The 1,153,433-nt window shown below is 40.5% G+C and overlaps 8 protein-coding genes, 6 long non-coding RNA genes and 2 other non-coding genes across 65 annotated transcripts in view; 6 read left to right on the top strand and 10 right to left on the bottom strand.

Annotated features, from left to right (window-relative positions):
* Positions 1-29,001, bottom strand: part of CCDC178 (coiled-coil domain containing 178) — a 155,341-nt gene extending 126,340 nt beyond the window's left edge. Inside the window, 13 exon segments of the mRNA XM_062633145.1 lie at positions 1,939-1,979; positions 4,843-5,023; positions 8,789-8,956; positions 9,079-9,174; positions 11,380-11,533; positions 16,988-17,130; positions 19,007-19,178; positions 19,180-19,225; positions 22,073-22,273; positions 23,587-23,681; positions 26,089-26,123; positions 28,175-28,302; positions 28,992-29,001. Of these exon segments, the coding sequence (XP_062489129.1) occupies positions 1,939-1,979; positions 4,843-5,023; positions 8,789-8,956; positions 9,079-9,174; positions 11,380-11,533; positions 16,988-17,130; positions 19,007-19,178; positions 19,180-19,225; positions 22,073-22,273; positions 23,587-23,681; positions 26,089-26,123; positions 28,175-28,302; positions 28,992-29,001 (1,470 nt within the window).
* On the bottom strand, positions 8,251-8,321 carry TRNAG-CCC (transfer RNA glycine (anticodon CCC)). The gene has a single exon. It is a non-coding gene; the product is annotated as a tRNA-Gly (tRNA).
* A 317-nt stretch (positions 29,002-29,318) lies between the features above and the next one.
* Positions 29,319-39,142, bottom strand: LOC134171151 (uncharacterized). The gene is made up of 3 exons (XR_009967514.1): positions 39,037-39,142; positions 38,360-38,519; positions 29,319-29,385 (listed from the first exon to the last, which is right to left on the bottom strand). It is a non-coding gene; the product is annotated as an uncharacterized LOC134171151 (long non-coding RNA).
* Positions 39,143-61,541: 22,399 nt separating this feature from the next.
* Positions 61,542-63,059, bottom strand: LOC134171339 (uncharacterized). The gene is made up of 2 exons (XR_009967607.1): positions 62,637-63,059; positions 61,542-61,810 (listed from the first exon to the last, which is right to left on the bottom strand). It is a non-coding gene; the product is annotated as an uncharacterized LOC134171339 (long non-coding RNA).
* On the top strand, positions 62,171-186,141 carry ASXL3 (ASXL transcriptional regulator 3). Of its 7 annotated transcripts, none has more exons than XM_062633488.1 (13): positions 62,171-62,658; positions 84,835-84,898; positions 86,700-86,782; positions 117,895-118,003; positions 119,323-119,434; positions 128,819-128,940; positions 141,590-141,707; positions 142,632-142,751; positions 147,291-147,454; positions 166,880-166,976; positions 167,611-167,716; positions 172,615-174,562; positions 177,238-186,141. In XM_062633488.1, exons 3-13 carry the CDS (start codon positions 86,727-86,729, stop codon positions 180,922-180,924), a joined length of 6,639 nt encoding a protein of 2,212 aa, XP_062489472.1. In that variant the 5' UTR covers positions 62,171-62,658; positions 84,835-84,898; positions 86,700-86,726; the 3' UTR covers positions 180,925-186,141. The 7 variants fall into 7 exon arrangements, with proteins under 7 accessions (XP_062489472.1, XP_062489471.1, XP_062489473.1 ...); XM_062633489.1 differs by lacking the exon at positions 62,171-62,658 and adding an exon at positions 63,136-63,302; XM_062633487.1 differs by lacking the exon at positions 84,835-84,898.
* Positions 186,142-233,406: 47,265 nt separating this feature from the next.
* Positions 233,407-437,627, bottom strand: NOL4 (nucleolar protein 4). 6 transcript variants are annotated; one of them, XM_062633480.1, is made up of 12 exons: positions 436,462-437,627; positions 402,245-402,394; positions 390,069-390,180; positions 389,443-389,555; positions 385,085-385,217; positions 322,062-322,345; positions 284,600-284,779; positions 283,665-283,856; positions 271,767-271,880; positions 251,412-251,592; positions 241,371-241,451; positions 233,407-235,353 (listed from the first exon to the last, which is right to left on the bottom strand). In XM_062633480.1, the coding sequence occupies exons 1-12, from the start codon at positions 436,726-436,728 to the stop codon at positions 235,160-235,162; spliced, it is 2,001 nt and encodes a 666-aa protein (XP_062489464.1). In that variant the 5' UTR covers positions 436,729-437,627; the 3' UTR covers positions 233,407-235,159. The 6 variants fall into 6 exon arrangements, with proteins under 6 accessions (XP_062489464.1, XP_062489465.1, XP_062489468.1 ...); XM_062633481.1 differs by having other exon boundaries at positions 436,519-437,627; XM_062633484.1 differs by lacking the exon at positions 436,462-437,627 and adding an exon at positions 421,471-421,585.
* On the top strand, positions 351,684-408,872 carry LOC134171337 (uncharacterized). 3 transcript variants are annotated; one of them, XR_009967606.1, is made up of 3 exons: positions 351,684-351,937; positions 354,433-354,506; positions 408,708-408,872. It is a non-coding gene; the product is annotated as an uncharacterized LOC134171337 (long non-coding RNA). The 3 variants fall into 3 exon arrangements; XR_009967605.1 differs by lacking the exon at positions 408,708-408,872 and adding an exon at positions 370,047-370,214 and having other exon boundaries at positions 351,684-351,934; XR_009967604.1 differs by lacking the exon at positions 408,708-408,872 and adding an exon at positions 370,047-370,214.
* A 5,955-nt stretch (positions 437,628-443,582) lies between the features above and the next one.
* On the bottom strand, positions 443,583-508,555 carry LOC134171334 (uncharacterized). Of its 3 annotated transcripts, XR_009967601.1 has the most exons (7): positions 507,933-508,555; positions 489,072-489,213; positions 459,840-459,936; positions 458,911-458,979; positions 453,012-453,119; positions 445,991-446,143; positions 443,583-444,124 (listed from the first exon to the last, which is right to left on the bottom strand). It is a non-coding gene; the product is annotated as an uncharacterized LOC134171334 (long non-coding RNA). The 3 variants fall into 3 exon arrangements; XR_009967602.1 differs by lacking the exon at positions 453,012-453,119; XR_009967603.1 differs by lacking the exon at positions 459,840-459,936.
* On the top strand, positions 483,193-498,056 carry LOC134171333 (uncharacterized). Its single transcript, XR_009967600.1, has 6 exons — positions 483,193-483,246; positions 490,403-490,502; positions 491,707-491,820; positions 492,966-493,097; positions 494,265-494,360; positions 497,938-498,056. It is a non-coding gene; the product is annotated as an uncharacterized LOC134171333 (long non-coding RNA).
* Positions 507,736-740,746, top strand: DTNA (dystrobrevin alpha). 29 transcript variants are annotated; one of them, XM_062633460.1, is made up of 22 exons: positions 507,810-507,939; positions 565,502-565,575; positions 639,338-639,405; positions 643,464-643,544; positions 667,683-667,896; positions 675,524-675,609; positions 677,139-677,293; positions 683,604-683,709; positions 686,119-686,285; positions 688,734-688,858; positions 693,763-693,843; positions 703,272-703,349; positions 703,935-704,027; positions 710,977-711,064; positions 713,530-713,627; positions 714,987-715,100; positions 718,353-718,449; positions 723,880-724,039; positions 726,844-726,933; positions 727,491-727,659; positions 728,341-728,473; positions 737,230-740,746. In XM_062633460.1, the coding sequence occupies exons 3-22, from the start codon at positions 639,339-639,341 to the stop codon at positions 737,383-737,385; spliced, it is 2,358 nt and encodes a 785-aa protein (XP_062489444.1). In that variant the 5' UTR covers positions 507,810-507,939; positions 565,502-565,575; position 639,338; the 3' UTR covers positions 737,386-740,746. The 29 variants fall into 29 exon arrangements, with proteins under 29 accessions (XP_062489448.1, XP_062489444.1, XP_062489430.1 ...); XM_062633452.1 differs by lacking the exons at positions 507,810-507,939; positions 565,502-565,575 and adding exons at positions 507,990-508,012; positions 731,664-731,710 and having other exon boundaries at positions 737,230-737,369; XM_062633458.1 differs by lacking the exon at positions 507,810-507,939 and adding an exon at positions 519,549-519,571.
* A 29,589-nt stretch (positions 740,747-770,335) lies between these two features.
* Positions 770,336-874,409, top strand: MAPRE2 (microtubule associated protein RP/EB family member 2). Of its 4 annotated transcripts, none has more exons than XM_062633478.1 (8): positions 770,336-770,353; positions 798,012-798,073; positions 834,127-834,254; positions 847,084-847,229; positions 849,186-849,399; positions 861,131-861,270; positions 865,600-865,758; positions 871,429-874,409. In XM_062633478.1, exons 3-8 carry the CDS (start codon positions 834,134-834,136, stop codon positions 871,498-871,500), a joined length of 852 nt encoding a protein of 283 aa, XP_062489462.1. In that variant the 5' UTR covers positions 770,336-770,353; positions 798,012-798,073; positions 834,127-834,133; the 3' UTR covers positions 871,501-874,409. The 4 variants fall into 4 exon arrangements, with proteins under 4 accessions (XP_062489462.1, XP_062489459.1, XP_062489463.1 ...); XM_062633475.1 differs by lacking the exon at positions 770,336-770,353 and adding an exon at positions 781,958-782,078; XM_062633477.1 differs by lacking the exons at positions 770,336-770,353; positions 798,012-798,073 and adding an exon at positions 813,271-813,499.
* Positions 777,206-777,279, bottom strand: TRNAN-GUU (transfer RNA asparagine (anticodon GUU)). Its single transcript has one exon. It is a non-coding gene; the product is annotated as a tRNA-Asn (tRNA).
* Positions 874,410-876,087: 1,678 nt separating the features above from the next.
* Positions 876,088-929,167, bottom strand: LOC134171331 (ethanolaminephosphotransferase 1-like). The gene is made up of 10 exons (XM_062633474.1): positions 929,072-929,167; positions 913,381-913,449; positions 907,748-907,856; positions 905,604-905,678; positions 900,901-901,169; positions 895,148-895,256; positions 885,035-885,083; positions 882,733-882,913; positions 879,209-879,391; positions 876,088-878,071 (listed from the first exon to the last, which is right to left on the bottom strand). Exons 1-10 carry the CDS (start codon positions 929,126-929,128, stop codon positions 878,006-878,008), a joined length of 1,167 nt encoding a protein of 388 aa, XP_062489458.1. The 5' UTR covers positions 929,129-929,167; the 3' UTR covers positions 876,088-878,005.
* A 9,076-nt stretch (positions 929,168-938,243) lies between these two features.
* SPIDR (scaffold protein involved in DNA repair) lies at positions 938,244-1,144,255 on the top strand. 4 transcript variants are annotated; one of them, XM_062633441.1, is made up of 21 exons: positions 938,244-938,324; positions 944,896-945,051; positions 946,446-946,524; positions 947,941-948,114; positions 950,587-950,753; positions 968,936-969,100; positions 990,957-991,213; positions 1,000,987-1,001,087; positions 1,014,425-1,014,644; positions 1,067,618-1,067,828; positions 1,072,536-1,072,768; positions 1,115,646-1,115,804; positions 1,124,833-1,124,920; positions 1,127,232-1,127,375; positions 1,127,470-1,127,529; positions 1,131,119-1,131,317; positions 1,132,357-1,132,509; positions 1,138,235-1,138,328; positions 1,139,775-1,139,889; positions 1,140,396-1,140,449; positions 1,143,567-1,144,255. In XM_062633441.1, exons 1-21 carry the CDS (start codon positions 938,310-938,312, stop codon positions 1,143,696-1,143,698), a joined length of 2,976 nt encoding a protein of 991 aa, XP_062489425.1. In that variant the 5' UTR covers positions 938,244-938,309; the 3' UTR covers positions 1,143,699-1,144,255. The 4 variants fall into 4 exon arrangements, 3 of the variants coding, with proteins under 3 accessions (XP_062489425.1, XP_062489426.1, XP_062489427.1); XM_062633442.1 differs by lacking the exon at positions 968,936-969,100; XM_062633443.1 differs by lacking the exons at positions 1,067,618-1,067,828; positions 1,072,536-1,072,768.
* Positions 1,032,374-1,035,628, bottom strand: LOC134171329 (uncharacterized). Its single transcript, XR_009967599.1, has 2 exons — positions 1,035,512-1,035,628; positions 1,032,374-1,032,880 (listed from the first exon to the last, which is right to left on the bottom strand). It is a non-coding gene; the product is annotated as an uncharacterized LOC134171329 (long non-coding RNA).
* Positions 1,144,256-1,145,527: 1,272 nt separating the features above from the next.
* CEBPD (CCAAT enhancer binding protein delta) lies at positions 1,145,528-1,147,141 on the bottom strand. Its single transcript, XM_062633444.1, has one exon. It carries the CDS (start codon positions 1,147,052-1,147,054, stop codon positions 1,146,026-1,146,028), a length of 1,029 nt encoding a protein of 342 aa, XP_062489428.1. The 5' UTR covers positions 1,147,055-1,147,141; the 3' UTR covers positions 1,145,528-1,146,025.
* Between the last annotated feature and the right edge of the window lie 6,292 nt (positions 1,147,142-1,153,433).

Raw genomic sequence — 1,153,433 nt, 5'->3', positions numbered from 1 at the left:
TTTCAAGAAATAATCAAAAAAGATCAGTACTGAATACCAAATAGGGACAAAGAGGTTTGGAAGTACCAAATCAATCCCATCATGCTGTGGCAGTCATGCTAGAGTCAGGCCCAGCCGTGCTCCTCCAGCCTTCTCTGCAGCAAAGCCTGAGAATCAGAGGGAATTTTTGCATCAACCACAAATACATGTGATAGAGAACTTGTGCACCACCTGGCTTAGAAGTGGAACATTCAACACTTTCTGCTAATGTCTGGGATGAACAGGAACTGCAAGATGTCTCTTAAGGCTTGTCTTTCTAGAAATGGGGTACGTAGATACTAGATTCTGCTATTGAACAGCTCAAAGTGACAGAATGGAAGAGAACAAGCTTAACGGAAGTAAAATGGGGATTGTGAAGCAAATAAAAATGGTTCAGAATTCTCTCTCAAACAGAAAGGAGCAAAAAATTTCAGAAGGACTTCTAGTCATCACAGTAAATCGATCATTCAATTCTGAAGAAAAACAGCCTTTGACAGCTCTTGGAGTAAATCTCTCTTATCTAAGACCACTGCAGAAGGAGCCAGAGGTGGTTTCTGACTCAAGGACTTGCAGTAAAAGACTGCAATGCCTCCCTGCAGTTCTGGCTATATCCTCCCCTTGAGGAGGAAGGAGCAGCAGACACAGTGTGTGATAAACTGACTGAAGTCCTCGTCCCTCATACCCCTGTGCTGCTGCGGTGGGATGGGAAGGAGATAGAGAAAATTCAAAGTCGAGCCCAAGAAGAAGGGAGGGGTGGCAGGAAGGTGTTTCTAAGATTTGGTTTTATTTCTCATTTTCCTACTCTGATTTGATTGGCAATAAATTAAACTTATTTCCCCAAGTCAAGTCTGTTTTGCCTGTGACAGTAATTGGCAAGTGATCTCTCACTGTCCTTATCTTGACCCATAAGCCTTTCATTGTATTTTCTCTCTCCTATCCAGGTAAGGAGGGGAATAATAGAGCAGCTTCAGTGGGCACCTGGCATCCAGCCAGGGTCAACCCCACCACACCAGGTTTTTTGTATGTTAAAGGTTTCTGTGTTATTGGACTGAAACTTTGAAGGAAACATTGACTTTGATTTTCTGGCATCACTGAGACTGAAGGAGCAACATCCAGAAAGTTGCTGCATAGACAGAAGCCAGAGTTTGGTTCTAACAACCTCACTTAAAGACCTCCTATGTCTAGCTGGTGACACCGAATGCAGGGATCACGGACTTCTTCAGAAAATAGTCCTGGATCTTCTACTCAGTGCTTGAGGCTTTAAGACCTTGTAGTTATTACAACAGTTTGAATATGACTATTATCCCTGATCTTGCAGAAGACAACTGATGGTATCCTTCTGCCAAAGGATGGATATAGGTAGAATATTTGTTTTGGTGATGCCAAACTTGGAATTTCAGTCAGAGAAGCTGAAGAAATAGCAACATTTACCTGAGGATGGCTGAAAAGCATCACTGAAATCTAGAAGAGCTACATTTCACAATCATAAAAGGAACACCAAAGTGTGACGTGTGAATTTAGCAGTTTCACATCAGAAGAAAATAAGTGCTATTTTACATATGCACTTATCAATGTATTGCAGTGGTAATATGGTAAGGGTCTAATTGCAGTTTCTACAGAAACTGAAGAAACACAAATTCAAATGATAATGTAGTATATACTGATTATTACTAAAGGGTTTTTATCTTATACAGCAAACTGGAAAAAAATTGTGAATAACTGGGATACAAATAAAGTGTTTCATGTTTTCATAAGTATTTAAATTTTCCTAATTGTTAAACATCAGGGGTTGTTACTTAGCAAAACTCATTAGCCTTCTACGTCAGCTAGTCACAGGGTACTCAAAGTTAATTCATGGTAGCAAGGGAAAGAAATAGATAGAAGAATTGAGACAAGTAAAATGGTTACAGTCATGTTTACCTGGATTGCTTTCCAAACTCCTTTTTGAGCTTGAATTTCTTAGGGGAAAAAAACATAAGAAAACAAGTTAATAGACAACAGCAATAGAAATTTAACACTAACATCACAATAAAGAGGAGCATAGCTTTACGATTTTTTTTCAAGTACAAAACTATACTTAAAAAGGAAGAGTCTCAGGAACACGAGGTAAATAAATATAGACCATACTATAATTTAAAAGTAAAAGTTTATTACTTTTCTAGATTTAATGTGATTTATTCTTGGTAGTGTAAAATAATTAAATACATTGAGAAGCTGTCCTGGCTTACCTGAATGGATATTGAACATCAAATGTCCAAAGTTTTAAAATCTTAGTGCCTTCTATATTTTACATGATAGACTTCTTTTGCAATTTCAAGTAGAAAAATGAAGATGTTTTAGCCTTTCCTTATATGACCATCCTGCTCATCTCACTTCTAGGATAACAGTCATGTATTACATTATTATAGTTTGCAACTTGCAAATTTTTGATAAACACATAATCTGAACGTGTGTCAGATTAGCAGACCATCATAACTGTACCTTATTACAATTTAATTCAAACTGTAATTGGAGCTCTTTCTTTTTTAATTGAATTTAGGGAACAGAAAACCAATTATTTAAGCAAAACTAGGCACAATATGGCCAAAAACAAAGTAAGAAATTGACTCAATCAACGCTAATATCGAAACACATTTATTCACATCCATATCTGATCTTTGGAAATGCATATGCCATCAGCACTTGGAGGAGGAGGTTTCTGTATAACAAGGTCATGAACATCTCCCAGATGCCACATACATAAGAAAATACAAAAACAGGTGCCAGACATCCCCATATATTCTCAAACTGCAAATCCCAAAGATTATTAAGAACTTCAAGGAAATAGAAGTAATGGAGATCAATGTTCATGTGGAAAAGACACCCTATAATCAGTGAGTAACAGCCTTTTTTTCAAACAAAAGTTTATACGCTGGCTCCAAGGATAATTCCAAGCAACGACTTATGTCCATGGCCCTGCCCCCGCCCTCACATCTCCTTACCCACATATGCATATAGTGTAACTCAGTCCAAATCCTGAGTCTATTAGGCAAACCGTGGCATCTGGACTCCTCTCCAAAATGCAGCAGCATTTTGAATGACTAATGTTAACACTTGGAGATTGCACAAATATATTTTTCAGTCTATTCAGTAACCCAAGGGTACAGTTTAACTGGTGGCTACAGACAGACATGTTTTTCAGACACACCAGGGGGTAATTGCTCTCACAGAATATCAGCAAATCAGAAATATCAGCAAATCACAGAATATCAGCGAAGACCAGGCATTCAACTATAAATTGCACCTTCATTTATATGATCGTATTCAAAATTCATCAGTATTCAGCTGTTGCTTAGGTAGAGAAATATTTTACCTTCTGTGAACCTGCTCACAGTCCCTGTGTATGTCTTCATGTGAGTATGTACGCTTTAAATCATTACAAATGCAATGCTTTTGCTAATTTATGGTAACTAAGACCCAATATAGCAATGGTAACTTAAAACTGTTGACAGAATGGTTATTTTGGAAGTGGTAGTAATGCAGGTATTGCTTAATAAAGGCACTCAATCAACTTGAGTGGTGCTAGAAAGCAATCATTTCATCTTTGAAGACAGGACCACCAGTAATGGCTGCATGTAGAAGTTAAGTTCTACCAACAAGTGAATCAGAATACCTTCAGAATGAAATTCCATCTCTAACCATAAATGCATGGCTTTGAGGTACATTTCTGACTGACTACATGCCTGGGATGTTAACACTAGCTATGACTTGAGAAGAAAGCTTAAGAAACAACAAAGCCACAAAAAAGTGTATGTAGTCAAATGTAAAAATGTAGTAATTTTAAAATGTAGTCAAATTAAAAAAAAAGATTTTTTATAAAAATGAGAGGATTTTTTTAAAAACTTTATGAGGTACAGCTAAAAAACCAAAACACTTGCAAGCTAGAGGGAAATTACTTACAGGTGTCATATTGGAGGCACAAAGTACATGCAAGCCAAGTTTTGACAGATACTTTGGAAATATCGAAAAGAAAATCAACAGCACTAAACAGAAGAGAAGCTATTAACATCAAGATAAAAAGTTGAAATTATATCTAAAAAAAAAAACAAGAGAGAAAAGATCCTGAATTTTGCATATTGAAATCTAAAAATACTATCAGGCAAACTAAATAAGAGGTCTGGAAAATCCTGCACAGGACATAAATCAAGTCCTTTTCCAAACACATCTGATAAGAAGCCTGCTAGACACAATGTAAAGCCAACAGAAGATCAGAAACACTTAAAGACAGACTTAACACGAATCACTTAGAAAACAGGATGATAGGGGGCAAAAGCCCAAATTCCAAAGCAAATAAAACCTGCAAGCCGCTAAGAAGCAAACTCATGATATGATTTATAATGAAAAAAATATTTAGCTGACACATGGAAATTTTGATGCATAGGAGAGGAATCAGAATCACTGGGAAGTAGTGCTTGAAAATTCATTAGTTTTCTGAAGGATTTAAAAAGTATGTGGAGAAGAGATGTCTGGGTGATTCAGTCTCCCTGGACTCCTGAATGATAAAGTATTGTACGCACAACTCCTTAATTAATTTCCTGGGAATGAGACATCCCTGCCTCACTCCCTGTCCTTTATTGTGACCTGTGACCTGCCATTATCTGTGACCATTTACTAGGCAATTCGTTTTCTATTCTGGAGAATACTGTTATTCATTACTTCTCAAGTGTTTTAAAATGCACAGTTAAAATCATATGTTATAAATTATTTTTTTTTTATATTAGGTTGTTTGCCCAATAATTCTCTGATACAGAGATCGTTAATTTCAATTCTTTCACTCTAAAAAATGAATTTAATTAAAAATATACCTTGAAAGAGATTTCTTCTGCAATTTTGTTTTTTTTTTTAGTTCCTTATACTTTTTTTTTGTTTCACTGTAGGACAATTCAGCATTAGAGACACCTTCATTTAGTCTTTCTAGTTGCTGTTCAGTCTTTCTTATGTTTTTGCAGATAGTTTCGATTTTTGACTTGTTCTTTCTTTCTTATTTAACTGTTGAAACAAAATGGACAACATTACATTTCATTGTATAAAGTATATTGATTAAAATAAAATTAAACCCCATTTTTGAATAGGTAAAGCTAAACCACTTTAAAATCAAAAGCAATATTTTATTAGCCTGCTATTTTATGCTGAACACACCAGGTTCTACCTCAAAACATTAGTCTCTATTCATGAGTCTAAGGCAGACAGCTGATATATTAAACAACTTTTTTGTTTTGCTGTATATCTATACTGTTAACCTGCATCATAGAGTCACAGAATGGCTGAGGTTGGAAGGAACTTCTGGAGGTCATCTGGTCCAACTACCGTGCTCAAGCAAGGTCACCTACAGACAGTTGCCCAGGACCATATCCAGATGTCTTTTGAGTATCTCCAAGGATGAACAATCTACAGCCTACATCAGCAACTTGTCAGTGCTCTGTCACCTTCACAGAGAAAAAGTGTTTCCTGATGCTCATACAGAACCTCCCATGTTTTGTTGTTTGCCTATTGCCTCTGGTCCTGTTAGTGGACACCACTTAAGAGAACATGGCTCCATCCCCTTTGCACCTTTCTTTCACTATTTATAGAGTCATAGAATCACAGAATGTAGATATACATAGAATTTATATACATTAATAAGACCTTCCCTGCCCCCTCTATTTTCCAGGCTGACTAGTTACAGCTCTCTCAGACTTCCCTCATGTGACAGATGCTCCAGTCCCTTCATCATCTTCATCACCCTTTGTTGGACTCTCTTCAGTACATCCATGTTTCTATTGCACTAGGGAGCCCAGTACTCCAGGTGTGGCCTCGCCAGTACTGAGTAGAGGGGAAGAATCACCTCTTTTGACCTGCTGGCAACATTGTTCCTAATGCAACCTAGGACGCCATCTGCCTTCTTTGCAGCAGTGCCATATTGCTGGCTCATGTTCAACTTGATGTCCACCAGGACCTCCAAGGCCTTTTCTGACAAGCTGCTTTCCAGCTGGGTGGCTCACAGCAGGTACTGATGCATGGAGTTGTTCTTCCCCAGGTGCAGAACTTTGCACGCCTCCTTGTTGAACTTCATGAGGTGCCTTTCACCCCATTTCTGCAGCCTGTTGAGGTCTCTCTGGATAGCAGCATGGTCCTCCAGTGTATCAGCCACTCCTCCCAGTTTGGTATCATCAGCAAACTTACTGCGGGTACACTCTGCCCCATCATCTGAATGATCAGTGACCATCAATGAAATTAAACAGGACTGGATCCCTGGGGTACACTTCTAGTTACTGGCCTCCAGCTTGACTTTGTGCCACTGAGCACCACCCTTTGGCCTTGGCCATTGAGGCAGTTTTCACTACACTCTACTGTCAGCTCATCCAGCCCATACATCAACTGCTTATCTATGAGGATCTTAATGGTAGACAGTGTCATAAGTCTTACTGAAGTCCAGGTAGACAATATACAGTGCTCTCCCCTTGCCTATCAGGCCAGTCATTTCACCATAGAAGGTATCAGCCAGGTCAAGCATGAAGTCCCTTTGGTGAATCCATGCTGACAAACCAAATGACTTTCTTGTCCTTGTGAAATGTGCCTGGAAAATGGTTTCTAGGATTATCTTCTCCATCACCTTCCCAGGGACTGAGGTGATGCTGACTAGCCTGCAGTTCCTTGGGTCCTCCTTCTTGCCCTTCTTGAACATGGAAGTGACATTTACTTTCCTCCAGTTCTCAGACACTTCTCCTAGTCACTCAGTTATAGAGAGTGACCTCACAATGACATCTGCCAGGTCCCTCAGTACCTGTGGCTGCATCCCATCAAGGCCCATAGACTTATGTATATCCAGTTTGGTTAAGTATTCCCTGACCTGACCCTCTTCCACAAACAGTATGGCTTCCGTCTTCCAGCCTTTCCTCCCCATCCCTGGGACCTGGGATTCCTGAAGACTGGCCCTTGCTAATAAAGACTTAAGTAAAGAAGGTATTCAGTACTTGATCCTTTTCCATGTCCTGTGTCATCAGGTTCTATGCCTTATTCAGCAACGGGCTCACATTGTCTATAGTCTTCCTTTTGTGATCGATGGACTTACAGAAGCCCTTTTCGTTGCTTTTGATATCTCTTGCCAGGTCAATTCCATTTGAGCTTTGGCCTTCTTAATTCCATCTCTGCATCTAAGTGTCTCTGTATTCCTCCTAAGTTACCTGTCCCTGCTTCCACCCTCTTTATGCTTCCTTTTTATGTCTGAGTTTTGCTAGTAGCTCCTTGTTCATCCATGCAAGCATCCTGGCATTTTTCCTGACTTCCTACTCATTGGAATGGACTGCTCTTGAGCTTGAAGAAGGTGATCCTTGAATACCAAACAGCTTTCTTGGGTCCCCCTTCCAAAACACAGTATAAAACTACCAATTTTGGATGAGAAGAAAGTGGTAAGAACAGCCCTTTTATCTGTAAGTGTTGAAATTGGGCAAAGATCTTCTAATCTATTTTATAATAAATGACAATGTCTAGGGTACTTCATATCAGTGTAGTGGTACAGGTTAGTCATATAGCTGAATAAAATAATTCCTAAGTATTTTGCTATTTGTGGAATTCTTATATCATATAAACCAGTTTATTTATATACAAAAAGACTTTTAATGGAAGTAAACAAAATATAATTTGGTTAGATTACACAGCAAAAACCAAACTGAATCAAATACAGAAAACCTACAGGTAAACACTGATATTGCTTTGACTGACAGAATATAATCTTTGTATCATTGAAACAGTATTCTTCAAGGGAACTTTTCTTTGTAGAAGGATGGGATTACTGAAGAATTATTATTACCACTGAGTACCTGCTGAATTGGAATGATAAATCTAAACGGTACTGTAAGGTTCTTCACAGGATATAGAGCACTGCTTCCGATAATTAATCTGCAAACCCACAACAGGCTGGCACTGTTCACACATTTTCTTAGCTGAATCAGTGGCCAGAATATTTCCCTTACTTTAATATAGACTGTAATTGTCTTTGTTAAATGAAGGAAACATAATTTACCTTACCTTAAATTCATAAGCAAATAGGTCTATTGCATGATTCTATTATTTTTCAAAGATATTGCAAAAACCTGTAATAGCACTAACAAACTGAGCTCAACATGAAAGAACAGCAATCATGTCTGCAAAAGTCTATCAGCTGCACCTCCGAGTAACTTGATAACTTAAAAAGCAGGCCGCTATAATCACTCCTGCACCAGCCGGGAATCGAACCCGGGTCGCAAGAATGGGAATCTTGCATGATACCACTACACCACTGGTGCTTACCACCGGCTCTTACCCCTGAAAAGAGGGCAACCAAATCACCCTGAGCTGTCCCTCCGCGCACAGTGCGGCACAGATAATTACTGTTTTACACAGTCCTTCAATATAAAGGACCGTTAAAACACTGCAAATTTGACATGTAGAACGCTTAAAAATCACATACTTCATGACACATGAAGTTCTCCCTAATTAAGCACTTTTAATATGTCATCATGTCATCTTTTTACACCCTCCCTTTCCCCACACTTATTGTATGGAATTTTGGGGGTGTGTTTTATTTTAATTGTCAATGTATGTATTTTGTCTTTTATAGAATTTTAATTATTTTCTTTCAAGTGAAATTCAGAAAAGTTAGATGATAAATTTCAGCCTGAGGTTATTCGAAATCCTTGAAATGCTTAATTATAGACTTAAAATAAATGAAAGTTTCACTTTCATAAGCATGTTTTCAGTGAAAAAATAAAGCTTGCTTTCTGTATTTATATATCAGGCATTACTTATTTCCAATTATTTGTGATAACTCTATCTTTTCTCTCTCAAGTTCTTCATTTTCACATTTCAAACCGTCCAAAGCTTCATTAATATTGAGAACATTTTGCTTTATATCCAGTAGATCCCTTTCCTCAGTGGATTTCTAATGAACATGAAAATATTACGAAATCTTTAAAACAAGTTCAAATTATTTCAGGCCAACACAGAAGATACAAATATGCAAGCCTTGTTATCTCATTTATACAAAAAGAATAATGAACTTACTAATTCTTCCACAGCTTTAACTACTTCAGAAGAAGCGTCTGATATTTTTACAAGTTCATCTCCTTGGGCAGCCATTTTATTATTCAAATCTTCTATCTAGAAAATATTTCGTAAAGTAATACAAATATCTCCTGCATTTCTTATTTATAATTAAACAATATATTTAAAAAAGAAATTTCAAAGGAAGGCTATTAAAGAGTATTAGGGATACTTAATGCTCTAGTATTCATATGCATGTTGTCATTTGCAATGTACCCTTGCAAAATATTTAGACTTCACAGTATCTGTAAGCACACACAGCCTCCTAATTCATACACGATGTATGTGGTATAATCAAACATAATACCTTTAGTTCCTCTAGGTCTCAAGATATTGATACAGATTCATGCAGAGATTCAAGGATAAATCACTGGATCTCAAGGGAAAATTTGGATGTTAGAGAAGCAAGCACCTTCAGGAAAAGGAAAATATCTGCAGTGGCTTTAGCTAGATAAAGGCAACACCTGCTCACATTGAGACTAATGAACTTTGTTTCCTTCACCTTTCCTTCCTCTGCAGAGGCTGAAACAATACAGCTATCCTGGCAATTTACCTATACAATTGCCATAGAGATAAAGGTATAACTCAAATATGACCAGACAACAAAAAAGTCCAAGCAGGATAAGGGTTGATAAGGATGTTAGAGTACAAATGTGGAAAGATCAGGACAGAATTAGAACACAGGTACTTTAAATGGCATGTAGTTTCCTACTGCTACCTCAAGAATCTGATGAAGAGCAGATTTCATAAGATACTTTTCGACTTGTCCTTACAGGGTCCAAAGTTGTATGAAACAAAGTTGTATGAAGTTCAAAAACCAGCATGATTTAAAACAAGAAATAAAAAAGCCAGGGGAAAAAATGCAGGAATATACTAGTTTACAACATTAATTCTGTCTTCAAACTTGTTGATGTACATGACAACTGTCGTGTTATAATTTGGATCCAATTCAAACCCCTCTGAAGTCAATGAAAATAATCCCAATGTTTTCCTGATTTCCAAAGTAACTCCATTATCCCAGTAATATTTCTATGATGATCAAAAGAATCACTTTGAGATTTCTGAAAATCCATCACTAAAGATATACCCAGTTAGCTGTTTCTGAAGGAAATTGGCAATAACAGATGAGCTTTATGCTAAACTTAACTCTGGCTCACCTTTAGCAAACAAAGGTGGTCACTGAATGGAGCAGTTTCATGCTCCACCTTACCCCTGTTGCGTATTTCTCTCTTTCCCTGGTGTTCATCTTAATACATAAGTAGAACTTACTGAAATTTATTGTGTCAGCAAACCCAGCTGGAAACATCCAGAAAGAAAACATAAAAAAAAAAGTAAGTACTGGGTCTATTTGAAAACAGTGGTTTTCTAGATATCAGTAACGGGAAGGAAATTGTAATAGCTGGAAACAAAAGGCAAGAAGATGCCCATTCATGGGTGTCTGACTGTATCTTTACTTTGGTTGGGGGTGTGCTTCACAATTCTTGTTAAATTCTGGGCATGCTTGGTAGATCCAGCTTCTCAAAAATACTCTATCTATATTCTGGATTCCATTGGATCCTTAGCAGGACCTAGCTATCTAGATGCTCAAACCACAGCAGGACTGGGCATGTACAAGAGAATGGATGTCATACTTTATTTATACTTGTATACATACACACATATACACATAGATATAAAAAAATAACAAGTTCTGTTGTGGTCATCTAAATCCTGGTTCCACATATGAAGCTAATAATTAACAAAAACTCCTAGTCAGACACAGTGAGGAACTCCAGTTCAGATTTTAACCTGCCAAAGATTTCAAAATGAATGCTAAACAAATATAGCAGTAAACAGGGGAATTTTAAGTTAAATAGGGTATCACTATGTATGCTGTAAAAGTGCATCATGTGCCACCTCAGGTCAAAAAATCTACTAATTCAAGAGGAAACTTATGCTGTCTGCACTTTCTTCCAGATGATTAAAGAAGATAAGAAATATGAAGCAGATATGAACCCAAAACCTAAAAATATTCAGGTCAATTAAAAGAATATAAGATGTTTATTATATTTTTAATAATTAGAGATGAAAAATAATATTACAACAAAATAATGAATATGAGAGTTCTGCAGAATCTACCACTTCTTATTTTAAAATCTCTATTTGTATTTTTACTTTTACAAAGGACCTTAACTCTTAAACATACAAAATATTCAGGCATTCATGTACTTTTCAGTAAAAGATACTCATTTAGTTGCTTGTTTATAAATATTCAAGACTCACTTTGCTGTTGCAATATTCTGCATCTTCCTGGATTTCTGCTTTTTGCTTCACTAACTCCTCAAGGTGTTTTTCATCCTTTATAATCTTCTTCTCTGTTTCTTTTAACTTCATACAGTATTCGGTCCAAATAAATTCAGACTGCTTTAACTCATTCCTAATAGAAATACACACAAAGTGAATCCATCTATTTGGAAATACTCCAAGGTAGTCCCTTTCCATAAAAGAAAATGTAAAGCAGAACTGAATTAGTAAAGATTTATTTTGGTTCTCTACTACATTTCTTGAACAGGTATGCATGAGAGAATTTCAAAATATCTAGCCTGGCAGACTCATGCAATCTCAGTCAGATATCAAAATTACTCACACTACCAGTTTACTTGGATTTAAAGATGCCTGCCAATATTACAGCTTCTAATTTGACCTCTGAACAGGTATCTGTATAGCTAAACGTAAGACTTTGTTTCATACCTCACATGCTAATAAAAAGAAAAAATAGCAGCGAACTTCTTTCTCTGCTGGTGGTTAAATCTACTTCAGAGTCATCTTCACTTAATCCACTGCACTGTCACTTTGTGGACAAATGTCATGTGTAGAGAAAATTTTTTACTGACATCAATTCCTCATGTTAAAGGAACTTGCAGACAGTAAGCAAGGTCATAGGAGCGGATAAGGACTTTACTTTCACTCTGAGTAACAGAGTTATCAGCATTATGAGAAGGAAAATTGGCCATAATTACTGAAAGGAATAATATTAACTACAACAGTAGTCATGAAAACACTTCTATAATACGCTGTTAGACCTCATTCTAGGCTGTGAACAGGCCTCTTGTTATAGCCATGGATTTGGTGAAAGGCAAAAGAGATAAAGGCGCACCAGGTTTTATAATGACTCTTGGTGCTTTACCATTATTTTTATTATTGTTTCAGCAGGCAGAAAAGAGGAGTTTCCTTCACGCTCCCCAGAGAATTATCTTTGTCAGTAACATATTCCAAAGCATGCCTTAAATGGCAAAATAAATCCACTGCAGCAGAACTAAGACCAACAGTAGTTGAGTTTTAGAGACATCTATTGCATTATAACCTAAAAGACCTCCTGAACAACCGTTGCATACCTTAACACAGTAAGACAACCAAAAACAATAATGAAAAGACTTCATCACTAATTCAAGAGCCACTCCTACAAGATTATTTGATAGACATTCTTCCCTTATTTGCTTCCAGGATTTCATTTAGTGATGTAGTAAAGATTTACCTTGCAAAGTCACATTCCAAATGTCACAGAATGTATATAACTTCAGTGTGAAACCTAAGACTTTGAAGACTTCAATCTTCTTAGGTCCTATCACACATGGGAAAAAAAAAAAAAGATACTTGGAACTATTCTAATGACAGACATGTAACAGGCATAGACTGTAATTTTTTTTCTCATATTACCTGTCAGATACAACTTTCTGTGCACAAGCTCATGGAAAATACATTACTACCAGCCACAGCAAGTATGTGTAAAATTAACAGTCTGTGTTGTGTGATTTACTCAGCCCTAGTATTTTACGTTTCATGCAATCTTCATCTTTTTTCTCATGGATGGCACAGAATATAAAGAAAAGAGTATCAACTGCAGAACAGTCTTTCAAGTCTGGGCCATAACAAATCTGTCTTTATCACTCCTGTCAATACCACATGTTATTCTAGTCCTCCTCAGATGGCAGCTGAAGTGTCTACATCCTCTGTAATGTAAGTATGACTTATTACCAGTCTAGCAAATGGCTGAGGGGGAAGAAACAGTAGGCCTGCTGAAGGACAGAAAAACAGTCTTCTACTCAGTGTTTTCCTGTAAAGGCTGCTATTCCTAAAAACACCACTATCATTAGCATTTTAAGTTTAATTCACATTTACACAAACAAAACAGGTTACAAGACGTGTAACAGTCCACACCACTGTCATGTGATATGGATAGGAAACCAATTAACTAGGTGAAACAAAAAAATGTACTTTGTATATTTCTATCAGTATAGATAATGAATTTCCAGTATTAGTTACCTATTGTTGTTATCACAGGGATATTCTTTACAGTATGCCTTTTTTCAAAAATACAAAGAGTTCCTTTAAAGCAATTTTAATGCACCTCAAAACAAAGGCACGTTACAGGAAAACACTCCACTTTCTTGCATATGAAACAATCCCAAGAACCTTGATTTCCACCAAGACTACCAAAAAAACCCATGAAAACTGCCCACACTGCCCTACAACTGCTAAGCATTATGTCATTGTCTGTGACCCAGTGTCAGAATTCTACAGGGAACTGAACAAAATCATAGAATCATACAATCATAGAATAGTTAGGGTTGGAAAGGACCTTAAGATCATTTAGCTCCAACCCCCCTGCCATGGGCAGGGACACCTCACACTAAATCATATCACCCAAGGCCTCGTCCAACCTGGTCTTGAACACTGACAGGGATGGAGCATTCACAACCTCCCTGGGCAACCCATTCCAGTTTCCCTAACAGGAAAGAATTTCCTTCTTATATCCAATCTAAACTTCCCCTGTTTAAGTTTGAACCCATTACCCCTTGTCCTGTCACTGCAGTCCCTAATGAAGAGTCCCTCCCCAGCATCCCTATAGGCCCCCTTCAGATACTGGAAGGCTGCTATGAGGTCTCCATGCAGCCTTTTCTTCTCCAGGCTGAACAGCCCCAACTTCCTCAGTCTGTCTTCATACGGGAGGTGCTCCAGTCCCCTGATCATCCTCGTGGCCCTCCTCTGGACTTGTTCCAACGGTTCCATGTCCTTTTTATGTTGAGGACACCAGAACTGCACACAATACTCCAGGTGAGGTCTCACAAGAGCAGAGTAGAGGGGCAGGATCACCTCCTTCGACCTGCTGGTCATGCTCCTTTTGATGCAGCCCAGTATATGGTTGGCTTTCTGGGCTGCATCCTGCAGATGCATAAAAGACTATTCTGCATAAAAGACTATTAAAAAGTGAAGTAGTCAGAATGCAAGATGAAAAATTCTAATACTAACGAAAAAAATGCAGAAGTAAGATTAAACTATCAATATTCATTGAAAAAATAGGTCAACAGCATAGTATCTCAAAATCCTCTATCTGTTGCTTTGATATCTTTACAAATTATCTGAAAGGGCAAGGAGCAGTAAAATTAAAAGCCTGCATATAATGTGATTACAACAGGTAAGGCCAAAAAGAACTAAGAAACTGCAGAAAAATTTCAAGACAAGCTGAGTAACTGGAGAACAAAGGAGCACATACCACTTAATGTCTGAATTCAAAAGAAGTACAAGGTCAGAGAGATTAAGTGCACCTTAAAATTCTGAATTACCTGCATCAAATCAAGAAAGACATGTACATATTTCCACAAACATTTGGAAAGTCTAATCAACATTTATCGCAGCTAAAGAAGCTGAGAAGATGTTGGATTAAGTAAAAAATAGGATGCAAAGCATTAGAATAAAAAATAAGAGTAAGTCATCCCTGTTATCATCGTTGACATGGCTTAATTTGGAATACTGCCTGCATTACCATTAAATGCATTTCACAAAAGTATATCACAGAATTGAAAAGGAGTCATAAAATACATATGTCTTCTGAAAGCACATTGAAAATAATGGATTTTGCTTTGGAAAACAGACAGAAAGAAAGAACAAAGTGAAAATCCAAAGTCACAGAGAATACAGGCTAGTGAAGGAGGATCACAATACACAGCAATATGTATCATTGTATACATGTTAAGGGTTAGACTCCCAAACTACAGGAATTTGCCTGCAGGTGGACAATAATAAATTGCTGCTGACTACACTTTGTAAATATGAATTGATAAGGAACAAAGTCTAATAGTAGGCATATGCTGGAAGAGTAAAAGATAAAGAAAGAACAGTGAAATAATATAATTTAACATTATTTATTCTGGTATTACACACTAAAAAACACCTCCAGCCATTGTGAACACTTCTTGGCCAGCAGCTAGTAATTCAGACTGCTTGACAGAACACTAAATAGGCCAGTGAAATTCTAAACTGATTTGCAGGGTATCTGAATACACGGCAATTAATCACATTGAATTTTTGGTAACACTTCTTACTCAAGACCTGTTATTTCCCATAATTAAAATCAACATGAGGTTTGCAATGAACTTAACCAATTACAGAATCTCAGTCCATGCTGTCTGATTTCTCTCAGCTGGAAACCATGGAGGAGCTAATGAGCATTTGATCAGATCACCTCTGTATCAATCTTTAAGCCATAATTAAATTTCCAAACATTGTGAAGACGTTGTGAAGCTTGCATTCACAGGCTCATACCCATCAAAAACAAGAATTATTTTTTACTCTTCACACGCCTCTCCCTTTATTTAGATACACTAGTGATTTTAATTGGAGAATCATATGGTAATTTCCAGGTGTCACTTCACTTTTGACACGTGTTGGTATTAAAGAATTCTGGTCTCAGGTTTTGTATAATATAATACTTGGGGTTTACCTATATTTTTTACTACAATTTTAATTTTCATATACTAATATTCTTTCTAGATTGTGAACTTGGCTCTGAAATGAAAAAAGTTAAGCTTTAGCTAACTCAGCATGTTGACTGTGAATTTTTAATCTTGGGGGTAATAAAATATAACTAGCATAAATACCTCTAATATAGTGACAAAATTATCGTGAACTCAATAATGATACGACAAAGAAATTCACTGTAAAGGTTAGAATCAAAAAAAGGAAAAAATCAGACATGCTGACAAAAGAAACAAATCAGAGTTTTACTCATGTCTTTTAATTATGCCTGTAAACTTTCCTCATCTCAAGGGGAAAAGAGGCACTGTGTTGCTTGCTACTTTGCCAAACAAAACCTGGCAACTAACCGTAATTGAATACAACCTTCTACCAAACATGAAAGTACTTGGTATTCTTGTTCTTTGGCATAGTTATCCTTCATGCGGATTCTTGGGCTCTATGTTCAGCAAAGGAGAGTTGACTTAATCAGTGACTGGCTATTAGTGGTGGCTTACAGTTATTTATAACTCTACTCGATAATTCAAGGGTTAATAATCTGGCAAGAGGTTACAGTGAGGAAACTGCAACATAAGACACTGCCATACAAAAGCTGCCTTGCAATCCAATAAAGATATAGAAAGTCTGTTGGCTTGATAAGCTCAAAAGCATGTGCTGTTGACTTGAATTGTTCTGTCTAATATGCAAGTTAAAAATTAAGTTACAACATAACTACAGTACCATGATAAGTGCTGATGTTCAATGAAAGTAATTTGTGCAGTCAATAAGAATGACAGCAAAAAGTTCTGTCAGATTAAAAATTCCTAAGTAAGTAATATAAGGTAAAATTGTATGCTTAAGGAGTCGATTCACAAATTTTCCATTTGGATGTAATTTTGGACATCACCCCTTCCTTATTGTCATGGTTCTGCTCATGGAAGCTAGGACAAACAAGGCAAACACTTCTTTTATGCATAATTTTATTGATATAAATAATTAAACCAGAATTTATAATTACTTCTTAAAGCAATATTCTATCATTTCCTTGTTAACATTAAAACTAACAGGATATTATAATATCATACTTAACAGCTCTTACTTGTATTGATGCAATAGCATCTCAGCACATTCAGTTTCCACAGACATAGATTTTATCTTCTTTTCAGATTCTTCAGCAATTACTTTCATAGTCTTTTAAATTTCCGTGTGTTCACAACAAACATCACTATATAATTTTGATGCCTAAGAAAATAAAACAAGTTTTCTGAAGGATGTTAGATAAAAATTGTCTGTAATGTTTAAAATAAAAAGTTATTTCAAGATTTCTCTGATTATTTGCACTTTGATAATTGAAGTTTAACGTTGAAGTAGTACTTTGTGATGTCATGCAACTTAACAACAAATTTTGCATTGTCTGCAATACAGACAATCCTAGGTGAAGACAACAGGATGTGTTGTAATATTGCCTAGCATAAGAAAACATTAGCAAGAGGTCTTTCACTCTGTTACAAAACTTTGAAGTTACTGTGAAAAGGTGGCTACTTCCATAGGAAAACAGTGACCTCTGGAGCAGAAAGAAAGAAATAATGTTGAAAGAAGCCACTGAGATTTCATTCAGTAATCTGACAAAATCATTACTTAAACAGCTCCCAGAGAAGTCACCTATGTAAAGAGGGGCTTCAGACAGTGCAGACAATGAACGCAATTTTCAGTGGTACAAATAGTATTGGGACACTCAGTTCCCAGCAACTCTCAAATAGAGATATGAACATCTCTATTGTCTCTGCTTTTTAAAAATATTACATATATTAAATAGTAGCATGACAGAAAAACTTTATTATAATCTAATATTGATCTAATATTATAATCTTTATTATAATCTTTATTATAATCACCTCACTGCTCAAACTAGCTCTCTGGATATCAAAAGCTAGAGATTCAAAATCAAATAATTGTTTTAATTGCAAATAAAATTAATGATCAGCTGCTTTTTTAAGGCCATGGGAGGAAAAAACAAACCTTGGTAACAAACAGCATAGAAATTAGAACAAAATAAAAGGAATAAATAATTTAATTTACAGTTAGAAATATTAAAATGTTGTTGAAATGGATTACATAAATAAGTTACAGTAACACCAATCTATCTTCTTGCAATAAGTAGTGTCACCTTTTGGAAAGGAAAATTAAAAAAAAATCTGTGGGGAAAAAAAGTATTTAAAATAGGTTTTATAAAAAAAAAAAAATAAAATTTGTCTACTTTCTAAGTTGTATTTTAGCACACCTTAATATTTTAGCTGCATACATCATCTTCTGAGACACTGTCAAGAAAAAAGAGTACAGGATTAAATGCCTAAACCCCAACTTGATTATAATTAGCCAGTATTTTGAACATATCTCCTAACACTGATAAAATTGTTAGCTATTTCATAGGTCACACCTAACTTATGGTTATTCTCATACTATTTGTGTGATAGGCAATTAACTTTTTAATTTTAGAAGTATTTTGACATGACTGTTGAGGCCTCAAAATATGAGTTTAAAATAAAAGAAAGTAAAATAAACAATACTTATTTAGAATCACTTACAACCAAAGACCATTTTTAGACTGTAACTACCTTGAAAAAGGTACTAATCTCTAGGTCTGTATTTAGAAGTTACTATACAAAAATATATAGAAAACATAATAATTAGTACTAAAATCTGTACTTGAAATAACACAGTATCTCTTGCTTTTTAGACCTCAATTTTAAGGTATTTATAACTTTGATATACTTTGATAACTCAGCCTGACATTATCCACATTAGGTATTTATTGTCAACAAAAATTATTATCAACATTATTATCAATAAGTACAATCAACAAATAAGTAAACATGTACATCAGCGCTTAAAAAAAATTAAATCTTTAAAATATTTTTTGACAGCCTCTAACATCTCAGTATTCTGGAACACTGATGTCTGTAAGAAACCTGAGAAGAATCTATGCAGATACCAGATATGTGCCTTCTACTTTTCTGTGAAAAATCCCACATGAAATCAACTTACAAAGTTAGAATTACATTCCATATATGTAGTGAAAAGATTCTAAAAGAAACATCTGCTTGAGGTTTGTATTTACCTTTTCATAAACCAGCGACATATCCTTCACAGCTTCACCCTCTAGATTCAGCTTTTCTTCCAGCAGATGGCTGTGTTTCTTCATCAAGTCTGTATCCTCCAGAATCTTTCTGTTGTCTGTTTCTATTGGAGGTATTTGGTTTTGTATCTGTTGCAGCTGACGTCTTTTACAAGAGATGCCATTGTAGCTCCAAGATATCTTGAGCACACAGATCATACTCTGCTAAAAAGGTAATTAGCATAACAAAATGTTAGTATCTGTGTGACACCATAAATTCCTAGTGAGATTAATAAAAACATTGTCATAATACTTGCAAAATTTTGCTGTAAATCACTATGAAGGCCAAAAGAGGACATTGGTTATGAAAGACATCAGCTATAAAAGTATAAATATTGCATTAGCAGTGGAACTGTTTTTAAATTCATGCTTAATAATCTTAGTAGGTAATTTAAGCAGATCTTCAAAGCAAGGGGTGGTCTTGTTTTTACAAAGGAAATTAAAACATCTAGCCTTAAGGCATATCTTGAGGAGGCCATTATAAAACAAGAACAGCTCTACCGAGCTTCCTAGTCTCCAGCAACAGACATATGGATACAGAGGAAGAGTAGGGCAAGTATAAATCCCACATCCTCTTAATACAACTATTTTCAGTTCAGGGACATTATCTGAATTAAACATAGCTTCAAGAAAGCTAAACTAAAGGTGCAAACTCAAAGCCAACAAACAAAACATATTCATGTTGCAACACAGAAGTATGTCAGTCTTAATTCATTTTGCTGCATTTACTTTTCTGACCTTGCATAAATTTCCTATAGGTCTTTACCCTAAAATATGTAAGTAGATCACTGATTGGTGAATGACAACACATATTTCATTTAGCTTAGAAAAAAAAAACAAACTTATGAGAGATGGTGTTCTCAGAAGATAATGTTCTGTATGGAAAAATTACTGGTATTAAACTAGGAAAAGTAAAGTAAGACTTTCAGATAAGAAAAGTGAAAATAAAACAAAACAAAACCAACAGAAAATGTCTCAAGAGGAATAAATTTGTCATAAATTTGAGAGAGAGAAGCGCGTTTTACTCAGAAAAAAGGCTCTCTAGCTCTGAGAAGTTGCTATGGAATACTCAGTGCAATCCCTTGACGGCTGATAAATTTTGCCATGCTAACAAGACATAAATCACAAATTCACAAAATTATTTTATTGCTACTAAAATTTAAAAAGACATTATATGACTAAGTGGCTTTTTGACATCATACAAAGTGATACCTAACTTTGAGATTAATAATATGTGGTTTTCACTGGATTTTTGTTATATTTCAGAGAAGGTAATTTCCGAAGAGAGGCTATGTCACTGCAATTACCTCAACATACTACAGGACACAGATGCAGCAGGAGTTAGCAATAGAAGAAATCAAGGGAAGTTTGAAGAAATAGGGAGTCGGTGTCTACTTCGAATGGTTCAAGCAAACTCCTAATTAAGAATCTCCTAGGTTTGTAGTATTTAGATTAGGGATAATTATAACATCCCTGAAGTTCTTTTCCCTTTATCTTAAATTCCATTTTAACATATCTTTTGTCTTATAGATTATACTATGAAAAGTTATAATCCTAAGAAGTATGAATTTATTCCAAGGATACAACATCATACTGATATAGATAAGGGAGAATAGTTGGTTAATTTTCAGAGCCACACTTCATGATGGCTTTTTGTCCTTTTTTTTTAATTTTAAATACTGTATCACTGCATATATCAACAAAACTGAAAGCGTATTAATTATATTTCAGTATTCCAAATTTTTTATATTTATAAAGAATGCTAAACAATAAACTAAAAGCAACAGGAATGTATAGCAATATGCAAAAACTTTTTACAGCTTCACCACTCTAGGTAAGTACACCAAAAAGTAACATCTCTGCAGCTCAAATCCTGAACTACTGTGCTGAAGAATGATTGGACTATCAACCTTCTCTACTTGCAGTTCTTCTGGAGAACTGATCTTTCAATTGCCACAGGATTTTCTCCTGAAACCAGTTTCTGACCTATCAATGAATTTTAATTCTGATTCTTTATTCAATCTCCTTCTCTGCTTCATCATCAATCGTCCTCCAGAGGCAATTTCTTTCAAGGAAAACAATCTGCAAACTGGTAACACCTTAAGCACAAGTTTCTAGTTTCCAAGTCAAGAGTTAGCCATTGGCTAAAGAATAAACAAGCAAGCAAACATACATTTTCCTCATATATTGCTAGGGATGTTCACTATTCGACATTTTGCCTTCTGGGGGACCATGAGGGGTATGGATGGAGGGCAGAGAGAGAGAAAAAATAAAAAGCATTTAGGACCAAACAGCTCCTGGCTTGCCTCCATTATACAGTGATTTTCACTTAGTGTTTACTCATCAGTAAACAGTTATGGAGGACTCCTGCACTGTCACTACACTCTGGATTGTGAGGTATTTGACAAAGATCTCAGGATGATGTGTACCAGAATATGGACTTGATTTCTAACTGTGATTTTACATCCAGAAACCCACTATTATAAATTACACAACTTATCTAGAAGTCTAGGTTCAGATAGTACCTGCTTCTCACCATGAGTCAGAAAACAACACCCACCTGCTAACTAGCTGGTTTGGAGTCTTTTTACTTGTTTTTTTCTTTAGTTCTACTCTGTAGATTCCTACTAAATACGTAAGCATTTTGTTAAAATTTATCACATTAATTTTTCTCAAAACAAATTTATTTTTTTACTTGTGTTTTAATCTACGGCTTAACTCAAATGCATTATTTTATAATTCTGTTTCAGCTTGTCATTTCTTGCCCCAAAGATGATTTATTATCATCTTAAGAGTGTCTTGTCTGCTCTTCTGCTACGTCAAAAACAATGCTGAACATTCCATAGTACTTTCCTTTTCTTTTTTTTCCAGCTGTTTATTCAAGCAAATTCAAAAGAGCAAATACTGTACCTGTGTTACAGTAAGCACAACTATAGTCATATCATAATTCTTATTCTTGGTAATAAACTGACTGAAAAATAACAAATATTCTTATTTAAATACCAATACCTTTTTGCATGGCTGCAGGGAGCTGCTGAAGCCTCCAAAGTGACAAGCAATCCATTTTCACGCTAAGCTTTTTCCCTAGCTGTTTTTCCAGCTCCAAAGCTTTTTCTGCCTCCTCACTATCAGCCTCCAGTCACTTAATTAGCTGAGTAACACCCAATAGCAAAGCTTCTGGTTCCTTCTTCAAGGTTAATGCCTTGCCATCTTTAAAAATACATTAAAAATATTTTTTTATGAAAGCTTAATCATATGCTCTTTATTCAAGCTTCGTTCTCAACGCAGAGTTGGTCTGTTCACATCTATAGCAGTAAGAACAATTGGTTATATTTATGTCTTTAAAAACTACATAACAATTTTTTCTTATGAATGCTTAAACATACACTGTTTATTCTTACTTCTTTCTCAACATAAAGCTAGCCTCTTCACATCAAGACAAGCACAACTGGTTACAAACAAAACTTTCACACCCAATAGCATTTTCCTCTAGCTTATTTCCAAAGCCGAATGTATAAAAATGTATGCATGTAGATAGTACACATTTTTCATTTTTGCCTCACTGTTTGGGTAAGTAATCATCTAAATAATAGTACAAGTTCCTAATTCTCTCAACTTTTTGAAGAATACATTTTATTTTCCTAAGTATCAATACCTTCATTAAAGTCTTTGGAGTTCTAAGAATATTCAGTATAATATCTCAACAACACAGTTTTACTCATGATAGAAATAATTTCATTCTGTGAAATCTGGGTGTCAAAAAATGCCTCAGTTATTTGTCTTGATAAAAGATTTTTTGAGGTCATCATCCATTGTCCTGATCTATAAAAAACAATTATTATGTGAACTACAGAGTCCAAGACATTTCCACTTTGATTCCACAGTCAACAATTCCCTAATTTTTTTGATTAAAAACTGCAAAAAGAAGAAAAATTACTTAAAATCGGGAGTGAAATTGTGGCTTCGCTGTGATCAACAGAAATTTTATTACACCATTTACTGTGGACAGGATTGCCTCAGGCTAGTAGTACTTAAAAGGTTGCACACTGGCTTAAAAAAATTGCCCACGATTTCATGAATATTTAAAACTTAATTAAAAATTGTATAATCAGAGTAAAGATGCAAACTGTAAAAACAGAACTCGATGTTGGGAACACATTGTGACAGCAAAGCACTTATCTGTTTTACAAAAACTAAATAGAAAAAAAAATCTAGAATTTCCAACAACCGCTATAAATAATTTGGTTGGTTCAAAACCTAGACGGATTAAAATACAGTATGAATCTAAATACAGAAATGTAAATTATCTTCTTGCAAACAGGATGATTTAATAGTACTTATTATAACATTTTAGCCTGACAGATGATTGACAACTGATACGCACAGATTTCAAAGGATACTCACATCATTTACATAAGACTTTGAGAAGGCAACAAGCACCTATTATTGCAAATGCAAAGCATATATTAAATGAGGATAAGTAACTGTTACAACTCAGTCTGAGTATTATTAAATATTTTTACCTTCACAAGATACATCAGCTTCTTTAAAATCCAACTTGGTGGATAATGATAACCAGCTATCTTCAGTAGAGTCAGCACTGGCCTGTTTTGTTACCCTATAGAAAAAAGCCACTGTAACTAAAAAAATTTAGACTTAATTTAAATTAGCATTGTTAAGTAAATATTACTTTCACTAAGTCAAAATTTCCTTTCCTGAATTTTACACATGAAGTGCTGGCTAGTTAAATGAAATAATTTCAAGTCATGCAGAAGAATTATTAATTCTATGAAAAGAAAATCATGTAAAATGCTTTTTCATATTTCTTTACAGAAATACAAGAAACAGATTTCTTTACATATTGTACTTACACAGATCCTCAATTTTTGTTCTTATACCTAAGGATTTGCCAAAGAGAAACTGTTGCAGAAAACCTGTTACTCTTTCCAAGTTATATACATACAGAATATATATATGTTACACATATATATGTTATATAGACACATATGGAATACATATATGTTATACTTTCCACTCTTCGAAGAGCAGATGCATTTAGTACTGTATCTCTGAGTGTCACTTGAGGGACGACAATGAGGAAAAAATGTCTTTTAGACATACGAAGGATAAACAACCCAGGCATAAGGATTAATCAGTTTCTAAGAGACAAGTGTTTGAAATCTGAGAGGCTTAAAAGCAGAGATGAGGCAGGCTTCATTAAAATGAGATCAGGACAAATTTAACCTGCAAGTGAAAGGGGGAAAGAAGTAGCACAAGTAGCTAAAGAAGAACACAAGCAAATCATAGCTGTCATGTGAACTTAAAAGGCTCATTGGCTTACTGGAGATGAGAACAAGGAGAAGAATAACCACCACCTGTTCATGCCCACATGTGCAGTTTAAGGAGCACATAAAGGTTCTTCAGATGCAGCTAAGATGAAATCTGCAGTGACAGTACTACATTGCACGTATACGCATAATGTGAACACATATATTTGAAAGAACTCCACAAAAATGTTCCTTTTCCATAAGGAGGACCAGACAAAAAAAGTATGCCAAAAGCAGACTGAAAGAAATACTATTGTAGCCTTCCTACATCAACAGAAAATACATTTAAAGTACAGGGAATAGAAAAAAAATCTGTGAGCAGTCACAGAAAATAGTAAGACACTGGACAGGAAAACTGGGACCTGGCGTCAGAAGAGATACCAAATTAGATACAGAAGCAGGAGTTTGATAAACAGGAGTTGGATAAGGAGGAAAACAAAATCAAAACAGTCAGGACAACAAGCTCAGTGCATGAGATGTTCTCCCCTTCAAACTCCTCTTTTAATCTTTATAACTAGAACTACATCATAAAGTACCCCGCATCATGAATGATACAATTTGAAGTCACACATTCAGACTTACTCTGTGTAATTTCTGAGCACTTGGCTTTGAAATGCATTGTATTGTATTGTGTACTAGTCTGAGTTCTTTAGTGTATTTTGAAATAGATGCAGAAAATATGTAAAATTTAGAAAAAAACTAGCTTGAGTTTTATGTTTTGAAATTACATTTTAAATTTATCATCTTTAACAACTCATTATATATATTCTAGATATTTCCAGTGAAAACATCGAGAAAATAAACACAGTTCTCCAACTCATTATTTTTAATGCAGTTGGTATGTTCTGTTTTGATTTTAACAAGAATCTTTCTTGCTCTCTGACTATAAGGATACATAGTTACAAACACTATACAGGTGGTTCAAGGGAATTTTGTCACTTAAATACAGTTTTTTTAACTAAACCTAAGTAAGTGTCAAACTACACTGAAAACACAAAAAATATTCATTTAATAAGTATCTTAACAGTATGAAGTATAGGAAAACCAAGCAAGAAAAAATGAAAAAAAAACATTGGGATCTTTTCCCCATCTTATTATAGCATTTGATGAATTAATGGCCACTTCATTCAAGAGTTTTTTCTACTCCCTTTTCTAATGACTATTGTCTCTCTGTGTCTAGCCAAGCTGAAATGAGAGTAAATTTGACCCTTGATGCAAATTCAGAAAATTATACACCATATTTAGAGAAATTCACAAAGATCACAGTAAGTATACAGAAACATTCAGTATGCTTATACATCATGTTCCAAACTTCAAGCAACAAGAGCTTAAAATAATACCCTTACCCATATTTAGGTACCTCAGATAATTGGTAGAATTGGTACAATTTCAGAAGTATGAATAACTGAACTTTTATTAACAGAAATTCATCACTGTGGTGGTCCTGAAACCTGTGATCATCTTGAATCTTTGAAAATTAAACACTGAGTAGGAACGACATGAGAAATTCCCCATAAACACTTTTGGTCTTTTGAAGTAACTAGATCCTACAGACACTAGGAATGCTTATATTAGATGCATTCTATGTAACACAAGAGCTTAGTAAAAAGTCTGCTATGTGAACAGACTAATTCTCATCAAATAACTATCTGACATTAAATGCATTATTTTGTATGACTTTGTATGTATGATTCTTACCATGGTGTTTTCTCCTCCTTAAACACATAATCATACTGCAAAAGCAAAACATAAACTCCATTATACATCTCAGATGTTACACACTTTTTCCATTTTCTGACAAAAAGCCTAATAGACCACTGACATTTATATCAGAAGAGGATTTAATTAGGGTACATACAGATCAAAGCTTTTTAACATTTTAAACTAATTATAAAGCTTTTGAATTCCTAAAAGCTATGTATCTCCAAAAGGTTGGTAATAAACCCCAGGTTTTGTACATAAGTGTTACATTGCTCAATTTTGTAATTTATTTTAATCTCTTTAATTTTTAAATCTCTGCTAATTCTATTTTTACTCAGCCTCTGTACTTTTTTAAAATCTTAAAACTCCAACAGAGATTCTGCCTGAACTTCTCATATTTTTTCTTCTATGCCTACACCAGTAAATCAAACACAGCCTGAGAAGTTCTCTGGGCCCAGCAACTTGAACACCTACACCATTAAACTGGTACTAAATCTCACTGGTACAACCTGTGGAAAAGGAAATTACCACATTTCCAAATAATTTCCAAACACAATTCAGGAACTGGAAAGGGTCAGAGACCATTCCTCAGAAGCAGTGCACATAACGCCTATCCTGTTTTGAAAGGTAAGAATTTAAGAGTATGCACATGAGGTTTTCCATGTCAACTGGACACATTGCTGATAATACTTAACTTACTAGCAGAGTAAATAAATTCAGATATAGACAAGTGAAATCCAAATTCTATATATTTGTAGTATATTCATTTCAGTATATATGCCTAATTTAGATTAAGAGCATTAATGAAATACTCATACTATAGCAACTTCACCTTTTCTCCTCTTATTTCATAGTTATAACGATGTCACCATCTAGAGGCCTCAGACTATTTTGAGTCCCTGTATATTAAGTAACAACACCTTAAAAGAGATGTGGAAAATATGCACAAGATTTACAGAAATAATTTAAGCTAACATTAAAATGAAGAAACATCTGGACATGTTAATGCTTATCCACCTAATTCATCATGTATATTGATGACAAAATCATCCTATTAAAAACATTTCACTGTTTCACATTATTTTAAATAAAGGTGAAGATGCAATGTAAAATTTCCTATCAAATTAATGTCTAGACTGTAAATCAAGATATGACTTTAGTTTATGCACCTTGGATTCTTCTAGCATCTATGCTGCAATTGCAGAAATCTCCCTGCAGAGTATTTAGCAGTGTTTGCGGAATACTAATCTAAGATAGTTTTTCTGATGTGCTGCTATGACAACATTATTGTCGGTACTGGAGATAAATTATTTAAATATAACTTGTCTGTGCAAGCAGTGATCAGATCTTCTTACTGCAGTGTAGGTACATGCAAAATTTATTAACATTCGGAAAACACTTCTCCAGTAAAAGTGGATTATTAAAATGATGCTAATTATGTTCTCAAATAAGTTAATGGGAAGATATTACTATACTTTAAATTGGCATATATTGCCTTCTTTCTTAATCTACCTACCCATTTTTTTTATCTTTCTTTTATTCTTGTTTCTATTTACACAAAATCTATATAAGCTAGGGAAACATCATGTGCTGCTAAAGAAAGAACTACAGCATTTTCAAATTCATGTCTGTCAATATGAGAGTAAAGGAAACAAGGAATTGTTAAGTACGGATCAGGAAGAAAATATAGCTTACTATAAATGACAGAAAATGGCACACAGCTCAATTTGACTATCTACTCAAGATTTGTATCAAAAACTATTTTGCAGACAGTTGATATTATTGAAGCAACTTCACTTTCTGTGCATCTGAATTGTCATATATGAATTTACTTATCTTTATGATATATTGATATTACATTATGATATTACGGTATATTGACTTTAATAAGACACTTTGATTTGCTAAAACTGTTAAGTAAATTAAAAACATGAGTTGTACATGCACCTCCTGGGCACTATTCTGGATAGTACATATGACATGAAATTAAATCTTTATAAAAATCAACATAGTAATCCTGTTTAGAAATGTACTTGTTCCTATAAGATCAAAAGCACTTGACCGTTTTTAATCACAAACGTACCTGTTGAAAGTGATTCTCCATCTTCAATTCTAACTCCTGAATGTGACAAATAATTTTGTTAATATAAGGTAATGGAGTATTTACAAAAGCAGAGCCATGATGCCTTGGGGTGATCCATTCACTCTTGTCTGGAAAAGGAAAGAGAATCCAGAAGGCTGATAAACTTCACATGTGGGATGAAACCAGATTTTCTCATACCTGATTTTACTTCTTAAATTTGGAACTTGGTAAGCTTCTGCCTTGAAATTGACTAAGAGAATGTAACAGCTATATCTCTTACTAAGCACAGTTTTGCACAAAACGTTACTCCTTTTTAAATACAATCTCTCAAATACAAGGAGATTCCAAAATGCTCGAAAAATATGAAGGAATAATTTCAAAGACATGACATATCATAAAGAGAGCTACAGTCTAACTGTATATATATATATATAACTAATTATACAGAATTAATCCCAAATAAATATATTTTGGTGATTTTACACTAGTCCTAAGCAAGAATTTTGCCCAAACAGAAAAAAATAATATCAGAAACTAAAAAGGGCAATGGTGGCTTCTATATAGAAACACACAGAGCAAAACAGAAAAGTCACAGGGCCTTAAAGGCTATCTTAGACTACTCTTATGTACCTAATACTTGGTTCCAGCAAATATTTGTTTCGACCTCATGAAGGGATGAAATTCCAGAACAGTAATTCCCACACCGGGAATTTCAAGCTACATGACATAAATGGACTGTTCTATGAGAACATGCAGATTTCAGAATTATGTTTTCTTTAAACTCTCTTAGCCATATAATCACATAAATAAATGATACTGTGGCACATTATTGAATGTTGACTATTTAATTAACACACAGAATGGGAATCTGACTGCACAGGTCACTAATGAAAGGTGACAGGAACAAGACACTGAAACCTAGCAATAGAGCTATTAAAAAGTCTAAGGCGCTGTCCTACAAACATGAAACAATAACCCAATTATGTTCAGGGGGATACAACTGCTTTAATGTTCCTTGGAGATGAACCAAAAATAACAATCACAGTAATAGAGATTAAACTGTAAAATAGAACCAGACAACCTTCACATACAGTATGCAGATTTGTTTTCTGTTTTGTTTTGGGCTTTTTTTAAAAGAATAATCTCAGTGACATCAGAAGAAAATGAAAATGATGATGTTTCAGACATTTTTGCTGGTAGCACTTTTCAGCCTAATGATTAGAAAAATAATAATACATATATACATGCACACACGCACATTTTAAAAACTCTTATTTTCATCAGAAAAAAAAAGTATTCCATCAGCGATACATCTACAGTATTTTTAAAGGTTAGCAACTCCATTGTCACTTTTCCTACTAAGGGAAAAGGAGCAGCTAAACAGTGCTCTCACAGTGGATCCTATTTAAGTAAGGAAATTACAGTTAGAAAGCTAATGAAAACCAAGACAACCAATTTTCAACCTATGTGACCTGGCTTTTTAATTTTTTTCAATTAAATTTTCAATTTAAATTTTAAAATACAGGTTATTTTGGAATCTATCATAACAGTAGTAACCAGCACTACCTGGAAAATTGTGAAAAGCAAAATGCATAACCTATGAGATAAATTTAATTAACAAACTGCCAACACAAGGGAAGCCCATAAATCTGTAGTCTGAAACACTGTCATCTCAATGGACAGATGACATGGAAGAGAAGAAAATAACTACTTATTTGCATATAGACTTCTAACTCAGGTTTACTACAATAAACAAATCTAACATTATTTATTTGTAATTTGCATAATTCAGAAAACCAATACTGGCTGAAAACTTAGATAGTTAAGCCCCAGGGTATCTAGCTGAGGTTATTTACCAAAATATTTTTTCACTCTTATAATTCATCTTTTGACAAATAAATGTATTGCCATACAGAGATCCAGGTGGAGACTTCCTGGACTGTGTAATTTGCGTGTTAGAGAAGTCCACAGTAAATTGTGGTTTCCAGCTATTATCAACTTACAAAAACCGTCCAGTAAAAAAGCAAAAAAATCCCAACACCTCTATTAAGTGTTCATCAAGAAAAAATACTAGAAAAAAATACTGCATAAACTATAGATTTTAGCATTCCACATATTTTCTAAGTAGTACTATTACAAAATAGAGAAATGTTTATTCCAAGCTGTCTGAAACAGAAAATAGTTGCCTAAGATTCCAACTAGACAGCCAGTCAGAGAAGAGAGAGTGAAACTGAAATACACTATTCACACTCCCCATGCCTCAATTTATTGATCCACAAAACTCAAACTCAAGCCTGTTCCAAAGAAATATTAGATGAATCTAAGTGTACCAAGCTTGCCAAAAGAAATGCTGAATCCACAGCTGATCTCCATGAACTTCTATGCACTGCAATGCAGTCACCACCACTAGTGCTCTGTTACCATAACAAACTAATTAACTTGGAAACTCTGAACAATACCAACAAAGCCTTTCAAGCTAAAGCTATAGAAGGTATTTTTTTGAATTAAATAAAGTTCATAATACATATAATAAAGCTTCAAATCACCACATTTTCAGCTATGTAACTCTCCTCAGGAAATGTATGGAAAATGTATTATATAAGCCATTCTTGCATGTCATTTGAACATTAGCATGTATTTTTTTCAAGTTTGGTGGCTTTTTGAATTTTATGAAACAATTATTTCCAATGGAGGGATCTAGTGTTGTTCAAAGAAATAAGCTGATTTGGCAAGTAGGAATTTTTAGCATTATCTGTGCCAGGATGTCAGCTTCTTGGACTCCGCAAAACGAAATTCTACTCGTAACAGGCTCATCCTGACAGTCAGACCAGATGGACGACATTAGTTCCAACAAGGAGTACAAAAGAAAACAAAACTCATAGGAATTCAAAGAAAATAAGTATCGACAGACAGAATAGCTCTAGAGAAAGGAGGAAAGATGAGAAAAATACTGCATAAAAAAAGGATGAAATCCAGAAGAAAAGCTTAAGAAATGGTTTCAATTTGTTGTTGCTTATATAGTCAGTAATATATCTGGAACAAGTTATGAACAGACTATTATGTGATATGCAAGCATGAGTTAACAGAAAGTTGAGAACATCACTTGCCTGATAAGGAATCATATACACAACACAAAGATGCATTTAACTGTACCTAACAATGTATGGGGGAAAAATATATTGGACAAATTGTCAGTTGGTGACAAAAGCAGTATTTCATGGAAAGAAAATTAGCACATAGCTCATCTAGTATCTGTTGAAAATCTTAGCCTCAATGTATATAAATATTAGACTCCTTATCTTCACAGTTATGTAGTTATCAAAATCCAAATTAAAAAATTTCTTTTATACTGTCCTATTCATATAAAATAAATCAAACCCAGTGAGTTACACTCACAATTCTGTAATATATAACTATGACCTTCAGGAAATGTTATTCTGCACAAATTGTTTTACAGAATTCAAACTAATTTTCTCATTCTAACAAAGATAACCACTACATTAGTCATACAGTATACCTTTTCAAAGGCATTGTATGCTTCTCCATAAAGAAGAGAAAAATGGCATTTTGTTCATCAGGTATGTGTGTATATATTTATAAAAACATATGTACATTGCATATATTATTAAATAGGACTATAGCTAAAGTCAACACACACAGTATTTTCATTACTTTATTGGTACTTTTCTATAACACAAATAGTTTCTGATTGGCTAAACATAATTTTCTAACACCAATTTATCAAATAGAAGGATAAGAAATTAACAAAGTTTTTGTTAAAAGTAAAATCCTCAATAAATATTTTGCAATTAAAAAACCCCAGAATCTAGATGTTAGAATTTCTATCTACCTAACATGAACTATTACTACTATTTCTCATCATAAATGCCATTCTCCAGGCAGATTCCTGGGATATTCATAAATATGCTTAACAAAAAGCTTATTCTCCAAGAACCTTTTTCTGATCAGCTCCCATACTTACCTCTTCACCAAAGCTCTAATTCACTATCAAGTAAACTAAGTGCAAACTGAGATTATCTATCTCATAAACACAATAGAGATGGCCAAATCAAAGAATTTTGCTTAAAATCTTCTCATTGATTCCTGCTTCCCTGCGACTATGTCATTTGTGTTGGAAATTTTCCTCCTTCCCCAAAATGCGGTCAGCATAAATAAAAATTATAAACTAATTAATAGTTAAAAGGATCGAACATTCCAAAAACAATCTACATCTTATTCTATAATTTGCTGCTCTCCAAGTGTTAACTTGCTGCAAATACAGCATTTTACCTTTTGTTTTTAAGGTCTTAATGTTTCTTGCACAATCTCTGCCTGTCCCCAAATGACGCAGTGAATCTTTTAACCACTGAAATGCAGCCCAGGTTTACTTCAGAATGTGCAGAAAGGGATTAATGTTCCCCAAACTACAATTAGTGCACATGTTTCAAAATAGTCCAGTGTCATTTAAACAGACATTTGCAGCATTAAAATCTGTTATAGTGGTACCCAGGGCTGACTCTTGAAAACAATGCCTCACGTAAAATTTCATAAGCTGACTAACACAAACCACCAACTCAAAATAAAAATAGAATTATTGAATTATTCTTGTTATTTTTATTAAAAGCAACCAAAGATAGGCAAAATTCCTTACATTCTTTGTTGCATTTTATTCCTTTCACAGGAACAAGATCCCAAGAACAAGTCCATTACACCAGCCACTTTAAGCTTTAAGAAGGTTATTAAGATCAAATGATGTACTCTCAAAAACTTATAATGGAATGCAAAACCAAAAAATATTACAGCTGAGATCTTACTACTATCATATAAGTCCCTGAAATAGTCCTGTATCAAAATCAATTTGATTTTTTTTCCAGTATTCCACTATTCTTATCATTCATTCCAGCTAGATAGTCTGAAACTCAAATTTAACTCCTACTCTTTTCCTGCAGACCTTACTGCAAACAGGAACTCTTAAACAAACGAACAACAAAAAAAAAAATCACCAAAACCCAAACCCACACACAATTAAATAGGATGAAAAACAAGGACTCTGGAAATCTGTAATAGATAAGGAAATTAAATCCCAATATTCTGTGCCATTGTCATGAATGATCCACTTTGTCTTTCTATATATATTCTTGTGTTCCACCTTTCTCACATGAATCAGAAAAGAGGAATTACACTTCTACCAAGTAGTACTGAGAAAACAGGTAAGATTAAGAGCAGCTCACATTCTGTGACATGGGTTCACATAAAATATAACTATCTCTGACTAAAGATGCTACCTAATCCACTATTTCAGTGTGTCTCCTCATACATTCCAAGGCCAGAAACAAGACAATAGGAGAATTACTATTCTCTTTCTTATTCCTGCAAGGTCAAAGAGATCCAACAGTAGTAGGAACAATCTCCCTGCTCAAGCAAAAAAAGTTAATTCAGTTCAATTGTTAGAAATGAGCATCCAAATTCTATTACCACAAGAATCATCCAAATATGTTTTAAAGACGCTTACTACCAATGTTCGTGCTACTAAGCATGTTAGTTATTTGATCTGTCCCCTTACACATAATTAAAATATCATGTCCTATATAGCACAATATTTTTGGAAAGATTATTAAATCTTAAAACTAGTATCTTCTGTTGTATGTCTAAATGAAATACAGTGAATATTGGTTACCATGGTAACCACAGAACTGAAGAAATTTAGTTTTGACATAATTGCTGCATATGTTCATACAAATCACATCTCTTATTCTGAGCATTAGAAATGAAGATACTTTTGAACTCCATTTTTTAAAAATAGAGTAATGAAGAAACAAAAAATTAGCTCAAGTATTTATATACATAACACAACATATTCTTGTTTAATTCACTTATTCACTTTGATAATTAGCATATATTTCCCTGCATTTTATTAAACCATTTAGTTAAGTACTGTTTAAGTTATCTTTTCACTTATTGATAATTAAGCCAGTTCTGTTCATAGAATCATAGAATCAGCTAGGTTGGAAAAGACCTTCAAGATCATCAAGTCCAACCATTACCAAGGACTGCCAAATCCACCACTAAACCATGTCACTGAGGGCCTCATCTACACAGTTTCTGAACACTTCCAGAGAAGGTGATTTCACCACTTCCCTAGGCAGCCTGTTCCAATGCCTGATTACTCTCCCCGTAAAGAAATTTTTCCTAATATCCAACCTAAACCTCACCCGGCACAGCTTGAGGCTATTATTTCTTCTCCCAGCACTTACTACCTGGGAGAAGAGACTGACCCCCACTTCACTACAATTCTTTCTTTAGCAATGACAGAAGTGTAATAGAACGCAAAAACAGATTCCATTTACAAAATAACGTCTCCATGGATTGAACGATCCAAGGCAGTTTCAACTAAATCTAAACCATTTCTGACGGATGCTTGTCATATCTGTTTTAAAATCTTTTAGTGACAATTTCTACCAGATGTCTAGGCAAACTTAAACCAAACAACTATCCCTGCCATTACTTAGCCATCCTAATGTACAGTATAATCTCCTTGTCGTATCTGTATGGACACAGAAAATAATAGATTGCCTTAATCTTGTAAACAACTTCTTAAACATTTGAGAACTTCCATCTCTTTCCTTCTCTACACTAAACAGATCAAATTCTTCCGTTTGTTTTTACACACAAACCCCTGCCCCAGAGATTATGCTTTCCAACTGCTGTTCCACTCTCCTCCTCCAATTTCTCCCCAGTTGGTCCATGCCTTTCCAGATCCAGATCCTGAAGATGGCACAGACTTCCAGCTGATGCCACACCAGTACTGAGAACAACAGAAGTCTTACACAATGCTTTTGGTTTCATATCCTGATACAACCCTTGTTTCTATCACAACAGCATTATAGTGGGTTTCATGTTTAGCTCTTCAACCTACAGGTCTTTTGCTAAATTACCTATAATTGTTATCCTCTGTACACATTATTTCTGCTTATGGATAGTACTTTGTACTTGCTCTTATTGATTTACATCCTACTGTCTGACTTCTCAAGATCATTCAAATTGCAAATGATCCTATCCTCCTGAGTGCTGGCAAGCTCTTCCAAGCAAGGCTTTGTGTCCAAACTGAGAAAGATTTGTGTAGTAAGTAAGTCCTTGCTGTCACTATTACTCACAGAGTACCTCCATTGTTCTACAGTGCTGTGCATAAGATACGGTCTGTGCCTAACATGCCAATACTATGCTTTCAAAGAAAGAAACAAACATTATAAATGCTGATCAATCTCTATTTGATTTCCATCTTAAGCTGTATGTATTTTATTACTTTATGTTTCAGAGGGACTTGAAGTTAAATAGTAATTTTAGCCATTATGTATATTGTATAAATAGTTTAGTTGCAAAGATTACAGAAACAAAATGAGTTGAAAATTTGGCAGGATCATGCAATCTATTTAAAATGAAAAAGGGAACACAACAGACTACTAAATAACATGAAATTGCATCTGTGTGTTTTCTAGTTTGAAGATAAGATCTTGCCAAATCCCAAACCGAGAGCTGAGTAACTATAAACACATTCTTGTTCAGTTGGACTCAGATGTATTTTGCAGCACTGCTCAGATCTTAGCAGCTAATTAATTCTTGATGCTATATAGAAATCTTCTTTAAAAAGAAAATCATTAGAAAAATATTTTTAAATTATACAGTCTCAGAGAGCTTTTTTTATGAGGATTCAACATTAAAGGGAAGACTAACTTATACAATTCAATACAGCTATACTGAGAGTACATTCTCATACCTGTCCTGCAATAGCCTTAGAAGATGACGGCTCTGAGACAAAGGAAAATGGGGAGAAAAAAAAAAAGAACAACTGTCAAAGACTAAAAAGTTTATCATAATTAAGAAATCAACAGTATTTCCAAGCTGACTGGAACTGCTGCTTGCTTAAGCTAATTTTTTCTCACCATCTACCTTCCAAAGTGAGACTTCCTAACCCATGCAACATTTTATCTAGAAAATGTGACCATTAGATTTACTCAGTGTTTGTTTCATTAGAATTTCTACTGGACCTTAAATATGATAGCAAATATTTTGGCCATCTATTGCAGTATTAATTTTTTGATGTTGGTGTGGATAATAATCTTTCAAATGATAATTTAATCTAAAACTGCATCAAGTACTGAAAGAGGAATAGGAAATTTCTCTGTCTCATGTTCAAATTGAAAATCACCCTTCAAAAGCAGACTCTGTCCTTCACTCTGTCTTCATGCCAGCATTTTCATACTCACCTGTCTTAGCATGAAAGGTATCAAACCTGGAACAATCATCTGGAGTGCTGTTACTCTTACATCTACTGTCCCCTTTCTACTTAACTCCATCTGAAAGCTCTTTACAAAAAGGCTTACAAAAGGCAATTCATAACACAGACCATCATAACTACATCTTAATACAAGATATTACAGTCAGATAAACTCTAATCTCACACAGTCTGTAAACTATGAATAGATGAGAGCATTTACAGAAATGTAAAGCCCCTAAGTAGAGAAGAAGGCTCAAGACACACGTATCAATTTTCGTAGATAATAGTGGCATTATTTCACTAGATATAGCCACACTTCAACTCCATTGGGAAGGAACAATCATAAAAAATTGCAAATCAAACATCTCCAAAACTATGAAAAATCTCTGATTTCCCAAAAACATATTCATAAAGGATCTCATTGTGTTAGCAAATGTATTCAATTTTCCAGTCACGGCAATTTGAAATAACATAACCAGTCCCAAAATGAGAACATACTGGATTTTCATTTGGATCAGCCTGGAGACGAGAAGGCTGCATAGAGACCTCATAGCAGCCTTCCAGTATCTGAAGGGGGCCTATAGGGATGCTGGGGAGGAACTCTTCATTAGGGACTGTAGTGACAGGACAAGGGGTAATGGGTTCAAACTTAAACAGGAGAAGTTTAGATTGGATATAAGGAAGAAGTTCTTTACTGTTAGGGTGGTGAGGCACTGGAATGGGTTGCCCAGGCAAGTTGTGAATGCTCCATCTCTGGCAGTAGTCAAGGTCAGGTTGGACAAAGCCTTGGGTGACATGGTTTAGTGTGAGGTGTCCCTGCCCATGGAAGGGGGGTTGTAACGTTACGACCTTAAAGTCCTTTCCAACCCTAAATATTCTATAATTCTATGATCACAGCCAACCCCTCAGCTTCCAATTCATGTCTCAATATGATCAGTTCAGAAAAACAAGAAGGGATTGCTGCTTGGGGTGTATTCTGCTGCAGCACAACAGTCAAGCTTATAGTGCTTTATATTTTTTTTGCCCTATTTCCTCTGATATGGTTAGAGACCATCTTAAAAACCAGAACGTGCACAAGTCCATGGGACCTGATGAAATCCATCCACAGATCCTGAAGGAGCTGGCGAATGAAGTTGCTAAGCCACTGGACATTATATTTGAGAAACCATGGCAGTCAGGTAAAGTTCCCGGTGACTGGAAAAAGGGAAATATAACCCCCATTTTCAAGAAGGGGAAAATGGATGACCCAGGGAATTACAGACCAGTCAGTCTCACCTCTGTGCCTGGCAAAATCTTGGAGCAGATTCTCCTGGAAGGCATGCTAAGGCACATGAAAATCAACAAGGTGCTTGGTGACAGCCAGCATGGCTTCACTAAGGGGAAATCCTGCCTGACCAATTTGGTGGCCTTCTATGATGGGGCTACAGAACTGATGGACAGAGGTAGAGCAGCTGATGTCATCTACCTGGACTTGTGCAAAGCATTCGACACTGTCCCACAAGACATCCTTGTCTCAAAATTGGAGAGACATCAATTTGATGGATGGACCACTCAGTGGATAAAGAGCTGGCTGGATGGCCACACACAAAGGGTTGTGGTCAATGGCTCAGTGTCCAGCTGGAGACCAGTAATGAGTGGTGTCCTTCAGGGATCGGTGTTGGGACCGGTCTTGTTCAACATCTTTGTCGCTGACATGGACAGTGAGATTGAGTGCACCCTCAGAAAGGTTGCCGATGACACCAAGCTGTGTGGTTCGGTTGATACACTGGAGGGAAAGAATGCCATCCAGAGGGACCTTGACACGCTTGTGAGGTGGTCTGATGCCAACTTCATGAAGTTTATATATATATACAGCATTTGTATATATACACAGCATTTGGTGTGTATATCACGTCCCACCCAGTGCTTACCAGTGTTTCCAAATGAATGTATCCTGATCCTTCTCTCAAAGAAGCAGCAGGTCAGTCTAGATTTTTACATAGATAGATGATGTGGTCCACACTGGAACAGCTTCAGTGCCTGTTAACAAAGGGTTGCAAAGTTGTGCATTTTTGGCAAGCGTTTAGAAGTCTGAAAGGGAATGTAACAGTGGCTCAAGGCCAGGTTGGAAGGGGCTTTGAGCAACTTGGTCTAGTGGAAAGTGTCCCTGCCCGTGGCATGAGGGGTGGACTATTTAAGGTCCCTTCCAACCCTAACCGTGCTATTCTGCCACAACACGGTGAATGAGGAGCAGCCGGACGTGCCAAACACCGCCTCGTGTAAGCTAACACCGCCCCGACACGGCACTCGCGAGCGGCGCTGAGGACGCGAGGCAGCCTCAGTGGGGCCGGACCCCTGTACTCCCCGCGGCTCCGCGCTCCGCCCCGCCCCGGGCCCAACCACCACCACCGCCGAGGCCCGTGGGCACTTCTCCAGCACTAGGACCGCTCGGAGCCCCACTGAGCGGGAGGCGGCAACGGCGTGGCCCCCTCCCGCCGCTAACCCGGGCACCAAGCGGGCCAGGCCGAGGAGCTGTCACCCTCCCCTGCGCGCCAGCCGCCGACAGCACAGCTGGCTGGCAGCCCCAGCCCCGCCTCCCGGTACTCACGGCTCCGGCGGGGCGCCCGCCGCTGCCGCCGGGCGGGGGAATCGGGCGGGCGGCCAGGGCAGGCTGCCAGCCGCCGCGTCCTGCCCGGCATCCGCCAGCCCGTTTCCCTGGCAACGGCGGCAGCGCGCGGGTCTAACGGGCGGCGGGGGCCGGTGACGCCCGGTGGGGCCTGCCGAGGCCGTTCCACGTTCTCCCAGGGTGGAAGCGGGGAGACCCCCGAGGGGTCCGACGGGGTGCCAGGGGCCCCTCACCCCGGCCTCGCACCTCTGCGGCTTCTTGATGGAGCTAAACAAGCTGGGAGCGAGGCTGTCCACACGCTGTCCCGCGCAGGGAATTCTGTATTCTCTCCACTTAAGACTTCACTGCTGAGGTTGATGGCGCAATGAAAATGTGTAATGGTCAGCAGTGCGCCACGGTCCGAAATCTGGTAACTGCTACCTTGACGAATAAAGCCAGACCTTGCCCGTTTAATTCCCTATAGAAATTATTAGCTGCTAACCAACCTGGCTGCCCGTCCTGATCATTAAAATCCATTCCTAGAAATTCTTGCATGATTGTATAATGATGTGAAAAGCCATTTGACTCCGATTTAAGAAGAGGACTTACAGACGCATACTCTCTAGGATATGAGTCCTCTAGGACTCATAGAGGGCTCAGTGTGGGACTTAATTAAACTTAGGTTTCCCTCATGAGAAGTATACGCTCAGCCTTCTATACTTATTTTAAAGGTGGGAGGTTAAAATTAAGTTAGAGAAATAGGCAAAGGGTGTCTTGCTCATATTTGTTCCTGGGTTGCCCTCTTTCCTTTTCTTGACACCCCAGAGAAAGGACGCAACCCAAAAATCAATTACCTCTGTGTTATGTGTCCTCATCACATCTTTGTGTAGTCTTTATGTTTACTCTCGTATGTTCAACTTCAGTCTATTTGGTTTTAATGAGAAAAGAAACAGGGGTGATGCAGAGTTTACCTTGCCTCACCTTACTTCCTCAAAATAATCTTAGTGAAGACAAGATGTAAGTAGTTTTTTATTTTAGTAAATCTGGACCAGGAAAAAGCAATGTGCCTTTGCCTCTAAAGAGAACAATGGTTTACTGGGCTGCCTTAGGAGGAGTGTTGCCAGCAGGTTGATGGAGATGATCCTTCTCCTCTACTCAGCACTGGTGAGGCCATACCTGTCCAGTTCTGGGCTCCCCAGTACAAGACAGACATGGGCATACTGGAGACCATGAACACAATGAAGGAACAGGAGTATCTCTCATTTGAGGAAAGGCTGAGACAACTGGGACTGTTCAGCTTGGAGAAGGGTCAGGGAGGATCCTAATAATGTGTATAAGTACTTGAAGAGAGGGTGAAAAGTGGATGGAGCCAAGCTCTTCTCAGTGGTACCCACCAACAGGACCAGAGGCAACAGGCAGAAAAACCCAAAACACAGGAGGTTCCTTCTGACCATCAGTAAACACTTCTTTACTGTGAGGTTGACTGAGCACTGGCACAAATTGCTTAGGGAGGTTGTGAATCTCCATCCTTGGACATACTCAAAAACTGTTTGGAAACAGTCCTGGGCACCTGGCTCTGTGTTGAGCAGATTGGACCAGCTAACCTCCAGACACCCTTTCCAACCTCAACCATTCTGTGATGCTGTGATTCATGCAATGAGGGGAATGAGTAGCATTGGCACTCTGTGGAGTTCAAAGCCGCCCTTATGTCTCTAATGATATTGCACTGAGATAAATATTTCAAAATACCCTTTTACAGATAATGAAAAAATACCCTTTGGTACACAGGAAAGCTGTGGGGCAGCAGTTATCAGGAGAAGAAATACCATGTTCTCAGGTATTTTATAGGCTTTGAAATGACAATTTTAATCTTGAGATAATTATCTTTACCAAGACTGAAGAAAGGAGATAAGGCAAGGTGATAGATACTGCGCTTTTACTTTTCCAGGGCTTCAGATCCTCAAGCTGTTGCACATATTTCTGGTATTTTGATTTATCACTACTTATTTGGCAATACACATTTCTGCCTTCTTCTAGGCTTCTTCGAGGGAAAAGGAAAATGCAGCAATAAAAGGAGCTGTTTTGAATCACAAATGTATGACAAGATTCACTGTTACTGTGTTTGATCTTGTGGAGTAGTTATTGATCTTGGTAACTATTGTAAAACAAAGGACATGTCCAATCTTCTGTTTGCTATCATACGAGTACTGTGGTCATCCTCAGTTATAGATTTCTTAAACAAATTAAGAAAAAAATAATCTAAATAGCTGCCAGCTATCTGATACATTGAAACATTTAGATGGTGTTAGTTAGATTTACCCAAAAGTTGAGTGCCTTTGTAGTTAGCTGTATAATTTATTCATAAGTGGGAATAAAGCTTCAAGAGTGTATTAATATATTCATTAATCTCATAGAAAGCATTGCCTGGTACATTTTTTTTCTTAGAATAGCAAAAAAATTATTCTTACAGTTAAATGCTTTAAAAGTTAAGACTAAGAATTGCTCAAAAGAAGCAGGACTAAGTACATGATGTTTTACTCGTGTAGTTATATTAAGAAACATTTTAAAGTTTTATGATTATGGAATTCAGGCATAAATAAAATGGGAAAAAAAAACATGGAGATCAGCTGTTCATATAATACCAAGAAAGTATTTGCAGTGAACATCTCTTAAAAGCCCTCTTACAAGCTTTCACCCTCATTAAAGACTAGTTAGGACCTGAACAGAATAAGAAAAATCCTGAAGACGTACTGTATGACACTGTTTTGTGATATTTTTCACCGATTTATTTTATAATCCAGAGGAATCCAGTGAAGGAGTGGAATCGCTGCCCCTGGAAGTGTTTAAAAAATGTGTAGATGAAGCCCTTAGTGACATGGTTTAGTGGTGGTTTTGGTAGTCCCGGGGAAATGGTTGGGCTTGATCTCAAAGGTCTTTTCTAACCTAGTTGACTCTATGATTCTATGTAAAATAACAGAATAGAGAATATTGCACAAAACTGCTGATTTTTTCTTCTGTTACTGTCAGTAAAACATGCAAGATCAATGCATAAAGGAAGGGCAGATGGTCTGCACGGTGTGGGTTGCAGAACAGGAAAATCTTAGTCTGGAACCAATTGTGCCCTTTCTTCCAGCCTACATGCACTGCACCAGGGCATTCAGAAGCTGTAAGACACCAGGCTCTTAGGACTGAATGCTCAACTGCAATACTGAAATTCAGTACTTAATCTTCCCTTCTGCGATGTAAGAGAAATTTGTACATGAATGACAAAAAATTACAAAAGCAAACACAGCATTATGTACCTTCTCCACTAATGGAGAAGATGAAAGAACTAACATAGGAGAGATGTTAAACCACATCAAAAGAGGCACCAGGCCAGGATCTACATCAGTATTTCTACACCTAACTGTAATTAGGAATTTAACAAATACTTTCATTTAGAATAAGGTGCCTAAAATCATCTACAACTCAAAACCACAGCACACAAGTTTACACTGAACAACCTCCCTTCTCCTGTGCTACCTCTCTGAGCTGCATGTCAAGAAATGGAATGGAGTTGTCCAGTCTGATTTGTGTAAGCGGCTGAAACTGCCTTGAACCAAAATGTTGGTAATATAAACCAGCTTTTTTCCCTTCTTTTTAAATTCCTTTTCACACTTCATCACTAATAAATTGCTAGATGTCCAAGTTGTGTCTTTAATTACATGTGTGAAGTGTGACTATAGCTTAACATAAATTTTGGCAATGTGTAAGCAGCAAGATAGTCCTACTCACCCTGCAATGCTGATAGGAATATATAAAGCTGACACATGCAACCCCTCCCAATTGCTTGTTAAATTCATTACAAATGTTTCAGAAGATTCAAAGAGAAAATTTACTTGTTTAGCAGGACACCATTTTCATAAAATACATTTTCAGAACAGAAACCAGACCCTGAAGCTGCCTTTTGAAGAGATTTTGTATTTTCAGCCTTTATGCAAAATTTCAGTACTACAGTATTGTCATATGTGGGAAAACAGAATCTGTGTCCCAGATTCACTTCAAAATGTGTGCCTTCTATGAATCAAGTAATGCAAAATTAATTACATTTAGCATAATGAGTTGTCCAATCTGCAGCTTCAAGAAACTCCTAACGTGATGGAGGGAAGTTCTTCCTGTATCACACCTATAGCTCATTGTGTAATACATAGGCTGGGGAAAATGAAGTGTTCTGCAGCATATACTACTGCTGTCTCATCCCGTTTTTTCAATTACATTCAAGGGCTAGGTATAAATAACACCCCAAAACATCTGTATCATTGGAAGGAACACTTAGCAGCAGGACCATTCTGTAAAAGTTCATGGAAGGATCTAAAGAGAAATATGTTTTTAAGGATTTTTTATTGAATTTTGTAGTCTATTCTATTAATGTATTTGTCAATTATATAATGGTGTGCTGTGATTATCTACATTAATAGTAGTATTAATATATTATCTACATTAATAATAGTATTAATAGTACATTAATAATGGAAAAATACTAGTCAAATGCAATCAAAACAAGCCACTTCAGATGATAGCTATTCTAGCAATGCTGACGAGCTTCATATGAAAACTGGAGGGAGAAGATTTTCCAGCAAGTTACAAATCTCACATTTATTATTATGGCCTCAAAAATGCTCTATTTAGACCTGCTTAAGCAGGGGGGGGTGGATTAGATGACCTCTAGAGGTCCCTTCCAACCTCAACTATTCTCTGATGCTGTTTGAAATGCTGAAGTATTTGAATCAGATTTGGTGAGGCATAGTTTTAATACCTCATTGGACTGCAAATGAGAGTTAGGTTTCCCCAAAGTAGAAAGAAACCCTAGATATGGGTTTCCTGCATCTGGGTTGGCTGCTTCATAATGAGGTTACAAAATAGAAGCAGTTTGGTGGATGTCTACACGCTTTGCTTTTATTTCAAGTGCCTGAAAATAAAAATTGTGTAACAGAACAAACAAAATGTTTAATTTAGTGTAAAACTTTTTTTTTTTCCTAGTGTGAAAAGCCACAAATTTGGTTCTTTATGACTCATTCCCACCACATATATTTTTCACTTTGCCTGAGAAGGCAAATATTCAATTATTCATGCAACTCTCTTTAGAACAGACTGCGGTTATGACAATGCTGGAAAGCCAAATATTATGCTTAGAAAAATGTGTCTTGCTGCCTAAACTAATACCCTTTCACATGACAGTTATGGCCTCTCACAAAACTGTAACTTCTCATGTTGAAATGCAGGTTCTGTGATTAACAGAAACTTTTTTACAGGGTTAGCTTTTCTATGTATGCCTTCTGTTGGGTTCTCTGACTGTAATGGGAATTCTGCATGACACTCATGTTCCACTTTCTAGTTAACCAATTTTTGTTGATTCCTGTAAGTCTAAAAGAAACTGTCACTGCAAGAATAGAGTTTCTCACTTGAGTCAAATTAGTTTGCATTGAACAACTGATAAAGATCATATCTGGTATCAAAATACATGGTCCAGGGAGATAGACGTTGTCTTCCAACCATTATGAGGTGGGAGATGCAAATTCTTGTGACAGAGTTGTTAATAACTCAGAAGCTGCTGCTGTGAATTTAAACAGGAAAGTTCCTCACTCAGATCAGAGCAGGAAAACAAGATGAGGCATGTGAAGATAACACACACAAATACAGGCTACAGGCATAATATACACAAAGTAATTTAAAACAGACAGTAGCAACCAAGGCATAAATAATAGATATGTAAATGCATCACTGTGTGGAAGGACATAATTCTGTTTGTAAAACTATGGTTGACTTAATATTCATTTAAAGGTAAGTTATGGATTGGAAAATTCTGAAATTACAACTTAAAAATAACATAAAAACTAATTTTAGGAAAATAAGCAAAGCAAAGTATTGATTTAAACCAGCTGAGGACTTGGATCTTTGTTTTTTCCCAATAAATAAATCTGTGTATAAGAAATATTAAAATATGGATCTGTGTTTCTACAGAATCCAGAAATATGTACATTAATACATGATTGTCAGCACTCCAACTAGAAATTACCCATTAGCAAAACCACTACCAGTTGCTATTGCATTGATTCAGTGTCATTACTTCCCTTTTAAAATTCTTACTTTGAAACAATGTAGTATCATGAATCTTTATCCCAAAAGGCATACAAAACCCACAAGACAAACCTTCCACAGGCTCTAGTTGAGACTTAAGTGTGAATTAATTTATACACACCTTCACACATAAAAAGGACACCTATCCTTTAAACAAATTTTTAAGCTAGAAGACTTTTTACTAATACAGAAAAATATATGTATTCTTTCCATTTGTATTCCCTAAGATCCCTTCCTTACCTAAGCAATCCTGTGAGATGGTACTGAACAAGGACAGGTTCTGAAAATATCTTAGATGGCCATAGTGAGCAGCGAGCGGCTGCACAGTATTTAGTTGTTGGCTGGGGCTAAACCACAACAATATTTATACACAGTATAATAATAATAACAGCAGCAGAAAGCAGTGGTGCAAACTTGAGATGCTTTTTCAGTTGTTTTTTTTACTAGAATTTACAATGAACTGAACAAGAAGAGAAACAGCCAAAATAAATACCTTCTAAAGTGTGCTCCTGGCAACAAAAAGTGTTTAGTAACTTGGAAGCTGTCTAAAAGCTGAAGTTTTGCCAGTAATTTCATCTTCTCTCTCACATATGGCAAGCGATAATATTTTTAATTATTTATTATATAGATTAAATGAAACTTCAGGCAAATACTTGAAGATAGATAAAAAGCAAAACTGTTTTCATCACATTCTTCACTTTCTTCAGACTGCAACTGATATACTGAAATACACATTTCCCCTGACTTAGATGCCATTCACAACTTCTGTCACAAAAGGTCTAAGATCACAAAATTGCATAGTTTTGATTGGTTTTCAAGGAGAAAGCAGATTCAAAATCTCACGCTTTTGTGACTTGTGAGAAAGCAATGTGTCTTCTATCTATTGGCATGTTTCCTCGCTGATGCAATGACTTAAATCTTTTGTACTGACTTTAGCCCAGGTACTCACAGCAGTGATGCTCTTATACCCTTAATTATACTCTGTAGTTCGAACACTTATTAAAATAGTCCTCATAGGAAAAGTTTGAAGGAATCCAATAATGAAAGAGATTTTTTTTTTTCTGAATTTCAGAAATCTCTGCAATGAGTGTAATGATTTTTAGTCTAGTGAACATTGCATATAAGGTTTGTTTTAGCTGGAGAAACTGGCATTCTGATTTCACATCATTATCACCATGGATATTACTGAACAATAAAATTAGTTTTCTATTTCCAGTATATTTTCATTGCACAGAATCTTGTGAAAATGTAAAACTAAGTCATATGTATATAACAGATTTTGAGAAAAGGTGGTTGTTTCATTGTGGAGAAACAGTGGCAGAATTTTCTTTATTTTTACTGTTATGCTCATGAATGTTCTAGAACTTGCCTAGGACTGCAGCACATACAGTTTAAATAAAAGCTGTCACAGATTGAGTAAAATAGAATCAACTGATACAATAGTAGAAGTTTTCAGAAAGTGCTAACAGTGGAAATATTTTTTTCCAGAAATGCTGTAGTGGTCTAGCTAGAATTTTCCATTTTTATCATCTGGATTTTTACCTACTTTGTTGGAGCACAAGTGAGAACCCAAAGGAATCCTGGAAATTCAGTCTACAGGAAGCACAGCAAAGTCTCAGGAAGAGGTGTTTGGCTGATGAAGGGGTTACGTGAAATAAAATGTGCAAGTAGATGCAGTGTGAATCTGAAATTTTTATTTCAAATAAAATGTAAATTAGAGGGGGAGGGAGTGTCATTCTAAATCAGAATGTAGTGATCATATTTTCAGCAACATGGTATTTAAAAGTATGTATCAAATTGAAACCTTTTCCTTTAATAAAGTCAGTTATTTCCTTTGATGATGTAGCCCTCCTTTGCTTCAACACCAAAATGATGTTTTCAAAAACCAAAAATACTCCGTTCCAATTTTATTTTTCATTTCTCTGAATAGCTTTTCTGTAATGACTTCACAGCCTACAAAACCAAAATCTACACAAAGTAATGCTCTATTGGTTATGTGAGCATTCAGAAACACATTACCTTTTGCATCTTCATTTGTAGGTCTCACAATTTGTTAGTCATATTTGTTTTGCAGTTTGTTTCTCAGAAAGACTCATGTTCCCATAATAACACTGTCCCTGGTAACTTTTAGAGCTGTTACATATATTGAAATAATCTAAAACATTCACTGGTACAGGATGTTTATATATTTATATATTTGATGCATGGAGCTCATATGTATTTCTGTACTGTTTATGTTTCTGTTACATTTAAATAATGAACATCTTCCCAAGTCAGAGACTCTCTCCTATGGCTTTCCATAAGAAAAGGTTCTGACCAAAGAGAAAAAGAAATATAAGCAATTCTTACCACATAAAAAATATGCTAAATAATTAAAATAAAATTAGTCAAACCTCCCTATTCGGCCACTCTAGATTTAATAACAATTCTACTTACCAAAGGGTATGTAATTATGACACTAGTCTACCTCTGATTCTTTTCTACATGTTTTCTCTGGGCTGAGTTTTTGAACAGCATTCAGAGACTAAATATTCTCTTAATTCTGTGCATCACCAGGTAACTGTGACAAGATGCGTTTAAGCAGTAGTCAACATTTCTAAATGTTCTGACATTATTGGGATATTCTTGTTAATCAATGACAGTAATCCATTATTCACTTATGATGAAAGAAAATTAGTAGCAGACAAAAACAATTAAACATGCCAGTCTTTATCTGCATCTGATCTGTATTTTTATGGTACCATTATGAAATACTAACTTCATAATTAATACTTAATTTTCATGAGGAATTGGTTTAAATAAATTATCAATGGTCTTCTAAAGAAAACTGTCAATTTAAACAAAAGGGAGTCTGCTAATTAAGTTTATTACTTTCAGTAAATCTAATAATGATATATTAATTACATTTTCAGTGACTCAGTTCAGAGAACACTACAAATCTGTTACTTTCTAATGAAATTTTTAAAACAAGCTGTTTTTGTAAAGTGAATAGCCATGTCACTTCTAATGGAAATCTGCTTTTAGATGATAATGAGTCAACATGCATGTAGGTTTATAAAATGTTACATGTGTTGACAAGCATTAGTTGTGTTTTTACTTGTTAGTATTGCTGTCCTCACAAATTCAAAGGCTTATGGAATGGTAGGCATGAACTATGAACTACAGAAGCATGAATTTAAACAAGATGTATGAAATCAACATTCCCAGGTTATATTGTGGGGGCTGAAAAAAATCCTGGCCTCATGAAGAGAATGGCAAAATTCCGGCTGATTTTTTTTTTTCTTTGAGTCTGTTTTCCCATTTTTAAATTTGCATTAATGTCAGTTGAAAGTTCTCTGTTGTTCTTTGAAATATTGTTTCTTTCTCAAAATGAATGACACTTCTTAAGAGACTAAACCACTTGTAACATACAATCATGAGAAGAATTATTAAAAACACTGCAGAGGAAATAAGTTTATACCTTTGTGTAGTTCTTTTAACTGAGACAAACAAGATCTGAGAAAATTATGGTAAGTAAGGCTAGATGTTTGTATAAAGTTTGGCTAAGCTATTGAAGAATTATTTCCATATATATATATATATATATATATATATACATATATATAATGCTGCCAACCGCCCACTTCCTGAAATAAAGCACTTGATATATGTATCCTCTGAATTCTTTGGAGGCTTAAAAAGATTTTGATAATGATTCACTACAAATTATCATTCGTGGTCTCATGGACTAAGAATAAAGGGTAGAATTGAAAAATTCCTTCATTACTAACCCAATGTCTGTACTAAAGGTCCCATGGAGAAAGTGAGGCCCAAACAGCTGTGTTCTATTTTTAATGTATTTGTCTGGAACAAATTGCCTGCCTTTAAATATATTCAGTCTGTACAATATACATGAATTACAACAACATTGTCACGATGTATTGAAGGAGGACAAATCAGAAATGTAGGGAAGAGATGTATCCCAAATATGGTCATAATTATTCCATAAATTACTAGAAGGCATGTCAACAGCACTATGAATAGTACTGACTTTCATTCCTGAGTTACGAAAATGTAATACATTATCTGAATTATTTATTCGGAAGAAGAAACCTCAGTTTCCAAATAAAACGTCAGTGAACTATTTGAAGTACTTTATTGTGTTTGCATGGCAAGGTTTTGATAGCGGGGGGGCCTACAGGACTGGCTTCTGTAAGAAGCTACCAGAAGTTTCCCTTGTGTCCAACAGAAGCAATAATAGCCTGCTGCAAGTTGGACCCGCTGGCCGAGGCTGAGCCCATTAGCAGTTGTGGTAGTGCCTCTGGGATAACAAATTTAAGAAGGGGAGAAAGTTACTGTGCAGGAGCGATTGCAGCTGGAGAGAGGAGTGGGAACACATGAGAGCAACATCCTTGCAGACACCAAGATAAGTGCAGAAGGAGGGGAGGAGATGCTGCAGGTGCTGGAATGGAGATTCCCCTACAGCCCGTGGTGCAGACCATGGTGAGGCAGGCTGTGCTCCTGCAGCCCACGGAGGTCCACAGTGGAGCAGATATCCTCCTGCAGCCCAGGGTGGGGCCCACAACTGAGAAGGAGGATGCCTGAAGGAGGCTGTGACCCCATGGGAAACCTCTGCTGGAGCAGCCTCCTGGCAGGACCTCTCCCGTGTCCAGTGAGGAGGGGAGTGATAGGTCAGCTTTGGTGGGCACCTGGCCCCCAGTCAGGGTCAACCCACCTCAATTATAAATATAGGTGCATAAATACAAACTGTTCTGCATTTCAATATTTTTACATTTTAAATCAATCTATTACAGAACACACTGAGACTGCTACTATGGAAGAAAATACAACATGTTGATTACTGAACACAAGAAGCTATTGAAATTTAGCATTTAGGGAAGAAGGTCAAAACCTGTAAGTTCCAAGTGGGGTAATATTCTGAAAGCTGAAATATCTAACTGTAGAAGATAGAACACTATTGCAATTGTTTAAAGAATGCTGGAAGTTTGAATTTTAAAAGAACAACAATCTCAGAAAAATGGAACAATGGCAACTAAAAGTCAATACATCACTTTTTATATGTACAATTTTTTATGCCTCTTTTTTTGATCACAAAGAAATACTTAATCTGGCAAGTGTCACCTTACCTTTTGTCTCTCACTCATAATGAAAAAACCTCACCTCTTTGCATAGTAAAAGTGTATGTATTTTTTGGGGACAAAGTATGCACAGTGTTGTGTAGCTCTCCCTGAAATGACATGAAAAATAATGTAGATCTATTCCTTGAAATCAGGTTGCTCAGTCTCACTATTGGAAAGCAGAGGTACAGCAGTTACATAAGTAAGGCAAATCATGTTGGCTCCACAGTCTTGTATGACTAAATCTATGTCTGAATGCCTCTCTAGTATTTCATATTTTAATCAGTAAAGAGTAACTTTCTGAAAAGTAATTTTCTTCAAGTTAAATCTGACCAGCTTCACCTGAATTTAAAACTTTTGTCTGTATTTACCAGTGTTTTGTTTAGCAGCTTTCAGTGACAAAATTGTGACAGCTGAGATCTGAGCTTAAGGGGCCCTTTGAAACTGAACAGAGGTATGACAATTCACCTCACTGATCTCAGAGTCTTGAACTCTTCAGAAATGAGATTATTACAAAAGAAAAAAAAAACCCAGCCATACATTTAAAATTTCTTATTTAAAAACAGAGGAAGAGAATTCTCCTTAGAAATATACAGCTACTAGCACAATACTCTTATGTTTGCATTTGTGCAGAGAACTCCCTTGTACAGAATTGCCAAATGCAGTCAGTTTTGTAGTCTGATAAAATTATTGCTGGTTCATAGCTTTCTGATGCTCCAGTTGTGCAAAATATGCAGAAAGCTGCTGTCATTGGCCAGCTGACAATTTTCTCCCACTCAGTCTGTCAGAGTGGACTGTTCACACATGCCACATTTCAACATTGGGCTTACCCTAGATATCTATATGGAAAAAAAGGTGAGGTAATAATTCTATAAGGAAAATTGTATTTTTCAAATATCACACAACTGCTATTTGCCTTAATATCTATAGAAATATATATAAATTCTTTCATATGGTAGCCTGAGACCAAACCAAGATCAGGTTTCCACTTTATTTCATGATGTATACATACCAAGAGATTTTCAGTCCCTGTTCTGACAAGCTTTCAATTTGAATAAGCCAGGAAGACAAATGGAGACAGAAATGAAATATTCATATCTCTAGTTAGAAACAGAGAACTGCACTAGAGAAAAAACAACTGACTTCCAGGGATTCAAAGAAGGGAACAGAGCCAGGATCTAAGTGTACAATTTCTGCAATAGTGCAGCATCTCAATTTGAACATTATCCTTCTTTTGTGCCTTGTGGGATTTCACATATGACTTTTTTTCTTTTTTAAACCAAATCTGGTTTGCGATCCTGACTACAGCAACCGCAGTTTTTCTTGTTCAGACCAGAATAACCATCCTCCATTTATTTTGGAACTTGAAACTCTTGTTCCAGTCTCTTCCCCACAGAGGAAATGCCAAGAGAAAAAAGATGTTTCAATATCGAATGGGGAACCACAAGAGTAAAGCTAGAGTAACTTTGAGTGAAACTCGATCTTATGAAAGAAAATCTGTTTATTCCAGCTAGCTTATTCGCTCTTTTTAAAAGTGTAACTACAACATTAAGTATGTAGTATATGTAGTGCTCTGTTTAAGGAAGTTTTACAGTATGCCTTTTGCTGCTAAACTGTAACACTCAAATTTACCTACCTGAAATATCATTATATCTGGATCAGTGTAAGTGATGCTTTCATTCTCACAATGCTTATTAATTGTTGTGATTTAACCCCAGCCAGCAACTTGCTCACTCCCCTCCCAGCTCCAGTGGGACTGGGAAGAGAATTGGAAAAAAAGGTAAATTCCCATGGTTTGAGATAAGAACAGTTTCATAATTCAAATAAATTAAAATATAACAACAACAGAATAATAACAATGAGAGGAAATAAATAGAGAGAGGAATAAAGCCCCAAGAATGACAAGTGATTCTCAGTACAACTGATAACCACATGCTGATCGATGCCCTGAGTAGCAGTCAGTCCCTCCTGGCCAGCTCCCCCCAGTTTATGTGACGTGCTGTGGTATGGGATACCCCTTTGGCTAGTTTGGGTCAGGTGTCCTTTCTCTGCTTCCTTCTGGCTTCTTGTGCCCCTCCTCCCTGGCAGAGCATGAGAGAATGGAAAGTCCTTGATCAAGGTAAGCATTACTTAGCAACAACTAAAACATTGGTGTGTTATCAGTATTATTCTCAGACTGAAACCAAAACACAGCACTTCACCAGCTACTAGGAAGAAAAATTAACTCTACCCCAGCTAAAACTAGGACATTAATATAGAACATTATCATATGCTCTGAAAAACTGCTTATAATGCAGTCCTTGTACACATCGCTTTGGTTTTTGTAAATAACCAATTAAGATTTTTTTATATTAAAAAAATAAGGCAATTTCTTCTTTTTATATAGAAAGTCTTATTTCTAGTTATTTCTCCTACGTGTATGTAAATAGCTGGCCTTCATAAAGGCAGGATAGATGCTGTGCATGCAGCATATCATTCTCTTGCAGCCATTTTCAGTAATTATGCATAATTATTTTCTTTCCTTTTTCATAAATTTTAGCAAGATGTTTGCAGAAAATTCTAAGACTATTTTAATCCTCTCTTAAATGCAAATTGAGGAGACCAACTCAGCTATAAAAGCAGTTGATCAGAAGTCATATTGTCCTGTTAATATCATGTGTTAGATAAATTCATTTCCCCAAACAATTTCCTTATTATTGTTGAGTATACCCTAAAAGACAGCTATTTGAAATGATTGATCTAAAAAACTCACAGTCCACAAACGTTTATTATGAATTGCACACGTACCTATAATCTGCCCTGTAACGTTTACTTCCTGTCCCTGCCCTAACCTCAGGCTCTAAAAACAGGAGTCATCTGCCATGCAAATCCTTAAATTTTCCAAATTAGCCTTCCTGCAACTTGTCATAATTTGGTGAAAGTGTTTCCAATCCATAAACTTCACAATAAGCACATAAAACCCAGTGTAGTTATGCAGGTAACTTGCAGTACTGACAATGAACATCCATAGGTGATAATTCTTCTAGAAGAACAAACAAAATCAGCTGAGTATGTGTTTAATTTATTTTTAAATTGTTATTTAAAAATAACTCTGTTAAGCCAGGATTAACTTTATAGACTCATATTTTTTTAAAGGATGTGTTTCAAAAATAGCTGGAGATTAAAGAATTCAAAAATTAATTTCTTTAAGTTATCCCTGTATGTTATTACAAGATCTGTTAGGCATACTAGAAAAGTGTCACACTCACTTTTCATTTTTAATAACTTAACTTACAAAAAAAGCAGCAGATCCAGATGTAGAATCATAGAATAGTTCGTATTAGAAGTGACCTTCAAAGGTCATCTAGTCCAACCCCCCTGCAATGAGCAGGGTCGTCTTTATTTAGATCATCTAGGTTGCCCAGAACCACATCCACCTGGCCTTGAACGTCTCCAATAGTGAGACATTTACCACCTCTCTGGGCTACCTGTTCCAGTATTTTACCACCTTCACTGTAAAGAATTTTTTCCTAAAATCCAGGCTGAATGTCCCCTCTTTTAGTTTAAAACCATTACCATTCATCCTGTCGCAACAGGCTCTGCTAAAAAAGGTATATGTCTCCTCCATGTGCCCTTAGCAACCCAGCCAAATAGTTTCCAGTACACCTGCTGCCATGCTGGACACCTGGGTCTACTAATGTTTAAATATTTCCTTAACACAACTAGTCTCAGGAACTTCAATGGGCTACTCACATATTTTAGACTGAAAAAGGCATAGTTCTGGGAATCGTAAGGGCTTTAGACTTCATTTTGCTTTAAATTTTGAAATACCATTGGGCCAATACATGCCAACTAAACTGTGATGGGTCATATGCTCATGTCATATGACATCAGTATTGATATTATATTTTAATTTAGTTTTGTAGCCTGTAATGAGCACAATGAGCTGTATATATGAATAGAAAGTTTTACTTCTTAGCTATTGTGGGAAGATCTTTCTTACAAAATGTAAAAGGTGGTATCAAATACTATTTTTCTTTATTTCTTAAAGGTCTAAGTGATCTGTGGTTGCATGGCTGGAGTATAGAGAATGGATGGCTTGTAGGAATAGAATTGTCCTAGTGTAGGCATAAGTTTATCTGAGATATATAGCAGAAGGTAGCTGAGGACAAGACAGAAGAGCTATTGAAGCAATCAAGCACCAAACACTCTGATATTAATTTTTTTAACCTCATTGTCCTGACTAGTATATTTTTAATTAAGACTCTGGGTTTCTTGAGTGACATTCATAGAACTTTTAAACTTATTATTTCATAGAACCATACATAAAATAAAACATACATAAAATTACAAAAATAAAATTATTTGGGTTGGAAGGGACCTCATCTAGTTTCAGTCCCCTTTCCAGTATTTCCCTTTTTCCAGTCGTTGGGAACTTCACCTGACTGCCATGATTTTTCAAATATGATGAACAGTGGGTGAGCAACTTCATTCACCAGCTCCCTCAGGATCCACGGAAAGATTGCATCAGGTCCCATGCACTTGCGCACATTCAGGCTCCTAAGATGATGTCGAACCTGATCCTCTCCTACAGCAGGCCTAAGGTCTTAACAGTTTTAAGAGTTTTAAAAGAGTATATCAGTTGAATGTGCATAATTTTAACTTAGGCATATATATTGTTGCTGTCGTAATGCCTAGAGACCAGTGCTTGTTGTAGTTACCACACTACAATCACATTCACAAAGATCAGTCCCTGTCCCAGATTATAACACATACATTTTTACTGATAATAAGAAAATATTACAGTTTTTTCATAACTATGTTATTTGGTCTTTATTTGTCTTTTATAATATTTAAATTTAAATAGTGAATACAAGTCATTATGTAAAATGGCACTAATGCTACAAGTATTGGTGTGACCCAGGTCTCTTGCAGAGACAGGGCTTTAATCAGCAGAGTTGCCCCAAGCATATGTAGATTCCTCTGCTAACTTCTGGAAAGAAGATGGTCATTGTTCCTGCAGTCAGCACAGCTCAAATAGAGAAATGTAATATAATACACCTGAACCAGAGCTGTTTATTGACCTGTGCCAACATATCATATGTTGTGTGATATAACTGCTGATTGCTTCTATAGCCATAAAGGAGCAGCAAAGGAGAAAAGCCACCACCATGTCTGCAGGAAGAGCCTAAACACACAAAGAGAGTCCCCCATACTGAATTTGCTTTTTCACATCAACGCACCTGAAAAATGCCCTCTGCTCTTTTTCACCCATACTGCATTGGCTATAGTCTTTTTAGGGAGTCTATGGTGTTAATAACCTAACATTTCATCTCTGTGCTATATTTAGTTACTGTCTAAAATTTTCTGAGGTGTGCAGACAGTTATCTGCAGCTAGCAGGCAGCTGACCAAACTATCTTGTTCATTTGTCTTGTAAGGCGGAGAAGGTAAGGGAAAGCAATATACTATGCAGAAACAATTTGAAATATTTCTAAGCTGCCCAAGGCAAGCAGGTGCAAGCAGGTGTGTACTTATCCCAAAGGCAGTTTATATGTACGTAGTCCTTTTCCCCAAAAAAGCTTGAGAGAAAACATAAACCAACTTCCCTTTTCAGGAGATTCCAGGGCTTTGCACTTACATAGCCAAATTTGAATTGCAGATCTGTACTGCAACAATGATCTTTATTAGTTTTCATGGTGTTGGACTGTGTGTTTTGTGACTGTGCTACTATGACAGGTTTATAGATCCTGAACCTAGCAACATTCAACTCATTGTGTGTAGCTCTCCAGGCATTACTTCAGGAAATGATTTATGTGATTACATGGTATGTTACTCCTTAAATTTGTAATTAGTCCACTCAGAAGGTCTTCCAAGGTTTTTGGGGTTGTTTTTCACATTAGCTGTGACGTCTCTTTCAAAATGCTCCTTAACATTCTAGTTCTTCGTCACCTTTAAGGAAACTTGATAACCTTTTATATATATTCCCAAGGAAAAAAAAAATAAAATGAACATTGTAAGAAGTTAAATCGTACCAATTCTTACAGCTTTCATTCTTGGCTGAAAACAGACAAGAAAGTGATTATAGCAGCAGATGTCATACAATGTAAATGCTCCGTTCGGTCATTTTATGATGCCATCTATCACAGAAAGATAGCTGGATAGCTAGAGTAACTGCCCAAAGGGGCTGTAATGTCAGTCATTCATGGAGAAAAACATTGTAAGGGGTAGGCTGTAATGGTACTGCATAAGTCACTTGTCTTAATTGTGGTAAGTGATTCTAGTGTTAAGCTTCGGTTCTTCATAATGAGTTCTGGCCACCAGTACTTGTTCTGTAATTGCTGGTTTGTTGTGACAACTTCAAACATACCATGAACATGATGTATGAAGTAATTCCTCTGTGACACCTTCACAATTCGTAGAATCACAGAATCATGGAATGGTTTGGGTTAGAAAGGACCTAAAACCTCATCTAGTTCCAACCCCCTGACAGGGGCAGGGACACCTTCCACTAGACCAGGTTGCTCAAAGCCCCATCCAACCTGGCCCTTGAACACTGCCAGGGATGGGGCAGCCACAGCTTCTCTGGGCAACCTGTCCTAGTCATGCTTACAGTGAAGAACTTTTTCCTTATATCTAATCTAAATCTACCTTCTTCTACTCTAAAGCCATTCCCTGTTGTTCTGTCACTACAGGCCCTTGTAAAAAGTCCCTCTCCAAATTTCTCATACCCCCCTTTAGGTATTGGAAGGCTGCTATAAAGTCTCCCTGGAGCCTTCTCTTCTCCAGGCTGAACAAGACCAGCTCTCAGCCTGTCTTCACGGCAGAGGTGCTCCAGCCCCTGATCACCTTCATAGCATCCCTCTGGAGTCATTGCAGCAGGTCCAAGTCCTTCATGTACTGAGGGCCCCAGAGCTGAATGCAGCACTCCAGATGGGGCCTCACAAGAGCAGAGGAGAGAACAATCACCTTCCTTGACCTGCTGGTCACATTTTAAAATTCCCTAAAATTCCATATAATGTGAAGTGACATTTCATTACATATCTACCTTGTGGGTGAAGTTCATTCTGTAGGCTGAAATGTGGTATTGGAATAGCATCCATGCATTTGGAATTCCTGAATCACCTTCTAGACAGGAAGATATGTTATTTCTGTTAAATCAGACATTACAAGCAAGTAACTTTAAATATTTCTCCTGTAATTGTAGCAAACATATTTATAATCCATACAGCAACTTCCATATAATCAGGTAGATAAGCATCTAAAAAAGTGCAGACGAGATAAACTATGAGCTGCTGTGGTTTTAGTTTGACTAAACTGTGTCATGTACAAATGAAAGTAATCTTGCTAGCCATCTGCAGACAGTTCCTGCTCCTCTGAGTCTTCCTGTCGTTAACACAACTGCCAAGAGGTGTGATCTGTAAGCAGTTGGAGTATAATGCCTCAGAGACAGGTTCCCTACTCTTCTGTAGTATATGCACAATGAAATGTTTTCTTTCCAACAGTTTTACTGTATCTTATAAACTAACTGTTCAGGGTTCAAACACAATGGTCTCCTCATAGAGACTGTCCCATGGATTTGGGGAAAAGTGGCTCCAGATTCCTATCATGAAAAAGTGATGGCCAGCATGGTCGAGGGAGTGCTGCCTGGATGTAGCTTGACTCAAAGGCAACTGCCTGGTAAGCTCTCCACACTGGGAGTACCACCCAAGATCTTTCCAACAGCTGTTGGGAAGGCAGAGTGGGCCTCAAGTCAGCTGCAATCAGGTTTATTAGGTCAACTGCAATGCCATAATAAAGACCTGAGTGTTTGGCTTCCAGAGGGCTGGGAGGGAGTAAAGGAAGTAGCTCTGCATTTACAGCATTTGACCATTCCTGTTCTGAGACAAAAGTAATGACAATTGTGGTGAACACTGAAGTCAAAGCTTTCATTGTCTGAAAATTCGCTATGTTGGGTAAATTTTAGATTTTACAATGTGTTGTTCTTAATAGTTCTGCGAGCATTGCATAGGAAGGAATAGACAATGTACACTTTGATTTGAGACCTGAAAAATATGTTTGTAATTATTTTTATTTTTTTTTCTGGGAAGGGTGAGCTCTTCTACATGTTCTATGACCTTTTTTGACCCCAGTGGAGAGATGACCTGCTCAAGAAAAGACTACTTTCTGCATCTGATTCAGTATTCAGCAAAACTCAGCTTCAGCCCTCCTGTATTGACATGTTGAAATACAGCCTGTAGGGTTTTTCTTTTCTGCCAGCTTCAGGAGTTTTTCCAAATACACTAACATCATCCAGATAATGCTAGATTCCAGGCTTGTTATTAAGAATTATTAACATATTTGAAAAGCTCTGGGTGTTGATTCAGGTCCATATGGCTTACGATCAAAAGAGAAAAGTTCCATTAAGTGTAATAAATGCTGTGAAACTCAAGCTGTCTGGACACTTGGCAATATGCATTCTTTAAATCAAGAGTAGAAAACATATTCTGCAACAATGACATCAGTATCTGTAAATGGTTAACTGTCAATCTCAGTGGCTTTGTCTGGCTTCCCTAAGTCTACACAAAACCAAGTATTCTGGTTTGCATTTTGTCAACAGTGTGCTGAAACTAATTCAGAAAACGCAGTGTTTCCATCCGTACAATTTTGGGCTAATTTTTTTTTTTAATTATCTTGTAACAGCATCTCTCATTCAGTTGTAGAGAATATAATCTTCACTGCAAAACCTGGCACTTTAGATCAAATTATCGTGCTATGAGTAAACATTTCCATGTAATAGCTGATACTATTTATTTTGTAAGAGCTGAAACCGGAGTTTGTATTGCAGTGGGGTTTTGTTATATTGAAGCAATCCACATAAATACACACACGCACACTTGCGTATGTAGTGCAGTTCCCAGATTTCTGCTTAACAGGATTACATAAAAAAAAACAAACAAAAAACAAAACCAAACAACAACAACAAAAAACCACCAAAAAAAAACCCAAACCCCTATCAGTATGTATCAAAAGTGAGTTTTCTATGCAGGAAACAAGAACAGTGCTCTTCATGTAGCTCACTGTATAACATCAAGTGTCAAACTTCTGTAGCATTGCAGGCAAATGCATTCAGAGTACTGAAGCTCAGAAAACAGTGTTATTTTAGTAACATATGACTGTTATGATGCAAGAAAAATTCATCCCTAATAAATAACTGCTTTCATCCATGGTCAAAACTGTACATTTGACACTGTAATGCCACATAAATATTGCTTAGGTAGAAATTCATTATATGTTTTAATATAACATCTTGCTGCAGCATTTACAGGTTATCCAATACGGATTACAAAGTGCTGTGGAGACGGCAGTAGTATATTTACACACAGACATATACACACACATACATGTGTTAATGTATGATGTAGTATGCATCGTTCTAGTGGGTGCAGTTTGAATGCAGTTCACCATTTATCAATTTTCCTATTGCCAATTCAGTTAGAGAAGCAATGGGTACAATCTCTTGTAATGTCAGGTCCAATTCAGGAGGTAAGTACTATCTATAATCAATAGGAAAAGCTTTCTTCCATAAGCTAAACTTGACCTTTTCCTGCTGTGCCTCTAGACTTGCACTTGATTTTTAACTCCCTTAAAGCAGCAGTGTGATGTTCTGTTGAGTCACTTGGTTTCTGTGTATGCTGGTAGTACTTATTGGATTCAGCCATGACATTAATTGCAGTAAGAAATACTTAATTTCAGGAGCATATTCTTCTTTTTTTTTTTTTCCACCATGAAAGCATGGAGAATGCACACCATCTCTCTGTCGCTTTCTTTTGGTTTGCCTTCTCCAGCAAAGTCAGTACCATTAACTGTGGGTATAGGTTTTCCAACCCTTTGCAAGTGAACAGAAGGAACCTGGGAGCACCTGGACTTTGTAGGAATTATGCAAGAGAATAAAATGACAGCACAGACACTCCACTAGGTGAATAGAAAGAATGTAATACTAAAAAGATTATTCCAGGCTGAGATTTCTATTTCATAGAAATACTAAATGAAAGTCTCATACTGACTGCAACAGGCAATAGTAGAAAACAACCAAACCAACAACAATAAGAAAAATAAAATCACAAAGTCAGATTATTTTACAAAGTCCTGGAATTTCTTTTACCTGACAAATGTCCTCTGTCCAGCATCGATACCACAACATCAGAGCTCTCCTGAGTAATGGAAGTTCAGTTCATGTTATGTACATGAAGCAATTGGATCATCATCTACCTGTGAACAGATGGGGAACTGATGCAGAACATTTTTCAGTACTAAACTAGCCACTTATGATGGGAGTTACTGACAAACCTGCCTACACTTTTTTTGTTGTCCTTCCAATACTGAAAACAATGAAGGTGTGTCAGGCAGTTTTAATGAGATACTTAATTAGTGCAGATGTAGGCTTTTAGCTTGGGGTGTGAGATGTGAATGAAGCCTGTATAGTGGAGTGCTAGACAGTTACTAAAGGTGAGGAAGTGCAAAAGGGAGAAAAAGGCAGTAGGAGTCGAAGAAACACAGACAAATAAGTAATACTAGTAGCAATCATTTCCTTTCAAAATGTTACTAAGGTGACAAAGATGGCATGCAGCAAGTCACAAACGAATATATAGCTGTTTCAACAACTGGATGATTGTAAAAATTTTTACACAACCTAACTCTTGAACCTAAAACATTCCAACTGGCAACGACATATTTTTTCAAGACAATTTCCAAGGCATACTCAAGCCCTCTGATCAAAACTATATACTCTGGAATCCAAACTAAATTTAGAAGCAGCTGTTTTAACATGATTTTGTTTCATTCTTGTTTTTATTTTAAGGGGAAATGACTTAGGAAATCTGGAAAGACGTCATGGTGAAGAACTATCTTCCACGTACCATTTCCCATGGGAACAGAACTGTGAGGAGGAAGAGCACAATGAACCTGCAGCAGTAACACTACACCAGATGAGCACTCAAGACTGTTTTAGGAATACTATCAAGTCACCACTTTTGCTTCCTTCGGGGCTGCCTGGTTCTTTTCTAGATAAACCAGCCTGTGCATTGTGGTTGTTGGGAGTGATTTTTTTTTATTATTTTTTTTTTTTATTTTTCAACCCATTAAATCGCACCTTTGTGTGCAAGTAAGGTTTAAGTTACAAAGGGCATGGCAGCAAGGCAGAACAGGGGTGCTGCTGGGAGAGGGACGAAGGAGGCAACAGGAGCTGAACAGATGGATACACAAAAGCTTGAATAATTTGTAACTCATTTCAGTCTGAACAACGAATGCCAAACATATTTCAATAGTATTGCAAATATACTTTAATATTTAGGGGAGAGGAAGAACCCACAGTATCCTGCAACTCAGGAAGGTGTGCTAAATCTTTTGATTCGCATTTCGTGTGTATCTTAATCCGAAATCATCCAAGAAGAGAACACATCCCTCGTCAGTTTTACGAGCGCAGCACATCAACTCCTTTGTTTACACTGGCACACGAAGATGTTCTTTCCCGCTCCGGCAACAGAAGGAGCCGAAACGCTAACGTGGGATCTCTCCGAGCCGGCACCTCTTCGGTCAGTGGTCGGTCTGTCAGACTTCGGCACGCCGCTCCGAGCGAAGCAAGGGGGGAACCGCAGAGGCGACAAGCACGACACCAGCCCCACGGCACCTCGCTCGTCGCGGCCCAGCACGACACGACCCGACCCCGCCGAGCCCGCGGGCTGCCCCAGCCGTAAGTAAAGGGTTTCACCGTAAAACGGGGAGAACGGCGGGTGACTGGGGTCGAGGAAGGGCCCGACCGCCGCCCCGCCAGCGCCCTCAGCGCCGCGTCCCCGGGGAGCCGCCCCCCCGCGCGCCTGCCTGCCGCGCAGCACCACGGGAGCTGTAGTCCGGCACCACCGCCCGCCTCTCTGAGCTCCCCCCGCCCGCCACCGCCCCCCGGCCCGGGGCACAGCGGCGCCGCGGCCACTCTCGCGAGGCTTGGCGTCGGGAGCGTTCTCGGGCGGGCTGCTCCGCCGCGGGGATGTTTGGTGCGGGCGCCATTCCCCCGCGTGACGTCATAGTGCATTGTTGTGAGCGTAGCGGAGCATCCCTCAAGCTGTCAGCTGTGCCGCCGCCGCTGCGGGGAGCCGAGCCGGCCCGGCCCCCACTCCCCTCCTTCTCCTCCTCTTCTCCCGCCCCTCCCGCCCCGGGGGCTCCAGCGCTCGGTGTCACCGTATCATTGTCCGTGCGGAACCCCTCCGGGCCACCCCCTCCCGCCCGTCAGTTTCCCGGTCCGCCTTCTCCCCGCCCCCCCCCCCCCCCCCCTCCCCCCCCCCCCGCCCCCCCCCCCCCCCCGAACCACCTCAATGAGATGCAAACATGAAAGACAAGAGGAAGAAGAAGGACCGCACCTGGGCCGAGGCTGCCCGCCTGGTAGGTGCCGCGGCAGCATTGTGTGTGTATAAGTGAGTGAGTGAGTGTGTGTAAGTGTGCGTGCGCCGCCAGCCCGGCGCGCTGCCCGCCGCTTTGTTGCCGGCGGTTGGGGCCGTTGGGGCGAGCGTGCGTGTGAGGGAAGGAGGGAGGAGAGAGAGGACGAGAGAGAGTGTGAGAGGGAGTCTGAGGGAGAGTGTGTGTGTGTGTGTGTGTGCGCGTGTGCGCGAGAGGGAACTGTGTGAGAGGGAGAATGAGCGGAGAGAGCGTGTGTGTGTGTATGTGAGGGAGCGCGAAGGAGCCCGTGTGTAAGGGAGTGCCCCTGCGTGTGAGGGAGCGCCTGTGCAGGAGCGGGTGTGAAGGCTCGGCGGAGCTCGTGCGAGTTCGTGTGTGTGTGTGTGTGTGTGTGTGTGTGTGTGTGTGTGTGTGTGTGTGTGAAGGGAGAGGCCGGGGTGCCCTAGGGTGAGGGTGCGAGTGCGAGCCCGAGCCCGTGTGTGGTGTTGGTGAGAGGGTCCCCCCACTCGCCCCAGCGGTGCCGGGGCAGCCGGCTCGCAGTGCCGTTGAGCCCGGGCTGGCGGTACCGGCAGCCCTCTGTCCCGCTCCCGTCCCCGCCTGGAGAGGAGAAATAGCTACGTCCCTTCCGCGGTGTATGTGTGAGGAAATGCCTATATTCTTTTCTTCTTTTGCATGACTGTGTGTAGATAGCCAGGGGTTGTTTCTATCTCTCCAAGTTCACGCATCAGACATCCCACGAAAATCCCTCCTTTTAATGCTAGGGAAAAGTGAGATAATCCGCGAATTGCCTTTTATCATCCCTTGAGTGCGGACAGGAGGACCGGGGTGAGGGGCGAGGACTTTAGAGAGAACTTTGTCCTGGGATTTCCCTTCACCCCCTCTGCTTCCCCCACTGTGCAGGGAAATATCCAGGGCAGTCGGACCCACTCCTGCAAAGGCTCCGTGGCTCTGGAGACCTAGCCCATTCCCACTTCATTAAGAAACTGTCTCCCTTACACTACTGTATCTGTTTTCATGATTCTGTATTATTGTTTGCTAAGTGTGATAGCACGCATTGTTTATGTTGTTTTTCATTTTTGAAGTATGTACAGGTTCACTCCATCCTAGGATTTTTACAACAAATACTTACACACAGTGCATCGTATATGGTTGTACACATTTGTATGTGTGTCTTCTGCAAAGTTGGGTCTGGTTCAGCTTCAGCTGGGTGTGTAGAAAGATGGCAAAGATGGAAAGATAGGCTGTTGATTATATTGCTTTTTGTGTCTACACCAACTTTATCTGTTATCTCTTGTTGATACAGACTTAATTGCTTAAGTGGCATGTCTGTGCATCTGGTTTTGGTAATGGATATTCATCTCTTATTCCTATTACTTGTTTAGTAGTGAAGCATATTTTTTGTAAAAATGTTTTCACCTTGTGTGAAATTTCACCTTGTTCCTGCATAGGAAGTTCAGCCTCTCTCTCTCTCTCTCCCCTATGTAAATAATTATAAGGTATTAGACGGACACTACCTATAGATGTCTCTGCAAGCTATACTGAGGTGTTCTCATATGCTTGGTCAGTGCTAAATTCTGATATGGCTCGTTGTACATCCTACAGCGTTTTGTAACACTGCAGCTTTTGCAACGATGTTCTGATACAGTGTCGCTACTGTCCCCTCATTTCTTACAATTGTAACAGAAGTTTAACTGTCACGTTTGCCGTAATAATTTTGTCAGTGAGTGTTGCTACAGTACTACTTTCTCTGTGCTTTAAACTGGCAACATGTATTCAAGAGTCTATAAAATACATCAAATGCTGTTCTAAATTTACTCTTTCAAGCTGCTACTGCAGTTGCCACTATATATTTTGTTTGAGAGATGTGCATGAAGGAACTTTATTGTGTATCAAGTAAAATTGCTATTCCCATGTGATCCAATATATGGGAAAGTTGAAAGCCTCTGGAGAACAAGGCTGAGCCAATGCTGAGGAGAAGGGCTGGGACTCTTACCATGATGTTGTATCACATAATGCTCCCCCCAGAAGGGTCATGATTTGCTAAAATTGAGTAAAAATTATACACTGCTGTATACAAGTGGTGGGGATATGCAAGGTCCACACTGGTTTTGTCCACCCTCCTGGGGTTGCCAAGTTGTGGAGAACTTGTCCCAGGTTGTCCATTAGGTGAGTGATACATAGTGCTGTTCAGACCAACTACAGTCTTGCACCAGGCTTTACATGTATAGTGGCATATGTTTGCAAATCACAGTGAAAGATTGAAGCCAGAATTGCCACTCCTTACAGTGTTTTATGTTAGGACCCTGATGGTTCATTATGACTTCGTTTTCTTGGGATACATCAATAATGTATTTCTGCAAGGTCTGATTAAATCAATTTCTTTCCAAAGGCAAGTAAACAATGAAGTGATTGATATTTACTCACAAAAAAAAAAAAAAAAAAAAAGACTCACGAGTTACCTAAATCAATATGTTGTAAAATTGTATGCTGCTGAATTACTTTTAGGAATGGGAAGTTGAATGAATAACACACTAAATGTGTGGATATTTATGTGTTAAATTTTCTACAAAAGCCCTTACATTACAACAATACTGGGCTTTAAAAGTGAAGTGCTAAAAAGTAAGAAATGACAGAGGTAACATTGCTAGCTTTTTCACTCTGGTATGCAAGTCTATATATTGCAATCTAGCCTTTAAATTACAGACATGCATGCTAATTTCCCCAAGTACTCTAAGTTCATTCACCAGAGCTGCTGATTTTTCATTCCGTTTTCTTTGTTTGATGTGTGGTACTTAATTTTCTATACACCTTTCAAACTCAGTGCAAAAATTTATTTTTCTTTTATGCTTCAGTTGTACATACATAGCTATTATTAGTAACACCCAGTAGCTTCCCAAATGCAAATGTTTCTATAGTTATAACATGCCTGTGAAGCTAAGTATTTTGACCTCTGCTTTACCCATGCAGAGTTGAGGCATGGAAAGATTAAGTACCTTACTCAAAGCTGTTCAGGAAATCTGTGGGAGAGGCAGTTATGGTACAGCAGCATCTTCATAGTTGTTCTGTTTCATAGTCATAAAATCATCTTTGTGGCTACACTTTTGCCTCATTCACTCTCTATTTCTCTCACAGTAATTATGAAAGAAATGAATATGGTCATGTCTCTATATTCAGTCTATATTGAAACTCATAATGCACCATGTAATAGTTACAGATAAAAAGGAGTACAAAAACTGGACTCGAGCCTGAAATCATTACACAGCTCTCCATTTCCCACATTCACAATGAAAGAAGCAGAAGTACTTTAGAAAAATATATTACATGACAGTCTTAAAATATATTATAATGTGTAAGACTAAGTGGCGAGGCTCCAAACTGACAGTCTGCAGTACCTTTACTGTGTTGTGGTATTTGATTAAAGGGTCTTTGAAAACTTAAGTTCCTGCAAGGCAGTGTTTTTTTCAAGCTGTTCCCTAAATTTTTAAAACATAAGTAGGAAAGGACTCCCATATATATTCAGCTCTCTCTAAATACCATGTATGTGATACAGGCAGTAAAACAGGAGCCACTGGCATGTCCTGTATTGAAACCTGCATTTTGTGGAAGACGTCTCCTGCAGAGTTGAATCTTTCTGTCTGCAATGCACTGCTTTTTCCCCTCATGCAAGCCTACTTATCTTAGGGAAAGGCATAGCCCAGCTTACAAGCATTCCTGAGAGATGAACACGTGCAGGATCAATGGAATGGTGGCATACCACTAATAGTTCATGTTACAGAACCCATTTTGTAGAACACACATTTTTATGGACAAAATTGCAACCTGTTTTTACAACCTGCCAAAGGGCATATCTTTGATGTGGACTCGATATGTCAACTCATTTTTTACTTTGTATCATACTAGAGCAATGCTTACATATGACCTGGGCATTATCTCCATGCCATTTTTCTTCTTTCTCTGTCTGATAGACAAAGATAGAAATACACTTAAGTACAATGAGATACACTTAAAAAGTGAGAACAAAAGAAAATCTTAAAAGGAAGGAGGGGAAACATCCTGTCTTTCCTCTGTCTTTCAGTTGATTCTCATTTGATGAAACCATATTGTAGTTTTCTGGTCATACATGGAACTCATAAAAATTAAATAGAAAGGTAAAACACGAGTAATGTAAGCAATTTGTAATGATTCCTTTCAGTTGAAAAAACTTGTATTGGTTTAGTTTCAGCTGCTCTTAAACTCACTGAAAGTGACAAAATAGCAAATTCTGCCTCTTAATAATTTCGTGCGATAAGATACTGCATAAAAAATACTGAAACAAAAATTACTGAGAACAAAATGTGTCCAAGGATACTCTGCCACACAAGAGCTGATAGCAATTTTAAGTAGGTAGGAGTGATCCAGCTTTTTATCACTTGACTGCTAGACACGATCCTTTGTTACTTGTGGTACAGAAAGGTGAAAGAGGCCTGAACAAAAGGAATGGAGGCTTCTCACTTCAGGAATGCAGAGCTCAGTGTATGTATAAAGCACAGAACATCTGCCCATGAAGGGTGACAGTTTACGGTAATATTTTAAAAGGATTTTTTATGAAAGCTTGCCCTTATTATTGCCCTCTTTCCTGTAAGTGGTGTTTTGAAACACAGTTCAGTTAAGTCTTTATCACTAGTTGACAATAAAACAGAAGAAAATCGGGACTAACAGTAGGGTTGGGTTATTCATGTGTTGGACCTCCTCTCCAGTATTTTTGCTCCTTCTCCAACCTGCATTCTGAAAGAAAGGTTTTCTTGTGTTACCGAAGAATATGCACTTCACAGTGCTATGGAGAGTCCTCATGGTTCAGGTGATTTGTGCATATTGGGGGAGTGATATTCATACCTTAGTTCTTGTATTACTTGCACTAGTCTCCTGACCAGATCCAGCTCTGAATTAAGAGTTGTTTTCTTGCTCCTGTAAACTTTATATGAATTAATTAAGAAAACTGGTGCTGAAAAAAACCCAACCCACAAATAACCAAACCAAACATGAAAAGCACACAAGTCTGTTGGAATTGTTAGCTTGCATGTTACTGTTTAAAGTGGCTGGCTGTCCAAAAGCTGATTGCTGCTTCGTCTGGTCTTCTAAGATAGTGGAGTTGAAACAGATTGTGTTGCTGTATAGAAATATTTTTGCATTGCATCTTCAAATATAAAGACCGCAAATGAAACAGAAAATTAAAAGAGTAACTTCTGCATAGTTAAACCATTGATGATAATCCCTTTGACTTTTATGTTAAGTCTTTGCTTTTGTTACTATAAATAGCATTTTAAAGCATTGTGTGGAAGGAGCTTCATGTATCTTTAAAAATGGTAGATTTGACCTAACTTTGTTTTATGGTATTAAGGATTTCTTTGTCGTTGGTTTAACAAAAACCTACTATTATTTCCATGCTTGTTCTGAGTTAATTCTTTTTCAGACATGCAGGAGCATTGTGGTTTGGGAAGTTTTGATGGCCTTTCCTTTTGATCGCAAATCGATGATGCTTTGAAGAGCTGTATTTTATTTTGGTTTGCTCTAGGGTTTCCTCACATTTGTTTTATTCAAAGTAAGTTTTGCATTTTTTAGACAAGGTTGAATGTGCACTTTTTTTTCTTATACCTTCTGTGGTTGTGTTTTAACTGTCAGTATTTTATTTTGTTAGTATGACATAATGCAGAAATTAGTGTGTTAATATTTTTTATTTTAAAAAGTGATCTACATTAAAATATAAATTTATTCTATTTTATCTTACTTTATGCATTCTTCTAGGGCAGATTGAGAGGAATAAGTTTCTAACTTACCTCAAGACAGACCTTTAACCTTTGGCACCACAGACCCAGCCTAGGAATGGGACCTGTCCTCAGTAATATGACCTTACTTCTATCAAAGCAGAATAACATAGGAGAAACCCTTACAGGAATCTAAATATGAGCATTTCTTAACAATGTGAAGCTGTTTTCAGTGCCTTAAGGTTTGATTTAATGCTCACTTACAGAGAATGCTTTCAGTGGCTCCTGGCTTACCTTTCTCTATAGAAGAACCAATATTTTCCTGTCATACTGCATGTTTCTGTTGAAATAACTGACCTGTTTTTATTTGTTCCAGCAGTTGACAAGTTTCTCACAAACAAGATTTGGTCAGTTGCATGTGAAAACAGTGGAATCACAGTGAAATAGTTTCCACTAATGACACCCAAGGCCCCACCCATCCTTTACAGCTAGTTTGGTTTAGATTTGCTAGTCCAGCTCATCAGTTCCCTGGATCAGACCATGTCATTGCAGCATCCTAGTCTGGACCAGGTAGTATGCTGTCTTCAAGGTGAAAAGCCAAACTCATTGTACTTCCTGCTTCAGGCTTTCTTTGTTCTTTATACTGTGACCAGCAGATTACATTACTTGGAAAGTCATTTGCTAAACTTGACCTCTTGGGTTTGGAGTAATACAGGGTTTTTTTAGAAGTTGTAAGCTTCAAAATATTTTCCCTTTCCCTGGGTATGATGTTGATAATCTTGACCTTCTCTGTAAATAGCAATAACTAAATAGTGTTCTCCTTTTCTGCTATGAAGACCTTGGAGAAGATGTGAGTAGTGGAAATTGTGATTCCACAGGTTCTAGCTGAAACTGACAAAATCCTTCTTTTGAGGAATTTACAGACTGAAGGAATTAACTATCTTAGCCTTCCCTCTGGAACAGTCAGCTTGTAATGCAAAGGCAGAACAACAACCTGGAACAGTGCATGCTCTAAGCAGTACTTCCTGGTACAGCCTATTTGCTTATTCTGTTAATTCAGGTAGCAAATCCACATGCTGCTCAAGCACAGCATTTGCCATAGGTGGCCCATTTAATCTCTTATAAATTTTGAATGACAGTAACCCCCCCCCCCCCCAGAGAAACCCAAATCATTGAGGTACCTCTGAGTCTGCTCTGTCTTTGCGAAGCCCTGCTAGACAGTTTTCTATTGCTGGAGTTATTGTCTTGGGAGGAGATATACCTGCTGGGAATGTGAAAAGGGTATAGATGTGCCTTCAGCAGCTAATGGCTTGCTTGCAGCTAATCTTGGTTTGAAGAGATGATCTATGTTTTGCTAAATACCATACCTTAAGCAGACCACTACCTAAATTTACTTACGACTATAGTACATTAACACAGATGTCATGTCTATCAGGAGACAGTTAAGCCATCTGGCAGTGCATGCCTTCGTCCTAGATACCCTTTGGTGTCAGTACTGACTGGGGCTGGGAACTGTAGTTAAGTGCTGGAGGGATCTAGAGCAGCATCATTCACTTCAGTCTAAGCAAGGTCTGCTGTTTCTGACACTGGAACAAGAAACTGGTGGAGGTGGTCTAATGTTTTCATGCTTTGAATGTGAAGACTTCAGCTCACCTTGATCGTTTGAGCTCAGCAGGGCACAGTCTATGTGGACACTGACATGATGACGTTTCAACATATGGGATTCAGCTGTTACATTGCAGGTTCTGAGTTAGATATGGCATCCTGTACCTCCGGTGTCTGAGGAGACTTGTTTTGTAGTGTAGCCTTGAGTTTAATTTCTGTCTGACAACATTTACCAGGATCAGCAACCACAGTTCGGTTTGTTGCTCTGGGTATTCACAGACTAAGTAAGAGGACTGGACTATATTCCTCTGTAGAAGACATTCTAGGTCATGTCCTAGATTGTCTGTGATTTTGGAATAATTTATTTAGAAGGCACACATTACACACTTTGTTTTAAAACTTGTCCTTTTATATACATAGATTGGTGTAGCTAAATCTGTGGTGATGAGAATCTCCTCATTGCTTGTAGAGGCTCAGCTCTAGAGGTTATTATCTTATGGATGATAATTGCATCCTGTACAGTCCAACTTAGAGATAGCAATGCTTTTTAAACATTTACAACTTCAGAAGTGTTCCTTGACGGACAAGTGTCTTGAGCTCTTGATTTAGTTTGGAGAACTTAATGTCAAAACTATTTCCTCTCTTTCTTATTGTGATCTTGGTTAAGAATAGACAGGATCAGGAATTTAGTGAAGCAGTCATTCTAGTCAGGGTTTATATTGCTTTATCCTGGTTAGCTTCCCGTTTAACTTGATGTCTGGGAAGGGGAAAGCGCCTTAACCAAAGTACGCATCAACCATTTGAAGGTCAAAATCATCCATTTCATCTTGCTCTTAGCAGCCTGGAGAACCTGCCTGTGTGTTGTGGTTTACTATTGTTGGTGAGATGCCTTTGTGAAATGTCTGCAGACTCTAGTAAGTCACAGTCAATCTTCATGTGTCGTGTGATTTGTTCTTGCCTTTGTGAATTAAACCTTCTTTGTACAAGAGGCTCTACGACTACGATTGTATTGCCGAAGTACTTAACTTCATCTGTCACTAAGCGTTTATTTTTATTTCAATTTCAAGAGTTTTGACTGACCAAATTCCACATCCAGATGTTTTAATACATCTACTGGTGTCTATTTTTGGATAAATGCTAATTCTTTTTATACCTTAAAATTCCCAGTTATCTACCAGCTGCTAGGGTATCTATTGGCATTGCTGTATCAGAGAAGCATGTAACACTCCATGTTACTACGCCTATCTGCTAATATTTCCTAGCAAAGGTAATGAGAGAAAACAGACTCTTATTGGTTGCAGCGTGCTGTCATTCTTCTGGACCAAGATTAGGGCAGCTATCTCCAAATTATGAAGCTTGCTTATCACACCAGCTTTTCTCATCTCATTTGCCATTTCTGTCATTTAGAAATTCTAGACAGGTAAGACCAATGAGAACTTCTTTGGAATTCAGTGTTTAGAGCTGAAAGAGCATCTTAATTAGTGCATTATTTCAGTAATAATAAAAAATGAAAGCGCCTCAAGGTCACCTTGTCTATTCAGACTTGAAAATAAGTCACACACCCCAAATTAGTTTTGTGAAATCTCTAAAATCACTTGGTAACTTTCATTACTCATAGGAGTTGGGAATTCTCTGGCCTTTGATGGAATCTGGTCTCTTAAAAAATGGGAGAAGGAGGAGAATAAAATGATAATGAAAAGTTGTCTGACAGGCGTGATTTAGAATTCGAATGCATCGTTATTTCTTTTTCTTTTTTTTTTTCCTCTGACAGTGACTAGAGAGAAAACATCAATTTTCTTGTACAGATTGAGAATTTTGTATCCATTTAGTGGTGCTCATTCACATTCTCTGCTTTTTTGTGGCTTTTTTTGCCTTCGTATCTGGATTTTTTTGGCAGTTTGATGTAGCAATGCTGCAGCGGGTTTGTTCTTAGAGCAGTAGTGCTTAATGCATTCTAATCTGTTTCATAATTTGTTTCATTCATAATGCAGGGTTTTGAGACATCTTGCAAGCACTCTTGTTTAAAAAAATCCAAAGTAGAATAACTTAGTGGGGCTCACTGTCTAGCTGTGAATAAGCTCAGTAAATCACTGCTGAAGACATTTTCAAATGAGTTACTACTGAAGATATGTTAATACCTTTTTGTCATTGATTTCAAGTTGTTGCATGGCTCCACAAGTGTTTACCTTCCTGGAGATGGCAGGGACTGCTAAGCATTTGCCTGGATTGTTCTTGTACTGAGATCTTTTGATTGGAAACTGTTATGTGTTGTTGTTTTTTTTGTTGTTGGTTTTTTTTTGGTTGTTGTTGTTCTTTGTTTGTTTGTTGTTTTCTTTTTTTTTCCAAAAGTAAGAAAAATTTGTGTAGCCAATTTTGCTACATTGGCAATCCTTGTCAAACAGGCTGTTTGTCTTCCTTTTGTTCTGTTCCCTGTGCTGTCAAGTTGTGTTGCATTATTAAACATCTCCTGTCAGTTAAACACAGGTCAGCAGAATGGCCTGGGCAGTTCACACCAAGTGCTTGGGTCCATCAGGCCACATTGCAGAAAAGAAAGGGGAGTGGTAGTATAGAGTTTGAGCTGTCTTTTGTAAGGCTACTAATCTTTTAAAATAATGATGGAGAATCTTGTGATGATTTACTTCACCCTGCCCACTACATCTGTGCAGCTGGAGACTTTGAATATAGATCATACTGCAACAGCAGCCTCCTGGGCAATAGATTAAGCGCTTTTTGTCAGGTATCCCAATAGGAAATATTTGATGGGAGAACAGAATAAGGATTGCGTGTTTTGATGTGATGGCTCAAATTCCTGATTTATCAGCCTGAATCTTCTGTACATACGCACACGCACGCACACACACACACACACACATATATAATGTCAAAGTATTGTTACAGCCCTGTGAGTCTGATTGGGTGATGTGCTTGAGGCGTTTTGTCTGCCCCTAATGAGCCCCAGCATCATTTTGGATAGACAGTTAGCAATAACACGAAATGGACACTGCTCCAGCTCTTGGACTGGTCCAGTTATGTGGTTGTTTCATCTTGCAAATCAAACTCTTCATGCTAAAATGCTGTTTCTCCAGCCAGTGTTCAAGGATCAGCTGACTCATTGACAATTTTGCCTATTGCTTTTGGAGTGAGAGCTACCCATCTAAGTGGAACTTGTCAGTGATAACCAACCCTGTGTCTTTGCCTTGACTAGTGCCTTTTTCCTTAGTAAAAGTCTGTTAACAAATACTGTGGTTTCTGGACCATGGGATTGACCCAAAAGAGCAAAAGCCTGAATGAAAATAGAATTACTGCTTTAAGCTTGAACACTGCAGTTACCTTATGAAGAAGGATCTTTCTGGCTCCCCGTGATACACTGTTCCAGTGACGATGAGCCCCATTAAGTGGTTGTGTTGTTAAAATATGATCTTTTTTGGCATATTTGTAGAAGCGGAAGTAGAAGGCTGTGGATTCACAAGGTAAATTTGTAGATTTTTATCAGTCTGGCCATGCAAGTTACTGCATGCTGTATACATGCACTGCTGATTGTTACATTTACTAAGCACGTCCGAGGGAGCTTCTTAGAACCTGTGCAATGATTAGCCCTTCACAGTAAGTGTTTGATATTCACAGTAACCATTGTGGGTTGTTAATTTAGCCTTCAGGCCCACAGCAGCTGTGGCACTTGAGAAGGAGACTGCAGAACTCATATGGGGGTGTCTGGGGAGTTTTCCAATGAAAAAGGTCATAACTGTGGGAGAAGTAAACAGACGCTTGACTAACTGAAAGGGTGCAGGATACAGTTCAAGAGATGAGCAGTAAGAGGACTGGGCAGAGTGAAAGGCCTTGAGGATGAAGTTAGGATATGAGCAATCATTTCAGCTGTTGTGTTTCGTGGACTGCAAAATGGTAGTCTTTCAGCTGATCTGTGAACTACAGATTGAAAACTTCAACTGAAGATGAGAAACTAGAAAAACGTGGAGTAATAGAGTCAAAGCAGTTGATCAGGAATGTTTTGTATGAATTTGGGAAATTAGATCAGAAAAGCATTGTCTGATTGTCTTTTAATCTGCTTAGAAGAGAACAACCAACCAAAATATATCTAAGATATCTTAATCTGTCAAATTAGTTTGGCCTAAGTGGGATTTTTATTTTTTTTTTTTCCTTCGGGGACCTGTCAGAATTTTTTTGTAGGAAATAATTTTTATAAAAGAGAAAGGGCTTCTGTCTCCATTAATGTGTAGGGTTGCATACTTTGCTTGGAGATAGACTGTTTGATACAATATCAAAACATCCTCTTACTACCATTCTCAATCTTTAACACTTCTATTAAATTAAAAAACAACTTAGAAACCAAAATGTCTATGTAGTCAATTTTAATGAGGACTGACTACGTTTCATACTGTAATTTTCATGCACTCATTATATTAGTGTCTGAGCTGAGAATGCTTCAAGCTATTTAAAGTAATATTAAATAAAATAAAATAATCTCCGATCTTCATTCTGAGCAGATCTACAAAGTGGCTGCCTAGATAACTGAGGTTTGGTATGTATGCATGGTGGTTCGGAAATGCTTCTGAAAGAGCTGCAAAGAGAATGAGAGGTTTAAAACAATTAAAAAGTCAGTGCACTTGTTTGTTTCATGTGTTAGTTAAAGGCTGTGAAATGCTGGAGTTAATTTTATAGAAAAATATGGGTGTGGAGGGGGAGGTAAGGGATCTAGGGAAAGCCTTCTGAGGATTAATGTTCTGAAAAAATCAGGTTTTAAGTGCTACATACATGCATAATAATAGTTCTGAAGCTTATTACTTTTAGTACTTGCATACATTTTCTGGGGTTAATAGAAGAAAATGAAACTGGGTTTATGTCTGTTGGCATGTCATGTGGTGAAAAAAGTGTGCCTGGGTGATACCGATGTAACCCTGGGGAGAAAAATGATAGTGCCGCACTGGGAAGCAGTGAAGAAGGGATGAAGATGTTCTTGTAGCAATGAGAAGTAGAATAGCAAATATACTGAAGGGAGGAAAAAAAATTTACCTGTGACTGACGATGAAAGAATTGAAGGAAAAACCCCCTTCTGAATTCTAGGATAAAATTACATTTCATTGTTTTATTTATTTATTTTGTTACCATTTCACCAGCTAAAATCCCCAAACCTTTGTCTTTAAAGTCTGGATTCTTCGTAAACTTTGGGAGTATAAGTGAAACAGTGAAACATCAAGGTGAAAAAAAAGAAAAATCTGTGTTCTGTCCTGTATAAAAGTCAGTACCTTTGTTTTGGAAATTAAATACTTTTGCTTTGATTATGTTTCATTCTATTTCATTTTAAAACAACTTATGTTATGGGCTATCTTAGCCAAAGGAGTATTGCTGAAATTTTAAGTAATCCCTTTGAAAGAATTGAAAAGACCAGTTTGTCTTCTGAAATATTATCTCATCCATTTGGAATTTTATCCTATTGGAATTTTTGGAGTTAGTCTCAAATTATCTTGCCCAAGTTATTTCTAGAACAGAAATTTCATAGAATCTCCCATGTCCAAAAGTCTGTCTGGTGTGATGCTTGAATGTAAGAGAGTGGTAATTTTCTTCTGATTCTGGATACCTTGGTTTATTTTTGTTTTCACCTCAGAGAGCATAGCATGTAAATCTCCTAAGTATAATCTTACATCTTTGGATGAGATTCTCTGGCACAGTTAAAGGAAGATTGCATTCCTGGATCTGAACTGTAAAGCTAATCTTATTACTCACTGTTTTGGAGGTATGGTAGGAATTCAGTAGTTACACTGGATGACCAAGATCTTGCAGTGTCATTTTTCCATAAAAGAGTTTTATTGTTCACTTACTGCTAGCTATTTTTTTTTTTTTTGGCAAATGGAAGATACAGCTAAAGCATGTATTATCAACTTATGAAATATTAAATCTAAAAGATGTGCCTAGACCCCATAGACATGGAATTTATTTGCCAGTGGCATTTCATAGGAGTTGGCGATTTTTACTGCTGCATTTGCTGAGAAGATGTGACATTAGGAAAACTTGGATACTCATGTATATGTATGTTGGTGATTTTGAAGAATAAAACCCGTGACTGAATATACTGTATAACAGTCATGTTTTATTCTCTCTTGGTTTGCTTTTCTTGTGTTACAGTTACTGTCCTGACAGATAACAGCTGAATCTTGTTCAATGTACAGGGAGGGTTTTTAGGATAAGAAACACACTGTGATATTAAGGACCCTTAAAAATAGAAGCTTGTCTTGAACAGAAAGCCTAGCATTAAGAAAAGTCTCTGTATTTATATTCTTTTATAAAATCCTCTGTGGTTCCTCTCTTGATAACTTGTTGTGATTCTGGAGTTTGGTGACAGTAGTTGCATGATGTGTATGGCTGATAGCCATTTCTCACTGTAACCTAGTCAGTGCTTGTCCAGCTTGACTGTAAGGGGTCAGCCAGTCTCAGAACAATGCCTTCAAGCAGGGTCAGGAGTTTGAAGCATCCACAACAATTGTGGATCATCCTGAACATTTTCAGATTTTCCTCCCATAGAGGAAGACATGTTCTGTATTTTGGTTTGAGATTTGATTAAAAACTGTTGGTTTAACACTCAGCCTTTTGTCTCCTTAAGGGCTCTAGTTTTAAAGTCGTAGTTCACCTTTTTTCTTTACAGGCTGGAGGTCCTGTTGAATTTGTTTACCAACGCCAAGTGATTGTTCCTGGCGGTTTAAATCTCTACGGGAAATCAGCATCCAGCTGGTAGACAGTTGTACTGATGAGGACCCATTGATTTTTTTATTTTTATTTTTTTTTTCCCTATCCACTTATCATCAATAAGAAATGTCCTTAGCTTTCACGATACTTCTTCCCTGCCATAATGTTGCCCTGTTACCTGGCTGGTCTCAGTGTCAGGGCTGGTCTCAGTTGCTGATCACATTATATGTGGATGAGATTAACAGCCTGATAAAAATGTTTAAGTCAATACTTGAGAAGTATAGATAAAGATAATGCCTTACAGTGAGAGCTTTTTAATTATGTGTTCTATTTGATGTAAATCAATAGTAAAGACTTGCTGGTTTTAATGGAAAAAAACCCTTTCATATCAGAGATTAAAGTTTACCAAGCTTGGCATGATTTTAGCAGTATCCAGAAAAGGAGATTTTAAAAAGATACAGACAATTCATGTTCCTTTTTGGAGACAAAATAATTCTTCCCTCTTTAACAAAATTTTTGCTTATCGGGTTTGTGTTTTTTTTTTTTTTCCACCACAGTATGATCTGAATTGCTTTCATTCATAAGAAGTAGCGGGGAGCATGTAAACAAAATATTCTGTGTGTGTTTCTCCGAAGTGATAGGCTTTTGAAAAACTATTAAGTTTAGAAAGGTCAGATTATTTCACAAGGCCTCTGGGAAGAAGTGAACATGTAACTTTTCTTAGAACCTGAGGAAAGCTGCTCCTTCTATGTATTTATATATGAATACAAGCACAGATACAGAGCTATTATATGTTGTTTTTAATATGCCTGTATTCTGACAAACGTGCCTTAGTAATAGTGGTTAAATAGTGTATTTTCCAAACCATTAAGAAGATGATACCAAATATAAACCACCCATCTGGACTTCAGTTCTGCAATAAATTGTAGATTTAAGTCCACTAAGTGTGGGTGGACTTAGGTGATGAGATGGGGGAAAAGACGATGTGGAAAAACTGGTAAGAAGGACTGAACAAATAAATGATGCAAAATGGATATGAGTTAGTGAACAGCAAAATATTCTCCTATTTTTGAAAATCTCAGATGAGTAATTGTCAACTGTACCATCTGTAAGTAATATGGGCTTCCAGACTTGTGGCAATTAAAACTGCCTAACATCCCACTCCAGCCCTCTATTTTATTCTGTGTACAAGTCAGTAGTGAAGACTAATCTCTTATGACATTAATCGTCTCATGAGGAGAGACAGAATAAATCACAGTAGCCCTTCCTCTCTTCACTCATGAAGATAAATGCCATAACACGATGGCTGATCTTTGTTATGACACTAGCCATTATATATTTAACAGAGATAGCAAAATCCCACTGACAGCTAACAAAAGAATTCTTTCTTTACATGTTCTATGAGAAGGCTGTATTTCTTTAGTTCAAAAACATGACTTACCGTATCTGCTCTCAGAGCAATTTAAGCAGTAGATCTGTATTGTGCCAGTGAACTCTGTTCTGTACACAATGATGTAATGATTCAGACTAATGAGAACTGAAATGAAATAATTGTGCAAGCTCTGGAAGGAAAAAACTGCATTACACCCAAGGACGCTTAAGACTACTCTTTTGTATTGTTCATCCTGATGAGAAAGAATAAGTCACCTATTTAAAATAAACAGGCAAGCAGCAGCACTCCCCCCAACCAAAACAAAACCACCTCCCACAAAAAAGCCAACGCCTCCCTTTATATCTCCCAAAACAAAACCACATAAACGAGCAAAACCCCAAACAACAATAGCAACAACAACAACAAAAAAAAACAACCAACCAAAAAACCAACCCCAAAGCTCCAAACCAAAACCAAGCCCAAAACTTTCATTTTGTGGAGATTTGGTTTTCCATTTTTTCTCCAGTACTCGAGCAGGTAGGTGCAATGAACTGAAAGTGGCTTTTTGTTGTGTCTGTGGTTGCAAGGGACTTTTAATTTTTCTAGCTTTATCACTTGTACACCTCTGAGGAATTTCTTTCCCAGTTTTCCATGCATTCGACACATTCTGGTCTTTCTTTCTGGGATAAAATTTCTAAGAAAGATTCTTAGTGCTTTTTCTGCATCTCTACCTGCCAGTTAATTTGAAGGGTGTGATACTGTGTATCAGTCTGCGGGGAAGTGAGCAAACAACCGAGTTGTGAAGTTTATGGAGTTCTCTTCTGAGGTTAAGAGAATTGGTGTGACTTATGCTGGCTTTTCACGTGAACATCAAAATGTGCTGTAAATTTCATGAGGTAGTTTCATGCCTTATATCTGACAGAATTAAAATGGAAGTTTGATTTTTACAGTTTTACAGAAGTGCTTTTTGGTAGTTTAAATATGTTTGTAGTACATTAACGGAGTCAATGTCATTTGCAGCATGAAACTTACCCTTTTAGTGGGTGAGTTTTACCTGATGTAATCCTTAAAATGGCCTAAACTAATGCATAAGACTATTATTTAGAGTGCATAGTTTTAATATTTTATTTGTATTCTGCTATTCTCCCTCCCCCCTTCCCCACTTTTCGTTTTTTTTTACTTTCTTTTTTCCTTCTGGAAATCTTAGGTCTGTATCTTTAGGACACTGTCTAACAAGATAAGTTCTGATTGTAAAGCAATGGCAAGAAAACCGGCATAACTGTCACTTCCTGTTAAATTTGGTGCATTCAGAGAGTAGCCAGTAGGAATTTTATTTCTCACATTAAAAGTAACCCTTACACATTACATTTGCCTGAGTAAATTAAGTGATGAAGGCTTTTAAAACAAACACATATTCATTCTCTGTTGATTTTTCTGGGAAGTTTTACTCTTCATATTTTTTTTTAATTATTTTTCTGTTCTGAAATTAAGTTATACAGCAAACCTTTTAATGTCTCAGGAAAAAGAAATTAAACAACTCTTTCAGCTTTCAATCAAGAAAACAGCATGTATGGAAGTGAATATGATTGGGGTTTGGTGCTTCTTAGTTTGTTTTTTTTTTTTTCCCTTATTTCCTTAGTAGCGATTAATGTGTTCACACTGGTAGTAGTTCTTTCCTCTGTTATCTGTAATGTAAAGGCAGCTGACAGGGCACTCATATCCATTCTGTGCCATTAGTTCCAGTCACCTAAACATGGCCTCTCTTCATTTTTTACAGGGGTAGGTGCAAAACTGGAATTTTTATCCCTTCTGGAATTGGAGGCATTTCAGGATTGTGGCCTGTGTGAGCACCAAATGAGTGCAGATTTCAGTGAGGTTGTTGGGTGGCAGAGCTGTGTTTTGCTCCTGGCGCCTTTTATGCAATAATTATTCATAGTTGTAAACAGCTTTGCCCATGTTTTTCAGCTGGGTGCACTGAAATAGTAATTGAAACTTCTACTCTAAAGTAAATAAGTAGAGAATATGGTCTACAAGCCACAGGAAGTTCACAGTACAATTTTACCTGTCAGCACCTAAGAGCTACAGTGTGCTGCTGCCTAGCTATTCAGTATCAACTGCCTAGGCAGCACTTGTGTACCTGTGTCTGGATTTTGGGGAACCCATGGCAATGAGCTGCATCTCTATGAATGTGCTAATGTTGCAGGAGGTAAAAGACACAAGAATGTACTGTGGGAGTGTACTGTAGTAGGGACAGCTGAAGAAAGGTATTTCAGTAGGGATTCAGAAAGGTGGAAGATATAGGAGACAGGGTATTGCAACACTTCAAAAGATGAGAATGTTACTTTGAGTGCAGAGAAAGCCTGATCAGTCAGAGGCTATGGGGTACTGTGATAGCAGGAAGGGGTATGGCTTACATGGCCAAGCTGAAGGCTGGACTGCACTGTCAGAATTGAACAGTCATTTCATTCTGAGAATCTGGATGGTCCATCACTTGAACTGTAGTCATCACTAGTAATCCTGCTGCTAATAATGGTACCCATACAAGGGTAGCAAGTTTGACATCCTGCTCAAAGGGGTATGTATCTTTGATCCTGATCTTACAGAAGTCTGATAGGATTCTGTGTGCACACTGGGTTCATCCTGTTACAGCCACTGAGGTATTTATGGATCTTTGCTGACAGAGCCTTTAAGTGAAAGTTCCTGGTTGCTTGGACAGGCTGATTGCATTAGTTGAGAGAAATACGAAGGTTTCGTTTTGTTCAGTATGTCAGACCAGATCAATAAGTTATTATAAGTCAGTTGTTTAGGGTTGAAAACTTTACCCTGTGTTTTCTGGTGATGAATGAGGCCGCTAGCCATGGCAAGATATCATTGCTGCTAGAGCTTTTGTGCCTTTTAACAGAGTAACACAATTGTATGTTTAATTTTAACTGAATTGTAATCCAATTTCTTTTGAATTCAAAATGTCAGGCATGCAATTTTATCTGGAATTTCAAAGCACTGTTGCTGCCTTTCTATCAGTTTAAAATATGACATTATAAATAAATTAAGAAAAGAACAATAAAAGGGTCCAGACATCTCAGAACAAGCTTCAAACCAGCCAGTCAAAGCAATGGAATCAACAAACAAATCATTCAGCTTCTTTCTTGCTCTTTCCTTTCATTCAGTATTTTAGGAGATGATAACGCTGTAGGGTTAGAAAAGCCTAGGTGGCTTCAGACTGACTTGCAAACATTCTGTAGCAGAAATTCTCATGCAGGAAACTTCCACATGTTCCCTGTAGCTCATGCTAAAGGAACTGTAAAGTGCTTTTAACTGAAAGAGGACTGGGGAAAAATGGGGTTTGGGTGTACTTTAAACCATTTGAGCTCTACAGGTCAACAGCATTATCTCTGAACCTAAAAAAAGTGTGGACTAGCATGCATGCACATAACTGATGTTAAAACTGAATATATTTCAGCAGGTTTAGGTATTTTTACGTGTTGTTTTCTTGTTCATCTTAGGTTTTTGTTCCTTTCCTTTCTTGATGGTACTTTTATGTGTAGTGATGCATGGATTACAGAGACAAATTCATAGTATGGAGTATATAGGGAAAAATGTCTTGTGAAATGCACCTTATTCTACTCAGATTTTACAGCTTCCTTATTGTAGCTGCAACTACTCAAAGTCAAAAGCCCTACAAGAATTATTACTCCTGTTAGCTTCTTTTAATATTTTAATACTGGGAAACTACTTTTTACCTTTTTTTTGAATCAACATCAGCAAGAGTTCCATGAGCATCTGTTTGAGAATTTATGTTAAAATATGTTGTATTGCATTTTCCCTTCTTATTTTCATCCCTCTATTCTCTTTTTCATGTATCATGCACCCTCTCTTTTCTCAGTCTTCTTACTCTTTTCTCCCCTTCATCCATCTCTATACCCTTCCTTTCTTCCCCCACTCTGTACCCTGCCCTACCCTTCTCTCCTAACCATTTACCCTCTGTCTTCACACAAAGGGCTTTGAACTTTTACCAGGCTGCTGATAATTCCCCAATGACTAAAGCCGTTAATCAAAAACGAATACAAAAGGTTTGAGTGGGGCATTTCCCACAATAGAAGTCAGTCCTCCTGTTAACCTCACACAAGCAGCTGGAAAAGACAATGCTGGATTTTTTCCAGGATGCTGTTCTTGTACCCTGGTTGTGACTCCATCTTTCAATTCATCAGTTTAGTAATGAGTGGCTAGAAAATGCATTTTATGCTTAGAAGAAGGAGAGTTATTTTTCTGTTCTCTTATCTTGCTGTCTTTCAGCAGTAAAGGTTGTCAGTTGTCCAGTTCAGCCTGCCTTGTATTTTAGCTGTTGTGTGGGAGCACTGGCAATAACTGTACTGTTCCTTTCTCCTCCCAACTTCTTTAAATAATGTTCTAAAGAGAATTGCTTCAGTTTGTGAGTAGTGGCTCAGCCTATAATTTGACCAAGCAGACATGATAAAATGATCTGTATTTTTGTCAGCTACCTGACCTTGAGATTTCTGCAGGCAGCTTCCAGAAATAGAAGACGTTCTGCCTGGTTCCAGCTAACTGTATTTGGGTTGCACAGTCAGCATCAACAAGCCCACTGGACTGTTCTGCCTGCTGCTTTTGGACCATAGCACAGCATCAGACCACACTTGGTTCTGGTTTAGAAGAGTCATTTTCTGTCAGTAGTGGCTGCTTCTCTGGCAGCCCTTCCCACTTTCTGCAAGAATATTTATGGGTGGCAAGAAGGCCGACTTCATAATTCTCCTTTTTTCGTGCTGTCCCTCTGCTTGTGTCCCCTCTAGTGGCTGAAGTGCAAACGATTGAGTAGATCTGGTTCACATAGTCACAAGTACCTGTGTGTATATAGATTAAACTAATCATTCCATTAACTATATGGAGGTTATCTTCTGGTTTTGTAGGCAAGCTGAGCATTCAGGATTTCTCTCTTTGTGCAAAGCTGAGAGTCTTTGCTCTGGAGTCTTCTTGTCAACAGTTCACTAGAAAGTGTTTTTTTCCCCAGTGTGGCAACTGAGTTTTCTGAGCGGTTGTCAATTCACAGAAGGTAATAGATGCTATGGTGAGAAAAGGAATTTGGACTTCTTCTTGTCCCATATAACTGACATGACTTTTCTGATGAAATTGGGACTGTATGTGTTTGTAGCATCTGTGTAATTATTTAATATCACTGAAGTTATGGGTTGGTACATGTAGGTGTTAACAAATATAACAATTTGTCAGGCTGTTACCATTTTCTGGGAGGTTTGATTTCCACTGTGTGTGGTAGGATCTGAGTTCTCTTTTCTTTCAACCATTTACCAGGGTTTGAATGACCACCAAGAATGTGTTCAGTGCAATGTCTACTTCTTTTCTCATCCAGACTGTCATGATGGTTATCAAATTATTTGTCCCAGTTATTTAGTGGCTGTCTCTTTTTAAGCCTGTTGTTGAATGGCAGGAATAAATAGAGCATATTTGATCCTCTGTGATAGAGGTTGCAGTCAGTGCAAACCATTCTTCTGCCATTGTCCTTCTTACACAAAATACATCGAAGCAATCATATTCTTTATGACAGTACTTTGGCATGTTTTAATTTCAGAGTTATTAGTCCTGCCCATATGAGTGTTGGTGGATTGAGTGGGAGGAAGGAGAAAGATAGTTAAAACAGATAAAGGCTTCCTCCCCTGTTGCCTATTACTTTTTCTGACCAAGAAGTCTGTGACTTAACTGTGCTACTGCATTTTAGCATTTCATTTGCCTTAAGGCACAGTAATTCAGTTTGAATATTAGAATATTAGAAATGCAAAAGGGATTGCGGGCTTTTAGCAGTGTTAACAGTGAGATACAGAAGCAAGAGACACCAGTGCAATTATCAGTTCAGTTTATTCATTAGCTCACAGACTGTTAAATAATACTCTGATGCTGTTTTCCATAACTGGGGGAAGAAAATGAGATCATCATTAAAATGTTTTTACAAGTAATTATTTTTACTTTCTTAGTGTGATTAACGGGTAGGTTAAAAATGGGGATGGAACACACATGACATGACAGCATGGAAGGAGGGGCAGAAATAAACATCTTTACTAAGGTTCTCTGTTAAATTAATCTTTGTTCTGATAAAGAAAACTTGATCAGGTACACAAAAATAAGATTTGCAACTTAAGCGGTGTTTGAATTGGAGAATTAATGATTTTCAGTTAGGGTATGAATAGTTCTTTAAATAACAGCCTTAAGAGGGTTGGATGAACAGACTTAAATTCATGGGGTATATGAACTGCAGCCCACGCTACATGTCCGGCATAAAACAAGTCCATACAATGGGCAATTGTTTGCTTCAGCATTTTCAGCCTGTCTAACATACTGTGCATTTCAGTTTGTCATTCTATCCTGACTGTGTTCACTTCATACTGTGGTATTTGAAATCTGCCTTGTGGGTTTGATTAAACTTTTGTAGTGGTGCTGTACATCCTACTTGTTGGTTCCATTGTTGTTTGGTGAAGATGATCCTCTGCATCTGTATGTCTGGCCATTGCTTCCACAACCAGTTCAGTGCAGCTTCCTCAGCACAAACTGCTCTCCCTTCTCCATTGTCCAGAGCACAGTGACTTCTGATGCTTGTATAGCTTTATTGTTTCCTTCCTGTTATTGTCAAACTCACATGGTAATACTTGACACTTTTACTGACTTTATAGAGTAGGATGTGATGTCGTAGAGAAGGGGACAGGGCTACCCAAATTTTCTCAATTGCAGGGAGGAGCTGCCCAGGTGTGCTGAGGGGCCTGTACTCAGGAAGAGAAACAGGGAATCCTCCACAGTGAGTAACCCCACTTTCAAGCGCACACAGTTTCCTTCATAGCCGTGTCCAGTACAGTGTAGTTTCCTCTTCTGTCTCCTTTCCAGCTTGCCCTCTGGAATGTTCCCAGTTCAGTTCTTTTGCCTTTATTTTGGTGTATTCTCATTTTACCTTGTCCTTTGTCTTCGTTCTGAAGGTTAAAGTTTCCATTTTTGTCTCTTCACGTCATTAATCCTTCCTCATCCTAGTCTTAATCTTTATACACATTGTCATTTTTCCAATGTGTCATTGTGGTTCTGTCACTAACACATCGTATCGTTTCTCTTCCCTTGCTGTGCAATGGCCTTTTTCCCAGCCCTGTGCAGTTCCTTCCATCTGTACTCATTGCCATACTCTTTCCTACCCACTCTTCTTTCTCCTTTCAAATCACCTTTCGGTTTTCCTTTCCTGACGAGTCCCTTTTGAATCCTACTGATGTACATGAGATAAGCTCAGTTCAGCTCCCAGACCTTTCTAGTGCAGCCCTCACTTCTGCATTTTCCTTTCTGTAACTGAAAGGTAAAGGCTACAAAGCTCATCTGTAACAAAAACTGAAGAATTTGGTAAACTGTGCTTTGGCTGCAAAAGGGGAGAACAGGCAGTAAATCAGAACTGTAAAATGGCAGGAGAGGGCTGAGCTGGTCAAGTTGCAGGGAGTAGAGAGGCTTTAGATTTAGGTGAGCTGCTTGAATTATAGCCCTGATTAGCACCCTTCACAGTTTGATGACTTGCTTGATATGATGTGATGGTGTCTCTAGTTTCTAGTGGGCAGGTATCTACACAGCAGTAGCTACCTTCACAGTTGTCATCGTTTGCTAACTACTAGAGAGAAGCTCAGGATCAGACGAATTTGGAGACCAAACTGATTTCTTTCTTACCCAGGGTAGAAATGTAAGTTCTGGCTGAGATATGTTGGCAAAATTCTCTAGGAAGCTTGATTGCTGTGGCCTGTGCTGCACCTTTTACTGCTGATTGAAAGATTTCATTTTCCAGGGCTGTCAGTCTGGCACTTTACATGAACAAAAGAGCGGCTGCTTGTTTAACAGCTTAAAACTGATGGGGACAAAAAGGAAGTGGAAAACCAGAAAAATCTGTACGAGATGGTTGTATCTGGAGAGCGGAGTGGGTTACTTTGGGCTCAATTGGAAAAGGCAAAGGAGTGGAAAACTGAGCTGAACTGGAAAAATATACTGCACTCTGTCATGTAGCATCTTGTGTGCTGTGAGTGTTCTGGCTGCTTAATTTTTATTTTTTTTTTTTTTTTTTAAAACAAGAAGCATTTTAAAATTGAAACCTATCTGTGCCAATTCTCACAGTAGCTCCTGCTTTACAGATGGAAGGTTTTAGCCAGTTTTGTTCCAGAGGTCATGACAAAACCTAAGTATAAAATATTCAAATGACCTCAAATACTTCTAAAAACAAAACAAAAGATTAGCCGCCTCTTCTTCTTCTTCTTTTTTTTTTTTCTTCCCTCCTGCCTGAAAGGAACTCTGTTGCTGTATCATAAAATCAGTTGCATATTTCAACTCTTTTATTTGGAACCTGGTGAGATTTTTTCCCAGGCAGATGTAGCAGATGATGCACAAAATCAGCAAGTAAATCTTATCCTTGCTGCAGTTTCCTGGATTGTATCTGGCCTTCCAACAGACAGAGGACTTCAGTCTCAATGCTGCTGTTCCCTGCCTTTCACAAATACCTACATAAAAACTGCATGATCACATAACCTTTCAGATTCACAGGACAGCTGTGTCTTGTCACTTACACATGTATTATTTCTTTTCAGGCATTGGAAAAGTACCCCAACTCACCAATGACTGCAAAACAAATACTGGAAGTCATTCAGAAAGAAGGGTTAAAAGAAACAAGGTCAGTGTTTATATGATCTGTATTTTTGCTATCTCTTTGAAAGCCATCTAGGAATGGTACATTATCTTTACAAAACAGAAAGTGCTGGCTAATGGCTGAATTGATTTTCGCTACCAAAGTGGGAAATATAGCTGATGGGTTTTGTTTGTTAGTTCACAGCTTTTAAAATGGTTAGTGCTGGCTTAACTTTTTGCCTCTTAAAAGGGATCTGTGGGCCAGCTCCAGTCTAATGGCCTTTCTTTAGAAAGACAATGTTATCTGCTTAGGCAGTCCAATGCTACATCTCATTTTTGCTTAAGGTCCAAAGCTTGACAACTGGGTTGCTTCTGCCACCATATGCATGAACCAGACATGAGATGGAGCTAGACACCCTCCTTTTCTCACTTGGGTTTGTGGTCTGGCACTTAAATCACTGTTAAGACATGCTGGTGACAGGGGTTGTGCTGATAAAGAATTGGGATTTGAGGGAGAGGGGTCTTTGAACATTGGGAGCTAGTCTGTGTGGCTGCAGAGGCTGGATACAACTTGGCATACCTTGGATGCAGATTTCAACTGTGATCATTAAGCTGTTAGAGGATAGGTGGGTTATCCAGAGACTGTGGAAATAAACAGTTGTCTTCTATTGATGCCTGGCTGATATTGGCGTGCAGCTCAAGTTGACTGACAGCTTAGTTGATTGACCTCCAGATGGAAACTTGACAGGAAGTAAAATAAGTTAAGGAAAAACTGTTTGGTTGTTGGGGGCCTCCTACAAAATGCAGTTTCCTTTTCTCCAAATGTTATAGTAGAAATTCTCTATTCTAATGAGTTGTTTTAATACTTGTTGCTGTCTCAAAGCAAAGGGAGGCATTCACTTTTATTTACTTTCTTTTAGTGTGGAACCTAAAAATCTAGGGCAAGATAACTTCAAAGCCTGTGCTGAGTAGTAGTAACACATTATGTCTATTACATCTGAGTTTATTCTGGTGAACCAGAAGTAATCATGGGACATATTTTTACTGAATTCATTGTTCTTAAAAACCAGAACGCTCTGCATGATCATTTGCACTGCATAATCGTGCACTGCTTTGTTGGTAGCCTCATAACACGTTTATAATAGCTGCATTTTGGTAAAATTGCACCTTTTGCAGATATAAAATGCTTTAGTGCCAGTCAAGAAATAGTACATTGAGTATATTTAGTAATGATACCATGGAAACAAGGGCATTAAAACTTTTGAAAACGAATATTCAAATGTGTGTTATGCTGCAACGATTTGCATGCAACAACAAAAATCAAGAAAACCCAACTTTGAAAACCCATTTTTATTAAAACTCTGCTTTTCACAGCACTGAATGGATTGCTTTCTTCTTATGTCTTGTAATATGAGAACTGCATGCGAGAGGCTCACAAGCCTGATAATAGCATTTCTTTGTAATCTTAAAAATTCTTGCTTCTGTGAACAGTACATTAACAAATTTTTGTGTGGAAAATCTATGGGAGGTAGTGAAGGCAGTGTTTTTCTGATTTGAATACATAAAATGTGAAAGCCCTTTTCAATTGCTACAGAATGAATAATATGAGGATTCATGTAAAGAGGTTCAAAGCTAGATATTCTTTAATTTCTTTAGTTACTAAGAATCTGAGAGTTGCAGGGAAAGGAGATTCAGATTCATTCTGATTTTCATTCATGGTATTGTGGTGGGGCACTGAAACAGGTTGCCCAAAGAGATGATAAATGCTCCATCCCTGGCAGTGTTCAAGGCCAGGTTGGACAGAGCCTTGGGCAACATGGTCTAGTGTGAGGCATTCTCTGCCTATCGCATGGGGTTTGGAACTAGATGATCATAAGGTCCTTTCCAACTCTAACCACTCTATGATTCTATGTACATGCAGGTGTGTGTGAATGTATAGTAGATTGCAGGATGCCATATATGGTCATGATTATCTATGTAACTGGTAAGGTTAAAATTCAGTGTTCTTTACTCCTTACTTCAAACATTGTACCTACATTATAGGCTAAGTCATCCTAAACCGATTAGCCTCAAATTTCTAACTTCTGCAATTGCAGAACCAAAACCTGTTGATTCTGTATTTATTTTTCTAAAGTATTTGGATTCTCATTTAACTTCTGATTGTGCATGTTTGCTGATTGGGCCTCAGTGCGTAAGTAATATTCTGTTTGCACCGTTCTTGAATTTAGTCTTCCATTTACGTCATCCAGCTCTGCACTTACTTGCAGTACCTTTCTGCCAGTATAGTACCTTTGTCATTACTAAAGATGATTTTTCCTGGTCTCTATGCTTCAGCCAGCTAAGATGAGCAAGAGATGTAAATTTATGATGTACAGTCATCTGGTCATAAGCAGTAGAACGGCTCTATCATATTTTATTCTTTATTGATTTGTGTGTTCTGTATTGATTTGTGTACAAGTATGAACTTGTACCAGCAATATGTTACTACTTTAATATACTTTACTTATTACTTTATACTGATTATCATTGTTGGTAGAACCTTGGCAATCCTAAATGGAGTTCTTAAAAAAATTCTCCTCTCTACTGTTCCATTTAGAGATGAATGAGATTAATTGGCTAAGTCATTTTTCAAATATATTGCAGCACTAATTAATCTAAAGCTTTTTGCTGTGGTAGTAAATCTGAATGAATAACATATGGTTTTTTAGCAATCTCATTGTCATTATGTGTAATCTTATAAAAGAGACTGTCAGACTATTCAGCTTCTTTTCTTTGTTTGCAATAAAGACATCAAGTTGCACATTTGTTTTTTTTTTATTACTCAAACAATTAAATACAATAAGGAAAATTCCAGATTTACAAAGCAGATATATGTTAGAAATTTAAATGAAAACTTACTGACATGTCCTGTGAGAGGTTATACACCAGATTCTTGCATCTTAATTTTGTTTTTTAAGTATCTTTCCTGTTTTGATGATCAGTTGTAAAATGGTCAGCAGGCAGACAGTTTACCTGCTAATTAGAAAGAGTAGAAACTTTTAAGACAAACCTTTTTGGGATGTAGAAAATATATGGTTTTCTTCTAGGGGGTATGAGGGAAGGTGTTAGAAGTATTTGTTTTACATTCATGCTTGTGCTTTTAGTGAACAGTGAAAGGCCAACACACCTGTACGCTGAAATCTCTTTACAAAGAAGATAGGCAGCAATTTACTCTAGTGCACAGTGCCTTGGATTTTCCTTCCTAGCATCCACTGACCTAGTCTTTTGAAAACAATTCCCTGTCCCACTGTAATTTTCCTAGACTTGGAACCTACTGGACTCTCCTAGCACAGGATTTTGCGGTTTTGCTAGTGTGACAGAGACTGCTAGTCAGAGTATGATCCACTTTAGCCTTAGTGCTCCTTTTCCACTGTGCTGCTGCCTTGTTAATTGTTCTCCATCTTATATTTCTGCTGTTACTTATTCCTGTTAAGGTCTAATATTCACTTTATGAATTGTACTCAGGTCTTCTGCAGACCATTTCTCAAATTTAAGATTACTGTAACATGTAGTCTTGTCTTTTAGCATGCTTGCAACCCTTCTAAGTTTAGTGTCATCTGCTTATCAGAGCTTGCTTCCTTTTGCAGCATTGTATTTATCTGCTTATGAAAATTGTATGAAAAACTATGTCCAAAGACTCATTCAGTTGGGCTATATGATACCTATTGCTGCTTCTCTAACTACAGGGTCTGCTACTGTGTGATAAAGAAAGTTTTGATAGATCTGAAGTAACTTGACAGATCTATGTATCACTCAACTTCTTATCTGCTAAATTCTTCTAAATATTTTTTATTCTGTAATTTGGGGGAACTGAAATTCAGTAATTCAGTTTTGCTGCATCTCCACTTTCTTGGTCCTGCCTTTTTTTTTTTTTTTTTTTAAGCTAGTCATTAGATGTTACCCAGTCTTTAAGAACCACTGCTATCCTCTACAAGTTGTCAAAAATGACAATTGATAATCTGGAGACTGGTCTAGTCAGCTGTAAATACCTTATGGTGAATTTCAACAGGTTTAACTGATTTGAGAACATCTAATTTAACTATCTTTTAATATTTTTTTTCTGTGTTTGTTCCTTGTGTTGGTTTTAGTAGCTGTCTAATCACAGACAGCTTTCTAATTAGGTGTCAACAAAGAAAAAGCACTACCACTCCTGTACGTTTGGTGCAAGAGCTCAGTGCCACCCCTTCTCAGAAGAACAGGCCAGTTTCCTGTTTGTGTGTGCTTACAGAGGTGTCGTTGTGCATGGTGGGTGGGTGGGTAAGATTGCTGAAATTTAGTTTCCTGAAACCTGTTTTCTTATTTTTGTTTCTCCTTTATTTTCCAAAAAATTAAGACTCATCCCTTCATGAACACTCAATGTGTTCAGCTGCTTCTTCCCCACTGGGTCACATCAAACCTAAGTAATGCCTTCCATCCTAACTGCATTTTACGTCTTCTGTTCAAGGATTTTTGTTCCTAACACAGTTCCAGGAACTTTCCAGATTCTTCTTTGTCCCTGTGTCTGTCTTTCTCCAAGAGGTGCCTACATGGTCATAGTGGGGATATTTAAGTAGGTCATGTGTGTTAAAATTTTTGCTGATTCTTACAGGAAAAAAAAAAAAAATCTCTAATTTTCCTGGTTTATTGCTGTATTTAACTCTGACCCTAGTAACATTCTTGGTTTTGCCCTCTTTCATGATTAACGGAAAATTGCCTGCAGGGCTACCAGGAATAACCTATTTATTCCCTTCTGTTTGGGGCACTGCACCTTCATGAGGCATAGGACCATTTGAAGGCTGTTTAAGATTATCGGGGAGATAAAAATAAGTTGGTATGATTTAGGTGTTTGGGTTAAGGAAGGGAAGATTTAGTTTACATAAGTCTTCCAGTATGTAAAACATAGGAAAAAAAGTAAGGGGAAAAAGTTACCCTGCATGTCTGATATGGATAGGATAAGAAATTAGGCCTTTAAATTGTAGCAAGAAAAGATTCCAATTAGGTAATACAAAGTTCCTTTTTTTCTTCTAGCAGGTATAATTGGTTTCTGTCATGGACTGTAGGGGAGATGTGAAAGATCTCTAAATCTCTCTAGTAACAATTTAGATGTGTGTCAGGAGTTACGTAGATTTGGTTGATCCTGTCTTAAACTAGGACAATGAACTAGCATATCCCTTGATCCATATTTTTCTATGGATTTTTTTAGGTCAGCTTGCAGTACTTGGGCCATACATGTTGCTTGAATCCTACGGGAGAATATCCAGCCAAATTCTGATAAATGTTTGATGCTAATAACTCCAGATTATGTCTTGGCTTTCAGTAGTTCCCTTTCTCCTTTGCTTGGTGAGGCTGAGAAATTGACTTGTCTGGGTAAGAATAAAGCCACAGATTCTCAGTACAAGTTAAAAGCCAATAAACTTTCAAAATGGGACAAGCAAAGTTTAATTTTTTGGAGTGCAACTTTAGCCTGCAGCTGTTAGCTATGTACTTTTCTCCTCCATTACACTCAGGATTGTGAACCCTGGAATGGGATAATTTTATAGTATTTTTGCTGTTCAGCTAGAGTCACCGACCTCTGTATTGCCAAATGACTGACTATTCTCTTCAGGCAATTCATAAAAGAGGTTAAAAAAATCCTTTCATCACATTCTGTTTTTAATTTTTCATCGGGAGTCTTACTCTTCTTTCTTTTGACGTTTCTTTGTTGATCTTAATTTCAACTATGAAAATCGTGGCATCAGTCCGAACTCTTCCTCCTCCTCCTTTTTCTCTCTGCATATTTTGTCTTTTGCTACAAGATTAAGCTACCTATTGATATTGTTGTGATAGTAGTCTTTCAGAAGACTGAGATGCTTGCCACTGGCTCTGGCAGTAGCACTGTTTTTCTGTACTCTACCGTGTTGATAATATCTATCATGAATGATATCATAACATAGTATGTCTTTTGAGTCTAGGAAAGCTGCAAAGTATGACCCTAATAAATTTCAAGTTACTCTTACTAGATTTTACACTCTTTGTGCAGAAATACTAAACTAGTGGGTTAGCTAGAATTAAACCCACTTTGAACTTCTGAGTAGAGTCATCAATGAAATACAACACATGATCCGTGCAGGGTATGTCATAAGCTTTGAAGTAAGATGGTACTCCTGCAAATATTACCTTCACTTCTGAATCCTTTGATCTTTTTGACACTGTCTGTTTAAGCTTTTGCACACTTAGAGCTATTGACTTAAAAATAAAACCCCTTCTGAATGCTGCTGTTTCTGTAAATAGGCTAAATGAGCTGGCAACTGTCTCCCGTTGTTATCATTTTTAAGTTCCTTTATTCTGTATGCATGTAGACAGAGGAATTTTTACTTCCTTTCCTGTAAAGTAATTCCAAGATACTGTTGTGGTTCATAATTATTAACTAATTTTAGTTTTTTTCACTTACACACAAAAAAAAAAAAGAAAAAAGGAACAAAAAAGGGGGGAAAATAAAGGAAAATAAAAAGGCAAATGCCTACCAAAAACCAAAAAGCTCTTAAAAATTTCACTGAAAGAACCACAGTTTTTGTCTTAAGGCTCTGATTGTTTATGGAAGAGTACAGATAGTTAAGAGGCTTCTGTGGTTGCATATGTCTGATAGAATTTACTGGGGAGCCTCTTCAGCTGGAGTGCATTGTTTTGTCTTGAAGGTAATTATTCCCTGCAATGGACTGAAAGAAAGCCTTGATGGGAAAAGGGAGAGCAAGTTTTTTATGTTCTTTATCCTGGCATTATTAGGTTGATTTTTATGCCTCTACAGATGTGGCTTTTGGCTCTAAAGCAGTGAAAGAAACAAACTTTTAGTACAACCTGTCTTTCTGCATAAATTCACTTCAGACACCTCTTTGAAAGTCTGTTTTTCCCAGTATGACAGCAAACTGCCTAATTTGGTAGGCAGTTGTAATAGCAGCAATTTACCAGCTGAAAATCTCAGGCCTGCTCCTTTTTGCCTAGGCATTCCCAGCATTGTTATGCCATAGTGCAGTCTAACTGGTAAAACCTGATGGGTTTTCCTACATTATTGCATTCCAGCACTGGAACAGTAACTTGGATCATGACACCCGTAACACCTTTGTGATAATTATTTCAGGTTTTGATGGTGATGTAGCCCTAAAACTACTATGGTATTAAGTCAGCATTAATCTTCCATCTTGTCAAACTGAGTCCCCATCCCATGGTCTCTAATTACCCTAATCCAATGTCATCCTTTTTCCCTTTGCATACATGGGAACTCAAACTCAATCTGTTTGACCATTGTATATGCCTGAAATTTTCTTAAGTAATACAACCAGATTTCAGTATTTATTTCACCTTCTGGCTCAGAACCAACCAAGCTTTCTTCTTTAGTTTGGTTTCAGGACTAATCATAAGGAAATAAAACCACAACTCCATAATTTTATCATGTATGGGACCTTCAATAGGTATTTTATAACTGTTTAGAAAAGTTCATATGCCTTCCTGTTTTGTACTTCGCCCTGTTTGTCTGTTCCTGAATGTGCAGGTAAAATGAGATTTCAGAACAGCTGATCCTCTGTTTTCTTTTTTGAAGGATTATGATGTTACTGTTATTTTTCCATAAACATTTTTGCACTTACAGTGTTCAGTACTTCAGTTTTCCATTTGGTAGAATAGTTCTCTGTGTGCTAAAACATATATTGTAACAATCTTTCCACTTGCCATGAAAATAATAGGAAATAGTGCTGCTTGGGCTTGTTTTTTTTTTTTTTAATTTTTTTATTTTTGAAAAATATCTGCCATGAAGTTGTTTGCTTTAAATCTATGAGCAGCTCTGCAAAACGTGTCTGCATTGGGGATTGGGAAAGGAGGAATCCAGCCTGTGTAACATACTTGCTTGCTTTGTACTATCAAAATATCTTTATTTTTATATGTATTATATGTATATATATGCACATATATATATATATATATAATTATTTTTATATATTTTATTTTACCTGTGCAGCTCCTTAGGTTTCTGCTCCTCACACCCCTGCCCAACCTGTATTTTCTCAAGGAACATCATGTTAGTGCAGTGTAGAAAGCTTTTTTAGTGTTTGATGCTTCACTGGTAAAGGAGAGTGGTGCATATGACCATTAGGTAGCCAAGTTATAATAATTCAGTGGGAATGTGAAAATTTTAAAAGCTAATTTATTTAGCTGTAATAAGAAAAATTCCATTTTTCTTTGTTACCAAAACCTTCAAAAATATCTTTCAGAAACAGAGATTTGATAGAATGTGTTCTTCTTTATGTCATTGCTCTGATGTGAAGATCTCTCACATACATTAAGTTACACAAGTAATAAACTACTTATTAAAATACAAGTCAGAAACAAGGTCTTCAAGTGAGCTTAGTATCAGTGTATGCTACTCAGGGGCAAAGTGCAAGAGCTGTTGCTGAGTAGCCAGCAGCCCTGTTCAACCTTCTTGTGCTTAGAAAAGGCAAGAATAATCTACTGTATTTTCTTTCAGAAGTACTTGGCAAATGCAATTCATCATATAAGCCTGTCGGGAGCAGCCATATATATCAAACTTTCAAACACAGTATGATATGGAGACTTTAGCTAAAAGGAGTCACCTTTTGAAGGAGCGCTCTGGTAAAATATTCTTAGGAAAAGAGTTTTATGCTGTTGAAGACTTAAAACCTGTAGTGAAAATTGAAGTCTGGCTGGGAACTTGAAAGCATGCCTGGTTTAATGGATTGATGAGCTTTTGTTGCAACATCTGAGTAACCTAAGAAGCTGCTTTTTCTTGCAGGTGTGAAATGAATTATTCTAGGTTTTAACTTGCTAGTTGCTGATAGAGATTTATTTGTTGGGATTGGATTTTTTTTTCTCCATTTCAGTTTTGTTGTCTGTATTTCTCTTTTGCATTGAAAAGATAGTCTTTAAACCTATTGGTTATTACTGCTTTGAATTTCATTTATCACACAGCTGACTTTTGTCTTTATTTTTAAAGACTGTGTCTTAAGGGACATGCACAGCATCCCACAAAATGGTGTAATCTTTTTCTTTTAATGCTATTTCTGGTATTCCATAGCAACTGGGAAAAAAAAAAGCCTGAAGTAACACTACAACACAGGCAATGCATTACAAATTTTCCGCTTAGTATTCAGTAAATTGTCAAGTCCTTATTTTCATCATTAGCATATTTTTCACAGAGCAGAAGCATAGCTGTTTTTGGCAGACTGAATTAAATGTGTTTTACTTGAATGTGAAGAAGAAAACATTGTCAGGCTTTCTATGAAAGCATCATTTTCTAGTAATAATTTATTTTCTGGAACAGTTTGCTGTGGGTGTCTTTTATCTTTCTATAAAGATCCAGGTATGTGTTTCAGTATAACTGTAATTAAACCATTTCTTAACTGAAAGGGAATAAAATAGGAAAAAAAATTTCTCATATTCTTCATATTGCGTGAGCTGAAAACTTTAGTGGCTCTCTTATAGTCATGCACTGGTATATTAATTTAAAATTTTGAAGTATGTTTTTATAGAATCAAGGCCTAAAAAAGCCTCAGAACTTCACTAAGTACTATGAAAAAGTACAGGTATAACTGTGAATAAAATTTTATTACATTTATATGATTTTTTTTTTCCTAAGGCTAGCTGATAGCCATTCCATTTTATTTATTTTTGATCTCATAAGTAGTCATCTTAATTATTGTAAAAGTAAACTACATGCACACTCTTTGTTTCAAAACAGATTTTAAAAGTGCCTAAATATGTTTTGCTAGCTTACATACTACTATGTGAAGGAAAAACATGTTTTATGGAAGATCTGATTTTCCTTCAGTGGCATAGAAAGATCGCATCTTCTGCTAGTAAACCACATAAACTCTGCCTTTGTCAGTGAGGCTGTTTAATGATAGCTGTATGCTAGAAGCAGTAATGATGTGGCTGGCAAATATTTGCAGTAGCAACAGAGAGCTGAGAACCAAAACATATATATCAAATTGAAGTATAAATAGAAGAACTTAAATGTTGTATGTATGAAACTGTGTTCATGTGCTTGAGTGTACAGATACACCCACAAAGTCACCTTTGTATGCATACCCATGCACTTATATGCATATAAAGTTGTAAACTACAAAATTATGCTCAAATACAGCTTTTGTTCAGTTGTTGCAATAGCAAAGATGATGGGAGGGAGCTCAACAAAATCCTAAAAACTGTTTTGCTGTTTGCCCTCAGCAGATAAAAAGAGAGTACAAATTGATATTCGCCTCCCCCCTCTCCTGCCTCCTCTCCCTCTACCTAATTTCTTTCAGTTTTCATTTTATTTATAATATGAGAAAAAGGGAAATGGGATTTAGTATGACTTTTCCTGGAAGGTAGTAGTTACTAAAACAAAACCAAGCACAAATACCTAACTGCTTCACCCTATTTAGCATCTTATGGCATCCATAGCTACTGCTGTATCTTTTCTATGTTTCAATAAACTTCTTTAAGGTATGTTTATCTGCTGTCAGAAATCTATCAAGGTACACCATTCTGTACCTTTTTTTCCCCCTAAAAGAGCTTAACTTGTGTGCCTTTATATTTCATTTACAAATAAAATAAAATAAGGGTAGGATCTAGACAATTTTTTTTTTTCCCTTGCAAATGGCCCCCATTACTTGTTACTGCTTTCTTTCTTTTTCTTATGTTACCAATACACCTGGACTGAAATACTTTAGGTAGCCATTATCAAATATGCAATCATGTCAAAAGTAATGTGTCCCCAACAGTCATCACAAAGGAAAAAAAAAAGACCTATAAAGGACAGTAAGAAACTTTCTGAGAAGATATCTTTAAGAATATATGACAAGCAGGAAGTTATTTTGCTTTTTTAAAGACTTCTTGCTTTGAGACAGGGCATCTTATCATAGCCAGTGAAAATTAGGCAATTTCAAACTGTATGTATACTCTTAACTGTCTGTCCCCTTCATCCAAAATCAACACTACTAAACCAAATCCAACTGTTAACCTTACTCTGTTTGTAGTAGTAGCTTAAGGTTATTAATGTAAACAGTTACATCAAAGTTTGCCCATGACACCAGGTTGTGTTCCTGGAGAAGAGAAGGCTGCGTGAAGACCTCATAGCAGCCTTCCAGTATCTGAAGGGGGCCTATAGGGATGCTGGGGAGGGACTCTTCATTACAGACTGTAGTGATAGGACAAGGGGTAACGGGTTCAAACTTAAAGAGGGGAAGTTTAGATTTGATATAAGGAGGACATTCTTTCCTGTTAGGGTGGTGAGGCACTGGAATGGGGTGCCCAGGGAGGTTGTGAATGCTCCATCCCTGACAGTGTTCAAGACCAGGTTGGAGGAGGCCTTGGGTGATATGATTTAGCGTTAGGTGTCCCTGCCCATGGCAGGGGGGTTTGGAACTAGATGATCTTGAGGTCCTTTCCAACCCTAACTATTCTATGATTCTATTATTCAGTCAGAAGATGTACTGAACTGTATAAAACAACATAGTAGTAGCAGAACAGACTGGGATCTACCCAGGTTGGAAGCAGCTCTATGGAAAAGGATCAGGAGGTCCTGGTGAACAAGAAGCTCAACATGAGGGAAGAGTGTGCAGCTTCAGTAAAGAAAGCCAATAGGGTGCTGGGTTACATCAACAAGGACATCATTAGCAGAGATAAAGATGTTGTCATCTCACTCCACTCAGTGCTTGTCAGGCCACCCCTGGAATGCTGTGTTCAGTTTTGTATAGCAGTTGGTCCCTGCTATATAAAAAAAAGATATGGACAAGCTGGTGAGGGTCCAGAGAAGGGCCACAAAGATGATAAAAGGACTGTGAAGCCTGCTGTATGAGGAAAGGCTGAGGTCTGTATGAGGAAAAAGACTGCTGTATGGGGAAAAAAAGTGGGTCTCTTCAGCCTTGAGAAAAGAAGGCTCAGGGGAGACCTTATCACCATATTCAGTATTTAAAGTATGCAAACTAGATGGAGACTCCCTTTTTACAAGGAGTCACATGGAAAAGATGAGGGGTGATGGACACAAATTACTCCTGATGAGGTTACAAGTGAACACGAGGAAAATTTGTCACAATGAGAACAATCAGCCATTGGATTAATCCCTCCAGAAAAGTCGTGAATTCCCCAACCCTGGACACTTGTAAGATTCAGCTGGATGGGGTGCTGGGACATTCTGTCTCAGTCATGCTTCACCTGGAAAGGTTGGACCAGATGATCCTTGAGGTCCCTTCCAACCTCATATTCTATGATTCTAGTGATACAAGATTATTTGTGCCCAGGTTTACAATCCAGGAATTCATTACATGATTGGTACTATCAGTTGGTTTAATATTATATTTACCATTTAATTATTTAAAAAAATATTTAGACATAGTGATCAGAAGACTGAATTTTGTTTGTGATGCCACAATACGTTACATTTCTTTGGCTCTTTCTTTGTATGTGTCTGTGTCTCAGTCCCTACATCCAAAGGGACTTTATTAATGACTTCATCATAATCAGGCTTTCTTTCAAATGGAATGATGTGGCTATTGGTAATGGCCAGTCTAAAACTTTTACTTTACTTATCAGTGCTGTGCTTTTACCAATTATTTGATAGTTACTATTGTTATAATTTTAAAACATAGTGTATGATATTTTGAAATTAGACTGACTTTTAGTTATAAGTTGAATAGAAACTTAAGTCTTTCAGTTCCTAACTTAATTAGCTGTTGTAAGTAAAAAAAGAATAAGATCATCTAAAAGCAGGAATTGTAACAGCTGGATTAAGTTAAAACACATAAAAGTATCTGCTCAGTCCTTTGGGGGAAGGAAAGACCTTTTGCTATGCCGTTTTGCCAAGTTAAACTCCCTTATGTACAATGAATAAAACTTGAATATTTCACATCCACCCAAATATTTTAATTAGATGCAGTACAATAAATCATATGTTGCTATAATTTTAAAGGTACAGGATGTATGTGACTGCTGTTCTGTATATATTTTCAGGCTTTCTTTAAGACAAGCTAAAAGCCCTTAACAAAAATAATTGAAGGACATAATTAACATATATAACTCAGTTGTAGTAAGTTGCCTTTATTTTAATGTAAAGTTTCAAAGTATCATCTTGCTTAGAGAAGTATTTTGTAGGAATAAATATTACTAACAAACAGTAATTTGCTTTTGGATCTAATCTTTTTGAATCAGTTTGACTTTTATGCCTGTGTTGGTGGTTGAGAAAAATATTCCCAAGTGCTGAATTACTCTTTAAATACAAGAATATTGAGAAAAATATTTTGTAAGGGAGTGTTTCTTTTCATTCATTCTTTCTTCCATGTGATACAATAGTTTTTTGTTTTGTTTTTTGTTTTTTTTTTGTGTGTGAACTGAAGATGTACAAATAGGTCATTCTCATGTTTTACCCTTTACTCTTTTGGGGTTGGATACAGTGTTTTGAATGCTAAAATTTTTGCACAATTATCCCAGAATTTGACATTCATTTTTAAAATTCTAAATTCCTTCAGTTATAAGTCATGCCTTAATTGAGAACTAGAGAGAAGAAGCAAAGAAGAAAGCTGTGGAGATTCCCCTGAATTTTTGTGAGTGGGAAGGACTGTAATATGATGCACTTTCTTTGTTTTGAATGGAATTGAACAAAAATTAAATTAAATGTATTGATTTCAGTCCTGTGTTTTTTTATCAGAATAGGACATTGCAGGATGCAGTAATAAAGGGCGATAAGAGAGCGGGGAGAGCAAGAAAGAGAAGACCAAGAAAAGGAGAAGAGGAAAAGAGAATAAGAGAGAGGGAACAAGATGTAGAGATGATGGAGAAGTAGAAAGATAAAAGAGAAAGGGACAGGAAATGAAAGAAAAGAGGAAAAGGGAGAAGGAAAAGGGAGAGAGAGAAAAAAAAGGAAAGAGTTGTATATGACAAGGCACTGGGAAGCTGCAGGAGCCGCCCCTATGAGTTGAGGATGGGGCTGCCCCAGGCAGACACAGACAATTCCAGCCAACTCCATTGGACCCACTGCAGGGCACTGGTGAGTCCCTTAGCCAAGATTGTGGTGTCTCTGCAGTAGTATGTTTGATAGGGCAAAACTAGCACGAGGAGGTTAAAAAAGAGTGTGAAACAGCAGTGTCAACCCCAAGGTCAGAGAAGGAGTGGAGAAGGTGCCCGAGGCACCAGAGCAGAGATTCCCTTGCAGCCCATGAAGGACCATGCCTGAGCAAGTATCTGCACTGCAGCCCATGCAGACCCTACTCTGAAATATATTGATATTTCCTGAAGGAGCTGTTGCTCATGGAGAGCTCAGGCTGGAGCAGGCTCCTTGCAGGAACTGCAGCCCATAGAGGGCCCAAACTGGAGCAGACAAAAAATATCAAGAGGAAGCAGAGGCAGAAAGGAGGTGTTATGGACCAATTGTAACACCCCTATCTACTGCTCAGGAATGGGAAGGTAGACTTGGAATCAGGAGTGAAGGAGGAAAGTTGAGCCTGGAAGTGGGGAGCTGTTGTTTGATTATTATAGAGGTTTTTTTTTTTGTCTTTGTTTCTGTCTACACAAATAAATTTTAATAAATTAATTTTCCCCATGTCAAGTCTGTTTTGCCTCTTACGGTAACTGGTAAGCAATCTTCCTTTATCTCAACCCATGAGATCTTTTTCTCCCTGTTTCCTTACGAGGAGTGAATGAGTGGCTGGGTGGGTTTTTTGGCTGCTGACCAAAGCTAACCCACTCGAAGAGGAAAGAAAGAGAAAGCAAGGAAGACAGAGAGAAGAAGGAAAAAAAAAAAGGTAAGGTAAGAAAAAGAGAAGAAAAAGAGGAAAAAAAAAGGAGAAGGAAAAGAAAATAGGGGAAAAAGAAATAAGGGGGAAGACAAAAAAGAGAGGAAAAGAAAAAAAGAGAAAATACAGGGAAAGAACAGAGAGAAGACAATGACAACTAAGAGAAGAAAGCAGAAAGGAAAGAACAGAGAGAGCATGAGAGAAGGGAGAGGAGGAGGAGGCAGGGAGAGAAAATAAAAAGAGAGGAAAAGGGGAGAGAAAGCCAAAGAGAAATTAAAGACATGAGAGAGAAAAGAGGAAGAAAATTTAAAAAAGAGGAAAAGAAAGAAGAAAGAAGAGAGACGAGAGAGAAGGAAAAGAAAGTGAAAGGAAAGAACAGAAGACAGAAATCAAAATGAGAGAAAAGAAAGGACAAAAAGAAACAAGTCCAAGCAAGTCCACTGTGGGTGAAGAATATGTAACTGTATGCCGTTAGCAGTGAAATTAAAATTTTTTTACTGTCTGGAAGAGCTTGTATGTGGTACTGGTATGTGGTAACCAAGACCCCGGAAATTACTTTCCATCAAGTAAAAACTGTAAAATCCTTATGTTTAAATAATTCAGCTTTAGTGGTTTCAGCATTACTAGTCAATGAATAGATAACTTCTTTCCAGGTAAAAATTTCCAGAGAAATGGTTATAAGCATTAAAGTCTTTCTTACTGATTTGGAAAACTGATTACATAAGCAGATGGGTGATGGGGCTGAAATGGCACCACCTAACAAATGCCTGCAGGCCAGCATGTTGACATGTGTCAGTTTTTAAGAATGGGCAAACTTATTAAAACAATTTAATTAGGATAACTCAAACTCAATAAGATTTTTGCTACTGAGGATAAAGAAAGAAAAATAAATCACTTTTAAGGTCTATATAGCAATTTGATTTAATGCTGTCCATTCTATCAGGGAGAAATATTACTTAATAAAGTAATCTCCTACTGCACTCATATTAAAGGCTGGTAGCTCAATGCTGAGTAACATCCAAGATTTAAAGATTTCTGAAGTGAAAAAATCTGTAATTCTCATAAAATATAAACAAGAGTTTTAGACTGTAGTTAGTGAACTTTGCTCAGCAATACTTTTTGATTACTTGGTTTAAATGGTTAAATATTGCCACAGTTTAAGCCTTTTCTCTGAAATATGCTTACTTTTTAATATTTAATTATAATAGGTCTTATTGCTGTTATGGTTTGCTTCTTGTGTTTTCATTTTATTACTAGGAGAAAGTGGAAGAAAATGTCTGTATGTAAGCATCTATTCTGATTTTATGAACCTAGTTGCAATTGGTTTTAATAGCAACGACTGGAAAACTGCATTGAAATCATGTGAGAGAGCAGGGACAAGCCATTGGGCTCGAGTGGAAGAATGTGGGTGGGAGTGGAGCTCTTTCAAGCTTGGTTATTCTGCTTTCTCTCAGCAGGGTGGTACTGATGCTTCTACCCTCCTCTGCATCTTCTGCCAGATGTAGCAACCCAAGGGGTTACAGCTCAGGCGAGCCAGCTGCATCTGGCATGTAGGGTTGGGAGTGGCTGGAGGGAGCATGTTGTGTTACTGACAAAAGGTGAAATACAGGCATTGCTCTGAGGAGTCTGAAATGGGAACCGGTTGTGTCAGTCTGAGGCCATCCTTCTCCAGTTACGGTAAACTAATATTGCAGCTGAAAGAATAATCCCACTCTCTCCAAGTTGCTTTTCCTGTTCTGGGCTGCCCACCACCATGGGTGCTGGCACAAGCATTCACATGGCTGTTGGGGAAATAATCAAACTTTAAAGAAAAACCTTGGCGGGTGGGAGTGGGGAGAAGGGGGGACAGAGAACATATCACAGAGGGAGAAATGTGGTCTGCCTTAGGGGGAAGCCACTCCAGTTGTTTTGAGTGGCAGAGTTGGCTGAAAGAGACATGAGCCCAGTATTAAACTTGGTGTGAACCTTGTTGAAAGCAGAAAGTGCTCCATTGCTTTATGTACAGGTACAGAGATGCACCATCACTGGCATACCTGCAGGGTTGAATCTTGTCATGGGCACAGCTTCGGTAACAAAAGCCCCTGTTGTGAATGATAGGAAAGGCTGGAGATTCTTCTAATCAGTCAAGGGAAGAGTGTGCCTGGAAGCTGTGGCTGCATTGGGATTGTGTTCCTGGTGTACCATGATAAAGTAGGAGTCCTACTCAGCCTTCTGAACTAGACCTAGCCCACACTGGTTTTCTGGCAACACTTTGTTTTGACGATTCCCTTTTTCACTATGCAACAGAGCTAATGAAGCTACTGTTGGATATTGCATGGGCTTCCTCTGTGGGTGGTGCAGCAGCTCAGAAGTCTTGTTCTTTTCCAGCGTATTTTATCAGTCCGTTGCAGATCTCCAGCAGAGGCAGCTAATCAGAGACATAGCAGTTGCACAGGTTTCCAGGCTTCTTCAGGAAGCTTCAGGGAAAATCTTCTGGGAGCTCCTGCTTCTGGGAACTTCAGAGGCTTGCTGCTGTAGGTCAAGGGTAGCCCATGGAGGCATTTTGCTTCTGTCAGATCTTGGGGTTTTTTTTGGCTACTTGATGGTTGTGGGCTACCTCTGTATTTTGTCTTCAGCTAACTTGACCAAGTGGTGTCAAGCACCTGTTTGATGAATGCTTGAGGAGTAGCTGGATAGCTGGCAGGCAAGGGTACAGCTCCCAGAGCCCAGGAAATGAGGAGCTAAGAGACCTAGCAGTTATCACAGCATTTAGTACAAGCGTGACACAATGGGGTGCAGAAAATTAGCTCAGGACAATGTGGGACTCCTGAAGACTGTGCAGTGGTGGTATTGATGTGCTGTAGAGCATGGTCGTCAGCAATTGTTCCTGGCACAACAGAGGTCTTAGCTCAGAGAGAACTCCAGGGCTGCACTCCTGGGTCTAGGAATGGCACGGGGGAGTGCTGTAGCATACCCCTGGGAAGTGCACTCTGGTCAAGGTGCTGAGTTGCCAGGTGAAGGAAGTCTGGAAGGAGATGAATAGACTGCAACCTGAGAAGGGAAAAACAGGATATCAGCAGGATCTTTGCAGAGGCAAGAACCCAAGCACTGCAATGTGAAGTAGAGGCAGCTAGGGATTATATTCAAATGAGAGACTGCTGATATTGGGAAGCTGGAAATTTCTGTCTGTCAATAGAAGGAAGATTCTCTGCCTGCACAGAAGGACAGGTGTAGTGCCTTGGAAGGGGGTGAGCAAGATTATCAGTGAGACATCAGAGCCTGCTGCATTTCAGCCAAACATGTAAATGAGGAAGAAATAGAGGGTGATAATTGTTTGAGACCATATTCTGACAGGCACCCATCAGCCAGCCTCATGTATTTGCTGTAGCTGGAGGTTTACTTCTTGTTAGGACAAAAGGGCCCAGGAAGGCTGTTTTATCTTCCTTGGTGAATGAAGATGGCCAATTTCAATGCATAGAAAGTCAAGTAATTGTGGGAGAAAGCCAATATGAATGAACAAGGGCAAATCATGCCTGGCCTGCCTTTCTGCCTTCTGTGATCAGATGACTAGTTCAGTGCATGAGAGGAGAGCAGTGGATGTTGTTTACATCAACTTTAGTAAAACCTTTGGCAGCATTTCTAATAGTATCTTCACAGACACATTGATGAGATAGGAACTCAATGAGTGGACAGTAAGGTGGATAGAAATTCACCTGGACTGCAGGGCCCGAAGTGTTTTGATCAAAGGTGTTAACTGCAATTGGTGACCAGTTACTAAGCGGTCTTGCTGAGGCATTGATTCTGAGGCTGTCATTGTTGAACGTTGCTGTTAAGCACCTGGCCAATGGGACAGAGTGCACATTCAGCAAGTGTGGAGGTGATCCCCAGCTGAAAGGAGCAGTTGGGACATTGGAAGACTGGGCTGCTGTTCAGAGGGATTAAGACAGCTGAAAAATGTGCTAACTGCATTCAACAAAGGCAAGAGCACACTCCTTCATCTGGGAAATTGTAACCCATGCAGCAGTACAGGCTGGGGGCTAACAGGCTAGAAATCAGCTTTTCAGAAAATTACCTGGGATGGTTACAAGCCAGACGTTAGTCCAGCAATGTGCCCTTGCAGCAAAGAAGCCCATATTGGGCTGTGTTAGAAGGAGCATGGCCAGCAGGTCAAGTGAACTGATCCTTCCCCTCTGTTCAGCACTTACGAGACCACATTTGTCCCGTTTTGGGTCCTCTACAGTACAGGAAAAAAATTGAGTGAGTCCAGTGGAGGTTCATCAAGATGGCTGGAGGCTAGAGCAAATGATATATGGGGAAAGGCTGAGAGAGCCAGGCTTGTTCACACGGAAGAGAAGGCTCAGGAGGATTTCATGGCAGTCCACAGCTCACTGATGGGAGGGTGTAGGGAAAATGGAGACAGGCTTTTCTTGGAGGTTGTACAGTGACAGCATGAGAAGCAAAGAATGAGAGGCAAAAGACACAAACTGGAATATGTAAAATTCTGATTTGATACTGAGAAAAATATTTTCCCAGTGAGAGCAGTTAAGCACTGAGGAGGTTGTCCAGAGAGGCCGTGAAGTCTCCATTCTTGGAGATTGCACAAAACTTGACTGGACAAGGCCCACATCCAAGCGGCTGTGCTTTGAGCAGGAGGTTGGACTAGGTGTCTTCTGAAAGTTCCTTCCAGTATAAATTAGGCTACAATTATATGAGTATGCAAACCTTAGTGGAGCTGAATGTTGTTCTTAAAAATAGCTGTAACTTTTTTTGGAGGGAGTGGGGGGTATTTTTTATTTTGTATTTGACTAACAAGTTATATCTCAATAACGCTCACGATATTCTTAAAGCACTACAGAGAAAATCATGGAGACTGGCCAATTAAAAAGCCAAATTAAACAAGAAAACTTGGGATAACTTCATAGAGGTCCCTTGTGTAGGATAATTAAATTTTAGAGGCCAAAAGACATTCAGTGATTGCTGACTATGTCTTGTTCAGCATAGCCACTTTACTTTCCACCTTAAATTTTTTTTTTTTAAGAGTAAGCTTCATCCAACTTGAAGCCAAGAATATTTGGAAGGGTGGGGTGGCTTTTTTCCATTTTATACATTGCACATTTTGTGGCAATGTTTTTCTTGGGTTTAGTACATTTTTGATTGTAGCAGTCATTACTTCATTTTTCTAAACATATGTATTTAAAACCCACAAGGGCCTATGAAATCTGATACTAAAATAAGACATCATATATATCAAAACCATGGTTTCTTTAAGAAATCCGTTTTTTAACCTCTGCTCCAGTTTCTTTCATGTGGCAGGAATTCATATTTTTCTTTCTTTATAATTTTGTCCTTCACGGTGATCATTCATATTAGAGTAAAAAAAGTAAAATGTACAACTGCTTTTTAATGAAATCAGTTAAAGCTGCTAAAAGGAAATATTTTATTAAAAGAGAACAGAAAAAACTCATATTCTTGAATAGGAAGTAGCTGTCAGAGAGACCTGTATTGTTTGACTTGTATAAGAATTTGTTGCACAAAGAAATCAAATAGTTTCTTTCAAGTGATGTTGAATGGGGAGGGTGTTTTCAGTCCAGAGAACACCTTCGCTGTTGTGACCATCTCTGACGCATGCTGGTCTCTTGTTCTTTTGAGATAATTTTCTTCCTGAAACATTTTTCTTTTAGGATAATTTCAAAAGATCCTTTTTAATCTTTGCATGTGTCTTTCAAAACCACGTTTTTTTGGTTAGTATTGCTTTTTCTTGTATTATTTGTACTGCATCTAAAAAAATGGCATAGATTCAGAGCACAGAGGTGCATTTACTATTATTGACTATGAGAATTTTATGCACAAAGCAGAAAAACTTAGGTTTTTTCCAGGTGTTAGGGAACACAGAAAAGTGTAAACATTCTCTATAAAACTTGTATTCTCATTTCCTTTCTGGTTGAGGAATGCTTGTTGCCATATGTGAATATCATTTAAGAGGTGGCATAGTGTTTCAAGCGTACTTTCCAGAACATTCAGGATATTCATGAAGACCTACTCAGAGGCTTGGCTGATGAAGGACAAGGGAAATCAGCAAAAATAATGGGAAGGGGTATTTACATTTTAGGAAAGCATGTTTGTATCTTTCTGTCTGCAGTGTATAATGTGGCATTGTTATGATATGTTTGTATGCTTTTTATTTTTTCTTCTCGTATTGCTAGCATCTTATTTTCAAATGCACTGTAAATCCATAGCGAATTTGTATCTCCATAGGATATTTTTCCTTCAAAAACATTTTTGTGAAGAATGATGTTTTCAGGGAAAATCCACAGCAATAACTCTGTAAAATTCTACTAAGGAACACTTTTAATTTTTATACAGGTTCTGGAACCTGTGTATGTAAAGGTTTTCTTGTGAGAGAAAATGGTTTTTAAAAAATAAAAGCTTCACTTGGCTTAAGGAGTACGGAGATTTGCAATGAGCTTTCATTCCCGGGGCTTTTCATTTTATTGTTTTTACCGAGTCATAATAAAGCCCTGGCTTTACTACAGATGAACTCCATTTGCTTTTTATTTGTCTGGAATATTACTGTGGCTGTTGTCACCAGGTTTGACACCATCTGACATTTTCCCAGGCTGCCAGCACCAGGAAATACAATCTACTTTGCTCTAGATATCAAAAAGATTCATTAGCAGTGTTGCAGGGTACCACAGCTTTATACACTCTGGCCTCAGACCAGAGAGTGCGCTAAAGGTAAAGGTGGAAATGCTGAACTTGATTGCAATGTCTATCAAAGGCCATTGAACAGCACAGAGGGCAGATCTGATGTTTTTTCAGTAGTCTTTAGGTCTGAGGAAAAAAGAGAAAGATCAGGTATACCATAGTGCTGCAGTACAGCTAAGTGTAAAAACCCCAAGTTTGTGGGTTGCAAAAGTGAGCCAAACTCATGGCTACTGAGAAGGAATTAGAACAAAAACATATGGGTCGTCATTGTCCTGGGTTCAGCTGTAACTTATTTTTCTCCTTGTTAGTAGTTGGTGCAGTGCTGTCTTTTCAGCTCTAGTCTGAGAGAGCTGATAACACACCGATGTTTTTAGTTGTTGCTAAGTAATGCTTACCCTGAGAAAGGACTTTCCATTCATTGTCTCATGCTCTGCCAGTGAGGAGGGGCACGAGAAGCTGGGAGGAAGCAGAGGCCATGCCCAGTATAGTGGAGGGAGTTACCTGGAAGGTCTAGACCAGGTCTGGTGAATTCAAAATGTAAAACCAGAATAAGTGAGTTTGTAAACAAGATTTCCTGCTAAGGAATGCAAAAAAAAAAAAGGAATGAAAATACTCTCTCATGATAGCTGGCTTGAATTTGGTATCCATGTTGAATTTCTCTTCAGTATACTGCTCCAGACTGTTTCACATTTGCAGGGCAATGAAAAGGTTCAGTTTCTTGCCGATATTTTAGACAACTGTGATTCTGGCTGCTTGTAACTCCCTCATAAGCTACAAAGGGCAGAGTTCAAGTTCATTGCTCTGTTCTTGCGCTTTAGACATTTGGGATTCACTACTTGGGATAACTTCAGTGGAAGCTGATGGTGAGTTCTGCTAGCTTGTGAGGCAGATGCAAGGTATCTGTAATGGGTGTGTTACATTTTAGTGTGTCTGTAGCTCTCCTTGTATTTTCTGTCATACTAATAATATTCTTGCCACTCTCTTCATCTGGTTCAGAAAAACAAGAAATCTACGTGAGTGCTGAGTATGAAGTGATGTCAGTAGTAATGTATTATTATACATTATTATACATTACTTACACTAGTAACGTAATTTCCTATCAGATTCTGGGGTTTGGTTTGTAGTCTGTGAGACAATGGTCAAATCATCTGTCTTGTTGCCTGATAGCTGTGAGCTTTATGGTTTACTTGCTCTGCTCAAGAATAGTGCTGTGTTTGTGGTATTTGAAGGCTGAAGGCCACATGTGAAGCATAAGTAGGACCAGAGATATAAAAATTTTCTTTAGGCTGCTGCCCATATGAGAACAAAACTGATGTTAATTTTGGCTAACATGGATAAAATTGATTATAAATAACCTTTTAAAGTACACGTATTCCTTTTAAGACATGTCTTTTAATCCATTAAAATCTATTTTAAGATCCAACTGGGAGAGCTTATATTAGGAATAAACCTTAAGTATAATTTATTCAAACAGTATAAATAGTATTTAATCTGTATGCGGCTCAATTCCTATGAAGCTTTAGCAAGCAACTTCAGGCTTAAGACTTTTATTATGACTTTATGTATTATTTAAGTGGTTAAGACTTCAGAACATAAATAATTTTGACAGTCACACCTACTGTAGGTATCAAGAGTATTTTATGTAGCTCTCATTAGTAATCCCTATAAAAATTAAGAAGCCAGTTGACAGTTCAAAAAGGAAATGCTTTTTTCTTTTTCCAATTTATGAATAAAAACTTTGTGTAAGAGGCTGAGATCTACCACCTCTACCATTTCAGCAGTGTATATATAAACATAGTAGATGGATCCCTAGCTATTTTCTACCCACTAACAAAAAGACGATGTTTTTATTGTTTAATAAATTATGTTCGATATGTAACATTTTGAAAAGCATCTCTTTTTGTCTTTTTATATGCAACACATAGAATCATAGAATAGTTAGGGTTGGAAAGGGCCTTAAGATCATCTAGTTCCAACCGCGCTGCCATGGGCAGGGACACCTCACACTAAACCATGCCACCCAAGGCTCTGGCCAACCTGGCCTTGAACACTTGCCAGGGTTGGAGCATTCACAACCTCCCTGGGCAACCCATTCCAGTGCCTCACCACCCTCACAGTAAAGAACTTCTTCCTTATATCCAATCAAAACTTCCCCTGTTTAAGTTTGAACCCATTACCCCTTGTCCTGTCTCTACAGTCTGTAATGAAGAGTCCCTCCCCAGCATCCCTATAGGCCCCCTTCAGATACTGGAAGGCTGCTATGAGGTCTCCACGCAGCCTTCTCTTCTCCAGGCTGAACAGCCCCAACTTGCTCAGCCTACCATCTTCGTATGGGAGGTGCTCCAGTCCCCTGATCATCCTCGTGGCCCTTCTCTGGACTTGTTCCAACAGTTCCATGTCCTTTTTATGTTGAGGACACCAGAACTGCACACAATACTCCAGGTGAGGTCTCACGAGAGCAGAGTAGAGGGGCAGGATCACCTCCTTCGACCTGCTGGTCACGCTGCTTTTGATGCAGCCCCGGCTACGGTTGGCTTTCTGGGCTGCGAACACACACTGAAGACCCTCATGTTCATTTTTTTATAGAGCAACACCCCCAAGTCCTCCACAGGGCTGCTCTGAATCTCTTCTCTGCCCAACCTATAGCTGTGCCGCATCTAGTATATTTATAGTAATACACATCTAGTGTTTTTTTTCATTCAACATTTAAAAAACAATCTTTTAATCAAATTTTAGTTTCTTTCTAAAAATGACTTAACAGAAAGAAGTACACTTGTAATGATTTAGTAAATAAGATGTCATTGCTATTTCAAACATCGGAAAATATGACTTAGATTAATTTTTGTAAGTTAAAGTAGATAATTGATGAATGCATTTACAGTCTCCTGATCAGCAAAAAGTAATACTGCATTAAAGCTCTATGTATTTGCTGATGGAGGTATTTTAATTATTTCAAGCAGTGAATTAATTAACCTTGGAATAGGAAAATAAATGGAAAAAATTCAAAAGCAAGATTTAAATTGATTGTTCCAATCAAGTTTTCTGTTTGATAATTTAAATTGGTTTATTTTGGATTAGCATGTTTAGTCAATTGAAAGGATGACACTGAATGAAATTTTACCTGGACTGTGTAGTCTGTATTTAACGTTGGATCAGAAAGCAAATGTACTGCTGCTGGTGTTCCTCTGTGTAATGGGTTTGTGTGGGAAGGTTTTTTTTTTGGGGGGGGTGGGCTTGATATGAGGGGTGATTTCCGTGAGAAGCTGCTAGAAGTTTCCCCTGTGTCTAACAGAGGCAATGCCAGCTGGCTCCAAGACAGGCTTGCCACAGGCCAAAGCTGAGCCCATCAGTTATGGCGTTAGTGCCTCTGGGATAACAGATTTAAGAAGAGGGGAAAAAAATCCCAGTCCACTGGCAATTGCAGCTGGAGGGAGGAGTGAGAACATGTGAGTGCAACAGCTCTCGCAAGCACCAAGATCAGTGCAGAAGGAGGGGCAGGAGGTGTTCCAGGCACCAGAGCAGATATTCCCTCGCAGCCCATGGTGCAGACCATGGTGAGGCAGCTGTGCCCCTGCAGCCCATGGAGGTCCATTGTGGAGCAGATATCCATTTGCAGCCCATGGAGGACCCCACACCAGAGCAGGGGGATGTCCAAAGGAGGCTGTGGCCCTGTCAGAAGCCCGTGCTGGGGCAGGCTCCTAGCAGGACCTGTGTCCCCATGGAGAGAGAAGTCCATGCTGGAGCAGGTTTGCTGCAGGACTGCTAACCCTATTGGGGGCCCTGTTGGAGCAGTCTGTTCCTGAAGGACTGCACCCCATAGTAGGGACCCACGCTGGAGCAGGGGAAGAGTGTGAGAAGTCTTTCCCTGAGGAGGAAGGAACAGCAGAGACAGTATGTGATGAACTGGCCACAGCCCCCATTCCTCATCCCTGTGTGCCACTGTCATGGAGGAGGTAGAGGAAATTGGGAGTAAAGCTGAGCCCAGGAAGAAGGGAGAGGTGGGGGGAAGGTGTTTTAAGATTTACTTTTATTTCTCATTATCCTACTCTGATTTGATTGGTAACAAACTAATTTCCCTAAGATAGGCCTCTTTTGCCTGTGACAATAATTGGTGACTGATCTCTCTGTCTTTATCTTGACCCATGAGCCTTTTGCTGTATTTTCTCTTCCCTGTCCAGTTGAGGAGGGGAAGTGATAGAGCATCTTTCATAGGCACCTGGCATCCAGCCCACCACACTCTGTACAGATCTACAAAATAACCAGAGAAGACAGTGGAGTCTTCATCATCATGTCATTTGACTTGTTTCGATTAACTCGGAGGTTTTATTGCCTAAAAGTTTGTAGACGGTTGGCAGCAAATCTTGCAGTAATCAATGGTTTCAGCCATTTACTCTGTGCTCTCTACTTCCCTCTGTGCTAAGGAAGGATCCTGTGCCTTTATCATTTGAATACAGTAAAATGTCTGGGGTTTTTTTTCAGTCTTCTGTTCTATGGACCTCTCCCGGTTCTTCATTCTGAGCCTGGGATGGAAGAACTTGCCTCAGCCCCAGCTTGAATGGCTGCTGCAGGGAGAGCAAGTGGCTCTAGAGTGGTCAGTGGCAGTTTGCCTATCTTCTTGTCTTGGTGTTGGTGCTTAGGTTCCTGGTGGTTTTGTGTGTCTGTCCCAATTTAGATCACAGCTACAGCAAGTTCAGACATTTTGCTGGCAAGACCATGGACATGCAGCTCTTTGAAGACTGGGAAAAATCTCATTTGGCTTCATCACCATGGGCATCCAGTACTGCAAGCATTATTCCATGAAACACTTCAGTGAGCAGAGCACATGTAGACATTACTCAATTCTTCAGCATTTCTGGATGCTGTATACATTGGAAAAAATATACTTAGGGTATATCATTAACCACAGCCTTAACCAAAATTTAGATTTATTTGAGATGAAGAATCCTATGATACAGTGCTGGATGTATGCTGAAAAGATCATGCAACACAAATGCTAACACTGGGACAGGTTCCAGTATATGTACCAGCCAAGACTGGTGTGTATTTGATCTTCTAATGAAGGTCGTTTTACAAACTTCCATGCTCTGTTCTGGTGTTGATTAAAACATCAACAGCTACATTCACACTTTTAGGTGATCTGCGAACTTTCTTTTTCTTCCCCCAGTGATTGTGAAGAACATTTATCTCCATTGACTTTAACAGCTTTTTACATTTTTCTGAAAAATTACAATTACATCTTTAACTTTTCTGGACCACACAAATGTGTTTTCTACAGCCTTCCCTCATAAGTTTTACTTTCTTTATCTGGTATTACTCTTGTGTACTCCAAACCTGGTGTAACTTACATGTATTGTAAACATATTTTATTCTGAGTGACTTCATATCGAGTCTAGAAATTAGTCCTGAAGCCTTTTGATTTTACTTTGTTTCCAGCAGTGAGTAAAAATTGTTGCTCCCGTGTGACTATTTATGGATCTGTATGAAATGAGCAGATGATTTCAAACAAATAAATACTGAGCACATTTACAATAGCTGAGTGCTGCTCTTACAACAGTAGTTGTTTGATTTGGGAAAATATCTTAAGCTCTGGGGGGGGGGGGCTATGCCATGTGCAGGGGGGCTGAGCAGCCGAAATGCTGCCTGCTGCAGGACCCAAGGTGCCTTGTCTGCATAGTCAGGCAACTTTCAGTGTCTGCCACACTCTATTGGTTGGCTTTAGTCCATTTATTTTCCATATTTAAAACTTCTTTTTTTTTTCCAATATCATAATCTCTTTCTCTTGGCAAGCAGTCTAGCAAAGACCATTAGAATTTGAAGTATAACCATAGACGTTTAAGGGGGGTTCTGACAAAACTGTGTGTTTAAGAAGTTTCCAGCATAAAAATTAGTAGTGTTTCTACTGGTGTTTTTAGAGATTTTTGTAGGGTGTTGGGGAGGGTGGCAAGGGAGAGAAAGACTGAAATCTGTACTTCATGTACATGGTTTTGCAGAGCTTTTTGTGTAGCCTGTGTAGTGCGGCATTTGCTTTTAGGTAATATGGGCTGCATGACCAGAAGAGGGAGCCCAGAGTCACAAAATATTGGAGATATTTTTGACTGGGGGAGCTGGGGTGAGAAGCTTGCTTTGGTGATGTACAGGAATTTCAAGATTAGACTTGGAAGGATGTGTCAAGTGCTACCAAATTATAGTGGTTCTGGGAAAGAGCGTTTATTACACATTGAAATGCCTGACATCTTTGATCAAATTGTATTTAAAAAAATTCTATTAGAAGGCTAATTATTTATTTCTTTTCTTTTTCCTATATTGCTGGTTGTTGTAACTTCGTATCACCTTTACAGAAAGTAAGTAACTTTCCATTTTTTAAGTCTGCTTTAAAGTGGGTGGGTGTGAGTATACTGCTTGTGTGTATATATAGATTTATAGGTATATAAAATAAACATATGACCAGCAACCTGGTCTAGTGGAAGGTGTCCCTGCCCATGGCAGGGGTGTTGGAACTAGATGATCTTTAAGGTCCCTTCAAACAAAACTATTCTATGAATTGATGATTCTATAAATTAGAGCAATCTTAAAGTCATACTTCTACAGAGGGTGACTCCCATGTTTGAGTGACTTTTAGAATACAACAGTGGTTTAAAGCAATCTCACTTAAAAGAGAATAAATAGTATGAAAGTTCCGTATCTTAATAATGTAAATGGTAAACATATTCCTTGTGTGTAGACTATGGCAACAAAACTTGCAGGATATTGTTATGGCTTTAGAAGTTCATAGATACCAAGTTACAAAGTAGAATATTATTACATCCAATTTGATTTAACTGAATCAATGTTGAACTGACTTGAAGTGTTTCAAGAACTTAGGTTCTGTGCTATTTTTGACATCCAAAGATATTTAGCTTTATATCTGTCAGTCTTTGGCTGCTGTATTAATATATGCCAGCAGCACTCAGCTGAACGAGTATGTCCTTAGGTTGTGGGAGAAGTTAGAAAACATGCAATAAATAGTCTGGATCCCTCAGAAACTTCTCTGATTCAGATATAAGACTGCATCATGGGTTCTTTGCTTGCTGGCTTTTCTAATTGTAGTCACATGTGTTTTGATAGCATATATTGTGAGCATTTCCAGCATCTCTTGTGGGTAACATTTGGGAATTTTAATACAGTGTTTTAAGGATCCCTGTGCTGTCAGAGTATACAAATCACTGGTTAACAGCAGTGGTGAAGGACACCATGGAATTCCAGTTTGAGCTGCTAGCTCAAAATATATCCCACCCCACAGTGTTCAGATTATTAGTTTGTTTGCAGCTTTGTTAAGTATGCTAGTCATACCCAAGGGCAATTTTCAAGAAGGACGGATATGGCCCTTTGCATACCAAATTATTTAGGAACTTCAGATATCTCTATGAAACAAGCATAACAGTAGTTGAAAGTACTTCTTGGCTCAGTAGCTGCTACAGATTTCTTTGTAAATCAGAGAGTATTTTCTATTGTCCACTTGCCAGTTGGCTAGACTTTGAAGATTAAGATATCTGCTGTGAGCACAGTAGTGGTCATAAGAGATTGCCAAATCCTCTATTTTAGGTTCATTCATCTTGTATCATTTTAATTGGTTAATGATATGTAAAAATAAGTATGGTGTCCAGAATATCTACATTCAAAAGAAGAAGGATACAAATTGTTCATACATGCACACACGGTTTTGTTTCTTGTTGATATATTACATTTCTCTTCCACTGCAGAGTCAGCAAGTTCTTTCTATCTCGCAGAGAAAGTCTTAGTCCATGATAATGTTTCACTAAAAAGATCCAAGACTGTGAGAGTTGAAATTGCTTCACGTTATGTTTGTTAACATATGGAAGAAATTACGCAGCCAGAACTGCTGGTTTAAATGCTTTGTGTCGTTGCTTGTCAAACATTAATACAATAAGGGAAACGTGTAAAGAGAAGTATCCTGCTTATTCCAAAACTGTTTTAAGTAATCGTTAAACTCAATGAAGTCTCTTAATGTTTTATGTGCTACTGCTAGCAGTATCATTATATTTCTACTCTATTTACTTTTGTATTCTGCTCTAGTATTATATCAAAACCAGATGTGGAATTAGTTTTATTTGCATGGGGGAAAAGAAACAACAAAAACTCACCAGAGTTTTCATATTGCATGATTTTATTTAGAATACATTGTAATATAGATCTCTGTTAAATATCTGATGCTTTTATTGACAAGCAGCATTTTTATTTGATTTTAGATGTAGTGATGAGATACATTAGGTGACAAATAGTAAATAAATTATATTGGACAGGACTTCCTGTCCTGAAGACACTTTATAGTTTTAATTTTTACTGGAAGTGCAATTATCACGCCCTCCATCTTTCCATGAAATTAACACATGTAGAGTAAGGAAGAATTTTGTTGTAACAGAGCCACGCAAATCAACAGGAAGTGTTACCATGTGAAAGATGGCAATTTCATAGAATTTCGTATAATTTCAGTCCAGTTGCATTTATAAAAAAAGATCACTCATGCAATTTTCAACAAAGATTGGATGTTGTCTCATAGTATTGCATAATAAAAAATGGTAGTTTCTGACAGACGTTTGAAGTCATGTTCCTGGTTTATAGTTGAGTATATAATTAATCCTGAAATACTTAGCAACACACTTACTTTAATGCACAAGCATTGTTCCACTTAACTAAGTGGAATATATTTACGTGGCTAAAGATAAGTGTGCGTGCAGGCTAGGGACCCCAGGGAGGAAGCACAGTTTCAGATTCAGTCCCTGAGTACACTGTGTACATGAGTCAGTAAATGGGGATAAAGATGTGATAGCACAACTATAAACCTTGTACTTTAATTAAGTTAAAATGAAATAAGATATTTTTTCCCCATAATTTTTTGGATCAACTTTTCAGAATAGTGTAAGTGTCGCAAAGGTAGAAACATCTGCTTTCTTTTCCTGATGTAAACATGCATATGTTACAAAGACACCTCTGTACATGTACTCTTTTTTTTTTTTTCCTTAATGTGTTGTGTTTTTTTTTAAGTAGTCCCTTAACATGCATTCCACAGTGGTATTACAATTACTACCTTGAGTAGGTCAATCTCTTAATCTCTAAAACAACTCTAATTAGAAAAGACAGTGATTCATAGAAAGCAGAAATGTGCTTGTATTTATGTGTAGTAATGCAGGCTGACCATGTTAAGAAAGAAGGCTTAACTATATATCACTTTTAATTTTAAATGTGTTCTTCTTTGGCTCTTTATTATTCTTTTGTTGCCTTTCATCCTATGGGATGCAGCTGCCCTTGAACTTGGTGCTGTTTTGATCATTCATGTGCAGCAGCCACATTGTCTGTAACATTTTAAAAATGAGGCTTCATGGTGTTATTTACAAAGTAATTTCACATAAATATTTGGACTTTGGTTCTCTTAGAATGTGGAGAAAAGCCTAATTATAATTCACAGACTTTTTGCCTGGAGCCTAAGGGACAGATGCATATGATTAAGTTTGAAACTGGCCTGTTATTGTAATGTAGATGTTTTCAGGGTTGAGAGAATTAAGCAAAAAAGGGAGGGGGGCCCAAAAAAAAAAAAAAAAAAAAAAAAAAAAAAGAAGCCAGGCAAGCATGAATTTAAAAAAAATAGAACGAGGGAATAGTTTTACAAGAGGCACTCAATCTTGGACTGCACAATTTTATTTTTCAGTGGAACCTCTCCATTAGCTTGCCTGAATGCAATGCTTCATACTAACACTCGTGTCGGTGATGGAACATTCTTCAAAATCCCTGGGAAGTCGGGACTCTATGCTCTCAAAGTAAGTTTAAATTTTGTATATGGAAAGTACATAGCGCTATTAATCAGTTTTATGAATGTCTCAATAGATATAAAGGTAAACAGATTAGAGTCTTTGAAGAGGAAATGACCTGATAGTCCTTGTAACTGCTTTCAGATGTCTTTTAAAAGGATTTATAATGAAAGTAAACACTGAATGTTTCATCCTAGAAAGCATAGACATGTTCTTGAATTTGGCATATGGTATAAAAAACACACAGTTTAGCTAAAATGCTGCTTTTTCAGAGTTCACAGAAAGGCCTTTGTTTTATGGGCAGTGAGCTCAAAAGGATCACTGACTTTCTCATTAAATAATTGTATTAATGTTTGATTTTCAACTAGTGCAAAATTGTTTTGAAGTCTAATATAAATCAGCTTTTAGTTTACAGGTCACAGCATTGCTTTTGAGAACAAGTGTAATTAAAGTGATAGAATTTTGGCTTTATACTGTTTCTATATCTCTCCTTTTTATTTTTCTTTTCCTGGTATGTATCTGATGGTTTCTCTGGGTGGAAATTTTTTGTTGCTGTACATGATCAAACTTAGAGTGGCTTCACAACAGGAGTGCAGGAATGTGAGGCAGAGGTGAGGAACAAGGGAGTGAGATTATGTTTGCAATCTAAATACAGTCAATTACAATTTTAGGCTGAAGGGAAGAATCTTTTGTAATTTATGGCAGATTTATTTGATGCAAGGGTTTAAAAAATAAAAAAAAACTCAGCTTTGACTGCTCCAGATCAGTAAAAATTCTGTATCTGAGATTGAATTAATAGTTTTCAGGAGCTCTCTTTCCTAAGTTACTAAACCAAATGCTGTTGTTTTTCTTTAAATTGGGAGATATTCTTGGCACAAATCCAGGTATTCACAATCACTCCCATGCTTGTGAGCTCCAGGTTGCTTCAGTTATTTGAATTCAGGAAACAGGCAAAGGCAGAAAAGAAACATTAAAGGATTTGTGTTTTGCTGCAGCGTTGTGGACACTCAACTGGAAAACTAGGATATTAACAGCCAAACAAGTCTGCTTTTGTTAAAAAAAGTGGAAGTTCTTGCATTTTTTTTCTTAAGTGTGTGTTATGACTTTACAAAATAGCTTTTTTGCTTTGCAGATTGTTTCATGGAGGTCTGTTTTTATGTCTTTCTCTGAAGTATCTCACAAGCATATCAAGCATATTTATTTTATTCTGTGTTTTGAAATGTAAGCATGAGAGCACCCTGCAGGAATCTATTTTCAGAGATGCAGCAGAATCATGGTTGATTTTTTTTCTTGTCAATTTTATTTTTTTTTTTCTTTTTTACTTGTAGAAAGAAGAATCATCATGCCCTACTGATGGAACATTGGATTTAGGATGTGAATCTGAATTAGATGGCACTGAAATGGCTGAGACAAACAATAACAATGGAGAAGAAAATGGTGGTAGGTGTTTTAATTTCAGTATAACAGGGTGGGAAAAGAATAAGTATTGTTTGCTTAAGATTTTGATGGTGCATTTTCTAAACAGTATAAGTAATGTTTTTTAATTAGCGGAACTATTTTTGAGTGACTCCCTCTCTTTTTTGGCCTTATAAAGAAATCACGAACACCAAGTGCCTTTTTTTGACTTAGATCTGTAAAATACAATCAGTGCTGTTGGGTGTGTTTTGTGTAGATAATTTTTTGGCTTACAATTATTTTGTTCTAGTGCCCACAGCTGTTTTCTAGTCCTCAACAGTAATTTGCCTTACCAGGCTTCAGACTTGCCATAATCAGGTAGACACCTCATTCCTTTCAGTGTAGGCATTGGTCCCTCAGTAGAGTTCTGGGCACAGGACAAAGGTTTGTATTCTTTTGCTTCAGGCTGAGATTCTCCTGGGTGCCATGTTGACATAAAGACATGTTGAAGTATCAAATCCTGTGCATTTGTTGGGTTTTTTTTCTGAGATAATGGCAAACTGAAACATTGCAAGAACTTAAAAATGACAACCTTAGTAATATCTTTCCTTTTTGAGAGGTAATAATTGCTCATAAAGAAAACACAGTTCTTCAGTCACCTACAGTTACTTGCAAGTAATAGAAATTAGTATTCTTATTAAAACTGCACTCATGTAATGCTTATAAAGTGAATGCTTTGTAAAAAGCAAGGTTCGCAGGACCTCTGATATTAACATTTCCTTGATCTCCTCTTCTGCTGTCCTCTCACAACCTGTTCCACTGCTGGACTGCAGCCTGCTGTTTTGACTCACTTTGTATCTGGTGAGAGGGTGTCCTGTCTACAACTAGAACATGAAAAGGCTCAGCTCACCTTGTTGTTCTCCTACAGACATCCCTTTTGATCTTGGTTTCCATGCTGCACCTATACAGGACTAGTGCTGCTGTTTCAGTATTGCTTGCTAGCAGCATTGAAAAAATCATAAACTGCTTAGTAACAGGAGTAAGAGAACTACCTAAGACTAAAGTTGTGAATTTGGTGGTGAAGTTTTGAAGTTCAGTAGAAAAAAACAAAAGTCAAGTCTTCTTAATTGGCTCTGTTTCTTCATTTTCTTTGATATGTTTTTAATTCAATGGAATCTGCATGTGCAGTGGTTTTATGCTTATGATGGATTTATGCTTACAATCACTGCCTGTATAAGTGAACATACATATTTGTAGTTCTTGAACACTTCCCATCTGATGCACAGTTTGTTGATGTATACTTCCCTAAGTCACAGGAAGAATACAGAGGTGAAAAGCAGTGTAAGTGTACAGATACGAAAGCAAACATTGATGTTATTTGTTATAAGCAAATAAAAATAGGGGCAAAAACCTGGCAATTATTTAGGAGTGGCAGGATGCAAATAAGGGGGCCAGAATGCCAGAAGTAGAAAATTGCTGGGTTTTGACTGGGAGGAGGCTGCATAGTAACTTCACAGTTTACAGCAATAAAAATAATTCTAGCACTTTTGGTAACATAAAGGAGCAGCTGCTAAAATTAAACATTTAAAAATATTTGGGTTAGAGCAGTAAATTACACCTAGATTGTGTAATTAAAAAAAAAAAAAAGCTGAGAACTTTCCTTCATGTTTCATCTTTAAAAAATCTAGGAAAACAGCAATATATTTAACTTTTTGCAAGCAAGACTTTTTTTTCTGTCATGTGGTAGATATATTAAAAAAGAGTAAATTGGATAGCAGTAGTGAGTCTGTATGACATATAGAAAGGCTGATGCTAGGTGTGGTTAATAAGGAATTGTAGACAGCAGATCTTGTATCAGTCCACTGATACAGAACATAATTTTGTCAAACATGTTTGATAATCACTTCTCTTGAGACTAGAAGCTTTGTTGTTAAAGGTATCTATTGAGATATATGTGTAATTCTATGAGTGGTATCATTTACAGTATAGAATGCTTGGCTTAAAAACAAGACCATGCCTAGGAAGTGCAGCCAGTCTTAAGTGGATTGAAAATTACAAATTGTGAGATCGGCAAAGGCGTAGGAATCGCCATCACAGTAGGTATTGTTGCTGTTCTCTTAAGGATGTGTTGACCACTCTTCATTTATTATCTTTGTCAATACTTTTTGAAAAGTAGAAAAGCCTTCTTGATTAAATATATTGATAACATATAATAATGTTGAGGCCCCTCTTGATTGTCTTGTAAATGATTACATTTCAACAGCCTGAATTTTTTTAGAGTTTAAAGTGATGAAAAAGGTCACATTTATGCAGTGAAAACATGTATTCAGTAAACCAGTAAATCTGCAAAGCATTTGAGGATCATAACAGAAAATGAACTGAACGTGAATGAGATGCTTTTGCTAATTAGTCCAATGCAGTTCTTGGTCTATAAATGTGGTAGTACTGATTAAAGAATATAGACACAGTGTTTCCTTTGGGTATAGCACTAGTTAAATGATTAGTAGTGTATGTATTGCATTCATTGTAGCTGTAAGAAGCAAAATAGGGAAGGATTTAGAAAAGGCATGCATGAACTCCTGCGTGAAGAAATACCTCTTTTGCTCTGGGAAATTTAATAGGGGCTGTCTAGTTATTTTATCAAAGAGAGGTGGTGACTTGATTGGTTTGTAAATATTTGAGGAAATTTATCTGTAGAAAATATTTGGTCTAGCAGACCAAATCTAACAAGATGTCTATCAGTTAAGCTTTGTACACTAAAGCCTGAATTTTTTGCTTTCCAGGAAACTATTCTGTGCCATAAAAATAACATTTCATTCGGTACAAAAAAAGCACTTTATTCAATTCTCTGACTTGTCTTCTAAAAAAGGTCAATAGCTACAGTGCCTCCTTTCAGCCTTAATATCTGTGATACATATGACGATGGACATTCCTTGCACTTTGTATTCTTAATTGCCCAATTGATTGCATTTTTATTTGCTCTTGTTTCCACTGTGATAGAGTCCAGAGGCCCCAGTTCTGGCAGAGTGATCAGGAATTGTTTAGAAAGAGTTTTAAAAGTACAACTTTAAAGTTAGCTGAAAGCAGAGGATGAAACCCTAAGCAACAGCCTCAGTCCATTTGTGGCTTTTAGATGATAGTCTTCAACTTTCAGTGTAAAAAGTACCAGCTGACACTCAACCAAGAAGAATCACATTATTCCCCAGCAGGCACATTTTTCCCAGTATAAATACAGGCTACTGAACAATTTTATTAGCATAGTAAAATAAAAATTCCTCACACTTATAAACACGTGACTTTGCAAAAGCTGATACTCCACCTCAGTGTTGCTAAACTGACAACTGGAATGGTAACACACAACAGGAGTTTTCAGATGCTGTGGAGAAACCTTTCTTCCCCCACCTTCTCCAAAGGCTTATGTTAAGGAAACTCTTTAAACTACAATTGGTTTGTGTTTGGAATGAGATTTCTATAGAAGCTCTCTAGCAGTCTCATATCTTTTTCATAAAGTCCATTTCCCTCAAATCCAGGGGCAGCATGTAAAGATGCAGTCAGTTACAGAATAAAAATCCCAATTACTATTGCCTGAGAAAATGATGACTATAATATCCTTTTGCCCATCAGTAGAATGTTCTGTTCTCAAAAGGCATTTGTCTCTAGGGTTTCTGAAGCTAGGGCTAATCCATCAGCCACGGAACGCTGTTGATTAAAAATTGTCTTCATGGAAGCCAATGGAATGCACAACACAGTATCACCGTATGCTAGAGATTGGAAGGGACCTTGAAAGATCATCTAGTCCAATCCCCCTGCCGGAGCAGGAACACCTAGATAGATAATGTTACACAGGAATGCGTAACAATGATGTAGCAGTTCCTATGGTAGAGTGACTTCCCTCCCTACCCTAATCCAACCATAGGTTCTGATGTTTGCCCAAATGTGAGGAACATATGTCTACTTGCTGAACCCAGGACACTCTTGAGACACTTTGGTTTTCAGGGCTTCGTAAAACTCTTAAGTTCTTCAGTTGCAGACATGAAATGGCAGAATTAATTTCTTAGATTTCTTAGACATAGTAGATGAAATGGTAGATGATCGATAATCAGATTCATGCTGAATCCTGATTTTTTTTTTTCTTTGTAGCTACTCTGCTTTTAACATCTTGTGCCTTCTGGATTAGAAAGACACTAGGATAACTCCTGTAGTGAGGAATGCATATTCATAATTTTTTTACACCTGAGTCCACATTTAGATGTTCCGTTCCTTTGTGGAATGGAACTTCTGGCAATTCAGGGCAACCTGTTATCATTAGCATCTTGGTTTTGGGGAATAATGCTGAATGATTCTGCTGAATATCTGTTGTACATGGCAACATCTGCATGTGGGATAGGCTTTTCTAAAAGCAGAAGGACAGTAACAGAATAGCAGCTTGAACATAAAGAGTTTATGATGACACTTCAGAAAGAGATAGTTTTTCAATTTTTGTTTGTATGTTTGGTAGCTTGGGTTTTTTTCATCTCTCTGCAAGTACTATAAAATAAAAATACCTTACCCAGGATCAAGTTTAACTTCTATTTGTTTCATTGCCACTGGAGGGGAGCCATAAGAATGAGAGAAGATACTGTGGAGCTTGAGGGAGAGATCTTTCTCATCTGTTTTTGAGGGTTTTTTTTTTGCTGTACAGTAGAGTTAATGAGACCTAAGAAATCGGTGGCTTAGTGATGACAGACTGTATATTTATAGTGGAAAATGTTGACTTCCTTTGGAATATGGATTCACAGTTTTCAAAGCTTTGTGAAAAGTCTGGGCTCCAAAGCATGCCGACAATATAATGCAATTCAGTGGAAGCTACCAAACTGATGTGGTATTTGATGTATTTTTCCAAAAAAGACTATTCAATATTATTTCTCATTTTACAGTACTAGTATTGCTTTTCAAAAAGAATATTACAGTCACAGTAGTGCCCTTGCTATATGCATCTGGTTTTGCTTGCTTTGGTGAGCTTGTACAGTTAACTAACTCCCAAACTGGTTTTCATTTTCAAGAACTGATAACAACAGTTGGGTTCTGAATTGTTCAGATTTTGCAAGTTGGGCTCTAGAGGTCAAAGAATGATGGAGGTGAATTACTTCATACCTCTGTGTTGGCAAAGTGTAACGGTTTATGTCAATACAAGTATAGATCTGTGTCACCCAAAGAAAATACTGAATTTTATGGATATTTTAGAGAGAGACTTTATGTGTATGTTTTCCTGAGGGAGTTCTATCTGAAGTTTCCTATCTCTAGAGTGTGTGCATGCATCTTATGCTTGAGGTAGAATCTATTCTTTAGCATATGGTAGCAATATTAATTTGTGTTTTGTAATGTGGCCATTAGTAAACAATCCTTTTCATATGCTGTGGTTTCTGTAACAAAGAAGGGAGTGAACTGCTGTTGATTTTGCTGGTTTGATTTTAAATCAGTATGGTCTGTCTGAAATCAGAATTAATTGTGCTATATATTTTGGGAAAATCAGACCTTTAAAGCACTCCAGGAATTCTTCTGTCCATCTAGTTTCATAAATCTGTTTATAATTATTTCTAAAAACTTTCAGTGGCAGTGAAACAGAATAATTTTGAGTTGTATTCCTTTACAAGTTGTTTCTTTGAGGAAACACATCTTCTAACATTTTTTTTTTTGTGTAGGTGTTGTATTTCTTGTGTGGGAAAGGTAAAAGGTAATAGAAAATTACAGAGATGCAATCTTTTCATTACAGAAATTAAAAGATAACATTGCTGTTTTTTATAAAGGATAGCCTTTTATAGTAATTGCCAAAACTGGTCTTGGAGAAATGAAAGAGAGAAAGTTATTTTAAATGGAGGTTGTTGAAAACATTTTCAATATGCTCTTTTTGCTAAGTAATTCTAATTCTATCCTTCCAGTTAACACTCTCTGAACACTCACTAAGGAGGTCTTATCTTCAGAAACCCAGCTGCTCTTCCAGCTCATAACCTAACAGCTTATGGCTTAATAGTTCTTTTTGCTTTATTCCTTCTCTCAGTCCTGGCCCTACAAGAAGCCAATTTAAAGAATGGAGCCTAATTATTCTCCACTAAATGGAAATGCTTCCCGTAGGTTTAAAACTGCTCTTGTTCGCTTTTTCTGTTGTAGCAGTAATGGTGAATCCTCTTTATCTGCTACCCAAATATTTTTCCTTCGTCTGTCACATTCTTTCAGGGTTCTTTTTTTTCTGCCCATGTCCAGTTTATTTTTAGCATTCTTTTCTGGTAAAACTTTTCAAGCAAACATGGATCTGATAAAATTCATACCTCTTCAGTGCTTATGGATAAAGTAGTTGCAGATTTCCAGTGTTCTATGTTTGTACAAAGACCACTGGCTCTTCTTGAGTTTGTTTTGAGGTTACTGTGTTCTTTGGTTTCCATAGCAGAAATGCCTGCTCTTGTTGATGTTTATTTCAAACACTTACATGTTTTCCTGTCATATTTTTCTCTTTTTTCTTCTGATCCATTCAGAGAAAATCAGTCGGATGTTACCTGTATAAATGAACAAATAAATAAATACAATATTCTGTGGTCACAGGCATTGTAGTTTAGCACAGATTGATTTAAATTACGAAGTTGCAGAACATGTTTTAGAGAATGAATTTATTCATCTTCTCATATTGTATTTAATTTCCTACAGGAAAGTCAACTCATATTGTTTTGTAAACAATTAGTATCTTGGTTATCCTCTAAATAAATCCTAAGTATTAAATATTATGTAGCATTATTGTTTGCTAATGAAGTTAATAGACTGTATAAGTTATTAAGCAATTATATAGATTAACATAATGTATTTAGATTTTTAATGTTTCTATCTTCTACTTTTGGAAAATAGGCAGTGACATCTCTTATTTACTAGATGGTTAGTTTTATATCCATAATTTATATCAAGCTGGTTTGAAATGGAAAAGTAAATTTAATTAAAACATGGAAAACAATAGTTAAAATAGATTCTTACTATTTTAAGGTAATCGTTATATAAAGGAAAGTATTTAGAATATCCAAAATATATTTTAGAAAGGAAGTGTCATTTCTTGTTAATAAATGAATTTGACTTTCTTTAGTCACAATGTAATTTTAAAATTTCTGAGTAGCAGATTTCAGCCTCATGTATATTTCTTTAATCATAGACTGCAGAAAAAAAGTTTGTTTTTCAAAACTCTGAAAGAACTAGGTTTGGGTTGTTCTAAACTGAACCAGCCTGAACCAGTGAGGTATTCCTTCTGTACTTAAAGAATGTGTTTCATTTCCAGTTGCTTCACCCACTAAAACAATCCCTATTGCTTGATTTAACTTTGTTGTCAAAGCTTTAAAGAAACCCATACACTGATAATATTTTTATATAAAATTGAAGTACTGATAGAAATAAGAGGTAATAGACCCTGTCACAATTTCACAGCTTATTGTTAAAAGAAAAATGAATGAAAGCACAGAATTAATCTAGAACTATGTTTATTTTTATTGATGGTGTGCTGTATCATGACTTTGATATTAATTATTGTGGTGTTAAGCATCATCAGTTAGTGTTGCCAGACCTCTCCAGGATGAACTTTACCACCAAAATAAATAGGACAGACTCTTGGATAATGTCCTAGATCAGAGTAATGAAAATCAGAGTTTCCCATTTGAACAAGAAGGTGATAGGAGGTGCAGTCATCCCAGAGAACAGGATTAAGTTTTTCATGACAGGTCATGTTATATCCACTCTTAGGAGGGCCAGTTATGTAGCAGTTTCCATTCCTTAGGAATTTTAAAATTTGTTCTCCAATCCTAAGCTCTGGGGTTTGTGTATTCACACTATTTCTGTTTTTTCTTCAGTTCTTTGACACTCAGACTTTGCCGGTAAAAAAAGTCTCTTTGAGGGAAAAGACAAAAGCTGGGTAATTTGAAATGTCAGGTTTTTATTTTGGTGTAGGTGTTTATTGTCTCGGGAACTTATCTATTGCAGTGATTTAGGTTATATAAACCAGCTATTGTTTGTTTTCTGCTGACACTTTGCTTCTCCTTTAAGTTGTCTTTTTTGATAGGAGCTTTGCTCATCATGTGGAAAAAAAAGATCTAAACCAGGTGATGCTGTAAACTCAGAATCTGTTTTGTGTTGCAGCTTCTTTGTATATTTTGACAAATCCTTCATGTGTAAGGGAAAAAGGCGACAAATATCAGTTAAAAATCTTGTGACAAAATAGGATTAGTTTTATCTGCTAATGAAATTCTTTAAGCTAATGTGAAAATCATCTTGGCATAATTCCAATGCCATAAAAGAGTGTATTCTCTGTTTGCGAGGCAAGTATTAATTATTTTTAATTTCAGTGTGAAAACTAATGTTTTATATCACATGCATCTTATGGTGGCCCTCAATTACCGATAACTAAATTGTGTCTTTTTTTTCCTTACAAACACAAAAAAAAAATCATTACAATATTTCTCCTATGAAACATTGCTAAAAGCAAGGGAGTTAAGAATGGTGTTTCAAGTATCTGCTTGTCCCACTGAAGGATGGGAGGAAAAAAATCATAGGCAAAGAGAAACATTGGACTAAAATTGTTTCTGGCTCATATCTGCAACTGCTTTGAGTGTCATTGAACTGTTCTGGTAGATGTGTGAACTGTGGCAATCCAAACCATATACAGCTGCAGAGATTATAAAGAAGGTATGTCAACATGCAAACCAGCTTTGTGCAGTGCTGGAAGAGAGAGGTTTGAACTGAGTCAGCAGAGGAGAAAGGAAAAAAAGCTGCTTAATTTCTGGATCCATACTAACGCTGTTTTAGCTCGGCTGTCTTAGGACACTGGTGAGAGTAATAGTAATGCAAGGCATTAAGAGGGAAAGGCTGACAAGTAGCAGTGTGTATTACCTGAGAAACCAGAATTCCTCTTTGCAGAATATCATTCCAGTCTACCCGTTAAACAGGAAAGTGTGTGTTCTTAGCTTTACCAAGAAGTACTTATAAAATAGATGATTCTGGCTCCTAAAAAGCCATTACAATCTTGCGTGATGTTACATATTTATAAGTATTTCTAGAAGACAGGGTCATCAGTGTCTCTTGTATAAATACACACTTAGACACGTAATAATCCATTAAAAATGTCTTAGCGAGGAAGATAATTTTTGTCTAATGTGTGAAAACTACAGTAAAATTATTTCAGTTACCTTTCAGGGCGTGAAAATATGCAGGTCTGCAGAATTGCATAGAAAGGGTGTGATGTGGTACAAATATTTGTGAAGCAATGCATTTATTTAGAATATGGCCAGATTTTCAGCTCATCTGGACCTCAGGATTAGTTGAATTTCTTAGAGTGACATTTTTGTTTTCCAGGCACCTTTCTAAGATACAGGAAAGATAACCCTTAGAACAGTATTCTGATTTTTTTTTCTTTCTCTTTTTATAAAGTTTGCCCAAAGCAGACATCTGAAGAAATGTCTTCCAATCGTGATTCGAGCCTTACTAATGCACCAGTGCAAAGCAAGCTAGTATCTTCCTTCCAGCAGCACACAAAGAAAGCACTTAAGCAGGTAAGCTTGTATTGACTGATAGTCAATTGGCTTCCCTTTAGCATATGTGTCAGTCTTAGACAAATAACATCTCAGCAGAATTTCAAGGCATTTCTGAGGATTTTTAGTACTTTGTTTGGTGGTGTCTGTTTGTTGGGGTTTTTTTTCCAATGATACAGTCCTGCTGTCTATTGTGAGTTTAATGTTTTTTAAGCACTTTTCACATAAGCAGAATTGATTACGTTATCACACCCCTGCTTTTTCCTACATAAGTGTTTGTGTGGGAATTTTTATGTGAGGCTTAAAAAAACATTTTGAAAGAAGTTCTGGAGATAGGTAAGAATCTGGGTATACTCACTGTTCAGTTTTTCTTTATGGTCTGTTAAGTAATTTCTGTTTCATATTGTATATGTCACGGCAGTGTATAAAAGTGGGGTAGATTTGTTTTTTTTTTAATAACTTATGATTTGGATGATTTAGGTCGCAATAAGTAGTAAAGCCTGGCAAAAGTAGCTGATTATTGAAAGTCAGATGTTAATGAAAAGCATAATAATGTGAAAATTATTTTCCAAACAGTGCCAAACGTGTTCACTTTGCAGCTGGGCAAATAGAAAAGCTAAAATATTAAAATTAAGAGGAGAAAATGATTCTTTTTTTTAATTCTGAGTATGTAGAAATAGTTTTAGTCTTGTAAAGACAATCAAAAATAAAATACAACTTTTCTAAAGTTTTAGCATAATGAGATGATGTTGTTTTATTGTTTTCTCATAACTGCTCTCTTAGTTACAGTTAATAGAGGCCTAGTATTTCGTGGGGTAGATTGTTGCTGGGTTGTTGATTTAGGCTTAAGTTAAACAAAGCCTGTCCATATCTCTTTGAAACACTTCAGTGTTTGTGCTTAGCTTTTCATGCGGTTTGAGTTTAAATCCACTAAAGTTAATAGACCTTTATCATTCACATAAGACGATCTTTTACTTAAAGGCTTTGAGGACTGGAAAAGATTGTTGGATTGGGGTCTCACATCTGTTTGGTCAGGAAAATTAAGCAGTGGGCACATAACAGCTTCTGTCTGTGTGGATAATTGTGAAAAAGACACTCTTTTTGTAAACTCTTCTGTACAGATCTTTTGCAATATATGAACTTTCTTAGGGCTGGAGGGAGCAGGTAAAGGGAAAGGAGGGGGCAAAAAAGAGCAAAGCCACAAATGTTTGAACTTGTGTAACTATTTAAGCTCTACCGTTTGTCATTTAGCAGATGTATAGCATCAAGAATTTTTCAAAGGGCAAACCTGTCAGAATAGCTTAATTAATATAAAAAGTCAGAACATTGATGGAAAGCTTTGAAAACATCCCCTAAGGCAGCAGGGTTAGAGCAACATCAGAAAGTTAAGTAATCAATAAAAATAAATTAGTTTTAATTAAGTTAATGGCAATTAGGTCCTATACTTCAGAGTATGAGAGTGTTATTACAGCTATCAGTAAAATGTTTTCTCTATGCACAGTGTTAGACAAATGGGCTTTTGTATTGTGGAATAGTAGTGGATTTTTGCTTTGTTTTCCCTAGTTTCAGGTGTTGGCTACTGCCATATACATGCTGTAGATTTGATTTAATTTGTTATTGTAGCAGCGGTGGATAAATCTTAAGAGCATTTTTATTTATAAAATTGCAGTTGGAAATTTATTCTTTCACTTTCAAATCTTTCTATTGCTTTTATGGGTACAGAATACCTAAAATTTGTAGAAAGAAGAACCTGTAGTACCTTTGAATACACAAGAAACTTTTAGGTGACTTTATGAAACACTCCTCCCACATACTAACTTACTGGTACCATGCTACAGTAACAGAAGATGAGCCATCATCATGCTCTTGGAAAGTGCTTAATCTGTATAGACATATATATACTGTATGTATGTTGTAATGGGGTCTAGCTATTGCTTTTTTATTGCTAAGCAGTCGTCAGAGAATTGAAAACCTGCAAGGCAGTCTTTAAAACAGTTTCCTACTCAATTTCTTTAAAAACAGTGGGTTCTTCACATTAACTTGACCTTGTGCGTTTTTGTTTTGCAATCCATTAAAAGTGAGAGGGAAGTTGGTAAGGTAAAGTACTGCTTAAAGATGTGAGCTCGAATTAGAAGATTTTCTCCACTTTTTGTCTACTTATTAACCTTTCTAGTAATTTTTAATTCTCTTTAAAATATTATATGCTGTATGTATGTATGATTTGATTTGTAATGAGTTCTAGAGGCCTATTCTTGGGTTTAGATTGCAAACAGCAATCTCACATTTCCTTGTAACAGCCTGCATTTTAGGATGCTCTCATGAGTCAAATTAGTCACAACACGGCATCTCTTGAGATGCACTAGGAGCTTAGAGGAAAGGGCATTTTCTGAGCCCTGGCTCTTGGTCCTGATTTCTCTCAGGTAACAGTGGATCTGGGGTATTTTGCAAGGGCTAAGAAGGTTCACAGTTGCAGTAGGCTCTCAAAACGTCTGTGGCACAAGTCAGACCTTATGCCCTCACCTTTCAAAGGCTGGGCTGCCATTTTGGTCTGGAAACTTCCTGGGTTCACTGCTTTCTATAGTGTCCTTATTGGGAGAAAGGTTTTGAGTGTTTTACCACTGAGCGTATTTCATGCTCCTTTTTCATTTTTGAGGGAGTTTCAGTTTTGCTCTTGTGTAGTATCTGAGTGTAATGTCCAACAAAATAGTTCCCATTCGTGAGGGTTTAGACAAAAGGGTCTGTGGTGTATAGAGCTGCCTTTTATGCTTGGCTTTCTGATGGCAGATTTTACAGATTTCTGTTTCCTTTTTCTTTTGGAAGTGCGTGGGTGTGTGTACCCAGCTGTTGGTGATCTAGCACCTTTGACACGAAGGTTAATGGCATGCTGTCACATGCTGAGTCCTTATCAGTACTGATCAGTTCCATGCTGATTTACCTCATTTTCACACTCGAGAGTTTTGGCATGCAAACCCATGTAAGGACCTCTTCCTTGGAAAGTACTGAACTACATCTGCATCTGCTAGCAGTGGTACACGGTCACACTACTGTGTGAATTATTCTTTCTCTGGACAAGGCTAACTCACGTATGGACATCAATTCATGGCATAGTACCTACCATACTCCTCTCTGGTCCAGTTTCTGTTCCTTTGACTTGAGTTGATATTTTTTTTTGGAAGTCTTCGCTATATACAGATTTGTCTGTATCTATCAAGAGGTTCTTGGAACATTTCTAAGAAGAACGATCACACCTGCAAACTGGCCTCATGTAGGTAATACTGAGCATGTGTGAATATCCAGGACATTGAGGTGGTATTAGTGTCTGTTGGACTCTGATAGCCAAATATAAGAGCACCTTGTCAATCAGTGTACCAGTTGTTTCCTGGGGCAGTACCAAGAGAGGATAAAGAACTTGAAGATGCACTATAACAATGTCTGGGATAATAGTAGACCTCCCAGACATGGAAGAAAATCCTGCCTCACTTATGGCACTTTGGAATCAGCAACAAGAAGGGTACCCATAAATTTTCTGTTGGGAGAAGAGAGGATACTCCATTCAGACTCAGGATCTGAATACAGACCAGGACATGTCTGAGACTGTGCTGGGCATCCAGATCTCTTTGTAGAGACAGAAACTCCAGAGACAGCAGCCAAGTGGGTTTGGGATGAGAGAAGCTCAGGAAATAAGGGAGTCTACACAAGGTATGTTATTGCCATGGTTTGTTTTGTTTTGTTTTTTTTTAACTTTGGGCTTTGTCTGCATGCTTGGTGGCTGGGTTCATATATGTGCCACTATTTTATTCATAAAGTGGGTAGATGCAGTTTTTATGGAGAAGGATGGCACCCATGCATATGATTTGGTTTATAGTGGAAGTGGAAACTCCACACCCCTTTTTTCCAGTGGATGCTATCAGGCCCCAAGCAGTAAGAGAGCTGTGGGAAATTATGGTTTGGCTCATGCATTGCTTCTAAATTTTAGGACATTAGACCTGTACAGCTCCAAATAACATTTCGGTCTGACTTTTCTAGCACTACTGTAGTTATTATTAGACACCAACCCACAACCTGAAACGGGACTAAATTTCAGAGCAGAATGGTGAGCAGTGTAAGTCAGCCCCGATTTACCCAAATTCACAGGACTAGCTTATCAAGAATTCTTTGGGGTTTTTGCTTTGGGTTTTTGGGTTGTTTTTTTTTGTTGTTTTTTTTTTTTTTTTTTTAAGGACACAGGTGTCCAAGTGCCTAGGTTGGCATTGAAGGTAAAATCCTGATCTGCCTTGATGCTGGTGTGGATTTGCTTTCCTGTCTTCAGCTCAGGCACACTGCTTATCTTGCTTTGAGAGAAGAACAAGAGCAAACTCACCAGTGTTGCTCCCTCCGCACTCATTCTGTTAAGACTTCTTTTCTCGACTACAGCCAGATATGGGTTATCTTGAAGCATTTTGCTGTCCATAGGAGGTAATCCAGAGTCTGTCTGTGGTGTCTATACTTTGACTTATTTGAGCAACTACTCACATATTCTTATACAAGCCTGATATATTTGCCTGTCCTCCTCGTCCTTCCTCACCCCCAAAGAACCAAAGGTGACAGAGAAGATTGTTATGATTATGTCCTTATCACTTAGAATTTGAGCACAGGGTGTCTTCCTGAAAGACTCTGAAAATCCACTGTGAACTGAGAGATATTTTTCTCTACTGAATTCCTTGGTGTAGAGAGTTTACTGCAGTTTCTTAGTGTCTCTGCTAACCATTTTCCTATGTTTCATTTCAGATGCTACAAATTTACCAAGGCCACAGTTGGAGAATTCTGGCTCCCTAGCTGAAGCATTTGTTCAGATGTCTGGCAACATAAGTGATGATTCTTGACAAATTTTCCTGTCAACAAATGGAAAGCAAGGAAAACATGTTGCATTTTGACTTCTAGAGAGACATGGGAAGGGACAGTGGAATTTACAAAATGCATTCAAGAAAATGGAAGTTCGAAGATGATAATCTAAACTGATTTTCTGATTGCCAAGACAAGTCTAGGGAAGAGGACAGAGAAACTATGGCAGGGAGACTGCATAATGGGGAAAAGAAGCTGGAAGAGCAAGAGTTCCAGCAGGAGCTCTTCAGGGAGTACATGCATTGCCCGAAGGCAGGCTGCACGGTATGTCCCTCTAAAGGTCCCTATGCACGGGCAGCATGTACCAGCTGCTCAACACAGTGCTTTGGTAAGACACAAGGCAGTGTTTATGAGACTTTCTTCTGGGTCATCCCTATGGTCCTCGGCCCTTATCTGTGATGGAAAAAAAGGGATAAGAATCCACACAGTCCCTGTATTCTTTTTGTACCACTTTTTAACAACTAGCTCCCAGTTGCTGGGGCATTCTGCTTGTTTGGTTTTCCCTTGGGGTTGTTGGCATAGCATGCTTTTTGCAGTGATCCTGCATGTTTTCTGTTTTAATAAATGTATTTTCCAGATTTTCTTACTCTGAGAAATAATCAAAAAGAATTTTAAAGCAACATTAGAGCAGTACTGTGTTGAAGTATAGTTGCCTGTCTATAGTGTCCTCACTTAAAATATGTCATCGCAAGAAATTACCTTTGGTTAAACCTACCACTGCTATGTGGTGGAATCTCCTTCCCAAATATAGGTCAAAAGTGCTCTTTGTTCTTTTCTGTAGATGCGGTTGCATCTACAGACTTGTCCCAAGTCTAAGACATTCAAGCTGATGATAGTGGCCTAGTTCTAAGCACTGCACTTGTCTGATAATGTTTTTATTTAAGTAACCTGGGGAACTCTTTAATGTGAATTGGTCATTGCTATTCTATTCATGACAAATATCATCATGGAGATGGGAGCTCCACTCAAGCTTTTCCACTGATGTTACATAATTTTTCCATATAGTGGCAGTGGATGTCTGAGTATCTTCTTCTGGGCCAAATGAAAATAACAGCTTTTGATTTGAATAGTTTATAACAGGAAATTATACCCAGGTGAAAATGAATCATGTCTTGATTTTGAAGTGCATCCTAGAAATGGTTGGCTTTTTCAGGGAAAGGCAGGAGTTGGAACAGCTCTAGGAAGCCTCCTACAAAACGCTGACAAGCAGCTATCTACAAATGCTGTTCCAGGAGCTGTTGGGTAGGTCTCCAGAAGGCTGTGAGCTCAGGGTGTGTGGGCATGTGGTAGAACCCAAGCTGAAACAGGATGTCTGGCAGAAAGGCATTACACTCTAACTGCTTACTCTGGTGCAGTTTAAATTCTCGGAGAGGTAATATGACAAGATTTTTTTAACTGGAGAATGGCAGTCCAGCCCTGAAGCCCCCACTGTGTGCTTTGGACCCTGTGCAGAGTATTTTTGCAAATTTGACCTAATGGAAAATGTTGATTACTGCTCTAAGGGGTTTGTATTCTTTATTTGTGATCTTTGTTTTGTTGCTACCTTTATTTTTGTTGGGTTTTAAACTGTTTTCTACAAACTGTTTCCTTACCTTCATGTGTTTTGTTGTTCCAAGAAACAGATTTCTCTTTAAAGCACTTTTCAGATTATAGGTATTACTAATTTAATACTTAAAAAAAAAAAAAAAAAAAGAAACCAAAACAATACAAAAATAAAATAAGCACAAACAAAAAGAAACCAACAAACACTCTTTGGAAAGAAGTGTTACTGAGTTAATGCATATGCCACTGTCATTCCCAGTCCCATGCAAGGCAGAACAGACGTTGAATGCATCACGTTTTTTTGTCCTTCTCTTGTTTCTGTGATTGGGAAAGCAATAAAAATGTTTATTTTGCAGTCTGTCATGATCTGCAGCAACTGTAGCTGTGAATGCATTATTGTAATGCTATAGGAGATAGTGCTGGCTTGCAGGTGTACAGATACTTTACATGAATACACACATCTCTCTGTCTCTGCACCACAGATGTCCAAGCATTTTAATTCAATGTTGGTCAATGTACAGATAAATGTCCAGTTATTAATGTATACTGTAGTTGTGCAGAAAGACCCAAACCACTATGGGGACCTAAAGAACAAATAAGCAGCAAGAAATTATTTTTGTTCCAAATACAGATATGTGTCACAGGGTAGAAGATGACATGGAACAAGAATATATGTGGGGATATTAGCAGAGTTTGGAAATAAGCCCTAGTTCTCCAAACTTCCAGCCTGGTGTTCTACCACTACTCTTCATCTCCAAATGAGAGGTTGTGAACACTTGGCACCATTACTGTTATGTTTGATGTACAAGTCTGGTTGGAAGTAAATTGATTTGCTCTATGCTTTGGAAATGGCACTTCGTGCTTTGTAACTGTTTACATAATACATCTTTGTTACTGTTTTAATCTTATGTTTGCATGCCTTTAATATATGTTTAATATAAGAAGTAGTGGCATCCTGGAAATAATAATGTGTTTATTCTTCATGATTTGTGGTGCTTACTGTTTTATTTTAACTGCTCTGTGTATTCATGAAAAAGGTTGCCACTGAGAAATTTTAATTTAATAGAGACATGGGAATTAAAGGCTGTCTTAATTTTACTAATAAAATGAGGGTGAGAGAGAGGACAAAGACTGTATTTTATGGTAATGTTAAGTGAGTCAGTGATAAACTATAAATCTGTTTCATCTTTGCCAATTTGGGAGCCATGACGATGATGTAGAGTTATTTAATTTGTGCAATAGAGTTTTCTCAGTGTATCATAGCTTGTGTTTTTCACATGGCAGAACAGAAGAATTCCATAGCTTTACATTTCTGATCCATAACGTGTGAAATTTTAAAGGTTATTTTCATGATAGGAGTTTCAGAATGTAGAGTTGACATTTATGGAACAAACAGAAATCTGGGACAATGTCGCTTAATGCAACCAAGTGTTACATATCTTTGTTGTTAATAACTTAATTTTTAACATTCTCAGCATGTCATGCATTTAAGCTCAAATGAAAATGGTTTTCTGCATTAATGATTTATCTCTATGCTGCATATTTTCATTCTGAATTGAAAAGATGTGGGAAAGAAAAATAATGAAAGCATATCCCAAGTACCAGTAAAACCAGAGCATAGAGCTTGACAATTTGCTTTTGGTGCTCTTTCGGGGATGCATTTTTCCCCTCTCTCCAGTTAACTTTTAGTTGGTATTATTTCCTTTGATTCCTACTTCAAAGACAACTTTATTAGTTTTTAGTAAAGAGAGTCAACCCTTTTGTCACATTGGTGAAGAAGTCTTTCCTGTGTTAAGATCAACTAAATATGAAATGATTATTCCTAAGAACAGATAATGGCATTCATGAAACCTCCAACACACTGCTCTCCTCCAGCAGGAGCATAAACTCCCCAAAAAAGAGGAGGAGACTTGCTCTTGTCACCTCCTTATAAAAAACTGCTTGGAATTAGAAGATTGCTGTTAATTGTGTGGTGTTTTTCTTTTGCCATTTATGTTCAGAGTTTGTGTATGTTCAGTACTCAATTTTTTATGTTATTTTGGGTTCTTGGATGAAAATGGATTGATAGGTTACTTAAAGATTTTGGCAAGAAAAATAATTTCATTAAACAAATTAATTATGCCAAACTCTTTATAATGACCATAGCAGTGTTATTCAACAGATGGTCACTGGTTCATTTTTATGAATGAGAATATTGGGAATTCTCCATACTCGTTATGTGTGAGAGATTCACAGATGTCCTTTGCAAACCTGCTTGTGAAAGGCTGGATGTAAGTACTATATTTTGGTGGTGATTTTAAGAGAGCTTTTAATGTTTAACTTGTGTCCCATGTGAACTTTAATTTTCTTTCTTTATTTATTTATGTGCTGCACAGATAGGATGGTAGTAATGTTTTACAGAATATTTCGACAGTGATCAGTTCTAGGAATTTACAACTTGCAGCTTTTTTAACTGAAGCATTTAGTGCAAAGTGACTGAATACATTTGAAATGTAAACATAGTGTCTTGTTAAAGAAAAGTATACATTATGCAAGCCATTATATGTGCTATATGTGTTTCTCTCTTGCTTTCCATAGTAAAAATGACATCTTACCATTTGGTAAAATCATCAGCTCTTTCTTGCAGATCTGTAGGAAGCCCAGCTAGCAGATTGTGTATCTCTAAAAATGGATGAGATGCAAAAGGCTGTGTTGGTAAAAGATGCCAATGTAGTTCGTGTTAGTTACTGTTTCTGTATCTGCAGTGAGATTTGGAACAATTTTTCTTTGGAATGTGTTACAAAATTCCTCATTTTCCTCAGTTACAAATTTGACTCATCTACTTTGTGTTTATTCCCTTCAACATAAGAGCCAAACCTAGAGATTTATTTGGTCATAATGGCTAGGAAAACACTAAATTAACTTGATGCACTAAGAGCTCAATATAGCAAAACCTTTGGTGCATGTTTCACTTTGAGTAATCCCATTGATTTCCCAGCTAAGTAGAATTAATCTTTGGATACAAAATTCTTGTCTTATCCTGCAGTAGTCTTGTTTCTTAAAATTAATATCCCTCAGGCCAAGTGTAGAGAAGTTATACGTTCATCCTTAGCAGGGGCTGCTCAGGGTGCCCTTGGTTTATACTTAACTTGTTCTGGTGGTTGGCTTTACTGGTACCTAGGTGTCAGTCGGCAATTTTTCCCTCTGCTGGGCTGGTTCTAGTGTTATCTTGCAAAGACTTGTCTATCCAAAATTTCAGATCTTGAAGCTTAAATTCAAAGAGGAATTTAACACTAAATCATTGTGAGTAGCTGGGAATACTAAGTCCCAGTAAACAGGATGACTGAGCAAAATCTCAGCTATTTCTTTACCCTGCAAATCAAATGTTAGATTATTTACTTGATACTTTTGTATCCTCCATCCCTGAAGGGTTCAAGGCCAGGTTAGATGGGCCTTTGAGGAACCTGGTCTAGTGGAAGGTGTCCCTGCCTGTGGCAGGAGAGTTGGAACTACATGATCTCAAAGGTCCCTTCCAATCAAAACCATTCTGATTCTATGATAGAAAGGCATAGGGAACATCATTAATTTCTTCTCTGGGCTCAGTATAATTCATTGGCACTCCGTGTTAAAACTTTGATTTAGATTTTTATTTCCACATGGTTTTGTTTGGTTTTGGGTTGGGTTGGGTTTTTTTTTTCATTCTACAACCTGTCCTTCAGGTGTCCATGTGTGTAGCTTTACTGTCAGTTTGAGTTATCCCATACAGATTTCCAAGTTAATTATGTGTCCTGTATGGTGATCAGTTCCTTCCATTGTGAAACTGGTGGAGATAGGGGAGGGACTGTCAGTGAAACAATGGCTGTTAGGAGAAAGGAAACCCTGAAAAGCAAATGTGTGTCAAAGGGAAATGGTGTATGTAAGATCTGTGCTTGGTCCTCACATGTTTGGGTGCTTACCGGAGCTCAGAAGTGGACTATGCCTAAAAGTAAGTAGTTCTGGTAGCAACACTTGCATGCTCCCAGCTGCATTCCCTGCTGCTTGTGGTTCTGAGTGTCAAGGCAGTGCTGGGATGAACTGTGCTGTCTTGCAGTAACGCTCTGTGAGCATGGGGTGGCCTGTGCTTCTTGGAAGTGCCAAATTAATTGCAAAAATGTATGCTTAAGGTCCACAAGTGGCCGTCCTTGAAGGTCATGAAAGAAGGTAAGTGGTGTGCCTGACAAAGACTGGGTATGGCTGCTCTCACTCTGACACACTGACGTGTCACCTAAGGTGTACAAATGCTTCCTACCTGTCACTGATGGAGGATACACTGCTGCTTACTTTCTGTCATGTGTGGGAGTTGTATCTAAAGCATTGAAAATCAACTATGAATCTACCTTTGTCACAGTGGCTGTATAAATCATTAAAATGGTATTTCCTTATGGATGCTGGCAACAAGGCTATGGTTGTAAAGAGGTGTAAATTGTCTTGAAACGGCAAGAGCAGGCTAGAGGAAAAGATGGGACATCGTTTGGGCTCTTCCTCCTTGTCTAGGGTATGACACTGAGGATGGATATTTCTTCTCTTTGCTCATCAGGCAAATGAGGCTGTGGGGCACAATAATACAAAGTTTGGGTTGTGGTTATACTGGTATGCTGTTGGCACAGAAGTTGGCTGTCTTTTCAGTTAATTTTTACTGGACTATCTGTTACTGTCTAAGTTGTGTTACTATATTAATAAGGACCACTTGGTTGGCTTGGCAGGGCTGTGCACTGAGGGTCATTTTTGGCATTTTGGGGAATTTTTGAGAAATTTTTGTATTTTCTGTCCACAAGTCTGGCTGTACTTGCTCAATACCAGTAGAAATTTTCTGTTTCATACATGCTGTTCTTTGTGGCTTTCTGCTTGTTTCCTTGGTTCAGTGCAGATTTGACCAGCTTCCTCTCTTTGTTCAATTTCAAGTGTTCTAATTTGCTTTTTATTGCAGCGCGCTTATGTGTCTTTTAAGAAGTGTGCTATAAAAAAGGTCAATCAATGAAATAGCTTTTGTGTGGCTTTGTGTATTTTATGTTGTGTAGTGTGTTATTTAGAGCAATAGAGTGACATCGATTTTATTTTCAGAGAGTTTTTTTTTATTATTTAGCTATGTGAACATTTTGGCAAGATATTACAGATTAATTGAAGTTACAGACCTAAACCTTACAAGGCATCAGTCATTCGTGTTCATAAACCTACAGGGATAATTCATATAAAATATGTCCCTTGTTGCTATAGTATTACTTTAATAAATCCTTCTCTAGATCATAATACAAATCACAGTTACAAAAAGAGTGTGCACTGTAATATTGAAGAAAAGCAGACAGAAGGGTAGGAGAGATCTGTATTAAGCCCAGCCCATTCTGATTAATTCCAGAATTGTAATGCTTGGAGAGCTATTAATTGGCAGGTGTTCATATCTGTACGTTTTAAAATCTTTGGAATCAGATAACATTTTTTGTATAAAACAGCCTGACAGGTATTTGCTATTTCTAATCTTTAAATATTTGGCATTACATTATCAACCCTGTATTTGATCCATTTATGAAACACAAAGCACTTCCATTTGTAGAGATTTATTCTTGTATCATTTTTCCCCAGATTTGCCAGAACACCATCATGTTCGTGTTCTGAAGGTTAATGCCCAAAGTCAAGCAGACAGAAGCCAAGTGCTGCAAGGTTTCCAAGATTAGGACTGATTCCCTTCACGAAAATAAATGATTCCTGCCATGTTCAGTGATTTTGTGCAGCACTACTCACGGCTGAGTGAGTGCATCAATACTGTAGTCCTTACATGCTGTACATACTGATGACACTCTGTGTTAACTTGATTGACTGAGCAGTATACTGAGAGGATGCACCTGCGAGAGATGTGCAGACATATATATTTTTATTCTGGTTTTGAAACATTTATTTTACATTTTCTTTACTTAGAAGCCTTAGTTTCACATTCCATGGGTTATCATGTTGTACTGCTAAGGTAGAGCAAATAGTTATATGTGCTTCTTTATTGTCAAAATGATTGGAAAATAAGGTGCATCTTCTTTCTCTTTATAAAAAAAAAAAAAAGCCTGATTTTATATTTAAAAGGAAAATGACATAAAGGGAACAAGTATGAATTCTGGCAAGTCAGTAGCTATGTAAATCGTGCTTATTGTAAGAGATTCAGTTTAATGGTATAGAAATGTCTCATGTTATTCGCTTATAAGCATTATTTTTTGTTACATTTTACATTTTGTTATCATTTTTGTAGGCTTTAAGACAACAGCAGAAAAGAAGAAATGGAGTCTCAATGATGGTAAACAAGACTGTTCCTCGTGTTGTTTTGACACCATTAAAGGTGTCTGACGAGCAGTCGGATTCTCCTTCAGGTAAATAGCTAAAGGACCTTTTGCAAGATCAGCTGGAGGTACACAGCATTCCTCTGAATCAGCTGTGTAGCGCACAGAATTTGGATCTGCTGAAATAATGTTTCCACTTGGTGGCTTTATTTAACGTCTATATTTCCTCATCAAATCTGGTGTCTGAAGGGTAGAGATTTTGCTTTAATACAGAATGTAAGGCATGCAATTAAATGACAATTGATAATAGCAGCTGTAAAGTAATGCAAAGTAACATTTTGTTTGGCACTGGAACTCTGATGGAGCACCACATGCTGGTATTCAGTGTCTCAAAAAGGGGAGGTGGGGAAAAAAGACAAGCTTCTCTGTGAATATGAATTTGTGTCTCAATTCTGCATTGCAATACTCAGATCCTTTTGTTAGCTTTTCTTCTGGTAGTATGCTTATCACTGCAGCATAACCTTGACCTTTAGTTCTGGTGGTTAAGTTGCTTCATTTTAAGAGATTTCTATGGCTATGTTTAACACAAATTGACAATTTTATTTCCAGGTATATCTATATATCCAGGTATATTCTTCTATAAATGTTTCTTCACAAAGAAATGACCTTTTTCCACCTTTATATTACTTCACTGCCCCATAAATTGTGGTTAAAATATTTTTAAAGATATCCCTTAGGCATTATAGGAAAATTTTATTTTTATTAGATAAATGAACATTTTTATTGTCTGCAGTGTTCAGTAAACTTTAGTTTTCAGCACTTAATTGATTTATTGAGCTTTTACTTCCATTTCCTCTGATGATGAGGATTCATACTGTAACCAGAAAAAAGTGTATTGCCTTTCAGCAAATAGATGTCGATTTTTTTAAAATCCTATTTTCTTAGGGGGTGCTGGGGGGATTGTTGGTACACGTGCATCAGTATCACATTTGGCGGGTTTTATTTTTTCCTAAGGATCTGAATCTAAAAATGGTGAAGCAGATGGTTCTGATAAAGAGATGAAACATGGGCAGAAGTCTCCAACAGGAAAACAAACCAGCCAGCACTTAAAGAGGTTAAAAAAATCTGGTTTAGGTGAGTAGGAGTGAAATAATTACCTTGCTTGTTATTGTAATGCTGACATTTTTCTAAACACTGTGTTTTCCCTAGAAGTTTTATTTTTCTGGTTTATCTGTGCAGCTGACCCTTTCTCAAGAAATCATCTTTCTGGCTGCCTGGAAGATCCATGGGCAATTTTTCTCCCCCCCACCCCAGAATGCTTTTCTATAGTTGCTTCTTAAAGGTTGGCAGACCTAAGCAACTGCAGACAGAGAGGACATTTAGCGATTAGCTTCTGATTGCTGCATCAGGATTTTCTGGGGGATGGGGGCACATGTACTCTTTCTTCCTGTTAAATTTGCTTGCAGCCTAATATGTATTTATTCCCAAAGTCAATAGCATATTTGCTCACATACCTGCCCTATTAGAAGTTTACCTTCTTTTCTTCATTTCTGTTACTCCATGACATATAGAGATTTGACATATAATTTTTGGTTGATTCTCTTCCTTTGTTTCTTCGGTTGGATCCTTAATTATTTTGAAACTACATCTCTTGAAGTGGTAGATAGAGTTTCTGGGTTTATTTTCTGTGTTTTTTAGCAAGATTCATGGATGATGATCTGTAATTAATGAAGAATTTTCTCTGAAGAGATGATAAGAGTAAATTCTCAGTAGCTTCATGTGATAGGCAGATTTTCCCGCTCTGCAGGAAATATAATTGGAAATGTTCCCTAAGGAGAAGATAATGTAGTGTTCACTAAGACTCTTGTCTCAGCTAAAGTAAAGTAGAATAATTGCATAACTGTTTCTTTATCTTTACAAAGGACTGCTTGCATTCAGCAGACTACTGAATCATTTACAGGAGCATTTTGCAACATGGCCATATTGGAAAAGTTAGCAAACAAGCTTTTTATAGTGGCTGGATCATCCATCCATCTGTCTTCATGGTGATAAGATTGTTCTTCTTTATTAATGATCAGACCTTGTTCTATTTTTATGTGTAACTATCCTGTAAAATACCTTGAAAGTATTTTACTTCATAAATGGCATAGCTTGGTTGTTAAATATGCTATTGGCAGTTCCTGGTGAACCGTATCCTGCAATCATTATTGGATCACAGCCTTCCATGAAAGTGCATTTTGGTTTCCTGTATGTTCTCTCTGCAGATTATTGATCAGTCTCTTAGAGGGATAGCTAGTCCTTCATGTTCACCCAATGGCATTATTCAAACCCAAAAATACTCCTTCAGTGTTACAACTTTTGCTATACAAAGATATGTTCAATTTCAGATGATTTCCTGTACCTTAATGAACTTAATGAAGGCTAAAATATGTAATTTGATGTATACGTTCCTCCCCAGCCTCAGATATTTCATCAATTTTTATCTGATGGTACCAAATGGAGAGTGAATTTATTAAATTGTTTTGTAGACTTCAGAAAAAATCCTCTGGCCTTCTGGGACACCATGCTTGGAATGTGAGGAACTGTGTATCAATTTTAATGGTTTCTGTTCTCATACCTACTGAAATGTTTCTCTTATGACACATATTTCTTGGGATACTAATACAACAGTTGTTGAACATTTTTGAGAATAGGTTCAGTGTCCTATATAATGCACAATTCAGTTCCAGACACTGTTTGATTGTCTGAAACTGCTGATCTGCCCGATATTCACTGTATGTTGTGACTGGTAGACTTTCTGAGCTCCCATTAAATATGATGATTTTTTCCCCCGTTTAGTTAACTGATTCTGCCAACTATGTGATTTCTATCCTTTTCCTATTTTGCTTTTTATACTTCAGTGTAGAACCATAGTGCTTCCAACCTTTTCATAGTTAATTCTCTGTGCTGGAGACTAATCTCTTCCAAGAAGCTGTAAGCTTGAGTTTCTCTCTCATCTTTGAGGTTCTATTTCTGATCTGGGCAGTGATCCTCCCAAACTCTGGTTTGCAGCTCTATAAGGATTCAAAATGTGTTTGTGGAAAATGATGTAAAACCCATTGTCATATGTTTTGTCATAAACTTCTCCCAGAGTTACTAGCTTTGAAGTAGTGGCATATTCTTGTATTCCACAGAAATACTGCTTTCCATGCTACTCCAAAATACTTCGCTAAACCTGAGTACAAACTTGAGGGCTTCATTAAAGGTCCTAAACTAGCCATAGCAAGGGTGAGGGGGGAGAATTTGTGGTTCTTCTGAACAGTTTTGGGTTATTTTTTGAAGTATGCCTATCCTGGGCATCCACGGTTCGTTACTGGCCTATCATGCTAGGAATAAGACACATATTTCTTCCAAAAGTTGATAAAACCCCCATAGCAGCCTGTGAGCAGTAGTATTTTATATAAATCAGAAAATATGTGACCCAGTCACACAGAATTGGGTTTGACTTTCTGATACTGTCTTGGCTTTTTACACTATTAAAATATCTGCCACTGAAGGACATTACTGATTTTGTAGTCATTTGTCTTGTTTTAGTTTGGATCATCTGTATGTGTATGTCTTTCCCTAGGATATGAAACATTAGCTGGGGAAAATGTTACTCCAGTTTTAAGTCACTTAGGAGATGGGGATGTGCATTCTGTATTGATTAAAGAAAAGCATATACATACAGACATTAAAATCAGATACATCATACTACTTGTGTTACGCTTGGGGAACTGTTTTCTTTTTGCATTTATATTTAGTGGGTGGAACAGATGGTAAGGACAGTTTATTGTGATGCATTCATGAAAATGAGCACTTCTTCCATACAAATGTCCTTTAAACCAGGGCATTCATTTGTTTGTAATGGAGTCTTTGCTGTACTGAAGTACAGTATGCTGGAAATATGTGTTGGAAAAGGTTATCTTGTGCTGAGTGCAACGTAATCCTTGTCTTATTCAGTTAGTATTGTCTGCTGTAAAGTAAAAGGAAATTGCAAGAATGTTTGTGGGAGGCTGTGGCTGAAGGGAAGCTTTTGGAATTTACAAATCTGCATTTTCTTACCTTTGTACGTTTTGTGGGTGATGTTAGAGTCTTTCTGGGGAGCCTATTGTAGGCCTTGCAAGAAAGCTAATGCATAATTGCATGAATTTTATTGGTGTTACTGTTAAGTAGTTTGTAGCATTTGAGAAGTTCCTAATAATCATTTTGCCAAAATTCATCCATTTGTAAAATATGTTTTTTCTTTTTAACATGTCAGTTGCAATGCTTGTGGAGAGGTCCTATGTAAATGCAAAATGCCATCATTGCTCATAGCATTGGAATAATCTTTTCAATTGCTTTTTTTAGAGATTCAGATGGAGTTTGTGTATTACTTAGTTATAAAATAATGTCACCCCTTTCGTAGCATCTTTAAAATTTTTGAAAGTACAAAATCTGGAGAAGTTTCCTGGGAAAGGTTAGAAGCTTTGAGTTTGTCGAGCCATCTGAGCTGCCCACTTCTTCCATTTACATATTGAGTATCATAATATGTTAAGACTGAGAGGAAAATAGAATTATAGCAGTAGGTATATACCCTGAAGCAGGTAGCAGTAACTGCACTTTAAGGACCTTTAAAAGGTACCTTTTAAATTTTATCCTAGAAACAATAGCAAAATGAGACCACAAGGAGCCTCCAGTGGTCATCTGTTTCTTTCATCAGTCATAGGGCAATCAGTCATACATCAGTCATTCCCGAGAGGTATTTGTCTAACATATTCTTGAAGATTTCCACTGATGGAGACTGTATTGCCCTCCTATGCATCTAATCCAGTGTCTCTTTGTCTTTGGTGGTTGAAAGCTGTCTTTTCCCAGTATCTTCAGAAATATTTCTTACTGTGCAAGAGTTAGGTTGCTATTTGGTGTGGACAGTAAGAAGACAGTGTCCCTTACCATTTTGCATCAACCATTTATGTATTTCCCCTTCTCTCTGCTGAGTCTTTATCTTACTTATTCCCAGGTTTTCATTTTTCCTCACAACCTTGTTTTCTAAACCTCTGATAATTCCTGCTGCTGCCTTCTGTGTGCTGATCATTTGAGATCATAGGTTCTTAAGATAATTCTGAAAAATTCATGTTTTCAGGTACTCATTTAACACATTAAATAATCTCATCTCTATAATCACTATTTTAGTTTTAGCCAACACTGTTGGCTTTTAGTTTTAGCCAACACTGTAGTTTTTAGCCAACACTGTTGGACAAGTTACATAGGCCATAGTGCACTGCATGGCAAAAGAGAAGCTTTCTGTAATGACTGATTCACATGAAACTCATCAAGCAGCCTTTTACTTGGAAGTAGATGTTTATAATTGCTTGATATCATGATGGAAATTTTCTGCTGCTTCTGAGTTGAGTTGGTGTCTTGAGCTGGAAGTAAGAACATGTCATCTGTGATATTGACTGGAACATGGGTCCTGTTAGAGCTTAAGAGACAAATACAGGGAAAATAGAAGCTGGTAATACACCTAGAAAAGGCTGTGCTACCCTTTTCACAGTACTGTTTCTCTGGAGCTTACTGTATTATAAAATAAAACTAAAAACATAGAAAGAAGACTTGTTCTTATTCTCTTCTTTTTTTTTTTTTATGTTTAAAGTTATTTCTGTTTATTTACTCCAGGACATTTGAAATGGACCAAAGCTGAGGATATTGACATAGAAACACCAGGATCTATTCTAGTGAACACTAACCTGAGGGCTTTAATAAATAAACACACCTTTGCTTCTTTACCTCAGCATTTTCAACAATACCTCCTGCTTTTGCTTCCAGAAGTAGACAGGCAGGTAAGTAGCATAATGCAATATTTTTTCCTTTAATGAGATTTTTTTTACAGTGTATATGCATAGGCTGATCTGATTGACAAGGAATTGTTACAGGAAAGAAGTTTTCCATACTTTCTGAGGTAGAACTGTTAGATGTGGGATGACTACATTTTTTATCTAAGTGTCAACCAGCTCCTGCTTCCTTTCTTTCTGGAAACTGCAAGTTCCTGATTTGTCTAAATGGAAACTAGCCAGCAGATCTTTTGAACTTGCCAAATCTCTTAATCAGCTTTCCTACCTATGTTTTTGAAGGTAAACTTCTCATCTTCAAGACTTTATTTACGTTGATTCTCTTTTCATCTGCAATCTTCCTGGGCATTCTGCCAGCAGTGTCCAGGTCAATATTAGTTCTGTTAGTTTCTTCTCCCCTCAGATTTTACACGTGCCTATGTATGCATCTGCTTGGCTCCAGTGCACTGAATCCATTCATTCACACCTTTTGTAAGGAAGTTCTTGTTCAGACATCGCAGCTGCAGGCTTGTAAGACTTGTTAATCAGTTCTGTTGAGGAGAATGATTTGGGGAGTAACTGCGTGGAAAATAAAAGTTCAATTTCATGTTGTTTCCTACAATGTCTGATTCCTTCTGCATTTGTTGGCCAGATTGCAGGCATCTTAGAGCAAGAAAAAAATCCTTCCATCATGTTTAGCAGTTAAAATAGCAAAAAGAGCCCAGACCAATATCATTTACTCACGTGCCTGACTTCCAGATTTAAACAATCTTACCAATTTCAATGGGGAATACTCATGTACTGAATTCTGACACATTAAGTGACCCAAATAAACTTCACTTTTTTTTTTTTTTTGCAGATGGTCAGTATCCCTCTTCTTCTATAATAACTTAAATAGCTTTAATAGTCATTGAAATGACTGATTAAAACCTTCATCTTAAATCATTACGTTAAATGCCATGGTTTCATTTCTTAAACGGTTAGTAGTTAGTGTCTACCACAGTAACACAAGGGAAAGCAATATGAGACAAAAAAGAGAAAGAAAAAATGTATTGATGTACTCAGCCTCCTATCAAATTAGACACTATGTTGTGGACTAAAATTACGCACTTTGGTAATGGAACATTTGTAAAAGAGCATTAAGCCACAGCCATAAGGAGAAGCAATGTAAATTTATTTGTTCTCAGGCTCCCACAAGGCAGTCAGATTCGGTATTTACAAATTTTAAAAGAAACCTTTTCCCTACTGTAAAACAGAGTTCAACTTAGTGCCCAGCAAGTGTTTTGATTTTTCTTTTTATTTCCAGCTAATTGACCAGAAGAGATTAAAAAAATAAAATCTGTGAGGTAAAATTATGTTTTCTCTCCAACCACTGAAGATCCCAGTGTTCATGAATTATATTTCAGGGGCAGGGCCTTATTAAGAAGTTTCACACTTTAAAATTTATTTTTAGAAATGGAAGTTCTGGAACTGTCAATTCATTTAACTTCTTATCAGGGTCCCTACAGCAGAGTTTTTGGCAAAGAAATCAAGAGAATATTTGTTGAATTTAATCACACCTCAGTAGTTAAAAGCAATGCATTTCTTTTTAATATTTATTTCAGAAAGCACTCGCACAACGCATAAATTGCAGGTATTATTTCAAATGCCAAACACTACATATTTGTACATTTACTTCATAAATAAACTAGTCGCAAAAGAGCATGTGCTATGAGACATTTACAGGTGTCCTTATGTCTTGTCATCTTCTCACAGCGTTCTGTGGGGGTGGATACCATACAATATTTTAATGTGTGTTTGGAAGGCAGGAGTCTCCATTTCTGGAAGGTTAATGGAAATGTTTGGGCTCTAAGTGTGATAGTTTGGGGGTTGTTTTATATTGGGAGTGAAATAGTCTTGAATACTCACTTTGTGGAAGTCTCAGTAGAGAAAGAATTGCATCCCTTTCTTGATATCTGAGAATATGTTCTTTGCTATGCCTAAAGGGTAGCATCCCTGATACAGGCTGATGGAAAAAAATTGAACTGATACTCTTCCTTCATGTGGCAAGTGGAAAATGCCAGTGTAGTGCTCGAGGATCAAGTGAGAGGGAGAGAGAATTCCAGCCAGGGAGTCTCTTGTGTTGGTCACTCCAACTGGGCAAAACAATGTTGTTCAGCGTTCCTCTTTTATTTCTACTTTCTAAATTAACAGACAAGCAAAAATGGTGTAAAACTATTCTTTGATTTAGCTGCCCATCTCTAAGGGTTAAGGTTTTTTTATATTGGCCTTTTCTTGTTTTGCCTGAGAATTCCTACTCCTGCTCTTCTGGCTCCAAAGTGTTTCCTACCTGTGTGCTGCTCTGCGGTTGTCTGCTGCTGTCTTCCCCAGAGAAAACTGTATGTCTGTGTTGTCATGTGGATATAGTATGTGAAGCACTGTAATAAATGGCACTATAAAAATGTAATAGAGTTATGCTATTTGTATATATAAAGTGATCTGTGAAATAAATTACTAACGAAGTGCAGTCTCATTTAGGCTTTATTACTGCTCCACATAGGAAAACCCTATGATGAATGATTCTTTGTCATTTCTGTCATAAACACCGTTTTCCTGGGTGGTATAACTCCTCCTCCTTAAATCGTACTGAGCTGAAACTTGTCATGCATATGCCGCTTTGAATAAGCATTTTTAGAAACCATTAGTGAAGGAAGTTGAGGTCTTCCTTCTTTGTGTGTGTGTGTGCAAGTGTTTATTATAAATAAGTTATTTCCCTCTCAACGCTGGCTAGTCTAATATGTTTTTAAAAAGTTCAGGGCCAAGTCAGAAGCCTCATGGAATATGTTTTAGGATTTTTTTTTTTTTTTTTTCTTGGCATATGGGATAGTGTTCAAATTTTATGGTGGTTATTAGGCAGCCATGGGAGCCCCTTATGGAACAGGAGCCATGAGAGTCGCTTATGGAACAAAGGGCCGTAAGAAAGATGTCCCAGAATAGATTGAGAACAGCTCTGTTGTTGATGCTGTCCTTTTTCTTACTCCAGCTAGATTTTTGTCAAAAGAGAAGTGCAGGATCATTACTTTTTTTTTTCCTTAGGAAAAGGTAAGTTGTATCATCAGTTTTTCACACTTGAAATTGATTTCAGCTTTTATATTAGTTTTAACTTTATTTCACTAATAATGAGGTCAGTGTGTAATTTTCTATATTCAGAATGCTTACGAAAGAAATTGGAGCAAGTTGGCAGTTATGGTAGATATGTTTTATCAGTGATTTGCTTTCATTTGGGTTCACAGCAAAATAGTATGTGGACATTGTTCAAAGAAGCAGCCATGTCCAGACAGGTCTGCTTAGCATGCTGCTCCAAAACACTGCGTCCCTGGATACTGAGAATTTTGTATCTGAAATTTGAACATCCAGATTTTCAGCTCTTTGTTAATCTATAGGGAATCAAATGCTTACAAACTTTGAAGCTCAGCTGATACAGAAGCCTGTTGGGTGATCCCCCACAAGACCTAGATGACTGAGCTGGCAATAAGAAAGCATGTAGATATAGAAATTATATAGAAAGCAAACTCTCTGCACAAAAGATTTCAGTTGTCACAAATCCCAACAAAGTATTTTTCTTTTCAGCTCTAATTAGAACATTCTACAGCTGAAGAACAATTGAATTTTCATCAAAGAATACCTGCTTCTAATATTAATACATCAAGCTGATAATTACATGTAACAGAAGCCTTCCTGACCACCTCTCAGCAAATACTCATCTTCAAAGCAGGAAGTTTTTCAGTGTACCTAGATTGCTATACTGCATCAGTGTCTCTTTAAATATTAATTACACAACTTCTGTTGTGCAAGGATGAGTAACACGTCTGTATGACAGGATCCTGAAAAGGAATGGCAGCTGATACTTGTTTATACCAGCTTTCCTTGTTATTACTAGGGAGTCAAATTCCTGCTGTTAACACTGGGGTATAAGCAAAAGGAAGGGAAATACATCCGTGTAGTTAGTAAGCTTCCAAGAAGTGCTGCCTCATCTGAACAGTAGCAGAAAGCTTAAGTGATTTTACTTATGCTTAGAGAGCTAAACAAAATGTTCTTTCCTGAATGCTCTGAAAACAAAATGTCTTCACAGACTCTAGAAATGCTTAACAACTTTCTGATCTTTGAGGATTTAACCCCTTGTTCTGTATTTTCTCTTCTGATAATGCTGGGTTCTTCTGAGCCTCTTCTGGTTTGCACCTGCCCTGCCCTTTCACATAGGATGAGAATTTCCTTCTGCAAAAACACCCATGAAGGATCTCAGAGGCTCCTCAGACCTGTGTATTAGGTTGCAATGTTATTTTGTCTGACAGAACCTACTCATGAAGAGCATTTAAAACAGTAGAAGATATCCTAGTAAAAATTATCAGTTCTTAGCTTTACTTGTTTAATGAAGTAAATTTAGCAATCCTTTATTTTATTCTCTGAAACAATCTACATTTTATAGATAGTTGAGGTAGTTACTTAAATTCAAAATTCAAAACTTAAAAACTCTTATGGAAATACTTAAGCCATGTAGTATTGCAGAAGTGCCTGTGAATATTTCATGCTTATAGTAAACCAATCTGCTACAAAGAAAGCCATGACTTACAAATCAAAAAACTCTAAAATGGGTCAAAACCCACCTTAATCTCTTTCTTTTAATTTCTAAATCAGTGAATTCCAAAATAATAACTGTTTCTTGGGTCAGTGCCAGTATTATTGCTATGTAACAACATTACAGCAACTTGTCACTTCAAGGTCAGAGTAGGTTCTGTGTTTATGTCTTGGTCTGTTCTATTTACATAGATGCTAGCACTTCCAGGTTAACTATATCACCTTGAAAGGATTCCCTCTCACCTCATGTTGGAAAAGGGCACAGGTTGCTGTCAGTTAGTGATTTTCTCAGTTCTGTTTAAGGTAGTTAGAAGTAATTGTGAGGAGGTTGTCTACAGATTTCTATTTAAGAACCTCTTTGTTTTCATGTAGTATGAATCAGCTTAATTTCTGTTCATACTATTTGAGCAGTGATAACAAGAGGTAACCATTGTTTTCATTGTGCACAAATTACTCCTACTCCCGGGCACATCAGTTAAAGTTCTGCAGTGGAGTGGGTAAGGAGCAGTACACAAAATTGTTAGGCATGTAAAGACAAGGAGAGAGGTCTGGTGTCTGCCATTCTGACACTTAGTATTTATTTGATTCTTTGTAATCAAAAGAATAATAGAAATACTGTTTAGTATCTATCTTACTTTATATTAGTTTTATATTAAAAAAGAGTAAGCAAAGTTTTATTTTCACAGTTCCTTCCTTGTAGCAGTGTAAACATCTTGTTTGCTTTCTTAACTTTATCAGTACTTGAGATTATATTTGCCATTGGAATTTCAGCATTTTCTTTATAAAACATCAAACTGCAGAAATTAATCCTGTTTGTATTATTTTCTCCCAGGTTTGTTTTACATTTCTCTCCATGGAATTATGTGTAGTAGGAGTTAAATGGTACCCTTATATTACTTAGCTCTCTTTTCTGCTAATACTGCAACCTTTTAGCTGTCCTTTTCAATTCTTTATCACCAGTAGCTTTCAAATATTTATTATTATGTTCCTGTAAATGTTTTTTTTTACACCAAAATAGTTGTCGGGTTATGACAAAAGGACTTAGTTCAGAGGAGAACATTTGCAATAGAAGGTTAAATGTAAGATGGCTTATACACCTAAACATATTTAAAAAGCTGTAAAATTGGCACCCCTGTGTGTGTAGTAATTGAAGGTCATTTTATTTCGCATTTCTTCCTTTAACTGATATTTTTTCTTTGATTTATTGGTTAATGTGAATAGCATGGCACTGTTGTAATGTGCTTTATGTGTACAGCTTTATTAGGGTAGTTTTAATATAAGTATATTGCATACTAGATGGATGAAGAAATTCCAAAGCATTTAAGCTGCCTTTTCAATAAGAATCTGGAGCTCTGATTCCTGACCTCAGCTATCCAGGGGTGTTCAGAGAGATTCCTAGCCCCGTCTGGCCCCTTTGTCCTTGTGTGGCAAATTAATACATCTTTTACCCAATGCAGATGTATGGATGGTGTATCTGCACATTTCACAGTCGTGTATTAACAACAAACATCAGTTTTGCTTTACATGAGTTGAAAGCTGAAAAATTTTACTTCAAAATCCTTGTTGGCTTTAGCTACAGGAATATTCTTGTAGCTTCCCTAGTGGAATCCAGTAAGGCTCACCGCAGTTGCATTGCAATTTCACTGCTCTGATTGGTGTGGTAATGGAATTCTTGTTTCCTCTTTTACAATAATCCTTAGAGGTCCTTCTCAGTACTTCTGCGTATATGAACAGGAAGATTTACATTTTTTATTAGATGACATGTTTTTTGTATATTTGCAGGCTTCATCATTGTATTTCAGAAGTATGAATCAGTGTTTTCCACTATGCTGCATCCATGTTGTGGAAGTTCTTGTTTTATTTCTAAAGCCCTATCTACAAGCTCTCATCACACTTCAAGCATGTCTCACCTTTATGAGCAAGCTTTGTGGAGCTGTTAGTGGAACTACTGTCATTGCTTTTGTCTGTAGCAAGGCTCAACTCAGAGCATCTTGCAAGACATTGTGCCGTGCCCAGTGAAAGCTGAAAATACAAGAGTCACAGCACTTTCTGCATCAACCTTTTCCATAAGTCCTTCTGGTGTGTGAGGAGTGCAGTGCTTGAGGTTCTCGTTCTGATGCGAACTAGTGAAGCTTTGTTCCCATCTCCTCCCTTCCAACAATTTACATTTAACAAAATTATTAGTACTTGAAAAAGAGACAGGAACTTATAAAACACCTCCTTTCCAATGGGAAAGTATTTGCGCAAGTGTCCTTTTGAAAGACTATGCTAGGAACTGTGAGAGAATAATTTATATGTGAACATAAATGGTAACATATATATGGGCGCAACGGTCTGAGATGCTTCAGGTTATGTGTCTGATAACGATGCACTACTGCAGTGTATAGTGTTTCAACTGTTTCTTCCTTGAAAAGTGCTAGTAATTTAGTTATATGAATTGGTCTGTAGTTCCACCAGTGTTGCCACTGGAACTGGGTTGAGAACAGAACATTCCTTACAGTTCTGAATCTGAAGACAGCTAAAGACTTAAAGAAACAGGATGTTGGATGCAGGTGCAGCGAAAAGAAGAGCAAGCAGAACTGAACCATCTGTACTTCTGCTGCAGTCTCTCTCTCTCTCAACCCTTTCTTTCTCTTCTATCCCCCACACACTTTGTTTTGCTTAAATAAAAAAGGGGAAAAGATGTTGACGGTCTTTTTTGTAGTTATTTCATAACTTTGGTATTTGAATTATTTAAATTCAGTTTTTCTTTAGCTTGTTCTCTCTTGTGTTAAGGGCATAGCAGCTGATTTTGCATGGGAGAGCAATGTCTTCTAATGCCTAGAGAAAAGGGATTTGGTGTAGGGCTTTCATTTATGACACTCCTCAGAAATTACAGACTTATTTTAGATGTTGACATGTAACATCCCTTCACTTTCTGCTTCTTGGGGTCAATGGCATATGTATCTTATTTTTATCAATAGCTAGATGTATAGACCCTGGCTGTTTGCATCTTTTTTTTTTCTCTACCTTGCCCAACGTGAGCATTGTTGACTAATGTAATGTTTTAGTTTCTCAAAGTCTCCAACTATCTTCTTTTTAAATAAGTTTCATCCATGCTTGCCTCAGTCACCATCTATGTATGTTTTTCTATTTCTCCTTTCTTTTTCCAGGCTTATATGCATCTTCTAGTACCTTTAAAAATGCTTGCTCTTTGTTATGTGGTCTCATATACTTGGGTTTGGTAGTTGTGTAAAGGATGTCATAGAAAAATAAGTACTAATTGTAATTTCTACAATTTGAATATAGTTAGAAAGTATTGTTTGCTTCATTCTGGTTTTCCTTCTATTTTACTTGGGTTTTGCTTCATTTTAAAACACGCTTTATCTTTTAGTTTTGCTACATTTATTATTCTCCTTAAATTCTTCATTTAATTTCGTGCATCTGAGCTCAACCAGATTGGATTCTATTGTCTTTTTTGACACTACAGTGTACTGGAATGAATATAGCTATCCCACTTGTCTTCTTGATTTAGACAAGGTCAAAATTAACAAGTCATATTTCATTTTGAAAACATATGTATGCAATTCTTCAGTCTTACTTGGCATATTTCCCACTTTAGTGAAGATGGAAAAGGTCTTTGTTTCTTTCCTTTAAAGAATCTTATTAGTTTTCTCCTCTTTCGTGAAGCAATTATTCCTCTAGTAGTAGGTGTTTTCTGTCATTTTATGTTTTACTTCTAAGTTTAATCTGGTTATTTTTTAAAGAACTAAAGTAATACTCAGAATTACTTTCACCATCTGTTTCCAGAATCTGTCTTTTTGTTTTGTATTCGAGGATGAACTGTTTATGTTATGTCAGTGATCACTTGAGAATGACAAGATTTTTTTCTTACAAGGATTCATAATTTAGGACTAAATAAAACAGCCATATTTTCTGTGTCAGGTTATACTCTACTGCAAGAGGGTGAGACCCATGGAAAGGAGAGAGTCAACATTAGCACTCAAGTTGTATTGCATCAGAATTGCTGTGAGAGACATAGTGTAAGCTGGTATTTTACCATGTCACCTACCTAAAAAGTGAAGTTGGGGTGGCTAAGTTTGTAGTTCTGGGAGCAGATCTTAAGTCAGATACATGTATTGCTGTTTACTGTATTCCTTTGTGATGCATGTATCTGTGTTATCATTCGTGTACTTCTCTGTTTTAACTGGTTTGTGGTCACAAAAGCACAAAAGTACTAATGATTGTGTGTTGTTGGAAGCTTACCTACTTTAAACTCAGAACTGCTTTCCATGGCTTTATATACATGGAAACTCTTTAAGAAATGATAAGTTTTTCTTCACAGTCATAGTACTGTTATGCAAATGTGTGCATTTTTTTGTGTTTGAGAGAAGCCTTTAAGTTCCTTACCATCAGGCAAAGAAGCAGTTGCTATCCTTTTGTCTCTGTGGTGTTTTGCAAGCCCTGGTTTTTTTTTTAATGTTCTGTAGCTTCCAACTGTATTACTTCTTCCACACTCCTACCATCTGTGTTCTCAAGACCTGAAATCAACATTTTGTATTAAACTTGGTAATTACCAACTTCTTTGCTATTCATTCCCCTCCCTTTTTTTATCCTCTCCAATATTATACTGTGCCTTTCTCTGCACATGTTTTTCTTTCTCTTTTTTATGTATGCCAAAACCATTGACAAAAATTTGCTTCACTTGAGAAGGGAAGTGCTCCCTCAAAGGGAGCAGCATATGGGTATGGAGCTCTTTTATAGGGTGGATTACAGTTTGTTTCAGGTCTTAGGGATGATGGTCAGAGAAGAGGCAAGTGGATGTCATCGTGGTGGGAGTTGCTAGACCATCCAGTGTAACTCATCACTGGTAAAGCCACACCTAGAGTACCTTGTCCAGTTCTGGGCTCCCCAGCAGAGAGATGGAGCTACTGGAGACTGCAGGGTCACTGAGAGGATTAAGGGACTGGAGCATCTTTCATATGAAGAAAGGCCTTTGAGAGCTCAGACTTAGCCTAAACTTATTAAACAAATAGTATTGAGTCATCATCTTGAATATTAGGCATGGCCAGTTTACCTCAGAAGCTGTGGAAAGAATCTAGAGAAGGGCACCAAAATTTACATGAACCATAAAAAGAAAAAAAAAAAAATCTAAAGAAAAATTACTGGATTGGGGCTTCTTAGTCTACCAGAACTAAATTAAACATGAAGAGCAGCAACTTTAATAACAAACAAGTGCTTTATTTCATACAACAGGCAACTAACCCATGGAAGTCATTTGCGTACTAATAGTTAGAACTAATGGCTGGCAAAGTTTAGCTGATACAAATAGAAGATGGTGGATGCATATATAGGAGTAGTAGCCAGAGTTATATGAAATAGACTGCAATATTTATGAGAAATAAAAATCCCCCTTTTCAGTCTTCTGCCAGCTAAACTAACTAGAAACAGGCATCTTTTATTTAACAACTTTCCTACTAATTGGCTATTATGTGATCTTTCACAAGCCGTATTCACATGATCTGTTCCTTGTAAATATCAAGGGTTAGTTCAGCCTCTGATTTTATCTGATATTGTTACCATATGGTTCCACTTACATATGTCTTGACTGCTGAAAAATATAGTATCTTTGCTTAACATTGAGTTGTGTAGCAGAAACACCATCATCAGAAATCCAGCCATTGTTTAACAGAACTTACAGATTTTTTTGTGACAACTACAGCTGCTTTTCCTTTTCTTACCCAAGTGCATTCACAGTCATTTTCTGTTATAGACTTGCCAACTGTTAGAACATCCTTTCAGTTTGGTCCCATTTATCACAATCTCTGAATGGTAGTTGGATAAGTGGAAAAATTATTTGTAGATAGGTAATGGAATACTTGAACAGTCAGCAGTATCTGTATGAAATGGAGAAACTTCCTCATTGATTTTCATACTAGAGATACGTGCAATTTCATGTAAAAGTGTTTTTTAGATGGGTAAAAGCTAAGTTTTATAATTGTCAGCTGTTATTTTACAGGGAGAGCTCTAGCTGTAGAGAACTTCTGACATAATCAGTTCCCAGATCGTTAGGCAAAGTGTTGAACAGGAGAATCATTGTTTTGCATTATTACATAGAATTTAGTCATACATTAGTGCAAGCAGATATTGTTAGTTTCTGAAGAATGTGTCAGTCAAAAATTAAACAGTCCAGAGGCTGACAAGACCACATGAAGTAGTAACTTCTGTTCCCCTTTTTAGTGTGTTGTCCATTTTGCAATGGTAATATTTTTTTTAGAAAGCATTAGTAAGGGCAAAGTATGTGGCTTTTAATACTACTCTCTGCAGCCATTCTGAATTTTCCAATGAGGATTTCTGGCTGTTTGGCTTAATGAGAAGCCTGCTCTGGTGTGATGCTAAACTTAGCCTCAAGAACAGAGAGTATCTAACTTGGCTTTTAATATGTCTCAAGCTATCAACTGCTAACAGAGGAGTAAGGCTCCTTCCAGCCATGGAGAATAATTGTGGTGGCTAATACAATAGTTTTGTGTTTGAGAAAGACGATTCCAGAAATAGAGAGTGTCTCCTCAATACATGCAGATCCAGAAGGCAGTGCAATGCTCCATGCTATGACATCCATTTAAGATATTTTGGCACTGATTACAATCTAAGGTTTAAATTGCATGTAAACAAATCTAAGCCCTTATCTTATGAAATTGCAGTGTTTCTGAAGGTCATTCTGTCCAAATGAGTGGTTGTTTCAGATATGAAGCGTGAGCTGTGGTCAGTTGCACTAGATTGCATAAAGTGACTCCATTGGGAGGACATTAAGAGGCTAGAGGCATTGAAGACAGAATACAAGGACTGACTTAAGCCCCTTTCTTTTAAAAAAAAAGATTGGCAATTGGTTAGAAGAGAAATGTGTGCAAGAGCACTTTTAGTTTTATTTTTAATAATGGTGTAATAGATGGTGATTTGATATACTTCCCTTTAGCTTTGAAAATGGTGAAACACTCTACTAATTTATTTTTAAATTCCTTTGGCATCTTTTATATCTTGACATAGGACATATGCAAAGAAAGGGCAATTTATCTAGTCTTCTCTACACTAAGGCAGAATCAACAATGTCTGGGTTTTTTGATAGATGCTATCTAAAAGGATTTTTGATGTTCAGTGTTGGAGAATTCACAGCTTCTCCAAGTTTTCTCTGCAGTGTCTAATCTGAATCTGTCTTACTGCAATTCTGACTATTATTCATTGCTCAGTTCGACATCTACGTGGAGAGCATGGAGATTACTGGATTAATTTTACAATAGCCTTCAAACATGAAGCCAGTAACCCACTCCTCATCTCCCTGTTTCTTTGTCTTGAGAAGCAGGCATTATTAATGCAGTCTTAAATCTGTGCTCAGCCTCATTTCTCTACTTAAGAGTTTTATACAAGTTCTGAGTTGCAGCAATCAAAATTGAATGTATCACTCCATCTCAAGTGGTAAGTAACACCAAGGAGAGCTGAACTGATTTCTGTGTTTTTACACAGTACTCCCATTTATCACTTCCAGGGTTGTGCTCACTTTCTTTGCAATTTTGTAGCAAGGTTGATTTACATTCAGTTTGTGATCAGCCCATGTGCTCGTAAGCCACAAATGCTTTTCAGAAACATTGCAAAGCCACTTAGTTTTTTCATTTTGTATTTCTCTACTCTAAAAGAGTCCAAAACTCGACATTTGCCACTACTGCAATGCTCTACTTATCCCTATTGTTCCCAAAGTAATTCTCAAATCCATCAAGAGAATTCTGGATTTCAGTTCAAAAGGTTATAGGTCCCCTGTAGGTTCTGGGTTGCATCTGCCCAGAATGTGTCCATATGAGTATCTTAGGGCACCCTAAGGCATCTCAAAAAACAATTGGTTGTCTGTGTGTAGACCATAGAGTTGTTCTGAGGCTGACTTAGTCTGGAAGTCCTTAGCTCTAGTTAACCCCTTCTTTGGGCATAGTTGATACACGTGTGCTGTATGCCTATAGCTAGCACATTTGTACTTATTCACTGCGCTGAAATCTGTCTTTTAACATTTCTAAAACAGATTTATAACTTGATGTTAAACAGGCAAGTCTGTCAAGCTCAGATGATTTGAATGCAGTTAAGTAATATTTATTCTTGCTTGTGCAAGGATGAAATCTTACCCTTTTGCCTTTTGTTGCTGGTATGCACCATTTTGTTGCTGGTATCCCAATGCAGCAGATTTGTGATGAAAATGGATGCAAAAAAGGAAGTATGAACATAAATTTTGTCTCCATATCCCTCTGTTATTACCGCTGTGTCTCACAGTAGACTTTTTCCTTCATTGTCTTGCTCCTAATGTACTTAAGGAATTATTTCTTCTGGAGTTAGATGTGCCCCTTGCCAACTGTGTCTGGGTTTGGCCCATTATATCGTGTTCTGCTATGGTATTTTTTGCTTAGTAAGTTGACCCTATTTCCATTCCCTGCATGCTGTGAGAGCAGTGAGGTTCTAACTAAGACAATGTGGTTGCATTGTACACTCCCCATTATTTCTTTGCAGGAGGCTTTGCACTCGGTGTGGTCAGTATTGTTTATTTAAAGTACAGAGAGGTTTCTTTAACTCCTTTTTCCCAAGCATCATGTTCCTGGGGGTCCTCCCAACTAATTCTGCATTTATGAAAGTATTACTACTTAAAACCTTTTTTTTTCTATTCTGTTGCCATTTCTCCTTCTTTTTTATCCCCAAACAAGCTTTTGTCTTTTGTATTACTATCACTCGTATGAATTATCAGATATCCATTTTGCCAATTAAGTCAAAATGTTGTCAACTAATTCTTCCCAGTCCTCCTACGTACCATTTGTAGTTCTTGCACTAGTGTTCAACCATCAAAGACTGAGATAAATGCACCACTGTCATCACAGTGGCCTCTTCTTTAACATGTCCTTTTGTAAATAAACTTGTTTTGGCGTGGTCCAAGAACAGTATATTTTATTTTATTTTATTTATTTCATCTTGTTTTGTGTTGTTCTGTTTTATTATTTACCAATACTATTAGGCCATGTATATAAATAACATCACACATACAGCTCACACCTATGGTCAGTGTTTTCCATTAAAATAGTTGATATCTGTAAATAGTTATTGCTTACATCTGTATTTGGGTAGCTAAAGTGATCTGAGCAGGTAGCCTATTTTAAAAAATGGGAACATTCAATGAGAAGGCAGTTCACTCCTGTTACAACATGAATCACCAAGCTTGGTATTAAGCACAGTGAGATATGTTTTTTGAGAAAGACTCTGTGGCAGGAAGGAATAATTAATGCATCAGACTTCATGATCACCAGTAGAAAAGTGGTGGAAATTTATAGGATCGACAAACATGAATGTGGACATAGTTGGCTCTTCCAGAGTGCTGATACAGAGTATGTAAATTAAATCTTTATTTCCGTGTACTTGGAATCAAACAATTCTGCTTCTTGGAGAGAGTTCCCCTTAACATCAGAGATCTGGGGGGAAGGGGGCAGGGGAGAAGGAAGAGGAGAGGGGCGGAAATACAGATACAGGTCTTCTTTGTCACCTGTGAACTTCTGCTCTATGATTGTCAAGAGTAAAATGAGCCAGGCCCAGCATGCTGTCTAGCCAACTTTTCAAAGTGTTTGCCTTCAGAAAGTCAGTTGCTAAGGTTGCTGCATCTTCAGATGCTACATTTGCACTGTACCTTCATCACGGGTCAGTTTGATGCTGGTACACATTACTGGAGAACAGCATTTCATCTATGATACAACACAACAGTGGAGTCTCTCTACATGCATAAATAAAACGTAGGTTTTTTTCTGTGTGATGTAAATGCTGCTAAATTTTTCAGTTTTAATATTTGGAGGCTTTAATGAAAAAGAGTCAAGATTTATTTTCTCATACCTTTCATCCTTTGAACATAATTCTTTTCACATACCTTTGGGGAAGTCCGTGAGTTATAGAACTGTTCTTCCTCTGAGATAAAATATAAAATTATAAAAGCGAATTAGCAGCAGTTTGTAGAAAGTGTATAATTACTTGAGTGGTACTGAACACTTAATTTGAATGAATCTTCTCTCCCTAATTTTTTGGTTTTGTATGGTGAGGTATTATGGTCAAATGGTGTTAAGTTCACACATAAGCTTTCACGTAGGAAATATGTTATACTACACAGGAACTATATATTGTAGATCATTAGTAGTTTTATAAATACGTTAGGAGACTTTTGAATCATTTGAAGGAGAGATAGAAATAATAGATTTGCTAATTCCTTTTCTTCAAACATTCTAGCCAAGATCAGGTAAACTACAGTACACCCCTATGCAGTACTTGCTGTATTCCTACTAAACCACCTCTGTGCTACAGTTGAGCTGCAAAAGTAATCTCTGCCTTATTGTCAGAAGAGAATTTTCAGTGGAACTTGGAGGAAAATAATTGGAGTAGTTGTTCATAGAAAGATTACTCAGTTTCTTTTCATAAGAGCTTTGACATTTGCTTTGTAATGCAAACACATGTTGGATTTTAGCGGATGTGTTTTGCAGTTGGGTGGTTTTTTTGTTTGCTTTCCATAAAAAGAGGAACTTCTAAAAGCCATTGTGAATTCTGCACAGAAGCATTAATTAGAATATATAATTCTACTACTGTGTATAATCAGAAAACAGAAATTTAAAGCTCAACAGAATAAAGCATAAACTTTCCAAGAAATGTGTTTTTGTTCCAGCTCATTAACACACTGTCTCTGTTGGACAGCATTTTTTAAACACCATAAAAATTAATAGTGTATTTAAGAACTGGTTTATTGTCATGTTTCTTCAAATCCTAATTTAGACCTAGTGGTTAATTGTGCTGTCTCTATCATCAGAGCTTAGTGAATAGATACACCCTTTGGCTTCAAAATTTTCGATTTCCACTTTAATTTTTTGTCTTAGGTGAAAATGCATTCTCTGGGTGAGGCAAGAAAGGAAGATTTCAGTAGAGGTTGTTAGCTAATATGCTAGCTCTTAGTCCTTCCAAATTTAACAGAGCAAAAAAAATGTCAGCCTGATTTCACATGACTAGAGTACTGAGAAAATGACTAAAACACCTTTGGTTAGAGTTGCTGTTTGCGATAGACTCTTTCAAAATAACTAGATGTAAAATTGCTCATTTTGTGTCTGTTCTAACTTGTTCAAACATTTTTTCCCTGTTTAGAATAAAAAATAGCTAAGCGATTGAATTTCTTGTTAGTTTAGTTTGGGTTGTTTTCCTCATTTGGTAGTGTATCTGCTTTCTGCTTAGTATTTCAAAATTGACCATTTTGAAAATTTCTGCCTCATTCACTTTAGATCTTTGGCAATTACGAGTTCCTTTAGCTTTTTTGTCCTTGTACTTTTCTCTTTTAGCTTTAACTGAGTGAATAAATTCTCCCTCTTCCATTCCCAGCATAAGTTTTCTTTGATCTCAGATTTTCTGAGCAAGTTGGGCAAAGTCACTGAGACTAGCCATTTCTTTATTTCCTGCATTTTTCCATTGATATCTCTTCCCTTAAATTATATGGATTAAGTCTAGATGATGATGACTTCCCTTCATAGTGTTTCAACCTGAAATGAATCTTTCATATCAGGTCAAAATAAATGGATGCTTCTCTAATTATTTAGTGCGTTTCCATCTTCTGTGTCATTCTATGCTCTTCTGTCTAGGTTTCAGCTGTTCCAGCTACTTAAATCTTCCATGAGTTGTGTGGTCTCATGAATACAGGTCTCGGGAAAGACCCTCCCTCCTCTGCCACTTCATCAAAGGCAGTGACTATCATCAAGTCACTTGAGTGACTCAGGTGACTTCTTGAGTTTGCACTTCTTGCTTTTCTTAACCTAAGCATATTTAGCGTTGTATTTTCAATCTTGTCAACATAGTTCCCTAATACTTGTAAACTGTTACAGTTAATACCTAAAGTGCTCAAATGCAATGTGCATCTGTTTTCCGATACAGTCCACAAATGATTTCCTGTTCTATTGCTAGCTGACCTATACTAATTTTTCTTCTTAGATAACCTACTGCAATCTTCTCATTGTCCTTATCTGCTTCTGTTCTCCTTTTGTTCCCTCTCTGCCCCCTACCTTCCCACCCCCCTTTTCTTCCACAGTTACATATTACTTAGTATTTTTTCTGGTCCACAAGAACTAATGAACTTTACCTATGACCTTCCTAACATTTGCTTTCTGTTCTGAGGTTCTGTCCTGTGATTCTCTCTCAAGTGGACTACTTACCATTTAAATTTGGTTGAACCTCTTTCTAGCATTTAGCTTGGAGTTTGCAGTTTCTTTTTCACACCTTGTAAGAAATTGTGCACCCAGAAACTTGGCACTTTCTTCCAAACATATTAGCCAATGAAATAAAAGATGCAGTAACTTTTCCTACAGAGCTCACTTTTCTCATGTCCTTACAACAACAGGGTTACAACAAAGTTAATATAGTTCTTCTTGTATTCACATGGTAATATCACTTGGCAGTCTTCGTAACGGTCTTGATTTATGCAGCATAGTGAAATAGCTCAATCACACTTGGCTACAGTTTCATGTGATATTTAATGCAATCTGAAAGTGGATTGCTGCTGAAAAGTGGCATTCTCTTTTCACCTCTTGTGGTACACTTCAACTCTGCATAAGATCTAATAATTATATGACTTAGGATAAGTTGATCATCTTGCTGATTTAACAGAAAATTATTGTCCACAAATTTCCTATGAGATTTGTTGATCTTGCTGTTGACACAGCTAGACTGTTTGGCATCAGCTAAGCAATGAAGTTTCAGGAGGACTGTGCCTTTCAGAGGCAGCTTACAGTTAAATAAGGTTAAATATAATAATAACAATTTCATGTCTGTATTACTCTTTCCAGCAACACACTGTCAGGCTTAGATATAAAACCTTGAATTTACTGAAGTTAGAAGTAAACCCTATGCTGACATGTGTGGGTGTTTCATCTTCTTTTATGTTGAAACTGAAGGTAGCTTCAGCACCTTTCTTTGAGAGCAAAGAATTGCTTATTTAGTAACTTGTGACTCTTTGTAACTTCTTTTCTTACCTTTTTTGGAAATTGTGTAAGTGCCATCTTCAACCATATACTGATTTGTGTATTCAGAAGCAAGAGACACTGCTGTCTAAGAAGCTTGCTTTAATATATTAATTCTGGAATTTAAATATTTCTGGAAAAGTTTGTGCAGAAAGAAGCTAATGGGTCATACCAATTTGATTTATGCAATAAGTACATTTTCTTTATGGCCTTTGTCTTGTCTCGCTGATTTTATTTTCTTGCTGCTTCTTCTTCACGTTTCACTGTCTCTTTCCAGCTTTTCTCCAGTTTCAGCATTAGTCATAACCTAACTGTAATTAGTATGCATGTGTTCCACAATGCATAACATAAAGAATATAGAATTATATATCCACCCTACTCCAATGCAAATCCTATGATTTGTTGGCAAAAAAATGCCATATAGCAGGAAATCACAAGCAGCACTATGTAGGTTCATATCCTGCTGAAGGACCCTGGTACTATGCACATAGTGTTCTCTTGCTGTAACAGAATGCCTTTAGGATTGCTTGTTTTTCAGAGTCCATGCTTATCACTCTATTTCTTTTTTTACTACTTCACATCTTTCTGGTTTACTCCTATGAGATGATTGTGGGACAAGATGTCAGCTGGGCAGTGAGCAAATTAGCAAAGACTGTTCTGAAAGCAGGGCCAGTATTGTCAGTGAAATATAGAGCTCAGCAAGGGAGATACAGCTAAATATCATTTAATATTGCTAACATGTCTGCTTCTTTCTGGCTCCTGTTAGAAACAAGCACTGAGGATCAGGGGATATTATGCAGTTGAAACGTGTTAATATGCTGGAAAATGTGCTGGGTTTTATGCTAGATCACAAATGGTGTTGTCAAATATTTATCTCTTAGTTACCTTAAAGGACGTAAAATAATGTGTTTGTTCTAGCAATGTTGCCTCCTCTCCTGCTTCTTCTCTTTCTCTATTTTTTAGGTTGTTTTTATTGTCTGTTTATTTATCATGCCAGAGGCGATACCCGCTGCTAATTTTTTTTATATAATTACATTTTACATTTACTGGGATTCTTTCAATAGTGAGGCATATCATCACAACCTGAAAATAATCATTAAATGTTATGGTAAAAGGAAGCTCAACAGTTGGATATCTTTAAAAGTTATTGTAGAAAACACTGTGATTAAGACTTTTAATGGTTCTTTAGCATTGAATGTCTGACAGATGTAGAAGGTAAAAATAATTATAATGTTCTTCCACAGTTTTAACTGTTGATGTCTATAAAATTATGTGTATAGATGGTTTTAGTTTTAATGCTGAATTTACATCAGTTATTTTGTTAAGGTTTCCTGTTATCCACTCTTCTGCCAGTACAGCATATTAGCTGACATGAGCGTTATGTTTGTTTAGAAAGAGCAAAGTTGCTGTCTTTATTACATCTAATTAATTTGTTTTGTACCGTATTCCAGGCAGATGCACAAGTACAATAATGATCTTGATTTTTGATTGTGTACAACAGCTCTAGACATAGGCTCAAGACAGACGGCTGTGATTAAAACACATCAATCAGCTGTAAACTGAGTTATATTCAGTGATACTGATGACTAAAGAGAACATGCTGCTGCTGGATTAGCCTACTTGCATTTACAGTAACCACTATAATGAAAATTCTGTTTTAGTAGCAGTAGGGTATTTCTTTGTTATTCCCACTCCCTAACCCTCCCCATTTCCCTTAGTTGGAACTCTCATTTTTTATGTAATCTTAGCTGGCACTATTTCTGACACTATCTTCTGCTTCCATCGGCTTATTTTCTAGATGGGAAGTGATGGAGTTCTGCGCCTCAGTAGTTCCGCTCTAAATAATGAATTCTTCGCATATGCAGCACAAGGGTGGAAACAGCGATTGGCAGAAGGTAACTGTCTACTTGTTCTCAGATTTACCAAAGGTTAATTGTTTTTATGAATGACATCCCTGTTTCTACATTTGAGAAATACTCCTTGAATAGAAATTACTACACCAATAATTCAGCAAAATTGCTGATTCCATTTTTAACTTAGTGTATGCTTTTACAGCTTGCTGTGGCAGCTTATTCTGACAGTTTAAAAAGAAACAAAGCTTTTTCATCACCGCCAGCCTTGGAAACATGAACGCATGCAACTAAATCCCACCAATATACTTCTAAAATACTGATCTCATATAGTAATGTCCTGGGTTCAGCTGCAACAGTTTTATTTCTCCTTCTTAGTAGCTGATTCAGTGCTGTGTTTTGGCTTTAGTCTGAGAACAATGCTGACAACACACCAGTGCTTTTAGTTTTTGCTAAGTAATGCTTACTTCAATCAAGGGCTTTTCAGTTTCAGCTTAAACCATGACAAGTAAATTAAATATTTCTATGTCACATGCACTTTTGGTTTTCATTATTTTTATTTGTTGGATGACTATAGCAGAAATCACTGTGTGTCATCTTTCTATCTGTAATTTGTAATTGCCCATATTAAGCTAATCCTTGACAGCTTTTATTCAATATGTTAGTATTTGTTTTTTAGGCGAATTTACACCAGAAATGCAGCTACGTATCAGGCAAGAGATTGAAAAGGAAAAGAAAACAGAACCTTGGAAAGAAAAATTCTTTGAAAGGTTTTATGGTGAAAAGTAAGTATTGTAGCAAATAAAAGCACTTTTTTTATTATTTTCTTTTAGGAGGAAATGAAAATATAATTCTCTGCTTCACATAGCGCAGTCATATGCTGTAAAACTTAATAAAGCAGTTATCAAAGGCAGTCATTGCCCAGTGTATGAAGTTGTGGATAGAATTATAGCTGTGTGTCTGCACTTGCATTGCAATTGCATTTTTAAAGGTTCATAACTCATCCATAAAAATTCATTCCAAGGAGAGCTTAAGACACAAGGCCTAAGCATGTGAGTATTTTTAATTAGCTTTTAAAAGAGAGCATTAGATCAATTGTCCCCTCCTGCAAAATATAAATACAAATTGCCCCCTCCTGCAAAACATAAATACAGAGACTACAGCCTAGAAGACCAGTGGAGATATTTCTGTGGTGTGTTTTTATTTATTTTATTTTTTTCTAAGCTACTTGCAAAGTTTCTAAAATCAAATAGATTTTTTTTTATTGTTTTATTTTTTGACTGATTCCCTTTGCTGGAGTGGAATATGTGACATAGGGTAAACATCAACTAGAGACAAATGAAAGTGACAATGACCAGTCTAATTTTAGAAGTGCAATGCAAAGAATAGATAAATACCCTTAACTGACTAAAATTAATGGGGTAGTATTACTGCAGGTGCATAACTGGGGTAAGTCAGCACAATTTCATTGACGATGATACAAAGTTAGCATTCTGCAGCACCTGAAGATTCAGTTCTTATAGTCACGGTTTTCTTAAAATCAGAATTTAAGGAGATTCACATCTTGGTTTAAATTCAAGAGCCTTCCTTATAAAATTGCTTTAAAAGGTTAATCCATCAATACCTAGAATTACATCTCTCTTTTTTTAATATTAAGTATTTAAAGTATTAATTATTACAAATTATAAGCTAATTATTTAAAAGTTAGATTTTTTTTTAAATTTTCTGTTATGTTTTAATGGAATTTATGCATAATACTTAGGAGACAAAACTGTGCCATGGGAACCATCATCACAAGATGTCTTAGTTTTGTTCATAAATATTTTTTACTTCGGAAATCCAGGTCACAGGGAACTCTTCATATAAGTGATTAACTTAAAAATTAAGACATTAGCTCAAGTGTTTCTGTAGTAACAATGCTACTTCTCACAGTTTACTGCCTTGGACCACTGGGAAATGTATTGAAAATAAGTCAGCAAATGGACAGACTCTTTTATAGTCAAGTGCTTAATTTCTTATTTAACAGCTTTGAGACCTCAATGTATGTAGTCTAGGTGTTGATCCCTTTAGCATGAAAAAATATTAATTAGGTTTTTAAATAAGGAATATAGCGGCTTTTCACTATGCATGTCAAGAGAAGAATAAGTTTAGTACCAGCAAAGCATGAGTACTTCACTCTAGCTGAAGCCTCTTCGTCAGTCACAAATTGCTGTCACATGTACAGAGAATGATACTCATAATTTTACCAAGCCAGCAGTCCTGCCGTGCTAGCTGAGTGCTGGGCACTGTAATGGTTGGCAGATAATTATTTAGTCTGCAGTGATACATGTCATTTGAGTTGATAGGTTCCTGACATCAACATTGTTATGCAAAATGTCATATTACACATAATTTCCATTTTGACTACAGTATTGAATCTGGGCTGCCCTGCCCTTTCCCCAGCTTGTGTTGTTTCCCTTGCATTCTTCTTCCTGGCTGTTATGTGGTCAGATCCTTCTATTTTGCTGCTTGGGCAGATTTAAGTATTTTTTCTCATGTACTGACTGAAAGTTAGCTTTTGCTATAGTTTCCACCTTGTTTGAGTTCTCTCACCTCTTCTCACTTTGGTTTTTGAGTTCGCTTAAACTTTGTCTCTTTTCAGCTATGTAGATTGACTGAAGCTGCAGATTTTGAAAGCTTCCCGAGCTATTTCTCACATGCCATGCCTGCAAAATGGCTTTCTCCTTCAGTCAGAATTGCTTACTTTACAGTCAGTGTGGTATTTTTGCTCTGACTTTAGCTAATTTGATCTTTTAATACTCCATATGTAAATTCAAGTTTCACCTTATATTTAGAGAAGGACCATTAATAGATGCAGAATCTTCGTAAACATTTTTACACACTCCTCAGTTCATGGCATTCAAAGACTTTAGAGTGCTTCTTCCATGCTGGCTCTGTACATTACGTTTCTTGTATTTGCTCTTATCTGTACCCAGGCTGTTTATGATGGGACTGTCAGTTGTAGTTTACTTCCATCCATTTATGTTCTCTTTCCATTTCCTTATGGTTGTTTATTTGTCCTCTTTCTGACTTTCTTTAAATAACAAAAACTTCATTCTGCTGTCATTTATCTAGGATCAGCTAATGCAAATTGCCAGAAATCCACATTCTTCTGGCTTGTTGCCCCAGGATAGCAAATGTTATAGTCTGTTGTCTCAATATATAATTTCTTTTCCCAGTCTTGAGAGAGTTAAATGTCAGAATAGTACTGTCAGCTCACAAAATCAAAGTTTTAATTTTGGATAGACCTCCTCTAAATTTTATTGCTGATTTAATCCATCCTTTTTTTTTCTTTTTTTTTCTTTTTTTAATTATTATTATTTTTTCTAGTATTACTTTTCATACCACTAGAATATCAGCATCCATATGTCATTGAGTAGCTATTTGGGGTTTTTTGGTTTGATGACTGACTGCCCTTTCTTTACCAGCTGAATCTTGTCCTTAGCACTTTCACTGGTGGCTCTCTACTGCTGTCCTGTTTTTGTGCTATTTTGTGAACTTTGGGTGTCTTTTTGTCTAAGGAAGAAAGATCAGCTGTTCATCTTGCAATCTGAGATTGCTTTAAGCATGCTGATCTCGAATCTTCTTTGAAAGCCTTTCTCTTCACTGCAGTGTCTTCTTCAAGATGGTAGTATTTCCAATATTGTAAAAAACGATTGAGATTCAGTACATGTTTTTCTGGCCTTAATCCTACATAATCATATTTTTTTTTAATTCTTCTTCCTCTTCAGGGTGCTACCGGAATGCACGTATTTGTGCAGTGTCCATGTGACAGTTGCATTCAGCTTTACCCGTTATCCCATCCTTTATTTCTTTGCTGATTCTCATTCCAAAAGATAACTATCAGGCAATATCTTTTTGTGATGTAAGCCACCTAGAGAAAATAAACCACTGATTCAGTTTTCAGTAATGCACTGGATTTCTTTTCTTCTCCCTCCTCATTTTTTTGAGATAACTTTTGCTTGTTTACACAAGGAATTATAGAGGAAGTAAGTTACTCACTTACACCTAGGTAAATTAAATTTTACTCACCTAAACCTATAACCTAAACTTCCACTATATAAGGAACCTATAGCCTATATAGAAGAAAGACACAGCTTCTGAAATACAGTCAATGTAGGAGATGTAAATTTGCTTTCCTGAATTGCTCTCTAGAGGATCTTTCCTCAGCATATTGATGTCACAGGGTAGGGAGATTTAATGCATGTTAGGTGAGTAGTAGTAGGTAATACTAACAGTTACCCTAAAAGTGCTTTTTGGGGTACAAAGTGGGTATTTCACTTATAGCTATGTCTGTAATGCATCTGTTCAGTATTTTTTAAATGCACAACCACAGGTTTGTATTTGTTATAAGTTTATTCTGTATTTCCATAAACATGGGCTTTGTGATCTCTGTATCCTCTGGTTGTACATTGACAAGTTATCTTGCTTCTATTATATCTGTATATCTTTTATGCTCATTTATTTCTGTATTATTCTTTCTTTTCTGATTAAAATAAGAACAGAGATCAAACTTCTGTTAATTAGATTTGAAGATCCTTAAGACCATGAAAATTCTTTTAAGGTCTCCAACCAAGCTTTGTGTGAAAGTGTTATGGAACTGCTGATGCACAAAGTTTGGAAAATCTTACTAAAGTTGCTGAACACCTCTACTCCCACAGTCCATAGAAAAAAAATGAGGGTGTCAGAGTGCATACTTTTTTTTAATAGCCATTTTTTTCAGCCCTCGAAATTTGGTTTGTTTTGGTTTGTTGGTTTTTTTTTTAATTCTACTGAAGTAATAAAACTTTTTTTTTAAAAGCATTATCTTCAGGACCGAAGGTAAAAAAGATCTTTAGAAGAGAAGTATACATAGAAACAGTTCCTTTACTCTTCATCTCTGAGAATGAATTCATAGATTATAAATATGTGTCTTTTTAGCTTCTTAAGAATGTTAAACTTCTAAATTATAATGAAATCAAATTAATAGTATCTACATCAATATGTTTATTTAGAAATAGTTTTTATCTTAATAAAGCATTTTGCTTGCTGACAGAAAGGAGCAAAACGACACAAGCTGTTATCCAAGATGTTTATAATTGACTCTTGACTTGTAAAATAAAGCTGAAGTGGAGTTATTTTGATTTTCATAAAAAAAAATAAATTACTGTCAAATTACAAAACCAAAATGCATGCTTTCCATTATTAATTTCAGATGCAGCATTCAAGCCATAGTGCTGGCTGAGTTGACCCTTAATTCAGATGTAAGAGGAAAAAAATGGATTTCCTTTAGAACTGTTACTGATGAAGATAGAGTTGTGCATTTCCCCTGCAATGCATGCTGTAGTAGTACTACAGTGTTGTGCTGGTATTTGGAAAAATAAAATTAAACATAGTATGAGTGAGTAGTGGTGAACCTGTCTACCTTATTTTTTTGTTTCATTGAAGTGCCAAATACTTGAATAACAGATTACTTATTTTTAAAACACTTAAGTTTTTTTGAAAACGGTAAGAAAATCTGTGTAGTTAGGTTTCCAAAATATATAAAATCATGTAGAAATCAGTCAGACACCACTTAATTACTTTAAAATAAAATATGTTGGCAAGAAAGATGATCCTGTTCCTTTATCATGTCTGTGTTGACCTTTTTATTTGTGTGTTTTAGGCTGGGGTTATCACGAGGGGAATCAGTGAAACTCACTGCGGTGCAAAACAATGATGAAGATGAAAGCAGTTCTCTGTGTGGATCTTCTGTCACACCTGGTCCTTCTAAGCAAGGAACCTCTGAGGACCAAGAAGAGAAAGGTGCTAAAATTCCACCCTTACCAGAGAGAGATTATTGTCCATCTCTTCCTGGTATGGAACAGGTTCCTGCCAAGGATCTAACGGCAGACTCAGAGGATATACTGATACCTGAAGAATCAATCATTCAGGAGGAGATTGCTGAAGAGGTTGAGACTAGTATTTGTGAATGCCAAGAGGAGAACCACAAAACAGAACATGAGTTTTCTGAAGAGTCAGTTAGTCCAGCTGGCACAAGTGAAGAAGCAGAAGCAGTACAGCTTACAGACAGCACTGAGTCCTGTGTCACAATGAATGAGGTAACTGATACTGTATCTCACATTGAAATTAAAGTGGAGTTGAAGTCAGAATGCCCTCAGGAAGAGATGTCTGTTGTGATAGATCAGCTGGAGGATTGCGTATCACCAGCACAATCAGCTTCATCCACAAACTCTGTCAGTGATACAGCAGAGAAGGACTCTGAGTCTGCAAAAGAGCTAGTTGCACCAGAAATGCAAAATACTGCTGTGGAAGGGTCCTTGTTCACTGGTGGAGGCATTGCAGTAGATATGGAGCTTCAAAGTGACCCTGAGGAGCAGTCATCTGAGAATGCTTGTATTTCTGAAACTTCCTTTTCCTCTGGAAGTCCAGAAGGACCCTGTGTTTGTATTGCTTCTCCTGGAGGAGACACTCAGTCAACTTCAGAGGAACCCTGTACTCCAGCATCTCTTGAAACAGCTTGCTCATCCGAAGTGTCCAGTACTGAAAACATTGAAGGTGATATTCAGCAAAAGGCCAATGATGAAAACTTGCCCATACCTCTAATGTCAGAAATCTCTCCAATGTCCACCTCACCTGTAACCTCAGAAGCATCTCTGATGTCAAATCTACCTTTAACATCTGAGGCATCACCAGCTTCTAATTTACCATTAACATCAGAAACATCTCCTATGTCCGATTTGCCTTTAACATCAGAGACATCTTCAGTATCTTCTGTTCTTCTAACTTCGGAAACATCCATGGCAAACAGTTTGCCTCTTCCATCAGAGACATCTCCAGTTTCCAATTCCCCGAGCAATGAAAGACTTATTCTGCAGCAAAGGAAATCACCATGTTTGTCAGAAAACTCCCTTCCCACTGTGAAAGAAGAAAGCTCTGCCATTCCTAAGGTGCTTCAAGAAGAAAATCTTGTTCTTCAGCCAAAGCAACTTCAGTGTGTCCCTGAAAATATGAAAGTTGGTCCACTAACAATTATACCTGATACTTCAGTATTGGAAGAGCCCCAAAACAAAACTCTCAGTGATCAGCCATGTAAGTCACATTCTGAAATAGATAAATCCTACATTGCACCCATCCCAGAACACTGTCCTCCAGAGGTGATGAAAAATAAAAATCACAGTGTTCAACAAAGAGGTGACAAGAAGGGTACACTCTTGCCATCAGAGGTAGCTGTCGAAGTACCAGTTGGCAAAAATATTGAATTGCTTCCATCAAAGCCACATGATAAACTATATACCTCATCTCTAGAGAAAGCTACATTCTCTGAAGCATGCAGAAGTAAATCTCACAAGCTAACAGGCAGCACCCAAAGCCGTCTGGAGAATTCACATTCTTCCAAGTCATTAGAACCCACAAAATCACCTGAAGTGAGGAATGAAAGTAGAGACCCAGAAATCCCAAAGAGGAAAACAGCAGAACAGCACAGTTTTGGAATCTGCAAAGAGAAGAGAGCTAGAATAGATGATGATCAGCCTAACCGAAGTGCTTCATCAACGAGTCCATCTGAGAAAGAGCAGCCACCCAGGGAAGAACCCCGAGTTCCACCCCTTAAGGTAAAGTAATGAATAAACAGGCTGGCTTAGAAACTAAAAGTTTATTATCTTGCTCCTACTGACAGCATGCAGACACAGTGCATGGTATATTTTCTGTGGAGGTATGAGGGGTGTTAGTTTTGATCGTTTCACTTTACTATTACATTCCTACCATGCCAAACTACTTTTGATGTAAACATACCTATAGTTGTTCCATCACGGTCTTTACTGCAGAACTGCTTTTGTGTGAGGGGAAGTTTTCCAGGACCTATGGTTCAACCTAATTCAAGAGCTTCCCCATCTTTTACACAGTGCTATTTGGTTTTTTTATTGCCCAACTATATCATCCACTTGTTCTCCTGCATATGACTTCTCCAGCAAGCATGAATAACAAATGTTACCATAACCAATACCAAGAAAAACACCAGCGCCTTCATCCACCAAGAGAACCTATAGTCAGAATAGTTGGAGATCCCTTTGCAAGCCCAAGGTTTGGGGTAGACTGAAGTAGAAGATTTCACTGTAGACCTGGCTATCACGCGGAAGTGTCTAATTGATATATGTATACATATCTTTGTTAATGGCAAAGCAAAAGGTGAAAAAGACACACCAACTAAGCAAACATTTTTATGTGTATCATTCTGCTGTGTAAGAAAGTGGATTCCAGTTGAAAGCTTTTTTATTTTTTCCTAACAGAGAAAACTATAGATTTAGTTATATATAGGCTCAGCATTTTGGCCCTTTTAATTTTGTACATGATGACATCAGCCAAGGTTTAGATCCAATTTGCTGAACTTAGGCTATTGACTTTGCAATATGACTTCCTGATTATTCAGAAATGCCCTTTTCTGCATTTATATTTAACTGCTGTAGTCCCTGAACATCGTTAATATGGCTGGGAGGGCAAACAGGCTAACTGTTTTAATCACTAGTGCAGAAGCATATCTCAACTAATTTATTTTTACGAGCGGTGATGCAATTGCAAGTTAGTCCATTCTGAGTTTAGTGATATTCTTTCATATTTGGAAGGTCTCTGACTAGCCTAATAAATTCTAATCACTCTCTAAGCACAAAGGAAACTAGATCGCTAGGGAATAAAAAAGGTCATGACTATAATAATAAAAATAATCAAGCACTTAAAGCTTTAGCAGTTCTGTTCATGCAAAGCAGAAACTGAAAAAAAGATGTTACTGAAACAGAAAGCAAAATGTTTTGAAGTGATTATGAGTTTGTGTTACTCGATGTTCATATAAATGTTAAAGACTCACAATATTAGACATGACTGTTTATTTATAAACCAAAAAATTTAACTGCTAGAAAAAGTGAAGTCATCCAGCCCTCCAGACCAGCATAGGGTTATATGGTTATATATGGTTATATAAATGGTTATATATTACAATGCCATTTTAATATTGATTTCCACTGATCTCTCATGGAAAATCAGATGGTGTTAGTCTTGCGCAGTCTTAAGAGCTGAATCTCCCTGAAGCCTCCAGCCAGTGAATGAGAATACTGAAAGATTGGCAAGCATTTTGAAAAATAATTTTGTACAATCAATTCTAGTATGGCTTTTTGTGTAACAAACACTTGGCTTTTGGGTTATCTCACCAAAAAAAAACTATCCTTGGTAATAAAAAGAGGAAGAGGAACCCCAGGTCTCATAAGTCATTCTGCTATACAACTGTCACTTCCCATCATATCTTATAACTACTTTTTCTACAGATATTACCTAGGTCTTTTCTTAGTTCTTTTCAGAAGAGAAGTCACAGCGTTGACCACCAACTCCTCTTACTGTGGCCAGCCAGTAAACATAGGTTCCTTTTAAGAAATACTTTTTTTTTTTTTTTTTGCCAACCTTTGGGTGTTCTGAGAGAGTGTTTAAGTTATAAAGTGGTCCCAGGACTTTAACCTCTAATCCTGAAAACAGATACGACTAACTGTAAGCATACTAAAAATGCCGGTGATTTTACAGGTTATTATTTTGCTTAAAGTTTTAGGTATTTAAAACTTTAATATTTGCATTTTTAATAACTGTAGGTTTGAGGATTTCATTTTTGATATGCAGTAGTATAGGAGGTATCCCAGGGATGGACTAAAGTAAGTCTCTTAAAATTGCGAATGAGAAAGGGAAAAGTGTATCCTTTGGTGATTCACTTCTTTTATACCACTATTCTAAAGTGCTCTGTGGTGCAACATGAGAAACAGGCTCAGTGGAGACACTACTTCATCCTATCTAAAGGCAAGATTTGTTGTCTGGTATGTGAGAGAAAGGCAGGCAGTTCCTAATGTCTTAATCTTTGGAGACCAAGGAGGGAAAGCACTACATGGTCATTATTTTTTCCACGCATTTGCTTTTTTCCAGTGTCACTGCACTAGGCTTGTTGATCTTCTCAGTTAGATACACCGCGTATAAAACAGGTCTGACAAATTGTATCAGATAAGCGTCATCTTGTCATCCACTTCAATCTGTATTCCTGTGAGTCGGATCAATGTAAGTAGGCTAATACAGACGTCAGTTTCTCATGGCAGTGGATGATAAAATACCGAAGTGTAAATATGATCAAATGTTAGCATTTTTCTGGTCAGCTGCACTGAACAGTAATACCCTTCATTGCATTTCTCTGATCCCTTAAGAAACAGCAGTTTTAGCAAGTCCATGTTCTCATTAAAATTATTGGGTTTTTTTCTTCCTTTAGATTCAGCTTTCAAAAATTGGACCACCTTTTATCATCAAGAGCCAACCTGTTTCTAAACCAGAACCTCGAGTTTCCCCAAGTACATCGGTCAGCAGCGGGAGAAACACTGGTGCTAGAACTCTTGCAGATATTAAAGCAAGAGCTCAGCAAGCAAGAGCCCAAAGAGAAGCTGCAGCTGCAGCAGCCGTGGCAGCAGCTGCGAGCATAGTCTCTGGAGCAATGGGGACCCCGTGCGAAGGTGGGAAGACAAGAACTCTGGCGCACATCAAGGAGCAAACAAAGGCCAAGCTATTTGCAAAGCATCAAGCCAGAGCTCATTTACTCCAGACCAATAAAGAATCAAAGTCGCAGTTCAGCTCAAAGGAAAGTACCTCATCTCTGGAGATACCAACATCTACTGACACAAAAATTGAGGGTTCTACTGGTGTCATTATAGTTAATCCTAACTGCAGGTCCCCTAGCAACAAGTCTGCTCATCACCGTGAGACAACCACTTTATTGCAGCAGTCACTTAGCACAGCTACATTACCAGAAACTGCTACTGAGATACCTGTGCACAGTTCTGATGAAAATATACCTATGCCACAATTGTGTGAGAAAATTATTTCATCTACCTCTACTGAAAGTAACAGTGTGCCAGTGCTTTATAATAAAAGTTCAGTCTCTGTGTGTGTTTGCAGCACTGCTATGTCTGGAGCAATTAAAGAACTTTCTTTTGCAAGTTCTGTTGATAAATCCTCTGTTTTAATGTCTGTTGACAGCGCAAACACAGCAGTTTCAGCTTGTAATATAAATATGCTGAAAACCATCCAAGGGGCTGATACTCCATGCATAACCATTGGACCAAAATGTATTGATAACAGTAATGTACCAGTCCCCATAGACAATACGGTCTTATCAAACGCCATTGATGACAAGCGGTTGCCGATACCGAGTAGCAATGTGAATAACACAGTCTCCACTCATTATGCCACTGTGCCAGCTTCATCTATTGCAAATAACTTGCCAAATCATCTCCCTGGTAGTTCTGTACTGATTCCCCCAGTGGGGACTACCAACAGATTTTCTTCTGATAAGATAGCCATAACTGGGTGTAATGAGCAAAGCACTGTCTCCATTCACGCTACCGTTAGGTCAGCTTTAAGTTGCAGTGAGGCCCTTGCAGTAGCCGATCCTGTTGCAAGGCCACCCATGTCAATGTTTACTGGTAACATGGTGACAATAAACTCTTATGATAATGCTATTAAATTAAATGCTGATCTCTTAGATAAAAGCTCTGGAGCACGAAACCGAATGGATCTCTCTGGTAAATCTCAGCCCGTGACCTTTACACAAACTGCCATGAACAGATCTATACCTTGCAAGGTCATTGTCGACCACACTACAACTCTGAATTCCAGTCTGTCACTTTCTTCTTCTGTTGAAAATGCAGAGAACAGCATTGACCTGCAGAGCAGACCTATAAGGACAGAAGCTGCCTTACAAAGTATAGCCTGTCCTCAGGTGTCTGTCATAAGTAGGCCTGAAGTGGTGTCTAATGAAAGCCTTGAGCACAGCTCCAGCTTTGTCACCATTACAACAAAGCAAGACAGCAAAAACTTACAGGCAGGTTGTTCAAGTCTTCGAGAAGTGCCTCTTTCTCCTCAAGATAAATTAATTGAGGTGGTTACTCCCAGCCAAGGTTTTCCTGAGCAATTAAGAGGTCCTTCAGCTTTGAAAAATGAAGCAGATGCTGCCTGTGCCAGTCAGTATAACACTAACAATAGAATTTGTTGGCATGATGAAGAAGCAATGAATACAGACCAGCCAGTGGTCAGCCACCTCAACCCCAGTAAGCATAAGGAATACTCAGAGCAAAACTGCTTAAAAAATGTCAAAACTGAACCTTCCAGTTACACGCAAATGTCAGAACTGCAATCCAGGAGTCTTTTGACGAGCATTGCTGTTCCTGTTAAATCGGAAACTAATGAGTCTGACAAGTGCTTCAGGATGGACACTGAGGATTTTACAGGATCTGAAATGTCTGCCCAGACTGCAGAAATATCCACAAGTGCACAGCCGCCTCAGACCTCCAAGACATCCATTGCGGACTCCATGGAAGACTCCCTGCCCCTGACAACAGAAACCCTAAAGAGAGTTACCAGCGCTGGGAGCACAAGCTGTCGCTTATCGTCAGTGGAGGCCAACAATCCTTTAGTGACACAGTTACTGCAAGGCAATCTGCCTTTAGAGAAAGTGCTGCCGCAGCCCAGATCAGGAGCCAAACTAGAAATTAACAGGCTTCCCTTGCCTTTGCAAACTACCTCAGTATGTAAAACAGCAGTGTCCGAGAGAAATAGTGTTGAACATCCTTCCAACTCTCCTAATCCAGATGGTAAAGGCTTTGCAGCAGGCAGCATAGCCCCACTGCAAATCAGAAAGCGTGAAAACCATCCGAAAAAGAGGATGGCCAGGACTGTAGGGGAACATGCTCAAATTAAATGTGAGCCTGGGAAGGTGTCAATGGATACAGATGTTAAAGTGGCTCCTTGTGTGATTAGTTCCAGCATGAATCAGCTAGGGCATGGTCAGCCGTTTAAGCAGGAGTGGCTGAACAAACATGCCATTCAGAGCCGAATTGCTCACAGCCCAGAGATCAAGCAGCAGAAGAGGCCTTTGCCTTCATGCAGTTTCCAGCAGAGCCTGTTTCACATTGATAAAAACGGCAGCTTTCACGCAGAAGCTAGTACCTCACATAGACAGCATTTTTACCAAATGTCCATGGCTGCGAGAGGCCCCGTTCCCACGGCAGCTTTGTTGCAAACTACTTCAAAAGGCCCACCTGGCTGCAACGCATTTGCTTTTAGCAGGCACCTGGAACAGAAGGGCTTGGGAGACGTGAATATTTCTACAGCAGCGCACCAGCTGAGGCTAGGAAGTGTGTTTTCCCCTAATATTCAGATCAAGGAAGGTGATGACATTGCCAGTGCCTCTCAAACTCTGCAGAGTAAAACATTAGTGCACCCCCCTCCTCCCCCTCCACCCCTGCCACCTCCTCCCCCTCCTCACCCAAACGCAGAAGTCCCCTCTGATCAAAAACAACCGACAGTTACTATGGAAACCACTAAAAGACTTAGTTGGCCTCAGCCAGCAAGCATCTGTAGCAATATAAAATCTGAACCTATTTCTTTTGAGGAAGGTTTAAGCAGCAGCTGCGAAATGGGCATGAAACAAGCTTCCTATGATCAGAATGAAGTGAAAGAACAGTTGAAAGCGTTTGCATTAAAGAATGCAGATTTCTCTTCCTATTTACTTTCTGAGCCACAGAAGCCTTTTACCCAAGTTGCTGCTCAGAAAATACAGATGCAGCACCCACAGCAGCAGCAGCAGCAGCAGCAGCAGCAGCAGCTCTGTGGAAATTACCCAACAATCCACTTCGGTAGCGCAAGCTTCAAAAGGACAGCATCTGCAATTGAGAAATCGATTGGGATTTTAGGAAGTAGCTCCAACGCTGCCACAGGCCTGTCTAACCAGAACGCACAGATCCCGGTTCAAAAATTTGCTGACAGTAGCAATGCCGATGAACTGGAACTGAAATGCTCTTGCAGGCTGAAAGCCATGATCGTGTGCAAAGGCTGCGGAGCCTTCTGTCACGATGACTGCATAGGGCCTTCCAAACTGTGCGTAGCTTGTCTGGTTGTACGGTAGGAACTGAATCAAAGATGCAGTATCCCTTATCAGTGTGGGAAAGCAGGACAAAGGAATGCAGAGATTGGAACAGTTGAGGCCACTAATGGTTTGCAATTAGTCAATTGATTTATTTTTATTATTTTTAATTTCTTTTTCTTCAACATGGTGCTTTCAGAATTTAGTTTTTCCTGCCTGAGTGCCATTTTTGGGGAAGAAGAGGAAACCTGTAGTGGTTGTTTAAGAAAAAAAGATATCCTTGTTACTGAAGCGTCAATGAGCTATTTTGCTGTGCTAAAGGAAAAAAAAAAGGCATTAACGCATGTCATTCGTAGCTTCTATTTATTTGCACAAAGTGCAGCACATTTTTTCTCCACTTTTTTGATAGTTGATACAAGCTGCAGCTTAAAAATCAGTGGAAGACTAACTGTAAGAAGTGGAGTAACTATGCAGAATGAATAACACACTGAATAATGACTGTTCTGAGGGGGGATAGTGGCAAGGTATGGGGTATCGGCCATTGTAGCTTCTAAGTTCTGTTTGCAGGTTTTCTGCTGATAGGGTTGCTTTCTTCTACTGACTTTCACTATCTAGGGCTAAAATATAGCCACTTCACCTGGAGAAAAAAAAAAGCAGTTTACATTGTTAGAGGAGTTTCCTTACGTGCCTGCCAGGGGCTACGGAACTCACACCTTACTCATCAGCTCTTCTTGTTGATTCCTTGGGAAGGATTTGTGTATGTGATGGGTTAGTGGGACCAATGCTAGAATCACACTGGCTTCAGTAGAGTTTGGAGAAAGTAACTTCTCTACTGGGGATTACAAAGCTGTCTTCTCTTCCTGTTTCCCACTCAAATATTCTTTATTTGTATTTGTCTCTTCATCTGTCCACTTGGTTTGTCAGTCCCAAATATATGTATTATATATAGGGTCAAATTTATGTAATACATTCTGGATGTTCTAGCCTTTCTATGGCCTAAAAATGATGCATTCTTATGGTGAATGAATAAGAAAAGAGTCTAATTGCATATTGGTTGAGTATTAGTTTATCAGTTGTTTTCCCTCTTTTGTGAGTCTATTTAAATAACATCTCAAAGTTTTACTATTTAAAGTAATTCTTAGAATTACTTACAGCACTGACTTGTTTTGTTTTGTTTTGTTTTCTCAAAGGAATTCAGACCCCTTAACCTACCTTTTAGAAATTTGGAAGCAAAAGGCATTTTTAAAAGGGATACTGCATCTTTAAAGTAACCTTCAGTATTTATTCTGTACTGTATTTACATTCAGGACTATAGCTGCATTCCAGATGTGCTAGCCACCATAACAGCAGAGAAGAAAAACAATGATTTGGGGCCCTATTCACCTAAAAGGAAAATATTATAAAGGGATAAAGCACATGCGGTTGCTGGGGAGATGAAAATACCTTTTTTTACTCCCACTTCAAGAACACAAAACATGGAGTGCAAGTCATCCATCTGTCAATATGTGGTTGGGTCTGCCCAAATGTCAGCATCAGAAAAAAATGTTTTTTTTTCCCATTGCTGTAGAACCTCACTAATCCCGAGACCTTACAGTCTGTTCAAGAAAACTGATTTTCCTTCCACAGTTTCCAGAGAGCATGGTAATAAGAATCTGTGAGATGTAATACTGCTTGGATTTCGTGATGCATTTAAGTGTTGCATTCAGAGGTATTAATGTGAATGATAGAACTACATTTAGTAAATAAAAAAGTATGCTACATTTTACACTACACTTTTTTTTTATATGACCTTTGGTTGCATACTTATTCATAAGCTGTAACTGGTCTCCCTGCCATGGGTGCATATCAGTGAGGTTCTACTGAATGGAGGAACCACATTTATTTTCTTGTGGGACCATTTTCACAAACATGATAAATGCCATTTATTGTCTTAAAAGTGAGTTGGAATATCTACAACATACATTCCTGTAATAGGAAGCTCTATGGTGCACCTTGATGTTCTCTTTTATTGTAACTAGCAACATATCAAGATTATTTTTGACACTGTGTGGTACAAAGGCCATTTATAATTACACTAACAAATTTGTTGCTGATACAATATTTTTTTTTTTTTCTATACAAAAGTGCTCCTTAATATGACATGTGAGTTAAGAAATGGTTTCTCAGCACTTTCAGGTCTTCTGGTAGGAAAATAAGCCAACCAAGCAAAAAGGTAGAAGTCACCACATGGAAATCAGCATCCAGTGTTACGCCAGTTTCTTTCAAAACAGTGACTGGAAAATACTCATCATTAAGCATCAGTGTAGTCAGTTAATGTATATCAAATTCATATTTGAGGAGCCTTTGTATCGGTATTGTATTGCGTTGTATTTATACTTGGTAGAGGTAGGATACTTCTATTTAAAATAAAGAGAGCAACCAGTCTTAGACTTCTAATAACCTATGTTTATATAAGCCTGCTGGGAATCCTTATTTCTAGCTCAGGTTTTCCTGTCCACAGCACATAAGTCAATATTCGTTTGTACTTGCATCTTGAAATACTTCTTGTATTGACTGACATAATACAGACGTAAATTCCAGCCACAAAATAGTTTTACTTTGAAGGATAAGAGTGTACTAATGTGGTAGATAACTCGTTCATGTCATGTTGTTATTTTTGTATCAGGATTGCAACCTGCATGTGTGAGGTCGTGATAAAATGTTATTTAAAATGGCATTAGACTGGATGGTGCTATGTTATGTATTACACAACTGACCAAACTCTTCCGTAGTGTAGTTCCACTCCTTTCTTTCTTGAGTCACTGGAGTTGCACCAGGAATAAATTTGACCAATTAGTTAGCAACAGTCATGAAATGTTGTTGCAGGTTAGTTTTAGGATATTAAAATACTCAAATGCAGCTGCGGTGATATAGGAGCCTGACTGAATCCTAGTGTGACTGAAAACCTTACTTGGATTCTGGTATCACACAAATGCTTCAGGGAGAGTGACCCTTGGTCTTCATTAAGAACATAATCACATTTAGAAGTTAATTTCAAATTACTTCTTTTTTCTGTTTGTTTAATTGTCCAGGTTCCAGGCCCAATGTCATTTTATTTTCTAATGACCCCGCAGTTTGCACCATGGGGTGTTAATAGTTTATGCACTGAAAAGTGGTGAAAGAATTGCTTAAGAACACACTGCTCTGTGTTTGCGTGTACGTACGTATGTGTCCCAATGTCCAGCGTGTATAATTTACCTTTACTTTTTTTGTTTTAAATCTCCAAAATTCTTCCCCCACTCCTACCCCTGGAGCAGCACTTTTGGGTGAGAGGGAGAAACACTCTTCTTTTCTTTCCTTCCTCGTTATTGTTTTAATTGCATACCTGTGAGATATGCAGATAACGTTAGGGCATTTGCAGTGTGTGTGTTTGTGTGTTTCTGTTCTGAACTAATTTTCCAAGCAGAAACTCCCTTTGAAATAATGTTTAACAAAAAAAAAAAAATTAAGAAATGGTGAACTGGATGCTCCCTGTTTGCATTTTATTTATCTGCTGAGGTCTAGTATGTGAAATAGCATTTAAAAGACAAAAATAAAGGTTGAGCCATAAAGCAAAAGGTATATTCCCTGTACTAGAGACTTTCTTCTTGAGGGTGGTGCATATTGTCAGGGTAAGCTACAGAATATGCAGATGGTTTTCCAGGACCCTGCAATTCCTTGCACAGTTTTTAAGCTGGTGCATATGGTGCTTTATAATGCAATTTCTGAAGTAAAATCACCTTATGCTGCACCCCCTTCCCCTTATAAACACACGCACAATTTCAGAATTGTTATTGTAGCCTCTGGTTGAGCAGTTTCTCCAAGGTGTGGTGAAGTACCAGGATAAACGCTCAAGATGAGCTGAGAAACATCACTGAAAGGGATCATTTTAGCTGACACACGTGAAGGGCCCTGCTCCGAACACTGAGTGACTTCTGCAGTCTCCTGGCAGCAGCTCAGCAGTTCTTCTGTGGCTCTGCAGAACACGGGGGGAAAGGGAAGTAATAATATATTCAGTGGCTTTACCATGGACCTGTGTAGCTAAATGTTTCTGAATCTATGAAATCCTGTTGTCTTCAGTCATCATGCTTTGTCACTGTAAAACCAACGAAAAGAAAAAAAAAGCGGTTTTTTAGTCTAATTTAAGGAGCTGCTTCTTTTATAGCACATAATATTTCGCTTTGTACTATATTTGATAGTTAAAGAATAATTTAGTCCGTAGAATAACTTTGTTGTATTTGTACTGTTCATGAATGTTACAAGAAAAGTGCTTTACTTTGTTGCCATAATTCTCTTGTACTGCTGTAAAATATTTTTCCTGCTTTATGGAAACTTAATTCACGTTTTCAGTACAGGGTTTTTTGTGTGTATTTTTTTTTTTGTCAGTATTCTGAATGTTTACATCTGTTCAACATTAGCCATTCTATGCCTTTTTAGGGCAGTGTTACTCCTGCAGTATAACAGCAATGTGAAATCCGCTCATACCTAACATGCATGAGAAATACAGATTTACTGGGGAGATCCCTAACATGCATAGATATTTTTTCTATCTGCATTCAGTGAAGTAAGTACCCTCCTTCAGTCCTCTACCAAAGAAAATATTATTCCCACAGGACAAGCTCAGAAAGTGGTTCTCTGAATCTTCAGAAGGGGGTGTAGTTGGTTTCAGCGGGGTTGCTACAGTTCAATGCTGTTATGCTTTGCTTTGTTACCCCACCGGATTTGACTGGGTGAAACAAGCATTTTAGCAATTTTTTTGGTTCAGGCAGTGTTTTGTTTAGAATTCAGGGATCATGCTTTCTTTAATGGTGCTCTTTGTTTTTTGGTTTTTTTTTAAGAAAACAACCTTTTGTTGCCTACAGAAATGACCATTCACAAAACCAGAAGTGAAATAAAATAATCTGTCTTCATAACTTCTCCCTTTCCTTTTCCCCTTCCTTATCCCTTGAAAATAACAACTTGAGCTTCGATATTAAAATATTCTGAAAAAAAAATAAAAAGATGAACTGATACTTGTCAGTTGCTTATTTATTTTATGTTCAGTGCCTTAGGCAGGATATCCTGCTTGTGCACATCCATTGTATGTACAGGTATATGAAATAGAAATGTGAGAGAAAAATCGGTCCTTTGTAAAGGATATTTCAATTACGATGATGTGAGACATAGTTTGAATGACTTCTGATGTAACTCAAGTATTAATCATCTTATACTAGTAAAATAAAACTAGGTGTTGTATATTAAGTTGTTGTAAGTAGAATAGTTTGTGGATGAAAGTGATATATTGTTTTGGGTAGTTAATGTTGGGTGCATTTTAGTACTTTGCCTCTGTTTGCAGCCCTGTCCAGAGCATGCTTACCAACAGTCCAGGCACATGCCTCCATTATTTCTCATCCCCACAGCAGAAGAATTTAAATGTACATGGTACATGAAAGGTAACCGGTACAAGTTATATTCCCCAACCGGTTATCTTTTGAAGTCTGGAAGGCCTTCGTGAAGTGAAAAATTCAGTGGCCATTGTATTAAAAATTGAAAACAATGGTTTTTATCATGTTACACTGCAAAAAGAGCTTTGAGTACTAGTGGTTAGGGTGCAAGTCGTAGAGGGTGGGCAACAAATCGCTTTTCCGTAAGCCTGCTCAGAAATACAAGTGTAGGACATCCCAAACACCGTCTTTTGCCCAGCCTCCTGTGATCATTATTTCAGATGTGATACTATTGGAGAGTCTTGTTAGCAACAAATGGCAGCCCTTTTTGCCAAAACCTGTCCAAATGCTCAAAGAAGACAGCACCAACCTTTGTAGTTTATAATCTATGACCTTTTATTCATATCCAATACCCACCGAGCAAACTCCCTCCACTAAGGCTGTCATGCAGATTTATTTAACATTCTGCTTAGATATTTTTTTTTTGCATGGGGCTGTGCAAAATCAGGGACCAGCTCTGCTTCTGACAGTAGCAGCTTTTATTTTGCATTTTTTTAATCTGAGCAATGTGATGCAAATCCGTGTTAAATCTGTACTAGCTAAATATTCAGTTTTTTCCCTTTCATTGTTTTTTTTGGTTTTAAAACCAGGAAATATTTCTGCACATTTTTACACAATCTTAAAATATAATTATTTAGCTCTTCTCTGATGTTTGCTCAGGACCTTATAAGCATTAGTAAGTTAAGCCTTGTGATTGCTTTTAAGTCTGTGTGCTCTCTTTAGGTCTGCCCAGACTTTGTGTAGCATTGAGCCAGCAGATGGCATCAAGAGAAAAGACACTGCTGTGGTCTCTGGAGTTCCCTTGTCCCTCAGCAAAAGCACACAGCAGGGAGAAAGCCAGGTGCTAATACACAGAGTGTCTGGGTTTATTTGTCTTCACTGTGTAGCTTTAGTTGTAGTGAAAAGAAGCCCTCCTTCTCCCCCAGCTGTGGAAGTTGGCTTTCAATACAAATGGTGCCCTGGAACTCACATCATTCTTTCCTGTAGCTGGCACTGTCTGAGTTGTGCAGTCTGGAATTGAAGTACTGATACACTGGAAAAAAATTCATCCCCAGGCTAGAATGAGGGCATTTTTTCTTTTTCATACTGTTTCCTTTGCCACTCATAGATGAAGAGAGACAGCAATACAGCTCTTTGCATTGAGGCACTTCACAAATACAAAGGTATTATCACTGCTTGGTGTGCAGAGGGTGTCATCAAGCATGGACTTTGTTGGATGACATGGCTTCCAGCTGAAGGACCACCAAATACCTTTGAGCACCACCACCTTGGAGACAGCTTTCTGTGATAAGGAAGGCAGACAGGCACTGGTATCTGATGGTACCTGCTTGTGGAGACTGTACCTCATCAGTACAACTTTATGGAAATCAAGCTAGACACAGAAATAAAGCAACGCTTGTGGAGATAATTCAGACATCTGGACACTGGCACTTTACAAACACATAGCAGACATTCATGAAAGGAGTTTGTTATATCTCACTTAAATGGCAGCCATTTACTTATAAGTACTGAAAGTCTGTGCTCTGAGCCTGGGAGGTGCCTGCTGCCTCAACAGAAATGATGAGCTTGACAATTGTTTCATATATCCATGGGGGAAAATACCTGGATTGTACTTTTAGGAAGCTGATGACACCCTGGATAAATGTGAAGGTCTGTGTACAGATCACCTTTCTAAAGCCCTTCCAATCTGTGCCTTTGGCCTGGTCTTGTAGAGCTTAGTTCAACCTTCAGAGTCTTTATCTCCACGTCTTTCCGACAACACAAACCTGAGAGCTTTCATCCGATATCTCTGAGCATCCTCATGCGTGTATCACCAGAGCAGAGAGTGGTTTAGAATCCTACATAGAAAAAGCACACCTGAAAATAAGCTGAATATATTGGACAAGTGACTTCTATAAATAAGAAATCATATTTTGAGTAAATATTGAGCTATATTGAGTAAATAAATCATAGAATCATAGAATTGTTTGGGTTGGAAGGGACCTTAAAAATCATCCAGTTCCAGCCACCTGCCATGGGCAGAGACACCTTCTACTAGACAAGGTTGCTCAAAGTAAAATGACTGTTGATATTTGTATAAAGGAAGAGATACCTGTTGTTTGGATTTGAGTTTTTTTTTTTTGTAGTGGGCCTTGGTAAAGAGTCTTTATTTGCTTCTGATTCTTTCCCAACTGCTCAGATTTATCCTGCAAATCACTTTTTCATGTCCTCTGATCATGAACTCTCAGTCCAACATCTATTGTGCAGAATCTTTGCTATTGCTGCGTACATTTTTGGCTTTTAAAGGAATCTGGGTGATTGGTGGAGTGATGGTGTACAGTGTCTCACCCTTCACTCGTTGACTTACGCATTGTGCAGAAAGGGATGGAGTCTTTGGGGAAAAGAATTAAATTAGCTATGAAAATCCAATAATAGTAACATACATTCCTTGACTGCCTTTTGGTTATTGAATGGAATAGTCCAAACCTCCAAATTTTTAATGAGTGTGAGCAGAAGCTGACCCATAGCAGCCAGAATAGACCATAGTCCTGGAATGCATCCAACAGTAGAGCATTTACAGTTCAGCAAGTCCAAATAAATGTCCTCAGAGTGTAAGCCAACACAGATAGTCTTGAAAAGGAGCATTGATAAGGAAGCAGTCAGCATAAGACTAGTGAAAAAGAAGTTTAATTATGGTTTTGGAACAAGTGATCCTGCCATCTTATTTTTGTTTAATTTCAGCATCTGCATAGAATCGCAAATATAGAGAAAACTTTGGTATCTCTAAATCGGGAGAGAAATGTCAATATGTAATAAAAAAAAAGATCCACAGCTAGTTGGTAGTATAAAGTTATAGAATCAAAGAATAGTTAGGGTTGGAAAGGACCTTGGTATCATCTAGTTCCAACCCCCCTGCCATGGGCAGGGACACCTCACACTAAACCATGCCACCCAAGGCTCTGGCCAACCTGGCCTTGAACACTGCCAGGGATGGAGCATTCACAACCTCCCTGGGCAACCCATTCCAGTGCCTCACCACCCTTACAGTAAAGAACTTCCTCCTTATATCCAGTCTAGACTTCCCCTGTTTAAGTTTTAACTCATTACCCCTTGTCCTGTTGCTACAGTCCCTTATGGAGAGTCCCTCTCCAGCATCCTTGTAGGCTCCCTTCAGATACTGGAAGGATGCTATGGGGTCTGCACATAGCCTTCTCTTCTCCAGGATGGACAGCCCCATCTTTCTCAGCCTGTCTTCATTGTTCATTGTCTCAGCCTTCTTTCTTCAGCCTGTCTTCATACAGGAGGTGCTCCAGTTCCCTGATCATCCTTGTGGCCCTTCTCTGGACTTGTTCCATGTCCTTTTTATGTTGAGGACACCAGAACTGCACACAATACTCCAAGTGAATACGGTTGGCTTTCTGGGCTGCGAGTGCACACTGAAGATGGCTCATGTTCATTTTCTCATCAACCAACACCCCCAAGTCCTTCTCTGCAGGGCTGCTCTGAATCTCTTCTCTGCCCAACCTGTAGCTGTGCCTGGGATTGCTCCAACCCAGGTGTAGAACCTTGCACTTGGCCTTCATGAGGTGGCCATTGGCTACATCTCAAGTGTGTCAAGGTCCCTCTGGATGGCATTCCTTCCCTCCAGGGTATCAACCGAACCACACAGCTTGGTGTCATCGGCAAACTTGCGGAGGGCACACTCAATCCCTTTGTCCATGTAGCCTACAATGATGTTGAACAGGATCAGTCCCCACACTAACTCCTGAGGGACACCACTTGGTTGCCGGTCTCCAATTGGACATTGAGCTGTTGACCACAACTCTTTACATGTGGCCGTCCAGCCAATTTTTTATCTAACCCTCCAGTCATAGGAGCCATCCCATCATGTTTCTGTGATGCCAATGATATCATACCCCCATAGGTGTGCACACATCTCTTATTCCTCTTGTTTATTCCCCATGCTACATGCATTTGTATAAAACAAAACAAAACAAAACAACTACAAAATTTGCTGGCTGGTTCTTAAAAATAGCCGTTTGAAGGCACTTTACAGTATTTGTGGTTAGCAAATTTAAAAGTTACTGGATGCTCACCATTTTTCAAATTAAGGTTCTTTGCTTTAGTTTTCAAAAATTGGAATCTCAGATCCTTGCTTTAGTTTCCTGGGTCTAGAAGTCTTTGCTTTTATAGCCAGGCAAGTCTGATTTATGTTCTTTGCTGTATAGGACAGTTCAAAAAGTAATCTAGAAATACATTCAGTGTCACCTATTTCAGTTAAATATGTCAGCACTACCTAGAATTTAGTCATCTGGGTAGCGGAAATCTGCATTTGTCTTTCTGGTTCCTTTAAAATCAAAGGGCAGTGAAAATAGGCACATGATTCAAGGGACTTTGTACAGTATTACTGGAACTGAGGAACAGACCTTCTGCATTCTGCATCTCCTAAATTTTCAGAGAAATATTATCAAGATCTTCATGAAGTGTGCAGGTGACAGTAAGGAGGAGTGATATGTACACCAGTGCCAATGATATTTCAGTATTTAATATAAAAGGATTTATAGACGGGCACAAAATGTAATAGTGCTTGGGAGGAATAGAAAGAAATACACGTGATGTGTCAGTCACAAGGGATTCTTCTCTCTGGCATCTGATGATTGTGATATGCTTAAATATATATATAATATATATAAATCATTTATATATATTACATATAAAATAGTATATATATTTAAGGACTACCAAAGGAGAGTTAGGAAATTGGGCTATGAAGTATGCTTAAATCGGGATTAAATATTAGGGTATCTCTAGTGCTGCAAAAAGAAGGCTGATTTTATTAATAGATTATAGAATCTGAAAAATAGGATTACCAGAAATCAAGGCCAGCTTGTCCCCGCTGTCCTCTGTAGACTTGCAGTCCTGCTGACAGTGGTCTGCCTCACCCACCCTGCAGGGCCTCCACTAACCAAGGCAGTTTGTTCCAGTGCTTCACTGTTCTTAGAATTACAGAGCTTATCCTAATATTTAACCCAAATCTTCCTTGTTGCTGTTTAAGACCATTCAGTCTTATCTACGCTTCACAGGCTCTGAAAATAACTTTTTCCTTTCCTCTTTCCAGAAGCCTATTAGATAGTTACGCTGTTAATTTGTCTCTCTTGGTTTCCCAGTGTTTAAGCTAAACAATCCTAATATCCAGCTTTCTTTATAGGTCATGTTTTCCAATCTCTTATAATTTTCATTGATCTTCTACAGACTCTCTCCAGTTAGTTCAAATCTTTTTTGCTGTTCAGTTCCCGAGAGTGAATAATTATCTCAGCTGAGTGTGAGCAGAGATGTAGGACAGTTTTGCATACCTTAGAGCCTAAAACTGTGCTCCTGCGTCCCAGAATGGGGCTTATTAAGGATGCTGGGGAGGGAGTCTTCATTAGGGACTTAAGTGATAGGACAAGGGATAATGGGTTCAAACTTAAACAGGGGAAGTTTAGATTGGATATGAGGAAGAAGTTCTTTACTGTGAGGGTGGTGAGGCACTGGAATGGGTTGCCAGGGAGGTTGTGAATGCTCCAACCCTGGCAGTGTTCAAGGCCAGGTTGGACACAGCCTTGGGTGGCATGGTTTAGTGTGAGGTGTCCCTGCCCATGGCAGTGAGGTTGGAGCTAGATGATCTTAAGGTCCTTTCCAACCCTAACTATTCTATGATTCTGTGATTCTGGTTCACGTTGGTCCTAATAACCCCTGCATCCTTCCCAGTAAAACTGCTTCTAGCTGCTTCTTCCCCACCCTGTATTTGAATAATTATTTCTAAGTGTAAAATAGTGTATTTATTAGTGCTTAGTGTTACCCTAAGCTTTTCAATCATAACTTGAACTTGTCCAGGTCATCTTAAATTCCAGTCTTATCTGTCAGTAAGCTGACAGTATTTCCCAAGTAGGTATAATCAGAGAATCAGGACCACAGTATCACAGGATAATTCCTGTTGGAAGGGGCCTCAAAATGTCATTGAGCCCATACTCCTGTTCACAACTTGCTGTCCCATCACCCATCCCATTAACTAAAATGCTGTAAGGAACTGGAGCTGTGCCAAAACTGACTCTGCTTTGGTTGCCACTACAACTGTGTGAGAACGATTTTCCACCCACTTCTGTCTAAGTGGGTAACAGTTTTGTCTAGACCATGTTTTTTCAGCTTACTTATGAAAATGTCATTGAAGTAGTGCTGGAAGCTTTACCAAACCAAGATGTGAAATCTACTGCTCCTCAGTCTCCGGTGCCTGTTACTCTGTCACAGAAGAAGGTTAGACCAGGTTGACCCAGCATCTTCTTGACAAATTCATGTTGACCTTAACTGATTTACTTCATCTGTGACTGCGACTATAAACCATTAACTTGTGCTAGCATTTTTCCAGAGAGTGAAATGAAGCTGGTGGTACTAATTCCCTAGCTCTTCCTGTTTTGAAATCCAAATGGTTGTGATGTTCATCCTTCCCCAGTCTTCCTTGCTTCACTCATTTTCACCAGTTCCAGAAGATAACTCCCGATGGCCCCATGACTGAATCAGCCACCCCTTCAAGTGCTAACCAGTGAAGGCCCATGTAATTTTAAAGCATACCACTCATACAAATCATTTCTAATCTGTTCATACTGAATTAGTACCCTTTTGTCTCTAGTACCAATTGTGCTAATTATCTGTTTATAGTAGACGTTTTTAGGGATGGCTTTCCCTCTCCATTAAGTGGCTGATCAGCTGACATCTTGGTGTTCCTCTTCCTGCTGATCTCTGTGTTTCAAGAGTGACTTTTTTTGTTGTTTTTAATGTCATTCACTGGTCAGGCTTAATTTTGTGCTTAGCCTTTATGATTTCAGTCTTCCATGCTTGTACTATAGTTTGCTGCTTTATATGTACTATCTTTCCTCAAGGAAAGAAGTGCTCATGAAGAAGCAGCATTAGTAGAAGTTGTCCTCTAGCTATGCTTATCACTAAAAAAAAAATCAAAGATCAAATGGATTTAAAGATCTTCAAGATTAATAATATACAATATACAAGAGATGAACTATGACATTAAGATTATAAAGACAAGTTATGAAGAAAACAGTACTTTGATGCAGCACGTTTTTATCAAGCTAAAGCTAGCCCTGAAACAAAAAGAGGGGTGCATACTGAACAGCAGAAAATGAACTGAAATACTAACGAGAGTGAAACAATGCAGTAATAATGAGCATTGTGTCTGTACAATCTAAAAACTGGAAAGCCTTAGAGATTAAATGCCCTTCAGATACTGTACAAAAATATATTTTGAAGGACTAATTCATCTGCCATAAGGAGTGGATTAAAATTAGCTGCATTTTCTTCCTTAACGACACATTTTGCAGAATTTAGTATTTTTTTGTCTGCTCTTCTGTGGCTATGCAGCTTGTAGTTATTTGCTCCAGTGTTAGAAAGAATAAATGTGTACTAGTTCACAATTATAGGATTTGAGATGAATTTAACGTTTGTTTTACCTGCATAAAGATCTCTGTCACTTGTCGATGAGCACAAAACTAGTTATCTCTAACATTACTACATGCTTTTATGCCTCCTTATTCAGAAGGATTCCAAGTGCATGAAGTAAAAACTCTTGTTTCAGGGATAGTCATATTCAAAGCGCATACACAGAAAAGAAAGAAACTCACTGGCATTATTTATGTTTTGATGTTTTTTGCTTAGGATAGATTGAGGTTAGTTTGGAACTGACATGCATACGCAGAAGGACCCCAGATTTGAGCATCCAGGCAAAGTGCAGCAAAAGGCACACTGCAGCTGCTGCTATCAGCCTGGTGCAGTGATGCCCCTGTCACTTCGCCAAGGAGCTGTGCAGAAAATAAATGCTTTATCATTCTACCAAGCAGGACAGGTCTCAGCTTCAGTGGATGCAGGAGTGGAAAAGAAATAAATGTAAATCAGACATTTAGAAAACTAAATGCTTCTTATCTGTGCCTCAAAATTAATCCTTCTGCTGCTTGTTGCTAAATGCTGTCGAAGAGTATGGGGCTTATACACATGGATTTTCTTATACTGAAGATTGATGACATGGAGAAGTAGGTTATTACTGATGAAACATTAGTGTTTTATTAATAAAGTACTTGGTTTTACACATTAATATTTTATAATATTGAAATTATTGGCATATAATTGCCTGCCTCCTTATACCCTCAGAATTATTAACATAATTTATACTCTCATCCTCCCACTAGAAGGTGCATGAATCTACAGTATTCATACTGAAGGAACTGGGAATGCAGCTGCATTATCCAGCATAAGCACATAAACTGTCCCAAAGTATGTGGGTTATGTTTCTCACCATTACTTGTTAAACAGTACGTATGCATTGGGGTATGCTATGCATGTAAGTTACATCCTAGTTGCAGAGCATATATGCCAAAGTCTTTTTCTGTTGAGAAGGATTACCCTAGTAGATAGGAGGACGTTGCCCCAGATTTTTTGCTGATCAGCAGGCCATGCTGGCTCTGTATAAACTATGGAGTTACCTGTGCTTGGAAATGCTTGTGAGCTCCGGCGCCAGCTGGCAGATCCATCATCAGGACTTTCCTGGAATGGTGTTTCTTGGCAGAGGTCAGAACCTCAGCAGAGGATATTCCTTTAACCTATTAGTAGGCATGATCATGTATAAACGCTGGCAGAGGTCCTGGACTCTTCTTAGCTTACAATCACAGGTGCAGCCAACGTGTACATCAAGATATATATATATAGGCTTTATTTCCCGTATGTGAGTTGCATAGGTGATGTGTGAAGGCACAAGCATAAAGTGTACAAGGACTTGAGAAGCATTAATTTTATTGGCATACCTTGGTCATAAGTAAATTTGATGGATTCTGTGCATATCAGACTTGCTGCATGTGTGCTATAGACACACTTTTAGCCTAAAAATCTCAGGCAATAATATGGTAAGCTTAAGAATGGGGCTGAGTCTGCAAAGAATTATTTTAGCCTTTTGATCTTAAGGACATACCCTTCCTTCTATCATTTGCTACAGTGTTTTATGGAGAAGCTATAAGCATAAGATTAATATAGTTGCAAATTTTATTCATGATCTCCTTATTGTGTTTCCCAGTAGTTTTTCTCATTCAGCTGCTTAGCACACTTAGGTTCTCAAGAAGGAATCACAGATGTGGCTTGCTTGTACTGTTGGCCTTAGCATTCCACATAGAATCAAAGTATCATAGAATAGGGTTGGAAAGGACCTTAAGATCATCTAGTTCCACCGCCCCTGCCATGGCCAGGGACACCTCACCTAAACTTTATTCCAGTATAATTTGGTTCTTTCATTCTCTCTGAACATGCTGTGTTAGTCAACTGTACTTCTGAAAGCCAGAATTTTTTTTCTCAGAAGATAGAAAGGAGAATGGAGATCTTTAATAAATAAAAGAATTAATTTCTTCAGTTTGGAAGTTTTCATTGTCTTCTGCAAAATCTCGATATTGGATTTTTCACCCGGTAAGAACATTCATAGTGTAAACACTCTCACTTTTGCATTATGTCTCCTCTGCCTCCTCAATGTAACCTTTCTCCAGTTCCTCTTCTAATACTCTGGTTCGATCTCCTCCATGTCTACTTTCATTCCAGTTTTACTGCTCTAACTTGTCCGGTACTGCTGTGTCTCCTGCATCTGCTGCCTTTCCTTTAATTCTTTTTATTCCTCAGAGTTTAATTGCTCAACATTTGTTGGCTGCTGACATTTTGAGAGAACCAGGCGGTGTTTGGTCTTTAAGAAAGGTCCTCATTTTCCTACTGTTTTCATCTAAACAGGATAACAGAGGCCCCGCTTAATGTGCTTCAGATGAAGAGTGGTTATTTCATACATCCGCAAGTCCAAGGATCTGCCTGGGAGAATCTCATGGGATAACAACCTTGGAGAAAAGAGGGGTCCAGGTGAACTGGCTGTTTATCAAGGATGACTGAGCTCAAGAATGGTCGTCCAGCAGGAGGTCTGCATGGATGAACAAGTAGCTCCTCTATCTGTCAACAGGGACAGGGTCTTATCTGGTTTTTTTTCCAATTTCATCTTTCTAACACGAGGACTACCATTTTCTCTTGTTTATTTTGGATTTTTCACTGTATTCTGATCTCTCAATAGGACTCCTCAGTATTTGACAGTACATCAAAACCATGTACCAGCTCTGTGCGGTTTCTGTTTCTGCAATTTTGTGTCTGCAGAGCTGTCAGGAAAATGGAAAAAGGAAAAATACTTAGAAAAATTTGGGGAAAAAAATTCCTTCTAACACTAAACAAAAACTTTATTACAATAAAGAAAATAGGTGTTTCTTGATATATTAAAAAGAATATAGTATAATATACAAGAGTATAGTAGTAGTTATTAGTTATTAATGTTTAGTACTTACAAGCAGTAATAATGTTACTTATTAATTATTATTGTTTTCTTCTTCTGTATTCCACTATTTAGCTATTGAGTATCATAGGATCATAGAATTCTTTGGATTGCAAGAGACCTTAAAGATCATCTAGTTCTGACTTTGCTGCCACAGACAAGGATACCTTCCACTAGACCAGGTTCCTCAAAGCCCCATCCAACCTGGCCTTGGACACTGACAGGGATGGGGCAGCCGCAGCTTCTCTGGGCAACCTGTGCCAGTGTCTCAACACCCTCACAGGGAAGAATTTTTTCCTAATGTCTAATTTAGATCTCCCCTCTTTCAGCTTAAAGCCATTCCCCCTTGTGTAGTGACATTCCTCTGTCACTATGTGCTCTTGTAAAACAAAAACATCTTCTGCTTGCTTTCAATCACAGTGAAAACCCCAAAAACCTGTTTATGTAGTCTCACAGTTCCCAACACAATACTTCTCATTCTTGCCTTATGTGATCTGTCTGAAGCACAATCCCACCACTTCCTGCTGAAAGAACATTCAATGAAGAGCAAAAAAGGAAAATTCCCTTGATGAACATCCTGTTCATACCATCTCTGGCTTTCCTCAGTACTCTTATTCAAGTTATATATGGCGAAGGAGATGCTGTCCTAGGTATTAAATGAGCACTCCATCTTCATGACCAAGATTTACATCTAAAATATTGGTTCCAGTGCTGCTGAAGGCATACTCTGAGAACATTCCGATTCCATACTAGAGTCATGCATCAGCCTCACCTGTAATTTTTCATTGAAAACAAATATTGGCTTGCAAAAGAGTCAAACCCATCACTTTGGCCTCTGAAAGCACCTGATGAGGATATTTGATGAGCCAGATTCTAAGGTATTTTGGTATGTTTAAGAAGTAATTTTTGGTAGAGCCCAGGTAACATTTCTGACAAAAATGGTTCTTTTGAAAACAGTTTGTGCTATATCCAAGAGAAGTAAGCCTGAACAATGCTTGTAAAAAATGTGTTTGCATAGCATTTCACTGGTAAAAGTGAAAATCACTCCAAAGTTCATGGATCTGTAAATCCCAATGATACTTGTTCCAAAGTAGCAAATGGGCACAGAACTTTAAGACTGAATGAATTTAAATTAAAATTCCTTTAGCCATGCAGATGCAATTTTAAATAAGTCTATATCTGCCTCTCCTGAAACAGCGCTGAATGAGGCAAGTGCCCTCAGTGACTTACCGCTCCTTTTGTCTTGTCATTGCTTTGGGAAAAGTGACTGCACTCCAGGAAGTTATTTAAGTGGATGTGCAGATATATAAAGCAACCTTCTGTCTGGGCTAATCACCTGTTTTTCTCTAGTCCACGTCAAGGAATGCAGCTTTGTCTTGCACCAAGTCTATTAAGACTTTTGGAATTAGGATTTCTAGATAAAAATAACTTCTTGAAATCAGAAGTTACTCTTGATGGAGTTCTGACATTGGCAGGAAATATTCAAAAGGTGAGAGGTGATCTGACAGGCTATTATGTTTTATGCATTCTTTTTCATTCTATTAATGTTGTATACATAGTTAATACAGGTAGTTTAAGAAAAAAAAGTGGACAGGTTAATCTGGGAAGAAAATGCTATTCTCTACATTTTATTTGAAATATTTATCTGGCTACATTTTCCCAATACTCAACTTTTAATGCGTATTGTACTTTGCTACATAATTAACCCCATTTTTAGTTTATCCTTTCTGAGAATCAGACTGAACTTTGAAAAGTATAACTGGACTTTCAGGAAACTACGGCTTCCCCACTGTTTGTGAAAAGAAATGGGTGTTTTCTCCATGAAAACTGAGTGACAGTGGGGCACTGGAATGAGTTGCCCGGGGAAGCTGTGAATGCTCCATCCCTGGCGGTGCTCAAGGCCAGGCTGGACAGAGCCTTGGGTGACATGGTTTAGTGGGAGGTGTCCCTGCCTATGGCAGGGGGCTGGAACTTGATGATTTTAAGGTCCTTTCCAACCCTAACTGTTCTATGAGTCTATATCAAATTAAGAAAACAAATATTGGCCCAAGGTAAAGTTCTCAGACAGAAAGGCTGTATTAAATGTATGTTACCCTTCAATGTGTAATCACCAAGTTGAATAGACTGACTTTAACAAATTAGTGTAACTTTTGGCAATAGATAATGCTGTTTAGATTTATATTGAAATGTAGACATAATATTACTGCTTTGTTTGACTTCTGTGCATCTGCTGCTAAACCCCACCAATTCAGGTACCTGTAACAAATGTATAACACTGAAAACCTACTAAGAAATGGCCAAGTAACTGCAGAATGATTTAAACACTAGAAAAGCTGAAGATAAAAGACTCTAAAGGTTCACAGTATCTAAATATTGAAGGTAGTTAAAGAAGTGACTTGAACATGGATTATTAATAGCTCACTCTGTTTGTTGAAGGTATAACAGAATCTACTGGTTGGAAGCTAAACTGAGCAACTTAAAATATATGTTTCAAACAATGACAGGAAGCTGATAAATGGTAGAGAAGTCCTGAAGCGTCAAGAGTTGTGGTGGATTCTCCATCATCCGTTGTAAATTTGTAAGTCAAGCCTGACAGAACATTTCACTAGACCTTTTCTATTTCAACAACGGCAGCTGAAAAGACACAGATGTTATGGGTGAAACAGTCTCAACTGGTAGAATTTTTACTTGATTTACTTACTGCCAATTAACACCGTCTTCTGTTTCAGGTGCTGGGGGTGGGTGACATAAATGAGAAAACAAACACTTAAGTAACCCACTTTTCTTCTCCTTTCCCAGGCTTATCTTAAGGCAAACATCTCTGCTCTCTTCTTATTAGTGTCATCTCACCTTGTTTTTGCTGTGGATTATACTCAGTTCCCTCCTCACTGAGCCCATAGGCAGGTCCTGTGCCTGGCAGTTTCTTTCTGCTGCTCCTTCCTCATTTCTCCCCTGCTCCAGTGAGGGCCACCCACAGCCATGGTCCCTGAGGGGTGCCCCTGCCATGGCATGGGTCACCTCTGGCTGCAGTCCCTTGAGATTGTCCTCATACTGACATGGGTCACCTCTATTCTCCAAAACATATCCTTTCCTGTGGCTCCTCCATGCACCTGCCTGAAAGCATCTCCCCATGTGTCCCCTGCCCTTTGCATTTGCCGTTTTTCCCTGAAATGCATTTGAACAGAGTCACCACGTGCTCTTTTGATGTTGAAGTTTTGGCAGGCAATGAGTAGCTCACGTCAGTTTCAAAGCTGTTACCTGCCCTGGATAACTCATGACCTTCTCCCATGCAGCCCCCAGCTATGCAAATGCTGCCAGTTATGCTCAGTACAACAGGTATTAAATTAGCTTTTATTTTTCATATGTCAGTGTAGCCCAGGACTATAGGCTTTGTAAGCAAACCATATTCCTACCTGTGCCTAAAGCAAGGCAGAGCAGACGACATTTTCAGAGCTCCCAAACAGCCCATTTCATGGGACTATTCTGTCAAATGCTTCCTGGTACCGCAGAATAAAGTCCTATTTGGAAGCCCCATGTTCTGCTGATCTTATGACAATTATTTTCAACTGCTTTGCCAGCTTGCTCTATAATGACAAGAAAGTATACCCCATTATGTCAAAAAAAAAAAAAAGAGGTAAAAATGTGTATTTTCTCTGAAACTAAAGGCAACCTTTCCTTCAATCATTCCCTATTTGCTTGATCTCAGTAATTCAGAACTCGTTGCTTAGTCTTTAAATCTTCGCTGTTAGTCACCCACTTGAAAAATGGTCCTATTTCATCAAGGCAGTTATGCCAGTACATAACTGTAAACACATGTATTTAAGTTGAACCTTTTTTATCAGAAATGGTTGTCTAAATACCTACATATAAATCAGAAATTTCATTCTCCAAGTTTCTGAAATAAGCTCTTTTCTGAAACACAAATGTTGCTACCCTCTTGCAATCAATGCTCCTATTGAGTACCTTTAGGTGCCAAGATTTGGCCTTGAAACCTAATCTTTTAGTGGGTGTCAACAAACAGAGCTATGAGAGCAATCTGGATATGGGAGAATGAAACCTACCAGTGACATTTGTTACTGATGATATGGGGACCTGATAGATGATTTAATTTGAGAGTGCAAATTCAATTCCTGACCCACATGTCACTACACAGAAGGTTTATGTAATTATCATTAGTGTGTTGTTATTTATCCATGTGTAGATCCTGCTGACTTTTTATTACTTGCTGCTAATGTTGTCATTAAAAATGCATGCCAATTAACATAATTTTAAAAAGAGACAGGAAAAAATATCTGATTTTGGTTTAAATTTCAATTTGTTCTTGGATTTATTTTTCTTTCTTTTCAGCATTTGAAAATAACAGTCTGGGTAGACAATGAATAGCAAAATAATAAGCAAGTGCAGCAATTGTCTTACTTCTATAAGCAAAGGTGGCAAGTTTCTCATTTTGTGCTAGGCAAATCATGTGTTGTCATCAGTTTTTGGCCAGCCAGTTCTTTTTACTTAAATAAAACCCCAAAACCTAGCACAGATGGCATATCTTGTTGCAGCATCACAGTTTCAGGCCCTTCATGAATCACTTGAGTAGGTAAAACAGCATCTGTCAATTTTATTATATCGAATTTATTGAAACTGGGAAATTAGTAGCCTGTAAGTATGTATTAGTCTCTCCTTGGCATTTTATTGCAGTACTCAGTTATCCAAGATGGCAAATTCAGATGTGTTTACTAAAACCTTTAGACAGACATTTTTTCCCCTGCTTCACTTGGCTGAAGAGGCTTAACAATCACAATTTTATGAGCCTCTGTTTCTTATGACAGTAAAAGCCTTGACATGTCTTTTAGATCAGCTTTTCAGAGCTTACACAGAGCACAGGTTTCATGTAAGCTTCAAGATGAAGATGAGATGTGGGGAGAGATCATAGCAGGGAGCTGGCTACCACCAATTTTAGCAGTAGAAAATACTCGCTCTCCCCACAAGAAACCAATTCCCTGGAACTGCTGCCATCTCTCCTGTTCTGCCAGGAGAGCTTGGTCCCAAGGGGCCCACAGATGTCAGAGAAAGTTAAGGACCAAATGTCAGGAACGCTGAAATGAGCCCATGGCTGGTGATTGGGTCCCTTGGGCAAGACAGTAGGTTGGCTCAAGTCAAAGTTTCTTGCTGAAGGACCAGATCTATACACAGTTCTTTCAGTAATAATATTCACTTGCACTTAACATAAATAGCACTTTTTGGTAATGCTTTCTTCTATTTTTGCCTTCATTTTGAGCAGATGGGAAATCAGACTAAGCAAGGTTGCAGATTTTTCCTCTAAAAAGCACACTTTTGATTCATTAACAGAAATGTAAATTAAAATTAAGAGTAAATATTAATCATTTTGATACTCTGGTTCTTTTGATTCATCGTATACTTACAGTTTGTAGTAGGCTTGCAATTATTGATTTGAACAGGGTAAAACTGTGAACTCTTCTAATGCTGACATCTTGTCAGAGGTACTCTGTCTGATCCAGGAAACAGTGCGATTCACCAAAATCTGACCTTTTATTTGGCCAGTTAGATCTTGTAAAGGCTGTTTCTGATATTGCCATCTGGGGAAATACAGGTCAAGTTACAGCTTTGGTTGCTGTTCCATTTCTCTGGTGGTTAAAATACATTGAGTATTGAAAATTAAGAGAGACTTGGAAGCTGGATCTTACGTTCATAAACTCTTCGGTCTCTGGTCTTCTATTTCTTTTAAGGGTCCATTCCAGCAAACACGCCTGAAGGACCTTCCAGCATTTCCATTATGTTTCATGGGTTCAGTAGTGAAGCTGTCCCAGAACCAAAGCCATAGCAATCTCCAGGAGCAAGATCCTGAAACATGACTTCAGCCATATGGAACAGAAATAAAACATGATATTGATGGAGGTCACCTGAGCAATGGGGGAAAGAAAATGCTGCCACAGTGACTATTTTTTGTTTGTTTGCATGGATGCTAAGCTCTTTATAGGGAAGCTTTGTCACATATTTCAGAGCAAAAAGACATGCTGCTTTGGAAATTGGCTTTTACAAATGTCACCGGAAAAGGAACATTCTGCTCATTAAATGGATTTGTAACAAGTGCCTCTTCCAAGTGGAAGCTCCTGGACTGTTCAGTTTTCCTGCTTTCTTCCTTTCTCTCTCCTTTTTTTTAGATTTTTTTGCTTGGTTGGTTGGTTGTTGTTGTTGCTGTTGTTTTTATATATGCTGGCAGGAATTAGTATCAGATCAAGTGATTCTTACTAGCACTAGACCCATATTGTTTGCTGAAGCACTGTGAAATTAGCTAAAGGTGTATAATATACTGCAATACACTATCTGATACTAGAAGTTCTAGTTCTTTTGATAGCAGTACACTCGAGGCTTTGAATCACACTTCTCAGTATGAGGAAGACTAAGGCAAAGATGGTGATGAGGTGGAAAATGCTCCATCAGTTCCAGTAGCAGAATCCTGAAGAATAGCTGTCTGTGGCTGGCACATACACACTGAGGTGGTCAGGGGAAAAGGGAACCTGTGTGCCAGCCAGGATTTAAGGGCAGGATTCTGAGATGCTGAGCCAGGAGAAAGAACAGAAATAAGGCAAGAACTGTCAAAGGTTCCATCATTTTTAACATTCCTTTTACATTATTTTTGATGATGGGGCCCAAATTACTTCAAAAATCATATTGATTACAATTTAATTGGGCATATTTATCTTACAATGCAAAGCATTTATCGGTAGTGGAACAATGATATGCATATACTGTGATCAATCAAATGCTAATTATAGCTGTGGTAGCTTCCTATTTCAGAGGTCAGATACTGGAAAAGGCTCTGCAGCTGGTATGAAATATATTCAGTGATCAGAAGTCTGTGACTTCTAGTGCTTTGTTTTAATTCACAGTTTTAAATAAAGATCAGAAAGAGCAACATCATGAGAGCTTCATGAGAGTAGGTTTAAGTGTTAATTTACAAAATTATCCATTAATAATTTAGAGCAAACATTAGGTTTAGAGAAGTGCACCTTTATCTTCCCATAATGCAATTAAAGAAAAATTAAGAAACAGGTAAGTTTATTTCTTGAGCCAGCAAAGCAATTTTCACCTGATGGATTAGTCCTATTTAATCAGAGCAGTGAGCAGCTGGATAAATCCTCGCTAGTAGAATATTAGGTCATTTGTTAGCCCTTCAGCCAATTACAGCTGCAGCTGCTCTACGATATCTTTTTCTTCTCATCGAGCTTCTTTTTTTTTCCTTGAAAACATTAGATGATGAGACCTCAATAGATAAAAATGTGGGGCACACGGATCTTACAGCATCAGGGTGCTGGTGGATAAAATATGGTCCCTCTTATCACCAGCGGAGAGTGTCAGTGAGAATTGTTTGTGGAAATGGAGGATGAGGGTCTAGGCCTGACTTGACAAGACAACAGCTGAAGTGCCTTTTTCTCTTCTGCCCAAGGAACTCTTTTCTCTTTTGTAAAACAAACTACTTAGCTCTATGACCTTTTTCATTCTTTTCATTCAGACTGTCATTATAATGGCAATGTTTGTGTTGAGCCACTTGATTTTGGATTTAATGAGGTTTACTTAGTTAAAAAGAAAGCAAAGCAAAGTAAGAAAATAGCTGGAAAACCTTGTCAGTGGTTTTGTGGTGGTACCAAAAGAAAGGCAGAAAAATGTAGTCAAGTTTATGAATACTGTCCTGTGTTTTTAATTATTTTTTTGTTGTCATTATTCCCCAGGACTAAGGTAAAAGCTATTCTTCCTACAGCATTAAGCATCTGTCCTGTGATTCACAATGTGTTTCAAGTACCGTGTGCAGTTTGGGCACCACAGCGTAAGGATATCAAAGTATTAGACTGTGTACAGAGGAGGGCGACCAAGATGGTGAAAGAACTCAAGGGCAAGACTTGTGAGAAGTAGCTGAGGTCCATGGGTTTGTCCAGTTTGGAGAAGAAAAGGCCAAGGGGTGACCTCATTGCAGTCTACAACTTCCCAAGGTGGGGAGCAGAGAGGGAGGTGTTGATCTTCTTTCTCTGGTGACCAGTGATAGGAATGAAGCTGCAGCAAAGGAAACTCGTGTTGGACACTAGGAAAAACTTCTTCACTGAAAAGGCAGTCAGTCACTGGAACAGGCTCCCCAGGAAAAATGGTCATGGCATCAAGCCTGTCAGAGTTCAAGGAGCATCTGGATGGTGCTTTTAGACATATGGTTTAGATAGTCCTGCAAGGAGCAGGATGTTGAGATCAATGATCCTTACGGGTCCCTTCCAACTTGAGATATTCTATGATTCTATGAAATATTTAGACTGTGTCATGCAAATTAAGTTTCCTTTTCTAATCGGTTGTGCAAGGTAGGTGGGAGTCCTTTTCTTCAGTCTGATCTAGAGGAAAGAGAGAGGTATTTTGGTAATTTTGGTACGCAGAGCATCCCTTTGTCCCAGTCACCGTCCTTTCTTAGATTCCTCCTCCTCCCAGGCAGCCCCAACTTAGTCAGCCATATTTTGTACTCTTTCTCACTGGCCTTCCAGTGGCTTGCAGGGAGCTACTGGCCTATAGCTTTTTAGCAGCCAGGGGCTGTTGGAGTTTATGGGGTATTCAGATGGCAAGTTATACCTTGCATTTTATTGACTAGTTCTGTCTGGTACACCAGTTTTGTGCTATGGTGCATCCCTGGGTTACTCCACATAGGAATGTATGTATGTATGTATGTGCTTTATCTTGTACATGTTATTTTTGAATTATGTTTACACAAGCAGGTGAATATGAATCAATTGAAGCTTGACATTCCTACTTCAGGGTAGAAATAGCTAGTCAATATGAGCTGATATTATAGATTGGGCTGTTCGCATGCCTGTTATGCAAACTGTACAGGTGATGAATATCAATATACAAGACCCTGCTGAAATGTTTTATAGTCAAAAGCCTGGAGAGTTTGCTGAACATGGGAGGCAGTCTCCCATGTTGGAAAGCAGCTGCCAATATTTTGGTACAATAGATTCATCTGTAATCTAAAGTATATGTAAAAAATGAAATGTGAAATACTCTGTCTTAAAGGGAAAACATGAACATATGTTTCACAGCACACTTCTGACATGTGGTGTCTCACACTCCAGAGTGATGCATCAGATGCAGAGCTGGTGTTACAGCTATGGAGTTTCCATGAAGAAGTAGAGGCACAGTGGAGCCTCTCTTCTACTGGCTTGCACTGCTACCTCCTCTGACTCCGGTGGACATTCTCTTTTCCTGTCCTCAGTGGTCTGAGATCCTACGTAGTTGTCCTGGTTCTTGCTTTTAAGACTTGTTCTTATCAGGTGTTCCAAGGAGACAATTCATATTGAATAACAATTAGGAATGGATAATATGTCATTATTGTAAATCAGGATTACTAAGCATTCACATCACCTTAATTATAATATTTGTAAAAGAAGAGACCAAATCTGTGGCTGAAAACTAAGACTGACAATAAGCCAATTGTTGGCTTTATAACCTGGCCCCTGCAGCAGTCGTGGGGTACAGCTGGGCTGTCTCGAGAGCAGACCAGAGATGAAGCTGTGACTCTGGAATCTGTCATATGGCTGTATGCTCCCTGAGACGTGATGCAGAAGGATTAGTTGGTGCCTCCTCACTAACAGCAGATTGACTGTGCTGACTGAGGTGCTGGGGATGACTGCAGCACAGGCATTGTCTATTGTTTGTAGCACGTAAAACCTTCTGCTTTGCTTCTCTTATTCCCTCAGCCTCTGAATTTATACACACATACCCCAAGCAGACATGAGCTCACTTCACTGATGCTAGAGCCTTGCTGGAGCTACATAGCCATGTTAATGTGTCTCCAACATACAGAACAACAAAATATTGATTCTTAGCAAGGCTTATTAGCTTGGGCCCAGCTTTATACAAGCACAGCTATCGAGCATTCATTCAGAGCTCACTTGCTTCTAGCTAACTTCAAGTGTGAGCAGAAAAACATAATGACTACAGTGAATGGCATGTAGACATCACTGAGTTCCTCATGGTTTTAAAAAACATGATGTTCTTTTAACACTTCATTTTGAGAGTGAGTGATCAAGTTAAAAGGAAGCAAACTGATGAATCAACTCTCTCTTGTTTAGAGTGGGATTCCTCCTAGAAAAGCTGCTTGGTTTATATTTTAGGATTCCTCATATGAAATCAGCCATCCACATACTGTCATTTTTTCTGAGTCCAAGATGGAGTTTTACCACTTTGAGATGAACTTCCCATTGACTGCAAATAGAGAGGCTAATATGGTGCCAGGGACAGGGTACCAGGGGACTGATTTTCTTTTTTTTTGCCTTGATGGCAATATGAGAAGAATAATAATGAATTGCTATATACACAGTGAGCTACATAGTGCTGCAGCTCAGTTTACACTAGAAAATAAGAACAACCTGCTTGGGAAGAAAACGCTTTTGCCACAAGGGGACAGAACCTTGCTCCTGTGAAGCACAGCTGGGGATGCTGACACAAGGGCTACCAGCCTTTATTTTTGTCTCTCATTAAATAAATGAAGTTAGAAAAGCAGAATGGTGGTGTGAATGTCTAAATTCATAGACATGAACAGTAATATTGTTCCACATTGCCTACCTTGGTTATTAATGCTTTCTGGAAGATTAAGGAACAGCCATTTTGATTTTTATTCAATGTGCTATGATAAACCTGAAAAATATTGAAGACATTTTGAATTCTCCCCTGGCACTACTTCATCTAACAGAATTCCAATGATTTTATATTTAAAACCCGAACTCCACTTTCTTTTCTGCTTTCAGTCTCACAACTACAGCTCATTTGACCTATGCTATGACTTTCTGGAAAGATCATATTGTAGAATTATTAAATATAAATTCCTTTGCCTTATCGGGTTTATCAACATATTGGAAGGGGAGTTTTTCATCTTCCTTGGAGAAAAACACATTGCAGTTTTTAAAGTTGGATAGTTTTCTCAAGTTTAGGGGTAAGTTTATTGTTTTTAGAGGTGCTATTCCAGTTAGTGGCAAACTGATTAATTACTGTATACCAAATGCATTCTTTTGTTTACCGCAGCCAAACTCTTTTTATCTGCATGTAAAAACAGATTCATCTAATGTGGCTACACTTAAAAAATATTGACTTCTTCAACAAAATTCTTCATACAGGCTTGATGTTGATGGTGCCAGGAAAGAGCGGCGGGTCGTAGTAGTAGTAGGGGACTACACTGAAAGGGACAGAAGCACTGCTCTGTCAGCCTGACCTGGTCTCAAGGGAGGTGCGTTGCCTACCAGGGGCATGGATCAGGGATGTGGCAGAGAGTCTGCCTGCTCTAGTAAGTCCCACGGACTACTACTCACTCCTGGTGATACATGTGGGTGCTAGGGATATAGATAGTGGTAGCCTGGGGAACATAAAGAAGGACTACAGAGCCCTGGGAGAGGTGGTTAGGGCCTCTGGAGCTCAGGTGGTCTTTTCATCAATTATCCAGGGTACAGGGGAGGACCTAAAAAAAGCTAGGAGGGTTGGTCAGGTTAATAAATGGTTAAAAGGGTGGTGTCATAGTCAGGGGTTTCAGTGTCTTGAACATGGGACCCAAGTTTGTAGGCCAGGTCTACTGGGGGCTGGTGGAGCTGGTTTTTGCTAGGAGTCTTGCCAAACTGATCAAGGAGGCTTTAAACTAGATGTGTTGGGGGAGGGGGGGCATCATTCCATCCCAACACACCCAGTCAGTTGCCAGCACCTATAATAAATGCTAGGAGTGATGTAGAGATATTCCAGCCTCTCCAGTCAATGAGCTGGCTTCATTTGGAGCTCGGCTCAGATGCCTCTATACAAACACCCGTAGCATGGGGAACAAACAAGAGGAATTAGAGATGTGTGCAAGTTTATGGGGGTATGATATAATAGGCATCACAGAAACATGGTGGGATGGCTCCTATGACTGGAGTGTTGGAATGGAAGGTTACAGGCTCTTTAGAAAAGACAGGCCTGGCAGGCGGGGAGGGGGAATTGCCCTTTGTTAGGGATAGGCTGGAGAGTATGGAACTCTGTCTGGGGACAGGTGAGCAGTTAACAGACAGTTTGTGGGTCAGGGTTAAAGGAAGAACAGCAATGAGAGACATTACTATGGGGATCTGTTACAGACCACCTGATCAAGACGTCTCTGGGAATGAAGCACTCCATAGACAGATAGGAAAAGCCTCACGCTCACAGGCCCTTGTTCTCATAGGTGACTTCAACCACCCTGACATCTGTTGGAGGGACGGTACAGCCCAGCACAAGCAATCCAGGAGGTTCCTCCATTGTGTAGAAGACAACTTCCTTCTGCAAGTGATAGAGGAGCCGACAAGGAGAGGTGCCATGCTTGACCTCATGCTCACCAACAGGGAAGGGCTCGTTGGAAATGTGACGTTCCAGGGCAACTTGGATGCAGCGATGATGAGATGCTCGAATTTGAGATCCTCAGGACAGTGAGAAGAGCGTGCAGCAAGCTCACTGCCCTGGACTTCAAAAGAGCAGACTTTGGCCTCTTCAGGAACCTGCTTCGGAAGGTTCCATGGGATACAGCCCTAGAGGGCAGAGGGGCCCAAGACTGTTGGTTGATATTCAAGGATCACCTGCTACAAGCTCAGGAGTGTTGCATCCCAACCAGAAGGAAGTGCAGCAGGAGGGCCAGGAGACCTCCAGGGATGGATAAGGAGCTGCTGAGGAAAATTCAAATGAAAAAAGAGGCTTATAATAAGTGGAAGCAAGGACAGGTGGCATGGGAAGAGTACAGGGATGTTGTCCAGGAAATTAGGAACCAGGTTAGGAAAGCTAAGGCCCAGTTAGAATTAAACTTAGCTAGAGGTATTAAAGACAACAGGAAGGGATTCTACAAGTACATAGCAAATAAAAAACAGACTAGGGAGAACATAGTCCTCCTCAGAAAGCTCTCAGGAGAACTGGCTACACGGGATTTGGAGAAGGCTGAGTTTCTGAATGACTTCTTTGCCTCGGTCTTCACTGGCAAAGGCTCTGACCAAACCACCCAAGTCTTGGAAGGCAGATGCAGGGACTGTGAGAATGAAGACCTTGGGCCCACTGTAGGAGAGGATCTGGTTCGAGACCATCTTAAAAATCTGAACGTGCACAAGTCCATGGGTCCTGATGAAATCCATCCGCAGGTCCTGAAGGAGCTGGCGAATGAAGTTGCTAAGCCACTGGCCATCATATTTGAGAAATCATGGCAGTCAGGTGAAGTTCCTGATGACTGGAAAAAGGGAAATATAACCCCCATTTTCAAGAAGGGGAAAATGGATGACCCAGGGAATTACAGACCAGTCAGTGTCACCTCTGTGCCTGGCAAAATCTTGGAGCAGATTCTCCTGGAAGGCATGCTAAGGCACATGAAAATCAACAAGGTGCTTGGTGACAGCCAGCATGGCTTCACTAAGGGGAAATCCTGCCTGACCAATTTGGTGGCCTTCTATGATGGGGCTACAGAACTGATGGACAGGGGTAAAGCAGTTGATGTCATCTACCTGGCGTTCGACACTGTCCCACAGGACATCCTTCTCTCTAAATTGGAGAGACATCAATTCTATGATTCTATGATTCTATATTGCATTCAAGATCATCCCATTAGCTAGCTCAGAGTGATTATAGAAGTCTGGGGTATTTTCTCTTTCCAGGAGGTAGACCTCTGAACACTTTAGGTGACACTTCCTTAGAAAATGCTGTTAACTTTTGAGCCACAACTTTCTCTGTGACCTGAGTTTTCAGGTGACAATTTGGAAGACTGTATTTGTGTGTTTCAAGTCATTCTGCAATTATCATGCAGTAAGATGTCACCCAAGAACCTAACAAGGGAAAAAAGCTGACCAATGGCCTCTGGGGTAAAAGAAATAGCAATTAGTAGGTGAAATTCAGTCTTGTATGCATCTGTTCCTTCACTGGACGAATGGAAAGGAATATTCTACAAAGCACGTCACTTACTTGATGGCAATCTTTTTGGGAAAGGGATCATAGTAAGTCATGCGATCTTACTATGCATAAATCCAGTTAGGAGCCTCCAATTTTGTATTACTGAGTTCAAAAACAAAGGTATACCAATGTCTACCAATTAATGTCCCATACTTTGCAGGAGTTTCAGAGTTTCAGTTATGTAATAAACACCTTGGAGGACAGGAAACCTATATTTCCACCAATCCTGCTGCTTGGATATTCAAGGAAGATGAGCTACATTCTTCAAACTGGCAGATCCCCAAGGGTCAGTATTCAGATCTCTGAACAGAAGAAACAGACTTGGATTTTTCATGGTGTATTCATGTGTATAACTCGTCTCTGTCACGTTTATCTGGTGCAGATTGCATTGAAGGCAGTTGCTGCTCACGTATGCGTTACTTTTTTCAATATTATGTATGCAATGTGTGCATGAGCAGAGTTTTGTAGAGCAGGTGGGAATGACACAGCCATGTGTTGCAAGTATATTCATAGATTATGAAGCCAACAGGGAGGACTATGCAACAGTCTAATCTGATTTATTATATAATGCTGTTCCATACATGAATAAAATAGCTTGAAGGGAAACAACCCATTTTGATTTAAACATTCATTTCCTTAGCTATGTTAATCAATGCTCATAAATACCAAAGGCCTTATTTCTCCCGAAATGATAAACTCTTTATTTGTTGAAGCAGGAGAGTGGTAGTGGAGTGCTGAATCACTGACTGGATTCTTCTCCAGGCTCATGCATCTGTCCTTGACCACTTGCTCCTTGCAGCCTGTGCAATTGAAAGTCTTTCTTTCAAATTTCTTGACATTTTCTTTTCATTTTCTTCAGCTCTCTTGTAACAGGCCCCTTACATTTTACTTACTGTTGCATTTTCTTTCACCCTCTGAGTTTATGATCCAGTCTTTGTTCCCCGATGATTTGACTTCTGCTTCTAATTTTCAGCTGTAATTCTGTTTCTTCTCCTCCTGTTCTTTGTGTCCAACCTCTATTTTAATCCCAGCCTTAGTTTTGAATATTGAAGGAGGAAAAACATTTACTTCCATATTTCTGTTTTTTCAAATGGTCCATGGCCTTGGCCATTTTCATGAGTCTTTCCCTTTCAGTGATGTACCTTAGTCACTGTTTTCTTGCAGTCATTCCTAATCTCTCTTCTTCTAATGGCTTTTCTTGTATTTTCTTATATTCTTCTTGTATTTGCATATAAGCATTGTAGAACCCAGCCCTGCAGATGATCCTGAAGGTAACAGGTACTATCAACATGAAGCCCATACGAAGTATTTTGATGGAGCATTGCATTTGACGTGTAGCCACTTCAGGTAAAGAATAATGCAGATAAAAAGAGCTTTGGTTAACTGCCTCAGTAGTGAATTGTTCCTTCAGGATATCTGAGAAGGCAGACTGCCCCATCTGGCTTTGTCATCTCTCTTTTTCTCCTGCTTTCCATATCCTGAATCTATTGACTTAAATATTTACCAATCTATTTCTGATTCTCAACAATACCTGTTTTTTCGCCACTTACTAAGATGGTTTTGTGTCCAGTAAGCAAACCTGGCCGTGGAGCTCTCCTTCAGCTCCGGTTCTCATGGGTGTTGTGCAATCAGTGTTTTGGAAAAATTTACTTCACTTTTCTTGATTTTTTAAATTTTTCCTTCCCTGTGAGTGCTCCTGCAGGAGACCCAGGCCTCTTCAGCACCATGAGCTGATAAACTTCCATTTCTTTGGCTTGCTGCAGGTTTTGGAGAGATATTCAAAATTTCTCCTGGAAGACACTCAAACCGTAACGTGTCAAAATAAAAGGGATTTTCCTTCTGTCTGCTCTTTCTTGCCTCCTAAGCAATACAGAGCATGAGTCTTGCTGGATAGTTGATTCTCCCCTAGAAGTAATTAAGAAAATATCCTGCTGTCTAGACGAGCTTATGAAAGACAATCCTGAAACCTTTCTGGTACGAGGGAGCTGGGGCCAGCCACTAGAAGGCAACGTGATCCCACAAACAGCCAGGGGTAGTATTCCCTCCGTGTTACTTAAGCTGAAACCTGCACTTCTGCTCAATAAAATCACTTTTGTCACTTGTATGTGTAATTAATAGGGGATCTATTAAAAATACAGCATTTTACTTGGGCAGTGATTGCTGCACCATGGAATTTGAAAGGCAGGGCATGAAAAGAGTCTGTGGTCACTGCTGGCACACAGGCCTTTCAGTATCCTGCTTCAACAGCAGCTACTGTATTTATAACCAGCTATGTTTGCAAAGCAGGCTGATGTCAATTTATTGGAAAATAATTAAATGCAAATAATAGTCTCTTGATGATCATTACTGGTTTCTTAGACCTGAAGCTCTGTATGACTGTGTGAAGGGGATTTGCTGTGCCAGCTTGCTTTTGTGAACCATTAGTAGTAAATAACTTGTACCTGTCAGGAATTTAATGCTCCCAAAGCATAGTTATTATAGCCATATGTCTGGATGGATATACAGCTACAAAATAGATGCAGTGCTCCTGTTTCACCTTTTTCTTTTCAGCTCTCTTGTAGCTGAGAGACCCAACAGATGGTCTTTTCTGTGTCTCTGTGTTAGAAATCGGTGTAAGAGCTGCCACTAAGTATTTTCTGCCTTTTAATTTTCAAGAAAACATGTAAATGGAGGAAATCTTACTCTATGGATCAAAAGAAGGGAGCCCATTTAACATGGTGCCCTGATCTTGGAGTGCTGCTCAAGCTAAGTTCCATACTGCTGTTAAGTGGCCCATCTTGATATTTTGTCACCTGTTTGGGATGGTGTATTTTATTTGCATTTTTTTCAAGCATTCACCTGGAATTCCATTGTCTTACACTTTGTCTCCTTCAGTGGCTTTGTCTTTATGCGTGAATCACAAGGACCTTTGCCTTTATTCATTTTTACTCACTTGTGCTTCATATGCAGCCTCTTCAGGCACCAGCCACTGGCTGGAAGCCAGAAGAGAACTATGGTGTCCATCAGAGCATGTCTTCTTCAGCAGCATGAAAGAGGGGGGGGAAATAACCTGATGGGAAGTATCCTGGCAGAGGGTAAGTAGCTTCTTCTCCTCCTCTTCACTGTTGCTCCTGATTTGCTAAGTCTGTGGATCCAGGCAGGTGTATTTACGGTAGCCTCTAACAAGACACCAAGACTTGATTAAACCTGATAGAAAGGAGAATGATAAAACAATCATTTATGACTTTGAGAGCATAAGCTCCTGTGTTACAAGTCAGGATACAATCTCTTGTCTTTGGTGGCTATACCTAACAAAAATCAGGCTTTTTGCACAGCTACGCTCCTTGGAGAATAAAAAGTCCTGTCCTACACCAGGGCTTTGGATCCTCACAAGCTACTCGGAATTGTTCTGCACTGTGCCAAAGCACTCTACAAGGCACTGGCACTTGGCTATGGTGCCATAGATATTTTCTTTCATTACCATTGTGCCTGTACATCTGGCGTCTATGTATGTGTATGTGCATGTGCATGCGTATGCATACGTATATGTGTATCTGCGTGTGTATGTGCGTGTACGTGTGTGTATGCATATAGAGACAAGAACCATCCATAAACCACAAATCTAATTAAGGAGATTTTCACGTCTCCTGGCTCCATGAAATACTCCTGAGAAGCACAGGGCAAACCTCTGCCGCTGAAGGACAAATCAGTATGGATAGACTCCTACTAACCCCCGAGGCTGTGTTGTGGGGAAGGCAGGGTTACCTGTGTGCCCGCCGGCTGGCTGGGAGCAGGGCTGGGATCCTGCTCAGGCAGGTGCAGAACCTGTTGTTTATTTAACAAGGTTGGTGACAGCTGCTGCTGCCGCTGCGGAGCAATTAAAGACCGTGCTGCTCGGCAGGAGGTTGCCAGGTGCTGGCTGTCCTATGCTGTGGCAAGCAGGGCAAAATTTCATGTGAACACCTGCCAGCATCCCAGGCAAACCTCTACTAACGGGCTATTATGTACCTGCCATTAAGCCATTTGTGGGTTTAGCTGACAGCAACATGTGCGCTCCAGCTATCGCAGCAAGGGCTCCAAGAGATAAGATATGCCACTGTTTCCTTGCCTCCAGCAGATGCAAGGCCAGGGTATTTGAGGAACACCGACAACCATGTGAGACTTTACCCTCTCAGACACACAGGGCCCAGTGCCTAAGTGGGGTAAACTGGTGCTGTACTGCTGACAGCAGGAGAAAGCTACGTTGCCAAGCTCTATCAGGCACAGCACCTGCTGTTGAAAACCATGTCCTCATGTTTCATTATGGGGTCATTTTTCCCCTGGAAACCTGGGTTTTGGGTGGGTTTTCTTGCCTCCATGTACATAGCAGGCAGGCTTATACATTAGTCACTACATTGACTTGCAAGTGTGTTTATGGTCTCCGCTCTGTTAACTGTGATTGGTGCAAATACATTAGTCACAAACTTCCCACTGAAAAGAACAGATGCTACTACTGAAAAAATCAGATCTTTCAAATGTATAAAAGCATATCTTAACAATGATTAATGCACTTCTAAGAATGCATATGATGCATAGTGTTTCTGTTACTTTGGTGTATGAGACATCCAGGTACTCTGCTGCAGTTGACCCCTGGGACCATAACTCAGGGAAAGAGGCCAAAAAGAGCTACAGGCCGTTCCTTCTTTGAGGTGACTCAGCCAGAGATCAGTAGTGGTCTCTCAGAGCTCCTCTATCAGGGCTAATAACGATCAAGGGACCATACACCAGCCAGAAATGGCTGGATCATGGCAGCCATGTGGTCCCTGCCCTCCTGCCTCAGTGCAGGATCGATGTTGGAGGAGCAAGAAGGAGGGATAGGCACTGGCAGCGCTGAGCCCCAGGGCTGCAGGGAAGCCCCTGCACTTGGAGGTTTCTCTGGCTGGGGAGAGGGTCCTGCAGATTACAGAAGTACAAGCAATAACAATCAAAACATGAGGAGGGGGAACCAACACATAGAATGCTTTTCAATCCATTGCCATTCATTCATAGAATCGTAGAATGGTTTGGGTTAGAAAGGGTCTTAAAGTTCATTCAGTTACAAACCCCCCCTCCCTGCCAAGGGCAGGGACAACTTCCACTAAACCAGGTTGCTCAAAGCCCCATCCAAGCTGGCCTTGGCCATCCAACATTAGACCATAGCAGTTTGTTTTTCCTGTGTGCTTAAACACATAAACGGGTGTCTGCTTTATGAGGTTTGACAGTCAGAGGATTGCAGTTCTGAACTGTGTTTTGTCTTGCAAGGAAAAGCAAAAAACTTACCCAGAACATGGTTGTTTCAACAGCTGCTTAAATCACTGACATTGCTGAACTAATGAGTCCAACAACAGTGAGAGCACTGCAGCAGGGCTACCCACCCCCTTCCTCCAAATCCCATCCAACCGGTTCTGTCTGCTGCTCTGTGTATGCTCTGTGGCTGTTTCCCATGTTTAAGGAGATGGACTGTGTGCACATGCCTGTTAGTGTGGGTAATTGTGGAATTTGGACTGTTAATAGAAATCCACAAGTTTAAAAGAGAAAGGTAGAAATTCCTTTTGTTTTGCAGCAAGTCCATCCCAATACTATTAGTACAGGAGTATCCCAGGAGTAACTTAGCCACATTCCTGCATGGGGAAGGGACTGACTCTTAACCAGACTGACTTTCTGTGTACTGTGTATGTTTGCAGCTGCAGTTATTACACATGCATTTTTCTTCCTTACTGAAAGGAAAACCTGCAGTCTTTTGCCCCCTGCAGTTTTTAGTGAATACTGTACATAAATGATTTATTTCTTTCTTCAGAGAGCGCTTTGCTGTGCACATCATCTGTCATCTCAGGATTTCCTCCTCCCCCTCTTGCAGAAGTGAACCTGGAAGCTGTTTGACTCAATCTGAGCACGACTCAAAGTTGGTTGTATTAATTCCATCAAGCTTCACCTGTTTTTTAGCATTCTCTTTCATCTGGTGAGTACCTTTATTAATATGCACCATTTGTGATTAGGGTAGCTCTTACAGGACCACCACAGGATAATGTGCGTATTACTACACTTCAGAAGTACTGCCCTGTCATTCATCCATGAAATTCAGATTTCGGGAGCTCAAAGAAGCCCTTAAAATAACAAAAAAGTCTTTTTGAATCACTTTTTCATTTTTAATCAAGAAAAGTCATGCTAATAATTGTTCTTTAGCACACGAGCTCTTCGTTTGTTGTAGCAGGAGATGAGCAATAAGACAAGATTTCAACTGAAAGGTGGGGCACACATAAATTAAGATGGATCAAAAAAGCTAGCCTATAAAAAGTGAATAACTCAATAGGATGCTCTGGTCCATTGCTGGTTGCTCTTCTTAAGGGGAGAAAATGTTACTTTCGGTACCACATAGTAGTAGCTGTTAGCAAATGCTATGAATTGTGACTTTTATTTTTTATTTTAATTATTTTTCTTAAAAGCTCAAAGTGGAATTCTGAAACAGAGCCATCAGGTGAACGTCTGCGTAAAGGCCAAGGAAATGCTGCTGCTGGCATAAGATAAAAGGCAAAAATGGAACAGGTAACAGGACAGAGAAACTTTGGAAGTAGGTGATGTATCAAAGCAAATAAGAGGTTGAGGAGGAAGAAGATTAAAGTAGAACAGAAAAAGTATTCAGAGGAGGTCTCAAGTGAAAGCTGTTGAAGGGTGAACTACATGTGCTGAGAAGGAAGTCTTTGAATCTTTAAAAGCACCTGGTGTAGTCATGCCTCTTCTGATGGCCAAAACTCCTTCCGCTAAAGTGAGTACAAGGATTTCAACAGTGCAAAGCTGGGTCTACAAAGAGGCTTGGCAGCGTCACCACTGGAAACAGGAAGTGTCACCTGCTGGGGCTTTCCTGGGCACAAAGAAGAGCTGGAAAACTGTTGCCAACACAAAGCACAAGCAGCTTAGCTGTGCATGGCCCATGGGAACCCCCTTTTCCAGACGTGCCATTGGCAGAGGGTGGTGGGGCGCCAGTGGGGAGATAAGAAGGTACCTAAGGCAGCTCATTGCAAGCGTGTGAAATGTTTTGGTGTACGGTCTTGTGCAGTGGCTTGGAGAGACAAACATCACTGTATTGTGTACAGTCCTGGTGTCCTCAACATAAAAAGGACATGGAACTGTTGGAACAAGTCCAGAGAAGGGCCACGAGGATGGTCAGGGGAATGGAGCACCTCCCATACGAAGATGGTAGGCTGAGAAAGTTGGGGCTGTTCAGTCTGGAGAAGAGAAGGCTGCTTGGAGACCTCATAGCAGCCTTCCAGTATCTGAAGGGGGGCTATAGGGATGCTGGGGAGGGACTCTTCATTAGGGACTGTAGTGATAGGACAAGGGGTAATGGGTTAAAACTTAAACAGGGAAAGTCTAGACTGGATATAAGGAAGAAGTTCTTTCCTGTGAGGGTGGTGAAGCACTGGAATGGGTTGCCCAGGGAGGTTGTGAATGCTCCATCCCTGGTGGTGTTCAAGGCCAGGTTGGACAAAGCCTTGGGTGGCATGGTTTAGTGTGAGGTGTCCCTGCCCACACCAGGGGGGTTAGAACTAGATGATCTTAAGGTCCTTTTCAACCCTAACTATTCTATGATTCTATGATCAAAAGGATGGGAAAATAAGAGGGTTATCAGCACATCAGTGGGAGGTGCTGCAAATATGCCTGCACTGAGGTTGTTAGTGCACAATTACTTGCTTAGTGAGCAGAATACAGAGGACCTAACTTTATTTCAACCTAAAGTACTAATGTTTATTTCAGTTATTTAGCAATATAGTTCTATGCCATGTGGAGGCCTGTGCCTATAAAAGGACAACTCTGATTTTACAGAATGGCCCATCCTCACTGTTGCCCTCAAACGCCTGTGCTTGTGCAAAGTATTATCTATGGGGCAATTCCATAGTTTTTATAATGAGAGTGTGATTTGCATATCACGTTTGCATTATATTACTTCATGTTACCAATCCCCCTTAGTTTCTCCTCTTGCATTTAAAAATTTCAGATATGTTATAGCCATAAGCAAATATTGAACATTTATTAGCTACTGGCTTCTATAAAAACACCATTAAATCCCTGATGGGGAACCAGGGAGTGGAGTAGGGTAATGAAGATATATTTCTGCTTACAAGGATGGTGACCAGCCCGAAGACTGGAAATGAATACGCTGTCATCAATTTCTGTGTGGGGAGGGAGTGCACCACTGGACCTAGGGCACAGAAGGGCCTCCAAGGAGCTCTAGATAATAGGTGGGACTTGATCAAGAACCGTGTATTCCTGGTGGTAGGAGAATCGTGTATCCTGAATTTATTAAAATTGATTTCTGTTTGAATGTTGCAGTACTGCTAAAAGCAGTACCCACTCTTGGGGTTACTGTCTGCCTTAGGAAAGAGAGCAGGTTGTTGAATGGAAGAAATATGATTATCTCAGGTGGGACTGGGCAGCTCCTCCATGCATCATGACATTTTATACTTGGAACTGAGGCACATGATAGCAAAGGATGCTGTGACGAAAAAGGTAGAGACATACTTTCACTCTTTTACTTCTTCCCCTCTCATCAGCCTCCCTCCCTGTCTTCTTTGCCAGTTATTGTCATCTGTTTTACCCCCACTACTGTCCACATCTCAGGTCCCACACACAAACCCTGAGCTTCTTCAGTGTAGTAAAAAGGAGTTGGAGTAACAAGGATTTTGAAGAAGCCGAAGGCAAAATCTTCAATTGAAGCAATGCCATGTTAATTGTGTTGTGTAAGGTTCTTGTTCAATGAAATTACCTGTACAATCCCATAATTAATCCCATAATATTAGCACATAGATAAGGTGCAGAGGCAGTGGCTGGTGTTTTGCCTTCAGGAGTCATCAGTGCAGCATGTTAAGTCATCAAATTGTCTATGTGCTGCAGATCATTTTTCCCTTTGGGAAAAAAAATGGGTGCCCACCATTAAGGCACTAGCAAAATAAAACGAGCCAGAAGTTTAAGGCAAAAGGGCAGTGCTTCAAATGTACACTTTATGCTGCTAAAGAGATCCACAGTACTGTGACCAAAATCCCATTAAATGGAACACTTTCTATTTAAATCTTCCTATGACATGTTTCTGGTATTACTGTACCAGGGAGGTGCAGAACTGTCAGGCTTAAAGGCTGCTCTTCTTGCCTTCCCTGAATGGCTTGGTGGGCTCAGGCTGTCGCTCGAATTTCAGTGTCGAACTTCTGGGCTGAACAACACCTTACCCATGACTGCCACTGAACCCCTTAACTTATACCTTACGCAGCAAGACTTTGGCAGCATACTGCTCAGGTGAGAAAACTCTCTTTGGGTATCCAAGGCATACTGTGGCTTCTGACCTGCACAGACAAGAGTTTCTCACCACAAAGGGCAGCAAACTGCGGTTAGTTACAGTTAAAGTCTGTGTTTACCCACTGAGTACAGTTAAATTCTGTGTGTATTAGCATCGGACATTACCAGAAATACCTCACTTAGCTTTCTCTCAAGGGCTGATCCCAGCATCTTGGATATGCTCAATGTTGCCGTACATTAAACACTTGTTAAATGCTTTTAATAATTCCAAGTGATCTGTATATGAAGTGGAGTGCAAGAGCTGGTTCAGAGAAGCAGCAAAGCAGATGCTTAACTGAATCTTAATAGGTTGTCATCCCAAGCTCCCCAAATATTGATGATGTTACAAACAGTAGCATAAGAGAAAGAAGAAATGATAAAATGAAGTCTAGGAGTCTTGCTTTGTCCACTGAGAGGCTAAAATAGTCCTTTTTTTACATCCTGTATAGAAAGGGTAGCCTTTTTCTTCCAGTTCGCCATCATTGCTACAATGTGGACAGCTATAACACTATTTTCATATTTACTTAGTTTGTAAAGTATGTAGAAAACTCATCAGATTCAGGATTCCTCCTAGAAACAACAGCCAGTAGATCAGCCAGAATTGTTGGTTTAGTTATGAATACTTTTTGGTTTTGTTTATTGGCTTTCGTCTTGGACTTGGATATCAAACATTTCTTGTCATGGCCTGATCAGTTGTCCTAGTCTTGGTTTTCTTGCTTCATCCCAGTGCCTTAGCAATACTGAAAAAGAATAACTTTCAGTTAACTATTCAGTGTTTATCTGTCCAAGTGATTTTACTCTCTTCTTGCACTTTACAGCGGACACCACAGTTGCTGATAAACTCCCTGATGGTCTCAGAAAGGACACAAAGACCTGAATTATCTGGTAAGCACTAACTCCAATGTGCCCTATTTCCCATATCAGTCCTTATTCCCATTGGGCAATGGGGAAATCTGAATTAATGTTCCTCTCTTCTGTGGGTGAACAGGACTCTAGGATCCTTCCTAATGCTTGCTATGTGAGAAGTAAACTCAGCTAACCCACTGAAAAAAACAGGATCCCAAAGCAGCTAAGTCTATATTTAAAGGGAAGGGCATGTTAAAATCCAGTGATATGAGCCCATACTTTGTTGCATTTTCTAATAGTTTTCCTGGCCAACATCACCATTTACCAAAGCTCTCTTTTGTTTAAGCGAGGCCTTGCTGCCTCACAGCCTGTCTGCTTGGTCCTGCAGCGCAGCCATTGTGCTGAATTTATGACACAACAGTAATCACTGTGCCAAGCCCAACCAGCTGCTGTTTAAAAAAGAAACCCCCCAAAATCCAAGAAACAAAACCACTGGATTGTGCCTAACAATGAAGAATTAGGTGGTGGAAGACAGGGAAGCTTTATGCAAGCGCTAATGTTCACCAAACTAGCAGGGACACTGGAAATGAATGGCAGAGTAAGTAGCATGTTGAATAAACGTCTCCTACAAGTTTGCTCCATTGTAAGAGCCCTTCTCAGTGTAGAGCGTTGCCACAGTGTAAGGCACGCAGAGAGCCAAATGCTCACTTTGAGTGAACAAAAGCCTGTCTCCCGCTGGTGCTTAATGCTGTAACTTTTATTAGAAGCAAGTGACAGCAGTTTAGCCTCCCTTCCTTTTTCTAGATGATTACATTCTTAAGCCGATTGACTGTGTTGACTAAAGGCAGCTGTTGATCCACACTCTTTCCTCTTACACACACAATGGCATACGAAGAAAAGAAATGCCAGATTTTGTGTGTTCAGGATAAGCTTAATATTTTGATTGCCTGAACAGAGGTGAAAAATTGGTTGCTGTACCAGGAGCCTGGGATCTTTAAGGACAGTTTCTGCATGCCTACCAAAAGCAGGTGGGAGTGCTCTGAGTTTGCAAGCCCAGAACTGAGCATCCTTCCTAAGGTCTGTTCCTTTCTCTCTTGCCTCAGAAAGGGTGGGGAATGGGAGCACAGTAATAGCATGTATCTGCTTGGATTTGGGCCACTAAGTCACCAACCTTCTAAAGGGAAAACCAAGAAGGAGAATTAGTGAATCTAATAGCCTGAAGTCTTTATACTCTTTACAGAGTTAAGTGTATATGGGCATACAGAATTTGTCCTATTTTGTTTTGTTTTGTTTTTAATATAGTGGTTGCTAATTCCTAGATCTGTTTCCACCCCCAAGTCCAGGCAGGTGCTTTGCTTCTTGCTCAGAAGACCTTCAGGAGATCCAGTGGCAGCTGCCCTTTTTGCTGAGGCTTAGAGATGCAATGCCAGTGCATAGGATGCTGATGGTCAGTTCACTGAATTTGCAAGCCATCCTTTGAGCCTGCAAATAGCACTACTATAAGGGATGGTGTTGGGAAAGGGTTCTTTATAACTGCAAAATAGATAAAAAGCTGGTTCTTGGAGAGTACTCCCTTTTAAGTAACTTGTCTGTGTGAATTGGCACAAAATCTTAACCAGGAAGAAAGATGACAGTGGAAGTGGTGTTGCAGCTATAATTACCCAACTGAGCTTTTTTCAAGGAAAAACATGTCTTAAATATCACCTTATCTGCTGTAAATGAATGAAAAAAATCCCAGTCTCTTTCTGTAAAGATTTAGAAGACGAATTTCCTGGCTCAGCCTCTGTTGGCCACAATGCACAGTAAATACATCAGTTAAAGGTCTCAGGGGAGGTTGGTCTAACAAGAAAGCTCCTTCCACTACCTTCTCTCAAGTGAGAGGTAATTTGCTGTTGAAAGGAACATCCAAGAACAAGTCCTCATTTGCAAAACGAAAACACAACGGAGAAAGTGGGTTATCTTTTTGTCATACACAAACCAGTGAAGCAACATGGCTGCAGTAAAAAGGGATCTAACCACAGCGTTCAAATCTGGACTGTCCTCCCTGACTAAACTGCAGCGTGTCTGCTGAGGAACCTCTCTAGCTAATAGGAAAACAAACACTGAGAAGTTGTTCCTGGTGAAATCCAACTCAGTGCAGCCAAGATACAATCACAGCATTTAAAGGGATGGTCATCTGGGAGAAAAGATTTTGACATCTCAAACTGGAATTTTCAAAAATGATTGAGGCAAAAGATACTTTTCCCACTGGGAAACTCTGCCATCTGTTTTACTGCTTTGGAAGCTGCAAAAGGACAAAGTTCTTTTTGGTGTGCTCCTTCTTACTAGAAGGAAAGACCAAACAAGTGAGAAATGCTGGCGTACTGTCTTTTACTTCTCTCTCTGTACATGTACCTAAGCTCCCATTCATATTTGTGTGACATAAGATGATTTATGCAGCTGAAGTACTGGCCAGACACATCACTTATAAACTGATGGAAAAGCTGCTTGATTCTGCTTTGTGCTGCAGTGTGAAAATGGATTTATGCACAGTGGAAGAACTTAACAGGGATGACAATTTGATAACTGACATTGTTACAGTAATTTAATAAGAGGAGAAAACCTAGACCAGATCTCAAAAGCTGGAGTAGACATAGATAATACCTCACGGGTAAACCATATCCTGAGGAATGAAAGTGCTGCTAGTGTGCTGTCAAATCAGGAAATTCAATTCACAAATGAAACAAGATACATTAGGCAGGCTGGTGGCTTTCAAGTAGTATGAGTGTGGGTCTGAGTTGGTATAAAATGGTTGGAAGGGTCAGAGACCAATGGAGTTATCACTCAGGAATAATGGAAAAATGCTCTGTTTTTGTGAACATGTCAGAAAGTGGCTTGGTTTAGAAACATTTTGGTAAATTCTGACCCATTGATGGAGGGGTACAGTAAAATACAGTGTTTTAATTTCAACCCACCAGTGGCTGGTTATAGTTCACACAAATCTGTCTCCTGTGTTTGTTCAGATGGGTATTTTTGCCCCAGCAAAGGACAGATGATATAAGGTGGGACGGTCTGTAAGTGAAAAAATACCACCAGTGTTGACAACCACACTGAAGGGTATAAAGCTCGGTTTTACTGCTTCTCTTACCAGCACCTTCAATCCCAAGTGTCTCAAGAATAATTACAAAATCAACTGCTACATTACCTCAATTGGAAGAAATTCAAGCTTACCTACAGCTGCCCATGTGGGCTATGTCTGTTAAAGCTGCTTCTCAGGGATGAGCTATTGTTTTCCAAAAAACTAGGCTCAACCAGCAGCCAAACTTTTCAGGTAGGGATGGTGCTTTCCTAACTAGGAAAAAACAGAAATGAATTATAGCTTCAGCTGAAAGCTACAACCCCAAATGAAGCAGTCTGTCTGGACTCTGGGGCACAGGAGCTGCGTATGCAATACTTACCTGGGTCACACCAATCTGGGGTGTACCTACTCCTTCCAGACACCTGTGTGTTTCCACACACCACCTCCCTTTCCTCCTCATCCCCTTCCAAGCCACAGTGACTATGCTGCCCATGTGAATGTACATACACCAGTAACCACTTCACCACGAAACAAAAATCCCAACATAGACAGAAACATCTATTTCATCATTCAGAAAGAGCTGCATCTATTTATTTTGGTTATCTCTACCAGTAGGTGTCATGATACAGCAACCTGTGAAAATTCTTGGTGTAGCAGGAGATAAAGTGGTTAAATAAACACTAATAATTACAGAATTTAATTTCAATTATTGGATGTCAGTGGCTAAAAGGGTGGTTCATTTTGCTAGATGCTTCCACCCAGATATTTTCTCCTTGTTTTGTAAAACCTCCATCACTGCCCCAGAATGTTCTTTTCGGTGCCTGTGTGATGTACCCATTTAGTTTGTTCCAGGAACAGTACCTTCCCTTCAGTGGGAGACACTAGTAATAGGGTGGGTAAGGGGCTGAGGAGTGACATCCTCTGAAGAAATTGATAACCTCTCCTTTGAAGGAAGAAATTCAAAATGAATGCCACACGCATTTGCTACATCTGAGAGCAGTATGCTTAGATGTTTTTGCCATGCATCAAAGCACATGGACATTCTTGTGATGATCCTGGTCTTAATCCTTCTGTGAAAAGAAAATAAACCTAAAACCTGTCTAGTGTGAGAGATTAATTAAAAGTGAAGGTAATATGTCAGGTAGTCCAACAGGAGCCTGGGCTAACTAAGATCATCCCCGTTCAATAATGTTGCTGTGCCCAACTAAAGTTTAAGTTCTAAATGTAAAAACATCATAGCAAAGTATGACTGTGACTCCATGTCGCACTTTTCGCGTGCTCTTCCCTCCTGCTAGGAAACAGAAAAATGCAATAAATAAGTGTGAAAGAATGTCATATTGATATCCACATGCCAGAGCAGGGTAAATGACCAAAGAGTGGGGGAAATATTTTATCATAGGCAAACCTGCGTTCACAGGCTGCTGCAAACTATAGCGTGACATGAGCTTTCTTTCACCTTCCCCATACCAAGCCTGCAGAGCAGCAGGCACACTCTGCTCTCACAGGTGTCCATGCAAGCTGAGGATACAAGTACCAGTTAGGGTATCTAGTTTTCAAGCCTTTGCCTGTACAGACAATGTTGCAATTTAAGAATAAACTGAAAACCCCAACCCTACAAACCCAGTAAAGAAGCCAAACAAAAGCATAAGAACAAACCCAGCATGAGGTTAACAAAGAACTATGGGAGTGTACAGGGTTAACCATGAGAAGTCCGTGAGTGATCTCTGTGGATTGGCTAAGGAACCGTGGACATTTCGTGACCAACCCAGACGTCTTAGCCTTAGGAGATGGTGGCTATGAAGAATACAGCTGAACAATGGACATGTGAGCCATCCCAGCTGTTTGGTCTTAGCCAAACTCTGAGTTAAGTTGTAAGGCCTGAACTCAAGTTACCCAGGCAGCAAGGCCTAACCTTAGGTTACTAAAGGGCAGCTATGTGCAGCAGAACAAGGAACTTGGCGTTTGCTCAAGGTTAACAAGATGTGGAAGCGGGATGGGAAAACTGTAAGATGTGTGCAAAAAGTAACAAATGGACAAGCTTTCAGCTAACATATTGTCTACTTCGAAAATGTGTGGACAGCACTTTTGAGCCAATCAGAATCTATATTGGTTACATCAGCTGGTCCTATAAACTATAAAAGCTGGTGATGTGTGTGAATAAGTTTGGCAATCGCTTGATCACATTGATCGTCTCTGCATTGTCCGTGACTCCCATGTCAACAGATCTCTAGTCAGGTAAGACTTGACAGAGCTCTTTAGCTCAGACTCACCAACTGCCACATAGAAACTCTTCTGCACCTCTGATTTAGAGGGGCCGATCACCCAGGTCTCACTTGACTGTTGGATGTAACACAACACTGCAATAAGCACTGCCATCTGCAGAACAGAATCAAAACTGCTTAATTGTTAATAAAACTTCCTTAGTTTGACAAGTGTGGGTTTTACACAGCGCACCTCCACCATGTCATACCATCACTCCTGAAGGAAGTGAGACAAGATCACTACCTTATTTTGTTATCTCAAAATACTTTGTGAAGAAGTCCGGTCTCTGTTGAATTGAACAATCAAATATTCATGAGAAGCAGCTACCTTCTTGTCACAAACAATAACCACTTCAGAAAGGTTTAACATTTATCAGTGCTCACGCTGAGTCTACTACTGAGCAACTATTACAGGTGAACATTAGCAAATGATCTAGCAGGTTTCAGGGGATGAACAAATCCAAACCAAATGCTTACCCTTTTTTGAATTGGAAGAGATCAGTCAGTAATGAAAGAGCTTCATCTTAGACCTGTGAGCTTTCTAAACAGCAACACATAGTCTGAACATTCAGTAGAGGCCTCCTAGTTCAGTTGTGATCACTAGAAGAACTATGATAATGAGAGATGCCTGATCAGTCGTCCTGATTTTGGCTGGGATAGAGCTTCCAGTAGCTTATATAGTTTTGGATTTGGGATGAGAATAATGTTGGCAACACACTGATGTTTTAGTTTTTGCTAAGCACTGGTCGAGGTCTTTTCATCTCACACTACACCACATCACTCTGCACTTCATCCAGGAATATGATGGGATTCTTTTAGCTGAATATCTTTCTTAATGTTTTTGTTGTAGTTACAGCTGAAATTGCACCTTGTCAAGGGCTTCCTGTTCATGAGGTCTGCCAAAGCCTGAACCAGGTAAAGCTGTGGCTTAGATGAATGTTTCTCATTTTTTATGAAGGTTTTCTAAGCTGTTAGCCTGAGCCCTGCTGTTCAACAAGTGCCATCCCTTTCCCCATTCAAGAGCAGCTCTGATTGACAGCTGCTATTCACAGCCTGGGAGAGAATCTGCAACTTTTGAACTCTAGGTAAGTCTTTCTAATAGTTCACTAACATAAATATAATGACCAAATCTCAACAAGTAAACAGTGCCCACACAAAATGTGTCAAGTCTTGACTCCAGTAACTCAAAACAAATAGATCTGGACTTGCAGAGTCCTTTCAGTCCTTTCCTTGGTGCTCATCAGGGCACCTAATGCCTTACTGATTTCTTTCCTTGTATGGTGTCATTCACACTGTATTAACATAACAATGACATCCTCTTATTGGTGAGGAGCAATAGAAGGCCAATGAAAAATCAGTATCCCTGTTAGTATTCTTATTCTCCCCTACAGAAATAAAAAAGATAATAAAATGGCCTTGTATAGTGACTGGGATGGGCAGATGGCCTTAAGAAAGAAGATTAATTTTCACTTCTTTACCTCATGAAAAGTAGCAGCTAGCATGATGTACAGAGTGACAGCTAATAATCACATTTCTCTCTCAATTTCTTGACAATGGATTTCTCTTTGAAGTTCTAAAATACTACCCTGAACTCCCAGTGGCAGTGATACAAGAAGCTGCCACTGGAAGGTTTTCTAAACTACTACTGAAACACTCCCAAACTGCCCACAGTACCTGAGCTATAGCATTTCAGAGATTTTCCACAAACTCTCCAGCCCAAAAATATTGGGAGTGCAATGCCCAGCCAAAAGGCCACCAGGAATGAGAACTTTTCTATAGCATGATATGGTAATCATAACATCCCACTCCTATGCATGATGTAGTAATTGATCAAGACTTTGATAACTCTGGGATGCCATTCAGAGGGACCTTGGCAGGCTTGAGGAGTGGACCGGTGTGCACTTCATGAAGTTCAGCGAGGTATGTGCAATGTCCTGCAGGTGGGCCAGACAATCCCCAACATCGGTACAGACTGGGGCATGAATGGAGTGAGGGTGGAGAAGAACTTGAAGGCACCAGTGAATGAGAAACTGAACACGAGCCAGCAATATGAACTTGCAGTCCAGAAAGCCAACCACATCTTGGACTGCATCAGAAAAAGGAGCGTGACCAGCAGGTCAAGGGAGGTAACTCTTCCCCTCTACTCCACTCTTGTGAGACCCCAACCTGCAGTTCTGGGGCCTCCAACATAAGAGGGATGTGGACCTGCTCAGCCAGGTCCAGAGGAAGGCTGTGAAGATGATCAGAGGATTGGAGCACTTCTCCTATGAGCACAGGCTGAGAGAGCTGCAGTTGTAAAGTCTGAAAAGATTTTGGAGAGACTTCAATGCAGCCTTTCAAGATATAAGACAGAAAGCAACATTTTACGAAGGCCCTTAGTGACAGGACATGGGGCAGTGGGTTTAAACTGAAAGAGAGTAAATTTTGGTAGGATATAAGGCAGAAATTTTTTACAATACAGTGGCTGAGGCACTGGCACAGGTTGCCTAGAGAAGCTGTGGCTACCCCATCCCTGGCATTGTCTGAGGCCAGGCTGGACAGGGCTTTGAGCAACCTGGTCTAGTGGAAGGTGTCCCTGGAACTAGATGATTTTAGGGTCCCTTCCAACCCAAAACATTCTTTGACTCTAGGATTCTACCAGGATCTAAGTGCTTTGGTGTTTGAACCACTAAACTGTGGTTTTAATCATGTGGGATTTTCTTTTTTTTTCTAATTGAGTTTGATTTCAAACTCTTCAGCAGCAGCATTTTAAGGTAACAAAGAAATTGGTAGGGAGAATACACAGGGTGTGCTGCCTTCTTTGATACATTAGTCCAAAGAAGGGGGTGGATTTCCACTATGGAAATTTCCACACATAGCAGAGGAAATCTGGACTCCATATGCTGTAAACAAACACTATTAGTAAGTTCTTGAAAAGGAGCAATCCTATGATTTTGTACAGTGAGACTACTAAAGTTTTCCAAATGTGGACCGCGACAGTTTGTTGGATATTAAAGATTTATATTAAATCTATAGGTTTTTGCTTGCTTTTTCTTTGTGGTTTAATGTGAAAAGACAAGAATAAGACTCAAAAAAGACATTAAAAAAAAATAATACCCTGTGCCTTTAATTGTTAGAGAACAGATCTGCAAGTGAAGCATGCCTGTAGCTTGTAATTTTCAAGTATCAGTGGTAGCAAATGAACGCTGATAAGGCTTCCTGCTGGCTAGGGCAGTAAGAGCTTTTCTCAGCTAGAAGCTATTTCTCCGCACAGCAAATCTTTCCCGCCCTGCTACAGAATACGAGAAGAAATAAATAGGTCAAGCTTGTGGTGCTGAAGCACTCTGAGTGTGCATCTGCAAATAAATTAATTTAAAACAGTTGAACAGAGACATGTCTGAAAAACTAATAATACTCACCCTTTCTCGTTTTTCCACTTTCCCCTAGTGCTTTTCCTGCTATGAGTTCTTTGCTGTATTGTGACTGAGTGTAAAAACCCAAACCAACACCAAGAAGTGATTAGTAACCCTACAACAACAAAGCAGCAGCCTTGCAGGAAAAAATGGTCTGATTTAAGCTTCCAGGGGAGCATTAGGGAAAAATTAGATTAAAATTATTTTCTAGAAAACCTTGAAAACATGGAACCACCATTTATTTCTAATTGGTACCTGTGGTCTACCCCGCTGCTGAGTCAACAGTTGTCTTGCCTCTGAGGGAAAACAAGGACAATCCTATCTACGTGCAATTGGTAGACTGGATCCTTCTCCCAGCTCTCCTTATACCGTGATTTTATAGCTGGCTTACTGCAGCAAAGGTGTACTTACAAAAACAAATTATATACATATAGTCACAATAATTAGAATGCTTTTCCATCGTGTTTCCACACGTTATCAGGAAAGAGAACAAAACACTTTGCAGAAAATATTTTTCTCCACGCTCGGAGAAATGAACTGAATTAGGTGGCACAACACAAAGTTTCTATTCATAAAGCAGTTGTTAATTTTACAGCCTTTACAGCCCCTTTGTGCTCCTTTTTCCAGTGGTGAAAAGAGATTGAAGCAAGTTATTTGGGTTAGAGTAAAAAGCCATTTCTGCACCACCATTTGATCCAGTCCTTAGGACAGCTTAGCAGAAAAAGAGAACCTTGGTTTTGGCACACCTGGAGTGCACTTTACTGGGGCAGGGCACTTCTTTGTTCATTCTTCACTTATTAAACTTTTCCTCACTTTTGTCCTTCCAGTCCTTCCCCTATGCCACTGTGGGGAGTAAGTGACAGGGTGGGTGTTACCTGCCAGTCAGGGACAACCCATCACAGCCTCAAATGGTTGTAGGTCCTGGATGCGCATTTAGAGAGCATTGCTATATGCCTGTTCTATTCTTCTGGTCTGCTATACCTGATACCTCTTTAACTTTTATTTATTATCAGAGACAGACTAAGAGGCTGTGAACAATTGGTCTTGTCCAGTAGAGCCATTTCATATTCTTACATTACTAAAACTTACTCCAGTCACCACCTGTGCACTATTGCTTGATTTCTGCTGTTATTTCACAATTCTTTCTCATACGCTGGTAACTGTTTTTCAATAGCGGTTGGAGTCAGGGCCAAATCCTGATTCCAGGATCAACTGAGATCAGCTTTTCTTTATATAGAAAAACATATGTCTTCCTTATGAATGCCTTACAAGCCATTCAAAGCCAAATTCAGAGAAGTTTTAACAAATGTATGGGAAGTTTTTAACACAGTGCTAGGAACTTGAGAGAAATCAAATTGTTCCTCATTTCAATGGAGTTTTACCAAAAAAACTTACCTGCACTTAAACTGTATTCAGCAGGGAATCAGGTCATTACAGCAAAAAATATCCAACCCCTTTGGTAGAAATCTGGTTTCCAATTAGTTTTATAGCTGTGGTCATGTACATGTTCATCTGCTTCTCCTCAGTCAGAAAATTCATTCTCCATACAGCTCCAGATAGCTTTTGAAGTGTCAAATACTTGCTAACCTATGCATTGTCCTTCTGTAGCTTTAAATCCTCATCGTGGCCGACACAGTGGTGCTCTCCTTCGATGACAGGCAGCAAGTTGCCAATATGAATAAAACCTTTTGACTCCAAATCTCTTTTTACATGTTCTGACTCCAGTTTCCCAGCTGGCATCAAAAGCAGTGAACGTATTTTGTTAGTTGCTACACTGGCTGGAATTTCCACTCCCACAGCCCAAGGTTCCGTTTAAAGATATTACCCAAAGTTCCTTGCCCTAACAATGACATCTACCCTGGAAATCATGGAGAGAAGAATGGGTAAATGACTCCTCTTCCCAGTGTGGATGCAAGCCTAAAGAGACACAACTCACTGAGAAAATGGTCAAGTTTGGTACTTCAGTCTGGGTGGGAATGTAGGGACATTATATGACACTCCCCCACCATCCCTCTCTTTCCAGAAACTCACTGAAATCTGAAGGTCTTCTAGGGCCACTCTCAAGGAAACTCCAGGATCATTGGAGACTTGAGGCTATCTCAAGGAAGACCAACACCTGCCAGTCTGCACTGACAAGGTTCTGTAGGAGACATCCATCAACCTGAAGTACGAACTGGATAAAGATATTGAATATAAGGATAATGATTTTCTGTAGGCAGCCTTTAGCAGTCATACTCAGCCTTAAAACAGCAATATGTAGGCTGAGGTGACCAGGCAGTCATTACTGAAGATGTGGACAAGAGAAAGAAATAAGTTTGAAGTTACTTCTGGGCCTGACTCAGTCTACAGCTGTTGCAAGATCTTCTCCACCTGTGCCTGTACTACCCTAGCATGTCCAAAGCAGGCAGAAAGTAGGTGGCTCTGAGACCTATGCAGCATCTAAGAGGGCAAATTTATTTGTGAGGCTTAGCTCTACATTTGCACACATAAAGGTAGACTGAGATTTACAGTCTTTCCTTCACTGGTAAGTCAGAACTTCAGTACCCTCTTAGAAAAAAAGGGAAGTTAAAACTGTAGTTCAGTCTATGATCCATTCCAAAGAATAGATTAATAAGTCCAGTGGAAACAACTATAGAGTAAAAACCCCATCAGTATGCTGGTATTCGGAATACATAAACTACTTGAGGACTCAAAGCTAAGCATCTGCATGAGCCTTCAGAGAAGGAGGTCTGTTGCTCCTATAATTGAATAAGGCCCTAAGTGTTTCAGAGAAGGCAGCCAGAAGAGGATATTTGTGCCATAGAAGACAGACTTGGAGAACTATCAAAGTAGGCTGGGGGTGGAGCAGTAAAACCAGGAGACTAGCCATAGGCCTTGAAGATCATATGGTGACCCTCAACTTTCCTACTTCTTCCTCAAAAGGAGTAATTGGGGAAGATCAAAGAGGAGCCAGAGGGTAGAACGCTGAAGTAAATCTTTTTAACATCCTCTAGCCTTTTGTTCTTACCTGAATTTAGCAAGACAGTGCATCTGCCCAGCTGGCTGGCTGTCATGCCTGGCTGGCTGAATAGCCTCTTACACAAACTGCTGGTTGCTGCTTAGCTGGCAATTTGAGGCACACTGCCCTGAACAACAGCACTAACGAAACTTTGAAACCTAGGCACAGTTACCATTCTTCTCTGTGGAAGATGCATGCCAGAGCTTTTCTTTGGATGAGGCCCAGATAGTGACCTGGCACAAGTCACTGTGACCTGGCACAAGTGACCTGGCATGCAAGAAATAGAAGAAGCTGTAGATACTTGAAAATGGATGGGAGAAAAAAGGCACTTAGCTCCTAACAGGCTTTTGAGTGCCTTGTGACACAAAAGCTGAGACAACTACACATCTATAGCAGAGAGAAGATACAGGATTTCACAAGAGTGAGAAGATGGTGAGAAGAGATCTCTCAAGTGATAGGCAGCAACTAGTAAGAATTCACAACAATATTCTCATATCCAAGAATAAGTGCCTTTAAAAAGACATCCACTAGATTTTTAAGAATAAATGGAGAGTGGCAAAAAGGTTTTGCCTCCAATTATAAAATGCTAGTGACTCGGATCTCATGATTTATTGACCACTTACTTCTGGCTCCTACTGATCAAATTCTTCATTAATGTAAAGTTGCAGCTAGATCAGGCTACTGGATTTACTCAATAATTTTAAGAAATGAAGTTTGGGTGTCTGCATGGATTGGGCTGGAAGGCCCTTCTTCCTGCTTAAAGACAATAACATTTAGAGCTTTAAATGCTACGTCAAGTTAAATGTTATAATGTTTCACAATCATGTATTTAAACACAGAAATCTGTTTATTTACCCAAACAAAACAGAGGAAATGATTCCAGCCCTCAGGTTTTGAATTCTCATTTAAATATGTGAACATCAGTCCACAACTTAGAGATGTTTGTGTATCTATGTACCTCCAAAATACTCATATTTCATAGGCTTTTTCACATTAATATTCACCAACAGTATCACAAAAGTTCTTTTTCTTTTACATAACTGTAAGCAACAGTAATTCTAGAAACACTAGAGAAAAAAAAGCATAGCAATGTCCACAGTTACAAGAAAAAGTGCACATTACTTGGTCACAATCACAGTCATTACTTGGAAAACTATATGTAACAAGTAGATATAAAATATCACTGATGCCTTAAACTCATTGTCAAAAATGGAATTACATAAAATTTTGTACATGAAATAAGGCAAATTTAGGAATGCACAAGAAACTTGTTATTCAACAAAAGCTAAACAACAGAACAGATAGTACAGTAAGCATAAACTAAAGTACTTTTTTCTATATACTTAAAAATAAGCCTGCCGTAGTGCACAAAGAAAACACCATTAATGTGTAATCAATATTATAAAATAAGAAATAGAGGGGTTGGGAAGAGTGGGGAAGGGGAGAGAAGAGTTTTATTATAGTTGCAGCTGCATCCATTTACAGTTTTGTACATGTTTTAGCTAGGCCTGGGAATTATACAAATCATACCAGAAGTGTCAATGAACTTCCTTGGTAAGAATTTCGTTTAAATTAAGGAAAAGAAAATAAATACACACAGAGTGCAAATTTTCAGATTGTCACTTGCAACCTCTTAACATTCATCATCTACATCCAATCACAACTAGAGGGACTTGTATAGGACAGCAGCAGTGATCATGGAGTTAGATGAGCTCACCGTAAGAAATCAGTTTCTCTTTTTTTATTTCTCAATGATATGTCTTTTTTTAAAAAAACCCTCAACTCTTTATTAATTGCTAATAAAGCTGCAATATATTACAGAATGGAGTTGAGAATGGTATGAATGCAGGAAATGCATGCTTCCTTTGGAAGGTATTCCATAGATGAGAATTTACAGTACACGGGGGAAGAATTATCCAGCATCAAGAGTTACTTGTTGTAGAAAGAATATGAAGCTGGGGAGAAGGGCACAGTCAGGGGTTCAAGAGAGGAAGGGGGGACTTAAAATAGCTCCTCAAAACATTTTCAGGACCAGTGAAAAAGTTTACCAAAGTAAAAATGAAAAATCTTGAATGAAAACAAAAATCTCTCATTTTGTTTTTTATAAAAATTACATTTTTTTAAAATACAAGATCCTTTTAATTGCAATTGTGCCCTGTAGCAACAGGACATTTGGCAACGTTTTGCCATATACTGCAGCTTTAAGTCCAATGAGTCAGTATCACATTCCACTAATATTGCACTTGGATCTTGAACCATATATTTTTAAACCATCACAGCATCTTCTGTTTCCTCCACTTGTTAGAACGAGTTAATTTCTAGCCACTTTTTCGATATTTATGCTGACACACTAAAACAAAAGCAATAGGCTGGACACAGTAAAGTACCTCGGCAGTACCAGAGGTCGAAGTTCACTTGAAGCACCTTAACACATCACTTTATGGATCAAGAACAGTGTGGCATTATGGTAATTAACTCTCCTAAAAGACTGTGCAGTAACTGAAGTGTGTGCTCTGGGAAATCAAAATGTCATTAGTGGAAACTCTGAGATAAGACCAGGCCAGTGTGAAGGTCACATGACTCAGTTCTGCTGCAAAATAAGGTTTTCCAGTTCATCTGCAGAACGCAATAAAAATGCGGCTGATTCTCGATACCCTGCCACAAGCTGCCTCACTGCATTTATTTCAGTCGGACTCAGCTGGGGTCTAGAGCTTGAACTACTGGAGGATCCAGAGCTGGTTGCTAACTGCCTCTTCATACTGAGATCTGTTGGACCTGCAGATAACAAAGGAAAAGAAAAGAAGCTTCAGATCTGCTGCCAGAGATGTTTCACAGGTTTGTCGCTACGAATGCAGAGTAGCAAAATCTGCTCTCTGCTGGGTGCCAGTGAGAAGTAGCAGAAACAAGCAAAAACTGCCTTGTTGCCTTGACAGAAATCACAGCAATTTATAATTATATAAGACAAAAACCCTTTAAGTTCTACTTACATAATATGAGGGCCAAGTCCACGGTCCACAGAAAATTATCCCCTTGGGGGTATCCCAACAGAGTAAGCCACTTGCAACCCAACACAGCCCTGGGATCTGACGCTGGTGAGCAGGCAGAAGGTTCACCTCCTGTGCCTCCCCCAGCTCCAGCTGCCATTGTAGCCTTCACGGCAAGCTGCACACTTGCAGTTTTTTATCACAGAATACAAAACTTATGTTCTCCCAATTATCTATTCTCACATTTTGTGCTTCAATCAGCATGCAGCCAGACTGTGAATCCCTTACAGATGCAGATAAATGGTCATTCACTTGACTAGCCCTGACACCATGTGATTGCTTATATAAATAGCTGGACATGAATGAGATTAGGCTGGCGACAATCTGGCTGCCTCAGTGAGGGGTACACTATCAACCTGCGGGGGCTGCATACAACTGGCAATATGTTGCAAGAATCGTGTAAGGCCTGATCACTGACAAGAGAATCTGCAGCAATCACCGTGTTGCATTGGCAGCTTATACCAATATACTTAGATCATTTCATCAAAGAATATTCACAAGAGCATGCATGCTGCAGAAGACAGCACTCCTGAGAGCAGTCTGCAGGTTACTGTGATGGGCAAAAACGTCTGCCATTATGCAGTTTGGCTTTGTGTGGAATTTCCCTGTTTGACTATAGTTAATAATCAGCTAAGATATATCACGCTTTGATGAGATGCTTCCATTTTCCACTTAACATAATACATTTTTTACTTCCTGGAGTGTAAATTTGGACAGGTAGAATTGGACTGAGGACTTTTTTAAACATAGAAGGATACAGGTGGCAAGTGTGCCTATCAAGCAGCTTAGAATGAGCAAATGATTAAAAATATGACTCGTTCATTTTGACAGTGTAGCAGATCTATACTTTTGGCATGCAGAAGATCAGACTAGCCTGATCTTCATCTTAATACTCTCCTAGAAATTGGGATCAAGTTATCCAAAGCAATGTATCTTGCTTTCCAATGAGAAAAATGTCACTGTTCAATTTCACCTGATAATGTATGTCAATGCCAAGGATTTCTCAGCACTGGCTCACCGGATGGACCTTGCTTCCTAAGAAGACTGTAATAATCTTAAAATTTAGCATCTTCGACTGCAGAATACAGAACACACCAATTCATACTGTAGAGGTTCTCCTAAATAACCACACCAAAACCACAAGATTCAAAACCAGACTCACTAGCTTAAGCACTAATGGAAAGAGATGTACTGATTTCCAGAAGCTGAAGATCTGGTCATAAACCTTTTTCTGTCTTTTATGCTTATGCAGAGATGGCGCAGATGACAAAGAATGTAGAGATTGCCATATCCCCACACTCACCAAAGTTAATGAAAATCTCCTCTTGAGTGAATGAAAGCAGGGCTGGGACTATGAAGAGAAAATTCTCAAACAGACAGGGTCCTATTAGATCTTATTTCCTACTATGCAACTAGCGTGAACAGCACTTAGCCTTACAACTGTATTACCCAGTTTTAAACAGGCATAAATGAACTGACTTTTAAATGACTTCCAGTGTACAAAGCATAAATAAAAGGACAATTAGTTCAGTGAATTTGTTTCACTGTGACCTCATGCTGCAGGGAAACAATCACAGTGTAAAGAAGCTCAGAGGATATTTCCAAGTAAAATCTTAACTCAGCACAGAGAAGGGTATACAAATCATAAAGCCAGCTGGATTGAATGGTTGTAAGAAGCCATTAAAGACTTCTATATTTATTGAGGTGGTAGTGAAAAATCTACCACTGACATATTGAGGGCATTGTGCTCCATATGAACCTACTTTAACTTTTATGTTCTTTCCTTGACTCTCATTCATGTCACAGCCAAAACCACACAAACAATATATGGCAGAACAGAGCTCCTGCAGCAAGGCATGTCTTTTTCTGAGACAAAACTGAAAGGCTTTTCTCATTGGTAATCCAGATTTTTAAGTGATTGAATAAATTTTATAATATTATTTCGCTCATAAGAGGAAAATACATAGAAATGTGTTTGTTTACACTTCTGAGGTTTTCCTTACAAAAATTGATGACACAAAGTAAAAGCACCACTCTGAAAAGAAAACTAGGAGAAGACCAGATGTCCAGCACACATAAATCAGCATAACTCCTCACAAGTCCATAGGATCACAGTGGTTTACACAAACAGAAGATCCGGCTCTATATTCCTAGATGTCTGGATTAACTATCATGAGAGAAGTTTTTTAACTGTTCTGAATATGTATCTTCAAATCCCTGAAGATACTGGAAACAAAGATTGAGGAAGCGCAAATCTGCAGTCTGCATACACAAGGAACCATCAGGACTCAGGATTCCTGTTGGTCTGGAAGACTTCTTTCTTATACAGTTTTCTTATACACAAAGGAAATAAGAAATCTTGGATTTTAACTTACCCCAGCTCCTTCAAGCTACTTGATATCTGTTTTCTTTCTATATACTATGAAAATAGGATGTTACTTTACTCCCCAGCTCCTGTCTTGTATTTAAAAAGTCACAGTGCTGTCCTCCTTCCCCTCAAATAAAAGCCTTCTGAGCAAAAAAAGCAAAGAAATCCACACACAGAGAAGAGTGTTCATGGCTATGGTTTCAGGACAGTCAGTACACTCATGCCTTTTCAGGAAAGAAAGCTACATATGCTGGCAGAAAGCTGAACAGAAAGAGAACAAACCATGTTCGATGTAAGGATAAGGATTTTAGTTATTTTAATTATGTTATGCGACCCCCTACACCTCACTTCCAAAGCTTGTCTATGACAACTCAAGCTTTATTTCTGGAAGAATACTCTAAGTCACAGGCTAGCCCCTGGATGTATTACACTGGTCTCATCTTTTAATTGCTGTGCTAGACACTCACTCACAGTGCTGTTGATTCTTAATTGCTGTCCAGGCAGCTATATGCTAAAAATGCTATCAGTTATCTGTAGCTTCATCAGTCATACCTGGTCATTCAGAAAATAACGAATAAATACATCTTATGCTTAGAGTGTAGATTTTTCCTGTGTAATTTTATGCAAATCAGCTATTGAAAAGTGGGAACCTAAATATTACTCAGAAATATCTACCACATTTCTTTACCTAGACAAATAAATCCAGCTGATTCTGGATATTCTGAAGTCTTCAAATAGCTGGTTAAAGTAGACACTTCATGTACCTATGTACCTCTATCTCCAGAAGCCATCACTATGGATGACTAAATCTGGAGAAAACTGAACAGCTTTGTCATCATTTCTTTTAATAACCATCCCCACTTTTAATAGAACTATTCCCTTACTTTATTTGACATTATTTAGTAAGCTGCCAGTCTTCACAGGAACAAGGAAGTGTATCCTCGTACAGAGGGAAAACTGTACTTTTCCAATGAATTTTGCAGTGTTAGGCTCCTTCAAGGTGACACTGCACATTTTAGCATACAGCTTCCTAACCTGGAGTACTTCAGGACAATTAAAAATCATGACTGCAAACATTGTCAGGTTCCACAGTGTCTGTGTTCAAGCAGAGATTCAGCACATATCATAGAGATGAAGAGAGGATACTTTATTTATTTCTCTTAGTGCATACTATTATAACTGATGATTGTCACCTCCCACGTTTTTATGAGAGCACAACATTCTCTTAAGCAGTAGGTTTAACAAACTACTGAGACAGATCCTTTCTTTTATATTTTTTCAGAAAACTGAAGCATTGTTCTTTGCCTCTTGGAAGGCCACCTGATTGACACTTCAACATGGTAATATTTTCAATTTGCCACCTCAGTCCAGTTACATAGACCTGATTGCCCTTGTGAAATGAAACTGTTCTTTTTGGAACAACATCAAGCTGAATATGAGAACTCTGAAAACCTACTCTTAATGTGCTAGACAATCATTTATCAAATTAGCTGCTTGGAATACCTAAAATTAAATACACTGCAGGACAAATGTCTTTTCTGTAAATTACAAGACTTAAGTGGAACTAGTTATTGCCTCATGCATTACACATCAGCAACAAGATTTATGTCAAATTCCAAAATATGGGTCAGATGTGGACGTGCTGTTACTGATTGCTTAGACAGTATCAACTGTCTCAGCAAAAATCCCTTAAGAATTGTGTGTTGTCACTCGGTAGCTACCAATCTTATAATTAACAGCTACTGAGAATAATAAATGTGTCAGTGACTCTCAAAATGGTTATAAATATTGCAGATATTAATTTAGAATAACAAAAATAATTTTTAAAAGTTAGATGTGCTTAAGCAGCCATGCTTCTACATTCTCATTAATAGGTGAGCAACCTTTTTCATCAGTGAAGATGTAAAAAGCAGTGGCACTTCACTATAGAAAAATACATTTGCCCATGCCTTGAAATCTTTCTTGCCCATCTTTTCTGTTGCACCTCTCCCCTTTTTTACCATGAGTGGTTCTAAAAGTATGCACTAGATTCTCACATACTCCAATAAAAATAAATAGAAACAGCTATCAAAGTATGCTACTTTTTCCAAATCAGATGTATTTATTATTGCAAGAATGTTTTATTGTGACATTATGCATCTGTCGATGTTTCTTTGCCTCCTGCCTTCAAATACAGAGCAGATGTGAGTAACACTATTGTTTGAAGTGCCAGAGCTCAGATCAAGAAAACAGGGACTAATGAATTGGATCTTTCAAGTTTCCTTCTCCCTTCTACACCTTTCCCTCTGGGAAACACACCTTCAGCTAAATTAGATAGCAGAAAAAACTGCTGCGTTGCCTGAGGAAAGAGATATGAAAACACAGAAATGTCTGAAAACACAGAAATTATCATGAATTTTCAACAATCATCAAGCACACTGGTTTGTGATGAAATGATTATGTACAGAAACACTAATGTTTCCTCTCCACCATAGGAGATTAATTAGGTGGCATATACCTGCCTTGTCATAATGGCTGTATCCTGAACTATGAACAAAGCTAGAAAAGTAGGATACTGCCCAATATATCCACAGACATTCCATCTCCATTCCTACGGTGGGAGCAGATTAATACTTGCATATACCATGTGTCTAATAATTTGAAGAGGAGGAGGGAAGGTGATGAGGAATGTAAGGATGAGTCTATTATAGAATTCAGCCAGCATTTCCCAGCAAGAAATTCCCATCTTTGCCACAACACCGGTCAAATGATTTAGCATCTCCCAAGCCCACATTTTGCCTTTTTAAAATGGGACTAAATGCACTCTCCCAGGTTCCTAACTCTATCACCCCTGTTCTGCATTCCTTCATGCCCCAGGCTCCAGCTGTGTTGGAGCCTAGCTGTTTTGTCTCATCTCTTTCTACTTTGATGCCATTAGGGTAGGACTGAGAAGACAGGAGGCTGTGCAACAGTAGAGGTATAAAAAAGAGCTGGAGAGATCAACCACAGCAAAAAACTGTCAACCCCTACATTGCAGCTAGCCATGCTGCTGCACTGGTAACCCAGTCAGCACTTTAAGAATTAGCTTTATACTGTATATGCTCAGCTGGACTTCTTTTTTTTTTCCTAGTTTATTGCCAAGAAGCCTCTACTGATCATGCAAACACCAACATTTTACAGAAGGTTACAACCTCACCAAATCTGAGGCTGCAGAAATGAAGCATCCTCTTTACTGTCACATACAAAAGTGAAGAAGCACCACTCAGCAGCATCAGCTCCAGGAGCTTCCCCCAGCTCGTCTTCAGCAGGGCTGTGCCACATGAAGGTTCAGGAGGCAGAAGGACCAGGAAGGCTGATTTGCTTGTGGTATGAACATATTCAGATTCGGTGGGAGGACTCACCTGAGCTGGAAGGGGACTGGACGTTTGTGGTGCCTGGGATGCAGTGCTGAGTTGCAGCTGTGGTGGAGGTAGGCTGCAGATCTGTGTAGAGAAACAGAGACACAACAGCTGCTTCCTCTTACCATGACATGAAGGCAGGTTTTGCATGGCCGATCAGCCACTGAGTCTGAAACATCCTCTCTTTTTACACACACAAAGGGAAATTGACATTTCCACCTAGAAAACCAGGTAATGATGAAGAAACAACTTCACATCACAAATCCTGTCCACACCTCTTAGGGAAAACAGACTTCAGGAAAAGTAGCTATGGAGAGCAAGGCTCTGACAAGCCTGCCCTGACTTCAGAGTGCTGACAGCTGACAGTCAGCAGGAGAGGGTGGATGGCAACCCACTGGAGAGAAACACATGGGGAGGTGGGGTGATCCCACGCTGTCAGGAGATGCTTAGACAGCATGCAGGGACTTCAACAGCTTCTGGCAACAGCAAGAGATTTTGCTCCTAACAGAACAGACTGCCTCTAATCCTCACCCTCCTGCCCTCAAGCTGGGCCATCCCTCCAAGCTTGGTCCAGGTGTGATGGAGCAGGTCCAGCTGAAGCCTTGGTGGCTGGCTACAAGCTGGCAAGCAAGTTTTGTTTGTACCCGCTGGGCTACCCCACCTTGTAGATTCTCCATTCAGTTCTGTAGCAGGAACTGCATTAGCCTTAAAAAGAGAGCCATGGAAATCCACCCTTCTCAAAGAACAGCCCTCTTCTAAGATTTATAAGAATCAAGGACAATGTACCCACAGGCTTCTCCCCAACCCACAGATTTCTTGGTGATGGGGTAAAGGTTTCCAGCCAAGCTGGCTTGGCCTAAAGGGTTTAACAGCAGGGGAAAAAAGAGACCTTGGTGCTATAAGCCCAAGCCTTTTCCTGCTGTGCTTTTTTTTCCTGTCTACAATAAAGGAGGGGTCACCGTACAAGCTGTTGCATTCTGCTTGCTCATATTGAGCAGTTGCATGAAGGCTTGCCCCATACAGTTGTGTAAGGAGCTAATTATGGTTCTATAATTAGCCATGTGAAAGGACATGCTGAGGAGAGAAACACTGCAACAGCAGGCACAGAGAGGTCCCAGAGCCAGAGACACCAGAACAGCTGGGCAAGCAGATAGCTAAGGTGGGATCAGAGTAGGGATGAACTTTATGGGGGGAGGAAATAACCAAATTAATTGAGTCACAGTACAAAAAATACACGCATCAGTTGGAGTACTAAATAGGAGAGCTAACTAGACACAGTCATTATATTACTTTGAGGGAAGGTCCAGAAAAAGACATTCAAGCATTGAGTTTTAGCTATCTTTTGCAACTTTTCCTTTTTTTTCTGCTTTAGCAGATACACAAAACCAGGCCGTATTTGTTTATACACACATCCGGCCTGAGGTGTATATTTGTTTTTACTCTAGAACATTTGCAAACATGACAAGAACCTTTCATGGGTTACTAAATTGAAAAGGAAATTCATTCTTAATTTTTTTTTTCTTAGGTCCCGAAAAAATTCACAAGCACATATCCTATCCTCCAGAAAAGGAACTTATTAACCATCATAACAGCCTTGCATATCACACAGTATGCTAGAGATTGGAAGGGACCTCAAAAGATCATCTAGTCCAATCCCCCTGATGGAGCAGGAACACCTAGATAATGTTACACAGGAATGTGTCCAGGGGAGTTTTGAATGTCTCCAGGGAAGGAGACTCCACAACCTCCCTGGGCAGCCTGTTCCAGTGTTCTGTCACCCTCACTGAGAAGAAGTTTCTTCTCAAGTTTAAGTGGAACCTCTTGTGTTCCAGTTTGTACCCATTACCCCTTGTCCTATCATTGTTTGCTACTGAGTAGAGCCTGGCTCCATCCTCGTGACACTCCCCCTTTATATATTTATATACACTAATAAGGTCACCTCTCAGTCTCCTCTTCCCTAGAGACCCAGCTCCCTCAGTCTTTCCTCATAAGGGAGATGCTCCACTCCCTTAATCATCTTCGCTGCCCTGCGCTGGACTCTCTCCAGCAGGTCCCTGTCCTTCTTGAACTGAGGGGCCCACAACTGGACACAATATTCCAGATGTGGTCTCACCAGGGCAGAGTAGAGGGGAAGGAGGACCTCTCTCGACCTACTAACCACCCCCCTTCTAATATACCCCAGGATGCCATTGGCCTTCTTGGCCACAAGGGCACAGTGTTGGCTCATGGTCATCCTGTCGTCCACTAGGACCCCCAGGTCCCTCTCCCCTACACTGCTCTCTAACAGGTCTTTTCCCAGCCTATACTGGAACCTGGGGTTGTTCCTGCCCAGATGCAGGACTCTACACTTTCCCTTGTTATATTTCATCAAGTTATTCCCTGCCCAACTCTCCAGCCTGTCCAGGTCTCGCTGGATGGCAGCACAGCCTTCTGGCGTGTCAGCCACTCCTCCCAGCTTAGTGTCATCAGCAAACTTGCTGATAGTACACTCAATTCCCTCATCTAAATCGTTGATGAATATATTAAATAATACTGGTCCCAGTACTGACCCTTGAGGCACTCCACTAGATACAGGCCTCCAACTAGACTCCGCCCCATAGACTACAACTCTCTGGCTTCTCTCCTTCAGTCAGTTCACAGTCCACCTCACTACCTGATCATCCAGACCACACTTCCTCAATTTAGCTGTGAGGATGCTGTGGGAGACTGTGTCAAATGCTTTGCTGAAGTCAAGGTAGACCACATCCACCGCTCTGCCATCATCCATCCACCGTGTTATTTCCTCATAAAAGGCTATGAGATTGGTCAAACATGATTTCCCCTTGGTGAAGCCATGTTGACTGCCCCTCATAACCCTCTTATCCTTGATATGCCTTAAGATGGCACCAAGGATAAGGTGTTCCATCACTTTCCCAGGGATGGAGGTGAGGCTGACCGGTCTATATTTACCCGGGTCCTCCTTCTTGCCCTTTTTGAAGACTGGAGTGACATTTGCTTTCCTCCAGTCCTCAGGCACCTCTCCCGTTTCCCAAGACTTGGTAAAGATGATGGAGAGTGGTCTAGCAATGACTTCCGCCAGTTCCCTCAGCACCCGCGGGTGCATCCCATCTGGACCCATGGATTTATGGATGTCCAGATTGCTCAACTGGTCTCTAACCCATTCCACATCGACTAAGGCAAACCGCTCCGTTGACCTGACTTCATCTAAGGTCTCGGGGTACAGGGCTCTTCACGACTGCCTCCGGCAGAGTAGACAGAGACAAAGAAGGCATTCAGTAACTCTGCCATCTCTGCATCTTCTGTCACCAGGGCACCCATCCCGTTCATCAGTGGGCCTACATTGCCTCTGGTGTTAGTTTTGCCTGCCATGTATTTGAAAAAGCTCTTTTTGCTGTCCTTGACCCTTCTCGCCAGATTTAATTCTAAGGAGGCCTTAGTCCTCCTAGCTGCCTTCCTACATCCTCTAGCAGCAGCCTTATATTCCTCCCAAGTGGCCAGCCCCTCCTTCCATGACCTGTAAACTCTCCTCTTCCACTTGAGCATACCCAGCAATTCCCTATTTAGCCACGCAGGTCTCCTGGCCCTCTTCCTTGACTTCCTACGTGTCAAGATGCTCTGATCTTGAGCTCGGAAAAAGCAATCCTTGAATGCCAACCAACTGTCTTGGGCCCCTTTACCTTCAAACAGCCTTGCCCATGGGATTTCCCTTAGCAATTGCTTGAAAAGGCCAAAGTTTGCCCTGCTAAAGTCCAGGGTTGCAATTCTACTTGCTATTCTACTGGTCCTACCACACAAGATCCTGAATTCCACCATCTCGTGGTCGCTGCAACCAAGGCAGCCCTCAACCCTTACTGCTTCGACCAGACCCTCCTTGTTAGTGAGGATGAGATCCAGCAGCGCTCCTCTCCTGGTTGGCTCATCCACCATTTGCAGGAGGAAGTTATCATCCACACACTGGAGGAACCTCCTGGACTGTGGCTGGGTTGCTGAGTGGTCCCTCCAGCAAACATCAGGGAAGTTAAAATCCCCCACAACGACCACAGCCTGTGACTGTGAGGCCGCTCTCAGCTGCCTGTAGAAGGCCTCGTCAACTTCCTCACCCTGATCTGGTGGTCTGTAACAGACACCCACAGCAGTATCCCCCCTGCCAGCCTGCCCCTTAATTCTCACCCACAGACTCTCAACTCGCTCGTCATCTGTCCCTGGACAGAACTCGGTGCGTTGTAGCTGCTCTCGCACATAAAGAGCAACCCCACCACCCCACCTGGCTGGCCTGTCTCTCCTGAAAAGGACATAGCCCTCCATGACTATATTCCAGTCATGTGAGCTGTCCCACCACGTCTCTGTAATTGCCACCAGATCATAGTCTCCTGACTTAACACAGGTTTCCAACTCCTCCTGCTTATTCCCATGCTGCGCGCATTGGTGTACAGACATTTCAGGGAGCGAGCTGAGCACACCGATTTCACCCTAGGATTATAGGAGGCCTCCCAGTCTTCATCAGTTCTGGAGTGCTGCCCCACTGGGGCAAGCCCAGCTACAACCCCATCCCCCTTCGAATCCAGTTTAAAGCTCTCCAAATGAGCCCTGCTAATTCGTGCCCCAGCATCCTTTTGCCCCTGTGAGACAAACCTTTCCCACATGCCGCTGTCCAGACTGGTGCCCTATAAAACCAGCCGTTATCAAAGAATCCAAAGCCCTGCCTGTAGCACCAGTCTCGAAGCCAATCGTTTATGGACTGAATTTTCCCATTCTGCCTCACATCACCAGTGGAAGATGGAAGGAGTGAGGAGAAGATCACTTGAGCCCCAGACTCTTTCACCATCCGCCCCAAGGCCCTGTAGTCTTTCTTAATCCCCCTCAGACTGCGGGAAGCAGCTTCCCCCTCACCTGTCTGGAAGACCAGCAGCGGGTAGCAGTCTGTCAGGTGCACCAGGCTGGGGAGCGCCCTGGTGATATCCCTGATCCGGGCTCCAGACAGGCTACTATATGCTTGGAACAAGAGTCCCTGAAACAGTGTAACAACTGCAAACAACTGTCCTGTGAGGTCTGTCAAGAGGGCAATGAAATTTTCTAGTGCAAGTAGGAAAAGGCAAGCAAGAAGAAATATTTGAGCCTATGTCAGTATGCAAACTGTAAGCATCCATTGGTCCCCAACGATGCTACCCAGGGAAATGCAGTGTCCTGCACAGTTCCCTGGCTGCATTAGCTGTGCAGCGTCTGGCAGTTCCTGAATAATCACTGTTTGTCCTGCAAAACCCATCTTGAGCTTTAATTGTGAAAAACCACTGAAGTCCTCCATGGTAAAGGTACAGAGAAAATGTTGCTTCTAAATCAGAAAGCAACACTAATTTACGATGTTTAATTTGTACCTTATTTTTTTTTTAAATTGCATGCTGAGGTGACATAGAATACTTTTGCCTAAACCCCCCAATTCACTGAAAAATGGGAGTTACGGAACTGTATCCTATTACAACAGGGTTGAAGGGAAGAACAAATACACAAAACAGTTGTGATTCCTCACAGTTTAAGATTATGTAAAACAGGACAAATCCGATGGTTTCTGCTGACAACACATGGGGAGTTTAATGCTACTCTTACTTGGGTAAAAGAGCTAATATCAACTGTTTGCAGTGGGAACTGGCTCAGATCTTCTCTGACACAATGTAAAAGACAATTTTAAAGTTCTTGTTCATTTTTGCAAGAAATCAGATTTCCACAGCCTGTCTTACTCTTATGAAAATATTTGACCAGAGATCATATTCAGTACCTCATGTGTTTTTCATGCATATGGAAACCATTGTAATAGTCATTCACTCTTTAAGTCAAAGACTTTTGACAACTAAAATATTATCTTTTTAAAGCCTTTTGAAAACTTAATGCAAATTATTCACATATCTTTGAGGGTTTTGGGATGTGGGGGGACGTGAGGAAGCAGACACAACTGAAGGTCATCAGGACACCACATACCAATAACTCCTCACAGGCTGCAGCTCTGATCATGTTTTGAAAATTGCTTAGCATGTTGAATATAGAGGCCGTAGCTGAACAATTACCATCTTGCCTATGTTAGCCCATGTACTGAAACAGCACTCTCCTCAGCCAGAGAGGGATCAGCCAGGACAAACCCCCAGGGATTTCCCTGTCCTCTGAGACATATTTTAAGTATGGTTCTTGGAAGCAAGAGAACATCAGGCTTCCAGAGTAATCACCTTTTGCTGACAGACAGACAATACCTTTGTTATCAGAATGGGCAAACCTTGTCCTTTGCTCTGAATTTGTATGAAATCAATGTGGGGGACTATTTCATACAAATAATACAATTCATTTACATTTGTTCATTACAAATTCTTGTGAATGTAAAAAGAAAGGAATGTTATCTAAATCAATGACACCGCTGGGTTTGTTTCAGAGGGTCATACAGCCTTGCGGTGACACATAATTACCTGCACCATTTTCAGTTTAGATTATAGATGGATAACGAAGGGAAAGAGCAGTTTTGGTAGGAGGCTTGCCAGGCTGGTCAAGGAGGCTTTAAACTAGATGTGTTGGGGGAGGGGGGCATCATTCCATCCCAACACACCCAGTCAGTTGCCAGCACCTATAATAAATGCTCGGAGTGATGTAGAGATATTCCAGCCTCTCCAGCCAATGAGCCGGGTTCAGTTGGAGCTCGGCTCAGATGCCTCTATACAAATGCCTGCAGCATGGGGAACAGACAAGAGAATTAGAGATGTGTGCAAGTTTATGGGGGTATGATATAATAGGCATCACAGAAACATGGTGGGATGGCTCCTATGACTGAAGTGTTGGAATGGAAGGTTACAGGCTCTTTAGAAAAGACAGGCCTGGCAGGCGGGGAGGGGGAATTGCCCTTTATGTTAGGGATGGGCTGGAGAGTATGGAACTCTTGTCTGGGGACAGGTGAGCAGTGAACAGAGAGTTTGTGGGTCAGGGTTAAAGGGAATATAGCTATGGGAGACATTACTGTGGGGATCTGTTACAGACCGCCTGACCAAGGAGAACCGGCAGATGAAGCACTCCATAGACAGATAGGAAAAGCCTCACAGGCCCTTGTTCTCATGGGGGACTTCAACCACCCTGACATCTGTTGGAAGGATGGTACGGCCTGGCACAAGCAATCCAGGAGGTTCCTCGATTGTGTGGAAGACAACTTCCTTCTGCAAGTGATAGAGGAGCCGACAAGGAGAGGTGCCTTGCTTGACCTCATGCTCACCAACACGGAAGGGCTGATTGGAAATGTGACGTTCCAGGGCAACTTGGATGCAGCGATCATGAGATGCTCGAATTTGAGATCCTCAGGACAGTGAGAAGAGCGTGCAGCAAGCTCACTGCCCTGGACTTCAAAAGAGCAGACTTTGGCCTCTTCAGGAACCTGCTTAGTAAGGTTCCATGGGATACAGCCCTAGAGGGCAGGGGGGCCCAAGACTGTTGGTTGATATTCAAGGATCACCTGCTACAAGCTCAGGAGTGTTGCATCCCAACCAGAAGGAAGTGCAGCAGGAGGGCCAGGAGGCCTCCTTGGATGGATAAGGAGCTCCTGAGGAAAATTCAGTTGAAAAAAGAGGCTTATAATAAGTGGAAGCAAGGACAGGTGGCATGGGAAGAGTACAGGGATGTTGTCCAGGAAATTAGGAACCAGGTTAGGAAAGCTAGGGCCCAGTTAGAATTAAACTTAGCTAGAGGTATTAAAGACAACAGGAAGGGATTCTACAGGTACATAGCAAATAAAAAACAGACTAGGGAGAACATAGTCCTCCTCAGAAAGCTCTCAGGAGAACTGGCTACACAGGATTTGGAGAAGGCTGAGGTTCTGAATGACTTCTTTGCCTCGGTCTTCACTGGCAAAGGCTCTGACCAAACCACCCAAGTCTTGGAAGGCAGATGCAGGGACTGTGAGAATGAAGACCTTGGGCCCACTGTAGGAGAGGAACTGGTTCGAGACCACCTTAAAAGTCTGAATGTGCACAAGTCTGTGGGTCCTGATGAGATCCATCTGTGGGTCCTGAAGGAGCTGGCGAATGAAGTTGCTAAGCCACTGGCCATCATATTTGAGAAATCATGGCAGTCAGGTGAAGTTCCTGATGACCGGAAAAAGGGAAATATAACCCCCATTTTCAAGAAGGGGAAAATGGATGACCCAGGGAATTACAGACCAGTCAGTGTCAGCTCTGTGCCTGGCAAAATCTTGGAGCAGATTCTCCTGGAAGGCTTGCTAAGGCACATGAAAATCAACAAGGTGCTTGGTGACAGCCAGCATGGCTTCACTAAGGGGAAATCCTGCCTGACCAATTTGGTGGCCTTCTATGATGGGGCTACAGAACTGATGGACAGGGGTAAAGCAGTTGATGTCATCTACCTGGACTTGTGTAAAGCGTTCGACACTGTCCCACACGACATCCTTCTCTCTAAATTGGAGAGACATCAATTTGATGGATGGACCACTCAGTGGATAAAGAACTGGCTGGATGGCCACACACAAAGAGTTGTGGTCAATGGCTCAATGTCCAGCTGGAGACCAGTAACGAGTGGTGTCCCTCAGGGATCGGTGCTTGGACCGGTCTTGTTCAACCTCTTTGTTGGTGACATGGACAGTGGGATTGAGTGCGCCCTCAGCAAGTTTGCCGATGACACCAAGCTGTGTGGTTCGGTTGATACCCTGGGGGGAAGGAATGCCATCCAGAGGGACCTTGACACACTTGTGAGGTGGGCTGATGCCAACCTCATGAAGTTTAACCATGCCAAGTGCAAGGTCCTACACCTGGGTCGGAGCAATCCCAGGCACAGCTACAGGTTGGGCAGAGAAGAGATTCAGAGCAGCCCTGCAGAGAAGGACTTGGGGGTGCTGGTCAATGAGAAAATGAACATGAGCCAGCAGCGTGCGCCTGCAGCCCAGAAAGCCAACCGTATCCTGGGCTGCATCAAAAGCAGCATGACCAGCAGGTCGAAGGAGGTGATCCTGCCCCTTGTGATCGCTTGTGAGACCTCACCTGGAGTATTGTGTGCAGTTCTGGTGTCCTCAACATAAAAAGGACATGGAACTGTTGGAACAAGTCCAGAGAAGGGCCACGAGGATGATCAGGGGACTGAAGCACCTCCCGTATGAAGACAGACTGAGGAAGTTGGGGTTGTTCAGCCTGGAGAAGAGAAGGCTGCGTGGAGACCTCATGGCAGCCTTCCAGTATCTGAAGGAGGCCTATAGGGATGCTGGAGAGGGACTCTTCATTAAGAACTGTAGTGATAGGACAAGGGGTAACGGGTTAAAACTTAAACAGGGGAAGTTTAGATTGGCTATAAGGAGGAAATTCTTCCCTGTTGGGGGGTGAGGCACTGGAATGGGTTGCCCAGGGAGGTTGTGAATGCTCCATCCTTGGCAGTGTTCAAGACCAGGTTGGACGAGGCCTTGGGTGATATGTTTTAGCGTAAGGTGTCCCTGCCCATGGCAGAGGGTTTGGAACTAGATGATCTCAAGGTCCTTTCCAACCCTAACTATTCTATGATTCTATGATTCTATGATTCGATGCTGGTTTCTCATTTAACACTTGGTATGGCAGATCCTTATCTGCAGTAAATTAAAGTAGCTAGGGAGATCATGTGAGAAATCTTGGTCAATTCATTTATGTTACAAAATACAGAGTTCAGTGTTTACAAACTCCAACTACAAAGACAATAATGGCCTCAGTGTGTGATCAGTATAGGTGAAGACAATAATGACAGGGTAGTTCCTCATAAAGTTGTGTGAATCGACTGAAGATTTAACCTGGCATTTTTTTATTCAGCTTTGTTTGAGACTGCATGCTCAGTCTTGCCCTATTGTGAATTAGTCCCTTGAAACTTAAAGGAGACTAGCATGCAGTGAGCAAGTATTTTGCTCAGCAGTAGCTGTTTGTGGGATTGTGTTCCTGCTCATTATGTGATAATAGCCTATGGATATTGAACGCCTTTGACTAGCTTTCTGGGCAGCAGGGGGAAACGTACACATGAGCACATATACACACAGGCACATTTTGTAAGGAAACTCACCACTGCCAGAAGCATCGTTGAGATTTAGCAGCCCACCTCCGAGCCCTCTGTAACTATGGTAACTGTAGGTCCCATTGCCATTGATGTACAACACCTCCTGTGTGCTGGAAACAGCTGATGTTGAGTAAGTGACCTGGGCTGGTTCCTGTTTGTACTGCTTGTCAGCCGGAGCAGCCTCATCCTGCAAAAACAAGGAAAGGTTTTGAATTATTGTTACATTTATCCTTGCACTAGAGGGTCTTTTCCATGGTTAAGACTCCACATTTATTACTTTCAGAAGAGTATAAAACAAGCACATTAAACAAGCACAGATGAGTTTTTGATTGACCATTATTTCTTTTCAGAAAGAAATAAACAAGAATATTTGGTTTCCTACAAATCTGAGAATATTCATTTGTGTTCCACAAGCCAACCACACTCTTTCTCAAAGGAGAAGATGCATCCTCTCACCCTGAAGAGGTCACAGTCTCCTGCAAAACCTGACTATGTCCAGAAATAGCATGGAAAGGATGGAAAAAAGCCATTATTTTCTGAGTACAAGAATAATTCTTCCGAGCCAGCAAATCACATCTTTCCTGATAAGACAAACCAATAGAGAATGCACTAATCACTTCTTTTGATGCACCAGCCTCAGAAATGACAGAAGAAATAGAGGAATGGAATAAAGCAGCATTTCCTATATTTGCAGAGGGCTGAGTCAATGTCCATCCATACATGGGCCAAGTGGTAAGCAGGTGTCTACAAATGTGACTTGAAAGCATTGGTTATGTGTGTATGAGCAGCTGCTGATTGTATACCATGAGTTGCCTTCAGTGCTCCCTGTTTGCCTCTGAGATGTATGCACAATATTTAACAGGATTTAGCACAACAGCCCTCCAATTTTCCCCTAAAGAAGATCATGATTTAGGTGTATTTTTTTCCCCTTCTACACTTAATACTGCTACTGCTTAGAGCACCTCACCTCCACATATCATCAGAGAATGCCCCTGTAGCAACTTTAGTAATGACACAGGTGAAAAGAAAAGCATTAATATAAGATTTAATGTGTTTTAGTAGTTGGAAATGAGGAAAATGATCAGCATGTGACTGCTCCACCCACCATAGGGACCTGAGTGCCAGAACTTCTGATTTAGTCTGCAAATATACTTGAATGTTTTCTTTAAGCTGGGGCCTTTTCATGGGCCTGATTTTATACTCTTAACTAAGGAAAACATATTTCAGTGGTTTCAAATGGATCTACAGAAGATCAGTATTTGAAAAATAGAGGTGAGAATGTTTGCCGACATTTTCAGAGTAGTTAACTGAAAAATGGCCTCTCAGAATTATCCCCCCTTTATGTAAGACTTTGTCCATTTCATGCCTCTCTCCCCTGCACAATCTTTTTATGGTTGCTAAATATACCAAACTTATTAAGAATGCTCTAAAATATCTCCAACCCTTTTTTACAATGCTTACTTAAAAATAAGAATGTGTATAACAGCACACAGCAATCAAATAGTTCAAACAGTGTCCAGTCTCTGTGTTGAAGCCAAAAGGGTACTAAAGTAGCTTTCCTGTTTGTATTAGAAGCAGTTGCCAATTCTACCTCTCAAATAAGACACTACCAGCTTCTGAGATTAAGACATCCCTGCCTTGTAGATATGTATTGGTGAAAGAGAATTGGGCACAACTGAGAAGACCCAGGAGAAGGTATATATATTATTAACAGATATTTTAATATTTAATACAGAACACTGAACCATCAGATAATTAATTCCATAAACAATGAGAATGGAGCCTCCTGGGCATTAATATGAGCTGAGGCAAAGCTTTGTATTGTTAAAAAAGCTGGCTACACTGGTCTCCTATGCATTTTCTCAAGTAATAATAGGCTTAAACAAAGAGCCAAAATTGCAATGTATTTTTGTCAGGGGTTCAACTTTAATGTAATTCACCTTCTACCTCCAAAGGCCATTGCTGTCTCTTCTTATAAGAGAAAACGTATTATACTCTTTGAGAAAATATTCATAAGCTATACAGTAAAGATCTATCTTGGCAGCAAAGCTTAACTCATTGTCCAAAACTTTAACATTCTGAAGGCTGACGCATTCTGTATCCGTATGCCTAAAACTAGATGATACTTCCTGCTATAGACTCACTCAGAGCCTCATTCTCACAAAGAGCATAAGGGATTTTCTGCAAATTTATTGAGGACTGGACTGTGCTCAAGGAGTGCAGTGCAAACAGGACTAACTTTTATGGCTGAGCAGAGTATCTCAGGGGGCCTGTCTCCTTACCTGGACTGCCTGGAACCCACAAATTTGCTGTCCCTGAATTTACATGTCCTCCAGAGTCAGTGCACTGAAGAGCTAACAGTGAGTTCCTTGCAGAGCTGATGCACTGAGCTTCTAGCAAGCAGAGCCTGTCCAGAGGGCATAGCAAGGGCACTTGGTGCACCTTGGCGTGTACCAGCCCTTGTGCCAGAGCGAACGGCCAATGAGTGAGAGACTTGAGTTCTGGCTCCTTTTTGCAATGCACTGTGAAGAGGCAGAAAATTTGGGATGCCAGGTCTTTGCTAGCTGTGGTGGAGGGGATCTGAACTCAGAGCTGCCATCTCCTAGCAACGAGGCTCAAAGCAAAACTACAGTGGGAGTTGTAGCTGAAGCTGTGCCACTCTGTGGAAAGAAACACACAATCCATAGGGCTACAGAGATAGCAAACAGACAGGGTTGTATGACTCAGTTCTCTTTCAGAGAAGTGCTGTCCTCGGAGGCTTCCAGACCTGCTCCTTTCCAGCTACTCCCTAATGCAAAACTCACAAGCTGCTCTGATGGGAGTCCAAGGGTAGAGCTGTCTTGGCAAAGGGGGAACTTGGTACGGAACTAGCTGCAGCCCTATGCACCATGGTGCACCATGTGCTGGAGCTTGAGGTGGAGCCCAGGCATAGTGCCTTCCTGGTGGGGAAGGCACTGCTTGGAGGGATGAAAAGAATTGAGAAGGATGCTGAGCTCAGGACTCCTGGGTCTGCAAATAAGCTCTAATTTCTCAGCCACTATACAAAAGGTGGCTTCCTCTAAATATTACACATAATTTTAAAGAGCAGACTAATTACCTGTACCTAAATGATGAATAAGTTATTATGCATTTCATACCTGAAATCTGGCTTCCTTTAAGTGCTTAGCTCACTGTTTCAGGTTTGACTAAATGCAGAAGCAGGGCAGGATTTTTGATGAGCATTTTTTGAGCAGGCTCAGGTGTCACCATTACTGGTAGGATTATGAACCATTAGACTGGTCCAGAGGGGTCAGATGTTACATTTCATACACTTCCCTGGGATTTAAGCAGTTTTCAGAAATGTTTTGTACTTGAGAAGGCAAAACTGTCCTTTTTCCTTGCAGCCACACCACACATAAAGAAGTAAGGCTCTCTCTTTTTTGGGGAGAAAGAATGTGAATATCACATTCACTTTTATATACCTGAGATCTATTCTGTACAGATTCATCCTCTTCTTTCTTCCTTCACCGTCACCAAGAAGAATATAAAAAAGTAACAGCTGGTTAAAATAAAATAAAATAAAAAACCAAACAAACAAAAAAAAAACCCTGGCAAATTTGGGCTCTACTGGATTTTGATCTCTTATATACAGAAGTGTCAGAAATTTCCCAGTTAAGAGAGAGCAGTGCCTTGGCTCCACTGTTTGCAATAGGCATTGATAATATGTAAATGTAAAACCCAAAAGGGAGTGTGCATGCAGACCAACTCACATGGACAACGCTAGCCAACTATAAAGCTAACAAAACTTCTGCAACTAGAATATAAATGGTAATGACCTAAAAATGGCAAAGATGCTGAGATGCATTTACCTGCTGCTTTCATAAAATGCAGTATCTACCAGACTGACAAATTAACAGCTCTGAGAATGATGGCTTTTAACCGCCCCTATATCATGGTGATTTTTCCCCACTCATTTAGAAAAGAGACAAAAAGGCACATTTTTGTCTCATCTTTCTCTATACTTACTTTTTTAATATGTGAAACGAAAAAGTGTGGATTGCCTATTGCTCTTGTCAATAAACACTTCTTAGAATACCACTTTGAAGTTAGGAAAACTAAATGCAGATTAGTCTTCAAACAAATAGCCAAGCCAGGGACCCAATATTTGCATGCAGTGTTCCATTTTTTCAACATAGGAAAACCAAAATTCATTCACATGAAAAAACAAAACATGCTTTCATGTGCCTTTTTTTTTCTTTCTTTTTTATTTCCTCAATAGCTTGTAGTACGGCTTTAGAAGAAAGAAGATAATGTTTCCTATATTTTTCTTATTTGGAACACACCAATTTATTTCTGTGATTTTTGAGTCAGAAGTTAAATAAATAGAAACACACGATAAAACCATGTAGCACTTTTCAAAGCACACCCAATTAATCCTCACAATACTCTCTATTAGATAGGACTTCTATCACTGCTTTTCAGATGCTGAGATTCTGGCAACAAAGGCAACCTTAAGGTAGCATTACCTAATATGTAAAGCACTTGAGTTCTGCAACCACAGCAACATACCCGGCTTCTCTTTGCGCTGAATTTTTTAAACAATGGGAAGAAACTCAGAAGTTCCATCATGGGGCACCCTGCTGAATCTCCAGGCGGGCTGTGGGGCTAGGAGCTCTCTGCCCATCTCAGCTCTTGCACAGAGAAGCAGCCGCCAGGGTAGTGACCATCATTGTCTGCATGGAGAAAGGTGTTTAAGGGAGGATGAGCCACAGGATTCCTGGCTCCCACTGCAGTGCCCAGAAGGCGGCCCCTTCCTAGACACCTGGACATCACTGTCGTTTCCCTGCCCATGACCTGATCATGTATACCTTGTGCTCTGTCCCTTAAAACTTACTTTACACTGTCTCTTCAAAATTCCTTATGCCTCATATCATCCATCCTCTGTGCTTCTCCAGTTTCATCTTCTACTCTCCATTTCAGTTTAAGAATTCTTGCCTAGCAAATCCTAATCTCTCCTTTCGAAATATGGATGCCTAAGCAGCTTCAGCAACTCAAGCTCTTTCATTCCTAGTTTGTATTTCATCAGTGTCACATTCACTGATGGTCCCATTTGAGATCTTCTTTCATACTCTTGTCAGACTCCTAATCCCCAAAATCCCATCCCACAGGGAGCAAACCGAAGTTCCACAATTAGCCGGGCTAGCACCTGTTTTCAACCCACATTATTTTCACTAGTATATCTGTAGTTTGGTTTTTTTTTTAAGGAATGCTAAATGCATTTAAGGATCTAACTACCTTTACAAGACAAAACTTTTCTTGTTCTTGAAAAAAGGCTGCTGTTTTCCCTGAAAGAGTTGAGCAGATGGAAGGCATAGAGAACAGTAACTGTAATCCCTAGAGGCCGAAGGTCACCAAATTGCATACCTACTATTATAACGGGAAGTACCAGGTAATATTAATGAATGATGATACTACCAACTGCTTGGATGACATACATTGCTCTGACAGAACACTGGATCTTTTATTCGCTTTAATCACATTAAATTTATTCTCTAGTGTTTGACCCAGCTTTTAATTTTATGACCAATATCCTGGAAGCCTAGACAGCTAAATATTATTTTAGCACATCACAGTAGGCAAAATTTTCCCTTAACATTGCAGTGAGGCTGTTGGCTCAGTGTGCTTAGCAGTGGTGGAAATGGAATTTCTACAAACGATGGATCGTAGAATCATAGAATAGTTAGGGTTGGAAAGGACCTTAAGATCATCTAGTTCCAATCCCCCTGCCATGGACAGGGACACCCCACACTAAACCATGCCACCCAAGGCTTCGTCCAACCTGGCCTTGAACACTGCCAGGGATGAAGCATTCACAACCTCCCTGGGCAACCCATTCCAGTGCCTCACCACCCTCACAGTAAAGAACTTCTTCCTTATATCCAATCTAAACTTTCCCTGTTTAAGTTTTAACCCATTACCCCTTGTCCTATCACTACAGTCCTTAATGAAGAGTCCCTCTCCAGCATCCCTATAGGCCCCCTCCATATACTGGAAGGCTGCTCTGAGGTCTCCATGCAGCCTTCTCTTCTCCAGGCTGAACAGCCCCAACTGTGAGTTTTCACTTCAGTTTTGATTTCCGTTGCACATTCTTTCTCCCCTGTCCAGTTGCTAAGGTTTCTGTTGGGATTACTACTCACTAAATAAAACCCTCTTCAAGATTGGGGGGGGGGAAGGGGGGGCTGAAGGAAATTAAATAGACCTACGTAATTCACTGATTTTAAAATCCAAATGAAGGTTCACTGTAGTCCTTTGCATTGGCTGGCCTTCATATTTAAAGAACTGAAAATTTATAGTCCTTTAAAAGGACAACATCTTTTAATATGTGGTGCTCTTACAGCTGTGATCTAAGCATGTGATCTAAGGTAAGGTTTGTAGAAAAAGGTAAAACCTTTTCCTAGACCAAAAGAACTTCTGTGCCCATAGCTGAAACATGAAAATTGAATTGCTAGACTCTTTATAGCCTGTTTAGAAAAGCCTTTAAAACATACCGCAGATATATTTTTATCTGAGAAGTTATTCTCTGATAACTTTCCAAGACAGGTATCTATATATCTGTATTTATGCATATCTATACTGGGGTATTTCTCCATGTCTCTCAAGCTAGTCACAACATTCTTTAAAATAATGCATCCATCGACAGTGCCATAACCTGTGGTCCAAAATCATCAGGCCAGAGAGATTTAAAAACTAATTGACCTCTAGACAGACTTCTTCCCCTTCAAGTTAAGTTGTCCTTCATAAACAGCATTTCAGGTCTTCGTCAGAGGATTAGGCTCTAGAATTATGGATGAGGTCTATGTGCAAACAGCAGAAAAGATCCCTGAGGTTTTTCCCAGAGGTGCTAAGAGTAAATTTGTACAAGCTGGCTAAAATAAAAGATGAAGTCAAGTTCAAATAATAGCACAGAACTGATGTCAGATATTCTTTAGATTTGGAAGTGTTTTGATAATTTAGGGGTGAACTTAGCAGTGAAATCAAGAGGGCCATAACTGCCGTCCTCAGGCATGCACCCTATTTCTGCTCTTGAAAGGAACAGCTGGGGGACTGCACAGCTTTCAACTTTCCACCCTCATTATCATATCTAGAACACCTTTTTCTGTATCATTCTCTCTGCATTATTTTCTTCACTTTTTCTACTTAAGTATGCAAAAAAAATGAGAAGGCCTGTACCTGTGTGACATAATACTCAATTTGTAGCTCAGCTGGAGCTGGATATTCCAGCTAAGCTGAAGATTCATGCTTTAGCTGTGAGTTTATCATTACATCATTACATGGAGAAACATGAACATCAGCTTAGAGTTTTCTGGCTCTCCACAGAGAAGCAGCTCCTGGAAGTGACCATCATCATCTCCACAGAGCAGGACTTTAAAAGGAAGATGAGCCATGGGATCCTTGGCTCCCATTGCAGGGCCTGGAAGGTGTTGTCTTCTTAAACACTGAGAAATTGCTGATTTTCCTTGCCTGTGACCCAGTAGTGCATACCCTGTGTCCCACTCTCCTTGCTTCCGCCTATTGTCTTATCACTGCATGGAGACCACATCAGTCTCAGTGTATAATTTTCTGGCGCAGATGTAACATTATATGAAAAAGTGCTCCAACCATGCAGATGCAACTGTATTGAACATGTTACTGCCAGAAGTCTAGGTATTAATGAAGATTTTGATATGAACTTCAGTATCAAATTGGTTTTCATGTTTTAGAAAATGATTGGTTTAGATGGTGAGGAAATACTGATATAGTACTGATACAGTGTCCAGTTCGGCATCTAAGCTCCCTGTAATGCCAATGGTGATGTACAAATTCGAAGAGTGTCTATCAAAATATTAAGTTAGCTGCCAAAAGTTCGAGGACCTTTAAACTGTCCCCCTGGCACAGTGCAGAGAGCCAAGAAAAGAAAGCATCATGCTTCAGCTTAGGAGGGCAGTAAGTTCCGTTTCCTTTCAGGTTACTAAAACTGAATTGAGCTGCCAGCATCAGTTGCTGTCACCAGGCATCAAAACTGACACAAGCCAGTGTTCAACAAGAAATGAAAGCATAAGACTGACAGAGAAAAAGAAGATCAAAATAAAAATGTGCTATTGTGTAGTAGAGAGAAAAACGAACCTCAGCCTTCTGCATTTCTGATAGAATGACATGTTATTTATAGATTGGAATGGGTACGCTAAACTTAAGTAAAAGGTTAGTGTTTTCACATTCCAGTGTTGGAGATTTTCACCACTGCCACCTCACCTGCAGAACAGAAAGCTTTTTTGGAAGAGGTACTCATGGCTGTTACAAGGAGTTGTCAGAGAATCACTTCTGTTGGAGCAACAGCAAAGCAGAGGGATCATTTTTCACAGCCTGTCAGCTTTAACCAGTTGATTATCCACTGTGATAGCAGAAGAGCAACATGAGCTTTCAGAGGTCACCAGTGCTGCTGGCTGAGCACGGACACATGGAGGTGCTACTCCTATAGTTTAGATAACTGTGATGCAGAGTCACTGGGGAAAGAGAAATCGGATTCTTCTAAAGGAACGTGTGTCACTCTATCCAAATAGAAAAGGACAGCATTTATCTTTTTTCTGTGGTGCTTGAGATAAACTTAGTGCCCTTTAGTGAAGTTTTAGTTGATTTTTTGAATGTGCTTTCTCTGGTGTGCTTTTTTCCATCAGGGACAAAGGAATGTTGAAAAGTGCAACTCAAGGTAGCAATTGCATTTGAGGTGGTCTAATGACAGAAAGAGCCCTGCAAGCAAACTTTATAGCTCCTGCTGTTCATGTCTTAGGTTAAAGTTATAACCCTTCATAAGCTATTTAATAAGTTATATTGGACATAACCATGCTCTTTATTTTTTTAGAGAATCTTAATGTATGAAAAAATTCAGTTAGCTAATAGCTTGACCACTATTAATTGCAAGTTGTCTCAACATACAAGACAGGTGCATAGTGCAGGCCTGCATAGTGCACTGCAGGGTATGTACAGCAATGACTTCTTCAGTGCTGTTTTCAAGAATGTGTCCAACGATGGCAAGAATGGATTACAAACAGCTACGGGCATTTAAGAGGCAGAACTGGACCTGGCTTGAATGCATGAATTGTGCCAATGCCTTTGAGCTTTGGCAAAATTCCTGTGTTCATGGCGTATTTCACAAAATGCATGTGACATTTCCCATGGAGAAAGCAGTACAAATTCAGACAAAGGGGCAAGGGTGCCATGCAAACAGTAGAAGAGTCTTTGAAGCCACCATTTTCTGCTTTGCAGAAGAACACCAGAGGAGAACTTTTGCTTCTCCACAATGTAACAGCAGAAAGATTTGTTAGGGCCGAAACCTTATACAGAATTTCTTCCTCTCGGGAGAGGCAGAAAACAAAGGCAGTTTTTCACTCTGACCTAAAGAACAGCACAGCATCACCCTTGCCTTGGACCTTATAATAAGTTACTGACTTAGGCCTTGTTTCAGTATGACTACTGAAATGCCCACCTAAAAGAAACTACTTGAGAATGCCCACCTCCTTTATTTGTACCTCCCCACCCATTCTCAGCCTACATTTTCCTTCAGAGAAAAGCCAGTTTTCCATCTGGCATCACCAATTCCTTCAGCACGCCACAGAGGACAGGACCAGAGACTATATGAAAGGATCCTTTCCTTCCCTATGCCACCTCCATAGATCTCTCAGCCCAATATAGCTTGAGGCACAGGCCATGGGAGACTTCATTTGGTACATGCCTGATCCCAAAGCGAAGAGCTGCACAATGAATTCCAGGGCCTAGGGTGACCCTACTGAAATCAGATTAGCTGAAAAACTGAAGAAAATAAAGGTAAAAGTTCAGTGGAAATGAAGCATAGGTTATGTCATGTTTATTCTTATGTTGCTGCATTTCCCCTCAAGTCCTTTCAAAGCCAATTTCTTGGCAGAGGCCAGCACCTTATGGCTACTTATCATTTTTGCCACTTCTTCATTGACACGTAGTAAAAATGGAGGAGTCTGAATATCTGACCTTTCTTCCAAACAGAAACAACATAAACAACAAGTAAACAATCCCATCTTTTCCCATTCCAAGAGCAGTCTTGCCTGCAGGTAATGGTGCTGTACGAATCAACGTATTACTGAAAACTGATGCATGATGACAAAGGCGTAGCAGTACTTACTGCTGAACAAGAAGGATGCAAAATGAGAGAAATTTCTCCTTTGCGGTGTATTTCTCACATTCAGAACAAGGCTTGCTATGCCTCAGGCAGCTCCACTTTTATGATCACAATCGAGCATTCTTCTCTGCATTTTTCATACTTACGCACACTGTCCTCAACAAATTATTTCAGTGAGGCACTCCTATAGGAAGACATGTCTCTCTCCCCCCTTGCCAACATGCCATTTTTAGTGACTGTGATGGGCAACAGTTTCAGCTGGGATAGATCAGCCATTTCTCCCTTCAGTGCAAAAGGACTGTGGCACCAGAGCACCAACAGAGAAAATGTTTAAACTCGTGAATCAAATGTTTAGGGAGCATTCAGGGGAAAGTGTGTGGGAGTACTGGAGCAATGCTTGTGCCAGCTTTGCAGATTTATTACTACAATATCATCATGGTCAACATAATTAAACCTCCCACTATAGGTCTCTCAGTCTACTGCATTACAACTGATCTCACTCCCACCCCTGACAGCATATTTTTGTGATACAAAACAGCTTTCCATACACCTGCTAGCTCTGGGGTATGCAGATGCAACTACTGAAAAAGGCTTTATTGCAGAACTATGTTTTGGACTATTGGAGTGCTTTTTCCTATTTCTCTTCTGTCCCACATTCTTTTAATATTACATATATTGGAGTGTGTGGTAGAGGGGATGGACCAAAGCACTTTCTATTAGATTCTAAATGAAATTCTTCTTCATTTAGAAACAGAAGATAACAGCCTAGACACAAAACATTTGAGGTCAATGCTGAATTAGCTTCTTCAGTTTCAACAAACTGAAAATGTTTGTGTGTTCTGCTTTGGAAAGGAAAAAAAAGAAAAGCTCACTGGAGATTGTAGCATATTGCCATATTTACAGTATGGTATCTCCTCCACAGGTAAATTCTAGTGGGAGTTATAGATAGCTGTTTTCTAAAAACCAGTTTTCTTGTCTGTTAGAGACTGAGAAATTACTTTTTTGCATGCACTTAATGACTGTGTCTTGTTTTCAAGAGTAGGTTTGATGTTTTAAAGATATTTTACCCTGTGTTGGATACATTTGATTGCTAATGATTTTATTTCAAACCTGCATTAAAACTTGAGCTGCATGCTTGTGAAAACAAACATTCTTTCTGTGAATTCAATGCAGGTTGTTTGGTTTTGAAACTGCCTCAGGTAGAACTTGACATTTTTAGTTAAAAAAAAAAACAAAACCAAAAACAACAAAAAACCTCTTTTAAAAAAAAAGGTATTTTCTAAAAAAATCAACTGGCCTCCTCACTCTGTATCAAAGCACTTAGCAGAAAGAAAATGTTTTGCTGCTGAAGACGACTTGCAGTAAACTTTGGACAAAACTTGGTGCACATTGCTTTAACTTCAGTACTGTGGTGGTTATGTATTTTAAAAGATGCAGTAGATAAGAAGTGATGCTTCTGGGATATGGCCTTTTTGATTCCACAATCATCAAAACAGAGCAGCATTAGTTGTTGGAGGAAACAAAGAAATGAACTTTGACTGGCCTTTGGAGGATGCACTTTCTGATTTGCTTCATTAATGGAGACAGTAAAACTGAAGCTTAATATGAAATACCATGAGTAATAAGCATGAAATCTGTGCATTGCAGTACAAATCTGTTCCCCAAATACTCTCATTTCAGGGGAGGATTCTTCTGGCATGATGCCTGGGCTGCTAGCCATAGCCTGCTTGGCTGCTTTGCCCTGTGCCCAGCCTCTTTAGCAGCTGGTGCTGCTCCCAGGCAATGCACTCCCACAGCTTGTTATAGCTTTTATTTTTTTCTTAGAAAAATATGTTTCTAAATTTAGTTTAGGGACATCAAGCCAGTTGTTGAATCACAAACATGTTCCTGCTACTAAACATAAGCAGTCTGTGTGTACATTTCTACATATATTTTTCTGCATGAAGAATTGCACTGTTCTAACTGAGGGATATATCTGAACCCATTGTGCAATCGATACTTTGAATTTAGGAGCAATTTATTATTGTTTAAAGTCTTCTAAATCTATCAATTCATTAACCAAAACAGGCCACTCTTGAAAATAAAGCATTTGTACACGCACACTGGGTTTACATCAATTTCATTAAACTGGCCCAAACTCTGCGTGATAACAAGGGTTTACTCACCAGAAATATTATTCCCCGACTGTGCTGTAGGCAGCAGGGTGTGTGCAATGAAGTTGTTAGCTAAACAGAGGAAATGAAAAACAAAATCATGCTTTTAGCATACCTGTCTCTATGCTAGAAACATCTGACAGACAAGAAAATGCTTCACATTTAATATCTTCTTGTCATATGAAAGGTAGGGATAAATAAAAAGCTCTCTATTCCTGGCTTTCAACACATGAGCAGGAAGAACAAAAGCCCTGACTCCAATACCTCCATGTTTGGGCTTGAGGAGAGAACTTTTATACCTACATTTCCACCAGCCTTTCCTCTTCAGCCTCCTTGCCAGGAGCTGGGTATTAAAGACAGAGGGAAGAAGGCTATTTCAGTCCCTGTTAATTTTCATTCTGCATATGGTAGGAATGGGGATAAGGTTGTTTAAAAGTTCCTGTCCTAGGAACATCCCAACCCTCGACTTCTGAGCTTTCAGCTTTATCAAACTCCAGAACAGAAAACTTACACTGGCGTAAATTTTACTTCACATTCAAGATCTTATTGCAGCTTGGGGTGTTGAAAGTGTTCTCCAAAATCAGCAGCTTGAAAATCAACCATATATGCTCAGCACAAAGAGGCTGGAAAAACAGAGCATTTTTTAATTTAATGGTCTCTGTGTTGAGGTGAAAAATCAGCTGCTCACCTTAGGGCCTCACTGTAAATCCAAGGCATGAAATTATTTGCAATTGAATGCCTTGCATATTATTCCTTTCCAATACATGTGGCAAATTTAATGTAGGTTGGGCTCAAGCACGAAGGGAGGGGGTTTGCCCTGTGATACTCAGCAGTCCCTTCCAGCTGCATCTGTTAATGACAGAACCCTATCCAGCACTGCTGAAATCAGGAATTTTGCCACCGACTTGAAAGGCAGCAGGATTTAAAATTACAATGCATACCACTTATTTTCTTCCCCTTGACAATATGGCCAGTGAATTCTGGGTAGGAAGCTAAGTTTCCCAATACTAGTACATAATTTGATCTCTTGGCAATAATCCACATGCAGCTAAACGATGCCTGCATAACATTTTGTGCCTCGGTGGTTAAAGCATATCATTTGGAACCACAAAAGCAAACCAAAGACCAACTCAGAAGTAAAATAATCATTAGGTAGGGAAATGATGGAAGTGAACAAGGTCTAAAATGCAAACTAGCATGCGGGTACCCAAGGACGGTATAGTCTTAGTGATCTTTTTGAGCACTGATAAAAAGAATAAAATACTGAAGTACAGAAATCACTCTGATCCCTATTAAACACCAAATCACAAAGATATGTCTGAATACAAAAAGCTACTATTAATAAAGCTTCTGAAGTATAAGAGGCATTGAGCTTTTTGCAAGTTAAAGTGACTTTTGCCTCTTGTGAATTTGGGGATTCCAGTTTCTATTTGTTTGCTTAATTTAAGTGAACTATCTGCTTCCACTGGCTTTTTTCTATTATCTCAGACTCTGCAAGCCTCCCATTCTGAAGTGAACATCACTTTGAGCTGGAATTTCTCAGGTCTTCAGTAAATATACAGCAGAGAGAGGACACAGCCCCATCCCTCTGCACTGCTGCCACTTATGGTCAGCATGGAAGAAGTGCCTTTTCTTTCCCATCCTCTAAAGCAAATTAGACTCTGTGAAATCCAAGAGGAAGGGAACTCCTGATGCTTTCTCCTTCACCTCTAACAACGACCTGCAGTTGATGTGCTCTTCCTGCATGCTGAATAGCTGTGGCAAGGTCTCCATCTCCCTGAAACAAAACCGATTCTTCATGCTCCCTCTGAATTGGCAGCTTTCTGCCACAGAAGGACTACCTCAGCAGGGTATTCTCCAGCACTCACTGGGAGATATTTTTGCATAACTCCCTTTTCTGCAACCAGTATTGTCCAAATCTGCCCTTGATTAAACAAACAAACAAACCAACCACCTATATATAAAAAAAAAAGAGCTCCTGTGGGCTGCAGCATGTGTTGATTAGGGAAGAGAACAACTTACATAGGGGGACACAAATATATATCCTTCTTTCCTGCTACCTGAAGGGTAATACAGGAAATAACTGCTCAGTGTCAGGATCTAAAAGCTGTGCGTTTGCAGCACAACTGAAAGACAAATTCTCTGTCCTCAAAATATGACAGTTTAAAGGTCTCTTCCCCCTCACTGCTGAAAGTCAGATACAGTGATCCTGCAACTGAGATCTACACCCTCACTGAAATTCAGATTTTTAATTTCTTCCAAAACACTTTTACAATTACCTGCAATTTGTCCACTAGTAATTTCCTTCTTTCTTAATCAAGACACAAACTGCTCCTGGTCTGCAACAGCCAGACATTATTTTTTTTGTTAATAAAACTGTGCTTGAGAGTCCTTCTTTAGGTCAATCCCTTGTTACATGCAGAGAAATGGCACCAGGAATTGTATGGAGACAGATCATTAACAGTTGCTTACAAAACTTAATTTCTTTAAAAACGAACATTTAGGAATTAGATACAAAAGGAAGGAAACACAGTAGCGGTGACGTCCAAGTGGCAGTACATGTGCACTTTTATTAATATTCAGATACACTTCGTTAGAACAGAACCTGTATCCAATCTGCAATCCGCACTTGCATCAAGCTGCTCTATTCAGGTTGCTGCTATGACAACTATCCAGAGGCAAATGTCAGGTCAGCTCCCAGGATGTGTATCTAGGCCATAATTGCTTTGTCAGAAACCTAATAGCCACCTACTCCTACTCCTCTAACAGCTAAAACCAATATTATTAAAATTATTAAATCTTACAATATTTTTAACACCCTATTCATATGCCACTAATGCAGTGCAAACTTTAGACTTCCTTTTATCCCCCAAATTAGAATGGGGCTGAAGAACGTGTTTAAAGTGCTTATTTTCAAATTTCTGTTCCTGTACGTTTCAGTGTAAACCTGGGACCATTAAACTTTCTCTTCCTTGGGCGTTAGATATTTTCCTTCACTCCACCGTGATGATTATTGATATTCAATTTGCCTGCTTACAAATCACAGCATGGAAAAAAATTATAGTTGTCATCTTGATGAGATGTTTCTTAAAAAATGCAGCTAGTGTTCATCATAAAGAACTGCTTCATAGCATCATAGTGCCTGATAGTCTGCGCAGTGCATAGACTTGCTTTTATCAACTTGAAAAGCTCAAATAATTAAAGGTTTTTAAAATTAAGTTTAGATTTCATAATTAAAGAAACTAATAGCTTCCACAAGACTCAGAAATATAACCAGAACATTTATCCTAATCTTATTTATCCTAATCATATCTTTTAACCTTATGATTAAGAGACATTTAATGTTTATATTGAGGGAACTTTTCTGAGGTGCCTAGTAGAGAGTGAAATAACTGAAGCAGAGAGAAAGACTAAGTAATATTCTTGCAACTGCGAAGTTGTCTTGCAGCCATCTCCAAATATGATCTCATGGGAAGAATTACAGTAAGTCAGCATAGGCCATTGGTCACAGGCTTGCCAAGATGGTGAAAAAGGCTTTAAAGTAAAATTGCTGGGGGAGGAGAACCTTAATCTTGTTCACCGTATGTAACAATTGCATGTAAAAAGGGCTGTATTTTAGCTCTACTTAATTTGTTTCATGACACCTTTGTTGACAGTAGTCCAGACCCTCCTGTGCAACCGTTTCACACTGCTAGAGATGTAATAAGGATCTTGAAGGATTATCCTAGGAAATCATCCCAAGATACCACTCAGAAGCACATGAAATCTTAAGGATTCAGGTAATGCCTCTTCTCTCTCTGACTGAACCACGTCATAGAAAGTCAATCCAATTACAGTTTTTACATTTCTTATCAACTGTGATGAAAAAAAAAACCTCAAAATTCAAGACTGGGGTTGCCTTTTTCAGTATCCAGATTCATCAGAGATGGCTTGGAGCAAACACAAAAGTTCTGCACTGCCTCTGTACCCACTGCCTCATCTGGACTGGAAAAGATCAATCAAATCCAGCCTAGTGTCATAAGCATTTCACCATTTGGCAGTAGCATCAGTGAACGTATACAATGTCAATATATGTAAAGCTAAAATTTGTGCAAGGGAATAAATTATTTTTACTACATGGCAGAATTAAAAATTGGAAGTGACAGTACTCTTCAGCTGGGTAATAGCTATCAAATATATAACTTCTTGGCACTTAAGCTTCTGGCCAACCAACCAAGTTTGATCTCAAGATAATGAAAATGCACTGAAGCTAAAGAGAGCACTCGAATAACATCTAACACAGTCAGACAGCCAAAGCATTATAGTCCAAGCTACCATGACCTAGTAAACACATTTATATTCCTTACAGAAAAGTCTCAGAAACTGACAAAGCTTTTATTGTTACAGGTTCAAAACCTATGGGAAGTTACTAGCTTCCTGACAGACAAGTTCACATTGATTTTCCCATTATGAAATAAAGTATTGCCATGAAAAAAAAACATTGAAAATAAGTAATTGATGCCAGAGAGACCAGTTTTCATCAACTTATTTTTTAAATAGGATTTTTTCAGCCTTGAGTTAGGAAATACAAAAATCACGTGAGTGGAATTTAAAGCATATAGGTAGAAGAATGTTTCAGACTTTATCAGACTTTACAATATCCCTAAATCAGTGCTATATTAAGCACTGCAGCTATCAGAAAGAATTCCAGAAAGTCATTCATAAAATGCAGTATTTGTGTGTGCACAGACACAGACACACTTTGGAGAGTTTTCTTCTGAAGAGATACCAATCTGTGCACAGGATTAGAGGTATATAAAGCCAACCCTTCAAACTTGTTATTTGTAAAAAAAAACAGCTAATAGCTAATACTTATGAATGGGTTGGATTAGATGACCTTTGAAGGTCCCTTCCAACCCAAACTGTTCTATGATTCTATATTTCTATGGCCAATACTCTACCTGTTCAAAAGAAAAAAATGAGCTTTTAGAATTTTCCATAGGTTTGACTTTTAAACCGGTTCTTTTTGCTGAGCAATACTTGAGATGATTTTTCATCAAACCACTGGAAAAATTAACACTGTAGGTAGAAACATGTTTGCTGTAGTAATTCATATTCTTTTACCGAAGTACAGACGTACATGCAACATACTTAGAAATTCCTGCTCAGGAACAGTGTTGTGCCAGGTAGAAGAGAAATTGAGAAGAGGAAAGAGCATAAACAAGACAAGAAAAAGCATTGAGGAAACTGCTGAAGTTTCATCTTAGCTTCAGCACTGGGCATAACGCTCATTGTGATCTTTATGCATTCACATTTTATGGGTAATATTCTGAAAAAGTTTGTAGTGGGGATGTAAATTACATCTCACTTTAAGGCAGATCAATCCTCTGGAGAATAAGGCAGACCTTCACTCTGCTATGTGAAAGAATAAAACAGCTTAAATACAACAGTTCCATTCAGCTCTGAGGGGAAGTGGTGAATGAGTGCTCTTACCAGATCCTCTTAAAAATCTACTTTCCAGGACTGTCTAAAGCTTATCCTCCATTAGACCTCTTGATATAATTTATGAAATGGTTATTTTCATTATCCAAATCTTATTTCCCCTTTCCTCCTCCCAGATTTTCACTGAAATTTGAAGGGTCCTCAAAGCCTGACTCCACCCATTGGTGTAACGCCCAATTTTGGAAATTCACATTTAAGAAAGAGAAGTAGAGATACGTTAACAAGAAAACAAGGCATTGGGTTGTTTTCTTTTCAGAGCTATGGAACAGTAAAAACAACAGGCTGAACTGAATTTTTAAACTTTATTCTGTCTAGGAAAAAAAGAAATTGAATGAAAAAATTTTATTTTGGATATATGTAAGAAAAGTGAAGGAAATTTGAAAATAAGTAAAAGATAAAAAACAGGCAGAGGAGAAGGATGGAACCCTTTTTTCTAATAGGCACTCTCCCTGGATGTGAAGATACAGGTCCACTTTCCATCTCAGCATAAGAACCAAGCAGAGCAGTGTGTGTTAAATATTCCACTCAGAAATATTCTGGAATGTTTTGCTCTCAGTTTACTTTGTTAAAGTCACATACTCAGAATAAATAATTACATTTCACTGGAACTGGGGCTAGAACCAAGGTTTACTACTTTAATGTCTTAGCTATTCTACCCTGCAGGGTAAATTTCTCATTATAAGTTTTATGAAGCTACCTAAGACACTTTCCCATATTTTTTTTTGCCAGGCAAAACTATTTAGCAAATCTATCCTGAATTCACAAATAGTTTTGCAAGCACCAAAGCTACATAAACCCAGTTAATTTAATGCTTGCTGAGTCAAATGGCTGGTGCTATTTGCAACTGTCTCCACAGTGTTCCCAGAACTCACTGCCAAAAAGAAGGCAGAGATGAAGGAAGCAGAACCCAACACCTGTCCTTTGTAGCAGCTTTGCTACTTTAACATTATAATTGCAATTAAGGTGATCAGTTGGGAGCCATTCTGCCCAAGATTTTTTAATTCTGTAATGAAAAGTAAAGAAATACCTTGCCATTCAATGATCAGAGAATCAGAATAGTTAGGGTTGAAAAGGACCTTAAGATCATCTAGTTAAAAAACCCTTCTGTGATAGTAATACCACAATTAGAAGGAAAAAAAAAAAATCCTATTAATATGCTTTTTGAGTTCTGTCTACAGTTTTAATATGGTCTTTGTTTCAACAACTGTCTGGCTCTCTGGAGGGTATTATGGGATTTTCATTTAAACCACTTGAAAACTCTGCCTCACCCTGGCTGGGCCAAGGAATTGACCCACAGTTCTGTGCAATGAAAGTAACTGATGTTTGCACAAATGTTTTCTAGTTCTCCTTGGGGAAAGCACATCGACTTTGCAGCTTGGTTTGTTTGTTAGGTTTGTTTTTATTTTTACTGAAAAGTCAGAGAATAAGAGAATAGAAAACCTGCAGAATCTGAATGAGCACTACTTCTAAACTAAGCCATAATTAACATTATGGTGCTTTGACATCCCATGTGATTTGTAAATCTTAAGGCAAACATACAGGAAAAATGAAAATACTAACAAAAAATATAACAACAAAAAGAAATAGCAATATCCATTCTTACATCCTAAATTATCAATGTTCCATGGACAGCAGTGCGAGCCCCTTATTCAGTTAGAGCACAACCTGAAAGAACTCAATGAGCTATGTATAAAATGAAAAAGTTCTTTTAAAAAAATGTTCTTTTCCATACAAAAAAAACAAAAAGGTCACCTACCATGAGAGAAACCATATTTTGGAGCAACTAAGATATTACTAAGATTTGACTTTGTGATAATCATGAAGAGAAATAAAGCTTAATAGTCTTTGTGACAAGAATGTTAGGCATTCAACTGTATCTGTGCAGCAACTAAATAATCAAACCCTGGAATGAGATACCAGTTTGATTAAAAAAAAATAGAAAACATGCAATTCTATTCCAAATCCTAATATGTTCTATAAGAGGTAAATAATCATATAAGAAAAAATAAAATAAATATTGATATGAGCTTTAAAAAGTCACTAATAAGTTAATTGACAGCATTTTGCTTTACATCACAATAACTTTTCTGTTTCAGGCAAATAGGTATTTTCAGAAACTTACACTATTTCACCTTACATTTACAAATGCATACACATTTTGAAAGAGAGTATGCACACAGATAAATACACTGAGTCATGGACACATGCACTGTTTCTGTTATTTATGTGAATTATATATATACTGTATGTTCTGTGCCTTTTAATTCTAGTATGCTGATTACACACTACACCCTTGAAATCAACCATTAAAAAGCAAATATATAGCTTTATCCAGCTGGACATTATAAATATACTAGACACCGTCATACGGCTTATGTAAATATAGACAAAGGCATGCTTGTGTATTCATTTAAAGAAGGAATTGCAGCTTTTGTATTTTAATCATTCTTGCTAGCAAGAAGCATATAAGGGATTGCACCACCCTTCTACATGGCATCCTATGTAAATGAGTCCAGTGCATTTATAAATACAGATGTGGCAGACCCCCAAACAACACAGTACCTGCTGTCTATCCAACCGCATCCTTTTTGCAGCATTTCTGCTTTCACTCTCACAGGCGGAAGCCAGGATACTCTCTGCAACTGCTGAAGTAAGGTGTGAGGGAATAGGTCGTGACTATGAGAGAAAAGAGAAACACAGAAATTATTTCTAGCATAATCCACAATATCCTTTTTCAAAGCACACAATGCCACCACCTAAGCAGGAAAGTCCAATCATAGAAATGCAGTTTATACTAACAAAACAAGGAAATGGAACTTGTAAAGATGAAAAATGAAACTAGTTAGATGTTAAAGCTGCAGCTGATCCATAGATCCACAAGAAGCCCTTTCCCCCCACAGCTCTATTGTCCAGTGTGTTTAGTCTGGCTCATTAAGCTGTACTTTGAACAGACAGTGGCATATTCTCTGTGTTCCAGCAGCACCCTGGCCATCTGATTCTTGTTAAGAAATCTGAAAGGCTTTTTATCCTGTACAGCATGTGACAGCAATGAGTAGTGTTTTTTTATAGTCATAAAAAAAAAAAACAAAACCAAAAAACACAAACCCCAAAACAAAAAACCTCAAGTGATAGGGTTGAAACATCACTCAAAACATAGCAGATTGTCAGAACATTTCAGAGCAGTCTCAATCTGTACTATATGAATATTTGCATTCCTTGCTGCAATATGACTGATGTGATTAAAATGACTTTACAAAAAGCCCTGTTTTTCTTTTGATAATGCCAGCCTTCCAACACTGTAGATATTTTGTGGTTCGGCTAGATGTGGTTAAATTTTGGCTTCAAAATCTCTCATTACTAATTTCACAGTATTTACATATTTTAGGCTAAAGGTGCAATCAATCCCAAAACAAGGGAATGCTAAAATCTTTTTAGACCCATTGTTCATTATGAACTCCAATATGATCTTCGCTATCATTTCATTAAGAATTAGATATACTGTACACATATAAAACTTTACACCTTTTTTTCTTAATTACATGCAAAACAATCTTTCTGAAAGAGGAAGCTCACAATGAAACTGGTCTTCATTAACATACAAAGATGTATCTGAACTACCAAGAAAGTGGAGATAACACAGATACTGATATACGTAGAGCCCACTCTAGAGACTGCAATTTCTTGAACCAGTTCTGAACCTTCATAAATTTCCAAAGCTTCATTGAACTCAAAAGTACTATATAATTTTATACTGAGGAACTGCCTATGTGTGGCAGGGAAGGGGGGTTGGGGGGGTGGGGGTGGGGGATGGGAAGGGGGCTGTTTGCAGTTGGGTTTTTTTGTTTGGTTGCGGTTTGGGGGTTTGTTTTGTTTTGTTTTAATAGTTTTACCTTCTTTTTCCCAAAAGCATAAGTATGAACCTACTATGAAGTGTCACCAAGGTTTGGCAGCAGTTTTCCCAGTCAGTTCTTAGACAGCCTTAGAACAGATTCTTTATATCAGCTTAACCAATTTTACTGAGGAGCCAACCATTACTGGTATTACATTTTTACCTTTAAAAATTAAAGTCCATTTACTGACTTTGGATGTGCTCTTCAGAATGCCAGCTTTTAATCTGACACTGTACTTTCTCTAATGTATGGGACCACAGCCTACCTAGGATGAGAAGCCAAATCAGCTTTTAGAAATAGACAGAGATTTATGGGTCTCCCTCACTGGTGCAATAGACTTATTTCTCCCCACTCATACAAGAACAAGCTCTCTGGCATAAGCGTGTAAGAAAGACAGAGGCTGCAATACTACAATAAAATATACTTGGATTGATTTGACAGAACAATCTATTGAACTTGTTTCCAGTTTTGAAAATAAATCAGTCTAAGAGACGAGGGACACTGATGTGTCATTACAGAAGTAATGACATTACAGTACAACAGATACCTTCCTCAGAGCTCCAGAGGAGGGAGTAGGTGTGCAAAAGGTTTTCACTGACAAAACGTTGTCTTTATTATTCTGCCTTCCTAAAATAGTAATGTTACTCTGAATTCGTTATTGAATCACTTAGCCACACTAGATCCCACCCCGTATTTGGTTGTCCAGTATTACTGTACATGCTGCTGTTTTATATATGGCCAAGGTACACTGATGATGTTGGCTGCATGGAAGCCTCAGCGTGGTCCTGTGGCAGTGGCCACACAGTGACATTCTTGAAAAGAACACCAGGTTAATTCTTCCACATCAGGTCTTTAATTAGACGTACGACTATACCTATACATCAGTGACTTTTTAGAAGGTGACATATGAGCCAAAAATTTGATGTTCTGATCAGAAAGTAAAATGAACCCAAGCTCCCCTAGCTTATTTGTTCATGGGAGAGAATGGGTTTATTGAAGTATTTTATAAAAAAAAAAAACAAAGAAGTACCATAAAAATCAAGCAGTCATGTGCTTGTCTCTGAAAAGAAGTGCAGTGGCTGTGTTCATTGTTGAAACAGAGGAAATCTCCAGGTAATGGAGTATCTTCCTCTTGAAATGTTTTAACCCATAATTTCTCTTATTTGTCAATGCAGCTGGCTGTTATGTTCATGTCAAGAACTAGAATGAACCTTAGGGAGAATGTAATGAATGCAGGGTTGAGTCACAGTAAAATACTGTAACAAAGCACATAAGAAAAATCATCAAATTAAAGTTCAGGCTCTGTCAGCTTCGCTCAGGCAGAGCACCAGTCTGGCACTAACCTAAATGATGAACATAGTCCTCTGTCACTAAAAGTAGAGCTGTTAAAAAGCGGATTTTCTGTTCCATGATATACCATATCTGTGAAATGTCAGAAAGATCAATTTTTGAAAAGCCTCATCTAAGAGGAAAAATTGTTTTGAAACAACCACTTTTTAAAATGTTTTTAAATAAATGTATTAGTAGCCCCATCTTCTAAGTGGCCCCTTCTGGCATAGCTTAACTTCTTCGTATTCTGTATTTCTGATTATTCATGGTATCTGTCATGACTACCAGCTATAAACCTCCTTCTGTAGGAAGCTCAAGCATCCTAGTGCTTCTGGGGTTCTGAATATTTTTCAACTCCCTATCCAAGGGTGAGACACAAAGGCCTGGGGAAACATGGCTAAAGCAACCTCATTCAATTCTGCAGAAAAGAGCCTGCAGATCTCAGCCAAAGCAGCATTTTCTAGGTTCCCAGGCTCCCCTCTGCAGAGCTGGGAGCTGAGTGCCAGTTCCTGCATGTTTAGGATTATGGCAGGAAATGTGGGAGCCAAGAAGTCGTTATTGCCAATGGCTCCCAGGCTCCTACACAATCCCTGGATCCACAACCTGTCCACTAGACTAGCAGGAAATCAGTTTTCATTTTACTGGAGTATGTCAAAACAGAAAGCCCTTGACAAACTAACATTCCTTACAGGGAAAAAAGAAAAGGTCATCAAAAAATTCCCCACCATCTTTAACTGGCAGAATGTACCTCGTGTTGTTTGATACATAACATTCACAGCCCCAGTCTGGTATTTCTTTCAGTTCACCATGATGTAAGGCAGGAAATAACTATACTGAGATTACCCATGTGTAAAACAACAGATAAGAAGCAAGCCTCTAAACTTTAGACAACCAAAACAAGTGATTCACATGGCAAAATCAGAAGGCAGGAAAAACATTTTTTGTGATTTTGACAGATAGAAAAGAGTAATTTGAAAGTTTTATAGTAACTTTCAGGTGAAGAGATGAATAAAACTTCTCAGGAATTTGCTGAACAGCTGAATACAGACTTTCTGAGAAGATTATATGCCTTGTCCACCACACAGCAGCAGTATACATAATTCTTTTGTATGTACTCAGAAACATGATATTGCTTGTGACTGCACTTAAACAGCAATCATGTTTTGAACACATGTTGGTTTTGGTTCTGTACATCTCTTCAGCTGGTATGCAACTAACATTCAGCCTCCAACACGATGCAGGTGAAGAGCATTTCTACAAAAAATGTAAGGGAAACCTGCTAGATTTCATCATGCACGTGTGGATGCCTCTGTTTTTAACATCTTTTGAAGTGACTGACATTCAGGAAGTGGTTGAAATTCAGTTGATAGCCCAAGGAAGATGACCAACCACCTCCAGTCCTCTCGTATTTGAAACTGCATTTCAAGGTGATTCTTTAGACCACCAGAGAGCCTGTAGATGATGATGATGACAAAGCAACAAGCACATTTAACCACCATATTGCACAGGATGTTTTGCATGGTTTTAAGATAAATCATTTTTGTGAAAATTGATATGAAGACTTCATACACTCATCTCCTTATCTCTCTCTGAAGAGTGTCCAAATGACACTTTTGCAGATTTCTCAATGAAAAACCAAATCAGCGAATACTTCTCTGTAATCAAATAACTGTTGATCTCCTTTAAAGAACTTTAAAGCTAACGAAGATCCTTCCACAGCTTTGGTAGTCTTTGGATCCAGCTCTTAACAGTCAAAGCGTCTTACAACAAGCCTTTCTGGAGTTATGGAGTAGTCTTGCAAGGTGGCTGCAAGTTTGCTGATTTTTTAGTAGTTGAAATCAGAAATAAATCCTTGGCCCAGATTCTCTAAAGTTATCTTTATTAGTACGATCTCTGATTCCTCAACATACTTTCAATATGCTGTAAAATACCCACTTGCAGTACAGCAGCTGTATACAGTATCACCTGGTCCTCTGCTTAAAGTGAGGCACCTTTGCAGCATCTTCATGGGAAACACAAAATACCCTTTTTGGCATACTTGACACAATTCCTGTATTTCTATACGGTATTTCTAAAAACTTGCTATGTTCTAATTCCAAATGTACATTTCTGGTATAAATATGCCAATTATTAATAGAATAGGTGGATTATATTTCAGTCTAAACCACTAGGAGCAGTATATTCCCCAAAAATAAGTTTGCAATCTGCTGTATGTGCTGTCCTCCTGTAGTTAGAGATCTATTGTCTCCAAAGTTACTACCTTGGCATTTTCTGTGAGATCCAGTATTTACTTACGAATAAAGGCCAGAGCTGTCATACAGGATTGTATGATCTAGGTACTGTTACGCCAGTTACACGAGTTACACAAGTTACACCAGTCTGATTTGGTTCTGAAAATATATAGCTATCTATTACGTCAGATAATGGGCACACATGAACACCTGTTAAAATGGTAAATTTTGTAACCTGCCATTTGTGCATAAACACCACCTTCTAGTTTAGGCCAGTTAACACTGAAAATGAGATCTTTCAGCATAATGTGGTAACACATAAACATACATGTTACTTCACTTGGTTCATACAGACTCTAATATAAATCAGAATCATTTAGGTTGGAAAAGACCTTTACGATCATCGAGGCTAACCATTAACCCTGCACTGTCAAGTCCACCATTATACCATGTCACTAATTGCCACATCTACATGTTTTTTAAATGCCTCCAGTCTGGGCACTCAACCACTTCCATGGCCAGCCTGTTCCAATGCCTGACAACCATTTTGGTGAAGAAATTTTTCCGGATATCAAATCTAAACCACAACTGATGCAACTTGAGGGCATTTTCTTTTGTCCTAATGCTTGTTACTTGGGAGAAGATATATGAACTCTAATATAAATGTGTGAATGAGAGCATATTATAACTATTACTCAACCTTGAAAACAAATAGTTTCAAGTTTTCCAAAGTGATTGGGCATCTGAAGAGAATGCCTAAGATGCCTCACTGTCAGTAACTGAGTTTTTCCAGAGGTATCACTAAGCATTTCTTTGCACACTGGGCTCCTAGCAAAGTGATACTCCCTAGTGGTCTCCTGCATGTAAACTTTTTTCTCAGGTGTCATAAGACTAGTTAATTTCCAAAATGAAATATTGCAAATATGCCACATCCATCACTTTCATAATAACTTATTAAGATCTAACACAGTGAATTAAAACCCCAAACATACTCATAACAGCATGCAATACCTAAATAGTATTTTTTTTTCATAGAAATCATCCAAAATACATTACAAGACATGGTACATGTTATCTTCAAATGAGATTTTTTTACTCAGAATACTGCAGAGAAATGTATGACAGAACTGTCCTACGCTGCACAGTTACAAAGGCTTTAGAAGCCTTTCCACAGAGTATTTTTAAATGTACAGACTGAAGTACAGTACTGCACTCTATTGGATGTACTTTTATAATTGCTAGCGCAGCATCATGAAATCTGAGCAACCACATTGGCACTATAATGCTTGTAGCAATGTATTTCATTCTGGGTTTTGATGTATTTTGCTCAGTCTTGCAGTCTTATGGTAAAAACTGAATTGTTAACACCTACTAAGGAATTCAAAGAAATAACTAGAAAATTTTTTCTTCAATGACAGAAAAAGCTTTTAAAAATGTTCAGTGATGTTCACATCACTTTCTAAAGTTTTCAGCTTTAAAGTACATCTAATTGAAATATCGCGTGTTGCACCTTGATTATGACAACACCTAAATATATCCACGTATCCATAATTCCTGTCTAAAAGTTAAGCAAGTGACACATTCCAATGAATCACCTTTCTGCTGCTGCTGCTGTACCAACATATGAGGCACTGATTGCTGAGGGAACCCAAGTCACCTAATCTCTCTAGAAAATTTGGGTAATATTACTTCTATCCCCAATTTATCTAGTATTTCAGAGGGACAGAGAACCCCACACTCCAATAACAAACAGTTTACTAGAAAAACTCCAGGGGACTAGGAAAAACTGAGTCTGATTTAACAGTACTTCCTGTTTTCCCAGATACATTGAACTGGCTCTGCATCCTTAAGCTACTGGCGCACACTAGCTAATCAAGCAACATGCAACAGAGGTTTCAGTCTAAGTCAGAACCTCAGCATAAGAAAAAACTTACATATTTACTACTTTTTTTCTGATTTCAAGCATACAAGTAATCAGGGTGAAAATACATTCACCTCAGATTTTATTTTTTTTCCCGTCATAAAGAAGGTGGGGTTTTTCTCTATATCACAACTTATTGCCATTTTGGAGGAGATTGTTTTTCTTCCAAATTCAATTTAAAAATGCATTCCTATCTTTTCCTCTGTCACAGAATGTAGAAGACTAATTGGTCTCAGGTTGGTAGGTATTCTTAATTTTTTAGTTTTCACTCTTTTCCCAAATATCATGCCTTTTCCAAAGCTAGCTTCACTACTTTCTACAAGGTTACTGGAAAAAAATCTACCTTCCTCCAAAATTGCCCATACTTGCGATAGTTTTTGAAAAGCAAAAGGTACATGAGACAGATTTAAAAAGCAGTTCTTAAAAATCACATGACTATTCAGGGAGAAGCTAGAAGGATATTTTAGAGCCTTAGGGAAACTTGTTTCTAGTATTTATTTATTTTTAAGGATATCTGAGATATAATGGGAAAAGTCAAAGTTTGACAGAGAGTAGCTTTACCCTTTTCAACCAGGTTGCCCATTAGACTTACATAAGCTAACCAATGTCAAACAATGGTGAAATACTTAAAGGTAAGTGACTGATCAACAGAATTGGGGATATAGTACAAAGCAGCAACTCTATTATTATTTGTAGATCTTCATGTAACTGTTCTTATGATAATTTTCTTAATGCTTCCCAGCTTATAAATCAAGATTAGGTATGCATCCCTGGATTCACAAACATTCATTTTCCTGAAAATGCTCATGACCTTTCCAGACATAAAAGACCTGGAGGATTGAAAAGCCATGTGACTGCAAGGGCAGCTGGACTATTAAGCATTAAATTCAGTAAATAATGAAAGCCTCCTCTCTCTAAGAAGTTAAAAACAGAGGCTAGATACTATCTCAAGAAGATTTCAGAAAACATATGACCGTCTGAAAACCAGTCCCCACTGAAAGTTACTCAATCACAAGATGCACAGAAGCACTTCAAGCCACTATCTACACATTTAAAACATCTTGATCAACATGTCCATAGTTGCAAATTGTTAAAACACCTTTTACAGTCAGTTGGCACAACCAAGTAATAAAAGCAGTGAAAGATATAGTTATTTGTTACTGAGGCTGACAAGAGGACAGAAGGAGCTGGGATGAACACCAGGATTTAACTGAGGAATATAGTGTGATTCTTCTTCTCTGACACATCTAAGCTGGTCTTGGGACAATGAAAAGCATTTATGACTAGTCTTTTCTCTCCAATGAATAAGAACACTTGGATACTATTGCTTTGTATTACAATAGTGCCTAGGAAGAAGGATTTCCTTTTGCTTTAGAAAAGGAAGAATCTCTTTGTGAATGAGAGTTTAAGACCTTGCTCTTGAATTGGGATGCCCATACAAAAAGGTACTATAAGATCCAGTTTCACACTGAATGCTGTGAGGCTGATGACAGGAGATCATGAAGATGGAAGTAGATAGTAGAAAGAAAATCTAATTAAGTCAATTCAACCACACTTGATTATTTCTAGCAATTAGATTTTTTTTCTGGACTGTAACTAAATATATACATACCACAGATCCTCAGCAGATGTCAACTATCTTTTTCTTAATCGACAGTTTTCTATAAATGCAGAGGCTGGGACAAATCTAAAGGATGATTTATAAAAACTTTGGTGAAACAGGTCAGTTGACCATTTTAGGGAGAAAATTCCTCCTGTATCGCATACATAGGTCACAAAACTCTAACTGTATTAATATCAGTCCTTGAGAAAGAAGAAGTAATAATTTTTTTTTTCTTGATTATGGACTAATGAAGAGAAAAATATTTTCTTTAAGAACACCATAAGAAATTCACAAAGTGCTACAGCATAGCACAGGGGAAGCACAACCTAGAGATCCCTCACAATGAAAGACTCTGAGCAAGATCATAGAACATAGTAAGAGATCATTCTCAACAGTCCACAAGCAAGAGACACTGGGAGGAGAAAAACAATTTTACAATTCATGAGGAAAACTTTGACAGTGCCTTGTTGAGGGATATGCTTGTGTCAGAAGAAAAATGGAACAATTAAAAGCTGTATAGTCAAATAGGGAAAGCATTTCCAATGTAGAAAGGCAAGTCTTTAAAGGAATATTCGTAACAGGAACCTATGCCAGCTGCCTTGGAATCCATGCACAACTATCTGTCATAACTAGAAGCAGAGTAACTACAAGTAATCTCTTAAAAATATTAATACTAAGAAACACATTAATTAACAATATGAATGCTCATGAGACTGAGCCTTTCCCATTGCCTCAGAGCTAGAATTGGCCTGTTATATAGCAAGAACTGTCATTTGGATTACAGATGGCAAATAACTGACAGAAGCAGGCTTCAGGCATGTTTTTTTTCATCTTTACCATGCTGTCTTACACTAATTTAACTTAGTGTTTACATTTTCTCTTCACTTTACAATGATGCTGTAGATAGTCACACTGTCCCACACACAGTCTGAACTGTCATATGCTATGAGATTATTCTCTTTTTCTCTTGCAACTAGGTGCTCAAAATGTAGCATTCTGAACCTGAACAAAATGAAAAACTTGTGTTTAGTATGTCTACAGTAAAAGACATCTCCTGTGGAGATTATTATTTGACATCCTATTTAATATAACAACAGTAGCACTATTGCTCCTGAGATCACCATCCTATTTTGCTATATTTGAGGGTAGCATCTTACTCAAATCAACACCAGCATGTCCCTTCATGATTGTTTTGAACAAATGTTATTATCCAGACAAAGTGATTCTTTTCCACTGTCAAAATGGTAAAGACATTAAAATAATCATACAGTTAAGTGCCTCTGTCCATGGTAGCATTTTTTTAAAGTGCTTAGAACCAGGAGATGCTGATACAGTAATTTAGACATTAGAAAATAATTAAAAACAACAAATGGATACATAATAAATTTCAGAATTATTCAAGACATAAAGATAAAACACCACTTATTATCTTACAAAGTTAATAGGAACTGCCGCAAAGGGTTTGGACAGTCTTTGGCTCAAATGAGGAAGCCAGACAGATTTGCCTTCAGGCCCAAGAGGACTGAAATCTCTGGCATGAGCTCCCGTGCCTTGTCACTTTCATTCATGGGCAGCGAAGTCAGTATTTTAGAGGGTAATTTGTTTGTTTGAAAGGAAATAAAGCCCATCATAAACTGTCATAGAACATTATAAAAATAGGGAATATTTCTGAACTATAAAGACTGCCTATTTCGATCTCTTCTCCTTTTCCCCTTCCAGGAATAAATTTGTTCCTGCAACCTGTATTCATATGAAAGTAACATTTGCAAATGTGCACTGAAGTCAAGCCAACCTAGCTCTTATGGGTCATACTGTAAGCCCCTTATTCAGATTGCAAAACAGTTGTGCAAGTCTTTCAGATGACAAAAAATGAGCTAGTTTACATAACTGCTCATCAGTGTGAATAATGACAGTAATGAGGCCATAAACTGGAACAGTGAGGGAACTTGCACGCATCAGCTATTTTTTATTTTTTTTATTTTCAGTTGGAAGTACAGCAAAATAAAAATATTTGGCATCATAAAAGCTGAACTTGATACTGCTGGATTATTTTCAGCTAGAGCGAGTAGATGCAATTTGATGCTACTTAGTGTATCACAGAAAATATTTACTTTCTGTGTTTTCTTCCTTCATTTTGCAAGGCTATACAATCTGGCATGTACACCACCAGTCAATCTTTGGCACTTCTATCCATACAGATGTCCTTTGTTCTACCTGTCTTTCTTCATCTGTGTTTCCATTGTTTAAAGACAGTGTTATCTGAATGTTTCAAATAATAAAACCATGCAGTTGACTAGAAATACAAGCACATACAAAAATGTAATTTGTCTTTTCTTTTGTGTTATTCAGTCTTATCCTACAAATAAACCTGAACCTTTGTTCTTAAAACTGCCAGCTAACATCTTAAACAACATATGGAAATCACAAATATTCTGCAAAGACTGCAGGAAAGAGAAAGCGAAGAAGAGAGAAACAGTAAAATTCAATCATCTCCAGTAATTTTCTAATGCAACCAATGGGTTTACAGATGATTCATTAAAAAAAAATAATGATATGTTTAATCACTAAATGATATCTATTTGTAATGATGAGGTGGTTTTATTGTAATCTAAAGGCCAGAGTTACAGCTCAGACACATCAAACACAAGGTGTATAGCTACCTAATTTCTTCTGACTTTCCTGGGTTTGGGAAATATCAAAGGGGCTTAGAAATAATGAAGCTACCAATTAATTAGAAGACTTATTATTTACTCATTCTTGTGCTACTGAGTAATATTAAAACATTAATGTCTGAAAACAGTGACAGTTGAATACTATGATAATTATCATGGGGTTTGGTTCAATTAAAATTATCAAACCATTGAGATGCTCATACTGAAAGTTTGATGTCTGTTTTAAAACCATTTAATGTGTTTTGAACACCTATATATCAACTAAAAGATTTCAAAGGAGCAATTTTCACTGAGAAGTAATAGGCTAACATGTACAAGAAAAAAACCTAAAGCCAAAACCATTGACAGTGTGATGTTACTACACTGGCATTTTCTTGATTATAGCATCTCTCTAGCAGGATCTAATTTTTACAGAGTTCACAGAAATCCAGTTAGCAGAGGCATGTTAAAGAAAAATCCATCTTACTGCAAGACTTTTCCAGGCAAAAATTTCTAACTGTAACCTAAAGTAGGAAATAAGTCACTATATATGCCATCATTTGGTTTCCTTCCTTACACCTGGCTTTCTTCTTCTTTTCCTATACATCCATGCTAGCTCATCTTGTGAACTCTAGTGTCTCAAAGCATTTTAAACCCGTGAACAAAGGGAATAAATTCAGGAAGAATGAAGGAAGGAAAAAGAAACCTCTGACCTGGTATTACCAAAAAAATAAACCAACAAAAAAAAGACACTAAGATGAAAACAAAATAGTGCCATGGATTTACATATGGGGTTTTGATGGAAACTAGGGCTGGGTTTTAAATCAAAACTCACCATCTCAAAACCACTTCTTTTCATCCGCCTGCAGGACTTGAGGTAAGTACGTATGCGTTTTCTGGCACGCTCTTGATACTCAGGGAATTGTCGCCTGCATGAGTCAATGATAGCCTGGATCTTTTCTTTGGGCTGCTTAGAGATTGGGACCATTCGGTCCAAGTTTTCATCTACAAACAGCCTGACAAACATCTGTTGGCAAGAGGGAGACAGAGGAGATGGGTTTGGAGGGCGGCTCTCTTCTCTTCCTAGCTTCCTGTCTTGATTACTGATAGGAAGACATTTTTTCTATCCACTGAAGAGCTTTGTAATGGGAAGCCAGAAATATTAAGCAAACAGTTCTATAAAGGGTTATTTCAGGGGGGCTGATTAAAAGAAAAAAAAAAGACAGGAAAAGAATAGTCTATAGGATACAGAATTTGTGAGATAAACCAGAACAGATTGTGAAAATAGGCACTACTTAAATTTCATTATTAACAATAAGCTGTGATTGCTAATCATTTTATTGAACTGACTCTCACTTTTTCTTTGTTTGAACAATTGCTTGTGTTTTCATGCATAATTACATATATCGGGAAGGCAACAGGGAACAGTTGACCATTGGATGGTCTTCTAATATACTAGCTACAGCCCCTTTCCATTCAATGGGTGAACATGCATATACACACATCCACACACACGGGTGCACACACATACATACAGAACAAAGCTTTGTTTTCCTCACTTGGTAAGGATGTCATTCTGCCTTAACAATCTAAATAAAACACAATAAATCTGTCATCTGTTGGCAAGAGTTTAATGTGCATTAAAATAATAATTAAAGTAAATCCTACAAATTCAGTTAATGTGCCTTTAACATTGCCAAACTTACCCACAAAAAACAATATCAAAGGAACAGCAGAACTAAACAAGACAATGAGTGCAATAGGACTTACATTAAAAGCTTTCAGTCGCTCAGCTTCTACCCCATCTGATTCATTAACCTTCTCAGGATCTTCCTGCTCATCATGGTCATCTTCATCCTCATCTCCTCGATTCAGAGACAGATCTTCTGCACCTCTGCCTACACTCTCATTCTTCCCAGAGTCATAGCTCGAATAACTATGTGCAGGGGACTGAAAAAAGACAAAAAGGGTATGTTCGTAAAAATTCACCATGGAAATAAGGTCTACTCATCAAAAATACTTTATAAATATTTAAAGAATTCCACTATTTCTTTTTTTTTCTTTGTTCAATGCAAAGAGCTCATAATCCTTGTAAAAGCAAACAATTCACAATAATATTAATTTCAGGACTTTAAAAAAAAAATGTGACCAGCTGCAAATTCAGTAAATCAATTAACAAATTAATTACCTAAAATAATTACAGTTAACATGAGATCTTTGCCATACAGCCTTGCTTAAGTACTGCATACAGGAATTTCTTACAAATACAAACTTCTTTGTATTAGACAATATGTAAATAAGGGGCAGCTGATTTGCACAAAACTCAGATTAAAAATTACACATTTTAAGGTAAAGAGGATTTAAGTAGGAAACATTGATATTCATCCAATCAATATGAAATATTATCAAGAGTTGTGTTCCAGTTTCACTTGCAAAACCTCAGAATGAATTACAGATATGTAGGTTTGTCAACATTTTGAATGTTTTTCTGAAAATCATATAATAAACCCATTTTTCTCTTTGCATATCAGCACTCTGAACTCTACCCTAAGCAGAAAATCAGCTTGCTGGATAAAACAGATGACCATCTCATTAAAGGGTATCCATCTGTAGGACCAAAACATTTTCAATTACCAAAAATCAATACTGTGCATTTTTCCTTGCAATATCAAGAATTCAGTTACCTGTTTCCTCTGCATACACTTCAAATTGAAGGCCACAGAAAGACTTCAGTTATGAAAAGCCTTCTACAACTTAGCACTTTCAGATCAAAGCTTTCCCCTAATCACATAGAAGTATCAGAGAGTATCTTTTCCAGAGCCATCAGATTCACATTTAGGTAATTCAGAGCAGTTTTACTTCTATAATATTTTAATCCTGTAATATTTCAGTATTTTCCTCTCTTGCGTCAAAGCACACTGTAGTCTATTAACTTCAGAGAGTTCTGAATTAGGTGCAACATGAACTTCACATACACACTGAGCCTCCTAAAATTGTCTTTATTTCAGGGTGTTTTCACCAATCACAGAATGTCACTGGATAGTGAGATAGGAGAGAAAGGCCAACAAAACCATTTGTCTTTTAGGTATACTTACTGCTTTATATACTTACTCCAATGTTTTTCTTTCCCTATTTTAATTTCCATCTTGTGTTGGCCCTCATTACACCATCAGTTGTGAAGACACTCCCATAAATTTCCTTGCCTTGCCTTAAGAGCACTGATACTCCAAGCCTTTGTTTTTTATCTATCCTCCCCAGACTATCTTCTCACAGTATAATTTCCCTGGAGTTCCACTTTTTAATCTCTAACACTCTTAACATCAGATCTTTTTGCCTCTCTCATCTCTCTGAGTCTCATCGCTCTGTAGACCACTTCCCTAAACCCTTATAGCAGACATCAGGAAAATGAGAAAACATCAAAAGAAAACAGAAGAGAAAGCTTCTGTATAAAAACACCTTTAACAAATAGAAAGCTCAGCATCATCTCTTCTCCTGCAGCCCATGACAGCACAGTTAGGAGGCAAGAGATTAGACAGGGTTCTGGATGGCAGACGTAAGATGGCATGGGAAGATAAGACATGGGAGACCAGCATAAAACCCTGTTCCTTTTCTTGACACAAATATTTTGTTGTGGGAAAATGATGAATATCTACACTGCTGCCTATTCAAATAACTCTTCCTTGCAGGAGGTGTTGAATCCATTGAATTGTCAGGCTCCAGAAGAACACATTTCCATCCTGATAGGAGATCAGAGTGTCTAGCATATATAAGCAACAGTATATAATCTGGCCAATAGCTAGCAGAAGGCCAACAGCTGCAGCCTGATAGCCTGTGATGAAGGAATAAGAAGAGTTATTCTCCTTGATCCTGAAAAGGTACCCAGAAAATATTTTTTCTTTTTAATAAAGTTACAATTGTTGCAATCATAATTGTGCCCAAGTGCTATGCAGTAAAATATCTGACCTAGACTGCAAGACTTGTTCTTTCGTACTTCTTAATTTCATATCGTTCTACAGCTATCCAGCATGCACAGTGCTTCTACATAATCAAAAAGCCATTTCACAAAATAGGCACAATATAAAGCTCTAGAAGCTACTGCCCTGAAGAACCCTAGTGTCTGAAATCCTTGTTCTGCAAACACTTGATTTCGCATGAGTAATTTCATCAGACTAAATGCAATTAGACTACTCATGTGCATAAAGTTAAACAGATGCAAAACTGATTTCAGTATGTACATATGTTTGGGCTGGATGCCAAGATCATAAATTACGCACCAGGATTGAGATCTGCTTTTGTGAAGGGAAGAAATTCAGGCCAAAATGTATTAGCTATATCTCTCAAAAATGCAATAGTAATTTTTTTTCAAAGAAAGCATTGCATAGAGAGGCTTGTCCAATGTCTTCTCCAAAATATTTATTTCATGAACAATTTTAGCATCTTAAATAAACCATGGAGAACAACATACTCTGAGGAGGTTGCATGGCAGGAATCCCTGTTTATTCATCATGGATTTGAAGACTGTGTACAGTATCAGGAAAAAAAGTCGTTTTTTTCCTAGCTGTTGTGACAGCAAACTGATGACAAAGGTTACAAAATCTCAGTTAAAAATAAAATTTCTACCTTTTTGTATTTCTATATAGATGAATATAGAGTTAAAGAAGCAACAGACTTTCACTTATGCTGACTCTGCACTTTTGCAAAAGCTGATAAGCGTTTTCTTTTGGTACTCTATTAAGCAGCTGCGGTGCTAAACAAACATGGAGTAGGACAGCAGAAAACAACTTTTCCTTGGTACCTGTTCCCCAGTTTTAGGTCTTGCACTAGCGTTTCAAAAAGCTGCTCTCACTTTTGCCAGACAGGAACCACCTCATTCAGATTCCTGTGCAGCCCTTAACACATACATTTTTGTGGTCTTGCAGACTGAAGAAGTGATCCTGGTTAAAATGGTTTGAGTTTGGTTTGATTTTCTTAATTTTGATGGTCTGGGTAAGACCAGGATCAGCCCTTGGCTCCAGTTTACCACCTGAAAGCACAAAGCCTTGTGCTGACGAGAGTGTGAACACAGAACGGATAGAGGGAGCATATATGTCTCTCTTGACAGCAATGCAAGATTTAAGCACTCATGGAGTGGAAGCATTAGTAGACATAAAATGTTTTATGGGTGAAACCTTTGTGCTTAACAAATGTGTGTTGGAAAAGAAAGTGACAGCAATGTAAAATGAGAAATTATTCAAGGAGAACAAATGAGGGCAAGGCTAAGGCCAAGAGTATTGCCTCCGCCAAACACATAGATGATTACAAAGTTGTCTTAAGAATACTGAGATGTTGATAGATATATTTTGGCCACTTTGTCCTTGCTTTTTTCTGAAGGTTCCAAGTTCATTATTCTAATCTCTTCCTTGCAATAATATCAGACACGTCTGCTTTATAAAAAAAGAAAGTAAATGTTCTTGCCTAAAAACCTGCTTTCAAGAGCTTGTGACAAGAAATATCAGCATCTTACCAATACATAAAAAGTCAGCAACAAAAGTCACCCGAAGGTAAGGGTCAAATCATACAATAAAAGACCTGGGAGGACATCACAGTCTTACCTAGTTCATCTTGCTGTCACAGAACAAGATCAGAAGGTCATTCCTGACCACTGTCTGTCTGGTTGTTACCTGAAGACTTCCCATGACAGAGTTGCCATGCATGCCCCAAATAATTTGCACCAAAGTTTCACAGATTTCAGAATTATTAAAATATTCTTAACACCCATCTCTGACTTTCACAAACAGTACTAAGCCTATTTCTTTTTCAGCTATCCACCACGTATCACAATAGAGAACAGGTGTACATGGAGAATAAAGCATTCTCTTCCCTTTTTACAATAATCTTTCAGACATTTGAAGACTGTTATCATGTCCCTTACCCTCAGTCTTCTCTTCCCAGTAAATTAATTCATACTATGAAATGTATGATTCATAGTGTGAAGAATTTCATAATTCATCATACTGATTTCATAATCATTCTTACTGGCCTGCTCTAGATGTTCTTTACTTGGTCTGAAACTTTCTCAAAAACCAGCTCCCAAAAGTCCAAAGTGTATTCCATTCGAGGCCTTTCTGTGCAAAACTTATTCATTTAGTGCTTGACTACTTTCTACTATGCTTACAGCAGAAAAAGGTTACCAGTTTATTTGCAAGATAAAAGAATACCCCATACATGCAAAAGACAGTAATGCAGAAACCCTACAGTTGCCAACAGAAGTCACACTGCTATTTTGTAAGCAATAAAGCAGAAGCAACCCAGAACATATAAATATAAATCTACCATTGTGTCCTAGGGGCTGGTAGGGTCAGACACTCGTTTATGACCATCAGACATGGTTTGGAGGATGGTGCCATATGAACTCATTGCAGGAGGCTTCTCCCAGCAACTGACAGCAAGAGACTCTTGGCTATCTCAGTGAGTGTACAAAGAAGGCTGTTGATTACTGGACCAAAAATTATTCCGTGACAGAAAGTTAATTACTGTGGCTGGTTATTTATAATCACCAACACTTGGAAAAATCCTGGCTTAGAGATTTTTTTTTAAATGCCAAAAGGGGACAAAAGACCCCTCCTTTTCAGGGAAAAAAGCCTGCGAAGGAAACATAGCATTTTAAAATGAAGCTTCTTTTTGAACCTTTATATTACAGCTTACATTTACATTTAGTTGGATAGTATGTAACTCATTCAGTAGTTACATTAGAGACACATAAATCACAGCACTCCTGTGGGCTGGGAGACCTGAAGAGTTGGCAAGACAGTAGCACAAGTTTCCATACTGCATGGAAAGGAAAGAGTTGTGAGGTAGGCAGAAACATTCTACTGGTTATACACGATTCTCCCCCAGAAATCTACCTCCACATCTATAAGAGCTTTTGTTTTTTTTTGTTGTTGCTTGTTGTGGTTTGGTTTTTTTTTGTAATGAGTAAATAAAACCATAATCTAAAGTGGACAGAGTTCTGCTCATCCCCTCAGTTGCACCTCCAGCCCTTTCCTCTTCTCTTTCTGCATCTCAGTCCTTTCCCCTGTACCACTGAATAAGCGTAAGTCTACAATTTCAGCAATTACTCTTGTGAATTCAGTGTGCTTTTCTGCTATTGTGTATACAAATTTTTTAGAAACCATTCCTATGGTACAGAAAGGGATTAGAATGTTCCGGTGATGACAGGTTTGAATGCACTGAAACATTTCTTTCCAGAATTTTCAATTAAATTAGAATATTTTTTTTTTATTTAACATTTACTTTTTTAAGTGATTCAACACACAAGAAGGCTTTTGAAGCAAGTGGAACACATTGCTTTTCAGTGAACTGGCTGTGAGTAATAAGTATGCATTTTACTTGACATATAAACAAATTTAAAAGGTTAAACCTTTAAGGTTAGGGGGAAATTTATGTCCTATCACTTCCACTTAAAATTATATTTTAAACGGATATTGAATTCTTATAGTCCTGCTTTCTTTCCAGGCAAACTGTGAGTTTTCCATATTGTATGGAACTTGCCTACAGGAGCGAATTAGGGTTTTTTACATTAAACCTGTAACATATGTAATATAAATAACACTACAAAGCATAAAATATATTGGCACATACGTGCACTTTTGCTATGAAAAGAAATGAAACTATTCATTCAAGCATTCCTATCTTTTTCTCCTACTGTTCAAAACAGTAAAACAGGAGGCATGACTGCAAAACTAAGGTTCAGCTATTATTCTAAGCAATCCTCTTTCAGTTTTTATAGACAGAAGTCCAGCTCTATTATTTTTCATTAATAAGCCTTTTTTTCCCACAATCCCTCTTAATTCTTATGTCTTTCTCTCTTCCAGACTTTACTGTTATTGTTCTTTTTACATAGCCCCTTTAAACCTTCCTACTGTCATGCATGTGGAACTTTCCTGCCCATCATCTTTTTCTCATTACAGAAAAGACTGTGAAGTCTCAAATACAGTTCCAGCATTTCACCATTTATTTAAAGATCCAATTAACCTTGTTTTTATAAAATTGTCACACATTTGTTCATCTTATCCGTATCTGTGTCTCTATGACCAGTTTCCTCCTCTTGTTACACCACAATTGGCCATTCCAGCTCCCTCATAAAATTTCACCCTTGATAATGGGAAGATGTCATTGAGCATAATTCTATTATTTGGAGCATAAGGATAACAGCATTTTTGTGGGAAGAATGGAGAGATGAAATATAAGGTTTCATGGGTTTGATTTTATAACTTAACATGTAAAATGTTGTGGAGTAGATTGTATAAGACATTTTTACACAACACTTGTATGACACTGAAATCTTAAAAGATCTTTTCTGTTTGCTCTGTGTTAACAACGAGAGCTCTGAAAAGACAACTGTTCAGTTATTTACTATAGCAACTAAGAAATAAAAACATTTTTCTCCTGAGTTATCTTTGACATGGTCTTTTCTCCAGAGTCACTGAGAGAACTGTGACTGTTCCTAAGACTACCTACTCATTCTATCTCAGTAATTAGCCATTCTATATCATATTATCTGTTTGCCAGTAATATTCCTTTCAACAGAAGCACATTTATTAGCAATAAGTAGACATTTTCAGTCCAGCAGGATTTATTTGGCTAGAGTAAAGTCTGGATAATTGAAGACCCCTGAAAACAGATATCCTGCAGTGTATTTTCTCCTTTTAGTTAAAATATAGTCTACCCTTGGTCTATCCCCACCAGTTTTGACCAACATTATTGAAATACATCACCTTGTCCTAATAGAAACAACCTCAGAAATTAAGTAGACAGTAAAAACAGAGAGGCAACTGAGAACTCTCAATTAAGTAGAAGAATTAAGTATATTTAGAGGCAATAGTTTAATGAGCTTCTTTCTAATTTGTCCACAGCCAATCCCTTATTGCCTGATTCAGCACCTTCAGGAAGACTCCTGCTCCTTCCCTGTCATTCTGGAAGGGGTAATTATTGGAGGGTCAAAGTGCGTCCAAATCTCCCTAGCCCACCAGCTTTGAGACTACAAAGATAAGAGTCAATTTAACAGAAAAGGAGACTTGCCTACTTTTCACAGCTGTTATATTACAAAATTGTTTTATTAATGACTTCTAGAACTCCTGTCACCGATGTAGGAAGACACGTATTTTCAAACAAATACTAAGCCACCCCTCCACCCAACCCCATGCCCCCTCCCCCCAGTTATATAACATGAAATAACTGGTCATATTGCAAAACGTGGCTGCAATATTGCCAAAACTGCAATGTCCTTTGTGGCAGTTGAAAAGACAAAGCTAAATGGTGAGAGACTCAAATAAAAGCGTAAATTATTTTTGGCATCATACACCGCTATTTTGAGGTTTCAAAAGTCTCTGACAGAGTTTCTGTGAATTTGAGAAATGAAGGCTCCCACGTAGGAAATCACTACAAATGTCTGTATTCCTGAGGATGTGAACATTTCCTGCATTACACCCATAATAAAACTAGAAGATGTGAAGGAAGATGCTACACACTCATAAGAGCCTGCCTTACAAAAAAAAAAGGTAAAATCTACCTTATTATCAAAGGTAAGGAAGCTTCATGAGTGGTATCTTAATGACAGCATAAGCATATTTTACAGGCGCTACCATAGCTCTCTGAAGCCAAAAGCCTGCAAGTGCCCCATGTAGTTCCCGTGCTTTTGTCAAAATGTACCAACCAAACTTCTATTAGAAAACTACCATTTCTATTTTTGGTGAAATTCTGACCTTTTGACAAGATTCTTAAGGTATCTGTATGCAGGAAAATAATGTTATTGTGAATACAGTAGAGCAGGGTCTCTTGTCAACATGGCATCATCAGATACTCTATTTTACTCCAAGCATATTGCTACTGGACAACCTAAGTAGAAGAATCCCATTCTCACTTTAGCAGTGATGAATACATAACAGGGAATACAAACTAGTGCAATTTACTAGTTTAGTCATAGGCCCCTTGTCACACATCTACAATGAATTAGAAAACTGCCACAATCTTTACTCTTTTTCCTCCTTTGCTTCCTTCTGTTCACGCCTCTTGGTTCAGCTTAAACCATTTTGTTCCAGGCTGCTCTCCCCTAAAATCTTTCACTCTTTTCTTTCTCTTTGAACTCATTATGCTTTTAGCCGTGATTGATTCATTCTCATCTTGCATTATTCTCTTGACTCTCATACTATTTCCGTCACATCTTCCTCCCTAAATTTCTCTCTGTTCCCTCTTGCTGTAGATTTAAGCTGTAACACCAAAATGGTTCAATAACCTGTTTTCTTCTTCAATTACAAACATGAAACATAAGGCTATTTTCTCAATTCTCAAAGCATGAATCTACATTGGGAAATTATGTGCTTATTTGTCAGCAACATCCCTTGAATCTATGACTGTCAGTTACAGGCAAAGAGAGTTCTCTTAGCAAACACAGAGAATCTAAACAATTTGTACCTGCCCCTTCACTCCACTGACTTTCTCTTTCTTCCTCTCACTCTTTACTATGATAATTTTCTCCCCCTCCATACCAGCTTGGATATATTCTTTTCTATCTGCAGAGCTATGTTCCCAATGAGCAAACACATTCAGTGGCAAAAGAATACAATTTATATCAGGAAGCCAGAAGATAAGAATTACTGGATTTTTCTGACTCTTACTTTCACCATGTTCCCCTGTCTCCGTGTATCCCAGAAAAGCTGGAGACGGAAGCTATGCAAGAGGATTCCAGTCTGTACAAATTTTCAAAACAAACTTCCAGAGGCAGATGTAGGGCTAATAACACATTACAACGGCAGGGTTTGTGTGTTGGAAGAGCAGCAGCAGCAAGGGAGAGGAGCATTTGTTTTTAATAGCTAAAGAAAGACAAAGCAATAGAGACATAGCATACTCTGTCTCATTCTTGCCAGGACTTTAGCAAAAGAGTGCTATTTGAGGTTCAGGAACCCAGCAACTCTCCATAAAGTCTGCTTATGGCTACATAGCAGCTGGACTTTTTAAACACATAGTTATATGCTGAGCTGTGGTCACATATTTTCTAATAAGGAAGGATGAGATAAATTTTTTTTTATTCTAACTCATACAAGTAAGAATAATGCAGTGAACAGAACAAAAGTGAGCAATAATGAGGGACTAAAAATGATGACCGGGATTAGAGAGGAAAATGGTTTAACAACGGACCTTTCTTGGTGTGCTCTTTCTGAATCATGAGTTATTCCTGTGCTGATTTCTTCTTTATACTTCATTCTTACAAAATGGCATTTCAGAGGTCATAAAATCATTTTGGGTTTGAGTTGGGTAGCAGTTTGGGTTGGAAAGCACCTTAAGATCATCAAGTTTCAACCCCCCTGCCATGGGCAGGGTCATCTCACACTAAACTATGTCACCCAAGGCTGTGTCCAACCTGGCCTTCTCCTCCCACCTTTCTTCTTTCCAGTCTGAGCATGACAGAGGGCAAAGGTTTGGGAAAGAGATTAAAAATCAATTGGTGGAAGCAGTGGAGGAGGGAATGCCAACTCATCTCTCTCCATTGTTTGAGACAAATTTCGGTTCCCCCTTCCTTCAGTATTTGTTGCTCAGTCACTACAGCCATATGCCAGAACAGGTGAGAGAACACAGTCCTGTAACTCTCCCTCCTCTGATCATGAGAATCTGACTGAGCAACCATTTACAGCTTCAGAAGTATAAATTAGAGGAAAAAAAGATAGTAATGGTAACATATTGAAAGACAGACTCATGCAAAAAAAACAAACCCAATTGATTAATGACATGTATGTATCCCAAATTAATATGTTTGATAGTGAATATCCATTTACAACTGATCCTGCTAACAAGATCATATATTAAAGATGGATTACTTTGTGGGAAAGCTAGGAATGCAACAGAAGCACAACACAAATTTGTTGCAAGACACAACACATTGCTCGAAGAAGAAGCTTAGGGCACAAATACAAAATGAAGAAAAAACCCATTCTTGCTTCTCCTTTCAGCCTTTTCTTTCTTTGCTGAGCTTTATAAAATATCTGTGGGGGTAAATCAGTTGGATTGTGTTAGCAACTAGCCCTGGAAGACAAAGGCTAATTGCCTTAATTATTGCTTAAGTGCCAGGTGGGGAGATTTAGAACTTGAGACCAATCAAGACGGCACAAACGAATACAGGACTCCTGAACTGGGGCAGTGGAACCGTTTCTAGTCTGCAATAGTCTAAGTGACAGTGGAGCAGCTGAGATATCAACAGCTGAAGCTGATGGAATAGATTACTGATTAGTTCACTAGTTATCTACCACAAATAATTCTTTAGACTGATTTGTAAGAAATGCACGTAGTTTGATTTGACCCTCCTTGTTTAGGAACAAAGAAATAAAGCATTTATCATACAAGTAAGCCAGACATATTGCTTGAGGTTAGCACCTGACAGCAACCATGAAAATACTGCAGGAGAATTCCTTGTAAAGGCAATCTCTAGCTGTTAGTTGTCCAGACCAAAGCATCCTTAGGATTGATACAAAAAGAGCACCAAGAACCAAAAATATCAAAAGAGCCTTTCAGTCCTAAAGCTATTCTGACTGTGCTTCTGATAAAGACAGTCTGACATTTTGGGGGTGGAGGACAGTATTATAAAAAACATTAAGCATGACTCCCAAAAGAAAAGGTAAATCTTGATCAAACCATTCAGTGAACCAATTCTAGCATACAGTAAAGTGTGTGGAAGAGCAAATGCTCTTTCCCAAAAGGATCAGAGACATCACAGTAGCCTCCTAAATCTCTACAAATATCATTAACTACATTTATGGGACCATAGATTTCATGGTACCATCCTGAAGAAATGAGAAATTCTCACTGTAATACATAAATTTAGAGATGGTATAGCACTTACTAACTTGTAGAAATGTTGGTGTATATTTGACACAAAAGTGAGCAAGAACTTTTGGGTGGCCTGGGTTATAAATAAGCCCTGGGATTTAACATTCAGCCTGTTAAACTTTCAGGCTTCTGAGAGGAGAATCATCCTGCTTTCTCCAGGATAGCTCCCAGAACAGCTGCTGTTTGGAAGGGAAATTGCTCTTCTGAACTTGACTCCATGCTCCACTACTCTCTGTGATTTCTTATAGTTGCATAATCTTTATTTACTGCAAAATGTTTCTGTCACATTGGTACTTAAAGCTCTGCTATAGGGAACCATGCAGTTATCAAGCAGCAAAGAAGCTTCCAAGATGATATAAGAGACTTGGTCTGTAAAAGCTCAAACTCATTTATAACAAACTATTTTTAGCTGCTATTAGGAGAGATATTTTAAGTTGTACATTCTAGGGACCACTCTGTTACCTGTTCACTTTACCTCACTAAAATCAGTGCACAGGTCTCAGATCTTATCATGATACAGCAATGGAGAATTTGGCAAAACTCCACTTCCTCAAAAAAATACATTCAATCCACATTGTTGTAGAGGAACAGTTTTGCGAGGAAAACCAGCTAGAAGTATAATAGAGAAATGGAATAAATCAGAGCAGCCAAATACATATTCTTATATTGATATCACAACTCAATGTCTGACTATGGAGCAGAGAACAGCTACAAAACCTGATTTGTATCTTGCACCAACCCCAGTGATTTAATCTTCCCAGCAGTCCCAAGCTCAAGGAAAAGGGATCTGATCCTATATTATTAGCTTATTGCAGGAAGGGAACTGAAAAGTTCAGAATTGGATCTGAACCAGCCTAAAGCTTTAAAAGTTTGTGGCCATTTCTGTTCGCTTTCTTATTTGACTATTATTTTATCCACAGCTTCCACTGATGAAATTGAAAGAACAAAGAGGAAAACAGAATAGAATGTATTTATAAAACAAAAATAAGTTATCTATATGTCTATTTTGTAAAAGTTGCCCCTCTCATGGTGCTGCTGCCTACACCATGTGCTCACTCATTCTCTTTTTCCACAGACCTCTACCTGAGTTCAAGACATGGAGTGCTGTGATCTACAGGCTGAGATCCTTTTGGAGTATGAATGGGGAACATAACTCTCATCTGTTGTATTTTACTAAACCCAAATACAAGATGCACAGGATGCAAGGGACACCCCCTGTCACTGTCACTGGAAGTAGCATTCTCTGTGCTCTGTTGTGCAGCCAGGCCACAGATCAGAAATCCGGTTAGCAGGAATTTTAAAATCTGAATGGCAAGGATAACTTTAGTAAAAGTTCCCCTTCCCTAGTGAGTCACCAGATTTAATGAACCTAAGGAGAATAATCTCTTTTGCACTATCTGTGCAGCCTTTCCCTTAGTGTGCCAGACCTGCTGCCTGCATCTGGCCTCATCACCTGGTGCTGGTATCCCCCCAGCTTTTGGTACTTTCCTGCACAAAACTTGCTTTCTGCCTAGTGAGCCGCATCAGGGACAGCTCAGAGCTGGTTACATAGAGCAGAAGATCATATGGGGTCAAATAAGTACTCACATACCTGAAGCTGGTTTAGCTGCCAGGATTTGCACTGTGTGCCAAGAAAACATCTTTTTATCCCAAGATCTTTCCTGGCTCCTCAGGATTAAGTTCACAGTGTGTGCGCTAAGGGTTAGGGTACCATCTAAATTCAGTGGATTTAAAGATAGATGCACAAAGTGAAACAAACTCATCTGCTCTTCCTGCCTTACTGATTTTTGCACTCAAGAGTTTGAGATTCCCTGATGTGCATCTAGAAAGCATCTCAGCTGGTTACCTAGGTAGGTACTGGGCATTAGGAGACATGAGTCTCTAAATGTAAGATTTCTCAATGCAACTGCGAAGGAATTTGGAAGGAGTCTGAAAAGGCTGCAGTGCATCTATTTTGTAGCTACAACCCAAACAAAAAGCTTTATGACTGGAAAATGGTCCACAGATAGAAGGTTTCCTGAAACACATCTGTACCAGTGCAATTTTTAAAGGTATACACACTGTCAAGATTTGCAATGCCAGAATTTATAAACAGCAATGTTTACTAGTTGGCAATGGTATGGCAACATATGTAATATTACTTTGCATATTTTGTTTTCTATTCCAACTTGCTAAACTATGTCAATCTTCTAGTCAACAAAGTAAACACAACAGGATTTCCTTTTGTAGACCCTGTGCCTATAATCACTCTAGTAGGGCTCTATTTGAACAGAAGTATCTGTTCATGTGTGGCATAGGACAATAATAGCTTTGTATTTCATTATTAAAAAGTAACAACATGCAGGCAATGAAAGGATATAGAAATTTGTTTTCTCTGGTATATATGACCTCTTCATTCTTGTCAAAAAGTTTGAAACTCCAGTGCTACTGGTTTTAAATTAATGCAGTAATATTGGTTCAAGCTAGTGAATTTTTCTGTGCAGTAAGTGCTTTCAACAGTGGCATAAGCAACAAACAAAATACAGGGATGTGACTCACTCTGGCAGCTCCTGTCTATGAGTTACGTAAAGGAATAGCTTTAACATTTGCTGAGTGATTCCTACACAGAAATATCCAGGATATTATGCAGGTTTGTCTTCACAAAGTGGAACTGAATAAACCTGATATTCTATTGACATATATATGTCCTAGATCCCCAAGACCTCACCTATGTGCCTTCCCATTTCAACTCCACGTCTCTCCCACTTCTTACAGCGCAAGAGTTGAGGGGATTGTTGGAGATGATTGGAGATTACTCATTGCCCAAGCAGCTTCTGCCTCTCAAAATGAAAGGCCCTCATGAAGGCAGTAACCCAGGCCTTTCTACTTGAAATGAATGCAGAATTTCACAGAATTTGTAGCAATTTAGCATCGTCAGGATTGCTACCTTATCAAATTAGAATGAAATTGGTCACCAGTTTCAAAGGTTATACAGGGACAGACAAACTGACAGAGAAAAAAAACACTTCCTTAAGGAAAAAAAAAAATTAAGACAACGATCAGCACCACAAGAAATGTCTTTTCACACTGACAGAATCAATGGCACCGTACGGATAGCCAACCGGTATTTTTTCTGGATAAAGCTTTCCTTGTAGTCAAGATTTTAAAAAACATTTCCCACCTGGGACATGAGTAAGTAGGAACAGTCTGACATAAAGTCTCTGAATGACAATTTGCATCCGAACGTATTTTTATGGGAAGTCATACTTTGAAAAGATCTAACAAGCATACTGCAAATTCTTGCTCTAGGTAGAATGACTTCAAAGTGGTGTGTGGAAAGTATCCATACAGATAAGAATCCTATATTTATTAGTCATTTCCATAGCACTTTGAGCATGCACTATTATTTTTCTGGATATATGTACAAGTATGTTCTGTGGCATTACTATGTAGTTCACAATGCTGAATAAGGCAGGGAGTTAATCTTTCTTTTACCTAATATAATTTAACCTCACAGCTTGACAGAAGGCAAGAAAGTGATGTTTATACAAAATCTGCTGAAGGCATGAAATAACATTCATGAAAAAGATTTGATAAGGTGATGTTCTTAAAAAGCTTCAACTTTCCAAGTAGCTACTTTTATCTTTTGTTAGATGTTAACTGTGAGACGTTAACTAATGTATGAAGCAATATGCCTGTGCACAGAAATGCTCCTTTTAACACACTGCCTTTCAAGGCCCTGTTATCTGTGACAAATGTACCACCCAGTAGTTTTTAATCGGTAATAACTTGTGCATGATATGCTTAATCGAAGTTCCACATGAATTTTAGGACAACCATAGCTTTCTTTAAAACCACAAACCCACAAGTTTAAAAGCTGAAAGCAAAAATTTCTACCTTTTACCTTTTAGCTTTCCAAAAGTCAAGGAAAAGGATATACAAACTATGTTCCTTAATAGCATTATCAGTGTTACAAAACTACAGGAGACTTTTCAACCCTTTTCCCCAGACTACTCCTCTTTTACTACCTCAGACTTCTTGATTTGCAAAAGAATTCTCTGCAAGCCACCCCTCAGACAAACTCCAGAGGGAGGATGAGGGCAGCTATTTTTTCTTCAGCCTTCCTCTTCATGAAGCTTATCAAAAGTGAGATCACAAAAAATGTCACTGCAGTCTGGCAGGTCTGTACTGAGGTGAGTAGCTCGAGAGAGAACGCCTTCAACACCGGAGCCGGGGGGGAGATCAGCGTCCAGGAGCCTCAGCTCAGAGCGACAAGAGCCTCCCACCGAGGGAGCCTCAAGTCCTCGGCAGCACCTGCCCAGGAGCCGGCAGCTCAGCTGACGAGAGCGAGCAGCTGACTCACACGGGGCGGAGCCAGGAGCAGCGGCACCAGCCCTGGGTGGGTAAAAACCTGCCCCAGGGAGCGCGCCCCAGGGAGCGCGGCGAGGCGAGGCAGTTCGTGCGGGCAGGCGAGAGGGATGGTGAGCAGTTGTCGTAGGAGCAGGGTCCGGTCCGGGAGCTCTGCTCTGGCTGCCCCGGCGGTGGCCAGCGTAGGCACCCAGACAGAGCCGATGAGAGGGGAGGCTGCAGTGCAGAGCTGGGAGTGTAGAGAGTGCCTGCACTGGTCTGGTGAGGGGAGGGTGCACGATGGGCAGGGCTGCACTCGGTGCTCCCTGGTGGAGGTGCTCCTTCAGCAGGTGGCTGAGCTGCGGGATGCTGTTAATAGGCTGCGAGATGTCAGGGAAGCTGAGAGGAAGCAGGAATGCTTGCTCCCGGCCCAAACTGTGCAGGGGCCTCGAGCTTCACCTCTGCCTCATGAAGGAAAGAAGGGGCTGTTAACCTGGGAAGCTGGGAATCAGTGACCAAAAAAAAAAAAACAACAAAGAAGGAAAAGGACAACCAAAAGCAAGGGGCTTCCCCCTAAATCCCCTGTCACCACCCAGAACCGCTTTGCTGTCCTGCAGGGGGCTAATGAGGAAACGCACTTGAGCCAGAAGCAACCGGCTGATGCCCTGGGGAAGATCTCTGTTGGTGCTGCTAGGGAAAAGCGGCGGGTTGTAGTAGTAGGGGACTCTACACTGAAAGGCACAGAAGCACTCGTCTGCCGGCCAGACCCCGTCTCAAGGGAGGTGTGTTGCCTACCAGGGGCATGGATCAGGGATGTGGCAGAGAGGCTGCCTGCTCTAGTAAGTCCCACGGACTATTACCCACTCCTGGTGATACATGTGGGTGTTAGGGACATAGATACTAGTAGCCTGGGGAACATAAAGAAGGACTACAGAGCCCTGGGAGAGGTGGTTAGGGGCTCTGGAGCTCAGATTGTCTCTTTTCATTCTCCAGGATACAGGGGAGGACCTAAAAAAAGCTAGGAGGATTGGTCAGGTTAATAAATGGTTAAAAGGGTGGTGTCATAGTCAGGGGTTTGGGTGTCTTGAACACGGGACCCAAGTTTGTAGGCCAGGTCTACTGGGGGCTGGTGGAGCTGGTTTTTGCTAAGAGGCTTGCCAGGCTGGTCAAGGAGGCTTTAAACTAGATGTGTTGGGGGAGGGGGGCATCATTCTATCCCAACACACCCAGTCAGTTGCCAGCACCTATAATAAATGCTAGGAGTGATGTAGAGATATTCCAGCTTCTCCAGCCAATGAGCCCGCTTCAGTTGGAGCTCGGCTCAGATGCCTCTATACAAACACCCGTAGCATGGGGAACAAACAAGAGGAATTAGAGATGTGTGCACATCAACGGGGGCATGATATAATAGGCATCACAGAAACATGGTGGGATGGCTCCTATGACTGGAGTATTGGAATGGAAGGTTACAGGCTTTTTAGAAAAGACAGGCCTGGCAGGCGGGGAGGGGGAATTGCCCTTTGTTAGGGATAGGCTGGAGAGTATGGAACTCTGTCTGGGGACAGGTGAGCAGTTAACAGAGAGTTTGTGGGTCAGGGTTAAAGGGAATATAGCTATGGGAGACATTACTGTGGGGTTACAGACCGCCTGATCAAGGAGAACCTGCAGATGAAGCACTCCACAGACAGATAGGAAAAGCCTCACGCTCACAGGCCCTTGTTCTCATGGGGGACTTCAACCACCCTGACATCTGTTGGAAGGACGGTACGGCCCAGCACAAGCAATCCAGGAGGCTCCTCGATTGTGTGGAAGACAACTTCCTTCTGCAAGTGATAGAGGAGCTGACAAGGAGAGGTGCCTTGCTTGACCTCATGCTCACCAACAGGGAAGGGCTCATTGGAAATGTGACGCCCCAGGGCAGCCTTGGATGCAGCGATCATGAGATGCTTGAATTTGAGATCCTCAGGACAGTGAGAAGAGCGTGCAGCAAGCTCACTGCCCTGGACTTCAAAAGAGCAGACTTTGGCCTCTTCAGGAGCCTGCTTAGTAAGGTTCCATGGGATACAGCCCTAGAGGGCAGGGGGACCCAAGACTGTTGGTTGATATTCAAGGATCACCTGCTACAAGCTCAGGAGTGTTGCATCCCAAACAGAAGGAAGTGCAGCAGGAGGGCCAGGAGACCTCCTTGGATGGATAAGGAGCTCCTGAGGAAAATTCAAATGAAAAAAGAGGCTTATAATAAGTGGAAGCAAGGACAGGTGGCATGGGAAGAGTCAGTGATTTTGTCCAGGAAACTGAATGTGCACAAGTCCGTGGGTCCTGATGAAATCCATCCGCGGGTCCTGAAGGAGCTGGCAAATGAAGTTGCGAAGCCGCTGGCCATCCTATTTGAAAAATCATGGCAGTCAGGTGAAGTTCCCGATGACTGGAAAAAGGGAAATATAACCCCCATTTTCAAGAAGGGGAAAATGGATGACCCAGGGAATTACAGAGCAGTCAGTCCCACCTCTGTGCCTGGCAAAATCTTGGAGCAGATTCTCCTGGAAGGCATGCTAAGGCACATGAAAATCAACAAGGTGCTTGGTGACAGCCAGCATGGCTTCACTAAGGGGAGATCCTGCCTGACCAATTTGGTGGCCTTCCATGATGGGGCTACAGAACTGATGGACAGGGGTAGAGCAGTTGATGTCATCTACCTGGACTTGTGTAAAGCGTTTGGCACTGTCCCACACGACATCCTTGTCTCTAAATTGGAGAGACATCAATTTGATGGATGGACCACTCGGTGGATAAAGAACTGGCTGGATGGCCACACACAAAGAGTTGTGGTCAATGGCTCAATGTCCGGCTGGAGACCAGTAATGAGTGGTGTCCCTCAGGGATGGGTGTTGGGACCAGTCTTGTTTAACATCTTTGTTGCTGACATGGACAGTGGGATTGAGTGACAAGTGCAAGGTCCTACACCTGGGTTGGAGCAATCCCAGGCACAGCTACAGGTTGGGCAGAGAAGAGATTCAGAGCAGCCCTGCGGAGAAAGACTTGGGGGTGTTGGATGATGAGAAAATGAACATGAGCTGGCAGTGTGCGCTTGCAGCCAGAAAGCCAACCGTATCCTGGGCTGCATCAAAAGGAGTGTGACCAGCAGGTCGAAGAAAATGATCCTGCCCCTCTACTCTGCTCTCGTGAGACCTCACCTGGAGTATTGTGTGCAGTTCTGGTGTCCTCAACATAGAAAGGACATGGAACTGTTGGAACAAGTCCAGAGGAGGGCCATGAGGATGATCAGGGGACTGGAGCACCTCCCGTATGAAGACAGGCTGAGAAAGTTGGGGCTGTTCAGCCTGGAGAAGAGAAGGCTGCGTGGAGACCGCATAGCAGCCTTCAAGTATCTGAAGGGAGCCTCTAAGGATGCTGGAGAGGGACTCTTCATTAGAGACTGTAGTGATAGGACAAGGGGTAACGGGTTAAAACTTAAGCAGGGGAAGTTTAGATTGGATATAAGAAGGAAATTCTTTCCTGTTAGGGTGGTGTGGCACTGGAATAGGTTGCCCAGGGAGGTTGTGAATGCTCCATCCTTGGCAGTGTTCAAGCCCAGGTTAGACGAGGCCTTGGGTGATGTGATTTAGTGTGAGGTGTTGGAACTTGATGATCTTAAGGTCCCTTCCAACTGTAACTGTTCTATGATTCTAAAGAGGATGGAGTGAAGTCATTCAGTTGCAAGGCTTCAAGGACCTGGAGAAGCTTCTGTTTTGATCCATCACTACCCCTCACCAAAGATTTATCATTCATAACTAACCACAAGGAATTATTTCCTCTACCGCCACTCCCAAAATATTTTTTAACATGTTCATGCTAATATCTTATGTAAGAAAACAATCCATATTTATAATCTTGTCAAAATTAAGAAGTGAATATAGTGTAATTGCACACACACCACAAAAGGTGGTGAAGTGCTGGAAAAAAATCTCAAGAAGAAACACTTCATCACTTGGTTTTGCTTTGTGGACTGCACTTAAAGGTCGGTATTTCAGTACCTTGAAATAAACCTAAAGATTATTTATCTTCTATTCTTTGTTTGCAAATAAAACAGCCTCAACTTGACAGTTCCTGAGTAATATTTCTACAATGTATTTTTTTATTTTTTAATTTTTTGATCCTAAAAAACCCAGCACTGGTCAGTCTAATGACCATAGGCAAATCCATGGTTTGGCACATCTCTAATGATATACATCTGACAAGAGGCTCTTGGGACCAAACTAAAAGCTTTGCTGCCTTATGTTTTGCAGAGATCATGTTTCTCAGGCTTTACATAACTAGAGCTATGGTAACACTCTTTACGCCTTAACTTTGTGCACCAAAAATGGTGTTTACCTTGGTTAGTGCTTCAGTTGATCTGATCACCGAAAATTACACTGCCCTCAATTAACTAATTCAAGGTTAAGAACGTGTGTTTTTTTTTCTGGAAGGATGAAAGGCTTTAGGATAGGATTAGTGAGGCCCATTAATTTTTGAAATTAAATGTCATCCATTTGCTTTCCCATATCTTGGATTCTGCATTTCCACCAGACAGAAGTAAACATCTCCACTGTGTAAGATACCTGGCTGTAGCCTGAGCACAACCCATGGAAATTTGCCCTTTCAGAGTTCATACAAGTCTTCCCATGTGAGATAGGAAGGGACACTGAAGTTAACATTACATTTTTTTTACCACTACCACTTATAACCCTTATAAATTTTCTGTCATTAATTCTTATCCTTGTCAGGATCTTGACTGCAGCATTGGCCTCATTTTTTCTGGCCACTTCTCCTGGGACTTTCACATCTGTGCCCCTTCCCAGGAGCCCCACTGTTGCTGGGCTATGCCATGGGCAAGTAGGGGCCAGTGCTGTCCCGGGCTGCTTCTGGCTTGTTGCCAGCCCTCGGTGCACTGAACTGACTCGCCCATCCCCTCCTGCTTGTCTGCTGATCACTGGGCTGTTGGCTGGATCTGCTATTGTCAGCACCCCTGCCCTGCAGGCTGTGGGGCTGGCTACATCAGAGCACTGTCCTTGGGTCAGGGCCACCTTCAGCTCCCTGACTGACTTCCCTCCTGGAGGAGTCTCACTCTTGCTACTTTCCAACACGGATGACCAAATCTGCTCTAAGTACTGATATGCCATTGGCAGAAGTAATTCCCTTCAGTGCTCAGCTGACACTCTGGCTTTTGAACTACTTTGCACAGGATCATTTCCTTCCTTGCTCTCTTAGAAAAACTTTTGGAATAGCTTCTTCAAAAGTATCATTTAAACATATTATTGCATCCAATCTAGTCCCATAATCAACAAAACCTTCAGTGAATCTGCTCTGTGGGAATACTACTTTTTTCATTTTGCATGGCCTTTCTAAATTAAGTCTCCGTAACATTATACTAGTTTCTCCACAGTTTCAGAATTTGAAACTTTATTAAAAGTAAAGCAATGATCCAAAATGCACACTCCCAAGATCAGATAGGGAATGTCTTTTATTCTTGCCAATCTTATCACTTGTTCTAGTCAATAAATTGTCCTTCTGAGTCTTTGCTGAAATAAAAAATGACTAGAAAAGCCCAGGGAACTAAGGCAGCGGTAACATAAAACTCCAACTGTGAACTGTGTTTGGAATAGGCAGCTTTTCTGATTCCTCTGATAGTGTTTACCTCCATATATTGCAGCAGAGGCAACAGGGGAAACATGCTTCTGCACAAGTAAAAGGAGAATATTGAAAGTTGTAAAATCATCTGTTGGGATAATCCTGTGTGAAGAGAAGATCACCATACAGAGTGGATGCTCTTTCTGAGATGAATTCTCTCAGTAAGTAATTATGTGGCAGATCACAGCACGGTTGTCTTGGATTAATTTGTACGGCTGATTGAGGAAGAGTTCCCATCAACACAGGAGACAGGAGGTAATAACATAAAAAGTCATCTATGCCAATTGGGATGAACAGGCAGATGAAATGAGGGCCTAAAATGGCTGCATTGTGGTAGAAATTTCATTTTCTGATGACAAAGCCATTTCAAAGAAGAAGGAAGGAAGAGGGAGGCTATTGCACACCCAGCCTCTGAGCTGCAGCAGCAAGACTTTGCAGAGCACTGGAAGAGGTGGAGCACTAGCAGACCTTCATTTTGCCCTCAGCTCTGTATATTCCTTGCTATTTAAAATAAAACAGCTCTTATTTTCTTAAATCTTTTTATGTTTTCTATGCTGCATGTTTCAATTAACACTTGCCAAAAAAAAAAACAAACAGGGAATTGTAAACATAGCGCCCAGCTGATGTAACACCGGTGAGCGGTATATATATGCTATTGCAGGATCTGTTGGTGTCAACATTAGTTATATGGCTTTGGTGGCTGAAGCGTGTCAGTTTTAGAAAATAGGCTGCTGGAAAAAGAATCTGATTTCAAGGTGTGTATAAAGGCATACCATCAAGAACACTTGCCAGAAACAGATGGAAGTTACGTAGGCCTATTAAGCAGCACATAAATTTAGCAGTCAGGGGAGCACTCAGCCAAGCACTGTAAAGCAAGGATTGTATAGTGAAAGTAATACCTAAGGAGGACATGTAACAACTTGCTTGATACTGGTACACAGAGGCACACACACACATGCATGTTTTGTACATAAATTGAAAACATAAAGTCCAGTGCTTCAGTGATTTGAAAATTTTGTTATCAAGCAGAGAAATCACAATGCTTCATAGCTTTAGATAATTATTCCGATGCTTCTACAGTCTCATCATCCTGCAGTTTTCTCAGTTTTGGCTACATGCTCATTACTTAGTTTAATCAATGATCCAATCAGCAAATTAATGGCTGTATTCATTCCAAGCTTGCAAGGCCAGAGGCACATTCTGAGACACGTTTAAAGAAGTCAGAGGCCAAATATTGGTCTCCCATCCTCAGGAACATAAAAAAGACTACAGCATCAGTACTCTGAACTTACCTGACTGTCAAGAGAGGGGCTTACACAGATGGAACCAGATGACTAGGTGAAAGGCAATTGAGCTCCATTGCTATTTTAGGATGAAATAGGAGCACTGTACAATGCTGGCAAATACGACACAAGGCCAGTGTGAGAGACACATCCTTCCACAGAAGTGTGTGCTGAGCACAGATTATCCAAGGGTCCCTACAAGAGTACCAAATGCCCATCTCTATGCAACTGCATCCCATTCTACTATCTAAAACCAGGATGACCTGCCACAGCTGCTAACTTCTGTATTATGTAAGTACACTATGCACAGAAGTTTTAAATTTAAGGAAAGCATCTAACTTTAAGGCAACTAAGGTTTATACATGTAAGTATTAACAATGTAGTCCTTAGGATCTGTTGTGCATGCATATAAACATATATATATATATACGTTTTAATAGTAGATTTATCACCACAATCAACAAAAATGTCATCATCATGGTTCCAGCAAAGCAGAAATGATAACAAACATTCTTTTTTCTTTAAGGTCTTTGAATTTTAGCTATGCCAATAAAACCAGAGGAAACTTTCCAATGGCTATTCAATTGAACTTGACTCTATGCCTCTTTATTCTAACTGAACAGTAATGTCTGGAGATAAGGATTAGTACTGTGATTAATGTTCAGGTATAGCATGCAGGAAGCAGATGACTTCTCCAGCTTTCCTACAGATTTTTTTTTGGCTTTGGGAAAGTCATTGAATTATGACATGCCTGTATTTACTAATCAATAGACAGAGATGGAATATGCTTGCCTCAAAGGACAGATCCAATGTTAAGCTGAGTTACTTTTATTTATGTATTCAGAATCCCAAATGTGCTACGTAAATCCAGATACAAGATACAAGAACCTCTGGCGACAAACATATTGGTGAAGGTATAAATAACTCATTTGTGTTGTAGAAAATTATTATGCACAGAATTATCTTATTAGAAATAGTATATCCTAAACTTAAATGTATGAATTATAGATGTCAAACAACAAATGTAAAAATTAGCACTGCAGCATCATATACAGCTAAAGGACATAACTCTCAGTTAGGAACAGATAATAAAAGGTGGAGCAAGAGTTTTGAAGATCCCGCCACCACTGACAGTGCCCACCTCACATCAGCAGAATAGTCCAAGTAGAAATAATTTGAGTGTCTCACAGTTGAACAGTGGATTCACATAACCTAAATTCTTCTTCTTTATTATTTGCTATTTGGCATATATAGCCCTAGATACAAGCTCTTGGTATTGCAAACATCATTATAACATGAGCATTAAAGAAAAGACAAACGAACAAAAAAAAAACACCTACAAATAATCAGTCTAAACATAGCATAATGGAGAAAACATAATGGAGAAAGGGAGTAAAAGCAATGCAGCATACTCCCCACCAATTTCCTATTATAAAAGGAGAAACAATAAGGAAGATAAGAAGTTATTCCAACAGAGTTTAGAGATATTCTTAGAAAACTACTTACCTCTTATACTAAAAAGAATGATCTTGAATTAGCATAGTGAGTGCAGTAAATACCTTGTCCTGGGTTTTATACCACAAAGCAGATGTATGCAGGGCTAAGTACTAACGGCTATGAAATACAGACATCTATGCTAGGTTTTTCAAAATTTATGCCAGGGTACTGGTAGTCTGAGGGGCTAAAAGCCTTTTTGGCTCTTTAAGAATTCAAGACATTCTATAGATCAATAGATGTTAAGCTCAGAAGAGAGTGCCTGCACTGGAGAACTTCACCTGGTAACTCTTGAACAGGAACTTGTCACTGTTTTCCTAAATAATACATCATGCCAAGTAACTTGCAGATTAATTAGAAAAAATATCTATAAAAAGAACTACCTTATGTAGAAGTTTTTGTGTAATAATTAACTAATTAAATATGAATGGCTGGTTACAATCATTGTAAAAATTTATCTCAATTCCAACCTAACTTAAATAAGTTTCATATTCTGAGTCTTTGAATAACTTTGTCTTCTAAAATAAAAGTCAATTTATGAATTTGTAAGAACCAGTGAGATCTCTGATGAAGTTGCTACTGCTTTAACAAGGTAATTCCCTCTTTGTGTAGCAAGTTTTTCAGCTCCTTAGTGTTTTCTCACTTGTTCAAATCCACTATGGCTTCCAATATCTTTTTTCAATATTATAGAGCCCTGAATATTATATGTTTCCTGAAGGCAGGGTGGGTACTTAATTACATGATTATGTATAGAGGTGCATTTTAAAAAGCATCTAATGAACCACAGAAGCATCAACTTCGTGAGATGATCATCTTTAAGGCACAAATGACCCAAAAAGCATATTTCAAAAGATGCCTGTATCTCATTCCTCCATCCCTACATCTCCCATTGAAGCCACGAGGGTATGAGGTAGCACACATGCAACACACTAGGTGAAATGGGAATTTTAAAAACCTTTATTTTAGTAATTTAATACAGTTCTTGATATGGGTCCAGTCCCACGGGGTTCCACCTGTAAAACATTTTTTAAGAGCATATGACTAACTTTACAAAGTGAGACGAAGATACATGCATTCAGAGGGGGGAAAAAACCCCTTATATATCACTGATTCAGTACAAGGGACCCAAAGAATATGCATGTGTCCTTCTGAGAGCTGATATATAACTTGTAGTATAATGCTGGGGACTAAGGACAGGACACACTGGGGCCATTCATGGTAACACCCAAGGAAATCAACTCACCTTTCTTTGTTTTTCATGCAGATTCTTCTATCCATCTTGAAACTACACAGCCCAGGAGCTCAATGACAGAAGGTACAGGGCAGAAATTCTGAATAGTTCTGCAAAGGATCTTCCTGATGGAGTCAGATAATTCCCAAATGCCATGGGAAACACAGAAAGAGGAAGCATTACTTCATGACATCTACCCAAACATAAAATGTAGTCAGAACCAACAAACAAGATACCATCCTGATTTTAATTAAAATGCGTATGAAAGATAATCACACTTTCTTGTCTGCTGGAACACCTGTACACAGAGGTTAAGGTGTGTGTCATCGCATGTTCATCAACAAGAGATGAGAGTTCTTCGTATGCTCCTGACTCTTTGTATGATTCTGGGGAGCATCTACTGGCATATTCATGATAAGAAGAGTTAAGAAAACACAGACTGAATAGGTGTGAATGGACACTGAGGATGACAGTCTGTGACCAAAGCAGCTGATGAGAAAAAGCATCTATATGAGAAATATTCAGTTGTACTATGCCAAGATCCAAGCAGCAGCTGCAGTATTTCATAGAAACACTGTGAGCTCCAAGAAGCAGCAGCTTAGTAAAAACTCTACAGATGCATATGGAATTCATCCAGTATTAAAATGTTTCATGATATGCCACATTTACATGGGCAGAATTAAAGGTCACAGCAGTTGTAGACTCCTATCTTTGGCTGCGAATTTTCACATTTGCTCATGTTTTCATGCTCTTTCATTAGTGCACAGTGAAAAATAAGTGTTGACTGTTTACACAGTTCTCATAGTTTCCAGGACCTTTTGCTGATTGCACAAGAAACTGTTCTGTAATACTTGTAACACTCAGTGGATTATTCATTACCACCCATTTTGCAAAATTATTTGATCATTGTCTTTTATGTTTAATAAACATGGCACATATTTCACAGCTTTCAATGCTTACCTAGATCACCATCCCCTCCCTTTCTCAATAACTAATATAGACGCTGCTTTTTTAATTGTTTCTTTGAAGCATTCAAAATGAATCACTGTTAGAGGCAAAATATAAGGCAGGATGTTTTAATGAAACATATGGCAGACAAAACCTCAGCAGACTGATAGGGATTATTGTACGCTGTTCTTTTTTACTCCCTATTCTGCAGGGAATAAGATACTGCTAGAGACCATCTGGGAAATCCACCTAGCAAATCCCTGGTTGTTGCAGGGATCTAGGACATCAACAATTATACCAGTGCCTCACTTTGTTCCTGTGGCATATTACAGCTGCACCACCGTTGTTTCATATAAGACTGAAGGTTTAGTGAGCTAAACTGTTGCAGATCCTCTTGGAGTAAATGTCTATTACCTAGGTTGCCATTTCTAGAGGACTGGACTCAGTAATTCAGGTGATTCCTTACAGTTCTCTTTTCTGGTAATTGATATTATAATCTACCTCAACTATTTTGTTCCAAAAAATGAAAATTCAGACAGGTCTTCCTAGGAGTCTTTGGAAGCAATTGGAGGAGAACAGAAGAGAATTAACAGAAAATGCTGAAGCAGCAAAAGGAGGGTTAAAAGACTAGAAATGAAAAGAAAGATCAAAGGGAACAAAATAGCTAAATAGTTTTAAAGTTGAATTTTACTTCTCCTTCTTTCCTGTATAAAAAAAAATTTGACCTATTCACTTCTCACATCACCTTGCAAATCCAGTTATGTGAATAAGTAAGCATTCAGTGTTCTGTTGTACCTAATTATTCCCAGCAACTGCTGTAGGAGGAAAATGGAGAGCACATAAAAGCACAGTTTGAAACTGTATCAAGCATCCAGCAAGACATTTGACTACTGGCATTCATTCAACAAAAAACAAGGTTAGAAAGTGAGATGTCTGTAAGACAGCTAATAAAAATTATATTTATTTTAAAATGTTAGCAATATGTTGTTATAAAAGTCGCTAAAGAAAAACATCTTTACTTCTTTCTTCCCTTTCTTCAGGAGCTGACTTGGTATATGGAAAATAATTCAATACCAGAAGAAAAAATTAGGGGTAACATTTCACGATTATCAACTTCTTGAATAACAATATAGTTTTGGAGGAGTGTAGAAAGTGGCCTATTATCAAGACATTCATCACAGATTAGATTTGAGGATCAGGTCTTCAACCTCTGCATCTGAAAAATAAAAAATGACAGTTCATTAGCTGTAAATAATATTAAGACTAACCACAACTGCAGTAGGTAGCAATTACTGCTGCCCCATTATATCTTGCTCAATTTACCATCAAATAGTATTTAATCTTCCGAGAGCAAAGTCTGCTCTCAGTTTTTTTTCTAGTTGGTAGAGGAGCTGCATAGGTGAGAACAGAAGTAGAAGAAAAAGCTGCAGTGAATCATTTGGTAGGACTTCAGCACAAATTCTATTTCCTTCCTAAGGAAAAAAAAAAAAAAACAACCAACCAAACAAAAAAACCCAACACTACAAAAGCAAGAGTTAGAGAACAAGGCCCAGCCTTGAAGGTATCTATCAGAACAAACTCTGGTTGAAGTTAACAGGAATTTGCCTGAAAGGTACAGACTTGGATTACCAGCCTGCTGAGTTATAAGAAGTTCTTGGCTGTAAACAGGAAGGGAAGTAGCATTTCACAGTATCTCGTACAACTTACCTCACTGATTGCAGAGGCACTTGATAGGTTTTTCTGTTCTCTGAACAGATATCCAGCCACTAAAATCAAGTTGGACAAAGTCCTGCATCTCCTTCAGTTATGACTGCTTCTGTTTCAGCATGAGGGACCAATGACTCCAAAGGTGAATATAAATGAGGAGAGACAGCTGAATCTGTGAGTAATACACATGCAGTCTGGAATCAACAGCACCACTGTCTGATACTTGACCAATGTGCACCTGTTCCTTTAAAAAAAAAGCTTCTGGAAACATTTATAAAAGGTCACATTAAAAGTTATTCTCTTCCATGCCAGTTTTACATTAGCTGGGATTTCATATGCATATGGAGCCAGATTGTATTCTCCATTACAGATATGTAAATCTGGAGTAGCATCATCAACTTCAGTTTAATTGATCTGGATTTACATCATTGTAATGAATGCCCTGTAGGAAACCAATTTCATTTTCAAGAGCTTTCACTGAACATGAGAACCTGCTACTAAATGTACTTCCAATGGGAGGAAATAGACATAGAACTGATGTTATCATAGACAAAGGACTTTAATGAATGTGACTGTTAGAGAACGTTAGAGCATTCCTATTTTCTGACAAACACTGCACAGATTTTTTCATGCACCTATAGTTGTCTCTCTTCATAACAAAGTTCTATTTAGCCATTTATTATGGGCAATCCACAACATCAGAAGATTGAAGTCTGGAAAAAACAGTGCTTTAAAAATTCAACTTCTTTTTCAAGGAAAAGGGTTATTAAACCATTAAACTAACATCAATTTCTTTGTATCAAAAATCTTCTTAGTGGCCTATAACAATTTCCCTATCAGAGAGTAGCAAATAAAGAATACCTTTGATTCTTCATAGAACTATTCTGCTTTCTCCAAACAACCAATAAACTGACTTTTGGAGCTAGAAAATTGTGCTTTTCTCAGCTTTCTCATTTCCTAAAAGCAGGGAAAAGTAAAGCCAAGGTGTTTAATAAAATGGTAAAGCAAAATACCATTTTTACCTCTTTATAATGAGACCACTATAAAAAATGTACGTATGAAGTAGGGAAAGATATAACAGGGTAGCTTGTATCCCTCTCATATAGGTAAATGAGTAGGAAAAAATGAGAAGATCACAAAACTCCTTGCATACACTTATTGTTCTCCTTTTATTAATGTTCTCCATACATAAAAGAGGCCTATCTCTTTCCATTGTACTTTATTTACCTCCCAAGGAGCTGTGAAAAACACTGGCATGACTGCTACCTTTGGAAAAACCTGAGTACAGCAATGAAAGAAAAGAGACATACTTCAAAAGAACATTTGAGCTTGACTTCACACACCAAAGACGTGAGATGAAAGCCAAAAGATGTTGTAGCCTTGTGTCACCTACACATAACGCTGGCAGGGGTGGATTTCACCTTTAGTTCACTTCTTTAGCCATTTTCACTTTTGAACCTCAGAAAAAAAAGCTATTTCTAAGGATTTAATGACAAGCAGCAATGATGAAATTCATCAGATACCAATTAAGGTATAGCTGGAAGAAGTCCCCTTCCTCTCTTTGGTGCTGTAGTTGGAACAGCAGAAGAAGGCTGAACCCTGGTAGAGCTGCAGGTTCAGTTTGTGCTGATGCCTTGCTGCTCCACAGGGTATATATCATGTTGGTTTTGCACCTTGCCCCACTTTTATGTTGTTCTTTCCTCAAAATCTAGTATGCTACTAACTGTTGTAACTTGTCCTGCCTGTACCTTTCACCAGACTTTGCTTCCCTCCTCATAAATTATTCATTACAGTAACAAACAGAATTTCATGCTAAGCTTCTTCCTAGTCTCAACAGTTAAGACACAAAATTGTTGATGTCATCTACCTGGACTTGTGTAAAGCGTTCGACACTGTCCCACACGACATCCTTCTCTCTAAATTGGAGAGACATCAATTTGATGGATGGACCACTCGGTGGATAAAGAACTGGCTGGATGGCCACACACAAAGAGTTGTGGTCAATGGCTCAATGTCCGGCTGGAGACCAGTAACGAGTGGTGCCCCTCAGGGATCGATGTTGGGACCGGTCTTGTTTAACATCTTTGTTGCTGACATGGACAGTGGGATTGAGTGCACCCTCAGCAAGTTTCCTGATGACACCAAGCTGTGTGGTTTGGTTGATACCCTGGAGGGAAGGAATGCCATCCAGAGGGACCTTGACATGCTTGTGAGGTGGGCTGATGTTTAACCATGCCAAGTGCAAGCAAACCATGAAGTTTAACCATGCCAAGTGCAACGTCCTACACCTGGATAGGAGCAATCCCAGACACAGCTACAGGTTGGGCAAAGAAGAGATTCAGAGCAGCCCTGCAGAGAAGGACTTGGGGGTGTTGGTTGATGAGAAAATGAACATGAGCCCGCTTCAGTGTGTGCTTGCAGCCCAGAAAGCCAACCGTATCCTGGGCTGCATCAAAAGGAGCATGACCAGCAGGTCGAAGGAGGTGATCCTGCCCCTCTACTCTGCTCTTGTGAGACCTCACTTGGAGTATTGTGTGCAGTTCTGGTGTCCTCAACATAAAAAGGACATGGAACTGTTGGAACAAGTCCAGAGAAGGGCCACAAGGGTGATCAGGGGACTGGAGCACCTCCCGTATGAAGACAGGCTGAGAAAGTTGGGGCTGTTCAGCCTGGAGAAGAGAAGGCTGCATGGAGACCGCATAGCAGCCTTCAAGTATCTGAAGGGAGCCTCTAAGGATGCTGGAGAGGGACTCTTCATTAGAGACTGTAGTGATAGGACAAGGGGTAACGGGTTAAAACTTAAACAGGGGAAGTTTAGATTGGATATAAGAAGGAAATTCTTTCCTGTTAGGGTGGTGTGGCACTGGAATAGGTTGCCCAGGGAGGTTGTGAATGCTCCATCCTTGGAAGTGTTCAAGATCAGGTTGGATGAGGCCTTGGGTGATGTGATTTAGCGTGAGGTGTCCCTGCCCATGGCAGGGGGGTTGGAACTTGATGATCTTAAGGTCCTTTCCAACCCTAACTATTCTATGAAAATGAGGCTGCCAAACACCTGGACTGCAGACTCTTAAGATATTTGCATTAACAAAACAGCAGTCAACAAAATATGGCATTGCTTTAACACTTTTTTACTATGGAATGAAATAAGATAAAATTAAAACAAACACCCAAAATATCTACTTTGCTCTTATGCCACATCTAGGTAGTAAGATTCAATATCAGGCAGGAGAGAAGTCCTGTGGAGAGGATGAGTAGGCGTCAAAAACTGCTTTCTGAAAGGCTTAACTAACTCCTAATCCAGATTCATTATCTGTAACTTTGGGAGTTGGCAGCATCAACTAGAAGGGCTTTTTTACCAAAACCAACAAAAAATATGCAGAATTTAATAGAGAAGTGTGTTACCTCTCATGGAGGTAACCAGGTCATATAAGCACCATATACAATGCTCCAATTCAACTGAAATCTATCTATGCCACTTGAATTGATGGAAGATAAAAGAAAGTGAGAAATGATTTAGTTATGAAATTAAAAAAAAAACAGCAACAATGAACAAATAAATGTCTCCAACACTGTTCTTCAACATGCCAAACACCTATAGTCTGCATTTTACCTCTTTTGTCAAGTAGATGTACACTTGTTACACGTTTCATTAGAATTTTTTAATAAATTACTTCCTAAGTGACTCAGTAAGCTACTATTGATTCATATAAAAGCATGCTGTAATTCCCAAGGTCTCCACTTGCTTTGGAAGAAGATGTATGTTCCCTTGTACTCTGACAATTCCCCAAGCAAACTGTAGACAAAAATTGAGGCAGAGGGAAACTACACAGACAGGGACTTCACAAGCCTCAGAGACATCATGTCAGATGTGATATTAGGAATGACCTTCCATATTTTACTGAGATTCAATCATATACTTTAGGAGAGAGAGAAAGAAACACATTGAAACTCCACCTTACTCTTCGGAGATGGAGTCTGTGTGTGGCTAAATTCATGTGCAAGTTGGAACCAACTGGATTTATGATGCACCAGCAGATAACAGCAGGCTTATCTGTATATTTATATATTCAGATCAGACTGCTTGGACAGTTGTGCAGAGTTTCCTTCAGTAATGATGAGCTCCAACAAAGCAAATGTTACAAGATTCTACATCTGGACTAACCACCAAAGATGACTAAATTTTTAAGCAGAATACCCAGGATTTCACATATGCTCTGGCTTTCAGATCCATGCAGGGTTATAGCCTTTAAATACCTTCTTAGATCAAGACCTGTCTTAAAAGTGGACAGCCTGCTAGATTAACCTGTGATAGTGTAAATGCATCCATTCCAACAACAGTTTGAAGTTGCAACAGTTGGGAGTAAACAGACCCTGGCAGTGGCCTATGACAATAACACTATTTACATTAGGCTAAATTGAAAAGCTTGAGAAACACTTCAAAAGCCCTTCACTGAAGGAGTGACAGAAAGATCTTCCTTTTAGAAACTACATGAAAGCTCTACCTTGTTGGGAACCACTGTAACTATAATGACGTGCATATTAGAATGCAGTATTATTATAATTAGAATGCAACTATCATTATTTACTGTTCTCTCCTTTAAAACTGTGCTTTTCAGACTTGGAGAAAAATTACTTAGAAAAAATTACTTATGTTGTGCACTTCTCCATGCAGCCAATTACACACTTGACCTAAACATAATGCATATTAACTTAGCCTACCATACATCCAGAGGGCCTAGAGATGTCCAATTTTTCTATCAGAAATCTTCTCTGGTAGAAAGAAAGAAGACATTAACCAACTGTCCAAAATTAGCAGGACAAAATGGACCCATGGTGTATGCCCTCCCTGTTACCTCACTTTAATGTATCTCCTAGGCATTCATGATCAGTAGCACATGTTTCTGTCTGGGAAATCCCAAAGAGTAGTTTTGCATATTAGGAATTTTCTTGGCAATACAGACATACTGAATATTTATTAATCCAGGTAAAATGCATGATACATTGCAAGTATGGCTGGTTAGCTCAAAAAACGTGTTTTCCCATACTGAATGACAATAACCTTGTTATCCAAATGCATAAGAGACAAAATCACTTAAAGGAGTGGGCTTGCTGTATTTCATGAAATAAATGATGTGAAAGAGATAAAGCTATATAATGAGTTTTCAAAATAAATATACGGTCTAGGAAAAAAAGCAATAACACAAGAATCAGAAATCAAAATCTCAATGCTAAGGAGACCTCACCATGGTCATAGAGAAACCCAGCAGACTCACACATAAGTATATAATGATAATTCATATGCACACTAAGCTATTTGAATTCATATCCCTGCATTTGCAGAGAATTTACAGATTAATATTTTATAAACTTTTTGTAGTACAAAGACCGAGTCCTGTTAAGTTTATGTGTATATTTTCGCAGCTATACACAATTTCCCTGACTTCAGTTCAGCCCTGAATAACTGTACGAAGTTCTACTGTTGTGAACATCTGATCAGTTCCCTAATATCAGCTTGATAAAAGTATATAAATAGATAGATAGATACATGTGCATAGATATATATAGATATACATACATACTTACATATATGTATTTAAAACTATAAAAACTTTTTTTTCTTGCATATCATTTTTTTCAGTTAATGGTAAAACATTTTTGACCAGATTTTAAGGCTATGCTCCAATTTGGCAACTTCCTCCACTGCACTCAACATATGATCTTACACTAAGACCAGGTTACCACACATCTGCACTGCTTGAAACTGAGGATTCAAAGAGTAAAGTTACACTGTTCACTTAAAACTTCATTCTTGTTTAAAGAGTGTTATCAACATCAATTTTAAAAGTCATATTCTGAAGTGACTAAACAGAGCATCTTTTAAATAGTATACCCTAGTAGTTTGAGAAGTTGAATTAAAATTTGTTCGCAGGGTTATCTAATCTCCAGTTATTCATCAGAGGCTTTTCAGAAAGGAAACTTGATTTATTATTCCCTGAAAAAACCTAAATTTCTCGCAAATTCCTAATGACTTTCTCTGTGTAGGAAGGCCTGATTTTAGGAAAATGTTAAGTATCCCTGTTTTGATATTCAGGACTCTCCCACAGAATGAGGCCATTATCTAGCAAAACTTTCAATATAGCATAAATATATAATTGCTTCAAATAGGTATTGACAAGACAAATATTCTAAAAATTGAACTTCCACAAAGAAGTAACCATTTTCAAAAAACATTTGCCTATTAGCTGTCAGATTCACAAAGAAAATATGATGGGAAAACCACCATTTTTATCTCAACTGCTTCTTCTAATCTTATTTCTGCAGCATGTACAAAATCTTCAATCAGAACTGTATTATCAAATGGCAGAGCCCACCACTACACACATAAAAGTGTTGTTCCTGTAAACAGTATTGTACAGGCAAATATCTATAATATAATTTAACAAAACTGCTTGTTTTCAGAAAATATAAACTCCCTTAAAAATCTGTGATTTGGTGGAAGAGATCTGTTGCATTGACAATTTTCAACCAAAAACAAAGCTTTTGTTGTGGCTAGATTCAGCTCTGATGTGTTATCATTAAACCTAGTAACAGATCAGAATAGCTACAAGTTGACCAGAGAAACTGTGGCTTCAAATTTAATAAAGCATATACAATGCAGTAACCAAAAAAGGAGGCTCAGATAAAGCAGAGCAGGAACAGGACAGACAATACATCTTTCCAAATCCAGGCCTTTGCCTCTGGATTTCACAGAGTCCTGGCCATCTCAAGCAAGTAACATCTTCTGCAGGCTAAATGGGCCATTGCTGAAACTGAAGGAAGCATAATGTATTACTTCCTGCAACGCTAGCCCAGTAATTAAAATATATTCCCCTTCATTGAGAAACCAGATATTTTCTTCACCAACTTCCCACTTAACTTTTCTCAGTTCTTTGCTAATAAAGATACCTATTATAAGAATATTACATTATAAGAAGTGGCGCATCAATTTGATACTCAGTGAACACTGCAGATTATTTTTCTCATGGAAACGTGATTAGAGGTTATGCTAAACATATTTTCTTACTCTTCACTACCAATTACACCATTATTCAGGTCAAATCATGTCTAATAATGCTACAGCTGTGAATGGCTGGAGGTTAGATGCTGTTAGAGCACTAGGATGACTTCAAAAAACAACCCACATACTTGGTTCATTCTGGGTAAAAAGGATACGCGACATGTGGCTGCTAGTAAACTACAGCACTCTGTTGCCTTACTTGTTATTTACTTTGTCTCTCTTTTGCAGAGAATTAGAGTTCTGGCTAGTTCCATGTGATAGCCTTGCCCAAGTGCATCCAGTGAGCACTGCACATAACTAGGCGTTTGATCTTCTGCATTGTCAAAAATCACCTCCAGAACACTCCTCTGGAGGGGCCCATTAACCTGAATCACCAGGGGAAGGCAAGAGGACCTCCTAGGGCTTGTAAAGCATTCTCTGACTCTTTAGGATGTAAGATACCACTTGAGGTAAAACAGTTGTAATGATTTATATGAGTGTATATGTATGCATATGGAACACTGAGATGCTTTACAGTCCCATCTATTCTAATACATCAAAGGGTTTCATTCCTTCTAAAACTATAACTTTTTTAATTTAAAAAATAAGAGTATAATTAATACAAAATTGGCCACAAAAACATCCTTTTATTCTACACTGATCTTACAAATCTCTGACAAATTTTTGTTCATCCCAAGAGTGTGTTCTTCCTAAAGTCTTCACTCCATATTTAATAAATTTTGCTGCATACCTAGTAAATCATATACTTAACTGAGCTGTAAACATCAACATGAGTTTCACTGGGACAAAAAGGGGAGACAAATCTGCATATTGTTGGCAGTATAGAGTGGGTAGGATGACAATGAGTGATGAAAGAATGTATCAGTTTGGGAGATGATTCAAGCCTCTTAAAATTTGTAGAATAACAAAGATGAGATGTCTTTGATTGTCATCTCAATTCATTTTTATGAACTTTTAACAGATTTTTAACACTTTTTAATACTTCTTTTTTTTTGCATCTGATTTGTATATGATTAAAATTGGAAATGTAACATTAGGTTGTGTTCTTGTCTTGGCTATAAATGAGTTCCACATTAAGACTCCTCACTTTCTTCACCAAGCTTATTTGTGTATTTGCAAAAGTAATGGCAGAAGCAATGTACCTCAGGCAAAAGAGCCTTTGTGTCTATCAATATTTGGGTGACTGGCTTATAAAAGGTTCATTGGAACAATGTGCCCTTAAGCAAATGACCATTCGTATCAGCCAATTTGAGACTCGCTGTGTACAGGCCAAGTATAGAGAAAATCCAGCAATGGAGTGTACACATACTCTGACACTAGAGCTATTCAGAACATTTTCAATAAAATGAAAACAAAAATATTCCATGCAGATAAACAGGTTTTTATAAAGATTTTATGGAGAAAGTTTTGGGATACATGATTTGCTAAACTGGAATGGCCAAGAAAGACTAACAATCTCCCATTTAGTCTCCCTTTCTTCTACGCATCAAAATCAGATACTTCAGTTAAAAAAACATTTCAAGGTTTTATTTTTAATCCACAGCCAATGAAGACATGAGTTAAAACTTTAGCATAAATAAATGTTCTCTACATATGAATCGTGTACAATCCCTTTCTGCATATACCTAAAAATATACCTAACCGGAAAAAGTGGGTTTCCTCATCACTTCTGCTTCAAAGCCCTGCAAAACATGTGGCTGTTCAAGGTATATTTATGTTGTCAGGTTATTTTGTAGTGGGCCACCTGAAGCTAGTGACTAGACTTAATACTATTTGGATCCAATACTAACATCCTATTATTGCTGCTCTAAAAGTGGCAGTCCAGTTGGCTGTTATCAGTTACAAAAAGGAACTTGTCACCAATAAGATCAATGGACTGTATCAATGTAACATAGATACAGGCCATTTCTTCACTCTTCTGACAGTATGCCCTCAGGACAAACACCCACCTAGAAAGCTAGCTGCCCAATCGGTAGGATCTATCTTTATCTACAATGTAAACACCCTCACTTCTCCTTAGCCATATAATGGAAACTACAGAGAAAAGCCCTCAGGGGATTACAGTTTCCTAAAACAAACTTGTCAGTTTTAATTCAGGTTAGGTGCCTGCATAACATAAACAATCGGGAAGGAACCAAATCAGTTCCTTTTGGATGCTGATAATTCACATGTAGTAATTTGCTTGGGCATATACACTTAGCATTCATAACAATTAATTCTACAGACATGCAATACATGTAATGAGATGGTCATCTATAAATATACATAGATATATGTATCTCAGTGTATTATACATACATATATGTATCACATTATATACATATTTTAATATATATATATTTCAAATGGGTAATGTAGACAGTTCTCAATAAATTCATGCCTGATGGAGAACTGCACTGATTTTTGTCATTGTGTCAGCACGCTATACATGCCTATATATATGTGTTCACCCATGTACAACCACATATACTTAATGTACGTATGCATCATATATGTGTAACAGAGCATACAAATCTATGTATAGCATCGGAGTAATGATGTGACAAACATTAGACACATTGCATTAGGTGCTTAGCTGGCAATAACCTTTAGTTTGGCCTCACAAATCTTCTCCTTTTCTAAGCTACGCACTTATATCTGGAGCATGTGGAAGCATCTTACCTTGCTTCCATTTTCTCTTGCCTCCCGTTCCATCTTGAGATCAGAAATTAGGAGAGTCTTGTATTTGTTCTTTCCATTACTGCTGTGATCATCTAGTCTGTATTCTGAAGTCAGCTGAGCAGAGAGGGGACTGTCACTCAGGTTCAGAGGCTGCTCATCCTGCTCCAGATTTGTTTTGCCATTACTGTTGGTTTCTGCCATCTCCCTGCAGTGTGTTCCCCCTGAAGCATTGGAACTGTGTCCCACGGTCTCATTGCCATTAAAACTCTCTGCGGCTGAATCATCTATTAAAAAATATATATTTTCAGTCACATGCCACATCATCATCTCTGTCCAGTTCAAACATAATTTATACCTTCACAATGTTTTTCAAAATAGAATGAGAAAGGTTTATATTACTAGCACCAGTACATTTCTGCAAAATGTGCATACACACTCCTCCACATTTTCAAGTAAAAACTTTATGTAAATTCATAAAATATTACTAAGTTAAGGGAAATGATCTGGGCTGACACCTTAGTGTCACTGTGTACACAGAAGATAAGTATCACAAAGGATTCTTAGGGACAAAGTGACAAAGTCTGCCTTAATCCATCTGCCTGCCCATATGTCTATGGATCTATTTAGATTCTTATAGCATGCTCATTACTGCAGTATTGCATATTTCTGAAATCAACAGAGATGCACATGGTACGGAGAGAGAGTCTAGTTCTCAGGTTTTAAGGGTGCAGAGAAGCATATGTCATATCCATAAACATCCTCTTGCACAGATACAATGTAAATACATCTGATATATTCACTGCTGGCAGTAGAGATTACACTGGAAAAGCTGACTCCAGAAACAAAGATCCTGTCTTCATTTAGTTCAGATGCTCATTCACTTTGCTCACTCATCGTGTATCATAACATATTTTTAAATACTTCTCAATAAATGATGAAATTATCAACCTGAAACTTACATCTGTAAACTCTGGATGTCTTGTTGTTACCCCTAAAATTTTACAGCTGAAATGTGGGATTAATATGTGTCTTCACATGCTTATGGGTTTGTGGATCCTGTCCGTCAGCACTGGAATTTGCCACCTGTGCTACTACTCAGCCCTTCTTTACTTCTAAACAATCTTTTGGCCAGCAGGCAGTGCAGTAAAACAGTTCATCCTTCAATGGATTAAATGGCAGCAGAATTTGGCCCTCAATTTATTCCTTACTTCTTGTTTTCTATAGCGCCTCTTTTTTGGCAACCTACATGGGTTTGCTAATGGTGCAAACACCTGCTCAGGCCTCTACAAGCCTATGCTTGTGGCAGATAGTGAAGCTGGAAGCACAATTGGGGGATTAGCAGCCAGGAATGTGTACAGACTGAAACTGGAGATATGGGATGAGATGGACCCTAATAGATTAGTACCTTAATATACCATCTGCTTTTGGGCCCTTCTAAACAACTTCCATGGTAAAGAAACAAACACATCTATATACACATGGAATTTAAAAAAAACATCAGGACGCATTCTTTAAAGGATGTGCTCAGAAATATTCATGCTTGAAACTACATGATTAACCAAATTGTTGACTCTCCATCATTATTACAGTAAAAATCAACTATTCACCACCCTCAGATCAGAATTTTAAAAGTGAAGAAAATATTGTATTAATGGGTAATGATCCAATTCAATTAAGCACTTAGAGAGCCACAGACAAGCAATCAACATTAGTGGCTTGCTTGCTGTACTCATCCAGCATTTTTATGTCATAAAAGGACTGAGCACAAGTTATGAACATATTTTTTTTAATTCCTTTGTTTTATGAACCTGTAAAAAAACCCAACCTAGTTTCATGAAAATACATAATAAAAATCATAATTTAAATGCATTTTTAAAGGAACCTTTTGTTTGTTTTATAAAATACTTTATAATTATTGGCTGCAATAAAAAATAAAGCTGTATTTTGGTTTGTACCACTTTTACATTATCTCTTACAAAGACAAGTTTATATACAATAAATGACATAACATTCCTAGAATAAGACTTTTAAAGTGTACAGCAACGCAACTTGCAATAGAACAATGGAAATTTTCTGATTTAAAAACCAGGGGCTGCTTAAGAATTTCAGCTATGTAAATGATTTAGGTGAGCAGGATTTACCCTTAATAAACATTCTATTATGCCCCAAGACATGTCTTACAAATATAACACATTAAAAAGGGTAAAATTCCAAAAGCAGTTTTGGAAATAAATATGCAGTTTTATTATTCTGAACTAGAAAATGGCATTCTAACATTGGGCCCTTTAAAAAAAAAAAAGAAAAAAAAAAAGGAATAAGAAAATATCCATATTTACAACTCATTTTAACAGCTCTGAGATATCAGAAAGAATTCCAGGATTCTTTATTTAAGAGAAAAACCTTTTGGTTACTGCTAATGTGTATTTAGAACTGTTAACAGATAATTGGCTTCTTGATTATCAGTTTAACAAGTGACAGTTTCAATTTAATTAAATCAATTACTGAATGGGTCACGGAGTGAGGGATGCCCCTCCCTTTAAAGGGCTCAGAAAAATTCCCTGCTGTTGGGAGGGAAGAGAGAAACGATTAACCAGAGGATGCAAAGAGCCACCTAAAGTCTGGGGGGCATTGCTTGCTCTGCAGCACAGAAGTCTGATCCCTAGGGAAATTCTTTGTGCCAGCACTTGAGCATCCTGGGTTGTGATGAGGAGCTGCTACCAGGATGTAGATGGCTTAATGGGAATGATGGAGTAGGAAGAGAGCTGTGCCTGTAGCCAGATCCAGGAACAACCAAGCCCAAAGCAAGGCCATTAGTTTTGGTTTGTAATCATAAGCAATAATGCTTCTTCCAACTCTCATTCCCTCTCCCACCCCTCCATGTGATGACTGGTTGACAGCTAAAACACATGTATGAGAATGTTACAATGCAAAAGAAAAAAAAAACACATTTTTAATATTTGTTCTAAAATATAACCCTTGAAAAAATTCCTGTGCTGAGTAAATGTGGTCAAACACTGTAACACTTCGAAAAATAATACAGTATTTACATCATTTTGGCTTTACTTCGCAAAAGCTTAGCTACTTGATGACAAATACTTGCTTTTATAGCCATTTAACCTTGCTTGTTAGAAATGGGAACTACTGTCTGTCAGGATAATGTTCAGGAGAATAGCTACAATGGCTATAAATCACATTTTTGCCAAGTAAATATAAACATGTATTGCCATAAAAGACATCAAGAAAAAAAAAAAATAGTGGTTTAGTGCTCGTAGTTCGTAGTTACCAAGGTAACTAAATTACAAGGTTTAGTACATTTCTCATCCCTGGGTAGCTCGTCTATTTTTGCCAAGAATAAGGCTACTCTAAAGCAAGAGTTTCAGAGGTATTAGAAACAGACCACATCAGGAATTACTGATCGGGGGGAAAAGGCAGGAAGGTCTGGCCCAGGAGAGTTCACCCTCGGATACAGGAAGCCATGGCTGCAATGCCTCCCAGTCCTGCTTCTGGCTGCTTGGCCAATCTATCCCACTCCTAAACCCACGGTGACTGCAAGGGTCACCACATGGCTGCCAAGGGGCACGGCTGGTCTGATGGAGACCTGTCTTCAGACCATCCTCCCCTCTAGCAACTGCCTCTCTGAGGCAGAAGATAAGATCTCACCTCTTCACTGCTCCCAGCACAGCTGGTGAGAGGGGGCTACGCCTGCACTTGCTGGGTAAGGACCAGCAGTTTGCTTGCAGCTTTCTCACCTTTATTTATCACAACACCTCGGTAACAATAAATTGCTAATGCTGAAAGCCTGTTCTCTTAGCAAGTATTTTTTCCTGCACCCTGCAGAGGCAGAGGCAGCTTAAGGAGAGCTGTGTGCTGGCCCAGGGGTGCTGAGGATTTGTCCAGCTGTGGCTGGTGGTGACTGCTTCTCTGGGGCAGCTTGCCAGCAGCTCCTCTTTCATGACAAGGACACCACTAATTGCAGTACTGGGGGAAAGAGGTGAAGGGCTCTTCTCTGAGGCAGCGGACAGGCTGCAGGAGCATAGCTGAGGAATATGGTGGCACCCTTTGGACCGCTGACATCATGGTGGCAGTTTGGGGTTGCCTGGGCCCAGCCCTGTCCCTGTCCTTGCTTGGGACCCCATGGAGGCCAGGTCCATCCCAAACCAGTGCCTGTGGGGCACCAGCCATTAAACTGCTGCTGACCCAGGAATCCAACCAAACTGCAGTGGCCTTCCCTGGCCATCACTTCAGCACAGCCGGTCAGTCAGTAGTCACTCCTGGCTCCCTTCCCACAGCTGCTTGATGAGGGGAAAATTAGAACTCCACCTTGATCAGCCTACATCTGGGAACCGACTGCACCACTAGTGCAAGGACAGCATGTTTTCAAAACACGCTTCTTGTCAGAACCACCACCGTAAGATGGGAAGCATCCAGGGAAGCATGCCGCACATCCTGGGAGCTGAGAAGGGAGGAGCAGAGGGTTTCCCTCCCCTCCATCAGGGCAGTCACAAAAGAGGCTGTGGGATGACCTCAGATCTTCATCACTTCCCAGAGACACCGCTATCAATGCATCAGCCATGGCAACGAACGATGGCCTCATCAAACACTGCTGCTTGCTCAGGACAGGACACATCTTTAGGAACTGTGCAGTTTTCAAACCCTTACCCCAGAATACTCAGTGACTGGAAGCACATCTACAACCAGTTTTCTTACTTCAGCCTGAAAATGGAGAGCCTGACTGCAAAACATGTATGTTTCACTTCTCAAGAACAGTCAGCTGGTGCCTCACCTACACAGAGATCCTCCTCCAGGGATTAAAGAGCATCACCCCTCAGAGAAAGACTCAAGAGCAGAGGGAAGGTATCTTTGGATCAGGTAGCAGCTGCCTTTTGATGAAGGCTTAGGCATGGAATTCCCACTCATGGACCAGTATTTCCTAAGCATCCTGATGCCAAGACCTGCTTCTCCTGCTTTTCACAGAGGTCCACACTGATCCTCTGCTCTGACCAATGCCCTTTGGGCATCTTCAGTCCAAGTACTTTCTGTGCTAGGGGTAATTCTCAGAACAAGAACTGCAGTAGGTGTCCTACTTCAAGTTAGTTTCTTATTATTCATCGCATTTCGTTAGAGCTTCCAGCTCATGGTCCTAGATCCCCTTGAGGCCAGCTGGACACAAAGTGATGCCAACTTTGGTTTTGCACACTTGAGAAGTCCAGGCTCCTGCCTGAGAACTCTCCAGGCTCATGGCAGTCACCACTGGGTTAGCTTTTCCCCCTTCTGAAGTTTCCTTTTGAAGGAAACTTGGAAATGGTGGAAGAAAAGACAATGCCAAAGAAAGCCCAAGCAAACAGATGCTACGAATATGAGCTTTGATTCTCAGAACTGTTGTATCCTTCAGTTTTATGCCAGACATTTGCATTATCACAGCCTTAACTTCTGCCAAAACCCAGTTTCTCTGTATTTAATACCTTGGATTCTGCAAGGAGATTTCCATGACAGTTGATAGCTTAAGAACACTCCGATTTAGAACAGGAAATCACTTCTTAATTCATAGGTTATATTCCCTTACCAAACTATGTCTAGATTTATGAACAGGCATACATATTTAGCTAGACTTAGAGATTCTTCTGTTAAGGGTTGTAATAGAGTTCCTCCACCCAGAGAGAATTGTCCTTAGACCAGATATGTCAAATGCTCAATACCACTCTCAGTAAGAATGGTTTCTTAAAGGAAAGCAAGTTGAAGTGTGATCCAAATCTGGCTGGAACAGCAAGTCTCTCAAACACCAGTTTTCTGAGAGAACAAATTTAAGATCTGAACTCTGATATAAGTGTCATTGAAATACTGTGAATCTCAAGTGCAGTTACATGTACCTAACTCTCACTTGTCTCCTTGAGAGAAAAATCTCCAGATGTTTTAAAGGATCTCTTGCATTACTCGGAGAAATCAATTTCATGCTATAGATCACCTAGACTTTTCATATTCCTTGCAGGTAAGTTGGGAAGGTGTCAACAAGCCATTCTACATAAAGACAGATCTCTGAATAAATCCTCTCCCTCTCTCAAATTAATTTTCAAGCAAGAATTCAATTAATATTTACAGTATGCCTAAATAGTTTATACAGATGAGATTTCAGCTACCTGAAACCTACTGCATATTTAACTAGTCAGCAATCCATAGTGTTGGCCTTCAGCTCTATACTGCAGCATAGTGTGGCACAGTCCTACAACCATACAGCCACATGGAAGTGCTGATCTGCTGAAAGGACAGATGTGGTGATGGGTCAGGGAGCTAAGAAACCCTCTCATCAATACTAAGAATGAATCAAGAGCCACATGATACCAAAGCAGCTCTAACACAGCTCCTGTTTTTGCCATGAAGCAAGGCAGATGGCCTGCTGAGGGAAAGACAATTAACCTTTGAGCACCTTTGGCTCTTTTGAGACATTCTGACTACATGAGGGCATCCCACAAGCCAAAACCATTCCTTATTATAATGAGTCTGATTAATCACACTAAATGAACAAGGCAATTGCTGGGGCAACTTTGTTCATTCTGCTCTAAGTGAAGATGGGAGAGGGCCCAAAACAAACATTGATGCCTGCAGACTCCAAGGCAGCATGCACTCAGGTTAAATGAACACTTTGAGTGGGTTGCCTGTTGACAGAGCAGCAATCTCTGAGAGCAGTAGTTACTGTAAGGTAACTGTTCTTTCTAAAAGGAGGAGATTAGATGTGAATGAGCTGAGTGGGATGAGTGAGACTGAAGCTGCTGGCTGCGCAAATGCAGGCTGTCATAAAACCCACTCATAAAGTTTGTCTGTCAAAGTCCTGTGTGAGAAGATTGCTTTCATCAGTTTGGGCCAAACACCACCTTACACCCTTAGCAACCTGGTTCATTTGAATTGAATCACTTGCAAGGGACAGTACTGCAGACCAAAGAGTGACAGACTGCAGACCACTTTTGAGTTACTATGCTGTTCTCTTTGACCTTTGGCTTCAATATTGCATGTAGGTTGGTTTTGGTAGTTTTGGGGTTTTTTTGTATGTTAAAATACTTTAATGAAAATAATATGCTGCATAAGCAAATATTTAAAAGGAAGTTAGTTACATTCCTTCCTAGCCCCATAAACCCAAGGCATGCTCATAAACCTTCCTAGCAAGAGCTGTTAAAAAAAATGCTCTCTACAGGTGGCAACTGACAGCAGGAAGTTTTGGGAGAGGAACACCATGAATCAGACAAAAGGTGGTGTAGAGTGCTGACTCACAGAACTTCTGTAGTATGAAATAATTATAGAGACTTTTCTAAATGAACTGATAAAAAGGCGAGGTCACATTTCACTCCCACCACTTTTCACAAGGACTGTTTAATACCAATTTATCACAGTTATGTATTCGGTTATGCTTCATTTACATCACAAGTAATGTTTCAAGCACAAGTTCAATATAAAACTTTAAAGCCAGTCAAAATCAACTATATCTATTCATCTTCTCCATTTCCTTTCACAATATGATAAAGAACAGGGGTTGAATTAATGGAAGTACAAAGGTGATTTCAGAGCCTCTATTATTCCCCATTTCATAAAGCATAAGAATAGTCATAGTTGGTCAGATAAAAAATCCATTTAGTCCAATATCCTATCTCCAGGAGTGGCTATTAGGAGATGTTTATGGAATAAGGCAAGCAAATACAATTTTTTCACCTATGCCTTGCTGAGCCCTTAATAATTTTCAGCTCAAGGTCTTTCTGATCTGGATGTGGTTTTTAGTAACATACTGACACTCAACAGATTTCTTTTCCATGCAAATATCCAGTCTCTTTGAATCTCTATAAACCTCAAGTACCCTTCTCTGCTCCTCGAAAAAGTTACTGCCTCTATTTCAGTTTCCACTAAAATGTCAGTACTCTGACAAGGAAACAAGGAACAGTAACTAAGAGGGGGGCAAGAGCCTTTCCAGAGAACAGTCAATGTGCACAGAACTCAGTCCCTTCATTAGCAGTGAGACTGCATTTGCTCTGTTACAATATACAGTAATTGTCCTTTTCATCCGACCTCACTAATGTTAACATTTTTTTCTCCTTTTGATACATGTAGCTCTCCTGATGTGATTGGCTTCTGTGAATTCAGCTCTGGAGCTCACTGCACTGCAATTTGAATCTGGAATGTCCATCAGTTTCAGTGCAACGCCAATCAAAGAATCTCTCACTGGTTTCAGTGGCAGAATACGTCAGGAACTACTTCATATGATCACTCATTGTATGCATTTATGGGAAAAAAAAAGGAACAAAGCAAACTACAAAACTAATCTTTAGCATTGTCAATAAGAGTACAGTAAATTTGTTATGCACGTACACATACACAGTGCATTCAGCGTTAGCCAGGCTGTAAATCTGATTTCGTTATCAAACAAACCCCTAAGTAATTCACAATTTTTCCATGGATAAACATCTCCTCTTGTTGGAGGCACAAAACAGACAGATATTTTACTCAGTTATAACATTAAGTAACAGAACAGTGAACAACTGCCACCCCATGACATCAGCAACTATCAGCAAAATAATACTGCCCTGTCAGTCACAGTGTTATAGAAGGGCTTATTTATAAAGATTTGTGAGTGACTGCATGCTTACTTAGCCCACAGAGCTACTGTCCCTGCATATACACAACAAGGAGATGAAGCAAGAATGGCTTTTAGGAGGGTACTGCACATGTAAATAACCAATTGAATAGCTCACTGGGTGCACAGTAGTCTTATTATCACTATGCATCTAGTTTGTACTTCTGCTTTGGCATTTCCTCTTCAAAAGACAAAGCCCTCACTGCGTCTGGGGAGAAAAAAATCCCTGGTTTCCCCTTTACTCTGGAGAAACTTCTAGGGCACTTTTTGTGGCAAAGGCTCTACCAAGAAGTCCTCAATAGAGAAAACTTGCAATTCTTCTTAAAGTTTTTATGGTACATATAGGATCATATTTGGCAGGAAAGATGTTACCTGGCATTGAGAATGTAGCCTAGAGCAGCATTTCTAAACAATTATTGCAGGAACAAGTTCTCAGCCTGATATGAGTGATTTCAGAGGTACTGCCTCAGACCCTAACCCAAACAGGACTCCACACTACAGAGCTGCTTACTGATACAAAGCTAGGAACTGAGGAAGGCTGGGAAACAGGTGAGCAGGGATCAGGACAGACTAACTTTGACTTTAGAGGTTCACTAAAATTCCAACTATGTACATCACATATCAAAGACATTTGAGATTGCAACACATTAAGAAAGGAGAAATAAGAAACCTTTTCCTTAAGGTAAGAAGAGGTAACGTAGGAGATCTTAGCCTCTCTTTCTTGTGCAGCATGGAAGAGGCTTATGCTGCTGTAGCTAAAGGCTGCTGCGGGCAACACCAGCTTCTGCCACTCCTGGCAGCAAGAAGAATCCTGTACTATGCCAGCAACAGGCAAAAGAATAATACATAGGTGCTTGTTTGGTACCTAAACATCAACCCAAGTGGGGCTGAAAGGAATTAATTTTAAACCTATCTGCCACTTGGACCTAGTGCATGTGTGTGATGTCATATTCTGCTTCATCACTTCATCAGGATCTCCAGAAGACAAAAGCAAAAGATCAAGTTGGAGTCAGCAGAGGAAATTCTCTATACAATGGATGCCCCAGATACTTTTAATAAAGTCCTTTAAAGTCTAAAACATAGCCTACCAGCTTTAGTGTGTTGAGTGGGGTCACACAGTGATATCACTCTGTACTTCATTCTGGAAGGGTAAGGCCCTGCATACAAATGAACACTTTACAGCTCTACAGCCCTTCAGGAAACTGCTGTCTGCTCTACCATAAAGGCAGACAAGACTATAGAAAGGCTGGTTATACCCTCTCAACCAGTAAAAATGGGAGAGGAAGTGGGGAGAAGCCTTAAGAGAAAACAAATGGCTCCTCTGAGCTTCATATGTCCTTAGGATCTTTTAACCCAAACTCTGACTTGGTCCCCCAAACTAAGTTCAAAATGCCCTGTCAGTCCAATATTTTGGGTACCTCTATAATACTGACAATAATTTGAGTTGCCTTCATAACTCGCAGAAACAATATCTCTACAAATAGTTCTACTTCATTAGACCCTTCATCATCAGGTTTGTAGCTCTATAGTTCAGGATTTTTTTTATTTTTTTTTACACAGAAAAGTATAAAGACTTGTAATAAGTAAATTAAAGCCATTTTATTGTTATTTACAACTGCATACTAAAAGCTAGGACATGGAAAATGCTTCATAACTAGAAGTGAAAACATTTCCTACCATCTTCATAATTTTTTTCCTAGTTTTCATTTCATAATGTTGGCAAAATCAACTGGGTTTTTTTTTTCAAATGATTTGGTTTGCACTCTAGAACACTCTGTCACATCCTTTCCAATCAGTTCTCTCCGCTTATACTAACATTTAGGCTTTCAGGAAAAATTCCTAACTCAGCAGAGGGTAAAATAAGTTCCTCTAATATTCACATACTGAAATTGAGTTTAAGGATAGGTAATAAACATGCAATTGAGAAGAAAAGTATGTGGAATAAGAAGTAGGAACTTACAGTCTGTACTTCACTGCAGTTCTGACATTATCAACAATGAATTAAAACTTCCTTGATACACCCTCTTTTCTAATGTTAGTGAATCTGAGAAGTCGGAACACTATCCAAGTTTAGGACTCCATTACGGTTGCTGTTTCCCTATTTGATGACTGCAATGTAATTAATGGTTTTGCTGAGACAGAATCTCAGTGAGTCAAGCATAGGATTTTCTTACAGATAAACTGTAAATTTAGAAATTCAGTAAAGAATTCCAGAGCTTGGAAAGCTGCTATTACAAACTTGAGCAAATAAGCATGTTCAAGGGATATAAATTACATGCCCCTTTTCAATTCAGTTTGCTTTTTATCCTGTCACTTTAAAATGCTTATGGATGTCCATGGCAGCATGTACACTACTATTTCCTGATTCGAGCATGCCTTGGGTAACTACAGTAAGTGGTCTCCTCACTGCTTGAGTAAAAACAGTATTCTGGTCACACAAGGCAACACTTGATAACAAACTTGATGGCCATTCTCCATCTCGCAAGCAAACATTTTTGAATGTTACATCCATTACACTTTGCTAATTTTATTTTTCACTATATCAAATGAAAGTTAAAAATAGTCAAGATTTACAAAGGCTAAGCACCAGCCCAAACACCAGCAAAAGGTGACAACACCTTAACATAAAAATACTACCACAGCGGTAAAGGACATAAGCATACCAGGAGTCTCCCTAGCATGTTGATTACAATTATAAGCATCCAAAAAAGTGAGAAAATAAACAGTGCTGATGATTGGCCTCCCTTTGAGCAGTCTGAAAAGTCTCTCTCATGTACTAAATGCCAAAACTGGGAGATGTACTGGCATTTTCATACACAAGGCATTAGAATCAGGCTGGAAGTTTACAGCAGCTAATATTTTTTTCCTACTAAAAACTCACATAACTTTGGTTGAAGAATGGCAGATTTGCAGGCTCTGTCCACAAACATCCATGATTTGAGGTCTTTGCCACTATCTTCATGCAGAAGATAGCAGACAACCCAGGAGTTATTAATAATACAGCAAAGTCTCTTCTGCCTTCATTAAAGTCACCACTTTTAAAACCCAACTGCCTCACAACGCTACAGATAGACAAGTTGACTTCCAATCTGAGTGGCAAAATTAAAACATGCTCTTCCCTTTTCAGAAATTATTTTCAGCACAGACATCAATGGCAACAATTTTTTTACAGTTCCCAAAATACAGCTGAGCATTTGGCAACACATCATCTAAAAATGAACTAGATAGAATAAGAGGTATCTGAAGACAAAAACGAATGATTTTGCTAGCTGGTCTGTCAGCACATCTCAGGCAAGCCAAGTAACTAAGATTGAATGCCCAGAAACTTCACATAGCCCAAAGGATCTGATAGATAGTTCTGGAATATCCACTGCTATTCCTCACCAGAGCTGTGGACTTGAAATTTGCACTGCCAAGCCACCTGACTAAGCAATGCATCTCTTGTTTCGAACTCTCCCTCCCACTGCAATGCAGAGGACCGAGCTTGGGTGGGGAACAGAGTGAGTATGAGAGGGTGCACTAAACAAAAGCATAACTGAAAGATGGGAAAACTTGAAAACTCTTTGTGCTTGAAAACTTTGCATGAAGACTATCATTTTACAGTACCTTTCTGAGAAGCTAATGCCAAGAGGAACACTGGGTTCTTGGATATTATGCTATTTTAGCAACTTTCAAAAATTTACTTTTCAGTTAGGGCAGTCAGTTTTTTCTTGCTGAAACATCACTGAGAGCTAGTCTCGAAACCAGATTCCTTAACAAGGCCAGAAAGTAAATGGAATGCCACCCTACAAAGAGAATCCGTGAACTGTATTGCAGTTCTTTGCAGACTAGAATTTTTTTTAAGAAATAAACTGGTCCATGTTTCTAATTCACTTAAAGACCTCTTGCAGCCCAGCAATGGGATAGTCCACACACAGACTATTTACAGTACATGCTTTTCCTGTGCTTTACAGTATTTATGAGGTACCATTACCAATGAAACTTAAGAATATTTTAATCACAGTGAATTCTCGCTAAAATTCCAACTACTATTTACGTACAGATTGTTATTAAAGGTCAGAGCACTAGAAGCGGAAGGAATAAAACCATAGCAAAGAATGCAACTGTGTCGTGGTTTAAGCCCAGCCAGTAACTCAGAACCACAAAGCCGCTCACTCATTCCCCACCACCCCCTTCCCCCCACCCCTTCCTCCCCCTGCTCCCAGAGGGATGGAGGGGAGAATCAAAAGAATGTAACTCCCACGGGTTGAGATAAGAGCAGTCCAGTAACTAAGGTATAACACAGATCACTACTGCTACCACCAATAATGATAATGATAAGCAAAATAACAAGGGAAGAGAATACAACCCCTCACCACCTGCTGAATGATACCCAGCCCGAGCAGTGATCTAGCCCTTCCGGGTAACTGCCCCCAGTTTCTAAACTGGGCATGACGTGCTGTGATATGGAATACCTCTTTGGCTAGTTTGGGTCAGGTGTCCTGTCTCTGCTTCCTCCCAGCTTCCCCTCCTCCCTGGCAGAGCATGAGACTCACAAAGTCCTTGGTCAGAGTAACCATTACTGAGCAGCAACTAAAAACATCAGTGTTATCAGTGCTGCTCCCAGGCTGAAAGTCAAAACCACAGCACTGCACCAGCTACTAAGAAGGAGAAAAATGACTGCTACTGCTGAACCCGGGACAGTGTCCACCCCTTATTCCATACCATTCACATCATGCTCAGATCCCACGTTTCAATATACCATCACTCTTGTCTTACATATATATATACATACACACACACACAAAAAGAGAGATATCATCCCTTAGTGCATGGACCAATCCCTATAAAGCTGCTTAGTTCATCCAGTCCACGATGTCAGGCTCCATATCTTGCAACAGTCTTTCAGAGCAGGAGAGACTGTGTACAGTGTTGTTCTGTTGCCTGCTGATGACACCACGGAACTCATCTGGTTACTGCTGAGCTCGTCTGGTTTTGTCAAAGTTCATTCTTTGCTGGGATGATGGTCAGAGGGAAGTCAATGCCAGCCGTTGCTGACCTGAAGACATCTAGCTGGTGGGCTGTAAAAGTATTACACAGCAGGCAACAGCATATAATTGAGTTCATTGGCTTTTTTCCCCTAAAATCAAATCCCCTTGAGGTACACATCGGATTTCCCCATCTTCCCTCATTACTCACCAAGTATATCCGGGTCCTTGAGCAAAAGCAATCCCACGAGTGGGTTTGCCTTTACCTGAAGCAGGAATAACCCAGACTGTCTTCCCCAGCAAATTCTTTATGTGCACCACAGGAACTTTATCCCCTTCTTCAGTATGGAAAAGTTCTGACTGGGCTGGGCCAGCCCTGTTGGCAGATCTTCTGGTGTTGACCAACCACACGGCTTTTGCCACTTCCTCCCACTCAGACTAATTTCAGCCTCCAGTACAGTCAACTCTTGCGATCCTCCTGTCACTCCAGAAACATAAATGGGTTCCACCCCTTGACAGCTTGATGGCATCAGGGTACACTGTGCACCGGTATCTACTAGAGCCTTATACTTCTGTGGGACTGATGTGCCAGGCCATCTGATCTACACAGTCCAGTAAATTCGATTGTCCCGTTCCTCCACCTGGCTGGAGGCAGGGCCCCTCTAATAGTGATCACAGCATCGGTCATTTATGTCTTGTTGACAGGGTTTAGTCTTTATCACAGGAGCTAGAGTAAAATCAGCTTTTCCACTCCATCTGGGAACCTGCTCACCAAAGACTGAAGCTGCGGCTTTAATGGGGTGATCATCCTTGACCTTTGTTCTCCTCTTCAATTCACTCACACGTTCCTCCAGAGCTGAGGTAGGTTTTCCATCTCACTTTCTCATGCCTTCTCTGTGATCCCACAGGTAAAACCATAGGGTTGCCCGTGGCATATACCTCCTATATCTTGTCTCTCAAGCAGTAGGATGTCTTTTGTTAATAGCTGAGATGTGGGTTGGTACATGTGGGGAACTGGATAGATAGGACAGATCGTCTCTCAATTGTTTGAACTCCTCAGACACTTTTTCCACAGCAGAAATGATGGAAGGGGTGAGATTGTCTTCGAACTCTCAGAGTTAACAAATCATTTCATCCACTGTTGGTGGTACTATGTCATTCCAGGTTATAGCTGCCAATGAGCGCGCATATGATGATGGTGCACTCCATGCAAATTTCCACCATATGGGTCATGTACATTCAACTTCATCTGGATCTACAGATGCATTCCCAGCATCCAGCCTGTGATAGATCATACCTATAGTGGATGATTCCCTCAGAGACTGGATGCCTTTCTCTAGCACGGTCCAGGTGGTCGAACGACTCCTAACATCGTCCTTGTATGGAAACCTTTCATTCACACCTGCCAAGAGCTGCCTCCAAAGGCTGAGTGACCATTTCTCTTCTGCAATTGCTTTGTCAGTTCCCCCTTCCCTAGCAAGTGATCCCAGCTGCTTAGCTTCCCTACCTTCTAGCTCATGACCATCAGCCCCATTGTCTCAGCATCGGAGCAACCAGGTGATGATGTGCTCCCCTGGCTGACGGGTAAAATATTTTCGCATATTCTGTAGCTCAGTTGAGGTCCTGGGTTGAGAAGTCACCTCTTTTTCTTCATCATCTGATTCACATAATCATAACTCTTGATCAGATGCTGTCCCATGTAGTAGGTGCCTTGGTTCTTCATCTTTCTTCACTGTACAGGTTGCTTTTTGTGCCTGTTTTTTTGCTTTTCCCCTATCGGGCAACCAATATTGGCACGAATTGGGCCTTTGGTTTAGCTGCAGTGATGATCACTGTGGTTGAAGTGGCTGCAGTATCTGTTGTCAGGGTTGATGCAACTGCTGTGCTTGGGGGTTGAGTAGCACCAGCAGCTGCGCTGTCTGTTGCTGTCAGGGTTTGGATAGCTGCTGTACTTGTCACTGGGGTTGGTGTAGTTGCTGTGCTTGGAATTGGATCAGCTGCATTGTCTGTTGTAGTCAGAGTTTGAGTAGCTGCTGTACTTGTCACTGGGTTTGGTGTAGTTGCTGAGCTTGGAATTGGATTAGCTGCATTATCTGTTGTAGTCAGAGTCTGAGTAGCTGCTGCACTTGTCACTAGAGTTGGTGTAGCGGCTGTATTTGGAGTTAAGAGTAGATGCATTGTCTGTTGCTTTGCCATCAGATCCAGAGACATTATTTTCCCTCTGAAGGTGCTGGATGGTGTTGAACAAGGTTCTGTAAGCATAGGCTAAGCCCCAGCACATTGCCATGATTTGTCTGTCTCTGGTATGACCAGGATGACAACACATCTCATTTAAGTGTTTTACTAGGTTTTCTGGATTTTGCACTTGTTCAGTGGTGAAATTCCAAAGCACTGGAGGGGCCCACTGGCCTAGATACTTGCCCATACTATCCCACACACCCTGCCACTCATGGCTGTTGAGCCTCGGGGAAAATCTCCTGGTCCTCCTATATTGTCCTCTAAACCTAGACAAGACCCAAACCCGACTCTGCTTAACTGCTAAGATCAGATGAAATGCTCACGGATAAAACAAACACTCTGTATGTGTGCCAACATGGTGATCCCCGTCACAATCAGCAGGCAGGTCTCAAGGGTACCCAAAGGCCATTCAAAACCTTCATAACTCTCAAATGATGCTGTAAATTGTCTGCTGGGAGGGCTGGGAACATAAGAGAATGTCTCCTTCATAGGCTGACCACCCAAGGAGGGGAAAAAAGAATGTGTAATTGCTAAACACTTCCATTCTATACCTCCCGAAGTATAGAGGTGATGACCACACTGGGAAGGCAAGCCAGATCAGTTTCATGGTCAGTAAGTCTATTGTATTAAAAGTCATTACCATAAAGTACAGTGAAATAAGAACCTTAGCCCAGGCCCCCCAGCTGATAAACATTAAAACAGCAAATACCAGCTGTAAGTAAGGTACGATATGCTGAAACTCTGAGATCAAGAGCAATAACTTTGAGAGCCAAAAATTCAGCATTGTGACGAGGGACTATTAATCCAAAACAATAAATGCTTATCACAAATACGATTAGACACACTCTGGTCAGATATGTCATTATCTCAACCCTTTGTGACCCATGTTGGGTGCCATATAGAACTGTCATGGTCTAAGCCCAGCTGGCAACCCAGAACCACGCAGCCGCTCCCTCACTCCCCCCCTCCCCCCTCCTGGAGCGATGGGGAGGAGAATCAAAAGAATGTAACTCCCACGGGTTGAGATAAGAACAGTCCAGTAACTAAGGTATAACACAAATCACTACTGCTACCACCAATAATGATAATGATAAAGGAAATAACAAGGGAAGAGAATACAACCCCTCACCACCTGTCGACCAATACCCAGCCCAACCCGAGAGTGATCTAGCCCTTCCGGGTAGCTGCCCCCAGTTTCTATACTGGACATGACGTGCTGTGGTATGGAATACCCCTTTGGCTAGTTTGGGTCAGGTGCCCTGTCTCTGCTTCTTCCCAGCTTCCTCTCCTCCCTGGCAAAGCATAAGACTCAGAAAGTCCTTGGTCAGAGTAAACGTTACTGATCAACAACTAAAAATATCAGCGTTATCAGCGTTGTTCCCAGGCTGAAAGTCAAAAACACAGCACTGCACCAGCTACTAAGGAGAAAAATGACTGCTACTGCTGAACCCAGGACAAACTGTAATATATACTTGGCCTCCTTATAATATGGGACTGGCTGAGAATGAATCATAGAATCACTGAATGGTTTGGGTTGCAAGAGGCCTTAAAGATCATGCAGTTCCAATATCCCTGCCAGAGGCGGGGACACCTTCCACTAGACCAGGTTACTCAAAGCCCCATCCAACCTGGCCTTGAACACCTCCAGGGATGGGGCAGCCACAGCTTCTCTGGGCAACCTGTGCCAGTAACTCACCACCCTCATAGTAAAGAATTTCTTCATAATGTTTAATCTAAACCTCCCCTCTTTCAATTAAAGCCATCCCCTCTTGCCCTATCCCTACATACCCTTGCAAAAAGTTCCTCTCCAGATTTATTGTAGGCCTCTTTTTAGGTATTGGAAGACCTATGAGGTATCCCCTGAGTCTTCCCTTCTCCAGGCTGAACAAGCCTAACCTGAAGGGCACCACAAAACCAACTGCTGAGCTGGTCCAACAGTGCTGGGTGTGGAAAGCAACAGGCTGCTCCTAGTAAACAGAGCATCCTGCCCACAGATGACAATGTCTGTTGCATAGCTAGCTGGGCTGGAAGTGGGAGCCTAGAGCACAGAAATGCTTGGTGTCATTTTAATTAACAAAGTGAAGGACAATTATATTGCAAAATCTGCCACATAATTTGTTTTCCCTTTAAAATCTGTTAATAAGATTATCTGGCCTACAATACACTTTGTATTTTGAAGGGATAGTCATTGCATAGCTACTTTAATCTAATGGAAATGCACATTAGAAACAGCTGTACAACAAACAGCTATATGGCAAACCTTTTCCCAAGCTTCCAGAGAAGTTAGAGCATAAACAATGCAAAAAACAATGAACAAATAAGGCAAACACTTCCTGATAGCCTTTCTCCTGCTTAAATAAACTGTAAATGTCTATCGAAACAACAGAATGCTGGGAAGTTCTTTCAAATCCCAGATAACTGTTTTGCATTTCCTATCATCATCTTCAGGAACTGATCACCTCCCTTCCTAAATAAGAAATATGCACCCATTCTGAAGGAAATGTATTTGCCAGAAGCTTAGAGTAAAATTTTTAAAAGCAGAACCTGGATCTGAAAATGGATTTGAGAATAGAATAAGCGCATTACTTCCGGGTGGAAAGTTGTTACCACTGGATCAAGCAGAAAAGTTACACATGCTGCAAAGGGAAATACATGGTACCAATCTTGATCACGAATAGAATGTTATTAATAATAACTATTACAGTTCTGGTTGTCTGTTATCTTTTATGTCCAGTGTAAAAGCAAACTATAATACCAATACCCCATAGCATGAAAGGCCTAGTGTGTCCTTTTTCACGAACACCGTGAGATTTTTCATTTTTGCAAATGCAAATAGCTGCCATCAGAAGAAGTGATACAAACAAAGCAACAACAACAACAAAAGAACCTAAGTGAAAGCTGGAAATGGTAAACACACTGCAATCAAATCTATAAATTTCTTTTCAAACACAAATTTGGGTTGGAAAGTTTGCCACTGATGGCACCTAACGATGTGCAAGGTATGACAGCTTCGGAGACTGTTCCTTATTCTGCATATAGGATTCAGAAGCTTCAAAGCTAGACACTGAATTGGTCAAAAAATTTACAAAACAGTCTGGAGAAAGCATAATTTTACTACTCCTGATTGAGTGTGACAGGACCTATCATGGAACAGAATCATGGAATCAACCAGACTGGAAAAGACTTTTAGGATCATTAATTCTAACCATTACTGCCAAGTCCTCCGCTAAACCATGTCACTAAGGGCCTCATCTATACACAGAAAAATATTGACACAAACTGACTTAAAGAAATTTCAGCTGTCTAAACAAAGAAATGATTACCATCTTTGATTCTTTGAACAAAAACATTTTCCAAGACTCAAAGGACAGTCTTTCTAAAAGAAAAACCCTCTATTTATTACCTTGTGTCAAGTACAGCATCTCCAATAGAGAAGCATTTAGAAGGCAGGCTAAGGAAATTGCCTTCCTCTTTAGAAAAGTTTGTGATACCTCAAAGATACTCTTGGCATTCCCCTTTATGCAAACAGATAAATACAGCTTTTCAAGTTCCTGATCCCGTCTCCCCAGTGTTAACTGAAGTCCCAGAACAGTGGGATACAGTCAGTGCCTCTCCTGTTGTATACACATTATCAGCAGAGCAAAGAGAAAACCACACATAAAGGGAGACAGAGCAGTTACTAATGATGCAGAAAATACCTAAATTTAAGTCACTGTGCTACTTGATTCAGATCAGAGGTTTGAACCTGCCTCACTTAACCCTAGGAAAAATGTCCTCAGGTGAACTCGAGAAGCCTTTGAAGATTAAAACTTTGTCAGAACAGCTTTAACTTCAACATTATCTTTTTCTGTTGAAGAACACCTGAGACAGCTCTGATTTGAAATAAATGGCAAAAACCACCTGACAAATATGGTGAAAATCACTGGTGTGGAGGCCCTTTTATGTAGATGTCATCACCCAATTCGCAAGTAGTCTGTTTTCCCAAAATGCTTTTCTTTGTAACTTCAGCATTAAAACCTGCAGTTTCTGGAGTGTTCTACACTACAAGCCCCTGCCAAGCTCCACAGGGCAGCTGCTGCCACATGAAATTAAGACAAAGTACAGGGAGCAGAGGTGGAGCTTTTCTATCGGAAGAGGATTTATGCTGACAGCACATCTGCAGACAGTAAAAGGACTGGGACTGTCAATGCTATTTCTACATTGTGTGGTAACCACAATATGAGCCATTAAAAACAATCTTCAGTACTTTATGTAGTAGCGAAGAACAGAATGGGAGAACATCAGTGAATATCATGGCATTCTTACCCTTGGATTTGAGTATCCAAAACATAGTTTTGATCAGGTCCCATTTTGTTTGCTACTGGCTGAAAGCATTCACAAATCACAGATGTAATCAGGATTGGCACTGTTGTTGCCATCAACCCACACATACAGTGGTTGTCTTCTCCCCAGCATGCTTCAGACAACAATTTCAACCAACAATTTATTAATATAGAGAAATGACAAACTCAAAATGACTGATTAACCACCTAAAGACAGACTCTTAAAGCAGTCCATACCAGAATACAGTAACTAACCTATTGTGAAGACAAATTTGCAATGAGAAATTAAGATTCATTACATGTGAAAAGATTTATCACTAAAATCTTGCACTCACGTTCATTCTCACATGCCCTGCAAAACTCCAGGTGGACTCTTCTGGCAACACAACAGAAACCCTGGATTCCCATTGCATAACTTTCTACTACAGTTACAATTTTGATATTATTGATATTATTAACATCTGATATTTTGATATTTGGAATCCAAAATAAACTTCAGCATTGCCCTAGAGGATGCATGTTCGGCTCTCTCATGTTCCTTGTAGCCACTTGTTGACATGGCATCACAAAAGATCTTGGAGAAGATTAAAAAATTCAGTTTGTTATGGCTAACAGCATAGAAAAATAGAGCTGCAACAAACAGCACAGAAAAATGGAGCTGCAACAAGAGTAATCACACTCCTTTTGGAATTAAGGCAGTCAGCCAGATAGCACATAGCATTTGAACTACCATGGGAAACAGAGAACTTGCCCAGGAAATCTTGGTCTCTCTCCCTTTGTATTTGGCCCTACTAAAAATTAACATTGCTGGTTTGCTCTTCAGCTAATATGAAGAATTTATTACACAGAAAGCCACAAAGCTAGCAGCACAGCACTGAGAGAGCACTTTTAATTAACTGCTACAAAGCTGGCCAGAAGAACATTATACACAGGGCTGAAATCTACCTTTGGATGCCTATGATCTTAATCTCACTAGAGGCAAAAAGATCTACCGTGTGCAGCCTGGGAAATAATTTAGTCCATTAAATTAATGCAATTTACATACAATGAGTTGCTTCAGAGTTTTATTTTTGAAGAGAAAAGGAAGATAAAGGAGGTTTAAAATCATCAAAATAGTTCTGTGTGGCTGGCTGTTATTGTTTCCAATTAGTGCAAACTGACAAGTCTAAGATATTTTTTAAATCCTTGCATTTGTTTAAACAAAATAAAAAGACAAATATTAATCAAAATATTTGAGCTTATGTTTGAAGAAAAACAAAATCTCAGCAGATTTAAACTTCCTTTTTCATCTGAAGATACACTTTTTTCATTGAGGGCCACTTCTGCTACCTTCAAATTGGCCATTTATAGTCTCTTTGGAAACATGACATACACACATTCATTTTAAAGGAATTAAAGAGGCAGAGATGCCTCAGGGAACAAAATGCCTTGCCACCAAGAAAAAATAATCATCACTATTACTGTTTCGTTACTAAAATGTGAAGGATAAATCTCTGATATGGAGAGACACATACATTGTATGTAACATAAATTTTTGATTTCTGTTATTAATTTAATAAGAATACCACCAGCAAGCTCCTTGCTGGGACAGAATCGAGTTTATGATTTTACCATACTTGTGAATGTTCAAAGACAGCCAGGTTCTGTGAGGTGGAGTGTACCACCCAGGAAGTGCTGAACATCTCACCTGTTTTTCCTTGAATGAGTGTCTCAATGAAAGAGAGACAAATTGTTAGTCATGAATTTCTAATGGAGGTTGTAGGCAGAAGCTGTTCTGTACAAGTCGGGGGGGGGGGGGGGGGTATTTTTGCAACAGGGAAAAAAGTTCCAAGAAAAGACACACTAGTAACAATATTTTCCTGATTGGTGTCATAATTCAAAACCTTGATCTGGTGAATCAGTATATACATTAAATCATCCTACTTCTATGCATTAAAAAGATACATCAGAAAAGATTATGTTACCCAGTTCAACACCTCACTCGCAGAAAGCCTGAACACAGTGGCACAGGGAGAAGGCTGTTCAGGAAGAAGGCAATACCTGTAGGAAGCAGGGATGCTGGGCAGAAACGGAATGAAGAGAAATGCCTGGACACAGCAGTGACCCACTGCTGTGGGGATGCCAACAGTTTTCACCTCAGGAGCTTGCCGTAGGGAAGCCCTGGCAGAACATGCTACATCTATTAGTTTTAAGAGCTTAGGAACTCTGACTTTTTTGTACGCAGCAAGTAAAGTCACCTCTGCTTTTCAGTTTTTGGTAGCTCAAGGAAAATAATTTTAATTAATCAAAACAGAGCTTATACAGAAACTCCCTCTAGTCTCAAGGTCTGGACTTTGAAGCATAAGCAGTCTCTACCGGTTGTATTTGCCCATGGCATGGGGGTTAGAACTAGATGATCTTAAGGCCCTTTCCAACCTGAACCATTACATGCTTCTATGATTCTATGTGTAATACAGTCCCACTGCTAAAAGGAGTGTTCACATGCTTTTCTCAAGAGAGAGCATAACACAGGTTATAGGTTTGGGTGCATGCTTTAAACCTCACTTCAGTCAGTCCCATCTACAGGTGGTGCTTAAAGCTGTCTAGAAGTGCAGATAAGGAATCCAAGTCCCTTTGTGAAAATGCAGTCCTAAGAAAACTTGGACCAACTTCCTAAAATCACACATTTTGCAGGAGACAAAATAAACTGAGACAGTGTTTGACCAGACAACATTATTCCATACACAAGTCACATGGTGGAAAAGAAAAAAAAGGAAATGAATCTTGACTCTTAGATTAAAAAAAAAGTAAAATGCAACTTCTTGGTTATTGAATTTAATAAAAGGACACACAAGGTAGAAAAGGTTTGCAATTAACCATCTAGATTTTTTTAAAAGGTGTAAAGAGCCACATTAAATGGTGTCCCTCAAAAACACAACCTCATAGAGGCGGTGAAAAAATACAATGAAACCTGTGACAAATGTTTCCTTCTGTTGTTTTATGGTAGCAGGGACTTTTTAATCAGTAATTTGATTGGATGGATAACAAAGAATAATTTTTTTAGTACTCTTTCTAGTGAAAAGCATTTATCTGATGAATTTTCTCTTACTCTGTTCCCCTCTTTGCTTAGCACTTGGGTGGATTGCTTGTCACCCATATGTCTACCACAGATTCAAGGGCCACCCTAAGTAATGACTTAAAGCTTCCGAATCTTTTGTGCTTAGTACTATAGTCCTCCATATAATAGATGTACACTGGCTACTGAGTATTTTAACTAGAAAGAAGAAAGACATTATCTTTGATTATCAACACTTACTATTTGGTAAACCAGCCAAAAAAAAAAGGGAAGTTTTCAGGGAAGACTGCTCATATACTAACCAATCTGGAGCTTATGTGTCACTCTTTCTGAGATGCCCTGGGAGGAAGGATAAAAAGACAGCTGCCCTTCCACTACCTATTACATGGACCTAGGTCTCTGCAAAAGCAACGCAGTGCTCTTTCATTATATCAGTCAAGATGCTTTCCCTTTTTACTCTACAGACAAACACAGACGAACAACATATGCTGTTTCTTTAAGCAAACTGAGTGTGTTTATTAGGATTTTGCAACAATAGACATTATAGATAGGAGAAAAATACTTATCCTTCAAGGTGAAAACAGGGCTTTAACTTCCTCAGTGTTATATTACCATGAAGCACTAAAGGGCCTCACTAAAACAAAGATCCTATTCATCTGCATATGTATATGCATGCATGCATTGCAGAAACACACAAGCACGCGTACATTTTATAAACACATATATGCATAATAGATCTGAGTTAGAAAATACTTCTATATATTAAACAACCATTAAATAATTATAAAGTTATTTTTTTCACTAAAAACTCAACAGAAAAAGCATGCATACTAAAAATGTAAAAATACATAGACTGAACATACAAACTCTGCTGGGGAAAAAAATAAGTTTAAGAAAAGCTCACAGTAATAAAAAGCAGACAGTTAAAATCTTACTGCAAAGAATCTAGTTTAAACCTGGGAGTCTTGAGCATCTATACACAGGACCATATCAAAGAAAGCCAGAGCATTAAAATAACATTAAAATAACCAGAAATGGAACAGCCAGAATACCCTCTGTTTAACTCTACCAGCAAGAAAACAAACACACATTTCACACGCTGCATCATGTCACACACCACCTTAATTTAGCTATCTTAAGCTGAGTTGTCCTCAAATAAAAGCTTGTATTATGACTATACCTTTAAAAATCTCATGTTTTCTCTGTTTGTGTTTTAATATGAAGAAAAAACAAGGTTGAATCAGGAGTTTTAAATTTTCATGCTTAATTTGATAGTTCAGCACTTTTGCAGTTGAGTTTGCAGCACACACAGACCAGTTTCCTCACGCTTTCCCGCTTATTTTTCAGCACACAGGAATTCTTAAGAATGCTGCACAGTGCATACACAATTTGTAAGGCATGCCCATCGTCACTTCTTCAGCTTTATGCACCAAATGAGACATGCTTCAGGTTTCTAGGTGCACATCTCACGATGACGTTTAAAATTTTATCACCTAGTTTCCAGGGAACTGAGGCTTTGAATCTATATTTGAAATACCACCTGAATGGGTGAAACATATTGGTATTCCACACACAGCCTCCTGCTGTCATTCCACTGTTGGCATGGGACAGTCTTCACCAAGACTTAGAAAACCTCATTCGATATTCCTCTCTGGAGGATCTGACACTTACTGTGAATTCTGCTCTTCAACTTAAATACCAGTGTCTGTGGCAGGCCAATTCTATCATTGCAGATACAGCATCCCTCAGGCGAGGTCCAACCTTTCTCTTGCAGTGCACCCAGGGATTAGCTTGACTTCCCCTAAATTCTCTCCAGTGCACAGTACGAGCTAATCTTTCCTGTAGGAAGCAGGAGATGGGGTTGCCATGACAACAGAGCACATTCTAGCAGTGGGACCACTGAGATGAGCTGAAAAGACGACAGTGAAACATGCACTCAGCCTTCCTCCAGGGCTATGGGCTTCTTCCTCCAGGATTTAATTCCCCTGCAAGTTTACTGACAGGCTAGGAGGTTGATTAGCTCTGTATTTTGCTAGGGGGAGATTACTAGTTAAGAATATGGTTGAAAAATCATAGCATTATTTAATGAAAATGCCATTCCTGCTTATGTTAAATTGCTGATTTTATAAGCAGTGTGGCTGCTTTTAAAGCACTTCTTGTTCATACACATTAGTCCTACACTTAGTCCATGCTACCATCTCACTGTAATAAAGAAAGAAAGCTACAAGCCAAGTCCCGCGCTTCAGCTTTGTTTTTCCAGCATATTAGGCATGTGGTCTTTCTTTAATGTTTTTACACTCATACACATACATGCACACAAAGAGCACAGTACGTCTGTGTTTGAAGCTCAAAGGTTTCTGCTAGTGGGGGAGGGGATACCGAGAAAAGCAAATCACAGCAGCCACGTGTCTTACATAAACGACAAAACAGCCACAATAAGCTTTGGGAGCTCTGTTCATCAGGCAAAATAAAATTGAGTGATCCACACTGTAAATACCAGCTATTTAGTGCCCCAAAATAGTGACTGGATCCTATCCTTTAAACACTTTTATTTCTCGATGACAATAATAGAAAGCTTTTCTAGTTCCTGCATTTCAATTATTTACACATTTTTAATTGTTCAGGCAAATTTTCAGGCAAAGAGTTTTTCTTTGTGTTTTAATATCTCTTATAAAACCACACAACATATTATCGTGGTAAATTCCTGGAGGCTGGAGCCTGACTGTGTCTTCTCCTGTTATTTCAAACACAAGCATGTCCCAGTGAGCTTTCAGATTAAAGGAGCAGCAACTGAGAATGTAAGGCTATTCTCTAATCATGTTTTAACTGTCTGTTTGCACAGAACAGACTCCTTCTTCCTTTGTGCCTTTGCTCTTGAGCATGTACTGTGTGTGGCTGCACACAGGACACTCCATCAGCAGGTAAGATACACCAGTCTCCTCAGTACCTGTAATGGCTTCACCTATCTGAATACTAAAAGATGCAGATGAGTCAAATCTACACTGTCTAAACCCACTTCTCTCTCTGGAAATTTTAATAGAAAAGAACCTCCATAATGCTCTCTGACACATGAAAGAGAAAGAGCCCAGAGGCTGTATGTAGCCAGAACTCCTATGTGTACGGGAAGTCAGGGGGGTGGGCAAAACAGTGTGCAGCTCTGTAACAGCTTTCCCTATGAAGCAAGTTACAGGACAGCTGGCAGTTAGTACTGAGACTAACTTAGTCTCAGTAAACCTGAGAGCCTTATAAGGCTGAAGATAAAGCTTTGGTTGGAGAGGGAAGATGCCTTCTCAGAGAGGCACCTTGCTGCCTGCAATGGATAAGGAAATTGTTGGGAACTCTGGGGGAACGGGGACATGAGGAAGCCCAGGTCAGGATCTCCAAACTATCATCAAATTACTGTTTTTTTTTCCCTGGTATTACACTAATTGCATTTACAGTGAGAAGCCCACAGACAAAACCCAATCACACAAGTTCTTTTCTATGCCTAGGCACATTGCACTTCTGTAACCTCGAAAAGCAGCTCAGTTGTTGCACAACCCATTCAGTTTTACCTTAATTTGGATCTTAGCATGTGTTGGGAATATACATGAACAAAACAGTATCCCTCAGAATCTGCTGGCTCTGACTTGTCCCACAGATGCTGCACACAGTAAAGCACCTGTATTTGCTATCATCTAATTAGTGTTAGGTTTTTCTTTTTTCTTCTCCACTTTTCCACTCATGTTCTATGCAACTGGAGAAATGCCAAATCATGTAAGCGACATATGGTTTTGCTTTTGAAAACATCCTGCCAGAACCCCCAAATACTGGAAAAATCTTTGGCTAAATAATTTTCAGCTCAAGACTCAATATTTTACACCTTGAATTCCACTGGGAACACTGATATTTGTAGGCATGCAAATTGTTTTTTGAGGAAAAGGGGCATATAATCAGCTGTTGAATGATGGTACAGATTTTTCCTGTCATATGCTGCCTCCTCACAATGTGAAAAGAACAGTTAACAGCAAGATGAATGCTGTGAAAATAGCTAAACAACATTTATGGTTAATGAAAGTGAAGTTCTGTTTCTTTTTTTTGTTGTTTCACAAACTATGACTCTAGAAATCAGTAAATATTGGCCTTAGAAAGGCAAACATTTATTTCTTAATGTGCAAAACTTCCATTTAATAATAAACATCAAATCTAGTGTTTCTGGAAATTCAGTCTTTCAACCAAGAGCAAGTACTATGTTCCTTTAGTTGTTGGATAGGGAATGGATTCCCCTGCCAGCACCCTGAACAAGTAGCACCCTATTACATATGCATACATATTATGTATAGCCCTGGGTATACCCAGGGAAAGGCAGCTGTTTCAGTGAACATAGGTGAAGCCTGCCAGAACAAGGAACAAGCTAAAATGAAAGGTGATCACATGTATTTAAGCCATCTACTCTAATTAAGGAACAATATGTATATGTAATACACTAGGAGCAAAGAAGCATGCTTCTAAGGCTCAAGTAGTGCGACCAGCTCTAGCTGTTTAGCAAAACCAAGCAGCTCCCACTGCTCTCATTAGCTTGCTCTATCTTTTTCAAAGGTAGATTCTACCTTTATCAAGGTTGGAGTCTGAATTTTGCCCTTCATTTACCCTCTTGCTTGGGAGGGAAATGAGAAGTGAATACAAAAGAGCCACTTTTCCTCTCAACGGGACACCCACAGTTTAAAGACAACATGTAGGAGCTCAGAAGACACATCCTGTCCTATGCTTCTGCATGAATTCACGAATGAGAAGTCTGAGGATTTCGCGTTAAAAATAAAGAGGAAAAAAGAGGGGAAAATAAAACTATGCATTGGTCCAACATGAAAAGTTGACATGAGAAAGTGAAGGTTTCTGTTCTGATTGCATGTCTCTTTCTTTATTATGCTTAACTGTGAAATCTCCACTGAATTCTCATTTTTATTATATAGTTTCTGTACATAGCTGTTCACAGATACCTTTGAAATCTGTGGATGAAAGGAAATATCAATCTCCTTTTTAAGAACTATTCATTTGAGATTAAACAGTGCTAAATGCTGAGCCCTGAACAAAAGGTTTAAGCACATGTAAGTCTTGCTTGAAGCAGAGCAACAATGCCCAGTATTTTACAGGATCAAACCTGTCATTTGGGGTTTTTAAACCCCTCCCTATCCTTGCCTTTCTGTTTTTAAATATATCTTTGCAACTCAGATCCTGCTTTTGTCAGATGAATTCCATACGCAAAACACTAACTGACCTTCAGTCCTAGTGCAGTGATAAATCAAGAAGCTTACACCAGTGCAAGATGTACCACTACCTTCTGAGAGCGAACACTCAGTTTTCATATTCTAAGTACAGAACTAATGGCTCATAGCTACTAATCAGAATACACTTAAATGTGTAAATGAGAAAGAAAAGTTTTGGGTTTGCATTTCAAGAGTGTAAAAAAAACTGTTCTTACACATAATCTTGTTTTATTTTTGGAAATGTAAGATATAACTAAGCATTTTCCTGCTGTAATTTTATCCATTGGATCATTCAGGTATTTCTGGTACCTCTTAGATTGTTTTCTGTAGCTGTGATTCCTCTCAACTCACTTACTTTATTCAAGACTTACAAACAGGAGTAAGTATTAGCGGAATCAGTGTTCAGGAATTTTGAATCAAATTATTTGTCAAGTAATGACATTTCAGGAGATATGATTTTTTTTTTAATAGCAAAATTATAAAAATGACTGTGATTTCATTCTAATAGCCAATGTAATTTATACAGAACAAATAAAACAGCCTGTCCTTGTAAAATTGTAATAAAATTTAGTTTTTTTAAGCAAATGCTTTGCATTTTGGGAATGTGATACCAAATCTAGAAAAGTGCTCATTCAAGGGATAAACCACCCCATTGTGACACAGGGGCAACATTAAACAACATGAAACTACATTATTTGTACACTGAAATTATAAATGCAAGATGAGGTCAGATGTTCTCAGTAAGATGTTCTTTTTTTCAGATCTTTAAGATTAGTTTATCAGATTGGGAGTGGTAGAAAAGCACAGCAAAGATAAAAATACTTTTTCAAATGTCTGTTGTTCATACATCTTCCAAAAAATGAACTTCATAACTTTCTTAAACAGGCAACGGGGTGGGAACGACTAACCTCCAAAGGTCACTTCCAAATTCAACTACACTGAGAATTACACAGGCTCCTTTGTGACAGTAGTCTCTGGTGAGTGAGACCAACAAGGAAAGATTATACCGTACTTACAGACATTCTCATTCAAAAAAGAGGATATATAGAAAACAACGATGACTTTGAAATATATATTGTTATTTCCGGCAGAAGCCCTGACCACTTGCCTGGTTTCAGCTGGGATAGAGTTAATTTTCTTCCTAGTAGCTGGCACACTGCCATGTTTTCGACTTTAGTCTGAGAACAATCCTGATAACACCAATGTTTTCAGTTGTTGCTAAGTAATGCTTGCCCTGATCAAGGACTTTTCAGTCTCTCATTCTCTGCCAGTGAGGAGGGCACAAGAAGCTGGGAGGAAGCAGAGACAGGACACCTGTTCTAAACTAGTCAAAGGGGTATTCCATACCACAGCACATCATGCCCAGTACAGAAACTGGGGGGAACTACCCAGAAGGCCCACATCACTGCTCAGGTTGGGCTGGGTATCGATCAGCAGGTGGTGTGCAATTGTACCGTGCATCACTTGTGTTTATTGTTATTTTTCCTTTCCCTTTTTAGTTTTACATTCTCTCCCCTTGTTATTTCCCTTATCTTTATTATTATAATTGGTGGCAGCAGCAGTAGTTTTTCATTATACTTTAGTTATTGGACTGTTCTTATCTCAACCCATGGGATTTACATTCTTTATATTCTCCCCCCCATCTTGCCCGGGGAGAGGAGGCGAGCAAACGGCTGTGTGGTGCTGAGTTACCAGCTGGGCTTAAATCCCGATACCACTCTCCTGCAAGAGGGCAAGAATATTCTCCTGACCCTGACACCATGTTACAGCTACAGGCAACAGCAACAGGCAGGAGAACAGAGTGAGCATGTTTCCCTGGCCTGCCCTCCCACCATCCAGCTCTTTTCAGGTCAGACATCTTGAAAACCAGACCTTGCAGATCTTGTCTATACTGTCATCAGCCTTGTGGACCACACTAGGAAGTAGTTTCTGGCCTTTGGACCAACAACAGCAGACTGACTTCTGTCCATGTTGCTTAGGACAGAAGTAGCTTTGTTCACACTTCGTAACACTTAACCATCTCATCTGCATGGCAACCCCAAATAAACCAATTGATGAGAGGGACATAGCACAGTTCTCCACAGCAGTGGATGTAGAAGCACAACAATGACATTGCATCGAGATTTCCAAGAACTTGGAGGGACTTGGTTGTCTTGTTCCTGTAAGAAGCCTGAATGTGAACTGCACAGATATGGTGGGTATGATCTGGGGACCAGACCAGGGTCTGAAAAATGCAAAAAGCCAATAAATAGCTTAAAGACTCATTCTTGCCTTTTAAAGTTCTTGAAGGATTTCCCCTCCATTATTTTTTGTAATATTTTTTAACCTATAATAAGCATTTGGCATCTACCACATCCTCCGTGATGCACAAAAAATATCTTTTACTTATTCTGATCATAACCTGTGTTAATTCCATCTGATGACCCATATATTCTGTATTATAAGAGACAACAAATAATTTGTCCTTCTCCATGCCATCCATGACTTCACAAATATCAGTCATGTCCTCTTAAATCATCCTTTTTTCCAGGTTAAAGAGTCATAGTCAATGTAGCTTCTTCTCTCATTGACACATTTTCATATGCTTGAGTTTCCTTATCACCTTTCCTGCACCTTTTCTTTTATACAATTTTTGGAAAAGGTAGGACACTGTAGGTACATAAATTTACACAGGGATGTGACAGAAATATAAGAATTGCTATGCTGGGTCAGAGAAAGTCCATTTAGCCTAATATCCTGGTTTTGACGGTGGTGAAAAGGGGGATGCTACTGTTCACTGGTTTGTTGTCTATTTATTTCCTGGTGGATCCAGTACCAACCTCTGTATTAAGCTCTGAAGCATCCTCCTTCAATCTGTAACCTCCTCAAGGTTTGTGTGCCAAAAACCTTGTCCACTTTTTCCAACTACCCTAGCTGATTTAACATCTATGTACAAATCCAGTTAAACCCAATCTTTAGCACTACTTCTACCAATCCATAACACTGTGTTTTCCAGCTGCTGGTCTAACATCTACGTACAAATCCTGTTTAACCCGTATCTTCAGTGCTACTTCAAAAACGTATTAACTCTCCGTCTGTTTGTAAACTGTTAATGAGCTCTGAGCTGATGTTTTCATAGATCTATTTACTATCCCTCTAAGGTCCTTTTCCAGGGTGGTAACAGCCATTCACAACCTTCGTAGACTGTATATAAATTGAGGATTGCCTTTCTTCATTACTTTCACTTTAAATTCACCACAGCTGTATTTCTTCTGCCATTTTATCATCCAGTACCATGAGATTCTTCTGTAACTCTTTACAATCAGGATTTGTTTTGTGAACTTGAGTAACCTAGTCTTGTCAATGACACGTCACCTTGCTCTCCAGCCTTTTTCTGGACTATTTATGAACATTTTGAACAGTAAGAGCCCTACTGCAAACCCATTTAGACTCCACTGGTGACCTCTCTCCACTGAGAGAACTAAACATTTATTCATATTCTCCATTTCTGATTTTTCAACCACTTAGATACTACAAAGCCTTTAGGAAGGGCTTTGTTAAAAGCCTTTAGGAAGACCCAGGTGGATTACATTTTCATCCCCTTTGCCAAGGGCTACCTTCCTTTACAACGCATTTGCACTGAAGCAAGCAGGCTGAAATGGCCGAGCACAGACCTTGGAGAGAGCTGACAATTAAATTGAGTGACTGTATGGGCGTTCCAGTGCTCAGGCTTGCAGACCCTGACCCTTTTCTGAACAGCACATAGATGTACCCAACATCAGGCACAAGTTCAGTGACTAACAGTTTTGACTCAACAGGTTTGAGCTCCTGACTCTTCCTCGGTATGTTGTATTTCTATATTGTGGTGTTGGTTATGTTTCTATACAGAAATCCTGTTCTTCAGGGCAGTTTCTACGGATGTGACCAGTGAAGACCTCTGTTTTTTCCATTTGCAGTTCCCTGGATACCAGCTGCAATATTACAAGATACACATTTGCTGTCCTCCATTTCAATGCAAGATGTTTTGAAGGTCAGATCATTTTTAGCTACCTGAATATAAGTGTGAGCATTAAACTATACATTCCCAATCAGGAAATTCAAGGCACAGGCACTTAAAATATTTAAATTAAATATGATCTGGGTACTATCACAAAAAGGTTTCATTTAGCACCATGTAAATTTGGACAAACTAAAATGTTCCGTAATGTAAAACATATTCGCAATCTGAGATAATAGAGCTCATTTCCACATCTATGTTTTCCAAGCTCAGTGCTATTCCTGTTATATAGTGTTAAATTATATTTATTTCCTTTCAGTATCTGTTACTTCTCATATTTACATTAGCTATTAAAGCAGCTAATTGATATCTGTTTATTCATGTGAATTTTGCCCTGCAACCTTGTGTCTTTATGCATAAGCTATCCAAATGAGGCAGGCTAGCATCAGCCTGGGCTTGTCGGACAGGAAAAAAAAACTTCATAAAATTGACCAGTGTGTTTATTGATTTATTCTCTTAGTGTTCATAATTTTGGTCAGAAAGCAGCATTGTTTGGCCATATTATTCAGTCTAGCTTTTTTAGCTGATTTTAAAAATCCAGGAAATCCAAGCGCTTATTGTTCAAACACTGAAGAAATTCAAATACTACCTTTAGTTAAGAAAAGAAAACCTAATCTAAATAAGCTGTATTGAAGAAATTTCTGCTTCGTTGCTGATATTTATGGTATTACAGGGTATTGATTAATTTTAAGGATTACCAGTAAATGCGCTAGGGCTTACTTGTGCTGTCTCGCTCTTCTGTGCATATTTCCCACCTGCTTATTTCCTATCCGGGAGCAGAAATAGCTCTACTAGAACAGGTCTTCTAAATGCATAAATTCTTTCCCCTTACCTCAAAGAAAAAACCAAAACCAAAACCAAAACCAAAACGAAACCAACATAATGCAATTGCAATAGATATTATCAGTATGATAAATGCTTTTTATACTGCTCATGGTTTCAAATGAAATTACTTTTATAAGCTGCATCAAATTTCCTTCCTATTACACCAAATCATGTCACTACGGTACTTTAGATGACCTACTGTGTATTTCTGTGCTTGAATGCGTTTAAGTCTGGCTTTAATGTAACAGGAAGTCTGATTTTCCCTGATACAATATTTGGTCTTTTTAGAATTTTCAACTTCTTTTCCCATATATACCAATTTATGTCAGTGTTGAGGAGAAAGATACTGATATTAAAAAAAGCTGGCAAGAGCATGCAATAACACATAATGAGATGACTGAAAGTTCTGTAAACAAGCAGCTTTGAAAGACCAAAATGCCTGTTTCCAAATCATGCCAGGCAGGAAGTTCTAGTTAATGCTCCCTGAATAGCTTCATGAATTCAGAGCAGGAGAAAATATTTTAAGTAATTTCTATGTTAAAGATCTCAGTAAATAACAAAGTTTCATAAACCATATTGGCTGATGATATTTCTCCAGGAGCTGACATGAGATACACACAGAGAAATCAAGATGAGGGAACAAGAAAAGTGATAGCATGCTAATGGTGCAGCAAAGTGACAAAAATCTCAGCTATTTATCTTTTAAAATCTAAGGATGAATATTTGGTGTAAGACCAAGAGTACCAAAATCAAAAATGAAACAGTTCATGTTCTTTTTCTTTGCATAACTATAAAAAGAAGCAAGAAAGACATGTTAGCCAGCTCTGGCTTGACAAAGCATCATAATCAAGGAACATACAACACGGGAAAAGATTTGAATACTCAAATTTTCATTCTGGTTCAGTATACATAAGTATATTTCTAAGAAATTTCCTCATATTAACCCATAGCTGCTTGAACAAAAGCTGAAGAGGAGAACAAGGTGGAGCTAAAGAAAGTGCAAGCTGTAACACAGATGCTTTTCAAACAGACAGTTAGACAGGTAGATCTGAGGTGTTTAAGCATAGCTGATCTGTACCTGAATACCTACATGAGTTCTTTGTTTTGCTGCAAGGTGCATCTCTGAAGATTTGTATGAGACATTACAGCAATAGCACGTCAAAAGGACACGAGGAAGAGTATGAAGAAAACTTTACTTCCTCTCATTGTTTCTGCCTACCTCTAAAGTTCTGTTAAGTTTCATCAGTAGGTATACAAAGAATAATTCTTTGGCCCTGGTAGGAGCAACAGCTAAACTCAGTTTCCAGAAGGGAAGTATGAAACTGTCATTTAAATTATCTTACATTATCGCCAGAAGAGATGCCAGTTGAAGAAAATATTCCAAGGACACCTACCCTGCAGTAAATCATTTATGCACTACAGATAAGAAAAACAAATAAACAAAAGGCTGCTTACTCCATCTGCTAGCTAATTCTCAGAGATAGACATTATAGTTGAGGAACATCTAATAGAGACTGAATGGAGATAGCACCATAAAACTGATATAAGAGGATTCACTGTAGGAGGGCAGGGGGGAAGGGGTATCACATCCACAGGGTATTCTAATGTTCGAAGCAGAGCATTCTCCATGCGTATAGAGAGAGAGCAGAAAAATCTACCATGTCAAGACAGTGATTGATATCTTTTTCCCCTCTTCTGCTTTGAGAAAAACAAACATCTCATCAGTGAATTTGTGAAAATCAAACTCCCATGTGTCACATAAAAGGAAGGAGTAGCACTATCTGAAATGCACTTCTAGGGACTGCCTACACTAAGACATCAAATAAAAAAAATAAATGGTCTAAGTCTCAGCCTAAGTGAAAATGCCCCTATTGCTTCTTCCCAGTGATGGTGCACAATTGGTCTGCAGTACACTACAAGATTAAGCACCACTTTTGTAATAAGCAGAAGTCGGATGGCAAAATCCATTTAAAATGCGGGAATCACTGCAGTGATTTCAGCAATCTTTGGGTATGGTACATCTTGCAACATCGATGCTTCAACTGGCAACAGTTTGCTCCCCACAAAAAGTACAAAGACACGCTTCCAACTGTATTCTCTAGTCACAACAACACAAACAAGTTCTGTGTATGTGATCTCCAAATACCTTGATTAACTTTGCTTACTGAAAATCTAATCCATTGCTCACTGATGTCATGAAGGTTTGCATTAGGGTCCAAGTGCTTCAGACAGAGTGGGGCAATGAATTGACTTTCACTGTAAAGAATAGATGGGCTGGGATTTACAAACTGCATTAGGATGTTTGGACAAACAACATCAAAAGCCTAAACACATAGTGACAAAACCATTTGAGGGTCCCATGGTGCAAAACTAATTTCAGCAAGAAGTGCATGGTCAGGACTAGGGCTGGAATTCCAGTCAGACACAGCAACTCATGTAGGCCCCACATAATTATTCTTTTCTCCAGTGGGTGACTTTAACGATACTGTGACATTCCAATTTAAGAAATTAAAAATACACAGAGTTATACTGAATGCATGATGGGGGTCCTAGCCAAATCCTGAGGAATTCAATTGCCACTTCTATTCTAATCACATGGCTGGTGCCTCTAAATCAGAAATGCTAGGAAGTCTAATGTCCCTTATGAAAGACAAAATTGGTGAGGCTACCATTAATGGCTAGTCTTGGTACCAGCTTAGCCCCATCCATGCAGTGTATCCACGAGATATGTGGGCTATTATTGTTAGTTCCCACCTACCCATCACTTCTGAAACTGCCACTTGTAAACACGATTCAGGAAGACTGATCCCCACCAACACTCAGATTACATAAAGGCTTTGATTACACTGAAATGAGAATGGAAACTTTTTCCCCCTCCATCTCTGGCTTAAAGATTTTCATTGAAAGAATAAAGTCCCTTTTATTTTGTTTTTTATTTTTGTTCACATTCCCTGACACCAAATCACTAAAAGGTCATGAATGTACAGAGAATCACTTTCTAGAGCCAGAGTCCTGGGGTACTGGCTCCCTGGAGAGAAGGACAGATGTGTGCTTCTGGTTTGTTCTTGCACAGCTGGTACACTGGTTTGACGTTGCCAGCAGGCATGTCTTGCAGGGCTGCCTGTAACACCTTGGTGTCCACTGAGCTCTGCCTCCAAGGCACGTCAGAATGTGTCACACTTTCCACAGATCAGGGACATGAGGGTGGCACAAGCAGCCAAGCTGGTGGGTCCAGCTGCAGCACAGAGCAACCATTAAGGAGCACACCTAAGCACCCAAGCATGTGTTTGGAGGAGGCAGGCACATGCAGCTCAAGCAGCGATTCCCTCACAGTTAACTTTTTCTTGTAAAGAACACCATCAGAGTCAGGCTTTTGTTTTAAAGAGATTCTTCTTGCCATCTGAGAAAGGTTAAGGAAAAGAAAGCGAGAGCAGAGTACAAGAAAGGAAGTAAAGAGAGAGAAAAGGACAGAAGAGCCAAGAACTTGCCTATTCTTTGTTCTCAAGTAGTTTTTTCTTTGGTTGGTTAGTTTGTTTTTTTTATTACTTCTGCTTAATGTACATACACGTGTAAGTGCTTTAGCACTTATATGCCTTGGCTTGTATCAGGTCACCATTATGCCAGGCATTGTACCCATACATAGTAATAAATCCCTGGCCTAAAAGCTTACTGCTTAATCAAGCAAGACAGAATTTGGATTTAAATGGATTTAAGCAGTATTATCACCTCCACTCTCCAGACAGGAAAAAAGACAAAGGGAAATCAATAGACTTGACCAGGGCAAAGGTAACTAGGAAAGAAACACAAACTCACTGAGTCCCAGCCCTGCAGCCCCCACACATGGGCCCCCCATGACCACAGCAGAGCTTGCACACTGGTTGCTTCAACAGGGGCTAGTTTTTGCTGACTAGCCATTGTCTTCTACCTCTCTGAAAAGATTATTTTTTTAGAGGTACTTCATTTTTGCCTAACCTATTCATTTCTTAATAACATATTGTCCTTAAAAAAAGAGTTGAACATTGTCAGCAGTAAAAAACTCTAAAAGGTTTCAGGATGGTTGAATTAAGCATGATTCTACAAAGTGATCAGATAGATACTTCTCAGTGAAGAATTCTGCTTCACCTGATGGCAAAATTAGGCAGCTGGGGGAGGTAAGACAGAGATTCAGGTTACAGTCAGCCTTTATGTTGGTTCATTGTAATTGGTACACTACAGATGAAAATCAAACAGCAGTCCTACAATACAGCATGGAACTGAACACTGCCTTTTCTCCCTGTTTTGCTACAGATTGCCTTTTTATGCTCTGTCAGGTGAAGGGAATTCCCTGTCTTCATCTGCAGAACTTTGCTTGCTTGGTACTATTAAGTATATACCACCAAGTGTTTGACATACAGATGTGATGCCAGGAAATCTAAAACCAAGCACAAATAATCACAGTGGATCACACAAAGATTCATCTTGCCAAGTATCCCAGTTCTAAGCATATGTATAGCAAAAGACCATAGAAACAATAAAATATGATCATCTTTTTCCTAGTGCATCCTCACAGCTTCCAGCAATCAATACTTTGTGATCTCCTCTGAGTAAAGATTTTTAAAGACTGTACTGAATAGCCATCAGTTGATCTATGCTTCAGGGCTGTGTTCACTCCAGTTCTGAACTGTTGAGTTTTTTCTGTTTCTGCAACATTCTGTGACAATACCACGCTTTAATGATGCCTGGTGTACAAAAAATGGCTTTTGATTCCTATGATCTCGCTGACCAATCAAGTGTCCCATTTTCTACACTGTGAGAAACAGTATAGAATAATACCATGTTTACCACTATATACTGCTTACAACTGTACAGACCCATGCCATATCCCTCTCTCAGACTTCTTTGCTTTTCCAAACTGAAGAGTCCAAGTGTATTTAGTATCTCTTCATTCCACATTACTTTCTATTCTAGTCTTTCTTCATTGTGTCTTCTCTAAGCCTAGAGCATATTGTGCCAATATTTGCTTCATAACATAAGTTTTCAAGGTGCAATAATGAAATAAAGTTCAAGGAAGCACACAGAGCATAACATGATAATGAGTTCACATTCTGCACATAAATTTTCTTCTAGTGTTTGAACAGAGGTTGAAGAAACAGCACAGATTTTTAGCTAACATTTCTCCATAAGTGTACAAATATGAGACCAATTTATGTATAAAAGATTTATGAACTGTATATTGAGAAGTTCAAATCTGCTACTCTTCCATACCAAGACATCAAACACAAGTGGCTTCTATGAAGATTCTTCTACAGAAGAACATACAAGCTGTTTGTAAAGCTCACACCAATGGATCTGATGTGCTGGAGTCACTACAGACTTTTAGGATAAACATATATAGTTCCAGCAAAGAAATCCTGCACAGGAATACAGCAGTACACCTTAAACTTTTCCTTCCCCTGTTTAGCATCACCTCTAAGAAATATCAGAGAACACATTACAGATGACCTCAGCTTTTTTTTAATAATAAATAAGGAGAACAGAAGTCCCTAAGAAAGCTTAGTCCCAAACAGCATGAAATATATATATTTGAAATTACACATAGAAACTGGTAGAAAGCCAGTGTTGTTCAGTCAGTAAAAAATAAAGCATCAAAAAGGGGATGCATCTTAACTGTGTCTCCATGTTATAGATGGTGTAGTTGAGGCTTTCGATTTTCACAGTATGAAAAGATACTGGCAGTCATACAGTGGTTACTATTCTAGAAGATCCCCCGGAGACAGTATTTATTTAGGCAGAAAACTCTTTCTGAGGATAGCCTCATGGGAGAATCAGTACATCTCTTCCTGAGCTTCCCAAGGGAACAGCAGTCAGACAACCTCACTTCAGCAACCTTCAGCACAACACAAACAACATAATACAGGACATTCACGCAGGACAAGCAGACAGCTACTGTCAGTGTCTCATTAGGCTGTCATGGGAAGTAAAGGCTTCAGACACAGGGATATTAATATTCCATCCACTGAATCCATGGTATATATAAAAGCCATCTTCTCCTTGCACATATTTATATTACTCAATACCAGAGCAAAACCTTTTCCAAGGCTTTCTTTCACCCAACTCACAGCACACAAACCCAGGTCCTGTCTCTAAGCTAAGGCCTGAGGCCATTCTATTTAAAGACACCCTAGCTATTTAAGTAAAATACATATTATGTCAATTCAGTTAAAAAAAAAAAACAGTACCACAGATGGCTTCCTCCAGCATTGTGTCCATATCCAATTCACTGAGTCTCTGGTAGTTAATTAACTCATTTAATAGGAACACAGCAACTAAATATATTGCCAAGGTTTCTGATCTCACACATAAAGTGAAAATACCTCCAGAAACTTATTTACTCGTAAGTTTCACTTTCATGATATCAAAGTCTCCCAAGTTAGAAGCCCAAAATTCTCAAAATGATTAGAGCAATCATAGGTATTGCTATATCATAGGTATAGATATATCCTGAAATCTGCATTTTGTTTAGCAAAATGGTTTTTTGCATTTCATTTAGGTATTTCTTTGGGTCTTGCCTAAATAAGCGTTTCTGCTTACAGCTCCCCTAAAAATCAACCACATTTTCTGGAGAACTGAAACATAAAATGAAAAAAAAAGTCTTTTCTGTTTCTAAGGGTGCTTTCATTGTGAATCCAGTCAAATCTGTCGGCTGTATCTGCGAGATTGAGAAAGGGTTGGGAATCTTGCAGTGAACAATATTCCTCTCATTTACTCCTAATGCCTGAATTGTGTTTCTGGCTGAGGTCCCAGCCTGAGACAGTGGTGAGCATAGCGAGTGCTAATAAACTGTCATTTCAGTTCTCATCCTCTCCTTGGAGGCAAAGGAAAGCAGAGAATGGCAATTTGCCACATTCTACCCAAGGAAAAAAGGAAGTAAGGTGTCTTTTCCTAGTCCAGATATTCCTTTTCCCCTCAAACGTACCACTTGCAGAAATAAAAATAAAAAAGCTGTGAAGGGGTTTACATGCTACTGACATAGATAAAGTGAATAAGGGTCTGAGGAGGTGAATCACCAGCTCTGGGGCAAGGATAACTAGGAATTCAAACAGCTGGAAAAAATGCCATGCTGGCTCCACCTCTTCTGCCATGTAATTTCATTTAAACACTATATTTTAGAGCTAAAAAGAAAAATGTTTTCATTAGTTTTGCTACACTGAGATTCTGTAAGTAATGCCCCATTAACCTCACATAACTTACATATGCTTTTACTTAAACATGAAAAAAAAATAGGCCATGCTCATGATATATATCTTTTCTGTCCCTCACAGTAATCATTTTCAGCATTCACTCCTCTCAACTATGGGATGTTCAGGAGGAAAGCCAGACTGTCCCAATATTTTGCCTGTTGCCCAGTGCTGTACAGAAACAACTCCAGGTTGTACAGAAGCTACAGTTCTAGAAAGTTGGTATGAGGGACCAGAACAATTTCTGGGGACTAGTAAGAGAGAGATGATGATGATAATGATGATAACACTAATAAACATAACAATCTATAGCTTTTTGCAATCAAGTCTTTCAACACTGGATGAAAACAGATATAGTAATTCTTCATTCAGAGCTGAGATATGAGGTGGTGAATGGATGCTAATGAATAGGATAGACAAATGTCTGGAGAATGCACCCTCTGTCCTCACTTTTCCCAGCAACTCTGGCTATATGTGTTTTGCTTTATCCAGCTTCACTGGCAAGACTTCTTTGGAGCCCTGACAGCAACTTAGAGTTACTCTTCCCCTGAAGCCCCAGGGAGGGCATAGAAGCTCCACCACCTGCTCTTCATGAAGGGAAATCCCTGTTGGGATGCTGGACCCAGACCAGTGCAGGGAGATGTGATTACACACTCCCTTCACCACCTTGACTGAATCTTCCCTTTTGCCTTTCGCACAAAGGACCAGAGTGATTCTCCGACCGTTCAGTGAAGAAAGCAAGGATATTCTTAAGAAAGCTAATTTCACAGGTCTTTTTTTTTTTAGCAAAAGCATTGCCTTCTTCATGTGGTATTTCCTCTTTAAAGTGAAGGAGAGAAATGAAATATTTCCATAAGTGGGAACTATCTTGGGCATGACTTACATACTCAGTGGCCATTTATACAGGGGTTTACCAAATCCCTTAAGTGTAGTGATTTAGCCTGAGTTGTTCTGCTATTATAATAATGATTTCTCCTCTTATTAAAGATGTATACTCATACCAAGCACTCTGACCAGTAAGAGGCATGTCTGGATACCTTTATAAATATTAAGGTTGGCAGATGTGGCCATGAGAATTTTTTCTGTTATAATACACAGCTTGAAAAAAGACAGATTTTATAGATTTCCCATTTCTTTAGCTGCTGGTCATCAGCTACGAAGTTCATACGCACAACTAACAGAAGTCACCACACTATGACAGCCCTCATCCTTCAGTGAGTGGAGAAAACTACTCAGGAGGTAACAACTAATGCTAGGCTAAGAACAGGGGGAGTACAGCAGTCACAACACAGTCAGTACACAGACGATATTTCATTACAGACCCAACACGATACACAATACACAATCTTTATTTCCACTGAGATTCATCCCAGTTCAACTAAGCACCTACTTCAGCTAAGTACGCATCAGGAAAGTTTGGTAAGTGTGCTGAAATGTGTCTCGTTTATATCCTTAGCACAGCAGCTGATTTCAGCTACACCTTCTTTCAAAAAAAGGAAGAAAAAAGGTATCCCCACTTGTCATACACCAAATAGGATGCACCACCAGATGAAGTATGAGAGGTCTGATACTTCCTGCGAGACCCACAGGCTGCTGTTTCATGACTTGTTAAGCCACTACAAAGAGGATGTAAAAACATTTTTTCCAAGCAGGAACAGATAAAGCCATGTTTAACCCTAACCATCAGCTAGGTCTCAAATGGATCTTCTCATGCCCCAGCCTGATTCTCTACAAACTCTAGGTAAGGAGCCCATGAATCACAGAGCAACTGTGACTACTTGCTGTGTTTGGTGGGTTTGTTTTATGTTTGTTTTGACTGAGAAGCAGTATTTGTCACCTGACTGCAGAGAAGTCTCTGGAAAAAAGTAATGTAACATGTCCCCTTTTGTCCAAACAAATACATTCCTTTTTTTTGTGACCAACAACTAGGCCTACAGGGAATACAGTAATCTAATTCCAACTTGTTCTTAAAAATTTAAAAAGCACCATACTAAGGTCATTTAAAAGAGGGTTTGAAGATTGTTTTATATTTTGAGATATAAAAATTATTCTCAAGGGCAGATGGAATTCAATAATGCCATAAAAGCCATTAATTGTAGAACACTTTCATTAAAGCACTGTTTGCTGCAAGGTTAACCACTAAGACGCATATTTTATCCATTGAATTACATTATAATATACTTACTTGGTGAATATAGTTTGCAATCTTTTAAATCACTTTTCTTTCAGCTGTGAGTTTTACATTGCAACTCTTCGCTACTTCAGTCAAATAGTACTTAATTAAAAACAACACTAAGAGGTTAAAAATTCAGAGAAGTAAAATGATACACCTCACAAAGCAAACAATGTTTAGTAAGAAACACTTTCTGTTGGATGAAATATTTTTAATACTTGCAGAAATAATTGATGTTGGCAGAATTCTGATATCAGTAGACCTCTAGTGGCTATTACAGTAATTGATGATTACATTACTCCTTTTTTCTGTTTGTTTTAATATTCTCTTCAGAAAACTAAACAGGGGAAAAAACACAGGGGCAAAGCTGCAGCAAAACGTTATTAGAGTACAAAAGCCATAATAAATATCTTACTTCACAACTGTTATAAAAGTATTTAGAGGCCCAGTTCTTGTTGGTTTTAACAAAACTACACAGCTAAATAAGCTTACAAATCTAGTCATCAAACCCCAAATCTGAGTCAGCAGTTTTAAAATGTCCTGAGATTCATTCATAAATATTTGCAAACACTTTGAGGGAGCTATTTACAGGCTGAGTCTTAAAAGGGACAGGAAAGCATGTCCTTGCTCCCCAGTTGGGGCACATGTTCTTCACCCTGCCTGCACCGTGTCCCTCCTCACTATGCTTGCCACGGGAAGGACCTCAGACCTGCAAGTCAGCAGCAGTCTGCAGACGGCTCAGATTGTCTCCAGTCTGGACTGGGAGCTATGGGACAGTGTGATGTAACTAGCCGTGACTCTAAGCTAGCCATACCTAGAGTCAACCACTGTTGGTATCTGGTAAAGCATCCATTTTAATGATTCTTCATTCATTTTGGATAAACCATGACATTTCAGGGCTTATCAGCAGGTGTAAAACAGGTAGTATTCCATGTAGTAAAGGGCAGACCCTGATGACCTTTGAAAAAACCAAGCTACATCAGCTTAATGAAGTATCAAAGACACAGATTTGAGGCCTGAATACGGGACACCCAACCCTAAATAAGCCATTGCTTATTTGTTTAGAGTTTTTGTTGTGACTATTTTACTCTTGCCACATGACTAGTTAAAAGGTTTTGGTAATATTTAGGCCTAAAAAAAAATACTTAATGGCTTTTTCAGATAGTATTAACCATCTTTTTCTCTCAGGGAATCCAAGGGGGAATTGAGGGGTTTTATCTCCTAAGGAGATACACTTGGAATCATACAGTATTAGTAAGAAAGCAGTAAGAAAATCAAATCCTCATTGCTCAAGAGCCTCCCATTTGCCCATTTAAGAGGCTTCATTTTAATTGGCTTACACATAGTATTTATTTCAGCTACATTCAGACTAGCTATAATTTTGTCTTCCTCACATAGTGTTGCATCTTCACCAAACTACTAAATCAAAAGAATTCTGCTAAGTCAAAATTGTTCAACAGATTTTTGATGTGACCTCCCTTATATGCTGGTGAAAAAATGATTAATCACATGTACATCAGAAAAGTCAATTCTTATTTAAAGGACAATCATGTGCACCTATGCAAGAAATCTACTGCCTTTTGATAGACCTTTGTGCCAAGGTGACTTTCACAACCTAAAATAGTCTCAAAAATGTAATTTTGCAGCACCTGTGTAAGTTCATAACCTAAACAGTATCTAGAAAATACCTGCTATACCTTGCACATATTTCTGTACATGAAGACAGAACACACAATACTCCCAAAGGACTGAACCTTTACTGTGCCACAGGATTTTAAAAAGGAATTGGAGGCCTACAGGTCCAAAGAAAGATCATTTGAATGAAAGACACACTGTGGAAATGAGTCAAAAGAGATCTGAGCACACACAGGGAAGCGCAGTGATGTAAAATGTGTGTGCCAGAGCAAAAAAATCTCTCCCTCGAGGAAGAACTTACAGAGCACACTCATTGAAACTATTCCTGACTGATTATGGTAGGCTGAGCAGCTCAAAAAGATAAGAGTTTAAAACATTTGCAGCTAGGCATTCATACTTCCAAAGAATTCAGCAGATGATCTCTTGGCAGTCTATGTCCAATAGCTGTCTATTCAGATAAGATGATGGCTGTTCATTATCAAATCATCTCTTTGCCTAAGGGTCTTGGCAAACCTGTTAATGATAAATTTGGCTGAGCAACCTGGATAACACTGGAAGCAATATTGCTCTGCAGAAACTTTCTGCTGTGTGCCAGCAGAGATAACCTGCCATTGCAAGGTTGGCTGAGCAACACAAAGAAAAGTTATACGTTTTGGGTTTTTTTCTTAATACAAAAAAGAACCGCAGGTATTTTATTTATTTATGAGGATTCCTCACATTGCTGAGCAAACAGCTACAAATCGAAAACTAAAAGTATGTTAGTTCCCAGTATTTAACTCTTCTCAGGATCTGAACATACCACGGTAGTACACTGTTTAGCATTCTTTAATCTCTATTAAAACTGTATTTTCCTTTCTTCTGCAGAAAGTATACTATGTGTAAATGAGATGAGCTTACAGCTCAGATGATTCTTGACACATCCTGCCAAGGCAAATATTCATCCAAACAGCTAAAATTCCTGTTCCTTATCCTGCTCATCCAAAGCTTTCTCAGAGCCAGAAGCTGGGGAAAGCCAGGCCTTCTGGACAACCTTCAGCTCTTCCTGTATGTTTCTGGTTACAGTCTTTTTGCAGAGCAGGGGGAAGCCGCACCATAGGGAACAGCTTCATTTAACTGAGCTTCTCTCATTACAACTGAGCAACATGAGTGCCTCTACCTGAGTGTGAAGTCAATATGGAGTGGCAAACTCAATGGAAATGGAATAAGCTTGAACCCCCTTCCTTAAGTATTTGAATTTGTACTGAAATGAACAAGGGGCAGAGTGTTAGCAACTCCCATTTCAGAACTAATAATGAAAAGCTGTTTGTTCAAGGCATTTTCTGGGCTCAGGTGATCCTGAAGGCACACCAGCCCAAGGCAGACCATGCAGCAGACTGAAGATCTGGAATCAGAGTAATCAGTGAAACCATCCACTACTGATTCTGCTACCAAAATCCTCTGTGTGTTACAGGGTTCATCAGTACTTTTCAACTATATAAAAATCATTTGGGCTAAAGATGTGGATGTGCAATCCATGAGACTCCAACAGTAATTAATAAATGAGGACATTAAAGGGTTCACTGATGACCATGTTGAAAGGAAAACAGAGAAACTCATTGGCATTTTCAGTTTTTGCCAAAGCTTGCCTGCACAGGATCAATATAGGTATAAGGACAAATATGTCACAATCCAAAATCCAGAAGCAAGGCCTCAGCCCTACCTTGAAAACATTAGCAACTCACAGCTTCCCTACGGCTTTTTATGTAATCATGTCGTGCAACCAGCAGAGCTCTCAACCAGAGAGAAAGCTTCTGGCCTATCTTCACAGCTATCATCTTCTTTCCCGCACGGAAGTGTCACTGAAAGTGCCTGTCACACTTCAGGATGAGCTGAGCTGTAGCACGGAGAAAAAAGGCTCCTATTTCAGATACCTTTGCCCAATCCATATGCTCTACTCATATCTGGCATGTTCAGGGAATCTAATTTAGAGTAGTAAAGACTATCTCACAAGAGGTAGGTGGATCCCAAAATACCCTCCCCTCCAGATTTCTGGCTTAATGTAAAAGCTGCTCCTCTTTTATATCAAAGGAGTGGATTTGTTGAAAGAAAAAAAAAATAAATCTATATATAGTCAGTGCTGAATCAGTGTGAACAATCCAGGGGAAAAAAAGCCAAATACAAACAATTTTCAGTTTTCAAGGCCAGAAAACATCCTTTCCTTCCGAAAGCTGGTCACATTTCATTAAAGAGTAGTGCAGATTTAACTTAAGGTGGAATTTTTTCCACTTATTCTACAGCTCTCTCCCATTAGAGCTTGTAGCTGCCAAAACCCCTCCATCACCTCTGTTCACACTCATGAGAGCAATATGACAGCAATGTCATCCCTCTTTTTTTACCCATTCACCAGAGTTCCTGGACACATTACTTACAGCCACCAATAAATTTCAGCATCACCAAATTCGCAACTCCATTTATTAAACCATATCTTTTGGACTGTATCGTTTTCTTTATTTCACAGTCTGAAAGCTATGTTCTGGCCTTTGGCCATATTTCTGATAGGTCCAGCTTCTAAATAATATATATTGCTGTGACTCAAGGCAACAGACATTCTTATCCTTCTTTCAAAGGACTATACTTGCCTCATTTCCCCAGTTCCACTTGTCTTGGATTTAACTACTGAGATGGGAGAGCAACCTTTCTGAGCTTTGCTACCCTGGCTAATAGCTCTAAACATTCTGGATTAATGATGCTCTGGGTCACTGGACATGGCTGTCACTCTTGTATGAAAGGGTACACTTAACAAAAATGGTTATAATTCCCCAAATGCTCCCAATTGAAAATGCTTCCTTTAGTATTCCTACTTCAAACAATAAAACTAGTGAATCAAGCCTTCAGTTTAAATGCACAGGCAAACACCCTCAGATTGCTTTGAAAAGATACTCCACATGCAGAGGGTGGGTGGAAGAGGTGACAGCGTCTCTTCTGGAACACAGACAACATAATACAGCACACCACTTATGCCATGTTACTGACTTGCTGGTTTTCCAAAACAGATTTTGTTGTACTGAAATCAGGCAGGTGTTTACTTCAAACATCTATGTGGTTACTTCACCATTTGAAGATGAGAATGGATAGTGGGCAGACATCAGCAGGTTTTCCTTATTACCACTGCACTTTGGACTTCTAAATTATGCCTAATAATTAATGAAGTGAGGATTATATTTCCAGATTATATTATTGTCAGTACAGGGATGTATTGACAACTATCAACTGTCACTGAAATCAATATTACAGACAGAAAATGATAGCTGTTTTTAAACAAGGTCAGAACCTCATTTGCTCTAAACCCGTGTAGGACCACTGAGAGTGTGATGCAAGACATTTAAATTTGCCAGCACTGACACTTTCCTTTCACACACTGGCAAGTAATACTCTTTCAAACAGCTTCTTTGCTGAGTGACTAGAAGAGAACTTGCAAACCTTTACCAAGAGCAGCAGTTTCAAAGGCACAAATGGCAGAAGAGTGCTCTGTCTCCTGCTATGTCTCTGCAGGAGTTAGAGGTCTAACTACCACTTATGCCTCTGCCAAGCCCCTCACTACTGCCTCTCTTCCTACCTGTCAGACAACTCTTTGGAAAACTGTTTTTCTTGCTGCTAAAACTGACTTTCTCTTCTCATACTCAGAATCCAAGCCAGAAACCAGTGTGAAGATAACTTACCTTTTTATTTGCTCTACTCCAGTCTATTCTCATGGAACCAGGAGCCTTTCAACCACCAGCACCCCTTTACTATCATTCTCCTCTGATACAACCTAGATTCAGCTAGCAAATAACCAAACATAAAGTACTGAGGAGAAATATTGCAGACTTCCTTAGACTAAGAACTAAGGATTATTATGAAAACTGTTTCTCTCCTGGCAATACCCATACCATAGAGACAAAAAAAAGCCTTGGTGTTCTCCAGTAACTACATGAATCTGTGAAAATAACCTGTTCCTTATCACCTTGACACCAATGCACAAAGCTTTTCACTCCACAATCCATCCCCTTCTCCAGCTGTCTTGATGTTTAGATGATAGCATAGAAAAAAAACTTTCAACAATGAAGGCGGACAAATGAAAGGTGGTAGGAGGAAGGAAGTGCCTCCTGATCATCTTCCAGTAACAAGAACATCCAGCCTTAAATTATTCAACCCACTCTTCAATTTTGGAACCTTTCAAGATGCTACGTTATTGGCTGCCCAAACTGCCATGGCAGCAAAAATAAATAATCTTCCAACTGCAATGACCCCGAAATAGATTTTCTTATAAGAAAACAGACCTTATAAACTGGAGTGTAGGAGTTCTCACCTTGATTATTGCAATCACAGAATCACAGGGTGGTTTGGGTTGGAAGGGACCAGTCCAATCCCCCTGCAAGGAGCAGGGACATCTTCAAGTAGATCAGGTTGCCCTGTCCAACCTGATCTTGAATCTTTCGAGGGATGGGGCATCTACAACCTCTCAGGGCAGTATGCCCAGTGTTTCACCATCCTCATTGTAAAAAATTTCTTCCTTATATCTAGTCTGAATCTACCTTTTCTAATATAAAACCCTTGTCCATCACAACGAGCCCTGCTGAAAAGTTTGTCCCCATCTTTCTTATACCTTCCTTTAAGTAGTGGAAGGCTGCATTAAGATCTCTCCAGAGCCTGCTGTTCTCCAGACTGAATGACCCCAACTCTCTCAGCCTTTCCTCATAGGAGAGGCGTTCCATCGTTCTGACCATCTCTGTGGCCCTCCTCTGGACCCACTCCAACAGGTCTATGTCTTTCTTGTACTGGAGATGCGAGCTGAATCCAGGTGGGGTCTCACGAGAGCAGAGCAAAAGGAGAGAATCACCTCCATTGACCTGCTGCTGGTGGTGCAGCACCAGGACACAGGTGGCTTTCTGAGCTGCCATCACATATTGCCAGCTCATGCCCAATTTTTCATTCACCAGTATCCCCAAGTCCTTCTCCACTCTCAATTAATTCATCCCCCAGACTGTACTGATGTTGTGAATTGTCCCAACCCATGTGCAGGACCTTGCACTTGATCTTGTTGAACTTCATGAGGCTTGCATGGGCCCACTTCTTAAGCCTAGATGGCATCCCTTTCCTCTAGCATATCAACTGTACCACTCAGCTTGATGTCATTTGCAAACCTGCTGAGGGTGCACTTGATCCCACTACGTTGTTGATAAAGATACTCAATAGTATTGGTCCCAGTATGGACCCTTGAGGGACACCATCTGTTCCTAGTTTCCACTTGGACATCAAGCTACTGACTGTAACTCTTTGGACATGGCCAATCAAACCACCTAAAGAATAGACCTCAGAAGAGTATTTACTCATCAATATCAACTGTAAGGTACACACCAGTCTTACGTTCTCCACTCTGTCTCCACAGGTCTCTGACCTGTCCTGCAAAGTACCACTGGAAATGGCTCTGAGAGGAAGCCCCTAAAACTGGCACTGTCCTGTATCAAGAAAACACTTTGAAGGAGGAAAGAACTTCACTATGGCTTCATTCATACATACATACATATACGGAACACACTTTTTAATGCTGTTTCCCTGGAAGAATGTGCTGCTGAGCTGTTGTATCTACTGCTGGCCATCAGATACAATATTCTGATAAGAGCTACAGACACCGACATTCACTATTTCTTGCTATTGCTCCTGTTGAACAGGAAAACACAAGCTGGCTCAGATGGCACACACCTTGTGATTTGTTTGAAACACATTCAAACAAAATCTTTTCCACCCACACCAAAACAACAAGAAAGCGAGAGATGAAAACTCTTTTTCTGCCCCAGAGTTTCAAGGGGTATTGGAATGTATACTGCTCTGGTTGGATTTAGCCTTCACAGAACTGCCTCTTTAGAAATTCAGGGCCATGGTATTTTTGAACTCTCTGAGACAGTATCTAATTAGACCACAGGAAAACGCATCATCTGCTTAATAACAGATTCCCATGCCATAAAGTTCTACCTGTCTTCAGTGATCAGTTCACTTAAGGAATAGATGACTACAGAAAGAGACATATGTGATAAGAGAAATATAGATTTATAAACATTTACAAAGCCTACAAATAGAAAATCTATTCATTGTAATAGATACTTCTGTGTACACTTGAATTAGCTTTGTGCTTTTTCCATATTGTGTAATGAAATATAAAATAGAGCCAACATACAACTCAATGCTAACTTTATTTTAATAAATGCTGCTGGAAAAAATTACCTTGTCATGCCAGCAAGCTCAATCTTTGCTACTCCCTAAGCAGTCTTCCTAGCCCTCTACTCTCTTGATTTTTCCTCAGAACTGATTTCTGTTGACATCTCTGTGCATAGCCAGGCGGAAACAAATTGTAAAGCACCCACCACATACTCATGTAGAAAAGTAGAATAAGCAAAATTTTCCTGCCTTGAAGGGTGCTGAAGGGAGACAGTTTTCACTCTGAGTGGGAATAATGGAGGAGTCAGGAAAATGGTTTTCTCCTCGTTTTTTTCATTCAGGTTCAAAGTGTAGCTAATTGCAGTATACCCAAGAGGCAGTCAGACAGCATAGGAGACTAGATTACTTCCTGACCCACTAGACAGGAATATCTTTAAAGAAACTCATTCAGAGAAATTCGTTCTGCAAGGCAGGAGCAGTTTAAAAACCAAATTATTATTTCACCTCTATCTGTACACAAATTAAAAAAAAAACAGATACCAGTAGTGCTAACATCTAGTCCCTCCATCATACGCATGTACTTGATGATCAGTTAAGTTTGGGGTTTTTCTAGCCAGTCTGTTCATACCCAGGCGACAGCCAGATCACATGTAATTCAAGGCCCTACAACCTACTTCAGCTAAGAAGCAATGTGCTATTGTTCTACTACAGTATGTTAGTTTGGTGGACAAAGTGTCTTATTTGGGACACCCGTGTTGTCCTCCTCCCTCAAGGCATATTGCAGCACCCTCTTCTACCCACAGAGGTTTGTACAAAAAACAGCAGATGCCATAGAAGTCATTGAAGTCTTCCTAAAAAAAAGCCATAAATTGAACAGTACTGCCCCACAGACTACCAACAGGAGTACTCAGAAACAGGTAGTACACTGGAATGGGATCCAAGAAACAGAAAAGAATAATGGGCTACCACTGCCTACCTAAATAAATTATCTGTGAAACAGAAGCTCTTCTAAAAAGAACCTGTTCTTCTGCATGGCCACAACAGTGTTGGAGCTGCCTGTAAGGCTAGCAGTGTATGGGGTCTCATTGTGGTGAAGCATTATTTATCATAAAAATAATGAGTTTACCATGTCTACCCTCTCCTTTACAAAGCTGCATTTAAGTAAGCTTTTACTGAAATCAACACTTCACAATGCCAACAGAAAAAAAAAATTCAAGAACTACCACTGAACCCTCTTTCTTAAATTACTGGGGAAAACTTGGCCAGGCTGTCACCTTACTCTGAAATCTACCCATGCCACATGCCTTTTAATGCTGTCACCACCATTTCCCCCATCTCCTTGAGCGAGCAATCATTTTAGGCCTTTTTTTTCCAGGGAGTGAATGGAAGCATGCTGCCGAGTAGCTGATTCAGAGAAATGGAAGTATTTTGTCCTTGCTTACAGGCTTAGTAACAACCATGCTTTTAATTAAAATAGGGCATATTTGAAGAAGATATAACACTATGTGCAACTGCAAGTCTGTGACTACATACATACAGAAATGACCAGGGATTACAGTCTGCACCAGGAACCTAAAATGCATAGTTCCTAGAGAGCACACATAACTAATACAGAATTGCAGAAATGTAGCAGAAAGAAGAAAGGAAGATACAGGAACACAGACAGAGCTTGGCTAACTCACCAAATTAAAGCTTATCATCTGTGCATAAACTTCACTGATGGTTTAATTAAAGAACCAGCAGTAATTTCATCACCCACATTAACTACTTCAGGATCAGTTCAGCTGCTCAGACCTATTATGAAAACATGAAGGAGGAAACTTTGACTCCATTGGAGTTTGCAAAAATTCTCATCATTGATTCTAATATGATTTTAATTGCACCCATATATTTTGGACGTGATCATGCTGGATACAATTTCTAAAAAGCAAGTCACTTAAAATCAAAGTTCTTTCAAACTTTTGATAAAAACAATTTACTTTGTACCTCTTCAGACCACTTGGCTGCTCTCACTATTTGCACCACCTCCTTTTTAAGTGGGCCTATTTCTCCCACTGTACGTAATTCATACTAAAAGTTCCCACATCCTGTAGTTCTGTCTCTTCATCGTCTCTTTGACAAGCTGCAGCATCAGCTCCCTTCAGAATAATCATCCAAGAGACACTTAAACAGTGTGACCTAACAAATTCCCTGTCTTTGCCAATTAAGTCATTAAAATTTTAGTATGCTTCATTTTTTGGTTCTTTTTGGAACTGTAACTTTGTGCAACTGAAATGTCATCACTCTATTTTGGTTTTCCAGGGGAAAAAAAAAACCAACAACCCTGTCTATATCTCCTAATTCCTTTTCCCATCAAATCAGTAACAGCAATTATTGTTCCCAAGAATTCAGACTAGTCTGTTGATATCATGGTTTTATCCCACTGTTTCCCAAAGCACAAAATAACGTTTCCTAATCAATTATTGCACACCTATTAATGTTGCTTATCTAAAAGCTGCCAGTGAACCACGTTTTATTCTAGTTTATGATCTCATTTAAATCTCCTTGCCAATGTCTATGCCTATGTGAAATCCAAGTTTCAGAGCATGACAAGCTAAACAGACAGGTTTGAACTCCACCTTCCAGTCAGAAGTAATTACTCATTTTATACCAGTTTAACAGTTTGTTCGTAGCAGAGATCTGGGACAGTTATTAACAAGGATCACTCTACCTTCTGCTGAGGGAACAGCTCTATACACTAAAGCACATAGGACATCAAGACTGCTAGAAGTTCAGCAGAAGCAGTCACTAGTTCTCTCAATCAGAGATGCATTAAGCTGACACCTTGATTCATTTCACAAGAAAGCAGCCTTGCAAAAACTATGAAATTAAATTGAAGCACTAAGGATTTAAGATACAAAGATGAAACTATCACCATAACAAGGAACTTCTGCAGGGGACACTGATCTCAGGGACATATTTCTGCTAGAAAGCCACATTCCATCTGTAAGACAATGCACTAATGAGTTGTTCTCTGATGGAAATGGAAAAAAGCTTTTTGGAGCTCAATTAAGGCATCAATTTATCTTCATTTATGCGCACCTAAGTCTGAAAATTGTATATTATACAAATTTGGATACTTTCTTGATGTTAGCTTTTACCTGAATTTATTCTAATGATAATTTCAGCCCTTACAATTGAAGTTCTCATTGGTTTATGAGCATCACACACACAGTACAGCTCATAAAGGCAACCAAAGAAGGTGTGCTCCTCCACATCTTTTCCCAGAGTGGATTTAAGTAGCTACTAAAGTCTGTCTGTCTGTAGGGGTGCTCACTCAGTGACCAAGGCTGCTCAGGGTCCACCTGGCACGGAACAGTGGAGAGACTGCTTGAGCCTCACACACCTCCCAGCAAGCTGTTAACCAGTCAGCAAGTGCTAAATAAACTTGTAAAAGAGCCAGGCTGTATTTTAATTTGTGTTGATGCTAAATGAAATCACTCTTTCTGTCTCCAGTCAACCTTCAAACCATCACTTCTATCTTTCTCACAATAACCAGGCTATCAGCATTCACAAATACTTGGAAGACACCACTGGAGTTCAGCCTATTCTGAAACTTTCAGAATGGTTGTATCATTTCTTCTATCCTGTTATTAAGAAGTGTCAGCGATAGCATGCTCCTCTGCCTAAGAATGACAAATGTTACTACTTGGCAACATTAAACCAATTACTTGAAACACCACTTCACAGATCTCAGGAAAATACATATAACCACTTTCTATGTGTTAAATATTAGAAAACTGTATAGTGCTGAAAAAGTACTACTCTATTCTTGTAACCAAAGTATTTTGCATTTGGTTAAAAAATTTCTTCTAATTTTAAACATTCAGCATTACAAACGTTTTATCGAACAAGAAACACTTTAAAGAAATTTCCATTTAAAAAAACATCTTTCACCAGACAGCCCAATGTCTCCAGGGAATTTCCTGTTCAGAACAAAATAAATTAATAGCTTCCTTAATTAAAATATAACGCAGTGAAAAATTAATGGCTAAATTTAATTTTCTTTAAAGCACATTGTTTTACATTCCTTTTACTGAAATAAAAATGCTCTATTACATTATTCTATGTTAAATATGATAGAAAAAAAAAAGGAGAGTCAACGCCTAGCAGGCTTTTTAACTGTAGTTATGAAAAAGCCTCTACCCATACAGAGCCTTAGGTGACATGGTTTAGTGTGAGGTGTCCCTGCCCATGGCATGGGAGTTGGAACTAGACGATCTTAAGGTCCTTTCCAACCCTAAACATTCTATGATTCTATGATTCTATATTGTAAAGTATTAGATCAAATTAAATCAGCAATCCATGCACATAGCCCCTGCTAAAATCAACCGGTACATAAGACAGGATAAACCGGGTAAAAGGTCTGTACTGGAAAGCAAATCTAAATCTCTATGTTGGTATGCCCCTCCTTAACTTTAACGCTACAGAGAAATGGGAGGGAAAAGCCTGAGAGATGCTAAGATAAAGAACTAACAAAATCAACCAAAACCAAACCAGCACTTTCAGGAATCCTGCTAAGCTTAGTTACAAGGGCTTGCATACTAAAACTGAAAGCAAATTGGCTCCCTTCAGTATCTGTGTAAGAAAGAGATTGCTTGGCTGGTTAGCATTATTGCTAAAGTGATAGGACCTGTACACCTCCAATGCAACCCACAGACCTGTTTTCAAGGTGCAAAAGGATACAGGTCTGCTGCTAGCCATTTACACATGGGTAGGTTTCACTTAGGTTGATAATGTAAAAAAAATTGGCTGTGAATAGGGTGAATGGTCTGTAAGCATTATAAGCATTGTTTGTGAAAAGATAATTCTAATTTCTCAGCTATTATTGGCTTCAAGTATTCCCTGATGTAATTAAGGAGTAATAGCCAAGAACTTGATTGCAACCAACAGTTAGTACTTTGTTGCTAACAAGGCAAACATGACAAACAATTTTGAGGCAATTATTGTCATTACAAGCCACACTCAATTGTTCAAGGAGAGCGTAATAGAAAGTGACAGTTGTGCAGCCGGGAGGGTGATACAGGAAACAGGATCGTTCTCTGGTTGCAAAAGACCAGTGAGACTCTAGCAGAGAGTCTGCTCAATGCATAATTCATGTTTAATAATATTTTAGTTTCTAAAGCAAATTACAGTATAAGATAAAAAAACAAACAAAGACATCAAAAAAAAAAAGAACACAAGTTATTAAAAGATGAGAAAAGCCACACAGTAGTAAAATGGAGCAGAGGGAAGACATTCAGCACAGTCAACTCACAGGATTCTTGCAACCAGCAAATGAAAATACAATAACTCTACATCATAAAGGAGCCAGTTATAAAATTAATCCATTTGCTATGCTTCAGTGAGCAGGGTGCTCATGTCCAAATCCTGGTTTGATACCCATGCCTGATTAGGCAGGTCCACCAAGTTACTGAAGTTCTGGAAGATCCTTCCATTAATCTGGAGGAAGGAAGGACTGCTCTCCACAGAGAGACACTGATGCTTAATACTTACCAAATTTGAGTTTTATAGAGTCAAAGGAAGATTTTAATCTATCACACAATAGAAGTGCCTCATCTATCAGCTCAGTATTCTGATGACAATGCACATACCAGCTGCTTTGTCAGCAGCCAGTACATTAGAATACTTGATTTGCTGAAAATTCCACCCAGCTCTCCTTAGTGATGTTAGGATTGAAAGTTTCTAATGCACCTGCACCAACGTTTCAAGCTCTTGCTCAGGCTCAGCACAATGCATCATCACTGACATAGTAACACTGCTCAAGTTTCATTACAGCATCACTCACAGTGCCTTTTGCACTGATAAGGTATCATGTCTAAAGAAGCCATTAAAATGCCACTGAAACTAGAGTTCTGCAACTCTCTGGCTTTCTGCTCTTGTTTCACCACTGTGCTCCTCTTTCTTAACTGTACTGGTTTATGCAAATAATACTACATCAAAGCCAGTCTGATGGGCCAAATCACCCCAGATGTAGCTGCAGTGAAGCAAAATAATACTAGTACTATATGCCAGGTTCTCAGATCCACTTCGGCTTAGGTGAAAAGGATACTAATTTTCTCAGATAGATAAATATATTATAACTATCTCCCTGTCTAAAGAAACCTCATGGATTTTGACACGTGTAAGGTAACACTTCACTGCAGCCCATAGACTTACTCAGAAACATGCCTATGTGATTGTGCTGTCTTCTGCTTTCTTCAGTAATGAAGCTGGTGCTTGCAAAAGGTGGCAGATCGACAGCTGCAGACAGGAGACCTTCACTTATCCTCAGAACAGATTGCAGGGCAGCTGAAGCAGGGACCTTACTCATGCTCTCTTCCTAGCTTGTCTCAGCCCTCGTCACTGGGACATGGTTGTTACCCTCATTAAGCCTCTGATGCCTCTGCTTTATCTCCCAGAATAGGGGAAATGTAAAATCTGTCCATACAGGTGAGCTTTCCTGTTCAGGGAAACTAGAGGAAGATCATAAAAGGCTGGTCATAAGGTGCTGTATTGCTAGCGTTGTCTAGCTGTTACTGTGCTCCTCTCTTCTTTTCCACTGCCATAAGACAGGCAGGTATCATAGAGCTCTTTCAGAAGATAGTATTTATCGCTTCATCTGTAGTCATAAGAAGTGAAGTTACTGCCCAAAATGTTGCAAGTTTCATTGGCTCAAGCAAGACTGGAAGGTCTGGATATATCACCAAATTCAGTCACCTCTCCTGGTCCTAGCTTGAATTTGCCATTTTACAAAAAAAAAAAAGTAAAGTAGCAATTGTTTTTCTACACTTTTTATAAGCTAACAGTGCTACCCTCTTCATTCTTAATCAGCCTAAACCCTCATTAAGCAAAACTTACCTTTTGCTGTAGAGTAAAATGCTTATTAACTTTGCATGTCCAATGCCCTGTATAATGTATAAGCATAATAGACAAATTTTATGGCATTATGGCTGTGTTAATATAACCGATAAATTGCAAATAAAAGCAGACAAGCTACAAAAGGTCCCCAGAATGAAAAGGCTTTCTAAAAGTACCTGAGGTTGTGTGTAGGAAAACTGGAAGGCTGCTTTTTATTTTATTTTTAATATTGTTATGGAGGCTTTATGACTTCATGTGGTAATTTTACTCCATCCCATACACCACAGAAATGTCAGCTGCTTTATTTTGAAGCCTAAAGAAGTCAAGCTTTTAAGGAAAATAAACCCAAACTCTGCAAACATTTCATCTAATCTTTAGTGGGCCTTTACTGAAGTCAAAAGGACTTAGCTCTCTTACAAAACAAGCATATTTGTAAAATGTTTCAGTGCTTGAACAGAAATTTAAGGCACAATACCCATTGATGTAAATTAATTTTGTAAATTAATATAAAATAACATTTCCAATGAAAATTCTTAATTAGCAGCAAAAAGGTTGCCATGGGTTTAGTGCTGGGAATCATCTGCTCTTATGTTGGCTTTGTTACCACTAGCTTTATTCAACATCAAGAGCAGGGCCAAAACATAGGCAACAGCAGAGATGATTTACTCCAATATGCTCCTTTCAGCAATCTGTCTTCCCTTTGGCCTGCAGTTGGTGTTCGAACTGATACGCTTAAATTACTTTGTGGGAAAAGAAAAGTCAGTGTTTTAAGACAGGGAATGCAGGTTTTAGTGGAATAAAGACAAAAGCAGAAGAAGTATGACAGATCAACCAGTTCAGAATGGTAAAATGGATTAAACACTTGGCTTGGACTCAGCTCAGCAGGAACAAACCAACAGCAAGCATGGATACAGCAAACTGCACCCTTGCACAGACACAGTTTTGACAACTTAATCATCTACTTTTACTTGTTTCAGGTGAAGCTGTGGAGTAAATACTATAGCTTACATGCAGAAAACAGGTATTTAGATGACTGACTCCAATACTTATATCTACCACAAAAACAAATGAGAGAAGGGAATAGTTAACATGAACATCTATATTGTGAAAAGCCTGGCAACTAGAATGTGCTGTGGAAAAAGAACCTGCACCATTCAAATTACCACAAACTATCTGAAAGCATAATCTTTAACTGCATTACACTACTTCTGCCCAATTTTCTATAAATTGAAAAAAAAAATACAACCAGGAAAAGCTTATTCATAAACTTCACCTCTAAGATAATAGCACAAACCCTGTAAGAGTTGAATCATGACATATTTTGTCATATAAAGCTGCTATAATCACAGCCCCCATATACTGCTTGTGAAGGGGAGTTCCATATAAATATGTATAAACATGTAACTATCATTTTCTAAAAACTAGATTGAAGAGAACATAGTATCCCCACCAAAACTCAGAAAAAAGCATGGCTATATTTTGGTGTATCTCAGCACAGTAAGAAATACTGAAAATAAATGAATTCTGCATCTCGCACTGAGTTAGAGTCAAATAGTCTCATCCCTGTTTTTTATTTGATAGCTCACATAGTGAAAAGAACAAAAAAAAGATTAACGTAAAATTTATACCTAACTCTTGTTACTTCTAGAGCTGTGCATGTTCTTAATTTCCTCTTATCAGAACATCCCCCTACACCTCTCTGGTGTCTTGGTAACTAATGAACCAACACAGCGAGGGAGCAAACACATTCAGCGCTCTTCTGCACAGGGCACCAGCTAACAGGCCAGGGCAATAAGAGTCCCATTTTCCCTCAGGGTAGAAGCTCTTGTTTGTTGCCTCTCTGACAGGCCTATCTAGAGGTCAGTTTTTACTACAAAGATCAGTTTTGTACAGGTTGAAGCACTAATTAAAAAGAAAAGACAAGCTCCTTTTTTTCCAACTCGGTTTGCCAACCTTGCCTGCGGTCTTTGGTCTGAGACAAGGACAAAAGGATTTGAACCAGCAACATCAGAGTCCCTAGAGTGTTATTAAGAGAAAGAATTAGAGACAGCTCTCAAGTGGGAGCTTTGCCTGCAGATGAGTGGTATGCAGCAGGGCTCCAATGAATCAGCTTACGACGAGGGAGTTGTAGCATATACAGGGAAGCAAGAAAATAGGGGCAAGCAAGGGGAGAGGGTGCAAAAGAGAGAAACACGCCAGCAATTTGCAGCCCAATCATCCCATGGCTGCTAGGGAAAGCACCTCTGAGAGGCTGGTAAGCAGATAGCTGTACCCCATTCCCAGCTGCAGAATGAACTGATTCAAATTAGAGCTGTTTTCCTTTTCTAACTCCCCAGGGAAGAGCAGCAGCTCTTTTCCAATTCCTCCCCCACCGATGCAGCCCTGCAGGTGTTCAGGATGCTATTTTCAGCCATTCAACAACAGGTGTGACTCAAGGCCTTATTTAAAACCATACAAAGGCTAATTTGAGGTGGCAACTGTCCTTTCTAGTACTGTGGCAACTTCAATAATATGGATAAAATTCACCCACTCTCCAATAATTCCTTGTTCCTTTTTAACCTAATATGCTTTATAGAAAGAATGTCATGAAGTCTCAGTACATTTGCAGAGCCCTGGACTTCTGTGAAGTACCAGCACCCATCTACTGCAAGTAACCACACACCTTCCCTCTCTACATCCTCCTTCTCAGCATTTTTCCTACCTACTGTGACATTTCTGGGTGAAGAAGTTTATTGCTTTCAGCCAATATTGTGTGCTGCTCTTATATTTACTTTTATTCTATTTAGGTTTAAACAATCTAACTATGAGAAACAGAACACACAGTACTAGACTGGAAGATACTGAGAAATCTCAGATCAAATTTTCGAATATGAGCTCTGCAATGAAGTCCCAAAGCCAAATGCTTGTCTAAATGCCATGCAAGTATAGTCCCAAGGGAAGAGGGTTTCTCCAGGGGCAAAGCATCTTACTCCTTTTACACAGGTAGTGTCAGCATTCCACTATGCTCTGGTAAGCTGAACTGGAATGGGAGCCGCCTTCTATCCCTCACTGGTGTGGCTCAGCTCACTATTACATTCCTCCAGGGCCCACAGACTCTGTTTATATCCTAGTACCAAACCAGCTGAAATCTACAGGAAAAAAAAATAAAAATCAAAACCAACAGATGTCCCAGAATAGACTCATGCCACCTCACACGGAAAGCCAGGTAAGCAAAGTGATAGAACACATCACCTTAAGGTACCCTGGAGCTGTCACTAATCCACCCTGGGCAGCAGTTTTCCTAATGATTCTTGTTAGCAAATCAGTCTCCCAGTGAGGGCATGCTGGGGGCATCAGCTGTCCCATTCCACCACAGACACCATTCCCAACCTTACACAGCAGTAAGTTTTCACCTGCCAGAATTCAGCAAAGACATTTCAGATGAGTGAAATGCCAAGTGTCTTTATCTGTAGAGTGAATGTGGTGGCTGACATAAACTCTCATGGATATGTAGAATGCTTGAGGGAAGGGGGAAGGAATCACTTTAGACACACAAATTAACACTTTAGTAATGATTTTGGTGTGTATGCACTATAATTAAGTATTAAATTTGTAAAATTTTACAGTGAAAACTGTGACAGCAAAAGAGATTGTACTGTTAAGTTCATTTAGGTTCCCTTTTGTCTTGTCCCCTTCCTGTTCCTGCTTCCATCCCTCTACCCCTGTGTTCTTTACTTTCTTCCAATCTTTCTTGCTCTCTCCTATCATCCTTCTTCTTCCCCCAGCCCCCAGCTTCTCTAATGTCTTTCAGTTCTTCCTTCAGCCTCTTCTCCCACATCTAAAAACGCAGTGTTGCTATAACTAGCCACACTCAGGTTTTGTACCTGACAACAGCTAGCACAGGAAAGCTATGAAGCAGAAAGAGCTGCTATTTCAAATTTCTCTATCAGCAGATCCTTTAGCTAGAAGATGCAGCAAAAAATAGGATTGCCTCAGGAAGGTAAGCAAGGACCATCTGGGAGGAAAGGAAGGAAAGCCGAGAGAGACAAAGCAATTCTGTGAACTCACACTACGTGCAGTTCAAAGATCACAGTACATCTATTTCCCATGATTTTAAATAGCAAGTAACAGATCTGCAGCATTTTACCATTCACATTTATGTTCTAATATGCTTAGATGTGGCACATGAATCTGATTGTGGCAGGAATTAAGACATGTATGACAGGCATTTCTTCATAGGTTACTGTCCTGAGCTATAATTTTTATTTCAGACATATACATGCACACAATTACTATTATGAAACACTATATACGCGAAACAGATTGAGTACACAGGTAAGCAAAAAACCTCTAAAGCACTGTTTTGCACTGAAAGATACATAAAAATGGCACTTTCCAAAGTATCCCTGAAAACTCTAACTTAGTAGTATTATTATAATATATCAGCCCTCAAAACTCAAACTTCCATAGGAAAGTGAACTGGCTTTCCCTATATCTTGTGCATCATAAATCCTCCTTTAGTGCATATATGTAGACAGGAATTAATTCAAAAGTTCAATGAATTTTGTGATAGCTTGAGGACATTCAGACAAACGGCAGCTGTGGTTAGAATCTGGCCTGCAAAATTATCATAGACATCCTCCTCCTTTACTTGTCTGGAGAGCAACACAACTAAAGGTCCTACCCATCACCAGATCCTATTGACTACTACGCAGCACACCCATCCTCACCTAAATAGCATACCAGCTAGCAATTGACCACAATGCATAAAGAGGAAAGAATCCAGCTTAACTGCCAAATCCCATATACTTACTGTTCAGGAGAAACATAAGAAGCACTTCTGAACTGGCATACATTGTCAGAAAACTGTACAGTAACAACTACAGAATACCAATATATTGTTTCTAATAGCAATAGAATAGACCTGCATTTTCAGTCTTGCACATTCACAAACTGCTTATGAGCCACTGTTGCAGTCTGTAGTAGACAGGCTCTTTGTGAGCTCCATAGCCAAGGAGAAAGTTCATTCCTAACTAGGCTCATCTAGCTTGTTCTGTAACAAGGGCTGAAATCAAAGAGTTCACATCTATGCATCTTCTATGCAAAGTACATCTTCCACCTTTTTCACCAGGAAATTAGCTTTGTGTTGTAACTAACCTAGAAATAATTAACATTCAAATTTACAATGTGACTTCTGTTTTCTCTTCTTTTACCTCTTTTTCCCTATGAGAATTTATGTTTTTCATCCTGTCTTCTGCATATCACATCCCAGTTCCTACCTCTTAAATAACCATACTTCTGCCACCCCCCTCCCTCTTTTCAACAAGTAAAACAAACTTTCTCAGACTCCCAGGTTGCCTCAGAAAGGTTTTAGTTTCATTTCCTTTTATGCCTGTGTATGGTCACACTAGATAAATAAAAATAGTAAAATAATAATACTTCACATATAGTGGCCTAAGCATTCACTCGTTACCTAAGCAACAAAAAAATTAACCTCCAAAAAACACCCCAACTTTATCCACTTCATGCTGAGATACAGGGAACATATATTTCAAATTACCTAATGAAACACACTATGAAGAAAAGTGCACAGCAGGTACTAAATGAAGGCACAGAATGGAATAAAGACAAGGCAACACTGCATTTGCTGTATGAAACGAGAGCCTTACCATCCTGCTGGCCCTGGAGGTTTTGAGGACTTTGCATTCTCTCTTCCAGATTTGAACTGAGGTCAGAGTTCACAGCTGACATCCTGGTCGAGTCACTCATATCAAACTCATCACTTTCTATAGAGCTTTCATCCTGCAAATAAAAGTTTTGGAGATGTGTCAGAAGACGCTGTTCACATTATATGTTCAGTTCACTTGTTCCCGTTTGTTTCACTCATACCTGGTGTGGAGCGCAATCATGCTAAATCTTTGTGTATATAAGCAGAGTACATAAAGAAGAGCAAGGAAAACATACTGTTTATGTGGTATGATAATCTGACAAGTGCATGAGGATACTACATTACCGCAGTCTCTTAACTGTTTCCACAGTATTTCGCAAAAGAGGGCTAGTACATAGAGACCACAGAGCAAGTCCTTCTTATTGAAATTTGGTTGAGGAGACCTCCCCACATTCCCTGCCTGAATCCTCTGCCTTTCCCAAGCAAGGTTGGTAACCCCGTGATGACCACCCACAGTAAGATATTTCCAAATAGCAACTTGATCTAATAAAAATCCATTATCAAATTCCCTTGACATGATATCACCCTTACACTGCTACTGTGTTTAAGGAAGCATCAATGAAAATGACAAAGCTTCAAGTTCTGAGCATGGTCAAATGAAAGTCAATGGCAAACCAAAGTAATAACACCACAAGAAACACTTCAAATTTATTCTATCTCATGCATTTTTAATATGATCTATCCCTCAAGTCTAACTACAGAGCATCTACCAGGGATGACAGCAGAGGGCAAAAAGTCCCAATCAAATATTTTTTTTCCCATTTATAAAAGCAAAACAGTCCTGGACATAGTCCAGCATATGTTCACATACATATTTAACTTCACTTGTTTCATCCCACTGAAGTTCATGCATCTACTCATGGATTAAAAATCGAGTGTCCACAAGTATTGCTCTGTAAGCTTCCGAGGCAACATACCAACCTAAGGTGATATTTGTTCAGCCTGGAGAAGATAAGGCTGTGTGGAGATCTCATAGCAGCCTTCCAGTATCTGAAGTGGGGCTATTCATTAGGGACTGTAGTGATAGGACAAGGGGTAACGGGTTAAAACCTAAACAGGGGAAGTTTAGATTGGATATGAGGAGGAAGTTCCTTACTGTAAGGGTGGTGAGGCACTGGAATGGGTTGCCCAGGGAGGTTGTGAATGCTCCATCCCTGTTGGTGTTCAAGGCCAGGTTGGACAGAGCCTTGCGTGATGTGGTTTAGTGTGAGGTGTCCCTGCCCATGGCAGAGGGGTTGGAACTAGGTGATCTTAAAGTCCTTTCCAACCCTAACTATTCTATGATTCTATGATATACTTTCAATAATGACTTTTCTGAGATAATTACTCCTGTTATGAAGAAAAGCATTTTAAAGAATTTTAGAGGAAAATATGGCAAATAATTTTGCATCCCATGAAGATTAATCTTAAAATACTTTTCCATTTTTTTTTCTTTTTTTAATAAAACCAGAACTGACAGGATTCTGACCATTTTTCTGGGTCACTCTGTACCTGTTGTGAACTGGTTTCTCCAGATACAACTACAGCTGCTTTCTTCTGAGTGCTTGGCCCTTAAATCAATTCCCCTCTTGGGTCCCAGTGATGTTTCCAGCTTGCATGGGTATCTCTCTCATTTTCAGAAAGCAAATTCCCTGCAGTCATGACTCTTGTTAAACTGGGATGAAGTACTACCAAATGTCATTTAGGAGTGAGAGTGGGACAACATGCAAGGCGATTCTGTATAGCAGTGTGACACTAGGATATTGACAAGTAATGAAACAAACATACCTTGTTCTGAAAGTTTTGTAAGATAATAAATGGAAAAGTGAGGGCTTCTCTAGCAGGCACCTGTCTCCCTTGCCCAGATAGGGTATAAGCATCACAGTTACAGCACCAGCAAATACTCAAACACTGCCCTCACACAAGATCGTGGTGCACACTACCTTCTGACCCAGACAGATGGGGCCAAGACACATGTCAGGCTGGTTCTGAGGTTTAGGGAAAACAGACTGCTTGTTCAAAGAGCAAGATCAGAACTCAGACTCCCGCAGACCTTCTGGAAGGCTGTGTCTCTGCTAAAATGCAGTGGTATTTCTCATTGAATCCTGCAGGAACCAGCAAGCAGCAGCTTGCATTTTCCAATTCTGAGGTTAGGCAATCTGTATGGGCTCCCAGAAAGGGAGCTCTGGCTATTCAACACTTGCCTAGGTATAAAGCAATAGACATGGGTAGCCTGTGTTTGCCTACAGCACTCTGCAGAATATCTCCATGTCACTCCCCAAACTGTGTAATCATTTATCTAAATCTATGCGGATACACAGGCACAGGGAGAGGAGCTGGGAGCCACTGGCATCTTCCTCCACCCCCCAGTGATGAGCTCTCCTTTTAAATGAAGCCCATTTCCTTTTCATCAATGGCCTCAGCTTAAAAACGACAAATTGAGGATCAGAGAATTAGGAGGCTTTCAGTCACTGTGCTAGCTAGTTGTGGGATCCAAGGTTACTCCTGTCTCAATTCCACCCACTCCACAAGAATACAGATATGATTGATGAATCCTTGGAAACAGAGCCTTCCTACAAAGCCAAGCATGTTTTTAAGTGCATGAAATAGTTTGAATGCATGCACCAGAAATCTTGCTGCTTTGTACTACAATGTTTCCACTGTCATTTTGTTCTTAGTGCAGTAAATGTACAGCCCAGAGAAAAAAAAAAATCTTGGAAAAAAATCTACTTTGAGAAAAGATTATCTTGAGATAACATAAAGATTATCTTGAGAACTTACCTTGTGCTCACCCTGCCCTGGCAAAGACATTATTACTAAAACATACAAGAAATTACTTTCTCTTCATAAATCCAGTGCTGCAGACATTTCATGAACAGTAACATTAGAACTGCGAAACCAAGCTCGGTACTGCTTGGAAATACCAACCAATGGTGCTTCATTGCCACTGGTTCAAGATGGTTTAACAAAAATTTCAGTCATCAGATCAGAAAGACTACACCAAAACATTTAGGCTATAGAAGCACTGTGTCAGGTGGCCCTGACCCAGAATGTGTTTGCCCCTGTTGTGGAAGGAGTAATCTTCAAGGGAAGAAGTTGAGAAAACAAAGAATCCTTTAACTCCTAGGGCTACTGCAGGGATAAAGCCTTTTCACTCCTGCTTGAAACCCTGCTGCCAGATCCCTGAAAATAGGCAGCACACAGAGAGGAGATTCAATAGGAGGGAACCATGACCAGGCTGTATTTGTGCAGGAAGAAGTCTGAGTCCAGGATCATACCCCACACCCTCCACAATAAAACAGAAGCAAAAGCAAAACAAGAATCCTGATATTTCTAGAAAAGTGATGAAATCCCCATTCTATGGGGTGTTAATAATCTCCACCATTAGCCCACATCTACATATTACGAAACCAAATCTGGCTGATTCCACAGAAGTCAGGAGTCAGTCAGGGTCTTTGACATAATCCAGCTGCTAAGGTTGTTTTTGAAGGTTTTATTTATCAAAAAAAGTATCTTGTAATCATGCAAAAGGGAACAGCATGCAGGACTGCTTCTTGGCTGGCACATATCTAAATATCTGGCTGCTCAAACAGTAAATGAACACTTCTCTAGCAAAGTGAGTTTATTACAAATAATTTGGTAGGTGCCATCCAATTGATGAAGCACATCTTAAGATCTCAAAAAACTTAGACTAAATCGCAGAAACAAAATAAGATTTTAGAAGAAATACATACAATTCAACTCTAATTCTCTGATAGAGCTTGATTCTCAGCCTCCTTCACTTCCTTTTTTTTTTTTTGTCTTTTTATTCAAAGTTCCAAAAGCAACCTCTACTCTTATTTAGCAAGCTTTTTACCCTAAAGATTGCAACTGATGTTGCCAGGGCTTCCATCTATCTCACCATCACATGTTGTAACCTGACTGCTAATCTTGAGAAACACCATGGCATTCATTTCAGCTGTTGATGATATTGCATTGTAGTAGACAATGAAAGTCACTGCTAAGCACAACACTAAGTCTCAGGTGAACATGCTGCTCCCATTACCCTTTCCACTGGTACAGACAGTAAAAGGGCACCTTCAGATAATTTGAAGCAGTAGAGCATATTACCCCCAACCATGGAAGGGCAGTATGTCATGACATTTTCTCTCAACATGATTACTTGCAAACAGCCTTGGTTTGGTTTCAGACTCACTATTTTAGCAAGGAAATTATAAAGATGGGATCAAAAATCATCTTATGTTCAGTTTTCTGGCTACACAAAAGGCAAGTACCAAAAGAACACGGGAGAACAAAATACCAAAAGATTTCAGGTTTTACCTCATCTTGCTGTGAATTTAGTAGCTGCAGCTTCATGTGTTTCATATATGCCATAGTAATTGGCATATTGTAATCAATCATGCTGGTCACCAAAGTTGGAGGTTTTCCATTATCTGCAATAAAAGAAAAACATTTATTACGCATTATATGTTAATTGTGGAGACTACTTCAGCCTACTCTGCAGTCAAAGTCACAGTTATGTTTTTTAGTCCTAACTTTGGTATTTTCAATTGATTGTAAGATGTACAGATGGAAGACTCTGGAAGAAAAATTAAAATCAAGTTCAAACCCTGAAAAGTGATGACTTCTTCTACCCTAAATGACTACAGCATATGCACCCTATCTATTCCTTATGTTTAAGCCCCCATATAACCATTTCCATAACAAAATAAATTATTTCCTCCAGATAAAATCATCTTTCTATTGAGGGTGCATATGGTATTATACTCTATCCTCAATGAAAGCAGAAGATGCACTGCCTTCCAGCTTAAGTAATGAGATGATCTGACTGATTGAACTGTTCCAGTCTACCAAATTTTTATGAACCCTCACTTAAGCTAGGAAAATATAATATGGGTATTAGGAATTAAATGACTTTACATCCCACTCTTTGACACTAAAACTACCTTTATGATCTGCTCCATCTGGGTTTAAATGCATTCTTTTCTGGCACTCTGAGCAGCTCATTAGAAACCGTGTCACCGCTTCTCTCGGTAGGAAGGCATAGGTCTCTGAAATCTGAAATGAGTAACAAAATATAGGTGTTATTATATAAGCTGATTGAACACAATTTAACAGAACTGATCATTAGATTTCCAAATAAGGCATATTATCTTCTAATGCCAGGAAGCACAATGAAAGCATGTTCTGCATACTATGTAGGATTTCAAGAAACACCTATCCAGTCTGCCTACTTACCATCTAATGGCCAATAACAGTCAACTGAACAAAATCCCACTTACATCAAAAAGGAGGTTGTTTTCTGTTTAGAGGTGGCTTTTTTTTCAAATTCCTATTAGTAAAAAGATTCAGCCATAATAGGCATCCCACTGAGGGATGCTTTACAAAAAAAAAGCTGAAAGGAGACCTCTCTTCTTACAACAAATAGCAAAAAAAATGAAGTGTTTGGCTTACATGTTCTATTTATTTTTATTGGAACGTTACACAGACAGATAGAGGACTCATACATTAGCAGCAATGACAGCCTCCTTACCATTTTAACTTTGTATTTTAATTTTATGCAAAAATACTCTTGGAAAGCTTAGGATTTTATACTATGGAGTAAATATGTTCTTTATACTAATAGCTATAGAATTTGGGAATTGCTTGATTTTAAAGACAGCTTTACCTGGAGATACCTTGAAATAACAGACTTGCATTGTTTCCTCATTTCAACATTATCATCCTTTCCAACCACAGTCATCACAGGTACGTTTTTTTTCTTTTATGAAAAGGGAAGGAAGGAAGCAGTTATTGCTGCTTTTAAAGACTGTCTTCCCTCCACTCCCAAGGATGTATATATCCTTATAGACATTTTGCCTCGCTGAAAAAGACCTGAAGGTTGGTACCAAGCTGAAAATGAGCCAACAGCATACTCTTCAACCACAGAAAAAGCACACCTCATACTGGCTGAATCAAGTGCACGGCCTGCAGATCAAGAACAGTTATTCTCCCTCTCTACTCAGTTCTGGTAAGACAGCAGCTGGAATAATGTGCCCAGGCTACCCTTTCACAGTTCAAGAAGGCTGCTGAGAAGCAGAGGATGGCTCTGTGGCTGGCCACCATGGCAGCTGGAACCTAAAGGAAACCTTGGAAAGAAAGGCTGAGGGAGATGGATTTGTTTCATATAGGTTATGAGGCAGGGAGAGATCTAATTACAGCCCACCACTGTCTGAAGGGGAGTTAAAAAACTGTGGAAAGAAACTTTTCAGAGGGTATAACCAAGGACAACAGCCACCAGCTGGGGGACATACAAACTGGACATCAGCAAAAACTTCTCCACTAAGAGGCTAGTGCACTGGAGCATTATACCAGATGAGTGGAAGAATCTCCAAACTTGGATGTTTTAACATTACAAGACAAAGCCACAGCTTTTCTGTGATCCATGATATACACTGTATATACACTGAACAGTGCAAGTGTTGTAAGGAACAAAAAAGTCTTTTTCCCAGCCGAGGTGATTGTCTCACAATGGAGCTAATCCTTAAAGAAAGACAAAGTCCCAGCAAGTAAAAGAGTCAACTCGTATCTGCTTGTATCCCCTTACTGTAAACCCTACAGTAGGATTTTATTTCCTATCAAGCACCACACTGATGCACATCTCTGTAGGAAGTGCAGAAGGATGGAGGTGGGGTGTATGAAAGTGTGCATGCAGCAAGGACAAGATAACTTTCTTTAACTGGATGTAACTGGGATGATACACTGTGCAAATCACTCGTGCTCCTCACGAGGGTGCTAGGAGGAGGAAGAATGGCCAGTTTTAACTCTCTTACACTCTTCTCCTTGGCATGTCACCTACTTAACCTGTGTTAAAACTTACATTTCCTAAAACTCCATGGGACAAGATTATCAGTGGCAGTATTTTGGAAAATAGGTAGACTTTAAATTCATGTTTGTTGATGTGATGTGAGTCAAGGAAATATATGGAAATGATGCATTAGAAAATAAGAATGGAAATTATACCATCCTGCTTGTGGTACTGTTGTTTAGGCTTTATTGTTGTTTACTTATAGAACAGAAATATTATTTTGGGGAGGAGAAGAGGATTAGTATAAAAGCAAAATTTGTTCTGTGATGAAAATTGAAAAATATTTTCTGTGGACCTGAAGCAATTTATCTGAAAATGAAGACACTAAATGAAGCCACTTATGAATGGGAGATCCTACCAAAAAAAAAAAACAAGGCATTTTCATATTTTTCCTGGCTGTTATACCACAGAACAGATGATTATTTACCTTTCTGAATACAAAATCATTGGTTATACTCATGCTTTATGGAATTCTAAAAAAAAGAACTTAAAATCAGCTAGAATTTAGCATTAGGAAAACTGGTAAGTGCACACACAGAGCAACCACTCTCTCTTAACACTTAACACATTTAGCACTGTATTGAAATTAATGGAGCTTACCCATGGATTCATTAGTTGCCTGCATTAGACAGGAATGCTCCATTTATTCTAATCAGGCATCTCTGTCAAAATTCCAGTTCTGCTCAAACAAGATGAAAATCCTCCATGGAAAGCAAGTAAGCTAAGGCCCAGATTTGATAGGTATGCTCCAGTGACTATATGAGAACTGGGTTTTATAACTAAATCCGTCCACATAGCAGATGCCTGTGTCTCCAAACTCCCACCGCAACACAGTTTTAAGGATGCCCTTCCCTAAATAACACCAGTTTTCACCAACTTCCTCCCCTGTTTACTTTGTAAGTTGAATCAATGACTTCCATTTCAAGACTTCAGCCTGTATAAATTGGCATAACACGTTAGGCATCCCATTAAAGGAGATATGTAGAGGACATAATCCACAGCTTTCCTTATTCTTGCTCCTCAAATATACACAAAAAGCTCTTTCTAATTTTCAATGCCAGAAAGCTTACAAACACCACCTCCCAAACCTCATGTCCCCAGCAGTGCAGATGCCTGTTTGCCTTTCTCATTAAAGAAAGGCACATCTATTTTATAAGATGGAAGATAGCCCCTTGCTCACTGTGGCCATGCTCTGAACCAGCTCTCTTAGCACCACCTGTAGCCAGGAAGAACTCTAACCAAATTATCACAAGGCTGAACACAAAATCCTACATTTCACCCCTCAGTTGAGTTTACCAGCTTCTGCACAAGGTTGGGCTGATGTCGCTCACGGAGTTGGCTTGCATGTGGGTACTTCAGAGCACAATCTGGAGACCTATGACACTTCCTAAGTAACTACACAGAAATACCTTAGACAGTAGTCTGACTCCATCAGGGAAAATTGTTTCTGTCCTCTATTCTCTCTGAAAGAAAGCAATAATGATGCAGTCCTCAACGATGCTATATATTCTCACTGCCTTCAAGCAGCCCTGCTCCTACCTCTCTTCTCAAGGCTGTTAGCTAACAAAAAAATATAGCCAGACCATCTCATTCAGTGATGTGCTGCAATAAAAAAACATTGTTTTACTGCAATTCCACACCAATAAAAAAAAAAAAAATGCACCGAGTTCTATGTTTTAAGAAAAAAATAAAGACAGACAAGCAAATTGAAGTGGGGAAAATTGCATTATTAACATCCACACGTCGACAATGCAGACCAGCATATTTTTGGCATGAACTGCAAGAAACTGCTCATACACATGCCTGCACCAATCAAAGAACAATCAGCAGTGATTTACCAGAATGATAATATTACTTGGACTGCTTTAAAAACAAAAAAGTATACTTGTTTCAAACATGAAGTGTTATGAGATTCCTTATTCTTAGTAGTGCTTTTATTGCACATTACCATGTCTTCTGTTGCTTACAGAATCACAGAATCATAGAAAAATTAGGGTTGAAAACGACCTTAAGATCATCTAGTTCCAACCCCCTGCCATGAGCAGGGACACTCTACCCTAGACCATGTCACCCAAGGCTCTGTCAACCTGGCCTTGAACACTGCCAGGGATGAAGCATTTACCACTTCTTTGGGCAACCCATTCCAGTGCCTCACCACCCTCACGGTAAGGAACTTCTTCCTTATATCTAACCTGAACTTCCCCTGTTTTAGTTTGAAGCTGTTACCACTTGTCCTGTTGCTATAGTCCCTGATGAAGAGTCCATCTCCAGCATCCTTGTAGGCCCCCTTCAGATATTAGAAGGCTGCTATGAGGTCCTATAGAAACATGTTACCTTATATCTGGCTGCATTCTGTATAACAGACAAGTCAGAAAATAAGCAGATTCTAGCAGGCTGGTATTTAGGTTTTGTGTATAGGTATGCCTCTTACAGATGAATGTGGTTTATGTTGTAAAGGAAAATAAGTTATATGAAGAAGAAACTAGACAGATGGAGCATTAAGCAAAGTGCAAAAATCCTACAGGGTTTGTTTTAGCTTCAGGAGTTATAGGATAAGAAGCAAACATTTCCTAAGAATACAGTCACATGCGCACCTACACATACTTCATTTTAACTCTGAACTCAGAAGAAAATAGTCGTCTTCAGCGCTTCAGAGTCAAAACTTTTATGATCTTATTTCACAAGCCTATGATATAATAGATTTTGACATATATCAACCCATCCAAAACATTGCCCAAAAACAAAGGCTTCACTGGATCCCATGAAGATCCCAACTACTACAAGACAAGTAATCCAGTACCTGGACATGTAATCTGATTTACACTGGAGCTAAGTGTTGCATGCCCTAGCTGTCTATGACAGCATATTGCATTCCTACTCCATCGCTGAAGGTAGAGAAGATGGCCACAGCCTCCTTTACACTCTCCAGTATTCAGATGATTTAAGTACAGGATGTTGTGATGATGTAGCTTTCAGAGCTACATTTTTATTTGGAAAATTAAGAAGCTCTAAACTGAAAGGCAGATTTTAGGACACATATGGCAGAGCAGGAAAGACAAGTGTGAGGAGAGGGAGTGAAATTTTGCAAGTGAACCTATTAACCCCTAAAGAATTAACATGGAGAACGTATGTGTAGTCTGGAAGATACGATGTGTCAGAATAGATGTTTTTTTCTGTTATTGTTGTGTGTATATTTTTTTAATTAAGGGGGGTAAGGGGAGGGAAGATGATCCAAAGAAGTCTTCCAAGAGCAGAGAGAGAGAGAGAAAGACAGGGAGAGAGAGAGAGAAAGGGAGAGAGAGAGAGAGGCAGGGAGAGAAAGTGAAGATGGTAATCTGTCCTGGGCCCACAGCCATCAAACCAGGTGGTAGAAATCGGTTTCTTGATGACAGGAGGGCAAGCCAGCCAAGGAAAGTCCTCTCCTTTCCTCAGCAAGAGGTCAGAATAGAAAGCTGACATAGGAAAGCAGATATCTTACTGCTGGGAGTTTTATCAAGAGCTTGCTACCCTGCTATACAGGGGAAAATGCTGTTCCTTCTCATGCTAAACTTATTTCACAGCTCCCTTTCTTTCCCTCCCCAAGTAGCAGAAGCCTCTTTCTGTGATGGAAGCAATGGGGAACACCTGCTAGTGGGACCACTGCCAGGACACTCAATACTTGCCCTTTGCAAAGAAGCAAGAGCAAGTCCAGAGAGTAAAAGTGCATGGGGCTTGGCTGTTTTGACGTGCACACAGGCATAGCGTGGATGCAAGGATTTAAGTGTGTTAAAATCTTGCACAAACCTTGTATTCTTCTCCTTCCCCAAGGACAAGGTCTACCTTGGATGGAAAGCAGCCAGGCCCCAACCTGCTTTAGCCCTGTTTGATCAGGGAAGTTGTAATGTTATTATGATGTTATTTCAGAGTGAGACATGTCAAAAAATTCTTTCCCAAGGAAAACACATTCACTGTGATACTCAGGGGGACTCAAAAGCACATTCCTGTTTAGGAGGGGAGAAGTCACGCCATGTTTCACATTAAGAGGAAGGTTTTTCTTAGGGTGACAGGAAAGAAGGAGGCTACTGAATACTCTGATCCCAAACCAAGAAACGTTTATTACTGCAACAGCTGGATGAAGCACAGGACCCCACATATTGCCCCACATCTAACAGACTCCTGTAATGCATCAGATGTTCTGTATTTATGTACTACCTATCTGATCAGAGTCCTGCCTCAAGCTGCTTTCCCTTGACACATCAATATCTCCCCCATGTTTTACAGGCCTGCTTCTCTTTCAGCTCATCAGCCCAGTGCTCTTTTTTCATTCATCTGTTGGGAGTTTTATTAACTGACCCATTTCTCCTGCTCAGATATAACAAGTCTCAATCACAACTCAAGTTCACTGGTGTAATGTTTCAAGGATTTGCACAGCAGCTATACAGGCTCAACAGGCAGATATTAGATCATCCTTCACAGGTAAAAATATTCAATGAATATGCACACAGAATTTAAGATGCTTAAGGTGGTTATGAGACTTACACAAATGGTTCTCAGGTAAATGGGTCGGAGCAATCCCAGGCACAGCTACAGGTTGGGCAGAGAAGAGATTCAGAGCAGCCCTGCAGAGAAGGACTTGGGGGTGCTGGTCGATGAGAAAATGAACATAAGCTGGCAGTGTGCGCTTGCAGCCCAGAAAGCCAACCATATCCTGGGCTGCATTAAAAGGAGCGTGACCAGCAGGTCGAAGGAGGTGATCCTGCCCCTCTACTCTGCTCTTGTGAGACCTCACCTGGAGTATTGTGTGCAGTTCTGGTGTCCTCAACATAAAAAGGACATGGAACTGTTGGAACAAGTCCAGAGCAGGGCCACGAGGATGATCAAGGGACTGGAGCACCTCCCGTATGAAGACAGGCTGAGGAAGTTGGAGCTGTTCAGCCTGGAGAAGAGAAGGCTGCATGGAGACCTCATAGCAGCCTTCCAGGATCTGAAGGGGGCCTATAGGGATGCTGGGGAGGGACTCTTCATTAGAGACTGTAGTGACAGGACAAGGGGTAATGGGTTAAAACTTAAACAGGGGAAGTTTAGATTGGATATAAGGAGGAAATTCTTTACTGTTAGGGTGGTGAAGCACTGGAATAGGTTGCCCAGGGAGGTTGTGAATGCTCCATCCCTGGCAGTGTTCAAGGCCAGGCTGGACGAGGCCTTGGGTGATATGATTTAGTGTGAGGTGTCCCTGCCCATGGCAGGGGGGTTGGAACTAGATGATCTTAAGGTCCTGTCCAACCCTAACGATTCTATGATTCTATGATTCTATGAAATGATGCACTTAGTTCTGGGAACCTTTGTCCACACATACACAGGTGACTCACTCTATTGTTTAAATGAAGGAAAGTCTAACATCTTAAAGAATATTAAAGAAAATAAAGAAAATAAAATCTACTCTGTAATATAGGGCTTGATCACTAAATCAGGCCTAACTGTGCCCATAGCTAGGCCTGAGAGGAGGCAGAGTTGTTTTCCATCCTCAGTCTCATCACAGATCATTTTAGTTTCTGGAAAAATGTAATAAGGCTATTTTTTTCCCTGGTTTGCACTGAATCACAGAGTTGCCCTAACAGCTTGGGCCTGTTGCATTATGCTGCTGCTGTAGCCACAACTTTTCCCACTTACTCCCACCTCTGATATGCCCCTCAGCACTCGAATTTAAATTTTACTCACAGATGAATAGTTTACATCAAAACATACAGCTCTACAAAGGCACAGGAAGCCCACTATGCACTTGTTGCACACCTTTCCCAGTACAATAGATGGATTCTTTTCCTGAATACTTCTCACCTGTGTGTCCCCACCTCCACTTCAACACCACAGTTCTCCTTTCAGGGTGGAATGCCTGTACAAAAATTAGTCCTTTAGGACAGAAAGTGAAAAGTACTCTCCCCAAGCAATGCAATTCCAGTAGGACACTGAGCTGTAGCAATGAGTGCTAACAGAGTTACCCCTACAAGGATCCTCAGTACTTCCTACCAACCATTTACCTAGTTCCTTGCACCAGCACGTTTCACCGCACCTTCTATGGAGCAGGGCAGAGGACCTCGGGGGAATCTAGGACAAGAATGGACCTGTTTGGGCACCACTGATTTCCTCGGCACCAGGAAACGCATTCTTTTAACTTCCACACCTCCCTAGTCACCTGTGCCTCTGCTGAGCAACTGACTTGGCCAAGCCTTGTGTCACATATCCTGCCTTTGTGAAGGAATTATCTTCTAGATCAAGGTCTTCAGTGTTTTTGCTGTTTGTAAACTTCCCTGGGAACTGGGGAACTAGGTGAGATTATAAACATCACATTAAGCATGCCTTCAATCTGTCGTACTCCAGACACAATTTAAAGTTCTTGGTTTCATTTTATATATATAAACCAAGCCTTGTTGTTTTTTTTTTTTGCTGGTGTAGATCTACCTACAGTTATGCTGTCAAGAAACACAGCCCATCAATCTTACACTGTATACAAGTTGGGCACCAGAAATGAGCACAAAACCTGCCAGTGAAATGGGAAGCTCACTCTTTTTTGAGTATTTTCAAGGTTGCTCTCCCACATCTACATGGACTTCCTACAACTCTCTTCTTATTTGTGTGCATAGAAGAAAATGGGGCCTTATTCTAAACTTAAATATTGAAGCACAGATGCCCTCCTAATTAATCCATACGGTTTCTGCCAAGAAATCATAAAGTTTTAGTTTGGTACATTGCTGTCCCAAGTAAAATATAAAGACCCCCTTCCAATAAGCTGCTCTTTTAGAGCTACAAAGCACCACATCTTATTTATTTTCTTGTACAGCACCACTGTAGGAAGTCCCACAGAAATCAATCAGTTGCAAAAATGCCATTCCTTTCCACATAGTTAACGTAAGTCAGTGCAGATTACAGATTTACTAACTCAGTTTGTAAACTGTTCTGAACACACTTTCAGAGAGACATACTGATGTATTTCAGCACTCCAGCATCTGGGATAACTCTTATCAAAAATCAAAAAGACTCTACCTATTCCAAGTTGTTACTCTATATAAATGAACTGGAATTAATTAAGTCACCTTTGACAATTTCATTACCCTTCTAATCATAGAATCATAGAACCACAGAACCATAGAATTACAGAATGGTTTGGGTTGGAAAGGACCTTAAGATCATCTAGTTCCAACCCCCTGCCTCACACTGCAGGGATGCTTCACCCTAGACCATGTCACCCAAGGCTCTGTCCAACCTGGCCTTGAACACCACCAGGAATGGAGCATTCACGACTTCCTTGGGCAACCTGTACCAGTGCCTCACCACCCTCACAGTAACTACCTTCTTCCTTATACCCAACCTGAACTTCCTTTGTTCAAATTTGAACCCATTACCCCTTCTCCTATCGCTACAGTCCCTGATGAAGAGTCCCTCCCCAGCATCCTTATAGGTCTCCTTCAGATACTGGAAGGCTGCCATGAGGTCTCCACGCAACCTTCTCTTCTCCAGGCTGAACAGCCCCAACTTGCTCAGGAGGTTTGTAGAGGAAGTAATCCAGCCCCGTGATCATCCTTGTGACCCTCCTCTGGACCTTCTCCAACAGCTCCATGTCCTTCTTATGTTGAGTGCAGCAGGTTCACTATTTTAAATAGAGATTCACTCACATACAAGCAAATTAATTACCTGAAATCAATATGCTGCAATTCTTAAGGCTGTGCCATATTTTTTTTTAAGAACTACTCAGGTACTAAAAATCCATGACAATATTTACAAACTTCAGAAGTTTGGCAATGTTGTACCAAAATTGTGGTGGGTTTTGCCCATCATTTTTCCATTAAAATGTTTCAGTTATCCAGTCAAGAGAGCAGGAGCAATGTGAAGCATGCCAGGAATCACGAGTAACAAATAGCAGTTGTAGCATACAGTTTGTGAACCATCCTTCCTGTAAAAATCCTTCGCTCAAACTATTTGGTGAATACATATGCATGATAAATACATTCACAGATCTCAAGGATGATTCACGTTTGACATGTGAATAAAGAAGTAAAACTGAATTAATCTTGTTCCCAATTCACTTAATAAAATTAAACCCTGCCAAAGTACTTCAGTTTGATTTATAAAGCTTTTAGGGTCTAATGTTCTGTGAGACAGTTACCCAAGATACCACCTCTTTCCTCCTTCAGTGCCACAGAGATTGCATGGATTGCTGGAATGGATCAACACACCAGATCATAATTTTTAGTGAAGGCATTTTCATGGGCAGGTCCAGTAAAGAAGCGTGGATTTACCCAGTTACTCTGGTAGAGGCCTGTTTACTTAACCTATTTCTCATGTCAGGATAGAGAGCAAGAGTTGATACTAGTTTGTTTTGGACTCTTTTTTCCTTTTTTTAATCTATGGAAGTCTTTAAAAATTATATACGTGAATCCTGTCCTTGGGAAACACGGGACTCAATGTGCTTAGTAAATTAATATTCAATGAAATGAATGCACAAAGATCAATCAGCCTGGTAATGACACAGGCTTACATTTGGGCATCCTTATCCTCTGTTCATAACAACGTCATCAGCTCAGATACCAATTGCAATAAAAGTTGACATCAAACGAAACTCCAGTGTAGGCTATTAAATCTAAACAAATAGTTCTCCTTGAAGATACACTTGTTGTCTTTCATGCTGTTTGTGATTAAAAAAAAAAATTATCTGACCTGGAATCATGGGATTCTTAAGGTAGTAAATACTTGTCATGTATTTGTGAGATTATGACTTGAAGTATTGTATTTATAGTTGGCCACATTCCTTATACTTGTATATTATTCTACAGTTTGTGACCTATAGCTTTAAACAGCTTACTGAGGTAAAACAAAATAGAAAGTGAAAGGTCAATGAAAGTATTACTTTTCTAACGCTTTCTAAAAGTGAAGACCAAGCATCAAATGGCCAAGGTGACAGATGAAAATTAATTTAGACAGTTTGTGTTTGTTCACCCTGAAATAATACTCCAAGCCTTACAGAAGCACACCCAGATGACTGATGTCTTTATCTATCTATCTTAAGGTCAATACCGCTGGGAACAAATTATAAGAAACTTTGCCAAGAGCTTACCCCACAAAAACCATCTGAAATAGCCTATAAATAAAACATGTGTGAAGGGATTCATAGATACATACTGAAGACTGTTATACACCTGAAAAATACAGTAATGGAAAAATAGCTATTACAGCTAAAATTGAAGATGTGAATATCAGAAACCTGGAGTTCCCCCACATTTTGGTGACCCCTAATGAAAAAACACTGACATGACTGCAGCTTGTTTTTAAGGTGAAGAACATTGTATTGAGGACAACAGGTCATCTCAGGGCCCTATGTACAGCCCCCCGCCACTCTCATCCCACTGGGGCCATGGGAAGAGGTGTCTCAGATGGCCGGTACCCTGGCCAAGGCTGTGAGATGGGGCCTGGCTGGGAGCCCTTGCCCTGCTGCCCTGGGAGAGACCCCAGTGCTTCTGCAGCTGGAAACAGCTGGGCAGGGAGTCAGGATCAACTACTGAGCACCTGGCACTACCACAGCACTGCACGTGAAAGTTTGGCCATCCAAATCCAGGCAAGCACATACATTTTAAGCACCTTGGGAAAGTGCAGTAAATATTTCATTAGTTCTCCGGAAGAAAAGGAAGTGTTCTATTTGTGCCACTAACCACAAAGCTATTTATAGCTGTTTTAAGGCTGAACTGGTTAGGTCAAGCAACAACATGCAATTAAAAATCTTGGAAATAATAATTTCTCTCTCCTACGCTGGTTTATACAGGTGTGAGAGCTGCCTGCAATACTTCTCTCATTGTACCTAGTAGCTTTCTGTTGTTCATACCACTAAACCATTAAGTATAAATAGTCTGCAGTAATAAACTATAAGGCAAATTCATTCACCTACTGAAGTACAGCACCTCATTTAGCAAAGGTGGCAATACTTCCTAAGTCTTCTTTAAGACTTCATCAATTTAATAACTATTAATTCAGTTATTAGAGAAATTGTCCAACCGTCATAGAAAGGATAAATTCTCTGCTTGTACCAATGATAAAATCTCTATTGAAGTCAACATATTTAGCCCTTATTACACATAAAATGTGATTTCTAAACTGCGTATTTTCATGCATTATTGAAAGAGCTCTGAAATAAATTTGAGGGTGAGGGTTACAGTACTAATCCAGCTGGAAACACACAAATCACATGCCATGTGACAGCCCAAATAGTTCATGCTTTTAGAACTGATGTTTGCTTTTAGTTGTTCTACTTACTGCTTTATACGTTCTCTTTTGTCCAGCATGTTTTCTGATTTGTTCTCCATTAGGCCCAGTTTCAACATGCATGGAATAGATAATGTCAAAGAAATCTTCTACGACAGCTACCCGCCGTAAAGACAGCTTCTCATCTACACCTACTCCATCCTGAAAAGAAATAAAAAGAGAAAAGTAAGGAGGACAGGATGAATAGATAAAATTATGATAATCAAGGGATGCGTTTTCCTTTTTTAGCAGGGAATTGAAGACCCTTCCACTGAGATTTGAAGGTCACCCACCCTGTGAATAACAGAAACAGTATTGTAGGAAAGCCATATGGTCAGAAGGATGATACGGACCCTTTCAAGCAGTTCATTTTGACAAACCAGGGCATTTGGCCTCATGATAGAAAGGGATCTTTCACTCCAGTATTTAAAAAAGAAAACAGAAAGTATTGTGCTTCTTTCCTCAAATGCACAAACAAGATTCAAAGGCAGAAGCAGTCCCAAACACATGGCACAGAAATGCATTATGCAGCTCTTAATAACAATGCAACAGCTCTTTTATTGCCTCATTCCCCTCCCAGTAAATCTGTACCCAGCATTTCATAAAGGTATTTAATAAAAGGTTTTAATTCACAGGTGACAGAGCTGACTGTAATTATGAATACAAAGGAAGTTGTTACAAACAATTTGCCCCTGCAAAACCTGCTAGAAAATATACTACATGAAGACATATCACAATATGAAGAAATGAAAGGGATTTTTTAAAATTTATGACTTTTACACACAGATGTCTTGTTGGAACAAGTAACAGAAAAGTGAGGACACCTACCATCTGATTTTCAAAACTGATAGTGCGACTGTAGCTAGAGTTCTAAACAGAAACAGTCCCCAGTGTCACTGAAATTAATCAGTGCAATTCAGTTTTTGTCTTTTAAATAGGACCATCCAAAGGAGGGATTTTGTTTGTTTGCTTTACAACTGTCTACGGATTTAATTCTAATGAAGGGTCAGGAATTGGGACTTTTTTTTTCCCCAAGCAGGCACCTATCAAGCAGGCTGTATTTTGTAACACAGTCTAAGAGTATAAAGAATAAAATAAGAATGGCCAATTTACTTGTACTCCAACACAGGATTTTAATTTAGATGTCTGAAGGCAGCAGTGTCACCTGACCTTCATGTGCATTTTAAGCAATAAGGGCTCACCAAAATAAACACATTTGCTATTGCCATTACTGCTGCTGTAATTCATGCAAGAACAAAACTAATTTACATTGATCCTTTTGTGACAAAACACACATAGTTATTGCTGTAATGACCAAATAAAGGCAAAAGATGAGAAATTAAGAGTCAATAATTATGTATGACTCCCAGTTGCCATCCCTTTGCTCATAACTTCTTGCTACCTCATTCCAATAAGTTTGCTGGATGTGGACAAACACGATTTATTTTCCTCACTGCCCTTATTTTTGTTCCAGCCCACTTACTTTCATTTTTCACAGAGTTCATAGAAAGAACCTAAATAATCCAAATGACTCCAAAGAACCCCCCGGGGTGACACAGAGGAGCTCTGACACATTCCCAGCAGTGATGGAGAAAATGTCAGTGCCTTTGTAGCACAACTTCTTCAATGTGCAGGACTCCAAATGATACTGAGTTAGGAGGTGTTGATACACTACCAGCCAGACAAGTTTTGTCCTGTCCTGCTCCAGTATGTCCAAACTCTTCAGAGAGGTTCCCTGCCCAAAGCTACATGGTCCCTTCCATCTGCACAGCACATTGTGCTCTTTATCCCCAAGAGGCAGTTGGACCAGAGCAGAACTCCTGCACGTGTGATCAGAAGATTGCCACAGTCCTGACAGAAGTGACAGTGTGGAGGATGCAGAGTGGAAGAAGATGAGGAATTTGAAGTGCAGTCTCCACCACAGCTCAAAGTTTCAGAGAGATCAGCTGGGAACAGTTGCTCTGAGAAGGTGGCAAAGTTCCTATCCCATGAAAAGTCTCTAAAATTTCACTAACCAGCTCAAAAAATTCTGTAGCATTGTGACAGGTTCTGCTACCAGCATCATTAAGAATTTGCTTGGCATGGCGCACCAGTACTCCCACTATTAATAGAAATTGCCTTAGAGGTGGGTCCAACATAAAATCCAGATCTTTGCAGCTTTAACCTTTACAGTAATTCACATGTGAGCTCCGTAAGGGAGCTCATCTTCAATCATTATTTTCTCAGCACCCAAACAGCACGGTGGGATCCCTAATGATTTCAAACACTCCTATTATGAGGACAGTGTTATCTCACATCACTCTCCAAACACTCAGAAGTTTATAGTGTTGATTAACTGATGAAGATTTAATCCATTTATTACTAATGAGTTTTGTTTTAGGAAATTTCCTATGGGGGAGCTCTCTTTTTTAATTAAAGAGAAATACATTACAACAATATTATTTTAAAACCTGAGATGTCACCTCAGCAGAGCTGATACATGCAAACATTAGGAATACATTCAGAGAAGAAACTGAAAAATATAACTCGTTTTGCTGCTTTTGGTGGCCATAGTGTAGAACACTCTCTTTTGATGGTCCTCCTACCTCCCTCCCCAGACACTGATACCCAAAGGCAGGTAGGCAGGATGCTGGTGTGCTCTTGAAGCTGTATTTCTCCATCCAGCTGAATAAAGCACTAAACATTGCTACTACTTCTAAAAATACAAGGCAGAAAAATCTGTGCCAAGTCTCTGTCATGCCTCCTAATCGAAGCACCAGAAAATGAATGCAAACTTTCCAAATCTTGTCAGTCAATAAGGGCAGGGGAAAAAAATGGTTTACACAGTCTGCAAACTAGTTTTGGTGAAGACAGTACTATTATTTAACATCAATGCTTGTAACTTCATCATAACTTTATCTGTGGGTGCCTGGACATGACTAGGACAAGCTTTGTTCTGTTTAGTGCTGCATAAGGCAATAAGGTAGACCTTGTTTCAGAAAGCCTGCAGTGCTGCAGAAGGTGCTGAGTTGCTGTGAGTAAGCTGTTCAGCCCATCTGGCAACTTACAGTGCTGTGCAGAGATGTAAGCCCTAGCTGCAGAAGCAACACACCAGATGAGTAATGTGAATAAGGTAGCTACACACTGAGACTTTTGATATCCCAGTACTGACATCCCAATAAGTAAAAGCTGGGCAAATGATACAACCTCAAATCTCCATTTAAATCATAAAGTCTTTGAAGTGGACACAGTCGTATCAAGCTTTCCTGCCATATGCCATTACACTATACTTTTATCCTGAAATTGCTATTTGATAAACGCATTAACAAAGCAGCTCTACTTTATAAGCTGGCTTTGGGTAAAAATTTTCACAGGGCCTAAGGGGACTTTTTTTTAGCCTCAACTAAGGCTAAAATGAGACAAATGAGGGAATACATGATAATGCTATTCAGATGTCTGAAAGGCTATGAAATGTCCACAAGGGACAGGACAAGTTATAGGCTTAAATCACAGCATGGGAGATTTACATTAGACATTAGGAAAAACTCAGTATTCATGTGGATAGTGAAGTACATTAACAGTTTGCCTGGGGAGGCTGTGGGATGTATGTCACAGGAGGATTTTGAGACCAGGTTAGGCAAATATCTGTCAGGAATAGTTTCAGTAAATCCTGTCTTGGACAGACTAGATATTAACTGAGTTCCTTCTTGATAACTCTAGGACTGAGAAGCTTAAATGCCACTTTCAAAGTGACTTGGGCACTAACAACTCTGGAATAGCAAGGAGGATATTTATAAATCACTGAGGTATTTTTAGGACTTTAATTCATCATGGCAAGAGTCCAAGCCTCATGTTCAAAAATGACTTAGAAATGGAAGCCTCACTGAATGTTTCACTTCAAAAACTGGACCTACACTCTAAAATCTTCCAGACCAAGCTTCATGCTGCTCATTTCAGCCATCATTGAGATATGCCCCCACCCTAAACCAGTTGTTGGTCATCCTCTATGGCCAGCAGAAAGATGGGCACTGCCAAAACACAATTCATCCTTACAGCGGCTGGAATGGGTTCAATCTCTACCAGTAAGCAGTTACTTAATTTCACCCTTTGCATTGCAGGGTGCTCTGTGTACTCTTGGTTTTATATTTATTCAGACATTTTCCTATGTTCTTAGAATACAAATAAATCAATGCTTCTTTTCCTTATCAGACCTACAAATCCCATTTGAACTCTGAGATTAAGGTTAGTTGTTAATTTTTAGATATCTACACAAAAAAAAAAAAAAAAATTTCTGGACACAAGTGATGTCTACAGAGAGTTCTGCACCTCTCAGAAAGGCCTAAGGATCCCTTTGAACAAGGATGATTGAGGAAAGAGTCTCTTGCATCAAGGAGGAATCTACAGGGCTAGTGGGAGTAAAGGAGGGAAATAAGTTTTCCAGTGAAGTGAACAGATAAAACTCTTAGTCAAGACAGTGAAAAGAGCTATTAAATAAAAGGCTGTCATTTTTACAGTTACTTTGTAGAGAAGAAAAAAATTTAATACAAGCCTTTAAAATTAAAGCCACTGAAACAAAAGTGCTTGCAATTCCTTGCTTGAGAATACCTGCACCATCTCATGTTGAAATTTCTTGGTGAAAACAGGTCTCATAAAACAGCCTCTTGCTTCATGAATGAACATAACTATCAGCATATTTACAGTGTTTGAAGAATACTCCTATAAACACATGACAGACTGAAATATAAAATAAAAGTAAAGGCTTGGTTGGTGGTTTTATGGAAAATGTAATATATATCTAATCCTTTGTTGTAAAAGCTTCAAAGCCACAAAACATTAGAAGTAGATGGAAATAACAATCAACCTAAATATTTCATTACACAACATAAATCACATACAAATGTAAGAGTGCTTCTAATGCAAAAATAACATTTTTCTTGTACAACCAGTTCAAACAACAGCAGAGTTAAAGCACATTTGTGTTACCACACCTTTGCTGACTAGTGTCACCCACTGCAGTCTTAAAGAAGCAGTTCCCCTGGATAGGAAGCCAAGTCTTTTGCTGACTGAAACATTGTGCTCTGAATGAACAAAACATTGTGCACATAAACCCCCACCTTGTTAGTTTATACCTCGTGAGCTCCTAACATGATTGTATGTAGGTGTTTTACTCCCTTTGGATTCAACATAGGAAAATTATGTATAGCAACTGCTAGGAGGAACCAACGGTAATTTATATATAACTTGAGCTTTCTATACCTGTCTGCAGAAATAAGTCAAAATCAATGATCAGATTAAAAATCTGGTTATAGATTATTTCCTTTATCTGCCTGCTCAGTAACTGTAAAAATATTAATATTTAAAAAGAGGGATGACCATTTCAGAGTGTCTCTTACTCCCATGGAAATGAGTAAATCTAGTTTCATCAGCACACCAATTTGAATTCCCAGGTTATCAGTACATCCATTTGAATAACAAACTCATTCCTGTCAATGCAATATAAATCCAAATCCAAAACAGATCAAAAGCTATAGTGTTTGATAGCTACTATTAAGCAGCCTAAAAATAAATAAATTGATCTTTTCTATCCAGTTCCTAATGGAAAGTGTCTGTAACAGTGAAAGGGATATTTATTATTTGAGATTAATAGTTTCTGTTCCTCATTGTATGTTTGTGCAGCAAATCTCATCTTTTACCAGCAGATGGAGACAGGAAAAATCAGACTTATATCCTGGCAGATACTTTAATATACGCACACCAGAACCATTTTCAGCTAAGTCCTCTCTCTGGAATGTTTAGAACAATAAATCCTACAAGGACTAAACCAGTAAGTTAGGATATGGTAGCAACACGTCTAACTAATTGTGGAAATATATCATGAAAATAAAGAGAATAAAGTGAAGTAAAATGGCAAATCAATATGTCATTTGAGATAAGAGACTAAAATTAAGCAACAAAGTTTGGGGATGTTAGGAAAGCTAGCTGTAGGTGAGAAAGAGTCCTCTGTCTTGATAGAGGAGTCCAAGAGACCTAATAAACAGCTAGAGAGGCCAAATCAATATGGAGCAGAAGTCCCTTTCTTCTCTCTTACACGAGTCCAGATGTTGGGAAAGCACCAAAGCCAAATCTCTGTCCATAAACAATAATGGTGAATGATGAGTACCATTATAAGAATAAAAGATCCTACCCAAAAGGACAATCCTACTGGGTCCTTTCAGGTTCTAGCTCTATTAAATTAAGATCTAGCAATTGGACAGAATGGGTTGTGAAATCCAACTTGTCAAACTGCAAAGGGAACGTCTGTCACCTTTTCTCTAAGTGTAGTAAAATGGGACTGAAGGTTATTTCATGACAGACAAGATATCTTCAAAGGTAATCTTCAGAGGCCACTTGAGCATGAACAGGATAATAACCTGGACAGTGTTCCTCTGAGATAAATATTTAAAGCTCTTTCAGTACTGGAGAAGGGCAGAAACTTTTCTGTTTCATCTTTCTTCAGAAGTGTGGATGACTGACTCTTGTGTCTCCTACTGAAACTAAACTTGGACATGGGAAGCAAGGGGCAATTTCAAAAGGCTGCCTTAAGATAACTGCACTCAGAGCCCTGAAAGAATGGCAGAGAAGACCCCATTTTGGAATACAGGACAGGTAGAGCCCTGGTTACAGTTTACTCATCATAGTTAAGAGTTACTTCTTAACTGAGGCCTGAATGCTCTTTCTCCTCAGCACACTAAAACCTGATCATATTTTTCCTTAAGTGTTTAAACATTTTTACAACCATTATGAACAACAGTGGTCACAAGAGAGGTCACATTTTATTATTTGTGAAGTCTGCTGCTGCAAGCTAACAGGAGCTGTATCTCCTTGAGTAAATGAGGCACCAAAGGAGCACCAGGTCTGTAGAGCAAACCAGCCGACACCAAGGAGATGATTCCGCACCATATTTATTTCAGACTAGCTCTAACCTGATCCCCTGCACTAGACACCCACTTCTGGTTACAACCCAATAGGTGAATGCCTGGAACAAATGTTACTTTTCTTTCACTGAAAGAAATCTGGTTCATGCACTGAAAAAACACTGCAATGTGAAATGAAGCACAGCGATCACGGTCAGGAGCTTTGTTGCAAAGGCACACTCATTCTTCAAACTTAAATGCCACTGAGGATGCAGCCATAGCTTCCTTAGTAAGACAAGGATATAGGAATTTTCACGCATGCACATTGCAGTGAGCATTACACAAACCAATGAGGAATATGCTCAGGAACACACATGGCCCTGGTATTACTAGGAAGAGCAGAAAGAAACCCAACAAAATCCTCTTCTTACATGGAGACCACATTTGCCACATTATTCCCTCTACCTGCCTCTCCCTCCAGCAAATACCTGCCTCCTCAGCCTGTTAAAACAATAGGCAATGCTTCTATCATTAGATGAAGTCCGGTTACAGCAGGCCTTTTTTCCTTTATTTTTTGATAAAGAATGCAAATTCATGCTGTATGCTGTCTACAAAGTATGTTGAGTTGGCATATTTAACATAGGAACAATTAACCCAGGCATTAAATGTATCATATTCAGTGAAGAGTATGGGACAATTCCAACAGAACCAAAGCTAGAACTGGACGGAGAGAGAGGAAGAGCACATACAACACCTGTAGGGAGATGGAAGTTCACATGTCAAAGGTGAACAATTTTGGTCAATTTCTAACAAGAACAACAAAAAAAAAAATTTTAGCAAATTGCATATTTTTATTAAATTTAACTATAATTTATCAAAGAATTCCTAATTTTAAAAAAAAATCTCTAAAATAATTTCTGATCTTAGACCATTTCAAAATACTTTGTTCAGAAGTCTGTATTCTAAAAGAAGCAATAACTATTCCTCTTTTTTTGATAACCAGCTGTAACCGTGTTCCCTGAAGGATGCTGCCTCTTTTCTAGTGGGTTAGTTTTCTATTAGAAACAATTAAGTTTTGACTTTGCAGTCTATTTTTTGTTTTTAAACACTCACTACAGTTCTGGATATCTCCACCACATTTCACTCACCCACTTCAAACTCCAGTAAGTAGCTAAGAGCTAATAAACCCAGGTAGGATACTAAGGATAACTGAAAAGGGAAGGAGTGTAACTGCCAAATTTAACTGAAGTTTTTCTTTAAGCTCACATTCATGATAAAAGTTTTTATGTGTTTATTCCTTCTTGATGACTCATTAGATGATTCATCCAGGTATGCGGAACTTTTACCAGACTTCTGTAATTGTGTGAATTCTAAGAAATTGCAGTTTTCAAGCTTAAATAACTGCCAAGAACTTCAAGCTTAACCATGAAAAAGGATGAAAGTGTGTGAAAATTTATCCCATTAAAGTGAAGTTATTCTTTTACTGAAAGTAAAACTGAACATAGAGGTAAGTATTAGGATAGCTATAAAATAGGATTTCTCCTAACTGAGAAACACCAACAAAACTTCAAAGAAGTGATTCTAAGGCTGGTGGTAATCTTTCTGTGTACAGATCTCTTCAGTTGCTCAAAAAACTGTAAATACACCACAAAGCTAAGCCAAAAAATAGGATGACAACTCAGTGAAGCACAAGTGACCATTGAGTGTACAAATACTGAAATGATATTTCCCTTAAACACTTCATGTTTTTCTACTCTCCATGCATTTTATCAGATAATTGTATCTGCCAATCTGTAAACAGTTACTGCAAAGGTTTTTCAGAGATTACAATGCCAAGCTAACTGCTTAGCTGGGAAACTGCCTTTTAGGTCTCCCAGGTAATCTGGAAGGGTCAGCTACTCATGGTGACTACTTCGAAGGGAAGGGACTTCAGCTCCCCACTCTGACAGTTCAGCACTCAGAAACTTTGCTTCTGAAAGTTCCTAGCAACAAGGATACATACAAAACTCAGGTTTACTTTCATCTCAAAACAGACAGCGCTCTGTATCAGTATAGTAATCTGGTGAGCATGAAAAGATTTGTTTTTCCCAAATCAAGTTACCAGGACAAAACAACTAATTCTCTTCAAATATTTTTTACTGTAGAGGCTTTTAAAATGAATGGTATGACTCCTAGGGCAGTCCTGTTTAGTATGTTTTGGCTTTTTTTCTAAGTTATAATATCTGGTATTGTCATCAGTTCAGCAAAAAAGAAATGGGCAAGCTGCTAACTAAATGTTAACCCTTAATATTCCTGTCATGTTCCAAAAATGAACAATTACATAAAGTGTGCTATACTTCACAGGTATTCAAGCACTAGGGGAATGCAATGTAGATCTATAATGCCACCTTTTTTCAGACGGATGAAATGCAACTACTGTACGCCAAAAGTAACCTAAGACTAAAGTGAAGCTTAAATAATGAGAACTGAGCACCCCAAAGTGCTGCCTGAGAAATTAAATGTATGTTTTAAAATTATATTCCAAATGCTCACAAGCCTCTGATGCAAGGGTGTTTGCAGAGGGAGCTTTTCCCATAAATGACATGATACGCATGTGCCAAGAGTGACATACTGCAATTGGGTGCTAAGAGGATACCACACCGTAGATCAGCACATCTCAGTGACAGAAGTTCTAAACAAATAATAAATTGCTTCAAAGTCTTAATTAATTGGTAAAATACTTCAGAAAGTCAGAGGAACAGGATGGATCAGCAGACTGCTAATGGGACATAATGGCTTTGTGTCTAGAGCTCTTGGTGCCACTCCAGCAAAGGCTTTTGTCCCTTAAAGATGCTTACTCCTTCCACCTGCTGCCTACTGCAAGGAATAGCCCTGGGGTGGAAGGGAGATGAAGTGAGTGACCTAATCCCTCCCATCAATGTTTCTGCAACAGCTGTTCACTTGCTTATACAAAATGAGTTCACAGTCTCAGCACAGTTCCCAGAGGACAGCTGTCTCTGTCACCAAAACCACTGCTACAACAGGCCATTAGGTGCCATTAATTGGTAACCTCATTAGCAACATCAGTAAAGACACTGGGGATCAGATTTTAAGCTGCACTGGCGCTGTACAGGCAGCTTATGGTAGGGACAGATGAGAAAACATTAGTGGCTTTGCATCACCCACACAAAACCTTGGTGCTGTTATAAGCAGGGCACTGGTTCAGCAACCTTGTTTGAATGACAGCTATCCCCAGCTCCAGTGCCAGAGGAGGCAGGAGTCTCCATGGCACCTCATCCTCCATTCATGGCCTAGTTCTCCAACCACATCACCAACATACCTCCCACACTGGAAGAAAGCTGTTGCAGGGAGCAAACAGGTACTTCCCGGACTAAATATTCCTAGCGTATAAACTTAAGAGACTCTAATGGAGGTCCCTCTAGATTTCTGCAAGGACAAACAGGCAGGAATGACAAAGGGGGTCGCTGTAACTGCACAGATAATGTTACCTGAGGAGCAATACAGGCCATTAGGGACTAAGTGGTCCTATCGGTACAAAACTGAATGCACAGGTCTCTGCCCAGCACAGTGACTTCTGCCTGCAGGTGGCTCTAGCAGCAGTGGTGTTACAGCCCTGACGAGTAGGAACTGTAGGGGGAATGATGGACTGTTTCTGATGAAGTAACACAGTCCCTAGCAAAATCAGGCAAAACGTTGCATACACCATCTCCCCACCAGTTCTGAAACAGATGTCATGAAGCAAATGTCATGTCACATACCGGCAATAAGTTTTCAGTGTAGACAGAAAATGCCATGAACCAAACATCTAAACATGTTTTTTTGGAAAATATATTATGAAGGGTGCAGAAGTTATTCTTCCAAAAATACATTAAAAAAAAAAAAAAATTGATTTTATGTCAGACCTTGAATGAAACTTAAAGTATCATCAAATTAAATTAGTAAATAAAGAATATTGGAGGTTTTTACATACAACCATTCCATGATTCTATGAATGCTTGTGTGCTTGTGCACAGACCAGGTTTTACAAAATGAAATGACCTCAGCACCACCACAGCTCTTTTCTCTCCTAAGTAACCTAGGCAAGAACACGTGCCAGATGCAAAAAACCTGTGTTTCTGTGAGGAAGCACTGTGGCAGACAGTCAGATCATTTACACCATTTTTTTTTTAACTCATTTTCTGCTTCCTCCCTTCCTCAACCATAAACAAAGTCCACAGCATGAAGAGGCCAGTCCAAGTTTTGAAAAACACTGCTCAACCATATGTTCAGTCCTGACCAGAGCGATAGTTAGGAGGCTGACATCTGCAGATGGAGAGTTCATACCACCATACAGCACAAACATGCTGCTACTGTACACTGAAGTGAGTCTTAGCCAGACTTTACTTTGGAGAAATTTTCAATGCTGCTCTACAGTTTCACCTTGCCAATTATTTTTTGCTAAAGTGATGCAACTAAAATATATATCTAAAAAGAATCTAAAAGGAAAATGTTTGCGGTGACTGAAAGAGGAAGCCTTTCTGAATCCTTTGGGTAACCTCCTTTAGAAGGAATATTCCTCTGCATCAAATATTAAACTAAAGCTGCTTGTGTGACAGAAAACACTTGTCAATGTTACACATGGCAAACCTTCATAAAAGCCCACCAAACTCTTATTTGGCCGACAGGGTTATGCACTAAAAGAATACAACTATCTAAAACAGTCTCCTGAACTTCTTTAAAAATCCAGTAAACTCAGTTTTCCTCTGAATAAACTCTATCAACCTTTCCTTCAATAAGCACTATAAGTACATAAGTCTTTCTTGCCTTACTTAATGCCCTTCTGAAAGCAGTGAGAATACTCTGCTTAAATGCCTGTGGGAGTGATAGTGGTTCTTCTTACATAAGAAGCAAAATACAATGCATTTTCACAGCTACCTTTTACTTTTTTCTCCCCCTTGCTCCTCTCTCAGTCCATCTGCAGCTTTTCATGCAGTCCAAACACTTTTTTCAGGGCTTAAATAGATTTATGGTTAGCAATTTCCACAGGGATTGTAAGCATGCTCTCTCTCAGGCATGCTTAGGCACCACTACTCATCTGAGGGCTGGGAATCAGTATCTTTGTCTGCACTGCCACTGGCTATGAAAGCCAGTGGCTTCACAATTACTGTGTCCTTCATTCAGATCTTTACTGCATAGCAGTCCTCTTCCTTGAAAGCCTGTACTTACAAGATATGTCTTTATGAATTCCCTCATAAATGTTTTGCAGTCTCATCTAACATGCACATGTAGCACTGATTATAAAACAGAACAATAACAGGAATTATTTTCCTTAATTATGTTGCTTTGAAACTAAGATATAGATGTCTGGACTGTAAAGTTAGAGTTGCAGTTATGTGAATTTTATTCAGAACATTTCCTGCATCAAATCTGGACCATGCCCTAAACAGCAAACAGTTCAAAACAATGGTAATTACAAATCACAACACAGCAAATGCTGTTTTATCAGGTAAACTTGTCTTCCTAGCTTTTATACATACCAGCTTCTTAACTTTTTAGTGAAGATGAAAAGTACACCCCAGTTCTGATCAGTAATGATGCTGTCCACTATCCCTTCTCTTAGCAGAATTAAAGGAACAGTCAAATAATGAAGGAAAACTTCTTATTTCCTCAACAGTACTGCAAAAATAGGTGTTTTGAATAAGTAGGCAACCAGATTTACCAAATACTTGATGCATGATAGGAGACAGGAAATCAGGGTATTTGCAAGTTGAAGACTCACTATTAATCAGCTGTTTGCTAGTCTGTGCCTTAATCTAGGCATGCCCATGAATTTACTACCATACAGTATTGCTTTGCATGCTAATGTTAATACACTTAAAGCACAGTTGATGAAAGAAAAGATGCAGATGAAATAGTCTGCTCTCTATAATTAAAGTTCATGATTATTCTTTCATATATGCAACAGTTAATATGCAAACTATACAAATCTTTGTAATTATTAGTACAATCCTGTGCTCAAAACATGAACCAAGCACTATATTAACATGTTTTTCTTTGAGTATGTATCCTTACTTGCACTTGCTCGCTTTATATAAAAAGAATAAAGTTTTAAATTTCTCAGCTGTTTAGTAAAACAGGAAGAAAAGCTGTAACACAGCATTAGAATTCAATTATGTATGAAACTAACAATAATGACTATATTATTCATCAGGTTTACCAGAATTTGGTGCTCTGTCTCCCCAAATCTGATTTTAAACTGCTGTGTTCAAACTACAGCAAAACCATAATTCATCGATATGAAGTGACCTGCCCATTTTCTCGTTCCTCTGTGTACACTGGCTGTAGTAAGGTAACAGGACACAGCACCTGGATGTCTTCAGTAATAATAATGACAATAGTATTTCCCTTCCTCTCACTACATACACATGCTGTGTGCAGCTTGACTGATGGCTATGGCCAGCCAACCCAGAGCCAGTTGTAATTCACAGTTATGTGCATTACGTACTTGCAATGTGCTGGGGGATCTCTTGAGATGAGTAGCACTACACAAAATCAAGAACATTACAGATGAAAGGAAAAACAAAGGTCACTTAGCCCATCCCCTGACAGAAAAGGGACTGCCTTCTATGGCTTATGATGTACTTTCTTTTGTCTGGTCTTAAATGACTCTCCTGAGGTAGCTATCATTGCTGCCTCTGAGAGACTATTTTACAGACTAATAGAGGTAAATACGGAACTTTTGGATGAGCTCATGCCAACCACCTGCTACAAAAGGTTTGCATATCGCTGTGCTGCTCTTCCTTAGTTATGTTCACTTGGAAGACAGACACAATACTAACACCCTCTAAGGCTCATTTGGGGAATAGAGCTTCTCTGACATAATAGATCATATCTGCTGAGAAAGAGTTAGCAAGGGCCTCCCAGTGGCAGTGAGAAATAGGTGATCACCTCCCTAAGGTTTTGCCGTATCACTGCCTTGTTTCCAGCAGAGCTCCCAATTCCTGTTCTGCTCCTGTCAAAAACAGCTTCCCTTGCAAAGGGTCCAGCATATTCTTTCTTCACAAATAATAACATAATTTAAAAGCCCATTGAAGACTCACATTGATTTTAATAAACTATGGCTCAAACTCCCAAATCATCCTATTCTCTCTAAAATGATGCTCTATCTGCAAAGGACCAGGACACACCAACATCAGTTTCAGCTCCTCAGCAAAGCTGATACAGGTACAGATACCACAGTTTCACATACATGTTAGAGATGGCTAAGGGTATAAGGCTTCTAACCTATGCAACAAGGAGAGCCAACATCTATTCTCATCTTGCTGACAACATGAAAAACAACATTTTTATTCTGCTGAACAGAAAAAGGACTGAATTTGCAAATGCAGTATATTGCTTCTTTCTGCAACAATTCAACATTAAACTGCATCTTCTGAGATGCTGCTGTGCCTACAGGAAGCTGAAATTTGCTTTCCTCAAATCTTCACCTTTTCCTTACCTCTGGCTTCATTTTTTCCAGACTACATTTCCCAAGACTCACTGCAGAAGGAGATCATGTGTATCGTGACACATTTAATAAAATCAAGGACGCCAGTGTCGTAGGAATTCTTGTATCACATTCTTCTGTAAATACATTGCACCCACTCACTTGTTTGCACTTTATAGGAACCACTATCATCAAAAAACCTAAAAGGCTTTGCAGCACTTGCACCAATAGATGGAGTCAGCTATGTGGACTGAATATGTACTTTATCTAAATCATTTAAGCCTTATCTGCTCAAAGAGAAATATTACTTTAGTGATGTATCACACCTGCTACCCAAACTACACGTAAGGCCAGTTCCTCCTCACTAGGAAAGCTCTAAATTCAAAATCCTGTGTCTACAACTGCCAAATCAGCGTGGATCACCAGGAAGATGTTAAAAAGACCATGAGGACAAGCCCTGTTCTGTTCTGTGAAAATAGCCTATTACGGTACTGTACTTTGAGTGCTACAGTCTTTAAAAGGAAATGACACAGTAATTTCTCATCAAATCAAATAATTTCTAGCATAAGTTTTCATTGGGGATATTCTGCATATATCCTGGAATTTGGTTTCTGTGGAGACATCAGGCACAGCTGCATGTCTGGTAAATGTGCGTGTTTGGTTTTCATGTATGGGGGTATGTGAAATTAAATTCAATTTAATTCAATAATATTTCACTGGCATGGCAAGCTGGCTACATGTTGCCTAAGAAAAAAGAACAGGCCCTGGAAGTAGCTGTCACCAGCTGGTACAATGCATTTAGGATGGGGTTTCATCCTGTGTCTGGGGTTTTATCCCATCTATCTATTCACAACTATAGCCCACTTCCCACCTTGTTTAGTCATTTTTAACAGTAACCTGCCACCTGAGGGTACTTCACAACACAATGCCATCATTGCATTCTCCTCCAGGGGTCAGGAATACTTTTTCACAAACACATTTTATAATTTCTGATGATACAGAAAAAAGCCTTTCTGAAACACCTTCAGATTTTGGATGTTGAAGCAAAAAGTATTGCTCCATTTCATTTTTTCCTATAAGATTTTCTGCTCAGATGCTACTTTTTTTATCCTCTTTTTTTTCTTGTCTCCTTGTTTCCACTTGTAGCTTATAGCCATCCTTTTTCCATTCAGGGTGTCTGTTTCAGCTCTGCATATTCACTGAAACAATGAGATCTGTTAAGATCACAGTATCCAGATCTCCAGAGGCCCCTTCCAACCCTAATGATTCTGTGACTCCGTGATTCTACTGTTTGCATCCATCCTTACCAGACCTCAGTTATGCTGGGTATCATGAGTCACAGAGACAGACTCATAGAATCACAGAATCATAGAATGGTTTGGGTTGGAAGAGACCTTAAAGATCGCCTAGTTCCAAACCGCTTGCCATGTTCAGGTACACCTTCCACTAGACAAGGTTGCTCAAAGCCACATCAAACCTGGCCTTTAACATTTCTAGGGATGGGGCAGCCACAGCTTCCCTGGCAACCTGTTCCAATGTCTCACTGCCCTCACAGTAAAGAATTTCTTTCTAATGTCTAACCTAAATCTATCCTCTTCCAGTTTAACTTTATTGCCTCTCATCCTGTCAGTAGGGGCCTTGCTAAAAAGTCTCTCTCCACCTTTCTTATAAGTCCCCTTTAAGTACTGAAAGGCCATAAAATGGTCTCTCCAGAGGCTTTTCTTTTCCAAGCTGAACAAGCCCAACTCTCTTAGCCTGTGTTCATAGGAGAGGTGCTCCAGCCCTCTGATCATCTTCACCGCCCTCCTTTGGACTTGCTCAAGCAGCTCACCATCACTCTTGTGTGGCTCCAGAGCTCGAAGCAGTACTGTAGGTGGGGTCTCACAAGAGCGGTGTAAAGGGTGAGAATCACCTCCCTCGACCTGCTGGCCACACTCCTTTTTACAGTACTGATGACCATAACAGTTTAGCAGGAACCATTACTACCAACTCCACTGACGGTATTTATAACACAAACTGTATAAATTCTTTGAACTACTTCTTGCAAGTAATTGATGCTGTAGGTATTGTGGCAACCTATTTTGCAATTTTTAGTCCCACAGAAGTCAACCTAGTTGAGTTATGGGACCAAGAAACAACGGCATTGCCATTGCAATTGCATGACATTGCTTTCACATTTGATCCTCATGTGCTCCTGTGCTGCAGCAGCAGGAATGCCTCCCAGTTGTGAGATGGTACCTGGGAAATACGGTCTTCAGCAAGCCATGTACTAGAATGCTCTCCTCCAGAGCTTGTTTTATAGTGCAGCATATACACAGTTTTTTACATATGAAGCTTTTACAATCTGATTTCAAACTTCAGAAACTGAAGCTTCTAGATTCCCCTATAATGAATCTGAGCTTTATATAATTTAAGATGTATTGAGTGTTCCTATCTCCATAATTAAATTTTAGTCTGGTTTTGTTATTTAGAGCACCTTCTGAAATTTTTTTCAAAGATCTTACTAGGCATTATGTTGAAAGGATTTTGCTGAAATTATATCCTTTGTTTTCTCATCTTTCACATTTATGGCCTTTGTTTTAATATTAATTATTTAGCTGATATTTTGAATTAATGAAATAGGTATGGAAATCATTAAATTGGCCTAAAAAATCTTACAATACAGAAAAAAAACACACTTGTTTTGTTTCCTGGTTCCTAAGTCTATAGGGTGCACTTGGAACACGTTCAGTGTTTAAAGCGAAAGTTCTCAAACAGCAGCCTACAAGACCATTCATGGCTTATAAATCAACAGTATCAGTCTGTAGAACCACACTAACCCCTAACATTCCTCAGTCCAAAGGCCAATAATGAAATACCCACCGGCCTTGAGAGATTCTGAGAATTGACAGGGAGTTGTTAGTAAGCCTGACAATCTCTTCTATGGGGATTACCAAACGAATTCTGCCTGATTTCTTCAACACAAAAGTAGAATTTTCACAAGCATTTGACTGGAGATAGGACTTTTTAAGAAAAAATTACAAATACCATGGGACTCACAATGAAATTGTAACAGTTGATAACATGCCATTTTAAAGCTATTTTAACATCTATAAAGAAAAAGAAAGCTTCCTGCCCTTTTTTACTTTAACATCTTTAGGATACAGATGTGGTTTTCTGGTTAGTTTTTCACAAAGAAATTAAATTTTTATTTTCATCGGTGATGTTATTGGTATTCTACTATCTTTTAGGTCTCAGCTGTATTCTACTAAAGACAATGGGAGTCCTCCAGCTGTATTCAATGACACGCAATCCATCATTTAGGCAAGCTGATAAAAAGTATTTTTTTCGTATTACAGCTAAAAGAAAAACCTCTTCTAGTGTATGGGGCTAAGGACATTCTTCCTATCCACCCCATCTTCCCAGTTCCTGGGCTACTCCATTGAGCTACATGGAAGAAGGCACTCAGGAGTATTCTTCAGAGGGACTGACCTGGCTTCAAAATATAGCAGATTAATATTTGCACATCAGGGACCCAAGACCCTATTTTCATATCCTTACTATATTGCAACCATTTCTATGGCCTGTTTATTACCCCAAGGGCCAAAAGCTGAGCAACACTTTTTTTCAGTGACAGCTATAAATGGTTTAGCTGAAAGAAGATAGATTTAGATTAGACATTAAGAAGAAATTCTTTACTGTGAGGGTAGTGAGACACTGGAACCAGCTTACCCAGAGAAGGTGTGGCTGTCCCACCCCTGTCAGTGTTCAAGGCCAGGTTAGACGGGACTTTGAGCACCTGGTCTAGTGGAAGGTGCCCCTGAACATGGCAGGGGGGTTGGAACTAAATGATCTCCAAGGTCCTTTCCAACCCGAACCATTCTATGATTGTGTGATTCTATGAGCCTGTCTCTGTAAGTCATGATACCCAGCATAACTGAGGTCTGGTAAGGATGAATACAAACAGTAGAATCACAGAATCCCTGGGGTTGGAAGGGACCTCTGGAGATCTGGATACTGTGATCTTAATAGAACACATTGTTTCAGTAAATATGCAGAGCTGAAACAGACACCCTGAATAGAGAAGGAATGACTGTACACTACAAGTGGAAACCAGGAGACAAAAAAAGCCAGGATGGAGCTTTGAGCAACCTTGCCTAGTGCAAGCTGTCCCTTGGAACTAGTTAAGTTCCTTTCCAACCCAAACCATTCTGTGTTTCTATATACTATATTACATACCATATAGCTACATAACCCATAGTAACACAGCACGAGGCCTGCTAAGCAAGAGGAGTCTCAAGTTCTGGGTTCTGGCAAAAGCAGGATGCAAGGGTGAACACCAGCACTGACAATGGCACAAAGTTTTATTTCCATTCCCTGCATTTGAAGTCATGCCAACCACGACATGTCACTGTTTACAGCAAGTATTTGGGCTGCACTACAGCTGCCAGCAGGGTTTCATGTGGCATCACATCATAGTACAGTGCATTTATTTAAGACACTTGGGGGTTGTTTCCAATGACACGGGTTTCCCTAAGTCAATCCACTGGCTCCCAGAGGCCTGTGATGTCTGCAGGGTATATGACCATAGTGCAAAGTGTGCTGTGGGCATTGGGAGTGCCCTGATGAAAGCAGTACCAGCCATATTACCACTGCACAGGCAGACCAGCTCCCATTTTCTACTGGGAACTGGGCAGGCTGGCACAGAAACCGACACAGGGCTGCCTGCTCCACTGCTCTGGACAAAGGACGGTATCACCCACCCGATTCCACCTCCAGCACTACTCTGGCTGCTAGCTGTGCCACCAGTAACCACCACACTGGGCTTGCACAGGGTAGGCCTTGCACTGAAAATACACCGGAGCTACTATTTTACCTCACGTTACCCTCCGCCTCCGTTTCACAGCGACGATGCTGCCTACCGGGGCTGCGGGCTCAGGCCGAGCAGCGGCTGCCCGCGGGATGGCGGATCCCGCTCCGCCCCTGCCCACCGCAGCCCTTTCTGAGGAGGGCGGGCGGGCGGGCACAGCCCCGCTGCCGGCCCCACGGGAGCCCGGCCGGGCTGCGGCGGGGAGCTGGGGGAGGCGCTACCCGAGAGGGTGCCTCTCTGCACCGCCTGGGCGGCGGCGGCCGCTCAGGTGTTGCTGGAGCGCGTCGCCATGGGAACGGCGCGGCGGGGGGGGGCGACCGGGCCCCCCCCCCGTCACGAGTGGGAGTGAGGAGCGGGTGTGTGTGTGTGCGTGTGTGTCCCGGAGGTATTCCACTGTTACCATAGGAACCGGCGGGGAGAGGCGATGGCGGCACAGCCGCACCCTCACCAGCTCCCCCTCCCTCGTGCCCTCAATGCCAGCCCCGGCCCTGAATCAATTCACAGAGCCGCGGCGGCGGGGCCTGCACCGGGTGGGGAGGGAGAGGAATGGACAGGGCGCCCTCCTCGCCCCTCAGGGCACCGCCCGCACCCAGCTGGCGTGGCGGCCCCCCGAGGGGTGTCCCCGGCAGATGGCCCTTCCCCCCCCCGCCCCGTCCCCGTCAAGGTGCCCCCCGGAGCACCGGCCGGCTCCCCCGGGGCCGCGGGGCGGGGGAACAACAACAACAAGCCGCGGACCCCGCACGGCGCGGCGGTTGTTTACGGCACCATATGGCTGCAGGGGGAGGGGTGACGGCGGTGTCTGCCGGCTGCAGAACCGCTGCGCTCATTATGTCCCATGGAGTCACGGTCACCGCGGCTCCCGCAGGCAAACGGCTGCCGCTTCCCCTCACCGCCGCCCCGGGGGACGGACGGACACACACACCGGCCGCTCACACAGATTCCTGGGGTGCGGCGTGCCCCGGAGCGGAGGGACCCAGAAATTCCCTGGCTTGAGCTCCAGGGAATAAAACCACGGCGGTCTGGCTGCCCTTGTGCGGTCGGTGAGAGAAAGCTCAGCCCCTTCCCCGAGGTGTGTCCCTGTTAAAATCTATGTATATCCTTTGTGTCAAGATGAACTCAATGGATATAGCTCTGCTTCGAATCACAACGCTGCAACGCTTGAAAGGCAAAAAGAAAATACAAAATAAAAATGCCACCGGTATTTTTGGCGATGTGGTCTGAGATGAGTAACTGACGCGTTTCGGGGCATTTCTGGTTACTGCTGACAGATACTAGGAGGTGGGTTTCGAGTTCTGGGCATCAAACGCTACAGCCAGATCTACAGCGATTAATGCTATTTTGTTCTTGGGCGAGGCAGTCGTTCCTGTCGGAGTAATCCTCGGTGCGCGGCGCTGATGGACGCCCGCTCCGCACCGCGCGCCCTGCCTCTGGAGAGCTCTTCCCGCTAGGGCAGGGGAAACGCTTTGAAATGGCTCATGTCTTTCCTCTCAGTGATTCATAAGATAGGCGCTGAACCTCTGTATTATTAGAGAGAGAAAATCCGCAGACTACGAGGTCTGATAATAGGCAGCTATACTGCTATCCGTATTACCTTGTAAAATTGAAGTATTGATTTTTCTAAAGCACGGTTTGCTGCTGAGCAGACCAGTCCCACTACTATTGTAGTCGGTGAGATTTTGCTATTGACTTTAGTGGGAGCAGGATTTTTTCACTATAAAATGGTCTATTTCACGTTATTATGGTAATCTCATTCAACAATTCTTAAAACCAGCCTTCCTGGCCTTTTGGACATTTAAAAAGATTAATGTACAAATTATTTCAGCTCAACTTACTCATCTCATTTCTGCCCATGTCATGTCCAAAGTTTTGTTTAGATAAATTAGATAGATAACTTATTGCTCCAGATGGTTGTGGGTGGATTGGGCCTAATAGATTCTCCAGTTACATGCTTCTAAGTTTCCTTGTTTTGGTTTGTTTCTGGTTTGGTTTGTTTGTTGTGTTGTGGGGTTTTTTTTTAATTTACAGAAGCCTACATTTACAAACCCATTTGTAGATCTCCCTTTGTGTGCAGCTTACACTGCAATTGTTTGCTCCCCAAAATAGCATGTCTTCCAAAGAGAAATTAAAAATACTAAAATGCAGCCAGCACAGTGAGTGGTTCACTTCAACTGATGTTACACAAGCGGGCTGATCCTACTGCCCGTAGATAATGTACATTTGAATCTTGGCACCTGCCGTTGGATGGGAATTCAAAATGAGAAACAGCAGGCCTCGAGGTCTGGAAATAAAGGCAACACAAGGAGAAAGAACTGTTCTCTGCCTATTAGTAAATAATCTGCAGCAGCAAAGACAAATGACAAGGATGGAGGAAAATGCATAGTGCTGCAGACATCAAATAGATACTGGGGCTATGGCACAATGGCGAACACATTCAAATTCAACTGTGAGGTGTATCTGGCACCTATATTAATTATTTGCATATCTGTGTAACGAGCTTCTTAGTATCTAGCAATATTCTGCTTAGCTACTTTCTGCTATATCATGCTGTGATACTCATTAAATTAAATGTTGACTAATAAACTCCAATTTGAAATAAATGCTGGGGAATAGACATAGAATTTATTCCAAATTTTGCTGAAACCAAATTTACATGAAACATGCCTCCCCAGACATCACATTTCATCTTCCTCACATTTTTCAGGTAGTCTGAATTGTTAGGTAGTTAGTATCTTAAGGTTGTTCTGTGCCTATAGGTGGCCAACCAGTATGCTTAGCTGCTTAAATACTGGTTTGGAAGATCAACATTAGTTTTATTACCAAACTAACAGGAAGCATCAGCCTTCTTTTACCTGGTTTACTTCATTAGCTTTATTATTATTATTGTTGTGAAAAGTGTAATACGTGGGTTTTGGGCTTATTTTACTTTCCACAGCCTCCACCTCTCCCAAAGCTGACTTTATTGCTTTAGGATGAGCTTGTAGGGAGCTATTAAGCCAAAGTTTGTTTATACTTGATTGGCTTTAACACTTTACTCCATTTATTCTCTCATTTCACTTTTCTTCCACTCTTATTTGAAGCAGAATTACTCTAATATAAATATAGTTCAGAGAGACAGGGAAAAGGGAAAGATCTGAATTCTCCACATAGCAGATGTCCTAATGCAATATCCATTAAAAAAAAAAAAAAAAGAATACTTAAAAACAAGCAAACAACCAACCTCCGCAGTGTGAGGGTGAGTGTATGTTTAGTTGGGAAGGGGACAGGATGAGAGATGCGCTTTTAATTGATTTAAATATATAGAGAGTTTAAAGGACTAAAATCAAGTTTGTTCTCCAGTTTGTTTTTTCTCTCCCTAAACAATCATTTTATAAACATGACTATAGACTTTATTAAAAGCTGGTCTAGCACATTGGAATATACTGTGACAAAACAGCAGTTAAAAGTAAATTGTTCTTTACAAATAGAAAAACTTTATCTGAATATAACCGAATGAGGATTCAGTCATTGCCACCCAGTCAACTGATACCAACTGATCAGGGTGCTGAGTGCACATGGCAGAACCTTTGTGGGTGGACTCCTCCCTTGGGCACTGGCCACTACAAAGCCTAAAGAGTCTCCCAAGGACTGCATTATATCTTCAAAACAGGGCCATAATCTTTGTGCCTAAAAAATGATTCATAGACCTTCTATTGGTGCTGTCCCATGAGGGCATTTCATCCAGCGCAATTTAGGATGACAAGACTGGTCCTTCAAAGCCTCCTGTATTTCACTGGCTTGACTCCTTCCAGCTCCCTAGAGCTACATTGTACTTTGCTTATTTGCCTACTTTCAAATTACAGCAAGCATGATAATCCAGATTTTTAATTTTTTTGAAAAATTTTCCTGACTTTAAATTCTTTAACAGTTAAAAAAAAAATCGTGTAATTACCTATAAATTCATTGAAATTCAGTGATGACTATAAGAAAAGACATAGTTCATTAGAATTCCATTAATTAAAGTGTTCTACTTACTAATATTAATAAAATTTGACCTGCTTTTGCCTATTCAGGTGAAATATTTAATGCTTTTTCCTACTTGGGTTTTGAAAGCAGTCACTTTGGTTCAAGTTGGAAATACGAAGTTCAATTAGGAATACAGCTCAAAAAATCTTTTCAGTTCCACATTTTTCTCAAAGTCTGACATATCTTGCCAAATTTGGGCTGATTTGAAAAGAATACTGCTAGAATTTGCTATGCAGAAGGGCGATTAAAGAGGAATAAAGTAGTCTTAATTTTAAGTCTTATTTTTTATTCAGCTCTAGACCTAGGTTTATTTATATGGCTTTACAATTTGTTTCAGTGCAAATTTAACTCATTGAAAGCTCATCATGTGCCCAACTCAACTCTCAGGTACACCAAAACAATGATAACTGGGCCTTGTTCACTGATACAACACAGGATTTGTGTAGGTTCTCTAAAAAATGCAGGGCCAAAGTGCAATGAGTTTACAATGTACTTTTTTTGAAGACGTGCTGGGTTTTGCTGCTGCATCCATACAGATTTATTGTCCAGTCTCCTTGTTGGAGAAGCCCAAATTGAGACAAAAAAGGTAAATACTTGTGGTCTGTCTGAACTACAGGTTTTTGACAGATGCCTGGAATTGGAATATAGCACTCATTAAAAGAGGGCTGGGCTGTTTGCTCATTATGCATGAAATACTTCAGTATTATGGTAACCATGGCTGTGGGGCTTTGCTGAACTCTTAGAATATAAAAAAGATAAAGGTTATCAAAAGAGACTATAAAAAAAAAAAAAGGCTATGTCTAGATGAAGGAAACAAAGGATGAGTTACATTCCTTTTTCTTTCCTACTGCAGTTTCTTAAGAAATGCAGTGGGGCAAGTCATCTAATTATATATATATGGCCACACTTGCTGGTCAGTCTGGTCAATAGCAAGTTCTTCCAAAAACTGTCATCATTTGAATGAGCTGATTTCCTCTCATATCTGTAATTCATTCTTTAATAACACTGCTGGGTTGTTGTTTTTTTTCTTCCCACCGTAATAAGTTTGATAATAGTTACAACAAATACACCCCCCAAAAAGCTAGCACAAGGTGACAAAAATACAGGGGTGAAAACAGCACATTACTTCTCATCACATGTAGGGTAAATTAGAAAATGGAGTCTGTTCATTGCAAATGTTCTGTGTAAATCACACTAATCTCGTGCACTGGTCCACACAGGATAGTGCTGGAGCTCAAAAACTTGATAGTAGACTTCCTTCCCCCAGGCTAGTAATACCACTACAGCAACAAGTCACAGAAACAGCTACAGTCAAAACTGACTGAGGAACCATCTAGTCCCAGCTTCCAAAGGAGTATGCAAAAGAAGTTTCACAGCTCAGTAATTATTAAATAAGTAAATAAATCCCTAAACAAAATACAGTGCATACAGGTGAATCGTACAGTAATGACCAAATTATTTTCATCTGCTAGCTTCAGCCAACCTAAGAATGTGTACCTAAAACTTAATAATCTGTTCTCAAAATCTGTTCTCAAGGGCTGAGACCATCAGCAATATTAAAACTCAGTACAAAGGGGAGGGAGATGGGAAGACGCTGGGATTTCACTGTGCTCCACGAGTCTTACCTTCTGTGGACTGTATGGGCTGGAACACGACCAACCCTTGTAGATGTTCAATGGAAAAACACCTGGGGAGATGCTGCAAGACACCAGGTAGCAGCACAGTAGCAGGTAAGTGCCATCATCAATGCCCATGCTCCCATGAGCACAGAGCAGGAAGAGCAGGAACATGACCTTGTCCTCATTTCTGGTTCAGTCAGCAAAGCTGAACTGATGTAGAGCATACCGCATCCTTACAAGAGCTGAAACAACCAGAGTTTCTCTAGGGGCTGCAGTGCAGACTTCCCATTCCCAAAACTACAGGTTATAAAACATTGGCCTAGCTTTGAATTTACCTTTCGACACGGTTGTCAAAAGAGTCCTAGAAGATGCAGCTGGATTAAAAAGGTGGCTGCTGAATTTTCTCTCTCTGCTGGTCATCAGTATTTACACCACACCATTTATCTCAAGACTCATTCTATATTTTGATATGTCTCTTTTCTGCTGTGCGTTTTCTCTCAACGTTCATCTTGCTAGGTGATATAACCATTAAAAATTATTTCTCGTTCTCTTATAAGTATCCCTTTTCTTTAATTAGTTACCTTCCCCGGACCTTTCATCTGTCGTGACCTTTTAGAGATGAGAAAAATACACTAAGCATGTTATTAAAGGCAAGGAAGTACTATTTAATTAACAAGAAGAATAAGTTTTCAATATTATCCTCTATACTTTTCCAAATGCTGTTTTTTGTTACACCTGTCATGGTAATTGAATATAAACTTATTGATTTGTTTGAAAATATTCCTAAATATTTCTTTTGAGATGTTATTCTATACATTTTAAATGTGACTGAAAATCTTGAATTCTTCCTTTCTTTTCAAGAAAGCTAATCTCGCAATGGCATAAAGTGTAAATTATCTGGCAATGGTCTGTAGGGAATCCTGCCTGCCATGATTTCTCCTTTTTCCGTTGTTATGATATTTCTGTTTTCCCTCCCAGTTCTTCTTTGACTAAATTAATTTCCATTCCAACCAGTGTTGAAATCCCTTCATTTGTCTGAGGTTTGAGTGCGTATGTGTATGTATATACACATATTGGACTGCATTTGTATATCTCTCAAACACTTCCTATAATTTCCCAACTCTTCGCCTTTGTCATTAATTTGTCATCATAGCCAAAGTTCCAGCCCTGCTTTAATAAAGTCAGTATCAGATTGGTTTAAATTCAGAAGGAAGCCAGAGTCAAAGCTTCACCTGAAAATTGGTTTTAAAAGACTTCTGAACACAACAGGTTAGAAGAACATCATTAAGTCTTAGAAAATCCAGACTAGCTGCACCAACCAGGTGCGGTTCATACTGATACCTAACAACTTAAATAATTTTGAATTAGTTTATTACTGGTTTATTTTTTCTGATGTTGAAATTTGGTTCAGTAGTCTGTCATCTCTGTGAACTGTTTACCACGTTGTTTTCTCTCTTCCTAATACATTTTTGGCCATTCTCCAGTATCATTGCCATATATAGTTGCAAACGATACATGTTAATATTTCACTTACTTCATTCTTAAATTCTTTAGTGTTCTTAGACCCAGTGATGCACTGCAATTTAACATCAGCTCTTTTTTTCTGCTTCTCTGTTTCTGGCCATTTTTCAGTTTTATCACCTGAAAAATGTAAACCCAACCCAGGATGGATCTCATCACCCACCATCCCTTGTCTTTCCTGTCTGCTGAAACCTCTGGCCATACCTTATGCTGTTTTCTTACTGTATCTAAGCACTCATATGATTACTTGCTTGTAACTCATCTTCTGTCAGCTCAGGGTAGTGAGCATTAGTCTATTCACAAGTTTGATCTCCCATATGCCAAAGCAATGCTTCTTTACCCTACAGATCGGTCATCGTTTAGTGGCCACTACTTCAGCTCTGGGTCTGCCTTAAAAGTTTTCTACAAAGTCCATGTGGCACTATTGATAGTGATACGTGTAAGTCCAGAAGCAACAAAGACAGCAATCATAAGACGTACTCATTTAAAAATTGTTGGAGTCATAAGTCATTTAAGTGCAAGTGATCTCACCTCCTAAATGTTCCTAAATACAGTCAAAGTGTTATAGCGTCCATCTCTTCTTGTATGAAAGAGTTGGCATGACAAAATTTACAAAACTTTCAAACACACAGACCTTACTGGCAATATAATATATAAAACCTCATATTTCCCAAAGGAGTTTAATTACAGGCTCTCAAGTGAGAAAGGTTGAATGAGTTTCATCCTAGGCTCAAGTAGGTCATTTCATAAAAATTGTCCTTCCAAGTCTATAAGGAATATTTATTTTTGAAAAAAAACCTCTACTCGAGGTTAATTCTAACATAGATCAGATTTATTAAGTAAAATGTTCACTACAGATAGCCCCTTAAGTTGAAGAGTATCCACATACACAACTAAACAGTTCAAAGCCTACAATTCAGTTCCAACAGCTAGCTGCAATCCCTGCAGATGCACATAGTAACTGTCAGTTTTGCAGCTTGCAGTTATTGAATAAGCAGTTAGAAGCCTGTACAACTGTCTGTGATAAAGTTGATCATCACTAAGAAAATCCATCTGCATCCGGAAGAATGCTCAATGCCATAACTTGTAGCAAGTCCTTCATGGATACTGGCAATGCCTACCTGGATATTTTATGTTTATAAACCATTTAAAAATACCTTGCTAGTGGAAATGTAAGATTTTGAGGCTCCTGTATTTATGTAGAACAAAAAGGTAACTTAAGAAAGGAAGGGATCACTTTCACTGCTGCCACAGGACAATGCAAACAACTCTCATGCACCAGCTCATACCTCCTGGGTTTTCTAAAGTCAGAGTCTTCTGGCAAGTTTAAAATGACATATACAAGAGAAAAACATCTTTTACATCCTGCAAAGCTCTACTCATTTTGGAGTCTGTGTTGACCAGAGTCAACCTACTCAACAAAGAACAAGAGACCTTTGTGATGCTTTGTGGAGGGAGGCTGCAGAATCTAGTATGATCCTCTTGGAGGGTGTTTCATGCCATGCTGTCTTGTGATCTTTCTCCATATCTGCTTCCTTTGTTTTGTGCCTCTTTCACCAGCAAACTCTCAACAGGTTTACCCTGCATACAGGGAAAGATCAGGACCCAGACAGCTTCCTTCAGACCAAAGGCAACAGCTGCTTGTTGCCTCCTTTCAACAGCAGACCAAAACTCACGGTTCAGTGTCAGCCAATTTGGATTTATTTCTGTAGCGTAAAATGAAATCTGAATCATGAACTCCCACATTCATCCTGCACTGGCACTAGCCCTCTTCCACTAGGGGCCTGTGTTCATGATAAGCCCTCTCTGCTTGGAGCCTTTCTGTGCATGTCTGTGTGGCCTCTCTGGATTGTGTCACCTTTCTGTCTAGAGCATTGAACAAGACTATGGTGATGATCCCAGAAGTTAGGGATCTGTACAAAGATAAGAAAAAGCCCCATTATGCTGTACTGATGATGCCTGTCAGCCCATTTTAGCACTAACCTGCTAGCAAATGCCTGCCTATTTCCCACAGATCACATAGCTGTGTAGCCACAGAAACAACACTCAGTATGTCTAAAGGAAATCAGAGCTGAAGTGTCTGAGCTGGAATCCCTACCATGCTGCATCATGAGTGAATCCAGTGCAGTGTCACTGACAAGGGGCTGAGGGTAAGTCAGCAAAGAACCGAGTACACTGTCACCTCAATCTTCTCGGCAAAGGTTTGCAGCATCATGAAAATTAAACTGGGAGATTTTATTGTGGATCACTGGAACGATTTGGACTTTTGAGCTACAAGCCTGGCCTTTACCAGGTAATAGCACTGAATCTGTCATCCTGTCTCTCACTACATGTGTGTGTAGATGGGGTGGATACATCCCTAGTATTGTTTGTTAGTGCTGCACTCTATTTAATGTTTCTAAAATAAGATTATCATTTTTGAGCTTTATAGAAGGACCACTTTAAAATGTTCAGGTTTTTTAAATCTGCTGGGTTTGGCTCACGTTTCTTTGTAAAATTTTAGCTCAGCATTGTTACCAAGAAATCTCAGATCCTTCTCTCCCTTTGCCTCTCTCTCACACACGCATGTGGAGTTGGCATCTTACATATGGCCGCTTTAACATTTCTGAATTTCAGGACAGAGTTATTATCTTTATGAACACTTCTCTGAATGCCTGCATTAGGAGTTGCCAACTAAACCAGTTTTGTTCCATCTGCTATGACCATTTTCCAGCACTGCCTGTTTGATTCACCAGCATCCCTCCTTTCCGAGTCCAACGGGAGGTCTGCAAACAGCAGGGCAGAGGCTGCGGGTAACAGGAGGAGATGAAGCTCTCCAGACCTGAGTAGGGGTTAAGAAAAATGTGGTGGGCAGTTAAAATGGGATGGATACATCAGGGCTCAAGTACTGCTTCTGAGCCTGGAAGATGCATTTAACAAGACTGTAAACTCCTGCAGAATTGTATCTTGGGATAAATTATAGCTCACCCTCAGCATCACCTTTCTGTGATACTCACTGCCAGTATGTGTTGGCAGTTCAGTAGGATACGGAGCTACTAATATATATTTCACAAACACTTTTATTCATTTTTTTGTACTGATGGATACAAAAATGGGGAGAAACGCAATGAAGCAAAGCTGCATATTTTCAGATTACTATAGAATGGCCTAAAATAATGAACAGTTTAAAATCAAAGATAATTTAAAGCACCGTATTTTGACATACAAGCTGTTTATACTGTGGTGGTTCTTCTCTTTTCATAAACAAAGTCATTTATATAAAATCAAACGAACCATAAACTCGTATGTCCATCTGCTATTCTTCATCACTAACAGAACAAGAGGTGGGCTGGGATATAGCCTGTTCCATGGAACTGATGGGCCTGTAATTTTAAGCCCTAAATCCTGTAATCAGGTTCAGTAGTACAGCCCTGCACCTGCAGAGAGCCTCTCTGGTCTGCTAACAGCAATCCAAGAGGTACTGGGATCCTGGAGGATCTAAAGATTTAACTAAACTGAATGAAATTTGGTTTCTGAATAAAAGTTCATTCTATGCTTACAGTTGCAAAATGTAAAAGAAGGCACAGGGAAAATCGTACATTAGGCTTGTGATTTCATTAAAGTCAGTGGAGTCATTCCAAATTAATAATGACATAAAAGCAATCTGAACTTGGCCTTTGAGGTTATATTCTATTAGTTTGCTAATACTGTGTAAATTCTATATTTGAGAGGTATCCTGCAGTCATATTGGCCTTTCTTTCCTAAAGGAAAGGTGTGCTTAGATACATTGATAAAGCCTAGGCCATTATTTTATAACTTGTTTATAAATCAGAACAGGTTTTAGGAGCCATGTTTGTGTCTATGGACAACATCAAGCAAGAGAAAGAGAAGTAGTGAAAAGAAATTTGTTTTCAAGTTGCCAATTGATAAACAGTTCCAGTTAAAGAACTATGCTGAAAATACACCAAAGAGAAAAAAATCCTCCATAAAAATCACATATACAGTTAGAAAAGATACCGTACTAGAAATATTAGTTCCTCCTTATGGATTGTGGGTACCAACTATTAAGAGTCAGTACTGTCAGCCATTTGGCGTGTTTGTTGGCCTAACATGTTTATATAGCATGTCTAGGCTAGGCATAATTTCACTGCTTTCACAAAGCGTAGCTTGGCTTAATGAAAGAAAATGACAGCAATACGATGACGGCAGTAGGAATCTGAAAAGTTGCAGAAGCAAGATACTCATTGGGACCTTACTACGTGTTGTCCCACTCTGAACCTAAAATGGCTGTTTTGCAGGGGATGTTGTTGCCTGGTGACCAAAAGTGCATCTCCTAAGCCACAGAAGGATGTGAACATTCAGAAATTGATTTGTTCCTGTTGCTCTTGAGGAGACCATACCCGTAAAATAGATTAAGCCAGCACATAATCACCTATGCGTTCTCCTTAAGCAGGCATGCTTAAACTTGGTGTCGAAGATAGGCCTGTGATTCTGAGCTCCTTACCAACCAAGGAAGGGAAAAACAGAATAATACCTCATGTGCTACTGCCCACAGAATATGAAAGTAGACCAAGCCTTAGCTACTGTGAGGCTGCAAGACACCCCTGCTTCAATTAAGTCTGTGTTGTACATCTAGCCTGTTCCGGTGCAACCTCCCAGTTGCTATCAAGCTCTCTTTCTTTCATTAGAATCAAGTAGTTAATTAGCCCCAGCCTGTCCTCTCTCCTTCTCTCTTTCCCTTTAACGCAGCAGTAATGATGTCTAATTACCAGCAGCAGTGGATTACAGCACCATCAGGAGCAAATCTCTCTGGCTGACAGCAAAGCTGAGCAGCAAATCTTAAAGCTTCAAGGAGAGAATAATTCCTAATGAAGCATTTGAATATTTGCTTATTTTTGACCAGCTTGTGAGTGTATAGTCCAACTTGTAATTTCATCCATCTTGTTACTGCAGAGGGAGTGCTCATGCTGCCAGCAGTGATTAATTTTAAATTGGAATTACTTTTACCTGTGGTGAGATCAAGTGGGAGGGACAAGAGGGAGAGGATGAGGGAGAGATTCACAGTCTGGAGATCTGTTACTGTTTGTGGCTCTTTCTGTGGACTGGACAAGCTCAAATGTATGGGATAACAACAGATTTAAAAAAACAGAACCAAACCAACAATCAACAACAAACAAAACAGTGGGGATGTTTCTAAATGGTCATAAATTAATAAACTCTTAAATAATTAGCAAGAATTAAAGAAACAAGAGAATGGGCTTTTAAGGCTTACCAACAATTACTGTCTGATGAAAATCCAGTCTTTACCCCTCTAATTTATCATTCCTGGCTGGGTAAAATCCCAGGCCTCTTGAAGTCAATAGGAGCTTTGCAACTGGCTTTCTCCAGGCCAAGGGCTGCATCCCTGTTCTCTCAAATGGGCTGTTTCTGCGCCTTCACTGCCTGGCAGGCATTGCCCCTGCCCTGGCAATAGCTCATGCAAACCATTGTACACCCTATGGGTGTACTTATTCTTATGCCTTTTGTGATGGGATGGTGACCCCAGATTCATGGGTTTAAGAGGGGGGCAGCATTTGTTTCTCAGAGATGACTGTTGTATAAGAGTGCTGACTATCACCTTTTCTCATTTACGCTGGACAGCAGATTCATGTTGGCTAGTGGGAGGAAATGTTACCTGCATGCAAGAGTTTTTCTGAAAGGGTTTATGTGTCATTGTTCAAATAATGCACACATATTCAGGAACTGCACACAGCTAGGTCATGCTAACTTTCCTTTCTTGATTTTATTTGATTTATCCTAATAAAATCAGGATGCCTGCTTGGTTGCTTAAGCTACATAAAGACAGTTACTTCCACATGAATATAAATACACATATAGGGACATACAGAGACTTTCACAACTGAAGGTGTGATTCCCCCAAATGAGCAAAGGTAAGACCAGCCAGGTGCTTGACCTCTGACTGAAATGTCTGAAGGAAAAAAAACAAACACACAAAACAAAACAAAACAAACAGAAAAAAAAAACAAGAAGAATTTTGCTTATCTGAAAATAAAATAGAAGAGGGGATGCAAGGTGGGACTCGAGGCTTTCATGGCCTGGAAAAGGTGAGAGAAACAGACAAGCTGATCTTCATGGAGTCTTGTGTTTCAGAGGCCAGGAACAGCACTTAATTTTTAAATTCCATCATGTAAAATATAGTTTATTCTTTTTATTTAGTAGCATAGTCAATGTGAATTTTAAAAATACTCATTTTGTTGCAGTATTGAACTTGCAGTGAAGGGGATAGTCTCAGGAATAGATGATCTTGCCTACTGGCTCTGCAAAATTATTATTTCAGAAAGCAGGAGAGATATTTAAAAATACCAACCTCACTGGAGACTTCTGCTTTAGACAACCTTTTTGTTATAAATTGCATCTACAGTACCCTCTGGGGTCAGATATTAGCAATCAGTCATCTGATGATAGAACAGAGATCTGCCAAATCACCTGAATCTATAGGCAGACCTAGAACGCTTTGGTGAGTAAAACCCATAGAGAGGGAACAAACCGCGTCCAAAGCTTCTCTTTCACTTTCAATCTTCCTATTTGTCAACTCCTTTAAAATTAATTTCCCACCTCTGCCTCCTCGCAGCCGTGACGGCGCTGATGACAAGGGGGGCAAATACAAGCCGGCCCCTGGGAATGCCCAGGTTTATGACTTCAGCGAGGCAGAGAGAGGCAGATTTCCCCGGCAGCCTACGTCACAACCCAGCCCAGAATACTTTCCAAGAAGCCCCTTTTGCTGCACCACCGGGCGATCCTCCCGTTAGGTCAGAATGAACTGCCACTCCGTAATAAAAAATGAAAGATAGGAATGAAAAATAAGAGAGAATATTCCTCATCCAAGCCCAATGCCCAGGCAGGAATATTCTTAATTGCGGGGTTTCCTCTCTGAGCTCCCCCTCCCCACCCGCCCCGAGCACAGACAAAAGAGGCTTAGCTTGCATGACCCAGAGCACAAGAAGTAAGAATAATGATACATTAAGAGAGTTCAGTAGGCAAAACCTACTTGCAGCCGACAGTCCCCATCTTCTTACACACGCAACGGGTCTGCCGCTGCTGCCGGCACCCGGCTGAACAGCTCCTCGGCTGTCAGCCCCGCGGCCGGCTCGGCAGCTCTGGCGCCTGCCGGGGGATGCCACGCTACCCTTAACATTGAGTTTTAAACCTTCCGGGCTGCGAGACTCCGTGCGACCTCCGCGAGAGTCACCCAACCCACCCTCCCTCCGGTCCTGCGGAACCCTTTCTCCCTTTGTTGAGCATCCTTCTCCTTCCGCCTCCCCCCCCCCCCAATCCGCCGCCGGTACTCTCGCAGCCGGCGCTTCGCAGCCAGGCAGGCACGGTCGCGGCGGCTCAAGGGCTGCGAGCTAACAATAAAGAAAAATGGGGGGGAAAAGGAGAAATATACTGATATCCCGGGGAAACACACACACACACACACCCCAAAATCGCCGCCCGGTGCCCCGCTTGGCTCCGCGCCAGGCAGGCTACCCCCGGGCGCTTCCAACCGGCCCCGCCGGCGGCGGGGGGCTGCTGCCCGGGGCGGCGGGGCCCGGCACAATGGCCGGACCGGCGGCAGGGGGACAATAGCCCACCCCAAACCCGGCACGGCGGCCCGAGGGGACGGGGGGAGAACGGGGAGGACGAGGAGGAGAACGACACGGCCCCGGCTGGGTGTGTTGTGCGCACGATCGCTTTAAATAAAAGGGCCCCACAAAGAGCCCGGCGGTGTATAATGTGACAGGCAAACGCAACATGGTGATGATGACTTGGGGGAAGAGGGAGGAAGGAGCCAACTGTGGCGGCGGCTCCCCCCGTGCCTCTCGCTCCCGGAGCGGGCTGCAGCGGCCGACATAGAACAAGGAAGACAATTCTCTACTAACCGTGGTTTTGACTGGCACGTACAGCACTTGCTTCCCTCCTCCAGCACCACCACTGACCTCGTCCGAGTTGCCGAGCTGGAAGCCTTTAGATTTGACCCAGAATTTGAATTTGGCATTATCCGTGGAGCTCGACTCGGAGCCGTTCAGGAGCTGGACGATCCGGTCGTATTTTTTACGGGTCACCGTCTTGGTTTTTCCTGAGTCCCCGTAAGTCCTGAGACACCAGTCTTGAAACTGGCGGTACATGTCCCGGTCGCTGCTCTCCATAATCTCCTAGTACACACACGCACACATGCACACGCCGGGGCGCACACACTCACACACACGGACGGACACACGGACACACACAGGCGCGCACACGCCGCCCGCTGCGGGCCGGGGTGCGGGGTGCGGGATGATGCGGGATGCGGGGCCGGGCCGCCCCGCCGCACTTTGCACCTGTTCACCCAGCGCTCATGAAAAATGCATCCACCTCCGAGCCGGAGTGAGGGAGGTCCCGGTGCAGGCAGATCCCAGCGGATTTTTTGTTGTTGTTGTGGTGGTGGTTGGGGGGGGGGGTGGGGGGGGGGAACCGACCGGGAGGGGGATGGGTGAGGGGGGGCAGCAGTCAGTTCAATAGTGTAGCAATGTTCTCCTTCATTATGATTATGATTATTTTCACAGGAGGCAAACGGGGTCTGGTGGAGGCTCCTCTTATCCTTCCACTGTACGTGATCAATCTCTAATAATTGTGCAAGGCAGGACTATCCCACTGGCTCCAGCAGCGTATTACCCGGAGAGGGTTCGGGTGGATAAATAATTAAAATCCTATCCCTCGGCTTAGCGAAGAGACAAAAAAAAGAAGAAAATACCGACTAGTATCCGTCTTTTCCATACATCAGCTGCACCCGGATTCACCCTGGATAGTGCAGGTGGAGGAGGGGGGGGGAAAGAAGAAGAAAAAAGAGCCCACCCTCCTCCGCCCCGGCTGCCTTCTGGAAAGGCTCTTTCTGTCTCTGTCCTGGCGGGCTGTGCCTCTCCCTGAGGCCGCCTGGTCGCGCAGGATGGAGGAACCACTGAAGGGCAAGCTGGGCTCTCTGCTCCCCCTTTATTCCAGGGCTGGGCGGCTTGGCTTTAGAGATCCCCGCTCCGGGCATGAAGGTACTGGAAAGAAAGAAAGTTCTTACCTGCTATTTTCTAAGCTTAATACATCCGATCCGCGTTTTAAATACATATTTTAAAATTAAAAATAGTAAGAAAAAAAAGATATCAATGGTCTGTGAGCTTTTCACTTCCTGACATTGAGTCCCACCGTGAATTTTCAGATGCCCTTGTAAGAATTTTCCTCTATTTATTTATGTGGCAATCCCAGCAGATGGAGGGGAGAAAAAGGAAAATATAAAAGCCAGACCAGAGATACACGAGGAGCTAGACTCGGATACTGGACCAGAGGAGGGAAAGATCAGTCCCAGGAGGATGTTGGTAAAGGAAAGGAGGCGGCTCTCGGCTCCTCTGCCAGTGTAATGATGGTGCTCACACATGTAGGACTCCTCGGGCATCCGCGGGGTATCCTTTGGTCTCTGGGCTAAACTGGCTACAAGGCATTCAAGTAAGTTTGCGTGCGGATGCTGAGCAAAGCCCCTTTTTATAAAGGGGGGAGCAGAAGAAGATAAAATGAAGCAGTCTGGATTTCCCCCCTCCCTTTGCCACAGTTCCAGTTCACGCCGGAGATTTCCGCGCTCTCCCCCGCCGCGCCGAGCAGGACACCCCCTCCGCGGGGGGAAGGCTCCGCCGCGGCTCTTCCTCTCGTCGGCTCTTCGCGGCCGCACCCGCCCGCGCCTCCGCCATCCAGCGCCCGGCTCCGCGCCCCCGCCCGCAGCCGGCACCTCTGCGGCTGGGGCACGCGTCCGACCCGGGCCCGACCGGCGGTGGCCGCCGCTCCGCTCGGCTCCGCTCGGCTGCGCCGCTCCCCGCGCTGCGCTCCGCGGCGGGCTGGCGGCGGCGCACCGGGCCGGGCCCAGCGCCGCTCCGCGCCCCCCCCCCGCGCCCTGATTGGCCGCCGGGACAAAAGTTTCTGTGGCGACGGCGGCGCTGCGCGGTGACGGGCAGCGCTGTCCCATGTCGGGATGGCGCGCGCGGCGCACCCGCCTCCGCGGGAGCGGAGGGGCGCGGAGCCAGCCGCGGGCCGCGGGAAAGGGGGGGGAAGAGGCAAGGGCAGCGTTTCCATGGCGATGGCTCCGGGCGCAGCCCCCCCCCCCCCCCCCCTCCCGTGCGCAGACTGAGCGAGCGGATCAGCTGACACATCATTAGCTTAGGACCTAATTATTGCTTATTGGAGCAAGAAACGCGCTCAGGGCCGCGGCGGGGGGCTGGCGGCCTCCGTGCCCCACGGCGGACTTCCCCCCCCCCCTCACCCCGGTCCGGTTGCCCATCCCGCGGACCGGGGGAGGAGCGGCGGCCCCGCGCACTGTGCTCCGCACCGGCCGGCGGGGACACGTGGCTGCAGCCGGGCCGGGCTTCCCTTTGGAAACGGAGAACGAAGCTGCCTCCCCGCGGCCCGGGCCCCGCTCGGCAGAGCGGAGGGGCCGCACTCCCCTCGGGCACCCGCTGCTCCCATCCCCAGCGCATGTCCGGTCGCCTTCGGGACCCTCCGCGCAGTCCGGCTCCTCGGCGCGCAGCCGCGCGTTGAAGCCCCGCGGGAGGGCGGGGGCTCGGCGGCCGGAGCGGCAGCATCATCGCATCCCGGGCTGCGGCGGGCACCGCGCCGTGGGTCCTCGCAGCAAGCGGCCGCCTCCGGGCTCGGTCAGCGGTTGTGCGGCTGCTGCGTGGAGGGGGAGGCCAAAACCGAAGGGCATCCCGGCACATGCCCGTTTGTCATCAGTGGCTCTGAAAGGAAAGGGGCCATGGGGTGCCCTAGGCGTTCCCTCGGTGTCCTCTGCAGAAATGCTGCCTGTGCCTGGGTTTCCAGACACTCGGGGCTTGGAAGGACTTAGTGCAAAGGCAGCGGTGGATTTTTTCTGCACAGGCCTGGGCAGTGAGGAGTATCCTCCGCTTTCACCATCTTGCACCCCACAGGAAAAGGCTCCCATGGGCTTGCAGTTGCCAGCAGAACTGTTAACACTTAGCCGGGATTTCTAATGCAAAAAGTGAAAGTGCTAAGAGACCAAGGAGCAGGTCTTCCTCCTGCACCACAGCCAGCCCATGATGGGCCAGCCCTATGCATGGGCACCTCAACACAGTCTCCATCTTCCCTCCAGACCCAAGCTGCAGGCGCCGTCACCTCTCCTCTCCTTTCATCTCTTTTCCTTTCTCCTCCCAGTCCTGTGTTTGCTTTTCTGCTTTCTGTCTAGAAACACAGCTGCAGACACAGGCAAAGCCGGGAGAAGGCTGTTGTTTAAAAGCAGCGCTCTAAGGGGATGTTTGTGTTGCCAAACCTTTCCTGGCATCTGTAAAATCTAAGAGGACAAGCTGGCACAATGGGTGGAGAAAAGCAGGGCTTAAGAGATAACCCAAGGAGGCCTGAGAGTTTTTGTTGGCCGCAGGGCCCATAAATTATCTTGGCAGCCCCATTTTAGTGTTAGAGGAGCGCGGGACTCCCGTCCATCACAGGATCCAGAGGAGAGGCGGTAACAAAGGAACTGCTGTGCAGAAGGGGAGCGAGGGGAACCTCGCTGAACCCTCACCCAGCAGGCTGTGTGAGATGTAACACTGCTTTAATGTGCCGTTATATCTACATTTAGAAAAAGGGTCGTAACACAGATTGGGCTGTGCTGCTAAACAAGCCTGTCAGATAATTGTTCTCAAACCCAGCTCCTGCTGAGGGTCTTGGTAACTTCCGTATCACACTGATACTGTGCTGTGCCTGAATCCAAACTAAGCTCTCGAAGCAAGGGGGTAAAGGAAGATGTGAGGTAGCCAGGGGTGGTGATCCAGGCAGTTAGGGCATAGATAAGTGAAATGCTTGAAATAAGTAGGAGTGCTTTAGTATATCAGAAAATAATTTCATAGTGGGGAGTATTGCTTTGGATCATGTGAGCCATATGCCTTCTCAGCAGAGACAAATTCCTAAATTCAGCCCAGTTTGGACCATGCCTTAAAACCCCCCAGAAATATTCATTATGTTTTCAAACTGTTTAATGACAGGAGAGAGAGAAGAAAAAAAAAAACGGACGAAAACCAACTGTGGTGTGGAGAGGGGATGGAGAGCAGAAACCAACATAATATCTAACACAACTGGCTTTGTTTCATTGTTTTACAATTAGGGGTTTTGATTCACATTGGTGGAAGGTACGGATGCTTTACTACTGCTTCCATTAATCCCTTGGCTAGAAGTCTTAGAGGCAATGGACCAGCACAAGATGCAGAAACTATGCTTATCATAAAAAACATGATCTAAATAAGGTAAATTGCATGGCCCATGACTTCACTTTTATATTGATATACATTGTGGAGTATATTTGCATAACCTATACTTATTACATTGTCTGTAGCAATTTCAGCAGAATTGCCATGGTGAGTTTAGAATGCAGATTTTTAGTCTCCAGTTTTCAAATCACCTGAGATTTAAATCATCGGAGACTATGAAATTGTCCTTTATATTTAAATAAAGAAAATTACGTGAGGTTGGGTTCACTGCTGTGGCTTTTTGGTATCAGAATTAACAGGGTTTAATAACACAGAATCTCCTTGGAAGGAAAAGGGCTTGCACAGACCCTCCTCCTGTCAAGACTTCTAGTGACACCTCATTGCTCAGCTGAACTGGTGGAACTCCCTTAGCATCCTTGGAAAGAGGGGCTGTGCCGGTCCTTCGATGTCGTGGGCTGAGGCTCTTCTGCATTCTGCAGAACTTGTCTGCCTTCATCAAAAAATGAAAGATCCTGTCCTCTGATCTGGAGACAGCCTTCCTACAGCAACTCTGTGCTTCACTGGATTGTTTGCTCTGCAGCCAGCCCAAAACAATACAACACCAACAGATGTGTGAACTTTTACATTCAGTTGTAATGAAGTGTTAGGTGCAAAACAGAGTTTTGGCGATTTTAAATTGCCTCATGTGCATCAGGCTGTGAAAGAGGTTTAAAATAAATCATGAATAAGTTATAAATATTGTATTTTTGGAATTATGTGCCCTAACAAGTCCACTGGCAACAGAAAGTGGTATCTCAGGCAAAATCATAGAACCATAGAGTAGTTTGTGTTGGAAGAGACATGAATGATCATCCAGTTCCAACCCCCTGCCATGGGTAGGGACACCTTCCACTAGACCGTGTTGCTCAAAGTCCCATCTGTCCTGGCCTTGAACACTGCCAGGGATGGGGCAGCCACAGTTTCTCTGGGCAGCCTGTGCCAGTGTCTCACCACCTTCATAGTGAAGATTTTTTTCCTAATGTCTATTGTCTCCCCTCTGTCAGGTTAAAGCCATTCCCTCTTGTCCCGTCACTAAAAGGCCCTTGTAAAAAGCCCCTCTCCAGCTCTCTTGTATGCCCCCTTTAGGTACTGAAAGGCTGCTTTAAGTCTCCCCTGGGCCTTCTCAGGGCTGAACAAGCCCAACTGTCTTCCATTAAAGTTATCAATGTTTCTAGATGAAATTGCAGTGTTTGGTGATGTAGCACTGAGTCCATAGAAAAAAAATGAGAAGAAACAGGCAAGTTTTTGAAACTTGCTGGAAAAAAATAGAGAGAGGGCTTTTGCCTGAAATCTATCATCCAACCTCTGCTGAAGAGGCGTATTTAGAAAACATGCACCGCATTTCAGCACAGTGCTTGCATCAGAGGATGGTTAAGGGTAGCCTTTGAAGGTAAGAATTTTCTGTCTTTGGGTTTTTTTTGTTCACCAGCGTAGTTAATTATTTTGACACTTCTAACTTGTCCTTGTCCATGAGTTATGATGGAAAGTGTGCTTTATGTGCAGACAGGAAATCATCCTTGCTGTACTCAAAGAAGATGCACTGAGGAATAAAGAAACCGCAGCTCCAAATGGCTTACTTTAAACTCTGTATCTACTAGCACTTTTCCTCTCTTCTGAAGAGAATTTCAGTGGAAGTCTCTTGTCACGTCCTTTACAGCCCAGTGATGGCAGCACCAATGCGCATTTCCAGCCTTAACGCCTGTGGAGGCCAAAGTCAGCGTTCACACACTGCATGGGCTTGTCTGCACTGTGTTCCTTTGGTCTTGGGTATGTGACAAAATCACCTGAGTGGTCGGATAGTCAGCGCCCTGTTGCATTTGGGGAGGTAGGAATCTGCTGTGACACAGCTTCCGGGAGTAGGAAATAGTCACTGTTACACCTACCAACATTTCTGGCAAAGGACCACTCTAGGAAGTTGTTCTTAATGATCACTCCAAGGTGTTTGCTGCTTAGAAGGTCAGAAACTAGAGCAGTGGATACTTGATGGTACTCAAGGATGAAAACTGCAAGCAAATGAATGCCTCCTGGGTTTTGATTATCTACTGAGTGAGCTGTCATGAAGCAAAGCCTAAACTATTAATTATTGTTTAATATAACTGCTTCCTACATATTCTCTATTGTTTATGATTCCAGTTTTTTTCTCTACTTTTTTTTTCAATACGTTTCAATCAGTTACTGCTGAGTTTGGAAAAGTAAGAGGGGACAGACCAAGGCAATGACTCAGAGATGGATTAGAAAAGCATATTAGATTGCTAAATCTTGTGGGGAAAAGAGCCTGTTATGTTCTTCTAGAAAGAGGAGAATGGTGCAGTAATTCTGGTTAGGATCTTTTCACATAGAGTGATGTTGATGATGCTGATGAGAATAATATTGGGATATATTCCATCTTTGCCTTCTGATCATCTTGTTTATAGACATTTTGGAATCTCTTATGGAAAATACTTAAACTCACTTTCCCTTCCTGCAGTTAGAAAAATTCAGATTCTGCTTCATTCTACAGAGCTGCTTTGCTTTAAGTAGCAGTTCTGCAAAACATAACTTCACATATTTCTTTTACTGCATGCTTTATTACTGAGAATATTTGCATGAAACCAGGGTCTTTGTTTAAAAAGTTCCTGCTTCTTATTCATCACAGCTCGTTGGTTTGGAAGCAGTTATGGTACCCTCTACAGAAAGCTCCGCTCCCTTCAAGGCAGGAAAATATAAGCAGGAATAGACAAACTTTTGAGAATCTGAGTACTTGTTTTCATGCAAATGTCCTCATTTACGTAGTAATAAAGAGAGGAAAAGTGAATAGATATCTGACATATGGCGGAAAAAAAGAATGTTTCAAATGTGTTAAGGTTTGTATATGGGCATTGAATGTTTTTTAACGTTATAATGATTCCTTACCTTCAACTTTGCTTGCTTTTATCCTAACAGAGAAGGTGTGCACAAAGGATTTCTGTTTTTCATGTAGGATGTTTTATTCTTTCTACAGGTAAAGTATCTTTCTCAGCTAGAGCAACTCTAATACAAACTAGCTACTGGGATATCACCCAGTGCGTTGTCTAAACCAAGCCAGCACTAATAAGGCAGCACTGAAAATGCTAGCTGCCTATCTCTGTTAGTGTTCTTAATGTTACTGCCATGGAGGAAGATGTGATAATTGGAAATTTTTCCAGAAAGTTCCAGGTACAGCTCTATAGCCATCATGTCAGGCACTACTAGACAAAGCCAACAGTGGAGGAGAGGAGTGTGGTTAAGCTGCTGGCACTGTCCTTCTTACAGCAGGGGGAAACTGTGGAGGAAGAAGAAAAGAAGAGGGAGGGTTATTCAATCTGAAATGCATGTCAAAATACATCATTAATCTCTCCCTGGCATAAAATACCATTGAAATTTTACCTTTGCATCTGATGTAAAATCCAAATTTTACTTTTGTATCAGAAGCATGGGGTCCTCCTAGCACTTCATGACATTATAGAGATTTGCTAGCTAGGGACCAAAACAGAAGAAATGAGTGTCACCTCTCATTGCAAGTATTATTTGCTTCACTATTTCATGGGTTTCAGCTCCTTAACCACCTTGACCTTGCTTCGCAGGTGAAATTTGCTCAAAATACTTCCCAAATTTTTGCCACTGTGGTTTTACTACAAGCTAGCCATGATCTTTTAATGCAAACATCGTGCACATGTTGTGGTTATATGTGTAGGGTCCCAGAATGGTCATTAAGAAAGAGCCCTTTCAGAAGCTGTCATTACCGGTCGCATTTGACTTGGTAACATTCATTTGCCATTTCAATGTCCTGAATTAAGTTTTAAAACACTGAGTCAGGGCCATTGGCATCAAATTTAAGCATCAGAACAGTATAAATAGTATCTGCCCTCATGGGACTTTTCCCTGCTCCCCAAATGCAGCTTATCTGTTGCACACTCCTAATGCTGGTCTGTGTTCCTGTTAAACAACTGAATAAGTTTTACTCAGTATAACTCCACTCCAAACGATAGCAACAAAAGAAAGATCATCAATTCCAAAAAGTGAACACAACCAACCAAACTGATTAAATGAAAAGAATTCTGGGAACAACTGTGGGTTTATAAACAGAAGTGGGGTGCAGAGCTCCATGAATTTACAGTTGTAAAATTGGTTCAGAGATGAGAAGCTGTTTGGGTTTGGTTTGTAGGGTTCTTCTGCCTGGTTCAGGTGTTTGGTTTGCTGGTCTGCTGTTCTCTGTGTGCTCTGCCTGACTGAGTTATCCCTCACCCCTCAGGAGTGAGCAGAGAACCCCTTACCAAGGAAGGTTCCTGCTACCTGTATGGCTCAGGACACTGCTGCTAATCAATTAAGTAGAGAATTTCCAAGCATGTGTAGAGAATGACCAGCGTAGGGAGCTGGAGATAGTTGCTATTGTGTCCTGCAGGTCTCCCAGTTTAACAATACAGGCCTGAGGACCTCACAGGTCCTACCTACTCTAAGTAATCAAGTGTACAGAACACATATTCCATATTTCCCCCATGCTCTAGGGCTCTCCCAAGCCTTTATGTCAATCTGGAAATGGGCAGAAAGAGACAAAAATCTGCAATAGTTTGCAACAACAGGAAAACAGTTGTGACACACTGATTTCTGACCAGCTGTGTCCTACCGCAAGCAGTGCAGCAAGGAGACACTAGGTGTGAAAGATAACAGCACTCAGGAATAAAACGAGGAATGAGTGCAGGACTGCCCCTTTGTGCTCTGTCTCTGGAGATCTGCCAGAATCATAGCACTTAGCTATACCAAGACCTTGCAGGTTATTTGCTGTTAGAAGCAGGTTTATTTAGACCTCAGTATGCCTGTGTGTTTCCTTAACCCCATGTTCCTGTTACTCGGAACAAAAGCCACAGTCAAGAGTCCTGTGACAGTGAAGTTTTAGATGGCAGTAAACATCATCATGACCACTCTGCCCTCTGGTACAGCCCTTCACTTTGAGCTGAGATACGGAAAGAAATGTAGAGATGGAGCATGAGGCAGCAAAAATTCCTGTTTTGTTTCAGGAGTGGCATTTCTCCATCTGCTGTCCCCAGCCATTTAATGACCACTCTCTGGTATATAAAGTAATGCAAAAATGGCTTTAACAAAAATGATTCTGGTGCCTTATCTTTTGGATGCTTACAAGTCTCCAAGGTACCTCTGAAGCTTGTCCATTGCTGCTAAAACCTGAAGGATTCACCTGAATCAGCATATTCTCTCTTTGATTTCGCTCTTCCCCAAAGGAAAAGGCCATCTGAAGAAAACATCCCATTGGGTAATGCTTCAAGGCTCAATAGTGACAGCGGTATGCCTGAAATGTGAAAGATAGAGTGAATATTTGTATTTATGACCACTAGCCTAAAGAGAACAATGCTGCCTTAGCAAAGTCCTCACTCTGTTTAACACATACTGAATTTTGCAGTGTTAAGCTCTATATATCTTCATTTATTTCCAACTGAACCTTGCGTAATGGTTCTTATGAAAGAAAGTAAAACTGGAGCTCCTTGTACTTCCTACAGCCATGCTTTTGAACCAGAGGTGTACTTTGTTTTCTGAAATAGGTATCTCCATTCAAACAAATATGTGATAATGTGTTCATGTGTGAAAAAGACATATGTAGTGTTGAGATTCTGTCCAACTTGTTGTGCAGATGCTACGTACTAGAGAAATAATGACTCAGTAGGGGAATTTTACTCATCATGTAATGCGCTCACCTTCATAAGCAACACCTTGCCTTCACTACTCTTAGTCCTGCTAGAGACTGGAGAGGAAGAGATGGGCATGGCCATAGGCAGGGCAGCTTAGGTAGCTATCATGCTGTTTCTGCTGTGTTTTGGGGTTTGTTTGAGTTTTTAAAAAGATATGGTCTCTCTCTGTAAGATCAAGTACTGCCGCGGTGCTTCCCAGTCTCTAATGGGAAGGAAAAGACCGTTTCAGCCTTTGCCTCCAGACTTTCACTCTGTAACCACCCACTCTGTTGTTGTGCTTAGCATGGGCAGAAAGCTCCCTGTTGACATATTAGTGACTTTCTAATTCATGCATTAATTTTGCTAATCAATCAGAGGAAGCTGAAAAATAACAACAGGCTATACCAAAACTTGTCTGTCATATATTGACTCATGCTGGCCAGCCCAACTGTTTCCCTTGCTTCTTTCTATCGTTTTGATTTACACATCCAGATTGCTTAAAGAGGTGATCACTTAGCCTGTCACTTGCTACAGGCCTCCAAGAATTAATTAAAATACAATAAATCCACCTGTATATGCAGTATCCCTAGAAAGCAGACAGCACGTTTGCAAGCTTACTGCAGGAAATAATTGTGGTGCGTTGAAGACAAACTCAAATTTCTGTTCTCAAATTCTTCCCAAATCACAGATACAATGCAAGAAGTTGTCTGACTGGTCCATTTTAAAGAGTGAGCTTGAAATGTATTTTAAAGGATAACTAAGGTAGAAGACCTTTCCAGGTATCACTCTGTAACTCCCTGGTATTGCCGGGTGTCCTGGCCATGGTAGGTACCATTCCCAAAGAGAAAAAGAGACACATCCTAAAAGACCATGTGGAGTATTGTAGAGAAATCTCAGTATCTTAAATTCTGACTGGGAAACAAAGCAATTGTCACCGATCTTGGAGTATACATAAAAAATAGTCTGTTAATGGGGTTGCTGTGTTTTGTTCTCCATGTCTGAGGCAGTTTAGTGTATCTAGAGAAACAGTTGACATGCCCCACTTCTTCAAAGAAATCCATTTCTCTGTTAAACCCAACTTCTGCCACATCAGCCCCATTCCAGACTCAGCATAACTATGCTTAGAAGCTCCAAGGCTCAGTATATACATTTAAAGTATTGGGGTTTGGTCCATATGTATAAAGGCTCTCTAAATGACTGAATGAACGAATGAGTGAGTGAATGAATGAATCAAGAGTAATAGTGCCTAATGTCACTGATGGTGAATAATCAGCTAAATGTAAATTTTCAATCCAAGGATGTAAGTCAGAGGGTCAGTGCCCTGTTTCTGGTGCAGGATTTCTTAGAGTAAAGCTGTGTTGCCTCTGTATTAGCAGAGGTGCAGTGGTGACTGAAGCAGTGTTCACTTCTAGGGTCCATCATCACGGACTGGTGGCAAGCAGAGATGTGTTCAGAGAAGGGCTACAAGAGGGGAAGGGATGTCTTCCAATGGGAGGCTTATGTAGATCAATCTATTTAGCTTAATAAGGACAAGGTTAAGGGGAGAGCTGATTATACTTTATAAATTTCCCAACTCCCTGTAGAAATAGAAGTGTAGGAATTTGATAATAATGTGGCATTTCAGTTAAATGGGGGAAAGTCTGACAAGAACCAGTGAAATTTGAAACTAGACACATTTTAACATGGAAAGTAATTAATTATTAGAACAATTTACTAAAGATTGTAATGGATTCTCCATCACTAGACATTTTGAAGTTGAAAATGATTGATTTTCTCAGAGAAATGCTCTTGTTCCTACAGGAGCTAATTCAAGAAAGTCCTGTAACCGGTGTAATATGGGAAAAAAAAGATGATCACAAATTGTCTTTCCAGCTTTGTGATCTATAAACTTGCACCAAATAGCTAATGCATATCTGCCTATGTCCTATAATCTTTTGCTGTAACTAGTAAGTATGATTCAAACATTTATCCCTTTATTTACATTTGTTTGATGGACTATAACATAAACTACATGCTAGCTGTTCAAGTTGGACATTCTGTCTGGTATATGGATTCAAAAGTCATCATCTAGACTGGGTACTTCCAGCACAGATTCAAGCATGGATGAGACAACATTTGCCACACTGAAAATACCAAAAAATACCAATCAATAGTTCTCCGTTGAGTTTGTTATGCAGAACTAAATGTAAGATAAGACACCATTGAGCTCCTCTGAACAGGACGTCTCTATTCCTGATCACCTTTCACTGACGTGTATGAAATAAGAAGGAGAAAATCTACTTTAAAATAGGCAGAGAATTTTTTGTTTCAGTGCTTGTCCAAGGTCTTCCCAGGCACTGCATCAAACTGTACTGTCTAAATCCAGCAGAGTGTCTGTCTTTGAGCAGTGCTCGATGCAAATGTTACTTGACCTAGAAAATTACTGCTCACAAGCAAAAGGAGAACCCTTTCGATATTTTGACGGTAAGTCATGGAGACCAACTATACAGAGAACTGTAAATAAACATTACTTCAAAGTGTAGCTCTGGGCAGTTCTGTATAGTTCATCTGAAGCCATTACAACATACAGAGCTATATAAAAGAGTCAAGATAGAGGAGGGAGTGTCTTGTATTACAGCTGGGAAATGAATCTAACAGTTGTTCTAATTAAAGAGGTTACTTTTTTTCTGCAAACTTTGTGTCTTTGAGCTGCAACAGCTAAAATGCTACCACTCTTCCTCCACAAACAGTATTCTTAATAGAACTGATTTTACACACAGAAAGAAATAACACAAAAGCAATGACCATGCACTTCAAAGCATAACTGAGAAAACCAATTGTTAGATATTTTCACTGTTTTTTTTTGGTGTGTTTTTTTTTTTTTTTGACAAAATGAGATGAAAAATTTTTTTATAAAAGTAATGTCCTTCCCTTCCCCATTAGGTCTGGGTAGAAATAGCAGTTAAAAACAACAGTTAAAAGAATCTGCAGGTTGAGCTATTCATGTGAGTTAGTTCACAGAGTATCTCCATCTATGAATTTTATCTGTGATCAAGTTAAATCTGTTTGCTATAATCATGCACCGTCTCTTTCTAAAGAAGGATCGACTCATAGCTGCTTTTCTTAACTTCATAATAAGACATAATGAAGGCATTTTTAGAATATTGTTTATTTCAACCAAACAAAAAGTGAGGGAAGAAGAGGTGGACACTGGGTATCACTTTTTTTTTCTGTGCAAGTTAGGTGGCAGCAGCACTGTGACAGAAAACAAATCTACTCTCCTCTCATACCTTCCTCTCTGAAGACCAAAATAACCACTCATTTACAAAATGACTGTAATGTGGAGCTACACTTGGACTAGCATATTAAACACAGGAATGGGACTCAGCTTGCACAGGGTGCACATGATTCAAATACAAGTGATCTGACTACTGCAGATAGGCATTAACAGCAGAGATTAGTCAGTCAATTCTATGAAGGTGTTTGGGTGGCAAAATGAGCAATAAGTGGGGATACACTGTAAAGCATCTTTGGAGGATGAAGGAGAAGGAGGGAAAATTGCTGCTATCTGCACTGTAATTTAACAACTAACAGCAATTTTGGAATAAAAAGGCACTCAGAACCTCACTATTTGCAATATTGGGTCAATGAGGCAATCAGACAGTGAGTCCAGATCAGGGGGCTGTTGAGGCAGTTTCTGCTTTTGACATGACATCCTGCATAGTTTTGCTCAGGACATCCACAGTAACTTAATTTTTTTTTATTTCTCTAGCTGATTTTATTTTTTTGTTTGTTTTTTGATAGTGATCACTAAATATTTAGCCAGAAATGTTGCTAATAGCAAGGAACAAGCACTCTTTGAGAGGGGTGCTCAATGCATTGAGCGCAGTCTGAACGTTTAAGATGAACACGCTCAGAACCTCGCAGTTAGTGGAAAAACCCCACTGATGCAGGCCAACACTGACAGACCCCTGCTAGGCTGGACTCCAGCACTGCTAATACTTAAACACTTCACACTTAACTTAAAGAAGCTTTTTATATGGGAATTTTGCAATCAACCTGTCTGCCCCTGCCCCAGAATCTTGCTCCAGTTTCTAATGTGAATGACTGTTGCTAGACGAACCTACATTTTAGGTCTGTCGATACTGTGTGAGGTGTGTATTGGGCTTTGCCTGTTATGAGACCTCCACCCCACTATGGTTCCTGCTTTGAAAACCAGATTGCTGCTAGCAAATACAGGTAAAACTCATTTATTGTACAGTAGAATTTCTGAGGGGAATGCTGTGCCTGGCTGCTTTACACAGTCTCTGGAAAAGAAGCATTTTGAAATCACACAGGGATAAAATGTAAAAATCACCACCACATTTAGCTTGCACCTTGAGTCTATACACAGTGCCAAATCCAAGGGCACATCTACCAGGCAGTCCCTGAGGCATCAGGATGGATGAAGCTGCCTTCTCTTAGTAGCTTCTAAGAGCTCACAGTGGCATAGTTGACTCTGTTTCCTCATCATGAGGTTTTTGACAGGGCATACATGATGGAATAATACGGCACATGTTTTCCAGATTTCTCAATAGATGACACATTGCCCAAAATATTGACGTGTGCCCTCAAAGATGTTGCTGTAAAGGAGTAAAAAGTCAGGCCACTTTATTCTGGGCTGAGACTGGAAAACCTGCTACAGAGCATGCAGGCGCCAGGCGCTGCCTTTCCCAAAGCCAGTGATGCTGTCATTCCCTATCCCAAGGCAGGTGAAGTGTTAAACCAACATTTTTCAGCCCAGAGATCAGGCCCTCTGGAGACCAGGCACAGCTGCAAAGATACAGGATAGCAGAGGAGAGCAGCAGAGCAGCAAGAAGAAATGCCTGCTGCAGTTCTCCACTTTGCAAGGGGCACCAGGTGGGATACCCTAGCTATTGTGTGCTTCCCCTTTCCTAACCCCTTGTCCCATGCTCCTGCTTTTTTCTACTTTTCAGTACACTTCCAAATACTTGTTTTGTGAATAACAACAGGTATACAGTCACATACATCTGCAGAGGTGATTACTTTAGAAGCCCAAATTGAGAACTGAAAACTTCAAAAGCTTTAATTTGCCCATTCCTATAGATAACCATTTTCAAAGACATTTCTTGCTTTAAAGAGACAGTTTCTTTGTGACAACAATGTTCTCATGTAGGAGGGCACACGGTTTTACAACTCAGGCGCAAGTTGAAGCATTTCTTGTACTGCTCAAACCAAAATGCATTCCCAGTTTTTAAGAAGGAAGAAGCCACTTTCTCATCTAATCCACTGCTCTGTATTAACACAGGCCACATCATTTCATCTGGTGTCTTAGTAACCTCTAACTCCCAAAGCATGTGCTTAGGAAGATGGGCATTTTCCACACCGTTAAAAAACTATATATTCATCAGGTCATATGTGAGATGGAGCTTTCAGATGACAGCTTCAGCCTCTACCTGTAACTACTCAGCTGTCTCCCAACTGATGAGATAAGGCTAACAAGCAGCTTACTTAAGGGAGAGAGCCTACTAGAGCTGAAGAGACTGGGTCATGTTAAGGATAAGGCTCTGTTATGCAAAACTGGGGATCTGTCTGCCATCTAGGTGATGGTAGAGAGCTGGGAAGAGTCAGGTGGTGAGATTTGGCTTACCTGTTTTAGCTGGCTTTGAGTTATGCTTGTGACTGATTTAGTCCATTGAGGAAGAGTCTCAGAAAGCATTGCCTGTAGTCTGTTCAGCTAGTTAGTCTGTCAGCCTGGAAAACGGAAGACTGAGGAGATGCTTGCTGAGTGGAAAATTTTCAGCTGATGCAAAGGTTATTTTACTGCAGCAATCCTTGCTGACCTATGTGAGAGATTTGACTGTGGTGTGTGTCCATTGTCTTTAATAGCAGTTGATGTGATTTCACAGTGTACCTGTATTTTTGTCCTTGAATATGTTGCAACTGTAAACTTCAATAAGGCACAGAGAGTTTGCTGTCATGCAATTCAGAGCTCTGTATAGGACAGGCAATGCCTAAAACTAGGGAGTGTGTTAACCTCTTTTGCAGGAGTTCTTGTTCACTAGTGAAGACATCTGTACCATCAGAGCTTCAAATTTTGCTAGAGCTTCCCTTAAAGCCTTGCAGTACCAGGTGCTGTACACAAATTGGTTTGGTAGCTCCCTCCAACCAAGTTCTTACCATCTGTCATTACAGTGCTGAAATGGGTCTCTTAATCTGGCTGTATGAACGCTCAAATCTAGAGAGAGGCTTATGCAGACACACTCTTTGTAGTTCAGGCACAGAGCCAAATAAAAGAAGGGGGGTGAGGTACCAGGGTGTAAATCAGGCAGAACTCAAAAGGCACAAAGCCACTCTGGCATCTTTTACTTTTATTTGCCATCAAAACCCTTCTGTGGTGTGTATAGGTTTAGTACTGTGGCTCTCTTAACGTCTAAACAACGCCTGGAGGCCGGCTCCTTTCCCTGTGAATGAATGCCTGCACTACACTAGATGGCACTGCTTATTACTCACGTTTTCCTCTTGTCTCTCCTATGTCTCTTCCCTGGATTTGGAGCATCCTGTAGCTGCACCTCCATCAGACTGTAACCACGTATCTGTGGTCAGTGGTGACGGGATCACCTGCAGGGAGGTATTTGGAACGTCATGTAACCAGGCAGTAGTAATGGTCATCAGAAACGTGTGCTAAGTTCTCCTCTTTACTCTAATACATGGGTAAAGCAGATTACATGCTTAAACTGAGTTCTGATGTTATCCTTGATTCTTGCAAGCATCCCCTATCACCTTTCTCATGTCTGGAATAAAAGTCACTGATAGAATTGCCTCAGACATGAGTCATGTTACGAAGCAAGAAATCTGAGTGATAATACAGCTGTTAGATACTGGTCAATAAATATGGGGGGAGGCCAATCCATGGAGTAACAATCTCTGCTCTCATCAATAGCCTACAGATTTGGCAGTAAACAACTGGGTTTCTGCTTTTAGAGTAGTGCTCAGCTAATTTGGAAACCTGATTCTTGCAAGGAGGGTCTGATCTGAATTTATGAATGCTGTTGAACAATCCTATCTTGTGCCCTTCACACACTAATAAATTGCTGAATACATCCAAAAAGTGAAGGTGTAGAGTCCCACTAGTATTTTATGTACTTTCAGTTATATTATGTATGCTCATAAAAGTCGAACATGAAATCTCATGAGTAGTGTATAGCTTTTGCACAATTTGAAAGTGTGTTGTAAAAGCAGTTATTAGTTCCACTGATCTCCTTCAAGAGGAGCTAAATGCTCTTGGCCTGATAGATATTTTGAAATCAACTGGGCCTAGAATACTTAAAACTGACTGAAGTTGTGTTAGAACACTACTGATATTTCTGAAGATGGGTAAAGTTCTGGAAAGGGGCAAATGGGGTAAGTCTCAGGAAAAGAAAATGGGAAAAGCAGAGGACTGTGATAGCTGTAGATTGGCAAGCCTGATGCCAGTTCCTAGAAATAACACACATAAGACTGGTAAGTAATGGGGGAAATTGGAAAGAAATAAGTAAAAGCCTATGCTAGTTCCTTCTGGAGGTATCAGGCACTGAAACAGGCCTTTTAGCTGGAGCGAAGCATCAAAAACATTTTGGCTCTTCTAATGCTGATCTGTTTGATCTCTGACTTGGGCAATGGGAGTGGGAGTTAAACTTGATGACTCCAGCTAGGAAACTGCAAGTGCACACAGGGGGTTATTTAGAATTTAAAAGATTGGGGAAAATGGATTAAAAATAGTGGCAAGATTCAATAAAGATAAATGAGATGCAATACATTTGTTAGTTGATTATTCCCCTCCAATAGAGGATGAAAAATAAATGGCATTTTTCAGAAAAGGGTCTTGGGAGTATACTAAACATAAATCATAACTGTGCTGTTGCCAACACTCCCCCTGAATCTCATAAGTGTGGGAGATACAGACAGAAGTATAGATTGCAAGACACATGGGGAGATCCTTTTTCCACCCATCATTGATCAAGCCTCAGCTGGAGCACTGTGGCTGATTTTGGGTATTATACTTTAAGAGCAATGTGGCACACTTGGAGAGCATCCAAAGGAGAATAACTTGTTCTCCTTAGTGAAGAACATAACTTAAAAAATATCTTTTATTTGTAGGTTACCTAGATTAAGAAAAAGAAATCTGGGAGTGGGAGAAAAAGAATGATCACAGTTTTCAAGGATATACAGCCCAGTTCAGAGAGGAAGAGGATATCTCTTCCAATATGTTGGATAAGAGCAATGGCTTTAAATTGATGCAAGGAATATTGGGGTTGATGTGAGTAAAAGCTCTCAGGTATACTTAATCCTGTCCTGCTAGTCTATTAGAATCATAGAATCATAGAATAATTAGGGTTGGAAAGGACCTTAAGATCATCTAGTTCCAACCCCTCTGCCGTGGGCAGGGACACCTCACACTAAAAAATATCATCCAAGGCCTCATCCCGCCTGGTCTTGAACATCACCAGGGATGGAGCATTCACAACCTCCCTGGGCAACCTATTCCAGTGCCTCACCACCCTAACAGTAAAGAATTTCCTCCTTATATCCAACCTAAACTTCCCCTGTTTAAGTTTTAACCCTTTACCCCTTGTCCTATCACTACAGTCCCTAATGAAGAGTTCCTCCCCAGCACCCCTATAGGCCCCCTTCAGATACTGGAAGGCTGCTATGAGGTCTCCATGCAGCCTTCTCTTCTCCAGGCCGAACAGCCCCAACTTCCTCAGCCTGTCTTCATACGGGAGGTGCTCCAGTCCCCTGATCATCCTCGTGGCCCTTCTCTGGACTTGTTCCAACAGTTCCATGTCCTTTTTATGTTGAGGACACCAGAACTGCACACAATACTCCAGGTGAGGTCTCACGAGAGCAGAGTAGAGGGGCAGGATCACCTCCTTCGACCTGCTGGTCACGCTCCTTTTGATGCAGCCCAGGATACAGTTGGCTTTCTGGGCTGCAAGCGCACACTGAAGCCGGCTCATGTTCTTTTTCTCATCAACCAACACCCCCAAGTCCTTCTCTGCAGGGCTGCTCTGAATCTCTTCTCTGCCCAACCTGTAGCTGTGCCTGGGATTGCTCCGACCCAGGTGTAGGACCTTGCACTTGTCATGGTTAAACTTCATGAGGTTGGCATCAGCCCACCTCACAAGTGTGTCAAGGTCCCTCTGGATGGCATTCCTTCCCTCCAGCGTACCAACCGAACCACACAGCTTGGTGTCATCGGCAACCTTGCTGAGGGCACACTCAATCCCACTGTCCATGTCAGCGACGAAGATGTTAAACAAGACCGGTCCCAACACCGATCCCTGAGGGGCACCACTCGTTACTGGTCTCCAGCTGGACATTGAGCCATTGACCACAACTCTTTGCGTGCGGCCATCCAGCCAGTTCTTTATCCACCGAGATATTATGGTATTAGTAATTAATACTGGCAGTTTTATTTGAAAGATACAGCTGTTGCAACCCCAGATTATGGATTTGCTAAATTGCCAAGACTAATGCTCTTTTTTGAAGACCCAAACCTTGCATTTTATTGGTGTCCAAACAGTATTATCTTTTATTTTCTCCCTAAAGCCATGCTGAATTGCCCGTATGAATTAAAACTCATGGACGTGACTCCACTTTCAAGACTTCCCCACTTAAATGTTATACATACTTCTTTTTTTTACACTCATAACCCAGATTACAAAATAAGATGAAAGGAAGAAAACTGCTGGAAATAATAAGTAAATAATAATGCTTTGAATGAGATCACTTAAATGTTGGGGTGCTTCCCAGTGGCTAAGTAGTAGGTGTAGACTGAACCTTTCACCATGGCTACAAACCAGGTTCTACACCACCTTTATAAGCAGATTTCTGGAATTCTTCATCCAGGCTTGGGCCTGCTCTCTGCAGCTGAGGAGGCTGTCAAAGGCAAGCTGGGAACCATGTGGCTAACCTCAAGAATGAAAAGCAGAAAGGGTAGTTAGGCAATGGAACAGGCTGCCCAGGGGAGTGGTTGAGTCACCGTCACTGAAGTATTTAAAAGGTGTGTAGATGTGGCACTTAGGGACATGCTTTAGTGAGGGACTTGGCAGTGTTAGGTTTATGGTTGGAACTGAGGATCTTAGTTTCTAACCTAATTGATTCTCTGATTCTACTGCATGATGGAGCAAACAACTGTAGAGAGGAGTCATTTAATTTAGAAAGGTGTGTCAAAAGAGTATCAAATATCTGTGAAGTACTCAATTTTGCCAACATTAAAATGCAACAGAAAATGTCATATTTTTTAATCATAGAAAGGAGACAAAACAGGGAGTTATGTCATGTTAAGAAGACTGGAAATGTTTTCATCCTTTTGTTTTCAGCAAACAAAAAGACTTCCTTGAAATGCAGTCTCTCTTGGAATAAGATGTTGATTTTTTTGAAACATTAAGTCTCAGTGATGTGATTAAACTGAAGAAAAAATAGATATGAATATATTCATGTGTTTGAGGGTTTTGCAAACGAGATTTAGTCAGAGATACAAGTGGATACTTTAGGAGTCTTGTGTCAGGAAATGGGCTCATATTCTCTTCTCAAGGCTTAGTTCTGTCACATTTGCAAGTGTTGTAGAATTTATGCCCGGCCTCAATGCAGCACTGGGAAGAGTATTTTTCTTATATAAGCATTGTTGGACAGATGGTAGAAGCCTGCTGAACCTTAACTTGCAGTTCAGGTACAAATAAATTTTAACCCTGTGTACAGTAAGTTTTATAGGTGGATTTAAAAATAAATGTTTCTGCTAAGATTAAGTACCATTTTACACAATAAATCAAAACTTATAATTGAGTTGTATTTGAAAATGGTATGAATGCCCATTTGAAAGGAAAATATTCTGAGGAAATAATATTTATCTAAAACCATAATGTTAAAAAAGAAAATATATTGCCTTTCATGCCATTGGCCTTGATTTCCATATAAAAAGATAATTGCCATATGAATAACAAGGAGGATGGAATGGGCACTTCGTGGGTGTTTCAGATAGCTGATTCCTTTCTTCTGCTTATCTTGTCTCTTGCTCTTTCATCTCTTGGACTCCCTTACATGAGTGCCCAACTCTGTGTCAGTCATATCAGGGTAGTCCTAGGCCTGGACAAGCATTGAATGAGATGATGGGGAAGCTAGATGCTGGCCACTGCAAATTCCAAAGAGCCCTTGAGAATATAACCTCCCTGTGTCTCTCAATCCTGTTAGATGTTTACCTACTTAAATACATCTTGAAAATCTCTCTCTAAATGACTTACAGGTGTAAATCCCATTGGAAATCAATAGCAATTTTTTTTTTTCCTAAATGATCAATGTACTTCTTAAAATTTTACCCGTATCTTCAGAGCATTTACAGAAAGATAAAGCTCGCTCATCTGAGTTTCTTATAGCCTATATTTGTTATTATGAAACTTCTATTTTTGCAGTTACTGCCACCTAAACTCACCAAGGTAACTGTGATGAATGAATGCTATTTTGATTGAAACTTGGTGGAAACAAACTTAGAGATTTTGCTTTTTAGTTTCCTTGATTTATTGTGCTTCTGAAGAAAGTGACTAGTTACAGGCCCACCTCCTGCTTACCCAGCAAAATGCTCGTTCCTGCTTGCCTGGAAGCTTCTATGCAGCAATAAAGCACAATCAGAGGGAAAGCACTAAATGCTCAGGCGTTGCAAATAGGTAATGCTTATTCTTCCCAGCAGCTCAAATTGGTTTTGTCATACACAATCATAACACAAGCTGGTTATGGAAAAGTTGTGATTCAATAATTCAAGCTTTCCTCTGAATTGGCATCAGTAACGTGAAACATTTCTCCTGAAATCTACTTTGATGATGAAAATATTGCTGATTTCCAGTGCAAAGGTACATCTATTGTATTTACAACAATGCCCAAAGTTAGCTTTGATTATTTCATTTTGCAGCTAATAAATGATCCTGGCTCAGTAATGAGGTCTTCTTACTCCTGTATTTCACAGAAGCAGCGGGGATCACATGTTCATATAAATAAGAAATAACTTTTAAAGGTCTTCTAGCTACTTAAAAGAATAATTTTGAGCTGCTCAAAACAGCCATGTAAAGTACATGAAACACTTCATACTTTTAGCTTTCTGTGAGTTCTACAATTTACTTGGATATTTTTCATACCAAAAAATAGTGTTTTCTGCCTTTATTTTTTGGCCACAGTATTGTAAAGAAGCACCTATGTGAAATCTTCATGGTTTGATTTTATCCAACACCCCCCACCCCCTCTGCTTTACTAATTTCTGTTATCCACTTCCAGAATGATTTTTGAGAAAGTGTAAACCCAAAATTCAAAGGTTAGTTAACAAAATTAGTTGTTTTAAATGGCAAAGCCATAAAGTGCAAAGCTAGCAAAGACAGCTAGCTACCTTTACAGATGAAGATGCTTCACAGTGTGGAGGCAATGCCAGCCTTGTCCTGCAGAACTTCCGTGTTTCCTGAGAATCAAAAAGGAGAAAAGAGTTAAAGCAGGATTTCACAACTACCCCCTACAGGAGATCAGCTTCCAATGTGAAAGAAGGACTTGCACTAGTCATGATCTGCATCTTGTTTCTGTGCTGGCTATCAAAAGACCCTGTCAAGAAGGTATTGGTCTTAGCTATAATACATTCACAAGCCCAAAAAGCATGCACTAAATGAAGACTGGGCATCACAAATGCTTTTCAGGCACTTGCTGCAGGGGCTGCACACATCCTAAAATCCTTCATCCAAATATGTTATTGTATACAAACTGTTGGCATGCGCATGTGTGACAAGTCTGGGTGCAGATAGGTTTGATGGTCTTCATGGTGCTTTACTTTCCCCTCAGTTTTCTCCTTTTCTGTGTGTGTGTGGGTGCGGAGGAGGGAGGTGGGCAGAACACATGATCAGTCTCTCATGTTTGTTAACTGTGGAAATAGCATTCTCCTTAATGTTTTCTTCCTTTCAGAAGCTCATCTTTGCTATTTTAAGTGTCCCAGCAGCTTGTACAGGATAGAAAAATGCCATGTAGAAAAGACAGGTTGGGCTACACTGCATCAGCTTGAGAAGCAAATGCTGCCATGTGGCAGCCACCACCAAACCCAGCAGCGAGGTAGCCTTGAAGGACCACTCATCCCCAAGCCCTCTTTGCAGAGCTGGCAGTGTTCTCCAGGCTGGCTCCTGCTCCGGGATGTTTCTTCCTAAAGGAAAGAACAAGCTCTGTTTAAGAGAAAAAGCTCCAAAGCCTGGTAACATCTCTGTCAGTAGTGGTTGTGCAACAAAACCTACATAATTCCAGGGAACAAGTGAGAAATAAATTCACTCTTCTGCAGCTCACTGAGACCATGTCCTGGCACATTCATTACCGCTCCTTGGGTGGTGGTTTAGTTTTTGTTAGCAGCATCTCTGGCTGCACAGGCTGGAAGCAGACTGCTCTGAAAGGAGGAAAACCTGTATTTGTTATGAGCAAACTACAAATCAAAAGACCAGTAATATGGTTTTAACTGTTAATACACTCACATGCGTGTTGCATACATGTACAGTATCTCAAGGAAACTCCATATAGTAGAAGAGGCAACTTGCTGAAAATGATATTTGGTGAACAGAAGAATGAAGTACTCCACTGGCTGTGGAGGCTCGTCTCATGCTGCATGGCTGCTTTCCTTCCTCATCAGGAAATGTAACAAATTTAAACAAACACAGCAGTGTTGTGAGAGGAAGAGGAAATAGAGATGAGGCTGTTTATGGATCAGATCTTCCCCAGTCACAGTTTATGTGCACATAGCAAATGGCACTGAATTATTCAAACCTTTCTGGAGTCAAAATCACTAGATTCCTATTGGGTAACTGGTGTATTAATGATACTGAAGTGGTTCCTCTTTTGTGAAATGAAGGGGGGGGAAGGACATTGCCTATAAACAAGAAAATGCTTTGCAAATGTCCCTGTTAACTTCTCAAAGGCCTGAGCTTGGTTTGTATAGCAGCCTGAGAGGTGGGTAAATGCTCACTTTACAGGCAGGGAAATGAGGGGTTTTGAAGTGCTGATGCATTAATAGCAGTAACCTCTTCAGTCCTTCCACTAATCCATCAGAGCTACAGCTAACATCCGGAGCATTCCAATTCTTAACTCCATTTTTAGGAGCAATTTTCATTCCTGTTTTAAGAAGGCTTACATGTCTGTGGTCACCTTAGGAACCTTGGACCAAGAGTTCCATGTGTCTAGAAAACTAAAGATGAAACAGGACACTGAGAATGTGAATCTTGGAGGTTTCAAACGTGATTCATTGGAATACTTTGAAATGTTATAAAATAGATGCAAAAAAAATCATAACAGCTTTCTAGTCTTCCCTAGCCCAATAAAACAAAACTAGAGACCTTATCATAAAATCCAAGTTCCACACCTAACAGCCAATATGTATTTAAGGCCTTTCCAATAACCTTTTGCCCGTTGAACTGGCCTCGTCCAAATATTTCTCACCTGCTGACATTTGTAGTACACCAAAATCTCAGTAGAGATTCTCATTGTGCTGAACAGAACTTGCACATGCACACAGAACACCAGCAGATTGCTCAGCAAGTTGTGAAAACCTCCATTGATGTGCTGAGATAAATCTGAGCCATTAAGAAACACTTCACTGAAGCACTTAAACTGATGCAGTACTGATCTGCACTAAAATAAGGACTAAACTTTATGAAACAAATGAAATTAATTAAACAAATGAAAGGGCCCAACTTGAGATTTTTCTCTGCACTAGGTTTTTGAGCTATCATTCAGTACCATGCAATGCATAACTGCTAGACCTATTTTATTTTCTGGTATTCATAGATTATTGTATCAGAGAAAACTCTTCTACAAAGGCAATACCAGCTCAAATCACCATTGGTATCTCCAGCCTCAAGCTTCAAGGTGGTGATTAAAGAATCTTTTAAACATAATTGACTATTAACATGGCCACAAAATTTTAAGCCACATGGGTAAGGGTAATGAGAAATATTACACTGCTCCTGAATTGGTTTAAAGCCAACATGCACAGGAAGAAAAGCAAGGAAAAGAAGAGGTTCTGCAGGACATCTGACCAACCTGTGCTTGTGAAGCCCAGGAAAATCACCTGGCTCACTAGGAAAGTCACTGCCTGTGCAGATAATTCTGGTTTAAAAAAAAAGATAGAAAACATTACAACCTGCAGCCTGCCAAGGAAGGCTCCAGAACAAGCTTCTTTTCATATAATAGCACAGTAACACTCTTCTTTAGGATATCTTTTATCAGAGAAGCCTTTTACAGGAGCTTGAATGCAATAGTATTTTCTACAAGCAGTATTCTACTATGCCACATCTTCTGCATGCTTGATTGCAGTGTAGGAGGGAACTCCTACCTGCAATAAACCAAATGCAATAAATGTCCACCTATGAGCTGTAGGCAGGATTTCACCTCTCCTTGGGGAATACCCCCTCTCAATACCAAATCATCAAAGTGAAATAGAAAATAACTTCATAGCTCTTGGCTCTTCAGCTAGCTGGGGCTCAAATGAGACCAGTGTTTCAGACTGGAGTAAGGAGCCAAGAATAATTCAGCAGCAAATTTGGCATGGGTTACACCTCCAGAGATTTGTGTTCCTCTGTGAAGGTGCTTTGCTGTGATACCAAGTCCCTTCTTGGTCTTCTTTTTACTCAGGTAAGCAGATTGAGTTCTCAAAGTCTCTCACTGAAAGCATTTCCTCCAGCCTTCAAAGCATTTGTCCAGGCCCTGCCTTTGTCCTTTTCAGTTCTGGACTTCTGTTTGTTCCCTCATTTTCTCTTTTAAAGCAGCAGCAGGACAAAAAAAAACACTTTTACCATTCCAGTAATGGTGACCCCAATGCGCCATTGAGTGTAAACTCCTTTCTCCTCACAAGCTGGCAGTTCTTACACAGTGCCCATCACCACGGCAGGGCACTGGGAGCTCCTGCTACATTGCCTCTTTCATAGGACCCTTGTAGCTTCTTGCATGCTGGTGTCACCTAAGATGGGACCATCTGTTCTGTAGGTGACCCCTGTTCCTTTGCCCTGGGTATGCACCTTACATATGGCTACATTTTAATGCACATGATGTGAAAAGCCTCAAAAAATGAAGTAAGTCGTTATAATAATCACTTCTAAGTATGAGGAAAATTTAAAGCCTAATTTTAAGAGATGCTAAACATGCTCCAGTCTCTTCAGTTTATTAATTCTAAATATCAACTGAACTATAAAATCCATCATTTTTTACTTTCAGAAAGTTGGATTTATGTTCCTTAACTCAGAGATTAAAATCCTTGTTTACAATAAGGTTGGAGAAAAAAAACAAGTGAATTACAGAATGAAGTGTTATGGCACCAACCAAAATGAGAAAAATATGCCTGAAGAGAATTAACAACATTAATAAGTGAACAACAGATGATAGCATAATTACTGTTTCAGTACAAAAGTGTCTCCATCAGAACTAAATCCCTTTGAGGAGGAAAGAGAGGAAAGGCTACATGTTGTAAGCAGGAAAGTAACGAGCAGCATAATCATTGCTAGAATCTGAACTTAATAACCTGCCCTTACTTAGAAATATTGTCCACGTACAGAAAAGACAGGACTGCAGATTAGTAAGGGATTATATATTATATTATATATACTAATATTATGTATTAGTAAAGTATTAAATTATAGTCAAAGGCTATTTATACTTCAGGATAAACATCAGTGAAAATCTTTGCCTTCAGAGACTGTGTGTGTACTGAATTCCAGGTGAAATTCCCAATGCAATTGATCAAAAAGACCTTTATCTTCAGCAAACGTGCATCTGATCAGCGTCTGATAAATTTGAGCTGCCAGTTAGATCAACGGTTTCCCTGGTAAAGGCCAGAAATTAGAGAGCACTGCTTCCTAAGTAGGTGATCAACGATGCCTGGGCAAAGCACAGAGACCCCAGTACTTCATGGGAAGCTAAACAGTCCCTGTGTTTGCACAGAACTGACTTGCAGTCACTGTGCTCCCATACTCAAGCCAGTCTCAGGGGTCTCATCTAAACGGTGTAAGGCAAAGCAACCTGCCACACACATAAAGACTTCCAGTAGCCCAGCAAGTTGAAAGAAAGGGGCAAGAGGAAGACCCAGATCCTGCAAACAACATGTACTCATCCACAGCTGTGAATACCTAAATTGCCACTTTGACTTCACAGGGTTGGCTGGCTATTGGGTTTACTGGCAAGACTGGAGTCTGGCACTGTAAACTCCCCGGGGGTGAAAGGATCCATCTGGGTTCTGCTCACAAAAAAGTCTCAGCATCTGGTGTGAGAGACTTTTAGGACACTAAAATAAATCAACTAAGAATTGTTCTGTTCTGTACAGTAAAGCTGCAAGTTAAATACTGTCCCTGCAACAAGCTACCCTGTAGTCTCCCTAGCCTATGCTGAGTGCAGGTGAGAGGCAATGCCACCCTATACTGTATTTCTTGGAGCTCACTTGTGTGTCTCACGTTGGAAAAGAAATCCTCACTAATTTCTTCCTGTGTAAGGAAAAGGGATAGTGTAGGACACAGGGCACTCTTTGGTACATCCCTGCCATCGTGCACAGCCCCAACCTGCTATAGTGGACATTGAGATTGAAGTAGCTGCACTGACTAAATGAATCTAAATGAAAATTTCTCATTCTGAAAATAAGACTCACCCTCTCAGCCAAATGATAAACCTGGAGCCAGCTTTAACCCATAGAGAATCAATCCTGGTTAAAAAGAGCTCCAGAAAAGCAGCTGCTGAGCCTATCACACTGCATATTGGTAAAAGTAACTCAAGTTTCTTATCCTGTCCAAGTGCCTTCATTTTATGTCTCCGTTAATTCCGTACCCTGAAAATTCCCAGAACCAGAAATGTCCTAACAGGCTTTTCTGCCCATCATGAAATGCACTTATTACCTCTCCATGGGAAAGTAATTTTGTCTTCTGATTTTCAGCAGTGATTTCTGTGTTTGGTGACTCTTAGTAGAAACTGGCAGGGGTTTTGTCAGCTAAAAGTTAATCAGTGATTCTCTTGTTCAAGTCAGGACACATTGTTCTTCTAGCTAGATTATTTTTTTCCTAAACTAATGGAAAGAATATTTTACCATTCTTTGAATGCTAATAGAACAAACAAGAAATATTTTGAGCCTGATTTAATGATTGATGCATAGTCCCATATAGCGGACTGTGAATAGAAATATTGTGAGCTGGGGCTCTATACAGGACATGGAATAGATCCTCCAGTCTGGTTATGGTACTCTGTGTTATAATAATGCAAAGCAACTGGGATGTGTCTTTACTCATATGAGGAGTCTTCAGCCTCGGAGAATCTCCAGGAGATGTCAGGCCACTGTCAGGTTCGTGCTAATCTGTACCCCCTGCCTGATGTGAGGCACTGCTGTGAAAATATAGGTATTCCCAGTGGGAGCCATGGCTGGTGTAACTGTAGTCATCACAGGGCCACAGGCAGACTGCATCAGCAGGACATGTGTCTGAAGCGTGTTCTGAGGGTGCAAAATGCTGTGGCTAGTGCCTCCTGCTCTGCTTTTTCTTGACTGTCACAGAGACAGTCTCTGTCCAGAAAGTGAAATAATTTCAGTTAATTTTGACATTTGAAACTGAAATCTATTTTCAGGTCAAGTTCACCTTCAAAAGAAGGTATTCCACTTGAACCTTCCTGGGGTTTCCACTGGTGAACCATATCCCCAGGGATCTGTAACATGCCCAGAAAATCATTTGCCCAAATGTTCTGATCTAAACCCTATTTTTCAGGTGGAACCAAGAGAAACCAATGGAAGCATTTCAACTGTAACAGAAATCAGAAGTCTCTTTTGCTAGAAGATGTTCAAAAGGAGCAGAATTGTTGGCATCCTGACAATTCCCACATCACATAGACAGGAAAAGCGCTATCAATGCAGGCCTTCTTCTGGATCAGCTTCAGGCTCTTTCCCACCCTTCCACCTGCACTGCTAACAGCAGCAGTGATTGATACAGCTAAGCCACTGCCGATGCTTCAGAAACACTCAGGTTTAAAGCACAGCAGTGTTACACGTTGGCCAGGAAAGCCGCATCAGCGGCACTCATTTAATAAAGGTATTCCTAACAGCCGGCACGTTGGATGTGCTGTAATTACAACAGGGCAGCGGAGTGGTGCAGCTCTGGCTGCCCCCGACAGCTCTGCTCCATGGAAGAGCAGGGCTGACAGCTCAGGAATGAGAGCAGCAGAGCTGGAGGCAGCTTTCCTGGCAGCTGGCCTGCGTTCGCAGAGCTCTCACCCAGACCGCGCTGGTGCATAGGAGCTTTCTGAACAACATATGAAAGCCCAGGGCAAGAGGCAAACAAATTTCTCTTCTCTTTGGGGGAAAACAGAGCGCTGTGTGGTAATTACATTTGCCAGGCTCTGCTGTAGTGTGATGGTGCAGATGTATATTCTATAGCAGCCCACTTTCACATTGAAACACTGGAAGGGCTCTTTTACAAATAATGGCAGTAACAAGTCTGTCTTAGTCCTGTCAAGTTCAAAAGGTAGCATTTATGAAGTAGCTCACAAGGTTTGGGCTTGGGTTATTTTATACTCAAAGAAGGATGCAATGTACCTGAAGTAATAGAGAACTTCTTTTCTTAATTCAGAACAGAACAAAGCATAGGTGAAGCAAACAGAAACACTACTGACTGACACTTATTTTAAAGGATTTCAGTTCAGACCCCTTATAACCAAGTCCCACCGATCTATGGAGGTTATTTGTGCCTAGGAAGAATTGCTGTGCAGAGTCTGATTTTCTTGGCTGTTCTCTTTAAATACGTTCCCTCAGCTTCCCAGGGAATGGAGGTGGGCAGGGTCTAGAGTTGGCCTTTGAACTCCTGGATATTTTATTTGGTATGCTGCAGTATTGCATTACAACACAGCTACAGAGCTGCAGGTAGTTCATTTTGGATCGTGCCTACAATCACCTGGGAAATCTCCTTTTATTGTTGTATGCTCAAGTACCATCATGATCCAAATCCCTGGGCTGATCAGTGCAAATAGCTAGTGAATACATGTATAACCTCTCCTGATTATCATGCAGCTGTACTGTGCAGTAGCTTTCCTCCATTTACTTTATCATTACCTTTTTAATGTTCCTCTGTCTCTCTCCTTTTAAAAGGGAAATCTTCTTGACCTCAATCAGTGTTTCTTCAAACTCCTTCCTCCTCCACCCCTATCAAGTTCATGCTTCTCCGCCAGCCTTTAATGCTCACTCACCACAAAGATTGTCTTTGATCACTTGCTGTCACTCTCCCACCCTGTCCTCATGTGTTAGGACATCTCCAGTGTCAATATATCAAGCTGATCTTCAATCTGGCAACTTATATTCAGGCTAGTAGTGTTCAGCAAGAGCACATGATTTGCTTTCAGAAGGCAGGCAGAGGTGCCAGGATAGTTACTACCTTCCCATGATTTAATGCAAAGGTCTTGCTCTTTGACTTTTGATTTTCTGTTGTAAAAATGAATGTGTGACAAGATGGATAGGAGGGGATGGAGGTAGGCAGGTAGGGGAGAGAGAAAGTTACCAAGAAATATCTGATTTGTTTGGTTTTTCCTGAGGAAACATTTACTGCTTGGATCCCTACTTCCCAAATGCAGCTGTACAAGGCGTTCAACCCTGCAGCCATCACAGGGAACAGCAGATTCAGACAGTGGACCTGCACACTCTCAGACTAGCCAGAGGCAAAAAGAACATCTCCATTAGCACAGAGGAAAGTTTTCTGCTTGTCTTCTGCACCTTAACAACACCTCCACTGCAGCAAACATCGAACCAGCTTTGCGCTGCACAGCGGAGGCTGTGCTGTTGGTAGAAGAACGGGTTTCCTTCTGGCACATAGGCTTTTGGCAGGTAGGAGGGAGCTGTGTGCCATAAGCAGTCCCTATAATCCTAAAGCGTATTGTGTGTGCAATGGTGAGAAGCCTGAAAAAAAGGATACATTTGGGGTTTGTTCTACTGCACATGCCTGGAGGGCACTTCTGTAAGTATGAATATTGCCCTGGACACTTCAAAACCAGTTAAGAATTCATAGAATTCAGTGATTGTATGATTCTAAGAATCATTCAAGATGTATTACAGTATTGCTCAAAAAGGACATAGGGACACCTGGGCTCCCCTTTTAACAATTTCAGATCACCACAGCTTGGGCAGGTGCACTCCCCACCCAAAACACACCTCAACTTGGTGCTAATCAAGTCTTTTCTACTGACTTTGCCAGCATAGAAAGCCCTTCAGGAAGCTGGAAGCTACAGACAGCACAGAGATTTGCAGCATGTATGTTGTCCTCTGTGCTAGTGTATAGCAGAGCTTCTGCTCTTGCAGTGAAGTATTTGACCAGTAGTCTCTGATAAAGAGAATGAAAGAATTCAAGCCTATGTATGCCTGAAGTTACCAATAGCTGAACTGTACTTTAGCCATTGAAACTTTAAACTTGAAATGAATGAATGAAGAACTTTTTTTCTTTGATCTCAACATACATACCTATCTTGTCACCTGTTTATTTCCTCCACCATTTACTCCAGCATTCATTCACAAAGCACAGGGGCAGAAGAGCCCAGACCCAGAGTAGGGGATTTTGTGCTTATTGCCGACTCCTGCTTCATCTTTGTAACCTCTTTCTTCAGCACAAGCCAAACTGAGTTTCACCCTTTTCAATACCCCACATTCTCAGCATCTCAAAGTAGCTATATCCTATTAGAAAAGCAAGCAACACCTTATAGTACCCACTAATTACACCAGCCCAAAGCCCCCAGCTACCCAGAACTGAGCTCTCTTTTCCAATGTACTTGTTATTAACCTCTAGGTCCCCTTTTAAAGCCCACCAAGTCCCCTGCAATGGAGCCAGTTTACTCAGCCCACAGCCAAGGACAGCCAGGAAGGTTAATGATGTTTCTCACTTCCTTCAGCTCCCTCACTGGCACGGTGGGATCCCCTCAGCCTCTCACACCACTTGTTCTTGTGCCAGAACTGCTCTTTAGCATAACTTAGATAGCCCTTTTCCTTTCCTGCTGCTAACTCTTGTGAATTACTTATGATGAGCAATCATATAAGCTCTACAGACTTTTGCTGAGCCAATTACTCTTGTGCATATTCCCCCATAGGAGAGTGACTGCCCCCAATCATCATCTTTGCCTCTGCTCCAGGCTGGCAGTGTCTGTCCTGAGTGAGAGTGACCCGTATAAAGCAGCAGGGATGAGATCTCTCCAGAGATTTCTGTGATAGCATTAATAAGTCTTGTTCTCTGTAGAGAGAAGATCTTTGCCTAATAGATTTTGTGGTCACCTTTTTTTCTTCACAGCCAGCACATCTTAGTGCCTCATTGTCACCTTGTGACTAATAAAACCAAGATTTACTCCTCCTCTGTCATTCACAGCCAATGAACTCAAAGAAGTTTCCATGGTTAATCCCAAAACACGGAGATTATTACTTTGCTGGTAGATAAATGTCCATCTCTACCCTACTGGTTTCCATTATGCTTTCTATGTGCTCATGCATTATGCCTTCACATACTATTCCAGCCCTTGCTCTGCTGGCAGCACCTCCCAGCCTGGTGTCAACAGTGTGCTGCTTTACCTCCCGCCTTGCACTTCTACCACTAAGGAAGAGCAAGGGCATCACTAAGTCTGATCCTGGTGCACCTCCATCATTAATTTCCTTCCTTGCTGATAGTTTTTCCTCCAAGAGCATGTACGGCCAGCACCCTCTCCAGAATCAGAGGAACAACCAGCCCAGCAACCATGAGCCTTCTCTCTCATACGCAACAGCATGAACACATCTTCTGTGGGTGAAAAAAAGTTTGGCAAATACCGGACCAGATGCCCAGATCTTCCTGGCTGGACTGCAGGCCTGGCTCGCTGCTTGTCCTGCCCAGGGCTGTCAATGGGCCCATCTGTCTACCATGGCCAGACCCTGTAGACCTGCACCCTGTTGCTGAGTGCACAGCTCATGATGTGCTTGTCCCAGCCTGTCCCCTATCAGTGGCCCTCACTGTGCCCCAGACACTCTGCCACAAGCTGGGTACGCTCCTCCTCAGCTTTCACATACACATGGTACCAGGAAAGCCTGAGATTAGCTCAGTGCCAGCTTCTGCTTCACCTGCCTGCCTTCTTAAGGACATAAAAGAGGGATTAAAGGTTTTATCGCAGCCCCAGTAAATTAATCCCTTGGTTTAAAAGAGTGATTTTCAGTGATATGAAGAATATCTTTTAGGCAGCCAAGTGAGAAGTCTGCATGGGGATCCACATTTCTATAACATCAATTAAATCAGATGTTGGGAGAGAGGATAGGTTACCTGTCAGGTAGGCTTTACACTAAAAATGCATTTTATAAATGTAGGAGTATTGAGAATTACCCCGTGATTTTCTGCAGCTTGCTTTATTTAATCCATCCTTAGTAAAAGCACCTCCCATTTAAAGTATTACAATAAACCGGGTTGAAGTCTTAACTCATTGTCCACAAAGATAGAAAAAATACTTCTGTGCATTTTTGCATTTTGCTTTTCCTAAACACTGGTGTCTTTCCTTGCTCTATTTAATCTGTCTAGAAGCTCATTTTTGGCCACTGGTTCCCCCTGTCTCTGCCCTGTGTTATTTCAAGGTTGACATGATGACAAAAGCCACTTAAGGATGGCAGCTAATAAGACATCTGCTTTTCCCTAGTGAGTGCAAGGGGGGGCTTGCAGAGCAGCAGTCAGATGTGGATTGGTGTGGATGCATTACTTTTCAACTCCAGGTCACCGCTTCACCTCTGATCCTTGTCAAAAGTGACCATAACTTGTTATCTGCCTGTAAGTCACTAACCCAGGAGAATGAGTCAATGCTTTTGCTTTAAGTCCTGCTGACAACTATCTATCCATCCCATAATTAGCCAAGATAGACCAGAGTGAGCTGCCTTCTCAGCCTGTGGTGGGGGGCCAGCAGGTCAGAGGCAAGGCAGCTTGTGGGCCCAGTGGCTGGGCAGGATCACTGGCTGCAGAGCTACAGCACTCCCAGTTCCACAAGGCGTGAGCCATGTTTTGCTATAAGCAAAACAAGGTGCATGTGCACAGGGTTTAGCTTTCCTGTTGTTTTCTGGAGTGCTGCTAATAAAAGAAATCAGTGCCCATTTAGTAGAGTATGCTTTAAGTTTCACTCTTCACAGTGATGGTAAATAAGTAAGTGTGGGCTAAGGAAAGGGAACTGCAGGATAAAATACAGTAATTTTCAGGGTCCTTGGAATCACAGCAGAAAGTGATGGTTCACTGTTTGTCTGCAATGTATGCAACCCTGGGCTTTGTGTTGATTTTGGCTGCTTTGTACTGCATCTGTCCACACATAGATCTTACCAAAAATGCCAGCCAGTTGTGGTACATTTGCAATATGAGCTATTATATATTTCATTCTTACTTTCTCTCTGTATCTCAGGGCATAGGTAAGATTTCAGTCAGCAGGGGTTTTATTAGCTGGTGCTGCAATGCTCTCAGGTGGTCAACATTAGCCATTTTCACTACATATAATTATCAATATCTTTGTTGATTTCAAGTTATCACAATTACCATATTATGCATATAGATCACTGTATTTGTTTGAAGTCTTTATGGACGTCAAGATGCAACCAGAACTTAATCCCAGTAAAAGGGCGTATTGAAGATCTCCATTTGTGGTGATTAAATCATACATTAACCCAAGAGAACAGAAGGGCTGACATCACTGCCAAGTAGTTAATGATTATGCTTCCTATTGTCTCCTAATATTATCTTGAAAATGGCTCTGTCAGAGGGCCTAGAAATCCCTCAGAGCACCTTATGCTTTTTCATTTGCAAGTCTCCAATTGCAGTACTGATCAGAGAGACAGAAGTATGAATGAGCTAAATGATCTATTACATGTAAGAAATTAGGGCCAAAATCTGTGGGTTTTTAGTCAGTTTTCAGTCAGGCAAATCTCCAAATACTTGTAGGGTAAGCATTGGCTGGAGAAGTTATTTCAGAGCAAAGCAGGAGCAAGCAGACTGAAATATCATGTAACAAGTAGAAAGATGTTTATTTCAGCAAGGTATCCCATGGGCTTTTGTGGGAAGACTACAGGGAGAGCTGCTCAGGCTTCCCTGTGGTACCTGCCCTGACAGGGCATAGCTGCCATAGCCCAGCTTCCTGGGACTTGATCCCAACAACAGGCATAAGCACATGCTTCACTGTTCACGGTGATGGTAAATGAATGCTGAGGGCCTGAAAACTTATGTCTTAGGGCATTGCTCACCAGCCAAGCCATTTACAGGGAGACTGAGAGAATTGTGTGTTTCCCACCTACTAAGGCTGTTCGTAAGAATGAGCAGAAATGGTGCTGAAGATTTTATGGCCTGGGAATCTCAGGCTTGGGAATCAATCTGTATTCTTAAACCAGAACCATTTTTTAGCTCAAGGTCCAGCAAGGCTCTGTTGGGATATGGAAGTATGGCAGGAGCCTGCTTAGCCCCAGGAGGATGCGCACTATGTGAAATAAAGACAGCAGAGAGGCTGGGAGTATGTGTATTCATAATATGATGCAGTGGGGACGGGCAGCAATGGGTGAAGCAAGGAGAAGGCAGGGGATCCCAGGGAAAGAGAAGATGCCAGCACATCACCATGGCACATCTTTGGCTCGGCCACTTCTACAGGATTTAAGCTGCTGTTTAATCAAGGTGCTTTAAAAAATTGATACAGTTTGATAAAATGATGATTAACCTTCATTATACTTGTCTGTGATCATCACAGCAAAGAGCTGCACTTGTATGTCTTATCATCTCTTCTGAAAATTCTACTGGTAAAGAAAGACTTGATTGGGGATTAGATTTTTGTCATCAAATCCCATTTTTGCTCACATGCAGCAAAAAGGAAGGACTCGCTTTTGAGAGAGAAGTAAAAGGAAAGCACAATTGCTGGGCAGTTATCTCTGACATTCATATAATGTAGTGCATGTCCTTACGTGACATTCATGTGAGCGAAAAAGAAAGGTGTCATTTGAAAAAGGTTACAGGAGCTCTTCAGGCATGAAGTCATCTCCAGGCAGCAGAGTTGCTGCAGTTTACCAGCTTCTGTTCTCACCCACCTGTGTTCACAGACTTAGGGCACGATTTAACCCATTTTGCTTGCTGATACTCCTTTAATGCCCAGCTTTGGTTTTCCTTTTTTTTTTTTTTCTTTCTTCCTCTTTTTTTTTTTCCATTAAAGCAGGAAATTAGGCCAACTGCTGGGCTGCACGAAAGGTTTGGGAGTGGAGCTGCCTCCTCTTTGGACTCCTAGGCATAGTCTGCCCTGCAATACTTGCAGATTAAATTGTCACAAGATACGAAAGATGAATTATAACATTAGCATCTTACAGCATATTGAACTGATTATGAATCTAAAGAAATGGTAATGATGTAAGCACGGACTGGATGTTTTTACATGGCACATAGGCAATATAGAGACCACGTATTCGCCAGGGCAGGTGCCAATGAAATGCAATTATTCTGGGCTCATAATGTTGTCTAAATTCAACCAATCTTCAGTGTCTTTCATAGACTCACAGAATGGTTTGGGTTGGAAGAGCTCTTAGAGATCACCTAGCTCCAACCCCCTGCCATGGGCAGGTACACCTTCCACTAGACCAGGCTGCTCAAAGCCCCGTCTAACCTGGCCTTGAACACTGCCAGGGATGGGGCAGCCACAGCTGTCTCACCACCCTCACAGTGAAGAATTTCTTCCCAATGTTTAATCTAATTCTTCCCTCTGTCAGGTTAAAGCCATTCCCTCTTGTCCTATCCCTACATGCCCTTGTAGTCCCTCTCCAGCTTTCTTGTAGGCCCCCTTTAGGCACTGGAAGCTGCTCTAAGGTCTCCCTGGAACCTTCTCTTCTCCAGGCTGAACAAACCCGACTCTCTCAGCCTGTCTCCATAGTAGAGATGCTCCAGCCCTCTGATCATCTCCGTGGCCTCCCCTGGGCTCACTCCAACCGGTTCATGTCCCTCTTGTGTCAGGGTCCCTGAGCTGGATGCAGTACTGCTGGTGGGGGCGTCTCACGGGATATTTCAGAATGTTTCTTTGCAGTGCGTGATGAGGCACTACTTGACCGGAGCAAACACTGTCCTGCCTGCATGTGTGGGAGCACTGCCAGCCATGACAGCTTCCCTTCCAGAGACAGTGTCTTCTGTGCAATTCTATTTTAGTTAGAATCAAAAACGAGAAAAGCTTTATATCCCTCGCATCTGAAAGGAAAGTAATATTCTGTGCATTGAGCAAAGCTCTGTTTAATTGGAGTTGTGCAACACAGCATTTGCTGCTCCAGACAGCAGCACAGGTATTTGCTGCTGCATTGCTCTTTGAAATCAGCTCTCCTCGCATTTTTATTGGAAAATCTTATTTGTTTCCCCTTGCAGGTGCTGTTTTCCCATGATCTTTCAAAGGCATTCCTGTTTCTCTTTGTCTTTCATTCCTGAATTGAGTGGATTGCCTTCTGCTTCATGAAACTAACGATGTGTGACACTCTTCTGTCTCATACCCGGGCAGCCTGCTCCTGACTTCTTTAATTCCAGGATTTTTTTTTTTAATTATTTTTTATTTTAAATAAAAAATTACACAATAAACCCCCAGGTTCCAGGGATGTTCTTTGTGAAAGTGGGGGTTCTGATTAAGGTGGCAGGGCTGTGTCTAATGACCCGCAGGTGCAAAAATGTACAGTCATTTAGGAATTTGAAAGCCACTGTGTGAGAAAGTCCTAAACTGAACGCTCCTCTGAGCCTGCGGTTAGGAAAACGTGGAGATTTGCCAGCCTGAACAAAAGCTCCGGGGGATGCGCAGAAATCTGCTCCCTCTCCTGGTAAAAAGAGCAAAGCACCGGAGGAGGGAACCCCTTCTCCTGCCCACCGCTGCTCCTCCGTCCTCCTGCAAGGCTCCCTGGTGGAAGATGGAGGTGCCAGAAGCAGGGATGAGAGGACTCGTGTTAAGAGCGCAGGGGTGTCCCTGCCAAGCTGCGTCACTGACTGCCCTGGGGTGGGAAGCGGGAGCTCCTGAGGGATGGGGAAGAGACAATCCAGCAGGAGAAAGGATTTTGTGTCGTTGCTGTGAATCCACAGAGAGGTGGGATTTCTGATAAAAGAGATTAATCACAGTTAGGAGCAGAATGATATTTCATCCTTAATGTGCATTACATGGGTTTGTGGCTGGTTCCTCTCTCCTTACAAAGCTTTCTCCTTACAGGACTTTTAGAGGTTTGTGAGTCTGGGGACCCTTCCAGTCTAGGTGTTTGCATACAGGCTCTCAAGTGTCTCAGAAACCAATTGAATTAATTTAATTATCCTATGTGTGATAAGCTCATGCTGCTGATCACAGGGGGGACAATTCTATATATATGTAACCATCACAAGTATTACATTCACAGTCATTTCTAGAACACCTACTGCTTTAGTATCTGAATTTGGGGGGTGAAACTAGCAAGTCGGCAATGATTTATTGCCACAAACAGTCTAAGGAATAATTTAGATAAATTACCAAAATTAATCAAAGCTGGGAAGACAAAAGGAACTGCAGGAACAACAAGGAAATGTAGCTGCGATGCTGGCATGGATACAGAGATTCAAGTTAAATGAAAGAACAACCACACACTAAAAAATTAAACCCAAACGTATAAAGGATATATTTGGGGAAGATACACTGGCTGGAAAACACTTGGCGGTACAAAACTTCTGGTCAATGCCACAGCAGTCTTCAGGAGGTTTTGTGGTGCGCAACTGGGGCCCGTCTTCCTTAAGTGTGCTCCTGTCCTTGGGCACGTAATGGGCATCTCATGTGTGATATTGCCTGCTCCACACATGAGCAAAACATGTGCCTGTAAGTCTGCGCACCAGGCTCTTCACCGGCTGCCCAGCTCCTCGTCTGAGCTTCCTTGGAGATATACAAGTGAAAGAGCTCTTGGAAATAAGGCACCGCACTGTTAATATGAAAATGGGTGTAGCTGATTTTCAGCAATACTCTTCCAAGATGATCCTTATCCATGAGTTTCAGCACTGACTTCTCTCTTGGTTGTAATGTGTTAAAGAGGGTCTGACTGACTCCGTGCCGCAACAGTGTGTCAAAATAAGTTATCATGTCAAGAAATAGAAAGCGGTTTCTTGTGGAGACCTATGTTCAGCAGTCTGGTTGCATTTGGCAGAGTACCTAAATGTTTGTTTAAAACTATATTTATGTCCCGTTGATTTCAGTGGGACTGAAATAAATCCCAAATGCTTCACTTAGCTGAGAACTCAAGCTCGGTCTCTTCAGGATCCCCCACCCTGACTGAATTCAGTGGAAGCTGAGGGAACTTGTCGTCCAGTAGGAAAACCAGTGTTTTACAAGGTATGATCTTAATGAAACGAATGATGCATCTTTTCCGACAGGAGTGAAAGGCAGAAGCACAAGACCATAGTATGTTTAGTTGAATAAAAGAGCAGCACACTGGAACACAAGGGTTATATTAGGAAAGCCTCCAAATTTTGTATATCACTAATAAACGATGTTACTGTAAGATACAATTTCTGGGGGTAGAAGCTGATCTGAGATAAAAGAGGAAAATTAATACGCAGAGCAAAGAAAGCATGAATGTTGGTTTGGTGTGATATATTTAGTAATAGTTGCATGTTACGCAGTTTAAATTATAAATTCAGAAACAATTCAGGAACAGTTATGTTTCTGAGAGCCAAGGGGCTGTAAGTCCAATGCTCATATTTGTTCACTGGCTTATCAGGCTGCAGACAGTGTATAATACATATCTGCCTTACAGGTGACCTTCTTTTTGAAGAGGGTTAACTACCATGCTTGTTCTGCCCTGGTCATTTCCTCCGCAGAGCCTGGTTCTCCTGGAGAGTCTTTGCATTCTGAACTAATGTCTGTAAGGAACTCATCTGAAACCACAGCTTTTATTAGACTGATGGCATCAGGCTGGACAGGAACCATGCCACCAGTGTTAGCCCTAGAGCCATCCTGAGGCACTTAATTTCTATTTTGAACTGACCTGTTATGACTCTGCCTGTGCCCTTCCCAGTTTGGAAGGGTGAATTCAGTGTGACAAGACATAAGGAAGATATTCTGAGTGTAATCCTACCACTAAGAATTTCTACTGCCTTAATTTGTATGTCTTATACTGTGGGATATGAGAAAGTGGGAGCCTTAACTCACTTGTGAAAGATACACTATGAAACTGAGTAAATGATTGATTTGAGGCATAGTAGTTGCTCACCTCTACACATCACTAGGTAAAGGTACCCAGAAGAGACGGAAACAGTAAGACTATTCAGTATTTCTCTAATTTTTTACCATTCTTATGCATGGAAGTTACACACCAGTTTATCGTTGGGGCACTGTCTTGTTTCTGTTCTTGTCTCTCTATAAAGTTAATTTAAAACATCACCTGATGGAGCATACCAGGTGAGCCTCAGATGACAATATCAATTTTTGTCATGAGGAAGAGGAGCGATGTTCGAGTGGTTGCGAGTTTATGGGAAATGAGCTGTCACCTACTCAGGTCCCTGGCACTGTAGATTTAGGTAGTGTAAAATTGCCATTGAGACTGGCCCTTAATGGCTGGCCCGATTCTGATAGTCAGATGAACTGGTGGAGATATAAAGAGGAGAGTGTAATGAGTTATATTTCACATGGTGTTCTCACCTTAGACAATGGCAGAAAACCTTGGGACTTGCTCTCCTTTCATGTATGAATGCTTTGGGCAGGATGAGCTTCCCTGCGCTCACCCAAGATTCACTCACCAGCCTAAAACCTGCCAAGGGTCTGCTGAGCCGGAGGAGGAGGGTGACCTGGGGGGGTGCTTTAGCCTGTACATTAGCACTACCTGATACAGTATATCTCCTCTGGGGCAGGATAAGGAGGATGCCACAGACCATGACCATCACAGCTCTATCCAGCTGTATCCAGCTGTATCCCTCCAACAAACCCCAGTGAAGACAAGGGCCACAGAGAAACACAAATCCTTCAGCAACCTGAGCCATGCATTCTCTGTGCGCAGTCACTGAACACTTAATTTTGCAGTACTATCAGTCACAACGATTGAGGCCAGGTTGGACAGGGCTTTGAGCAGCCTGGTCTAGTGGAGGGTGTTCCTGCCTATGTCAGGGGGGGTGGAACTAGATAACCTCAAAGTCCTTTCCAAGCCAAACCATTCTATGAGTCTATGATTCTATGATTTATAAAGCTGCTCTCTATGGCTATATATAGGCTGTTCAGTCTGAGGTTCAATGCCAATCTCTTCACACACATTAATACCTCATTGTGTCATGCAGGGAAGTGTTAGCCTTACCCCCGGTTAAAGAATACAGCACAGAACTTAGGGCCACAGCCCTGCAAATGGTGATACACCTGCTCTGCCGTCTTAGAAAAGCAGTGTCATGAAATCAGTAGGTTATGTCCCCTGGTGATGCCCTCCGTCTGCAGGACTGCAGCGTGTGCACTTTGCCAGGAGAGAAGCCGTTGTGCTGCTTGCAGGTAAAAACTGCAGTCCCTGGCAGAGAACAATTGGATGGGGCTCAGATGTGGTTTTGTGAATGAAGCTTATGTCCTGGTGACCCATCTCAAGCAGAGGGAATGTTACTAAACATGCATTCCCAGAGGCAAACGGACTGCAAGCTCATCTTTCCCTACAGGACACACATGCATAGAGTGGCCAGGAAAGCACCAGACGCTGCTTGTTAAAAATTGGCATCTCTTCAACAGAACTACCAGTGATTTTTCCATAAAACACATTAAGATTCAGTATAAATGCCTTTATGGATTTCACACCACATTAAAAGCGGTGATTGATTGACTACATTCCCTTTAGCTTATTTTTCATCCTTTGACAGCTGTTAACCAGGCAGAAGCATTATTAGCTCAATTTTCATGCTGTAAAAATATTTGGGTAAAGGAATTTGGCCAATTTTTCTCTTCTTGTTTCTGGTTTCCTATCAGTGTTGGTTCGATTGTTTTGACAAATGCAGAGTGTAACTAGCACAGCATCTTAACATGAATCCTGATTTTAGAGCCAAGCTTCCAGGTTTGCTAAGGAGATTTTAAGCTTGAAGTAAAGAGACACAAGTTCTAATTACAGCACTCCTAAGCAAAGTTTTAGGGTCATCCAGGTTTAAATATGTTTTTGCTCTTCATAAAGGTAAAAGCTGCTTGTGGAACGTGGGCTGTCTGGTTCAAAAGTAGGATCTCCCTGCCATGGTCAATAGATGGCATATGAAAAATAGCTATGGAATGCTGGTGCTAAGTTGAATCTTTTTTCCTTTGTGTAGACTGCAGACGGGAGAATATCCTCCCTGTTCATCAATCTCTTCAGTCTTCATTACTAACTGTGTGACTAAACTTCAGTACTATCTGGCTGTCTTCTGGAATTAGAAGTCTCCTAAAGCAAACTCCTTTGCAATTAAGTGTCAAAGTTGTTAAAGTGTAAAGTATGGCAATAAAAAATTTCCCAGATGCCTTAATAGCTCTGACAGATTTGATAGAGCCTGCTGCAGCCCCCCGGGAATTTACACTACACCGGCATTGTTCATCATTTCAAGCAAAACCATTGTGCAAAGTCAGCAAGGTGACTGGTAAACAGAACCCAGTCCTACTCTCAGTCAGTCAGGGGCAATGCAAGACAGCACCTGTGAAGTCAGTGAGTTGCTCCACATTTAATTCAGAGGAGCCAACAGCACAGCCTGAGCATTTCTGAGGTGTGCCCATGTTAGAAACAGTGCTGCTTCCCTCCTGTGGGCTCTGGGCTCCATCACCCCTGCGATGGGAAACTGAGGAGCTTGGTGAATCCCAGCTGTGCCTGAAAGAATTTCTTGTGTAGTGAGAAGCAAACACCTGAACCCTTCTCAGCGTGCTCGTCTGAGTGTGAATTACAGGAGCTTGTAAAACATACAAAGCGAGAAAGTTTTTGACCCAACGTACAAGCAATTTTAACACCTACTTTCCTGGAATATGGTTATTTTCCAATCAAGGCTGAGTTTTGAAATGTAAACGTTACTGGTCATTGCTAAAGTAAGGTCTGTTTTTCAAACATTAAAGTCCCTTTCCTTTTTAAACAGGCACATTGGCAATAGGCGTATTGCAGGAGTATAAAGCGTTCCCTGGTGAGCAGCATAAAATAGCCACTGCAACTCCAGTCTGCAGTATTAGCAATCTTAAACAATACTAAGTACTCATTTCTTCTTCCAACCAAATATTTATGATTTTATACACAGATATATAATAAGTAAGCTAGAGGTAGAGAAAATGCGCATTTACTTTCCCCTCAGTTTAGAGACAAAGTAAGCTTATATAATTCAGGTGTTTGCTTTCCACATCACAAGAAGAACAGGAGTGTCAATAAGGAAGTGCTTCCTGTAGCTATAAATCCTGGAGATGCCTTGAAAATGAGCAAACTACTAGTCAAGGAGAAAACAAACCTGCCATGTCCATCTCAATCATAAAGAATATGTTACAGTGCAGAGCATTCACATTTCCATTTGCTGGATCAGAAAAGGGGTCCTGTTTGTCCAGGAGTTTCAAAAAGCAACATCTTGAACTCTGAGCCTTCCCTTTTGTCCAAAGGCTTTCCACCAGGCTCCAGTACGTGTGGGATGTAGCTACATCAGGCAGGACAAGCGTCCCCATATGATCACCTAATGAGTGAGCCCTAAGCAGAAAGCGAGGTAGCAGCATTAGTGCACTAAGCCGGGCATAACTGGCTCATGCAAAGCCAGGCTAAATTAACCCCAGAGCAGCACTGCACGAAGATGACGGCCCTGCGGCCAGGACCTACGAGGGTGCCTGTGCCCACCACACCACTGGTGCCTGTATGGCTTTTGCCAGGAGCTGGCTGTGATGCCTCACACCATGCATGTGTCTCCCTTCCCTCCCTGCATGACTCTGTTTCTTCTTTGCATCTGCCCCAACCAACCAGGAGTAGTGGACCAGGTCACCACTGACAAGCTGCACACATGAGACATAGCCCCCATTATTCACATGAATTAAGACAGAAACCTACTTCTGTTTTCCTAGGCTTATTCATATAATTAATTGATATCTCAATCCAGGAACAGACAAAGATATAGCAGCATTTCAGTGCATTCCTTGGGGAAACAGTACACAGAGACAGCACAATTAATTTAGATAATATCTATTTAGATGGCAAGTTAATTTTAGTGCATAGAACCAGACAGGAGAACCATTTTTTGGAAAACACGTGAGAGAGTCAAATTTTCTTTCCCTTTACCTGTCGGCAACCATCCATCAAACATGTTTTTGTTTGATGGCAAAGACATGCAGAAAGCACAGCAAAACCTCTGCTGAATTTCTGCACATTTCTGGGGCATTTGTCCCCCAGCTCATTTTCACATGGAAAGTGTAGCAAAGCCTGAAACAACACAATGTCTGGCTTAGCTATATTGAAATCAGTTGTCTTATGTCTTGTCAGCATCAGAAATACAGCTTCCCAGAGCTAAGTCAATTAATTAATTAAATATTCTGTGTGTGCCTTGCAATGATGGGGGGAAGAAAAGTGGCAAATAATCCTCATCCAATTCATAAGCAAACTAGGTTACTGTAAAGTTGTCCTTGCCACCAAGTGCCAAAGTGCAGCATGTAGTTCTCACCTCCTTGTGGGTTGCCATCTGCCATTACATCTCCCTCTCCTTCCTCCATCTCCCTGTTGGGGTAAGGTTGGACCATCAGGGGTTTTGGCAGGTGGTGTTGAAAATCCCTCAGCACTGTGAGTTTCCTACAGGCCAGTGCAGTCTGCTGCTAATATTGCTTTAGACTCTGCCTGCAGGAGATGAAGTTACACAGACTCTGTGCTGCTCTTGGGCTCAACCCCAAATCACTGTAAAAGAAGTGCACTGGAGAGCCTCTGTTCAGGCCTGGAGGCTGGAATTTGCAGTGAAGTGTTCTGCATCCTCACACAGGACTGCAACAGCCAGTGACTATGCCATGTTGTAGTGCAGCAGGGCTTTTAAAGCTTGAACAATGCATCTTTGGGCGTTTAAAAATTGCTTCCAGGGTTGGTTTTCAACACCTGCATCTCTTAACAGCTCACGGGAGTCTCTGTTTTGCAGTGTGAAATTCTGCTTGTGTTTGCACAGGTCATTATTCCCAAGCACAGATTAGGCTCCACTCCAGGAGAATTTCACTTGGAAATGATAAAGTAAAATGGGATCCACTGATTGCCATGCAACAACCAACAAATCAGGCAGTGAGAAAATATCTGCTTTCTGCCTCAACAGTTCACTTGGATCCCAGGCTGCTTTTGCAGCACACAATAAAAGAAAGTCCCAAGCGTTATTGACCAAGATCATGCATCCTCTGAAGCACAAAGCAGATTTTAGTAACCGTTTTCTGCTACAGCTGGCCCCAGCTATGAAGTTTATACAAGAGTAAAAGTCACAGACCACAAACAAAGAAGATGCCTCTGTCTGCTCAGGAAATCTCTCCTGTAGCCATTTCAAACCCTCTTTACATCCAGATGGGTATTTGCATTGCTGGCTTTTTAGGAAAATGAAGCAGGACACAGTGTAAGCTTACTAGTTCATGAAGTGTTACTTATAATTTATTTTTATGCTTATGCAAGACAGAGCTTGAACCTTTGGGGCAAGATCTGTTCCGTGAAGACTGTGACATTCACATCAAATGTGCGGCCTGAATATTGGGCAAAGGGGACGTTCAAGAGAGGATTTTTTCATACGTGTGGCTCCGTATCTGCCATCATTTCATTCGCACATCACATTACAACATTGGGAAATGAAGTCTAATGAGTTTTTAGGCACCTCCTGCTACAACCTAGATTTTATTCTATTTTAAGTTTTTAAAAATGTAACTTTAAATGAAATAGCCATGTCTGGCTCTTTGGAGTTAAGTAAGCAATTAATAGAAACCAGTGCAATCTAAGCACCCTGACTCACGTTCCCCGAGGCGAATAGCTTAGGATGCTCTATTTGCAGATCCTCTCACAGCAGTGTCAGCATTAAAATGTTTGCACCTCAGCCACTGCAATGCCAGAGCAGACATGCATTGTAAATTCATTTTCATCAGAGGTTTAAACCGGTATGGCCGCACCAGACTCTGAACAAGCGTCTCCTCCTTCCAGCAACTCTACAGAAGTGTTATTTCTAGGCACTGGGCAAGGCTGACATCTGAGGACCACAGGCCTGGATTTTCTAGAGCTTCTCTTTAGGTGCTGTGCAGCCAGTGGACACAGGACTGGGTGTCATCATCCATGGCAGGACGTTTCTCCAGGTACAGGCTTGGTACTTCTGGCAGAGCAGGAGTTAGCAAAGGAAGGGCAGTTCTTAGTCTGAAGTCCACAGAATAACTGTCAAGTTTTTCCACACAAAAGGTGGAACTTTGCCCCATCAGTGCCCTGAAAGGGAATATTCTTGCATCAACCTTCCCACAAAAGTGACATTTTTATGTGAGGTGTGAAAAGATTTCACACTAAGATAAATTAACAATTACCTGCCATGTGATACAACAGCATTCTCCTTTCAGAGTCATTCATGCAGTTTTACCCTGGGCAACGTATATAGATCGATCTGTCCCGTAGCCATAACACTTCACACAAATCTGCTACGCATTCAGCTCTAATACCCTTCACATGGGGTTACTGGTTCAGCTTGTATCTATTGCTTAATCAATGAGAAATAAAACTCCATTCTCTCCCAGACTGCTGCTTCAGCTAATAAAGGCTTGGTCTGCTTTGCCTGAGTATCCTAATTAATAATAATGAAATACTGTAAGTAGAGCTGATATATTTGGAAGTCTTTTTTTTTCTTTTCTTCTTCTTTTGCCAGAATGGGAACTCAGTAATGCCTGGAGTTTTATTTGTCACTGAATTACTCTTTAATTGGAACTGATTGCCTGAGCTGCTGTTTGTAACTGCAGCACTCTCTCTACTCAGTTGAGGGGGAAACCTTTAACATCCCCACCAACAGGGCTGCAATGTTTGCTGTGACAGACTGCAAGATACTGAAATCCATCCCTGGGTAGAGAGAGATTTAATATGCATCGTTTTGTCCTAGTGGGTTAGAAAAACCTACTGACTGGTGGTGTCGCATCATCTCTAGACTGATAATAGCAGCAGGCTTGGTTTGTGCTGGTAGCAGGCTGTAAAGGGATGAGCAGCAGTCTTATAAACACAATGTCAAGTAACATATATCAGCAATTTGCTGTGTATTTGTTTCCTGTACCTCTGCCCCATGGAGGGCACTGACCTTAACACAAAATAATAAGGTTAACAGAGACAGTTTGGGAAATCTTCTCCAAACCTGCTAGATTCCCATCTCCTGAGGGCCTGAAGATTAAATGGCTACTGGAGAGCCAGAAAAGCTGGAGGTTTGTTGAAATAGGTAAGTATACTTCTACTTGCCATGCTAGCAATGGTTTATAAATGAGTTTCCAGAAGGGGTTAAATAGAAAGAACTGCAGTGACACAGATGTAAGGGCTCCTGCAGAAACACTGCTCAGTGGCTGAGGGGAACAGATTGATCTCCCAAGAAGCCAGTGGTGAAAAGATCTTACATTACTTTATGTTTCTATGGTTTGAAAATACGCAGGAAGATATAATACCTTATGACAAAAACCAATTACCCAGAGTAACGCCTTTGATGGTTATAGTGTAGGAAGGATGTTCATGAGAATTTTCCTGTATCAGTATTTAGAGCATTTTTTCCTGTTGCCTTTTAGAGGAATCTGCGGTGTGTAAAATGTGCATCGTTTTTTAAAAGCCTGGTAAGATCCTTTCTAATTGGTAGCTGAATGATATCCTTTGTAATGTGGTATGCAAACGTTAGGACACTTCATGTGATTTCCAGTCATGCTCATTTGAAATACTTTATTCAGGAATGCTTGTTTTGTCCTCTGCAGAGGTCTGCTGTTGCCTTGTTGAAGTAGCTGCTGCACTCTAATTTGGGCAAGGCCTGGATCTCAATGCAAGGTTTGCAGGAAAAAAACAAAGATGGAGTACTTAGGAAAACTGCATACATTGCATATATGCAGGTCATTTTGTTTCTCTTCTTTTTTTTTGTCTCTTCCATGCTATTTTGGCCATAGGATAGTTCAGTTCTCCTTTTTTTTTCTCCAAATCAGCTAAGTAGCTTTAGTATCAAGTCTTCTTTGGGGCTGGATTAGGATTTACCAGAAAAGTAAGAAACCAAATAAAATTTTCAGTGCAGCAACAAAGTTTAAAGGTTTTCATGGTTATATATCAAAGGAGAGGATTATAGGTAAATCTTGAGTTAAGGTGATTATGCACGGCTCAGGTAGCAGCCACACCTGAAATTATGAGCTGTTCCAATTCACACAGTGTAAAAATCTGTGCACCCATAAAAAGAACCCTCAAATATGGTCCAGGGCAACAAAAATATTTTAGACCGGTGTGCTGGCTTTGGCTGGGACAGAGTTAATTTTGTCCTTAGTAGCTGCTATGGGGCTGTGTTTTGGATTTGTGCTGGAAACAGTGCTGATAATTCAGGAATGGTTTTGTTATTGCTGAGCAGTGCTTACACAGTCAAGTTCTTTTCTGCCCCTCACACCACCCCATCAGTGAGCAGGCTGGGGGTGCACAAGAAGTTGAGAGGGGACATGAGCTGGGACAGCTGATCCCGACTGACCACAGGGATATTCATAGAATCATAGAACATGTGGAGAATGTATAAGGCAAATTTTGTATTGTTTAACATAGTGCAAACTCAAGGGAGAAACGTCATGGTTTATAAATACTATGAAGCCAACAGCATAAATGAAAGAAGGGAATTACTTAGTCTCAGAAAATAGCAGGTCAAGAAGAAATGGCCTCAAGCTAAGAACAGGAAAGCTTAGATTACAAAAAGCTCTTCATGGAGCAATTAGATGGCCATATATGTACCTAGAAAAGGTTGGGAAAGACGTGTTTCACTTTTTAAAAAGCTCCCATTAGAGTAAATGTGTCAGAGCAAACCCCATTGAAAATAGACGGCACTAGCACAGAAAGGGTCTTGCTCTTGGTTCACTGAATTAGTAAAGTCAGCTAACTGGGACTCTCTCTGGTGCCCATGTTACCCTGTACCTGATATATTACGTCTTTTGCAAAGTAGGTAGAAAAATATTAATATGCAGTCAGAATAAAACACCACTGTTCTGGCTGCAGTGAGCTTCACACTTATTTTACTATGTTGTCAATTTCTGCATCTAGCAGTATCAAATCCACTTCTCTTGCTGTAAATATTTAAGTACAGTTTAAAGAAATCAGAAATATGATGTCTTTCTCAGAAGGCAAGACTGTCCTTTAAATATGTGGGACAGGACTGAGTGACCTCAGTTCTGACAGTGCTGTCTATTCTTTTAAGGACCTAATTCCCAGTGAAGTCTGTAAGAATAATGTTTTACCCCTTCTATGCTTTTTATGGATCATATGTCAAAAGGATATGATGCCATAAGCATATCATGTGGTTTACTTTGGGGTTTGATGTTGGTTTGTTTTATGGGGTTTTGTTGTTGTTTTATTCTTTCATGAATATCTGCAATGTAATCAGTAAAGTCAATGGTACTCTGGAAGCAGGATATACGGTCTCATCTAAGTATCTTTACTCAGCAATGGAATAAAGGATTGGACTGGCTTTCCAGTTGTTAATTTGTTTTCTCCACATAGGCAGCTGTTCTCTTTGCAACAGCACTTCAAATATTACACATTTAAATGGTTACTCTGTTAGAGCTTATTTTATTTTTCAGCGAAAAAGCAGTGGATGTTCTTTCCTTGGAAAAAAAGAAAAAGGTTAAAATGTGATTTTAAGATGAAAACCATATTTCTTGTCATAACAAAATAATTTCTTTTCATAGCAAAATAGCTTGACTCAAGTCAAGCTCTGGGTTCAAACTAATTGGTGATATTTCTTCAAATTAGTTATGGATTGTCACAGTCAAAATCAGTTTCTTTACATTAGCATGACATTTTCCATCCCTTAAGTTCTCATGGAAACATATGTAAATTTGATGGCAGTGTTTTTCAGGAAACCTGTAAAATACATGTCTGAAATGTGGAGATAGTCTTAAACTATGGTTTTCTGAATTAGAGAATAAAACATGCAACATTAAGCCATTTCAAGTTAGCAATGCCAGTTGCTGTAACTCATCTCTTAAATGTCTCAGAACTGGGAGTGATTGATGAACCTAATTGGCTCCAAAAAACTCCCAAAGGCTTTTTCAAGCAAAAGAAATAAAACTCACAACTGTGCCTACTGTACTATATTTGTGAAAAGTAAGTATATCTAGAGTTCCTTCTGCTCTGAAATGTTCCTGGGGATCTTATTCTACAGATGGAAACATAACATACCTGACACTGAACTTTACTTCAAATTTATGCTGATGTAAACAAAATCTGGAGGATCTCTTCAGCATATGAAACCCATAATAAAGCCTTAAGGAAGCCCTTCCTCCCATATAACTTATTTGGGCAAATGACAGCTCAGATCAATCAGTGTATTGTTCTAATAAATAATTTCTTAATTGCACCCATTAAAAATCATTATGACTTTACAACATTATATGAAAGATTGAAAGGTAATACATATTTCAGTCACGTAGAGTTCAAAAATAAGAACATCCTAAGGACACTGTGAGCATCCATCAGCTGTGTGAAGAAAGATAAACGATGGCATGTAACATTATCCACTTAAGTGCCATGACGCTATCTGTAAACTAATGAGAATTCATTACAAAGATACTAGAGAAAATCAGATTACCTTGGATTTATGGCAAGGTAAATCTGGTTTTGCTTATTGTCTGTTTGTTTGTTTTCAAAGTTCTTACAAATGAGCAGCCATTATCTTCTTTATTGTGATTTTATGGTTTTCCCCTCTCTGTGAATTGGAAAAGATTAGTATTAGAAACCTGATTCAGATTCAATCCAGTGTATCGATCTGCTTTTTGAAGCAGCTGAGTCTGAAGCAGGGATGTTTTATCTGTGTTCTCACACAAGCTTTAGCAAGCATCAGCTGGTCACACAGAGATTTTCAAGTGACCACTGACTATCTATTTCCTTTAACATGTATGATTTTTTCAAGTGTTTAGCACCAACGGTCTGAAAATTATAAAGAAGGCCTGGAAGAGACTGTGGTAGGGGACATGTACAACTGGGACAACCAGCAACAATAGTCTGGGGAAGAATAGGAGGAAAATGTATGGCATCTATGGAAGAGGTGCAAACAAAGTGAGTTGAATCCACTGTGAGATGCCATGTGGTACCAGCATTTCCTAGAGTATCCAATCCATGCAGCAACATTTTTCACACCATGTTAAATAACAAGTAAGTAGTTTTGTAGTAAAAATTCTAACTCTCCATTTGATCAGATGTTGGAATGTACCAATACACGTATAATGTAAGGATACAGAAGAAAGCATGTGAGTGAAGAGGGGAGGGGTAGAGAAAGGTATTTGTATCTTCTTCCTGCCCCCTCAGGGTTCACACCTTTATATTAATCATTGGTGTGAAATATTAATTTCTTTTGAGAGTGACTTGCTGAACTCTGCAGATTGTTTTGATGGCTCAGGCCAGGAACAGGAATGTGATGTCCTCTGAGGCAGGTCACTACATGTGTTTCTATGAGAAATTGGGAACCTACAGAGAACTTTTGAAGTCAGAAAGCCTGACAGCTGACCCTTGTGCTGGTGAGGCATATGTAGGTCATGTGTTCGTACAGGAGCTCTTTGCCCTTGTTAGTGTTCTACCACCTAAATGCTAGAAGGTATCCATCAAGGTCTATCAGAGTAACCTCGTTTTAGTAGTCCCTGCTGATGCACAGTTAAGATCTTTAAAGCAATGCTGTTAAATTGCAGCAGTTAAATTGGCAGCTGCTATAAATTGTATCTAAGTTGGGCTGGATCAGTAAGATCCAAAGTCTCTTTGTATTCTGCTCTTTCTAACACCAAGAAAAGGCTCTAATACTTGTTATTATTCTTCTGTCTTAAATAAAGATATCATGGCACAGAGAAATCAGACCTTATCTCTTCCATGTAAAAGATGGAAACATTACCCATAGCACACTTATCCAGTCAGGTCTAAGCCTGTACATGTTTCCTGCTTGGTTATGACTGGAGTCAATCCTCACATCTCCACTTCTTAGTGAGGTGTCTTGTTCAGAAAGAGGATGGCTCAGCAGTTCAAGTCCTCACTGGTGAACAGAAATTTTGATGTTCCCTGCTAAGGTTTGTTGTACATGAGGAATAAATTCTCTTGATTGTAATATTCTGGCGAGTACTTTTTGGAGATTGATTAAATGTTTCAGCTTTGCTCAGTCTATTAATCTCAGCAGCCATTTATTGCTTCGTATACTACAGTGCATTGGGGATTATCCCTTAAGCACTGTGTGTAGAAAGCATGTAGCAGCAGGATACAAATCTTGTGTCTTGGAAATGCTTCTCTGGAAATGAAGAACAGGAGCTGTCAGTAAAAGCCAGGATAGTTTATGCTAGCGCTGAATGCCTCAACCTTTTGTCATCAGTACTGCAAGCTCCCATTTCCTACATCAAATAAGTGATACTAACTCTCTGATGTAAATTAGTGTACCACTGCTGCTACACTCTTACTTTTCTGTTGATTCCTGGTGATATCTGAGCCAGTGGGATGGGGACTTAAAGCACTGCAAACTTCTTAGAATAGTATCTTCAATTGCTGTTGTCTATTGGCCAGACTGTTCAGCCTCTTAATCCAGTGAACTGTTACCTCCACCTACAAATGTTGCAGGTATTATTATTCTGCATATTAAGCATATACTTAAAGACAATCTGTGCATCCTAGAGGACTACACAAACATATATCAGCTATGTTACCGCTAAGGCTACCAACATGAATAAACCAGGCCCTGAGAAGTCTCTTACTATATACTGAGTCTTTAGCTATTATTTTTTTCGTTTTGTCTTGTGAAAATTGGTGCTTCGCCAACAACATTAACTAATACCTGTAACATCCCTTACAGGCATCAGGCTTAACCATCGTAGTTTTAAATAAACGGAAAACTGAAAACTAAAAAGTGAAACAAAGTTCAGGGATCTCATGGGAGTCCCCAGCTCTCTCATGCAAAGTTTCTCAGACTAGAGAAAGTGAAGGATGAGTGGAAGTAAAAGCAGTAAGAGCAAAGAAAGGAACATATAAAAGTGCTAGAGAAAGAAAGGGAGTTTCAATCTGACAGCCTCCAGATAACAAAGCACAGTCTGGGCATAACAGGAAGGGCAACTGGTGGCTATGGAGATAGTGTGGCAGTACATGGGCATTATTACTACTGTAAAGAATAGTCACTCAAAGTTGTCATCTCTTTGCCTCTCCTTCCCTCTGGCATCTCAAAGCTGAGATAGATCATAAAACTTTGCAGGCACAGATCCTACCAGTCCCCATCATGCAAAGCTCCTCTCACATAGTAGGTTATTTAAAGCTTTAGGGCTTAAGGGTTTCCTTAACCATGAGTGCAGAGGGATAAGAAGGAAAATGCTAATAGCATTCCTCTTCAGACTAGTAACCATACTGGAAAACTTTTTGGTTTGGGTCTGTTGGTTTGTTGGGTTTTGGTTGTGTTTATTTTCCTTTCCTTTATTAGGGAAAATGGATAATAGTTTATGTATATTCAATCACAGTCTTTCCCAAACAGATTGACATTGCTGTTGCCATCAGACAACAAATATATTCCTTTTGTTTCTACATTCAGTGGGTTGGTAGGAAGACAAACAGTATGTGCTGAAAACGGGGAACAGCATTTTTGCAGAGCTGTCTCTAACTTCCAATGGCTGGACGACCCTCCTCATAGTCAGAGAAGACACCTCTTCATGGCAGCATGCCCCACAGCCACAGTGGTCCATTCAGTGTCATTCTCCTTGTAATTAAGAAGTTACCAGATATTGTGAGTTTCCCATGGGCTTATTTCCAGGAAAATACCCTTTGAGAGTCTGAAGTCATTCAGCCACCCCTGGTTTCCCAGTTCTCCTGCAAAATCCTCTCCAATCAACCTCCACTTCAGCCTCTACAAGGTAAATTAGTAGGAACTAAGATAATAAATGTATTTAGCAGACGAAGCCAAAGTATGGCACACTGGGGAAAGGTTGAGATGCTTATTAGAAATGGAATTTTTGAGTTACCAGCATATTAGGGTCTTTTACAAAGTGAGTGAACATATAAATGTTTTTTTTTTTGTCTAGTATATTTTGATTGCCAAGGTTTCAAGAAGCTTCTCAAATAAACTAAACCTTTTGAGAAAAGAGAATGTATAACTAATAAACTGTCACACCACACAACTGCCCCCCCCCCAGTAATTAAAAGGTGGGAAATAAAAGACAGGAATAAATGGCCAGGTTTTGCAGCAGAGGTTGGTTACCAGATACTACTGTGGAAATCCATGCTGCAGCTTCTGCTGTACCAGATGCAAGAGGGTAGAGAGTGAAGTGGCAATGTTTGCAGATGGCACAGATATTCAGAGTAAAGCTGAATGGGAAGATGTGCAAAAGAGATTCTTGTTGTATTTTATTAATTGGTGACAAAATAGCAGATGAAACTCAGTGTGAATACGTACCATGTAACACAGATGGGAATAATATGAACTATACATACATAGTATTAGGACATAAATTAGGTATTACCGCTCAGGAAAGTGGTCTTGGAGCAATATTTGGTCATCAAAAAAAACCCAAATTGCATATATTTAGCATTGTTAGAAAAGGAGTAGAGGAAAATAACAATAAAAAATTATCATACCCCTGTAAAAATCTACCATGAATTCCCATCTTGAATACAACAGAGATTTCTGATCACACACTTTCACAAAGAGCACAGCAAGGAAGGAGAAAGCTGTCAGAACAATAATTGCATAGAGTGGCTCCCATATGATGGCAGACTAAATGTTGTGGGAATCTTCAGCTTCCAAACACTTTGTGAAAGGTGAGCAGGAACAACCTTCCATTACTTTTCACAATTCAATAGTCAAAGGGCTTCAGGGCTGTAATTTTAAATCAAGAAAATGAAGAGGGTTTTTTCCATTCAGGACTGAATGATGAACCTGAATGGGACAGGATATTGTGCAGGTTGAAAGCATAAACAATTTTAAAAAGGAATTACAAAGTTAATGCAAAATAGACCTATTGATATTATTAAGCAAGATAGTCTGACTACAGTCTCCCTAAGAGAAGAAATTCCTTATAAGGCCTTTTTCAACATATGTGCCCTATTTCAACATTTTAGATGCACAGCACTGAGCTAGCCAGCCCTTTGACCTGACCTACTCCACAGAAGTGCTTCTGCTCTTGCATTCCCTGAACCTGGGAAGAGCCATACCCAATGTGAAGTTTTTCAGAGGTGAGTGACACTTCTTAACTCTGACTTCTTAGCCTGCTTTTATGGAGATTTCCCCAGTGCAGGTCTCTAGAAGGCTTGAGTCAAGACTGAAACAGAACAGTTGAACCTGGGGTCAGAGGGGTAGCTCAGAGAAACTTCGAGGTCCCTTCCAGACCTTTGATTTGGTAAGTTCTGCTGCAGATAAACTAGGAAATGCTGTCGTTGTCTTCTGACTGCTCAAGAACTGGGTACCCAGAAGAATGTCTTGTATCTATCCACATCAATCACTACTTTGTCCTGAGCCACAAGTTCAGAGTCAGACAGCAGTGAACTTCTGGGGCAAAAGACATATCGTAGGCTTTTTACGCTTATGTGAGAGGATATGGAAAATGCAGATTTATAGTGACCAACAGCAACATATGCTGCTAATTCCAAATCCCAAACTGCGCTGTGTTTCCCATCATCCCCAAGGAGCATGAAATCCTAGTTCAAAGCACTGGGAAAGTGCATTGAATGAAATCACCACCACAATGAAACAAGGACTTACTGAAAGATAAAAGCCCAGTGCTTCTTTATCTCTACATATTCCAGATAAGATAATACGAAACAGTTAAAGAGAAGCATCCCATTTCAGTGGAAATCCTCTCATGTGAAGAGGTTCTGAGAGTGAAATTAACCTGTGGGATTTAATTTAAATATTTTCCCTTGTCAGTCAGTCTCCCATGAAGCTTAGGGCCATCTAATTGCCTTTATTATTTTCATCCAATTAGTTTAATATTGTAGAGGCAAACAGAGATCCACATTAAAAATGTGTGCCAGGACTGTACAAAGCCAAGGTCTATACTGTACTAAAATTTATGTTAGGAAGACATGAGGCAGAGGTTTTCATCCAGGATGGCAATCTAATCCAATTTGCAAAGACAGATCATACTACAGAAAAAGGGGACAGGCTAGAAAAGAGCCACCAAATTACTTTGGGGGAGTTTCTAAATATTCTGTGGGAATGAAGTGATTAATGGTCTCTATTTCTCCTCATATCTCAGTAGACCTCATGGTTGATAATTACATTTTGTTCTTCATTAAAATGGCACCCAGTTGCTAAAATCTTTGCTGGGTTAATGGGTCACACAGTCAACATTTGGTGGGATTAATCGATTTGCTGTCAGGTGGAAACCTCCAGCACAGGAATAGCGGTGTCTCGGTGAAGAGAGTCGTCTGCAAAGAGAGTGTGGCTCAGTATTGTGTGTAAATCTTGTGGCCTCTGAAAGATACAACAGCAGCACACTGTCTTCATTTAGGTAAGAAGGTGTTCAGGAGCAAGCAAGCATGACCAAAATGATGCATTGTGTTCATGCACAAACTGGACAAATCCCTGACAAACTGTGCATGCACAAGGGTAAGATTCCCAGAGTCTTCTGTGAGATCAGCTTTTCCTGCCAAGTCTGTTGCTTGTGGTTATTCATGATTTGTCAGCAGTGTTTATTCAATTATAATAACACTGGAGTGGGTGAGGAAAGGTACATTTTGCAATCTACCTGTGTTCAATAATTAACGTTCATATTTAAGCAGGTAATTAAGTAGGTCTTTCAATCAGTTTTGCAAGTTTCTTTGAGCTCTGATGCTTTAAAGGGTACCTCACTTGCATTAGCCTACTGAAGACTCTGATAGTTATATCTTTATAAAGAGATCACAGAGCGATGTGACTTCACAAATGTTCCCATGTAGCTCAACTCATTCAAGTAATCCACACTAAAGTTTTATCTCGGTGTTAGTATGATTCTAAGAAGAAGTGGACTAGCTTAGGCCTAACATTACTGCAGCCTGTTATTTCTTCCCTTTTCCTATTACTTAATTTGTAATTCATACTGGGTAGTAACCAAAGTGCCTGCTGGGAGACTTTTTAAGCAGGTTTCCTTTGCAGGCCATTTGCTTTCTTATAACTGAACAAGGTGGGGCTGAATCTGACAGTCTTAAAAGGCTTTTTGTAAGAATGAGACACCACCCCATGTTTAGGGCTGTGATTGCTTTACAAAAGACAACTCACTTTGCCAAACATTGGAAAAGTCTACTTGTTTTCTTGAAATACAGTTATCCCTGGGGTTCTAGAAGTGGTAGTGGTGAAAAGGCAAAATGAAGCTGAAATCACTGATATTATTTTTATCAATGGATCAGCTGACATAAACAGTCACAGCCTTATTTTACTATGTCAGAGTATTGAAACTACTGTACCCAAATTCTGTTGTGATTCCTGGTGGGTTGTGATGTACGTATTTGTTAAGGTTACTCAATCTGTTAGCTGTCTGTAAGGCTCTGGTTCCAAGTTATTATTACTACAGCACTTGGGAAAAGAAAGCTGATTGGGATCAGCAAGGGAATTACATTTCTGCCCAGTTAGCTGGCGGACCCAAAACATGATTCACACTGACAATGCTTTATACTGTTTCTCTGTGTTATTCCTCACACAGTACCAGGGCTGAGAGGACAGTAAATATGTGATCTGGCATACAGTCTGCACAAAGTTAATCCCTTCAGAATTTCTAGAACAAATCTGAAGCAGTCAGGTGAGTTGTACAACTTCAGTGCCTTCCATCATCCAGTTGCGGCACTTCAATTCCCCGCTGCTAGGGGCCTAAAGCCTCGCACGCTTTCCCTTGGAACCACAACTTAGGAAAATTAGTCTCCAGTTCTTTAAAATTCATCTGCTTTGCTATTAAACTGATACACTGTAATGTCTTATCCTGTTGTGTATAATCTCTCTTCTTGAGAGCAGCTCAGCTGATGCAGCAGGGAGGCTGCCCAGCAGTGGGTTGTCCATGCTGTCACTATGAAATACAAGATGTGTGTCCTCCCTGACCCACTGCCGCTGGTCCTAATGCTGGCTGTCATGTATGCGTGAACAATATGAGAGTTCACAGTTAAGCATGGCCTTGTGAATAACATAAGGCCACTGCTGATGGTGATAATTTTCTCCCAGTAGAAGCAAAACTGTGTACCATAGGTCTGGTATCTCGAGTGCTACGTCTCTGTGAGATATGAAAGTATCAGGGGTTGTTTTATAAGTTTTAGTGAACAGGTTTAAACATCAGCTAAATGGTGTCTTCTCCACACAAGAAGCAGTAGTCCCCACAGAACGCAGCCTCACCTATTTAATCTGTCCCAAACTTTTTAGGAAAATGAACCCAGATCCAGCTGAAAGGTGGTCACACAGTTTACTCACAGTTACTTCCTCCCTTTCCACTAAATCGGATTCTCTCTTTATTTCTTTCCACTGTAAAAAACACATGGCATAATTCTGGTACTAGTTTAAGGTCCTGTGAACACCTGAGGGCTATAATTAAATGTATGTTTTATTATCTCAGAAATATGCATGGGTTAGCGGACAATTTTTCATGTACATGTGTTTTTTCGTTCTACTGTTGCTATTTCCCAAGGGTTTTGTTGACATTATTTGCTGATTGTACTTTGAGGCCTGCTTTTAACACTATTACATGGCCAGCAGAAGTCCCAGGAAAAGTCCAGAGAAGATTTTCCTGTAAGTGATCTCACTGCTGCACAAACACCCAAATGGTATCACCTCAGGAGCACAGATGCCACAGTGTAAGACCTTTAACAATCTATATACTAACCTTTGACATCTACACCTATGCTGCCAACTCTTCATCAACCAGGTACAGTGTGGTTAAGAAACTTCAGAAAATTTAATAATCCAACCCCTATGTCTTTGATAACACTGAAGACAATACTGCTGCTTCCAACTCTAACCTTCATTATAGCAGGTCCAGTTCAGCTATCTAGGCAACATCTCCCCTCCTTTTTCCAGAGTAATGTATTAGCTCTCACAGCAGGGCAAATGAATAAAACCAGCTTGGATCTAGAATAAGGATACCCATCCTTGCATGGGTCTCCAGCAGAGCCAACAAGCCCCATGGCAGCTGGCATGAACACTTGAATGGCTGTGGCAGGCACAGCTACATTCTAACAAAGTTTATTTCCTTGGCCCCAGCACTGCATCAACATGGACACTAGCATTCTAGAGAGAAGCTGGCTCTAGATGCAATCTAGTCATGCGTATGTTTATCCCTGCTTTTGCACTAATGAACACTACAAAAACAGCAAAGAAAGAATAGAGGGGTCTTGGAACACAGGACTTGGAAAATTGAGTAATCTAGGAAGGCAGAGTTGAGAGCTGGCAGTAAATGAAGAGCTTCAAGGTGCAATTTCGAGAGGGACTCATTGAGTGGAAGTCCAAAATTCCAGGTGTGATTTCACATTAGAGAAAAACACCATTTGAAAGGAAAAGAAAGAAAGGGTCAGAAAGTAGATACATTGACCTCTTAGAAATACAATCAGGAGAGTGTGGGAGGAGTACACAGGGGCTCTTCTTCTCATATCAATCTTGTATCTTCTGTCTCTTGCCTGCCAGAAGATATGAAAAGGTTAAAGTGCTGCTATCAAGGAAGAAACATTTTATGCATTTGCTTTCCATCCTGTTCCCTGCTATGAAACATCCTGCTTAATTTGTTGTCGCTAATTCCTTAATGTGTCATTATTATTTGACTTTTATTTTGTATTCTGTCATTTCTGTTTAATTCTCAGAAAAACAGTCTATGACTGGCAGTTGACTGTTACACAACTTTATGGCTGGAATGATAATTTGAGCAAAATCTGACTTTGGAGAAAATTCTTCCCAAAAGAAAGAAAGAAAAAAAAGGACAATATTCACTATAATTTGTCACTGGACTGATACAGGGCTCAACAAAATAAATGCACTGCATACTAAGTGTGGCACTAGTTGCTGGGCAATTAAAAAAAAATGTGATTTTATAGGTATTTTTAAAACACAAGTCTAACATTCTTCAAATTAGTCAGCTTATCAAAAGTTTCTGTTCCACAAACTGAATGGCTGAACAGGAAAAAGTCTTGCAGATGGAAACACAGATACAGCTACAGAAGAGATATAAAAAATAATTTATTTGATTCATGGTCTCTTCCAACTTGTCCTCTTGTAGCTCGAGAAATGCTTGGCTGAGTGAAGTTCTGCAGTTCTTTATTTTGGAGAAACACCTATTTTGTTTTAAGAAATCAGGGCTTTCCTGTTTTCTCCATAAATCAGGGAGGTGAAGAAATCCTATTACTTTTCTTCCATCTACAGCCAAATAACAGCGTCTCTACTTGTATGAGTGTTATGACTAAAGTCAACAGTATAATGCACTCAAAGACCTGTTCTTTTCTGTAGCCAAGTACGTGTGCACTTGTTGTCACACAGCATCAAGCAGGAGATGCTGGGATCGCTGCTTTCAGCCAAAGCTTTAGAGGCCAGGGGGAGACGCTGGGGTAATAACACTAAACAGCTTCTGTGTGATTAAGTGTTAACCCCTGTGCTTGTTCCTTCTGCTGCTAGATATTAATGACACCTAGCCCTTGGAGCTCTGTTTTTCTGTTTCTGTCTGTTTTCACAAAAAGGAAATATAAAAAGCTGTGCACTTCAGCTGACCTTCACTTTGTGAGCCACTGAATGCATCCTTGTGCTATTCACCCCATTCTGTTGTAATCTTAATGCAATTTGTTAGAGAAAATAGAGCCTTCTTTTCACTACCTACCTGCACCAGACACCTGGCATTGGATGGGGAATACTCTAACTACCTCTCGGAGCAGATATAACTATCCAGTCTTTCCCCCACTGAAGTGTTCTGTGTCTCCATCAAAAGCAATCTCTTCATAAAACTAAATCCACTTTGTTCAGTCACTGAGGCAACTGCTCTCCAAAGCCAAATAGTTGTTGATAGTAGAGACTGACATCTTACTGCTGTTCTCTTTCAGAGTTTCTTTTCTCTGAAATACTATATGATTGTAATGGACATAAGGGTTTGTCAGAGGGCTGGATAAGTAGATCTACAGCAACACTTACCACCTGCACTTAGCCAGACTTGACTTTCAAGACTACAGTAAGCAAGAAGGTCAGGATGAAGGATGGGAAGGAAAAGCTTCTGAAGAGGCAAAAGCAGTGCTGAAGATGTTCCGTGTGTCTCTTGGTATACCTACCTGGCCTCCAAAACAAAACAGCTGGTAATAGAAAAAGGAGTAACCAAACAGTGAATGCATAAGCAGTATCTCATTGCAGCTTGTTTGATTTTACAGCATTTCTTCTACTCTAAAGTCAGGGATTCTGGGAATAGAAGGAGGCAAAATTCTAGAACAGAGTGTACGTAGCAAAAATAAATTGTGTCCTTTCATGATGCTATTATCAGATCTGCAAAACGGGACTCTAGAGAAGCTTCAGGCCAGATCCTCAGCTGCTGCAACCTGCACAAGTCCTCTACCCAGCAGAACCGTGCGGACTGAGGTGAGTTGCCCACACAGCCTGCCCTTCTTGTACCTAGTCGGCATGGTGCTGTCCTGCATAGCAGCAGACAGCCAAACTACACAAGTGCGAAAGCGAATGTTCATAGTATTTCTTTTCTCACATGATATTGGATCAAGATTTAGTTTTAGATGGACTCAGTCCAGAAACAGTAGTGACAAAAAGCCAACAACCTGTATCACCAGGCTGATAAATGTTTTTGCACTGTGTACACCAGTAATACATAAAGAAGCCAAATCCTTCAATTTAATACAGACCTGAGTAGCATGGTTTTTTTTTTCTGACTAAAGGCAACACAATTGTACAAAGACATTTGTGAAGATTTTTAGGACTGAGCTCTTTGGTAAAAGAAACTGTGTCATAAGAAAATATTATGGTATATAATCTTTTTGGGTCTGTACACCACTATCTTGCAAGCATTCAGAATTAATTGACTGGTATTGACCACACGTTAATACTGAATTGCAGAATTAGATTATTAAGAACTATGTTATCATCTCTTGTGATTCAAGCTGTTAGATAAAAATCATGGATACATGAGATTGAAAAAACATTGAGGTCCTACCTCCTCTGAGAAAGAATCAGCTCTGTGTAGCACATTCCTGAAAGCAGTTTGTCTTATTCTTCTAAAATTCCGATGATGGGAATTCTTTAAGAAACTTCCTAAATGCTGAGATATACTGAATAAATTATGATCTAACTTGTATCTCTTGCTGCAAATCAATTTACATCTTATTTTTTGTAGGCATGAAGACGACTTGATTTTGTCTCCAAGTCTTTTACATAGGTGAAGAGTGCTACCAAGTCATCACTCAGTTTCCTTTTTTTCTAGCTTAAATAAATTTCATCACCCCTTTTTCCTCTTCTCTAGTCATTTCACTTTTTTTCTTGTATTCCAAACTGGGCACACAACCCTAGTAATTAGTGCTGAGTAGTGCAGAGTAATTATCCTTATATTCACCAGAATCACATTTGTTCAGCTTATAGGGCAGTAAAGTCTTTGCTTTTTTCAGCAGTATTATACTGGTGACTCATCCTCAGCTCATGATTGACTGTAGGACCCAGAGCCTTGCCTCCAGTACTGCTGCCTAGCCAGCTATTCTCTGCTTTGCACCTCTGATTTGACTTTTCCCCTCCCCAAAAGGAGTCCTTTGCATTCTTTACTGAATTTGATCTTATTGATTTCAGACCATTTCACCAGTGTAGCAAGATTATTTTAAATTCTAATCCTGGTCACCAAAGTGCTCACAAACCCTTCCATCTTGATGTCATCCACAAATTTTACTCTGTACAAATCATTACTCTCATTCAAGTCATTAATGAAAGCATTGAGTAAAACTGACCCCTGACAGACCATTGTGGGACCTCACTTATAACATTCTCCTAGTTTTACAGTGAATCATTGATAATTATTCCTGACAAGTGAATGGTATTTCAACCACGTGTGCACCTAGAAGACTGCAGAGTGATTTTAGCCTGGCCTCATTTTATTTTTAGTAATGACATCCCGTGGGACTATATCAAAAGCTTTTAAAAAGCCTTACTCATATATACTATATATACCTCACCATATACCAGCTAGGTCTGGTGAGGTACCTGGTTTATGAACTATATCCTCCTAGCAATTTTGTGTAGCCAATACCCAACTGCCTGGCATTTACCTTACCTATATAGGCAGCAAATCACCTTGTCCTAAGAACACAGCAGTAGGGATTCAGCTGACCACCTTCACCCAGACATGGTCAGCGTTCAGGGAGGGATTCACCTCTATGCAGGATTCACTGTAACACTTGCCCAGTAAATCCAGCATCTGCAGAAAGGGGCGGACTTCTGCAGGCACGAAGTGTTTTGTGGGTACAAAGTTTCTGTAACAGAAGATTTAATACTGAATTGCAGAATTAGATTATTAAGGATTATATTACCTCTTGGGATTTAAGCTGTTAAATAAAAATCATGGGTACATGAGGTTGAAAGAAACTTTGAGGTCCTACCTCCTCTGGCACCTCCTGCAAGCCTCCCAGAGACATCATGTCACCAGCAGCAGTAGTGGCAGTGGTAGGTGCCCATGTTTTGTCCTAAAGAAGATGTCCTAGGCTGTTTGTCCTAAAGAAGATATTAGATCAGTTGAACAAGATTTGTTCTTCAAAAGTCTTCATGGCCTGACTATACTCTACATGTTTAGGAGCCAACTGCGTTTGTTTTAAAATGTATCTTAGTTCTAGCCTAACTAGAACTAGCCATTGAAAGTCCATATTTTCTCCTTTTTCTCCTTTTTAATGACAGGTGCTGTGTTTATCCACTGGGATTTTTCTCCTAGCAACTGTCAAAGATTACTATAAGTGCTTTCAAGACTGCTCCAGTGCATGCTAAGTTTCTGGTCACCATCACCTTGTTTGTGACTGAAACCCACTGAATATGTAAATCTTGCTGTCACCTGCTTTTCTTCTCCTCAGTAAACAGCAGACGTTCCTTCAGCCTTCCACTGTTTCTAATATCCTCTCATACTTGTCATTAGAATTTGTCCCCTGTGACCCCTTTTGTGCCTTTCTGCATCCTTCCTACCCAGGCACCCTTTGTCCCTGTACAGTTGCTTTTGTGTGATCCCAGTGTTGTTTACTTTAGAAGGTGAACCTGGTACCCTGGCAGTATGGTATTTCTATGGTGTCAGGACTTATTGCAGTCACAAGGATAGAAGGGAAGCTGTACAGTCACACAGTAGCTCCCTGTCACACAACGTAACGTACACAACTGACAAAGCAGTTTTGTCTTCTTCAGAGCCAACAGTAGATTACTTCACAGACATGTTATCCTCTTAAGACTGCATAGCTTCATATTCTCATCCTGCATGTTCCTGTGTTTGCAGTGCGGGCCAGTGTTGTTTCAAGGGTCTGCTCCCATAAAGAACTCTCCTTGTAACTATTTTAGATGGCGGGTATGGGTACACCTAGTTACCACAAGGACAGATCCCATGTTTCCCTTGAAGATCATGAAGCATTTACAAGGGACCCCATCCTCTCCTTTTGCAGGTAGAGGAACAGAAAGGAAAGGGCTGTGAAAAGGGCAGCACTCAGCTCAGGCCAGGTTAGGAACTGGGTTGCCAAATCCCCATCCCACATACTTGCCACAGCACCTCGTCTCCACAGATGAACCATTGACTTCCCTCAGTATTTGTAGATATCATGATGATGCATGTTTGACTTCACTTTTCATTTTTAAATGCTTCATACTATTTAGCCATTTAGCACAGACAGCAGCAACGTCCTAATGAAATTGAAGTCTCTGTAAAGCCCTATATTGCTTCATATTATCGTTATAATATCCAGCTTCTTTAAAGTTAAAGCTTTTGTATTTGCAAGACATAGAGCACAAGAGCACAGTAATACACAATGCACAACATTAATGCTAATAACAGTCATAAACTTGTATATACTGGCTGACAATAATTGTGTAGCACAATGTGTTCACTCTCTCAAAAGAAGACTGTCAGTGCTAGAGTGTATTATTTATCAAAGATAAAAAATAAAAAGGAATCAAACCTTTTACTGTTGTAACTGGTGATCTTTAGTTTCATCCTCTCAGACAACCTGAAATCCAAATGCTTAAAAGAATATAGTTCAGGGAAAAAATCGCTCTGCTTCCTGCCAACCACCTGCAGTATGCATTTGTCCATCTTTCGCTCTAAAACAGTTGTGTTACTCCCAGTTTCCCTCCAAGCCCATTATTTTCTCTGGGAGGCTGAACTCATATGGCAAGGGTTAGAGCAGCCCAGTGGAGCTCAGCTGAGCAGCAGTCACACAACAACAGCACTAAATTCAGGGAAGGCAGATGTTGCCTGGTTTCACCAGTTACAAGTAATGGCTATTAACACTTCCCACTGAAAAGGTTTGAAACTCCTAAAGTAGAATGAGCAATACTCCTAGAAGGTGCTTTAGAAGTGTTAGATGTCAGTCCCCCCAGTTTTCAAGCAAATAAATGTCTGTTGCAATATATTTCTAGTACAGCGTGACCTTTCTGAAAGGCTGAGAGGTCTTTCATTCAGAATAAATATTCAGAAATAATATATTCTTTTATTATTATTTTTATTATTCTTTTATTATTCTAATAAATATTCTTTTATTCAGAATACTGCTGCCCATCGTATTCTGAATAGAACTCACACATCTGTCACAAAGCTACTAATTTACTAACAGACTTCATCACAATTCTAACTTCCAGGTGATTAAGAAGCCTAGAGTTACACATGTAATCTGGTGTTAAATAGTCAATGCCATTTCTTGTAAAGAGTGAATAAATAATAATATTAATGAAAAAAATTACAATAAGCCAGTGTACAAGCGTTTTGTAGCTCTCTGCCAGCGCATTACCCAATAAAATCTTTTACTTCTATATAGAACAAACCCTATTTATTTTTGTGACATCTCAGTGTTAAGTGCTGGCAGATTTTTAGAGTGAAGTGTGGACTTTAATCTCTGTCCTGTAATGAGCCAAGGAAACTACTAACATACAATGTCAGTGTTTTTACTGTTATTACCTGTATTATGGCATTTCTGACAAGCAATGATGATGTATCCAGAAGTCCAGTTTGGACAATGTACTCAAATGGAACAAATTCAGTTTATTATTTGATTTCACAGGCACTTAATCGTACAAAACTATGCCTAGTTGGCACAGTGATAGATGAACTAGGGAAAGATTAGATTTGTTAACAGTGACATTAAGATTAGCACTGTCTAGTGTGATTCCTGCTCTCCTCACACTCTCTTAGACGTAGGAGGTGTGATCTTCTCTCATTCCTCAGCAACAGGGGGGATGTCACATTTGGAGCCCCAGAAGCTGACACCAAATGGTGAGAGAGATGCTTGGTCAAAATGTGTCGTTATCATGTCTGTCATCTTCACTATTAGAAAGCCATTTATGCTACCCAAGAGGAAACTGGCTACATATGGAAAACCTGAGAGGACTGCTATAGAGCACATAGTTTTTAATGTTATTAAATATAAAACGTAGGAAAGCTAGTAAGGGGGTGTGGTGGGTTGATCCTGGCAGGATGCCAGGTGCCTACCGAAGCTACTCTATCACTCCCCCTCCTCAGCTGGACAGGGGAAAGAAAATATAATGAAAAGCTCATCCCACAGTTTGAGATAAAGACAGGGAGAGATCACTCACCAATTACCATCATGGGCAAACCAGACTTGACTTGGGGAAATTAGTTTAATTTATTACCAATTAAATCAGAGTAGGAGTAATGGAAAATAAACCCAAATCTTCAAGATGCCTTCCCCTCACCCCTCCTTTCTTCCCAGACTCAGCTTCAAGTCCAAATTCTCTGCCCAGCAGTGAACGGGGACAAGGAATGGGGGCTGTGGACAGTTCCATCACATATTGTCTCTGCCACTCCTTACTCCTCAGAGGAGGGGTCCTCATGCTCTTCCACTGTCCAGCATGGGTCCCCCATGGGGTTACCAGTCCCTGCAACAAACCTGCTCCAGTGCGGGCTCCTCTCTCCATGGGGCCATGGGTCCTGCCAGGAGCACAGGCTTCCCATGGGGTCACAGCCTCCTTTGGGTATCCCCCTGCTCCAGTGTGGGGTCCTCTCCTGGCTGTAGGTGAAGATCTGCTCCACTGTAGACCTCCATGTGCTGCAGGGGCACAGCCTGCCTTGTCACGGTCTGCACCATGTGCTGCAAGGGAATATCTGCTCTGGTGCCTGGAGCACCTCCTACCCCTCCTTCTGCATTGACCTTGGTACCTGCATGGCTGCTGGTCTCACGTATTCTCAATCCTCTCTTCTAGCTGCAATTGCTTCTGCACAGTAACATTTTCTCCTTCTTAAATATATTATCCCAGAGGTGCTACCACTGTCACTGGCTCAGCTATTGGACACTGGGGAAGCTTCTAGCAGCTTCTCACAGAAGCCAGCCCTGCTGTCCCTTCCCCTAACCAAAAAACTTACCACGCAAACACAATACAAGGGTTTCTAAAAACCTTCATGAATAGCTGCCTGGAAGGAAGAACTGGTCAACATGTGACAGGACAGGGTGCTTAGAAGGTGCAATGGAAAGAAGGGTCAAGAGTGCAGGAATTACTTTGAACTTCAAACAAAACCACTGCTGGTGACACCCGAGACACTTCCCTTGCGCTGGAAGGGAACACAAGTCACAGTGTAAGTGCAAATTAGATTCATTTTTTAATGGATGAGACATCTTAAAAACTCAAGGTAAAAGGTGACAGGGCAGCTAAGGAAGAACCTGTTAAGTTTGTCCTGGAATTACAATTTAAGTTTAAATAACTCAAGGTCATTCTCAGTTTCCAGCTTTGTAATTTTGCTTGACCTTACACCTGGCTGGAATGAACCTTTAATTTGATTAATGTTTGCACTTGACTAGTGTTGATGACAAGCCCAGGTGAAGCCAACCACCTTCGGAGTATTTTCTATCTTGTGAGATAATCCAAATGTATCCACATAAAGGGGCACGAAGAAGCAGCTTCTAGAGGAATGGCTGCCCAAGATATGTAAAAAGGATCTGCAAATGGAGTGCGTTGCTTTGCAGGTAGAAGAATTAATGAGGGGACAAGAGTTCTCATGTATTTGATTGCAGAAAGAAGCCTGCTCTGGTAGAGACAGGCCAATGCCTCTCCTGCAAGGAACAGATGTCCAAAATGTATTTCACAGTTGCAGGCAATACTTAAGATTGTCCTTTAACAACTTTGCAATTTGTACCATCCGTATCTCCATGAGACTGGCCACAAGTGGGATTTTCACACAGCAGAGGCTTCCAGTTTGGTTTTCATTTAAATTCTTAGCCATTTCAAATAAACCAAACAAAACCTTTTTATTTCCTGCAAACTGGACATTTGAGAAAAACTTCACTTAAAATACACTAATATATGGTGCACCTTCAACAAAATAACCTTTTTGGTGTGTCACCAGTTCCATCAGGTCTCTGTCTGAAGACTGCTAACAATACCTAGAGCAACAAACAGTACTGATGTCCTGTTCCTGCAGTGCTCTGCCAGGAACCAAAGCACTGTTCTATGGGAATTCTGCCTTCTATGTGACAACAGTTTGTTGACATGGCCTGCTAACTCTAGTCTCACTCCCCCTTGAAAACATTACTTCTCCTGCCATGCAAATACTGTCACAGCCAGGTCTGACAACCATTCAGGCTTCAGCCACTTATCCTTGGAAGGGCATGTTCTAGGGCATGAAGGATTACAGTTTATTGTGGTGAAGCTGCCTATAAGTGCAACTAATTTAGTGCCCTGTTAAAACAGTGATGAATTTAGCCCATAATTTCAAGAAATGAAGCAACACTTCCTGACAAAACCTCAAAAGCTACAATTTATGGTAGCCCTCCCAGTTAACAACTCAGTGAACTATGAACATCCTCAGCCCCATTAACATCTTAACTAGATCCCTATTGAACATTAAGGTCTCCTGGTATATTCTCTTGTGAGACAGAAACTGAGATTTTTAAGGACAGGTTCTCCTGTGATCTGTTCTCCTTCATGTGTCACTCCTTTTCAGTAGGGTTACTGTCACTGAAACCCAAGTCTTCCCTTACCTCTTCATGACACTGACAGAATCCCTTGTTGCAGTCTCACTCATTTCATCCTCTATGACACTGCCTTTCCCCTGTATTTTTCTACTATACTCTGGCAAAATAATCAACCTCCCCAGCTGACATCATGTGCAGACATGCAGACTTCCCTGCTGGCTTTCCATCACCCACCGCACCTACTTTCACATTCCCATTTCAATGGGAAATGTCCTCCACGACCTCACACCTTACTTCAGCTGTTGTGTCACCTCTTACACCTTCCATCTCTCCCACATTCCCAGTGCATCTTACCAAGCCAGAAAGTACTATTGGGCTGCTCATATCTACTATGCCTGAATCACATTCTCGTCCTCTTCTCACCTCTTTCCCACTGCTTCAGCATCATGAGGAAGCCAGTAAAGCAGTGTAACAGGGCATCTGTGTGAGACTCCAGCATTGCCTATGCGATGTGTTTCTCCCATGCTCAACGCCTCAGACTGCTCTTTAAATGAGGATTATTAGATTTTAAAATATTTGCATGCAGGTAGCAGTGTAATGCCTCAGCTATCTAATATGGCACACTTGAACCTCCAACACCATTAAATCTCCTCCCTTTTCACTTTTCTACTTATTTTCTCCAGTCAGAGCTGGGTTCTCCTCAGGTTGTTTTCAGATCAGACCCAAAATAGGACCGATACAGCAGCATCCCAAAAGCTGTCAGACCTCCTGACACCATGTGATGGGCTGGACTCAGACCCTTAAGCATTACACAAGCTCAAGGTTGAGTACCATAGCTAAAGTTGTACACACTGTTAACTGTTTTCACAAGTGGATGGGAGAAATCCGTGAAAGCTGGAGAGAAAGAAACCCTCCCAACTTCAAAATGTTGTTGTATTTCTAATGCAGATGGTCATGTCTTATTTTCAGGTAACACACGATGGATGAAAGGAAACATTAAGCTGTTTCTCTGAAAGGTGCCTAATTTTCCTCTCAGTTAGCTGTGCATCAAACCTACACGGTTAATCCCTATGGTTTATCTTACCAGATAGAAAAAAAATGGGTCACAGAACTTCAGCACTGGAGACATTCGATTCCTTCGCCAAACAGGAATATGTCGATTTTGAGAGCAGTGGGATGAGCAGCAGCGTTTGCTATCCGTCGCTTCCTACACCCGATGAGCTCAGAGGGCTCCTCACACGCCAACCTCTGCTCCCCGGCAGCCAGCCAACCCTGCTACAGCTGGGCACGTACACAGCCCGCTACACCTGCAGACCCCTACAGCGAAGGAAAGGCTTTGGCCGTGCCTTAAACACTAGGTTCTTTCCCCAGTACATCATCACATCGCATGCGAAGGGGCTTAAGTTGCAGTCCCGCAGCTCCAGCGCCGGGCTTGCGGGACCTATGTGTGGGAGAAGGATAGCCCCGGGTCCTAAGGGCTCCTCCAGCCTGAATGCAGCCGGCAAGGCCGAACCAGTCACACACCCAGCCAGCCAGGGCGGCCCAGCTCCGAGCGTGCAGGTGTCTCGCTCTACGGGCATTCAGACGGGCCGGTTCCCCCAGCCTCCCCCGGCCCGCCCCGCCCCGCCCCGCCCCAGGAGAAGCCCCGCCCCTCCCCGGTAGAACAGGATGACATCATCCCTCCCCACTGGCTCGCCGCGCGGCTCCTCCGGCCCGCCACCACCCCGGGAGGAAGGGGGGGGTTGTCCCCGCACCCCCCTCTGGAACCCGCGTCCCGGCGGACAGCCCGGGGCACCGGGGACGCCGGCTGCTACTCCCCGTCCCGCCGCCCAGCCTCGCCCCTAACCCCACACCCCACTACGTCATCCCTCCCTCTCCCCCGCGCGCGCGGCGCTGCTGGCGGGGAAGCGTCCCTCGAGGGGAGCGCCGGGGCCGGGCAGCGGCTTCGCGGCGGCTTCACCCGCCGAAGCGCGCCTGCGCAGAAGCGGCGCGCCGGCGCGGTGTGGCGGCTGCGCGTGCGCAACTCGGGGGGGGCGGACGCGGCGGGCGGGCGGCGGGGCAGCTCCTGCGCTGACACCTGCAGCATGTGCCAGGAGCTGCAGCGGCAGCGGCCGCCTCTGCCTCTGCGCGGCGCGGCCGCCCCGCTCCGGCGCCGTGCGCGGCGGCGGCGGTGGTGGCGGCGGAGGAGCAACTCCCGCTCCCGGCGTCCCTCCTCCTCCTGCCTGGCACCGTGTGCCGGCGGGTGCACGGTGACCTTACGGAGCGTGCATTACCTCACAGGTAAATATCAGCTGATCCGCCCCAGCGGCAGCGGCGGGAGCCAGGCGGCCGGAGCCCACAGAGCGTTCCTGAGGTAGCGATCTCGGGTGTGTGGTGCCGGGCAGGGGACGCCGCCTGTTGCCGTTTACCTGTGGGGGGCAGCTGGCGGGGGGGCGCACGGGGTTACCCCCTCGGCACAACGGGGGCGCCTGTGGTGTGGGGCGGCCTCGGCGGGGGGGACGATGACGGGTGGGGACCCCTGGGCCGGGCCCCCCCCTCCCCGTTGTCGTCTTGCTCTCCGTGTCTGCCCCCGGTGGGGTCGTAATAAGGTCCCGTTTATCCTCAGGGCGGGTTCCAGCCCTGGCAGGTGCGTGAGTGTCTGTCTTACAGTGACCCACCCAGACTCACCATGCAGCAGGTCTATGGGTCTGTTGGCATGGAGAGGGAACCTGGTGGGTAGTGGCGGTCCCCTGCTATGGCTGGCTGAGGGAAAAGGGGTGAAAGGATGCCCATAATGCAGAAGTGTTGCCTTTACCGGTGTGTTCACTGGCTTATTGGCAAAGTTTGGTAGTTGGTGGTGAAAATCGCAGTTGTCACAGCCAAACTAGCTTCTACTACCCATGCTGAGGAGTAGCTACCACTACTACCAGTAGCTACCAGTAGCATGTAGTGATAGGACACGAGCAAATGGTTTAGAATTGGAAAAGGGTAAGCAACCTGGGAGGTGTCTGTGCACGTGGCAGGGGGGTTGGAACTAGATGATTTTAAGGTACTTTCCAACCCAAACCATTCTGTGATTCTCTAAGAAGTTCTTTACTAAGAGGTGGTGAGGCACTGGCACAGGTTGCCCAGGGAAGCTGTGACTGCCCTATCCCTGGCAGTGTTCAAGGCCAGGTTGAATGGGGCTTGAAGCAACCTGGTCTAGTGGAAGGTGTCCCTGCTCATGGCAGGGGGGTTGGAACTGGGGGAGCTTTAAGGTCTCTTCCAACCTGAACCATTCCATGATTCTGTGGAAATGAGGCATTTCTGACAGCTGTGGTAGTCAGCTGAGCCTGGTACTTATTCACTGGATCCCATTGTCAGCATTGGTGATCTTTTAGATAGTACCTTAAACATTGCTGGAAGTCAGTGTCATCTGTTAATCTTTGATGGTTCCTGGTGTCTCGGATGTTAAAATGAGAGGTTCACCAATTAAGAAGCAGTATCACAAAGTTGGTGCTTGTGGGCTTTCAATACATTTTGTTATGTTCAAAGTTTTGTAACTTAGTCTTCACTTCTGAATGCCATACCTCTACTCCTCCTCTTCTTGGTGGGGTATAGTAGTAGTTTAATAATAATGGGGGGATAATGGCATAGATTCTATGATTTAAACCTAGTATAGTTATGGAGCTGTTTCTGTAACTTTTACCTGAGCACTAGGTTGTCTCTGCACCTATGATCACACACATGACTGGGCACATATTCACTAATAAAATGGTGGCAAGTAGAGAGTAGTGAGTGCAACATTTTTAATTCATGCTGTTTTCTGGTTGTCAAAGAGTAAGTGAGCATGAGATGAAAGCCAGTGCCATGTCTATTTTAAGTCCATGTCTTTATATTGCTCCTCAAAAGAGAATGATCCTACTGACACATTTTTGGGTTTCACCCTACTCTTGCAATTACCATTCAAGTTCCTGTATTTATTCAAAGTCAGTATATAATGCAACAGACATTTCTGTGGGTTTATCTGGACTTTAGTTTTTTCTTTATCAGAAGGTGAAGTTAAAATTCAAAGAACTGAATGCTTAAAAATAAATCTTTCTGTCCTATAAAAAGTCACACATAAAATACCAGCTCCTGACTTGACCTCTCAATGAGCTATAACTGTAATCAGAATGAGGTGCTGTAGTCTTGCAGTGGTAGTAGTAAATACAAAATTACGTATGTGTGCACACTGTTATCATGGGCAAGTGAATAATTCATGAATGTAATGCTCAGTATATGAGGCTCCCCAATGGTGTGTAATCATTTCCACACACAGTTTTCTGTGTGTTGCTGGTTGTGTGCACCAGTGCCCAGTATGGCACTGAAGGATGGCGCTAAGTCATGCAGGCACAGCCACATAGTTTCAGGTCTCTCTGGGAAGTACCCCATGAGCCACTCCTGAAGACAAATGTACATGTGCTCTCTGTGTGCTGGGGTAGCCTACTGATCCCATAACTAAGAAAATGGAAAGAAAGCACAATGTACATTATGATAAGCTCCAGGATAGCAATCCATTGTGGTTTAGAGGAAAATGAAAGATAGATTTTTCTGTTTTGTTTGGCTTTTGAAGCTTTAGTCTTTCATTAATGATTTCTTTGATTTCTGTAGTTGTACACTGTCAGAGACTGTAGGATAGTTTATCTCCTCCTATCATTTTTTGCCCTGTGTAAGCCTATTCAGAATTGCCTATAAGGGTCAGCACTGATCTGTCTAACTTCCATGCCAGGTAAATAATCAGATATAATTGCACTAAAATCAATGAATATATACTGACATGAAACTGTGAGAAGAAAATCAGCCTCATAGTGTTTTGTACTTGTATAGCTGAAAGCCAAAAATAGCTATCATAAACACAACGTGTCCTTTCAGAAGGAATAGTCAATGCCTATCTTACAGTTGTCCAAAAAGTTTCTTCTATTTCAGCAGCTTTGGGTTAGGAAATTGAAGGCAGCAATCTTGGAATGAGAACATAATCGGAGAAACTTTTTGTTCCAGTAACTAATCTCCTTCTCCTTAATTCTGTGCTGTTAATCTTAGCGTGCACATACCCACACTATTAACATTTGGCAAGGACTGTTTTCTTAAACAGGGACCCTTAAGCGTGTTGCCAAATACACAGGGTTAATTCTAATGACTGTGTTTTAAACTGCTGCTCTTTAATTATATATGTTCCTATCCTAGGCATAACAGCAAAATGTAAGTGGTATGGAATGTTACATTCCAATTAGTTTTGATGTGCAAATGGGAATTAGAGTTGATGGGTAAGCCTGACATGTACTGCATGACTTGTCATGTTTTTCCTGGAGAGAGGGGAGTCTTGGGACTGAGTCACCAATGAAGAACATGGAGCCCCGCAGGCACAGAACTGGTGCAATGGAGTGATGAGTCAGACCTTTTATCTTCAAATTCGGTATTAGGTGGTATTCATGCATGGGGTGCATTGCACTCATTGTGTACCTAGGCAAGTAACTAGCACAGAAAAACAGTCCTCTGACTCTGGGACACTTTTTCTTGGCAGAGGTGGTCCTGCTTCTATTGAGATGAAAGGGTGTTGGTTAAGATTGTGTAGGAAATCACGGTGTATTAGCTTGCTGATCAAATCAGGTCTGCCAGGCAATATACATCCATTTCTTACATTGTTTCAAATCCAGTAGTAGTATGACACATTACTTACATTTTCAATTCTTGCATTGTAGATCTGTACCAGCTTTTTCACACTTCTGAAACCAGATAGAGTAGAGGAGGAAGAGCAGTGTTCATATGCCCCAATATGTGTGTAAACAATATGTCTTTTGGGAGTGTTGCTGTGGAATGACAGTATTGTTTCTGATCCCAGAGGAAGTTGATGTTATTGCTAAGCTAACGAAAATAGTTGAAATTTCGTAGAAGTGGTAGCCTCAGAAATATGTTAAACAGCGAGAGTGAAGGTGGCTCACTCAGCTGTTTCCAGAAACAAAACAAAGCCTTACATCAGAGATGTCTTCACTTAGTCACTTAGCCTGAAATTTCTTGAATAGCGATCATTAATAACACCATATCTTCTCAGGCTCACAGAGCATGAAAGTTCCTTGATTTATAATCGTTTGGGAGCAGGTGCTCAAAATTGTGTCCACTTGCACAAAGAGCACAAGTGTGACACTTCTGCTGAAAATGGAGTGGGCACATACAGGGGTCAATTGTGTGTGTGGCAATTGGAATGGCCTGTAAGAGTGTAATGAAACAGCTCCCTATCCTACATCATTAGAGAAGCTACTAAAGAGACTGTGTTTGGAAAAACATGAGGATTTTATCTGAAAGTTTTAGCAGAAGGTTATTAATCTGTATATTTTAAAATCTTGTGAACTGTAAAAAGTCACCATTTTGTGATCACCACAGATATTAGTGTTGGTTGGGGATGGGGGGTGGTGTTAATGGTCTCGCAAAAAAAGCGTCTGCCTTCTTACATTGCCTTAAATTGGAAAACTTACAATGAAGACACATTGGAAGTGCAGGAAAGATGTGCCAATTTAGGTCTAAATCATCCCAATTCCAATTAAAGTGTAAATGATTTTATTTGTTTTTATGTTAGGTATACCTGTTGTATTCTCTAGATGTCTAGATGTCTAGATATCTAGAATATCATCTGTGAAGAAATCAACACAGGCAGGGTTTAGCAGTTGTGGCAACTGAAATGAAATGCCAAACCACTTGGAGGAACTTGGAAATTTCAGTGGTCTTTGTGTCCTGGTGTGGAGATCCACAAACCTGAGACTAGTTGCACTAATGAAGAAAGTAATGCCAGAACTGGAAATCTCCAGAGAAACCCATCTCAGCTCTAGAGAGATGGATATCTAAGAAAAGCTTTCAAGTACTACCTCTTGTTTGGATTTAGTTACCACGGAACTGGAATGCCATGAAGTCACAAGGTGATATCATGCCCCCTAGAAATCAATATTATTTTGCTACTGACTTCAGTAGAGCCAGGGTTTTGCCGTGCTGCTTATTAAGGTGATGGCTTGGCTTCATGAGCAAAGATTTGGGAAGGGCTTTAACCACGCTTACTACAAGTACGATGACCAAATCTAGCTGGAAAAAAGGGTGCTTAGGCAATCAGGAAGTGTCTGACCACAACTGTCAGCTCCTGAGCTAACTCAGGCTACCCAATGCGCTGGTCCGCCCACATGCAGCGTTGGATCTGCAGCTTCCCATGCGCCTTGTCATCTACCGTTTAGACCCTTGCCCGTCCATAAAGACAAGTGACAGTAAGCCCTTCCAGCCTGCGCAGTGGATTTTTTAGGTGAAGCGCAGCTAGCACAGAAGCTTATTAAGGCAGGACTGAAATGTATGGGGCTAAATCTTTCTTTCATTTATGATGACATAAATCCAGTCCCAGTGTATTTTCATCCTAACAGTGAAGAGAGAAAGAGATCACAACTGTATCAGCTGTCCATGGCATATACACAACTGCTGCTAGAGCATGCAATTATTTTATGATCTTCCTGTATGCTATGCAAAACCTTTACCATTAAACGTGTGACATCATCTTCTCCTCCTGTAACCACTATATTTATCATGGGTATGTGAGAAGTTAATGCTGACAGTTCACATACCTGTGCGTATGCCACAAAGATCCAGAGGGAAATCCTGAGCTGTATCTTTTATTGTACAGAGGCTGCATTTGTATGAGGATGCTCTGTATAAGCAGAACGGCCTGCAAAGGGAAATACAGAGATTTTTGTAACTATTCAAAAGAGATTACAACTTAAAAGAATTCCATCCTATAATGTACAAAGTACAAAAATAAAGGCTCTTTTCAGTTAAATCCTCTACCAGATTGATGTCAAGAAGCCATGCAATATCTCAAATGATTTGGGATTTTTTAATCTTCTTAGCTAGAAGAGATGTCAGAAGAGCCAGGGGTGGAGATCTACAAAAATGCAGTAGAAGATTCATGTGGAATTTCCTCATGCAGTGATCTGAATGCCTCTGCTTGTTTTGCTTAAAATGAAATTCAGACTTCAGAAGCATACTTGATTTTCTTTTCTCTTGATGCTGACAAGCTCTGCTTTCTCTTTGCTGTCTAAAGATATAACAGCAATTAAAATGTAGTGTGCCAGCGATGTCTATAAACTGTTTTGTGATGTAAGAATCATTACGTAAGAGTTTTTCTGACATGAAGAAAATTAACAAGAGCAAAGAAGTCTTTTGGTATTATTTGCAGCTTTTCGAAAGTTTAGCTGGAACTTCCTCCTCATGGTGACTCCTTGTGCAGCGCGTGTGAGTGGAGGCTTGTTTAACTGATGACACTCCTCTATAGTGAAATTTGTCCATGTTGTTTTAAATAAACGCCTGATATAATTTTGCCCTTAGACCTTACAGGTGAATAGATCTGTTGAACAGTGAGATCTCGTTGAACTGTGCATCTTGGCTTGTGCAGGAAGGTGGAACTGTTTGTACCATGTTTGGCACCAGGTAAGATGGATGAGCTGGTTCTAACCAGGAGGAAGAGCCAATTGAGAGGTCCCAAAGCAGAGTCCAGGTGACTGAAGGAAAAGAAGATAATACAACCTTTTCTGAAATGTGATTATTTCCATTAAAGGATTAAAACCCCAAAGTAAGCTGTGACCCTCCTCTTTCTTCAAGTGATAAAGATGAAACAGTGCAAGTAGAAAAAGTAAAGATCAGCTTTAATCAGAAATGGAAGAGGGAGTAGTGTGTGTGTGTATGGCCTTCCTGGAAAGGTTTGAGCTGAACTCGAAGATCTGATGCAGATTTTTCTGATCTTGACCTCTGATTCCTGGGCAGTTGTAATTACTTGCCAAGCCTGCCCACACGTGAAAGGAGCTGCCTTTTGCAGGCCATTTTTATATGCCTTTATGCTTCCCAGAACTGCCCTGCTATTTATGTGTATTGAGTTTTCTCACAATTGCCCTGTTGTACTTGATTGGTGCCAGAGTTAAATGGTGGCTGGCCTGTACTTAGCCACAGCAGCATTGTCCACTGTTAATCACTGCCACAAAGTGGATCTTGATGGCAGTCTGAAGTACCAGTCAGCTCTCCTCTTTTCTTTCCTCTTTGAAGTCTTCTTTGCTTTAGTATGTGTGTCAATGAGCATGGTCATGTGGTAAGCAACACAAACTTGTGCTGTGCTGGGAGGCTTGCCTCCTTGGAGAAAGAAGGGCTCTTGGCTGCCCACCAAAGCCCATCATGGCTTGACAGTTATGCCTTAGTGGAATGGACCGACCAACTTCTCAGTGGGCAGAGTGCCAGCCTAGCAGATGGGCCTGAATGTGGGCAGCCAGCAAAGCACATACATACTTGTAGATGTAGATGGTTGTACATATGAGCATAATAAATGGGGGTCTTTGCAATTTGATAAAAAGTTGCCGAAACGAAAGGTTTGAGTACTAAAGTGATGAGCCTGAAGGGAGACTCCTCTGAGGGAGGGGGCATGTCAGAGTGCTCAGAGGCAGGATCTGTGGTTTCCTTGTTGCTCTCTGCTTGCAGTTTTGCAGATTATATAATAAACAAAGGAGGCTATTTAGTCTTTTGAATCCAGGCGTTCTTGTTACTACAACTGGGAATGTGGAAAATGACACTTTACTGTAGTGAATCCCCTTACAAACTACTTGAAGCTTCCTACCAGCTCAGATTCTACCAACGCATTTACTGGTACAGGTTGAGATCAGTGGAAATCTGTGCATGCCACCCTTTTAGTTTTGAATTACATTTTTAAATATGAGATACTTCACTGATCAAGAGTTACATGGAAATCATTTACCAGGATGGAACAGAACAAAACTTTCTTTGTAGGTCGTATCTTCCAAAATCTTCGTGTGTAGTTAGTGGGTAAATGCTAAGCCCTTTCCATGAATGACAGTCAGCTAATACATGCATGCGGGCCATACAGTAACTGATAATTAAACACTTGTAGGCCTTTTGAAGACCTAGCCATCAGTTGCATCGTTACAGAAGGGACATAGAAAAAGCGAGGTGACTTGAACTTGTCTTCAGAGGGGTTTGATTGAAGAAGCAAATTTCTCTTGAACCCATTTCCCTAATTTTATCAGTGTATTGCTGGAGAATTGCCTGGCCTTGCCGTCTCAGGGCACACAGGTATCTTGCTTGAAGATCCAGGGCCTTACTAGGAGAAAGCGCTAGTGGATTGCAGGATTAAAAGCATCCCATACCCAGCTGGAAATTGCCTCAGGCTCCTTTTAAAATGCTGGAAGGTCTGTGGACACAGTTTTCCTTGAGCTGATAGGGCAAACCAAGAATCTGTGATTTTTGGCTCTGGATACCCTCAGTATAAAAGTACAGACTTAACATTTCTAGGACCCTTAAGTTAGATTTGCAGGAATTATCAGGATAAGAAAAATCTTTTCTCAAATCCTAGAAATAAATTGTATTTACCCAATCCAATGTAAGCCCTTTACGCTTAACCTGAAGACATGGCAGTTGTCTGCATGACTTCCAGATTGCGTGCTGTGGTTGCTGGCTTCTAAGTGCACAGAGGAGTTTTACATGCCAGCACGTTAAATGTGCTAGCAGGCCTAGGGAATATGTTTTGTCTTTAAGGATTGGACCAGGATTTTGGTGGGGGCTGACCTACCTGGCCAAAATCAGTACAGTGAAAGAACTGTTTTGAGGAGATGAAATAATGAAGCAATTTCTAAGGGCTCAGATTTCAAAAGACAATTAAAAACTCCTGTAGGTTTCAGGGGCAAGTATTTGCTCCTGTAATGGAAATGACAACAGTATGACTAGTGAATTCTGAATGGAATGGAAAGATGTATTCTGGTCGGAGTATAATGTCTGACGTACACACACTTTTTATTAACATTTTTTTCTTCTTTTAGCCTTTCAGATGTGTTTACCATGTGACTCTGCTTCTTAAATAATAACCAGAACAAGCAGTTTCATGGTGGTGTGCATTAATTAATGGAAACTATAGACATTTAAATCCCTTGTGCGGGAATACTGCAAGTTTTGACTCATTTAATGCCTGTCTCCTTAGCCCACATCTACCATTCCTCTTTGTGCAGCCAAGGGGGAGCATAGCTCTTAAATTTCAAGTGTTTTTTATCAGTTTTCTTATCACCTGTATTCAGCTGCTTCTGGTGGAACAATTAGAAAAACACAGGTGCAGTACTCCAAAGGGCTGAGAGAGGGCAAAGGGAAAGAAAAGCAGGATGGAGAAGGAAGGTTGTTAAAATGGGAAAATGGGGTGGAGAAAAATGGTATGCGTAAGGAGAAGGAAAACAATGCAAAAGGGAAGGATAGAGAGAAAGAAGAAGGAAAAAATGTGAAACCAGTCGAAAGAGGGAGAAGAAATGGGGGAGAAAAAACCCACATCATCAGATGAGGACTGTACTGTGTTAATGAAAATTTGTGCATGCTCCAGCTAAGTTCCTTTTCTCTTAACGTGACAGAGCACGACTCATCTTGCAAAGGCTGCTCTGGGAAAAGGGTCCCATTTGACCTTACAGGGCTACTTGCATGAGGAACTGGCTCAAGAAGATCTTGAGATGGACAAGACTATGATTTACTTTTTATTGCCGAGTCTGTTAAGGTGGCAGTATACTTGTCCTCCTCTAATTACTGGCACTGAAAAGAGCAATGTGAGTCTCTGTATGTTTTAAGCCTGTAGATGGTGCGTTGGAAGTTGAACTGCATCATGCTGTGCTCTGTATATAACCTTCTGCAGAGCAAGGTGATACAGACTGTCAAATACTGTAATACTAGTGGTATTACTTTAGTAGTCCCTGTTTCTCCAGACAGATACAGAAGATTCGAAAGCAGTCAGTGTTTGTGAGCACTGCATCGGTATACCCTAAAAGGCACTTTGCTAATTTTTGCTTCCTGACCCCTGTTTATCTAGTCAGATTAAGACCAAAATTGTTATGGACAACAGCATGAAACTTTTGCACAGAAAAGATAAACGATAGCTGTTGTACAAGATTAGTAACTTAAAATGCAGCTACTTTAGTACATTTGCACCAAGATTAGCCAGTCATCCTTCTTAGGCAGAAGAGCAGGTAGAATGCCTTGATGTTTTGGTGAGGGGTATATTTCATTTGTCCCATTGTAATGCTCTGCCATATTTCCACAGGGAATGCTACATATCTGATACACTAGGAGACCCATATTATTATTGCTATTTGCATTTGCACTTAAATATTACTTATCTTACTATTAAAAACAAGCTAGCAGAAAGGTAATTATTCCTTCATAATTTGTGACTATTTCCCCATTCAACACATGAAAGCATGTAGTAGGGCATTATAAAACTCTCTTGATTTGTTGTAGGCAATCAGACTTTTGATGGTGTGCTTGACTATCAGAACAAACCACCATGACTTCTTTACCATAAGCTCTGTTCCAAATAATTAATGTAGTGTTAGTGGGCTTGCTGAAGCAGTAGGCTATATAACAGTGACTGCAAAGCATGGAAACCTACTGTGTCTTTCTGTCATAAAAAGGCCCTGCTTGTGCTGGAGATCCTATGAAGAATTTGTAGAGATACTTGAAAGGATAAAACACTGTATAAAATCCTAAAGTTCAAAGAGAAAATACCACTCAGGATAAAAAAGGGAGCTTAGCCCAGCAGCAGCTTAACCATATATGAGAGATCTAGTGCTAAGTCCTGCACCACCAATGCAAATGCCTCTAGATTTCACCAAGTAGCCAGATGGAAGGACTGAAAGAAAGGCTTTGAGGATACTGACCTTTTGGGGGGTGGGGGGTGTGCAGAGAGAAAGGGAATGTGCTTCCCAGTAAATGACTGTGATTTTCTGGGAAGGATATGAGAAGGGAAAGTTTAATACATGTACAGCTAGATCTGTCTTGCATTTTCTGTGACAACTACTTTTAAAGCCATTAATATGTATTTGTCTGTATTTCTGTGCAGGATTATGCCATAAATAAAATTGAGAACTATGCAAGTTGTCAACTCTGTTATTCTGACATGGGGATAGATTACACCAGGCCTGAGCAATGATATCAAGAGCTGAGACTTAGAAGAATCATTAGCTATGTCCTCCTTCCTGTGCCATACGATGACATGAACTTTGTATCAAAACTGATCACCTTCAGGCCTTGAGGGTAATCAGAATTGCAGTAAAAAGGGTGGTTTAGAAGTGACAACTCCTTCTAGGTAGTTCTCTGTGACCTTTAATCATCTCTATGTGTGTCCTGGACCCAACTATTTTCTTGTCTTGCCAGCTCCCCACAGAAACATGTTGTAGAGTAGTCAGCTCAGCCATGCCTCATGCTATCTCCTTCCTCCCTCTCTCCCTCCATCCCCAGTGCAGAGCTGCTGTTGTGTGCGCTCTGCTCTACAAGCCCAAGCATCTTCTCTTCCATTCTGCCAGTGGTGCTTCGACTTAAGCAGCTCTGCCTTAGCTCAGCCGCTGCTGCACGTTGACCATGGATGGCATGTAAGCATGCAAATTATGTCAGTAATTTATTTGCACTAGTTGTCACACAGAGCAACACAAACCTTGGTGGCTTTGGCAGGCTGCTGTTGCTGTAGGAGATGGGCAGGAACAGCTTACGTAAGTGCCCGAGGAAAGGAAGGAAACAACATTTTAGCAGCTGTGTTGATAGCAGGTGCTGTTTCAGGCTTCTTACCCAGTGCCCAGAGTCTTTGTTTCAGGTAGTGGGAACATTTGTAAGGTAGAAAGTTCTGTTGATTTCAGAATACCTTAATGTTAGATAAAATGAATATGGTCACATAGCAGTAAGTTCAGCCCTAGGAAAGTATGTATGAGACTGCTGTCACTGGTAAGAGATGCATGCTTGTTGGAGGCCATGTTGTGGCTTTTTGGCCCGTACAAGCATAGCAATGGTTTATCTTGCTTTTGTTTATTTGTAGGAAAAGGAAAGATGGAGTTGCATCTCTGTTCTGAAGCTGAAGTATAGATTAAAGGTACTCTCTCTCCCCTCCCCCCCCCCCCCCCCCCGCTTTAGTTTTTAGGAGACTGCAGCAATGTATTCTAAGCAGTCACAGAAGCTTTAATGACAGCTGTTTTGCTTGAAAGCCTCTGTCAGTGTCTGTAACATTGTAATCCTTTGGATTTCCTTATGTTTAAAAAAGCTTCAGTCTTCTTCGCCTACCAAACCACTTTTAACAGTTGAAATTTTAGCAGGGAATATTTAAAAAATCTACCATCTCCGATGATCCTACTGTTTACGTTTTTTAATACATCTCTTACCTTAGTCTGAATGACCAGCTAAGGACATGACTTAGTAAATATGGGAGTTTGGGAAAAAGAAGCTCACAAATAAAATAGTGCTAGCAGAAATCTTAGTAGTCCCATATCCCTATGCCATTTGGTGCTCAAAAGTGAGGAAAACCATTTAAAAGCGAACTTGTGTTTCATGGTAGTCTTTATGCCTATGAGTCAATCTCATTTTACGACTCGTCTGTTGAGATAATTTGTCCTTGAAACCCAGATTTCTCTTACCTACACTGACATGTGTTTTGCAAGACCTTGAAATTACACAATGGAAGGAGAGCTGAAAACTGGTGCCAAATCTCCTAGATGGTCACGGTTATCCGGAGCTTTAGTTTCATGCACTATGGTACTGCAGATTGTGATGTGCAGGCAGTCAACACTGCACGTGTGGCTGTCCCTCTGGCCAGCTTGGGTAAATGCAGATTCACCTCAGAGGGCAGGATGTGGTTGTATGGTTCCCTCAGCGGATGGGCTCTCACTTCCTCTTCCCTCCCGCTTTGTTTGCCTGAGACACTTCACTTTTTCTCAAGCATTAATAATTGCAAGGGGAAGGTATGGACTGATGCAGTGGGTCCTATGGCATGCTGCCTTGCTCAGAATGCAAAGGAAGACAGTGGGGATATAAGGCCTGATTTTAGCACTCCTGAGTTAGCTGTTTGAAACCACCTAAGTCCAGGACACTTGAATTTTATCCTGTTTTTTTTTTCAGGTGACTCTCTATGGCCCTGCCTAACTGAAAAAGCGATGGTCTTCCCATTGGTATTATGATTTACATCTCAATTTGTTGATACCAACACACTATCCTTGCTGAGCCACAAACTTATTTGATCAAATCCAGTTATCCAAAATTACCAGCATCCAGTTGGGTGACTGTCATGGGGCTTTGGGCAGGGGGAAAAGGGTGTTTATTTGTTCATTTTGTTTTTTTTTTCCTTTCCTTGCTTTTCATCAACTTCTTTACACTGAAAAGACAACAAAACTTGCATATTGTTGTAGTTAGCTCCTCACGCATCTGTTTTCATTTAAGGGTTACATTTAAGAATACTGGGGCCAATCTGCATTTTTCTAGTAGTCTTCAAATGCAGCAATTAAGAAGGATTTATTGCTTTGTTTGCAAAGCCCCACACCAAAAGGAGAGGTGTTTCTGTTTTCACTTCCTTGTCTTTGGCAGCCTCACAGCAGTGAAGCTTTCTGGGCCTCTTGCTGTCTGCTTGGCTAAGTCCAATGAATCTTTTGTTAGCAAGGGGTAAAAAATACATTAAGGACATTTTTGCATTTTATGCTTTACCTCATACTTCTCCTTGTGTTTGGGTAGAACACAGCAGCAATTGGAGCATAATTTATGAAATGTTCTTTAATGTGAACACGTTTAAGTTGAAGCTCCAGCATACACTCATACATCCTTGAGTATCAAAACATTTGTTAGCTGTGTTATGCGAGCAGTGAGGCTGGAAGCTCAGGCCTTGAGAGGGCCTTTACTACTTCTTCCACGGCTTATTTTTCACTGCTTATTACTTTCCCCCCCTCTCCCCCATCTTGCAAGAGCTGAGTGTTTGATGTGACTTTGTTTTGGAAATTGGTAACACGCACTTTCATACTATTTGTGAATCATCAATGTCATTAGATATTAAGATATTTAGCTGGATTTTGATATATAAGGCTCTGCTCCATGTGGTCTGTGCATCTGTATTAACTGGCTTCTTAAATACTGCAGTTTTCTACTTGGCAAATACTCTCAGCAGAAGCACCTACAGCAGTTGCTTCTAGAACTGCAGCATTTGTAACTGGTAACTGTACTGGGTTTTTTAATATCCTACTTTTAAATCTCCCTTTTAAAAAGAAAATAATGGAACAGTTATCAGGAAATGTAGCAAAACTACCCCAGTCCAAGAGGTTTTACAGAAAATACAAAGCAGTACAGCTAATCTCTGCCTTCTCATACAAAAGGAGCGTGTAACATACAGTCTAGGCAGTAGATCCTTAACTCCACAGATTCATACAGCTCCACTGAAGTAACTTTTGAGAGGATCTGCCCTGCTTCTGTGTTCCTTGTGAAGCTATGAATGGTAAAGCACCCAGCATATACTCTGGGGCAGCATCAAACTACACGTGTGAGAGAATGGAAATAAATGCTTGAATATATACATACATGTCTGCAAATGTGGGGTAACTGGATTTCTTAGCATATTGGGTGCAGAGAGGAGACAGTGATGATGGATGAAAAAAAAAACCTAAAAAAATGTTAGAAATGAACATCCAGGAGGCTTTTTTGAATTATTTGTGCAATCTATCACAAAAGCACAACAACAAAGAGAAGGTCAAAATCTTGAGAACATGGATTGCAGTGATCAGAGGCCCTTTCAAATGGCATGGAGTCCATGCCTGCATTAATCCCGAAGTGACTTGTTTCAGTAAGAGGGAATATATTGAACACCAAGAATTGTTCTGTTCTTAGTGAACTGACTGAGGATGAACGCATTTCCCTGTTGTAATTGGAGAAATATAAAGTCAGCCCATTTCTCACTGCAGGGCTTCAAGTCCCAAACAGGTGGGAGTTCATCCATTGTTCCACCTAACTGACACGTGAATTTGTCTCCTTTGCTATTTAACTACTGCATCCCTGATAACACTGGCCACTGTGAAAGTAATCGTTTCCTTTTGTCAGATTTCAGTCTATTTAATAGCATTGTCAAATAACAAATGCTTCTGTTGCTGTCAGTACAACTCCTTTTTTTCAATGTAAGCGGGAAGAAATGACATCACAAAAACCTTGGGAAGTGGTAGTAGAGCTGACTTCTCATGGCAATCTGTGCAATCCAAGTGCCACATAAGCCCCTGGTTGCAGAGGGAGGGCTTCTCAAGGCTGAATGATAATAAGTTATGACCTTCCATGTTTGGTACACTTATTTCCTCTGTTACTGAGCACTTCAGATGATCAAAAATAACCAGCAAACATTTTGTGCTTGTTTAAGTAGTCTTTTGAATTGACAAGGCATGAAATCCTTAGACCAAAGGATAGTATTTTTCAGTAGGTTAAAAATGTCTGAAAGTCAAGAGGCTGAGTATATTTACCTCAGCCATGATTTTACTGCCATAATAAGATTTTTTTGCTTTGCTGCACCAGGACTTTAAGATTATGTTAGCTTATGCTGAGCTAAATCCAATATGGGATTTGGTTGTAAAATACACAAGGAGAGGTTTGTGGCTGCAGAAAGTCTGTACAATCTCCTTTCCAAGAGAAGATATTAGCGGGGTTGAAAGGAATCCGTTGCATAGTGCTGTCACGCAATCCTAGCTAAAGTAATGGTGGCCTTACTCTTTACACCCTTGCAAGGCTAGCTTCACAAGGCTGACTGCAAGGGGGTAACTTCACTGGGCCTCTTCCACATGACAGTGTTCTTTCCCTGTGGGTATTTTGGTTTTGATTGCTTTACTAAACCTTGTGTTGACCAGAAATACATGAGCTCGATGAGTGATGCTCCTTGCACTTTGGGCTCCTTTGCGCTTCATGTGCAGTAGCTATAGAAGAGATACCTCCTTGAGCGCGTACAGCCCATACCAGAGGTCACCCACCCATACATCATAAGCATCTGAGTAAACCCTTGTGCTCCCCCTCAGAAGGAGCATCCACAATGGCTGGAGCTTAACTACTATCATTTGATGATTCATTTGCAGTGCTTATTTTCTAAAAATTGCATAGCCTGTTCTCAAAAGCAAGGCAAAGAAAAAAGCAGCTGTTATGAAAAGAGAGGAAGAAAAACTCACATACAAAAACCACAGAGCCTTAAAGAACCAAAACCACATTGTTAGGGTAGGAAAAAAAACCCTCACAATTTGCCGTGTCTTATCTTTGAATAAGATCAGAAATAGAGTTACATTTTTGAGGTACTGTTCATATTTTAGACGATTAATTGCTACAGTTGTGAGCCTAAGAATGAATGGATTTTAATTCAGTCCTTACTTGCATTTCTTACTTTTGTGGGGTTTCATAGAGTGTAATCCAGGGAGCTTTTCCCTGTTGTAAAAAGATGTGCTTTTATATTCAGTACTAGTGGGTTTTAGACATGTAATGTTGATACTGAAATAATCATGCTGCTTTTTAAGTGTAAGAAGCATTGGAAATGACCAGTGTAAATTTTATTCTGTTGTATCACTGAATACAAAGATGGGCTTCATTGCAGTTCTCTTTCTTCTAGCAAAGCTTTTATAAAATTTGGTTCGCAAGGCAGAAAATCAGCTTGGAAAAAAAAAGAGAAAAAGTATTTTCAGTGCTGTGTAATGTTTTGTGAAAAGTATTTGCTTTCATAGAATCATGGAATATTTTGGGTTGGAAAGGACCTTAAGATCATCTAGTTCCAATCTCCCTGCCTTGGGCAGGGACACCTCACACTAGACCAGATTGCCCAAGGCTCTGTCTAGCTTGGTCTTGAACTCTGCCAGGGGTAAAGCATTTACCACTTCTTTGAGCAACCCATTCCAGTACCTCACCACCCTTACAGTAAAGAACCTGTTCCATATATCTGACTTAAATCTCCCCTGTTTAAGTGTGAACGCATTACCCCTTGTTCTTTCTGTGGAAGCAACTTCTTCCCTGTGGAAACAGCTCTTCCCTTTCTGTGGAAACAACTGATCAGCAGCAAACTTGGTGTGAAACTGAAACTTCCCATTCAGAAATTTCATAATGTTTCTTTTAAAAATTCATGATTAAATTGAAATATTTTGACATCTCGAAATTCATTGTTTTCTTTCACCTCAGTCTAAACCTTTTGTTCCTTGAGCTGTTCCAGCACTTCATCCTGTGTCTCCCAGTACGTCAAGCTGTCCAGAGCAGAGGAGCATCTTGCATGGTGTATCACCACTATGCAGCTTCTGTGCCCACTGGGGAGGTTGTATTTACTGCTGAGATGATGTTTTGTCCAAAAGCAGCTCTGTAGGCCAGTCTGCAAAGCACCAAAATTAGAAGTCCAGTGAGGTACTCTGCCAGCCCAGAGAGAGGCAGCTTATCCCAAAATAAAACCACTCAGTCTGCTTTGAAAGTAATACATTTTTTCTGTGTGAATGAAACTTAGCTTCTAATGAAGTACTTTGTTTGGATGTTGCTGATGGAAGACTCTGGTTTTCAGCTCAAGTTAAAGCATTTCAGTGCTAAAACTCCTGTTGTTTGGTTTTGTTCTTCCAGCTAGCTCTCTTCTGAGATTCTCTTATTCTTTGATTGCATGGGTTGTAATTGGGAAATAATTGTTGTGAAGCCTTCTCTTTTTATTAGATGCATTCCCTGTACTTTAAAGGAAGGAACTATGGAACCAATACTCTATCTTAAAGTGGAAAACACAGGTCAAGGCCAGATGATAAATTTTCCTGTAGACTGATACAGACATTTATGTTGGAGGTCCTGACCAAGTTGGAGCCCAAAGAAACACGAATTCCTGTCTGTGTGTGTATATTAAAGGGAATAACCCACAGATGAGTCATGAATGCAGCATTACTAATGACCCTACCCACACCAAAGCTGCTGAACCTTTCTGCAAGGCAGAGTGAGCTACAGACCTCCCTGAGATGCCAAGAGCATCTCATCAGTGTTCCCTGGAACTGATGGGCTGTGACAGACTTCCAAACCTGGCCTCCACCTTCTAGCTGAGGAGCTTGTGTAGAGCCCCAGAAAAAGACCTGTTCCCTGCCCATGTGTGATGTAGCCCATCCCCATCCTTTCTTTGGCCTCACCTCCTGTGCGGTGAAATCTCCCAACCCCCTGTAATGATTGTAGCACTGAATTTACCTTTAAGTCATAAAGCAGCAGAAGAGAATCACACTAAATGAGTGAATGCATGCAAATAAATGTAATCCACAGAGAACATGATAATTTTTGCAATCTTAATGTTCTGGCTATATGCCTATTAGCATTACTTTCATGGATGAGCTTTCCTCTGATGTAGGATATATATTTTTTAAATGACCTTTGTAAAGGCAGTTCATTTGAAAGAGGTAGAAATAGTGCAGTGTTGTTTTAGTCCTTTTGTGGCTCTTCTTATTGAGCAAGCAGTGTTTCTTCCAGGCCAACACAAAATGTGAGTTGAAAGTAGGGTAAAAGCATTTAAGATCCAAGAAAGGGCACGTAGAAAGATAGGGTTAAAGAAAGTTGAAAAGCAAAATTTCATCTGAAGGAGAAAAGACTGATAAATATATTGAAATCTTTTGATGGCTGCGAAGTTTATAAAAGGGCACCTCATTTCGTTTTGGCGTTTGCTTTTAACTGTCAGTTTACTACAGCTGAGGTTTTGTTTTCATTCTGAAGAACATTTTTGGGGATGTTGTTTTTTCTGCTCTTGACTGTGATCTGCAAAATACATTTGAAAGATTTGCCATGTGAACGTGAGTACTCAGTGTTTTCATTAAATCTAGATTTAATGGATCTTTCTTCACGAATTGAGATCGATCATTCTTTTTTCACCTTTGTATTTTGTTTTTCTGGTTTGCTACTATTCTGTCTTCTGAGCCAGTGCAAGCTCATGTTTTAAAAGGAAGCCATTTTCATACGAATCCTGGCACTTCCCATTTGGGCTGCTGTCTAAGTCCTGTGGGGTTTTGCAGTAGATCCAGTCAGAGCTTGCTGTTTGATTCCTCCTACTCTCCTACTGCTACAGGCTACTCGCCTCTATGAATGGGAGGTATGTGAACCTTTCTGCGAGTTGCCTCTCCAGGGTTGTTCTTGTGGATATTTGACCTTGCAGATGCTTCTCAGAGTTGCTCAGTCTGCTACTGCATATTTGGAAATATGTGTGTTTGCAGGCTTAAGCAAGCCTTTCATACTTGCAGTCATTCCTACCATCTTAGTTTCTGTGAGCACAGGTACTGTTGCTGGTCTTAAGTTTTAAGGAGAGTGGTGATCCTGATTCCAACACAAGCATTGCCAAGTAGAAGGGCTGTTTTTATGCAAGACTCTTCCCCTTTTCATTCTCAGTGTCAGCTGTAAGAAAACATACTGCTTTTGCATTTTAAAGAAGGATGTTTCAAAGGCTTTTGGTCCTAGACTGTCACCTCAGAAGAATGTTCAGATTGAGAGAGCAACCACGCACCTACTTCATGTTCCTGGCGCTGGAGGCATATGAGTTGCTGACAAAGACTGTTCTCCTGAATGGCCAGATCCAAAAGCCTTTGAGCTTAAAATCAAGGAAAGAGGCTCCATGGTAGTGCTGGTAACAGTTCCCAGGCTGCTGATCTGTGGTTTGGGAGTGACTGTGAGGCTTTTCAGGATCTAGGAAGATCAGTTGGGTTAAAATAGTCCTTTGTTGCATTGCTACCATGTTTCTGTGAAAGTTTTAGTGATGAACTGGGGGAATGAATTCAGGAGCTTTGGGCTTTAGTCACTTGCTGGCTTCTCCACAAGGGAAGTGGAGTTCTCTGGCCCTGTTGCAAAACTACCAACCCTCAGAATACTGGACTTTTCATTAACACACGGCTTCTAGGTGGTCCAGTATTTTTAACTAAACCAATATTATCCTTTATGGTACTGCAGAAAACTTTGGAAATGAAGTATATTAAAAAAAAAAACAACCCAACAAACAAACCAAACCCAGTATAAAAGTTAAAAACCACAATTTTTGAGGCAGTACTGTGATTTCAGATTTCAGGGTGCTTTGTGTTGATATTCTCCTTTTTCTTTGGAAAATAAAATTAGTGTCAAACACATCTCTTATCTGGAATTAGATCAGGCACCAAACAAGCTCATCTGGAACATTTAATTTCTGCTATACCACAGACCTATTTGAAGTCTAGGGCTTTATAAAGTAATTTTAACCATTTAGGAATAGCAGTTTGGATTAGAGTTGCATGTGTAGTAGTATCCCTTAATCTGAATTAATTGATTCCAGGAACTGAAAGTCAAGTGCACGAATATATTTTATGAGGAAAGATAATAGATTTTCAGCTGGTGTAAAGGAGATACAAGCCAACTTGCACCAGCATAAGCTTATTTTTCATACTTTGTTGAGGAAATTACTGTGTGATTTTATTCCTTCCTTCTCTAGCTTGTGTATTTGAAAATGGGAATCATGTTGGTTTTTTAGCATCTTTGGATGTTCACATCTAAAACCAGAAAGTAATCATATTTTAGAAGGCAAGTGAAAATTCACTACTACCTCTTCCTCGTGAGCTGTGTTGTGAATAGGGTGGTTTGCATTGTAGAGAATTATGATATGTGTGTTTGTTACTTAAGAAAGAAAAGCTGTAAACAGGCTCAGTCAACTGCTGTGCTGAGTTTCATTCTGCTTTGTCTTTAGCTATCACAGCAGGAGGAAGGTACTTCTAATTAATGACATTCTTCAGTATATGACAAAATATGACTCTGCTGTGACTTACAGACTTCGCTGAGGATGGATTAGGAGTCAGGGAACAGTGAGATCTGCATGCATGGTCAGAGCAGTGTGGAAAAGTTTGCACTAAGGTTGACCCATATCACTGCTACCCATCTATCATTATTCACCAACATGAGTTAAGAATACAACTTAGATATTGACAGGGTATTCTAGCAGAAGATTCTGATTTTTTAAAATATTTTTTTAATTCCTTTTGAAAATCCTTTTACAAATTAAACCCATCATTATCCTTTCAACTGTACTTATTTATAATAATTAGAATAATAGAAATATATACTTGAAGAATAGATGTGAATAGGACAAACAATCTGTGGCAGCACTGACTTTATGCAAAGAGCCATGATATGCAGTCCAGTGGAATTCTTGCTGTATGTGAGGTTTAGTGCATGTGGTTTTAGCCACCCCTGGCTCAGAGCCTGGGATAAACACCTTGATCTTCTATTCGGGCAGGTAAAGTGGAGCTGAGAAATGGTTTTTCTGAGACCTTTTAGGTGAAAATCTAATACCAGATTGTTTCTGCTGATTTCATTAGAGGTGCTGGCAACTGGATTGCTATTGATTGCCTTTTAAATCTGATTCTGCATTTTAAAAAGTTGTAAAAGAAAAATGACAGTGATATACGTGTACCTTAGTAGTCCTCTGTCAGATGTGAAGGAAACTGCAGTTTATCAATGACCTGTTAATGGGAGAAAAGCCAATGACTGCTCACAACCCGAAGGCCCTGATCCTACAACCTCTAAAGAGTTGTGTGTCCTTATTAATGTAAGTAACTGCACTGGACATCATGGGATTACTTATGTCAATAAAACGAGGTGACTTCGAGTGATCCTTCAGTCAGTACCTTGGAAGCTGTTCATGTAGGACAAAGCTATGATCAGATAATCAAAATCAGAAATGTGCTTTTCACACTGAAAGTTTCCCTGTGCTTTCCAGCTCACAATAGTAAAACATGTGAGGTTAATAATATAGAAGTAATTCAGTTTGTGGTGTTAATCATTACAAATTGTTTTGCTGCTTCTGTGGCCAGCTCATGTGGGTGGCTGAAGTCAGGCAGTTTTGCCACTTAAGTCAGGCAGAGTTTTCACTCATTTCCATCAATTCTGTATTTTCTCTTTGCTTTGTGTAGGCCTGATTTTTTTAAAGCAGTATTGTTGATACATGTGACATTTTGTTATCTTCTTTAGCATGCTGATTGCATCAGACACAGTCCTAGGAGATACAGAGATATCTTCAGATCCTGTTATGGCAAAGGAATTAAAGGGGTATTTAGATCATGTAAAGATACTCAGCATCTTACATGAACAGGTATGTTATCCTGATAACGCTTGTGTGTACAGCAGAAGTCCGCAGCTCAACTGAAGGTGGGCCTTTAGGAACTCAACCAGGTGGTGTGAGAGCCTCTAATGATCACACCTCATCATCCTCATCCTCCTCTGCACCCACTGTATGCCACCCTGTCTTCCCCCTCATTTCCTCTTCAGGACTACCTTATGGATTTGGTCACCAGACCAGCATCCCAGGGCCCCAGTTCCCTGTGCTGTAGGAAAACAACAAAACACTCTTCAGCAGTTGCTGCATCAGCCCTAGCTTTTTTTCTGTGATGAGGGTTATTCTGAGAGTTTAACAGCCCCCAGTTGGGGGGAAAGAGGACATTAAGAAGTATGTTTGTTTTTCTTCATTTGTATCTTTCGAGGTTTTTCTCTTTTGTTTTGCCTTCTGTCTTCCTTTATTTTAACTCTACCCCTTCTTTAGTCACAGTAGTTAGAAAAAAACCCCAAACCAAAACACAAAATATGTTTTGAAGGCAAATATTTTGAAAACTGGAAAAAATAGGAGCAGTTCATACAGCGTTCACTGAAAATTAAAATATTTTCAGGCAGTAATAATATGTATAGTTTAATTGACTGTGCTGTGTGCACGTTAAAGATGGTCCTTCAGCTTACGTCTCCCAAGGTAGGTAGTTGCACCAAACCTGAACTCTCTAGTCCGTGACTTTTTGTTGTAATTAGGTGAAAGAACCAGATCCACTTTGGCCAGTGCCCTAAGTGAGAAGTAATTGTGTTCCAGTTGTGCTCCAGGGCTGGAAGTGTTTGAATTATGAATCTAGGTCCACTGACCAAAATGGTTTGAAGGTCCTCTAATGGATTTTATTATTGATGTTAATAAATGTAATTTTTTTGAGACACATAAATACAGTCCCATGATAGTGCTGTTGTAACTCTGTTAATCTCAAAATAAATCAATAGCCATTCTATTTTCTTTTTGCTTTCCTGGTGGCAGTATGTATTGATTTCAAAAAGAGACAGCTGGGAGATCCTGGTGAAGTTGAATTACTTCTCCAGACAGTTTTTTGGCTAAACTACTATCCCCAATTGCACTGCAGTGGATTTCCACCAGTCTTCAGAAAAAAAAAAAAGTGGGTAAATAACCTTGGTGTAGTAGTGATTTGCATGTTATTTCAGTTTGCTTGTGCTACTATGAGAACACAAGAAGGAAAAGACTATTATTTAGTTACTGTATGCTGGTATGTGTGTTCCTACAAAAAGTAAAACCAAAGTTTGGTGGTTTCTCCTATGTTTCATCCAGAGTGACGTCTGTGCATTGCTATCTAGCTGGATTCAGTACCAGGCTTGAATGTATCATTTTCTGATCATGAATCAGTGATACCCAGACATAGCTAGTCAAAATGGCGAAAAATAATATTCCATAGGGAGCTTAGACTCATCAGGAAGAGACTGGAAAGACAAAATAAGCTGCCTGCAAGGCAAACAGATTGTTTCCAAAGTGCAGCAAGCAGCACTTGTTGCTCCTCTTCTCCTGAGTTCTAAGCTACTTTCTATCAAGACATCTGGTGATGGACCATCCTCAGCCTGCTCCAATAACAATATCTTTGACGAAGTATGAGCATACTTCCCCAAAAATAAGTTCCTTGAGCATACTTTATCCAAAAATGGTGAAATCTGTGACATAAAAATACTTGAACTTACTGTCCTACTTTCCCCAGTTCCTAGACAGTTTGAGAATTACGGACTTTGTTTTCCTGTGTTGTTTGCAAATTTGTAGTTGAAGGTGATATTTTACAATAAAAGCAAAATATGCATCACTGTAAGTTCCACTTTCTATGGTCCTTGACAGTAATGCTTTACAGTAGCCTTTATTTTGGTCAATCTTGCTTTCCAAAATAAAATTAAGGCCCATCATGTTAAGATTTATCCTAGATACCATCTTGTTTATAGTTTAAACTGTTCCTTTTCCCCTCTTTTCGTTTGTAAACTACTGTTAACCCCTGGTAGTGGTCAGTGTTTAACCCCTGGTTTGTACTCTTGAGTAGCATGTCACTGTTAGGGCACAACTCTTGTAATGGCTGAATGTCTCGTAGCTGCAATAAAAGGCTTGGGTCAAGCAGCATGGCCTGGACAAACTAGTTCCAGTAACACTTGCCTTTCTACAGTACTAGAGAAAATACTGAAAAATGGAAGAATAAACTAAAAAGCCTATGTTGTTTTGTTTTTTTTCTTTCCTTCAACTTCTGTGTGAAAATCTTGAACTGATACTGAAAAGATGTTTATCTAAAATACACCTTTGAATAGAAAAGAAATTAAACTTGAGGAAAACATGATGTAACATGTGACCCAAAATTCTTACCTCTGGTTACACATGAAACACTCAGTTCATAAATTAGTTCCAGTATATTCTCAGGTAAGGAAGTTCAGTCCTAACAAAATAAGTGTGCATTCAGTAATGAAACCAGCATTGTTTTTATTGTCTGGGGACAGGGGATTGTTACATGAAGTCTGTAGAGTTTAGGCAGACGTTCTATTAACATGTGTATTTATGGTTTGTTTCATATGAATGTTTATAATGTTTGGTTCCTCCAAACGTTATCAGCTAGTGCCATGTGAGAGCCTATCTGTCTGTGTTACCATCCATCCATAGAAACTCCAATGTCAAGCCACAGTTGCACTTGTATGATTCATAGCTGTTAGAAAGAAAAGCTTATTAGTCATCTACTTCATTGCCCTTCCTATATAAAATTATTCTGTATTTTGCTGTACATTTACTACTTTTTTATCTGTCTAAATTTAAATTACTGAAGTAATGGAGCTCTCCCACTGCTATCCTCAAGAAAACATTCCAGAGCATAATAGATCTACTGTCAAGAAGTACAATAATTTTCTGGTATTAATTTTTCCTTTATTAACTTCATTTCATTGTGCTGACTACTGTCTTCTGGGCATTTTCCCATGATCTCACTTCAAAACTTTGGTTTTGCATGCTGCAAACATGTCGTGTTTATTTTCAGCTACTCTGTGTGCATATGAAGGGGTAAAAATTAACCTCTACAAGCTTATAAATTTGGCCTGTGTTTAGTAGGAGTAAGGCAATAAAACTGCTAAAATTAATTGGTTCATTTTAGAGCAGCACATCTTTGCAAAAGCTCCAAAAGTAATTACAAACAACAGCTATAAACTTCATGTGAGCTGGAAGTTGATTTCCTAGGCCACTCTTTACAAAGGATGGTTGCACTATCTGAATATAAGCAGGCAGAGTTAAGTTAAAGTAAAGCCTTGTGTAGACTTTGATTTTAATTGAAGTTTTCTAGTTTATCCAGAGATAGGTATCTGAAATCTGGATATCTACAGGATTGGTAAGATAATTCATACAGCTGAAGAATTTTGTTTCCCAATGGAGGTGCACTTCTGCGTGAGCGTGCCTCGGCTGTTTTAGTGCAAGCTTTACTTCAAAACAAAATGTTGGCTTGTGCTACCTGTTATTTCATGCCTGAAATGGACGAAGAGATGAAGAGCTCTCACTGTCATCACAAATGCTTGGTACAAGATGGTGGTTTAAGATATGTTTTTCTGCTTTGCATTCAGATGATCTTTGTTACCTCAGGTAAAGGACAGTAGCTTAGCACAAGATACGTTAAAATTCATCAGTCACACACTCACCTGACTATACTTTAAACCTATTTTCAAGGAGTATCAGTTGATTGAAAAAAGAAATAATTCTTAAGTGGAACTAACTCACATAAGGTTTTCCACAGCTGGATTCTGCTTGCAGAAATAAAATCTGACTTAGACTGTGCAGCTTTACAATGTCTTGTAGTAAATATGTATGTACTTAAGGGGCTCTACTCAATATAACAATGAGTAAGTCTCATTTCACTCCTGCTTTGTAATTTACCATCGTGAATTTCCTTGCAAACTTTTGATTGCATGAACAGCTCTCAGGTGGCTTGTGTGCTTCTAGCATCCATCTGTTTTCTCTCTTCTGGTCTTGGACAAGTCTGTGTTACACTGACCTTGCGCTACCTGCCAGCCCTTTTGCTGCTGTATTTTTTATATAATTCCAGTTCACCACACTCTGTCTTCCGCTTTGGACAAAGATTTAGCCGTGTTGTCTTACTCTGGATGTGAACTGGTTCTAAAAGCTCTAGAGTTCATAAGTTTTATTAAGGATCCATCATTCTATTCCCATGAAATGACTGTATTTTATACTATAGTATTTCCCTAGGAAATGCTTACAGTAGAACTCAAGGATTTTGAAAAGGACATGTTTTCTAACTGAGGCTAAATGTGGGCAAGAGCATAAATAGAACTTGATTTTACAGAATACATTCTGTAGTTGCGGCATCTGCTTTATGGAGGACGAAATAAATACCTGCAATGCAGAGAATAAGACAGAAAACATGACTCTGCCCTTTGCTCACCAGTATTGCTCACTCCTTGAAATATTTGACTCTTAAATGGCCAGCTTATCAGTCCTTTGGAGTCAGTGAGAAGACTGCAAAGGACAACTCGTGTTGTTTTGGTGCATTCAGTGTGCCTTTCTAAATATCCAGGGAAGCCATACAAGGGCAGCAAGACAAAAGACAACCGTACAGTTAAGAAAAACCGGCCATCTTAACTTCTTCAGTCTTTGCCAGGTTATTTGTAAAAGCTGGAGAGATACCTCTTTGGAGATAACAAATCTTAATGTACTTTCTTAGCTCCTTTTCAAGAACCTGTGTTATTCTGTAAAATGGAATAAACTGAAAGTCAAAATCAAATTAGTCTTTTGGGTTTTGTCTCAATATTTGCTCTAATTGACATTGCTAAGGTTGCTATGAAAATATTACAAGAAGCACGATTAAATGTTGAGTATTTGAATACTTTTCCATAGCTTAGCTGCTCAAGCTGTCTTTACCTAGAATATGATCTTGACAATATGATATTGTCACTGAATGATCAGACTGTCCCATTTGTTAATTCTAACTGGTTTTCAAAAGGTAATTGTTCTTTTTAAATTTTAATTGGATCTTCAGACTTCATGTGATAAAGCTGACTGTGCAAAATACATGAAGCGGCATTAGGGTTATTTTATGTAGTATAACTGAGCATACATAAAATTCTTGTAGCAAATGGAAATCTTACAAATTAGGCTTTTGTTCACTTTATTCTCATTGGAGTCTGGGCAAGCAGAACATATGGACATTCCATATATTTAGCAGTCTTAACAGGATTTGTGCAGAAAAGGTAAAAATACTCACTGGGTGTTCTGGGAATATTTAATTCTACTTTACCATTGTCTCAGCTCACATCTGTAGACTTCTTGCCAAAAGTTAGGTCCAGGTTAACCGCCTTTGAAAATACTAGGTGTGAAGTAGGTGCTTTGAATAGAAAGCAAAGATCAGTACAGAGAAAGTAAGTTTGATAAGGCACTACAATAGCTATGTTTATTGAGGTGAACCTTATGTTCTGAATTGTATTGACTAGGCGAGAAGCAGGAATTGGCTTTGCAAATCAAAATGGAAGTCTTACTGTAAAAGGTAATCTAATAGAGAGTAGGCTGGAATACTGCTCTACTCAGCATTTACATTCAAGTCCTTCTATGTTCTACCACCCTTGTGGTATATTGTGTGTTTTGCTATGAAGGTTTATTTATCTGTATTGCCTTTATATGAATTTGTCTTTGAAAGTGTGCTCTGAAAATGGTAACTTCACAGGTTTATATGATGAATTTTGTGTTGGCAGATGAATGATTTAATAGCTCAGAAAAAAACAGCAAAATGCCAACAAAGGCAGCAGAAGTATCTCTGCAAGAGTGTACAGAGCTGAGATTTCTAACCGGGGAATGTAGCTGTCATGTTCTGGTGTCATGTCTTGATTGTCATGTAGATCCTGTGGTGAAGTCAGGCGATAAAAGACTTGGGACCTCACATCAGAAAGAAATTAAGATATAGGACAATGACATCACCGGAGGTGTAAGGGAAGGGTTCAAGTTGAGAATGGCAGCTGTGAAGGCATGTGTATCTACCATCTAAAGCGCAAAATCATTCAAGACAAAATTGCTTATAAAGTAATTTGCTTTCTTAGTTTGCCTCAGGAAAAATCTTCTTAAGATACTGTGGAACAACTTAGTGGAACAATAAAAGCAATTGCAAGCCTGAGTGCATACAGAAAAGCAAATCGTTTTTAGCAAAGGCAGAAATTATTTCTGTCACATGCTAATGAAGTGTCATGTTTTCAGGTAGAAAAAACACAATTTTGCTATCTACTCACCTGCCTTTTCTAAACTTCTGTGAGTTTGAAAACTATTCTAACTCTTTCTAGCAAGTTAACATGCAAATTCTTGGTAGTTGTGTGGCAGGGTATAGACTTCAGATACAGAGTTTGGCACGCTATTTTAGTTTGACCATTTGGTTATTTTATGTGCAAATCGCCTGTGCAATTAAGTGTATGTGACTCCTTCTGCTGGTACTTCTGTCATGTCATAAATGCAGTGACCCGCAACAAAAGAGGTTAATGGCTTTGGTGTCCTGATGCCTTTTGTTTAACAGAGATGTAAAACAGACACTAAAGGGCTGGATTTGTGATGTTCTTTGCCTTGTTCAAAATATTTTTATAAAAACTGGAGCTAGGAAAGTTTGAGGATATAGGATACACACAGATCTCATTTTCTTCCAAGTGAAGAATACGTCTGTTCTAGTGAAAAGGACTGTCGTGGTTTAAACCCAGTCAGGTAATTCGTTCGCTCACTTCCCCCCCCCTTTTCTTGCCCTCCCCCTGCTCTCGGAGGGATGGAGAGGAAAATCGAAAAGAATGCAACTCCCACAGGTTGAGATAAGAACAGTTTAGTAACTAAGGTATAACACAAATCACTACTGCTACCACCAATGATAATAATGATAAAAGAAATAACAAGGGAAGAGAATACATCATCTCACCACCAGCCGACCGATAACTCGCCCCCCCAGCCCGACCAAGCTCTCACTCCAACCCTGCAGTCCCCCAGCCCTTCCGGCTAACTCCCAGTTACATCCTGGGCATGACGTGCTGTGGTATGGAATACTTCTTTGGTCAGTTTTGGGTCAGGTGTCCTGTCTCTGCTTCCTCCTGGCTCCCCCTCCTCCCTGGCAGAGCATGAGCCTCACAAAGTCCTTGGCCAAACCAAAACATCGCTTGTTATCAGCTCTGTTCCCGAGCTGAAAGTCAAAACACTGCACTACACCAGCTACCAAGGAGGAGAAAAATGACTGCTACTGCTGAACCCAGGACATTATCCACCCCTTATTCCATACCATTCACGTCATGCTCAGATCCCACATTTTCAATATACCATCACTCTTATCTCAGTGCACTCTTATCTTAGTGCACGGACCAGTCCCTATAAAGCTGCTGTGTCCATCTGGTCCATGATGTCAGGCTCCATCTCTTCTAACAGTCTTCCAGAGCAGGAGAGACTGTGTGCAGTGTTCACACTCGTGAATAACCTGGGCAATAGTGTCCATTGCTAAGTCCACCCCTCGATCATGAGTCCATCTCTGTGTTGCATCTCTGCTCTGATGGCCTGAAGTGCATTGGGCCCACCAGGCTCAAAATAATTCACTGTCCCCTTAAGCAGTTTCTGCAGCTTGTTGCTGGGGACTCCATACAGCTGCCTTCCATCTCCAATGCTTCCAAAGCACTGGAGGGGCCCAGTGGACTAGATACTTGCCCACACTGTCCCACACACCCTGCCACTCCTGGCTGTCCAGCCTTGGGGAAAACCTCTTGGTCCCCCCATATCCTCGTCTAACCCCAGACAAGACCCAAACCTGACTCTGCTTAACTTTTGAGATCAGACAAAATGGTCGTGGGTAGCACACAGCCTGTGTGTGTGCCAACATGCTGATCCCCATCACAATCAGCAGGCAGGTACCAAGGACACCCAAAGGCCATTCAAAACCTTCAGAACTCTCAACTGATGCTGCTGTACTTGTCAGTGGGGCTGGTGTAGCTGCTGTGCTTGCCGGCTCTCCCACCGCCAGCTTCTCTTTTCCTGAGTCCAGCACTTCCTCCTCTGCCTTGCTGGGAAATGCTGCGTGGTCTCCTGCATCCTCCGGGGGCTCGGCGGGCGGCTTCCGGGAAACGCTCTCGGCCGTCGCGGGGCTCGGCTCCTCCGCGGGGCTCGGCTCCTCCGCCGCCTTCTCCCGCTGCTCGGCAGCCGCCTCCTTCTGCTCCTCGACCGCCCCGACCTCCTCCACCGGCAGCCGTACCCTCGCGGCCTCCGGCCCCGCTCCCGCCGCCGCTTGGTCGCCGGGGCCGCTTTCCCGGGCCGGTTCGGCTGCCGCCGGCTCCCGGGGCCGCTCCCCCTCAGCTCCCCGCAGCCTCACGAAGATGGAGAGTAGGGTGAGGGCCAGGACGGTGAAGAGCAGCCGCACGGCCAGGTACAAGTCCACGGCCACGTCCGTCCCGCCCTGCTGCTGGAGCCCGCCCGTATTACAAGCCATTGCCATAAAGCACAGTGAGACAAGAACCTTAGCCCAGGCCCCATACTTGATAAACACTAACACAGCAAATACCGGCTCTACGTAAGTTACAACATTCTGAAGCTGTGAGATCAAGCGAAACAACTCTGAGAGCCAATAAATCAGCATTGTGACGAGTGACTATTAATCCAGTCAAATCTGTCGTTATCTCAACCCTTCGTGCCCCACGTTGGGCGCCAAAAAGAACTGTCGTGGTTTAAACCCAGTCAGGTAATTCGTTCGCTCACTTCCCCCCCCCTTTTCTTGCCCTCCCCCTGCTCTCGGAGGGATGGAGAGGAAAATCGAAAAGAATGCAACTCCCACAGGTTGAGATAAGAACAGTTTAGTAACTAAGGTATAACACAAATCACTACTGCTACCACCAATGATAATAATGATAAAAGAAATAACAAGGGAAGAGAATACATCATCTCACCACCAGCCGACCGATAACTCGCCCCCCCAGCCCGACCAAGCTCTCACTCCAACCCTGCAGTCCCCCAGCCCTTCCGGCTAACTCCCAGTTACATCCTGGGCATGACGTGCTGTGGTATGGAATACCTCTTTGGTCAGTTTGGGTCAGGTGTCCTGTCTCTGCTTCCTCCTGGCTCCCCCTCCTCCCTGGCAGAGCATGAGCCTCACAAAGTCCTTGGCCAAACCAAAACATCGCTTGTTATCAGCTCTGTTCCCGAGCTGAAAGTCAAAACACTGCACTACACCAGCTACCAAGGAGGAGAAAAATGACTGCTACTGCTGAACCCAGGACAAGGACCTGGTTTAATCATATGAAAAGTATTTTTAGAGTAATTTAAGGATAAGTAAATATTTATTACTGGTGCAGAACCGTAGTAAGCTGCAGCAGAATTTTGTTAAGAAATGACCTTATATTTAATGATTATGTTATAAACTGAAACTGCAATAATCTATTTTCAAAATAGGAGTCGGTGACTCTCATCGCACTGTAGTAAAGGCTGTCATGTAGGAAGATGTGGAGTAGTCTAAAGGGAATGCTCCTGGGAGCTGGCAATTAATGCATCCTGAGCACATAGCTTTCACACCAGTGCTTACTCTGCATGTGGCAGAAGCATTAGGAAAACTTGTATTGTTTCATGTTTGTTTTTTTTTTCCAGTGACAGAATTCATGGTTACTGAAGTTTTATTTATGTATGCGTTAGATGGGAAAGCTCTAGAAATTTGTGCATAAAACTGTAGGAAGTATGTTAACTGGTTTTCCTACCCTTAGCATGAGATTTTCAGAGAGGGCCACCACTCCTGTGTGGCAAATGCATGCATAGTAAGACTGAGCAGATCACTGACCAACGGCTAGAAGAGATTTAACACTTCAAGTTGGCTCTCCCACCTCTGTGCTTCACAGTTGGAGTCAGCTGCCGTTGCGAGTGCTGTGTGCTCAGGACCTGCAAACTGGTGGGTCCCATGATCCTTTCCCCTAGCCTGTTCCTAAATCTTCCTCTATGACATCTTTGCAGATAGCAAACATCTCCTGAGTGCTGTGGGAAAGACTGCAGAGAAGTACTCCTGGGTAGCTTCTCTGTCCTTGATACTCCTTTGCACATTCATTGTCTTCTGTGAAGCAAAGGGCCTTTGTGCTGTAGTTGTGGACCAGGACTGAGTGTCACTTCACCTATAGATCCACTAACATTGATGGAAATAGCACAAACATTTCTTGTAGGATTTACCTCCATTGTTGTTTGAGTGTTCTATAGGGAAACCCCTGAAATACCAGAGGCCAAATATATTCTCAAATATAAAATACTCAAATAAGCCAAAACATCCAATCCCTGTCCAGGTTGTCACCATCCCTTTTTTTTTTTTTTAATCCCCAGCTACCTGCACTTTAGATCTGACAGTGATTTAAGATATGCAGATAAATATTTTTGTGCATTTTGGAAACCCAACAGTGAGCACATTTTCATGCATCTTAGGGACCAGCTGAGGAGTTTTGTTAGCTGAGTACTACTTGCATACCACAGACAAATTATTTCCTTCTACTAGTATTAGTGCAATGTTTGCTTAAAAGGAATTGTTACAGAGAGATGTTAGTATGACATCTTTAGTCTCTTGGGGTTTTAATGCTCAGATTAATGTTTGAAGTTTTGCAGGGACCTGATTGATGCCCTTTGGTTTTGAAAAAATTAATTGTATCAAATGGACTTTGGCAGTGCAAGTCATGTCTTGCTATTTTGCTAATCCCTGAGTGGCCTGAGGGGCAGACTTGCAACATTTTGTATGGTAGGAAAGCAATGGGCAAACTGTGGATATTGGTACCACTGCCATGGGAGGGTCAGAGTTAAAAGTAACCTGTATTAGGTTTACAGTAAAGCTGCTATAAAATGAGGAGCCTTCTCAACAAAGTGGACCCCCATGATGTTTGGCTAGCAAGTGTTTCTAGAAGAGCATCATCACGGAAAAGGGCTGCTAGCAAGATGGAACAGCACAAAGCAGATTATCAGGTCCTCCAACCAAATGGCCTGAGGGATGAGAGGACAGTTGTGGGTTTTGGTGCTTATCCCATAATGACTTTCCCCTCAATAAACCTTTTCTCACAGCAAAACCTCGTAGAAGGATCCGAAGCAGAGCTGCAGACTGCCTCCCAGGGCAGGATTTGCTATAAGGAGGAAGGAGCGAGCGTGTGGTTGTGGTTCTGTTTTACTGCCCTGTTAAATGTGATGCCTTACTGCTATTTTTAATTTAATTATTTTGTGAGAGTGGAGGTGATAAATTGTTTCTATGCTTCATTCACACACCTAATGGGAAAACAGTGCAAGGGAGCTGCAAACTGGAATTTGCATGAGGTAGAGCAACATGAATTTCCAAATGCACATGCTTGGAGTATTCTGAAAAGCTGACACTTGCTAATGAACCCACTTTCATCCCCATTTCTGGTTGTGTCTAGTTACAATTTATGATAAGAGTGCGTTACACTGTGAACACTCTAGGTTCATTTATGCAATCCCGTGATTTTCATTGTAAGTCAAAGAACACCTGACTGAGGGTGTATATGTGACCTTGTAAAAGGTTTTTTTGCTGTTTCAGCAGAGGTAGGAGGGACCACAAGAGAGAGCAAAGATTCTTAGCAGGGAGTAGGAAAAGAGACCAGGGGCTGGGTAAATTGTGGTGGGATTTGCCCATAGCCATCCAGATAGAAAGCTGCAGGATTAAAGAGCCCTGCAAGTAGAAAGCTGAGAGCTTGAGTTGCAGGGCCACAGGGAATGCTGAACAGTGTGTGAGAGATTTAATAAGCCAAGTAGAGGATTGATAGATTTTATTTCCCCTCTGATTTTTGCATTGAGAGTAGGAGAAGGCAGCATGGTTAGCGTGAGACTCTACTCCAGGAGAAGGAGAAGAATGCAAGCTGCCAAAAGGTGTAAGGGTGGACTCTTGATGAATGTCCTGGTAGGCAACGAAAGAAATAATGTATGTTTGCTGTGCATGCATAATACCCCAGATTGTGTGCAAGTGATACCAGTTAGACATGGGTGCATCCGCTGCTGCTCAAGAAGGGTAACTAAGGCAAGAGATAGGTGACCTCTTAATGTAAATTGACATACCTACATATAATGTTTGTGTTTGCTCATATAGCTGCTTCATAATTAGTTCTGCCAGCTCTTGGTTTCCTTATGTTTTGAGGAATGACAGCATATTCTTACATTTACTTCTGTTTACACTAATTAAATACTAGTAAACCTGTCCATCTAAAGGACAAATTATAGTTCATCTTTTCCTCAGCTCTGTGTTGGACATCTCTGTATTCTAAACTATTAAAGCTCCTTTATTTTTTATGTTCTTCTGTCTTACAGTTATGTAAGTTTATAGTCCTGCATAATTTAGCTGTGCATTTCTCACATTGAACTCATACAGAGGAAATCATGACAAATTACATAGGAAGAGGATTTCCAATTATTCAAGGCCCAAAGTTATGGAATTATATAGAGATTTATATTTTCATTAAGCAAAATCATGGTGTCTCCAGAACATCTTCATTACGTATGAGCTTGAATATACATGAGAAAAATCATTATCAAGATTATGTACCTGAACTTATTATTAGAAAATATATATGTACACAGGGTTGGAAAATAACATTTGGCAGCATAGCTCTTAGAAAGAAGAAACCTATGGTAGCAAGATAATTTGTAACAACACAGAAGGTCCTCAAAGCAGACTGTATGTTGTCCACTGCCAGTGTAAAAGGAAAAGAAAAACATTTTTCAAGTAAATGGGATATCAAAAGCTTGGGATATCATCCTTAACACTTTGGTTGTTATTTGTAAATGTGGTTAGTGGCTCTGCAGGCTTGGTGCAGACCAGTTGTGTCCCCTGTCCTTGCTGCGCCACCCCTATTCCTAGTTGACTTGTTTTATGATAGAGGCAGAAAGTGTATCAGCCCATGGTTTTACAGTCAGCAGTGGTGTACGCTGAACGATTGTCTTCCTGTCCTTTCCAAACCTACCTCCTGAATAAATTTTATAGTGTCGTACCGTTCCAGCTGAGCAGGAAGAGGACTCCTTCCAGGGCTCTGTGGGCAAAGACCTGCTGAGATGGAGCAGGGGTCTGTCTGTTACCTAGCTAGTGCAACTACAAATAGAATTGCTTTTTTTGTAAGTGTACACATTAATCCAGGGAGGGCTCCTGTGTGGTCAGCCATGCCACAGAAAGTCAGGGATAATGCTAACAAAGAAAGAAGCCATCATGTACTGAGTTGGTAGAGGGTTACATACCCATTCAACTTGTGACACTGAGGCTTCCAGCTGGCTCTGCCAAAGAGAAAGTAGATATGTGCTAAAAAACACATCTGGAGGTGGAACACAGAGCATGTTTTGTAGGTCTGGCTGTAAAGTAGAATGTAAGAAGCAATATTACCTGCTTGGTTATGTCTCTGGAGCAGTAATAGTCATGGAAATTTGGCAGAGGGGATTGCCATGCCACATACCATATGTCCTCATTGTCTTTCATTCTGAGAAATCCTCAGTCTCTTGTGAGGGTTTTATCTTATCCTACAAAGCTGTGTGAATGGTACTGTAGAAATTAAATATTTTTAACATACTGTAGCCATAAAGGGCTTGGTATCATCTCTACTGAGTTTCATTTACCTCATGATGGAAGGCAAGATATCCCTACACACCTAGGGGTGTGGGGGGAACATAGGGCTGGTTTTGCCCTGGGTAGACCAAAATTCAGAAGTCTAAATCAGAAATGTGGATGAATGTCTTTTAACACAGGGTACATTTTGATACCTGCCCATATCTTTCCAACCCTAACCATTCTGTGATTCTATGATCTTTAAAAGATCTTCACTTTTGCTCCCTCTCACCTTTGTAGTCTTAATTCTGTCTCTCCTAGTAGCGCAGTTCTAGTCCCAGAGGCGTGAAATGATAAATCCAGACATACTGTATTTAGACTTCTGCCCCATGGCCAGCACACCCGATACGGCATTTCAGAGACTGAGGGAAGTGAGCCACATTTGCTAATGGGAAAAAGAAAGAACTGCAGCAGTACAATGACGTAAGGTTTATCCTGCAGGTTCACCTCAGGTTACAACCGGATCTAATTCAGCGTGCTCTTGTCAGTACAGCTTAGTTCAGCTAAACCAAGAAAATATAGTTCAAGTCTGCATACAGCTAACTCCCACATAAGGCATCAAAACCTTTCCAATCTCATTTTTTATTGCAGGATTTTTTTTTATTTATTTTTTTTTTAATTTTTCTCCATTTGAGGAGCTGTTGGGCCCGAGTAATCTGAGTTTATTTATCTGTCTCTTACCAAATGAAAGTAGGTATGAATTTGATTAAAAAACCGTCTCAAAGCCCACAGGAGAATCAAACTTTTAAAGATGTTCCCACACATCAGATGCTAATGAGGTCACTCATAAGAACATTGTTGGCTGGGGCCTCTGGTCATTCCCAGGGCACATTTTCTCACTGAGAAGTAAGGTCCTGTTCTGCAGTCTGTAGCATGTTTTGAAATATCCCTTTCAGGTAGTGATGTGCTAACCCACTTCTTTGCTTTAATTTCAGTGGACTCTGAGAAACGAATTGCATAAATTTCACAGCAGTGAGAGTTTTTTTGTATCTACAATACTTCTACAGCCTGACTCATATCACAGTGTAGTGGCAACTTTCATCAGCCAGAAGACCTTTCAACAAATGGAACTGCAAATACTCTTAATGCAGTGGCAGATCAGAAGTCAAGTTTCCATTGAACATGTCAAGGAGCTCAAAGAAGTGAAATAATATATCTTGACCCAAATCTAGGCCAAAGTGGTTTTACACACCAAAGCAAGTAGAGTTGATACGTGCTTGCTGCCTTCCTCTTCAAGTGCTGCTAGCTACTGGCAGTAAGAGCACAAAATGCTTTAGAAAGCAAAGTTTTATGGTACACTCCCAAGGCTGTAATCTTTTTTCTTAATCAAAAGTTTTAGACAAAAAGCTCTTGATTGAACTTCAGTGCTAACCAAACATTGGTGTGTTGGATCTGGACATTGTTCCTGACAGTGCTCAGGAACTGGCCAGTTGACAGTTAGGGAGTAATATGACAAAAGAGGGATTTTCTTAATCCCTGGGGATTCCCCTTAAGAGGAATGTCTTAAACCCTGACATTTAATCATTGCTTGTGTCAGGAAGTATAAATGTTTGTCTTCTGTTGCTTCAAAAAAAAGCAAGGTTCATTAAGGATTATATTCTTTCTTTTTGAAACAAATGAGTTTCTAATGGGAACATGCAGGAATTCATTAACAATCTAATGAATTTTTTTTTTTATAGTCCTTTTTGGTCCCAATTATATTATGCTGCAGCCAGCTCCACAGGGTAAACTAAGCTTGCAGTTTAAAAAGGTAGAACAGAATTTTCCTTAATCTCTTTTAAATTTGCCTCTCAGTGTAAAACTCCTTGTTTAACTTTTCTTCCATATCTCCTTAATTGTTCTATCCTTTGGCTGCAACATATTCTTTTCCTTTTAGTATGAGAAAATAAATTCATTTGCATTCTTTTAACTATTTATAATTTGTATACAGCTCTCCTACATTCATCATCTCTCTCCTCATTTGCCTCCTCTCCAAATGGAAGTCAGTTTTTATTCACACAGCTGATTTCCCAAGACTCCTGGTGGTTTGTCTTCCTGAGGTCTGAAGCCTTTCTATGGCTGCTCCTTTTGCAGCCCCATGTGCCTGTAGCATTCTTGATGCTAGATTTGCAGTTCTTTCATTTTGTTTGCTTAGGTGGAGGGAGTCTCCACAACCCCCTTTGAATGTTGAGCACTGTGCTTGACATTGCCAGTGTCATCACAAGTGGCTCAAACAGGTGGCACCGTCGGGCTGCTCTCACAGGGGATGAGATCATACATTCATTCTGCCTCCGTGATGGATTTGTCTAACTCTCTCCAACTCTAGCTGACTTTGATCCCATATAATGAAAAGACTTAAAATAGAATGTGGAAGGGAACAGAGAGAGGCTTTAATTATTTACTGGCTGGGTTGAACGCATACCTTTTGTAAAGGGACTTCTTTTGTTGTTTTTTGGTCTATTCAGTTTTCATTAAGCCAAATTTATGTCTTTGTGCTCAGCATTGATTCAGATGCTGGGCCTGATTAAAGAGGCTTTTGAAGGAAGGTGCATTTTTTCTTCTTTGACTTAGTTATTTTTTTACATTTACTAAATGGAATCAAAATTCTCCCTGGATAATGGTTAGAATTTTAGTTGCAGTAGTGCTAGGAGGTCCAAGCTCAGATTTTTAGTTTAAACACCTAGAAACATGTCACCCATCATAAACCCACTGATGGCTAGGTAGACAAAAGAGCTAAAAAATAAGAGGGAGGAAGCAGATTCGTAAATTCCCAAATTCATAAATCAAATCTGTGGCAGAACTAAGGCATGAGAAGGTCTCCTACCTCTGCTAGCATGGTGTTGAACTGCAAGCCCATACTATCCCTGCTGTATTCACCCCATGGGTTAGCAGAAGCACAGCGTCGTGGTCTGTGACACAGGGATGCTGTGACTACCTGCATTCCACAGTGGTATTCCCAGTCACGAAAGTAGCTGCCACCATAGAACATAGAATTGTGTCATCCTGAACATTTTGGTGATGTGACTTTACCCTCTTCTGGAGACAACAGAGATCTCATCTCCCTGACTGCTCAGGAGGGTTAATGCAGGGGGTGAATACAGCTCCTTTGTGAGCATCTTGGCCTGGCTGGTTGTGCAGAAGGAGGCGAAGTGTCATTCCAAACCCTTCCCCTTCTCTGGATGCTGGGCGGTGCACCTTGAAGACAGAGGAAGAGAGGGCAGGGTAGACTTGGCTTTTGGTGCACCACTTCTTGTATCATTGTGCTTACAACTAGGAACAACCTTGCAGTTACCTCTGTAGTCTTAAGCAAAAAGCTTGCTTGTTTTATTTTGGAAGCTAGTGCCTTCATTGTGTGCATGTCTGTGAAATCTGCATGCTGGAGTTGTGGCTTGAGGAACCCCAGTGCGTATCGATACCACTACATGCACTGCTCCTTCACAAAAATAGACAGTAATGTGAAAGATAGTGGTGGTGCAGAGAAATGCCCTTGCTTTATCCTCACCCTCTCGGTGCCTGTGGATATGTTAACAGACCACTGTACATAGGGGGAAAACATGCCTTTAATAGTTCTGTCTCAGCTGCTGTTAATTTGATTTCCCTCAGGTAGTGGGTGTTCAGTCACCAAGACCTGGGGCAGGACTTTTTGTAGCAAAAAGTACAAATAATTTACACTGTAATGTCTGAGGCTCTTAGATAAAGCCTACGCTGCTGCAAACAAAGAATTTATGTTATTTGGGGATAAACATGATGAATTCAGAGAGATGGGAGGAGGTGCTATAATGAGGAGCATGTTTATTCATAGCAGCTTTGTAGTATCTGACAGCAAGTAGGTTATGTTCAGACCTATGCTTGGTCTCTGTGCCATACACATTGTACGTCTGTGGGCTGTTTGCCATGACGCTTCACAGGGTAATGTCATAATGATTTGTAATTATTATGGATTATTACAGATAAAATATTTCTCAATATCTCAGTTTTCCTGGGGAAGTTGTTAGTTTAAGTTGTATTTTCAGCTCCATGCCAGCTTCTCCCATGTAAACTTGGGTAAGTGTGAATTAGGTACATTGTGTCAGTCCTGAGGCCAAACTCATTTGTTTGCATTTATGTAAATCTGGAGTATTGCCTTTGAAAAGAATGGGCTGTGTTCTGCCCCAGATTGTCATGTCCCATTCCTTTGCTGGAGCAACTCATTTAGGGGTGGGACACAGTACTGCTGCAGTGCCCACTCTAATACAACTGTAGCATCACATGGTTCATACAGCTTTTCAGAAACTGAAACTGGAGAATTTAGAGCAGAATTAGGTCATGACCAAGTGTATATTCACAACATTAAAGTTACTGCATGAGTTTCTTCCAGATTTGCTCTGTTCCATAGATTACATTTAAATGTAATTCACTTTATCACCAGGTTATATCATAAAGTCCAGCTTAAAGTATTTTCATGAGCTGGTAAATGTCTATATTATGAAAGGAAATACTTGGGGCATGGAGAAAAAAGGGAACGCAGTTAATCTATTAACAATGCCTTTCTGGAATTCACTGATTTTTTCTTTTTTTTTTAATCTCATATTGGTATTAGGAAGGGGATTTTGTTTTGTTTCTGTTGAAAGTTGTGTGAAGTTCCTGAAATTCTCCAGAATGTTTAAGATGAGTGCATGTCTGGTCTTTCAAAGTTACATTCCAGGCTTTTATGACCTCTTTTATTATGAAAGTGTCCACTTTTCCTGAAGGTGCTGATTCTTCTCATCATTTCTCCCTATTCTGATGAGTGTGCACCTTTGCAGGGGAAAGTACTTGAGAGGGATTTCTTCCTTTGAAATGGCTTCTACTCTAGATTTCCATAAATCAGTGCTAAAGGAAATTGTGGAGTAACTGAAGTGTTGCTCTGGAGGTTGCAAAAAGCACATTGCAGTGTCTAAGCCTTTGAAAATATGTATTTTTTCTTGGGGTACAGGTTTCCTTACGTTCAAATAAATGCTTTCATGGCAGCTACAAATGTCTTTTATAGGTGCTATCCAGCACTGCCAAGTTCTCAGCCCTCAGAAATAAGTGAAGTGGGATTATTGATGGGAGCTGTGTTCAGGTGGTTGCAGGATAAAGCAAACATTCTCTATGACAGTCAGATTGGTAATTCCCATGTGATTAATTGACTCCATTTCCAAAAGCCATTTTTCCTCTTTCTGCCTTTTTTGCCTATGCTTTGTGTTCAAATTTGGTGTGGCACTAATGTGTTTCTCTCCCTTTGCTGTCTGCATTGCCTGATGTGGTGCTTGGCTGCTGCCGGCAGCTCTGCAAGGAGAGCTCCCTCGCTGGGCCTTTCTCTACAGCTGATCCTGACACCCATCCATCTCATAAGATGAGCTCATTATCCCAGTATGTGTTCTACATCGAGATGATCGTGCCCAAGGAGAGACATTATTTTCCTTTACCGTTTTGGGAGTGTAAGGATAATCCTGGCAGGTACAGAGCAAAAGAGATTTGATACATTAAATGCGCAAAGGTCCGTGCTGTCACATCTCCTGAACGTGGTGGTGGTTTCTTCCTCGTCAGCTGCGACTTTACCCTTTTTCCAAGCGTCTCTGGGTCTGTTACCTGCAGCTCGCTCGCTGAAAAGTGCCATCCGGCTTCTCTGTATGACATTTGGGATTTCTCCGCAGGATGGGTACAGCAGAGGGAGCAGTAGGACAAGCTTCTTCCGGGCTGTCTCAACCTGCCTGCTCCCAGCCCAGGCCCTCCAGCTGATCTAACCTCCCCTTCTGGGGTATTACCCCCCAAAACCTGAGGGGTCTGTGTGCACCTTGGGGCTAGGGCGGAGAGGGCAAGAGAGGGCTGTGCGGCTGAGACGTCTCCCCCAGCCCCTGCAGAGCACTGATGCGTTACAGAGAGTAAGTCAGACGCTGCCTGCTTTTGCATAACTGATCTGATGGGATTCGTGTGGTTGGCCTATATATTAAGGCTCCAGGTCTCATTAGCAGTTTCTGAGACTTCCAGGCCTCCTTCTGTGTTCTTGCTATGTATTTTTTTCCTTAAAAAAAAGTAATTTCCTCTTTTTTTCCGTTTTTCATCTGGAGGAGAGAATAAAGTGAGTTTTCTTTTAGAGCAGGAGGGATTTTTAGTGGTATGTGGGGTGAATGAAAGGGGATTGTTCCTACCTTTGACTCAACTGAACAGAGAATCTGTTTCGTAGATTATCCTCTTCCAGTTCTGAAACAAAGTGTGTGTGTGTTTCGCTCCATCCACATGCATGTCTGCCTGCACGCACACTTCAGGCACTGGCTGAATTTCCACCCAAGGCCTGTGGTTGTCTATCCAGGCAAATAGAAATACATAATATTTGTGCCATTTTTATGAAATAGCTTACTGCAGACCTTTTTCAGCTGCAATGAAACCAAAGTGCTGGAGTGAGACAGGATAACAGAGCCCTTTCCATAACAAAAATAAATAATATAATTTCAGGAATAAGGATATCAATTTCAGGGGAAGGTTGTGACAAAGCAAATTTTGGTGTTGCAGTCTTTACTTTCACAAATATTTCATAGAATCATAGAATCACAGAATGGTTTGGGTTGGAAGGGACTGTAAGGTCATCTAAGTCGAACACTGCTGCCATGGGCAGGGGGACCTTCCACTAGACCAGGTTGCTCCAAGCCCTGTCCAGCCTGGCCTTGAACACTGCCAGGGATGGGGCAACCACAGCTTCTCTGGGCAGCCTGTCCCAGTGTCTTACCACCCTCACAGTGAAGAACTTCTTCCGTATATCCAACCTGAACTTCCCTGTTTCAGTTACTCATTACAGGAACAGGCTGCAGATGAGCTCTCTTAATTAGCAATCTTCATTTGTATACTTGGTTGGAGCAGACATGAAACCTTCAAAGCAGAAGGGAGTTCTTACCATGGAGGAGACAGAGCTCATCTAGTGCTGAAGCAAAGGCTGTGTCATGAATGTTTGTAGCTTTCATGTGGGATGTTTGTTTGTTTTCCTTCTGAGTTTGGCTTTCTAAGGGAAAACAATGGTGCTGTGTTTGTTTTTCTCACACTCCTGGCCGCAGCCAGTAGTTTTGAACTCATTAAACGTTTCCTGCTAAGTTTAACAATGGAGGAAATCTCAGCTGTACTGATTCTCCTTGACTCTCATGAAATGGGATTCAAGATATCACCCCAAAAAGGACAGGACAGGCAACATTCACCTCTTGAAACAGCTCCTAGTCTGGTACCCACAGCTCTAAATGAGCTTCATGACCAGCTTGCTGCTTTTTCGCAGGTAGGGAAAAAGTACAGGAGGGCGCGTGGAAGTCAATGGGAGTACTGATCAGGGCAGTACCTGGAGGAAGAACAGCTGTGGAGGCCTGGGGAAATTAAAGGCATTATGGTGGAGGTGGTCGTGCAGGTTGGTTTCATGGTACATTAAAAGAAGATGAAAGTGTAGGTGGGCAACACTTATGTCCTGAGGGGGTAGGAGTGCTCGTGAGACTTTAGGTGGAATGGGGATTACTGTTGTTGGAAGCAATAAAGAAGAAGGATCATAAATCCTTAGCAAAACAATCTTCATTAGATGCACTGCTCACCAAGCAACTTTTAATGAACTGTAGCTGGTACTTCAAACCCTTCAAGGACCAATAATGGATGATACAGCCTTTTTTTTTATCCGTGAATGCCATCAGGCCAGGAAAGACTTTTCAGGGCTCAGCACTATGTGGGATTGGGTTTACCTGGCTTACTTATTTTTTGAAAAATATTTTTCCTTTCAGTGTGGTAAAATTCAACCATTTACCTACAAAACCTCGTTATTTTAAAATTCACTATATTTTAATATATCTTGGAGATCTTCAGGTTAGTGATCAGTCGGACAGCTAACAAAAAGAGTAGTCTTTTTCTTGTACTTAGCATTTGGATTAAAGACGAATGGAAGCAGAACTGTTCTGGTTGTCCTCATAGGTCTTTTTCAAGTAAACTTGAAACTGCATCTGTTAAAGAATGGTTTGATTTTGCAGATAACAGGGCAAGTGCACATTTTTTTGTAAATTGCTTACTTACAGAATGTCCATACTTTGTCCTTGTGTACAAAAATTAAGCCAAAGCATTTATATCCTAGCTCTTGTAGATGTGACATGCTTATATATGATGATAAGTACTGGTTTAAAACATAGGCTTGTAAAAAAAAAACTCTGCCAAAGTTTAAATGCAAAACATAGGAGAAAGGGGAGAAATGTTCAAAAGTAAATCATGGGGTTTTTCTTTATTCGGTAAAAGGGATTGACTGAAAATATGATTTGTTTCTGAAGCTTAGATGTGTGACTATGGATAATCTGCCTTCTTCCCACATAGCTTGAATCATAGAAGCATAGACAAGAACAGAAAAGCCAGCACAGAAAATCCTCTGTTGCTGCTCATGGAGTACATAGTCCATGTACTGAGCGCATTCCCCATTTACTTAATTAATGCTTACCGAGAATTCAGGCAATTTGAACATGTTTTGCAAATAGCAGAGCTAACCCTTCTGAACAGTTCTAGCTTCCTCCCATTATCCAGTGAGCCTCCTGGAAATGGTAGGAGGAGTATACTCAGCGCAGTCAGACCACACTGGGAGACCATGGCAGTGTTTTGCCCAGTGTGAGCCCACCTCTGTCGCCTGGGCTGCCTTCCAGAGGAAATGTACCCTGCTGTGCTGGAGGCTGTGTTGTGGAGGGCAGCAAGGGAGTGGGTGCTGGTGGGTGCATCCGAGAGCCCCCATCTCCAGCAGTTTCTAAAGCTGTTTCCTGTCATTTCCAGTAAAAAAATGTGGTAGTTGGGAGAGAGGCAACTTATGGGTCAGCCCTTGGCTCAAACCCACCTGTTTGAGGGTGTTGGAGTGGGCTCTTGGTGTAACCATGTAGCTGAGTAGCCAAGAGTGAGGCGTGTGTACATGGAGTAATGCCAAAGAAAGTCAGTGTGCTGGATCCACTGCGACAGGCAGGAACTGCGTTCCTGTCAATGCAATGCCTGTCCGCTACTCAGAGCTCTTACTCTTGAGCAAACCTGTGCTGGAATCATCTGCAGAGGTTAAAAAGATCATTCCTAAGAGCAAAAAGTACTCTTAGTAAGACCTAGAAGAGCTCAGCCCGTAGGGTAGAAGACATTGCTTGTCCCAGTAAGCCCAGATCTTAAAACTGTCAAGACAAATGAATTCAAGATACTGACAGACGAGGGAAGACAAAGAGCAAATTCTGTGCACATTAAAAATATGAAAACATGAAGGGACAGATCATGTCTCTTAGGCACCAGGCTAAATTGGGAATGGGAAGGAAGTCACATGATACCAAACATGTTACCTATTTACACTTGTCACTGGTACCAGATTACCCTGCTGCTCCCTTCTCTGCTCCCACGCCAGCTCCTGCTCCCACTGCTCCTCAAGAGCTTGTGATTAGTATATATTCATATATCCCAAATTTAATGCCACAGAGGTCCCTGATCTATTACATTTGGTGATGGTTATAAGCAATAGACACTGCTGGGAGGGAAGGAGTAGTATTGCCTCTCACAGCCATGGTAAATCTCCTCTTGCTGCACACTTCAAATTGCACATTAGACACTGGTATTATTGCATGTCTCTTCAGCTGAGGAAACCGGACACCTGTCTTTTCCTTTGGCTTATGTGATAGAAGTTTTAGACATACGACCTCTGACTGTCTCATTCATGGGATTGGGATCATGCTGTCCACGTTGACATCCAGGGTTTCACAGTAATTTCCAGCATCCTGTTTCCTGGATCTCCACCCCCCCCACACACATACTCAGGTTTATAAATAACTTCTTAAGAGACATGGGAAGCAAACACTTGAAGTGCTCTTTTAGAGGATCTAAAATCCAATCTCTTCTTCCCCGTATTTAGTAAGGGAAACACACAAGTTTAGATGAAAGTGTGGCCATACTTCTTTGGATTTCCCTGCCTTTGTTGTCTTAATCCTTCCTGTTGATGACTTAACTTCTGAACCACCACATTTGTCCATCACACCTTCTTCCATGGGGAGCTTCTTTCTTCCTTCCTTATTGTCCTAATTAAAAGGAGCTCTCAGCCACAGAGGCACAACTTCTCTTTGTTCTTTCTCTCTTTGTCTCTCTTAAGTGTTTAAGGCCAGGTTGGATGTGGCTTTGAGCAACCTGGTCTAGTGGAAGGTGTCCCTGCCCATTACAGGAAGGAACTAGATGAGCTCTAAGGTCCCTTCCAACCCAAACCATTCCATGATCCTATACTTCTATGTTACTGAAATCTGGCTTTGCTAATAGTAACAAGGGTTAGTGATTCAAAATAAATCTTTTGACTTTTCAGAAGCTGTCATCTAGTTTATTCTTTAATATTTGTATATTGGTGACAACTTTTCCAGGCCTACAAACCTGAGCTGACTCCAGGTTAAGAGCAGCTCTTGCCTTCTTCTCTGTGAGACTGACCATGAAAATAGTTCTGGAGTTACTGTTTTCATCAAACTTTATATGTTACATATATGTTATCAAACAGCATCATGAAGAGTGGCTGGCAGGAGATGAAGTGCAGGCTTACTTACTGCCCACAAAGATACAGCTCTTTGGATGTTTCTACCCCCCCCCCCCACCGCCTTTAGGCCTTCTCAAGTTTGAGCTATTTCCTTTGTTAGCTTGAAGTAAACGCATGATTACTTTCACTACTAAATCAGTCCAGCCTCTCAACACTGGTGCCCTGAGAAGTGTAATTCCTCATCAAATAGGGCATTGGGGAGGCACTTATAAATGGTGTTGTTAGCTAAGTGATTTTGGGCATAGCTTGGCCTTGCCCCACCCCAGCCTGTGCTTGCTTCTTGCTTGGCTGCATCTCTGGATACGAATGAACCCCTCTTGGTAGCCACTCAAAGGCTGAAGACTGTAAACCAGAGACATTTCTTATGTTCCTCTGTTTGAATTAGTATGACTGTCAATTGATATGTTCCAGTTGCAACTGAAAGTGTTCAGTAATTCATATGTTTTACAGTCTTGTGGCTTGTTCCCCTCCCAACCCTTTCTGAGATAAGGCCGTCTTGATGGCAAGAAGTATTCAAACTGAATGCGTGTTTACAATTTAAAAGCCCATAAGGCTCATATTAAGAGCCAGGTGTTTATGTCAATGCTAGTGACTCCTGAAGTTCCTGGGAGGGATACAGACCTTCTGGGTTACATGGAAGGACTTTTTTTTCCCCATTTCAGTCACCTTGAATGCTGCGAATCAGTTGTCTGGATTTCAGAGTCTGACTTCTGCACAACATTGCAATGCATTGTTATTGTCAGGAGCCACAAATGTGCTGAGAGTGGAAGTCCAGAAGTTTGGTGTTTTAAGATCTGGTAACATCTTGTTTTATTTTGTGTTTTTGTTTGTATGCCATTCCTCAGTAAAGCAGTCTGCATGGGCAGAAGTGCTGTAAACATACAGATACGAGCCTCTGCAGAAGCTTCGTGCAACGAGGGTGAATTGCTTTATTCCCCCAGCCCTAGATCTTGCAGTCCCCTACAGAAGAGGTTTTCTTGCCATCCTGTTTCTGACTGCAATTCAGTCGCTGGCTCCGGGATTCAAACCTGGACTCTGGGAATGGGGGAGATGGGGGTGGAGTGGCAGACTTGGGGAAAGGGAGGGAGGAAGGGGAGGGGAGGGGGCCCGGGTGCCTGCGATTGGTAAAGCTGCGCAGAGGCATCTGCCAGCAGGACTTCAGAGGAATGTGAAACCAAATCATTTAGAAGTTAAAGATAGACACAGAATACACAGCGTCTTGAGCCAGGGTTTAAATTCATCCCTCTCTGCCTGGCTTCTCACAAAGCTCTGCCTGTCAGCTTGCCTCTGTCTCCTCTAACAATTCTAGTATTCCCTTAAAAAATAACATCGTTCTGGATTCTTTGGAATTACTAAGGTGGCAAAAGAGATCATGGTGCATACCATAGGGTAAGTAGGAAGTCTGCCTTTGCATATGTTTGCTTCAGTGGTTCCTCTGGGCTTTGCTTCTGCTTTCAGGCAGTTCTTGTAGGATGAGGTAGATGTGTGATTTATTCCCCACTGTTTTCCCATTACAGTTTGAACTTTATTCCTCAGTGAAGTGTTAACCCACAAGGTTACTTATCTTGGCATACCTAGGGAGTCTTTGGCTTTAACAATTTTACCATTGCAGATTTGAGTGCTCTTTTCCTAGCAGCTGAATTTTGTTATATACCTTTGCTCTTCATCAGTGGGATATATCAGTTTGAAATGCTGCTTATTATTACAAAGTTGAAAAGTGTGCAGTTTTCCATATTTCCATATGTAGTATTTGCTAGATAGCAGGTACTTGGATACCGGGAGTTTCATCTGAATCTGTGCTTTGAATGAGAATCACCTAAATGCCAGCATTGTTTTTACCATTTATTCTGGGCATACGTGTTGTACACTCATAGTAGAGGAGCTCCCAATTTTGGATTTGGTGGCAGTTCACCCAAACATACTCAGAATTCCTGACATGTTAGTACTGCCCATAATAACTGTAGGAAGTAGGTGCTGTCTGCAGATAACTGGAACGCCTAACATTTTTGGTTATAGATATCAGTCCCAAAGAGACTCACATAACGGCAGTCTGTGCTTGCAAAATATGTGGAATTGGGGGAACTAAAATAGAAATGGTTCCTCTTTGAAGGAAAGATGATCCATCTGGTATGTTTTGTTAGGTTGCTTCCGTTTGATGGAGTTCATCCCTGTTGATCAGCTTACCTGAATTTTCCAGAACTTCTGGATATATTTGGGTGAGCAAATATGCCATGAAGTGTTTTCTGTGTGGTTACATGTAGGGGTTGGAGAAGAAGGAAATATATAACCTTTAGAGTAAATCTGGAAAAAAACAACTGCAGGGGTAAGAATGACACTCAAGCCACTTCTCTTACAGTTGTACTAGTGGGTATTCTTGTACTAGCTCAGACCAGCTGAACACTTCAGTCCCATGCTAAATTTCAAGACCAACAGTTACTTACATAAATATTTGTTCTTGCTATAATATTTGTTTTGGTATTGAAGTGGAAAAACTTTGAGAGAAAATGTGTCAAGATCAGTAAAAACTCACAGTGGGGCTGAGTAAAGCTGTGGTTAGTTTCTGGCTGCTGCACAGGATGCTGTGCAGCTGCAGGCAAGTTGTGTGAACTCTCAGAGCCCCTGTAAACTTGAGGGGGTGGAAATACCTTCATTACTCTTCTGTGTTAGGTACCTAGATAGCAGTTCCTTGGGCTAGGCATTGCCTCTGATAAGGCTTAGCACAATAGGCTTCTGTCTTCAGATGCACCCTCCCCAGGGCTGTGGCAAAAGGCAGGAGAGAGGAGAAATCCACAGATTTGGAAGTAGAGATTCGCTGCACCTTTTAAAACCCTCCTAAACTGAAGGAGGAGAATAAACTGACATTCAGAGGTGAGCAGAAAATAGAATTAATGTTCCATAGGAAATTCCTGAGTCAGTTTGAAATTAAATTGCATTTCCCTACCACAATGTATTGCTTTTCAGAAGTTACAGTTCAGGAGCATAATGTTCCCATTTCATTATCTGAGACCCTTCTCCCATAATTAAATGTTCCAAGAGGCACTGGAGAGCTTTGTCACAAAGAAACTTGCTTTGTATTCTGGGAAGTTAAGCTGCCTTAAAAATCTCGTTCCTGGAAGGGAATGAGCATCTGATCCAGGAACAGGGAGTTCCCAGGGCAAAGAACTACAGTGTGGTGTTGGAGTAACTTTAAAAGATATATTCCAGTGTATCTAATCCACCTGAAATAATGTCTTCAATTGTTGTAGCAGTAAACGGAAAATCTTCAGTGGACTGGTATTTTCCTGTAGAAAATGTTGCTGTATTTGATATACTTTATATATTATTACATTGTGGCATATTTTTCTGAAATGGACAGTCCTTGGCCAACCGTTAGGGTGAATTTTGCACAGTTGGGGTGAGGATTTGTTGGGAAGTGGGGAGGGAGGAAGGAGAGAAAGGGACACGTCTTTTTCTTAAAGGCTTTTGTAACAAAGTGTTGAGGGGGTGGTAACACATTATTCTTGACCTTCTGGGCTCTTCCCTTACTGCAGCCTTGCCTTCCTCCCCTTGCCCAGGACTCCCTGGAGAAGTGCTGCTGGGACAGAGGGGCACCTGCCCCCAGCCCTTGCCTCTTGCTTTGCAGAGAGAGAGAGATCATGGAGGCCCCAGTCTTCAGGGAGACCAAGCAGGGGACAGGACTTTGATGAGGGAAGCACAGGCCTACAGCTGAAGCATAGGTGCCTCCTACTTTTGGGTACTCTGAGTGGTTAAGGTGCTACTCTGATGCTGGAGCACTGTTCATCACTAGCATGTGCCACACTGGTGCTGCTCTGACTGTTCTGGAGCAGGCAGGTCGCAGTCCCTCCCTTTTCATTGCCATGAAGTTGTAAGCAACTTTCTCATGAGAGAAAGCAACAATGCTTTCTGAGGTGAAAATGGATTTGCAGCATTTTGTCCTTTAATAAATCCTATGCTTTCTTCTTCATTAACCCTGCTAAAACCAGTGGTAGCGATATGCATATGGGGGTTAAAATCCTTCATTGCTAGACTTTACTGTGATTGTATGTGATTCCCACTTTCTTTCTGTTATGATTTATTTTTTCCTTTGTAAATCTTTGTTTCTAGCCTCATCTTCAAGCTTTTTGCAGTGATGATTCTGCCGTTAAGTAGCAAAATAGGGATGTCATCAGCAACCTGCTGGTAATGATTTTAAGGACCATTTCCCCAAGGTTCCCTGACAATGTGCTGGCATTTTTCTGAGTTCAAAAGTACCTAGAAGCAGCTCACAGTGATATGATTTCCTTTGGGTTCTGATGAATCTGCTTCCAGTGACAGCAGCTAATTTGTTTTGGCAAAGTATGGCAGCCAATGCTGTATATAATACAGCTTGCCATAGAAAACCTCAATAGTGTGATTTGGTAATTCTTTAAAAAAAGACCCCCCAAAACACCCACAACCAAGACTAATGCAGTTGTGACCTATGCAGCAGCCATGTTATCACCTCTGAACCCACAGTGGAACCCAGGGAAGCCAGTCCAAGTGTTGTCAGACCTCCTGCGCTTACTCTTGGTTCTGGCTCCTGGTGTATCAGGGAATAAAACTTCCTGAGGTAATTATTACTGTATGAAGTGACTTTACCTGAAAACACAGCAATACTTCCCACTAATAGGCTGTTTAAAAATGCATCTAATTGCAGCTGTGGTAGTTGAGAAAATGCCTAAGACCTAATAGTCTCAAGAAAGCCATCCTCCCTGGCAGAGGGGTGTTACAGGAAGCCAAGTTTTACTGTGTCTTCCCTGTGTCTGAACCAATTATGTGGCCTTTTGCTACATTTGGCTGCAAAACCTGAACTGGGGATTATACTCTGAGTAATAAAGAAGAGATGGGAAAGTAGTGGAAATAATGAATTCTTATTTATTAATTTCTTTGTTGGTTTGGTGGTAGCTGTTTGCTGAACATAACCTTCCCTAGGGCAGTGGAGGGAATGAGTTGGCTTCTGTGCCTGATCTTTGACAAGTCATGTAGGAGGCTTGGCATAGCTTTTTTTGAGAGCAATGACAGTAAAACTTGCCCAGTTCTGTGAAGTGCTCTGAGATCAAGGGATGAAAAGTGGTATCTAAGTGCTGCATTCTTATTTTCTTTTGTATCTTTTGTAAGGATAAGACTACTCTGGTATGAAACACCTCCTTGTAAATTTGTAAGAACATTTGCACTCAAAGGAAAAAACAAAAAAAGGAGGAAAATGAAGCAGAGCAGGTAGGCTTTAAAAACTATTCACGACTTCTGACAGGTTCTTTTAAACACAGTGAAAGTAAGCACAAGAAAAGCAGAGGAGAGCATGCTTGGAGTGAAATTGTCCTTGAGTACTCATTACGAGGTAACAGCTGCAGATAGAATTAGTTAGTAATCTTAGGCTTTCCTGCTATGTTTTTAAGGTATACCATTTAATGAGTGTATATGCTTTCTGGTAATTACCTTTTCAGTCTGTGTTGATTCTGAAGGTGACATTATCCTTGGAGCAAGATTAGGAAACACTTGATTCTTTCCAGATTTATAAAGCAGTGACAGTTTGGCTATCATGTCACGTGTGTCCCCCGCTTCTTTTTTATACACAACTAGTTTATATTGGATTAAGAGACCTACTGTATCATTTGTGTGATATGGAAATATAATCCATTTCCTGGTTTTAAATCATTCTTTTTTTCTTGTAAATTGACATCAGAATGACAAAAGCAGCACACTGATTTAAACATTTTGTAACTTTTGAGGTGATAACTGAAATCTTACAGCTTTTTTAAATTAGATTCTTAACTAATTCATGTAACTGAAAGCTTCACATACTTGAGAAATTGAATCTCATCTAGGAGAACTGGCTAGGCTTTTGCAGACTAGAACCGAGGAAAAAGGCACGTCATAGATCTGAGTTTGAAAGCATTTGTCTTGGTATTTGATGTGTATTTTTAATTGCTATTACAATTACAGATATTTTACTTTTCTTTGAATATACACCATCAAAATGTGTTTCAAAACAGATCAAACAAAATGCAAAGTGTTTTGTGGCCTAATTTTTTTCCTTAAAAGTTTGATCAGTTTCCATGTCTTATTATGGAAAATAAATTGTATCAGTTTAATGCAATACAAATTGTTTTATGAAGCTATAGGAGCTCAGGGAGAGCTTGACATAGCTGAGAGTGAAGCCATGTACTCTGCCAGACTATCATGTAAACAGGTCATGTTTTTCTTTAAAAGAACTCCACTTCTGATTATGCCATCTATCACATTACAGCCTGTTCTGCATCCTGTGTTCCCACTTCTCTCAGCCACCTGCGAGGCCATTGTTGACTCTCTTACTCCCATCCTCCAGGTCATCTCCCCTCTAATTTCAGCTGTAGAAGCAGGTGGATGAATTTTTGACTGACCCATTGAACACATAGTCACAGGAACCAGAGCATGCTGGCAGCACATCCAGAAGTGGTAGTTCAGTGGAAGTCCTTGCTCCATCTCCTCCACTTGCCTACAGAGTCTCAGCAGGGAGGAAATTTCTGGAGGAGGCACGTCTTCAAATACCACAAGTTGTGTGTGGCTTGCAAGAAGCCCCCTGAGCGCATCTCCTATAGATCCCTGTCAGTTCAAAACAGAAGTCATCAGCAAGGTTCAGACCTGCTGACAGAGCAATCACTTGCACTCATAAGCTCTAAAGCTCCTTGTGAAACGTTTTTAGAGGGGGATGAAATATGGCTTTTGTTAGTAAGTTCGATGGCTGTTTGCTGGTAGGATCAGAGAGATGACAGTTGGACCTACCTGCCAGGTTCCAGTTTTTTTGTGAAAGCATGGAGGAGTGAATGCTTTTCAGCAAAAGAATGATAAAATATTTCTTTTAGCACAGGTAAAACTATTCCTTTTCAATAACTTTAGCTTTGAAAATTGCTGAAAATGTATAAATAACACATTTGGCTTGACTCTGATAATCTGGTATGTAAAATTTCAGGTCAAGCATAAAATTTAGCAGAGCAGCTGAAAAAAAGTTTTATAGTAGGAAGTGGGTGTAAGCAAAGGAAACTTGCTGAAACGATGATGGCAAGAAGCAATTATGTGAGTCTAGGAGATAGTAAATATGATTTCAGAAATGATACAGCTAAATAAATAGATTAGGTAGCAGACGGCTGAAAAGAATCCAAGCAGACATAAGTTCTTCATCCACATTAAATCTGGTGATGTATTCCTGAAGAGAATTAAAGGTGCTAGAGTTCAAAGCCCTTTCAAAAAGTACAATTTCCAGGCTTAAGTGAACTCTGCACAGGATGGTGCATTTCCACTGAAAGGTGAATAGGTGTCTGCTCAGAGTCACACACAGTTACACATAACTCGGTAGTAACTTGGACTGAATGGGCCTAATCTGTGCTGTTACACTGCTTAATATCAACCCACACTGAAACAGTGTATTCTCTATGAAAAAGCCATAAAATAAATGGTTAGACCAATAATTTTTCAGGCCATTCTCTTTTCTTGAAAGTGGAAATAAATTCCTTGTGCACAAAGCCTCAGCTTTTGTAACTGTGTGTGTAAAGTACTAAATAAGTCATCCGTTGTGTTATGTCCAAGACAAACCAAGCTTTGCCAAAGAGCGGCCTCAGCCTAGCCAGGTCTGGCCATACCTATTTCACAGGTCATTAGTCCTATCCTTTTTCTGCTGTACACCATTGTGGATGACTGCTTGGGCTTGTATTAGGCATGACTACATATACTAACAGACTCAATATAGAGCAAGGGAATAAAATTGGATATATCAGCCTTGAAAGGAATAGTCCTAATAGTTTTTCCATCCTTTCCCTGACAGATAGAGCAGGCATATAAAAGGAGGGGGAGGTTATGCAAATATCGGCCCAGTCCTCACTGGATTTGCAGTATTTTTCACTCTGTGCTAGTTAAGAACTACACACAACTTGAGATATTTCATGAGGCGCCATCAAAAGGGCGCATTTGTCTCACTGGGCACAGAGAGGCTGGCAGTGGTGGTGTGTAGCTCCAGAGGGCTCCCTGCACTATGTGTTGGTAGCTCTTGACACCAATACAGGGGGGGAAATAAGTGGTGAGACAGCAGCTCTTCAGGGGAGCGTGGGCATTACTGTGGATCTCCAGCTGAACATCAGTTGGCAATGTCAATAGATAGGCAAAAAAGAAAAGCCTGGTATTGGGATGCATATGGAAGTACAGCCTGCAGGGAGCAAGCTACACATTGATGAGCTCTCTTGCTGAAGTCCTGTATTTGGTTTGGAACACTGCTATTCAAGAAAACACTGGCGACTTTGGAAGTGGAGGAGGGTAGTAAAAATGACCAGAGATCCGGAGGATATGCCCCAAGGGAAAAGCCTGAAAGGTTTATGTTTGCTTTGCCTAAAGGAGAGCAGCTTGCTGGGGAGCAGGTTAAGAGACGGGAAGATTTTCAGTCGCAGGTAGCACAGAACGGACTGTTGTGAAGAGGAGGCCCAGTAATCTCTCTTCTGTGCTGTGGAAAAAGAGAAATGGGTCTAAAGTGAAGCCAGAAAGATGAGGTAAACCCTAGGAAAATGTTGTCCTTGGTACACGCTGCCACTGGATTTTGTGGAGTCTCCATCACTGGAGGTGTTAGGAATGGTTTTAATAAACATGAGTGAAGTGTATCTGGCTTTAGCTCATAGTGGGAGGTGGGTTGCATATCTTTTCTACTATCTTTATGATTTGGTGTTACTGGTGATAATACAGCACATGGAATTATTTTCTTAATGAAAAACATGGTGTCCTGGGTTTATAAATTGTGATTGGAAAGATCTCTCTGCAGAGTGGGATGCGATTTGCTGAGGTACACAGGCACTTATTCATCATGTAATTTCCTCCATTTGAAATGTTCCATAGGTAAGTGGTTAAGGCATAAACAGCTGTCTTTGCATTTCAGTTCAAATATCGTTGTCCTGAAATACTTGGGGACCTCACTTTGTCAGCTGGCACTTGACAGTCCATTTGAGTTCCAAATTTGAAATATGTAATTGGATTCTTAGGATGAAATCTGAGTCCCCTTTGAAGTCATGGGATAACAATTTTGCAGTGAGGACAGATTGGTGTCCACTTGTGCGTGCTTAGCTTTACTGTCCTAGGCAGGCCTGTTGTTTTCAGGACAAGGGTACAAAGAGTGGGTTGTAAGAGCATGCAGCCTTTGCTATGGGAAACAGTTGGTTGCAGAAGGGGGCCTTTGGAGTGCTTTGTGTGGGTGAGTGAGAGTGTACAACAAGCATTACGTGAGGTGAATTAATTATTTTTTCCTTTTTTCAGATTATGTCGACAAGACTAATTTACACCATCTGTTCTAAAATATAGAGAGGCTGTCAGGAAAAAAGCAACACCCATTTTGGTGTTTAACTTTCATTTTAGAAGACTTTAGGTGTTCTATAGTCTCTTTAGTGTAATGTATTTTTTCCTTTTTTTTTCTGGTTTGGGATGGTGTGTTCTCCCTCCAAATGTATTTTTTTCATTACCAGTGTCCTTTAATTTGCATTTAGTATTCATACAGCTGTAACTGCAAGTTCAGTGTTTCTTCAGCTACTGGTTAATTCTTCCTGACAAGATGCATGCAGAGAAGACTCTCGGTGCAATGAATTGGAGTAGTTCCACTGAAAATACTCACTTTGTTCATGGCAGTATTAATTCAGAGCAAGTTCACTGTTGACAGTGTAGCTACTTTAGAGTAGATGATTGTCATCATTTCATCCTCAAAAAGAGATTGCATTAATGTAAAAGCTCAATGCAAATCTCAGAGCTGAGAGTTAAAATTTGTGCCTCATAATGTATTGTTGCGTTACACATCTAGATTTTTTTTGCAGGCTTTTCTTAACTGTGCAGTGAGGTGCCCTGTGTAGAAATTGCATGTGTATACCTGAGGCTAGAGTAAGCCCATGAGGAAGCACAAACCCCAGACTTCAAGACCACCAATATATCAGTTGTTAATAACCTTGCAATGTTATTATAGGTAACACTAGAAACATAATTAAATTGGAATGATTTGAAACTGCCATTAGGGGAAAGAGGACGGAGGAAAACAGCTTCTTCCTCACAACATCATGTTTTCATTGACCTACTTACAGTAGAGAAGAAAATGTGTCCCTTCCCATTATAGGCAGAATAGGTTTGTTCAGCAATTTTATACTGCAGCTGTGCAAGAGAAGGCTGGCTTTCCTAACCACTCTAGGAGGATTTGGAAAGGAGAGTAACATTATTTCACACACATAGTACTAAGACGTGTAAGCTCCTGGCCAAGCTGTAATGTTATTACACTAATCAATTTGGCAGAAGGTACTTACACTGAGAAAACAAGGAAAAAAAAAAAAAGACTCGTATTCAGAGGTGAGGGGAAAAGGGCTGTGCCTGGGCTGCAACAGTGCAGAGAAATCTTTTATGGGCAGTCGTGTTTCCTTCATCTTCCCTGATGCCGAGTCCTTGCCATCCCAAGACCTGGAACACTACCTGGTGTCCCTTGCAGCTGAGCAGCCCTGCTCTTTGCATGCTGAAGGGGATGGCTGCCTCATGCTCTCACTTCAGTGGGCGTTCCCCTTGTGTGCTTCACATCAGGGAATTACTGAATGCATGAAGGGATGGCGCAGGGCCTGGCCCTCTTGAGGGGCACAGACTGGCACTGTCGCTGAGCCTGAGCATCAGTATGTGGTATGGCACTGCCACTGCACATCCAGTGTGCTAGTGAAGTCACTGAGCAGAGCCCACAGCATCTAAACTGCCGCTGGGGAGGAATCCCAGGTGCTCTTGCTTCTCCTCATCTCTCCCATGAGCAAACAATGTGAAACGCAAACATTCAGGTTACTCTGGCTTGTGGTAGGCAGTGTGTGGGAACTGTGATGCGGCCCCTCCTCCTCAGGATTTGTGCATGTGGTGTTGAATATTTGTTGTCTTATACCTGGGTAAATCGTTTTTATCTGAAAATAAACACCTCCAGCTAGTTCTTTCTACACTGTTCAGGTCACATTCCTTCACAGGGTGTTATTGGGAAGTTAGTATTGTCAGAGGCATTAGTCACTGCCATAGCAGCTTAGTAATGTGCAGCAGGAGCCAGCTGATAATTAACAAAGTAAAGATACTGTGTATGTTTTCCTCAACTATTTCACATGTAGCAAAAATAATTAGAAGCAGAGCAGGTTGGGTGTTTAAAGCTTTTACATATATTTAAAGCCTCTCACTGTGTTAGGATATTACTATTTATTTTGCTGCTGTTCCAGGATTCATAAATATACATGTAGGAGTTGTGAAGAAAGGGGAGACTCAGAGTCCTGTCTTTTTTTAATGCTTTAATTCTGCCTTGTTTAATTATGTTCACCCCAATGGCTTTCTTCTCTGCCTGTTTTTAGGAGTGGCATAGCTTTGGCAGTCTTAGCTGCTCTCTTTTCTACTTAACTTCCTTTCATGTTAGAAGTGTCTTGAATTGGAAGGTGATGTGCACATGCGTGTACTATGCAATCTGTTAGAAAGATGAAATCAGCTTCTAATTGAAGCAAAGGAGAGACAAAGCTAACACAAGTGGTATTAAACTGCTAAACTGGGAAAGACTCGACAGTATGAATGGGGGGGATGATGGATTTCATTATGTAGTGTAAGTAAAATATCCCATTATCTGCAAGCTTGCTTTAACTCACTTGGTGTCTCATTATTTTATCACCAGATGGTGACCAGTGGTTTCAAATTAAGTTGCTCTCAATTACCTGTGTGTGATGGGTGAGTGATAGTGCACTTTGATATGTCTCTCTTCCATGCCACTTCAGCCCAGTAGTCCTTGATCTTCCTGCAGCCTGACTTCAGGACTCGGCTCTGAGTATCCCAAGCCTTTGACTCTGCTTTTTCTCTGGGGCAGGATCTGATCTGAGCACTCTGAGGCAGAAGAAGCAGGGAACAGAGCAAGCGATCGGAGGAGCATCATTTCTACGGGTAGGGTGCAGTTAACTGTCTTCGTGGGGAGCACTTGGGTACTGGCAATGGCTTTGAGAAATATCATTTATTCTTGAAAACTTTCTTCTTGGAGAGAAAAGGATACTGTTGAAAATGTGAATGGGTGCTTTTTGATACAGAGTGCAAAGGCTTTGTCAGACAGTGACAGTTTCTACTCAAGCTTTGAACTCACGCTGCAGATGCGAATGGCTGTACAGTGCAGTGACAGGCAGGGAAGAAGCTGCTCCATAATACCTTTGCTCTTTGCTACATTTATTCACCTCCACATTGATGGACGAGCACAGGGGATTTCAGAGAATGCGTTTCTGAAGCTTATGAAAGAAAAGGAATTCCATGTGCAGTTTTTAAGATTTGTAGCCTCTTACGGTAAGGCTCACGCCCTTGGAGTGCTTTTTAAAACCTTTTGATACTAACACACAGAGGATAGAGGTGGAAAAGGCTGTTAAGTTATTCACACAATGCTGTTAATAGCAGAGACTTGTTTTGTGTTCCCTGAGTTCTCTTTTGTTGTTGGGGGTGGCTTTTGCTTGAGGGTTTGCTGGTAGTGCTTTGTACTGACTGTTGTCTCAGCAGAAAAACTTCACTGTTTTTAAGGTATAGCAGCAGAGCATTAAAGCCCAGGCAACGCTAGAGTAACATAGCGTGCAGACACCGTGAGAGAGTGATCCTGCTGACCGCACTTGGGATGGGTGAAAGCAGACATCTGAGAGGGTGAAACAGAAATGCAGGAACATGCCTGTCTTTACCTGTCATCCCTCAGCAGCAGTGAGAACAGGCCCTGCATCTCCCAGCCTGGGTGCAAGCAACATGCCAGGTACTTTCTGCAGTGCTACCAACAGTCCTTGTCCTTCCACCGTCCAGACAGAGGAGCCTCTTGAATGCACCGTACTTCTCTTCTGCTGGTGTTTCTGGGTTTTCCTGCAGTGCAGCCCAAGCCCAGGGTGCGGGGATAGTCCCACTTGGGTCTGCCATGGGGTTATTACCGGGTGGTATCTGGGCACACACATGGAGACCTGGCAGGGCTCCTGGCATCCTCAGCTGAGACAGAGCTGGAAGGTCCTGCCTGTATCTCTCCCAGTGACAGAATATATTTCCTAGCACAGGAGCTGGTCCCACATGCAAACAGGACCAGGAATTACAAGGCACTTCAAATTTTACTACAGTCAGCATCAGAGAAAATCTTTCACATTTTCTATTCCCCTGAAGCCCTTCATATACACAAACAACTACACACACTTCATAATGATTATGTCTTTTACACTACTCCATTACTATTGGTACTAGATTTTTTAGCCTTCGAATTAATTCAGTTCATGACCTTCACACTTCAGGTTTTAAAGTACCATTATATCCCATAGAAGACTAGATTGCTGATGAGTGAAAAGAAATACCACAGCAGAGGAAAAAAAGTTTTCTTTCTCTAGTCTGATGGTTCATGTAATTGGGGAAGGTAGGGGGAGTCTTCAGTACCTGTCACTTCCTTGTCCTGATGCTTTCGAAATATTTGGACACAAGTCATGGAGATTTCTGTTCACCTGGGAATGAAGAAAGACATTCCGCCTGAATCTCCTTACTTGCTTTTCTCACATTACACCTCAGGTTAGTATTTTTGCAAAGAGGCTGTAGAGAAATCTCAGAGCAGTTTAAGCCACAAGGATTCTTCTGTTCTCTAGTTTGTTTTGGCAAAATAATATCCATATAACTCTATATTAAAGAAGCACTGTGATATTTGGATATTGCCTTCAAAGCTTAGCATTTCAATACAATTCCTCAAAAATGTATTTTTGGAGGTAAAATACATTATTTGCTTCATTTCTTTTATTCTGAACAAATCTACCATTTAAGCTGTATCATTTTCTAGGAAGAAACCCCTTCTGACATGTTTTGTTCTGTGCTCATTTGATATTTGCGAAGCAGTAAGCTAACCCGTGTGTTCTGTGATTGGGCTGGATGACCAAGGAATTCCACACAGACTGCTGCTCACCAGCTGATCATTGCACTTGCAATCTACTTTTACTAAGATAAATGCCAAAGCCCTGCAGCTGAACAATGTTCCAAATGCAGATAGCTGAGCTGGAAACCCATTTGTCTTGTACTTTTTAGCACTGACAGGTGAGATTCAGAGTCCCCACCAGAGTTGCATGGGTGGTAGTAGAAGTGCTGCAGTTGCTATGAGGGTTTTTGCTTGAACTTGGGGATCATCTGGTGTTGGAGTTGTTCAGCACCCTGCTTAACGCTTGCTTACAGAAAGTATTTCTTTTCCTTTCAAACATCCAAGCAAAGTGTTATTTCCAGCCACTGCCTCAATGTCTTTCCTCACTAAAGCGAAACAAGAGGTGACTCGATCCTGATGTGCCATATCTGGCACATTTTGCAGTTTTCTGCTTGATAATTCCAGGGTATGAACTTGAGGTCTTTGCAGCTGCTCTGGCCGCCTCTCTGCGCACTGAAATACAGACTGTCTGGTTTAGTCATTACTATTTGCTGAGGCTGCTTTTACATGTGTGTTTGCTGTTTATAGGATCCTGAACACTCTATGTAAAGATTTGTGTTGACATCTTGCAGTGAGAGTTTCCTTGCTGGTGGGAACCCAGGCATGTATGTGTATATATTTCTGAAGCAAATGGTTATGGTGATACATTCAAGCTTATGTGCTCAGCCTGTTCATGTGAATATAGCCTTCCATGATTAATTGCTGGTATGGAAAATACAGTCCATCCTGTTTAGAATTACATGTGTTTATACAGCCCATTGTGAGAGCCGATGCCATTATTCATGCACGAGTTTTGCTTCCACATAAGTTTTATTGTACTTTGATCTTGCTCTGCAGCACCCGACATACTTTTAAAAACCACTTCCCCAGAAACTGTTGTTTCACTGTAATTATAAAAGAACATGCACATGAATCACAAATGAGCGTATTACCCAAGTAGATGTTCCTAGAAACAGGAGAGCACTTACATGCAATGCAATACATTAATCATTTATAAGGAGTCAGCTATTAAAATGATATTTTTTTTAATACTGTACATTGAGTACAAAGCTGATGTGAAAAGCCTTCTCACTGAAGATGTTTGTGGGCTTTTGAAACTTCTTCAGTTTCCATCATCACACTTTTGTCACAGTTTTGAAGAGGAAAAGCTCAGATATACTAGTTTGAGTGACTCCAGGTTAAGGTACCTCTAGAGTGTGAGTATGTATTATGCATGTGTTATATGCATATATACCTATAGCATCTGTACACATATAGGAGTGTATGTTTTGGCCTGATTTCTGTAAGCTTTAAGGGAAGTCCATAGTGTGCTTTGTGCTTCTTCGTTTCAGCAGAACTCAGGGCAAGGGCTTTGCCTGCTTAGACACTCACACTCAGGACCTGGGATCATGGTAAGCAGATTTCTCAAATGAATGAAACTATGACAAATCTAGCTGAGCTATCATTTCTTCACAAGGCTTTATCCTGGTGTTGGCTTCAGAGTTACATATTTGTAAATGTCACTAATAGCAGAAAAATAAAGGAAAGAAAATTATGAAGAAAGCTTCAAGCAATCCTGTTTTGAATTTCCTGCTTGGAGGTGTAGTGTCTCTGTTCCCTGTTCGGACGTAGGACGTGCGTCTGCAAACGTCAACATGAGCTCCCCGCTGTCCCTTCCCCAGCCTGGTGGGATGTGCTCCAATACCAGTCACGAGCTCTAGAGCTCACTTAGCACCATGCTGTGCCCAGTGATGATGCACAGCAGTTTAGCAACTGCTAAAGCTGAAACCAGCTTAGAGCTGCCTTGTACCTGGGCTGCTCCGGGAGAAAGGAGAGAAGTTGGGGTCTGTTCGTCATGGCCCATGGAGACATTGCCTGGGTGGTGCGCATTTGTGGTGGAGGTGATCAGGAAGGAAAACTTTCTGGCACAGGGTCCAATCTGACTTCTGCTTTTGGAGCAGGATTATACTATTATTTGGAGGCCTATCACTACTCAGGAGTGATGCAGAGCACTGTTCTGCTTCCCTGTGCATCTCTCCCTCAGCTCCCTTACTTTGGAGTAAAAACTGGGCAAAGGAAAGGCCTAGCTGCAGAACTGCAGTTGTTTTGAAGCAGCTTTGCACTGCATTGATAGAATGGAAGTACAGTCTGGGTCACTTCAAATTCCCTTGTTGAGGTAGGCAACAAATCAGAAAGGAGAGATAGTTTAGGGAATTAATAGCCATGCCTAATAGCTTTTAAATAAAGAGCAGGATTTCCCAAATACTGCAGGAAGTGGCAAAAGCAGCAGGAGAGAACAGATGAAACAGTTGTAAATTAAGTGCTGAAGTTTGAGATCACAGTTCTCCTAGCAAGAAAAGTATGTGCAGTGAATAGTTGGTTCCCACCTAAATCCTTTCCACTCTTCATACTGGAAAATACAGCAGTTGTAATTTCTGTAGCAGTATTTAAAATGACAGAATTAAATCCGAGTTTGTCTAGTGAAACTTTGCTAAAACTATCGTACCAGGATGATGATACCATGAGAGCTTTACAGTTCAAATCTTTTTCAGCCCTGATGGTGGCCTGACCCCCACAGTGGTGAAAAACCCAGGTGATTCATGCTCTGTGCTTCCAGATCAATCTATAGTGATTCCTCTGTTTCTTCCTTTTCCATGACCCCTTTGTAGACCACAGTGCTGCACATATGTGCCCTTCACAGCCTCTGTGATTGAGGAGTGATGAGAGGAATGTCATTCCCTCTGTTATTGCCTAGCGAGCAGCAATCTTGACTGGATGCACATAGTTGTGGGGCAGGGAGGAGAGATGGGTTTTGGTGGAGAACCAAGTGAAGGTATCCTAAGACCTCTTTATAATTTAGCCTTCCTCATGGGGTCAAACCCAAAAGGAAATCAGACTGAGGATTAGGAAAAGAAACCGCCACCTTTCTGACACTTCCTGCCCTCTGCCCTAACGGCTTTTTGGGAAAAGGGCATTCATCACTCATAAAATAACCCTGTTTATGCTCTAGAAATACTGGTGGTGGAAGACAGTGCATTGCACACATATACTTTCCATACCTTTAAATGCAATCTTACCTTTTGTGTCTGATTTTCAAAGGTCCTGAGCAGCTGTAACTCTTAAATGAATTCCATGGAAAGCAAAATGTACATGGGCAGTCATGCTTTTAAAGTGTAGCTCTCTACCAAGTGTCTCCCGTTTTGCTTTCAGTGCCAGACTTTAGTACTCACAGTTCAACTGTTCATTAAAGGTGAACTCTTTGTCTTTTGTTTCCTATTTATCAAATGTGTTACTTGGAATTTATCCTTGTTTTATGCTGTCATATGCAATTCATGATCCAGAACAACAGTTCTTCTGACCCTATAGAAAATTGATGGGTAGAACTGCTTGGACAATCATCTCCACTGGAAATCTTATTAAAAGTAAAATTCAACTAGTTATTACAATATTGACAATCCAATTCATTCACCTGTCCAGGGCAGAATGGAAGGTCAACTAAAATTTGAGCCCTTGGTAAGGAAGCGTCACTTCATATTAGTGTAACAGGCAGTCCTATGATAGGATCACACATTACTAAAGGTAAGAGGCACAAAACCCCACTTAGAAATTTAAAAGCAACATCCTGTACAAGTATGATTATTGAGTAGGACACTGATGTTACAGTCTTCCAAATGACAGCTCTGACTGTAATTCCTTGTGAAGTAGAGGGTTTCTGGTGTGCCAGGAGTTCTCTTGACCTGATGTGAGACCTTTATAGCTTAACTTAATGACCACAGGAAACTGAATATATTATTGTAATTCTGAATCTAGTCTTTCCCTGCCTGAAGGTACTACAATTTCTGTAGTTACCACTATTTATTAGACAATGGACACTTAAAAATTCTGTAATTTTACATTTTCTTTTTATCTCACACACATAGAACTGCATTGAAGTGGCTGAGAACAGGCTGCAAACTACTTGTTTGGTGGTTTTAATTTTGGAGTTAGCAGAAAGTACGAAGTCAAGCTGTTAAACTTACACTGGTTTTTACTCCACTGGAGTTGTCCTGAGAACTGCAAACCCTATGTTTAGAGATTGACTCCTAGGCACTATTGTTTGTGCCCTATGTATGTCATTGCAGAAACATCTCTAATTCAGTGGCTTAGGAAGGGAGACTTCAGTGCTGAGAGCTCCTTGTAATTACTCAGGTAGATCTGAGGTACAGTCCTGACCACTCTGTCATTGCATGGTGCTGGAAATGCTCATTTACTGCCTAGGAAGAAGGAATTGTTTAACTTTTCTTTCTCTAAAAGTTGGTTTCTGTGAAACCTGCTTCAGTTTTCCTTTCAGCGCACAAATAGAATTGCCTGTGACTTGTCCAGGTATCCTATTTCTTGCATCTAATCCAAGCATGCATCTCAGGTTTCTTTTTCATCTGCTGAAATATGACTGTGATAGTTTTATCTCATCAGCCTGTATGGCTCCACACTGGCGTTTAAGCGGCAGTCTGACTGGCTGTGGGTTTCAGGCACATGACCTTGGGAGAGGCACAGACTACTCATGCTGTGAAAGCCTTTTCTCTTGGAGTGATGTACGTGTTCATGTGTCTGATACAGCTTTGTAAGGCCATGGCAGACACCAGGAACTGCCCTTTGGTGTCTCTCGCTGCCCAGACTGGCCACAGAACAATTTTATGAGGCTCTCTGAGTTCAGCTGGCAGTTCTGCCTCCTTTCTGCTCACTGGAGAGAAGTTGATAATGGAGTCTGCGATAAACAAAACACGGAAAGTCCTGACTATGTAATAGATTGGTAGCACCAGCAATTAGGAAAGTTGCCCAGCAGCTCCCATTATAGTACCCTGTTTTTTTCAGGGTATTTGTGAAACTTCCAATGTTTGAGCTGAAATTTTTCAGGCCAGCTGATCTCCTCAGCCTGAGCATTTTTGGAATATTTGAGCTCAAGTGATTCAGCAAGACTGAGAACAAGGCTAGCATAAAAATTAGTTGGGTTTGGGGGTTTTTCTACCTTAAAAGAAAACTTCAGCGATTTTGTTTGGTATGATTTTGTATTCTTGTACTTTGGAGCAAGCACATAAACTTCAGTGGAGCACATGACCTTTGTGTGAGGAGTACTTCTGCTATTTCCCCCTGTGCAAATCTGCCCACATTTGGCCTATACAGTAGCCTTCAGGGGAAAATAAATTCAGAGCAGCTTTCCCATGCTGAGAACCGGCTGTAGGTGAAGGTCTTTGATGGATCCAGCCCCTCTGTAAGTGCTGGAGAGCCTCCATGCCTGCTCATGGCAGCTGAGTCATGTCTTGGTCCCTGATCATTTGGCAAGCTTTCTACTCTGTCTTCACAGGGCTTCTGGAGTTTGATTTACACACTGAGTGAGGGAGTGGTTGTGAAAAGAAATGCGTACCAAGGAGTTGAAGGCTGTACCCATAGGTCTTACACATAGGGGCAGTGCTGCAGTTTCACAGGCAGCCTGGACTTTGGCATCTCCCATTGCTTAAATTCTGAGGCTGCTAAGGCAAACAGATACGTAACATTCATGTAACTAAGTCCTCTGGAATAATTCTGCATATAAGGTAGAACCATCCTCATTTTGTTGAATTATGGTGACAGAACCTGCAGTTCTTTGTAGTACTTGTACTGCATAGCATTCAAAACAACCTTATCAGGAACTGGCAGCTCTCTGGCAGGACAGGTGGGGAGTGGGAGAGGGACTTTTCCTGTTCTCAGGCAGCACTGGAAAGGAAGTTCATTTCCATTTTGGTTTATGAAGAAGTGCTTTTCAAATCTTGTAGGTTTCTGTCATGATACATCCAACCCTTAGCTAAACAAATCTGGATGAGGGGGGTGGGGGTGGGGGAAACAGAAGAAAAATAAATACATGAGCATTTTGAAACCTTGGTTACAAAGCATTGGCCAGCACTAAGTAGAAAATAATCCTGCTGTCATCAGCGTGTCTCTCTTCAGCTCTGCATTTTTTTATTGTTGTTCTTCTCTTTTAGCAGTCTCCCTTTTCTTGAGGAAGAGACTTTTGCTTCAATTTCTGGTTTGTTCATTGTGGTCAGATGAATGTTACTGCCCATTTATTAAATGTGCCATGCTTACTGTATTTTATTATAGAATGGTTTGGTTCGGAAGGGGCCTTAAAGCTCATCCAGTTGCAAGCCCCCTGCCATGGGCAGGGACACCTTCCACTGGACCAGGTTGCTCAAAGCCCTGTCCAACCTGGCCTTAGCACTGACAGGGATGGAGCAGCCACAGCTTCTCTGAGCAACCCGTGCCATTTCTTCACTACCCTCACAGGGAGCAATTCCTTCCTAATGTCCAAATTTCTTCCTAATGTCTAAATATCTTCCTGATGTCCTTACATGAATGTGTTCACTTGAGAACAATTTGGACATTGCATGATGAGGGGAGCAAAGAGTTAATTTTTTTTACTGAGCTACATAATACTCTTGGATATATTTCCCTATCGATTCCTCCAGTCCTCTTATGTCTGCCTAAATAAATTCTTTATCATGGAAAATAACTTTGCAATTTACAACACTGTGTGATCACTTTCCCCTCAAAAGATCTTATTTATACAGCCCTTTCTTGCTTTCACACTCTGCTCCTACTCCAGTTTCCTCTCTGGTAGTAATGGTTTAAGGATAAATGGTAAGTAAAGTTTTCAAGGAATAGTGTTTTTTACACAGCCAACTTGTACCCATGGAAAACATGAACAAAATTCTGGCAAATGGAAGTGGTGGCATCTTAAGAGAGACACAAATGCAAGTTTTCCCGCCTGGTTATATGTAATAAAAAGGCTCTGGGAATCTTTCTGATCTCTTTCACAAGATTTTCTGTGCTCTTCTCCTCCTTTTTACCTCACTGGTGTGAGGTGAGGTTTCTTGGGTGCTCAATGAGAAATACTCTGGCCAAGGCATAAAGAGCATGGAGAAGGTATGCATACATGTCAGCGACTCTACCTCTACAAACAGTATCCCAAATTATAAAATAATTCATCAACTCAGCAACTAAAAAAAAAAAGAAATATACTCCATAATCAAGTGGTTTACGTAGCCTTTTGCTAATGCAAGGCAGGTTTTCCCAGTATGAGAAGTATATGTTTGGAAACAAATAAAAAGAAGAAGTCCCATGTCCTAGCAGTTTACTCCAGACAAAGGTTGCCTTCCTGACTTCTTCAGGGAAACAGTCCATTTCACATACTGGAATTTGTGTGTTAAACCACAGGCCTTGGTATAGTGGCATAATAAGAGGTTCAGAAAGCTATACTGAACTCATTCATTATTTAAATACATTCTGGCTGTCCTACCTGAATAAGTGGATTACCAGCTGCTCAAACAAAAATACTCATTAAGACAGGAGAGTAACTGGTAAGTTCCATGGACGAACAGGTATAATCATGCAGAAAAATGGTGAACTTCATGTTACAAAAAGGAAAGATGCTGAACTGAATGAGCTGATGCTCATATACAAGCAACTGTGAGCTTATATTGCTGTTGCAAGTGGTTTCGTGTGTACAGAAATAACTGCTGTGCAGGCCAGGCTGGGTGCCAGAGTTATCTTCCCTGCTTGTATGGTGCTTAGGTTGCCAGTGCTTACCCCGAAACTGACGTAGCTCTTGGCATAAGCCTTGACTAGCGGTGATCACTTTGATGTCTGAAATATAATACAGCGTATGGCGACTTCTTTACAGAAAGTGCTGCCGAGATACAAATCGCTCTGTGTCTGTGATGAGAAGTAACAGATGGATGAGGAATGCACTGCATTTGCTGGAGGCCGAAGAGGGGAATGGGAGTGCGGAGCACAAGCACGATTTAGCTGCTGTTGTCCTGCCACTTACCACATGCTCTCACCAGAGCCCTGTCACAGCATTGTGTTTGCAAACAAAATTCATGGTTTTGTGTACAAATAGGGGTAGAAACAAAGGATTAGAAGAGAGACAGAAAAGGAGTCCTGGATTCCAAAAAAATTGAAAATCTCGGGTGTGTAATGGCAAGTAAAAATCTGTGACAGTTCCTCTCTAATCATATGAATTAAGTGGCCTTTAAACAACAAAACCATTTAGATGATCAGCTGGGAAGTGGATTTAGTATGTCAGTTCAAATGGACTCACTCCACTGACATTAAACATAGCTTTGGAGATGAAACTTTGCCTCTGGCTGTGTTCTAAAAGAAGAAAATCTCCCCCTCTCAGATAAAATATGTAGTTCACAGGATACGTGATACCATGGGATGTGCTGCTCGTCCCAGGAATTCACACCTTATGTAGCAGAAAAAGTCATTGTAGACACTGCATGAAGAAACAGATACGGCTCATTCACAAAAAGCACCCATTGCCAGTGCCATTGGTTAATAGGCAGCTCAGCATGTACCAGAGCTACTACTTTGAAAAGTACTGTATTGTTTGAGGTTTTGCTTTCTAGCTGGAAGGATGTGGTGCTGTCAGTCCTTACCCTCAGGAACAGAAGCTAGTATTTTTTGAGAGCATCTTTGTTTTCATACTCTCCTAGGATTTTTCCTGCCTTAGGACCACCTGTATTCATATAATAGCCTCTATTTGGAAATAAGGATACTTGAATCTAAAATATGGATTCTTAGAGAAACTATTAAAATTGAAGTACCTTTTTATGACGTACAACAGCTTTTTATTGGTTCTGTTTACACACTGGCTAGGTTTGCCAAAGAGGTTTGTTTGTGCATATCCTAGAGCATGGCGATTTCTTGGTTTCTATCTTTATTTCTTGCTGCAAGCATATGGTCATTGCTAGAAAAGCAGGCCAGAGGTTGCCTTAAACAGGTCAGATTCTGGCTGCTGAGATGATTTTACTGTGCATCTCATTTAAAAAAACAATAGCACAGAAATAGGGAATGTAAAAGAGATGATTTTTATCTAAGTAGCTTTAGGTCTGAGCAGCCTCTGTCAGAGTTCTTGCTTATGGCTGTGGAAGGGAGGTATTTAAGACTGCAAGGAAAGTTGCAATTCTTTCAGCTAAATGGTCTGATTTTGTTGCCATTATTATTAATTTAGAGAGAAAAGGCTGATTTTGAAACATGAACTTTTCTAAGCAGTGGGTCAGTTTTACATCATTTTGGAAAGAGCTCTGTTGTCCAGATTCATATATCTAGCTGAAGAGGTAGAGACTTCAACATGCTAAATAGCTCACTGACCGAGACACTGCGGCTATGTCTGTTCTAGTAAACATGTCACAGAGATGCCTCTGGCGCAGCACATGTCCATACCATTGAACTCAGTCTCCACAGCGGGGTGGCCACAAGCAAGCAACCTGTTGGAAATGCCTCTGGCTCCTGCTTTTCCCAGACCGTGCTCAGAAGCCTGTTGGAGGAAGGAGCCCTGTTCAGGGCAAAATCCATGCCAGGCACCACTGTAATGCTGTAGCAGTGTAGGCAGCAGCTCCAGCCCCCTGGAGAGTTTCCTTGCCCAGTTTCACTTACTAATATAGACATAGTCTTATCAGGGAGATGGGGCCAAATAAAGAAGAAGCAAGGGTTTGGTTCCCGTTACTTGCCATTGTGTTGCAAAACATCAGTTGTGAACCCCATTGTATGCTGTAAGAGATGATTCAATAGCTCTGGGCAAGCTGCCTCCCTAACAGCTCCCAAGTTAGGTCGGAACAAATCTGCCCTGGGGAAGGCCAGAGCCCAGCTTGACTGCTTGTCTTCTTCTGGGCAGGCTCTTGCTATCAGCAGGGTTTTTCCAGAGACATTACACATTCGCTTTCAAAAGCAGTGAAAATATTTTGTGGGGAAATCTTGCTGTTGGATACAATAAAGTTTGTCTCCTGGGCCTAGCACTAGTCAGTGTGCTGCAGTAAATCACTGATGCCCTCATTTCTGATATTAGTTTTTTCCATATTCCTCTATATCTGGCATTCTGTTTTCTCTGTTTACAGAGAAGTATTTCTATTGGTACCTTTTATTGGCACCTCAACGCACATGACATGGTGATGTTACTACGGTTTAAGTAGCAGCATATAGCTTGGCTGTCCCGGAGATGCCAGATATTCCTGGTGCGTGTGTGCAGATAGCTAAACAGTCTGGATGGGAAATTTTGTTTTCAGAATGATACTGAGCTTCCAGGGATTGTCAGCGCCAGTCCAAATGGATCCAGATTATGTTGGGATGCTCTTGTATGTGGGTGTGAGAAGAATCACAGCCAGGTGGTGAACTAAAGGACTAGTACTACACAGCTCTGATTCCTTTTCAGAGCAGTTTTCCTCAGCCATGGTTATAAAGGAAACATTTGTTCATGTGCACTATACCAAACAGCCAATTCATTCTACACAAACTCTTAAAATCAAGTGCAGAAAGTCTGTCTGTATTTCTGTTATGTGAAGATCTGTTTGCTGACTGTCCAACTTGTTAAAATAGCCGTATTCAAATACTGTAATAAAGGGCACTGTGTGGAAGCTTAAATGTGGTAGAACTGCCCATCATCTTGTTTCTACCTGATTCATTGATGTTATCCACAATATCCAAAGGCACGAGGAAAAAACCAACCCTACTGCTGCATAAACCAGCTGAAACTGCTGAGTACTCTGCACTTTAGTAATAACAGTAAACACAGTGACATTTTTAGGGAGGTAAAGGTAGATTTATTTACTCTCTAATAAGTAAATTCTGTGCTGAGTAAGCACAGTTGTTCTGTTGTTGTTTTAGTATAAATCAAGAATTTGATTTGATATATAAATTAGATTTATGCTTTGGGCTAAAGTTTCTAGTTTAATTTGCAAATATTTTCGTTTTCCTTAGGGACAAGAGTCCTTCTACTCATCCTCCTTCAGTCTTGCAAACAGGAGGTTCGGTTTTCAGTTCAGTGTTTGTAGTTTCATGCTTCTGTAGGTAGTAGTCCCATAGTGGGATCAAATGCATTTTAAGATGTTCCGATAGTGATGATTCTGCACGTAAATTGCCATCATTCGGTTTTTGAAGCCTCAGGCAAAGCAGAACTGTTGAATCCAGCTCAGGACTTCATCCACAGCCTAATATGGATGTAGAATGTCCCTGGCCTCAGCCTCTCCGACCATGTTCCGAGCCTGCCAGAATCTCACTTTGGACTGTTTGCATGATGAATTCATCCTAAGCAGTAAACAAAACTCAGTTAATGCTCTAAATAGACTGCCCTGTTTCCTGGGTTCTCTGTGGTTCAACTGTTAGTTAACTTCAATATGAAGATTTTTTTCAAAACAAAATGAGCATTTCAGTTTTTTGTTGTGTCCATGCAGAGCCATGTAGCAGAACTGTGGCACTGTGAAATGGCTGGTTTATTCAAAAGGTAAACTTTGAAGATTGATTTAACCCTTTTTTAAGTGTTACTATTTGTCCTAACATTTACAGATTCCCTGCTTTTAAAGTTTCCCCTGAGAATGATTTTGTAAATGTAGTGCTATCATGCTGGAAAGATTCAGTTTCAGGGTGGCCCTGCTTGAACAGGGGGTTGGAGAAGATGACCTTTCAGAGGTCCCTTTCAACCCCAACCGCCATGAGTCTGTCACACAGTTCAGTTGCTGTCTCCATGAGGATGCTCCTGTTGCTGGGAGAGCAGCCACCTGAACACAGGTGTTAAATACCAGCATTGGACTGGCTTCGTTTTTCCGTTGTTTATAGTTGCCAAGAAAGTTGAATAAAAATCAAAATCTGCTTTTGGTGCCACTCCAGATGTGCATGGTAGTATGGTCTCCTTAGGGAGCCTTAGCTCTGAATTCTGTGACCACTATCAGCGGCCACATGGGGTAGTGGGAGATCTGGACGTTACACAACAGCTTACCTCAGTGGTTTTAACACGTAAGACTATCTATAGCAAAAGTACCCTGGGTACTAGGAAATGAAGCAGTGCTTCTAATTTTTAAAAAAATACAGTTAAGAAAGGGGAAAAAAAAGGCATTCCCTCTGGAATGTTATTTCTGGCCCTTGTTTGTTTGTTTTAAATGGAAGATCTAGAGGGAAGAGTCTGGTTTCTCTGGTTCACCCAATGCCCTTTGATAGGAGGGATTCTCTTTCTAAGTTTTGTCTTTGACAACCAGAGTTAGTAACCAAGTCACCAGGTCTCCCCTATTCTGTTCCAGCATATTGAACCTGACAGTCATAGAACCATAGAATCATAGAATAGTTAGAGTTGGAAAGGACCTTAAGATCATCTAGTTCCAACCCCCTGCCATGGGCAGGGACACCTCACACTAAACCATATCACCCACTCTGTCCAACCTGGCCTTGAACACTGCCAGGGATGGAGCATTCACAACCTCCTTGGGCAATCCATTCCAGTGCCTCACCACCCTAACAGAATTTCTTCCTTATATCCAATCTAAACTTCCCCTGTTTAAGTTTGAACCCATTACCCCTTGTCCTGTCACTGCAGTCCCTAATGAAGAGTCCTTCCCCAGTGTCCTTATAGGCCCCTTCAGATACCGGAAGGCTGCTACGAGGTCTCCACGCAGCCTTCTCTCCAGGCTGAACAGCCCCAACTTCCTCAGCCTGTCTTCACACGGGAGGTGCTCCAGTCCCCTGATCATCCTTGTGGCCCTTCTCTGGACTTGTTCCAACAGTTCCATGTCCTTTTTATGTTGAGGACACCAGAACTGCACACAGTACTCCAGGTGAGGTCTCACAAGAGCAGAGTAGAGGGGCAGGATCACCTCCTTCGAACTGCTGGTCGCTGGAGAATTACACAAGCTGCTTTCTTCTGGAGGATTGAATTACCTCAGACCTTCCTAGATAGTAAGAAACACTTCCATAATTTTATGTGTGTGATCTGTGACCGCCATTAATCATGTGTATAAGCATTGTAGTTGCTTTCCACTGTTGTCCCATGTCATTGAATTGCTGATCACCAAGCCCTGTTGAAAGCCCTCGTGGTGTCCTCAGCGTTTTGTATGTAATGGTAGTGGAGTCGTTGCCCAGTCTGCCTAATTGCTGGTAAGGCCAAATGTGGGGACACTTCCCTTTCCCCCACTCCCACCCTCGAAAGAGTAAGAGCTCAGGCTGGAAAAATGTGTGTACGTTGTTACAGTTCAGATAGAAATTGTTATTTCTGCTGCTATCCCCAACAGAATAAGCCAAGTTAATTGTTTTGGAAATGTGGGAATGTAGATTTTTTTAATATCAAACTTCATTTTCTTCTTTAAGGAAGTAGTTAAATAACTCTTGGAAACTAAATTATTTGGAGGAGTGCACTTCATTTAAGAGTTTTATGAAACTTAATGGATCTTAGATTGATCTAACTTGATCTTAGACCACTTCTCCCATCATTTTATTCCTTTCCTTTAGCACCAGACTAGACACCACTGAACATGCTACATTGCTAGCAGATAAATACTTTGGAGAGGAACCTAGTTTACTGTGAAGATGCTGAGATGCTCCTGAATACTAACAGAAAAAAAAGAGGGGGGAAAGTGTAAAGAAGAAAAAAGTGGTGAAATGCGTTTGTCTGTGTGGTCCTTGAAAATGGCAATGTAGTTCTTCGTTTTGTGTAGCTGTTATTGAATTCTCCCATAACACCAGGGGTACTCATAGTGATCTAGGTTAGTAGTTCCTCCTTGTTCACACCAATGGTCTTGTACACACATAGGTGTGTACTTTACTCTGGCCAGGTAACTAACTCTGCCTAGTAAAAAAGTGTTCAAATGCATTTTCCAAACGTTATGTTTCATCCTTAGATTCCATGAGCTAGAAGATACTTATTTGGTACCCTCATGCACTAACACCTTCTTGCATGGTCCTTTATGCATCTTACAAGAGAACAAAGCAGTTCATCAGATATGTTCACCTGCAGATCTCATTCTTCACTATATCTCAATGGAAAGACTTAATGCACAAGAACTAAATGTAAAAAAAGTTAGAACTATCATTCTCGTTTAACAGAAATTACTAATGAGGAAATTTGGTAGAAAGCTACTGTTCTAGGTGATGAAATTCATAGTTGTTCTGCTGCACCAGAAAAACACCAAAGGTTGGCCACAAAATAAGTAACTACTGAGAAGACAGGAGAGATGGATATTCTGTACCTCCTGTTACAAGTTTTCCTCAATATTTGCAAGTAGCTTTCAAGGTTTATTGTTGTTATGATTATTCATACTATTGTTTTTTAACTCTTAACCAGTTGGAAAGGAAAATAATTTGTTAAACATCAATTTAACAAATTTTTTATAGGCTGAGATTTTGGGGCTCTTGCTCAGCTTTATATGCACTTAAGAGGTCTTAGGGGTTAAACAGACCAGCTTAGTTACATATCTAGAATAAAAAGCTAAATTAACCAGTTCCTTAAGTAATCTGACATCTTGAAAAACATAGATAAGGGGTTTTTGTAATTCAGCCTTTTCTCTTGAAAGAGTACTTTTAAAAGGCAAAATAAGCAAGTAAGAAAAACCATCTCTGACCTGTGTTCAGCCATGACGGCTTCTTACTATGTTGCCTGTGAATCAGGAGGGTGTCACCTCTGAGCATACACACAGCATATCATAAATCTGCTGCCCAAGTGGCCCAGAGGCTGGATCTGTCCCCATGGGCCTGGCAGGGCTGCATGGTGTCATGGCTTCTGTGCCATCACCCTCCAGGGTAGATACACCGCAGCTCTTGTCTTGCCTTGATCCCATCCTCTTCTCCTGCCCTGAATGGAGATTTCAGAACGCTTTGTTCACAGCCTGGTTTATTCACTTCCTTTAAGGCCAGAGCTACTCACTTGGCAGCACTGAGCCAGGGCGGTCTCCAGCTTTCCTCACTGCCCTGTGCACTGCAGGCAGCAGGCAGAATGCTCTTTGAATCAATGCAAGCGATCAGGAGACTCCCTGATCAGGAGACTCCCCAGTAGTATTTCAGCACAAAGAGCCCACGTCAGCTATGTGCCATGCTGGAGCCAGCTTTAAAACACCATTTTGCGTACAAATAAGTTTTAACTGGTGAGACAGACATACCTGACACAGGCTAACTGCAGTACTGAGTTACTGGGGCTGTTTGCACTGAGCGGTATCAAGTATCCACTGCAGAATGTGTCATGGGGACCTGGCCCATGCCTTTCTGGATGAGGAATGTTGGATCATGTAGCAACTCCTATTCTGGATGTGCATGGAGAGCAGGATGAGCAAGGTGTGGAGGGAGGGAAGCCTTTGCCTGTATAAGATGTTGGGGTACCAGCAAAGTGTGCTGGGTGTCCTTTCTGTGTGCAGTAATATAACAAACATAGCAAGGGTTATTTGTCTAGTTGAGAGGGATCATATTTTCCATGGGGAACCAATACCCAGGCCAGTCTTCTGTAAAAATTGCCAAGGATAGACAGAAAATAAATTGGAGGGAAGGATGGGTTGTAGCACAAACCAGTCAAACACTGTTTCAGGTCACTGTTTGAAAGCTTGTTTTAGCATCTTGAAAGGAATTCACATGTTTTATTTTTAGCCTGCAAAATAAGAGTTATTTAATGTTCCTTTCTATCTCATCTCTGAAAATGTTCTCACTGAGGCAGGGTCTGCAGTCTTGGAGCTGGTTAACCCAGTACTTGCCTGCCTGTGAAAATTTATCTTTACAATGGGGAATTACTGAAATTGTTTTTCTCCTATAAAATTTTAAGTGGAACTGATTCCAAACTCCAGAATCAGTAGAGTGTTAAAATACTTTCTGCTGCTGGCAGTGACTTGTGTTTCACAGTATATAGTTGGGTGCGTTTTGCTTTCAGGAAGTCAAAAGCCTTTTCAGAGTTTTATCGTGGTGTTGCTTTTGTTGCCATTTGCTTTTTGGCTCCTGTTAAATTATATGTAGTTGAGTTGCTTAAATATTTCTAAAAGAATATTTTCTTCCAGGGTTTTAATAGTATTGCTGTTACTGGGCCTTAAATCTCTAAGCAGAGATGGGGTGGAGCTACTGATGTATAGTTAGTGCTGAAGAAACCTGTCTCATATTTCCCCTCTCTCCTCCTTCCTGGTCTCTGAACTTCAGTGCCATGCTTTAGGTTCCTGAAAGCCAGTGAAATATTTATGATACTTTATTTTCCAGCTGTTGGTTAATAAATGGGGTTGCAAGGTGTTGCTGGTCAATGCTCAAACCTCTTGCCCAGCACTCTTTCTTGGGTCAACAAACATCTCTGATGCATCTTAGCCTCCTTGCAAGACTGCTCTTATTTTCCTTGCTTTTCTTTCCTGTGAAAGAGCAGAAAACATTGGGATGAGAGCACTCATCTTGCTGAAGGAGTAAGACAATCTGCAAAGGATGTATTAAAAATAAAACAGGAAATCAGTGATTATCAATTAATAGCAAACGCATCTCTGCCGATCTTCAGAGTGATGCCTAATGATAACAAAAAGAGAAGCTCTGCATCTGGGCAGTGTAATTTCTAGATATTTGTAGTATCTTTCCCCCTCATTAGGGCATGGGCTGTTTTTATTGTAAGACCTAAGTCCTGTAAATATATTAACAGAGGCCTAATGTTGCTTGTAAACAGTTTGTGTTGAACAGGGATAAACAGGTATCAGGTTAAAATAAAAAAGGGAAAGTCCTTTTTTGTGCATTTGCAGTTTGCTGAAGTAAAAGGCAGCATATGGCAGCACTGGCAAGGAAGAAGTCGCGCCTCTGAGATACTCTTCCCCAGCTTAAGGAGTTAGTAATTGATTCCCACCCTCATGAAAGAAAATTACTGGCATCCCTGTGCCGAGTGGCGTGCGCGTGGGTGATGGGAAATAAAGCTTCCTCCAGACCTGGCCACCTGCTTGAGGAGCAGTGATGGCAGTGGGAGGGAAATCCATTTGCCGGGAGCATTGATTGATGTCTGTTTTCACTGCGGGAGGGGAATCGACTCTCTGCTGCACTTCAGGCTTCTCCTTTGTGCATCTCCGTTCCCCTTGCGAAGAACAGAGAGTGTTTATTTGGACCCTGCTGCAGAGGAGAGGGAACAGCCTGCACACCTGCCAGGAAAGGGAATCCTAAACGACTGCTCCTGCTCAGAAGAGATTGGGACTTGGGCCAAACGTTTCATATGTGGATGATTAAAATTAGACTCCAGCATCCATATGTACATTCTCATTTTGAGAACACGGCCTGGCTTCTTTTCTCTCCTGCCTTTTATGTAGTCTCCTAATGCGTGAATGCTTCCCCCTTTCCTGCAGCTCTGACAGTGGCCCATGTACTCAGTGAAAGTACGTTTATCTTTCTTCTCTGTAATCATACCTGACCACAGGCACAGGAACACAGCTTCTGTCTTTCATTTTCCACTAATATTCCCTTGACAAGTATCTTTCTGAAAGGAAAAAAAGTTATAATCTCTCCCTTGGAAAAGCAGCCAAGTGTGGAAGCGGGCTTGGCTTTCTGCCTCTCTTCCTGTGCTTCTGCCTGAGCAAACCAAGACCTTCCTGAAACCCACACTCTCTGATCTGAAGAGGTCCAGATCTGTCTGGAAAGGCATCCCAAGGAGGAAGGAGAGAAGGTAGGCAGACTGGCACAGCCCTCAGTGTGCTTGTCTGCAGCCTGTTCTGTTCACGAGCACCAAAACCACTGAAACAGTAAGACAATGAATGTATGGCTGCATGGTTTCCAATTGTGAGGGATGGAGACTTGCAGTGAGCCACACAAAACTGTTGGTGCAGGAGAACTTTGTGCCAAATTACAGCTTTTTGTGTCCTGTCAGTTGGATAAGCACATGGAGATGCTTATCATCATTAGGCAGTGATTTGTTCCTGAGAGCTCTGAAGCATTCAGAGAGCACAGTACTTCCAGAAATAAATCCTTATGTTTCAAAAGACTTTGAGTATTTTTTGATGTTCCCCTCTTAACAGCTTTTCTTAGGAAAATGAGGAGACTTCCTGGAATTAGGGACTGCTAGGAAAGCCCTGTTAGTGCCGCTGTTTTATAAGCAGCCAGGTGTCTGCATCCTGCTCCATGCTGTGTACCCACTGCAGAGTCTAAGGGCCACAGTGGGGAGAGGGAGGGGAGAACTGTATTTCCCCGAGTTCTGATCAGTCAGGTCATGATTCTGCTTCAAAAGAGAGAAATCCTTCTTTGCCTTATGGGCAAGGAGGCAGCACAGCCTCCTTTGTGCCCTGTGGGCCTGCCCATCACCCTGCTAGTTGCAGGGCTGTCCTGGGACTGGCCCTCTGCCTTTCCTGGAGAAAAAACCTCCTCACACAGAAATGCTGAACTATTTTCCGTGTAGGAGCACATCGTGTGTGGTAAGTCAAGGGTCGAGTCCTCCCCACCTACTCCCAGCTGGGGCTTGGTGCACAGGAGCTCCCTGCGCTGGGTTTCCTTTTCCATGGAAAAACTACAAGCTACTGGGTACAGGCCAGGGCAGAGAGAGGAGGCAGCTGATGCATACCCTGCTCTTGCCCTAACATGGAGTGAGGGCATGGCTGCAGGGCACACCCAGATACAAAAGCTTTTTTTTTTTTTTTAATATGAAAACTAAGAACAAAGCACCTTGTATAGCAAAACAAAGTTTATAGCTTGCTTCAGCCTGGAAAAAGGCTTTTCAGAGCAGATAGTGCTGGCATTGTCTCCTAACAACCCTGCAGTGTTTACTGGAGGTAATCTATCTCAATCTGTTTTATTCATTCCTGAATATTTTGTCTTCCCAGGCCTGCAAAATTAAACAAAAGCAGTGACTTTATAACAAAACATCCCAATAAAAAATCAAGTGAAGTTCATACATCTTTACAGAGCACCTCCCAAAAGCATTCCAGTCATTGCAGAGAACTTGCAATTTATAATAGCCTCTAAGCATCTCCATCCATCAGTAAGTTTTCTGATGTTGGGTGGAGCACAAGGATATATTTGAGGTATACTAAATGGCATTGTTAACTTTACAGTTGCAAATGTTTGCGGTATACAAGCAAGAAGCCAAGGTAAATATAAAAGAAATTTCCAGAATTATTAAGCTGCTATTGTTGTTATTAAAACATTGGCAACTGAGAATAGGGGAGTAACCTAAAGACATGCCCCAGGGAGCAGACGGGGAGCAGGACTGAGCCATTACACATTGCTGGCTGTGGGAGCTGAACTGTCTACACATGCATAGCCGCTGACAGGCCCCTGTGCATACAGCCTGGGGATGAGGGGGCAGCCTGTCTTCCCACAGCCAAAAGGGCAAGCAAGAGTCATTGCATTAAGGAGAGAGGAAGCTGGAAGTGACACACAAAGGAAGGAAGTCTTCTGAGAATCAGGTTTCACTGTTTCAACTACTTAAGGAGAAGCTTGTTTATAGTAATATACTGTCTGTAGGAGGTGTGTGTCTGTACAGATATGTGTGTATATGCGTACAACGGATGTGTATAGAAGGAACTTTCACTGTGGTCTGTCAGCCTTAAGCACATTGCTTCTATTTCTTCTTAAACTCTGTGACTTCATTTAAAATAATAATAAAACAAAGACATTAAGAAACTCCCAAGGTAGAGAGTGTGCGTGTGCGAGGGAGTATGAGCAACTTATCTTCACATTTAGCTGGAGCCTTGGTATTGTCAAAGCAGCTGAATCACTGCCTGTGAGCTGCCATCTTTGCCATGGTGATAATTTGACAGCATGCCAACACTGCTGCCTACTGTCTCTGAAGAGCTGACCTTGTAACAACATCAACACTCTCTTTGGCTTTTGCTGACATACTGTAGGCTCTGGAAACTGTTTTCAAAACAAATATATAATGAAGTATTGTGCTTGTAAAAGCAATTGTGTTTCTGTCCGAAACATTATTTTAGGGTGTCTCACCTGCCAGAGGGCAAAGCAAAGGAACAGGCAGGGAGGAGGACATGGCTTTTCAGATAAGTGAGAGGCTCCATGTGCACAAGAACCATGGGAATCAAAGTAACCTTCACAAAATCAGAAGTTAATGGTAAAGTGGCTTCTCAGTGACTCCTTGTGCTGTAGCATCATAAACCTCCCATTTCTCAAAGCAAGGACAAGTGAACATACCTCTACAAATCATGCCCCACAAGGGCCAAAAGCAAGGAGACCTCTTGATTAGTGCTTGCTCTATGCTGTTGTGTGTCTTCTTGCAGGCAGGGAAAAGTTACCATCTAAAATACTGATGGAGACTCATCTATATATTTGATATGGAGAAATGATAAGAGGCTTGGCTTAGCAGGTGGGGTAGAGGCACTGTCAGTGCCTGAATATAGAATCATAGACTCAAAGAATGGTTTGGGTTGGAAAAGACATTAAAGATCATCTAGTTCCATCCCCCGTGCAGTGGGCAGGGGCACCTTCCACTAGATCAGATTGCTCAAAGTCCCATCCAAGCTGGCCAGTCTTTTTCTTGGCCCTAAGTTTGGGCTACTCTGTATCGGGTGACCTGTCACATTGAGGTGTTCCCCAGTTGTGGAGGATTGCCTGAGCACTTTGTATTCCCACTGCACACATATGTGTGCCAGTCTTCATATGTCCTCTGAGTGTCCAGTATGTGTGCCAGGGCCCAGCTTGCAAAGGAAAGAGAACAAACCAGACACAGGACTTGCCCCACACTTGCTACTGCTTTGATCCTGGGAACCAGTGGTAGTGAAGTGCTGGTGCTGGTGTTTTTCTTCTTGCTATCCCTACTAAACTAAATGAATAACAGCAATTGCTGGTGTCCTAAATGACATTTCATGGAAAGTTTTTGAGATAAAAATGGCCATATAGTGGATGCATGACAGGCTTGCCTTAAAACTGCCATGCAGTGCACAAAACCCATACATATGGTTAGGTAACAGCTGTTTTAATTTTAGATACGGGATGGGAAAATGCAGTTAGATTAAACCTAGGACTCTGTAGGTTAAGACCAGAATGAAAGATATAGCTAACAAAAGTCTGGAGGCAACATCTTCATGAGACACCCCAGTTTTCACTCCCCCTCAGAGATCTATTTTCAGGTGTTGCCAGAAAGGAGAACACTATAATTTATACCGAGATGCTTCCCCCGGATCCTTCCTAAAGTGCAGTCCTTTAGATTTGTTGAAGTCAGGTGAATATTATACATAGCTGAAGTTCCACTTCTGCTTCTTCATGTAAAAGTTACTCTTGATTTTGCATAGTCAAGGATAAAAATTGTATTGTTTGCCCACTTTCTAACTTACCTACTTAAAAAGCCTCCAATAAGCTACTGACTTCAGCTCCTTCTGACACTTGGAAGAGCTTTAAGCTTCAGTGGGATTTGGCTAGCATGTAGCAGTGTATTACTCTGCCTTTATGTAGAGTTTATGGCCAACAAAACTTCAGGTACTGCAGATAAATGTATTTGAGAGAAACAGCTAACAAGTTGGACTTCTCATTTTTTTCCATCTTGGGTTTTTTTTGCAGTTCAACGCTGCAAGTTGCTTTTTGGGCTGCCTTTTCTTCAGGGATTCGTTTCTCACTGTGTTGCTAGCACTTGAATCACTGGGTAAAACTGACAAACAGGAAAAGACTGAAAATGGGATTTTCGATGTGAAAATAACTTGCTATGGGGCCGATTTTCAAAGCTGTAGGCTCTTTGTAATGAGGAATCATAAAATCATAGAATAGTTTGTATTGGAAGGCACCTTCAAAGGTCATATAGCCCATCTGTAACTAGATCAGGTTGCTCAGAACCACATCCAGCCTGGCTTTAAATGTCTCCAAGAATGGGCATCTACCAGCTCTCAGGGAAACCTGGGCCAGTATTTTGCTGCCCTCACTGTAGTATATTTTTTCCTCATGAAAGCTGGGTCTGTTACTCTTCAGGACACCTGAACTGATGTGCCCTCTCAAATGGGAAGAGGGGTGCTTGAAGTTGCTGGGCCTGTTGTGTGTTGTCTAGATAGGATGGTCAAGTTTAGCTTTGAAAGGAGCATTTGTGCCTGAAAAAAACAGGGTTTTGTTGCTTTAGCCAGTGGCATTGCTAGGAGCAGAAATCTGAATGGTCTCCAAGCTGTGGTGGACAGGCAGTGACCAAATCTTCTTAAACATGTCTACTGTACAGGTTCAGATTTGGGAGGTCTTAGGAGCTAGTTGGGTGGGCCTTGTCTAAAGTGTTTGCCCTGACCAAGCTTATCACAGATACCTGATGCAAATCAGCCCCCTGAGATACTTCTGAAAGCTCACTTCTCTGTGCATTAGAAATAGGCATTTTTTTCTGACAGTGAGAAAATTGAGTCTTTTAAAGCCTGAAATTAGTTCACAAGCCACACATTTTATAATTAACACAGCTTTACACTAAAAGCAGGGGATATGTTTTGGTGCATTATTTTCAAGTTAAATTTTTATCCCCTGTGTAGCAAAAGCTTGATTCTTACAGGCTTGGCTTCTTCTGTATGACTTTCCAGGGGTCTGCGAGCTTTTATTGGCAATGCATGGGTTTAGCTAATGGATTTATGAGCTTATGCTAGTTTTTTCCTGTTTGTGTGAGTGGGATCACACAGCAGAGACCTTCTCAGTGTGCAGCTCTTAATAACAGGTAAGGAAGATTCCTTGTGAGAAAGCTAATTTGGGACTATCCGAGGCAGACCTGCTAGGATGTCCACCAACTACTGCCTAAGATATGCAGATTACTTTTGAAAGTTAATATTGCCTGAGTGCTTCTGAAATCAAGGGAGCCATGTATTAGCTGCTCACTGAACAGAGAGTATCAAACTGGGCCACAGGAGGAGAAGAGGAGAATGCCATGGAAAATAATGCTGTAGGTTGAGCAAGACTTTTTCCTAGTTTTATGCATAAAAGTTCTTGTTACAGCCATATCCGTTAAGCCCTGAGGGGACAAATCCATTGCCAAGAAAGAGTTTTACATCTCTGACTGTATGCTGTCTCCAGCCTGCATTTTCCTAAAAATAATCCTGATTTCATACCTTAGCTGATGGACCTCCTAGCAGCCACAATAGAGACAGCCTCCCTGGAAAACAGGCAGGGATATGTAAAAGCATTGGTTCCACTGTCAAAGAGATGTTGTACATTGAAATGTACTAAAACCTAGTAAGCTTATCCTGAGCCCTTTCCACTTAAATAAACAAGTCACTGCTGAATAACAGGTATCTTATTCAGCAGAAGAACAATAATCCTTCTTTTCTTTAAAACAAAGAAAAAAAGAAGTCACTTGGCAGGGCGGGGGGGGGGGAAGAAGGATTTGGTTTTCTAGTCCATGGAGTTATTTGTCAGCCTGAAATGTCTGCTTGGTTTGTGTGATGGTCGCTAACAGCCAAGGGAGCGTCCTGAGTCAGGTGTCCTCCATTTGATAAGCAGGGAGAAAAGCTGCTTTGAGCTGGCAGCACAACTCTGGAGGCTGTGGGTCCATCTTCCTGCACCATCAGTGGCAGGTCCCTTCTCCCCCTGACACTCCTCAGCCCTCCTCCTTGTGCTGAGTCACCATCCTCACAGCTCCGTCAGCTGCTGCATCTGTTTGGCTGCTGGGAAGCTCTGACACCAGATCTGCTTCCAGAGGAGCAGTAACGTGCAGCTGTGCCCTTTGTGGATGTCAGAGCTTGCAAGCCGCCCTGGGGTGTCTCACATGTATCCACCACAGTACCAGATGTAAGGAAAATACACTGATAGGCATCCAAAATATTTTCCCAGCACAGAGTCATCTGTGGCTTGATGATCTCCTGAGCCAGACGTCCACACTGAATAGCATTAGGGTTTGGTGAGATGGTGGTATGGATGTCTGCAGGCTTTGTGCCCTGAGCCAAGCTTGCTGGTCTGTTGTAAGTGGCGTTTTTCCTCTCCATTTTCTCTCTCCATCAAAATACAAAGAAACTGGTGGAGTTTGATATGTACCTCATACTCACGCTGCACCCGGGACCACCTAGGCCTGGCTGAGCAAAGTCAGACCTTAAAATGCCCTGTGGGTGTATTTGTACCCATAATGCTGGTCAGGCTGTAGGCAGACGGCACCAGAGCAGGCTGCAGCTGTGCAAACATTGACATGGGAGGGAGCATCTCCGTGGGGTGGGTTGACCCTGGCTGCATTTCAGGTGCCCAGCAGAGCTGTTCTATTGCTTCCCTGCTCAGTTGGATGGGGAGAGAAAACACAATGAAAGGCATGTGCACGGAGATAAGGACAGGGAGAGATCACTCACCAATTACTGCCATGGGCAAAACTGACTTGACTTGGGGAGGTTAATTTATTACCAATCAAATCAGAGTAGGATAATGAGAACTAAACCCATTCTTAAAACACCTTTCCCCCACCCCTCCTTCTTCCCAGGCTCAGCTTTACTGCCAAATTCTCTGCTGAGCAGTATATGGGAATGGGGGTTGTGGTCAGTTTATAACGTGTTGTCTCTGCTGCTCCTTCCTGCAGGGGAACCTCTGCTCCAGCAGCTGGAGCACCTCCTCCCTCCTTCACTGACCTTGGTGCCTGCAAGGCTGTGTCTGTCACATACTCTCACTCCTCTCCCTGGCTGAAGTTGCGCAGGTTTTATTCCCCTTAAACGTGTTATCCCATTGGCACTACCGCTGTTGCTGATGAGCTCAGCCTTGGCCAGCAGTGGGTCCATCTTGAAGCCAGCTGGCACCAGCTCTGGTGGACACAGGGGAAGCTGGTAGCAGCTTCTCACAGAAGCCACCCCTGTAACCCCCCCACTACCAAAACCTTACCACAAACCGAGTACAGTCCATGACGGGGACCTGTCCTCTGCCATTTCAAGTGATCAGGGAAAAAGTAGCAGTTCTGTCACTCAGAAGCACATACTGAATCAAGAGTAAAAAGCAAAAGGCCCTTGCTGTAGTGTGATAAAGAAGGCAAGTGGCATAGATAGCATCCTTCAGCAGGTGTTGGCCACCTTCTCCTCAGTTGCTGTTTGGCAGTACAGCACATCAGGGTTCCAGCTCCCAGAGTCAGCCTTGGGGCACCCAACCCATAACACAAGGGGAGGAGCTGGCAAAACGCTGATGCTGCTCTGCAGGCTCAGAGCTGCTCAGAAAGCACTGACGGGGTTACCTCCTCTGCATGGTGCCAAGCCAACATAAGCTGTGTGTTGTGTGCTGCGGGGGATTTGACACGAATGTGCTTGTGTGAGCATCTCGGCTGCAGGTCAGGTTTGTACTGCTGTCAGTCACAGGCTGCTTAACGGTCATGACATCCTAGCTGCAGCTCGGGAGTGGAGGGAGTGTTTTGAGCGCTGTGTATATACACACGAGTATCAGATGGATTCTGGGAACAAAACCACACCAAGTGGCAGGCTTCTCTTCAGCTTGTCCTGGGTCTAAAACCAGCACAGAAATGATCCCTTTTAAGGATTCACTTAAAGACATTTTTTTTACTGTGATGTAAGATTCCCAGTCTTCAGCATCACACATGAATCAGTGTGCCTCAGCACTGCTGTCCTGATGGTACACAGTTATACGGTGTATTGGTGGTTTGTATCTCTCTCCACATCCTACATTTATAAGGGATTTCCCCAAAAAAAACTAGTGTCTGTACTACTAAGCATAGACATTTCGAATCTGACTTACTTTATCTTGAGAAAATGCTCACTTTGGAAGTTAGCAGCCAGCTGGCTCATTCGTGCTGATCCAGAAACATCCAGCACCAAAATCACCACTGTGTTCACACTGCTGTGAATAATGAGGCGGGTCCCCCTGCCTCTGGGTGTGCACTGGCTCAGTAGGTATGGCAGCCAAGTGCCCTTTAGCTTTTGCAGAAGAATCATCGTTTTGCTTTCACTCTGTGGAAAGAAGAAGAATATAACAGGTCTCTGAACAATGTTTCTTTGCAACTCGGGGGGCTGGGGCAAGGGGAAGCCTGGTTTGTAGAAACATTGTCAGGTGTGATTGGCTGTATATTTGATGTATAGAGGTGGTGTGTAGCTAGTGAAAAATGCGGCAACCACGAAGAACCAGATGAAACTATTGACAGTAAGCAACCGTTTTTCCCAAGGGCATTTGCAGTTGCTCAGCTTAGAAATGTAATCTGAAGGGCTGTGATCAGTGAAACAGGCTGTCGATTCGTGCCTTTCCATTTCGTTTTCGAGGGGAGTGCATTGGAAATTGTGATAAGACAGTGGAAATTACCACCGAGTCCTATACTGTTTAGAGGTCCTATATAACAATGTCTACAAAATCCTGTATCGTTTAGAGGCACTATACAGCAATGTCAGAGCTCTATTTATTGTTCTAGTAAACAAATTTTTCAACCTGTCAAAATAAGCAAGAAAGAGGTTTTCCCCCAACACACACATCGTATCTGTAACTAGTGGTCAGAGTGTATACCTGGGTGAATTCCTTGGGGAATCCTTGCCTTCCTCAGATGATGATGCCTTTCATGTCACTTGGGTGAGGGTTGAGCGCTATTGACTGGAAGGAGGAAAGCTGGTGCAGTTGCTTTAGGGAGTTGGTGGATGATTTAGACTTTTTGCTCATTTGATTTATTGCTCAATTATTAGACTGTGTACTAACAGTGGTGTGTGAGAGGGATGGAGAGCTATACCTTTCTGCCCGATTTCTATTAAAAGCCTGCCGAATAACAGGCTGTGTTAGCAGCTGCTTTTTCCTTTTCATATCCAAGGAAAAAGTGTTTAAAAGCTTTTATACCATCTGAGTTAGGAAGAGAAAGAAGGTACCCTCGCCTCCAGCTCAGCTTTTAGATGCCATCATTTATGTTTTCACAAAGAGCAGTGAAATCCAAGGCCTGTTGCAATACTGGCTGTTATTTTCTTATCTCCTTATTTATGTGGCAGTAGAGAGAGGCTAACTGATGAAATATTAAGGGCTGAGTGTTCAGGACATTTAGTGTATCACAGGGAGTGGTGGGTGAGAATCAAGTGATCAATCAGTTTCCCTCACAGATAATCTTGATGTTGGTCCTGGTGGAGGGAGTGATGCCTTTGGTTAAGAAGGAAAGGTATTTGACACTGTGCAGGTACACTGCAGGGAGATGTAATCTGTGTGTTATGTGGGATAAATTAACTGTACTTTTGCATGTTTGCATGGAGTGTGAAATGTGAAGTACTCAGGCTGCTCCAGAGCTGATGCTGCAGATGTTGGTACAAGACACAAGGAGCATATGAACTGCAGCTTCTAAGAAAACCTGCATTAAAACCTGAACTCTTTCCAGCTGGGGTTTCTGACCAGCTCCAGGGACTACTGAGAGGTTTATATGAGCATCAATTAATGATCATTAATACAGTTATGATTCTTAGCAAGGCATATGTGCTTTCAGCCCGACAGGTGGTGTCCTTCAGGGATCAGTGTTGGGACCAGTCTTGTTTAACATCTTTGTCGGTGACATGGACAGTGGGATTGAGTGCACCTTCAGCAAGGTTGCCGATGACACCAAGCTGTGTGGTTCGGTTGATACCCTGGAGGGCAGGAATGCCATCCAGAGGGACCTCGACACGCTTGTGAGGTGGGCTGATGCCAACCTCATGGAGTTTAACCATGGCAAGTGCAAGGTCCTACACCTGGGTCGGAGCAATCCCAGGCACAGCTACAGGTTGGGCAGAGAAGAGATTCAGAGCAGCCCTGCGGAGAAGGACTTGGGGGTGTTGGTTGATGAGAAAATGAACATGAGCCGGCTTCAGTGTGCGCTCGCAGCCCAGAAAGCCAGCCGTATCCTGGGCTGCATCAAAAGGAGCGTGACCAGCAGGTCGAAGGAGGTGATCCTGCCCCTCTACTCTGCTCTTGTGAGACTCCACCTGCAGAACTGCATTCAGCTCTTGGGCCCCTACTTAAAAAGGACATAGAGCTGTTGCTGTAAGTTCAGAGCAGGGCCATGAAGGCATACAGAGGGCTGGAGCATCTCTCCTGTGAAAACAGGCTGAGAGAATTGGGCTTGTTCAGCCTGAAGAAGACTCATGAGAGACCTCAGAGCAGCTTCCAGTACCTAAAGGGGGCCTACAAATGTCTGAGGAGGGACTTTTTACGAAGGTGTGTAGTGACAGGACAAGGGGGAATGGCTTTAAGCTGAAAGAGGGAAGATTTAGATGAGATACTCTGAAGTTCTTTAAGGGTGGTGTGACACTGGAACAGGTTACCCAGAGAAGTTGTGGCTGCCAAATCTCTGGCAGTCTTCAAGGCCAGGTTGAACAGGGCTTTGAGCAACCTGATCTAATGGAAGGTGTCCCTGCCTGTGGCAGGAGGGTGGAAGTAGATGATCTTTAAGGTCCCTTGCAACCTGAACCATTGTATGATTCTGTGAACTGGTGTTGGAAAAAGTCCCAACCAGCTTGGCTTTTCACACTATATTATAAGAAATGTTCTCATCTTTCTTGTGCAGTTTTTGAACTCTGTCGGCAAGGCTTGCTGAAGTGTCTAAGCAGATAAGCTGATTTCCATTATCTTTCATTTGATTGCTTTTTGTTTGTTTTCAACTCAGTGTCATTAAAAAAAATAAGACCGGCATTATTTAAGTTGCCAGTATTGGATTTAGCTCTAGCAAAAGTGTGTGAACTTAATCACCCCTGCAGAGAATGTAGGGCTAAACTCTGACCTCATGGAAGAATAAATCAGGAACTGAACAAAGATTTTGAGATGTTTTCAAGAGAGACAGAGGTTGCGGTACTGAGCTCCACATAGTGCCAGGAGTGGGCTGACTACACAACAGAGAGAGTAGTCCCTATTCCTCTTCTCTCATTTGAGTCATTTTCCTTCCTCCCAGCTATACTAAGCAAGAAATATGGTCAAATAGAAGAAATCATAGTAGAGTTTCCTGTTTGAAAATCAGACTTGTGTGGGCTTTCTGTTGATCTGAGAGACATTTAAACTCTGCATAGGTAAGGTACCCAGGTGCCTACCATATTATCTGAAGCTTGCTCTTATTTTGTGTCTATGTGATGAGAATCAGGAGGCTGGAAACAAGTCCTAGGTTCACTACTCCCCCTCCCCCCCCCCACCTCCATTCCTCCAGGCTCAAGAGAATCCGAGGCCAGGATCCTCTGTTTATCTAGCAAAATTGTAGGCCAGCACAAATAAAGAATGGACCAGAACTGAAAGTTCCCTCCACACTCAGCCACTAGTTGTAAGTATTTATTGTGAATACTGTTGAATGCAAGTGATTTCTAACATAAATTTCCTTTTGCATTTTGTTTTCCTAAAACCAGTTTCCTGCTGTAAACCAGAAGTAATGTATCCAGTTGTGAATGATGTTGCTTTTATTGTATTCCTGAAGACTTTACAGCTTGCCTCTCATCCCTTTCTGGAACAGTTATAAAAATAAAATGTTTGCAGTGAGGGTCCAATATGTTTTACTGTTAATTTCCATACAGAGACAACCTTGTTTCTATTGAACTGAAGACAAACAATGGTTTTGGTGTCTGGTAGGTCAAGTTCAGGAGTAGAATGTTCAAAAGAGAAAGTAGAAAAGAGAAATCCTTAGGTTTTCCTGAATTATCAGTGGCTTTGATTTTTAACTGATGAGGTGAATATAGTGTATTCAAGGTAAATGTGGACCCTGCTCACAAACGGGTCCTTTCAAAACTAATTTAGGTTATTGCATCTCTGAAAAGTTTGTTGTAGTTTGTCATAATGAGAACCCATTGTCAGCAAAGCAAAGGTGTCTGCTGGACTGATGCTACCTGAGGACTGTCAGGATAGTGGTAGGCTGACATTACTTATGCTGTGGGGTAAAAGCAACTTGGTGCCCTTTATATTTGTCCCTTCTAACCACAGTATAATGGGATATATATATTGCTCTCTGTGGTCATCATTTTGAGCATTGCTTCTTCCACCCCAGAAGGCTTTCATCTTGAAATGCAGGAGTCCATATTTGTTATATTACACATCTTCTTACGCCATTGAAGGACTTCTCACTGCTGTTGCCTGTGGCTGCTTTATGATCTATAGGCATCTCAGCAGGGCTGCAGTTTCTGTAGTGACTGCTGCCCTGACTGCACATGTGGGATGCCCAGGAGACCTGGGCTGTCCAGGAGTCTCAGAATGCCAGGAGGGAGTCCCAGCCTTACAGGAAAAGCAAAAACTTTGTTTGCATTTGCTCCCAAATGCTGACTGACTCTCTTGGTACTAGTTAAATTAAAACTGTTTTAATCAGTTGCAGCTGTATTCAACTTGATTGCTTTGAATACACATTCTTAGCTATCCTCCCCAGCATTCATCTGTAGATGTGTTAATAATATCTGTAAAGATAGAGAAGGGCAATGTCAGGATTATCTGTATTTGTGCAAATGGATTTGTGCATCCATTTGGAGGTCCAGAGTGTAATTCATCAGTCATTTCTGTGTGCTTGAATCCCAAGAGGGCAGAGTCACCTCTGTCTCCCAGGTCACAGTGACTTAACTCATCAAGTCACAGAGTTTTATACGGCAGTGCTTGATGAGCACTGAGAATAGGTAGCTGTTATTCACCTGATAAGTGCTGTCCTTTCTGCTTGCAGGTCAGAATACAGCAGGATTCTGGTGCATCATGAACATCTTCCCCTTACGTAAACATCCAGTGACTCAGGTTTTCTTCTGTCCAGAACTAATGAAGAGATGCTTTAGGGAGAAAAATGAGGTGCAATTCTGCAATGGGTTGAGGACAACACTGCTTTTAAGATGTTCAGAGCTGGCTAAGGTAAAATGGATGCCATAAAGCTCAGGATAAGCTTGGGATTTAGAGGGTCTTTTAGGGGCACTTTAGAGCTTTCCATTGCAGGTGAGAAGTAGCAGACAGAAATCCTTCCTGTCATACTAGGTGTTTTGTTGGTTTACACCTGGAATAAAAGCAAGATAAGGCCTTCTTGTCTGAGCGTGGAGGGGAATTTCAGAATGTAGCAATGCTCTGTGTGCAGCAACACTACTATGCCCTGTACATCTGTGCGCCAGGGAAGCATGAGTCAAGCTGCTGGCTTCCACAGCACTAGCCTAGGGACTGGAAGCAGCCCTGTCTTCTGAAGGGCCTGAATCTGGAAGAGAATAGGTGAGCATGTCCTCAAGCTCCCATCCACAGCCAGGGACTTCCAGCATCTCAAGTATGAGGAAGTGAGTACCAGGGTACTGGCCTCTCTTTCCACATGCAAGGTACACATGAAATGAAAGGTGATTTCTCAGAGCAGAGGCAGAAGGGCAGAAGTTTCATGGGGTTTGGTAGTGCATGCAATATTGTGTAGTTCTTGTCTTTTTCACAGGTTCATTCTGGCACACATCTTTTGGTAGAACTCGAGTGGAAGATTTGAGGATGCAAGATTAAGTGAGGCAGGATTAGATATAGCTCATTTACCAGACAATTGATGGTCAGTGAAAGAAGGTAATAGCTTACCGTGGTATGTTTTAGGACAGCTGTAGGTGAAACATGTCATGGCACCCAGAGATCTGGCTTCCCAGATGTCTGTGCTCATTTTCATATGCAGTCATTTCAAAAACCCGTTCTATAATTTTTGTTCTGTTTCACCTTCTTTACTACAGATGGCAGCCCCATATATGCTTCTCAGCCCCAAATTTGAAGGCTGAGGGAGCATGCTTCCATTTGAATGCTGAGTTTTAGAGGAAAGGGCAAGGGGTTTGGTCAGTTATGTTTTGAACCTTATCCAGAACTTAAGCCAGCAATTAGTTTTCAACTCTGTTTTCAGGGGAAACTAGGGGCTTGAGTAATGCCATATGTGGTGTTTTAGAAATTGTCAAACATTGTACCTAGAGCTATTTTGATAACAGTTCTATTTGTTTCACAGTTACCGTTGCCTCCTTGCCGTGGTGATTGTCTCGCATGAATACCAAATATTGCTATTGAAAAACAGGTGTAGTTAAACTTAGGTAAAAATGAAAGAAACACTGCCAAAGCATAGATGATAAACTGATTTTAACAGAACGCTTTTCAACTCTTCATCTGATATTAAAAGTAGAGCTTCAATTAACAACAGTGAAATTGCTAGAAGTTATTTGACCATATCCTTCAAAATTCAAGGAAGAAATGTCCTTGTTCAGTGAAAATTAGTTTAAACTACTGTTTCACTTGGCATGAAGTTTGGGTTGGTGCTGTATTTTTAGATGATCAGGAACCCAGTCCTGATTGTCACCTGAGAGTCACTTTTCCTATCTGAACCTCCAGACGGTTTCAGTATGGTTGTTGTAAGAACTGTGCAAGGACTGCCGGGCCTCTTTTTTAATCAACATCATTCCTTTGCTTTCCTGTATTGGCCTCTCCAGAGCGGAAGGCTGCTTATCTGCTTGAAAGGAGTGGGAACTTCTTTTTGGTGGAAAAGCACAGGGAGAAGATTGAATTTATTTTCATTTGCAATATAAGTAGGAAATTAATATAGCCTTCCAGAGCCAGAAACCAAATGTATTAACTCTTTACAGACTTCCCTGCCAGAACCCCTTATGCCGAAACTCTATATGGGATATTTTTAAGGGAAATCAATTGCATAAGTGTTGGGGGAAGGCAAACCAGACAGCTGGCTACAGCCTTGACTCCGTCCAGCAAGCCCAGATGGGTTCCCCAGTGACCAAGGTCAGGCATGCTGCATCTCCTGGGTACTTCAGTTCCTACTCTCTCTCTCATCCTCTTGCCCCTCTCTTTTCAAGCTTGTAGCTGGGGTTGGCAGTCCTTCTGTGCACTGACAAGGATGCAGGGAAAGAGGTGGGCACAGGAAAGTGTCTTCCAGGTGTACTTACCACATGCTAGTTGAAGAGACACATGTGAAACCATTTTAGATTTGGGAGCAGGGTTGCTGCAGTAATTCTGAAGTCTGTTTCAGGCTTCATATTTGAAGATTGCAATAAACTGTTTCCCTGAGGAAGCTGGGAGCCTGTTCATCAATCTGAGCTAATTTTAGCCAGGACGCACTTCCATTTCCCACACATTTCACACGTAAATGAGTCTAAGCGAGAGAAGGTGTGGATATTATGAACAAGGTCCTAACTCACAAACTTGGGGCTCTTTGGACACTGGTATGTGTAGTAATTAATTGTATGGCCAGATCAGGTTTGGCAGCCTCATCTGGTTGAAGATGCCCTTGCTCACTGTATGGAGGTTGAACTAGATGACCTTTGAAGGTTCTTCCAACCCAAACTATTCTATGATTCTGCAAAGGGATTGAGGTGTCTTATTGCAGTGCCCTCAGCTGGACACTGGAGAGTGCTTCAAGTACTGCACAATGACAAATTTCACTGAAGCGTGATGGTTAGTTTGCAGTAGTGAGCGATTTCAGATTGCCTGTGTCATTCTGTCTTCTACCATCTTTCCTTTTGTTCCCTATATAACTATGCGTCATACTCCCAACAGGAAAACCTGGCTTGCTTTGGTTGAAGTATGTAAAACCCAGCACTGTCGTTTACCCACTTTTTGTAATAATTTTTTTCTTAAAGGTTTCTCTGTAGAGGCTTTTACATTCATCACAGTGCTATTCCTCATACTTACCTTTCATGCTACTAGGAGACAGACACAGTTATACTTCCACATTACTGTAATTGTTGCTGATGCTGCCCTGTTTAGTTAATGTCACTTCTTTCTGAGTAGTATTCAATTTGAGGAGTCTGTCTGGGTTTACTTTTGCTGAATTAAAAAAAAAGCAAGACACATTAACATGGTTTCAAAGAGGTTTAGGGAGAGGGAAACCACCACATCGCAGTGCATGAATTAAAAAAAAATGCAAATAGGCCCATAAATGAAAATCAGGAGTTGTTTTTAATAGTTTCATCCCTGTCAATGCAATATTTATTGTTTTGCAGTCCTCCCAAGACTTATGAATATGCTTACTTGGACTCATTGGATTTAAAATCAGGGTTTCTTCCATGCAGTGGAGCCAGGGTGCGGGAGCTGGCTGAGTTTCAGCACATCCTGTGAACCTCCCTTGTGTTCACATCACCAGCTCTGGCTTCCCCTGCGTGGGGGCACGGTGACCTCCAGCAGTGTGTCTGGTGAGATGCACCTTTTAGAGGGGGAGTTTACATCTGATTTGCTTCTTTTAGGGAGGGAGTTTACATCTGATTTGCCAGCTTGGCGTCAACCAGGTGTTGGAGGTGTACTCTGCAAAATATGATGGGTGGATTGGCAGAAGATTTAGGCTTGTAGACATGGATTTAGATGTGTTTGGCTTGTCTGTGATACAGGTGGAGACAGCAGGGTAAGGCAGACCACGTAAGGCAATGTCTAGTCTGTGTTTCTTTAAAGTCCATACTCAAGCGTGGGTCTGGATCCACTCCATAATGCTGGGAGCAATGAGGTCCTGTGTCCGTGGGCTCTCCTCCCTGTGTTAGGGCAAACACTGAGGGAAATGGCTCAGCTAAAGCAGTGAGGAGATGGAAGTAAAATAATAAAGTATTATTTTTTTTAAGTATTAAAATACATAAAACTACAGCAAAATCTTGCTCTTTTTCTCCCTTCAAAAATGTAGATGGGCCATGAAGTGTCATCAAATATTAAAGTAAGAGTTAAAAATAGTTTCACTTTGTGCATTTCCCTTAATCTCTTGTCCATGTTTTATTTCAAAATTACTTTTATTCTATTACTACTTTGTCTCCTCTGCTATTGTATTTAAAAGCTGTACAAACAGAACTACAAAGTGCCGTTCAAACCGTGAAGCAAACAAAGAAGAAATTTTTTATTTAGAGAATTGTTTTATTTGAAGTCATTTTAAGTAGCACATAATAACAGCATACTTGGAAGTCAGAGAAGTTTTTTGTGTTTAAAAAAGAAAGGTTGATTGTATCTTTTAAGGACTGTTCATATAAATACTGTGGTTCTTTACAGTAAGAAACATAGTCACACAGAATCCTGTGCGGATTTCTGTTGCTGGAGGGCAGAATAACTTCCCTAGAGTTCAGGGAGGCAGGTGGTTGCAGCCCCACAGAAGAATACATATGCTGCATGGCAGCAAGCTTGAGAGGAAATGTATAAAACCAGATAGGTAGGAGTTGGTTCTCGTTGCCGTGGTGTTTGGACATTGGTTACTTCACCTGTCAGCCATTCTTTCCCTCTCTTCTGGAGACCTGCAGCCCTAACCTGTGGCCAGGTTCACCCCTGGATGGCAGTTATGTCCCAGTAGCATATGGGCAATAATTTTGTTGATTTTATCAAGGTTTCTGGCATTTGTGGCTGAGGAGGAAATCTCCAGGCAGTGAAGTGTGCATTATCTCGTCAGGCATGCTCCAGGTAGCCTAAACCCCACCAAAGCATGCTGCCAGCTGGCCACTGGGGCTTGGAGCCGCAGGTTAACAGCAGGAGCTCCTCAGAGATGGGTGCTGCTCCCTGCTCCATCCTCAGAGCAGCCACAGAGGGTGGTGCCACTCCTGCTTCCTCTGTCCCCAGGGCTGGGGAGAGGCAGTGGAGTTGCTCCATTCCATAATGAGATTCCCAGCTCATGCAGGTCAGTGGGAAGAGGGTCTGGGGAAGATCAAGGTTGGTTGTGGCTTCTTACCTAGCTGGTAAGCTCTTTGCCTCAGTCCCACTCTACCTGCCAGGCTGCAGATTTGCTCTCAGAGATGCTTAGCTGCTGTAAAATTTGTGGCAGCTTAATGATTATCTCAGATAAAGGGTGGGATGAGCTCTCCACATCAGTTTCCCTTGTAGCTTGTGCCAAGCTGTGAATATAAAATGTCAGGTTCTGGTTATAAAAGCACTCTGTCTGCTATATACGGCATACTTCCCTTGGTATCCTTAAACTAACTGCAACAAAGGGGACCAGACATGCATATCCATTTTAGCTTTTCAGCTACTAATGACATAGTAGTATTTTCAGTGACTTTGGTTTTATCGTGGTGCCATTACCGCCAGTGAACTACTGTAGTTGAAAGGATGTTGGCATATCCTTCATAATTTGGAAAATAAAATATCCTTGTCTCCCTCTGGCTGAGTGGTTAAATCACACTGCAGTGGCCCTACTTGATAATTTTCTCATGAAAGACTCAAATCCTAGGGTTAATTAAAGCATGCAATAAGTACCTAGGGATGCATACATAAATGCTAACAGGATTCTTACCACATGTCTACGGAGGCAAACATCACCATGTATAGTTTATGTTAAGCTGAGGACAGAAAATCCTTAGATCTCTTACAAGGCAAAATTTTTACATTCTGTGGCAGATGTAGTAAAAAAAAACATCCTCAGACAACAACAAAAAAAAAACCACACAAAATCTGATAACAGTGATATGTAAATATATCATATATCCCTTATAATCACAGGGATTAAACATTCTGGGAGATTGCATAGAGCTTCGTATTTACAGGAATCTTAATGCCCATTCCTATCAGAGGAGCCTCGATCTAGGGTCAGAAAGCAAGGAAGGCTGCTGTGTTCAGTTGAAACTATAATCTGGCCAGTGCTGCAGGCCAAAATATTATGGAGAAGAACTGCGTGATCTGTGATGACAGGTGATCAGAAATACTGTTCAACCTATTGCCTAAAAGCCCTGGTTCCAAGAGCATCCACTCTCACTCACTGTGCACCCCTGGCACTGGCGCAAGCACTGACTCAGAGGCAGGGGTGCCACCTCCCGACTTCCACCCTTCTCCATGCTTGGCCTCCATTTTCCCTGAGGTTTGTTTCTCTGTAGTTGCTTGACCCTCTTTGGTTTGTGCTGGTTAGCTGAGGGAATGGGAGGTAAATGGATAAAGTAACCTAGAGCTTTGGGCAGAAGCCCTCATCATTCTTCTGTCGGCTGTTTGGACCCTTCTGCAGAGGGTCTCCCTAGCCCCAGATTGCCTAAATTTAGGTCTGCACTCCTGTAACTGATTTTGTTCCATTTTAAAGAGGTTAGGGTTTGTCTGCTTGAAGCAGAGCCTTAGGAGATACCCTGATACCATCTGCTTTAAGCATCCAAGTTGGATGCAATTCAGAGGACAGCGTTAGCAGCAGCAATTCACTGTAACTTCATTGTAGAGAGGCAGGTGTCTCTACACAGGCAATTCAGGTCATTCATGTCAGATGCTTAAAATAGGAGACAGGCAAATTCAGAGTGCCTGCTTTTTTCACCTAGTTCATTGCTTACGTCTGTTTATGTCTTAAATATGATTTATCCTGAAAGAAACCTTGTGCTCTGTTAAGATTGCCTGCCCGATGTAAAAAAGTAATGCCTCCACAGCAGATCATGACTGCATGCCCCTTACAACACATGTGCCCCCAGCACACGCACACACTTCATACCTAAGTTGCCTGGGATGTGCTCCTGTGGGATTGCCAGGGAGCCAATGGGGGGAAAGGGGAAAGCAGGAGGCTGCTGGGCAGGACCAAGTGCAGCCACATCGCTTTTAAGTGAGCGGTGAGGGGCTGGTGGCTGGGCTCATTTAGCCCAGATGGTTTTTGAGGCAGTTTGAGCTATTGCCTTTGTGGAAACATGTTAAAATATAAATGAAGAAATGTGTTCCAAATAACACAGTCTCCGCAGGAGTGGCTGTAGTGGCAGGGAACCTAGTTCCTGATTTATTTGCAGATGACTTTTAAGTGTGTCCTTTTGCGAACAATTAGAAAAAGGCTATTTCTTCAAACCACTCCCTGGCCTCTTGTGCTTCCATGTTTGTTCCCTCACTTTGGAAGTGCTCAAGGTGTCACTCTGTATAGCTGTGGTCTAGTCTTCAAACATTTATTCTACCCTGTGTTGCGGTGCTGCTTTATATGATGATTGCTGGCCTTGTGTTCAGTGTCATAGTAGCCATTCCATAGCAGCAGGATGAGGGAAGGAACATGTCAAGCATCCAAGAGAGAGAGAAAACACAAAGCCAGATGTGGAAAATTCTTGATACGGATGGCAAATATTTGACAGTGCTTTGTGGTGACCATTGAGTTCTCCCTGATGGAAGGAGAAGTAAAGAAACAATCACAACAGTGGGCAAAAATTAGGAGCAACTCACCAGTATTTAACAAGCGTTTGCACAGACCAGTTGTGTGCAAAAGGATGCTTGTGGCAGCCTGGGGAATTCAAGTCAGACCTCACAGTTCCTAGGTCATTCACAGCCACTGCATTCACCTGGGGAAGAGATAGGAATGATGGAAAGAGTCTGGAAATTATATATGTCCTTCTTGCTTCTCTGCTTCCTCTCTCCTTTTCCCTTCCCTGTACATCTGGTTTCCCCCCATCCCTCAGCAAGGCTGTAGGAGCCACTGAGAAGCCATCAAACTCACCACAGGCAGCTGCGGAGGCGTGTGCAGGCAGGGTCATGGTACTTGCTCTCTGCCAAGGGACGTTCCTCATTTGGCTTGGTGTGAGGGTCTGCCAGGGGATGCCACCTCATGGTCTTGTCACTGGTAGGTGAAAAGCAAGGCTGAACCCAGGTCCTCATACTTGGGTTTTGAAGCGGTTTTGTTCATTCTGGCCTGTTTTGGTTAAAGTGCTTTATTTTGCATTTGGAGTTTAATTGCAGCTAGAGGTACACATCCGTCCCGCTCACTAAACAGTAGAAGTCATTTTTCAGGGCACTCTGGGTTCTCGCACCATAGGCCGTGCATGGGCTTTTGGCTGCCAACAGCATGCACTGCCAGCTACCCAATACTTGGATCCTCAGGGAGGAGGGAGGAGGGCGAAGGAGGGGCTGTCAAGACTTTGGTAGTCACAACCCTTTTGCACCTATAAGGAGGCTAAGGCCACAGTTCTGTAACACCAGCTCTTAGGCTGCTTGTGGCAGTGCATGGTCTCCCCACATGCTAAACCGTGGCTCCCGTCTTTGCACACCACCTCCCCAGGAGTGCTGGAACAAAAGAATTGTAGTGCTGTGAATCAGCTCAGCCACAGAGATGTTTCCGTGCTCTATTTGCACCACTCCAGCCTGAAGCATTATTAGTTTGAGAAGGGCACCCAAACCAGCTTAGTCCAGATGGGCCTGGTGTAGCCACAGCCGTGCCCCATAGAGGCTGGGCTCTGTAGAACCCTTTGGCTGTCTCTGCCCTCCAGTGCTGTGGCTTGCAGGGGGTTCACAGGCCCTCCAAAGCCATGCCGGACCTATGCTCTTGGGGCTTGGGGCTTGCAGGACTGAGGTCTCAGTGGTGGTGTTCAAGCAGCTGTATGAGGATGTGCCTGGGTCCAGCACAGCAGGCTGGGAGGCAGAGCTGGCACATAGCATCTTGGCCCCCCCCCCCATGGCAGTAGGAAGAGAGCCCTCTAGAAGGCTCAGTAGCATTTCTCATGAGGAAGTATTTTGATGGAAACGTGCCCATTTGTCTTGCAAGTCCAAATGTGCTTGATGCTGTGTGTGTGCAGCCTCTGGCCAGTGAGTGTTTAAAGAAGGGCAGAATAACCTTCCTTTGACATTGGCTCGATCTGTGGCATTTTCCAGGTAGTGTATTAACTGACTCTGTTCCAGAAGAGTAAGCACACAACAATGTTTCAAGCCATGCCCAGTCCTTTCCATGCAAAAGTAAGTGCCGCTGGAAGCTTGTTCCCACCTTCCTTAGGAGCACTTTCTAGGTGCCCACCTGTGTTAACAAACCTGAAGAGTTCAGGACTATCCCCCATACTGACAAGCACGGTTTCTCAGACTGGCTGGTTTATCCTGCAGGTCCCTTGCCGGGTGCTACTGACCTGTAGAAGTGGAGGAAAACTGGGTTCAGGAGGGAGCACAGTGGAAGAGATAAAGCCTGTGAAAGCGTGAAATCATGAGTGCCACTGGAGGCTTTTAGCCTCAGGACACCAGAGTGTACATGAATTATTGAAGTTATGGCTGTTAATCTTTGCGTTGTCAGCCCTTCGGTAAACAGTGAGCAGGTGCCGTGCATCCACAAGTCCTGCGGAGCGGGAAAGCCCTCCGGGGAGGGAGCAGAGAGCCTTTGCAGGGCTCAAAGCAGCTTCAGCTGCATGACCTGCATCATTGTTGGTTCAGAGGGATATTGCTCTTCAAAAGCCTGTGTTCCTTTCTTTTACAAGAGGTGACATGCTTTAGTAGTCCGTTAGGCTCCCTCAATAGGTTTTCTTGTTTATATGCAATTAGAGTGAGGTCAAAGCATACAAGACAGACAGTAACATTAATAGACATGCATGGAAGGTTTGCTTACCTCTCAGCTTTTGGGGTTTCTTGCTGTTGCTGTGTGTAAAGTACTTATAACAGAATTTGTAAACAACTGTGTACCAGCTGAAACTCAGTCACATTATACCACCTCAGGATGTGCTGCATGGCCTGTCTGTTCTCCTGACAGTCAGGATTTGGGGAAGAAAATCCACTGTGTAGTAACAATTAAGAGGGTATGTGTTGAGTAATTGTAGACATTGTTCTGAAGATGATACTCCTGCGCCCTGTATTTTATCTCTGTATCCAGAATGCCAGACAGAATTTTAAAAGTGAGTACATAAATAAATTCCTACTTCAAGGCAAAGTAAGGTGACTCTTCCAGGAGCCTGCCTTGCCGTTTTCCATCTTCAGAGGTCTCTTAGAACAGCTCTGAACATGTATAAAACTGGAGATCCGCAAACTCCAAAGACAGCCACATTTAGATAAATTGAGAATTGAGTAGAAAAGTTGGCCTTTTGATGATATAGTTACATTGCTAGTTAAGATGCTTCTGGAGCAGTAGTATCTTTCACACTGAACAGAATTTTTGCCTTGGAAACATTTTATTGGAAACAGAAGCAGTTACTCCAACTCACAATGCCTAGCAACTTTGGGGGAAGGCTGATTGCTGGGAAAACCCCATTAGAACCAGTTCAGAAAAGCCTTGCATGGTTGGTGTGGCACATACCAGGTTGCTGCCAGTTCAGTCCCTGCTCTTGAAGAAACTTGTTACAGGTGAAAGGCTTGTCTCTGTTGCACATTTAGTCCTTTTCTGTCTGCTCAAACTGCTGGAGGAAGACTATGGCCCTGCTTCACAGGAAGAATTTGTTCTCAAAGATGCAGCTGCAAGGCTGGGACCTTAGAGGTGGCAATTCATATATTCTAGTACACTTCCCAAGTCAGATTTTGAACGGTTCTACTAAGAATTCTCCGCAACAATTCATCTGAAGCTGTAAAGTATCAATGTTTAGCTCAGAAAGCTAAACATTTTAATAATGATTACTAGCATTTTCCAGAAAAACACAATTCTGTTCCACAAGCAAAGAATTTCATAGAAGTTCTTTTCCAGGACAGGAGGGTGGAAGTGCATGCCTGGTCTGCTTCTGAAAAGGTACCTCTGGTGTTTGTCACCTGTACCAGCTCTGTGTTTCTGTCTGCCAACCATGATTATGTGATTGCAATTCTTACGGAGACAGGGACCTAAATTTTGAAACCAGTGGATGGCAGGAAAAGTAATTATCAGCTGTTCGAGGGATCAGTGGTGATTTCATACTTGTGACTCATTTGTTTTCTTAAAAGGAAACCCCAATTTTCCCAGAGCAAAATCTTTGTGTCATTCTGAGACTTTGCTACAACATAGCTCTCACAGGTAGCACAGGTCTATCTGGATTAGATGTGCTGCATGAGAAAACAACCCTGAGTTTTACCAGGTGGGTGGACAGGAAAAAAAAACACCAACTTTTTGTCAGTCTTTTGTGTCGCAGCAGCTGGATTCATTGGTGCTATAGCAACACACCACATGATGAGGTGTATTAGATTGCGCAGAGCACCAGGGGAAAAAGGAGCACAGCTCCTTGCTGAAGGTAAAGGTTACACTGGAGTTTCTGCTGGAGAGCTGGGGAAGGTCAGATGCTCCAGTTCCCAGCACATGTGCTCAGCGAAAAGGAGTAGGGGCGTGTGGGGGTATTAAACTGCAGAACCAGGTAAGGTACAACTGCATCTATTAACCTGAGAGCTTACCCTCCTCTGTGTGGCAGCACAACTTCCCAGAGAGTTTTCTCTTAGTTTTTCCAAGTATTTTCTTTTAAAGTTAGTTTGCTAACGTGACAGTGTGAATACACTGACAGTGGTTTAAACTGTTACAGAGACTCTTACTGCAGAGAGACCAGTCTTACAGATCAGGAGGTGATAGCCCTCAAATCAGTGCAAAAGACTAGGTAGATATTTTGCTGTTGTTTCAGCTTTACTTAAAGGTGTTGAACAAGTTTTGGGTTTGTTACTGTCTGCACAGTAGTTCAGAACATCTCTCTTGTCAGTCAGAACACAGGGCTTTACCTGTGATTGTTGTTAGCAGTACTTTTTAACTATTGCTGTCTTAGCATTTATTAATATTTCTTCCTCTCTCCGTATCAGCTTCATCAGGGTGCCTGAGTCTTCTTGGAAATGAATAGTCATGTCATTTCCTCCTTCAGATTTTATGCTGCCTCCCTAAAATCTGGCAGCTTTGTTAATGCAGTCAACTAAACTTCAGTGCACCTGTTAAGATATGAAGTGGAAACAGTGCCACAGGATGTTTTTTATACTGTTAACCATTTATCCACATACAGTTAAATAGAAATACAAATGTCATCGTTGAATTTGTAATGTTTATTCAGACCCATATCAAACTCAAAAACCTATTTACTCTCCTATGTTCTCTATGCACCTTTTTTGTTGCTTTTACACATCACTAGTTTAAATGTGACTGGCTTTCAGGCTGCATCCGTTACATGGAAGAAGACAACAGTACTTTAGAAAAAGAGCAGCTAAGTGACCAAACCTGTAGTGGAGAGTGTGGAGAGCGTGGAGAGCATGCCTGCAATTCAAGTTAGATGATTCAGTACTTTTCCTGCTTCCCATGAGGTGTTTCCAACATTTTGAATACTTTCTCTTATCTGAAACTAGAACATACTTCTTCCTTATCACTGCACTCCTGTTTTGTTTTTTTTTCACCAAATAGTTGGGTTTTTTTTCTCCTGACAGTATAAGAGGTGGTCAAGAGCCTCAAACTTTCTCTCCATAGGTGATTCTGCTACACAGATAATAAGAGTGAGAGGCAGAAATTCAAGTGCCTTTCATGCCTATTTAGGAATAGTAGTGAGGTTAGAGTCTTATCTACTCCCTGGTTCTGTCAGAAAGCACAAGACAAATGGTATGGATGTGCAATCCATGGGAAAAGCTCCAATGTGTTTCATGGTAGATAGATAGATATGAAGTAAGGAAAAAGTGGCCTAGCCCACTACTTCTTCATAGGACACAGGAAGGGTGTGCAAATATGAAGCCTTTCTCCTCTGCTCTATGTAAAAGTTTTCAAGCAACCTTTCTGTTTTTTCAGATATATTTGTATCCTTGGTGATCCAGTGTTTAAAAGCCCTCATTGCCACTGTAGGCAAATTGGAAGCATTCTTGTGGAAACTGAGGACTGATGTGAAGGTCAGTCTTGCCCTCACTCACCCCTTTTAGTGGCAAGAGACAACAGCCTGAGTTACGGTATAACTAAACCAAATGTGAGTGGTAGGCAACTTTGCAACAAGAAATGCTGTAGGGACTGCATGGTTAGAGCTCACATTTAAACAAGGTTCCTCTGGCTGTAATGAGGTGACTTTAACAGAGGTGAAGAAACCTGCCCATCAGGTCCCAGGAGAGGATTTGTGAAATAAGCAAGTATATAAATGAGCAGCCTGTTAATGATCCCAGAACAAGGCAGGCTTGCAAAGAATTGAGTCGTGATTTTTGAAAACAACGATTCAGAAAGGATGGAAATCTTTAAAGGGGAAGATTAGCTGTACAAGGAAAAACTCAAACAAAGTTGGACCATGATTTAGCTCTGATTCCACCAGTTCAGGCAGAGCAAGGAAAATCCATATCCAATTATCTAAGAAATCAAAGTTAATCTATCTAGATTTAGGGTCTTTGTTCAATTGTGTGAATAAGGAATCTAATTCAAACACCCAAGATCACTTTAATACAGCACATCCGTTGTGGCCCATAAGGCACCAGGGATACAAGTGATTCACAGCATGGTATCACTGACACACTGTCACAGAGAGGCACTAGGCATGAATTTGTCCAGGGAATTCAAAAATCAAGGAATCTAGGTAGATGAGACAAAGCACCCCCTAATAAGTACTTCCGCTTCCATGAGTTTCGTTTGTCTTTGGAGTCACAGTTGTGCTAGTTTACTGCAAGGACTGGAGAAAAGGAAGTGAGAGGCTTAGTTAGGGGCTTTGTTTTTAAGCAACAACAGCAAAAGAAGGTAGAAAAGAGTGTCTAGCTAGTCATCTTTGCTAGATTATAAAAAAGATTAGAGATTGTGGAAATACGGGTATGGAAAATTATATTCTTGGTGAAGTCTGGTGAACAGAAGGAACATGAGTGCTGTCACCAAAGATAGTTTTCTTCACCAAAGGGTGTTCCATTGCATGATTTTTTAGGATAATACTGGGCTCTACAAGTGTTCTTAAAGGTGACAGTTCTCGTCATAATATAGTGAAGAATACTGTATTTTCAAGTATCACTTTGTCCATTTTAAGGGTTTGTGAGTACATATGAACCTTTCCCCTTGGACTTCTGTTCCACTTACTTTCTACTGCCTCATTAATCCCATCGAATCTTCTATAAACCCTTCAAAACAAGGGACGGTGTATTGTATGTCTGTAGACATTCACATGTCTGCACAGTGTGATATACCTAATGCTCACTGAAACATCTGAAAGGTGTATTAAAGCAAATAATATTTCTGTGGATACATCTTGTACATGACCCAGCGTACTACTGCTGGTAATTCAAAAGAATTTCACTGCGCAATTTTGCTATTACGATTTTACCCAGCTCACTAATGTCAACGAATTTATAAAGGGAGATCTCATCTGCCCACTCCTACAGATTAAGTCACACAATTTATTGACATAATAATCTTTTAACTAGCTTTGGATTCATGGAAAACAGTGGGAAAAACAAGCTGACTCCAAAAGAAAAAAATTAATCCATTGGACTGCCATGATGTGTGTCAGCCTCTGAGAAGAAAGAAATCTGGAATCTTGGTTAGCAGGAATCAAAACAGACACCAAATTTTAATGCTATGTAATATGATGCTAAGCCACTGTCCATCATATTGAAAAGATCATGGCAGTCAGGTGAAGTTCCCGATGACTGGAAAAAGGGAAATATAACCCCCATTTTCAAGAAGGGGAAAATGGATGACCCAGGGAACTACAGACCAGTCAGTGTCACCTCTATGCCTGGCAAAATCTTGGAGCAGATTCTCCTGGAAGGTATGCTAAGACACATGAGAAACAACAAGGCACTTGGTGACAGCCAGCATGGCTTCACTAAGGGGAAATCCTGCCTGACCAATTTGGTGGCCTTCTATGATGGGGCTACAGAACTGATGGACAGGGGTAGAGCAGTTGATGTCATCTACCTGGACTTGTGTAAATTATTCGACACACACATGTCCCACACGACATCCTTGTCTCTAAATTGGAGAGACATCAATTTGATGGATGGACCGCTCAGTGGATAAAGAGCTGGCTGGATGGCCGCACGCAAAGAGTTGTGGTCAATGGCTCAATGTCCGGCTGGAGACCAGTAACGAGCGGTGTCCCTCAGGGATCGGTGTTGGGACCGGTCTTGTTCAACATCTTTGTCACTGACATGGACAGTGGGATTGAGTGCGCCCTCAGCAAGTTTGCCGATGACACCAAGCTGTGTGGTTCGGTTGATACCCTGGAGGGAAGGAATGCCATCCAGAGGGACCTTGACATGCTGCTGAGGCGGGCTGATGCCAACCTCATGAAGTTTAACCATGCCAAGTGCAAGGTCCTACACGTGGGTCGGAGCAATCCCAGGCACAGCTACAGGTTGGGGCAGAGAAGAGATTCAGAGCAGCCCTGCGGAGAAGGACTTGGGGGTGTTGGTTGATGAGAAAATGAACATGAGCTGGCTTCAGTGTGTGCTCGCAGCCCAGAAAGCCAACCGTATCCTGGGCTACATCAAAAGGAGCATGACCAGCAGGTCAAAGGAGGTGATCCTGGTTAGACAAAACCTTGGGTGGCATGGTTTAGTGGGAGGTGTCCCTGCCCATGGCAGGGGGGTTGGAACTAGATGGTCTGAAGGTCCTTTCCAACCCTAACTATTCTAGGATTCTATGTTTTTATGCCTTGTATGTAAATAGTAAACGTGGGCAAAATTCCAATCCTGAACAACTTACAGTGACTAATTGATGTAGGAATATGTGCACCAGTAGAAGCAGGCCAGTACCTCAGCTGTCAGACAACTGAGATATTTTTCTAAGGATAAATATGTATAAGAATGATTACAGTAGCAGATGCTAACTCTAGGAGCTTGGGCTCCGCATCCAAATGTTCATCTGGCTCAAATCAAAATGGGCAGAAGGATTTCTAAAGGGAGAGCTAACATCTTCAGGGCCACATTTCACATCAGGTGTGGGTGTACTGACAGCAGTCTAGGGTGTCTTCATCACATGCACAGGGTGCATCCACTTAAAACGATTGAACATGGAGAACTGAAGTAGTCTGTTCTCTTTGGAAGGAGGTCTGCTGTGAAATCATCCCAGGAGAAGCTGATTCACAAGCACAGGAATTTGTGGCCTTAGGGTGTTTATCTTGGATGCCTGTAGGGCTAGCTCTGGTACCCGTTTCAGCATTATGGGTGTGCTCACACAACAACTTGTGGAAGATGAGGCTCTGATTCTGGGACTGCCATGGCCACTCATGAGAAAGGGAGGCTTATATAGGAATGGCTCAGGGACAGATGTTAAGCTGCCACCTGGCTACATTTGCCTGTGGTCAAACTTCCTGTAATTCTTCCTCTGAGGAATTTGCCTTCAATATCACTACGTCCCAAGTGCTCACAGTTTTTGCGAGGCTCTGCTACAGAACAGTCACAAGATGTTAGAGCTACCCTACTCTCTTTGCATGTTCTTTTCTGCAGCCACGAACCATGGAGAACTTCTAAGTTTACTGCAGAGCAAAAGAATCTGTGCAGCCTCCTGTTTCCAGTAGTACAGTCTCTTAAGGAAAAAATGCCAAATGCCGCGGACACCCTGAGAAGAGATTTTCTATCCCTGATGGAGCAGTAAAGGTTCATCCAGAAGAAAAGCACTCTGAGGTGGGCAAGGTGGACATGCAGTGCAGAGACACTTAACCTTAAGAGACTCATTTTGGAATATGTGAGATGATTTCTTTCAGTGAGGAGTGAACTTCCTGTGAAAGAAGGAGAAAACACTTCTTCAACAAACAGCTCAGGGCATCCTGTGGCTCTTGGAGATGTTAGGTCTTCGAGTGGAAAGGGAACATAGCTTCTTCCTACAGATTTGTCCCCAGTAAACTTGCGCTGACACAGACAGCTCTGGCTCTGAACATCAAGGACTAAAGCTTCCATTCAGATCCTATACCAAGGAAAATTTTTCTCCTACCTCTTGCATCACGGTCAGGCAGTACTGATTAATTAATCTATGACAAGACTCCTCCCTCCCTGCTTTTGTGTGTGCATATACACACAGATGCACAGACAGACATAACTAAAGTGCCTCATGTACATCATTAGACGCAAATAATTGAGTTTAGGTTGAATTGCTTTGGTTTTCATGATTTCCAAAAAGATAAATGACAGAAGAAAAGATGAAACACCATGAGCACTTTCATTAACGATAAGTGACCTAAGAAATGCTATCGCATTGGGCCAAGAAGAGTAAAACAGGCACAAACTGTAGGTCTCCCCATCCTTACAGGAAAATAGCCTATTAAGTGTGTGAAACTGTGCTGTGCTTCTGCCATGCTGAAGTAACTGTGGCTGCCTCTGAGGCTGACCACTCCACGCTCACTATGAGCTGCAGCTGAATACTGGACTGAAAGCAACTGGATTTGCAGGACTGAGAGGCACAGTGCCATCTACTTACTAACTGTAATTAAGAACGTTATTTCTAACAAACACATTTATGTCGTGAGGTGAACACCAAAATCCTGTTCGCTGTCTTAAGTTGCAGGTATTTTTCTGCGGAGTGTTCCTTAGAATGAAAAGTGGCAAATTAGTCTTTCAAGCACCCTTTGACAGTGGCAGTGAAACTGAGGATGCCTTGGGGAATGCTAATACTGGAAAACTAGGAACATCTTATTTATTAATTCTGCTGAAGTTAGCAGAGAAAAGCAGAAAAATAAAAGTTGGAGTTTTTTTCCCTTTCCGTAACCTCTAGGCTTCAGAAATGCATCACACTTCCTTATTGTCAGTTTGCTCAGGAAATAAGAGCTGACACCTCACCTAAGAATTTATTATCATTCCAGTCAGACTATCTTTCACTTCTATTGAAGATTTGGATTTTTACCAGCTTTAAATTATATTGAAAGTAGGCAGACGAACATTTAAATTAAAAGGTTAATTGAAACTGAAATATTGCACTGGCACAGTTAATTTGTTTCAGTTAAAATACTTTTTAGCTTAATTGAATATTTGCAGAACCAAGGCAAAAAAAGTTGTGCATGTGTTTCCACACACAAATGTACTTGTCTTCTAAAGCTAAATAACCACTATTAACTCTTAAACCCAATAATCTGTAAGAGTATGTTTCCAAAGCAGTGAATGTTTTTCTGTAGCTAGAGGCCAAGTTTGTTACAGTTTCCTATCAGTCACCAGTTTCTTTTATGATTCTCTAGAATTTATGAGCACACTGAAGTCTTCAAAGGTGTCAAGCGAAAAAGCTTATCTTGTACAAATGCTTGGGCCAGGAACCACTGGTAAGGTCTTCTGCCTGATAGATGGCCACCAAATATCTGACTCTTGTTTTCTTTGTAGACTTCTTGAGACAGACCAGCAAAATCCTCATGTGGAAGAGGTGTTAGGGAAATCTGTCTGCCTTTTCTTTTCCCTGGTTGGAAAGCGGTCAGGCTCTGCTGGTGGCAGGAAAGGGAAACAGTGATTCATTCTGGCTTTCCTGGAAGAAACCAGATTTCAGTTAGTTGGCTTGTCAAGGGTGCCTAATTTAGCAGCACAGACAAATGGAGACTTTTTTTTTCCCCTTTCAAAGAACTGCATTCCAAATCTAGGGGGCAAATTCAACAGCAGTAGTAACACCAAAATTAATCAGATTATGTCTGTATGAACACAAGGCACTTTTTAGACAGAGCAAGTGCTTGCAGTATGTTCCAAAATAAGGAGTAACAGGTTATTTAGAATATGGTTAAACATGAAAAACATGCTTTAATTGGATTATTTTAAAGAAGTTGATGTTTGAAAATATCTAAGTTTAATAAAAGCGATATTGTGTAATTTCCTACTCAAGGAAATGTTATAGCCCTAAATAGCAACACAAATGGATTTTTTTCTTCTCAATAGATGAGACTATCTAATAGATGGACTATTTTAAATTCTACTTTATCCCCTGTATTAGTTTTCTGACAGCATTTCCATCATTGGGCTTTAGGGAATACACTTAAGCACTGAGCTCTTGAAACTACAGTAATTTTTAATCTTTATCAAGTTACCAGTTAGACCTTGTTGGCTTTATGAGGTCTAAAATGTCTCCAGATTTTACTAGATATTTTGCTCATAACAGCATCTGCCTCATGTGCTGGGACAGTATCATGCCAAACCCACCAGTTTGTGGCAAGTGGGAAGGACACTTTTATCCCCCAACATGGGTTTGTGAATTTATGCATCTTCGCAGCACTCAGGAGAGGAAACATTAGGTAGTCTTGAGTGCTGAGGTGGATACAAAGGTCATAATGCCTCCTGTTCTGCCACAGGAAATGTGGCTGTAGTTCTCTTCAAAGGTTATTATTATTCCACCCTATAACTAGCTGTGTCAGTTCTGAGCAACTTAAATATCCTATTCATGTAGCTTGAGAAACAAAGCTTAGTCCTTTGGCCTCTAATCAAGAGAGTTACTGAGAGATTTTGGTCATCTTTTGTCAGCCATTCTTTGCTCTCCTTGTTCTGTGCACACCTCAGTAGTCACCCAGCAGGTGCTGGGTGCTCAAATGCTTCTCTGCTGCACTGCTTCAAACTGATGTATTGTTCATGAGTAGGCTGACCAAAACCACATTGTTTGGGGTTTATTCTGTGAGCTCGGTGTATTTGTTCCATGTTAGAATCGTAACTCTCAACCTCTGAAAACTCTGTATGCAGAGGTACAATTCAGTGTCTTCAGCAGGCTTTGAGAATACTCCCAACACCTTAGCGTGAAGGGCACTGATAGGTACCCCTTAGCTTCCAGGCTGTTCATTTATTGTATTTTCCTTCTCGTCTGGTATTCTTATTGCTTTCCTTTGTCTGCTTGCCACCTTCTTTTCTCCCATCTGTCCTATTCCTCCTCCATCCTCACTATGTATATGCACTTTTTTGCCTCTGTTGTGCTATTCCTTGGAGCAGACTCACATTTTGTAATGGCCAGATGCTCTTCCTTCAGATCCTTCCTTTAACATTTATGCAAGGAGCTTGTTTTTCTAGCTGTCATAACTGATAACATTGCTCCTTTTCATTGCCTATAATTGTTTCCATATGCCTTGTCTTCTGTTTGTCCTGTCTTTGGTGTCGAGCTTTTCCTGTGTTCATGAAGCACTGCTTACCTGTACAATTCTCAGTGAATGTTGATTGTCATCAGCCTTGTGGCTGCAATAATGTTTACACTTCATATAGGGCCACTTGCTGATGTTATTCAGAGACATTAATTGGACTTCACCCGCACTGCTTCAAATTGTTCCTTTGATCAAACAAACCTATTTTGTGTCCTATGTATCTGATTGAAATGAGGCATTGCCAGAGCCCAGCCAGCACTTACTTCGTGTTTGTTAGCGGAAAAGTACTGAAACTGAGGAGCTTTCCCTCTGGTAGACCTTTCCCAAAATGAAGCCCATGTCACTCCTGAAAAACAGTTGGTCTTGGGAGAAGCTGTGAGTAAAGTGTGTGCCTTGATCCACCTGCCTCTGGTTTATGTGGTTGCTGTGTGTACGCCGCTGGGCTGCTTCTCCAGGTGGCCCACCACGGTACCAACCAAGATTTGGGGTGTTGGCATCATTGGCCTTCCATCCTAATCTGGAAGGTGTCCTTTAAAGATGCTGGCGGCTGTGGCACCAGGTCTGGGCTTTTCTCTGTAGGGCAGCCTCAGGAAGGCTGTCAAAAGTTGATGGATGCAAACCCTAAAAACGCATAATAGTTTTGAATAACCTCTGTATCCTCATGTACTGGAGACTTGGGAGCTTCTTCCCTAGCTGCTAAGGTAATGTGAAATAGGGAAACAAGTGTGGTTTCTGCAACTTGAACAAAGATTTTTGGAAAGGAAAATATCTGGGTGAATTAACAGGAGGTGATTATGAGGGATTGTGAGCACAGAGACAGGGGACTACCTCCTTGTGAAAGAAGAAATCTCTTACAGCTGCACTGTGTGTAAGGATATGAAACCAGCTCCTTCCATGCCTTCTCTTACATGTTGCTGCATCTCGCTGCTGAGTCTTCTTTGCAGAGTGATTTTATTACAGTGATATACTAAATGCAAGAAAACTGAGTAATCCAGAGCTATGATTAGAGAGGATGTTTTAAACTAGCCATTAGTAGGGTTTGTTGGGTTTCTTTTCTCCCAGTTGGTAATGTAAAAGCCTGTAAATAACGTAAATAACCTATAAGACTAAAAACAGAATGAAGTAATTACTCATTTTGGTCAGGTTTTGATCTTTAAGAGCCTAAGTCTGGCACAGTGGACCTTCTAATGGTTTTAAAGCAAACAGATCTGGCCGCAGCAGGAAACCTTGTGCCTTTGAATCAGTGAGCACATTGGGCTGGTCAAAGTGGTGAAGAGTCATCCCATGAGCCAGAGCATCACCAGCTTAGACTTGTGCTGGGTCTGGGTGGCTGCAGGCTTGGGTAAGTACAATAGCCTTACAGCTGTCAGTGGAAAAAAGATTATTCACCTCCATTTTCTTTAAATGCCTGGGTTTGTGATGAATTTACACTAAACCACCACTTTTTACAACAGAAGTGAAAGTTCTAATCCAAAAGCTTGAGGAGGGGGATCTTCCTTGCAGGACAAACTGTGACTCAACACACTTGGGACTGTGTATGGCCAACAGTGAAGCATGTTCTTTGCGGGACATTTTCTTCCAGCCTGCTCTCTGCTCCTGCTCCCTCTCAGTTAAACATGGGGTACATCTCAGCACATTTAACTGAGCTGCATGGAGAGTGAGAAGTGATTTAACACCACTGAATAGTAGGAGTCTTTCTTTTTTAAGGCAGAGAATGTATTAGGTAGGTGCAGAAATAGATCTTTCACTTCAGAAATAGGTTTTGAATTGCAGAACATCTCAGGTGGTAAGTTTTGGGTGAAGTTCAATGAAGTCCTCCCAGAAAGCCAGTTCAGAATTTAGATACCCATTTGGTTCTCATTTGTGTCCCTAAAGCCTGGGAAATATTAAGTTTAATCAGCAGTCCACCAGTGCAATTAGTATTAGCTCAGAAATTTTTTCTCATTTTTGTGTGTGACTTTGGCAATATAGAGAACAACTACAAATCTAAAAATAGTGAGACAAGGAGCAGAAAGTGCTTTTGCTCCCTTTTACTAAGCTCCCATTTGTATTTTGAATTCTGATAAAACCCCAGAATAATATAATGTTGTACATAGCATAAGGACAGTGTTGCAATGATCTCAACAGTTTGTAAAAAACAATAATCAAATTTTCTCTTTACCTGAAGTGTCCTGCCCTTGTCCATAAAGCCAAAGTTTTATGTGCAAATTGTGATTTCTACTAGAAAAAAAAAAAGATTCTACACAGTTTATTTTAAATTGGGTGCTACTCAGCTGTCAACTCAGGACATCAATACTGTGCAACTGTAACTGTTAGAAAGGGATAGTAAACATCTGAAGTCCCATTCTGGTTTATGAAACTCCGATCTTGTAGGGAAGTAATACACGGCTGTAAGTGCATTCTACCTGGAAAAATGCTAATCCATCTTCCTTTCCACTATGGCTGGTCAGACGTGAACAGAAAGGTCCCACTGGAGGGCTGGAGGCAGAACAGATCATGACTTTTAACATATTCCATCTGGCTTTTGCAGCTCCTTGCAAAGGGCAGAACTGCCTGAGCTCCTACTAATTAGGGTCCTCTGCCTTTAAATTCCTGTGGTATCAGATGAGAAATTGGTATGTGAAAACACCTGCAGGCCAGGAAGAAGAGTGGTTATGCCTGCATTTTAAGATAACTTTTTTCCCCCACACCATGATTTATTGCATAAAAACAGCCAATATTTGAAACCTCTCTCTTCTGGGTGCATCCCATGCAATCTCTGTGCCTTTTTATCCTATTTTGCTGCAGTCAGTGTTTGGTAATTACAGTTTTCCTATAAAGATTCTGGATAGCTCAGGCATAGATTACTTTTGTTGGAATCAGTGACTGGAGTTATTACATCAAGGTCATTAGGTTAATTTCCTATCTTTGTAAAACAGCATATAATTTTAAATCCAAAATTATTTAAAGTGGATAAAGATGTGGAAAAAATGAGCTGATATAATGATGCATAACATCTCCCAGCAGTGAGTATTTCACATCTGCCACTTAAGGATGAAGAAGATTGTGTCATTTATGGCAAATGCCACCTTTTTCATTCAGAATCTTAGAGTAATTAAACAACAGAAGTGACTGTTGATCCACACATTGCTATCATTCACTGCTTATCTGTTGTTACTCCTGATGTTGCTGTTCTGCTGTCTTGGGTACCCCTTTGATTGTGAATCTGTTCACATCATAATTTAACCTTGCAGCATTCTGATTTTAACACTGCAACACTACAAAACAGGCAAACATAAAGACTAGGCTCTGTTTTCAAAAGATAATGTTTATTTTCATTGCCCAGCTTGATTTTCTGGGGTGGGGGGGGAGAATGAGAACTCTTCCTTTGTGAAAGGTGGATATCTAATGGACATCTTACAATATATCCAGAAATAGAGGTTTCCTAAATCACAGGTTACTTTTGAAAACACAAGCCATTATGGCTAAAATTAAACATAGATAAAATCCTGGCAAAATTGGCTTAATTGTCACTGAAGTCAATGAAAGCCTTCCTATTGATTTAAGTTGAACTGGGATTAAACTCTGTATTTTATATGGAAGATAAAGAGCTTTTACTTCTTTCAAATGCAGACATATGCACCCTCTCCATTCTCTTCTACTCTAAATGTACTGTGCTGGACAAGAGCCACTTAAAAGTTCACAACCTTTGGGAAAAATGGCATGCCAGCAGCGGAGAAGCATTAATCGGTGCTGGCCAAGTATGACTGCGTACGTCAGCCGGTGCCTTTAATTCCCAAATGAGAGGGTATTTCTCTTGACAAGGCTGCAGCAAAAAAACTCCAGGCAGATTTCAACAGGCTTCAACTCCCAGTGTTAAAAGGAGTCATTTTAGACATATTTACTGAGGCTTTTGAGTTCATTGCAAGCCATTTTCCATACGGTGGTGTGCTGGCTGCCTCTGTGGAAGTGCATTATTATAGCAGCTTAAAACAATGTATTGGAGATCAACTCAAGGGATTAAGTCTGTAGTGAGCTAAGCCATAGCAATACTCAGACTCAATGGCTTCTGGCTTTTAAAAATATTCCACAGACAGATCTTAGTTTTGCCCTTTTTCTGTGCGGCAGAAATCTGAGGCACAGGGACCAGTGTCAGGCCTGTCTTGTTCCAGTGCTGATCCTGAAAGAGGTTGCCCGCAGGCCATGGAGCAAGTAATGTCATGTTTTACAGTGGACGTCCTTAAGGGAGAAGCAGGGGTTGTACCAGGATGCCATGTTTTCAAAACAATATCTGCTGTGTTAGTTCCAGCTGAGAGAAACTTGCCAAAGCACTCATAGTACTCATGGTAACTCTGGCCTGGTGCCTTCAGACACAAATCTCCCCATGTGTGTGTTCTTCATCCTTCAGGGCAAAGCTTTGGCCCAGTCCTGAAAAAAAACATAAATCCTTTATTATAAAGAACAAACATTTAGATTCCCAAATGATCTGGAATACAAGAGAACTATTTACTGAGACAAAAGGAAAAAAGAAAACATTTTTCTTTCTTAAAGTCACCCTGTAAAAGGGATGAGAAGTGTTTGCTGAAGTCCAGTTCTTTCGGGATCTCTATTTTTTTCCTTATAAATATCAGCATAAACTGATGCATATACTAAAGTTTGAGTTTGTAGCAGATAGATCCATGAATTCAGGAACATAAAAACCAGCTCTGTACCAGGACAGAGACAGTCCAGATGCTGTATCTTGCCTGGAAGAACAGGAAATGTATGGAGAAATGTCTTTCATGGATAGAGATATAGCAGAAGAGATTATTCTGAGTAGCTGTTGCCCATGGGAAGCTTAAAAAGTTTAATTTGGTAAGGTTTTCTATCCCTTATACATCCAGGTGTTACCTGTTTTGCAGTCAGTGTTTGCAGTGCTAGGGAAACAAATATAAAACAACCTGACTTTTATCCTGATGTAACCAAATGTGTGCAGATGGGATCTCCGTTTGGTGTGCATGAGAAGAATGGGAACATGTTTTCTTTGGACATTTGAAAGAGTACTGTATTTGTGGGGTTTTTCTTATCCTTGACCATATCAAAGCCAGAGCAGTCAGGACAAAGATTATGTGATGTGTCTTTTTGATCCTAGCAGATATATTAGGCAAGTCTGATAAGGTGCCTTTATAAAAAAAGTGTTTGTACCTAGGTTTTCTGTTGAAATTTTGGAGGTGAACAAAAGGCCCTCACAGTATTCTTCCTGTGCATAGTAGCTCATGTAAAACGGTTCCATGGTCTGAGTTCTTGGCACTGTTCAAGAATTCAGCTGTCGTGAACTGTGGCTGGCAGATGTAGCAATTTCCAGGGGCTTAAAAATGTTTATGCTCCAGCTCTCTTGTTTTAAGTGCATTAGTTTATCATTTTTATGTGTATATATTTCTACAGTTTTATGAATTTATAATCTTACAAAATTCTAAAGCTTTTTAATGATTTCTGTTCTCCCCCTCAAGACAGCGACACCATTTTAGTCAGTACAGTTTCAGCAGATCATTTCAATGTGATCTGCTGATCATTTTGTGTCTTAACCTTGAGTATTTCCCTCATATAGCTGATTATTAAAGTGCATATTGGTTTTCTTCCTAATGCAAGATCTTAGATGAAAACAAAGTTTGAAGGGATCCTGTTATGGTTTATTCACCCTCATTATTTTGACCTTATTAGTGCTGCACATTATTTATAGCTCCATGACTGCTGTGTTAAAACCTTCGCAGGCAGACTGGCTCTATGAGAAAATGCATACTTGAAAGACTTCCAGGGTCCGTGCTACTTTGGACCAGGTATCTGCTCCACACTGGCTTCTTATGGACCCTTTATGGCTTCTTCTCTGGCTCATACAACTGACATACAAATGCTACTCCAAAGCTGCTCCCCTGTAGTATTTTTTGCATCTCACCCAAATCTCCATGATGTTGCTCATTAGATGATATACCTTAAGTAGCCTGTTGCTGATATAGTGAGGAATGACTGGCACTTGATATAAAAAGATCTCCTGGTGATGGAGATTGCCAGCAGAAATCCTTTCAGTGCTTCTCAGCTGCAGAAACATGAGGTGTACGCAAGGAACACCACCAAAAAGCCTTTCTTTGCCAAATATTTCAATGCTTTACAGCATTTGCATCTGTTCCAAGCAAAGGTATTTGTCCTTTCTAAGTCCTTTACAAATAGGATTCAGTGGCAAGACTGTAGATAAAAAAGTAAAATAAAATTGTAAGCAACTGAAAAAAAAAGAAAAAAAGAAAGAAACCCTCTGTTACTCTTCCAACTCCTGTTTTCAACTCATTTGGGTTGTAAAACCACACTTCTACAGCCTCACTTAGAGCCAAGCCTGCAGCTAAATATTTACCCAATAGATTTTGTTAAATCTGTTTCAGCGCCTCTGGAAATGAATTCACACCTCTAATTCCTAAGTACCCTTTGCCTCTGGGCATCTGTAGTGAAATGCAGGTATTAGAACAGCTGAAATTGAGTTGAGATAACTGATAACCTGAGTCAGTAAGCAGTGGACTGAGAAGACAGAAGGATCTTTTGTCTCTCCAGGGTTTGGAAATGGAAATTTTTGAGCTGAAAATCCAAGCTGGACTGGGGTATTTCAGGTCCTTCAGATGATGTGAAGGTGGTGTTCAAGGCTGGGTTGGACAGAGACTTGGGTGACATGGTTTAGTATGAGGTGTCCCTGCCCATGGTAGGGGGGTTGGAGCTGGATGATCTTTTAAGGTCCTTTCCAGCCCTAACTATTCCATGATTCTATGCTTGAGAAGTATTTTCAGTGCCTTTTGTCAGGTTTCCTGCACCCTCCAGGTCAGCTCAAGCCCTTCCCAAGCTGTAGAGAAGGCAATGTGCCTGGGGAGATGCCACCACTCCCTGCAACACTGGGAGAGGTGAAGAGGAAACGCAAGCTCTTGTGTGGGAAATGGGCAGCAGCCCACACTGACAGCCTGCACAGCTGGACCTGCAGCTGGAGCATGACAGAGACTGTCTTCCTGAAAGCCAGGGGACAAGGAAATGCCCTGGTCAGCTCAGACAGCCTCTCCAGGACCCTCAGCCTTACAATGGGTGGTATTCAGTCTCCTCAGCAGAACAGTCCCTTACAGTCCAGACACAGGTCAGGAGGAGTTAAAGGTTGACCACTCACCCCACCAGAAGGTGCATCAGATAATTCCACCAGTTTTCTTGCTGCTCAGTGTATTATACTGTGTGAATTCATCTCACCTGCTAGTTCCGCCCCTTAGAAAAGGGCTATAGTTCTGGTTCTCCTCTCCTGAAAAAGTTTTTGCTCCTCTGCTGACTTTGCTGCTGCTCTTTCTTGCTCTTTCTTCCTTACCCTGCTGCACAGGACACACCAGGTTTCCTGATACAGAGCTGCACCTCTGACCAAGTCTGCCTCTAGACCTGGGCTTGCTATATTCTTGCTTCTCAGGTTTCCCATCTTGAGTGGTTTTGACTTGGCTAACTGTCCCTAATTTGGCCCCTAGCCTCATAACTGTGCCTTGTGACAGCAGAGGAAGGCTGACCATTGTTTCTTCTTCCATTATGTAGGTTTGCCTTTCCTTTTTGCACATTACAAACGCCTTCACCAAAGGCCAAAGTGGGAGGTTGAGCAGCACTGTCTGGAAGAGCACTGGACAAATGTACCCCTGTCCACAGGCAGAAGTGGAAGAATTTCTCCAGGGAGTTCTCCTGTGTTGGTGTTCTGCGTGTAGCTCAAGCACCTTGTAAAAGGCACCAGTTAATTTAGCTTAGTCCAAAAAAAACACCTACCAGAACTTCTAATAGAAGGTGAGGAACATCTGGGGAGGCACTTGTGCCAGAAGGCTTTATCTGCTCCCTTTCTACAGGAGGGGCAGCTTCTTCACAGTACTAGCACTACTCCTAGTCACGTTGTGTCTTTGCGCTTCACTGAGTACTCACAGCTAAAAGGGCAGTGTGGCAGTTCTTCCATCTTCTTCATGTTTCAGCCTGTTTCTTCATGTTTCGTCTGCACAACACAAGGGAGAGTGCCCAAATCCAGCTGTGCATTTTTCTCCCTTCGTTTGCTCTCTATTTCAACTGGAGACTAAGGCAAGAAGCGGAGTAGTCACCTGTCACTGAGCTGTCTGCTGTAGGACATCACAACTCAGTGATACTACACAGGGAAAGTCTGAGAAGTAAAGGCAAATGGACGGTTTGGAGAGAAGGGACAAAGGAAAGGTAATAGTGAGAGTGGGGGGGAATAGGATGTGGCTGTTGAGCTAGTCTATTTTGAAGGCTGTATATTTAAGAAACTAAACTATGAAAAATGTAAGAAGGAAAAACATATATACAACTGGAAAGTGGAAGGTGAGCCTCTGCTGATAAAACTCTGCTACATGCTATTTTATACTATTGAGAATCTTGACCAAAAACACTTGTGGAGTCTTTGCCTCATTGAAGATACAGTGTTGGGCTTACAATATGTATTTCAAATATTTATTGGGATAGTTTTAAAAGCTACAGACTGCAGGGCATTCACCACATCTCTTGAGAGACTGTCCACTGCCTCATACATCTTTCATTTCAGAGTTCCCCTTCTAAGATTGGATATTTTATGTATTTGAATATCATTCCTTTTATTCCTAATCAAACTCTGGGTATCACACCTAATATTCCTCTCCTCAGGATAAACATTTGATAGCTATTTTATTCCCAGCTCATCAGCATTGAACAAAATTGTATAGATTTGATGCTGTTCTCTTCCCAGAGATCAGACGCTTCTTTCTCCACCATCTGAGTATTTCCCCATCTCTCCTCTTTGTGCCTTCCACTCTGTCAATGGCTTCCAGACAAATTGGTGCCTAAACCAGAATGTAATAGTTGAGTGTGGTTGAACCAGAGCCAAACAGAGGGAGGTGGTCTCTTGCTTCCTGCTCTAATGGGATGCATTTGATAGAGCAGACCAAAAATACACCACCACTTTTTTTTCCAGAATACTCAGAAGGGTATTAGGCAGAATCTCAGAATTAAGCAAATGATACCTGAGGTGCAAATGCATTTATTTGTGTTTGCAAATATCATTAAGCAGCTTAGCTCAAATCTGCTTATTACCAACTTAAATGACTTTAATTTAAATGCCTCTGGACCAATTTAAGGATCACCTCCATTTATCAGCAGGGTTCAAATGGAACATGGTTTTGTCAGGGCGGTGGTGTGGCGCTTCTGATTAACATGGACTTCTCAGTTTCAGTTTCTGCTGTTCTCTGGAGTAAACTGGTCACTGCTTTGAAAGCGGCCAGAGAACCACATGGGTGAGCTGGCTGCCGGTGCAGTAGAGGGCTGGTGTCTCTGAGGGTGGACGTGGTCTGTAGCTACCTGCTGGTTACAACTACCCAGGTAGATGTGCATCTCACTTGTGGCAGTCAATTCAAGTACATTTTCTTGTCAAAATGCAATCCTAGAGAGGTGCTCTAGGTGCTCTCTGAGAGGGTTCATGTCATACTCTCAGTCTTGTAGTCCAATTTGCAGTGCCCCTGCAGTACAAATACCCTGGTGGCTCTGGCTGCTGTGGTACATTGTCACTGGTGGTCAGTACCTGATACCGAAAGTATCCGTACAGTGTTTTAGTTGCTCAGAACCAAAGCATTTCATATAAAACTTAGCTTGTAACAGTTAGCATTGGTACTCTCCCGGAATATACCATGCCTTGCAATCTGCTGGAGGCTCTAATGCCCCATGCTTTTCTGCAGGGTGTCTCTTTGCTTTCATACTGACTGACCATTCCTCTTCTTCTGCCATCTGTGAGGCTTTCTCATAGTTGATGGCCACCATTTTTTGGCGTCCAGTCTTTGTGAAATACCTGTGTAAGCATGGTGAATCTTGGAAATGGCACCTTCACAGCTGGGAGCTCAGTGATTGGGTTTGCTCAACGGAGTGGTTTTTCAGGTGGTTCTGTTACAACTGCTGTGTTGTGTGGGTTTTGGAGAAAAAAAAATAAATCTTACTAAATGCAGCTGTGACATGAGGACAGGAAAGTCCTTATTCATTCCTTGAATAGCCTCATTGAAGTCCATAGGAGTTTTCCTAGAGTAAAAAACTAACCTGCACAGGCGAAAATGTTGGCTTGAGACCAGTAATTCCTCCTGGTGATCAGAGATGTGCAGCATGTAAAACATTCATCTTCCGTTACGGCTTTATGTGTGTGTTTCGATGTAAACTGTTGGGTTTGTATGTAGAATAAGATATGTAGAATAATAGACCTCAGCAGAAAAAGAAGGAAAATGAGATATTTTCAAATGAAGTAGGTATTGAAAAAGTAGTCTGTGGCAGTTTAGTCTTTGGTGGAACATGACAGACGCATATACAGATGTACAGTGATGTGTGACCGTGTCTTGACTGTGATGTGTGACCGTGTCTTGACACCTCTTGTAAGCTGTCATTAATGTTACAAAAGTCTTTTTTCCACAAAGTTTGATGCATCTGTGCCTCCTAGAGCAACGCTTGCCTACGAGTGTGTCTTCTGTCTTGATTATCCTTAGATGAGTGTCTCAAGAAGCCATTTTACTTCATTTTACATGAAGAAAAATCTCTTCTAACAACTGTCCAGGGATTTGAAAGCGTATCAGGAATCTTTGCAGCCATAGGTGCCAGTTTGATTAGTTGTGCTGCTTCTGGGCTTTCCTGTGCTCCCCTTGGCTTTCTTCACGTTCCCTCCTTGCCATGCGAAAGGTAAATTCAGGACACTGACATTTCTCCAGATGAAATCCTGCTTACAAACTTATTTCTAACAGCTGAAATGTTTATGGTGCACTGGGGGGATTTTCTCTCACAATATAATTAACACTGTTTTATTGAAAGTGTTCCTCTTCGAGCATATTTTGCTAGAGTTAAGTAGCGTCCAGCTAAGTAACTTGAGTTAAGCAGCGTCTAGCTAGTGTTAGAGGCAATGTGCATATCTTGAGAGGAAAGAACAGGATCAGTGAAATCTTATGTAGTAGCCTGTATCTTCTGTGTCCATGTACAAACATCACCAGCCATTATCTTTACATTCAATGTTTCAAGCATTAGCTTTCTGTTCGGGCTTAGTGTATGAGACTATTTGCTACATAATTATATTGTATTTCTTTTTCTTCTGTATGCTATTGTAATAGAGATATTGCCTAATAAAATAATTTCAGATTTTAATTAGATTAAAAGTAATTTGGTATATTAGAATTTTTATTTGAGAAAATGAACTAGGCCAATAGTGGATATCAGGCTGACCTTTTCCTTTGCATTTGCTTTCATTTCCTGTCATCCTTTACCTGTTGAAATAAGGATGTAGTCTTTTCTTGAATTAAGTTATTACAGCCTTTCACAGCCTTACATCTAACATACTGATGTTGTAGTGAAGACGTAAAATGTCTAACTTATTATTTATTAAATGGATAATTTATCAAAAATTTGTAACTCCCAGTAAATAGCTGCAACTTACTAATCACTGAAATGAAGTAACTACACTATTTTGAGAGGCTATGGTTATATTGTATGAGAGTAATCTGGGAGGCAGAGACAGAATACATGTGCATCAAAGGCAGGTTTGTAACAGAAAAGCTTAGGCTAGCCTACTGTGGTGGGATACTTCAGGAATAAACAGTGTTGTAGGAACTGACATAAAATGTAGTTCTCTTCGCTGTTCACTTTTGTAAGAGTATTCTGAATAGCATCTCAACATACATCCAAGTGATGGAGATGAGATGGATGAAGGTGAAAGATTCTTGTGTTTCTTACACCTTTCTCTTTAATTCTTTAATTCCTTTTGCTTTCCAAGTGACCTCAGTATTCTGTAAAATTCCACATTACAGAGGAGGTATGTTCTTTATTAGATACATCTCTGCTCGTGACCAAAGCTTATCTTGTGTTGGGAGATACTCTGACTACTCCTTGAAGTGTCATTTCCAAGTACATTCCTTTCTATATACACTGTTTATAGGCAGTCCTTTTTGTTAGACATTTATCAAGGACTAAATAGAAAAACCTTTGAGTCTGGTTCAGCAGTCCATTCCTCTTCTGCTATGTATTAAGTCAGTGGAATTCAAGCTTATGCTCTGAGTTCAGTGTGTGTGTAAAGGCTTTGCAGAATAGAGACAGATTAAAGAAAGCTTTTGTTGAACTGGAGCCCATCTGAGTTTGCCTTTCCTATGCGTTCACTATTAGAAGACTCAGAAATGTTTGTATTGGCCTCTAGTTTCTTGTCACTAGAATTTATATAAATTTAGACATCTCATTGCTTGGATTTTTTTCTGGTGTTTCTTCTGTTACCATCTGGTACTGCCAACCTACCTGTTCTGTTTCTGTTGGATATAATGACTGTATTCCTGTACTGTTTGTGTGGTTATTCATGGGTATGCAGGCAGGAAGTTATGGAATGAGGATGTAAAAACACTGATTTTAATTGTTCTGACTTTAGGATATTTAATATCTTAACTGAGTATCATGAGGACTGAACTATTGTAGCTGGGACTGCCACATGAAATAATTTTAACAATGCAAGTGGAACTTGCTTTCCCACTACCAACTTAGAGATTTAGATGAGTGTCTTCCAATGCGATCTGGGACTTGAAAACAGAATTAAAAGGAGCAAGTTGGTGTCTGGTTTAAGAGAGTCTTCAGCTGAATGCAGCCACCAAAATGGTCGTGTCAATTTTATCCAAGTCAGCAGGCCACTCACAGAAGGGATATGGCCAGGTAAAAAGAGAAAATCTCCCCTTTTCTTATTCCCTGACAACAGCTAATTGCTAGAAATGCCTTCTTCAGATATTAATTAGATCAGCCTGTAGGCTGCTCTTACTTGCATTAAGGATCAGATTTCTCCCTGCATGAGATTCATACAGATTCAGTAATCAAAGCTTTTTTGTCTCAGAAGGTATACTTAACCCAAATATGCTCATAAATTTGTTAATTCCCCTCCTAGTGCCATTCCTCTGTCCTGGTAACTGCTCTCACTGAACAAATTAAGAGCTACTACTATGAAAGAATATATATGTGAGCAGTTTCATCAGTGCCTCGTCATTCTTTCATTTGTAATTTATTTTCCACCTTTCCACCAATTAGATCTGGAGAGACTTGGATTTCTATGGGTATATTTTTAAAGATTTTTTTTTTTTTTTTTAGCTGTGTTGTTTAGATCTAATTCAGGCTCCTTTTTCATTAATCTGTTTGTTATAATATTTCAGAAAATTAAAAAGGAGAAAAAAAGGCCAGGGGGTCTATTTCAGGCAGAAAGATGAAAAAGTTGAAATTATTCTTGGTTGTCAGTTGAATAATGGAAAACTCTTCTTAACTGATAAGGTTTTTTCTGAGTCAGTGGCTGTTCAGTTGATTGTTTGGGTGCCAAAACTTTTGACCAGGTAAGGTGGTAAAAGCCAGCAGCCTCTTTATTAACTGGTTTGTTTGACTATCCAGCAATACTTGATTTTAGTGAAAGATTTTCATAGCACACACAAAGGAGCTCAATGATTTCAACTGTCTAGAAATGTATCTTCTCTCACAGCTACTGCTTGGTTTTTTTAGATGTTTTTATTATTCTAAGGAGATGAAAGTACCTACTGTCCTACAGCACATAATCATCAAATTCCTATTTACAAAAACTGACAAATTGTATTGTTGAAATTGGCAGAAGCCAGGAAATGCTTCCCAACACAATTGTATCACTGACAGCTTACTCAAATGAATTTGGGTTTAATTATGGCAGCACAAGGAGAACTGAAAGATCCCTTTGCTTAAGTAGGGGTTTAATTATATGTGAAATCCTGCAGCCTCCTTTATGTCCCTAAAATGGCAAAGAAAAAGACCTGAAAAAAGACCAGAGTACCAAAGTATCAGAGTATCAATTACATTCTTCCTGTGATAAAGTCCTTGTAACCTTTTATCCCTTGAATTTCATTACAGTTTTCCCTTTGAATTATCCCTTGCCTACATTACAGCTTTCCCAATGAATTATTCCTTGTCTAACCAACTGAAAGAAGCAGAATTGCAAATTTAACTGTTTAAAGGTGATCAATACTTTATTGATCTTGTTTTTTAGAAGAATGTGTTTTGAAAAACCTGTGTTGATGTTAAATCTGCAGTTTGGGTGAAATGATGAGGTCATGGCAAAACTCCATTAAAAGATGAACACATCAGACAAGCATATTAGGCACTGTAGATCATCGACTTTTGTGTGTTTCATTTGTGGGGTTTTCTTTTTTCTAGAATGTGTTTTTGAGTGTAACAAAAAAGAAATGACTGTTAGTGGAGGCTATTTCTAACTACCCCTCAGCTGAACTAACACCCTGCAATGTTGTGCATGAGTGTAAAGGAAATCAATACCTGCTTTATTTGTTTTAAATAGTTAATAAAACTTAGACAAAATACAATTTTAAAATCACATTTGAATGTATTTAAATCTGTACCAGTTAGCTAAAATCAATCCCTGCTGTTTATCAGAACTGTTTATCAGAAATGATGGCAATGGAGCCCTGGAGAAAAGATTTTTGGGGCTGACCAAAATTATTTTATTGGATAATTTTATACTCTTAAAGAGTGAAAACATATTTGAAGTACTGAATGTTAGTCTTGTTTCCATGTTCATCCAGTAGAGGAGTTTCTTGTAGTGCCAAGAAGGCTGACTCTGAAAGAGCATGGCTGGAAAAACGTATCCAAGCAACTCTTGTAAGACAGCTTTGTAAAGCTTCATATATATATTGTATGTCTTGAGTGCTGGTTTTCTTTAATATCATAATCCTATAATGTCATATCTGGAGTAGAAACATTTTCTAAGAGAAGTCCTCCTTTGCGTGGCAGTGAAAAGCTCAAAATTATACTGTGCAAGCACCCATAAAAAGCTGAAAAACAAGGATTTGGGCCTGTATTTTGACCTAGTTAATAACATTTTGGATTCCTAAACTTGATAATGCCTGGTGCACATGGAAAATGAGTAGTGGTTTCTTTGTTCCCCAAAGCCAAAAAATTAGAGCATTCTCTGTTAAAGTTCTGAGTTTATACAGTATTATATATGAAATTCATCTACTTCCACGCTCATGTTTTCTGTCTTCAAATTGCCCTTATTTTCTTTAGTGATGAACCTCTTCACAATTTGTTTTTTAGGCTTCACAGATAAGATCTGCATAGTATTCAGGCTCATTGAAGACTGAGTGTTATGAAAATGAGCTGCAGTGGGTACCTTATTAGGCATTTTTGACAGTTTCCTATTAAGGATATGATGCTCCCAAAAGGGGAACTGATGAAAAATCTGAGGGAAAATTCTTCCTTAAAAAGGAAAAAACAAATTCTGCTAAAGGAATAAATCAAGAAAGAATTTCAGTTTTTTAGTAATATTGAAATTGCAAAATATGACAAAAATCAGAAGGCAGACTTGCTGAGGCTCCTGTTGGAGATGAGCTTAGCAACAGCTTTTATTTTCCTTCTTCACTGTAAAAAGCTCATCTAGATATAATACAAACAAGCATTTTAAGTGCAATGCAATTACACCTAGCCTCAGGAAAGAGCATTGACCAATTTTATTACAGTGCCAAGGATTAGTCCTGGAATTTAAAGCTGAGAGACACCTATTAGACACCTGCTTCATTAAAAGATATGGAGCAATATATTCGTAAGGCACCGATAAATGCATTAAGGGGAAGAGGGCTCTGATATGACCTTCCATGATTCTCATTACTAACTTCAAGGATTGCTGAGGTTGGTGGCTTTGCAAACCTGGTTTTAGCTAGCACTCGCTGTACCTTTTAAGTCTCTCTTCTCCAGTCCAAATTCACTTTGAAATAAGCAGCCATAACTCTTCACTAGTTGGCTGAGCACATCCACCTACCAGGGCTGAATTTGAAGAAAATGGGAGAAGAGGAAAAATCTATGGAAAATCTTCTCTTTCATATTGCTATTAATCCTGCATTAAGAGCACTCCAAACCTAGTGTTAAGTTCCTCATAAAACCACTGTAAGCTATGCCCTAGCAGGCTCTTTCCTTCTCATAAATTAGAATTTCTGATGCTGGTTGTTGTGGTTTAAACCCAGTCAGGTAACTTGTTCACTCACTCCCAGTGAGTGGTGCCGAGCTGACAACAATCGAGGTCCGTCCCCCCCGCACCAGGGCTCTCCCCCTTCCCCGCTCCCGGAGGAACGGGGAGGAGAATCGGAAGAGTGCAACTCCTACGGGTTGAGACAAGAACAGTCCAGCAACCGATGTACAACACAAATCACCACCGCTACTACCAACTACAACAATGATAAGGGAAAATAACAAGGGAAGAGAATACGATACCACCGGCCAAGAAAACGAGTTCCACCCGGAAGCCCGTGTCCTTCCGGGTAACTCCCAGTCACCCCCCACCCCGGCCATGACGTGCTGTGGTGTGGAATACCTCCCTGGCTAGCCCGGATCAGGCGCCCCGTCTCTGCTTCCTCCCGGCTTCCCCTCCTCCCTGGCAGAGCATGAGCCTCACAAAGTCCTTGGTCAGGGTAAACATCACTTAGCAACAACCGAAAACATCGGCTTCACCAACACTGTTCTCAGGCTGGAAGTCAAAACACAGCACTGCACCAGCTACCACGAAGGAAAAAACATGACTGCTGCTGCTGAACCCAGGACACTGGTAAATCCTGAAAGGAAATAGTGGTTTGTTATGTATGGAGGGTATTTTGATAGAATTGTCCTGAGCAATGGAGACAATAAGCCTGTGCTGCTGAAAAATGTTACTGTTTTCTGCTCAAAGTTGGGTCTAAGTATTGACCAGCTGCATAGAAAATAGCATCAGATTTGTCAACAGCATGAAAAATAGCCACTGAGAAACCAGCAAATTTTTCTGCATCCTAATACTTCCAATGCCAAAGTGAATATCTAACATATGACATGGAAGAAGAAAAATACCTGTTTATATCAGGAGTTGGAGGTTTCCTTGCTAGGGAACTGCAGACTGATCAGATAAAGGATGCTTAACCCTGGTCGATATTTTCTATGAAATGATGGTAGTCTTTCCAAAAAGTAATCTTGAGAGTACTCACTGTTGGTTTTACCAGTCTCCTGGAGCAAAACCTCCAACTAGAAGCTGTGTCCCGGAAAGGCTCCCAGGTGCTTCATAGCCACAAGGAGCACGAATGGACAAGACTCAGACAGAGACAAGTGTTTCTCCTTTTTCTCTGTACCTGCTGCCATGGAAAAAAAACCCTTTTATCCAGCCTGAAAGACTTCTGGGAATGTCACCAGTCGTGATTTGGAGCCTCTTTTGTCAAACCCTCATCATTGTCACAGCCACCACATGGGACTTGATACATTTTACATGCCACAATTAATGAATTTCAGCAGATGATTTTCCTCACTGGCATGTTTCCTGCCTCTCTGGGGCACTTCATCTGTCACGGACAAACGGGATGGGGATTTGTGGAAGTGTTAATGGGGTGGCTTTCCTCAAAGCCGTCAAACTGTGTGTGTGTCAGGTTGGGAATTTTTGACAGTCTTCTGGGAAATTTATGGAATTCTCCAGAGGGGAGCTCCTTCCCCAGGTATACAGGCAATTACTTTTTTTGATGCTTGTTTGGAGATAATGATTTAATTGTGACAGGCATTGCTTTTACAACACAGCGAGATAGCTCAAGAAATGAAAGTACACTGATTACAAGAAAGATGGCATAAAACAGGGGTTCATAAAATACGCTATTTACCCTAAAAATACTAAAACAAGAAAAACATTTATGTGTGAGAGTATTACAGTACTCATAAATCAAAGCACTGTAAGAGCAAATGAAAGAAAAATGAGGCAATTAGTTCTCACCTTATGTATATTATATGATATTCCCTCCCAGATTTTATAAACAAATAAAGTATATTAAAAAACCCAGACCATCGCTGCTTCTGGTGCATACTAAACACAAAGATGAAATTGTGATCAAAAGAGTTCAAATCAAACTTAATTATTTCGTTATTTCGTCTTTTCTTTCAGTTTCTAATAACATCATAAAAGTTTTCAGCTTGAAACACTGGTGGAAATGAAACATTCACGGTATCTTTTTCAGAGGCTGGAAGGCGTATGCTTGGAATGGTTTCTGCTCTGGAATGTCTGTAATATATCGAAGCCTTAATGCCTTGCTAATTGGTACCTCACTAATTAGCTTGTGACAAGAATTTTAATTAGATGCATAGTGGAGGTTCTCCCTATCTGCAGTGGAGGAGCTATTTCCTGAGCAGAAGAGCAAAGGCAAAAAGGTAGTGGAAGGGATCAATAGAAGACAGATATAATCTAATTGCTGCTATGGGAAGATTGTACATTAATTGATATTTTTCCAAATTACATCTCTGATCATTTGTTCTGTTTTGTAAAGTACATTAAAGTTCACTTTGTGATTTGCTCTCTTCCCCTGTAGATCAAACAGTGCTTTTTTTTTTTCTGTGACTTGACTTGTGTTAGAAGGAAAATGAGAAATAGTGGAACATGACTGTGGACAATTATGTTCAATGCCAGCCCCAGAGCCTGAGCCAAGTGTATCCCAGGCACAAAGCATGAGTCTCTGTAATCTGAGCTAAAGAGCTAAGCTGCAGACACGTAAGCTTGACCAAGGTGAGCAACACTGAAAAGGGAGATGCCCAACACCCATGACCAATGGCATCAGCTGAGCCTGGGGTGTAACACATTCTAGAGTTAAAATGCATGCGAAAAGCTTGTGAGACACCGTTGAGTGAATTCCTATCAATGGCGACTCAAAAATGACAATATGGATGAGTATCATCTATCATTTTTCTATTTGGGTGGTGAGGCTCTGCCCAGAGAAGTTGTGTCTGCCCCGTCCCTGTCAATGTTCAAGTTCAGTTCAGATGGGACTTTGAGCAGCTTGGTCTAGTGCAAGGTGTCCCTGACCATGACAGATGGACTGGAACTATTGCTACATCAAATCCAAACCATTCTATGAGTCTGTGATTTTCCTTCTATCAGAAAAAGATGTGAAGGAGGGATAGAAGATACCTAGCTGAAATAACTACCACCGCTAGTGTTCTCTTTAGCTTCATGGCATATACCCATTGCAGAGGATTTTAGAATTGTCATTTGAGGTGAAAGCTGGTTTAGAATCTGCAAAATATCTAGTGCAGTGAGAGTCTTAAAAATATAAATACAAAGTTTCTTCCCTCTCCAAGGAAGCCTGAGTTGTGTGTGTGTAAATATAAAGTTATTTGTCAGGCCTGCTAATCCCCGTAAGCCACAGCAGTGAAAAGTAGATAATGGAACATTCAGAAAAATGGTGTTCAGATCCAGGAAATATTTTCTATAAGGAGTTACAAGTATCCATAAAAGTAAGGGTAGGATGAATTGCAGAAAAGGCAAAACTAGTTAATGACTTCTCTCCCACTGAAAGAACACTTTAGGAATGGACTGTCTGAAGGAAGTGGAAAACTTGCTGTAAAAATTTGTGTTATTTGAAAAATATCTTTTTTTACTTAATTTTGACTGGGAAAATTCATCCGTGTGGTGGATAAGGTCACAGGTGAGCCATGTTCTAATGAATGTTGTGTAGCTATTTAAAAGCAATAGCTAAAGAATATTTTTCTCTAAGAGGCAGTATGAGGGAAAGGGGAATAAAGTTGCACCCTTTGGTTTTGCTTATGTTTGCAGCAGTCACTGTGAGACCAGTGATTATATCACTAATGTTAGAGAATACTGGTGGAATGAAAACAGCAAATTAATAAATGGCAAAAAATCTGTAAGATTTAAGTGTAAATTGTATCAAGAAACTGAAAGATGGTGATGTAATCCTTGTGCCAAAATCAAAATAACCCAGTCTCAGTCAATGAATATGCACAGTGTATAGTCTGAAAACCAGTTGTGTATTGGTTGTGGAATTAATTCTGAATACAGGAGAAGTCAGACAAAATTATGGTGGTCTGTGACCCACTTTACAAGCAATAAAAGTGAATCTAAAATAGTGTTTGCTCTGAAGTATTCACTCAACTGCCCTGCTTGGTAAAAGATGGAATATTTTCAAAGGGCTTTTTTAACCCACCTGTCCTGCAAGACCTGCTCGTTTACCATGGCAAATGTGTCTCCTACGACAAGTTTGGTTAGAAACAGAAAGGAGTGGGGAACTCAAGCTGGGGTTAGTGGGATTACATAGTTTTTCATCTTTTATGGGCAGAGATTTAATGATAATCCACGCACAAAAGGTATTACTGCTTGATTTCTAATTAGCATTCAGGTCGGGTTTGGTGTATCTTGAGGTATATCTCATTTTGCATGTGGGTGTGAGTCTTCTCTGACACCTCTAAGTGAGCTAGACACCAGCTTCTGCCAGATCAGAGGCTGTGTAGCTTTAAAGCACTATTCTGAAAGATGTTAGCTCTGCAGAAAGGCAGGATATATAAACTTAGACTTAATGCTATGCCACACACATCTGTATCACTCCCAGCCAAATTAGAGAATACAGGTGAACTTCAGTATCCCTGCAAACATGCTGTAGCCATACCTTTTGTCCACTTCCTGGTGAGACTGCTGTTCACATCACAGAATGCCCACCATAGATAGTACTTTAGCAGAGCCTTTGTAAGTACCCTGGGAATTGAACAGGCTGTTTGGAAAAGGCAGGTACATTTGAACAGTGGTTTTTGGAAGTTACAAAAAAGAAAACCACACAACAAAACACCTCTTAGGTGATTGCCTTTCTTTCTCTGAGAACTAAAAGCAAGCTGGTTTGCTATCCTGAGCTCTTTGGTGATGGTAGGCTTCAGCATCCAGTCGTTTAATCCTTCCTGTTATATACATATATGGGTTTGCTATGGGATATGGCAGAATATTTTGGATTGCAGATGTCTGCAGAGCTTGTCCATTATATCCCAGGTGTCCAAAGTTATTCTACACAGTCTAGTTGAGATTAGGATGTAGATTTAAATGAAGGTCAGAAGCCCTAACCAGACTCGGCAGGAAGGAAAGGATATTGGTTTGCTAGAGTAAATTACCCATAGGAAGTGGTGATGCTGACACTGGTTTCATTTTTTTTGAGTGCTGCTAAAGATACTTATCTTTATTCTGAAGGCTTTAGTCTTTTATGGTTTGAATGCTGGCTGTGAAGGAAGCAGTCTCTTTTCTCCATGCTGTATCCAGCAGTAGTGCTCTTCAGAATATTCTGAAGATTTTTGTATCTGAAAACTGAAGGAAAATATATTCTTACTTCTGGGCTTTTTACTAAAACTCATTTAATCAGAGATGTACTGCCTTGAATTTGAATGAATATTTAGAGTGTATTTGCTTGAGTAAATGGAGGGTGTTTTATGTTGCAGAGTAGAGATATAGTTGTTGTTTTGTTGTGGGGTTTTTTTGTCTTCTCCACCCAGAACTGGCTAGAAAGGCATTTTCTAAATGATAAAATAATATCCAAATCTTTTATGATTTATTCTCTCTTACATAATTTAAACTGAAGATTCCTTATTTAAGAAAACCTAAAATGAATTTCAGAGCTTGCGTTATGTAAGTCAGTTACATCAAGCAGAAAAACTGAACATTGCCTTTGGGAGAGAGAGGGAGAAGGGGGAAACAAATGCTTGAAAGCAGAGTCTGGGGAATGGAGGACAATTTGGGAACCAGGTTCTCTGCAGACCATGCTACGGAGAGGCTGGCAAAAGGCACTGGGTACACATGGAGCACCAATCAACCTCAGAGGTTCTCCGTGATTGATTACAGATGCTTATGTATGTATATTCAGTCTGGGAATAATGCTCAGTATTTTCACATGATTTTGTCTTCCAGAATGATTGAAGATTGTGGGAAAAGAGGAAATACCATGGCAGAAAGAAGGCAGCTGTTTGCAGAAATGCGTAAGTACTTCCTAGAAATGTTTTGCTGTGATAGACCAAGCCGGTTGCAATGTAGTGTCAGTAAAATTTATACAGACTTTCCACCCCAGGTATCTGATATCTCCATTTCACAAATGGTTTAATATTGTGAGACGAAAATTACAGGACAATGGGCTGATTTGACCAAATGGCAGAAGAGAGGGATTTTCTATATCAGATTTTGTGGTTGTATTATTTTAATCAGTAGCTTCTTGAAATAAAAATGCTACAATACACAGGTAGCCATGAAGAGGGATAAAGGTCTCCAAAATACTACATCTTCTGTTGGAAATGTCTGTAGTGGGTTGACCCCAGCCAGCTGCTAAGCACAACCACTTGCTTAGTCCCCAACCAGCCTCCAGTAGTATGGGAGAGAATATAGGGAGAGCAAAAGCAAGAAAACACGTGGCTTGAGATAAAGACAGTTGATTAAGTGACTGAAAGAGAGAAAAGAATAACAACAAAACCCAACAGCAACAGGTGATGCAAAGTGGTCACTCACCGCCTCCTGAAAGCAGACCCATGCCCGAGCATGTCCGCCTTGGAAGACAAAACCCCCTACCTTCTACTTGCTCTATTCCAGTGTTATTGCTGAGCATGACATTAATGGTATGGGCAGGGTCATTGTCCTGGCTGTGTCCCTTCCCCACCCCTTGCTCACTCTCAGCTGATCCAGGGAGGGGACAGAGCGGGAAACAAAGGCCTGCAAGCCTTTGTTCTTCAAAGCACTGTTCAGCAGTAGCTAGAACGGTTATGTGTTATCAACACCTTTTTAGCCACAAATCTCAAACACAGCACCATGCAGGCTGCTATAAAGAAAGTTAACTCCATCCTGGCCAGACGCATTATAGGGATTCATATACTATGTACCCTACTTTGGCACATTTTTTATAGTTTCTGGTGAAGCTCTGTGTTCCCTGCAGAGCAGTGTGTCACGGATGTGTTACAGTAACAATGGTCCTGTGATTTTCTTGTCAGTCATCTCTTACAACCAGTCCACCGTTTCTCAAGGAAATTCTATTACGTATCAAGATTGAGAGTGTTACCCTGGTACTAGATTTACACAAGTTCTGTCTGTAATTACTGAACTTTCTATTATTTGTCCCCTGCAACACAGTAAACAATGACAGAACATCTCCCCCATCTTTGAGGGGAGACTGAGATGAGCATTGCAGGGACTTGAGCAACTGTGCACACTGAAAGTCTGGGATTTTGCTGATGAATGAAATGTGCTCAGGACTGTTCTCCAAGGGTGAGCCCATGGGTGACTGAATGCCCTATGTCTGCACTCCTGAGCTCTCCAAATTAAGGACTTCTCATTCATATGGCCTGCTGAAAATGGTCTTGGTCTGTTCCACTGTGTCCAGTAGGTCTGTTGCGCCCTGTAGTTACTTCAGTTGTCACAGAAAGCTTGCTGTTGTAGCTCAGATGAGTATTTCTCTTGTCTCTTGTGTACGACATCTTGGACCAGTGGAGGGAGGGGTTGTTCTTTTGCCACAAGAAAAAAAGAAAAGGAAAAACAAGAAAAAAGGGTGATGCCAGGGCATACTATTCATTAGAATTATAGAGAGGACTTGAGCTTGTATAAACTGAAGTCAGTAGCACAACTTCCATTAATGTAAGTTACCTTGAAACATTCCTAAAATGGAAGATAATTACTTAAGACTCTGCTATGAGGATTTATGGTTTGTTCCCACAGATTTGAAGGCCATTTTGCTGTTGGGTTGTTCTGGGGGAGTTAAGAAGGTGTTGGGAAAATTTACAATCAGTAGTTGGAGGCAGAGGAAGGACTGTTTTCCCGTACTGTACACAAATAGATGTCTACTATTTTTTCTTTCACATTTTAGTATTTTGACATATTTACTTGAGTCTGTTTTATCTCATGTGTGCTTCCCTTTGCTATTTGCCTGCCTCCCTTCCTCCTTCTACACAGGCACACAGAGAACTGGGTTCCAAATAGATAAAAAGAGGGGAGAATATTATCCAGCAAGAAAATAGCAGGCAAAGCTTGCAATGTATCCGTTTATTATTTTTGCAGACTGAGAACAGTGTTACATGAGGTGAGCATATTCAAAGGAAACAGAGTGAAATAGTGCCAGTGGGCAAAAAGAAGGAGAGGCCACTGGCAATCCTGTAGGCAAGTTGCAAATTCACAGGCTTATGTGCTGTGCTCAGTCCTGCACATCTTTCCACTTCTTCTTCAGGGTTTCCCATGTAAGTGAAGTCACTTTTCCACACAAGTTGTTTGACAAATAGATCTCTGACTGTGGCAAAATGTGAATCATGATAAAATTATATTGCCTGTTCCAGGGATTAATCAACAAAAACACCTACTCCCCAAATAATAACAAAATAATACCATTGACTGTGTGTAAGTAGTAAAGGAAAAAAAAAAAAAGGGAGAATAGTCTGCTTAAAAGAGTCTTAAGCAGACTACAAGTTTGTGTATTTGGGATTAATACTGCAACCTCAGAAGCTCAGTGAGCCAGAGCCTCACTTTGCTTTGCACCTTTTCATCTTCTTAAAAAGCTGAAGTTTTATAAAGTAGCACTGGAAGTTTTTATTAGTAGCTTTCACTAAATTTAAGAGGGAAAACCTTAAGTTCATATTACTCATCGGTCTTATTTAAAAAGGAAAGACATAGTGTTGCAGGCATTATCCTCTCCTTCACGAGTAAAGAAGTTCCAAAAGTTGTCAATGAGATTCTCATGGAGAAGAGAAAAACCTGTGTAATTTAACAATAAAGCATATGAGGAGAAAACCAAAGAACTTTCCAGATCTGATGTTAAGTAGTTGAAGGTATCTTCTCCCAGGAGCAGATGGTGTTAAGGCAGATAACTGGCAAAAGGGAGTAGCTGGGACCCCTGGGAAGATGGTGTGGGAGAGTCCAGTCATTAAAAGAGCATAGTCTGGGGAGAGGGGATAGTATCGTTCTCATTTTCATCTTACAGGTCAGAGCACATCTGAAAAATTTGTGTCCAAAGGGTAGCAGATTGTTTGAGAAAGTGTGGGTGAGCGACACCAACATGGCCATATGTACAACAGTGCAGCTGAGGGGGCAGTCTAGTAATGTCAAGAGGAACCTTAAAGAAGGAAGCATTTGTAAAAACAGGGCTACATTCTTTGTAACTTGGTGCCTTGCTCAACTGAATAGAACAGTTTTTACTCCTGTTACAGGGCCAACCATGATGAAAGAGCAAACACACAAAAATTTAATTGAATGTGTTTCCATGAAATGGGTGATAAAATTAATACTCAGACATGTGTTTCATAGTCCATATTGTAGCTATGAGGCAACACTTCATGTAAGACATACCAACCAAGGAGAAAGATTTAAATCCCGATATCCTCATCTACTTGTTGAGGTTTTTGGGGAAGTGTAATAAGGGGAACACAGCAGCAGGAGACCTAAAGACACTGTGCCAGGCTTTGCCCCCATCCTGGTCCCTCTGTACCGCGCATGTATGTGAAATAGACACCAGTCAGTTTATACCCATTTCCTGGGCAGCTGCACTGGAAACATTGCCAGGGACAAGCTATGTGTGAAGCACAGAGCTGACCCTCTGAGGTCTGTCTCTGTTGCAAAGGACATACCAAAATGGAGAAAGGCCTCACACCTTTTGCATTAATTTTGCCCCTTCTGCAGATTGCCATCAGTCTTTACCTTGTTCTGATCTGGCATTTCAGCCAGAGATATTTGTTAATGAGCTTTGCTGTTAAATATTAAAATTAGATGGAGGTTTTCCCTGCTGATGGAGCCTGGCCAAGTGTGTCTTTTAGCCTGCAGCTTGACCAGATTGCTCATGAGTGGCAGACACAGTGGGCTGACTAATCCCTGCCTTCCTTTATAAGTCTTTTAGCACTGTCGCTCCTGCCATTCCCCTTTTTTTCCTCACCTCTTTCTGCTCTCCCTGCAAAGGAGAGAGCCTTCAAAATTGTTAAACAGCTCATGTGTCCTCTTTGTTCTGTGGCTTCCCTGCTAACTAAGATACACACAGGTCACATTCCATACAAATGTTGCTGTTACTCTCTTCCACTAGGGGCTCAAGATCTGGATCGCATTCGTTTGTCCACCTACCGAACAGCATGCAAGCTTAGATTTGTTCAGAAGAAATGCAACTGTAAGTATGCTTCTTTCATATACTATTGCTATTAGCTTTCCACTGCACTCCCCAGTCTGTCCTTCACATAAGTCACAAACTGGATCTCTTTGTTTCAAAGGACACTAATAAGAGTGTTGGGGCAGATTTTAGGTGTTAGCCTGTTTATGTAAGGAACTTGTCTCAAACATGCCAGTGATTTATAGTTACAGAAGGGTGGGTCATGATGCAAGCCACAGCTTTAATTAAGAAGTATTTTAACTACATTCACCAATTTTCTTGTAAAATAATACTCATGGGTTCTAGCAAGATCCTGCAAATTAGATGCTTTTATAGCAACTGCATGAGAAAAAATGGTGGTTCCAGTCCTCATCTATTTGGGGTGCAGCGAAGTAAATGCAGTGTCAGTCAGCCCCCTTTTTTCCAGAATGACGGCTAGAGACATCTCTTCTAAAAGGGTGAACCTGGTTGTAATCTCTGTATGTCTGTCTTCCTACATCTAGGCTTCATTCTTGAGGAGTTTCTCACTTTATTGATGACTATTAGCACAGTCATGTGTTGTGAAATTTAAAGGGAAAATACATATAAAATCTGCAATGGAGTATAGCCTTTCTTTTCCATCCAAAATAGCGTGCAAATACTATGGTGGGTTTTGGTTTGTGTGTTTTGCAGACCTTTTCACACCAAGTCAAATAAGAAATCCTAACCAGGGCAACTCTTGTCAGCAGTAGCAGTAGGAAGAGGACTAATGCAGAGAAAACAAGATTTTTTAGTCTCCATGTCTAGCATGACAGCCTGGCTACTCTTGTGCTACACACAGTAGTAAGTAGTTAAGAAATGCTCACTGCGGATGGAGATTAACTGCCCTGGAGAGAGTTCCTAGTTTTGGGGTTACATCTATCCGCATTATGGAAACGTTTATCTTATGCTTTCCAAACATACTGGAGGGGGCAAGTTGTGGTGGAAAAGACTCTGGAGAATATTTATTGGGTTATTAGCTATGCAGCTGGTCATTTGATCACTTCTGCAGCACATTTCTCATGGTTTTAAATGTGTTTAGCTGGACTATGAATTGAAAGATTAGTATCACATTATAAGCAGGCTGCCAGACACAAAACCCAGGAGGAGTTTAGCACCTGCCCAGCAGCTGGCTTTTGTCATTTAGGAGGAGATGCATTGAATGACACTATTGTGTTGCATTCAGTTGTTCTATTTTGTTAGAAATATATGTGTAAGAGGATGAAATTTTCACTTCATGGTAACAGGATACAATAGTCTGAGGTGAAAAAAGTCTCCAGTTAAGTTGACAGTGATAACAAAGTCACAGTAATTGCTTTGAAGTTGTGAATGCTCCATCCCTGTCAGTGTTCAAGGCCAGTGGGAGGTGTCCCTACCTTTGGCCTAGATGATTTTAAGGTCCTTTCCAACCCAAACCATTCTGATGAGTCTATGATAACTGTATACAAAACAAATAAAAAACCCTTGCAATAGGAGCATCTCTCCCAAGAGAAAAGGTTGAGAGAGTTCAGGTTGTTCAGCCTGGAGAAGAGAAGAGTTCGGGCAGACCTCATTGCGGCCTTTCAGTTCTTAAATGGGACCTATAAGAAATATCAGACCTCCAGCTCATGTCAGCTACTTTTTCTTTTCCCTGCAGAAATTGCCATTGTGCACCACCCAGTAGTAATTTCAGGAGAGAGAAAAAAAGGGAAATGGAGGAAGAAACCTTTCTGCTGCATCTGAGCTCTTTAATTTAGAGGAGAATTTATAAAGAAAAAGCTCAAAGGTAGTTCTGTTCCACTCCCGATGTATAGCACCTCCTGTCACTCAAGCCGTCCTTGTCTTCTTTCAGCTGTGCTCTCCTGTGTGTCCTGGCACACTGGCCCAGCCTAACTGGAAAAAAATTGCTTAGAAAGGGTGTATTTAAGGGGTTCTTTTAAAGAGCTAATTTAATAAATTGCAGGGAGCTGCTCTTGGCTACAGGCTGAAGGTAGGAAGATGGAAGCAGCTGCTCTGAGAGCCAGAAGTGGCTATTCCAAGAAAAACAGAGCATAGGTTTTATTAGCATCATCTTTTTTACCCGAAGGTGCCTATTACCATAGACAGTCATGGGATATCATTTAAAAGGCAGCTACGCTTATCGTAAACACGGCACTGTTTGTTTCTGCTGTCTTTAATGCAGACATAGGTTCATCTCCTGGCCTCCCTTTGTGAATTCTTCTCTCAGTACGAAAGGGATGTTTTGCTAAAACTGTCAGGAGCAGGCTGGATTTTACTGGTGAAGTAGGTGGTGTGCAATAGGTAAAAGTGCCTTCATATTCTAAGAGCCATTCTCTCTTGCAGCACTTCTCTGAAACTAGTTAAGCTGTCTGGCCAGAGATTATAGAGGAGGTGACAGTCTACCACCATTTACCAGAATATCGCTACACATGTTGCACTTTGGGTACTAACACTGTTGATCAAATTAATTGCTCCAGGGAATTATATCATTTTCAGAAGAGGAAGACTATTTTAAAGATTTTTAGCCAACAGTCTTTGAAATTGCAGATATATGTTTTCTGATAATTCTAGAAAACTTGTTAAAAGTATTTATTTTTAAAAATTTCTCCAAATATTTAAGCAAGAGGCAGCTTAAATAAAATAAAAGTGAGAAGAATCAGTATCAGTCATTGCAATTATTTCTCAAACAAGACAGAATTTAATCCAGTCCAACCTCATTCTTCAGAAAAGCAAGAAAATCTTCTTAAGAATTCAGAAAATTATAAGTAGATAAATTGGAAAAAGCTCCAACATTATCTATCAAAGAAAAATTCCTGCAAATTTAAGCTTTCTCCTTTGTCTATGTTAATGCTGCAAGTAAATATCAGTAACGCTTCCAAATTATTGTCGGCACACCTCTGAATCTAAGTGCCCAAACATGGGATGCAGTATGTGGCAAAAGCCCCAAAAGCAGGAGAGCCACAACATTGTATATTCGGAAATTCTAAAAGCTGAGCAGCTTTGTTATTTGACCATGAATATGAACTGATTTTAAGGTTCTCTGTTTCTGCTGGCAGTTTCTAAAATTGAAAGTAATGAAAAGACAAACTTTGTAGGTAATGATAAGTACCTTTGAGGATGTGGTGGGTAGAGAAAGAGATGATTGCAGGTTACTGGCTTCTTACCTTGCAGAACACCTGTAGCAATGGTCCTGTTGCAATAGCAGTAGTCTTCTCTTAGTTACAAATACCAACACAAGATCATAGAATCATAGAATCACAGAATGGTTTGGGTTGGAAGGGACCTTAAAGATCATCTAGTTCCAGCACACCTGCCATGGACACAGACACCTTCCACTAGACCAGGTTGCTCAAAATGTAGATACCTCTTCTGTAAAAAAAAAGAAAAACCAAATAAGCAAACAAAAAAGAAATACTAAAGAAGTCTTGAGAAGATCTTGACATTTGGGCATGAATAATTCCAAGTGAATGACTAGAGCCTTGGCCAGATGGACCCTGAAGAAAACACTGCTGATGATTACCTCATCTTCAGATTTCAGAATGTAAAGCAGGAGTATGTAAGCTGACTGTGGCTGCCCTGCTGGATCATAGTGGATACAGTTGAATATAGTGTAGGAAATAGCAGCACCCTAATCATTGGAGGTTAAATTTCATTATTTGAGATAATCAAAACAGATAGGAAGCAGGTGCAGAAAACTGATCAAACATGCTACATGTTTATTCCGGTCTGTACTGTACAGAGTGTACAGTGTGTATAGCTGACTTCTTCATCATCTAAATTTCCTGAATGTGATTTAAAAGTGGCCCTAAATGGTGCATACTGGAAGAATCAAGGAGGGAGGTGGAAAAACTACAGGTGAGCAACGTGAGCAACAGTGACAGAACTTGCAAACCCTCTAAACCAATGTAGCTCTGACAGAGTCAAACAGTAGGGTGCTGGCCTTCAACTCCAGCATATCAGAGTGAGTTCTGGAGCACCAAGTATACATTCTTACCATACAGAATCCCACTCAGCTGCTTGCCACTAGGAAAATGCCATCATGACAAGGCTGGTTTACAGCTGTTTATCCGTAGCATTCAGACACGGAAGTGTAAATAGGCTTTCCCCAAAAGAAGGCATGAAGGATCAATGACAGCAGTCAAACGTGTCTCTCAACATTCACCAGTATTCAGGAACCACCAAAAAGCACAATTTATACTTATCCCCAGTGATCATTGTGCAGTTGGTTTATTTTATTATTTCATTTTCAGTGAATTTGTTAAGAAGCTGAGATGAAATACATGTTCACATTCAGATTCCCTCTGGGCTATCTATGGTGGCAGCAGGAGTAGAACATAACAACATATCGTAATCAAAGCCATTATACCATTAAACATCACTCACTAGTACAGAACTGTACAGCTGGAAAACTACTGCTGTCCTTGATGAACTTTCCTGACTGTGTTGTGAAATTATTCTAGGACTCTGGCTGCAAAGGCAGATTTTTCTGATTTCCCTAGGTCAGAATAAATCATTGGCAGTTGAAAGCTTGGATCTAAAGCCATGCTGGTGACAGTAATGTGTAGCTTAATTAATGCAGAAAAAAAGGGAGCTTGTTTCTCTGGCAATTTAATCTCAACACCTTGGGGTTTCAGTGTCTTTGTTTCACCCTTCAGTATTCTTCTGTGTGGCTGGGGGGGTGGTGTTGTTTTAGGGGTTTTTTGTGCATTGTCTCATCCAAGTTTTAGTACAGCTGTTTCCACAAAGGCAGCTGCCATGACTGTGATGGGGACCTTGTGAATGTCTAAGGCAGTCTCCTCCACCTCCACCCTGCTCTTCCTCCTACCTCTCTGTGCTTAAATAGTCACAGCTGAGGCATGTAGGCATGTCAGCTTAATTTCTATACATGCTTTCGGGTGGCCCCTGAGCTCATCCGCCTTTTTACATTTGTTTTAAGTTAGAATAATTTCTCACCCTCTTGAAATATAAGAATTTCCCACTGAAAATGAATGACATGATACTGTAAACATATCATATTTAGATACTTTTCTTAAAGCTTTTTTCCGTCTGTGCTCTTATACCTCCTGTAATGGTGCAGCAAGCTGCTGAAACTGGTTTTGTTCTAGAAGCTGACAATTTGGGTATCAAATGTTATCAGCCTGTGTGAGCTCCTGGCCTCCATCAAGATAGCAAGCACTTTTTTAAAACTTGTTTGATTAGACCTAAATAAAATTACCAAGGTTTGGGTTTGGGTTTAGTTTTTCTTGTATACTGCGCTGGCACTTCAAGTATCTTTTTATCCCATCTCATTCAACATGCTATTCACCGCAAAATGAAAAGACACAGTATCTGGTACTTGGAGTAAAAGGAAAGGATGTGAAGGTCTTGATTCCACACTGGAAATGGTGCCGTGACCTTTATGTCCGGGTTCAGCTTTCTCTTCTGCATGACAAAATCTGCACTGATCCTTCATACCCAAAAAAGTTCCCTAAACCCAAAGCTGGAGGCTGTTCAGAAGTGTGCCGGTCTGTCCTGTTGATGCTTAACCACCAAATCTTTCATCTTTATGTTAGTTGATTTAGGAAGTGACAGCTGCTTGTCTTTACTTGAGCAAGACCTCTTGCCACCGTAAGATAAAGGCATTCTTTCTCCGAGTCAGTGAGTATTTATTTTCTTTCAAGTGACAGAGTGCACAAGAAATGCTCAGTGGTGAAATCCTCAGTGTGCAAGTATCCCATGAAGATCCTTGTTATGGCAGGAGGCATTCATTATCAATACTCTGCTGTTTACTTCTCAAGGACTGTATAGCCTGTGCAGTTTTGTGTTTGTCCCTCCTTTTTTTCTCAGGGTGGCCATCAGAAACAGAGTCACCAAATTATCGTGATCACAGAATTGTTTAGATTAAACAGTGTAATCCTTCATCACTGTAGGTTCCCATGGTTGGTGCTGTGTTCTTGTTGGTTTTTATCGTGTTTTTAATTCTAACTTGGAAGCAATAAAGCACAAGATACATTCAAGCAGGGTCACAGAGCAGTCAAACTGAATGACAAGCAATGTTGCCTACTGGAGATGTGCAAAAGGTTTGCTTGGCTGCAATTTGAAACAATCTGCCTCTTGAATTCGTGATCATGGCATTCTCATTCTTCTAAACCTTCAGTGATCAGTCTCCTATGAGATTTGATTTGCCTAAAAATTCCTACAGTTTGGGAAAAAAAACAAACACCAGTTTGAATTATTTTTATCCTTCTCTGTTGACTGTCTTGTTTATTCTGTTATCTGCTTATTATTACTACATAGACATAGAGGCTGGAAATATTAGTTGTGTTCTTTGTTTTCTATTTTAACGGAAGCTGAGTCTTACAGTTCACTTACAGCAAATTACATTATTCACATGGCTCAAAGAGATACAGCTTTAAAAAAACAGAAAAGCACTGTGTATTACAAGAGTCGGGATACCATTGTGTAAGTTACTAATTCTGGTATCCTGCAGTACTTGAATAATGGAAAGAAAGATGAGTTAATGATTTAAAAAACTTTTTTGTTCCTTTGTCTTTACCAGAGACTTTAAAGACTAAATGCTTCTGGAACTGCTAGTACTGTTCCATATGGGTTTCCAGGCAACTATGGGGAAAGGATGCATATATTATACATTCTGCATCAATTATTTAATCAAAAGTTCAAAAGGGCTTGATTTAGCATATTCCCTGCAGACAAATCCTTCATAAGGATTTTAGTCTGTAAGTGTTCACTCACAGCACAATATCCTGAAAATAGGTTCTGATTTTCTTTTCCTTTTAACTGTAAAAGTTTATTAATGTACTTGACAGATCATAATGACTGTTAGAGAGCTGACATGTAACCTGTATATTTGGCATGTTCATTGAGGGACTGATCTTCAGCCTCTTCTTCAGTGTTGGCACCAAGTGTTACTATTATTATGTAAAAGAGTTATGTTATCACAGATGTCTCTGAGTACTTGCTCTTAAAGGCTACCTCTGCAATTCTGTCCTGTCAAGATTGATAGAACTATCAGCGGGTATTTGCAATTCATTTTAATGTCAAAAAGGGTGAACCAAGCAAGGATATATATCTTAAACTCTCACATTTTCTTTTGCTTAGAGATTGAATTTTCAAACATAGCCATGATTCCAAGTGACTCCTGTTAAAAACTGAATTGCAGAAGATTGTCAGCTACTGTTATTCTGTCCTTTATAGGGGAAAATGGTTCCCTTTGAGTCAGAAGTTGACAGACACATAGAGTAGGCCATGTCCCAAGTATACTCACATGCTGCCCTCTGCTATGCTGGTGGCTCAGCCCTGCCTTGTTGCAGACAGCTTTTGTAATTGGCTCATAGCTGAAAACCTCTTCTTAGTGACTTCCTGAACTCAGTGAAAACTGCCATTTAGTGTGCTATTTCTGATGGCTTTCCTGATGCAGGTTTTAGGTTGGACAGTCTGTTCAGTTCCCCTCTGATGTCTCTGAACATCTGCTAGAAGTAACAGGCATCAGTCACCTTTGTCTGCCAGGCTGTGGATTAGTTACCCAAAACTAGAAAGTTTCTGCACCTTATTTCATATTGGTGCTCCTAATCAACAATTCAAACAGAAGAAAATTAGCTATTATTATTCGCTTAGGACTTTTCTAGACAGACTAAAACTTGCAAAATATATGCAGACATACAATGTCACGGAAACAAACCTGATCTTGTGGCAATCACTGTACCTTCTGAGGGATGCTGCTTCTTCATGCGAGAGTTTTTCTTCTTTCACCCTCTAGTTTTTACCCTCAGACTGTACTGTGTATTAAAGTCTTCATAATTTCCTTGTCCCTTTTTCATGTCATTATCTGTGGTGTTTGCTTTATCTCTGACTTCTCTGCAGACTTCATTCTCTTGGCAGTTCCTTCTCTTTCCTGTTATTCTCTTAGCTCCAAGCACCTTCATGCAAACACTATCTTACATACGAGTCTTTGTTCCCCTCCCCTGGGCTGTTCTGGTCTGTCGTGTTTGGATATTTTGCTGGGCCTATCCTGATTTCATGTGAGTGCCACTGTAATGTGGTAGAGTGCATTAAGCACTGTGACTTAACACCTGTTGCATGTTGGTCATTCTCTTAGGGTTTTGCTGTATGACAACATATTTATGTGAAAAAGGGAAAAAAAAACATAGGAAGTAAAACCTTGAAGTAGCAGTAACTTTGATGATCATGCTTTGTCCTTAGGGAGCTTCAGTCCATCATCTTGAATCAGCTCTGCCTCTCTATTCTATACTCAAAGCAGTAGGTCTTGATGAGTCATACATGAGCTCAGTCCAAACATGTTTTCTGTGAAACAAAGGACAGTTTTGTATGCCCTTACAGCGGACATAAAAACTGTCCTGAGAAGGTAAGCTGCAGCATTGTGCACTATCTCTGTGTTACAGTATTACATTCAAAAAGTTCTTCTCTATTGCATCTGCTGAGTTGGGTGTTTTGCTGGTTTTTTTTTCCCCTGTCCTTGTTTTTACATTGTCATTCAGCTTTGGAGAGTAAGTAGGGACTACACAGCTCTCCTGCACCTTAACCACACAGTCTGCACCATCTTGCTGTCTGAACAGTGACTCTGTCACAGTCTCACATAGACAGTTTGATCTGTCTCCAGCCCTTCCTCATTCCCTTTCAGCCTCTGTCTCCAGTAATTTTCGCAAGTTGACTTGCTGTGAAGCCAGCAGGGACACTGGCTGTCTCTGGTGAATGCTCTTCAGCAATAATGGGCTTCTTCAGGATGAAGATGGCAAATAGTCCACAGAAGCAAAGTCAGAGTGTGGGACCTGACATTGTTTTTGCTATAACTCTTTCCTTCTGTAACTCCCAGAGGATGGGTTTTATCATGTTCATTTGTTTTCAGAGTTACATCAAAAGTCAGTTTGTGTACCTGTAACAAAAGAGAAGCTTTAGCTTAACCAATATCTCTTATTTTTATCCACCAGCTGCACCTTGTATGATTTTCTGTAAGTCTTGGTGAGATTTCATAAAGCGTATATCTGGTATGCTAGGACAAATTGTGAGAACAGAAGATGTTTGCCATAAAAATAATTTCCTGCTTTTATCAGTGTGAAGAGACTGCACAATATAATGTCCTCAGTGTGCATTGTTACGAATACAGTTCTGGGAGTCAACACAATGAACATTCAGCTTCCTGGCATTAATGTTTGTGATATACAGTGGCTTTACAGAGGCAGTTTTCTTTGTGCTGAACCAAGGCATTCCTAGCCTGAATTCAGACTGAATTATGTCTGTGATATTGTTATTGGCAGCAATGGATTTCTAACAGGGTATTTGCAAGCGGTCTTTGGCCCTTTACTGAGAGAAGTGTGGGCTAATTCCTGGAGAAGTTCTGTGTATGCTCAGCCTTTTCTTGAGTCCATGTGGATGGATAGATGGATGTCTCCTTTCCTGACAGAAAGCAAAGTGAAAGTAACTCTGTTGAACTCGCTGGCATTACTGTGACATGAAGGAAGGAATGAATCAGTTGTATTAGTTCAGTGTATATTGTTTGAGGAGATCGAACTCAATTTCTGTTAAATGAAGCTGATGCCAGTATCATACTGCATCTCTTGTAAAGGTGATGATCTTCTTCCAGTCTAATTTTCCACATTTCATTCATCTATATTTTGCCTTGAAACTCTTTACTATGTGTGGGATTTGCAGGCTATCTTAAGGATTGCATGTGTAAAATAAGGTACAACAGATAAGTGGCCATGTACTTTGAGACTCTTACTCCATCTAGGGGCCCTGACAACATCATTAAAAAGCTTGTAGCACACAGGAGAAAGGATAGATGTGTTGGACTTCACCTAAGTCCCACTTATCTGTCATTTCACATCCTGCAGTCTTGTTTCCTTTTTTATTATTGCTGATTTTCAAGCTGTGTTTGTATCAGCTGGAGCTTTTCTCCTTTCCTTGGCCTGTTCCTCATTCCTATATCTTTAAGAGATGCGAAGTTTTAGTGCATGATAGTGCAAATTGCTGTGGTGGAGCCACTGCAGTTGCCTCCTGCTGTGGGAGTCCTGGTGACTGAATGAGTAAGTGGGGGACTGGGACATGGAGCGGCTCCTGCAGAAGACATTGCTTTGAATGTGAGTAATGGCAGGAGGGCAAACGTGGAAAGATTGTGTGAGCATAAAGCCTGAGTTCAGTCAGATACCCTGCTCATTGCACAAGAGTTGGACTAGATGACCTTTGAAGGTCCCTTCCAACCCAAGCTATCCTGTGATTCTGTGATTCTCTACAGCTTCTCTGAATCTTCTCTATTGTCTACTCAAATCAATTTGATAACACTAAAAGTGGATCTTCCAGATACCAGGATCCATCTCTCCCTGTCTCAGATCCCAAAAGATTTTTCGGCAAATGAATCTTGTTGTTTTCAAGTGCTGTATGTGTTGAAGTACTTATGAAATCTTGAACCTATGGCAATAATTAGCACCTTTATTAAGCAAAAGGTTGAATAAGACTAGAGTCTGAACTGCCCTTACGACTTTAGGCGTAAGAAGCTTTTTTACCAAATTCCTCTGTGTCACATGAATGTACTACTTCACAGCAATGCTCTTGCTCTCAGCAGCAGAGGTTGATACTGGGATTTTGTCCCACAGACCTCTGGATTGACCCAAACTCTTTGTCAGAGAGAAGCATATGCCCTCACTCCTCAGTATGTCTGTTGTCGCCTGGGGGTGAAAAATGCAGTTCTGGAATCAGGCAGTTTACTCAGGCATTAAGTTCAGCTTCAGGATTTCTCTATTTTTAATAGACAAAAACATTATGGGCCAAATTCAGTCCACATTATGTAGGAAATTATTTAAATTAATAGAATCAGGATCAGCTTATTATGTATATATGTAAAGTATTACGTCTTTTCTATTCAAAGAAATACACAGTCTGTGTTTCATTAGCATTCTGTACCTTGTGTTGCTGTTTACAGGCCTGCCAGCCCTAACTGATTTCAAAAAAAAAGTACAGAAGACAAAATAACCGTGGATCAGACTCTGAAAACCAGGAGATGAGCCAAGGAGGGCTTTTGTCCTCGAGCAGTTCTAAATGTATAATAGCTGCTCGTTCTTTTTCATTGACCTTTGTGATATGACTGAACCGTAAAGGTTGACAATGTAATCTCAACTTGTTTTCTATAGCCATGAGGGAAGAAATTGTTAGAAAGAACTGTTAAATTGTGTATTCTCTTGTCATTGCAAGCTATTTTTTAAAGAAAACAGCAGTTAGTATGAGATTTAGGGTAATGCCTGTATCCTTAGAGCTGGTAACAGATACTGCTTCAATATTAATGGCAATATAAATAACCCAATTTGTTAACATTTACTTTCACTTTACACTTGCATTTTGCTGGTAACAGTGCCAAAGCAAGCTGTAGTCTCTCCTGTGGCATGGGGAGTTTTTTAGAGGGGATAGAAAGAGCTGGCAGCAGTTGTATCAAAAGGGAAAAAAATGAAGTTATTTAAGAGGGAAAGATGTAGTGTTAGTTAAACTTGGTGTTTGAAGAAACATACTTCTGGAGGAGATTTTATCACTGAAATAAGGACATCCAACAGGAAGACATTCTGCCCTTTGCAGCTCATGGGTTTGGCATCTTTTGCTTATTACGTATGATTGCCTGTATAGGGCATCCACACTGCCAAATCTCCAAGCACATAGTCTTGATTCAACTAAATACGCATCCAGGGCCATTTTCTAGGGATGCACAGCCTTTGATTTGTGTTGGCTGTCTTGACATACTGCCAGCAGAGAGTTAAAATCTTACGGCAAACGTGTGCTGTTACTTGCTAAAAGATACCCAGTAGTGCCATCCTGTGGTCAGGACTGTGGCTACCAGAAAGCTTATGCATTGTGTCTTCTAAAAGCTGGTTTGTCTTGGGTCCTTTCACACACAATGAGTTGTCCCAGATTCTAGAATTACAATTTTCTTCTCTTATGTTCAGTCATTTATGAGCTTCTAGTTTAATTTCCTAACTAGGAGGGCTGGGACATGGCTTTTTCTTTTCTCTAGAAACATTTTTGAAAGTTTCCTTAATAAAGTTTCTATCTATTAAGTTTCTTTTGAAAATCAAATTCAGACACAGTGTCACCCAGCATCGAGGGTGGTTTTTGCCACCTTTTGGGAGTGCAGAAGCTTTTTCCTCACGCATGAGATTTGCCATAATACAGTTCAGAAGAGTTATATTTCATTAAAAATTTGAAATGTTGTAATTTCACTAATTGAAATATAAACTGAGATGTAAGGCAATTTGACCTTATTTTATAAAAGAAATGAGAAAGCTTTTGTGTATCATACATATTTACTGACCAAGTTTTGTTACTTCATGTCCCCATTAATTCTTTGGCTAATTTAAAGCTGACACTTGCAAATCCTATTTGACTATTAAGATAGACTGAGGCTTGATCACACAATGCCTCAAATAAAGCGTTTCTCATTAAAATAATATTATGATGGGATAGCAAGAATAATAGAGATACATAATCTAGGAATACCATTGTCTTTTGGGGAGTGAGATTTATCAAGTTTGTGGCTGTGCCAGCCAGGGCTGCTATTTACACATTGGTCTTTAATTCACAAATACATTTAACTCTTAAACCAAGAAAATTGTGTATAATCAATTAATTTAAGCTATGTGACTTATTAGCAGCAGTGCAGAGTTTTAGTTGAGTGGTCTTTCCTGGCTGTTATCAAAATACTAAGATGCTTAGAATTAGATTTTTTAAATCATTTTATTTTATATATGTCATACTTAATTCAAAGTGCTTTTAAAAGAGGAAACACTTCCTCAGCATCTGGGTGACAAGTAGCTGGCAACGGTTTCCCAGCCCAGCACTCAGGGTGCATTGCCCACTGTTCCCATTTGCAGAATTGACTGTCATTAGTGCCACTCCTTGGGGAGACTGATGGCCTCTTCTGCCACCCACAGAGAGCCCTTCAGGCTGTAGTTATATATAGGTGAGACAAAATAGGCTGGAATTGAGAGCAGGGGGAGAAGGAGCTTGTATTATAAATTAAATTAATATGAAGGAGAATTTTACTGGAGATCTTTACATACTCTTACACCTTGGTGGACTTGTCATGTACCGTGTTAAAAGTAAAGAGACCCCATTTTGGTGCATTGTTAGCCTAATGGATATTCCTTGCTAGTAGCACTTGGCCAATTTGGCAGACACTTCCAAAATTTGTTTAATGTGCTGTAGAATCTCGGAAGGCTTTAGAATAACTAATTTTTCTTTCTGGGCAGAACAGTAAGTGGGGATACAAGGATGCAAGCCCAGGTATGTGGACAGGAGAACCTTTAAAACAGTGTTTCAGTTGTACACATCATGTCCTTCAGATTTTCAGACACCCAGTAGCCAGGTTTGGCAGCCATTCAGAAATGTCTTCTGTGGCCAGCACATGCACACAGAACCCAGCTCCTAATGGCTAGTGCATCACTTGTCCAGTGTCATACCACATGGAGATGTGATCTGTGTTGATTCAGTGAGTCCAGACTTAACTCCGCATGCACAGTAGTTTAAAAGAAAGATGTTTTTATTGGCTGGTCTGAATATTTACTTATTTAACCAGGCAGTCCTCCTCACTCTGGGTCTACACCATTGGGGTGGCCAAGTGGATAGCCTTACTCCAGCTTCCTGCTGGGCTGGTATGTACCACACACCTGCACATTCTCACAGCACAGGCAAAGAGGTAAACAGGAGGAATGCATGCAGCTAACAGGCGTCATGGATGGAGTGACACACTGTCCCGGGTTCAGCAGTAGCAGTCATTTTTCTCCTTCTTAGTAGCTGGTGCAGTGCTGTGTTTTTGACTTTCAGCCTAGGAACAGCACTGATAACACCAATGTTTTTAGTTGTTGCTCTGTAATGTTTGCTCTGACCAAGGACTTTCTGAGTCTCATGCTCTGCCAGGGAGGAGTGGAACCCGTGAGGAAGCAGAAACAGGACACCTGACCCAAACTAGCCAAAGAGGTATTCCATACCACCGCACGTCATGCCCAGTATATAAACTGGGGGCAGTTACCCGGAAGGGCTAGATCACTGCTTGGGCTGGGTATCAGTCGGTGGGTGGTGAGCGGTTGTATTCTCTCCCCTTGTTATTTCCCTTATCATTATCATTATTGGTGGTAGCAGTAGTGATTTGTGTTATACCTTAGTTACTGGACTGTTCTTATCTCAACCCATGGGAGTTACATTCTTTTGATTCTCCTCCCCATACCTCCGGGAGCGGGGGGAGGAAGTGGGGGAGTGAGCGAGCAGCTGCGTGGTTCTAGGTTGCCGGCTGGGCTTAAACCACACCACACACTTCATTCATAGGAGAGAAGTAGTAAAATGGTTATTGACATAAAGCAGTGATTAGTAGTTTGATAGTAAATGCAGCAGTGGTTTAACAACATTCGATGGTCAGGTACACTTGATTATTTGCTGCATAGAGGACTGGGTGAGACAAAACTGTCAGGGAGACCTTCCCGTTGAGGCAGGAGGTTTAAAAAGGACCCCCTTGCATCCTAAACTCCTTCTCAGAGGAGAGTTTAGGTGCAGGTGAATCCAGACCTAGTCCCAGACTTGGTCAGCGGTTTATGTGCACAATCAACCCTTTATATCACTTAGCTAAGATTTCGCAGTGTAGCATGCTATTAATCACTTACCAAGAATCTGTTGGAGCAAAGAATCTCTGAACCTCAAGGAGTAACCTTTAGAGGCATCCCTACTCACAGGGACATGCTGGCATGCAGCCTGCTGGCATGCAGGAGACCTCAATGGGACCTGGGCTGTCCGCTATTTATAGAGTGAGATATTGACTCATACTCATGTTTGCATACCAAGCACAGAAGTTAGTTTCTTCCAAACTTGGCTTGAGTTGGACCTCGACCAGCACTTTGCGGGCGGGGACCACATGTTGCTCTTGGCCATTGTGTTGTTACCTATGTCTATCAAATCCACTTTGAGTTAGATGCAGCCATCACAGCTAGACATACCCATTACCACTGCCACTGGTCGTTATCACTTGAGCATAATTACAGGAAGTAAAAGTCTGGTTGCAGGGAGAGCACATCATCACAATATGGGACTAACTGAAACCATGGCTCCCTCTGAGATCTGTTGGCATTCAAGGGAAAGCTTGAGGTTATGTCTGAGTACACAGAGTGTCACGAAGGCCCCTCTGTGCAGCTCACACAAAACCTTTTGAGGGTGTGGAGGACTCCTTCCCAAGCATTCATGAGACCTCAGGGCAGGCTCTGGGTTGCTTTTTAACTTACTGTGTGTCAGAAAAAGGGCTTGGAGCACAGTTTACTTTAGCAGTGGCTTTAGAGAAAAATCAATGTGGCAACACTGATTCCTCTCTTGTAAGAGTTATTATATGGTTTTGCAGTGTAAGTTCATGATTAGACAAGTACATCACAGAATCACAATCTCAGAGGTTAGTGGGGATCTCTGGAGAGAGAACAGATTGCTCAGGGCTGTGTCCAGTTTGGGTTTGAGTGTCTTCAAGGATGGAGACTCCACAGCCTCTGGGTAACCTGTCACAATGTTTGACAGCCCTACAGGGGATATTTTTTTGCTTGTATTTAAATGCTTTCCTGTAGTTTAATTTGTGTCCATTTCCTTCTGTCTTTTCTTTTTGTCCTTTCCCTGAGAATAGCCTGGCACTGCAAGTCTTTACTGTCTTGCATCAAATGTTTCTACACCCTTACAAAGTCCTCCTCAGCCTTCCCTCCTGTAGACCGAACAGTCCTAGCTCTCTCAGCCTCTCCCCATGTGACAGTTGCTTCTGTCCCTCCATCATCTTTGTGGCCCTTTGCAGGACTTTGCACCCAGAGGTCCAGATGTGTCACCAGTGCTGAGTAGATATGTAGGATCACCTCCCTCCATCTCCTGGCAATGCACTGTCCAGCGTAGCCCAGGAGGATGTTGGCTGCCTTTGCTGGTTGGCACCTAGCCTGTACTGGTACATGGGGTTATTCCTTTCCATGTTCAGGACTTTATTATTTCCATTTGTTGCACTTCACGCAGTTCCTGCTTATGTCTTGTTCCAGCCTGCTGCGGTCAGTCGCTCTGAATGGCAGACCAGTACTCTGGTGTATCAGGCACCCTCCCCAGTTTTGTATCACCTGCAGACTTGCTGAGGGTACACCCTGTCCCATCATCCAGGTCATTGATGAAGGTGTTAAATGGTTAAGGCCCCAGTATGAAGCCTGGGGCTATACCACTAGTGACGGGCTTCCAACTGCATTTGATGCCGCTGATCACAAGATTTTTATCTTATCTATCTGTTCAGCCAGTTTTCAGTCCAGCTCACTGTCTGCTTATGCAGCCCATACTTACTAGTTTGCCAGTGAGGATATTGGTGGACACAGTGTTGAAAGCCTTGCTAAAGTCAGAATAAAGAACATCCTCAATTGTCCCTTGTGCCCCCTTTCCCCTCACTGTGAAAGGCAAAGAGGTTGGTCAAGCATGATTCTTCTGTCATAAATCCATGCTGCTACCAGTCACTTTCTTGTCCTTAATGTGCTTGGAAATGTCAAGTCCTTTCCAGAGACTGAGGTGAGGTTTTACCTCGCCTTCTTCTTGCTCTTCTTGGAAATAAAAGCAATAGTGGCTTTCTCAGAGCCCTCAAGAACCTCACCCAGTTGCCACAACCTTTCAAAGACAATTGAGTGGCCTTGCGTTGCCATCAGCTGTCCCCCTCAGCACTTGGGGGTGTATTTCCCATTGGGTCCTATGGATTTGATTATGCCAGTCTGCTTCAACATCATCTAACTAGATTTTCTACTGAGGTTGTCTCCCTTGCCCCAGACTGTCCAACTTGTTGCAGGGGCCTTCATCCTGAAGACAAAGCTTACCAAATTCAATTCCAGGTAGACAGTCTTTGACAAGACTAATCTTTGCAAAGAAGTAAATGTTGTTTGTAGTTACTCTTGGTTGTCAATGTGTCATCCTCTTACAACGTCTCATACTATAGTATAGGTCTGATACACATGTTTTTAAAAATCAAAGCATTTTGGAATCAGAATAGCATGGCAGTAAATATTCTGAATAATTTGTTATTTTCTTCTTTAAGCGTACAGTATTTACTCACCAATCACTGCCTCTACAAAACCTAGATATCAAGTGAAATAGCAAGAAGATGCAATGAAATACATTTTGACATTAACACATTCAAATATGTGCCGACAAGCTGGAAGTTCATCAGTCTTGCTTTTGGAAAACACTGGCAAGCACACCAAAAGCTGTTGATGGCCTGCAGAGCATTCAGAAGTGCCCCAAAGGATACAAAGCTCATTGGACTGGCTGCCTAGTGGGTGCCCAGCTATGCACTGGACTGTATGAATTCTGGCAGCAGGCGTCAGCAAGGGAGGTATATGAGGAGCCTGAGAGACGTGAGAGGAGGAATAGGAACATACAGGATATTTCCAGGTACAGACTGAGATATTTGGGCAATGAGTAGCCTGGGCATGCCAGGCCATGTAGGGTGACAGCTGTCGCCACATTTACCTAGCCAAAAAGCTGGTACCTCATTTTAGCCCTGAGAAGAAGCAACACCTTGGTACATTTTCTTTTTCATGTGATTTGGCAGCCAGACAGTGTACAAAACTGTCATCACAGCTGGCACATTGATCTGCAGAGGAGTGGGAGGTGTAGATTAAGCTTTTGGTGATCATGCTACAGCTGACTGATTTGAGGGGCAGCTTGGCCACAAACAGGCATAGTTTAGAGGGAAAACCCGCCTCGTTCAGTCCTCTGTTACCTGCCCTGCAGCAGGAAAGAGGGAGCCAAACAGAAAGCATGAGTAACTTCCCAGGTCTTCATAGCAATGATGATGACAAATGGCTCCAATACACTGATTTGTGATGGGTTCATAGATTCTAATCAAAAAAAGAAGAATTGTGTAACATGCTTTGTATTTTTAGGATTATTGAACAAGGAAGCATAAATCTTTCCCTTTTTATGAAATCCACCTGAAATACCTGAGATACAGTTAAGTGCAATTTGTTTCAATTTACAGTACTAGTATGTTTAAAGTCAAGAATGCTTCTAAGAGCTTTGCTGGACTAAACTCTTAATGAAATGTACACTAAAATTTTGGAAATAATTTAAAACTTAAATTAAAACTTTTTTTAAAAGCTTTTTCCTGTATTTACCAACAAAGGAAAATCTATGAAAGAAGAATTCTGTCCTATCAACTGGGCATGTTTAACCTAGATTTAGTTAGACCTAGTGTATGTTAAGTAAATTTGAATTGATTATTAAAGACCTAATTTAGTCAATTCCCTTGTTTGATTAAATGTAATCTGCTCTTCCATGTTCATTTAGTAATAATGGAATGATAACACTGTAAAGTTAATGATTCAGGTGGAATACAAAAAAATGCAGTAGAACAGATGAGGAATTTTTGCATGGAAGAAAGCTTAAGCACACACACTGGGTTTAATTATTTAATTACTTTTTTTTACTAGTTAGAATATATATTTCCACTACAGTTTTCTCTTTTGTGCTTGCTTAGGGCAACATCATTTCTTGACAAGTGATGTTTGAAGTAATCTGCCCCCTTTGAGATTAGTGATATATCCAAGATTATCTTTATCTCACAGCCTTCCCATCATTCTAATCAAACTGAATGATGGAAAGACGACTTCATTTTTCACTGCATAAATAAATTTTAATTTCTTTGCCTTGAGCTGAAAAAGAAAAACTGTAGACCATCTCTTCTCTCATGTTTTAGCTATTAAGATACTGTTATCTACCAAACAGAAAATTACTAGTTGCAAGTTGCTTTCTTGCTAATGAAGACTAAAAAATGCTTGAAGAAAAGAGAGGGGATCGGGATCAATAAAATGGCCGTATGTATTTATAGTAAGCAACATAATTTTGTCCTAAATTCTGCACTTTCCAGATGTAACCAGAGTACACCTCTTCCACAAATTAACCTGTTGATGGATTTGTAGGTGGTGGAATTCTGCACCCTAACTGCTAAGTAGTCTTTCATCACCAAAGTAGTGAAATGCAATAGGAAAAGATATTCTGAACACAAGTGAAGGCAGAAGGGCAGGATATAAACTTCAAGAGTGTCTAAAAACTTTTTTAGTGTGAGGAGAATATGAAACTCCTTTCAAACTGAGCCAACCATCTTTCATTCACCCTTACATCCTGCAGAGAGAGACTGATCAGTTACAATGTGCTGGCAACAGGCACTCTCCAAATGTTGTTTTAACAGCCAAAGGAGTCCACCGAAGGAAATAACATTTGTTATTTGGCGTATATTTTCATGCATCGGTCTTAATTCTCTGCAGTTCAGCCAGGGTCTCTTCAAAGTGTACATTTTCGGGTAAAAATTGCTATGGAGTGAATAGCAGCCATCTGTAATGCTGCTCATCTGCATTGTCCCACTTATACCCGGATACTGAACTTTGTTTATGTTCGCTAATCACTGTCTGTCTGTTACAGAACGTGTTCACATATGAAACCCTCTGTGACAGTCTTTAAATATTACTGAATCTCATAGAAGTTAAATTAGCAGTCAGTGTTTGCCATAGACGATCTAATAATGCAGATGTTAGCTGTGACTTTAGAAATCACTTAACAAAACCTAAAGGGAAATACATAGTTTAGCAATTGCTTTTGGAAGTCATCTACGAATTTTTTTGAACATCAGGCAAATGAGGAAGATCTTCTATAGATGGATAGCTGTGCTGGTAGCAGGGTGTAAGGCTTTTCTGTAAAGGATCTGTGAAGATTGGCTGGGCTGCCTGATTTTGAATTACCTTATAGCTCACAGGTGCGAAACACAAGCAGCTTTTCCTCCTACAGTGTAATCATCCTCTGCTGACACTGAAGTTTTACAGATTCATTTAAGAAAGGGCATCTTTCTCACATTGAGGGATAATTCCCCTTTCAGAGGGAAATGTGGGTAAGACAACAAAAGCATCCACAGCAATGAGAAATTAAAAAGAAACTTGTGGAGTTTTATTTTGTTGAGAGAATTTAAGGTAGATTTTAGGAGGAAAGCTCCTCTGCTAGTTTGTTACGCTGCAAACTCTTCTTGTTATCATAGCATGTAGAAATCAGATTCAGACTTTACTGCACTAGATGTGCAAAGTAAGGAGAGATGCTTTCTTCAGTGAGATTAAAACAATCTCAGGGATGGATAAATAAGTAAGTGAATGTAGCAGGTATTACAGAAAATGATGGGGATGTAAGCTTATGCAAAGTTTGCAAGGATGAGGTTCTGTTACTACATTGAAAAGATTACAGATATATTAGCTGTAGGCATAAATTTCTAATAGTGCAAATGAATAGAGTGAAACTTGCAGAGGGCTCTGTTTTACTCAGCCTTTTCCCAAAGTAGATAAGTTGACTTAGCAGTGTGATGTAATAAGTGTCTGCTTAATAAATGAGTAAACTTCATCAAAAAAAAAAAAAAGAGGATTTGGAGTAATCAATAGGGCGCTACACCCAGATGTAATCTGTGCAAGGTTAAGTGATGCAGTGTAAGAAGCTATGACTATGACAAGATTCGGCGGCTGTTCATACAGATTAAAATATTTATTATTCATATTTTAAATAAACCCCGAATTATTCTGGGCCGTGTAGTAGTCAGAACAAAAAGTAATATTTTCTTAACATTTAAAGAGCAAGGTGTGAGATTCATCTCAGTTAACTTTACTGGCTTTAAGGTTACATGTCTCCTGTAAGCTTGTTGATTTAGGCTTTGTCTGTAGTCACTGAAGAAATATGGGCACCTTCAAAGCACTGTCCGTCCCACCTGTCCCCAGACTGTTTTAAGGTGCCTTTTTCTTTCACTGACATTAGAGAGCGCCTTGATTACCAGCTGACAGTAGACATCTTATTTTTGACATTTAAATTTAGGTGGATGAATTCTTCTTGTCCGTAATAGCAGACTTGAGTAAAAGCTGGAGGCTTCAGTCCTCTATTCAGCAGTCAGACAAACTCTGCTTGTGATTTTGAGCTAGACATTTCAGCTGATATTCGCAAGATTAGTAGATCTTGTTAACAGTCTGGCTTTTGTACATCTCCCATTTCCTCCTCCAGGAAGTATTACTTTGCAGTGATTACTCTGTAGTAATTTGTGATTAAATGCAAAATAAAATATTGCAGTAGGGTTGTTGTTTATTCAGTTTCAAGTGTTTCTGGGGAAGAAAAAAAGGCCAAGTAAAATTATTTATAGTACAAATGGGTGGGATACTATTACTGCTGTGTAATTTCCAGTAAGTCATTTTTTTAGTCTTCTGCCCTACCTTTCTGGCATACCAAAGAGTATCAGGGTACCTTATGAAGCTTTCGGCTTAGAGGTAACATTATACCCAGTATTTTTCTTTCAGGTGTGTTAATGTAGTGACATTGTTAGTCCCACATCTGGTAGCCTCTGGATATTTCCTTTCCCAGAGCAATCATCAAACCTGACTCTGGATATGTGATGAAAAATATACTATCAGTAGGAAAAGAAAGAAACATGGAATTCTGGCAGCCAGATAGTATCAGTACTGGATCATGTGAAGAATAAAGACACCAGTCCCCATTTCAGCCTCATTCTTTGTGCCAGCTGTTTTTCCTACATGCTCCTTTATTCAAGAGTTTTCCGCTATTAGGCTGTCACAATTTAATTCAATTGCTGCATGAAGTTCTCACTGTTAAGAAGTCTGGATGCCAGGTTCATCCTCCCTGGGTGTCATTTTGTCTGTGCTAGGGAAACCATCAAAGTTTCCATAAATCTGCAGAAGTAAACACGTATGCTCAAAACAAGGAGCTTGTCCTTGTTCATTCTTTTCCCACTAGCTCTGATGTTGCTGATTTTACAGCCTTATTCTGTATTTATGATATGGTTGCCATAGTAATTTCTGTCTTGGCCAGCTAGTACCCCTGTTTGTGCTGTTTTTCAGGGTGCTATCTTGTTAGTGTAGCCACAAGTTGAGGTTAACCATCCGCTAGTGCATTGCTTCCTTTTTGCTATTTGTTGTGCCTGGTAATCTCTCATGTTCTTATCTTAGCTACAGTTCAGGCTCAACAATTTGCACACATACCCTCACACCCAGCAGCTAGCCTGGTGAAACTGCTGGTGGAAACACCTCCTTCACCTGCTTGGTCTGACTTACCAGAGACAGTCCTCATGTCCAGTGACAGCTAGACCTTGATGGAGACATCAAGCTTAACATTCTGATTTCTGCCAGCCTTTCCCCTGTTAGTAAGGCCACAAAATACACGCACGCGTTCCACCCTGTTGCTGCATCTTCAGGCATCTTGCGCTTGGCTATCCTTGGCTACCTTATAATGGTGACCCAGAGTGGGAAATGCTCATTAACCCTTTTCTCCTGGACTAGAGAGTTACCTGTTTTCTGGTGATTTCTTCCATTCTCTGCCTAGTTTCACCTCTGAGCCATGTGGAGAAGCTGCCCGGAAAGGGTCAGTTATTATGTACAGGCTGTCTTCCTGGAGATCATCTCCCATTTACCGAGATTACCCTTGTGGCAACTTGACAGTGAAAACTGACTAAATGTGAATGGGAATTACTGCATTAAAAGGATCTGAGATCTATGCCAGGGTTTTTTTTACTGGTAAGATGCTCTTTTGCCAACTAGAATACAAAAAAGAAAAGTTCAGAGAGGTTGTGTCCTCTACTCACCTGGCTTAATTTGAGACAACACTCTGAAGACAACCTAACAGTATACTACATCACCTATATAAATTTCCTTTTAATATAAGGAATGCACCTTTCATTTTTTTCCAAATTATTTACTAGGGAGCAGCAAGAAGAAGTGGGAAAATGGCTTGTTTAGTGCCTTAGGTAGTTGCTGCTACTGTTGCCTCTCATCTGTATGATGTATCTTCCTCCTACATATGCATGTGGTAGCAGAGAGTTAGAGGTTATTTTTTCTTGAAGTAGAAGAAAAGAAACCCAGTTCATAGGGAAGAATTCCAGACTAAGTAAAACTACTGTATTTTGTGTCATTATCTATCTAGTATCAGCTTACATTTCCCTTCCATCAGACCATGATGTCACATTGCGGTCCGAGACAGCACCTGCAAACCAAGCAAGTGAAAATACACTGATGAGGATTAGAATTAGATTTCTCTATGCACAAAAAAAAATGCATCTCCTTCCATGTACAGATGGCCCTTGATATGTCATGAGATATGTCACCATGCTATGTAGTAAAATCTATACAGTAGTGTCTCTGTTTAAAGAAAGGGAAAATTTGCACCCTGAACCTCATGATCTGTTTCTTATTGATGGTTTAGTAGGACATTAGGTAGTACTTAAGATTAAGAGGGATGATTCTTTGAGTTCAGTTTTGAAATAAATCTGAATTTTGAATGTCTGTAGGTTGTTTTTGTCTTTGCCATGGTCCACTGCTTCTGGAAATGCCAGTCTGCAGCAAGCTGATCACACTGCCACAATAACAGAGCTATGCAAACAAGATATTTTGTTTGGGTACAGTATGAAGGGTGATGCTGTTCTTGTAGGTAAAACCAGCCCCCATCAGCTTCAGCTTAGCGCAGGACTTTGTCTAAGAGCGACGTAACACATGGTTTGGCAAATATATTTAGAAGACACAAAATATTCTTGGGATCATTTCATTACATGTTCTTTGTTTAAATGCAGCTTGTCTACCCTGACTCCGTTACAATTCTGTTTCTGTAAAATATTTTGCTTCCATACAAATTGCTGAAAAGAATTCTCAAAATGTCAGTATGTGATAAGCACTTAGTATTCATAGGAGCTGCTGAAAAGCCCATCTGCTATGCAAATTAATATCTAAGAGTAATTTCTGAATGGGGATTCATAGAGGCATGGTTCAGAAAAACTATTAGCATATATTTACCTTCCAGTGATTTCCTTAAAATACAGATTTTTACTTGAATACATTTTTACAGTCAGGAGTGATTTCCCAAGCTGAAGTTGTACTCATTACAACTAATATTACACCATATTGTTTGTTTATTAATGGACTTGAATTTTATTTGCTCATTCCTCTAGCAAGTTCAATTCTCAGTGATAGAAAATGCACTCATTAGTTCAATTATTCACGAAGCATGTCCTGTGTGATTTCGTTATTCCCCACCATCCTGTGGGATGAGGTGGCTTTGTCTCAGGAGCTTTCAGGTGCACTTGTCCCCACTAACTCTTTCTGTCCTGTCCCCTAGTGCATCTTGTGGACATCTGGAATGTGATAGAAGCCTTGCGGGAAAACGCACTGAACAACCTGGACCCCAACATCGAACTGAACGTGGCTCGCCTGGAAGCTGTGATTTCAACTATCTTCTACCAGCTTAACAAACGGATGCCGACAACCCACCAGATCAACGTGGAGCAGTCCATCAGCTTGCTGCTCAACTTCTTGCTAGCGGCCTTTGATCCGTAAGTCTGCCTTTCTTTCTTCCTCTCCTGAAATGATTTTACTTGCTCTGGAAATATCTTTGGAAAACAATTGATCAAGCTCAGTTCTGACCCAAATAATGAGCATGTGAATAGTGGTAACTAGGGAGAGAGCCTAAATTAAGGACCTCTGCTTTCGCTTATGCAGAGCCAAATTCAGCACAACTGTGTTTTCATCCAGTTACTCAGACTTGTTCCAGTTTATATCAAAGAAGAATTATCTACAGAAACAAATTTACATCCACTTCTAATTTGCCATGTTATTTATTGACACACCAGTGGCTGACACAACTGCAATGCCTCTGCAGCAGTGCCATGGGTTAATAGCTCATTATTTTGAAAGAGCTCATTTTCCTGCAAGTTCTTGCATCTGTAAGCAGTTTTTTTTCCCCGGCTCATGCCAGTGCATCATGATTTTGAGACCATGACAGAGATAGGATAAAGACCCGGAGGTGATGAAATTCATGTTGTTTATTACTGCATGGGGCCTATATTACAAAGAGGACAAGTCTGAGGTAGAGCGAGCCACTTATCTTAATGAGTATACTGGGTATACATATTACAGTTTCTGAATACATAGTCATCAACCTGTAGTGCAGTATTTGCCATCCTCAAAACCAAATTACTGGAGATCAGTGTTTAGTCTGACAGATGCTGATGACCTGTGGCCTCTTTATGGCTTGTATTTTCAGTTTTCACCGGCTGAAAACACTGGCCATGACACATTCGAATAAAGGTGCCGCCTTTCTCCTCCTCCCTCTTTCCCATCCTCTCCCTTCATGGCCCCAGTGCTGGGTGTCATTGAGCACCTTTTGGAGCCAGGCCAGCCAGCAGCTCAGTCACCATGGCAACGGGGAGAAAAGTAGATGTTCCACATGAGGAGGCTGCACTCAACCTCCCCTCCAGCCCCTCTGAGGGGAAGAAATAGAAACCAACCCATTGTGAAGCCATAGCCTTCAGGAATATTTTTCTCCCTTCAAGGGCAATAAAAGAAGGAACAGGCTATTTATAGCACTGTGGCTGTGACAAGAACACTGAAGGACGATGAAAATGGCCAGATACATGCATGGCTGCATGCTGCAAGCAAACTGCTTCCCAGCTGATAAACACAGCAAAAGACCCAAGACTATGGAAGCAAGACCTGCAATAATGTGCTTGTTTTGTATCTCACTGTAAAGGGGTGAAGATCTCAGCTAGATGTCAAGGCTACTTGCAGCAAAATGGAGGAGAGGAATTTGCTCCCCTGTAGGGAAACAGGGAATGTGCTTAAAGGGGTAAGGTGCTTTCCCTGAAAGCATCCCATGTACTGTCTGCTGTTACCTGTTTCTGGGCTCGCATCAGACCCTCCTAGAGGAGAGGAGGCTGTGACCCTCACTCCATTTGCCAAGCAGCAGCTCAGTCTGTCGTGCACTGCACGCAGGGTGCACAGGATGCACTTCCCAGAAGGACAGAGACACCCAAAGGATCCCCAGGAAGAAGCTCACAGCTCTGGGGTTGAGATAGGGACTGGCTGCTTATCACCCCATCTTGAATGCAGCAAACATCTGGGGTGAGGTTCAGGTGCAGGCTGAAATATCAAAGTTCAGGCTTCATGAAGATATGTGTCAACTAAATCTCTCTTTACTGTAATAGGAGATAGAGATACAGGTTAAGCATCCAATTCTCGATGTGCCCTAACATTTAGTGTGGTTCAGACTGCTAACGTTTTGGTGGTTTATCAACCAGTAGTGGTCCAGATTTCCTTGTTTCTGGGAAACAAAAGAAGTGTGGTGGCTCTGTATATGACAGGAACAGTGTGAGAGGTGCTGGGGTTAACCAGAGGTGATGTCTCTGCTTCCCATGTTGCATCCTTCCCTCCCGTCCCCTGCAGTGCAGCAGAAAGGTCCTTCTCTGAAGGCTACAAGTTGGTAGAAGGAAGAACAAGGTATTATCTTGTGATTCCACACTCAGAGGGAAGCAGTGCGTTGCATATAGGGGGTGGATCTGTGAGGCAGGATGAAGTCTTTTTCTCATTCTCCCCCCATTTATAGAAACTGGACAGTTAAACTAAATTGCCTGTAGTCTTTTCTGATGAAAAAGGGAGGTTACCAACTGAATGAATAATGCTGAAATCATGACAGTTGCCTCTAAAATAATCCTGTTATCTTCGGTCTGCGTTCACTCTACTTCTTGTGTTTTAAGGAAACAGTTGGCCTGCAGAAGCGCTATACAAATTTCTAGGTTGCTACTGAGGAATTAGTTTTCATTTTTATGAATGAATATTAATATGATCACGTTTGAGTCTATGAATGCAGACAACAAAAAACCCTGAAAAAAAACCACCAGAACAGCTTTTAAGACCAGAACAGTTGACCAAGACCAAATACCTGTTCAGTGTAAACAAGAAGGCTGTTCTAAGTGATCAGAGATGTTTTTGGTGTTTGTGACTACACAGAGCCGTAGCTGTTCCTGCTGTTATGTGGGCAGGTCCAGAAAAGGTTGTGCAGTTTCTCATGACCCATTTGAAATGCAAAGAAAGAGAGTGGACAAATGGATTCTCCTACTTAACGTATATGAAAGGACCATGGGGAAAAGTTAGTGTGTAATTTGTAATCTAATAATCCTACCACTGTCTCATTTATTTAGTTCTAATTAAATATATACTGCCCCACGTGTACTGTGTTTTAAACAAAGCTTCTTCCTTCATTTATAGCCTGCTGAAAACCTGTCAGGTTTCTCTCAGGGAGTATTTCCTTAGGCCTGCAACAAATATGTCTTCTCAGGAGCTAGAACCTGACTAGCAAAACTTAAGAGGAACCACAGTGCAATGCCACGGCATGTGGGCCAGCTTGCCCACTGCCTGTGCTGACCTTTCTTCCCAGTTTTTATATGTATTTTTCACAGCCTTGAGGATTCATTAAACTGCTTAATCATGAAGGCAGGAAAAAGTGGGGAAAAATTATAGTGTGTCAGATTTCACATGACACTGGGTGTGATGCTCCTTCACGTTAAGCTAGAACTGAAGTGCAGCCTTATAAAACTGCAAGTCAATGCAGTCAAAATGCACAAACAGAAGTGCTGCTCCAAGTAGTTTGCCATTAAGGTGACATAAAGTCAGCACCATGTGGCAGAGGACCGTGACAACCAGTGAGCAGAATGAGGTGGTCAGACTTTAAACTGAACAAAACCATGCCTGATTTGCATTTTTAACTGCACATTAAAACTGGTCAGTAGCATTTGCTTCAAGGTCTAAAGTGATTAACTGGCTTTATTACATAACAGCATGTTTCCTTCACTGGCACGTGAGTACTATAAAAAGATGACAAGTTCAAACCCCTCTGAAAAATTCATCCCAGGCCAGTGTCAAAGCCAGGGGGCTAGGTGAAGCATCAGCCTCATTCAATCAAGCTGTTCCCAAAAAGACTCTTTCTAAACAGACTGTAAAATATTCTGTGCTACATCATCTTCAGCACTGACTCAGTATTGCAGTACAGCTACTCCTGCTGACTCCTCCTGACAAGAAAACAGATGATTTTTCTCTGTCCTCCTGACAGACCTGTCCCATGAATGGACCTGTGAGATCTAGGCTAGGAAACAGACTCAATTTGGCTGGAGGAGCTTGACTTCCACAAAGAGGAAGTACTCACACCCTTGTTTAATCAAATGCACATTTGAATCATACCGAGTTCAATACATGAAGATGTTCTGTATCTGTTTTGGCAGCATAACTTCTTTCTCACCCATCCATTCAGAGCTGTAAAGTGTTTAATTCCCTCTCTTCTCCACCTTGGCGGATCACTGAAAGCCGCACAGGCCAGGTAGTTTTATGAAGGAAGTCCAGCAAAAAAAATGTATTTCAGAATTTTGGTCATTATGTATTTTGCTCTCCTAAATGAAAGAATTTTGCTTAATTCCAATAAAATTTCCTCTCTGAAACCCATTTGTGAAAATGGGGCTTTGTAATTGCAGCCTTTGACATTTTGGAATTGGCTCCCCTTTATTCAGGTGGGCAGTGGGAGGCCCACAAGTAACTGAAGAAATTTCATTAGTTTCGGAAAAGATAACTTAAAGCATTGGGGGAGCACCATTCATGCATGGTTAGTGAGAAAAATCATATTTTTTTGATGGCCATTTCATGGGACACATTTGCTGTTTCGAAAAATGTGATATTATTTCTCTATAGCTTTCCCCAACATACGGCTGCCTTGGTATGACTGTTGCTACAGATCCTGATACAGTGTCATCCATTTGATATCACTCCTTACTGACCAGGAAGGCAGATTTGGGCCCTGAAGCTGGACTTAGCCTTGTATGGTCTTTGAGTTTTATCAGGTAGTCATGGGGCTTCCTTGCTCTGGGGAGAGCCTGTCTCTCTTTGCAGCCGTGCATTTGAAGAGGAAACCTGATCTGCTCTGGTGTTTAAAAGCATATGTTATTTTTTTGCCCTTTTTTTCCCCAAGTAGCAGGAGATAACCTTAAGCCTTGGTCATCATTCCCTTTCCTGAGTACTCCATCCTGTGTTGTTGCTAAGTGCACATCACCTTCAAGGTTTGCTTTTGCCATCATTTATGCTTCTAGTGCTTTTCTGTAGGGATCTGAAGAGTAACCTCAGTAAGAGAGGTGCTGTAAAAAGTCAAAATATTTTCTGGCCTCTCTTACTTCCACCACTAAAATGTATAACTCTTTGCATTAACCAGCCTAAAGCTTATTTCAGGGAGCACTGACTTTAATAGACATCTTCATGCTGCTGTAAGCCAGTGCTTCAGCATTTGCTTTTACACACCAAACCCAATGGGCCCCAGTGCTGCCAGTCAAGGGCATCTGTGCTGCTTAGATATAGCTTAGGGCACTTCTGGATCCAGATGATATTGGCAAGTCATAAACCCCATTATCTTGTCTGTTCATCAGTCATATATATTTATATATATGTATGTGTATATGTGCGCACACACAGAGACAGATGTATGTATTTGGAGGGCAAATTGAGTTTATACTGGCTCCAGTGATGCTTTTATGAATACGAATGACTGATAAAAAATGCAGTGTCAAAACTAATCAACTCAAATTGAGAGACTGAAGAGATAAATAAAATCTTTTCTTTTTCTATTTGGGTTCCATAACTGTTTGAGTATGGGAAAAGCCAATGGCTCTGGGGTGGAAAGCTGAAGGCCAGTTGATATGTGTCTGCCATTCAAAAATATAATCCTAATAGTAAATGTAACTAAACCTACTGGGAAAAATAATCTAAATCTGAAGCACTTCCACATGGGCTTTATTTTTAACTCTAGTTCTTCTATCACTTCTTAATAACACTGTTGCTTCCACTTAGCATTTGTTTTTCTAAAGTATAGCAACTCTTCTAAAGGCAGGTGAAAGCCTCATGGTGAAACAGTGCAGAAAAGCTCCCAAAGGTCTAAAGGGCAGCACACACAAAAAGAATAAAAGAGACGATATTCTCAGCCATAGCAGTGCTAGGTCCTGGTTTACATGAATTAGAATCCAGTCAACAGAAATACAGAAGACTGGCAATTTGTATACTGTGGTTTTGATCTTATGAAGCCAGTCAAAGAGAACACAATGTAATGAGAAAGAAAATGCGCATGAAAGGCAGCATTAAAGAACATAATAAAGAGTGAATTTATTTCTTTTTGTCTGTATCTCTAGCTGATTTTCTGACAAAAAAACAGAATTTTAAATGAATGTAAAGAATATTTAGAATTAATACTTAGAATCACAGGTTACACTGATGCAGAACTAAATCCAATTCACCAGACTTTAAAGATTATTAGCTAGCCAAGCTTAGGGAACTGAGTCATTTTCTGAAGTCTTGAGTACTCAATGAAGATGGGGTGAAGCATGTAGCATGCTTTAATGTACTAATATGAGTATACCACTAATGGCTATTATGTGCATGTTACTGTATTAGTCTGGTTTGTGGTGAGCAGAGAGAGAAAGTCACAGGCTCTGTGCTTTCCAGAATCAGTTTATATTTTAGTACTGATCTTCTTCATTAGCATTATGAGTGACAATCAACAGAGTAATTTCAGAAACATTGATAAAGAGCTAGATTTCTATATTCTAATGTGTTGCTATTGCCAATGCAGTTTGGCTATCTAAGACAGAATTTTATATATATATATATTACCAGGAAGCATCTTACAAACATAATGTTCCTTGATACAGACTGAAGGTCGCAGAAACTCTACTTCCAAAAAATGACACAAAGCTTTATTATCTGTTCCCATCATTAGCCCTATCAGTAGAATATAGAAGGAGACATGGGTGTCATTTTGCTGAGCTCATAAATACTGGTTGACTGTCTCTTTTTTAAAGCATGATGACGTGTGCTCACTGATGTCATTAAACAGGCATATAAGAGGCTATTAAGTAATGCTAAGGAGATTGGATGACAGACAAAAGTTGCTTCAGTGCAACTGTGAACTTTTACTGCCTTATAGTAAGACTCTGAGAATTCAAAGAAGAAACTTAATTCACCATTTGGATGCCAAAAAAGGGACATTAAAAAGCAGATGAACTTACAAAAGCATGTTCATTCTCATCTTTGTTAAGGGACTGGACATTACAGCATTTTTGTTCTGCCATTCCTGTCAACACTGGACTTAATTTTGCCTAAACTGGGAGGATAGGTGTTTTAAGAGCTAAGAGTGCCTTGCGATGTGTGAAGCCATGTATTTATTACTCACTCAGCTTGAGTATGCCAAGGTTTCTATAATGGCAAGTAATCACTGGGGACTGTTCTGACTGTAGAGGGAGAATGAAGATAGCAAGAGGATCAACACAGTTAAGCCATTGAGTGCTTCAGAACAGTTGAAGGAAGAGTTGGCAGCATGTTAAAGGTGAACAGAGCATCCTAAGAGCACATTGAATGGTCTGACCCTTGCAGGGAATAAAAAAAAAAGTCTTTTATTTTTACCTGAAAGTGACTGGATTTACAGAAAAAAATAGATCTTTTTACCCCAAGGCATACTCCTGTGTGCATTCGACATTGAACAGCATTACACATTTTAAGTTGAAAAGAGAAATCCAGGCATAACCTCAACTTGAAGAAACCGGGGACTCTTCTGTGTATCACAAGAAATGCCCTTTGCTCATTCTGGATGCAGGTATATTCCCCTTCTTAAAGGTTCTTCGGGGTGCAGGTGTATCATTTAAAAAGCAATTGTCAGGCCTTATTAACAGGTTAAATATGCAGCTTGTACAGTCATGTGAGTCCTTTGACTTTTGCTCCTAGTGGTGTTGTTTGCAGTCTTCTAGGGACAAAGATACATAGTGCACTTAGGACAGGGACAGCATGAGTGTGATAGGTGCCTTCCAGTGCTACTGTAGCACAAATAGCAGTAATAATCATCACCTTAGTGTATAATGAGGTAAACAGTTTAACACTGAGCTTCATATACATAATAAATCTGTCCTGAGATCTTTACCAAATAGTGTACTGATGTGTGTTCCCACAAAACAAACTGATTTTAAAGGTCTTATTTCTTTGTACGTCAATCCGCTTACAGTGTGCATTACAATATGTGATGTCAATTATATGCATTTTAAAAGGAAAGAGATCCATATTGTAAAATGGATGTATTAAATATGTCTACTCTTTATTTTTGAACAGGGAAGGACATGGTAAAATTTCTGTTTTTGCTGTCAAAATGGCCTTGGCAACTCTTTGTGGAGGAAAAATCATGGACAAATTAAGATGTAAGTCTTTTGGGTGATGCTTTTTACTTGTTAATCATTGTTGTACTTGGAGAAATAACAGCACAGTTAGGAAAAGAGGGAATTAGGATAAGTTGTAGTTTCATGGCTGGGTTTTGGATTTGCACTGTATATATCTCCAAGTAAATCCTGCTAAGTGTTTGGATGAACTTCACACCAGACTTAATATTTTTGAATCCAAATTGCATATATTGAGGTTCTGATTGGTGGGGTTTAGTTTTTTTCTTTGGGATGATTGAATTCAGAGTACAGGTAAGTGCCTCAAATGTTCAACATCATGGAGCATCATTTAGCAATTTCTTCAGACTTTTTTGATAACATCTCTTTCATTTCACACTTAGAAGTACAATATATTTATGTGCTATTTATATTTTTTCCCATAGCGTATATATTAGTGCCATGTATTTCTGAGAACAGATTCTCATTTCGTGGGATTTATTCCCAATTCCCCAATAGTTAAGGCACAGTTTACTTGTAGCTGCAATGAAAGTCTTTCTGTTTAGTGCTGTGATATCTATAGCTGAAGTCCAGAAAACCATTTTGACTTTTTGAACAAAAGATTGATGTCAGCCTTCAGTTTCCTCTGAGCCCTCTACCACAGCCAAAGAAAACTGGGTTTACAAACTGTTGATTAGACAAGTAAAAATCCCAGATATTAATTTAATCTTCCAGATTTGGTGCCATATTTTAACATATTATTTCTGTGTCAAAACTGAAATACAGACTGGACTTAAATGACAAAGTATAAATTGAACACAGTTCCCTAGGCTCCTTTAAGAACAGGAGTGAAGTCCATCCAGTGAAAAGCTAGAGTACAATGCTGATTTTTCATGTCAGCAGTCCCAGGGTCTTGTTGTCAGAATTTCCTTTCCACGTTCCTTATGAATGAAGTAGCTGACATGACAGCCTGAAAAATGATAAATGTTCCTTAGTCTATGATCCCCTGATAAGCTTAGGATAAGTTTAAAGAAGAGGAAAAGTGAAGGCTGAGAAACATGCATCTCTGCAGTATTTTTACACATGACAAAAAAGAAAAAAATAGAGAAGAATGAAAAGTAGTGCATTTGAAAGACCTTCAGTGCTTTGTGTCTCCAAAACAATAACTGACTTATTTATCTCATTGTCAAGGTTTGGATTTGGCATGGTAAGCTGGCAGTAGGAAAAAAGCTGATATTGCCTATCTTGTCAAATTAGATCCTTTTTATCTGATTAAATTACTGCCTTATGCCATGCATCAGACTTTGCTTAAAAAAATGACCACACACAATGAAAACAAAACAAAACAAAAAAGTAATATTTTAGTATCAAAATCAGCTGCTTTATCTGTAAATTATTCTTTTTGTTTTCTATTGAGAGGGGTTATAATTCAGGATGCAGTAATAGTGGAGGTTTTCATAAGCAGAACATGTTGTTTAGCACTTGTGGTTCAAATGAGATGATACTGAATTCAGACCAGATCTGTAGCTCTCACTGAAGTTGATGTGTCTTTCCCTTGTCTTTTTCCCTTTCAGATATTTTCTCAATGATTTCTGACTCCAGTGGAGTGATGGTTTATGGCAGATACGACATGTTTCTGCGGGAGGTTCTCAAACTGCCCACAGCTGTCTTTGAAGGGCCTTCATTTGGTTATACTGAGCAATCAGCAAAATCCTGTTTCTCACAACAGGTAAATGAAGAGTGAGGATCCTAGACGCAGGATCTCAGTCACCCCTCTGAGCAGGCCAAGACTTTCTTCCTCACTTACATATATGTGCATATTCACCCAGGAAATGCATGGCTGAGTGGAGGGAATGTACACTTTCCTTATCTCTGGCACATAGGTTAGGTGCCTTCAATTGGAAGCTAGTCTCTTATATGTTCCCCATAATCAGAAAGTGATTCAGAGCAGCATCTTAACTTATATGTTCCAAAATTGGCCTGAGGAGACTAACTTCCTAGATTAAGCACCTAAGGTAAATACTTACATTTAGGTGATATAAATACCCCAAGACATGCAAATCCTGTACTTCAGTTACTTGTTATTACTATAAGCACATACAAGACTACATGAGCATATAGTGATATATGACTATATGAGACATATATGAGTATGTATTCTCCACATAAAGCTCAACTCCTGCTGGAAAATCAAACTACGTGTTTTCCAAGTGATGGCGTATACACATAAGAATTTTAGAAGTGAGACCAAAATTGCCTTAAGCCTTTATTGAAAATGGGAGTCAGTAGTGTATTAGAATATCCCTAGTCTCTTACAGATAACATCAGTGAGATAGGGTCTGGAAAGCAATGAATTAATCCTGAAGAAAATACAAGATGTTTTCACAACTAAGCAGACTGTAGGTGCACTGGGTACAGTATGTTGGCTGCACCTAATATCTAGCACTTCAAAAGATCCCATAATTGGGGCTAGTGAAAGAGAGAAAAGAGAGAATTCCTCTGGCTTTTGCCACACATCACACTATATAATTCCATAAATATAAAGTAAGGGAAGACAGTGAAACTGGGAAAATATTAGAAATAAAGTGAAATTTTACTTCTCTTTATCTTTCACTAGCTGAATGCTGATGAATAAATAAGTTGAATTGAGCAGGAATAGTGTCATTTTCATGCAAAATAGTCTAATATTTTGTTTACCCTCAGTTTCATCACTAATCAATAAGTACTCCAGTGAGCTGAAGGGCATTGTTAAAATTCATCTATGTAATCATCTCCTAAATAATTTTAAATGGTAATGTTTGAATATGTGAAACTACTCTTGTTTCACAGAGGAAGTCTTACAACAGCACTTCATCTTATGTTGAAGAATTTACATAGTGAAGTGACTTTTGATAGTTTTATGTTAAAACAATAATAGAGTGCTCTTGCACAGCAAAAGTGCATTCAAGCTTTGCATGTGAAGGAAAAGAAGGTTATCAGGAGTAGTCAACATGGGTTCACCAAGGGGGAATGGAAATCCTGTTGGGCCAATCTGATAGCCTTCTGTGATGGAATGACTGGTTAGGTAGGTGAGGGGAGAGCATTGGATGTTGTCTCCCTTGACTTCACCAAGGATTTTGATGCTGTCTCCTATCACAGCCTCATAAGTAAGCTGAGGAACTGTGGGTTAGATGAGAGGACAGTGAAATTAATTGAGAACGGGATGAATGGCAGAGCTCAGAGGATTGTGATCAGCAGCACAGAGTCTAGTTGGAGGCCTGTAGCTAGCAGTGTTCCCCAGGGATCAGTACTGGGTCCAGTCTTGTTCAACTTATTGATGAGGGCTGAATGAAGGAACTGAGTGTACGCTCAGCAAGTCTGCTGATAACACAGAACTGGGAGGAGTGTCTGATACACGAGGAAGCTGTGCTGCCATTCAGTGAGAGCTGGGCAAGCTAGAGGGTTGGGCAGAGAGAAACCTAATGAAGTGTAGGGTCCTGCACCTGGGTCAGGATAACACCATGCACCAGTACAGGTTAGGGGTTGACCTGCTGGAACAGCTCTGCAGAGAAGGACCTGGTAGTCCTGGAGGACAACACGTTAACCATGAGCCAGCAGTGTGCCCTCATGGCCAAGAAGGCCAGTGGTGTCCTGAGGTGCAATTAAAAAGACTGTGGCCAGCAGGTCAAGCAGGGTGATCATGTCCCCCTCTACTCTGCCCTGGTGAGGCCACATCTGGAGTATGGAGTCTGGTTCTGGGCTCCCAGTTTAGGAAAGACAAGTAGCTACTAGAGAGGGTCCAGCAGAGGGCAATAAAGGTGATTAGGGTACTGGAGCATCTCTCTTAGGAGGAAAGGCTAAGAGAGCTGGGGCTGTTTAGCCTGTAGAAGAGTCAACTGAGAGGGGATTTTATCGATGCATATGGATATGTTATGGGCAATTGTTAAGAGAATGGAGCCAGACTCTTCAGTGGTGCTCAGCAAAAGGATAAGGAGCAATGAACACAAACTGAAACACAAGTTCCATCTGAATATGAGGAAAAACTCCTTTACTTTGAGGGTGGCAGAGCACTGGAACAGGCTGCCCAGATAGGCTGTGGAGTCTCCCTTTCTGGAGATAGTAAAAAATCACCTGGACTCCATCCTGTGCTTTAGCAGGGGGGCTGGACAAGATCATCTCCAGACATCCCTTCCAACCACAACCATTCTGTCAGGGATTCCATGCATGTTGGACATGGTATCATTAAAGATTGTAAAAGCAATTTCTTTTCTTGAAATAGTGTCATTCAGGCCTCATTTTCTGTCTAAGCAGCCATCAGAAATGGCACTTTCATTGACATTGCATCCAGATGAATGGATCAGATGTACTAAGGTACCTTAAGAAACAAAGTCTCCAAACAGGCATCAGGTGGTTTACTTCACTGTCTCCACTTAAAGCTAACACAAGTTAGGTCTCTGACTGATGTAGGTACACAGCAGATTTAGAAAGCTGCTGTTTTGCGTCTCTAGGCAGCCAGGTACTCTTGTAAAACTAGTCTAATATTTCACTTAAATTGACTTTACATAATTCTCGTTACATCCTCAGTAGCAGTGAACCAGAGGTTTGAAATGAGAGTCAACATATCCCTATGGCTCTATGATAAATTATATTTACAGTCGTAGTCACACAGTAGACTGTTCTTCTACTCTCTCTTATTATTTCACTTAGCATTATCAGAAGTTAATACCTTGGGATGAGTTTGGCTGTCTCTCTGTTGTTCTCAGTATGGAACTCACTTTTGCTTACCTTTCAGCCCCCTGGTACATGGCTTCTTCAGTTTAAGGGGAGGAAAAAGATTCTTGGAATGATCTGCTCACAGTGTCAGATCCATTTCAGTTTGCATCTGAAAGGACTTTACCTGTTGCAGAAATATTTTATTATTCCCCATTATACTGGTTTACTTGATCAAACCCTGTATCTTCCTCCATCTCTGAAGCACTGCTAGGTTGAATGGCTGTTCAAAATGGAAACAACAGTGCTTCCTTATCAGCAAATTTATGGAACAGAGTTGCCAGAGCAAGTGAATTAATGTTTCAGAATACAAATCTGTGGCTCAGAAAGGAGTTTCATTGCCACCACTTTTGCCATAGGTAGGATTAATGTGATGTTATGCGGTATTTGTGTTAATATCTGATGTTATTATTGTAAAAAAAAAAACTTATTACTTCTCTTTTTTTATCCCAAACTGAAAAGATAGACACTAACTTCATTTTCTTAGCACTTGGCTAAGTGTTATTCCACAAACGTAGACTCCATCTGCATGTAGCGTATATTTAGAAACAGCTTTCAGTTTCAACTTTCCCAGCAGCTGAAAAAAAACTGCAGGAGGAAAATATGCCTTGTAAAATGTATGGAAATTTCTCTGCTGGTGTCCTTTTAGGGGTATGGTTCTCTCTAATACATAAAATCAGTGACCACCAGCAGGATTCACCCATAAAGCTGTCAGTGAAGCTAAGTTGCTTTACTTGGTGCAGATCAGGATTTAAATTATAGCAGCACTCAAAAGCCTACTGCACTGTGGAAGAGCTGTTCTTGTCTCCCCTCTATTTTTGTATGTTTAGACCGGTTGTGTGTTTGCTGCCAACTTATCCGCCTTCAAGCACAGAGGGAAGACTTAGGGATACTCAGCTCTGCATACGAGTCACCAGAGGACCCTTCTTTTCCTCGACTTCATTCTGCTTTTTCTCCTCCCATTCTCATTTCTGATGCAGACAGCACAGACGTTTGCTGGGGGCATTGGTCAGCAAAGCCAGGACAAATTTCATAGACAGTCTCCAAAACAAAGATCATAGAATCATAGAATCATAGAATAGTTAGGGTTGGAAAGGACCTTAAGATCATCAAGTTCCAATCCCCCTGCCATGGGCAGGGACACTTCACACTAAACCATGTCACCCAAGGCTCTGTCCAACCTGGTCTTGAACACCACCAGAGATGGAGCATTCACAACCTCCCTGGGCAACCCATTTCAGTGCCTCACCACCCTAACAGGAAAGAATTTCTTCCTTATATCCAATCTAAACTTCCCCTGTTTAAGTTTTAACCCGTTACCCCTTGTCCTGTCACTACAGTCCCTAATGAAGAGTCCCTCCCCAGCATCCCTATAGGCCCCCTTCAGATACTGGAAGGTTGCTATGAGGTCTCCACGCAGCCTTCTCTTCTCCAGGCTGAACAGCCCCAACTTCCTCAGCCTGTCTTCATACAGGAGGTGCTCCAGTCCCCTGATCATCCTCGTGGCCCTTCTCTGGACTTGTTCCAACAGTTCCATGTCCTTTTTATGTTGAGGACACCAGAACTGCACACAATACTCCAGGTATTCTTTCCTGTGGGCTGAAGCTTACAGCATAGTATGCCTCTTTGGGAAGCGATTATCCACTCTCCATGGGTGGGATGATCATTCATACAACAAGCAGGTGGTAGCTGTCTAATTGGACTTTCATACTGCAGGTATTGTGGGAAAAGACAGTATTTCAGTGAGATTCAGAGCTCATATTCTGGCTATTTCTGTTCATTAAAGAGTCAAGACCATTTTCACAACTAGCCTGAATATTTTCTCCTGGGACAAATATCTTTATGTATTTCCCAGTATTTTGCAATATTTCTGCCCTAAGACTGTTAGAAAGTGAGGTGTTTTGCATTGATCACTCAGTGTGTAAGAAAAATACTGATTTTCTTTACATCTGGTGGCAATTGTATATAAATACAGCACAGACACTCCATCTGGAAATCTCGGCTCTTAGAAGCATTCTGAAACATACTGAGATGATACATGCCACTGCATAGCTGCTGTTTTGCTTCCTCATGGGGTAGCCACAGTTCTCTAGCAAGTTAAAGCAGTAGCTTATGCAGTAGGATATGGAAATTTAGCAATCCCTTTGGATATAGGGATGCTACTTAAATATGCATGTTTATAAATTACATCGTCACACATTCTCAACAGGGCTCAATATTTTTGCATCTTAATTTTATTTTAAAGGAACGCTCAGTTGCTGATTTCTTAAGGACTCTCTGTCCTTGACAACGCAGTAGGTCTGTACTTTAGTAAACACTTAGGTAATCCATATACTTCATAGGAAAGAGCAGGTATTTACGGTTGAGGTATCTCAGGCCTATAGCTCTGAAAAAACCCAAATGAACTAAGATTTGTGATGACTTTTTCCAGACACCTCAGAAACTTAAGGCCATAGATTACATTTTTAAAATCAACAGGGATATTTTAGAGTTTAAATCTCTTTGAAAGATAAAAGGGATCTTGGAGTGTTTACAGGTGTGGAGTGTTTAGGAACAGTTGCAGTCCCTCCATGTATGCAAATACAACATGCCACAATCAGACCTCACGTATTTAGTTATAGTTTATACTGTAACTTATAGTATAAACTATAAGTTATGCAAGCAAATGCAACATGCCACAATCAGATCTCATGTATTTAGTTATACTTTATACTATAACTACTATAGTTTAGTTATATATTATAGTTGCCATCACTCAACAGACAAGCATAGTTTCTTAAATTACAGTAACACAGTTGCCAGTGATGATCTGTCCTTACCCTATATTTGGTTTGAAATTGTACACCCTTGTCATTATTTTCTTTCATTTTCTTTGTTGGAGAACCATCAGTCATTCTCCTCAGTGACTTTTCATATGAAAATTGGTAGTATATAGTGTTACTCTACATGCGCTTGTACACATTATGTGGTAACTGAAAACACATGAAAACATGAGGAGCTGAATGCCAACCTTATTCAAAAAGCATCTTCAGGCATTGATTTTAGAACACAGTCTTGAAGTGAGTGGGAGCTAGGTGTATCTAACCCATTCATCAGCAATATACATTTTAACTACTAAAAATAGTCCAAAAAAGGTTTGCTGGTACCTCTTGTTCTTTTTAGTAAGCCAGGGCTAGAAGCCCACTCTGTCTGAAACTCCTTCCCAAATGTTTCTGTAAGGACAAGATAAAATCATTTTGATATGTCTAATTACTGATTTTTTTTTTATGTTTATTTGCTTGTTTGAGCAGAAAAAAGTCACATTAAACACTTTCTTGGATACTCTCATGTCTGATCCCCCACCACAGTGTCTAGTGTGGTTACCACTTCTGCATCGACTGGCAAATGTTGAAAATGGTAAGTAAGAGCTGCTGCCAAAAAACAGTTACAAGAATAAACTTCTGTGTGATATTTTTCTCACTCTGTAGATGGTTTTGCAGGAGCTACTGTGCTGGGTGCATTGACTCCATGTGCTCTTCTTACAGTCACTAGTGAAGTATTTTAAGAATCCTGTTGGTCATTCAGCCAGAAATTTGGTTTCATTTCAGGAAATTATCCTGACCATGTCCTCTCCTCCTGTGCTCTGGATAAGCGAAGAGTAATAGGACCTGGTCCATTCACATACCTACATTCGATAAACTGTCAAGGCCACAACTTTTATTAGCTATGACATATGGCAGCAGAGAAGGAACAGCTTGGCAATTTCTGTTCATGCAGTATTCTTGGCAGCAGATGTCCAGTGCAGTGCAAAATACCAGCCAGAAGGTCCTTATGAGGGATCTCCTCCAAAGTCTTCACAGTCAGACAATATATTCTTAAAAGGAAATTCTGGATTTGTCCTTATCCTTTGCTTGTGTGGAAGATGAGGTTTTAACTTGGAGATGCCTCTTGCTCCTCAAGGGTTGTCTTACCCCAAAAGGAGCAGACCACAGATTAGAAGACATGTCCCTGGGCAGTAATATCTTTCTCAGCCTTCCAGCTCCGAGCACCTGAGTAAAAGTTTGCAGACTCATAGATGTAGTCCTCCAGCCAAACCCCTCATACAGTGCTTTTGTAGAAGGTGCTGCCACACTGAAAGTGCAGAGGCAGAGCTAGAAAGCTTGTGCATCTCATCTCGCCTCACTCTGTGCACCACCAAATTGCAGCTCAAAAACTGTGCTGTTTCTCATGTAGTTCTGGAGAAGTTCCCCAGTTCAGATGCAGCCGTCTTTTGCTGTCCAGAAAGATCGGCGCTGACAATATTAAATAGAAAAAAAAAAACCTACCATGAGACAAGAAATGCCGTTTTATTGCTTCATTTATCCCGATATACTTGTTCCTAATGTGGCATTTCTTGCTCATGATCATCAGGATGTAATGTCATTATCCTAACACTTTAAATCTCAGAAAAGAAAGATTTAAAAATGCAGGAAGTCTGTACAAAAAAATTAAACTATTAATTGAGTAAGATAAATAGATTTTTTGTAAGCAATTTCCCAGCCCAGTATTTTGCCTCAGAGGGTGTTATGTAAGGGTCTTTTGTTGTATTCCTGTGTTGTGGCTCCCCTGAAGGTTTACCTCTAGCATAAGTGAAACTCTGGGATGCTGCAGGGAAAAAGCGGGGAGGGGAGCAGGAAGAAGAAAAGACATAAATACTCATCCTGTTAGGCAATAGAAGTATTTATACCATATTTTCAAAGAGAAAATGGGGCTGGTGGAAGGGGAGGTGTGAAGCCATTTTTTGGTGATACAAGGAGGAAGTCATACGTCTTCTTGTACTAAATAAATCCTTCATCACCAACATGGATAATATGATGTTCCTAAGTTCTACCTGGCCACAAAGCCACCTATGTACCCCACCTTCCTCCAGCTCTTGTAATCACATCCCTGTCCCTCACCAGCTTCACCCAGTTTCCCAGGCTAGAGCACTAACCCTTCCTGCTGCAAAATTCTGGCAAGGAATTAAAACCCTGACACATTCAGCACTGATCCAAATCCTCCAGACTGAACCTTATGACAGGAGAGCAGAAGGTGCCTGGGAACAAGGAAATGTTCAGTACCCCGTGGTAAATTGGGTACATGCTGTAAGGAGAGAAGAACTGAAATTGCACTATTGCCAGGAAGGATCTTCAGAATGTCTTGATTGATGCCTTAGTGTACTCAGTGACTTGCATCTTTGTTACTCTCTGCTTCTGAATAGAACAGAGAACAGGACCACATGGGCCCTTTCAATGGCCAGCTTTCCCAGTATGGGCTTCCGAAGCTAAGTGTTCAGCTCCGTATATAGGTAGCTAAATGCTGCCAGTTGTACAGATGAGACAGCAGTAATTATGAGACAGCGAGATGCCTAAGTACACTTCTGTGCTTCCCGTAATTAGACAGATGAGTTTGACTTCTCCAAGGCGCATCGCTTTAGCTCCTCACAGCACAGCAAAACACTCAGCTTCCCCTAGTAATGCAGCTGAAGGGCACAGTGGGTTTTCCCACATACGAATTTCCTCTATCGTGTAATCTGTTCAACACCGAACATATCTGTCACAACTGTGAGCAGGGGGTGCAGGCATCAGCTCAGAAGTGATGAAGGGTTTGGTGCCCAGTGAAGGAAGTGTTGCCTGGGGCTTAGCACAGGTTGCTGGGCAGCTACTCAAGTTTCCACAGATCAAAGCTGTGGGCAGCATCTAGAAACAAAGAAGGGATTCACCCTTCAGTTCACGGCTTTGTCTGTAAAATTTTGCAGGGGGTTTCTCTGCTTTGGTTTATGGCTCAGTGCCTCTTTCTCCTGTGCAGTCTTCCATCCCGTCGAGTGTTCCTACTGCCACAGCGAGAGCATGATGGGGTTTCGCTACCGCTGCCAGCAGTGTCACAATTACCAGCTCTGTCAGGACTGCTTCTGGAGGGGCCATGCCAGCGGTTCCCACAGCAACCAGCACCAAATGAAAGAGTACACGTCATGGGTAAGGGAAGGCTCATGCCTTGCTGCAGACTGCTTTGCCCTCCAGCCAGCAGAGAAGACCCTGGCTGCAGCTCCAGGCAGCCGTCCGGCACATGGAGGCTGGGAGTAGGGCTGCCGATTAGGACTGGCCTCCCTGTCAGGGAGGCTCCAGTCTTGGGAGCCTTCGGGAGAGCACAGAGGTGGGAATGGTATTTTCTGGGTGTGGATCTGGGGCACCTGGGACAGTGTGTGCCGCAGCGAGGGCAGCGCAGGAGGGGCTGGCAGCAGGGCACCAGGCTCACAGCAGCTTCTCCCATTCCCACAGGACTCACGGTAAAAACATCGTTGGCTTGCTCTGTTTGGCTACATGTAAATCAAATGATGAATACTTAATGCTCACTCATCAATGTTTTCAGTTGAGTGGCTGCAGCATATGCGTGGCATTTGGGATGGTCCTAGCACTGTGGATTTGAGCATGGTCATAGGCTTAGATCCATGGTAGTGTTTACTGTACAGAAAAACACACTTCAGTCTTCTTGTTGTTAAACAAAATATTTACGTGCTTTTTCTAAGCTGAAAGAGAAGTTATTGACAGCTACATTCAGCTTCTCTGAAGGGCATCAGACCTGGGGGCTAAGATTCCACAGACTGGAGCAAACTGCTAGCAGAAGCCCCTGGTCAGTGAGCATCCCAATCTTTCAGGGTTCAAATCCAGAGGCAGGCAGAAAAATCCTAACTAATCTCAAATATAACAGAAGTATATTGTTACATAAAAGGAGAATTGTGCATCAAGGGACAACTCACATTTGTGCAGCACTTTGTGTGTACTTTTTAACAAATTTCTGAGGTTTAACTCTTTTATAATGTCTGGCTTTGTGTTAGTGGAGCATGCAAGGGTTAAACTGGCGTGGTTTGCTCTGTATGCAAGTCACACGGCCCTGTGCTTCATCCCAGCAGATCTGGGTCTATAATTGTTTTTGTGGGTCCTAATTGCTACTTGTTGCATAGACATGAATGGCTTGAGTCTAGTCTCTGAATAGGAGAGTTCCCACTCTGTAACTCTGACTCCATTCCTAACAGCAATCTGTGCTATAAAATCCTTTTTTGCTGTAGCCAGGGAGATGTAATTATAGGTAGGAAGTAACTGGAAAACTTAAAATTTCTGCTTAGCAGAAGACAAAAACCTGACTACATGCCTGGTGGTTTCGAACGTTCCTTGTCAGAAACAAATGTTTTACTTCAAGTCTGAAATTGCCTTTCTGTAGTGTTCATTAGCATTTGTTCAAACCTCGTTAGCATTCTCTGTAATGCATCTGTATCAAGCTCCACATGCAGATTAGAGGTGTTCATGGGTGCAGTGGAACTCAACTATTCTCATTTCAGAGAGTGTGAAAGAAAAAGGCTGAACTTTGCATATTTCTGTAATAGAAATATTTCATTTTTATCTTGATCACAGACCTAAATCGGTGCAGGATGTGTGTGCACAAATACAGTACAAGTCGTTTTAGGTTCCAGAAAGAGTTTTAAATTACAGCATGTAGAGCTGTGTTTTGGAGGGAGGAGACAGTGCAAGGATCACTGCCCTGTTTTACTGGCAGAATCACAGAGAGGTGAGCTGGATTCCCTGAAGATCTCTTGCACACCCTAAAAGGCACTTTAGATCTCCAAGCTCTTACGTAGGAAAGCGTTCTAAGTACAAAGAGCATCCAAGCAAAAATAAAAAGCAGAAAATGGTGATTTATTGGGGATTTTTAGACTTGCTGATGGGATTTCCTGGTGAAAAATATGCTTGCTGCACAAAGCCTTACCATCTTTTGTTGACAGTGACAGTACACCAGCCTCTTCTGGAACACTGTCACCGTGGCGGGGCAATGCCCACCATTCATGTGTCTCAAATTTACCACTCCCCAGTGTGACAGGGGCTGCAGCAGTCATGGGAAGTGGAAGAGGAGCTTTATAGCAACAGCTAAACAGTACAGGATGCTGGAGCTGAGGAGGAAAATAGTAGCAAGGAAAGTGAATATAGCAGCCTTGTGCCTTGCCCAGAGCTGGAAAGTAATGGTTCCCGTACAGTGTATCTGCATGGACAGATACACAGATTTGTTCTGCTTGCACTCCCAAGATGGTGAAGTATGAGTCAGATCCAATCCAAGCAACACTGATTTTGTGCTGTCCTTCATTCAATACTACCTGAGTGCAGCATGTCAAAGAAGTCATGGCAACTGCATCTGTCCATATAGATATACTCCCTCCAAGCCTACTCTGAAGGCACCTGAAGGTAAGAGTAATCTTTCCACCAAACTGAGCAGTCTTTGCCTTACCAGACTCTTGGGGTGGGAGGGAGGCAAGGGGGATGTCAGTCAATAGATATGTAAGCTTGTAGAGCTTCCTGTTGTTTTGTGCTTCCTGTAGCAGAAACAGTATGCACCTTACTTGTCCAGATTACCTCTACCTTCCTTGTTCCTCCCAGAAATCACCTGCTAAGAAGCTAACTAATGCACTTAGCAAGTCTTTAAGCTGTGCTTCCAGCCGTGAACCTTTGCACCCAATGTTCCCTGACCAGCCTGAAAAACCTCTAAACCTGGCTCATATTGTGTAAGTATCTGTGTGCTGTAGAAAAAGTAAGCTTTGTTGTAGGAGTTGCTTACAAGTGTAGATACTATAGCTCTGAACAAAATGGGAGGCAGCTGTGGTGTATCAGGCTCAATGCATCACAAGTGCAAATTTGCTGATTGGGGTATTTAGCATAAAAATGTTCTTCTGCTGTGACTTCACTTGAAGAGTCAGTGGGATACATACATACAACCAAATAGTGGGACACAATGTTGGTATGTCCCCATTCTCTTCTAATCCATTCAATTTCGTAGAATTTCAGCACTTTGGGATGTATTCATGCTGAGAACACTGATTTTGTCATCTAGTGACTCGTCTTCAGTGTATCACACATACGTCTTGACATGAGGCACCAGGGTTTTTTTTCTAAAGCATGTGCACTGCCCCTAGTGGCAGTTGCTCAGATTTTCTCATTTATCAATTTGGTTTACTTTTGCTTTCTGGGTTCTTTAAAAAAAAACCACAAACAGTTAAATTTTCCATAGAATTCAGGAAAAATCAAGACATTGATTGGAAGAAAATTACAAAGGAATTGACTTCAAAAAAATGTTCCAAAAATACTGTCTTTAAAGTATTTCTTTTATCCTGATATATTTCTTAAGAAAATACATTTCTTAACCATCTTCCCAGGGGCCCTGACTGAAGCATTTCAGGCGGCATCCATTGAGATTGTATTTGCAGGCTATATATCTGTTTACTGGCTGCTGGAACTATTCCAGTCTGTAATTGCTATACATATTTAGTTTTGACAGTACTGAATGTTTGTATGTAGCATCTTCAAGGGCAGGAGTCCACCTGCCGCTGTGGATTGCACAACACCTGGAAAGTTCATCTAGCCTACTGATATTTTAAGGATAAATCATAGTGATTGTCATTGTGTAGTTATAGCAGAACTTTTTCAAGTCATAAAAGAGTGGCCTGCTCTTCAGACACAAGGTGCCTCTGAGAGATATGTAGTGCCAAATCCTTGTTGCGCTCGATTGTCAGTTAAAATCCCTGCACCTCTTCATAGAGGTGTAGTGGGAGGATGTTCTTTGGAAGAGATCATCCGGAGCTGGATCTGCTGAGCTGTCGCACTGCTGTGTGTGGTATAAAAGGCTGGCTCTGCTGGCAACTCAGTGATAATTTCACAGGGCAGATTTTGGCCATCCTTAAGAGAAATGAGAAGAGACAGGGAGCGTGAAAGAGAAATCTCTGTTCCCTGTTGGCTGCACACCCGTGGGGGCCTGGGAGTATGTCATAAGATAACATTGAAAACTGGGCTACTGTGAATGGATTAAATGCACTTAGGCAAGGCAAGAGGAAGGTACCATAATTGAGTAGGATCTGTTCCAATTCTTTGCTGAGAAATTAACACCTTCCTTTCTTCTTAACTATATAGACATAATTTAGAGCAATTGGATGTGAGAACATCTATTTTGTTTTATGATACAGTTTCTCTATATTCATAGATTGAAGGTGACGTAACTTGGCTATATATATTGGTTATAATGATACATGAGTGGAAAACCTCCAAGTTGTGGAGATAGCATGATCTATAGCATAATTCGCATAAATTAACTGAGGGGAGAGATATGCTACAGCACCTCAGTGAGAATATCTTCTTGCTGATGTGATTTTTTATTTTTAAACATAATGGAAGTTGAGAGAAACAGCTCTGGGCAGGAATCCAAGCAGAAAGGGGTTTATATGTGCATTAAATGGAAGAATTTTGGCAACAAAACAGTATCCTTTTCTTAGCTGCTAGCTTAAATGGGGACAGGTACTTTCTGCATTACTATACAGCATTTCCTTTTCATCGTTCTTCCATCTTGGAGTAGTACCAGACAGAAAGACCTCATGGTTTTTTGTTGTACTGGTGCCACACAGAACTTTCAGTTAATCAAGAAACACATCTAAGGCTTATCTAAAGAAGCAGTTATCAAGGTGTCATTAACCTGATGGAGGTACACCCCCACCAATGAAGGGATCATTTTTCTTTCCTATATGTAAGCTTGGCAACAAAAAATAAGCTCCAGACTGCAGAGACAACAAATGGCAGTGCATCATGGAGGTATTTTTCAAATGCATTCCGCACCAGACTGACTTTGTTTTCACCTAAGGCTTGTGGACACATTATTTTTGACATCAGTATGAAGAGGTTAAATCAGCATAGAGCACTTTGAAAAATGACTCTTACTTAATTTGGTTTATTACTGTGGGTATCTGTTATGCCATAACATGCATTTATTACATAGCATATTTTGATAGTATTGTTTTCTGCCTCCTTGAGGAATATTGATTATCATCAGATTACTTTTATCAGGAAGCTTACTCATTTCCAGAAGTTCAGAAATAGCCTCAGAAAGGTATACATTTATAGTCAATACCTGAATTTTCCTTTGCTTTATCGTAAAGTCTTCTGTTCTTGTCTTATCACATCACACCACTGTAGATGTATGTTCGAAAAGCATGTTTTGAACATCTAATATTCAAGCTGAACCTGAGGAATGTGACTCTGGGTATCAGCCATTATGAAACTGACCTTGGGAAAGCTCAGGTTAGTTTAATACAGGGTTTTTTTCATATAAGAATTGACAAACTAATGTTAATCACCAAATCTTAGTAAAGCTTTGGAGTTTGTAGGCATTTGTACCCAAGAGTAACTCTGCATATATAAACAGATCGATGACCTTTTATGTGTAGAGGCTCTCATGCTTTTTGCAGAATCAGGGTGTTAAGAATGGAGTGTGTCCAATGCACTACTTAGACCACATACATGTTAAACTGACAATTTAATTAATGATCTCTTTTCCATTTCATTTTGGCTGCAAAAGAGATACTTGGTAAGTATTTTTCTTCTTTAGTACACTTATTGGAGGAAGAAGTTTGGAAAAAAATGCAATAATTTCAGTATTACCAATCCTTAACTGGTTTGTCTTTTTTTTCCCCAAAATCCAGAGCTAAATAAATAATGTGTTTGAATACAGAGACAGTGAAAGGGAAGAGCCCTTTGGGGCATTAGGAACTTTTCTCTTCCACCCCTATTTTGAGATTAAAATTAGAGAAGACATTCACCTAAAGTCTGCATATGGTGATCTGCTGAAGTCCATGGGTGCCACATACCCACTTCCTACTCAGCAGAGGTGGACTTGGTGCAAGGCAAAGCAGAGCCCAAGCTCTGCCAAGGGAGCGCTCTTTCTGCCTCCTTCTCTAGAGCAGTGTTGAGAACCAGCCTCTCGTCCCTGCTCTTCTGATCTTTCAGAAAGCTCAGCCTGTTCCAAATTAGTTTTGAACTTGTTCATGGGCCAGCAGTTGCATTGAGAAAAGTAAAAATGCAGTAGTCTCATGTAGCTGCTGCTCCTACGTCAACGACCGCGTTACGGTTCCCAGGCAACGCAATACTGGTTGCTTACCCTTAAAATGAAATTAGTTTCTAAGTATTCTCTTGAAGTTTATTTTCAAATCTCTGCAATTCAAGACTCATTCAACAATGACTTTTCCAGTGGATTGGCTCTGATCGTGACCTCATCCAAGTTATTCCTAGCTCTGATGAAGTCCATGAAAAATAACGTTAAAACACTTCTCCATAAGTACATAGAGGACAAAGTGCTGCTTCTCAAATTTGTGACTAACCAGAACAGGAGTTTTTCAAGTGGGTCTGCAGATGCAGGGTTAGGCTAAAACTGTATTTTCATATAAATAAATAATATGCCAAATCCTACATCGTTCTGTTCCCAGTTTTAAACTTTTTAAAAGCAGTGTGGTGTTGGCATACTGAGAAATCCATTTGGACTTGTCAACGACCACATTTATGCTTATTTTCTAAAAGTTACAAAATACGAAAGAAATCTCAAAGTAATAGTTCACTTCTGTGCAGAGTGGGCTTTCTTACAAATGGTTTGGATGATCCATTGTCTTGCACAATTGGAGCCCATTGAATAGTTGCAGATGACTACTATATTCTGATTTGCACATCTGCAGAATTCAGAAAGCAGGACAGATCTTTCACAGGGCTTAAAAGGGATATTAAACAGCTTGAAATCTGAATTATATATGGCTTTAGGTTCTGCTCATATCTGATTTAAAACCCTGTGATTTTAATAACATATTTTTTAGTTTTATAAGAAATCCATTTAGTTGTATAAGAAATCCATTAAGAAGGGGAAATTCCTCCTTAATGAATACAAAAGGAAAAATTATGCACAGAACATTTTTAAGAGTAGACAATAAAAGAAAGCAGAGGAAATATTCCTTCTCATTTAATTTTTAGTAAGAGCATGAAATAGAGAATGTAATAATAAAATGAGCATTATTAATGGTGATCTTCTGAAACTAGATACTTTCATTAAATTTTGATTTGGGGTTTGATATGCCAGTTGAAAAGCTTTGCAGTTAAACCGGTTTAGTTCTACATGTATTTTATGGGACTCTGAGGGCTATGGATACACTGTGGTCGCTATGTGGATGTGGTAGAATGGAGCTTAATGCCAGAGATGAGGTCATGAAAAGATGTGTAATTTATTGGCAGTTGCCCCCTTCAGACCTCTGTGCTGGCACAGCGAACCTGCTACCGGTGCTCAGCCTAGCTGGTTCAAAGCAGTGACTGCACCCTGTGCTACAGGCTTTGGAAAGGAAAAATAGCATGCTATTATTGTGCCCAAGCAGGGAAAAAAAATCAAGCAAGTTGCTTAAAACTCAGAACACAGAAAATTAATGGTGTGTTTTTATCAACTCCTGCTTAAAAAGACAGCATCTGTCATTTGGAACTATTGCTACTTAAAGCAGAAGATGCAAGCAGTAATGTTACTTTAAACAAGAATCTCATTCAGTTCTCTTTAAATATTGTTGCTGATGTAGGGGGATTTGTGCAAAATTTTGTAACTGGATATTTTGCCTTCTTCCAGGCCCCCCCGACCTGTAACCAGCATGAACGACACACTCTTCTCCCACTCTGTTCCCTCAGGAAGTCCTTTTGCAAACAGAAGGTGAGTTCTTATCCTTCTTTATGTTAAATAATTATACAGCAGTGGTGGAGGTTTCAATTTTCACAAGGTTAGCAGACATGAGCAGAGAAATAAATACCTTGATTATTTTAGACTGATACCCAGATATCTGGATGGAAAGCTACGATTAGGACACCTCAGGCCCCTCACAGCAGAGCACAGAACTTCAGTTCTCATTCAAACCATGATGTCGTGCTAAAATGTGCTCACATGCAATCTAGGCACCCTCCCAAAGGGGATGAAAGTGGGCTGTTGGGGAGAAGCTGTTTTGTAGCAGCGCTGTGGGAATAGGAACTGGGACATGCCATTGCCTATCGGGAATGTCTGCAGCGCACTGCAAGATATATGAACAAAGAGAAAACATGTTCAGACTTCCTAGATATAGCAGGACATCCTTACTCCTGTTAAACTGTTCAGATTTTTATTAAAGATTTAATTAAAGATTTTTATTAAAGAGAAGGAGTAGTCTTGGAATATGGTAACCCTTCGGCAAACAACCCAGAGAAGAGTCATCAGAAACATTAATCCTGAAGAGAAGGCGCTTGCAGCTGACGGTATTGGCTCAGTATTTTGGCTCTACAGCCAAAATGTGTGTGCAGCATTTGCTAGCTTTCTCACCCAATCTATATAAGCCTACCAATGCACACAGATGAGAAGGTGGCGTAAAGATTAACTTACTGCTGTACTGGAGAAGATGAGTGATATGTCTTCCTTGGGTGCATTTTGTTGCTTAGTTCCTGTTGTATGTGTCAGTGCTTCAACATTCCCAAATAACCAAACACAGTCCCTGGATATGCATGGCTACCTGTTTTAACACCAAAACCAAACCCACAGTGCAGCACACTGCAGTGTCAGAGTAAAGATGGTTTACTACTACTTTGATTTAAGAACTTTGTTAATAGTAGCTATAAACTGTAAACTCTCAGTGTTACCTTAGTGCAAGTAGCTGCTGGGTGTGACTTGAGATACTTTTTGAAAGCACCCCCCAAGACCAGGTCTGCTGCCTATACACTATCTCTGACAGTAAGATTGCAAAAGCAAATGTATTTCTGTCATTGGAATAAATGGAATTTTATGTGCAAGGCAGGATAATCAATTTGTGACCTCTCAGGACAGGTCATTAAGAGCAGCGCTCTGTAAGAATATCACTGTTGCTTCCATTTATCCTCAGGAAGTCCCTGTGCTCATTCAACAAAACTGTGCTTTGCCATTTGTGCCAGAGACCCACAGTAATAATCACAGAGCTGTCTACTGTGCTGCTTGTTTTTCTTTACATACGAAAAATTCCTGATTGTTTTGCCTTTGGGTTCTTTAGTAACTGGCTGTCTTTAACTATGAGGATTAAATGTACATGATTCCTGAGCCATTAGAATTCCTTTTCTCCTGAAGAAAGAAATCCTTGATGCAGAATCCCCTGAAAACAGGAGACATTTAACCCCTTCCCCAGCCATAAGTACCCAGACTTCCTTATAAGTGGATAGTGTGACATCCTTATGCAGCAAAAGTTTCCTGATGCAGCACATAATTCTGGCTTTTTTTACAGTTAACAGTACCCTATTATGTAAAGCAATTACATTGCTTGTTTATTAGAAGTTTTGTAACTTTTGCTTCATTGACCTAGCAGGATTTTAAGTGCTTGACAGCTTATTCTCATTATTTTTATTTTCAGCTCTTATAAATTAATTTGCAAGTTTTTATCCAAAAGCAAAAGCATCCTACAAGCTGTCAAGTCAGTATCCTTTCTAAATGGTTGCAAACTGCATTTATTGTGATGAACCCAATCTAAATACACTGCTCTCTGTGTACACTTTTTGAGGTATTAACAAGGTTTCATTGTTTGAATCATTCAGGTTACTTGGGGGTATAAATGCAGCCAGTCCAGTGGCTGATGAGCACTCTCTTATAAAGCAGTATGTAAATCAGCTTCACAACAATTCACGGTCAGTATGAGAGCACTAACTCACTAACTGCTGTTGTTCTGTAGCTCATACACTAAAATCATTAGCGATTCTGCTAAACTACTAAATATATTCTTTAAGGAAGGCTCTGGTGGGCTAGAGGGTTTCTGTAGCTCTAATTAGTCTTTTGAATTGACTTCCTGCTGGCTGTGGGCTTTGCCAACTTCTCTTGCTTTTGCACAGCACAAACCTTTTATTTTACCCTTTCATGTAGGATTAATATTAATGTATCAAGTGGAAGTTGGAAATATCGTTTTTGAAAAGCAAAAAAACTACACCTTTATGGTTTCATCCTGAGTATATGACTTGCCTGCTGCATTCTTGAGAAAGGAGTGAAGGAGGCTTACACTAGAACCTGGAAACGACTCCAGATCTCATAGCCTGCCTCCTTCCATGACTCTCGCTGCTGGTGCTTACTGCTCTGACTTAGCACTGCTTGCCAATATAACCCTCCCTGGACCCCGTTGCTTTGCTTTTCAGAATGGCCACAGAAAAGGCAGATCTAAATTCTACTGAAGCTAATGAAGACTTACCATTTACATAGTGAGAACTGGATTTGGACCAGAGCTTCTTGCAGCACCCTTTTTCCAGCAATCACTCTCATCTTAGTGACCTAAAGGAGGCACCTGTTTCATTCTACATAAAGGAAAGATGCAGTTTGATAAGAATAGTTCCCCCTCTTTTTTTTTTTTTTTTTTGCTGTGGAGTATAATGACCTTTCTTTTTTTCTGTTTTGATTAATCCATAACCGTTAGCTATAACTCAGTAAGAAAGTACTGAGGGCAAGGTACTTCCCTGCTAAATGCCAAGTTCTTCAATCTGTATTAGACTAGTAACAGTATCCGCGTTTTTCTTTTAGGTTTTACTATTATGGTTGCCCTGGGAAAATCAGGCCTCATTAGTGGACGCTCATCCTCTCGTACATCAGAGAAACAGACTTTGACAGCTCTGTTTGCAGTTGTGCTGGTTTTATATTAAATGATCCATGATTCATATTATAATAAAAACTGTACAAACTCGGGGTAAAATTTGTAGCTGAACATAATCAACGCTAAAAGCTCTGCTGGCTGTGTTTTCACTACAGATAACTTACGGTTACTTTAATTTGTGTTGCAATCTAGTCCAGAGGTTTCAGATAGCCTTAAAGAAAATTTTTATGTAATTAGAAAGTTTATTCAAAGGCGAATTGGCACAGACTGTCATCTGTAGCATTCCCAGGGTATTTACTTCAGCTAGTTGTGTTCACCTAAGAACATAATCATTCACAACCAGTTCCTCTCTGCAGCAGCTAATGCTGAATTCATCACAACTCATTTTGCTGCTGCAAATGGATATGGTCTCATAATAACTTCAGCACAATATCATCTTCATTTCTGGATTAATGGGTGGAAAAGGGAAATTAACTGGGAAGAAGAAGAAGAATCTTACTAGAGGAAAGATCTTTAATAGCTAGTAAATACAATGACAGATTATGGGAAACAGCTGAAAGAAAATTCAACATTATGTGTCATTTGCGGTTTAATTGAACCTGAAGGACTGCTTTTAGGTGGGTACACAATTATTCCAAAGCTCAAAGGAGATCAGATTCAGGCTTTCCCTGAGATGCTTCTTAGTTTCTTCAAGGCATTTCAGAATCAATGTCTGCTTAAAATTTATCTGATTGCTTTGCCTAGTTTGAGCCACCAAGTCCATAAGAGCTTTAATGAGGCTGGCATAACATTTATAGGCACCTTTCTTCTAAATATACACAGCAAGTAAACTGGTGTCAACAATATGCTCTGTACAGCTCAGGAACAACTTTAAAGCACTTACATTAGAAAAGAAGAAACAAAAAATCTGTGATATTCTCACAAATAACAAATCACAATCATTTGCTGCAATGACAGCTAGTATGTGATTAAAACCACAAGTCGTATATTTTTTTTTTACTTTAGCTAATATTCAGTTTTTAATCTCAGTTTTGTGATCTCTGATTACGTAGAGGGCAGCAGAATGAGTGAATATCCATGCAGAGTAGGTAATGCCCTTGCAAACCCAATGATACGTCAAAACACGTAAATTGAGCATTACAGAAACTTCTGTCCAGTCAAAAGGAGTAACTATACCCTGATTAATGTTTTCTTCCTTATTCTTTTGTTCCCTAGCTACAGTCTGTGAGTGCTGCCTTAAAGTACATAGCTACCATAGTAATGGATACAATGTCCTTCTTTTTCTTAATAAATGGCTTCTTTAAGCTATTGAATTATAGGGCTAAGGTGGGAAAAGATGAAACAGAATGTTTTTCGTGCATTTTTCTCAGTCCTCCCCCTTTCCCCTCTAGCCCCCAGCCAATACATTTAGTTTGTCTAAAGGAGTAATAAACTGGAATAAATGGTGCGGTTCAGCACATTCTGCTGAACTTGAAATTACTTGTCAATTCTGTGGTAGATAGAAAGAATGCACTATTGGTATCAAATGCCCATATCCAAGGAGAAATTGTCTTATTTAATGCTGAGTCAGAGTAGCTGATAACTTTTTTTGGAACTCCACATAAAAGCTAAAAAGAACTGGATAATCTACCTGGGCATAGCAAGAGGTTAGGCAAGATTTCTGGAAAACAACTAACTTTGGGGCAAAACATACTGGTTGCTGCTGTTGTCCATGTTTCTAAGGACTGTGGTAGACTTGAACTGCATGTTGCCTTTGTTGTTTTCAGAACAAGATAAGAATCCTCCGTATTTCGTCAGCAATATTCTAACTGCTAAAGGAAAGGTTTATATGTTTGATTGTTTAGTAACCAGGTAGACACTTAAGAGGGTGTAACAGTTACACCAATATTGTTAGCTCTAAACCTTTGTAGACATCAGCTCAGAGTTAGAGGTTTTGTGTCTCTATTTGGATGGGCAAGTATTCTTTGGCATCTGACAGATTTTTCCATTTAACAGGAGTATCTCTTTAAATTACATGTTCCAGTTGATAGGACCCAGATAAACTCACTGTGGCCAAAACAATCTCTGAAGATTGTATGTTGAGGAATATGTAGGCAGATGTGGGAGAACAAGGACAAACATCACCTCTTCCAGATGCAGTAAGGTTGAAGGTAGAAGCAGAAACAACTATCAAAGGAATTATACAAGAGACAGCCTAAGCTTGATATCCAAAGATACTGAAATTATGAAAGAATCAGTAAACACCTGGAGGAAAATAAACCAATGAGAAATAACCAGTGTGGATTTGTCAAGAACAGATTATGTCAAACCAGATAAATTTCTTTCACTGACAGGATAGCTGGTCTAGTGGGTATAAAAGAAGCAGCAGATAAGATACAGGTTGACCTTGAAAGGACTTTTCACATAGGCCCAGGTGAGACAGAAGTACCCAAAGGAAATACAGACATGGGGAAATTAGCATAAAAGCATCATTAAGAATCAGTAATTACATTTTCCAGAAGTTTGCTGCTGTACCAGGAGGAGGACATCATCTGGGAGTCTTGAAGGCTATCCTAAGTCAGACAGTACACACCATTTCTTGTAATGATCTAGTGGGAGCCATAGAGTGGGTGTATGCAATTTGTAGATTGTACAAAGGTTAAAATAGTTATGGGAGGGAGTGCTTGGAAAGCAGTTTCTAAATGAAAAAATGAGCTCAACTGAAATACTAGTAATTGATGTCTAAATTATCTGAAATCAGTTAGAGGAAACTCAGTAATTATAAGTGAAAAGAGCTGTAGCAAGGAAGCAAATAATCAAATAAAAGATGGAGCATAATTGGATGGACAAACATTTTAACAGAGAGCCTAGCAGTTGCAGTGAACCACAAACTAATTGAAGTCATCAGTACATCATTATATTGTATCTGACCCTGGGATAACATGTAGAAAGCCATTAAAACTCATTCCTTGGAGGACAAAACATCTGCCTGGAGGTTTGTACCTGGTGTAGGGCAACAGCATGGGGACACATATGCTAACCAGCAGGACAGAGTCTGGAGGAGACAGCAAAGCAGCAGAAAAGCTTAGAAAACATAACTTATAAGAGGTTGGAAGATACAAGTTTGCTTAATCAGCTAGAAACGAAGTGGACTATTGATATGAGTTATTCAGTGGGTGTTTGCTTCCTGTCTCTCCACCCTAACTGTGTTGCTCCCAGAGCACAGAAGAACTTACGGTTGGTGGAGGGGACATAACACTGTGCTGTTAGAAAGCAAAGCACAAAATCTGCCCTGGGGTGGTAACATGTTTACTTTAAGAACGCACTGCTGCATTTTTGGCTGACATGGCACATCTTGTACCCATTGAGCACATTTTCCTTCTGTAACTGAGAAGAAAACATGGATGGAACACATATCCTTCTAGATGGCATTTCAAATTCAAATGAAAAAAGAGGCTTATAATAAGTGGAAGCAAGGACAGGTGGCATGGGAAGCGTACAGGGATGTAGTCCGGGAAGCTAGGAACCAGGTTAGGAAAGCTAAGGCCCAGTTAGAATTAAACTTAGCTAGAGGTATTAAAGATAACAGGAAGGGATTCTACAGGTACATAGCAAATAAAAACAGACTAGGGAGAATGCAGGCCCCCTCAGGAAGCTCTCGGGAGAACTGGCTACACAGGATTTGGAGAAGGCTGAGGTTCTGAATGACTTCTTTGCCTCGGTCTTCACTGGCAAAGGCTCTGACCAAACCACCCAAATCTTGGAAGGCAGTTGCAGGGACTGTGAGAATGAAGACCTTGGGCCCACTGTAGGAGAGGAACTGGTTCGAGACCATCTTAAAAATCTGATCCTGCACAAGTCCATGGGTCCTGATGAAATCCATCCACGGGTCCCGAAGGAGCTGGCAAATGAAGTTGCGAAGCTGCTGGCCATCATATTTGAGAAATCATGGCAGTCAGGTGAAGTTCCTGAAGCTTGGAAAAAGGGAAATATAACCCCCATTTTCAAGAAGGGGAAAATGGATGACCCGGGGAATTACAGACCAGTCAGTGTCAGCTCTGTGCCTGGCAAAATCTTGGAGCAGATTCTCCTGGAAGGCATGCTAAGGCACATGAAAATCAACAAGGTGCTTGGTGACAGCCAGCATGGCTTCACTAAGGGGAAATCCTGCCTGACCAATTTGGTGGCCTTCTATGATGGGGCTACAGAACTGATGGACAGGGGTAGAGCAGTTGACGTCATCTACCTGGACTTGTGCAAAGCATTCGACACTGTCCCACACAACATCCTTGTCTCTAAATTGGAGAGACATCAATTTGATGGATGGACCACTCGGTGGACAAAGAACTGGCTGGAGGCCGCACACAAAGAGTTGTGGTCAATGGCTCAGTGTCCGGCTGGAGACCAGTAACGAGTGGTGTTCCTCAGGGATCGATGTTGGGACCGGTCTTGTTCAACATCTTTGTTGCTGACATGGACAGTGGGATTGAGTGCGCCCTCAGCAAGTTTGCCGATGACACCAAGCTGTGTGGTTTGGTTGATACCCTGGAGGGAAGGAATGCCATCCAGAGGGACCTTGACATGCTTGTGAGGTGGGCTGATGCCAACCTCATGAAGTTTAACCATGCCAAGTGCAAGGTCCTACACCTGGGTTGGAGCAGTCCCAGGCACAGCTACAGGTTGGGCAGAGAAGAGATTCAGAGCAGCCCTGCGGAGAAGGACTTGGGGGTGTTGGCTGATGAGAAAATGAACGTGGGCCGGCTTCAGTGTGCGTTTACAGGCCAGAAAGCCAACCGTATCCTGGGCTGCATCAAAGGCAGCGTGACCAGCAGGTTGAAGGTGGTGATCCTGCCCCTCTACTCTGCTCTTGTGAGACCTCACCTGGAGTATTGTGTGCAGTTCTGGTGTCCTCAACATAAAAAGGACATGAAACTGTTGGAATAAGTCCAGAGAAGGGCCACGAGGATGATCAGGGGACTGGAGCACCTCCCATGTGAAGAGAGGTTGAGGAAGTTGGGGCTGGAGAAGAGAAGGCTGCGTGGAGACCTCATAGCAGCCTTCCAGTATCTGAAGGGGGCCTATAGGGATGCTGGGGAGGGACTCTTCATTAGAGACTGTAGTGATAGGACAAGGGGTAATGGGTTCAAACTTAAACAGGGGAAGTTTAGATTGGATATAAGGAGGAAATTCTTTCCTGTTAGGGTGGTGAGGCACTGGAATGGGTTGCCCAGGGAGGTTGTGAATGCTCCATCCCTGGCAGTGTTCAAGACCAGGTTGGACGAGGCCTTGGGTGATATGATTTAGCGTAAGGTGTCCCTGCCCACGGCAGGGGGGTTGAAACTAGATGATCTTAAGGTCCTTTCCAACCCTAACTATTCTATGGCATGGAGCGTGGTTATCTGTATGGATATTGTTTCAGTGGAAGCACAACACATATAAGTAGCATGCTGATGAGCATGGAAATGTGAAGCAAGCATTTTTCCTTGTTGTGCAGTACAGCATTTCATTCAGCTGTCTGCCAGATTTATCAATAGGGCTTGGGTTCTTAGGGCACCCTGCAGTACCATCCTTTCCAGACCCCTGCTGCCAACCTTGACCTCCCAAAAGGAGGGGAGTGGCACATACCTCGTCTTACTGAATTCCTTCTATATCCTACTATTAAAGGGCTTGATCTTCTTTCCATCAGAGACACATCTGCTCAGGTTTATTATGCATCACATTTGTGCACTGTCATCTGCCTAAACACACACACACCTAGATGCACAGTGCATGCATGATCACACACTCATCTTCTTGATCGATGTACGGTATCAGTAGCCAAACCAAAAAATAAAGGTGACTAGATTTTAAAAAGAAGAAAGTAAAATACATTTTTTGTTTGCTTTGTTGTTTTTCAAACCAAAAGTGCTGCAGCATGAAAGAAAAAGTAACATTTCGATCTCTTCATTTTTAGCCTGTGTTATCTTATTAACGTGGATATTTTCACACTGGGAAAGATGCAGTTACTGCAGTCCATTTAATACTGTAATAAGAGAAAAAAAGTGAGTTTAAGAAACTATTTTTTTTTTAAATCAATACAACAGTACTTCTGAAAATTAAACTGGTGTATCTCATCACTGAATCTAAATAAGCACATTTCCATAGATTATTGAAAATGGCTTATGGCAAATGTTTAGAAAAGCCATTTAACTCTTGTAGTGAAGGATGAAGCTTTCCCTGCTTGAAAGCTGCATTTAAGAAGACATTTATCTTGAACTCCACCTGGAAACTACACAAGCCTTCAGCTCTCCACTTATGAGAGAAGCACATTTTGTTTGTCTTTTCTGTAGTGAAGGCTTTATAGTTTGCTTTTGGGGAACAGGAGGGAAAACTCATAATTGCTGACTTTGCATTTCCGGAAGTTTTCTAAAATTTCTTTGAAGCTTTTATTGTTATGTTTATGTTCAGTCCAGGGCACTTGAATGAGTTTCTCCAAACTCTGTTCTGTAATGAATTTCAGACATCACTTTTACCCTCTTCTTAGTTTTCCTGTCTTATTAACTAGCTCTCCTTCCAAGAATACTGAAGTAGAGCAGAGCAAACTGCTGGCTAGGGCTGCTCCAGCTTTCTTGAAAGGCAAAGGGTAAGTTAAAGAGAGAGTATGTTTGTAGCTTGCACTAACACAGCTAAACCAAAACCTTTTCCTCTATTCCTCCCACTTTTAATGTATTCAGTAAACAAATTGTGATAACTAATTAACCCACTGAGCTAAACAGGGCATGTTTAAATATATTTATGTACACCTGGGTGCACGTCTTGATCAGACACTTCTGAGCAAATCCAGCTTGTGATTTCAGTATGTTAATCATGTGTGCAACATATGTCTATTTAATGTATATATGCAGTAGATAGTATATTAAAGCAAATAGTGCTGACCTCACAATCTGCTGTATTTTGAAATAAATGGTACTGTACAGCCGCAGCCCCTGGCCCAATCTGGCATCTCACTCTGTAATTCTACAGAGGGATTCTACCCTCCTAACCCTTTAAATATTTAACATATGAATAACAATAACAAAATAATTTCTGCACTTTTTTTTTTTTCCTAAGAGCACTTAAATATTCGTTCCTAAATTCCCATTTCACACCCTTACTTGCTCCTGCTTTCTTTGTTTATTTCCCTCTGTCTGTCCGGACTGCACCCTCTCTCCCCTTGCCCCTGTTTCAGGTTACAGTACAGCCTCGATGTTGCAGACAGGTTGGCCGATGAACATGTACTCATCGGGTTGTATGTCAACATGCTGCAGAGCAACCCGGCACGGTTAGTGCAGGTTTGGCACCTTTGGGGAACCCAGGAAAGGGATGTTGGTTGGTCAGATGCTCTCACTGTTTCCTCCTGGATGAAGCAGTTCTTCATGAGCACTAACCTGAAAGGAATACATATGAATATGGGGTATGTCCTCCCAGAGTTGGTGGATTGTGGCAACTGCTATTATTCTCTCTGGTGATGTTAAGCAGCAAGGTAATGCAACTAACTGCTTAGTTAAGAATAGCTATACAGATTGATTTGGGATGCCATGCTCTAGTCAGTGCAGGACTTGATGGTGGTACAGAAATCTTCATACAGCAATGACTAACAAGTCCATGTTTTCAAGGTAATAATTTTTGAGGCGATGCATTATTTGTAGCTTCACCTTATCTTGGAAGAACTAAATGGTAATAGTACTTAAATAATGATAATAGTAATAATAGGAATTTACTTACTAACCTAGTGAAGGAAGGAGTATATTTCAATTTTTATGTCAGGCATTGTTTCTAAATCTGCCTGATTTCTTCATTGTTTGAATCCTGGATGTAAATTTCCTCTTTTCTCATTCAGACTCGGGCATGACAGGTTTTTAAATTAGTATCTTGAACATAGTTGATAGTTTCTGCTGGAGTGAATAAACTAAACCCAGCTGCTTTCCTAGCACTTGCAGATGGTGGCATTGCAGCAGGCCACCCCAGGAAGGGAAAACTCTGTCTTGCGTGTTCATGTGCAACAAAAGTCTAGACTTTGCAAACCTGTACCAGCAAGGTAGTGAGCGGTGCAGTATATGGCCCTAGAAAATGTGGCACTGAACAGAAAACTGTACAGCGTTTCTAACAAAACTATGCTCATGAGGTTTCTGGTTAGATACTGGGAAGAAGTTTTTCACTGTGAGAGTGGCGAGGCACTGGCAGAGGTTGCCCCTAGAAGCTGTGGCTGCCCCATCCCTGGCAGTGTTCAGGGCCAAGTTGTACAGGGCAACTTGGTCTAGTGGATGGTGTCCCTGCCCATAGCAGGGGGCTTGGAACTGAATGAGCTTTAAGTTCTCTTCCAACTCAAACCATTCTATGATTATGTGATTCACCTTTGTTTTCCTATGCTGGTATTGCAGATTATTTTCCAGGTTTGGAGAAACTCTCCATTTACTGTTACATGTAGAAGGCAACAAGCAGCTTCATTTGGGAGGGTGAATGCAGTGATTCTCTGCAGTCTTACAAAATTTGCTTCTGTTTGTAGCCCCAGTTGATAAAAGGGAGTAATTTGCTATGCCCAGTGGAAAAAAAAAGTCTGCCTTCATTGTTCTGGATCTGCTTCTCTACTCTGGAATGTGCCAGTGGGGAAAAGAAGGCAAACTAGTTTTTAGTGAGGAAAATTAAAACCATTTACTCAAACCAAAAACATTTTGAAGGGAAATTTCATTCCTGGAGAAGCACTTCTGGAAATGGGGTTATTTAGTAGTATTTACACCATGGCTCTGAAACAAGCTGTTGGGGATGTGTGTGTAGACCAGTCATTGCCCATCCATGATTGAGGACAGGAGTACACTACCACTTGCTCTAGTTTGGCAGAGAGAAGGAAATGTGGCCCTGTCTACCATGAATGACCTATGTATATATGATTGTTCAAGAGGAAAACAAAGAAGGACATGTAATTTTTGGTGCCAGGCATGGCATTTTGGATGCCATGTCTGTGATTCATTTTGCTTCAGTGAGGATCACCAGTTAGATTCCCTTGAGAGTAGCCTCACCTTTAGCATCTTCATCCTCTGCATTTTATCTAGTATGTTACAACCTGTTCCTTCAAGGTTTTGGGCCAGCCTCACCAAGTCATAGTACCTTTGCATCCAAATATGCATGTACAAATTAGGTGCTACAAGGTCCTTCAAATTTAATGTTTTTGAGGGATGAAAGAAGAGTGACTGATAATGGCCTTAATTGTTTAAATAACTGATGCAAAGTGTAGTATATAATGTGATTATTGGCATTGAGTCGCTGCAGTCACAGCATCCTCAATCTCAGTTATTTATATAAAATACCAATTAGATTTTGACAGAAACATAACCAAGAGGGACAGCAATGTTAATCATGCATCAAACCATACTGCATTGCCATTTTCTGCTTTGTTCTAATGAGATTGCTGGGGAAAGGGAACAGTTATATTCTGGTAAAGACAAGAAGAACAAACAGCGTTGCCATCCTGAAGCTCCCGTGTGAAGCCAGTTTCCAGGAGAGGAGGTGAGGGCTCTGCAGGAGGCTCAGCTGCTTCATCTCATGTAGGCTGGGGTGGCATCTTCAGGCAAAGGTGAACTCCTGTCTGTGCCCTGGAGTGGCTGGATGGAGTTTGTTCAAAACTCACACAGCTGTGTTAGGGTGGTGCCGAGTTGAAGTTATTTCACCCTGCAACTTAGGAAGATTTGGTAACCTGAGTAAAACATTTAGCTAACTATAGTCAGGTAGCTTCTCATTTTGGGGTGGCTGCAGTTAGCCAGCTCAGCTATTGTATCTGCTTGCAAAATACCACGTGTACATACCCATACATGCTGCCACATTACTTTCAAGTGCAACTGGCAGCCGAAGATGAAAAGAGGAATGATTGTAGCTGGACCCTCATCTGCAAGAAAAACCTACAGAAGGACTTTGTGAACATAATACATACCATTATCTGAAGAGCTGTATAGTAATGTTTCAAAATGAGTTGCTTTTTTTTTTTGGATACTGAGCCAGGCTAATTTATAGTAGCTAATGATAAGTCCAGTATAGCCCAGTATACCTTTTTTCTGGTTTAAATGTAGCTAGTATTTATACTGGGGGACGGGGGGGGCTGTTAATTAAGTAATTTTCTCTATTTATCTTCATTTTTCATCTGCATTTATTTGAAACTGCAACTAGGAAGTTTTCCTTTCCATCCCCCGCAGGCTAATAAGCTACTTGAGGGCTTTTTAGAATCCAGTATTTCAGGGAAAATTAAGAAACAAGAGAAAGACTTAATTCATGAATTATAGTAACTGTACGGGTAGTAAAAATATCCCTTAGCTGGATGTTTTGGTTAGTTTCATCATAAAATACATTTTAACATGTAAAACCAATACTTGATACTTAATTTAGTTCTTCTTTCATGTCCGATTCTAAAAAAGAGCTTTTAACTGCAAATAGTTTTCCTTTTTGTTCATATAAGGTAGAGACTTTACCTAGTTTTGAATATTAATTCCACATATTTCAGCCTTTTTCTTTTCAGGTGCAGAAGGACATAAGATAAAATATATTTTAAGTAGGAGGTTATTTTGGTTCCATAGTAAGTTATTTTCTGAATTTATTTATTTTTCTATTACACTGTGGTAAGTCATATTTCTGTGCTGTAAAAGTCCCATACTATTCTATGGTATTAGATTTGGTAAAAAATTGGTAAATTTTTGGTAGAATATTGTAATATTTTGGTAAATAATTTTGGTATATATTGGTAAATAAAATATTGGTAAATATGATAAAAATTTTTATTGAGGGTGTGTTCATAACAGCTAACCCTTGCTAGGAAGGCTGGTCTAATCCTCTCCTGAAAAAGGAAAAGCATTCAGAAACCTGCTGCTACAGAGGAAATGTATAGACACTTGTCTTCCTTGAACAGAGTTAGTTTTCATGATTATACCCATATATCTGAATGTTAATTTGATGGTAAAATCTCGGTGATTCTAAAGGTGTGGCAAATTAACAATAGCAGGGGGGTCAGATGATGTGGCTCAGTTTCAAGTGCCTTAAACCAATCCAATTTTGAAAGTGTCACAGATAATCCTCAGAATACATTTGGTGGGGTGCTGATAGCACATTGTTCTTACAGCCCTGAGGCTTAGAAACCTGCCCTCTAATCTGTCAGTATTCTCTGTAGTAAATTATTTGTTAAGTGAAGGTTTGTAGAATAAGAGCATGTCACAAAGACCACACTGATGTCTCTATTGCAAAAATTCCACAAGAGACTGACATTTCTGAGGCTTTTCTTCCCAGCAGTGATGTAATTTTAAGACCATCAGAGACATCCATATCACCTGTTGCAGGGTGTCTACTGCAGATCAGGCTGATTTGACATATCCAAAGCCTGAGGAATAGCAAAGTATCACCCCTTTGTTCACAGGCTGTCATATTTTTCATCCTCTGCCTGCAGTTCTGAGATCCTTCTTTTATGGATCTCCCTTAGACTGCAGAATATTACATAGATCCACTAAAGCCTAAAAAAGAAGTCTTATTATGCAGGTTATAATATTGGAGTGACAATAATTCTGTCAGACCAATTATTGCTAATAATTTTAAAGTCTTTAAAGAAATAGTGACTAATGGAGAAGCAGTCTTAAAAATGTTAAGTCTTTTAGAAAACAAGCAGCAGCAGGATACTTGTCTGCAAAATGTTCAGTTTCTTTGAAAGGGGCTCCTGAACCATTCTCTTGAGGGTGCCAGGTTCTGCACACATGTTCATAACATTTTGAAGCTTATGTGTATTTCACTGTATCATTGTCCATGAAACTTCTGAAGTAAAACAGAAGTGAATTATGTCATATCAGAACTCTGAGACATAAAAATCTTGGCAGTCAAGGCTAATGCTGCTGTGCATACCTTTGTTCTTAATGTTCACATCAAATAGTTACATTCCAGAACTAAATTTATCTCAGACACTGAAATTTAATTTACAAAGCTTTGGGACCAGTGATTTGTGGCATTCATAGGCAAAATTTGACGTGCTGCTACATCTATTTTATGAGTTCCACCTACACATAAATATATATCAAAGGCATTAAGTAGCAAATAAGAATCAAAATGCTGCAGTGGCTTGGTTCATTCAATAAAGTCATTGTCTCAGGAGCCAACTTGCATCTCAGAACTATGTTACAGATTGTGTTATGCCAGCAAGTGGAACCATAATCCGTTATTTTTCCAGGATGGCTAATATCCGTTGTTTTTCCAGCACATTGCTGTAGAAAGGAGAATTAATGCCGAATGCTTGTTTTCACAGCCATCTGTTAGGATGTGATGTTTTAGTCGTTACGGAAAAACTGAAGATTAAAGTCATGAAAGTAGCCCTTATTACCTGGTTTGCATAATTTGATGTGTCTGCAGGAGTCGCTTGCCCCTTACTTTCTCTGGGTGACATATCAGGACAGTAAGCATGAGTATGTAAGAAGCAGAACTGTATAAATTTAGAAAAATACCTATAGCTTGGGTCTTTCTAGAAAGTAAACTGGTTATCCCACAAGAGTCTGGGTAAGCATAGGATTCAGCTATGTATGTAACAAAATAAATGAAACATAACCGAACCCAAAAATTAGTGTTTGTCTGCCACCAGAAGTCTTATGTCTAGTCTGCAGCTCAAGCTTAGCTTACACAGAACCCCCCAGGGTCTGACTTTTCATAGCTTTACTGTTTTTCTAAACCCCATGTTTGTGGTCTCACAGGTTATTGTCAGAATGAAAAAAAGATGATGTTTGTCTTTTTTTCCGTACCTCAGGAAGCCATAACAAATCCACATGACTCCCAGCTTTATTTTAATGATCAATGAATATCAACCAGTACTCATCTTTCAAACATAACTTCTAAATCCCAGTGGACTTAATCAAGACAACCCAAACATGCACATTATAGTTCCCTCAGGTATCTGGGGATATGAACTCACTGAGAAATTTTGGAGAAATATTCCCTTTTCCTTTTAAAGATGCCAGTTCTTCAAAAGCAGAACTTTTTGCGCAAGCGCTGTTTTCATCTGGAAGTCTTTTGAAGTTCAAGATATAATTTCTGGCAAAACTCAGAGTAAGATGCCCATGCCCAATATAACCCTTGTTTTACACATTGTTCTGAAATGTGAAGCTCATTCACCAGCAACCAGCTGTGTGCCCTGAAGAGCACACGGGTAGGGAGTTATGCATCTGCCTCCCTTCAGCCAAAACATTAAGACAGTTGCCAAGGGTTAAGAAAAGAGGACAGACTTACCTCTGTCTGGGATAGTCTGCAGGCTGTCTTGTATTCCACAGAGCAATGCATTCTTCTCACCTCTTCTTAGAGGCTTCATTGTTCTTCTCTTGTATATACTAAAAGTAATGCACTGCAGGATTCTAACTCCCAGGATTGTCCAGGGTCAACTAAGTCCTCTTCAGATGTCCTTCCTTGGCAGTTTATTAGTTTTGATGGTTCTCTGCAAACTTCTAGATGTTTAGAATTAGTAAAGGTTCTCCACATAGTGCCTTTTTCCTTCTCATCTGACTAAATAATAGCCTTTCAGGGGTTAACCTGAGAGACAAATTTGTCTTTGATATTCTTGGGAGGGGGCTGGGGGGAGAAGTAACAAGTTGCGATATTTTAAAGGATTTCCAAATATTTGCTCTTTAGTTCTTGTGCTTTCTGATCACCATTGTGTGATTCCCTGAAACCTTATTCCCAAATACCAAGGAACCAAGAATAAAAGAGAAGGTCTGATTATAAATTATAGATCAGTGGTTCTAAAGTGTGACAAGTGCCCTGCAAAACTGTCCTGAATACTGTTTTCTGTTGCAAATCTGACAAAGCTACTGAAATTTTTCTCAGCAAACACTGAGGTTCCCGCTAATCCACTGTCCAATCAGTATCACTCTTCTAGGTGGTATGACAAAGCTTATAAGTAAATACAAATGTTGACCAGTGGTCCTAACCACCTCCCACCCCTCTTTGGACAGAGTATCTGTGATTTGCAAACCCTTGCCCAGGATTTGCGGATTGCTGCTGTTTTCCCCTAAAGGAAGGTGCTGCTTAGCACCCAGAGCTGATCCTTCCAGGGAAATCAGCCTCCCACTTCTTCCCTTTGTTCAGTTAACGTCTACCATTGTTAATTTGGCAATATTTTGCTTCTGAATTCTGTAATGAGGGTGTGTGAGTGGACAGCGTTGACACAGCAGTGGCCATTTTTACCGGTGTTAACATGTCTTCCCTCCTTCCCTTCCAACCCTGAGCAGTGTGCTCGACAGCGCAAGCCGCCTGGATGAAGAACATAAGCTGATCGCCAGGTATGCAGCAAGGCTGGCAGCAGAAACTTCTTCATCAGTAAGTGTTTTAATTAAAGGAAGGCTCTTTCCTTCTGTCACGTTCCAGGGGCTTGGCAAGATCAGGGACATTACATCTGACAGTCTTAATGATTAATGGATTATTTTTCCCTAACCTTTTCATCAGGCGCCGTTATGGTTTAGTAATAACACTTTTATGCAGTCCATTTGAACCAAAGAATCCACGTACTAATGCATATAATCTATATACTAATGCAATGGTATTTTAACAATTACAGCAGAGGGAACCTGACATCTTGAACTCATGAAAGACTAGAAAATACAGCCTGGACTAGCTTTGGTTAAAGGTTAATGATTTAGTGCAGCAGAAAAATGGGGTGGTGAATCCATTTTACTTTTTAGTTCAAATATCATGGCCACTAGGGCCCTAAATGCTGAGGATTTTAAAGAATGATCTTCAGCAGGATGACTCTAATGACCCCTTGCATTAGCCCAGGCTCCCATTTTTATTTCAAAGCAATGATTATTCTGTTCTATGTATCCCAAGATACAAGGTGATGACAGGCTAAAACCTTACTAACTATATTCAGGAACAAGAGAGAATGAAGCAGGAACCTAATCGAAGTATATAAAAACTTAAATGGCACAAATAAGGTCAGCCTAGTTACTTTTTTTCCATCTCAGCACATTAGGTAGAACAAGGGACCATAAATGATGGTTAAGTGAAAAGCAGCCAGTCCAGAGTGCTCAGAAGCATATTTTCTCACTGAGATTTACATGGCAGGGTTAACTGAAAGGGCAAAATCAGGCACTGCTCTTGTGTAAAAATTTTGAGTCATGTTCCTTCCAAGTGAAGGCAGTGAAGATGAAGCTGCCACCCCGTGCAGCCATCTGTCATGGAAGATTTCACACTACCCACAGCTGCAGGGGAGGAGAAGGGTGCTCCTGGTCTGCCAGCCCAGCCCAAGTCAATCACTTCCAGAGGTGTGACATAGAGATTTAAATTTAAGGCAATCTGTAGCTGATGGTCCTGTTTCCACAGGACAGTAATTCTTTATGAGAATAAGATTTAACATTATTAATGTCTCTGGGTAGAAACTGATAGAAATCAGTTGTAGATAACATGTCTGTGATATGGGGGAAAATTTAGAAACAATATTTAGGTAGCTTTTAAATACAGCTGGTTTGAAGGAAAGAGACAGAAGGAAAAGAGAAAGTTTCTGTATACAGAAATCTTTTCAAGCATGAGAGTGGCACCACATTAAGAGCACAGTGGAAATTTTTAAAGCTTTGCTGATGGTCATTTTGTTTTTTAAGGAATAAAATGTCTTATGAACTCTGGGCATTCAGGATAGGGATCCTGGTACCCCCTGAATCAGTTGCGACATCCATCCACCAGGGTGAAGCAGTTTTTCTTATTTATGCACTGCTCTGCATCCCTATGGTTGGAAATTTAATGGGAAAATGTAACTGTAGCAGAAAATACAATAAATGGTTACAGGCATAACATCCTGCCCTTTTCTCACAGTCAGTGCTAAAAAGGAACAAAGGTTTGCAATGAGACGTATCTTCATCCTTTTCAAGGGTCCACCTCCTGGAGGAGGAGGTGCCCGGCATCACATAAAATTAGTTAGAGTTACACTTCACAGGGCTTTTATGGTGAGAAACACTCAGATCACAGCAGTAACTTAAAAGAGTGGTTTTTAGTATCTCATCTTTCAGGTTGGAAGTGGAAATAAATGGATATCTTTGGCAGCTGTGAAACTTTAAATGTCTTGGTCTGTGTTCTCATTGGTACAATACTGAAATACAGAAGTGTGAACAAGGAAAATAATACTTGGTTATTTCTGATAAACATGAAAAAAAGAGCATAATCCACGGAAGCTGTAGTGAACATTGCCTGCTTTGGTAAGAAATAGTTTAATTCCCACTTCATTTTATTGAGGGAAAAGGTACTGCTGTAGCTGAATGACTGGAGAAAGAGATTTTCTGAAGTATCAGCAGAGTGTAATAGGAAACCTTGGCCAAAACAGGCCACACAGACAGACTGAAAACTGAATACAGTATTCAAACTAAAACTGTACTTTCAAGAGAACAAAGCGTCACAGCGCTGGAAACGCATCCCTTTCTTTTTGAAGAGAGGCACTAGGTTTTGCTTCAGTGTGTTCCTCTTGTGTGGAATATCAAAATGAACAGACGTATTACAGCAAATGCCTGCAGCAGTGCTGTTGCCTTTAACGATTGGTTCAGAGGAGGCTCCCTGAAGAAGAAGTGAATGACAGGATGGCAAACACTGAGTCTTATTTACTCTAGCACTTACCCTCCTTCTACTAGCAGTGGAGCCATGCTGGTATGAGCACAACATGGATGCTCTTTTATTTTTATTGTAGGCAAGCCTGGTACTGCATTTTCTGTAAGCAGATTTCACAGAACACATCTGTGTTGAGTTTATGGGTGGATGCTGGCTAATCCTCCTTCAATGCAGCCTTCTCTTTTTTACAACAGCAGCAGGGTCAGCAGAGAGGGGCGTCAGATATCTCCTTCACCATTGATGCAAACAAGCAACAAAGGCAGCTGATAGCAGAGCTTGAAAATAAAAACCGGTAAGCATCCACAAAGTACCTGCTTTTGTTCAGGCCCATGTATTGTGCATGTTTGTTTCTTTCTTAACACTTTTTGCCACCTACTTCTTTGCTTATACATGCATATGCACCTCCCCCTACAAAAAGTGCAAGTTATAGAAAAGTCCACAAAATATCACAAAGGCTTTGAAATCCATAGCCACCCTGTGTTTTAATGAGTGTACTATTCATTGTGATACAGTCATTGATGCTTTACTGTTTGCAGCTGCTGTTTGTGAAGAGTTTAAAAAAAAAAAAGCCTGACCTGTTTCAAAACCAGATTAACTTTGAGTTGGATCCTGTGTAGCACTTTAACATGAAATGATAAAAGGATGAGTCACACTGGTAATGTTATGCTCCCCTGCTTTGATTTGTGGAAAAGATGATTAAAGTTCTACAGAGCACAATCGGCCTGGGAAAGGTTTGCAGAAAGGGTAGCAGCAACTTAGGCTGCTGATCAAATGGGAGCTGTGGATGTGACCAAGACTGGGATTATGTCAGGAGAAATAGGCCAGCCGGCCCCAAAAAGGAGTGATGCCATTTGTTAGCAGCAGAGGATCTGGCCCTGGGTGTCAGGCTGCCTGATGCTGTGAAATGTGTGGCAGCAAAGCTCTGCTTTTACTGCTGGACTGTAAAATAGAGGCCAGCCCAGACCAGATGGTTTCCTATTCCAAACACTGCACTACCTTCTGTCACCATGTAATGAGCCACCAGCTCCAGTCTCCATTTGTCTTTCATAGTTCGAGGCTGCCTCCTGACCATCTGCTGTCCAGCACGGTGTGAAGACAAGGCAAAACTCACAAAGGTGTCAACCTGCTGCTGCGAAGCTTTGTATTAGCCTTTTGACAGCTCTCCAGGGCTGCCAAGCCAGTCATAACAAGTCCTGTTAAAGTGCTTCTGCATAAATTGTTGACCACTCTCAAATCTCTACATACACTAAAAGTATTTTTTTAAGAGCTGAGTATTTTATCTGATCCTCAAGAAGGACCTTTAATTTGTTACTTTAATTTGCATACACGGGGTGCTTCAAGTGTTTGTGGGGAAGAACAAGAAAGGAACAATTTCATTAAGCATAGAGCTATTTAATGTCTACCTCTGATTTTTTTGGGGGTCTTGAATCAGTATTTCCCTTTATAGTGAAATCCTAAAAGTTCATTTAAAAAATATCCAGAGCCCTCTTCCACTGCTGGGGGTTTCTTTTGTCGATTGGAGCCGAGTCATCATATCTGTGTTGATGAAGAGCTACATGCACTCATACCTTTTCCCCTCTTGCAGTGTCCGCTGAGCTGGTCTTGTGGAAAATTACTGACTTGTAGTCTTTTGCTTGTTCTCCTCCCCAAGAGAAATCCTACAGGAGATCCAGAGGCTGCGACTTGAACATGAGCAAGCGTCTCAGCCCACACCAGAGAAGGCACAGCAAAATCCCACTCTCCTTGCAGAGCTCCGGCTCCTGAGGTAAGTCCTCAGTGGTAAAACCTCCAGCCATGACTGGGGCCAGCCAGTCATTCTCAATAAGAGAAAAAATGAGAGATAAGCCTGGCTTACTGTTTTGGGCCTTTTTAAAGTAAATAACACAATGCATATTTTTTCCTCCATTTTCAGTGCAGGCTGTAGTCCTAGAAGTAATTAAGCTTATGCTTTAAACAGCATGCATGAGAAATCTCACATATTACTCATCTACATTAAATTAAGCATGTGCATTAATGTTTCCAGAGTTAGGCCCTTAGGTCATTTGGAATAGGTCCCCACAGCCTTGTCCAAGTGCCATTAATTATATGGGGAAAAATGGTGTTCTGTCAGAACAAATGCTTCTACAAAGACTTCTCATTTATGCTAAAGTAAATACAGAGCTACATGAAAATACAGCCAGAATTAGACATTAATTTTTGGAAATTTCCCAAGTGCTGAGCTCTAAGATGAGGTCAGTTCGCTTCACAGTGCAAAACCAGGCTGCAGGAGGATCCTCTTTGTCACGTGGGAAGTAGGGAGTAATGTCATCTGCGGCAGCTGAAGGGGATCATCTCTCCAATTATCCCACCAAACTAAAAACATCAATATGGATGTGTCTGCATGTTAATTAGGATACTTTACATGGATTTACTAATTGCCATGTGTATCACATTAAAGAAGTACAATAGTTATTGGCCCAGATATGTAGGCTCCCTGAAAGTGCTGTGTTGTGAAAGCCAGGCAGAGAAGCCAATAAGAACTATTCAAAACACTTCATGCGAATAGAGAATAGAGTGTAAGCACTTTCTTTCTAGTGAAACAATGCTAAATTAAGTTTTATCCCTGTGCCACTTAGAGCTTGCATGAGGCTAAAGAACATTTTTGGCCACTTAGGTGCACCTCATACAAGTAATATTTTAGTGGTCTGATTCATAACCAAAGGAAATTACAGTAAGAAATTGTGCTGAATTTTTTTCTTTGCAAATACTATATAGTTTTACTATAGAGTTTTCCACACTAAAATATTTTTCACAAATAACTAAATTTGCTTTCCAATCTGAAGACAAATTAGCTTCTTCATTTCTAAGAGATTTTAGTGTGTAATTACTTCTAGAGATCTACAGGCAAGTGACATTCTGTGTGACATGTGAAAGTGACTGTGATGAAAATATGTGCACTGCTTAAGATACACCAATAATGTAGCTCCTGTGCATCAAGCCTAAGGTCTATTTTAATCAGGTTTAGGAGATTAGCTTTCTGTGTAGTTGACAAATAAAATTAATTATCCTTAAAAAAAAGTCAAATGATTGTGCAGCGTTAGCAGACTGGCTACTTAATTATCCCTCTTTGCAGTTTTGCTACACATATTGGGAGCATAATATCCCTATTTGAATTTTGTGACACAGGGTGTCCCTAGAGCAGTGATTCTGTCTTCCTCAATTATGATATCTTCTCTGATTTAATATGGTAGTGTCAGAAAATAACTTATGGTCTGTGGGTCTGTACTGCTTTGCATACCTTCTAAGATGTTCACCATTTGAAAGGCAAAAGATTGTCTTTGATTTACTGTGGAATTTCAGCACTACCTCAAGTTCTTAAACACTTAAGATGTCATGAGGCTGTTGTTATCATGTGTAAAACAGAAGGACTCAGAACAGCAACGCTGATTTACATGTTACCCCACAGACTTTGGGGGCTTGAAGCAATTAGGACAGTTTAGCTCATATAATATTAAGAAACACTGGAATCTGTAAATTATGTTGCAGGTACCTGTCCCAGCACCTCTGACTAGCTGCTGCAGCGTTGCAGTCTCACTGAAACAAGGTTTTGAGTATTCCTTCACATTATCAGTGCTGTCTTGGAGACAGATTGGAAAGCTTATTACTTCCATGAACTTGCTCGGGAGTACAGTGGGAGAAAAAAGTCAGAGGAGCAGTCTGGCTGCTTAGATCCTCTTCCCCCACAGAATGAATCTAAATCCCAGGAGAGGTCTCTGCTAGGGCCTGCCACTTTGAATTACATGGATTAGGTATCTTATTTTTGTTAGCAGTTCTGTAAACTCTGTTGCCTTTGTACAGTTCATAGCATTTGCAACCATTACATGCCTGGAAAAGAAAAGCCAGCACAAGCAGTTTTTGTAGCAGAAAATAGATTAATCCTCCAGAAGAGTAAATACAGCTTTGCAGTGTTACTCTATGATACTATTATATAGGCGAGAGCACACATGAGCAATCCTGTAGAAATCAGTGTTGCTTGTATCAGTATCTGTTCACTTCCAGAGAAGCCTCAAAATTGAGGTTTCATATTTCCCTAAATACAGGAAGTGTACTTAGTCTTGTTGGCTCTGCTGCTTTTCCATTTAGGATTAAATTGTCATATTGGTACAAAGCTAATGAAATAGTGGGTTGGTGTTATTTGCAACACAGTAGTATATAAAATATATCTTAATATGTGATTTTTCAGCAGTAATATTGTTAATTATGTCATAGCTTCCAAGAAGCAACAATTTTATTATGTGCTTATGTGAGAACCTCTCACACAATTCAGTAGTTGAACATGTGTAAGTGCTGAATCCCTGTCCTGTGCAGTGGAGCTGTGCAGAATCAAAGCTGTTCCCGTTTCTGTGGGCACAGACTGGCTGTCACACGTCTAGTGGCTCAGTATTCACGCTATCACAGGACCAGCACCGGACTCCAAGTCCAAAGAGCTATTTTTCAAGCAGTTCTATCTCCAGTATGTGATAGTCTTACTCTTTGCTTTCAGAAAAAGTAATAGAAACAAAAACATATCACTGTGGTTTTCTAGCTGAATTTCTGAACTTTCTTAGTTTCTTTCATATCTTGCTCTGTTCAGTGCCCCTGCTGTAATTTCCTGTCCTTCAGGGCATGCCTTTAATTTCTTCTGACAGCTAGTGAGGTTATTGACTTGAGAGATCCAAAGGCAGAAATTGCCAGGCTTTCCCACAAGGGAATATAACACAGATTTGTTTGATCCTCATTTGTTCTTTGGAGAAGGGTCTGTGTCAGTGTCTATCTTTTTCCTAATCACTATACTCAGTCCCATGAATATTCTCAGTATGAGGGAACTCCCTAGTTTTCATGTAATCCCATTTCTAAGCACTGTGCTGAATTAATACAGTGTGTTTGCTTTCCTGTGGTCTGTAAGCATATACCTCATATTCGGGCTGGGGAAATGATGTAGTTTAAAACTGCTGACACTGTGAGGGGTAAGCTCTGATCAGATCTGCTTGTTTCTCAGACAGCGGAAGGATGAGCTGGAGCAGAGGATGTCTGCTCTCCAGGAAAGCCGGAGGGAGCTAATGGTTCAGTTGGAAGGCCTCATGAAACTGCTGAAGGTAAGCGGCTCCACCTGGTACTACCAAGGAGAGCAGGCAGAGTGAAGCAAGAGAGGAGAGGGAGATATGACCGCCGATTCTGCAGAACTTGACTATTTACAGCAATAAAATTTGCCTTTGTTTCCTTTCCTTTCTGTTTTTTGCCTTGGTCTTTCAATTCAGGGGTTTCAAATGAATCTCAGGTGATGTTGTTCCTGTAGTAACACTGCGTCATCATTGTCACCTGCTAAGTTGATGGAACATTAGAGACAGTCTCTGAAGTATTGAAGAATTAATACAATCCTTTAAATAACACTGGAACGTGATACAATGCAATCTTGTTTTGCTCTTTTGTAGAAGGATTTGGCCGCATTTCTGGATTTCAGGCTAGAATCTCTGGATTAACATTCAGCAGTGTCCGAACACAAAATACTTTGTGGTCCAGTTTCAGGTGGTTTTGCAGAAAACACTTCAGTGCTGTATACTATTACCAGTTGACCGTACGGAATTGCTTTTGCTAGTTCCTTTAACTTTGCCCATTCAGTTGCTAGTTGTGTCAGATGGGCAATTTGAGAACCACATGTAACTCTCCGATCTTAGAGATGCTTCCCCAGCAGCACTTGGTCATTTTCATAAATAGAGAAACAAGGGTTAAACAAATGAAACAAAGGATCTCAGTTAAAAATGAAGATATCAAAAAGCATGTGCATTTTAAGACAGACAAGGGCAAGATGGAAAATGTGCCTTTATTTGCAGAGTCCAACCCTATTTTATCTGATGTGCCTTAGGACAGGCAATGCTAGAAATTCACATTTCTGTGACATTCTTCTATTCACATAGAAGAAAGTGCTCTGAATAGCACTAGAGCCTGTTTTGTTGTTGCCCAGGCCAGATAAAAAGAGTGCATGGAAATTCAGTGCAACTTGGGTCTGATATGGCTATGATAAAAACAGAAAGCATTTCACTGAAATCCATTTAGCAGCATGGATTTGCATCAAAGGATGATTTTGACATATTCTGTCATTTGCACTTCCTCAGGTGCAGGCTCCTGCACCCACAATGCAGGAACTGATGGCACCTGAGCATCAGAGCCCACTGAGTAGCCGGCAGATTTTTGGGAAGTAGACTGTGAAATGCTGCGGTGCTACAACTAGCAGTTAGGGCTGCCTGCTGTCCACTGCCTGGACAAAGAAAATTTGTAGGGCGTAGGAGGTAATAGTAGTTTTCTGCACGCTTTGCACAGTTCTAGTGTTTCAAAGTATGCAGAGGTCAGACCATAACACAGTCACATATCTTCAACTATCAACAGTACCAACTGTACCTTTATCCCTGTACTCCGAATATGGCTTTGTTTTCTGTTCTTCACTTACATCCTGGCTAATCTCATATGCTGATCCTATTTCCCTTCAGGAAGAAGAATTGAAACAGGTAGTAAGTTACCTCCTTACTGGAGGCCTCACTAACTCCTAAATGTGATTGTGTTCCTGTGATTTGTTACTTCCTTTGCTTGAAATGTGTGTGTGTTCTTTTGACCAAAATTAATAGTTTGCAATTCTTTGACACGTTATTTTCAAGTAGCTTAGAGCAATTTTCACAGTTAAACATCTTAGCCCTTGAGAAAGTGAGTCATGGCTACAAGATGTCTTGATCTTTTTCTCACTCCTCTAAGTAAGAACACGCACAATATGGAAACTACCACCCAACTGTAGTGAAACCAACCTAGAATATGAACTAAAGAACACTTCTACCATAGACAGAGGTTTGAAAATGTAATGAGAATTTTGGAACTTGAAGAGAAACATAACTGAATTTAAATTAGACCAGGGCAATAAGTTTGAAATCCCACTTTGTCCAGAAAATATCAGACACATCTTTTAAAGCAGGTACTGATGCTAACAGTCCCATGAGTCCTCAGGAGAATAATGTAGTTTCTAAACAGCTTCTGCCACCTAGATCAAAAAGGTCAAGTATTTATATTACTAATGGTAAATTGTAGAAAATACAATTGTTTTGGAGCTGTTTTGTATTGAAATGGATCTTGGAAATAGATGAAGCTAAGAAAAAAGCACTTTTGAGACAGCAGCCTGATTTATAAGTCCAATAACAATGTTTCATTTTAATAAAACATGCTTCCTCTCACGTTCAGCAGCAGAAGTACAGCCACAAGTCTGAGGTGTTCTACCTATGGTAGAGCGTGCAGAGGTTGTAGATAATTCTCACCTTCATAAAACTAACATTTTGGCTAAGTTTTGTAGAGCATCGATCTGTTGCACACAAAAATTAAATCTGACCAGACATCACCTCCATGTAAGGGATGTCATTTTTGATTCCTCATTATTAAACAACCTTCCATTCCCAAAAGAAAGTTTCCAACGTGACCAGAGTTTCCCTGTCATATAAAATGTTCACTGAACAGTGTAAGTGAAAGTACATTTTAAATGGAAGCACATTTTCAGGCTGTTATGAGATATGATTTATTTCTTCCAAGAGCAATAGCCTCACTGAATAACAGGTGATGATGCTAAGGAATTACTCTCACAATTTCCATTAAACGATCCCCATTATGCTATGCCATTTCATGATCTGTTGAGAGAAGCAGGATTGAATTAATTTCTGGAGGAATTCAACTGGAATGAGCAGCCTGGCAAGTCATGTAATGCTTATGAACTTTATATTTCTCTACTGCCCTTCCTCAAGAAAGAATAATGAGTTCTTAACATCTGTGTCTTTGATGAGGCTGTGAGACCGGCTTTCCCCATATGTCATCCCAGTTCAGTTCCGGCAGAGGGAGCAATGGACTAAAGCTCCTGTAAAGCTAGTTTTCTTTTCGAGTGTTTTATCCTAAGCATGCATGACACGTGAGTGTGGGAAATCTTTTCCTGTCTAACAAGAGTTAACTTATAATCCATAGGAGGTTGGCTAGGGATGGTGAATTAAATAAAATACATGTAAATTTTCCCTAAAGGCACAAGAACATTGATACCTGCATCCAAATACAACATAAAAGCTGAAGCTCCCCTTTCAGTATGGCTTTTTCCTCAGCGAATGGGGCTGCCAAAGTTTGGGAGCAATTTGGTGCTTAATACCTCTCCTGAGGATACCAAGAAGTTGCTACAGATTATCACAGCAGGTTTCAGGCCATGAGCTCTGGCCTGTGAAAACCACGTTTCTGCTGATAACCAGTAAGTAGGAATCTAATCCTAATAAGCACTCCATTCCCACAAAATTGGGCTGGGGTGGGTCTAGAGTAAAACACAATTAAAATGTTCACCTCTCTGAAATCAGGCATTTTCTAATATCTGCCTGTTTCAACTTGCTGTTCTTCAGTTCTGTCTGATACTGCCCAAACAGCATAAAGAGAAATTTTTTTAAGGGAGAGGGAAGTCCACATGCTTCATCTCCCTGCACTTCCCAAACAGTTGATTCTGACACTGAAAGCTAGAGATAAGAGAGCACTGTTTATCATAAACACAACATCTCAGTCATAGCTGCAAAACAGGCACAGGGTAAGAACTGGTGTGCAGCAGCTTTTACATTTCTCTTGTGGGAAAATTCCAGCAAAGTACTGGCAGGCATCTGTTATTTTTAGTAAATAAAATGCCTGTTCTGAAGTTCATTCCTTTAATGTGACTCGACTATAGGAAGCAAATTTTGTCCTTTTTTTTCCTCATCTTCTCTGAAAGTTTCCACTGTTGGTGTTGCCCAGAACAATAACAGGGATCAGAGGCAGAGGGGAGCCGAGGAAAAAGGGCAAGTGAAAGAGGGAACCAGAAATTCTTTAGCAAATCTGTTTCACAGAGGATGAAACATGTCCTGTCGTAGAATGAAAGGAGATAGCTAGAGATCTTCCCTGATGTGCAGGGGTGCGACCTGCAAGGACCTTGGAGCATCTTCAGATTCCTCCGTGCCCTGCCTCTGGAGAACCAGAGACCTGCATTTCTGCTGTAGTGGGTACAGACAGTTCCAGAAACAGGAGATCATCTGGCCTTTATGTATTTGACTTCTCTTTCATCCATCATTTAAATGTTCTAAAACTGATCATTAAAGAAATTATAAGTATTAAATCCTCCGTTCTCCCATCAGTAATGTGCTTATTCCTCATAAACCTAATTTGCCCTTGATGTCTCTCTGGTGATAATGACTCTTAGAAAGGGGTGATGGGAGAAAAGAACAAATAGCTCAGTATTCTGATACATTATTTATGGTCCAGGGCAGGAATTCATAAAAATCTCAAGGGCAGTGCTGCAGTCCTCCTGCAGTGGGCTGCTATTGTCTTTTTAGAGCACATTTGCCAAGCCATATCAGGGCTGCAGTGGCAGCCACTACAGGAGTCAAAATAAACACCATGGGAAGAGTTAGGAAATCCTCCTGAATCCTCAAAATAAAGCCAAGGTGAGGGAAAAACGAGCCCTCAGGTTACTTGTCACTGTGAACATGGGGCATGTGTTGCAGTTCCCATTCAACAGCACTCAAGCTGCCTCCATCCTTGCCATTTACCAAACACTGTCAAAAGCCATGTGCAGTTTGGTGTGGACTCCAGCATCTGTTTTTCCTTATGTGGATGCATGTTCTAAGGGGGTTTGAAACAGTGGGTGAAAGGGGCACTGTGTCTCTTGGTATCACTCACCCAGCTGCATTTGTAAAAGCGACTCTTGTAAAGTCTGCTTGAAATTTCAGCTAAGTGATATTAACTGTAAGGTGCTAACAGCATGATGTTTTATATGACTGGTGTTAAAACATTTTCACTTCCAGCCACTGAACCCACAGCAGGAATTTATAGTGCCCTATCCCCACAGTGTTTTGGGAGTGCGTCAGTAAATCCTGTAGAGCAAACAATTTAATAGTGTATGATATAATAGCAGCTTAAAATAGTCCTCTAGCCCCGAGTAAAAAGCAGAAAGCTATATTATTTATTGTGAGTGTCGGACTTTATGTGACTGAGAGCTTGCATGTACCGTGACCCTCTCCTGCAGGGAGGCAGAGGGCAGGGCTGTGATCAGCTCTCATGGCAGCACTCTGATGAAAGGGGCTGTTTCAGTCCCTTGCCCAGGCTGAAAGCCTCATCAGTGCCAGAATCTTTCCCCTTCTCATAGTCTGAGTGGATTATATTTTATCAAACATGCATGCAGACTGGGGCAGTGAGAGGGAGAAGAGAGCAGAGAGGAGCTCTATACTTTGGTTAACTTGGATTTTTTTTTATTTAGCTGCCTGACATTTTCCCATGCTTAAAGGAAGTCAGATCTTGACTCATATTTTCCTACTTACTGTTTTTCTTCACAGAAGCATTGCTCTCCACTAACAGCTGACTTCCATATATTTCTTTTAGCAAGATTAACATTACCTAACTGATCTGCAAAGAGCATGATGCCTTTGAGCTGAGGGATGGGTGACAAGGGCAGCGGGAGAGGGCTATTGCAAAGACCAGTTTAACCCCTTGTGATTGTTTTTCAGACCCAAGGGGCAGGCTCCCCGCGCTCCTCGCCCAGCCACACAATCAGTCGACCAATTCCAATGCCCATCAGGTCTGCCTCTGCCTGCTCCACCCCAACCCATGCACCTCAGGACTCTCTGACTGGAGTGGGAGGAGATGTGCAGGAAGCCTTTGCACAAAGTAAGTCTCATTAATAGCTTGTCTAGATACTTGGAGACTGTTTGAAGAATCATTATTTCTTGTGAAATATTTCTAAATGAACTGAGCTCCTGAATAGCATGGTATGAATGAAAACAAAGCAAAACAGTTATGCAACAACTGTGGTTTACCATTGAAAATCAACTTCGTCAGCCATCAGATTTTGCTGTCAAAGTGAGCAGGTAAGCAGAAACTGGACAATGATGCCAATTAACAGATTTTGTGGTAAGAGGGAATTTCAGTGCATGATGGCCAGGCCAGTTATCAGCACTCTGTTAACTAAAAGAATTGCTGTTGACTTCAGCAAGGCATTGTCACTATGTTCAGTTTAAAATTAAGACTTTGCAAAGAATAGCTGGTGCAATTATAGGATTAGTTCAGGTGGAAAAGACTCTTGTAAGTCACCATGTCTTCCTGCTCCAAGAATGAGGGCTTCAAAGTGAGATGAGACTGTTCAGGACCTTAACCAGTTGAGTTCTGAATGGCTCTTGGCATGAATTTTCCACAGCCTCTGTTCCAGTGTTTGACCATGCTTAATGTGTAAATTTTTTGTCCTTGTATCTTATTGGAACATCCCTTGATGCAGTTTGTGACTGCTGACCCTTGTCTTTTGCTTTGGGCCTCTGAGAAGGGTCCAGCTAGACCAGACAGAAATTTTATCTGAAGTGTAAGTGAACCTTTCCTTTGCGTTTCCAGAAAACTGCCGCACAGTGTTTTCACTCCTCTTTCCACTCTTTCATCAAGCAACAATAAATTTTAAACTGTTTTGAATTTCTAAGGCCACAGATTAAATAATTATGTTGAGTACTAAAGCACGAAGAAATATTCTCTAATCTGCTCTCTCCTAAAATATTTATATCACTGCAATTCTTTTATTTGAATCTTTTTTTTCCCCTGTTTCCTTAGTACAAATCAAGTTTAAGTGGATCTCTGGAGTTCCTCTGCTGCAGTAGAAGTGTACTTGTTCCCAGGACCCCAGTTCAGCCTTTTCATGCACCCTTCCTCTTGATTTTCGTAGGAATTATGCCTCTGTGCATGTATCTTAAGACAAGGTTCAATCTATAATACAATCAAGAAGTTTCCACTAAAGTGCTAATCAATTCATATATCAAACCAAGGAATATTTCCTAGTCTCAACATAACCGATTGCTGGATATCTCATTTTCTATGGCAAAAGAAATGGGCAAGATACACTTTTCCTCTCTTTGCTGTGAAAAAATTCGAGACAGGCAAACATATGGACCACTAACCCCTATGCTGTTATAGGATAGTTTCTTACAGAGCTGGGAGTAAGAGAAGTAGTGGCCACAATAAAATATCCATAAATAATATTAAGGCTGCCTCAGGCAAATGATTTTAAGTATATAAATGTGTTCTGTTCAAGATAAAAAGCAATATAAAAACGTAAGTGATCACATTTAAAAACTGCTGCATTTGATAAATATCTAGCTTTATGTCATTATTTACCATATTCTCTAGATAGGAAGGTCAAACCCAAGAACTTGAAGCCAGCTGTTCTGTCACATCTTGACATACAATTTTGTGAGAGGAGGTGTGGGCTGAGATTTTACGGCTCCTTTCTGTGCTCCACCATCAGACGTCTGCCTATATGTACATAATGCGGACAGGCCACAGCTAAAGCACAGTTTCTCTTGTGGTTTGGGTTTTTTTCTCTTTCATAGTGTTTGCCATAGTTGAGAGATACACAATTGAGAACACTTTAGAGAGGGAGTGGCTGTCTCCAGTGTTTGTGTGTATAAGAGAGAGATTAACTTCTTTAATTTACATTCCAGTAACCATTTGCTAGTGGAGATAGACATATATATATATATATATATATATATATATATATAAATCTCTTTAGGATGTGGGGAAGTTTTTTAAATGTATTGGTTTGCATTCAGCAAGTTTTAAAGAATCTACAGCAGTCAAATCCTGACAATTCCTGTGAATAATCCGGTTTGAAAGATTATAGATTCTGTGGGATATATTGGTTATTCAGCTACAATAGGAGCTACGTTTGGGATTTGGGAGAATTAAGCAAGCATTACCCACAGTCTGCTCCTAGGGAAGGAGTATTTCATGCAGCTCACAAGAATCTTTCATGATTGATGGTTAAGGGAATATTGCCAGGTTCAGCAGGGAAGCACTTCTAGATCCATTATTAGAAAGAGTTTAAAAGCAGCCTGAGGCTGTTTAGAGAGTCAGTAGTGCTCCCCTTATTAAAATAAAAAAAAGGAGAGACAGTAAATTATGGAATGGAATATACAAGAAACTCCTTGAGCTACAGGAGAGGCTGAGAGGGAGTGGAGAAGAAAAGTCCATCTCAGTCTCAATGAGGTCAAGTATGTTTCTTCAACATTTGCCATAATTATCTGGCAAATACCTGGCAATAATGGTGTCATTAAACAGAGCTGTGGGAACTTAGAGAAAACACTTAATTTCTTCCCTCCTGCACAGACATTGTCAATGAGTTCACACTGGATTTAATCTTCCAGGCCTGCTCTGCTGGTGTCACCCCACAAATGAAAGCTTGATGGCAGTGAATAATCTCCACATATCTGGCATTGTGATTAAATGAAGCATGAGGGTAGGCTTCTGCTCTTGCATACAGCATAAGTAAATGAGGCTGTTCTGCAGAGAATTCTTCTGCACGTGTCCCTCGTAAGGACTTTGATACTCTGAGTTATCACAATGGCAGCTTTCAACAGGGTTAAAACTGCTTTCAACAGGAAAACATATGTCTTGTGAAGAATAGTAACGCTGTGCTTTGTCTCTTGCTTCAGGTGCAAGAAGAAACTTAAGAAATGATTTGCTGGTGGCAGCAGATTCAATCACCAACACCATGTCTTCTTTGGTAAAAGAACTAAATTCTGGTGAGTGAGGCTAACACGGGTGGATAGTCACCACATTGTCATTTCACATCTATTTGAAAAAGTGGGAGGCAGGAAAATACAAACCAGCAAAAAAGCAGTATGATGTTATCTTCAAAGCTTTTTATGCTTTTAGAAAAAAAAACAGCTAAATATCAGCTTCAGGAATACAGCAGATCTGAAAGCTATGGGCAGAGAGGTGCAGCTGGGTACACTGAAAACTTCTGAGAAGTTTGTTTGTGATTCCACATGGAGTGGGATTTTACTCTTTAGAAATTCATTTAGTATAGAACACATAGGACCTGTTGTAAAATGTTGTCTGTGGTATTCTCATTAAAATATCCTACCTAATAACCAAGGTAAGCAAAGGCTTCACTACTCTGTCTTACCAAAAGAAGAAAACTATTAGCTCTGTAGATATGTGTAGAATAATATATGTTACTCACTATGAGGTGGCAGAACTCAAAGTTGGAAAGACAGAGAAATCCTTAGAGGATCAGCCAAGTATACACACTGTTGTGAAAGTTAAATGGAAGCATGTGTCACCTTTCACTTCATAGAAGTGGGCAGCGAGACAGAAAGCAATGTGGATTCCGAATTTGGACGGACTCATTTTGATGACCTTGTTCCATCCCCAACGTCTGAGAAGGCTTTCCTTGCACAGATCCATGCCCGGAAGCCAGGGTACATCCACAGTGCTGCTGCCACCGGCTCCCTCCGCAGTGACATGTGGGTACCTGCTCAATTTGCCTTCTTAATCTCATTCTTTATATGTTGAAAACAGTGTTTCCTCTCCTTCTTAACTGATTGCCACCAAAAACTGCCTGCATCCAAGTAAGAACAGCTTCATGGTTAGATAGTAATGAGCACTGTAAACAATAAAGGCCAGAACTAAGCAGCATGGAGGCTGTGGGACAGCTGTGCTCTCTCTTATGCCCTGCAGTCCTGTTCCCTTCTTATCCAGACTAAGGGGCCTGTTGGAGGCTGCTGGAAAAAAAGAAGTTTTTAAATGAAAAAGACAGAATGCTTTTTATTGACCAGCTCAATTGACTTACAAGCCAATTTATTTTTAGAACCTGAATCTTCTTATCAAAGACAATAGGCATTTTTCCAGTTATTTTTAGTTCAACCTCTTTGTACCAAGTTATTGAGAACTTTTGTTACGCAGTTCTGTAGAGCTGTACCCCCAAAATACCTTCAGCAGAGTATATCCTTTTGTCTATTTCATCAATATCAGAGCACTGGAGAGAAGAAATAGGTGAGGTGTTTTCCAGTGCTAGGAAAATACTAGCCAATGGAGCATGTGTTGGTGTAAAAGCATCCCACTCCTCATAGTTACAATAAAGGGAAGTGTTATTGACTCGGAATGTCACTCTTCTCAGGAGGCTATTTATTGGTAATTTTCTTTAGGGTTACAGAAGATGGAGACCCCTATGTCAGAGCAGATGATGAAAATTATGAGAATGACTCTGTCCGTCAGCTGGAGAATGAACTGAAAATGGAGGAGTACCTGAAGCAGAAGCTGCAGGATGAGGCATACCAGGTGGGAGAAGGACACCAGCTCCATAAGTGAGAAAAAACAGTACACCATAGCTGGCCAGTGCCCTTCTTAACCTGTCATAGTCCCTGCGGCGTGATGTGTTCTCAGTTACTAGAGCAGCCACATTCCAGAACCTGCTATTGTTCTCTTTCACTGACGGGCATGCATCTAACCTTTGTGCATATCTTGGAAGACCACACTGCCTGAGGCACACAGCAGTAGTCCTTAGGGCATCAGGTGGGACAGAATTGTCTCTGGTGGTGTCAAGCTGAGTTCTTGCTATATTTAGATTACTTTTTTTTCTCCTGTAGTTAAAAACATTCAGAATGGCTTCTCCAGCATGAACTGCAGCTCAAGTACAATCTGTGTGTTATTGTCATTGCCGGAATCTGAAATGAGAGGGGAGGGTTTGAAATTAGTTGTATCCCAGAGAACTGAGTATTCAAAAAGCATCCCGTATAGGGAAGTCTGGGGATTTGTCATTAAACACCCCCTAAGAAGATTTTCAAAGGGCATCTGTTCAGAAGTGTGAGTAAAACAAATTTGCAGGTGAAGCTGGAATTCTTGTAGACATCCTGTCCTGTCTGCGTAATGCTCTCTAATTCTACCTGGTGTAATGGACTATCACCAGTTTTTAGGCTATTCTGACTGCGAACATCCTAATGTGAAATGTATTCTTATAATGTTGGTAGTAATGTCAGTAGGAGGGCACACTCAGTTCAGTTATTTGGGAGCAGAGCTGAAGCAAGCAAAATTAACTATTTTCCCGCATGGTGACCAGTTAAATTTGGAACTCATCATTACAGAACATAACAGAGATGAAAAGTATAAATGGTCTAAAAAGAAAGGATTAAGCAGGTACTGATAGATGACGTGTATGGAAATGAGGTTCAAAAACACTTGGGCAAAAATTCTTTAAACTGCTGTTTGCTGGGAGCTAACAAAATCTGGCCTTTTTTTCAGGTAGTTTTCTCTAGCATCTACTGCCAGTCACTTTGGAGACAAGAATCTGGGACTGACAGGCTCGTGATCTAATGAAGAATGGCTGCTCTTTTGGTCTTCTTTTCTGTAAAGCTGCTAGGATAAGTTCATTGACTCAAACCAAAATTGCAGATAGTTTGGAGGCTGATGTGAGCATCTGCGGTTTTCTGTTGTTTACCTAGGTGTGCTACATACATGCCTATGGTACCCTGCCAAAAGGCATTCCATTGCAAAGGTCTTTAAGGACATGACAACAGGAGCAGAATTGCTACAGACTATGTCTTAAAGCAACAGTGGGTGACATGGATTTTTTTTGTTCACAATTTTTAATCCAGGATAGGAGATGGCAAAAATGACAGCCTTTAAACTTCTGAACAGGATGAGCAGCTACTGCTGATGTAATGGAATGTAACTGTAGTTATAAAGAAGGCGTACCTCAATAGTGACAGCTGTCAAGCATCAAAGAATAAATATTACTATTGCTGGTTAAAATTCCATATTATCCTGAAAGAGCAATAGACCAATTTTGACTGCACTTTGATTACAGTATGGAAGTGCAATATATGGCAACAGTGCTACGTGAGCTTCACAAGTTACAACGGGATTTTGTTCTTGCACAAAGTTGGGTACCCATGTGCACTGGAAAATAAGGTCATTCGTTGTGCAGGATAAGTTATACATGTTGCTCAATAGAACCGGGTGTTACTGTCACTTCAGTCAAGACAGAGCTTTTCTACTGTCTTCCAACAGTATTCCCAGAACAAGGGGAGGAAATCTCCCTATTGATGTGACAATAAAACTCCTTTTCAATTCAGGTCAGCCAAAGCTAGACTCAGGTGAACTTTGTTCCCTATTGTTTTACACCATTTGTTTCCACTGGGAGGAGAGAGCGAAAGAAAAGAACAAACAGAAAAAGCGAAAGGCTTTTTTTCTTTCACAGATGTATTCCCTGAGGGAACAGAAACTCCTCATTCTAGGCAAGTTCTGCTTAATAACATTTTTCCAAAGGAAATTTTATGATGTACTTTACTGTCTGTAAAATTGTCAGCCCCTCTCAGGCAATGATTTGACCATAGTGACTTGAAAGTAGAGAGTATTTTTAGTTGATAACCACAGACCCAAAGCATGCAATGCACAAGAAGTCCTTCTCAAATATACTGGGAAGGACTTCTTCCTTCCCTTTTGATTTGCTTTTCACTAGGGAACAGGTTCAGAGGAAGCAAGAAGAGGTACTAAGTTAGTAGGGACCGCTAGGATAATGAGATTGGCACATTGATCCTAAGATAGTGCTTTTGCTTTGACTCCTTCTCTGCACTTTGCACTTAATTTGTGGTATTTTGCTGTTCTCTTCCTTTTTCTACTAGCATCACTGAGTAGTCTCTGGAGATAAGGACACAACTATCTACTTGTAAACACAAAGGCAAAGTGGGAAATCTCTGTTTATGGTATCCTGTTGAAAAGTGGCCAGGTCAACTATTCTAATTTGCGTCAAACCATTGGAATTTATTACAGGCTATTTTGCTGTTTGTACTCACATGTACACTGCATTCATCTGGATAGCCAAAAAAAGCTGGTGGCTGTAGCTATCATAATGCAACTGTCAGCTGAAAAAATCGGCAAGGAAAAACTCCTACTAAGGTTACAGAATGGTAACCTCAGTAACAATATGGTAACCATTTTTGTGTTATTAAATGTCTCACTTTGTGTAAAAACAGCACATTTAGAAAAACATGTAGATGTAGTGTAGCATGGAAGATGGTTGGTCAAAACCCACTCTTGTTATTTTGTGTCACCTTGTATCCAAACAAGATTTTCATGCTAAACTCTAACTTAGTATTAAAGTATGAGTGGAAAACCCAAAATACGTAAGGAAATCTGGGACAGGGAACCTCAAAGGAGGCTTCTTTCCTTCTCTTTTTTGAAAGCACGTTGTAAATAACAAGTATCTGTACTGGAAGAAAACCACATTCAGCGCACAAGTGTAAATGCTAACAGTGCTTATCCTCCCACATCTGCTACCAGTTGTGTTCATGTTACAGTCTTCTGCTGGATGTGCTGTGTAAGACACTTTTCATTGGGTTTATTTTCTGGGTCCATAATTGCTCCCTTTATTTCTAGGCTTGTGCATGGCTTTCTTCAGAATAATACACTGCCTGGCTGCTCACTGGCTTAATTTGTCATCTTCTTGTTTTCTATCCTTTGTTATCTACAGGTCAGTTTACAAAGTTGAGTGCAATATCCTTCTCTCTCTCCTCTCAAGTAAGTATCATTATAATTTAGAAGAATGTTTGGAATTAATCCTCATAATGTATTATTTCTGTTGCAGTGCACCTTGTTCTGCAATGCTGTTTCTCACTTCTCTTAACCTGTGCTAGGATGTCCAGTAATCTCTCTAAATCATTTTTATTTTTAATGAAATGTGGTCCTAGTCCTGAGGATTCCTGTTAAGCCATCAACTTTTTATCTTCTTCCTTTGTTGACTCTAAGAGTGAGAAAACAAATTTTTCATCCCTGAGGATATATTAGCCAGTATAGAGAACCTTTATCCAGAAGGTAAGGAATCAGATTACATTTCAGGAAACCTGAGTTAAGTTCCTTACAATGCTGTAGTCTTCCCAGGATAACTGAAATAAGTAATTCCTGATGAGACCAAAACATCTACTCTAGTATGGGAAACAGGAGTGAGGCAAATACTACAGAAAGCAATCCACCAGCTGCTTAGCCATGAAGGTATCTTTAAATGTGTTGTGAGAGTTTAAAATGCACTGATCCAAAGTGCAAGATACTCAGCTATTAGCTAGAGTCTGGCAATTCAGGGATAAGGCAAGAAGGTCTATGAATTCCCTGCTGGTCCATATTCAAGTCATTCTCCTCACACGTGCCAACTTCACAGTTGGCAGCGCTGAGTTTAATGCCAAGTTCAGCAACTGTGTTTTTCTCAGGGAGTCAGACAATGACTATTTTTATGAAGTAGTTTGTTATTCTGAACATTTGCCCAGAAAATGGGAGACCACACATTGCCTTCTTGCCTCATCTGGAGCTATGGACTCTGCATTTCTGACTTCCTAGGAGAGACATTGCCATCCATCCTACTCTAACACTGAACCACAGGATAACAGGACCAGAAAAGAAGAAATCAAAATAGAGGTCTGCCTCTGGTCTGCAAACTGAGTCTCTTCCTCAAAGCCAGAACTAAAGGCAACCAAAGGTCTACTGTCAAACGGACACTTCAAGTTGGGAACATGGTCATGTTGCTAGATTTTGTGTGTCATATTTTATGCTTGACTTCATTATTTATACTGCAGTTTTGATGGCAAAGTTTGACCCTGATTTAAGGGGTTTGCAGCTTCTGATGACAGTAGAATTTGGATGTTAAAGAGTGGATCTTATGAAAGCAGCTGCCAGTCTTGAGTGTTAAAAGCTGTTAGGTATTTCCAAAGCATCTGTCTCAGTGTCTCTGGCAGCTAAAGCAGAATAAATGGATGTGAAAAGCAAATAAACAGCAATACCCAGAGTACTATAAAAACCAAATAACTGCTCATAAAAATTCTTCTAACATTGCCCTTCAGGTTGCATTCATTTTCTCAGTAGCCTTGTTATAAACATGAGCCGTGTAGAGTTTCCTGAACACTGACAGCTGGAAAAGTAAGTTTTCTTCTTCAATTTTATTGCAGTTGTCAGTTATAGGTCACATGAAAAAGAAAATAGATCTTTCAACAACAATGTATGAGCGTATAACTGTATGTAGCAGAAAGGTTATATATAATTGAATGTAATTACAATTATGAAAGGTAATAACATTCAGACAAACCATTTGCAATATTAAGTGGAAAAAATTGTTCCTTTTTTTATTAGGAAGCAGTGTTAAGATAGTGATGTGGGAAAACACATACTGCCGTACAGCCTAGCTTTCTTGGAAGCGTATCCTGTCTCAAATCAGATCTCAGCAGAGATCTGAGACTGAGCTGCTACCTCGTATCCCCAATGCTTTTGAAACCTTTTGAAACTGTCAAGAATAATTTATTTAAGCACTGTGGTCTGGTTAATTTCATAGTGAAACTCTTTTTGGCTCCCGTGGGAGCCCTTCAGTCAGTAGCAAAGACTGAAACATCCCCCACCAGGTATAAAAATCTGGCCCTATAGAAACTAACAGCAAAAACTGGTGAACTCAGCGTTTCACCTGTATCCATAAGAACAACACTGTATTATGGTACATCGTGGTAAACGCATCTACACGTGATAAGCATGGCTTAGTCTTCTCAAAATTTACTCTCTTGTGACTGTGGAAGGCTATCATATCTTGTGTATTTTATTCAGTACTAGTATTTCATAGCATTGGAAAAATAAACCCAAAATAGTTGATATCTAAAGTGCTTGTGCTGTTTATGTTGGGTTCTTGCTTGAAGCTTAGCAATTACAACAAGACTTTTACTTCTAAGGTAATGTTATTCAATCAGTGATTGTACAAATACAGTCAGAATGGCCCTAGATGGCCGCATGAGGTAGAAAGCCAACAGGCTTTCTCATCTCACAACAGTATTGATTTGTGCTTATTTATAAAAAGATAGGGAAAATGAGATCAGTTTATTGTAGCTTGTTATGAATGATACTGCTGTTGATAGCCAGCCGCAGAGTTTTGTTCATTTCCTCATTCATCAGTCATGGACAAGTAGTGTTGATGTCATTTAATTAAGGGGTTTTGCAGTCTACCTGCATTTTTTAAAGTGTTTTGTACAGTTATGTAGAAATGACTTTGAAATAACATGTAGTATAACAAATTCCTAGGCCAGCAAGTGGTTCCAGTAATATATAAAACATAGTTTAATCACGTTTTCAGTTTACTGTTTATGCTAAATGTACTTTAATACCACTTGTTGGTTTTTTTCATAGACTAACAGTGAATTCGCACTTGTTTCCAGCAGGCTCTAGGCAGATCCTGAAATTAGGTGAACATTTTTTTTAGATATTAGGAAAAAACTCTTCATTATGAGAGTAGTGAGGCCCTGGCACAGGCTGCCCAGAGAAGCTGTGGCTGCCCCATCCCTGGCAGTGTTCAAGGCCAGGTTGGACAGGACCTTGAGCAACCTGGTCTAGTGGAAGGTGTCCCTGCCCATGGCAGAGAGGTTGGAACTAGGTGAGCTTTAAGGTCCCTTCCGAACCAAACCATTCTATGAATTCTATGCAACTGTGACATTATTTTGCCTTTAGCGCTTTGATAGCTGTTGTTTTTTTTCCAAGGATGGCCAGTGGGAGTAGAAAGCCCCATCTCTGAAAGTGGTTAAAAAGTTGTTATTTCCAGTTAAGAGCTGCCGACTCATGCAGTGGACGTGTTCCCATGAGACCTACAATCTCCTACATTTTCTAAAGCAGTGCTTTCTTAGTGCTGGCATAGCAGCATTTTAGTTGGTCATGTCTAATGCATTTAAATGCATTATTATAAGAGAAAAGGAGATGAGAAAAGCTAAATTTCCCCCATGCAGTGCCACCCTCCTCGTGGTTTTTAGTTTTTTCCTTTCACTCACTCAACAAGGCTAGTTCCTCCAGCCTCTTCCTCGCAGGTCAGTGATGCAGTGGTGAAGAACCAGGATGCAGGCACTGGATGAACTGTACACATCCATAAGCCAAATGATTCAGCAACTCATTCTGTTTTGTTTTGTTTTTTTTTTCCTCAACATATACATTAAAAACCAGCATTATGTGGACCATTCCAGTTGAAAATAACAGCAGGCTGACAGCACAACAATATTCAAAAATGTCTGCTACATTCACTCAGCTCTATTTTGGTTTTCTTCTTTTTTTTTCTCCTTAAGTCCTCCTCTTCCTAGCGTGTAGGTGTAAAAAAGAACTGTGACCGAGTTGACTGGGAAGAATCAACTTTAGTTTTGTGAATTTAATTCTGAAATTACATGAGGATTAGGAGGGATGGATTTTGAAAATCCCTGAACGGTAAATAACAGAAAAGTATAAGAACAGAAAAGAACCTGTGAATTAAGACACAAAAAGGTCACGAAACAGTTTTATAACATGACAGATAATACTGAGTCTCAACTTGCAAGTGATTCTAGCATTTCCAAAGTGCTATAGTGAATTTAGAGCTCTGAGGTTCATTAGTACTCATTATTTATTGTATGAAAATCTCTATCCCAGTTCTGGCTGTGAACAGCCTTGAGAGAATTCATGCTCCACTAAGGAGAAGTAATTTATCCAGAAAATTCAAAGTAAACCCAAATACTTAGCAGCACTATCAATGTGTCTTAGTGCATCCAGTGTTTCATAAGCCACTCTGATTTTACTCTCGTGCTTTGCAATGATACCATCAAGAAATACGAGAGGTACCTATATTTACGTAACCCTGAAACTGATTCTTTAAAAATCAGTCTCAGGCAGTTGAGAACTGACCTCTTCCATGCCTTTCATTTGCTCTTTTTTGGCTGAATTGAGAAGAGCGAAATGCGCCTTTATTAAGATTTCTAAATCAGACTTAAGCAGTACAGATGATGGCTGATTTCTAAATAATACTCATTTAAAATGTACCTCAGAATTTTTTTATGAACTTCTCATTAGGCTTGCAGTGCAGGTTTCCTTTCCATTTATCAACAAAATGTTAATGCTATGTCTTCTGTAACTGCCTGACACAAGGAGATATTAAATTAAGATCATCATACCATTTGGCATGCTTAGGTATTAAAGAATTGGATGGAAGCATTTGTGCTTGAATAATTAATACAATCAAATGGTGTCTAGGAAGGAGAAGAAGAAAGAAAAACTACCTGACCTTTCTTCATTCATCAGCTTTAATTTAACTCTATTTTACTGAAGTAATTTGCATTTCATGTCTTGTCAGCTTTATACCTGAAATAAGTAGAAAAGAATTCATGTCAGTGGTGTTTGGGCTTTTGTGCTGCTGTTATCATATCTCATGCAGTGCAGATTGGATTTCTGTCTGAGGTGTTTCAAGAGGAAAAGGATGATGATCTCCTTAACTTTGAAAGGGTCAAGTGTGTAAACAGTACCTTTATGATAAATGTCCAAAAGCAAAAATTTGCCTTATTACCCGACTCTGCTTCCTGACATGGTTCTGAGAAAGAGCATCAATGTTTATCAAGCATTTTCCATTACCAACTAAAAATTTTATGCCTCCAGTACAGGAATTTAAGATACTTACTGATGTTCCAGGGTATGGAGGAGCACCAGGGAGAAACTGGTGCCCCAGCAGGTTAGGCTGATTGTGAGCTGTAACACCCAGAATCATTCTTTTAAGTAACTACATTTCTTTTTAGACACAGTAAAACATACCAATGCATGTAAATCAAAGGAGAGATGTTTACATGTGAGAGGAAGCTCATGATGGTGAGTGACTCTTAACTGAGTGGCTGAACGCTACACACAAGGGGAATAATCCATGAATTCACCACCAGTAATCTGTTTGTAGAGAAAAATGGAAGGGGAAAAAGGGAACATCTGCAAATCTGTGTCAGTGCAGACTGAGTTACCCCAGGTTCCCACAGCAGAGCAGGCAACAGTCTTCTCAGCCACGGTAAGAAGTTTCCAACTTCCCACGTGCCCTGTAACTTTCTGTTTGCAGCTCAAATACCTATGTCTCACCTAGGTAGAATGGATTTTTCACTTTTTTTCAGGTATGACCACAGGAATTGTCCAGCTCCTCTTTTTTTTTCCTCAATAAAGCAGCAGGCAGAGGCTATACTTGCTCTACCTGTCTGGGTGCAGCATCTTAAACCAGCACTGTTTAAAAACCTTCCCTCCACATTTCTCAACAGGCAAGCTGCAGTCAGACAGACAATGAAAGCTATGTAAGAACTGATGATGAGGAGAGCTGCTTTCGGACAGACGATGAAGAAAACTCAGCTGCAAACTTCACAGAAGAGTGGAACCAAGAGGTGCAGCGTCTCTTGACAAAAAAATCACATAACTAAGTTCTGAGGACTGTAGCACAGTACTTTTGTTCTAAGAGTTGTAGTTTGTAGATGTGTGTTTTTGACAACAAGACTTTTGTTTAAAGCTAACTTACATTAGCTGCATCTTCTGTAACATGGCTCATTACCAGTGAAGAAAACAGACTGACGTAAGTACTGCTGTTACAAAGAATAGCGGTATTAATAACTCACGTAAACCCTTTGCACATGATATTGAACCTGTTCAGTTTACAATGACAATACTGTTTATAGATAGAAACTTGATTTCTGAATACTTTGAGATTTTAGTAGCTCAGTTTACTATACACTGTACATTTTTTCCACAGAAGAAATAAAAAGCTACAATTATGCATTTAACAGTGAATGATTATACTCCTGAGTGTATATATGTAGTAGCCCAGAAAAACGAAGTACCAGACTATATTTGCAATTTGTTTGCAAGTCTTTAAATTAAGACTTACAAAAAATGTACTAAAATAATAATTATAATAATATAATTAATAAGAATAAAAAACGTCTCTAATTTAGGGCTAATGTGTAACTTAGGAATGTTTCTTTCAAAATAATCTAACAAATCAGCCATAGAAGTTAGTGTAAATATTTTTTTTCCAAATAGATACCATATACAAAAGGTGACATTCAAATGATATAGAATCTAGTTTTTAAATCAGCACAGATCTTCTTAAAACTGTGAACTATGTTTTGAAATACTCGTTGCTAAAGCTGTTTATAAACCACAGGTGCCATAAGATCCCTGAACTGACTGATGTTACGTATAATCCTCCATGGTATTGTTTCATTGATGTTTTAGCTTTAGTAAGCATGTGTTCAACAAAACGGCTCTTTCCATCTCTCCGCCCCTCCTCTCCCCACCCCAAATGTTATTTTCGAGGCCTTCAGCTTTAAATGTACAGGCTTAAAGTGCGCTTGCAACTGTTCTTTTTATTTCCGAATGTGTATTGCCTTAGCCAGCCACCAGGTGTTCTGCATGCACTCTTGGAAATGTGTACTGAGACTCTTTCAGAGCTGGATGGAGAAATAGCTATCAGTGAAAAGCACAAGAGAAGTGGTGGAATTTGTCGGAAGGACAGGCATACAGTTACAGAACTGGAGTTTTGTCCAGTTTAGTACTTTTCTGATACAAAGGCATGTCAGGGGAAAAGAGACTTACCTGGCCATTTTGGATAAGGCAGTGATACTGCTAGCCCAAAAGCATTTGCGCTGCCGTGACTACAAACCTACAGATACCGACAGAGCAGGGACTGACACAAACTAGCTATAATGTCCTCCCCACAGCATACTGCTTGGAAATAAAGATTATGTATATACGGCACATAGCGCTGCCATGCAGAAAATCAGAGCCAGGCCAGGAACAGCTAGACCAGAAGCCGGTCAGTAACACAGTGCAATGTTACGTGCTCAGCCCTCCTGAGGAGCACAGTGTGTTAGGTTGGGATGACCTCTGTGCTCATGTAATTTTACTGCCCTGACACACAGTATTAGGCTTCCAGTATCTGGCTGACCTGAAGTGACACTAACAGCCCTGAAAACAGTAGTGTTTCATACAGATATTTCACACCAGCACAGTTTGCCTACAGCGAGTGATGAGGTACCCATCTAAAGCAGGTTATCATGGTTTGTCTGTCCTTGCTTTCATGGTGACGTGGATGTGTGCTGCCGTGTTTATGTGAGATTGCAGTGTAGCTCGACCCAGTAAGTCCACTTGTTTGCATGCATGCTCTAGGCTAGTGGCTGTTTCCCTGGGCACTATGTGTTAGGGAATGAGTATCTGTATGAAAGAGCTGCTGCCATTTTTCACTTTCATATTGTGTTATTGCTTATGCAGATCTCTTGTCCGCCTCTCCTTGCATATCTGGGTTTGGTCTGAGGCATCTAAATGTGTACTAAGGCATCCAGATACCTTTATGTAAGCTTTTCATTTCTGCAATCACTGGTCTTTGCTCCTGGGGTATGTGCCATCCTGGCAAGGCAGGCAGGCACCATATCCTCTGATGCCCCCTCCTCCAGCCTCCTCTCAGGAATGGGTTAGCCTCCACTAGTGCCTAGCACTCCATGTTTAAAGCTACTCCAGCGAATCAGCAGACATTGCTCTCAGCTCAGGATTCCACACGAGCATTTCCTGAACAGAAATAAATCAAGCTAGAATACAGCTACAAGCAATGGCTGACTAATTCAACCCATGTCATGTCTAACTGTACCCAGAGTAATAGATCCCTCCTGTACTGTCATCTTAGTGTCTGTGTGCTCATTATCGCTATGCTTAAAATAGATGCAATAGAATAAATCCATTGCAAGGGCTTCCAGACTAGGAGTAAGGAAAAAGTTGACAAATCAAGAGCCTTTCTTTCAGGCTGGTGCCAACAAAGTGATCCCCAGCAGAGCCCTGGCTCCCTTACACCCTAGAGCCCTGAGATTAAGCACCTCTTACTTGGCTCTCCAGATATCTATTTTAAGCATTTCCCAACTGTTGAGCTGGCTGTGTTTTCACCCAGCTGGTCTTTGTCTGTTTGTTGAATATTGTTTTGGTTGTGGTTTGCGGTCATTAAAACAGAGTTACAGAAGAGGTCCCTGGCACGGGCCTTCTCTTAACTACCAGTGGCCCACCACAGCAGTCAAAACTCCAGGTGGTTTTACTGTCACTGGAGGAAAACCAGTGTTTGCAATCAGGAGACAGGGATGTGAAGATTTATAAGGTCCTTGAATGTCCAAAGCGAAGGTGGAGAATGGGTTGTCTGTAAGTAGTAATGTTATCTAAACTGCATAAAAAAGGTGTGTGGCCTTTGTTGTGATATAATATGTATTTTCTTATATGCATGAGCCAGATTGTTGCGTCATAATTTATCATAAGTGTGTCCGCCTTTACTTTCAGTCATCTTCTCCCATCCTTATTGGTTCTTGGCAATTACTGTAGATAGACCTTGTAAATATTGCAACCTTGGGTTGCTGCAATCACGTTGGTTCAATTCAGCAGATGGAGCTGTGAACAACAAGCACTCCACTGTGTCCTGAAGACAAAAGGGCATTTTTACATTTGAACCAAAAAAAAAAGAATCTAAGTATGAAGAGTTACATCTTGAGGCTACTAACTGTAAGACATTTTTGAAACTACTGTACTTGACACCAGTTGAGACAGATACAGACACTAAAGATGTCATGATATTCATTGGTATTGTAACAGAACTGCTATTGTATGGGGTTTTTGTATTGCTGTTAAGTATTGTTGTGTGTGTGTGTTGGAACCTACTGGGGACGTTATATTTTGAAGTGATTAAACTATTTAATTGTGTGTCTATATTTTGGAATGGAATTATTTCTTCATTAAAAAGATTTTTAAAAGTAACTTACGGAGCATCATATTTGTGGCTTATTTGGGGTTTGGAAGTCCTGTTCCATGGAGCCCAAGCGAGTGTTTTTTCAGTAGGGAAAGAAAACATGTCCCTGTGGTGCAGCAAGTAGTACTTCTTTCACCCACACTGACTCTTTCACCTCCATGCAAGAGAACACTTTCCACCGCTTTCCCCAGCACTTTGAGCGTCGTACTCAGCAGCACCTGCAGCCAAGTGGTTGCTTCTTTCTTCTTGTCTTTAGCAGTTTCATAACATGAAAATGCAGTTCCTGGTCTGTGAAACAGACCTGTCCTTCTACTTGACAGCACTGAAATCACCCTGAGCCTGTCAGGGGTCTGACAAGATTCCTGGTATGGAGCTATGAGGGGAGCCTGGTCCTGGGGAACCTGAACTATCTACAATAGTGTATTTTTTCTTACCCACTGTTTTCCTGGCTCTGCCCTTTGCAGGAGCAAGACTTTGGAAGAGGTGCGTTTTAATGGCTTTACCGTACACAGCCACATGTAAACTTTTATTGCAGGAAGATGTGAAGTCTTTGTTTTCCCAACTACACTTTTAAGATGTCTTTCCATATACCAGGTGTTGGTAATTCCAGCTGGTTGCTAACCTCAAGGAGCACGGACTTGCAAAGCAAAAGCTCCTACTTAAAGCAACAATTTGTGTCCTGAAGAGGTACCTCCAAGCATGGCAAGATCAGGAGGCCATACCCATCTGCACTTTTCTACCCATGGTGCTGTTAGTCGTCCATGAGGCAGGTGGTTGGGGGTGTTCTGCTGACCCATGGTGGCAGTCACAATGCAGCCAGCCACTGGACAGCGTTTCGCTGGTCAAAATGTCCCCAGCTCTACCACAGCGTTGCTAGCTGGCCAGTAAATCAGACTGGAGTGGGGTCTGTTGGAAGGAAAGCAGTAGCAGCACACCAGAAATATCCTTTATCTGCTTACACATATCCCAATATCTTGGGAAGCAGATGAAACCCAGGCTGCTGCCTCCCTCTTTGACGTTGACTGCTGTGGTAGCCTATAAATCACCAGGGTTTATTTGCCATAATTCCCCTGTCTACTCAGTGAAGTTCTTCAATAAAGACGATCATTTTACACTGTAAATTATTTTCCAGATCTGCTGAACTTTGCTTCCACAATCCAAGGCCAAATTCATATCCTCAGGATCGTAATACAGGATGACATATCACAAGCTCATGGTGATAAGTGTTTTATCCACGCATAATCCCAAATTGCTGTATTTCTTCCTAACCCACAATCAGCCTATGGCCTTTGGGGAGCAAAGGAGGCAGTGAAGACTAATTTATAGGCAAAGGCTGTTTTCCTCTTTGCCTCCTGGTTACTCTAGCTGCTTTCTGCTCCACGCAAGGAAAACCAATTCAGCAGGAAGAAACAAATTAGTTTCATTTGTGAAAGGAAATATAAATACTAAAATGAAATAATAAGATAAAACCAATCAGATTTTAACAATAAAATATAAAGAAGTGGTCTTTAGATCTGGAAAGTTGGCACCTTGACTGCATCGGTGCTGAATGAGGTGACTGAAAGCATCTGGAACTCTCTAAAAGCACCTGGGAGTTTTCTTCAACAGCACATGATCTATGGCCACTCTTCCAAAGGTTGCTTGGGAGGCCCGTTGCTCAACACTTGTGTATTCCTTGCAAGCAGCTTTTAGTTCTGGATGACCCCTTTTAAGAGAATGTCACAGGAATACAAAGCTGAGTCTGTCATGGAAACTCACAGAAATGTGTTATGTGGGAAATCTCTATTGTTCCACAATGAAAAAATGTATTGAAGAATTTCATATGATTCAGGATCATCCTATCTAATACTCTGGATAATCTGCAGATTAAGGATTCCCCGTTGCTTTCTCATGAGTGATTGCCACTGGTTGTCTGTGGATTAGGACAGCTATCCCACACTGCCAGCGCGGCACCAACATGCCTTTGGCTGTGAAGCACAAAGCAGCAGAATTAGGTTGTGTCTCACTGGCTTCCCATTTCCCCAGGAGAGGGACAAGCCAATGATGAATGGGTCCCAGACCGGAATAAGCCTTTCTGAGGGCCCACCATGCTGGAGGTCTCTAACAAAAGCTGTTTTGGGGAAGCAACCTGGAGGCTGGAGGATGTGTGCAGGGTGATTGTGCAGCCACATCATCTGAACTTTGAGATAAGACTGTTGATGCAGCTTGGAGGTAATAGAGACTGAAGAAGAAAGGCAATGTGGAAAAGGCTTTCCTGTTTCTTGGTAGGAAATGGAGGAGTGCATGGTGCATTTTGTCACTGGTATACGACACTGCAGAATGTCGTTTGCTGTTTAATACAACATAATTTACCACCAGCAAATTAATTTCCTAATGACTTACGTATTTTCACATAGCACTCAGCAGTGGCCATATGGCAGATGGGTTGGGCCTGCTGTTTGTTATGCTGTCAGCCAGAGGGGCCTCGCTGTTAGCATTTCTTCTCTTCTGCTTCTTGTAGCCCAGTGCTGCATGCAGCCCACGTGTTCTCTCACAACAGAGGCACCCTGCAAGGGCATGTTTTGAGTAGGTTTCTTACTACTGCTGGGTTCAGATTTGGCCCCACTTGGTACATTCCTGTCTAAAAATGTATGGGTAAAAGTGGTTTCCAGTCTGGGGATGTGAGTGTGTGCACCTACATTTCACAGCCTTTGGTCTTTGTAGCTCCCAGCTCTCCTAACAGCCTCCCCTGAACCCAGCATGGGGCACAAAGCCTCCCTGCTCCTCCTATCTCCACCATGAGCACCTTGGGGTGATGGCAGGACAGGAGGCTGCTCCTCACCCACTTGAACCTGTGTCCTTATATTTTTGCTGGCATTCCAGTCTCACACCAGGGCGAAACAGGAACACCTGAAACCTCCCCAAAAGCTGTTCCGCCCCACCACGTGGAGCGGGGGCCACTGCTCCCCGGAAAGCATGCTTCTCACCCTCAGTGAGAGCAACCCCACTTCCCATGGGAGCTGCCATGGAGCCCGGACTGAGGGATCTCCGGGGTGGGATTCGCTCATGTCAAATAGTTCCTTTTGGACATCCAAAACTCTTCCTGGTTACACTGAAAGCATTTGTACCCCTTTCCCCTGCAAACATACCTCTCTTCCTGCACCCTGCACTGTTGCTCATCCCAATTACTCTCCATTCTTTTTCTTTCTTGCCTTGTTTTTTAAAGCCACTGAGAGTAGCTTTAAATCCCCGGTGGTGTTACACACACAACACTGCTGCTGTCAGTAGGAATCAGGTGCTTAGCAAGCCTTGAAGATCAACACTTTTGTCTCCACGCTTCTTTCACATCTGCCTTCATGTGAAAAAGCAAGTTTGCTGGCTCTGTAAGACCCTGCTTTCATCACCATAGATATTATGCAGGTGCAACCAGCCTTAAACCCCCCCCAAGAGGCCTCAGCTCTGAAAAGCCACCCTATTGTCCTCTCCGCAAAGTGCCAAAGCAGTGGTTTAGCGTTTTTAGATGCCATTATGTGCTCTCCAGAGCTGGTTTCACATTTGCCACCTCTAACTGTGCACTCACTCTCGGCTGGTTTGCCCAGAGCCCCTTGCAGTGCCCCGGCAGACCGAACTGCTCAGCCCTGTTTGTTTTGGCTGAAAGGCTGATACTGGAGCTATTGCAGATGGTAATTAGTACTTGAGGGAGCGCTGCTTCCAGGGAATCCTCTCCTCACTCGCTCTGAGTCACATGCATATTGGAGAACACTTCACCAGAAACACATTTTCTGCGGATCTAAGCTCTCACAAATTAATTGAGTTCATGTATAAATGCACGAAGGAGGAATGACGAACGCTCTCCTAAGGTCGTCATTGTGAGGAATATATGCAGAAAGACACGTGTTCGCCAATTAAAAACTGGTTTGATAGGGGTTATGCAAGGCCTGTGCAGCTCCAGCATTGGTTGTTTGCCTGCAAAGCAGCAATCAATGGGGAAATTAACTCTGCTGCAAGTTGGGGTTACCAAGGCTGATGGTGCCTGGAAGCAGAAAAATTGAATCATCTTATGTTTAGTTGGGCATCCATCACTTAACCTAAAGGGAGCAAACCTGCAGGACTAAAACCAAATGCAAACCAGATCACTGGTTAAGCAGCTATTTCATGGCCAGCTCCTGCTTTGCTTAGGAAGCAATTCGTTATTCCCCTACATGAGAGTGGTACATCTCATCTGCTCAGCTAATGCTGCCGTGTGGCAGGTGGTTTTCCTGCCGCGAGGATGCAGCGGGCTCGCTCCTGCCATGGCTGAGCCATTAGGTACAGCTGAGGTACAGCAGGCAGAAATTTTCCCTAATAGCTCTCTTGAGTTGATAGCAGGACTGCATCTGGCTAACCCTTTAATAAAAACGTGATGAATAACCATGGGGTGTTTTCCCTGGCAGCTGAAACCTTTTCTAAGATGGGAATAATGTTCATGTCTTCAGCCACTCAATAGATGAGACAGAAAAGCTGGTGGCTTTGTCCCGAAAGTGTGAGCCATCCTAAATCTGGGGTGAGGTTTCACACTAAGATGTGTGATAATTCCAAGAGCAAGAATGCCTGTATCAGGTCCTTTCCGTATCCTTTGCTATAGACTGTCTGTACAATAATAGTATTTATTGTCTCACTTCTGAATATAGAACTTGGCCAACACATCTTAAGCTAACACATTAAAAAAAACCCTGGGAAAGGCGAGGTTTGAGTTTTGTTGAGTATCTGCATCATGCCCTGTTGCCTAGGTACCTACGCTTAAAATTCAGAGACTGATTTCTAGGAGTTATGAGCTCGAGAAGTAAACAAGCTCTTTTAAGGATGCAGAAGAGAAGGCGGCTCAAATTTGGCTTGCTATATTTACTTTCTTGTGCTCATTTGGGCATTCATTGTCTGATGATGGGCTAGAAACATAGATACCCTGCAGAAGCATTTCCCTTACTCACTTCAGCCAGTTTTATATGCCTAGCCTTGTCTGATCTCTGGCACAGACATGCATATGCACACATACGCTGATGAGTTCGTTCTTGTTACTTTTTAAATAAGAGGTGACATTCCAGGCAGAACAGGGTGAGTCAGATGCACTGAGAGGTTATCCTACCCAGTTTGCATGGATTGGGTTCTTCTCATTTTCACTGTACAGGAGGTTGAACAGTCCTCCACCAGGTAAAGCCAAGAGCTGCAATGCACGTGTCCTCATGCCACCCTCCCAAGGCAATGCTGGCCATACCCTGCCAGAGGTGGTACCCATTCACATCCCAGGAATTGCTTTTGCTTGGCTCACAGCTCAGGCACCAGTTCTGCCTTTGTGAGATCTCATCAGTGTGAGAGCTCTGATTCGACTGCACAATGGCCACTAAACCTTCTAATTTAAGTCAAATTTACCTCTAAGATGTGAATAGGCAGTAGCTATTTGGAGTATCAGCAAGATGTGCTTGCCCATTAGCCTCATCCGACCAAAGCAGCTGCCCGATCAAGAAAGAACTTTTCTTGAAGAGCACTGTAGTAATGTTAATGTTTATTCTTTATGGCCTATGAACGCACTTCATTACCATTTAGAGATACTATAGCTGTAATTCCAGGAAAACCTATTTTCAGTATACTGTATATCTAGAGATATTCAAGCTTGCTCCTGGATTTCTGTGCTGAATTCTGGCAAGTTTAGCCCAACCCAGCACTTTCCTTCATCTAATTTCCTACAAAGGCACGTGGACATGTCTTTAGCTGCATAAACTTAATTATACTCCCACAGCCCCAAAACTGACAACTAAATTACTGCTCCAGAATACTTGCAGAACAAAGCTTAACCAGAAGTGCTGCAGCTTGATTTGTTGGACCAGCAGTCTGCAGAGAAAGATTGTTATGTAAATTTAATTTGGAAATTATTAGCAAAGCAGTGCCATAGAACAGAATCCTTTTAATTTTTTAAAGGAATTCCACCTGACTATAATCACAATCTGTTTCTGGTTACATTAGCTTAAATAAATTGCAGGTATATGAAATATATTTGGTAGAGTAGACAGGTTTTAGAAGATGAAGTCTTTCTCATATAATGGAGTCCTGAAAGAGGTCTTCAGCACTCTTAAAAATTCAGCATTGATTGAAAGTGTGATTTCTTTCCCCTGTAAAGCTGCAGAACTGTTGTTCTGGAAGCACTTGTTTTGAGCAGAAAGTTGGCAGTGCTCATAAATGAAGTCACGCTGTGAAAACTAAAGATGATACCCACCCTGGCCAGTCCTAGTCTCTACCACACTCCCTCCAGTGCCTTTCCTTTTATATTTACTGCCTGAAAACAAAGTTAGGCAAGGTCAGAAGTTTCATAAAGCCTACAGTCCATGAAGAACTATTGCTAAACAGGGCTGATACAACATAATCTTGCAAGAAGTAATCTCTGTCATAGCTGAGAGTCCATTTGTATGCCTGTCTTTTCCAGTTACAAACTGACACTCCTTCAAACTAGAGAAGGATAGGTGTCTCTTAAACCAGGGCAAGAACCTATAGGAGATGTAAGCCTCCTTCACATTAGTGCTTGTATCTACCAACTTATCTATCAGTAAGTTTCTCTCTACCTTAGTCGAATTTAACACTGCTTATACTCTACCACATTATTTATACTTGTTTACATGTGACATAGTAAGGCTTGGAAAAATAAATCAATACAAGCCCAGTCCTCATAGAAGAATACTGGCCTGGTCCAATATCCACTGATCCAAAAGGTAAAGCTGCTAATTTTTGAAGCATGGGATCAAGGCCAGTATTGTCTGTTGTGGAATATAGAGGAAATGTCAGCTTTTCCCTATATTTCTAAAGAATCTAAAAAGTACCATCCAGCAGACATGAAACGGGTGGAAAATACAGTTGAGTCTTAAAACAATACAAGCCTGCAGCCGTGGAAGCTAGAGGGCAAATGCAAACCCCATTCACAGAACTACAGAAAATGCAGAAATACAGGAATGTGTATGTGTGTTTTTACAGTAATCACCAGCACATCTGTCTTCTAGAGAAGCCTGCTGCATTTCCACTAACAGCTGTATCCTGACAGAAATGTGGTAGCAAAGTTGTAAAAGAATTCAAGAAAAACAAATAAGCAGTGGAGTAAACTGAAAAGGCTGGGGTTTATTTATTGCAGATAAGGACTTTCCCTTAGAAAATAATTTAGAATTGGAAGATCCTGTCACATTTTTCATGCCAAGCAAAAAACAACAACAAGCACAGATTTTTGGCATGACATTAGGCTTGAGATTTTTGAACAACTCATTTCACTGCATGTAGAGACAATAATCCTGGTGTGATGTGAGCCAAGTCACTGGCATGCAGCATGATTTCCAGCCATCCTCTCCTTCCACCCTGCAGCCCCAGATACTGTACACCTTGGTGTGAAATCTTGGTCCCATGATTCGCTCTGTGTGCCTCCAGGTCTTTGGTGGCAAACAGGCAAACTAATGACCAGTGGTGAACGAGACCAGGTAAGAATAAAAATCACTTTGGAATGATTTTGAAGCATTTTACTGAGGTCTTGGGGTTTTTTTGTGGGCAAACAGTAAATTAAGCCATCAGGGATATTTAAAACATTGCCCTTAGGCATAGCGTCATACCTAAAACCCCACTGTTAGGCTATATTTTCAATTTATGGCCAAAAAGTATCATTCTTGCTGCCACTGGTGCATTTCCTCTTCTTCATTCTCCTAACCTTACAAGTTTTTCCTTTTCCAACACCTCCAAGCACGGTTCCATCCCTGCTCCATAGTATCCTCCTCAGCAGGCTCTCATGACCTGCATTTTGACCTGGCTTATCTCATGGGTGGGATATGATAGGGTTGGAGCTGCCTCCTCACCCCTTGGCGACAGCATCCCTTGGCCTGTGTATCCCTGAGGTCCCACTTCCTCGCAGCAACCAGGAGGTTTGAGGTACTCATATCCATGTGCTGTCTTCAGCTTGAGGCAATATATCTGCCTGAAGCACATGCCGATGAGCCCTCCAGGAGGACATTCTCCTTCCTGGTTCTAGGAGACCTGATCATGAGCCACAACTTTCTGCCCACAGCAGGTCTGCTGCCATCTCCATCTCGGAAAATTCTCAGCGAGAACAATCAGCCATTGGAATAATCTCTCCAGGGAAGTGGTGGATTCCCCAGCACTGGACACTTGGAAGGTTTGGCTGGATGGGGTGCTGGGACATCTAGTCTAAGTCATGCTTTACCTAGAAAGGTTGGACCATATATTCCTTGAACTTCCTTCCAGGGAAGGACTCTATGATTCTATGATTAACGCTGAAGTTCAGCAAGTCTCACAAGACAGGGGCTGTGACCTCCAAAAGACAAAAGATTAATTGTGTGGTTTGCCATTTGCTCTTTCTATGGTTCAGTGAATGCCCTGACCTCCATGGCTTTGAAGTTTTTCTCCCTCAAGAGTGTCTTTCTTTCTTTGTTTCCTGTGTGAGATGTTTTCCTTGTCTAGCCTTGAAAATTTGCGTGTCTGGAAAGCTGGAGAAATTACACCTTCAGAGGAGCCTCAAGACTAAGCAGTGAAGAAGGAGAGGAGTTTCCAGGCTGCCTGTAAATTCTTGGGGCTGAGAATGTAAACTTGTCCTGCACGAAGCTTGTGTAAAAGAGCACAGGGGCAGATGTGAAGGAGCCCTTTGTTCATTAGTTTATTCTCCTCAAATACATGCTTTAATGCAGTGATAAATTAACAGTTTATGGTGCCTCTGCACTTATTACAGCATTTATTACCACCAGTGACAGCTGAGGTTCCCTACTGATCAGAACCTGTAAAGGCAGAGAAGAGCAGATCTGCCTTCACCACTGTTCTGAGGTTGCAGGGAAAAAATGTGGGGACTGTTTTTTTCTTTTTTAAGAAAATTTCATTTGAGGTTTTAAAATGTGACAGGAGAACAGCTGGAGAGAGCCACAGCACCGCTTTAAAGTGTTTGCCATGGCGGTCATCGTTCCAATTGATTTGAATGACACACGTACTGACTGCATTTGTCCGGTTTCACACACAGTTTTAGTATGGAAAGATAACGGCTTTTAAAAATATATTTTAATTATATAATATATAAGATTTTTTAATATATAAAATAAAAATTTATTTTATAGATTTAAAATGGTTTCAAATGAAAAACAGTTAAAAGATTAAATTTCCTTTTCATAGTGACATTGGCATATCTAAAAGGGAAGGAAGAAACACACACAGTGTTGAAGAAAGCAGCATTAACTAGACCTGAAGTGAGAGCTTTACAATTATGTTATATATTCCATTATTTTTAATAGACTTCATTTCAATGCATGCAATCAGTCCAAATCTCCACAGACATCAAACTCATGCAGGGAAAGGGGAGCGGGTGCATGTGCATGTGCACACATGGCTGGGGGGATGATGGGAGGGGGGGACAGGGACGGGGACAGACACAGACACTCATGTGCCTTCTGCATTCCAGATTTATTTGGCTTTAAAGGGAAAACTCTAATTAACAAAATCCATCAAATGTGTTCTTTTCTGTTGGTTTCTATTTATAATTACCACAGGGCAGAAGTTAAGCTGAAAGACAAATTGCAGAATAAGAACAATCGGACTACATTAATCCCAGCAACTCTGGCTGCCTCACTGAAGAGCCCATATGAGAAGGCCAAGAAGGTGCCTCTTCCCTCTGCACTAAACATCCATCCTCCTCCTGGCCCTTGACTGCACCACGACCTGGAGCAATATTGTTGCAAAGATTGTCTAATTCCTAGGGGACTGCCCGAGTCAAGCAAACACCAAACTGTTCAGTGTTCTATAAACACATTGATGCTGGAGAGGGGCATTTCAGGAGACTGGGCAGTGCTGGAGGATGTTAACAGACATGAGGTAACATGCTGACAGCATTGTTCCAGCCTGTTAATAGTTCCATTAGCCCTGGTGGAGCTGTTGCAGTTCACTTGCTAAGCCTGCTTATTTTGTTTGGGCATCCTTCAGACCTTTCAAAGTTACTTTATCCACTGTTTTGGAATAACATACCCACTGGTGAGTAAGTGAGTATAACTTTTAAGTTAAGCATGCGTAAACGGTTTAATTTCCGCGGTGGCTCCCCTGCACAGGCGGTAATATGCTGCTGTCACGCTTTGCAAAGCACAGCCAAAGATCACAGTGCTCCTCCCCAGCCAGCTATGCCATCCTCTTACTTAAACATTTGCTCTGGCCACATTTATCCTTGCTTAGCTCATAAAGAAACCCCAGTAAATCTGCCTTGAAACCAAATTCAGAGTCTCCAGGAATTGGTTCGGTCAGCAACATCTGTACTCTTCCTTGCTGAGAACATGCTTGAATTATCCACAAGCCTCCTGGCACTGCCTGTACAATCAGAAGTCAGGATACTTCATAGCCCTAACAGCTAAACCTCACTGCACTCTTCACTTAGTCCTTTGCCACATCCCTTCCCCAGTGCAATGTTACTGTGTGATGTAGCAGAAACAGCCATAAAAAGTGTTGATAAATTGACTATGGCCCCGATACCTCCAAGAATCTTTTTAATAACAACAATTAACAACAGCAAACAAAACTTGATTCATAGGATGGGAATGCAGTATTAAGGAAATTTCTAGTTCATTAGTTGATTAAGAGCTTGAGGAGCCATAGATCATACTGCTCGCATGGAAGCTTAGCCGGAGAAGGACCCAAAGATGGGGACATCTCTACTACAGATCATTGATTTCAGTGGTAGGTAGATCATGCTTTATACCAGTGATGGAAAATATTGAAATTGTTTAGAAATAGGTGTAAATGCACGGGGTATCCAGTGATACCAAAATTAATGTGTTACCACCATGCCATGGAAACAGACTTGTGCCCCATTTCGCATGGCCCTTCCCTGGTGGTGTCGTGATAGTCTTTTGTAATTCATAAAATAAAGATTAGTATCACAAAGGCTAAGAGATTTTTCAGTTGCCCATGGTGTTGAACATCACTGCTTTAGGCTATTCATAACTGGGCGTGCACTAGTCCTTCTGTGAGACCTTTCCCTTTGCCCCCATAGACCCAGGGTTCCCAGTGGATAAGGCATGCAGAAAAGCCTTCAGGTCTCACACTGAATTGAATTTAGCAAACAGCCCAAAGCCTGATGTTTCAGGCCTCTCCGCAGCCTCATGAGACACGCTCCCAGTGTATTTTTAGCAAGGGTAACGTGGTTGCACTGCACCTATTAATAATTTGTCAGCACCTCAGATCCTGTTTCCCCAGAATAAGGAGTAACAGGCAAAGCTACAGAAGCAAAGGGCAGCCGCTCGCTTTTGCCTATTTTAAGGGTTAGTCATTTTCTCAGCCAGCCTACAATTTAACAATTTGAAGGAGAGATTTCTGTATTTCTTTTAGAACTACAGGAAAAACACTTTAGCTGCGTGTATGCTTTAGCAGTGATTTTTATAGGGTAAGAACACCCTGCCGCACCTTGCTGTATCAGCTGCTGTTACAGCTATTTGAAGGCTTCATTCCCTCAAGTGCTCATGAAGAAGCCTAGTTACCACCTGCACCCCATCATTACAGGTCCTGTGAGATGCCCTCAGCCTGAATCTCAGGCTTGGTGAGTACTTCAGCTTTGCTCTCCTGATGCATTTACTTCACCCTTTGCACTCAGTCATCTCTCTGTTGTGATTTGGAGGCAGAAGGGTCAGTTTTGTACAACCAAAAGTAATTAATTAGATCAGTCTCTTGAGGCCTGTTTGTAAGGGGAAAATACCTCCTGGTATTAATTTGCTTCAGTAATGTAAATGATGCATTTCTGGCTTGTTTTCTCAGACCCTGTTTCTCTATTTTCACACTTCAAAAAAGGGAGCATACGGCGGTGCAAGCAATCTGAGGTTAGCCTGTGAGCTCCTAATAACCCTGGGGTCACAGCTCAGATCTAAACTCTTACCCTTTCCTATTTGCACTAAACACTACTTTAATTGTTACAGAAATAGCCCACTAGTGCCAGATAAAATCCCACATCATGGAGCTGTTCAGGCTAATGTATCCTAAAAATCTGCAATGTCCACGCATCTTTTCAGACCCTTCCCTGTGGATCTTCTTCCTGTGGCTGCTTGTGCCACAGTGGGATAATCAAGGCAGCAACAACAGCCCTGTTGCACATCCTCCCCCAGGACACTTCTTCCACACATGGTATGAAATACTTTTTCTAACTACTGACTTGCACCTAGCACATGCTGTAGGTTGTTTTTAATAACATTAGAACATGTAATTGTACTAATATAAATGTAAAACGGAAGGACTATGGCAGTTTTTAACTACAGGGAATAATTTCACTTAAAGGGAACCCTTAGATTATGGGAAACTGTTGGTGTCTGTTAACTGCCTGTTAGCTACTCTGGCCTATCACAGCAGCCTGTCTGCTGAGAGTATTGAACTGTAAATCCTTGACTATGGTCAAGTTCATCAAGTTCAAAGTCCTACAGAAGGTGTGTCATGGACTTCTGCCATGCAGAGCTTTGGTGCCTGCCAATTGCCAGCACGCCAAATAACCAAATGCAGTAAGACAATTGTCAAACAGCTACAGTACCATGTACCCCCTGGTGTTTGGCTGGGCCCCACAGAAAGTCCGCCTTCTGCATCAGCAAGAGCAGAAGAGGTCGATATCAGTACCTCAAACAACTGTCGATTTACAATAGGCAACATCCATCAGATAAAATGATTAAGAGATCAGCTTTCCAAACCATGACCCCGATTGGCCAACAATGATGCAGGGAGCAAGCACTTGTATGACTGCATCTGTCAGGACGTATTAGCACTGAGAAATCATTACCCACCCTAGGGAGGAAAATTAGCAAAGAAAACCATCCTCCCCCAGCATTAGTCTGAACCATGTGTAAATGGGACTTTCAACAAGCAGGAGAAGAAAACAGAGCAGAGCTTTTCCTTACTGCTGGGCAGCCGTTAACTTTCCACATTTGTTCTTATAGACAAGAAAAAAAAAGAGCAGATCCATGAGAATAAAATTTGGGAATAGTGATATTTTTAAGAGAAATCCTTCTGGCCTCCTTAGCCTGCCTTTTGTGAGAAGAGGGTTTGGCAATTGCTTCTTCCTTTTGGTTTTGAGGTCATGTTCCCTGAGCACTGACAGCTTTACATTCAAATGAAACAAGAAAAATTATCCATTCATAAACTTTGAGGGCTTTTCCCTTTTTGTTGTTCCTGTTGTTCTCATTACTACTTCAGTTTCCTAGGGAAAGAATTCCTCACACCAGATGCTACCTCTGGGAAGCCTAGCATGTCTTTAAATGAATGTATAGACAAGTCTTTGGGAATTGTTATATCTGAGCTAATCCTTGACACTTGGTACTGCATGGGGTTCTCTACAGAGGTGAATCAGCAGCAGTAGCTCTGTTTCACTGGTATAGAAGCAGGGGTGCAACACTAATTCTAGATATTCAGTTCAAGGAAACTGTGGCCCTGATTTCAGGTAAGGTAATCATCCCATGAACCTCAACATCTCATTTTTACCCATTTCATCTTAAATGGGTATTTTATTCCCATTTATTCAATTACTTTCTAGGTCTTTAATATACAGTCCTCACTGTTGCATATGATGCAAAGAACAAAGCTGTCTGTGGTGGGCAGGATGGCCTCTGTGCATTTCTAGGTCTGGTAACATTTTGAGCCTGTAGGAGGTGTTATTTTTTTGGTAAAGAAGATGGAATCTTTGGCACAAGAAGGTGTCAGACAAATATATATCTTATTTTGAAAGATCTTGTTAACATCACTTTCTTTTTCAACTTTTTTTTAAAGCCACCGTGCTGCTTTTGGCATGCTCCTATTTTTCCAAGTACTGCATTCGAATATAAGCAATAAGGAAAAATCTGTCCAGGTTATACAGCACAAAGGAGCATTCCTTCTATGTGGTGACAGACAGCCACTGGTGATGGGAATAGGTAAGGAGAGAAAAGTCTTTGAAACTAAAACTTCGCTTTGCTACCCCAGTTGAGTACAAACTGAAGGCAAAAGAAACGTACCTGTGAAAGCAAAGCGTTCAAGAGAAATACTGAGAAAACATCCTGGAAAAGTCTAGGCTTTGCTGAACGAGTTTTGCTATCAACTTGCACAAGATGAGGCATTTGCCAGCTTGACCCAAGCCACGCTACTGGTCCTGCTGCTGGTTACAGGGTACCCTGGGACCTAACGAGTCAGGAGCGATGGCCCAGGACATAGTGGGCTGTGTAAGTTTTTACCTCTGCCTTGTCTATCATCTGCAAGCACACCTAGGCTCAGATGCTGAACACAAATATGAGTACAGCTTACTCTTCATTCCACTACTAACTTAGCATAGATCTTCAAAGATATTTACACTTTTCAACAACTTCAGAATCTCAACCATACCGATGGGCTTTACAGCCCCAGCAGGGCCAATCCTGACCCTCAGACGTATCACCAGATGACTGAAAAGATCATAGAATCATAGAATAGTTAGGGTTGGAAAGGAGCATAAGATAATCTAGTTCCAACCCCCTCGCCATGGGCAGGGACACCTCACACTAAGCCATTCACCCAAGATGCATTAATCAAGTTAAAAGCATTTGAACAGTCAAGCTACATGCAGACAAGAGTTATTCCTACATTTGCCGCAGGTTTCCTGGGTGTCTGTGGATGCATCACCAAATCGCCACGTGAATCTGCTGCCCATCACTGAAATTAGGAATTTCACTTTGTTTTCTGCTTTTACAATGTAATCCAAGTATAATTAATTCAATGTAATATCTAAAGGGCCTCGGTCATCTTTCTTTTCCTCCCTTCCTCTTTTAATCTTGTTTCTTGTCCTTTTGTCAACTGTCCTACACTTTAGTCCTTATGCTTAAACTAGGTCTTAAAAACAAACTCAAAAGTTACAGGATTTTTGCACTGTGGCCTCTGTTTTCACACTCTTCAAAGTGTTTCTGGGTCTGCAGCATAAATACACCTGCATGGGATCCAGCAGGGATTATCAGAGAAGATGCTGGGGTCGAAAATGGGTAGTAGAGAAGATGCCCACATGCATACTTGCCAGGTGCACAGGTTCATCCAAGACTGAATGAAAATTGGGATTGAGTCACAATGTGAATTGGGGAATTTTGATGAGAAAGCCAGACTGTGCCCAGTTGCCCTCCGCACCCGTTGGTGGCAAAGGGGAGCATATCAATGCACTGTGAATACAGCCACATGCTAGGATCTAACCTAGAGACTCTTTCCTTCAGAAACCGGGGATGATTCTGCTGCCTTTATTTTTAGTTCATGTGAAGTTCCCAGACACCAATACTTCCGTAAGTAGAAGAGAATCAATGGGTGTGCTTTGAATAAAAACAAATCAGAAAATAGTCCTGGCATTGCTTCCTTTGGCCTTGGAGCACTCTTCTATTAATTCTTCAGCAAATGACTAACGCTGGGTGTGGAATCTCCCATTTGTCAGTGAGGCTGCATTGACTGTGAAAAATCAGAACTTAATGAGGGGCACCCAGCAAACTGCATAAACACAGCAGTGGCAGTAGTTATCGTGAGAACGTAAAGCAGAATCTTAAAGCAAGAGACAAAAGTTCACATCGAGGTGACTCAGTTACTGAGTGTTTTCCTTGGCCCAGCATGCAAGTCTGTAAATAATACAGTAAATTAATACACTGGCATCCTTTCAGCCATCGTTATTTCAGCAAGAAGCAATTACAACCTGCCAGACATGCATGTGTTTCCGAAGGCCAGATGCCGTGAGGTAATCTCAGCCCCAGTGTCTCTCTGGGCCTGGTTCATGGATGAGTGAAGATAGAGGAGGGTCCTCCACTGGCTTCCACAAATGTTAGCACAAGACCTATGGGCACATGAAGCAGAAAACAAGAAGCATCTGTCACCTCCAAAGCAGGGAGCAGACAGAAGTGCCAACCAGATTTCATTAGCTGTGTACAGGCAGGTGTTGCATGAAACGAAGTCTGTGCTTTGGTTAAAGAAATAATGCCCTTGGATGCTCCTGCAGCATCCTGGGACTGAAAATGTGCACAATTTTACACCTGTTTTGCAGTGGATTTCTTCCATTGCAGCATTTTCAGTTCTGTACTCTTTCCAAATGAATTGCGTATCTAGAGGAACAGCCATGTCACTGCCAACATATGTAAATCACAGGGTGTTTGGTCTTCTAGCTGCCGAGATCACACACAGGGCTATCCCAGCACAGGCACAGCAATGGACAAGCCTGCTTGCTGTGTTGTTGGCAGGCAATCCTGCTCTCTAGAGAGAGAGGGAGGAAAACAACACGAAAATGAAGAGGCTAATGCTGCCTTTTAGTCCTTTGGCTGCTGGCTGATTTTTGTTGGATGGGAACATGATATCAAAAGGAGAGATCAGCCCAAGGCTGAGATCTTTGGACAAAATTCACCCTGACACAAAGTGGGAGCAGCTTCCTTCAGGAGCTGTACCTGCCTACTTGTTGTCTGGAGCTTTCCCGTCCTGGAACATTTGTTCATAGGTTTTGCTGTGTGCTGCTTTTTGCTGTTTTGGCATCACTTTGGGGATCAGGGAACATGAAATCTTCTCATCTTAGGCACAAAGGAGAAGAATGAGCAAACACATGCCCACAGGTCACAGAAAGGTGTGCAAATGGTATTGCTTTCCACAGTGCCTCTCCCTCTCAGCATCCTTCAGCACAGGTGGGGCTGTGCCATGGAGCCCCTGCACACAGTGATGCAGGAGTGTGGCCATGCTGCTAAGCCAGCCATGATCATGGCAGAGACCCCACTGGCTGCTTCTCAGCAGCCTTTGCTTCTGATTTATGACTTCTGTGCAGGGCGTAGTAGTGGCACAGGGACAGCACAAAAATAGGCTGTGCAGACAGACTGACTCTGCGGCAGTGTTAGCGGGTCTATGTAGATAGGGCTTCCTACGGGTTTAGCATGATGCTTTCAATTAGAAGTCTGTCAGGAAAATAGTCATAGAAACCAACTGTATCAAGAATCTGTAAGCATATGTAGGTGCTGAAATGGGGGGTAGCATGGAAAATGGAAATCCCTGGGGGTGGCTTAGCAGTCCTAAAGGGAGCAATAAATATTTTCCTTATAAAATAATGCATAGGAATACCTTGAGCTATTTGCAATAAAAGATTTATCTCAGTATTTAACCCCTTTTCTCTCCATGATTTCTCTAGAACTAGTCTCAATTGTTTATGACTCCCTTTCTTAAGGTAGCCCATAAATGTTTTATATGAACACATTTCGGTCTATGCGTGCTCTTGAATGCTATATGGCTTTAGCCTTGAGTGTTTGCTTATCATGATTTGCTCCATGTTCTTTCATTGCTCATCTAAACAACAGAAGTTATTTTTCTTCTGTACTGTATGAGTGAGCCTGCACAGATGGGAAGATCATTTGTTATTACTTTGTTAGGAACATACAAGTGACCACGTAAGAGATCCATGTTTCAGATAAGAGGGAATTCACTTATTTCCCCAACATATTTTTATGCTGTTATAAACCTCTCGCCCAAGGAAATCAAAGCACTCCCTGTATTAAGTTAGTTCTCACAGAATTCTAGATGACTACTACCCACATTTTACCAAAAAAAGGCATGGAAGAAGGAGGACACCAGTGATGTGCCTTGGCTTACACAGACAGAAGTTGAAGGAAAAACAAAGAACTGAAGACTCATTTTGCTGCACCAAGGTCTTTTTTAGCTACTCCTCGTTTTTCCAAAACGTCATCTCCTGGTAAATACTGAAAGAACACAATCATGAATTGGGGATTTTCATTGTTACTTTTCTATTTCCATAGCTGAATCTCCATAGTAAGATTCAGAGGTAGGTGAAGCAATGAACTCTTTGCTTGGTGGAAGCATCCAGTGCTTACCCTAATCTGTTTTCCTGGAGGAAAATAATGCCTACCTGTCTGTCTGTGTGTCTATCTGCTTCTTGTGCTGTTATACACTCTTAATTTTCACTTCCTTCAGAAGTAATTTCTTTGCTTATATTTCACTAATTGCATATGTTCTATAGATCAATTTTCATTACACTGCATTTCTGCATCACTGGTTATGAGGATTGAGCCGCAGAGTGTAGACCGTATCTCATCCTGGCCAGGGGAGGTAATCAAAGAGATGGGTAAATCTGCTTCCTATACAGTCTGATAATTTTGAGCAATAATCTCTTTCTTCTCTTCTCTCTCGTGACCCCTGTGAATATGACTTATTAATCAGAGCTTCAAATGAAAGAGAAGGGGAAAACCAAAACTACACACAGTATCATACTGTGGCTCAAATTAACAGCTTCAGTCAGTGAGTCTTGGATTCCGAACTGCAATAGAACAAATCACATTCTTAATCTTTTAATTAGCATTTTTTAATTTGAGTCATATGAGGTTACACTTGATAATATAAAGCCCCAAGTGTGACACTCAGCAGAGGGAGGTCCTGAACAACTTGTAAAATCCTGCCAAGGATCTTCAGTTGATTCTTGGTATTTCTGAAGAAAAATAGTGTGGAGAAAGGCCTAGGATTTCATAATGCTTCCAGAGATTTATCTGAAAAGCAGAGATTGTACCAAAACAACGGTGTGATCTGTTGTACTTCAAGATTATCAGAAAACAGCTCTGAATATGTTTATTATCTATGCTCTATTTTGGATTCTTCTGGCATATCGAAGTTCAGATTTACTATCAATACAGCCCAGGTACTCATGAATCCCAAATTGCTCAGGAATCATTATTTTGATCTGATATCCAGAAGATTCAAGTTCTTTTTACTTAGCTCTGGGAACTGAACATAAAGGATTCAAAGTTTAAAAGCCCTGAGTACTAAAATATCCCCCTTTTTTCTCTTACTAAAAATTAATATAAGATCACATGAACAGATATATTGGATCAGATTCAAGGTCCAGCTAGGCCAGGATCCTGTCTCTGGCAGTAATGAATACTACCTACTTTGGGAAGAATATAAAAATAGGCAGTAATGTAGTGACATTCTCTTAATATAGTTACCAGCATTCTGTGACTGCAGCTCAGGCAATGCCTGCACCCGAGATGGCACCTTGGTGTTCAGCATCCCCCGAGGATTTTTCTTCCATTAATGCATCCAATCAGTTTCAACCCTTTGGGGTCTTTTAGATCCGTAACATCCTTTGGCAATGAGGTCCACAACTTAGACAACTGTTGTGTGAAGAACACATTTGCTATTGCACTTCTTAATCAATCTGCCACCTAGAACCTGTATGTTTTAACCAAAATTCCTTTGTTCTGGGAAAGAGCAAATGATTACTCCCAAATTACTTCTTCAGGTCTGCTCAGGACTTAATAGAGGTCTCTGTCATATCCCCTCACATGCCCTTTCTCTAGCTGCAGAGCACTTACTTGTCACGCTTTGAATAGAAGTGGTGGCGCATCCTTGGTCTGGCTGGTTGCCTTTCTGTGTAGCTCTTCCTCTTTTAGCAGTGAGTGGGGGAGAGAAACCAGATCCAGATGCACCATGGATTTATATGTATTATGACATAGTGATAAATGGCATAATTATGTGAAACACAATAAAATAGCAAGAGTTAGCAACACTGATAAGGAAAGCAGCACTGCTGACCCATTAGCAATAGAGAACACACAGAATCTTAACTAGATTCAGATGATGCTGTATGAGCATTATAATCACATTTGCAACTTTACTTCCATGGATTAGAAAAGGCACGCTTGTTATTGAACCTGCTTTTGAAATTTCCAGTCTTACGGAAATGATGAAAATTCTATAAACTCCAGTCTGACGTGTCAGTTTAAGTCAACCTTTACTCATAGCCCAGCTAAGGTTTCAGGCTTAATTTTTGCTTTCAATTCCTCAAGCTCTGGTCATATTTTCAAGAAATATTTCAATGAAATATTTCTGTTCCACCTGCATGTAGATCAATTCAAATGTAAGAACTAGGAAAAAGTGGAATAATACAGATTCTTTTTTCTGTTTTGAATAGCTCTTCCGTGTACCTGTACAGCTGAAGCTCTCCATGCCAAAAGCTGAAATTTATCATGGAATACCTCCAGTTACTTAAAAGGACTTTGAGTGCTTTGGTAGAACTGATTGTGTGACTGATTTAAATTGACCTAGAGACTTATCAGTGCACAGGAGTGTTCATTCTGTACAGGCAGTGGCAAAGTCAAGGCTAATTCAGCACCACAGAGAGGAGTGCATTAAAGCTACAAAGAAGAGAGCCTTCCAGAAATCTTTGTTTGAGTGTCCACATGTCAAAAGCATGAAGGTGTTATCCAGAGCCACTACGTTCTTTCTAACTCGCGGCTGATGTGGGACACACTCCGTGAGTTATGCATCACATATCCAAGAGGGGCAATTAGCCCTCAGGTCACTATGCCAGAGGTGCTCCCCTTGGAAAGCAAGCCACAACCTCCTGAAATTGCACACAGTTTTTCCCTCCTCTTCCTCATCATCTCATGTTGGCAGAGATGCCGTCTTCCCCTTGTCTGGTTTCCAGTTCTCCTGGGTGTTTGAGGGATGGGTGGAGAGCAGCACTGCATGCACCAGAAGACTGAGACACATTGCTCAGCACTGCGGTGTGATGTGCTGCAAGCTCACACTGCTGCCATATGTCCCTGTTGGACCACAGGCACAGCCAGCTGCAGTGCTGGCAGACAGTGATTGTCCTTGGGACATGGAGCCATGTGAGGGGCAGAGGAGAGGACCCCACGCTGCAGTGAAATACCAGCCTGCTTTTGCCTTCAGAGTCTTGCTGCTGTGTCAACAACACCTCTTAATCATGAGGTGCATGGAGCAACCCAATGATGATGGACATAAACTTCTTTCTTGAGTTGTTGTCTATTTGAAACACATAGAGAGCTGGAGGGCAAAGGGAGCATAACTGTGTGTGTGTGCAAAGGACAGATAACCTGCTCCAGCCCAAACCCAGCAACTGGGGCCATGACAAATCTTATCTTCCTCACAGTATTTACACTGCAACTCATGAATCTGAAAGAAGGCTACTTTTGTGTACTTCTAACTTTTAAAACACAATAGTGTTGGATGGGGAGGAGTATTTGAGAGGGTTTTATTCTGGGGGGGTTTTGATATTTACTTCCTCTAAAGCATGGAGCAGTAAGAAGCAATAGCTGTTGTTCTTGTGTGTCTTTCAATGGATCCTCATTAGTATCAGAGTATCTGTAGTACCAGGAATTGTGAATAATATTTACTTAACTAAATAATTACAAGTGGCCACTTTCTGGACAATCTGTAGCAAAAATATGTTTTGTTCTCTTCTTTCTTCCTCCTACCACTGTTACTCCTGGCTTTGCTCCCAGACAATTCTCCTCTTCAATCCAGAAAATGTCCTTTATTCCAAGTCAAAAGCAACATATCCCAATAGTTAAAAGATGTTTGTTATGGTGTTTTGGGGTTTTTTTTTTGCTCCCACTTAATTTGACTCTATGGTGTATATTCTGTGTCTGTCACAGCAATGATCGCTTTCAGGCTTTCAGCCCAACGAGCAATACTATGAAAGAGTTATAGTTCTTTCCCTGCAGAGAAATAATTAAAGCCAGGATGCTGGTTCTAAGAGGCAAGACTAATCTGACATTCCTTATTATCATCATCAGAAATTGGAGGCTCTTTGAGAATACAGGCCAATGTATATGTGCCAAACACTAGCAAAATTCTGGAGCTATCCAGGTGTCTCCTTTGATCTCAGGATATTAGACAACTAGCTATTTTTGAAGCGAGCTTAAGAAAGACTTTGAGAATTAAGTTCTTATTTCTGGGAACTTAGTCCTTATTGAACCTCTGCATGTGTGGGGCATGGTGATTCTCCTCGGCTCATTTGAAAAGCTCTGCTCATCTTTTGTTATTGATAGAAGCTGAGAACTCCAGCCCCAGCCTGTACCAGATGTATTGACATGGCAGTTTTAATTCACATAAGGAGTGTTTTTTTACAGCGACTTACCTGGTTTCCCCCCTGGTCTTGTTTCACACTGTGCAGCAGGTGCGGAAGCCACAAAGAGGATTCATTTTGGAAGAAACTAACCATCTGATGCAATGTATTTACAAATACAAATGTGTTTAAAGTTGAGTGATAAAGCTCTTCAGACCACAGGACCAGCTTATCCACTATAACCCCTCCCTAGCACACACATAATGTCGCTGTCAGGTTCACCAGCACTTCCCTCTGCAAAGCCACTGCCTGCTCCTGTAAGCAAAGGCAAACTCATGCCACGGATAATGCCCTTTGCTGACAAGATATTCAACTTACTGGAAATGCAGTCCATGACAACTTAAATATGTTGTTGCCAGAGTCACCAAAGTGCTGTGGTACTTACAGCACTTGTAGTGAAGTGCACATGTTGTGCAGAAAAGAAAGGAGCCAGTGGGGCAGGGCAAGGACACAGGATGTATTTTCTTACCATGACTGATAGGGGAAGCTGCTTCTTTAGCATCAGCAGGGCATTTCAAGGCCAGAACCGCTGGAATCTGCCCTTTGTAACTCTCCAGACCTGTGCTTTTCTGCATTTGTGACAGCGCTTCAAAAGAACTCCTTTTCATCCCATATAAATTGGACTGCACTTACCATCTCATACTAATCCATTTTTCTTCAGAGAGCTCTACTACCTCTTAAATATATGACCACTTCCTCACTGAAATCACTTTAACTGCACTGGCATGTGTATTGTCAGTACTTCTACACAAGTTTCCATCCTGTATAAACAGCATGCCTGGGTTTTCAATCAAACTCTGGAGCTGTAGCTCTGATCATCAGTCAGGATACAGACCTGTATTTCACTTCTTTGTTGTACTCTGAGGATGGTATGAATATTTATATCTTCATGTAAATTATAACCCTGGAGCTTTTTAAGACCAACAAGGACTGTATTTGCTCAGGAGTCTGGTATTTCTTCTTTATTTTCTTTAGTGAGTGTTCCTCACATATGACATTCAACCTGAAAATTTACTGCCTTTGTGGGAAAGAAAGTGGCTTGTGGAGGTAGGCATTGCCTATGCAAATTGTTCAGTCCTCTGGGGAAAGGTTTAGTCACTTGTCATTAGTTTCCTTATTACCCACTGTAATGGATGAACAGTTACTAGTTTGAATCTACAGTTTCAAAAGTAATATTTAATAAAAACTTACCTTTTATGCAGCAAAATCATTTGTGAGCTGCTCACAGAAAATCCACAGCCTGACAGGGAAAATGTGTTAATTTTTGTTCTCTTACTGTTAGTCACTACTACGAGACAAAACCAAATGTGCATACATGGATAGTGCACAGAATTAATTTCATCGAGAACAAAGAAACACATGGTGGCAGGGTGAACAATGTTCGGGGTTTTCAATGCTCTGCTGACTGGGATAATTCAGACCCCTGGACTCTTCCACCATTGTTAGCTTTATTCCTACAGCTTCAATAAGACGTGATCCAGCTCTGTACACACAGTTCATTTACTTCTTCCATGGCTTGTTTCTATGGTAATACTAAAACAGGAGGTTTCTGATTACTCATGCTTCCTTATTTAGAAAAAAACAATGTCAGATGCCATCAATGGAACCATTTTAACCCATGATACTGGGAAAGAGCATTACTTTGCATCTAGGTGTGGCAATGCATCTTGCTGCTGTGATTACCCAAAGTGACCTCGGCTTTACAGGAAGAAGGTTTTGGGTTTTTTTTTCAGATATTTCCTCAGTTTATCCTGCATTTCAGTGTTTCCATCCTGACAGTCACGGAAAGAATGGCATGGCTCTCTCCAGCATCTGTTACAGTGTGATGTGCACAGTGTTTTCAAAGAAGAATTATGCTCTGGGTTGCAAAGGAAAACCACTGCAAAGGGAAAGTGTTCAACATGAGCTTCAGCTCAGATTCCTCATTATTCCCTCAGGGAGCAGAATTTCTTCCAGGAAATTCTTGTAATCAGGATAAGTCCAGCCCTTCAAAGTAGAAGATTTCCTGAATTTTACACAGCTTGAGCCACCTGTAGAGGGTGAGGAGACCTTGTATAATGACACACCGCCATTCGCAACCGTTCTGTGAGACCTTTGCTGCTTTCCCTGAGGTTATTCAGGAACAGCACTTCCCATGGTGCTGCAGGGCTATGGGGACAAGCTTCACACTCAGTTAGGTACTGCCTCTCCTCTGCTAGGTGCCATAGACAGTATCTGCTCAGCCATCTGTTTCTGTCCCACAGACAGCACTATGATCCCACCTCTAGCTAGGAGAAGTTTCCAAGGACAGGAGATCTTCAGCCTCACTGCTCCTCAGTTTCTCAGTGTATTTTCCCTGATCATCCTCTGGCAGGTCTCAGCAGGTGGGGACTGTTCCCATCCACAGTGGGGCTACACTCTCACTTAAAAAAGGAGACCTACCTCCTTTTTACACATAGCCGCCTTCTAAACGACAGTCTGCTGCCAGCCCTTTTGGACTGCTGGCTAATATTTCTCTGCTGCTGGTGACAAAGATTAAATTAATCTTGAGGGGGTTGCTTCTTTCCCAACTTGCATAATAATAATAATCTAACCCAGCAATCCTCCTGACATCGGGAGAGCAGCACTAGCTTCGCAATAAGCTTTCACACTTCACAGACCCTGAAAGATTTAACATCACGATTTCAGAAGAAAACCAACTTCATTAGCCAGGTCCTCGCTGGTGGAAACTTATTCCATCTAACGAAAGAAAATACTCCCAAATTCTGAAACTTTAAGGTCAAAGGTGAATCAGAGGATGGACTTCAACATCCCTTTGGAAATGAAGGATTTGGCATACATTCAAGGAAGCATCCTAGTCAGAAAACCATTTAGATGTGGTCATGATACAATATGCAGATGTAGGAGCTTTCCTGGAAAGGACCTCAGTTAATAGGCACTATTGCATAATCACTGGTAAAGAACTTGAGTGTAGCATCTATTTTTTTTTAATGTTGCTGATTCCCTTTAAATGAACACATTTCTCACCACTATCTGGCTCTTTTAGATTTTCAAAAGCTCCTCCCCTGGAGAGAACCACTTTAAAAGGCCATACTTGGGTCTAACCTCATGACAGAACCCCTTAAATTGAACGAACTCTTAAAACTCATTCATTCATTCCAGTGATACGGTATATCAGGGCCACAGTGAGGTTAGAGAAGAGGAATTGCTCTCCAGGGATGCTGGTAGAACGGGCAAATATGTAGATGCAGCTAAGAACCTAATTTTTAATGCTAGGACTGGGCTGAGGCAATTACCACTTAATGCTGTCCTTCCCTGAGGCAAGCAAGTTAGGTAAAATGAACAAGGAGAGGACTGTGACAAAAAGTCTTGCCTTGGCCCTACTAGAAATTAGGACAGCAACTAAAGCAAATGATCATATCCTGTATGAGCCAGGAATCCTTCTATTCAAGTCTGCCTTTGAGCAGCAGAGCACAGAAGGTGATGCCCTTGAGTAAGATTTTTCAGACTTGCCCCCCTGATGATTTATATACTTCACTATAAAACATTAAGAAAGTCAGCTGATATATCACTTCTGTTCCATGCACACCATTTAAACTAGGCTGCGTGTATCCAACCGAACAATTTAATAGCCCACTAATATATTTGGGTGGTTTTCTCAAGGTTTCGGTGGGAAAAAGACCTTCAGTAAAAATACCATACAACATATCTATCAGATTACTATGTTGACACAACACAAAGTACAGCTTTCGCAGTCTCCTTCCTTCCCCAGGCTCTGCTCACAGCAACTACTGTAAGAGAGATGTACCAGAGGCACTGTATACAAATGAGGCTTCGTGGTCTTCATTCAGCATGCTGTGCACTGTAGGGCACGGTGGCATGTAAGACTGCACACATCTGTCGTGATGGTGAACTGTATGTTAAAATGGAGTTAGTAATTTATGTTACGGTTGAATTTCAGATTAACTTCTCTGGGTGCTGGGCACAGTCACCTCTTGTTGACCGCATAGTGCCTCCTGGGTAAGAAGGGGTCTGAGGCCAGACACATGCTCCAGGCATATTGGAGTCAGTGGGGTTAAAAGGTAAAAAAATTAATAAACATACAAACAGAGCAAGCAGAGAAATGAGTAACAGTGAGAGATGATGGTTTTAAGAGGATTTCCTCAGATGTTTCTGGGTATTGAATTCTAAGGTTTGGCCAAACGCAGTATTCTGTGGGAAACTTGTGGTCTGGGAGGACAGTTGGTCAGGGAAAGAAAAAAGAAAGTCTGAAAAGCCTTATTTGAGCTACATTTTGCACAAGGACAAAAAAGAACAACACTTTCTTCCAACAAGTTCTACAAAACACCTATATAATCTGTAATGTTTTAGAGAGTGCTATTACTTATCCTGAGACAAATATGGATTTTACTTGTTCTGTAAACAAAGGCTGGTGCTGTATATTATGATAAGCTCTATTCAGGAATCCCTTCCTGTAGTTATTGAAGTAGTAAATGAAGAAGCACCTACAAGCAGGAATGCTAAGTTTTATATTCAGATAGATGCATTTAAATATATGCTTTAGTGTGTATCTTTACTAGAAGACCCAGCCACCCCCTTTGTTTTTACTATGGGTTTGTGTCATGGGTAATATCCAAATGCTGACAGAAGAGCATCTAAATCAGTTCTGCATTAGGGAGATTGATGTGCCTTTTGTTCCTCCTTTAAACTGCACTCACTGATGAAGATGATGAAGATAATTAATTGCAACTATGAAGAATGAAAGTGAAAGGACCATATTCCCTCCTCAGCCATGACCCTGCACTGGATTAACATCAAGGGGGTTGCAGGGTCAAAAGAGTTCAGGAAAAAGCCTTTCGTAATAAATTATACTGAGATTATGTCCTGTAAACTAAATGCAACTCTTCCCACAGTGACTAAAGATTAAGTGTAAAGAGCTTTTAAAAAAACAAAAGTCATTGTTTCTTCCTGCAAGGAAAGTGCGGCTGAAGATGGATGTGCTGCCCTAAGGCTCTGCATGGCAGATTATTGGGCAGCTTTTCTGTACCAGGTCAGCCCTGACCAGGCCACTGCTGTATGTGGTCACGCTGTATGTACAGGCCACGCACTGTAGGTGCTTCACTTACTGTGTTTGAAGAAAAGCTAGGACTCAAGCATGTTGCTCAACTTGGAGTCATCTTCTGATTTTTCACTTGCCAAACAGGAATACATACATGAGCTACAGAGCAAGTTTTGTAAGGAAATAACCAGCAAGCACCCATTTCTAGAGGTGAGACAAATGTTCATTTTTTAAACAGTTTTGGTAAGTAAATCCCATCCCACTGCCACTGTTTCTGCACCAGTGGTCCTTACGCTGGTGCTGGAATTGGCATAGAACAGAAACATAGGAAGTGTCAGAGGGAAGAAAACGCATGACAGAATATCTACAGAGAGGGCAGCCTCCATGTTACTGCAGATGACCAACAAACCCCCAGCCCAGACCTCCCATAGACCTCAACATGAGTCTCTAGTTTCTAAAGTCCTCATTTCTGGATATTTGATAAGGCCCTGGGAGATGACATCCATCAGACTGGGCTGTTTCAGCTTAGGAAATCGCAGGTGTGCAGGTCTCAGTGTGAGCCATGCTGCCCACCACGACTGGTGGTGAGGGACACGGACATAGCTGAGACCAAATACACCTCCCACTTCTCATGCTGGAAGCCTCAAGCAGGACAGAGGGACCAGCCAGCAAGTGACCTGCAGCTAAATCTCCTGATCACAGGTCTTCTGAGTCATCAGGTCTCCTAATGGGCATTTAGACTGGATGTGCTCAAAGACGAGGGCTTGTGTTTTAGCTTGACTGTCTCTCTGCTCTGCAGCCTCCCTTCTGCACAATGAAGATAACAATTCCTGCCCAGGCACACACTGATGACAAAATCATTCACCAGGACCTCAAACACCACAGTGCTGAGTTCCAGAGAAGACTATACAAAAATAGCATATCTCTTGATCTTCAAACTCAGTTAAATGCAAGCTGCAGATGCAGTGAAATCCTCGTATTGTGTTCGGCACAAAAATAGGTTTCTTGTCACTATGACACGAAGTAACAGGATTAAGGTGAAATTCAGAAATTTTCATACACTGCCAAGAAAAGCCAGAAAATTCCATTGCCTCTGGGCAGCAGGTTTTGAGGTGTTGGCCCCTCTGCATTGCCAAGAATGCTTAGATTTGGCGTTTTTCCCCCTCAAGAGGTGTCTGTGCCCTGTGGAAGGCAGCAGGGCTCGTGAGCCCACTTGACCTCTTGGCCCACTTTCAGGGTTTCCCAGTTTTAGCACCATCCCAGTGGTGCTGCAGATTGGTGCCAGAGGCATGACACTGTCATGCCTCTTCCACCATCAAACATTCAATTGCCGTGAGCCCTGCTCCACACGCTGCAGAGCAGCTGGCCACAGCCCACTTAGTGATGGTGAACCACTCCACCCCTCAGCTTCAGCCTGAACCTGCTCCCAAGGCAGGGGGGTGTCTCTCTTCCTAGCAATGGGAAGGGTTGAAGACCCCATGGGTATCCCCCACTGCCATTTCCAGGCTGCACTCTCCATAAGTTAATCAGATCATCTATGCAGCAGGAGACGTCCCATAAACACTGGAGAAGAAGCTGAGACTCTGCCCGGCTCATTCACAGGGAGCTACTTAGAAGGGAACAGCGCTATTTCCTGTAACACGCCTAATGGTTTCCCATCTTTAAAATAATAGGGTTACAGCAAATTCAGGTTATTTATTTCATAGTTTTTGGGCTTTTCCACCCTGTTTTTAATTTTACCTTCATTTAAATGTGCCCTAACATAACGCCCAGGGGAAATACCAGGTTGCATTAGAAGGGAGGGAAGGCTCTGCACTGTCTTCTCCTCCCAGCCCTAGTTCATAGCTGCCATACAAAAATAGGAAAAAAACCATCCTACACAGAGATCACCTCCCCCCAGCACGCACAGCTACATGGCACAGAACTTGAAAACACAAACCACTAGACTCCACGTGGGCAGGACTTGACTAACAGTCCATCTGTGGAGCAAAAAACTAAAGATAGGGCCCTGACAGCTTCTTCGGCTATCTCACTGCTCGGGAGCAGGTGGGATGGTTCTGGTGCTGGGGGGGGGTGGTTCTTGGGATGGTTTTGATGCGGGGGTGGGGGGGGAATGGGGCTCATTTCTGAGGGCCTGTGGAAATCAGCATCTCTTTCTGCAGAACAGGATCTTGGTCTGTGCCCCTCAGGTGGGCTGAGGTGGGGTAATTTAGAGAGGAATAGCCTGGCTAAAAGGATCGATACTGGAGTTGCTTCCCAGCCCCCCAGGGAGGAGAGGGAGAAGGAGGTAAAGAGAGAGGGAAAGGGAGAAGAAGGAGGAGAAGGGAGAAAAGAATGGGGGGAAAGAGGTAAAAGTGAAGGGAGAAAAGAAAGGGAAAAATAAAATGAAAGGAAACTGAAAAAAAAATAAAATAAAAAGAATAAATAATATAATAATAAAATAACAACAATAAAACTATAACGGCAACAACTGCAAGCAGGCGTGTGTGGCTGCACTGGCAGTACGCGTTGTGCCAAAAGCCACCGGGACAGGGAAAGCCGCTGGTGTCGGGGACCTGGTGCCGAACCGTGCCCGGAGCGGCCCCCGTGGCACCTCCCGCTCGGGGCGGAGCGGAGCGGAGCGGGGAGGGCGGACAAAGCCGGGCTGTCAGCGGGGCGGGCGGGAGAAAGGAAAAGCGGTGGCTGCGGGGAGCGGAGCAGGTGAGTTGTGGCACTGGGTGGCTTCACAAGGGGGGGACACCCCATCACTGGGTCCCATTGTGCTCCTCAGGGGGGACACAATGATGCCGGCGCCCCGCGTATCCCCCGTCCCGTCCCCCCGCGCAGTGATGCTCTCACTGGTACGCACCTCAGTGCGGGGGGGGGGTTGCAGACGGACGGCTCTGTAGAAAGCACTTTGGGAAGGGATCGAAGCGGTAAAATAAAGGAAGTGAAATTTGTAGCGCTGTGACAGTGCTTAAAAGAAATCTCTTGACTCTTCCAGAGTCTGCTATCCTGTGGGAATGAAGGCAGGAAAAATCCCACGGGTACCACGATGAACAGCATTGCTAAGGAGTTGTTAGTACTTAAGGGGTTTAAGAACTCAGAAGCATGTTTATGTGTTTGTTTTTGGTGTGAATGGTTGAGAAACAGCAGAGTTGTTGGGTGGTTGTGCAATGTGTTGTGTCAAAGGCAGGAAGGCACTTTACTACCACATGGATTCAAAATCCTTCTGTATATAACCAGTCTGGATGTTGCCGCTTAGTTGTGAGCTTCTGGTAACAGAGGCTTGAAAGAAGCTTTCCTCTGTCATGCTGTGTGGTAGGGAAGCTCTGTGATGAATAAATCCCATTCCAGAGAATGCACCCAAAAGCCTGATGAATCAGCATGCTGCATTCACTGACCAAGCGTGAAAAGAAGCGGCACCACAGGCAGATATTGACACTACCTGAAGCTGCAAGCTCCCTGTGCAGTAGTGGCACATGTGAGGTTGAGGGAGGGGAAAATGCCATTAGTTTTTTATTCTAAACGGCTACTTCTGATAATTCAAACAACCAACCCTCTGGTGCTTTCTACGCTGAGTGAGTTATAGTCCTTTTTGTACTTTGCTTGCTTCCCAAAGGGGTATTTGCTTTTCATCTGTGGCCTCAAACTGTGTAGCAAATGAATTGAGGCTAATAATTAAAGCTCATAACTTAACATAGCAAGAAATCTAAAGTGGTAAAGAAGGTGAAAACTTTATACAAGAAATAGTGTAGCAATTTTGCAATGTTTTAAGATAAGGGCAGAGACTGGGATGACATTTTAGAAATGGAATAGCAGAACAGTATTTCAAACAAACCATCACAAAGCTTAAAGGTTATTTTGTAAGATGCACTTGCTCTTCTAAAAGATAGTCTTTTGAAGTCAAATGAACTGTATAAAAGCTACAGGAACACTATTACTGGGTAAATCTTTTAGTCAGTGTTCTGATTGCTTCAGTGAAGAGGTGAGTATTCAGAGGTAGTATCTCCAGGGCACGTTGATATATTTATTATACAACAGCTGTATGAGCAACTGTACTCACTGTCACGTCAGGATGTCCAGGTCATGGACCGAATGCTCCCCAAATGTGTACACGCGATCTCTCTATCTCTCTTCCCTGAGATAGAGGGACTTGTGCTTCAATCCTTGTTTATGTCCTGACTCAAACAACTGGATGTGTGGGGCAGGCATTCACCCAACAAGTGAGAAGACACAAAGAACACAAAATGTCTTTGTCTCACACAGAGGGTGTCCGCAACCACTACTGAGATTCAGTGGCTGCTTGTTAGTAAAGCCCCAGTGAAAATCATCCCCAAAGTGGAGGACAGAAGGGTTAGGACTCCTTAAATCACCTACTGCTGTATCCTGTGGGTGCAGTGTTTGAGTTACAGGAAGCTCTCTATCTATCTAAAACACTCCAGATTTATGATGATGCTGCAATAATGAAGTTTCATAGTGTTCCTAGCAGAGAAAGCTGACTGAGATGCTATATAATCTATTTAAATACAACCAAGGGCTTCAGAAATGACTAGTAGTTAATAAATCTGACTTTTTCAGGGAGCAAGTGTGGTTTTCTTCAGTCTGCCTCAAATTCAGCCTACAGAATTCATAAGCTACTTCAGCTCCATAAGGAGAAAAGCTTAGTAAAGAGGAGGGAGTTGGGGACAGCAGCATATGGGGCAGTAAACATCATGTGGGCTTGGTGGTGTTTATGAGATACCTACACTTTTTGGAGCTGTTTCAGAGATGGGAAAATACGGATTATTTTGCTATCAGACTGTATCAGAATGCCTCGTGTTGATCATGGTTCGGTCATTTGGGGTGTCTTCTGCTTATGTAACCCTTGTGGCAATTGGCCGTTTACCAGGTACCTGTTCTTCAAAGTTAAGTCTTTCTTAGCATGCCTCTTCTTCTGAGAAGCACCTTGTGCCATCACTTGTGCTCCGCAGGCAGGAGAAGATTCCTGTCCACAAGGGCATCAAGGACAGCCTGCTGAGGACAACAAGGACAGCCTACTGAGGACATGGAGCCTGTCTAAAGTACTTGGAAGTAACCAAGGCTTTGACGGTGCTGACTGTTGTCTGGGGTTGGAATAGTTATTTCATCTCTATGATTTCAGTTGTAGTGGCCTGACAGTTTTAGTCTGATATTCTAAATCTAAGGCCTTTGTTTCACAACAAAAAAAAAACAACAACCCTCAAATAAGGTTTCCTTCAGCTTTTACCAGTCCAAGCGCTCTCAACAATTTATCATTGGCTCTTACGGATAGTTGGCATTTTTCTTTGTTATTTTTGACCATTCCTCCAAATGCCAGTGAAATATTTGGAGGAGTTAGAGCAAACAAAAATGGCACTCCCCCTCCACCCAGCCTCCCACACACACTCCCAAAGGGATAGATATAAATATAAATATATAAAAGAATAAATAAACATAAAATATAATAAATATAGAAAAGATTTCATCCTTGGTTAATCTTTGAAAAAGAAAATTGGGGGGGGGGGGGGGGGGGGGGGTGCCTTCAAAATTACTAAACCTTTTGCTAAAACACATAATTCAAATTTACTTTAAACCAGCTTTTATCCTGGTTCTTCTTCTCCAGTGCCTTGCAACACTGAAGGCGCAATAGTCAAGTTTTTCAAAACCAGCTTAATTCCAGAAGAGGGAGAAACATTAGACTAACACAATTAGGTGAGTGGAATGCATTTTCCCCTCAGGCACCTCTGGAGAGTGATACAATATCATGTTCAGATCTGTAAGCTGTTGTCTCAGCAAAGTTGGGCTGGACTGGTGTGCGCCTGAGATACGGGCGGGAGAACCAGAGCTGATGCAGAAAGCCCCAGTGGGGATCATGTTGATGGCACTGCTCTGAGTCACTGGGGGCCCATAAACCACCTATTGCATGATGGCATACATGTTGTTGGGTGAGGCTTACATGAGATCCTGAGCCTTTCAGCACCTTTTATTATGTACTTATATCTATCTACTTGTGTATGTATATTAAAGTCATTGTTTTGGCTTAGCTCCTTTGAGGATAGCTACAACTGCCAGCGTAAAATGCTTGCAGCTTCAGTGGGGCTTGATTTCTCAGTGAGGAAAAGGTGCGGTGATTTAGGGAAATCCATGTATGGCTTTTTGTCATAGGGTAGCTGCAGATGCTCCCTGCTGACATTCTCAATGATGCTGGTCTTTAGGAGCAGTGAACTTAGAAACTGAACCCTGACAGAGATGCTCTAAGGGCATCGAGAGAAGCCATGGGATTTAGCCTGTCTGCAGGAAAGGTGGGTGGGAAAAGAGCCTCAAACAAGATGCTGTTTTCAAGGGGTGTGAAGACACTTCATGGACTGTAAGGAAGGAGCAGTGACTCCCCTGCTGCATTTGGGAAAGTCAAGTGAGAGGAAAGGGGGCTGGCAGCACGGCTCAGGAAAGGGCAAGAGAATGCAAAACCTGACCTACAGGGAAAGGATCCCGAAAATAAGAGTGCTCTAGGAAAGCTGTCAGGGCAAGCATTTATCACGGTATTGTCTGCCTGGATCTCAGAACAGTTTCAGGTTGCATTTGTTCCCCGTGAGCTGCAGTGTAGCCTTGGCATGTAGTTGTAGGACAGACAGGATTAAGGTTCAGGCCTGTTCTGGGAGCACTGCCCAGTGTCAGCAGCCAGTACCAGGGCTGCCCTGTGCTATTTTTATTATGTCCACATCAAAAAGTGTGTTTTAAAAAGGCTGAAGGAAATCAGCCCCCTGCCTAACAGAGTCCCTACGGCAAAAGCTTCAGGAGAGGCAAGCATGCTCAAATCTGATTGGCAACTGTTGCCCTAAACAGGGGAAAGTTCTTCACAGAGGTCTAGCAAAGACACCTGATGATGATGATGAAGAGGAGGAGGAGGAGAAACAGGGGAAGAAGGGGTGGTAGAGAAGATGAAGTTTGTGGGGAGAGCCTTGATGATCTTGGCTGAACACCACCTCACAGGCCCAGAAACTCCTGCATCTTGTGCTCAAGTTTCACATCCATGCAGCTTCATTCCATCGAATCTTGAAAGACCCAAGATTTCAAATTTGCCCTATTTAAAGTTTACAAACGGTTCTAATGCTTTACAGGAGCCTAATCTTTAACCTCATATCTTCTGAGACTGGCTCACCATATTACTTTTCCACCTTCTACACACAATCCATTAACATTTCTTCAGCAAGGCTATTTCAGACATTGAGTACATTTACGACTTTTACACTTTTTCCTCAAGGGATAAATTTAGTAGGGTCCTGACACTGGATAATGTACTGGACACATAAATGACAGGCTTTCAGGTTGATCTAATTACCAATGCCAAACCACATAAAAATAACAAGTTCCCAGGAAATATAAATCCTGCATAGATCTGACAGGTGAGTAGGGAAGAAAAATGTAGCGCACAGGTCTAGCAGCTATAACCTTCAGTCACCTAAGTTGTTTGTTCAAGTCAGCAGGGAAAAATCTGTCTTTCATTTCACCGCATGGTTTGATTGTGCAACATCTTATGTGAAATGGCCAAATATCTTCTCAGGCTACTCCTTCCAGAGGAATTTTAATGAAACAGGCTTTGATCTGGTAACCATTTTATGTCTCAATTAATACTGGGATGAATATATAGTAGTAACAATCTCTTCAGACAGTTTGAATCACACCGCAAGTGAAGCGTCTCAACTTTTATCAAAGTAAAACAACATGTTTTATTTGGCTTTACAATATTCAGAGTCAGTAGAAACGCTGTGAGTAAACACATTCTTGAATCTTCGTGGCAATATGGCACTTGAAACTAACCTTGGATCTCATGACTCATCTCGCTGGGAATACGGCATCCCTCGACAAGCCTGAGGTTCTGAATCCAAGACTCAGACTAAGAGGCAAAACTGAAGCAATATATGAATACCTCTCTTGATTTCCATCAGTCTTGAGTTCCCGATGTTAGTTCAGATGACACTGGCTTGCAGGAGTACCTGCAAATGCAAATATTTTTTTTGGCACTGTTTAGGTCTTACAGATTTAATGGCCAAATAAATACGTTTGCCAACACCTGCAAATATTGTCTTGCTTTGCTTTGTAAAATTGGAAGTAGCTCACTGGCAGATGGCAGGAGCACATTGTTAGTATTAATAGACCTATACACACAAAAGGAGAACAGGTGACTTCTGTTTGTAATTAAGCTAATCGCAGAGACAGCAGAGACCTCTTGTCATATCAGGATTATTGCCTAGACTGCACCAACAAACCAAATACTTACCATGGCATTCAATGCTCCATTCGGCATCATGTGCTTTGGGGTTTCCCTGGAGTGGTTAGCGGCCAGGGTAGGACATCCTACTCGTGCCGCTCTGTTACACTTCAACAGGTTAGTCTGCAGGTCTGCTGTAAAGCTAAATAATTTAGTTATTGCCAAACAAATAGATATTGAAAACCCTGACACAAAGTTAGTCTGATGCATGCAGGCTAAACCATAAAGCTCTTCATTTATTTTTGTTTCTATTAACTTTTACATCTTTTTTTTCTTGCAGCTCAAGTTTGCAGCATTTATTTATTGCATTAACTTTTTATAAGTCAGTCCTATTCATCTTCTTTCAACTCCATTAACCCTTTAACTCTCTCACGAGCTTTGGTGTCAACAAGACTGGGGATAATGTCTTTAAACTGAAAGAGGGGAGATTTAGATTAGACATTAGGAAAAAATTCTTCCCTGTAAGGGTGGTGAGACACTGGCTCAGGTTGCCCAGAGAAGCTGTGGCTGCCCCATCCCTGGAAGTGTTCCAGGCTAGGTTGGACAGGGAATGAGCAACCTGGTCTAGTGCAAGGTGTCCCTGCCCACGGCAGTGGCCTGAAACTAGATAAGCTTTAAGGTTCCTTCCAACCCAAACCATTCTGTGATTCTATGAATTACTTGGAAAGAAAAAAAAAAAGAAAAAAAATGAAAACCCTTAGGAAATTTAGAGGTACAAGAGACGAAACGTCAGCAATTGGTTGTGAATGTCTTTATGCCTCATTAACAAGCCAAAGAAAATTTGCTAGGAATATACATTTCTGTAGAGGAAGTGAGGGATGCAGCGTGCAGCTGAAAACGGTCCAGGGAATGTCAGAGGAAGGGTGCAGTTGCTGAAGTTTTGAACAGCAGCTCTAGGTTGGCTGTCTCTTTGAAAGCTTTTGCAGCGCACATTAAATAATTCCAGATGACGACAAAAAACTCTTGTTAGGAAAACAAAAGGTCTGGGCTTTCAGCCACTTCAGGGCTCTTGGTTTTGTGCCTGGAAAAGAACCCTGCACCCATTCACTGCTGCTGCTTTGGCTGCTTCTCTGGCGTTACCCTCTTGTTTCTCATAAAATCCTTTTTTGTCTGCATTGTTTTGTGGGTGTATTTTCCCCTTAGCTGCATCCTCATTTCACTGCAAAATGAGCAGCAACCTGGTGGGTTTTTCTCTGCCTTTGTCTAAAGGGACTGGTTGGTGTCCTCTTTATAGCATTATAGTTGTAAACGACCTTGGCAAGGTCAAGCAGTTCCAACCTCGTCTCCCAACAGAAAGAAGAGCTCGTCCCTGGGTGGGCTCGAACCACCAACCTTTCGGTTAACAGCCGAACGCGCTAACCGATTGCGCCACAGAGACTGCCCGTTTAGGGATGCTGTGTGCCGTTGTGACGTGAGATCCTGCTCATGACTGGCCGTGATGCTGTAACACTGACTGCACCATCCTCCCTCCCCCGGCAGGGTCCTGGGTGCTGTGAGACAAGGAACCTGCGTGTTCCAGCCTGGCAGGGTCCAAGGAACCTGTGTGTTCCAGCCTGGCAGGGGCCTGGGTGCTGTGTGACAAGGAACCTGCGTGTTCCAGCCTGGCAGGGTCCTGGGTGCTGTGTGACAAGGAACCTGTGTGTTCCAGCCTGGCAGGGTCCAAGGAACCTGTGTGTTCCAGCCTGGCAGGGGCCTGGGTGCTGTGTGACAAGGAACCTGTGTGTTCCAGCCTGGCAGGGTCCAAGGAACCTGTGTGTTCCAGCCTGGCAGGGGCCTGGGTGCTGTGTGACAAGGAACCTGTGTGTTCCAGCCTGGCAGGGTCCAAGGAACCTGTGTGTTCCAGCCTGGCAGAGCCCTGGGTGCTGTGTGACAAGGAACCTGTGTGTTCCAGCCTGGCAGAGCCCTGGGTGCTGTGTGACAAGGAACCTGTGTGTTCCAGCCTGGCAGGGGCCTGGGTGCTGTGTGACAAGGAACCTGCGTGTTCCAGCCTGGCAGGGGCCTGGGTGCTGTGTGACAAGGAACACGTGTGTTCCAGCCTGGCCGTTCAGGAGGAAAGGCAGGGCACCGGGAAAGGGGCACGGCACAGGTTTTCAGGTTAGCCTGATCCCAGCCATGCAGCTGAGCCAGAAGATGCTGTGCCTCACCATACAGAGTGAGAAGCAGTCTCTGCATTCAGGGGTTGAACCTGCTGCTTAATCAAACCACTAGCTTTCAAGCCAGGAGACTGTGGAACAAAATGGGACTAAAACTCAGTCTAAATTTTCCCTTGAATGTGAAGTGTCAGCAGACAGATTAATTCCATACTTTAAACACCGATGCCTTGCTGAGTACGGGCACATTTAGAGGAGTTCTTGCAATCATCCTTGCTCAGGAAAGAAATGTGTTTTTAGGTTTGCCTTTGCATGGTAGCAGCTGGCAAAAGCAAGATGGCTGAAGTGCCTCCTCAGTAAGGACTAACCTGCTAGCCCCTTACTTGCAGCTGTATACTCATCTCTCTTAGTTTCAGCTGCTAAAATATGATCTGATCAACTAAGCTTTAGCAATTTCTTCTGGTCATGATGGTAAAAGGCGTGATGGTTTTTACATGCATAATGCTGCGTTTGCCAGTCTGACAGTGATAAAGCAGTTCTGGCAGGCAGTGAGAGTATCCCCTCATAGCTGTAAGAAGTGTTGGTGACAGAAAATAAGTTATTTATTTTCTTTCCATGTGTGGGGTTTGTTAGGAGTGAATCTCCCAGGCACTGAGCATTTTCTCTCTTGATTGTCTTTGCTAGCAGCTACAGATGGGACCATACTCAGTTTCACTATTTCATGTTTTAGTATTGGGGTATAGCTACTACCAACTAAAACAGCAGATCCTTTAAAAGCTAAAGCATCATCTCTGGTATCTTTCCAGTCCTGCATTTCTAAACAGAGCATGGTTTCAAGTCCCAGCCTGGGAAGTGCATCAGGACGGTGCTGGCTGCGCTGAGCCCAACATGTTAGTACTCATACCCTGATTTCTGGTCTTGCCTATCTCCTGTGATATTCCCCCTCGTTTCACCCACATCAATGCAAAAGAAGTGAGAACTCAGCCAAGGATTTTAGAGCTGACCTGTTGTGTCAGCTGTCACTGAAGCAGGTAGAGAGGAAGCCTGCCCATGATATGCTCCTCTGGAAGGTGGTAGGAAAGAAAACGAGCTTGTCTCTATTTCTCCCAGCTCCACATTTAAATAGCACTGCTTTCTTTACTCTTGCACACTATGTTTTATTTGTAAACTCACCAAGATGTTGTCTTTTTCCCAGAATCATTGGACTTTCTTTAAAGGGCGAAACGATTTTATTGCCCTTTGGAGAGCACTGCAGAATTTTTGCAGTCGCATAAAGTACAGCATGTGACAGGGACATGGGCATCTGTCCTTTAAATATGGATTTTAAAATAAAGATGTTTTATCTTGCCTGCAGAAGTACAGAAGCAATGAAAAGTGAATGCTGGAGTTTATTGAGCAAAATTGCTTGTTACAATGAAGGAAGCTTTTTTCCTCCATCTGACACTCTGGGAGGTGGGAAAAGAGCACAGGCAATATAAAGTTTATATTCTAATTTATAGTAAAGTTCCATACAGATACATATATTTTAAAGAGCAGTCAGTATTTCTGGACAGAAATGTCCTGGTACTGTGCAAGGGGATGAATGTTCTTCTAGTGATGCTTTTTAAAGTTATAATTTGGCCCAAAGTACTAATTCTCAAGAAAATACCTCAACTCTTCATATCAAGATGAAACAATCACTTCAACTTAAATACAGGAAATGTTGGGCATAATAGCCATTACTTGCACAGATCTTGTTAACAAGAACATAATTTCCTAATCACTCCCTTGAAAGCAAAGCCAGATGATAGAAGCATAGTTGAGCTTCTGCCAAACACCTCAAGAAATCTGATTTCACACCCAAGTTCCTGCAGGAGTGCCAGGGTAACCTCAACTATTCAGTGGAAAAAAAACCTTTAAGCATTATGCTTACAGTTCTTTATACTTGTATTCTTAAATACAAAACCTATCAGTTGGGATAGTACAAAAACCTGAGTGAGGACATCTAGATGTGTTTGTATTACACACCAAGGGAATACATATCTCTGCAGGCAATATTGCCTTAATGGCAACATCCTAGTGCATCTCCCCATCCTTTTTAATTAGGTCTTTAGAAAAAAATAAAGTTGAGGGGGTTTTGGGTTTGTGGAGTTTTTTTTTGTTTGTTTAAGATGTACAGTAGTTAGAGGACAAAAGAACAGATTCTAGTTTTTATTGGTGGTGGTCCCTCTACAGTGAAGGCATTCAAGCACAGAGATGAGGTTAGAAAAACCCTGAGAGAATTAAATCTGGCCAGGGATGTCAAGGGCAACAAGAATAGCTTCTATAGGTATGTCAGTGATAAAAGGAAGACTAGGTAAAATGTGCTCTCTCTCTCTGGAAGGAAATGGGAGATCTGGTTACCCAGAACATGGAGAAGGCCGAGGTACTCATTTTTGTCTCAGTGTTTACTGGCAAGTGCTCCAGCCACACAACCCATGTCACAGAAAGCAAAGGCATGGACTGGGAGAATGAAGAATCGCCCTCTGTAGGAGATGAGCTTCAAGGCCATCTAAGGAACCTGAAGATGCACGAGTTCATGGGACCTGATGAAATGCATCTGCGGGTCCTGAGGCAACTGGTGGTTGAAATGGCTAAGGCACTACCCATCATGTTTGAGAAGTCATGGCAGCCCAATGAAATTCCCACTGACTGGAAAAGGGGAAACATAACCTCTACCTTTAAAAAAGAAAAATCAGAAGACCTGGGGAACGACAGGCCAATCAGACTGACCTTGGTGCTTGGCAAGATCAGGGAGGAGCTCCTCCTGGAGACTGTGGCACATGGAAAATAAGGAGATGATTGGTAGTGGTCAGCATGGCTTCACTAAGGACAAATCACACCTGACAAGTTTGGTGGCATTCTATGATGGGGTTACAGCATTGATGGATAAGGGAAGAGCAACTGACATCATCTACCTGCGGACCTGTTGGAGTGAGTCCAGAGAAGGGCCACGAAGGCATACAGAGGGCTGGAGCACCTCTCCTGTGAAGACAGGCTGAGAGAGTTGGGGTGGTTCAGCCTGGAGAAGAGAAGCTGCATGGAAACTTTAGAGCAGCTTCCAGTGCCTAAAGATAGCCTACAAAAAAGATGGATGGGGACTTTTTACAAGGGCATGTAGTGACAGGACAAGGGGGAGTGGATTTAAACTGAAAAAGGGTAGAGTTAGATTAGACATCGGGAAGAAATTCTTTATTGTGAGTGTGGTGAGACACTGGAACAGATTATCCAGAGAAGTTATGGCTGTCCCATCCCTGGCAATGTTCAAATCCAGGCTGGACAGGGCTTTGAGCAACCTGGTCTAGTGGAAGGTGTCCCTGCTTGTGACGGGGGGGATAGAACTAGATGATCTTTGAGGTCTTTACCAATCCAAACCATTCTATGACTTTGTGCGTGATTTAATGTAACATGCAAAGGGCTTTGATCTTGCATCATTTTGATGATATAAGTGATGGAAACAGAAGCCTTTGCTGGTGGTGGAGGCTCATTAAGAGGTGACACAAGTAGCAATTACTGCAAGTACACAGATATGTTTGCTTTCAATATAATGCATCTCTAATCCAAATTATCACTAAAAGCTTTTAGACTTCCCTCAGGTTGTTACAGCAGTGTTGTTAAAAAGCAACCAACCAAGCAAGCTCATCCACTAAATGTCCATAGAGCATGTTGCAGGAGCCACAAAGGTTAGAGCATCTTTACCTTTATTTATCCATGTTTCCCCATTAACTTGTGAAACTATCAACTAGCTATCTGGCTTCTTTAAACAGAGCACATGACAAGTTGACAAAATCATTGCCTTGATCCAGAGGAGCTTTTTATAGGCTCTCAGGGTTTCTAAATGGGATGAAGGGTGGAGCTAGGCATTTAGCCACACCCATGTGAGGTTTATAAAAGGAAGTTTTCTAGGGGAAAGCTCTTTTCTACCAGTCTATGACAATTGGCAGTTTTATTGAACAGGATTTTATCTTAAAGGATAAAATATCTTAAAGGCCTTACTATGTCAAGGTCTCATAAAAGTTCCCATAGTGGGGATGTTTCTGCAAATGAGCCTTTGAAACAGCAAGGTAAGGTAAGTGATGGAGTCTGCTTTACTACTTTAGTTCTTTTTCACACATAGTATTTCTGTGACAGAGAGCTGAGTGTAATTTCAAAGGTCTGTATTTCCTCTGCCATGTAGAATTCATTGCTTTCTGTAGTTTTGTATTCCTGTAACGTTAACTGAAGTGGAGAAAAAAACAACCTTAACACAAACCATCCTCAAACCTATTAGAGTTTGGAGAGGTTTGTCATAAGTGTGGTCAAGCTTTCAAGACTAATGACTTTGAGGGCTAATTTGTACCACCTGTCCACAACACTAAGGTTAAAGTGGCTGTTGTAATTGTGCTGCTGTTTGTAAGTCACACCAATATTAATTGCTCAAGCATAAAAATAAAAGATATACTATGCTTTGTTGCACAATTGCTGTGACTTAGTCATGACTTCTTGATACACCCAGGAATCCTGCAATAATTTTTTGTTTTGTACTGTATCACTGTTCCCTTATGTATACGTGCATAGGGCCGTTTATAAGTGACTCTGTCCAGCAGAGGTCTTGTGGGTTACTGTGGATGTCCCTTGATGAGATTGTGTTATAAAAGTTTGTTTGCTATTGAACTCTGGTGTTCATATTGGAGCGACAATTCTATAGACAGGTCTGTATCAGTTACAAGATGACTGAGTGAAGCCTTTCATAACCATCAACTGAAGCCGAAGGTTTTGTATCAAAAGGTGATTGCAGCAATGTAGGGTGTGTAGCATGGATGTGTCAAGAATGCTGGTCAGCATAAAAAAACACTTATCTCATTACACTGGTTACCTAGCTCTTGACTTACTGCTAGTGTGATGATAAAGCAGAATAATAAGGAATTGGCGAGAGGGGAACGAACCTTGAAGATGCTTTTTAGGAGCTCCTTTCAGGCCTTTGGGAAAATGGAAGAAAGTCTTCTTTGAAAACTTAATAAGCAACCAGAAAAAAAGTGTCTTCAAAGTTAATTTTTCTTCCAATTACTGTACCTGTACGTAACTAGATCAGAGTAATACATTTTCTCTTGTGAGCCTTCAATATAGAAGGCTAGTATTTTTGTTATTCATTCACTAGTATTTTAGTTACTCATTGCACCCAAAACATGGAAAGCATTTGAGGGTCACTAGTCTAATAGTTGTTCTCCAGACTATGCTTGTATAACTACCACTTGCTGCAAAAATAACCAGAGTAATGGTTTCCACAAACAACACCAAGCTGGTGGTGTTGGTGTGGTCTCTTTTTCAACCTGTAAGCAAAACTGTAAATTAATGTAGCTGGCAAAAAGCTGAGTGATGGCCTTGTGGGCAAAAGTGTATGATGTAAGCTGGAGAGACTGTCAGAGCATTTTGACTTAATGTGATCGGTAGACATGAGAAAATAAACACATCTTGCATTTGGCTAGGCACATTTTCCACCTTGATAATGCTGTGGTTTTAATTTGGAGCTTTTGCTGTCAATGTTGAGCTTGTGGGATGCTTAACTTCAGCAGCATGGTCATTTCTGGGTTTTGCCACGTGCTTTTACTGATACGTAGGAAACTGTGGCTGTGCTGGATTGTGGTGAGAGGAGTCTTGTTTGACAGCATAGCTGTCTCCTGCCAGAGAGTGCCCTTGGCTTTATCCGCTGCCATTCTTCCTGGAGGTTGACATGCTGCAGTTAGATCATTCATAGGTATTTTTAATTGTATTGCATTTGTTTTAAGTGCCTGATGTGGACCAAACATTGAAATATATTTGTATTCTCTTTTGTTGTATTAGTGCAGTAAATGGGAGAGATGAAGGAAGAGGAAAATACTGTCAATACTGGCAGAGGATCTTAGATGTTTCTGCTCTTGAATACTTTTGGATGGGTTTTCTGAATCGGGGAGAAATCTTGAGCTTTTTCAAGTGGGTAATGTGGAGTTTGACATTGCTGCATAGCTTAATATGTGTTTGTAAATTTGGTCACCCCTCTAAGCAGGGATTAAAGTGACTTCTGCCGTTGTTTGACTTGAAAAGCAATATTTATGGAATAAAATACTTATCCAGTTTAATTCTGACACTAACCTGCTAGTCAACACAAATGAGTCAAGGGACATTCACTGTCCTGTGGCAAATTACTTATTACATTTGACAATTTTAGACAAATATTTAAAAGGCTACTTTGAAGTAGTCAAACAACAAACCTTAGGGTGCCATCTTCCTCTCCTGATTTGATTTTTGGAGCCACATATGTACCAAATGCAGAAAGCCCACAAAGTTAACTTCTTGGTGACGAGCTGTGTAATTAAGAGGCAGATGGCCAATGACAATCTCTTGGTAACTGATTTCTTTGAGGTGATCTATGAAGACTGACACTGACAGCTGGATTACTCCAATGTGGTATTCTGTTAGTCCTGTTGCATACCAATACTTTTGCTACCAGCAGATTCAAGCACAAAACTTCAGCTTATTTGGGTGGATGCTAAAATTAAGTCTTGCTCTGGATCCTCCCTCCTTAATTCATGCATGGCAACACCAGCGTCTTCAGAGCTGAGCTAGGGGAGGGATGTAGGGCAGCTTTCAGGTTGAGCTGGGGTGGCTGTGGAAAAGGGGCTGGAGTGAGTAGCCTGAGATGGTCCAAGAGGAGGAGGTAAGTTTCCAGGGGATGGGGAAGGAAAAGTGAAAGGAGAGAGGGCCTGTCAGAACAGCAGCTTCTGAGTCTTGGCTCAGAATTTAAATCTCGCTGGCCCTGTACAGTCTTCATGTCTCTACTTCTTTCCCATCATCTCTTCCACTACCACTGAGAAAGTGAGTTTTCTGACTGCTGGCTGAGGACAGAAGTGCATTTTTCTCTACTTTCCTGGGTCAGCCCAAGTCAGTTTTACCCATGTCCCTGAGAAGACCCAAGCTGACACTGCTTAGCTGGGTTCCCTATTGCTTTATTAATCAGTACATCACTATGGATTCTCCTGTTCAGTTGTTGTTTATTTAGCTTGTGGAATCCTGAAATCAGAAGGCTTTTACAGATGACAAGATCACTGCAGTTTCTTTAACATGGCTAGATTTCTGTAAATACTTTTTTTCCTCAGGGCAGAGGAGTCGTTTGGCTTCTGTTGTCCTAGTTCAGGTCAAATCAAGCAAAGTTGCCGAGTTTAAACAATAAGTCTTGTAGGCTTGATTAATTTTTTCTCAGTTTATGTCCACTGACAGTCATGCATATAGGCAAAAATTTCCCTCACAAGGAAGAATCCCAGAATTCAGCTGTTTTGTGCAAGCTGGAAAGGGAGCTGCAAAGGATGCAGTAGGTAATGAAAACTGAGCGATAAAGAGCAAACGGGGGGGATATAACTGCCAGTCAGGTGTCATTTGGCCTGAGACAGCATTTCTGAGGTGTGTTTCTAAGATGCTTGAAGGCCACAACAGGTAAAGGATGCGATTAGCATCCTGTGTAAGATTTTAGGATAATGTACCATCTCTGTTGCAGCAATAATCTGTCACTGGGATGCAGGCACTACAGGCAACATGTGATCATGTTAGAAAACCAGACAGAGAAATCCTATGATGGGCTTGTCAAGTGACAGGGATCTTATTATATGACTGTGGAGCAGACCAACAAGAAACGTTTGTCTGACCAATGGTAGTGATATCTCTTGTCTTCCTTTGAAAAGAATGTGTGGCTACTGGTACAGTTCTGTCCATTAAAACAATGTGGCACAGAGGAGCTGATGCCGCTTTGTTACAGCATTCGCTCTGTGCTACTGCAAGAAATGCATAGTGCTGCCTTCCATCCTTGACTGAGATCTTATTCCAGATTTTATTTAACTCAGTGATACACAGCAGGGCATAAATAAAATGTGTATGTTATGTAGTGGCCCAAAAGCAGCCATTTAAATCCACTAAGCTTGCTGGTGCAAATCTCCGAGTTATTTCCTGCATACACGCTGCTGTGCAGTATGATGTTTATGTATTTTCATGGTGACCTGTTTACATTTGATAACTCATTTCTAAAACTTGGCGTTGCAGGAAAAGGTTTGCTCAGAGAGACATCTGGGGTTAAACTGAATGGTACTTCTGCCCTTATAGCACTGAGAGCCCAGGCCAGCCCTGGAAGGTAGTGCTGGGCCTGTTCATAAGTATTTGGTGGGAGTAGGTATCGGTCTGTGTGCTTGCAGAGTGCTGCAGAGGAGCCTGGAGCTGGCCTGAGCTTTATGAGCGAACCACCCACTCTTTTATGCGAGAGTGAGAGTGAGGTGTTAAAGGCTTCAAGCCCACAAAGCCAATTTTACTAGAATGTAAAAGCCATGAGAGAAGAAAAAGCACTTACCAGCAGGAAAGAAATCTCGTAGGTGAGATTAAAGCTCTGTAATAATATGCCTGTATCCTGTGCAGTAGGGTCCTCCCCTCCTATCTTGTCTAATTCTCTCATTTTTTGGCTTCTGAAGACATACCTTGCTGTCCCCAGGAGAGTTTATTTTCACTTCTTGCTGGGCTTGCCTTTTGGTTCTAGTCTCTGGTACAAGCCCAGTACTTTGCATGGGCATCTCCTGTTGTCCACATGTTTGTCATGCTGACCCCAGAGGGGTTTCACTCCCAGCTCTCACCCATACCGTGTACCCACAGCTAAGCCCCACAACAGTCACATAGCTCTGCGTGCATGTATAAATATAAAAACTGAGTTACATTCTTTCACTGTGCTACTGGATGCCTTTCCATTGCTATCAAGCAGAGACAGGCCCACCTCTTCAGGATGTGGACTGCAAAAATATGTGGCTTTATTCCAAATTAACTGTAAAAGCAGTAGCAACTTGTGTTCCTGAATTTATTGAGATCTTCATGTCAGAAAACTGTTATGCTGGTTTGCATGTCCAGTTTTCCTGTGTGAAATAGTAGGGGAAAGAACAGGGCATTTCAATTCAGAAAGGTCATAAACATTTCTTAAAGAAAGCAGGAGTACTTCTGGGATTAAAAATGATGCACTTCCCAGTGTAACATTGTGTCGCTTGGTTAAAGCTGAGACAGCTTCAGCTGTATTATTCTTCGTACATCTTGTTTGTCAAAATACATTATCTCAATCATTCTCATATTCTGGAAATTAAACTTCAACATCAATTTGTCATCACAAGAGAACAGGAAAGCTGAACCCTGGCAGTCTTCTCTGGGATACAGCAATTTCTCAAAGCCAATGCATTACTCTGAGGGAAAAAGAATAATGCTGAAGTAAAATGATATTATTGTGCTCGCAAATAAGCAAAAGGCATTTAGTTTGATAAGATGCCAAAGAGTGTCATTTGTGAGCGCTGCAAAGACTTCCAGCTGTCTTGCATACGCTAACTAAATATTCGGGTGAATTAGAATTTGTCCCTGTGAATACTTCACCAGAAATGACCTTGCCTGATCTGGTTAATTCAAGCTCAAGTGCAGCCTGTTGAAATCTCCTGATAATAACATTGACCTGAACATCCTGCCTGATGCTGCAGGACTGTGTCTGCAGAAGCATAGCAGGGCTCTCCTCTCAGCTGCCTCCCAGCTTGCTGTGAGAGATGCTGCCCTGCTCTGTTGACTCATGTGGAAGGTGTGGCATGTTTTGACCAGGAGTGGAAGGGCGTAAGAGTTGCAGAAGAGTGCAGTGGAGTCTGAGACAGGCCCTGCAGGGAAATCAATCTTATGGGAAAGCGTAGGTTGAATCTTGCATTTTTGCTATGTGAGTTAACAAGCAAGCTGACTACCAAAAACGGAGAGAAATTGGACTTATACCACAAGCACACATAAACTGCTCATTGGCTTACGCTGATGCTGGATGCTTCAACTACGGATGCTATTCAGCTGCTAATTTGTTCCACAAGTTACTACCTTGCTTCACCTTGAGCATGTTCAGTTCAGTAGTACATTGTTACAGGGACTTCCAATACCTGACTAATCTGGCTGAAAAAGAGAAGGGCTTTGCTAAATGAGCTCATGCTTGGGAAACCCAAAACGCATGTTTACCTTTTGCACATGTATTGTGTACCTAGCGCTGCTTATTAAAGCAGTTGTGCATGAAAATATCTGATAGTTGCCATCTTGAGAGCCCTGGGTGCAGAGAGAGTGAGTTTATCCAAGACTGCTGTGCCAAGCACCCTTTCAGGCTCAGCTGAAGGACACTCTGGTCATTCCAAAGAAGAGCACCTACTTAGGAGGCTGCTGCTACAGAAAGTGCCACAGCTTTGAAGAAAGCTTATCTTAACAGGGTAGATGTCATGTGCCTGAGAAGAAACAGTAAGACTTCTGCACAGGGTTTGCTGTAGTGACTGGTTTATAAAAGAGAGAAAACAACATAAAAAGTCCAAACACCAAAACTGCCAGAGTTTCCCCTCACTATTTAAGATAGAAGGTTTTTCCTTCTGGATGTGAAAAACTGGCCTGCATAGAAGTTCAGCCTACAAGGGAAATAGCGTGCATGTAAATGGCAAATCAGTCCGAAGTATCAGTTTTCCCCAGTTAAATGGGAACTTTTCTTGCTTAGTCTGGACAGCAAACAGAAAACATGGTAAGTGTCTGGGAAAGGCAGTAAGAGAAGTATCTACACTTAAATTGTGTATACTACTGAAAACGGTTGAGTGCTCCTCCAAATCGGCGCTTAGAGACAGTGTGCTAAAGGAAGACTTTCCTGATCAGAATGTGGTGGAAGCTTAAATTCAATCTGATAATGTAGAATAACTTGGAAATTTCCCAATTAGCTTTTTTTTTAATGAGTTAGTGGACTTGTCCACTGTGTTCTGTGACTCTGATCTACAGAACGACATAAAGACACAATAATTCCTGTAAAGTTTGCACTGCAGCCTCTGGGAGGAAATACTGTAGCTCAAAAATGCAGCCCAGACAGAAACTTCTGATATGGTAGACTTCAAATACAAACTGTCCTTTCAGAACAAAGCCAAGTTAGCTTGAGGGGTTGCAGTTTGACATCCAGCATTTTGAACCCTCTCCCATATGATTTGCTTTGATTGTGTAGTACCATGGAGTACCTAGATGAGATAACAAGCTGTCACTCTTATCTCACAGACTGGAATATTTTCCTTCAACTTGACATTCACAAGCTGTGATCAGGTGGCAATGCTGTTGTAACTGTAGGAGTAAAAGGCATTTATGCAACTTTCAAGTGCAGTTGTCCTCTGAAGAACCCATCAGTGACACTGTTTCTGTTAATATAGAGACCTATTTCTAGTTTCCAGCTCCATAAACGCTCGAGATCCAAAAAGCTCAGTTGACTTTCTACTCCTTTGTCAAATATACAGGTTTTGCAATTTTAGCTCTAATTGCTTGTATGGGGTTATTACCACAGTGCAAGTGTCCTCAGTGCATTTTAGCTTTCCCATTTTGCAGGCAGGATGCAAGGTTGCTCCCAGTTTGTCACAGACCTTCTCATCCTTACTGAGAAAGTAGGTAACTATTATATTTGTCAATGAAGTTCTTCTCCTAGTGATCAGAGCTACTGTCACCTGGGTAGGATAAGCAAACCAGCACTCACTATTTTGAAACATTAATAAATACCAAATAGCATTTCTCTGCATACTCCCCTAAGGGAGCCAGTCCTATCAGCATACCCAGATCATGTTACTTGTACCAAAGACAGCAGTCACTGACTGCTTTCAGTCAAAATGCATGCAGAAGAGAGTGAAGCCATGGTGTGCCACTCCTCCACCTTGTACATGAGGATACTTAAAGGATTGACTCAAAACATGAGATACTAAATGGGATCTGCCTCTCAGCAGCTTGGAGAAGACTTAAAACATGCTCTTCCAGAGAGTTTCATGACCACCTGGCTGTGATTGTCATTGGGACCACTTGACCACTTTTCTCCACTGATTAAGTAATATAAAAGATAAATACACTTCTGTCAGCAGAGATTGGCACCCAGGGATGATTGTCACACTGTGGACCTATGGAAAAGGAATTCTTACATGCCACCTAGGAAAACTGGATGATTGGGATTGATTAGGTGAAAAGGAGTGAGGATGACACTCAAGCTTTTTTGGCTTTCAGTTAATGACCCAGAGCACATGTGGCAATCTGTGCAGGACAAATGAGGTGATGTTACACCCTTCAATGTATCTTCAGTCATGTGAGCACCTTATCTAATCAGAGGTTCACACATATAGTTTGTGGACATCTCCACAAACTATGGCTTTACAGCCTTCATAGGTTTGTGTATCTGTAACTGCAAATAATCCGTGCTGCTCACAAGAGAGGAGTCCGAGAACTCTATCATCTGCTTTACCAGTATTGTAAAGAGAAAGATTTTGGGGTTTAGATTTGTATGTTAGGGTATTGTGTATTATAAATATATTTATATGTTATACATTTAGATTCTTAAGAGCTGAAATAAAAATCAAGACACAAGACTTTAGCTATTTTTACTATTGCCACAGATATTGGAATCTATCTTTACATCCTTGAATTAGTCCCATTTTCCTGTTCAGGAGCTTGGGGCACAGAAATTCATGCCAGACTGCTAAAACAGCTGAGATAGCAGTCCAATAGCCTAACATTTCTTTCATGGGTAAGGCAATCAAGCAACAGCAACTTGCATTGATGATACTTTGAAATGGAATCATTGGATGAAAGAGGTAATCTTGTCCAACTTCTGTTCAAAGCCATCCCAAACAGATCAGGTTGCTAGGGAACTTGTTGAGCTCTGAGTATCTCAAAGACATTCAGAGTTTCCAGCCTCACTGGACCCAATGTTCAACAACCATTGTGATGAAAACACTTTTCCTAACACGTAATCACGATTTGTCCTGTTGAAACTTGCCTGTTGCCTCTTACAATGTCAATGTGTGCCTTTGAGGAGGTCCTGGCTGCGTCTTCTCTACACCCTCCCCTTAGGTAGCTGTGGGCTGCAATGATACATCCCCCCACACCCTAACCCTTTTCTTCAGGCTGGACAAGCCAAACTCAGCTTCTCCTGCATCATGTGCTCCAGCTCCTTAACTATCTTGGTATAGTAGACTGGACTCCAGTGTGTTTATCACTGATTTGTGGCTCCTCAGTACATATGTAGTTCACTTTTGCAAGCCCTGAATACAGGGGTATAATTACTGCCCTAAATCTGCAAAGCCAGACCAGTGTAGAGTTCTCCTTCTCTACCACAAGGGCATACAGCTGAATGTTTTTATTTGTTGTCCACCAAGACCCCTAGGTCTTTTTTTTCCTCTGAAGCTGGTCTCCAGCACCCAGCAATGTCATTCCCTCCCAGGTCCAAGAATTTGCATACTCGCTTTCCAGGCCTGTCCTTACCTCTTTCCTGTTTGGGAATAAGCATATGTGGTGAACATTGCACTGTTTTAGAGGGTATTTTTACTTTATAAAGAAAGCTACTGAATTCTCTAACTGAAAGACCACTGGTTCATAATCTGGACAATTTGCAGGTGTGGTCATGTGCTTGTAGTAGAGCAGTATGTTAGAACAAAGGGTTGGTAGGAACATTTATCCCTCTCTATGTGGCCACCTAATTGATTTTTGCTGAATATTCTCATGTGTTTAATTTTCTCCACTCACTGTAAAGAGAGATCCAAAACTAATCCTGCAGTAGAGGGGGCCCATATAATCTCAGAAACCCTAACTGAGCTGCCTGCATTTCTCTCAGGCATATCTAGAAGTGTATGGACTACATTGAAGGGTGCCATTTAAATAGAAGTTACACCTTAACTTAAAGCCCTTAAACCACCTTGTTCTTCTAAACATTTTCCTGGTCCCAAAGCTGGTACTTTTTGTATTCCTGAAGCAGTTCTGAGAGTCTTGCAGTTTGCTGCAGCTGCCTGGATAACACTTCTATGGAAGTGTTGTAGTTTATCTTTGGACACTTCCTAACATGCTTGCTCACCAGGCTTGTTTTCAAAGAATTCAACATATTATTATGCCATTGGGATTACTTATGTTAAAATTCAGGTGGTTTTTTTTGTCCTAAAAAAAGCATCAGAAAATGCCTTGGATCAAAACACAGTCACAGCTTTGGGGGGTTTGAACTCTGGATATATACTTTATTGCTTTTTCCTTGACCTTTCTTTTTTACTGTAAGTTGCTAGTTAGCCTATAAAAATTCAGCTACAAATGAGGCTTAACGCTGGCACAGGAAGTGATAAATATACTGAAAACTGGACTGAAGCAGTTGCTGCCAGCTATTATCCATGACTCTTAGTCCTTCTATGTTGAACAGGGAAAAGCTGATGTGTGTTCTGCCATAGCTGTGTACCCACTAGTCTCCAGACCATACCTGGTACCCACTGGCACTAGTCTCTAGATCACATCTGAGGAGTTTGTGTCTGCTTTTAAGGCTTAATATTCCAGCCCACTCAGTGGGGTTTTCCTCTGTACTGTTTCTGGCCAGCAATACCAGCCAGTGAGATCCTGCTCTCCCGGTTGTGCCAACCCAACTGTTGATGGGGCCATGATGTGTACTGAAACAGGGAGTTGTCCCAGATTTATTTTTATTTTTTTAATCTGGAAGAAAAAAGAACACAAGGAACTTTGACATTAGATCCCTTTCTGCATCTGCTTCAGGGAAGACTGGACTCAGAGTTGATCCAGCAAAACAAAGAGGAGCTCAGAGATATAAACAAGGAGTAAGCAGTTAGAACTGGAATGCCTTAAAGCAATATTATTGCCAAATTCTTCATAATGTGAAACCTTAGTCAGTGCTGGCTTTTCATGCCTCACTATAAAACATATGCATCACCACAGCCTAACTTTGTTTATTAAAAAGGAAGTATTAAAAATAAACATCTCAAGTGATTCTAGTGTATGAAACAAAACAGAAACCTGATCAAGCCTAATTACTCTTAAACCAAGTGCATTGTAAGACGGTATAATACCTACCAGAAATCAAAATACATAGTACACACAGAAGTGCATCAGTAGTAAACTGCAGTCCAGTGTGCAAACCAGAGAGAAGTGCCAGTCAGAATTGGTGATCGTGTTGGATGCCAAAGCCAATAGACATAAGCACTGACTGAGCAAGTAGATCACATGTTTAGTTAGTGTGATAGAAATTGAAATGCAGATATCAATGACTCTGAACCAAACTTTAAAGAAAACGATGCCTACAATAATTGAAGAAAAATTATCTCTTTGCTCCTTTTTAAGAAAACAAACTTTTTTGGTTGAAATAGGGCTAAGTAATGTGACAGCCTGCTGCTAAACACGAAGAATGATAAATACACATTCTCATCTGTTTGTCCTATTAGGTCTGCCATCTTATGCTTGATATACTGGTTTATCATTGCTTGTGATGCTGAAAAATAAAGTTTGCCAAATCTGTGTCACTACCTAGAATCATATGAACTGAGCTCTGCTGCACCCTTTTCAAGCTGGAAGATAATGACTGCATCTCAAAATTACTGGGCAGGAAAACAGGGAAGGTATTTGTTATTAGGAGGAGGGCAGATAGGCTGCTGAAAAAAGGTTTTAAGCGCATTGTGTCCAAGGCACTTGTATCTTGGAAACACCAATTTACAAATGGCAGAGGAGGGAGAGGAGAGGACAACAGAATTTGGTCACTGCCTTATAGGGAGAAAAATCTAGTTGCATCCCAAGTGGTGTAGAAGCCGTCTTGAAAAAGGATGCATATTCTTTCCTACTAAGCAGGACATACTTGGATTTACTTTATATGTAAATGACAAAAAAAGGATTGGTTGCTTTGTAAATGAGAGGGAGGGAACAGTTTTATAAAGAAGTCTCTAGGACCTTTTTCATGCCAACAGATGACTTGGAATCAGAGGACTGGCAGAGAAGCAGAACTGGGACAAAGCTGTGTTGGAAATGGCAAGAGCAAAACAGGTGGGAAACTTCTGTGTGCTCGATATCAGCATATTGAATCTTCTGGGCCTGCCTTCCTTGTGAAGCACTCCAGGTCAAACTAGGTTTCTCATGGTTTGGAGCTGGAGATAGTGCTAAACTCAGCCGTTACTTGATTTCTTTGCTTTGAGTTTTGTCTTTCTGCCTTCCACATTCTACTGCAGAGCATAGTCCTGAATAGGTGCAGAGGACTTACCCTGGAACAGTGAGACAGGGTAGGGTTGGGCTGTTAGTTAAGAGTAAGTTGAGAAATCTGCCGAACTCTGAAGCATCTGGGGGTTTATGTTTTGGTTTTTGTGATTCATGCCCAGCTCATAAAAACAGCAGTTCTTTCCTTTGGTGCTGGAAGCCTTAAAATGAACCTTTCAGTTCACATTTCAGCAGGAAAGCATCATGTAAATAGTGATATACACTGTTTTCTGTTTTACGCCGAGTTTGTCCATTTCTGTAATTTGTCAAGCTGCTCTCCACTCAGTAAATACTTGGATAGCAGCCACAAGGGGTTTGCTTGAATTCTTTGAGTTGCTAAAAATAAGCAGGTTTTGAAGCTGTTGTCTGTAACCACTGAGGATATTTGAAGAAATAATAGGTGACTGTTAGCCTATATTGCAAATAATTTTAATGCAACATCGTATTCTCAGTCCTCAGCAAGGGGGAGGGGGGCTGGTAGGAAAAAAGTTCTTTTCAGTGTGGAGGAAAGCATCCTGAGGCAGAGTAGCAGAAGGCAGCACTGTGCCCACATGGGAAACACACTTCCTGGAGACAAAGCTTTGAAAATACATCATCAAATGTACTAAAGGCATTTGATTTTAAACCATGTTAATAACATTCTATCCTAACTTTTCCCCGTTGATCATTCAAGCTAACAGCTATAGGTATTACTTTTCATAGTATGACTGTATGTAGTGCTTCTAGATGCTGTTGTACCTTGTTTTCTGCAGATCACTTCTGCTATACTGTCCTTTTTTCACTTAGTTGGTTTACTTTCGGCCTCTTTTCTCGCATCCCTTTTGCCCAATCCTTGTTTTGTTTGTGGGAGTGTTTTCTTTCATTGGCTAGTATTCATTCAAAATTGAATTAATATTTTTACAGCATCTCAAGGGATATTGTCACAGAAGCTCCTCTGTGTCAGTTTGTGTGAATGGATTCAACAGGTAATTAAGTTTGTGGATGTAGCAACAGCTACCAGAAAATAAGTTCATGGGGAGGGAAAGTATGCTCAGAGAAGGGAGTACGTGAAAACTTCCTGAGGCCAGATATGCCCTGAAGAGCACTAGTCCTGCTGAATCCACTGAATATCCCAAGAGCCCATAAATTGAACAACAAGAGTCTGCCAAACCTGTCCAAGTCTTCCACCAGCACACGCTAGCATCAACAGCAAGTTGTGTAACTCAGCAGCACCTGGGAAAGTGGCAAACAGGCTACAGGGCTGTATACACACTATAAAACAAGGAACCCTCTGAGGGACCTTCTGATTGCTTACCTGAAGGCCAGTGGTCACCAGTCCAGCACTCTGGCTGGGCTTGGCCTCCTGACTATCACTGGAGCAGGATAACATGAGAGGTTGTGGGACTGGGAGAACTGGATACACTCTGCAAATAGTCATTGGCTATTAATAAAACCTGCTCAATTCTGTTAATAGCTTAACCAAAACATTCTAATAAACATTGGTTTGATTCCCCCAGTGCAATTCCACCATCAGGGAAACAGATAATGTAATACAGGGAAATTGCAGCTATGCCTAACTTTAAAACATTACTCAAAGCATAGTTTCTATCCTGAAAAAATGTATAATCCCATTTTCTTATCTGTTTCATTACATGGGATTTTCTGGGATTCGTCTTTCAACTGTTCTTAAAGACATATGTTTTTTTTCCTGTGTTGTGAGGTCTTTTCCATTTTCCTGATTCTCTAGATCTTTATACTCTTGTTTTTTACCCCTTGACTTTTTTGCTATGTTTTCCAGTGTGGAACAAGTAATTTCTTTAGATGTCTTGGTAGGTGACTCTTGAGGAGATGGGAAACTATTTTACAGTCATTGCAGCTTCCTTGTATTGGGCAGTTTTGAGGAACTGAATTGTGCTTGCTGGTTTATGTAGAGCAGTTATGTGATGCCAGCTGAGAGCTGTGTATGGCCTGAAGTGCAGTGGGAGGAAACATGGCATCCTTTTCTTTTCTGTTGATTGTTTTCACTGCACACCTTTATCCCTCCACCCTTCCAAAGTAGACTCCAGCTCCCCATCGTTACCTTCTTCACACCCACTGACTAGGACCTCTACTACATTCCTTTGTCCACCTAAATTAAATTCCACCCTAATGAGCCTATGTTTCCTACCACTCCCTTGCCTGGGTGCTGCTCCAGCATCTCAAGCCAGAAGTACAGGTCGAGGTGGTGGCATGGCTTATGGACCAGGTGGAGACCTGGCAGCCCTGCTGCACACAACAGCAAGTGCCAATTATCTCATCTGGCCATAATCATTGCACTGTAGCTCAGGTAAATACCTGTATGCAGGCACAAAGTCAGGAGCTGTTGCTGAGGTGTTTGGTTTGGTCAAACCAAAGAGGATACTGTACAAGTATCATCATCAGTTTCCAAGCTTTAGGAACCTCTGCTATGGAGACATCTTTTATTTTTCCTGTAAAGCTATATGAATGAAGTTCAGTATGGCTGCTTCTCATCAGAAGTTGTTGACCAGAACTTCTAACCATAATCTTAAGAGCATCCCAACCTTACAAGTTACTGGGCTAGTACTGTTATTTCCCAGCAGAGTTCAGGGGGGTCTACTTGAGCCAACATAATGTGATGGATTTGCTGTTCCTTTGCAAGTGGATGCCTGAGGTTTGTCAGCTGTGCTGGGATCACTTTCCACATTAAACAAATGGAGGAAGGATTAGAAAAAAGTAAAGGAAAGCTTAAGAAGCTTGGAGAGATTCAAAGAAATGGAACAATAACATGTTTAATAGCTAATTCCAATTCTGGTTTGGCTTTAAGGTAGCTTCAGCCTTCCAGTCTGCTAGCAGCCTTCCTAAGTTCTCTGCCAGGATGAGTCACAGCTCCTGGAGCTGGGATCCAGTCCTTTAGACAAGCCATCTTTAAAGGTCTGTTTACCTTTCCCAGATGATAATGAATTGGAGTAAGAATTGCTTGATGTTTCCCTCCTCTTAAAGCAGGGCTTTTGATGAATATAAATTCACTTGTGACAGCTTCTCACATCTCTCAGTCCTGATACAATCCGAGTACCCCTGGGATGCCATTTGGTGTAGTTTCATGCTGTTGTGCAGATAGATGCCTTTGGAATACCCCTCCCTGCTGGGCTGTCTCAACTAGTTGGCTAGGAATGCAAAACAAGCAATAACCAGAGCCCTGGTCTGACTGTAAACCATTATTTACCTGGTAGGAATGAGATTTTCTGCTGACTGAGAAGGTGAATTGAGAAACTTAGCTGTGTAACCCTAGTATGTAATTCATGGCAAAAATTTAAACCCATGTATGGTTGCACTTGCTTATGTTTCTGTAGCCTGTCTTACAGCACTTGAGAGAATGGATGGGAGGTCAAATCTAGCAATTGTAGGAGACTGCATCTAGGAACACAGAAGGGAATGGACCTTAACTTGGCTGCTACAAGTAGGCAGCATCACGACTTTGTTGCTAAGTGAGGCACTTCAAAGGATTGCCAGTGTGTTTTGTGTTGTATTGGCGAAGACACAGGCTTTCCTGGATATCAGCTCATGTGTTTCTCAATGGTAGACTTTTTTCCTCTGAAAAGCTGTTCAGGCAAGTACTGCAAGGCCCCATTTGCATGACACGATGGTCATAACTGATTGCCTGTGCTCAGAAGAAGCCTGGTCAGATGGAGAAACAGCAATGTGCCTGGCAATTATGAATAAACTCTGAATGTAGCTCTGCATAAGGGAGCTCATAGATTTGCCACTATATCAGAGGGACATCTGATTGTTGTGCAGACGTTAGACACTGAACCATTGTGAACACAGCTGAATTAGGGTATTGTAACGTAGGACTTCTCTTGCTTTATTTTTAGCATACAGCTATTGCATCACTGCCCAGCCGACATGGACAAAGACCATTCAGTGAGTCTTTTCTTCTTGTTTGCTCGTTGAACTAAAGGTTTTCATGTTTTCTTTCCAGTATCAAATTGCTGCAAGGAATAGTTCAAGCCGGCAACCAGGGAAAGTGTTTGGATGCTCAAAGTAAGTATGCTCATGTGTTTCTATGTGTTTGTCACAGTGCTTGTGACTGAGAAAGTACTCAAGAATTTGTGTTTGATGTCTGGAAGGCAGTAGCTAGATACATTTGGTATCAATAAGAAGCAGTGTTCCTTTGCAATATCCTTGACTGCATAATTAACATTAAAGTCATCAGGAATTATTCATGAAACAAATGAAAGCTGAACTAGGTGCAACAGACCTTTTGGAAATAATTTGGAGTTTTGACTGGAATAAGAAAATGCTGACAGAAAGGAATGAAGAAAAAAAGAAAGCCAAACAGGTAGAAGACACACTGAAGGTGGATGATGAATCTAACTTCCATTTTGGAGCTTTGAGAAATACTGTTCTTGATGTTTTGTTAAATATTAGCTCTCCTGCACATTATTAGCGCTGCCTTCATAATGTTAAGAGGTGAAAAAGCAAACTACATGAAATGCCACTGTAGAGAATTAGTAATTAAAGCCAGATAGAGTTTGTAAAGTGCTCTCCCTTTTTTAATCTTCAACTATGGGCGTTTAAATCTCATCCCACCATAGCTGGATGTTAAACTACCCTGCCTCCAGCTTTGGTATGTTTGAAATCCGCTCAGGGAGTGAGTCACCTGCGAGGCGTGGGGAGACCAGTGCTATCAGGAGAGGGGAGGCCCACAAGGTGGCAATGTTTAGAAGGCCTTCGCAAGGAAGCGCTGGAACAGCCCTGTGCTTCCTGCGGTTGCTATCCCTTGCTGCCCTTGGATCATTACTGCTGCATCAGCGCTGTTAAAAGAGAACTCTTCACTGTTGCCAAAATGGAGCATAAGATTCCCAGTAATAAACTTCCTATTTGAACATATTCACTATGGACAGTGCTTGTCGTTACTGTGCTGGGTACTGTATGTGCCTCTTGCTTTGGCAAGGAGCGTGCTGCAGCATCAGTGGTTTGCAGTACAGTGTGGGGTGCTTTTATCCATAGCTAGTGCTGAAAACTACATGTAGTGCTTAAAATATGCGCAGCAGTGAAATAATGCTAGGACTGTATGATGAAGAACTTCTGTTTTTAAACATGCCATGGCATTTCTGCTAATGCTTGAAAATCTGTTATAGTGTCTAAATGCTAACTTTGGATGTAGGAGCATCTGGGTTTGCTGCGTTATTTTGTAGTTAAAAGTAAAAAGGGTTGTCTGTGCTATTTTAAAGGCTTGTTTCACAGTGAAACTCAGGGGTTTGCTCCAAGTTATTTAATGCCCTGGGGGAAAAGGGGGGGGAGAGAGGAGGAAACCCACCTAAATATGTTTGCAGAAAGATTTCTCTAGACACGTGATAGGCATGAGAAATTATTCAGGGTAGGTTCCATGGGAAATACAAGAATTGCATGTGTTCCCTGGCACAGACAGAGGTAAGAAGAGACTGACACTGGGAGGGGGAGAGATAAGTGAGGAGCCAGAGTTCAGACTCATCAAGTTGCAAGAGATGGCTTCTTTTCACAGCAATTAGAAGATAGGCAGGGCTCAAGTGTACCTGGAGAGTCTCAGAACAACAGTCTATAATTTAGAGCTGAAAGAGGCTTGTATGCCTCAAGGATGAAGCAACAGCTCTAGGCTACAGGAGACATCTAAGTGCAAGAACTGGGAAAATGTAAGGTCCTCCCTCTGTGGACATGCTCTTTCCTATGAAGGTGTTGCAGATGGAAGTGCAGCAGGACAGTGCCCTGTTCTGAGCCACTGCAGGTTTCAACTACCGCTTTCTACTCTTGCACAGAGTAGTTGTCACTGGTTGAAGTCAAGTTTTGTCACTGTGGTTATACTGGCATTGTCATGAGTACTTTGAAACAACAGGAAATCTAAAGAAAACTGTGAGCATTGAGATAGTGCACAGCCACAAAATAGACATTTATAAAACCAGACTGCATCCTACCTGTCTAATAGAAACTTATCTGACATGTGCAGATTTCCTGCAACGAGCAACCCTCTCTGTGAGGCAACAGCTTTGCAGTGTATTCCCTGTGGATTGCTGCTTACTGTGTAGCTTTTCCTCTCCAAATTCCTTAGTCGTCATGGCCTATTATATGTCAAAATAAAGATCTAGTTATCAGCCTTCTAATACCAGAGATTCATTATATTGCTGGAGAATTAGCTAAGCGATTGCAATCGCAAAAGTCAGATTCATGTAGCATGCTATTACATACTAGTCTTCGCTTGGGAAACCTTCCAGTTGGTTTCAATGTCTTTCAGCCTATCAGATGGGTGTATTTTTTCATGGAGTTGTTATATGGAAAACAGCATGAGGAAAGGATGTTGAAGCATCCAAGGAATCTTGGAGTTCTCACATTAGGTGCCCTCGTGTGAGATGCAGATAAAAGGAGTTTTGGCAGTTACAATTCCTTGTTTGATATATTACCACTAAAATAATTGCAATACACCCTAACATTAGAAAGCAAGTCTGGTTTCTAGTGGGACATTAGCTCAGGAGTCACTTGTTACACTGCAATAACTTTGAGATAGGGGAAGAGAAAAACAATATATTAAAAATGTGCATATACTTGTATATACACATGTATATAAAGTGTGGTTGTGTGATGAATGACTAATTAATGAAGTGCTCTGGGGATATTGAACAAAAAAGCCTATAATAAGTTTTCCTCTTCCCTGCACATAAATAAATGTTCTCTGGTCATTCATGATAAAGATGCATATAGTTACTTAAACCAGGCAGACTAAAGAAGTGTTTCCTCTCACTTCTTTTTCCCTACCCCCCAGCACCAGCACTGGTGCAGGATAAAATACTCCCTCTAGATAAGTGCACTTTGTTTCCTACTCACTTCCCCAATGCTTGTTTCTCCAGACTGGTCCCCATAACGTCCATCAAAGACCACCTGATATCTTACGGGTGCTTTGTACCTTCATCCAAAAGACTGGAGGAACACGAAATAGGTGAACTTCTGGGCTGAGCAGGGTGCTTCAAAAGCATTTTTATTCTGTGGAATCATTACAAGGTCCTCCAAAATGTAGTGGAGGACATCTGTTTAGTAGTCAGTCCTGCACAGGACACAGCTGCTTTATAGCTGGTTTTGATCCAGCATGAGATCTAAATCCTGAACCTAAGAGAGCAAAGTTAACCAAAGTGGAATGTTTGTTTATGGCTGCGCGTTCACAGCCCTGTTCCCTTCTTAACTTATGAACCGAGTAGCTTGGACAGCCTTTTATGGTGCTCTCTGAAAATATTCAGGCCTTTGGGGTGATATTTATTTTTTCAGTGCCCAATACCGAAAGTTATCCCACAGGAGCTCAGCAAAGCAGTTGATTCACCAGGAGCATAACTTTGCTTTTCAAAAAGATAATGTGTGGTTTTGTTTAGTTAATAATGAGATACTTTCCAACACAGAAGCTGTCAATAGCACTGATGTACATTCACAGTTACAAAAACACATAGCCCTGTTGTTGGGGTTTTTATTAAATAGAAACCTCGTTTTCTGCTACAATGAGGAAAAGACACTGTTTTCATGCCACTAATACCTTTTGTGCTCTAAATGTTAGAAGCCCTTTTTTCATACACAAGATGACTGTTCAGAGGTTACAAAATGGTGTTACTTTATGCCATGACTGTTGAACCCATGACAATATGCAATAACATAAAAATAGAATTATACCCTTGTTTCTATTTGTCTTTTGTTGTCTTCTGCATTTTGCCTATCAATGGTGCTTCATTTAAATGTCAGAGAATGTTTATTAAAGGATGATTCAAGTAATGATTTGAGTTTTGCTCCAGCAGCCAAAACCAACTTTTTTTTTCTTAAGGACCTTAAAAATATTAAACTTCGCCAGATACGTCAAGTGTTTGTAGTACATCCAGATGCTATAAAAATAACTGTGCCATTTTTCAAAGCAGTTTCTGGATTTTGTACACACAGTCTTGTAAAAGTGATCAGGACCTACCCTGATTCTGTGCATTCATCCTGAGTTTGTTGTCAGGTTGGATGTGATAGGAAAACGGAGGGCTTTTTTTTCTGCTAGTCTGTCTTGCATGTCTGTCTGTAATAATGACTGAGCGTGATCACTTGCTGATCACTTTAATGTCCAAAAGGTGCTGAAAGCAAAATGGTAAGTAGCCCTAGGTTTCATCTAGGGAAGGAAAGGCAGAGGCAGGAGAGATGGAGAAAAGAAGGCAGGTGGAGGAGTGTCAAAAGAAGATGTGAAGAGAAGGTTGAGCTGGCACATTGATGACCCTCAAGTGCTGCTGAAGAATATGACAAAGACCTCAGTTGAAATCAAAATGCTGTTGCAGATAAGGTGGGAGACATGTGGAGCTCTGAGTTCCATGGTTATGTTCTCGTTGGCACTTTCTCTATAAAATACACACGCCTCTGTCCTGTGGTGTGGTAGGCACTGCATAGCTTACCTGGCCTCCTCTGCAATTCTTCTGCTAAAATCTGTACCTGCACATTGCGTGTTAAGATACGGAGCTGTGGTGCTCAGGGCCTCCAGCAGCAGAGTAAAATCCAGGGGCTGGACTGGTTCCCAAAAGCCCACTGTGCCTGCTAAGAGCCCAAGAGTAATTAAGGGTTTGAAAGACCTCATTCAAATATTGCACTTTATTTTAAGGAGAGGAGTTTGGCTGGGTTTTTTGAGGCTTTTTTTCTGGGTTTGTTGGTTTGGGGTTTTTATCCTTAACCCAAATATCGACATTTTCCAATATTTCTTTGCAATCACTGAGGCTGGAAACTTCGTTCTTCATTAGCTGACTGCTGGGATTCTTGTATAATTAAGTTGCTGCATGATCTTCAGCTTCCAGAAAATCCTACATACTGAGTCACAGTAAAGTGTGAGTTGCTGGCAATGCACAGCATGCTACTGAGGTCAGGTGGCAGCAACGCACACTTAATTTTATAAGTTGTCATTACAGTAGAAATTTTACCTATAATAATGGCTTCTTCAGCCTTCTTAGAGACTTGTTTAGCCTTAAGGAGATTGTGGGAAGGCCACTGTTGTGTGTACCGCTGTTGCATTACAATACGCGGTGGTAATATTAGAGGTTTTTGGTGTCTTGGGACCTAGTAATTTGTTGTCCTTGATAGCTTTCCCCTGTTGTTAATTCAGGGCTTGTCCTCAAGCCCAAATGTTGTAATCACGTGTGCAGTCTTGCATGTTTGTTCCTACCTGAGCCTGGAGCAGGCACAGAAACAGGTATGTGGTGGGAGGCACTTATACGTGGGCAAAGCTGATGGCAGCTGGCTTGAGCCTTAAAAGCCTCAGCTGGAAATTTGCAACCAAAGTGTGCATAGCTGTAGGCCCACTTAACAAATCTTCTCTGACTGATTAGATAGGCCAGGTACATGTCATGGCTACCATTTGGTGTGCGGGGTGACAGCTTTACTTTTCTATGACTACCTGCTCCTCATAGAAGGAAGCTGGCAGTGCCCCCACCTTTAGGTTTATGCAGTGGCTTCCATGAGAGCTTCATCCTCTTACAAGAGGCCTGGATTTGGCTCACCACTAATGACCTGAGCAGGCTGCATGGGATAAACACCTCCTGAACAACACTATAGGAAAGACCCTTACATTATATTATAGGTTTTCAAAAGAATAGCTAGTTCTTGTCTTGTGTCTGTATAAAAGAAACATATTGACAGTGCTCATGTGTTTTCAGACTTGATCTGATTTCATAGCTGGGATCATTTTTGTCTAATATAAGAGGCTTCGTGTAATCACTCTTTTACAGCTTATGTTTGACAAGTGGGTCATTGCTTAATGGAAGCAAGTAAATCCAGCTGTTTATCTTTTCAGTAAGATCATGTGCTTTGCTTGCTCTTATCTGCTAAGAATGAAGATGTGTACATTTTTAATGCCCCCCCCCCCATTTTAGAGCAGGGGTGTGAGCTTTATGTTGCTTTTTTGTAACATAATGAATTTAAATGAAGTCATGTTAGCACTTCAGCTGCTATCGCATTTGATCCACAAATTTATGGAAGCGGTTGTGGTATTATTAATTTAATTACTAGGTGTGTTTTTTAAAAGGTTGGTAATTTCGCTTTATAAGGAAAACTTACTGTTGTACAGGGCTTGCAAGTTTCCTTGCTTCCTCATTTCTCCTTCCCAAGTTGCTGTTGTATTGCTGTTGGCAGATGAACTGTCCACTAAGGCAGGCCAACTGTAGCTTTCTCCCAGCTAGCCTTGCCACTTATGCCTCATCAAGGACATTGTCTGGCTAATTTGAAATTTCAGGATTTCAGAAAGTGCTTGTAAGCTTTCTTTTCTAGGTGCTAGTATTTAAACAAAGCACTTGCAGCGCTAGATCAATAAATGGCTCAAAGTATTCATGGAAGCTTGGTCCGATATGATAAATTCCAAAGGTCCTCTTAGGGAATGCCTGTCAGTGAGAAGCTTCTTGACGCAGTTTGCAAATATTCCTTTTATTCAGAGCACTAATATAAGTGTAACATGGCTAAAGCTATCTGAAAATCATTTTTCCTTTTTATCTGAAGGCTATTTTATTAATACTTAGGATAAATATGAAGATTATAATGAACATTGATTTGTAAAAAGTCTCTTTTCCATCAATAACTGAGAAAACCGAACCTTTAAGATTAGTAAGAGTATTGTGTAAAGTAGCAATTAAATTGTTCTTAAGAGCAGTTTCTTGCTCCCAAACACTCTAGCATTTGTAAATAGCAAATATTACTTACAAGTGTATTACAGGTCTAAACAACTAACAGCAAGTTAAAAAGTGTATGCATAAGAAATTATCAGAAAGTACTTCACGTGCTTCAGAGAGGGCTTCACATGCTTGCATTTGGCCTGTAAGGAGCCTCAAATAACTAAGAACAAGTCTATTTGAATGGTAAGACAAATCTTTGTTAAAAAATTGAGTACTACATACATTTGTTCTAGCCCAAAGAGGGAAGCGCTCCTTGATTTCTCTGTGAGCTAGAGACAGAACTGCACAGAACTGCAACCCAGTTCTGTGGAGGTGCCTGAGGGATTCCTGCTCTTTAGTATGGTAATGGTGGCCATCAATGTGTCACACAAGGTGTGCGAATGCTGGGTGTTAGAGAGCCCTTAAATACAGGTGCCCCTTTTTGGGATGGCTTCGTGTGAATGTGCATGCACCTTAGCAGGCAACTACTTGTACTACTACCTGCTAGTATGCTCTTCTCAGCCTGGATCAAATGAGGTGCAATTAGCTAATGACAGTCTGTTAGCTGGACAATAGGTATGCTGGGGGCTTTGACGGAAGGAAGGAAGCTGATCTGACCCAGGTTCTCTGCAGGTGGCTGATGAAGGAAAGTGGAAATGGCCCCGACCTACAAAGGATTATGTCTGACAAAGGAAGGGTGGGACAGAATGGGGGAAAAAACAATGGAGAAACCTCAGGTGTGCAAGCAATTTTGAGATAAAAGGGAGGAGGTGCTCATCTAGTTGTAGCAATGGAAAAAAAAGGGGTAGGATTTTCTTGGCTAGAGAGCTGGAAATACTGCATAGATCAGAAAGCTAAACCATGGAAGACAAGATGGGGACCCACCAGAGCGGTACTGAGGCTGAAGCTTGCACAGACTGGTGACAGTGTTTCTGTGAAGCTGGTTGTAACAGCAGGGCTTGTTTCTGTGCTTGTAAAATGAGTAAATAACCCACATAAAAAGCAGTTACCAAGAGAAGGGGCAGGCAGCATAAAGACAAAAAAGCACAGTACTTTCTGTGTAACTTCTTGGCATTCCCCAGTTTGATGGGCATGTGTGACATGTTTGCTTTGTAAGAGAATGATTTGTAGCACGCTATAGAGACCTGGGCAAAATATCTAGCATTTTGCATCAAGGCACCAGATTCTTGGGCCAGGGTTTGCGATCATGGAAACAAGCACTACGGAATGACTTTGCACTGTGATTTTGATCCTGGTCAGGCACAAATGTACTCTGTATTTCTTCCACATTAGCTAGAGTATGGAATAATGTTTATGTTGGCTTTTCACTGGGTTTGGTGGGACAGACACTTAAAGGTTTTCTGGGGCTGTAATGATCCAGCCCTTTCTGTTGGCTGGTTGAAGCATCAAACTTAATTGATCATCTGCTGGAACCACTACTGTCTCATGCCAGCCTCCTCTCTTCCTTTTTAACAGTGGAAAGCATCTTGGACAAGTTGGTAAATATTGACAAATGTTCCTTGTGATGGATTATAAACCCTGCACAAGCTTCATGTGTGCGGTATCAGTAATGCTGGTATCAGAAAAGGTGCAACACTGCATGCTGAAAAGATCTTAGTCAATAATCGTTCCAAAGCATTTAAACTTCTCCTTCTTGTTTTATATGCAGGTATCAGATAGTCATGTGGAGCATTAAATTGATTGGATAACACGTACAAATAAAATGGCTATCAGCATCACAACGCTTGCTGTGCAAGAGAAACAGAGAACCCAAGTGTTGTTAGTAACTACTTTTTTTAATTCTTAGTATATAATATTAATATCAAGTTTTCAGCAGAGTAATGTAACAAGTTATATTGGTAGTTATCATCTACCAATAAAGGTATCCCTTTAGCGTAAGATACAGCTATATCAGATTTTCATGTTGGAAACTTCTGCCCTTGGCAAAGGGTACTGAAAAGCTTCTCCTTTGTCCTTCCCCATGCCCCACTCTTGCCTTTATGAAATAGATCATTAGACTGAAATGCCTTCAAAAGGTGGCATTTTGCTGATATTTGTAGTATAAAACAGTAAGAAGGAACATCAGAGAGGTAGATTGTCTAATCCTACCCTATTCTGTCATCTTTCTGTATTTTTTTCCAGACACCCTTTTTTAGCCCCAGGAAAGCCAAAGATTCCTCAGCAGCTGAAAGTATATAAAGAAATGCTAGACTTTTCACACACACACTTCAAAACCCTTCCTGATTCTACCATTTATAACTTGTTTCTTTGGCTTTGTTTAGGATATGAATGCCTGAAGCTCTGACTTTTTTCAACGGTCACAGACATAAGCAGTTGAAAATCCCAAATCTCTCTTCTACAACACTAATCTTGCTTTCATTTAATTAGGCTATGGCTTTTCATAGTCTTCATATCTAAACTCTGATAAAATAAGCCTAGAAAGCTAGTTAACACCTCAATGTAAATGAAAGTGGTGATGGTAAATCCAGAGCAGCTCCAGCCAAATAATTACAGGTAAACATATGTGAGTGAGCAATGAGTCAGCCTCCTGCCCCAATTCCTTTCAATTGGCATTAAAAGCAGAGTGAGACAGAGCGACTCCAAGCATTTATTGATCACAGCCTCCATTTACAGGTTTTCAAATGAAAGCAGCTCCCCAAGGTGTGCCTGAAACTCTGCAATTGCCATGTGGGTATCAATGAACACAAATGTAATGGACACTCAAGAATTCCAAGTTTTGGTTTGGTCTGGAGTTAATGGAAGTAAAAATTTCTCCTCTTTAGAACTGTCCTTTATCGGGTGTTTCCTGCTCTCACTGGAGATTTTGTTATGTAGGAAGTGCTGGATTAAAAAGTTTTGGGTATTCAGTGTGAATTTCTTAAGTTTTAAGTACGGAGTCCTTTGATGTACTGAGGAGTGCTTCTTTCTAAATTCTAGGAATTTGGGGGAGGGTTTTTTTATTTTAAAGCTGCTGGATTTAACAAAACCCTGAAAAGGGCTGGATTTAATGAATGTCCATTAAACCTATGTATTAATTTTAATCTAACAAATAATATTTAAAGTGTATAACTGGTCTTAAAAGACCTCTTCTATTCAAGGCTTCTGAAGTCCTGTTTCTGTGAACAAAAAGATCCTGGTTTTGTAGATAGTGTTTGAATCTTGAAATAATCCTCTGATTCCTATTTGATTTCTACAGTAACTATAAAAGGTAATTGCTGCCTTTTTAAAGAAAAATACCCACAGGCTTTGGCTGCTCAAGACCTCTTCCCTGTAGTGAGGAATTCACACACTAATGGTCAGATTGGATTTGTAGCTTATTAGGCTAAATTTTCAAGAGTGCTTAGCTGACAAAGACCCTGAGTCTTGTTTTACTCTTCCTCACAGGCACAGAGCAACTCTTAAAATATTAAATGTGACCTCTGAAATATAAATATGTCCATATATTTAAAAATAGACTTAAATTACCTCATAGGGATGTGGTTCGCACACATTGTGTAATTGGGACAGCCCCCTCTTTCTTTCTCTTTATCTGCCTCTCTCCAGGGAAGGCAAATAATCAAGATTTTGCTTAAAGTGGCAACACCATAATCCCCAAGGGTGGGAAGCTCATTCTTTGTCTGCAGGATGTCTGGAGTGATAAGTAGCTGTTTTATTAAAACCCATGCGGCGCTTCTTTGTCCTGACAAAATTATCATTTGCTGTTTGGTATGGTGTGTTTAAATGCAAGGCACCCTAAAATTTAAGGCACAAAATGAAGCAATGGGATGGAGGTGGGAGAAGTTACTTAGTGCTGTGTAAGCAAAAAAAAAAACCTCTATAAAGTTGTAACTTTGAATTTTCACTTGAAGTGGTTTTTATGCCACAGTGGGACCTTTCCTTTGGTCTGATTGATGCAGTTGACAGTATGTCAGTCAAATGGGAAATATGAGTTCTTTTGTATAACACAGGTCAGCTTGAAACTTCTCATATATCACATCATATCTGATATGCGTTCACTGTGTGAGTAACGCTGCTGCTAATTCCTTTATGAATGTTTCTTTGTAGTATGTTATCGCAAGTTAGAACTGTGCACTAATTTAGGCTGGCACAAGCCAGTGCTCTCTAATAAACATGCAGTAGCAAATGCCTCATTTGTACTTCCTGCAGATAACATGCAAATCTGGATCTCTTGAGTCTTTTGTTCTTAATTTGCTAAATGAAACTTTTATTCATGGTGTATGCTACCAAAAATTAGGCTGATTTTGATGCAGTCTAAGTATGCTCATGGTTATATCCATCTTGCTGTATCTACTTATGCTGGGAATAACGTATGTCTGTACCTTAATGAACTGGGGCTTCCTCGGACAAGCAACATGTGCCCAAGACTTAACATAGTAATTTCTTGTAGCTCTTCCCAAACTCTTTTTCTGATTTGCTCATTTTCAAATCTAGATACTGTTAGCCAAGTCCTTCAGGGAAAGCCTGTTTCTGAATGAGTGTCTGATAAATATACTCTTGTGTGGGAGAAATAACTTTGATTTTGCTCTACAGAGTGTAAATTTGTTGCTTTGCAGAATTCTGTAAATCTTCACCCTGATAAAGGAAGATTATGAGAGTGGTTCAAGTAGAAAAGCAGACTACATTGATCAGGACTGCTGCTTTACAAAAGCTGTTGCTACTTTCTAGTTGTTTGCTTGCCTGAAATCCAGTTTTCTTGCTCTCTTTCCCAGAGGAAAAACTGCAGTTGTGACAGGAGTGTTCATGAAGCTCCTCTGAAAAGCACAGTATCTGGGTCAAAATTATCCAAGTAGTGGGGAATTTCTGCAATCATTAATTGTATTTATACTTTAGTTATGTCACATAGAAACCTCCCTAAAACTTTGTTTTTTTTTTAATCTTCTGACAAATATATCTCTACTGCAGCCATCACCTCTGTTTTCAGAAGCTGTGCATTGGTCAACCCTTATCAGCTTTAAAATGCTCATAATTTATTTCTACACTAGCTACCTCATAATATTCTGGCTTAAGCATGCCGGAGGTTTTTTAACACTGCATTTTGAGATTTTAGGGGATTTCAATCTTAGGTGTTATAAATTGCACTGCATGGCCTTTTTACTGCAGTAAGTGAAGCCTGGAGCAGCAAGTAAGGAGAGAGGAACTGAAAATGGAATCTCTGAGGAGAAAGGAGCAACCAGATTTTGAAGAATGATGTTTAGGCCTGTTGCAGTGTTCATTAATATTCACTCCATCCAGTTACCACAGCAGAAATAGAACTGGAATGCATGTTCTGGGGTAGGATGGTACCTTTTTCATCATCAGCATGCCTAGGACTTGCTGTGTACTCCAGGGAAAGTGTGGAATCACCTTGTAGCCAAAATCAGGTGGGAAATAGGGAACAGCGAGCTAATGTGTCATGGGGATGGGATGCCCTGAGAGGATGCGACATCTCCATCCTTGGAGATTGTCAAGGTTTTGCTAGTTCTATGATTGTGCCACCAAATAGGACCTGATCTCATGTTGGTGATGATCCTGCTCTAAGTGGGAGGTTGGACTGGATGACCTGTGTAGGTCGCATCCAGCCATTGCTTCTGTGGTTCTCAGTGCTTGAAGATCTATTACATCAGGTTTAGTAATTCCACCTTTTGGCATTAATTGCTTTCCTGGCAGTTTGCTTTGCTTAGTCTGCATAACCACTTGTGAGTACTAGATTTCAGTGCTTTCAATATCCCATAGGTGGGGCTTTTTTATCAACACCATGCTGACCTTTTCTTCCTCAAGCTACTTTTCTATTTGTATGCCTACTGCATGTAAAAACTATATAGACAGCACAGCTGCAATCATCTAATAACAGCAACAAGTTCCTCTTTTTTCTCTGTGTTGCTGTATCTACTCTGAGACCTCTTTGCTCCTAGTGATGAGAGTGGGAAGAAGCAGCTGGTGGCTTCCTGCATGTAAAGATAAGAGTTGTGTCTGTGGGTCATGCATTGCTCAGAAACAGAGAAGTAAGTGGAGAGTGTACTATGCATATGGAATCCATATTGTGCCCTGTGCCCCCAGGCTGTTCTTGATCAACTGAAGAAGCATGATGCTTTCTGAAAATCAGTGCCAAGGTGCTTTAGCTGTGGCCTGGCTCAGCTTCTGTAAAGGTAAGGTACTGCATTGAGCCAGCAGGTGTGTTCTGACTTTGAATCCTAGTGCAGGAGCCAGAAGGGGTCTGGAGTGAGGCTGCTGTGTTGTCCTCACCCGCGCTTCTCTGTAGCTTTGCCAGTACACGTTATAAACAGTTTTGGAGACTTCAGTAAAGAAGCTTCTGGTCTTTGCCACTGGTGAAGAAATAAAAATACTTTTACAAGTTAGTGTAGCAGAGTGCTTTGCTGCTCATTGGTAGCAGGGCAGTTAGGGTTATGTCTGGCAGATAAAGACCCCCTATGGAGTATTTTTGTAGCGTTACCATGTAGCATTTCTGGCTTCTCCATGCTCTTGAGTGTTCCTAAGTCACTCAGTGGCCTTTTTAGCAGAATGTATTTTGTTGCTTGTTTTGAAAAAGCCTGGAAGGCAACTTTCTTCGTGGGGTTTACTGTTGCCAGATGAATGGAATGTTTTTCAATGGAGTATGTCAACTGCAAATATCCATAGGTTGGTTGCTGAAAGCAAAATTTTCAGCATATTTGAAAACCTGGCAGAAAGAATAAATAAAACCTCCTGCCATGGTGTTCAGAGGACCGTGGCAAATTGGCAGACAAATTTGAGGTTTGTTAGAGATTGCTCTGCATGCGTGTGTTAATGTATACATCTGATTAAAGTCCAAGTAGTTTCTCAGCAGTCCAAGTGACATGCAGTTGGTGTTTAGTTATTGATTGTGTTCACCTTATAATCTCTCTGTGAATCCAGAGCCTGTATTATGAATATAATCATGCAAACAAAGCTTTTAGCCAAGTGTCATTTCAGTCTGAAAGGTTAGATAAAGATTATTTAAAATGTTGTAACATCACTTTCTTTGTACAGAAAAAAAGGAGGTATAAACACAAGCAAACTCAGACTTCAGAACTGTTGAGTTTTAAAAAAATACCAGACTATGCCTCTGAGAATGTATTAGAAATACCCATATTGCTTCTATTTGATCTGCCACCTTAAAACTCATTTTGAGAGCTGGATTTGGGAGTGGGGTTTTTCAAGATGTTGGTAGATCTACCCCAATATTTTTTGCCCTTTTGCATCTAACAGCCTTGAGGTCATACAGAGCTGTTTAGAGACTATGCCCATAGTCACTCTTGCTGGTTTCTGTTTAGAGGAAACAATTTGTAAACAGTTGGACAGTTTGTTTCTCTAATGTGGTAAATGCGTGAGCTTTGATCCACTGTTGAGAAGTCAGGGTAGGTTCTGCCCTGGTGAAGTTCGGATGTGCTTCTGAGGGTGACCAGCCTTGCTCTGTGGTTAATGTCAGACTCTGAAGCATGTTGTTGTTCAGGCGAGGGGAGATATGCAGAAATCAGAGATATGCAGACAGAAATGGACTGGGGCGTGGAGAGCTAAGAAATGCTTTTAAATGAAGGGGAGGAAGGGTTTAGGGATCTTGTGGATGGTGGTGCCAAGGGAGCGAGCAGTGCCAGCAGTTCAGTGCTACTGCCTTGGCAGGTTTCTTTCCCTCTTGTTTCTGACCCAGGCAAGATGGCAAAGGATGTGCTGTTGGATGGTTTCTCTGTAAGCCTGAGAGCAGGAAAAAGCTGGAAACGTGCAGTGCAGCTTGACGGGTGTTTGGCTGTGCTCCTCAGTGATGCTGTAACAGGGACAGAGCCTGGTAGCTTGGGCATCCTGGTGCTTGAGTGGGAGGGGTGAAAATCTGGGTGGAGTAGTGGATTCGGGAGCAGGGGCAAAATAGCCTCGCTGAGCTTAGACCTCATGCTTTTATGACTAGGAGTCCATGATTTCTGACCTCCTTGTATTCTCACACCATTTAATGTACATTTTATCAGCCTACTGTATCAAACACAAGGGCTGCTCTTGCGAGCTGCGGGCAGACAAGGCAAGCTTTGTGCGGTGAAAGTGGCGATACCCCAAGCACACCAGAGCAGAACGAAGATGCTGAGGAGAGCTGGGCGGCGTTTCCCTGTCCGGATCGCACCGCTGCCAGCTGGGCATTTTCACAGCGTGCTGGGGGCCCAACACGGAGGCAGCGCCCGGAATAGCTGCCTGGTGTCGGGGCGAGGAGGAGCCGCGCTTCGAGCGGTTCTCGGAAAACCAGGGCGAAACCGCAGCCGCCGTTGTCACGGGGAGAGGCGGGCAGGGAGCGGAGGAGGGAGGGGGACGTGCTTCGGTGCCGCCCACGAGCGCGGGGACACGCGTGGAGGAGGCGCGGTAACGGCGTGGGGGTGCGTCCGGCGCTTTGTCTGCCCGCACCGAGCAGGCCCGCGCATTAGCGGCTCTCTCCGCACGGCCCGGGGCCGGCGGCTCTTTGTGTGGGGGCCTGGTCCCCTCCACGGGCGCAGCGGGGCCGCCGCGCCGCGGAGGGAGGCGAGGCGCGGAGTCGGCCGGTTGCCATGGAGAGGGGCGGTCACGTGGGGCGGTGGCCAGGGGCTGACGTGCGCGGCGGGGCGGGGCGGGGCTCGGCGCGGCGGGCGGGCGGGCGGTGAGTGTCGTGTGCCGCCACCTTCTGCACACCAGCAGCGCGGGGCTCGGCGGAGGCAGCCGCGGGAGCGCCAATGCCTGGACCGACACAAGCCCTGTCCCCAAATGGCGAGAACAATAACGACATCATCCAGGATAACGGGACCACCATCATCCCCTTCAGGAAGCACACCGTGCGGGGGGAGCGCTCCTACAGGTACTGCGGCGGATGGCGGGGCGAGGGAGGGGAGTGTGGGCTGCAGCCCGGGGGGGCGGTTGCATAAGCGGGCGGGCTGCAGCTCCCCCATCTCCCCGGTCCCGCCGGCGCGGGGGAACGGGAGCTGGCATTGTCCGGATGGGAAGCGTTCGGTGAATAGGCGGGATGTCTGCGGGGCTCGCCGCTGCCGGCGGAAGAAAGGCGGGTTGAGATAATAAAAAGCAAAAACAAAAGGGGAAAAAGGGAAGAGGGAGAAGAAAAACGGGAAGGAAGGGAAAGCGAGCCCCGCACAGGCAGCCAGCTCCCCCTGGAAAGAGCCGCAGCACCTCGCTGCGGATACCGGAGGCGGCGCCGTGCGGGAGGCGGTGGCCGGGGATGGCGGGGTGCGGGCAGCCCCTACCCGGCCCGAAGAGCGCACCGGGCGATGGGCACTGCCCCAAAGGGCTGCTGCGTCCCTCCATCCCCGGCACACCGGCCCGAGGCTGACAGCGGCCCCTCGCTCGTCGGGGCCGGGCTGACAGCCCCCACCCACCTCACCCCCCCGGTGCTTGCGGGGGGGGGGGGGGCTCCATCCGTCCTCCTCCTCCCCCCCATCCCCCGCCAACCCCATTTTGTATTTATTTATCGTTTCTCATTTGGGGGGGGGGGCACGTCCTTTGTCGCAGTTGTAGGCATTTTTGATGAATCGTTTGGCATGCGTTGCTGGCAGCGCTGCTGCGTTAACATCTCTGACAATATGCTCCGGCAGATAAGCTCATTAAAATTGCTTGCATTGTTTGATAAGGGTCGCGGCGTAGCTCGGAACGCAACTGGTTTGATGTGCTCCTTGCTGCCGACTCGATAAATACGGCCGGTAGCTCCCCTTATGTTAATATACAGTTATTTTAAATACTGCCCGAGTGACAGCAAGTGGTGCCTCTGCAGAGAACACGCCCCTTAAAGCTGATTTTCGAACGGCAGGAAATGATGCTGCTCTCAAATATCTGACTAAAGTGGCGAGTTGTATGCTCGATTAGATGAAAACAAATGTGGATGACTTGGCTTGATTGAAGAAAATCACAGTATTTCTTCTGCTGCTGAGGAATAACAGAGCTGCTGAGCATTAATAACCTTAACAGTGAATCTTATTGTTGATCGCACACTGACGGGAGACCGTGAAATGCATCAGAGATCCAAGCGTGTGGTTTGTTTCAATACCACAAAATTTAGTCTGTCTCTCTCTCTGAATCTATTGATGCTTTGTGTAATGAAGCCCCGGATGCATGCGTTTAGCTCAAAGTAGTAAAATTGCTTTTGTAAAGACCTCTTTCTACTTGCAGAAAGGTTGGAGCTCTGGCTTCCTATACTTACAATTCAGATGAGCGGTACAAGGTTCTGTTGTAGAGGAAAGCTGTATTTTTATCGTGCATCTAAGCAGAAATATGTTTTACATGAATTATCATGGATCTATTTTTAGTGCGACATGTGTCAGGTGCTACTGATTGCTATCTCACTGCTCTCCTTCAGAAGGGTTCTTCAGAAAATCTCTGTTAGATGGGGTTCTCCCTTACCCTCTTGCAATAGGTTTGTATGTAATTTTCTGCAGCTATCAACAAGGCAGTCATCTTATCCTTCTACCTGTCGTATCATACATTGAACTGTGTCTAGGGAAGAGTCTTTGTGAGGCTGCTGTGTTAAACACATGATGACAGAAATAGTTATGTTACCCAGTTTTCCAGAAACTGTGAAGTTATTCTGTGTGTGAATAGCCTTTCATCCAAGAGAGAACTCCTTAGTCTTAGCTTTGTATCCATTTGTATCCGTACCTGGAGCAATATAGAGGGGATGCAGAACTACTAACATTAATGTCACATGTTATTTTTGAGCAGTAAATAAATAATCCAATTCAGTATTTCAGAAATAGACCTTTAATGCACTAATAAAAATTTCCACTGGGGAATTATATTCTCTTTGCCTTGTGGAAACCTATCTTGATCTACAAAGTCATAGCACCTATTTCTGTTTATTTCCCCCTTTCTTCATGGAGGTGGATGATACTTGATTTGTTTTCACCTGTAGTTGACTACTTTGTGAGGTAAATATTAGCCACAACACAAAGGAAGCGTTAAAGAAATATGTGTAAATTGTGGTGAAATTTCTTCTTGACACTGGAAAAGAATGGGCTTTTAACTGCAATGAAAACTTTTAGAAGCTAGACTAGTTTGGTTTTTGATTGGTTTGAGTTGCAGGAGAAGATCACTAAATACAACAGGTTAATACCATCAGTATTGTGCCGACTGCCACGCTGCACTGTTGGTGCCAGGCTGACTTTGAAGCAGACTTATGAAGCAGCCCATACAACTTCACTGTATGACACATCAGGTTGCTATGCCTCTGATTGTCAGGCTGGTTTGTTCCATCTGTATCTAGAAATATGGAATAAATAAGTCATTAAACACAGCCTGGAGCATGACACCAGATCAGCAGTTGTACTGATCTAGAAGCACGTAATTTGCTCACAACTGCAGCTTTGCTCTTAAGTTAAACTTCATCTGCCCTGTGTATAGAGGCTCAGTATTTACCTTTTGCTTCTCTCTCCTGTAATATCAGAAATGCTTTCTCATTTTACTACTTTTAACATGCTCTGTTTCATAAATATTTTAAAACAGAAGTTGTTTGATCATAATGAATGTGTTTACCAGTTTAAAGTTTACTGTTTCAAATACCATATCCTACCAAACACTTGATATCCAGCTCCTGAAGCAGACTTAGAAAGAGCTGTTTACACCATTTTATACACTAGGAAGCTGGCAATGGATGGCATTGCCCTAAGTCATCCTTTGAGTTTAGAATGCAGCAGGGAGTTGAACCTATACCATATGAGTCCCAGTTATGTGATCCGTATGCAAAGCCACAAATAGTTTTCCCAAGTCTTCCAAAGGACGTATTACATTTTGCAGACTGGGACATACAGGCCTGAGGTGTTAAGTTTCTCATCCAGCTTTACTTAGCTGGTAAATGGAAACCAGGCACTTTGGCATAAAATTTAGTCACAAGTAGATGTTACCTTTTCGGAGTAAACAACTGTAATCAATCTTTATTTCTCCAGTGAAATGCTGTTTCAGGCTTTCTGGATCTGGAGGCTGACTTTAAAATCTGTTTGGAACTAAGGTGTCATTTTTTTGGCCCAAAATAGATTTGGGCTCACTTCTGAGAACAGCATTACATTTAATTATAGTTTTACTTCTATCTTCAAAGAAGGCTGAAAAAATTCAATGAGAAACCGAATCAACAGCTTTGTGGGGAATTTTTTTGAGCAGGGCATGTCTGCAGTGCTTTTTTTGTCAGACTCCAGGCATCTTGTGTGGTTGTTCAGCTCATCAGATTTTTAAAAGCAAGCTGGACGAAGAGTTTGAATATCTCCAAGTTTGAACAGCATACCTAGCCTAAACCATTCTGGTCTAAAAGGGAAAAACTGTTGTACCCTCCTTTGCAGGATACCATGTCTAACTTCTGTTTCATCTACATGCTGATAGAAAAATGGTTATGTGGCTAAGTTTAATTTTATACCCCCAATTTCATAAAGGAAGGGGAAAGGGGACTATCTTCCTGATTATTTCTTTTCAAATCATTAAGCTTAAAGAAACTCAAAAACCCCACCAAACCTTCCTTCTTATGAGTAGGTACCTCTCTGATGGTGTCTGTTTTTAGATACATTTTCCTAAATGTCATCTTCCTCTTAGAGAATGCCTTCCTCTTATGCTGTGTGTAATAATGAAAGCTTGGCGGAAGTGGCAATTTCCTCACCCACCGCTGAAATAAACCATGGGGTGTTACAGAGTGTATCTGGCTGTCTTTTACTCGGTATGAGCTGACAACTTCCACAATGAAAGTAGAGATTTACATTACAGCAAAATCTGTTTTGATCCTTGCCTTCCCAACTCCCAAAGAATTGCTGGATGCAAGCTGGTCCCGTGTGGCAAAGAGCATCCTTCCCTCTGCAGGATATGTCCCTGCCATCATCTCTGGTGCTCTGCCTTTCACACTTGTGCAGCTTTACTTGGGATACAAAGGGAGACTCATGGCTTTACCTTACTTTGAGTTAGAAGGCATTTCTTGCTCTAAAATTAGGTTCCATTGAGTATAGTAAGCAGGTAATTTCAATGAAGTAAAAAAAAGACTATTTGTGTTGATAAAACTAAAGGCCCAAACTTGCTGAGAGCTGGGAAGATGATACAGAGTAAAAGCAGTGAGTTGTCTTAATCATCCCCCGTGCAGATGGGCGCAACTGTTTTCATCCTCTGAAACTGTACATGCTAGTCAAAGCAAATGCTACTAAATATATTAGTAACTGAATTATTTTCAGGGGTGTTTTCTCTTGGCCTAAGGACTCCTATTGCATATTATGAGAATTTTGCCCTAGATTTCACTGGAAGCAGGAGAAAGGCAATAATGAATGGTTTTGTTTTTTTTTTTTAAGTAAGAAAAGCAGCATGAATCACACCCTATTGATATTCCCCTTGCCTGTCAAGAGTCTGGGTTGCAACAAGATAGTTACTACCTATCCAAAAGAAGACCATCCTGATGAGTTTTAGCTAGCAGCTAGTAACCAGCATAAGAGGCATCATGCAGAAATCTCTCTGGTTCCTGTGGGCTTAGGTGCACTCTATTTTCCCTTCTTTCACTTTTGTAAAGCTGGCTTCCTGTTGCTGCTGCTGCTCCTCTTTAATCTTGTTTTCTGATTAGGGAGTACTTTGCCTAAGGAGAGCTGTTTTGGTGTCTTCTGCTGAGTAGAAGTACCCAAAAAGCACAGGGTGAAACTGTCTGAAGATAACTGGGAATCACATGTGAATGCATGCAAATATCTTGGAGGGTTAGGAGGATGACTCTGCTCAATACTCTGTAGTTTGAAACCTTGAGAGTCTGCCTCCATTACTGGGTTATTTCTCTTGACCTGGCTTTAGATCTTCCTTGAAGGAAACGTCTTCACAATGTTTGGGGAGTTGAGGCTATTTGTTAAAATCAGGGTTTGAGAGAGGTAGCTCTGTCTGGGGGAGGACACAACACACACAGCCAGTCAAGTTTGTGTAAGGAAATGAAAGTAACTCAGCAACCATCTTCTCAGTTTGCACTCAAATACTCTCACCAAAAAGGTCTGAGTGCACCTCATTTGCACCCAGCCCCTGTGGGTTTCAGAAACATCCTGTAGGTGGGAGGCTGTTCTGGTTTTTGTTGCGTGGTGTGGGGCGTTTTTTCAAAGTACCTCGTTGAGCTGCATAGCAACAGCAGTATGTTTCTGGCATACTAACAGAAAAAGGAGCGAGTTTGGGGTATGTGAGAACTGAACCTGATTGCTGTCACTTTTAGAAATAGACATTTTGGCTTCTGCTTGGTTTCTTCAATGTAGCCTTCCTGAAAACAGCCGCTGAAAAACATTGTGTGAAAGAAAGATGATTTGGAGGTGGGCCTGTGGACCAAGAGAGCCTGACTAAAGCTATTTTTCTGAGGTTTTTCCTTTGCTACACCAATGGCTAGTCTGAGGGGAGATACAGCTTGCCTCATACAAAACAGGTTGGACTGGAGGAATGTTTTCCCAAGTAGCATACCTGTACCAGTCTTTTGAGATATAATACTTGTTTAGGAGGCAGTAACAAAAAATAAGTGTAGTAGGTCTGCATTCCAAGCCCTGGCATTTGAATGAGGGACTTAGTTTTAAAACTATCTTCGGAGGTTTTGGGTTTGGGGCTTGGGGGGAGTTAAGTTAAATTTAAATCTTTTCTCCTTCTTTGTGCCCAAAGCTAATTATAGCAAAGGCTTGGTAAAGAAGAAGAAAAATTGTGTGCCAGCTTTTCATTTTGGAGATGCAACTTTCAGCCTTTGTTTGATAATTGAAAACGAGTGGTCTCACCACATCTGTTCTCAATCACATCAACCACTGAAGGGGGGTGGCACAAAAGCTGTAGTGTGGAGTAAGCGTGGTGGCAACAGCAAGGCTCATACTGCACCAGGACAGTGTTTGGATACTTGTGTCCTCCTCACTCCCCGAATTCTGGCCTTCTGTTAGCGGCACTGATTGCTCACTGCCAGTATCAGTGCTAGGGAGCGTAAATGCAAAACATCCGTGTTTCTTCAGTGGATGGTGGTAGCTGTGTAGCGGTTTGGATCTTGCTCAGATCTCTGCTGCCTGACTCACCGACAAAGCATCTTCTTCATATTGTTTCATTATAATTAGGTGGGAGGGGAAGGGGAATATCAGCTATAGAAGTTTACTGAATATGCATTTAACTGTTCAGGTTTTAAAAGCAGTGTTTTTTTTTTTTTTATTTTAGCACAATTCTGCTGTCTTCATCCTATTGCGTGTTTAATTGAAAATTAAAACTTTGCCTGTGATATTTTGATGTAATTTTGCCTAGTATTCTGCTGGTATACTAAGTTTTAAACATTTGGTAGAGAAGGCTCTGTACACTGAAAGCACGCTCATTAAATGGCTCTGCTTAACCACTCTAAAATGATTTCTTGTTTCCCATGCTCAGTGAAGGGTGCTTTTGTGTTAAATCTGTTGTTTTGCTATGCTATCCAAACAGGAAATGTAAACATTCATCAGCGAGTTGAGACTTGAGGATGTAGCTTCCGTAGGAAATCCTACAACTGAGCCAAATCTGCCTGCCTGCAGAGGAATATGCCATGCAGGTCATGGGTCTTTATCTCCTGTTACGTACAGCTGCCTTGCATTGCTTATTCGTGTTGACTGGGGGAGGGAAGGGGTTTGAAATATGGGAAAGTGATGGAATATAGAGCTTGTGAATCTAGGTCCTGCATGGTTGGAGGGGCAAGGACAGAAAACTTGGTGTGAGCTCATGTGAATTTAAACAGAAACTGAGTGGTCTGGGGCAGTGTTTAAACAAGCTATGCAAACTGAAAGATTCTTGGTTTGGAGTTTGGTATTTTTTCTGTGTAAAACGGGCCCTTCTCCAGTGTAGCAGTTGAAAGAGTAAAGGAGTAGCTTATTTTGCTCTAATGGTATAGTGTAAAGCAGTGCTGTACGTCCTGTTTTTCCATGTGGTTGTGTGTGTTGTTTGGGAGGTTTCATTTTCAATGCTATGTGTCTTGGCAATTTGGAACCCTGACAGCTAGTTAGCAAGACCCGTGGACGTCAGTTTTGTCCTTTAGGAGTAACTCAAGTGAATACCCCCCTACAGCAGGGTTCCTTACTATGTTCAGATTTCCTACCCAAGCAGCTGTAATTATTCAGAGATGCACATGAATGCAAATTCTTGCCTGTCACTCTGGAATGTGGTGTTGATACTCGGAAGGGCTTGCTGGCAATATATATTAAACAATTTTGGAGGAATGAAAATTCATTTTAGGCAGATTTTACATGGTCGTTATGCTTCACTGCTTAAGGTTAATCTCTATGGAGCTAGTCCAGTAATATCATGAATAGGAAGCACTAAAATATTTGAAGTAGAATGTGTTTGCTTTACTTATGGATTCAGTGTTATACAAATCATAGCTTATTAAAATAACTATAGAATCTGTGAGTAATTGTTTGTGTGGAAGTGGAGTACATAGCCCAGTGATATGAAAGTCCCACCGGAGCTTTTGTATACAGAAAGACTATGCCGTGTAGGAATGCCTGGAGTATGGAGGCAGTGAAATGATAATTAGTTGAATAGAAGGGATATATTTTCCTAAAAGTACAACATTCATCTGGAAGTAACTGTTCTGTTAGAAACCTTGTCATGCAGAATGGTGTTAATTGTATTCCACTGAATTGTTGTTTGGAGTCTATATCACTCCTTGCCCATATTAGTGTTTCAGAGTTACGCAAGATGTAGAATCTGAATCAGGATCTGAAAACAGTTTTCAGATACCACATTCGTTCACAGAATTTGTGAATTCACAGAATCACAGAATGGTTGAGGCTGGAAGAGACCACAAGAGCTTGTCTAATCCAGCCTCCCTTCTCAAGAAGGGTCACCTAAAGCACATTACTCAGGGTTGTGTTCAGATGCCTCTTGGAAAGAGACTCCATGACCTCTCTGGGCAACCTATGCTCCAATGCTCAGTCACACTCACAGTAAAGAAGTTGTTCTTTATGTTCAGGTGGAACCTCTTGTGTTTGGTGGAACCTCTTGTGTTTTAGTTCATGCCCATCATATCTTGTCCTACTGTCTGGCACCAACAGGAAGAGTCTACCCAGTTGTCAGACTCATGAAATCATAGAATCATAGAATTGTTAGGGTTGGAAAGGACCTTAAGATCATCTAGTTCCAAGCCCATTTGCCATGGACAGGGACACCTCACACTAAACCATGTCACCCAAGGCGCTGTCCAGCCTGGCCTTGAACACTGCCAGGGATGGAGCATTCATAACTTCCCTGGGCAACCCATTCCAGTGCCTCACCACCCTAACAGTAAAGAATTTCTTCCTTATATCCAATCCAAACTTCCCCTGTTTAAGTTTGAACCCGTTACCCCTTGTTCTGTCACTACAGTCCCTAATGAAGAGTCCCTCTGCAATCCTTATAGGCCCCCTTCAGATACTGGAAGGCTGCTATGAGGTCTCCACGCAGCCTTCTCTTCTCCAGGCTGAACAGCCCCAACTTCCTCAGCCTGTCTTCATACAGGAGGTGCTCCAGTCCCCTGATCATCCCTGTAGCCCTCCTCTGGACTTGTTCCAACAGTTCCATGTCCTTTTTATGTTGACGATACCAGAACTGCACACAATACTCCAGGTGAGGTCTCACAAGAGCAGAGCAGAGGGGCAGGATCACCTCCTTCAACCTGCTGGTCACACTCCTTTTGATGCATCCCAGGATACGGTTGGCTTTCTGGGCTGCAAGCGCACACTGAAGCCAGCTCATGTTCATTTTCTCATCAGCCAACACCCCCAAGTCCTTCTCTGCCCAGCCTGTAGCTGTGCCTGGGATTCCTCTGACCCAGGTGTAGGACCTTGCACTTGGCAAGGTTAAACTTCATCAGCCCACCTGACAAGCGTGTCAAGGTCCCTCTGGATGGCATTCCTTCCCCCCAGGATATCAACCAAACCACACAGCTTGGTGTCATCGGCAAACTTGCTGAGGGTGCACTCAATCCCACTGTCACTGACAAAGATGTTGAACAAGTCATAAGAACTATTATTTTTTGTCCTGTGTTTCTGTCTGCAGACATTTTTAATCTGTGCCTCTCAGCAGTGGGGATACTGTAGAACTACCTTGTCTCTTAAGCAGCTTTATTTTTAATATGGTGAGGTGGTTGTTTTTCCCTGAAGTACTATACAATATGGACCTGGTGATGCTGGTAAAGATGAACATGAGTCAGCAGTGTGCTCTTCCAGGGAAGAAAGCCAAGCCAAGCCAATGCTAGGCTGCATTAGCAGGAGCATAGCCATCAGCTCCAGGGAAGTTATTGTTTTCCTGTGGTTTTTCTGAGATCACACCTTGCATACTGTATCTGATTTTGGCCTCTCCAGTTTGGGAAAGACAGGGACACACTGAAGTGAGTGGGGTGGAGAGTCACCAGGATGGTCAGAAGGCTGGAGCGTGTGAGCTGGGTTTGGTCAGCCTGGAGAAGAAAAAGCTCAGGAGGAGGGAAGATCTCATTGCAGTCTTTAGCTATGTAATGGGTATGGTTTGGTAGAGAAGGTGCAGCCAGCTTCTTCCCTGAGGTGCCTAGGGAGAGGATGAGAGGCAATGGCAGACAGCAGCTGCAACAGTAGAAAGGACTTCAGATACTGGGAGAAAAATGTTCACAGCGGGGATGGTCAAGCACTGAAAGAAGTTGCCCAGAGATACTGTAGAATATCTGTCCTTGGAGAGACTCAAAACTCAGATACATGGGACAACCAGCAGCTTTTTCTTGCTGGCTCTGCTGTGAATGGGAGGTTGGAGCCAGTATCTCTGGAGTTCCCCACCTACCAGAGTCACTTTATGATCTTATTCTGTAACTCAAATAAGCATTAACAGCTCTTGAGCTCAAAACATAGCACACTAAACAGAATCATGAAATCAGGCACTTTAAAAGTGAAAGGAATATCATACACTAACAAATTTGTACTGCCACCGAGGTGAAATGATCCTATCATCATAGGTTCCAAATGGAAAAGGAAAATGTGTGTATGCAGTCTCAGTTTGGCTGCATCAATTTTGCCTGTTTTCTAGCTTAATTCTCACAAAAAGCTATACTGCTGCTGCAGTGTGTTCATTACTTCATACTGCGTTCTTCAAATCACTGGGAACAACTTCTGCAATTCAGTACCCAGGCATGACCAAAAGTCTGTAAACACACAGTAGAGCAATGGGATAGATTTGCTGTGTCATAAAAATAATTATGCACATTGCAGATAAAGATTATGTCTTGAAGTTGAAAGCTGGTAGATTACCCCCTCTACGTTTAAGGAATTGTTCATTTCTTTTATGCAAAAGTATTAACAGTATTGGTAAGTTTAATTTGCAGGAAATGTTTAACTTTGAGCACAGAATTAAACTGTGCCAGCCATGTGCTTAGTCTAACATGCTTTTACAGGGAGTGGTGCAAAACTGTCTTTTTGTATGACCTACAGCAACACTGAGAGGCTTGAAGAAACTAAATATTCACATTACAGCATAGGTTATTACCTTCTTAACTGCACTTATATGTAGTCAAAGGTAATTCAAGCAATAAGCTTTTTTTTCCCCCTTGTTTATTGTGGGAGTTGAACTTGGTAATGTCACTGTTTGCCAGCTGGAAGCAATACACTTCAGGAATCGACCTCAAGATATTCCATGAAAGGAGGCCAAATCCTATTAAACAGTACATCTATGGTTCTCTTAGCTTAAGGTACAAGGTTTTATTGGGGCTTATAGATAAAAACTGTTGTAACTGACAGTAATTCTGTTCTTACAATCACAGTTGTGTCAAAGCAGTAGGCACTATAGAATAGGGTGTTTTGTGGGAAAACAAATCTTTGGGGATTTCTCACCTTTAGATAGGCAGGAGATGTTAAAAATTAAAATCAAAAAGAAAATGCCAACTTCACAGACGTTCAAAGATTAATATGGTTGGAAAAATAACTTTTGGGAAAGCTTTACTTGATGCTAGTAGTCTCAAGAACTGTGTTGGTAGTGCAACAATGGTAAAATAAGTTCGTGGTTGCTGGCACACAGCAGCAGTAATATATTACATAAATCACAGATGGTTGAGCTAGCATGTTGCTAAAGAGCAATTTATCTGTGATTAGCGAATTCTGGTTTTAGTTGCTCTGAAATTAATTCAGCAGTTAAGCAATTGCACTTAGAAGTTCAGCCTTATTCTAGGCAGTCCTTGGTAGGATTAATTCTTAAATGCAAGTCTTTTACTGGTATTATCTTGAGCACCAGAATAATGTCAGTGTTTCCTTGTCTATTATAGTATTAACTCATGAGAATCATGGAAGAGGTCAAGTTGCTTTGGTATCCAAACCCAAAATTGTGACATGTCTGGTAGTGTTAATGCTTGAAATTGGTATAATATTAATAATGGTTTATGGGGAGTTTTACAAGTCAAAGGCAGGACTGTTTATTTGGGCCTATTTTGGCAACATCGGGGATGTCAGAACTCCAAGATTTAATTTTATTTTTTTTTTAACTATTATTATTAGCCCAGCTTTCACCAGCATTGGAGGGAGAAGTGGGAGGGAGGTTGAATGCAGAGCCTAACAAAAAGCTGCATCATGTGTTGGCCCAGTGGTCTGCAGAGGCAATGCTGGCAGAGGATTTACATGTGGTTCAGGTCACAAATGTCTGATGAAGCTTGGTCCTAGAAACCTGCCCACTGAATGCTCTGCATACCCAGCAGGAAGCCTGGTACTTCTCTTCTGAACCACAAATGGCAGCAGAGCTGTGGTAGCAGTGGGAACCCTGCCTAACCATACTAGAGCTTAATATTTTGCATTACAGAAATACACAGCCATGTTTTGGAGAGTGATGCACAAGTGAAAGCAGCCAGCACAGTTGCCTGTTGCTTCATCCATTGTCACATGCTTGTTTACAACTGCAGGGTAAAGGTGGCTTAAAATAAATGTCTTATACCCCTGCTCAGTGTCACCACCTTCCTGCTATGATGTCTTGTTCTGGGATGGAGCGAGGCTGGCTGCCTGCCTGGCAGCTCCGCAGCTCTCTCATGAAGGCTGTGCTCTGGCCTCTTTGCCCAAGGGTCCTCAGACAGTTGCACTGTTTGCTGCACTGTTTCTTGTCCTTTCCTGGGTGTCACTCCAGATATCTTCAAAGTGACTAGTTAGAAGGCCACTTTCACAGGCCCTTATTCCCTGCAGTAATATTGAGTTGGACTCACCGATCCTTGGTTGGTCTCTTCCAACTCAGGATATTCACAGAATCACAGAATGGTTCAAGACCTTAAAAATCATCCAGTTCCAACCTCCCTGCCATGGGCAGGGACACTTTCCACTAGACCAGGCTGCTAAAAGGCCTGTCCAACCTGGCCTTAACCCTGCCAGGGATGGGACAGCCACAGCTTCTCTGGGCAACCTGTGCCAGTGTCTCACGACCCTCACAGTAAAGAATTTCTTCCTAATATCTAATCTAAATCTAATGTGTGTCAGTTTAAAGCCATTCCCCCTTGTCCTGTTACCACATGCCCTTATAAAAAGACCCTCTCCAGCTTTCTCGTACCTCATTTAGATACTGGAATTATATTCTATGACTCTAACATATATGTTTGTTAAGCCTAGAATAAATGTTGCAATGCCAAATCAGTGTGTATCTACATTTGTTTTTAATGTAAAAGAGAGAAAAGTTGATGCATGACAAAGTTCTTGTTCTCTGTATCATATTGCATCATTTATGAGTAGAAAACATATATTGTAGTTCCTCTTTAGTGCAAGACCTTTCCCGTGAGAGTGCTCTCCTGGTTAACTATGCATACTGTGGACAGGCAGACTATATTAAGTATACTGCAGTCTCTTGTTAGGAAACAGCAGCTACATGTTAGGAGAAAGGCGTTGCATTTCCCCTTGTTGAATACTCCTGTTTTCCCTTCTTCCCAGGCTCAACCTCTTCTGTGGATGCTCAGTGCCTGTCTCCTGCTGAGTCACTGCCTTGCTGCCTGGCTCTGTGTGGGGGTGAGGCCCTTGGAGTCTGCTCAGACCCCCTGTCAGGAGGGCTGTATAGTATTACAAAATCTCATTTGCCATTACGTTATGCTTGGAGTAAATTGACGTGTTACTTTAGCCTTTCACCTCCCAGTGTGTACATGTCAGGGAGGAGAAGGGGGGGCAGCAAAACCCCGGATAGGTCAAAACTAAATTCATGTGGTGACTTCATCTGACTCCAGTTGGATCTCAGCCCTGCTGAAACTCCCAAGCCTACCCACAACGTTTTCTGGACTTAAAAGGCGGAAATGGCAGGAGTCAGGAGCAGCGGGCCGCCTGCCCTGCCAGAGCTGCTGCCAGGCTGCAGTGTGGCTGCTGTGCTGGTGGGTTGTGCCTCCAACGTAGTGCCTTGGGTGCCCAGTGGTGTTGGTGTTTCTTAAGGTTTCTGGTTATTTTTATCCCTTCCTAATCAGGGGCAGATGTTTTCCTGGCATAGATGCAGGTGGCTGCTTAAGTGTGTGGCTGTATCCACATCATTTTGCCTGGGAGCTCATGCACTGTGCTCAAGTGGGGCAGTGGGTTCGGGGACAAGCTCTTCTCTGCTGCCATCTTCATTTTCCAATAAATCTGCATTTGCTAAAGCACATCCATCATTTAGTGGGAGCAAAGATAGAATGTTCCCCTGTTATTTGCAGAACCCAGGCTAGGAACTGGGGCTTGTTAACATGTGCTGCCTCTCAAGGCATCCTTTCTCCACCATGATGTGCTCTCAGCACTGTTGTTACCTTGCTTTATGGCACTTTTTGACCTCTTAGAAATTCTTTAGTTATGTCTGTGTGTATCCTTAGTAATGTGTTCTTTTTGATGAGAGGGAAAAAAAAAAAACCCAGAGAAAGGCGAATTAAACCTCTCGTGTGTCTTGGCGAATTGGCTTTGTTTCACAGAAGATTAAATGTTGGTTTATTCATCAGCTTTTTCAAGGTTTTCTAGTTACAAAATGGTCTTAGATCCTCTTCTTTTTTATAAAATGTAGATGTTTCTAATTGACTTGGGTTTACTATATAAGTCTGAGAATTATTTTTCTCTGAATCAGTCTTCCCCACAATCCCATTGTCTATTGTGAAAGGTAGGCTAGTTGCCAGTGTCTGTTGTGAAAATTTTACAGGTTGGATGTCTTCCTTCAGGGCATCAAAGCAGCAACTGAAGCTTAAGATCTTGAGTTAAAAGCCTTGGTGGGGGGAGGGTAATAACTTTAAGTAAAAGCAGTTTATTTTTTTTTTAGCACTGCAGTCTTGCCACGCTTATGTTCCTCTCATTCATCCCACTTCAAAGGTTTTTTGTGGTTCTTCGTTACTACAATGCCTTTTTAATTTGTAGTAATGTTCTTTTTATACTGAGATTTGTGCATTCTTGCCCATTTTGAGTGCCTGTTCAGCACTGGGCACTGCAATTGCTTGGTTGGACTACTCTGAGGTGCAGTTTGAGAGTGCTGTGCTTTCTTTCTAACCAGTTAGTCTGAATATACCTATGTGGAAATGGCAGTGGCCAAAGACTCTGAATTGCTTCCATCTTGTGTTTGCTTTTCTTGAACCTCTATCTGTTGCCAAGAATGTATTTTTTAGCTAAGATTTGTTTACTCATAGAAATTGATAAGGAACCTTTCAAAAAGCATCCAGACACTTTCAGCCACAATTAAGATACTGTGTAGTTAAGTGTTAATACCATGTTGTACTTCTGGAGGCAAAGGTGGACCCTGGGGAAAACAGTTTAGTATTACTTTGGAAACATGACGTTATCACATTGCTGTACAGTTTCAGTGGCAGCAGGAGTGAAAAAGTAGTCAAGTAATAAAAAAACCCAAATCTTATTTATGCTATGCAAATATGACTGGCCAATCAAAAATATCAACTGATCAACTTCAAGTGAGTCAATGAATGGGGCTTGTCCTCCTCAGGTGCCCTAAAATCTTCCGAGCACTAAATAATTTTCTTGGAATTTGTAACTGTTCTTTTCATTTTGGCAAACTACCCCAATTTCATAACTGGTTAGTGAATAAACTTAAAACTGTTTTGTAAAAACTGTGCAGCATTGCTAGTTATTGGGCCATCTCAGAGGTTTTGGCTCAGATTGTGTATATTGTTTAAATACTTCTGATTATGTGTTTGAGATTTGGGGGAACTGAATGTCTGAAAAAAGAATCAGCATTTTTCTGCTTCTCAGCTAATATGTTCTTGGGGTTTTAACTTTTTCTAAAACCTTGTGTACCACAAACCAGAATTACTGCCCATCTTTGTAAGAGTAACTCATATTTGCGTCTAAACCAGTCCTTGAGACCACTCACAAACATTTGTGTAGGTCAGAGCATCCCAGGGTTGGCAGGCAGCCTGTAATCTAAAATAACAGAATTTAAGAATGCCCTAGTCTAATCTAAGTAAATCTCTATTACTCTAATCTTACTTGCAGTTAAACAGGAGACTGCAATGAGAACAATAGAAAATACGCTGTTTGCTGTGTTAAATGATAATTCTGCAACATTCAAGCAATCAAAATGTACATGGATCACCTCAGTCTTGTCTAAACTCTGTAGCATGCTTCACAAATCATTTTAGGTTGTCAAGCCAGATCCATGTTGTAAAGGTAACGTGGCATTAAGAAGTAAATCAATAATAATATGGATAATATTTTATTTTTATTTATTTTTTTTTTTTACATTTCAAGGCTATGTAGTAACATGGGAACAGCACACAAGAAATTTAACATTCAGCATTTTAAAAGGTGTGAATTTCTTCCAATAATACAACCACAGGATTCTTTTCTCCTTATATGTTGTTTTTTTTTTTTCCCATGGCAATATCTCCTTGTGATTAATCTTAGTAGCTCTGAGTTTCTGACTAGACAGAGCCTTTATGCTGCTTGCTACAAATATCACTTCAGTTGCAAAGCTCTGGCATAAAGCCTTTGGCCATGGCAATTGAATTTGCTGGAAGAATACAGCATAAGTCAAAAAGTAGAGTAAGAACGCTCCTATCAGCATTGTATAGGAGCTTTTTGTGTTGTTTATATGTCCTCCGCACTCCTTTCAGTGAAGACAACCTCAAGCATAACTGGCCTCTAATGACTATGGCTAAAGCTGTATGCAGAGAATGTTAAAAAAGCAGGCAAGGTTCAGCTGCTGTTTCAGGGTGGTATAAAAGGATGAATTTTCCTTCTACAACAGGGATCCAGCTGCTGAGGCTGTCAGGTTTCTTCCTTCAGGGGGTTTTGTTTTGCAGTAGCTTTGATCTAGAAAGCCTTTCTAACAGGAGCTACAGCAGTCTTGCTGTCTTAGCTTTTCTGCTATATCTTCTGCTTCAGTAAATTTTGGTGTGTTATCTTCTGTTTTACTAGAGATATCTATCCTGATGCTATCAGATGCCAGCTTCCAGGAGACTCCTGTCACACAGGCTTTCTACTGCATTTAAAAACTTAGCATCAGACCATGCTTAATTGTATGAAACAGGAAGGCCTTGTGGGTTCAGAGGTGAGGACACGTGATGGGTATTTACACTACAGATAGATTCATTGCTGTAATTCTTTCAGCCTTGCCATTATTACTGGTTTGCCATAATACAGTGCTGCTTCTGTCAACAATTATTCGTCTCTCCGCAGGAAAGTAAAGTATATATGCCTCTTGCACAACTGTCCTTAAACACAGCTGGATAGCACCTTGTGACAGCTGCAGTTATCTGTAACAAGAGCAGTGGAAAATGTCTAATAGCTGAATGTTCGGTGCTGCAGGTAGTGTCTTAAGAAATTAATAATCCTTTGGGTGTAATGTTTACCATCAGACACGCTGAGCCACTGTATTTCTGACTGAGGTAACTGCTTAAGCATATACATGATTTTCAGCACCCAACTAATCCTCTGAACTCAGCTTTGTGGTGCTTAGCTGTGCTTGTGTAAAGCGAATGGTTTGGACTACCATGTGAAGACTCTCCAATGGCTTGTTTGTATTTACTGAGGATTTTATTTTCTGTTTCTCCTAAGTAAAACAAGGGAGAGCCCTCTCTAGTTAGGCAGTACTGTAACAGAAGTTTTTAAGCACCTGTGTGCTCTGAAGTGGGAATACGATGTGCTATCTTCAATCTGTTTTTAGCTACTAGAGATGCCAGGCATCTCTATGGAAGGTGGAAGGTCTTAGGTAGATGCTATTTTTCAGCCTTGTGTATCTTATTCTTGAGAGTGTTCAGTCTAAACAAGGAAAGCCTAACAAGTAGAAAATGTAAATAATGTCATTGGGAAGTAGAGGTATATTAAGACATATGATCAAGTTGTTAGCTTCTTTGGCTGTTCAGAGTATGTTCTGTGTATCTCCACCTGTCCAGCTGTTCTGTAGCATTGCCTTACAGATGTTTATTAATGCATTTTGAATTTGGATCACATTTTTCAAAGTAGTTCAGCACTTAGGGAACAGTCCTGAAGCCTAAGCCCAGCTGTGGATGTCAAGCACAGTTGTTCTTGTCTGTTGCTGGCCATGGCTCTGCCACCTATGTCTGTTTGTTCTTCTTCTCCTTTGGTTTTTTTCAAGGTCTGTCTGTGTGGCAAACAGGATATATGTGTATCTAAGCACCAAATAGGAACATGTTTACACTAAAGGAAACCTTCCCAGCTGAGTTTATTTAAACTGTAACCATTAGGAGGGTGCGTGACAGCGGATGCAAAAGGCACAGCGAAGCCCTTCAGGAGAAGAGGACATGCAGGTTCAGACATGTGTTAACACGTCACTGAGAATAAATTGCACTGGCATGTTATTGATTTATTTTTTTTATTGAAAGTTCTGATTAATTTTGCATATGGTTTAAAATTGTGTTGGTCCACCCTCACACATACCTGTGTGTATAAATGTGAAGCTATTGTCTCTGACAAATAGCCTGGACTTGCATTTGACCCATAGACTGCAATAATTCATTCACAGGCACAGTGTAAGTTATATTACAGATATCCTTCAAGGTATCATTGTAAAGCTCAAGGTTATTCATTTACTCACAGTTTCCTGGAGTTCCCCACCCCATGCACTGCAGCAAAGGAGGCTGGTTGTTGTTCTGCAGAAAGATAGGTCTTTCTCTTTGCAGTTGCTTTTAGAAAAGGGTGAAGGAGGAATTTCTGCTTCCTTCCTGCGTGTGGATTTTCTTGATCTTTTTAACAGAGTACACTTTCTTCTTTAACCACTGGTAGCTGATGGTTGTTCTGAGTTCTACCAGGCCTTGAGAGGCCTATTAAAATTGGATGAAGTAGTGGCAATCACAGATCAGAGTATCTTTATTTCAATTGTTATCATCTAAATAGCTTGTTTAAAAGTTAGCAGACTGTTCCATATTGAACGGCTGCTTGCATATTAAACCCAGTATTCTGAATCTTAAATGAATGTTAAATTCACTGTTAAGCTGTTACTTGAACTGATCTTAAAAACAATATTTAACATGTTAGTTTAATAGTGACAGTGATAGTGTATTTCTGTTAGTTTCTTATCTATATAAAAAGCCTGAAAATAACAAAGTAAAAACCATGCTAGCAGTGGCGGTGTTAACTTCAGAAGCTATTAGTAACAAAGGTGCTGATTGTCTGCTCGGTCCCTTCCATCCTGATGTTGACTCTAAGCTTTCATGGCTAGCCATTATGGTGTGGTTTTAAGAATAAAAGGGCACTCCCAGTTTCTCAAACTTTGTTCCTAGCGCTCAATTCAATCCAAGCACTTAGCGTGTGCCAAGAAAACGACCTTTGCTAAGTGTTACAGTGAATGCAACGCTGTACAGTTCATGCAATTAGCTGTGCTGTCTGGGAGCCTGTAGGAAGAACTGAACAGTGAGGGAGGACAGGCTGATTTGATCTGTAGTTCAGAAGTGCCCATACAGGAGTGTGTAGAAGGCCCGTATATACTTACGTGTTACTGAGTCAAGTTTCATGCTGGTGGGGGTTTTTTCACACATTTTACCTAAGTTGCCCCAGCATACCTCACTATGGGCAGAGTTAACCCCTGTGGTCTTTGTGTTTTCTGCAGAACTGTCTATTAAGCTTCAAATGGTTACCTCTGCAAATTGTCAATGCAGACCTCAGATCCCACAGAAGAGTTCCTGCTCTCCTTCATTGAGAGAGGAAGTTGAGGTGCAAGGCTGAGGTATCAGAACTGGCACCAAAGCTAGCCAGTTAAGTGTTAGCTACACAGTGTCACTAGAGAAATAGGTGTGCAGTCCCCATCAAACCCTTTCTTTACAAGAATAATGGTGCTATTTAGGCTATTTGATCATTTCTGATCAAATAGTCATACATTCACCTCATACTTGGATTGTTACTAGCAGACTTCCTGAACTCCACTAGTCTTGGGAACATTGTTTACTCTTTTCATGAATGATTTTGGTTCAGCTGTTTGAAACTGTCCATGAGATGACCTTGGATGTGCCCATCTTTTCTCTTTGTAATGTCTTGTAACAGGAAGATGTGACTAGTGTAGAATAACAGAACATAAAATCCAGCAGCATGTGTTTCCAGCCTGTGTACTTGGGGGCTGATGATAGAAGCTACTATGAATTACTTGCTTGCAGGAAGGACCTTAACTAACTAGATGAATCTTCTTACGAAGATGTGGCTATGAAAATTTTCAGCACAGAGTGCTGTTTCACAAGGTCTTGGTGAAACATTGTCCCAGTATTTCAGTTTGAAACTGTTTGGCTATGTTCAAGGGGGACTGCTGGCATGAGCAGGAAGTGAAGGTCTGAGTTGATAAGATACTCGGAGGATTAATTTGGTTGCTCTGTACTACCTGGGCATTGGGACAGACTGACTGCTTTTCCTAACACATTATGAAATCAACTCTGGGGAAGAAAAAGCCATTAGAGCTGAAGGATAATATTGGCAGAAGAACAAATGGGTTTAAGCTAAGAGGGAATGTTCCTAACAGTTTAGAGGAATCGGGCTCCACAGCAGCTTTCCAACCGGATGGTTGTGGGTGCAAGTCTCAGTTAATTTCAGGATAGAAGTTGGTGAATTGATAAAAAAGATTGCCTGGTATTCATTCTGTGATTGCTGGAAACAGAATTAGTGATCCAGAAGGCCCCTGAACCAGTGAGAAATCAGTATTTGAGGTAGTAGAACTGCTGCATCTTCTAGAAGATATCTGAAAATAAAATACTCGTTTAGGCAGTCTAATCATCCTGCAGCAGCAAAAAGCTGACAGATATATGTCAGATCACTATATTTGTGCAGCACTACGTGACAAATCCCAGGTCTCTGATCCTGACTGTATATCTGCAGGCTATGTCTTACTCTTTTTTTCCTACCTTATTAGCATTAAACAGAATACTGTAGATTTGTATGTTCTTTAAATTCAGTGACAGCCAGAGAAATATGTTCATATATTCCAAGAGGACACTGAGGAGGTTATATAGCATCAACGAATAAAAATTAAATCTCCCATCTCAGTACATAAGAGAAGGTTGTGCAGTGATGCAGCTTTTCTTTCTCTTACACAGGAAGTGTAAATTTGTTGTATCCAGAAAACAGCGATCAAAATGCCAAAACTGTTTTTTGTCCTTTTTTTTCCTAGTTGGGGAATGGCGGTCAACGTGTACTCTACCTCTATAACCCAAGAGACTATGAGCAGACATGACATCATCGCATGGGTTAATGATATATTAGCTTTAAACTACACAAAAGTTGAGCAACTCTGTTCAGGTAAGAAAGTGTGGTATGCTCTACAAATGTTTATTTTAAAACCACTCTAAAATTCCGATTTTTTGAAAATAGATAACTTTAAGCTTTGACATAAACCAGTTACTCTGAGAAAAGAGACTAATATACGTGCAAAGGAAGTGTTTTTGTGTTCATGTTAATCATGGAAGGATAAGGTGCCTTGAGAAAGCATAACAATGCAGAGGTGAATGGGACGGATGTAGCAGAAGATACGCAGAAGCGATAAAAAGGTTGACTAAGCAAGAAAATAATACATTGATAAGCTATTGTGTTTTCAAGCTATTGGGTGGACATAGCTGAAAAAGAGACAAACAGAGAACCGACACCCCAGCTGAACCAAATTCTCCGGCACCTTTTCCTTCCTGGTGAGGGTACTCAAATCCCTGCTGATGTTTGCAGAAAAAAGAGCACAAGTGTGACTATGAAGAACATGAATTTGAGGAAAAGAGCCTCTAGCTGCTGCAAGGGCTTTAAGAGTTTGTCAAGAACATCTTCCTGTTTCTCTGTAAGTGTAACTGAACTCTTGTTGTAAGTAACTTTGGTAATGAGCCTTGAAAAAAAAGAGTAATGGTTTGAATACTTTGGACATTTTGGTTAATCAGAGTGGCAGCTACAAGATACGTGTTAAACTGGTCTGTAACTAGATGATGAGTAGAAATGACACAGACAAAAGCTGATGTCTCACTGAAAATACAGATGCCCCTGGGGAGTGATTCTTTCTGATTTCCTACTGTGATTTTTAAATTTGAAGATGTTTGTGCTGGAGGAGATCTAACTTAGATTGCTATTTCCAGACAACTGACGTGCTGGGAATATCTTAACTTCAGAAGACAATGCTCTGAGTGCATAGAACTGAAGCCACATTACCAGATTTCAGCCATTTACTGATCCAGCTGAAATGCATTAGTGGGGTCTTACATTCATATATTTGAATTTACCTGCCATTATAGGTAATTTTTCTGAGATGTTCCCCTGAAAGGTACAGAAAAATCTTTGGAGTATGATAGCTTCATAGCTTAAACCTCAAAACTTAAAAAACAATTGTTAGCTGCAGAAGCAGGTTTGCATGCTTGCAGGTTTGCATGCTTGCAGGCTTGCACAATGACTATAAAATTGAAGTTGAGAAAGTGTAGGTTAAAGTGCATGTCAGTAACTGATATAAAATAAGTAATTAAAGGCATAGAACACAAGAAATAACCTTTTTAAGAGTTACTGAACTCGAAATGTTAGAGTTAGCTGCTGTTACATTTATGTGCCCGGAAGTTAGCCTAAGTATTTTATTGAGTTATACATTAAGAAAGCATTCATGTGGGGATGTGTGTGCACATATGTAAATATAGATGTAGCTATATATAGAGACATATGGGTATACACGTGCACACATGCTTATCAGGCTATAGAAAGATGCAGGAAAATGGACATTTTCATCCCAAAATACCCAACTTTTACCATTGTTTGAAACAGGAAGTATACTAGACCAGTTATTGACTTGTTCCTGTATAGCTATTTATATGCTCATAAATAGTTGAAAGGAAGCTTTTGAAGTGAATTCTCCACTCAGTTAAATGTGTGTGGGCTTGCAAAAAAAAAAAAAAAAAAAAAACCATGAAAAGAAAAGACCAAAAAACATCCAAATCTTTCCCAAAACAGGGAGGGGAGAAGTGATCTAAGAAGATTTAGATTATGCAGAGTACAATGAGTTAAAGATATTTAAGAAAATAGATTGAGAGACTTCTGCCGGATGGGGCAGGCAGAAGAAAAGTATGGAAATTGTCACTAAGCCACTGTCCCATTTCATTACATAGTTTGTTATACAACTTTTTCTGTGACATCCAGTGAGGATTTTGGGACGCACCACAAGGGAAAAACTGAAAAAGGGTCGTCTCATTTCAGCTCTTCCTCCATTAAATCTTTTCTTCCTTTAGAGCTTCCTGGACTGTATTGACTGCTATTGTTACCTGATGCTTTTACAGGTCAAAGCTGTAAACTTGCATTTTGCCATTTGGTTTGATGAGATTGATTCTTACATGTTATTAGGTTTGTGTTATTGTTCATTACAATCTTGGACGGGGGATTAATAGTTCCTTACCTGAAGGAGCATTTTAGTACCCTATAGTCCAAGGGAATTTGTTCTCTGAGCAGGTGAATCTAAGAACTGCTAGATTATTGCAGACACTAGACCACGGTAGTCTTATGGACTAGGTCCTTTTTATTTGAGACTGATTAGTCAGTTTCTCACATGTAAGACATGCACATGTAGGGATTGAAGATAGATGAACAAGAAGCTTTGGGAATCTTTCTGTATTTCATATATATATAGTTTACCATGTAAACTCAAAGTACTTTCTTTAATGTACATACAATACAGTTTACAGGATGGAAACTATGGGGACAGTAGCACAAATGACCAACTGACAGGAAGAGCACCGGCAAGCATGATATGGACTGTAGTTTGAGAATGACCAACGTAATTCATTCTGGCATTCCTTTGGCGGATGTTCATTGAAGCATTGGCAGCTTTCATGCAACTTAATGTTAGTTTCCATAAAATACAAGCATTTCCCCAGGAATTCAGAGAGAATGAATATGTGGGAAATGCTTTACAACCATGAAGCACTTCACAGCATTAGCAGGGAGCTACAGAGCCACTGTAACTGAATTTTTATAACCTACTGTAAAATCATGTAGACCTTTTCTTCTTTTTTTAGAAAAGGGCATGAAGATTTGTCATGCTGTTACATTACTATTCAGTTCTTGTTCATTTATATTAATAAGGAGCAATCAGAAGGCCAGAAAAAGCTTAGTGCAAGACCAGAAAAAGCAAGGGAGGGAAAGGGGAGAGGTTAAATCTGAATGAAAAGCTGGAAGGCATTATTTTTAGGAGGCGTGAGCTACCTAGATGTGGCATACACTTGTGTTCAGCACCTGCATATGAGACCTCATGGGTGCCCGTGTTTTGCAGCCAACCTAGCAATAATTCTGAACATTCCGAGCTTAAGCAAGAAGGAATAATGTGAAATTCTGCCTTTTAATAAAGGCTTTATTCAGCACGTACCTAAAGCTCACCATGACAATTCATAATGACAGAAAAAACAATCAGACCTTTCTCTCATTGTGGAGAAGAAGCTTTGATAATGCATATGCTGTAGCAATACCAGCCTATTCCCCAGTTGCCAGTTACAGGAACAGAGCTGCTAGGATGAGGAGCAGCAAAAGAAGAGGCTGGCTTAGTCATAAAGTATTTGCATTCTTTGGGAGTCTTAGATGTGTTTTTGTCTCTGCTAAGTAGGCCGAGCAAAGTGCAGTGTCCCCTGAGCTTTCTGAATGCCTGCTGTAGTAGTGATGTGCCAAAAACCCCAGGTTATGGATGGATGCAGCCCTGGAGAGTCTAAATTTAGTCTTCAGCTCCTCTGGTAATTTAGTTTTGACAACTTGAGAGAAAATCTCTCTGAGCACCTCAAAGCAATGAAGTTCCCTTTGTTTTAGGTGAGTGTCATTTTGTCAGGTTTTGGTCTCTGGGTTTGACTACTTGCAAGGTTGTTAACCTGAATAGGAAATTTATAATCCATGGGTTTAATTGAAGGCATACTGCATTGTCTTTTGATGGGCATTAGACTTGAGACCATTTAGTTTGATACATGAATGAAAAATAATAGGGAACAACTGAGTGGATTTAATGTAGTAGAATCCCATGTGCAACACCCATATGCCTGGGGAATAGAAGTTTCAAAGGAATTATGACACTGGTTGTTCTTTAGGAGTCATGCCATTTTTGCAACAAATATGCAGTGGCTTAAAAAGAATTCTGACTAAACAGCTTATAACTTAATTTTCTTTGCTAAGGCTGTTTTTCATCTATAGGGAATACCAAGTGAACGTGTTACAGGGCTTTGCATGAGTGTCTGGCTGCTACATGAGAGTATATTCAAAATAAGAGTCGGGCAGGAGTCTATAGAGGGCTTGCATACAAATTAAAAAGAAATAGCATGATGTATGCAAGCTGAATAAATTATAAGCAAGGAAGCTAGAGTTGATAAATGTATATAGAGAGGAAAACACAGCCTGAATTGAGGTGTAATTCCTTGCATAGCTATACTTTGAGGCTAAGGTGATACAGAATCTTTCCTCCCCTCCCCCTGCGTTTGAAAATTCTCAATAGAATTACAAACCTGCAAACTGTCTGGCCTCCAGTGCATACAGACCTTCTGTCTTGCAAGGATTAAGTGTAGGGTAGGTTTTTTCCTCTTTCCCCTTGCTTTCTATAAAAAACCTTATTATGAAGAGTGCGTATGATTTGGCATTTTCAAACGTTAGACTGTGATACTTCCTGTGTAGATGCCCTGGGTGTTGCCACAGGGGATTTTTCATGTGGTGACTGCTGCAGCTAGTACCATATCTCAGTTGGCGTTCCTCCTGTGAAAACACATAGTCCCTTTATAGATACATTTTGTTGGTACTCTTACCACTCTGATCTTGGAGGAAGGCAGGCAGCATGATGACAGGGCAGATGTTCTTTGTGCGACTTTGTGTTGCCTCTCCTGCTCGGGACTAGGGGGATAGCTCCATTACAGCCTCCTGTGACCATCAGGGAGGAGGGTCATTCCTGGTTTGTGGAGGGTGTCCTAGGTGTTATGCTTCCAAGGATGATGCACTGGGGCTGGGTGCCATGGATGTGGTCAGTGACCCCTAGACCTGGCAGCATTTGTTTGCAAGGTGACCACCTGCACCACCCAGCCTCCAGGCCCTCAGTGGCAGCAGCAAGTAGTGTGCAAGACATGGTGCATCCTGAGCAGCTCCTCTCTCCAGCACCCAGCAAAGATCTGTCTGAGCAGGGCTGAGGTGATTGGAGAAGAAGGGTACTGGCCAATCACAGAGATGGTGAGAAGGGCTACTTCGGCTTGTCATTTGTGTATAAGTACATGCAAATGGAGTGTATTTTGTGACTTAGCTGCTTAGAATTTGGTTTTTCATGTCTTAAAAGGTGTGTTTTAGTGTGAGGTGTCCCTGCCCATGGCAGGGGGGGTGGAACTTGATGATCTTAAGGTCCTTTCCAACCCTAACTATTCTATGATTCTATGTTGCTCAGTGCCTATATTAACCTGTAATTTCCTTGCTAAAATCTGCATTATAGGACCCTGTTGGAGCATTTGGTGCCGGCATGATTTCTGCACAACCCGGTGTGCTAGTGCCTGCAAAGCTGAAGCTTGTTTCAACATCAGTGGTTTTGGGTGTTTTCCAGTTTGCAGTCTTGCAAAGGCTGGGTCTCTAGAGCAACTTGGAAACATGATTAAAATATGGCTTGATCCCATTTGCACTCTGTAACCAAGCCATGTTTCAAGGAACTGGCATGTTGTCCTGAGGTCATGCAACACAGAGAATACTCAGTGTCAATATCGCTCTAATGTCTTCCATATGATGTTTAGGATTAGAGGGATACAATGGATGTTAATGATTGGATTTAAGATCATTTCCAAAACTCTCTGAGGAAGCTTGTAAAGGAGTATCATGAGATTTTCAGCCACTGATATTTTTTAAATGTCATTCATTAAGAATTCAAGAAGAACAGAATTTAAACAAGGCTTTTGCTTTTTAAAAAATATTATTTAATTGCTCGTAACACTCACTTGAAGTCAGCTTGTTGATCTCCCTCCTTTCTTAAGAGCTTCTTAGATTTTGTGTGGTACTTTTTTCTAGGCATGATGACCTACAGAGCTATTTTAATTTAAATGGGAACTGTGTTTTCTGAAATTGTTCTGATATTCCCATTTAAAAATTAATGAAATCCAAAATAAATTATTGCTAAAATTTAAGTATTAAAAACTCTTCTGTGTATAATTTATGAGCAGCTTAACTATTTACATATTTAAGAAAAAGAGAATACAAGTTAACACAGGGAAGCCTCTCTCCAACATGCATTATTTCAAATGATCAGTGAGTATTCTGGGTTATACAGAAACATAAACGCCACATAAATGCCACACAAATGCCACGCCTGTGTAGAATAAGACTTTCTGAAGCAGACATCATTTAGATGCATGTGTATCTGACTGTTGATAGATAGAGATACATAGTTCTTGTAGGCTATTTTTGGTGGTGGCAACATTGCTTTCAGAAGTTCCCATCGGTATGCAGGCAACGAGTCTGCCCTCGCTGAGGCAGCTCATGCATTTATGTGCAGGGCTGTACTCTAACCTGCATCAGTTTTATGTCTTTAAGTGCCCTCCCAAGGGTGTTGCTGGGAAGGTGAAGCTCAGGCTGGAGTGGCTTCACTGATGCACAGCCCTGTAAATGCTTGCTTCTTTACAGCTAGTCAGGAGGTAAATTGATGTGGTCTTGAACACTCACTAGGAAATAGGCTGAAACTTCTTAATCTGTTAGGGTTTTGTTGTTTGTTTTTTTTTATTGGAGGATTAGAATTGTGTTGACCCATGTCCTCGGTCACAGAGGTGCTGCTGAAATGCAAATAGGAATTTGAAGACTGTGGTCTCCAATGGAGTGCTCAGCATGGCTTGTGTTGTTTCTTAAACGTGTGGCTATATATAACACAACTTTATGCTTACAGACATGCCCATCTTTTTGTTTGTTTGGTTTTAAACACAACCATAAACACCATAACAGAACACCCAGATTTGAAATCTCAGTGAAAATCTATACTCTGATATCAAAGTCAAAAGCCTACTACTGTGTACCTACCTTAACATCACTCGCAAGGAAGCGATTCTAGGAAGCCTGAGGAAAAAGGCAAGCACAAGTGCTGCTGTGCTGTAAACAATGGTTGCTGGCATTTTTGGATTTTCCCTTTTCTTACCAAAATTATTACATCACGCATGCTCCTTGAAAGTTACTGCCTTTCTTTTTGTTGCTGCTGTTGTCCCAGCAATAGAAATTCCGGGTGTGTGCATTTTCCCATTTGGGTTAGCAGCCGTAGTGAACTGAAGTGCCAATGACTAATACGTATACGGATCATCCTGTATTTTCCAAATGCATGGTCAGGCTGTTGCAGCTTTGGAGGGAATGAATACTTTGAAGCAATTTGTATCAAATGTGACTGGATATGTTTTTAGATTACCTGAAAAATCCCACTTGGGAAAGAGGCTGACTAGCTTTTTGCTGTAATTAGAATGGTTTGTTTATCTGTTTGCTTTAATATTTTTCAAAGAGTGAGTGTGAAAAGTCAGACTGAGCCTGGTTAAAGGTTTAAACCTGAATTGAATGCTATTATATACTAAGCACGTTTCTAGTGTAGCACTTGGGTCTTTTTGCTGTGGCTTGGATATCAGAATTGAAATAAAGCAGCGCCCCCCCCCCCCCCCCCCCCGCCCCCAACAAGCCCCATCTTTTCATGACCCCTTTGTGTTCCTGGATTGGCTGGTGGTTTATGTGACTTTCTAGGATCTTGCTCCCACACACTGCAGGGGTGACCGGGGAGGAGGCCGAGTCTTCCAATGTTTGATGTGAAGGATTGACCTGATTCTACTATAAGGGACATATCTTTATTTAGCAGTAATTGAGCTTATAGTATTTCTATGAAATACTTCATTAGCATACAAAGTACTAACTATAGTAAGTTTAAGGAAGTTAGTTTGCAAATAATACTTCCCTTTATATAAACATAAAAGCTATTCTTCTCCCACCACCCCCCCCCCAGGATGTAATCTTGCTCTGGGAGGCTTACTAAACAGTAAAAACTTGTAGCAAACAGGATTCGCTTGTCTTCATTGTTCTCTCCTTTAACATCCTGTTGCTTTAAATAGAAGCACAAGTATTTTTGATTATCAAGAAAACACTTGTCTGCATTTGTGGATCCATCAGCCTCCAGATGGAAGAGGAGGAAGGAAAACTGAAAATCTGTGATGCAGTGTGCACATGCTTCAGAGCAAAATAAGCATGGACAGTCTGGGAAGAAAACATTAGAACTGTAGAACCATAGAATAGTTAAGGTTGGAAAGGACATTAAGATCATCTAGTTCCAACCCGCCTGCCATAGGCAGGGACACCTCACACTAAACCATGTCACCCAAGGCTCTGTCCAACCTAGCCTTGAACACTGCCAGGGATGGAGCATTCACAACTTCCCTGGGCAACCTATTCCAGTGCCTCACCACCCTTACAGCAAAGAACTTCTTCCTTATATCCAATCCAAACTTCCCCTGTTTAAGTTTTAACCCATTACCCCTTGTTCTGTCACTACACTCCCTAATGAAGAGTCCCTCTCCAGCATCCTTATAGGCCTCTTTCAGATACTGGAAGGCTGCTATGAGGTCTCCACGCAGCCTTTTCTTCTCCAGGCTGAACAGCCCCAACTTCCTCAGCCTGTCTTCATACGGGAGGTGCTCCAGTCCCCTGATCATCCTCGTGGCCCTTCTCTGGACTTGTTCCAACAGTTCCATGTCCTTTTTATGTTGAGGACACCAGAACTGCACACAATACTCCAAGTGAGGTCTCATGAGAGCAGAGTAGAGGGGCAGGATCACCTCCTTAGACCTGCTGGTCACGCTGCTTTTGATGCATCCCAGGATACGGTTGGCTTTCTGGGCTGCAAGCACACACTGAAGCTGGCTCATATTCATTTTCTCATCAACCAACACCCCCAAGTCCTTCTCCGCAGGGCTGCTCTGAATCTCTTCTCTGCCCAACCTGTAGCTGTGCCTGGGATTGCTCCAACCCAGGTGTAGGACCTTGCACGTGGCATGGTTAAACTTCATAAGGTTGGCATCAGCCCACCTCACAAGCGTGTCAAGGTCCCTCTGGATGGCATTCCTTCCCTCCAGGGTATCAACCAAACCACACAGCTTGGTGTCATTGGCAAACTTGCTGAGGGCGCACTCAATCCCACTGTCCATGTCAGCGACAAAGATGTTAAACAAGACTGGTCCCAACACCGATCCCTGAGGGACACCACTCGTTACTGGTCTCCAGCCGGACATTGAGCCATTGGCCACAACTCTCTGCATGTGGGAAAGAAGGGAAAGTAGGGAAAAAAGAGTATAGGACAAAAGCTCGAATGAGTTCAGCATTGTTTACTGGAAGGGGGACAAGTGAAAGATTCTAACTGAAAATGCTGTAAAAATATTCTGATTATATAGATTTGGTAGAAATTTTCATCTTTTCCTCTGCATGTGGTAAAACTCTTCAACTGTAAGAACTTTAAACAGCCACCTTTTCAATTCTGTTTGTACTTTTGTGACTTAATTCTGCCCCAGCATCCCTTTCCCTTTCCTGGCAGCTGCCTGCCTGCCCGCCCACCATGGTGGTTGCAGTCCCCTCACTGGTGTTTGCTGCCTGCTGTGCCCTGAGCCTGGTGTGGGAAGCCCAGCAAACACCTCCAGACTCCATGATGCTGCTGCGATCTTACTGCTCAATAATCGAGACAAAAGTAGTGGCTGCTGGGGGTGTAATCACACAGTCGAGTCTGCAGGTTTGGAGTCTGGCCTGTGAATGTCTTCTGTAATTAGTAGCTGCATTGATATTCTAGATCAAAATACAAAAGGACTTTTAGCCAGTGATTCTAAATCACTTCTTAGCTAATACAGGTGAAGAGGTTTTTAACATTGATCTGCAGTGCTACCAGCTGTAGTTTTCATCTTTCATTTGAGGAGATTCCAGATTATTTCAGTTTGTGTGTATCTTCATGAACATAAAAATTTTTTGGTCATAAAACCAGATTTATTGAGAGCTGTTCTGAACAGGTAATAAGTTTTTAACTCCTGTATAGATTTGTTCAGGTTTTGGAGGGTCTTTTTAGTATTCAGGGTGTGTTTTTTGCAGAAAATGTAGGAAAGTTTTAAAATCATGAATAAAATGTAATGGCGTAAAAATCCTTTTTTGTTCATGTCAGTTATGCAAGAGGTATGTCACAAGCCGTGAGGTCAGTATCTCTACAGCCATTTTCTTCATGTTCTTCAAGTTAAAAATATTCCTTTCGTATGCACCTCCATTGTTTATTAAAGTGAATTAGCCTAAAGTGCTGTCCTGTATGCAGAGGTCTACATGTCTATATGCTGTGCCTGTGAGGTAAAGGTATCGCAATATTGCATCATTTAAGTAAGGCTATTCTTTCTGCAGCCTCCAGGAAATCTCAGCCGTGGGCAGTGTATAAAGTAGAGTCTGCATTCTGCTATGCTGATATTTAGCATGCAGATGCAATGTGACATATACAAGCTTTAGGGGGTAAAATCTTAAATTAGAAATACTTATATAATATTAAAGTATGTGCACAATCCCTGTGTTCAGTATCAGGTAGTCCCGGTTGACTGTTAATGATAGTTTTACTTCTGTTGCTGGGGTAAGCAGGTCTCTGTTTTGGGAGTTGGGAAGAGTTTCCTCTGTTTGTAGTTTACATTGTTTAGTTTAGTCCATGTTTACACATTGCCTCTGTGCTTCGGGAAGGAGTGTTTTTAATGAGTTGTGTTTGCCAAAGTAATAAAATCCTCCTGTTGGGGAAACAGCCTGGAAGCCAGCTTCAATGTTGTATCAGAGACCAGTTCATGCTGTCAGGTGGATGCAGTCCAGTGTTCTCTGCCCTTGAGTGTTGTGCAGACACAGGACCACCTCCTGGCTGGCAAGCACACAGAAACAACTGCCAGCATGATGGGAAGGAAGCACAAGGAAATACTGTAACTAGAGTCTTAAACCTTGTAAGACTCTGTCTAAAGGCATGCAGAAGGAATTTGCATTACCAGCAGAAGAAGAAAATCACATGTGAACACTTCGGGCTTCTAGTTTTCTAAAAGGATCTAGATGAAACACTGCTCAGCGTGTTTCCAAGGCCTCCAGGCAATTATGTAGATATCAGAGTAAAGCTTATAATTGGAATATGGGGAGGATGAAAGGACAGAGTTAGGAACAAACTCAGTTTATAAAATTAAATGATTGCATAATAATCCTTTTGCATGAAATGAAATATCAATAAATGCAGTCAAGCTATGCATGATCTGTATATCCGTGTTTTTAATTGTAATGTCATTTTCCTGTTGCCACATATTCACCAGTTCTCTCACTAAGGATGAGTTTTGAACAACTAATTGTGTGTTTATATGGCTTTCCATAAAAAGATGCAAATTTGTCATCTGAAGTTTGCAACTTGCCAGAAGGCTCCTTTTCCTTTAGGGAATATTTTGCTTTGACTGTTAATCATATCAAAACCATTGCAAACAGCTAAGCACAAGGTATCCTTGGGAAATCAGATTATTTCTTTTCTTAATAAGTTTTCCCCCACAAACCTAAGCATCATGAAGAGATTTTTTTTAAGAAATGGCAGTGGTTTTCAGCAGTAAAGCTTGAACTTGGTCATTAGCAAAACTTGTGTCAGCATTTTGAGAAGCTTTTTTGGACTCCACTCTTAAACTCTGCCTTCTCTTTTGGGGAAGTTATGAACTCTAACCTTTCATATGATGGTTGAGTGAATACAGAGAATGAAAACTATCTCATGCGTAAAGTTGGTCATGTCAAAACACATGCATAACCATGGAGAAAAATGTCTTGAAGTTTAAGTTATTGTTGCCTCTCCTGTAAAACTGGGCAAGCCAGATATCTGCTTTGTTAACTTGGTTTCTGTATGAGCACTCAGCAGAATTGCTTTCTTAATAAAAACCATTGTTGTTGTTACTGGGCTGAGCTGTTAGGTAAGATCTGAACCCTTGTTTGTCAGAACTGATTTGCACTAAATGCACAGAAGTCATTTTTGTGAAAGCGAAGTTGAACTTTTTGTGAGTTACCAAGCAATCACTTCCCTGCCCTGTATGCTCAAGCTCAGGGGCTGTATGACCTGCAGCCCTCTGCTCCAGAAATGGACTTCAATGAATCTTTGCCTAGTAAAAAGCATGTTGTAGAAATATCTCTTCTGAAGAACAACTGAAATTGGTTTTCCTCAAACATTTCCATCCTTAATTTCCAAATGCTTGAATATGTCAACAGTGAAGACATTTTTGCCAATGACGATGACATGGTAATGTTGGAGGAAAGTCCCTGTATACAAGAAAAGGCTGCATCTATTAGCTGTACTCAGTACAGAGTTTAGAATTTTTTTGCATATACTTGCTGCTCTATGCCAGATTAGGTACACAGGCACACACCTCCCTGCCTACTGCTGCGTAAATTCAGATAGCCCTCAAAGTTGAATTTAGAAACTTTATTGTTTTGAGTGAGGCCTAAAGCTGGCAGCCCAGCTTCTGAAATCTATAGGTGGACTATGCTAAACTCTCCTTATTTAGATGTTTTTCTCAGGAGATGAAAACTAGTAAGGATGTTTGTTTCAGAGGAGTGGTAATTGGCTAGTATGTTTTAACAAGCTGAAGGTTTACAACTTATTTTGAAGTAATGGTTTGATATAATCTTAAATGATTGCCTTGGGCTTGATTGGCATTCACCTACAAGTGCCAGAAGAAAGATGATCTTGACTTGGTTGAATTCAGGGAGCTGTGAGGATTGAGCAAGCTTATTAAGAGATTTCCGTTTTGACTATGATCTTCTCACTGTATGGACAGTCCTGCTGTGTATAGGGACTCCAGTAACATCCATTTTAAATAGAAGAAAGATTTACTTTGCATTAGTCATGGTGGTTCTTCAGATGCTGCACAACAGTGTGTTATGCTTCCAGATTGAATGGAAAAAGCCCACATCAATGTGTCACACTGCTCAATGTACATTAGACAAGTAGATATCGGGTGCATAGTGTTAGGTTAAATTACATCAGGGACTTACTTATTCAGCACAGTTGCTTTCTGCTCATGCCTTTTGCTAATGACATTAAACGCCATTTGGTCTTAGCTGGGTGCATCTGGATTAATGTCAATGCATTCTCTTGTTATAGGAGCAGCTTACTGCCAGTTCATGGACATGTTGTTCCCAGGGTGCATTAGTTTGAAGAAAGTAAAGTTTCAAGCAAAGCTGGAGCATGAATACATTCACAACTTCAAACTTCTGCAAGCATCGTTTAAAAGAATGAATGTGGATAAGGTAGGCATCCTACAATCACCCATTGTATTTCAGTCATTACAAGTTTTGAAAGTTGTATAAACTGGGTAAAATAGAGGAAACAAACTTCAATACTTTAAGTCCATTGTTCAAATTTTGGACTGGGAACTACAGCTACAAGTTGTATGTGAAGTCAAGAATATGACCTTTTATCATCTGAAAATGGTATTTAGCCACAGAGGAAGAAATTTGGCATGCTCCATTTAAATACAAACTGAAAATTGAGTCCATGTGTCTGCTGAGGAATTGTGCAGCCTAACCTGTTGTATTTTAATATCAGAGACCCTTTTGATAAAATACCATGTGTTAGAAATTCCTTGCTATCAGTGAACTTTAATTTTAGATGCAGTAAAATTACCGATGACCTGAATTTCTAACAAAATAACTTGGAAATATTCTGTTCTAATTATTCTGTGTTTCTTTTCTAAAACCAAGTTTAAGGAATTTAAATTTTCCAAGAGCTGGAATAATTTACCCAGTGATTCAGTTGGTTGGACAGCACATGCGATCTTGTAAAGTTAAGAAGCCTCTTAGAAAATGGCTTTTTCAACCATAAGGTATTGGCTTATGTTTGAATGAGAGTTTGATGGATTCACCAATATTAATTACTGTGTTGATCAAAATAAATAATGAAAGCTGTGTGATCATACTTTTATTTTTACACTGCCTGTGTCTGCTCTGGCATTTAGTGATGCCTTATTCTGAAATTTAAACAGTCTTAATAGAGAATCCTGTAAGATTTTTACAAAGCACTGGAAAGCCCTCATTGTTTCCTGAAATGTTGTGAATGCTTCTATTTACAGGGTAATTTGCTAGTAAAAAATTGGAAAGCTTAATAAAGTTAACATAATGAAGTTAACATTGTCAGTTATTCTGCAGGGAGCAAACTTCCTATGCCTTCTCAATGTAGAAATAAGATACAAATGGAACAACCTGAAAGGGCATACAGAATGCTATGTTAATCCTTGTAGGGGTATTGTAGACTTACAAAATGCTGTACAGTTGGCTTAACCTTGAGCAAAAGTTAGAATTGCAAGGGGTTTAGGTACCCTTTTTCCAGCTGAAAAATGAATGCATTCAGGAGGCATTAAGGTGCATCTAACTTGGCTCTTTAACCAGCTGCATGAATTAAGCAAAGCAAGGCAACCCTCCTTCTGCAGCTGTAGTCCCTGTCTACCCACAGTGTCTGAGAACCTTAAGTTTTGTAATATTGCCCCAAGACACCTTTTGGAGGTTTCATTTCTCTGAAGAATTTGCAGGATATGGAGACATCCTCATAGAGTTTCTTTTGTTTTACTAAAACTTTATAGGCATTTTGGTCAGATTCTGCATGCCCACAAAGTGTTCTATGTATAGCTAGATATAGAATGGAAAAAAATTACAAGGTTTAAACCTCAGGGTTATTTTGTATGATGAACACGTGCTACCAAAATGTAGGTTGGCTTGAACTTCAGCATATCTTGGAAAAGCTGCTGGGTTTTTGTAATTCAAATAATAGGAGAGAGAGCAAGAAACTCCTGTCTGGACGTTTTGAAGAATTATTAGTTTTCAGTATGACAAACTGTAGCATGTCCATTAGAAACAAAAATCCCTGTTTAGCAGAATATAGTTTTACTCCCAGAACAGTTTCATTCATGTTGGCTGTCACTGCCACAATGAAATAAGAAAAGAGTGACTCTGTGAAAGAGCTGTTTAAAGACTTACATTCACCCACTGTATGGCCATCTCTAAGGCAGGGTCTTTGTTTTATTTTGGTTTTCTTTCCTATTAAGAGCGCTTGCAAATCTACCATAATTCCCTTTCTTTTAGGAAGAAAACAATGATGGAGGAATATATACTGATATAGTTGGTAGATTTATTCAAACAAGTGGGTATATGTAATGTTTATACTTAAAAATGGCAGTGATACATTGTTAGAACCTTTATTCTGCCTTCCAGGTAATTCCTGTGGAAAAACTGGTCAAAGGGCGCTTCCAAGACAACTTAGATTTCATTCAATGGTTTAAGAAGTTCTTTGACGCTAACTATGATGGGAAGGAGTATGATCCTGTGGAAGCTCGACAAGGCCAAGATGCTCTTCCCCCACCAGATCCCGGTGAACAGATCTTCAACCTGCCCAAGAAGTCTCATCATGCAAACTCTCCAACTGCAGGTAACTTGCGTCCTAAAGAATTCCATTTCCGTCTCTGAAGACAATTACACACTGGGATCTATTTTACATAAATACTAGTTAAAAATTATTTCCTTATGTGCGTGGGCCATTCTTTTTGCCTTGGCTTAGGCTTAGCATCTGAGGTGGCAGAAGTTAACTTCTTGTGGTGTAATCATGTTTGGCCCAGCTGTAGTGAGCGTAGGGTCTCCTCCACTAAACCCTTGATGTAAATGTTGTGGGTCCTAATGATATCTGATAGTGGAGACAAATGCATTTAATCTCCTTGTTGCTGGATGTGGTATGTGTAAGTGTATTCTAGATCATTAAATGGGAGTATGCTCTTCCCTCACACCTCTACCCTTACAGGAAATTACTAGCACAGACTGATTTCTTTTTTATTATTTATGGTGGGCGAGATGCTTCCAATCTTAAGGGCTGAACAGAAGGAAAAACAAAAAAATTGATTTATTGATTTGTGGTTTTATACACTTATTGTTCAGGTATGCGAGCCCTCTGAAATGAACAATATACAGCTATTGCTCTTTCTCAAAAACACCTCTCTCTTGCAAGTTTTTATTTTGGGTTTGTACTGGCTTTTGCTAGTTTAGAGTTAGCTTTCTTCACAGGTGATTGTATGGTGCTGCATTTCAGAGTTGTGACCAAAATAGTGTCGGTAAGACATGGATGTTTCGGTTACTGCTTACACAGGGTCAAGGCCTTTTCTGTCCCTCACACCACCCCACCAGTGAGAAGGCTGGAGGTGCACAAGAAGCTGGGAGGGCACGCAGCACAGACAGCTGACCCCAACTGACCAAAAGGGTATCCCATACCATATAATGTGCTGGGGAAAGGAGGAGGAAGCAGAGGGGGATGTTGAAAGTGGCAGTGTCTGTCTTCCCAAGTAACCATCGCATGTGGTGGAGGCCTGCTTTCCTGGAGATGGCCTGCCAACAGGAAGTGGTGAATTAATTCCTTGTTTCACTTGTGTGTGTTACATCTTAAACTATCTTTATCCCAATGAGTGAATTTTCTCACATTTACCCTTCTGATTTTCTCTACCATCCTACCCGGGGACAGTGAGCAAGTGGCTCTGGGGGCTCAGCTGTATACTGGGGTTAAACCACAACAGGGTTTCTGGAGCAGGCCAAAGGGCTAAACCTGATCTTTGGTGTTTGTGTAACATGGGCATGACTGGTGAGTAAGTAGATGCCACTTTTTGATAACTGAGTTAAATGAACAGAAGAGCAGCTAACATTTTTCTAACAGAATGATCACCAAAGAATTGTTACTGGGGTTGATAGCCTGTATGTGTATAGGTTTGTGCATATAGGTGTGTGCAAGTGTGTTTCTGTATGCACACTTTATTCCTTGAATGGTTTGTCCTGGGTTTACCTTCATGCTAACCCATTCCCCAAGTAAGGATTAATTTTCTGTTCACTTAAATCTGTGACCTGTCCTCTCATGGGCTCAGATATGCACCAGTGCTGGCAAAGGGAAGGGGTAGGTATAAGGCACTTGCAGATTTAGGCTGGCTTATGCTTTGGAATACCCAGATTTCAGCATTCTGCTCTGGTCGCTTCTGACGTCAAAGTGGGACATACTTGGCCTTCTGCCTTCAGCTCATTAGTGCTTCCAGGAAACTGAACACCTAATAGCAGGTCAGCGCAGCTCTGGGCTTGTTTACATCTTTGTTTTGCACCATCTTGTGTTTCAACTTTTGAATTTCAAGGCCTGGCATGCTATAATTTCCCATGTGATGTCTTGCACTCCCTTTGAAAATAGGAAAACCCAAGTGCTAATGTCACAATTGAGAAATTGGGATAGACACTTTTATTAATTACAGACTTTACCTCGCTTGTTAATTCTTCTTGCACATGGTCTGTTTTTACCGAAGTCACAAATATGTCATCCAAATTAAAGCTGTAAACGTGACAATCCTGGAGAAGTAGAATAGCCACTGGAGTGGAACCAGCCAGCTGATGCGGAAGATAAGGCAGTGATTTCATGTTGTGTTGCTGGTGTATGAAGAGCATGTCTCAAGACTTTCCCAGCAACTGAGATGGTGTGATGAGTTTTGTTAAGATCTTGTGGCTGTGAGACTTAGTATTTTTATGGAAAGGTTCCTTCAGTATTAAGTATTGTCCAGAAGTATGACAGGCAGGATGCTGGTTTAGTTTCCTTAGAGCTGAGGAGAGTGTGCACAGATGTTGTGATGCTAGGTGAAATGAGAGTTCTAGCTTTTGTTGCTGCTTCATTTTAGAACAGAACTATTTCTGTTAGGTGTCATTCATAGGTTTATTCAATTTCTGGGTGCACACATTTTCATTTCACGGATGCGTTTGTGCCACACCTCACAATATCATGTAGCCTGGTTGCTTGAAAGGATGGGAGCCCTTGATGGCTGCCTGTTGATAGAGGGCATTCTGGAAGGAGTGCAGTATGCACCTGCAAGCTGTGTGTGCCTCATCCCCTGCCATTTGGGAGTAAATTGAGGATGATCAGGGGACTGGAGCACCTCCCGTATGAAAACAGGCTGAGAAAGTTGGAGCTGTTCAGCCTGGAGAAGAGAAGGCTGCGTGGAGACCTCATAGCAGCCTTCCAGTATCTGAAGGGGGCCTATAGGGATGCTGGGGAGGGACTCTTCATTAGGGACTGTAGTGACAGGACAAGGGGTAACAGGTTCAAACTTAAACAGGGGAAGTTTAGATTGGATATAAGGAAGAAGTTCTTTACTGTAAAGGTGTTGAGGCACTGGAATGGGTTGCCCAGGGAAGTTGTGATTACTCCATCCCTGGTGGTGTTCAAGGCCAGGTTGGACGAAGCCTTGGGTGACATGGTTTAGTGTGAGCTGTCCCTGTCCATGGCAGGGGAGTTGGAACTAGATGATCTTAAGGTCCTTTCCAACCCTAACTATTCTACAATTCTATGTGGAAGCAAGTCCTGGGTAGTTGCGAAGTTGCCATGAAAGACATGCTTCTGTACTTCTGTCTTGTGCACTTTCACAATTGCCTGGAAATGAAGGTGTATTCGTTACTGTTGTTACACAAACCATAGCATGCTCATGTGAGCTAAGCAAGTTTAGTGATTTATTGAAGGGCAAAAAAAAAGTCTTGTGAGTTCTTCTGCAGCAAGTTAAGAATTCCCCACCCCATCTAGAGCTTATTTCTTTGATGATGAAAGCTCAAAAGGGGAATACGTACCCATGAGGAAGTACCTCAGGTGGGATAGTTTAAACTGCTATCTATGACTTTTATGTTGACTATACAGATGTCTTATGTTTAGTTTATACCTGACTTCTATGTTTACGTTTTATTGTTCTACTTTCCTGGCTCTTTGGTGAAATGGCTGAGGTTTTGGGCATGGCTGTACTTCCACTGACTTTGTTGTGAAAGCCGTAAACATTGTGGGCAGCTCGATGCAATAACCTCTTATACCAGTGCAGCCAGTACTTGCCAGCTTCTATAGCAGTTTGACACAGTAGCTTTTCTCTCTTTTTGTACATTTTCTTTTTCTGTGTCATTTTTAATGTGTGTGATTTGCCCTACATTAACAATGAAGCTCTGAAATCTTGTACTGCCTTGTTTCAGTTCATTAGCAGAACAAAAAGAAGCAATAGTGAAAGCAAATAAAGAACCCAGAAGATCTTTCAGCGTAATTCAAAAGTTTTCAAACAGTGTGCGGTAGACATAGAATGTATGCATCTATTGTTAAGTGTCAGGAGCAAGCAGACATATGAGTACTCATTCACACTATGATCTTTGGTTTTAACAGATTTTTAAATATGCCTATTATGAATTGATCAAGTATATAAATTTCTAAAGAAATAATTTGCTTAACTGTTAGTAATTTCAGATGCATTTTAGGTGATTCCTGTTGTTCCACAGAGTAACTCTTCCAGTGCAGTTTGCCAGACTTTTGCTTCCAAGTGATATAGGAGGTGCTGAGCTCTTTAATTATTCATAACTGCTTTATAGCACTCTGTTCTAACACTGTATTTTCAGAGGTAGACTAAGCTATGTCTTCCAGTTAACAAGAAAGTATCAAATCCTCAAGGACTGCTCTGAAAGCTTAACCAAAAATGTACTGGCATCAATTAGAATGAATTTTGGTATTTTAATCTGACAATAAAGCTGGATGAGACCCTTGGTTTCAGGTACCTGCTTTCCATACCTACACATAGCTATTTACCTGTATCTCTGCAAATGCACACTGTGGTCTTTATTTTACTTTTAGAGTTTCTTTTAAAGCAACCCAAACCTCAAGACATCTGAAAATGCACTGGGGTTTGTGTTCATTGGGGGGCAGGCCAGCAGCCATGGCCCTACCCCTTCCAAAGGCGAACCAACTGAGGAGTCAGCACAGGTCAAGGATAATGCAGCTTGGAAATGGAAGCACAAATGGGTCCTTACAACTAATCTGCTGTGCCACCCTCGCACTGCCTCATCCCTTCCTTGAGAGATAGAGCCGATTTGTTGTTGAGCTGACAGGGGTACAGTGGGTGTATGGCTTTGGTGACACGGGTAAAAGGCTGCTTCTAGAAAAACTAGGAGCAGCGAGGATTTGCCAGGTAAATCCAGCTCCCAAATCTGGGGGAATGAGTGTGTTCTCATCCTTCGAGGAGCAGAGCCAGCAGCGTAGACCACTGCTGCAGGCCTTCTGCCAGTAGCACCACAGCTGCTTTTAGATAGAACACCATCTGCTAGCCCTGAGCCAGCTTTCGATCTTCTACAGCCTCCACACTGCTCTAATGCAGTGGAAAACAGCCTGCAGATGCAGAGTGAAAATTGAGTCAAAATTATTGTAAGGGATTAAAATATTAGGGCACTGTTGTTTGTGCCAGCTCTAATGCTCCCCATGGAAAACAGCAGAAAAAGCTTCATTTGATCAAATTGAAAATGGTGATCAGGTTGTCAGGATTTTAGCTTAGTGTGTCTTATGTAAGTGCTCCTGTATGTCAGAGCAAATCTCCATGGAAAGCTGTTCTGTGTAGGGGTGTGAGGTGTCAAAAACACAGAGGTAAAAGACAGCTTAGTAAAATTAATTATTTACACATAGGCTAAAAATTGTGAGAGGTTCTAAGATCTGAAGGCTGTTAGATGTTGTAGTTTGAAATATTCAGTGAGAGCAGGATGACTAAAGCAGAGCTGGAAAATACTGGAGGGTCACATGAGGGCTAAAAATACTCACGCTATGACAGGGAAAATAACCAGGGCAGAATGAACTATTTGTGCATGAATGCTTTATATATAATGTGTCACTGAAGAGCCAGTTGCACAAGAAAAATACTGTTTTTCTTTAGGGAAATGGTATATCCTACTGTGGCAGATGTGCTGTAAATTAATTTTGAGGGATAAGAATACTCCACAAATCCAGTCTTTCTTTCAACAGCTAGTGATCAGTTAGGACTCCTGGGAGCTTAGAGAATTCCTCCTAATGCTTTTCTTTACTTTCCATCAAAACATGATACGTTTTTCCCCACGTTGGCAGGTAGCTGGTATTAGTGGTGGTAGCTTCTGTTTGTAGTGGCATGGTGCTCCAGGACATCATGGCAGAGATGGAGATGGGAAGAGCCTTAGGGCAGTGAACTGAAATCGCTTTTGTGCCTAGTTCATATGAGGCCAAGTAATTGTACTAGCCGATGGGAACAGCCTGTGCAGTGACAGTGCCTGGGAAGTAGAAAGGGGCTCAGCCTTCATACAGACACACCTCCTCTACCAGCATGAGGAGGCTTTAGTTTTTAAACCCACCAGACCTGAGAATTTAGACCACAAAGAAATGCTGCTTGCAGTGCAGGAGCCAGGGTCATCTTCCTAGAAAGAATACTGTGTTTGAAAAACAGTGGTGGAAATTGCAGTCTTTTCAGGGTACTGTGGATGTGGTTTGAATGTGTTGCACGATCTTTCATATTGCAATGTTTCTTTGCATATTTCTTTCAGATTTTCTTTTTGAGGCTGCTTTCTCCTTGTAGCTCAGCAGGCAGTTGGACTTTAGAAAATGCATGTTTTCAAAAGCATTTCAAATTTTAAATTGCATTCTTCTGTTAAGCCTATGTGGAATGGTTTCATCAATTGAAGATGAATGTTTGCATGTTTACAGATGTTTCTAGAGAAAATAGGGGTTTCAGTTGAGAAAAATTAAAAGCTGCCATTATAATTTTGGTTATTTTCATAGAACCATAGAATAGTTAGGGTTGGAAAAGACCTTCAGATCATCAAGTTCTAACACCCCTGCCATGGGCAGGGACACCTCACACTAAACCATATCACCCAACGCTCTGTCCAGCGTGGCCTTGAACACCACCAGGAATGGAGCCTTCACAACTTCCCTGGGCAACCCATTCCAGTGCCTCAACACCCTTACAGAAAAGAATTTCCTCCTTATATCCAATCTAAACTTCCCCTGTTTAAGTTTGAACCCGTTACCCCTTGTCCTGTCACTGCAGTCCCTAATGAAGAGTCCCTCCCCAGCATCCCTATAGGCCCCCTTCAGATACTGGAAGGCTGCTATGAGGTCTCCATGCAGCCTTCTCCAGGCTGAACAGCCCCAACTTCCTCAGCCTGTCTTCATACGGGAGGTGCTCCAGTCCCCTGATCATCCTCGTGGCCCTTCTCTGGACTTGTTCCAACAGTTCCAAATCCTTTTTATGTTGAGGAACACCCGAACTGCACACAATACTCCAAGTGAGGTCCACTGTTTTAAATTGCAGAAGTGGGTATCTTTTTGTAAAACCCAGTCTTTAGCAAAGAATTGTGAAGCTGAAACTATGTGGGCATATACTTGATTATGATGGACTGACTAGTGATTGTTTCTGGAGCACCACAGATAGAAACCTGTAATGCATTTCAAAGCTGGTTCATCTAATTTATATCAGTACAAGAACAAATTATTTTGTCTTTCAACTGTGAATGTATTTTTCCCATCTCTGGTAGTGTTATATGGGCAAAATGTTATGTACAAAAAGTTATCCAGGTGCTAATTGAAGCGGTTATTTACAAAACCTTCTAATTGGACCCTGCATTGATGTAAAATCGGAACATGCAGTAGCAGAGTTCTCACAGAACAGTGGAAGTGGGACGGCAGCCTCTGAGATCGCCGAGGCCAACCACTCTGCTCAAAGCAAGGTCACCTAAATCCAGTTGCCCAGGACCATATCCAGTCAAGTTTTGAGTATCTCCAAGGATGGAGACCCCCCCAATCCCTCTGGACTTGTTTCAGTATTTGATCAGAGTGAGAAAGCTTGTTCTTATGTTTCAATGGAATTTATTGTATTTCAATTTTGTGCCCATTGCCTTTTGCTCTTTAATAGGGACCACTGAAAAGAGCCTGTCCTCATCTTCTTTGCACCCTCCCTTCAGATATGGATAAAATCCCCCAAAGCTTCTCTTGTCCAGGCTGAACAGACGCAGCTCTCTCAGCTGTTCCATATATGTGAGGTGCTCCTATCCCTCAGTCATCTTCATGGCCTTTTGTTGAACTCTTTCCAGTATGCCCATGTCTCTCTTCTACTGGACCCAGCACTCCAGATGTGCCTCCTCAGTGCTGAGTAGAGGGGGACAGTCACCTCCCTCAACCTGATAGCAGTGCTCTTCCCAGTGAAGCCCAGGAGGCTGTCAGCTGCCTTTGCTGCAGGGGTGCTTAGCTCATGCTTAACTTGGTGTCCACGAGGACCCCTAAGTCCCTTTCTGCCGCACTGCTTTCCAGGCTGTTGGCTGCCAGCATGTTCTGGGGCATGGGTGTGTTCCCCTCTGTGGCAGGGCTCCACACTTCTTTTTGAACAACAACAGCAAGCTTGAAAATGAATTGGTAATGGGTCATGTTTATGGTGCTGATTGCAATGTATGTCTCTTAGTGGTCAGTGAAGAGCTGTTTACCAGGTATTTTCAATGTAAAATATTTGTATAAAATGTTGTGCTTTGTCAAAATACGTAAATGGGTTATATATAAATATTTTCATAGAAGATATGATATTGGACAGAATTAAAACTACGCAGATTATATAGCCCCTCTGAGCAATGCATGAGGAGTTATTCCACAATTGCAGTAATTGACTGCAAAGACATTGTGGTGCTTGATAGCAAAGTCATTAAGTCTACCAAGATCTTTCATCTCCGTTTAGATATCTGGCTGTCTCAAGCACTTTGCACTACTCTGCCAAACAGGATCCTTTAATTCTTTTATGAAATTAAGCTTCTGTTAGAATGGGAGGCTTACCTCTGAGCTGATTCTAAAACTGATGTTTCAGAATAAATGTGCAGTAAAGCTGCTTTTTTTTTATTTCCTCCAGGAAATTTTAGATTAGAAATCCCAAGGCATCCTCTGTTGCAATTAAGTTCTATCCAGCTGTTGCTGATACAGTCTGAAATGCTCAGGTTAGCTGGTTTAAATCTGGTACTGAAATGCGGATGTTGTGTTCATTTAAGGGCTGATCCTGAGCAGCGGAACAAAAGTCAACTTCTTTGATTTGTCTGGACATAATAAAGCTTAGTAACAATTTGGTTTAGAAATTCGAAAGGCTTTGTTGTTTTCAAAGAAAGGCAGAATGTAATTCAGTGTATTGGTGCTATCCAGCCCTCCCTGTCTGCAGACAGTGGTGATGTGCGCTTTCTCAGCACACGCTGGGGGGCGGGCACCTCAGCTGCAAATAAGAGAGAATACCTAGGGATTAAATGTTTGTGCCTACTTTGTCCTTAACTTTCTCTGCAGGTTAAAAAGAGGTGTGTACTTAATGATATGGCTTTCTGAGATCAGAACCCAAACCTTCAAAGAGCTTGCTTGCTTCACAGGACTATTGAGCATGAAAGGGAGCAACAAGCCATGGCTGCACAATGTGCCTTGCCGTAGGTCTTGCACCATGACCCCCTGGTAGAAATGGTGAGGAGCTAAAAGGGTGGGGGATACTGCCCTAGAAAAGCTGAACAGCTCTTCTATGCTTGTGTGGAGGTGCTTGCTGCCTAGGCAAAGTCCAGTGCTGCCTTCAGGTAGAGGAAGGGTAGTTGGTATAGGCGGAGATGCACTGACCAGCCAGGGTTTCACATCTGAAGGTCCATAGCTTGTTTTTTAACATTTAATATTCAGTTGTTATCCTGAACTGCACCTTGTAGGTGTAGAATACAATAGTAAGTGTTAGTACCTTGGTTTAGTATACATATATATCGAATGATGTATAGGTAACTGTTGCAGTTGCACGTTACAAGTAGTAATTAAATAACTTGAGACTAAACTAGAATGCTGTAGTCAGAGTGATTATTTTGTGTGTGTGTTTATCATGCATATTTTGACACCAGGTTTTTTTTCTGTTCATTTGCTAATCCAAATGCAAATTACTTTCCTGGCTTTGAGAGTTTCTTAATCCTGCTGTGAAGCAACTGATTTTTAGTTAGTCAAAATCTGGACTGAACCTGGAAAGTGTTGAAGGCAGGGTGCTAAAGTTTATGAAATGGCCTAAAGAAAAATATAGCAGCAAAATATCTTGACATTTTTAATGTTTTTTTCCGCAAATTAACTTTGCTGATCTAAGTATGATGTGAAAAGCAGTTTAATTTCAGGTATATACACAACATCGAATTTTCCTAATTTCCTAATAGTACAGCAAGTCCATGTACTGCATCTGAAATCTGCTAGAAGTGAGTTTGTGTGTGCAATTAGGCATGGAAACTATTGGAGTCATGAATTCCTTAAAAAAAAAGTGTCTTGCATTGAAGAACATGGAAAAGGAGGATGGGTATCTTGCATAGAAACGTTTGCTCATGCTAACTGAATTATCAAATTGATTTTGTGTTCCGTTGGCATTAGATGACCCAGTTAATATAGAATTATCCTTAAAGGCAGGAGAAGATGCTTGTTACAGAGAGAGGGCTGTGACTAAATCAGGAAAGCTCAAGTGAGCTTGATTAAATAACCCATTGCTGCTCTCTTTTGCCATCACTTTTCAGCTCCTCCAAAGGATCACAGTACACAGTTCTAGGTCAGTGAGACGGTGTGAGTTCCACAGTTAAATAATATGGGCAGGCCCACAAGTTGTGTCTCTCCCTCTCTTTGCCTTTCCCTGCCTCCTTGTGATTTCTTCCTAGTAATGCCTTTGTAAAGCATTGGGTTTACAATAAATTGTTTTATTAAAATGTTGTCTGATGCTGTGGATACAATGTGGAAATGACAACTTAGAATGATTTGTAGCATGCTGTAAATCAAGTAATTGTGGGGGAGGAGCAGCTGGTGAGGTGTAGGGTGGAAGGTGACTGCTGAGAAAGCTGGGGCAAATCCCTCCGGAACTGGTGGCTTTCAAGCTAGAGCTCAGCTGGGAGTTGGGTGCTTGCTGGATTTGGGCTTTTTCCCACACCCTGTGTGTCCCTGGCTTCAGAGCCAATAGCATTCAATGGTGGAAGATGTCCATGGAGCCCATCAGCATGTCCGGACAATTGTACTTTGGTTTTTGTAAGAATCATAGAACGGCTTGAGTTGGAAAGGACCTTAAAGCTCATCCAGTTCCAGCCCCCCTGCCATGGGCAGGAACACCTCCCACTAGACCAGGTTGCTCCAAGCTACGTCCAATCTGGCCTTGAACAATTAGGAGATGGGGTATCCACAGCTTCTCTGGGCAACCTGTGCCAGTGCCTCACCACCTATACAGGAAATAATTTCTTCCTAATATCTAATCTAAATCTACCTTTTTTCAGGTTAGAGCCATTGAATAAAAAGTGATAAATGTGGGTGCTGCAGAGCATGACTTGTGATTCACATGCATGCTTTATAAATCAAAATAGGTTTGAGAGGGGGCTGGGTTTCTGTTCTGTCATTTTAACCCAAGCAGTTTTTGTACCAGATGTATGTCTACTGCATCTGAAATTTATTCCTAGTTGGAGGGGATTAGGAAGAGGCAGATTGCAGTGCTCATGGGAACCTAGGCAAGGTCAAGAGCAGTGGGTTAGGCACTTGTGTACCAGGGTTGAGCACTAAATCAAAAAGACAGTGACAAGGAGAGGAAAGATGGAGAGGCGGAGCAAAGCGCCAGGAGATGTGTGTGAGGTTCACATGAAGGCACTGGATATCCTTTCACACAACTGTTCCTCTGTTTGGGCATTTGTATGCCACAAGCATTGTGAAAAAGCATACCTGTAGGCATTTGTTACTTGCCACTTTTGCTAATAAAGATGTTGCTCCATATTCTAGCAGATTTGCAGTGCAAGTAATTAAAAACAAACACCAAAACCTAAGCAGATCAAAACTCATCTCTTGGTCACTATGGCAACCGTGAGTTCACTGATGGGTTTAATTTCTGCATGCTCTGTCTGAATTTCAATACCTATGTCTCAGGGATATTTTACATGTGAAAATGAGGCAACTGAGACACTCTAGCTGGGTTTTTCACGTCTATCTTTCTCCAGGGAAATTGAAGATAGGTATAGATATACAGTAAATACAGGGCAGGGGGAATGGTCTGTTAATGGTAGATTTTTTTTTTAAACCTGAAAGCTGCTGAGACCTATAAGGGAACTTGATATATGTTTGTTTATTTTGGTTTCAGGGTTATTTCACTCTCAGCAGCAAACTTAAACTGCTAGGAAATGTGTTTTTTCCTTTCTGTATAGCAGCACTGGGGCTTCCTCCACTGTCACCTTGAAGTGAGAGATTGAATGGCTGCCTGTAAAATGAATGCTCCTGTTTCAGTATCAGGTTAATAGGAATATATTTATCATGAAGAGAAATCTTAATTATTATTTATTGCATTTTTCAGGTGCTGCTAAATCCAGTCCAGCTTCTAAACCAGGATCAACACCTTCTCGCCCATCTTCAGCAAAAAAAGCTGCACCAAGCAGCTCAGCATCAAAATCAGATAAAGATTTGGAAACCCAAGTCATACAGCTCAGCGAACAGGTAAATTTGCTTTCGGCATAAGATTAGATACACTCAGTGTCACAGGCAGGCACGAAATATATTGCCCTCTGTTGAATGATGCTCTCCACAATTATACGGGGACAAAAGATTGAAACAGCTCAGCTGGGAAGGTAAAAAAATAAAAGTGATTTATTGTTAAAAATAACATCTGACAGAGACGCCTGGTGTTTGCCAGGATTTTCAAAAGGTCATTTTAGGAATGACAGGTGAGTCCTGCTGAAGTTATTAGATGTAGAAATGTATCTTTTCTTTCACTCAGATAGGAAAAGCCCCATAGCCTTTGCTCTTGTGTATTACAAATTTGAAATAAATCATCTCCATGTGTCATTGTGGAGAAAATAAGCCTGTTTATAATATCAATGTGTCAGAGATTTACAGCTAAATCAAGACTAGTTCATTGCACTCTGCTTTGTGCAAGGAAGGCATTAAGAACATAATAGGCCTTTTTAATTTAAAAATGTGATCTACTTTTGTCAGAATACTTAATAATATTGCAGAACACTATAATATAACTAATAAAGCTTCAGAATTTCTTTAATGTTAGAATGCAAGGGCTTAGATTTCATTTATGCTATGGAGCTTTACACCACTGTGTCATTCCTGTATCTGCACTGGGCTTGAATAAATGCATCTGGCTCAAGACTGTGATGTTGGAATGGTTTAAATGCCAGTAGTATAAATGAGGCCTGATCCCTGTATTTGTCCTGGATGAGGGAAAATGGAAAGGAAAAACCTCCCATTTTAGAGTCTGAGCTGCTTGGCAGCTTCATTCAGGAAGAAATCATTACTCTGGATCAAGTGTAATTTTCCACAATTAAGGGCGTTTCAGTTTCAGAGTTTCATTGAACCAAACAACAAAGATTTCAGTTTTTTGAGGCATCATTTTCAAATTCTTGGTTACTGTTGCTCACCAAAAGGTGGTAGATGGATAGCCACATCCCAAACACAGCATCCTGTGGATTCAGGGTGAAATTCTGAACAGCAGAGAACACAACAGGGGCCACCAGCCTTTCAAATAGGCTTTTGATTGTTGCTGTAACAAAAAAGTTTTGGAATGTTGCACAAGGAATGGATGTATATATGTTTCATGGAAGCTTTTTTTCTTTCTAATCAATGTAAGAGTGGAGTTGAAACGTCAGTTTGATGTACCTTAAACCATGACATTTGTACTCAGAAGTCAGAATGAGTTTGCTTCAGAAGGAAGGGTTGGTTTGGATCTGAACAACAGCAAAATATTTGATCTTTACTAAAATAGGCAGTCACTATCACATCCACTGCTAATGTATTCCTAACACATTCCACGTGTGAAAACCTTAAGCCCTATATACAAACAACCCAGAGGAAAACTGATGATTTCTCCCATCACCAAAGAGGAGAAGAAATTTTGTGGATTTGGAAAGTTGGTGTTTTAATAGCTAGTTTTTAAGAGACCTCTTCTAGCTAGAATGGTCTGGAAGGCTTTTTAATGCTGGCAGCCTTTGGGATCTCATTTCCCACTAATGGTTACTTGTGCACCCTGGGCATATAACAGGAGCTATAAAAACTATGCTGCAAGCAGCTCTGAGCCACGTTTTTCTGACCCCCAGTCTGAACATGCTGCAAGACAAATTGCCCATTTTTAACCACTCTCCAGCAACAGGGAGATGAGGGCAACAGCCACTTCTACCCAGTTGCTGTTTTGATTTTTACCAAGTTGCTGTCTTGATTATGAATAAGAAACATTGAATGGTGCCTGTGGGCTTCAAATTCCTATATGGCTGTAACAGACTCTTTGTTCAGCCCTTTCATGAATGGCAGCTAAGGGACAGTGAAACATCTGAACTCCCATGCAATTCGTAATGGAAAAATTTAAGTAGTGGGGATGTCTGTGCTAGTGAATTGAATGCTTCCAAAGAATGTCACTGTGCACTAAAGCTTGATTACCCATAGCATTAAAATACTAAAGTGGTTCCTGCTGTGGTTTTGGTCTGTGCCAACTAACAGTTTCCCAAAGAGTTTTTCTGAGTACAGCTGAGGAGATGACAAAGACCAGAGACCTTTATGTATGGAGAGGGGACATTTACATATGGAGAAGGGACATCTATGTATGGAGAATGGTCCTAAGAGCTGTTAACTGTGTGATAGCATGCAAATAGTTTCTGAAAACATCTCCAACTTGGTTGCATGTCTACAGGATGTGCTTAATCTTCAACCTGGTTCTGCAGCCCTGTGAGTTTCATACTACCAACAAGAGCAACCGGAGAAAAGACCAGTTAGTAAGAGCTGCTGCCTTTGCACCAGTTAACTGGATTGCAGAAAAGTACTTCTGGTCCAGAAACAGAGCATGGGAATCAACATGTACTGTTCCTTATATAGGATCAATTTTTTGGCACGTTCATAGAAGCAAAGCGTGGGGTGTGGATATGCTATGTGTCTGAAGAAAAACAAATTAATCCATCACAGACAGATATGTAACTGAAGAAAAACATATCTGCATTGGTTATGACAATATTTACTGTATACTTAGCTAATTAACTGTGTGCATATATGCATAGTTTAATGATTCCATTTCTTAAAGCGAAGTGAATGTGATAGAATGAAAACAGGAGAATGCCTTCATAGTACGTAAATCAGAAGTGGAGATAGTCTGAGCAATTAGCTGCCAATGTTTCAGCTGAAGTTCATTGTTTTCCCAAACTCTAGCAAGAACAGAGTAAAAGATCTGGAAGCAGTTACGTTCTTGTTCTGCTTGGATGCAGGCATTGCTCTCAACGAATATGCTGCTACAGATCCAGAAGACATGTCTTAAACGTGAGGTCTTCATCTATAGGCCAAAATGTTGTAAACTCTTGTTCCATTTTGCTATTCCTACTTTCATGAAGAAATGGTTAATTTTAAGGTGACTGGTTGTTGCATAGATTCAAACTGCTAAGGGAAGATTTGGGTGTCACACTCAGGCGACCTGTCAGAAATGGGTCAGTGCATGAATTTGATGTTCTGAGATCCTGTCCTGATAACAGGTTAGTTCTGCTGTCTGACACCTCTGAGAGTGCAATCAAAGGTCAGAAAAAGGCTTTGCCAGCTCAGCAGTTATGGAGAAGTGAACTGATAGGATTTAGTAGGCTGTCAAAGCATTGTTTGAACCCTGCTGGTATTTTCACTAGTGAAGGAAATAAATTAGCTTGCAGTAAAACAGGCAACACAGAACATTCTATTAAATGGTATCAGTTCACTGAAATGTAGTCTGATGAGATTGAATTTGTTTAGCATGTTTTATTTAGAAAATCATTTGTATAATTGCAGGCCTCAAAATGTGGATGTTAATTTGGCTGTAATTTGGATGTGATTGGGGTCAGTCTATTTACTGTAGACAGTTTCATCTGTGATTATTTCAGTTGGTTGTTACATTGCTGTCCCCTGAATTTGCAAGCCACTTACATTATCCTGATTGTGTGTACCCTGCTGGACAGTAATTTATCTATTATGCTCCCACAAAATTGTTCTTTAAATACGTGTAAATATATATGTATGTATAAAAAAATATTGCAACATCTTTCATGAATGATGAGGCTTCATTAACAGCTATGCTGCCCGTAAATGATCTGTGGCAGTCCTAGTGCTGAAATTGGGACTGACAGCATAGCTTAAAGACTTATGAGCAAGGCTGCAAAGAGAAAGTTACTTGGCATTTGAGAGAATCAGGTCATAATGTTCGTGGTGCAGCCAGTCACAGCCTCAGAGTATCAAAACATGGGTCTGTAACAGTATGGTAAGTGGGGGGCAGAAAAGAAGAGGTGAAAAAACAGCACAGCACTACTCACATTTGCAACTAGCGGACCTTTTAGTTTCCTAACTAGACTGTTTCCGTTAGTAAGCTTTTCTGCTAGATCTATTAGGTGAGGAGAATATTGTAGGTTTCTCAACAACTACACATTAATCCAGCAAAATAATGCAAGTACTGAGCTGGAAGTTTAATTAACTGCCATCACATGACACTTCTGGCAGCCTTGTTAGGAGACAGAATCATAGAATAGCTAGTAGCTCTGATCCCTGAACAGCTGCTTTGAGGTTTCAGTGAAAAAAAGGCACCAAGAAAACTGACCTTTAAGGATCAAGGTTAAGATGTATCTAAGAGGTGCAATGGGGGAGCCTGGTTTACTATTGTCTATTATGTAGGGTTCAATCTAGCACTTGAGGAAAAAAGTGACTTCATTTTAAGCTGTAATATTGAATATATGTTTAAGATTGTTCAGCACGCATAATTGTAGACTGAGTTATTTTGTCTTTAGTGCATCTCAGCTGATGCATCACGTCTTGGTTCATCTGCAGGTACATTCATTAAAACTTGCACTTGAAGGAGTGGAGAAGGAAAGGGATTTCTACTTTGGCAAATTAAGGGAGATTGAACTTCTCTGCCAAGAACACGGGGGAGAGAATAATGACCTTGTGAATCGGCTAATGGAAGTCCTTTATGCTTCAGAAGAACATGTAAGTTCAAGCTTAATGCATTTTATTTAGACAAATTTCATAATTTATTGTCACAGTATTGAGTCATGTCCTATACTTTGGTGAGCAGAACTGTAGCAGCTGGATTTCCATACCCCATCCCCTGTAAAGGAAGTTTGCATTTGAAGCAACTGACTTTTCTACTTGGAGAAGGGATTCAGGAGGCTGGTTGCTTTTTGCTGCTTTCAGTGTAGATTTTGTATTCTAGGTTTGCTGAAGCTGATCTGAAAGAGGAGGGAGTGTGTCACAACTTTAAATTGGTTTCATATGGTTCTGAGCCTTAATTTTGTGGTTTTGTCTTCTGCCTTTCTGCATAAAGTCTTTTACTCATGTTCTTCAACATGTTGAAAATCACAGAAATTCTGACAGAGGTGCTGTTCAGTGTCTGCAGCTGTGAACCTTCTGTAGCCCATGTGGCGGTGTTGTAATGTGTACGATACAGGCTGCCAAATACGTAATTATATCTGCAGAGATAATGCTCTTTAGCATTTCTTCTATCCTGTTGCTATAAGCAAAATTCTTCCTTGTGCAAGCCCAATAATCCTCTATTATTGAAACTTCAGAAATGTATTGTCTGCAAGAGTAAACAACAATCTCATTGCATCTTAGACTTAGTGCTGTAGACACTGAACAAGAAGCTGCAAAGGGTGCTGGTTAAATTCTTCAGATACATGCAGGGATAATGATTCAGTGGAGTTTTAGCTGAACTGCTCCCATTCATGTGAACTAAATCCCTCTATGCATTGTACTGACGATTGACCCTTCGGTGTCCAGTGAATGATGGCTTTGGCTCCAGAGTGTTTGAGCATCAACTTAATCTCTTGACAGCACTGTGGTATTGTAGGCTGTCTTACATCTGTTCCCAGAAAGCTGTTGCAGCAGTGGTCATCAGACTTCAAATTTTGCATCAAAAGTAGTGCTGCAGGAACCACTAACTCACATGCTTTTCTAAAAGACTAGTACAGCATAAATGAAAGTGAGGTGCAAGAGGGACAAAAGCTTGCCACTGACAGGGGCACTGACATGGGCACTGGCATCTGAGCCACTGCTCAGATGGGAAGTGACAGGGGAAAGAGGTCAACAGTGTGGGGTGAGTGTTAAAGAGGAAAAGGAGGAGGAAACCATTATTTTCACAGGAATAAACAATAAGACAAATTTGCCAAGCACGTGATAACAGGCTAAAAGAGTTACATACATATAGTGGTCAGAGAAAATGTCTTCTGGATTCAAGAACAGTGATTTATTTATAAAGCAAAGCCAGAAAAATCCCTCTTCTCCCCATACCCCTACCACATCTGTCTGTCTGGCTTAAATAGCAAGTGATTCCGTGCCAAGGAATGCATTTGTTGCTTTTCTTCCTGCAGTTTTCCTTACTGGCAGAACACATTACAAAATGTTCTACTTCTGTCCACATCCCAGTGTTTTATCTGCTTCCTCCCTCCAAGCCTTTCTCTGTTGTTAGCATCATCCTTGCCTGCACATGAACTACATATAACAACTGTGCCTTTATCTGAAGCGTGTTTGCATTTGGAGGCCAGGTACATTACTCCATCAGGAGAGCACTGCTCCCTCAGAGAATAATACAGAGGCCATTCCCAGCTCAGTTTTTTTGTTACCTTTTAGTGGGAGACTTGATCTCCTTATCTTCTGGGGTGCATTTCCTCCTCAGCTTAGCAGATAGACCATAATTTGCTGAGGAAAGACCCCAGTGCCTTAGTGTTAAATCAAAGACACTGGTTCCCTTGGTGATGCAGATCCTGCCTACCTTTTGTTCTTGGACTTTGCTACCTCAATGTCCTGTTTTGCCCTTCAGTTCTGTTTTTCCACCTTTCTGTAATGACTTGTTCCTGAGTTAAATTCTATATCTTGCAGCATTTTGCAGGTTAATCCATCAGTAGCAGCAGTTTGGCTTTCCCAGTCTGCAGATTGGAAATAGCCCCAATTCCTAACCACAGACAACTTCAGCATTCCCAGTTTCTTGCTAGTGAGTTCATTGTAAATCTGGCTTAGATTTTTCTTTTTATCTGTTTTAAAGTCTCTCAAGTATATGGAGGCAAAGTGGAAAAAAGATTACATTAGTTCTCAGGATTTGTGACATTTATAAATGATACTGTGGCCATGAGGCTTTTCTTCAGGAAGGGAATGCACCAGAATGCAGCTCTCGCATACTGCACAAGTGATCCCGGACCAAGGCCTTGTGCTTGAAGATTGTGACTAGCTTTGTTTTCAGTTCATACTTCAGATAACTGCCTGATGGCAGTCTTGAACTCTTCCTTCCTAGCATCTACTGTATTTGACATGGCACAGAGGTCATGTCCTATCTTTCATACCAACTTGTTATTTGGAAGGGACAATTTATACTTAGTTTTCAGTTAAGCTTAATTTAATCCTTCTAAAAGAAAAAGAGTATGAATAAGATATCTGGACAGCACTTGAAGTAGTCACACCTCCTAGTAGCTCATAGGTACCCCATGAGCATTGTAGGCTGTCAGGTGAATTCTGCGTAGAAGTATTCAGAATGCAGGTACAGAGTTTAGTCCCTACAAAAATCTTTCTGCAGAGGTTTGAGAATTATAGTATTGAGCATTGAAGAGATTTTTATCATGTTCATGTTGTGGGACGGGCTAACAATATTTTTTTGCAGAATTCCAGGTCATAGTGTAGTTTCAACTATCTCACTTTAAAACCTTCTGCTTTGTTTAATTCAGTATATGCTGAATTAAGACTGGTTTAATTTTTTTTTCGGGGGGGGGAAAGTGTCTTGGTTTTGATGAGGTTTTGAGTCATACAGCACAAATATCAGTCTATTTGGGTTCCTTGTCTTTAGAGGCTCCCTTTTCCCTGTTGTGGTTATGTTTTAAACCTCATCGTTATGTCTCTGGTTATGTAAGAGGGATGTTGTTACCTGCTAGTGCCATTTAACGTTTGGCTGATCAGTCTGCAATACTTCATAATTTTTAATTACAAATTACTTGTTTGTAATCCTACCTCATCAAAAACATCCAAGTTGACAGAGAACAGTGTTAAAAAAATTATGCATTTGGGTGGTGGGGAGATGTTGGCCCTTACCACTCATGCTGTGACTGCTATAGACAGCACTGAGACCTCAGATAGTATGTAAAGCATTTGGTGATATGATCTTACAGTAGGAGAGCTTCAAACTGATGAACCAGAAGAGGCTACGTGTCTACTTATGAAACCCAGAGCCATGTAGGTCTTGCATAAAGCAGAAATGAATGGGAAGCTTTTGATTTCCTATATAGGCTATCCTGGCTGAGTTCAGGCAGGAGTTAGATCAAAGGTCAGCAATCCACCCATCAGTTGCTTCGAAGCAATTGTTCAAAATGCAGCTGGTTTTGTATCTTTCTGCTCTAGCAGCTACTACATCTGCTGCTGCTGCTTTTGGAAAAGGCACCCCCACCACCAGCAGCTGGTTTTTGTTAAGTCTAGCTCTTCCAATTAGAGGCACACCTGAATACCTTGAGGCAGATGGATTGAATGGTCAAAAGAGAGCACATCTCGTTGTGGGAGACTGAGATGGCCATGGTTGTGTGATCCAGGCCAGAAATAAATGTTCTAAATAGATCTTCCACTGCTTTCCTTATTAGGGGATGCTATTCAGGGAGATTCCATAGTCCCAAGGTAATTGAACGTAGTGACTCTTGTCTTTCCCATTTCATATATTTATACAAGCTGTACATACTGAAAAGCACATGTCCGAGCCTCAGAACAACCTCTGAGGTAGTCCCATTAAGATTTACCATTTCCATCAAAGGTAAGCCTGGCTAGAGAGGAGCCATCACTCTTCAGAGCTGCAGAGTAGGTTCCCAAACCACTCCCATAATAGGCTTTTCCTATTATACGCATGAAAAGATTGCATATACATGACCTGTAAAGTCTGCATGAGTGGGCTTTCTAATAGGTTTATCTCAGACTCTGCACACTCTGCGCACAGAGCTTATGGAACAGCTGCTTTTCAGAGCTGGTCACCTCACCACATAAGGAGGGACAGGAGAGACAGGGACATAGTTTGCTGTGGCTAAACAAGCTTCAGTTTTCTCACCCCATAAGGCTGTGATGATATCTCACAGATGTCAGCTTCTCTCTGTAAAGTTCCTGTGCCCTTGCATCCCATCACAGAAGTGTTTTTTAGACACTATGCAAAAAGCGGTTTTGACATGATGTGCCTACCATGAACACCAAGGACATCATTCCCCCAAGAAGCTGTAAGGTGCTAAACTGCAGCTGTGCTGATTGACATGCATGGCTTCTACCTGAAAATAGCACCCGAGTGACAGAAACCTTGCTTTCAATTGAAATTTGGCTGGTTTTGTGTGGTAAACAGTGGAGTACTTCCATTGTATCAGCAAATGTTAGGAACCTTCTTCTGCTCTTGCCCTTTAGAAAGGTTTTCTGCCAGAAGGGAATTTTTTTTACTGCGTAAGCTGCTCTGAACTATTCTGAGAAAATGCAGATTATGGCCTCCCTTTTCCTTTAACTTTTGCCTCAGATTTGAAACTTGGCAGCATGCATTTTTGAAGTTTGCTGTTCAAGCTGCTTGCTCCTAAAGAAAATTGCTGGGAGCCAGGCAAGTTCCGCAGAGGTAACACATCAGGGGTGCTGCAGCTTGAATGGCAGCTCAATGTCTTGGAAAAGTTTTCCTTTGGAGCTGTCTACTAACACAAGGTGGAGTACATGCGGGGGATATTTTCAGTGCACAGTGCGCTGAAAAGATGGAAGCCACTTGAGAAAAGAAAGCTGTAAATGCAGCTGTGCTTGATGGGAATCCAGAAGTCAGCCAGACATCTTGAGCTCTGATAACATACAGGTCAAGTCAAGATACCAGGTCTGTTGTCTCTAATTTAGAAGTTGTTTGAAATGGGTATCAGTGAGGATCCAGCTTTCCCTTCAGTCAAGGATTCTTCTCCTAATGCACAGAGACACAGCTCTGGAAAATACTGTGCGTAACATTTGCACAAGGGACATGTTTATTAGTGATTAGTGCTTTCAGCAGTAGCTCTATAAATCACTGAATACTGACTATCCCCCCCCCCCCCAAAAATGTGTTTGCAACTCTTTGGTCACATTTTCTGGAAATAGCTAAAACCCACTGTTTTGATAACCTTTGAAATCCAGTCTGTATTAGCATGGGTATATTATTTTGGGAAAGTAGTATGTCCTACCTCAAAAAGGAGGCTGAGTTTAATTTTTAAAGCAGGCAATAGCAAAAGTGCCTTTTCCATTTAGTGATACAAACCTAGATCAAAGACTGTATGAGAACTACAGCAGACAGGTCCAGAAATCCTTGGACAAACTGAAAATGGGAGGACACCAGGATGCTATGATACAGCATCTCACTGTCTAGGTATGCAAAACGTTCACTTACCAGAACAGTTAATCCACAGTGATGTTGAAAAGTGACACTTTTTCTGGGGAAATATCAGTACTGCATGTGCAGTGATTAAAAGCAAAGTGAATACATGTTATGGTAATATTACAAGATGCTGCTTTTCTCAGGTAACAGCTCATTTTGTACTTAACTGCACGAAAATTTGAAGTTAATCTTTAGGCTATGGTGAGCACTGCGGGACAAGATTACAGGAGGAATGCTTTCTGTTGAAGAGTGTTTTGGGGCCTTTTTTCTCCCTGCAGGAGAGCCACACAGAAGAGCATGAAGGTGAAGAGCAAGTCCATGAACAGCCCCCGCAGCAGGAGGAGTACTGACTCACCCAGCGGCTCTGACAATTTTCGTTTTGTGTGAGAACTTTCTTCTGGAGAATGGAACATGTGCGGCCTCAAACTTGAAATCAGTTCACTCCCAGTCTGCCATTAACATTTATGTACCATAGTGAGTGCCAGCCAGCCACTGCATTCTGTACCCATACTTTGCCAAGATGCATTTGCAGACGTCTTCTTTCAGTGTATCTTCCCAAGAGGTTGTAGGGCTACATCACCTACTGTACATCACTGCAACTTCACCACTTGGCTGCTTGAGATTTGTTCTGCTCTTTAAAAAAGTATATATATTTATTTTTTTCTTTTTTTTTTTTTGTCTTAAGTATGATACACTTGTAACTTGTTCTAACATATTTATATTGGCATTTTGTGTGGCAAGAAGTACCGTACCACTAGCTGTGTCTCTCACTTTGTGGTGCTTTTGCGTTTTCTAGTACGTCTGCCTTGGGGCATAAATTTGGTCAAACAATTGGAATAAAGGGATACAGAGGAAGTCATAATCAAGCCATAACAATGAGATGTGTTGTGGAGGAGAATGCTCGTGTTGCTCACGTTTATTCCTTTCCTGCCTTCACGAAATGCAAGGCAGAGCATCTGTTTCACTAGCAGAGATTTAAACCCCTGTGTTAGAAAGCTTGTTAGAAAGCTGCATGATATGTTTTTTGGCTTATTTCTGGAGGAACAGACATCCACTTGAGTTTTTTGAAAACCCTCCTAGTTTCCTGACTAGTCAGTAGATGCTTCCCAGCTTTTCTTCCTTCCTGAGAAATCCAGTCCCAACCTCCAGCTGCAGCTCTGCCTCTGCATAGCTCAATGCTGATGGAGGTGAGAAATCTCCTTGACACAAGTATAGCTGCAGGACATGATCTCTGCTGTCATACTTGGCTTCCCAGCCCTCGGAAGAGGACAAAGTAGGCCAGCCGTTTCTTCTTGCTGTCCTTCCCGCTCTGCTGCCCTGGCCATACGAGTTGGAAGACAGAAATTTCCTCGCTGGTGTAAAGCATGGGGAAAGACCAGCAACAGCACTAGCCTTGAGCCCCCTGAACTCTCTGTGAGTGAGTAGTGGACACTTCATGGGTGTTGAGGCTGCTTACAAAGCACAGAGGGGCAGTTGAGGGCTCCTATTGGAGACAGAGGATACATCAGAGGGGGCCCAGCTCACCAAGGGGCACAGAGTCAGTTCTTTGCTTGGCTAACCCTCCTTCAGTGAGGCCTGTGCCGGGCAGAACCATGTCTGCCGTGGAGATGTCTGCAGTCAGAGTGTTCCCTTCCAGTGCTGTCCCATCGCCCTGTTCTAAATGATGGTATTTTATAAACAGAGGTATCTTGAAGTATGCAAAGCATTCCGTATTTTTCTTGTAAAACTGTGCATTGTAGTCTCTCTGAATATTTAATGCTTGGTATTCTTGGTCTTTCACTTGATTTTCCTAGCTCTGGATTGTTACACTGAGTTAGCAGGCACATGGAAGTCCCATCCCAATCAGCAGTCACTGGAAAACTCCAAAGCGTAATGAACAGCTAAATCATGTTAGACCTTCATAGGCTCCTAATGCGTAAGTTTCCAGCTTTACGCTTCCATGGAGAGGTTTTCAATTAATCAACCCCCTGGTGCACACAGACACATGCTCATGCAGTTTTCTGTTCCTAATCGATCTTCTGCAGCTAAGTGGCTCTTGGCTAAATGTGAGAACCCTGCTGTTGTGTGTCGCACCACAGACAACGTATAAAATACTGCTAAGCACTAGAACAGGTATTTCCAGATCCTTGATCCTCCCCCTGCTCAGCAGAAGAGTTTCTGGACCCCGCAGGCTGAAGGTTTCCCAGCCTTGTCTCCAGCGCTGGCCTCGTGTCCTACCCAGTGATGAAGTGGAAGTACTGCAACCTGCTGGCCAGCGCTTTCCTTTCCTTTCTTGATTGGTTACAAGCAAGGTCTGGTTTCTAAAAAAATGTGTATATTCCAAAATAAGTATTTCCAAGAATCACCACAAATGGGGGAATTGTCATTTTTGTTGTATTTGTGTTTATTAGAACATATGTACTTATTACAATTGTCATTGTAATAAACGGTAGTTCTTCATAATACTGTTGAAGAGCAGTTACTAATTTTTTTTTTTCCAGACTCCTTTAACCTGTGTGGGATTTCTGATGGGGCAAGGAGTTTGGGATCAGTCTATAAGCTTAATTCCATCAGCACCAGTCTCCTCTTACTGCAGTTCACCCTTCTGCTAATACTTGAGCAGATGCATGGAGAGCACTTGAAGATAAAATGTATTTCTAAAGGTGCGAATGGTTGGGGTTGCTGAGCTCCCTGGAGGGCTCATGACCAGGCTGTTGTGCACCTCTCCTTTTCTCTCTTTGGAGCACATATTAAACAATAGTAAGAGTCCTAAAAAGCTGAACTTCATCTGCTGAAAATTCCTTATATCCTGTTTCTGGTCCAAAGAGCATCACCCTCTCACTGCTTGTATCAAGGCGGGGGGAGTGACTGATGTAGGGAGCCAGGGCGGTAAGATACCTTGTGGGCACTAGAAAACTGGGCTGTGCTGAGTGGCGAGCGATGCTCTGAAAGGAGAAAGAGTTGTCCTTCTCCTCCCACCCCCTGTGAGTAACCCATTCTTCTGTTATGGTTTTAATATGCATTTGTAATTACATTTACTAAATAGCACACCATAAAGCTTTGGTTATATATTAAATGTAAACCGAAAGGAATGTAAACATATGTATTAATTATAAATAGATAAGTAATGGCATAATAGATACAAAAAAGTCTTATTTGGATGTATCAGTCGTTTTACATTATCCACAGATTGTCGCATGGTAGAGTAGATTTTTGTCTGAATATGTGAATAACTTGCGTTTATCTTTTTACATATTTAATAAAAAAATATATGTTAAAATCTGTCTAGCTCTAGAGACTATTCACAACATTCTAAAATAATACTTTTCTGCTTTAAATACGTATTCTTTTCTTCATTAGTGACTGCATATGGGACCAGGAAGAAAAAGGCAGCTGCTTTGAAAAGAGATTCACTTATTCAATGTGTGTAGGTAGTATTTGCTTCCCCAAGAGCTCAGCAAATGTACCCCCTTCTGCAAATCAAAAATGAGAATGTATGTGCATGTAAACAGAGCATTCTTCTTTATGGTAAATGCTTTCTGATTTGAGTACTAAATCTCTTGTCTCAGTTTTGATACCGCAAAAGCAAAACTTGCAGCAGCCAGGGAGTGGAGAGAACGGTAACAAGGGCACTTAAGCTCCCAATGGACTTTTCATGCAATGGCCAGCCATTCAGGGATGACTGTTCAATGCAGTGCATAAGTCACTTTTGTTGTAGATTAAAAGATGGGGTTTTGGAAGAAAAGGGAGAAACTTAATTGTAGTTCTTACAGCTCTTTTGCAGCATGAAGCAATATTGCTGCAAGTAGTTGCTGCTAAATCTCCAGGGCTTTGAGCCTTGGGTGAGGACCTCTTCCTGTCATTGAAGCTACCTGGTTGTGCTCTATACTAAAAGATCAGCCTAGGCCCCTTTGCTGCCTTCAGCTATCCCTGGGGCTGGGGCTGAACACTGCCCACCACCACTTAGGGAAGGTTTCTGATGGAGAGGGTGAAGGATGAAGCCAGGACCAGAAGAGCCCATTTCCAACCCAGGCACTCAAATCTGGGAGAGCAGCCCTAGTTTGGTTGCTTTGTACAAGACAAGGGGGGAAGCATGTCTTCGGGCTAGCGCTAATCCCCAGCATAAAAAAGTTACTTACTTTCCAGTTATTTACTTTCAAACAGTCGAAAACTTTCTGACATAATGTTGTGACTGTTAGGTCACGTACATACCATTATCTGACTTTGCAGAATAAATCTGTGACCATGCTGCCCTATGAACAAAGCATTTTTATTCCCATTCATTGAACCAGTTACCATCTCAGATGGCTAACAATCCAATATATACACTGTGCAATACATGCTCTCTTTTTATACTTGTCTTCATAGAGATCGTAGTGACAAGTTGTTTCAAAAAGGGAAAGTTATTTATTTGCCACATCTTCATACAGAATGTGAGAAAGCTGGCTGGAGCTTAATTTCCTTTGAAAGTGACTCTGTATTTCTCTTTAGAAAGATACAAGTGCAGGCAAGTTGTGGCAGTTCAAGTTCTATCATTTCATTTAATGAAATATATTCAAAATACTCCATTACAGTGCATCAGATTGTGCAGCTTCTGGAAACCTTATTTCCAACTGTTTCCTAAATAAGTGCAAGACAGAGGGAAAAGGGAGTGCCTCCAGTATAACCACATTCAATCCAGAGGTATTTTTGTTTATTGTATTCTAATTCTTTTCTAGTCAGGACTTCCTCCGGATACTTTTGATGGATGGGTTAAATACAAACTGCTGGAATAGGTGAGACTTTTGGGGCATTATAGGTGGTATCGGATGTAGTATTTGACTTCATCAAACGGATTTCTGGGTATATGTCTCTATTAAACTTGTTCCCCTTCAAACACAGTCAGAACTGCCTATAATAAACAGTTTAATTAACTGCCTATTAAACAAACAGCTGTCAAGCTTTTTCTAAGAAAAAGAGTCCTTGGGCAGATAGGGAGCAGCAATGTGGGAACCCCACACTCCCTGAGCATCAGGTGTGGTCACCCGACAGTGAGGAGGAAGGCTGGAAGACCCCTCTCTTTGTTCCAGCCCTGGAGCTGGACCACAGGGGTGCTAGAGGGTGCAGGAGCCTCCTCTCCCTGCAGGGCTCTCTGCAAAATCTCCAAATCAGCATTAACAGGATGGCCTATGTCCTCTGATTAACTCAAGCTTTTAGCTGCTTGAACTGTGACTGCAGTATGTGGCTGTAGTAGGGGATGGGACCCTCAGCATGCCTGTTTACTAGGTGGAACGTCTGTTTTCAAACCGTAAAAACCGTTGTAAGTTGGTTTGAATTTTCTGCTTTGTGAAGAGGGGAAGCTGATGTGCAGGCCTGTCCCCTGGTCCCTGTCGTAAGGGCTGCCATGGGAAATCAGCCCAACTGACGGTGTGGTAGATCAACTGCTCTAACAGGCAGTAGGAACTTAAACTGAAGCTGTTCAATTTAAAATTGAACAAAGCTATGAAATTGTACAAAGATGTACAAAGTCAGCGCTCAGCTGAAAATATTAATAAGAGCCACTGATGTAAGGGTATATTAATTGGGGAAAAATGATAAGGTGAGTGATAAAGCTAGAGAAATGGTCTAAGAACTGAAAAAGTTGAACTTCAGGCTCAGCAGCTCAACAACTACGCTTCTGCCCAGCTTCTGGCAAGCGAGATAGGTAACTAGTTAATAAACATGCCAGTCCATCAATCACATCCCTCTGTGCAAGAAATGTAATCTAATGCTTACCTTGGGGAAAGTGGGCAGATTGTTTCATTAGTGCTTCAAGGCCACAAAACCCCTCTGGCTAGAGCAGCGTATGAAAAGAGATGAAACTTAAATTTTTCCTCCTTCCTCCAAGGCACACAGAAAACCTACATATATTATAAATGAAGCGAGTGGTTTGCATCTGCACGTAAACATGTAATGTTTAAAAAAAGCCTTTCTTGCCTTTTTTTTCCCCATTATCTAAAACCACACGAATTTGTTTCAAACACAAAGGCAAATAATGATTTGCTTTGTATTTTGCATTCATAGATGATGTTGACTAATTAATTTTGCAGTGAAGTATGAGAATCTTCTAAAGTTTTTTGGCCAAATTTATTCTCAGCTGGTTACCTTTGTAGGGTTATATTGCTTGTAGCTACTGAAATGCCAACAATGTGCTTTTTACTGCCCAGAAAACAAGCATGAAGGCCAGGTGCTGCTATAAGGAGCCTGCACTGCTGACAGATACAGGTCAGCTGAGGTTCATCTTAATGCTGGGGAAGAAAAATCCCATAGGTTTTAAAAACACTTTACTGCACCCATAGTTTTCTGATCTCATTCTCTTTTCTTCACACCTTCATCTGAGGTGAGGGAAAGCCTGAATGTGTGTAAGCCCTTCAGGAGGTTGTATGGAATAAATGAGTTGTGAGAAAATAAATATGGAAAATGAAGCAGGCACAGATGTCTGAGTGGGAAGGACATCCAGGGAGGATTTGCATTGGCAGGGTCCCACTGGTGACTACGCTGGGAAAAAACAGTGCTGGTTATAAACCATCGAGGATCTCATGGAACCTGACATGGATTTACCCAGGACTTTGGACGCAGTGGCAAGGAGGAGGAAGACAAAAGCTTCAGAGAGGGCAGTAACATAACATTGCTGAAGAGAATATTAGAGCAGAAGAACTTGGTAAACACTTCTCTGCTGGACAGGAACCTTCCTCTGAGATGAAGCATCTTGCTGCATAGCTCATTGTCGCAGTGGTTCAGATACCCGGATGATCTATTCTTTGGTTATTTTAATCAGATTAATTCCAACTATGTATCACATCAGAAGAGTTGCAAATCTCCGTGTCAAGTATTACAGTCTGATCGTAGTGCAGGTGCTCACTCCTGGACACGTTTCTTCAGGGAAAAGATGTAAATATTCAAGTGCTCACTCAGCTGCCTGCCCTAAAGAAGAATTGCAGAGATTAGCAACCAGTTTTGATATGCTTCACAATTCAACATCTCTCTTCTGGTCAGAAAGAGGAGAACCTGACCACATTCCTTGCATATCTGGAGACCTTCAAGTACATAGGGACCTACAAGGAGCTGTGGTCTCTACATTTCTCTTGCAGCACACTGATGGGAAGTGAAGTCAAGTTGCTATGGACCAGATTCACAGATGACATAAACTGTGATGGAGCTAGGCCACCTCAGTCAATAGCAAATTTTGACGAGGTGTATCCATTCTGACCTCCACCAACTGGTCTGTATTGATGCTGAGGTAAAATCTACAATGATGCTGATGTCTGCTAACAAAAGGCTTCTTTCAAAGAAAAATCCTTATATCCCAGGGGTGTATCTCAAATAAAAAAATGCTGACAAACTTCCTGTGAAATGAGACCTTTCCCATGCAACGTGTTTCATCTAAAAGCAACCCCTCCATTAAGACACTTTCCTAAGGATAGTTTGACAATACTCTTTAAAAAAGAGGGCATTATCTGAGGGAAATAGAGTTTCAGCAGTAATTCAGATGGCAATAAATGACAAAACTGATATCTAGTAGGCACAAAAATGCATTGCTAAAACCGAATGTCTCATTCATGTCTCCAGGCTGAAAGATGCTAACAGAGGGCCAATAAAAGATTAGAAATTGGGACAACTATTTTGCTTGCAGAGTCAAAGCAAAGTTAACCTGATTTTATGAATTCTATTCCTGGCACTTTGCATCTTACCTTCCTATTTTTTTTCTGTCAAATAACCTCAGGAAGAAGAAAGGGAAAAAAGAGATGGGATCATTCATGCCACATGAGTCAACCACTGCTTAAAAAACAGCCCATAAATATTCTGATTGTGATGGCTTTAAAGCCAAAACCAGTCGGCTACACTGAATAATATAAGTCACTGAAGTTTCTGCATGTGTGAGAAGGCGCTGCCTGCAGTAAAGTGACTTTTAAACCTTAGACTAAACAAAACAATACATGTTAAAAACAACCCAACCATAACAGCATCCAGACTCCCACATCACTGCACCAGCTAGACAGAAACCATTCCCAGACCCCATCTTCCTCCCCACCTCAGTGCAGTTCTCCCATAGCCACTCACCACACAGACCCCATAGTGCACATGGGCAGCCGTGATCAGCACAGTGAACACAGCGAGCACGGCTTCTTCCATCCAGCCCAGCAGCCCGGAGATGGCTGCATAGACCACCAGTGCCAGCGGGAAAAGGAACCAGTGGAAAAGCTCCGGCTGGGTGCTGCTCATCTGGCAGATGATCACCTTGCACTGTCGGAACAAAGAGCCAGGTGAGAAGAACTGGGTTAGTCCAGGGTCTGGGTAAAACCACATCTGTTTTCTCTGCATGTTGCTTCTGATAAGAGGAAAACAAAGCTAGAGTTCAAAATGGGGCTTGTTTCTGGTGAGAAGACTACTATAGATATACCTCTGTGCCTCACTGTCTGTGAGTAGGCATCGAATCACAGATTGCTTTGGGTTGGAAGGGACCTTAAAGATCATCCAGTTCCAACCTCCTGCTATGGGCACCTCACCCATAGGTGCTCGGAGCCCCACCCAACCTGGCCTTGAACACTGCCAGGGATGGGGCAGCCACAGCTTCTCTGGGCAGCCTGTTCCAGGGCCTCACCACCACCACCATAAGGAAGAACTTCTTCCTAATATCTTATCTAAATCTATCCTCTTTCAGTTTAAATCTGTTCTCCCTTGTCCTGTCACTACATGCCTTGTAAGAAGTTCCTCTCTAGCTTTCTTGTCTGCCCTCTTTAGGTAGTGGAAGGCTGCTCTAAAGCATCCCCCCAGAGTCTTAAAGGACTTCAGTACAAATAATTTAACATACACACTTCTTTCCTGGAGACAGTGTTTTGACACGCTTCATTTTATAAGCTGAAACACATATTTACAAAAAGGGAATTTGTTTGCTACCTTGTGCTTCCACACGGCCTCATGAAGTTGTGATCCTAAATCAAATGTGCCGCCACTTAATCACTGTGAGAGTGTATTGGTATTTCAGTGAGATGGTGTGACAGAAATACATTCTGATTCATTGTATAGAAGGGAGGGAAGGTAATATATGCCACTTTTAAATCCTGGTTTTCTTTTCTAGCACTTCTCCATGTATTAAACCACCATTTCCTTGGCTCAAACATGGCAGTGGACTCCCTGGAGGTAGAGCTGGGGGCCCAGAGTAAAAGATCCCATTCAGAAAAGCAGAAAAAAAATGAATACAATATATGGTGCATGGTTTAACCGAAAGGAATTAGCTTAATTTTACTGAATTCTTGAAACATAATGAGATTAACTCAGCCAAAGTTCACATTTTAAAAACCATTTAAGCACATGTGGGTGTTTTACCTGGTTTAGACTCCTTAAGAAATGTGTCTCATGTTTCTCATCTCCTTTACCAAAAAACCAAAAATGTATTTAGACACGTGAAATATTTTATCAATTTAAGTTTCACTTAGAGTTTAAATGTGGTTAAAAATAGATTTTACGCTTTCTCAAAGCTATAGAAGAGTGAAAAATTCATTCCTGTGCAGTGCCTGAAACCCTGTGACAGCAGCAGTAGGAGTCTGACCATAGGCAAAAAAAATACTGGCTTTACTGTCTGTGCTGTGGAAGCTGAAGAATGCAAAGATAAGCCATAAAAACATGATTACCTTTCAGTAATGCAAGAAGTGAGCATTGGTACCTGGTGTCAATAGCTCTTCTTACAAAGCATTATCAGTATTTTGATTTTTTTTTAATAATACTGGTTTTATGAGTGCTTTGGGAATCATTGCAGGGGGAGTCAGAAATTGAGAAAGCAATCTGTACACTAGAATTTTTCTGGCTGAATAATTGCACCCACCCAGAGGCTGGATTTCACATTTTTTTAACCATTATTACACCATGTTGTCGTGGTTTAAGCCTTGTTGGCATGTCAGCCACACAGTTTATACTACCCCCCACCCCCACCCCTTGCCCTCCCCCTGCTCCTGGAGGGATGGGGAGGACAATCAAAAGAATTCAACTCCCATGGGTTGAGATAAGAACAGTTTAGTAACTAAGGTATAACACAGATCACTACTGCTACCACCAATAATGATAACGATAAGGGAAATAACAAGGGAAGAGAATACAACACCTCAGCACCCACTGACTGATAACTCGCTCCCCCCAGCCTGACTGAGCACCCACCAATACCTCATCCAACCCCGCAGTGCCCTAGCCATTCCAGGAAACCCTCAGTTACACCCTGGGCATGACGTGCTGTGGTATGGAATACCTCTTTGGTCAGTTTGGGTCAGGTGTCCTGTCTCTGCTTCCTCCCAGCTTCCCCTCCTCCCTGGCAGAGCATGAGGCTCACAAAGTCCTTGGCCAGTCTAAACATTTGAGCAGTAACTAAAAACATCGATGCTATCAGCACCATTCCCAGGCCAAAAGTCAAAACCACAGCACTGCACCAGCTACTAAGAAGGAGGAAAAAATGACTGCTACTGCTGAACCCAGGACACATGTGAAGTACAATACTCAATTCAATTGCTTATTAGTATTTGGAGCAGTTCACCTTCAGTGTATCCCAGGACTGCAAAATGGGACTATACTCCGTGCTCCTCCCTCAATTCCTTATTCCCCCTGGTCCTGAAGCACTGACTGACACTACAAATGAGGCAAAAACAGTATTCGGAGATGAAAGCAGAGGAGTCTGGAGAGGCAGACTGGAAAGAAGAGGTAAGGCTATAGGACTATGCCCTTGGGGTGGGATGCGCTTTTCCATCTACCTCACCTATCATTTGCAATGCTACCCTGGCTGTGCTGAATTTACACCTCTAGCAGCTGTAGTCTGTGGTCCCAGTAGATCCTTAGTGCCTTGCCTCTTGCCGTCTTCCCCTGGGAGGCTCCTAATAAAGTATCTCCTGTGTCTGAGATGTCTCAGCTCGTCAGCCAGCTACCACGTCATCCACTGTGCTCCTGCTACAGGAATGGCTGAAAGTCCCCTTTGCGGGACTTACTTACCCACTACATCCCCTCCTCCTGGACCCAAACATGTGCCCCTGAGGGCTTCCTAAGTGGGAGCTGTGACAGTTGTGCTGTGGTGGTTTGCTCAGACCTGGGTATTTCTGAGACTTGCTCAATGAGTTAATCTCAAAGTAGAGGTCTGAGCGTCTTGCAATTCGTAGTCTACAGAGTAGATAATGGAAACCCAGGGTTAGACTATCATGGACAAGAAAAGCACTGTTATGCCTTATTCTGATACCGGAGGAAATATGTATAAGGGACCAAAGGAAATGAAAGGCTTGGTTTTAATTTTTAAAATGCTACAAATCCTAACTAACACCCATATATTTTTAATGCTTGCTTCTAAAATGTTGAAAAATTCAGCTAACACACATACATTTTTAATTCACATGAGCCTCTAATACTGCAATAGATGTTTTGGTAAAAGAAAAAAACAAGTCCTAAAGAATATGCATTGCACTTACTGCCTAATAAACTGCAGTCTACTCAGAGGTAGAAGAGATGTGTGATTCTGCTCAGTTTTAGCTGCAGTTTCTGTTTCCTTCTCTTTCTTCATGTAAAAGTCAAAGCAGTCTCTAAATAACACCACCACCACTAATAAACATACTTACAATAACGTTTGAGAAAGCAACCCCAACCATCCATAAAAACAATCTTGGTTGCTTTGCTAATATGTCGACTGGAGATAAAGCCACCCAGACTGTAAGAAGCATGAACAGCAACAGAGGTGACACAAGAGGTAGGAGTCCTTCATACAACGAGTTATTCCTCAGTGTTTTCTTCAAATGTGCTCTGTAAATAAATACAATGGTTTTATGGAGTAAGAAAATATATCCATGCTGTTACTGCCCAGGAACTAAACTCAGCCCAAGAATTCATCTTGAAGCACACGAACTACCTGTGCAAATGTGCTGCATACCCAGGTATTTTCTGAGAAATTGTAGGATACTCAAGTAACATTTGTTTCTGGAGTAAAATTATATTGGTTTATTCATATAGCTTCTGGTCAGCTCCACACACTCATCATTGCCTGGCAATGGACCGCTGAGCTTAACACAAAGTGAGCTGCAGTACTCTGTTTTAGTTGTCATCCAAATGCACAGCATGCAGGCTTGCTGTGAATTCAAAATATGTATCTTTTTAGAGGATGAAACTTCTGATGTGAGACATTGAATTACTTCCCTCAACATCCCCCATGTTTTCATGTTTTTCAGAGTCAAGCATGTGGCTGGGGCTGGCACACATTGCTGTTGTTTAGATCTTCAGGTGATGCTGCCAAACAATCCTGTAGTGTTGCCAAAGTGTAGCCTAAAGGGGAGCCTTTTTTTGCTAATTAGAGTACAGGAAAATTTATGATTCATTGTGTTTTCTTGGCTATTTTAAGCTGTCTTCTAAAGGTAGTACTATTAAAGGTAGTGAATGGCTATTTTCTGTCAGCTAGGAAAAAGATAACTCTAAGATGAACGGCTCTTTTGTGTATCTTGCATCTTTTTCACTCAGGCAAAACTCACTTAGAGATTATAAAAGGAGTAGGAGGTTTAATTTATTAAAGGTTACTACCATTGAACCATCTGTTCATACAAATAGCTCAGAAGAGCAATTCTGTGTACTAGGAAATGTTCTGTTTAAAATCTGAACACTTGTATTTGTAGAAACATCTAGACAAAAAAGACAATTCATATCTTTCTCATTCCAAAAAAGAATATTCTTCTGATAAGACAGCAACTGAGGACAGGCAGCAGGATGAGGAAACTGAGGGGATGACTGGAAAACTCAAATCCCTCATCACCAAACAGCTTGTGTGTGCATCCTTTAAGCAAACCTGACCGGATGTTTAAAATTACAGTGCTCCTTCTGTTCAGAGGAATCATAAACCCACCGGAAGGGCTGAGAGAAACTGTGTCGAATGATGACTTGGAAAGGAAAACGCTAAGAAGTCCTGACATGAGAGAAAAGAAAGCAAATACTAAATATTCAACTGGTTAAACGCTGCTACTGCCATGGACTGCCATGCCCATGGTGTTTCCCTCCTTCTCCCAGTGTTCCCTGAACCAGAGTCCCTTGCATCACTGGTCACTAGCCCCCTCCTGCTGCTGCTCAGCCTTTCTGCCAGTCCTCAGCCTTTCCTGCCCCACGTCTCCTGGCTCTCCACTCCTCCTGCCCCAAAATGGGGTAATTCATGTTTTTATTAACTGCAATGTGAAAAGGGCTGTGGAGGAGTGATGTGTTATTGTCTTACAGTCTCTCTAAAATTTAAATCTTCATATTAATTTCCACTAATTCCTGAAGACAGGCAGTGACAGTCCCTCCTCCAGGACACTTAGGACCTGAGAGACCTGATGTGACAGATGAGGGAAATGAGCTACCAGTGCAATGCAGACAGCATTAATGAAAGTAGGCCATCAGAGTATAAACTAGCCATGTATAAAATTCCTAGGTGCAGCAAGCCAGCACTGAGATGTAATCACAGCTTGCCACCTGTCTAGCTTGTATCTGACAGCAATTATGTGCAAACTTCATACAGAGGAGAGTTTTACAGAAGGGTCTGGAAGACAAGAAAGTAGTTCATGGAGTGCAGGGTGATCAGGTACAGACTTTCACCTAGCACAGGTAGAAGTTAAAGTCACATTTGACTGCAAATAAAATGGATTGATTGTAACTACAGAGCTTTCATCAGTGTGAGACTGCCTGGAGAATGGCAAGTAAAGGGAAAAGGAGTTACAAACATGGAAAAGAAACCACTCAGATTCAAAAAATTGACCAGAAAACCCTTTACTACATTATCAGGACAGCATCTGGCTGAAAGAAGCTAGGCTACTTCAAGCATTACATTTATTATTCAAGTGAGGAAACCATTAAATATACGTAATTAAATGGGAGGGAATAGAATTAATTTAATGCTAATTCACTTACCTGTAAATGTTGTATAGTGTTTGTGGAAATGAAAGAAATAAACTGAAACCTGGAAGAGAAAAAGATCAATATGTAGTGAGAGACAGTTCTGCTACATTGATCATCTCAGAGCTTTCTCATATGGTAACAGAATTAGCGTGCTATTTTAAAAATGACTCGGTATTCCTGTACTCATTACTGGACACAAACTGAGTTTGGAGGCTTTAGGCAACAATGAAACCCTCCTCGTTCTTCCAAAAGTTAACTGCTAGAAATAGTAGCTGCTACTGATTTCCCTGAGTAATGAGTGACATTTTTATAATTCTGATGTAGTTAGTAGGTAGGATCAACTATTTGTCATACAGGTTCCTCTGCTGGGCCCAAGAAACAGCATAGCCCCATTGTGCATAAGCTGCTCTCTGTTCATATAGGAAAGAAACCCCAACAAAAACCTTGCAGTGGAATATATAAAGGCAATTAATCTCAAACAGAGCTGCCCACATTACTGGGGAAATAACAGGTTTATAGTTCAATATACTAAGGTTCAACTAAAGATCTGCTTTGCTGATACAGCAGCTGAAATGAGTTCATTTCTGTGATACAGCCATAATTTGAATCAGTGAGGGGCTTTACTACATTTTTTTAATACAGCTGTGACCTTTCTGGAGCTCAGCTTGAACCCACACAGGACAAGTAACTTGCCTTTGCTAATACTGTGTCTATCTGCATCAGGGCTGGTATTACCAATACAGCTGCCAGCAGCCCTAGGGCTGCCAGAAGACCCAGTTGCACCCTGTCTGACACCCACACTGTTCCACTTAAGGGTCAAAGAAGTCCTCCAGCAAGAAGTGGAAGTGCAAGGTTTAAACAAAAAAGCCACAGTATCAGTCAGCCTAACTGGGTGAAAAGATATATAAGACTTATGTATCTATTCTTATCATATCTTAATCTCTGTTTCCATGCAGAACTCTGGTTTGTGGGGTTTTTCCCTATTTTTTGTGTATTAAGGGCTTTTCTCTGGTCTGTTTGCTGCTTGGAGATTGCTCTAAGTAACATGTTTCTGCCTGGCTTTTGTATTAAAAGACATGAGGATTGTTTTGATGCGCTACATTAATACAGAATTCCTATTTTGCTATGGGCAAGTAAAGCACTCTGATGTTGTAAACCTTCTGGTTTTACCTTAAAAAAAATCTCATTTAAGAAACATAGTGCACAGTTTGTATAGAAAAGTAGCAAACTTTAATCTCATCATTAGAAACAATTATTGGAAATAAGGAAAAATAAGAACTAATAGAGGAAAGAACTCATTTCAGATGACTTTGTACTGGGGCTAACATGGCATAGCAGAGTCTTGAGAAACGTCAGTGCTTACCATTCAGTCCTCATCAAAGACATACCCAAGTGTTTAGCATGCTCGGGCCACGCTGGCAACTCAAGAGAAGGAAAACTCAAAAACCAAGCAAGAATAGCGGAAATGAGGGTTGTTGGAAAACAGGAGCAGTAAAAAGGGATACAAGAGATCATCTACTTCTCCATTTTTTCTGTTTGTCTCTTAAAGAGAAGGAATCAAAGAACTGGGAGGGAAAAGAGAATATCCAGCCTGTAAACAATTTCAGGTATCACATTTTTGCTTTTTAGAACAAGTAAGATAAAGAACCCTGATGCTTTACCATGGCAGAAACTCCTTACCCTACAGCTGAAGGATGTGCAACTGAAGGAATATCCAAATAATTTCGTAGCTATATTTCTCACACTCCCATGCTTAGTACCTTCAGAGCGATCTGTGTTTAACGTGCACCCCGGTTAGCTATGTTTCCTATTAGGCAGGGAGGGCTAGTTCAATAAAATCTTGGGTTACGTACAGCAGTTCCAACATCTGCATCACATTAGAGCAGACATGAGACAAAACATTGACTCTTGAGGTTAAATCTAAATTTCCTGCTGCAATCCTGAAGTTTGATTTGTTAGGAGAAAAGCAACTGAGAGTAACAGAAATAGAGACTAGGAATAGAAATAGAATTCAAAGAGCAGTGGCTGCCAACAATTTGTTCTTTTTATGAAGTGCCATTTTAGTCAGAAATAACACACTGACCACAAACAATCCCCCAGTTAGCTAAAAGCCACTTTCAGAATGGGGCAGTTGTACCAGTTACTCCTCTGTATCTTTATATGGCTTCTCTTTTAGCAGAATGAAAGCTGCCGATGCAGGAGGGAAAGCAAAGGGTGTTTCCCTGTTTCTTACGGGATTTTCAAAATTCCATCATTTCCTACAACATGTTGCTTTCCCATCTTTTTTTAGCTAAGGAGGCCTGGCTCGGGGGCTGCTTTTGGTAGTCATTAAGTCTGCCTTTTAATTGGCATTAAGGATCCCATTGTGCCCAGGAGCTAAACTGCGGCTTCCGCATTGCTGCCATTCCCTTCTGATCTGGGGAACAGAAGGTGCAGCATGGAAAGCAAACCCACTGCTGTCTCTGCCCAAGTGATGATGATGATGGAGCTTTTTTGGTTTTTTTTTCTTTTCTAAGTCACAAAACGCACATTATTTTTTTAAATCATTAAAAAATCAAGTTTAGTGCATTAGACATTTTTAACACATTACAGAATATAGAACTTCTTGAGTGTTATTCAAACTACTACTGCTCTTCCAGTATTTTTTAATTCCTCCTTTAGTATTTTCCTGTTTTCAGCTGATTTACATTCTGAGACCCAACTGCAAGAAGACAGGCCCGTATTAAAGGCAAAAATACTAAAGCACAGATGGGTGGCACAGATACAGGGAATTGTTGTGTCACACTAGGCTGAAGGTATCAAGCCCAAATCCTTGGATTTAGGTACAATCCTATAGTCAGTCCCTTGCCTTGCACTCTCTTGACTCTGTTTTCAGAGAAATAAGCATTTGTGAAGCTCCTATTTTGTACATATTAAACAAAAAAAAAACAAACAAACAACAAAACCCAAACCCCAATGCATTCAGGAATTCAGGATTAGAGCCATGCCAGGAATAAAGGTATTATCTTGTTTTCTAGGTATATATATGCAGAAACACACAGATATATACACACACACACAAACATGCATATATATACACACACGTGTGTGTAAAAGGGATCAAAATAGGTAACTCCCATCAATTTTAGTGACAACTTTAGATCCACTGGGTAATTTCAAATTCAGTTCTAAAATGGTAGGATGCCATGTGATATTGATTTAAAAATAAAACCCCAAAACAGTACCACAATACAATTTGTTCCCTTAGTCCTGACTAACAGTGATGTATTTAAGTTCAGTTATATGAGGGCATCTTAAACCCTCATGCAACTAAGCTGAAAGGCTAATGAAGATAGGTTGTTTCTGTGACACACTGCGATTACTTGGTGTGGCTGGTATACCTGAGTTAACTTAGGCATTTGTGCAAATCACAGACTTGTTCCCTGTAAAGAGACAGTATGGCCAGAATTGAGCTGCTGACACCACTGTCAGTTCTAAAAAATGCTATTTCAGTAATTAAGGGAACAGCCCCATGCTGGCATTCAGACAAAGGTAGGAAGCCTGCTGCAGGTACCCACATTCCTGAATACACCAAACTTCACAGACTGTAAACACCACAGCATAAAGAAGCAACCTCAAGAAAGTAGCCAAGACACCTAAACCACTATATTCAAACAGATTATACTACTTCAAAGAAAGGACAATGTTTACCCTATCTTCTCCACACTTTTGCTATCATATGCTGCATTTGTCATTAAGCCCCTGACAAGTGAGCCATCCTTAGAACATTGTTGAGATATTATCTGTTTAGAATTGGTTCTTCCTTATAGCTGAAAGTTCAAAATGAGACAGTGCAATAGAGATGCAGTTTTAAGTGAACACCACAATGCAAACATGGAAATTCACTCAGGATAGAACCCTTCCATCCCTGCTCTGCTCCCTCCAAAAAAAAAGCTTTCCAAATGCATTCCTCCCATTTGGGAGGCAGTGAAGAGGTCTGCACAGACCTTCTCCAGGGCATAATGCAGAAGCTGAGCTCAGTAAAAATCAACTCTAACTGTAGGCAGTTGCAGTTGTATTTCAGCCTGCAAATGAAATACCATAACCCTCCTCTTTAATTGCTCACACCTCCACATAGCCTTCTTCAGTTATACTGCTTGGTCTTCCTGTCTCTGGGTTAATAATTCATCATAGTCAATGCTTCCTCTAAAGAAAAGGGATGTTATCATTTATCTTTTTAGCCACCAGCCAAAAAAACAAAACCCCAAAATTTAGGTCTCAATATTAGCTTGAAAAATATCTTTAAATGCTTTTCCCATGTTTTTTTCTGATTTCTTCCACATTCAGAGCCACTAGACACTGAAAATATCTTAACACGCTGAATGTTTAGCACACTGAGCAGTGCCTGGAAGCAAGCTTCATTAAAAAGTGAACACTCAGAAGCACTTGTAACTTGAACAGCAGCTTTTTATGGCACAGTGTGATGTTTCTCAGGCATGTCTTGAGAAGACAACTCTTTTAATTGGCTGTGCAAACAGATAATTACATATTGAGATGTCCACTAAATATAAAATTATGGTTTATTATTATATAAAAGGGCAAACTTAGAACCACTTAGTAACTGAAAAAAAATAAGCTTAGAAAATTGGTATATGATCGTCAGACTTAATTGAGCCTGTGAAGTCTGAATACATTAAGCAATTGATGGACAGATGAAAAATACACCCAAACAGATCTATACAATATGAAATGACTTTACAAGGATTAAGAACCCAGCATAAATGTAAGCAGTGTCTTCAGGCACAAAGCTGATGCGTGTTTAGCATCTAGGCTACTTCTTGAGTATGAAGTCTGTAAAGGGATGGATTTATCCTGCCTGTTGATTTCATAGCTTATTTTCAATGTCTCAGGAAGCACACACTGCATTTATCTCTCTTGAACTGAGCTGTAAGCTAACAATATTTGGAGGGATTTAGTACAGACTGAGAAATTAGTTTGTTTCTTTGATGTAGTTGTGTTTGCACAGCATGTACACAGCATTCTCTTTTTGGGGGGGACACAGCAAGAACTGAACACCAGAGAATCAGTGTCTTTGTTTGAAAAGCCCAGGCTAGCTTCCAGGAGGACTCCACCAGGTGAGCCCCCTTGTTTGACTCTTCTGGGGCTCCCAGCACCTGTGACATGACTCCTCACAGCTAACACCACCAAGCCCATTCCCACTTGTCATTAATATCCCGTGACACTGCCCTGCCTCCGGCCTTCAGTGCTCTGGTTTTCTGGATTTATTGTTCTGACTGGTTCGGACGAGTTACTGCAAACATGACCTCAACCACTTTTTATATATATATCTCAAGTGACAGGTGAGTATTTCACGCCCTTTACTTCAACGAAGTCTTGTACAATCTGTCACAACAATGCTTTCATAAATGTTAAATTGGTGACAGACCTGTAGAAGCCAACTCACTTTAACCACACTTTTCAAACCAGGCTAGTCAAAGCCTGTTGGAGTGATAGCATTTTGAAAACATAACATTTAACCATTCAACTATCCACCAGTAAGGCAGAACCATCAGCTGCTTTGCAATGGGAACTATAGGAAATCACTACAGAATGACTTCATCCATATGGGACAGAAACAATTTCTAATTTGACTGTGGCCTCCTAAACATTTTCTGACACTGATAAAAAGGCAGGCTGTTGCATAATTACTCACTGCAAGGACTTCTGTGTCCTACTTTGATACATAGACTGTAGGACAGTGTAAGGACAGGGCAGTAGTTTAGATGGATTAACTGTGCTTTCCTACTATGAAGGAATTCAAATACTTGGCGTATTTCAAATCTTGTGGGTTGGTCTCATCATTAGTTTTTTGTTGCTTTTATGTTTTCATTTGTGTGTTTACTCCTTGTTTTATACACTTCAATAGCTGGGAGAGGGAGTGAACCTCAAGGAACACACACTCTGCAAAAGTCAGCACAGAGCCCATCCCAATTCACATCACAGGAAAAAATTCTGACTGCTTTGGCCCCATCTCCAGAAGAAAGTTCAAGTTTCAGCTCTCTGACAGATGTTAGTATTCCAGTCACATTTCATGTTCAAACCTGCACGCTGAAAATTCGCTTCAGCTCTGCCACAGGCATCGGTAGCCAGATGGAGTGGACTCAAATGTGCCACTATCTCTGGATCACAGAACTGTCTGCCTCATGTGCCACACACTGATGCAGCACAACATTTTTGATTCACACTTTACTGGTCCTTTACCCACAATGCTTATTCTTGTGGTTGCAATTAATGAGCAGCAGGAATCTTTCTGTGCATCCAGAAGTCATTTTTCCAACCTGGCTTCCTAAGGAAGCTGACATTTTAACACATAAACATGCCTGTTTATGTGCATGCCATCATAACTTCTGCGTCCTCTGGTCAATTCTGAATAAATTTAACGAACTGAAAGAAATTTGCAATAACTTGCATGGAAAGGAACAGTCAGGTACAGGAAACCAGATATATAAATGTCTCTAGTAAGGAAAGGGTTGCAGCCTGAACTCAAATTTTATTAGACATTATAAAACCTATCTCTTAGACAGCAAGTATGAATGTCCCAAGAATGGAAAATGCTTTATTCAGAACATGTACCTATTAGAGTTCATTTAATTGCAATGTGAGACAGAAACCATCATCAATAGTAATGCTGTTCCCTGAGCTACTATGTTTACCTGTCAGTAAAGACCTTCTTATAAAGTCTATTGCACCACAGACTTCATGTGAGGAATTGACTGTTTTAAAATGCGTATTGTAAATATTTTATATTGCTCTCAACCTGATGGCAGAGTGACAAGGAATGCTAGGCATTCAGGATACCCTGGAGGGGTGAAAATAAATGATAGCTCTCACCCCAGTGCTGCCCTTTGAAGGGACCCTGGTTAGCCAGATAATGCTATGGGACAACTGTGGTTAAATCCCAAGAGAGCTTTTGGAGTGTCATCCACAGGAGCCTTGCTGAGAGCAGAGGTAATTAGTTCCAGCTGAGCACACAGGCACATCACTTTAGAAAGGTCTGGCCGCTTTTGCGCTAGGAGAAAAGGCATTTCTGTCTAGCAGCCAGGACAATGCACTCTGGAAACAGGAAAATGGCCTTCCTCATTTGTTTGGGGTCCAGCTAGGTGTGTGTTTTGGAGCTGCAGGATGGAATTGCATTCACTGCCTGTGAAAATTACAGTGGACAAGTGAAAAGTTCCCATAAAATACTATGCAGAAGTTTCTCTGATTCACAGGGGAGTCCTCCGAGATCTCTGTTCAGCAGCCTGAGGCATGGCCTCCCTACAGGTGTTCACAGCATGCTAGAGAGTTCCCAGGGACATATGTAAAGCTCTCTCTTGGGAAGCTTTCTTAAAACATCTAATCTAAACACTGCCATTGCTGCACTTTTATGTATATCTTTGTGTGGTCTGGCACCTGATAAAAAGTCCATTATTTTCAGGGAGTGAGTGTCACCTGGTGATACCACAGCTTCCTTGAAGGAGGTACATTTTCAGAGTTCATCCTTAGGTTATACGTGGGCTAGTCTTCCTGTTTGATGGTGTTTTTTTTTTCCCCAGAAACCCTTGGAAAGGCGTCTGAAAACCTCCACTCTTGTGCATCTCATTTGGATGCCTTTCCACTATAGAAGGTACTAGATAGAGCCCAGCTGTTCCTGGAGAAGTGACGGCTCAGCAGCTAAACTCCTGTTGTGTGCAGAACAGTAAAAGTGTGAAATGAATGCCAAGTATTGATGGAGTAGCTACAGGTTCATTGTTAGAAGGACCACTAGTGACTACTAAATGCCATCAGATGGTTAAGGACAGCCAGTTACAGTTTAATGGCTCCTCTCAAGGTCCTGGGAAACTAACTCATAAAAAGCATCAGGGGCCCACTACATCGCTTTATTTTTTAACTAGCCACAGAGGCATTTAACTGAGCATGCCAGAGAGGGGGCTCTCTGATACAAATGGATCCGGCTGAGCAAGACACACTTGCTGCAGCCTCTCTAAGGGAGAGAGAATAATTTTGTCTTCCTGTCTGCTTAGCTGTTGGTGTAGGTTACATCAACACTTTTCCTGCAATCGCAGTGGAGTCCCACAATTTACTGCAAGCTTCCAAAAACTTTATATATCCATATTCACTGCACACAGCTTCTCCAATGATAACCGCTATTGCTGAGCTGAGATTCAAACCTGTGCTTTCTGGATCAGCATGATCCTCAGTGGAAGGAGTCTACCTTTTTTTAATATTTAAATTTAGTGTCTGTTTTTAAGAGATTTACCATGCACTGTGACAGTTTTGTAACATAGAGTCAAGCAAGATCATTTCTTGCATACTTTAAGCCCATATTTAGCTATAATTAAGCTGCAAGAGTGGCCCTGTTAATGGCATTGTGGAGAGAGTGTGAGAGTGTGTTTTAAAATAAATCTTTTGGCTCTTACTTATGCCTACTCTGCTGAGGACAATGCTGGAAGAAATACTCAATTCTCTGCTCACAGTTCCATTCATGCAAGTGTACCACACGAGACGGAAGCAGTACTTCTTTCTAATGCTAATGGAATAGTTCATCAAACCTTGCTTTGCAGCTGGTTTTGGTAGAATATGAAAAAGGATGCTCACTTCTGCAGATTTGATGACATTGACATGCTTTCCTAGCACAAACCTTCCCAATATGTTGAGCAGTTTGAATTAAACCTTCACCCATGGCTTCCCAAGCACAAGGGAAGACATCAGTGTACTCACTGAACTGGCTGTCATGTGCCTTAGTGACAAGAACAAAAGCAGCCATGCATGTAGCACAGAACAAGCGTTTTCAATGGACTTGCCCATGCTAGCACATCATGCCATCACAGGCCTAACCTGCTGCTTGTGAGCAAGCCAGCATCCACCTCTCTCGGACCTGTGATACTTCTTCAAGGGCACAAATCACTCCCCATCCGTCTGCCCGGCCAGCCACCAGAGGGCATGTTATAGCTGCACCTCTGACAAGCTGAATAAATCATGGCTTACTGAAAAGGCGACCACTGTTTTATTCCCACTTTCTTTCCTTGTTTTCCTCAGAGTGCCTAAAACAGGCCTGACAAGAAAAAGACTATACAATACCCTTGGTTACACAGGGTCAGTTTTACTCTGGGTAAAGCACAAAGGTCTGCAAAACCATGTGCTTTTATACCTGTAGTCACTAGAAAGCACAGCTTGAATGCAGGGTCCTTTCCAATCTGGCAATTCTAGGAAGCACTGCTGAGACTGGAGGCAGTCCCTGCTGAAGACCTCACCATGTCAATGCAGTGGATTCAAACGTCCCCCCTGAAATGCTCAGATGTCTCTTAGTGTCGGCATTGGGTGGGCACCTATATCCAAGTTCTCCATTTGGCTCAAGGACTGAAGAAGCTTCTTGGGATGCAAGTCTAAACTCTCTGTGTCAAACAGGGGTTTTTTGTTTCCTCTTCTCATCACTTGCATGCTTATGTAAAAATCCCTCAAATTTACATGCTAATTTATTCATCTTACAAGCAACACACCAAAGCCATTTTGCACACACACATTTTTAGCTAAGGCTACCATGGTTTTAAATAATTAAAATGTAACTGCTCTCGTTCTCAGTCTAGCTATAGCAGTTGAAAAATGTTCAATGCTTATTTCAAACTGCACAGATAGTATCAGAGGATGAGCAAATAGACTACTGCTGTGTATGAAAAATGCATCACTTCAGCTCTGAAAGTAAGTCTAAAGAAGAGCTTAGAATACACCTGGTTCTTTTCAGATCTACTTTTGTGCCTTATAAGACTATTTAATGATGTCTTCATTCCTTCTATGTAAAATGTTTTGGAGCATAGTGTGCTGTAGGCCAAAACATTAAACTTATAATATATGTAAATGTGAGTGACATGTTTCAGATAAGGAACATTTTTTGTATTATTTATGTGTAACAGTTAGTAATTCAGTGAGGAAAAATGTTTCCAAAATTATCTCCTTTCTTGAAGTTTTCCAGTTTTTGTCTTTTAAATCAGCCCCTTTCATGTGGACTTTTTAGACTAAACAACACAAAATAAAAAGAAGGAAATAAAAGAAATATCTTGTCAAAATAATTAAAAAGCAGTACAGTTTTGCATGGATTTGGACACTTACCTATAAGTAAGATTACTAATGCGTCTGTAATGTAAAAACCAAAGAGAAGAGGCTTGTGCCAGACTTCCACGCCAACAGAACCTGTGAGCAGATATGCTGCTATTAATACCTATAGGAAAAAAGATAATGTAGTTTTAATCCTTTACTTCTAAAGACACGGAATTTAGCTTATCATTTTAATACAAGCTGTTATTTTCCTCCTGTCTCCACAATACAGGATCTTATGCTACCATTCCAAAACATGTACTTCTAAGCAGTGAAGCAGCTTTCAGGGTCACAAACAGAGTTATTTAAAACATATGAAATGTGGGGAAAACATGTAATTTCCCTGCAGTGTGTGCATCTGTCTGCATTTGGTAAACATTACAGACTTACCTTTTCAAAACACAAAAATCCCTAAATCCCTTTCTAATGTCAGGTCTCCCCAGTGTACATACACTTTCTTGTATCTGCATACAGACTTCAGAATCGGCAATGTGGTTATTCTTGCAGCTCAGCCCCCTGAACTGATCATATCAGAATAACTGAGAGAGGAAAAAAAAACCTAAGCTCACCTGAAATAATAATAATTGATTTCATGTGAATAAATAAAAAGGAGAGTGAGCTGAAGCCCTCCCTGATGTTTAATTTGTTTGAAAGATAGCATCATTACCGGGCACAAAAAGAAACACGTAGTCAAACATCATTAGGAGTGAAAGGGCTCACACATAAGACTCTTGAGTCTCTCTGAAGCGCTATCCATTTCAGCAGAGATGTCAATGAAGTTCTTACTCTCTTTTCAGAGATATTTCTGTGACCCGGCTGAGGTCAACAATCTTAATGCTGTCAAAACTCTACAGCTCCTATGGCGATACATTTCACATTGTATTACCTGTAGCACCTCATACATGGTACAAATTGGAGAAATCTTGCCATTTTAGGTGTGTAACATTCAAAAGCAGTAATGATTGTGTTGCAGTGGTTCCCAGCCCTTGTCCTTAATCCCATGTCCTCAAGAGAACATGTTCTACCTTGAAACCTGTTTCTTGGCTTAGCCCAGGCCACCCGCTTTAATTTAAAGATACACTGAAAACCTCCTTTTTAAGATAACCTGCTGCTTAAGATCACAGATTAGTAACAAACACTGATGTTGCTTAAACTCCTTATTACGTATAGATATTACTATATTTGACTTCACTTGCTTCTCTGTATCTATATTCAAGATTCTTCTCCTATCAGTATGTAGCTCTTCAAGAGTTTTCCTTGAATTGGCATTGCCAGGTTGGATGCTTGATTCACCTGTGCAAGAACAAGCAGCACAACAGATCTGCAGCGGAGAAGCACTAGTATGAGAGTTACATCTTGGGCCATTGAAGACAATGAGTCAAATTTTGGTCTAAATGAAGGACATGTATCATGTGTTTTGCAACTGACTACAGCAGAGCTACCATTTGGCTTTCTCCAGAAATTGCATTATGTTATGCATAAGACATGACGGATGGAATCCTGGCCCCATCAAAGTCGATGGCAAAACTCCAACTGGTTCTAATGGAGCCTGAATTTACCCTCACAAGTTGAATTCTCAACAGACTTTTTTGGCAAGTGATAAAAGAGGAACTTCGACGTTATCCGTTATTACAGTCAGTGCTTTTGGCAATGCAGTCATAAGCATCCCTGTCAGATGTCAGCACACCTCTAGGAACAGTAACATTGATGCAACAGGCTCTGGGGGAAAACCCCTGCCCTGGGATTTGGTGATGCAGCACTCACAGGTTAAGATTGCCTCTGATTTAACAGTGGTAGGGTATGAAAATACACTCATTGGCTTCAAATTTTTGGTGTGTTCTTTTTGAAGGAGATGTAACTTTGACTTCACTGAGGCAAGTCCCAAAGACCTCCTTTAGAAAGCTGGAAAATGGCTGTGCCCCTTGATCTAAGCTATAATAGCAGCTGAGTAATTTTTTACTCCTCATCTCTCTGGCATAGATCAGCTTTACTACTTTTCAGATACAAATGTAGTCTTTAGTAAGTAAAAATAATTGCAACCTTTTGCAAAATGGCAAGTCCAAATTAAATACCACAGGTCAGGACTATATAGCAAGTTAGTGTCAGACATATACAATCTTGGATTCAACTGCAGCATCTGGCCAGGAAAATCTTTGGCTTGCCAAGGTCTTATCTATGAGGAGGAGGAGTACTTATGCAGATAAAAATCTGTTAATTTGTAGGCCATTTGATATGGCTGAACAACAGGATAACTGGCTCCTGAGCAGTGGCTCCCTACCTTGCCACAGTTCTGTAAATCACAGCAACATAATCACATTTGTCCCTCTGTAAATTCAGAATACTTCTTTAATGTGGCACTGGGAAAATTCTATATTTTTTCTTCTTCCTAATGATTCATCATTTCTGTTTTACACACAGGTACATTGAGGATGCTGTATGATGTACCACACATTTAAAAATCAAACATTTTTTCATTGTTTTGAAAAAATATTCTGGCTGTGATTTTAAATCTTGTATGATTCCACAAAAAAAAAAAAAACAACAAAAACAAAAACAAACAAAAAACCAAAATAACCAAAATCCCCACAACTTTAATTTTACTGTAATATTCAATTTCACAAGTGTGTTCCAATAGTATTAATTGTTCAGGTGTTGAAACGGTTTCCATTAACACAGGGCTCAAACTGTCTGTGAAAATGAGCATATGGCAGGAAGCCTGAAATTTCATTTTATCAGGAAAGTTTTGTCTTTAGGTATTAGTTTTCTTTGATTGGGCTTGTGACAAAGTAAAAATGTTTGTTTTCACAAGATGTATCTGAGAACTTCTCACAGAACATAGCAAAGGTTTATTTTACAGACTTCTCTTCGTGACTTTTGGGGGTTTTAATAGGTGTGCTTACTCTAAGGTGTATGAAAAGTGTGTAGATGGTGTAAAGAGGCTCCTCTCCTGCATCTTTTTCTGCCCACAGAGGAGTTGGCACAAGGTAGCTCCTTGTGCTGGAGAGGGGAGAGAGGGGGAGAGTTTTCACTGTTGCAGACACCTCCTCCTTGATTCTGAATGCACAAAGCAAGCATTCCTCTGACCACGCATCTCTCAGACACGTCACAGACATTTTTCAAGTTTACCAACCGCAGCTTCCTATAAACAGCTGTCTGCTGTAATCAAAGCTAATTGGAGTGCCAATTACAGCCCAGCTACCGTAATTAGGTGCCCAATTCTGATGAGTCATCAACTCGCAGAAAACTGTGATCTGCATAAACCCCACGGATTTCTCTGTCTACAATGAGGTGTTTTTTCATGAGCTCTTCTAACACGGCAGTGAACACAGAGCCAGGGAGTGTTTACATACAGCGGAGCTGACTCAGCAGCGGTGTCCTGGGAGCTACATGCCAGTAATGTTTTCATTAAGGTCAACAGTTACCTATTTGCACACTTATACTAATGACTGTATTTCCTGACCTTTGTGGTGATAACAAAGTCCAAAGTTCCTGGCTACTATCAAATTTAAAAGCAGAAGCAGAGGGCTAGACTACCTGAATGTCTGACATGCCAATGTGATAGCATCATGTTGTTGGTGAAGTTACTCAAGACAGAGCAGAGAGGCGCATTTATGCAGCAATTCAGCTAGGAATGCCACAGAGGAAATAGTGAACTAAACGCTGGGAATCAGTCTGAAAGCAGCTTGTGAGTGCTACCACTCTGCCTCTGAATGTGGCTGTGGGAATATCTGGCAGGTAGGTGGCAGGGGAAAAAGCAGCAAAGGGAACGTTACCTTTCTTACTCATCATCAGCCATTTGCTTAGGTCCTCAGCATCCTCATCACCTCCAAGTAGCTGGAGATGAAGAGCTACCTTTAATAGTGGGTGCATCATACAAAATTTGCTGAATTATTGTACTGCCTTGCCCCTTACAAAACAAGGGCAAGGCAATTTTTGTAGGGGAATTAAGATCTTTTACTAGACTGGTGAGTACAGCTGAAAACAACCCAAACTTTCCACTGTGCGTGAAATGTAGTTTGAACTAATGGAAAAAATACTACCTTGATCTACAAGTCCTGTCTTTTCTTTGTTCATGGGCAATCACAGCTACAAAAGCTGATTTTCACAGGTGGGTAAACTGACATACAGAAAATTCAGTAGCATTGTCTTTCACTGCTGCTGATGATTGTGCATCAAAAAAATCCTTACATTTATATCCTTAGCATTTAGACTGTAAGCAAATCATCACAGAAGTTACTAGAAATGAGCATGTGGGACAGCAATTCAGTATCAAAGGGGGACAGGAAATAGCAGTTGTTAGCACCTTGCATCCACGTTAATCAAAGCAGTTTGCAAACTTTCTGAAATCCAGCCTCACCACAACTCTCTCAGGCAAGGAAATGTTACTACCATTATTTCCCAGATGGGAAAGCAGTGACAGAGGCATAGGTCATGAAAAGGCACTGACAACAGCACTGCTCCCCTAATTGATACCCACTCCCACATTTAACCACGAATATCATTCAGATGCTGTAGCAACCTAAAAGAGCTTTCTAAACATTCACATGTATATCTACAGTGATCATCTGAGCAGCAAATGAAATAGGTTTGAACATAGATGTTCCTCTCCTGCTGGAAGAACTTCACTAAGAAACCTTACACAAACATGGCTGAACCTTGCAGACCAGCTGGCTGCCTAATGTCCTAGTCCTGAGCCAACTTCTTCTCCCAGGACCTATTTTGTAGGGGACGAAACAGATGTACCACACCTGGACCACCATCTCAGTTGTTCTCAAACCACTGGATTCTGATTAGGTTTACAGCAATACATCTGCAGCCATTAATTTAAATACTGTATTTCCATTAAAGCACATATTTAAATATCTGTCAAACTTATTTTCAATTATATATATTTGGCTGTACCTTTCATCCTATGCCTGTGACAGGAAGATTAGAAGACTGGGACTGTGCTTCTCAGGCTGCAAGAACCTGGGTATCTAAGAAATACATAAGACAGCCCAGAAATCCCAGTGCTAGGCCCTTGGCAGTGCACTGAGCTTGTTACTGCTGCTGCTAATTTCTGCCTGGAGGCCACCACTCACCATGGTACCCTGGCATGTTTCTGAAGAGGGCCACCTCAAGCAGGGCTGTAAGCCAGTCAAGAACTCAGACGGACACTGGCTATAGGCTGATATGTAATTCACATTACTGAATGCCATTCCCAGAGTGGAAACCTCTAATGGTATGACTTACTTTTTTTCCAAGGGTAAAACTCACTTGAAAACAGTTGATGCTTGCTGTATAGGTACAATGCTGCTTCCATCACCACATTTGATGGAAGAGGTAGAATTGAGAATGTCTAGTGTTGTATAGCTGCATAATTACTATTAATAAACACTCCTTGAACTAATTCACATACTGCCTCGGAACCCAGCGTTGGTGAGAAAATTGCTTATGGCTTCAGATAGCACAATAATTTTTGTTAATACCACAAATCAAATGTAGTTAAATGACATTCTTACGAGCATATCTGACTGCTAGGCTTGCTGCAAGCCTTTTTTTTCCTGAAAGGCAATGAATCTCTAATGCTGACAATTTGCTTTAGAGCATCCCTTCCTTGCAAATGCAGGAAATATTTTTGAGTTACTTTTAGGGTTATGCTATTTCACATTCAAAATCTTGGCCAAATATATTTGCCTTGAGCTCTGTTTTTCTATTTCTGTAATATTATGAAAACACTAACACAGTTAAAAAAAAATAAAACCAAAGCAGGAATGATAAATACTTACCACTTGGCTTATGTCATATCCCCAAGGAAGGAAAAGAACTCCTGTGTTATATTTCTCCCAGTGTGAACACATAAAGTTAAACAAGACAATGCTTAAATATATATACATTGTATATACAGAAATTCCACTCCTCCCATTGTCCCGGGAACAGACAGAAAAAAACGAAAGCACAAAAATGGAGGTAGCCCAGCTATCCAGCCCGTGGTCAAATAATTCTCCCAGAGGAGTACTGGATTGAGTCCTTCGAGCATGTTTCCCATCTATGGAATCTAGAAGGATCAGGAAAGGAAACAAATAAAGAGTTAGAGAACAACAAAAGGAGTAACTTCTTTCACATACACTTCACTACTGCCATATATAACGTATGAGAAAAATAAATCAAAGACGGCAAACTGAAGCACAACTGTGGCTTCAATACCAACATGTTAGGATTGCTTGTAAAATATTTGCTTCAGTTGTCAAAAGATTTTTCTGTCCTTACCTTCACTCTTAAACTAAATGCCACCTTTGTTGTGAGCTTTAGAAAGACATTCATAATTAGTTGTCCTCAGTGGTCTTTAAACACTTTAATGTCAGTCCCTATGATCAGTTTCTCAATGAAAGCACTGAAAAGTGTCCACATGGGACTTCTTGCCCATGTATTGGTGTTGTGAACCCTCTGAGATTTCAGACCACTTATGGAGTAGTATCACTAAGGCATTTAGGTTGCCTGATGCCAAATGCCTCCATGACTAACTGTTATGTGGCAGCCAAATGTCACAAAATGTATTTGTGTGTGTACCTGCAGAAGATGTTTTAAAGAGTCTTTTGGTTGAAATCTTAAGGTGCAAGAGCCAGCAGTGTGCCCAGGTGGCCAAGAAGGCTAATAACATCCTGGTCTGTATCAGAAACAGTGTGGCCAGCAGGGTCAGGGAAGTGATTGTCCCCCTGCACTTGGCACTGGCGAGGCCACACCTCAAATACTGCGCTCAGCTTTGGGCCCCTCACTACAAGAGAAACTTTGAGGTGCTGGAGTGGGGCCAAAGAACCACAATGAAGCTGGTGAAGGGTCTGGAGAACAAGTCTGATGAGGAACGGCTGAGGGAACTGGGGGGAAAAGAAGGCTCAGGTAAACCCTACTGCTCTCTACAACTACCTGAAAGGAGGCTGTAGTAATTTGGGCACTGGTTTCTTCTCTGATGTAACAAGAGATAGGACAAGAGGTAACAGCCTCAAGCTGTGCCAGGGGAGGTTTAGATTAGATATAAGGAAAAATTTCTTCACCAAAAGGGCAGTGGCATTGGAACAGGCTGCCCAGGGCAGAGGTGGAGTCACCATCCCTGGAGGTATTTAAAAGACCCATAGGTGTGGCACTTAGGAACAAGGTTTAGTGGTGGACTTGGCAGTGTTGAGTTAATGTCTGGACTTCATCTTAAAGGTCTTTTCCAACCTAGATGGTTCTGTGATTCTACAAATACCTTACTGTTAAGGTGAGTTATATGTTGATCACTTATACTAAAGTTCTTGAAAGATGCCCAAACACTCTACTGGACCTCACTCTAAGGATGCAGCTGGACAATACAGTTTGAGTCAATCTGAGAGTTCACTGCTGTTGAACTCTCAGCCTGCTCAGCTGGTGGAAAGACAGCAAATATTACATTTTCTTCAGGGTCAGTGAACAGAACTGTCACTGTGCATGGTATAAAAAAGAAGGGAGGTGGCACCAGGGAGGAGCAGTGAATGCAGGGAGGAGGAGGAGGAGGAAGGGAGTTTAGCAGCTGTAATCTTTCTTAGTTGTATTGCCAAACCATATCCTTAATTTCTTCTCTGCGCCTGTGCTGGTGAGAAATAGAAACATTTTCTTAAAGTGAAGTGTAAATACACAGGAGAAATATCTTAGGAAAAAGTACACAGAACAAGCCTTACAGATTACTTATTGTTACCCTAAATATCAAAATAACATGGAGAATTTTGTTTTTCTTTATAATGTTATTTGGAAGGTACTGTAGCTAATAGTTATTAGTTATTGATCATTAGTAACCCAAAACTAACCAGAGATACAGCTCAGCAGAGGGAGACCAAAGACTCCACAGCTGCTATAGATCATATGCTACTTACTTCTCCAGATTATTTGGCAGTACTCTGAGTTTTGTTTAATGTAAATATACTTCAGGGATCTAAACCAGGAAAACATGGGATTTCATTCTGTACAGATTTTAGACCATCTCCCCATTGGAATACCTAAACATCTGTGAGATCTCCTCCTCTCAAATACAAATCTCTTGGGACAGTTCTTACAACTCTGAAAATTAGAGATCTCATAGAGGATTTCAAATATAAATTGTCAGTATCTTACTGAAATGTGCAGAAAAGAAATTGTATAAGTTTGAGGTTACTGGAATAGTGTTGCTACAAATGTAGAAATTCTTTTGTCTGTTAAAGGATATTTCTGAAACTTAACTACCAAATAGGTATGTAAATATCCCTAAACAGTTTATGGTCTTTTATATCTCAAGAACATTTATCCAAACTGGAGACAATTCATTTATAGGGATAAAACAGTATTTTAAAAATAAGAATGTTAAAAGATTTGTCTGTTCATATATTATTTTCAGTTGTCCAAAAGAATATTCATACTAGATACTGAAATATATACAGCACAGTGAAAAGAGTGTTTTTCATTTTGCAGGAATCTTAGTTTCACTGAAAAAAGTTAGGTTTATAATGGTGTCATAAAATACAGTGCTTCTAATTCTAATGAGCATGGAGAAAAATAAAGGAACTGTATCACACATACGTAAAATAGGATTTTCACAACCCTTTGCCCACATTTTCCATGTGGTTTCACTAGCTTTTTAAGAGACTGGAAATATTTTCTCTTTAGGTTTCAGTTTGAAACCATTCACGCCAACAACACTGTATGTTCAATAGCGAACATAGCCTGTATCACACTTCCATTGCTTTGGAATTCTTATATTACAGTTTTGTCTCATAAAGGTTTATAAATCTTCAGTTTTATTAAAGTTTACATAACTTTTAAATAGTGGAATTCAAAATACCAGCAAAGAGTACTCCATTTTAAAGACAGGGTAAAGATACCAAACCATCTTAACAAAGGTGGGAAAAAAGAGTATCATGCTAGGGAGTTTGATGAGAGTAACTGTGTCATTAAAAAGAAGTTGAGAGAGATTAGAACTGCATATTTGGTTAGTTATTATGGCCCTTTGCAGTCATCCAAAAGGAAAACTTTGGCCATGCAGAACTAAATCTGAGACTAAATATTTCCTGAAGTGGCTTGGAGAGCAGACATAAAAATCTGCAGATACATCAGCTCATTATAGCTTTGACTGTCAACATCATATTCCTTGTCTCCCAAGTATTAGGAACTATAGGCCTCATTGGCAAATAATGTACATTAAGAACCTCAGAAGCTGAATTTCCAATGAGCTTTCAGTGGTGTCATACACTAACAGCTCCAATATGTAATTCCTGTTTATAAAACAATAGCCACTTCATTAAATTCCATACAATTACATAAAGAATTATTTTCACAAAAGAAACTGCTGCTTCTGCTAATAATTAGAGAGAGTTGTCAGGGAAATCTGACTGGTAGTCAGACTCAAGGGACTGTTGTTCCAGTGATTTTTATGCTACAAATACAAAGAAATTCTGGACAAAATAATTTTGGCACAAGCTTGCCCCTTGAACAGAAATGCAAAGGCATTTACAACGCAGAGAGAGAGAGATGTCTGCACAAGAGAATACTCCCAGGTTAATCAAGATAGCTCTACATGCATGGGTCTGACACCAGAAATGGCCAGCATCTTTGCACAACATTGCAGTGTACATCTAGAACACATATATATCTAGCCTGGGTATCTTAACTATGGCACAAAAACATTCGGCTACACACTGCAGCGAAGGGTCTTGTAAGAACCAGCTCGAAAGAAAAGGTACATTTACACAGCACAGTGCAGCCCATGTAAATATACTACCTTGAGTCCCTCAAAAAATTAACTCTGTTGCACCACATTGTGGAGAGATTAGTTTGGAATGAGAGGAAGCAAAAAGGCCATGCTAATGTGGATCTCACTCCCACATCTTCATCAGCTCAGACCTACATCTTCACACCACTGCACAGCAAGGTGCAATGTACTTAAAAATACAGCCACAGTGTGATATAAAAAGTAAAAATGGAATCTTGAGACTGAAACTGAGGTGTAGGTGTTATGGGAGAAAAACAGCAACAGGAAATTAAAAAAAAACAAACAACTTCATCTCCACAGGCAGCTCAGGCCTGTCACCACATTCACACCATCTCTCCTGACATACACCTTAAGCAACGAAGCACCTAACACTCTAAAACACAGTGCTATGCTCATTTTCCTTTTTCTCTGCTGTAAAGGGTAACCATTATTTTCCCTGTCTTTGAAAACACCCTCCATTAATGCTTGTGTCAGGAAACTTCTCACAGTGTTAGCATTTGGGGCCAAAGACTTTTATGAAACCAAACAGCAATGACTACTGTTACTTAATGATTTCCATTGTTCCTCTAAAATAATTTGAACTTTCAAGAGGGATAAGAGCTACAGTCATAGAACCTCTAATATATAATTATATTAATTTATCCACGATGCCTTTTCATCTCAACATCAGCACTAGTGCATTAGTAGATAAAACTATAGGAAGATGCCAGACATGTAAATGATTTCATTGTACTTTACCTAAAGCATAAGCACAAAAGGTGGTAAAAGCACTGAACAGCCACACCCAGGTGGGAACAAGTCCAGGACTGGTACCTGAAATACATCAAGCAGTGAGTCAGTGTAACAGCAGTTAACATCAAAGAAATCCACTGAGATATGCATATACACATGAACAACCTGCCACTGATTAGCCCACTACATCAAACAGATTGAAATAGTCAGTTTTGACCTTAAGTCATCAGTAAGCTCCATCAAAGAAGCAGTGAGCAGGTTTGAATATGTATAAACTGTAAAGAACAGAAGGTAGAGGGGTTTTGGTTTTGAAATGACTCTGGTATTGCACAAAACAATGACAGTAACTAGGCAAAAGCTTTCACAGTTATGGGAAGACTATCTGTCTACAAATGAGTTAATATAATACTAAAGGGGAAAAAAAAAGTACTTTTCAAGCGTGATCATTATTATTAGTGCCAACATGGGGTTGGCGTAGCACTTTTACTGTATAGATCTGAACAGGAATTTATGTCCTTTGGACTGGACAGATATTAGCACCTTTTTTTTTTTTAATTTCCTTGAAAAAACAAAAGAAAGTCAAATTGGACAGAACCCAGGGTTCAATTATTGCTCTGCTGATAGCAATAATGCAAGGTTATAATTGGTTTTAAAAAAAAAAACAATCCTTGTTACAAAGAGCATTCTATATTACATTAAACATAATTCAGCAAGGACTGCACCAGCACTAAACAACCGTAAGCACAAAGCCCTCTCAGTTTTTTGGCATTCGGCACCAAACACAGGGAATGATTGCACACAGAGGTGTGCCCTTGCTGGACAGGGAATCACCAGTACCTAAAGCAGTGCCCTCATCAATGTCTCATCTTGCCACTCTGAAAGAAAAGATGGCAAGTTCAGAGTCCTAGCTGCAAATTTGCAAACTGTAGAATGAAAACCAGCTGTCCAGGAAATGAAGTCCTTTATTTCTGATCCTAGGTATGGGGTCGATATATGATACTCAAAAGGCTCATAAGGTTGCATGAACGGTTTCAATCAATTGAGAAATGATGGGCGCTGTTCTCGTGTGAAATGGAGGTTTCATACTATACATAGAGGTCCCAATTCTAACAGGCTTAATCACAATTTTAAATGTCTTCAAGTTCAATGTGTGCCTACTGGGAACGTGTCAGGGTAAAATTATGCCATTCAAAGATCTACGCTGGATGCTCTTTTGTTACAGAACTTAGTAAATATGAGCTACATTGATTTAAAAAATCCCCAGAATGTATAAGGATGATGCCAAATAACTACATAATATCCTGGTACTGAAAACTTAATGCTCATACAGGGTTATTTTTGAACCAAAACTGCTAATAAGCATCCCCGCCTCTAGAACTGTTGTGATAAATGTACAAACAGCTCACCCCAGAGGGTACCTCCTGAACCTAACCACAGGTGTAAGAAATGAAAGACAGCAAAAAAAAATCCCAAACATAATCGTTTCAGGAAATAAACATGTTAAATCTTCACCAAATTGTCTAGTTTAAAGAAAAGCAAAGCTTTTTATACATAAATCGCCTGGGAGATGCTTACTACTTTCTGTAGGCTCCAAGCTGGTCTGAGAGGCCCAGAACTGAATGCTAAGGAGCAATTTGCTCCAAAAAGCTTTTGACTTGGTCTGCCATGAGGAGCACATATGGACTTGGACTTCAAAAGTCATCATTTCAAGAGGCATTTGTTTAGAAACTATTTCTTCTTTGTCTAGAAGCTGTCTCAAATGAAGGGTGGAGTAATTAAAGGGAAATGAACTTGTTCGGGCACCCATTTAGGTATTAGGAAATGCGAAACCCATTTAATTTCTATGAAGAACATTAGTGTTGGTTTTGGCTGTGTACTTAAATCCTGGAATACACTTTAAATAAAATGAGATGTTATCATAGACTTCAAGCAGCATATGCTGAAACCCATACTTAGGGAGAAAACTAAATATGATTTTTCTATAAAATGATCTAAATTTATAATGCCATGTGTGAAGTCAGATCCTCCTTATATGCACATGGAGCTTCATTAAGGGAGTGAGTGGAAGATCCAAGTATCTGATACTTCCCTGTATAATTCAGAAGTATGACATAAGCAGCTCACTAATCATACAACATGAGGATATTTACCTGAGGCAGTGTAGTCCCAGTCATAGGAAGATATTAGAAAATAATTTACTAAAATCATGACAAATCCAGAGAATGTTAACACATTGGGGGCGATCCACAAAGGCACTATCTGTTGAAAAGAATGAAAAAAAATGTAAGAAACATTCTATTTCAAATTGCAAGTCCTACTTTAATTAAATGCTTTCTATATTTTATCAGGAAAGGAGAAGCCTGTAGGTGACATCAGCGGTGTTCAGATTTGTGCATATTTTCCCATTTTCAAATTAAAATACAGTTTTCATTTCTGAAATTTATTTTCAAATGTAATGTTCTTGCCTGATTTTTGTGGCTGCAATAAAAATCTCATTTTAAAATGTTGTATATCCTATGCTATACGTTACCCTTCTTTTCCCAGCCACCGAGGAAAGCTACTTGCAGTTGTGTGTATCACAACTGAAAGAAGGCTGCAGCACCCCAGTGTGGTAATTCAGCATCCACATGGCAGGTTTTTTAAGCATTCTATTCCCACACTACAACAAGGAAATTTCCTCTTCTAAAAGAAGTCAATAATTTCCAATTCAATACATCAACAAAGTCAGGCATTGGGTGCATTACACTTTTAGATTCAGAAGATCTCCCTGTTTAAAGCAGTTACCTACTTCTCTGGATAGTAACTTTCTGCAGGGTCTCGCTCTTAAGTCATAAATTATAAACACTCCATTAATTCATTTTACTTTGCAGAGTGCTGAAAAGGACTCTCTGACTTTGCCTAAGCCTCTAATTCTTTGCCCCATTAACTGTTCTCAACTCTCCATCCCCTGCAGCTTTAAGGTATTCCTTACACTGCAACAGGGATCCTTTTTAATAACACTCTTCCCAAGCAACAGTTTCTCCAGAATATTTTCAGAAACAACATATACAGCTTCCTATGTGATTTTTAGACACGACATATTTGCAGTAATACAAGTATCAATCACTACCATCACTAAAATTCAGCATCAATATATTCAAATTATATAAATATTGGAAACTTATAATCAAGTTCTTCAGAGTGTCTAAGGCTTAAACACTATAATAAAGTACACTATAAAATATTGCAAAACAATATTAAAGAAAAAGTTATCATTTCAGATACTAATGATAGTTTTGAAATCAAATGTCTTTTTAATTTTTTTGGACTAGCTAGATGGACAGACATGAATATATATTATTTTGTATACATATTTACATTTCCTCTCTCCTATTACTACATGAAAAAATTGCATATGAATTTGAATGCTTGGACTGACTATCCTGACTAGATCCTCTTTTTCTATTATAGAACAAGTAACAACATTCAGGAAAAAATGTGCAACTGATGTTGTACAGTGTAAACTTTCAAAACTCACATGAAAATTCCTGAATATTCTTCTTAGATATTTTCTTTAATAACATTGGGAAAAATAAGAAATCTGATTCACTTTCCTTATGAATAGGATTTTGTCACTAATTTTAAGATACTGTATGTCAGCTTTTATAGTATTTAAAATACATCACGGAATGCATAGAGCTGCAATTAAAAAAAATCATGTATCATTCTGAGCTTTCAAAAGCCCAATTCTAAATCCCTAAGAACAACTGACAGCAAGCATTCCCTGAAACTCCTTCAGGAGAACACCTGAGGAGGAATCCTTCACTGCACAGTCCCCTCTTCTTACAGTGACTGCACGCTCAGCATGCTGCAACAGCAGCACATCTCCTAATTTTGCTACCAGGAGATGCAGAAACCTTGTAAGATGGAGGCTTGGTATGAGTTGCCTGCTGTGGAATTTTTCTGATGTCTATGACCTTACATGAAATAAGGACAGATACTCAAGGAATTACAGATCAGCCTCTTTTAAGCTAAAACCTAGATCAAAATAGTGCGTTTAAGACAACCTGTGGATGAACCTTTTACATGGATATACAGATGCCATCCATTATATTGTTTTAAAATGACTGATTTCTCCTGTATGATTCATAATAACTGTTGACTATTAAATAAAGTGGAGCAACATAAGTATCTGCTTTATAATTGGGCTCATCATTCTAAATAGTCACAATGCCATTATTAACTTATTACAGGAAATAATTTATGCTTTCACAGTGCAAACATGAAGAGGGTACTTTAACCCACTTTCTTGCTAACATCATGCATTTTAAGAAAGAAACCATCAAAGAATACTTACAATCCCTTTGGCTAGTAGACACACCATGAAAAACAGTTATGGGAGATCTATCCCCTGGAAAGCAGCCTCTCCTGCAGTTAAATCCCTAAGCACACTCTTTTGATCTTAATAAACCTAATCTGTCTGGGTATTTGGAAGGTATCTGGAAAATATTCCAGTTGCAGAATCCCTTTTGTTACATTTAATGCCCCTTATTCTTTTGGTTGGTATTACACTGCCATCACCCAATTTCACAATTCAAAAATTACAAGGTGTTAAAGACTAACTTTTATACCTGTTGGAAAAATAAATACAGACTGAATTTACTAGTATCCTACAGAACAATATCTTGCAATCTTTATTATCTAATTAACACGCAGTAGAAATCTAACACATCAATGCACTACATGATTAATACAACTGGAGATGCCTCTGGGGAAAATCACATCTGCTTTCCTGCAAAGTCATGTTAAAAAACTTCAAGTTCCACAAAATGCTCATTTCAGTTTTAATGGGTCCATGGCCATTCACGCTAAAAGCCTTAACACACAGAGCAAATGTTTAAATATATGACCTATTTGAATAATAAACGGTAAAGTATACATGTTTACGTAAAGCTCTGTTCAAACTTGAAATATTCCTTCACTAAGTCACTTGAGACCACTAAAACTCTATTCATGCCCAATTCTAGTGATAAAATCAAAGGTTAAAAAGGCAAGAGAGGGGGAAGTAATTGACTTCAGTGAAGCTGGCACACACCTGTGTATCCCAGTGGGATTTCCTCCTTTTCCTCTCATTGTCCTGCATTAATGTGATTTCAAATGAATACAAATAGAGGAGGAATATTCAGTTTACGTAGCCAAGTAGTACTATCCATTGTGTGTCAGAGAGTACATGACTGTGCTTTACTATAAAATACAAATCTTCTAATTAAAGGCAAAAGGACAGAACATTCAATTAATTAAAGACAGAATACCTACAGTTGCAAAATCAGAACAGTTTTAAACAACACACAGAGAAAGTTAATTGTTACTCCATAGTTTCCTACAGGTGTATAGTTTCATACAATGTGGAAAAGCTCCCACAGACAGGAGTATCTCAGAATACTTCAAGCCCATTATAGAATTCAGGCATTAAACATTACCTTTCACTTTCTGCTTCAGCATCAAATTCAACACATTTCTGAACTACATACATCCAAAAACCACACTGAAATTGACACACACACATGATACAGTGCATAAGAAAGATGTCCTTGGAAGAGGAAGGAAGGTCATGCTCAGGACTTTCAGGAAGATTCCTAACCTAAATGCACAAATTCTTTGCTTTCCTAGCATCCCCACCACAGGTAAATGAGCTGGGTTATGATAACAAGTTTTCATTTCTTATTATGTCAAGATCCCAACTCAGAAATTCCCATATCACGTCTAATGTCAGGCTCTTCTTAATTTCTCATAACATAGGAAATACATCTTACAATGAATGATAATGTCTCATTCATAGAAGACATACTTTCCAATGAATTCTGTTGCAGAACATAGACAAGCTTGTGTTGCAAATAGGACTAAATTGACAGATGAAAGGCCAGACCTAAATCCCAGACCTCTGTTCTCATAGATTTGTTCGTTTGTTTGTTTGCCTGGCTCTGTGAAGTTTAGGTTGTTTTAATGCCTCTAGAATGTGGTAAAAATAGTCCCTGTGGAATGTTTATTTTCACCAGATTAGAAACTAAAAGCTAACTGATTCATATGTGCTCTCCCAATTCTGATTTTTATCTCAAGGAGCAATCAAGATGACTCTACTGCAACCTCTAAACATACCGCTTTCCCCTCTGCAGCTGTGCTTTCCCAGTTCCTCTGCATGACTCTGATTTTACCTGGCAGTATTTTTTATGTTAGAATGACTACTTCTACAAAAACTGAAAGCAATATAATTTCCCTCTAAATCCTTGTGATAATCACTGAGAATTATCGTGCAATGCTCTGGCACTAGAAGGCAAAGCAGAATGTTCATTGCTGTATCTCCAGGGTTCAAATCAAGCCAAATAACAAAGTACAGACAGTGCCCACTCCAGCCTTTGATTCTGTACTCAGATCTCCCAGCTTTTGAAATAGGTTTTCAGTCCTGTGCTCTGGTTTAGGTTCTCCTGCAGCAAGAAGTGAACAAAATCATGCTCACCTAAAATTTAAGGAGGATTAAAAAAATCTAAAGAGGTAGCATTCTAATAGGATCTATCACCTTATGCTGCATGGGTCAAGAATGTTGCTTTTCTTTTGGGAAAACCCTGCAACCATTTGAAGAACTTATCTCTAAAGGAAGTTTTTAGCTGATAATACTCTCCCTTGAATCTGACAGCAGATGAATACCCATGGATCTCCTAAATCAAAGTGAAAGCACACAGTACAACCTCTACTAACCTCCTGAGCCGGACTCCAGGATGCTGAGCGGGGTGTGGGGGGGTGTGGGGTGGGGTATGCTTTTCTGCTTCATTGTTATCCTCAATATTATGATTGGAATGAAAACAGGGTGTTTTAGCTGAATTGCTGAATTCAGTTTCTCATCTTTCAATAGCTTTTTTCTCATACCTTGTGTGGGTTGTTTTTTAAATCTTGTTAGGTCATATACACACTTTCATGAAATTAACATTGAGGTTATGAGCAAGAGATTGATTTTCCTGCTATATCAAGCATAAATGACACCTGAATTATAGAACCCAAGGACGGCAGATCCAACAGCACTCTGACCACATACATCCTTTTTGTTTGTATATAGGCTTGTTTTCAAGTCTGCTGCACTTTAAAGATTTCCCCTAAGAAGGCAGATGCAGAAGTCATTGATTCCTTGGAGATCAATAAGTTCATATTTATTTCAGATAACGTTGTTGGTTTTGTGTTTTTTTGCCAACAACATCAAAACTTATTGTGAGCAGGTTCATTTTTAAAAACCGCATATGATAATGCATTCAAGAGATCGTTACGGTGATCATGGTAACCGCTCTCATTCTCAGCTTCTTAGAGAAATGCCTAGCTCCCCTGAGCAAGTACTCTTGGGAGAAAATGAGACAGTACTTGCATAAAATCATGTGCACAACACAGAGAGAAAGCCAGGCTGTTGTTAGGTGGCATATGCTGCACAAAAATAATTTGTACTCAGTAAACGCATCAATGTCTGCAAAGCTGTTTAGTGAAAGATGTAATAATGAAAGATGTAAAAAAGAAACAATTCCTTTTATACAGTGATCAGAAAAAAATTAACAAACCTTATTTTTGTAATAAAAACCCACCTCAAAATCCAGACATACTCAAATACAGCTATATATCCCAAAACATGTTTCTTATATACAGATATCTTAATTTCAGCTTTACTGATCACTTTGCATTTTTAAATGAAAATACATGCCGTATTTAAAAAAGAATAAATAAAATCTGACATCATCATGTAATATTTCAATTAAAACAAAATTCTTACCTTAATAATTTTGTTCCAGATGGGCTGCATAATATACACAGATAAAGGATTTGTATCCACAGCATTGTACTGTGAGGAAAAAAGCAAACACATCAAACAAAGCACTGAACAATGCATGTTTTCCCATCACTTTATATCTTTCAGCATCTAAGAACAATCCCTCTGAGTGTGAGTGGTGTCCATTTATTTTACTCTGATGACTATTCATACAGCTTTAATTTAATTTAAAAGCACTGGCCTGATTTACAATTATCTTGATAGCAACTGCATGTACTAACACAAAGGTTTAGGCTTGTGAAATGGCAAACATTTTACTTTTAAATTCTTAATCATTTTAAAAGTTATCCTATAAGACTCTGCACGTCTACCATATTTTGGATTTAATACCTTTATTTGCACTATTAGTAAAGCATAGTCTGAGCAGCAGTTCACTGCTAGTACTTGGAATATATAGCGCATACAGAATATGGTCTTAAGCGGAATTTTTTCTCACAGAGATACATAGCTTCTGACATAGTAACACAGTTGCATTTGCCTTATGGTAATTAATGTAAGGTGATGTTATGATAAAAATAAGCTCTAAATTAGCATAGTTCATTACCACAGTAAAATTTACCTATTGGAGTGATGTGCAAAACATTACGTGTATTTGTAAATTCCAATGAGTACATGTCTGTTTCTTTTGCAGAAAGTATTTCAGAAATCCGAGCCCACCCCAAATTGCTGTTGTCTACTTTTTCCTCAGAGGATAGTATCAAGTTTTATCCTGCCTTAAGACTGCAGAACACAGAACAATCTGATAATACCACTCACAACTACTTTCTTAAGTCCACAGTGGAAGAAATTAGTCATCATTGGGGTAGTATATGTAATTCTTTTAGAAATACTTCGACTTTGAAAGTGCTTATATGGCTTATGTTGTTATATGCATATGACTCACATAAAGATTCAGATATATCTATACAGCATTGTCCAAATATCACCCGTCAACAATGGGAAGAAGATAGAATAGAATTGCTAAACCACAATTTGTCAAAGCTGTTCACATGCAGAAGCGCTGATGACAGAAAGGCTTTCATGTCACTTAACTTCAGCTAACAGCTAATTGTTCTCTCTCTAGTTAATTTATTGGCCTCTCTTAGCCAATTACCCTCTGGATGAGATTGCACTCTGGAAGTACTTGTTTCAAGTCATTAGTTCTCAAAAGAGCTTAGACACTTGTCTTAAATTTAGGCATCTTTTAGATGACTAAAGTCTGGCAAGATTAACCTCAGTTTCAGTATCCCCATCTCCAAGCTTTTACACACACACACACACACACACACACTTAACCTGCACACATCTGAGCTAAGAGCTCTCAGTGGACAAGTGCAAGTGGGACAAAAGATGAATGCAGCATGCTTCAGGTTTTGAATGCACAGTCTATGACTTTTCATCTAATCTTTCTGAGGATATCAGGCTATGGAGTGCTTAAGAGCTCTTCCACACATTTCCTTTTTCCAGTTGCATACAAAGGATACATTTTAATTACTTTCTGGGCAAAACAAAGCATTTCCATAGTTGTCCTGTAATTTGTGGTTAAGTTTTAATCACAGATAATAAATGCATTATGCTTATAAAATTAATATAACACAGTTACATGTTCATATAACAACTGGTCAGACCAGGGAGACTAACTTTCAACATGGAATAAAAAGTACAGTTTAGTGAAATGTATATCACTTTTTTTTTTTTTCTAAAACTACTGGAAATGTCACTTAGGTATATCATTTTTATCTGCTTCTGCCACCCATATTATTTAAAACATGCAACAATTCTGTCATTGATGGGTTTTCTGCCAGAAATTCAGTGAATTCAGCCATACCTGGGTAAGGATGCATAAAGGTCAAAATATGTGACCTTCACTCCTCCTCCTGCTTTGGCTTTCTCCTTTTCCCCTCCATGCCAAGCCTTCAAAATCATGAATAAAATCACAAAGTCCTAGTTAAATAACAACAGTAAAACGATGCTTTCTACCCAAAATACTCACCAGATGTCCAGAACTATTACTTGCTCCCAGGAATTAAAAAAAAGGAAAAACAATTTAATTTCTTTAAAATTATTTTCTTAAATAGGAAATATATGAGATTATATGGGGATTATTTAATTTCTGTGTTTTCTTAAATGGAAACTGCAAGAGATTATGCAGCTTTCCAACATATCTCTATATGAGACATGAACGTAAGACAGCCAGCTTTTTGTTTGCTTGATCGTCTCCAAAGTCAAGCAACAAAAATTGAAACAGTCATTATTAGAAAAAAAAAGTAGAATTACAGTGTCCTGGGTTCAGCAGTAGCAGTCATTTTTCTCCTCCTTGGTAGCTGGTGCAGTGCAGTGTTTTGACTTTCGGCCTGGGAACAGAGCTGATAACAATGATGTTTTGGTTTGGCCAAGGACTTTGTGAGCCTCATGCTCTGCCAGGGAGGAGGGGAAGCCAGGAGGAAGCAGAGACAGGACACCTGACCCAAACTGACCAAAGCGGTATTCAATACCACAGCACGTCATGCCCAGGATGTAACGGGAGTTAGCTAGAAGGGCTGGTGGACGACGGGGTTTCAGGAGGTATCGGTCAGTGCTTGGTTGGGCTGGGGAGAGGCAAGTTATCGGTCGGTGGGTGCTGAGGTGTTGTATTCTCTTCCCTTGTTATTTCCTTTATCATTATTATTATTGGTGGTAGCAGCAGTGATTTGTGTTATACCTCAGTTACTAAACTGTTCTTATCTCAACCCATGGAAGTTGCATTCTTTTCGGTTCTCCTCTCCATCCCTCTGGGAGCAGGGGGAGGGAAAGAAGGGGGGGAGTGAGTGAATGAGTTGTCTGACTGGGTTTAAACCACGACATAGAGCCAGCTTCTGTCATTCATCTAAAGACATTTCAAGATCCATCACATTTCATCCTGTTCATTTCTATGTCTGTGGCTGAGCCGTGGTCCTCTGGGCAAGGAAAGAACATTCAGCAAATGCGCAGAAGAACGGAAATTTGCTCTTCTCTCATCAGTACTCTGTTGTAGCCAAACCAAAGGAAACACCCATGGAAAAAGCATACTGCTAGCTTTCTGCCACAGCAAAAATAAAACTTTAGAAATAGAATCTGCTATACAGTTTAATACTCTGCTTTGCTCTGCTCCCACAAAGCTGCTAAACTCAAGGCCATGAAATCCTGGAGAGTTTAATGTTCACAGCTGCTCAGAAAATGAAATTACTGAGTAAAATGTTCACATTACGATCAATGGAGATGAATGTAAGAGTGCACTGAACCTGATGTTAAAGAAGTACTGCCATTTCCTGTTGCATAATTCTGTCCTTTTCAGGACACTTACAAAGTGGAGGATAAGCACATTGGAAATTCTTATGTTCAAGAATGATACAAGTGCTAAGTACTCCCCAGCAAACACTTTCTCCACTAGAAAAGGGATCTTTATTGTCCTTATACAAAGAAGAATGACTTGAATTAAGCAGAAAGCTTCTGTGTAAATACCTTTTATAAGAAGTTGTAATACTTGGGAGGGAGGCGTGAAGGAATAGGAAAAATAGCATTAAACAACTCTATCTTACTTCCAAGTCTGAAAATGCTTCTGCTGTTTGTTTTGGTTGGGTGTTTTTTAATAGCTGATAACTCATTGAAAGCCATCTGCTTTCCCTCTCTGGATTACAGATATCTTCTAACAGAGCTAGAAATGAGAATACAGACACCAGATACATGTGCACAATACACATTGATTCAGGCAGCACACTTAAGATGTGTTTTTACTCTGTGTTCTTGCATCTTAATCTCCATCCAGGGAATCCAGCACAGCACCAAGTCTGTACTGGTCAGCTGCCTTAGAGGGAAGAGGATAGAGAATTAAGGTGAAGAGGAGAAAAGGGGAATGAACAGTAAGAAAAGTAAGAGTAAGGAAATACAAGTAATTGAGAAAAACAAGAGAAAGAAAAATGACCCAAAACAAAGGTCAGAAGACAGACAACTGTTCTGGAGTGGCAGGGCAGAGCCAGCCCACCTGTGGGTCAAAAGCAATCCCAGTGACCAAGGTCTGCAGTGCTAAATACAAGATGAATGGTAACCTTCTGGCTCACATCCACACAGCTTAGAAATACCTCTCCTTATTGCAAACTGGTCACGTCCATACCTCATGGTATCTGATGGAGGGTGTTTGGGCCTCATTATCTGGCCCCACACACCTGAGAAAATATTAGCAGTGAGTACATTTCAGTTCAAAGTATCTGAACCAATCTAGAGACTACACTGTAACCCAGCAAAATGGCAGTCACAAGGCATGCAAGTGAGCATTGTGCACATTCAAAAATCCAAATGCCCATGTTGGGCAAGAGCTGAAGGATGGAAAAAGCCAAAAAATGGTGCGTAATACCTCCAGAATGGGCCATTTCCAAAACAAAACCTACTATTGTCTTGGAGAGACCTTTGGAACAGAAAGAACCAGGGAGTGAGCTAACCATTAATCAGAGCAGCCAGCTGGATGGACCTCCACTGGGGTTCCTGGCCCTCACCAGCCTTGCACTGTAGAGGTATCACAATAATAATATTTTGGAATGACTACCATGAAGAGGAGGATACAAAGCATACCTGCACAAACTTCAGAGTCAGCAGACAAAACAAGTTGCAAGGAATGTAGTTGCCTTAACTGCTGGGAAATAGTTAATTCAACTCAGGCTGCTCCTTACTCTAACAGACTATTCCTTCCTTGTACTAAAATTATCTTGTTTCAGGTAGCACCATACTGTGTCATACAGTCTATACATTCAGAGATACAGAGTAAAACGGTTGTGCATCATTTGCATTTGAACTGTTGTCATTCAAATGACTTCGTAGGCTTTAATTCTGTATTAGTAGCAACAAATTTGCAGCACTTCAAATTCCTGCCCCAAAATCAGCAGATTTTCATTGAATTCATGAACTAGCACATGATTTATTATCTCCATTGTATAGGCTGGAAAACTGAGGCACAGAAGGGCTGTGATTCACCCTAAGAGTATATAGCAAAGGAGACAGCCCATTATTGTTAAAGGTGTCACCTTTATATAGATAGTTTAAGTATAAGCATTACCAGTTTGTTCAAAGAAAGTCTGCCCATATTGGCTCAACTTTATAATTGAGTTCACTTTCACAAGAGGAAATAAAGAAGACTATTAAAAATGTAAAAGCTGAAAAGTTTCTTTCACAGATAAATTGTTTTAAATAGCTATATACTAGCTAGTAATCATGGTTTAGGTTGCAGGATGTTGAATATATGGTTCTGTGATACCTCAAGTATTACATGTGAAGTTACATGCCTGGTACAAAAGAATACATAGCTGTTCCTACATGGAAAACATGAGCACCATCTAACGACGACATAAGGACTTGGATGAAGACCAGGAACATTGTGATACCTGCCCTTTTCCACAAGCAAACTCTGCCAGGTCAGGAACAGGTATGGAAAAGCCATAGCTGTACCTAAGTGCTGATGATCTAACAACTCAGTGGTCCTGCAGGCGTGGGGAACCTCATCTTAAGTCAAATGTTCATTGTATTTACATTACCCATGAGAAAAAGAATCCTCTCCATTAGTAAGCAACACCTGGCAAAAGAGCAAATGATGAGAAAAGGTGGGAACATGTAAAGAGGTTACTACAAGATAATCAAGTGTTTGCCTTGCAATGCACCACGGAAGATGTACCTGTGCATGTCATTACCTCACGATAGATATTTGATGAATTGAGGTAACCTCTGCCTAAATGGAGAAGATTAAGGTACTTCATACTTCCAGAGGGGGAAGCACCAAAATGAGAGGAGCTAAAACACAGTAAGTTTCCTCCCCCCCCATCTTATTCCACATAAATTATCACTCGAAAACCAGTTCAAAGTGCTATCAAACTTTTAAAGTGCTATATCAAAGTTTTAAAAGACCTTTGAGCCTGCAGTCATTTACATCTGTTCAAAATGAATGAAAATGGGAGGGGGAAAACAAATCATTCTCTTCTCCTGTTAAATTAACTTTCCATGAAAATAAAAGAAGGCAGCCTAAACCAGCTGAGAATCAATACATCGAATCGAAACAGGCCTTTAAGCAAGTGATCTATTGAAAATAGTACCTCTGCAGAGTGGTTTTCCACAGTGTTTGCATGATGGCACATATCCACAATGCCACCTGGACATCTACTGGTCACTTCTCCAGCACATTTAAACATGAGCTTCTTGTCATTTGGCCTACACTTATACACAGGGACCTACATCATGGATGGAAAATTTTGAGGGATCTGCTGTTGGAAAGGGTTTGAAAAATTGATGTTCCATAGCATATATTTGAAACAAATGATGAGGTTTTACCATCTACCATGTATGACCTAGCTATCGCTCTGAGGGCCCCTTCTTTGGGTGCCCTCCTGGGTGCTGAGGGCAGCGACAGCATCCCAGCCCTGGTTCCTTGGAGCTTTCAACTAAGCCTCTACCAGTGGGGCAGGATGGGCTGCTAGGCCCAACCCTGCCGCCCCAGGGACCCCACCTCCCCCAGCCAGCATGGCACGCTGACAGCTACCAATACCTTCGTACAGCTTGTTTTTATCACACCTCCTCTCTGATTATGAAATTTCACAATACCTGTGTTCTGTGACAGACAAGGGGAGAGGAGAAATGACAATGGAGGAACACTTTCTTTGGCATTAGACAAGGGGTTTTGTGGCTTTGAAGGCTGCAAAATGACCCTCCCAATCCAGGACATGAACCAGTCACCATTTAAAAGAGCTCAGTGGGAAATCTCCCTTCTCCAAATTATTCCATACTTATGCAGCATGAATTTCCCTTCTGTGATATCTCACGCTTCTGGAACCATACAAAAATTAAAGAGAATACTGAAATACTGACACATCTGGTCATTATTATCCACCCATCTTTCAGATTCCTAAAATACATTAAACGTGTAGGGTTTAATTGTATATTACATATATTTTTACAGGTTTGTAGGTGTTATGGGACACAGTCTGGGGTTTTAGAAAAAGCATCACAAAGGGGAGGAAGAGAAGTATTCTGTAAACAACAGAGCTACACAATACAGGATGCCAAATGAATTCCAAATGTTCAGCAGTTTAGAAGTACTGATGTATTCCAAAGCACAGTCCTGTTATTTCTAATAATAAATTTACTTTCTGCTATATCATCATTTAGTTAATTATTCATAAACAATGGCTTGGATTTTGTATCTCCTATTGCTTAAATAGTTTGGACTACCCTTCCTTCCCCCCATCCACATACATATCTGTATTATGTCACCAGTACCTAAATACAGGAGTCATAAGACCCTAAAACATCTAGTTCTGAAGCATATGAGTAGAAACTAAAGAACAGGGTTTGTAATTTAGCCTGGAAAAGAGTAGGTGGTGGGGGACACGTAACTGCATGCTCAGATGAAAATGCATGTTTCTTTTTGGGGGTCTGAGGTTGTTGGACTCTATTATCCAGTGGCTGCAATGTCTGTACTAGGGCTGGATGTAGCTGCAATGAGGGAAGAGGATACCTGAGCTGGGTTCCTGAGGAGTTCTCTCCCCTCTGTCTTTGCCCCCTGCATTCCATCAGCCTGTCCATACTTACGGCCAGGAAAAATGGTTAAATTTTCCTTCCATCGTAAACTATTCCTAATAAAATACTCAAATCCCAATGTCATGGTTTGGGTGACAATTCCAGCTGGTATTACTAAGGCATCAGGAAGCTGTTATTATGTAAACTGCTCTTGGTGATGCTTCTTTGTAAACACGTACTTATCAATCAGACCTCTACACTTTCAGGAATCTTGACACATGTATTGGGTCACACGCAGCATCCCGTCACTTAATGAAGGTATCTATGAACCCATGTTCATGAGGTCACAGGGCACATGGAGTTGTGGATCAGGATAGGCTGCTCTTAGGGAGTCATGCCTGATAGTGGCGCATCCTCTTGCTCACAGAGCAATATAGTCACCTCAAGATCACATTCATGGGTTATGATCACAGGATAATTCAGGTCAGAAAGGACCTCAGCAAGTCTCTAGTCCTACCTCCTTCTCAAAGTAGGCTCAGCCAGGAGCTCAAACCAGGTGCTTGGTGCTTTATCCAGTTGGGCCTTGAAAAGCTCCAAGGACAGGACTGCACAACCTCCCTAAGACACTTGTGTGACTGCCTCCATAGTGACTTTCCTCCATAGGAAAATTTTCTCATTATACCCAGCACGATGATGTCTTGCTTCAGCTTGTGCCTGTTTTCTGTTGTCTTCCCACCATGCACTGTTATAAATAGCCTGGCTCCATCATCTAAAGGACTTCCCCATAGATACTTGGGGGCTGCTGCTAGGTGCCCCTGAAGAAGTTCATCCCCCGGCCAAACAAGCCCCAGTTCCTCAGCCTCTCCTCATAGGGCAAATATCCCAACTCCAGCTACCCTTGTGGTCTCAACTGAACTTGCTCCATTTTGTTGAGGTGTCTTTTGTACTGGGGACCCAAAACTAGACACAGGGTTCTAGATATGACCTAGTAAAGGAGGATAATTACTTCCCCCTTACCTGATGTGATGTGCTACTGTTAATACAACCCAGGATGCTGTTGAACTTCTTTGCTGCCAGGGCACAGTAAGGGCTCATGTTTGGCTTCCTGCCTACTACAATCCCATCTGCCAGTAGTAAAGAGCTGATGGATTGCAGATCTGCTGACTAGCTATGCTTGAAATGTGGGATGAGAGACATCAGATCCACAGTACAACTGAGGGAGAAGCACATTTTGGGGCAAAAAGTCATAATGTGCTGACCTCAGCACTGAGGTTCTTGCTCACTATGTGAGACTAGATAGATCTGATTTTTCACTAACAGGACTGTAAGCACCCAGACCAGGAAGAGGTGATAACATTGGAAGTCAGCAGCCATTTTCCGTCAACAGTAGTTATATTAAGGATGCTGACTAATTTGCCTTCAGGAAAAGGCTTAGTTTAGTGGGACACATTCAAACACTTAACAATGAAGCCAAAATTACGGAAAAGAACACAGAAATATAATTAAATATTGAGCAAGGGATAACGGAAGGCAGGTGCACATTTGTTGCTATAAGGGACAAAGGCTGGCCCAGACTGGCAAGTGTATGAATCCTGCTAAAAACCAAAAACCTGCACACTCTTAAGAAACTGCACAACATTATCCTAAACCATCTATATTCAAAGAAGCTCTAACATGGCAAGGAAGTTGATTTCTATGTATTTTTTGTGTAGACTAGTCTTCTGTGGTTGGTAAAAGGAGATGACAGCAAGCTTCTGTGCTACATCTATATGTGTGCCTGTATAAACATGTGGGTTTTTGAGGTGCTAACAGCCCTTTAAAGATCAAACAGTAGACCAAATTCCCATGCAGCTAGAGGTCTGCCAGAGCATGTACCTAAAGCTCTGGGGAACCCAGAGAAACTGCTCTAGGCCCAAAGGGGCAGACAGATAAAATGTGGCTTGAAGTTCTCATGAAGGATGCTAAACAGGGGTTCTGTACCACATATACTGAACAATTGTATTCTAGGATCCTCACGCACTAGAGAGAAGGTATTTCACAGGAAGATGCAGAACCCCAATTCTTTCCTCTTCAAAACAATGCTTATAAGATTTGTTCCCCTAGATTTATAACAAATAAACCACATCCAAATCACAGATACATCTTTGCAAGCAGTCTTCTATTAAAACACAGATGAATAAACAAAATTACATGTATATTAACATGTACATATCTACATGCGTATCCTACATGTAAAAATCCAATTAGAACTTTGGAATATGAACATCTCTTGATAAAGCAATAAAACGAAATCGTGTGGTTGATGTTTGTACATTTATGAGACTCAACAAGGCATACAACTCCTGATATTCAGCATATTTGTCCCCAAAGTGATCTAATGAACCTTTGCAAATTCATGAGCATAATGTGGCACTCAAAACCACACACAATTACGCCATCACTGGGAAAAAAGTCCTGCAGCAAGTAATATCAAATGCAGCATCTCTGTGATGTGATTTCATTATGTTTTTGGCTCATCAGCATTAGCATATGTAACGTATAAGGAAAATGATTACAGAGCTTTTGAAATGCTACATTATGTCAGCTACCATTACAACAGATTGAGGAATACAAAATAGTGTGTGCATGAAGATGGTCTTTCAGAATTTTGCAGTTCACTTGGCCCCCGACCCTTTCACAAATGAATACAGTGATAGAAAACATAAGGGTAATGAATGATTTGGTTTATTTTGCATATTATTCAACAACTTTTAATTATAAGCCCAGTCTTCCAATCCATCAAAGTAAGACAAAGAAGACTGGAAGAATTTATTTGTAGAACAGTGGGTTGTTGACTTACCAGTTCTATGGAAGGTGGAAAATGTTAGTTATCACTGCCTAAGATATTCAGGAGCTTTATTAAACTTGGGTGGTTTGAAACAAATAACTACAGCAGATAAAATCTATTATAGCAGCTTTTACATAATATTTGGAATTAAAAAATATGAAAAAATAAAAATATCACCTGCAAATATACTATAATAAATGTTATATATAATATATAAAATTGTCCTTTTGCAATCATGAACAGTATTAAGTGCTTCCTTAGAAGCTCCAGATAAATACGCAAATGAAAGTCTCTTGTCATAAATTTTCAAAATCATGTCAAATCCTTATGCTACTATCAAAAGAAAAATTCCCATTCAATCAATGTGAGCAGAACCTGCTATGTATCTATAATTCATAGCTATACAGGTAGCCTTGGAAATACATAAAGACTTAGCAGAAAACCAGCCTTGTATCTGGAATGATCCTGAACTTCTAGAAAGTAGTTCACTGGATTATAGAATCATAGAATCATACTCAACACACTTCGCTTTTTCGGTACGAGTCAGTATGAGAGAAACAATTGAGCCTTGAAATGTGATCTTCATATGTCTGATCTTGTTTCTCCAGCCTACAAAAATGAGAGCTGGCAGGTAACTTGAGAGGTCTTCTAGTCCAGCACATTCACCTAAGGCAGCATCACGTTCAGCATGCATTCAGGAAGCAGATCAAGTTACCATGAGGTAATGAGCCAGTTGTTTGAGATAAACGACCATATCAGCACATTAAAATAGAACACATTGCCCAAAACCTTGCTAAAAAAAGGTGTAAGCAACTGCTTATTAATACTTAACACTAGACTGTAAATCCTCCATCAGAGAAATCAAACCATTTCATAAGACTGGTAAAACTATTGCACAATCCCCCTTAGTACCTGTTTCAGTAATCCTTATCAACACAAGAATGATGTAGCACCTGCCTTAGATTTCTCTTTGCACAGCCAAAACTTACATATTGTTTTGGTTTGGGTTGTTTGTTTGTTTTAAGGGCATGCATGAAGACCAACTGGCTGTTTGTTAGGCTCTTACTCCCACAGTACTCAGACTGTTTCTCACAGCTCATCGTTTCTAAGCCTCTTAATATTCCTGATGCCATGCTGTGGATTATAAACTGTGTGACAAAACAAGCAGGACACATTATTTCAGCTGATACCTGAACAGTATGTCAGGCATAGGAGTATATGTAACCCTTTGACATATATATAACACTTCACACTTAAGAGCTTTCTTCTGTTTAATCTAACAGCCATAACACTGCTGATGCTCTGATCCCTAAGGATCTTTCTTTTGCAGTCATTGCCTCTTATTTTATGCTCAAAATGTTGGTTTTCTTTCCCCTCTGCATTGTACCTTGTTTACTGAATTTCTTTGTATCAATTTCTGGCCATTATGTCCCTTTTTCAAGAACATTTTGAATCATAAGCCTATTCTTCAAAGTGTTTTAGCATCAGGTAATGTCATCTTACTTACCTTTACCTACTTATGAAACAGTGGGACAATATCAGAAGTCCCACTGACATGAAACCACATATACCTCATTTACTGGCCCCCCATTCTCTGCAGAGAGTTACCCTCTAAATAATGGCTTAGAGGATAGAAAAAGTGTGAACATACAAAGATGAAAATGTGGAAACTTGTATTTTAATTTTTAATGCTATCTCTGATATTTTAAATCCTATTTTGCAAGGCCTATTCTTTCTATTCTTTGAGGCAAACCTCTGTAGTTTATCCTTAGATCTCTTTCATTCTGAAGGAGGATAAGGTGTCAGAGTTTACTGGCTTGGAAAATCTGTGTGTAGGTGCTGTAGAAGAGTTGATTCAAGGCAGATTTGCAAGGGAAATTCTAAGATCACAGTGATAAGAGGCAATGGCACCAAGAGTTCACCATTAACATTACTGCATTCTGGTGAGGAGGACAAAAATAAAGAACCAAATTCTGCTTTTATTTGTACTCATCAACTGGCTGTCACGGAACTGCTTGTTTCCAACAGAAACCCAAAGCAGCTGTGAATCTCCATGAGTGCTCCTCTAGAACTGCAAAATGCTGATAACAGGAATATAAAAGCAGGAACATGAACTAAGCCCTACAACTGCAGTTGGTTGCAGCTTTTCAGCTGTGTCACTCCAGATCCTAGGGAATAGCACAGTGCCCAAGTATCAGATGCTTCTGCTCTAGAGTTGCACATCACCTGAGCATGCAACTGTCCTGAAATCAGTACCTGCTCACCCGCCTCATGGGCAAAAAGGCAGCAGAATTACCACAGGAGCAATACCCAGGGTTGCATCTGAACTGTCTCATCGTCACATCTCCACCTGTTCTCAGTGCATTTTTGAGCAGAAAAAAAGAAAACTGAATCCCCATTAACATGCAGAACAAATGGGAATAGATTTGTATAGTGAAATAGCTAGTCATAAGGGTCCAGCATCCATCCTAGAAGGATTTCAGAAGGTTTTACAGTTAACTGCTTCCAGTATGATACCATGGACTAAATGCATTGGGTGTACTTTTGTGTTCTTAGTACATCTATTTTAGGTTCATTCAAACACACTATTTTTTTGTGCTCTGGGGCCACTCTGTGATGTAAACTAGAGCTTGGTAATTGGGGAAAACTTGCTTCAAAAGCCTGACATATCATGGACTAAAGGGTGCTGAAGTCTTTGCATTCGTTAGGTCTGCCATTTCCTTTGCAAAGAACTGCTGGGTTTGTTGCCAAGGCCCTCCTCCAGCTGCAAACAGGAGATAGACAGTGCCTGAGACATACAATTGCAGCATTCATGGCAGAGAAATGAGTTCAGCTATGTGAAAATTTGAAAGTGGAACAGTGTTTTTTTAATTTATTAAATTTACCTTTATGAAAGGAGATGATTACACAAATTATTTTTTTAAGCTATGTCATGATTAGCTCCCGGATCAGCTCAGCAGATAAACTGTATTAAGTATGGAGCATATTAAGCCACTGATAATGTTGCAATGTAATGCACAATGGAGAGGTGGATGCCCCTACCTATTTTCCAAGGGATGCTTCAGGTCTGTTTTAGCTCAATACTCAACATGTGCCTAATAAAGCCTTTCAGAGATTATCTAGCTCTTCACAAAGTGAGCCTATGTGCCCCTCCACAGTACTCTAGAGTTGGGTCCATCAGGAAACACACAATAGATATAGCCAGGTGATTGTAAAGAGGTAACCCATGTCTGCTACGCACAGTAACTTGAGTTTAGCACCAGTCCTGTTGAGGAGGCAGCAAAGGCAGCAGCAATCACCTCAGAGGAGCTGGGAAGCTGGAAAAGCAGGATGAGGTGAGGCCCTAGGCTGATAAGGAGAATGGAGGAGATGGCAGCCAGAGGGCAATGAGGTTGAAGAGCATGTCTCAGGCCTGGGAGGTGGTAAGAACAAAGCTGTGGTTGTGGTAGCAGCCCTAGGCATGGGAGGGTGAGGTGAGGAGGTGGGAAAGAAGATTGTGGCAGTAAGTAGTGTCTCCTTGCCTCTCCTTGCTACACTCCTTTTCCATCTTGGTGGACTTTGACCCATCGTGAGGAGCACTTCAGGAATGGGCATTGCTGCAGTGTCCCCCTGTAGCCTGGAGCACCAGGAAGACTGTGCAGATACCCCACCAGCTCAGCAGCACTGACTTCATGCAGCTGTACCTCTCTGGGTGTAACCTGTGTCATTTGGATTTATTTATTTATTTCCAAGATGTCCCACTCCTGATTCAGCTCAGATAACAGAGAGCTGACTATTTGATTTCACCTTCTAGCACCTGTACTTACCACAGTTTACCATAGGTGAACAGATACTTCTCAAGTGTGATGTCCATTTCCTACAGTTAAAAAAACTACCTAGCATATTTTATGGCCTTTGCATTGCTCCCAAGAAAGCAAAGTAATTTCAATATACTCAAGTAAAACGTTTTGATATGTGATTCTCTCTCTCGCTAATCAGTTGCCCTGTAATCCCTAAGTACCACACAGTGATTACAAGTTTAAAAAAAATGTTTTGATTCTTCCCCATCTGCACTTATTTGCAGCTACTTTCATTCAAGTGATAAGGAAGAATGTGATACAAGCGTTCCTTGTATTTGTACTACAACACGAATATTTTAGGAATGTTACTTAAATAATAATATCTGTTTATGCTAAAAATAGCTTTTTATTTTTCCTCTGGTGATCTCAGTCTAGACTGTGGCTCCGGTGTTCAAGCACAGGCCTGTGTAACTTATGCCTAGTGGCCAAATGCAGCTTGCAGCATGTTTTATCCCACCGTCACTGGAGAAACACAAACAGGTTGGTACATTTTAACTACCTGCTCTGCATAACAAGTTCCTAACAAGTAACCTGGTGGAGGCTCCTGAAGCCACAGTGACTTCAGCACCATTCACGCTGCAGTGAGCAGGCATAACTGCTGGCCGGGGGAAGGGAAACACTTGATAGGAGCTGGGAGAAGCTGAGAGCTCTGGTTGGAGGCCAGGTTGGGAGGGTGCATGGCAAAGGCAAGAACCATGGGGAGCACGAGGTAGGAGCTGCTTTAGGAAACTGAACATAAGGAAAGCTGGCATGCCCCCGTGCTTTTAACATGAAGTGAGGTAAGAGTTGTGTGAACAGAGTAGCATGGCCCATCTCAGACACCTGTAATGTCCTGGGAACAAAACCCAGGTATCTCCTAAATCTGCAACATAACGTTGGTAAATAAAAATACCAAATGATCCACCCATTCATTTGGATTCTGCAGGCTTGTTATTTGCAAACATGAGGTTTAGTTCAAATTATTTAAAGTAAGCTTATTTTTTTGGCTTTCTTATGTATTTCTCAAAGCCAAAACATTCCTGTGTATGAAGAATTTGCACACAGCCAGACAAGCACCAGCAAAGCAGGCTTTCTTACAGAAACACTGTATTACTCCCAACCCACGGTTTTTAAAAACGTACCAGGCTTTCAAACATTTTGCTACTCACTTAAACCCTTAAGTTTGTTTCCACAGAGACCTGCCGCTTCCCAAATACCCAGCGCCTACTCACTTGGTCACTTGGGTCTGAGCAAGACCCCAGCCAGGTCAGAGACACGACGGGTTCACAGAGGTACCCTCCACAGGCATAGGGATGGCCGGGCCGCACGCAGAGCGGAGCGGAGCAGGGCAGAGCTGGGATGGGCATTCAGCCGCGGCAGAGCGGAGCCCTCCAGAGCTCAGACACGCCAAAGCGGGAGGACCAGCCGCCGCGCCCGCACGCCGCTACCCGCCTCCGACCCGACCCGACCCGCCCCGATCCCGGGGTCCGGCCGTTACCTTGTACTGGCGGAAGCCATCCAGCTGCCGGCCGCTGACATACCGCCACCGCCACATCGCCCCGCTGTGCTCCGCGCCGCGCCGGGAGGGACGGGAGGCGGCGGGGCCGGGCCGGGGGCGGGTCCCCGGCCGCGCCCCTCGGGCTGGGGCCTGCCTCCGGTGCCGCCACCCGCGTCCAGGCACGGAGCGGTGCAGTACAGTACGAGGGCTGGGTGCCCGCTGGCGGTGGGAGATGCCCTGTGGCTCCCGGGGGACACGACACTTCCCCGCAGCCCTAGTACGTCCCTCCGGCCCTGGTGCCAGCCTGCCATTAGCCCCCTTTAATTGCCTCACGGTACTCGGTGCTGCGAACAGTCTGCAGCAGCGGCCGTGGTCACAGCGAGCCGCGACATGAGTAACGTAGCTGGTTAAAGGTGTATTAAAGATGCCATGTTTATATTATGTGCAAAGATGTGCCTGTGAGGACAGCACACAAAACACTGAATTATAGATTCATAGAATGCCAGGCTGGAAGGGACCACTAGGACAATCTGGTCCCACTTTTCCAGGTAAGGCATGACATAGACTAGATGTCCCAGCACGCTGTCCAGATGAATCTTACAAATATCCAGTGTTGGGGAATCCACCACTTCCCTGGGGAGATTATTCCAATGGCTGATTGTTCTCATTGTGACAAACATTCCTGTTGTGTCCAGTCAGAATCTCCCCAGGACTAACTTGTGCCCATCACCCCTGGTCTTTTTCCATGTGACTCCTTGTAAAAAGGGAGTCTCCATCTTCTTTGTAGCCACCCTTTGAATACTGAACACCGTGACAAGGTCTCCTTATCATATCCGTGTATCCTTACCTCTTAACGTCTCTCAGGGTTATTTATGTGTTTTAGAAACAGGTGACCCGGAGGATTTAAGATTTTATAGGCATTCCTTTCCAGGAATCATATACCTCTTGCATCTTTTTATTAAGACACCTGCACCAGAGCCCTTCACACCACATCAGTCTGCAGTACATTCTGTACCTTTTGATTTCTAGGGAAGCAGGGCACTGGTGCAGGCAAAAGACAGGGAAACATCAGGAATAATGTTTCAGCTGCAAATGCATTTAAGCATACAGCATAACACCTTGTGTTACTTTCATTGTATGCTATTAGAGGAAGGTTTGAAATCATAGATATCAGGGTCTGAGATCTTATTGACCAAATGGATTCTATCCAGAAAGGAAATCAATTAAAATCCATTACTCTCACCCCACAAGCTCTTCCAGGCACCTAATGCACTGTGCAGGTTTGATAGGAATCATATACAAGTTAAAATTGCTAAGTGCAAACTGCATAAAATTGTTCTTGCTCTTTATTATTAATCACTAGATGTGCTTACACTGACATTCTGCTTCCAGTAGCAGCATATCTAAACTTCTGCTCTTGAAAACAAACCAGAACTGTAACACTCAACTTCAGGTTACTGAGTTAAAGCTCTATTCTATTTCCTCATAGCAGCCTTCCAGTATCTGAAGGGGGCCTATAGGGATGCTGGGGAGGGACTCTTCATTAGAGACTGTAGTGATAGGACAAGGGGTAAAGGGTTAAAACTTAAACAGGGGAAGTTTAGATTGGATATAAGGAGGAAATTCTTTCCTGTTAGGGTGGTGAGGCACTGGAATGGGTTGCCCAGGGAGGTTGTGAATGCTCCATCCCTGGCAGTGTTCAAGACCAGGTTGGACAAGGCCTTGGGTGATATGATTTAGCGTAAGGTGTCCCTCCCCACGGCAGGGGGGTTGGAACTTGATGATCTTAAGGTCCCTTCCAACCCTAACTATTCTATGATTCTATGATTCTATTCCAGTTAGGATAATTAGAGGTTTGGAGCTTACATTTTTTAGGAGCCAAGTCTAATTTTAATTACTGTTCATATGCTAATTTTTATTTGGGATTTTTATTTGGGATGCCCTTCACCTCTCATTGTTATTTTCATCTTTTTAAGTTGTATTATGTTATTGAATTTATCTATAAGGGTATCTCAGAAGACTCATGACTACTACTGTACTCAGCACAACTAAGTAACTAAAGTTTACAGTTATCACTTTCACTTCTTAACTTCAACACTCATAAGCCTCAAACACGAAAGCAGAAATCTGTCTGAACAACTATTAGGACTGTCACAGACAGTAGTAGAAAAGGTGCTTGCTTTTCTGAACTGTAGAAGGTTCCAAAGTATTTTTTCTCTTTGCATGCCTCTAAATTCATGCTAAAAAGATGTAGATATAGAAGACATATAGATATAGAAGATATATAGATATAGCGGATATAGAACAGAAGTTTTATTTCCTATTCTTCACTCCAAACTGTCTTAGTGATAAACAGAAAACCCTCATAAATACTCCACTAAACTGAGAACATATATATACGTAACAATGAAATACATATTACATATAATATATATACCTAAAAATGAAATTTCATTAATTCATACCTCAGCATGTTCTGTGGCAGCTAATGAGCATGTCAAAGAAGGCAGCATTAGAAAAGCTATACTGAAGAGAGGGAAACAGACTGGTGACTGGGTATGGAACATCACAGAGCAAGCTATGACACAAGTAACATGACACCTGAGAATATTGTGGAAATTATACTGACACATGCCAGCCTTGGATTTAAGAAACGTCCTTGATTTAGGCATCACAGTTCATACGAATGGTTGGCCCTCAAGACCAAGGACGAAGGCCAGCCAATCCCAGGTGTGAGCAAAACCCACAGCCATGTGATTTACTGCTGCACCTGATGTTCTCACTGTTTCCATGTGTATCCATGTATATGTTTAGAGGTTATTCTATAGTTATATTTTTCAATCTGAGATGTTTTAAAGTTCTTTTCCAGACAATTGTTTGAGCTGCGATCCAAGCTATCTGCCCTACATGCAGGATTGTGTGAAGAGCAGTGAAAGTAGACTTAGTGCTGTAGCCCATTCTCTGATGTCTTCTGGAAAACAAATGAGTTGTAGTCTGAGCAAAGAGGAGCTCTAACTGGCACCAGCATGTGAACATTATAACCTTGAACAAGCTTCCATTTCAGGAGCTTGAGTGTGGACAGACAAAAGCCCAAATCAGAGTACAGTTAACTTTCACTATAGAAAAAGTTTAAGTTTTTTAACAACTGTGGCTGGGACATTTCTGACAGTTACACAGTAAATGACCCAAACATGCCTTTCTGCAGCTCAGGGGGGAATAATTCAAGGTCAGATTTGAATCCAGTGAAATCAGCTGGGGAATTCTTAGGTCTTCAGCACTGTTTATTACTTATGTGTTGTACTGAGGGGAAAGCAGTGATTTATTATTTTGAAAGAGCAGGCATATTGTAGCACTAGTACTTGCATGAAAAAGTTAAAAAGAATAGCTGTTCCACAGATACAAATGGTATTTAAATAAGAAAAGAGAAAAAAAAAAGGACACTAAACATCAAGACAAGTTGTATTCTTAATCCATCAAAATGGTAGGCAAAGAGATGAGAGCTCAGGATGGCTTAGAATAAATCCTTGGCTTTCAGGTTTCACTCTCTCTGCTACAAGTTATTTTAATACATTAATCATGATGGAACTGCTGCATAGGGAAGACTGCTTAGTATGACAACTTTGGCTTTTAATAATTTATGACAGTGTCTTGTTTATTCACCTACTTAAAGCTGCCTGCTATGCAGTAACCTTTATCTAGACTAGTGCACTGAATAGTACATTCCTGCCTCTATTTCAAGAAGTAAGAAAAATCAGAAAGAAATCATGCAGAGAGCAAACCCATAATGATCAGCTACCAAGGCAGCTGAAGAAGAGACTAATGTATTAGGAAAAACACGTAAAGAGGGAGCAGTGTGGGATACATCATCTGCCCCTAGAATGTGTAACTTGTAGGATTCAGGCAGTGCCTCCCTCCCTATCACTGCATGGGCTAGCATAAATCTGTTAATATTCAGGGCTTCTATGCTGTAAAAGAAGAAAGCTTTTCTAAGGTGGCTAGAATCATTTTAGAGGCTCATTTTAAGTCCCAGGCTCTCTGTAAGCTTATCTTGGTCTCTTAACCTGGTTTATAACTCAGGGCTATTTAACCTAGTAAAAGTACTTAATGCTAGAAAATGATCACATCTCTCCTCAAAAATTGCTGTATCAGTCCCAAAGCCAGCTGTCCATTCGCAATTTCAGTTTGCCCATGGGCAGCCTTGTCCATACTGCCTGTGAAAAACAAGTCCTGGCTAGTGCTAGCTCCTAAACAGGGGCACTGCTTCAGAATACACCAGCCTGAGCACCTGCTGACAACTCAGTAGCAAGGACAATCAAAAGAGAGTACTCAACTTAGCCTGTGCCCTGGTTCCCTCCAGTTTGCTAATGGGAAAGCCTGCTGAGCACTGGACTTCCCTGTCCACACCACTTATGTGTGTGCTTTGGACTCTGCTTTGGATCATGCCAGGTCCTTTCAGGCTGCTGTGGAGCAGCTAGAAATGTTCTGCATGGATGCACATGAATCCATGCCAATCAACACTTTTTTCCTCAGCAGTATATACACTCTAGGCTTAAGGGATGCTTAAGCTGAGCTTTTCAAAGAGGAAATATCCTCCTGACTGTAGACCGTCAGCAGACCCCGTCCACTTTTCAACATACTCTTGGGCATGGCATTACTTACAGTTTTTCAAGAACAGTCTTTGTAAAGTCTTTAACACAAAGGTACGCCATAGTCACGATAAAACCAATTATGCTCAAATAGTATTAATATTAGACCTAAGAGAGTTTCTGAAGTTACTAAAATATATGAAGTGCAGTGTTATCAGTGCCTCAGTAGTTTTAAAATCTCACTGAATTAAACTAACAGGAAGAACTTTGGTGGTAGTAAACTGCTCTAATGACTGAAGTTTAAAAAGCACCACTTTCTTCCAGCTCTGATTATGTGCCTGCATTTTTTTTTTCACCAGTTAGAGCCAAACCAGAATACTTTGATGATACATGTTCAGTTTCAGCTTGGAAAATCTTTATTTATGCTTAACCTCACTGAACTACAGAGACGTTTGGTAAATATGCTTCCCAAATGTGACTGTCTCTCAGGAAGTTATGTACTCATATTCCTTTTATAGCAGTAAACACAAAGAAATGGCAAGAGAAGACATAAAACTGTCAGTCACTGTAAGATGCCACAGGCAGCACTTGGTGATGGGATGCTGAGATGACTGGGCTTAGGCCCAGTGTGCAGCCACCCTGTTGCAGTTGGCAGCCAGGAGGCCCTGGAAGCTTGAGTGCCTCATGGCTTTATGACCCAGGGAAAAGTCAGGTAAGCAGATGCTTCCTGGGGATGTTGATTAATTTAAAACCTATTTTTGCCCTTGATTCTTAAATGATCAACAATTAATTTTTAATTTGCATGAATGTAAGATCTTGACCCCGTTTGCTTCACTTAAAATCTGGCATCCCCTTGGGGCTTTGCTGGGATTTTTTCTCATTTTTTCCACACGTTTAAAGTTTGCCTCCGCATAGCCATGCATCCTACTCTGAAAAGCTACAACTTAATTTAAAGTGGAACTGACACTGCAGTATGGGGATTAAAAAGTCTGAAGTGTTTCATGTTGTTTCCTAGGAAACCTTAGAAAGGCTGGAGTCATCAAACTGTAACACAGCCTACAGAAGAACATGTTATTTTGGATCTAGACTGGGGATCTGTCTGGGATCTAGCCTAAGCCTTGGATCACCTCTTGCCTGGGAGATTCACAAAAATCCAGCTGACCCTGGTAGACAGACTCTGAAATAACGAGTTCTTCCTCATCCATCTCATTCCAGTTGAGTGGCTGGGATGTTTGTGACTTTTAAAACTTCACTAAGGAAATGACTTAAACCAAAAACCTTTCTCTGCATTTGAATTTGACATTGTTGGTATCGGGCTTTATACACTAGAAAGCTTTTAAAGCTGTAACTTAATGCTTCATAAGAGGAAATGAATCCATAAACCCGTATTAGAATGAAGGACAAGCACAGTCAATCAATATAAACGAGTTCTCCAAACTTCAGTAATTTAAGCCTCCTTATCTTTTGGCTCATTTGTATAAAATACATTTTGTTTCTTTGCAAGAGAAGCTCTTTCTACACATGCATTGAGAGACATTCGCGCAATCCACAGCACCACTGTCAAATACATGCTCTTTCTTTGTTGGACTTCACTAAAAAAAATTCAATGTTATTGTTACCAGGAATTTTGTATTTTTCACAGAATTTTCATGCAACAAAAATACATAAAGTATAAAATTTCCTAATGTTCCCTGAGCAGCAGCAATTTGATCTTGAACACAAACACAATCAGTATATCAGATGAAACAACAGACTAAAACTACTATTTAATCCTATGAGAACACAGGCATAGAATCATAGAATCATAGAATGGTTTGGTTTGGAAGGGACCTTAAAGATCAGCCAATTCCAACCCGCCTGCCATGGGCAGGGATACCTTCCACTAGACCAGGTTGCTCAAAACCCCATTCAACCTGGCCTTGGACACTAACAGGGATGGGGCAGCCACAACTTCGTGCTTGTACATGCAGATGAAAAAAAAACAGTTTTTCAAAAAATGTATAGACAATTAATTTGACTTCCAAAAGCATGATGCACAGAAATTTTTAGGAGACCTGAATACAAATGTACTGGTATTATGAAAATTATGCTTTTGTTGAGAAGTTCTGCATGTATTATTCTTTCTCCACAGAAACATTATTTTAAAAAAACAATCACAGCTTTAATTCCTAATTTATAGGGTGGTTTTCCAACCCATTTCCTTTATCTCCATGTCATTTTAGTCCTTTTTTGTGAAGAACATGAACACACATAAAGGAAATCTATTAATTGAGTCATCTTCTTGGAAATCTATAGAAGTAAGTTCCTCCCAGGCGTAAGCACCTTGCAAGGAGTTTATGTACAGAAAAAAACAATGCAGTATCACCAAGCAGAGCAGATGAGACTTCTATGGTCCATGCATTTCTCTGTGGTTTAGCTCCAACACAGATTGTTTAACTGGATAGTATAATAATATACTTTTCAAATATCAAAGAAAAGCACTTTGGTGATACATGATAGAATTAATTTGTCAGTCTGGCAATTTCAAAAGAAATACTGTAAATATTTGGAAGGATGAGAACACAGTACTTTTAACTCTGTTTTGAACATAACAATCAAAGGCAGCATGGGATTTGGATGATGCTGTTTCTGGCTTTCCTCTCCTTGTAAAATCCATTTTAATTAGTGGCAGTTTTATAAAGTGAATGTGAGACGGGTATTGGCCACGGGGTGCCTTGCAACAAATACAAACTGTAAACTTAGATACATGCAATTAGGGTTTTAATAATAAAAATGAAGCCATATAGTGCCTTCTATCAAAATGTGCTTCATAAATTCTGAGATACAATTATTTTGTTTATTATTCTTAACTCTGTTTAACAGCAGCACTGTCAGCCTAAGTGAACTTCTCAAGAACATACGAAAGCAAGAAAAAATTACATATCTATCTCTTTTCTGCCAGTGTTTCCACTTGCATCGGAAGAAAAACATTTTAAAAGGTCATCAGCCTTTTTTTCCTCTTCAGTTGCAATGGAAGAGAAGGTCTATTCCAAGCAGTTTTAATTCCGAGTTGCTACATCTTAGCACTGACTTTTTACCTGTAAATTTATCAGCTTGCTTGTGGTTTTGGGAGTTAAAACTCTTAATGGCTTAACAGCAAACATTATTCATGAAGTGTCTTATGTTCAGACATTACTTCCTTAGATATCTAGCCAGTGTTTATATCCCAGTGCTTTATTTCCTTGTGGCATTAAACAGCACCATTCTTTTGAGGTTTACTCCTGACTGAACTTGGCTATCATGAAGGATACAGAGACGAAACACAGGCTGGAGAACTTCTCCTGCAACACGCAGTTCAGCCACAGCTCTCCACATCAGTCCCAGAGAAATCAGACAAAGGAATAGGTGACCTTGGCCCTGTCGCCCCTCATTGTTTCCAGCCTCCCCCAGCTCCACAGGAAACCAACCTGGGGGCACAGCTCAGTGGGGGCAGGGTAAAGGGATGCATTGCCAGCGATGGTGCTTCCCGACAGAAAAACTCTGTGGGCCTCAGGAGGGCCAGCTGGTAGGTGCATGCAGAGACCGTTAATACCTCCTTTGAAACTGCTACACTGTGAGGAATCATAGAATCAACTTGGTTGGAAAAGACCATTAAGATCATCAAGTCCAATTGCTACCCCAGAACTGCCAAATCCACCACTAAACCAACTAAACCATGTCACTGAGGGCCTCATCTATACAGGTTTTGAGCTCTTCCAGGCACAGTGATTCCACCACTTCCCTGGGCAGTCTGTCCAACACCTGATCACCTTCTGCGTGAAGAATTTTTCCCCACTATCCAAATTAAACCTCCCTGGCACAGCTTGAGGCCATTTCCTCATATCCTGTCACCTGTTACTTGGGAGAAAAGACCTACTCCCACTTCTCTCCATTCTCCTTTCACGTAATTGCATAGAGCAACAAGGTCCCCCTTCTCTTCTACAGATTAAACAACCCCAGCTGTTTCTCATCACACTTGCTCCAGACCCTTCATCAGCTTTGTTGCCGTTCTCTGGATCTGCTCTAGCACAGTGTCTCTCTTGTCGTGAGGGGCCCTGAACTGCACACAGTATTTGAGGTGAAGCCTCACTTAGGGACGACCTGAGGGGGATGATCACTACACTATTTCTCCTGCAGGACAGGATGCCGTTGTCCTTCTTGGCTGGCTGGGCACAAGCTGGCTCACACTCAGCCGGCCGTCAACCAGCAACCCTGGTGCTGGGCGAGAGCGTGGCACCTGGTCTTCGCCTCGGCACTCCGGAGGAAGGGAGGCACGGAGAGAAAGATGTGCAATGATGAGAGCTGCCAGGGCGCCGCACCACGGCGGTAACAGGGTAGCGCGGATGAAGAGAGCTACGGCCCCCCTCCCTCACAGATGCCACCCCCATCCCGCCCCGCCAACCGATCCAATGGCCGCCGCGCAGCGCATGTGCACAGCGAGTCCTTCCTGTCTTCAGGAGCTCCTGCCGCTGCCCGGAGAGGAACGTCACCCGCGCTCCGCCTCGCCCGCCCAATCAGGAGCCGCGACTCTCTCGGCGCCAAAGCCGAGCTTGGGAGGGGGGATCCTCTTGGCCCCGCCCCCCCGGGGCTCCCCCGCCACGTGACCGCGGACGTGGCTGCCTTGTCAGGGGGCGATGCCCAGTAGGAAGGTACCTGCGCGCGGGACGGGAGGGGGCTCTGGCGGGCGGCTGAGGCGGGCAAGGGCCGCTCTGCCCTGCGCTTCCCTTAGGGCCGACCCCTCCTGCAGCCCTGGTGTGAGGGCAAGGCGGGCAAGGGTGGCGGCGGAGGAGCAGCAGCAGCCCTGCTGCCCGCTCAGACCCACACGCGAGTCCGCAGCTCGGGCTCGCTCCTCCCTCCCCGCCTGGCCCCGGTGTAAAAGACACTCAGCCGGCTCCCCGGGCAGGGGGAGTCCCGGCGCCTTGCCCGGGCAGGTGATAGCAGGGGCCCGCCGAGCGCGGGCTGTCGGGAAGTGGCCCGGAGGCTCCAGCTGCTGGGCCCTGCCGCGCCTCCCCCCGCGGGCTGCTGGAGGGGTATAGCTCGCTGGGGGTCGTTCCGAGGCGAGACGGGTGCGCCGGGCAGGGGGGCGGGAAAACGGGCTCTTCGCCGCATGTGTGGTGCTGCTGGTTGCGCAACGCTGAGGTTTTAAAATCATAGAATGGTTTGGATTGGAAAGGACCTTAAGATCATTCAGTTTCAACCACCTGCCACGGGCAGGGACACTTCGCACTAGACCATGGCACCCACGGCTCTGTCCAACGTGGCCTGCCAGGGGTGGAGCACTTAACCACTTGTTTGGGCAACCTGTTCCAGTGCCTTTTTCTTCATCCTTGCACAGTAGAAGCACAGCTGTGCCGAGGGGAAAGTGTAATTCAGCCTCTTTATTAGGTTACAGTTAGGGAAAACAGCAGGGAAAGGAAACCTGTAAGAGGAAACGTTGTCAAAATTGTTAGGCGTAATACTGTTTTGACCAGCTTAGCTTCTCTGAGCATGGGTGGGAGTAGAGGGAGAAGGCCCCGTGCTGCTTTTTGCAGTCTCCTTATCATGGTATTTTGTGTTTGATGGAGTCTGCAGGATGGTCATTAGGATGCTGTCTCTGATTTGCAGTGCTTATTCTAATATTGAGGTGCTGCTGAAAGACAAGCATGGTTGTTTGCTTTATACAGAGTCCAAATGACAGATCTGGACTCTGTAGCATCTCATTTCCCATTTAGGATATAAATAAAATTCTGAATATTCTACACCATTTTTTAAAATAGAACCACATTTTAAATTAATTTTTATAGAAGTAAATGTAAATATCAAGCCTCAAATAACCTACATTAAAATTACTTTTCAATACAGACACTCTACATATTTTCTTTGAAAAATTTTGATGTTCTTGACTTGTGAAAACCTGCCCACTTCAGCTGCCAAGGTTTAATCAGTTCATTGTAATGTGATGACAGCTTCTCATAATAGTAGTTTATTTTGCAGACACAGATAATGTTCCTCATTACTTTGTCAATGAAAACTCTACAGGTCAAGTGAAAAGACAGCAGTCCTTTCCATTTACTGACTATTAAACAATGTAAAAACCCAAATCAACCTGGTAACACAGAAAAGGGTATGATACTGATACTGTATCCTAAATGTTTTGAATAAATCTTGTGAAAGCTTTTCTAAAATAATTCTGTTTTAACCATTTTGATAGAATGCAAATTTCTCTCTAACTGCTTGGCATCAGTTATAAATACAAAGTATATTTCAATAGTATTCCTATTCTGTGATTTTATTTTTCTGCAATGTCAGCATATATTAATTTATATTCTTGCTTAACTAAGCTTGCATAGGTCATGTTTTCCTGGGGGTTCATTCCATGATTTTTGGAGTAGCCCCAGGAAAGTAATTGCCTAGGGTGAAAAGGGCTGTATTGTAAGTAGTCTTTGAGCGTACAGTCCCTGTCACTATAGGGTACTTCTAGGTAACAAGTATTTAGCATGAGGAACAATAAAGACTGGTTGAGTGGAGATGTTCTAGGTAGGACCACCTGTTTAAAACCCCATACATTTAGTAGTCTGTTGCATAACTGTTACGCTAATTGAATTTTCAGCATGTCTCACTTTTCCTTACATCTACACCCATGTAGGCTGACTTACCTTTATCTCACTGGAAATAACTAAAGGAGTAATGGGGGAAGGATTGCTTGTGGTGCCTTTTATGTGGAGGGCTTGATCCCAGTTCCACTGACACCAGCAGGAGTAATTTTTTTCTCACTCCTTTGTAAGGAACTGCTCCAGAGACAAAATGCAATGCTTTTGTGACCAGAGATTTCAGATGCTCTGTGCAATTCAGAAGATTCTTTGCCTGACTAGTTTTGTAATAAATCTTGATTTTTTTTGTGAGGTATGCCAGGTCTACATGCTGTAGCTCTTTTAAGGCTTTAGACCCTTTATGCATAACATTACTAAATTACACAAGATTTCTTTATGTGCCCCATTTTTAAGCCAGAGGAAAAAAATTATGATTAACCTTATGACTCAAGACTAAAGAGAAGTCAGTGTTGTTACTGCATTTCTTTGGGAACAGTGCGGCCTTCAGATTATCTTCGTTATAAATATTTATTTCTGAGAAACAGGTTTCTTAAAACATTAGTTTCTCTGTTGCCTTGAAGCAGGCTGGAGAAGATGACTTTCCATTTCTGCATGCTAGCTGATGCACTCCTGTGGCAGAGTCCCTTGTGCCAGGGGTGTCAGGGAGCAGCAGCCCTGATGGCTCCACAGAGGAAGGGTGACTGTGCCCTCCCTAGCGTGGACACCGTCCCACCGTGCCTGAGGGTGAAGAGCCCAACAGAGGCCCCACAGGGTTGAGCCCAGCTTGGTTGCACTACTCCCACGCCCGTGACTGTGCTGGCCTCTCTGCTGCTGTAGTGTAACTTGAAATGTGGCAACATGAGCTGTGTGTGGAAAGTGCAGTTACTGTGTTTCACTTCTAGTCATTGTGCTGTAGTCTTTATCCAGAGGGAATCCTCTGGTGGTGTTAGTGTCCTTGAGAATTTTTCTTCTGAGTTGTACGTCTTGGAACTTAGTATCTACATATATCTGTAACTCTTTTCTATTGCACACAATGTTCAGATCACAGATTATTTTTTAAATGAAAAATACATTTCTGTGCTTTGTATCTGCACATAAACATTACTTTACGCATGTTGAAATTGGTATACAAGCAGCCATATGCATGCATGCAGTGTTATTATGACAAGCTCCCCTGCACACCTCCAGTAACTGAACTGAAGCTGTAGGTCCAATTTCCTGGGTTCACATCAGGTATTTATATGGAGAGATTTTAAACTGGCAAATAGCTTGGGATGAGGGGAGTTGTCTTTAGGGTTTGTTTTTCCAATTCTTTTTAAGGTGGATTAGGATGAGGAAAATGGTAGAAAGGTATCTGCATTAAATGCAGGGAGCTGTAAATCACTGTTGTCAGTATCAATTGTAAGCCCTTTTCTTTCTCTTCCTTCCAAATGCTATGTGCCAGAAACTTGTGGTAGCTGAAGAACATCTCATGTAGAGGGTGTATTTATTTACTTTCTTGTTCTGGGACTTCAGGAACTGGTTTTGGTTTTTCTCTGTGACTATAGTGACTCTAAAGTTCTGTGTGATGTTAGCGGAAACTCTCAGATTTTCCTCTATCTGGGGAGCAGGAGATATGGTGAGAAAAAGAGATAATTAACCAGAGCTGTCAGCAGTACCAACGGTTCTTCAGGTTGTAATTAAGCTGACATGGTGTCAAGCAGCTGCTGGAGTGGTCCCACTGGTTCTTGTATCCTTTCTTCCACTGCTGAGCCAGCTGTAGACAACTAGTGCTTCTTCCCAAAGAAGTTTTATGCTGGTTTGGTTCCTCATCGTTGTGTCTGAAGAGTCTGGCAAGTGCTAAGTGCTTGGAAAGAAGGGAAAGAGGGGTCTCTAATTGCTTCTGGTTTGCAATGAGACCACCTGCACTGAGACATCACTGTAGTGCTGCTCTGAAAATCTGAGCTGCCCTGCCCTTATCCAGGCTAATGAAGTGCTAATGAGTAACGACTCTTCTGTCATTAACAGTCATCAACTGTTAAAACTATCTCTTGCCTTTCACAGCCCTGATTGTCTAATGCTTCCAAAGGAGTATTCCAGATGTTTAAGATTTGTTTCCAGTGCCACTTCAGGTTTCACTCTTAATGACCTAAAGATAAGCGTAGCCATCTACACCATCTAAGTGTAAAATCCACTATTTGTCCAACTTTGGTTAGTTTGGTGGTTTCTCATCTTGTCTTTTATAAGCATACCCTTTCTATATGCACCCTAACCCTTCTTAACTAAGGGAGAGGGCGTTAGCATGTAGCTTTTGTCTTGCTGATTCTCATATAGCATTTTTTTTCCACATCTCGACAGTTGTGCTCTACTGGCCATACTTCTGCTATGTTCTGCTGTTTGTCCCCTGGCTCTTTCTCTGCTCCATCGGTATGGCACAGCAGAGAGAAATGGAAGGATTCTGTTGGTGAGGGAGTGTCATGATTTAAAGAATAACATGGATGAGAAGCTTAAGGGAGGATAATTCTCTAGCTCTGTGTTTATTAGGCTTTGTAACAATAGAAATAGATTATTAAGCCTGTTTCATGTAACTCTTTGTGCATGCATTTCTGGACTCTTTCACTTATTTGTGACTAGTTTTGCTTTTAATTGACCGTCAAAAGCAGTGTATTGTAAACCCACATGCAAGTCATAGTGCTGTTTTTGGCACAGATTCTTCAAAACTGGAGTGTGCCATTTAAGAAATATGCTTAGGTGAACTGTATTTTGCGCTGTGAATTTTTGTCTGCAAGATGTATCTTGCGAAATCTTCTAGAGGCTATGAAAACAGCCAGTGCTGGAAGCCCTGCTTATATGTGTAAGGTTAACAAGCAGATAAACCCTAAACTAGAGCCATGGCATAGTTTTGAGCCTTGGTGCACCACTGACTGGCTGTACTGTTAACTGACCCTAACAGAAGTGGTCCATTCTGGGGCACATGAAGGTAAAGTAAATGCCTCCAACTGGAGTGAGGTCTTGCTGTGACATGTTCCTGCAGAACCAAAGAAGGGGACTTCATGTGTTTCAGTTGTTAATATTTGCCCTGTCCATGCTTTCTTCTGTGCAGAGACAGCAGTACTTACCAAGAGGATAGCACAATGTACAGGTTCGTGTCTCTGGAGATCGAGGCTTGGACTAGCAGCTTCACTGGGAGGAAGGCAGGGTTTAGATTATCTTTGTATTATAAGGTTAAATGTTCTTGTTTCAACTGCTATAGCCTCCTTACTTGACATTGTGTCCTTATTTAAAGTGTTTTCGATTCCTTATTTAATACCACATCAGATTCAAGATTGTACTGTGTCTCATTTGTAGGTCTGTGGGAGTAGTTATGGGTACAGTTTGACTTTGGTGATAATGACCTCTTGTAGTAGCTGCTTTAGGGTGTAACATCCACAGCAATTTTAGAAGAGGATCTTGGCAAGGTCACTTACTGTCAGAGGAAACTGTAAAGCCCAGTTGTTTGACTTTACACACGGTGACAATAGGACTGGCTGACTGGAGGGTGAAGTAAGATGCCTTTGGGAAGTACTTGTTTCATTCTGCTGAGTACTCAAACGATGTAGAGGGAAAAAATATGTATTGTCAGTTACAAAATGGACAAAAGTTGCCAGACTTTTTTTTTCTTTCTTTCTTTCTTTGCATATGTTTCATAGTTTAAAGTGTGTGTTAGTCCTTATTGACTAGCCTGGCTGAATATGTATGTGATGATTAACGTAACTTTGGAGTAATTCTTAAATATATGTAAGAAGTATACTTGGTTGAGAGAAAATATAACAGAAGAAGAAAGATGCATTCGGGCAGATAATATAGTCAATGTTTTGTAAGATAAATTTCAGTAGTATAGTGGGCTAAGATGTTTATCATGCTCAAGATCAATTTATGTGTTGAAACTAGTGTAGAATCTGAAAGATAACTTTGAATGTGATAACAGGCAATTCTCATCCTCAGCTATTCTCAGCATTAAAATCTGTTGCATGAGATGCATAGCAGGATGCTATGATGTAGATAAGCATTGATGCCAATCAGCATCCTGTTCCACGACTTACCTAATAATCCAAATGACTCCTGGCATCCCATATAAGGAGTAGGCAACACTTAATTTACTATTTTTTGGGTAATGGTTATGAAATCAAATGTTATTCTTAGAGCTGAAAGAGTCTGAATTTTGGATTGGGTTGTGGGTTTTTTTGTTTTTTTTTTGGGGGGGGGTGTTTTTTAATGGAGAGCTGTATAGGGATATCTGATTTTACCCCCTGCATAACAGAATTAAATCAGTTTAAATGCAAATTTCAAGGAATTATTTAGTTAAAGTATGTTTTGCAGAGCTGTTCCTGTTTAGGGTAATATTTTCAGCTTCACTGGCAGTTGGCAGGTACTGCAAATGTAACTTAGGCAACAGAAAGGAATATACTTACCAAAAATTAAAGTTGCCCATGACATTGGTGGTAGTGGTAGTATTTAGTGTTGCATAAAAATAGTTGCAACCGTTCAGGGCTTTTTTTCACCCAACTTATCAAAAATTGAAATTTGTTTGTAAGTATTCAGAAAATACTAAGGGGCAGTCTAGATAAATAAACTTAACTTGAACAGAATTGCTTGTACACAGTGCTTTAATGGGTTTGTTTTTCCCTCATAGCGGAAGCGATTTTGGAACGTGGAATGCACATCCTTCCCAGATGAGACACCCCTACAGCTGAAAAAGTCAAATGTCAGGACATCAGGGGCTGCTACTTCAGTTTCCAATGCGTGGCTTAGGTGTGGGGATGGTTTTCAGAGCACTTCAGTGCTGGAGGTAAAAGGCTGGCTTAGTGGCGTAAGAAAAAGATGTAAACTGACAGTAAACCAGTTTCCATGCTTGACTGCGTTACAAGATGTTGCCCTTTTTTGTTTCCCAATGAACAGCATATTTTTACAAATGTCAAAGTAGACAAATATGGAAACCAAGGTTACATGAGGGCATTGTCTTAACTCATAGTTTTCTGAACATAGGTTAACCTTTTATATTCTAGATAACATCAATTGGAAAGTTTCAATGATACACTAAAGGATACAAAAGTTATTTGATTTTTGGGATGGATTGCTGCATTTCCTACAAAATACAGAACAAAGATTCTAGTTCTCATCTGAAGATTTTTTGCTAGATAGGATCAACTAAGTTGGAAAAGACCGTTAAGATCATCAAGTCCAACTGTTACCCCAGTACTGCCAAGTCCACCACTAAACCATGTCACTAAGGGCCTCACCTATGCTGTTTTGTTTTTGAACACTTCCACGAATGATGATTCCACCATTTCCCTGGGAAGCCTGTTCCAGTACCTGACCACCCTTTCAGGGAATACATTTTCCTTAATATTCAATCTAAACCTCCACTGGTGCAGCTTGAGGCTGTTTCCTCTTGTCCCATCACTTGTTTGGAAGAAGAAACCAGCCACCTCCTCTCTTCATCCTCCTTTTAGGTTGTCATAGAGTGATAAGGTCCCCCCTTGAGCTTTCTCCAGACTAAACAACCCCACTTTCTTCAGCCATTCTAAAGAGTATGCTTGCAGTAATGAATTCACTGTATAAAATCCTGGTTTTTGATGACCCTGCAGATCTAGGTGCAGATGCTCTTTTGGATCATATATCAAATTATACTTAATTTTTGTGTGTGTATTGGTCTCATTGGTCATGAACAGAGATGGTCATTCAGCCAGCATTGAGTAGGAAGTGCTTTGTGATGAAAATCATTTTCAATCAAGGTGCTTTTCTATTTCTTCCTCTGGTACTGAGCAGTCAGTATTGCATTGCTTGTGGGATTTAATAAAATCAGAGACAGGGCCAGTGACTGCTTCTTTCTGTAACCCTTGATCAGGGCACATGCTTTATCAAGCGTGCTCTTCCTGCCCACTTTTGACATTTTAATGCTGAAAATACTGGCTCTAGTTCTTCACAAGGTCAGATGTGATTCCTGTCATAGTCATGAGAAGTTTATATTTTCCAAAACAATGAAAATTCAGATTTTATGATACTGTTCTCATGCATTATTACTTCATTTGTTATATTGCAGTCTAGCAGAAGATAGAAAAACTCACTTGAAATTGTGCTACTAAGTTGGGGGAGGTGAATAGCAACAGTTTTGAGTATATTGCTACATGTTAAAATTGTCTTTAATGTCATGGTGATTAAATCTGTCTCTTTTTAATATAGTCCCTGAGACCTACTGATAAGAAATCCAGGATTAAGAAGCATCTTGGAGCACTGTTAACATCTGCTGAATGTGCAGGAGGTATAACTATTTCATGTTAGTGCTGTTTAGCCCTTTAGCAAGTAAGAAGTTTGCTCAAAATACTGTTTGCTTTCCTCTCTGTTATTGTAATCAGAAGCTAATTTTGGTAAGAGGCACAGTTGTGATGCTACTGTGATTGGGCTCCTCTATTCACCTGGAGTGCCAGAAATATATCCTACAAAGCTGCAGGCAGTTCAGCTATTGCTCTTGAGCAGGTGAAGGAAGCATCGTTAATGCTGTATATAGTGCATGTTCCAGCAGGGACAGGATATTTAAATTCTTCACATTTTTAAGAGGAGAATGAAAAACAGCCCTTAGCTGTCTAGTCAGTGGGTGAAATTACTCGAAATTCTTCTGCTAGAGATAGACAAGCAGGCATGAGAGAAAAACAGATGCTTTGTAAGTAGGAGCAACAACAGACAGAAAATCAGAATGTTGCCAACCTCCTGCTTTCATTGTCTTTTATATGCACCCAAGTCTGTTAATATTGTGATTAAAAAAAAAAAAAATAACTCTAGGCATAATAAAGAGGAGAAGGACCTATTAATTCCCTCCATTTTTTCCCTTTTTGAGGAGAAGAAAGAAAGAGGATGCTCCAGCACCTCTGCTGCTTCTGTTGGAGTCAAGTAGGTGACCTTGGTCACCTTTTGGGGTTCAAAATTGTACTTCAGGTTTTTGAAAACAATCTTTGTGTGTTGCAGAAGAAGTTGCGGTTGTGTTTCTCTCTTCTGGGCCTTCCTGCCTAATTCCAAATCTCCAATAATTGTCTAATTTTCCATTTACCTAAAAAGCTTTAGTAGTGATAGAAAATACAATCTTCTGCCTTCCTATGATTGCTAATTATGTATGGTCCATGCATCAATCCTTTTCTCCTTGTTATTTAAAATAATAAAGATATTTTGAATTCAAATGTCTCACTCCAAAATGCAACTCTTTATTTGTTACTCCTGAGGAGATTAAATTCTTTTTCTCTCAGGACAAAACCAGAGAGCAGTCACTGCTGATGGAGTACTTTCAGTCTTTTGTTGTTCTTTGTATAAGTAGGAGAAATTCCAAACTCAGAGTTCTAAGGACAGTCTTTATTTAATCCACTTACCATTTTAAAAGGACACTTGCCATTTTAAAAGGACTGTTTGTAGAAAACTGTCAGACACTGTATGTCTTCACTGTGGTGAAGGACAAAGTGATAGCCTCATTGTATAAAATGAAGTGTAAGCATTTATTGTGGAGAACCAAAATAAAAATAATACATATATGTGTAAGAAGTATGTGTGAGTTAATGCTCTAGTATTGCTGTCTGCCTGGTGACAGATTTGATACTTCTTTTCCAGTTCAAAACCAGTATAATTTAAGAATTTTAAATTTAACAAAATGACATTTCTGTAACAATCTAACAGTTTGCAATTCTTTTTAAAGGATCTGCTGCTGCTGAAAGCTCTAAGGAAGCTGAGGGCATAACATGGACCTCTAGTGGCAGTGATTTTTCAGATGATGGAAATAAAACATCGGTTCCAAGGTTACAGACCAAAAAAAATCATGCTTCCGAAATAGAGGATTTGCCTAGCAGTCATGAGGACAGAAGCAATGAAGGTAAGTTCAAATGCAAGCAGATCTGTCATGTGCTAAAATGAAATGACTCTGAGGTCATTCTGACAAAACATGATCAAATCCTAATTTGGTTGGAGGTTTTTTTCCCATCAATTTTGAGTATAGAATAAGCTCTTAGTATAAATTCTGTACAAAAAGTTTTGGACCTTGGAATAAAGGAGCCTAGTTGGCCAGATTAGACAGCATTGAATAAAGCATGTCAGTTCATTTCAGTATATTACAGTTTATTTGTACTATTTCCATCTCTGTGCTGTGGTACAGATACTGTGCCACAACCTGCTTTACAAACGTGGTTTGCTGTGCAGACAACCATGAATTTTATTCTTTGGACTTCTGTTCTAATTTATGGAGCACAGGATGACAGCAGGGACAGAAATTGATTAAAAAGTGCAGCTGGAGACTGAAAAAACCTTTACTTGTGTGCTGTTGTTTAAGCATTACTTAGGATAATGTATAATTTGAATTAGAACTGCAAGGAGGTATTTTCAATGTGAAAAATAAATCAGGTTAGCTGTGTAATACTTAAGCTAGATCTGAAGTATTACAATTAGACTTCACATCCTGGAAGTCTGGCAAAGTGTTCAAACACCACTGTGAGTTGAGCAAATGAATTGGCTGATTTAATTCTTGTTTGATGTGTTGAGAATTCAGGTAAACATGCTCCCTAGGTTTAAAAATAAAATTCTTACTCTTCCTCTTTTCATTCATATTTTTGTCACTGATCAGCACTGTTGTTGACCTATCTATTGGTCATCTTTTGTAATTCCTAGTAATTTTCTTTCCTTCTTTTGGAAATGGAAAGACTACAGTTTTCTAGACTGCAGTCTAATGCTCACAAGGAATCTTTCTAACCTGTCATTAATATAATTCTATTGGACTTGTCTCCTGCAAATATATCCTGCAGGTTTTAATCTTTAATTCTCTCCATCACACAGATGTGTTTTTACTCTTGTAAGACAGCAAAACTTGTTCCTTTGTGTAGATGAAGAAACCCTGATGCATTATGTATCTGCTTGAAGTACTGAGGCAATAAAATAATTTCCTGTTTTTCTTCTAGAACCCAGAATATATTAAAAGCAGTTACTGAAAGCAGTGGGGAGTAAATGAACTGTAATTTCCATGCTTTTCCAAGTAACCATCTTATATACTATTTACAGTATTGTACACATGTATCTGTGTGTGTGTGTGTGCATGTGTAGGTGCAGTTGTAAGTATGGCAACAGTATCTGAGAAAGACAAGATAAAACTGATTGCCTGGTATTTTATTAAGGAGTTCATAGTCCTACCACAAGTTACACACAGCTTGCCACACATCTTCCACAGAGACCTGTGTGTTCTGCCTGGTCACCCATGTCTGTGTTTAAAATTTCTATGAAGCTTTCTCGTAGTTAGAGACAGAAGTGCATTCATGTGTGTGGAAAAAACAGGCAACACCAGAGCTGTTTATTTCTCTGGGTGACTTCAGAGTTTGGAAGTTCCATGAAGAAACTAGTGACTTAGACTATAGTAGCACTGCCAAGTCCAGAAGGTACTGCCACGGTTTCATAGGTCTGTACAGATGCTTGGAGCATTCTGCAGGTGCCTCCTTTCTCTGCTGCCTCTCCCCTACACACAACTCTTCTGGTGTTAGAAATGTGCCATTTACAGAAGCAGAAAAGCAAACCCAAAAAAGCTTTCATCCATTCTCCTCCAAACATGCTCACTTATACAAAATACATTCTTCCTCTCAGTACCTTGTGGCACTTGGACCTGAAGGGTGGGGAGGCTGCTACAGCAGCTCAGGCTTCCACTGCCTTCAAGAGCTCCTCAGAAGTACGAGGTTATTTGAAAATACCATGTCTTTCCTTGTGCCTATTTCTGTTGAATTATCCTAAACAACCCTCTCCCTGATGTGCTTAGAGGCTTGTTTTGCTGATGTGTATATTTAGCCATGGTGTTTTAGGAAGTGACCATTTCAACTAGCTTTTTTATTTCTGTGAGGGGGTTACCACTAATAGTAGATGTTAACTTACACTAAGTTTTCAGCTATTCCAGATCACTGTCTGAGATGTTTGCTTAGAGCAGTTGATTTCTGAACAGGTGCACTGGTAAATCAAATGCAATTGGGCAAAAATGCCCCCAAAACAAAGCACTTAACCCTAGGAAAACTAATAACTACTAAACTAAAAATCCCCTTCCTACCTCAGTTAAATATCTTTGGCAGTAGTGCTTTGAAATCTTATTTGTATGTAATTTTTGTATCTTTTTTCACGGAAGATTGTCTGCTTCTACAATTCAGATTTTATGAGAGACAGGATTACAAAGTAGTTAAAGATCAGTTGAACATATGCAAAAAAAAATAACATTGCATTTGTTTTCTCAAGTTTGGGATAACTGTAGTGTTACTCTGACCTTGTGGTTATGAATAATACATGGTGATTAAGAAAAACTCTTTATACAAATATTGTATTTCAGATGACTTGGAGTTCATTGACTGGGAGCAGGATAGTGATTCCACCGACAGGTGTGATGGATCAGAAAAAGACAATAGCTCACTGGAGATATCAGACTCAGACTCCTGCACAAATCTTAATTCTTTGCGTGTCAAAGAGGAGGATGATGGGAATGATGTGCTTTGTAAGGTAAGAAACTCTTTCAAGAAAAAAAAAAAAGAAGCTTCTGCTATAATTATGGAGAATATTAATATTTGACTGCATTTAATTTGGAGGAAAGTGAGGATTTTGCTTATCTTTGCAGAAGGAATTCTGTACACAAGAATCTTGTCCGCTAAGATTTAGTAGCATTTTATTATTACATATGTTACATATATGGAGAAAATATAATTTTATTTATAAAGAAGGTATGCTGTGTCAACCATACAAGAAATAGCAGAAGTTTTTGTCTTTATTTAGTATCCAACAGCGAAATGACTTGTATTAAGAGACCCCAGACTTGACAGTACGCTAGGCACAGTGATATTTAACCTCTGGCGCTGGAGGCTGGCTGAATCCTCCAGTGCCTGCCATGCTCCCCAGTATGCGAGGCAGAGGCTCACAGCCAGGCTACCCAGCCGGCTGGGGCTGGCACCAGCGGGCAGGGTGGAGGGACTGGGTTTGCCTGGCCTGGGGGAGGCCGAGGAGGGCCAGTGTCCTTCTCGGAGGAGCCCAGCGAGAGGGCTTGGGGCAGCGGGAACGAGCTGGACGAGGCGGTGGCGGAGGGCCGGGAGGAAGCCGAGGGCATTGCTCGGGCAGCCGTGGCACCGGTGAGGACTCACACAACTGCCTGCCTGCGTGCCGGGCCGGAGCGCCGCGAGCCCGCGCTGTCGGGCGGCGCTGCCGGTAGGGCCCCGGCAGAGGGCGCCGCAGGCCTGGGCAGAGCCTCCCGGGTCTCGGCCCGGGGCGCGGCCCCGCTCGCCGGTCAGGCCACCGCCTCCCGCGGGCGGGGCCCTGCGGCGGCTGGGCTGCTTTGCCCCGGCACGCAGGCTGGAGGTGTGCCACCGCCCGCGGACGAGGGAGGGAAACGGGCCGGGCTCCTGCCGGCGGCAGAGATGGGCACGCGGAGGGCTCCTACCGAAGTGCATTGAAGATTTCACCAAACCGCGTTTAAATTTAGGTGTAGATTATTAAGATCACTGTGAGAGAGTGTGGGTGGAGTATGATGGTCTGGCCATAAAGCATGGCAGCATGCCAGCTGCTGTGGTGGGTGACACATGTGACCAAGCTTCCGGCTTGCCCACATGTGCCAGTAGCAGTTCAGCATCTGGAGCTCAGAGTTCAGCAAGGGTTATTCAAGTAGTTTTCAGGTTCATGAAGATGTGATTTTAAATAGCACAAGTGCTGGGCAACAGCATCAGGGGAGATCACATAAGGAAGTCTGCATAAACCTGAGAAAAGAGAACTGGGATTTATGCAAGCAGTAAAAGTTGTTCTGCTTTTGTTATACCAACATGACTTACCCCGATATACATGGAGAGTTGGATAAATATTATGAAACACGTTCATATTAGTAGATGGTGCTCATGAGAGGCCTTTTTCAGATGCAACTGTACTGTAATAAAAAGGTTTTAGCCCTAACCAGAAGTTGTGATACTGCAAGAGAGGTGGGTACACTGGGAATCTGAGGATGCCTATGTGAATTTCCCTCTCTTCCCAGTTGCAGTACTATGCTGTGAGAATTTTCGTGGGTGGTCAGCCTCGCCAGTAAACTTTCTTCTGGGAATCTGGCATATGCAGGGGGGTAAATCCCCAGTGATCACTGTGCCTGTTGTAGTCTTTGTTTTGCTTTTCTTGGGATATGCTGGTTTCCTACAAAAAAATTGCAGCCAGGCTGTTGGAGAACTTTCCAAGACGGAATAGAAAATCAGTGTTCACTCTAGGAGGTCATTTGCTGTATAAGTATTCTTTAAAAAGGCCTGTTGATTTTGTGGCCTAGTTCATGGTCAGGGAAGGAAAAAAAGCCGAATGTTGATATATCATCATTTTTGTGGTATTTACTGAATCTCTGGAACCTAATGGAGTGTGTGGATAATCAAAAGACCATGAAGTTTATTTTACCCCACTTCAAAATATGCCAAATACCAAGAGGTTCTGGAGGTTTAGGATTGCTGCCAAAATTTCTTTATGGTAGTATTTACCCATTGTAGGAGTGGACTAGGTTTCTAATGGGAAACATCAAAAGATGAATAACTTTACGGCTTTTTTTCCCCCATATATACCAATAGATCTATTTTGACATTTACTTCTAGTCAGTTGTATTTAACTACATAGAAGCACTTTGTGTATTGTTTTCATATGAAGATAAAACTCTTGCTTATCTGTAGAGTGCAAAGCTACAGTCCTGTTTCACTTTATGTTCCAAGTCCTTATGCTGTGTCTTCCCTATCAGCTAGCCACCTCTGACATGTGAAGCTGCTTGACAGAGGACAGTGAGGAAGATAGGTTGAAGCTGGCCTTGGGGGGAGCAGATGTTAGCTAATTTTTGGGTTTGGTTCAGTTCAGAATTTTTGAAGAAAACATGCAAGGTATGACATGGCCATGCTTTGCTTTCCTTTATATATCTTTAGGGGATGGGAGAGTTATTTTTTAATTGTTAACTTTCCTTTGACCTATAACTGGTTAAATTTTTGCTTAAGATGGTGCAGGACAAAGGTTTGTGAAGGCCTGATCCCAGATGGTTTTATTCTGCAAGTTCCTGTGCTTTCAGTTGCCTGTTGTGGATGCCTGCTTGACCTTTTTCTTGGAGGCTGTGGTGCTAAAATGACAATTAAACATTAATGTTATCTTTTTCAGCATATTTCTTTTCCAGAAGAGCACTATGTAATCACCTCAGAATTGACCCAACATTTTTATGCATTGGAAATGACTGCTTTTTGCCACACTTGTGCAGAGATTTTGCCTCATGAGCTTGAAGTTCCATATTTCATAAGAATTTTTACTCTCTGAATTATTTTCAACTTCTCTATATTTTAATGCTAGGGATTAAATGAAATCTAGTGCTCTTGTTAGGTCAGTTCATGTCTTCTGCCATACTACCTCCTAAACCGGTTACTTTCTCTGGCCCTGTACACTAAGTGTGGCATCAACTCATCATACTCAGATCCCTTCTTATGAGATTTAAGGGACTAACTTAGTCCCTTATAGTGGGCCAGTGGTTTTATGGAGTATATCATTTTGGTATCTTACAGGGTATGTTTTTTTTTTTTTCCTGTTTGATAAAACTAGCAACTCTATTTACGAGTTGCTAGTGGGTAGCCAGATATGCCTCCCCTATAGGCAAGGCAAGTAACATTTATCTCTGACTGGTGTGAATAGAATTTTTCACCCTTTATATTGCTGATGTGTAGGAATTAGATAGTCTTCTGTACTTGCAGCATTAATAAAGCTTAACTGGTTATAGCAAACCCTCTTTATTGCAGGGCACATTATTAAGCTTAGCTGCTGATCTTAACTTCTAATTTGGCTGAAAATTCATCCAAAAACCCAGCATGGTTAAGAGTTTGTTTCATTTAAATACATAGAGTATACCAGTATCCCCAAAGAATTTTGCTGAATGCTGATAGGGCAATTCTCTTTTTCAGTTGTCTATTTTATGTGTTTTTAAAGTGTGAAAAGGATCACTGCCGTGTTCTCAGCTCTGTTGTGCTTCAGTCTGTGTGCCCTGACAGCAGGCATTCTGATGTGATGTTGAGTCTTGTGCAAAAAATTTGTGTAATGTTGTGCAAAAGGTTAATTTTGGGATTTTTCCTGAGTGAAGAACACATCTGAGAAGTCCTTCCTGCACATTGAATGTATGTAGGTGTATGTCTTTTACTTGAGGCCTTCTTATTTGTCTGAATAAAGTTCACTTAGTTGCTTAGTTCATGGATTTAATACTATCTTAACTTTGTTTTTTAAAAAAACCAAACTCTTCCCTTCTGTGGCATTACATTGAGGGGGATTCAACATAATGAAATTCTGAAGAGATCACTTAAAAGATGAGTAGGGCAGTATTTTCCTATGTCCTTGCTCTCTTGATCCATTATAATGGTAATGACGACTATCATTGGCTCAGTAATTAGAATTGAGTCTGGAACTATTATTGTGTAACAGAATTTAAAAGAGGTTATCTTAAAGTAGGAAATCATTATTATGGCAAATGGAATTTGTGTCATCTTGTCAGACTGATGACTTAACACCGCTAAAGGGTGATGATATGACCATGTTATTGCAAGCACTTATTTTTTTCAGTCCATTACCAAAGAAAACTTACTAGAATGTATACAAGAACCCTCACAAGCTTACTTTTACTCTAAATATGTACTTCATGGAGTAATTCAGGTTGGAAAGGACTTAAAAATGTCTCCAGTTCAACCTGCAGAAAGCAAGCTCAGGTGCAAGGTCAGATAAGGTTGCTTAGGGCTTTATCCAGTTGGATCTTGGAGTACTGTTAAGGATGCAGACAGCATAACCAGTCTGGGCAGCGTTCTTCTTCCTTCCCTGACTCTTTCCTCCCTGTCTCCCAAAAACTAGAATCTTACTTTTCTGGGTAGAATCGGTCTCTTCTAGCAGGACTCTTCGGGTGGGCTTTTGAGGTGAGAACTATTAATCAAAATATTGCCGTCAGTAGTGGTACAGAAACAGATGCCTTTTGTGTTCGTATCAGCAAGGTGGAATGATTTATACCTGAGCTGCTAGACAAAACTGAACCTGTGCACCAGCTGCTTTCTGCTGCATCCCATCTGCAGGGATGTCCCTGCATCTTCTGATCCAGAAATGGAGCTTTGAAGCTTTTTCCTAAGTCACAGACAATAGTTTCCCTCTCAACTTTGTTCTCATGATCTGCTCAGATTATTGGAATAGGAAACAGCATGTTTCTGGATGAGCTGTGGCTATCCGCGTTACAACTAGCTTCTTGTAAGCCTCCAGTTAAACAATGACCCCATTAATTTTAAATCTGTATTGAAGATCCTAATTCAGTTAATACCTAACTGGCTCAGATGTTCCTTTTGCTTTGATGGTTGAGAGTACCTTTGGGAAAACTTTTCTTTATAATTCTGAGAGATGGGAATTTAAATCTCAGTGTAGCTGAACTGGCTCATTATTTTCAGGAATGATGTGGTCAGTCGTATGAGTGCTTTGACACTCAAGTGTCTTTTTGATGGTGTAGAAGTCTCGAAAGTCCATGGTGCCCATTTTGAAGGAAATATCATTGGCTGTTTACATACTTACAGGTGCTTGCATGTATGTATGTGTGTGTGCATGCTTTTGTAGGTGATCCAGAGTGTCCCTGAGGTAGCTGTACTTCTGTGTGCTTATCTAGTGAAGTTCCTGGATGTGTTATTAAGCAAGTATAGCAGACACTCCTGTGTACCACATTCTGGGTGTACAAAATCTGATGGATTGCAGGAACTATTACAGTGACATAAACAGACTGTAGACCTTGCTGCCTTGTGCTGTCATTCCCAGACTGTATTTTTATGTTTGAAGCACTGGGCTGTTTGTGCATGCTAATCCAGCCCCTCTGCTTTGTTTGACTTAAGGCTTCAGCTGAGCCCTGTATTCATTCTTGCACAGCTCTGGAGAGCAACAACTTTAAGTGCAGCTGACAGCATTGCTATCTCTGCTTCCATGTATCAAATGCCCCCCTCTTTGCTGTCTTCCCCCATCTCTTCCCTTCTTTTGTCTGGTGTTTTAAACAAGATTCAGAAGGCCTGTGTTAGTTTTCCTGTGTCTGCATGCTGCAGGAGACATCTGTGTTTCCTCAGGTCTGGCACTTCTCAGTAGCGTGGCAATCTTCATAGCACTGCAGAGGATCTTCAGGTGTACTAGGGAGAAGCAAGGTGGTATATGTTTGCCTTGTCATGGCCCTGATCTCCAGCAGTGAAAGAGGGTCTCATCTTGTCTCCTGCTAGTAGCCTGCTGGGTGCTACAGCAGAAGAGGCTACAGGAAAGAGTGGAGCGTGCGCTGCCTGGAGTACAGTGCCCTTCTCTGAAGGGAGAGAAGGGGTAAAGCCAGAGGAGTAAAGAACATTGGTAGGAAGTTGAAGGCTTTTGTCATGCTTGCTTCCCCACCTCTGATGAGGTGCTCTATTGCTTGCCATCATCGATAATTTGCTAATAGTTTTGTGCTTTGCAAAGAGCCAGGAGGACAGTGAAAAAGCTGCTGGGTTTTGATTTGTCTGAGTTAGTCTTCCAAACTGTTTCAGGACTCCTCAGGCCAAATTGGACAAAAGTTTGATTTGAATTTGTTTGAAATCCTTTTTCAAAGAAATGGTGGAAGAGAAGTATTAGTGGAATAATATGATCTTAACTATTTCTTGTTCTGATAAATGTGCTTTCTAAATACTGTGGTTCTGGAAGGAGACCTGAACAGAGTAGACTGTCTAATGGCTTGGATTCTTTAAAAGCCTTTGATTCAATCTTTCTTGTGGTTTGTTACTTGGTTTTAATAATTATATGATCTTCTAGTGCCTGGTTCTGTCACCCATCATGCCAGTTCATTGCGTCAGGTGGAGGCTTGAATATATCAAGGAAAGTCAAATGCTTTTTTGCTACCAGGCATGTTTATTGCATCCAGTGGTGAAGAAGACCTGGTCTTTTTAAGGTACCTACTGCAGTTGCAGGTTGCATCTTTTCATAAGTGAACTTTACTGGTCTATGGGTTTGTGGCAGCAATATAGGAAAGATAATACACAGAGCCATCTTGAAAAAATGCATGTGTAATGGTGCTTATTGAATGACTATTAAGTGAAAGTAGGTTCTTTGAATGTCCAAGGTAATTCAATTCCTGATAGAACAAGCAAAGCATGAGTTGTACAAAATCATCCAACTATTCCTGTACTTAGGCTTCATCTTCTTATGAGTTTCTTGTCACTTTTCAGTGAAGCAGAATTGTCCCTTTTGTGGTAAGGGGGTTAGTATATACTGGCTCTCTGTAGAATCTACTCAGTTGTGAAGATGTGGAAATAAATTTAGAATATCTTAGAAAACACAGGAAAACCGAAGTTTAGAAACCAGTCTGTACTAACCTTGGGGTTATTAAAACCCCCAAGGTTTTTCCAGTATGTTTCTTCCTTTTTGCAATGGATTAGGCTCTTGTATATCTGTGCTTGTTTTTATCGCATGGAAGAAGGCAGCTATGTGGAGGTTTTGTTTTGTTTGTGGGTTTTTCTAAGTCGTGCCACTGTATATTTTGTTTGGAAGGAATGCAGTTTGGTGGTATGCTATGGGGAACAGGACGTTTGTTCCTGGTTCCATTGCAATGTGCATGTTGGATAGATAAGAGAGGAGGACAGGACAAATGGAATAAACTGAGTATGTTTATAATGAGAAAATTAAGAAATTTGGAGATGGGAACTTCTGTTGGGTGGGGGGGTTGGCTTTCTTGGGGACAGTGAGATGGGACTGGGGTGGGGTAAAGTCCTAATGTCTTATATCCAGTTTGACAGGGTCTGTGTCATCTTCTGTTGATCTTGCGTTGCGGTAGACAGCTTCTGTGCAAATGTCTGAATCATCTGTAGATGACAGTTCAGATTTACAGTTCTTTTGTTATCAGGACACATTCCAGACTAATAACACTGTTAACTGATTAACCCTTTCTGTGGAGATGGTCTGTAGTGATGGGCTGTAAGTCTATAACATGTTAAAGAGGATTTTTCTTGTTCTGTGTGCTCATGTATATGCCAGCTGCATACAACCCTGCTCCAAGAGGAGCAGAGTTTTAAGATCATTTGGTTTTCTTTTCCCTTCTTTAGGGTATTGTTACTTGCCTTCAGACCAGGGCAGCAGCCTTGACTACTTGATGACTTTGTCTCTCTGTCCTCGGCCTCTCTGGAAACATGCTGAAACATAAAGCATTGCTTCATATGATAACTCGCACTGTTCACAACTTCAGCCCAGCTTTGTTATTCCCACTTCCTGGATATGCAAAGAAGCTGTTACACCTTGCTGTTGATTCACTGCTCAGTCCCAGCATGGTGGCATACTTTTTGACTCAGTCCTTGTCATTCTCCTCCCACTCTGTCTCCTCTTCTCAGCATGGTCACTGTTTCACTCACTTGTCCCCATTCACCCTCACCTGGTCATTGCTCAGTCTCAGTTCACCAGTTTTCTCTTACCTAATATAACTACTTAGTTCCGTGCCACCAAATACTGTCATGTAGTTGCAGCTCCTTAGAAGTGGTGGCTGTGGCAGCTCCTCATATCAGGTGTTCTGCACAACGCAGCAACTCGTATTTCTGTGTGTATTTTTCTCATTGTTTCACCAGTGGAAGAAACTTAGTTTCTTAGAAACTTACTTAGAAACTTCTTAGAAACTTACTCCCTTAGTACGAATCATGGTGGCACTACTGGGAAGTTTGATGCTTCTGAGAGGAAATGACTTGTTGATGCTCTGCAGGCACCTTGACACAATCCTGTGCAGGGAAAAGGGACCATTGAAGCTAAATGAGAAAAGCAGACTGGAACTGTCTGCTTGCGAAGGCAAACATAATGTGCAGAGCAGTTTCATCCTGACATAAAGTAGTCATGGATGAGAAGGGTTGAGGCTTATGTTGAGGCTTAAATATTCTGAAAAGCTACTAAAAACATTGCAGTTCAAACCACAAATTTTGCTCATCAGCTGTACTTTTGGATAGTAGTTTTGGTCTTCTCATTCACAGGAACAAAATTCAGTGAAACTAGGAAAGTTTCAGAGCAAGGTATATGGCATGTTTCCTACATGAGAAAAATTCTATGGAGTAGAAGCCTTCAGCTTCAAAAAGAAACTGCTACGGAGAGGACATGAAAGGAACCCATGAATCAGAAATAGATAGGAATAAGTAACCAAAATGACTAAGTGCTGAATGGAGCTAGGAGACATCAAGTGAAACTAGCAGGTTGATTCAACATTAAGGAGTTTTATTCATCCCATCATATGAGCTGCAGAGCTCCTTCCCACAGGATGATATGGATACTGAAAGATTGCATGGGTTCCAAACTAGTTGGACAAGCTCATGGAAGACAAATCTGTTAAGGATTAAATACAAAGATATTGCCTCCAGTTGAAGCCACAAACTAGAATCGGGGAGACTGTTCTGTGGCAGCATTGCCACATGCTTGTCCTGTTTTAAACTCTTCCCTAAACATCTGACATTAATCATTGTTGGAGACAAAACTAAGGGGTTAGAATGATTCCCCTGTAGATTCCCCTACAGCTGTTCTCATGTTTGCGTGCTGTGGACTTTTCAGTCTGTATGAATTTTGTCTTCTTTCAGTTGTGACCCTTGATGCTTTCCCTTGAGAGCAATTGACAAGTCACATACCAAAACATGATATTGTAAATGGATCTCTACTTGGTGCAGTGCTGTGGGTACCCTTTGTAGCTCTGGTTCTCTACCACCTGCGGCTCTGTATGGCTTCTGCAGGGTGTTTTTTCACATGGTCAAGTTTGTGCTTACCTCATGTTTCTAATAAAGCTTTCTGAACAGACACAGGGATGGAGAGGAGTCTTTGAGACAGCTTGTAGAGGGTGATGGCTGGAGCCAGGCTTGACTAGAGAAGCATTTAGCTTCCCTGGAGTGAGCTGGTGACAGGCTTCACAGCCTAAGCTTCTTTAACTTGATTGGGTGAGAGAGAAGTGCAAAGGTAAGTTTGGGTTGGTTTGGTTTCCTTTTTTAAACTGAAATCTGTCATTTTAATAACTAAATCAAAAAGCACCATGGTTTTCTTTTTTTCTAAATGTATGTGTTTGTTGAAGTACATTTAAGCATCATGAAATGAAAAATAATAGTGGTGTTGCTGAGTTTTATTGTGAATCTGGTATGTTCCAGTAATAAAGCAGTTTGTCTAGGATATGAAGCACTTCAGGATCTTTTGGAATGGGAGTACAGTATGACAAACAGTATAAAAAGAATAAATACTGTAAATCCACAATATTGAACTTTCCTTCTGGGCTAAGCAGGGTAATTGCAGCTCCTTTTTGGAGTATGTGTGTGAATGCATGAGTGTATAATGGTGTGGGCTTTATTTAGTGCATATGCTAAAGTAATAAATAATGTCTTATAAACTGATGACACAGGATTGTTGAAGGTTTATGTAGCTGGGGTCCTGAATTAGAATTGTATTGGGAGAAAACTGTGGGACTGTACATATACATTGTGCAGTGGGAGAAGGAATGTTTCTTTTGCAGTTTAGATGCATTGAGATTATTAAGTCTGAGACATTGTGAATTTTATCTTTCATTAGCTAGCTCATTCCCTTTCTGAACCAATTTAAGTTCATTGTCTCCAGACATTTGGTGGGAATGGATACCCCAGTCTAATAAGGCATTGTGTGTTAAAGACAAAACTAGAAAAAAGACCTTTTAGTGTGGCAATTGTACATAAAGCATCATATTTCTTTTTTTCACTTTTTCATTTTTACTTATTTTCTGTGCTGTTCTTTGTAGACATGTTCAGAGAGAAGAGCTAACAGTATTACAGCCAGTAATGTAACGGTTTTACAGAGCTGCTTTTAAAACCAGATTATATAGCTGTATACCAGAAAACTTCACCATTGGTGTGATTTGGTTAAAATCTCTTACAGGACTCAACAGGATCATCCTTATAATGTAAGATATTTCTGGTCTGTTGGGAGGATATGAGGTTTTGTATGGTGTTTATTTACTGGTTTAGAAAGGGTCAGGGCAGCTCTTTGCACTAAGAAACTTTGTCATCAGCCTCAGCCTGTAGTTATTGGAGAAGGAGGTAAGGAGAGAAAGGCGTGTATTGTTCTTTTGCATACTTTGTTGGAAGAAGGTTGGATTAAAAAATATCAGGTTATGGAGACTTTTCACAGGGTATAAATTAGGGCATAACTGCCACTCTCATATGCTTAAAAAGCAATGAGCCAGACAACAGGTAAGACTGACAGTTTAAACAACAACAGAGTCCATGTTTTTACAAGAAACAAGTCTGAAAAAAAAACCCAAACCAGGAGGTTTTTAACTTTTAACTTTAACTTTTTAACCTTTAAATGCACTTGAGTCTTTTTTTCCACATAATTTCCCCCCACGCAAACATGAGCGGTAGATTTGTTTCTTACATTATTTTTGACTTTTGGCTTACATTACTTACAACTTAAAGGCTCTGTGATAGCTTTTCTGTAAGAGTATTTAGTTTTTTAAAGCTTAGCACTAACCACAGGACTTGTGGAAGCAAAAACTAGTCATAGTGGGCATCAGAACGGGGCAGAGAATTCTTTTCTTATACGGCTTTATAACTTCAGATAAATGGTTCCCATACATACTTGATAGCTTCTTGTATCTAATGAGCTTAGAGGTAAAACTAGGTTCAGGAAAATGTCTATTTTGGTTTCTTCAATGTTTAGGAAATGAAATTATCAGAAAAGTGAATGCATCACTTTTTGATAATGAAGATGCCGAGCTGATTCATCCCTTTTTGTATATGAGTCCAATTGACAAGTATTGCACATACTGTTGATGTTCCCATTTGGAAATTGTGGATGCTGAGTATAAATATTTAAGTTAGTTAACATCGTAACAGTTCACTCTGGGAGCTAAGTAGAAGAAATAATTGGGGAAATGATGGAAAGGAAAATTAGAGCATAATTTTATATAGTATTGGAAGGCAATGTAACTTCTATGCCACACTTCCACAGTGCAAGTCGCTTCTTGAAGACTAGAATGACAAGGAGATTAGGGGGGAGTTGTACCATATGATTATAAAGAACTACACATAATTTTTCATTACATGTGTATCTCTGCAACTACCCTGAGCATTCTCAGGTTGGCATTTCTGCATGTTTAACATAGCAGTTGCTTGTGGATCATGACTTCAGAACTTTGATTGTGAAGAAGCAAAACTTCACATTCACTGAATGCAAATTGCATAGTTTTTTGATGCTATTCATCTGTTACTTAATTGCCATTGATTAATTTGCAAGCATTTGGAAAGTGGTCGTGGAAGTTTTCTGTCTGCCTTGCACACTTCAGACACTCTGAACAGTCAGAAGTAATAATGTAGACAATAATCATTGAGCTTTGCACAGTTGTGATCCTTGTCGTCATCACAGAGCCAAAAGAAAGTAAGTCTACTGGTGATATAATGTGTGGTGGTTTATTCTCACATTTTGAGCAGAGAGGGATGATTTAAGAGACCACAGAATGCTAATTTCTGTTGCTTTGTTAGCATGCATATTTTAAATAGAAGAACAGCAAATGGATTTAATTTTTGAGATTTGCAGCCAGTAGGTCACAAAAATTCTCCATCTGCTTGTTAGCAGCACTGTGCTCCACTTTTTAAAAGAAGAAATAAGATCATAATGTAGCTTATGTGCTTCTCTGAACTGGAATGAACTGGAATTCACTGGAGTGAAATGTTCAAAGGAGATTCCCAACTGTTGGTAGTATTGCAGGGTTTGACTGCAAGAAAAGAATCTTTCAGTGTTTTTTTAACTCCACCACTGTGACTTTTATAAAATGCACTTCATTGCTCAGGCTCTTCAGCTGGCATGAAGTCATTGAACAGAGGTCGCCACTTCTTTTTTGCATTTTTCGGTACAAGTCTCAGCATAAACTCCTTAATTTTTCTGAGTCTTCTTTAGGTGTTGCAGCAATAACAAACCACAATGACTGGATTGGAAACCTATGACTGGTGACCCACCTGTGGTCTCTTCCAATTACTTTTCATTGATGACATTAAAAATGTTAAGAAGTTGTACAATATTACTAGGCTTCTGCAGAGTTTGGTTTAATAATTGGACAGGTTTTTCTGGAGAAAAATCTGTTAAGGTAGTAAGTCAAATGACTCTCCCTTGGGATGTTCTGTAGTTGCAAATCACTTCACTGTGGAGAGTATGTCAGGGAAGAAGTATTTACTTGCTTTGTATTTCTTTGCATTATGCATCTCACATAGGCCACTGTCCCAGATAAGATGCTGGGTGCAACAAGTCTCTGGCCTGACTTATTCTTGCTGTTCTTACTTTGTTTCCTTGATCTCCACAATTTTTAAGTCACTGCTTTATTGTGCATTTAAGTCCTTGACTTTCAGAATGGGTTAGCATGTTCTCTTATGTGGCATTACACCAGTGTTTATGGGATTAAAGCAAAAGGAAGTTCTGGCTTGCTGTTTACATCCACAGTGCAGAGTAAATCGGAGGGGTTACTTCTATTCAGTGAAACTGAAACTTCAGATCTGGTGCCTCAGTCTCTCTGGCCAGCATTAGTCTCAGTATATTCAGTTTCTACAAACAATAATGCTTTAATTTTTGCTAGATAAAACTAGACTAATTGCATGTGTAGACATATAAACAAACAATGCTGGGAAAAGTTAGAACTGAAGTCTTTTGTTTGGTTTTATGAGCTTAACTGTGTAGTGTTGTAAAGAGAGGAAATGGTACTGTGGAAAACCAATACTTGCTATAACTCTTAAAAACCACAGAGGACAAACTAAGGCAAACCAGTGCATAATGAAATGGAAGCATAAAACTGAAGTGAAGAAGGTGATAGTTACAGCTATAAAGGAATTGACAAAAAATTAGAATGAAATTAAGACTGAAGAAACGGACTTCAAATTTTAGTTAAATAAGGTGTGAGTACAAATCTGTGTTAACATTGCAAAATTCTGTAGAATCCAGAAACTTGGTGGGTTGTACAACATCATTACTGTGGTTAAAATGTGGTCAGAACAAGTGTGTGTGTGTTTGTTCTTAGAAAAATACATCAACCTGTACTAGCTTTTGAGAACATACACAGACCCCCTTCAACCCTAAGCTGGAATTGGTAAAAATAGAAGCAAGTGTCTAGGAATGCGTGCCCATATGTAGCTGGAAATGAACATCTCCTTCACTGCAAACAGTAATAACTTATATTTAATAAATTGGAAGGTCTTGAATTTTGTATACATAGACAGATAGAAGCAGACAAATTGTGCCTATCTGCGCTTATTGTAACCACAGCTCACGTAAATCCTGTCATGTTGCCCCATTGGTAGCTCGACTTTTTTTTCCTTTCACCTATTTTCTCTGCTTTTCATCTGATAATAAGTCATTTCCAGACCCAAGCGTTATGAAGACTGAGAGATCAGGTGTTCTAAACCAGCAATAAAATTAAAATGCTTTGACTTTGAATATTCCAGAAGCTGAAATGCAACGCTAACCTAATTCTGGCATTATCCTACTCAACCTACGGGCGTGATTGTATCGCTCATGTGCTATTACACTTCCTGGTCCTCTGAAGTCATGTTTTTATGTTGCTTCTGCACTTACAACTCACTCCTGTTATGGATCTGTCCTAGATTCTTTCCTCTGACTCTCTAAATGATATTTTAACTATGCTCAAAAATGAGGGAGGAGAAAGTAGGCAAGCACGTTAGACTGTCAGGTTCTGCAACATCACTGACAGTAAGTGCTCTTTGCTTTATTAGCAAGTGACCCAGCTCTCAAATTAATAACATCTTAACGGAGCTATAAGGGATTGCTGCTGTTCTTCAGTATGAATCTTGTTTACACTTGTTTTTAAGGAGCATGACCCATCTAGTATAATCTTCCTTGACAAACAGTGTTATATTTAAGAAAAGTATTCCTCTCACCTAGATTTTTTTTTTTCCTACCTGGCAGGTATGTAACTCGTAAATGTAAAGCTTTCATTTTACATATGAAAGCTGTTGTGGTTGCTTTCGTATGTATATAGTTGAAGGTGGTCAGAGATGCATTTATGGCTCAGGATTCAACTGTCCTTTGAAAATGGGGCTTTACCATTAAAATTATTGGTGGACAGGTGGGGTTTTCTTTTATATGTTAAATAAAAACATTATGTGCTGCAACTGAAAGTTCTATGGACAATATGTACCAAAGTCAGGGAATGCGTTACTGTGGTTTTGGTCCTGGTGCAGCTAATTGCGTCCAATCACATGAGATTTCCTAAGCCACAAATGAAAATATTCCAGGGCTTAACAAACTGAAATACTTCATCTTTCAGAGTGATAAGGTGGTTTAGGAGAAGGGCAGCAGAGCACGTCTTGCTAGCTTTTGTATTCAGCTACAAAATATGAAGGCTTATTGCTTTATCTTTTAATTGCAAGAGATCCTAACTAATTTTTTTCTTTTTTAATTTAACATCCCATTCACAGTCTTGAAGGGTGTAGGAACAAACAATCTTATTGAACACATACTTTAAAGAAAGAAATCTCACCCTGTTTGAGCTAATAGCCTTGTGCATTTGTTTAGAGGCTGTAAACCACACTGCATGTTAGGGAGACAAGTAGCCTTGCATGACTGTGGTGTGTCACATCCTGCCCTCAACTTTGCCCTCCTTGGAGGCTCTGGCAGTCTCCCTGTGGTTTGCCCACTAGCCAGCTGGGAGTGGCTCAAAAACTTCTCCAACCTGTGGATCTGGTTCTCGAGCAAACTTTCAGACTTAACAGTATCTTGGTGCTCCTTGCCAAGCCCAATTAGAAGAGAGGCAGGGTACTGGGACAGGCATTCAAAGTTTGGTGGACAACTCATCTGTAATGCTGTGACAAATTTAATTGTGTGTATTCAAAGCATGCTGCTCAGGGATCACTGTGGGTTTTTCCTCCTTGGCAACCCAGTAAACTCCTTTGTAAACATTAGACTACCGAATAGCTTCCCTCTTCTAGGAAAATATTGCCCCCCATGCCTGTTGCAGGAGTAGTTTCTGGCTGTGCTTGAAGGGGAACGGGCAGGTAACCGCTTTGACATTAGGTGCATATGTTGTGAATGCCAGTGCATCTTGGTTAAATAGGAACTGCTTCTTCCATTGGGATTTTTAAAGTTAACCTATCAAGTCAAGGCATGTTGTTGGAACTTTATGTCTCCTGATATGAATTCCCTGTCATCTGTGCCATCACCTATCTTTTGTATTTCTTATTTGAATGCTTTTTCTTCCTGTAGCTTAACTAACTCTGAATTTACATTATCTCTGCTGCTTATTTAGGTACCCTCTTTGATTTGGAGCCTGACCCTAGAAAAATGAGATTAGAAATTATCTCCACTGTTGTTTCTCTTGCTCTGTGAAAGTTTTCACTTATACATGATTGTGCCAAATGGTTGTTAAGGAGGTGATCCTGCCCCTCTACTCTGCTCTTGTGAGACCTCACTTGGAGTATTGTGTGCAGTTCTGGTGTCTTCAACATAAAAAGGACATGGAACTGTTGGAACAAGTCCAGAGGAGGGCCACGAGGATGATCAGGGGACTGGAGCACCTCCCATATGAAGACAGGCTGAGAAAGTTGGGGCTGTTCAGCCTGGAGAAGAGACCTCATAGCAGCCTTCCAGTATCTGAAGGGGGCCTATAGGGATGCTGAGGAGGACTCTTCATTAGGGACTGTAGTGATAGGACAAGGGGTAACCGGTTCAATCTTAAACAGGGAAAGTTTAGATTGGATATAAGGAAGAAATTCTTTCCTGTTAGGGTGGTGAGGCACTGGAATGGGTTGCCCGAAGAAGTTGTGAATGCTCCATCCCTGGGGGTGTTCAAGGCCAGGTTGGACAGAGCTTTGGGTGACATGGTTTAGTGTGAGGTGTCCCTGCCCATGGCAAGGAGGTTGGAACTAGATGATCTTAAGGTCCTTTCCACCCCTAACTATTCTATGATTCTATGATTGTTAATTGTTTATAGAGAGCTTTTAAATTATTCATCTTTCAGGTAGCCCCATTCTCTACTTTGTCCTGATCAACATTTGTGGTTGGTTGGTTTGGGTTGGTTTGTTTTTTTTTTTCCTCCCATAGGTGAATGTATCCTTGTTGTATCCCACAGTGAGGAAAACCAAAAAACAGTGTAAGAATTGTATTTTTCTTCTCTCCCTAGATCCTTTTACTTTAGGATCCATATACTCAGAAAATGGCATTCTGAGCATCCAAAATACATGTCCACAAAACATCAAACACATGACTTTTCTCATTATTTTTTTTTTCATCCTGGGGATGTTAAGGCAGACTTATTCTCCCCACTGTTACAGTACTGGAGCTAATAATGTTTTAATTTGAAAGACATAAGCAGGGTTCTAGTTGGAAGAAAATGAATTTTGAAAGGATTTTCTGCGATACAAACCAGGGACTACTAAAAGGGCCTAATTGTTTCCTATGCAAGTTTTATCGTCTCTCTTTAGCAGATAGCTTATTTCTATAGTTGTAATAGTCAATGTGAAAAATAATCAGTGCAGCTTTCACATATAACACAGGCTTCTGATGTTGGAAGGGCTCACTGGAGACATGGATCATCTCCTAGATGCATGTGTTGTGTGTCTCATTAGAAAATCTGTAACTAGACAAAAATGTTGTAATTTTCAGCTGATGGATGATGGGTGGTGGAACGCTGGATCAGCTATTAACTGATGCAGCTTTTCAGGTTTGCACTGAAATAGTGGAAGCAGCTTCAGTGGACTGTCCAGGTAGGGAGCACTTCTGCCTTTCCATCTCCTGTATATCCCTCTAACAGCATGAACTATGTGCTAGGCTGAGGCTGTGTGTGTGAAAGGTAATGAGGATGAAGCTGGATCCATCTTGCTGTTGTGGCCTGGTTGGAAGGCATTGCTGGAGGCTTCCACTCCAGGACACTGGTGTGGTTGCAGGTGGCAGGTATGGCCCAGCTGAGTGACTGGGGAAGACCCTCTCAGCAGGTATCTGTGAACTGGTTTTGATCCTGCACCTAAGAGTGTGAAATGCCTCGATCAGTCACTGAAGAGGAGGATAGGACATCAGAGAAAGAAGACGTGACAGAGAAGAGGAGGAAAATAGACGAGCTGGCCTTTGGAGAGGAAGAGGGGGAGTCCCAGAGGGAGGAAGTGCGGAAAAGGGAAATAATAGCCATATGGTATATGGGGGAAGTACATCAAGTTCATGGTTCATTAAGTTTATGTTGCCTGTTCTTCTCCTACTTGTTTGCTTTCCATTGTATGACAGAGGGTTGTCATAATCCATTTGTGAATGACATAACTGTACAACTTATCATCCCCTGTAGAAGCGTTGCGTGAGATGCCTGCCTTGTCGCCTCTGCACGAGGGCTGGGTGAGGGGGTGAGTCAGGGGCAGCCCAGGCACAGGAGCCGCTGTCTGCCCTGGCTGCCTGGCTGAGTGCTGCATCGGAATTTTCCAGGTAGGGCACGAATGGAGGTGAGAGGGAGAGCGTGTGGGATGGGATTTGGACAAGGAAGGGCTCGTCCTGGGCAGAGCTGCCCATGTGCCGAGCTTCTAGCACACGAGGGAGTGCCAAATGATAAGAATAAATCGGGGGAAACGCAGCAGATGCATTTAGAAGTATTTAATGCTGCCTTTGTGCTTTATTACCTTTTCATTATCATTTTCCTTTATTAATTTGAAACATACACTGACTTCTCTCCCTCTCTTCAGCGTGGATTTCAACACATTTTTGTGCGGGTGCCAGGAACACTGTGTTCTGTTAAGTCACGGGGTGACGTAGGGTGCTGGCCGCCCGCCAACCTGGGTCAAGTTCATTCAAATCGGTTTCAGTGGCGGCTCCCGCTGCCGGAGCCCTGTCAGTCCTGCCTTTCCATGGTAGGTGGCTCTGTTGCGTTAGTTTTCCCAACAGCCTGGGATTTCAGGGCTTTAAACTTCACAGGCTTGCCTATTCTCTCTAGTGTTTGTGGAAGGATTAATTAAACAGAAAAAACAAAGCCCGATGTCACATGAATCTGTGAGAAAAGAGATGGCCATGGGTTTACCGAGCAGAACAAGGTCCACAAGTTGTAGCATGTGTTTTAAGTGTGTTCCTTTCGCTGCTTTTTAATTATATTGACTTTTTTAACTTCTGTCCTTGTGATGGCTTGTAACCATGGTGTATGATTTGTTTCTTTAAAGCAGGAGCTATTCCTGAGGTTCCAGTGAAAAAAATCCCTCTCATGACAGAAACAGATGAAATGGCACAGATGCATTAAAGCAGCAAGGGCTGTGCTAGGTTAATCACTTCCCTTTCCTACAGGATTTTGTGTTTCGCTATGTTAGCCCTGGAGCTTTGGATGGCTGTTAAAAATGCATTAAGTAAAGACCTCGCTTCTTCAGGGTGAGCTTCCATATAGAGGATTGTCCCATGTCATGATGTTAAAAAATCAGACCACTTTTCTTGGTCTCTTTATTCCAGCTTCCCTTTCAGGGAACTATGTTGTTGCTACTTTGCATAGCAGCATACTTTTCCTTCCTGTAACCCTACCAGAAATCACACTAGATCCCTTCCCCTCCCCTTCACTTCCAGTAAGTGCTCTGTGAGCAATAATTTTGGAACTGCTGGCAAAATAAGAGTCTTTGACAAGCTCATAAAACCCTTTACAACAGGATAGCAGTTACAGCCAGAGACATCACTAAATGGTCTCTAAGACAACTGTTGATATTTTAGTGTTTGATGAGAAACCCATTCTTCCCGTTTGCTTTTGGGATGTATATTTTTAATTAAGAATGAGATCTCTGGGAAAACTTGATGTTTCCACAGAGAGGTGATTAAAGAGAATGAAGAAGTGAATTTACAAGTCATGATTTAGATCTGCTTTTACAGTTTCTTCTTTGGACAGATTAACTATTTTATTTTATTTTCATCTTCATTCTTTTCAGCTGTGCACCAAGTTTCTTGGTCTTGGCTCACTTGATGTTGGCTTTTAAGGGAGAGAAACACAGTAGTGTTAGGTTCCCATGATTCAACACCCACTCCTGAGTTACCTGTCGATGCTTGCTGGCTTATCCTCTCTGTGAGGGAGAGTGGAGGATGATCAGATCTGTGTTCATCACTAGGTGTCACTCACTTGCAATTACTTAAAGCATGTTTCAGGGCAAAATTAAAAGCAACAATAACCTCTTTTGCTTCCCCACCTCACCCAAATTGGGCGTGCATGGGGGAAGGAAATGGTGTGAAATCTGGAAAAGATTTTTTTCCCATCCTTCTTTCCCATGAAACTACTGTATGCAATGTTTTGTAATTTTATGGCTTTATAGCGTATCTTGATCTCTATTTTTGTTATTCTTGTATAGTTCTGTCAATGCAAGATAAAATTTTCTTGTGTATTTTCAGTGTTCTTTTCCCTCTATTATCAAGTGTGTTAAAGCTTAAAGAATAACAGATTGCTTTGTAAAATGATACAGAAGTCTAGCTTAGGGGAGTTGCAGTGATGGATCTACAGGATCACTTGAGAAAATGCTTGGAAAAAACCACAGATGACAGGACTCAAAGTTGTTCTTGGGACTTGACCACTGAGCTATGTTGGGCAGAGGATGGGGATTAAAAACTATGCACGTATAAAGATGATTTATAATTCTGTTATTTAAGAAATTATGTGGAATGTGGTGCCTCAGCTGGGTTCTGGTCAGCCTTCTCCTGTGTCAAGGGATTAGTGTGAGTAACGTATATTCCGTTGTTGAATTATAGAATATTCCAAAATTTTAATGTCAATGCTAAAAAAAATAAAAGGGGGGAGAGGATAAAGGTTAAGCAGTAAAACTCAGTGGATTTGTTCAGAGCTGTTGAATGCATACCAAGGGCTCTAAATATTTTATTCCAGAAGGAGAGTATACAAATTCCACGCGTATAACTGGAAATTATTGGCAGTAGGACCGTTTTCTCCTCTTGTACCTCATACCCTTTCCCTTTCTTTTTCTCTTGAAATGTGATGTGCATTTTACCCAACCTGCTTCTGTCATTTGGTTTGGGAGCTGGGACTGCTGTGAATCAAGATGCTGTGTAGGCCCTGCCTCCCTTCCTTCAAGTTCAAGTGAACTAGGTCTGTGTTCTGTCTGAGTTTGTCTCCTCAGCAAACTGAACCCTGTAAAGGGTGTCAAGGCATCATTTTCTGGGGCAGGTTCTCTAAATGGCTTTTAGTGGTGTTAACTATGAACTTTGAATGTCAGTTAAAAAAATGGTGAAAAACTGAAGCTTCTCTGTTGTGCATTTCTTTTTCACTCTCCTGTGTAACCAGAATTGTTTATTTTAAAAGGTATAGCTACATGCAGAATTTAGCTCCCCCATCTTTTCTTATATATTAATAGCAGTGGCTGTTTGAGATCAGCTACTCTTCTGTGAAAAGTGACCTGAGGCAGGGAAACCCCTCCTGGACAAAAATCAGTATTCCTGTGGGCCTGGATTGATGAAGGTAACAGTGCAGCAAATCTGTTACAGGGTTGAAAATACAGTGAGAAGGAAAAGACTTTTGGCTTGTTTATGCTGAATAAGATTCTTAGCACTAGCCTTCTCCTTTCTACAACACATATGTGGATATCCATTGAAGTTATGTGCTAACGATATAAACAAGAAAATCTCTTAAGCTCTGTGTCAGACCCTGTGTTTGCAGTGTCTTTCAGGCCCTAAAACTAGCATGAATTTCTTATGGCACTTGAGAAGAAAACATACAGCCTCCACTGATACCTACACAGATATGACAGAACTCTTAATCATAAGATTTAGTTTCCCTTTGCGAAGATTATAGGTTAAGACATTCATCTCCTTGTTCTATCTTGGATTACTAAGTGTTTGTGGCTGTGTGTCACTGTATTTATCTAGTCCACATGCTGTATTTGAATTTAACTGAGAGTGTGTTTGGATGAATAAAGTAGCATAATTTCCTTCCCTTCCCCTGAAGGAGAGGTGGGTTTCTTTTAAAGTATGGCAGCTATTATGACTAACTGTATAATTACACCTTTAATCAGAGTAAAATATTTTAGATACACAGTAGCCCCATTTGGCCCCCTAAGTGTTGAACTGAAAACCCTCTAAAGATGCATAGTATGTCCTGTAGTCATCATCCTCACCTTTAATCACTCAGCATATTAAAGCTACTATGCAGGAGTGTACACGGCTGCATGATTTACTTTTGGGGGTGGTGGTGAAGGCAGGGAAGAAAGAGGCGTTTATATAAACTCCTTTTTCTGCCTGTAAATCCGCAAGGACACTATTGTGTCTCTTCTTACTATCTCTGATCATCATTTTGCCAACATGAGTAGATTTCCTCTATTGTTGTGTTGTGTTTGAAGGTGGATGTGGTTCTGAAGATGTGAGGAGCAGCTTTTAGTCCATCTGGGCCACTGAAGCTTTTGAGAGGCTGGTGGGTCTTGAAAGCAACTTGTTCAATGCACAGTTTAGAGGCATGGCCTCCAGAAAGCCTCTCTTCCTTTAGTCAGTAAACTAGGTGAACATGTCCTCACAGCTCCTTAAAGACCCAGCTCAGGTACTGTCTCTCCTGTTTTATGCAGCTAAATGCTGGTCTCTAATTTTGGGCATACTGGGATTCAGTATTCCCCAAAATAAGAAAAATGTACTGCTACAACTAACATCAGTTTTGTAATTTACACATTCCACCCCCAGTGTTAATCCTATAATTGTAATAAAGCCTAGTGAGTGCTGTTTCTTGCAGACCTTAATTATGCTAGCAGCTACTTTTGCTCTAGTTGAAATGCACTTACTTTCAGTATTTACTTCTGATCTGTTTCATGTTTTGCCTGATGTATTTATTTTATATCTTGTGCAAAGAGGATGAATAGAGGAGGAAAGGAAGGGGCAGATGTCACATAGTGAAGAAGGGATACCACCAGAATGACAATTCTGTCAAATAAAGCCAAATGCATGGATTTCACAAAGTGGCACATTCTGTTCGTATTTGTTGTCATCTCTAAAACTAATGTAGACTAGTTTGGGGCTAAAAGGCTAAAGGTTGTTGGAAGCAGAACTGAAAATGGCTGAGAATACTGTTTGAGAGGTTTAGAGAGTTGGGTTCTGCTGTAGGAACTGATCTCACACTGAAAGGCCCAGAGTTCAGAAGTGAGCCAATCTATGGTTCCAAGACAGATGTGTCCGACAGATTTCAGGCTTAATTATGCATGGTGTATTTTACTTGATTAGGAGTGAAAAGTTTTGAGCATCAAGTTTGCTAAATGATGGTAATAAGTTTGTTGCCTGTTACTGCATGTTTTCTTACAACTTACTGGGTATACAAACATTGTATAGGGATGTTAGTAGCACCAAGGGCAGCAAATTAAAACAAACATCATAAATGGGAAAGCCTTTGTAAAAATGTGCAGACAACTGCATTCAGCACAACTGTTGATGGCTTGGCCTTGAGCTCAGTTGGTGGAGCTGCTGCTGCCTGACTGCCAAGATAATGTGTGTGATGTAACCATGCCAAGCCCACATTATCATGGTATTACTGCAAAAGCTCTGTCTGTGAACTGGCATCTTCCCAGTTACATTCAGGTAGGGTAGCAAAGTAATTGGAAGGGTTCTGCCAATACTGTAGACCGATCCTGTACAGCTTACAGTGGGTGTTTGGGGCATGAAAGGTAAAGTAAGACTTTTTTGCTGGCCTGGTACTAGTGAAAGGTCTTGGTACCTTTTTTTTTTAATCTAACTTTTGTATTAAATGACCCTACAAGCATGCACCTCTTCCCCAGCTGCAGAGAAACGTTTTCTGGTGTAAGAACAGCTATATAGGATAGACCAAATATCTGTCTGTCCAATGGCCTCTTCTGTGCTTGTGGTCAGGAACCCACAATTTGGACAATGGACAGAAACATAGGTTAAGCGAAACAGATTAATTGGCTAAATCATACCAGTTGCTTTGCTACTGGCTGAATGTGCATTAAAATAATCCCTGATCTTCAGTGAATACTAGATATTTGAGTGCTAGGAAGCTTTGAGTAATACCGAAAACTTCAACAAAATGTAGCAAGTGTTCTGGTTTTAAATATGTTTGTTACATATTCCATAACTGAGAAGGTACATAATATAAATGTCTTTGTATTCTCTAGTTTTAAGTGTCTGTATCTAGCTGTCCAGCGGGTAAATAAATAGGTCCTAATGTGACCTATTTAAATAGGACCTAAAATTTGGACCTAAACAGGTCCAAATGTGACAACTGCAAAGATAATTTGTTATGTCCTGTCAGAAATATGTGCAACTTGATGGGAGATTTTTTGGTGGTTTTTTTTTTTTTTGGGGGGGGGGGGGGAGGGTGGGGTGGTTTTTTCTTAATTGGAGACATGTTCTTAAGCTATTTACACAGTCCGAACTTGTTTATGGGGTTGCATGCAGTTTCTTCACGCAACCGTCACAAACCCTTCCGGCTTTCTGAAGTTTTTGGAACAGTTAGTAAATTCTAACTCTCCATCTTCCTCTTTGACTGAAATTTGCAATTTCCTTTCGAGAAACAACTTCCTATTGAGTGTGAACTTATCTGGCCACTTTGATGTATTTGAAATTCATTTTTTGAGGTCCTGAATATATTGCAAAATCTAGTGTTGTCTTCACGGCTTGAATTTCTGCACTGCCTGAACTGCAAAAGTATAGAAGTGGGTAGGAGCTCATCTAACTAACCAATGAAAATCTGAATCAATTGTGCTTGGTCGTGCAGTGTGATTGTAAAACTGCAAACTGCAGTAACTGAAATCTGGTTAGGCAGCTAAAGGGGACTGAATTGTCACATATTTGCTGTAATCAGCATAGACTATGGGAGATTTGCCTTTTGGGAATTGTGTGGATTTCCAAAAAATGCTGCAACATATTTGGAGGCAGATACAGAAATGGACTGATCTCCGCAGTGCAGCCGATCATCATGCCAGACCTGCAGGAATCTAAGTCCTGGCCTGCAAAGTAGCCATTAAACTCAGATTTAGATGCCTGTGTTCTGTATACAATGAACAGAAGAGCTTAAGTTCTAAATACCAGGATTCCTAGCTACTGTCTTTCTGACCAAGGAACGCTTAAGCTCCCTGTTGTTCCTGCATTTTATCTAATGCCTGTTTGATGTGGAGCCAGGGACTGGAGCTCTTGAAGACCCTTTGAATCTTGTGGGGTTTTTTTCCATAGTGGCCCAGCTTTCAAAGCCGGGATAGAAATTACCTCCTCATTGCTTAGTTTGGTCAGTTGAGCGCTTTCCTGAGAGGGAGGAATTTAAACTCTCTTAAGCTAAAGATTCTCTTGCCAGAATTTGGGTTTCTTGCTGCTTGGGCTGAAATGTCTGGAGTGTTACAGAAGATTTATGTGTTTACTGTTGTGGATGTGCTTTGTAATGCAAGCAATGCATACAGCTTGCTGTGAGTGAAAATCTCTGCAGAGCACCACACCTACTGAATCAAGCCCCTAAAAAGGCTTAGGTACAAAAGTACCAACTTTGTACTCGCAGGCTTAAAAGTGACATAAACTGCGAGACTGCAGAGCTGCATTGCAACTAGGTATGTCGAGAAGAAGTACTTTAAGAAGCTCTCGAAATACTAGATATTGGAAAAGCTGGGTTTGTCAGGAGGCTTTGTGGACAAGAGTGAAAGATTTTTGTGACTGACCTCTTGGACTTTTATGTCTAAATGCCACGGAGTCTGAGTCTTAGCTTTTGTAGCTGAAGATAACCTTATGTATTTACATGCATAGTCTCTTTTGAAGTCTCCCTGAAGTTATAAGTGCTCAATAGTCTCCTGTTTTGAAGAGACTTAAAGACTTTCAAGAGTCTTTTAGATTTGAATGCCTGCTTATGCTAAATTCAAATGTACATGCCTTGCAGTCCTGCTTCGCTTACCTCTGGACATTAAGTCTTAGTGGTGCGCAGAGCTTTCATGTGGGAGTTGGTGTCTAGCACCTGTGCAAAATAAGCTTTAGAGTCAAGTTGCCAGATAGAGGTGGGAGTCTTATGAAAATGTTGTCTTAAACAGTGTTTCCCCAAACCACAGGAGCTGATTGTAGATCCAGTCTTAAAATGTCAGGCTTTCTGAACCAGTCCTATGCTTACACCACTACAGCATCTTTTATTGAGAAGGTTTGTGTGTTCAGGCAGTACTTGGTAACCATGGTGTGCTTTCTGAAGTAGATCCTTGGGTTTCTATTACTGCTATGGTTTCCTATTCTGTATCTGAAACAGGGAATTCCCCAGCTTTCTCCCAAGAGCTTTTTCTTTGTGTAAGGTCTGGATTGTGCTCTCTACCTAGAAGTCTTCTGGCTCAATTTTTTACTTCATGAGTCACGAGCAAACTCTTTTGTTGGTGGTTGCCATCCACAGCTAATAGCGTTCCTCTGCTTCCACCAACATGGTTTTATATATTGTCTGTCAAACTAATTTAGACATCATCTGTGCTTCCTTCTGCTATGGTTGTATCAACAGAGAGACCACATTTGTGCACCCAGCCTTCACAGTCTTGGCCACGATATGTGGCAATATTATAATATCTAGAAAATCCAGGCACATAAATCCAGCAGTGTCGCTTTCTGTAAAACGCAGTCCTTTCCGGGACCTCTCCTTGTACTGTGCTTTTGAAAGTTGTTGAATGAAATAGAAGGGCTTTTTTGATCTGCCTCTTTTTCCTGGAGTTCCATGCTTGCTGTTCAGGACATGAATAAGGCAATGGATTGATGTTGTCAAATTCCTAGATTATCAGTGTAGCATCACTTGAAACTGTAAAACCTCTTGGGATATTGGCCTTAAGTTTTGAGGTTTTGAGTATAAGGAAACATTGCTGCTTTTGCTCCCTGTTTTTGTGTATGTCCAAATGTTAAATTATCTGCCATGAAATTCCTGCATATATTTTTCTATATTTAAAACCAATTTTTAGGGTGCATATGTATGTATACTGTGTTGTGGGGTAATACGGAGTTCGGTTTTGAGGCACAGAGGAGTGGATGTTCATGCATCTGCTTTCTACATACACTGTTCTTCCTTTTCTCTTTAGTAAAAATTATGTTGAATTATTGCAGCCTTATACAGAGGAAGTTGGTGAAGTTAACTGAAGTTGCTATTCTGCAAAAAGCAGGGTGAATTTAGGAACACCTTATAGTCAGAGTCCTCATAGTTCAGGCAGGACATGCTAACAGGTTAACATTAGGTATATAAAAATACAGAAAGATAAACCTAAAACTAGGGAGAAAAGTATGTGACGTTTCCTAAATGAAAAATGACAGGTTTGTTTAAATATAAGCAAATAAATGTAAATGCCTGTGCTTAGGATGTGGTGTGGTGCATGTGTACACACGTGTGTGTTTCACTGCAGTGTTTGAGAGCGCAGATAACTTGTTAAATTGAACTTTCAATTTCTTAAGAATTTTTTCCTTAAGGAGTGGTTGTCTCATTGGGTAGTCTAAATGTAATTGTGTTCTTTTTCTCTTTTGCATAGGGTAGGCTTTGCATTCCTTCTATAAGAGCATTCCAGGAATAATAATACTTCTGTTTGGCTGTAGTGATGCAGTTTTCCAGGACTTTTGTTAATAATAAAATGGAAGAGGGGTGGAGGGAAGAAAAAATCACTTGCTTGATGGTACTCCTGCAAATTGAGAGAAATTTTCTAGATCAGCTGCAAATTGAGAGAAATTTTCTAGATCAGCTTTTGATTTAGAAACTCAGCCCTTCCTCCTTCCTAAGTGATTAGTAAATAACAGAATCCGTTTGCTTTTGGCAATTTTGGGGGAAAATGCATTTAAAATGTCTGAGATTTCCAAGTATAAATTTGGCTGTAGTAGATGTCAATAAACACGTCAAAAGGATCTTTATCCTGAAGTCTTGGTATGTGTTATATTAATGCTCTGAATTGCAAGAGCTCCAGTGGAAATCTTGAGTCAGCGTTTTGGAAAGCAGGGTTTACTTGTGAGTGTATTTTTACATTAATTTGACAGGGGAGTTTAAAACTGAGCAAAACAATCTTTTTTACAAGAATATTCAAATTCTTGGCTGAATCCTATATTCCTCTTTAATCATCTAACTAAATCATCTTGTACCATTATATGACACAGCTGCATTTGTTGTTAATCTGAATTTTCATAAGTGACTGAATATTTTGCTTTATTTTAAAGATATAATTAGTTTGTAGTTTGCTTTTAATAAGTTGCTAACTCCAGAAAAACCCATGGTATTTGCCATTCTGAATAGAAAATACTGTAGGAGTAGGAATTTAAATCATTAGAACAGCCGTATAGATAAACTGATCGGATTTTTGGCAAGTAGAGAGCAAGATCTTGCTCCACTGCAGTTCTGCCCTATACTGTACCCTGAAAAATGACCCTTGAAGCATGTGAAACTCTTTAGATTTTTATAAGACTAATTGTTTAGTTATTTTAACAACTCTGCTGTAATGTCTTGCCCATCTTTCTGACCAAAATGAAATTACTGTCATTGCAAGCTGGGGAATGCAGATCATCCAGTTACATTACTGTAGACACAAGTATCTCTGGTGATTTGAAATGGGGAATAGAAAATGTTGCAGTGTTTTAGGTAGATATACTAGATTCCGGGACCATTCATTGCCACTGAAATAATATGAATGTGTGCTACATTGCTGTCTAACCACTAAGATAAAAAATAAAACTGGATTAAAATAGTCTCCAGTAAAAAGAGCACAAAATACAGTGGATGCCAGCATTTGCACTTCTGCATTTAGGCAATAAAGCTGCCTGTATCAGACACTTCCTCAAAATGGTGTAGCCAGGTGCCCAGAACCACTTGAGCTCTTTCTTCAAAGCTGCTGTTACTGTCCTTCTCTCAAATTGGCTTTTCCCTCTCCCCCTACCCAGGCTTCTCAGTGCTGTGAGCACAGCTGCAACAGCAAGACCTCCAGATGCTGCTGTTTGAGAGTTAACTGCTGTTTAATAAGGATTTTTTTTTTTCTTGCATTTACTTTTACAACAAATTTTAGGCCCAGGTTTGTGGCCCCGCATATTTCAGGAAATTGCAGCTTGCACAGTATTTTTAGTCACTTCATGCACAGCATGTAAGTTTTTTGATCAGAATGTCAGTAAGTCACTTAAGGTTCAAGAAATAAAAGATCTACATTGCTCTAAAAATCCTGCTAGCTGCAGAGGACAAATACCACATGAGTATTTGGGGAGAGGAAAACAAGCAGAGAATGTTTAATAGGATCTTGAAAGACACATTTTATTTTTAAATGCTCCTCCTAGAAGCTGAATAAACTTCTATTATTTTAGCATACGCTTGTCAGGTTTGAGCTACTCTTCTATTTTAATAAAATAGAAAGGGACACACACATCATTGAATCTTGCAGAGACTGCTTTTTCTATGACACGTATAAATACACATTGACATGTGCTAACATAATAGGGAGGCAAATTTCTTTGTGATTCCCCCCCCCCCCCCGAAATAAAGCAAGCATTGATTTAAGAATGAAAATGAAATTGAGCCATCACAATCTCTTGATCTGGTTTGAGATAATAGAGGCATGAAGCCAAAAAGTATTGGTGATTGCTGTGGAAACCGATCAACTATTGCTTTTAAAAGTGTGTTAAGGTATGCAGACAAACACCAAGATTCTTTTTCTCTTTGCCTGTAATTGAGAAGCATTATCTTAATACTTTTTAATCTTCCTACTTTATGCAAGCTTTATAATCCTTATAAGGAACTGCTTAGTACAAATTACTGATGTTTATATTTCAAGGCTTTTTCCTTTGCAACTTCTCCATGCCAGTTGCTAGCCAGTTCTTTAAAGACTTGCAGTCCATTGAGTTTAATTGTGTAAGGACTGTATTTGATTACCCTCTTACTGGGACATTTCAAGTGTGTTTTTCCTGGTATGTTTATGTGGTATGCTTATTTACTAATAAAAGTTTTAAATACGTGATTGTCTCCATGTGTCCTGTAAAGTATGCTATACCCACATTACGGCAATCATGTCACTGTATGTCATGTAACGCACATTTATTGCAGCACATACGTGCTTTTATTGTAATCGAGATCTCAAAGGAGTTTTAATTGGTCTTCACTTTGAAATCTTTGATGGACTGTGAACAATCAGTGTAACTAAATGTGTCAAACTTAAGACAGTATTGCAGCAGTTAGCACCTCTGAATCTCTCTATAAAATGTGTATTTATAACAGCATTACAATTTTCAGTTACAGTGCCTTACCCAGCTGATGGTTACTTTATTTTCCTTCTGCTCCTCCAAAGTTTAGGCACATGATCTAAAAGAAAATCTGTAAACTTAGTACTGGGCTCCTTTTCTTTGTTCTTTCTCCAAACAATTAATTTTAGCAGAGTACATTTTATGTGTTTTGGTGGTTTGTTGTTTTTTTGGGGGGTTTGTTTGTTTTTTTTTTTGTTGTTGTTGTTGTTTTTGTTTTGTTTCGTTTGGGGGGGTGTGTGTTTGTTTTTTTTAACTAGTTTTCTTGTTTGGTGTTCTTTGCTTTACTCAGAAAAGCAATTAAATGGGTCTTCTATGTCTTCAGGCTGCATATAGGCACCCTCATCATTATTAAAAATGAGTTTAGGTGAAGGTGGTGCTTTTGTATGCGTACTCATGCTGTCATCACTAACACGGTATTTCAGACGTGGTAAGACATTTCCTGCCCTGAAATGTTTGCTGTTTAAGATGGTTTTAATGATGCAAAAATGTAGAAAAAAAAAATGGTCTAGAAAAGGTAAGCGGTGGAAGGACTTCTGGAGAGGAGGGAAAGGGTCAGAAAAAATTGGAAATTAAGAGGGAAGAAATGAAGTGACTATTTTAGGCTTTGGGGGCAGTACTACAGGCGCTGCGAAGCAATAAATGGAGCAAAGGGGAGAACAGTCAAGTGAGAAGAATGTGTAGTGAGTGGGAGTAGAAGAAAATGAATGTAATGTGCTGTGCTGCCCAGCAGCCTGGTGTCTCCTGAAGCTGCCAGCACTGTAGCTGTGAACACCGGCACTGCTGGAGCTGGAAGCAGGGTCTGAATTTCAAGATGTCTCTAGACCTCTGTGGAAAATACGAAGAGAAAATGATATTCCACTAGGTGCTGAGCATTACTGCAGAAATGATGCCTCTATTGCATTTGTGTGTTATACAACACTGTGCCACTTGTGTTGCCTCTCTCTCTCTTTTTTTCGTTTTTTGATAGTGCTTTTCTAAGGGGTTTCACAGGAAACTGCAGGCAGATCAGCCAGAGATGAGAAGCCAGTGTGCATAATTTGTTCTTCACTGTGTGTCTGGGTGCAATCTCTCAGTTAGTTATTCTGGAATTGCTTCCTTTCATCTAAAAAATAACCTGCTTGCAGTTGTCACCTACTTCTTGAAAGAGAACAGGCAATATGAAAGATGTTTTAAAGTCTTTGATTGTTCCTGTGTCATTGGTAGAGGTATTTTTCTCATGGGCTCTTTTTCATAAAGAATTTTTTTTTTAAAGAAACTTGTAGGATCGTTATTCGTAACTGTGTAGGCTAAAGATACAAGAGAGAAATAATCTTGTAAGGAAAGATTTAATTGATTTAGACTGAATGATCTCTTTGGAGTAAAAGAAATTTGACAGACTTCTGGGACCTATAGAAGGGCTTAGTGCTGAAAGCTTGTCTGTTTTCCCACAGTTACATCTGTTTGTCTAGTTAAAAATATTACCTCTCATTACAAGTATTTGTTCTCTCTGAAGGCTTGGAACAAAACAAAAGAGTTTCTTGAGGATGGAAATATATTTCCTCCCTTAACAGTTCCTACTGAATCCTGCAGGTGTTTAGTCTAGGTGCTTTAGGATTTAGCTCATAAATAATAATTTGGCTTTTAATCATGCCTTTCAGTTGAGTCCTCTTGTTACATCCAAGTTTTAACCTGGATGATTACCATAGCATCACCTAAAATAGAGACAATAAAACTGAGGTTTCGTGGCCTGAATCCACTAACTTTAATAAATGAAACTGGGTGAACAACTACAAACAAAAAAATGTGAAAGTAGGTTATCAAACCATGTGATAACATCAGCTCCTTGGAAACATGAAAGTGACTATTTCTGTGTCAAGAACTAAACCCTGTTTGAATGGTATTATAAGCTGACTACAGTTTTCTTGTGTGCTCAAACTTCAGTGCATAATGTTGAGGCTTCTGTGCAAAATGGTGTTAATTATCTGCATGCCCTATCAGAGTCAGGCATTTATATTTGAAAACCTGGGTCTCTGTCATCTGGAGGATCCTTATCAAGATGAGAGCTCAACTGCGTGGGATAATACGCAGTTGCATGAGAGGAGACCTGGTTCTGTCCCTGAATAGTTTGCAAGATGCAACACGTGAAATGGCGTCTCCCCCCTCCCCTCCTAGTTTTTAAGGAGAGCAAAGGTTATGGTAGTTCACATGAGTGTAGTGTTGGTTAACAATATGTTTAAATTGGTCCCAATTGTCTTTCTTCCTGGGAGAAACTGAAAATGTTCTTGTATGATGGAAAAAAAAAAAAAAGATTAGACAAAGAGAAAAACCACCCCATTTATAAGCTGTTTGTATTGATATTTTTCAGCATTGCTGGTTCTACTAAAAGCTGACTATTACTCCCATCACAGACTGATGGCAACATTGGTGTTAATGCAGAATATTAGGAAGTGAGAGGTTGACCTCATAAGGATAAAGCTTCATTAAGCTACTAAAATGATGCTTTTAAGAGGTGCAATTGCAGCACAACACAAATGCTACAGATTGCGGGAAAACTGCAGCAGGGTTTTTCAAACGTTCCCTTCAGTACAAATCGGTATCCCTTCACTGCTGTTCAGTAAACTGCTTTATGCTCATTTTGTACCTTAATAGCTCACAGTCCCCTACTATAGTTTTCTGCCCATGTGCCCAGCACACAGACGTTTTGTTTATTCAGCATCCCTGTTTAATTGTACATCTAAAAGTATCCTTAGAAGTAAACAGAGTGCTTCTTGCTTTACTGACTTATTTTGTATAAAAACGCACTTTCGCTGAGAAGACAGCCTCACCTGTTTCGGTTGGCTGAACCATGCCTTAGAACAACCTGTTCTGGGAGAGGCAGGCTGGAACAGCTTGTGGATATACCTCCAGAGGTATAGCCTGCTAAACCTGTTTGCCTTGTAGAAGCTGAGGTTTCTGCTTCAGGATTATGAGTTATGGCTTTGATTTCATCTTCCTTACCACTTGTGTATTCTTTACCTGGCTTAAAAAAGAAAAAAATGAAAGTTGCTAGAATAACCATCTTTTCATAAAGTGTGTAAAAAGTCTGGTTTGTTGTCATTTAAATCACTCCTCTCCCAAAGTTTTTCTTTTTGTGTGTGTGTGAAAAATCTTATTTTCATGCTATTTTTTCTATCCTTGTTTTCTAAAATGATTAGTGTTGTGTGCAGGATACTGTGTGCCAATGGTGTATGAGTACAGGATTATGTGTGAGAGAGCTCAAACCAAAGAAAAACATGCACCTCTCCCTCCACAAAAAAGAATACATAGCCAAACATACTGTATGTACTCCTCATCGTCACTTCATTTTCCACTTCAAGGCAGTGTCATCCACAGAAGATATGGGAGCTGATAAATGATGATACAGGTTACTTATTTTGTTAATTGTTATTTCATGTGTGATATAAAACAGCATTTTGTGGGCTTGCCTACTGTACTTAAACTTCAAAGAGTGAGGAAGTTCAGAAGGGAGTATTTGTGTCCATGTTGTCCTCCACGCCTTTTCTTGGTTTCAGAAATGATGCAGAAAGTCTAGTGTCAGAGGGTAGCTGGCAGTTGGACTTGACAGCAGCTGTATCGCTCCATTAATTTCTGCAGAGTTACATCCAGTCAAAGCCTTTTGAGCTCCTTCAGTCCGTGAAAGCATCTTTGAAACGGTCCCATTTACTTGTCATAGAGTCATAGATTAGTTAGGGTTGGAAAGGACCTTAAAATCATCTAGTTCCAACCCCCTGCTGTGGGCAGGGACACCTCACACTAAACCATGCCACCCAAGGCTCTGTCCAACCTGGCCTTGAACACCACCAGGGATGGAGCATTCATAGCTTCCTTGGGCAGCCTGTTCCAGTGCCTCACCACCCTCACAGTAAAGAACTTCTTCCTTATATCTTACCTGAACTTCCCCTGTTTAATTTCAAACCCATTTCTCCTTGTCCTATTGCTGCAGTCGCCTTACATCCTTGTAGCCCCCCTTCAGATACTGGAAGGCTGCTAGCCCCAACTTTCTCAGCCTGTTCTTTTGCTGACAGTTATTTGTATTTTTCCTTGGAATTGACTCATGCTTGGGGGATCCTTTTAAGACAGTAGCTGATGCAGCTATAATTTTTGACCAAACTTGCAGAATAAATGGGGTTAGACATGTGTAAGACTTCCCTAGGAGTTCTCCAAAGGAAAGTCCAGCAGTGTAAGCAGCGGATCCTACGGTGCAGTAGCTGGCATCCTTCCTCCAGAAATAATCAGGAATCAATTTCCTTTAAGATAGGAAGTACTGCGCTGCTGGAGGCAGTGAATCGTTTTTAATTAGTCATAGAAGAGAATTCCTCACTACTTGTTTAAAGGTCTCAAAGCACCATTAAGAGGAGATGAGGGTGCAGTCTGTGACCAGATTCTGCTTTGAATAATTAGAGTGTTGCTGCCTACACTTCTTCATATTAAGTAGATACAGCATTCTTCTTTGCTGCTTGGCATAAATGATTTTGTGTGCTAATAACTACTGCATTGCAGCCTAGGGGCGGTAGCATCTAGGAGACAGCAAAAATTCATGGCCACATCCATGTGAAGGGAGATGTTGCTGAAGTTTAGAGGTGGCTGAGCAGGGAGAAATAAGCAAACAGTTTGTCAGCTCAGTGGTAGATTCCTAAAGAAATGCTTGAGGTGGCTGTTCTCATGCCCTCAAAGAGCGTATGGCTCTGTTTCCTGTAATGGCAGCCACATAATGTGTGTGAAGCAGGACATGTCGATTCCTAGTGTGCTGAACCAATGCCCCTGATAAGTATTTAGGACAGACCAGATGGTCTGAGCGCATGTGCTGTGGAGGAATGCTATACTTAGCGAAACAGCCAGGCATTATCTGAGATCCATGGTAAATACATGCTGTCTCTGTAATAAGGCTGGCTGGTTGTTCCAGATACAAAATTTCAGTTAATCTGCTGTGTCAGTTTGGGCTTGCAAGTCCAAAAATACCTTGTTGGTGATTTACGTCTTTCATTGTTGTTCTTGTTTGTCATACGGTTATCTCTGCCCACGCAGCACTACCTAATCTTGTACGATTTGCATGCTGTTCCTGTGGTTATGCCGTGAGAAGAAAGTTTGGTGTCACCCACAGAGTGGCACACGCCTAGCTCTGCGCTTAACATTGAGCTTCTTGTGTGGAGGTAATCTGAATTTTATCGCCCTAGAGTGAAAGTAGCTAGCTTACCAAGGACCAAACTGTTTCTCAAGATACTAGGGAAAATGTTCGGCATAGACTTCAGTGTTTCAGTTAAAGCTTCAGAAAGCACAAAGCTTTGAAGAGAACTGTGGGCTTCAAATGCTTTATATCTTTAACTATCTTTATAGAGCTGAATAATATCCTGTACTGTGTGCACAATGCTTCAATTAATTTTGCGTCGATTAATTAAGGGGAAACGTCTGTTTTTTTTACCTTTACCCTACTCCTTTTAATCCTGCAAGCCAGCTTCTGCTGGAGTTAGCTTCAAGCATTCATAAGCATAGCCTGGGCCTTTGACATACTGCACTGGTGATTTATACTTGTGAATATTCGTTGTAGCAAATCCAGCGGCTTTTCTGCTTGCTCAGTTTTTTTTGGAAAGTACCATGCAAGAAATAAAAATCTCCTTGTAGCCTGTAACTAACTCTCTGGGGTAGAACTGTGCTGCGTTTGAATCCCTTCACATGCACAACAGTGCAAATGTAACATTGCTTATCAGAGAGGAAGACTGTGTAAAAGGAGAGGTGGTAGGATAGTCATATTAAATTGACTGTGTGTGTTTGTTAATACCAGCCAGCTTCCACCCATCTTGAGAGCTGTCATGAGGGACCAGTTAGGTGGAATGCAAATTAATTCTGATAAAAAGGAAGGGAATCCAAAAAGAGCAAAAGAGTCCATGAGAGAACAGGCAGGAGATAACAAAAAACAGTTACAGAGTTAGAAGCAAAGATACATGAAAAAACAAACAGGAATGGAAATACCTTAAGATTAATTTCCCTCTGTATGTACATTGATCAAAGTCTGAAATTCTCCACTTTATTTCCATTTCTGACATTAGTTGGCTTTGTGACCTCAAGAAAGCCTGGTTCCTTAAGGGTGCCATGTGAGAGACGCTATTAGTTCTGCTGTTTGAGCTAAGCTATAGTAAGGTAATAAGAGGGAGAAAAATTAGTGGGTTTAGGGAAGGAAACGACAAACTAAGTGACCTCCGACTGCAAAATGTTTTTTCAGTGTCTATGTAGAACTTCATAGCCATTTTTTTGACAGTAAGATGAGATTTGGCCATACTGCAGCATACTGAAGCATCTTAGTTTCAGCTGATGAACTTGTTCCGAATATCTGTGAGCCTTTTTTTGAGCATTGTATCTGCAAAGTGTCTGCATACCAACTGGGAAAGATTTACAACATTTTCTGAATGTACTATGACCGAACAAGTGAAAATGTTTAACCAGTACAAAAGTAGGGTGTATATACTGACGTATTTCTAAGAAAGAAGGGTTACACTGTGTGATATAACTTGGGAGGAGAGCCAAGGGGGATGTGAAACTCCCAGCTGCTCGTCTCCTTGCCTCTCATTAGCAATCACTGTATGAGAAAGCCTTTCCTTAAAAATACTGATCTATTATTCAATAGAATTGATATATTAGCTTCCTTTTTGTACAGGAAGTGTGTATAGTTCTGCTTTCTGTGCTGAAGCTGGAAGCTTCAAATGGGAATTTAACACTTCTCATTACCTTACTGCTAATTTATTGATAAGAAATATCAATATTATTAAAGTGATCAAATACAGGTATTTCTTGCTTCCATCATTATTGAAGCGAAAAGGTAATTTTTTTTAGACCTTTTAGAGGTAAATGCTATGCAGATTGCAAAGGTACTCCCAAAGAATTCCCAGAGTGTTCAAGGCAAAGCAACAGGCAGCTGAAGCAAACCTTCTGAGCGTGAAGGAGTACTTGGTTGCAGAAGTAACAGAAAGGTATCTTGTGTGCTGCCTGCATGCAAAATCGGCATGCTTATGAATGCTGTCTTCATTTCACTGAAGTCAAGGGGTTTTTCTTTGAAAAATTTGGGCCAGGATTTTACCATTAATGTGATAATTTTTGTGTGGTTTTTTTTCTTTTAAATGAATTCAGATTGATACAAGTAATAATATATTCTTTAGCAATCTTAACTGTTTAGCTGGGGGGGGTGGGGGTATTGGGGAGAGGGGCAGAGAATAGTCCCTGCTTCTCAGTCTGGTTTCTATTTTTATGTTTGTACCATCCTTTACATTAGCTAGTACTAGTGAATGCTGTCAAAACCACATTATAAATTAATTAATCTTAAGAACTATCTTTTGATGCATTTTGGTTTAAATGCACTTGTTTTTAAAAGACAAGGTCCTGGATGCTCAGCTACAGTACTCACTGACTTTGTTTTCTGTCGCCAGAGCTTATCAGAAGCAATAGCAGTATTCTGTACATTTATATTACATTCATTTTCCCTTAAAAGAAAGCGCCATAAAAGGAGAGCATTTAGAACCCTTCAAATGAAACTTGTCACAGAGCAAATCGATTTATTCTGAAAGTTAACAAAGTGAGCCATGTTTGTCATTTTAGTGAGAGAGAGATTGAGGTCAGCCCCTGCATTTTTTTTCCACTCAGCTCTTGGATGTGGAGAAGTGGTTAGCATGATACAAAAGAGTGTTGTGGCAAGGCCACCATTGGAAATGATAGGTAAATCTCAGTGAACAGTCTACTACCAAGTATTTGGAGTGATTGGGATATATGGGAGACAGTCATGGTAAACCCTGGGATGGGGATAATTAAATTGGGCTCAGGCACTGGAGGAAGGGATTGGGGTGGGGAAACTGAGCCTGTGTGTAGTGGGGAACATGGTACCTTCAGCCACCATAACCAAAATTGACTATTTTTTAAAAATAATAAGCAGAGCAGTCAGCTGCTTTTAATTTGACACTTCTCTGTGCTTAGCAGTGCTGCTTTTCAGAGCCTCTCAGTGATATTACTTGAGATCGTATTTAAAAAAGCCAAATGACCTCTGGAAAGTTCAGGTTCATGATACTGATAATTGTTAAACAATTTCTTCACTATTTATCAGTGATTGGTTTAAAGTGAACCTAAGAAATTAAATGATTGTTTGTTGCCAGCTGTCCACCACCATAACGGTAGACACACCAGCTCATTGACTGGGTACTTGAAAAATCATGTGTGTATGTTTTGAAAATACTTTTCTCTTAAGACTGTATTCTTGATGGTGGCTACAGTTCAATAATGCACAGAGTTGGAAGGCTGAGGTTTTGTTCTTTGCTTTTCTTCTCTGTTTTTATAGCTTCCTCTTTTAAGACAAGTTTCCAACTGACCCATTAAGAAAAAAAAAAGCACAACGAAAAAAAGCTACCACCCCCCCTCCAAAAATCTCTCACAAGCAAACAACCCAAAAACAAAACCCCCAAAGTATGGTTACCTTGGGGAAGTTAAGTCTAAACAAGTATACAGTAATAACTATTAGCAGAAGAATTAAATGATTTATTAGACAATCGTTACTTAGCTTCTTAACTCTTACAACTGCCAGTAGGATTAAAACATGCATATAGCTCGCAGCACATCCCCAGGGTTTGGCATATACTTTTTAGCTGCTCAGAGAACTCAGGTTTGTATCCTTTTTTTAGGTGCAGTAGGTATTGTGGCAATTCGAGCAAAATTAAAGCATTCCTAAAGCACAAGAGTGCGTCGGAATGGTGTTTTAAGAATTAAGTGCTTGCTTACTGCTTTCATGCTGTTTGAAACCTTTATTCCTGGCTCTTTTCCAATGTGGAAGGAGTTTGTTTTCAGAGAAATATTGTTGCCAAGGGACGAATGTTGACTGTGTTGTGTTTAAAAAAGGCTGATATTAATTACATTCTTTTAGCTATTCTCCTTCTCTGGATAACTTTAAAAGGTCCTTCCAATTTCCAGAATACTTAGGTAAGCTCTCAGAACATGAGCACAGTGCCTTGTCTTCATTTATGTGAAGAATGTATTAAAGAACTGGTGAGGGCTGAACTCATTTTTGTGCACAGCAGAGAAATGCTGGTTTCAGATTATTACACTAATTAAGAACATACAACAGTGTTATTGAATGCAGTGATTTCCTTCCCTTTCCTCTTTTATCTTTAAAGTCTTTATCTGAGCTAGTTGTTAGATAACCTGTGTGGGGAGCTGCTTATTGCATTAGACCAGAGGAATAGACTAATTCTTTTTTCAGGACTGGGGCAGCAGTCTTTGGGTTTTTCCATTTCCCTGTTGGTAATGTGAACCTAATGTTTTGCTCTGGGTTTTGGTTCTTACAAGGATCAGGCTGAATTATTTAACTTTTCTACAGGACAGTTTTGTGCAAACCTCCTTGAGCTGGGTTAGTTCTGGTGGTCCCAGTGATGGGACTAGTACTGTGCTCACCCCACCAGAACTTGCACAGAGTGTGGTTTGTTGTTTTGGCTTGTTTTTTCCCCCAGCTAGCTCCAGAAGGACTGAGCCCAGCTCATGTTTCTTAGTCTTCTGGCTATTTCAGAGTTTTAGATCATTTTGTTCTGTACTAGGCAAAATGCTGCTTTCCAAGTGTTTTTACTTAATACTTGGTACTTTAAGAAATATGATGTCAAGAGGGCATAATGTACATAACAACTGTGCAGAGCTCACCTTAGGGTGCCAATGCAGCTGCCTCCTGTTGCTGTGCAGGAGCCAGATAGGACCAGTAGAACAAGCTGAGCCAGAACCGGTGAATTTTCCTTACCAGCCCTCCCCTCAGCCTTCCATGTCTCTTTGCACACTTGGGGCCTTATCCTCTGCTCTCATGCCTCCTTCAGTGGGATGAGTTCAATGTGTCCTTTGAGTATATAGGAGAAAGAGCTCCACCGAGGTTTTATGAGTCATTTATGAGTCAACTGCAGCCCTGGCTGCTGAGCAGTGATCAGTCCTCTCTGGAGCTACCTGGATGTAGCCTGATAGCTTATGTTCAACTTCTGAAACCTTCCTGGGAATCTGTAGGCCTACTGGACATAAGTGAAGGCCAGCTTTAGTGGGCAAAATCTTGTTTTAACCAAAGATTACATACTTTCTGCCAGCTACGAGCTCTCAAGAGAGGCATGTATTTCTTCCCTGCATTCGGACTGTGGAAGGCAGCCTTCCTACTTGAATCCTGATGTGAAAGCTCCCTTTCTCTCAGCTTTCCTTCTAGTCACTCTTTCTGCTTTCCTGAAAACTTGCTTTAATCCTAACACTTGCTGGAAACTTCTGATAGAGATAAGCGTTGGCTTACTGTCCTGATAAATTCTGTTGTTTGAAAAAATAGATCTTACTCATTCCAGTTGTCCCCCAAGAGACAGTCCTTATTATTCAGGAGTTCATGTTGACTTATGAAAGATTAATGTGCATTTACAATGAAATTGTCCAAGCTATATTAATAAATTAGCCTTCAATTTATGGATTGCCAAGGAACATAAATAACTGCCTACAAAAGCCTGTACTGTCTCAGTAGCATTCTGTTTAAATAGCTTGATATTTTCATTTGTTTAGACAGCTTTGACAGAAATTTCTGAGTATTCATCCGATAATGACAGCATGGGAGAAGGAGGGACCGGCCTGGCGACCACTACTCCAGGATCCACTAAGAGCTTCCAGTCGAGGGCAGGAGTGGACACCGGGGATATTACAGCACGGCCGGCCAGCGAGTGGCTGAGGTCTGCAGAGGCCCTTCTTAGCACCCCCAGAAAGCAGGCGGGCAAAGCCCCCCGAGCCCTCACTGAGTCTGTGAAGAAGAGGAAGCTGCTGAGGTAAATGCACTGTCTGCCTTAAGGCATTCTTATTTTTTCTTAATTGTAAATAAAAGAATACTTATAGAACAGTAGGAATGCATTTCCAGGGGAAGCATTTTAGAGATGCAGACTCCAAAAACTGAACAAATGACATTTGTAAACAAGCAAACAGGGTGAGAAAGAACTCAGTTCAGATTTTAAATCTGTGGTGAAAGCTTTTGAACTCCTGTGTACAAATCCACATGGGTTTTGCACTTCTAATAATGCTTTACAGTGCCTTATGCATGTGTGAGTGGACATCCTGCTGTTTTAGTTTGTAATCGTTTGCTTGCTCTGTGCCTCTCCAGATAGTCTGCAAAATTGCTGAACCTCTGATTTTTTTCTTCTTCTGGTCCTCTCCAGATTTGTCAGGGCAATATTATCCAAAATACTGTAGGAAAGGAGTGGATGAGCAGTACTGCTGAATAGTGCAGGACAAAGTGATGTTTAAGCAAAGGTGGGATGTATTTATTAATCTGAAATTTAAATCTCTGTGACTAAATTAAATAGTTAAATACATGAAATAAATAAAAGTTAAATACATGAAATAAATGCATTAAATAATGATATCTAACTGCTCAAAGAAAACAGCCTGGAAGCCTGACGTTCATTATTCACTATTTCTCTAGCTAATCACAGTGCAGAAGTGGTCACTTCCTATACTGAGTTAATGAAAGTTGCTTGAACATAAATGGTATATATGAAGGTATGCCTCAAATTACAGAGACTACAACTACAAATATTGTCAACGTGATTCCTTCTTACTTTTTTTCACAGGTGATTCTATGTGCAGTAATCAATCAATCAATTACTTAAAAATGAATCTTCACTTTGGTGAAATAGCCAGACTCTATTTTTCTCTAAAAATGTTCTTGCTTATTTCAAAATGCTGCCTGAGGGAATAGATCTGGAGGTCCTGATTACTGAGGATCTCTACACTTAGAAGTGTTTTGCTCGTGCATTCAAACTTTATTTCTTGTTACTTCAAAAATATGACACTACTGTACTATGTCAGACCAAAGCTGTAACCTCCAGAAATGCCTGTTAGTGGCCAAAAGCAAGTATGTGTGAAAGTAATAAGAACAGGACAAGTGTATAGCAATATTTTGGCCAGATGCACTTCCAGCTTTCAGCAGGTTACCACTTAGGAGCTGTTTCCTACACTCAGTGGGTTTGTCTTTTCATGAGTTTGCCCAGTAGTCTTCTGAAGCCATAAAAACTTTTGGCTGCTGCAGTAACATTCCAGGGTTAGTTAGCAGTTCTGTATCTTAAACATGATTTGAAACTGCAGCTACCAGGTTCACTTGGTGACCTGTACTATCAACAATGTTAGTGCAAAAATATATTTTACAGCAAAGATACTATGAAACAAGTGTGTAAGAGAATAAATGGCTCTAAAACCAAACCAACCAACCGACCCAAGCCAACCACAATGATATAGAATGTTATCTGCTGGGAGTGGCCAGAGGAGCAGAGCTTGCAGGATTTTTCACTCTTCCATCCTGTGGTTCCACCTTGGGTTCCTTTGGGAACAGGGAAGCAGGCAGGAAATTCTTCAGTTATGCGTTTTGTTTATCTAGGTGTTTGTCCAGGTAATAGTCATCTTTTCACTCTTCCTGTTCAGGGCATTAATTTTGTGTGTGTCTCTGCCATCCTTCCTTTTACTGTTGGTGGAGAACATTTTCATTGATATGATGTGCTGCATCTTCAATAGGAAAGCTCAGATTTTCAGTGCTGTGGATTGAAGACCAGTCTGGGGAAGGGTTTGTCAAACACTACAGAAATCAAGATGTAACCAAGCCAAGAGAAAACTTCAGAAGTAAGCTGATTGTGGATGATTAAAATAAATTCCGCTTATCCTAGTGTTAGAAAATCGAGTGTAGATTCAACAACTTTAAATGGAAAGAAAATGAGAAACCTGTCTAGGTCCCCAAAAGAACATGCACAATATACAGTGTTGCTGGTGATGTGCAAAATTTGAAGGTGCATGTTGCAGTCCTCTTCTTTAGGAGTTAAGTGGAGTTTTGGAAAGTGATCAGCATTTGCAGACAAGAAAGGCATGACAGAAGCAATTGCTCGCCCACCATGCCTATGGACTGGACTGTTCTATGCGCATTTGCCAAACTCTCATCTGTGTTCATGTAACCCCTGTAATGTTAGTATTTGTTCCCAAAATTGTTGTAAATAACGATTGTTCTTTCTGCCACAGTCCACAGGGGAGAGCAGGTAGTTTGTATGGTGGTGTTTGTCCTTCAGGGCTGTCGGTCATCCCAGGCAGGTTCTGAAGTAACCTGCAGGGCGGTGCTGTAGGAGGTACCAGTTTGTCATGTAGTCGGGAAGTATCATCTCTTGGATTCACAGCCGTATCTCTGCTTCTGGACATCTTCACCTTAAACATTGGTTTTACATGGCATCTTGTCTCACCACCCTTATTTAAACGAAATTGGTGATGGATGGAGTAGGAGTGGTATAATTTTCCCAGGGATGCTGACAGATAAATGGCATTTTACTACACCCATAAGCTACTAAGAGAGTTGATAAAGAAGTGCTGCTAGTGGTATTTGGTCCTAAGGTGAGTTGCCTTGGTGATCAGGTCAAGAGCTGTTGGGTTTAGGTATTCCTTTTATTCCACTATAAAGATTCAGTGTCTCAGCTTGAGTCAACACTGCATGGGAAAATAATGCAAGGGATTTGCACACCTGATGGGAGAGCATATACACTGCAAATAGAAGTTTTCAGGAAGTTCTTTTTAAATTTGGAATTCATGTAAATGCTGCAGGGTGAAATGTCTAAACTGCACTATTTCCAAGTCTTTCAAAGTTCCGTTGTGAAAGAAGGGAGTAATGAAGAGTAGTGAGAGTCTCAATGTTTGTTACAGAGGTTAAACAAGTAACTGAGTTCCTTCAGAATTTATAAAGAAGAAAGAAGAAAACTCAAAATGCATGGATGCATTCAGCTCTTCTCATCTACAAGTAAACCTTCCATAAAGGTGTTTTAGATTGTTTGCTTTTTCTACTAAGATTCTATTTCCATCAGGGAAAAAAAACAAACAACAGCCCAAGTTTCAGTGCAGGAAACAGATATCTTAAGTTATATAATGTTATCCCTAGTTCTAAATCTGTCATGTTGCAAGAGCTTGTAGTTGTGAAGAACAGCTGTTTTTTGTTTGTTGTTTTTAATATTTGAGTGGCCATTTTTAGTTTGATAGTAAAATAAAATCTTGGGAAATTCTGTTTAATTATCATATATCTACTTGTATGCAGACCACATACAGATCTGAGCTGCTAAAATTAACCTCTGTTATCAAAAGGGGAGAAATTACAGAATGTCCTGGTACTATGTGCAGTAAAATGAAACCCGGTTGTCACATGAAGCCAACTGAGGTCCTGAAAATAAAGGAAATTGCCAAGGGAGGAAGGAGCTGGCACAAATAAAGCAGGCTTTTACTCTAAAATTGGGTCTGTTCTTTCTTACACATGTCCACGAGTAGCATGAGGGTGTAACAGCAACAGACTAGCCTTTTGACCCTCCTGTTCTTATGCTGATTTTAACTATTGGATTAAGTTTTCCTTGCTAGTGAATTTCTTGTTGGATTAGGAGATTATAACTGAAGCATATAATGGCTGCAATAGTAATCACTGGCAATGTACATGTGCAAGTTATTTTGCACTTACTGAAAGTTAAAGCATCTTTCTTTTTTTATAAAGTGTGGATGCTTTCATGGGGCCAGATGTTTGGTATTAACAGGAAAAAAAAAACCCACCTTTTTCCTTAAAATAACAGAATTCTCCAATTTAATGTGTAATGTACATTACTGATTGGAATGGTTTAGCAGAGTACAGTTGTTCCCCATCAGAAGTAAGTAATTTTGATGCCTTTGGTTTGTTTAACCATGGAGCTTACTTTTCTATGCAAGATCTCTGCTCAGGCAAGTCAGAACCTTCAGAACTGAAGGGGAAGCTCTTCCTTTACCTCGTGGGCTCCTGCAGAGTCTTCCTTTTGACTTCATTACTCTCTTCTATAAGGAATTGTGCATGTGAGTCTGGCATTTGATTTTTATTTGTTTACTTTTTTTAATACCAGTCAAAAAAGGGATAAGTGATTTCTGGGAAGCCTCTCCTTATTGAATCATCCTACTTCATCTGAAGGCCTCTGCTGCAAGACAATATGGAATAACTTTTTTTTGGTACGGATTCTGAAGAGCCAGAGAACTGTAGTCAACTTTTCAGCTGTGGTTTGGGGTATTTTTCAGTGGCTCATAAGAAGGGGGGTGATCAATGTTTTGAAAACTATGAAAGGAGCGGGCCCCAAAAGCTTTCTTATTTCCAAAGATGTTCCTAGATTAGGAACATCCTAGATGTTTCAGATAGTTTGGCTAAGAGCTTGGCTAAGTAGAGGCATGGGAAAATCAACTGCCTAGAAAGTTTTACTGAAAATCTCTCACTGGAGGCCATAAGTGATGTAGAAAGTGGTCACTCACCCTGTTCTCAGCAGTTAGAACTGTAATCCTTACATCTGTTCTTCTGCACTGTCAGAGACAGCTACGACCTGGAAAATAAATCTCACTACACAAGAATGATAAAGCCTTGGTTTCTGTGACAAAGAACTATTCTTGATTTGCAGGAGTAATTTTATTATAGTGCCATGTACCACTTGCAACAGTCTAATTGTTAAAGGTGATATTAAGGATGTCTCTAGAATATTTTACAATCAGGAAATTACATATTAAGACATTGTAAATTCTCTAGATGGTCACTTTTGGCTGATGCAATTGCTTGCTTTCACTGTGCTACAGGGAGTCACAAAAAATGGTATCTTTGTTCCACATATGTTTTGTAGAAGTGACCTCTTTTGTGGAACAATTGAAAAAAGATGGTGAGAGACTACAGGGACTCAGAAAGACTTTTGGCTTATTGAACTCTTTAGAGAAGCTCCAAATCCTTGAATATTTATGACTCTACAAGAGGCTTTCAGTATGTCTGCCTTTTTGATTTGGCTAGTGTAAACAAACCCTCTCTGGGTGGGTACAATAGATCAGAGCATTGTAAGCTAATTGATAATAGCTGATGGGTTTGCAGTGTTCACAAATCAAGTGCCAGCAGGCTTAGGGACCCTTTTTAATTCTTTAGCAAGCTCCCCATGGAGTCAAAATTGTCAGGTGAGTGTTGCAGAAGCCAGTTATTTCACCAGTCAACTTGGAAATATGAGAGGAATTATGTCCTTGCTTTGAAAAGGGGGGGGGGGGTATTGCCCACTCCTGAGATGGGAATATGTATTTGTGTAACCTGTAGTGTTTTGAAATACAAGGAGTCCTGAAGTACAGTGTATATGTAGAGATGACTCGATAATGAGATGCTTAAGTGGTCACTGTTTTTAAATTCAGATGAAGTCTGGGCAGGAGTAGGCTTGGATGAATATGGGGTTATTTTTGGTAAGTGCCTTGCTGAATGAAAACCTTAATAATAAATAAACACAAATCTCCAGCACTTCAGAAAGATTGAAAATGGCTTTTCAAAACACAGCCTACTCACTAATGCTCTTCTGTTGTTGTTTGTTTTTCTGTTAGCCTCCTTGGAGTTGGAAAGTAGGGACCAGCAGCCTTAGTTACTGATCAGGCTCAGTGTTACCTTTTGGAGATACTTGTCACATAGTGGCAAAAAGTTCTTCAGTCTTGCTGTTGAAATTTGTGGAAAGAGGCAGCCACCAGAAACAGGGCTTTTGTACTAGGTTCTGAGCTTTCTTACAGTCATCAAAGCTGTCTTTCATGTGGATACTGTTGGACATCGACAATAATGGCAATGTGTTGTTTTAAATGCAGTATTTCAATAAACTCAGATTTAGTACAGAAATAGGATATGGATTTCTGCTTGTTAAATCTGTCCGCCTTCAGGGATTTAAAGGCACAAAATAGTTGTACTGAAAATTTCATGATTAAAAATAAAAAGGTTGTGGGCAGTGGAGATTGTATCTAAGCAGTTTGGCTTCACTAAACAGCCTTTGCATTAGCAATTTGCCAAATGCGTTCAATTTGCTCATATTAAAATATTCTGGGGGCAAGTTTGAAGTGCGGGTCAGTAAAGTATGCATCTCAAATTACAGTTTTTGTTACTTAAATACAGTTTGTCAGGTCCCTTGATTACAGAAATTGTACATCAGTTTGTACAAAATATGTTTGCTATATATGAATACACATATACAAACACACACTGGATGTTGGGTGTGTCATGGAAGACAATTACATACATCATAAGGGCTAGATCTGGGAACTGAATAACTTTTCTTAAACTCCTTGAAGCAGCTAGATGTATAAATAAATACAGACTGCAGATTAACCAAGAGTTGGTACTGTAGAATCCAGTCTCCACCCTTGATGGCAAAAAAGGTCTTAGATTTGACAAAATTAACCCAAGCAGTTTCTGCAGCCTGAATAGCTGAAATGCTAGGAAAGGTAGGGGATATTTCAGAGGGACAATGTATGCACAGTGAAAAGTGAATATTATTCATCTCTACCTTGTATTACCTAAATAAGCAAGTTACTTCCATGTACTAGAATCTATGCCAAAAAAAGACTTTTAGTCCCAGTAAACCCAGCTAACTACCAAAGCTGAAAGCTCATTAGATATTGAACAATCCACAGACATGCAATTTGGAATAAAATAGTAGTAATTTTAACGTTTGCTTTTTTTCAGAACATGAAGTTCATTCTTACACTGAAGCTGGCACCTGCTTAAGCTTTGCATAAGCTCTGTGTAACTGTCTTATCTTTAATCTGCACAGCCAGGAGTGCCTCCGACTGTGTAGTTTACAGTGTCTCACAGCACATACAAAAGTGTTTGCAACAGTGTGGGCACCTGTATTGTATGAGGAATTAGTAGTTTTCAAATGCCATTATCATCAATCTGTTAGAATATGCAATAGAAAGCACCCTTTTCTTTGTTTTACGTGTTTGAGCATCCTGGGTTTGGAGTGCTGTTTACATTTCTTTGTTTCTACCTTTCAAAAGAAGCAAACCATAAACTACCGACTCTCTTGCCATCAAATTCCTTTTGTGCATGACATGTCCTTGAATTGCATTTTCCAATTTCACAATGTATCAAACAGACATTATTAAAAAAACATACTTCCAGTGAGCAGCTAAGAACTGCTCATACGTACATTTTGTTTAAATTTTATATTCTGCAGTCAAGAAGTGCAAAACGCTTTATGTTGTTTTCAGTTTAAACTATTTTTAACTGCATTTGGAAAGTGAATGGAAGAATTATTATTAACAAACATAAATGAATTTTATTAGCACAAAGGGCTGCTAACGAAAGGCAGTTTTACTTCTCATGGACCTTTGTAGTAACTGTTACTCTAATACAAGCATGGTTAGCAAATTAGTAATGAAGCTGTGTCAGTGAGACCCTACCTGGTAGGCATATCAGACCTGAAGCAAGAATGGTGTATTACTGTTGTGTGCAATAGCCACGAAGCCAGGAACTTGTTTTCCTTTGTGCTACAGGGTGATCCTACCGTAGGTGCAACAGTAGTGGGCTTACAGAAGAGTAGGAGCTGATTGACTGGGCACAACCATAGCCCTGTTTCAGGGAAAGGGGGAAGAATTTAGGCTGTGAGCCAATAATAGGTGCTGTCTTATGCAGGTACTTTTAAGGCTTTCTAGCATTATTTGGACAAAAAAAAAAGTACATTTAACTGTTGTCTGTGGAAGGAATTGAATAGGGTTTTAGAACACTTCTGCTGAACAATTTTCTTTCACCAGATCAAAATCTTGAACTACTAGCTGTACTGTGTATGTCTATAGTCTAACCACACAGTTCAATGGCAGACTCATGAACACAAGACTTAAACAAACTCAAAATGGGTTTACCTGCTGTATTTCTAAGCCTAGCTGAGCTGGCATTTACCTGTCCCAGCATGGCTCATGTAGACCATGCAGCCAAGCTGAATTACGAGTGCATCTGGGAATGGTTCCCTGGCAAGAAGAGAAACTGGGTGGACGGTTTGCTGGAGTTTATAGAACTGTCTTGCTCCCAAGTGTTGCAATGCAGTAATGCCTGAGTGCCTAAGTTTTGGGGAAAATGTGGCTGGGCAGAGTGTTACCAGCACAGTAAGCTGTCCTGTACGAAGTTCAGTGCTTGACTGTGCTGCTCTTGGTACCAAAGCTTCCATTGCACTTACCCGTATTAGTTGCCCCTGTGTCTTGAAGTCCATGTTAAAAGCAGGTTTAAGCAAGGTTCTTAAGCTTACCTGGAGGTTCACTGGAGCCCAAGGTTTCCCAAATATATTTTGTTTTCTCCATAATGTAGCAGATTTTGTAGCTTAAGTGTGGGCTCTTTCTTTGGGGAGTTAGTGATTTTTTCCTCTTCTGAAAGAGTGAGAGTTTCTATCTTCCTTGCCTGAACCACACTAGCCATGGAAGAGATGCAGTAATGTAAACTACAAAACTTATATGGGTCATTCTGTGTCAAATGTGACTCTTGTATTTCAGAGTGCTTATTCATTGATCTTTACTCCTAAGATGCTTAGCCATGCCATCTAATAATTCTTGTGATAGTTATGAATTTGCCAAATATACAGGTGTTCATTAGAAATTCAGCTGAGACGGCTGTCAACTTTTCATATAACCTGTTGGCTTGTGTGCAGGTCTGTTAACCAAGAAGAGATTTTTATGTAGCCTACCTGAAATGCTGCTTAGCCTTTTTAGCTCCTTCTTGGTTTCCACAGGTGTGAATCCTTCCAGTTCCATGTTTGCACTATGAGCTTTACCAAGCTCTTTGACTTTTTTTGGCTTTTTCTTTTAAATCAAAACTTTCTAAGAATGTGCACAAATTTCCATAAGGTGGTTGTATGTTATCTCTGTTGACTCCTAACCTAGTTTAACCCAAGGACACATTTCACCTTCGTAGAAATATTTATTGATATACTGGATAGTACTTGTTGTGGAAAAACTTGCACTATAAGGAAAGAATGAAGTAGGCTTTTATGCAAATAACTTCTTTGAAGACAAATTAAAATGTTCAAATACTCCTATAGTAGTCCAGAGCAATTTTGTAGTAGCCCAGAGACAACTTCCAACACATTTGTCTTTTTGTTCTTCAAGTGAGAAATTATGTCTTCTGGCTTTGATTCTGGGGGTAGGAATTGCTTTAGTGTTACCTTAAATGTATTTGTGCTAGATGCCACTCCTCTGTTCCTCACCTTGGGAATGCTAAATTAATTTCATCTTGGAGAGTGTTCAGACCACTGAAACTGCACACTTGACCCAGCTTGTGAAATGAATCATAGGGTCAAGTATGGGTAAAAGAATATTTTTGTGATCACTCCTTGCCAACAGACAAACAAATCTGGGAGGGAAAAAAAACCAACCTGTTATAACTGGTGGTTACACTGGTTTGTTTTGGATTCACAACTGACTGTAGGTTCTATTAGGATACATGCATAAGTGCAAGGAAAAGTTGGAAACCTTTTGTTACAGTCCTTGTGTCGGAGACAGGACTGAGAATGTGAAGATTTTGAACACCAAGATAGTGAAAATGTTTTAATGTGTGTATTGATGCTAAGTGTGTGTTTTATTGGGAATATACACATTGGAAAATCAAAAGTAGGAGAAGTAATCTGCAAAATGTAGTTTTACTGCATGTGTCTGTCTCTAAGACTCAAAGCATACATATTCCATCTGTCCTACAGCTTGTCACTTGGCAAAACTGAATACTGATTCCTGGCAAACCTCAGTATTCCTTTATTCTTTGTAGGGGCGGACTAGCTGAGAGGTTATGTCGACTGCAGAACAGAGAAAGATCTGCCATTAGCTTTTGGAGGCATCAGTGTATTTCAGATGCTAAAATCCCCTCAGGTAAGAAACATTATACATATACTTCTGTGTGAAAGTATATACTTACATGGATATGTACATGGCCCACATAGGGGTACAACTGAAGCTTGTACTATTTGTGGGATTTCCCTGACTTGAATTTAATAATCTGTTGATTGTCTTCTAAGACGATATTACATTTCAGCTAAATATGGTGGTTTATAATGTCTCAGTTATCAAAGTGTTTGAATGTAAATGTCAAAGAACTTGGTTTAAATACCCTCCATGCAGATTCTTCACAACTCCTTGATTTCCAGCATCACCTAAGGAAATGGTGTTTGCAGCAGACTGTAGGACATTCAAGGTTTAATTTATGGGTGTACAGATTTTTTTTTTTGTTCATGCTAAGTTTTTCTTTAGAACCACCTTTTTCCTTGTTATCTTTGAAGTCAGCTGTATCCATGGATAAGTGCTGAAATTGTGAATGACAGCAAGCAGGGACAAATGAGCATGAAGCATAACTACAGTAAGGCACCTCACTAAAAAAGAAATAGTGGGAGTTTTGTGAAGTAGTTACAAGTGACTGATAGCACCAGTTACTTTCAGTAGTATTTCTTGAGAGATAATGGATTCATGGAGCTAAAGTGTAAAGAAATGGTTAGGGTTTTTTATCAGTTTATGTATGTGTAACTGTAGGCTACAAAATTTCAGGCATTTATTCTGCATTAAGCCAACTACTTGCTTCTGAGCACATACTAACTTTCATTTATTTTTCAGGAAGTCCTCTGGTAGTAATTTGAAAACATGCAGACGAGGGAATCTATCACGTGCCTTGAGAGTGTCCTTAATTCCACTCCCAAATTTTTAAAAGTGGGCTTTCTTCCAAATCTGAGTTTGTCTGGCTTCAGTTCCCCTCCTTTGTTTCTTGTAAAGCCTTTCTCCATTACATTAAAGAGCTCTTCAGTATGTGGCATTTTCCCTCTCTGGCACTTGCATAGCAAAATCATGCTGCCTCACAACTTTCATAAACTAAACAGTCTGAGCTCTTTAATGCTCTCTAAAGCATTTTTACCAGTCTTTGAGTGGTCTGCATGGCTTTTTACTGCACCCTCTCAAACTTTTCAGCATGGGCATAAGAACAAGAATGGTTACTCTGTATGTATTCTTCTGGGTTTAGTCTCATCAAAACCACTGGCCAGGTCCAGTTCATTATTCTGCCTCCTGTATGCTCAAGACCTGTAATAAGTGTTTGAGTCTGGTTGTGCTTTAGTCACAGCACTATGCTGGGACTTCACATTGAATTGATTGTCCAATATGATTTCATAATTTCTGTAGCTGTTGTTTTCTGAGATCCAGTTTCCACTCCACAGCTACTCTTTGTATTTCTTGTACCTAAACACAAGGAAGTATTTGTGCAGATGTGCTACATTTGAGTATGCCCAAGTAACCATGCAGTTCAGATCATTGTGTATGTCAAGCCTGTCCTCCTTTAGTCACAAATTTGCTTGAAACTGTGTTACCCACACAGTTTTTTATTGTGTTTTAAACTTGTTTTTTATGCCATTGATGAAACCATTTAATAGCATGAGTGTTTACTTTTAAATCCTGCTGGAACTGCTCCCACTCAGTTATGATTGTCCACTGGTAAAAACCTCTAACTGTAATTCACAAAGTTCTCTGAAAGTAATATATATAATTTCTTTTTGCATTCCACTTAAAAGGGTTTGTTACTGATAGTGAAGATGGTTGTCTTTTCATAAGAAGGTTGTATGATTCTAAGTCACATTCAAACTGTTGGCTAAAGCTAGTCTCACAGTCTCTCACTGGAGCTTTAGAGTGGCCACTTGCATGCTTACTTATTCAAAATGCCACCCATGTGGAATGGCACATTATATTTCTGACCTTAATTCCTTACTTATTTTTCCAGTCACTTTGCCTAGATCTGAGGTCAAGCTAGATGTTTTCCAGTTATTGTAGGTCACTTTGTTTGCCCTTCCTGAATAGTAGCACAATATCATCATCCTTTTAGTCTTCTGGAATTTTGCCGGTACTTGAAGACTTACTAAAAAGTAACATCAGGGAACCAGAAATGTCTTTAGCCAACTCTTTTCTGAAACGCTATATTGTAAATTCTACAGGAATGCTGACTTAAAAACAGTCAAGCCTTCTGCATGCTCTTATCTTCCACCTGAGTTACTAATGAATATGAGGGTACTTTATCATTCTTACGTGGTATGAGAACATCCTCTTGCTTCCTCTGAAATATGGAACACAAATTGATCCTGGATAGGTCAGTCTTTTTAATAAAATGAAATTTTTATTATGGTCTATAGTAGTGGACCCGCAACATTGCTAATACACTAATATTCTTTTGGTCTTAGCCACACGTCATTACAACACCTTGTGCTTGGCTACTCACCATTTTGCTAGACTTAAACTCCTAGGCTGAAATATTCCATGCTAAACATCTGCCCCTGGCTGAATTCCTTCCTTTGATTATTCTTCTTTCAGAAAATGAGTCAGAATTTGTTAGCATTTTATGAGAAAAAAGGCTATGGGAAAATACCTTGCTCTGTTCCAAAAGACATTTAAAAAATTCTGATGAGTCTCTTCAAGATGATTTAGTTTTGGCAGAAGATGAACCATTTCTGGGATATGCCTTTTGTCATCAGGGTTAAAATCTACAAGAACTTGAGCAAGTCAGAAGTCTTTTAACACAAACTACTGAAACTTTTAACTACAAACTGCTGAAATATCTGAAAGATGCTGAACACGCCATAACTTAGGAATACACTTCAACTTCACAGCCTAAATTTCACTTCCAATTCCCAAGCCTTATTCCAAAACATGAAGATGATAAAACAATCATTAAACTAATTGTGATAATATTTGGGGGATATTTTTTCCCCTAGGGTAAAACTTATCTTTGGTGCTTTTGTTGTTAGAATGGCCATACTCTTTTACGTCACCAAAATAAAATTGGTGTTTGGTTTGGACAGAATGGTTGAAACAACCTTCTTATTGCTTCTAGTCTGAAATGTGAAGTGTCAGTACAGCAAATACATACCACTTTCATCTTTTATCTTGTTAGAGTCATACTAAGGGTGTCTCACTAATCTGAGATTCTTCTTGGATATTGTTTCCCCTCTGCTTTGCCCAGTAGTATTTCTAACCCATACTGTTTCCAGGTCTGTTTCTGTTTGGGCAAAAGAAGTAAAGGAAAGAACTTCCCAAATGACAAACTTCCCAAAGGACAAACTTAAATGAATTATCAAAGGAGCCTGAAGATTCATGTGAATGATTAAAGTAACTTAGTTGCTGGAAGAGCTGTCACACCATTTTGGATATCCTGTAGACATGCAGACAATAAGTTCATTGCCAAGGCAAAGGGGAGCAATTTCAAATAAGATCAGTTTGAAGTCCTTCTTCCATTTGCGATTTAAGGAAAAATGTTTGCAGAAACGTGGGTTGTTCCCCCTTTAGGCATTTCATGTTACAGAATTTTATGCCTTTGTTGTGCCGTTGTTTACTTTTGTGTTGTCTCAACGGCCATGTTATCCAAACCCCCCTTGCTTTGGCTTTGTTTTTTAAAAATTCCTCTCTCATTGCTCCCCTGACCCCTTTCTGTAAGTAACCATTGTGGTTTGGCTGCTTCTTGGTCACTGGGATGAATCACTACCCCAGAAAAGAGCACCTCCTTTCAGCACGCTCTTTCTGGCTTTTATACAGTGCATGGGGGTCTCACTTTTGGCTGATTTACTCCACAGGGCAGAAGAGAGCTTTGTGCTTCCTCCATCTTGACAATTTTGGGTTAAAATTCCTTTTGGCAGCCTGACCCTGTGTTGGGATAGGCACTCAGTAAGGATGTGTGTTTTTGCAAGGTGATTGGTAGTTCCACTTCTGTAATCAAGCTAAACATGTCCAACAGGCCTGAAAAGAGAGAAGACCAAAGCTTGTGTATGCTACGCGGTGTTGGTTGCTGTGGCTTAGTTCTAACAGAGATGGGTGTCGGGCTCTTTGCCACAAATCCAGAATTTTTTCTTTTCTTCACAAGATGTAAAAGGGAGGCTGAGAAGCGTGCAGGCACCATAACAGCAAGTCTCTAGTCACTCAAGCTGAGAGACTACTATGTGCCAGGGCTTTTAGGCCATTTGCAAGCTTTTTTTCTGTATGTAGTGCTGCAACTTCCCCGTGAAATTTCCTGTTTGGGCAAAGAGGTGATCTGGATAGTTGAGAGAGAGAGAGAGAAGGGTGGGGGGAAAAATGAAAACCCAAACCTTTTCCTGTCAACATCTGCTGGTTGTATGGGGATTGTGTGAAAAATAGTGCTTTTCTGAGTTGCATTCAGGCAACTTTTCCTGTCGATAGGAGAGGACACTAACAGTATTTGAAGCAAATTCATGTAGATTACTTCTGTAACTTCTGAAATTTTGTTTTCAATACATTTTCCATTGCTTTCTTTCCCTTGCAGCTCTTTACCTAAAATGCAGAAGCATATTATTCTGTAGGATTTGTAATCTTATACAAGGATATTCAAGATTTGTTGGCCTAAGATTAAGATTTGAGATTGGATTACAAGTGAATTTGAGTAATAAACTGATAATAAACCCAAACCATTGATGTTTCCTTCCAAAATACTCCTTCCTCTTAGGGGAAAGTGACCTTCAAGTGAGAATAGTTGTTCAGTTTGCTGAGGCAAGTGGAACACACACGTGAGGGGAGGAGACGAGCACAGGGCTTCACACGCAACACCACATTTTGAGGAAGGCTGAATGGTTTACAGAAGAGGACATAAACAACGACTTCCCTCACTTCCAGTTTCAGTGACTAGTTGAGGTGATGAGAAGAAAGGATTTTAGCAGCTTGAATACCATGAGGCTTGCACAAAGAATTATCTCTGTGGATGAAGAAAACAAGGGTAGTCCCTTCACAGGGTTTCATTTTACCATGCAAAATTCTTCTAAAAACACAAAAACCTGAGCTGTGCCAGTTGTTGCTTATTTTCTTAGCTCTTGATAGTTTACTGCTTTAAAGTTAATGCTATAAATTAGAGAGATGGCGAGTCAACAAATCTGTATTTCTGTTTTTTTTCGCTAGCCAACTGTCTGAACTTGTTGCAGCATTGGGAAAGAAAGAAAAAAACCAATGTAAACTTGTCTTTTTAAAACAAGAATTCTTTGTATTGTTCTTGTTTTCTTATGAGAAACAATAATGGCATGCACACTTCAAGTAGCTTACATATGCTCCTATAAAGAATGTGTAATGTTTAAAGCACAGCCAAATTCAGCAGCCTTTTTATAATGAATATAGATGTGGCAAAAAAAGCCATCATGCTTGCAAGACTTGGTGTGTTTTTGAGGGAAAAAGTCTTTTCAAAGGGCTTCAGAAGTTACCAGCTCAGGAAGAATAATGATATGTATAAATCAGAATAGCAACCAGATGTGTTCGTACAGGCTATGAAAAAGTTGGAATCTCCACCTGGAGATTGACAGTGGATTGGAAGGCTCTACCTGAGCATGCAGATCTGCTGAGCTGATCGGCAAGGAGGTGCACTGGCTACCCCAGCTGACACATTCCAATCATGCACAGCGTGGTAAAATTACCATCTACCCTGGCTAGCTCTTCACAATATGGGAGTCATGTACACAAGTTTGCTGTCCTGAAGCACTTTTCTTCATCCTGTAGGCCTCATAGGGTCTGATTGCTGGAGTTGCATCATCTGTCTCTAGAGAGAGTCTGTTCCATTTGAGAGCTTTCTGTTCAAGGCTACAGTGTTTCTGGAACACTTGAACAGTAACATTTTAACAAAATTCACTTGAATGACTTGAAACTGCATGTAGTCTTACCGATATCAACATCTGATGCTTTTCCATACATAAGTTCCATGGATCCTCTCCTTCCAGTGTGTTCAGCTTCCTGTCACTGTGTAGCAAGCGAAACATAAAATACGCAGTCCCCAAGAGATCATAATTTCTATATTTTTCTTCTCATTTGTCTTCCTTATTGGTAGTTATGAAGTTATTAAAACAAACTTTAGAGTTGTATTTCAGGCACTGAAGCCAGAATGTCTGAACATTTGTTTTTTTAAATTGTGCCCCTCAATGTTTTTCCTTTTCTTCTCTCCCGCCTGCTTTTTGCTTGTTAAGAGTCAAAGCAGACTGGCTTTCTTCTTAGCTTCCCTCTAGAGCTGCCCTTGGCATGGCCAGTGCGTCATCTGTGACCGTGTACATTCAGTGTTGATGTGGCTTAAATATATGCATCTGTTGTGGAGCCACTTTGTTTGCTCTGAAGATTAAGGGCCGTCACTCTGCCAGAGACTGTAGGTTCAAGATCTCAGGATCCATGACCTCCAAAGGAATGGGGAACTCCTTTGGTTTTCTTTTCTTTTAATTTTTAACTTTCCTGGAATTCAAAGTAATGCAGAACATCTGCAAAGTACCGCGTCAAAACATGTTTTGATGTCATGGTATACGACATGGTGTATGACTGAAGGCCAGCATCACCCTATGTACTGAAATAATAAGCAGAAATGAAAGGAATTAACCAGGAAAATGCATTCAGTGTGAAATTTGTTTGTACATCTCCCATGTGCTTGAAATATCTTGCAGCTTAATTTAGCTACTTCATGTCCACGTTGCAAACTGAAGTGAGAGACCAACAGCCCAGAGGTCATGTGGAAGTAAATAATCAACTGTGATGTAAGAGCAGACCTACTTAGGTGCTCAACCCAAAGGTTCCTCTAGCTTAGAATCCTGTTCCTGGAAGTAGCAAGAGCTACCAAAGTGACTAGGAAAAATTCTAACAGGGTTAACACTTGATAATATTTCACTAAAATATTCTCCAAACTCTCCTGACCATCCCTGACTCGGGGACTTTCTGAACCAGAACTAGTGTCTGTGTTCTTAGAACTTCTGAATAACTTTTTTCCTCCTGCTTACTGGTTGTTTTACTGAACCCACACACTATAGAACTGTTTTGATCTCACAATTATAAAGCATCAGGCTTTTTTGGAAATCATGCCCAGGTTTGTTCGATTTACCACTGCTGCCAAACAGACCTTTCCCTGTGCTTTCAAAGTTTCTGCTAAAAGTAGCAGTGAAAGGATGATGTCCCATTTGCCTAGGTTTGAATCAGGATTTCTTCATCTACCTCTCAGAAGCCTGAAGATATGGCTTCTGGGTATGATGGTGGGGTGATGCTGAATCTGCCTGTCTAGCCTCCTTATGGCAGGGCTGCTGTGGATGGCTTTTGGCAGAGTTTGTTTCGTGTCAATCATAAAGAGGCTTCACCAGAGATACTTTCCTGCTTAAATGGCTTATTCTTGCCACCAGTCAGTATTTCCTGCTGCTTTCCCTCATTCTGGACCACTCGTGAGTTCTGGAGGAACCAATTTCTTTGATCATAGTCCATCTAGCAATGATTTCTGTCTGATGCCTTCCAGCGGATGGCACTTACTAAAGCAGCGTTCTGCAAAGGGCTGATGTGACCTTTATGGGTGGAAACTAACCCAGCTCATCATGGGTGTCTGATTTTTCTTGTACTCCATCTCTTCTGTGACCAACATTTTGAATCACTAGTAGCCAGCATGTTACTGTGCGAAGGCTTTTTCTTCTTACACAAAATTCTGTTAGAAGCGAGGGAGCATAACAGGCCCTGGTGGCTGATTTCCCCTTCTTTTAAATGGCACACTTTAGAGGAGGCATGTTGTACATCCCAGGTATGTCTTCAGAATTCACACTCAACCATATTTATGAGAGCCTTTCTGTTTCTCTTTGTGGCACCTCGAGCCTTGTGCATCAGAGATTGAATTTATGCTTCATGCCCCTGGGATGAATAAGCTTTCTGTGTTCATGAGGCCAGATCTTTCAAATGGTCCTTGTGCCTGTGTCAGTGGATGTTTTCTGTAACTTCCCAGCTGACTCTGTGTGAAGGTGCTGGAAGGGGCAGCTGTTCCAGGACCACAGAGCTGCAGCAGCCCTCTGTCACCAGAAGCTCAGAGTGCCCAGGGCTTTGCTGAGAAATGCACCTATGTCTGACACTCACCAGGCAGCTATCCGGGTTTCCATCTTTATCTCCCTCAAGCACTGCTGCAGAGGCATCTGGCACCAAAGAAGTGTAGTCCTCAAATTGCTGTTTGAGTGGAGGATTGCTGAACACATACAGGCAGCTGTATGCCTACTGTGAGTGTGCATGTGAACTTGTCTTTCAGTGGCAGAAGAAAGGTTATCTTCAAGTAAGTAAACTGAAGGTTTTTTAAAATGAGCATTCCATAGGTACCTGCATTTCATACTCTTTCTCAGGGTCCCTGCACTATATTGCATTATGCCTAGAGACAGTGGTTGAAAGATAACACTAGGTATGCTGTGACTCATGTTTTCATTACTGTAGTGTGGTGTTTATCCATTATGGACACTGAAGATCAAAAAAGATGAAAGAATTTGGCCAAGACTTGTAGAACATGTACATCGATGGTATCAAATGTGCCTGTAGACAATGCACCTTGAACAGCTGGTATCTCTGTTCAGTGACTTCATCTTGTGTGTTCTTCCTGCATGCTGAAGGAGCTTCAAAGGACAGTCCAGCCTGGGCATGGTAGAAGAAAAGAAGTAACTGGATACTGTTTGAAACTGGCTTAATCCAGGCTGGTTGGGCTGTCACTGAAAACAACCATCTTCCCTCAGCCCTTTCCTGCCCCACCTCCACTCTTTCCATCGCTTCTTCCTTCTTCTCCCTAGTATCTGCTCATGTGCTTTGGTGGCCTTGCAGTTAGCTGGATTAGCTCATGGATTTTGTTAAAAACAAACCCTGAAGAAAGAAATTAATGAGTCATCTAGACAGCAGAATAGGAAATAAAATAATAATATGCAGTGTAGGAATGGGCAGGATTGCAGCACAGTTATTGCTTCCTCCTTTTTTAATTCATTTGAGAAATCATGGCAGTCAGGTGAAGTTCCTGACGACTGGAAAAAGGGGAATATAACCCCCATTTTCAAGAAGGGGAAAATGGATGGCCCAGGGAATAACAGACCAGTCAGTGTCACCTCTGTGCCTGGCAAAATCTTGGAGCAGATTCTCCTGGAAGGCATGCTAAGGCACATGAAAATCAACAAGGGGCTTGGTGACAGCCAGCATGGCTTCACTAAGGGGAAATCCTGCCTGACCAATTTGGTGGCCTTCTATGATGGGGCTACAGAACTGATGGACGGGGTAGAGCAGTTGATGTCATCTACCTGGACTTGTGCAAAGCATTTGACACTGTCCCACATGACATCCTTGTCTCAAAATTGGAGAGACATCAATTTGATGGATGGACCACTCGGTGGATAAAGAGCTGGCTGGATGGCCGCACGCAAAGAGTTGTGGTCAATGGCTCAGTGTCCAGCTGGAGACCAGTAACAAGTGGTGTCCCTCAGGGATCGGTGTTGGGACCGGTCTTGTTTAACATCTTTGTCACTGACATGGACAGTGGGATTGAGTGCGCCCTCAGCAAGTTTGCCGATGACACCAAGCTGTGTGGTTCGGTTGATACCCTGGAGGGAAGGAATGCCATCCAGAGGGACCTTGACAGGCTTGTGAGGTGGGCTGATGCCAACCTCATGAAGTTTAACCATGCCAAGTGCAAGGTCCTACACCTGGGTTGGAGCAGTCCCAGGCACAGCTACAGGTTGGGCAGAGAAGAGATTCAGAGCAGCCCTGCAGAGAAGGACTTGGGGCTGTTGGTTGATGAGAAAGTGAACATGAGCCAGCTTCAGTGTGCGTTTGCAGCCCAGAAAGCCAACCGTATCCTGGGCTGCATCAAAAGGAGCATGACCAGCAGGTCGAAGGAGGTGATCCTGCCCCTCTGCTCTCATGAGACCTCACCTGGAGTATTGTGTGCAGTTCTGGTGTCCTCAACATAAAAAGGACATGGAACTGTTGGAACAAGTCCAGAGAAGGGCCACGAGGATGATCAGGGGACTGGAGCACCTCCCATATGAAGACAGGCTGAGAAAGTTGGGGCTGTTCAGCCTGGAGAAGAGAAGGCTGCATGGAGACCTCATAGCAGCCTTCCAGTATCTGAAGGGGGGCTATAGGGATGCTGGGGAGGGACTCTTCATTAGGGACTGTAGTGATAGGACAAGGGGTAACGCGTTAAAACTTGAACAGGGGAAGTTTAGATTGGATATAAGGAGGAAATTCTTTCCTGTTAGGGTGGTGAGGCACTGGGATAGGTTGTCCAGGGAGGTTGTGAATGCTCCATCCCCGGCAGTGAAGACCAGGTTGAACGAGGCCTTGGGTGATATGGTTTAGCATAAGGTGTCCCTGCCCATGGCAGGGAGGTTGGAACTAGATGATCTTAAGGTCCTTTCCAACCCTAACTATTCTATGATTCTATGATTCTATAGTGTATTCTTCCTTGTTTAAGATTACTATGCCTTGCCATGAAACCTGCACCTCTGCAGGTTTGAATTTCTCGGGCTGTGATTCTGCTTTGCAAGTAAAATTAAATGAATGAGGACTTCAGCAAGTGAGAACTTCTGTGAATTATCCAAGGTGAAAGAGAACACTGCAACACCTTAAAGAGAGCTTTTCACATGGATGAACAAACAAGTAAACTTTTCTGGAAACTAGAAATTGCAGTGATCCAGCCCATCTCCTCACCCATAAATTCTCCCTTCACTGTGCCGCCACGTACGTTTGATTTATTTTTGATTGACATAATACAAGAGCCAAATGAATTGAAAATGAAGCTGCGTTCTGAACTTTGATGTTTCATCGTGTGCCAGGAATCCAAAGTGCTTTGCCATGTTGTTTGAGAGAGGATTCTATCAGCAGCAGTAATAATAATTTTGAAGTAATTAAATTAAACTATCTCTGTGCATCTAAATAAACAACTAGATTGTGGTTCTGTAGAATGTGCATGTGTGCCAAGTGTGAGACTTGGCTAGTTGTTGAAATTGGGCTGCTTTTAATGTAGAAGCATTCATCTTCATCTAGTATCAGGTCCAAGTGTTTGGAACAACTTTAAGACTGGCTTGCAAGAAACTCTGGTACCTTGATAGGGTTTTTTCCTCCAGTGTCTTTTAGAAGCTTTAATATAGGTATAGTTTTTAATTTACCCAGTATTTTAAACTGGTTTATAGTCAGAGGTATTTAAAAGAAAAATGTTACTAGGTTGTCCTTCATTGTCTTCAATCTGCTTTATCAGCTGAGTAACACATACGCTGCTGACCAGTAAGAATTGTCATCAATTTCTGCACATACAAAAAGCATAGTTTGGAAGTTATGAACAGTCTCTCACAGGCTGTCTTAAAACTTTTTTTTTTTTTTCAAATAAATGTTGGTGTGTTTCAAAATTGAAGTTTATAATTTTTTTGGTGACTTGGTTTTTAAAGCGAATGGAAGTGCACATTGTGCAGTATGTCTAGAGGGGAGAGGTAACTGCTCAGTTACTTTGAAGGCTGAGAATTCTTGTGGTTGGGAGAATTTGTTTATGCATGCCAGATGACTTGGGGTTGACAGAGGACCACAACTGCAGCTAGTCAGGCAAAACAGAATTCCAAGTGTGAATATTCTAAGTCCTTGCCTTTAGGCATAGAAAACTAGCCCACGCTCACACTTAGCAGAAGTGATTCTGCTAAGTTTGCACATAAGCAGACCTTAATGCAGTGCAGTATTTGGAGTAGCACTGCAGTGTTACAGCTTTCCCTGAGACAGTGATGGGGTGAGGAGTAATAGCAGTGGCAACCATCTCTCTTCATCGCCCAGCCTCGAAAAACCTGGCAGAAAGGACCACTTCCACTCTTGCTTCTCAGATCTGGAAAAGGAGGTCCAGCTTTAATGGCCTGGACAGAAATGGCTGATGTACATCGCATGGGGTACTTTTGGTTGGAACCCTTTATCCTGCTGGAAAATACTGGTTCATGGGAAACAGAATACTTTAAAGAAGCATGTTGCATGTGATGAAAATTTGATTCACATAAAAGTGGTTTCAAGAACGTTTCAGGTTTATATTTCAAAATTATTTCAGTTTCAGTATAAAATGTAATAAAGACTGGGGAATACAAAATAGGGACAAAATAGTTTCTTCTTTTTTTTTTAATTTCTTTCTCCTGTTTTTTTCTTTATTCTTTTTAGAATTCAACTTTATTAAACCAACCTGAAAAGTTTTAGGGCCCAGTTTCTTTGGTTTGGGTTTCTTGAGGGTTGGGTTGTTACTTTTTTTTTTTTTTTTCAAGTTTCTCATAAACTAGAACTCAAATATTTTGATTTATTTTCCAAAGGAAAGGCATTCGCAATTGTGAAATGGGCCTTAAAATAAACAAACAAATAACTAGTGCAGCTCTGCCATTAAGTTCCAGTATCACATTCACAGTTCCTGCCCTGTTTCTTCTTTGCTGTGGGAAGACAATAATTTATATCAGCTGTTTTTCTTGAGATGCTGTGCTTTTCCCAGCACAACTTGTAGATCAAAGTGGGTAGAATTGGGGCTTTGCTGTCCCTGTCCTCTGGCACTCTGTCTTTTCCCACTAACTGCTCATAGCATTTGACAGGTAGATAACAGTTCTCCCCTCAGCGACCAGAGTGCAAATCTGAGCAGGATTAAGTGAGGAGGAGAATCATTCTTGTGTAATCTTACAGTATAGATCCATGTCTGTCTGAGGAACCCCTGCCCTGTGCAGACTGCAGAGGAGCTAGAAGTAATTTCATTTAATCTCAAAGTTCTTTCTTGCTCAGCGTAGATGAAAATGCTTAGAATCAAACTGGGGATACTGGTATCTGTTCATGCTTTAAAACAGGAAAGCCTTTTGTATCCTGATTGCCTACTGATAAAACAGATGATCACTTTTGTGACAATTTTTAGGCAGTGCCTTTATCTTGCTTCCTGTTTCTCCGCATGCATCTCTAAATGTGAATTATCAGCTTTTAGAGACTTTCTACCTAGCAGGTACTATTCGAACTTGGTCCCTGACAGCTGTTGCTTTGAAAAAGATCAAGGAGGACAAACACATCCTCACGTTTAACACAATGTGGTTATTCGGTTTCCAAATAAATCTATTTTGTGCAGTATCTAATAAAAGAAAAAAAACTGAGCAAAAGTGAGTGAGGTGCAAGATTAAAAAGTTCAAATATGGTGGGAGAGAGCTTCTTGTAAAGAGTTTGTGATTTCTTTGGTGTTTAGGAGAAGTTCAGGTAGGCTTTTATTAATAGCATCTATAAAGAAAAGAAAACCACAAAACCTTAACGTTTTTTGGTGGGGCAATGTATTCTACTCAGATGTGTATTTTTCATAGTCAGCTCTGCAGAGAACAGAGGGATGCACATCTTCAAAGTGCTAGAATTAGAATTTCCTCATTGAGACTTTACACTTTTATTTTTCTTTTTCATTTACTTTCCAGATAAATCTGGTGTCTTAATTGTGAAGATATTAGAAATGCTTGAGGAGTGTACAATACAAGTTGCCATCTGCCAGCAGCTGGAACAGTCTCCTGATACTGTTTCATCCAAGGATGCTGTCATCAATGCAAGAGAACCAATACTCAAAGTCCTCTTTGCAAGAGAGACAGCAGCTCACCTGAAGAGCAGGCCACAGGATGTCATCCACATCTACCCTCCGTGGTGAGTAGGAAGAACCGGCCATGCGTGCTGTAGCACTGCAGAACAAAGCAGGGTTGGAAGAATCCTGGCTGCACTGTTGTGAGAAAGACCTCGGGGGTTAGGGGTAAGCAGGGCTCTCTTTGTGGTCATCTGTCTCTGGCAACTGGAGAGACATGACAGATACCTTAAAGACAGCTCAGATAACAACTAAATTTGTATCATAATGCCTCTGGTGTTGCTCAGGGCTTTGGTTTTGTTTTCACTTAATATTTTCATGTTTAGATCAGTAGAAAGGCCTGAGCAATGTCTTATCAATGGTAAGGCCAATAAAGTGCATACTTTCTGGTAGCAAAGTAGTTTAGGAATGCTTAGCTGTTGCTGTGAGTATGGGTATAATATTTCAGTGGAAAAGTCTGTATTAACTGTATAGTATTCAGCAAAAACAACATGCAGCTAAAAATGGGGGGGGGGGGGAGCCGAGCAACAGGAAAATTGGATGCACTCTACTCTTAAGGAATCAGTAGACACCATTTTGTTAGTTCAGTATTGCTGCTGCTGCTCTCACTGTCTTCAGTTCCCCAAATCCCTCTTCAGCACAAACCTTTCTGGAATTCTTCAAAATGTTTGGTCTGCATTTGTGTTTTTTTTTCTGAATTGGATTACTTTTTAAGGAGTAGCATAAAGTGATGAAATTTCTAGTAAGGCAGCTGGTTGTTGGTAGCTGTAGGTTGGAAGGTCCAACTCTCCATAAAAATCGAACTTTGAAGTGGCAGTACTACTCCTCTTTTCACTGTTCTGCACCCAAATTATAAAAAAGGAAATATATTTCTTACGTGTTTCAGCATTCATTGTCTGAGTTTTAGCCTCCAGCTGCAGCAGAATCCTGCCTCTAGTGTTTGATCTTATCCTTTTGCAAAATACTTCCTCCTGTTTGGCAAAGGTCTGTATCTGGTTTTTATCTTCATTGGTAGCTGAAAATCTTGGGGTTCCCCAGTTTGTAATCTTTCACTACTAAAATGTTATTTAACTGTCTTTGGAGGCAATTCAAAAGTTAAGGGAAGATACTTAATCTGAGGTTTATTATGGATACAGATGCAACTATTGATAATTTAAATGTAAATAGACTGGTAGCTAAGGGAAATATAGTTGAGTATTAATTAAGTCCTGGCTGATATGACGTCACTGGTTTTTCATTTCCTTCCATCCCTAAGATACTAATGGTGGTTCTCATTTACCTTTTCCTTCAACAAGCTTCTTGTCATGCTTTAAATTTGTTTTGTTTCCCCATTTTCTTCTTCTTTCTTTATCCTACAAACTTCCATCTTAGTTCCTTTTTTATCTTCAGATTTCCTCTGTTGTTTCTAAAATGTGAGCCACTGCATTTATGGTGCCGTATCTTTCTGTAGAGACCTTAACCTACACAAGGGTATTTGTACCAACAAAACTGATTTAGTCAGGGTATGATTCAACTTTATTTTCTCCTTTTTTTTTCTTTTCTTGAATGGTTACTGCCAGTAACAATGCTTAGCATGTATAAGTCCCACTCTGCTCTAGCTTGTTCCATGTCTGCTCTGGGAAGATGTAACTCTGCACTGCTACGATCCTTTCCAGACTACAAGCATCTGTAACTGCAGTAGTGTACTCTTCTGATTTGTTTAAATGCCATGACGTTCAGGACAGAACTAATTCCTATATATATGTAAACTGAGGTTTTTTGAGAACACTTCAGAGCTCTCTGTCTTCCCTGAAATACCACATTTTATTTGCTTTTGGTTTTTATTGTAGCAGGATGCGCTTTTCATGTAAGCAAGCAGTTATTTTGTAAAACAGAATGTTTGGGCAGGGGATATGTCTGCATTGACAGGGCTGCTTTCCCTAACCATGTGCATCTTAGGGCACTTAATAGACATTAGTCAGTAGTGCAAAACTGCATTATATCTCATCTCTAGTCCTATTTTCAGTCAGTTTGAAATTAATGCCAGTTGTCTTTTTTGTTTCCTCAACCAGAAGTCAAAAGAAGTTGGGCTGGATACGGTTAAACTAAACCTACTGGAGGCAGGGAGGGGGGAGGATGAGGGATGTTTTTGTTTTAGATTATTATTTGGCACTTTTAGTTTACATTATTTGGAAATTGGACTTGTACACTTAATGGAAGTTTCCTCTATCACATTTCCAAGGTTCTATTCTGTTAAACTCTTAATTGAGAGCTCTTGACTGCTGAAATGTAGTTTCTGTTGCTCTGCATTGAATTTGCACTTCTGTCATTAAAAACAGATACTGTTTGTATTAAAATGCTTTTTTTGATGGTTCAAATACGTGAGTAGTATAAAATCAAATCACCTAAATCTAATCCTGACATGATGAAATAAGCATATTTAGGTGTCTTATTGATATCACTAATTAAAAGCGAACAAAAAAAAAGAAGCAAGAACAAGGGGAGCAGTCCTTTAAGGACCTGTGTGTAGCTGGGACACAGAGCACACTGTGCATCGTCATCCTGTATTTTCAGATACTTGTATGGTAAGGCAGAATGGGATGAGATGGGGTGATTTATAAGTGGCCTACTTTAAAATAACATCCTGAAAGTAGAATTTCCTGATATCTTTAACATAACACCCTAGAATTATGTTCTGACATTGCCTTTTGCTTTCTGATGAGGCAGCTGAGTGAGTAGGTAGGATGCAGACACGCAGTTGCTGGCTTCTGTATATAATTATTTGTGAGCAAAATCTGAATGCCTCACTTCAGAGCCTTTGTAAAATTAGGCTTTGCTTTTGTAACTGTGTTTGTATGTGTTGTGAACTGAGTGCAGAGCTCAGTATGTGAAATGTCTCTGGCAGTAGACTTGCATAAATACTTGGGAAGAAGTGTTTAGAGATTTGTTGATATATTTGTTGGTATTTGTTTGCATGCAGAATCCCATGATACTTCAGCACTAGAACACAAGCAATTTAATTTAAAAAATAAAATACTGACAGGAGGCTGGTTATAAGACTCTTACCAACCCGGAGTGGTCCCACTGACTTTCAGAAGAGCTTTGTGTCAGAGTAAAAATTTGCAGGACTAAGCCCTGATTTGTTTGTAACTGGATATGGGGTTCTTTGGGTCTAGGGTCTTAAGGTACATATTTACAGTCTTGGATGAAAGGGATTTCATGTGAGAATTGTCACTTGCTATAGGGAAAGCAACCCCAATAGGCTGATTAGCATTTCCCAACCAGTGTGTCTGGCGAAGGATGGAGCTCAGCTGCCTGGTCTCTGAGCCATCTGACGGGAGTGTACTGATCTTGAGGCTATATAGAAGTATTATTGCAGTGTTGTATCTAAATAATGCCTATTAATTTGGACACATCACATGAAAGCAACTGCGTGTTTTGGGCTGGAGCTGGTTTGTGTCTGGCCAGTTGGTAACACAACAGGCAAAAGAACTCTGTCCTGCCTGCCCCTGCCTGTCAAGGCTTGCCTTTGGTTGTCTTTGCAGTACATGAACAATTTCTTAGATTAAAATTTAAGTGAACACTCATAATTTTTTGCAAACTGAATCTGAATCATTAAGTGTTTTTTAACAGCTGGAAAAGGAAAAGCTTATTACTGAGTGTAATTAAGTTGATTACTAAGTCTTTATTTACTTTGCAGAAATACATACCTGACAAAAAAACGAAGACTGCTTGATACTGCAAAGATGTGAGAGAATGGGAACAAACGCTTCCTGGTTCTACTGGCAGTGTTTTTATGGCTTCAACTTACCTGAGGGGTTTTGCTTGTTTAACTATAAAAATGATAGAAATCATTTACCATACCTAACAGAAAGTGATGAGTTGTTTTTTTTAGAGACTTCAGGATTCATTTTTCTGCTGACAGCAGGGCTTGAGGATAGACAGTCTCCTTCAGATACTCCTGCCTCCTCCTCATAGAAATGCCTACTGTTGAGCATTCAGGATAAATTAACCTGAAGCAAATGGTCCAGATAAGAATGCTTTTCCTTATGATCAAATTTAACAACTTTGCAATGTTTCTCATGTATTTCTGAAGTTTAACTGCTTGAAGCATGTTGATATCAGTACAGTTGTTGCCAATATCAATATAAACCACAGATCATGTTTGATTTGGACAGGGTCAAAGATTGATCCATACCTCCTGAATGTGATGGTCTGGTATGAAACCTCTAGTTCAGAAGGTTCATGGAGGACTAGGATGACAGGAAGGAGACTGCATTTTGTTCTTACACAGCCTGTAAACTTTGGCTATCAAGCACTGCAGAGGACAAGATCCTTAGCTGGAGAGCTGCTATTCCCTGTGCAACTTCTCTGTGCTTAACAACAACAGCAAAAAAGAAGACAGAGTTTATTTTAGGAACTCAGTATAGTAAGTATATAAAACACTTAATTCTGTGACATCAACAAGCAACTTCAAAGTTGTTCTTTAGTTTCTCTTAACCTATGAAACCACAGGGAACCATAATTACTCAGCTTTTAAAGTGTTCCAGTGCCTGGTGAAAGTGTTTAATGTGGACTTCTCACTTCTGCTCGGATTACACTAGATTTGCTCTCTCCCCAGTGTAAGAGATTTAGAAGACTGAATTATTTACTGCCTGGAATTGCTCATACAAAACAGTGCTGCAGATCAGCTGATGTACAATGATGAAACTTTGTAGGTTAAGTCCTTTAAGGTGGGACCAATGATGAAAGTTGCTGTAGAAACATGCAAGCAAGCTCTGAACAAGTTTATATAAGGAAAGCAATCTAGCTTTGTGGACTTACATATTCTTCTACTTCAGAATTATCCTGGATATACTGTAGGCTGTTTTGTTGACTCAACCACAGGACTTAGGATAAATGGATATTTAGTGTGATTTTTGCATTGTCTTACTTATTACATAGCCTTACATTGCATGGTTTTACATAACCTTAGTGAGAAATACAAGTACCAACACAGGGAGCTAACATGAAATAGATGTTTGGAACTAATGTGACTGGTGTTAAAGAGGGTTTGCCTTCCATTTGATGAAGATAGAGACTTTTTGTCATGGTTTCTCTCACTGGTCAAGGGAAGCACTTAAGAACATTGTTACAGAATACCAGCCTATCACAATAAAGATCATGTGAAAAAACAGGATCTTGGGCTTCATATACTAATAAAATGCAGAAATGACCTACTGCTACTCTGTAAGAAGGAAAGTATCTATAACCTTTAAATTTTCTCATTCCGTAAAGGTAAAATACAAATACACATTAAAGACAAGGTATGGAACTTCTTTCGCATAAATTCAGTTTCTTTACTTACTCCAGAGAGGCAGTTTCTTTGCGTGCTTGGTTGATCAGTTGGACAAAACTTATCTGTGTTCATCTTCCTTTGATGAAATCTAAGCATTTATAAATATGTATATACACATGCACATACGGATATTCAGACGGATGGGAAAGGGGGGAAAAAAGATCACCAGTCAGATCCCTCCCATTGGAAAGATGTTAGCTCTGCCTTCGCATTCTTTCTTTGAAGATGTTATAATAGCAGAGTGGGAGAACCCTGATAAGAGGGACAGGGCTCACTCAGAAGATAAAATTCTACAAAACTTAAGAGCTGTAAAGCTAGTGTGGGCACTATTTCTAAAGTACGTATGGGAATGGCCTTGGAGCCAAAGATCAGATTGTATCATCTGTTTGGAATTGCTTCTCAGAGATCATGCAGTTGTGAAAATTGAAGTTCCTTTCAGAAGAAAAGGAACAGCTGTGGATTTCTTGCAAGTATTTATGGTGTTTTTGTTTTGTTTTTTGTTTTGTTTTTTTTTTTGTTAGGTTATACCTTTCCTACTCAAAAGACATGAATTGTCTTTTGAGAATAGGAATGTGTATACTTTTTGTGAACGGAAAGTTGTCTCTGACAAGCTTTTAATGTCATTTCTTAAATACTTATGTTGTTTTATCCATTTTGACAGAGTAGTCCATTGGATTTTCCTTTTTATTTATTAATAAATTTGGGGTTTTGTCCATCCTGTAATGTAAGGGAGAAAGTTGTATCAGTAGAGCTGCTCAGTTATATTTTATATCTCTAGAACTAAAGAGATCAAGCCATTAGTATTATATTTATTCACCTTGCATGTAGAAAATCAAAACAACACAATTTCTTAGTAATCAAATCAGTGAATAATTCTGTTCCTTCATAGGTGGATGACATAATTGGAAAAATACAGAATTATAAAGCTTTGATTCTGAGAGGAGAACAAGTCATTCATGCCACTTCTCTGATTTGTTACAACCAACTGAAGCAACAAATACCTGGTATTTCGGATGTGGGTTATGTCTAATAAACGTAGGAACATGATGCCACTTTTACTGTGAGATAGACCTGTTTATTTGTATAACTATGGCATAAATAGATGTATTATCGGAATGCCATACATAAATTTTAGTACCCTGAAAAACAAAGGTGAACGAACTGCTCTCTATGAAAGAGGTTTCCCACAGAGAAAAGAATGGAAACACATTTGGGGAAGATGGGAGCCTCAAGATAGTAGATCCAGAGTTCTGCAGAAGATTAAAACTGAATTTTAAAACATGTCTGCCTGTCTCTGGACTAATAGCTGATGGTATCTTGACATGCTGAAAAAGGGGAATTTCCACTCTATTGTGCCAAAGAAGTGCTGGGTTTTGTTGATATGTTTGTTTGCTTTGAGCCAATCAGAGGGGTCAGAAGTGAGTGGTGTGTTTGTGAAGTAGCAGCTTGGTTTTTACATCAAGGTTGAAATGCATTGTCAGCACATAAACCTCCAGGAGGGGTAGAATATGTCTCTCAGTCCAGATGGATGTCTGAATTGGGTACATGTAGTCAGTTGTTAATGCTCCTGGCTCAGACAAGCAAGAAGGGCTACCCAGAGTTTGCCTAGAAGCAACATTGTGTGTTGTTCTCAGGAGGTAATTCTGGGCTCTGGAGGGAGCCTCCACCAGGATGACTTTCTTTGATACAGGCCATTTCACATGGAAGAACAAAAGAATTGTAGAAAAGAGGCAGTGAATGTAAATAGCCTGTTTTATGCTGGGGGGTGGTTTTCTACATTTTTCTAAACACTAGATACAGTCCTACATGGATCCTACTGGAATGGTTGTAGTGTCCAGTTAGTGGGAAAGGTTTTAATCACTGTGATGCTGACATGCTGAGGAATTAGTGTGCATTTGAGTCCATGGGTTTTAGGAACAAAAGAGGAAAATTATATTTTTAAACATCCATTCTTTACAGTGATGCTGTTTATGTCTGAATTCTTAAGTCACTGGAAAAAATATTCAGTGAGAATGAAAATGTCCTATCCTAATAGTCACAAAATATTCTCATCCTGAAAATCTAATCATATGTACTTTTTTTTTTAATGAAAGGTCTGTACTTGAAACTTTCCAGCTTTTATAAGTGAGGAAATTCCAAGCATTTTGTAGTGACAGATACTGTTAGTGGGTAGTTGTCCACTGACGTCAAAAACAGAGGATGGCGAACAGCTTTGTTCAAGTCAACGAAAAATGTACCGTCTTGGATAAACTCTGTGTTAGCAACGGGGCTATCAATGATATACGAGCAGCTTCACATGAGTTCCCATGTGCATTCAATCCAATGCTAAATTCCAGATCTTGTTTAATAAGCAACTGATGGAGCCAAGACCTGGCACTGCACAAAATCCTGCAGTCTGCTTTATCCAGTCATGAAGGAAAAACAAGCTAAATAAGATCAGATGAACAAGTTCAGAATTACTGCAGGGTTATTAAAAAGTTGTGATTTGTATTCCTCTGCTAATGTTTATGACTAACACATTTGGGACGTGTAAAACAATACTTAATTTGTAAAAAGACTATGTGCCAAAATTCCTGCAGTAGTTTAACCACTAAAGAGCAAGTTTTGACTGTGTTGAATGGGTTTGTTTAAATGTTTATCAGTAATCAGCTAATCTTTTTTGGTTTTTCTTTCAACCTACATTTTGAAAAATGATGATTTCTCGTTGCTGGATTGCTGGTTAGTACTTTCACTTTGGGAAATAGAGTGTATTCCTGAGCTCATCATGGAGAAACAATTTTTAAGTCAAGTGTCATTCTCTTTGGCAGGTGTGATTTGCTACTGTAATTGTAGGTGTGTGGTTACAGTAAGATTTTTTTATATGCAGTCCTATATGCACTTGTGTTGGGCTTTGAATATGCTGGATCTTTTAGACCACAGAGAGTTTCACGCTAAGCATGCTGGTGTCCTTATGCAGTTTTGGATGGGCAACGAGGTGGATAAAGTGTGAGTTCATCAAATTGTCACGTCTGGCAATTCCCTCCAACATGTATGCTTTCTCAGACTCCTCCTCCTAAATGTCATATTTAAGTGTAGGTAAGCAAAAGTTAATTGCTATGCTCTTAGCAGAAATAGTTATTAAAACCCCAAGTATTTCAAAAGGGGAATGTTGCTTTCAAATATTTGAAAAATTTGGAATGTTGCTACCAAATGCAGTATTTAAAACATCTCTGCTATCCTAGTGGGCAGGGACACAGAGGCAAGGAGGAGAACAAATTTTGCTACTTCTACAAGGCAGACTGCAGCCCTTCTGTAAAAGCTCATGGAAGAAATGCCCATGGTTTTACATATTTTTGGCAGCAATAACATAATTTGGTATATAAAGCAGTTCAGCTGTGAAACATTCAGTGCAGACTTTTGTGTGGTTGATGAAGCTTCTCTTCCTACCAGTCTTCAGAGTCAACATTAACCATGCAGATTGCAATGTATTACTTCTCCCTGAGTAGTAGTATTTCTCTTGTTACTGTCCCAGGATGGCTGTCTGGCAGACCACGTTTCTCACAGCAGAAGTATCAGAACAGTATTCATGATGTTAGAAGTGGTGCACAAGCTTTAATTTTACCTTTGAGAGATTCACTGTGTGTTTTGAAAGCCAAATCACTGACGTGGCTCCAAAAAAATATTTGGCAGTATGTGGGAAGGATTTTGCATGTGTGTGTGTTTTGTTTTGTTTTCCCTCTTTAACCTCTTTGGACTCCTGAAATTGTATATGTTGTCTTTCTCCTTGATAAGTCTAAAACCATAATGAATATTTCTGTGGATGTTTCTGATTTTCAGGGTTCTTTATCTCCCACTTTCTTAAGGATAGGATTCTTATGTTTTTAATAAGTGGTGCATGTCTGTTCTAGAGCAGATCATGACGATGGGCTTTGCACAGTCTTCTCTAGAATCATTATCCATAGTCAGTCTTCTTATCTCTGGCTGGCATAAAAGAGAGGACTGCGTGTCCACCATGAAGTTGCTGCTGCTGTTCACAGCACGTCTGTTAGTGCAAACCCAAGTCTGTCAGCATCTTCAACTAATACCTCATAATTTAAAATACCCCTTTTTGCCATCTCTGAGATATTGTTGGGACAGACAGCATAGATCATAAAAACTCTGAAAAAAACTGGGAGAATATTTACTAGAATGCTGCACGCTACAACACACTGAAAGCACTGAACTTGAGAACAGTTTGGATTCACTATAAAGCTATAAACTGCATTGATTATATTTGTGTTTTCATTTGTCTTCCTACCATGGCACAGCTTGTCTGCCTTTTGTGTTTCCAGAAACAAATCACTCCTCTGAGTTGAGGTTCCTTTTTGAGAAACATGCGCAAGGCAACTATGTGAGACTTGTACGCTGTGTTTGTGCCTTAGCAAGTACTGCTTGTCTAATGGTTCCTTGAGCTTGTCATAAATATTAATTTAATAGGGTTGGTACTATTTCATGCATTGTTAATGTACAGATTGAGGAAGAGATAATTTTTATTGATATGGGCTGATGCTGGAACTTACAGGGTTTGTAGGCTTAAAGGAGTCCAGTTTTACAATATAAGTATATCATTGTTTTCTTCAGATTATTTTAAAACTTCTTATGTAGAACAGGATAGTTCTTTATTATCTTTTGAAATTTTTCTTACCTTCCATTCCCTCCCAAAAATAAATAAGCTGTCCAGTATGTTGTCTTTTTACAGCCTCCTTTGGCTGACACTCATGACTTGCAGTTTGAGGAGTTCTGCATGAGGTGATTGTTTAATTTTGCTGGGAAATATTTGACTCTAGGTGTTCAGCTTTCAATCATGCTGTATAGCAGGGAACCATTTGGTAGCTGTACTCAAAACCAAACCCATTTTAAAAACAAACATCAACATACCACATTATCAACTTCTGAAACAGTCCACGTAAGCCTTGAGAATTGCCTTGGGTTGCTGGTCACTTCAGATATGGCTGTAATTTCCTGATTTTTGAGGACTGCTGCTCAGGAAGGAATGGAATCCCATTAGGTTTACTGGTTACCCTGAAATTGCCCTTAGCACCAGCTCAGCTTAGAGGAGAAAACAAGGATGGGGGGGGGGGGGGAATTATTTCCACAATCTAAACATAAATGACACCTCTGGGGGGAGAGGAGGATAAAGCAACTTTTAGATCTGTTTATTTTTTAGATTGGACTACATGTAAAAGTATTCTCTTCTTGTGTCTTGCAGTTGTTAATTGGTCAGGATTCTTACCTGTGGTCACAGATCTTGTTCTTAGGCAAACCCTACACAGTGAAGTTTGCCTTTATGGAAGAGATCTGATATTTGGAGATATATATAATCTTACATATAAAGCCCCCCTGCGTTTATTTAGATTAAATTCTAAACACCCATTTTCTAACTTAATATAGATATTACTTGGTTGCAGTGTTGATTTTTTTTCTTTTAAGCTTTTCTTGAAAAGTCATTTTCTATCCCAAATGATCAGCTGTGTTGATGTGCTTCAGCTATGTCTAGGTAAAGCTCTTCTCATCCAGAATGTGGACTAAATATATATAGTATATAGTATATACATATTAAATGTATTACTAGTTGTAGTTTGTTTATTTAACTGCTATCAAATTGCTACTGCTTTATTAACTAAACATACATTGTGCACAATTCAGAGGAAAATACTCCCTGTAAGCTAGCAAGACAAAACCATGACACAGCCTTACTGTATAACCTCATCAGATGTTAAAACTTACATAAAATGCATATATTAAGGTGTGTAAATCCTACATTATGAAAACATGGAAGCCTGGCTAGCACACGTGGTTTGTTATTGCTCTTGACCGAAACTGGGCATGATCGTAATCAAACCCATTAGGGCTGGAGTCTGGAATGAGAGGCCCTCAAGTCTGGGCATCAAGAGCATGGTACTCTCCTCCCCTCAACTCCTACTGTGTTTTTCCTTAGCTTTCTAAGCTACTTTACAAACAGTCACACTGGTGATGCATTCAATACTATTTTAATTGTACTATGTGGTAAAGAATGCTTTTCCTTTATTGTATTTCCCTTTGATGTGCTATGCTCGCTGTCCCTCAGTTGTACCAGACCAGTTGTTGCTGGGACTGTGCTGTACATCAAATCAATTAAATAATTTGCTTTAGCAGATTTTAAGTTAGGTTTGTTGAGCAGCATGGTTTACAGTATGTCTTGTGGTAGCACCAAAGACCCAGGTGAACTGGCAGGAGGCTGGGCATGGGCCAGGGCTGAACTTCGCATGGTTGGGAGTGTTTCCTGTAGCACTGTAAGCATTATATAAAAACAGGCAGGGAGGAGAAATCCCTGCCAACGGGAATCATTTTACATAGTGCAGTGGTGGGAGCCCCTTTTCCAGCTTGCGTTTGCAGAGTAACTCTCAGGGGTGGAGGGAGGCTGGCTGAGCCCCACTGGAGGCAGGCCCCTGCCCTTCCCGCTGACTGCAGAAGGCAGCAGTGTTGTCAACAGAAACACAGGTAAAACTGGTCCTGGGCAACTGATGTCTCCAGATAGCCTCAGCGCTTACTTGTCCAGAAAGTCTTCTGGCTTCAGTTTTGTGTCTGTGAACTAACAGTCTGCAAAAGGGGGATTTGTTTAGTTTTGTGTCCATTACTTATGCACAGCTTTTAATAACTCGGTACATTATCTGTTCTGAATGGAGGGGTGTGTATGAGACAGTCACCACACTGTATACACAATATTCTCTTCCATAACGCTGAAGGAGGCCGTGTGCCTTTTCGTTTAATGCTTTTAAGGACTTCACTGTACTGGCTGTCATTGACCTTTGGCTTACGGACAAACCATTCCTCCTCAGAAAGTGAAACTGATCTCCTCAAGAAGTTTCATTTCTGCAAAACACTTGTAAATGTTTCTGAAACCCACTGTAATTTTCTGCCCCCCTTGTCCCCCAAGATGTTTACAAACTTTGCTTTGAAGTGAGCTTGCCAGGGGAAAAACTGAGAACTTCCCTGCATGCTATGAGTTTTGTTAAGAGCTACCTCCTGGCTATGACAGGCTTTTAACCTGTTGAAAGCCTAACAGACCTATTCCTGGCTTTGATGGGGATGTTCTTCTTTTCATAATTTAGGAAACTCCTTGAATCTTTTTAACTACTTCAGATGATCCTCTCTAAAACTTTTCTGATTTTTAACATTTTGTTCTAATGCTGTTCTCCACCCTCGAGGGAAAGTGCACAAGTTCTTGGCTTACATTATCTCCATTCCTTTCCTGTCTCTTGATTCTGCTGTTGTAAATCCATCACTGATTTTAAATTGTCATGGAACCTTTCAAAATATTTAATTACTTGATTCACCTCTCGCTCCGTGTTCCTTACCAAGTCTCTCTGACAAGATATAATGGATTTCATCCATTCAGGAGGTCGAGTGGGGCAAAAAATACAAATCCTTGATGTACTTTACAGTAAGCAGGGAGCAAATAGGATGATGTTGTAATCCTCTACCTTCCTACCTGACTTCATTTGCAACACAGATGACAATTTTTGTTGGACTTCTTATCTAGTTAGTTGTAGTTTTTCATATGGAGGGAAAACAGAGTTTAGATGCCTAATGCAGTACAATTTCTAGGAGTTTAAATAATCAGTCTGTAAAGTTGTGTGTGTGTCCTCTTCTTGACCAGTGTATTTCTCAGGAATCCTACTCACTGCATCAAATATATACCAAAAGCTTCTGTTACTGCTTTGGTCTCTGTTAGACAAAGATTGTTTAACAAGATGGCTTTTCACTCTGTTGTGCAAATGGTCCAGCAGTTATCCACTGGAACCCTGGATGTATTACAGAAAAGTTAAAGATGGGCTTTCAGATGCCAGCTGGAGGTTTGAGCAGTTTGTCTTACAGAACCTGCTGTATCCTGTCTCTCCAAATCAAACAACAAGCCAGAGAAAGCTTTCTTTTGAAAAATCTGTTTTGCTGAGCTGTGTGGGAGACTTTTCCTTTTCAGAATTGGAACTGGAAAACCAATAATCTCCAGCTCCAAAGAGGAAACAATTTAAGGTATGGTGGTTATTACCACCATAATTTTTGTAATTATTTCTTTTCACAGTAATTGCAGTGTCAGTCTTCTTATTGCTTTAAGACTAAAGTGAGTATGAAGAAATACTTCACCTTGGGACTTCTCTGTAAAGCCAGCTAAGTAATGCAGTCTCAAACTGTTGTGATAATAATAATATGGCAGCCCAAGCAGTAAAGCTAAACAAATTGAGGCGAAAGCTTTGTAATCATAAAATTTTCACATTAAAGGAAGTAGATGCTATGTGCAAATATAAAATGTGGAAATAAACACATTTAGAATTTTTGTTTTCTCTTTCCAAACCAAAGGGAAAGAAAAGGCTTCCCTGTGATTTCAGAGTACTGTTAACAAGCCCTCGTAGCTATTAGGAGCCTGGAACAGTAAACAGCTTAGTAACAACATAATTATATCAATAAACCTAACATCAAAATAACTCCCAAAATTTATGTACAGATGGTTCCATTTTACATTACAAAAGAAGTTTTCTGAAGTCCATTTCCTTAAAACAAAGGTTTTAAAGGAACAGTGTAATATTTGTCCTCAGATCTGCTGGGTTTTTTGCATGTAAATATGAATACCAAGGCAATTAACTCGATAATTTACCCCGTGATGGAGTTGAACTTCTCTTGGTAGCTATTGCTTTAAGCACAGTTAGCATGCAGTCTTCGGTATGCTGATGGGCTCTTGCTCAAGCCTGGTATATCGGCCCTCAAAGTGTCTAGTGCTAGGGATAGTTCACCCTCAGGAAGTTCGGTTTAGATAACTATCTGAATTTTTTTGGGTACCAAAATCTGGAATGCAGCGGTGAAATCTGATGAGCCCAGGCTCTCAGATCTGAGTCAGCAACAGGGCTGGACCTACTCCTGTTGTTCAGCACTTCCACTGCTGGGTCCAGCCAGCAACAGAAAACAGAGATGCATGAAAAGAAAGAGGAGGGAGCATGCTTCAGAAAAAGTACGGGCGTGCTTCAAAACAGAGTTTGTGTAGGTTATGTGTGAAGGTGAGAAGCTGTGAAGAAATTGCCACTTTCTCCCAGTACAGCCTTCCAAAACCTCAGGGGGTGTTTGGTTCTCAGGGGGCTTTGCTTTTAGCCTCGTGTAAGCAGAGGTCTGTGCAACATTAGCAGCTGGTGTCTGGGCTGTTTTGCTTACCAGATGTAATAGTGAACATATGAGATTAAGTTCTTTGCTGCTCTGGGTTTTTCCCCCTGCTTCTGATCCTTTGCAGTTAAAAGTATTTCAGGTATTACAGGGCACACTATTATCAACTGAATTTTTAGTCTTGGAGGAGAAGAGTTACCCACCCAAATGGCAGTGTAAGCAAGAAAGGTATGGAAAAGTCAACATATTTTTCTTACTGATTTCTGGGTATTACTCAATTTTCTTATCTCTTTTTCTTTACACCCATTGTTTTCTAAACTGTTACTCATGTTTGAGTCCCTTTTCTGTAAGTTCAAGAAAAGAAAGATGCTTTTCCCTCTAGAAGTCAAGTAAACTGCTGTGGCTCTGCCAATTGGTAGGAAATATATATCACTCTGTGTTACTCTTTTAGTGAAAAAGAATAATTTCATTAAAGTATTTGTAGTCTTCTGAGGCTGAATTTCCAATCTAGTGTCCACTTCATCTGTGGCAATCAATTGATGGAGATCTAATCACTTGCCAGGCTTTGCCAGGAGAAAGTTGTCCATGACTGAATGGCAGTGCGTGCTTGGTACAAAGCTCATGACTCACAGGTTCTCGAGGCGGTCTCCTGAAACACACCTGAAGCTTAATTCTGTGTACAAGGCATAGAAGGAAGTACTCACTGTGACTTCATTCATGCTTTTGGCATCCAAACGTTATTACTGGTGATGAAAAATAGTAGAATGAATAAGCAGCTAAAATGCAGGAGAGAAGCATGAATTTAAGCTTTGGAAAAGCTGAGAACACACCCCGCTTCTCATCACTTCTGTATGCTGTGCCTATTCTAATCCCCATCCAGACTTCAATACTAGGGATTAAATAGTCAAACGTTTTTAAATGTTCATCATTCAGAACTTCTAAAGTCAGCTTTTTGGAAATGACCTGTTTTGATTTGCATATATTTACATCTTGGTAAGTTTTAAGTTTATTTTAAAAGAGAAATAATTTCTGAAGAAAAAAGGGAGATTTTTTAAAATCCCTAATATACAGTTGAAAAAACCCTGTGTATATCTATCTCTGAAGGTAGTATAAAAGATAGAAAATGGAGGAAAAATGTCAAGAACAAAAAAGTGCACAGTAGCATAGTGACAGGGCAAGGGATAACAGGCTCAAACTTAAAACAGGGGAAGTTTAGATTAGATATAAGGAAGAAGTTCTTTACTGTGAGGGTGGTGAGGCACTGGAACAGGGAGCCCAAAGAAGTGGTAAATGCTCTATCCCTGGCAGTGTTCAAGGCCAGGTTGGACAGAGACTTGGGTGGTACGGTTTAGTGTGAGGTGTCCCTCCCACGGCAGGGGGGTTGGAACTAGATGATCTTAAGGTCCTTTCCAACCCTAACTATTCTATGCTTCTGTTCTTCAATGGCTGCAGGCTACCTTAGCTTGTACATAATTTTAGAAAGTACTGAGGACATATTTCACTTTCTTTGTCTTTAGTTTAGAAAATCAACCAGTTCTACTGAGCTACTACTTTTATTCTATTTAGGTAATAGAATATTTTTCTTGTATTTCTTCTGTTTTTCAGTGATAGAAACTTCATGCACTTTCCTTTTCTCTCATTTTCTTGCAAAACCTAAAGTACTATTTTTAATAGTCATGTACACTGATGGCTGTCTGTTGACATCAGCAAACTTCAGTTAAATTTATATAAGTATATGTAAAAGCAAAGATCAGATGGTTGGTGTTTTTTTTCCAGTAGCCAGTGGCTGCAGTGTCTGCAGGAAGCTACAAGTGTTTTTCTGGTTTCCCATCGACTTCTGCAAAATAAAATTGAGTCTTCTTTTTGTCACGTTGTCCAGCAATGCCAATTTCTTTATATGATACATCATTTGAATATTAGTGACCTCTGGAGAAGAGGGCAAAAAAGGTGGTTTGGGGTTTTCTGGCTGGTCAGATGTGGGCAGCTGGTGTAACCAGTGTTTGCAGGCTTCTCACCAGGAAAGCAATGTGTTTGCTTGCCATGCGGTTCTTCAGAAAGCTGGTTTCCTTAAAGAAGTTGTGGGTGGCATGAGGTTGGTCAGAGAGCAGACATTTGTTTGACCTTTTAGTAACAAGTCCTTGTATTAGGAGAAAAACCCAGCATTTTTTATTTCTTAAATTGCCACGAATGGAGTGAGAAGCTAGCAAACTGGGTCCAACAAACGTCCTGCAGGTTTTGGAGCCATCTGGATCTTGATGTGTAGGACTGCAGCTGAACAAACAGTGTAAACCTAACAGCACATAGCTGATTAATTACGATTAATACTGAAAATGATGTACTGTCTCGCTTTGGTTTTTAAAGTGTGGTCAGTCAACATTAAGAAATTTACATTAATTATGTCAATATTTGGGGGAAAAGTGATACATGTGAACACTTCACTACCACCAGTCACATTCTCTAGCTACTCAGGATGAGTTTTGGCTTCCTTTGTATTCCCTGGGAAACAATGATTAAACTAACATTCGTATGTTAGGGTTTTGTTGGTTTTGGAGTGATGAAATTATATATTTCAAACTTTTTCTTATATGATTAGAGACACATGAAATGGAAAAGTGTTTCTTGAAGAGCTCTGTCGTCACATCATCTAGGAATTGAGGGTTTTCCATATTAGATTTGTTTTCATATTTGCTAACCTACCTTCCTGCTCCCTTCGTGAGGTGGAAATGGGGAATTCTTCTTTAGCTTCATGACAGTTCTGGCAATAACTATTGCTTCTTTTTACTCTTCACTGTCTTTGATACAGTTGTTTCTTAAAATATGCAGAGTTGTTTTGGGGTTTTTTCTGGGCATTATATTTTATAGAATTTTAAAACTTTATGTCCCCAAAATATCAAACCAGACTAGATATATTGAAAGGAGTAAGCTCACTGACTGAAACTCAACCAGGAAACTCTCATAATTTTAACTATCAGTTAGTTTAGAATGAAATGATGCCATGTATTGTTAATGTGTTATGATAAATGAAATTAGAGACATGTTCAGAGTTGAAATCCCACCCTGTCTCATCTTGTTATACATTAGACGGTAGATACTGTATGAAAAGCCCTGAGATTGCCGTTGCAGCGCTGTGTTTGACAAAGGCTGCCTGCCTAGGTATCCTTATCACGTCATGATCTCTTGGGAATGTCTTAAAAGTGAAAAAGCAAACAGCCCCACAACAGCACGTCACTGTTTTCCTTGGCACCCTTTGGCCGTGAGCCTGTAAGTGAATAAATGAGAAGTAAAATGAACGAATCATGAAAGTCAGTGTCTAAGCTGATTTAAACCTCCCATGGACCTGAAGTTTATCCAAAGCAGAAACTCCTATTTAAGGGCAAGAAGAAGGGGAGCATAGAGTGGCTTGAGTTAACATAACAATGCCTGGCTTGGGCACCATCGCCCGTTCCTAAGTTTATTTAAGCTCTGTACGCCTGGGGAAAGCAAGTAAACAGCAGGAGCGATAGACAATCTCTTAGATAAACACCATTTCTGCAGGACCAAGACCTTGATGGCTGCCGTCGCCGTCTCTAGCTTTAAATGGCGAGGAGCTCACGGCGTGACTCAGGGCAGGCGGCAGCTGCCGGCGGCACCGCGCCGCTGGGCCAGGGCCTGGACTCTGTGCGCCGGGGCGGTGGTGGTGGGCCGTGGCGGGGAGGAGGAGGAGGAGGAGGAGGAGGAATGCTGCCTCCCTGACGTCAGGAGCTGCTCCTGGGAATGTTTTGCATTCCTCTTCCTGGCAGTGGTCAGGTGGCTTCCAGCAAGAAGGAAGGAACAGCCGCTTCCAAATGGAAAAAAACCCTAAAATGAGAAAAAAAAAAGGGGGGGGGGGGGGGGGCGCGGGGCGGAAAAGAACACTTTATAATAAAAGTATTGTGGGGGAGGCACTTTTATTAAAAGCCAGATTGGGAATTGGAACCAGATGTTCTGCATTCGAAAGCTGCACGAATGTTAAATGCGTTTATTAATGACTGTGATGGCTGAGGTATTTGGCTATCTGCCTCGCTTTAATCTCAGTGCTCCGTATTTAAAAACAGTTGAGAAAAACATAGTTTTTTTTCTTTGTACCCGACTTTAGGCAGCTTCCTTTATATGAATGTTAATTAAAAAGTGAGAAAAAAGGAAAGAATATTTTTTGCGGCGGAATAGCCACATATATGAGAGAAGAAACAAGCAGGGAAACAGTTAACATTGGTCCTGTTCTTCTGTTAGTTTTAACATATGTTTTGTACTGAAAATTAATGTCTTTATATTCAGTTTCCTTCTTGATTTGTGGTGGTTGGATAATGCATGTGATGTAAGTCAAAGAGGTCAGAACATGCAATTACTCTTGCTCGCAAAGCACTTCCTATTCCCTTTCTCTCTCTCCTTAATGCCCTGTCAAAGTGGGGGTTTAAAGCAAAACAAGAGGAGATGATCAGTCTGAGGTGGGTGATGTAGCAACTGCATTCACCACAGGCACGGTTTGTGAAATAACAGCTTTATACCTCGAGACAGACCCGAGTGCATGATGTATCTCAGTTTCCAAAGCAGTTTGTCCACCTTGGTGCTTGTACGCATTTGGGAGTCTCACGCATTGAGAACTTCCATGAAGGTTTGTGCCTCAGTGGGGATGAGATACCTGACAACACCATAACCTGTACAGATGCAGGCAGATTTGGGGCATCTTCAAGACATCTTTGTGTCCTTTTCTGACCACTAGGCTCTGTGGTTTGCAGGCTGTAAAATAATCTGTGTAAAGCATGGACTGCTGGAGGGAGAGAGAACCTGGCATCACATCCCCCTTCCGCTCACGGGCATGGTGATGCCTTAAACCTGTAGCTTCTTCATCAGCTTAAGAAGGGAAAGCACTCACTTTCTTTGTATTCTCTCCTTACCTGGTGGGCAAGGCTCTGTGTTTTAAGAGTTCAGGTATCTTCAGGCAGGGCACAGGTACTGCCAGGGGCTGATGGAGCAGAGCTATCTCTTGATTTGGGCTGGGACAGCCTGTATGATTTAAACTGTGCCATAGAGACTCACCAGTGCCCTAGCCCAGTGTGTTGCTTGGTTTGAGTTTTTTTAATGCAATTAAATTAATCTTACATGTTCCTATTGTCACTGCACGCAGTTGGGGTTAGCTGAGCCTGTTCCCTGGGCAGTGTTCTATGGAAGCTGGTGGTAACAGGGAGCACTGGGCAGTTTGGGTGCTGTTCTCTTGAGCAGTGTCCCCAGCTCAGGTGAAGCCCGTGACCGCCCTCCTGTTTCCGGGTACCGGCTGAAGTGGACAGGCAGCTTCCTGCTACAGGGTGGATGCTTTGCTGAGGAATTTCCAGAAATGCTGAGAAGTGCTGACTCACAGCTTACGGCCTGTCTGGGCTGAGGGGAGGTTTTCACGTCCTTGGCTGAAGCCAGCAAAAAATGTTGCTGTAATGTACTGTTTTATTTTTAGCAGGGGGAGGCTGTGTTGCTCAGGATGAGAAGCTTGCGAGTGGTTTCAAGATGACAGGCACTTTTAAGGGGTTGGGTTTTTTTTTTTCCTTTTCTATTTTTAGAACTTGGAAAACAGGTTGTTTTGCTAAAATACAGATACTTCTCTGTTTCCCCACTAAATGGGTTGTTGTAAAGGAGCCTTAAGGAGTTCATGCAGGAAGGCTTTTACCGCCCCTGCAGGTCAAAATGTCCTTCAGGGGAGGAGATACTGAACTATTTGAGATTGAAACTCAGCTGGCACCTACTTGCGCGGTATTTCTCACTTCTGCTGAGGTGGGACTGCAGCTGCAATTGTTGGAGCTGAAATGTAGCCAGGTATTTGATGGCTCCTATTACGAGATCATTGTAAAAGCTGGGTGCTTGAGTTTCATCCTCCCTTGGTTTTAGCAGTCACTTCTCGAGTAATTGGCCGTGCATTTTTCTTTCTGAACAGCAAATGCCCTATGGTGTTTTCTGCTAGTGTTAGCCAGAAACTAGAGGGAGGGAGGAGTCATTTCGAGCTGTGCCACCTCTCAAAATACAATTTTGGTGATCGGGTTGTAGGGGCAAAGGGGTCTTTTTTGTTGTTTTGTTTTACATTCCGTACATTTTTTTTAATGTATCCATGTATGTCTGTGGGTTTTTTTCTGTTCAACAAGCAGTGTTGAGTGTTTGGGGATGATCTCCCAAGTATGCGCTGTCCCACAGAGTATCATAAATGGAACACACGTTTGTAAAAACTCTTTTACTTCTAAGTTCTAAAAGTTGCTATCAGCTCTTCTTCATTCGCAGCTCTGTATCTCTGCGTATAGAGCTGTTTGGAGCCTTTTTTGACATCTTACTTGTGGTCTGTGTAACAGTGAATGATCTGCAGACTACTCACCACAATGCCTTTTTTTTTAACCTGTAGCCTAAACTAGCACATTTTGCACACAACCCCACCACCACCACCAAAGCAAAACAAAAATCAAACCCAAAACTCACACCTCTTATAGCAACCCTGCAGCATCTGGCTTGAGAATAACTGGTACACAGCTTCCCTGACAAAGTATGTTTCCCTCTTGTAGGTGGATCGTGTTTTAACTGCTCTCCTCAGTTTTTGCCTTGATGTTATGTGTCCAGCAGGGTCCTCATTTGGCAACAGGAAAGAAAAAAAGGATAATTCTGTGCAGGAAGAGCAGGAGCGTGTCTCCATGATGTGCAGTGAGCTCATTTGTCAGTTCACTACTGTGAAAAATCCCAGTCTTAGTTATTTGAATAGCAATACAGTCCTTGCATGTGAGCTGCTGCTGCTGATTTTTGCAGGCAGAAGTAATTGTGGGCTGCACGTCTATCACAATTTCCCCATCAAATCCACTTTTACTAATGACTCTAACCTTGCCAGCTATTCATCTCCAAGAGAAAGCTGTTCTACCCGTATCTGTCAGTTCCCTCCAAGATTTTACAGCAGCTGCATAATCTCTTCTAAGAGTTGCATAAGCATCTTTTTTTGCTTGTGTCCTGGCACCCAGAACTATACCAGGAAAAGTTATATAGGCCTTACATTATTTCTAGCCACCTGTCAGTAAATTCAGGACAAGAGCCATGAACTAATGTCCCCTTTAGATAGATGTGTCATCCGACCTGGGTGGACATGCCTCAACTGGGCTGCCTGACTCCAGATAACCCCTTCTGTGATCCGCTGCTGCTTGACCCTTTTCTAGTTTGGATGAGGCACAGAACATACTTTTTTTTGTGAAGATTTTGTCCCCAGCTTCTAAAAAGAAATAAAATCATGCATGAATGTTGTCCAGCTTTCCAGGAAACATGTTGGTACGACATGTATCAGTGTAGTCAGAACATCTACTCATTTTACGGTCAGCTTTTTTGTAATTGAATCTGCTCTAGTAAAATCCAGCAGTCCTTTCTAGTAATATCATACTTCACAGTCTGGTTCCTGTGTTTAATACAGACATGCCCTGCAAAGAGGTTTCTGCTTGTGCTAGTATAAGCTTGTACCTTCTCAGATATCTCAGTCTCCTCGTGCTACCTGTTCTTGCATAGCTTTCTGATCTCTCCACTATTTGATACGCTTTGTTGCTAGCTGCACTACAGTCTTGGTAGCTGTGTGAAATCTCAGCAGTTCATGTTGATGCTTCAGTTGTCATACTACTTTTTGTTATCGTGTCATTGTCTTAAATAATTTTTACTTTTGATCTTGAGGAATTTCCTACACCCTTCTTGTACTTTCACTTAAGGTCATTATGACAGCCTATTTCTTTGTGCCCAAAAAGAACAATAAATCCAGATTAATGGTAAACCTTTAATGGTAATTAATGGTAAACTGAGTAGTCAGCTGCTTTATCATTATCATCACTTACATGATAGCATTATCATTACTTGTCTATTGCTCTGTTTGTCCATAGGAGTCTTGCTGGTTTTCAAAACAACTCAGTTCAAAAACTGCACTGCATATTACTTCATGCTCTGCTGGGAATGGTGGATCATATAGATTGATTTCTATGAAAAGATGAGATTATGGTGGTAAAAAAATAAGACATTTTAAAAATTAGTAGTCAGAATTTGAGTGTCCTAAGTAGCGCAGTTAAGCCAATCCAGTTGTTTTAGTAAAGGTTAGAGGAATCTTTTGTGAGAAATTTTAAAGAATATGCACAGTAGGCACATGTATGTGTGTGACTGGATATATGAATGATAAATTTCAAGAATGTAGGCTGATACTTATAAACAGTTTGAAGCCATGAATAGAAATAAGTCACATTTTGTTTAAACCAATAAATAATCCAGAGAGACTAAGGACAGAAAGATGGAACAGGTGGTTAAGGAAAAAAATAGCTTACCATTATTTTGTGAGGGTCTCCCTGCTTTATCTCAATTCTAGTAAGCCTCTTCAGTCATCTTTTCAGTTCTCCTGTTTTTAAGTCTCCTCTTTCAGTTTTAATCTTTTTCCTTAATTTTCTTTTGATTACCTTCAGGATTCCATGGTGTCATAAAGGTTAGAAGCTGGATCACCAACTATCATTTAAAACTTAAACTAAATCAAGGTTTGCCTCTTCTAAGTAGAATGTGATGTCAATCTTCTTCAGGATTCCTAGGTATCTCTTGTGGCCCCAGTAATCAGTATGTCAAAAAATGAATACATTTACAGCTGTTGAGAAGACTTGTGCTAACATTGCTGATGTAGACTGGTAGGCATTCATTATTAACATATATTCCCACTGAGAATCTTGTGGACAGTGGAGTCTTCAGTGCATACCAAAATCTGATCATCCATGTGCCTGGCACTGCTGGGTATTGTTAACATCATAGTTTGGTGATTTCCTTCTTGTGCCATTGATTCCAGAGTGTGTTTCAAAATGTCTGTGTTGATCTGTAGCAGGGAAAATTTGTCTTTCTGTCTCCCACAGTAATACATCCTTCTGAAATAATGAAGCTGTCAAAGGATGCAGGTGGGATCGTGTGTATAGAAGACAAACTTGCCAAGGAACATGAATGTGGTTTTGACACAGACATGTCTGTACTAGCAAGTGATGTGATGTGGTAGGAGCAGCTCTGTGGAGTAAAAGTTGGTGTGGGAGATTTGGTCCTGCTATATGCATTGTGAAGTTTTACTTGAGACAGGCTGCTGGTTGGTCAGGGTGCACTGAATGCCTTGTAACAGTTGGAGTGCATCTTCAGATTTAGTTCCATCCAGAAAGAATCCATTCTGTCCCACAAAGGGGGTCCCACAGTCCAGACTGAAGCACAGGGAAGATTCAGAAGCACACCACTGATCTGAACTGCAGGACTGATGTGGACACACCCAGGGATGACCAGACATCAGACCAATCCATCTTTCTCGCTTTGGCTTGCTCTGAGAATTCCTATTGTCATACATACACACAGATGCTTAGTTGTAAACAGATAAAACCCAGACAACAAGCTGATTTTTTAATACTAAGAAGAAGAAGGGCAAAGGAAAAGAAAAAACGTATGTTCAGCTTTTAATACCTGGGTGTTATTCAGTCTTGTGATGGAGGCTGTGTAGCCATCGTTGCAACTGAAAATTTTCTGGCACTTGTCCCGAAGCATCCTTTCTCTCTTGGAGTCTCTAGAACTGTGCTAAGATACTAATATTGTTCTCTTGTAGCTGGTATGTATTAACTTGAAAAGAGGTAAGTTTTCATTCCCATGGTTACCCTGGAAATCTTTGACAACATGTGCTGTACCACATACTTGATACCACAGCAAACAGATACTTGGAATTGGGGAAACCAGTCTTAAACACTGAACTTCTTATGGAGGAACAAGTTCAGAGCTTAGCATGACATGGACACCTATAAGAAACTTGTGTATGTTTGCTAAAGAAGGTATGATGGTAGTCCTTTACACTGTTAATGTAAATAAAGAATTTCTGATTCATCCAGGCTTAATTTTGTTAAAGTGATAGAATAGAGGTATCACCTAGATAGAATAATGTGCACACACCACAGCGATTGCAGACTCTTGATCTCCCCATCATCCATCTCAGTTGCTGAGGTTTCCTTCCAGCAGAAGTAAGCATGCTCATGTGGACTTCTGCTTTGTTTCTCTACAGAGTAGATTAGAAGTGGGAAGTATAAGCCCTCCAGAGCAATGGGTCACTCAGACCCAGTCAGTTTTGGTCATCTTTTAACAGCTTAGCACACTGTTACAACTTGCTCTTCTGAATAGAAGCTGCAAATGGCCAACTTGTAGTAGCAGGTTTTTATAAACATTTATTGTACAGAATTGAAAAACTGAGCAGTCAATATGTACATCAATATGTAATTGCTTAGAGACAGGATTGCAGTAAGCATAGGTAGTAAAAACTGGGCTGAGAAAACAGTCGGTGTACCATACGGAAGGAATAGTTGCTTTATGAAGTTTTCCTTTTCCTGTTTTCCTCTTTCCACAGAGAATACGCATTGCGTTGAGGACAGAGAAACAGAAAGTCTTGGCAGCTTCTACTGTGCCAGAGACTTTGTTCTGCTCAGTGAGGAGGGGTGCAGTTCCCAAGAAAGATGTGAAATACAGTAATTAATGTTCTTTCTTCATGTGATGGATACCATCTGTATTTAGAAACATCTGAGCTTGCGCTTGAATACAAGTCACGTAGCATTTTTATTGGTATAGTGAAGAACTTGAGTATCTTTATTCATGATACTTGAGGCTTTGCTCCCAGACATAGTTTAGAAATGCGTGACATTCCTTTTACGTTTCGAAGTGAAAAGTGAGCCAGGGTGAGCAGGAAGGACATTCCGTAGCTCGGTGAATCTTTTAGCAGTTTTTCATTGTGTCATATTTGTTTTTATAGAAGCAACGTCAAACTAGGGCAATAGGAGCAGCAAATTAGTTTTTGCCTCATATAAAAGCAAACATGATCAGGATCTGCTCATCCGCCAGGGATATTCATGGAGTCAATTATAATCAGGATATACAACTTTCCTTTTTTGACAGCCTTCATTAAGACTGGTCAAAATACAGTGTCTTCAAAACAAACAATGTTTTTAGTTTTCCTTCCTTCTTAGCTTCTCCTGTTTCCCTAGCAGTGAAACTAGTGACCTTATCTGAAATCATCTCTGTGTTTGTATCCATGTCTCTTACAGCTGGGATGTAGCTCCAGTAATTCTGCAATGCAGCAAGTTACTTGCTATCTTAGTCATGTAATATATCTTTTCCTTTTCTTTTTATTCCCTTTGTTTCAGAATATAAACATCAGCAATTATTATCTTGATTAATCCTCTCTCTGTCATACATCTCCTCTTTCCCTCTCCCTGTTTTTGAGGAAAGTAATAAAAGGCAAGTTTATTGTTTTCCAGCTAAGGTCTACTAGTTTCTGTGAGGAAGAATGTCCTTTTTGTCTTAAACATGCTTGTTTTGTGTTGTCTTAATCTGCTTGGAAGGAATTGCTGTCTGAATCAATACACCTGTATTGTAACCTATCTGAACAGATAAAGTGGCCTGGAACAAAGGTTTGGGGCAATAATCGCAAATTTCTTGACAACATAACATTGCAAATGGGCAATTCCATGGTCCAGCAAATATATGCAAAAATCTTTAAGATACTGTAAACCCGATTTTGAAGTCAAGAAAGGAGATGCCAGTTAGGCTGAAAACCTAACTGTGCCAGCACTGGGTTAGAGTTTTCTCCTGAAGCAAACCTAAATTTAAGAGGGTGCATGTAACCTCAACTGTGCCAAAGCCCTCCCAAGTTCACAGTTTGTCCAGGGACAGAGGAGGATCATATGCCATGATCAAATGCTACCACTTGTCATGGTAGTCTGTGTCATACAGCTGGACATATGCCAGTGACATGGTCAAAATTTCATCCCCTTCTCTGCTGGCTCTTGACCTGGCACACACTTGAATGTCTTGTAGTATAAGGAAGGAGCATAATCAAAGAATACTAGATAAGGAAAAACAGACTTTGTATTCAAAGTACTCTGTACATTCTGGATTTCATTTGGCTTATGCCACAGGCTTCTCATAAAACCTCCAGCAAGTTATTTGTTGTGAGCCTTGATTTTGCATATAAAAAATGAAAATAACAGTGCTTCTCAGTTTCACTGCATTATTAGTAAATAAAGTTAGTGTTATTGAAATGCTGGCCTACTGGGTTTGAGAGAGGGCCAGAAAAGTGGAGAGGGAGAGGGAATTCCCTTTTCTTAGGGAGTTTGGAGGAGCGATGCCAGAGGCTGCTGTAGTTCCCAGGAGCAGCAACGCATTAAGAGAGACTTAAAGATGCTGCCTAGCTACCTCTTTATAAGCTCTGAATCTTGCACTTCTCTTTAGAGGCATGTGCACACTCACCTTTAGGATGTATTTGTTCATATGAAATGTGAGAATATATAAATATTATTAGATGTATTATAAATGTACCTAAAATTAGTTACTGGCAATTAGCCAGAGAAATTCACTTAATTTGAGAGGAAAGAGGAGAACTTCTGCTCAGACCAAGTAATTTGTCTGTGTTGTAAGCAGCTACAGAAAGACTAAGGGAAGAGTAGGTGGAACATCAAGAAATTTGAAATGTAGTATGTACGGTCTTGTCAAATGGGGTACATTTTAAAGCAGGAAATGAATCTATTGTGAACTTTGAGACATTTTTGTGTATAAATATACATTTTACTGTCTAATGCTGCATTCATTTTCCTTATTATTTTCGAGTATGTACCATTAACCATGTTTTTACCGAAGTCTTCAATGTAAAAGCCAAATATTTAAGACCATGTAACATTCAGAATATTAGCACATAAAGTCATCTTAAACCAAACCAAAACAAATAGCACTTAAGCAATTTTTGAAGTTTCTCTAGCAAGAAAACTTCTCTTGTGGAAGAACAGTTTTAATAGCCAGGTATGAAAAGTGAATAAGGGGATAGCCGACCCTTGGTTTTGAGCTAGGTTTCCTGTTAAAGTGGTGGTGGGAAATGTTCTTCCCGGAGGAGGATGTATGCTGTTCAGCTGTGTTTGCCTCAAAAAGCTGAATCCAGTCATTGTGTCTGTATCTTGGCTTCTTTCCCACTGTGAAAGTACAGAGCAAACTCTTGCCTGCTACTCCCTGTGAGCTCGATATCCTTATTAAAGATCAGGGAAAAGAAAGGGGAAAACCCAGGGAGGTGAGTGAGTTCATTTGCATACGGCGCCGGGGCCAGCGCATGGTTCAACATGTGATGCAACAGTGAACCTTTTTGGTGAACTTGTAAAGCCATTGAGAGGCGTTTTGAACTGCAGAGGTGCAAGACTGCAAGTTCTTATTCACAAGCAAGAGTGAAAGTGCTTTGTAACTTAATTACATAACATAAATTATAACATGTTTTGCATTAAACAGAGAGCTGTGACAATATTTGATGCTTGTTGTTCTGTTCCTGTTCTTGTTATTACTATTAATGCTTGAAGTATTTGATACTTGCTACTGTTCCTTTCTTAAAAGTCTTGCAGTCTATTTGATGTCTTAGCTGCATGGAATTGGCAATGAGAAACACCTAAAATGAGCCACATTGATGTTCATTTTGTGCTATGACATCTGGCTGGGCGCTTTTTTTCCCTTTGAAACTGGATTCTTTTATGTTTAACTCCATTCCTGGGCAAGAGCCCTGGCTGCTGCCAGGAGGTGGGATATGTGTTCTTGCCATTTTGCCTGTGTTGTCTTCAGCACACATCACACCCTTCTGGGAGCAGTTTCCACTCACCAGCTTTGCACCAGTGTTTTCCTGGGTTGGTGAACTGAACCAGCTAACAAGTGGGAAACAAGTCTAAACCCTTGCTCCACTTTTTAGGGTTAACCAGTCCTTAGATACGCTTCGTTGAATCATCTAGCTTTATGCTTTCTTTTGTCTACACTGTTTTTTTCTGGGTGCAGAAAGGGTTCAAGAAAACCTTTGTATCTTCTTTTCTAAATTTACTTACATCCTTTTGACTGAAAGTTGACTGTAGCCTTTTACAACTTGATGACACAGAGTAGGTGGAGGCCTAACATCCTAACCTGGCTTAACATCGCCCAAGCCAAAAAAGAAGGCCTTGTTATAAAATACATTGTTTAGTAGTATAGTGGACATATGAAGACTTGTACTACACCCTGTTTGAGAATAAACTGCGTTAGAATAATAAGCATATCGATATAACTGTCTGTATAGTTAAATACAACATTGGTAACTGAACTGGTAAATGCAAAGAAGTGCAAGTTCATGTTGACAGATTGAAAGCCATGCATGAACACAGGCCCATATACAAGTATATTGTGCTTCAATACAGTCTAGCACTTGTTCATGCACTCAGAAAGTCCATAGTGGGTTTGAGGGACTTCAGGAGAAAGACATGAGTTTTGTTTGGGTTGATGGATGATGGAACTGAGAGGAGAAAAGCAGCAGTATGACACATGATAGGAAAAAATTTCCATAAACAAGTGTGGTGAAGTGAGGTAGTTCATAACTTTTCTGTCCTCATGTTTTTTTATGTTCGATGATACCTTCAGGGATATACATCAATGAAGTGATTGTTTCTGGGTAAGAATTCATGCTAGTTTCCTGAACAAAAATTAATATCCAGGACTTGCATGGCTTCATATAACCATTTTACTGTCTGGTGCACTCTACTGTTTATTCACGTGGTTTTGGTGGTTCTCTGTATGCACAGTTAATTATCAGTTCTTTTCCAATTTGGAGCATACATAAGAGGCAGAAAGTGAAAATTCAAAGTCAATGAAGTCTATTCTCTTCTTCACATGTTTTTAGTTACCTTGAAGGCTGATTGATTTTATGCGTGTATTTCCTGGGACTTTTCAAAGAGCTGTGAGGCTTCTCTCTGCTGAGACTCAACTGAAAATATGAGATGTGTTTATTATGATGTCAGTGCTTCTTAAAGGGCAGGGCACTGGTTTAATTTATGACTCAGCACTCTAGTTACTAGACTCTAGGTAAAATGGGGCCTGTAAATAATTTTCACCACCGTTTCTTAATTTAGAAGCAGTGTGTTCCTTTTGCACAAAAAATTGTTTTATGCCAAAGTGTTAAAATTTCAGTAAAGGAATTATAAATTTCTCCACTTTGTAACAACTAAGTAAAGAAGAAAGGAATTTAGTCACCGCTTGTTTTTCCTTGTGGCCATATACTTTTAAATAAGTGATTTAGGAGGTTGTATTCCAACTGATGGATTTTGTTTCTGGTTGTTGGAAAGCTGAATTTTTGTCTTGTTTGGGAAATGGTATCTAAGTAGAAGTAAAAGCGTATCACTAAGATTTAGAGGGAATCTTGGAATTTTTGTTTGTTTTATGGTTACCATTAAAGTAAAACATCCTCACATTTCTGGGAATCTTGCATGATCAAGGATTATAACACTGAGACCATGTTTATATTAGTTTTTCATTGAAATTTTTAAAAGTGATTACTTATCTGTTATATTATTGAAGTTCCTGTTGCCTGCTACCAACCAAGCACATGCCTAGCAATTTTTGTTCTTGCTGTATTTTTCACCATTACTGTGAAAGGAGCTCCTTTCCTTAAGATCTTTGTTTTCAACTAAGAAGTTCAAAGCTGGTGGCTGGATGACAGTGAAATGAAGAAATAGCTTTAAACTATTGTAGTTGACCCAAGTCCAAGTAAAGATAAACCTTTCTGATTTACAAAGTGTTGCATTATAGCTTGGTCTGCTCTCTGAGGGGTTTTGTCTGAAAAAAAATAAAATGTGTAGTAGAGGCTTGCTTTTACGTAAAAAAGCTCAGAAACGACAGCTGTCAAAGCTCACTTTGGCTATGTGTGGTTTTGGCATGGGCAAATAAACTTTCTGGTGAGGGGAAAAAAAGAAACCGAAAGCCTTACCAGCTTTAGCAATCCCTAGTCCAGGGCTAGTGTGTGCCAACCTCAGCAGCGTCAAGAGTGCTTGCTCAGAGAGAGGTGGGGGTTTGCCCAGGCCTGATGCTTCTGGCAGACAGTTTTGGGAAGCCAGGTTCTTCATTTCCAGAACAGAACCCCTCTTCCATCAAACATTTTCCTACTCTCCTTTGAAAACCTGAACTCTGTAATAGAGGCGTGCTGCGTTGCTTGTGAGGTATGAAATGCTTCATTTGTTCTTCCACCTCAAAGACTGCTTGAGAAAAAGCTGTCCACGTATCTTTTCTCCAAGGCTTAAAGCATCTTTACATTTAGTAAGTAAGTCCCTCTGCTAGGAAGCTGACGAAAAGGTTTGTGGAATGAACTGTCAGTAGCCTAAACTGAAACATTTGCAACATGAAGCTACTTGAATGATTTCAGTGTTCTGTCTTTTTTTCTCATATTAGTGAGGGAGGGATTGGGTTTTTACCCCTGATCCAAAAGGACACCAAATGCTACTAGAGGCGTAAGATTGATTCTAGTGATAACTCTGTGCTCTCAGACCTTTAAAAAACCCCAAAAAAGTAAGGCATGTTTAAGTGCAAATATTTTGTAGGTGTCTTACTGCCAGATACTGTCATTGTGTTATCATGAATTATCCTGTTAAACCTGTGAGTGAAAGCTTAGAAGGATAAATGACCATACTTGTATGTGTGGTAACTGGTGGAAATACATATATATCTATCCCCACATATACAGTGATCACTGTATATGAACTTCATGATGACAATGTAAGTTATATTATTGCAACTTTGAATATAAAGCGTCAGTATTTGTCTTGCACCCTTTACTCCTGTTCCCACTGGAGCAGAGTGATTGATTGCCTTTGGCCTGATAGTATGTTTGAGGAGCAATCTGAAGCTTGCTCTGTTTTCCTTTCAACTTCTCCTTTGGGCTGCCACATGCCTTTCTGCTTTATTTATTGCTGGCTTGTTTGATTAGATTGAGGAAGGATTAAGGGATCCACTACCCTTAACAAAAGGCAACCCCTTGTTTATTAATGTGTAAACATAATGTAATTACTTCTTAATTCCTTGTGTTAAATAATAGAGGGAATTCTTCAGCAGATAAACCCTGACAGGTTTTTTGAAAATCAAATGGAGGCAATTTGCTGACTCAGAGATGTGTATGCCAAAGATAAGTATCCCTCACAATGCTTAGGTTTAAGTTGATATGAAGGACTTCAGCTACTTTGATGCCCTTGTGATCCAGATAATACACATCGTCAGTCCACACTAATTTCTAACTATTTCTCACTTCCCATAATGAAAGGAGGTTTTGTCTCTACTTAGACAATTTAGGATTTACCATTAACTGTTAATTCAGCTCTTTTTACATTAGCAGTAGTAAAGGATATAATAAGAAGAGGATTCAGCTTTTATTCAGAAAAAAAAAAATGTTTAAAAGCCTTAGCACCCATTTTTCTTCTATCTCTACCATTACCAGATCTGTAGTATAGGAAGTTCTGGGTAAAGAACCATCATAAAAGCTGGTTGGGGAAGAGGGGAAGGTAATTTCCTGTCTGTAAGCTCAGCTGGTATCCTTGCATTTGGTTGTTGTTTTTTTTTGTGTTTCACAAATTAAAGTAAAAGAACAATTTTTAAAACAAAAGAGTAAATGGGATTCTGTTAGACATTGAGGTAACAAACTGTGTGCATGTGTGTGTAGTCTGTTCTGTGGGTGATTTAAAGGAACATCTCAATGAGAAGAACATTTCTGTGCAAGTCCTGTCAGTTTCAATTTTATACTAGTTTACTATTTCAAATTTAGCATCTCTATTTCTAGATTTCTTGTGAGCAGTTTTGCCTGCCTCTCATATGGAAGGGGAGTTGAGAAGCATTTCTCTGGACAGCACCATCCCCTTACACTTTTGTAACTCATTAGCAGTGAAACATTTCACCTACTTTATTCTTTTGTGGTTTGATGTACATTATTTTTCTTCTTTCTTCCTCTGGGTTTGTGGTCTATACTCCATATTGTGATTGGGACTGCTTATTTATATTATACCTCACAGGTCTGTAACTGGCTAATTCTGAGGTAGCTACTTGCAAGAAGTTGTGATGATTAGATCAAATAGTAGTGATTTGCTTACATGTGCTAGGCTGGTGTCAAAACACCGTATCAGAAATTATGCCAATTTTGTGGCAAAGGTTTCTGTTGCCCCCTCCCATCCTTTGTTTTAAATCAAAGACCCTCGACATGATCTGCTGTTGAGCTCTTGCCATGATTACTCACATTGTACCATAGAATAAATACCTACAGTTTCTCTGTGAGCCACAGTGCACTTGAAAGGAGTTGCTGGAAGATTCAGAGTACTGCTGGGTGTAATGATGAACAAAGTGCATTTTAAGGGAGAGTGAGTGTAAATCCTTGCTGTAAGAAGACTGAAAATAAATCTGCATAAATTGTGACTGAATTTCTAGCTTAGGCTTGGGACCATTTGGTGCTTCAGTTTTGAAAGGAACTAAGTCACATTAGAAGAATAATGATGGAAGCAGCTATCGTGCACACAACCTGTGTCCACCACAGCCACAGGGGAGCAAGTCACAATTAGCATAAGCATTGAAGAGCATGTTTCCTTTGGAAGCTGGCTTTGGAATGTATTCAGTGGTGGTGCGGGGTTTAAGGCAGTAAAGAGTATGAGGTAGTGGATGATATGTTAGAGGATTTCACTATAAGCCTGGTGCTCTGATATCTGAGGCCAAGACCAATGGCACACCTTCACTTCCGCCGTTCTGGCCTCCTCTGATTGTTCCCGCTTGTTCCTGCTCCTGCACTATAGCACACCTTGTTTTGTGCCAGTGGAACAATTATGGGGCTCTGCTGTGACCAAGATCTGGCCAAGGGGGCTGCTTCAGCTATAAGAGTTTCTTTTTTTGGAGGCAGGAGTTTTCATTCACATTGTTTTTCAGCTTGGATGAATTCTTGATCTGGTTTGCAGCACAACCCAAGGCATGTCATACTAAATGAGAGCTGGGGGGTGGACCACAGCATGAAGGTATTGTGAAGCCAGAGCTTTCTTTTCTCAGATGCTTTAGACAACCTAGCACCTCTCTCTCTTCATTTGTCATTTCATGAGGTAAAGGGAGAAATACTTTAATTAAAGCAGGTATTACAAGATGTGTGTATATTAAAACTGTTGTGTGAGCTTTTTAATTTTTGTGCAAGTCTATAAATCTTAAGGGAAAAGGTACTGTGAAATAACTAGGTATTATTGCAGCTGACTTAGCACCTCCATCTTTAGAAGTTGGTGCAGTAGCAGTTTTAGTTTTATGAAATGCTGTTTTCAGTAGAGGAGCGTCTCCTGCGCTCTTAGACACAGAGCTACCCATGCTGGGTTTCCAGTCATCATGCCAGTAGCTCATTCTTGTTCTGAGGACTGAACCTACATCCTTAAAAAACGTTCATGGTTCAACAAATTTGTTTGTTTAGCAGAGGTTCAGAGAAGTCACTGATGATGTTCTCTCTGTTTTGAATCTACACTAAGCATGATTTCCCTCTTAAAATCTTCAGGACTAGCTTAAAACAACCCCTTGTTCCCTGATTTTCTGTTCTGTATCAGCTACATATATATAGCTGATATATATGTTTTTGTTCCCCAGTGAACAAAAAAAACATTGTTTAATAGCATGTGATACAAGTATTTTGGAGTTAAATTATCCATTACCTTCTTAAAACATAGCTGCAAAGTGATAGGCTGCAATACAAGATTATTGCACTTTGGAATTGCAGTTCCTGAGCTGCCCTGCAGCATTTTTTTATTACAGCAAGTTAAGTTAAAGTGTTGGGATTAATAAGTGTTTTCAGCCCTACATGTGAAAGTATTTCACTTTAGCTTTACCTCAGCTTCCTTATGCACTTTCTTTGTCTGATAGAAGCAGATACACCCACATATGTCAACAACCAACCAACAAAATGATGAACTGACGAAGGTGTTTCTCTTGACGGCTGGGAAGGAAGTCATCAACATTGCTAAGGCACACCGATACTAACAGCCTCATGGAGCCATATAAATGTGTAATAATGAAATGTGAAACATTATACATAACATTTGGTAACTAATATCTCTAGTGTGTGTTTCAGTAGTTATGTTGAGAACTGGCATTTTAGATGTGTGGTTGGTTTCAGTGAGGGGAAGAGTTGGCAGAGTGTCTGGTTGATTAAGACTCTTGCTGTATGAGTGTTGTGTGGCAGAGGTAGTATTTTGATAAAGGTGGAGTTAAAATTCTCCTTAATCTGTATACTGGGCTCTTAGATGTTAAAAGATGACTTACGGTAACTTTCCCTTTGATTTAGACTTAACCCCATTTTTTGACTTATCTCCTCACTGAGTTGAGCGGGCTGAAGAGGAAACACTGCCAAGAGCACAGGCAGGCCATGGGAAAAGCATTGTGGGTTAGTTGGTGCCTGCATGTCTTTCTCAACACTTCTGTGAAAGCTGCTATTTCAAAAATAAGATTGTATGAATGAATACTGAATCACAGAATCATAGAATACGAGGTTGCAAGGGACCTCAAGCATCATCAGGTCCAACCTTTCTTGGCAAAGCACAACCTAGACTGGACTGGATGTCCCAGCAGTCGGTCCAGCTGAATTTTACAAGTGTCCAGTGTTGGGGAATCCACCGCTTCCCTGGAGAGATTATGCCAATGGCTGATTGTTCTCATTGTGAAAAACATTCCTCTTGTGTCCACTTGGAATCTCCCCATGACTAACTTGGGCCCATCGCCCCACGTCTTTTCCATGTGACTTCTTGTAAAAAGAGTCTCCACCTTCTTTGTATGCACCCTTTAAATGCTGGAACATGGTGATAAGGTCTCCCCTGAGCCTTCTTTTCTCAAGGCTGAACAGACCCAGTTCTCTCAGCCTTTCCTCATACAGCAGGCTTCACAGTCCTCTGATCATCTTTGTGACCCTTCTCTTGGCCCTTCCAGCCTGTCCACATGAACCTAAATAATTCCTCCTCAGTTCAAGAATCAGCCACCCTTGTGTGTGACTGTCACTGTGCCAGTCAGTGAGAATGTGGAGCCAACCCCTAGGTGAAACAGGCAGCTGTGAATTTTCTTCACGACTTTACATTTCAGTCGTACAAATATAGTAGGATCACAATTGAAGAAAAATTGCAGAAACAGTCAAAATACAAGTCCTGAACTTCTGATTTTTGTTAGATGAAGAAGAAATCTCTAGTTCACAGTATTCGGTAGCCATCCCAAAAGCAGACAAAGAAAGACCCTATTCTAGGTAACTAAATGATGGCAAAATTCTTCTGTTTGCCATCAGCCAGAATAGGGCGTATCTGTGTTGAAAATTTGGGTTTCTTTTTTACATTGGAGCAGCTAAACTCTGGTGTAACCTCTCTGCTTGACTTCTGTGGTTGTAAAAAAGGCAATGCAGTGGTAGAGCCCAAGGCTGAATTAAGGCAAAGCACCCTTACTTGTACTGTGTATAGCCATAGTAATGCAAAAATCCCTAGGGATAGCATGCCTCTAAGACTTAGATTTTATTGCATTATATTACTTGTGTTCATTAAAGTAGCAATTTTGTGGCTGATTTACATTTTGTTTATAAAGTAGAAATAAATTATTTTAATTTTGCTTCTTAGGCACCAAGTAACTCAAACCTAAATCTTGCCAGCATAACTGATTAACCTTGTAATAGCATCTTTGAGATACTAATGTGCGCACTACCTTATCTTATGCTTTATCTGACCTTTATCTGTTGATTTTAATATCCTTTGTGGTTGCTAGTGACGTGTTTTTGTTGTAGACAGTGAGGGGGTTTGGCTCCTGTTTATTTCTGGTTTATCCCCATTCACTCTGTTTTGCCCTCTCAAAGAAATAACTGCATCAAGTAGAATAAAAACAAGATAATAAGCCATAACTCAGAAGAACAACAGGAATCACGTCTGCTAGGGAAGTGTTCTGAACATGCTGCGAGCTGCATATAAAGTTACCACTCTGATGTGGATTGACAGTGAAAAAATGAATTGCTCATCCTGAACAAATGCAGAATAATCTTTTTTTATCCCTTTCCAGCATAATTTACATCTCTATGACTTATGCAAAGTATTTATATAGCATAAAGTTTAGCCATTGCATATGCTTGCAGCATTGCATCGTCTTGCAAGGCTTGTGTGCTTGTGATTCACATCACTAAACTAGGAGGAAACTAATCAGAAAATAAATTTAAAATAAGATGGGATGGGGGGGAGATTATGACTTTTTTGTTGTTCTACTGCATTAAACTGGCTCAGCAGGATCAAGCATATTCTACATTAGCAGAGAGACAGAAAAGTAGCAAGGAGACCAATTTCAGCTGCAGCAAATCTGTCTGTCGTGTGGATCATCGCTCACAGCTGCTTACTCTGCGGGTAGCAGACGCCTGCTCACGCCTCCTGTCTTGATGCAGATCAGTGCCCCATGCCAGCAGATAGTAGAGGTGAATGTGTGAAAGTCCTTTGTGTAGATTAGTGTGAAGTTGAGAGCCGCATGGAAACTGGTGATTTAAACCAGTTCGTGCTAATCTGGCTGGCTGTGCGCTGAAAGGATTAGAGCTCTGCCGTAGGAATGGGAAGCCCTGCTAGTACTTGGTCCCGAACAGCTGTGAGAGGCATGTATCCTGTTCAGCCACTGCAGCTAGGTCTAGAAGAGAATTAATGGGTTCCAGCATGCTGTGAGCTCGTGGATGTATCACAGTTCTTGGCTGTGTGGGGATGACTATGATCTCACTATATCTGCTGTGCTGTTCACTTGTTCAGAGTCACTTGTGCTTTTTCTGTGTGGGGCTGTGTTGAGCACCAGTGTTATTCCCATTTGTGCAACTGCTTGTCAGTTTAGCTCCTACAGTTTGGAGATATGTAGGAGAATGTGGAGTGTAATTATTCTGTGTGATACGATGCTAGTTTTTCAGTGGGTGTTTTCCTTGTTCTGTGACATCTGATTTGGCTTTCAGGGACATGAAAAAAACCAAACCTGTGTAGTTTCTCTGTGATTACTTCAATTTTCATGAAATCCTACTGCGGTGTTCTCATGGTTGAAAAGTAAAAGAAAGCAGAAGTAAGAATGGAGATCTCTTCTCCTAGCTGTATCTCTCTATCTACAAAAGTAGGTGATAAGAAGACTTCCCTCTTCTCAGCATCAAGAAGAGAGATGCAGAAAATCTCCTTCTTGGGCAAGAGGTACATATAATTACAGGAGGCAGGGAGCAGTTTGGAGTAAGGTTTCATTATGATTTTTCTCAACCCATTGAAGCCTCCCATGATGCCATGATGGAGCTTGCAATGCTGAGAGCAGCTCATGTGGTGAGAACCTCTGCAGGCCTCTGATGCTTTGACAAGGGGATAGCCAGGTTACAGATTGACTCTATGCTGTGCTGGCCCTGCCTGAGCAGCATGGCAGGCAGCACACAACCCAGGGCACCTGTGGTATGGCTGTGCGAGTATCCTTCCTAATCCTTCTGTAGGAAACAAGGAGAAGGAAACTGGCATTTCTGGAATTATCTCCCCTCCTCCTAAGGACATCAGGTGAACCTCATTATGAGGTTGTTCATTTCTGCTCATCAACTGTAAAGAGAATCTAAGGGATGGATTGAGAAAGTTAGCTAGATGAACCCCACTCTTAAATGTCAAATAAACATTTTAGGCTTGGAATGTCACCAGGTATTTACAGATACCTTAGTGTCTAATGTAATATTTCACATTTGTCTGCAGACTGTGCCACTCTACCCATCCATGGGACGTAGTATATTTTAATTGTTTCATCTTATGAGTATACTGTAGTGAGCAGCAAACATTTTTACCTAGTACTTGTGCTGTATTTTATTTTAGATATACAAATAAATTACTGTTTTTATATGCAATCGTTTTCTTTCTTGGCACCAATTACTTGGGTGAGCAAGGCTTCTAAGACTGAATTTGCAAAGACTGCTGCTCTGTTTATATTACCTCCTTCTGTTTACGGATGTGCCCAGAGTTAGGGCACTACAGTACAGTATACAGAAAGAAAGGGCTAACTGTAATACAAAAACCCGATAGGACAACTATCGTCTTGTACTGCTGACATGCAGTAGATGTGCTGCAGATCACTTTATCATGTGAAAGGGAGGTTGGCAAATTCTCCTTAGCACCCAGCCTGAAGAGTTGGCAAACTGTAGTATAAACTTATTAACGTAAGCATTTTTTGTTTGGATGCAATGCTTATAATTTGTTCTCTTGAAGAATTACATTCATGTTACATCCTGCTCTTAGCAGAGCTCATGGCAGTTGCAATTTGTCAGAATTTGCCTTCTTTATGAACTTTGGTTTTGCTGACAAATTAAATTCTAAATTAAACGAAGAAATTGAGTTTAGACTCTCTTGCTGCCAGGTTCCTTCCTCAAAGATGGTTAGCCTAAGCAAAAAGACTCATATCCTCTTCTTTTGTGTTTTAATGAGCCACCTGAAGGCACAGAGTAAGCAAAAGTACTTCTTTTTTTCCATCAGGATTATCACTTAGGGCAAGTGTTTTCAAACAAACATTAGAAGTCTCTGGCTATGTTTACAGTTTGGGAGGAAGGCATCCACAGTTACTGTTTTTTCCATGTGTAACTTTTATAACCCAGTTTCTGTGAAAAGCATAGAGATATTTCCGTGGCATAAATCAAATACAGATGTATGCGCAAGTAGATAAAATTGGTTTTATCAAGTAATGTGTGCCCCGTAGCAAACTTAATCTGGCAGCAAGGAGCAGTGAAAGTAAAACTAACTGAACTGATTTTCAGAGTAAGTAAGTGAGGTTAAGGGACATAGCAAAGGAATTTATTTATTTACTTATGGTAAATTATACTAATCATTATGGTAATGATTACTTCAAAATACATTTGGAAGAATGTGCCAGCCTCTGGAATATTTTCTGTATTCAGGATGAGACACCACAGCTATGCATACCTGTGGTGCTTGTCCTGCAGCTCTCCATCTGACCTGCATTTCCCATACCCCAGGTTCTCTGTACCTATGTCAGGATAGACCTGAGTTATGTCCTTTGCTGAGGAACTGGTCAGTGCTCATAGGTTTGTCTCAATGCCAAAACCCTTTTTGTCACCCAAGGGTGACTGTGCATTCTGTTGTCTCTGGAAGTGCCACCCCTTTCCCTGGCTCAGAGAGGAAGAGTATGAAGATTTCAGCACTTCAGGGGCATCCTGAGTGCGACCCTGAGCTCTCAGCCACAGAGTCTGGATTTGTGGCTGTGCCTGTTCAGCTGGTGCTTAAGTCATAACGCTGTTGGTTGTAACTCTGCGTTTGAGATCTGGCACCACAGCATATTTACTCCCTGTTGGAATACTGAGACACAGCAAAACAGCTGGGAAGAATCTTTCTGGGAAGAAAGAATAAAAGCAAGAACAAGATAAGAAGCATTCAATAGCATTCAATATGGAGTTTGTGTTTAGATGGATTTTTTTTTATCTCCACACCTGCAGTGTTCTTTGCATGCCTGATTCTGTTATGGTGAAGAAAAGATGATACTAGCCTTTCAGAAAGTGCAGCACACTTGATACAGTTCAAGCTTAGGGAGGATGGAAGCACGGTAAAGGCTGAACCTCAGAAAAGGTGATACAAGTGAGCAGAGGCAAAGTGTTTGCTTAAATTTTTACCAGCCATTCATTCTGCTGCATGAATTACTGATTTTCAGTATTCTTTTGCTATGTTTTCTGGTCTAGCACAGCCTTTTTCTGTGCCTGTGCCTATTCAAAAAGTTGCAACTATTTTTGCCTTTCATGTGGACCTTGTAACCATTGCAGTGGTACTGAAATGCTACAGCAATCTCTCTGTAGCTGTATTATCCAAGCAGAAGTAAGCTGACCTTGCACATGAGCATATATTTTGTAATGGATGTGTGATTTTACCACATTTTAAAAATTGTTTGAAAGCTGTTAGGCCTGGGTTTTGGTGATTTAAGAACATTAAAAAAGGTAGCATGGAAAAGTCTGTACAAGTGACTGCTAAGCTGCTACACTTGTGTTTAGTGTGTGTCCTTAAAGCCAGGTACCCTCTGAAAGCATGGAAGGGAGACTTCCTGGTGAATTCAAGAGGCTTTCTGAGCTAAGGTGTGGTCTACTGATCAGTCACAGCCAAGCATTCAGGGCACCCTGTAAAGGCCACCTGCTTTCTGAAGTGAAAGGGGGAGGATTTGGTTTGGGAGGGTTTACATTTACAGAGAGCTGTTGTGGACAGGTACTCTTGGGTTTGTTTGTTAAGGCCTTGAATTCTTTAAAAATTAATTCATTTTAACCTCTACAGAGTAAGCTTAAATAAAAAAAGGCAGTCCCAGAAAAAACCTCAGAATAAAATAGAATGAAATCTGCCTGAATCTCAAGCTTTTCATGCATTCTGTGCGGAGTTAATGAAATGAGGGATTTGTATACTCTACATAGCCATGCAAACATATGTACATTACTGTCATTACACCATTGGTTGTGGTCATGGTCTGTGGCAGCTGAAGGTATTATACTGAACACTGTCATGACAGAATGAGCTTGAGACATACTAAAAATGCACATAATGCTTAACTGCGTTTCATGTTCTGCTTTTCTGTTAGGCTATGCTTTTATTGGCATGGAGGCGAAATGTGTTGTGATGAACAGACCAGCCCTATCAGATTAGATAGTAGTTCTGCCTATCTGGGTACCCTATCTCCAGGAGTGCATGTTGGTGGGAGAACAGAAGGACTGGGCAAACACAGATGGATTTTTCCCTGGATTAACCTGCCAGCCTTCAGCAAACTTTAGTTCAAGGACTTCCAAGGGCAGAGGTTGCATTTCTGCACTTGGCAACATTTCTCTTAAAAATGCACTCCGGCAAGTGTTTATGGGAAGGACAGTAAGTTCAATTCACTTTGAGTGCTCCTGTAGTTGAGTCAGTCCTTGAAATGAGATTCTGTGATGCTGTTTGGCCGTGTATAGCTGGTTGTTAAAGCAATACATGAACAGTGAAGCTGTGTTGAAATAAGATTCTTTGTAAGATTTTCAGCCCACATGTACACTTAACCACAGCGTAGAGAACAGATATGAATGTTTTTGGCAGTTAAAGAGGGTGGTGGTGTAGGAATTTGGAGGATAGCAATGATAAAGAAGAAATGGGGAGAAAAAATGATCTGGGGATAAGGTTGTCTAAGAAAAAAATAATAATTCTCTCCCCACATTTAGGAGAAGAAAATCCCAATGTGTTTTTACTGCGTACATCTCTATCACAGGTGTAAGGCTGTGGAAGGCAAGTCTCTTGTGCATGCCATTCACCATCTCAGGAGTTAGCCAGAGGGACCGCTAACAACATTAGCCGAAGGCCAAAGGATCTGACCCTCTCCTCTGAGACAGCAGCTCTGTTTTCTGGCAGGCATCCCAGGGGTGCTGGAAAGCAGCGCGGTCTGCACAGTCTCTTTGCCTCTTGACCAGAGACAGTCAGGGTCACAGACGTGAATATTATCTTTGTGACGCTCCAAGCAAGCAAACAGATAATATTTTTTTAAAAAAAGGAATGTTGTATGCAGTCAGTTGAGTGTAAAAACACTGTATCAGATCCTGGAAGAGCTCTTCCTTTGGGTGGATGTTGTGCCAGCTCACCCACCCCACCCGGGCAGGGGCAAGGAAGGGGAGGGAGCACACGCATGTGCATGCAGTTTTGTGTGTATGTGCACACACGTGCTAGAGACACAGAATGGCCTCTTTTCTCCTGATGAGTCCCTTGTGTCTTCCCTCTGATGTTAACTAAGCCAGGGAACTCCTCTTTTTTCCTGTATCATAGTCTGGGAATCATGCCCTGGACATTTTTTCAGCTGAGCACATTTACATACAGGAAATCAACCCAAAGACTCCTCTTTGAACAGTATTTGTACTAGACAGTTTTGCTCTCACTTCAGGTATGCTTTATTTAAGCCACTGATGAAGAGGAAAATATGGCACACGAGTAACTTTGCTTTAAAACAGATGTATAAATATGTGTTAAAATGCAGTATCCTAAATGTATTTACTGTCACAACTTAAAGCAAGAATGGGGTAGTTTTCTTGCATTTATGTTTTTCCACATCCTGTTTATTGATGTAGTTGACTAAGAGAATAAGTTGTATTTAGGTCCATCTTGATTTGCACGTGAGCATGAGCGTGAAGCTCTCTCCTCCTTTGCAGAGCAGCAGCACCAGGAGGAGCAGCATGAGAAGGGTCTGCCAGCATGGCTGCAGACCAAGGTGTGCTCCTTGGGAAAGGAATCTCAGAGAAGGCAGCCTTGGCCTAGCTGAACAAGAATAGGACAGTCTTTTAAATAAAAGATAAATAAATAAGAAAAAGGGGAGGGTCTTGCCACCAGAGTGGGAAAACACGAAGAATTTCAGCTTACATAGGGGTGAGTATCAGCTGGCACAAACATATTTCTGTTGAAGGTAGAAAGTAGTTTCTTAGCAATGGTATTTCAGTTGTAGTGGGACTAGTCAGCATGAAAGGCAGGTAGTTTTGCTGCAGCCTGATCCTTTTGTCAAAGATTTTCTTCTCTTGGTTTTGCCTGTGATAGCGCGTGACTTGGCCCAAAAGCTGGGGCCAGTTTGATCTTGTGTGTGTAGTGTAAAGCTTGGCATATTGTACAGTGATACTGTACTTGCTGTTATTTTAGTGAAGGCACTTGAAGAGTGAAAAGTATAAAGAAGAAAAATAAAATGCATGCTGATTCCTTTATCAGCAGTCAGCCAGCAGTCCTTTAGGTTCATATTCCTCGGGTTTTCAAATTTGGCTGCAAAATCCCCACTTCTGAAATTTGGTATGCACCTTCCAGGCCTGAGAATAGAGATGCTATCCTTTGTTAAACAATATGGGATATATTTAAGCCCCTATTAACTTACAATTGTTTGCTGGGGAAATATGTGTTTAGGGGAGTTGTTTCACCCTTTATTGTATAAACATTTATTTGTACTGGCTAATTTTGCTTTTGTTCTTGTCATTCTCACTATAAACTTCACGGGTTTTTGCTTTGCCAGGGCCAAGATTTCCATGATGGCACACCTTCCTTCTGCCTCTCTCACCATTTTTCTGCAAAATCTGTATGTTTTCACAGGTGCTTTCCCACAACTTCAAAGGCTTTGTTTCTGCTCCTTGGCAGAGAAAGGCTGGATGCAGTAGAGATGCCCATACTCCAAAGCACTCCTTTCCTTTGGAAGTGTGTTGCTTCTGCAGAGCTCTGTAGCTGAAGTGGGTTGTCCGAGAACCAGCCCTTCATGCGTGACCATATGTCACAACCTCATTGCTGCCAAGACTTTTCCCAGTTTTTAAAGGTTATTAGGCTTGTGGAAGTTTTGCTATGTTTATGCTTCAAGCAGTGACTGAGGTTACAGTTCTGTTTTCTTATGTCCTCTAGGAAAAAACAGATCTTGCTCTTGTTCTGAAAAAGTTGTTCTTAGGTTTTGGTTTTTTCCCCTTTCTTTCAACTTGGCTTCTAATTAGTTTCAAGAAGCTGTATTAGCATGAGTGTGTAACACAGAATTGTGGTGGATAAACTTGGCTTCTTGGGTTGGTAGATATTGAAGTAATTTATGTGTGTGTATTGTGATACAGTATGAAAATTCTCCCAGACATGATCTGGTGGCTAGTTGTCATTGCAACTGTTCAGTGAAAGAAAGCAAACCAAAAGTGAAGCGATGGCATGGAGACCATCAGTATTAAGATTTCAGTATTAGAGGTATTTGCTTGTTCTGTAGAATTATATCCTTGAAATTATGCAAGAATATTGAGACTCAAAAAAAGGAAAAAAAAAAGACAAAGAAAATGTTGATTTTCAATGTTACTTGTCAGAGGGATTTTCCTTGTTTGAAGTGTGAAAGAACAATGGCACAGAATCCATCTATTGCAGTTTAATGGAGAAGATACTTACCATTACATAGAAGCTCTGAAAGTAGTTGCTGTGAATAATTTAAAGTACATTCACTGTTAAGGGCTGTTTTCCACCCTGAAAGGAAGAAAGGTGTTTTGCTTATCACAGAAGAGCAGTCTGGCAAGCTGAGCCACTGGGCTTCCCTTGCACAGGAAGTTTCACTCAGGCTGTGTCTACAGCAGGATGTTTCAGTAAAGAAAGTTCCCAGTCTGGCCTCTAACGTTGCTGTCTTTCACTGGTAACTGTGGTGGGTGGATTACTACAGACAGGACTTTGCCTGAAACAGATTTCTGTGGTACCTGATTTGCCACATGGCCTTTACCTTTGTTACACATTTATCAATGGTAGCACCAAATAAAGTAAAAGAAATTGATTTTGCTCAGCTCAGTGAAGCTGTACCCCAGTGCAGGTAAACTTGGTCTACAACCTAAGGGCCTCTGGAGCTCTGCATGGCAGCTGGCTGTGGCCTGGGTCCAGCTAATTCCCTTTGCCTGGCGCTATTCCTTTAGACCTTCAGGCTCCTCCTGCCTGGAGGTCTAAAAAACATGTTTCTTGCTGAAGGAGTTTGACCAGCCTAGAGAGAGTTTTCTGCTTTGCTGTTGTGCTCTGTGGCACTGAACAAGCTCTCGCTACCTTTTGTGACCACCTTTGTGTTCCCAGGACTACTGCTATTTTTAGCTACTGTCTCTCTACTAACGTGCTGATAGCACGGGATTTGTCTGCACAAGATGTGACTTCACAGGCCAGACCAAACTTTGGTCTTGCTCCATGTCCTGGCCAAGAAACAATAGGAAATGCACAGAAATGCGTACCAGAAAAGGAGCACCTGAACAAGTGTAATGGGAGTTTTTGCTTGTTTTGTAGTTGTGTTGTGGGTTTTATTTTTTTATATATCAGATTTAATAACAAAATGCTTAAGTAAAATCAAGCATATGAATATATTGAGCTGTCTTTCTGAATACTAGAGTTTACTCAGGGATAGGTATTTGTTCTATCTACTGTGCATGTGAAAGCACTTCTGAGCATGTATGCAAGCATGGACTCGTAAAGAGTCTTTGCCAATAGCAAATGCCAAACCTCTATGGGAGAAAAGGCTTAATAATCTGTGAACATTGTGAACAGAACATAGAACAATGTGGTTTGAAATTGAATTTGTTTGTTAAAGTTCTCCAATAATCCTCCAAACTTGAGCCAACCAGCCAAGTACCCTGGCTCCCCATACCCTGGTCAGAAATTCTGAGATACTGCAGAACTCTTCCAGTCTGAGAAGCAGCTTCTCTTACCTCAGGAGTGGTGATGATGTGTAACAGTGGCAGAGTGGGCACATTCCTTACCTTTCTACCACAGGAAGAAGAGTTGCTGGTGTAACCTGTTGCCTCATATCTCCATTGTGTCATGGTGCCTATGGAGGAAATAAAGAATTAGACATCTTCTGTACAACACAATACTATACAGGTTTCCTTCTTCAGTGGCACACTCCTCACAATCCTATGGACAGGGGAATATATTCATCCTCCTATAGAGTGCTCTAGAACTAGTGCTGGAGGAAGTATTTGACCTCTCTTACTAGGAAATTGTAGGTAAATGCAAAAAGTGCATATATAAAATCATGGACTCTGGATTACTAGTATCCAGATCCATACTAGATCCATACAGTATCCAGTATGTTTTTAGTGTTCTGATAGCTCCATTAAAATGTCAACTTAGTTTTTCTCTAATGAGCAGAAAAATACATAGAATGGTAAGACTTGCTAGAAATGGAGTCAGAAACATCGTGATGTCACTGTAGAAATTCATGGTGTGTTTTTAGGTTGGAATCTCAGTCTCCTAAATCAAAAAATACTTAGCAGAAGTGGAAAATTGTTAGAGAAGAGTGACAAGGAGAGAGGTATGGAAATGAGAAATGACTAAGATCACTAGGGCTCTTCACCTTGAAAAAGCAGTGGCTGGGAGAGGATGTGATAAAGGTCTGGATTAGGAAGTGCATGGAGAAGAATGATTGTTCACTGCCTCTTGAAAGCAAGAAGTGGGGGGCAGCAGTGTAACCACTAGGTGACAGATCAAAACAAATAGAAGGAAGTGGTTTCTCACATGTGTGTAGTTAGACTGTAGAGCACTGTGGATGCTGCAGGATGTTGTGGATGCTGTAAATGTACAAATGGTCAAAAAGTAGGCACATAAGTTCTTGGAAGAAAAGCCTACTACAAAGGTATTACTTCTGCTTGAGGAAGTCCCTAAGATGAAAGTTTTTAGAAGTTATTAGAGAGTGTTATAGAGAACTTTCACTAGGAGCTTGCTTTCATTTTCATAGTCTTTCTCAAACATTTGCTGTTCCCTGCTGTAAGCTAGAGTATGGGGTAGATGGGCCTCTGATCTCACACCAGTACAGCAATTTTTGTTGTCTCTAACATTCACAACAAGTTTTAATACAGTGTCACATTGCAGTTTGCTTACTTCCCTTTTTCCCCTTTCAGAATCTCTCTGACATATCCCTGGGCTTTCTGGTGGTTCCAGCCATCTTCCCTCACCCACTTCAAACCCTACGTGCAGTTTGGCACTGGGAGCAGAGAGAAGTTGTCTGAATAACGAGCTCGTGGCTAGTCAGACACAAGTTGATATATGGGGTAAACACACAGATTGGAATTCTTTCATAACATCTTGATTATGAAAAGATAACCATGATATTTACATCTCCCTAGTTACTTGTAACCCACTCATACTGTGTGTGGGGGAGTCTTTTTGTTTTGGTTTGGTTTTAAAGCAGACTTTCTCATTTAATGCTCTACTGTGTGCAGGTTTTTTAATAATAAAGTTTACATCTTTTAAAACTTGCTTTGTGCCTATGTGTAAAATATTAAAAAAAATCTCAGCATCACAGTTGGAGTAGATTTTTAGCAAATTCTCTCAAAAGTATAACCCCCATGAGTTCAAGAGACTGTTTTTGTGCCAGTTTGTACATAAGCATAGCCTGTGGCTGGAATTTTGTGTTTGGTGGTGCTAAACACAAAGGTTAAGCTCCGTCATGATAAATTGTGGTCCAGAATACTAGAAATCTCAGGTAATTTCTTCATAGCTGAAGCAAGTGGTTGGAGAGCTCTGAGAAACTTCCCTACTTTCCAGTCTTGGTAAAACCTGGTATGACAGTAATTCCCTGGAGGTAGATGAGATTTGCTTTGATATCCATCTGTGCTTTCCTACATCAGAAGACCTGTACATCCTCTTCAGTTAGCACACGGTGTGCCTCCCCACAGAGCTGAGAGCACCAGGTGTGTGTTATAGTAGTGCATAATGTTAACCACAAGCTTTTTATAGCAGAGCTCTTAAGTGTGAAAATTTCCATACAACTTATTTTCGTGGTACAGGGTGTCACATTTCAAAAGGCAGTACTATGGCAAGCGGGTGGTTAGTTTATATGATTACTTTGAAATTAGCAAAATGATATCGAGATAAAAATGTTGGCTTTGAATACAGTAATTTCTTTCTGGAGTGATTTCTTAGGTTTGCAAGTAATTTAGTTGAAAAGTAGAATATTATTTTGCAGAAAGAACTTATGCTGTAATAGAAAAGATTCCTTTTTTTTTTCATTACCTATATTGTTTTACAAATTTCATTGGAGTTTTCTTTTACTTAAGGTAGAGTAACAAATGGAAACAGATTGGATTATAGCAATATAGAAATTTAATAGCTATGTATTCTTTGTGTGTTGTATTCATGAAATGAGTCCTCAGGCAAAATATTTTTCCAGTAGGAGAACAAAACAGATATCCAGGTATTCACAAACAAAATGTATCATCCTCTAAAAGTGGACATTTTAGACACAGCTTGAGTATGTTTTAATTGTTCTGTCCTCTGCAGAGCTGCTATTCTGAGGTGCTAAAGCTACATTTGTTTGGAAACCTGACACAGTTGAGAATGGTATATTCGACATCTATGACTCTGGACATTGATTAACACTATTTCATCATGGGGAAAAGAATCAAGCTTGCAAACTTGTTCCACAATAATCTGTTGCTTTAAATAAGATAATTTCAAAGAAAGATTACCAGCTGATTTTTGCTTTCTGTCTTTGAGGTTGGGGCAGGGGAAGAAGTTTTGCATGGTGAAAGTGTGAGCTCACAAACACAGATCATTCAAGCAATGGTAAATGATGCTGATGCAGGCTCACACGTGAGTGGTAAGATTTCTCTGTCGTATATAAAAATTCTGTGGTCTGTTCCACGTGACTTTTGAATTTGGGTTACATATTGGGAAGATAGCTACCAACCTTGAGTGGAGGGTGGGCAGAGATCTGCCTGGACTTGGGAAATTTGGGGGTTTTTAAATCATTATTTTGTCAGTGCTCAGGGACTTCTTGGACATGTTACAATTTTTCACAGGTGCAACATTTCAAATGGCACTCAAACCCAAGTGAGAGGCAGCATGAGCAACTTCCCTCATATTGGGCAAAATATGGAGCAGTTCCTAGAAGTTAGGGATGGGCCCTGTACGGTGTCCCTGTGAGGGTTGATTCCTCATGCTTCTGGGCAGCAGTGTAAGGCTCTGGCATGCTCTGATCCTGCACGTACTACTACTGTCCTACTTGGTGGGTGTTAAACCTCCTTTATGGAGAAATCATTGTTCTGAGGCTTGAAATTAGCCTGTTTCATAATTACAGTGCATGTTGTAGGTCACTGAAATGTTAAGAGTGTTCTTTTAAAAAAAAAAGAAACGCCTGAGGCATTTTACACTTGGTAAAAGAGAAAAAGCCCAATAAAATACCCATGGAGAGCGAACAGAAAAATATATTCTGTAGTTTAAAGTGATCCAGAGTCTTCTGGAGTTCATGAACCAGCATTGCCGTTTGATGTCAGCAGAACTGAGCGGAAGCGTGTGGTTTGTGAGCTAGCTGCTGCTGTAGAGTCACAGCTTCACGCTGGCTGAGCCTGGGGATGGGCTGCGCCGGGAGACCACAGTGCAAACCTGACGACTGTTCCACTGCAGGATTAAGACCCTGCCTCAGGTTCAAACTTCAGCCACTTTACAGCGTGTCGCGCTGTAAGTTTCTGCAGCGTTCCACGTCTCAAATGGTGATAGACCACAATTAATGCAGAAGTAGGCAAGGACATCTCCTGCTATCTGCCAGATAACCATTTCATCACAGGGGGGAGGAAGAGAAAAAGCAAGCTACGTCCTGGACAGAGAAGCACGATGCTGCTGGAAAAGCTAAAAAATAACATTATTGCCTCATGTTCCTTCAGCATGTGACCAGTTACGGCAACTGCTGATTGTCTACATACCAGGAAAAGAAATGCCCTGTAGTATAAAAAGTTCACAGTCTCTACTTCAGGTCATTACAAATGACCTTTCCTCTAAAGGCAATTATTAAGGAAGTCCACAACTAATCCAACATTCAAATATGCTTTGCTGAGCAAGAAGAAAATCATAGAGTATAAGAGAGGGTTGGTTTTTTTTTTAAGCCTGCAGTGTGCTTTCTTTCCATTGTCTCTGTGTGATTTGCTAAATGAGATGATGTCTCTCATGCTTTGAAAACAATCTTTTAAATATAATGAAGCAGACAGAAAAGAAGAAATGTAAGAGAGGTCACAGAAGGCCTGAAATGACCATTTAAGACCTTATCTGTTAAGAGGATACTGCAGAGTGTATCCTGCAGAGTAGGGCTACTTCTGGCCATAGAGAATCTGCACATACAGATACAGAAGGTTGAGGTGAGCAGTTACGGTGTCTCAGGCACAGGGCAACACATGCAGCTCAGGACCCCAGGGGTTGCTTGCGGAACTGATTTTTGTTTATTTTCCCAACTGTTGCAGCTTGGCTGGCTTTCTTTGCCCTAGTCTGTGTCTTTCAACCAGACAAAAAAGAATTAAGGCATGTGTATGTGTTTCTAACATGGTTGCTTTTGTTGCAAAGAGAACAGTTTGAACAATACATAGTGGCAATGGAGAGTTTTCTGCCATGATTATGATGAACAAAATTCCCATCCTGTAGTGCTTGCTTGAGCTAAGCAATACTAGGAAGAACTTCTGGAAAAGGACAGAATTTTCATTCAGTTAATTAATATTATATTAATAATTCTGCTCTTCATATTGAAGAAATTATAGAGACATATAAGTTTAGAATAATACATATTATATGATATGGTACAATATAATGTCATATATTATACATATTATATAGATTTAATAGAAATTATTTTAAAGGTATTATCTATATATATAAACATAAAATATTTCTATTTAGCTATCCAGCTATACACAAAATAGTGAGCTTATTGCAAACATTTATCTTATTTCTTTCATTTCAGTTGGTTATTATTACTATTTATTGCTGATACTTTTCCTTTCCTATTGGGAGGAATCTGTCCTTTGAGAAATAGAGAAGATATAAGTGGACTACTGTGATTATTCCTCTGACCTAGCTGAAGAGTTACTGCTAAGTCTGTGGATGCTTCTGCAGGCCTTAGCCAAATAATTCCTCAAGGGCAGTGACTGCAGTAAAGAAATGGGGGGCTTTTCCTGCAAGTTATATATGTTTACTTTTTGCTTTGTGTAAATGCTGAGTAGACATTAATTTATGCATTACTCATGTAAAGATGTGAACACTGACCTCAGAAAGCTCTAGGTGGTTATAAAAGTACTCGAGGCATGGAAGGCATATGCAAAACCATGGTACATGTAATTTGGGTATCAGTAAAACCTGCCTGCCTTAAAAAAAAAAAAAAAGAAAAAAAGCTGATTACAGATCTGTACAGGAAAATAAAAATAAACCCATAAACCTCAGAGTTCCTGCGAATGATTTGCTACTAACGTCAGTATTTTTTTAGAGAATGAGATGATTTAGATCAAGCAAACATTCTTCTTACATTAGTGATGTAACAGTCTTGTGTTCAGCGAGATTTCCTGTTTACTTTGGGTCTCAACACAGACGTCTCAAGAAAGTAGGTGCTAAAATTTTCATTCCACATCTGCATGTAATGACAGCCCAAACTGTTCTGACATCTGCAACAAACTATATACTTTTTTGTTCTTCAGAAACAAGGGGGTAGTGACACCTGAAAAATCTCATGAGATCAGAGATTTCTTGGTTTGCTGACTAAGCTAATTCCTCAGGTTTAATCCTGTAATGCAGAAAATTATCTGGCAGTTTTAGTTTGGTAGCCATGTGAGCTACTGTCATGCTCTTAACTGGGACCTTTGTTAGCACATTCACCTGGAGTCAAGGGACTCGGTGTCCCTTAGGGATGAGCCATGGCTCATTTAGATCTGAAGAGCTCACAGATGGCAGTAAGGCATCGTGGTGAAGCTCAGTACTTAGCTTCATGCTGTAACTTTTAATGAATTTTCTGTTTCAAATCATAACTTCTATGGGTGTTCACAGATAGAAGCAATACATCTTTTTTATAATTTATGTGTATGATTCATAGTTTCAAGTGGAAAGCTTAGTTTTAAATGTATATTTTTTTCTAAAAGGCAGAGGTCATCTTTCTGTTGCATTATTTTCCTAATTATGAAAAAATGGGGATTGTATTTAATAACTTGTTGCAACTCTTTCTATGCCTTTGAAAATATAAAAGCTTTCACTTTCATTTACATATCCATACTCAGGTGGATGAAGGAATCTGTTATAAAACAGCTCATGGTCAAAATCTTGTATGGACTGAGATCAGAAATAAGTATTTTTGAGTGGTTTTTTTTTGTTTCATTTTCATTTGCCTTTTGACTTTGCATGGTTGTATTTTCACAAGCAGTGTCATAGATGTGAAAACTTGCTTCATAATATGACTGTTGAGCAGTCTAAAGACTGAAGTCCTGAGGTTACTTCTGAACTCGGGTCAGCTCAACTTTGCTGCCAAGGCAGGAGGCCTTGTTTTACTCCCAAGTGATAAAAATCTAACAGTAGAAAAACACAGCCTGCAATAAAGTCACTCAGTGAGTTTTGTTTCTGTTTTGATGGTCTCTAGAAAATGAGATTGCTGATTGTTTTTGTTAGCTGACTTCATTAGGTTTGTATCCTGTGAATATAGAAAGTGTATTTCTAACTGTGTGTTTGCAGTACTAGCATATGAAAAAATCCGCCACTGAGATGTGCTCTGGCATTAAATTATTGTGTGTTTAGAGATTCTGCAACCATTACCTTAACCTAGTAGGCAAGAAATTGCTGCATGCGAAACTGTTTGAAAATTTACATTGGCACTAGAAACCAAAACTGGGTCTTGGAGACAGCAGCAATACACACAGGCAAAGTAATATATGGCAATAGTAGGAAATGCATAAGATTTTGCTCTTAGAAAAAGAGAGGAGAAAGAGCAGAGGGAACAGCTTGCTGCTGGCTGCAGTGGGAATGAATGTGGGTCAGTGGGAAGCATACACTAGAGAGGGATGTGCTGCTCTACAGGGGCCAGGCTGGGTCCAGCAGAGCCAGCACTCTGAATTAACACAGAGCAGCATTAATAATATTTTGTTCATGGCTTTTACCTCAGTAACTGTATGCCAGCATTCCTCATGTCCTTGGTTCTGCGGTGACAATGCAGAGACACTAAGTAGGGTTTGTGTGAAACCAGATGTGGTTCATGGGGCTTGTCAGTTCAGATGGCTTCCAGCTGTAAGTTGTCCCTGGGTGCAGAGGAGCTCCACTCACCCAGGGCTATGTCTGAGCTAGTAGGGCTGGTCATGCTGAATATATCTATGGGGTGGGTTATTTACAATTTGGATAACATACCTTGGAGTGTTTTAGTATTAACTATAGAAGAAGGGGGAGAGAAGTACAACACAAAAGACATTTTAAAATAGTGCTTATTGGTAGTTTACCTTGTAATTGATTTGATGCCACTGAAATTATTTTTTTCCAGGCAAAAACTGATTCTCAGAAATGCGGATGTTCCTGTTATCATGAATACATATTTTAGTGAGAAGGTGCTACCCAGTGAACACTCAGAAACAAGAGAGAAGACATATGGTCTTACAAAGATGCTTATTAGGAAGAATATTATATCTTTGGCAGAGGTGTTCAGGCTCGATGACGTTGATGATGAGTCACACGAGCAAACTTCAGATAATCAGGTAAGGTCCATTTGGGTCACAGTGCAGTACTTGCTAAGAGGTTGCTGTTGGAAATCATAACAAAACCAAGATTCTAAATCACTGACCTGTTCAGTTTCCCCTTGCATTTAGCCAAGGCTGAATAATATGCAGTGTTTATTTTAATAATATTTTCTTAGTGGAGGCTTTTGGCCAATCCAGATGCTGAGCTGCTGTGAGGTTATTTTGCTGAAGTCTCATTATTATGCTAAATAGAATCATAGAATCATAGAATCGTTAGGGTTGGAAAGGACCTTAAGATCATCTAGTTCCAACCCCCCTGCCATGGGGAGGGACACCTTACGCTAAATCATATCACCCAAGGCCTCGTCCAACCTGGTCTTGAACACTGCCAGGGATGGAGCATTCACAACCTCCCTGGGCAGCCCTTTCCAGTGCTTCACCACCCTAACAGGAAAGAATTTCCTCCTTATATACAATCTAAACTTCCCCTGTTTAAGTTTTAATCTGTTACCTCTTGTCCTGTCACTATAGTCCCTAATGAAGAGTCCCTCCCCAGCATCCCTATAGGCCTCCTTCAGATACTGGAAGGCTGCCATGAGGTCTCCATGCAGCCTTCTCTTCTCCAGGCTGAACAGCCCCAACTTCCTCAGCCTGTCTTCATACAGGAGGTGCTCCATTCTCCTGATCATCCTTGTGGCCCTTCTCTGGACTTGTTCCAACAGCTCCATGTCCTTTTTATGTTGAGGACACCAGAACTGCACACAATACTCCAGGTGAGGTCTCACAAGAGCAGAGTAGAGGGGCAGGATCACCTCCTTCGACCTGCTGGTCACGCTCCTTTTGAGGCAGCCCAGGATACGGTTGGCTTTCTGGGCTGTGAGTGCACACTGAAGCTGGCTCATGTTCATTTTCTCATCAACCAACACCCCCAAGTCCTTCTCCGCAGGGCTGCTCTGAATCTCTTCTCTGCCCAACCTGTAGCTGTGCCTGGGATTGCTCCAACCCAGGTGTAGGACCTTGCACTTGGCATGGTTAAACTTCATGAGGTTGGCATCAGCCCACCTCACAAGCATGTCAAGGTCCCTCTGGATGGCATTCCTTCCCTCCAGGGTATCAACCGAACCACACAGCTTGGTGTCATCGGCAAACTTGCTGAGGGCGCACTCAATCCCACTGTCCATGTCAGCGACAAAGATGTTGAACAAGACCGGTCCCAACACCGATCCCTGAGGGACACCACTCGTTACTGGTCTCCAGCTGGACATTGAGCCATTGACCACAACTCTTTGCGTGCGGCCTCCAGCCAGTTCTTTATCTACCAAGTGGTCCATCCATCAAATTGATGTCTCTCCAATTTAGAGACAAGGATGTCATGTGGGACAGTGTCAAATGCTTTACACAAGTCCAGGTAGATGACATCAACTGCTCTACCCCGTCCATCAGTTCTGTAGCCCCATCACAGAAGGCCACCAAATTGGTCAGGCAGGATTTCCCTTTAGTGAAGCCATGCTGGCTGTCACCAAGCACCTTGTTGATTTTCATGTGCCTTAGCATGCCTTCCAGGAGAATCTGCTCCAAGATTTTGCCAGGCACAGAGATGAGACTGACTGGTCTGTAATTCCCCGGGTCATCCATTTTCCCCTTCTTGAAAATGGGGGTTATATTTCCCTTTTCCAGTCATCGGGAACTTCACCTGACTGCCATGATTTTTCAAATATGGTGGACAGTGGCTTAGCAACTTCATTTGCCAGCTCCTTCAGGACCCGCAGATGGATCTCGTCAGGACCCATGGACTTGTGCACGTTCAGATTTTTAAGACGGTCTCAAACTAGATCCTCTCCTACAGTGGGCACAAGGTCTTCATTCTCACAGTCCCTGCATCTGCCTTCCAAGACTTGGGTGGTTTGGTCAGAACCTTTGCCAGTGAAGACCAAGGCAAAGAAGTCATTCAGAACCTCAGCCTTCTCCAAATCCTGTGTAGCCAGTTCTCACGAGAGCTTCCTTAGGGGGCCTACATTCTGTTTTTTATTTGCTATGTACTTGTAGAATCCCTTCCTGTTATCTTTAATACCTCTAGCTAAGTTTAATTCTAACTGGGCCCTAGCTTTCCTAACCTGGTTCCTAATTTCCTGGACAACATCCCTGTACTCTTCCCATGCCACCTGTCCTTGCTTCCACTTATTATAAGCCTCTTTTTTCATTTGAATTTTCCTCAGGAGCTCCTTATCCATCCAAGGAGGTCTCCTGGCCCTCCTGCTGCACTTCCTTCTGGTTGGGATGCAACACTCCTGAGCTTGCAGCAGGTGATCCTTGAATATCAACCAGCAGTCTTGGCCCCCCTGCCCTCTAGGGCTGTATCCCATGGAACCTTCCGAAGCAGGTTCCTGAAGAGGCCAAAGTCTGCTCTTTTGAAGTCCAGGGCAGTGAGCTTGCTGCACGCTCTTCTCACTGTCCTGAGGATCTCAAATTCGAGCATCTCATGATCGCTGCATCCAAGTTGCCCTGGAACGTCACATTTCCAACGAGCCCTTCCCTGTTGGTGAGCATGAGGTCAAGCAAGGCACCTCTCCTTGTCGGCTCCTCTATCACTTGCAGAAGGAAGTTGTCTTCCACACAATCAAGGAACCTCCTGGATTGCTTGTGCCAGGCCGTACCGTCCTTCCAACAGATGTCAGGGTGGTTGAAGTCACCCATGAGAACAAGGGCCTGTGAGCGTGAGGCTTTTCCTATCTGTCTATGGAGTGCTTCATCCGCAGGTTCTCCTTGATCAGGCGGTCTGTAACAGATCCCCAGAGTAATGTCTCCCATAGCTGTTTTGCCTTCAAGCCTGACCCACAAACTCTCTGTTAACTGCTCACCTGTCCCCAGACAGAGTTCCATGCTCTCCAGCCTATCCCTAACATAAAGGGCAATTCCCCCTCCCCGCCTGCCAGGCCTGTCTTTTCTAAAGAGCCTGTAACCTTCCATTCCAACACTCCAGTCATAGGAGCCATCCCACCATGTTTCTGTGATGCCTATTATATCATACCCCCATAAACTTGCACACATCTCTAATTCTCTTGTCTGTTCCCCATGCTGCAGGCATTTGTATAGAGGCATCTGAGCCGAGCTCCAAATGAAGCCAGCTCATTGGCTGGAGAGGCTGGAATATCTCTACATCACTCCGAGCATTTATTATAGGTGCTGGCAACTGACTGGGTGTGTTGGGATGGAATGATGCCCCCCTCCCCCAACACATCTAGTTTAAAGCTTCCTTGACCAGCCTGGCAAGCCCCCTACCAAAACCGCTCTTTCCCTTCTTTATCAGACCAGCTCCAGCAGCCCCCACTAGACCTGGTGTACAAGCTTGGGTCCCGTAAACAGTAATAGTAGCTTGAGTTTCCATTCATTTCTCTCTTATTCCTTAGAGCTGAATAGCTAAGCTTTATTTGAAATAAAATCAGTTTTCTGCTCACTCACTCAAGATATTATTTTAAATAAACATTCCTTTTTCACTTTATTTCTTAACTCATTTCCTAAGCAATCCTATGCTTTCTTTAAAGCACCAATTGGTAATAACACCACCTCCCTTTCCTGCACCTTTAATTTGTTTTCTTTCCTATTTTGACCTTATGTTAAAGTGACTACTGACTGTGCATGTCTCTATCTGTGGTTCTGCAAGCTGAGGTATTCTAAGAGATCTGGTTTTCTGATAGTCCGTGCTAGCACTTTCTCTTGTAAAGGCTTTATTTTGGCCACCCAAAATCATTCTTAATACTTAGTATCTGAGAAGTTTGGCCCTACAGGTTTGATGAACAACACTGAGTGTCAACATTTTGTGTTTGCCTTATATGTAATTCCCATGATAGGCCTGGGAACGGAAAAGTTACATAAATCAACTCTCCTTTTTTTGCTTCAGTTCTACCTTGTAAAAAGCTTCTACTGTGGTATTCCAAAACCAGAACAATTCACTTGTTCCCCCCGTGGTGCTTAGCCATCGATATATATCGATCATGTTAGTCTATACTTGCATACACTTTTTACTGAGAAATTTATTTTAAAATTAATGAAATTACTCATTTAGATTAAGGCACAGTGTAGCAGAATTTTATTCATATAATTTATTTTGAGAGTTTGGAAGATTTTATTTATAAAATATGTTTTAAAATTAATGAAGTGCTTTGGAACCTACTTTTGGAAGGAGGATTGGACTTTTAAAGTTCTATACTTTTCATTAATCATCTAATTCTTTTACATTGAAACATTTTACATTGAAATGTGCAAGTCTTAGGACTAGCTTACTGTTCTCTGAAACTAGACACCTGTTCATTTTCAACTTAAAGTTCAGAAGCATTCAAGTTGGAGTTGACCCATTTTAGAAGAGGAAGGAACAAAATATCAACAAACTAAAAATGAAACTCAGTTCAAAGGGAAGAATCATAAATACTGATATCAATTGTTTTCCTGCTGGTGTCACCCTCATCTCTCATGGACTGAGTTAGGTCAGTGCAGAGTATGAGTTAAATACAGGAGAGCACTGTGTGTGCTCAGCTCTCTTGAGAGGTCATTAAAAATCAATAGTAAATACTGGCCACTAGTCTGTAAGATAGTTTAGGTGCAGTAGGTATTTTGAAACTGATTTTGCATTTCTTTCAGTGATTTTTCATGCTGAAGTTTTACTCTTTAGCACTGCATAGTTTCAAGGCCCCCATGAAATGTTTCTATTAATGGGTTTTCCTTCACCAGGTCGCTTGTGCTCCACAAATCTGTAACAAGCATCCCTTAGCACAGAGTGCTGTTAATGATTCTCTGCTTGAAATGGTGGAAAGCCAGGGAGCAGTGGGTTGGAAAGAAGCGCATGTACGAGTCGTTATCCAAAGGGTGTACTGTTTGCCTGCAAGAGGTTATGGAAGTCACGTTCAAGGAAACAAGTCTCTTTGTGCAACACCCATCATAAATTCAGATCCACCAAATGTTAGGTGAGTAGTAAGATGCATGGGAATTTTTTTGTTGAGGCTGTGATATATGAGAAACTAAAAAGGAGGGAGTTTGGAAATGTCATTCTTAATCGCCAGCTTGCAGGGAATAAGCATGCTCAGCAAAGTGTGGAGCTCTTGATGGAAGTGTGTAGTTATTTAGTCGGTATGGTGTGACACAGAAGTAGTCCTGCCCAAAGGAGGGAAGGGTTTGTCTATAGCTTGTGTCATCACCAGAAGACTGAAAACAAATTAATGGGAATTTAATTTAAAACCGATGATGATCTTCAACATCTTATACTGTTCGTTGCGTTTAACAAAGTAACTGTTATTTACCATTTACCTATTTCAGTCTCCAGTACGCTCTGCTAGTAAGTTATGCTGATAGAGTGGTCTCCTGAAGCAAAAGAGAAATATAGAGAGAGATGGAGTTATAAAATGGGGATTTTGCGTAGATTCCATTAGAGAAACATAGGCATAGACATGAAAACCTCCATTGTGAAGCCACTGGAAAAGGCTCCTGTTGAGTTCTGGAAAACTGGAGGTCACAGCAGTTCAGCTTCTCTGCAGTAAAAAGTGATCTGGTGTCAAAACATTAACAATAACGAAGAAATCTTATAGGCAAAACCTATGGAGCATACAGCTTCAGACCAGTGGCTTTAAGCATTTCTGGTTTAGTGTTTGCATCCTAATACTGGTCTGTTTCCTGTGTAGGGAATCAAGAATGGGACCTCCTTTTCTTAAGTACAAAAGCTATGCCAAGCACAGTTTTCCCTTCTGATCAGTACTGAACTGCTGCATCCTCTCCTTCTCCTGTTATGATCCCCAAGGTTTCAGACCAAATAGTGATTTCAGAGTCTTTCTCGGCAGTTCTCAATCTGAGATCACTGTGTCTATTATTGATTTTCCTTCCTTTGGTTTTGCACTAACATTTGGCTCATGATGACTTAAAAAATTTGAAAGGTAAGATACATTCAATTTTGTTTTCACTCAGGAAGCTCATTAAGGAAAGTTACAGTGGCAGAGATTGTATAAAGCTTCTAAGTTCGGCGTCTCAGGACATTAGAAGATTTCTCTTCCTGCAGAGTTTTCTGCTCTGTAGATGTGCAATTAGTTTAAAAGGCCCCGTTGAGAGCTCTCCAGATGTAATTTTCAATAGGCTTTGAAGGGATTCTTCAAGGTTTGAAGAATTTGAGTTCCAATAAGCCACCCTGCTGGTGGGTAGTAGCATGCTCACAGGTCCTTCTTCCTGAGCTTTTGAAATACTGGAATTCTCCCAATTCTCACTACCTTGTAAGCGACTGGATAATTTACAGCACTCATTGATAAATGAAATTCCTCCAGGAGGAATTCAGGAAGATTGTTCTTTCCTAAAATGCAAGCTCGGTCATCCCTCACAGGAAAGTAATTATCAACAGCCGTGTCCCCAGTATTTTTTAAAAAGCTCCTTTGCATATAATAGTTATATTAACCTCAACTTGCATTATTTTTTTAAAAGCAATCGATACATCTTGTCATGTGAACTCATTGCTTTATGTTTAATTTGTTCTTGCTGTAGTATATATTTTTTTAAAACTGAGACGAAAAGTATTTTTCCAGTCTCACATCAATATGTGATTTTGAGGTGAGTATTCCTCTGTCTAGACTTTTCTTCCAGAGGGCTAAATTTGATCAAGTCAAGGCAGCTGGCAGTCTATTATTCAAGCTGATTTTTAGCAGCATCAGTTCTAGCAGAGTTCAAATGACAATACTGTCTCTGTATTTCCTTTCCAACTTTTAACCAAAAGTATACTTAACTTGCAGTCACGCCATTTGAGGTAGTTAACCTGCCTGAGCCCACGCCCTTCGCAGGAATGGGGTGAAAGAAAACAGAAATCTCAGATTGCACTCCTTATGTCAAACTTGAAATAGAAATGAAATAAAAGAAAAAATGAGTCTGTTGCTTTTGAGTGCATACTGTAGCTGGCTATTCTCATGTGCAGTTGTTAAACTGGCCTCTTCTGAGTTCCTCACATTTTATAGATATCCCAGCCCAGAAAAGAGCTTGGTTGTCCTTGTTTGCAGCTGTCAGACTGTCTCGTGGATCCTGAAGAGGAAAAACAACCCACTTTCTCTTTTGCAAAGAAGAGAACAAACTCTTCTAAGACTGAGGAATGGAAAACACCTCGTACTGCTTTATCAGCTGCTATTTCCATACCTGATAGACATCCACATGAGACTTTTCTCCTCTGTCAAAAATGTCTGTGTCTGTCACCTGATAGTGAGCAAAAGGGTCCAACGCCTTCTGGCAGTCCTTTGAACCAACTGATGGCTCATTCTTTTGTCACCAAAAAAAAAACCAACTTTTTTTTTTCTTTGTAAACTTCTTTTTGTGAAGTGAAACTGCCATAAAGGTTTGTATTTTATGAGGCAAGATGAGTTAGATAATTCATTCTTTCATGAACAGAAGTTTGTAATTAGATATCAAGGTAGATGAATAGTCACTTGGTTTGTATTTTGGACAGGCTGTCTTATTGTGTATCTTCTTTTGTAGCACTCCACAATAACCTAGATGCACTCCACAATAACCTAGATGTTGTTGCCACAGGGAAGCATAAAAAACACAGTAAGCTGAAAAAAGGGATGAAATTAAATGTGGAAGAGGAGAAGTGATGCATTTTGTGCAAGACATCCAGTTTCTAGAAAGAGACTGGCAAATAGTGGGAGAAACTGCTATTTTCATTGTAAGGAAATGGATTCATTTAATTGCTTAAAAACATAAAAATTGGTAAAAGATAAAAATCACAGAAATGCCTATATGCATCTAGCTTTTATTGTTCATAAATACACATATGTAGAATATGGCTTCTTAGTGATAGACAAATGGATACGTCTGATGGGTTTAAGTCTGTTTAGCTGAAGTATTTAAAGCATTTTCTGAGGACACTGAGAAATCATAACACAGACTGAGAAGTTCTCTGGCTTCTGCTGTACAGAAATTGGTCCCACGTTCCCTGAATTATTGTTGAATTATTTGCCTTTCCCCCCATAATTAACTGCTCTTGCAAATGGACTTTTCATGCTGAAGAAGTTTCTTGGAGAGGGGGGGAGAGAAGAAAATATGACTCGCCGTGACTGTCTGCTCATTTCCAGCATTCCTAGCATACTTTTTACTGCCTTTTCCCCTCTGATGAGATACTTTTGCTAATGACACGTTTGTGTAAACCCGATTATTTTGACTCTTTTCAAAAAAGGCCTGCCTCACATGTACAGAGATCCCAAAGAGACTCCTGTCAACCTGAGCAGCTCACTGGTGCTGAGGTGTCTGACTCACTGCGTCGGCCTTGTACTTTGTGTTCCTGGGATAAAGCAGTGTATAATTTGGATTTTGCTCTTGCCAGTATCTGTTTGTTTTGAGTGGGCCACGTGAGTTCAGTAAAAAATAGAGCTGGTCAGTTTTATGCCTTAAAGAATATGGCTGGTTGTTTGTGAAACTAAAATAGATGCATTTTTAGGACTATTAGGCAGTTTAACTGGTCAGAGATTTGGATGAGGAGGCTGGAGAGAAAAGGGTGTTGTCTGTTAAGAAGGAAAAGCTAACCACTGCTGATATAAAACAATGCTAGCTATAGCTATGAATCCACATTTTAAAATCTTTGTGGGTGACTAGAGAAATTTTCCAGTTGTTTCTCTTGGCATATGATTTGTCCTGCTTCCTACCTGAAAATTAGCACTCTAGCCTGCTATAACTGTCTATTCCAAGAACAAAGGAAAGGCAGTACATTTACTTTAAAACATAATGTTCTCAGCCTCTATGCAGTAGTCATCAATAGTTCTTTTGGTTTTGCTCTTTGTTTGCCAGTTGCCAGATCTCAAAGCAGTGGAAAGGCCTGCTGCCATGCAAGCAGGACCCTTGGGGAGCAAAATATTTAGAGAAGCCAAGGATTTGTTTGAGTGGCTGGAAGAAACAGAAGTTTGGGGAAAGTCACATTTCTCTTTCTGAGCAGGCCCTCAGAAACATGATAGTTGCTGGGATTCATTATGCTCTAGCAAGTTGTTGCAAGTTTCTGAGTAGTCTGCTCATATGTAATTCTGTATAAAACAGGTTTTTTGCAAACAGTAATTCTGTAAAGTTAATTAATTTCAAAGTTGGATTTCCTTTTTTCCTCTCTTCCTTTGTCCAGTGATCTTCACTGTTTATCTTAAAACAAATCTAGCCAATGGGATAACCTGTCTGGCAGCATGCACAACTAGAAGTTGAATGTCAGGTGCTGCAACTAACATTCCAAGTAGGTGGACTCATATATCGAAAAGTCACCCTTCTGGTATGGAAAACCTAGCTTACATTTTATAAAGCATACTGAAATAAACAACAACAACAAAAAAAACTGGAGGTCTTCTTATCTGAAAAGAGCCCAGATTGGAAAGGAGTGTCGTGAAAGATCCATGTTCACAGATGCTAACATCTGTCAGAATGTTTTTTGTGGCTGACTTAAATCTGTTTACAGCATTCCATTTGTCTTTTGTGTTTTTTCGTTCAACAAAATGTTTTAAATGGAATGGTCATAAATGTAAGTTTTTTTAAAATTACATTATGTTTCTGGGATGTGATTTTTCAAGTGGGAAATAAACAGGAAATAGGTAACTGAAGTGCAGTACAGGATACTCCATAAGCTTCTCTGATTTCCCTTTTTCGGATCCCTCTCAGAAGAGAAGATACGTGCTTCTGATATTGCAAAGTAGTCCAATTGCTCCTTGGCAGACCTGTAATAGTTCTCTTGACAGCTGTGGTTCAAGGTCTAGTAACCTGTTTCTGCTCTGAAGTCTCTTGCTTTTTTCCTTTTTTTTTCTTCACAGTTAAGACTCTCTGACACTTGGATTATTCCCCTTTGCCTCCACCCTGCTCTATTTTTAATTCTCTAACTGGAGGCACCAAAAGAGAGAATAAGGACAAAAGGCTGTTGGAAAAATTGCTTTGGTATCACGTTGTCTGGCTGGGGCAATAAAGTGTATTATATATTTAACACTGTAGTTTCCCTGTGCTGTTGCCCCCATAGCCCTGAAAGTCTGTTTTCCCTGCTGCCGGTGGTGCAGACGGATAGATGGAACTTGGGCTTCTTCCAGTGCCACTGTAGTACAACAATTTGTTAATTTGACATTACCGTTTATTTTTCAGTGCTAAATATTTACATAATCTTATCCTGTCCAAGGGCAAGGTGAAAGCACTGTTATCTGATATACTCTGTACAAAGGAAAAAAAGGACCCCTCAACATGCAGCACCGGGTTTTGGCCCTGCACTGGGAATAGGCAATTAATCAATTTGCCATTGTTCTAAAATGTCAGGGCAGTGGTAAAAGCTGCTGATACAGAAAAGAGTCTCCAGAAGACAGCAGCCAGCATAGACCACAAGTGTGACAGAGATTCAGTCTTTTTGGAAAGCAAGCGGGCGGGAACAGAAACCAACCATCAGATGGCCAACACTAACACTGTGTGTGCGTTCAGCAAAGACAAGACACTGGTTGCTAGCTCGTATTTCCTCCCTGCCCAAGTGCTTAAACTGATCAGTAAAGTGCCCATATGTTCACAGAAGAGTGTCACACACCCGCAAGCCTTTTGTTGGTCAAGAAGGAGGAACAGCTCTACTTAACCGATAGCTCTACCCTATGATAGAGAAATTGCAGAGATACATAAATAACAGAGATGTATAAATGGTTTGGAAACATCATGATGTAGTTGTGTATTCACCACCACTTACCTTGTAACAATACCTTTTCACACCTCCCACATCTGATGATGTGGCTTTAGAAATCTGGGGAAGGTTTATTGCACCTGAACACCTTGTTTCCCACTGCTGTCTCTTTTAAGGCTGTATTCACCCAACTGGTTATTTTCAAGGGAATGTGTAAATGAGGAAGAGCAAAGTGGTCCCCTGTATGTTATCCTATAGTGGAGACCAGACTAGGGAGTAGAAAGCAAACAATCTGAAAAGGTAATTTGCCAGCTCTAGACCCACAGTCAAGGTATGTGCTGTTGTACATTGTCTGTTTTAAACCAGGAATAGTAATTTTCCAGCACCTGTTATTTGTTGAGAATTATTCTAAGACGGCCTATGTAAAAGGTATGGAATCTTTACCTTGGTTTTGACCTTTTTTTCCCTTGAATTTTTGTATAAGAGCAGAAATCCTCCATGTGTGTTTTACTCCTCTACCTTTCACCATCTACATGACTTCAGTCCTGACGTGGAGGAATTGTTAAAAGTTGTGCTAGAGCTCTCCAAAATTTTTATAAAAGCCAGATTTTGTCTTTGGAATTTGTTTTCCTGGTATCATGGGACAAAAGGCAAGGACTGTGAGCAGTGATAAGTATTATAAATGCCTGGATGGCCATGCTGAGCTAGCAGCTAGGAGAGAAATTTAACCACCCAAGTATTGCATGTAATTTCTGGGCACCTTGGGCAGGTAAACAGTCTTCGTACGCATAGTCTCAAGTACCTGCATAGATCAGTGAATGTCCGAAGAAACATCAGCACAGTTCTTTCAGTAAGCATTGTGGTTTAAAATTGGTATGTAACTTACAGCTGCACTTAAAGTTACCTTATGCTCATGTGCCAGTCCTGACTGGCGGCAGTGCCTCCTGGTTTTGTTGTATTTCTCACAGCCAAAGGCAGTCAACAACAACACAGTGGCAAGGAATCTGCTACAGGCTGTGCTGAAATCCTCAAACTCATTTTGGTTAATGCCTCAACCCTCTCTCTGGCTAAAGGGGCTTCACAGGGTTTGGAGAAGAACATACTCCTCAAGTGAAAAAAGTGATGATCAGAAACCTGGGATAAACTTACTGTGTATTACACTTCGCAGTGTAAGGACTCAAGTGGAATGGCAGTTAAGAGAGACTTGATTAGTTTTGTAATTTTAGTCCTATAGTAAGAAAATGGAGATTATTCACCTAACACATACTGCCTGATACATGTTCAAAATGGTTTTGTAACTCACTGAATCTTGATACTTGATTTGTAAACTGTGTTTGGTTGCAGTGTGGGCTTCTCTGGACAACCTGCTTTATAAGTGCTTAAGGCTAGGACTGAATGAAAAATGTATTTCAGAGAGGTTTCCTGTTTAAATGGACCAAGAACAATATCATGAAGTTGCAAAGTGTACTTTTTTGACATGTTTGTGTTGTGGGCTGTGTTTTATTCGGTATCAGATGATAACAGGATTTTATATACATGTGGTTTCCCATCTCTGGCACTCTTACTTTTGGTGGTATGCCAGTCATTGAGATAGATCTTGCAGAAGCAGCTCCAGATCCTGCCCTGTTGGAGGTGCTAATCTGAGCCATCAGGCAGTTACCACCAGCAACTGTAAGGACCTTTGTGCAGCTGTTCTTCCAGCTCAGAGGCACTTACTGATCTGTGCAACTAGATGTGCAAGGGCTACATCTGAAAGCTGACTTCATATGGCCACCTGAGAGTGGGGTGAAGGTATTGGTTGCTCCCAGTTGCCTTTCTTGTGTCTGCAGCAATGGAAAGAAGAATGCAAAGATGGAAGTGAAGGCAGAAGGTAGCTTCTCTTTGTGAGGGCTACTCTACCCAGGACACCTGTTGTCCACTGTCTTCCACATACACACGAATGTAGATAGCAGATAGGAGCAAAGTTCCCTGTAGGGTGTGGTGAAGTCTCTACCCTATTGCTACTCCCTCTCCAATTGTGCTGCCATATGACACTTGGAAGTTGTGCTGTCACTGCAAGGTCCTTTCTTATTTTCTGCTGTACAGCATCATTATCCATACATAGGAAGATGGCTTTAAGGAAGCCATATATTTTTATATTATAAAAATATAAAATTATTAGAATCATAGAATAGTTAGGGTTGGAAAGGACCTTAAGATCATTCCAACCCCCCTGCCATGGGCAAGGACACCTCACACTAAACCATATCACCCAAGGCCTCGTCCAACCTGGTCTTGAAAATTGCCAGGGATAGAGCATTCACAACCTCCCTGGGCAACCGATTCCAGTGCCTCACCACCCTAACAGGAAAGAATTTCCTCCTTACATTCAGTCTAAACTTCCCCTGTTTAAGTTTTAACCTGTTACCCCTTGTCCTATCACTACAGTCCCTAATGTAGAGTCCCTCCCCAGCATCCCTATAGCCCCCCTTCAGATACTGGAAGGCTGCTATGAGGTCTCCATGCAGCCTTCTCTTCTCCAGGCTGAACAGCCCCAACTTTCTCAGCCTGTCTTCATATGGGAGGTGCTCCAGTCCCCTGATCATCCTTGTGGCCCTTCTCTGGACTTGTCCCAACAGTTCCATGTCCTTTTTATGTTGAGGACACCAGAACTGCACACAATACTCCAGGTGAGGTCTCAACAAGAGCAGAGTAGAGGGGCAGGATCACCTCCTTCGTCCTGCTGGTCACGCTGCTTTTGATGCAGCCCAGGATACAGTTGGCTTTCTGAGCTGCAAGCGCACACTGCCTGCTCATGCTCCTTTTCTCATCATCCAACACCCCCAAGTCCTTCTCCGCAGGGCTGCTCTGAATCTGTTCTCTGCCCAACCTGTACCTGTGCCTGGGATTGCTCTGACCCAGGTGTAGGACCTTGCACTTGGCATGGTTAAACTCCATGAGGTTGACATCAGCCCACCTCACAAGCGTGTCAAGGTCCCTCGGGATGGCATTCCTTCCTTCCAGGGTATCAACCAAACCACACAGCTTGGTGTCATCGGCAAACTTGCTGAGGGCGCACTCAATCCCACTGTCCATGTCAGTGACGAAGATGTTAAACAAGACCGGTCCCAACACCGATCCCTGAGGGACACCACTCGTTACTGGTCTCCAGCCGGACATTGAGCCATTGACCACAACTCTTTGTGTGTGGCCATCCAGCCAGTTCTTCATCCACTGAGTGGTCCATCCATCAAATTGATGTCTCTCCAATTTAGAGACAAGGATGTCATGTGGGACAGTGTTGAACACTTTGCACAAATCCAGGTAGATGACATCAACTGCTCTACCCCGTCCATCAGTTCTGTAGCCCCATCATAGAAGGCCCCCAAATTGGTCAGGCAGGATTTCCCCTTAGTGAAGCCATGCTGGCTGTCACCAAGCACCTTGTTGATTTTCATGTGCCTTAGCATGCCTTCCAGGAGAATCTGCTCCAGGATTTTGCCAGGCACAGAGGTGACACTGACTGGTCTGTAATTCCCCCGGTCATCCATTTTCCCCTTCTTGAAAATGGGGATTATATTTCCCTTTTTCCGGTCATCAGGAACTTCACCTGACTGCCATGATTTTTTAAATATGATGGCCAGCGGCTTCGCAACTTCATTTGCCAGCTCCTTCAGGACCCGCGGATGGATCTCATCAGGACCTACGGACTTGTGCACATTCAGATTTTTAAGAGGGTCTCGAACCAGATCCTCTCCTACAGTGGGCACAAGGTCTTCATTCTCACAGTCCCTGCATCTGCCTTCCATATCTTCTTATTCCATATTTTTCAGTAGTTTCCCAATTATTCTAGACAAGGGCAGCCACATACTTAGGAATGTGTGCTTGTCAGGGGGGGTACAGTCCCACAGCTGTGCAGTTGTGGTCCCATTTCAGCACATGCTGCAGAAACTCCACCGGAAAGGAGATATGCACTTCTGTTTCTGAGCAAGTGAACAGGGAAAGTACAAAGAGCACACCGTCAGTGGTGTGGGATAACAGATTACACTACAGTCCCAACTTCACAGGCAAGTGTAGTTAAGATTATGGAAGGAGAGTCCCAGCTGTGGGAGTGTGTTGGTCATCGGAGAAGGAAGTAATGAGTAGAGCTGAGGTCCTCATATGAGGAATATTAAAGTCATCACAGGGTATTAAAATACCATTTTGTGTGAGTTACCTTTCTGTCTGCCCATTTATTTCCCTTGAGCCTATGAAGTTCCTGCTACGCGTTTCTTCCCTGAGGCAGCAGCTTTCTCCACTGTTGAATTCAAATATGAACTAGTTACGAGAGCTACAGATGCTCGTCTTTGTCCTATCACAATGGGATTATGCTTTTTCCCCTGCCTCTGAACAAATGCCAAAATTTGTAAATTCTATTTGACATGAGAAAAAATGTGAAAGGAAATTATTTGGATTGCAACAAGTCATATCTTCAATACAGAGCTATAACCGACCATATATATAATGTAAATAGGAAGTAGAACAGATTGTCAGCAAAAACATTCAGTGCTTAATCTCTGCAAAAGTGTTTTTAATTTTTTATTTCTATTTAATTGTAAGTGCCTATTTCCTTTGCAAAGGAACTGAAAACTTCCAAAACTTTCTTGAGCTGTTTAGTCATGATTAAAAATAGCTGTGATAGGAGCTCATCTATACCTTGGTGCTTCTGTTTACCTGAGTCATCATCTGTATTTGGACTGCTAGGGTTTAGGGGAGCATTGTAGCAATAACATCCTGAGAAAACAGGTATTTGAAGTGGGTGACTTGACAGGAAAATCAGTGGCTCTCAGACTGTTCGCATTTCAGTGGTGTAAGTGAGAAGGGGCTCTGCTGAGGTCGTGGATTTGTAAGAATTGAGTTGGAACTCTGGTTATACACACCGAGCAGAAGGGAGATAAAGCAATAGGAGGTGCCATGTCTGATTTAGAGGTTGGAACTTCAGCAAACCAACAAACTGCAAATGGATAATTTATTTTTAAATGCTTGCAAAGGGTTGCACCGTGTTGGGTAACATCTGTAGGTTAGAATTAGGAAACTCCTGCACAGACAAGTAGATTCTATTCTAGGTGAAATACAATAGATTCTATTCTGGGATGAAACCTTTGTTTCATCCCCATTAAATATATAGAAGGTGGATTTGGGGGTGACCCACCAGGTTGAGTTGCTGTTTGGGTAATACAAATCAGAGGAAATTTTAAAAGTCATGCATTGAGCAAAATCATCAGAATGAAGAATCATGACAGTTAGAAACAAGATTTTTTTTTTTTTACAAACATATTTTTGAGTGTTTCTAAGCTTTTTGGGTGAAGAACCCAAAACCTCCTGTTCAGCCTCCTGTGTAAATGGATTTCCATTATTAAAAAAAAAAAAAAGACGAAAAGCTAGGTATGATTCTTACTTATTGGTTGGACTTCAGAAGCTCAGGTTTTAAAATACATATTCAGTATTTTGAGATGGAAAATACATCTGAAAACAGGCAGCCCTGTTACATGCTTTATGTGCTTCTAAAGGAAGGCTCCCCTTTAAGGTGGGCTAATGTTCGCACAGTGTTAGATTGTGACAGTTCTTAGGAAGCAGCAAACAGGACTGGAAGGAATTGGGATGAGTGTAACTGTGTGTGCCTGCCCTCCCAGCAAAGACCTGAAGGGTTTGTCTCTGTCTGAAGTCACCTGCTGAAATACATAGATGCAGATAGTGACAAAGTAACTGCTTTCAGAATAAAACCAACCCTTTTATAATAGCAGAGAAACAGTCCAATAGTCAAAAAGGAGAGAAGAATGTATGTGCACACAATACGGTTGAATAAAAATCATGGAGTGTCTTAGCACTTCAGTTTCCGGATGTTTTGGTCCAAATTTGCAACTCCGAAATCTTGGAGTTGCACGTATCCTTTTTTCCACTGAGCAGAAATAGATGTTTTTCCCTTTTCTGAATATGCACTGGATAAATCTGAGTCTCTTTCACTTTTCTGCAATTTTGTTTTCTATTTGGCACAATAAAAGTATAAACCCTGTAGTAAGTTTGGAGAGCACACAGAACCCTGAGGCATAAAGTGTCATTTCTCTGCTCCGTGTATGTCACTGCGTGTATTATTTATTACAACTGAATTTGTAACGGCACTAGAGCAAAGCAAAGCGACATTACAGCAAAACACAGTAGTAAGAACCGGGCTGTGTTCCGTCAGCTTCGGGGTGGACTGACATTCTTATGCCCACAGGTCAGCCCCTTGGTTAATAGATATTTCCTTCCTTTCTGCGAGCCGCCAGGAGAAACGCAGGGCTCCGGGTTACGGGAGGACCCGCTGGGCGAGCGAGGCGGGCACGTGGTTTGCCGCTCCCCCTGCGCCCCCCGTGCTCAGTGTGTCTCTGCACACGCTGTTCAGTAAACAAACCGTGGAGAACCAGAGCGAGCTGGTTCAGAGCAGCCAGTTCATTCACACAGACCGCTTGGAAAGTGATGCCTTTGCGCAGCCTTGACGTAGGGCTGAGGGAAGCGGAGAAGTTAGTATTTATGTTTTCATTAATGCTTTTTATAGCAGTGAGCCAGCTGTAGCTAGTTAGCATTAGCCTAGGACATCTATTAGCGTGCAGACCTCTTACGCAGGATAAAGGGCTTCTGATGGAAACAGAGTTGTTACTCATGGTTGTGTGTTTACACGAAGGCTGTTTGTGCTGACATAGGATATATATTAGAACATCATGCACCTTTTTAATGAACTAATTCTCCAGAATCAAGAGGATTTTGTGTAAAATCTGTCAGTGGAGCAAATAATGAGATTTGCGTCTTTAAGTGGCATACTGCTTGTTTAAGAGTTATTCTTTCAAAATAGTGCTTTGCAGCTAAGCAGGTACAAAAAGTGGGTTTTGTTTAGCTTTTAGGATGAGTCGGGAATAAGCAGTATTCCTGCAAGGCTTGAACACGCCAGTTTAGACTGCTCATTTTTTTTTGCTATGAGTGATGTAAGTGGCTGGCAGTAGCACAGGATGAATTGGACCTAAGTGTTTGGCCCATAGGAATTGATGGCTCAGCTATCCTTCTCTGGTTTCTCCCAGTTCTCGCTTTTTCCTTTTTTTCCCCTTCTTCTGGAAGATAGTTAGTCAGAAGGGTATTTAAAAATAAATAACAAAAGCAACTGCAAAACAGAGAATGAGGAAGGCACAAGGAGTGCTTGTTTTCAGAGCTCCAGCTAACAGGCACCGTGGTCTCTGGAATTTGCGTCAATATGACACTTTCCTTTCCTGGTTAGTCAGTGTTCCCCAGGCAATTCTGGCAGCTCCACTCATCCAGGCAACAATAGAGGCATCTGAAAAGAAGAAGTAGGAAATTTTGTCTGTCCTCTGCTTTGCATTTCTGTAGGAGGTATGGAATGAGCTTATTGATGTCTCACAGCTAATTTAGTCATTTTAATAGTTAAAGCTTTGGAATGGGAAGTTTCAGGGCTGGCTTCTCTCTCCAAGTTTTCTTCTCTTGAGAAGGGTAGCTTGCACTGAAGACCATCATTGCTGTTTCTCTTCTTACCAGGTCTTCTGTCTCTAGTTGCAGTGTGCTTTACAGAGACTAGAGAAGATTTCTGAGTCATTGTAAACCAGTCTTAGAATGGATTTCCATTTCTCTTATCTTTGTCCCAGTTGTCAGTGCTGAACTCTTCAAGTAGAGGGGAATTCAAGAAGATCATTGTAAAGAGCTTTAGTTTGCCTTGTTAAGCCTAGCCTCCTCATGAAAACGTTGATTAAATCAGCCGTCATCATGACAGAATTGTGCCTTTAGGTTCACAGAGAGAAGCTTTATAATGCTATTCTTCTTCACCTGCACAAAAGTCTATGTATGTGAAACTGCTGAGTGGCCCCAGTTGCCAATGTCAACTCACATGGTTGAACTGTGGTATTACCAAGACAAAGAGTCAGGTTATCTCCCAAAATTGAATCACTTCTAATCTTCTGTTCAGATACATTTCCTCCACCCATCCATTTAGGTACACCACCCTTAATGATCCACTTGAAAAGAATGCAAGGAGCTCTTGAAAGCCCCGTGAGACACTGGAAGCACAGTTCATGAATTATGCACATATAGTGCTTACAGCTGTACCCTCCAAATACAGGTGGGAAACCTTATATCTAGGCTTCCCTGCAGAGCATGTTCTGTGATTTGGCTCCAAATTACCTTTACAAATGTGAGTCAAGGCTCAGTTCATTCTAATTTCGAAGTCTTTTGAGGGCCAGAAGAATACTTTCTTAGGCAAAGTCAGGCTTTGATGTGCTCACATTCTTCCTTTTAATGCAAACCAGCAAACTTGTGCTGGAATGTTTTGTACAATGATTCGGTAAATCTGCTGGAAACTTGTTCGTTGTGATCTGATAGGAAACATTTTTGTTCATATTTACTACTCTCCTAAGTGCTTCATAAGTGGTTTTTGTTGTGGAAATGACCTATGCAATGTCATCACATGCTGGCCCTTGGGCTTGTTTTGAATTGACTTCTGCCGTTGAGGGTCTTTTCTTATTTGTTCCTCATGCCCTTGTGACTGAAACTAAAACCTCTGTGCAAGAAATTAGCTGAAGGAATGTGGAGAATTGGGAAAAACAGTTTCATCTAACAGAATTTTCCCACAAATATGGCTGGGACAATCAGCATTGTGCTGCTAGCTTTGGATATTGTGGACATAGATCAGTGTATCAGATAGGTTTTTACAGGACTATGTAGCCTAAAAAGCAATGTCTTTCTCTACCAAATATTTGGCAAAGGTGGTTTTTTAGTGTTTTCTCACAGCCTGTACTTCCGTAACATCTAATTTTAATACAGACGAATTTAACATAGCCAGATCTTGACTGACCAATCCTTTGCCTGAGTCAGTTGTCTGTTTTCTTTAATTTATGGGTCTTGCAAGTTTTTCCAACACACAAAGAACATGTGTTCTTTGGTAAAGAGGCATTTTTGACCCTGGCAGGGCACCTGTTTACAGCATGGATTTTCCCATTCCTCAAATGCTGTGATAGAGAAAAGGTAGTAAATAACTAAACCCTGCAAACACGTGAAATCTTTTTGACCAAATCTGGCAGGAGTTTTCCCAGATACTTTTGATGTCTTTCTCTGATTGCTTGAGGATGGTCTTTTTCCTATGTGTTGTGTCCATAGCATCTTAATGAGGCACATGATATGTGGGAGGCATGGATAGGAGAGAGATAAAGCTGCAGTTTCTGTCATCAGGCAGTATGGGATGACAACTACTAATTTTATCTAATCTATTCACCATATACCTTACTCTTTATGCTGTGTAACTGCCAGAAAACTCCCTTCTTTTGGCCCCTTTCCAAAATAGCTTAATGCATCTTTTCTCTCTCTGTATATATATGTATTATCTTAGTGTATTTCTGATCTCAGAAATAGTCAGGTTGCCTGCTTAAAAAGAAAAAAAAATGAGACATTTATCTTGGGGTACAGATGTACAAATGGAATGGATGCTGAGTAAGAGGGAGCTTTAGGGAGATACTGGAATTGAAGACCTTGTTGGTGTGGTTGGCAAAGCCATCCATACACGTTGCAATGTTGATAAAGATAAGGGACAACACTGAAAAATAACACTGATTTCTGTAGATTATTTAGCCTGTTCTGTACACACAAACACATTTGTTGTGTCCTTCTGTTAAAGCATGTGAGCAGTCTAAACAAACTGTTTTGTCTCATGTGCCTAGTCTGATGGGGCATGAACCTGATTAAGGTTTCTAGACAGTCTGTGATGATTGGCACATGTACCTTGGGGCAAAAGAGTGAAAAAAAAAAGGAAAAATCTGTGTTATTACTCATGTGGTGCCATTTACCAATAACAGCTTTTCATTTCTCTTTCTATTTGGAAGCACTGAACTGAATTAAGCTTCCAGACTAGTCTAAATTGACAATCTCTGTGAAAATATAAGTTGCAGTGTCTATAAACCAGTTGGCACTTCATGTGGAGCAATGAAAACTGTCAAATGGAAACAGTCTTTATATACCAGTGACTTTAACAATATCTTTTTTCCCCAGTTATCAGTGATCTTTAAGTACCAGTTTCCTCTACCAGTCAAGTCCTATTTTCTCAATTCCCCGCATTCAAAATCTAAGACCTCAGATGTTTTGTTCTCAGTAGTACCTCTTCTAATGTATTTGGGTGTGTTCTTGCAATTAGTCAAACCCACAGGTTTTCTTCATTCTGTTGTGAAGAAAGCATTGGCCGATGAGGCTTTTCTAAGTGGGGAAGGAGAAGGGAAGGTAAGATTGGAGGGATATTTCCATACTGAGCACTTCAGGTCAAGGATGAATGTACAGAAAGGTGTTGAAATCTTGGGAGAAGTTGCAGGATGTAAGTGAGAGTGATAGTCTCGTTGAGAGGCTTCCCATGGGAGTTGGCAGGATGGTGATATGTGAAACATGTAGTGGGGTTAATTCTTTTAATGAGCAAGTGCTCAACTATGCTTCCAGTCACCAGCTCTTCTGGCTCATGGGGGAGTGGGATAATAAAAAACAAATCCAAAGCAAGCTGTTTTTATTATGAAATTATGACAATTTTTGGTTTCAACATAATGAGTTGCCCTAAAAATTCAGAGCCTTCAACCTGTGCCCCCCACTCCCATCCTCTACTGCCCCAGCACTGCAAAAAAAAAAATGCAGATAATCATAGTTTCCCTTTTTGCTGAAGGCTTACCTATATGCAGAATTCACAGGGAAATGCATGCCAAATATCTAAGGTGCACATTTAAACCCCGTTAATGTCACCCAGGAAAATTATTTTGTTACGCACATCTGAAGGAATTTAGTCTAGCTAAGGGTTTGTGCCAGAAAGCCGTTCAGCTATAGCTTGTCCTGTATTTTTCACACTAAATGCTTCTTGAGTCACCTTCCGTCTTCTGCTCTTGGTCTAGGGGCTAGGTGTTCTCTGTTTATCTTCATAGCAGCAGCACTTAAACGAGGTATCACAGATTTCCTGCTGATCTCTCCACTTCTGAGAGGCAGGAAAGAGGGAAGAACACCGGAGTGTGCTTGTGGAGGAGGCAGAAGATGCTGATGATGTAGGAGAGTGGAATGGAGGGGATGTTTGAGCGGCAGAGGCCACGGTGGCCATGGGAGAGCATGACCCCATGGGAGTCTGCTGTACTTGCAGGGCTGGGCGTATGCACAAGCAGAGAGCAGGAGCCCAGAACACATGTGGCTCCTGCTGCTGCTGAATCCTGTCCTGCCAAGTCTCCATGGAGGCCTCTAGTATGGGTTCAGTAGCTTCTGGCAGCCAAGGTCTCTTAGCATTTCTCATTTGTCCTTTGGCTAGAGCTTGCAAAGCACAGCTCCATCAGCATCTTGTCACATGCTCTGTTCTCCTCCTGAAGCTCTCCAGTAGCACATGCCCTTTCTCCTTTCCCCTACTTTCTGAACTGCTTAATTTGTGAACTGCTGTTTCAGAACACCCCACAGTTTGCTTAGCTTCTTACCGTATGTAAGTCATCCTCTTCCCAAAGAACTAAAAATTTTCTGTTTTTAAGACCTGACAATTAAGGTGAATACAAAATAGCTAGAGGGAGAATGAATTCAAGTTACATCACTGCGCCATGTAATATCTCAGCAAAGACTAGTTCAGCCCAAAATGAAGTGTATTTGCAAGCATGTGTAGTGTTTGTGAGCTGGAAGCAGCCCCTGCCCGTAAGTAGTCTGATATTTTCCATTATGAAAACTTCTTGTGACCTTTTATTTGCAAAGCTGTTTCAACTCCATTGTTTGCCGTAGACTTTTGATGTTCAAAGGGGAATGTCCTCAAGGTGGGAAAATGCCTTGTTTTCTTTGGCAGCAGCTACAGCTATCTCTACCATGGAAACATTTGGGGTTGAGAGAGAGAAGGGGGAAAGAGATAAGGGGCAGACTTTCCTCCTCCAGCCCAAAAGATTCATGCCACCAAAGGCAGGAAATATTTCAAGATGAGAGACAGCTGAGAGACACCAGAGGCAGGAAATATTTCACGATGAGAGACAGCTTGAAATATTTCAAGATGAGAGAAAGCTGTCCCCAACCCATCCTGACAATTGGAGCATAGACCACACAGGTCCAGCTACCTCTGTCAGGGCATCTCATGATTCTTCCATATGTGCAAAGCAGCAGCTTGGGTGGCACGTACCCAAGTGCCAGGGCTGACAGCTTTCCTGTTACCCAGCACTGGGACTCTAATGTCCCCTAATTCAAATGTTAACAGACTGTTCAAGCTGCAGATCATGCTAATACAAGTAGATATTCTTTAACCATATGTTGAGAAGCTCAGGTGCAAAATACTCAAAAGAGATGTAATACCAGATATCCTACAGTGCAGAATATATAAACTAAAAACTCTATGTGTCATCTGTTGATTTCAGAGTACTTAACCTTACCACCTTCAGATTCCAAACACAGGAAGGTTTAGTAAGTTTTATTTATATTTGCTTTATGGATTAAAAACCCCACCAAACAGCTTAGAATGTGTGGGGTTTGTGTGTACATTTATATGTATGAAGGGTACATAGAAACTGTGTTTATTCTTTCTAGACCCATGTTTTCCCCCAGAGCAGCACAGCCTCTTGCAGTTCTGATTTTTTGATCAGGCTGCACTTTCCATTTTCTGCTATTTTGTCAGCCATGGATTTCTGTTCTTACAGCATAAGCTTGAGATTTCTACACTACTTAGTTTGCAGTCAGTATGCTATTTATCAATGGACATAAAACTCTTGCCTTTCTCTTTCTCTCCCCAGTTCACTGTTATACCATAGAAAGAGGTGAATATTGCTGAATAGTTACTGTTTGTTTGCCAACTGATGTGGCACGTAAAGCAAAGAACTGCACATACAAATAGTATTGGCGCTAACAGCTCTTTCTCTTGCATATGCAAATAAGGGATTTACACACTTGTTAGGTCATATTTTGCATACATAAATGATCTTATCTTCTTGCGCCCTGTGTAGTGTGGCATTCCAAACAGTGTAGGGAACGTAAAGAATGTCAAGACAATAAACAAATCACTTTTGGCGTATGGCACACAATATATACCACTTACAGAGCATGTGGAATAGGGCAGTACAGTGATCAGAATTTTATTCAGGAGTTTGTATTTCTCTTGATCTGCTCTAAAGCAGTTGGTTCATTCAGGATGAATGAAAGTTTTCTCTGAACAAATTAATTGAGCTGGGCTATGGAGCTTCTTCTCTAAAATGAAGTGAGATTAAAAAGAACCCCAAAAAGTAGCATTGGAGGAGTAAGGAGGATTGAGGGATGTTGGGCAATGTGGGACCACTGTTTGAGGAGTTCTGCTGGAACTGCAAATACTGCAGCAGTCTGACACTCTTCAGAAGCTTGAGAGCAGAATACGCTGTGCAGAGGGTAGGCTTAGGACCAGCATCTCCTATTCACCCTGTATCAAAAAAGGTATGGAGGGCTCTCTAGTTCTTGGGTATGATACAGGAAAATAAATCCCAGAATGTGTTAATCTGGGGAGAGTGGGAAAGAGAGGAGGGGAAGCAGATGTGTGAAAAGAAGATGATGAGATGAACATTCATTGTTTTTACTGTGGTTGGAAAGGTGTACGAGGAGGATGGGGATTGGGTTAAGTGGTAATTGAGTAATAATTTATTAATCAGATAATCATTAATTCTGACCAGATAATGAGGGAAGGTAGGTGAAACTGTGTTTAAACAAGCGTTTTGGTTAAGAGCAACAGCCTCTTACTCAGGGGGGTTGGAGAGAGGGGGCTACTGGACATTGCAGTTTTGATTTGTTTGTCAAGGAATTCTTCAAACCCCAATTTAGGCAGTTTTCACAGTGGATTGACCTGAGATTTGACCTTGCTTCCTTTTGGTCCCCTCATCTACTCTCTGAGAAGTTGTGTGCATCTTCATTGCTCATGTCTGCGGGTTGCTGGGATTTCCCCACTTTAAAAACATGTCTCTCTGTGTTACTTTCTTAAGTTGATACAAACCAGTGGCCAAGAGTGAGTAATGCTTTATGAGTAACTAAAGAAATGGTCTTTTGAATCCGAGAATGTAAGCTTATATAGCTGTGCTATGAGAAAAGAGGAAGGAAAGGTGAAGTGACCCTGATGTGAGGATACTTTCCTCTTATTAAAAAACAACCAACCAACAAGCCCTTCATCATGTTGAGCTTTTTAAGTCTCGATGAGATTGTCAGAGTTGTTCTCCTTTCTTCATCTTTCCACTTCTTGTCATTCTGCTAGCTATTCTTGATGATACTGAGTGGCAAAATACAGGAACTGAGGTAATTTCACTAAGGGAATAATAAAAAACTGAATCCTTATAATGCCGTTTTTCCCAACATGAAGACTTAAAGCTACCTTCTTGCTTTAAAGTAGCGTCATGATAATAATATTAAGCATTTCTGATGATATTTAAAACAGCCTAGTGAATGTTTTAAACAAGTTAAGAAAAATTCAGCTTGTCATTAGTGTGTTGGTATAGTCTTAGGTTGGCTATTTAGAAGAGAGGTTAGGTAAGAAACTGGGGAAAGATGTTGCACTTTGGATACTTGAAGTAGTGAGTCACTTCATGCTTTAAATAAATAAGGAATTTTCAACCAGCATACATTTATTTAGGTCCAGATTATCATTTATGAGTTGCTTGACATTCCAAAAACGGGGCAACAAAGGGCTCCTTATACATAATTTTAAAAGGTGTGGCAATCAGGTAGGATTATGTTTCTCTGTGTCATAATAACGATGTTTTGTTAGGGCATTTTTCCATTTTATTGTTTCCTAGAAGAAATACAGTAAGCCACATACAAGTAAGTTTTTCCTTTAAAACAAACCAAACCAAACCTTCATTTTGGCTGTATTTTAGCTATGTTAAGCAACAGTTACCTGAGTTCTGAAATTTCCAATAAGATGAAGTGGAATGCAGCATTTTATCATTCATCAGTAAGAAGCTGCAATTATTGCACCAACATTTTTAACAGATATGATTGATGCTTGAACACATATGACTAATAATACCAGCTAATAAAAACTCCTAGTTCCCCTGAGAAACAGGCAGGAGTTTGTCTAGTGGAACAGTCAGACAAGTATGGTACTTGAGGCTTTTTGAGAAGGATCAGTTATGCAGCATAGCTCAGTTCCCAGGAAAAAGTAGTTTATTTTCCTCCTGTCGGTTCTGGTTTTGAATTATTTTGTGTTCTCCTCAAAGGCCAAGCTGTATTACATGTTCATGCATAGCTGTGGTGGCACAGAGTGCTGTGAAACTAATACTGCCATATATTTCTTTTGTATAGTTTGGGAAGGTTAAATCTTTGGAATATTGTGCCATTGGACATCTGATGAGAAAAATTTGCTTTATTGTTACTGACTTTTCAGGTGTGACACCGCTGTGGTAGCAGGTGGTACCACAAAGGAAAATCTTGTAGATGTTTACCTGACATTTCAGGAAAACATATGCCCTGGGTTTGCTATACTGCAGAATGCCCCACAATTCTTTTTGAGCTACACTGGGCAGTTTGTGGGCTGTTGTATCAAATGCTGGAAATACTAATAAAATACTGGAAGTACTGGATTTATTAGTATTTATTAGTACTAGAAATACTAATAAAACTAATAAACCCTAAGAGTACCATGATCATGATGAAATTTGGAAAAGCTGCCTTGTCTTTGCAGCCTGACTGGGAGAAGCTGCCAGGTTGCTCTTGGAGATTTGCCCATTTAGTGCAAACCCTTTTGACTTCAGTCTTGACATGCAGAGAGAGATCAGGAGAGGAGCACCCTTCCTAAGAAGCCAGAGAAGAGCAGCTTTGGAAATTACTTGCTGGGGAAACCAATATGCTCTGTGGTATATACCATGTGCTCTGCATTCAGGAACTGCTCCTGGGTTAACTGTATTTGGAATAGGTCTGTTTGTTTCATGGGGGTCTTACCCTGCAGTTGTTGAAGTCAAGAAGTGTAAATGGTGCAGGTTTAATCCTGGAATAATGTGAAAGCCATTAATTTAGTCATAATGGAATCCATCTGCCTGCCCAGCAAAGTGGGACATGGCATTCAGTCTCCTAGTTCAGGAGCCATTTGGCATGCATGTTTTGTAGCTATAAGGAAGAGAAGGATGTGAGCTTCTAATTTTTTTTAATAGCTAAAAATCACATACATTTTCAAGTGCAGCAGGGGTGGTGTGGGTACATTTGAATTTTCTGTAGGGAAAGTTTGTACCTTACTTTGGCCAGATGAGGAAGAGAGCTTTGACGTCCCACATACAGTCAGGCCAACATGTTCGTGCTTGTAGAGTTAGATTCTGCTTTCTGTGCACATGGATCAAAACACATCTGATATATGTTCTTAGGTGTTCCTGTAGATTTCTTAGACTTAGAAGAATGAGCTGTAGTGCCGAGGGCTAAAGCCAGGAGAAAAACCTGTATTCTGCTTTCGTTACAATTATGCATATTGTCCTCTCAAGCTTCAGACCCATGTGCAGAATGACTTCTTTCACCAAGGTGAATAAACTGTGTTTTGCATTTGTTTAAAATTCTGAAACATCCTGCAAGCAGAATGTTTCATATTTAGAGAGAAAATCTTCAGATGGGCTTCATCTTTCAAGAGCCTTTTGGAGTAAGAACATTTAAGCGTTGTGTCATAAACCGAATTGCAATAAACAGCTCTCAAGGCTATTGGAGTTCAGTGAGAGGTTTGGGAAGTGACCAGTAGTTATGTATTACATCAGGTGTTGTAACAAGTATCATTACTCTTGTAAGTATTTTCACTTCCTCTGTAATGCTAAATTTAAGTGCAAGTGTGCATAGGGGCCAAATAATTACTGTTATCTCCATATGATGGAGCAGCCCATTTGATATGCATATTCACATATGGATAATGTTGTCCCTATCTGAAAATAAACATAGTATGAGTTCATGAAGGATAACTGCTGGAGGGAATATTAGTCTCCCAATAATAAAAGCTCCAAGTGCCTGTCAGAAAGGAACATGGATACCTCATTTGCCTTGATGAATTTTAACTTAAAAAGCACCTTTAGCATTGTGTTCAGGGGGTGTTTATGTTTTTATTTTGCCTGCTACCTTTGTGAAAGGAAATATTTAATAATTTTTTCCCATAAATGTTTACCCGTAGCTCTCCCGAATTAAGAATGTCTCACTCTACAGGAATGTGAACTAAAAACCAAATAAAGCTTGTAGGCTTCACAACACGGTCATTCGTGCCAATGCTCTGGCCTATGCTTAGTGATGACCCAGAGCCTGACAATTTATATCCATTCAGTTCTTTAAAAACAGCAAACATGGTTTCTTTTATTTTTTCTCCCCCCTTTAAATCAGTGAGAAAGATATTGCTGGTTTTGTCACTACCTCCTGATTGTAAAATGTTCATTTTGCTTATTATGCAAAAATACAATAAAAATGCAACTGTCCATAATTCTTGCAAGTACAAAGTGATAAACGAAGAGAAATGGTGTTTGCAACAGTCTCATTTACCAGCTGATCTGCCCCAGCCTGAGAAAAGGAAATGCTAAATAGAATCATAGAATCATACAATAGTTAGGGTTGGAAAGGACCTTAAGATCATCTAGTTCCAACCCCCCCTGCTGTGGGCAGGGAAAAATACCTTAATTTAAACACATAATACCTTAATTTAAACACAGTTTTTCATTCCAGTATATTTCAGTAGTTGCAGATATCACTAAAGGAAATTTTTAAACAAATTTTTAATATTTTTTTAATAAATAGAACAGAAAGCAAGTCAAGCAGACCATTGCACAGCACCCGCATTTGAAGTTGCAGGTAAGTTGAGCAAATTCTGTGAGCTATACAGAAGATACTTCAGAAGAAATATGAGATAGTGGCTAGCATTTGGACACAAATAGAAATTTGAGTTTGAAAGCCTGGATTGCACTTTTGAAGACTGTGTTTTAAATATTGGTTGTTAGTGAACTAATTCTTTTAGGGGAAACTAGGTGGCATGTTTGTGTGGTTTTGTAGGGTATAGCTGTAAATGCACACTGGCACACAAAAAGACTAAATGAAGTTTCAAATATGCAAAAAAAGTAAACTTTTTGTAGGGTTTTAAACATGTTTTCCATTAGACTGGCTTTCCTTGGTTTTGAAGTGTTCCTGCTGTTCCTATTAGGTAGTTTACACTTTTAAATTGGTCTGTCTTTTCTGCAGCTATGAAAGTAAAATGTGATGTTGTTTCTGATGTTAACATTGTATGCTATCGTTTATGTAAATATTTTGTGTAAAAATTATTCTTACAAGAGAGTCATTCTTGCAAGGTGGGGGATTCAGACCAATGTTTCCATCAAAACCAAGCCAACGAACAAACACTTCAGGCAGGAGGGTAGTGATGGACCTTCCACCAGGGGCAAAAGGCCCATTTGTTTTTCTGCTTCATCTCCATTGAGACCAAAGCTGTGATCCCTCTTCAAGGAAGTCTGTGATAAATTATTCTCTATCCCTCTGAAGTGGCTTAAAATTAGTCTGACTCCACATCCATCTCCCCACGTCTCCTCACCCGGGTGAGCTGTCTTGTCACAACTACATGCCAGGGTGTCTGTTCAGTTGAGCTGGAACAGCTGTTTGTGATGCTAAGTCAGCAAACAGATGCAAAAGAAAAATAGAATCATAGAATGGTTTGGGTTGGAAGGGACCTTTGATGGTCATCTAGTCCAACCTCCCTGCAATGAGCAGGGACATCTTCAACTAGATCAGGTTGCTCAGAGCCCTATCCAACCTGGCCTTGAATGTTTCCGGGGATGGGGCATCCACCACCTCTCTGGGCAACCTGTTCCAGTGTTTCACCACCTTCATAATAAAAAAATTTCTTCCTTATATTTTGTCTGAATCTCCCCACTTTTACTTTAAAACCATTACCCCTTGTCCTATCACCCTTTTAAAAAGTATGTCCCCATCTTTCTCATAAGCCCCCTTTAAGTATTGAAAGGCTCTTCTGCAGTTTGAATAACCCCAGCTCTCTTAGCCTGTCTTTATAGGAGAGGTGCTCCAGCCCTCTGATCATTTTTGTGACCCTCCTCTTGACCTGCTCCAACAGCTCCATGTCTTTCCTGTAGGGAGGACTCCAGAGCTGGATGTAGTACTCCAGGTAAATAACTTTATGTCTGAGGTTTGTTTGTTAAAGCCAAATCAGTTCCCTGATCTGATTTCTCATGCTGCCTCAACCTGTTTTGCCATCAGTTATTAGGGAGGAGGGGGGACAGTATACTACAGCTTAGGAGTGGGGAATTGATTGCATAGGGCTGATACACATTCCTTTGGTATCTCCACCGAATATTTCCAGACATGAAAGTGGGTTTTAGTTTGTGGATGTTAAATGTTGATACTGGCTGACATATTTCCATTCTGCAGGCTAGATATGGATATGTGTATATAGATATATATATTTGCATATGGAAAAAATGTTTAAAATTTTGCTGTTCTTGGGGAGTATGAAACGTGCAGAATTTTATGATTTGACAGAAAAATCCTTCAGTGGACATGATTTCAAGTCATAGTAATGAAGATACGCTACAGAAAACAAAAATTATCTTGAAATCTAGAGCGCTCTAATGCATGTCGTGAGAAGCTGGACGTTTTCCTAGCAGAATCTGGTCATTAAAAAGTTTAGTTTGTGGGGAAGTGTAGGTGGAGATGTTAATACTTGTTTCATTACTCAGCTAGAATTTTAAAACAATGTAAAAAGTTTGCTGTGTCCTGAAATCGCCTATGGTAAATTTCAGTCCAAAACCACTTTTAATGTCACGAATCTTACACAAAGCAAGTTGAACATGGGAAGTAATCTTGTCTGTTTCTAGGCAGACCAAGTATTCTGACTCTGAGCATTGCAAATTCTGATTTCTGCTTTCTTTGAGCAGTTTTACTTAGATTAGTACAGCCTTATGTCATCAGAGGCAGTTGATGTCCTTATTTTTTTTTCACATGGCATTCGTCTGTGTCTTACCCACATACTGCAAACTGGTCTTGTCACAGATCATGGTATTTTGATCTGATTATAAAGGTTTTGGCCAGGACTTAGAAAGACAATAGAAAGGCATTCCTTGCCTTCTGCTGGCACGGTTGTGTCTCGGGAAAACTTCTGACTAAATCTGTTGAAGTACAAAAAAGCTCTGTGGAAGTTTCTTACTGTACACTAAAATGCTGCTGCCGTTCTGAGAGAGAATATTCTTGCTTTCTGGGAGAATCGCTTTGTAAGCAGCTGTGATAAGATCCTAGGTCATTTTTGTGTTACATGTTAATATGTGGTACTTGTATCTCTGCCCAGTGTAGGGCTTCAGATAAATTGTTCTGAAACCTCCATTTACATGAAGTAAATTGCATGAGAGTTTGAGGAGGTTTCTGTAGTGGAACAACGTCTACCTGTATACCAACATACAAAGCAAGGAAAGCATGAAGTTTGGTGTGATGAATTTTGGAGTGTATTTTAACACTAATTATTCCTCCCAAATTGTGCTGCCTGGTCCCTTTTTGCACAGTGAACAGGACAAATTAAATTGTTTGTTATGCAGTGTTAGTCAAGTTAACCTGCAGGTAGGAAAACTAGAAAGGATATAAAATTCAGAGGTTCCTTTCCCCCATATTTCATTTCACCCATTGTGATACTGAAATCATGCAACCTCTTCCACAACTGCAAATACCCAGAGTTTAAACCACTTCATAACTCTTAACGCAGTGGTCAGGGTTAGGCAGTCTTCTCTGGCAGCTTCAGTAAGCTGAGTCAGTAGAGCAAGAAGATCAGTGTGGTAATTGTAACAATTTAACAGTTATAACAGTAGTTTCCATTTGTGTGCTTCTAAACCTGAATAAATATCACCTTATAAGCATTGTTGAGGTAGATGAATTGTCTTTGTTGCTCTTCAGGTAGGCAAAATACAGGTGGTGGGGACAGTGCTTTCCCCAATTGTATGTCCTTCCAGGCCAGCATCAGCACCCTCTGCCTAGATGTTAAAGTTCGGAAGTGATAAGCTGCTCCTACAACCTCCTTTTGGAATAACTGTGACAGTGTTTGCCATTTGCTTTCTAACCAAGGTTTATAAGCAGTGATGCTGGAGAAGTTAACCAGAGTCCCAGGGCAGATCTGTGTTGATGCTTTAAGATTTCTGTTCCTCTGTTGCTGACTTGTGCATGTAAACAAGAAATAACTTCTGTTCACTTTTTTTCCCTACCCTGCTCACCAAATAATCTTTTGTTAAGTGGTGTATTTTAGCTAGAAAACAATATTGTTCACTGGCAAAATTTTAACTGACTTCTGCAAAACATCTTGCCACTTCATCAGTTGGATGTTGCTCTTATATTTACTTAATAGATTTGTCCCAGCTCCTACCAGTTACAACAACTTAATAATTAGAAATTGTAATACAAAATATACAAAGAACATACTGTTTATATAAAAGCTGTAATGCTTTAACAGCCCAGCATTAGGATTAAAACTAGTCCTAATGTGTCCACAGTGTGGAATGAAAAAATGAGGATTACTGTGAATCCTTCATTGATAGCTAATATTGAAATTTGGGGCTAGTATGTGTACAAAGTTCAGTACATGCAGCAGTGAAAAACATATGTAGTATGGAAAACTGGGAAGAAAAGGGAAATAGATGGGGGAAGACAAATTCAAATTCGATGAGAAACTTAACAAGAGCCAGCAGCGTGCGCTCCTGGCCCAGAAAGCCAACTGTATCCTGGGCTGCACCAAAAGGAGCATGACCAGCAGGTCGAAGGAGGTGATCCTGCCCCTCTGCTCTGCTCTTGTGAGACCTCACCTGGAGTATTGTGTGCAGTTCTGGTGTCCTCAACATAAAAAGGACATGGAACTGTTGGAACAAGTCCAGGGGAGGGCCACGAGGATCATCAGGGGACTGGAGCACCTCCCGTATGAATACAGGCTGAGGAAGTTGGGGCTGTTCAGCCTGGAGAAGAGAAGGCTGCGTGGAGACCTCATAGCAGCCTTCCACTATCTGAAGGGGGCCTGGGATGGGACTCTTCATTAGGGACTGTAGTGACAAGACAAGGGGTAACAGGTTCAAACTTAACAGGGGAAGTTTAGATTGGATATAAGGAGGAAGCTCTTTACTGTGAGGGTGGTGAGGCACTGGAATGGGTTGCCCAGGGAGGTTGTGGATGCTCCATCCCTGGCAGTGCTCAAGGACAGGTTGGGCAGAGCCTTAGGTGGCATGGTTTAGTGTGAGGTGTCCCTGCCTATGGCAGGGGGGTTGGAACTAGATGATCTTAAGGTCCTTTCCAACCCTAACTATTCTATGATTCTAAATTAAACAACTGTAGGATGAAATTAAGTGTTCTCTTGGTGGCTCATCCCAAATGTCATGGTTCTGGACACCAAATCAGCTATTACATTTGATTACAAGAATACAAATTTTGTCTGTAGTTAATGGAGTATAACAATTTAATTCTTAAAAACACTGAATATGCAGTGTGTGATCTGCAGCATTGATCTGGCTGGCAACTGGGAAAGCATTAGCCTTTCTAAAGAAAAGTTCCGTAACTGAAAATGTGCACACAAGAGAGGTTTTCTTATAGTTTTCCCTGCTGTGGCATTAACTTATCCACAGGCATAGTCCATTTGAGGTGCACCCATTCCAGTGTGGCCTTATCCACGGGCCATAATGCCTTCAGAGATATACCTGCTCCAGCTTGGCCTTACTCATAGCCACAGTCCCTTCAGAAGTAAATCTGCTTCAACATGGCCTACCCCATGCCTGCAGTCCTTTCAGGGGCATCCCTGCTCTGTCATGGGCTTATCCATGGCCGCATGCTTTGAGATGCTCCAGCATGACCTCATGCACAGCCACTGCTGCTTCAGGTTGAACCTGCTGCATCATGAACTTATCCATAGCCACAGATTCGTCAAGGTTTACCTGCTGCAGCACACTTATCCTTTGGCCACAATCCCTTTGGAGGTGTACCTGCTGCAGCACGGACATCTTGATGGCCACAGACGCTTTGAGATGTACCTGTTCCTGTATGGACTTATCGCAGGTCACAGACCCTTTGACTCGAGCTCACGCTGGAGTTCCAGCCTGTCCAGTACAGCAGCACAGAAACAGCAGCGATGCCCTGGCCATCTGCCAGCCCAGGCACGTCACCACCGCTGTTACCAAATAAATGTTCCCTGGCACATCAGAGTAAGATAGTAAGCAGCACAGCAGTGCAGCAAAGCACTGAAAGCAGAAAGTGGCCACTAACAAGCGCTGGAGTCTAAAATACAGTGAGGCAAGCAAGCCCCATGGCAAGCAGAGGAGCCTGTCAATAGCTAAACAGCAATAGCAGCTATGGATTCAATCTAGCACATTCCAGTCAAGCCTGTCATTATCTTAAGCCCTTGGAGCCCCACTTTGGGCGTCAGAAAGGACTGTCATGGTGTAACCCCAGCTGGCAACTAAGCCCCATGCAGCTGCTCAGTCACGCCCCCCAGGTGGGATGGGGGAATGAATCAGAAGGGTAAAAGTGAGAAAACCCGTGGGTTGAAATAGACAGTTTAATAGGTAAAGCAAAATCTGTGCACACAAGCAAAGCAAGGAATCCATTCACCACTTCCCATGGTCAGGCAGTTATTCAGCCATCCCCAGGAAAGCAAGGCTCCATCATGAGTATCCCTGTGGTCAGTTGGGGTCAGCTTTGCTGGCTATGTCCCCTCTCAACTTCTTGTGAGAAGGTGTGAGGGGCAGAAAAGGCCTTGACTCTGTGTGAGCGCTGCTCAGCAATAACAAAAACATCTCTGTATTATCAACACTCTTTCCAGCACAAATTCAGAACACAGCCCATACCAGCTACCTCTTCTTAATAGAGAAGAAAATGAAATCTATCCTAGCCAAAACATGCACATATGTTCAAATGTGTTTGACAGCTATTGTGAGAGAAGGAGGCGGGTGGGGAATCCGTGTACTGCATTTCCACCTCTCACTGTTCAGCATTGCTTCTACTTTCAGGCATACTGGATAATTATTCTTCAGTCTGCTGCATAATTACGTTTTGTCAAAACAAAGCCTTGAAAATTAATGAAGAGTTACTGCGTGACAGTTTTGAAAAATATTTCTAGGAAAAATGGTTGGGAATTTTTCTAAGAAATAATTTTCTGTCAGATCCTCTTGTAAAAAAAAAAATAAAAAATGAAACCTTCTTATGAAAAGCTTGTACAAGCAATTGAAAAATTGTGAAATTGCTGAAAAGCTGTGATTTGAAACGATGCCATTTTCCTACTCTGAAACCACTGCCTTAGAAAGTCCATTTCAGTTCTGATTTTTTAAGTTAGGGTTTTTTTAAATTGGTAAACCAAAATGTTTAGGTTGATCTAGATGGGATTCACTTACTGTGTTTTCATTGACTGTAATTTTGTCTTGTTGATATTTTCACTTCTTGCAGTGGTGGAAGTTGGGAAAGATGTTTGAAAAATGACTGGTCAGAAAGCACATTTATTAAAAATGTTGACATTTTGTATCCTTGTGAATATAATTTGGAGGCTTTGTCCATTTTGGTTTAGTGTATTCCCATGTTTTAAATTTAAGCTTTTTTTTTTATACTTCACCTTAGGAGCATGTAAGTTGCATAGTGTCACATGATCCATGATCAGGGATGTCTGACATTACCTGGCAGTGGAGATAACATCACAGTGTGTCACAAGCATAAGAATTTGGCCCATATTGGTACAAAATATCATCATTTTTATATGCTGGTGGTTTTCTGCATCTTGTATCACATGTCCAGTAGGAAGGAGCTGACTTGAAGCACAACGTGCAAGCCTCCTGCTGATGGTTCCTGAGTGCTTTTTTCTGGGGATGGGGATGAAGCCAGGCTGGCGGAGCAGCCTAGCAATCTGGCTTGAAACCCTTCAGTGCAGAGAGATCTTACACAGTGGAGAGCCTCAGAGGGAAAAATGCAACTGCTAAGATGCAGACAGCACTCTGAAAATACAAGTACTAGCCCTATTGCCTGTGGTTAAGAAGGATAAGCAGCAGCAAATGATGTTTAAGCAGCCATGCCAAAGCTTTGATCTGGTTTTGTGACACTGATGCTCCAATGAGGTAGCAGGGATTGTACAGTCTCAGTTGCTCTACAGGCATGTAGAAGTCACCCCTGTCCTAATGTTTCCTCAGTACGGTGTGGTGGAGTCTCAATTGAGGAAGGTCTGTGTCAGGAAAAAGAGGATGAGACAAGTGTGACAATACAGAATACTATCAACAGGAAACTGCATGTTTTAAAGACAAAAGGTATCTTGTTATCTTGGCTGTGATGTTACATCTCCTGCTGGCCTGCAGTGCTTAGGAAAATCCAAACTTTAGTTGTGCCTCTCCCTTCAAGTCTGTGCTGAATCATATCAGAGGCTATAACACCAGCATGGTGGTAGGAGAACAATGTGCTATTGTTGATGCTCTTTTGGATAAGACACAAAACCAGAATCTTAACCACAGAATATTAAATCACCACTTTTGGCATGAATAGATAGGTTTACTAAGGGCCCTAATCTAGTTCTAATTTACATGATTATCTTTTGTCTCTCTAAACTCTTCCTGTATTTTTGATTAATTGGGTCCTCCTTTTTTCTTCTCAGAATATAAATAATGAGAACAAACTATGCTCTACTGATATTTGAACAGATTCTTACTTTCAGTACTGTTTTCTTTTTACAGGGGAAAGGAAAATCAGAGCCAAGTATATCACATGTAGAGTTTCTCAGTATTTGACATGGGTTATTATATGAAATCCAGTGTAATGACTGATTATGTCATTACAATAAGATAGTATTCTACATGCCTGAGATATAAAATAAAGACTGTAATCTGTGTGGGGTAATTGTGATTAAGATGCAGTAGTAGAGACTTATTCTTTTAGGACACTTTCCCACTAGCATACAATGCATCCAAAGATAAATAAAGTGATGAAAGAAGTAAGAAGTTCTCTATACATTTTTTAAGGTTACCCAATGAAATGCAAAAAAAAAAAAATGAAAACAAAACAAAGCACCAAAATATGGCAGATTTAAGATTCTTCTTTATGTGTTCCAAATTCTGATCCTGCTAAAAGTGATTCCTTGAAATGACAGAAAATTGTGTGATGTTTATAAAATTACTTCAGTGTTTGGTCCTTGATGGTGTTCAGTTTAGGTAGTTCTAAAAGAGTAGCATGGAATTTGTATTTATGATTGAATGAAATCAAGGTGGAGGGACATTACTGCCTAGGTGTTGTCTCTTCCTGCTATATGGTATGACATGAAGCTCATTGAAATCAATGGAAAGGTGTTACTTTGAGCGAGGTTTGGATAATGGCCCAAACCTACTGCTTATTTAAACATAATTTACAAAGCTTTGCTTGACCTATAATGGAAAATGGGGTTTCTCATTTTGAAAAGTTCAAATGGAAGCTTAAAAGGGTAGCAAAACTTTATTTTCCAATTTGAAAGCTACTGCCATCTGCACCAGACTTTCAGCAGCACTGGTTGTGTCCATAATTTCTGATGTAAAAAATCTGAATGTGTGGGGGGAAAGCACTCCCATCAGTAATGCTTGTAGATTATCCTTGGGATTATCCTAGTGTTACCACAGACCAGCATTTCCCCCTCTAATCTCTAACTACCACACATGGAGAACAGCAAGGTGTAAGAAAGGAAGTGGAAAAGAGGTAATACATGAGAACATTTTCTCCAGATCTTTGTTTTCTTCATCTTCCACGTTTTCCACCTGCTGTTGCCTCATCTCCTAATGATCTCCCATCAGTTCACCTCTCGTCTGCATTCCTCTTGGCTGACACATTTTCTCCTGAAGTAGGGTGTGATGGTGGCTAGCCACCATAAGGTCAAAACTTGGGGAGCTAAAGGGAGTCCTCTTTTGTACATGGATTATAACTGCACCCTAAGCATTTAAGTTTATTAATTCTTCTCCTACACTCAGGAGTTCCTCCAACAAGCAGAGACCATAGGACTGCCACATTCTCCTCTGGCTTCCCAGGAGAGAGGTTTTACCAAAATATGTTGCTGCTTCTTTGCATTACTACAGCTCATAACCTCTCTGCTCAGAGCTGCAGCACCTCAGCATAAGTTGGGTCCTTCACAGATAATTCTGTGAACTGTCCATCAATCTGGAGACAAATTTAGCAGCCCAAACTCACGATCATAAGAGAGGAACAATGCAGGTTTTGTGCAATTGCAGCACTGGAAGGGAGAGGGTTAAATGACAGGATGCACTTGGAGCAAGATGAAATGTTCGACAGCAGTCCTGCCCTACCAATACTGGCTATTCCAGTCTTGGCTGGAGGCCATGGTGGGCTAAGTGGTGAACAGGGGGGCATAGGCCTGAGGCTGCTCCTTTGGGGTTCTGGCCCACTGATAGCTGCGTCCCCAGCCTGGCTTCTGCAGTGGGAAATAGCACTGGTTTGTCCTGCTTTGTCACAGCAGAGCTCGTCAGAGCAATGTAAATTCAGCAACTGCAGCGAAAGATCTTAAAACAAATGCAAAATAAATCAAAATCTCAAGGGAAAATGAAACGGGAAAACCGGGACAATTTTACATGTAAGGTATTCTTTTTCTTAAATATCTGCAAATCAGACATTCACTTGCAGACCTGAACTGACATTTTTGCACTTGATGACATCAATTGCATAGAAAGCCCAGAATCTTGGAGGTTCCAAAAGGAGTAAAAATAAAAGAGGGAAATATTTTCCTTCCCCTCTTTCAGCTTTGCAGATCATGTATTTTTGTGATTATAAATAGCTAAATCAACAAACTTTTACTCACTGGGGATATTAAGCACACTTTTGTTGTTGACTTTTGGAACTGTTTCAACTCCCAAGTGCTAAAAATTATAATTCCCTTTGGAAAAAATCATAGCTTTTGGTGGACTGACTTGGAGTCCCCAGTAAGAAGCAGTTAATAGATAGACTGGTGACTTCAGCAAAACAAGATAATCAATTCCATCTGCTTTTCTAATTAATCACCCTTAATACTGAAAGTTGGGGACATCAAGAATTTGCACAGTAAGCATTTATTTTGCAAAGGAGGCTAACAGTTTGTTACTTCAGTTGCAGTCAATCACCCTGACTCCTCTCTTCCCACCTCCGAGAGAAAACCTGGGAATAGCCACCCCCCTGCTCAGTAGCTAATCTGTGCTCCCCAGGCACCTGCAAGGACAGCACACATCCTGATTTTGTTTGTTTTAACCAGTTCTGCTTGTTCTTGTCAGAAAAGGAATAGTTAAAAGGGATTAATAGAACACTCTGTTTGGGACTTCAGTTTTCCAAAATAAAATATGTAAGTGAGGGAAAGGTTTCACTCAGTTTTGGCATCACTTTGTTAAGTCAGTTTAAGCCAAGAAAGATTGTTATTCCACACTGTTTGCCGATAGTAGAAAGTTTACATATCGAACTGGTCTTTTTTTTTCTTGAAGGAAGAGAAAATGAGCCCGAATTTTAAGGGGAGGATCTTTTATTTGCTTTGCAGAAGAGATTGTTCTGTTAACAACTCATCAAGAAAGGGGAAAAAAAAATAGAAAAAGATAAACAGGATTAACTGTTTACTTTAAGTGAGCCGAAGTCTGGTTGTTTTTCTGAAGAAGAACACAATGTACTGTTGTATCTGGTTTCCAGAGTGGTGTTTATCATAATTCCTCCTGCGGTGGTTGGTAGAGTGCTGGGAAGGCTCTCCGCCCACTCGCAGCTCGTTCCCCTTCCCTCTCCCATTGAGGCCTCCGGCCAGGGCTGCGCGATGGAGCGAGCTGTCCTGTGTGATCTTTACTGCCTGACATGAGCTGACATTGACCCAGAATAAAATAACAGGGGCCATTTCCTAGAACTCTCGGCGGACTGCTGAGAACTGCTACCATAACTCTTGTAAACATACAACGTGCACATACAAACACGCTCCCTCTCCCTCATTTAGAAACACACCTAGGGAAGAAAGGCAGCCACCAAAGCAGAGTAAAGAAAAACAGCATGAGTGGAAAACAGAAACAGTCAGCAGACCCTGCAAGAAACAGTGCCAAATTGCCTTTCTGCTGGGGAAGGAGCCCCAGCAAGATTTCATTTCTGCTTTTCTGCTTTGCTCTTTGTACTGCCCTTTATTTTGGTGAATATTATATTTTTCTATTAGTTCAGTTGGGTGATGTGGCATTGAAACAGCGGAATGTCTTATTGAATACAGACACAGTGCTGTAAGAAATACCACAGTGTTATTATATTTCATTTACCTTTCACATGCACTGGGGAAGCATATGTGCAATGCTACGCTACCAAGAATGTGTTTTAGGATGTTCTGTGCCTGCTGAAATGGGCAGTTATTCTTCTTTTCAATACTGAATTCATGTTGGTTTAAGTCAAACCTTCTAGTGAACCATTCACAGTCTGTGTGGTTCAGAAGTAAACCTGGAGAATCCACAAATAATATGGTCTTGAAAGATAAGGGACCCCAGTACTGCTGCTACTGTGTTCTTGCCTCATTCCAGATGCTGCAAAGCCCTTGCTATGGGTTTTGCATGGGCAGTTGAGAATTCTGTAAGCCCTGTAGCATGAAAGAAATGGGTTGATGCTGCAAGGAAGCCCTCTCTATATATATGTATGTACAAATACATATATATAGCTTCCTACTCCAACTCAAATGAGATCTAACACAAAGAACAGACTTTATGGACTTGCCCTTCTAGAGACAATCATATTGTTCAGTTACTGCTTTCAGATCACCCTGTGAAGACAGGACTTTTATTCTAATTTTTACATGTAAGGAACTGAGGTGTGGAGAAAAGATAGTGCAGCAAAGATGATATGAAATGCTGCCAGAACTAGCAACCAAATGCTGTTTTCCTTGGAAAGGAGGGTGCTGAGCACCTTGCAAGAGAAGATCATTTGGCAGCACTTTGCCGACTTGGAATTCTTGAATGCCAAAACAATAATTACAAGTCTTGAGATTAAAAAAATAAACAAAGAACCCCTCCTCAGATTCATAGATAAGTACTGTAAATGGCTGGGTGGTAATTACACCTTATATTTGGAACATGAATTTTCTGTTGAGGATCATCCATTAGAAAGACTTGCAGTTTTCAGCTGAGACTGTAAGTTTCTTAAATGTAGATTTTTACTCTGGATTAGTAAATCATGACATAGAGGACAATAGTACTTTCTCTGAACTGTATACTGAAATAACCAAGGGATTGTAATGGAATTCCATGCTGAAGTAATGGTACAGTAAGAACCTGAGGAGTGTGTGCATCATTACTTTTTTTTACCAACTACAATTAACAGCATAGTGAGTCCAAAACAGGCTGGGATGATCTGATGTGCTTGCTTTTTTATTACCACCCCAAACTGTTTTTATTTATGTAACAAGCTGTATGGAATGGATCTTAGCAGAAGGACCATAGATTACGTGCAGCTTAGTGTGGAGGTGCCTGGGGGATCTTGGAGAGAGGAAGGCCTTACTAGTCTTCTTCTGCAGCTCAACCTTTATACAAACTTCTAGGCAGCACTTAGGAAGTTCTTTTTTTCTTAACTTTCTGTGTCTTGCAAGTCATCACGATAGATTTTTATTTACATGGCATATACTTTGGATTTAAACTATCAGTATAGAACAACTTCAATATTCATTTATGAATCTGAGATAAGTGAAGCTATTGGATGATACTGAAAATCTTTCTCAAATGCAACTCTAACTGCTTGAAATTATAGCTCCATACTGTGTTTGAGGGGATGTCAGGAATGTCTTTTTATGGGTTTAAATGTTTTGTGTACTGTTGAGTAAAATTCAAATCAAACACATGCATCAGCAGTTTAATTTGAAAGTGCACTTAGAGACAGTGTCACATGGAGAGTTAAAAAAGTTTACGGGGGGGGGCATGAAAACTTCATAGAAGAAATGGTCTATGCTGAAAAAATTGTCACGTGTGAAGCCATAGTTGTTATGGCAAGTATGAAAAGCTCTCTGGGCTTTGTGCTACTTCCATTTCTGAGAAGCTGTATGTATTCCCACCAGGCAGGTGGCGGTCTGTGTTTTGGGTGGGAGCATTTACAGTGCTGTGGAGCTCCATTCTCTACATGCATGTTCTGCATTAAAAAAAAAGGTAGCCGTGCTGATATGTTTGGCTCATACAGGTCTCCTCCTACGCACAACAGCCGTTTCCCACAGGAGTGCTGCTTTTTCAGCTCATAGGCAGAAAATAGTAGGTGGAAGGATTAACCTGAATGAAGAAATTGAAAAAGCAATCAGTAGGTGGGGATTCATGAAAGACTTTGTGGCAATTGTATTTGATTTTCTAGTTTGTATTGAAGTGTTTATTTGAGGGAGTGAATAAAAATAAGTAGCAGTTATTTTGTAACTGCTCTCCTCTTTCTCCCTTTTTTTTTAACATATATAAAAAAATGGTGGGTTTGGTATAGTTACTGTAGTGAGTTATTTGCAAAGTATGTTACATAATTTGTTACACACATGCTAAGAAGTGCCTGCAAAAAAAGAATTCCTTTCCTGAGACTGGGGAGGCCTCTGCTACACCTTTTCTGCTTAAGATGCCGAGATAAGACTGCTCATTCCCCTGGTGACACTCCTGTCACATGTGCGGTTTCCACCAATACTTCTGCAAGGACAGCCTGTCTTTTGCTGTGTGGAACTGAAGTGTCTGGTATTAACTGTGTTCTCTGTTCCCATGTGTGCCATGTCCAGCACTCCAGAATTGCTTTCTCCTTTCTTTCCTTCTGGGGCCTTCCACAATTGCAGAATGACATGTATGATCACAAACTCAGCCTTTCAGTGATTTTTAACCTCCAGTTTTCAAAGCAAATGATTGCTATTTTGGTCGTCTCAGTGATTCAAACCAGAGCACCAGACAGGGTCCTAGAAATATCTATACTTGGAGGGAGTTATGACCAGAACTCTTCTTTGAGCTTGGCATTCCCTTTATAAACTGGAAACAGCTGTGCTTGTGTTTTCCTCTCTACCTGTGTACCTCTGCAACCTATTTTTAGAAGGGGCTAGTTATCATCATCATTATTTTTTACTTATATTATTCAACCCATAGTTATACTCTGTAGAGCTTCACTCACTATTTAGTGACAGACAGCAGATACTGTGGATTTCAAGCAGGTGACTCTGAATCTTGCTACTGACTAAAGAAGGCTACAGCAGGTACCTACTTTTCAAAAGGGAACTTGAAGCAGTGCATAATGTGGCGAATACAGTGCTTTTAATAGGAAAATACTGCTAGTGTTATGAGGGGGTGGGAGAGGTGGATGGTTAGCCCTGTGTGTTTAGACCTATGCCCTGAGCTTTGATTTTTCAGAGATAATATGGGTATGGTGAATGCAAGGAGTGCATAAGGTAGGGATAAATTAAATCCCAGTAGGGTGGTGTCCTGCAGGTTACAATTTGAATCTGAGCCATATTAGCAGGAGTTAATCAGCTCCACCTTGAGACTTGACCAGACAAGTTGCTGAATTAGAGTTGTGTAGGTAGTGTTGTGCCTCTGGTGATTAAGGGAGAGGGGGTTTTTGTTTATGTATGTTTATGTACGTGTACTTTATGCCTCTGCTAGGACCGCACCTCAAAGAGATAAGACATCCTTCTGACAAACAAAGCAGCACCAGCTGTCTCTTGGATGGTTAAGATAAAGAATGAGCCAATATCAGAGCTAATACAACTCAATTAGTTTTCAGGCATTTCCCCATTCTCCCCTTTCCCTCCTTCCCAAAGAAAGAGTAACTAATGAAGTCCCTGCCAAGCACTGTGAGGGTAGTGGCATTTGCCTGGCTGGCTTCTCATGCTGTACTGCACAGCTTACCTCCTCATAGAGAAGGGCTGCTGTGAGACACATGGTTGTCCTTCTACCAAGGGTAAAACAATTATTTTGTTGGTTAAGATCTGTTAATGACAAATTTCTGCTGCTTGTTTTCACAAGACTCAGTAAAGGTAATCCCTGTGTCATCAGCCAGTTCTGGCCTTGTGCGCTCTCATCTCTGCAGGCAGAACTTCTTATTCTTTTCAGCTTGCCACAGGGGAGGCTGGAGGTGACCAAAACTGAAGAAGATTGTCATCCTTACCTCTCCAGAATGTCAGCTGCCAGCTATGAGCCAGCAGTATGGAGAGAGATGATTTCTCATGCATAAAAAAGTAATAGTAAAAGAAGGCTTTACCCTTTACCCATGAGGAGTGACTAAGTAGGAGAAGGGCATGGCAGAGTAATCCTGTAATCCTCTCCAGATTTCTACTGGGAGACATCTTGTCCTAAAGATCAGCACAGTCATAGAAATAATGCAGAGTAATCAGTCTCATCTTCCCCCAGCCCCCATCCTTGCTCCTGGCTATTCGCAAATTAGCAAAATCTTCCCAAGCTTCTGCCTGAGACCTACTGTGTCATTATTTAAAGAAGGGGGGAAAAAAAGGCTAATCTCTGCCTCACTTCTTATCATTCCCTAGCTTCGCCCCCTTTGTTACTACCAGTGAGTCATACTTCACCTTTCCCTTAGTCTGCTTCTCCCACATGCGCTCCTCTACTGGCTTTCCTGCCGCCCCTCGCTCCTGCAGTGAATTCTCTGCTCCTTTGCATGAGAAATATCATTTTCCAAACCCATATTTTAAATTCAGGTCTTACACAAGGTTACATCCTATTCCTAAGAGTAAAGATGGCCTTTATTTACTCTCTGCACAAGCACCACTGATAAAAATGGAGATGTTGCCCTTTTTTTTTCCCAGTAGTCCATTACTATGCATACTGACAAGGTATGTTTAAGCTGATGAACTGATTCAGTACAAATACCACATTTTATGGAACAAGAAAAAAAGTACTTGTGATAGATGTGCCCAAAACATAAATGCTAAATTCCTGGGGGCAGATGCTCATTGTGGATTTGCAGCTTGTCTCGTAATTTAGATTTGGGTTTTCATCCTGGTAGTGAGCTTCAAAGCAGGGAAAAATCATGGGACAAGCAGTTGCTTTAATCACAGTTAGACTTGCTGCTAAAACTTTATTTGCAAGAACATTTACTGCAATATGAGAGCAACATTGTAACATGGGAAAATAATACAAACACACTTTTCTGGGAATAGAGTGAAATCAAGGAAAAATCCAGTGCTGGGAAGGAAGTTAAGGCCATGAATCAACAGTCTCTGAAAGCAGCTGAGCTGCTACTGTTAGTTATGCTAACAGCATGTGCAAAATCCATAGGAGCAGAACTGGTTTCAGAGAGCATGAGAACAATTTTCCAACACATCACTGAGTTTGTTGTGGGATTCAGCTGAGTAGGTTTTGTCGTCATTCATTCATACTGTTTTAAAAGTGTGCTAAAGCAGGGAATATATGTTCAAAGTTCTCTTCATAGCTTTAGTTTGGGACATTTGAAATTGGGCATCCAAAGGTTATTAGTGAAATTCTGTCTTCCAAGTAGGTGAACATATATGTATTTCATTGTAAATTCACGTTGCTCAGAAATGTGACTACCTTTTGGGTACTGTTAGAACAAGCGTGGTACAGTGGATGTCAGGTGTGTGCTCATAACAGCAGAAGTACTTGGAGTCTGATGAAACAGGTTCTGCTGCTGTGCATTTCTTCATTATGGCAAACGCGCTACTAGTGGGAATGGGAACATTAGCAATGTAAGACCCACATTCTTCCTTTACTTCTGGTTATCAAGCTGGGTCATAAGATGACTATGCTCTCATTGTATGACCTGGGATGTTGTCTTATATACACAGGACAGCTGGAGTGGGAGCTTCAGGCTCCTAATCCTGCCTAGAAAATACATCCTTGTCTAGAAGTAGTACTTCATGCAAACAGAGTTTACTTCTACAGTGTTAATTTTTAAGGATCTGATCCTGATGATGATAATTATTTGGCTACAGTATTTTTTTTGGTCAGATCAGTTTCCTGTCCTAGCCATTTATGCTGCCACCACAAAGAGATGGAACTATGCAGCCAGGGATGTGGGGAGTTGAAACTCCTGTGTCTGACAGCAGACAGCTATTTGCTTGACTTAAAAAGACTGGGAACATGCCCTTGTAGTGACTGATGTCTTCAGCACCAACCAAGCTAATTTTATTTGGGCAATTAACATGTCCCAGAGGACTTAATATGAGCCTGGTGCCAGCTAGTCTGAGACTTACTTGTGTTCAGTTATGTCTCACTAAAGATATGAGAAATGCCAGTGATCAGTTAAGAAACTACTGAACTGATCAGATCTGAGACACTAACTTATTTGGCTCTTGCTTGCTGTAAGATACAGAGGCCTAATTTTTCACAAATCAGTCACTGAATGTTTTACCATAGGCAAAACTGCTTTGCTTTGTTTTTCCTGCTCCCCTCGATCTGATTTTCAGAAATATCCCGAGCACATTAGCTCTGTTTTTCCAAACAAAGCAAAAGCATGAGTTTAGTTTCAGTCACATCAGTTAAAACTTGAGAGAGTTCTTCATTGCAAGGTCCTAACTTGGGAAGAGTTAGGTCCTAAGAGTCTAATTGCAAGGTCCTAACATGGAAAGTGGCAGGCAACCATCTGCTTCTAGGCTGTTTTTTTATAGCACATCGGTCTTTCATCTGCTGAGTTGGAGATGATACTGTGGTATGAATCCAGAAGGCATCACACAGGTTGTTTTACACAGAAGAGTTACAGAGCTGTTGAAGACATGGGTTTGTATTGTTAGGATAGTCACACTTCCTAGCCTGGGAGCACCACTCATCCCAGAGATGAGGTATGTATCCTTCCAGCTTACACATCACAACAGTGTTTGGGTTCCTCTTATTTGTCGTTGCTCAGGGTAGAGGCAGTGTTTCATGGCTCTGAAGGACTTCTTAACCTTGGCAGGCTGTGGAGGAATTGTGCCTAAGCTTTTTTTGCCTGGTGAAGGCTCTGTGCAGTATCCTTGTAGCTAGGCTCCTTAAAACGGCACTAGAATCTGAAAATGAAGACTGTAAGCTGGTGCTTGCACAGCAGCTGATGACTGAAAGCCTTTGGGGTTGTATCCTATGTTGAATTCAGCCCTCTTAAGGGTGTAAGCCAGAGTTAGGCAGTTCATAGTGAGCAAGGAAACTGTGGTTAATGGTCTTCCATGTGCCTAAGCATCCTGCAAAGAAAATACATATTCTTCTAGAAAAATGTAGGAACTCATTTAATTTAAAACGTTGACTGTTGAATTCTTTCAGGGTGCATATATGTTACATGATGTGCTCCAAAAGCAGTTGGAGTTGGCTTGCTAAGAACAATGGTGTTGCTCTGGGAAAGGTAGTTTTGGCATGTGCCTTTGAAGTGAACTGAATTCTGCTGCCTAGTGCACCTCTGAGTTTTATTTAGAAGTAAAGATGCATGTGCTACCCTCAAAGGTAATTTTTGTCTCCCTTTGAAAAGTTTCCATGCTTAACTGTCTCTTTCTGGGGCAATTAAATCAATCTCGTAGACAGCAGCCTCCTTCTTCTGCGTGACTCATGCTATCGTGGCTGCTCATCTGAGGTGCAGAATCTTGTGAAATGCATTTTTTACTATCTAAATGTATGACATGAACTGATTTTGCCTTATCAGCTATGACAGTAATATCTTCTCAAAATGCCAGCAAGTTGGTTAAGCAATACTTCCCAGCCCTACAGCTCCTACTTCCATAGATTGCTTAAATCAAATTGTTTGTTTAGCAGGTTTCTTAATTACCTCCTTAAAATAGTTCCTCTGGGCTTCTTCATACCCAGTATTGAATACACTAATCTGCAGTTTCATGTTGATTGTTTGGGATTTTTTTTTTTTTAAGAAGAAATGACATTTCACTCTCTTTTTTGCATTCTTAGGACTCTCTTAAAAAAGTTATGGAAAATTTAATGCTTGCTTTGCCAGTTTCAGTGTTGGTATTACTTGTGAAAGACTCTATTTACTTCTAAGCAGAATTCTTATATTTATACACACAAATAGATGTTTGCACCATTGGTCCTTCTGCGTTGCGGAATTCACCTCAAGTAAGGCAAAAACTCAACCTTCTTTCTTTGCAACTACAAAGTTCATAGCAGTTAATTTATCTAATCCCCAGTGCAAGCTCTTTAGGTTTTTTTTTCAGTCATGCTTCTCTATTTCATGAGCCTGTTACCTCCTGAAAATATACGTGAGAAAACCTTTAATGATGTTTGGTTTGTTTATTGATATGTTACTTAGTAGGAATTCTCCAGTCCAGATATTGTGGAGGATAAGCCCTGTCCTGAAGCTTGTAATATAATTCTCAAAAATCTGCTGACAGTGAGTAACAGAGGAATGTTTTGCAGGTTGTGCCTCCTTGTCCAGGATGCCTATGGTATGTTCAGTGAAGTGCAGTTGCAGCCCCTGAATTCTGTGGATGATGTTGAGCAGTATTGCAGGAGATGGGAAGGAAAATTCTGCTGCTTAGCTGGAATGAAAACTTTGCAAAGAACTACAAGAGGAAGGTGAGAACAATTCATGGGAGAACATATTGCATGCTGTGATCTGCCTTTTTGTTTATTTCTGTGATCAATATTCTTTGGAACGACTGAATCTGGCTTTGTTCGGTTAAAAGTCCTCATTGCCATTTTGGGGGCATCAGTAGTACTTGAGCCAATCCTACTCCAAAGCTAGCACACATGCTTAGCAGAGAAGGGAATAGTGAAGAGTGACCATATGCAATATTTCATAAAATATGAGTGTTTTCTTTCTCTTCAGTAGATCCAAAGACTTAAGAACATTAGTTTGCCTCCCTTTCATTGCAGAATGTTTGCTACAGTAAGATTTTCTACAGTGCTACCCAGTATGGGATGAAGCTTCAAGCACAGACTTTCCCTTAGTGTTCGAGAGCTTAATTCAGTTGATTCTGTATGGGTTTGGAAGCACAGTTTATGCTTCTTAAAAAAAAAATTCTTGTAAATCCTAAAGGCATTCTTATTTTGGAATAAGAATGTCCACAGATTTATAGAAAATCCTCCCAGATAATAACAAATTGATTTATGGTATCTCTCAGATTTTGCTTATTCTGTGATTCCTTTTACATTCTTTGAATAAAATAAAATATCTTTAATCAAGAAAAAAATCAAATAGATCACGTATCTTGCAGAGTGTCTTTCTAAGGAAAGTGACATGTTGTTCACATAGGGACCTATATAAATATAATTAGATTGGCTCAATTCTCAACATAATTTTCTCATAAAAGCATCCGATCTAGATAAGCCTTTGCTATTAGAATGGCTATAGTATTTCTGCTGACACTTTTTTTTTCTTGGTGAAAAATGCTGTTTCATCAAAACCAGAATGTTTCTTGGAAACATTATCTATTTTGGAGACAATTTTGTTGGGAAGATTTTTTTCAGGTCCAGAAGGAGTGAATTTTCTCTCTCTCATTCTCATTTCATGAAAACTTTCAGAAAGTCTCATTTTTGTTTCATATTGGAACAAAAACAAATTTCAAAGCTTTGAAATGTTTAGCAAAATGGAATTGCTGGTTTCCAGCCAGCTCTATTCAGTACGCTTTTCTTTTTATGTACTTGCAGTGTTAATTTTCAGATCCTTTGGATTTCAAGCCTACTTGCATTTTTATGGATCTTTAATAACAAACACGTCTTCTTATTTAATTATTTTGTTGGCTTTTTTTCCAAGTTACATTTTTTCCAAACAAATTAAATAATGGCTTTGGAATTCTGGATACAAATGAAGTTTTACAACTGGCTGCTGGTGTTTCCAGTACTCTGCCTAGCTAATAAGAGACAGACTTTTTCTAGTGTAAATTCTGTTTCAAAGCAGCAGTAACTTACTTCTGGCTATTCTGAGGACGATTAGAAGACACACTGCTGAAAATGCCTGTGGCTCAGCTGGAGCTGTGCTGGTGGTAACCCTGCTAGGAAACACTAAAAGAAAAAGGCTAGCGTAGCTTCAAGGACAGCGTAGTGGTTAAAACGTGATTTCATTGTACAAGATGGGTGGGTGGGGGAGTTGTTCAGGGATTCATTTTTTTTCTCAATTGTTTAAGCCCAAGTTCTGCTTTATAACTTCTTATTACTGTTAAGTCATTCTAGGTGTGATGGAAACCACAGTAAAGCCATAGCTGAAATTAATATAAGGGAGTACTTACTCCAACAGAGCATAATTAAGACTGTAGAACTCGTTGCCACTGGGTAAATGGGTTTCCAGAGCCAGTGGTATATCTGAGCACATGATGGGATATGCCTGTGAGTGCCCAATCTTGGCTTGCAGCACATGAGCGAATAAGAACTATGTGGTCTGCCTTGCAAGAAAGACGGCAGCCTTGTTTTTCTCTTTTGAGAGTGCAAATTACTTTTTGGAAGGAGGTGGCTTTGAAACTGTCTTCTGGAGTCTGACAGTGGCTTTTAAAAAGGATAAAAGGGAATAAAATATAGGAAGTATGAGGGAAAAGTAATGACTTTTCTTTTTTTTTTTTTTGCCTTTGAAGTGCATGATCTGGAGAAAGCCAGGAATGGCTAGTAAGATCTCCTATATGCATGTTGTCCCACAGTCACTCGGATTGTAACCTCTTTTTATAGCAACAAAGTGCTTCCTCAGTCCCTCCATGAGACAGAGGAGATTTGTCTTTAACAGATACTAGAGGTTCTCAAGGTTTTTGTATCAGTGGACCCCTGTTATTCAAAAAAACTTCAAGTCCATCATCCATCCTCATTATCAAGTTCATAATGTAAAGTACTGCTTAACATCATTCCAGTAAATGCATTTATAAATCACTGTTGTGAGCTGAAATTACTTTTCAAGGACTAAAAACCTGTAAGAAGAGGTATTTTACATCCAGCTGAAAACTTGGCTATAAATCTGACTTGGTCTTTGGAATGAACCTGTACTGTAAGATGTGCTAAAGAAACTAAACCCTTTTCTTCTCCCAGTAAGAATACACTGAATTCCAAAAAAAAACCCCAAGTGGGATAAGAACTTACATAACAAGTCCTGTCTTGACCAAGATCAACCCTGTGAAAATTAGAATTCTGGTAGTCTTACATTGAGGGAAACACTGTTAATGTTGAATATTGCTTTTCAGTATCAATATCTTTTAACAAGTACAAGGGTCATTTGAAGGTCTTTCATTGATTTAGGTGGGTTTCAGAAGAAGTCCCATACTCCACATAAAACATACTCTCCAAAACCATCTCTGCAAGAAATTCTTCCCTTTGTAGTCCAGACTGACATTTCTGTCAGTCCATGGGCATGGCTGAGTCACATCAAAGTTTTCATGGCTTGTTCAGTGTCTTTATTTCTAGCAGTTCTTCTGGTCTGTTCATGAGGCTGTTGAATAAGGTAGGAACCAATATTGTAGCAGCCAAATTAACACCATGTCCAGTATCTGTTTCTTGACACCTTTTCTCTTCACTCTGTCGTTCATAATTGTCTCTTAGCCTTTCTACAACTGTTCCCTGAGCCGCACACTTAGTACCAGCCAAAAAGAAATATATGGTGGTTTAAAGAGAGACTAAAAAAATGTTCATTGGTCTGCCAGTGGTGCTGTTGGCTCCTTAGAGGTGTATGTTCTCTCTCTTGTCCTCCCACTGCTCATATGTCATCCTTATAAATTCAGCCCCTTGAGAAAGAAGTGAGGTTTTGGTGGTGTAATGCTAGAGGCAGGACTTTTGGTTAAGAATCTGTATGCAGTAGAACTAACATGCAATCCCCCTTTTTTAATAGATCCCAGGCATGTTTCAGGTATGTCTGGTATAACCAGTAACTAAGTGGATGCAATTAAATGCAGAGACTCAGCGTTCACTAAAATGCCTCGGGAGTAAATAGCCTGTAAATTGTCATAGCCTGCTGCTTCCTATCAGAAATCAGTTTCAATGAGCTGGGATAAACTTTGTAGTTAGGTATCTGTCTGTATTGAAAAAAAAAACCAATGTTTATGTTTTTAGCTGTGTCTGGAGTTCCACATAGAATAATAATTTGGATTTTGACAATTCGTGTCTTTTCGCCTGATTTGCCAAGGACAGTTGTTTTCCTGCCCAGTATAGCAGACCTGTCTGCTTCTTCTCTTTATGCTTTCTTATATGGTAGAAACACGAAGAACTTCTACCCAGCAGAACAGAAGGATGGCACCAATTTAAAAATGGAGGGGGGAGGAAGAAATGCTTTTAAGTTAATACACAACTAATGCAGGGTGTCAGTATGAATTTTGTCCCTAAATTGAAAAAATGCTTAACAAGCTTCAGAGGGAGATGCAACTGCTGCATGGATAGTGCTAATACCCACACATATGTTGGATAGAGTAGAACGTTTTGAAGAGTACAGCAACTCATAAGCTTTGGCACTTGACCTAATCTTTAATTCATGGCAGACTGTACTATCTGTTGCATTTTCTTCTACAGTAAGAAGACTCTGAATATTGAGTTCATCAACCAGTGTTATGATTCTCTGAGAAATGTCTGCATTTTCTGATGAAGTTGGCTTCTGTTACTTGTCATTTTAAACTTTCAAATCTTAGGCACTGACATGTGAAATCTCCTGTATTTGCCTGTAGTGTTGGTCACTTATTGTGTCTGAGGTTTTCTTTCTTCCTTTTGTTTCTTTTAAGTCCCATATTCTCTGGCCTTTATCTCTCTCCATTTTCCTCTTCATCATATGCTTTCTCTTCTTTTTGCTTTACACTCAGAAGAGAGGACTGCTAACTGCTATACAAGAAAGTGTTTCAAGTGCTAGACGTTGACAGGGAATATAATAGTAAGAACTCTCCACAGAGCAAGGAAGTCGTAACTTCCTTCCTTTGGTTTTCCCTCCTCCAAAAAGACTGCCATCTGAAAGAGCCACCCACATCTCTGAGGTTTTGAGGTCCTGAAACACTTTGATAATTGCTGTGGTTAAAATAGAGTTCCATTTAAAGCATATTTTCAGTAATCACATTGAAGTTTTGAATATTTGCATTACTTTTTTATGATTTTTGATGACTGCTGATCAGAAATTAGCATTTTTCATGGGTTTTCTTCTCTTTAGCAAGCATAGACTGCTGCTTGTACCTTCAGTGCTTCTGTCAGGAATCTCTTTAGTTACCAGCCTTGGAGAATAACATAGGATTATCCATACTGAATTAAAAGTACTCTTATATTATAATTTCTGTGCTTTAATATAGTATGTGTAACTTCTGTTTGCATTTTGACTGAGATGCTGATTTAGTAGGCTTAGATTTTTACTTTATGATTTTGTTGCTTTTATTGTTGAGTCTGAGAAAATACGGTGTTGCATAGGTTGTGCACTGCAAGATCTTAACAGGTCGGTTAAAAGGAGAGGTAGCCTACAGTATTAGCTTTATATTTGGATTGCTTGTCTTTTGATACTTGAAGCTTATGCAGTCTAGGTGGTTATTACTAAATTTCTTATTAGTTTTGAGTAAGGAGAGATTGCACAGAGGGCTATGAATTGCTTAATTTTTGACTTCTTAATAATTGAAACTGAAACTGCCTGAAGAAAAATGTTTTGGTTTAGACTAAACATAAGAAAGTAGGAGAGGAGGAAACAGGGAAGTCTTGGAGTCCTCAGAGCAAAGCCATGGAAGACCTTGGAGGAGAATCCTATCATCTTTTTTCCTGTCCCCCTACTGTAAACCTAGACTTTCTTCTTTGCCTAGTTATAGGCATTGTTTTCCTTCTGTTTTCTTTGATATTTGTGATATTTTCTCCCTGTAGTAATATTCCGCTGAACCTGTGGTATGGTTAATAAAATTGAAAAGTCCCCAGACTATAAACAGTGATGTTAAAAAGTTGAATCAGGCAGGTCACACACAAAGTTCGTAGACCAGAACTGTAGATTTCTCTCATTCATGCTTCTGAGAGAAATAAGCAAAACCATCTTAACTAAGTTACAAAATAAGTTGTCAGATCAGAGTCAGTGAAACAGTTTCGAAAAACCAAAATTAGAAGTTGTTTGATTTTTGTCTTATAGCTTGTAGGATGAAATGAATGACATTTCCACAGGATCAGAGTAGATGTGCTGATACTATAGATACTGCTTTATCACTTTACTGGATGCTTAAATATAATTACAATGGCTTTTCTCTCTATTTGCTGTTTTTATCAGAAATCATAGAGTTAACATGTAAATGCATGTATACATACATGAATATATGCTGTTTGACTTTGCAGTGAAGGGTGAAACAACCTAGAAAGATTAGAAGCAGAATCATAGAATCAGAGAACGGTTTGGGTTGGAGGGGACCTTAAATATTAAGATCCCTTAAAGATTAAATATTTCAGGAAGAAGGTCAGCAAAACCTCCACCTTAGACTTCCAGAGGGCCTGTATGTAAAGGACTGCCTGTTGCAAGTCCCTGCTTCTATGGAATACTATGCTGTAACACTCCATTGGAGTTACTGGTGGTCTTATTGTGTTGGTGATAAGCAGCAGACATCTAGATACTTAGTATGGGACAAAAAAGTTTTTACCAAATGTAGATTTCAGTCTGGCATGACAAGTAGGGTGTTGAGTCTGTCATTTAGAATCCAATAGGTGATTTGTGTCCTTCTCCAACAATTGGTTCAGTCTTTTCTATTTTTAAAGAAAGGTTATGGAATATTACAGTAGAGTCCTTGTCTCTGAAGTAAAAAATATATAAAAAATGTTATTCAAAATACCTTACATGTTGATTGTTTTCTTTTTTATCCTTGGGCCGGTTTCATCTCGCTTCTTAGTCTACTTCTTTTTTGGAAGTCCTTTTGTGATTAAATTTTTTTAAATGACCAGTAATTACATTCACAGAGCAAACTGTAGCCAGAGATGCTCTTTGTGCACATGGGAGCTAACCATGTCCCTTTGCTGTGGCACAGAGCCAGCTGTTCATCTCTTGGCCTGACTCTATAGCTGAAGAAGGGTACACATTCTGGATAAAATGCACCCATTCTTAAAGTCAGATTGAAGTGGTGTGTGTGTATATATATATACATATATGTATATAATTTTCTTTATTGGCTGAATATATATGTATTAATTTTATTCTTTCTATGAGGATAGTGATTTTCTACAGAGGAGGACACAGCGTCTTGCCATTTCTCTATTGTCATTGCTCCCACCTCATTTCTCCTTCTGCTAAGTCAAAGACCCTAAATGTAAAGAGAGACTTAGCTTTCCTGGAGGTGTATAAATGAGTGCAGCAAGAGGGAAACTCCTCACCAGAGATACTGACTGATACAGTGACAGCCCCAGGAGGGAACATCCATCCCCTTTGGTAGACCAGGATCCCGGTAGGGTGTGATCTGGAACTTGCAGATCCTTCGGGTGACTGTCAAAGAAAAGGATGGGTCCAAGATGTTCAGGAGACACTCCACACAACGCTGCTCCTCTGCCTGTTTCTAAACAAATGCTGTCATTTACTAATAATTAAGTGCTCCTAGTTCAAGCAGTAGATGGCCTTCTCCAAAGGCCAGGAGTAATAAAAGAAAATGCACTGTATGCCTTAGGTATTCTGATATGGGGTAGCAAGCTGGAAGAGTTAAAGCAGAAGGGACTACATCATGTCTCCTGTGGAAACTTGAAAGTAGAGATGTGGGATCAGTGTAACTTTGGTGTGGAGCTGTGATTGTATGTGCACTGCAACAATATAGCTTAGTTGCTCTAAGCTGATAAATATGCAATCTCTGTACCCACACACACAGTCTGTGGTACATTCATATCTGTGTTCTGGCCTTGCCCTCATACTGCATGTCGTATGAGGAAGGTCACTTCTGTAACTGTTGCAACTGTACAGGAGGCTACGCTCTCTTTTTGTAACCCTCCTTCTTACATGTCGCAGTTAGCAAGACTAGTTTGTTCCTCTGGGCATTAGCCCTCCTGTGAGGATATTGTTCAATATGATCCAAGCAAAAAAATCTTGCCCTGATCAAGGATTCAAGAAGTGGCCAATTATTTGCTGTTGAGTCTCTTTAATACCTAAGAAGAGTTGCCTTCTATGTTGTAATGTTCTCTCTGTTAAAACAAAAAAAACCACCCTAAAACAAAGAAAAGAAAAGAAACCCTAAAACACCAGCCTCTGAGCTAAGCATTCTCCTTTGCAGACTCAGCAATGATGCCACACAAGTCAGGAAGTTAATTTCTGTGAAAGAGCAGCTTGTTTGTGTTTCTGGTCTTTTTATTAGTGTGGAGAGCACAGCTACAGGCAGCAACATCATCTTTGTAATCTCCCTGCTTATTAGGTGAATTGCTTTACGCTACAAAATACACTCTGAGATTTGTATCCATAAAACTTCTTACAGTGCTGATCCAAAGGCATCATCACTACTGACACTGAATCATAGATGATACCTGGCACTTTATGAAAAACAGGGGAAGAGGTTCACAGTCTGTAGACACCCAAAGTCTAAGCAGTTAAGGATCCAGAGATAGACTAGGGAAATACAGAAATAAATAAGCTTAAGCAGAAGTGAGCTAAAAGCAGAACTTAAAACGGAAAGTTTCCATGACCTCTTGAAGAGAAGCATCCCTATACCAGAGTATGCCGTTTCTTTCTAAACAGTTGAGTTTAGAAGCTAGTATTACTTTTAGCAAGTTTATGACTTAATTTTTTAGAGCTGTTTTGGAAACAGTGGCTTTCGTAATTGGAGGAACAGACAACTAGTTCATAGAGGCAGTGTGGAGTTAAAATCCACATCTCTGTGTTTTGAGTACATGGAACTGAGAGCAAGGACAGGATAACTGGGAGCTTTAACTCAGAAATGCATGCTGCTTCAAGTTGGTTATCTGTAGCTATTTCCTCTCCCTCAGCTGTTTTCTTGGCCTGTCCCTCAGATGTTCCTGCCTGTCCATCCAGCAAGGGTGCCATATTCACTGACAAGGCAGCCACTGAACTGCTGCAAATTGTAGCTTTGCTTCTTAAAGAGTCTGCAGCATTTTACCTTAATATGCTGGACTGTTTGTTTTATGTTTGTTTCTAAAGTAAAAGTAGGAAACTTGCAAAATAAATAAATACAAATCATAACTAAATGAGCATTTCTGTAGGCAGGAGACTGTTCTCTGCACACATACGTAAGATAACAAAATCTCACCTGTTTCTATGTATCTGAGAATGTCTGGTTTTCCTGAAAGCAGTTACAGTCAGCTGTTAAGAGGAAAACAAGAATAATAAATGTTAGAAGCAAAACATGGGTTTTTAAACTATCAGTTAAAATAGTTAAAAGCTGTATTTTTAAAGAAGTTATAATGATATCTGAGTCCTTCCCAAGGTGACTTTTACCCCAGTTCCCCTGAATTGTATCAGGTAGCATGCTGTTCGAGACAAAGGAGTGAATACGACTTGCTTGTCACTGAATGGGATACATGTCTTCCCTCCCTCTCCACCCTGCAGCAGAAACGATTGAGATTTAATTAGAGCTAATCAAAACCAGCTCCCCAAAACTAAATATGATTGAAAATTGTTTTCATAATTATGCAATGGTTTCAATTATATTTCTTAATGAATCTTTTTCATATAACACTGGAAAACATTTTAAACCTGATTTTATTGGTCTTTTTGAAGGGCATTAGGACTTTTTAGTCTGATAGAGAGTCTGTGGCCTCCGGTAGTGCCTGTAAAAGTTCCTGGACAAAGTCAAGAGTCTGAAGCGGTAAGTCTTCTTATGCTGGAAATTAATTTTTTTCACTTACAGCTACTATTTTTGTTGGTATTTTATTCATGTTTACTTTGAGAATCACATTCTCTCCCTCTCTTCTGCTCCAGAGTTTTGGTTTACTGGTTCTGGCAACCTCCTAGGCTAATCTGAAGCCCTCTGGATCTGCAGAATGTTTCAAAAATTATGCACTTAGCCCCTTATTAGTCTTCTAGAACTTGAATGATAGAATGTACAGACAAATTGTTCCTTTCCTTGCAAGAAGAAAGATATGTTAGATAGCATGGAGCCAGCTAAGAAATCTGTGTACAAGGGTATTAATTCATTCTTTTGAAGCACTTTTCAGCCTTAGGCTTGAAAGCATTTTTCAAAGATTAACTTCTATGAAGACAGACTGACTGCTGGAATCAGGTCTCTTACTCATTAAGATGAATTTGACTGATACTTGTCTTCTATGAAGAAAATCGAAGGATGAACACAAAAATAGTCTACTAAAAAGTAGTTAATGTTTCTGTGATTTTAGGGCATGGGGGGCTACTTTAGTGGATTTAAAGTATTTATTTACACATTTGCAAATCTAAAATGATATCTTTAATTTCCCTTTAATTAGCTTTTGTATTTGTATTTTGTCGTATCAAGTGTCATTCTGATAACATGAGGTCATTTGAGAAGCTTCTGTAGCCAAGTGCTTGCACTGTCCTGCTGTTCTTGTGTACACTGTTCTTTGGGGAAGTTGGTTGTGGTATTAAAAACTGGTGTTCGAGCCTAGGGGAGTCAATCAGAGCACAAGTTCTACAAAAGAAGAAAAAGCTGGAAATATATAAGTTTCAAAACCAGAGGACATTAAAGGTGGATATTACTGGTTATTTCTAAAGTCTAAGAATCTTTTCCCTGAAATATGGCATGCTTTGCATTGTGCAGGGGTTTACATTGAAGAATAAACGTTCAGACCTTGGTTATATATAAAACCAAAACTGAAACTGAGTGAAATGGCTGTGTTCTTGACTCTCCCTTTCATCTAGACATTTTGGAATTCTCAGAAGAATGCATTAAACTACTGTGGACAACAGAATGGTGATACCGACCAATGGAGCAAAGCTCTTAAATGTTGTTTAGCATTGTTCTGACTTTCATTTGTTCTTCATTTTCTCTATTTTTATTAGCAACCAAAAATGGAGGAAGTTTCCTTAATCATGCAATTTACACCCCTGTCATGGGTTTGAAACACTAATTCATCCCACGCAGGATCGCACCTTGCATTTTGCTGCTGCAGATTTTTGACCGAGTGGAGTTTTTTCAGTTGAGATACATTTTTCTTGATACAAGTTTCATGTATCATTTTATGCACAGTTTTATGGAAGCAGTTTTATGCATAGGTAGCTAAATAATGCTGTTGTTGGGAAGAGGTCTGTGGAACTGGTTTCTTTTGAGCCATATGTACGTTTAAATACTTTCCTTAGTGCTGCCAGGATCAAACAGAATTTGGGTATCAGCTTCTTTTGCCTTTTTTTTTTCCCTATGCAGATTTTTTTAAATGGCTGGGCAGCCGTCTTTAGTAGATGTTCATATTTATTTTATTAAATATAATGCTTTGTTAATAACAAACATGGATAGAAGAATATTGTACCATATCCACAATAAAAATTATTTTCTAACATTGTCCTTTTTTTCCTAAGAAGCTTTTCTAGCCTGGGACCTCTCTAAGTGGTGATTAATAATGTTGTTAATTCATGGTACCTTTTAAGGGGCAAATTAAAATCTGGCGTAGCACAAAGGGAGCAGTTCTTGTAGCTGTTGTGTTCCTGTTCTTCATTATCTCCTTGTGCTGTCCTGGATTTAATTTGGCAGCTTTAAAAGTTTGGCAGCTGTTCACTATCACAAAAACCCACCCACATGCAAAAGTCCCCAAATATCAGGAAAGTTATGGATATTAAAAATAAATAAATAATCAGGACACTCTCTAGCAGGTAATAAAAAAAAAAAAAGCAAAAACCACAAGCAGCACCTTGACGTAGTCGCTGTGTTTGCCAAGTGTGTCAGATCATGAGTTGTTTTTGTGATGCAGATCAATGTCAGATTATGGAAGGAATGATACGCTCAAGCTGATTTCACTTACAACTTGTGAATGTCAGTTTATTAACTCAGTCTCTTCTTCAGAGAGTCATTGTTATTAACCATGTAATTTTGTTTCCCCATCCCTCTTAAAATGTAAATTGTGTGGTTTGTTCTGGCTATTATTAAAAAACCTGACTGGCCAAATTAAAGTGCCGTTTTTAGGGTCACGTTTCTTTTTCTTACTTTTTCATAGATGACAACTAATCTTGCTCCTCCCAGCTTCTGTTATATTCTTACTGTTCAGTCTGGTGAAGTACATGTGGAAGTGGATGAGGAAGAACAGATTTCTAATTTGTACCAGCCACCAGCTGTTCATGGTTTAAAGGAAATTCTTCGGGTAATCTGCTTTACAAGTCAGATAACAAATACTTTGTACCACTGGATTTCTGCTATCATGTTTGTCTCATTGCCTGTTTCTGTACTGTTTTCAGATGGACGGTTGTAATAAACGTTGTAGCTTTTGGGCGCAAGTGCTGTATCTAAGGCTGCAGGTAATCTTTTCACTTAGCAATGAATTCAACATAAAATCTATATAACGCTTACATTAAGAAGCCAGTATTTGCATTGTTTAAGGGAAAACCAAAACCCTTCCTGGATTATCTTCAACAGTTGTCCGAACAGAATTAGCACCAGATTTAAAATGCTTGTGGATGGGCAAAATCTCCAGTTTCAGTGCCGTCCAGTCTAGAAAGTGAATTGTTTCTGAGTAAATTGCTATCTAACCAGAGATAATATTGCACCCTTGTAAGAGAGCTTGCAGGAAGTTAGTTGAGACTCAATTTATAGCTAAATGCTATCCTTACATACACAGCAAAAAGCTCTCAGTTGAGTGTCTCAGGATAGAATGTAACAAATGATGGTTATATGAAAACACAGCTTTGCTCTTTGCATGCAAGTGAGTGGACTATTTTTGTTGAGTTCAGTAGAAGCCCTTCAGGCAAATTTGGCTTTTATGGTCCAGTCAGCAGAAGGTAGGAACTCTTAGGTAAATACATCTGCCATCCATACCATGTGGGAAAGTTTATAATAATGTTTATTTATTTGTTTCTGAATGATGCTACAGTTCTTTTTCAAAATGTTGCTAACTCCCTCAGTAGTTAAAGGAACTTTTTGTTGCTGTTTTATTTACATTTTTTTGGCGACTGGATCCTCAGTATAGCCAGCACTGAATTCTGGTGGAAAATCATTTGCAATTGTCCATCAGCTCCGCAAAAAACGAAGTGTGAATCAAAGCATATGAACGAAAGACAAAGGAATTCCCAAATGGCCAGCAAAATAGCAGGAGATGCTTCCCACCAGTGTGAGACATAAATTTAATTTAGGTCTTGCCCTTTTGCTTCAAAAGCCAGTGAGTTATTATTTGATTTTTAGGCAGGGAGTACTTCTAACTCCCGAGATGGGGGGTATCTGTTGTGTTTTCTCCATGCTAAGTGAGAATTTAACAGAACATTTGCAAGCATGAAATTAGGGCTGGCTTGATGGGATCTTTAGGGTGCTAACAGAAAGATGGACACAGGCATGCATGAACTTCTATTTCCACGAAACCTGCCCTGTTCAAAAATAAACTAAAATTACAGACTAGTGGTAACCCAACCAAGCATTTTTGTATTCAGGAATGTCTACATCTGAGATGCTGTGGGTCATCAGTATTCTTGTGTAGAAGCACTTCATTCACGAAATTAGAGAAAAGATGAAGCATGCAGAAGCAGATGTGATTTTAATGGAAACTAGCAAAAAAAAGGTCTATGATTTCTTCATGCTACTAGGAGGTTTATGAGCTGGGTTTTTTAGTGGCTATTCACTACTGAACTGTAGGCATTGAATTTTCATAAGTGAACAACATGAGTGTTCGTATTTTTTTTCAGAGTAATGTTGGAAAAGCAATAGCAGATATTATTCTTCTCCTTCTGGATAACTGCTGTAGGAATGTAAGGGTATTTACCTGCATTTATTGTACTGCTTGCCTAATCCTCCCAGAAGAACATGAACAGCAGCTTGCTTACTGCAGCTGCCTTTGCCAAGAAGACATATCCTCATATCCTTCGCATGAAAAGTCATCCAGTCACAATAAGTGAGGAAGGGACTATGATTTAGTTTATTTTGCTGATCTATTATCATTAGATAATCTGTTATGTGAGCTAATTCAGATGTACTTCAAGAACAGTATTTATTCCATGTAGCCACAGTATTCTGAGATAGTTCATTTGTGTGAAAGAGGAATGGAAATACGCTTTTATTATTACTCAGAATCTGTACTGTGGTACAGAAGGAATATGAGGAAATATATTCCATCTGTGGTTAAGGAGCTGTCCTTATAACTCAATCCTGCTGCTATTTGGTGTGTCCTCTCTGTTCAGAACAAATTGTCACACATAGCAAGATGATGATTTTATACTAACTTGTGATTTTTGCTGTTATTATTTACTTTTTGGATGATTCTTCTGAAAGCCAACTTTTAATGTTGTTAGTAATTCTTGTGGGACAGCTGTAAAAATTCTTTCTTTGAAGCTGTCCTAATCCTATCTCCACAAAGGAGGTACTCAAATGTATGTAGTTACTAGGCAATGAAACAACGTCAGTGCTACGGGCAGCACATATTGTGTTAAGGCATAACCATAATATCTGAGTTATGAATTTTCCTAGTCATTGTTTACAATTACTGCATTTGCTCTATGAGCTGCTAGCATGAACAAAAAGCTAATTTTAGCGTGATTAATGGTTATTAATGGTTTCAAGGTTTGAATTCAACTGAAGACAAAAAGTTGGGGTTCTCATTGCATTACCTTATGCTAGAGACATGCATCTTCTCAAGAAAATACTTATATGATATGTGTCTCTCCAGTCATTGTAGTATTTCATTTTCATTTAAATGTTTCAAGTAGGACTTTTAATTGGCAGTCTAATCAAAAATAGTAGCAAAACCTTTTTAAATTAAGAAAGTAATTTATTCTTATTTAATTTTTTTCAAATATTACAATCTTAAAATTTACCAGTTGCTCGAACTGGTGAATGTGAAATATGCTTTGTTATTAAACCCATTTTTTCTAAAGTATGGCAAGATTCACGCACGCACACAGATATTATAAAAGCTGTGTTTAAAAATAAACCAAACAAACAAAAAATCAAGAGAGACAAGAGCATGAATGGTCAAACTGTAACCCATCTGATTTTGGTAGAGACCCTGCAATAAGCACTGATGTGTCTGTTTAGTCTGTCTTGTTCATCAACCCAGTGTAAAAATTCTAAAAAACACTACTGATTTTCTGATCATTATTTTCAGATTTGGAGGTTGAGACAAAATGTTTTGGTTATGACATCAGTAGTTGTGATGTACCTTAATTTATGTCACACCATGATATTTTTATACCTCTCTTATGCAGAAAACTGACATTCTCATTGAGGACTTCTCTCTCTCTGAATTATGAGTTATGTATTTCCCTATTTCTGTGCATCACTCAAATATTTAGAGATGTTTGTTCAACTGAAAAAAACCCTCCAGCTTTGTAATTTGCAGTGGCTATTAGCCAAAGACTGCTCCTATTGGAACCAGACAACAGTACATGGAAAATTCTCTTGCATGCAAATAATAATAGTAGTAATAGCCTTTCTTTTTCTTTTTTTTAAGGCAAAAATTATGGAAGTCTATTTTCGTAAAACCAGACAATTAACTTTATATATATATATACACACCATATGTCTGATATAAATACTATATATGTAATATAAATGTGTAATATACAGTGTATAGATACTGCATACATTTTTAAAATAAAATATATTTTCAGATCCCTTATGCAGTCCAAATGAGTTATAATAAAGTGTGATAACTGGTAGAGGTAAAGCCGGGAAAGTCAGCCTTGGAAAGTTAATTTAAGGTAGAGATGTTTGTATCTGCAGTAAGGAGTAACGTCAAATTCAATGAAGCTTTGATTCATTATCCTGTACACACCCTAAATGTAAGGGTTACTGCCAGTTTTATCAGTTATTTAAATATGAGGATGTTGTTTTAGTCTTTCCTTCTACTGAAAATTAACAACTGCCTTCCAATTTTGTATCTCTTTTTCTTTTTGGAAATTGTAGACAAAGCAGAGAGTTCCAATAAATCAAAGAGAAATTTGTTTGTTTGTGACTGACTCGACATTGCAAAATGTGGTTCATATGATTCCAAAAGTTGTTGCCGTGTCAGTCGCTGCCTCATGTGTTCTCAGTGCAGAAATCACAGAAGCCCTCAGTGTTACCTCACAGCTTGTCTTCTTCAAGGATGCACTGTGGGGAAATGGTAAGTTTTCCACATGGTCTTGAAGCAGTTGTAATTAAACTGAAATAGCTTCCTAATCTCTGCCACTGCAATATGTGACCTACAGAGACTTTTGTTTTTAGATGAAGATGAGACAAGTTTGGGATAAGAAATTTGAAAGGGGTTGTAATTAATTAGAACTTTCAGTAAGATTTATTTTTTTGTGGTTTTGGGTTGCTCTCCAAGGTAAATGAGAAATTCTGTGATCTTGCTGTTATGTCCACCAGTATTACTGTCAGTCTTCCTTGATGACTGTTGAATCTGATGACCAGTGTCACATAAATTTTCTAGCTGTCAGAAGACTCAAAAATACTAAGGAACTTGGGTTTATTTGTTTTGATATTCCTGCAGAAACTTTTATTGACCTTAACTGCTTCTAAAATTAGAAGAGGCTTGCACATCCCTAAATATAGGAATGTTATAAACTCCCGTGTACAATCTTAGCTGTGAGCCTTCGCCACCATACAAATCATGTAATGATGGTACTTCACTTTACATTCATTTCTAGTCACTCTTTTTTGAGGTTCAGGTATGGTTCTGTATGATGCCTGGATGGGTAGTTCACATCTCACACCTTCAGTCACTTCCAAAATGTGGAAGTGAATATTTGATGGAGTAACTGAAGTACCAAGCTGTGTGTCCTGAAGCAAAATTCTCTGCTTTGGTGAATAAAACATTGCATGCACCTATTCTTTGTCATCTTTGAAACAAACTAAGACCACCTGAAAGGGTGCACAAGCTTATTACCAGGGAAGAGATGGTAACATTGTGTTTGCAGGGATTATGGTGTGATGAAGTGCAGGTGGAATCATACTCTTTTTTGCCCTGGGAGTTGCAAAGTGTACCGAGAGCATGATGCATGTATCACTGAAAGCAAAATGTTTTGTCATTGAGAAAACCTGATGAAGTCTATCCGTCTGTTTAGTAGCTGGCAGATATCGTTGTCATTATTGGCCATGGCAGTTATCATGGTCACCTTTTTCCTTGTTACTGTACTGAGTTGAAATGTCTTTGTTGGCAGGTAGGATTATTTGTGTTGAACGTACTGTTCTCTTATTACAAAAGCCTCTTTTGTACTCGGCTGCCGTTGCTGACCTCAGTGAGCTGACTGGCCCTGTCAGACTCGATGAGCTGGATTCTACAACACAGGCCAACTCCATTTGTGCTGTAAGAGGTTCGTATGGCCTTTCCTGAAGTGAATGCAGTTAATTATTTGTGCTCACTTTAATCTTTTATGTCTTTGTATTGATTTCTTTTATGAACAGTGCAGAGGGATAAAAAAGCACAGTGTTGCTGAGGGTCATTAGGGTATTTAAGTTTTTATACTTCTTTGTAGGCTCTGTTTGCCTTTTGCTCGCCAAGCTCTGCTCCCACTCATTCATACCCCAAATTAATGCATCATCTGTTATATTATAGTCCTTCCTTCACTGTCTTCTTTCAGGAGCCTTCTGTTCACACCAGCGTTGTTGATGTTGGCAACAATAAGGTATACCAGTATTTTTTAGGCAGATGGATAAGACACATTAGCCAGATCCTGGATGGTGTGGGTTACTTACTGATTTCCCTGGAGCTTTTCTGCAGTGGGGCAATTTAATATTTCATCATAGTCATCAAGCATAACTTGGCCAGTATTTGCTCACGGGCCACTTCAGATCATAGCTTCTAACATTTCAGTTCTACCACTAACCATGCAGAAACATTTCTTACAATGTATTTTCTATCATTTCCCAATCACGCAGAAATATTTCCTACAGTGTATTTTCTAATACTTTGTCCAGTCATCTTCTTAAACCTCCCAGTTGTAGAGTGCCTATAGGGAAAAGTCCTTAAAAGCCCAGTAATTCTTGGCTTTTAAAGAGAATTTCCTTTTTTAATTTAATGATTCCATTAGCCATTGTAGAAAATTCTTGGTACTATTTGACATTTACACTTTCAAGTATTCACTGGAGCATTTGAAATGAGCTTTAAAGTAATAGCAAATAAATGTTATAAATGAATCCTTCCAGCTATAGCATGATGCACTGCAAAGCTAGTCTGAAACCACGCAAAGTTGTTACTAAAAATACTTTCTCTTGTGGTAGAGCCACAGGTTAGCAATGCCTCTGTGATTAATAAACGAGCACCTTGCAATGACAAATCTGGAGCTCTGACACTGCATAATGAAAACCAAGCAAAACTAGAGGCACTTCACTCAAAGCCTTGGTTGTTATGTACATCTCACGTTGATTTTGTGAGTTACTTTTAACAATATTTCTGTCACTGGGTGTGAAATCCCTTCTTGCCTTTTTTTTTTAACTTCTCCAATAGTTATGCTATTATTAGTCACTTCTGTTAATTTTATAACTAAGTATGGGAAGTGCCTATCTTCTTTTGTCCTATTGACAGTGTACATAGTAGGATAAATAAAACTTTTCTCTGTCCTTTTTCCACCTTTGAAAAGAAAATACACGTTTGTGATCTGCTGTGTAAACAAGTACTTACTTTATCCACATGGGAGGTGTCACGCTTTCCCTGTTCTGTATTACAGGTGGAAGAATGACAAAAGGAGAAATTAATCCTACAAGTTTGTATTGCTTAATCAAAATTTGCCCAGGGTAGCTGTTACCAGTATGTTCCCACACCTTGGTACCAACATAAAATATAACGTGTCTTCTTTAAACCTATGCTAATGCTATATACAAATGATAACTCTCACTTTTATGTGTCAATAAAATCATTTAATAGCATTTAAGATATATATCCACCATTTCAATTAGTGTCTACACCTTTCTACCAAAGAAGTGAAACTAATAGCATTAACGCTACTTTATTGGTGGGAGAATATGTATTTGATGGAGTAACCCATAAGGAAAAGTTTATGATCTCTAAAATTCGCTCATTGCCTCTGTCTCTTAATCCAGAGGGATGTTAATTGGCTTTCAATAAGAAGCAGTTTCACCTCATTAATTTTCTTTGTTCCTCCTTTCAGTTCCTGTAGTTTTGGACACCTATGTATGCTGTACTTGGGCATCCTTTCACCTAACCCTTAAAGAGGTTACAAAGGCTTTGCTCCACCCCTTTTTGGAGTAGTGCTCCTTCCTGCTCCTTTGCAGTCATTACTGCTCCTCCTGGCTCTCAGGGATTTCGCAGGCTGAGCCTTCCCTATAAAATCTTACTTTTAACCAGTGAAAACTGCAGGTAGTCATTCAAGTCCCCATCCTCAGGTACCGCTATTGGACACAGTGTCAGAGCCTCCAGAAGTGCCAGGACTGCCATGCTGCCTGCCCAGATTTAGATAGATCAGTCATTTTGGGGAAGGAGTATAAATGGGATAAGTTAGCTTGTAGAAAACCCCCCAGCTGGGCTCTGAGGAACCCGGTACAACTCCATAGTGGACCCAGATCTGAGCAGGTGTTTGGACTGGGTGAACTTCAGAGGTTCCTTCCGCATCAAGAAGGGCAATGTTGTGGTCCAGGCAGATCCACTGAGTTTGTCAGGAATCTTTGTTTCAGGGAAGTCCAGTCATATCAGCCCTGGGATAGAGTGTGTTGCTCTTCAAAAAATGATTGAAAACCTGTGGTTGCTTTCTATGGGAAGGTTTATACTTTAAAAGATGAGTCTGTGGTTCTCACCTGTGAGCTCAGGCTTAATAGCTTATTTTCTTCTTACTATGCATTGCAGACTAATGTCTAAGCTCTTTTTTGCTGTATAGCAGCAGACAGGATGCCTTAATTTTGACATACTGTTGGCATACATATGTGCAGTTCATACTGCACAGAACTGTTTTTCCTCTTAACTGTGCTTAAGAGGAAATTCTAGTTAGTCCATACCACATGTTATGTGGGAATATTACTTGATTAACGGTATTTGCCTAGTATATGACTCACCACCAGTGACATTGGATATTTTCATATTTAAGCCCTTATTCAGGGGTGTGGGTTTTTGTTTGCAGTTTCCCTCTTAACAGAGTGAACAAAATGGGGTCAATCAGCTTACCTGGGTTTCTCTTTTTGATTGAACTTTTCCCCTTCCTGTCCATTAATCAGGGTAGCCGACTAGGGAAAAAAAAAAGAAAAAGAAAATGAAAAAGTTGAAAGTTTCAACCATTGTGCTGAAAAAGGGTTACTTTTTTTCCTCAGCCCTCCTTTGCACTCCTCACCAGAGACCTGCTTTTCCAGGTGTTGTTCTATTATCAGTCTCTTCTCAATGATGTCAGCCACAACCCATAAAAATGGGCTAGAAGTAAAATTGAATTTTGGCTACATGCATGTCCATTTAAAAGAAGAATCTTGGGAACATACCAAAAGGTTTGTGAATGCCAAGCAAAATCTAGAGTCTTGACAAAGATATGCAGCAGTTGAGCAGCTTAAACTTGAGAAATCCCTTTGCAGGACACATGAGATTACTGTGTGCAAGACAAGCTAGATTGTTAGACTTGTTGCTGCTTTGAGTTGTTCTGACTTCAGTGATTTCTGTTGGTTTTCTCAAGGGAACTCTACATTGTCGTCAAAATAAACCACTAGACATAATTTCATCAGTATGATCCTGATTGATTTTCTTCAGATGTACTTATATTACCTGTGCAATGGCATCCTGCAGTTGCACACAACTAGGGGAAAATGAAAAGGCTTAAAAAGAAACAGATCTGTCAGAAAAGGGGATTTTGTTTTGTTTATAAAATGATTTTTTAATGAAGAAGGAAACATATTCAGTGAACTAATTGGTAGCTTTTCCATGAGCAAGAATCAGAATCACTTAGGTTGGAAAAGACCTTTAAGATCATCAAGTCTACCACTAAACCATGTACCTAAGTGCCACATCTACACACCCTTTAAGTACCTCCTGGGATGGTGACTCAACCACTGCCCTGAGCAGCCTGTTCCAATGCTTGACAACCCTGTCTGTGAAGAAATTTTCCCTAACATCAAATCTAAACCTCCCCTGGCACAACTTGAGGCTGTTACCTCTTGTCCTATTGCTTGTTACTTGGGAGAAAAGACCAGTACCCACCTCGCTCCATCCTCCTTTCAGGTAGTTGTAGAAGCGATTATGTCCCCCCCTGAGCCTCCTTTTCTCCAGACTAAAGAACCCCAGTTCCCTCAGCTGCTCCTCATCAGACCTGTGCTCCAGGCTCTTCACCAGCTTTGCTGCCCTTTTTTGAACATGCTTCATCACTTTGGTGTCTCTCTTGTAATGAGGGGCCCAGAACTGAACACAGTATTTGAGCTGCAGCCTCACCAGTGCCAAGTGCAGGGGGACAATCACTTCCCTGGTCCTGCTGGCCACACTTTCTGATACAGGCTAGAATGACATTGGCCTTCTTGGCCACCTGGGCACAAGCTGACTCATGTGCATCTGGCTGTCGACCAACATCTCCAGGTTCTTTTCCATCAGGCAGCTTCCCAGCCACTCTTCCCCAAGCCTGTAGCATCGCATGGGGTTGTTGTGACACAAGTGCAGGACCTGGCACTGAGCCTTGTTGAACCTCTTACAGATGTCTCTCTAAAGCCTTTTTACCCTCAAACAGATCAACACTCCCACCAACCTGGTGTCTGCAGATATACTGAGAGTACATTCGATTCCCTCATCCACACTGTTAATAAGGATATTAAACAGAACTGCCCCCACTACTGAGCCCGGGGGAACACCACTGCTGACTAGGCGCCAGCTGGATTTAACTCCATTCACCATTCACTCAATTCAAAGAGAAGCATGCCTATGCTGTGGCATAAAGCAATCCTACCTTGTAGTAGCAACTACTGGTGGAAACTCCCAATTATCACAAAACCTGAAGAACCAACATTATTCTTGTAACTTGTTATGACAGAATTGTTTATTCCATCAGTGAAATCCACTTTGTTTCATTGCATGCATAGAAATTGGGTCGTAAATGTTGTATTTGAGAAGTACCTTTCATGATATTCAGACTTGCTGTCTTTTGAATTTCCAAAGAAAATTACAGTTTCATTGTTTATGTGTAGCTCCCTTCTTTCTGTCAGTCCTTGCCCCAGTAGAACCAGGGAAGCAAGGGATTAATACCCTGTCTTACAGACCAGACTGTATAAATGCTCGCTTAGTCTCCAAGGGTTTATTTTATTGAATGTGGTATGAAACTCTAAGATTCTTGCTCAATAGGAGCTGGAATTTTTAGTCTGTACTTCTGTTGTACCAGTGAGGGTTTATTTTAATTTAACTTCATTCCTACAGGTGATCCACTTTGTATGCTTCAAAATATTAGATATATTTTCTCCATATATCCAAATAATATTCATAATTTCAGCGTATCGTTACCATAAAACATAATACACTCTTTATTGGCTTCTCGTAAAACTCTGAATGTATTTTGTCTTGCCAAAACTAGCAAGGCCCCTTATATTAGTCAAAAGTATCTTTGGCATAGCCTGCGTAGGCACACACTTGAGTCTGTAAGCCAGATCTGATCTCTGTTAAATCAGTAAAAATGAAGAGTAACTCCACTGTTAATGGAATTTAACCTGCATCGTTGTTTTTGAAAGGGATTGGGTTTCTCACTGGTTTGTGTTTCCTAAATATCAATATCAAGCTATCTGACCTGATGTTTTTTTATAGCTATTTATTGCCAAAGAAACATCAGAGAACCAGAAAGAAAACAAACAAACAGAAACAGATCAGAAAAGCAATAAAGCCCCAAACCAAAAGAGCTGAACCTGTTTGGAAAGTTAATTATCAATCATCTGCCTTCTGATACTTTAAGAATGTAACACGCTCTGCAGTACTGTCATCCCTTGTTCGAGGGACGAGTGAGACTGTTGGAAGAGCTGATGCTTGCTCCAACAAGCCTTAAGCTGAGTGTCAGAAAAGATCAAACCTGCTGTGAAGCCAGGAGTGACTGTGTTTGCTAGCTTAACCCATGTGTTTTGTAAGAATTTCATGTTCTGCAGGTACTGTTGTTGGAGTTAATGAGAGCACTGCTTTCTCCTGGCCTACCTGTGACAGATGTGGCAATGGAAAGTTGGAACTGTGTCCCCAGGACAGGTGAGAGTCAGCATGCTCCAGAGCACTCCAGTTGTTTTGCAGATGTAGCCATAAGAGCAACAGGTGATGCAATGATTCCTGCAGGCACAGGCTGCACTTTGTTCCTTCCTAGAGCTAAGATGTAGTATTTTTATTGCTGATGAATTGATAAAGCCTGCAAGGTTAGATTAACTTATTAAAAAAGATACAAGTAGATATGAAATGGTTTGAATCACATTTTTTTCAAGCTAATCTTAAAGTATCACTCATACAGATTTCATAGCCCACTGCATTACAATATTAGTTTCAATAAACATCCACATAAATGGTAGGTCTGATTTTAAGCTCATTTAAAAGTCGTGTTTTGTGTTTGTCTACCGTAGCTTGCCCCCTGTGTACCACCAGTTCACCTCACTTTGATACTGAACTGTGAGCTTTGCTGTAAGTGTGAAGGTGTTGTGTTTCAGACCTATTAAATTGATAACCTTTCTAAAAAGGATGTCAGATGGGTCTGGGAGTACAACTGTCCCAGACGTGAAGACTGATCCTGGAGGACCTGTTACCACCCAAAATGCTAAACCTGCATCACGCTTGCATGCTCTTGGAAAGCCTCCCTTTCAGCTGCTTAGCCATCTTGCTCTTGCAGAGTCTGAGATACCTGACAGAGTAAAAGCATGAGAGGATTAGAGAGAGTAAAAAGTACGAAAGGGGGCTTCTTTCTACTGGAAAAACCCACAAAAAGCCTAAGGAGAAGTTTGTCATGTTTGATTCCACTGAAATAGATAACGTTTTCCTAAATATGAGAAGCTTTGCCTTTTACGCTTTGTTGCATATAGCCTGGGGGGGGGAAAGCTGAAAATTAAAGTTGTCCTATATTCTACTATCATGCAAAAAAAATAAAGATGTATGCTTACATAGTAGTGTAGTTTAACAAAAAAGTATCTGTACTGTGAAGGACTCTCTGCTTCGTTTGGAGAACAATGTACCATCAATATTTGTTTAAGAAGTTATTCCAACAAGCACTTAGAGCTGAGCTTTATTTTATGCATATAACTTAAGCATGTGCTGAAAATGTTGAATGTTTGCTGAACAAGGGCCTAAATCAATAAGTCACTTGGGCCAAATCTATACTACACATTCTCTCTTGCCATAACTTCTAGAAGGTTATGGGATTAATATTTGCTTAAGTGAGGTGACTGTAAATAGCAACCTCCCACCATGTTGCCAAAACGTATAAAAGGAAGATCGTTTTGCTAGAAGATTGGGTCTCTCTCCAAGACAGTTACTTAGCTCTGCCAACAGAGAGCCCTATTTGCTGTTACCAACTGCATTTCTACCAGGACTTTCCTACCAGCAGTCTACCAGCAAAGTATTTTAGAGAATAAGCTAGCTGGTTTCTTGTGTGTTTTCATTTACAGCTGATAGCTTTTCCATTTCTGTTTTTCCGTCATCACTGGTGTATTTCAGAGGATTGCTGTATTGCAGCCAGTGCTCTGAAGTTGTCATTTCACCAGTTTTGAAAATGCAGCTGGAAGTCTTCTTGAGTTGTTCATCCCGACCTCAAAGTACAGTAAAAGTGAAGGTATGGCATGAAATGAGCTTCGGTGTATTGAGTATGGTGAGACTGGATACATAGATCTTAAAGCCACATATGTAGGTACTTTAAGCCACAGTTCTCTAAACAGCTCTGTCAGAAGAAAAATTAAAAGACGTAAGAGTATCCCATAATTTAATCTGATAATAAACTTGTGTTTCCTTGGACTAAGAACCCAGTTCCCAGCTCTTACTCAAATAATACAGTCATTGAGTCCACCCTGAGGTTTGCAAACTGGTTTATGGTCCAGCTGAAGGGCTTTGTTGGGTTGGGCCAGTCTCCACAGCCTACAGGAATGTGTATTTTTAGACTCCCATTCTGAACATCTTCTATGTCACCTCTCCTCTGCTTTCTTGGCCAGAGAAGCAAAACCATTCTATGTTAAAATGATAAATCTTTGTTCAATGTGACTGTTTTAACCTGTGAACAGCATGTCTCTGCATATGTAGGATTTTTTTTGTCGTGACCAAAACCTGTTCATTTTCTCATTCCAGCTGTTACAGAAGACAATCTCTTCCCTCCTGATGTCCTCTGCCAGTGAGAATGGGGTAGGTACAATGAATGTTGGTGAAAGAAAGTTAAACTACATCATAACTTACTGTAGAGGCAGAGGGCAGGAGACATGAACTGGGTGGAAAGATACTCAAATCGTAGAAACGAAAGGGATTCCTGGAGGTCATTGTCTGACCTAGCACTCACACTGGGCTATTGCCAGTGGTCAGTTGTGACTTTGGCTGGTAGGGTCTTGAAAACCTCCAGGGATGGAGGTTCTGCCTTTCCAGGCAGCTTGTTTCAGAACTGCACGAAGAGTGGCAAGAGGTTTCTCTAGAAACAATGAACTACTTTTTTCATGTCCACGCTGGGATTGGAGCCGCCTGGGCCCTTTGGCAATGCCACCTCCCACCTGCTATCACATGACACCCTCCTTTTTAGAAGAGGGATGCTGCAGATGGGCTGTGTAGACAACTTTAGTTCAGCTGAAGATCTGCAGATGCAGATACATACTGCAAGCAGTAGTATGGCCAGACATTCAGAGCTGCAGTGGGCAATGCTGGGCTTTGCTTCATTTTCTGGCTGAGGATCCAAAGACAGCAAAGATACAGTCCAAGCATCCCACCTTCTGGGGCTGGTCTTCCAACCTCTGTATAACAACTACTGTCTAATAGCACAACTATTGGCAGGTGGAATTGTGGAGAAATTTGCAAAATGCGTGCAAGAAAATGCTCTATAACTGTATGAATGAAAGACACATAAACCATGGGGGATCTATGGGCTGAAGTGCAGTTTAGGTAATCGCGAAGGAGTCATTCCTTTCATCTGAGATATCAGAAGAACCCTGACATTTGGCACACTGACCCAGACTTATCACAGGTGAGGGAGGCACTGGGTAGGTGAATGGCTGGCATTGGCTGCCGGATGGTCAGCAGCAAAGGAGTGGCACCTTCAGAGGGTGATTAAGTCCAATTAGGATGCTGAGATTCCCCCCTCTCCATTGCATGTGGAAGGGAGCAAAGGGCAGCTCGTCATGTTTAATCACACCAGTTAAACATCTTCAGTTAGATGACGCATTGGGGTCATTTTGCTTTCCATCTTACACAGTCTTCTAGCATGCTGCTATTACATGCTCCGTGCTTTTAATGGATTTAATGGTAATATTTAAAGTGGAACTTTGCTCTGAAATGATAAATTATTTTTCTTATGCTGGAGGGTGTGCATTTCATTTAAGCAAAGGTATACAAGAAATTCCCCAAATATGCTTGCTCTTTTAATACGCAGTTAAGTTGTACGGGATGTGTCTGGTTTGGTTACAGACTGACAAAACACAGTTCTTTTTTGAGTTATTAGAATTCAACCAACCTCTTTTTCATGTTTCAGTTTTTATAATGCTAGTATTTGCAAGTTGGCAACTTGGAAACATTTTTTTCCCCTAGCTGAAATGCAGGAATATTCTTTTTTCCTTTTTTTTTTTTTTCACAAGCATTTCCATCTCTGAACCAGTGCATTTTATCTCAACAAAGATGAATCACAAGAAATACCACTTGAGGTGACTTTTTTTGCCGTTGATGCTAAAGTTTCTAAGGATGTAGTTTTGTAATCACTTCTTTTGGGCGGGAGGTTGGTTTTAGCTGTCAGTGGCCCTGGCCATTTGTTCCTTACTTTGTGGCAGCCCATCTGTTACACCAGTATAGCTGTTTGTGCAGCTGCGTGGTGAACTGAACTGCAGAACCAGTCTGGGGTAAAAATAAACGGGGGGGAATAAAAAAAGGTATGTTTATACCTTGAAGCAGGCAACAGGCATGGCTATCCCATACCTGTACAGATTCACAGCCCAGATGAAAGTGGAGGCATGGGCAGAGGCCAGTTTTAGGCAAGTCCCATTGAGGAAAGAAATCACAGAATCTTAGAATGGTTTGGGTTGGAAGGGACCTTAAAGATCATCCAGTTCCAACCCCCCTGCCATGGGCAGGGACACCTTCCACCAGGTTGCTCAGAGCTCTGTCCAACCTTGAACACTGCCAGGGATGGATGGGGCAGCCACAGCTTCTCTGGGCAACCTGTGCCAGCGCCTCACCACCCTCATAGTGAACTTCTTTCTAATATCTAATTTAAATCTCCTCCCTTTCAGTTTAAAGCCATTCCCGCTTGTTCTGTCACTACAGGCCCCTGTAAAATGTCCCTCTCCAGATTTTTTGTAGGCCCCTTTCGGTACTGGAAGGCTGCTCCTAAGGTCACCCCAGAGCCTTCTCTTTTCCAGGCTGAGCAAGCCAAATTCTCTCAGCCTGTCCAATAGGAGAGGCACTCCAGCCCCCCGATCATCTTCACGGCTTTTCTCTGGACGTGCTCCAACATCCCTTGTGTTGGGGGCCCTAGAGCTGGACGCAGTACTACAGGTGGGGTGTCATGAGAGTAGAGGGGGAGAATCACCTCCTTCAGCCTGCTGGCCATGCTCCTTTTGATGCAGCCCAACATAGGATTGGCTTACATGGATATAACCTGCAATCTAAAAAACCCTCTCAAGCCAAGCATCAGCTGTCATTGCTGCCAGTGCTTCTGTTAACACGCTGTCTCCTTTTAGAGGAATCACCCCATCCCTCACCTCCAGACAGAGTACAGTCTCTACGGATCTGCTCAGGCACTACTCATGTGGGTAAACTGCCAGTCAGGTCATTAAACAGCAGGGACCATGTAGGTGCTGGCGATTGTACAGGACAAAGTGTGTGTGTAGGGGTGCATAAAATGAGTTGTTACAAAATATTTTTTCCTTTGGTGGCTCTGTTACCTGAGGTAATTGATATCTAGTTTGTACATGCACATTGCTAGCACATTTCTGTGAGTGTCAGAAAGCTAGGTAAAGGGAGCACATGTAGGTTATGCTTCAACAAACTCGAGTTCAAGCTCACAGTAGCTTGCTTTATTATTATATTTAACCAGCTCATATTTAAAAGCCTGGTAGGGAAGCAGCACGTGAAGCAGGAGATCTAGTTACTGAAAATCTAATGGATGAAATCCTTTCTGTCACTTGTAATGCACCTTTCTTTCTGAGTCCTTAAAAAAATTGTCTGTTGGAAGAGGACCTTAACACCCTGCATCTTCCCAGCCGAATGCTGCTTGGAACAGAATGTCCAGGACTGTTTGTTTTAATCAACATGCTTTTATCACTGCAGAGTTATGAGGTGCAGAGCGTGCTGGGAAAGGAGGTGGGGTTATTGAACTGCTACGTCCGCTCCGTAACCAGCCACCCCAACTGCATTGCACTGGAGGAAATTGTTCTTCTGGAAGCAGCAGCAAGACATTGAGTTGAACTCGTCAGCTATTATACTATCTGTGGACTTTGTAATGTGGTTATCTGTTAACTAGTGCCACCGATAATGTAGAAAGCAAGCATGATAAGTATTCAGATAGTTTATTAAAACTGCGATTTACAAAGCACGTTGTGTGAATCCTGGAGAAATACCTATACAAAAGAAATCTGTTCAACTTTCTGTACTCTGCTTTTTTGGATCAGTTCAGCATTAAGGAATACCATTCTTCGGTGTGTTCACTGTTGATGTGTGTAAACCAACTCACTTGGAAGTTTGAATGGTTGTGAATATTTTTTCTTTTTTATAATACTGTATTATGTGTAGAGGGAATATATTTTACTGATATTTTTGAAATAAATACCTTGCTATAGGCAGTGAACATTGGTCTAAGCTGAGTTTTATCAGTGGCTTTCAGATGTACTGCTGGCTGCACCAGTTCTGAGTTGTAACATTTGTTATCACCTTGCAATAAATGTTATAAAAATGGAGATTTGAATAAAGCTTATGTTTTGAAGTGTCAAGCACATATAAAGTTAATGTTTTACAGCTAATTGGTCTCTGAGCATAGAAGTACCGTGTTATCTGTAGCTTCCCACAGAGCAGGTGTTTCATTATAATTTCTCTTATGGGTAACAAACTGTTTTGTAGGCCACATATATATCCTCACCCAGACTGTACAGAGACAGGGATTACAGATCAGATAAATAATACCAAAATCTTCCTATGTATGCATTGTTGGAGATATGAGAGTCCAGTCAGACATTAGATTCCCCCCCCCCTTCCCCTTCCACAGTATTTAAAACCCATTTACAGGTCAGAGGAGGAAGAATGAATGGTTTTGCACAGATCCTGTATGTGATCACCCAGCAGAAAAGGAACAGCAAGCCTGTTGCTGCACTGATCATTCCTGCGGCTGTGGCCGATAGTGGAAAGTTTTACATACGTCACCATTGCCCAGCTTTTGAATCCCCCTTTTTTCCCCTCTTGTCTGTTTCGGTCTTTTACCTACCTCCCCATAAGGAAAAAGGGGATGTCAGCCCATTCCTGCAGAGAGGACACTGCTCTGTCCAAGACCAGGGTCACCCCTCGGAAGCCAGCAAGGTTCCTCTCTCAGAAAGTGCTGGCTGTGGAGGTGCTGGTCCCACCAGGCCATGTTTGTGCCAGTGCCCTGCAGATGCTGTCACTTTCGTGCATGCACTAATAAAACTCAGACAAGTTGCTTAACCCTTTGTAACAGTTACTCGGTGTTGTTGCCCGCTCTCGCTTTCACTAGCAGGGATCAGTGAAAGTGGCCAGTTCGCAATAGCCCACAGCGGGCTGAAGTGCATGGACCCAACACCACCTCCCTTGAGCCCACATCTGGTTCAAGCTTAGTGGTAATGTTCAGGAGCATTAGTGGAGGTGCAGCTTCGGAAAAATGCTTCGAGGTTTCTTAGCAGGAACGTCAACTAACAGTGCTCTATGTTCAGGTAGGCTTTTTGCTATCATTAATGCTCTGTTTCTGGAGGGGTCCCGGCGCCACGGCAGCCCCCATAGCATGGTCTGTGCCATGTGCCACCACTACTCGGCCCCGACAGCTCAGCGCCAGCAGCTGACTCAGCAGTTCGGCCCAGCCGCGCAGCTCCCGGGACAAACAGACTTTTGTACCCACCACCTGCGAGAGCCTCAGCGGCTCCCGCCAACCACTGCACCTCCCTGAGGCTGCTGTAGAACCAAACGAGCCCCCCCGCTCGCCCTCACCATCCCGCTCCGGCTGCGGGAGCCCCTTCCGAGGGCTACCCCCCCTCCCCCGCCTTCACCGTACAGAGCAAACGAGAGCAGGGTTGTTTTAAAATGCTTTTTGTTCTTTTATTCCTAGAAATGCTGTAAAAATTGATATAAAAGGTCGAGCATGCTCAGTCTCTCTGGGTTTTCATCCTACTCCCTAAGATACATGTGGGGTTGAATCATTTTAACAGATGTACCATAGCTGCATCGGTATGAGTAAAATGTAGAAAAGATGAAAACTACCATTACAAAAATAATTTAAGGGGAGAGAAGAAAATATATATATATATATATTTAGCTTTTTTCTTTTTTTTTTTTGCAAGTTTCGTGGTGCAAGACCCGGGCCCGGCCCCGCGTCGCTCCGACGCTCCGCAAGCGGCCGGCGGCTCTCACCGCGGCTTCGCGTCTCCTGCCCCGCGCCCGGCCCGGCCCGGCCCGGAACGCCGCGGCCCGGCTCCGCATAGGCTCTGCTCGGCCCGGCGCGGCCGCTGAGGTATTTATTTATCATCCACAGTCACCCGGAGTCCGTCTCTCCGTCCCGCTCCCCGCCCCGGTTACCGGCAGTCGGTGCCCGAGCCGGGCTGCAGGAACGAGGCGCTGGGCAGCTGCTTGAAGAAGTGCCGGAGGCTGGTCAAGTCCCGGGTGAGCTGCTCGATCTTCTTGTGCAGCTTCTCGTTCTCGGCCGAGAGCTCCAGCAGCTTCTGCTGCATCTCCTGGTTGCGCCGCTTCGCCTTGTCGCGGCTCTTGCGCACGGCGATGTTGTTGCGCTCCCGGCGCTGCCGGTACTCGGGGCTAAACCTGTCCACGCACTTCTTGCCGCCCCGCTCCTTCCCGCCGGGGACCGGCGGGGCAGGGACGCCCTGCCCCGGGCCGGGCAGCGGCGCTGCGGGGCCCGGCGAGCGGGTGCTGCAGCTGGACGGGGAGCTGCTGCCCGGCGGCTCGGGCGAGGTGGGCGGCGTGGGCTGCCCGCTCAGGTTCATGATGGTCTGCGCGCAGGTGGCGATCTGCGACGGCAGCAGCGAGGAGGACAGGTCGCTGTCGCTCCAGTCCGGCTCCTGCTTCAGCGCGCCGCGGGAGGAGGAAGAGGAGGAGGAGGAGGAAGAGGAGGAGGACGAGGAGGCGGTGCGGGGCTCGGCGCCCAGCAGGGTGGTCATGGCAGCGCCGAGGTCCTTGGCGGGGTCGCGGCCGGCGCCGCCGCCCGGCGGCAAGTACTCGCCGTAGTCCCCGCCCCGCTCGGGCTTGTGGTTGCTGTTGAAGAGGTCGGCGAAGAGCTCGTCGTTGCAGAGCTCCAGGTTGGGCACGGCCGACATGGAGTCAATGTAGGAGCTGAAGTCGATGGCGCTCTCGTCCTCATACATGGCCGGGGCGGCGGCGCTCAGCTCCGCCAGGTTGGTGCCGCTGCCCCCCAGGCCGCCCCCTGCCTCCTCGCCGCTCATCCCGCAGCCGCCGCGGCCCCCCAGCTTGCAGGCGGGACCGGGCCCGCCGCCGCTGCCCACCTTGGCGTCGTAGAAGTTGGCGGGCTCCAGGCACCAGCTCTTATAGCATGCCGGGGAGTCCAGGCTGTAGAGAGTGGCGGCGCTCATCGGCCAGCGGGACGAGGCGCCGCACGGTCGCGGCAGAGGGGCGCCTGACCGCGGGCACCAACCTCCGCTCCGCGGTGATAGCAGCTCCAGTCTCCGCCACGGGCAGGTGGGGAGCGGGGCTGGTGCTGCTGCTTGTACTGGTGGTGGTGGTACCGGTGCTCCTGCTGCGGTCCCGCAGCCGCTTCGCTTCCCCGCGGGGATCGATCCGGACTCGGGTCACGCCGCGCTCGGCGATAGGAAGCGGGTATGGGACAAGGCGTCTCTGGACCTGGGAGCGAAACGCCCGCTCGGTCCCTTCTTATACGGCGCCGGCCCCGCCTCCTGCCCCAATGACGGGGAACCTCGAGTGTTCCCGGCACCCCCGGGGACCGGGGGCGGGAGCGGGTGGGGTGCGCGGCCGCGGAGGCAGGGCTCCCGCAGCGGAGAGCTGCCGCCTCCCGGTGGAGGATAGCCGCGGGCAGGGGGAGACTTCCCTCCGGGGGGTCAAGCCTAGACTTTTCATCCCGCGGACCTTCGCTCCGTTGGGCGGCTGCCGCCTCCCCGGACCACCCCGTCCCCCCATTCCCCTTCCAGCGCTCCGGTCGAGCGTTAATTTACCCTTTTCCTGTCTTACTTCCACACGGGGCAGCGGAAAAGGCTCATTTCACCGCTCCCCCTACACGCTGCACCCACTCCGCACACGTTTCCCCAGAGGCGCCTTGGATGAAGCGCTCCGGGAAGGATGCTGCCTATCCCACGCATGTCCCTGTGCATCGCCCGAGCGCCCTCCCGAGGCTCCGCTCCTCCCGCTGGAGGAGAGCTGTAACACCCCCACTCCAGTGACAGGGTGGCTGCTCGGACTTCATCTTGCAGGATGCTCCCGTGGGAAAAGGGCTGTTAAGGCATCTTTAGCTACTTCAGGGTGCCTGCGTGAAGTTAAACCTCTTTAAAAACTTATGGTTAGTCATTACAACCCCTCTCCCTTTCATCTGATTAACAACTACCATTAAATTGGCAAGTATAGGAGAAATGGAACTATTGTAAGTGTGTGAAATAGCTACGTTTTCAAATTACTTAACAGTTTATAGCCCCCTGGCATCACCCGCAGGTGCTCCGCTGCCTGAATTGCAAAACACATGAAAAACCCTTTAAAAATTCCATTTTAAGATTTATTATTTTTTCCCCAGAAGACCTGGCTAGCTTTGTGACACCAGCAGGACTTTGAGCAACCTAGGTGGAGCTTTGAGCAACCTGGTCTAGTGGAGGGTGCCCCTGCCCATGACCAGGGGCTGGAACTGGATGAACTTGAGTGTCCCTTCCAACCCAAATCATTCCATGTTTCTATGTCCAGTGCAGCCACTGGCTTCCCAGCCTAGAGCTCAGATGAAACATGAAGCTCTGCCATGACACTCGGTGGTGGCTCTCTGGGGAGCGTGGGTATGTGCAGGGCCCATGGCATCTCCCTGGGCAGGGCTCCATCCGGCGGTCCTGCAGCTGTTGCCGTGGCACAGCTGTTTCTCTAAGGGGTATGTATTTTAACAGGAAGAGCTGGGACAGGGCTGATCTGCACTCTCCCTTTGGCTCTGAACTCCTTGTGGGAAGCTTGTGGGATCTGGGTAAGTGTTCTCTGCCTGCCAGGTGAGGTTTTGCATCTGGCAGGTAAAGCTTCATGTGGAGGGGCTTGGCTTTATTCTCAGCTCTAGTGCTGCAGTAACCCTGCAGAGACATTACGTTGTTAAATAAACAGACTTGATTTGCTTTGCTCATCAGGGGTTTGACCCTGCAGCCTCATCCCACAGCATTAAGCACTGACAGTGATGCAAGAAGTGGAAACAATTTTCCTCTTCCACATCTTCAATAAATAACATTCCCCCAAGCCCAGCTTTGCATGTTGTTTTCTGCCCTTCAGCACTGGGGTATATTCACATTGCATGACTCTGTGCCACCTGCTCCTGGCCTGCTGTCTGCAGGGAGCATAGTGCTCCTGAACTTTTTTCTCTGCATGAAGTGTAGGAGGGCGGGTGGGAAAATCATGGGAAGGTAGTTCAGAAAGGGAAGGCAATCTGACACGCAGACTCCCTCCCTGCTCTGTGACAGGGTCTGGTATCACCTCACCTGCTGTAGCCATGCAGTGATGGTTTGTCATGGACAGCGTCTCGTTTTGCTGTTTATGTGGAACTCTGTTGTGCTTTCAGCTTCCGGAAGTCCTTCTCCCCAAAGGGCAGCTGCTCATCAGTGTTGGCGTGCAACTGTGCCAGCCTGGGCAGCCTCATTTAATGCCCATCATGTGTTACTCCGCAGAGGAGACTCAATTCCCAGCCAGGTCACCCGGCCCCGCTGGGCACCCTGCCACACAGCAACCAGACTCCCAAAACCCTTCGGAGAGCAGCAACTGCTGGGCACGGACACCCTGCGTAAGCCTCAGTATCTGCCAGCCCTGTCACACCTGAGCCTATCTCGGTGGGTGCAGCTTTGCTTCCAGTGTCTTCAGGACCTGGAGGGGTGTTCAGAGCTCATGGTCAGACCTGTTGATCCCTGCCCCAAAACCGTCCCCTGGAAGGCTGAAGTTGGCTGTGTTTGCTGCTGGGCTGGAGATGCGTGATTTCAGGAGCACATTTTGAGGGGCTCCCCACGTGCCACGCAGGGTGCGAGGCCCTGGGGTGGTGTAACACCTGCAGCAAGGCACCCAGGAGTGTGCGAGTAGGTGGTACTTGTCACTTACCAAAGCACTGGGCTGAAGGCAGGTTGATATCCATCCAAGCTTTGCTGTTTCCTGGATGGATTTGTCTGGCACTTCAGCACCTGAATCTGTTCCCATCTGCACAAGTACTTTCATGAGCGGAGAAGCAGAGACAAGCCCTTGATTCCCTCACCCACGCTGCTGAGTACCGGACCCACCGAATTCTGGCTTACCTCTGGGATCCTGTAAGCTCACACAGCGTGAGAAACATTCTGAGCATCTGAATTTCAGAATGATTTCTTTAAAACCTCTTTGGGGTTCCTGCTCCAAGTGAAGGCGAGAGGAGCGTTTAAACCTGGGCAGAAAGGGACAAGAACCCTTTCTCTAGAAAGAAACCTTTGCATAGAAAGAACAAAACCTTACATTACTTGGAGAGCTGGCAGTGAGCCCAGAGCAGCACCAGGACCCTGAGCAAGTCCTTCAGGTACAGGAATTAAATCACACTGTACTTCTGACTAGTTTTTCCTCATAAACAAGGGACAGGCCACTCAGGGAAGGTGAATCATCAGGCCAACACTTCAGCCTGGCTTTAATCCCCACCATCCTCCTTCCTGCATGCTCATCTCTGGCCAGAAGCGCAGGACTTTTTGGAACAGCAGGGCTGGGAGCCTGCCGAGGCTGGGCTGGTCCTGCAGAGCCTAAAGAGCCCTTCACTGCTCTGGGGATGCTACAGGGCTGAGGGGAGCTAGCTCCCGGGGGATTCATGGCCTCGGGCAAGGCAGCCGCAGGAGGGACACCTGCCTTATCCTCAGTCCAGCACCGGGTTTCACAGGGAAAGGCTGGCAGGATGCTGACAATGGGGAAAAGGTGCAGAGGCGGTTTGCCCGGTTTTCTCCTCCCCCCACAGAGAAGCAGGTGTGTGATGATCGTTCAATTCAACAGGCAGAAGCCAGGACCGGCACTCGGGGGCTGACCCGGGAATGGGACATGCAGATGAGGAGGTGCAAGTTGTTTGAGTCAAAAAGCTGCCACACTCTCCTAGGGAGACACTACCTCCTTGAGGCTGGCGTTGGCTCTCATTAGGTACCACAGTGACTGCTCGACAGACCCTCCCTATCCCTCATCCCACCCCTGCCGAGGCTCCTGCCTTTCTCGTGTCTCCGGTCTCTGCAGCAGTATTTTGCTCATCACAGCCCTTGTACTCACTCGGGTCAGCTCACTGCAAATTCACCCTGCGGCCCCCCTGCTCCGAGGGAATGAAGAACTTGCTGGTAAGTGGAAGGATTCTTCCTTTTAGCTTGGTTAATGCCTGTGCTCTGACTGCCTGCAGGTTGCTCAGCGGCACCTGTAGCTGCTGAATTAAATCTTCCACCCTGGGCTCCCGAAAGGCCGCAGTGAAATGCTTCAGACCTTGCGCTCTTTGTTTCCTCATGCTCTGTGGTGGACGCGCTGAACCTTTCCTGTCAAGGGGTTTTGCATGAGGTCCCGTTAGGGATGAGATTCATGAGCTCAAATTTGCAGCTACATCTTCTGCCTAACTAAGTGCAATCTTGCACAGTATCATTTATTGTGGGTTTAATGGACAGGTATAGCGAGTGCTCCTCTCTCCTGCCCCACCAGAAAGGAAAACACCCCCACTGTAAATAGAGTGGAAACTGTAACCCAACCTGTTCCAGTCCTTTCAGGCCACTCCTTCCTGAACTGTCTGCAACAAGAAAATCTCTAAACCCCTTATTCTGGGCTCTGTTGGTTTAATGTAAGGGGGGTAGCTCTTTGGTAGCTTTTCTACAAGATCAGAGGCACTGTTCGGTGCTGTGGGTGGCTGCCAGGGCATGGCCTTTCTGCACAGGTGCCATTTCTCACAAGCAGCTTGAAGTTTTTAAACCCCAGGTCATTTCCAGCTGAAGCGTATGGTGTTAATGGAGTGACCCTGCAGACCCTCATCCTCAGTACTTGGGAGGGGGAAAGAGAAAGTGGTTTAAAGTAACCACAATAAATGCTTATTTTAAGTCCCTGATTTTGAAAAACATGAAGTCTGGGGAGGAGCGTCTCTAAATGTAGGCACTGACTTACCTGACTTGAGGAAGTGGCTGGCCAAAGCCTTCAGCATGAAGCGGTAGGGAACTCCTTATTCCACAGCTGAAGACAAGCCTCATTCATTGTTCTTGTGGAGAGCTCATAGGCTCCTTCCCAAGCCTAAACATGTGCTGGAGCTGTGCCACATCTCAACAGACACCTCTAGGTAACATTTAAACTGGGGGGCAGTGGTGGGGACTAAGGGAAAATGCTATGACAAGCCCCATGCAGGAACCTCTTTATCAGCTGGGAAAGGAGACTGCAAGCAGCAGAGGTTTCCTCTGTGCTCAGCAGGGTTGTAACTTTGAGTTACGGGGAAGACTGACAGAGGTGGTAAGCACTAGCTTAAACATTACTTTATTCTATACACTAAGAAGAACCTCCTGAGAACCCATGCTAATGCTGTGCATAGCTTTTTAGCTGCAACCAGGGAATTTCAGATAGCGTGCACAGCACGTTATTTAATCTGAGAAGAAAATAGCCTGCTGTACTTGTGAAAAGCCACTCAGTTTTGTTTTGCACCAGGAGACCTGAAGCAGTCTCCAACCCTGATAGTCTTACTCTTTTCTGGAAGCCAAACAAGCCCACCCCATCAAGCACAGAGCCCAGCGCCTTGAGGTTTGCGTTGTATCAGAACTTTTCTTGCTGCTTCACAGGCTGGCTTCAGCCCTTTCCTTTCAACTGCCGTGTTTTATTGAGAGCAGCGCCCTTCAGTCAGGACTGGGGACAGCAGCTGTGATTCACGTATGTTGGAGGCTGGTTCCAGGCTCATTCAGCTGCACAAGGAAAGCTCCATGAGGACGATTCCGCTTGCTTCACATAGGATGCATTTCTGCTCGTGAAAACTCAGGAGCTGTGTTTTGCTCATCAGCTGGCACCTGAGCTCAACAAATACACACCTAGTAGCACTGATGTAGCCGAGGCTTCCACATATAGCACTTGTTTTTGTGCCAAAATGGAGTTTTTAACTATTTTAAGTGTCATGGGCATGTTCTAAGTGCTTTTGCACCACCGAGGTTACTTTCGCCTGTCCAAAAGTCTTTCTTTCACCCCTGGGCTGAGGGTTTTTAGCTACAGAGAACAGGGCATGGGCCAGGGTTCACCCCAGTTCCTTTCCCAAAGGCCAAGGATGGTGTCTTCCTGCACACAAACATCTACTGTTGCTGAAGGTATTGAAAGTCCTACAGAAGAGCCTCGTTAAACTATAAACCTAAACTTTGTCCTCCCCAGCACAGGTCAAAGTACCCAGTGAGTATCTGAGATAAGTGCCAGAAGTGAAATTAACACCTCCTACGAGTGGCCACTTGATTTCCAAATGTCCCCTTTGCCTTGTCATGTAGCTTTTTATTGTGCTTTAAACTGTCTTGTATTTATTTGTAGAGTGGCAAGGTGAAAGCTAGGGCACCTCACCTAACCCTAACCAAGACAGTCATTTTGCTGCTGTCTTGTCTGATACCAGCCATGAACAGAATGAAATGCACCAAGACACCTTACACAAGTGTATATAGACTGTATCACACATGCTTATGAAAAAAATAACCACTGTTCATCAGCTATTGTCTCTATAAATGGGTGTGGGTGTGTTCTGTGATTAAAAAGCCCTGAATTAACTTTTGAAATGAGGTATCCATCTGAAAGCTTCAA

Source organism: Pezoporus occidentalis, unplaced genomic scaffold, assembly GCF_034315485.1.
Source record: "Pezoporus occidentalis ecotype Australia unplaced genomic scaffold, CSIRO_AGI_Poc_V1 ctg4, whole genome shotgun sequence".
NCBI classification, from domain to species: Eukaryota; Metazoa; Chordata; class Aves; order Psittaciformes; family Psittacidae; genus Pezoporus; species Pezoporus occidentalis.
The sequence above is the reverse complement of the archived record's forward strand: the minus strand, read 5'-3'. Positions and strand labels throughout refer to the sequence as shown.

Bases quoted from the DNA above. Each gene is read 5' to 3' on its own strand.
- ASXL3 (XM_062633487.1), top strand. From the start codon at position 62,605: ATGAAAGACAAGAGGAAGAAGAAGGACCGCACCTGGGCCGAGGCTGCC. The intron at 141,708-142,631 runs GTAAATAGCTAA...TTTTTTCCTAAG, and splicing joins GCAGTCGGATTCTCCTTCAG to GATCTGAATCTAAAAATGGT. The intron at 147,455-166,879 runs GTAAGTAGCATA...CTTATTTTCTAG, and splicing joins TTCCAGAAGTAGACAGGCAG to ATGGGAAGTGATGGAGTTCT.
- NOL4 (XM_062633480.1), bottom strand. From the start codon at position 436,728: ATGGAGAGCAGCGACCGGGACATGTACCGCCAGTTTCAAGACTGGTGT. The intron at 389,556-390,068 runs GTAGTTTTAGTG...CTTTTATTGCAG, and splicing joins AGATGGAGCAGATCATAAAG to ATAATGGAAAACCTCCAACT. The intron at 322,346-385,084 runs GTAAGGCTCTCG...ATTTTTTAATAG, and splicing joins CCTCCAGGGCCAGCAGGATG to ATGATTCAGCCGCAGAGAGT.
- DTNA (XM_062633455.1), top strand. The intron at 675,610-677,138 runs GTAAGTCTTTTG...TTTCCCTTTCAG, and splicing joins AATCATGGACAAATTAAGAT to ATATTTTCTCAATGATTTCT. The intron at 713,628-714,986 runs GTAAGCATCCAC...CTCCTCCCCAAG, and splicing joins GAGCTTGAAAATAAAAACCG to AGAAATCCTACAGGAGATCC.
- MAPRE2 (XM_062633475.1), top strand. From the start codon at position 782,007: ATGTCAAGGTCTCATAAAAGTTCCCATAGTGGGGATGTTTCTGCAAAT. The intron at 782,079-798,011 runs GTAAGTGATGGA...TTTTCTTTCCAG, and splicing joins CTTTGAAACAGCAAGGTAAG to TATCAAATTGCTGCAAGGAA. The intron at 861,271-865,599 runs GTAAATTTGCTT...GTTCATCTGCAG, and splicing joins TCATACAGCTCAGCGAACAG to GTACATTCATTAAAACTTGC.
- LOC134171331 (XM_062633474.1), bottom strand. From the start codon at position 929,128: ATGTGGCGGTGGCGGTATGTCAGCGGCCGGCAGCTGGATGGCTTCCGC. The intron at 913,450-929,071 runs GTAACGGCCGGA...TTTTCCTCACAG, and splicing joins ATGGCTTCCGCCAGTACAAG to TACAATGCTGTGGATACAAA. The intron at 882,914-885,034 runs GTAAGTGAATTA...ATTTATTTACAG, and splicing joins ACACTATACAACATTTACAG to AGCACATTTGAAGAAAACAC.
- SPIDR (XM_062633441.1), top strand. The intron at 1,131,318-1,132,356 runs GTAAGTTTTCCA...CTTTGTTGGCAG, and splicing joins GGATGCACTGTGGGGAAATG to GTAGGATTATTTGTGTTGAA. The intron at 1,132,510-1,138,234 runs GTTCGTATGGCC...CATGTTCTGCAG, and splicing joins CTCCATTTGTGCTGTAAGAG to GTACTGTTGTTGGAGTTAAT.
- CEBPD (XM_062633444.1), bottom strand. From the start codon at position 1,147,054: ATGAGCGCCGCCACTCTCTACAGCCTGGACTCCCCGGCATGCTATAAG.